Source organism: Balaenoptera ricei, chromosome 15, assembly GCF_028023285.1.
Source record: "Balaenoptera ricei isolate mBalRic1 chromosome 15, mBalRic1.hap2, whole genome shotgun sequence".
In the NCBI taxonomy this organism is placed as follows: domain Eukaryota; kingdom Metazoa; phylum Chordata; class Mammalia; order Artiodactyla; family Balaenopteridae; genus Balaenoptera; species Balaenoptera ricei.
Window position 1 is genome coordinate 1486712 of NC_082653.1, and position 1145003 is coordinate 2631714.

General features: G+C 52.0%; 10 protein-coding genes and 1 long non-coding RNA gene across 34 annotated transcripts; 5 read left to right on the forward strand and 6 right to left on the reverse strand.

The window, feature by feature from the left end:
* Positions 1–1036: 1036 nt before the first annotated feature.
* Positions 1037–53882, forward strand: LAMA5 (laminin subunit alpha 5). 2 transcript variants are annotated; one of them, XM_059898532.1, is made up of 80 exons: positions 1038–1346; positions 5788–5940; positions 15491–15608; positions 16414–16532; positions 16623–16793; positions 16905–17002; positions 21173–21288; positions 21677–21795; positions 21965–22055; positions 22273–22407; positions 22603–22665; positions 28576–28716; positions 28798–28935; positions 29026–29160; positions 29244–29378; positions 29463–29600; positions 30087–30139; positions 30366–30471; positions 30617–30669; positions 30760–30865; positions 31266–31365; positions 31523–31679; positions 31810–31948; positions 32120–32262; positions 32339–32445; positions 32540–32693; positions 33249–33409; positions 33511–33619; positions 35427–35524; positions 35612–35813; positions 35996–36122; positions 36729–36868; positions 37408–37523; positions 37602–37813; positions 38139–38343; positions 38545–38689; positions 38880–39020; positions 39130–39291; positions 39456–39557; positions 39662–39745; positions 40340–40570; positions 41083–41196; positions 41419–41546; positions 41764–41844; positions 41948–42162; positions 42596–42696; positions 42969–43149; positions 43234–43383; positions 43766–43917; positions 43993–44103; positions 44297–44408; positions 44896–45066; positions 45242–45438; positions 45594–45710; positions 45828–45982; positions 46275–46416; positions 46516–46618; positions 47233–47343; positions 48154–48333; positions 48431–48579; positions 48658–48828; positions 48928–49064; positions 49150–49303; positions 49467–49600; positions 49674–49836; positions 49908–50030; positions 50125–50273; positions 50361–50493; positions 50567–50713; positions 50817–50947; positions 51041–51205; positions 51292–51430; positions 51510–51655; positions 51740–51932; positions 52024–52188; positions 52293–52455; positions 52584–52717; positions 52791–52884; positions 53049–53168; positions 53328–53882. In XM_059898532.1, the coding sequence occupies exons 1-80, from the start codon at positions 1071–1073 to the stop codon at positions 53456–53458; spliced, it is 11061 nt and encodes a 3686-aa protein (XP_059754515.1). In that variant the 5' UTR covers positions 1038–1070; the 3' UTR covers positions 53459–53882. The 2 variants fall into 2 exon arrangements, with proteins under 2 accessions (XP_059754514.1, XP_059754515.1); XM_059898531.1 differs by having other exon boundaries at positions 1037–1346; positions 31810–32262.
* Positions 53883–54144: 262 nt separating this feature from the next.
* On the reverse strand, positions 54145–60192 carry ADRM1 (ADRM1 26S proteasome ubiquitin receptor). 2 transcript variants are annotated; one of them, XM_059898544.1, is made up of 10 exons: positions 60104–60192; positions 59102–59315; positions 58261–58377; positions 56802–56925; positions 56401–56487; positions 55716–55797; positions 55363–55484; positions 54847–55004; positions 54598–54700; positions 54145–54383 (listed from the first exon to the last, which is right to left on the reverse strand). In XM_059898544.1, the coding sequence occupies exons 2-10, from the start codon at positions 59312–59314 to the stop codon at positions 54277–54279; spliced, it is 1113 nt and encodes a 370-aa protein (XP_059754527.1). In that variant the 5' UTR covers position 59315; positions 60104–60192; the 3' UTR covers positions 54145–54276. The 2 variants fall into 2 exon arrangements, with proteins under 2 accessions (XP_059754527.1, XP_059754526.1); XM_059898543.1 differs by having other exon boundaries at positions 55252–55484.
* A 7385-nt stretch (positions 60193–67577) lies between these two features.
* OSBPL2 (oxysterol binding protein like 2) lies at positions 67578–109596 on the reverse strand. Of its 4 annotated transcripts, none has more exons than XM_059896981.1 (14): positions 109529–109596; positions 92048–92219; positions 87687–87795; positions 85455–85530; positions 81102–81236; positions 80383–80480; positions 77833–78015; positions 76004–76111; positions 75113–75202; positions 73262–73385; positions 71319–71447; positions 69802–69925; positions 69115–69205; positions 67578–68878 (listed from the first exon to the last, which is right to left on the reverse strand). In XM_059896981.1, the coding sequence occupies exons 2-14, from the start codon at positions 92082–92084 to the stop codon at positions 68776–68778; spliced, it is 1407 nt and encodes a 468-aa protein (XP_059752964.1). In that variant the 5' UTR covers positions 92085–92219; positions 109529–109596; the 3' UTR covers positions 67578–68775. The 4 variants fall into 4 exon arrangements, with proteins under 4 accessions (XP_059752964.1, XP_059752963.1, XP_059752965.1 ...); XM_059896980.1 differs by having other exon boundaries at positions 87687–87831; XM_059896982.1 differs by lacking the exon at positions 87687–87795.
* Positions 109597–125264: 15668 nt separating this feature from the next.
* On the forward strand, positions 125265–130114 carry HRH3 (histamine receptor H3). Its single transcript, XM_059897838.1, has 3 exons — positions 125265–125801; positions 126842–127008; positions 128055–130114. Exons 1-3 carry the CDS (start codon positions 125552–125554, stop codon positions 128988–128990), a joined length of 1353 nt encoding a protein of 450 aa, XP_059753821.1. The 5' UTR covers positions 125265–125551; the 3' UTR covers positions 128991–130114.
* An 8478-nt stretch (positions 130115–138592) lies between these two features.
* MTG2 (mitochondrial ribosome associated GTPase 2) lies at positions 138593–153220 on the reverse strand. Of its 6 annotated transcripts, none has more exons than XM_059898424.1 (8): positions 153013–153187; positions 150686–150867; positions 144639–144863; positions 142725–142872; positions 141587–141702; positions 140909–141127; positions 140612–140750; positions 138593–139885 (listed from the first exon to the last, which is right to left on the reverse strand). In XM_059898424.1, exons 3-8 carry the CDS (start codon positions 144840–144842, stop codon positions 139491–139493), a joined length of 1221 nt encoding a protein of 406 aa, XP_059754407.1. In that variant the 5' UTR covers positions 144843–144863; positions 150686–150867; positions 153013–153187; the 3' UTR covers positions 138593–139490. The 6 variants fall into 6 exon arrangements, with proteins under 6 accessions (XP_059754407.1, XP_059754408.1, XP_059754409.1 ...); XM_059898425.1 differs by lacking the exon at positions 153013–153187 and adding an exon at positions 152924–153011; XM_059898426.1 differs by lacking the exon at positions 153013–153187 and adding an exon at positions 150962–151632 and having other exon boundaries at positions 144639–144847.
* A 257-nt stretch (positions 153221–153477) lies between these two features.
* SS18L1 (SS18L1 subunit of BAF chromatin remodeling complex) lies at positions 153478–182308 on the reverse strand. 3 transcript variants are annotated; one of them, XM_059898422.1, is made up of 11 exons: positions 182138–182308; positions 169632–169708; positions 168996–169080; positions 168267–168411; positions 167558–167755; positions 166679–166840; positions 166403–166507; positions 165458–165550; positions 159605–159724; positions 157980–158107; positions 153478–156165 (listed from the first exon to the last, which is right to left on the reverse strand). In XM_059898422.1, exons 1-11 carry the CDS (start codon positions 182204–182206, stop codon positions 156139–156141), a joined length of 1209 nt encoding a protein of 402 aa, XP_059754405.1. In that variant the 5' UTR covers positions 182207–182308; the 3' UTR covers positions 153478–156138. The 3 variants fall into 3 exon arrangements, with proteins under 3 accessions (XP_059754405.1, XP_059754403.1, XP_059754404.1); XM_059898420.1 differs by having other exon boundaries at positions 168996–169245; XM_059898421.1 differs by lacking the exon at positions 153478–156165 and having other exon boundaries at positions 157878–158107.
* Positions 182309–182557: 249 nt separating this feature from the next.
* Positions 182558–188447, forward strand: PSMA7 (proteasome 20S subunit alpha 7). The gene is made up of 7 exons (XM_059898857.1): positions 182558–182775; positions 184838–184964; positions 185618–185742; positions 186446–186568; positions 187046–187165; positions 187821–187883; positions 188224–188447. The coding sequence occupies exons 1-7, from the start codon at positions 182680–182682 to the stop codon at positions 188314–188316; spliced, it is 747 nt and encodes a 248-aa protein (XP_059754840.1). The 5' UTR covers positions 182558–182679; the 3' UTR covers positions 188317–188447.
* A 2119-nt stretch (positions 188448–190566) lies between these two features.
* On the reverse strand, positions 190567–202336 carry LSM14B (LSM family member 14B). Of its 4 annotated transcripts, none has more exons than XM_059898852.1 (10): positions 201992–202333; positions 199963–200126; positions 198715–198850; positions 197827–197943; positions 195464–195631; positions 195148–195225; positions 194772–194933; positions 194270–194420; positions 192311–192496; positions 190567–191769 (listed from the first exon to the last, which is right to left on the reverse strand). In XM_059898852.1, the coding sequence occupies exons 1-9, from the start codon at positions 202116–202118 to the stop codon at positions 192325–192327; spliced, it is 1275 nt and encodes a 424-aa protein (XP_059754835.1). In that variant the 5' UTR covers positions 202119–202333; the 3' UTR covers positions 190567–191769; positions 192311–192324. The 4 variants fall into 4 exon arrangements, with proteins under 4 accessions (XP_059754835.1, XP_059754839.1, XP_059754837.1 ...); XM_059898856.1 differs by lacking the exon at positions 201992–202333 and adding an exon at positions 201177–201300; XM_059898854.1 differs by lacking the exon at positions 195148–195225 and having other exon boundaries at positions 201992–202336.
* Positions 202337–203195: 859 nt separating this feature from the next.
* On the forward strand, positions 203196–209949 carry LOC132348641 (uncharacterized). Of its 2 annotated transcripts, none has more exons than XR_009497514.1 (3): positions 203196–205064; positions 207044–207242; positions 209247–209949. It is a non-coding gene; the product is annotated as an uncharacterized LOC132348641 (long non-coding RNA). The 2 variants fall into 2 exon arrangements; XR_009497513.1 differs by having other exon boundaries at positions 207047–207242.
* An 11311-nt stretch (positions 209950–221260) lies between these two features.
* Positions 221261–291555, forward strand: TAF4 (TATA-box binding protein associated factor 4). The gene is made up of 15 exons (XM_059898533.1): positions 221261–222602; positions 261278–261444; positions 262711–262830; positions 264887–265006; positions 266176–266298; positions 268398–268487; positions 269009–269254; positions 270755–270902; positions 271342–271456; positions 273435–273604; positions 273911–274041; positions 274882–275007; positions 275454–275510; positions 275945–276064; positions 290140–291555. The coding sequence occupies exons 1-15, from the start codon at positions 221324–221326 to the stop codon at positions 290305–290307; spliced, it is 3180 nt and encodes a 1059-aa protein (XP_059754516.1). The 5' UTR covers positions 221261–221323; the 3' UTR covers positions 290308–291555.
* Positions 291556–306230: 14675 nt separating this feature from the next.
* On the reverse strand, positions 306231–885055 carry CDH4 (cadherin 4). 8 transcript variants are annotated; one of them, XM_059898535.1, is made up of 17 exons: positions 884823–885055; positions 882496–882607; positions 469793–470019; positions 452435–452539; positions 446139–446312; positions 385292–385447; positions 380118–380262; positions 364916–365088; positions 338241–338378; positions 323564–323749; positions 317403–317656; positions 316731–316873; positions 314507–314740; positions 313101–313334; positions 312736–312875; positions 312024–312188; positions 306231–310176 (listed from the first exon to the last, which is right to left on the reverse strand). In XM_059898535.1, the coding sequence occupies exons 1-17, from the start codon at positions 884877–884879 to the stop codon at positions 309970–309972; spliced, it is 2850 nt and encodes a 949-aa protein (XP_059754518.1). In that variant the 5' UTR covers positions 884880–885055; the 3' UTR covers positions 306231–309969. The 8 variants fall into 8 exon arrangements, with proteins under 8 accessions (XP_059754518.1, XP_059754524.1, XP_059754523.1 ...); XM_059898541.1 differs by lacking the exon at positions 884823–885055 and adding an exon at positions 884125–884186; XM_059898540.1 differs by lacking the exon at positions 884823–885055 and adding an exon at positions 883733–883853.
* Between the last annotated feature and the right edge of the window lie 259948 nt (positions 885056–1145003).

The following is a 1145003-nucleotide window of genomic DNA, read 5'->3' on the forward strand; positions in this document are numbered from 1 at the left end:
GAGATGGTGGGGTCCACAGTGCCCCAAAGCAGGGACCCCCCCAGGCACAAGGGTTAGCGCACACCTGGCCCTGCGGCCCCAGCCCCCGCAGATGTCCTCCTTCACAGGCAATCGATGTCCTCCTTCACAGGCAATCTTCCTGGCACCGGCGGAGCCCTGAGTATCCTCCCTTCACTGCAGGGGGCCCCATGGGTCCAGTCCCTCCTCACCCACTTCCCTATTTTAGAGTATTTTTAAGCCAAACCCTGGGTAGGTGGGAGTCAGGTGGGATGGAATCTGACATGGCCCCCCCAGGGGGTCTCCCTGTCCCTCTGCAGATCGGATTCCCCCGCTACCACCGCCACTCACAGCTGACAGAGAGCACCTTACCACACACCTGCTGGATGGGGCAGATATGGGGGCCAGTATGAGGGGTGAAAAACCAAAAACCGGCCGGGGAGAGGCGGCGAGGCTGCGCTGCGCTCCGGAGTTCACCCCCTCAATCCCGGGGGGACCCCAGCGACAGGGCTCCCAGGCTGCGGTCGCTCGGGTCGCTCTGCCAGTTCTGGGGTTGCGGGTGGGGCCGGGCCGGGCCGTGGATGGGGCAGATGCCGGGGGCTGGACCCGGGGCGAGCGTGCCTGACTCCCGGCCGCGGCGCCAGACCCGGGGCAGCCGGGGGCGCTCGGCCGCCGAGAGGTGCCCGAAGTTAGGGAAACAAAGAGCGGAGCCGCTGGACGGGGAAGAGCGGGCCGGCGCGCCCGGGGCCTGGGTGCCCGAGGGCGCGAGGGGGCCGCTTTGGACCGGGAGCCACGCCCCGGGGGCCGCCGCGGCGTCGCGTTCCCACGGCCCGGCCCGAGGCCAGCAGGTGTCCCTTCCGAGAAGCCGGCCGGGCCGGGGTCCCAAGGGTTAAGGCGGCCGGCCGCCCCTCCCCCCGGCCTCCCCCGCCCCCTCCCCGGGGCGCGGGGCTCGGGCGCCCAGGCGGGCCGGGGCGGGGCCTGACGTCCGCAGGCGGAGCGAGCCGAGCCGGGCCGGGCGCCGCGCTGCAGACCCGCCAGGCTGCAGCCTCGCCCGCCGTCCCCGGAGCTGGAAGATGGCGAAGCCGGGCGCGCGGCCCCGCGGTTCCCGGGGCCCAGCGCCGCTGCTGCTGGCCGGGCTGGCGCTGCTGGGCGCGGTGCGGGCGCGGGCGGCAGCGGGCGGCAGCTTCAGCCTGCACCCGCCCTACTTCAACCTGGCGGAGGGCGCCCGCATCGCCGCCTCCGCCACCTGCGGCGAGGAGGCCCCGGCGCGCGGCGCCCCGCGCCCCACCGAGGACCTCTACTGCAAGTTGGTGGGGGGGGCCGGCGGGGACCCCAACCAGACCATCCAGGTGAGCGCGGGCCGCGGGTCGGGCCGGGCCGGGCCGGGGTGGCGGGGCCGCCGGCTCAGGGCACGCACCGGGCTCGGACTCCGGAACTCCAGCCCGACTCGGCGAGGAGCCCCAGGGGCCGCGGAGAAACCAGGTACGGACCGCGGCCCCCGCCGCCCGTCCCTACGCCCCGGTTCCGCCTTTCGGCGGACGGAAGGGACCCCAACTCGGTCCTTCGGGCTCAGCCAGAGAAGTGCGCGTGCCTCCGGGAAGGCGGCACGCAGCGGACCCGGGCGCGGCCGGCACCGCTCGAGTTCGGCGGCGGTGGCTGGCCGGAGGGGAGGGGCCGGTGCCTGGTCCCCGGCGGCCCCAAGTCCCGGGATCCCGGCGAGGGCGGGACTTGGCCTCCCCGGCCGGCTGCCTGTGAGGTGGGGGCGGACCACTCCGCCTTCCCCCGGGACAGGCTGGAACCTGCTGGCGACGGGATGGGACGGGGACGGGGACGGGGACGGGGACGGGGATGGGGCGGGAGGGGCCAGATACAGCTCTCGCTCGCGCGGGTCTAGGGAGTCGGTGGGACCCTCAAGGTGGGAGGGGGACAAACGGAGGGATTTTTAACTGGGGCTGGGAACACAGACCGGCCGCCGCTCTGCCCGGGGCGATAGGGTCTGCTCCAGAGGCTACCTGACACCCCGTGCAGGCCCATCCTCCCACCCCTGCCAGACCTGAGGGAGGGTCTGGGGGCCCCAAGGCTGTTGTAACCTGAGCCTCAGCCTCCGGGGACTTGCTGCCACCTTCCCGGTAGGAGAGGCTGGGGCAGGGAGGAGGTAGTTGGAGAGTAGAGTGATGGGGTGGGTGATGAATGAGGGAGCCTCAGCTGGGGCCCCTTCACTGCTGCCTGCCCACTCCCCTTGCTCCCCGCCGAGGGAGGGAGGAGTGAGTGAGAGGGGGCCCTGGTGCAGCAGAGCCATCCGGGACAGAAATGTCACCTCCCGCTGGTTCCTGGACACACTTCTCTGCACCCATGCTCTCCTCAAAGCCCTGTACAGCTGAGCAGGAGGTCTCAAGCCCACGTTTCAGGTGGGGAAACGGAGGCCTGTAAAGCCCCAAAGCCAGACTAGGATCTGGCTGGGGTGAGCGGGGGCGACCTGAGACCCCACTACGGGCCCTTAGTGCCTCTGGGTGACATCAAAGGGGACAGGTGGAGGGGAGGAGCTTGTGGGGGGGGGGTCTCCAAAGCTGCTCAGAGGGCCTGGCTCAGCCCTGGCCACCCCTCCTAGATGCTCAGCTGGGATTCCGCAGCTAATCGGCCCAGGCTCCAAGCCATCTCCCTGTTGGAGAGAGGCTCCGAGTTGCTCACCTGTGCTGCCTGGCCCAGGCCCTTGAGGAGGGGCAGCTGCGTGGATCCTTGAGGGAGGGGCCATTTATTACCACCTCCTAGTGCTTAAAGGAGCAGCACAGGAGCTGGTGGCCTGGGGTCAAAGGCCTTCTCCTTAGCTGTGTGGCTCCCCTGCCCCAGCCTCAGGCTCCTCATCTGTAAAATGGGAACAACGCGAGGGCCGGCCTCACCCGAAGTTGTGAGTTTGGCCTGAGGGGCCGGGGAAGCTGTCCGTCACACAGTGACCACTTGGCAAGTGGCAGTGGCTGTGCGTTGCAAGCGAGGGGGCCCTGAGTGAGAACTTCAGCCCTGCCCTCCCAGCTCACAGTTTAACAAGTTAGAGCTGAAGCCTCTCTTTGAAACTCTAGCGCTCAGCCATTGCACCCCTGTGCTGAGGCTGCCAGGGCAGAAAGACCAGCCAGAAAGACTGAAGGCCAACCTTGGTCAAGTTGCTGGACCCACTGGAGCCTCTGCCCTGTCCTCTTGGGGGATGGGATCTGCTCACCGCCCTGCCTTCCTGCGGGATTGGTGTTTGGGCCTTGCCCACGGACACTGGAGCTGAGTGGGCGCACCTCTCTGTCCCAAGAGCCCAGGCTTGTGGGTGGGTCAGGGAGGACGTGGGCCCAAGGCTGCAGACCAGCAGCTCCCAGGGCCCCCTGGGGGAGATAGGACAGAAGCTGGCCGGGGGCATGCCACCCGGGGTGTGGGGTGAGCCATGCTGGGCATCGGGGCAGCTAGGGCAGGCAGAGGGCACCTTGGGAGTCCGGCCCTGCGACTTCAGGTGGGCAGCGGAGGAATTCTGGGCTGGCCCCAGCCCCGCAGGGGAAGTCGGGGGCTCGGCTGCCAGCGTGGTGACTCACTGGGAGGGGAAGTCCTTATCACTGCTCCTTGCTTCCTCGCTCTGTTCCTGGCAGGACCCTCTGCAGCAGAGGGGCGGAGAGAGGCTGCTTTCCCCAGCCCCATCCGCCAGGCAGGGAGGTCGGCAGTGACCACGTCACTGAGCGGTCCCGCTGGGGCCACGTGGGGAGTAGAGTCATCTCCCCCCGATTCTCTGGGTGGACCTGAGCAGACACGTCCCTTGGCTCCCTTGACCCTTGACCAAGGGAGCCTTCTTTGGAAGGCCCACCCCAGCCAGATGGCCCTACCCACCACCTCTCAGAAGCCTCCCGGCTCCGCCAGGCCCCAGACAGCCCACACGCATGTGCTTAGCGCTCTCGGTGAGCCTCTCTGAGCCCCTGCTCTGCTCTCCCTCTGGCAGCTCCCACAGGTCTGGGAGCCAGAGCCCGGGTTCCAGTTTGGGGTTCAGCATTTGAGCTGGTAGTATGGCCTGCACAGATGGTGCCCCTTTTCTGGGTGTCCTCCATTGCTCCAGCCCCTCGGCGTGGCACCTCTGGGTGGTGGCCTCAGGGATGCAGTTAAGAAGGAGGCAGGTGCGCCTCCCCCCACCCCCCAGGAGGCAGTAAATGGAGAATTGCTAATAGCCAGACAATTCCACGTCTCCTGTGGTAGAATAAATAAAGCACAGTGATGGGGCGGGGGTTGTCAGGTCAGCCTCTTGGGTGGTCTGGAGCTCTGGGCCTCTGCTGAGGAGGTGACAGCTGAGCTGGAGGACAAGAGATCAGGGTGCCAAGGCCCCAGGCAGGAACAGGGTGGAGATGGGGTCAGCCAAAGCACCCAGCACGAGGGGTCCTGGGAGCCCGCTGGATGGGAGGCTCGGTGCCTGGGTCTGCTGCCTTCGCCATCCTGGGCGCACCGTGGAAGCCAGGAGCACGTGTGCCCGCGCCATGCGTATGTGGAGGCTTGGGGGCTCTCTGGCTGCCGGGCCTGGGAGTGGGGCAGGGCATCTCCCACGCTCCCACCTCTGACTCCTAGGACAAGGTCTGGCCCCCTGGGAGGCTGGGAGGGGTGGAGCGGCCGCATTTCCCAGACGTGGCCTCTCTGGGCCTCAAACAATGCCAAGTCTCCGAGGGCCGCCTTTGTGTGCAGAGGGACAGCAGGTCTGGTTTCCTCTGGGGTGGGAGGTTGGGCCTCCAGTGGGCCGGCAGCCAGGGCCCAGCTCTGCCTCTACCCCCACCCCCAAAGCTTTCAGCACCTATTCCTCCCCCACGGGGACAGCAGGCCAGGATGATGCTGGGAGCCCCCTCTCCCCCCAGAGGACAGGGCCCCGGCAGGTGGCTGGGCCGTGACAGAAGCAGCTGCCAGGCCCCGTGTGGGATCCGTTAATCCTACAGTGGCCGAGGCAGGTGCCAGCATCGCCCCCACTCTTCACACCGGGGCGCTGAGGCTCAGCCGCTGCCGTGACCTGGCCCAGTCCCAGGGCTCGGAAGTGGCAGAGCCAGGAGGTCCAGGCCTCGTCTGCTGGCTGCCCACGTGCCTCCACTCTGGGGCCTGTCCCCACAGGCCACCGAGATGGCTTAATTCCGCCTCTCTGGAGACCCTAATCCAGATGGCTCTGGGTGAGAGCCTGGTGGGGAGGTTTGGGGGATGAGCTGGTGGAGGTGGCGAGGGGCTCACGTCGGGCCTGGGCCTTCCGGCTGTAGCCCCACCTTCCTTCCTCTTTAGGTCCCCCCCAGGCCCCATCCTGCAAGAGCCCTTCTGAAGCCCCCTGCAGTGGCTGGTGGTTGGGGGGCGGGGGTGGGCGAGAAACGTGTGACTTGCCCCTTGACCGGGCTCTTACCCCTCAGCTCCAGCTACGTTGGCCTTCTTGCTGTTTACTCCTTGTTTGCTCTCCCTGCCCCAGGGCCTTTGCACAGCCAGCCCCTCTGCCTGGAGCACACCCCCCCCCCCCCCTTATGGTGTAGGCCTCAGATGCCCCCTCCTCAGGGAGGCCCGCCATGTTTTCCCACCTGCAGCGGGTGCCCTGCTCCCTCCTTGCTCTCCTGTTTCCTCTGTAATGGGTGTGCTCATCTCTCACATGAACCGTATCCCAAGTTGAGAATGTGTATTTGCTCTCAGTGTGTATTTGCCAGGTGAATGAGTGACTGGCGCACAAGGGTCCACAGATTGGGGGTGCGGCCAGTGTGATGGGGTGGGAGGGTGAGCAGAGGGGTAAGGGGTCCCATCTGACCGCCCCCTCCCCTACAGGGCCAGTACTGCGACATCTGCACGGCTGCAAACAGCAACAGGGCGCACCCTGTGAGCAACGCCATTGACGGCACGGAACGCTGGTGGCAGAGCCCACCACTGTCGCGCGGCCTGGAGTACAATGAGGTCAACGTCACCCTGGACCTGGGCCAGGTAGAGTCCCTTTTTCGCCTGCTGCAGCCTGATCCCTATGTCCCTGGCCAAAGGGCTCACCGTGGGGCTAGGACCAGAAGGCGAGGTGTCCACCCAGAATGAGGTCGGGAGGCTGGGCAGAGGCTGGGCATAGACGGGCTGCTGGCGGCAGGCCCATACGGACGGAGGCGTGGCACTGGGCACCTTCCGTTTGTTTTCTCAGCATCCTCGTGGTGCACAGGGAGAGAGGGGTGCCAGATGGGGGGCTTACCAGAGGTCACGTGGAGAGTTAGGGTGAGGGGCGCTAAGGGGACAACACGGAGGTGGGGCTGAAATGCTGTGAGCCCTGGTGTTTACTCTGAGGAATTCCTCTGCAGGGAGCCAGGCTCCACTGGTGGGAGTGGGAGGGGCTCCAGGAATGCAGAGGAGGCCAGAGGAAGTGGACATTCCTAGGATACCTGTGCTGCAGAGGCCACCGAGGGGTTAGGTGTGCCCGCCCAGGCCCCTGCACAGGCAGGGGTGGGGGGTGGGAGCCAGGCGTTTCCCAGTGACAAACGAGCCCCCCCTTGGTGGACCTGGGCTGCGTCCCACTCCCCATGTGACATTGTTAGGCGCCGGGCCTTGGTATCCTGGCCTGTGAAATGGGCCAACAGTCCTGATGCCTCCTTGGATGGGGTGGGGGAGGGGGAGGTAGATGAGGCCAAGCCCAGAAGCGGCCAGCTCTGGGCCTGCCTGGGAGTTGGGCTACAAGGTCGATCCTGCTAGACCTCACCTCCACCCGCTTCCCTGTTCATGGGGCCAGGGAAGGAGTACTAGACCGCGAGTCCAGGGACCTGAGTTCAGGCCAGCTTTGCCACGGTCCCGGTGTGTGACCTGGTGGGTCTCTGCTCCTTGCTGAGCCTCCATCCCGCTGTCGTCCTGAGGGCATTCGAGGAGAGGTGGTGAAGCATCTCCTGTGAGCCTGGCTGGAGGGGCGGGCCCTGCGGGCAGGTTCAGGGGACAGTGTTGGGTGCCTCTTGCCCCAGCCCGGAGCCCTGCTGGCCTGGCCTGGTGGGCAGGTGGGCAGTGAGGGTGTGGGTTCGAGTCCCAGTAAGTGGCCGGGGATTTCCGGGGGGCCATGGGTTATCTGTTAGGCCCTGGGAGGGGCTGCCCATCGGGCCCTGCCTGCGGCTCCAGGGCTGGTGGTGCTGCCTGGCCCAGGTCTGGGTGGGGCTGGGCCGATTTCGCTTCAGCTCACTGGGCTTTCACCGCATCTGTGCTCTCCTTCCCCCTGGAGGCTGGGAGGGACCTCAGCAACCCTGTGTGCCCCCCGGGTGCCCCTCTCTCTGGCACTGCCACGGGTGGGGGGGGTGCCCGTGGGAGGGGGAGGGGGAAGTGGGTTCTGCCCCTGCCCCAGGGTCAATCGAGGGAACTTGTGCTGAGCCGCTGGGCCCTTCTCGCCCCTCCTCCCCCGTGGACAAGCCTGGCCAGACTAGGGCAGGGCAAGGGCCCTTGCTGGGGCACAGTGGCCTGGTCTCCGTGACAACCCCAGGGTGGCCCGGAGCAGGTGGGCACAGTGCCCTCCCGAGGTGCAGTGGATGGGGCCGAGGAGGAGCTCGGGTGGCGCTCAGCTCCCGCGGCTCTGTGGCCCCTGAGGCTCGGTGTCCACAGGTGGGAAGTGGGCCAGCGAGGCGGAGGCAGGCGGCACGTCTGCTTGGTAGATGGGGCCTGGGCCGGGGAGAGGGTTTCACCGTGTACACCCTGCTCCTCCAAGCCGCGGTTTCCCCGACTGTAAAATGACGCAAGTGTAAAATGACTCTAATGACTTTGTAGACTGGGCCTGGGCCATTTCCAGCCCAGTTTGGGGGGGAGATTGACCCATCCATCCACCTAGCCATTCTTCCTCTCTCCCTGCCCCCTATCCTTCCTTCCTTTTTGCCACCCACCCATCCACTCATCCATCCACCAGCCCATCCACCTAACATCCATTCATCCACCAACGCTTCTTTCCATCTGCTCAACCCTCCCTCCTCTCTCCTCTCTTCCTTCCCCCCTTTACTGACTTCCCAAAGCCCCCATCTTGGTTGGGCCAGGGGGCTGCCAGCCTTGGTTGGGGTGGGAACTGGTGAGCGTGGGGGGTGCCCACCAGTGTGCTTTAGAGTTGGGTGGAGCGGAAGGGCCCAGTTTCCAGCTCCGTGGGCGAGAGAGCTCTCTTTCCGGGGCATGTTTCTGAGCCACTGTGGAATTTCAGGGGAGACTTCCGCATTCACCACCTTCCCTTTCGGAAAAGGAGCTTGTTGCCCCTTCCTCCTTTGGCCACTGTGTGACAACTGGGTCCCTTCAGGGTGCCCTGCGCACGGGGGTCGGGGACAGAGACCAGGTCCTGCGTTGGCCGAGGAGCCCCACGTGGGGTAGGCGGTAGGGGAGGACGGAGGTGGCGTGGGCTGGAGCACTGGGCGGGAGGCGTCTCGGAGGAGTGGGCCCGACTCGTCCGGCTGGCCCTCATAGGGGCCCCGGGGCCTGTATCCTCAGGGGCCCCCAGGTCTGGTGACGGCAGCAGCTGGGCCCCCGCCAGACAGGATGTCCCCAGGCAGGGCGGGACCCTCTGAGCACACCCCTGGGGCAGATGGGGAGAGAGGCCGAGCGGGAGGGGCCTGGCTAAGCCAGTTCAACCCTGGGGGCTCCCTTGCTTTGGGGCTGGGCCGTCGCTCGAGGCGCAGGTCCTGGGGTGGGGCTGGGGCTTCTGTGAGGAAGCGGGCTGAGTGGGCAGTGGGGCTGGGCACTCCCAGTGCAGCGGCTGCCAGGGGCCTTTGTTCTGGGAGCTGGAGCGGATGCCCCGGGAAGGCGGGGCGGGGCGGGGCGGGGCGGGGCGGTGGGGGCAGCTGGCCCTGGGCATCAGGAGGACTTCCTGCCCCGGGGAGGACAGAGAGGGCTGCGTGCAGCTCTTCGTCACCCCCGGGGGGTGGAGCAGGGCTGGGGCCTGGTCCCTGCGGCGGCCGCCTGTGCTGGGGCCTCGGCAGCCTGCTCGCGCTCTCTTCCGGTCACGCCTCGTCCCGTTCTGACCTTCCCCGTTCCAGGGTGGGTGAGGGCCGTTGGACCCTCTTCCCCCCATCTTGCAGATGGAGAACCAGGCCCCAGGAGCAGAGACCTGGCGGGAAGGGCACGGAGAGGTCTAGGCCTTTGCTCTTGCCTTGCTCGCCGTGTGGGTCTCGTCCGGGAACCCTCAGACCTGAGAGAACTGAGCTGTAGGTCTGAGGTTTGCGGGCTGCTGGCCTTGGAAGGGGGTTCTCCAGAGCGGGAAGTCTCCACGGCTGGTGACTGAGGGGACACTTGTCCGCGTCCCAGCAGTGGCCTGTCCTCCCGGGGGGCGCAGCGGGTTCTCGCTTCTCTCGTGGGTCCTGCCCGCCTCAGCCTCCCCATCGCGGAGCCTCCCCCGTCCACGTAGCCCGGTGGTCTTACGGAGCTGGGCAGGGCTAGGGCTGGCCCTGGGGGGCGTCCCCCACCCTCTCCAGACACCCGCTTCCTGGCCTGGCCGTGGGGAGGGCCTCTCCCCAGCAGCCCCCATCCCCCAGAGGCAGGTGAGGAATGCAGACCTCCTGCCCCCGACCCTGGGCTGTGTTTTCTCCTTGCGCCCTGGCTGGGGCGGCGAGGCCGGGGCTGGAGGGGAGTGGCCTGGAGACCAGGTTGGGGGTACAGCGGGGGTGGAGGGGGTGAGATGCAGAGCCCGGCTGGGCTGGCGGTGGAGTGTAGGCTGGGGGAGTTGGGTGTGAGGCCAGAAAGTGTTGGTTGGGGAACTCTAGAAATGCCAGGGTCGGGGGTCTGCCCTCCCTGGGGGACAGCGGGGAGGCAGGGGGGCGCCAGCTGCCCCCCAGCGCGTGGGGGTGTGCGCAGCGCCAGTGTGGAGGAGAGGCCGGGCTTGGCAGGGCCAGGCCGTCTGTGCCTCGGTTCCGTCCTCTAGGTGCGGGCGCAGAGAGCACCTGCTGGGGCCTTGACGCCGCGCCGAGGGCCCTGGACGTGCTGGCTGTTTTGCGGCCGGGATGCCCCGTGCAGGTCCGCCCTGCCCGCCCCGGTTCTGGGCCACGCATCCTCCAAGCCGGCCTGCTCGGGGCTCCCCGGGCGGGCCTCCTGGTCCTGGCATGCCTGCCAGTCTGCTGGGTTATGAGGTCATGGTCACTGGCCTGGCTGTCCAGACCTAGCTGGGCACTCGGCCACGTGGCCAGTGCCCCAGGACGGTCAGCGGGGTGGCTCGAGGGAAGCGGCAGGAAGTGTGGCTGGGCTGGCCAGGCTCTAGCTGCAGGGCCCAGCAGCCAGGACAGGTGCAGGGGCTGGGCCGGAGGTGGCCCCTTGAGCTGGGCTCCCGCGGAGGAGAGGGCGGGGTGTCAAGGAAGGCCTCCCTACCGAGGGTCCTCGGGCCGGCACAGGCCCCACCTCTCCTCATGGGAACCGCGAGACCCTGCCTCTCTCTGCTTGTCGCTTTGCTCGGAGGATGCGGGGCCGGAGGCGCCACCCATGCCCGGGGTGGGGGGCCGTTCGTCCTTGGTCCCCTGGCCATCATGGCACACTCGTCTGCTCACACTGGGCACACACAGACACCCCCGCCACCCCACACTGACTCCCCCAGGCTCTGGTGGCCCCCAAGGCTTCTGTCCTGTGCTTTTTTTTTTTTTTTTTTTAATTTTTATTTATTTATTTATGGCTGTGTTGGGTCTTCGTTTCTGTGCGAGGGCTTTCTCTAGTTGCGGCAAGTGGGGGCCACTCTTCGTCGCGGTGCGCGGGCCTCTCACTGTTGCGGTCTCTCTCGTTGCGGAGCACAGGCTCCAGACGCGCAGGCTCAGTAATTGTGGCTCACGGGCCCAGCCGCTCCGCGGCATGTGGGATCTTCCCAGACCAGGGCTCGAACCCGTGTCCCCTGCATTGGCAGGCAGATTCTTAACCACTGCGCCACCAGGGAAGCCCCCTCTGTCTGCTTTTAAACAAACGCCATGGCGTTGGTTTCTGGCCATACAGCTCACACCTGAGACTAAACTGTTTGGGTGTCGGGGTCCCCTTGGAATAAACTCCACTTCCTGCGGCCTGGGACTGACCATCTGGCCTGACCTGGGCCAGGCTGTAGGGAGGATGGGGTGGGGGCAGGGCCTAAAAACCCCCCTTCAAGGCAGGGGGCCCAAGACAGCCCCTGGGCGGTCGTGGGGGGGGGTCTCTGAATCCCCCCAGGCCCAGCTCCATTGAGGTGCTGGGCCACATGGGCATTTGCCCTTCACTCTAGCTGGTGAACCCCTGCAGAGCCGTCGGAGCCCTTCCACCCCCACCCAGCCCCTGAGAGTCCCCCTGCTCTGCTCCACACACCTGTGTGTTGGGCTCCCGGCCCCGCAGTCAGGGTCCCTGGGGCCTCTGCCTGCCCTCTCTACATTTCAACGTTTTATTTTTCTTTCCAGCAGTGGCTCTTCCACTCCGGGAGTTGCATCCACATGTGGCCTGTTTTCAGGTTCCTGTCGTGTGGGTGGCCATTCTTATTTACCCAGTTGGGGGCCTGAGTAGACACCCCTGCCCGGCCGGCCCCCCTGCTGCGGCGTTCCTCTTTATCGAGGCTTCCAGATGGGGTCTCTGCAGAGAGGGCCAAAGCTGGGGGGGCCGGGTCAACTGGATTCAGCACACAGGGCCCTGAAGGCCGGCCCAGCAGTCTAGGGTGGGGGGTCCAGGAGGGTGGGGAGCCGGCCCGGACGCCTCATCTAGGAGGGGCTTCCTGCCACCGCCCAGCCACGGCCTGAGACACTGGCCCGTCCCCGGGAATCGGCACGGGGCCCCGCTTCCTGCGGGGCCAGGGCTGAGTCACACGCTGCCTGGTGATTCATGCCGCCTGGCCCAACGGTTGGGGGCTGGGCCCCTCCTTCCCCAGGCAGGGGCACAGGGCCTGGCCTGGGGCTCCCCAGCCCTGAGATGGGCCAGGGCAGAGGGGGCGTGCGCTGGCCCTGATGACCTTGTGCTCCCAGGTGCTCCAGCCCCAGCCCAATCCCTGGGATGTAGGTGTCTGAGCCCAGGAGGCTGCCGACCAGCGGTCACCTCCTGCACCGCCATCCCTGGGGCTACAGAGACCCTCACGGGGTCTGCAGCACCGGTTTCCTCTCTAGCCCTCCCTGTATTTTCTGACTCCAGCCCCGCCCATGTTCACTCCCCTCCCCACACCTCTGCCTCTGGGCACCAGTGTGTGTGGTGTGGCTCTGTGTGGTGCCTCTGTGGCATCCCTGCCAGGTGGCTGCCAGCTTCTGCTGGCCTCTTCCCTTTCAAGACTTTCAGAGCCTTCACACCATTTTGAAAGGGCCTCAACCCTGAGCCCTGGTCTCTGACTTCTGCTGTGTTTGTCCCACTGCCCCATGCCCACCCAGGGCCATCTAGCCACTGAGGCCTGGGACCCACCCTGGGCCCCCAGCTCTGGCCCCAGGGCTCTGCAGCCTCCTGCCACCCCCCCGCCAGGCAGCGGCCACGGGGCGGATCCCCTCCCTGCGAGCCCTGGCCCTCCGAGGTCAGGCTGCGTGTGGGGGCCGTCAGGGGAGCCGTGGCCGAGAGGCGGGTCCGGCTGCTGTCCTGGAGACGTGCCTGCCCCAGAATAGCCAGATTTTTAAAAATAACTCAGGAGGCTTTTGTTTGGCTTTTGCTTTAAAAGACTTTTTTTCCTTTTGCACAGAACTCTGTAGCAGCGGGAAAGGTCAGCCGGCGTTGGCAGCCGAGTGGAGCCGAGTGGAGCCGAGCGGGCAGGGGTGGCATGGGGAGGGCCGTGTCCAGGGAGGCCAGGGGTCTGCTCCCGCTCCCGGGTCACGCCCAGGGTGGCTGTGTGGCCCTGGGAACCGGGACCAGGTTGGGGACAGATGGGGAGAGCTGAGCGCATGCCTTCCCGTCACTCCAGCCTGGGCCGGGGCCCCTGTGTGACAGCCAGATGACCAGGTGGACAGATGGAGAGAAGGCAAGGGTCTTCCTTGGAGCACACCCAGCGTGCCGGCCTGGGGGCGGAAGTTTCCATACTGCCCGTGTCCTGCCCGATTAGCATCTCCGAGTCAATATTTGTGCAAGTGCTCTCAGCTGGGAAAAATGCGACCGGCCTGTCGACCTGGGGGAGGGACAGAGCTGGCCAGCGGAGGGTGCAGCCTGGTGGCCTCGCTCAGGGAAAGGCGGGGGTGGGCCCCAGGAGGCTTGGCAGGAGGCTTTAATCTCCTTGGGGGCCTTCAGTGCGGGCCATGCTGCCGCCCCCAGAGCAGCCTATGTCCACGTCCACTGCACACCCAGGCCCCCCATGCCGCCATGCCCCCCTTTCTCACGAAGACCCCTCCTGGCACAGGGGCCATCTGAGATCCCCAGGGCTCCCTGGAATGCCTGAGAGTTGGCCAAATTGCCTGCCGGGTGTAGGGTCCGTCCCCCCAGAGGCTTGAGCCCCTCCCCTGACCGGGCAGGGCAAAGGGGAAGGTGACCTCAAGGCCTGGCAGTGGGTGAATAGGCGCTCATCCCCCCCAACACCCAGGGAAAGGCCGCTCTTGGCCTGACTTGGGCCCCTCCCCGTAAACGCCAGGCCTTCCGGGAAGGGCAGGACACCGACTGGGCGTGTCTCAGGGTCCCAGGACCTTACGCCCCGTGCCCCCCGCCCCACCCTGCCACGCCTGGATTCTTAGCAGGCTGGCCTCCTGGGGGATGGGGCCACGAGGTGTCCATGTTCCCTCCACTGTCCCTCGAGGGGGTCGTCACAGCGGCTGCAGGCTGACCAGGGGTAGGGGGTGACTGTGCGCCTTGGGCGGCCCTGGAGGGGATCCCCGCTCTGCCCCATGTGGCCATAGGCTCGGGGCCTGGCTGGCTGACCGAAGATCAGCCGGTCCGGGGCAGAAGTCCAGAGCAGTGGACACCAGGAGGGAACCTGCTCCCCTGGGCTGGGCAGGGCCCCACTGAGGGGACGGTGGGCGGCCGGAGGCGTGACGTTGCCCTCAAGGCTGGTGGGCAGTTCAGAGCCCACCTGGGGGTGCCCCTGTGAGCAGGTCTGGCATGGGGGTGTGAGCTGGGGGTCTCCAAGGGGGGCACAGGCGCCGTCCACAGATGGCGTGCTCACTAGCTGTGTCTCTGCCCCTCATCTGGGGCCCCCACTCTGCCCGTGTGCAGGGCGGGTGCCCGGGTCTCCCACTGGCTCTGCCCGGGTCTCCTTGGAGCCCAAACTTCACGCACAGAGACCAGCCTGGACGATGGCCCCGTCTTCGGCTTTGGGGCGGGGGAGGGGTTCACTGGCCCTCAGAGCTCTTGAGGTCTGGAAACCACAGTCCCTACCCCGTGGTCACCATGTAGGGCAAGCTGAGCTGGGTGGGCACCAGGGTGCTACCCCCAGATGTGTTGGGGGGGGCACAGCCGATGTGCGCTCTGCTCACGTGCCCACCCTCTCCGGGGTCTCAGTGGCTCATCATCGAGGCCACAGGCAGGGCAGGTGCTTCTGCCTGAGCCCATGGGCTGTTCTCAGCGGCCCCAGAGCCCTTTCCTCGGGCCTGTGCCAGGTGGGGATGGGGGCCCCAAAGCTAAGACCTGCCAGGCTGCAGGACCGGGGGGCAGTCAGCCAAGGAGGGGCCCCACCAAGCCCCCAGGGGCACAGGACACGGGGACATCCAGGGATGCTGACCTCTGGCCAGGAGGAGAAGAGAGACGAGGGATGGGTCCCTCCCTGGGAGTGAGGTCAGGCCGGGACCCAGGGAGAGAGCCGCAGGTGGGCCCTGGGGGGTTCTGGACGCCTCTGGAAGCGCAGCCTCCCCGCTCCCTGGCCAGGTGCGCCCCCAACAGGCCGGGGCTGGGTTGGCAGGGTTTCCCCACGCCAGCTTTGGGAGGGCCCGTTTCCGTCTGTCTCCCCGCTGGGGGCTCCTGACAGCTGGGGGCTGCTGACAGCGGCAGGCAGAGGCTGGGCCCTGGTTGCTCCATGCTGGCTGCCCCTGCAGGCCGGTCAGCGGGTGAAACGGGCGGGTCCTGAGTTGGCTCTGAAGATGATGGGGGTGGTGACCAGGGTGAGGCCGTGACGGGGGCCCCCCCATCCCAGGACAGGGGTTCACTGGCCTGCTGTGCGAGGAGGCCAGGCTCCTGGGAGCTTGGGACACTGTCTGGCCATCTTCCCAGGCCGGCCACCAGAGCTCTGGGGACAGTGGGATGAGCTCCTGCCTCGGCCTTGCCCAGCCCCACTGCCCGGGCTCAGGAGACAGGCTGCCCGCGTGTGCCCCGTCTGACTCCAGCTGCTGTCAGGCCTGTGTGCAGCCTCACAGCAGGGCTCTCCGAGCTCCTGGGGTGGGGCTGGGCCCTAAGGCACCCCCAGGCCCAAGAGGGGAGCCCTCCGGAAATGCTGGGTTCCGCCGGTCACTTCTGTGTCCTGGTGCAGGCCTCAGTGGCCAGGGGCCGGCCAGTAAGCGAGGGGCTGTGCCCTGAGCCAGCCGGCCCTCTCACCTGGGTGTGCCTGGCCCTTGAGGGCAAACACGCAGATGTCCGCTGTGAGCCCCGCCTCACGGGGTGGGCCTGGCCCTCCAGGTATGGGGGGCCCAGGTGGCATGGAAGGGATCTCAGGGGCGTCCATACACTCACTGCCCCGCAGGTTTTCCACGTGGCCTACGTGCTCATCAAGTTTGCCAACTCGCCTCGGCCAGACCTCTGGGTGCTGGAACGGTCCACGGACTTCGGCCACACCTACCAGCCATGGCAGTATTTCGCCTGTGAGTCTCCCGGGGCCAGGGGTGTCCCCTGGGGTGGGCCGCATGCTCTCTCAGGGTCTCCGGACAGCAGGGTGCCCTCACACCCGGCTTCTGCGTGGGTCAGGGCTGTCGGGTGCATGTCCCCGAAGGCTGGTGGGGGTTCGGTGGCTTGTGTCCCTGAAACGGGCATGGCTGGGTCCAGGGGCCCTCGGTACCGGGAGTCTCTCGTGCCATCTCCAGGTTCACTCTGGACTGGCCTTATGCTCTGGCAGCTCCTGAGGTGACAAAGGCGGCCAGCTGAGCTGCCCGCTCAGGAGAGCACGGGAGCCCTGCACCCCTGCTCACTGGCTGGCCGTTCCATGTGCCACCCTGACAGATCATGTCGATGGGGACGCTTCGATTGGGCGGGGCTGGGACACGTGTCCCCCCCAAACTCCAAGGCCCGAGAGTGAGTGCGGGGCGGCCAGTCCTATAAAGGACAGTCAGGAATGGTCCCCCAAGGATGGGGATGGCAAGGGCCACCCAGGGAACACACTTGTTCTCTGCAGAGAGAGGGACAGGCAAGGCAACCCGGGCTCGGGGCAGGGGCAGGCTGAGCCCTGGCCTTGCCCTCCTGAGGAGCTCCGCTGTCCTCCCAAGTGCCACAGTCGTCAACAAAACCTCGCGGGTGGGCGGCGTTCCCGCCTCGAGGGTGATGCTGCCTCCCGGTTGAGGCCGTGAGGCCCCGGGGAAGTCCGGGCACACAGGGCAGCCGGGCGCTGCCGTCGGGCCTCCTCCGAGGGCTTCCCTGGAGCCCTGCGCCCTCACCCTCCGGCGGTTCCCGCAGCCTCCAAGAGGGACTGCCTGGAGCGGTTTGGGCCGCGGACACTGGAGCGCATCTCGGGGGACGACGACGTCATGTGCAGCACCGAGTATTCGCGGATCGTGCCCCTGGAGAATGGCGAGGTGGGCGGGGCGGCGCGGGGGCGGGGCGGGGGTGCGGCCGGGCGGTCCCTGCCGGAGCCACGCCCACGCCTGACCCGCGCCCCTCCGCAGATCGTGGTGTCCCTGGTGAACGGGCGCCCAGGTGCCATGAACTTCTCCTACTCGCCGCTGCTGCGTGATTTCACCAAAGCCACCAACATCCGCCTGCGCTTCCTGCGCACCAACACGCTGCTGGGCCACCTCATGGGCAAGGCGCTGCGGGACCCCACGGTCACCCGCAGGGTGAGCAGGCAGGCGGGGCTTTGGGGGCTGGTGTGGGCGGGGCCACGCGGGCTCGGGGCTGGGATCTGGGGGCAGGTGTGGGCGGCCGCTGACTTACCCGGGCCGGCGCAGTACTATTACAGCATCAAGGACATCAGCATCGGCGGCCGCTGCGTCTGCCACGGGCACGCGGACGTCTGTGACGCTAAAGACCCCACAGACCCCTTCAGGTGAGACCTGTAGCTCCCTGCCCATACCCCACACCCCCTGCCCAGCCTGAAGGAGAGGAGGCCTGGTTCCATTGCCCACCATGTCCCCCGCCCTTGTGACCTGCACTGGCCCCTCACTGCTCGGCCTCAGTTTCCCCGTGTGCACTGTGAGGTGGAAGGGCAGTGCCTGGAGCCTGGCTTGGGCCTGTTTGCCGTGCTGCCGGCAGAGGTGGAGCCTTGCCTGGACCTGCAAGCCAGCTGCCCCTCCCCCCAGCTGCCCCCAGCAGAAGCCCCCGGCCCTGTGGAGGGGAGTCAGTGAGAGAGGTAATCCGCCTGAGGCTGCATGTTTCTGTTCTCCGGGATAGGGGAAGCTCCCCCGCCTTCCTTGAGAACACAAACGATAACACTCCCTGCTGCCCGCAGCCGTGATCACACCCCATCGCAGGCAGGGCCCAAGGCTCAGGACAGGGAGTAGCCCAGAGACCCCCATCTGACATGGCCAGTGCTCCTGCAGCTGGGACAGCTGAGGGCTCTGAGCCCCACCCAGAGTCGGCCAATAAGGCAGGGCCCAGGAATCTGCATCTTTAACAAGCTGCCACTAGACGCTACGTGCCCAAGTGGCTCCAGCCGCCCCAAATTCAGCGGTGAGCACGCGGCTCAGTTATCAGCTGGAGCCTGGCGCTGAGCCAGCCCTCCTCCTGGCTCGCAGCCTCGGCGGCGGGGTTTGTTCATTTGCTCGTTCCTCCCTCCCTCCTTTTTCCCTTCCCTCTTTCCTTCTTTCCTCTCTTCCTTCCCTCCTCCTTTCCTTCCTTGCTCCCATCCGTCAGCAGCTGTGTGTGGCGCTCACACATGCTGCCCCAGGAGCACCTGTTCTGGGCAGGCCTGTGCCCAGCGCAGAGGTCCCGGTGGGGCTGAGTGCGCTGGGGGTCTTAAAGCAGGTCCAGGGTTGGACCCAAGGTGCTGGGAGAGGAAGCAGAGCCTGCGATGGGGGGCCCATGACCAGGCTCTCCCAGCCCCCGCCCCCCAGGGGCACCTCCAGCAGGGAGTGGGCCAGACCCTCCTGCTGCTTCCCTCGCCTCAAGATCATGCAGCTCCCACTTCTGCTGGGGTTTTGTTGCTGTGTCCACACCCCAACTGATAGGGGAGGCGAATGAAGCCCAGACAGGGTAGGAGCTCACCCCCGCTCTCACCGTCAGAGCTGCACCAAGAGGTGAGCCCCAGACCTCTTCAGGCGTGGCTGATGGGTGTGAAGGTGGAAGAGGTGTGATCGCGCTCCCTAGAGGACTCAGGCAGGCCCTCAGGACCCACCTGGCCTGTGCAGTCTCTGCACGGGCCCCAGGCATGGGTTCCTGCCTGCAGCTTCAAGCACTGAGCTCGGGCGCAGCTAATTGCTCTGGGAAATGAAGTGCCAAGTGGGAACTCGTGATGGTTGGGAAGGGCGCCTGCCGGGTGGCCAAACTGGCCTCAGAGGAGAGGTGGGCCTGCCCTTGCCTGTTGGGAAGGCGTCGGCATCCACCCTGACTCACCTGCACCTGGGCATGGACGGAGCTCAGCTCACCCTGCAGGTGGGGCGTCTCCCCCAGAACCACAAACGCTGACACCCCTCACACGCAGTGTCCTGCAGTATCAGCCTGCCCTGCCGCCTCTGCCCCTTCTGTGAGGGCTCTGCCCCGCCCACTGGCCTGCCTCTGTCCCTCTGCTTCCACCCCCCCACCCCGGAAGCTCTCTCCCACCTCCGTCGCCACGGCCATCGTTCTGAGTGCTGACTACCTGCCCAGTCTGTACTGAGCCCCCCATTCATTCTCCCCCATCCCTTGGTTTGGAAGTTGCATGTTTTGTTTCTGTTGGTGTTTTAGTTGAGTCAGGCTAACAAAATGCCAGAGGCTGGGCGACTTACAAACAACAGAGATTTACTTCTTGCAGTTCTGGAGGCTGCTGAGGGCCCCCTTTCCTAGTTCATAGATGGCTGTCTTCTGGCTGTGGTTCACAGTGGGGAAGGGGTGAGGGAGCTCTCAGGGGTCTTCTTATAAGGATGCTAGTCCCGTTGACGAGGGCTCTACCCTCATGACCTAATCACCTCCCAAAGGCCCTGCCTCCAAACACCATCGCTTCCGGGGTTGGATTTCACATGTGAATTTTGGGCAGACACGAACATTCAGTTTGTGGCAATTGGTGATCACCCTTACATTTCTTTTCTAGTTCTGTTGATTGCAGTGGTAGCCCTCGCTCTTCAACAGGCATACTTGACCTCGCCAAATGCAGATTTAACTAGTTGTCTCTCTGATGACCCAGGGCCCCAGAACACTAACCCCAGGCACGGTACCTGCACCCAGCAATGGCTCCATCACCTTGACTCACAGTTCCTGTTCTCTGTCCTTCCTTGGCTCCCAGTGCATCCCTGGGGACTCAGTTTCCTTTAGTACTTTCCATGAGAGTCTGTTAAGTCATTGAATGGCTGTTGTGCCCTCACTCTTGGGTGATAGTTTAGCTGACTGTAGAATTCCTGGTTGATGGCCAGCCGTGTCTCTCAACACTTGGGAAATGTCATTTCAGTCTCTTGGCGTTTCTCGGTGGTTGGGAGAATGTGCTGTCATCTGCACCATTGTCCCTCTGTGGGTTTTGTGCCTCTTCTCGGTGTTTCTGTGATCTTGCCTCAGTGCTCTGCAGGTTTACTCTGCATTATTGAGTAGTGGACATATTTCCTGTTGCTCAGGGGTTGTGCTTTTTGAATTTAAAAATACGTGTCTTTGTTACTTCAGGACCATTTGTGGCCGTTGACTCCCTAGGACTCTCAGCTCTCCCCTCGCTCCCTCTTTTCTCTTTCTGGAATTCCTGTCATACGGGTGGGAGCGTGGGTGGTTTCCTGCAGTCTCAGGACTTCTCGTACTCCCACCTCTGCCTCCTGGGCTGCTCTCTGGATGGCTTCTCCAGTTCATTGAATCTCTCTTCAGCTGTGTCTGATCTGCTGTATAGCCCATCCTTTGAGTCTTTAATGTCAATCATTTTATTTTTCATTTATAGAAGTTCTGATTGGTGCTTTGGTCACATCTGCCTCTTTTTCATAGCATTGTGGTTTTTATTATGTTTTAGATTCTTTGGGTTATAATCTTTAAACACTCTCTTTTTATGGTTTCTACTCAACTGCTCCATTAAGTGAAGCTCCCGGGGTGCAGCCCTGCTGTTGGTTGCGTCGGCTGACGCTCTTGGGTCGTTTCTCTGCAGGCTCTTCAGCGGGGCTTCATCCGTGTGATGGCCGTGTGCCCTGGATTGGGAAGAATCCCTCCAGCGTAGCTTTTCAAGGGCTTTTGACAAACACCCCACTTTTTGTGTTAATTTCTTGGTTTTGGGGTGGCCTGACTATGTAGATTCTTGAAAAACCAAACACCGGCCACAGGCTCTCGGTTACAGATCCTCGGCGCTTCCTGTGATGACCTCTCTGTGGCAGGTTATTCCTGCTTCCTTCTGAACACCAAGGAGCAGTGGGGCCGAGTCCCAGGGCCCTGCAGCCCCTTGTGGGGGAGGGGCTAGAGCGTGATTTGGAGCTCTGGGTCTCTTCTTCTTGGACTGGCTCCTGGGGGCTGCTCAGGACCTGCACAGCACCGCAGCTGTGGTGCTGACCGGGGACCGAGGGGCACACGGCCCGGGGACGGGGCTGTGGTTCCTGCTCGCCCCTGGCTGAGCTGTGGAGGTGTGTGCCGGAGATGGGGTTCTGTGCAGTAGGTGGCTGCAACCTCGGCCCTCAGCTGCGGCCAGCCGTCCCCCCGCCCACTGAGCCACCGGGAGCTGCTCTCCAGGACAGCAGGCAGGATTCCAGCTCTCTGACTGGTGTCCACCCCCGGCTGGAAGAGGAAGCCGTTCTTGGCCACTCGCTCCTGGGCAGGTGCCCTGGATACATGGGGGCGTCTGGCTGAGCTCAGGGCTGCCTGCTGAGCGAGACCTGGGTCTCAGAGCTGGCCCAGGACAGCCGTAGACTTGGCCTTGGGTCCTGGCCGTGGTGGAGAGGGCATAGCTAAATCCTGAAGGGCCCAGGGCTCCAGGCTGACCTGCGGACAGGGGCCACCTGCGCTGACCACTCAACACCCTGCCCCAGCTCCCACCCTCCGTGAAGGCCCTGCACAGCCCCGCCTTTCTCGTGTCCCTGTGGGTCCGCGGCGGGTCTGAGTGCTTTCCGTGCCCGCGTGCCCCCCACAGGCTGCAGTGCGCCTGCCAGCACAACACGTGTGGGAACTCCTGTGACCGCTGCTGCCCCGGCTTCAACCAGCAGCCGTGGAAGCCGGCAACCACAGACAGCGCCAACGAGTGCCAGTGTGAGTGCCCCCGCGCGTGCTCACACGTGCGCTCACACACGCACACACGTTCACACAGGCTCTTGCCTGCACGTGCTGACGCCCACACGGAATGCTCACATGCACACACGTGCTCATGTTCACACATGTACACTCTCGATACTCAGGTATACGTGCATGTGCTTGGGCACATGTGTGTATGTGTGCTAACAATACGTACAGGGCTCACGCACGTTCACACACGCTTAAACACGCTCACACGCGTGCTGTTGGCACACGGGCAGTGTGGCACGTTCTGTCCCGAGCCAGGCCACGTTTGGGGTCACCCGTGGCTTGCGGGACGTGCCCCAGGGGTCCCAGTCGGGCGGGGTCACGGAGGCCGCCTGACAGCTGAGCCCCCGCTCTCCAGCCTGCAACTGCCACGGCCACGCCCACGACTGCTACTACGACCCCGAGGTGGACCGGAGCAACGCCAGCCAGAACCAGGACCGCGTCTACCGGGGTGGGGGCGTGTGCATCGATTGCCAGGTGGGCCGGGGCTGCTGCCAGGCCGGCGGTGGGGACAGGGGCTCCGGAGACCCAGGTCTCTCGGGTGGGCGGGTCCGTGCGAGGTCAGGTGTGGGGCTCAGGGTGCGGTCGGGTCCCTGGGGCTGGGGACGGGGCTGCCACTGGACTCTGCGGCCCTGCCCCACCGCAGCATCACACCACCGGCATCAACTGCGAGCAGTGCCTGCCCGGCTTCTACCGCTCCCCAGACCACCCGCTCGACTCACCCCACGCCTGCCGCCGTGAGTGGGGGCGGCCCGGGTGGGGTGGCCTGGGCGGGGGCATTCCAAGGGGTGTCCAGGAGCAGGGTCTGCCCAGGTCGGGGCGTCCTGGGGCCTTCGCGGCTCTGGGAGGCCCCGGCTCTCGTCCCACCTCCCAGGCTGGGGAGGCAGACGCTGCCCCTTCGCAGGGCCCACAGGCCCTGGACTTGGGTTCCCCTGACTTCCCCCCCCCGCCCAGGCTGTGACTGCGAGTCGGACTTCACGGACGGGACGTGCGAGGACCTGACGGGCCGCTGCTACTGCCGGCCGAACTTCACGGGGGCGCGATGCGATGCGTGTGCTGAAGGCTTCAGCGGCTTCCCGCGTTGCCACCGTGAGGGCGCGGCCTGGGGGTGGGGGCAGGCCCTGAGGCCCTGAGCATCCCTGCCTGCTGGGCTTGGAGCCAGGGCGGGGGGCGGGGGACCCCAGGGGGGACTCTTTCGTCCTGCCCGTACCAACGGTGACGCCGAGAGACACGGGCGGCGGGCACTGAGCCAGCCTGGCTGACGCTTGCTGTCTCCTTCCTCAGCGGTGCCCTCCTTCTCTCACAATGACACGGGGGAGCAGGTGCTACCGGCCGGACAGATTGTGAGTAAGTGTCCCCCGAGGTCGCCATCCTGGCCTGGGCCCTACTGGAGCTTTGGGGCAGGAGGGGCCACACCCAGGCCCACAGAGAGTGGGTATTTCCGTTTTGTTCACCATGTCTTGGCTTCTTTTAATTTTGTGCAAATGTTACGTATTTATGCTAGAAAACCTTCAAAAACATAGGTGAGCGGAAAGCTAAAGAAGAGAGTTGTGCAGAATTGCACCTCCTGCGAACAACCCCTCCTCCCTCTGTGTGCGTGCTGTTTTTATAAACATCCATGTGCGCTGTGCACGCTGTTGTGTAATTGCGTTTTCCACCCACACCATCCTGTAAACACATCATCTCGTGTTTTGCGTTGTGCAGACAGATGTAGCTCTTGCTTAACCTTCTCTCAATTCTTGGAAATTTAGGTTCTTTCCAGATTTTATAAAAATAACACTACAGTAAACCTCCTTGCAGCTAAAGCTTTCCATGAATCCTTAACTACTTCTGTAGCACACTTTCCTAGAAGAAGGCTCTGGGTCACTACACATGCATGTTCAGGGACATTCTTGGCTGCAGGTTGCCAAACCGCTCTCCTGACATAAAATCGTCTACCGGGTGGAATGGCAACGGCCGCGTCACATGTGTTAGGCGTTGCTGTCACTACACGGCAGCATTCATTATCGCAGAAATCTTTTCATTGGTTCACTTTCCCCCTTTTCGGTTTTCCTGGAATTGGGATGCGCCTTTCAGTTGACGGCTTATTGATGTCTAATTGGCCGGCGTTTTCCTTTCACAGCAGCGCAAAATAGTGGTGTGTCCTATAATTGGTTGTGTCTTAGATCAGATGGCATTTGATATTTCCTTGGTTTTAGCTGTGTTTCTTTGCCTCGTTTGCAAGGTTGAATCTTCCTTTTTTTTTTTTTAACACGTAAGTATTTACTTACGAATATATTTTGTTTATTTATTTATATATATATATTTTTCGGCTGCACCACGCGGCATGTAGAGAACTTCCCCGACCAGGGACCAAACCCGCGCCCCCTGCAGTGGAAGCACAGAGTCTTAACCGCTGGACCTCCAGGGAGGTCCAAGGTTGAATCTTCTCTTGCATTTCTTGACTCCTGTTGCTTTCACTTGTGAATTTCCCATCCGAGGTTGTGGCTCAGTTTTCTTTTCACTTGTTTGCTGCTATGAGCTTTGTGTATTAACTATATTATCTGTTCCTCACGCGTCATGTGCTTTTCTCCCAGTGGGTAATTTGCCCTTCCTGTTATTTTTTTCACGTGAATCTGTTGACCTGCTTCTTCTGGTGTCTGACTCAGTCATATCTCAGTGGAGGTCCCTAAACCCAACTATTCGCATATCTCTTGGTTCTTTGGCGGTTTTCTTTTTGACGTTTAAATGTTTAGTTTTTAATCATGGGGTAAACCAGGGGTCAGCAGATTTTTTCTGAAAAGGGCCAGACAGTAAATGTTTTAGACTTAGAGGGCCGTGTGTTCCCTGTTGCAAAGCTTCAGCTCTGCTGTTGTATGTTGCAACTTGGAAGTGGCCATGGAACGTGTGCAAGTGAATGGGCGTGGCCGTGTTCCAATAAAACTTTATAAACCATGCACAGGCGCCTTGGACTGAAGTTTGCCAATCCCTGGTATAAACTGTTGAAAATCCCTCCTTTCTCCACTGGCCCTTGGTGAGCACGTGGTAATTGTGCTGGTGCGGCATTTCACTTTTAACCTGTGAACCGTAGGATGAATTCTACTAATATCCTTCCTACTGTGGACCCAGCATTGAACATAAACATTTTGTGTCTATATTCGTGAGTGAGGCTGGGTGAAAGCCTTCTTGTTGTTTTTTTGGTACTATCTTGTTTTGGTTTTGTAATTCATCTTGTAGAATACTTGAAAAACAATCCATACTTTGTTATGCTCCAGAGCAGTTTAAAAATCACAGGAATTATCGGGCTTCCCTGGTGGCGCAGTGGTTAAGAATCAGCCTGCCAATGCAGGGGACACGGGTTCGAGCCCTGATCCGGGAAGAGCCCACATGCCACGGAGCAACTAAGCCCATGCGCCACAGCTACTGAGTCTGTGCTCTAGAGCCCGCGAGCCACAACTACTGAAGCCCACGCACCTAGAGCCCGTGCTCTGCAACAAGAGAAGCCACCACAATGAGAAGCCCATGCACCACAACAAAGAGTAGCCTCCACTCGCCACAACTAGAGAAAGCCCGCGTGCAGCAACGAAGATGCAGTGCAGCCAAAAATAAACAAATAAATAAATAAATAAATTTATTTTTTAAAAAATCACAGGAATTATCAATTTCTTAAAAGCTTGTTAGAAGTTACTTAAAAAACCATCTGGTCCTGATACCTGTTTTCCCATGGAGAGCTTAGATGATGGTTTTCTTTTCTTTTATTATGTGTGTTTCTTTTCTACGTCATTGTAAGTCAGTTTTGACTATTTATATTTTCTTAGCAAATTGTTTGCCATTTGGATTTTAAAAGGTATTGGCATAAAGTTATGCATGACATTCTGTACATGATTTTTAAATTTCCTTTCATTCCTTTTGTCTATTTTTGTTTTCTTTTTTCTTTTCTTTCCTACCTTTATTACACCTAACAGAAGTTTGTTGAGTTTATTGGTGTTCTCAAAGTGCAGCTTATTGATAAGACCCGCTGGAGTTTTTCTCTGTTTAGTTTGGGAGAGAGATTTTACTTCCTAATATGGAAAAAAAAAAATTTTTTTAAGATTTTTTTTTTTAATTAATTTATTTTTTGGCTGCGTTAGGTCTTTGTTGCTGTGTGCAGGCTTTCTCTAGTTGCGGCGAGTGGGGGCTACTCTGCGTTGTGGTGTGCGGGCTTCTCATTGTGGTGGCTTCTCTTATTGCAGAGCACGGGCTCTAGGCGCGCGGGCTTCAGTAGTTGTGGCTCGCGGGCTCGAGGGCACAGGCTCAGTAGTTGGGGCACATGGGCTTAGTCGCTCTGCAGCATGTGGGATCTTCCCGGACCAGGGCTGCAACCCGTGTCCCCTGCATTGGCAGGCGGATTCTTAACCACTGCGCCATCAGGGAAGTCCTAATATAGAAAATTTTGAACTAAAACCATCTTTCTTTCTTTTATTCATTGCAGTATAACTGGCATACGTTATTATATTAGTTCCAGGTATATAACACCACGATTTGGTATTTTTATATATTGTGAAATGATCACCACAGAAAGTCTAGTTAACATATGTCACCACACATAATTACTGTTTTTTTCTCATGATGAGTACTTTGAAGATCTAATCTCTTAGCAACTTTGAATTATGCAGCACATTATTATTAATTACTGCCGCCATGCTGTACATTACATCACCATGACTTGTTTATTTTATACCTGGAAGTTTGCACCTTTTGACACCCTTCACCCATTTCACCAAACCCCCAATCCCCACCTCTGGCAACTACCAGTCTGTTTTCTATATCCATGAACTCGATTGTGTGTGTGTGTTTTTTTTGGGAGGGGAGGCGAGGGGTTTAAGATTCTACATATAAGTGAGATCACACAGTATTTGTCTTTCTGTACATTTTTTTGATTTATTATTTTCATAGCTTCTTGAATTTATTATTTTTAGTCTCTCTTAATTATCCACAAAAGGTTTAAAGGGTTTTCTCTCAATCAGGGGTGATTTTATTCTGCAGGAAAATATCTGGAGACTTCTTTGGTTGTTATAACTGGGGGATGCCACTGTCACCTAGTGGGTGGGGGCCAGGGATCGTGCTAAATATCCTACAGTGCACAGGACAGCCCCCATCCGCACAATAAAGAGTTATCCAGGCCAGAATGTTACTGGTGCCAAGGTTGAGAAACCCTGGGTTAAAGCTATAAATTTGCTTCAGAGTGTAGCTTTGGCTAGCTGTCCCATAGGGTTGATATGCTGGGTTCTCACAGCTGTTCCTTTCTAAACAGTGTATCATTTCAGTTTTCATTTTCCTTTTTTTTTTTTTTTAAAAACATATTTATTGGAGTATAATTGCTTTACAATGGTGTATTAGTTTCTGCTTTATAACAAAGTGAATCAGTTATACATATGTTCCCATATCTCTTCCCTCTTGCCTCTCCCTCCCTCCCACCCTCCCCATCCCACCCCTCTAGGTGGTCACAAAGCACCGAGCTGATCTCCCTGTGCTATGCGGCTGCTTCCCACTAGCTAGCTATTTTACATTTGGTAGTGTATATATGTCCATGACACTCTCTCACCCTGTCACATCTCACCCCACCCCCTCCCCATATCCTCAAGTCTAGTAGGTCTGTGTCTTTATTCCCGTCTTGCCACTAGGTTCTTCATGGCCTTTTTTTTTTTTTTTTCCCTTAGATTCCATATATAGTGTTAGCATCATTTTCCTTTTGATCCGAGTTGTTTAGAACAGCGTTTGTCATTTCAGGTGGTTAGGTTTCCATTCCATCCTTTTTTTGATGGTTCAGTCCTAGTTTTACTGCATCATGGTCAGATTTTATTTATTTATTTTTAACTATTATTTTTTAAAATTTTATGTATTTATTTTTGGCGGCATTGGGTCTTCATTGCTGTGCATAGGCTTTCTCTAGTTGCGGCGTGTGGGCTTCTCTTCGTTGTGGTGCGTGGGCTTCTCTCTCGCTGCGGTGGCTTCTCGTTGCAGAGCACAGGCTCTAGGCGCACGAGTTTCAGTGGTTGCAGCACGCAGGCTCAGTAGTTTCAGCACTCGGGCTCTAGAGCGCACGCTCAGTAGTTGTGGCGCATGGGCTTAGTTGTTCCGCGGCATGTGGGATCCTCCCAGACCAGGGATTGAACCCATGTCCCCTGCACTGGCAGGTGGATTCTTAACCGCTGCGCCACCAGGCAAGTCCAAACCCACTCTGCTGTTAATTTTTGTCACTTTCTGGGAATAGTGTATTCAGTTTTTCTATGACAATGGTTTTGCCAAATTCTCCTCCCAATTACAATAGTTTTAGTTTTCAGCACCCCCTGGACCATATGTATCCTGCTCTTCAAGCTTTGCGCATGCTGCATCTCTTGGGGCAGGTCCTCTTTCTCAACACACAACATCCCTCTTTGTCTCCGTGAATGCTTGTGCCTTGGGCTCACCGCGCTCCATGCTCCCCTTCTCTGTGTCTGTGCCACCCACTCTCCCTTCTGGAAGCTCTTTGTTTCCTGTCCAAATCCTTGGTTCAAGGTGCATTCTTTCAGAAGGACATGACTGGATTCTCCTTCAAGAGTCCAGCCGATGCCTTTGGGTTTATCTCGTGAGAGGAGATGTGGCCTGGCAGAGGGACTGTGGCTGCTGTCAGTTTGGGCTCACAGCTGCCCCAGTTGTATCATTTCTCACATTCTGCTTAAATTTTTCCTTTCCCGACTTTTGCTGGATTTACCAACAAAACGTGTTGTGGTTGGTTTGTGTTTTCTTCTCCGAGGGTTTGCAAGTTCTGTTTCTGTCTTCTGGTCTGGCCCGAGGTTACCCTTATGCTTTGACAAATACTGAACCATTATTCCATGTCAGTAACAAAAATTAAATAGTATTACCCCCTTTTTGTGCATCAGTTAAGACATTTAGCACACTTTTTCTTTCTTATTCCTAATCCCCAGAATTATTTATAAAGAGTAGAATTTTCTTTTCACCTTGTTATGATTTTTTTGCATTTTCTCTGGTTGAGTCAATGCCTGCAGTTGACTTGGTTGCTACATTATGCACAACTAATTATGTGTAGTGGTCCTGATTTCACCACATGCCACTGTTTTCCCAAAACATCAACTTTCCCTTGTTGGGATTTTTAGTCTTTTTTGTTTTGCATGAGTGCAGTGTCAAGTGTAAGGAAAGGAGTTTTGTGGAGAAGGGAGGTTTTTTTTTGGGGGGGGAGGGTGGGTGGCTGGGGTCCACGGGGCCTCTGAGACTCCTCCCCCCCCCACCCCCCCACAGACTGTGACTGCAGTGCCGCCGGGACCCAGGGCAACGCCTGCCGGAAGGACCCACGGGTGGGGCGCTGCGTGTGCAAACCCAGCTTCCAGGGCACGCACTGTGAGCTCTGCGCGCCGGGCTTCTATGGCCCGGGCTGCCAGCGTGAGTCCGTCCCCGTCCCCGTCCCCGTCCCCTCGTGGGTCCCAGGAGCCCAACCCCTCTGTGACCACCTCCTCCCTGCAGCCTGTCAGTGCTCCAGCCCCGGTGTAGTGGACGGAACCTGTGACCGCGACTCGGGCCAGTGCACGTGCCGGACGGGATTCGAGGGGGCGGCGTGCGACCACTGTGCCCCTGGCTACTTCCACTTCCCCCTCTGCCAGCGTGAGCGCAGCGCCCCCGGTGGAGGGTGGGAGGGGGGCCGGGGTCCCGGCCTGCCTGGCTCAGGACCCCGTGCGCCTCTCGGCCCCGCAGTGTGCGGCTGCAGCCCCACGGGGACCCTGCCCGAGGGCTGCGATGACGCTGGCCGCTGCCCGTGCCGACCCGAGTTTGACGGCCCCCACTGTGACCGCTGCCGCCCGGGCCACCACAGCTACCCCGAGTGCCACGGTGAGCAGAGGGCCTCAGGGGCCCCGGGCGGGGTGGGAGGGCCACCCGCAGGCCCCCAGGGCCTGACCCCGAGTCCTCTGCAGCCTGCGCCTGCGACCCCCGGGGTGCCCTGGACCAGCTGTGTGGGGCGGGCGGGGTGTGCCGCTGCCACCCCAGCTACGCAGGTGCCACCTGCCAGGAGTGCAGCCCAGGCTTCCACGGCTTCCCCGACTGTGCCCGTGAGTGCCCTGGCGGGAGGGGGGGCGGGGGAGGGCGTGTGCCCACCGCGTGCTCACACCCCGCTCTCCTCCCCCCTCCCCCAGCCTGCCACTGCTCCCCCGAAGGCTCCCTGCACACAGCCTGCGACCCCCACAGCGGGCAGTGCAGCTGCCGACCCCGAGTGACGGGGCTGCGCTGTGACATGTGTGCGCCCGGTGCCTACAACTTCCCCTATTGCGACGGTGAGGCTGGCGCCGTGTGTGTGTGTTGGGTGCTGTGCATGTCATGTGCTGCGTGTTCCCGTGACCGTCTCTGTGCTCTGTGTGCGCTCGCGTGTGTTCGTATGGTTCACGTGCTGCGTTCACATGAGTGTCCGTGTGTCGTGCATGTGCGTGTCTCCACATGGTTCTTGGATGTGCCTGTTTACTCGCATGTGGTCATGTGCTGTGTGTCGGTTCATGCTTGTTCACGTGCTTTGTGCATGTGTGCTCACATGACTGTTCACACGTGTGTGCCTGTTGTGTGTGCTCATTGCGTGTTCATAATCACGTGCTGTGTGGTGGGGGACCAGGGCATGTAGGCACACGTGGTTTCTTGCCTGTTCACACGTGTGAGAGGCATGTATGTTGGCTCCCATGGAGCCTCGGGTCCTGGCCAGGCCTGGGGAAGCCCTTGGCCGTCAGGGTCAGTGACCGAGTAATGACGGCGGCCTGGGCATCTCTCCACAGCTGGCTCCTGCCACCCTGCTGGCCTGGCCCCAGCCGATCATGATCTTCCTGAGGTGAGCCCAGGTCAGCCCTCTGGGGCCAAGGCCATCGCTTCCAGAGGGACCATCACTTCCTCAGCTGCTCGGTTGCCATGGCAACCTCAGAGTCCATTTGTTCGCCTGGCCGCTCCTCTGTCCTCACTGCAGGGTCATGCCAGAGATGGGACAGGGCTCCAGGGTTGAGGGTTTGCAGGTAGGAGGGCAGGGACCCACTCTGACCCTCAGTCTCATCCTTTCCCAGGCACACATCCCCTGTAGGTGCCGGGCTCACGTGGAGGGGCCGAGCTGCGATCGCTGTAAACCTGGGTTCTGGGGGCTGAGTCCTAGCAACCCTGAGGGCTGCACCCGTGAGTCTGCCCGGAGTGGGTGCCGGGGTGCTGGGGGAGACCCCTGGGGAGGGGGAGGGCCGGCCCCACAGAGCCGGCGCGGGGATGGAGTCCAGGGCCTCCTGCCCCCTGCTCTGCTCTCAGGCCCACTCTGCCCCTCCCCCAGGCTGCAGCTGTGACCCCAGGGGCACAGTGGGTGGAGCTGCTGAGTGCCAGCCGGTGAGTCTGAGGGCCCAGATATCGGGGGCTGTGGGAGCCGCACGTAGGGACCCTCCCCTGCCTGGTCCCACCTTCTCCCTTGGCCCCCAGGGCAACGGCCAGTGCTTCTGCAAGCCCCACGTGTGCGGCCACACCTGCGCGGCCTGCAAGGACGGCTTCTTCGGGCTGGACCAGGCCGACTACTTCGGCTGCCGTGGTAAGCGGCTGCTTACGCGGTCCTCAGACCACATCCTGGGGGATGCTGAGGCCCAGAGAGGGACAGATGGGGCAGGGACCCAGCCAGGGCCTGGGCACGGCATGGCACTTGCCGAGCTGCTTCTAGGTGCCCGGCCAGACCCGTGCTGGGCGTGGGAGTGAGGAGGCAGGTTTCACCCCTTGGTGCTCCTCCTCTCCATCCCTTGCCCCTGGCAGCAGGCGTCACTGACCGATCCCAGGGCCGTTGCCCCTGGACTCAGAGCCTCTGTTGTCCAGGGACCCAGGCAGCCCCTGGGGGAGGTGAGGCGGCCTCCCAGCCGAGCCACTCTTGGCAGAGGGTGGGTGGAACACTGAGGCCGGGTGGGGGCCAGGCCGCATTGACTCGCTCCCTCCCGCTGCAGGCTGCCGGTGCGACGTTGGCGGAGCTCTGGGACAGGGCTGCGAGCCGAGGACAGGCGCCTGCCTGTGCCGCCCCAGCACCCAGGGCCCCACCTGCAGCAAGTGGGTGCCCCCGCCCCGGCTGGGCGGGCGGGCAGGGGGCTGGGGCGGCAGCTTGTCCCCCGGGCTTCTCCCTGGGGACCCTGGTGAGCAGGCAGGGCCAGTGCCCGCCCTGCCCAGACCGGATGCCAGCTGCCCTGACCGGCCCTGCCGTGGCCAGGCCGGCGCAGGACCACTACCTTCCCGACCTGCACCAGCTGCGCCTGGAGCTGGAGGAGGCGGCCACGCCCGAGGGCCACGCCGTGCGCTTCGGCTTCAACCCTCTTGAGTTTGAGAGCTTCAGCTGGAGGGGCTACGCGCAGATGGCACCCATCCAGGTGGGTGCGGTGCTGCCCCATTCTGGGGCCGGCGGAGTGGGTGGGCAGGCCCCTGAGGTGGCAGGGCCGGGCCGGGGATGGCCACGGAGGAGCAGCCCCGACTTTCCACGCCCACCCGTACCCACCGCAGCCCAGGATCGTGGCAAGGCTGAGCGTGGCCTCCCCTGACCTCTTCCGACTGGTCTTCCGATACGTCAACCGCGGGCCCGCAAGCGTGAGCGGGCGGGTCTCCGTGCGCGACCAGGGCAAGTTTGCCACCTGCGCCAACTGTGAGTGCGGGGGGCTACCCCCTGGGCCCCGCCCCACTCACGCCTCGCCACAGCCAGCCCCACCTCGTCCCCGCATGTGGGTGGGAGGCCCGGCCCTTCCCGCTGGCCCTGGGGGAGGTGCGGCCTGGGTGGCCATGCTGCGTCCAGGAGGCTTGCCGTCCCCGCCCCCAGGCACAGAGCAGAGCCAGCCCGTGGCCTTCCCGCCCAGCACGGAGCCTGCCTTCGTCACCGTGCCCCAGAGGGGCTTCGGGGAGCCCTTCGTGCTGAACCCCGGCGCCTGGGCCCTACTCGTGGAGGCCGAGGGGGTGCTCCTGGTGAGGCGGGGCTGAGTGGGCTGGGGCAGGGTGCGGGGTGGGGACCACGGCACCTAACCTCCCCCCTTCCCCCCAGGACTACGTGGCTCTCCTGCCCAGCGCCTACTACGAGGCGGCCCTCCTGCAGCTGCGGGTGACCGAACCCTGCACGTTCCAGCCCGACGCGCAGCGCTCCGGGGACCAGTGAGGGCCGGCCGGTGGGGGAGGGGGCGGGCCTGACCCTCGCTGTGCTCAGGCCGCCTGCCCCGTGCTGACCAGACTGTGCACCCCCCCCCAGCTGCCTCCTCTACACCCACCTGCCCCTGGACGGCTTCCCCTCCGCCGCTGGGCCTGAGGCCCTGTGTCGCCACGGCAACAGCTTACCCCGGCCCTGCCCCACGGAACAGCTCAGCCCCGCTCACCCGCTGCTGGTCGCCTGCCAGGGCGCAGATGTGCGTGTCCCCGGGACCCCACGGGGGTGGGCGGGGTCAAGACTTGGGGAGACGTGCCCATGGCCTGTGGGGAGGGGGAGTCCACGTTGCAGTGACAGGACCCAGGCACAGCGCAAGAGTGACGGCGGGCAGAGCATGGGCGGCACAGCTGGGTGCTCAAGGCCAGCCTGCCGGCTCGGGCAGCACCTGCTGCCTTCTGGGGCTCTGACCTTGGGAGTCGGTGCTTCGGGGCCTCATCCGTACACGGGGTACGGATGGCCCAGCCCTCCAGCTTATTGTGAGGAGGTGGCAGGTCGCCGGTTCACTTCGGGCACTGGACACTCTACAGTGATGAAGCTGGCGGGCCACGGGTGGGCTGGGGGGGCTCGGAGCGAGCGGAGGTTGGAAGCCGAGTGGCCGCGGGAGTGCCCCAGGCAGCAGGGACGGCGGGCACACAGGCCCTGAGGTGGGGGACGAGGCTGTGCGGGGAGGGGATGGGAAGGGCCGTGTTTAGGAGCGGCCTGTTCTCTAGGTGGGGCGCTGGGGCGGGGGCCTCACCTCGCCCTGTCCCCCCAGGTGGACGTCCAGCTTCAGGTGGCGGTGACGCAGCCAGGCCCCTATGCCCTGGTGGTGGAGTACGCTAATGAGGACGCCCGCCAGGAGGTGGACGTGGCCGTGCACACCCCCCGGCGGGCCCCCCAGCAGGGGGCGCTCACCCTCCACCCCTGCTCATACAGGTGTCTGGGGAGTGGGGAGAGGATTCACGCCTGGGGGGCCGGTGGACGACTCCGGGCTCCAGGGCTGCCCTGCCCACTGACCAGCCCTGCCCGTCCCGCAGCACCCTGTGCCGGGGCACCGCCCTGGATGCGCAGCGCCGTCTGACGGTCTTCCACCTGCACCCGGAGGCCAGCGTCCGGCTCACGGCCGAGCAGGCACGGTTCTTCCTGGTGAGGCCCGACCCCTCACCTGCACGGGCCCCAGGACCCCACTGTGGGGTTAGGCCTTTGCGAAGATTTTAAACACACAAAAAAAGTAGAAGAATGTGATGAGCCTGGGTACCCATCACCAGTGCCATCTTCAGCTCACATCGGGTGGAGGTTCCTCCAGAACCCTCCTCCTGCAGGGTTTGTTCCCTGTGGGTATGAAATGTAAATTTGTTTGTAAATAATGCTCACGGTCACCTAAGGGGGCTGTGATGCGCTGGAGGCAGAGTAGGAAGAACAGTCTTAACGAAAGGCTGCTTTTTGGTATAATTGACAAAAACACGACACCTTGTGGACCCGAATTAGGAAGCGGTCCACACAGCGTGGGTTCTGAAGCTTGGGATTCACTATCGTTGTCGTAACTTGCTTCTTCTTCTTTTTTTTTTTTTTTAATTAATTAATTTGTTTATTTATTTTTGGCTGTTTTGGGTCTTCGTTGCTGCACGTGGGCTTTCTCTAGTTGTGGCGAGCGGGGGCTACTGTTCGTCGCGGTGCGCGGGCTTCTCATTGCGGTGGCTTCTCTTGTTGTGGAGCACGGGCTCTAGGCACGCGGGCTTCAGTAGTTGTGGCACGTGGGCTCAGTAGTTGTGGCGCACAGGCTTAGTTGCTCTGCGGCATGTGGGATCTTCCCAGACCAGGGATCAAACCCATGACCCCTGCATTGGCAGGCGGATTCTTAACCACTGCACCACCAGGGAAGCCTGTAGCTTACTTCTGTGTCAACTTCACAGAGTTGAAAATTAAATCCCAAGGCTAAACATTCTGGGCAATGTTAATCGTTAGTTTGATGCCCGGAACCAAGCATACGTGTTTATTCAATAAGTGACAGAATGGATGACGTTGTTCTCATCAGAGTATTACCTAGTCTCACTGTTACGTTTCCCTAGGTCTTTAAAAGTTTTATCAGAGTATCATATGCATATATTTTTATGAAAGCGTCAAATATTGAAAACAGACTTGCAACAACAAAGCATAATCGCATGCCCCATCTGCGCATCTTCTCATTCTGCTTTCCGGAGTCAGTCCGTTTCTTCCACGTTGCTAAGTAACGCACGCTACGTTGCTTCCTCCTAATTTTTTGATGTCGCAACCCCCGCGGTTCTGTCCTCATGCACACGCGGCGCTGTAGTCGTGGGCTGGGACACTTTAGACTCTCCATGGAGCTGTACCCACAGCCCAGTACCCAGGCCAGGAAGCAACATGGCCCCACCCCCGATGCCACTCAGCCCCCCCCCCCCACCGGGGTAACCACCTCCAGACACTGACAGCACCGCCTAGTTTGCCTGTTCCGGAACTTTCTATAATTGGAGTCACACAGGTGTTCCTTTGCGCTGCCTCTTTGGCCAACGCCATGGCAGGGAAGGATGGAGCTGTCACTGTGGTCACGCGGTATTCTGTCTTCGCTGTCGGGTTTTTCTAGACACCCTGAGATATCCTGTTTTACCGTATCCGTCACACACGTTTCTTCGCCGTGGTAGACGGTACAGGACGGAGATGCCTGCTCACGAGCCCCCGCTCGCTGAGCGCCTGCCTGTGCCGGCTCCCCGGCCCTATGACCACAGACGGCGGTGGAGTGCAGTGGGAGGAGGAGTGGCCTCGGGGGGAGCTGGGAGGTGCTCCAGGCCCAGAATCCACAGCCGAGGGCTGGGGTCTGTGCAGCCGGAGGAGAGGCCGGCGGAGTGGGGGTCGGGCTCGGTGCAGAGAGCAGGACCGGCCTGGGTGGGGATGGGCCGCTCCTGCCGCCACACCCACACCTGTCCCCTGCCTGCAGCACAGTGTCACCCTGGTGCCCGCGGAGACCTTCAGCTCAGAGTTCGTGGAGCCCCGCGTCCGCTGCATCAGCAGTCACGGCGCCTTCAGCCCCAGCAGGTAGCGGGGCCGGGGGCGGGAGCCCAGAGCGGCGGCAGGGCGGTGGCCGGGACTCGGGGACTCACCCCTGTGTTCCCCGCCCCCCAGTGCCGCCTGCCTGCCCTCCCGCTTCCCGAAGCCGCCGCAGCCTGTGGTGCTCAGGGACTGCCAGGTGCTGCCGCTGCCGCCCGGCCTCCCGCTGACCCGCTCTCGGGAGCTCACGCCGGACGCGCCCCCGCCCGGGCCCCAGCCCCGGCCCCCCACCGCTGCGGACCCCGACGTGGAGCCTACCCTGCTGCGCCACCCCCAGGTGCGGGCTGGGGCCGGGGGGGGGGGCCGGGAGGGGCCGGGGCCGGGGGGGGGGCTGGGAGGGGCCTGGAGGGGCCGGGGCCGGGAAGGGGCGGGGGGGGCCGGGGGGGCTGGGGCGGGACTTGCAGCCCCTGGTACCCCTGCATCTCTGCCCACTCACCGGATCCGCTCCCACCGGCGCAGGGCACCGTGGTCTTCACCACCCACGTGCCCGCCCTGGGCCGCTACGCCTTCCTGCTGCACGGCTACCAGCCGGCCCACCCCGCCTTCGCTGTGGAGGTCCTCATCAACGGGGGTCGTGTCTGGCAGGGTAAGCGGAGGGGCGGACCCCGGGGCGAGGAGGCTCTCGGGGGTCTCGTCCACACGGCCCGTCGTGTGATACCACACGTGAAGTGGATGGGGCACGTGCTGGGTCCACAGCTCACAGGGGCCGTGGCTCGGTGCCCGCTGCCTGGCTGTGACGGGGCCACGTGCCCCATCCTGCCCTCAGCTCTCACATGAGGTGTCCCAGGGCCCACTGTGGGTGGCAGGCCCTGCCCCTCACGTCTGTGCTGTGACTCAAAGTTCACCCCGTCCTGCGCTCGGGTGATCGAGGGCTCGCTGTGGGACCCGGGTCCGCGCACGTCTATTTCATTCTGCTCTGACGAGCCCGGGGACCTGCGCCTCGTGGGGCCTCGTGTGTGACCACGGCCGATTCACGTAGCACGAGTGGGCCCAGCCACGTGGGTCTCTGGGTGGGTCACACACGCGTGTCGTGTTCAGGGATGCACGGTCCTCGGTAATGGGTGCTGCCATTGGGATCCTCTCCTCCCTGGTGACTCCAGGAGTGTCCCAAGCCCGGGGTGAGGCCGTGAGGCCGTGGGGCGGGGTGCTGTGCGTGTGCTGGGGGCACTGACCTGCCTTTCCTCACCTCCAGGCCACGCCAACGCCAGCTTCTGCCCGCACGCCTACGGCTGCCGTGCCCTGGTGGTGTGTGAGGGCCGGGCCGTCCTGGACGTGACCGACAGTGAGCTTGCTGTGACCGTGCGTGTGCCCGAGGGCCGCTGGCTCTGGCTGGTGAGTCCTCGGGCTGGTAGCCGTCCTCCACCCGTCGTACCGCTATTGGTCGCTCTGCCAGTGTGTACCCTGCTTGCCGCGGCCCAACCCCGAGCTAGGTGCCAGGGGCGGCAGCCTCTGGGGACCTCCAGGCCCATCACGAGAGGCTCCTGAGGGGTCCAAGAGCCAAGATGTTGCCCAGCAGCTCCCTGGGGCCCTGCTGGTCAGAGTGGCCTTCCTGGAGAGGGAGGCTTCCGGCAAAAAGGGATGGACGGGGCGCCAGGAGTCTGGGCCCCTCCTCGCACTCCCCAAGCTTCCGTGTGGCCACAGAGGCTGGCCTCCCCTCTGAGTGGCCCCAGGAGGGACCCAGCACCTGGCAGCCTGGCTGGGGCCCCGGACCAGGGTGTGATGTCACCACCGCTGTCTTAGCTGCCCGGCCAAACCCTGGCCTGTGGCAGAGAAGCCCTGGCGTTGGCCCCTGCCGGGGGGCTCCGGCACCCACCCCCGACCTGGACTCTTCGCTGGGCCCACGGGAAGGTAACCAGGCCCTGATGCTCTAGGAGTACGTGCTGGTGGTCCCCGAAGACGCCTACAGCCCCAGCTACTTCCAGGAGGAGCCCCTGGACAAATCCTACGACTTTATCAGCCAGTGTGCCACCCACGGTTACCACGTCAGGTGGGCCGGGCTCAGGGCCGGGGGCAGCAGGGTAGGGGCCGGGCTGGGAGCTGGCCTCACCACCCGCCCTCACCCCAGCCCCTCCAGCTCGTCGTCCTTCTGCCGCAACGCCGCCGCCTCCCTCTCCCTCTTCTATAACAACGGGGCTCGGCCGTGCAGCTGCCACGAGGTGGGCGCCACGGGCCCCACGTGTGAGCCCTTCGGGGGCCAGTGTCCCTGCCGCGCCCACGTCATAGGCCGTGACTGCTCCCGCTGTGCCACTGGCTACTGGGGCTTCCCCAGCTGCAGGCGTGAGTACCCCAGTCCACGGGCGCTCCGGGGGGTGCCTCCAGGAGACAGTGGTCAGGAGCACGTCCTGGAGCCTGGTGGACCAGCCTTGCCGCGTCCTGTCTGCGACAGCCCGGGCCTTGCAGGGTTGTCCAGGAGGTTCCGGGGACTAGACAGCAGTTCTGACCAGCTGACGCCACATCAGAGGAGCTGCCTGGGGCTTGGGGCCCGGAGCTGGGTGGAACCAGGCTGGGGGTAGGGTGGCCTCGCCCCCCACCCCCCACCCATGCAGTGTCCCCAGGTCTGCTGTCAGGTCCCCTGACCGGGGCCTGTGCACGCGCCCCACAGCCTGTGACTGCAGCGGCCGCCTCTGTGACGAGCTCACGGGCCAGTGCATCTGCCCGCCGCGCACCGTCCCGCCCGACTGCATCGTCTGCCAGCCCCAGACCTTTGGCTGCCACCCGCTGGTCGGCTGTGAGGAGTGTAACTGCTCGGGGCCTGGCGTCCAGGAGCTCATGGACCCCACCTGCGATGTGGACAGCGGCCAGTGCAGGTGAGCACCAGGGTGCGGGTCCCCGTGGCCTCGGGGCAGTCCCGGGTCACCTGCCAGTGAGCCCTGAACCCACCCACCCCCTGGCAGTGTCCCCGGCGCTCAGGGGGGCACCACCTTGGTGGGGGGCACCTCTGGTCTCTTGTGTCAGTGTGAGGGGCAGGTGGAGGAGAGGCCCAGCCAGTTCCTGAACCCTCACGGCAGGTGCAGACCCAACGTGGCCGGACGCCGCTGTGACACGTGTGCTCCCGGGTTCCACGGCTTCCCCAGCTGCAGCCCCTGCGACTGCCACGAAGCAGGCTCTGCACCTGGAACATGCGACCCCCTCACAGGCCAGTGCTCTTGCAAGGTGAGGGCGGTCCGGGGCCAGACCTGACGACCCCACCCCGTCCCTCGTCTTGCCTTCTCAGCGGACCTTCGTTCTCTCTGGGAGGTTGGAGCTTCCTGGCACCTTTGGGCCAGTCAGCCCAGTTGTGGGGTGACAGCCAACACGGGCACACGGCTGACCGCCCTGCCCTGTCGTGCCCTCCTGCCCCCAGGAGAACGTGCAGGGCCCGCGGTGTGACCAGTGCCGCCTCGGGACGTTCTCCCTGGACGCCGCCAACCCCAAAGGCTGCACCCGCTGCTTCTGCTTCGGGGCCACGGATCGCTGCCGGAGCTCGGCCTACGCCCGCCGGGAGGTGTGCGGGCAGGACGGGAGGGGACTCAGGGAGGGGGTCTGAGACGTAGGACGGGGCCCTGTGATACGCGAGGGCATGCGCCTGTGTTACCCACCCACGTGCCCTGCAGTTCGTGGACATGGAGGGCTGGACGCTGCTGAGTGGTGACCGGCAGGTGGTGCCCCACGAGCGGCAGGCGGAGGCAACACTGCTTCGCGCGGACCTGCGGCGCGCGCCTGAGGCCTTCCCCGAGCTGTACTGGCAGGCCCCGCCCTCCTACCTGGGGGACCGGGTGAGCAGGCCAATCGGCCCCTGGGAGGGCACCTGGAGGCCTGGGGGGGCCGGCAGTGAGGATGCTGGTGTCCAGGGAGGGATAGGGTGCCTAGAACCACTGCCGTCGACTCTGGGCCCCTGGACGGGGTCTGGCCAGGTCGCATCCCTCTGTCCGGCCTCCAGGTGTCGTCCTACGGCGGGACCCTCCACTATGAACTGCACTCAGAGACCCAGCGGGGAGACGTGTTCATCCCCACGGAGAGCAGGCCAGACGTGGTGCTGCAGGTGGCCCACCGGGTGGTCTTGGCAAGGGCGGGCAGCGGGCACAGCCGAGCCGGGACTGTGGGCAGCCCGATTCCCGGCCCTCATCTGCCCACACGCCTCCCCAGGGCAACCAGATGAGCATCACGTTCCTGGAGCCAGTGTACCCGGCACCCGGCCACGTTCACCGCGGGGAGCTGCAGCTGGTGGAGGTGAGCGGTCGTCTCTGGCCCCCAAAGCTACAGGGGCTGCTCTCCGTGTCAGAAAGCAGGGTCCCGGAGCAGGACGGGGCGGGCCCCTCATCAGCACGCCTCTTTCCTGGTCCCCCGTGGGGGTAGTGCTCCTGGGCCGAGTGCGGGCTTGCAAACCCCTGATCCCTGACGGGTGGGCAGCTCCTCCGACGCCTGGCCCTGGGGTTCCCTCTGCAAGCCACCAGCTTGTGTCTTTCGTCCATTTCCTTTCCAAGGGGTTTCGTGTTATTCTTGATGTTCACCCTGTGTCCTGGCTTTAGAGCTGCGATCGTCTTCTCTTAGTCTGTACTCTTGTAGCCTGTGTGTCTTTTTGTAAGATCTTTTCTGATGAACAGACGTTCTTGCATTTGATGTACTCAAGTCGTTCATATTTCATTTGCAGTTAGTGTTTTCGTGTGTTAAAGTCTTTGCCTCTCAGATCAGAAATCACTCACCTGTAGCGCGTGTCCCCCCCACGTGCCCTGCGTGTCCCCATCCCCCACGGGAGGGTCTGTCCTGGGCTCCTGCTGCGCCCCATGGCAGCGGCCGCACTGAGGCCCTGTCGTGGCCGCGCAGGGCAATTTCCGGCACATGGAGACCCACAGCGCCGTGTCCCGCGAGGAGCTCATGATGGTGCTGGCCGGCCTGGAGCAGCTGCACATCCGCGCCCTCTTCTCACAGACCTCCTCGGCCGTCTCCCTGCGCAGGGTGGCGCTGGAGGTGGCCAGCGAGGTGGGCGGGGGACCTCCGGCCAGCAACGTGGAGCTGTGCATGTGCCCTGCCAACTACCGCGGGGACTCGTGCCAGGTGAGGTGGCGGGGGCAGACACCGGGCTGCCGGGCTGCCGCCGGCCGGTCACCCTGCCCCGCGCGCGCACGTCCACCCTCCCCCGAGCATCCACGCCTGGCCTCCGTCTCCGTCTCACCCCACCCGTCCTCCTGCCAGCTGGGTGTCACGCTCCCGGCAGCTGACCTTCCCGCCACAGGCTGAGCCGGCCGCGTGCTAATCCGCTGTCACCTGCCCCCTGCCCGGCCCCCCGTGCACACAGCTGCTCTTCATCTGTTCAGTGCCCAGCGCGTCCCACGTCCACGGTTTACCCAGACAGCATCCACCGAACCCCCCTCCCCTCCCTCCGCCCGCTTGGAAGAGGTGTTTGGAGGAGAACAGGAGGTGGTCCCCTGAGCCGAGGCATCTGCGTGGCTTTGTGGGCTGGACTTTGTGCCTTCAGCGGTCAGGCTCAGGAGCATGGTCCCCGGCCTGCCCCCATACCAGGCTGGCCCCGCCTCCTTTCCTGACCGCTGATGCCCACCCGCCCCCAGGAATGTGCCCCTGGCTACTACCGGGACGTCAAAGGTCTCTTTTTGGGTCGCTGCGTCCCCTGTCAGTGCCACGGCCACTCAGACCGCTGCCTCCCTGGCTCGGGTGTCTGCGTGGTGAGTGGGGCACCGCGGGGGAAGGCAGCCACCAGAGGCGCAGAGTAGGGAAGGCCGGGGGCCTTTGGTCAGTAGTTACGGGTACGCTGAGGTCTGGGGGAGGGGAGGTGCCCTGGGCAGGGCGCCCGCTGGCAGTGGGCAGAGTCCTGCAGGGTCGGGGTGGGGGAGCTGGCGGGAAGCGAGGCCTCCGCTGTCGGTGCTGATCTGTCCCCTCTGCCCCAGGGCTGCCAGCACAACACCGAGGGTGACCACTGCGAGCGCTGCCAGGCCGGCTTCGTGCGCGGTGGATCTGAGGACCCTGCGGCCCCCTGCATCAGCTGCCCTTGCCCCCTGGCTGTGCCTTCCAACAAGTAAGCTGGGCCAGCCCCTCCAGGGCCCCGACCCTTGACTGGTGGACCAAAGTCCTTCAAGACCCGGAATGGAACACCACCGCCCCCACCTGGTTGGGTCAGCACTGCCCTCTGTGGCGGCCGGGGCATCCGGGGTGGGCCCCTGAGGAGGGGACCCCCCCTACCTGGTGCTCACCTGGAGCGCGCTGGGCTGTAACGGCCGCCTCCGTCTCTGCAGCTTCGCCACGGGCTGCATCCTGCGAGGTGGCCGCACCCAGTGTCTCTGCAAACCCGGCTACGCTGGGGCCTCCTGCGAGCGGTGAGCTGGGCGGGCGGGTGCCTGACTGGGGCGGGGTCTGCGTGCGTGGCCCCGGGGACGCTGCGTTGCCTGCCAGCACCAGCCACTGATCCCGCCCCACCAGGTGCGCACCCGGCTTCTTTGGGAACCCCCTGGTGCTGGGCAGCTCGTGCCAGCCCTGCGACTGCAGCGGCAACGGCGACCCCAACATGCTCTTCAGCGACTGCGACCCCCTGACGGGCGCCTGCCGCGGCTGCCTGCGCCACACCACCGGGCCCCGCTGCGAGAGCTGCGCCCCCGGCTTCTATGGCAACGCCCTGCTGCCCGGCAACTGCACCCGTAGGCAGGGCGGGCGGGGCTGAGGGGCCTCTGGGTGTCCCCCCCGGAGCAGGCTGTGTCCCGGGCCGGGCCCAGCGTGGCCAGGGTGGACCCGACCAGGCCCCCAGGACTCACGGTCAGGCGACCCCACGGCCAGGCTGAGGGTCACGTGGGGACTCTGGCCTCTCCTGGGGGAGGGCGCCCCGCGAGGGCTCTGGCAGGTCCTCTGGCTGAGCCCAGGCTGCAGGGGAGGCGGGCCCGATGGGCCGGTGAGGCGGCTGCGTGGTCTGGACCTCGGTGGAGCAGGGAGGTGACGAAAAGCGAGGGTCTGGGGGCTTCGCTTGGGGCAGGATGGAGATGCATGTGGAGTAGGAGCCCAGCGAGGGCTTCCCAGGGCGGGAGGGAAGAGGCCAGGGTGGGGGTCGGGGCTACTGTCACAGCCACCCTTCTGCAGGGTGTGACTGCTCCCCGTGTGGGACGGAGGCCTGTGACCCCCACAGTGGGCATTGCCTGTGCAAAGCGGGTGTGACCGGTCAGCGCTGTGACCACTGTCAGGTAGAGCTGCCTGGATGGGGCGGGGCCTTGATTTTGTGGGTGGGGCCTCGGTGTGGGGGCGGGGCTTTGTGGTTGTAGGGGGGGCCTTGGTGTAGGGGTGGGGTTTGTGGCTGTAGGGGCGGGGGCCTTGGTGTAGGGGCGGGCTCGGAGCCAGAGGGGTGGGGTATGGGTGTAAGGGCAGGACGTCGTGGCTGGAGGTGCAGGCTCTCAGGGCTGAAGGAAGCTGGGTCTTGAGAGCTGTGCAGAGCCCTGACTGTAGTTTGTGCCCCCAGGAAGGACACTTCGGCTTTGAGGGCTGCGGGGGCTGCCGCCCATGCGCCTGTGGACCAGCTGCCGAGGGCTCGGAGTGCCACCCCCAGAGTGGGCAGTGCCACTGCCGGCCAGGGACTGGGGGTCCCCAGTGCCGCGAGTGTGCCCCCGGCCACTGGGGGCTCCCTGAGCAGGGCTGCAGGCGTGAGTGCGGGCCGGTGGACACCTCGGGGCAGCGAGTACCCCAGGGCCCTCAGCCGGCCACTCACCCCACCCCTCCCACCCCAGGCTGCCAGTGCCAGGGCGGCCACTGTGACGTGCACACGGGCCACTGCACGTGCCCCCCGGGGCTCAGTGGGGAGCGCTGTGACACCTGCAGCCACCAGCACCAGGTGCCCATGGCAGGAGGGCCTGGGGGCCACGGCGTGCACTGCGAAGGTGTGTCCCTGCCCTCCCCACTGCCCCCAGCCGCCTGACCACACCCGGCTCCCCCGACCCTCCCGACGCCACCTGGGGTGGTGCCAGTCCCGGTCCTGTGCTGACTTGGTGACCCCGACGGTCACCTCCACTTCCAGATCAGTTCTCTGGTCCCAGCTCTCCTTCTCAATTTTCTGAGAGACCCCACGGCTGTCCTCCTGTTGACCCTGAGACCCCCACGCTGACCTCTGACACCCACTAACCTCGTCACCCTCAGCCCAGCTCAGTACCCCGTTCCATCTCCGTGACCCCTAGTGACCCGCTTCTAGCTCGCCGACCCCATGACTCCCCGGTGGCCTCAGGCCCACCCCTCACCCCACGCCCACCTGCCCCCTGCCCACAGTGTGTGACCACTGTGTGGTCCTGCTCCTGGACGACCTGGAGCGGGCCGGCGCTCTCCTCCCCGCCATCCGGGAGCAGCTGCGTGGCATCAATGCCAGCTCCGTGGTCTGGGCCCGGCTGCACAGGCTGAACGCCTCCATCGCCGACCTGCAGGTACTGCCCGGCCCGGCCCGGCGCCCCCCGCCTCCCCTTCCCAGGTCGCAGGCTCTCACCTTCCCCTCCCCGCAGAGCCAGCTCCGGAAACCCCCTGGCCCCCGTCATGAGACTGCGCAGCAGCTGGAGGCGCTGGAACGACAGACCTCAAGCCTCGGGCAGGACGTGCGGCAGCTGGATGACCAGGCAGGCCCTCGGGGAGCCCTGCCCCAGAACCCACCCCCCGGAACGCTCCTCCTGCGGGAAAGCCCTTCCCCGGGACCTCGTCCTCTCAGCAGACCGCTCCCCAAGAGGCCTCTCTCCCCAGGCCCCAAACCATCCAGCGTCACCCCTGACCCTCAGCTCAGGCTCGAGGCCTGATGGGGTACTTCATCCACAGGCCACAGGGGCCCGAGCCCAGGCCGGCCAGCTCCTGGGCAGCACTGAGACCACACTGGGCCGGGCACAGACGCTGCTGGCAGCCGTCCGGGCTGTGGAGCGCGCCCTGAGCGGTAGGGGCTGGCCCACCTGGGCAGGGCGGGGAGAGTCAGAGCAAGGGGCCTGCCTCCAGGGGGCTCGGCCTTGAAGAACTGGCACGTTTGGATGTTTAGACAGGGAGATGGGCCTCAGCCGCGGAAACAGCGGGTCCGGGTTGGGAGGTGGGAGAGGCGGCCCATGTGGCCAGAGCGAGAGGGCAGGTGGGCCCCGTAAGACAGGCCAGTGCCCCCCCCACACAGGCTGAGCAGACGGCAGTGGTGGGGATACCGGGGTGGGGGGCGCCCTGGGAGGTGAGGGGGGGTGGGCGAGAGGGCCGGGCAGGCCTGCAAGTCGCAGCCTGGAGCCAGGAGCTCTGGGGGCCATCCAGGGCGCGCCCGGTTACATGGCGGTTGTCTGAAGCTGCTCGGCTGGGCGTTTCTGGCTCGGAAGCTAGTGGGCAGAGGTGTGCCCGGGCAGCAGGCCAGCCTGGGCCCTGACAGCCCGCTCCCCAAACCCACACAGCGCTCGAGTCCCAGACGGACCGCCTGTCACCAGCCAACGCCTCAGCCCTATCGGGTGAGCTGCTGCGCCGGACACTGGCCGAGGTGGAACGGCTGCTCCGGGAGATGCGGGCCCGTGACCTGGGCGTTCCGCGGGCAGCCGCTGAGGCCGAGCTGGGGGAGGCCCAGAGACGTGAGTGGTGTCAGCCCCGGTAGGGCGGAGACGGGAGGGGTGAGGACCCGGCTGGGGGCTCTGGGGCTGAGGTCAGCCTGGAGGGGCATCTCATCAGCTTGGGAGGGTGGGTGGGGACTGGGAGGCACCAGGAGCCACTGCCCAAGTGACCGTTCCTACGCGGGGTCTCGGCCAGTGCTGGCCCGTGTGCAGGAGCAGCTGACCAGGCGCTGGGAGAGGAACCAGGCGCTGGTAGCACGCACCCGAGACCAGCTGGCCCAGCACGAGGCCGGACTCATGGACCTGCGGGAAGCCCTGAACAGGGCGGTGGGCACTACGCGGGAGGCGGAGGAGCTCAACAGCCGCAACCAGGAGCGGCTGGAGGAAGCCCTAGTAGGGAGCCTGCCCCGCCGGGCCCCCCCAGCCCCGCCCCCTCCCCCTCCCCTTTCACCCTCATACTCATCATCCGCTACCCTGTCACCCCACCCCTTTATTTTCCTGCCTCATCCTTGTTGTGTCACCTCCTCCTCACTCCCCATCGTCTCCAGCAACGGAAACAGGAGCTGTTGCGGGACAACGCCACTCTGGGGGCCACTCTACAGGCCGCCAGAGACACCCTGGTCCGGCTCTCTGAGCTTCTGCGCAGCATGGACCAGGCCAAGGAGGTGAGCAGCACCCCCTCCCAAAGGGCTGCACGCTGGGCGCGGGCAGGCACTCCCAGACCAGGTGGGGGTGAGTAGGGGACGGGGACGAGGGTCCCACCTAAGCCCACCCGCCCCCAGGAGTACGAGCGCCTTGCTGCCAGCCTGGACGGGGCCCGGACGCCACTGCTCGAGAAGATGCGGGCCTTCTCCCCCGCGAGCAGCAAGGTGGACCTGGTGGAGGCCGCCGAGGCCCACGCATGGCAGCTGGACCAGCTGGCGCTCAACCTTTCCAGGTGCGGGGCCCAAAGAGGGTGCCCAGGGCGGGGTGGGCGGCAGCCAGGGCCTGGAGGTGGCAGAGCTGGTCTGGGAGGGCTCTTAGAAGGAGAGGCCATTGTCCCTGCAGGGGCCGGGCGGAAGTCTGGGCCCAGGTTGGCAGGAGGGAGCAGGAGAGGCACGCAGGGCGGTGCAAGGCCGGGCGTCTAGAGCCGCCAGGCAGGCCATCCCGGCAGCCAGGCAGGCGGAGGCCCGTGAGGTGGGCGGACCCCCCCACCCCCACCCTTGGATCCTCCCCGCTTCCCCTCACAGCATCATCCAGGGAGTCAACCAGGACCGCTTCATCCAGCGGGCCGTCGAGGCCGCCAACGCCTACAGCAGCATTCTGCAAGCCGTGCGGGCCGCCGAGGGTGCCGCCGGCCAGGCGCAGCAGCAGGCGAGCCGTACATGGGCGGTGAGGCCCTGACGCCCCCCACAGCCCCGGCAGGAGCCCCTGTTCCCTTGCAGCTCCACCGGGCAGGTGTGAACTGCGTCCTGCTCCTGGTGTCTGCAGGTGGTCGTGCAGCGGGGCCTGGCGCCCCGAGCCCGGGAGCTGCTGGCCGACAGCAGTGCCCTGGAGGAGGCCGTCCTTGGGGAGCAGCGGAGGCTGGGCCTCGGTGAGTGCCGGGTCCAGCTGGGTGTCCGGGCTCTGTGGGGACCCTCACCCTCCGGCCATGTGGGTCGTCACCGTGTGAGTCAGGGTCGCGGCTGCCCTCTGTGGGAATTTTCCCCACTGCTGAGCAAGTCCGTCCCTGGGAGCTCTGCAAAGGCCCGCCACCCACCCTGGCTTCGTGACAGGCCCCCAGGACGTGGAAGGGCCTTGGAAGGGGACGTGGGGACCGGCTGACGGTTTTCCTGCTGTCCTGGCTGGGGGCCGTGTGTGTGCCAGGCCGTCGCGGAGGAGCAGGTGGGGAGCGGGGAGTGGGGTGCGCCCTCTGCCGCTGGCACCTAAGGGCACTGGTGGCCGTGAGCAACGGCTCGGCTTTTCTGAGCCTCCATTATTTCACCTGTAAAATGGGAATCATTGCCTTGGCTGTGGGCCCAGGAGGCTGCCCCAAGACTTGGGTGCCAGTGCCACCCCCTGAGCCGAGGGCCCTCGTGTCCAGATGTCTCCATCTGACTGTGTGTGTGTGAGCCTTAATCCTCCCTGGTCAGGAGGGAGGACTGAAATGGGCTGCACCTGTACCCTGGGGGCGGGGGCTCCTCGGGACTGAGGCTGCCTGCCCCGCAGCGTGGGCCACCCTCCAGGGCACCGGGACCCAGCTCCGCGATGCCCGGGCCAGGAAGGAACAGCTGGCGGCCCGAGTCCGGGAGGTGCAGGCCATGCTGGCTATGGACACAGGTAGGGTGGGTCTCCTTCCTGCCCCCGCCCTCACTGCTTGTCCCCAGAGCTGAAGAGACACCTGCCCGGATAGACATCAGCCAGCCTGTCCCGTAGGCTCTGATGGGGGACATGTTCACACTTGCACCGTCCAGAGCGGTGGCCGGGGCAGCTGAGGGGGGCCCCTGTGTGGGCAGCTCCAACCCTGGGGACCCTCCCCAGCCCTGGGGATCCGCTTCTGGTCAGAGACAGACGCCAAACGAACGTAGCCCCGGGCAGCAAGTGAAAACTGGAAGGGGCAGGGAGCGCGCGGAGAGAGGTGGCGCGGGGCAGGCGGGAGTGTGCGGCAGGGACCGTGGGGCATCTGGGGGAGGGGGGAGGTGGAGGCAGCAGCAGAGGCCAGAGTGGCTGGAGCTGAGGGCTCAGGGGCCAGGGGGGCGGGAGGGCTCAGGGCAGAGGAGGGATCCCTGCCGACTCAAGAGTCTACCTTCCCTACAAGCCTGGGTTGGGGCCACGGGGACTCTGGGAAGGGGGGGCGCTCGGGAGAGATGGTGTTGGCGGGGGTGGGGGGTGGCCATGGGGAGGCGGGACTGAGCCGACACTGGGTGACCCAGCTGTGGCGAGAGAGGCTGGCACAGGAGGGGCCGCCTGGGAGAGGACGGAAGGTGCGTTTCCACCGCCCTGAGGCTCTCATGAGATCGGGGACGGGAGTGACATCCCTGTTGCTGGTCTTGGCAGGGGGGTCTTAGTGGTCTCCCCAGATGGGGATGAGGCCCCCCCATGGTCCTCGCTTGCCCCCCGCTGAGCCTGCATGCACACTGCTCGCCGCAGACGAGACAAGCAAGAAGATTGCCCACGCCAAGGCCGTGGTCACCGAAGCCCAGGACACGGCCGCCCGCGTGCACTCCCGGCTTCAAGACATGCAGAAAAACGTGGAGCGGTGGCAGGGCCAGTATAAGGGGCTGCAGAGCCAGGACCTGGACCGGGTGGTGCTCGACGCAGGCCGCTCAGGTGGGCCCTGGCGCGCGGTGCCCTGACAGAGGGCGGGGCCGCGGTGGGGAGGCCAGGGGCTCAGGGCTGCCTCCCCCCATCCGCTCCCCCCCTGCAGTGTCCACCCTGGAGAAGACGCTGCCGCAGCTGCTGGCCAAGCTGAGCCTCCTGCAGAACCGTGGGACGCACAACGCCAGCCTGGCCCTGTCGGCCAGCATCGGCCGCGTGCGGGAGCTCATTGCCCAGGCCCGGGGTGCTGCCAATAAGGTGGGTGCGAGTGCCAGGGCCAGGTGGGCGTCTGAGAGACCAGGAGGCAGACGCTGATGGGCTGCGCGCCCCCCACAGGTCAAGGTGCCCATGAAGTTCAACGGGAGCTCAGGGGTGCAGCTGCGCACCCCTCGGGACCTCGCCAGCCTCGTCTCTTACACGGCCCTCAAGTTCTACCTGCAGAGCCCGGAGCCGGCACCCGGCCAGGTCGCCGGGGACCAGTTCGTGCTGTACATGGGCAGCCGGCAGGTAGCGGGCGGGCTCGGTGGGCTGGGTGGAGCCGGGCGCCAGGTCGGAGCGGGCGGCCCACACCGGGTCCCTGTCCCCCTGAGTCTCCTGCCACTACAGGCCACCGGCGACTACATGGGTGTGGCTCTGCGTGGCCAGAAGGTGCACTGGGTGTACCGCCTCGGGGAGGCGGGCCCCACGGCCCTCAGCATTGACGAGGACATCGGTGAACAGTTCGCAGCCGTCAGCATTGACAGGTGGGAGGCCCGGCCCCCATGGTGCTCCCCCCCTTGCCGGGCGTGGCCGCGTGTCCACACCTCCCTCTCTTATCTCTGCCCTCAGGACCCTCCAGTTTGGCCATATGTCTGTCACAGTGGAGAATCAGATGGTCCAAGAGACCAAGGGTGATACGGAGGCCCCTGGGGCCGAAGGGCTGCTCAGTGTGCAGCCTGATGACTTTGTCTTCTACGTGGGAGGCTACCCTGGCAACTTCACGGTGAGCCCGGTGCGGCCTGGGTGCGCGGCCACCCTGCCCTGCACCCCTGTCCGAGGAAGTCCTGCTCAGGGTCTGGCTTCAGTCCGTCGCGCTGTAGCCCGAGTTCCTCCCCTTGGGTCTGTCCTGGGCGGGGAGGCTCCCTGACCGTGCGCTGTGCCCACAGCCCCCCGAACCCCTGCGCTTTCCCGGCTACCGGGGCTGCATCGAGCTGGACACGCTGAACGAGGAGGTGGTCAGTCTCTACAACTTCGAGAAGACCTTCCAGCTGGACACAGCCGTGGATAAGCCTTGTGCCCGGTACGTGCAGCCTGAGCCCCCCTCACCCCGACTCAGCCCACCCTCGGCTGACCCTGCCCGCTCTGACCTGCAGCTCCAAGTCGACCGGGGACCCCTGGCTCACGGACGGCTCCTACCTGGACGGCTCCGGCTTCGCCCGCATCAGCGTGGAGAGCCAGCTCAGCAACACCAAGCGCTTCGACCAGGAGCTGCGGCTTGTGTCCTACAGCGGCATCATCTTCTTCATGCGGCACCAGGCACGTCCTCCGTGCTCACGGCCCGGCCCGCCAGCCCGCCCGGCCCACGCTGACCCTCCCCTCCCCCCCAGGACCAGTTCCTGTGCCTGGCCGTGCGGGAGGGCAGTCTCGTGTTCCTCTACGACTTCGGCGCGGGCCTGAAGGAGGCCGACCCACTGCAGCGCCCGCCGCCTCTGACCACGACCAGCAAGGCGGTAGGGCTGGGCTCGGGGTGGGGGCCCGGCGAGGGAAGGGGCCGGGGGGTCGCAGCTCGCCCTGAAGGTACCAGCCCGCGCTGGCGCTTCCCAGATCCAGGTGTTCCTGCTGGGGGGCAGCCGGAAGCGCGTGCTGGTGCGCGTGGAGAGGACCACGGTGTTCAGTGTGGAGCAGGGCCACGCGCTGGAGCTGGCCGGTGCCTACTATCTGGGGGGCGTGCCAGCCCCCCAGCTGCCCCCGAGGTGAGCCCCGGCCCCGGCGGGCGGGCGCGGTGGGCAGGGCCCGGGGGAGGCCGCCCCTGACGCTCGTCCCGCGGACCGTCCCCGCAGCCTGCGGCGGCTCTTCCCCTCCGGAGGCTCGGTGCGCGGCTGCATCAAGGGCATCAAAGCTCTGGGCAAGTACGTGGATCTCAAGAGGCTGAACACGACGGGCATCAGCTCCGGCTGCACCGCCGACCTGCTGGTGAGCCCCCTCCCTCCCCCAGCTGCGCGCCCTCTCCGGCCACCGCGGGCCCTCACGGTCGCCTTGCCCGCAGGTGGGACGGGCCATGACTTTCCATGGCCACGGCTATCTGCGCCTGGCGCTCCCCAGCAATGCTGTGCCCGTCACGGGCAACGTCCACTCCGGCTTCGGCTTCCGCAGCAGCCAGGACAGCGCTCTGCTCTTCCACCGAGAGTCCCCGGTGCGTCCGCCCGCCCCCTCTGGGGCAGCAGAGCGGGGCTGGTGGCCCGAGGGAGGGAGTCTGGGCCCCCGGCCTGGCCCGCTGACCCAGCCACTGTCCCCAGATCGGGCCATGCGAGGTGTCCCTGCAGCAGGGCCACGTGACCCTCCGGCTTGCAGGGACTGAGGTGAAAACGCGACGGGGCTTTGCCGATGGGGCCCCCCATTATGTCACTTTCTACAGCAACACCACGGGGTGAGTCCGGCTTACCTGGCCTCTCCAGGGAGGGGGCGCAGTAGAGCCGGGGGGCGGGGGGCAGGGTGGGGAAAACACTGCTCTCCCCGCCAGGGTCTGGCTCTATGTGGACGATCAGCTTCAGGAGATGAAGTCCCACCTGGAGCCGTGGTCCCAGCTTCAGCGTGAGGGGTCGAGTCAGCTCTTCCTGGGGGGCTTGCCCAAGTCCGACGCCCTCCGTAACTTCAGCGGCTGCATCAGCAACGTATTCGTGCTGCGGTGAGCTGAGTGGGCCTCGGGAGGGCTGGCGACGACCCGCTGGCCCGGCCCAGCACTGACCCGCGTGTACCCCCTGCCCTCCGCAGGCACCTGGGGCCGCAGCGCGTGCTTGACCTGCAGCAGAACCTGGAGGGCGTCAACGTGAGCTCAGGCTGCGTCCCGGCCCCTCACACCCAGGCCCCAGAGCAGAGCCCGCGAGGACTGCGGGCCACGGTGTCTCGCAAGGTGGGGGCGTGGGGCTGGGGTAGGCAGAAGGTGGCCTCCATGCATTCCTGCATTCCCTCATCCCCATCCGACCCCCCAGGCCTCCCGCCGCAGCCGGCAGCCCGCCCAGGACGCTTCCTGCTCGCCAGTCTCGCCCCTCAGGGCCGTACGAGACGCCTACCAGTTTGGGGGTCCCCTGTCCAGTTACCTGGAGTTTGCACACATCCCGCCCCCCACCAGTGACTGGTAAGGCCAGGGGCGGCGGTGGGGAGAGGGGGCTGCTGGGGGGAGGGGGGCAGCCCGAGGCTGATGCCCCCGCCTGGCTTCCAGGTCGCAGCTTTCCATGCTCATCCGCCCGCATGCCCCCCGAGGGCTCCTGCTCCTCGCTGCCCCGCTGACGGCCAGCAGCCCTTCCCTAGCCCTCTTCCTGAGCCACGGACGCTTTGTCGCTCAGACCGAAGGCCCTGGGCCCCAGCTCCGAGTCCAGAGCCGCCAGCGTTCACGGACTGGCCGGTGGCATACAGTGAGGGGCTGGGGAGAGGGGACGCAGGGGCGGGGCGGGGCAGGGCGGTGGCCCTGGGAGCTCCCATCCTGATGTGCCTTCCCACTCCCAGGTGTCTGTGCGTTGGGAGAAGACTCGGATCCAGCTGGTGACGGACGGGGTCTGGGCCCAGAGCCAGGAGGGGCCGGGCCAGCGGCACCAGGGGGAGGAGGGCCCCCGGCCACACACTCTCTTTGTGGGGGGCCTCCCTGCTGGTGGCCACAGCCCGCAGCTCCCGGTGAGAACCACCTCGCCCCAGCTTCCCACCCCTGCCGCTGGACACTCTCCACCCTCCTCAGCACCCCAGGGACCTGACCCAAGTCACCCCCTGTGCCCACACAGGTGGCCATCAGGCGCTCCGGGTTCAGCGGTTGTGTGAAGAGACTGAGGTTGGACGGGCAGCTCCTGGGGGCTCCCACCCGGGTGGTGGGGGCCACACCCTGCTTCTCAGGTCCCCTGGAGAAGGGCCTGTTCTTTGCAGGCAGCGGAGGAGCCATCACTCTAGGTCTGTCCCCTGCTGGCGCCCCCCCAGTCCCCTACGTGCCTGGGCTGGGGTGGGAGCGATGCCCAGAACGGGGTGGGGGGGGTGGCCTGGGGCCGAGGCCTTCCTTCTCTCACGGCCCCTCCCTGCAGACACCCTGGGGGCCACACTGCCTGACCTGGGCCTGGAGCTGGAGGTGCGGCCCCAGACAGCCACCGGCCTCGTCTTCCACTTGGGTCGGGGCCTGGCGCCCCCCTACCTGCAGCTGCGGGTGCTGGGGAGGCAGGTAAGCAGGTTGGGCCGCAGCCTCAGGGCGAGATTGGGGTTGGTGGGGCCCTCCTGACCCCCTGCCGCCCCAGGTCCTGCTGCGGGCAGACGATGGTTCGGGCGAGTTCTCCACACTGGTGACGCTCCCCGAGGCACTGTGTGACGGGCGGTGGCACGGCCTAGCAGGTCAGCTGGGCCCTCCTGACCCCACCCCCGCCGGGGGCAGCTGCAGACCCCTGGGGTGGGGGGGCGGGCAGGGACTCAAAAGCGGGAGCAAAGGGGCAAAGGGCCCCTGGCCCTGTGGCTGGTGAGGGCCCCCGGCCCGGCCACAAGGAACCTGTGCCCGGCAGTGACCAAAGGCGGGAACAGGCTGCGGCTGGAGGTGGACCTGCAGAGCAACCACACCCTGGGCCCCGCGCCGGCCGCCTCGGCTGACGCCCCGGTGCCGCTGCACCTCGGGGGCCTGCCTGGTGAGTGTGGCCGCGGCCTGGGGGCAGGGGGAGGGAGGAAGGCTGCCCCTGGGGACCAGGCACCGGGGTCACCCTGCTTTCCAGCCCAGCGGGGAGACCGAGGCCTGGTGGGATGCCGGCCTCCGCTCCGACCCGTCTCCCTCCCTCCCCCACCCCCAGATCCCTGGACGCGGCCTCCCGCCTACCGCGGCTGCATGCGGAACCTGGTGGTGAACCAGGCCCTGGTCTCCTGGCCCCGCGCTGCGGGCGTGCAGGGGGCAGTGGGGGCCGGCGGCTGCCCAGCCACGTAGCACAGCTGCCCCTCTGGGACCCCAGCCACCAGCTGCAGCAGCCAGGAGAGAGGGTCTTCAGAGCCCCCAGGCCCGGAGCCCCCAGGCAGGCCGCCCCATCGGGCAGGGTCCTGCCCCCGGAACCCCCAGCCCCTCCACACAACTTGCTGACAACACCGCCCTCGGCCGACTTTTTAGATCAAGTTTGTGTATGTTTGTTTATGTAGACTCCAGATTCTCCGGGCGATGAGTCTTATTTCTGGGAATGGTTTTAAGTTATGTCTGACTTTCTAAGGGAGAGGGTAAAACACTGCAAAATGGGGGTTTTATACTTTTTATCTTTCAGTTTAATTATGAAATTTCCCTTCCACCAATTTTTAATGGGAGATCTGTAAGTCATTCGTCCCTGCTTCTTGAAACAAAAATTAAAGTCACTTCTGTGTAACCGAGTGTCGACTTTAACTGGAGGAAAAGCAAAGCAGTCCAGTGGGTCTGGAGGCCCGAGGCGAGCAGGGCACTCACTCACGTGGGGAGACCCTCCCTCAGCACGGCTGTCCCTCAAAGTCAGTCAGTCAGTCAGAACCGGGACCTGGAGGGGCTTCCCACACCAGCTCCCGTCTGGCTGATGGCTGACTGACTGACTGATGATTGATAGGGGGACGGATGGGGCTGTCGCACCCCACCCCGGGCACGCAGACAGACCAGAGTTGGCAGATAAAAGAAAAGACTTTTATTGATTAGCAAGTTGGGACAGAGGGGAGTGGGGTGCGATCACTAACGCCGCTACCGAGGCCGCACGAGCTGGAACGCCGCCCTTCCGACAGCGGCGACCGAACCTCTTAATCTAAGCTCATGTCCTCCTCCTCCTCTTTCTTGCCCTTGCCGTCGCCCTCCTGCTGCTCGGGGCTGGCACTGTTCTGCATGGCTTTGGCAAAGGCTTCCACGTCTAAAACGAAGTGAAAAGCACGAGGTGACCTTCCTAGACCCTGGCTTGGCCCTGCTGACTCGGGGGCTGGGAGGTGAAAACCAGATGGAGGCCAGGGCCAGCGGGACAAGCCACCTCGTGCTCCACAAATGGGGAAGGCCTTTGCTTTCAAATGCAAGGAGAAAAACCACCTCTGCCTCAACGGTGGCAGAGAGGCGGAGGGGCAAGTACTTACCGCCCTTGTTGGCGGCCTCCACGGCCTCTGCGGGCAGCCCAAACTGGCACATGAGGGGGCCCAGCTGCCCCGAGGCCAGGGCCGCGCTGAACATGCCCAGGGCCTGCAGGGAAGAGCCAGGCGCCTGAGTCCATGCAGAGAACTGGGGGAGCCGCAGGGGCAGGGGCGCTCAGCGCTGGGGGACCGTGCTGCAGTGGGCAGTGTCCCCCACTCCGAGCGCACAGCGGGGCGCCCGGGCCACGCGTCTACCTGCTGGAACTGGGGCGAGGTCAGCGTGTTCTGGATCTCCTCCGCGGTCTGCGGCAGCGACTCCCCGGACGGCAGGTAGGGCAGCAGGCGCTCCTGGACATCCGCGTTGGCAAGGATGGGGGCCATGATCTCGGGCGTCAGCACGCTGGCCAGGTCCACTAGGGCACAAGCAGGCGGCCATCAGCGGCTGGGGGCCAGCCCAGATGCCCACTCAGGAGGACAGTGACAGACTCCAAGCTGCAGAACTGCCGGGCGTGGCGAGGTGAGGTGAGGAAGAGGTGACACGTGCAGGGCAGCAGCTCGGCCCGGGGACATGCTTGGGCCCGTGCCTTGGAAAGCCAGCGGGCGGGCAGGGGGCAGCAGGCACCTTCACCCCCCAGCCTGGAGCCGAGGAGCACGTGTTACCTTGCTGGCCGCCTCCTGGCCCGGCCGGCACGTTCATAGTGGCTAGAATGCTCTGGAGGTCGCTCAGCTGGATGGGCTGGGTTGGGCTGGCTGCCGTGCCGGTTCCATTACCTGAACTGGGCGCGGGGCTCGGGCTGGTCGTTGAGGCAGCTGCTGGAGCGGAGGGGGCTGGGGTGGCGCGGGTGGAAGAGGTGGTGGAGGACGGGGTGACCGCTGCCGACTGGCTCCGGGAGCTGGGAAGAGCGAGGCCAGCACTGCAGCGGCTACGCGCCCACCAAGGCGCCACAACGCGTCGGTCCTGCCCCAGACATCCTCGTGCTGCCAGGACCCCAGGAAGAGCCTGAACCACGAAAAAGGATGGACCCTCCCCAGATGCCTATTTTGTCCTTCGGCACCTCCTACGTCCGGCCCCCGTGAAGGAGGGGACACTCGGCCACGCCAGAGTGCGCGGGCGTGAGGCTCACCTGGACGAAGAGCTGCTGGCTGGAGGCCCTCCGCTCCCCAGTAAGCTGGCCAGGCCCGGCCCCGTCAGCGCCCCCAGGCCACCTACCAGGAGCAAGGAGACGCAGCTCAGACACCACGCCCAGCCGGAGAGCCCTGCACCCCCGCCAAAGAGCAGAAAGGCCCCGCACTAAAGCCAGCGGGCGAGCAGGGGAGGTGGTGACCACAGCGGGCCTGCGGGGGCCCAGGAGCAGCGACTACTCAGGTGCGTCCTGGCCGCTGAACCTGCTAAATCAGATCAATTCTCCATCCCGTGACCCTACTAACGCACCTGGGTTCAAGGTAACATGGAGTTCAAATCCCGTACAAAGTAACCAGCGTTTCCGAAGTGTCCCAGAAACACAACCCGAGCCCGACAGGAGCTGGCAGCAGGCAGGCCAACCCAGGAGACCAGGGCCCCGAGCACGCGTCCTCGGGCCCGGCACCTCAGCCAGCCGTGCTCCCCTGAGGTACGGAACTGGCTCCTCCCCGGGGGCCGTGGAAGGCCTTGCCCACCCAGCTCCCAGGTCAAACCCTAAGGCAAACCAGCCCCCTCCCCAGGGAGGCCAGGGCACAGAACATTCCCAGGCGTCGCTCAGAACCGATCAGAAGCTGCAAGTTGCCCCACTGCTAACAGAGGCTCCCGCGGGCCCTCCCTCGGCCCCTTACCCAGCCCTCCGAGGCCGGCGGGTCCGATGAGCTGCATGAGCTGGCTGTGGCTCATGTTCCCCAGCAGGCTCTGCAGGCCGCCCTCGCCTGGAAGACAGGAGGCGCTCAGGCCCGGGCCTCCAGCCGTGCGCACGCCCGCCGCCACGCTCCAGGCGCCGGCCCCCGTCTCGGCGGCTGCCCCGGACTGTGCGGCGAGCGTCCCCCGACACGAGCCAGCGCAGCAGGGCTCGTACACCGCTTCACCACGTGGAGACGGGAGCACCGAGGGGGAACTGCCGAGAGGAGCTTCTAACCTGGACACCTCTACGTCCGTTTAAAAGCCACCGGCCCGCACCACCAGGGATCCACGCGGGCGGAAACCTACTCTGCCCTCACCGCACATCCGGGAAGGTGACCATTACCGCCCAGCGCAGACAGCTCGTGGCCTCCGCTCCCACTCGCCCCCAGGGCTCCGGGCATCGGCGGGTTGTTCAGATACTCGTTGACCTTCCGGCAGTGCTCCTCGTCCTGGTCCGTCTTGGGCTCCTGTGGGGAGGACACGGCAGCAGGCGCAGCTGAGCGGCCCACCCAGCAACAACCATGCTGACGAGGGCCCTGAGGCCCGGAGACGTGGCCACCCGTCCGCGGTCACAGCAAGGAGAGGCCCCGGCGGGGTGCATGGGGGCAGCAGCCCGATGTGCCCGCTGGGGCTGTGCTAACACCCGTTTTACAGGTGGGGAGACGAAAGCACTAGGAGCGCTCAGCACAGGGCAATGCCCTGACCCTCCAGACGCGGTCCTTTCCGCGACGCTCTAAAACCGCAAATCCTTCAACACGTGTACTGCCATGAAATAACCCTGCTGCCACGCCGCTGTCCACCGGCCAGCCCGTGGCCCTCCAGGGTTAGCTGGGCACTGACTACGGGCACCTGGGTGTGGGCAGGGGGGCATCAGGCAGCACCACCCTGCGGGCACCCCCAGAGCTGCAAGACGAAGCACCCACGACTCACTTCTCCAAGAGTCACCGAGTGTGTGTGCAGGGGGCCTGCAGGGTCACGGGTGGGGGCGGGGGAGGCACACAGACACAGCCCTACGCTCAGGGCAGAGGGGAGCAGAAGATGCAGTGGGTGGTGTGAGTCTGACAACTTTTCTCGGCGAAACTGTGGAGAAACAAGCTCTACACCAGCGACTGGCAAACCACGACCCCATCTGTGTTTGCAAATAAAGTTTTACTGGAACATGGCTGCGCCCATCCATTTCCTTCCTGCCCAGGGCCACCGTCACATGACTTCAGCAGGCGCGACACAGCCCATCCAGCCCACAAAGAGGAAAACCTTTCCTGCCCTGTTCTAGAAGGTGCTGGCGGGAGGGCAGCAGTTCAACCTCTGTCAAAACTACAAACGCAGGTGCATACCCACTGCACGAGCAAGTCCACTTCCAGTGGGTACGAGGACGGCCTGGTGCACTGCCACCCAGAGACCCCCAGAGCACACCACGGGAGAAGAGGCAGGACAGGGACACCACACGGGCTCACCCCTGCTTTTGGTCCAGGCTGCTCATGACCCTGGAGGGAGGGGCCACTGGGAGACGAGCAAACCACAGGCAGAGACAGGACCCAGCCCGGACATCACTCCTGGCGGTCAGCCAGGGAATTCCATCCTCGAAAGGGCACCCAAAGCCCAGCTACAAGTGTCCGGACTCTGGCGGAGCCTGTCCCCAGTGCCCCGCACCACAAGGCGATACACTGGAATCCTCAGGTTCCATGGCAAGCGAGGTCAGCACCAGCTGGTCTGTGAAAGCGAATTCTACCATCCGGTGAACAAGCTTCTAACCTAATTTTATGACAGGAAGAAAAGACAAAATGCAAACAAAACCTACTTACCTGCATCCAAAAGAAGAGCCGTTTGGACCCTGCCTTGAACTTGAGCACGTAGACCCTCCCGCTGGGGCACTGAGGCACGCGCTTGAACTCACAGTCGTCGGGGAAGATGATCAAATCCTACAGAGAGCAGCAGACGAGCAGAGTCAGCTCCACGAAAACAGCACTGCAGAGCCCCAGAACCTCCAGGAAAACAGGCTGGCCCCTGTGCCTAAGTGCGTGCGGGTGGGGGGAGAGGACACGGGACACAGGCGGCAGCAAGTCGCCAAGCCCGTCACCAGCAGGGTGTCTGCAGGGCAGACAAACGAGGACCTGAGGCACCGTACGAAGGTCATGAGGGCCAGGAGAGGGGCTCGGTGCTGAACAGGGAAGGAGGGCTTCTGGCGCCTGAAGGATTTTTAGCAGAGACGTTTTGGGAGCAACATTCCAAGATGAATTAAAAAGTCAACTCTGACCTGCTCTCGAACCTAACGAGAAACGATTTAGTCTGCAGAACAAAGAACGCTAAATAAGATGACTGCTAAAGAAAGCTTTCTGGAGAGCTGTAATAAAGGTTAGGATTTTTACATGGTTTCTCCAATTCTAGGCACCTAATTTTCAGTTTTAAACCTACATACACAGACGGGAGAAATCTATATAATCATTGAGACCAGGAAGCCCCACAGGCAAAAGAAAACAGCTGATGAGGGCACTAAACTAATGGATCCACGCATCCCACCAACACACTCCAAAGTGTGAACAGCTGCTCTGTGCCCAGAGCATGGTGCCCTCCTGTAAGAACCACGCTGTCCTGACGACCCGGACGGGAGTCCTTAGGACGAGGTTCAGGCTCCCAGACACTTACGTCTTCCACGTTCCCCGATGTCCTGTCTTTCCAGCAAAAGTGAATGAGGGAGTCATCCGTCTGCTGAATGTACACAAGCCCTTTCCGTTTATCTGGGGTGACCGTAGTTCCTTTCAATGACATTTTTCCGGCCCGAAACTCCACCAAATACTTGTTGGAAGACCCACGGGAGCCTGGCACCAGGCTTGGAAACAGAGCGCCTGAAGTCGTCATCCTGAAAGAGGGACCAGCATGCAGGGCCGGTCACTACCGTGGACCTCCTAACTACGGTCGCTACCGTAGCACCTCCAGATGCTACGCTGGAACTGGAACGGGCAGAGGGAAAGGGCCTCTCTCTGAAGCCCAGGCTGTCCCCTGCTGGGAGCAAGGGGACAGGCCTCCGCCGCCCAACAGCTGCTGCCGAACTCCTCCTGGGGTGGACCGACCCCACGGTACCTGAGCCCGTGGAGCCAGGTCCCCAGCTTCTCGTGGTCCTCAAACAACGAAATTTACCTCTGCATCTAGACCCCATCACAGCGGGAGACCCTCGCCAACACCACCTTCCGTACTTTTTAAATAAACTGTCCTTTAACCTGCGGCTCCGAAAGATTTAAAACCTCTAGCTGGGCAGGCACACCACTAACACACTGAATGGGAGACCACACTTGGGCCTAAACCTAGTTTCCATCGGACACACCGCCGGTAAACTGCAGCGCAGCCGGCTCGCTCCCTTCGGAGAGAAAACCCGAGCACCTGGGGAAACGCAGACCCGCGGCCGGCCGACCCGCTCCCACCCGCAGGCCCCACCGCCCGACGCCCTCGGCTACGGCCGCGGCAGGCCCGGGGCGGCGGCTGAGCTGCCCGAGAGTCAGGCCCCTAGAACGCCCGCCCGCGCTCGGCCCCCGACCCGGTCCCCAGCCTCTCCGGCCCCCGCCGACCCGGCACCCGCCCGGGGGCCGCCGAAGGCACAGGCCCCGCCCCTGGCCGCCTCCGTAACCGTCCCCGCCCCCGGCGACCCCGCACCTGGGCCGCGCCGAGACTCAGCAGAGAGGCGCCGTCACGGATTGCTCTTCCTCCTCGGCGCCTGCCGGGCCCCGCCGGAAGCCCCCGCTTGCCCCGCCCCACCTACCGCTCTCGCCGCCGATTGGGCCCCTTCCGGTGAGGGACGGGCGCTAGCCCGCGGGCGATTGGCGAGGGTGGCCGCCCATCGCGCCGCCAGACCCGCCCCCGTGCCGGCGGCTCTCTTCCGGCGGAAGCGCGGGCCGGCAGCGTGCGGGCCAGAGCGGCCTCTATTGTTGCTGTGTCATAGGGGCGCGGCGGCGGCCCCTGGCGGCGGCGCCGGGAACGGCGAGGCGGGCGCGGGCCGAGCGGTGGGCATTGGACCCGGGACCCCGGGACCGCGGGACTGGCCGAGCGGGGGCACCTGCGGGGAGCGGGGCGGGGTCTCTCAGTTTCGCGTCCCGGGGGGAAGGTGACCGACTGCAGTCCCGGACGCTGCCGCGTGGGCCCAGCGCCCTCCGGACGAGCGGTGGTCTCGTGGGGGCGCGTGCGGCGCACAACGCGGGGCTTAGGCAGTGGTCCGGCCCCGCGCCCCCAGACCCCGCTCAGTAACTGCCCCCCATCCTCCCCGGGTCCTGGGGGTCCCCCAGACCCCCTATAACGGTGACGACATGGCTGCCCCCCTATCGTCCCCTGGGCCCTGGGGGGGGGTCCCCCAGCCCTCCCCCACATAAGTGATGACATTACTGCCCTCCATCCTCCCCAGACCCACCTATAACAGCGCCGTCGCGGCTGCCCGCTCATTCTCTGTCTGATGTGTGCAGTCAGAACAGAGTGAAGGCAGCTGCCCTCCACAAACCTGGACTAGATAAATGTAAGGCACTGCCCTCCCACTGCTTTTGTTTTCCCCATCATTTACATCTCTGTACATTTCTGCAGAGCAGAACACACACACCTGGAGCAATGTGCCCTCCCAGCCCCACACTGACAGTGACATGTGACTCCCTGCTCCAGGAGTGCCTGATTTACTATCAATCTGTGTGTACGTAAAATTTGTTTTTAAGCTTTTTATGAAAGGTATAAAAGTGAAAAGTATTCTTTTATGCAACATTGTTTTTTTTATTCATGTTGACACATGTAGCTCTAACCCATCCATTTTAACTCCTGTATGATATTCTGATGGATGGAATACCACAAGTTCTGTATCCATTGTTTTGTGATCTAAAGATTCACTAATTTTTTTTTTTTAATTAATAGCTACTTTATTTATTTATTTATTTATTTAGCTGTGTTGGGTCTTTGTTTCGTGCGAGGGCTTTCTCTAGCTGTGGCAAGTGGGGGCCACTCTTCATCGCGGTGCGCGGGCCTCTCACTATCGCGGCCCCTCCCGTTGCGGGGCACAGGCTCCAGACGCGCAGGCTCAGCAGTTGTGGCTCACGGGCCCAGTTGCTCCGCGGCACGTGGGATCTTCCCAGACCAGGGCTCGAACCCGTGTCCCCTGCATTAGCAGGCAGACTCCCAACCACTGCGCCACCAGGGAAGCCCTAATTTTTTTTTTGTTACAGAAAATCGAGCTGTTTTTCATTTTAAAATATTACTTGTGTTAATAAGAAATGCGTTTGTTATTTTTAAATTAGTTAATACTTATTTTAAAATGTCTAATGTGGTAAATATCCATAGATAAAACCCACATAACACAAAAGTTCTGTGGGGTTCTTGATAATTTTTGAGAATCTAGAGGATTCCAGAGACCAAAGCGGTGGGAACGGTGAGCGTGAAGCAATTCTGTGACCTGTGACCACGGTCACCACCCCCGCAGCAATACCGTCCTGGGCCTTGTGAAACCAGGCAAGAAAACAGTAAGAAAACCAATCTGGCTTCCCTGAGAAGGGGCCAGCAGGCAGGTGTCACTTGTCCAAAGTCTTGAAAAGTTAAAAAGCTGCCACCAGAGGCCACAGGGAAGCCAACCTTCCAGAACCTGGAGATGGTGCTTCCCTTCCGGGCAGTGACCTCAGAGGGGCCCCAAATGCACATCTCCTCTCCCCGAGCCAAGGGAGCCTGTGCCCTGGGAGGGCTCAAAAAACAAAGCTTTATACACTTTCACTAGTTTCTGTGAAAAATCTACAGTAAGGAAACAAGCTACAGGTAGACGGGCATCATGGGGGCCAGTCCGAGCGCCCACCCCAGCGTGGGCTCTGTGAACCCAGCCTGTCTCCCTGAGCCTCAGCGCCTCCCTCAGGTGAAAGGCAGGGGGTGCAGTGACTGCGGACACAGGGGTGGCAACAAGGAAGCTGGCAAGGACGCGCCCAAACGTCTCATAAGGAAGGTGTACAGGTGGCCTGACATGCAGGAAAGGGTGGTGGATGGCATTATTCATAAGGAAAATGCAAATTAAAACACACCTATTAGAATGGCTAAAAAAAAAAAAAGGAAAAAGAAAATTGACAATCCTAAATGCTGTGGAGTCTTTGGTGTTGGAAATACAAAATGGCACGCGGCCACTCGAGAAAACAGTTTGGCAGGTGCTTTTGTTGTTGTTGTGTTCTTTTTCTTTGTTTAACAATAGATTTTCTTTTTTAGAGCAATTGTAGGTTCACACCAAAACTGAGCAGAGAGTATAGCGTTCCCACACAACCCCACAGGCCTCCTCACCATCCACATGCCCACCAGAGCGGTGTGTTTGCTACAATCCATGCTCCTACGTGGACACCTCATGTCCCCAAGGGTCCCGAGTTTACATCAGGGTTCATGCTTCGTCTTGAATCCACGGGTCACACAAATGCTTGGTGACGTATGTCCATTATCGCATCCTACAGGGCATCTTCCCTACCCGGAAAATCCTCTGTGCTCTGCTTTGTCCTTCCCTCCCTCTTCCGTAACCCCTGGCGACCACCGAGTTTTTTTTTTCCCATTTGTTTTTATTGTGGTAAAATAACACATAACAGAAAATTTACCATCCTAATCATCTTTCAATGTACAGTTCAGTGGTAGTAAATACATTCATGGTGCTGTGAAGCCATCACCACCATCCATCTTCAGACTTTTCATTTTGTAAAACTGAAACTGTCTGCATTAGACACTGACTCCCCACCCGCTCTGTCCCCGACCCCAGCACCATTCTACCTTCTGTCCCTACGAATCTGACTACCCTCAGTACCTCCTATATATGAAATTGCACCGTACTTGTCTTTTTGTGACTAGCTTTTTTCACTTAGCATAATATCCTCGAGTTTTATCTGTGCTGTAGCACGTCAGAATTTCCTTCCTTTTTAAGGCTGAATAATCTTCCGCTGTATGTACGTCTACCCCACATTTTGCTTATCCATTCATCAGTGCATGGATGCTTGGGTTGTTTCCACGGTTCAGCTATTGTGAATAATGCTGCTATGAACATGACCGAACAAATATTGCTTCAAGGCTCTACTTTCAATTTTGGGGGGCAAATACTCAGAAATAGAATTGCTGGATCATATGGTAATTCTATTATTAATTTTTTGAGGAACCGCCATACTGTTTGCCACAGTGGCTGTATCATTTTATTCCTACGAACAGTGCACAAGGGTTCCTGTTTCTCCACATCCTTGCCAAAACTTGTTTTCTGGATTTTTGGTTTTTTTTTTTTTTTTTAATACTAGCCATCCTAATGGGTATGAGGTGGTGTCTCGTTGTAGCTTTGATTTTCATTTCTCTGATGATTAATGACGTTGAGCATGTTTTCACATGCTTATTGGCCATTGGTATATCTTCTTTGGAAAAATGTTTATTCAAGTCCTTTGCCTATTTTTGAATCAGGTTTTCTTTGTTGTTGTTATTGAGTTTTAGGAGTTCTCTGTATATTCTAGATATTAATCTGCTATCAGATGTTTGATTTGCAAATATTTTCTCCCATTGCCTTTTTACTCTGATGCTAGTGTCTGATGCACAAAATGTGTTTAAATTTTCATGAAGTCCAACTTGTCTATTTTTTTTTTCTCTTGTTGCCTGTGCCTTCGGTGTTATATCCAAGAAATAACTGCCAAGTCCAAATTTGTGAACTCTGTGCTCTATATTTTCTTCTAAGAGTTTTATTGTTTAGGTCTCACATTTAGATCTTTGATCCCTTCTGAGTTAAGTTTTGTATATGGTGTGAGGTCAGGATCAATTCTGTTCTTTGGCATGTAAATATCCAGTTTTCCCAACACCATTTGTTGAAAAGACAGTCCTTTCCCACTTGAACCTTGCCATTAAACTATATATGTTGATTGTGACGATGGTTACGAGATGGTATGAATCTGTCAACTGCACACAAGGATGAGTTTCACTGTATGTCAAGGTTTGAATTCCACGTCCTCTACTTACCTGCTCTGAAACCTCAGGCAAGCCCACCTTCCTGCGCCTCCCCTTCCTCCTCGATGGGTCAGACTGGATGGTAATTGTGGAGATTAAGCACCCAGGACACCAGGCCTGGGCTCTGGCAGGGCTGATGCTCTGTGGTCCCCACAGTCGGACACCATGGCCATGGTGGAGCCCCACATCTATGCAGCTGGGCATTCCCAGGACATTAAAGTCGTGTGGACAGTCTGTCCCTCTGCCAGGAGCCACCGTGGCTACTGGGATCACCACCTCCTCTCAGCTCACCCTCCTGCGAAGCGCACAGCTGCTGGGCACCTAGGGCAGCAGGTCGGGCACAGGGACCTCTGAGTCAAGCGAACACTGTGTTCTGGGCATTCCGTTGCTTCCAGCAACAGGCTCCAATCCCCAGGAGGGAAGAGAGTCCATCAGAGCTCCTCGCTGCCCAGAGAACCAGACCCCTTCATCCGTCTCATGTGCCCCTGAGCCCTCTCTTCGCTGTAACAAGCAGTTTTCTGAAACAATCCGTTAACTGGGCCAGTCCTACAGAACACACAGGCCGAACGTCTGACGCCTGGTCTCAAGGACACATCCACAGCTGATTTGCAGTCCTTTCCAGAGAGGCCAGAGCAGCAGACAGTGAAAAATTGTTCAGTACAAAACAAATGTCAACTACCACCCATTTGCAAAGAATCTCTATTCAGGGCTAGGGTTTAACATTTATCTCCACAGATCTGTCCGGTCCTCCCAAAAAATCTGAGAATGGTTGATTCTGTTTATATAGAGGAATACTGACAGTTATTACATATTATAAAATTATAAAAATAAATCCATTTCACTACGTGTTTTCTTGCCTGACGTTTTCGTGCTGCACGGATAGAACAGTGTTCGTGGGACAATGGAGGAAGGACCCTGTCTGTGCGTTGTCACCCTCTGCAGAGACCAAGCAGCCCTTCACCAGACGTTTGGCCCAGGGTGGTCGGTTCACAAAGACGGAATGGAGCAGTGCATCCAGCTGAGGGCTGACGGTCCAGGAAACACGTACCAAGAAATACCAAAATGGCATTTTCACTTTGCGAAGAAACCGACACTGAGAACGTACAAGATAGGCCCAAAGATGACGTGTATTGAGAGAAACACCACTTGATGTCCTGCAGGTCTGGTGACAGGCCCTTTTATCAGGGGACCCCAATCTTCGCACCCACTTTGGACATAGGAAGATCCTTTGGAAGATGAAGCCAGGACCAGCAGGAACTCTCTGTTGACTGAACTCTCCTGCAGGGCCGATAGCTCCACACAGGACGCAAGGCTTCACCAAGCAGCCCCTTCCCCTTCTAGCGTGCAAGGGTCGACAGGAGGAGGGCTATTCTCGCTTCTGATTTTTGGAAGCTTATTAGCATTTTAAACGATGTCTTCATTTCATTGTTCTTGGTGGATACGTGAGACTTGCCAAACCTGTAAATCCCCAGCTCCGCGGGGAGCACTTTTTCCCAGGAGCAGGTGTCCTGAGAGGCAGCTTCTTGCTGGGGCGACCCGGAGGGCTGGCTGGCTCGCGGGAGACGCCCGGCCCTTCTCTCGTCCTGTTCTGATTTCCTGGCCTCAGGTCCTGACGAGGACCCAGCAAGCAGATGGCAACGCCTCCAGCCGGACAGCTCCACGCTCACTGGCACAAGTGGCCGGCAGCATCGGCCCGGGCGCCCAGAGGCCGTCGGCGCTGTACTGGGTTCTTCTCCCCGTGTTTCGGGAAGATCCTTCCACGAGCCCAAGCATCATCCTTGGGTACAGAGTATGACAGGGAGACCGTGGCCAAGAGAACCATCGGAGCTGGTCCTCAGGGGCCCTGCCTGGGGCCACTGCCGGCTTCCGTTTCCTTGCGGAGGCTGTGCCGCTGCCCTGTGAAGACCCGTGAGCCTGTAAAGGAGCAGAGGTCCGCCTGGCACCTTCGTTTCACCCCTTCCAGAGCCACCATGCTATATCCTGGAGGGTCCTGGCTTTCACGGCAGCCCGGAGTGGCCGAACGCGGTGATGCCCGTGAGGGCCGGGGCCTGCTTCTCCGATGCCTTCTCACGACCGGGGCCCGCAGCTGGCCGGCCAGTGCTGGGGATGCCCTGACCCTTGACCCCGCCGGGGAGAGAAGCACCACTCCTGGGACGGACCTGGGTGGCACAGCGACCCAGACACGACCGTCGGTTGCCCACAGCGGGCGACCTGTTAAATCAGGCCAGCACCGGCGTGCACAGGACAGTTCTCTCGTCCATGAAACATACCCTGAGACGTCAGCCTGGCAAACTCTCCAGTGGCTCTCAGTAAACGTGCACTGAATCGATGGACGTGTGACTGGCTCCTACCTTCAAGGGGGAGCAAAATCAAAATGCGAAGTTCTTCGGGTAAAGCGTGCTCTACTTTTCATCCCACAAGGACGTTCTGCGTTACAAGACGGCTCCAAAAAAGCACCCGGGCCCTACCTCAAAGCCACCGTCGCAAACTGGGGGCCAACAACAAGGCCACGACTTTCCACACGGGCCAAACACATCGGTCGTGGGAGGTCGTCCTTTGAAAAGCAAACTCCACTGAAAAGCTCTTTACTAGAGAGAAACACCCAACATCCCAGTGTGTCACGGCGGCCAAGTTGAGGGGGCAGCTCTGGTGGGTGTTAGCATCTGTGGACACAGGGGTTAAAGGATCGTAACGGCCATGCTTTGAGGTCATCGGCCATCCTGCCCTTTCTCCTTTGACTCTTGAATCGGGTGCGAAGGAAGCGACTACTGGGGCCACGTGGAATCTGACCTCAGGGAGGACCTAGAGATGCAAACCTTACGGTAAATTACTGGAGGTGGTGAGACATGGGATAGTCCACGGAGGTTGTCAAACTGCCCTAAACACTGTTGCTCTAAATGCGCCCTGGGTCCCCCCCACGTTCCCTGGACAAGGAGCCCAGCCCTGCCGCCGCTGCCACCGCCTCCCGACCAGAGGCACAGGGCTCCCCATCCTAACGACCCGGTGTGTCAAAACCTCCGCTCCGCACGACGTCAAGACCACACATCCTCGGAGGCTTCCGCGCGTCGCCGGTGGCCCCGCTCGGGTCCCCTCAAGCAGGGGCGCTGGGGTTCGACCCCGATAGCACGCCTCGGGTTTCCGAAGCTACAGAATCAAGCCTTCAGAGCGAGGATTTGCTTTTAAAAGTGTTTTAATTACAAACGTGATTCTGAAGCTGGGACACAAAATGCCGACACCCTCTCACTGAGAACCCACCACTGCGTACAGGTGCGTGTGTGTGCGCGTGCGTGTGCGGGTGTGCGTCTGCACACACAGCAGATTGTCTTCAATTCAAAGAGCTCTGCAACGACCGGTGGTGTTGGCTTCTCTACGGAAAGTAAACAGTCACTGGTGCAGACATGTGCAGAGATGGACACACAACGGTAATGACACCGCTGGAAGCAGACTGCTCGGACCCCCCCGCCCTCGGTGCCCCCTGAGGCGGGTCCCTCGTATTTCACACATGCAGGACAGGAACACAGGTGCCGCAGGGACAGGCCAACTGTTGTGACTCACTCTGTGACGTGGGTGTGGCCTGCAGTGACAGGGGAGCCCTGGGGGCCGGAGGCGGGCTCCCAAACCTGTCAGGGCTGGGAGCCGTCTGGGGACTTTTTGTCAAGGTTTCTGGCCACCCTCGGTTGTCGTGGTAATGCTTCATTTTGGACAGTGTACACATGATGTTAATGCCTGTCTTGCTCTTCAGCAAAATATTATTCAAGTAGTTTGAACTTAAATATCTTAATAATCTTTACATTACTGAAGCTTGGTAAAAAATACAGACTCTGACAACTTTTCATTTCATTCAATCAGATGCTTTGAAAATCTTCACTTTTGCGTTACTGTAATCTAGAAAGCAATTCCTGGCCTTTATAAAAAGCTCTTGGTGGGACTTTTTTCAAGATCCATCTTTTCCTGTTACTGGTTCAAATTTAAAATACTTTCAGAAACACTTTGCCACTGCGTTATAAGGAGGAATGTGGACCCCGTCCTGTTACTTCCTTTATTTATAACTTTTGTAATTAAGAGGGTGCTGTAATCTACACCAGCCCCAGCTCTGGTTCTGTCCCATAAAAGGGAACTGTAAAGAATTTTCCTTTTCAAACCTTAATGGAAACATGACGATCCCAAGTGAAGCTTTATGAAGAGACTGCAACAGTAGTAAAATGTTTGGCAATCAAAAGTTGATTAGAATTAAATCCTCAACCAGGGATGGTGCCATCTCCACGAACAGCCGTTAGAAAAGCTGGTTTCTGCTGTGACTGAAGCTCAGAGCAGCCACTTGACGGAGTCTAGCCTCTCGGGTCTCCGGGTCCGGGGGCTGGTCCGGTCTCTCAGTAGATGTCTGGGCAGCCTGAGAAATCCCTCTCGAAGTAGCCCCCCACGTACAGCCAGTCGGGGGTCCCAGTGTACGGGTTACTGCCTCGGTGAAACCACCTGCGACACAGAGCAGGCGGTCAGGAGGCCAGTGGACAGGACACGGCCGTTGGTCTTTTCTTCCCCCTGGGATCGTGGCCCCTCTAACTAGGCCTCATCACATCACACGTCAGTTTACACGCAGCCCAGAGCTGCTGGCCACCATCTCACAGGACACGGGGGAGCCTCTGCTCAGCCCCGGTGGGTGGGCGGCCCCCTCCCCGCTTCCTCGCCCTCGTGGCCACCAGGCGTCTCACCTCGTCTGCCACTCGGCCTCCTCCCTGGCCCGCTCCCTCCGGGCCTCCCTCTGCTTCTCCTCCAGCCGTTCCTTCTCCTGGCTCGCCAGATCTGGGTGCAAGCACAGGGGACTGGGTCAGGGCTCAGGGTGACAGGCAGAGCTGAGGGCTGGGAGAGCAGATGCTGGAACAGCCCTCACACCCGACCCCGGATGAAAAGTCACCCTTGGGTTAGCAAACCACAGACAGTAAAGGCCGTCAGCGGGAAGGCAAACCCAGGCACGAGTGCACAAGCGCACGGCCAGGTCCGGACCCCAGCGCAGACCCCAGTGCGGCCCAGCCCGCAGGCAGAGGGGCCTCGGGGCTGGGCAGGCATGGGGGGGGGCGCCCTCCAGCCAAGCGGCTTTTAAATAACAATGTGTCCAGCTTCTGAAATGTAATCTCACTGTCTGTTGAACCTAATAAGAAGACAGGGTACTTGCATTTTGTATGTATTCTTTTTCATTCCATTTTCCTAGTAATTTAATCTTATTTTATTTAGAGAAGAATTGGGCTGCAGCAAACTAGAAATTTTTTAACCCTTTCCCCACAGACGGTTTGAGAAGCATGATCTAGAAGACGCGAAGTGTGGTTGGTTAACGGTGGGGGGGGGGTGGTGGTGGGACGCGCTCCCTTCCTGCGCCCGCCCGCTCAGCCGGGGCCACGCACCCATGTTGCCGTTCTCCATGCCTCGGATGTCAGGGCGCAGCCGGCAGTCGGTGGGGGCCAGGATCTTCTCCATGCCCGTCTCCAGTTCATTGAGACTAACCGTGAAGCTCGTGAAATTATACATCTGGGGAGCAGGCACAGAAATCGTGGCTATAAATGGCGCTCTCTTCTGCGCACTCTTCCCAGCTGGGGGCCAGCGACACTCTAAACCCCTTCAGAGCAGCCAAGTGTCACCGGCTCCCTGGAGACACTGCTATCAAGGTCACCGGGGCCGGGGCTCCTTCCCTGCCCTGACACGCACTCGCCTGGGGCTCCTCCTCTCCGCCCCCGCGGTGGGCACCCAGACCCTCACCCTGACGTCCCACCCTCACGTCTGCCTCCTCACATCCTGGGGGCCGGACGGGAGTCTCCAGCTCAGCTCCTCCAGGGGGGCTGCTGCGCCCACGTCCCCCCCAGCCTCTGCCTCCCGACAGCCCAGACCTGGGGACTCGCCTCCAACCTGGCCTCCCTCCCGCTCTGGCCCCCGAAGTCTATCTCCACAAGCGGCCAGAGGGGCCCACCTGGTCCCCTCGCTGCTCGAACGACCCCACATCACTCAGAGGAGCAGGGGGGCTCGGGCCCCGGCCGCCCCCCTGCCGGAAAGCAGCTGGATGGCCACGTCCTCCGCACCCCCGCCTCCCCCAGGTCCTGCTCCACGTCACCAGGGCCCCAGGAAGCCCGCCCCCAGCCCATCAGGCCGGTCGCTGTGCTGTGTAGGGCCAGGGTCCTTGCCTGCCCTGTCCTCGGGCTCTGCTCCCGGGGACCTGGGCCCACCCGCACCGACTCAGGAGGTGCTCACTGAACCAAAGGGATGAGTGTTATTTTTAAACATGAGCTTTTTTTGCTATTATTTTATACTAGTTTGTACTCTACTAAAATTATAATAGTGGCTGTGTTGAGGTAATGTATTTACCGATGAATGTTTGGTTTTGTTTCCTTTGTTTTGCACATGCTGTGCTTTGCTTATAGGATGTGACAATACAATAAAAAATCTTATAGTATGTTGTGTATGTATTTTATATATAACTAACATATAACTTATAATATATTAAAATAAAATATAATTTATTACATGTGTTACAGTTATCATGTAATTATTTTTACATATTATACATTACTGTAAATATATTTATATTTAAATTAAATTATATTTAATTATAATTGTACTTACAATTTTGCATTACATTTAATAAATTTATTATATGTAATGCAAATTATAAGCGCAATTTTCAAAAACAAACATCAAAATGCATTTAAGCACCTAAACTGACGAGTCAGAAAAATAATCTCTCGAAACTGGTTTGGAAACCCTTTTGGTAAGACGCACCCGGTGTAGACTCTGAGGGCTCGCAGTGTAACCCGGGTACTGTGATGTGTGCACACAGTGTTGATGTGTCGGGGTCAGGGCTTGGAGGGCAGGGAGTCCCTTGGGTGACGGTGGATGGCTGGGGGGCCTGGCTGGGGCGGGGGGCGCGGACCTGGGCGGAGTTGGGGGGCCGGGTGTTGACCCTCCAGAGTAGCTTGCTGCCCGGAATGACCTGCACCGTCTCCTGAGCCTCCGGCACGGCGTCCACCACGTCGCCGTCGGCCTTCTCGGGGCAGTCGTCCTGAAAGACACAGCACCTCGGTGCTCCCAGAGCCCCTCCAGACCCGCCCGGAGCCCCCGAGACAGCAGCCAGGAGCCGCCCTCCTTGTGGGGGGAGCCCGTGCAGCCTTCTGGGTGTGACTGGACGGGGCGACACCTCCTAAGGAGGCTGAGGGTGCCTCTCCCAGATGGTTATTCCCCCACGAGCTGCGCTTCTGCCCTCAGTCGAGACAGGGTTCGCACTTGGTGATTTCAGGGTGTCTTAGCGTTTCTAGACTGGGGATCACGTCTCAATAAAAAGGTACAACTGCTACTTCTTTTTCAAAATCAACAGGACGAAGGGGAAGAACAGAGTGGTTATTCAGGCAGCTGTGAAGGGAGACACTTAAACCACGAGAAGCACAGCCTTGGAGTCCTCCCCCACCCGCAGGTTATGTGCTTTGGTGCCAGAAGCTAAATAAAGACACAGCTCAGTGACAAGTACCCACACAAAACGCTCCCTCCTTGTGAGGTTCCCCAAAGGGGCGACAAAGCCACGCTAACGCATTAAAACACATCACTAAACGGATTTAACATTCCACTGTATGGTCTTTAAATGGAACTTTACTTTTTTTTTTTAGTTTAAAAGAGCATTATTAGAAACGATGTCTAATAGCACCCATGAAATATCACAACATAAAAAACACTAATGGCGGACTTCCCTGGCAGTCTAGTGGTTAAGACTCTGAGCTTCCACTGCAGGGGGCACAGGTCCAATCCCTGGTCAGGGAACTAAGATCCCACATGCCACATGCCATGTGGCATGGCCAAGCAAACAAACAAAAAGCACTATCAATCCCAGTGGCGGCTGAATATCTTGTTAAACAAATATTGAACACCTCAGGTTTGGTACAGTCTAATTTATCACCTAGAAAAATGTGACACCTCTTTTGAACTATCACTTCTAGTTTTAAGCTCAAGAAGAACTAGTCTTAAGAAAATCAGTATTCCAGGGCTTCCCTGGTGGCGCAGTGGTTGAGAATCTGCCTGCCAATGCAGGGGACACAGGTTCGAGCCCTGGTCTGGGAAGATCCCACATGCCGCGGAGCAGCTGGGCCCGTGAGCCACAATTGCTGAGCCTGCACGTCTGGAGCCTGTGCTCCGCAACAGGAGAGGCCGCGATAGTGAGAGGCCCCCGCACCGCGATGAAGAGTGGCCCCCGCTCGCCGCAACCAGAGAAAGCCCTCGCACAGAAACGAAGACCCAACACAGCCAAAAATAAATAAATTAATTAACTAATTAAAAAAAAAGAAAATCAGTATTCCAAAGCTCCAAGGGGAAAGTATCCTTGTGAAAACTTTCCAGCTGTTTGGTATGTTACCTGGTACTCAGAACTAGAAACGCAGAAGTGACATCCACTTGCTTGTTTAATGGGTCTAAGCTAACAAGGTGCAGGGAAACAGGAGATTTATGAAGAAGTATCCAGAAGAGGGACTTCCCTGGCAGTCCAGTGGTTAAGATCCTGTGCTCCCACTGCAGGGGCCCAGGTTCGATCCCTGGTCCGGGAACCAGATCCCGCATGCCTCGCAGTGTGGCCAAAAAAAAAGAAGTATCCAGAAGAAAACGGAGGTGTCCTCTGATTCCGCCAGGCTCGGGGCGGGCAGAGGCACGATTGGGACGCAGGTGAACTCCTCCCCCGTCCAGAATCAGAAGACAAGCAGCTTTGCTTGAGAGACAGGTTCTGTGATTCACCCTCTGCAGCTGGGGCCACAAAGGCACTGCGTCCCCGCAAGCGGCAGGCCCGGCCAGGCTCCACCCACCCACCCACCCGCGGGGATGCCGCACGGAGCCGCTCACCAGCTTTGTCTTCCGCAGGGAATCGGTTCTCCTCTCCTGCTTCTTGAAGGATTCGTACGCAGCAGGGTCCAGGCCCCACAAACACTCCGTCCATTTGCCATAGATCATAAAGAGCTTCTTTTTGCTGTAGTCAAAGGGAATTTTTTAAAACCAAGTTACCAATTAACAATTATAAACCATTCATCTAAACGTGCAGCACCTTAATTGTGACCATGGAATAAATTCTCGTTCTGGCATGTCTTCTTATAAATTTTAGGGATATTGTTGGGTGTAAATGCAAAGATGAAAAGTTTCATTTTAGCATCTCTTACTCGTGGCTTTTGAGACTAACTATTCACACTCCTTCACGAAAGCAGAAAAGAGAAAATGAAGGTACAAAAACCTGAAGGGCGAAAGACGGGCCGCAGGAGACGAGATGATGTGAGAACAAGCGTACGACGTTATTACGTTTAACACCCTATGCGCCCGATTGTTATTTTTGAAATACATTACATTTTTATGTACCGTGTGTCCTGCAGCCCTTTTTCTATAAACCACATAAACAACCCTCCCCATATTCAGCTGATATGGTCTGCTTTACCTTCATAACCTCAAGTCAGACACCCCTGTCACTGTCTGCCCACATTTTTCATTTAGTAATAACCTCGACAGATCTTTCTAGATGAGCCACCAGAGCTCTCTGCCTGATTCCAAAGGAACAGCGCCAACCGTGTTGGGCCCTTGTTTTTCTTCCTCACGTCCTCCTCGGGGGAGAGCGTACAGTTGGCCACGCGCTCCCTGGAAAGGCTGCCCTGCCCGCCGCGGGACGTGCTGGGAGGGCCAGCAGGCAGGGACACGTGGCCAGCCCTCACTCGGCAGACGGCCTGGCAGACGCTCTCTGTCTCCAAGAGATGTAGCGTTAGGAAAGAGCATCCAGTGTAGGGCGGAAAGCCAGAAACCCAGAACAGGACTGGCACGGCTCACTGAGCGTCGGTGGGCGTCCGCTCCCGCGGCCTGTTTCTGTGGATGAGCTGACCACAGGGCGGGTCAGTGCTATTCCCACTAACAGGACTGCTGTCCCGTGACGTCCACACACCAGGTCCTAACTTACTTCAAGGGGCAAAGTGGTCAGAGTCTTAACGTCTAAAGGTATTTTAAGGAATTAGAACAGGTGAATTTCTGGTACCCAGTAGAGTGGGATGGAGCAAAAGCACCCACTGCTTTACACTGGAAACTTCTTTCTACTTGAAAATGTATATATTTTAGGAGCTGGAAGGAATCTTATGGCTGTTATACGGCCCAAGTTACTTATTGAAAAAAAAAGAGAGAGAAATTGAGACCCAACACATAACGTGGGGGAACCCCCCCGAAATTTTGTTAAAATTACTACTGGCCATTTTTCTGCTCACAAAAACTTTAAAAGTCCCAAATTTCCAGATTGGAATGAACAAGTCACGTGAGAATGATGCTCATAAGCTAGTGTTTGGGTTTTGCCTGACAACCGCTACGGATGCCAGGAGAGAGAAGGAAACACGTGGTCAAGTTCTAAGCTCTCAGTCCTGTTTGCACAACTGCAGTTTTATCTCTCAGTGAAAATGTTGAACTTTCTCACATCCATTTTATCAAAAGAAAACAGACCCAGATCTTCTACCCTCGAAGAAGGAGAAGCCGGGCTCCACCAGTCACCACCCTGAATGGCGCACTTAAAATTCATCATTATCTCCTTCTGTGCTCAGTAATGAAATGCTTTTTCTAAACAGGAAAGAGTCATAACTTGTCCTCCCCGGCAGATGTCACCGGCACAACTACGTCTTTTGCAGAGACACACACGCTGTCCAGGCACCCTGTGACCCAACCCACACGCGGACCTACTTTTTGTCTTGAATGTACCCTTCCACTTTGTGAAGTTCTTTTCCAAACAATCCACACGGTTTAAAGTGAAGCACACACTTATCTCCAGTTCTGCGGGGAAAACAAACACGGGCTTCTGTTGTAGACATGAAACATCCAGGAAAGAGAGAGGGAGGGAGGGAGAGGGCGGGCAGACTGGAGGCTGCCCAGGGCGGGGCAGCACCAGGACCGAGTGGACAGCACGGGGATCTTTCCGGGGGATGGAAAGCTTCGAGCACTTCCTTGTGCCGATGGTTGCACAACTCAGTAGATTTACTAAAAACCGTTTAAGCGTCCACTTTACATGGTGGATTTTATGACATGTAAATTACATCTTAATAGACATAACAAAGCCAACCAGCCATGAGCTTCTAGGAATAAGGCCTGACAGACTGGACAGTGGACAAGATTTGAGAACGGTCACTCTATTTGCATCGGGGAATCACAGCATTCTTCAGCGTAGTTTAAAATTTCAAAATAAATTCACTACTGTGACTAAAAACAAAGAAATATCAACACAGAGCAGTAGTGATGACTTCGATCAGTGCCAACCAGAATCAGATCCAACCACCACGTGTGGGGCCTCCCAGCCAGCGAGGCCCGTCGGGAGGCCGAGGGGCACGGGGGAAGGGGGGGGGGCACGGGGGGCCAGGGAGGGGCACGGGGGACCGGGGGGGGGCACGGGGGGCCGGGGGGGGGCCCGGAGGAGCTGACCGCCGCATGACACCACGGGCTGAGTGCCAGCTGGTGCGCAGGGAGGGGCCCGGAGGAGCTGACCGCCGCGTGACACCACGGGCTGCGTGCCAGCTGGTGCGCAGGGTGCTGCACCGCCACCCTGACTGTGACCGCTGCATGACTGTCAGGGGCCGTTACCTGTGGTTTACAATCTCCACCGTCCCGTACTGCTCTATCCAGAGTTTCCCGATAATCACGTTGTGGACACAGCAGGTAGGGTTGGTCCACGTGTAGGCTTCATTATGTCTGAAAGACACCACAGAACAGCAAGTCAGAGGCCAGCGAAGCAAAGACGCTGCGCGACCTCAAAGGCAAAGTACCAGACAGAATCAAACCGTAATTGACTTAAAACCTGCAGAAGAGCAGAATATCGCTTTGAACTCCCTGAACAGGGGCTACTTCTTTAGCATTCGTTTGAAATGTCCTTCTTCTCTCCTTTGTAGCAGCAACAAAGCTTTCTACTTAAATGTCGAGACAAGTTAATAAGCAAGAAAAGGCTGAGACAAAGGCAAGAGGTTTCCTGTGAAGCCCTCAACAGAACAGCCCCGCCGCCCCAGCCTGCGGGAACCGCGAGGTCCCCAGCGCGTGGCCCTGGCCGTCTGGGGACCCGCGTGTGGCGGGGATGGCTCCTGGGGGTGCAAACACCTTCCCGTCCGTCAGTCCTCATCCTCCCCGACTGGCCCTCTCCAAGGAGAAGAGAAACCGCACAAGCGGGTGCTGAGCAGGTGGCCGGACGTGTGTCTCAAGGGAGGCTGCGTGAAAGAGCCACAGTTCAGGGCAAAGATCAGCTCAGCGCACAAGCATTTCATGATGAATATTTGGAACTCCTTGAATCTCCCAGGAACCCAAAGGTGCTAATTGACAAGGTTTGTGACCTTTCAGTTCCCCGTGCCTCACCCGAGAAAGCCAAGAGCACGGGACAGACGGGACGGGCACCCTCCCCAGGAAGGGGCCGCGCTCACCGCGGCCGGGCGACCTCGTCTGCCCCGAGGTGCAGGGGTTAGGGGGGTGGGTACTGGGAAGACCACGCTCCTCCAGCCCGGCGGGGCCACAGGAAGTGCAGTGGCATCAGATGCTTCCCACGGGGGCTACAGTTAGCGAGGCTCACAGCCCAGGGAGCTGGCTACACCCCTCGGCCCGGACCACCCGCCATGGGTTTGCAGCGCCGGGCGGTCGCTAGAGACTCAGTTTCTGCTTTGAGGGTCTCTGATCACCATCGGATTGGGCGCGTTTGGATTTAGACTTAACGGTGCTCGGGCGTCCGGGAAGACGGCCCCTTCCTTCTCACCTCCTGGCGCTCAGGCCCGACCTCCCACCCTGCACGCTCAACCAGGGCTTGCCTGCGTGACCGGCAGCACGTGCACACCGGGCTGTGGTCACTTCTGAGGTCAGGTCACAGAAGACACCGCCAGTTCTGTCCCGGTGGTGGTCTGCCCACCGCCCCGGGCCCCGGCTCTGGGGGGTGCCAGCGCCTCGGCTGCACAGCCGTACGGAGCAGCGGGTGGCAGGGAACCGAGGTCTCCTGCCAGCGGCCAGCGCGGTGCACGTGGGAGCAGAGGCTCCCACTTGCCTTCAGGAGGCCGCCCGGCCCGCATCCCGGCTGCGCCCGCACAGAACCCCGGCAGAGCCCCCCACGCTGCGCCTGACCTCCAGCCCCCAGACACCGTGGGAGGACAGTGTCGTTTCACGCTGCTGAGCTGGGCTGTCACGCAGCAGGAGGTGATGACCACGACCAGGGACCGAACCGCAGAGATCAGGGGAGAGAAGACGGGACCCGACACAGTCAGACGTGAGGAGGACCCCCAGGAACAGCCAGCCCGCCGCGGTCTCCAGCCTCCTTAGAGCACGTCCCTGCCGCCGGAAAGGCTACCTGCCCGCAGAGCACGCAGGGTCCCTCCACCAGAAGGGAGGAGTCTCCGTCCTAAATGGAAACGGATTTCCCTTCGGATGCGCGGCCGCCCACTCACTTGAGAAGCTCCAGCGTGATGGTGCCACGGGGCTCCGCCTCCACGCTCTTCCCCCAGAACTTGAGCTTCGGGTAGATGGAGCCGTGAAACAGGAAGTCCTGATGGAGGCCCTCCGAGTAAAACGCACTGATGGGGGGGTGGTGGCTGACCTGCTCGGATATGAATCTGAACCCCAAGTCTTCCCTGGGGACAAAACGAGGAAAAGAAGGGAGGGGGCAGGAGGGACAGTGAAAGGGCCTCATCAGTGACAGCAAAGCCCAGAAAGGTCAGCCCAACCCGCTCTCGGGGGCCCGCAGCTCAGTGCTTGTGGCGCTGCAGGACCGCACGGCCACCTGGCCCCCACGTCTGGGAGTGGCGCTGGGATAAGGGGACCACGCGTGCTGTCACACGTGGCAGAAATATCCGACACGGCTTCCTGACGTCACACTTGGCCTAACACTGACCACATGCAGAGCACACGCACATGCACACGCACAGCACATGCACACGCACAGCACACACACAGCACACGCACTGTGCCTCCAGGGCCAAAGTCAGCACCACGCAGAACAAGCGACAGTGCAGAGAGGCCTGCCGCCCTGCACACAGGTGCACAAGGAGCTCTTAGAACCAGCGACTCAGAGAACTGACAGCAAACTGTCACCTTAGTCCTCGAGGGACGCCCACTGCCCAGTAAACCCAGAGTAGGACTTTCCAGCCTCCTTTCAAGGCTCCTGGCATTTCTGTGATGAAATGTCTTATGCCCAAGATATTCCTGGCCAGGAAACAGGATTTTTAGTACACTCTCTTTTTCAATAAAAATGTCAGTTTTCAATTGTTCCAGAACTCTGAATACACCTACAGCTGTAGTCACTAAAAATTATAAAAGCTCAACCACATAATTACTAACTTAACTGGAATCAGAATTTCCAATCATTACAGAGGAAGGAAAGTTGAAAAATTAGATTTGAAAAAGGTTGCCTACCAAGGTATGTAATTTACAAAATGAATACTTGTCTAAGAAAAGAAAGTGTTATTTTTAGTTATCCACGAGCAATCTCTAAGGATGAAAAGACACTGGTGAATGGCCAGGCTTAGTTATGTTGCCCCCTAAACAGGAAGACGGCTCCGTCTCACACGTGTGGCACGCGGCAGACACCGCAAGCGTGACCTGGAAGTTAAGGTCCGACACACAAGTTAAGAGAGAATGTCAGTGTTTCCCAACAGCCTGTGAAACTTTAATTCAACCCCTGAACTACGTTCATGAAAAAGATGAACAGTTAGGGGTGTCACTCTATATTCAGCGTCTTGGGGGGTTCGTATGCTTTTAATCCATCTGCTTACTTTCCTTCGTCTGTAACTTTTATCATATTACGCTTTGATTTCTCTTTTCAGGTATTTCGATGATGCTTTTAATAAACAAAAATGCTAATAATCTGACAGCTACATAAGGTCAGAATCTCGAACCCTGGACTAAAGCAAACTAACCGGAGGGAGGGAGCTTTTGCTCGAGAGAAACATCTAAGAAAGGAGGAAACTCTATGTGAATTCAAGACAAAAATGTCCCCTTAAGAGTGACCCTCGGGGCAAGCCTTTCCCTTGCCTGGGCCTCAGCTTCCTCGCTTCTAAAAGGAAAGGGCTGTGCCTTATGGCCCCGCTGGCTGTGAGATGCCGTAGCCCAAGGTCACCTGCTGAACCCCTGTCATTTACAAAGCCCCCCGGCAGCACACATCACGCTTTCTCCCAACTCGTCCAGCTTTCTCAAGGGCAATGAGATGTGGAGAACGGCTTCTCCACCACAGGTCAGTGCCAGCCGACCTCTAAGCCACACTAAAACCCCAGGGGGAATTCCCACTCCAGCAGCGTGTGGAGAAGGGGCCGCTGCTGAGACATCCAGGGCGAGCCAGAAACAGTGGAATTTGAAACTGACATGAATCTTGCTTTCCCAACCTGGGAGGTGACGTGTGTGCAGGTGTGCAGGCCGCCCGCATCCCTAAGATGACAATTCCTCCCCAAATGGTCGGAAACCCGTGCAGATACACATATCCCCGCCCACACGCTTACACCCTACAAACCTGAAGAGTGCCCATTCTAAGCTGTCCAACATCCCCAAATCCCACCATCATTTACTCACCATTGGAAAAACTCAACCATTAATAACACATATGCAATAAAGGACCCAAGAACCAGGAGTGTGTGGTTCTTTGAATCCAAGATGCATCGGTCACATAACACGCCACTGGTTTTATAAAGATGCTGCAAATTAAACCACACCTCGCAGAAATGCCCAAACACGAGCACCCAGCAATCCGACACCCCGTGCTGCCCGCTCCCGGGCACCCCCGCTCCATTCCTGAACCTAACGCGTTCTTCCGTTCTCAACTCGGTTTTTTCACCAGGCTTCTGTTATGTCATTAACACAACAGCTCTCGTACGTGCACCATCTTCCCGCCTGCAGTAAACCCCTCAATTCAATCAGCCTGGAGAAATCCATGCTGGACAAGCAATCACCCTTGTCCGTCGCCAGAAGAACCTCACGCACGAGACGGTCACGAGGGCCTGTCCCCTTACCTGGTTAACTCGTATGTTTCCCCCAAGAGTGGATTGAATGGCTTGCCGGTCCTCTCCCACTGGGAAGCCACAGCCGAAACCGCAAAGGCCGCTACAGACTGGAAACAACCACAGGCTGGTGAGGGGCGGCTGTCCATCAGGATGCGGGAGCCGGGGCGGTGAGGGCGTCCCACTCACTCGCTCCTGGGTGCCTTTTCAGTCTCCCACTTGTAACACGTTTGAAACCGCAGAACTTCCGGGGAAATACTGCTTATCACCCGCCACTTCCTCACAGCCACAGAAAGCAGGAACTCTGCCGCCTTCCACTCCCAGCCCGGGCCTGCCTCGCAGGCCCTGTCTGTCACACACACGTGCACACACACGCGCACACGCACACACACACACACTCACGTGGGGTGATGGTGCTGAAAGGGCCCAAGAGGAGCCGAGGGCCGGCGCTGCCACCCGCTACAGCCCTGCAGCCCCGACCACCAGGCAGCCGAGACCACGCCCGCGCAGAACGTGCCCGGGACAAGTGCCTCGGCCTTTGGGCAGGACAGCACCCCAACATCCGTGCGAGCTGCGCTGGCCCTTCTCCCAGGTGTCCCACTGCTGAGGTGCCCGGGTCCCTGCCGCCACACGGCCAATCCGATGGCGTCACGTTCATTAAAAGCTACGGTCTGCACCCAGCCAGGCTGCACCCAGCCTGGCCCTCCCCCCGAGAGGGGCCCGCCGCCCACCTGCATCCTTTCCAGGGGCTGGGGCTGGCAGGAGGCTTTGTGGACGAGGTACACGTGCTCCATATACTCCGTGATCCGCTGCAGGAAACTCAGAGGCTCGTTGAAGGCGATGGGCATCGTGATCTTGGACAGCTCCTAGGGGGAGCCGGTGAGGACCCGTTACCGCCACCGCTACCGCTACCGGCGGCTCTGCCCAGACACCAGCGCCCCCGCACCAGCCCCTGCTCCGAGCGTCACTCCCTTGGAGCCGCAGCCGCCTGCGCAGGTCGAGACTGGAGAGGCCCTGCGGGAGCCCAGCCTGGGAGACAGAGCCGCTGCCCACCTGCCCACGGGCACCACGCTCATGGCACATGAGCCTGCGGGCGCTCCCAGGCTGCCAGCTCCAGTGACGACCCCGCTCCTGTGTTGTGCCCCGTGCCACCTCCAGCTCCACGGTCCCAAAGCATCGTTCCAACCCGTCATCCCAGGGTGACTTGGAAACTCCTCGGCCTGCCAAGTGAGACCCCCTACCACGGCCCGCTCTCAGGTACCGTGCAGGCAGAGCAGGTGTGCAGCCCCGGTGCGAGGCGAGGCCAGGAAGGCGCTCAGGGACGCATGCTGCGGGGGCCACCGAGGGAGCCGGCATCTAGGCAGGGGGCTCCAGTGGAGGCCCTTCCCAGAAGCACGGCTGAGCAGCGCAGGACGGCTCTGTCAAGGGAGGAGCAGGGCTGGACAGGACGGGGAGGGAGGAGGAGATGGGGGAGGGGAGGGGAGGGGAGAGAAGATGGGGGGGAGGGGAGGGGAGGGAAAGAAACGCTGCCGGCCCAAAGCCAGCAAAGATGCTGGCCTCGCTCACGTCAGGAGAAAGGAAATGAAAGCACATGGAGAGTCCACTGCACACCCAACTCAAGTGGCAAACCCCCAAACCTCTGACCCCCGCCTGTTGGCAAGGCTGGGGGGAACCAGGCCACCCACACCTGCCGGTGGGAATGCAAAATGCGGCAGCCTCCGGAGAGGAGGGGACCCAGCCACGCCCCCCGCTCAGCCTTTGGTCCGGCGGCCCCACGTGCAGGAGCCTAACCCACAGCTCCTCCAGCAAATACGCAGCAAAAGGCCAGAAACAACGCAAACGTCCAACCACAGGGCCACAGTCAGTCAACTGTGGGGCAGCACGGCGCGGTGACCAAAAGAATAAGAAGCAGCTCTGCCCGCGCGGCTACACTGTGGAGCGGAAACAGGCGGAGAGGAGCCGACCGTCTATCTGAAGAACGGGAGGAGGCCACGCAGCCAGCGTTCTCACACGTGGCAAGAGGGACCAGAGCGTGTCCTGATGGTCACCTCCAGACTGCAGGGAGGGCACGGGGACCGGAGGCTAGACGCTTGGAACACACCTCGTCTGAGAGATGCGACTCTGGACTTACAATTTTAAACCAAAATTAAATTTAGAAAAGCCATCTCTAAACACCATAAACAAAACAAAACAAATGAACCCACACAACCTCCCTGGGGGCACAATGACCCAGAGGTGCTAAAGCACAGGGACTGAAGAGTCACCCTCGGGGCAAGAACGACAAATGCCACAGACGGGCTCTCCTGAGCCGCACGTGTGTGGGCGCAGCAGCGGGTCACAAGCTACATGCTGCGCTAAATCCCTCATCTCCTGTGTCGTGAAAAACTGGGACTGTTGAGGTGGCGGAAGAGAGACACAGACAGAAGACAGAAGAGGTTAGATAAATCCTGTGGCCTGGAATTTGAAGCATCGTTGAAACAAATCAAAACACAGCTCCTAACTCTCTCCCCTGAAAAGACCTAGAAACAAGACCAATCCACTAGCCTCCCCCGGGCCCAGCCCTGGTCCTGAGCTCTCTCTCTCCCTGGACAATAAAGGTACAGGAGGAGTGGGGGCATCTTTTGTAAAGGAGTGCGGGCCGGTGTGAAGAGGCTCTCACAGCCAGAGACGGACACGTGTGCCTGGACGCAGCACAGGGCCAACCCCGTGGGCTGCTTGGTCAGACCAGTTATGCTGCCAGGGAACCAAAGACATCATGCGAACACCTGGATAGAGAATCACTCACTGATCCCGACTGTCTTATGCAAACCACATTCACAGTAGAGGAGGGGACTTCCTCATCACAGAAATATTCCAGGTAACGAAAGAAGGGCAATCGTTATCAGCTTGGCTCCGATTTGCGACTCCTGATGAGCTAATGGGTCTGGGCACCAAGCGCCAGCAGTTCTTAAATTCAGACGAAGAGCAACAGAAAGGTCTTGCGATGGAAGGACCCAAACGAGTCCCACACACAGACTGCAAAACACACACAGGAGAGCCACGCTCAGACGACTGGAAATTTGAACACAGAGTGGGTATTTGATGATGTTAAAGAATTATGTTACTTTCAAAAGTAGGATAATAGTATTGTGGTTGTGTTTAAAAAGAATCCTTATCCTTTAGTGATACATAAGACATGTTCACAAATGAAAAGGTGTTTGGAATTTGCTTCAAAATACCAGGGGAGGAGGGGAGCGGTGGAGGGGCGGAGGACGCATGATTAGCCCTGACTGGCAGTGGTGAGGGCTGGTGATGGGCAGGGGTCTTCATGAGATTCTGGCTACCTCTGTCGGGAACTGTCGTGTTCACCAGTCCGTGGCTGGTTCAATGAGCTGATGGGCAGTGAAGAGAGGTGTGTCACCTCCCTGGAGGTGCATCCGGAGAGGTGAGTATCTCACGGGGGACAGCGGACGGATGCTGTGAAGTGGGGCGGTGCGACCCAACCACCCCCAGTGTTACATCCAGCCTTACTCGGAATCCAGCCTACGGCCAGCTCCTTGGGGAACACAGTGCAATGATGTCACTCTGTGAAAAGAGGCTTTTGGTTTTAGACCTCTGAAGAGTCAAGACCGAGTGGCTTGTTGAGTTCGTCACACCCCCAGACAGACACTTTTCTGAAGACCTGAATTGTGCACACAGTCGAAAACGTAGGAGAGGAGAGTGCTAAAAGAAAACAATCCTGAACATGTCACTTTAAAAGATCACAGATGTGTAGATACACGCGTGTGAGCAAGCAGGGGTCAGTGTGCACTCTTAGGTTTTCCAGCCCTGTCTGCTGAGAGGCCTGGAGCAGTGACACCCTGGCAGCACGCAGGTCTCGGTTTCTACACACCATCCTCTAATAAAAGGTCATCAGTGGGGGCTTCCCTGGTGGCGCAGTGGTTAAGAATCCACCTGCCAATGCAGGCGACACGGGTTAGAGCCCTGGTCCGGGAAGACCCCACATGCCACAGGGTAACTAAGCCCTGAGCTCTAGAGCCAGCATGCCACAGCTACTGAGCCCCTGCGCCACAACTACTGAAGCCCTTGCACCTAGAGCCCATGCTCCGCAACAAGAGAAGCCACCGCTCGTCGCAAAGGGAGAAAGCCTGCGTGCAGCAACAAAGACCCAACACAGCCAAAAATAAAATAAGTAAAAATAAATAAATTAAAACAAAAAAAACGGTCATCGGTGGAAAAACTGGGGAAAGCCCAGTCAGGTACGTGCTGCTGTTAACAGTAACGCCCCAGTGTGAGTGCCGTGGTTCTCATGTGAGATGCTGTCATTACAGAAGGCTGGGTGAAGGGTAAAAGACTCGCTATCCTGTGACTCTTCCGTAACTTTCTGTCAGTCTCAAGTTATTTCAAAAAAAAAAGATGAAGTCCCCTCTGGGAAAAAAGAACTGAAATGGATACGGGCAAAAAATAAATGCATTAGAAGACTGGGCTGAAGACCATCCGAGAAGCAGTGAAGTCATTTTTTGTAGCTCACGTAGCCCGCGTACGAGGCACCAGACGTGGCCGCGGCTGGGCGCGCTGCAGCCTGCTCGAGACAGCGCTCTCCCCTCCTGAGGAGGACCAGCTCCGACTCTCACAGTCAGGAGAGGCCATAAAAGGAAAGGCCTACGACTTCTGGACACTAAGTATCCAACTATTTTTCCTGTTACTCTGCCTGCAGCCCAGGGTGGGTGGGCTGGGGGACATAGAGCCTCGGTCCCTTGGTGTGTGGGCCAGGAACCCCACCAAAGCCCCCCAGTTCACGAGGATTATCCAAAGCCAGCTGGCTACAGCACATCACGAAACACCAAGGTAAGTGTAAACCCATCTGAAGCTCCTTATGTCAAGAGATTAACCTACAGAATGGGTCTCCTACTGTCTATTAATACTTTAGCTTTTGTTCACCTCTTCTCCTCCTGTATTTGTTCCTTTCCTGTTTTATTATGTTTACATCATGCTGTTTATAACTATGCAGAGTGCATCTTCTTAAACTACCAGTAGTGCAATAAATTCACAGGAATTAAAAATGTGTAAGATTCACACTTCAAAACGAGTCCATCTGAACTTACCAAGCCAATGCACTTTTTCAATATACTCCACACGCTGAAATCACTTCTGGTAAACATTGGAGCAGGCAACGATGTCCTGTAAAGGGGTAACCAGAGTGACATGTATTTATTCAACCAATGTGAGAGTCACTTATGACTGATGGTTTTGCTCAATGACCGTGTCTTCCTTTAATCTTTCCAAGCATTAGCATTTCTCTATGCTGGCACGCCTGCAGAGAAAAAAAGGACCAGACTGCTGCTGAAGTCCCAAAGAAAGCTTTCTGCATCGATCTTTGGAGGGCCTCCTAGGAAGCAATCATGGCCACACAGGCGACTTTCCTCCACGGAGCTGGGGAGACAGGTCACTGTGTCCCCCTGGGCAGCTGTGTGCCAGCGGCCTGGGGCAGCAGCAGGGCCACAGACGGAGGTGGAGCCAAGAGGACCCCAAGAGGGAACTGCATTACGAAAAGCTCTTCAGGGGCTTCCCTGGCGGCCCAGTGGTTAGGACTCCGCGCTCCCAGTGCAGGGGGCACGGGTTCGATCCCTCGTCGGGGAACTAAGATCCCACGTGCCGTGCAGCATGGCCAAAAAAAAAAGAAAGAGAAAACCTTTTCAGAAACCAGCTCTTAAACCCCTCTGAAGCCTGTGCTTGTCTTTCCTGAGGTACCTTCCTCCTCAGGCGTCTTCCCGCCGATGCCAGGGAAGCCCCGGGCACAGGAGACCCTGCTCACAGTCAACTTGGTCAGGGACCACGGGCCCGGGTCGGGGGCAGGTGGGAGAGGAGGGCAAGGCAGCGGGAGACGAGATGGGAAAGAAAACTAACATTCATGAGGCACCACGTGCCAGGCTGCCGGCAACCAGCGCGAGGCTCCACTCTGCCAGCTCTCGTCTGGGGTCCCGAGCGGCCACGGCAGGACAGGCCCCGCTGTGAGGGAGCCACAAGGAAGGAGCGTGGCTCTGTGGAGGGTGGGAAAGGGGTCCAAGGATGACCCTGGGGAGGCAGGAGCTGAAGAGATGGAGGTGGAGGAGAGGGCCGGGGCCAGGGGCGTGGAGCAGACAGAGCCCCGACGTGGGACAGGCCAGGTTCACCGAGGACCCCGAGCAGCGGGGACCACAGACACGGGAGGGGCCGCCCCTGGAGAGAGGCGAGGGCGCAGGTCCTCATCCTAAGAGGAGAACCTCACTGTTCACAGCCCAAACCGCCACTGCAGAGAGGAAAAGGGGCCGCTGTCCCCGGCACTCGGGGCCACGTGCGCCTTGCCCGGGAGTTTACGAGGGGGCAGGCGCACGCTCAGACCTGTCCTCTGAGACGGCTGGAAGGAAGGAGGAGGGGCGGAGCAGTGAAGAGGTGCCTCCTTGGGGGATTCAGGAGCAGCAGTGGTGGGAGGGGGCCGTGACAGGAGCGGGCAGGGTGAAAGCATCCAAGACGCGTCGCGTCCGTCCGGAGGCTAGCGTGTCAGGCCGGGGGCTGGAGACGGGAGGGAGGGGCGGGCACTAGGGCGGCCTGAGCCAGATTCCCGCCTACAGGGTGCGGGGCGCTGACGGCAGAGGTCCAGGCCACACGAGCAGGCAGGAGGTGCTCTGACAGCTCCGGGACCCCAGGTGGGCACTGGGTGCCAGCTCAGGGCAGAGATCTGGGGTGAAGCTGGGCTCCCTGGAGCCGAAGCGCAAACGGCGCGGGGAGGACAGAGGCTGCCACCTCCACCCACCTGACTCACGGCCGTCCCGCCTACGCCCCCCCTTCTGCTGGTGAAGGCTTAGCTCATTGCCATCAGAATCTGCTTGCATGAGAATGCAGCGCTGGTGGGGAGAGAACGGACTGCGGTCCTGCTGCACTGAACAACCCTCCGAAACTCACTCACGGGGTGAGAGGTTGACGCGTCAAACGCAGGCGGCTCTGCGTGAAGCTAGCAGTTGGGTCTAATACCAGTGACCTCTGGCTCTGTGCCAGGCCCCCTGCCAACGCTAGGGCGCCCACGGAGCTCAGTCCCCCAGCAACCCCAGGGCAGGGACGGCCGCCCGTCCGCTTACGGACGGGGGTCACACTGAGGAAGCGCCATCACTGATCTCCAGGGGCCACGCAGAGGGCCAGTGGGTCTCGGGATCTTTGGCTGAACAGGGCCCTGGGTCTACCCAGGGGGCAGGGCCCAGGTGACATGGGACGGATGTTCCTCCAGCTCAGGGCCCGCTGCAGACGTGGGGCGAGGACAGGCGCGCTGGGAGACTCCAAAACGTCCGTGTGGGATGACATACCTGTGCTTTTGAATTCCATTCTCTTGAGGAGGCCTCTCCCCAACTTTTCCAATCCCATTACTTTTGCTGGTGTCCACATGAATCACGCCAGTGACTCTCTGATTTGCCTCTGAAAATTCCCCAGAAGAGTTATCAGAATCAAAGCCTGTGCGAGACAAGCAGAGTGGTAACTTCTGCAGGACTTGGAATATGGAAAAGCCTACCTCTAAGAATTCTCACACTGCAAGCAGGCACCTGAAGCTCGAAAGTGCTTCTGACTGACACGTTCAGAGTAATGAACTCTGCTTCCCAAGAACCAAAGGTCGAGGCGGAGAACGAGAACCGCTCCCAGGGGTCCCCGCATGAGGCCACCACCCTGCCACCAACGCCACACTCTCCAGGTCCTTACGTGGGGGGGCGGCTCCCGGGTACCAGGACAGGTTTTCCCTGTTGTCGTCAGTGACCGTACCCTCTGGGGCGGCCACCTCTATGGTGTTCACACCTAACTCAGGCTGCAACCCCTTCCTCCTCTGCACAAGTTGCGGTCAAGCTCCACATCACGTCCTGAAACACAACCTGCCGCGGCGTTTCTAAGACCGAGCACCGCGCAAACACACCGCCAGAACCTACCAAACCGACCAACGGCAACCGAAACAGCAGACGACGGGTGCGAACGCGGAGGGCACGCCACGTACGTGGAAACCTCGGGGAGAGTGAACCATTAGGACTTGTGTGAAATACAGCCGTGCGGTCTCCTGGCCCGTCCCATCCCCCGAGTAAGAGTAACACCACCCTGGGCTGTGCTCCGTGCCCCTTCTGCATGGGGAACGCTTTCTCCCAAAGCGACCGGTGGCTGTAGGGAAAAGGAACATGTGTTTCCTCTCAACTCAGCCAGTGCAAGCCACTGAAATACCCAAGTTCTGCCCCAGGGCAAGCCCGGACGGGAGCAGTGGCTGCCAGGGCACGTCCTTCCAGCTGCGGCGGGGCGCTCCTGACCACTGACTATCGACGACCTTGACTACTTCAGCGAGGGCGCAGCCCACGGGGAGCTCAGGGCTCCCACAACAGCCCCTCATTTCCGAGAGGAAGGCGAGGCCCAGGGTGACAGGCCAGGCGGTGACTGTGGCCAGACACAAAACATAAACAAACCTGCTAATAAGCCTCCTTGAGGAAACGCAAAAATAACCTTCCTTCGTATTCTTCTATATTGACAGATGCACAAAATATAGTAGTATTGAGATTTATTACACAATGAACTTGAAAGGATATATTAAAAATGAACCTCTTGGACTTCCCTGGTGGCGCAGTGGTTAAGAATCCGCCTGCCAATGCAGGGGACACAGGTTCAAGCCCTGGTCCGGGAAGATCCCACATGCCGCAGAGCAGCTAAGCCTGTGCGCCACAACTACAGAGCCTGCGCTCTGGAGCCTGTGAGCCACAACTACTGAAGCCCACGTACCTAGAGCCCGTGCTCCACAACAAGAGACGCCACCGCAACGAGAAGCCCACGCACCAAAACGAAGAGTAGCCCCCGCTCGCCACAACTAGAGAAAGCCCACGTGCAGCAAAGAAGGCCCCACACAGCCAAGAATAATAATAAATTAATTAATTTTTTAAAAAATGAACCTCTTAAATAATCAATGCTTTCTGAAATAGCCTGTCACCTCTAGTTTTTGTTAACTATCCCCAAAGCAACATCTACTAATCCCCAGTCTAAACTTAGCCTGAAGCAGTCCCTGCTTAAGGATGCCCAGTCCTATGGACCTGGTGTTACCCTGCACAGGTGTCCCTATCTCCGAGGACCTCCCTCAGGGCTGAGATTCTGGGTCAGTGTCAAGTAGAAAGTTCGCTTAAATCACAACCCTGGTGTGTGCCCAAGAAAACAAGGCAGTTCCTCCCTGACAAGCGCATTGAAGTCTTGTCTCTGATGAAGCCAACACTACGTAACAGTTTAAACATTTTAATATACAACACATGTTTACTATAGAAAAAGAAAATACAGACAAGCAAAGGAGAAAGTTGAAATCATCTGTAATCTGATCACTCAGAGATACCCACCTTTGACAGGTTAGTCTGACTTTTTACAACCCTTAATCTGTACATATTTTTCATGTACTTTAAAACCTTTCAATTTAAAGGTACTGATTCTTGGGCTTCCCTGGTGGCGCAGTGGTTAAGAATCCGCCCGCTAATGCAGGAGACACGGGTTCGAGCCCTGGTCCAGGAAGATCCCACATGCCACGGAGAAGCTAAGCCCGTGCACCACAACTACTGAGCCCACAAGCCACAACTGCTGAAAATAAATACATAAAGGTACTGATTCTTGTAGGAAGTAATTGCCTATCTTTTTAAAATTTATTTATTTGTTTATTTATTTATTTTTGGCTGTGTTGGGTCTTCGTTGCTGCGCACGGGCTTTCTCTATCTGTGGCGAGCGGGGGCTCCTCTTCGTTGCGGTGCGCGGGCTTCTCACTGCGGTGGCTTCTGTTATTGTGGAGCACGGGCTCTAGGCGCGCAGGCTTCAGTAGTTGCGGCTTGTGGGCTCAGTAGTTGTGGCTCACGGGCTTAGCTGCTCTGCGGCATGTGGGATCTTCCCGGACCAAGGGCTCGAACCCGTGTCCACTGCATTGGCGGGCGGATTCTTAACCACTGTGCCACCACGGAAGCCCCAGTAATTGCCTATTGAAGGCATTCATTTAATAACTGCTGGGTTTAAATACTTTTTAAATTAGAGTCACAAAGTAAGACTGATTCTATAAACAGGGAAGTAGTCACTGTCTGGGTATTTCATTGCATTGGGAGGCTTCACATTTTTCGTCTTTCTGTTATTTGCTTGGGAACCAAAGGGCTGAGGTGAGGAATTATTTTCACCTAGACATCTGCCTCTTCCGCCTGCATCTCAGGGACACGCGGAGAGGTCCCGCCGTGCGGAGAGGCAGGGATGGGGTCACCTACACACCGCACTCCATGCAGTTCAAGCCCTCTCTGGGGAAAGACCTTCCGGAGTATCGGTTACACTGGTCCCAGGTGACAGGGAGCTTCCCAGGGGGCTCCCGGGTGAGAAGCCCACGCCGAGGCTGGGCCCACTTGGTCTCAGACGTGGTCAGCCTGTGAGGGCCAGGCGGCCCGAGGGCGTGACTCCCTGACAAACACCCCGCTTGGTGGGAATGCAACTGCGAAAGACTACTGATGCGCATGCGGGTTAAGCAGACAAGCACGCTTCCCAGGAACACACGTCTACAAGGGCCACAACAGCTATGAGGTCACGCAAGATAAGATGACTCAGCAGGTCAGCCTTTGAAAACAGCGATGAGCTCAGGGCCCGCTCCTCCTGGGCTTCGGACAAGAATAAGTCAATAATCTCAGGCCGCCCATCCCTCAACCTGCTCCAACCCTTCACTCAGCAGAAGCACGGCCGGTGAAGACCCGGGAGCGCGGGGACAGGGCTCCTCGAGACAGGAGGCAGCGGGGACGGCAACGGCGCCCAGGAACGAGCCTTTTGTCGTGCTGGGCACCACGCCCTTCTGGCACTGATTACGGAAGTGCCCCTCTGACTGCCCTAGGGAGGGTTAGCACTGACAAACCCGGCGGCAGTAATACTTCAGAGCTGCTGTTTCTATGTTCCCACACCTGAGAGGGGGGCATGGGCTGGAAGAGTCTCCTGAAGTCCGTCTCCACCAGGAAGACCCCTCGATAGAGAAAGCAAAGTGACGCTCCCCCTGCTGACGAGGGGGGTGCAGGGCAGACGATGGGGGGCGCCTTGAACGTGAGGTCTGGGGCCCCCTGTGGTCACCTGTCCCTCGGGTGGTAACAGGAGGAGGAGGGGTTGTTCCAAGCAAATGTGAACCAACCCAGCCGGCCTCTCCTCCCCCTGCCACCCCGCCATGCACTCTGCCCACCGAGCTGTGTACCAGCACTCACAGGGGTGTGTGAAAAGCGAAACAGAACTGAACGCTGACACAGTAAGAGCTGCTGTGAAAGCAGGTAAATGTACTATTTTTTGGTAGACTTTAAGCAGTGCAAAACACGATACAGTTATAAGACAGAACAATACGTTTTTCATCATTAAGTATAAATAATATAAGAATGCTGACCATCTCACTTAGGATCCAAATAAAATATTTACACCCCAGAGCAACTCTTAAAGACTAAAACACAGTTGCCCTTTCTTGTTATCTTTAGTGGTCCAAAGTTGATGTTTTCCCCCAAATCTAGGATAGGACACATGCTTTTACTGAAGGCTGGTGCCTGGGGACATGTCAGCTCTCTCTCTACACGGTTTTCCTGGGCCGTCCTCACGTCCCGGGGCTACGTCTGAGGCCTGGGTCCGAGGGCTTCGTGCTCACGACACAATCTCTGAACTTGCCTCTCCCTCCGCTCACCTGTGACGGCGTCGAAGAACTCCTCCTCTCCGTTCATCCTTCAGGGCCAGGCTCCTCCGCTGCCTGATCTGTAGGGTCTGCTACTGAATCATTGTACTGGATCTACATCGACAGTGTAAGAAACTTCACACTATGAACTTTTTAAGGTAAAAATCCAATAGGCACTGGAGATCTAAAGGGGAAAAAAACCACCACATTTTGGTATACTTAGCTTTCAGAAGTTGTATGGTTTAGAAACATTTAAAAATACCCACTCACCATTCTTGAGGTCAATCTCAATTACATCTGAGCAAAGAAGTAAAAGGAATGATCTCATACAAGAGGAAACAGTCATAATATCCGCATCCATCAACGAGTAGCACGTCCACAAGTAACCACTATCTGAAGTTACTTTAAAAGCCACTACACTATATAAGGAAGCAGTGAAACGACTAAACTGGGGGTCGCGTGGACACTTCGAGAGGCAGGTTAGCTAAGGTGAGGCATCCACACGCTGGGGCCCCACCACACCTCCACTGACGGCCACTGCAAATCTTTACCAGAAGCTGGAACAAACGGTTATAAATAAACGCAAAGTTATGTGAAAACATTTATTTCACATCAACCTGAAACCAATTTTCAATTCTGGAAAATTAAGACTGCTGTGTAAGTTAGTTGTTATCAGTATAAACTGTAATCAACTTAAATTTTCTCAAAATTATTTTAGCTCAATATTTTAGTAGAACTCATGTATATTAACTTCTCCCATCATGAAGCACAGTATTTCATAAATGGCAAGAGACTGAAGCAAAAGGTCAACCTTGTCCCAAAAGGTTTGACTTCTTATGAAAATAAGCAAAGACCCATATTTAATTGTGTGAGCCAGGTAGCGACGGGACCAAGAGCTCTCCTCCAGTTCTGAGAGCAGTGAAGGAACAGTGGTCCCAAGGGGGGATGCATCCTCTGTCCTTGGAGTGGCCACCCGGAGCTTGGTGACACCTCCAAAGCGCTCATCTCTGGGCTCCATCCTGAGCACGTGTGAGCGTCTACATCATGCAACAAACTGGCATTAGGTCGTTCCGCTCTTCCTTCCCCAAAAGGCTCTTCCAGAGTTTCCTTTTCCTTTCCCAACCTCCCAACCAGCCAGCAGAACCGGACACCTGTGCAGCTCCTGGAAACACCCATTCAAAGCCTCACTTAGTAGTTGATGGTTGGGTTTTCTTTGGCAAATTAGAGAAGCTGTTAATGCTTCTGATTCCTCTCTGATATGACAGGTCCCATATACAACATCCTGCAATATATTTGACCTCTAGAAGCCACTAAAAGGAACCAGTGTTCCCTGGAGGAGAAATGGCTCAGTCCAGGACTCGGGTCCCTCTAGAGGCAGCAGGAAGCTGGCAGGACTACTGGGGTCAGGTCAAAAGGCTCAGTCGAACCTACAGAGGTTCCCACTGCGACAACGGGACAATGTGAGCCCCGTGAACAGCCAGACGGATGGAACACATTCCATACATTTAAGTCCCCGAGTTCACAGAGATGCTGAAAAAGAAATTAACTGGTCACCACTGGATGGATGATGCCAACACAGTCTTTTGAAAACCAGGACACGACAGGGAAGCGTCAAGCCTTTCAGCTGCCTTCCTGCACAGACTCCCCGTCCCACTTTAGTTATTGATTTATTTGGCTGCATCGGGTCTTAGTTGCGCATGTGGGATCTTTCATTGTGGCAAGTGGGCTCTCTAGTTGTGGCGCGGGCTCTAGAGCGCTCCGGCTCAGTAGTTGTGGCACGCTGGCTTAGTTGCCCCTCGGCATGTGGGATCTTAGTTCCCCGATCAGGGATCGAACCCACGTCCCCTGCATTGGAAGGAGGATTCTTAACCACCGGGCCAGGGAAGTCCCTCTCTGCCCCACTTTTTAGAGGCGTTCCTGCCGATCCAGGAAGGACTCCGGGTGTGTGGCGTCGCCGTGCACAACCCTGACGAATTCCCACGTCTGGTCACTGACCACCCACAGCTGTGCTGTCACAGACCCAGATGTGCTGTGTGACTCCTCTGAAGGGGTCCTGTCAAGAAAAGCAAGCCAAACCCCGGCCCTCCTCCAACTGTAACTATCAACTGAAGGAGCGCAGAGCACAGAGGAACATGCTAACCTCCACCATGGGGACACAGTGGGCAAAAGCCAGACTCTGGGAAAGTCTACAGGGCAAAGCCCAGCTTCTTCAACCAATAAGTCACAAAGGAAAAAGAGAATGACAGGTGAAGGGATACTCTGCTATCTCGACTGAGGTGACAGTTTCATGGGTGTAGACATAGGTCAAAACTCACTGTACACTTTAAATATGTGCAACTTAACTGTATGTCAATTATACCACAAAAATGATACTTTACAAAAAGGCACAGGTGTCATAATTGCATTTTTTAAAAAGAGCATCGGGACTTCCCCGGCGGTCCAGTGGTTAAGACTCCGTGCTTCCAATGCAGAGGATGCAGGTTTGATCCCTGGTCAGGGAACTAAGATCCCATATGCTGTGTGGCACGGCCAAAAAACAAAAAAAAATTTTTAAATCTATTTTAAGAAGAGGCCTTATCGGGGGCTTCCCTGGTGGCGCAGTGGTTGAGAATCTGCTTGCCAATGCAAGGGACACGGGTTCGAGCCCTGGTCTGGGAGGATCCCACATGCCGCGGAGCAACTAGGCCCGTGAGCCACAACTACTGAGCCTGCGCGTCTGGAGCCTGTGCTCCGCAACAAGAGAGGCCGCGATAGTGAGAGGCCCGCGCACCGCGATGAAGAGTGGCCTCCGCTCGCCACAACTAGAGAAAGCCCTCGCACAGAAACGAAGACCCAACACAGCCATAAATAAATAAATAAATAAAATAAATAAACCCAAAGTTTAAAAAAAAAAAAAAAGTAAGCTGAAATATTTTAAAAAATTAAAAAAATAAATAAAAAAAAAAGAGGCCTTATCTTTTAGAGCTACACACTGAAATATGTACAGATGAAATGATAGCATGTCTGGGATTTTCTTCAAAATGACTTGGGAGGAGTGGGCAGGGTGATTAATGGGACAAGATGGGCCAGGAACTGGTAAACTGCTGAGGCTAGAAATGGGCTCACAGGGGACCACTGCGCTATTCTGTCTGCTTCTCTGTACATTTAAAATCTCCCGGGACTTCCCTGGTGGCACAGTGGATAGGGAGCCGCCTGCCAATGCAGGCAACACAGGTTTTGATCCCTGGTCCAGGAAGATCCCACATGCCGCGGAGCTACTAAGCCTGTGCGCCACAACTACTGAGCCTCTAGAGCCCGCGAGACACAACTACTGAAGCCCTCGTGCCTAGAGCCCGTGCTCCGCAACAAGAGAAGCCAGTGCGATGAGAAGCCCGTGCACTGCAACAAAGAGTAGCCCCCGCTCGCCGCAACTAGAGAAAGCCCGCGTGCAGCAACGAAGACCCAACGCGGTCAAAAATAAATAAAATTAAATCTTTAAAAAAATTTTTTAAAGAATAATAAAAGACTACATCCTTTGTTATTAAAAAATAAAATAAAATAAAATCTCCCATAATAAAAGGCATGTTGAAAGCTGTGGTATTTTCCTTTTTTATATGCTTCCTCACTTGTAACAAAAGTCCTAATGTTAAAAGTAAATCAGGGGCTTCCCTGGTGGCGCAGTGGTTGAGAGTCTGCCTGCCAATGCAGGGGACACGGGTTCGAGCCCTGGTCTGGGAAGATCCCATATGCCACGGAGCGACTAGGCCCGTGAGCCACAACTACTGAGCCTGCGCGTCTGGAGCCCGTGCTCCGCAACAAGAGAGGCCGCGATAGTGAGAGGCCCGCGCACCGCGATGAAGAATGGCACCCGCTTGCCGCAACTGGAGAAAGCCCTCGCACAGAAACGAAGACCCAACACAGCTAAAAATAAATAAATAAAAAAAAAAAAAAAAAAAAAAAAAAAGTAAATCAATCCAAACTTATGGAAAGTCTTTAAAATAAGGGTGTAAGATGTCCAGTTGGACAAACACTGAAGTCACAGGCTGGGCCGACAGCTGGGACCGTGACACAGCTGCAGTCCCTGCAACCCTGCTACAGGACCACGCGGTCCGACCGTCACCAAGCACCGGAGCCCCGTCTGGGGAGGCTCCACAAGGTCAAGGCCAAAAGCCTCACAGCAGCCATCGGACTTGCTCGCGTGTGCATGGTGGAGAGTTACTCCCACCCAGTGTGCAGGCGATTCACACACATGGTATCTTCTTCGTTTTGCCCAGTGGAAACTAGGCACTGCTACGGAGAATCAAGCCACACGAGAGGGCGGTGAGGAGGCCAGGCCTGGAGGAGAGGGCCTCTCCCGGGTGGGGGGCACCCTGGGGGCAGAGAGGGCAGGGCATCCTCACTCCCCCTCAGTCTGCCCCCCACCTGACCCCCCCTCAGAAGCCTTGCTGCTGCAGGACCCGCCGGTCCGCACCCCGCTGAGTGGCCTCTGACCCTGTGGGCCCCGCCCCCATCCGGCCACACCCCTGTGGAGGGGACCGCAGGGTGGGTGGGAGCCGAAGCCTCTTTTCCAGCGCGTCTGTTGTGCCCTCAGAGAACGATCCATGAAGACAGTGCTTCAGGAAAGGGCTTTCTTTTTTAAAATCAGCTCTTCCTGGTCAGCTGCTTCCTTTTCTAACTCTAGAGAAAAACACAGAAAAATAAGCTTGTGCTGGACATCTTTGCTGGCCTCCGGGGCCCCTCCTCCAGCCCCGCAGCAAGCGCTCCCTCCCGGCCTCTTCAGGGGACACCAGCCAGGGCGCCCCGCCGCTGCCAGGTCCGCACAAGGTGCCTGGCCCCCCACAGGGCCCCCCAGCTCTCTTCAAGGCGCCCACTCCGACCCCGCTGCCCCGAGCTCCCAGGACCCGGCTCCAAACGCAGGGTCCACCGCCACGTACATGAAGATCTGCATTCAAGTCTTACAAACCCACCTTTACATTTTCTTAGAAAAGCAGACCCAGCCACTGAGGAATAAGTGACCGGCTAAGGGACCTGGGGGTTAATCTCCACCGTCAACTCACTAGAGACTCGAATTGCGCGTTTGCTTCTCTTTCTCAATAAAAAATGGGCGAGGCAACCTAGATGTGATCTTCACAAAGAAAGAAAAGCTCACCAATAATGTGAAGATTCTGAAGCTACTTTTGTGGTTAAATATCAATTCTGAATTTAAATTGTTCAAAATAATATAAATTTTATTTAGTAATTTAAAAATACATTAGCAAGCATCAACCAGATAGAAGATAAATAAAGAAACAGAGGACTTGAACAACACAATCAACCAACTAGATCTAACAGACGTATCCAGAACTCCACCCAACAACAGAACACACCTTCTTCTCAAGTACACATGGGACGTTCTCCAGGATAGACCATATGTTAGGCCACAGATTACTTCTCAAGAGATTTTAAATGACAGATATACAAAGCATCTTCTCTGACCATAAGAGAATGAGTTAGAAATCAGTAACAGGTACTATGTATAAAATAGACAACTGATGGGAACATACTGTGTAGCACCGGGAACTCTACCTAATGCACTGTGGTAACCTAAATGGGAGCGAAGTCCAAAAGGGAGGGGATATCTGTATGTGCATAGCTGAATCATTTTCTTATGCAGCGTAGGCTAAATACAACATTGTAAAGCAACCATACTGCAATAAAAATTAATTTTTAAAAAATCCGTAACAGAAGGAAAAATGGAAAATTCACAAAATTCTGGAAACTAAGTAACATTCTCTTGGGAATTCCCTGGTGGTCCAGTGGTTAGGACTCGGGCTTTCACTCCCGGGGGCCCAGGTTCAATCCCCAGTCAGGGAACTAAGATCCCGTAAGCCTCACGGCACGGCCAAAACAAAACAAAACAAAAAATTCTCTTAAAAAACCAATAGATCAAAGAAAAAAGTTACAAGTGAAATTAGGAAATCTTTAGAAACAAATGAAAATAAAAACACAACACACCAAAATTTACGGGATGCAGTGACAGCAGTGCTAAGGGGAAAATTTATAGCTACCATCACTTACATTAAAAAAATAAGGACTTTCCTGGTGGCACAGTGGTTGAGAATCTGCCTGCCAATGCAGGGGACACGGGTTCGAGCCCTCGTCTGGGAAGATCCCACATGCCGCGGAGCAACTAGGCCCGTGAGCCACAATTGCTGAGCCTGCGCGTCTGGAGCCTGTACTCCGCAACAAGAGAGGCCGCGACAGTGAGAGGCCCGCGCACCGTGATGATGAGTGGCCCCCGCTTGCCGCAACTAGAGAAAGCCCTCGCACAGAAACGAAGACCCAACACAGCCATAAATAAATAAATAAATAAATAAATAAATAAATAAATAAATAAATAAAATTACAAAAAAAAATAAATAAGGACTTTCCTGGTGGCACAATGGTTAAGAATCCGCCTGCCAATGCAGGGGACATGGGTTTGAGCCCTGGTCCGGGAAGATCCTACATGCTGCGGAACAACTAAGCCCGTGTGCCACAACTACTGAGCCTGCGCTCTAGAGCCCGCGAGCCACAACTACTGAAGCCTGCGTGCCTAGAGCCCATGCTCCGCAACAAGAGAAGCCACCACAATGAGAAGCCCGCACACCACAACGAAGAGTGGCCCCCGCTCGCCACAACTAGAGAAAGTGCATGCACAGCAGTGAAGACCCAACACAGTCAAATAAATTAATTAATTTTTAAAAAATACCTCATTTTCTAAAAAATAAAAACAAAAACAATTCCATTTACACTACCATCTAAAACAATAAAGTACTTAGGAATTAACCAAGGAGGTTAAAGACTGTACAATGAAAGCTAGAAAACACTACCAAAAGAAATTAAAGACATAAGCAAATGGAAACACATCCCATGTGGCCTGGAAGACTGAATATTAAGATGTCAACACTTACTCAGCCATAAAAAAGGAACAAAACTGGGTCATTTGTAGAGATATGGATGGACCCAGAGTCTGTCATACAGAGTGAAGTAAGTCAGAAAGAAAAAAACAAATATCGGATATTAACACATATACGTGGAATCTAGAAAAGCGGTACAGATGAGCCTATTTGCAGGGCAGGAATAGAGACACAGACGTAGAAAATGGACGTGTGGACATGGGAGCGGGGGTGGGACTAACTGGGAGATTAGGATTGCAATACACACACTACCCTGTGTAAAACGGATAGCTAGTGGGAACCTGCTATATAGCACAGGGAACTCAGCTCGGTGCTCTGTGACAACCTAGATGGGTGGGATGGGGGGTGGGAGGGATGCCCAAGAGGGAGGGGATATATGTATACATATAGCTGATTCATTCACTTCGTTGCACAGCAGAAACTAACACAGCATTGTAAAGCAACTGTACTCCAATTAAAAAAAAAAGAAAAAAAAGATGTCAGTACTACAAAAAGCAATCTACAGATTCAATAAAACCCCTATCAAACCCCAATGGTGTTTTCTGCAGAGACAGAAAAATCCATTCTAAAATTCATATGGAATCTCGACCCTGAATAGCCAAAACAATCTTGAAGAAAGGAGAACAAAGCCGGAAGACTCACACTTCCTGATTTCAAAACTTACTGCAAAACTACAGTAATCAAAACAATGTGGTACTGGCACAAAGACCAATGGAAAAGAAGAGGGAGCCCAGAAATAAACCCTCACATATACCATCAAGTGATTTGTGACAGGTGTGCCAAGACCATTCAAGTAGGAAAGGGCTGTGTCTTCAACAAATGGTGCTGGGAATCTGGATATCCACATGCAAAAGAATGAAGTGGGACCCTATCTTACACCATATAGAAAAATTAACTCTAAATGGATCAAGGACCTAAATGTAAGATCTAAAACTAAAAAACTCTTAGAGGAAAACATATGGCAAAACCTTTACAACTTTGGATTTGGCAATGATTTCTTGGATAAGACACCAAAGGCAGAGGCAATTAAAGAAAAATTAGACAAACTGGACTTTATGAAAAATTTAAAAATCTGTGCGTCAGACACTATCAACAGAGTACAGAGGCAACCCCAGAATGGGAGAAAATATTCGTAAATCATACATCTGACAACAGATTAGTATCCTGAATATATAGAGAACTCCTAACACTCAATAACAAAAAACAAACGAGCTGATTCAAAAATGGGCAAAAGACTTGAATAGACATTTCACCAAAGAACATATATACAAATGGCCAATAAGCACATGAAAAGATGCTCAACTCACTAAACATCATGGAAATGCAAATCAAAGCTATAATGAGATACAATCTCACACCCATTAGGATGGCTACTATCAAAAAAAAAAAACCACAGAAAATAACAAGTCTTGGTGAGGATATGTAGAAACAGGAACCGTTGTGCACTGCTGGTAAGAATGTAAAATGGTACAGCTGCTGTGGGAAACGGTAGGGCAGTTCCTCAAAAAATTAAAAACAGAATTACCATGTGATCCAGCAATTCCACTTCTGGGTATATACCCAAAAGAATTGAAAGCAAGGTCTCGAAGGGATATTTGCACACCAAAGTTCACAGCAGCATTATTCGCAATAGCTAAAACATGGAAGCAACCCAAGTGTCCATCCACAAACAAAAGGATAAGCAAAATGTGGTCTAGACATACAGTAGAATATTATTCAGCCTTAAAAAGGAAGGAAATCCTGTACTATGCTACAGCATAGACGAACCTTGAGGGCATTTTGACCAGTGAGATAAGCCAGACACAGAAAGACAAATATTGTGTGATTCCACTTATCTGAGGTCCCTGGAGGAGTCAAATTCATAGAGGCAGAAAGTAGAAGGTGGTTGTCAGGGGCTGGGGGAGGGGGTGGGGACTTGGTGTTTAATGGGTAAAGGGTTTCCCTTTTACAAGATGAAAGGAGCGAGGGGGATGGACAGTGGTGATGGCTGTATATACAACCACTGAACTGCACACTTAAACATGGTCAAGATGGTAATTTTTATGCTATGTGTATTTTACCACAATTTTTTAAAAAATATATTTTCTCACTTTATTTTATCTTTATTTATTTATTTATTTTTGGCTGCGTTGGGTCTTCGTTGCTGCGCGCGGGCTTCCTCTAGTTGCGGCGAGCGGGGGCCGCTCTTCGTTGCAGTGCGCAGGCTTCTCCTTGCGGTGGCTTCTCTTGTTGTGGAGCACGGGCTCTAGGCACATGGGCTTCAGGAGTTGTGGCTCGCGGGCTCTACAGCGCAGGCTCAGTAGTTGTGGTGCACAGGCTTAGTTGCCCTGTGGCAAGTGGGATCTTCCTGGACCAGGTATCGAACCCGTGTCCCCTGCATTGGCAGGCGGATTCTTAACCACTGCGCCACCAAGGAAGTCCCCAATTTTTTAAATTGGAAAAAAATACATTAGTAAGTAGGACAAACAAGAAATGAACAATTATGCACAGAGCTCCACGCTCTGTGTGCCAAGCTTACGCAGCAGTACTCTGGAAAGGAAAAGTTCCACTGGGAACTTTGATAGATTCTCAAATGACAGACTCTCGCTAAGAAGGGCCCAAACCCCATCCAACACTCCAACCTCAGGGTATGTTTCTCCTTCTAACGGTTCAATGTAATGCAGCATAAACTTTGCAGCCCATTTCCACCAGGAAAGGCAACTGGCCGAGTGAGATCAGGGAGCTGCAGAGCTATGAGGGCAGTGGCTCAGGGCGGGAGGCGGGTTTGGAACCTGAGGAACAGGGCGCGGAAGAACTGGCCAGGAGACCTGCAGAGAAGACCCCACGAAGCCTGGTCCCACCCCCTTCCCCCACAGAGGTCACACTCAGAGGGCGGTCACAGAGCAGGTGCCCCCAAAGAACTGCAGGTGAGACACGGCCAGGGCCTCAGCCAAGGGGCAAGCTTCACTAACCGGACACTTGCTCAACCCACCGTATGCAGAAAACTGGGTTTCCATCATGAACGAGTCAGAAACAGAAGCGAGCAAGCAGCAGCCTTCAAGAGCACGGTCCATCCGTAAGGCTCTCACTGCCCCACAGCTCTTAAGGTCAAGGCCAAACCCGTCCCAGAAGCAGACGGGCCCGTGCACAGTGCAGACAGCAGCGGCGTGCCACGGGCCAGTGACAGAACAAACCAAAGGCACTGGCGCCTCCCCACGGGCCTCTCCTCCCAGGGAGCGGCCTAGGGCAGGGACCAACCCGGCCACGCCGCCTGAGGCTGGCCTGTCAGACCCCAGAAAGATGCTATGGTGACGCGTAATGCTACCAGAGCGCGCAGGCTGGGGTGCCCACCAAGAACGTGGAACCAGTGTCACTTCTGAGCGTGAAAACCACAGAGTTTAACACGCAATGGACACACTTATTATCAGGAGGAATTAAGAACTGAAGGATGGGGATGGGAAAATTAAGCTGGGAGAAGTGAAGCCGAGGCTGCTAGGTGATGGGAACACACCCTGAGGACCGCGCCGGCCTGCGGAGGCTCTCCCAACCCGGCCGGCCCGAGACAGGCTCGAGGCCCGGGGCCGCCAGCAGCCCTGGGGCCTCCAGGAGGCCTCACCCTCTCCACGGGGCAGTGCCACTGAGGGTGGACGGTGCTGCCTGGCCACACCACCTCCACAGTCACTGACTGTTTCAGTGTTCCAGTTTTGAGATGCCCACTTTGCAAAGGAAGCCCCCCTGGATGCCTAACGACCCCTGTCCTAGTCACGCCCACCATGCCACTGTGCCCACTTTCTTTCTTTTGTAAAAGAACAAAACTTACTGGAAACAAACACTCAACCTCTACAGATTCCAGAGCCGCGTTGCAGAACCTCTGGCTGTGCTGGAAACGCTCGGATCTGCTCTGCCCAGGGCAGTGGCCACTGGCCGCGGGTGACCTTGAGCACTTGAACCACGTGGAGAGGAAGCCAACGTTTCTTTCTCTGTGATGCGACCCGGCTGAATTTCTTCCACTTCAACGGCCCACCTGGCAGGTGGCGTCCATCCTGGACAGAGCGCTCTAGGGCCTCACTGGGCTGGCACACCACGGGGGCCCTAGGAAGCTCCAGTGGCCCCACCAGGCAGAGGGAGGAGCGTGGGAAGGAGGCGGCAGGCGGAGCCGGCAGTGCTTGGCCTCCGTGCACATGTCCAGGCGGCGGCAGCAGGGCTGGCCCGGTCTCCACAGCCTTCCACAGCCAGCCACGGATGGAGCGCAGAGAAGGGCATCAGGCCAAGCCTGCCCTGTATCCTTATTCCCAAAGCCACCCTGGCTTTCTCACCTTGTACTCACTGAATGTGCATTTTGCTAGCTGCTGCAGAAAGATCAGGCCTTCACAATCCTGTGGCTGTAAAAGCTTAGGGGTGGAATCAAATAAATGCCCCACTCTATTCCAGCAAAGCCTCTTGAAAGGGTGGCCATCCTCCGCAGAGCGCCCGCGCACACGTGTCTCGGTGACCACAGGGAGGAATCGAGTGGCCTTTTGGATGCCGGCTCCTGATGCTCGAGCAGAAGCCGGTTCAGCCCAGGTGTGCACGAGGCTCCTTCAGAGCGCCATTCTGAGGGCGAAACCAGTCAACGTGTGTTTTCTGTCTGTGTAGCTTTAACAGCACCGGCCTTCTGCAGGGCTGCGTGATCTTCATCACAAAATCAGCTGCCTGATGCTTCAGGGAACCTAAAGCTTCTTCCCTGAGGGTGGGTGCCAGCGTGGGGGGCCGGGGCAGCCTGGCCCCACAAGGCCTCCCGTCTCATCCACGCCGGCCAGCAGGTTACAGTCAGCACACGGACTGGCCGACGCGCTCAGGGGTTCAGGCAAGAAGCGGGAAGTTTCCAGACCTGAGGAAGGTAAAGGAACCTCCCTGCTGTGTAAACAACTGCATTCATCGCGCACTGTTTACCCTACTCCACCCCAACCGGGAGGCCTTGAAGGGCAGGCACAGGGCAACCAGCCCGGCCCCAGGAGCGGCCACAGGAGCCACACTTCCGGCTGGGACTCGGCAGGAGCCTGGAGCCCACCCACACCCTCGCCCTCAACAGAGTCCCTCCAGTCCCGTGCCGCGCCCCCGCCCCGAAGCAACTGCTTCCTATGCAGCAGTGAGCACCGAAGACGTAGCGCGCGTCGAGGAAAACGCTTTTACAGCCCAGCACAGGGCACGGCAAACAAGCACTGCATGAGATGAATGGATGTTCTTGGGCGCAGACGCGTTTGTCGGAACCAACCTCATCATTCTGGAACCCAGAGTAAAGCAGAGTGGTTTGAAGGCAGCCCGGGCAGTGGGTGAGAGAGCTCTGAACAGGGAGCCCGTCCATAGCCTCTGGGGCCGTGTTCACAGAAAACCACAAGAGCGGCAGCCACAGCAGAGGCAGCGCGCTGAGCCGCGGAGAAGGCAGACCACTGAAGTGCCCCTCCCCACGGCTTGGCCACCTCTGCTGAGGACCAAGGGCGCGGACGCAGTGGGGCAGGATGCTTCAGGTGCCACCTCCATCACAGGGCAGGGTCCGGTTTGACATCCTCGCCCTTTCGCCTCCTTCCCTCTCCTGTTCCAGGTCCTTCCCGTCAGCTCTCGCCCAAGTAGGACCTGCTCGGCCCCTGGCCGGTTTCACCCTGCTGAGAAATGTATCATCCGGCGTCGCGCCTGCCCCCGTCACCCCTAACCATGCTTCCCGAGCACTAACGGGGTGGGTGTTTAAACCAACGTCAGGGAAGTCCACGAATTTCTAACCACCAACCCCCCCCCCCCCCAAAAAACGAGAAACAAATAAAAAGCGAAAAATTACAAAATTCTGTTTGTGTTCATTTTTCCCCAGGAACACGACTCAGACTCTTCATTCGGTTCTCAAAGGAGGGGGTCCCTGATGCAAAACAGGTTAGCACCCCACGGTGGGACCCAAGCTCTGGCGAGCACACCAGCCACACTGGAATCACGGGAGTGTGCCCCCCCCCCCCACCACACACACACACGGCCCTGGGCCTCCCGCCTAGAAGCCTGGATCCAGGAGATCCGGGGCTGGGCCTCGAGCCTACACTTTACAGAGTTCCGCAGGTTTTTCTGGTGAGAAGCCTCAGAGCTGAACCCACAGCGCCCTACCTCCGAGACAGACCCCAGGGCAGCGCTCTGGAGCCGCCCCCGCCCCGGGACCCCCCTACCCTCTCCCTCGTGTGTTAGAACACACCCCACGGTTAAAGTTTCTTTAGCACACAGGCACTGGTGCCTCACTGGTACCAAGTCCGGGGCAGGATGGCTCTGGTTCTCGCCCCTCGCGTGTCCAACAGGGCGCCCCGCGCCCCGGTTCACATCTGTCACCGCTAGAATTCATCGTGGTGCTCCTGTTCACCCTCAAAGTTTCACAGTTTGGCCATCAAATCACATGCTTACCTGGTTTAAAGCGACAGCGGAAGTCACTTTCCAGCCAAGCACGGTGGTACAGGCGCCAGGTCACAGCTGATCTTTTCTCACAATCAGCCTTTCGTTTGTTCAGTAAAACACACAGCCTCCCCTGCCCCCATGGCGACCATCGTCTTTCCTAGAACCTGGATTCAGGACGACTTCCCTACAAGACCATTCCTCACGCCAGGCTCTCCCCCAAGAACCCGCGTCCTGCCTGGAACAGGTGCTTCCCTGGGCACTTGTTAAGGCCAGTGGTCCCGCCCCTCTGGTAAAGGTACGAGCTCAGAGGTCAGACAGGTCTGCCCAACCCAAAGCCACACAGACCATTCCCTCTGCTGATGTGACCCCGGCGCCCAGCGCTGCGGAGGCTTCCTGAACAGACAGGGAGGCTGTGTGTGTGTAGGGGGGGTTGGTGCCCAGGAGAGTGCCAGGCCCTGTAAACCCTCAACAGTGTGCACCTTCCCACCAGGCTCCCAGGCTACAGGGCCAGGGCCGAGCCAGCCAGCACTGACGTGGGAGTTTGTGTCTCAAAAGAAATCCTGCAAGAATTCCACTGATGAAATGAAAAAGCAAAGAAAGACACACACAAACATCAGGCAGAAGTCTCCAGACCTCCGTGTTTCTCAAACACAGTCCCTTCTGAAGGCTGACCTCCACTGTTTAGCTCATTGCAGAGATTACAGTATTTGCACCACCGGGAGATCCAGCTGAAAGATGGTGATGCTTTGAAATTCTGCCCAATGACCCTGAGTTCTTTTCTGAATTTGGAAGGAAAAGGAAATAAGCGCCACAAAGTTCATGGCCACGTCGAAGTGACCATTTCATTACGTGTTTGTTAAGGGGAGCTGCAGGGCTGGGCCGATACTCCACACACGCTTCCAGCCAGAGTGTGATACGGCTGCAACGCCATCGCCTGGGATTTATCAGCAAAAACACTTTGACTGCAGCAGAGACACAAATTAATCACTGTACATGGAAACTGCATTTAAAGTGCCAAACTAGAACCTAAAATATTAAAAATTCTTAGGATTTAAGTATTTGTAAATAATCAATAGTGTTCAAATACTAACTTCCTTCCAGTCTCAAGAAGCTATCATTCAACCTTAAAGCGCACCAAGTTTCAGAAATTAAACCTCGCCCCGCTGTCTGCGTGCCGTCCTGAGTCCTCAGGAGAGGAACTGCACGGGTCCAGGGGTCTTTTTATAAGACAACCCCACTTGAATAGTCATAACTTAGAAGTGTTACTGTAGCTCATTTCAGTAGAACTGCAAACCTACCTACCAAAGATTTCCTTAGCTTCACTTCTGCACTGCATTTGTTTGTCGGTGTCAGTGTCGGGTGGGGTCAATTTCAGTGCTCTCAGGTCTGGGACAGAAGGTCTACTCAGCACCTATTACAATACCAGAGCCTCTCAGGTTACATTTTCACATATATTCCTGGCAATAACCCACTTTACAGGCCAACACCCTTGAGGCAAGAGCAGATAAGTAACTTTCCTCCCATCAAAGTTAGACAGCGATGGGGTCAAAACCTGAGAGCCCCAGGCCACCTCCGGAAAGATTCTTAAACTCTCAAGTGGAACACGTTAGCCACCTGAGGACCATCATCACAGCTTTCGCTCACAGATGCAAGCCCTGCACACCTTATATCTGCCAGAGCCAAACTCCTAGGAAAAGATACGGCCTTGGCTTTTCACAGGAATACTAAGGAAATCATTTGAAGATAGTATAAGAATACATAAAACGTTTCCAAAATTTCGCCACCAAAAAAAGAATTGTCACTTTCGCAATTAGCTGAATATAACAAGATTTTAAAAGTCGACCTAGTTTTAAGTACATATCCAAGACTCATTTGCTAGCATTTCCTGGAAGGCACGGATAAGAGGCATTAAGACGAAGGTCAAGTGGCACTTTTCAAACACTGAAATAACACTGCTCATCAAAATGTTAAACCAGAGCTGACCCCTCTGAATGCATGTGGGAGGAGAAAGGAAAGCCCTAAGTACATGGTTTACGGCTTTAAGTTCACCACATTAAGTTCGCTCAGAAATGAATTCAAAATCACAACCTCGTGCTTTACAGTGTGTCTATCCATCATCACCCCTCCTCCGCCAACTCGCCCTTTTCACACCGTGAACATCAACGACTTCCCTACTAACCGGGGAACGGGGCAGCAGGTGGGGTATTTCAGCAAAATCTTGGATAGCCAGATAGAGAATTACTACTTTATTTTAGAAGAAATAAAATGGTTTTATAAACATTCATGCTCACCCGAAATGAAAATCTATCAGTTATGTGTGCTGCAAGAAACAAAGTTCTGACACACAGTAATGCAGCACAACTAAATGTTCCACAGAAAAATGCTGAGGGGACCTTGTAAATGAAAATGTTGGTTTTGAAAGGCAGGAGAGAGAGGTATTTAAGGGCGTAGACTCTGGAGCCAGACTGCCTGGGTTCAAATCCCTGCTCCATAACTAACTACTGTGTGATTTAGAGTAAGTTACTTAACCTCTCTGTTCCTCAGCTTCCTCATGAATAGACAAAGGATAATGGAACTAAGAACAAGTCTTGTAGTTTGTTGTGAAAACCACATGAATAAAGTGAATATAATGTGCTTATAGCAGTCCCGGAACAACACTTGTCATGTATTACTGTCATCTTAGATAAGAGCTGTTATTAACAGAAGGACAGGTGAGGCAAACGGGAAAGGTAAATTCTAAGGAGATTCAGCCATCCGTGTACTAAATGACAGCACCCTGCCAGGCGCTGTGCTGGACAAGGGGGAAGTGCAGCCTATAACGTTCCCGTCCTCATCAAGGGGGATGGGAACGAACAATTTGGAGCACCTACCACATGCCAGGGACTGCCGGAGACAAGCATTTCATCTGCTGCTCTTATGGCCCTGCCAGGTAAACGGCACACGTCGCAGAGGAAGGAACTGAGGCCAGGAGAGATGGGAAGACACTGCCAAGCGCACAAAGTCAGGAAGGGCCTTCGCTCTGCCACCAGGGCAAGGAGCCACGAGGACGGGGGGTCCCACGACACCTCTGCTCTCCAGCTCCAGTGGATGGAGAGGTCCCACAGCTTGCAGCCAGGCATGCAGCGGGCATCCCAGAAATGTCTGTTGAACTGAACTGAGTGAGACCACGTCTCCAGATGTGCACGGGCAGCCCCAGAAAAGGGACTAGTGCAAAAGCTGCTGACTGCCGGTCCAGAGCTTGTCCTAGACTGACCCGTCAGGATAAAAACCCCAGGGACAGGAACACAGCTTCCTGGGAGGTGACCCTCACACTCAAGAGGGCCAGGGACATCGTAACACCACCTGGCTGCTTCTCCCAGAAAAACCCGGGAAGACTGATTGGTGATTACCCAACAGTCTTGTTCTGGGCTTATAAAGTCTCAAGATTTATTCTGCTGATTACTGGAATGTAACTGGAAACAGAAGGAAGCTTTTAAAATCAATTACAAATCTAAGTGATCTAACATATGTGTTAGGTAAAGAGCTCTCCCCAGCAGGTACAGTCTGCTAAGGTTGACAAAAACAAAATGAAGAGCAGGGGAAGGGGTGGACACGAGCACAACACCTTGCAGGGTCGAGACAAACCCACAGGTGGTCGCCCGGGCAGGGGAGCGGGGCGAGGGCTGCACCGCGAGCGGGGACACTGACTCTTCACCCTGGGCCCTTCCTGACTGGTTGACCGCGGGCGCCGGCTACCTTAGACACAAGGGAAAGTCGGGCGTCCCAGCGCCCCTGCCCAGCGCGCCCTCCGACTCATCCCTGCCGCTGAGAGGGGCTGGCGGGTGCCCGGGCCAGCTCTCCATCCGACTTCCGGGTGCGGTGTCCGGCAGTGCGGCCCCGGGGCCGCAGTTGCCCGGCGACGCGGGGTCTGGGCGGCCGCCCGGTACCCAGGCCCGCCGCCCCCGCCGCCGGCCGCCAACTTTCCTCCCAAGTTTCCTCCGGGCCGGGACGCGGCCGGCGGGCGGGCGGGCGAGCGGCGGGGGGCCGGCCGGGCCGGGGCCGGGGTCGGGGCCTGGCCGGCGCGCGGGGGGCACGGGGCTCCGGCTCCACTCGTCCCGGCCCGGCCTCCCCGCCGCCCGCAGCCCAGGCCCGCCCGCCCGATGCCGGGCGCCGTTCCCGGGCGACGCGGGGTCGGGGTCCCGGCCGGGTCACTCACCTGGACCGCGATCCCTCCAGCGCCGACCGAGCTCCGCTGCCCGCCCCGCCCCCGCCCCGCAGGCCCGCGACCCACTGACACCAAGGCGGAAGTGCGGCCGGCTGCCCAGTCGACTGACAGCCGGCGCCCGCCACTCGCTGCGCCCGGCGCCGTCGCGTCGGCCGCCGCCCGCCCAATCAGCGCCCGGCCCGAGGGCCGAGCCGGAAGGCGGGACTATGCTAATAGCGCCGCCGGAGCGGCCCCGCCCTCCGCCCCTCGAGAGTCCGGCCCACGCGGAGGAGTGACGACTCGGATAACCAATCAAGGAAGGGAGAGGCGGGGATATGCAGATATTGACCCGAAAGGGGCGGGCGGGTGGGAGGAAGGGGCGTGGCTGGCTGAGCTGAGTTTACAAACAACGAGTCGGGTGGCCTGGGTGCGGGTGCTCGGCGCGCTGAGGCATCTGCGCCTGCCGCTCCCAACCCCCGGGGACGGGCGGAGGCGGGAGTCACCCTCCTAAAAATGCCTTCCTCAGCTCAAGCATCTTTCAGGGCTTCCCACCGTCCACCCTCCGTGCCGTGCCTTTCACCACTCACCAAAACCCGGCGCCAGTGTACCCTCCGGCTGCATCCCTGACCGCTCACTCCCTTGTTTAAAACCTTTGGGGGCTCTTACTGAGCCGTAGTGACGCCATGGTTAAGCCCAGAAGCTCTGGAGTCAGACCCGAGCTTGCATCCTTACCAGCTGTGTGGCCGTGGGCAAGTAAACTAACCTCTTTGAGCCTATGACTACCAAGGTTTTCCTTTGCAAACCAGGTTTCTCCCACCCAATCCCATCTAAATCTTGGGTCTGGTTTGGGGTGGGTGGAGTAACATGAATCAGGCTGGCTGCTGAGAGTCACAGCGAGTGGTTCAGGGGTGAGCAGGTGACCCTGTCCTGGCCAGTGAAGGTCAGCCCTGGGACTTTTGCTGGGGGGTCAGAGAGCTCAGGCCAGAGGGAAAGCTGAGGTCAAACGTCTCTCCCATCTGCCCACAGACCGCCACAGAGCTGGGCTAGGTGACAGAAAGATGTATCGATAAGTCTGGGGCTACTGATGGGCATCTTGTCACCACGAGGGGAGGGGGCACCTGGGAATGAAACCAACCCAGAGGAAAGCAAGAGCAAATACCCCTGGGTCACCTGGAACCAGCTGCACCCTCAGCAAGCTCTATCCTAGACTTTTCAGTAATGTGAGTGACCACGTTTTCCTTTCTGCTTAAGCCGGTTCGAGGTGGTACCAAAGAATCACTGGGACCCTGGAGCCACAAGAGTGCTGATAGACCACCCCTGATCATATAGCACTTTCTGAGGCTCCTGCCCCTCACTGCGTCTTCCACAAAGCTGGCCCCCGTTGGGCCTCTGCACTCCCTCCTCAGAACCTTTCCTCATTGCCAGCGGGGGTGCGGGGGACTGGACTGTGGCTGCCTCTGCAGCCCCCGTGCAGATGAAGGCGCCTCCTGTAAACAGCGGGGCAGAAGCACGTGCGGCAGGGCTGCGGCCCAGGCTGCATCTCTGGGCCCAGAAAGCCAGTCCTCCCCATGCCAGGGTCTGGCCCCAGCTCACTGGTGGGCCCACTGTCAGCGGGAGCCCGGAGACGTGCAGGGACTGAGAAGGAGCTCTCCCAGCCACTGTTGGAGAGAAAAGCCGGGAGGGAGGCGGGGCCAGGCCTCGGAAACAAAGGCATTGCCATGGTTACCTCTGAAGAAACTGACACCGGCTGGAGAGGGAAGGGTGCAGCGTGCAGTCTCCCAAGCCAGGACAAGGACAAGGCCAGTTGCCACGGAGACGCTCCACAGCTTCCCTCGTGCGCCTGGCCTGAGTCCAGCACAGGCCCCTCACTCTGACAAGCCTCTTAAGACTCTGAGCCCCATGCACCAGCCCAGCTCTCGGCCATGAACTCCAGGCGTGAGTGCAGCATCAGAGAGCTCAGGCCAGAGGAGAGGTGGGGATGAATGAGGCTCCCACCTGCCCACGGATCACTGAGGGCTGAGCACGGCCATCTCTGCCCTGGCCTGAGGGGTAGGAGTGGGCTCTGATCCCAGATGGGTCCCGTGGCTGGGATGTCGGCTTATCCCCTTTAACCAGATGCAATAAACTGGGCTCCGAGGGTCAGCTGTTGCTTCCTCTTTCCTGGTCCCTGTGAATTGGGCAGGAATCGTCCTTCAGTTAGAGGCTGGAAGGAGGGTGCCTTGGGACCAAACAGGAGCGTTTTTCATGACCTTCAGTAGGTCAGGAGGCCAAGTCCAGCAAAATTCTCCAAGAATGGGATGAAAGATGGGAGCAGAAAAGCAGACAAAGAGGGTTTGGGACCAGGCAATAATGATGACAACGGTGATGACAGCTGACATTAGCCAGTGCCCCATGATTTACGTGCCTCATCCAGTTTCATGTTTACAACCGCCAATCAAATAAATACTCTGTATCGTCATTCCCACTGTACAGATGAGCAAACTGAGCCTCAGCAGGGGAAGTGACTCACCCAGGACCTGCAGTGAGGAAGTGGCCCAGACCCAGTGCGTTCCTGCCACCCAGCAGCCTGGCACAGCCCAGGAGCTTGACAGAAAGGCAGAGCCCTGCCCCAGACCTCCCGGACCAGGATCTGCATCTGAAATAGGTGCCCAGGTGTTCCTGGGACCGGTGGAGGGGGATGTGCGGCTCATGGCCATGATATCAGCTGATCCCTGCCCCATGGTCGGGAGGGGGCAGGTCATCGCAGTGCCCCCTCCATCCTGAGCACTCGGGCCTGGCTTGGCCCCAGAGTCTGCTCAGGACCCCAGGGGTCCATCCGTGTGTGCGCTCTCAGAGTTTGAGAAGTGCTGGGCTAGTAGATAACTTTTGGGGTGACTGGCCTCACCAGAACTGCACCCAGATCAGGCCAGCCTGGCAGTCATGTCTGCCTGTGACCGTCCCTCCACCCCAGGCGAGGATGACGGGAGCCTCCCTGTCCCAACTCCTTCTGAATCAGAATCAGGTGACATCATGGCCCATAAGCCCCCTGGGCAGCAGCTGAGCCTGTGGCGCGAAGCTGGGAATCCTGGGCTCTGGAGGCCCCAGCCGCGTGGGAGCCACGTACCCTCACTTTGCCCTCAGGAGGCACGTTCACGTGCACCGCCCTCCTTCCTTCCATCGCATCAGAAGGCACAGCAGAGACTATTGCTCGCCCTTCAGTGGTGAAACTGAGGCTCAGAGAGCAGAGGAGCTGGCCCAGGGTCACGCTGCAGAGCGGGCCAGCAGTGCGGTGCCAGCCCTGCCCTCGGCCTACTGCTCTTTCCCCGGCTTCACTCCTCCTTCCCCAGCAGCTTTCTGAGCCTGGATGCGTCTCTGCATCTCAGTGTGCGGCCAGAGTTGCAGCAGAGCTGGGCATCCAAGGATGCCGGATACCCGGCGTTGCTGGCCTGGCGTTTGCCCCTGGGGAGGCCCGGCCTGAGGCTCACTCCCCTCCCTGCCGCCACCAGGTCCATGGAGAGGACATTTCCCTGCTCCCTTCTGTGGAATGCTGGGGAATCTTCTATTTGGATGCAACCTGGGTGGGCAGAGGGTGGCTGGCCACTGAGGCGGGGTCCCGGCCCTCACGTGGCCCAAGCTGAGCCTTCCCCACACAGCTTTCAAGTCTCCTCTGCAATGTGACAGCGCTCGGCTTCCCTGCCGTCGGAGAAGAGTATTTTTAGTTTTGAACCCACCACATGGAGAGAGACAAGTTATCAATAGCAGCGGCAAAGGGCTTTTTCTTTTTTTTCCTCATGGCTTTGGGACCTGAGCAATCTGCACCTATTAAATTCTGCCAAAAGAGAAAAAATGTATTCCTCTTATAAACTTTTTACCCCGCGCCTTCCTCACTGCTGCAGCTTTGCAAACCAACTCTTCCCGGGTGGATCCCACCCAACCCAGCAGCGCTCCGCCCCCAGCCCCCTAGCCTCTGCAGGAGACCACTCCGCCCCACGAAGGGACCACAGGAGCAAGCTGACCCACGGAAGCGGAAAGAGCAGGGCGGGGGCTGCAGCCCCGGAACAGGCAGGAATGAGGGGCCGGGGTGGGGTGGGGTGACTTCCATGCTCAGAGTAGATTGACATGGGCCCCGCTTTTAGCTTCAGTAGCAGCCCTAGCATTTATTGAGCACTTACTGTGTACCCAGCCCTGGGCTGAGTACCTTTAGGTATATTGTCTCAGTTAAATGCCCTAATCACCCTCTGAAGAGTTTCCAAAATGAGGTGCCATGGAATCCCAAGGCCTTTCTGGCTGCTATTAGGTGTTTCTAGAGGAAAGGGTTCCACGGTCAAGCAGGTTTGGGAATGCTGTTTAAACAAAGCCAAGAAGTGTCCCCCTTCTCAGGGCCCTTCCCACTCTGGTATATGTGGGATCCTCCAAGACACAGAAGGGCCTGCTGCAGACCCAGGATTTATTGGAACTGGACAACTTTTTCTTTTCCCTATGGAATGTCTTGTATGACTCTGAAGTGGCCTCCTACCTTGCCGGGGGGCACATTTGGGCCCACTTAGCTTCCTGCTTTTTAGGATTAGTTAGAGCTGCATACGTGAAAAAACCCAGAATAACAGGCGTCAGCAAAACAGAAATGTCCTTCTTTCTCACATGGCACAAGCCCAGGCTGTCCAGGGTTGGCAGGGTATCCAGCTCCTACCCTATTGTTTTACTCTTCTAATACTAGCGTCCATCCTCAGTGTCACCTCACAACCCAAGATGGCTGCTGGTGCTCCAGCCATCACATGCATATTTGACCAGGAAGAAGGAGTGAGGGAAAGAACAAGAGCAGAGGTGCTGAGAGGTGCTGCCCCACCAGGTGAATCAGCTCCCTTTGAGAATCTGTCCCTGAAGAGATACCAGACACTTCTGCTCACATCTCACTAGCCAAAACTTTATCCCATGCCACTCTCAGTGGAACAGTAGCATTTTAGCTGAGTGCATTTCCAGCCTGAATAAAACAGAGGGCCCAGGGAAGAAGATTATGTGTGGCTAGGCCTGACTGTGGCCCCCAGGCCTCTCCCAGCGTCCTCTGGCAGGCCCAGAGATGCAGACACCTGGTGAGGCGTGGGCTCACAATAGCTGCCCAGAAAGAAGGGGCAGTGCCAGATGCAGAGCAGCGCTCTCAGCTCACAGCCTGTGTGCCTACTGTGTGCCCAGTGTGGTACCAGGCAGGGAGCCTCAGTGTTGTCCCTGGACAGAAGGCTTGGTTTCTCTCTCCCTGGCTGTGCCTTGACTGCTGAGCACCTGCTGCCCTGCTGGCCCTGCGCTGGGTGCCAGGTGCTGTCATGAGCAAGCATATGGTTTCAGGAGGCCACAGGGGACCCCCAGGCAGGCAGGTCCTTCTCTCCCCACCCTTCCCAGGGGCCCACGTGCAGCGGGAGGGGTGTGGGCGCATTTGTGCGCAGGGGACCAGTGGGGCACGTGGGAGCGGGAGGAAGACAGCTCGGGCTGGGTTAAATTTAACTTGTCGGAGCTGCCGGCCCGGTCAGAGGAGCTGCCAGGCGTGGGGGTGGGAAGGGGCAAAGTTGAAACATGCCCAGGGAGCAGGGATGGGGGTGGCCCAAAGCAGTGTGATTCATTCCTCTTCCTGGGAGTGGTCTGGGCCAGCGGGCAGGGGCTGGCGGCAGCGGCGTCACCTCCATTCTGGGCAGAGGCGAGCTGGCTCCCGCGGTGGGTGGGTGGGGTCCTTGCATAAGAGAGATCCTGGCATTTGGGGTCTTTTGGAGGATAGGCGTGCTCCCCCCATCCCATCCCCGGAGAGGAAGGCAGGGAAGGGGAGAGGAGGGGGCAGCTAGCAATCTGTGCCAGGCGGTCACAGCGGGGTTGGGGGGGTCTGCCCTGTAGGGTCCTACTTGGGGGGTGAGAGGTGGCCACAGTGGCGGGGACAGGAGTGCAGCCTGCAGTCGCGTGGGGCTCCGCGCTCGGTTTACTGCTCGGCTGTTGCCATCTTGCAATTCTTAATTTCTGAGGAGGGGCCCACATTCTTATCTTGCACTGGGACCCACAAATTCTGTAGCCGTCTGAGGAGGGGTCAGCGCAGGAATCGGGGCCCACGGGGTGCTGCCTCTCCGCTTCCCGGGCCGCAGGCTACGCATGCAGCCGGCCGGATGGCTCCGTCCCCTCCAGGTAGGGGGCAGACTGGGCCAATGGGCCAGGTTTGTTCTGGGCAAGAGGCAAAGGGGCTGATAAGAGGCCTTGTGCTGGGCGCTTGGCCAGCCCTGCCCCCGCCGAGGGAAGGCAGTCTGCCCAGGAGTCCCACGGCCCGGGGCTCGGGCCCTCAGGGCTGGTCCTCTCCGAGGCACCCCTGGAGACAGAGCTGGCCTGGCACCTCCACTCACTCGCCGGCCTCGGGAACGACACGCCTTCTGGGCTGCTAGCCGATCAGCACGTAGTAGGTGCTCGATGAACGCCCCTGGAGGCCAGCAAGAGGTGGGTGGGGGTGGGCTGGGGTGGGGGAGGAACCTGCAGCCCCACTCAAGTCCAGGCTCTGCCACTTGCTAACGGAGCATCTCTCTGAGCCTCAGGTTCCCCGGTGGTGGGGCCCTTGGAGGGCGCGGGCGTGGCCCCCCGTGACGAGCATCCAGTGGCTCTGCTCAGCATCCTCCTCTGTCTTCTAGGAACAGCCCCAAATCCTCCTGTGGGGACCCCCACTCACAGGCTGACCCCACCTCTGACACGTGACTGGAACCTGGGACATCACTACCTCAACTTTGAGATAAGCAGTCAGGACATGGGCTTGGGCAAGGGCCCCTGCATCTGCTGCCGGGGCTGTGAGCTGCGGGCTGTCAGCCTGGAGGGACCACACCAAGGGGAGTGGCTGCCTGAGAGGAGAGCAGGGCTGGGAGACACAGGCTGTGACAGGAGCAGTCGGGCTCCTGGATCCAGCCATGCCTGAAGGAGGTCCACCACCAGTGAACCGTCAGATGCATGCCCTGTTGAGCCAAGGTTTCCATGCCCACTTCTCCACATGTGGGGAGGATGGCTACCTATCAGGACAGGCCTCTGGACCCTTCTTCTGTCCATCAGGGCTTCCTACTGAAGAACCTTCCAGTGAACTTCGTTACTTGTTACATGAGCGTTTCCAGCTCTGCATGAATCAGCTGAACAAATTTAGAAAACGTGAGGGGATTATGCAATGCCAGGAAAAGGTGGACCCAAACTGAGGTCTGGCAGGGACATGGGGAAGTGGGCATGGGTGTCACTGGGGTAACCAGCACCCAGGGCCGTGGCAGAACCCAGGTGGCCCCGCTGTGCCCCTGCAGAAGGCAGGGCTCTGGTCAGGGACCGGGGGCAGGGACTTCATGGTTCTTAGTCACGGACGAGCGCTGCCACTTCCTGCTGGTGGCCTTAGGCCAGTCTTCCAGCACAACCACCTGGCCAGCGTGTCCTAAGAGAAGCAAACGGCTTCCCAAGCAAAGCTCCCCCGGCCCCCAGGGCGAGGCCCCAGAGGTGCTGCTCCCGGGACCCCAGCCTGCTGCCCCACAGCCCCTCCACCTGCTGAGCTTGCCGCGCCCCCGCCCCCCGGCCTGAGGGCTGCCCCCTTGTTTCCGTGTTGTGATTTCTAGCTGTGTGTGCCTGTGCAGCCGAGTGACTGAGATTTGTACCCAGGCCGGGGGCGGGGGGGCTACTCTAGAGCAACTCTTGACCCCGGCCCTCGCCCAGGACCTGGTCCTACAGTCAGGGCCACCCGCGGAGGGAGGGGACATTTCTATGGCCTGACCTGTCCCTACAGGGTGGGAAGGAGGACGAGTGCCAGCTTCCTAGCTTCCTTCAGGAGCCCTACCCCTGGCTCAAGTCAGAAACACACCCACTGACACACATGTATGCACACGTGCACTCGGTCACACCCACACCCACACAAAGACTCATAGACACACAGCCAGGCCCACATGGACACACACACAGACACACTAAAAAACACAAGAGACACACATGTACAGAGACACATACACATACGTGCACACAGACACACACACACGCACACACATATGTACTTAACCACACACGCAGACACTCGTGCACACAGACACACCTTGGGAGTTGCCCCAGGCCCCCTCCTTCCTCCTTGAGGACTCGGGGGACGTCTTCATTAACTGGACCCTGTGCCCCAGCACGGAGACGGTCAGCTCTTTCGTTATTTTCCTGACAGATACAGGCACCCCCCCAAGGAGCCACCTGAATCCCGGGGGACTCGGGGTAAACAGAGGTGCAACTCTGGGGCCTGGCCTCTCCTGCAGGAGGCAGCTCCCAGAGTGGGCCCCTCCTTCCGACCCCCCGAAGCAGGGTGTCAGGGCCCCATGCAGGCTGAGGGCCCTGTGCGTTTGCCCGGGGCTCGCACCGTGCGTGCGTGGCACACACGCCTGCACACGCATGCACACAAATGCACTCGTGCTCTCTGGACCCCAGCACAGAACAGCACAGGCAAGGTCGGGAGACCTGGAGTACCCCTGAGGGCTGGCAGGGGAGGGCGGCATGGGGCAGCGGTGTGTTTGCTGGGAAGAGAGGGCGGTGGGCCGTGGTTCCAGGGCCGGCGCTGGGCCTTGGGGACCCTGACGGGGTCTGGGGAGGGGGCTGTCGGCCTCTCAGCCTCACCCCCCGAGCAGAGCAGGGCAGCAGCCAGACAGGGGGCTCGTGCACAGGAGTCAGAGCCCCAAGGAAGCCCCCAGCATGCCCAGCCCAGCGGCCACCCCGTCCCCTGCCCCAGACGGACGACCCTCCCCACACTGTGACCTCAGCTGCTCCATCCACGGGGAGGGCATCTCTGGCCCGTGTATGGAGCACGCTGCCCGCAGCCCGGCCCGCCCAGCCTCAACCCCAGGCCTGGGGTCTGCAGAATGGACTGGGGTCACCAGGCCCCGCCTGCCTCGTCTGCACTGTCACCAGGGCCACCCGACCTGTTCACCGCGAGAGGGGCCCAGCAGGGGACGGGAGGCCTGAGGGAGGGCGAGACAGGGCCGATGTACACGGGCTCTGACCTGCTGTGACAGTGGCGCTGCTGGGCACAGGGCGCAGAGCACGGACAGGCTCTGGGGGGCAGGGCCTCCAAGGGCAGGCGGATGGCAGCCCGACACGGCCAGCTGCCAGCCAGGAGTCCAGACAAAGGCATGGCTCAGTCCCCACCCCTCACCCTGCGGCAAAGGCTGAGGGGCCGAGTCCACAGCACGAAGCTCCGGGGTCGGGGGCAGCTGCAGCACAGACGAGGGCCCTGGGGCCGGGCTGGGCAGAGCTGGGCACCATCCCCGCCCCTGCTTACACACGCAGGCCCACGTTCCCCCCCTCAACCACTTCCACGAGCCCCAAGGCTGGGCACTCGTCAGAGCAGCCTGTCTCCACCCATGGCCAGGCTCGACCACCCCGAGGGGTTTGACGCTTACTACCCAGGGTCTGATCAGGGTCTAGGCCACAGGTCCTGGAGAGTCCTGGCCGGGACTCACGGTCTGAGCTTGGCTCAGGTCCCCAGCCCTGCTGACACATGGCGCTGCTGGGTCACAGCCACGGGAAGCCCCACCAAACACTCTTGGGGATGCAATGGAGGTTCCCAGGCTGCGGCCAGCCCCCCATAGCTGGATTTGAGGGCCCTTCTGAGGCCCCATGCCAGCTGACACCTAGCCCCACCCAGGGCTCTGGAGAAGGCACCCTGGACGAAGGTCCACCTTCACCCTTTTTTCCTGCTTCTCCATGACTTATGCTTTTTTGGGGGGGGCGCCGCACCACGCAGCATGCGGGATCTTAGTTCCCTGACCAGGGATTGAATCAGCGCCCCCTGTAGTGGAAGCGTGGAGTCCTAACCACTGGGCCGCCAGGGAAGTCTGGCTTATGCATTCTTAGTGCATGGAGAGAACCGCAGAGATGCAAGCGGTTTCATTCATTCATTCAGCAAATATCGATACTTAACTGCCAACCCTGGGAAGTGGGCACATCCAGAACCACACCTGAATCTTGCAGAGGGACTTTCTGCGGGTGAGGGTGCCTCTTTCCTTAGAGAAGAGCATTTATTACCTCTGGCCCCCACCCCAGTTGCCCCTGCGCCTCCCCGGCAGCTGTTCACACGCCCTTAGATCAGACCTCCTGCAGGGACCCCTCCTGAGAGTCCCTTTTCTCGTGGTTAACATCTCCACTGGCACCGTCCTTAGGAGGAAAGGGCAACAGGTGAGGAAATTCAGACCCAGGGTCAAGTCCCCCCTCCCATCAGCTCTCCAAACTGTGCTCTCTCCAGCCTCTGAGCCCCTGCACCTGAGTCTCTCCGCTCCCCCCGTGTGGACACCAAGGCCCCAGAGCTCTTTTTTCTGGGGGCCACTGATGCAGGCCATGGGATGGGGGTGACCTTGCCTCTAAGCTGGCAGCACTGGCTCCAGGAGAGGGGGGCGCAGGCCAGGAGGGAGGGCTGCCGGCCTCCTTCCTGCGGGTCGCCGCTGGGGAGGACTCCAGAGCCTTCCGGCCCAGGCTCTGTGGTCGGACGTGTCTGGTGGGCTGAGAGCTGCCCCTCGTCCCTCACCCTCTCGCCCTAATTCTCACGCTGGGCCCTGTGCTCACAGCAGCCAGGCAGCAGAAGACACAGATGCCCAGGAAGAAGGCCGTCTCCGCAGTCCCCAGTCCCACTGCCCCGCCTGCCCCCCACCCGTGAGCTTCATCTCGGGGGCCTCCCACCGAGCTCTCAGTGCCCAGGCCCGCTGTCCCCCCAGGACCAGGCAGGGGCTCCCTGGACACTGCCAACAAAGAAAGGCACTGCCAGGGGAAGCGGCACAGGCACACAGGACCCACAGGGGACGACTGCCCAGGGTGGGGTTCAAGTGACATTGACCACATTGCTGTAAGCTCAAGCAAAGCTGCCCCAGCTGGCCACCAAGCCAGGCCAAGGGGGCTAATTTTGGGTGCTGTTGGTAGCCCTGTCTTCCTCCTGGGGAGTGGACAAGAGCATAGGAGAGCAGCCTGGAGCTGCAGGAAAGAGATCTTAGGGGGACACTCCCTTCTGGGAATGAGGTGGACACAGGGAAAAGACAGGTGGAAAGAGAAGTTGTTCTTTGAGTTCCTGGATGCAGCTGTATCTGAAGCCCACCTCCTGGACTTTTCAGCCATGGGCAACAATAAACACTCCTTTTCCTTAGGCTTTTTTGAGTTGGTTTTCGTCATTTGCAGCCAAACCACAGCAACTGTATCCCTGGTTCTCCTGTCCTCTCTCTCCTTCCTGCCACCTGGGCCATGGGCCCAATTCAGCCTTGTCCCTAAAGGCAGGGAAATCAAACTCAGCTTTTATTCCAAAGCGGTGACCTTGGGAGACACTCTGATCACACCTGTGCCCTGAGCTCATCAGGATGCACCCGGAGCTGGCTCAGAATATCACCAGGAAAAGAAAAAAAAAGAAGACAAGGAACAAAAACAGAAAAATCTGCATTCCCATGTGCCAGTGCGCTCTTGCAGAAAGAGAGAAGGCAAATAGAGGTTCCTCTAAAGAGGTGTCATAGCACCAGACCCAGAATGCTGACAAGCGCTCCAGCAAATGTGCCTTGGCCATAAGAGCAGGACAGTCGCCCTGCAGCGGGCCACCGCAGCTCCACTCCCCTCGTTATCTCTCACTAGGGGCCACGTCCCGTGCAGCAGGGCGCTCTGGTGAAGGAGAGGTTTCCCAGCTCAGTAGGGCAGCTGGAGGCGGAGCCCGCTGCCCCGTGACCGTGACCGTGACCGTGACCACGGGCGACCAGGACAGCCTCCTGCTGCTCAGACGCCGGCACACGCAGCTCCGTCTCCCCAGCCCAGGGCTCCTCTGGCCCCAGACCCAGAAGAGGTGAGCGGGCTGCTCCTGGGCCAGGCCTCGGACTCCAGGGCCGGCGCTGGGCCTGGGGGCCCGATGACCTCTCCCCCAGGAGGTCCAATGGGCCATCATCTATCTCAACACGCTCAAATCTGAGCACCCCCTTGACCCCCAGCCTGCTCCTCCCGCAGACCCCCAGCTCATTCGTGTCAACGCCACCCTCGAGGCATTTGAGCCAAAACCCTGGAGCCAGCCCTGACCCCCCTGTGTCTTTCTCTCACACAGCTCGTGTGTCCGCTTCGACCTAGAACCTGCCCGGCTCTCCCCTCCCCCACTGCCACCGTTGTCCTCGCCTGGAGCCTAGCAGCGGCCTCCCCACCGGCCTCTTGGCTCTGCCCTCACCCTGCAGGAGATTGTTCTGCCCTGAAGCAGGGAGGCCTGTCTCACTGTCTCTCAAAACCCTCCCGGGCCTCCCTCAGCGTCTGCACAGGGCGTGAGGCACCACATCTGCCCTCCCGCCGCCCCGCCCCCGCGGCCGCCACAGACGCACGGGCCCCCCCACCCACCTTGTCCTTTGCTCCCGCAGTCCCCTCTGCCTGGAACGCTGCTCCCTGCAGATCTCCACCTGGCTGCCTCCTGGAGGTCTTGGCTCGACTCCCTGGCCATCCTTCCAGAACCGGAACGCAGCCTGTGTCAACTTGGGTCCTCCAGGAAGCAGACGCGGAGACAGGGTCCAAGGTCGAGAGGTTAGTGGGGACACCTGTGAAAGACAAAGGGAGCAGGTGAGGAGCATTCAGACCGCAGTGCGGGTCTGACACGTGCGCAGGGAGAAGGTAGGTAGGAAGGGGGAGCCCCCCGGGAAAGTCTCAGCCCCCCACGGGGGCCCCAGAGCAGACACTGCACACAGAGGAGTCCTACACGACAGCTGCTGACCAGACGCCCGGGAAGAGGCTGCTCTCAGCTGGGGCGGTCACCGGCCCTCCTGCCAGCAAGTTCCCTGTGGAGGGGCCTCTGAGCAGCACACGTCCGTGCAGCAGGTTCTCTGCTCCATGCGGCAGGAGGGAGGTGGGTGGGGCCCCGCCGCTGCAGCGGGTCTCGGGGCCCCTCCACTCTCCAGCCTACAGCCCTCCTCAGCTGTCACCTCTGCAGATCTTGGGGGCTGAATGAACGAATCAACTGATCAATCAGTGGATGAGCTATCGCCTGTGTGAGGGGTTTGCAGGGGATCTGAGTTCACTAATCTAGGGCTTACGTGATTGGGGCATTGCTTCCTTCTGGGACTGCACATTTTGCACCCCAAATGCTGGCTGTTTTGACAAATGGAGAAACTCGGCCCCCAGGCCACGCTCTTTGGGGGTGTCCAGGTGAGCTGAGAATAGGGGCCCACGTCCCCCAACGCTCAGCCAGCCTTTCCTAGGGTCTTGGTGCATTCCTTGCCATCCTGGGGCCTGAATACCCACTCCTTGAGACAGAGACCTCAGGGCAAGATGCCCTGTGGACAGTCACGTGGGGACCTGCCTCATTCACCCCAAATTGCCTTAGCCAAGTTGGGCCCAGCCCAGAGGACTCTAGGCTCCTGTCCCACCAAGGTCTAGGCCCCAAGAGTTAGTACATTCGCAAGGTCAGGGGCCTTGATCTCAGGGCTGGGCCAGGAGTGTAACCGTTAAGAGAGGGGCCTCTGGCCTTGTGTGACCTTGGGCAGGTAGCTTGCTGGGCTCTGTGCAGGCTGCTGGTCCTACCCACCTTGTATGCTGAATTTCGGGGGGCTGATGAGGTCGTGCGTGTCAGTGCCAACAGGGGGCGCTCACCACCCTTGGCCATGGCCATCCTCAAACCTCTGGGCCAGCTGTGGCCCTCCTCCTGATGGCCTCCATTTCAAGAGGAAGGTCTCCACACTCAGAGAAACTTGGTAACTCCCCCAAGTCACCCAAGTGCCAGGGTCTGAACTGAGTCCATCCCCTGAGTCCCCCGCTCTAGCTGCTATGGGGTGAGAGACTGCCAAGGAAAGCTCGCGAACACTAAAGGCCACAAGGACAACCGGGCCCCAGCTTGACTGAGGCTTTAAAGCGGCTGCCCTCTGCTCAGACTTCCCTCCACCCTGGCCAGGAACTGAGGCTGGGAGGGGGCTCCCAGCCAGTGAGGAGAGAGCCAGAGCCCCCTTCACTCCCCACCCACCTCCATCTCCGGAGGCCTGGGGTGGGGTGCCGGTGCGCCCTTGAAGCACTGGTTGGCCAGCGCCGGCCTTGGGGTTCTTGTGCAGGAGCGGGCTCTGGCGGGGTCCGGGCGGCAGGGAGCCGCTGGCGAGCACAGAGGACGGCCAGTCCTTGCCCAGCACCAGAGAGGCAGGAAGGCTTGGACGGTGGGAGCGATGGGGTCCAGCAGCTCTCCACCTTGGCTTGTCCAACCACCAACTGGTGCCTGGTCCTGGCACAGCCCTGCCCACCATGCAAGTTGGGGAGCTGGGGGAGCCTGTACAAGGAGCAGGGCTTGCTGGTGGGAGGGGTACAGCCAGCTACTCAGAGAGGGCTTCTGGGAGGGGGAGCTGGAGCCCCACACCTCTCCCCCAGCGCAAGCTGCGAGAAGCCATAGAACCGTGGATCCTCTGGGGCTGGGGTGAGGGTCTGGGGTCTCCTCCCTGCAATCAGCCCTGAGGAGGGGGTAGGGGAACCCAGCACCCCTCCCTCACTCCCCAAAGTTTCTAAAGCACCTCGGGGCAAGGGGGAGCGGTGGGTCCCAGCGTGATGAGGAAGCTGCTGGAAGTGCGGGTGCCTGTGCGCCCGCGCCTGGGGTCCCCCTGCAGCCCCACCCCCGCACGCAGACGCGCACTTTTCTGTCCTCTTTGAGGCTTCGGCAGATGTGCGCCGCTGGCGACAGAGCAGCGCCGTTGCTCATCACTCTCCCTCGGGCGCTGTTCCCTCGCTGTCTGCGGTCTGATGTGTGCGCGTCTAACTGCCGTTCGTGGGTCCCCAGCCCGACGCTGGGCGGCTGTTTCCCTGGTCTGTGGGAGTCTGTGTGTCTGCATGTGGGCGTGTCTGTCTGTCTCGCTGTGTGTGTCTCGTCCTTGACCCAGTCTATCTGAGCGCTTGTGCCTGGGCGGAGGGGGCGCTCCCTCCCGCCGCCTCTCCTCCCCCCAAACCCTCCCCGCAAACCCTAACGCAGCGCGCCGCCCCGGCTGCGCCCCGAGCGCAGTGACCTCGTCGGTCCCTGCAGCACTGACCGCCCCACTGCGCTGTCCACCGGGGGGACCCGTGGCTGGGTTCCGAGCCGATGGTCGCTCTCCCCTCAAACTAGGGCCGCCTGAGCCCAGGGTAGGCACGCTCCCCTCCCAGCTGGGCCCGCTGGGTCCCCATTTTCCCTTATGTAACTCCACATCTGTCTGCGCCTTGCAGGTCACCCTGGACGCTGCGCTGGGTCCTGCCCACGGGGAGACTCAGATTCAGAGTCGAGTCCCACGCATACGGGGGGCGGAGCGAACCCCTGGTTCGGGCACTGCTATCGGAGACCCCTCCCATCCTTTCTCCTCGGGAGGTTCCTTTCTCCGAGAACTGCTTGCCCGAAGCGTGAAACGAGGAGGGGTCCCGTGGGGCAAGTTCCCCCGAGCGCGGGCGCAGGTGTTTCCCCTCACCCGCACTCCAGATCCCCACAGGCGCCCCGGCTCCCGACGAGGGCCGGCCAGGGGTCACCGGGGCCGAGGGCACGGGGCAGGCCGCGCGGTCCAGAGGCTCCTGTGTGCGAGCCCAGGTTGAACGCAGGCGAGCCCCCAGCTCCGGCGCCCGCCGTGCCGGGCTCCCCGCCAGCCGCCGTGCACACTCGGGCTGGGGCTCCGGCTGCCCGGCGGGCACGCGGCGCTGTCCGTGGTGCTGCCGGCGCCGGGCGGGGCGGGGGCGGGGCGAGGGCGGCAGCCAATGGCGGGGGCGCTGAGCGGGGCGCGGGGGGCCGCGGGCTGGGCCCGGGGCTCACTCTGCTGCTCTCGGCACTCGGGGCGCACGGACGCTCCGCCAGCGGCTCGGGCTCCAGCTCCGCTCCGGGTCCGCTCGTGCTGCAGCGGTCGTGCCGCTGGCCCGATTCGGCTCAGATTCCAGGCCGGGCCCCCTCGGTGCCGCCCGCCCCGGCCGCGGTCTCGGCGCCCGCGGACCATGCGCCGGGTACCCCCCGGGGAGCCCGGCCGGGTCGAGAGCCCGCAAAGACCAGGCTCCCGGGCCGGGGTCCCTCCCGGCCGCCCGGCCGGCGGTCCGCGCCCTGCCCTGCGCCCCGGCGCCGCGTGAGCCGGCGGGGCCATGGAGCGCTCCCCGCCCGACGGACCGCTGAACGCGTCGGGGGCGCTGGCAAGCGAGGCGGCGGCGGCGGGCGAAGCGCGCGGCTTCTCCGCCGCCTGGACCGCGGTGCTGGCGGCGCTCATGGCGCTGCTCATCGTGGCCACGGTGCTGGGCAACGCGCTGGTCATGCTCGCCTTCGTGGCCGATTCGAGCCTCCGCACGCAGAACAACTTCTTTCTGCTCAACCTCGCCATCTCCGACTTCCTCGTGGGTAAAGCCCCCAGCCCCCGCCCGAGCCCAGGGGCGCCCTGCCGGGTCGGGCCAGCGGGGATTGGAACGCGCGGACCTAGGGTGCCTTTGCCTCGGGGACACGCCCCGCTAGGGGGTCCGGCCTGGGGAGGGGGCATCCGGGACTCGTGGGGAGGTGGGCACAGGCGAAGTTCCTTGCCTCCCCGGCCGCGGGACTCGGGCTGGGGAAGGATATTCCCGGGGAAGGGGTCCTAGCCGGCGGGCGCTCGGCCAGGCGCAAGGCGCCGCGGCCGCGGTGCAGCGCGGGCTCCTGCGCCGTAGCTAAACAAAGGCTGCAGAGGACTCAGGACATGGGGAGGGCGCTGGGGGGGAGGTTTGGGGGAGGGGACATGGAGGGGAGATCTTTAGAGCAGTGTTGGGGGAGGAGGCCATGGGGAAGGCGGGCGGGGTGGGGGGAGAGGCTCTGAGGAGCGCGCTCTCACGTGTCCGTGCTCTGCTGCCGGCTGTGGGGCGGGGCGCAAGGAGGGGGCCGGCGGACCAGACACCTGTTGGGGCTGAGACAGGCGTCTGCCAGACGCTCAGAGCGCGGTTGGCGGCGGGAGCCGCCCGCGCCCGCGTGGCAGCAGTCAAGTGCCCTTTGAGTCCGGAGAAAGGCTTTTCTGAGCTGATGAGGAAGAGCTATCCAAAGGCCAGAATAGGAGCTTGGGATCCAGCGGGGCCAGAGAGGGAGGAAATTCTCTTTCCTTCCTCTGGGCACTGGGAGGGCTGGGCAGAAGCCCAGGAATGACCAGACCAAGGCTCTGGGGCTCGTTGCGCCCAGCGGTCCCCGCACCTGGATCTTCCTCCTGCCCCCAAGTCCGGGGGACCCAGTGGGACTGGGGGCCGGGCAGGGGTTGAAGGCCAGGTGCAGTGCGAAGAGTGTGCCTACGAATGAGGCGGAGGGAGGATTGCTGGTCCCAGAAGGGCCACCGAGTGACCCTAGGTCCTGCCTGTCTCTCGGCTGGGGGTGGGGGGTCTGAGCCCTGCGCAGCCACGGCCCACCACGGCCCTCCTCTCCCACAGGGGCCTTCTGCATCCCCCTGTACGTGCCCTACGTGCTGACTGGCCGCTGGCCCTTTGGCCGGGGCCTCTGCAAGCTGTGGCTCGTGGCGGACTACCTGCTCTGCGCCTCCTCTGTCTTCAGTATCGTGCTCATCAGCTATGACCGCTTCCTGTCGGTCACCCGGGCCGTGAGTCTGGGACGCGGGTGCCCATGTTCACTCCTGGGGGAGGGGTGGCCAGGAGCGGCCAGGAGACTCACCCTGCAGGGGGTACGGCCACTTCTGAGTGGGCAGTGCTGGGGGGGCTTGGTCCCCCCTGGCCTCACACCTGACACATCGGGCACTCTATGGCCAGCTGCCCACTCGGTAGCCATTGCTGCCAGTAGGACTGGTCCTGGTTCAGGCAGAAGGCACAGTGTGGACCTGAAGGAAGGGGGTCACTTCAGCCTCCACCCTCGAGCAGGTCCAAAGTCCCTGGAACTAAGGGAGGATCTGGGCCAGGGGCCCTTGGTGGTACCTCCCCACAGGTGTGCGTGCCTCGGGAAGACAGGCTCCACGAGCTTCCCTGGGCATGGTGGCCACCATGAGTTAGGGACCCTGGGCTGCCTGGACTTCCCACGTCGGTGTCCTGTGGGCACCGGGCTGGCGGCACTGAAGCAGAGGTCACTCCAGTGCAATCTCATTTTCTCCCTGATGGCTCCATCAGGCACCCCAGGGCCCTCCGCTGGGGCCCACACGTGTCCTAGTCCAGGGAGGCAGTGGGACAGAGTGCAGACAGCATGGGTTTCGAGCCAGCTCTGCCCCTTGAGCCGACCCACCTGTGTTCTTTCCTGCCCTGCCTGAGCCATCAAGAAAGTGGGGATCATGCTGGAGCAGTTGTGAAGATTAAATAAGATGGTATTGAAAGGTGCCGAGCAGAGAGCCTGGCACACGGCAGGTACTCAATAGATCGGACAGTGACGTGACCCCCCGGGGGGAGCGCACAGCTGGTGGGGCGACGGCAGACAGGCAGCCCGGCACAAAGTTAGGATTCTGGGGGAGGTTCCGAGGCCGTAGGAGAGTGTGGCAGGGCCTCAGCCTGCCCGGGGATTCATGGGGCGAGGGGAGGAAAAGCGAAAAGCATCCCTGCCGGGGAAGGCGTGCACAGAGGCCCGGAGGCTGCTGGGAGCTGCGAGCGGCAGCGGCTGACCTGGGCTCAGTCCCCTTGCCTCCTGACCCAGCGTGTCCCACCGCAGGTCTCCTACCGGGCCCAGCAGGGCGACACGCGGCGGGCAGTGAGGAAGATGGTGCTGGTGTGGGTGCTGGCCTTCCTGCTCTACGGACCCGCCATCCTCAGCTGGGAGTACCTGTCGGGGGGCAGCTCCATCCCCGAGGGCCACTGCTACGCCGAGTTCTTCTACAACTGGTACTTCCTCATCACGGCCTCCACCCTCGAGTTCTTCACGCCCTTCCTCAGCGTCACCTTCTTCAACCTCAGCATCTACCTGAACATCCAGAGACGCACCCGTGTCCGGCTGGATGGGGCATGCGAGGCGGCTGCCTCGGAGCTTTCCCCCGAGGCCCGGCCCTCCCCGCCGCCGGCTGCGCCCAGCTGCTGGGATTGCTGGCAGAAGGGGTGTGGGGAGGCCGTGCCGCTGCACAGGCGCGGGGTGCGGGGCGGCGAGGCAGCCCCAGGCACGGGGGCCGAGGCTGGGGACGCAGCCCTCGGGGGTGGCAGCGGTGGAGGTGCCGCGACCTCGCCCACCTCCAGCTCTGGCAGCTCCTCGAGGGGCACCGAGCAGCCGCGCTCACTCAAGCGGGGCTCCAAGCCATCCACATCCTCGGCGTCCCTGGAGAAGCGCATGAAGATGGTGTCCCAGAGCATCGCCCAGCGCTTCCGGCTGTCGCGGGACAAGAAGGTGGCCAAGTCGCTGGCCATCATCGTGAGCATCTTTGGGCTCTGCTGGGCCCCATACACACTCCTGATGATCATCCGGGCCGCCTGCCACGGCCCCTGCGTCCCCGACTACTGGTACGAGACGTCCTTCTGGCTGCTGTGGGCCAACTCGGCCGTCAACCCTGTCCTCTACCCGCTGTGCCACTACAGCTTCCGCCGGGCCTTTACCAAGCTGCTCTGCCCGCAGAAGCTCAAGATGCAGCCCCCCAGCTCCCTGGAGCACTGCTGGAAGTGAGCCGGCCTCCACGGGCACCTGGGAGGCAGGGGCAGAGCCCTCCACTGCCACCCCCCTCGAGGTCCTGGGTTCCCGGGCAGCCGGGCCTCGCCACCCTCCACCCGGCTGCCCCGCCGGCGTGAGCCCTGCCTTGTCTTCGGCCCACCCTAAATGCCATGGCAGCCTCTCAGACCGTCCGCTGGCAGTTGATGCAGCCTGGCGGGCGGCTGGACAGGCCCCTGCTACCTGAGCCGGAATGTGGCCACCCAAATCCTGCTCTAGCCCGGGAGGGACAACCCAGGGGTCCCAGCCAGTCTGCCACCCCCAAGGACAGTGGGATGGCCGGTCGTGTCCACGCTTCACACAATCACTGCTTGGTGTCTTCCCAAAGCAAGTTCCTGGCGTGTGCGCCAGGCCTCCAGAGCCAGTGCTCCGCCCCTGCACGTGCACACGCCTGCACACCCCTGCACACCTGCCCCGTCCCAGACAAGCCCCGGCCACTGGCTTTGCTGCTGTCTGTCCCCTGCTCTAGCCTGGGACCTGGCTCCTTCAGCCCTCTTCCCTCCAACTCTCTCTGCTCCCCAAGTGCCGGGTACTCCCCAGAGACCTCGCAGCAGGTCTCCGCTTCTCCATTCTGGGTGTTTCAGGAAGACGGAGAAGAAGAAAACACGTCCGTGAACTCACTGTTCCTTGGATGTTTAATGAAGAGAGACAGAACTGCTGAGGCGCTCAGGGCTGGATTGGCAGGTGTGGGCTCCCACGCCCTCCTTCCTCGTGCTGCCGCTTCCGGCTGCACCGCGCCAGCGGCTTCTGCCCACCCCGCCCCGCAGCTCGCGGTGCTGGGCCCCGCCTGGCGGCTCTGAGAGCGGCCAGAGCCCCGGACGCCTGCTCGTCCAGCAGGCTGCCCTTCTGCTCCCTCTACTCAACCAGAGTTTTCTGGGATTGAGGGGGACCCAGCAGCGCCCTGAGGGTCCTGGGGCTCCCAGGGGCAGCCGGGGGAGACCAGGGGCCGGGTGCCCAGCAGAGGGGCCGCTTCGCCATATCCCGTGCACCCGGTTGGCGCTCTGCATGCTCCGCTCCCCGCGCACCTGCTGCACTGCCCCTGCAGACCCCGAAGTGCACAGTAAAGTGTATGTTTTTATTGGTGCTGATTCCTGAGGACTCTGTGGGGGTGGCTGAGCGCCCGTACTCCAGTCGGGGACGCAGGGGGGCACAAGAGCACCCAGGTGGGCATGAGGCACGGGCCTGCCCCTCCCCCTGGCCTCAGTGTCCTCTTCAAGCGGACGAGCCCGGCAGTCATTAAACCAGGGTTTAATCCTAACAAGCGACGTGGCCCCGGCAGTGCCCTGCCCGCTCCCCACTCCAGTCTTGAAAACACGCGCCACAGCCCTCACCTGCTGCAGCCTGCCTGCCCCCAGGACAGGCGTTCTCACCGCTCTCAGCCATGATCTTCCCCCTGGGGAGCTTCCAGGGGTGTGGGGACTGGAGCTGAGCTTGAGGGGCTGGGCCAAGGGAGGGGAGGGGGCTTCCTGGGCAAAGGCCTGGAGGCGGGACTGAGGGTGATGGATGGGGAGGGGGAGAAGGACCTCACGAGGATGATGCTGGGTGATCCTGGGCCCAGTGGGCTCCACGGAGGGGGCAGACACTGGCCCTCACCCCAGGTGCCAGAGTCTACTCGGAAACGGGGCAAGACAAGCCCAAATTAGGGGCAATAGAAACTTGGGTGGGTCAGATGCCACCTTCTCCAGGAAGCCTCCCCATCTTTCCAGCCACGAGGGCCCTCCCTCCCCTGACCTCACGGACACAGCCTTTCGTCCCCTCCCCACCATGCTGGCCCAGCGTCTACAGTCCTTTCTTCCTAAGGCAGAGAGACCTTCGGCTGCCTCAAGTCCCTCCCTTACAGCTGGGTGCCGTGGGTCCCATCTCCAGCAGTGAGGTGCCCGCCAGCTCTGAGTCTCACCACTGCAGGGGGCAAAGCTGTTCACAGCAACATTTGAAACCCACAAACCTTCCTCTTCCAGACATTTTCTCACCCCACAGCTGCACCCGCACTTTGTTTTCCCAAGCGCCCAGAAGTCCTCCTCCAGAATCCCAGCTGGGACTCCTTCCCCTCTGCACTTTCCCTCCACCGGAAGGGCCCCCTCTGGTCAAGGCAGGACGGTCTTCTTGGGCCCCCTCTTTAGTGGCCCGAGGGAGGGGCAAGCCTTAGGTCCCCTCAGGGCGCTGGGCACTGCCATGAGCAGTGGGGTGGGAGCAGCCGGGGAAGGCTGTGACAGGGAGGTTGCCCAGTTTGTGGGTCCAGAGCTTGGGGAAGCCCTCGCAGCTCTGGGGCCCGTGGTGAGGCTGGCGGGCTAGCCATTGGCCTTCCCTCCGGCCCTGCAGACTTGCCTGGCCCCCAGAGGGTGGGCGTCCGTCCCGCAGCCCAGAGGTGTCTGGGGAAGGACAAAGAACCCACTCTCTGCAGCGGTGGGCACCTCCGTGCTGCCTGCACAGCCAGAGCCCTTACTGCCCCTCAGCCCGGCCCTGCTAAATGGCTACAAACTGGAGGATAAAAGTGCAGGCTTTCAAGCAATTTTGCCTTCAATCTCTGCAAACTGCCGCTCCCCAAGCTACTGCCCAGGGATGGAGGAGGAGAGAAGAAAGACACGGAGTCTATTGGGCCCGTGTCCAGCAGCAAACAAACACGCCAAGGGGGTCTTTCTCCTTGGATCCGACCGCTGGGAGCAGAGACAAGCTGAGCCCCAAGGCAGGAGCAGCCACCTCTGCAGGCGCCGCCCATGTCGGCAGCTGCTGTTTATTGAGCACCTACTGTGTGCCGGGCTCTGTGCTGGGCAACGGGCTGGCGCATCAGCAGGGCCATTCCTGTGTGGGCTGAGGACTGTGGGGGGACCAGGAGGCAGGTGGCCTGGCTCGTCAGCCGGGGGGACAGAGAGCCTGTCTGCGGAGGTGACGTTTCATTCATTCATTCCACAAACTTCCACTGAGCCCAGTGGTGGGAGCCCCGAGAGGTGGCAGAGGCCGAGCCTGTGGCTGAAGCAAGGGCCCGCAGGTGAAGGGGACAGAGGGGCAGTGATGTTTCAGGGCCTGGAGGCCAAGGTAAGGAGCATGGCCTTGCTTCTGAGGACAATGAGGCATCGAGAGAATGAGCCTTAGGCCCTAGGATGGAGCAGTCTGGGTGGCCCGCCTGTAAGTGTCAGCGCAGTCCTAACAGTGGGTGCAGAGACTGGCAGGGGCATGAGGCTGGGGGGCAGTGGCACTGAGGAACTGGGCAATGGCCCGACGCAGGGTTCTGCCCTGGGTGCCCGTGGATGACCTGGCTCCTCCCATCGGGGCAGCTGTCAGCCCTCAGGGGCCAGCACATCTACAGGGCCCCTCGGTCTGGCACTGGCTACGTATGTCCGGCTGCCGCTCCCGCCCCGGTGCTGGCTCTGGGGCGCCCCCTGAGAACACCTTCTGTGCACATGCTGGGTGAGGGTCCTTCCCAGCCTGGGGTGAAGACCCTACGTTCTCAGGAGCCCAGCAGGCAGTCCCCATCCTTCTACAAAAGGACAAATTATTCAACGCTCCTTTTGGCGCAACAGGGCCATGAAAAGGGAAGCCTGGGGTCAGCCAGCAGGGCTTCCGGAGGCCTGGATGTGGGAGCCACACGCTGTCTGGCCTCTGCCTCCCCACCCCCCATCCAGCCACTCGTCGGTGCTGCAAAGAACATTTCCACCAACATTTACTGCAGCCCTGCATCCTCGTGGCCACCCCACAGGGGCTGCTCAACTCTCCATTCTGCAGACTCCCCAGAGCCAGGGCCCTGGAGGCTGCGCGACTCGCCCCATATCCCGCACTCAGCAGTTGGTGGGGGCCAGGACCCCATCCTCACCCTTCCCTGGGTTCTCCCCAGGCACCGCAGGGGATGGTGGTGTGTGAGCGGGTCCCTGCCACACTGCACCTTCCTGGGGGCCCAACTGCATCCCTAGGATGGCGAGCGCACCGGGGAGACCTGCCTGATGGCGCATCTGGGGAGGGACGCTGGCTCTAGCAGGTCAGGGCTGGGGGTCCTGGAGCCTGCAGGGCCTGAAGCTGGGGGTCCCTGGTGCTGCCCAGGAAGGATGGCCATGGCGCCTGGCACAGGGAATGTGCTTAGACTACAATTATAATGAACAGACAGACCTACTATGTTCCGGGCACCATTCTGAGCCCTCTTCTCATGTAAACTCATCTAGTTCCCAAACAGAGTAGGTCCTATTATTCCCATTTTACAGATGAGGAAACAAAGGCACAGAAAGGTTAAATGACCTGCTCAAGGTCACACAGCTAATGACTTTCCTTCCATGACCATTTTCCCAAGGCCCTCGGCGCTCAGGGCCACCTTCTCTTTCCTCTCCCGAGCCCGACCCCCAGGCACCCGGAGCAGGCTCAGGGGACACACGCACGCTCCTGAGTGTGCCCAAGGCCTCTCGCTGCACCCATTCGTCTGGTGACAGCAGCCCGTTTCTCCTTTGGGAACCTTCCCCGTTTACTTCAGTGGCTCCAGGATGGGCGTGGGTCCCCGGCGTGGCTGGTCAGCATCACCGGGGAAGGTTGGGGGGGGGTGCAGGTCTCCAGCGAGGCCAGGGCGCAGCAGTCCTGGGACCTTGTCTGGTGCCCTGGGAGGCCTGTGCTCCCCTCCAGCTGGGGTTGCCGGCCTGGCGGCCTCCGACACTATCCTCATAGAGGCCACCCCGTGGAGGGGGCACACCTGGCGCAGCCAAGGCGGAGGAAAGCCACACCGAGAGTTGGACGGAGACGGCGTCCACGTGCTGTTGTCTGAGGGCCTGGATCCAGCCTGGCCTGAAGCTAGAATCTGGACCTTCTGGTTTCATGAGTCACCAAATGCCCCTTCCTTCCTAAAGCCGGCAATGAAATGACGTTTTGTTATGTGATGGCCCAAGCTGGCATCCCTCTGTCTTGGGGTAGGGGAGGGGAACAGAACACTTCTGCCCATGGGAGGTCTGTGACTTTAATAAAAAATAGGGAAGTGAGTCAATTATTTAGTAATGATTGTTGGTAGGACAATAATGATTTTTGGTATATTAGGAGTAACATACTGGCTCTAAGGGTGAAAGGTCAGGATGCCAGGCCATTTGTCTGTGACATTCTTCCTGCCCACAGGGGGACCTCGGCCAGGCGAGTGCCTTGGCCTTAGATTCCTTGTCCATTAAGCAGAGCGTCCCAGACAGCACGTGGCATCCTGCGCCCACGGTGGCAGGTGCTGTGTCCAGAGGAGGCACCTTGCTCTGTAGTTTGTCAGACACAAATCTCAGAGGGGTGCAAAAATATCCTTCAAAAGAGAAAGAAGAAAGGGGATAAGGGAGAGAGGAGAGGAGGGTTTTGGATGTAAGGGGAGGAGGGGGTGGTAGCGCTGTGGGAACTGCGCTAAAAATGCATCCGTGACACTCCGAAGTCACCAGTTTCCAAATTCAAACATGACAAACTTGATGATCTTTAAATGCTTCCACTTTAAATGCTGGACGATCTTTAAAGAGTCCAGCAAAGCCTGGTTCTGAGCAGAGGTGTAGGAGTCGGGGCAGCTCAGTGGACGGGGAACGGCCTGCCCTCTGCCCTCCTTCCTGGGCCCCAGCTTAGCAGGACCACACATTCCCGAGAAGCCAGGAGGGGGCAGGGGGTAGACCATTCCTCGCCGGCCCCTCCCGGGTGCCCCTCAGGGCCCCGGGCTTCCTTTGACAGCCAAGGCTCGGCTCTGTCTCAGCCCCTCCAATCCATTAACTCATACTAAAGTGTGACGGACTGATTCTTCCAGGGACAGGGGGAGATGTGCATTGTAACAGAGGACGATCTTGATCTTTAAATCAAAGGAGGCAAATTCTAATGTAATGCAGGTATTTCAGACCGTAAGACACACCAGGTGGGTGAAGGGCTGGGGGTGGATGGTGTCTGCACACTTTCTTGAGCTCCTGCTACCTGCTGGGCCCTGAGCCAGACGCTGACTTCACCAAGAATTCCAGATCCATGCAGCTGGGACGTCAGGGTCCCTTGCTCGGAGATCCTGGATGGAACCCCCGTGGTGGGCCAGCAGCTCTGTGGGCCACACGGATATTTCATGGGACCAGTGCCGGGTGCTTGAGGATGCCCCCTTTAATCAGCCATGGACCCCAGACGTTCCTCCGTGGTCCCTGTGAGCCAGCGGGCACCCCCTCGTCACGGGGAAGGCAGACAGGCGGACAGGTGCCCACCATCTTAGGCAGGGGCGGCTGCTGCTGGGTCGACCCCAAGGACAGCAGGGGCAGCTGGTTGGAAGCGACCAGCTGGGCCTGCCCTGGCACAGGCCAGCAGGGCGAGGCCTCTGCCCCCCGAGGCCCCCTCCAGGGACGGGAGGAAGGCAGGGCCCCTGGCAGAGGTACAGCCTCGCCCAGGTTGGCCCAGCCCCCCAGCCCTCCCTGCAGGCCCAGCATCAATGAGGGCTGTTTCCATGACCTCCCCCGCACCTCACCCCTTCACTTCCGCCATCAGATAAAACACAGGAGCTCAGTGCAATCTGGATTTCAGAGTCACAACAAATAATCTGTTAGCTAAGTACTGCATTCTTTGTTGTGAATCTGAAATTCAAACCTAACAGAGCCCGTGACCCTCCCTGTGTTCACAGACACTGCAGGGGACGGGCTGGGCTCTAAGGATCCATCCAGGTCTTTGGAAGCGACGGGAAGGGACCAGGGCTGGGCGGGTGGGAGGCTGGGTGGCTGTCTGTGGCCTGGAGCCCTGGGCCTGGCCAGGGGCGGTGTGCTGGCATCCTGGGGGCACGGCCCTCTCAACCCTGAGGCTTGCCCTGTCCTTCCCTGTGGCTCCCACAAGACCCCACACGGGGAAGGGGCTGCGTACCCTGGGTGGGGCTTAAGTGAGCAAGCTTGACCCCCAGGCCAGGCCGTGGCTCTTAAGCTACTCTGCTAGGCCTTAGTGTCCCTGCTGTACAGACGATGAAAACCAGGCAGCTGGGGTGGGGTGACAAGCGTGGGCGTCCCCGTGATACCCCACTGCCGAGCGTGACAGGTTCAGTGGGCTGGGCTGGGCAACCTGCGCACCCCAAGGCCACAGCAGAACCTGGAGTGATTTCCTGGCTCTGGGAAAATATCAACCCACTGGTGCACACTGATTCCTTGCAAGGAAAGATTTCTTTCTCTAAAGAATCAAAGGATTGCAAGACAGAAAGAGACCGCCCAGGGGCCCCTTCTTGGGCACTCACAGCCCCGCCCCAGAGGCCTGTGGGTCCCCTCTGCTCTGTTTGGCCTTTTGCCCTTTCCGGAGAGGTGACACTCTGGCCTTGGTGGGTCCGAGCATTAGAGCCGCCCTGGCAACGGGAAGATGAATATCAACAGCAGACAGCGCCCAGCGCACGCTCACCTGCACGCGTGTGCCTGCGTAACTGCAGGTGCGTGTGAGTGCGTGTGCTTAGTTCTATGTGTGCTTTCACTGCGGTCAAACACATCTAAAATGTGCCCTTTCCGCCATTTCAGTGCACAGCTCAGAGGCGTGGGGCACATTCACGCTGTCGTGCGACCATCCCCACCACCCACCTCCTGAACTTTCTCGTTTTCCCAAATTGGAAGTCTACCCATCAAACACTCAGTGCGACTTCATCACGGCTCACGACACCCCAGGCCCCTCGTGCTGCCCTTCTAGAGCCGCAGCCACCTCCCCACCGCAGGCCGGCGCCCCTCCGACCGTCTGAATGGAATCCGCAGGCAGCCACGCGGAGCAGCCCTCTGCTGCCCCCGTCGCTGGGCGGTGCTCTCCACTCTGTGGTCTTTGAACGTGTGCCCTGTCCGTGAACATGCTGGCATGTATCCCCACACACGTGCATGTATTCACCTGAACTACGACCTGCCCAGCACGTCTGTTATGCCTCCGGTGCCGGCGCTGTCCCGGCCCTGGGATGCAGCCCAGACCAGGAACCTCGTGGCGGCAGGGGCTGATGCGCAAGGCCAGGCCAGGGGGCCACGCGCCTGACACCGGCTGGCGAGGTGCAGGGCAGGGCCCTTGTGGGTGGGGCTGTTTGATCAGGTGGTGAGAGAGGCCCCCAGCTGGGGGGCATTCATAGGGTGTCTGAGGAAGGGCATCTGCATCACAGGAACTGGCGGCACAAAAGCCTGCTGTCCTGGAGGGTCCTCAGCGTAGCCAAGAAACAGCCGGAGCAGAGGACAGAGGGAGGGGACGGGCAGCAGGAGCCGGCAGGCCAGGCCAGGCCTGGCGAGGGCTGGGGCTTTGCTGGAGGGAGAGGGTGGCCCAGATGGGGTGGAGGAAGGACCCGTGCATACAGGGATTACGGCACCTGGGCTGTCGTGCGGGGAGATGAAGGGGCCTGAGCAGGGTATTAAAATAGGGTGCTGACTGGGTTGAGGGGCACCCTCAAATTCACAAGCACTGGAAACTTGCAATGTGACCTTATCTGGAAATAGGGTCTTTGCCAATGAATTAGAGAGTAAAGCAGGAGGGAGAGGAGACCAGGGAGGAGACGGCCACCCCGCCCAGGGAGGCCCCGCCAGGCGCTGAGCCCACCGCCTGCATGGGAACGGAGGGCCAAGGACACAGAGAAGAAATCTCAGGGAAAGGCTGGCAGCTGGAGCTTCTGGGAGATGAAACCAGTAGGGGAGGGACGACGCTGGGACAGAAACACCACGCAGAGATAGAGAGAAAGCCAGGCAAGGAAACAACCCAGGGCTGTGCCAGCCCCCAGCGAACGAGGGGCCCCACGGAGACGGTCAAGCGTCTGGCCCTACAGCCCACGCCCCGCTGGCCTGACGCAGACCCAGGCCACCCGGTGCGGCCGTGGGGAGGGCACAGGGAGGGTGACATGAGAAAGCGAAGTCCCCGTCCAGGGGCCAGAGGTCAACAGGCGGTGCCCCGGGCTGATCAAGGAAGCAAGAGTTGCTCAGACTTTGGAGCAGATCACTCAGCGGGAAGGGCCAGGAGAGGTGGGCCTGGCCGAGGCTGAGCCTGGGGGAGCGGGACACAGCTCTCGCTCGGCATCCACCCACCTGCTAAATAGTCTTCAAACTCAAAGAAACCTAAATGCACCTAACATCGGCCGCCATGCACCTGCTCATTCCACAAATACGTACTGGTGCGCCCTGGGGGTCAGGACCTGAGGCTGCCGGGGGCACCGTCGAGAACAGGACAGAGCCCCTGCCCTCTGGGGCGCCCCTTCTGCGTCAGCCACGGGAGGCATCTTGAGTGTCTCCCCTCTGAAGAGCACACATGGTGGGCGCCCAGCAAGCAAGATGAAAGGCCATGGATAATTAATGCTGCTCTTCGCGGTGGCCTGAGAGAGAGCAAATACATGCAAAACCCATCTCTGGTTTCCAGAACACAAGGACCTCTGAAATTACAAGACATTAAAATAAAGCTTCAGGTAAAGGACTCTTGTTCTAGTTGCAGATTTGACGTCAGATCAAAACGGAATTGCTCCTGAAAGCTCAGGCGCTGGCTTATTATTCGAGGTTTGCCCAACCCCCACGTGCGGAAAAGACGCTGGCCTAAGTGCACCCAGCGGCTCAGCCAGCTGCCTCGGGACCCTAAGGCCGATCCCCAAAGGGCCCCGGGTCCCTTCTCCACTCGTTCCTTAGGCCCTCAGGGACACGTCAGATGCATCAGACTTTATTTGGGGGAAACAAAAGTTCTAGACCATTTTGCCAGATGAGAAGGCTAGGAGCAGCTGCACCGTCCTCACGGGGCACCTGCAGTCAGGGGACGCTGGGGGCGCGGGTGCGGCCCCCATCGACGCCTAGAAGCACAAACCTGAGCCACTGGCTACCCTGGGGGACGGCGCTGCAATGCCCCACCCGCAGTCCACCGTTAGTAACCCGTTCGCGTGTACTAAGCGGGTCAGGAGCCACGCGTCCCTGGGTCGGATACTGGGAGCGTTCAGTCGTGAAGCTCGGCTCCCAAAGAGCACAGCACCGTCTGGGACGACAGGGCGGGTGTCACCCTCATTGCTTCCCCCAGACGGCGGCACCTGAGAAGAGGATCGCACCTGCTCCTTCACCACTGGGCGCCTGCAAGTGCTTCCCTCCCCCGGCCCTTGTGCCGCAGACATAGCACCCCCGCAAAACTGCGCTCGCGGGGCGTGTCCACAGCCGTGGGATCAAGGGCCCACCTCTGCGACAGCTGCCACCACCCGAGGGTCAGCAGGCAACGCCGGCTCCCATCCACCGTGTGCCCTCGGCAGCATTTGGTGACGTCAGGCAGAGTGTGGGTCCTGCTAATCAGGGGCCAATTAACACAGATGAGCCCATCGTAGCACGTCAGTTGCATGCAGGCGGGCGCGGGAAGCACTGGGAACAGACCGGCGGGTGCGTGAGCATCCGCCGCCCCAAGGTCCTAGGCCCAGGGCAGGGGGCGCATTGGTGGGGGAGCCCTGAGCTGGCGGGAAGGCCGCTGCACCAAGGCCTCCGATTCTTCGGGGCTCCTTCCTCATCTCCGGTCACAGTCAGCCTGCCCGGGCACTGCCCATGCCACCTGCCGAGCTTACCACCTCCGCTACCACCGGAGAGGCTGGCGGCCACGCTCCAGCTCCGCGGCCACGTGGTCATCGTGCAGCTCCTTCAGACGCAGCAGCAGCTCCTCCAGGTTCTCGCCAGTGGCCGCCGACAGGGCGATGGCCTCTCGGCCTAGGCGGGCCTGCAGCTGGGGCAGCTGGGCTCTGGCCTGAAGGAGGTCGACCTTGTTCGCCACGACGGCATGGGGTCTCTCGGACAGGCCTTGCCTGTACTGTTCTAGCTCGTACTTCAGGTCATCCAGCTGCGTCCATGGCTCTGGCACCGAGAGGTCCAGCACGAACAGGAGGAAGGGGCAGCGCTCGATGTGCCTCAGGAAGGCCAAGCCCAGGCCCCTGTTCTGGTGTGCTCCGCGGATGATGCCCGGGATGTCGGCCACTGCGGAGGAGAAGGGCAGACGGTCCAGGAGGGGAACCTGGGACCTCTGATCCTCTCCTTCCCAGGAACACCTTGCAAGTGAAGTCGTTCAATTTACTGCCTCAGTGATGCATCAGGCCAATTGCCATCCGAGGCATTTCAGCTTTCAGTTTTGCTAATGCTTTGAAATATTTGGTTGACAGGCATGATGACAGATCAGTCCAATAAGAACTACTTAACACATTCCAGTCTTTCTGGCTTCAAAAATGATTCAAAAAAGGGGAAAACGGCTTCCTGTACTCTATTAATAATTTGATTACCGATAGAAACGATAGAGTCTTCTGCAAATATAAAGTGCTATACAAATCACATCGCCAGCAGGCTTACTATTTTTAATGGGTACATTATCTTCTGGAAAAAGTTTTCTTCTCTCCAAATGGTACAGGGAAAGCTTTTTAAATCACATGTTGTCCACATGACTGACGTTACCGAGTTCCCCACAGATGAAAGAGAAGAATAGAGGCGGTGAAAAGGAATAATTTCCCCAGGTTTGAAATTTAAACTCCAATTCCTGCACTGCCGCTAGCAGATGCCTGGGGGAGAGGGTGGGAAGCAAACCTAACACCTGATTCTGATAGAGAACGACAGTTTTTAAATGAAGAAAACAACGCTACACCTAAGAGTTACGTAAGCATCGCTCTGAATCCCATCGTCACCCTGACCCTCTGAGAGACCCTGGCGTCCTACCTGCTATTTGCTGGTGGTCCTCACAGTGAACGACCCCCACGTGCGGGTTCAGGGTGGTGAACGGGTAGGAGGCCACAGTGGGCCTTGCGTTGGAAATGGCCCGGAGAAGCGAGGATTTCCCTGCGTTGGGGAATCCGACCTGGAAGAGAGTGGGGACGGCCAAGGTCGGGGGTCCCGGGTCGGGAACCGGGGACGAGGGACAGCAGGGCTCCTGACGAAGCCAAGTGGGCTGCCCGGCCGCCGCTCTCCTGGCATGTCCCCCACCATCCTCCCACTGGGGCTTCAGGTGATACCCACCAGCCCAGCGTGTGCCACCGTTTTGAGCTCCAGGAAGAGGACCCGCTCCTGACCCGGCTGTCCGGGGGTACAAGTCGTGGGCGCGCGGTTGTCGTTGGCCAGGAAAAAGCGGTTGCCCTTCCCGCCTGCCCCGCCCAGCGCCGCGATGAACTCGTCGCCCGGGTGCGAGAGGTCAGCCAGGACTTCGTTCCCCTCCTTCACCAAAGTGCCCACGGGGACCTGAAAAATAACAAGCGCTTATAGGGGCAGCATGAGAAGGGGGCACAACTAAGCTCCACAGAGGGACAAAGGACCTGGGAAAGGGCCCGGCCCTAGAGGGCGTGAGAGGCTGACTGCACTGCAGGCAAACTGCATAAATGGCTTTTCCCAACAGCGCGTCTAAAGCATGAGGGTGAACAGAAGCATCTGGAAAATGAGTGATGCTGAGAGCACAAACTCTCCGCTCACAGGGAGGTGCCCGAGGGGGTGGGCAGGGGCAGATCGCGGGGCTGGAGACAGCGGGGGAGACCTGTGGGCCCCTCGCTGTAAATGTCATCGTCTCACGACTTTCTGAACAGGTGACACATTCACACGGTATGAGAGCAGCACAGAGCCCCCGTCCAGGGTTGCTTCGTGGGGGACGGGGCCCCTCTGGACCACTCGGCAGGACCTGGGAGCTTGATGGCCCAGATGGCCTACCTGGATGTAGAGGACGGCGCCGCTTCGCCCAAAGCAGTTCTTCCTGCCGCCGGCTCCTCCGTCAAAGCCCTGGTACTGAGACAGGACTGAGGACAGGGACTTGACTTGCTGGTCAACTGGAAGTCAGAGCGAGAAGCGTCATCTCCTCCCTCTGTGTCAAAGGCAGACCCATCTCATGTTGTTAAGTTTCTTTTGTTCAGATTAAGAACGTTAAGAATGCACCTGGGACGGGACTTCCCTGGTGGCGCAGTGGTTAAGAATCCACCTGCCAACGCAGGGGACACGGGTTCGAACCCTGGTCCGGGAAGATCCCACATGCCACGGAGCAACTAAGCCTGTGTGCCACAACTACTGAGCCTGCGCTCTAGAGCCCCTAAGCCACAACTACTGAGCCCACGCACCACAACTACTGAAGCCCAGGCGCCTAGAGCCCGTGCTCCGCAACAAGAGAAGCCACCGCAATGAGAAGCCTGCGCACCACAACGAAGAGTAGCCCCCACTCGCCACAACTAGAGAAAACCCACGTGCAACAACAAAGACCCAACACAGCCAAAAATAAATAAATAAATAATAAAATAAAAACGAAAAAAAAAATCTGAAGAATGCACCTGGGACCATGGAATAAAGTTGTGGCAAAAGTCGCTCAACTAGCGATGTGACTTTCTGAAAAAGCTAATTTCTTATTTTCTTTCAAAAAAATACTACAATTTTCAAACAATTCAAAAATTACCCATAATGTCATCATCATCTTGAAAACAGCTGTCCTTACTGTGCTGTGAATGGTTACTGAGGGGACTAGTTTGCTAATATTCGTGCTCCATGTGCATCAGGGCAATCGATACCCTTTCAGCACTTGACTGAGATAGTAACAGATTTAACCCTTTGACAGACTGTACCAGGATGTTAGATTCCCTGACAGTAAACTGTCTTTGTGTTCCTGAAATTAAAAAAAAAAAAACGATCAAAGTTGGTTTTGGGTGGATTATCTAAACGTGAACATCCACATAATGTAATAAAATGATGTCCACAGGTCAATTTTTGAATCCAACTTCCCGTTAGGATAAGAAGATGAAAACTCCCCATCCCGGAGGCGTGCAGACACAGCGCGTTTCCCCGGGCCGCCCCTCGGGACACCTGCCTCTCAGGATGACATGGCCGCCGTAGCCTCCGTCGCCACCATCAGGGCCTCCAAACTCCTTCCGGGGCTCACTGTGGAAGCAGCTCACCCCGTCACCTCCGCGTCCCCCTCGGACAAGCACTCGGCGATGGTCCACAAAATGCCTTTTCTGCAGAGAGCACACAGTGGCCTGTCGTTAGTAACTCTGCAGTCCTCCCAAGGACCAAGCAGTCATTTGAAATGTACCTTTTCTACCCATGACAGGCTTTAAAATTAGAAGCTAATGATATTAATATTGCTAATCGCTCCTAAAATGCAAATATAAGAAAGAGTTCCCACAAGTCACTGCTATTTGTAGGCAAATGTAAATCAACAACACAGACGTAAAAAATGCTCAGCGTGGAATACACACCCCAGTCACAAACTCCACGCTAAAAACCTAAATAAAACGCAGTTTAGGAGATACTCCTTAAATAAAGCGTCTTCCCAGCTTTTTCAAATAGAAACACGTTATTGAAATAACAGGTCTTTACTAATGGAAAGTTCTGTTCCTCAGGACGAGAGAATGAGAGTGACAGTCCCTGGGCCATTATCAGGCTTCCAACTAAGAACAGAAGTCTTCTGTGGCTGACTGAACAGGGCTCCTTTTTTAAATGGGGTGATGCAGACAGAGCCCTTATCTGAGAGCGAGTTTTTCTCTAGGTCCCTAAGGGAGACACAACTTACCTAAAGAATCAGAACTATCTAACCAGGTTAACATATATATTTATGTTTTTTTAACATTTATTTATTTGGCTGCGCCGGGTCTTAGTTGTCACACGCGGGATCTTCGTTGCGGCGTGCGGGATCTAGTTCCCTGACCAGGGATCAAACCTGAGCCCCCTGCACTGGGAGCGCAGAGCTTTAACCCCTGGACCACCAGGGAAGTCCCCTAACCAGGTTAATATTTCATTAACGTTCGCTCACAGGACAAGATGTCCAGTTGCCCGAGGTGCCCGGGTGCAGTGCTGAGGGCGCCACTCCCAGCCCAGCCGTCCCGTCCCGAGGAGCCCACCTGCTCCCTGCACATGCACACAGGCTGACGTGGTCGCCCACACGGCCCCTCCATGGGGACCAGGGCATCTGCATTTCCATCCACTACTCCATAAGCAGATCTTTTTTTAAAGGAAAATACAGAAATACTTTATGACGCTCTGGCACCACCACATGGAAAAACCATGAATTACTGTTTCAAAAACACAATGTACAATTTTGAACATAATGGAAATCAACCCGATGGGAAAAAAGCACAACTAATGAGCATCGTACAGAAGATAAAACTTAAGAGTCAATGTTTACATTCTGGGGAGGAGACAAAACCATGTGAAAACTTGATATATCTGAGTGCACACGCTGACTGCCAAAGTAATTTTTCCACAGGAAGTACTGTTTGCCCTAATGAGCCTTAATTGGAACCCGCACTTAGGAGGAAACAAAGGGGATTATAAACGTGTATTCTTGAATTTAATTAAAGATCATTCATGTTTTAAACAGGTTTTGGTAAACAGAATAAAGAAACATGTAAGCCTTCGGGAACTATAAAACTAAAGGTGTATGTCTCCAGTCCCCACCCCCCCATGTCATAAATTAAGAACTATTCACATGTATCTAAGAATATATATAGTACATATCTCAGACACACAGGCTAATGATACCTAACGCCCCAGGCACCCTCCCGGCGAAGGGAGCGAACACGGTCATCACTTCCGGCGCGCTGGGCACTGCTCCGGGTCCGCCGCAGTTTTAGGCCAGCCCAGTATTTGGTACCCGCAGGCCTTCACCTCACGTCCTCATTTCCAAGGATAAATGAAGACAAGACAACAAGAGCTCACAACAACGCCCTGTGCCTTCGGAGGGGAAACGGCAGTCAAATTCCTTCAAGGTTAGAAGCCTCACCAGTTTTTTCTCTGAGAGCAGCTTCTTCCTGGGGGGTTCCTGGTGCTTGGTGCAGCCCGCACAGCTGACCGAGAGCAGCCTGGGAGAAGCGTGCTGGGGAAGGAGCCGCCCGGGCCTGGGAAACGCTCGTGCCGATGGTGTCCAGCACCCCACGCCCTCCAACACCGGCCAGGATCTCGCTGAGAAAAGCCTCGAACGTATCATGGTTCCTTAACAAAAGTCAAACTGGCAAAATAAGACATCTGGTTTAAACCTGAACATGAAACCGAAACTAAAGAAGTGTCAGCATCTGGCACAGGAGAATCCTGGTGCGTGTTTCTGAAACAAATAAATGAACCAATGAATGACTTTCTTACCTCACTCACCACTTTCCACTCCGAGTCGTGCCCTATTAGCCTATATGCTACTTGGAGGGAGTTCCCTGGGGGCCTAGCAGTTGGGACTCTGGGCTTTCACTGCCGGGGGTCCGGGTTCGATCCCTGGTCAGAGAACTGAGATCCCGCAAGCTGCACAGCGCAGCGAAAGAAAAGTCTCCTTAGCCTATATGCTACTTGGGGGAAAGATCTGTGTACAAAGGATTTAAATCATTAAATCTCTTGCAACTCTGGAATATACTCCCTATAGAATATCAAATACCTGCTAAATGAAAATATCAAAAAGGAAATATCAGCCTCAAATCAAAATTTCTTAAAAACACCCATTTACTCAGATGCTATGGTGTTATCCTGCACAGTTTAAAATGGTCCAACTGGAACACAGTGGGATATTTCCTATGGGTGCAGTGGGTAAGCTGCCAGACTCTGTACAAGGACCTCTGCCCCTTTTCCCCAGGGTGACCTAGGACAGTTCACTCATCTGACGACGGACCAGGCTGGGAGGGACGGGAAGCACGACAGCAGTACTCGGCCCACGTGAGCTACTTTTCATTCACTAAGAGCTGGTTACACCACTGCTTGTTCATTAAACAGCTTGTGACAATTATGTATCTTGCAGGTGCCAAGGGCCAACGTGAGGCGTCTCAGGCCCAGCCCTCCAGGAGACGACAGCCCTCCCCCTCCACTGTTCTGAACATCACCCACTTCCACATGTCCCCGCTTCACAGGCACACGTGTGCCACATAAAAGGAAACCACTGAGGCTTTCCTCCCATCGTTAAGTGCGAACTAGACATACAGAAGGGATATAAATGTACACGCACTATTTTAAAAATAATTATAAAGCCACCATGTGCGCAATACAGCAGGTGAGGAAACAGAATTTGCCTTTTCCATTGAAGCCCCTCCTGTGTGCCTCCTGCTCCACACCTCTTGCCCCTTCTGAAAAGGAAGTACTGTCTTGGTGGGAGTTATTCCCTCCACATGGCACTGAAAAGCTTTGCTTTTTGTTTGGAAACAATCAGTTATAGAAAAGTTGGAAGAACAGTACAAAGGAAAGTCCGTGAATCACTTGATGGTGAGCGGCCGACCTGACACCCACCCCCCGGGACACGGAAGTGTGGCTCCCTGTGGACAGAGGCACCCCCTACAGAACCAGGGGGATGGCCTTTGAAACCAGGCCACCAGCCATGCCCAGACCCCCAGGTTTGGCTAACGGTCCCTATAGCGTCTCCCACAGCAAAGGGTCCAGCTCAGAACCACGAGCTGCGTTTTGCTGTCACATCTCTGCAGCCCCTCCCTGACTCTCGTGCCCCTGACACCTGGAAGGTCACAGGCCAGCTGTTCTGCAGCATGTCCTCGTCTTCCCTCTGACGGACGTCCCTTTGTGACGAGACGCGGGCAATGCACCTTTGGCAGGAATTTCACACGAGTCACGGGGCCTTGCTCACCCTGCACACGGAGCTCCAGCGCAGGGGGGCCCTGCCCGGCTTCCCTGCTGTCGGGGCGCCCCTCCCTCCCTGTGTAGCTACGAGGACCTCGGGGGAGGTGGTCTGAGACTGTGCAAATCCCGTTCCTCATGAACTGCCCATTGACTCATTTTCATGGGCTCAGTTTCCTATTTTATTCAGTTAGCTACACTCTGTTACTACCATTTACTTCGATGCTCAAATTGTCTCTGGTTTGGGCAGTGGCAGCCCATCCCTTGCCTTCGGTGTCCTTCTGACACGTGCCCCTCAACCTGTGAGCACCTCCCTGCTTCCTGGCACAAAATGTTCCAGGCTCGCCGGGTACTTTCCCTGGCTGACCCTGAAATCAGCCTTTACTCCAAGGAGCCCTGGTTCTTTTAGTGGAGAATGGTACTGAGAAGGCCACCTGTGTGCTGGGGGTGCTCAGGGGTCCTGGGGTGGTGCTGCTTGTGGGTCCTCTCCGCGGACGGAGCAGACGAAGGTAAACGCATCCACACACAACACTCACACCTGTAGTCACTGCTACACTGATCCACCCACGGTTTTGGAGCAGCATCTTTTGAAAACCATGGGTTCACACCTATACTCCCAATTCCAACTCAACACCACAAGGTTCTGCCTAATTTTCTCCTTCTGTCTTTGCAAGTCCATCCTCTGACTGTCAGAGTCCTGGCTCCGTTACCCTCAGTATGTTTACTCACCCAACCTCGACAGTGACCAAACCCTCACCTCCTGACGTAGGTGCTCTCCCCTTCCACTGGGCCGCCCCTCCATGGGGACACCCTCCTCCTGTTATCTTTCTGTTAATGTATTCTCCTAAATACACCTTTATTTCGGAATGATTTTAGATTTACAGAAAAGGTGATATTCCCATATACGTCTTATTCAGTTTCCCCTAATATTAGCATCTTACATGACCAGGGTACACTTGTCAAAACTAAGAAACAAACCCTGCTATGTTATTATTAATTAAACTCAGGATGGCATTTGGATTTCACGTTTCCCCATGAATATCCTTTTTCTGTTCCAGGATCCCACACTGCATTAAGCCCTCTTAAAAGATATTTTTAAAGTGCTAAAAGAAAAAAAGTCTCACCCAGCATTATTACACAGCCCGTGAAAATATCCTTCAGGGAGGGAAGTGAAGTAAGACATGCTGGGTGGTGGGAGACACTGTCTCCACAAGCAGTACCCCAGAAAGAAAATGACACCACAGGGAAACCCCAACCTTTAGGAACGAGGAGAGAGCAACAGAGATGGTAAGTATAAAAGACTATTTTGGGGGGACTTCCCTGGTGGCTCAGTGGTTAAGAATCGACCTGCCAGCGCAGGGGACACGGGTTCAATCCCTGGTCCGGGACGATCCCACATGCCGTGGAGCAACTAAGCCCATGCGCCACAACTACTGAGCCCACGCACCACAACTACTGAAGCCCGTGCGCCTAGACCATTCCACAATGATAGCAAGAAATTTTCACAACACTCTCTCAAGAAGTGATGAAATGAGTAGTTGAAAAACGAAACAAACAATCGAAAACAGTAAAGACATAGAAAATCTGAACAGTGCTATCAACGATATGGACTAATTGACATTTATAGAACAGTACATCCAACAACTGGAGAATATACGTTATCTGTAGCTGCATGTGAAACATTCACTAAGACAGACCACACCACAGGTCATAAGAGGAGTCTCAATAAATTTAAAAGGAGCGGGGACTTCCCTGGCAGTCCAGTGGTTAAGACTTTGCCTTCCAATGCAGGGGGTGCAGGTTTGATCCCTGGTTGGGGAGCTAAGATCCCACATGCCTGGCAGCCAAAAAACCAAAACATAAAACAGAAACAATATTGTAACAAAATTGAATAAAGACTTTAAAAATGGTCCACATCAAAAAAAAATTTTTTCTTTTAATAAATAAATAAACAAATTTAAAAGGATAGAAACATATCAAGTGTATTCGCTAAACAACACAACAGAATTGAAGTCAATAAATACAAAATACCTAGGAAAACCCCAACTATCTGGAAATTAAACAACACTCTTCTAAATAATCCAATAGGCAAAAGAAGAAATCAAAAAATATTTTGAACTGAATGAAAGTATGACATACCAAAATTCATGGGATGCAGCTAATGTAGTGCTTAGAGGGGAACTTTTAGCTCTAAATGCTTCTATTAGTAAAGAGAAGAAAGATCTACATAGGGGGTCATCTTGGAAACCACTACCACACAAACCAATCTGGCTTACCTTGAACAACTAGCTTTTTTATATACTGCAACTCTTTAATTGCAAACATTTCTCCCTATTCTGTTCTTGGTGGCGTTAGAGAATGTGATTTTCTCTCTAGAGGTGGAGAAGAAAGAAATAATTTTCTGCTTTAGATACAATAATATTAGCATTCTAATTTCAGTCTTTCCACTTAATTTTTTAATAATGTATTAACTTCCTTCTGCATGTGCTTTCAACTGTGTTGAACTGTATTTTTTTTTTCTTTTCTAATTCTAGAGTTTCTAATTTTTAACCTTCTAGGCTTCATCCTTCCTAAATATACTTTAAAATTATTAATTAAAAAAAAAAAAGAGAATAAAGATCTAAAATCAGTGACTTAAGGTTTCAAATCAAGAAACCAGAGAGAGGGGACTTCCCTGGTGGTCCAGTGGCTAAGACTCCATGCTCCCAATGCAGGGGGCCCGGGTTCCATTCCTGGTCAGGGAACTAGATCCCACATGCCACAACTAGGAGTTTGCATGCTGCAACTAAAGAGCCCAGATGCTGCTACTAAGACCCGGCGCAGTCAAATAAATTCGTTAAGTATTTAAAAAAAGAAGAAAAAAAGAAATCAGAGAAAAGAGCAAAGTAAATGGAAAGAAGGAAATAATAAAGAGCAGAAATAAATGAAACTGAAAACTGACAAGTGAAAAACTACCACAGCTTAAAAACTAGCTCATTGAAAAGATAAACAGAACTGACAAACCTCTAGCTAGACTGATAAGAAAAGTAGAGAACACAAATCACCAATGTCAGGGTTATCAATACAAACCTTACAGGCATTGAAAGGGTAAAAGAACACCATGAACAACTTTTTGCCAACATATTCAACAACTTATGTGAAATGGACAAATTTCTTGAAAAACACAACTATCAAATAAACACAAGAAAAACAGAAAATCCCAACAGCCCTGTATCTACTAAAGAAGTTGAATTTGTTATAAAAGAACATTTCCAGAAAGAAGACTCCAGACTCAGACTGTTTTACTGGTAAATTCTATCAAACATTCAAGGAAGAAATAACAGCAATCTTACAAAAACTTTTTCAGAAAATACAGGAAGTGAGATCACTACCCAACTCATTTACTGAGGGCAGCGAAAGCCCAGTACCAAAACCTGACATTACGAAAAAAGAAAATGACAGCCCAACATTCTTCATGAATAAGAAGTGAAGAACCCTTGACAAAGCATCCAACTGAGCCCAGCAGTAGAGAAAGGATCACACACCAGGACCAAGTAGGATGATCTCTGGAGCCCCAGGCTTCACCAACAGTCAGACCCACTCACCCATCTCACGGTGACAACCACATACACCTGACAAAAGTCAGCACCCACTCATGATTAGGAAAATGAAACGACACAGCAAACTAGGAACAGAAAGGAACATCTTCAACCTGATAAAAGGCATTTACAGAAGGCCTACAGCTAACACCACACTGACCGGAGAAAGACAGAACTGTCACCCTTTGAGACAGAGAAAAAGGCAAGGGTGCCCATGTTCAACACGTCGGTACAACACTCTCTTTTAGACACTGCAATAAAGAATTAAAAAAATAAAAAAAAAGAGGTAAAACTGCAGAAAATATGACTGTCTCCACAGCAAATTCCAGTGAAATCTATAAAACAAAGATTAGAATTAATATACAAAGAAGCAAGGTTATCGGTTACAAGGTTAATTTGCAAAAGTCAACTGTGTTCTTCTACACTAGCAGCAAACTATAAAATGAAATTAAGACAACAATCCCATTTACAGTGACACCAATTACAAAAGCATCTAGAAATAAGTTTAACAATAAACATTTAAGACCTGTACCTCACTACTGGCAAGATACTGTTCTAAGTGTTTTCCAGGGATTAATGCATTTAGCTCTCATAACAGCCCTGTAAAGAAAGTACAGCTGAGGACACAGAGGCAAAGAGAGGTGAAGTGACTTACCCAAGGTCACAGATCTCTCAGATGGGAGGAGTGGGAGTGGAGTGTGAAAGCAGGTTGTCAAGGGGCAAAAACAACCACCTGATCATCAAAGAAGCACACCCACAGCTAAGTCTGTTGGAGAGCTACGCCATCCGTTCCGGCCGGGTTGAAAACCAAGCTTCTGGGCACTGGTAACACGAAACCTGAAAGCGATCAATCAAAGAGGTGACGATTGGAAAGCCAACCAGAGACCTGAACTCTGAATCTTGCCTAATGTGGAGTACTCCTCCTTTTTACCTTTTCAATGTGTTTGGAAAAATCTGCTGAACGCATGCCGTGGCTCTCCCTTGGCACATGAACAAGTTCACTTTGGTTTCACATGACTGGTCTTTGTTTTCCTTCTAATGCTTTACCTGCTCTGGCCAATAGCCCCGTGTGGCTACTAAGTTTAAATTAACTAAAAAAATGTTAAACGTAAAAATTGAGTCCCTCAGTCACACAAGCCACATTTCAAGTGCTCACAGCCACGTGGCCAGTGGGTAGTAACACAGTGGCCAGCACCCATTAGCACATTTCCACCATTACAGAAAGTTCTACTGGACAGCGCTGGTCTATGCTGTGCAGTGGGAACTCAGATTCCTCCTAGGAGCATCCCTGTTCCTGGGCCCAGCAGAGTAGAGTACAAAAGGTGGGACGGTGGTGAAAGCTGAGGGCCCAGAGTCAATCAGACTTCATGATTACAGGATGGGGGCCTTTAAAAATGCTGGGAAGGGGCTTCCCTGGTGGCGCAGTGGTTGAGAATCTGCCTGCCAATGCAGGGCACACGGGTTCGAGCCCTGGTCTGGGAAGATCCCACATGCCGCGGAGCAACTAGGCCCGTGAGCCACACCTACTGAGCCTGCGCGTCTGGAGCCTGTGCTCCGCAACAAGAGAAGCCGCGACAGTGAGACGCCCGCGCACCGTGATGAAGAGTGGCCCCCACTCGCCACAACTAGAGAAAGACCTCGCACAGAAACGAAGACCCAACACAGCCAAAAAAAAAAAAAAAAAAAAAAAAATGCTGGGAAGGCGCTCAATACACAGCAAGGGCTCCACTTTGTTCTGTGAAGTGTTAAGATCAGTTCTACTGGTCCATACACGTTATCATCTGCCAGGAGCCTCCTCTAAGATCCTCCTACGGAAATTTTAAATTTTATTCCATGGGAATTCCCCCGGCGGTCCAGTGGTCAGGACTCTGCGCTCTCACTGCCGAGAGCCCAGGTTCAATCCCTGGTCAGGGAACTAAGATCCCCCAAGCTGCTCGGCCAAAAACAAACAAACAAACAAAAATCCCTTACCACCACCCTATGAGGGGTAACAGTGCATGCTGGTTTTTTCCCATCTGCTTGTCTAGACCCCTTCTCCACCCTGCTCCGTTTCAGGAGCCTACCCTGCATACCTACCCTCAGCTACCTTGCCGTGGGGAGGAGACTGGAGGGAGAAGCAGGAGGGCTGGATCCTGACTGAAGGTCGACTTCCAGCCAAGGAAGCCCCGTCTACACTGCTCCCTGCTGGTCCTGGTAACTGGCCCTCCCCTTATCCTGCGGGTGTCTAGGCGCAGAACCAACTCCACTGTTACTAGCGCCAGATAAAAACACTAACTCTGCTGTTTCCCTGCACACTCCGCTTTAAACTGGGCCTTTACAAACGCTCCTTAAAGTATCCTAAAGTGATGGTGCCATAACTTCCGACCCTTACATTTTTTATCCCGTTTTGTTTACCACGCTGCCTGGCATGCGGGGTCTCAGTTCCCCGACCGGGGATCGAACGGTGCCCCCTGCATTGAAAGCGCGGAGTCTTAACAGCTGGACCGCCAGGGAAGAAGCCCCTTTACGCCCACTCCAAAGCAGTGGAGGCTGAGACTCAGAGAGGCTCTCGCGTGCCCAACACAGTGTCCTCGCTGCCTGTGTTTCACAGCAGGGTTCTTCAAATGAGGGATGCGTACGCGACCACCATCCAAGGGAACCGAGGCAAGGGTCATTTTAAAAGAATCAGTTTTGTGCTCCTTAACTGTGGACACGTTTTCTCTGCTAAAGCATATCTGCCTGGGAACTGAATTGCGTTGAAAAGCGTGATCTCCTTTCCGCTCGTGTCGTGAGAAGGGCCCTCTACAGAAGGAAGCCCCCTCCAGGGAGCTGACCCGAAGGACACGCCTCCCTCCTCCCGACAGGCCCGCGAGCAGGACAGACCCCGGTGTCCGCAGCGGCGCGGACGGCGTACCCGGTGCCGGCCCAGCCCGCCCAGAGCGCCCTCGCAGGAGGACGCCGCTCCTGTGCGACCCAGTGTTTATCACGCGCGCGCACGCTCACGCTGTTTGGTGCAACCGCGCGCCACAGCAGGTACAGAGCAACGTCCGGGAGGAAGGGTTTCACACTCAGGACCTCGGCCCGAGGGCGTCTCCAGGCCACCCGAGCCCGCCCACGCGCGCTGAGGGGAAGCCGGAAGCCCGGGCCGGGGACCCGAGGGCGCCCCCAGCCGCTATTCGCACTCACCACTCGAGACGGCACTCCACTTCCGGGGCCGGCTCCGGGGGTCACTTCCGGGGTGGGTCCCGCCTGCGCCGGGCTCCCCAGCGCGCATGTGCGGCGCGGGGAGGGGTGGGGAAACGGAGCTGCTCGCGGCTGCGCAGAGGCGAGCGTGGTCTTCGGCGTGTGGACCGGGGCCGCCTCGGGAGCCGGGGACTCGGGGACGCAGGGACCCCGGGCCTGGCAGCCGTCTCCCCGCCGGGGCTTCCGGTTCCCCATCACCTCACGGAAACTCAGTCTCCAGGACGGTTCTCGAAGAGCCAGTTTATTAATCACAACAAAGGCATAAACAACTTAGACGCCAAAGTCCGGCTGAGGAGAGAAACGGACGGGTGAGGATGGTTGTCCGGGAACGGGCTGTGCTCACGGACGAGACGGCGTGACCTGCTCAGTCAGGGCCGGGAAGTCACACGGAAACGCCCTCCTCTCGGTCCGAGTGTGAGCGGCCGTCCCGCACGGACCGCCGAGGCCCGGCTGCGACTGCGGGCGCGCGAGGGATGCTCGGGCCGGAGGCGGCGGGGCCAGCCGGCGAACTGGGCGCTGTCGGCACCTCCGCGGGCCGCGCCGGTCACCGCTCGAGGCCCGCCCGGCCCGGGCCTCGGCCGTGGCAACTCGGCGGCACCGACCGCACCGCGCGAGCGACTCTCGGGCCTAAGCGTCTGCAGACATTCGTGTTGCGGAAGAGGAGACACAGAACAGGGAACGGAAGCGAGCTGCTGGCATCACTTCCCCACAATATTACATAAAAACGGACAGCACGTTAAATAAACATTTTGTTATTAATCATTAAATATATGAACACCGACAATCATGTATAAATTAGGAAATAGATGTACAAACTATTTCACAAAGTGCTTTTAAAAATATATACACAACATTCAAGAAATTCTTAATGTAAGACATTTCAGATTGAAGTTTCGGGATAAGTTTTTTTGTGTCCTTTTCCTTCAAAAAGTATTAATACAGCACTTAAAAAAAACAAACACACACACACACAAAAGGCATATTCCCAGACTGGCAAGAAATAAAAATAAACTATTTTCACAGTTCTCTGAAATGCTTAACATTTTCAACGGGAAAATTTAATCCCCGACTGAGTTTGCAAATTAGTTCTATGAAAATTGTCAGGAAAGAACAGGACAAAATCAAGGGAAGTGGCTCCCCAAATGAAATTACTAATGTCTGTGTCATTTAGCAGTTAAGGACTCTCATTTCAGTAACTTAATACAGAGATGTATTTTTAAGCCCTTACCAGTGCTAAGGGTTTCTAAAAACCCGTATGTCTACAAAATAAACACTTCTATCCCAAGGCATGTGTGATTCTGTCTCCACAGAGGAGGGGAGAAGGTCCTAGAACAGGACTAATACTCGACCCGTCCCTTCTTTCCTCTGAGCCTTAGTGATTCATCTGTAAAACAGCAACAAGTAATTGCCACCAGATTCCCAGTGTGGACTGTAGGAATTCACTCCAGTAAAAACACATCGAAAATGTCTTATAAACTGTAAAGTATTCAATTCTGGATAAAGAACTACTTTAAATTTCAGACTTAATAAAACACCTTCAGTAGACCTGATATATGAAGAATTGGATATATTTTTATTTTCTGGTTGTCTTGGAAATATGTCAGCATTTATCCAAAGATGTTTTTAAAGGGGTCATAATAAATATGAATATTGTTATCCAGGTAAGAGCTGATAAAATGTCCATATGACTTTTTAGTGAAATGTAGAATTTTTCCTTTGACCTGACTTTTCCACATGAGCTGTCTTTAATGTCTGCACAGAATTTAAATGGCATTTAATGTCCTAGGAATGTAAAAATTAACTCAAATTTCTCTCCATAAGAGCTTTCCTTCTCATTAGGAAGAACACAGTAAAATCAGTGGTGTTCTTTTTAAATATAAGATGTGAATTTCAGATATCCCTGAAAGAAAAGGAAAGCTTGCTTGGAGATCTGAATAAGTAGGTCCTGGAAGAAGTAGTATAAAATAAACAACTTGCCAACAGTTTGGAAAATTTGGTGTCAATATTTTAAATTATAACTTTGGAATTGGGCATATTGAATATTAAAATTCCAGAAATGACCATCAGATAAACAAGGGCCAAAGCCAAAGTAATTCCAGAGACTACCTTCTCTTTCCTTCAGCAACACCACTCTCCCTGGGTAAGGCTAATCATTCATTGCCTTCATGGATTCCTATTTATTTAGAACAGTCATTGATCCCTCTTTACTTTTTAATACAAAAACATATAACTTTTTGGATAAACACGATTGGTGAGAGACACAGGTAACGAGTGAGCTCTGAAAATAATGGTTCACAGCGTCTCCAAATGAGGCTTAGTCATCTTTTCCATCGTGTAACAGAAACTGACGCAAATCACAGAAGATGCCTCCCACCACCACCCCCCCATCGAGGCACAGGAAGAGGCTGCCATCCAGGGGCTGTGCACACGTGTCCAGCTGCGGTGCGGCCAGTGAAAGACAAGTTTACAACCCACAGTACGACAGTGCATGAGACGCGTCAGACCTAAGGTCTGTTTAAGTACGTGGACTATGGCCTCTTGTAGGTATGTCCCATCACTGGGCACAGAACACTCTGATGACAAAAGGACCCCTAAAGCTAGCTAGAAACACTGCGGGGGGGTGGGGCGGACAAAAAGGGACAACCTCTCCGTTGTATGGACATACAATACTATACACAGCACCAAATATGTCACACCATCAAAGCGCTGTCTTGCACCAGCGGTGCACGCTCGGCGTCCTGCCCCACGTGAAATGTGCACGCTTCACATGCAGACGCTGCGTGGGGTGAAGGGGCAGCCCGCAGGTCACAGCTCATCAGAACTGTCACTGGCCTGTCCGTCCCAGACAGACATGCCGCTGCAAGCCTCCATAAGAATGTTTGTCCTTTACTGCTGGTAATTTCCGTACTGGCCCTGCAAGAGACAAGGACACAGATCACACCCCAACAGTCCTGCGTGAGAGGGTCCACGCCCAAGGGTAAGACAGACCGCCCCGCCCCCGCCAACACCCAGGCTGAGAGGTGGAGGGAGGATAAAAGGCAAGCGACCAAACAGCCTCTGCCTGTTTCCACGAGGCAGGCAGAGAAGCGGCCTTCCAGAAGCCACTATCCAGGCCGCAGCTACTGATTTAGGTCAGAGGGTGGAAGAGGCTGGTTCACCCAGTCACACAGCAGCTCACTGGGCTGGGCTGGGCTGGGCCTGGTCCAGGTGCCTCAAGTCACGTCCCCACCCTGAGCCTGCTGTGAACAGGTCTGTGACGGGCTCCCCCAGCCACAAACGACATTGGCACCACTTCCGGCACACTCACGAGAACATTCCAAACTGCTCTCTTCAAGGTCAAAAAGGTTTTCTCCTTAATTACCCTGCCCTGGGCTTGTTTACTCATGTTGAAAACTCATCGTCTAAGTATGACTGGTTCATTATCTCTCTTTAGGGAGCAGGGTGAGAAGCATTTAAAAAAATAAAATACAGGACCTTACCTATTCAGGTACCTGAGAAAAACATCCGTCATCCATGTGGTGCCTTGAGATTTCATTAGCTATGTAAACGGTCATTAGTACCTATGACCCAACGCAAAAGGCCACCGATGGACAATCACCCCTTGCAAGGGCCTCTCTTCAAAGGAGGTTCCAAAGATGCCCAGGATAAGTCTCCTCCCGCCCCACTGCCCTGCTCCTGCCCTGAGCTGCAGACGCCAAGCCTCCTCCTGACCGACTCGCATGAGACACACCTGGCCACCTCAGGACCTCTGCACGGCTGCGTCCTGTGGCTGGCTCACTCTCATCCTCACGTCCTGGCCCCATGGCACCTCCGCTGAGAGGCCCCCGGACACTTACATTCACCCCTCGTGGGTTTCTCTCCCACCAGGAGGGGCCGACATCCATCATTTACCGCCCTTCTCCCCCACGCCTCCAGGTGGAAGTCTGAGAGGCATCTGAAGTTAAGCTTGATTTTCTTGATTTTCTCATTCACGCTGGTGCAAGACAGCCCTCTGCACCCCGAGAAATGGCAGCTGCCTCAAGCAGCCCAGGCTGAAATCCCTGGGGCCGCCCCGACCCGCCTCTCCCACACGCCCCACGTCCGGTCCACCAGCAAATCCCGCTGGCGCCACCTCTGAGAGCACCTAGAGGCCCGGAGCCTCTCACCTCTCTCCAGCAGCCACCGTGCTGTCACCGAAGGCCCCGACGGCCTCCAGGGCCCCACCCCACGCAGAGCAAATCCTCGTCAGGTGGGCGAGGCCTCCCTGCCGTCCTGGGAGCCTGAGCGGCTCTGCTCCGGTCTGACGGCCTCGCTGTCGCCCGAGAGAGGGCCTCCCCGACCTGGTCTATGCCAGCCCTGCCACCCGTCGTTCTGTCGCTTTGCCCTCTGGGTCCTCTTCCCAGAACTACCTGCCGCTGCTCCATCCCGGCGCCAACAGCGCCCGGCTGTGTCAGGCGAGATGCAAGCTCTAGAATCTGCCTAGTCGCCGTGGCCCCCGAGCGCGCACCAGACACCCGACGCTGCTGGCACGCGGGAAACACCCGAGGTGTGAAAGGACAAGGACACAAAGAGCCAGCTGTGTCTGACCGAAGAGGTTAAAAACCTTACAGGCTCAGAGAATTAACATCCTGGAGGGACCCTGGGAGCCGGGTCACCCTGTGTTATTGCTTCTCTTGGCCACAGGGGAAACCTTCGTCACGTCTCACGCACACGGGGGCTGCGAGTCTGGAAACGCGCAGAAGGCTTGCCTGCTCGTAGCCGTAAGGCCGCTGCTGCTGGGCGGACGGGCCCGTCTGAGACGCTCGGTAGCTTCCGTACTGCTGGCCTTGTCCCTGCTGGTAGCTGGAGTACTGCGAGGGGGCGCCCTGGGCAGGCCCTAGAACACATGCGGGAGCCGTGAGACCACCCCGTGCCCCCGTCCCCCCGAGCCCCTGACGCCGGCACCCGTTCTCCCTCCACGTTAAACCCGTGCAGTGAAAGCGCCACAGCTGGCGGCTGCGCCGAGTCCCGCGTGGCTCGCAGCTGTGCTCCCACCCCCACCCGGACGGAGCCTGGGGGCCGCTCTCCGCGCCCCGGGCCTGCTTCCTGCGACCAGTTTACACCAGTCACGGTGGTCACTGTAAACACGAGAGTCAAACACACAGCAAATGGTGAAAACACGCGCGAGACGGTAATCGTGCCTCCGGAGCCTAAGTAGATGGTTTAGGAGAAACTGACAAAGGCCGAGGGTTTTTTCCAAAATTGGCTGTTTCTGGGGCTGGGGCAGGGGAAGCACTGTGGTCCCAGAAAGAAGAAAGTGCTCAAAGCCAAAAGGATGGGGCACGTCCAAGGGCCACAGGCACCAACCTGAGCTCCCAAGAGGCAGGGCTGAGACGGTTTGAACAATAAAATAAAGAAGTTTGGATTGTAAGTCAGTGTGTAAAATCAATACCCGTGAGCACCTACCAATATAAATAAACGATCAATAACTAAGTGAATGGGGGAGAAGAGACCCATCTTCCCTACAGAAGAATTCCAAACAATCTATGTAGACCAGCGGTCCCCAACCTTCTTGGCACCAGGGACTGGTTTCATGGAAGACAATTTTTCCACGGACGGCAGGGGGAGGGGGGAATGGCTCAGGCGGTGATGCGAGCGATGGGGAGTGATGGGGAGAAGCAGATGAAGCCTCGCTCACTCGCCCGCCGCTCACCTCCCGCTGTGCGGCCTGGTTCCTAACAGGCGTGGACCGGTACTGGTCCACGGCCCGGGAGTTGGGGACCCCTGATGTACACAGTGCCCCCTCGAGTGGGGCTGGACCCAGTGACACCAGAGTCTGGAGGAGGAGAGGGAAGGAAGCCCGACACTGGGGAGGCCTGGCAGACGCCCTTGACCACGTGACCAAGGCCATACTCAACGGAGGCAAGTCATGCCCACAGGAGGGGACGCAAAGGCACTTCGCCGTGGTCTTCTTTCCAAAACTCAGAACCCAGGCCAGACAAACCCAACCTAAGGGGGCGTCTAGGAAGTGCCTGCCCAGCCCTCCTCAAAAGTGCCAAGGTCAAGAGGGACGGGGAAAGTCTGAGGAACTTTCGCAGCCCAAGGAGCTGTGGGGCTGATGTCATGTGGGATCGTCAACTGGTCCCGGACAGAGAAGGACATGCGGGAGAGCCAGTGAGATCCAAAGAAACTGGTTCAGTCCACGGCCACGCACCAACGTTGGTTTCTTAGCTGTGACCACAGGGCCCCGGTAATGGACGAGGTTAACCGGGGTGGGAGGACTCTCAGTTTTCCTCACAGCTTTTCCAGAAATCTACAACTGTTCCAAAATAAGAAGCCTGCTGGGCGCCCACCGAATGACCGCATTCCTGTGATGGCCCCCCCAACCGCTTACCATAGCCTTGCTGCTGCCCGGGGTAGCTCTGCTGGTTGGGGTACTGCTGCTGGGAGTACGTCTGCTGCTGGGCTGTGCCCTGCTGGTACCCCGCCTGCTGCTGGCTGTACTGTGAGTTTCCTGCAGAGGGAAGGAGACATGAGCTCATTTCCAGAGAGCAGTGGCAGCTCCACTGTCCCTCGAGGCATGGACAGCTTTGGGTTCCCTAGACCGAGTCCACTGCTCCAGTACCTCTTCTTTTCCACAACAATTCAAATTATTTTATTATAGTGGGTTGGCCAAAAAGCTCCTTCAGTTTTTAAATAAAAATAAAACACAGTTTTCATTTTCACCAAGAACTTTATAGAACAACGTATTCACCGTTTTGTTCCACTACCTTCTGCCATTTTCCAGGTAACTTCATAATTCCATCTTCCCAAAACTTTTTATCCTTTTGAGCAAAGAACTGTTCCAGTTGCCTTTTACAGTCTTCCAGGGAATTGAAATTTTTTCCATTAAGGGAATTCTGTAAAGACCGAAAAAAATGGAAATCCAAAGGTGCAATGTCTGGTGAATATGGCGGATGAATCAGAACTTCCTAGCCAAGCTGTAACAGTTTTTGCCTGGTCATCAAAGAAACATGGGGTCTTGCATTATCCTGATGGAAGATTATGCATTTTCTGCTGACTAATTCTGGATGCTTTTCGTCGAGTGCTGCTTCCAGTTGGTCTAATTGGGAGCAGTACTTGTTGGAATTAATCGTTTGGTTTTCTGGAAGGAGCTCATAATAGAGGACTCCCTTCCAGTCCCACCATATACACAACTTCACCTTCTTTGGATGAAGACCGTCCTTTGGTGTGGTTGTTGGTGGTTCATTTCGCTTGCCCCATTATCGTGTTCCGTTCCACATTACTGTACAGTATCCACTTTTCATCGCCTGTCACAATTTGTTTTAAAAACGGAACGTTTTGGTTACGTGTAAGTAGAGAATCACAAGAGGAAATACAGTCAAGAAGATTTTTTTCGCTTAACTCACGTGGAACCCAAACATCAAAGCGATTAACATAACCAAGCTGGTGCAAATGATTTTCAGAGCTTGATTTGGATATTTTGAGTATGTTGGCTATCTCCCGCGTGTTATAACGTTGATTGCTCTCAATTAATGTCTTGATTTGATCGCTATGAACTTCAACTGGTCTACCCGACCGTGGGGCATCGTCCAGCGAGAAATCTCCACATGAAACTTCGCAAAGCACTTTTGACACGTTCGATCAGTCACAGCACCTTCTCCATACACTGCACAAATCTTTTTTTGCATTCTGGTTGCGTTTTTACCTTTCTTGAAACAACAAAGCATAACAGGCCAAAAATGTTGCTTTTTTTCCCTCCATCTTCAATATTAAAATGGCTACACAAAAATTCACCAGTTTTGATTTTTTTTTTTTAAATGCACAGATATGACAGCTGTCACATACAATCTAACAAATTTGTTTCAAATGAAGTTAAAGACAGCTAAGCGCTACTAGAGTCATCTTACAGGGAAACCGAATGAACTTTTTGGCCAATACAGTACTTTCTCTTACTATCTTATAGAAATACAAATATATCGCCAAAGTGAAAAGGTTAATGCAATTAAGACAAAGACCAATACCAGTGTTGTGGGTAAACTGTGTCCCCCAAAAGAGCTGTTGAGGTCCTGACCCCAGGAACCTGTGACCTTATTTGGAAATAGGGTCTTCGCAAATGTAAAGGGAGGTCGTACAAGGTTAGGGTGGGCCCTAATCCAGTGACTGATGTCCTTATAAGAAGGAGATCTGGACACAGACACAGGGAAAGGCCGTATGATCCCCACAGTTCAAAGGGACCCCAGAAGTTTTGGGACACCCTCGTTTTATTGGCAAACGTGCAAGCCAGGGTTCCAGCTCAGACCTGTAATGTGTTTTCCAGTGACTTTATGAATGAAAAGAGGCAGACGTTTGCCCCTGTGCTCTGCATCTGTATGTGGGTACAGTCCCAGAGATGTTTTAGGTTCACTTACTTTTTCTTTTCCCAGAGAAAATGGCTTAATTCTCATTTTCAAAAATCTAACTAGCCAGCCAGCACCCGTGCTAAAAGCCTCATTTTGGAAGAAAGCTCATGGTAAGAAAATAATTTGGGAGAGCAGTAAACGTATTACCAAATAATTACCAACAGTTGAGGGAGTATTTACAACCATTTAAAAATCTTTCTACACGTGTAATGGAAAAGAACCTAAAAAAAGAATATATATATACGTGTGTGTGTGTGTGTGTGTGTGTGTGTGTGTATAACTGAATCACTTTGCTGTACAGCTGAAACACAACACTGTAAATCAACTATATTTAAATAAAACTTTAAAAATAAATAAATAAAAATCTTGTTATGAAGTCTTCCTAATGCAGGTCTTAAGAGTTTTAGATTGGTGTAGAGACTAAATTCCATTCCGTTTTCAAAACACCTTTATAAGAAGACGAATTTAAGTTTAGTTTCATCGTTTTCTTCAAAACCACAGTGCCTGGCCTTTAACCGCAGAGTGTGGGTCTTCCTCTGCGTGAGACCCCGTCCTCTAGCAGGAGCAGGCGGGGCGAGGGGACCCGGGGTGTTTACCCCCTGTGGCGCCAGACAGCCCGGAAAGGAGGGCTGCTTGTGGTTTTCTTGTTCTTGTCTTTGTTCTTAGTTAATTAAGTTTTTTATAGATTTTTTTCATTTAAAAAATTTTTATTTTATTGTTTATTTATTTATTTTTGGCTGTGTTGGGTCCTTGTTGCTGCGCACGGGCTTTCTCTAGTGGCGGCAAGCAGGGGCTACTCTTCATTGCGGTGCGCAGGCTTCTCACTGCGGTGGCTTCTCTTGTTGCAAAGCACGGGCTCTAGGCACACGGGCTTCAGTAGTTGTGGCTCACGGGCTCTAGAGCGCAGCCTCAGTAGTTGTGGCATGCGGGCTCAGTAGTTGCAGCACATGGGCTCAGTAGTTGCAGCACGTGGGCTCAGTAGTTGCGGCATGTGGGCTCTAGAGCGCAGGCTCAGTAGTTGTGGCGCACAGGCTTAGGTGCTCTGCAGAATGCGGGATCTTCCCAGACCAGGGCTCGAACCCATGTCCCCTGCATTGGCAGGCGGATTCTTAACCACTGCACCAACCAGGGAAGTCCAGTAAAATGTAAGTATTTTAAAACTGGGATCCTGATAATGTACATTTTAAAATAACAGCTTTATTGAGAGCGAATTCATGTAGAAAGGCTTAAAACCCTATAAGGAAGTGCAATTTCCAGCTGTGCAGAACAACGAAGGAACACACGCTCTACAGCGCAGGCGAGCTCTTCTCCAAGGTGGGCTCTGAGGAATCTGCTGGGTTTTCTGATTGGTCACCATCTAAGGAAACACCCTGACAGCTGCTCCCTCCTCACAACCATGCCTGGTCCCAGCAACAATGGCCGATGGGATGGCCAATGGGACGGCCGACGAGGCCGTCAGTGACCAGTGGAGACCCAGGTTCACTGTCTTTGTGAGAAACGCATCGGAGAAATTCATCAGAGACTTGGCAGGTTTTCTCCAGGGTTTCAGAGTTTTGGGGTCAGCCTGCATATTCTCATGTCTTACAGCCCCTTTTCTCTTTCTAGGATAACGGGTAAAGGAGCTAATTCACAGCAGCAGCCGCCGTGGCCTAGACACAGCAGGTGTGCAGGGGATGAGAAGCCGACACAACTCTCACGCACCCAGAAAAACCTTCTCTTGGCCCCGGGGCCAAATCCCAGCAGAAGACGGACCTGTATGGACAACTCTGAAAGGGGAGAGGCAGGACTTCTTTGAACAAGCCTGAGCGATTCTCAGGAGGGTTTCGTGGGAGCAGCAGAGCTGTGGAGCCCAGACTGCTCTTCCTAGAACAGCCTGGGACAGCGACGGCGGCTCCAGGGCCTTCCCTCCGCCACTGGCAGGTACAATGACGTCTCTTGTTTTTCCTCTCCTTTTCATTTGTTTCTATCTTTAAGAATCGTGCAACATTCTGTGACGTGGCCGTGAAAAAAGGAACCACTTATTTGTGAAAGAAGAGGCTGGTGTTGTCATTAAACGTGGCAGGAACGTGGCCGTAGAACAGCCAGAGGCGCTAATGCACAAGGGTGACCGACCCGTCTATACAACCTCGTCGGCAAGCAAGCATGAGCCTCAGGGACCCGCGTGGCAGCCGTTCAGGGCGGAGCCGTCCCCACCATCCAAACGCCCAATCACAGTCACCATCGCCATGGGGAGAAACGCCCCGAACAGCGGTGCTGCCACCCAAGGACTGGGGGCTGTGGGCGGGGCTGGGCGGCCACAGGGTTGGTGCTTTGATTTTCAGTAACTTTGACTTCTAAATGGGCGATTCAGAAATAAAAAAACAAACCAAGTCTGTCTTCAACAGGTCCGGGGAGGAAGGCCCCCTCCCCCGCCCGGCCTCATCATCTCCACCTCTGTCCCACGTATTTCTCCAGAGGCTGTTTACAGTGTGGGTGCTCTTAGCGCCCTTTGTTTTACGCAGCAGGCGGCACCCAGACACCCTGGTCCTGTACACCTGGCATGACCCGGGGGAGCGTGCCACAGAAGCGCCCTGGACGTGTCACAGCGGACCCGGCTCTGTCCAGCCTTTGCTCCTGCAAACCTCACGGACAGGAAATGCCGTCGGGACTTCCAGGTCTCCTCTGCAGTGGCCCCGACAGCAACAGTGTCCTGCTCGGCTGGGTCAGCCACGCCCTGGCCCCTTCCTGACACTGGTCCTCTCACTCCGGGGACACCACAGGGCTCCTGCCAGATACCACCTCCTGTGCACAGCCCCAGGACCAGGCCCCCGTGCCCCCTGGGGTTCCCCATCCCGCTGGGGGGCAAACCTAATTACTAGAAAGGTCTTTGTGTTGGCTTCAGGCTACTTCCTTACTGCTCCCACCCAACACCCTGCCCTTCTCAGGGCCGCAGGCCACTCATGTGCCCAGTTCTCCTCAAAGCAAACTCCCCCCCGCACCTCTCACCCTAAACAAGACCCGGCAGGCCACCCGCTGCGATGGCCGGTACCGTGTTAACACGTGCAGGGCTCATCAACAAGGTGGAACAAAATGCTTCCAGATCCAGGAGGGAACTGTGCCACGTGCCACACGTGCCTTAAAAGAAGTCAGTCACTGAATGTTTTAGCAAACTCCTCATCAATTATGAAAGACAAGTGTACGTAACCCAAAGCCAGGGTACAGAACTCTGCACTTCAGACTTCAACAAGCTTGTCCTGGGAAGCAGCACGCGAGGCAGGTGGGGGCCCCTCCTGTGGAGGAGGCTGAGCCCTGCTTTCCTGGAGGGGGAGGGGAGCAGGGGTGGAGGAGGGGAAGTGGGGAGTTAGTGTTTACTGGGGACAGAGTGTCAGTTTGGGAAGATGAGAAGGTTCTGGAGATGACGTGGTGATGGTGGTCGCACAACAATGTGAATGTGCTTAGTGCCGCAGAACTGTGCGCTTAAAAATGGTTAAAATGGTAAATTTTACGTTTTTTACAACTTAAAAAAAGTCACCCCAAAAGTCACATTTTCGAGTCACCTGTTCTGTACGTATCATCTGTCTTTTCCTCTCCGGGCCCCTGGCAGCCTTGCCATTGTCCCCAATTCTGACGTCCAGACCAAGGCCCAGGACCACGCCACACTGTGAGCTTAATGGCTCCTCTCCTCTCGGGGCCCCTGGGGCGGCGGGAAGTCCCCACACCCGAGAACCGTGTGAGAACCGACTATGCCTGCTTCTTCCCAAATCCGTGTTTGGTGACATCGCCTCGGCGGCTTTATTGGCGCCTGGCCCCCATCTCCATACGCCCCGCGCCCGTCGGGCCCGGAACCTGAGGCCTGGCCGCCTTACCGCCCTCGTAGTAGTGCTGCGTGGACTCCTCAAAGGACCGGTCGTAGCTCTGCTCCGTGTAGGACGCCGGCTGGTAGGCATAATCGCCATGTCCTGCAAGCAAACGGGGTGCCCTGCAGTCAGCGGAGGCCCCAGCTGCCCAGACCCAGGAGAGACCGCGTGAACTCAGCCGTCGGGTCAGGAGACCCCGGTGCTGGGCGTGGTCCGGTTTCCCTAGACGGAACCCCCGGGGGCACTTCCTGCCGTCTGGCAGCCGCGGTCCCCTTAAAGTGCAGACGGCCACCTGCTCCTCGGGGCAGCGTGAAGATCAACGAGCCACGGTTTACAGAGTGTACTCGGTGCCCGACGCGTGACACGCACGTGGACGTCAGCTCTTAATGTCGCTACACGGTCACCGTCCCCCCGCCGGCTCCGTTTGGAGTGCGTGACACCTCGTGAGGCCCGGCCACCATCACACAGAGGGGCCACGGCTGGCCCTGCCCCGGTCTTGGCCACCTCCCCGGCGCCAGACCTGCTCACGCACCCCTGCCTGGGGGGGGGTCCTCCCCAAATCCCACCCGTCCTCTGCGGCCATGTTAAATGCCACCTCCACAAATCCTGGGGCCATTTAAAGATGCCTGAAAGGTGACACGGAAAAGGAAAATAAGCTGCAGAAGTTGTAACGGAGCAGCTGGGAGGGGAGTGTTACGAGACAGTCAGCTCAGGTTTGTCACCTTCCTGAAAGCATCTCACAATGAGCTCGTGTCCATCCTCAGGACGCTTATGTCCATCCAGAGGACTGCGCACCCAGCCCCAGGGCGGCCAGTGCCGGAAGCTCCTCTCAGCAGAGACCAGCCACCCACCCCCAAAGGGGACTCCGGGTGCTTTGCTGGCGGATGTTGGGGGCTCTGGGGTCTGAATTGGGGACGAGCAGGGAGCAGTGGATGGAAGCCACTGCAGCCTCACCATCAGGGTAGTACTGCTGGCTCATGGGCTCCGAGGCGGCCTGGCCGTGGCCGTACTGCTCGCCGCCGTAGTACTCCTCCTGGCCCAGGTACTGCTGGGACGAGCCTAGGGGACAGCGCCGGACGTCACCTCCCCGAGCCCCAGAACCTCCCCACCGGGCCCCCAATCAGAGGACACTCCACCAGGCCCGCCCAGGGGACACGGGGAGGCCTGCCCCACGCACTGCACACACTGACCCTCCCCCACCGGTTCCCTGCACCGGGGGCGGGGCCTCACCTTGCTGGGAGGGCCGGTAGGGCGCCATGGGCCGCTGCCCCATCATGCTGCCCGCCTGCCCGCTCTGGCCCATCATGGCCATGGACTGGCCCTGGTAGTGCTGGCTCCCGCCCTGTGCCGCGCTGTAGTGGGATGAGGCTGCCTGCTGGTGCATCATGGACACTGGGGGACACGACAGACCCCGCGTAACCCACGAAGCTCCCGGGCGGCACCCCGCAGACCCGCCTGAGCCCTCCTCCCGGGCTGGGCCTGTGAAGCTCCGCCCCGCGAGGCCACGCCTCCCTTCCTGCCAACGCGCCTTTGGGCAACTCATAAAATGTGAAATGCCGGCCCCCACGCCCCTAACTCCCCAAGGCTGGTCCCAGAGGAGCCTATCGCCTCGCCCTCCCCCGAGACTCGGGCCTCGAAGGCTCCGGTGGGGACCCCGCCTGCCTGTCCTTTCCTGCCACCCCTGCTCGGGACCCTCCAGGGCAGCACCGTCCAGCACAGGGGACGTGAGCCACGTCAGAGAATGAAAAGAAACAGGGGAAATCTATTTCAGTGACATTTTATTTGACTCAATATATCCCAACTAGATTGTTTTCAATATGTAATTAACGTAGCGAGAGCTAAGGAGATACTTCACCTCCTCTTTTTCTGTTCTAAGCCTTTGAACCCCGGTGCGTCTGACTCTCGTGGGACACCCCAGTTGGGCCCTGACGCTTCCCAAGTGCTCAAGGCCCCGCAGCCCCACCTCCCCACAGCCTCCCACTCCTGTGTGATGGCGCCGCCCCTCCTCAGAGCCTCCCCCGAAGCCGCCCTGGGAGCAGCCGGAGGAGGGTGGCCCTGGGGACCACACTGGCCTGCGCTGGAGGGGGGCGGGGTCTCTGGGGTCGGTACCTGGGTTGGACTGCATGTTGATGTTGGCCCGGGACACGTAGCTGCTGAGGGCGCCCTGGCCCTGCAGGGGGATGCTCTGCGAGGCCGGTCCCGAGTGGCTGTAGCCGGGCCCCGAGCCGTGGCCGCTGCCGGACATGCTCATGGAGGTGGTGGGCAGCGTGCCCTGCGCCGTCTGCTGCAGGGTCACGTGGTTCGGACCTGCCAGGGCGGGGGGCGGGGCGGGGGGCTGAAACCCACCAAAGACCACCTCTGACGGCAGCCCTGGCCTCGCGCTAGGGCCCCCCCCCCGCCCCGCGGGCCAGCTTCCTTCACGTGGCTGTGGGGAGGGAGGCTGACCATGGTCAAGGGCGCAACAAGCGAGGGACACGGGCGCGTGACCAGGAAATGCACACACGTGCTGAGCGCGCAGAGGGGCCGCCTGTTCCCTGTTACCTTTATCAATGGTTCCCGACGGCTAGTGGCGGTTCTCAACCCAAGGACAGGAGCCCCACACGGAAGCCCGCGCTCTGAGGTGACGCAGCCCCAGTTCGCAGGGGACCTGGAATAAGGGCCTTATCCCTCCGCGTGTCACCCTGAGCACGTGCACCTGCAGCAGGGCCTCTGGTAGGAGAGGGTCCCCACCGCGGCGGCCGGCCACCCGGGAGCCCAGTTGGTGACCCCGTTGTTCCCCGGAACCAACCCAGAGCCCAGCGCGCCCAGGGCCGCTCACCGTTGCCGATCTGGGCCTGCATGAGGGAGGATGGTGGCAGGCCCGCGCCGATGGCGTCGCTGAGGCTGCCCTGCGAGTGCAGGCCCTGGCCCGAGCCGCTCTGGGACAGCCCTCCGGGGCCCAGCGCCAGGCTCTGGGTTGGCGGCTGTGGCAGCGGGAAGGGCACCGAGAGGGTTAGCATGGAGAAGGGCCACCAGGAGCCGCTCCGGGGGCTCAGCCGCCCTGAGACCCACAGCCATACTCCATGGCCGCCGGCCATCACCTCCAGGGTGGGACACCGTCCTCACGCAGCTGGACGCTGCTGACGGCCGGCCCGGACACCTCAGGCCAAGACGGAAATGCTATGCCAAGTGTTCCCCAGGCTATCAACACACACTTGGAGGTTCAAAGCCAGGCCCCCCTTTCCTGGGACTCAGGGAGCTGCGTCCACCTCACCTTGCCCACACCCCTCCCCACCCCTCTTGGTCTCAGCTGGCCAGCTGTCTCTGGCCCTCACAACCCCTGTGCCCCAGGGCCCTTGCACAGCCTGTCCTGTGCCTCAGCACCAGGTTCCCAGGGCGCTCTCCCCCCACCCCCAAGCCCACCTCTGATCACAGGAGACAGACGGGAGATGGAGCTTACCAGTGACCCCTGGCAACCTCACCTCCCAGATCTGGACCAGAGAGCAGCCCCGAAGGCTTGGACAACGCTGTCTACACCTGGGCCCCCCACCCCGCGGCAGGCACTCACGGCGGGCAGCAGGGACTGCATGTTCTGGTTAGAATCAGCGATCGTGGCCAGGTAGACCAGGTTCCGGTGCAGGATCTGCTGGTACCTGCAGGCGAGGGCGCGGCTGGGGGGAGGAGGCTGCCCTGTCCTGCAGCCCAGCCCCTCCCCGGGCAGGGGGGTGCGCGGGCAGGCGGCACAGTGCTCTGCCGTCCAGGACAGGGTAGGGGGAGAGACCCCCGACCTGGTGGCCAAGGGGGAGTGGCTACCGGGTCTGTTCAGAGAATGGAGGGGGGCGGATCAGGGGGAGGTGGGGCCCGGGGGACACAGGAGGGGCTGCCAGGGCACGAGCCTCCTCGGGCGGACCCGGCACTGAGCTAACTGGATACCCAGCCCCTGCAGAGGCACTCAGTGCCCGGCCCTGGGGTCACACGAGGTCCCACCTGGAGGAGCTTGCTGTCCCCTGGTGCGGCTGGCCTGGGCCCCCCAGTGGTCCCCTCTCCCCCACACTCCCACTTCCCTCCAAACCTGCCCACCTCTCCCCGGGGAGCCGCCCAGGGGAGCTGACCCAGCAGCTTAGCTGACCCCGAGGCCCCCCTCGCTCAGGCCCCCAAGGCCCAGAGGCGGCCGGGAGGGGCGCGGGCAGCCGCGGCCACTCACTGGGTGCACTCGGCCGTCTTGCCCTTGCTCTGGTAGTCCAGGATGCACTGGATCAGGTGGTGGTTCTCATCCAGCATCTGAAGGAGAAGCAGACGTGAGCGGGGGGACACGGTGCGTCCGCGGGCGGCCCGCTGCGGGGCTCGCGAGCCCCGGCTCACGGCTCACGAGGCCCAGCGGTGCCCGTCAGCAGAACTGCCCCCTCATGGCCCCAGCCAGCAGGGCCGAGCACTTTCCACGTCCCTGTGCCAAGCACGCAGCCCTGCAGGCGCCAGGGCCCATCCCTCCCCCCCGCACCGCCCCGCGCCCCCAGTCTAGGTTCTCACTCCGCACAGGAAACCCACAGCCTGCAGGACCCGTTTTCTAGGGCCCTTGGCCCCGGTGCTTCTGTCCAGCAAGGGTGGACCCGGAGTCTGGGGTGTGAGGCCCACAAATCACGGCCACACGGTGGGGACTGCGGGGGAGGCTACCTGCCCCCCTGCGAGCATCTCCTAGACCCACGAAGCTGCTGTTCCAGGACGGCCACTCGGCGACAGCACCTGGGCGGCCCGCGGAGACCAGGGGGGCACAGAGGCCGCAGAAGGGGGAGGAAGGTCACGTGGGAGCGTGGGAGGGGCCGCACATGGCCGGCCGGCCTGGAGGCCTGGCGTGGACACTGCCCACCGGGACGTGGGGCGGGGGGGCGGGGGGGACCCAAGCACCGAGGGCCTGCCCCGCCACTGCCTTGCTCGCCTCTCCCTCCCAGCTCAGCCCCTGAGCCTTCAGGGTTGATTTCCCTTGTTCGGGTTTTTTTAGTTATAACCTCCTCCTCTATGCTTGAGTGTTTTCTCCCCACTGCGGAGATGATGCCCAAGTTCAGCCATTCCCACCCTGGCCAAGGAGCCGGCCCGAGACAGGGAACCACCAGAGGGCGCTCTGGGCCGGGGCTGCCGGTGGAGCCCACCCACGGGCAGGCGATCAAACCCAGGGGGACTGGGCATGCCGGCCGCTTGCCCAGGAAGACTCCCCAGGTGAATTAAGAAAGGAAAACCACCACCAAAGGCCATGTCCTCTCCCTCTCAGAGCCACCCTTAAAAGGCTCCACGGGCTCTACCTCCCGGCCTCACGACGCCCGGCAGGAATCCTCTCCCAAGGCCACACCCTCCGCACGCACGGATGTCCATTGCAGCGTCACGCGTGTCAGCTCGGAAAAGGGGGGACGCCAAATGCTCAATGACAGGAAACCACAGGATGAGATGTTAACCAGACATTACGAACGTCTTCGTAGTTTTTACAAGCAGGAGAAAATGTTACACTGCTAGGATTTTTTTTTTAAGCAAGGTACTAACTTCACTGAGATGAAGTCTTCCATAACTTCACCTCAGCGAAGGTATGGAAAAAAGACCAGGACACGCTGGGGGTTGGATGGCGGGCTGGGTGTGCGCTGAGGTCCAAACCCTCCCAGACCTGGCTGGTGGGAAAGGGATGAAGACGGTAACCCTTCACCAGGACAAAGTGAACACAGCTGAGACAGCAGCGCAGGCAGCAGGATTCTAGAAGCGGAAGCAACTGGAGGAGCAAGAACTGAATTAGCAGAAGCCAGGGTGCCGGATGTGACACAGACCCACACTGGGGACCCACCAGGAGTGAGAGGGTTGAGACTCTGGGACCTTCCCCACAGCTACCTGGCAGCAGTCCCCAAGGGGGGATTCAGGGAAAATGACCAGCCCGGGAGGAAAGTGCCAGACATCGACAGCAGGGGGACACCTCTAGCCAAGACCTCAGATGGGTGACCCCCACCAACGTTCCCCGGAAGCCTGTAAATTAGATCCAACAAAACCAGCGACAGAGGCCAAAAGCTGGGGGAGACGAAGATTATGCAAGAAGGAAACTTAAAATACAAAAAGAAAGAAAATCCAACTATTATTAATATCCTCAAAGATAAAAGAAGTTATTGGATCTATTTTTGTTTAAAAGACGCTATTAAACAGAACAGAGAACAAAAACAGCTCTGGGGTATTTAAAATATATCGACCACAGCAGAAAAATCAACAGAAGAGTTGGAACATGAAGTAGTAGAAAACTCCTAGACAGTGGAGCAAAAGACCAATGTAGAAAACAGAAAGGGTAATGAAATTGAAGAACAATCCAAATGGCCAAAAACAATTCTTCTAGGACTTTCAGAAAGACAGGAAGGAAGAAAGTCATCTAAAAATAATTGTTCAAGGGACTTCCCTGGCGGTTCAGTGGTAAAGAATCCGTCTTCCAATGCAGGGGACGCGGGTTCGATCCCTGGTCTGGGAACTAAGATCCCACATGTCGTGGGGCAACTAAGCCCGCGTGCCTCAACTAGAGAGCCCGTGTGCCGCAAACTACGGAGTCCACGCCCTCTGGAGCCCGTGCACTGTAACCAGAGAAGAGAAAACCCGCATGCCACAACTAGAGAGAGGAAAAAATCTGCACACCACGAGAGAGCAGCCCGTGCACCACAACGAAGAATCTGTGCCACAATGAAAGATCCGGCATGCCGCAACTAAGACCCGACGCAGCCAAATAAATAAATAAATAAATAAATAAAAATAATTGTTCAAGACTTTTCCTCAGAACTTGAAGGATGTGAACGTCCAGATGGAAAGGTTCTCAAAGGGCCCAGCTTGACAAACACACTGGGGCACAGAAAGGCCCTAAAAACGAATGGAGTGAAAATCACAGTACTGAGCACCTCCACACAGGATAGAAGCTTCGGGCAGCAAAGGAGCAATGACCCAGTTCCGAGGGAGACTCTACAGGAGTGACGACAGGATCAAAAGCGGGAACCCCTGAGTGATGACCAAATCCTCGAGAGACTTCCAGAGGAGGGATGACAGGAGCCTAAGGGAGACACTGAGGAGGGATAACAGAACTTGAGAGAGACTTCCTGAGGGGAGACACCCCGATCCTGAGGGAGATTTCCTGAGGAAGGATTAGCCAATTCTGACGGGGACTTTCTGAAAAGAATAACCTGACTAAAGGTGTCTTTCAGAGGAGAAAGACTGACAGACTACCTGAGCTAAGGAGGCTTCCATGGCTGGAAGAAAGTCTGGGATAAACTAGTGAGAAGTGATTAAAAAGAAAGTGAGGGGGTCTTCCCTGGTGGCGCAGTGGTTAGGAATCTGCCTGCCAATGCAGGGGACACAGGTTCGAGCCCTGGTCCGGGGAGATCCCACATGCCGCGGAGCAACTAGGCCTGCGCGCCACAACTACTGAGCCTGCGCTCTAGAGCCCACGAGCCACAACTACTGAAGCCCGTGCGCCTAGAGCCCGTGCTCCACAACAAGAGAAGCCACCGCAATGAGAAGCCCGCACACCGCAACAAAGAGTAGCTCCCGCTCACCACAACTAGAGAAAGCCTGCGCGCAGCAACGAAGAAACAAAGCAGCCAAAGATAAATAAATAAAAATAAATAAATTTATTTTTTTTAAAAAAGTGAGATTGCCAACTCCAGGGAAAAGAAAAGACTGGGCAGGAAAAATCATCATGTGATCCTGCATGGAACAACAGTTATATCATCACAGCCAGAGGTGAATCTAATCCCAACCACCAGGAAGCCGTACTGGGGCAACGGGAGCACAGGTGTGTGGTGGGGGAGGGGCATGCAAATGCGCCAAGTCCCCCTTTTCCATCATCATCATGTGAGGCCAACAAATGTTATGGACTGAGTATTTGCTGTCCCACCAGAACTCCTATGTTGAAGCCCTAACTCCCGATGTGATGGCACCTGGACGTGGGGCCTTTGGGAGGTAATTAGGTTTAGATGAGGTCGTGGGGGTAGAGCCCCCATCAGGAGATGACTGTCCTTGTGACAAGGAGACAACACCAGAGCTTCCTCGGTCTGCTGTGTGAAGACAGCGAGAAGATGACGGTCTGCAAGCCAGGGAGCAGGTCCTCCCTGGGAACCAACTCTGCCACCACCTTGGTCTCGGACTTCCAGCCGCGTGGCTGTGACTAATGAATGTCCATGGTATTCTGTTATCACAGCCTGAGTGGATTAAGTCAACAGACAATGCTTAAAGCTAAAAGCATTCAAGAAGTAGCCACTTGGTTTAGCGATGATGGGAGCCAGAGTGTGCTGCTGGGAGGTGGGAAACAGCACAGGGGTGGAAGCATGACCCCTAATTTTTAATACAAGCTCCACAGCACTATTTGATTCTTTATGTGCAGGCATGGTTTTGATGAGTAACCTAATCTAAGCTAAAAACAAGAAATAAGTGACAGGAGGGAAACCCTGGCTCTCTCCAGATTGGAGATTACACATACAGACTTTCTTATATGCATTTGTGTTCACTGAAATTTCTAAGAGAGGCGTTTGTTACTGTTATCATTTAAAAGGTGATTTTATTTTTATTATTTTTTTAAAGTTTCTTTTTTTGATCTTCAAAATTTTTTTACTTAATTTTTTCCTTTTTTCTATTTCTTTAATATTGGAGTATAGTTGATTTACAACATCGCGTGAAAGGTGATTTTAAAGTGTCTGGGATTGCCAGGGCTGGGTGGGTCCAGGGGCTTACCTACTCTTCTCTACCTGGTGTGTGTCTAAAAATGTGTATCCGTAGTACATAGCTGAAAAATAAAGACACCACTTACACTGACAGGAGGATTAGCAATCTACTTCTTCATGTACTTATTGCTGTCTCCTGAGCTTTCTCACAGGTGATTCTGTGTATTCCTGCACCAGAAGGCACGTCCCTCACTCTCTGTCCTCTTGGGAAGCCTGATTTTCTATAGATTCAGGGCTGACGGGGCAGGTGCCGTCGCAGAGAAAGGCTCTGAAGCCTGAGGGCTGAAACCCAAGTGCCAGGCGTGGCCGAGGGCCTCCGGAGGTGAGGATGCTGGGGGCAGACAGCAGAGACGGTGGCCACACCATCTGGAGGAGCTGGAGCTCAGCATCGAGGGCCACAGCCGCCGAGTGGTGGTGAGATCCCCACCTCTGAAGGCCTGTCCTAGGCCCAGGCAAGCACGACGGAGAGGTGGCCAGACCCCACTCATGCTCACAGCAGAGCAGGCAGCAGGCGGCCAGAGTTGGGGAGAGATGGCCGTGGGCACACGTCTGCTTGGTGCCACAAGGCGGCAGCGTGTCGATCATGATTTTAGCAGCGGACATCCCGGGGGGCACCCAGGGATGGTGTCTGGGCCGTGGCTGGAAAGCTGACCGGGAACGTGCCGGCGGAGGCGAGAGGAAGGGCAGCCCAGGTGGAGGGGACAGCACAGGTAAAAGGCCTGGTGGAGCACGGCACGTCCAAAAATGGAGACAAAGTTCCAGGAACCTGGAGAAGAGGGTGTGGCACGTCGGAGACGGGAAACGGTGGGGCAGCTGAGGGACAGGGAGTCCTGTGCCCAGCAAAGAGGGTGACTTTCTGAACCTCAGCCGGGGCTGACTGCAGAGGCTGATGCGACCAAGGTCACAACACACATGGCGCATCCGTTACCCGCTGCTGCATCACAAACATCCCCACGTGCCACGGTGAAAGCACCAGTTCCTTAGCGCTCGTGATTCTGGGCTGTCGGGGCGGGTCTGCTGTGGGTCTCACGTGGGCTCTGCACTGGGGTCAGTTCGGGGCCTCCTTCTGCACGTGGTCATCTGGTGGCCTCAGGGCTCCGAGAGGGCGCCCGAGAGCACAGGCCTCACACCAAGCCTCCGTCGTGCTGGCTGGCGTCTCAGTGGTCAGGGCATCACGAAGCCAAGCCCAGGGTCCCCGTGGGGGCGGGAACACGGGCGCAGACCCGGGGGGGGGTCCTTCCTTGGCTGCTGTTTCTGTGACAATCGACCACAGGCTTTACAAGGGACTGGACTCGGCTGTGAGGGAACTGACAACCGACGTGGGAGCTCCGCTGCCCGTGGGCCTGCCTGGCCGTGAGGACACGCAGGCGAGGACACAGGGCCCGGCTCAGGGGACACGTCTGGGGCTGCGGGCACCACACGTGGGGTCCGGACTGGGTGGGTGAGGGAGTGAGGATGACAGGGAAGTGGGAGGGCGAGGGACTGGGGGCCCTAGAGACCACAAAGGGCTGGGCTGGGGTCACCGGGGGAACCTGGGTGAGGATCTCTGAAGGGGGAGCGGCCCCTCATGACAACCCTGGAATAGGGGCCACAGAGGGGCCTGGAAGCCCTGGGGCTTGCTGCTGAGGGGGGCTCAGGTCACCCCACAATGGGCAGAAAGACCCTTCACAACCTCCCTGTGGCTGTTTTTGTAATTAACAAAGGTTGCTGCCCTTTAAGTGGGACGGGCTGAAGTCCAGGTAGCCCCAAGGGAAGGGTGGGCCTTGCACCTCCCACCCTCGGCTGCCATTCCAGCCAACCTGAGAGCGTTCTGGAAGCATCCCCCGGGCCCCCCCCCTCCGCTGTGTGCACACAGGGAACATTCCCATCCCGCTGGTCTCCCATCCTCCCTGATATCTTGGAGACTGTCCCGTTTCAGCCACAAAGATGCCCCCCCTCATTGTTTCCTAGGCTCCAGAGAATTCCATGGAACAAACACGTGGTACTCAGTCAGTCTCTGGCTTCTGTAGCTACAGACAAGGCCACAGTGCATGCCCCCCACACATGGGGTGGACTCCACGTGAGAACCTGGGAACCACCCGAGGCACGAGAGGGACAAGCCCGGGGCCAGCTGGAGAGCTGGGTGAGCGTCACCATGCGGCTGAACCCTTCTCCCCACCGCAGCGCTCGGAGCGGGCGCCGCTAACTGATCAGGGCTTCTTCCCACCGCAGCGCTCGGAGCGGACGCCGCTAACTGATCAGGGCTTCTTCCCACCGCAGCGCTCGGAGCGGGCGCCGCTAACTGATCAGGGCTTCTTCCCACCGCAGCGCTCGGAGCGGACGCCGCTAACTGATCAGGGCTTCTTCCCACCGCAGCGCTCGGAGCGGGCGCCGCTAACTGATCAGGGCTTCTTCCCACCGCAGCGCTCGGAGCGGGCGCCGCTAACTGATCAGGGCTTCTTCCCACCGCAGCGCTCGGAGCGGACGCCGCTAACTGATCAGGGCTTCTTCCCGCCGCAGCGCTCGGAGCGGGCGCGGCTAACTGATCAGGGCTTCTTCCCACCGCAGCGCTCGGAGCGGGCGCCGCTAACTGATCAGGGCTTCTTCCCACCGCAGCGCTCGGAGCGGGCGCCGCTAACTGATCAGGGCTTCTCCTCCCCAGCGCACGGGCAGCCACCACCGCAGGGGACGCACGAGCGGCGCCGGCGCCGCAGACTCTGCTCAGGGACGCTGACGGGACCCCTTCGAACATTTACCTGACTGGAGAATCCGTGAATCAGGTGTGTGGGTTTCAAAAAACCCCAAACGTTACTCCCCCCCCCGCCACGAGGCCCCCGCCTCGTGGTCCTACCTGTGTGTGACACACGTGTTCAACTTCCAAAGACTCTAAGGACGCAATAAGACACGTTAACGTGGACACAACTGCAAACACACGTCCACCTTCCTCAAGCGACTCGGGGCCACCTCCTGTCTCAGTCACCACCGCTCCGCCCCCGTGAGCGCGGCTCCCTCCGCCTCGTCACACGACCCTGGACTCGAGGTGGTTTCCTGTGGTTCGGAATCTCCTCCCCTTCAGAATCCACTCATCGCTTCCAGTCAAGGCTCCGATCAAAAGGCTGAGACCGTCACTTGCAAGGTCACGTGCCTTCCTGTGCCAGGCGGCCACGTCTCACCACAAGCGCAACCGTGAGGACCCGACGACGATGTCATCCTCCTTTAAACAAGGAACCTGCGGCCCAGCAGGGGGCTGGGCTGTGCGCTGTTCACAGCCGAAGGAGAATCTGAGCCCAGGAAAACACGCCCCCCAGCTCCACAAGACTCCACCCTCACCCTTATCCCAGGGCCCACTGCCCACCCTCCACCGCTGCTACAAGAAGAACCCTGAGCGGCCCCGGTGCGGTCGCCCATCTGCTCAGGACCGGGACCACGTTTCCGGAGCCTTCGCGGCAAAAACATCTAGCACCTTCTCCCTGGAGCCTTTCGACTCCCGTCACGTTCACACGGCAGGGTGCGCGGTCGTGGTGCCCACCACAGCTCAGGAGGTCCAGGCTGGCCCGACTCTGCCCAGGTCCTGCGACCTGGGGACATCAGCACCAGGCCCCCCTCACTCGGGGGTGGGACGGCAGCTCCTACTCGCAGCCCGGGGATCGCAGGTGACTCCCAGCACAGAGGCCGGTGCCCAGGCCCTGACCACTGGCCCAGGGAACAGGCTAGGGGCAGAGGGCCGGGCAGTGGGGATACATCAAGTGAGTGTCACAGGGCCCCTGACTGCGGCCCCTCCCTCCGCCTCCAGACTCTGGAAGACAGACACAGCCCTGGAAGAGGCAGGCGACTGCTTTAGGAAGGGATGGGTGGACCTTACCCAGGTGCTTCCATCGTCCACCAGAGGGCACCCGGGGCAACACCTGCGTTGGAGCAGCGCCTGCAGGAGGGCTCTGTGCCAGGTTTCACTGGGCAGAGGGGACAGAGGCCCGGCGGTGGCTGTTCCCTCCCGGAGAACACACTTCCCCACCCGCAGGGGCTGCCCTCCGAGCCTCCACAGGGCAGGTTCAAGTGTGCTCAGGGGCAGCACCCTGGCCCGGGTCCCATCCCCGCCCCTCCCCAGGGCTGCCCCAAGGCCCAGAGTGAAGGGACACCATCACTGCCATCCCTGGAGACCCTTCCCAGGTTCTGCTCACTGGGGAGAAAGCGCTTTCAGAAATGATTCATTAGCCAAGTTCGTGGGCGTTTCAGAGTCCCCAGGCCATCCTCAACTGTGAAGGCAGCTCGAATATTTTGAATGGTCGATTTACCTCCCTTACGAATTAGCCCACACGTTCTTCTTCTTCTTTTTTTTTTTTAATATTTATTTATTTATTTGGTCGCTCCGGGTCTTAGTTGCGGCAGGCAGGCTCCTTAGTCTCAGCACGTGGGCTCCTTAGTTGCAGCATGCATGCGGGGTCTAGTTCCCTGACCAGGGCTCGAAGCCGCGCCCCCTGCACTGGGAGCGAGGAGTCTTAACCACTGCGCCACCAGGGAAGCCCCTGTCCCACATTCTTTAAGAGAAGTTGCAGGTCTGAGAGAGCACAGGGCATCCCCCTGCAACCCAGATGGCCATCCCTTACCCTTGTGCGCCCACCCCTGCCCCTGGGCACAGAGGACGCGGGGGCCAGGCTGCCGCCCTGTTGGTCTCACTCTCCCGTGCCAGACCCATACCAGCTGCCCACCGGTCCCGCAGCTCCCGTGGAGCCCGTCTCCCCCTGCACGAGGTGCTGGGGGTACAGGGGGACAAGCCACCATTCCCGCTCTCCGGCCAAGGAAACCAATACAAACAGTAACAATAAAACTTACATTTATTAAGCAACTACTATGTGCTACGCGGCAACGAGGCCCCCACACGCCAGCCGAGGCCCGCTCCCGGGGGCCCCTCCAACGTGCCCCAGCCCAGCTGCGCGGCCCGCGGAGACGGCGGCAGCCCCACCCCCACCGGTGGCGCCCAGAGCACGGCCTCTGGTCCCAAACCAGGGAGAGCAGCGCAGGGCAGGTTCCGGCCTGCAGGCCAGCTGGCCAGCTACAGGGCCACTGGAGTTTGCTGAGACACGGCTCACCTCCACCTCAGGACCTCTGGCAAAGTCACGTCCCCTGTGGTTCTCACCTGCGTCGCACCTGCACTAATTCTATGCTTGGTCACCACAAGCAAAACCACCTGAGCATGCAGCCCAGGCGCCCCAGATCAGGCTGGCTCTCCCAGCCCCGCCAGTTTTGGCGCCTGTACCTGCTCCCTGCAGACCAAAGGCAGGACCACCCAAGACTTCCTCAATCTTTGAGACCCTTCCTACCCCTGCTCCTTGATTCTCCTTGTCTGGTACACCCCTCCCCCACGCATCCTCTTTTACGAGTTGAACTGTGTCCCTCAAAACGATACGTTCACGTCCTAACTCCCAGTGTCTGTGATCAGGGCCTTATTTGGAAATAGGGTCTTTGCAAATGTAATCAAGTTACATTTGAGGTCACACGGATTCGGGTGGGCCCTAAATCTTGTGACTGGTGTCCTTATGAGAAAAGGGAAATTGGACACAGAGACACACACAGGAAAAGGGGCCACACGAAGATGGAGGCAGAGGTGGGGGGGACGCGTCTGCGAGACGAGGAGCTCCAAGGGCTGCCAGCAAACCCCAGAAACTCAGAGGAAAGCCTGGAACAGATCCTCCCTCGGAACCCCAGAAAGGAACCAACCCTGCCAACACCATGACTTCGGACTTCTGGCCCCTAAAACTGTAAGAAAATTAATTTCTGCTGTTTTAAACTACCCCGTTTGTGGTAATCTGTTACGGCAACCACAGGAAGCGAATACAACTGCCTATCCCAAACACTTGCACTAATGGAACCAGTGTCACAGATGCTCCAGCATGTACCAGACACTGACTATGCCGGACACTGTGCCAACCTGGGGACACAACAAGAACAGGTCTCCGACACGAAAACCTCGGAGCCCAAGTGATGTGTCAAAGTGCTGTACTCACCACATGACTGCCAAGGGGGCATGAGGAGGGGACATTTCAGTGGGGCCTTGAAGGCTGAGTAGGAGTTTGCCGGGCAGGCTCCTATCCAAACATAGTCTAAGGACAAGAGTATACTTCTTGCTCTCTTACTACCCTGCACGCTTCCAAGGAACCCCTGGCTTTTCTCAATGCTCTGAGCATGAGCACGTGCTGTGGACACAGAGTGTAGAACACGGACCTCTCATGCCCTCTCAGGACACCAGTAAAAGAGCCCCAGGTATGTATATTTACGGACAAAACACCAAGGTGAGTACACAGACTGCGAGCCCTATCAGGTCAAATCAGGTGACAGCCTAAGGTGAAGACCCATCTCCAAAGGTCAGCAGGCAGATTTTCTGCCCCGGGATGCAGTCTTTCTGATCTGAGGTTTGGAAGCAGTGCTCCAACACACACTTTTGCCTGGAGACTTCGGGGAGCTTTCATAGGGGGTGGGTGCAAAGTGCAAATACCTGGATGAATGTTGACGCCAAGGCACCTTCAGGAACAGTGAGTACACTCATCACACTTAAGCTCCAAAAGGCCAGGGTCCGCAGAGGCCCGTGGGCTGCCAACGTGTGCATCTGAGCCACAACGCTTGACTCTCTGCCCAGCCAAGAGTCCCACACGGAAGTCACGGTCAGGGCAGACCCTAGAGCCGCTGTCTGGGTTTGACACCTGCGCCACCATTTATCAGTGGGCACTCAGCCTCCCTATACCTGTCCCCTGATCGATAAAATGGGGATGACGATAACCACCACGAGAAAGTAAATGAACTAAAACCTGCAAAGCCCTCAGAATAAGGCCTGGTATACAGTAAGCACCCCATAAGTGTTGACTAAACAAATAAAAACACCCCACTTTTAAACCTGCTTCTCAAGTCATCTCTTTCCTATTTAGCGTTTACTGAGGTTTCTCATTTGTCAAAACCAGTCCCAGCAAAAGTAGTCTCAAAATAGCCAAGAGGCTGAGGACAAGTCCCCCAGGTCCTGTCACGTCATCAAGGAAGAAGGGCTATGACCATCAAGGTGAGTCCCTTGGGGAAAAAGGAGGCTCATGGAAACTAAGGGATACTGCCAAGGACCCCAGATGAGAAAAACAAACAACGTAGCCACCAAAGACACTGAGAAAATTCAAACGGGAACGACTAACACCCCCTTTCTTCTGAACTTATCTTCTAAACACAAACAGTAGGAAAATTTAAATCTGAATTTCAAAGCTTAAGGCTTTGTTAAAGGTGCCCCCAAACCCAGGAGAAGGTTATCTCTAGAACACCACGAGGCTAAACTTACAGAACGCGGGCAAGGCTGTAAAGCGAATCTGTAAAGTTTCTGTTAAGTGAGAAGTGTGGCCAGGTGTCACGCTGAAAAACAATTTGACACGCGAATAAGGGCGGAGAAGCTTGGCCAGCAGGTCAGCCCCGAGGTGTCGCGCGCTCCTTAAAGGGCTGCGAGACTGCTAGAACGTCGTCCCACACTCTGGATGCGCCCCTTTGTGCCTCGGAGTGCCAACACCTAAGGCGGCGGGCGTGGCCGGGTCCCCGTCGCCCCATGCGCCCCGTGGCGCCTCCACCAGTCAAGCTGCGCGCAGGGACCGGGGCCGCCCACCTCGCAGAGCCACGGCTTTCGCCAGCCAGGCGGGTCCCCTTAGCGCGCCGAGCGGCCAGCGGACACCACCCCGCGGGCACCTGGTCCCGCCGCCTTGCGCCCCTGCCCGCAGCCCCTGGTCCCGAAAGCGGCGGGTCCCCACTGTGCCCGGAGCGGCCCGGGGTCGTTCACGGCTTGGCTCCGCCGACACCACCCCGCGGGCCGCCCCGCGCCCCCGCCCAGGCTGGCGCACGCCAGCCGCGAAGCGCGCGCCGGGCCACGGCGGGGTCGCGGCGGTCGGCTGCGCCCCGGCTTTGTTCGAGCCCCGCGCCCGCCGGCTGCCCTCGACCCGGCCCGGCACCCGCCCGCACCCCGCGGCCCCGCAGCCCCGGCCCGCGGCCCCCAGCCCACCTTCTGGATGGTTTGCTGCGTGACCTCCCCTTTGCCTCTCGGCCGGGCGGACGCGAAGGCCACCGACATGGTCGTGGGTGCGGGATCAGCCCGAGATCATCGGGGTTTATTCTCCGGCTGCTCTCGGCGGCCAGAGGCGCTCATTCTCCGCAGTCGCTGGGGGGCGGGGGGCGTGGGGGGCGCCGCGCCGTGGGCTCGCCCGCCCCTGCGCCGCCGCGTCGCCCTCGGGCCCGCCGCGCCGCCGCCCCGCCCATCGCCTCAGCCCGAGGACGAGCCCCATACGGCGCCCCCGGGCGGCCGCTCTGCGCCCCGCTCCCGGCCCGCCGCCACCCCGCCGCCCCCCGCGCCCGGCCGCCAGTGGTTCCGCCCGGCCCCGCCCCGGCGCGCGCGCACGTCCGCCCGACGCCGCCTGACGCCTCCGGACACCGCCTTACGCCGGCAGCGCAGTCGCCGGCGTTGGGGGTGGGCGAGCGGCGTGAATCGCGGCCTGCGCGGCCGTGAGTGTGCGCTTTTCCCGGTCCTGATCGCGTCGGCCCGTCGGCATGAGCTACGACCGCGCCATCACCGTCTTCTCGCCCGACGGCCACCTCTTCCAAGTGGAGTACGCGCAGGAGGCCGTGAAGAAGGGCTCGACTGCGGTGAGCGGGGAGGCCGGGCGCGGGGGGCAGGCGGAGGCCCGGGCGGCTGGGTGGGGCCCGGGCTCGTCTTGCCGACCAGCTTCCCTGGGGTCCGCGCTGACGGGAGCGCGGTGGTGCGGGGCTTGGGGCGGCACGATGGTGTGGGGCGCACTCGGAAGCCGCGACGTGGGCGTCGCTGCGGGGAAGGGGCGCTGCGAGCCGCGGGCGGGAGACGTGAGGACAGGCCGGGCGGCTCTCCGGGCGCCGGCTTCCGCGTCCGGGCGAGCGGGGCGGCTCCTGGCTCGGCAGGCGCTCTGCAGGCCGCTGGCTTCGGTGCCCCGCGTCCGTGTCCGGAGCCGTGCGCGCGCCTGGCGCCGACGCCATCTTGGCGGGGGCCCTCGCGTGGACCTGGGGGGCTGGGGGCTGGGGGCCGGGCGGGGCCGGGGCGCGGGACTCCGAGAGGCAGGGCCCGCCCCTTGTTCGCTCCGGAATGCTCCTTAAGGGAGTGACTCCGCGAACTGTGTGTGGACAGCTCCCAGGTAGGCGACTTACCCCCCCAACCGCCGCGGAAAGCAGTTGCGCTTAAAGTCCGGGTCGGCCTCGAGAACAGAGGGCGGCCGGTGTCGGCATCAACCCTGCAGTTTCCGGGCCGCCGGCGCGGCGGGCAGGCTCCGTCTTGGGTCCAACTGCTGAGTTCTCCACCCCTTTGGTCACTGCGCCAGACCCATGTCCCGTCGCACCCGAGCGCGCCTCTCATTTAGACGAGTGTTTCAGATATAAATACATGCTGTCCTCAAGACACATGTCAGTTTGCTGATTGGTCAGAATGGATGATGGTTTATCTTTTATCTGGTGTTTCAGAGGTGTGAGTGGGCAGAGAGAAAACACACACGATTCTGTAAATTTTGAAGTATTTTTTGTTTCTTGAATCTTTTTTGAAATTAAGGCCCCAAATCCATCTTGTGACCTGCCTCAGCTTAAAGATTGTTGGGGTCAGCTGACACCCCCATCCCCATACTATCGTGGGTCACGCCAGGGTGGCTACCTTTGCTTAACCTGACTCTCTCTGGGCCTGGCCTTCTTTCCCTTGGGAACTTTGAAGACCATGGAAGACAGTTAACGAGAAAGCTCCTTGAAATCCGAAGCACTGCCAACCAGTGCTTTTCTGCACCACACGTGGAGACTTCTAGAGGTGGAGGCTGGGGTGACGCTAAACATCCCACAGTGCGCAGGGGCAGCCCCTCACAGTGACGAATTAGCTGCTCCAGGTGCCTGTAGGGCAGAGGCTGAGAGACCCTGCTCTGAACTAAGAGAAGAGGTTGCTTTTCCAAGTGATTGTCTCATTTGTGTCTGCTGCTGCTTCGATTGAGGGGTTTAACTGGCAGGCAGTGACTTTTTTTCCCCCCATGTTTTTAATACATTTTTCTCCGCGCTACAGTGTCAGCCGTAAACAGAGAGCCGCGGGCCTCCCAGTAATACTTGATACGTTGTCCACCTGATGCCATATCAGGCACTTCCCCGCCGCTGTGCACATTGGTTTCCGAAGTGCAGGAGAGGGGAGTTCCTTGGCGGTCCAGTGGTTGGGACTCGGCGCTTTCACTGCGTGGCCTGGATTCGGTCCCTCATTGGGGAACTAGGATCCCACGAGCGTTGTGGCCAAAAAAAAAAAAAAGTGCACGAGAGAGGGGGGAATGTTTTGGTATAGTTTTACAACCACATCAACACTGCTTTCAGGACACCTGACTTCATTGTTAGGGACTCACACTCAAGCCTTCCAGAGACTCTTTGATTCACGGGGTTGAAATGACACGTGTACACATACACACTAATGATACAGTAGTTACTCCTTAGTTGTGCTGTAACTGAAACTACGTATCAGTATTTTAAGGCACAAGACTAGGCACCTAGATTGTGATACCTGGACTGGCTCTGCCAAAAGTGGATCGAGACCCACGGTGTGCAGGGTGTGCGTGCCACCCCTGGGGTGTTCACAGGACCACGTTAGCATCTGCCGTTAGTGCTCCGTGCCTGCTGGCAGAACCTCGTGTCAGCTCCTGAAGTGCAGTGTTGCCATTTATTGAAGGTTGGTGTCCGAGGAAAAGACATTGTTGTTCTTGGTGTGGAGAAGAAGTCAGTGGCCAAACTGCAGGATGAAAGAACAGTGCGGAAGATCTGTGCTCTGGACGACAATGTCTGCATGGCATTCGCGGGTAAGTCTGGGGCCCGTGCTGTATTTCTCGGTCTCCTAGAACAGTGCTCTGGAGGTTAACCTGGTGGAAGGGCTGTTGAGGGACGGGAAAATTGGGTAACCTGAAATCATTCAAAAGAAAGGGCTGGCCTTCAAGAAGAGGGCTGGCCACAGTTGCAGGGGGAGGTCCTCCCCAGGATGCGGAAGCACAGGGGCCACATGATTAAACACCCCGGGATGAGGCGCTGTGCTGTCGCCTCCATCGCTGCCGGCAGGAGAAAGGTCAGCTGTCACAGCTAACTGCGCCCGTGAAGTGGGGAGAGCTGGACAGCACCCTGCTCTCGGGACGTGTCGTGTGTTCTTGCACTTCTGGGTTTTCATTCATTTCCTTTCTCAGCGGGGAGGTCAGTTTACCTAAGCTAGAGATTGACTTGCTTTGTCAAAAAATTAGCGTGTTGACAGCCTGTGTAAATACACACAGCTCCTCGTACACGCAGCTTTCTCAGAGAAGCTCACAGAGGCTGCTGGTTCCGCTGGTGGTCAGAATGATCTTGGTGCTGGGTGTCAGAGGACCGGCCGAGGGTGATTGCTGTTCACTCGTGTGATCTGCGCTGGCCTCGACGATCGGCCGGACGAGGGGTGGCTCAGCGGGAGCTCTCTCTGTGTTCGTTGCAGGCCTCACTGCTGATGCAAGGATAGTCATCAACAGGGCGCGGGTGGAATGCCAGAGCCACCGGCTGACCGTGGAGGACCCCGTCACCGTGGAGTACATCACACGGTACATCGCCAGTCTGAAGCAGGTGGGTGTGTGTGTGCCTGCCGTGGCTCGGCTAGCTGTGAGCAGTCACTGCTTTGTCGTGGAGTGTCCTGCCGCGTTACCTCACGTGGCCGCACGCATCACTGTGGGGAGATCAGGAGACCATACTTGTTCCATGCACGTGGTCCTAGCCTTGACTTCTCTCTGTGTAGTTTTACCACATTTATCCTTTTAAGTGGCATTTGTTGTGTTCTTATTTAGTGGCATGGGGCAGTCCAGATTCATATTTCCAGAGGGAAATGATGTAGTTCTTGTCTTGTCATTTTGAATGACCAGTCACCAAGCAGTTGGGAGGGGGCTGAAAGCCACGCCCACTCTGGTGAAATCTTAGTCACCTGTGAACCAAAATGTGTAGCCAGATTGCGTCTGCTGTCAAAGTAATTCCAAGTAGCCCCAGCTGTGCTTCATGATGCAATTCTGGTCTTTCTGAGAATGAAAATGCAGCAAGAGAAGAAGGAATGCTGAAAACCATGGGCTCATTTCATTTCTCATCTGAATTGCAAATAACCTGAACGTGGGCTTAATTTATTTTCATCCCTTCGTTAAAAGCTGTGTTTGGAACATCATGTGTATTTTACTTGTGGTTAAAAGCTGTGTTTGGAACATCACGTGTATTTTACTTACGGCGGGTTCTGGGGGGCCTTCGTGCCAAGGCAGCAGTGTCACTGTGTCTCTTTTTCCACTAGCGCTACACACAGAGCAACGGGCGCAGGCCGTTTGGCATCTCTGCCCTTATCGTGGGTTTTGACTTTGATGGTACCCCCCGACTCTATCAGACTGACCCCTCGGGCACGTACCATGCCTGGAAGGTGAGTCCCTGACAAAACAGGGGGGCTTTGTTTTGGGCCATCTTGCCAGTAGAAGCAGCTTTGGAGGCCACTGGGACCTTGAGCTGGCCTAATCCTGTAGATAGGTGTGTACACATACACAAGTGTGTTCACGACACAGTTGTGACACGGGAGCTGAGAAGTCGTTAAGCGTTGCTTTTTGGGAGGAAAGGACAGCGAGGTGTAAGGATACATGGCGTAGTCAAGTTGCCCGCGTGTCTTTCAGTAGAATCCCTTTCTTGGTAGGAATCAGCACCAACTCCACATAGCCCTTTGCAAAAAGAAGCCATGGGGCAGGGCCTGGAGTACAGGCCCGCCTGCCCCCAGGCTGCCCCTCACCATAGCACATGGGAGCAGGGTGGCACTGGCTGGGCCACGGGGGTGGCGGTGGGGGTCGTTTTCTTGGGCTGGCTCTGGATTGTCACACTCTGTGCCGTGTAACACCCATCCCTGTTTCAGGCCAACGCTATAGGCAGGGGTGCCAAGTCAGTGCGTGAATTTCTAGAGAAGAATTATACTGACGAAGCCATTGAAACAGACGACCTGACTATTAAGCTGGTTATCAAGGCCCTCCTGGAAGTAAGTTTGTGTTTGAAATCTGGGCAATATGTTGAAGACGCGCACGCCGTGGTGGTGGTACTTGGGCTGGCCGGAACGGACAGCGCAGAATGGAGCAGCTGACATGTGGGCAACAAGGAGGTGGCAAGGGCGCCAACCGTAGCACCAGGCACTGCTCTGGGGCTGTATCAGCTCCTTATACATCTGGGCAGTCCAGGCACCGAGAGGCTAGGTGGCTTGCCCAAGCGCTCAGCCTTTCCGAGGCTCGAGCTACCGCTATAGAGTCAGGGACTTAGAAGCGCTGGGAATAGTGGGTGGAAGCCGTCCTTGGAGGTGCTAGGGGGTGAAGCCAAAGAGGCAGAGGGGGTCCAGACGTCCGGGCTTAGTGGTGGGAAAGGCTGAGAACAGATGGGAGGGCCGTGAGCACACCTGCTGTGCAGGAGGAGGGACCAGCAGCCCCGCCCAAATCCAGCTGCCTGAAGGCAGGAGGATATCGCAAAGGACTGGCCACATCAGTGCGCAGCTAGGACACACGCTCTGGGTACTGGGACCCCAGTGCCCCACCCCCATCCCCTTGTGTGGCAGCGCTGGGTTCGGGCTCACAGGGCACATGAGGGCGCTCGCTGTTTGGTCTTGAGGTGGGTGAGGTATCTAACACTCTTCTCTCCCCTCCGAGGTGGTTCAGTCAGGTGGCAAAAACATAGAACTTGCTGTCATGAGACGAGATCAACCCCTCAAGGTAATCACCAAGTTGGTTTGCTGTCCTTACCTATGGAGTGTTCCCAGTGGTCAGGGCAGGGGTAGTGCACATTCAGGACCATTCTGCTGTGGCTTTAGCCCCGAGAAAGATTCTTTCCAAGGATCCCCACAAATGAGTCGAAAAGAAAGCATTCGCGTGCTGAAAACCTCAGCTGTGCACGTTTGCTTCTGCTTTATAATTATCACCTACACATCAGTTCCAGCTTGTTCCCTGGGTCAGGCACATGTGGCCTTGCTTTCCTGTAGCAGCAGCTGGAAGGGGCATCTGGGGCCTGTGTTCGGGGGCCCTTGTGTGGCTAACCATACTGTTCCTTTGATAGATTTTAAATCCTGAAGAAATTGAGAAATACGTTGCTGAGATTGAAAAAGAAAAAGAAGAAAATGAAAAGAAGAAACAAAAGAAAGCATCATGATGAATGAAATTTTGCCTGTAGCTATTTTTAAATTCAAATCATGGCTGATTTTCCAAATGACATGTAGGCATTTCTATCCCATTTATCCGTATTAAGTGTCCTACAATAAACTTGCCTGTTTTTTAACCTTTCTTTTAGGGGTTGACGTACCCTTCGGGTGTGCTGATAGCTCTTTAGAAAGCTTGCTCGCTTTGGGTCTCTGGAGCCATTCCTTCCAGCTCCTCGCCAGGCTCTAAGACAAGGCAACGGCCGAGTGGGGCTCCTCCCTTGGGGTTTGTGGGAAGGCTTTACGGGGTCCACACTGCTGTAGACAGGCACCGTGGTTACAGAAACTCAGGGTTTCTCCCATTCAGGAGTTCTAAACAGGATGACTGTTCTTACGCCTTTGTTCAAGTCCTTAATGAATGTACGATGTCAGGATGTGGGGACAAACAGTGCTCAGTTTACATCTTGAGCTCATTTTGCAGAGCAGTAGCTGTGGAACTTGTCTTGAATTTCTGGTTCTAGTAGATGAAGTCAGCACTCCTGTTTGCTACCTCAAGACTTCTGGCTGTTTCCTACCCTCACTCCCTTTTTAGCCAGAAAGATGACCCTTCTTCTAGCTTCCAGTCCACAGCAGGGTGAGTCATGGTCCTAAGCTTTGCCTTTACAGAAAAACCCTAACCACCCTTCTCCTGCACACCTCTGCTGCTTCTCGTGAGGCCCTGCCGCCAGCCCTGGTGATGGCATTGCTTTTTGGCTTCCTTTGCCCCAGGAGAACTCACAAAAGGCTTCTTAGAAGAGTCCTTGGGCTGGTTGTCTCTTCCGACCACAGTGGTTGGTAGGACTCCAACGCCAGGGCTCTGCTGTCTCCAGCTTCTCTTGTACTCTGGGTTTTCATTCAATGGCATATATACGTCAGGATTCTAAAGAGGACTAAAGCGTATCCCTGGCGGTCCAGTGGTTGGGACTCGGTGCTTTCACTGCTGAGGGCCCAGGTGCAATCCCTGGTAGGGAAGCTAAGATCCCATAAGCCACGCGGCACGGTCAAAATAAACAGGGGTAAAGAGGCCCAGAGACATGTTAAACTTAGCCTAAAGTGTCTAATTGTCACAGTGATTGTCAGTTTAAAGTTTTAATAGCAAGGTTAGTCATAGGTGGTAAACTGTGACTTAACTATATTTAGACTCTCTAGCAGAGAAATACCTGTTTAGCCTGAGTGCTGAGTCACCTACCTAGTTTAGTGCTAAGGCCAGTTGCATGTAGCAGGTCAGCTATGGAAGGTTTTTATTTTTAATTGGTCAAAGATGTTAGTCAGCAAAAAAATGGAAGATTGCTAAGAGTTTGTTAAATTCTGAAACTACCGGCAATGCTCAGGATCTGTTGGGGAGAGGTAGACAGCCCGGAAACGGAAGCTGGCAAGAACACAAGGCTGCATGCAGATGTCACAGGCCAACTCGGCCTGCTGTCTGGTCCTCCTCTCAGCCTGAATCACTCACAGATGGCCAGGTGGGCCTTAGTCCTGAGATTGCTTTTTAAAAATCACCTGGAGGACTTCCCTGGTGGTGCAGTGGTTAAGAATCCGCCTGCCAGTGCAGGGGACATGGGTTCAAGCCCTGGTACGGGTGGGTTCAAGCCCTGGTCCGGGAGGATCCCACGTGCCGCGGAGCAACTGGGCCCGTGCGCCACAACTGCTGAGCCCACATGCCACAACTACTGGAGCCCGTGCTCCACAACAGGAGAGGCCACTGCAACGAGAGGCCTGCGCACCGCCAACGAGGAGTGGCCCCCGCTCGGCGCAACTAGAGAAAGCCCGCGCATAGCAACGAAGACCCAACGCAGCCAAAAATAAATAAATGAATGAATTTATATAAAAAAAAATCGCCTGGAAACCCACTGCAGTGAAATTACATGCTTTCAGTCTGAAACCAGCCAAGTCTTGGCTTTTCTCTGTAGTCCCAGGGTCCAGCCCTGTAACAGGTTCCAAGGCATCAACAACATGAAAGTTCTGGGGAGCTTGGAAGCTGTATTATGGCAGCGAAGGGGCCACTTCCGAAGCAGGTTCTCTAAACTAGTGTCCAGAGTATCCGGAAAGCAGCACCACTCACCCCGGGAAGGTGGCTCTCAGTAACCTAGGGCCTGGTTCATTGCCCTGTACCCAGACTGGCCAGGTCTCAACTCCAGAGTGCCAGATGTCCCCCAAATCTGAACAGCACACAACACCTACCTTGGGACAGGCATGTGAGCCATGATGTAACTCGGGCAACAGAGTCAACAGGATTATTTATTTTCAGAACAGAGAAGAAGAGGGTTTTAAAGGTTTGCATGTTTGTTTATAATTACAAGTTTACATTGCTCCAACAGAGCAGCCACATTGCTATGTTCTAATTCTTAGCCATTAATTCCTACAAAAATAAACCTAAGCTTTTACAGTAACTTAAGCGATAACAGAACTGAAACCGTTAGGCCTGCTTAAAGGGATTTAGTTACCAAGGTGCTTATGCTCACCACCATGCCCTGTCAGAGGGACGCATGCTTCTACTGAAGGTCTGATCCTTTTGTTCATGCAACAAATTTATATTCCCCACCCTCCCTCCACCCACCAGTAAAACAAAAACACAGAACTATTTACAAGTGAGAGGAAATATGCTCTCGGTCAACCGACCTTGCAAAAAAAAAAAAAAGACTGGCTCATTTCCAAGTGGATAAGACACCGAACAGTGTTCGGCCAGAGTCCAATGCTGACTGGCCTGGGTCAGGGACTGGCAGGGAGAGGGCAGGAGGGAGAGGGACGCCGCAGAGGAGCTTGTCCTGGGCATTCACCCCCAGCCCCGATTCCTATGGAAGCCACACTCCAAGTGACAGCTCCCAGCTCCCTCCCGTTCAGGGCCCCCGACCCCCGCCAGCCCGCTTAGTCGCTGCTGCTCGGGATGTCAGGGTCGTCTGGTTTGCTTCTACAACATGATCCGTGGGACACCCCACTTTCCATGCCCTAGGCCCCCCATGCTGGCCACGCCTGGCTCCTAGGCCCCACCTCTGGCAGTGGGTGCCAGGCCAGCAGCACCAGCAGCCAGTTGGATTACAGAGATGCGCTTGGCTGCTGCATTTGCCAAATGGGATTTGATTCCACGTTAAAAATCAAAGCTGTCCAAAAAAGGTCACAAAGTGACGATCACACGCTTTCCCTCTAGAAAACTTTCTGCAAAATACCAAAACCTTAGAATCAGGCTGTGCACAACTAAAAAGGAAAAATAGGCCAAGATACCTCAAAGAGGTTTCCCATATACACGTCCCCCCAAAAAAGTGGTTCTAACTTAGACCATGTCCAAGTTCGGTTCAGTCCAAAACATAAGCAGTAGCATGGGAATTTTCCAAACTCAGTAAACAAAGTGACCCACGTCTCCCGCAGGAAGTGCAGCGTTTTCCAACGTCCTCGTAGACACAGGCTGGCGTCGGTGCCGCTTCAGCGAGAGCCTGCGAGGAGGAGACACAACACCTAGTGAGCATGTCCAGGCAGCTCCCCGGCCCGAGCCCAGCACCGTGGATGAAGGGCAGGGGCTGCTCAACCTCCCTCCCACCCCAAGTCAGGCCGGGGCTTCCCAGACCTTCCCATCACAACCCAAGGTCATCGTTTTTGTTCACACTGGGGGGCGGGGAGGCAGCTCCAGGTCCCACCCGTAGCCCACTCACCGCCCAGCCCCTACGGGGCACACACATCACCCTCGACCTAGTTAAAAACGCAGACTCAAGGTCAGTGCAAGGCCAGGCTGGAGCTGAGACCTGGCTTGTAACCATCGCTCCTTCCTGACCACACCAGAGTGGGGAGCACCCAGACCCTCACTTTGACAGCCCCGGGGCCTGGGTCCCACCGTCCCCAAGAGCCCCCTGGGGGATTCACTCAGAGGGTCACGGCCTCAGTTTGGCTCTGAAGCTCCTGAAGAGGCTTCTCCTACTTGGCAGCCCCGTCCGGATGCCCCCTCCCCCACCAGAGGACCCCAGAGCTCCCCTCACTCACCTTCGGCTGCCTCCTTACACCCTGCCAGTCCCAGCTCTGTGGGACGTCGGGTTACGACGGGCCGCACCGTTGCCCCTGCCCCCTCGAAATCCACCCCGGAAACTACGGCCACGAAGAAACCTTCCCGACACCCCGAAGGTCTCCGTGTTGAGCTTCCTCTCTTCAGCCCACGTCGTCCGCCTGGAACTGAACCAACAAGACAAGGAGCGTGAGGCCGACTACAGCGGGCACTCCTCACAGCTCTCCGGGCTGGGCCCCAGCCTCACACAGCCGGGGAGGGAGAAAGGACAGACGGACGGATGGTGACTCGTCACTGGAGCCACTGGGGGGGCAATCCAGTCAGGACCCTGGAGCCGGAGACTCAACACTGCAGGGGCTCCCAGCCCAGTTTCCAACCAGGCCTGTCTCCCACTGGATGGGGCTGCCCGGTATAAACCTCTCACACCGGCGGCGCCTAAGGCCGGCACGCAACACCAGCGCGCTACGAAGGAAGCCCCCCCTGCTTGCTAGGCCCAGGGCCCGTGCAGGCTCCCAGACCTGGAGCAGATCACGGACCCCTCCAGACGAGTCTCCAGAAATGAGGAGGGGGCTGGGCTAAACGGAGCAGGGTCTCCAAGGCTATGACATGTACGCTTTAGGGGAGGTGCGGACGCAGCACCAACGCTGCCAACACTCGTTTCTGCCCCTCCAGCAAGGACCCCCTGATGTCCAACTGTGTGCCACGGGGCTGCTTACAGGCAGCTCACACGCAACACACCCAGCCCAACCCCCTGCTCTGCTGCCCCCCTGACCTCCTCACTCCAAGCAGCAGCAACCGCAGCCTTCAGCCATCCAGGCTCTCCTCACAGCCCAGCAGCAAGCCTTCAGGGCGTGTCAGAGGCCAAGCCTCTCTCCCCTCCTCCAGCACTGCCCACTACCCCAAAGCCTCTGACGTGACCACTCAGCTTCCATGCCTGCCCCACCTCTGCCCACTCTCCACAAAGCAGCAGTGAAACCTCAGAAAGCACTGCTCTCCCCAAGCCAGTTGTCACCGTGACCTACAAAGCCCGGCAGGGACCGTCCCATCTTCATCGCTCCTTCCTGACACCCCCAGGCTCCGCTCCAGCCACACAGCAGCTGCACGTGCCCGCCTCCGCCTTGCACCCCGTCCTGCGTTCACCCTCCCACTGGCTCCCGAACCTCACCCGAGACCTCGGCGCTCCACTCCCCTCACACCCAACACACGCCCCAACCTCTCCCGCCTCACTGCTAGGTGTTATCTCGTGCGCCTGTTTTTTTGTTCTCTCTTTCCCCTGCCGAAACGTTAAGAGGGGTGGCAGGGGGAACAGGGACCGCCCGGCTTGCCTTCTGCTGCTCCCCCAGTGCCCGCGGTGTGCCTGCTACTCCACTTGCGAACGAATGGATCTGAGTTTCCACACCATGCCCGTTCTGTAGACTTCGTTTACTGTCTAGCTGTTCTCGGGCAACATCTGAGCACCAGCTGTTGGGTGCTAAAAACAAAGCACGCGACAGAGTCCCCGGCCTCAAGCAATCAGGTGGGTGAAAGAATACTGCGAACACTCCTGCCAGCTGCCTCAGGTAGCAAGGGCCTAAGGCCACCACGGTCAGACCAAGAAGCAGGCCCAGGCGAGGTGGTACCGAACGGGAACATCGACGTGGTGGGGAGGGTGGTCCAGCCCAACCTTGATGAGAAAGGGGCAGCTAAGCAAAGAGGGGCCGGGACCTGGGTCAGATCCCTCAGGTGCCTGTGACCGCCAGGGCTTCCCACACCACCACCTACCGCTGGCACCACTGGGCCTGACGTACCAATTACGGTAATAACGTGAGCCTAAGAGATGTGCCTTGAACCTAAGATCTGGGTTTAGTCTCCAAAAGAGCATGCCCCAGTCTCAGAGTTTGGGGGCAGAGTGTCTTCCCCCCAGCTCCCCCAGGCCTTGCCCGGCCCCCCAGCCCCCTGACCTGGTCTTGAGTTCAGAGGAAATGTTGTCAAAGAAGGACTTGGATTTGTCATAGTAGCAGTTGGGCCCCAGATGATCCTCCTCAGCAGGGGCCTCGTCACTCTGGGTCACCACCGCCAGGTCCTTCTCCTCCCCTTTCTCAGCTTTGTCGTCTACGCAGAGAAGCAGAGCGCTGAGATGCCAAGGAGCAAACAAAGCCCCTTCCACCAGGACAGGTCCTCGCTGGGCCACCCGAGGGCTGTCCTCAGGCCTCAGGGAAACGGCCGCGAGTGTTCTGCACTAAGTGGAAAGCTCTTCTGGCTCCTCGCTGCTGGTCTCGTCCAGCCCTGGGCCCTGCGATCTGCTCCTCATCCCCCGAGCACGGTCCTCCCCCCAGACTCCTCTCCTTTCTGGGAACTCCTCAGACAGCACAGTTTCCCCGCCGACCACCATCCCAGCTGCCCCCGCCCGTCTCTCCTTGACCTGCGCTGTGGACACTCCTGGGGAGGGGCAAATTTTCAAACCTTTAAAATTCAGTTTCTTCTTAAATTCTTTGTCCAGCTCCTCTCGGTTGAACTGGGCATTTGCACTCTCAAAATCAAAGTCGCCTTCAAACTTGATTGTGTTTTCCTTGACGTTAGTTGGACGGCTTTGCCCTCTGGAGCGATTCCTTGTTCGTCTGTTCCCTGTGAGAAGGAAAGGACAGCCCTGGCTGGTAAGCCACTAAGTCAGCATTACTCGGTGTGAGACAGAAGACAAAGCGGGGACAGAGCACACCGAAGCTGCCGCTGAGCCCAGCACCCTGAAACCGTCGCCCACGGAGAAGCGGGCAGGAGCGGTAAGCGGAGCGCGACCGGGTGGTTCTCGGCTCCCCAGAACTCAAGTGGCAACAGCTGTTACCTGATCGCCTCCTCTGAGGTCTTCTGTTCTCGTCATTCACCTGCCCTTGAGTCTGCACAGCTGCCGGCTGAGCTACATCTAAGGCGCAAAAAGGAAGAGTAAGGCAAAGCGCCTGCGAAAGCAGAGCCCGGGGACGGGAGCAGAGCCTGGCGACGGGAGCAGGGCGGCGCCACCGGGGACTGCGCAAGAGCCGGCCCTGCAAAAGCCTACAGGGCGGGGGGCGGGGGTGTCTAATTAAAGGATAAAAAAAGAACCCCAGGAAGCGCTGTGCCACTGAGAACACGAATAAACTCCAGGGGAGTGAGTATTTAAGTACCGCTGGCGGCCTTGCTGCTTGGCGGGGCTGGGCGCCCGTTGAGCTGCATCCCCGCGGTGCCCTTGCCAGGTAACAGCTTTTTGGTGTTCAGGTTATCAAGAGAACCAGTCTGGACAGCCTGCTCCACCATGGGGCTCTTGCTGACTGAGACAGCCGGAAAGCCAGCTCCTGAGTTGAGGAGGAGGAGAGGTTAATAAGAGAGACAAGGAGAAGGCCACACCCCCTTGCCCCCGACAGACACAGACACTCCTCGTCCAGCGGGCTGTGCGGCAGGAGGAAGGCCACCGCCTGGAGAGGCTCTAGCGAACCCAGGCAAAGCCCCCACCCTGCACCATCCCCTCTGCGTCTAGCCCAGGCAGCAAAAAAGCCAGCAGGCTCCCCCAGTTAGGGCATCGGAGGAGGGAAAAACAGCCCAGCACAATAAGCACCTCTCAAGCGGTTTAGAAAAAGCTTCCCCCAAACCACACAAGCTCTAACCCCGAGGGAGCTCGGCAGTCCCGAGATGCCGGTGAATTCACGGTCTGAGAATGTGTTTCGCTCTGGGCCATGCTGGACAAGAACCACCCCAGTCTGGCATCTTCCACAGAATGCAGTGCTCAGCCTTTGAAGTTAAAATTCTAGAACACTGTCGTTTTTGCTTAAGGCACAATAAAACCAAAAAGGAGGAAGTGATGAGAGCTGACTACAGAGAAATAACAGCCTGCATTCCTCCGGGTGAAGGCTCATCGTAAGAAACGAAGGGTTCCCAGGCTGCCCTTGGAGACGGCGCTGCACTGAGTCTGTTCCCACCACACGGCACCCCCAAGCCTGAGCGCAGGCGTGCTCAGAACCCGGCCTCGGTGGAGGTGCCCCTCACGAGATGGGCCTCTGCCGCAAGAAGAGGACAGAGAAGGGCGTGCCACACATGTCCGGCCATCTCCTCCTTTCCCCTCCCACGTTCCGGTGGGCACTGTTTAAACGGGACAACTGAGGACTGGGGGGAGGTGCACAGACTTTTGAGACAGAAATAAATGAGCCCTAACCATGGAGTAACTATTATCGGAGGGGCAGCCCAACACAGTGAAGACTGGATAGTCTACCTTTGTTTTTAAACATAGAACAGAAACTATTGTCAGAAATTACTCTGAGAAATTCCTCACAACCGGATCAAAAGTACTCAAAGGGCAGGCCCTACATACTGATACTTCTTTTTTTTTCTTATTTTTCTTTTTTGGCCGTGTGGCATGCGGGATCCTAGTTCTCCCCGACCAGGGATTGAACCCGTGCCCCCTGCAGTGGAAACGTGGATTCTTAACCACTGGACCGCCAGGGAAGCCCCCCTACTGGTACTTTTAAGTGTCCTCTGTGATGGGCATTCGTCGACCTAGACCACTTTCTCCGGCCTAGCGCCTCACTCAGCACGGCCCTCCCTGAACAAGACGGCTGCTTCCTGCTCACGCTGTAACTGGATGGGTCAAGAATCTTGGGCTCATTGGCTTTTCATAAAAACAGATCAAACTATCTTGCCCTAAGAGCAGTTTTATGTAAATGACCCTAAGGACAATGAACTACCTTGTGCAATTTCTAAGTGGGGAAAGAAACATCACTACCGCTGTAACTCAGATCCACTGGCACCCATGCAGGAAAGCAACACATGCAAAGTAACAGACTGACAGTAGTTGTGTGCCATAATGAAAGCCCCAGGTATCATCTTGGACAGAGTCTCTGCAAAGGTGAGGGCGGCGCACATGGCGCTCTCACGTCAGACCTCTGGTGAAAGGAGAAGGCCCAGAAAGGGCAAGAAACCACCCACAGGTGCGGCACCCGGCAGACAGGTGGGACAAACCAGTGTTACCAAGCCGGTCATCAGGCCCACTGCTCACCCGGTCAACAACTCAGGCTAGCCACCCAATTTTAATGGTGCTTCATTTTACAAAGACACCCGAGGCCCCCGATGCGGAACGCCCAGGATGGGTGAGGAATGTGCCACACGGATCCTAGAGCAGCATGCCTGTTACTTGGAGGATCGCCCTGCAGTCTTACCCAGCAACCTACACTGCATTTAGGACCAGCAGAAACCCCGGGAAGTGGCCTTCTGTGCAGAGGGACGTTTCCCATACGTGGCAATCACAGTACAGGTCAAAACAGACCCTGGACCCAGGAGAGTGAACAAAGTGCACTGCTGGTTCTTTCTAATACCCTCTTTAAAATTGTGAGAGTTAATAAGTCAGGATTACGTGCAGAAACACACAGAGGCAGTTTAACTGATCCACGGGCTTGGCAAATTATCTGCTACAGCTACTGTCATTCTGATCTACTGGTTTACCCCCTCACTCTTAGGATGGCTCGCAAGACAGCATGCAGTTCTGCAAAACTGCTGTTACCCTTGGAAGTGAGCTGATGTGACTCTGAGGACATGTCAAGCTCTGAAACGGGCTGTGGAGATGGAGAAGAACTAGGGCTGGAAGCCGCGGCTGAGGCTGGAGGGCTTACCAACTTTTCTAAAAGAAGATAAAGGAGAAAAGAGCAAAAAAAAAAAAAAAAAGCACACAAATAAGTAATGAGAAACTCGTCTTGTGTATAGCAGGCTTGGAAAGAGCCAAGCCATCTCTCATAGGACACTTTGCTCACACAAGCCTAATCTAGAAACAGGGAGCCAAGCAGAGAAAGGCTCCTGCACCCCAGGAGCAGCAATCAAGACAACGAGGTTCTTCTATGAGAAGCACGTGACTCATATGAGTGAAGGGGGTGATGCCTGCAACTCCGGGGTTTGAATGTGCCGCAAACCTATGGCCAAGGTGACTCTCGCTCCGCGCGTGTAGAAGCGAACCTTACTCAACCTCAGGGGAAACTTCATTTTTGAGCAAAGCACTGACACGAGAATGGTAAAAGGATAGGATAGGTGGGCGTTGCATTTAACTTTTGTATTTATAGGCTGACAAATGTGCAAATGGTTAGAACTCATCTGTAATTACACACATCGGTTATTTCTTCTTTGAACCAGACGTACCACAACTTCCACCCAGACACAGGCTGACACTTTAAATGAATTTTGATTCGATTCATCTGTTCCAAAACTCACCCTGCTGCCTCTTCCACTCAACTGAGGAGTTACTAAGCGTTCTAACTAGTTGAAGGGCCACTGAAGAAGGTGCTCAGTGTGCGCTGCCAGCTGAACGTGACACGAATACAGCGTCCCCACCACCAGGGTCTGGCCCCGCTCCTGGATGTCACGGCACAGGCACTTTACCAGGTAGAAAAAGGTTACTCACCTAAACCCAAGGAAGCGGCATACTGCTGGCTGAGCAGGGAGCTGGCGGCCAGCTGGCTGTAGGGCGGCATCCCTCGGAAGGGGCTGTAAGGCACGTGTGGCTGGAAGGAGGAGGCCGAGCCCGAGCCCAGGGAAGACTAAGCAATGAGACACACAAGTGAGAGCAGCTCAAGGCCCTCCTGTCACCCTGCCTGGAGAGCACCGTGCAGACTGGGAAAGGCAGCCCCATCCGTCAGCCTGCTCCGGGAGGCCGAGGCGGCACTGAGGGGCGTGTGAGCCTCCAGGGTGGCCTAAGGGGCCCAGAGCTGCCTTTTCCACGTTCACCCCCAGCTCCACCTGCCAGGTAGTTCTAACACGACCTTCTCCTAACTCCATGAACCCCTCTAATGGCCCCACTACCGGTCGTCAAGGAGTCCAGGCTCTGCCAGGGATGAGGATGGTGTCCTCACCTGGGCCCTGGCCCCAACACGCCGGGGCACGGCTGTGTAGCCGGGGAACTACCCCACGCGGTGTCCTCTCTCCGGCTCCCCGTGCTCCCGGGAGGCCCCTTCATCCCTCAAGGCCTGGCTCAAGCACTTCCCTCTTCTGGAGTTCCCAAGGCCGCTCACCTCAAACCTTTCAGAAGTCTGACCCGGGGCTTCTCCACGTGCCCACACAGCCCAGCGTGCAAGCCCCACCCTGCAGGGAGCACGCTCTGTCCCGGCACCTCCTGCAGCGTGAGCCCCGCAAGAGTCGGTGAAAGTCGAGGTTTACAAGCCAAGGAGATATTAGCCTGGACTCCCTAGTAATCCTGGGCAGAACACGCCATAACACAGCAGGCAGGCACACGGCATGACACCTGCAAATTCAGCATCCCACAACGCTGAATTTATCATCGGGACAGTGCTGGGAGAGCGAGCCCTGCTGTCCCGAGTCTGTACTAGCATCTCTCTCACGCACAGCATGCCACCGGGGCTTCAGGCTTACCCACCCGAGACAAAGGACAAACGCCAGGTGCCGGCAAGACTAAGAGCACTCTCCCCTGCACCGCCCAACACGCTGGGCCGGCCTCACTCTACAGCACACCCGGCGCGTGCCGCAGGAGATGAGGCCTCCCACAGAACGCCAACAGCTAGACAAAGTTCAACTGCTTTTCACGAAAAGGCTATTCCTCGAGTTGAGCGCTCTGGCCAGATGACACCCAGCTCCGTCTGGAAGCCAGCGCCTCTTAGAGACGGTGCCCACGGCAGAAACGGGGCCGCGCACTTACTTGAACAATAGCAGGGTCCTGAGGGAGCGCATGCTGAGCTTTCGGAGGTTCACACACAGTAATGTCTTTGATGTCACTTCCCCGGAAGATGATGTACTCATAAACTTCCTCTCTAGGGGGGGCAGGCCTATCTGTGGGACGGTCTTCAGTACCAAAGGACCTCACTTAGGGGTTGAGAAAAAGAAGGGTTATGTTGTCATCCTCAACCAAGTGCATTCAATCAGTCCTCCCATAGGAACCATCCACAGCATGCAATTTCCACGTTTCAACTGCTCCGCCCCCGATTATCAACGGACAATACCTACAAGACCCCAGCTGGCAAAGCTCCAAAAAGTTCTGGGTCACAAAGACGACCACGAACGATTCAGAGCCTGACAGTCTCCCTTCCAAACACGGAAGGCCAGCGCTCTTGCAAAACGACGTCTGCTTTGCAAATCCACCCCACCACCCCCGCCCGCCGCCCCGGTTCACATCTGACTTTGCAGATTAAACAGCCCCAAAGCTGCTTTTTGATTGAAGCCTCGCAACACACCGCCCCTGGGGAGTCTCTTTTCTTCTGAGAAAAGCCAGCAGGTTGAGTGTCATCCCCACCCTTCTGCCCACAAGCAGCCTGGGAGGAGCTGGTAGGGAAACAATGGGAGAAAACGGCCCAGAACGCGGACCCACACCACCAGCGTCTGTGCCTCCTGAAGGGGTTTCCTAGGGGATTAACCCCCACTGGCAGGGTTCAAGGAGCCCAAGCAAGTGCCTCCTTCTCAGGTCTCTGAGGCAGAGCTGGGCTTGAAGCAGCCTCTATCTAATCCTAGCACAACTCCGCTGAGGACCAGGGACTACGCTGGGCCTCAGTTTTTCCAACGGGGGTCTCAGGCCAAATGTAGCCAAAAGCCAAGAGTACAAGTGACCACAAAATCTTACAGTACTAAACTATGTCCCGGAGCAACGCATCTATCAGAAAACTTAAATACTAGGCTTTCAAAGGAGCTACTCCCAGAGCTGGGAACTGACCGCGACCTGGATGGGGGGGCTCCCTCTAACACAGGAGCACGTAGCTGCGCCTTGACCCTTAGAGACCCAGCCCAGTGTCTCCAGCCTAACAAGAGCAATCAAACAAACAGGGTTTCTGCAGACCTGGCTGCACTCAGCACTTCCAAGAGGCAGGGGAAGGACACAGTCATCGTCCCCGGAGGATGAAGACAAAGAAACTTTGGGCCCACCTCCAGCCTCAACACGCTCAGAAGAGGCTCTGGACTCCGGCAGAGCCACAGTACAGCCATCTTTCTCTAGGTCTCCCAGGGACTTCAGTGTGGTTACCAGCGCCCGCAGGGAGGGGTCGGTCACAAAAGGGTAAACCCACAGACTGAAGCGTCTGAACTAGAGTAGAAAGACGCTTTAAACAGGAGCATGGAACCGCCAACCGATGCTCCTATCCCGACAGGAGAATCCATTAAGACGTGGTTATTTGTTCAGGCTCAAGGCCCCAGCTGCTTAATAGGTTCCAGAAGGGCTTGCAGGAGTCGCGTTTTCTCGCTCCCCAGCCTTCTGGGGAGGCCCCGGGGAGACTCCGGGCCCCTCGCCCCACCCCTCCCCCACAGGGACCGGGTTCTCGGCGCCAGCTGCCCCCTCCGCCCTCGGGCAGCTGGGGAGGAAACAGCCTAGCAACGCCGACCCCCCACCTGCAGAGGTGAGCTACGCCGCGGGGGGGGGGCTACGCCGCGGGGGGGAGGCGGCGCCGCGGGAGCTGGACCCGCCCCCACCTCCCCACCCCAACCCCGGGCAGGGCGGGCCGGCCGCGCACAATTACGCTGCCGCCGGGGCGCGGGGAGCCCATTGTGCAGGCCGAGCCCCGGAGGGCAGGGGCGGGAGCGGCGCGGAGGCCCAGGGCGCCCCGGGGGGCGCGGGCAGGATGTGGGGGGCGCCCCGGGGGGTGAGGCGGGACTGCGTAGGGGAGCCGGGGAGGGGGGGGTGGGGCGGGGGCGCGGGCCCGGCTGTTGGCGGGGGCGGGGCGGTTGGGGCGGCCGCGGGGCGCTACCTTTGGCGAGCGCCACCGTGGAGTTGTCCGTGTCGATGGTGTAAAGAATGCCCTCGTAGCGAATCTGCGCCTTAGAGATGAGGCTGATCTTGCTGCCCAAGTACGGGGTGCCCGAGGAGCCGCTCATGGCGGCGGCCGCCCGGCCGGGCCTGGCCCGCTCGCCTCCGCGCGGTCGCCTCGCCGCCCGCTCCTCCGCCTGTGCGCCGCCTCACCGCCGCCCGAGGGCCTGCGCGGGGACCAGAGAGCGAGCGACGGCGCGCGGCCGGGGGCTCTGAGGGGAACGCGGGGGAGGAGGGGTCGCAGCAGCCACATCCGGGTCCTGCGCCGCCACGCCCCGCCCCCGCACGCTCGCCGCCCATTGGCTCGCCTCGCCGGCCTCCCTTTAAATATGGCCGCGCTGTCGGCCTGGGGGCGGGCCCGCGCTCCGCGCCTGCGTAGCGAGCGCCGCCTACCCCGGCGGGCTTTCCCCTGCTCTCCGCCCCACTTCTCGGCTGGCTCCCGGCGGGCCCCGCGCGGGGTGGGAGCACGAGACCCGGCGGGCGGGCCTGGAGGAGGGGTGGGAATCGTCCGGGGCGGAGCGCGCGTGCGCGGGAGGGGCGGGGCGCACGTGTGAGGGAGTGGGCGGGGCGCCAAAGCTCCGCCCGCCGCGCGTGCCGCCCTTTTCAGGACCTGGGTGCGGGGAACCTGTGGATCGTGTTCCCCGGTCTCAGTTTCCCCTCTACAGCAGCGTGCCAGACGCTTTCCCCCGTCCTGGGCCGGAAGGCTGGGATGCGCCCCACTGTCACCTTCCCCAGGGGCAAAGGCTGGGGGTCCCTTCCCCGGAGAGTGACCGGGGGGGGCCGGGGTCACTGCCCGTGGGGTGAAGGTGTGGGGCCGGGAGGTTTCTTCCCCGGGGTAGAAGGCAGGGGGCCGGGCCGGGGTCATTGCTCGCGGAGTGAAGACGGAGGGTGGGGGGTGGTCTTCCCGGGGGCGAATGCGGGGGACCAGGGTCACAGCCCAGGAGGTGAAGGTGGGCGCCGCGCTCCGCGCGTTGGGCGCAGTAGTAACTGCGGGTAACGAGCGCTTCCGGCGGGTCAGCCGCTAAATATAAGGTGCTGAGCGCATCTTCTCTTTTAATCCGCCCCTCCCCCCAAACCTGCGGTGGCGTTCCGCGTCCCTTAAAATAAATCCCAGCCGGCCACCAGGGCCTCCGAGACCCGCCTGACCTGGCCTGCTTGCCGCTTTGCCCGGCTCCGGCTCGGAGGCCTCGCTGTGGAGAAACGGGCCGCCCCCTCCTGTTCGCCAGACCCCCTTCTTGCCTGCACAGCCCTTTGCTCGATTGGTGATTATGTCTGCGCTTGCTTTCTGCCTGTCTCTCCCTCTTGACCTCAGATCAACGACTAGTATTAGGTCCTGAAAAAAACTTGGTGAGTGGTGACCAGCATTTTATAAAAATGAAACAATGAGAGAGGGCATCTCACAGTGAGTGCTCTTGCTCTGTGAAGCATTTATTTCACCTACACGTATTTAAGTGGGTACTTGATCAAGATGCAAAGTGTATTTCTTACAATAAGTGCCAGACGAAAAATGAAAGCCGCTGCAGAGAACACCTTACGGCAACCTGCACATAGGCCCTGACTCCCCATTTTACAGAGGAAACTGAGACCCAGCACAGGACAGCTGCCCCGCCTGCCCTTTGTGAATCCCCCCATTCCACCAGCACCTGGCAACAGTAAGAGAACAGTATTGGGTTGGAGAAAAGGGAGCACAGAAGGAGCAGACGAGAAGATGGAAAAGTCTTCTAAATATATCTGCCGAGATTTACCAGTGCATCTCTGCTCCTGGAGAATCGCGTTGGTGAGGAGAGGGCGGACAGCGCGGCCCCAGGGTTAGCCCAGCTCCAGTCAGAGAGGTCTCCAGGCATCGGGGCATCCTGCTCTTGGACAGGAGACAGACTCTCCCTCAGCACAACGCAGTCTTCCCCAGGGTGCACCTGTGTGGCGTTGGTGCCACCCCAGGTCTCCTGACCACCTCAGCGACCATCTGGCCTTGTGGTCCCCCTGTACAGCAGAGTTCTTCCCCGCCCCCCACCACCACTTCCCAGGTCCAGAACACGACTTGCCTAAGGTCACAGGTTTTGTGCCTCGGAACTCTCGCCACAATCTTCTGTGTGTGCTGGATGTGGGGACGCGCTCCTCACCAACTGGAGCCGATTCTACCTTGGAAGGGGGAGCTGGGTCCTGAGCTCCAGGATCAGGGCAGGGGGCAGTTCCCGGAGACCTCTGAGAGCCCACTGGGCCCCCGGGTGTACAGCTGGGTGGTTCCCTGAGGACATCAGTCACTGCAAATGCCCGGGCAGGGCAGAGGCTAAAAATATACGTGGTGCACAGGTCCAGGAAGGCTGGCCCTGCCACTCATTCCTTGGTGTCCTGCCCAAAGTGGAGGGCACTTGTGAAAGGTCTGAGAGGGGGAGCAGTTTTGTGGAGCCTCAACTTGGCCCGGGAGTCCATTGGTGTGGTCTGTTCTCCGTGCGAGGGCACACCCCTCCCTGAACAGCAGCTCCACCCTAAACAGCTGTCCACAGTGCCCACCCGCTCGGTCATCACCAAGCCTTAGACTCCTGAGCCTGGGGATGTAGAGAAGCTGAAAAACCCTGGGCAGGTTGGACTCCCTGCCTCAGTTTCTCCTTTTGCCAGATTGAGAAGACAGCTGTCCTGCCCATCTCACTGCTGGATGTGAGGACCCCAGAAGATAATGCCTGTGATGGGCTTTTGAGAGGCGCTAGGGGCTCGTGCATGGGAGACGGTGGTCCCTGCAGAGGACCACAGAAGCAGCTGGCCGGCTTTCCACTGTACCCATGAGCCACGTACCAAGCCCTGTGTGTTCAGAGGACAGCGTCCCTTATTAAGGACAGGTGTGAAGATAAGGACCCAGGACCCGGCCTGGGGTTCCATCGCAGCCCGTGTCCTGTAGCAGGTGAGGGGCACGTGGCCACAGAAGGCCACTTTGTGACTGATGTGAACCTGAGAAAGAATGATGGGCCCAGCCACTGATTTCACAGGTATCATTGCTTAGTAGGAGCAAAACAAAACAGGTGAGTTGATTCAAAGAGGTATTAGTAACAGATAGGTGGACACAGATAAAACAGAAATCGAGTCTGGGGTCTGAAGCAGGGGGTGTGCCAGCAGGGTGGGACCTTGCCTGTCCCCTCCTCTCCTTCGGGCCCTAACGCACAAGAGGGGCGGATGTCCACCCGCTAGGAGGGAGCCTTTGCCCGGAGAGAGCGAGGAGCCAGGAGGAAGCTGAGGGTTACAGTCGGGCTGGGCGCCAAGGGCAAGGCTGGCTTTGAAGGTGACCCGTACCAGGAGCCGTTCAGGCAGGTCACAGGGCTGGGAGGCCCGGGCGGCTGTGTTCAGGGCCTCTGTGGTCAGGGAGTAAAGACAAGAAAAGCAGGGTTGATCCCACACAGCCAGGAATTCTCCCCGAGGTCTCTGCTCTCTGTGAATCCAGTGGGAATCCATCCCCGTCCCCTGGGCCTGCAGGGCTGTTTTCCCTGGAGGCTCCGTGAGCACCGCTGGCTTGAGGTTCATGCATCTTTGGACCCCCCTCCTCTCCTCGCCCTTCTCCTTTACCCCTTCCTTCCTTTTCTGTCTCCCTCTTCTCCCCCTCCCCCTTCCCTACCTCCGCTCCTCGCCTCCCCCCGCCCGGCCGCCCACCCAGCTGAGCCTTCCGGTGATGAGGCGTGCTGTGGGGAGTAAACAGGAGTGCGTTAGGACCCAGACCCAGCTGAGCAGCCTCGGCCCACCTTTCCAGGCCCGGCTGGGTGGGAGAGGTAAGCCAAGTTGATGGGACTCTGGCAGCCCCAGACACTAGGTCCCCAAGTGTCAGATTCTAACATGGTGGCCCTTCAGAAATACAGAGAGGAAACACTTAGAGAACATCCTGGGAACAGGAAGATGGATGGGCCAGTCGGCTTTCCTCTCCTGGTGACGATTAAGCCCCTCGATACTGAGGGCTTTAAGAGCTCAGGAACAGCTTAGGGTGCACATTCCTGGGACCCCTTAGCCACCTTCACCACCCAGGGCCGGTCAGGCAGACGTGGCTGGCATCCTGGCCCCAGAGCCTCCTGGCTGTGCCTCTAGCATGAAAAGTGGGGCCCAGGTTGTGCCTCGTGCTGTGAGGATGGAAGGTGCAAGCGAGCTGTTTGCACCAGGCCAGCGTGTGGGAGGGACCCTCGTAACCCCTCATCCTGGGTCACCAGCGTCCGCTTGCATGTGTGGGGCCTCCCTGAGCAGGGTGATAGGAAAGGTAGCTAGCGACCGGGGCCTACCACGCACACAGGGAGGGTTGAGGGAGGCTTCGGTTCCCTGGGCCCTGAGCATCCCCAGCTGGGCCCACCCTCACCCATCCCACAAGGCCCTCCTCACCCCTTCCCTCTGCCTGGGCTCCCTCACCGCCTCATTTAGGGAAGAAGAGGTGTCCGGGTCAGAGAGTCAGTGGTGAGGGTTTGGCTCCCCTGCGCCAGACCGGCAGGGGTGGCTGCTGAGAGCAGAAGTGGGACAAGACAGGTTTCAAAGGGGAGAAGGAAACTGCCCAGAGGCAGAGCACGTGGGGGCCGCTCCTGGTTCCTCCCGCCTCCCCGTCTGCTATGTGCCCTGGGCGTCTCCTCCGGCCAGCTTCTCCTGGGGCAGGGTGCCGTCAGCCACGGTGACGGGGAGGCCAGCGGCTCAGGGTGACCTGCCCTCACACCCTAAGAGCTTCCACGCTGGCCTCGGGTTCTAGCGCAGAGCTTGGCACGAGGCAGGTGCACCATCGCTGTTTGGCTCACCTTGAAGGGGGCCACGAGAGGGCCCCGGACAGGGGCTCTGCCAGCGTTCCGTGCCAGCCGCCCGCACCTTGCCTCCTGGTGGGTCCCGAGAGGAGGTCGGAAAAGGGGGGTGGGCAGTGGGGAAGGGGACTGTAGGGCCCCCTGTGTTCCCCTGAGCGCACTACCCGCACAGTCGGGGTCGTTTATATTTATCGACAGAAGATCCCTCTAAGGGCCCAATGGTGATGCGCGTATCTCTTTGGCAGCAGACGCTCACTGGAGCGTTTTCACAGCAGAGCTGGAGACCCCCACGACCCGTGACCTCTAGCAGGAGACTGGGTCAGCCTGGGCACCACACGTGAGCAGACCGTGGCCGCACAGACAGGGCCACGAGGGAAAGACACACAGAGAACAAATGCCCTGTACAGAGTCACAGGCCCCCGCAACGTACACAGGCTGTTAGAGGTGAGGATGGCGGCCCCCCGGGGCCTAAGGGTGAGGAGACCAGCCTGGGCTAGATGCTCAGCCAGGGTCACACGGCCACTGAGTGGCCAACCTGGGATTCCGATCTGAGTCTCAGGCTGCTGACCCGGACACCCTGCCTCGTGGTGCTCCCTGCTCAGCCGCGGGGGAGATACCAGATGCGGCTTCTTCCTTCAAGGAACGCACGCTGTACAGGTGCCCCAGCTGCAGACTGTCCTGAGGCTGCAGCTGGGCGCTGCGGGGAGAGTTCCTTCACCTTGTCCTCTCTTGACCCCATGCAAAGGATGCAGGATGCGTCCCAGGGAGTTGCCCCAGTAACCCAGAGGCCTACCCAGGGAGCATCCTAGGATGTGAACTCCAAGTCAGCTCCAAGGCTGGGCGCTTGTCTTTGCACCTGCCTGATGGTGCACGAGTGCCGGCCTGGCAGAACCGCAGCCCCCAGGAATGGAGTCGTGTAAATAAGGAGTGGGGGACTTTCCTGGTGGTCCAGTGGTTAAGACTCCACATTCCCAACGCAGGGGGCCCAGGTTCGATCCCTGGTCAGGGAACTAGATCCCGCATGTCACAACTAAAAGTCCGCATGCTGCAACTAAAAGACCCTGCACGTGGCAACGAAGATCCGCATATTAAATATTAAATATTAAATATTTAATATTTTAAATATTAAAATTAAAAAAATAAAATAAAGAAGTGGTAGAGACAATCCAGCCCTCCCAAAGCCTGTGGTCCCCTGGCAGTGCTCGGGAGCCAACGTGAGGGCCCCTCGTCTGCGAACTGACATTCTCACCTGGCGAGAGGCTGGAGTGTGGCTGGAAAGCACCCTGCCGGGCACATGGGTGTTTTTGCAAGTGTGAAGGTCCACCTGTGAACACCATACACCTTCCCTTCTGTGGCTGCCTTAACCCCCCGAACGCAAAGGCTCGGTGGCCAAGCCTGGGCACCGAGGCAGACGCTTGTCGTGATGCGGACGCCCTCAGACGGGCGGGGGCGTGTGTGGCAGAAGGGGCAGCATGCGGGCCGGGCTGAGAAGCGGGCTCTCCTCCAGGAAGATGCCTCAGTCCAGAGCTGCTTCCAGATTTTCCAGGAGGTTTCAGCAGCTGGACAGGGCGGACGGCACCAAAAACACATTGCCATGGCTCGTGTTGCTCATACAAGCGATCGCAGACCTCCGGAAGTACATATTTGTCTTTCCCAAGCAGCAAACATGAGAACCACCTTTGCCTTGGGAGTCTCCCTGGGTTCGGGGACGTGTTTTCACAAATGGCATTTACCACGCTCCCTGGAATCTCGGGGCCAGCAGTGCCGAGTCTGATCTCTCTCCGCGCTGGGCTGGACTGAACTCACGCTTATTCGTTCATTTATTTGTTTACTTAGCAACATTATTGAGGTATTATTTACATACCATAACATTCACCCATTTAAGGTGTTCAGCTCAGTGGTGTTTAGGGTAGTCACAGAATTGTGCAGCCATCACCACTGTGTAATTCCAGAACATTCCGATCACAACTCCCGAAACCCTAGAGCCACTAGCGGTCACTCCCCACCGCCCTGTCCCCCAAGGCCCAGGTAACCACGATGGATTTGCCTGTTCTGGACATTTCCCATTCATGGAATCATACACTACGTGGTCTTTTGTGACTGGCTCCTTTCACTATGCATACGTTTATGAATGTTTTCAAGGCTCATCCAGGTTGCAGCATGTATGAGTACTTTGTTTCTTTCTGTAGCTGAATAACATTCTGTTGTATGCTGGTGTTTACGTGTTCATCGGTTGATGGACATTTGGTTTGTTTCCACCTTTCAGCTACTATGAATAATGCTGCTGTAAACATTGTGTACAAGGCTTTGTGTGGATGTATGTTTTCATTTCCCCCGGTATATACCTCGGAGTAGAATTGCCTGCTCATATGGTGAGTCTATGTTTAACATTGTGAGAAACCACCAGACGGTTTTCCAAAGTGGCTGCACGTCTTTATATTCCCACAGCAACGTGTGAGGGGAGCCTGGTCTTCGTCTGATGCTGTCTGGGGACAGGGTGTCCACGTCTCAGCAGGGCTGTTCCTTCATTTGGAGATGAAAGGCACTTCCCTGCTCAGAGGAGCGCCTTGGCACCAGGCGTCCACGTGCTCTGTCAGCAGTCACCCAAGGGGCCGACTTCCGTACTCAGATGAGCAGGGCAGATAGAGGTTTCTTTTACCACAGGCCTCGGGAGAGGACTGGCGGCCTGCTCCTGGGAAAGCTGTGCTGGGGCTACTGCACAAGCAGCCAGCCTTTTATCCCAGTCAGTCATGTAGCACAGGGGTCCCCGACCCCCGGGCCGTGGACCAGTACCGGTCCGCGCCTGTCAGGAACCAGGCCGCACAGCGGGAGGTGAGCGGCGGGCGAGTGAGTGAGGCTTCATCTGCCGCCCCCCATCACTCCCCATCGCTCGCATTACCGCCTGAGCCATCCCCCCATCCCCTGCCGTCCGTGGAAAAATTGTCTTCCATGAAACCGGTCCCTGGTGCCAAAAAGGTTGGGGACCGCTGATGTAGCACAGGAGACGCAGGCCTTCAGCCTGGAGTCCCCAGACCTTACAGCTCCAGGTCTTCAGGCCTGTGGTCACCATCCCTGCCCTGATACAAGCAGACCTCAGAGATGTTGTGGGTTCCGTTCCAGACCACCGCAATAAAGCGGATATCACAATAAAGTGAGTCATGAATTTTTTTGGTTTCCCAGTGCGTATAAAAGTTATTTTTACGCTGTAGTCTATTAAGTGTGCAGTGGCATTGTGTCTGAAAAACATTGTACGTACCTTAATTTTAAAATAATGCTGTTGGAAAAATGGTGCTGATAGACTTGCTAAATGCAGGGTTCCCACAAAACTTGTTTGTGAAAAATGCAATATCTGCAAAGTGCAATAAAGCAAAGCATAATAAAACAAGGTATGCTTGTAGAATGCAGACTATGCATTCTAATTTCTGCGGAGAAAAATAAGGCCCAGGCAGCAAACACCTTGAAGGAGTGCTCAGAGAAAAAACAAGAACAGCAAGTGAAATTCACAGCTGAGTGTGTCCTGGGCGTCGTGCTGAGCCGTTTACACGCACACGTCTGACGTTTGAAGCAGCGCTCTGGGTGGGGCTCTGTAATCATCCCATTTTACAGACAGGAGGACGAGGATGAGGGCAGGTAAGGAACGTACCTAGCATCCTAGCAGAGCCAGGTGCAAACGCAGGTTGGGGACGCCCTGGCCTCCAGCATGCTATTACACATCCTCCCCAAATATTTGCTGAGCTAATAAACCAACCCTCCCTGGCCGTCCTGCTTGTCATCACGTAAAGGCCAAGTGCGAGAGTCTCTAGGAAGAAAGTGCTGAGACAAGTAAGGGTACAAAGGGTTTAAGGGGGGTAACACCTGTGAGGGGAAGAGTGGAGGAAGTCAGCTTGGGCTGGGACCTGACCAGGTCTGCCTGCCGAGCAGGAGCTCTGGGGCCCAGGGGAGGAGTCTCACGTGGGGCAGAAATGGCCAGGCCTTCGGACCACGGCCTTGCTTGGGCTGACTGGGGCCACCCTGAGAAGGGCACCACCTCAGTGAAATCTGAGGTGGACCCTAAGCCTCTAATGGCTGCGGGCAGTCCGCTAGCCCCGCTCCTGTGCTGGGCAGTGAGTCTCTTTTGGAAGGGAGATCTGTGTGACCACAGCCCACCCCTTGTGCCCACAGGTTCCCTCCCTTGCACGTGGGGGGCTCCTCCAGGGGTACCCCAGCCTCTCTTCCTGGGGGAGACTTAGAAGAGGGAGGGAGGGAGGTGGGCGAGGCTCCGCCGCTGCAGCGGGTCTCGGGGCCCCTCCACTCTCCAGCCTACAGCCCTCCTCAGCTGTCACCTCTGCAGATCTCGGGGGCCTTCCTGGAGTGGGAGCCATGTCCTCGTTCAGGAGGGTCTGAGCCCCTGGTTACTGGACCCTCTCGGGCTGGGGTGCTGCTCTGTCCATTCACGGTAAGAGTCACCACAGCGCCAGGAGCGCCCTCAGAATCCAGCCCCACCGGTCTTGGCAACATGTGCTGGCCGAGCCTTGCAGCCTACACTGTAACTTAATTCTGACAGGCCTGGTGGCCCAGAGAGGGTGTGCGGACAGTCACCTGTTGCCTTATGCGGGAGAGACTTCTGTATCGTCTCCCCCGGGGCCGGCTGGCTCTAGCTGGGGAGGGGGGGCCACGTCTGCAGGCTCAGGTGGCTAAAGGCCTCTGAGGAATCACCTTCTGCATGCACACACTCAGGTCTCCACCCCCTGGGGTCCCCAGGGGTCCCAAGCAGGGTCCTGACATCGGCGTAGCAGTCCTGCCTCGGCTGAGCAATCAACCATCTGTGATGTTCAGCCACTCTGGCCACCATGTCTGAATGTGAGCTTGAGTTTTTTCTGCTTTACCGCCTGAGTTTCTTTGAAGCTGCTAATGAGACTGCTGGCTCCCACACATGGCTCTCAATTGTTTAACTGCCCTCAGCTTGTCATTATCGTCTCTAAGTCAGTGCGACTTAGTCAACGACCCTCCGGTTCCATCTTCCCCCTACCCCCCACCCCCGCTCCTCTACCTTTCAAGCAACCAAATCAGTTTGGATCATGACACGGGGCAGACTGCTGGCCAGTGCAGCCCCTGCTACCAGCTCCGTCCCCCAAGTCATCCCCAGGGAAAGTGTTAGCAGTTAGGCCCCGGGCCAGGGATGGGCTTCCCTCACTGCCCTGGTGGTGAGTGGTCCGGTCTGCAGCTCCATCCTGCTGCCTGCTTTCTTGGACTGCTCCACTCCGAGTCCCAGCTTGTTCTCCAGGAAGTAGATGCTGAGGCGGAGGTCTCTTGGGAAGAAACACCTTCAAGGGGGAAAAGGGAGGCAGCAGGATCGGGCAGGAGGGACCATGGACCGCGATGTGCCAGCCCAGCGGGCAGCTCCAGTGCATCTGCCCATTGGAGGGGTCCCACGCTGAGCAGAAATAGGTGTCCTCATCCCACCTACCGCCTTGCTGGCAGTCGCGGGGATCACCCGAGAAGAGTGTGACCTGGGCTTGAAGCTAATGGCTGGAGGCTCCCAGTCAGGTCACCCTGCTTCTTGCAGCTGGGCCGTGGTCCTTTCCTGGAGGGGCTCTGAGCAGCACATCTCCGCATCTGCACAGAGACGGTGTCAGTGTTCGTGGAATCCATCCCTTCCGCGGAGAGCCCTCAGCACTGTCACCTTGGGCTGTTTTGTGGAGAGTATCATACTCCCTCTGGGAGACTGGCATGGTCCTGGCCCTTTTCTGCAAAACTGGGCCCCACCCAGATGTTGAGCATCTTTTCATGTTCTTATCGGTCATTTGTATATCTCCTTTGGAGAAATGTCTATTCATATCCTTTGTCCATTTTTAAATTGGGTTATTTCTCTTTTTATTATTGAGTTGTGATAGTTCTTCATATATTCTAGATACAAGTCTCTTCTAAGTGTGATTTGAACTTTTTCTTCCTCTCTGTCGGTTTTTTCATTTTCTTGATGTCTTCTGAAGCACAAAAGTTTAAAATTTTGAGGATGTCGGATTTATCTTTTTTGCTGTTGTTGCTTATGCTTTTGGTGTCATATCAAAAGAGCCATCACCTAATCCAAGGTCTATATGTATATTTTCTTCTAAAAGTTTTACAGCTTTTGCCCTCACATTTAGGTCTTTGATCAATTTTGAGTTAATTTTTGTGCCTAGTGTGAGAGAGGGATCTAGCTTCTTTCCTTTCCATGTGGGTATCCAGTTTTCCCAGCATGATTTGTTGAAAAACCTGTCCTTTCGTCATTGAATCATCATGGCACCCTTCTGAAAAATCATTTGACCATACGTGTGAGGGTTTATTTCTGGGCTCTCTATTCTACTCCAGCTGGTCTATGTAACTCTCCATATGCCAGTACTGCTCTGTCTTGATTACTGTAGTTTTGTAGTAAGTTTGAAATTGGGAAGTGTGAGTGCTCCAACTTTGTTCTTCTTTTCCAAGATTGTTTTGGCTATTCTGAATCTCTTGAATTTCCATATGAATTTAAGGATTCATTTGTCAATTTCCACAAAGAAGCCACCTGGGAGTTTGATAAGGATTGTATTGAGTCTGATATACAAGTGGTATCAGGGAAACGCAAATGAAAATCAATTTGGGGAGTACCACCATCTTAATGATATTCAGTCTTCCAATCCCTGAACATGGGATATTTTCCCATTTATTTAGGTCTTCTTTAATTTTTCAACAATGTATTGTAGTTTTCAGAATATATGTTTTGCACTTCTTTTGTTAATTTACTCATAAATATTCATGGGATTGCTTACTTACTTTCATTTTTGTTTTGTTCATTGCTTCTGTATAGAAATACAACTGATTTTTTGTATATTGATCTTGTCCTGCAACCTTGCTGAACTTGTTTACTAGTTCTAATAGTTTTCTAGTTGTGTCTTTAGAAGTTTCTGTCTACAAGATCACATCATCTGCAAATAGTTTTCCTTCTTCCTTCCAATCTGGATGTCTTTTGTTTCATTTTCTCGCCTAATTGCCAGCCCAGTCCGCTGTTAGCTGTATTCCCAAAGAAATGTTTGTGTCACCAAAAGTCAAGTAGGGAACGTTCAGAGCAGCACTCTTCATAACAGCCCCAAACTGGAGCCCCCAGTGCCCACCATCTGAAGAGTGGATACGTAGCTGGGTGTGTCCAACCATGGATCCTGCAGCAGTGAGCGTGGACCCTCTGCAGGGTGGCAACAAGACAGATGAGCCTCACCTACCGCTGAGGGAGAGAATCCACGCACAGGAGAACCCAGTTCCTCGGTTAGTTAAAAGTGGACTCACCACGTGACCCAGCAATTCTACTCCAAGGAGTATACCCAAGAGAAATGCAAACATATGTCCACACAAAACCTTGTGTGTGCATCTTCACAGCAGTACTATTCCAAAAATGGAAACAACCCAACTGTCCACCAATGGATGGATGGATAAACAAAACGTGATCCATCCATGTAATGGAATATTGTTCAGTCACAAAAGGGAATGAAGCACTGACACAGGATACCATGTGGGTGAACCTCAAAAACAAGATGCTGAGTAGGGACTTCCCTGGCGGTCCAGTGGTTAAGACTCCCTGCTTCCACTGCAGGGGGCATTGATTCGATCCCTGGCTGGGGAACTAGGAGCCTGCCTGCCGCATGGCACAGCCTAAAAATTAATAAAATAAAACATTTTTTTAAAAAAACGATGCTGAGTGAAGGAAGACAGACACAAAGGGAAGACACATATTGCATGATCCTATTTATGTGAAATGTCCAGAATAGGTAAATCCATAGGGACAGAATGTGGATTAGTGGTTGCCAGGGGCTGAGGAAATAGGAGGGTAGGGACTGACTGCTTACAGTTTTCCTTTCAGGTGAGGAAAACGTTCTGGAACTAGGTAAGGCTGATAGTTGCACAACATTGTGAATGCCACGAAGTTGTACACTGTAACAAGGTTGAAATGGTGACTTTTATGTTATGAGAATTTTACCACAATAAAAAATATTAACCCCCCACACCCCCAACACACACACACACAAAATAAAACACTGGGGAAACAAAAGACAGAAGTCTGTATAATTCCATTTACCTCAAGTCACCAACCTGGCTACAGGAATGCATGATATTAGAAGTCAGGTGGCGGTCACTTGGGGGAGGGGTGGGCTGGGTGGGGTGTCTCTGGGGTGCTGGGCACATTCTGCTCCTTGATCTGGTGCTGGTGACCTGGGTGTGTTTCGTTTGTGAAAATTCACTGAGTTGTGCACTTTCCAGTGTGTGTATTTTCCCTCAAGAACAAGTTAAGAGATGAAAAATCAAGCAGTGCTTCTCTTTTTTTAAATGATAAAAGAACAACACATCCATTTAAGAAAATAAATTGCAGAAAAAGCACAGAGGAGAAGGAAACTCCAAGGTCCCCATCACCTTTCCAGTCTTTTCCTGGAGAGCCTTGGGCCCCAGGGCAGCGGCCAGCACTGAGGCCTGAAGCTGGTGAGAACCAACGCTCTATGATTTCTGGCAGATGGATCAAGTCGACTTGGTTCTGGTGAGCTGTGAGTCCACAGCCTGGGGCGCGCCTTCCCTCCTGGTCTCTGGGTCATGTCTTTCATGTTTCAAGTTCATGCTTTGGTTTTTCTCATGCCACTCAGGTTTATCACGGAGGGCCAGCGGGGCGTCAGGCTCCTCATGAGAAGATTCAACCTTTTTCTCTCTAGAGCTGGGCTATCCTTCCGCTCTATAAGCTTTAAAAAAAATAGCATGTGGGTTCTTGGGGCAGGATGTTCATTTTGCAAACAGTTTCTGAATGGCACAACCCATTTTGATAAAATATGACTGTCAAAATGCATATTGGCCTGAATTTGGGAAAGGTTTTTTTTTTTAAATTTATTTGTTTATTTATTTATTTTTGGCTGCGTTGGGTCTTCATTGCCGTGCGTGGACTTTCTCTAGTTGCGGCGAGTGGGGGCTACTCTTCGTTGCGGTGCGTGGGCTTCTCATTGCGGTGGCTTCTCTTGTTGCGGAGCACGGGCTCTAGGCACACAGGCTTCAGTAGTTGTGGCTCGCGGGCTCTAGAGCACAGGCTCAGTAGTTATGGTGCACAGGCTTAGTTGCTCCGCAGCATGTAGGATCTTCCTGGCCAGGGATCGAACCCATGTCCCCGGCATTGGCAGGTGGATTCTTAACCACTGTGCCACCAGGGAAGTCCCAAAATGTAGAACACTTTCAATGTCATAGGTCCATTTTTTGCTATAGATTTGCTATAGTATATTTAAATGCAGTAAACCCCCCCACCATTCAATGTTATAATTTTGCTTTAAATAGACATGTATTTTAGAGAAATGAAGAGGAAAAATATTCTTTTATATTTGTTCAGGTATTTACCATTTCTGATGCTCTTCATTCTTTCCCGACGACCAAGTTTCTATCTGGTATCATTTTCCTTCAGTCTGAAGAATTTCCTTTAGCATTTCTTGTAGTTTAGGTCTGCTGGTGATGAATTCTCTTAATTTTCTTGTATAGCAAAATATCTTTATTTACCCTCATTCTGGAAAGATAGTTTGAAAGTTTGACATTCTGCAAAAGGGTTCACGGACTTTCTTTCAATACTGAAAGGTGTTGGTCCACTTTCTTCTGGCCTCCATAGCTTCCGATGAGAAGTCAGCAGTGTCACTTCATTGTTCCTTGCATGAGATGTGTTGTTCTCCTGCAGCTACTCATAAGATTTTTCTCTTTACACACAGCTTCCAACAGTTTGACTATGCTGTGCCTGTGCATAGTTTTCTTTGAGTTTATCTTAGTTGGGGATTGTCGAATTCTTCAAGCATGTAAATTTATGCCTTTCACCAAATATAGAAAATTCTGTAAATTATGTCTTCAAATACTCTTCAAATACTCTTTCCTGCCCTATTCTTTCCTCCCTTTTCGTGGTTTTAGTTGCACAGATGTCAACATTTTGATTCTATACCAGAGATCCCTTATGCTCTTTTTATTTATTCCCCACTCCTTCCTTTTCAGACTGAATAAATTCTATTGATATACCTGCAAGTTCACTGATTTTTTTTCCTCTGTCATTCCACTCTTCTGTTTGGCCCATTCAGTTAACTTTATGTTTAGGAAATTTTAACTTTCAGTTCTAGAATTTCCTTTTTAAGATATATTTTCCAGTTCCCTGCTGTGATTTATTTATTTATTTGTTTATTTATTTATTTTGGCCATGCCATATGGCATGCGGGATCCTAGTTCCCCAACCAGGGATCAAGTCTGTGCCCCCTCCAGTGGAAGCATGGAGTCTTAACCACTGGACCACTAGGGAAGTCCCAACTCTGCTGTGATTTTTTAAAAAATCTTTTCACTCGTTAAAAGCATATTTTTCTTTACATGAGTGATTATAATAGTTACTTTAAAATTTTCTTTTGCTAATTCCATCACCTGTGTCGTATCAGGGATAAATTGCCCATACTTTTTTTTTTTTTGAGAATGGCTAAGATTCTCCTTTTCTTTGTTTGTTTAGTAACTTTAGACTGTGTCCTGGATATTGTGTTATTTTGTGTTGACCTTGGATTCTCTTATATTAACTCAAAGAGCATTGATTTGATTATTTCTGTGTTTGTGTTAGCAAATGGAAGATGACTTGGTGGGGCTCAGACAGCAAGTACTGTCCCTTGGACAGCAGCTCAGATCTCATCTCAGTTCTTTTATTCTTAGCCAAGATGCTTGGAGTCTACCCTATGCCTGTGTTCCAATGTCACCTGGAGATTTAGGCTCAGGTTACAAACAGAATTTGGGTCTCCCCTTCTCTCACTCCTTCCTTTCTGGGATGCCCCCAAATACTTTCCAGAGGGTGTCATTGCCCAAACTCTATCTCCTGGCTCTCAGGCCAGCAGGACTGCAGGTGTTTTGTTGGTGTTTATCTGCCCTGCATGGCATGGCCTGCCCTTAGGCTAGAAGCTGTGAAAGCAGGCAGCTCACCTGGCCGTTCTCTTCTTCCAGGGCTTCTCCTCTCCAGCACCTGCCTGTGCTCACTCTGGCTACTCCAGGTGAGCGTTATGTTGTCCAGAGTTCATAGTGCCGTCTGTGGCAGGTTAGTTCAGTAGGAGTTTACATACTGGCAATGGAAGCCTAGCTTGTCCATTTCTGTGCAGAGATCCTGCCTGGGATCTTAAAATCCATTTGCATCAATCTGTAGAGTATGTTGGGGGAGAAATGACATTTTTACAATACTGAGTCTTCCAATTCTTGAATGTGGTATATCCCTCCATGTAATTATTTTTTCTGTAATTTCTCTCAATCGTGTTTTACAATTTTTTGTCTATAGGTCTTGAGCTCTTTTTTGTTAGTTTTATATTAAGGTATTTGGTGACGCTGCTGCAAGCCAAGAATGCCTGGGGCCACCAGAAGCTGAAAGAGGCAGGAAGGATCCTCCTGGAACCTCCAGAGGGAGCGTGACCCTGCTGACACCTTGATTTTGGACTTCTGGTTTCTAGACCTGTGAGAATAAGTTTCTGTTGTTTTAAGCCCCCAAGTTTGTGATAATGTTACAACGGCCCTAAGAAATGAATGCACCTGCATTTACAATCAGTTATGTGTTCATCCTGGGACACGGATCCCCTCTTGACTGCGGCACAGCCTGCTGAGTCTGCAGCGCTGAGAGCTGCCGGCTGGGGCAGGGAAGTCTGGTGAACCAAGACTCTGGGAACAGGGTAGGGCCACCAGCTGCCATCTAGCTGCCTGTCTTTTTTTTGAGATTGTTTTGTTGTGTTGTATTTCAGGCAGACAACAAAAGCATAGGAAGTATAACAAACACTGCGTATCTTTCACACAGCCAGAGCAACACTGAAATTATTGACTCGTGGTTATGTTTATCCTTATATTTAAGACAGCGTGTCTGATGCTGTCTCCATTTTATTGAAAAGACAATATACTGCTTAATAAACCTTAAAGTCCCACACAGCTGCCGGCCTGGGAGGCTGCCTTTTTGCTCATGGCCTTGCACGTCTGCACCGCTGTAGGTGGCGAGGATGTACTGTTTTTGGGTTCTGCCGTTCTCACTTAACAAGAAACATTTTTCCCTGTTTAAACCTGGTGTTTATATTTACACTCGTTTTCAGGCCCTTTTTTCTTTTCATGCTAGTTGGGATTTTTGTTTCAAACTACGGAAGTCACAGGGAAGCTGCTTGTTGAAACAAGTAAAACCACAGAGCGATATTCAAAGAAAATGCCCCAAGTCCCCAGGGTGGCCAAGGTTAACAGTTTGGTAGCGTCTCCCCGCCCTCCCATCGGGAGGAGGGGAGGAGCCACGTGGCTTCCGCCCCCACCCCCGCTCTCCAGGCGGCCCGTGCTCTGGAGGGCACCAGATGCAGGAGAGTGCCTAAGCGGTCGGTAGCTCCCACCTTCCCTGGGGGCGACCCCTCTGGAAGGAGAATTGGGCGGAGCGGGGTGGGGCGGGGAAGGCGGCGCACGGACGCTTCACCTCCCACACTTCCTGCAGGACTGGAGGGCGCCCCGGAGGACTCTGGGGGTGATGTCAGCACCACTGCGGCGCGGGGCGTTGGAGGGGTCCTGGCGGGCCTTCAGAGGACGCAGGAAGTCCCTGCACTGTGGGGAAGGAGGAGGGGCCTGAGATGGCACCACCTCCTCCCTTCACTGAAGATCTGAGTAACTACAGGGGCGGACGGGAGGGGGACCCCCTCCCCCGGGCCTCAGAACCCGGGGGTCACGGTCTCGCGGCAGCCAGTGATTTGCCCAGTAGCACGGCTGCTAACTCTTCTACCCTGACCCCGATCTGAGTGTTTTGAGTGTAGACTACGGTGTACACCTCTGTTTCCCACTATGGAGGTCGCACCCGGGGCCGAAGTCAGCTTGTTTTTGTTTGGCCCACCTGAACATTTTCTAATGAGTTGTCAACATTAAAGATGATGAGATTTTACACGTAATTCCACAATTCTGCTCTTGCTCGAAAACCAGACTGTCCGCCCCCGCTGGGCTCAAAGAGCGGTGGGGATGGCGCGCAGGCACCCCGGGTACAAGGTCCCCCACCCCAGGTTTGTCCCACCCCTTTCCTTTCCTGCCTTCTGGGCACTCAAGTTCGGGTGCAAAATTCCGGTTCTCTCTTCGCAGGGTTTCCCCCTGACACTGTGGCCCGTGGAGGCCCCTTTCCAGGCTCCAACCGCCGCGTCCATTGTCTAAACCTGCCCCGTGAGCGGGGCTCGCGGGGGCCGGCGGGTTCTTTTGTTAGGCGGTTAGAAAAGATCATTTACGTGTCAACAGCTTCCCGCATTGTGCTGCGGTCCGTGTGACTGCGGCGCGGGCTCTTCAGCTGGAGCGAGGCCGGAGGCACCTCTCTGCGTCCCCCCCCCCCCCAAAAAGGGAAGAGAACCACTAGGCATGTCCCAGAATACCATCTTTCGGTGAATAAACCCGAAAACACGCAGGAGAGAACTTTACGTGAATTCCTTCTACAGAGAAGGTGCTCGTAAGGTTATTTTAGATAACTTACTTCGTCAAAAAGATAGAACGGGAAATAAGGACCCGAAGAAGACCTCCAGGCTGGACGCTCCCTACGGGAGCTGCTGGTCCCGGCCGGCGCCACCATCTCACCCAGTAATTTACAGACACTCGTGTCCGGGGGCCGCGCCGCCGGAGAAGATGAGTCACCCTGGCGCGGCCCCGGGCGCCGACCCCCGCCCCGCCCCCGCCGCCCGAGCAGCGGCCCTCACGGCGCGAGACGCCGGGTCTCGGGCGGACTGAGGCGCCGGGCCGAGGGGCAGGCCAGCGCTCGCCCCGCCCGGTGCGCCGAGCTCCGGGTCTCGCGCCCGCCGGGCAGCAATGGCGCCGACGCCCAAACCGCCTCCCTGCCTCGGGCCCCGGCCCCAGCCCGCACCCTCCCGGGGCGCCGGGTCCCCGCGGGCGGCGACGGCGACTCCATAAGGGGCGTTGGGGTTCCGGGAGCACGGCGTCCCCGGCTCCCTCGCCTGCCCGCCCGGCTCTCCCGTCAGCTCCGCCCGCAGCCATTTTGGAGCGAGCGGAAACAAAGAGCCAGTCACCGCCGCCGCCCCCACCAGGTCCCGGCCGCGGTCCCTGCCCGTCTCGTCCTCCTGGCCTCCGGCCTCTAGACCGTCCGTCGGTCCGGACCCCCACGTCCCCGCCGGCCCAAGGGCGCCGTGCCCGCCACCAGCTACCCACCCGCCCGCCGAGCCCCGGCCGCCCTCCTGCGCACCGGCCTCTGCCGCTCGCAGCCATTGGCCGCACCTTTTAGGCGAGCGCCGCGGCCAATCGTGGGGCGCCGGGCGGCCGGGCGGGGGGCACCACGGCCAATGGCGAGGCGCCGGGCGGCGGGCGGGGGCGGGCGCGCCGCCGCGCCTGCGCAACGCGCCGCCGCCGCCCTCCCCCCCCGCCCGGCCGCCCGCGCCCCCCGCCCGGCCGCCGCCCCCGCCCCGCCCGGCGCGCGCCGCCCCCCGCCCGCCCCCGCGGCCGCCCGCCCGCCCGCCCGCCCGCGCGGAGCCTCCTCCCCGCCCAGCGCCGGCCGAGCGGCGGCGGCGGCGGGCCGAGGAGGAAAGATGGCGGCGGGCTCGGATCTGCTGGACGAGGTCTTCTTCAACAGCGAGGTGGACGAGAAAGTGGTGAGCGACCTGGTGGGCTCGCTCGAGTCGCAGCTGGCGGCCAGCGCGGCCCACCACCACCACCTCGCGCCCCGCGCGCCCGAGGCGCGGGCCGCGGCCGCCGGCGCGCTCGGGAACCATGTCGGAGCCGGAGCCGTACCGGCCGAGGGCGCGCCCGCAGCGGCGCCGGAGCCGCCCCCCGCAGGTAGAGCGCGGCGCGGCCTGAGCGCGGGCGGCCGCCGGCCGGGCCCGCGTCCTCACTGCGCTGCCCCGCTTGTCCCCGCAGGGCCCGCCGCGAAGCTGAGCGCGCTCGAGGCCGGCGTGAGCGCCGCGGCCGGCGCCGGGGCCGGGGCGGGCGCCGCGGCCGGGGCCTGCGCGCCGGGGGCAGCGGCCGCGCCCGAGCCCGCCGCCAAGCCCGCCGCCCGCAACGGCCCGCCCGGCGGCCCCGGCGCCGCGCAAACTTTGAATGGGAGCGCCGCGTTGGGGAACTCGCTCCGCGCCGCCGCCGCACCTGCTGTCAGCCTGCTCCACAACGGGCCCGCGCCCGCGCCGCCGCCGCCCAAGCCCGCCGCCGCCACTGTCATCCAGACGCCGCCCTTCCTCAGCGCCCCCCCCGCGCCCGCGCCCCGCGCCCCCTCGTCCCCCGCGCCCGCCGCGACCCCCGCGACCCCCGCGCCTGCCGCCGCTGCCCCGCCGCCGCCGCCGCCCGCCGCCGCCAGCCTGGCCCGGCCGCCCGGCCCCCCGGCCGGACCCCCGGCGGCCGCGCAGAACGGGGGCAGCGCCGCGCCCGCCCCCGCGCCCGCCCCCGCGCCCGCCCCGGCCCCAGCGCCCGCTTCTGCCCCGGCGCCCGCCGCCAACAGTCAGCCCGGGCCCGCCGCCGCGCCCGCGCAGGTGGCCAAGGCCGACTCGCCCAAGACCGCGCTGCAGCCGGCGCCCCCGCCGCCGCAGACCCTGGCGGCCAGCTGCCCGGCCGGCGCGGGGGCCGGCATGATCCTCGGGCCAACTATGCAAGGGGCTCTACCCGCCGCCGCCGCCGCCGGCCTCCCGCCGCCGGCCCCCGGTACCCCCACCGGGCTGCCCAAGGGCTCGGCCAGCACGGTGACCCAGAGTCTGCCCAGGACGCCCTCGGCCACCACCGGCGGGATCCGGGCCACGCTGACGCCCACGGTTCTCGCCCCACGCCTGCCGCAGCCGCCGCAGAACCCGACCAACATCCAGAACTTCCAGCTGCCCCCAGGTGAGTGGCCGCGCCGCCGGGCGGGTGCGTGCGTGCCCCGCAGCTGGGCGTCCAGGAAGTTGTCGGACTGGCAGGACGCGGAGGTCATGGGCACTGCGCGGGCCTGCCGCGAGCGGGGGTGCGCCTCTGCCCCTGCGCGGGACGGTCCTGGGCGTGCGAGTGTGTGTGCGGGAGTGTGTGTGTGTGATGTGGCAGTGGGGGCCTCCTACCTGGTGCAGTGCTTGGCTCCAGCTTAGTCCATTGCGTTGCAGAGCTTTTCTGCCAGGGCTGCCAGTCCAGCGAGGGGGTCCTTTGCTCCCTTCCTGGCCCTGTGTGCCCCTGCGCAGTCCCCCCACGGTGGAGAGCAGTAGCAGCTGCTGCTTCGGGGACAACTTACTGGGTTATTCAGTCTGGGCCCGTGGCTTTCCCACGCTTGGCACTTTTCTTCCTGATTTTTGGGATCAGGCATGTGGTCTGTGTCCTCATTGAACTCTTCTCCTTGTTTATTATACTGAGTTGTGATTGGTATCCCCTGCCGGTGGGCTAGGGACCCCGCTTTCCTGGTGAGGTCAGCGGAGTGGTGCCCCCTCCACAAGGCTGGGCAGGGCTGCAGGGAGAGCTTTCGCTGCCCTGCTGACACCAGGATGGCAGAGTTCCCAGGTGAGCCCGGAGGAGTCGCGGGGCACACAGCCTTCCTGGTCGGAGCCCTTGCCTCACGCCTGCTCTGCAGCCGTGTTTGGGCACTCCTCGTAGTCACCGTGTCGTTCTGCACGGTGTCCTCATGTAGAGGGTGCCCGGTTGCCTTGATTATTACCAGTGAAGTCGGCGGTGGGCACGTGCTCTCCCATCAGCGGGTCCCTCGGAGGTACAGAGGGTGCAGGAGGACAGGGAGCCTCCGTGATCCCACGCTCCATCTCCCGTCATCTCGGCAGCTCTTTAGGTTCGCCAGCGAGAGGTCCCCCACGGCATTACGTGTCCCGCTGCTTTGTTTCGGGCTTCCTGGGCAGAGAGAAACTCCAGCGCTGGGGCTCCCTGTCTTCCCTTCCATGCCCTCCGCCTCGCCTGCGTGGACTCGGAGCGCCCCTCCCCTGCTGTGTAGTAACGTGTGCCGCCGCACAGGAGTAGTAGAAACAGCACCTCCTGTGCCTGTGTCCCCGTGCTTTCTGGAAAGAACGGTTGGTCACCTTGAGAGGATTTCAGCGTCTTGGAAGGAAGGTTTTGCTGTCAAAGTGCTGTGAAGTTTGGAGCGGTGGCGAAGCCTGGCAGGGACCTGATGTCACAGGGGTGGGAGGAGGGGAAGTTCCAGCCAAGAGCAGTGTTTTGGGGTGGTTGTGGGAGCCCCCCTGCTGTGAGGGGGGTGTAAGTTACTTGAGAGGTGCGGGCTGCCCTTTGCAGCACAGTTTGCTTTTGAGTTTGTAGGAGGGTTTTATTAAAGGTTGTGTTTTGCTCATTATGTGTCTTTTGACCTTTTAGTGGAAGATATGTCTGATCTTCAGTAACGTTTAAAAAAGAGAATTCGTGGTTGTAGCACATTATGGAAAACGCCAAAATACTTTTTACCTAGTTATTAAAATACCTTCTCCGTGGTCCTTGGCACCTGCCTCGCTCCTAGCAAGGCCGGTTCCGTGCACTGCACTTTTGTTATTGAAAACTGGTGTGAGCTCGTCAGTAAATTTTGCGAGGCTGGCGCTGTGCCTGGCTCCCAGGGCGGGGCGGAGGCCCCCCTGCCCCCCGGCGTGCCCGGATGGTGCCTGTAGGTGTGGCCGTTTGGGGTTGACTGGATCCCCTTGGTCTGGGCCTCTGCGTAGGTGAAGCCTTCGCTACCTTATTTCTTCTGGGGGGAGGAAGCTGTGGTTTGGAAAGGGCACCTCTGTCATCTTCGTTGTGATTGACCCTGGACTCTCTCTCATCTCCTGTGCTAGCGGTGTGTGAGGGATGTCTGCATGTGACAAGTAGGCGACTCCTTGAAGAGAATTGTAAAAGCGCTGACTCTTTGCATGAGTTCTCACGAGTCTTTGCATTAGTCCCATGCGTGAGAGCGGAGAACAGCTCTTGTTGACATTTGGGTGACAAATGCTGAGAGCTGTGCTTTAAAGGGGCCAAATGCTTTCTAGAAAATAAAAGATTCGCATTCATCTCTTCATGCTCCGCTCCCCCCACAGCTGATCTACTGATTTGGAGCGCTGATTAATTCTGCTCCTTCACTTTAACAACAGAAGAAGCACAAAAAGTATAGTTAAAATTACTACTAGTGCCCCACAGCAAAGTATCTTCTTTTAAATAGCATAAATTAATTCTTTAAATCAAAGTGACAGATTACGGATATTCTAGTTACCTCGTACGATTGGTCAATCAGAAAATATTAAATTCTGTTTGATGTTTCCTTTTCATTGAAATCTTTCATCATAAAAATGTACAAAGCGGAGGTGGAATTAACTTGTAAAAATAACTATTGCTTGGATGATCACTCATTCTTGTTAGTACTCAGGCATTAGGGGTGGGCAGGGTTTTCAAAGCTACACTTAGGTGTCAAGTGAAATAACAGACTGTTGGCAGTTGGAGTGTGGGTGAGAGAGGCCTGCCCCTCCCTGTGCCTTCCCTCCCTGTAGGTCAGAGTCCGAGGCGGGAAACAGAGGGACAGAGGTTTCACCGAGTCCCTGAGGGCCAGTCAGGCCTTGCGTGTTTCATCCTCACAGCCCACCGTGAGCGCACGTTGAACTTGGTTTCAGTAAACTCAGTCTCGATATTCCTTGTCAGGACGGTTTTGTAAAGAGACGTTGATGTTATTGTAATTAATTTACTCACTTAAGGGTACCAGAGTCTCAATTTTATCTGCTGTGGGGAATATCAAGAACACATAATCCTTCAGAGAGATTGTTGCAGCAAAGGCAGTGGACCCAAGAACAGTGAAAAGCACTAGTTCTGTACAGCTTAGAATAGTCATAACATCGAAGTAACATTATTATAGTTGAAAGGAGAGAAAAGTGATACGACACCAAAATTGGCATGTGCGCAAATGGTTTCAAGAGATCTTTTCAGATAGGTGTTACGCCAGAGATGCTTATTTCTAAAGGTTATCTTTTGGCAAACTTGCATTTTCAGCAGTGTATGTCTGTCTGTTCTGCTTTCACAGAGAATTTGTTCTCTTGTGGGTCTAAGGTTTGGCCGAAGTGTCGGTTCTCATTCCAGGATAGAACACCTTTCCTCCATACCTGGGCTTCGGGAATGTTTGCATGGGGCTGGCTTAAGATGAACACTCCTGAGGCTGCTGAGGTCTAGGGCAGGGGTTCCCATCCTTGGTGAATAGAATTATTGGATGGTGGGGAAAAGGGAAAAAGAGTCCAGGGTAGCCGACTGTGCTGTGTGGACCGGGTTGAGTTCTGGGAAGGCTGATCCTGAGCCAGGTGGCAGCCCCAGAGTTTTGGGCTCTGGTCGTCTGGTGGCCGACTTTGGCAGAAGTGCTTTGGCACAAGGGACGTTCTTAGGAGTTTAGATTTTGTTACTTGAGGGCACTCTTGACCTGGGACAGAATATATGGTTCTTTGGAGCCTCAGTTTCCCCAGGTGGAAAGTGAGCTTGACCATTTTGTGAAGCACTGTGAAATTGCATTGGGAGGAACGGTACACATCACTGTCAAGTAGCGTTTATTCACACGCTGTCTCAGCTCCATTACCTTTCTCACTAATTTCCAAGCAGTATGTTGCTGTAGAGGTAGCAAAGTTTAAAACACAGTTTTATTCCCATCAAAACCATGCCAAGATTGGACAGTTTCTCAGTGACCAGGGGGCCTGGTGTGGTGGCTGGCTCTGGTTCTGTACGTGAGAAAGTTGCTGAGGTTGTCACAGATGGGCCGTAGACCTGGGGGACATGTCCTGGCAGCCATGGGGGGCAAGGGGGTGCAGCTGTCTGCAGAGAGAGTGGACCTGGGCAGGGGGCTCACTTTAGGCCAAAGGCCTTCACTGAGTTTTTCTCTTGACATCCTTAGATAACAGTGACATTTGAAGAAAAAAAAAAAAAAAAAACAACTCTTGGGGAGCTGTACGCGGCCAGCACTGTCAGCTCTGCTTAGCGTAGCACAGTGGCGTCTGAGTTCGCTTCCACGCCGGCTTGGAGGCGAGGCCCGCGGCGGGCAGGCAGGCGGTCACTCTGCCTCGCTGTCTATCCCGCCTTGGAAGCTGGCTGTCCGCAGGGTGGACGTAGCCGTCTTGGTGACGTGCACTGGGATGACGCACACACATGTGGGTGTTTTTCGGAGCTGGTGGTTCTCACGTTTTAGCAGCAGCCAGGAAGGGGGTCCCTCAGGCCCCTCCGGGGCGTCTGCTCTCACTGCGCTCCAGGGCAGCGGGCCCTGCCCTTGTGGCGGAACCACCGGAGTTTGAAGAGACAACTTTCCGAGCACTACGGCGTGAGGGGCGGGTCCTTCTTTGTGAGGGCTCTGGAAGGAAGCGGTCAGGAAAGTGGTCTCCTGGCCAGGGGGCGGCTGTCTCGTCCCCCAGACTGTGGGGTGGAGCCTGGGCTCCGGCTCCTCAAGGGCCTGCAGAGTCTCTGACAGGTGGGCGCTGGGCCCCCCGGCGGTGGTGTTTGATCGGAACGGGAGCGGCCGGGTGCAGACCCCGCCCCGGGGGAGCAGCTCCGTGGGAAGAGCAGCAGACGCACCTGTCTGTTTCCTTGAAGTCCTAACGAGACGCCGGTGGTTCCCATGTGCTTCCCGAGCCCGTTGCAGAGCCCGTTGCAGTGTAAGCGTAAGCTTTCCTCATCGCAAATGATACGTTCTAAGAAAGCTTTTTCATAAATCACTAGTTGTATGTGAGTTGATCAAAACATAATTAAAACCGTTTTTGGAAATCTTGAAGCAGAGATTTTGAAGGACTCTGGAGAAACTTGCCTGAGATTTGGGGTAATTTGCATAGGTCTCAGAAGCACTTTTCCTTGTCTTCATGTTGATAACAAGCAGGAGACTCAGATTTTCTTGATTGTCTTGATTGATTCGGTCACCGTTTAGAGCTCTCACCTCTGAAATTTGTCTCCGGCTGGAGGTCAGCAGCCTTTTATTTAATCAGGCCTTTGATAGTAAATAAAGCAGTCGAACTAAGTAAGAAAACCAAAGGAGAGGGGAGCTGTTTGGAGCAGGACCCTCTGTCCTGAGTGCTGTGCGCCTGGCAGGTGACTGAACTGTGCTGTTTCCTGCTGGGCCTGAGGGGACCGTGGCTCCTGGCCTGTAAATTACAAATGCATGCACTTCAGAGCTTCTTACTTAGAATAATTGCCCTTTAACGCTCAGTGAAGTAGAGCAAGTGCTATAAAGTCATGATTGAAAATTGGAAACTTTGTATTTCTAGGGTAGAGCTATGCACGCTTTGAATGAGAAATTTTAAAAATAAATTTATTTATCTTTGGCTGCGTTGGGTCTTCGTTGCTGCGCGCGGGTTTTCTCTAGTTGCGGCGAGCGGGGGCTACTCTGTTGCGGTGCATGGGCTTCTCATTGCGGTGGCTCCTCTTGTTGCGGAGCACGGGCTCTAGGCACGCGGGCTCCAGTAGTTGCAGCACGTGGGCTCAGTTGTTGTGGCTCACGGGCTCTAGAGCACAGGCTCAGGAGTTGTGGCGCACGGGCTTAGTTGCTCCGTGGCATGTGGGATCTTCCCAGACCAGGGCTCGAACCCGTGTCCCCTCCATTGGCAGGCAGATTCTCAACCACTGCGCCACCAGGGAAGCCCTGGCAGGCAGATTCTTAACCACTGCGCCACCAGGGAAGTCCTAAAAATTTTGAATTTTATATGTCTCGAATAGCTACACCAAGGAATTAAAACCTTCAGTAAACAAAGAGATACAAAAAATGTCCACAATTTAGATTCCTCTCCCCACCCCCATTTGAGAAGTGCATAGATGTCGCCCCTGTTTGTCCGGCTTCCTTGTCTGGCTGCCTGCCTGTCTGTGCTGCTGCATGGGCGTGGATGGAGGCCGGGGATGGAGGCCGTGGATGGAGGCCGGGGATGGAGGCCGGGGAGCTCCCCACCCTCTCGGCGTAGGCATCGTGAGCCGGGCTTGAAGCAGGGCCTGTGAGCGCAGAGCCCCTCTGCAGCCCTGCAGGCCTGTGAAGCTGAGTTGGACTTTTGTCCTTCCCTCCTGAAGTTAGAGCCTGGATGGGAACTTTCTGCCTCTTCCACGTGGCCTGGGAGGAAGGGACATGCACGCTGATTTTGAGCCCAAACGTGTGACCAGGTGAAGAGGAGGGTGCGGGATATCCGCGCTGACACTGGGGAACTAGCATCCTTCAGCGCTTGTTTCCGAATATTTTCTAGTTCCAGAGGTTGGGGGAAATCCTAAAACGGTTCTTATGACCGTATCAAATTGGCTGTCAGATTTTAGAACTTAGGGGCAAGCGGTAAGAAGGTTCTAGCTCTCAAGTGACTTGTTTTTGTGGGGGAGGTCAGTGGTCTGAGTAGACACCAAGTGGACAGGGCAGGACTCTAGCAGCCAGGAGACCTAAGCCCTCCTCCCCAGGGCTGGGCGCGGCCTGCCAGGTGCGTGTCTGCTGGTCGGAGTGGCAGGTGTTGGCTGGACACTCCACAGAGGGCAGAGAGGCCTGTGGGGTCAGCGAGGGGACCGCGAGCTCTGGGGAGGGAGCGGGCGGCGCGTACCGCCCACGTGGCCGTGTCTCAGCATCACGGGGAGAAGGCAAGAAGGCCGCTTCTCCACTCCGAGACGTTGTGCTGAAGTATGTGGACAGCTGCTCAGGAAAGGAGTTTAAAGGAGTTTTTACACCTCTCACAGGGGAGCTCACCTTCATAAGGTTTATGCAGACGGACGCTGGGTGGTAGTGAGCCCAGCACATAAGAGACAAGTCTGCTGCATGCCTGTTTGATCTGTAAAGGTGCTGTAAAATAGTAGCATCTTAAGTATCACGACAGGTATTTGAAGAATTAAAAAGGAAAGCATTCTTGATTGATTTTTGAAATGTAACTGTGTTATTAAAATCATTAGTCACTTGAAAATGACTCCTTTCCTCATCAGTTTTTTCTGATCATAAAATTAGTTTTATTCCCTTAGGAAGTTTGGAAAGAAGGGGGCCCTGTGGCCCGCCTTCTCCTTCCTGAGTTTTGAGTGCAGCTCCCACCCCTCAGTGATCTTTGAAGTTCCCCTCGTCCGCCTGGACCCCCACTGCCTCGGGCTGACACTTCGTCGCAGGGCCCTGTGACAGGCTGCTGTGCTGATGTCCACTGGTCTGTCATGAATGACCCTTAGGTGGCTGTCCTTGTGTCCACTCTGTGTGCGTCTGCTGGGCTGAGCACTTTCAGGTCTTTGATAAAGATTGTCTTCCGAAGAGCTTGACCATTTACGCTTTTGAAACCATGGTTTTTAGAAACGTGGCCAAAATACGGCTCTTTAGAAATCGATAGCGTTCTAAAGACTTTCTTTAGAAAGTTGTATCTAGTTTTACGTCACATTTTTTTCAGCCAGGTGAGGTTAATTAAATCCCTTGGTTGGTGGAGGTGTTGATGGAGACGGCGGCCCGATCGTACTCATGCTTTCCAGGCGTGGGCGGAGCCAGTGAGCCAGGCTGCTGTGGGGCCGGGGTCCAAGCTGGGGGCCCCCAGTCCCACAGAGCCCCTGCTGCCTGGGTGCTTCGTCGTGCTGCGCAGCGGGCAGCGCACAAACACGCGGAGCCTCGGCGGGGTTTCTCAGCCTGTGTTGACGAAGGAGTGGACGAGGGACGTACCGCCGGCCGGGAAGCCCTTCCGAGCAGGCGAGTGACACCTGGGTGGTGAGAGAGGAGCCGCGTGCCGCCCGGGACCTGGGTTCAGGCGGAGGAGGGAGCCAGTGCAGGGGCCCGAGGGCAGGTCAGGGAGAAGGTCCTGGGCCGGAGTGGGCGAGCGGGGGTGGGGGGAGCCACGGGGGATGGGTGGGGGCTGGCTGGCTAAAGAGCCGTGTAGCCAGGTGTGCTGGGGGTTTGAGTTTATTCCAGGTGCGCTGGGAAGGCTTTGGAGGGTTTCGGCAGCGCAGCGGTAGAATCCGAACTGTGTTGTGAGAGCACTTTGCGTCTGTGGCCTGTGGAATGCAGGGGTGAGGTGGTCGAGGCAGGACGGGCAGCGTCCAGGCGGGGCAGGTAGCCGGGCCTGGGGTGCCGGTGTAGGATGGAGCGCTGTGGACTTGCTGATAGGCTCAAGGCCAGGGACGAGGACGGGAGTCCGAGAGGGACTGAGATTCGGGACCACAGTGACACGGAAGAAGGTGGAACGTTCCCTGGGTGGGCAGTGAGGGTGGGGACAGATGTGTGTGTTTGGACACGTTAAGTTTGAGATGCCTATTCCCAGAGGAAACATCAGAGGTGGGTAGTTAAATATAAGGCAGGAGCTTGCGAGAGAGGTTGGAAGAGGTCAGAATTTGGGAGTCATGGCATTCGATGGGATTTTTGGTTGTGGACGGTCACCCCCAAGGGAGCCTCAGCGCAGACCCAGCGAGTGAGGGCTGCCTCCTGGGAGAAGGTGGGGAGGGCAGAGGGTCAGGAGGAAAGGGTGGCCCTGAATGCTGCCTGCTCTTTGGGGAAGAAAGACATGGGGTACTTGTTTTAAGAGTGTTTTGTGATGTCGGATGTTTGTCATTGAGGGAGTGCCATCCCCTGGCCTCTTTGCTGTTTTATTTATGAAAACGGCTTAGAATGAACATCATTACTTTCGACATGGTGCGTGAGTTGATGAACTCAGGTGGTTTGCAGTCCTCGACTTCCTGCCACGTGCAGATGGAGGGATGTAGGGGTCTGTAGGTTTCTGGAGCCGGACGGTCCTGTGAAGATGACCTCCCTTGATGAAGATGCTGAGACCGGAGGTGAGTGGCTTTTCGAGGACCCGGTGGCCAGTTACCGAGGGGCTGGGCCCAGAGAGAGGCCGGCCGGCTGGGCCTCCAGGGTGCCTGCTTCTTCCCGTGTACCCCTCACGGCTGTGCCAACTTGAAACAGCTAATGCACAGGGACGGGGCTTTTCACGGGGAAAATCCATATGGCGAGAGGCTGTCCCCAGGGTGAGTGTGCCCGCCACCCGTTCTGGAGACGCAGGTGCGGGAGGGCGTGGAGTGCCCGGGCCGCGGGCTTCTCGGGGTGGCAGGAACTGTGCTCCGCGGTCCCGGCTTGGAAAGGCCCCTCACGGCGCCGCGGGCTCTTCTCTGCACGGGCCGCAGGTGCTCCGGTCGAGGCCACCTTGCCGGCTGGAAAGGGGAGCGGTCAGGAGGCACCCTGGCCTTGAGGCCCGGGACCTTTCTCCTGATGGCAGAGGCCGAGGGCTCCTTTGGCCTGTGTCCGGGGGCTGTCTTGGCGGACAGCCAGCAGCCCTACTCGTGGCCCCGCAGGCCAGGGCAGCGGTTGGAGGGCTTGGTCCCTCGTCGGTCAGCAAGCACTGACTGAGCACCGGGTTCAGGTCCGACCTTGTGCCGCCGCAGCACGGTCGCGTCCTCAGGGAGTGCCTTTCTGACGGGGTCGTGGTGCTGAACCACTGTAGGTCAGTGCGTGAGGGCAGGAGTGGGGCGAGTGTTCTGTCATTTCTGAGATGCAGTGTTATTAGTCAGTCCGTCCCCTGGTGTAATTTCTCAAAATAGAGGTTCCGTCTGTTATATTCAGTTCTGGAGGCTCCAGAGTTTTTCTCTGCTGCTTTGGACTGATTAGATAACAAGTCAGGTCTGGTGCCACTTAGTTATGTGTTTAGCAGTTTAAGAAACTCAGTTCAGAATGCCCACTTTGAAAGTCCTCGGGTGATGTAGTAAAGATAGCCTCCAGCTGGGCCACGGGGAGGCAGGCAGAGAGCCCTGAGCCAGAGCTTGTCAGTGATGGTGCGGGTCCAGGCAGCGCTCCCGGCCGCTCTGGGCCTCGGTGCCTGGCCTGGGCCCTCGTGGACTGACCCCTGCTTCCCTTCCACGCTGAGCGGTTGGGAAACCGCTGCCTGGTGCCGTCTAGGTTTCCTGGTCCTGGAGCTGTGCGGGCTTTGCAAACACACCTCCACGGGGGCTCTGAGGCTGCGCTTGGGGGTGCTGTTGGCTTGGCGACCTTGGGGCCGCCAGCAGAGTCTCCTGGTGTGGGTGTGGGCTGCCGACCCGCTGGGGACCTGCTGCCCTAGAGACAAGTGTTGTGTCCCCGGCCTAGCCTTAGCAGGGTGGGACAGGTGAGTGCGGGGATGCGTGGGCACGGGCAGAGCTGGCGGAGAGCATCCGGGCTCCATTCTCCGGGTCAGCACGGCCGGACGGCAGGGGTACACCGTGTGCAGGAAGCAGGTGGGGTGGGGCCTGGTGTGAGCCCACTTTCGTGGCTGTGCAGGGACACCACTCGGATCTGCGTTCCCACCTGTGTTGTGCCGTGTGTTCCTTCACGCATGGGCTCTCTCTAGTTGCGGCGAGCGGGGGCTACTCTTCGTTGCGGTGTGCGGACTTCTCATTGAGGTGGCTTCTCTTGTGGAGCACGGGCTCTAGGTGCACAGGCTCAGCACCTGTGGCTCGCGGGCTCCAGAGCGTGGGCTCAGCAGTTTTGGTTATGGGCTTAGCTGCTCCGCGGCATGTGGGATCTTCCCGGACCAGGGCTTGAACCCGTGTCCCCTGCATTAGCAGGCGGATTCTTAACCACTACGCCACCAGGGAAGTCCTTGAATGTTTGTTCTTATAATTGTGTGTATTTTAAAATTTTCCAAGCCAATTCCTGGATGTGATCATGAATGGATGCTTAGTGTGGTGTCGTGGGCGGTGCCACGTGGAGCTCCAGAGGTGGGAGGGTGTGGTCGCGGTCACTCAGGTGCCCCTCACACCCTCCTCACTCAGTTCCCCTCTGCTTGGGGCAGTTCCATATAGGGACCTCCGTGAGTTCTCAGTGCTTGGGGAGGAAGCGTGGGCTCTCGACAGCGGCCTGCCCGCGGGGGGTTCACAGTCCTATCCCCCTGCTCCTGCGCACGCCTGCCTTCTTTTTTTTTTAAATTTATTTAATTTGTTTATCTTTGGCTGTGTTGGGTCTTCATTGCTGCATGCAGGCTTTCTCTAGTTGCGGCGAGCGGGGCCTACTCTTCGTTGGGGTGTGCGGGCTTCTCATTGCGGTGGCTCCTCTTGTTGCGGAGCACGGGCTCTAGGTGCACGGGCTTCAGTAGTTGTGGCATGTGGGCTCAGTAGTTGTGGCACGTGGGCTCAGTAGTTGTGGCTCGTGGGCTCAGTAGTTGTGGCGCACGGGCTTAGTTGCTCCGCGGCATGTGGGATCTTCCCGTACCAGGGCTCGAACCCGTGTACTCCATGTTGGCAGGGAGATTCTTAACCACTGCGCCACCAGGGAAGCCCATGCCTGCCTTCTTCCTCATCAGTCAGCGCCCGGGTCACAGCCGTACGTCACGGCCACTCTTCGTTTTGCCGAGAACATCACTCTGGACACTTCTGCCCGTCATCAGGCGCCAGCTCCAGTGTTGCTCCTGGACCCTGGCGTCTGTGGCCCCCAAGGCAGAGCAGGCCCTTCCTCAGGACTGCATGTCTCGCGTGTCTCTCACTGAGGCCTGTCTCCATGTGTCCCAGCAGCAGGGTAGGTGGCTCTGAGCCCGTCCAGGTGGGGCTTCTTGTGGGTTACCAGTTGGTTTTGACTGTGGTCTTGTCAGCAAGGCAGGGGCACCTGAGGGCAGGGGGCGTGGCTTGTGCGTCGCTCCTTTTTGGCCTCAGCATCAGCGTGGCGCTCGCGTGGTGTGTGGTGTGCGTGCTCGCCGCTGAGTCAGGGAGGCCTGGGGGCGTTTGTGGTCTCTCCGCTCAGTAGACAGGCTGAGACTTCAGGGAGCCGTTGGTTGAGATGGAGACCAGTGGAGGACAGGATAAGTGTGTTTGGATCTGAGATGTGTAGACGTGAATTAGTCATGGTCTCTGGTCATGTAACAGTTTAATAAGCACCTGTGACACTCCCGGCAGCAGAGCTGGGTCCCTGCCCACCTCCCGCGTGACTGACTGGTTCCCACCTCTCTGGCCGCGGCAGCCGTTGTCCCTACTCGTGGTCACCACACCCTCGTTTCCCCTTCCTACCTGCTCGTGGCGTCTTCCTAAAGGTTGCTGAACCGTGTGTTTGGTTTTGCCGTAACTTTGTAGAGAGGGCCGTGCTGTGGGCCATCTTCTGGGACCTTGGCTTCTCGGGCGTCGTGGTGCAGGAGTCGTCCTCCTGTAGGGCGGGCGGTCCTTTGTCACCTGGGGACCCCGCAGCTTCTTCAGCCCCGCTCACCTTCCTGGGGTGTCCGGTGGGGGAGCAGGGGGCACAGTCCTGTCGTGGCAGGAATCGCCAGCCCAGGAAGCGTTGCCACTTCCCAGCAACGTGTGGGATATGCTGAGCACAGGCCAGTTATTTGCTTACGAAAACTCACGTACTTGGTTCTAGACGCTTGCGTTTGGGTTGTTCCCTAAATGCCCAAGTGAGTGTCGGCGGGAATTGAGATGTGAGTCAAATTCAGAAGTGGGTTCAGGGCTGGGGACCTAGAAGGGGGGGTCCCTGAAAGGGGGATGGTACTTTAAACCAGGAGGTCGGTGTGCTCGCCTGGTTTGGGGGATGGGTAGGATAGCCAGGGAGGAAAGAAGCGCCCACAGGTGTGTTCTGAGACCTTCTGACACCTGGAGGTGGAACAGGCGGGTGCCGCAAAGGATACTGCAGAGGAGATAGGGGAAGAAGGGGGCCCTCGGGGCGGGGTGGGGAGGCAGGTGTGGGGTCAGGAGCGTGTCGAGGAGGTGAGTGTCTTCACCTGGCGGGGAGGTGAAGATGGAGCTGCCCTTGGCTTGGGCCCTGGAGGCTGGTGACTGGCACGGGCCAGCCTGGGGGAAGGTGAGAAGGGCCCTTGGGGGTGTCAGGACGGTGCTTGGGGACTGTCGGTGGGGGACATGCAAGTGGAGTCTCAGGAGTCTCAGTCTCTTTGGTTGTTTCTGGGCTTGTTTCTGAAAGATGGGAGATTTTAGAGCACGGCTCTCCAGTGGAAATGTGATGTGAGCCACACGGAAAGTTCAGTTTCCAGTAGCAGTTAAAAAGGACAAAAAACATGAGCGTACAGCAAGATGAAAGTAATTTTAACATATTTTAGCCCACTGTATCATGTTGGGCTGTCACCCGTGTCCAAGTCACCCTGAGCTGTTGGTGCGCCTGCAGACTCAGCACAGCCCCGCCTGGGGCTCGAGGTGGCTCCTGGACGTGCACCTGGGGACGGAGAGTGTGGCGGAGAGTGTGGCGGGGGAAGGAGGGTGTGTGGTCAGGCCCTGGAGGAGGTCCCTGGGGGCCGGGCACTGAGCCAGAGGGAGGCGTGTGGGCAGAGCCGGCCTTGGGGGTGGGGGAGCGTGAGGAGCTGCCGTGGGGATGGAGTGGGGAGGGGTGTGCAGGAGGCAGGTGGGAGGGTCTGGGCTGGATGGGGGGGCCCTGCCTCCTTCCCTGGGAGCGGTGGGGAGGGGGGCCGTGTGCGCTGTGGCCTGCCTGCGGCAAAGCACTGGGTCACCGGGAGAAATCGGGCAGTGGGAGCGCCCAGAGTCTACCAGGGTGGCCGCGGGGCTGAGGTTGGGCGCATTAGCATGAGGATGACGGATCAGTGATTGCTCAGCGGCAGCTTTTTTGAGAGTGAAAGGAGGACACGGATAACGGAGCTCAGACAGGAGAGGGCAACCATTGCTCTGGGCGGGTCGGCCCCGTGGGGCTGGGGGGTGCAGCCCGCGGCGGGAAGAGACCACGCTCTCCAAGTACTAGCGAAAGCAGATTTAAAAAAAAATATATTTATTTACTTAATCTTTGGCTGTGTTGGGTCTTAGTTGCGGCGTGCGGGATATTTTGTTGTGGCGCGAGCTCTTCGTTGTGGTGTGCGGGGTCAGTAGTTGCGGCTCGCGGGCTCTCTAGTTGAGGCACGAGGGCTCAGTTGCCCCTAAGCATGTGGGATCTTAGTTCCCTGACCAGTGATCGAACCCGTGTCCCCTGCATTGGAAGGCGGATTCTTAACCACTAGACCACCAGGGAAGTCCCCAAAGCAGATTGTTTTAAAGACAATTTTTTTAGAGCATTTTTAGTTTCACAACAAGTTAAGAGAAAAGTATAGAGATTACCTGTATGCCCCCTGCCCCCGCACATGCATAACCTCCCCTATTATCCACACCCTCCACCAGATGGTGCGTTTGTTACAACTGATGAACCTGCATTGGCACCTCATCATCACTCAGGGTCCATGGTTTACATCAGGGCTCGCTCTTGGTGTTGTACATCCTATGGGTTTGGACAAATGTATAATGACATGTGTCCACCATTATAGTATCATACAGAGTAGTTTTACTACTCTCAAAATTCTCTGTGCTTCACCTATTCATCCCTCTCTCCCCCAACCCCCGGCAACCACTCATCTTTTCACTGTCACTGTCTCCATAGTCTTTTCCAGAGTGTCGTATAGTTGGAATCCTACGGTATTGTAGTTTTTTCTGATTGGCCTCTTTCACTTAGTAATATACACTTATGGTTCCACCATGTGTTTTCATGGCTTGATTGTTCATTTCCTTTTATCACTGAATAACATTCCACTATCTGGGCATACTGCAGTTTATTTATCCATTCACCAGCTGAAGGACATCTTGGTTGCTTCCAAGTTTTGACGGTTGTGAATAAAGCTGCTTTAAACATCTGTGCGCAAGTTTTTGTGTGGACCCAAGTTTTCATCCTTTTGTGGTAAATACCAAGGAACACAATTGCTGGTTCACGTGGTAAGAGTATGTTTAGTTTTGTAAGAAACTGTCAAACTATCTTCCGAAGTGGCTGCACCATTTCACATCCCCACCAGCAGTGATGAGAGTTCCTGTTGCTCTACTTCCTCACCAGCATTTGGTGATGCCAGTGTTCTGGATTTTGGCCATTCTGAGAGTTATATAGTGGTATCTCATTGTTTTAATTTGCACTTCCCTGGTGACATATGACGGGAAGCATCTTTTCATGTGCTTATTTGCCATCTGTATATCTTCTTTGCTGAGATACCTGTTTAGGTCTTTGGCCCATTTCCAGTTGGATTGTTTGTTTTCTTACTGAGTTTTAAGAGTTGTTTGTATATTTTGATTAATAGTCCTTTATCAGATGTGTCTTTTGCAAATATTTTCTCCCAGTCTGTGGCTTGTCTTCTCATTCTCTTGAAGTTGTCTTTTGTAGAACAGATGTTTTTCGTTTTAGTGAAGTTCAGCCTATCAATTTTCTCTTTTATGGATCCTGCCTTTGGTGTTGTATCTGAAAAGGCATCACCAGGCCCAAGTCATCTAGGTTTTCTCCTCTGTTATCTTCTTGGAGTTTTATAGTTTGCACTTTACATTTAGGTCTATGATGCATTTCGAGTTAATTCCCATGAAGGGTGTAAGGTCTGTGTCTAGATTCATCTTTTGCTTGTGGATGGGTGTCCAGTGGTTCCAGCACCATTTGTTGAAGAGACTGTCTTTGCTCCATTGTATTGCTTTTGGCCCTTTGTCCAAGATCAGTTGACGATATTTGTGTGGGTCTATTTCTGGGCTCTCTGTTCTGTTCCGTTGATCTATGTGTCTGTTCTTTCCCCAGTACCACGCTGTCTTCATTACTGTAGCTTTTTAGTAAGTCTTGAAGTTGGGTAGTCAGCCCTCCAACTTTGTTCTTCTCCTTCAATATTGTGTTGACCATTCTGGGTCTTTCGCCTCCTCTCCGTGTGAACTTTAGAATCAGTTTGTTGATACTCATGAAATAATGTGCTGGGATTTTGATTGGGAATGTGTTGAATCTACAGATCAAGTTGAGAAGAACTGACATCTTGACAGTATTGAGCCTTCCTATCCATGAACATGGAATATCTCTTAATTGATTTAGTTCTCCTTTGATTTAATTCATCCTTGTATGTATTATGTTAGATTTATATCTAAGTATTTAAATTTTGGGTGCTAATGTAAATGGTATTGTGTTTTTAATTTGAAATTCCATTTATTCATTGTTGGTTTATAGGAAAGTGATTGAAATTTTTTTTTTTTTTTCCTTGGTTGCGCCCCACGACATGTGAGATCTTAGTTCCTCGACCAGGGATAGAACCTGTGCCGCCTGCAGTGGAAGCGTGGAGTCTTAATCACTGGACTGCCAGGGAAGTCCCGCAGTTGAATTTTATATATTAACCTTGTATCCTGCAACCTTGCTGTAGTCGTTTATTAGTTCCAGGAGTTGTTTGTTTGTTTGTTTGTTGCCAGTTCTTTTGGATTTTCTGCATAGATGATCATATGATCTATGAACAAAGACAGTTTTATTTCTTCTTTTCCAATCTGCATACCTTTTATTTCCTTTTCTTTTATTGCACTGGTCAGGAGGACTTCCAGTTGAAAGCAGTGGTGAGAGGGGACATTCTTGCCTTGTACCAGATCTTAGTGGGAAAGCTTTGAGCTTCTCATCATTAAGTATGATGTTAGCTGTTGGTTTTTTGTAGATTATCAAGTTGAAGAACTTCATTTCTATTCCTTTATTGAGAGTTTTGGTCACGAGTGGGGGTATTTGGGGAAGAGTCATCAGGGAGCAGCCTCCCTGGGATGCTGGAGGAGTCCGCGCGGCAGGGAAAGCCTGAGGGAGACTCCTGCCCTGTCCAGGCCTCGGGATGGACTGTCTCTCTTCTCAGTCCCCGAGTGGGTCCAGGGTTCTGAGAAGAGCATTTCTGGAACTGGACCCCCCAAGGGCAAGCCCCCTCCTTGGCCTGGGGTTTAAGTGACAAAAGCCAGTGTCGCTGCCCAGGGAACCTGGCCCTGCCCGAGCCCCCGGGGGCTTTCGGGACTTTGAGGGGTGATTTTTGGTGCTTGCGTTAGAAGGCAACCTTCCCCAACCAGGGGTGCCCCGCTCTGGGGAGGGGTTGGGCAGGTGGCCACACGCTGTGGGTGGGGAAGAGGGAAGTGCCCGCTGGGCGGCCATGGCGGTGGGGGCAGGGGCTGAGCCTTGGTGGAGGGTGTGAGGTAGGAGGAAGAATGGGTCTGGGGGCTCCCCAGGGAGCAGTGGCCTGGGAGACGCTTGTTCATCCGGCAGCCCCTGTGCCTGAATGTCCTGGTGAGGGATTCTGGGTGCTGTATTGAGATGGTGGATCTCTGGCTTCCCTGATCGTGTCATTTTCCATATGATCAGAATTTGATAGCAGACATTTATGTTCACCATGCTCTTATCATGGAAACCAGGGGTCACTTTTCCTGTGGCAAAACCCGACATGTTCCAGAGCAGGTTGAGGCACTTTGGGGTTGGATGTGGTGTGAGCGCTGCCTTTACAGCAGAGAGGAGAAGGGCTTGGCATCTCAGCTTCGTGGGCAGGTGTCCCTTTTGTAAGATTTTACCACCCCACTTGTAGGTCAGGTTCTCTAAAATGAGGCTGTGCCTCTGAAGGTCTCCCTGAGTGTAGTTTCAGACCAAGAATCCACCGAAGACATTGTCCTGTTTTGGTTGGTTAGGGTTTTCTCTTTCCTTGCACATGAACTTATAATTTCCTTTTCAGGTTTAGGATTCCCGCTCTAGGGGCAGGAAAGTAAGGCGAACACAGTGGGTCTTTCCTGTGTATCTCTAGACTCTCACCCCTGCTGGGGAGGAGTGTGAAAATCCATTAGCTTTAGGAGAAGCCCACACTCTCAGTGTCTGCTTACTCTTGGGGGAGGCCTCCTCTCCAGAGGGGGTGGCATCTCAGGGCTGGGGCACAGGCTGCTGGGCGGCCTCCCGAGGAGACAGGGCGTCTGCCGTGGGGTGGCAGACGCTGGCTGCAGAGTCCCGGCAAGCGAAAGTGCGTCCCACTCGCAGTGACACTGAAGTCACCGTCCTAAAAGCAAAGAGTAAACGTAGAAAACAGGAGGCGATCTTTCTACCTGTAGCTTAGGAAAAGATTTCCTGGGACACAGGTGGCTGAACCATTGAAGAAAAGATCAGTAAACTGGATTTGAGAATTAAAGGAAAACTATTGCTAGCTGACAGGCATTGTTAAGAAAATGGAAGGCAGGCTGTGAAGTGAGATGAGCTTGTATCCAGAATGCAGCTCAGTAGTAAGAAGACGGCTCTGTTCAGAGTGGGCAGAAGTTTGGAACAGACGCAAGAGAAGTTACAAAAATGGCCAGCAAGCACGTGAAAAGTCATCAGAGGAATGCAAATGAAAGCCCCCGTGGGGCACCCCCACTGCTTCCACCTACACCGACGCAGGTAGAACGAAAAGGACTGACCGTACCTCCTGTGGGTGGATGTGGAGATCGTGGAGCCCTGTGGGGTGAGTGCCAACGGGGACAGCCAGGCAGGCGGGGACAGCTTGGCAGCTGCTTGAAAAATGCAGCATGTGCTCATGGTACCCGGCGCCCCCTCCAAGAGAAGTGAGACCTGTATCCTCTTGGGGCTCGCTGGTAGCGTCGGTAGCAGCCCTGTTTCTCACAGCCCACGCTGGAAGTGACCTAAGTGTCCACCAGGTGGTGAGCAGTGCACGTGGTCTGTCCACATAGTGGGACGTGACTTAGGATACAAAGGAATGGAGTATGCCACGTGCCACGATACGGAGGGCTCTCAGAGTCGTCCACCAAGTGCGAGAAGCCAGGCACAGGACCGGCTATGATACGGTTCCGTTTATGTGAAATTCTAGCAAAAGCTATGCTGTAAAACAGTGGTTGCCTGGTCAGGGGTGATGGCTGTGTGCTGCCCAGAGACTTTCTAAGTTGATGGAAAGGTTTCAGACCTCGATTATGACAGTGGGTACACAACTCTATGCATTTGTCCAAGCTCACCAGGTTGTACACTTTAAGTGGGTATATTTTGTTCTTTGTAAACTGTGTTTCAGTACAGCTATACAAGAAAAGTTCATGGTGCCTCCTTTTCTTCCTGCCTTGGTGTTGCATGTTGTCCCGGGGGAAAGAAGGGTAGTTAGTTGGAGCTGGAGTTACAATCTGTGTTCTCGTGTATTTGTGTAGGATACCAGTGTCTGCCCTCTCCTAAAACCAGGGTGCAACAGAGCAAGAAGTGGGGACTGCTGTTCAGGGGCTTCTTTGAAACGGCTTAATTGCCCTCTGGGTCTGATACTGGTTACTTAATCTCGCTTTTCTTATTTTTAAAATAGAGAGCTAGAGCACTAGGAAGCCATTTGCCTGAGCTAAGGGGACGTTTATTAGCTGTGCCTGTGAGGAGTTACTTTCCCCCTGGAGCCCCTGGGGGCAGTGATGTGCCAGGGACTGACGGGACCACCCACATTGCTTCCATTTTGCTGCTGTTTAAGTGGAAGCATCCGTCTAGCCTTCACTGGAGGAAGTTGAGTGTCCGACAGGGGTGGCCTTCCTCTGGGCCTGCCTGCCCCAGAAGTGGCCATTGTTAGGTATAGCTTACCTCCTCTGTACTTGCAGACCAACAAGATGACATCTGGTCTCCAGATACATACCCATCATAGAAAATTCGATAAACACAGAAAAGTATGGGAAAAGAATGGTTAATAATCTGTATTTCTGTCACCAAGAGGTCATTATAATTATCTCTGACACGTTGTTTCCTGATTTCCAGAATTTCCCAGGTCCTTAGCTATTCTCTGGTAAACATGATTTTAGTGGCTGTGTACCTAAGTTAACATTCGTTCACTCTGCAGTACTGGCCTGATGCCGGCTGTGGGCCAGGCCCATCGTACGTGATGGGGACCCTGCTGGAAGGGGAAGCTGTGCTGTGGTGGGCGTGAGCAGAGCCGTGTGAGCAGCGGAGGGTGGCCTGGCGGGTTCCTCACCTGCCTGTCTGGGGGGCTCTCGGCACCTGACACGCCAGGTGTGTCTTCACGTGTGTGTCTCCTCGCAGTCTTGACTGCGTCTGGGATTCGTCTCCGTGTATCGTAAGGCGAGTGAACCTCGCGGCGTTTCCGGAGGTGCCTCTTTTTTCGCTGCCTCCCGTCTCTGCACTGGGGGCCGTGGGCCGGGTGGGGGGCCCGGCCTCCGCTCCGTGCTGGCTGGGCGGGGAGCGCTCGCTGTGTCCTGTGCTCCGGGTCCCAGGCCTGGAGGCGGACTTTTCCCAAGGAGCCTGGGAACGGTCTTTAAAGGAGAATGAATGGCTCTGGAAACACCTAGGGCTGGGGCCAGGTCGTGTGTCCTGTCACTGTCGCGCGCTCTGTGAGGGAAGGGAGCTCCTGTCGGTGTTTCCAACATAGCAGCTTCCCCCCCATAAATTCTTTGAAATTACATTTGTATCTCTTCTCGTGCACAGAGCATCTTGAATCCTGATCATATACACATACTTATTACTTGGCTTATTCTACCATATACTTAGAGATAGTTTCAAGATTATAAGAGTAAGACTGGAGTAAAGTTTAAGGCTTATTTGCGGTTCTTTGTGTGCTCAAGACTCCGTTGAAATTCTTTTTTGTGTGTGTGTTATGCTACCAATTTGATACATGGTTTAGTTTTTTTTTTTTAAATTAATTTTTATGTATTTATTTTTGGCTGCACTGGGTCTTTGTTGCTGAGCGCGGGCTTTCTCTAGTTGTGGCGAGCGGGGGCTACTCTTCGTTGCGGTGCGCGGGCTTCTCATTGCGGTGGCTTCCGTTGTTGCAGAGCACGGGCTCTAGGCACCCGGGCTCAGTAGTTGCGGCTCGCGGGCTCTAGAGCGCAGGCTCAGTAGTTGTGGCACACGGGCTTAGTTGCTCCATGGTATGTAGGATCTTCCCGGACCAGGGCTCGAACCCGTGTGCCCTGCATTGGCAGGTGGATTCTTAACCACTGAGCCACCAGGGAAGCCCTCATGGTTTAGTTTTTTTTGTTTGTTTGTTTTGTTTTACTTTGTTTCAACTTTACTTCCTATTTTTTTTTTTTTGTTGTAATTTTGTATTTTGAATGTGTGAAACATTTTCAGGGTAGGAAGGCTGAACTCTGTAGAAGCACTTTCATCTCTAGTTCTGCCTCTCTTCTTCTCCTAGAGGGATAATTTAAAAAATTTTAATTTTCATTAGTTTGTGGGCCATCTTTTCAAGTATGTCTTTTTGTAAAAATAAGTGTGTGCACACAGAGATGTATTCTTTTTCCCCCTTTTTCTTACACCAAAGGTGGCATATACATTGACTTGAACCTTGATTTTTTTCTAACAGTATAACCTGGAGATCATTTTCTGGTGGCATTTTATTTTAATTGAAAAACTAAGTTTTATATCTAGTACACTCTGAGAAGAAGTTACTTTTAGTAATGACACCTTCCCGCATAGTTCAAGCACTAAAACGTAAATGTAGTTTTGGTAGGGAATGGGTTCAAACAGGACATTAGACTTTTCCCTGCATGGTCAAAAGCATCCGTAAGCGTAAGTCACCTGTGCCAGGGAGCGTTGGGCTGAGGCGGTGGCTGGTCCTGCTCGTGGAGGTGAAGCTGTGTGGTTCCAGTACAGTCTGCTGTGTGCTTGGAACGGGGCCTCAGCTTCCCGGGGTGATGCAGAAGCCAGGTCCATGGTGTCTGAGGGCCGAGGGGCTCATCTTTAAATACTCGTCAGCACACGTGAAATCTTTTGAGGGGGGTATGCTTTCCATACAACAAAATGGACCCATTTTGAGCACAACAGGTTGAGTTTTGAGAAGTGGGTGCCCTGTCCACCATCATGACCGAGACGCAGGTCGCTCGTTCATCCCCAGTTCCCCCCGGGCCCAAGCAAATGTTCTTTTTGCTTTTCTGTCACTGCTGTTTGGTTTTTGCCTTTCTAAAATTTCATTTGTACGGGATCGTACATCACGTGCTTTCTGGTGTCCGGCGCTCTTCCCTCTGTGCATGCTTTGAATTCATCCACGTGGCTGCGTGTATCCGTGATGCTTTGTTCGTGCCGAGCAGCGTTGCACGTTTGGACACACACCGTACGTTAATTCGTTCACCAGTGGGTGGGCAGTGGGTCGCTTCCCGTTTTTGGCTGTGGTGATCGATGCTTCTTTGAACGTCACTGCCCGGGCTTCGTGCGGACGTGTGTGTGGACATCCTTTCCTCTTGGGTGAATATCAGGGGTGGGATTGCTGCCTTGTGTGGAAAGTGTATGTCCATTCTCGTCAGAAGCCACCCCCCACTGCTTTCCTGAGGGGTCGGCCTGCAGTGCACCAGAGTCCCTGTGGCTGCACGTCGAGCCAGCGCTGGGCGTGGGAAGACTGCTTCATGTTAACCGTCCTTGTGGGTGTGCAGTGGTATCTCATTGTGTTTATTTTTTAAAGTCTGTTTTATTGAGGCGTAGTTTTCATACAGTAACATTTACCCTTTTCAGGGTATAGTTTTGTGAGGTTTAGCAAACCTAAATTATGTAGCCATCACCACAATCAAGAGACAGAACCGTTCCAGAGCCTGGAAAAATTTTGCCCCTTGCCCCTTGCCTTGGTAGTTAGCCCCTCCCCCACCCTCCCTACCCTGGCAGCCAGCCATCTGCCGTGTCTCCGTGATTGTGCCTCTTCTAGAATTTTATGCAAATGAAATTATACAAGAGTAGTCTTTTCTGTCTGGCTTCTTTCACTTAGCAGGGTGCTTCTGAAATTTTCCAAGTTGTTGCGTGTATCAGCACATGCCTTTTTGTTGTAAAGTAGTATTCCACGCTGTGGATATACACTGCATTTTATTCATCTAGTTACCAGTTGGTGGATATTTGGGTTGTTTCCAGCTTTTGACTATTAAGAATAGTGCTTCTAGGAAGCTGTGTAACTGAAACTAACACAATGTTGTAAATCAACTATAGTTAAATTAAAAAACAAAAAAAAGAATATTGCTTCTATAAACTTTGCCTGTAAGTCTTCGTATGGACATAAGTTTTAATTTCTCCTGGGCAGCTACATAGGAGTGGGATTGTTGGGTGTGGTAGGTGAGTATTTAACTTTTTAATCTGCCAAGATGTTTTCTGGCATGGCTGTACTATTTTACATTCCCACCAGCAGTGTGTGACGGTTGTTTCAAATCCCTGCCGTTAATATGGTCAGTATTTTAAATCTTAGCCGATTTCATGGGTGTGTAATGCTACCTCATTATGGTTTTAATTTGCATTTCCCTAATGACTAATGTTGTTGAGCATCTTTTCACGTGCTTATTTTTCATTTGTGTATCTTTCCTGAAGTGTCTATTTAGATCGTTCGCCTGTGTTTTTTTTATTGGGTTGTTCGTTTTGTTATTATTGGTTTGGTAAGATTTTTAAAAACATAGATACAGGTCCTTTATCAGAATTGTTTTATAGATGTTTTTTCTTAGTCTGTGTTTGCCTTTTCATTTATCTAACAACGTATTGCAAAGAGCAAGTTTTCAATTTTAATGAAGTCCAGCTTATCAGTTTCTTTCAGTGTTCACATTATGTCTTATCAAAGAAATTTTTGCCTGACCCAGAGCACAAGGATTTTCTACCATGTATTCTTTTTTTTTTTTTTTTAATGATTGGGTTTCTTTCCCTCTCATCTCTGACTTCTTGCCTTATTGATATTGGGAACAATCTTGACCGTCTGTTTTTTGTTATTGTTGTTTTTTTAAAATTATTTATTTATTTTTGGCTGTGTTGGGTCTTCGTTTCTGTGCGAGGGCTTTCTCTAGTTGCGGCAAGTGGGGGCCACTCTTCATCGCGGTGCGCGGGCCTCTCACTATCGCGGCCCCTCTTGCTGCGGAGCACAGGCTCAGCAATTGTGGCTCACGGGCCTAGTCGCTCCGCGGCATGTGGGATCTTCCCAGACCAGGGCTCGAACCCGTGTCCCCTGCATTGGCAGGCAGATTCTCAACCACTGCGCCACCAGGGAAGCCCTCTACCATGTATTCTTATAGGGTTTTTATGGTTTTAGCTTTTACTCAATCCAATTCAAGTTCATTTTGGGATAGTTGTAAGGTAGGGGGTTGAGATTAATTTTTTTCCGCATAGAATATCCAGTTGTACCAGCCCTATTTGATGAAAAGATCTTTCTCTCTCTGTTGAATTATCCTGCCACTTTTACTGAAAATCAGTTGACCGTGTATGTGTGGTCTTTATTTATGGATTGTATTCTGTCGCATTTATTTACCTATGCAGTACAACAGGGCGTGATTAGTGTAGCTCAGTCATAGTAAGTAAGTCTTGGACTCGCGTAGCATGAGTCCTCTGACTGCTCTTCTTTTTCAAAAATGTTTGGGGCTACTTGGGTCTTTTGCGTTTCCATGTAAGTTTTAGAATCAGCTTGTCAGTTTCCGCAAAAAGGTCTTCTGGTATTTTGCCTGGGATTGTATCGAATCTGTAAACCAGATTTATGATAATTGACATCTTAACAACATTGGTGGGACTTCCCTGGCGGTCCAGTGGTTAAGACTTCACCTTCCAATGCAGGGGGTGTGGGTTCAATCCCTGGTTGGGGAGCTAAGGTCCCACATGCCTCATGTCCAAAAAAACCAAAAAAACATAAAACAAGCAATATTGTCACAAATTAAATAAAAACTTTAAAAAATGGTGCACATCAAAAAAAATCTTAAAAAGAAACAAAAACAGAACCAAAAACATGGGCTTCTGATCTATGAACATGGTATACCTCTCCGTTTATTTAGGTCTTTCAGTATTTCTCTCAGAATTATTTTATAGTTTTCAGTGTTTATGTCTTTAACATGTTTTGTTAAACAAACATATCTTTAAGTATTCATATTTTTATGCTATATAAATGGTACTTTAAAAAATTACAATTTCCCATTATTTGTTGCTAGTATTTAGAAATACAGTCGCTTTTTAAGTATTGATCTAACCTTATATATTAGTTCTTGTAGCAGTTTTGTGGATTCCTTAAGATTTTCTACAAAGGCATCCAACCGTATTGTCTGCAGCAAAGAGAGACTTCCTTCTTCCTTTCTGTTCTGCATACCTTTATTTTTCTTCTCACTATATTGCACCAGCTGAGACCTCTAGTATAATGTTGAATGGAAGCAATGGGAAGGGACATTTTTGCCTTGTTTCCGATTTGGGGGGAATTGTACTCAGACTTTTTTCCATTAAATGTATGATACTAGCTGTAGGATTTTCATAGATGTCCTTTATTGGGTTGAGGAATTCCCTTCTATTCCTAGTTTGGTGAGAAGTTTTGAATGGATGTTTAATTTGTCCAATGCCTTTCTTCATGTATTGAGATGCTCTTGTGGATTTTCTTTCTTAGTCTGTTAATAAGGTGTTACGTGGATTTGATTTTGAATGTTAAAATCATGGTGCATTCCTAGGATAAACCCCACTTGGCCATGAGGTAGTACCATTTCATGTACTGTTATATTTGATTTGCTAAAATTTTTCTGTGAGTTTGTGAGGGCTCTTGGTGTTGTCTTCTTGCAGTATCGCTGTCTGGCTTTGGTTCATGAGTGATGCTGGTCACAGCACTTTACCTGCCTACACGCAGAGCTCCTGTCTGTTTACATCCCTGACAGTACTTGGTGTTGTCAGAGTTTTCAATTCTTCAAACATAGTGCGTGTGAAATGCTGTCACACTATTGTTTTAGTTTTCATTTCCTTTTCCTTCAATATCGAGGAAGTTGACATCATTTTGTATGCTTACTGCTGTTTGTGGGTATCCTTCTGTGAAATGTCTGTTTATGTCCTTTTGCCCAGTTTTCTTTTGAATTTTCTTGTTAATTTGTAGGAATTCTGTTTATAGTCTGCTTACGATTCCTTTATAGGTCATGTATGTGATCGGGGTGTTCTTTCAGTTTGTGGCTAGTCTTTTCACCTTCTTTATATGGTATCTTCTGATGAATAGGAGTTCTTGATTTTAATGGAGTGGAATTTGTCTTTTCCTTTATGGCAAATACCTTTTTCAGTCATGTTTAAGAAACACTTTTTAAATCCAAGGTCATATGAATGGTCTCCTGTATTTTCTTCTAAAATTTTAGTGTTTGCTTCCACTTTTATGTCTTTAACCCTCCTGGAATCAGACTTGCATATGGTGTGTTAGAGTTCCGTTTTCACTTTTCTTCCATTTGGATAAACAGTCGTCCTGGCACTGTTTACTTGAATGACCTTCCTTGTCTCACTAATCTGCATGTCCCTTCTGTAATATTTCAAGTCTTATATTATGTAGGGGTCTGTTTCTGGGCTGTCGGTAGTTTTCTCTTGGTTTATTTGTCTTTTCATCAGTACCATCAGGTCCATAAATAGTGTAGCTTCATGCTGACTCTTGGTGTCTCCTGGGGCTGGTATCGCACTAGGTTCTTCCTGAGAATTGTCTATGCTAGTCTTGGTTTGTTTTTTTTTTTTCTTTTTTTTGTAGTCTTGGTATTTTGATCTTGCTTATAAATTTTTGCATCAACTCTTTGAGGCCCAGGTTATTTTGATCAGAATTTTATTGATCTGTGGGTCAATTTGGGAAGGATTGCCATCCACAATATAGTGCTTAGTGTATTCATGAATATGGCATATCACTCTGCTTGGATATTCTATAATATCTTTCAATCAAGTTTTATGTATTTTTTCCCGTATAGGTCTTACACATATTTTGTTAGATTCATTCCAGGACACTCTTAAGTTTATTCCTGATATTGTAAATAGTAGTTTTTTAAAATTGCATTTTCTGATTCTTTGTTGATGAAATGTTGAATTGTAGTTGAATTTTGGATATGGATTTTAAATCTAGTGATGTTATCAAGCACTTTCACGTAAAAATGTATGTGCAGATTTTTTGGGGGGTGTTACATGTGGAGAATCCTATTGTATGCAATTAGTGACAGTTTTATGTCATTCCAGTCCTCGTGTTCCCACTTCTCGACCTGTCTGTCCTCTGGTTTATGGGGCTTGCTGGGATCTCTGGTATGGTATTGGGTAGAAGGGGTGCTGACTGGCATCCTTGAATTGTTCCTGATATCAAAGGAAATGCTTCTAGTGATTTACCGTTGGAGATAGGGGCTTGTAGATTTATTTCATCAAGTTAAGGAAGTTCCTTGCCATTCCTCATTTTCTAAAGTTGTTTGCTTTTTTTGGCGGAGGATGTTAATTTTTTAGTCCAGTGGACTTTGAGTTTATCAAATGCCTGTTCTGCTACTGGGGGATTCCTTCAGTTGTTTAAAACCCAGCAGTGTTGCTGGTCAGCTCCTCCCCATCCTGGTCCTCTGGCTTCTCCGGCCACCCCGTGCTCCCTGGAGAGCACTGAAGCCAGCAGCTGGGAGCCATGACATGCTGCCTGGGCCCGCGTCCCTCCTGTCTGGTGGCCGAGGGGTCCTGGATCTCAGCCCTCGGGTCCCCTTGACTCTCTCCTCAGCGTGTCCCTCAGGTGGTCTTTGCCTGCCTTGCTGGGACGTGGGGTGCTCTCCCCTGCCCGTCCTGACAGCCAGCCCCCACTCTTCCTTCCCGGGTCGTTTTGGTGTTGCTTCCTTCGGGAAACCAGTCAGGCCCCTCAGATTCGAGCAAGAACGTCCCCTGGTTGCACAGAGTGCCGGGCACCTCCCCTTTGTAGCATTGGTTGTGGCACTGATTGATCACATTGATTGGTTGTAGGGTTGATGGGAGGCAGTGGGTTGCTGGCTAGTGCCTGCCTTCCCCGCCGCGTAGGAAGCCCCAGGCCGGTGTGTGATTCCGGTTTTTGTCGGGCTCCGCACAGCCTGGCACGTAGTAGGTCCTCAGTGAGCGCTGGCGGGCTGGCTGGCTGGCTTAGGGAAGGAATGAATGTAGTTCAGAGTCCCTTGTTTTGCTCCTTCTCCTTGGGTGTTCTCAACGAGTGAGGTGGCCAGGTAGCTGAAGTTTGCCGTAAATCCTGTGGCGTGCGTACTGTGTGCCTCCTGACCGTAGTTCCCTGGAAACTGTGCACGGGGTTCACACTGTTCAAAGTGTGTTGACAACAAGTAGACCCACACTTGGAGTTTAGTTAGCTGCCGCAGACCAGGCCTCGCGCGGGCCCTCGGCCTGGACGCCGGAGCCCGGCCCTGCGGCGGGCAGGCTCTGTCTGGGGCGGTGGGCCGTGCTTCCCACCTTCGGCTCTCAGATCAGCCCTGCTCTGGCCTCTGGCTAAAGGCCGATTTACTAAACAGTTGAACACCTGAAAGGGTAGAGGTGGACAGACCTGTGGAGCTTGGGTAAGAGAAGCTGGTGCCCACCCGTCCGTGGAGTCGGAGCTTGGCGAGTCACGTGCCTTGCGGGTGGCTCCGGTAGGAGGCTTCTTCCCTCTTTGCTCGCTGATCTCGAGGAAGGCCCAGGACGCTGCCCCAGAGCATCCTGTGCGTCCCCCGCCTGTCCTGTTTGCGGAGCTGCTCTGCGCACGCGCACAGCTGTGAGGGGGAGGCGGGTGCTCCAGGCAGCTGCCTGCTGGCTGCATCCCTGAGGTTGGGAGGAGCATCTGCTCGTCCTTCGTTTGTTTATTTACACACGTTCTTACTCTAGAAAGAACTTCAGATGAGTAATGAGAATAATAGAAGATAAAGTTGAGAGAAGGCCAGGGGAAAGGGAAGGTAAAGGAAAGATAGAATGGAACGCGTTGAGTGGAGGAGTGCCCACCTGGGGCTCTGTCAGCTGCCGTGGGGGGTGGAGGGCACCGATTGGCTTCTGCCAGTCAAAGCAAAGGGAGGAAAGTGCTGTTTGAATGGAGGTCAGAATCCGCCGATGAGAGAACACCGTAAAATGGTGCCTGGGTACAGGTTCTCCATTAGCGTGGAATATTTAGAACTTCGGACGTAGGCACCCGGTGAAATACGCTCAGGCTTCTGCCAGGAGTGCAGGAATGCCCAAGGCAGGTGCACCCAGGCCCGCGGGACGCTGGCTGTCCTCACGGGAGGGCCGTCCTGGCAGCTGATCCGCGGGCTCTGGGCCACTGGCTCTGGTGCTGGGAGGGTGGGGTTTGGACGCCCCGAAACCTCATCCTTGGCCACTTTGGCTGTGGGTCCAGGGCCCCCAGAGGAGGAACTCGCGGAACCCTCTGAGGCCCATGGATTTCAGGGATTTTGAAAATGTGGAGAACTGGGAACCCACTGTTGGCTGCTTAAGGTGAGCACGTAAGAGACGGCAGAGGTGGGATCGGGCTGGAGGCGTCCTCCACAGAGGCGTTCCACCGAAAGGCGCCCGGAGAGACCTGCGGGTCACACAGCCGTTCCCCGTTTGCCGCACGTGTACAAGCAGGGGTGAGGGCGTTCGGCCAGGTGCGCTTGGTTAGGCAGATGCACGGACACCGCGGCAGGGGTGAGGCCCGTGTCCGTGGTGAGGTTGGAGGAGAGAGACCTTCGCTCTGTTGTGCTGTGCTGTCAGGGGCGCCAGATGCATCCTTTTGGGGGAACATTGTTTTCCCTCTACCGCCCAGAAGAGGCGTGGGATGACGAGGCGCTTGGAGCCCCGGAGCCCTGCACTCGTGAGGCCCCGCCAGCCCCAGACACGCGAGGCGGCGTGGAGTGTCCGAGACGGTGGGACAGCATGTGGGCCACGGAGCAGCACTGGTGGCTGAGCCACGCAGGTGGCACCCTCGCTGGTGGACCTTGGGGAAGAGGGAGGTGGAGGTGGCCCCAAGGGTTGAGGGGACCTCGGGGCCTGTGCGGTGTGGCCCCCCCGAAAGCCCGTCACCCCAGCGCTTCCTGGTGCTCTTTTTCTTTTTGTGGTTTCATTTAAGTGACAAAGTGACCCTAGAGCTGATTTAAAGAACTGTGGACGCGTGTCTTCTCCTGAGAGAGAGGTCAGCGCCCTTAGGTGTATCTTCTTTTTTGTTTTTTTTTTGGCCACACTGCGTGGCATGCGGGGTCTTAGTTGCCCGACCAGGGATCAGATCTGCGCCCCCTGCAGTGGAAGCGGGGAGTCTTAACCACTGGGCCGCCAGGGAAGTTCACCCTTAGGTGTATCTTGACCGTCGTTTTTCATTTCTCAAGTGCATAACTGAGCACACACACATGACTTTTACACGAGCCAGTCACGTGTGTTGTTCTGCCGTTGTCTTCTCACGTCACGTCACGTCGCACGTCAAGGGCACGTGTCCCCGCCAGTGCGTGGGTGGACTGCCTGTGGACACCACGTGGGTACAGCAGAGTTGCGGCCACTTGGCCCCTGAAGGCGAGTGTCCCACTGCACGGGGATCCAGAACAGCAAGCGCCAGGTCAGGGGACACGCGTCACAATGTTGGTGCTGCCAGAAGAATCCTCGCAGGGACGTGAGTGCCCTGTGCCCACCCCGTGCCGGGGCGGAGGGCGGAGATGACCCTGAGCCACGTCTGGGGCCGGGTGAAGGCCGTCACCTGAAACCTGTCCCTCCTCGCTCATTAGTGAGGTTGAGCGTCCGCTGTTTGGCCCTTTGTGTTGCTTTTGGGAATGGCGAGATAGACGTTTTCATGGCCAATTCTTAAAGTAGATAAGACAGTTGTGGTTACTGGCAACTTAGTCAAGTTTTAGGGCAACATTTTGTTTTCAGAAATTATGCTCTAAGCAGGTCCCTTACAGAATTCCAGCCTGTACGGACATGCTTGATGTGGGAAAGACCCCCCTCCATCCCCGACCCCCCACCTGCCACCCTGCCTTCGCTCTCATTCTCCAGCCTGCCCCGTGGGACAGTTCTGCGGGGCGCGTGCCCGTGTGTGCACGTGTGTGCACGTGTGTGCACAGTAGCGCGGTTCTTAAACGCAGCGTCCGAGGAGCTCCAGAGGGCGCCTTGCCTCACTTAAAACCGTTGCTGTTTCATCAAGACCGTGAAAGTCACCGTGTGAGGTGAAGAGAGGTTAGAAGTAACGTGCGGGGGCCTGAGTCTCCGGCCGCGCTCTGCCGCGACCCCTGCACGGTGTTTGTGTGGGGGACTGTGGGGGACGCTTTGCGTCGCTCCCCCCCTGGGGCCCCGGCCTGCGGCCCGCTCACTGGTCCTCCTGGCGCCGCTGCGTGCGCCGTCCCTGACGGTCTGGCCGGCCCCACGCGCACTTCCCCTTGACGGGGCCGTGTTGCCCCACAGAGCGCTGTTCTCCCCGCCCTGTGCAGCCCCCAGGTCAGTCCCTGGCCGCTGCAGGTCATCTGGTTTCTCTGCCCCTGGTCTTACTGGGCCGTCCGTGCCTGGAGGCCGGGGCGTGTGCACGGGGGCTGTGTGTGCTGGGTGCCCCAGGCAGATAGCAGGGTTCCTGCTGCCGTGGGCTGGGACCTGAGCTCCTGTGGAAGTAGGGTTATAGGGACGCACCTGTTTACCTTGCCCTCCCCCTCCCCTCTCCCCTCTTCCCTCCCTCAGCCAAGCTCACGTCACCTCTGGTTGCCTGTCTACATAGCGAAGCATTTCCCGCCTCCAGTTTTCATTTTGAGAAATTTAAAACTTACAGAAAAGACTAATACAGTGAATACCTGCATACTCTCCCTCTAGAGTCACCTGTTCCTGACGGTTTTATCAAAGCGATTTAAGCTGTCGCTGACACGGGGGTGAGCGGCTGCGCCTCTGGTGTGTATTGTTGGAGCCATTAGGTAAAGCACGTAACACGCAGCCACCGTGGGGAAGGATGTCTGTGGGTGGATGTCGGCTGCTTTAGGTTATGGTCTGTGAGAGGGGTCCACTTCCAGCAGGCGCTGCTTTCACAAACAAAACCCACACACAAGATGTGTGTTACATGTAAACACATGCGCACGTTAGTCATTTCTTAATCTTATTAAAGTATGTTAGTCATTTAAAGTTAACTTGTACTTAAAGAGAATTTAAGGAAGTAACACTTGAGGGGTGTATTGCGGCCTGGAGCAGCCCTGGTGGGACAAGCGCCGGAACACCCCGTGGGGCCGGCGTCGCGAACCCCTGCGGTTCTGTGCCCTGTCAGTCGCACTGGGCTTCCACTGAGCAGGTGCGGGAGGCCAGGGTGCTGGGTCCAGCCCTTCAGGGAGACCCAGCTGCAGGAGCAGGGTGCACGGAACCCCAGACCGTGGGGAGGGGTCTGTGATGAGTGGGGGTTAGGAGGCAGCTGGGGAAGAGGAAGGTTCCAGGCAGAGGCCCTGTGTGCGTGCACGTGTGTGGTGGGGTCTGTGGCTGAGTTTGTGTCAGTTCTGTACCGTCTCGATTCCTGTAGCCTTCTCATCCATCTTTGAAACAGGAAGCGTTAGTCCTCCGACCGTGTACTTTTTCATAGATTTTTGGTTGCTCTAGGACCTTGGCATTTCTATATGAGTTTAGAATCGGCTTGTCTGTTTCCACGCACAAGGCTGCTGGGGTTTTGATGGATCGCATTGCGTCTGCAGGTTAGTTTGGGGAGCGCTGACATCTTAATGATTCTGAGTTTCCCGACCCATGAACAAGGTGTGGTGAGTCTCTTCACCTATTTAGGTCTTCCTTAATTTCCCTTAGCAGCGTCTTGTAGTCTTCAATGTACGAATTAAAAGTGCGTGATTTTACAACAACACGTGAGGTGTGCAGGGAGCTGCGGACGCTGGACCTTGAATTGGGTCAGAAGCTTCCTCTTGAGCTAAATATTCAGGAATGCAGGAATGCCAGCGCTCTTAGCACTTGGGCAGCAGCAGCGTTTTCTTGTGTGCTGCTCCGGCTTCCGCTTCGAGCCTTCAGTTGCCCCCTGGGATGATGACAAAGAACACATCTGGCTTAGTGGGAAACCGGTTTTAGAAGCAATACGCCCTGTGCGCCTACTGTTACCGCACAGATGCCCCTTGAAGAAGTAAGACCAGCCTTCGAGGGGGACAGAGCGCCAGGTTTGGGTCGACTTCTTCACACACCCGAGCTCATGTCACACTTGCAGGTGGGTCCTGCACCACTTCAGGGCCAAGAGTGAGAATTTTCGGAAATGATGGTGAGAATCCTGTGGCGTCCTGGGTGAGGCGGGTGGAGTGTCCCCAAAGCGTGGTGAGGTCGAGGCACTGACCAGCTGCTCTTGAAGGAGCGAAACCCTGGGGCCGGAGCCGGGTCCCACTCGTGAGCCGGCCATAAACGGGCTCCCTCGTGGGCGGCACCAGGGCAGCACACAGGTTGGTGTGGTTGCCGTGCTCTGCCCTCCGTGCCTAGGGCTTGTGAAGTTGAGGCCAGGATGCGGGAGCCCCGTGATGTGAGCACTCGTCTTAACCCTTCCCGCCCCCCTCCCCCCGACGCTGGCCTTCCTGGAGTCACAGCTCTGCAGGTTTAAGCACTTTCTTTTAGGTGGTGTAAAAGGCAAACAGCCACAAGAGCGAAAGGAACATTTAGGCCGTAATTTAAATCAGCTTCACCAGCGTCCGTGTTGGCGTCTTGCTGACTCTGCTTCCGTTGGAGTAGTTGGGGGACCCCGTCCCATGGGGACCTGCTGGAGGGGCAGGCACCCTGGGCAGGGCTGGGGGAGGTGGTGTGGCAGGAGGGCCACCGACACGCTGGCCAGTGGCTGTTCTGCTGGGCTGTTGGGTCTCAGGGAGGCTCCACGAGGCCCAGGCTCCTCTCTCCGCTGCTGCGGCCTGGGGTCTGGACGGGACGGTCCTGGGAGCCCTCCCCGCCAGCTCCCCTGCACGGCTAGGAAGCGTGTCACGGCTCTCAGGAGCGAGTTCTCCAGCTGTGTGACACCACGCCACGCGCGGGTCCCTGTGCTCCTGTCCCGATGCTGGCTTCTTCAGTGTTCATGTCGGGGTTTGGGGGCAGTTTCATTTCGCACGTCTTGGTTGTAGAGGATCTGCCTTTCGTAGCACTCTCTCTGCAGACTCTCTGCACCGTCCGGCAGGTGACGGTGCTGGGGACCCTTTTCGGGGTGAGGGGGCAGGGAGGGGTCTGGTCCGTCTGACCCGGCCGCTGTTCCCTGCTTGTGCCAGTGCAGCCGGGAGCCCCCCCGAGCCCAGGTGGAAGGACGAGCGTGTGTGACGGGGGTGAGGTCGAGGCCGGAGCCCCCGAAGGTCGTGCTGAAGAACATTTCCCCAGAAGCGATGTCTTGCAGGTGGACGTTCCCAGGCGGGGCAGAAAATGCCTGTTTAATTTGTAGTGTAGCTCTGGCTGACCTACATTTTGGTTAAAAATACAGTGAAAAATGTTGGCGTGGAAAGGGGTCAGAAGAACCGTAACATTGGGTAAGAACACTTGAGTTGATGTTGAACTCTGGTGACTGAGGGAGGCTGGGATTCATTCAGTCCTTGAGGGTTGTTGGTTGTGCTTGGGCTGTGATGGGGGACGCGGCCCCACCCCTACGGAGCTCACTCTGCTCTGTGGCCGCGTCGGTGCCCGGCCTCCCAAACAGGCGGTGTCATGTCTGTCTTACGTATGAGCACGCGGAGGCTCGGTCACGGCTGAGCAGCGTGGCCTTAACACGGCTGATGTGGGTTTGTGCTGTGCGTTGTAATTGAAGAACCTGAGCTCTCACAGTAACAAAAAATAGAAGATGCCTGTCTTCATCAGTAAAGAAATCATAAATACGTTCTGGATGAAATATCATGTAACCACTGAAAATTACAGTTCTGAAAAGAAATTACCAAGCCAAATATCAACAAAATTACTCCAATTTTCTTTATGGTTATCAAAACACATATGTTATACACGTGCACGTAGGACAGAGAGTGGAAAGAAATACACAGTCTAGTAGCCAAAGGAGATGAGGTTTCTGGAGATTGCTGTCTTCCTTGTACATCTCCATGTTTCTCAGGTTTTCTCTCATGAACACTTATCTCTATACTAAGAAGGATGTTAAAATTATTTAAAAACGAAACCCTGAATGGCTTTCTGGCTGCTTGAACTCGCCGTGTCGTGCTTGTTGCTCCTGCACGTTGGCCGGTTTTGGTTCCAGAGCGTCCTGAGTGGAGGAGGGGTGAGGGGTGCAGGGAGGGGGACCTGGGCAGGGTCCATGGCCCCTGGCCTCCCCTGTTCCCTGCCTGCGGGGCCTTCTGAAATGGAAGCTGTGTTCAGTGCGACAAGTTTGACTTCCTCCCCGACGTAAGGCTGGGATGAACATGGCCCATGCATACAGCCCTCCTCTGGGTCGCTGTTCAAGCCAGACTGCCTGGGTGTGTGCGCTGGGGCCTTGGGGGCTCCTGGGGGCAGCGCCGTGCTGCGCGGGCCCGCGTCGGGGCTCCTGGGAAGTCACTTCCCCGCCGGCCTCAGTGGCCCCGTCCGTAAGGCCCTTCCCTGAGTCGCTCCCAGAGCTGGCCTTGCGCCCGCGGAGGGGTGACGACAGGCGGCCTCCCGGCGTGGGTTGGGGCCGGGTGGGGCCCCGGGTGGTGTGCGTCCCAGGCCGCCGTGCTGCCTGCTGCGAATGCGGAGGATTGCTCTTCCATGACCTTTTTTTATTTAAAAAAAGTCATTTCAGTTACATTTTGAGACAGAGTTGTGTTTCTTTGCCTTTGAATGGATACTGCATAGTTATCTGTTTGCAGTGAGCGTGGTAACCAGAGTTTACAAGATCCAGAGCGGTGATAGTGTCATTACTGGGGGGTGTTTGAGGCCGTGCTGCTGTTTGGATTCACCCCGGGCGTCGCGTGCACGTCTGACTCCGCTTTTGTCAGAACCAGTGACTGTGCACGTGGTACCCAGGGAAGCTGACAGGTGTCCCGGGCGCAGCGCCTGCCGCGCCTGCCCGCGGAGCCGCTGGCCAGGCCAGCCCCGTGGCCCTCACGCCCAGAGGCTGTTGCTTTCCCGTGTCTGTTACCACTCGAGACGTTTTCAGTGCTGCAGAGAGGTCTCGTCACTTCCAGGGTCCAACAGTCACTTCTTGGAGGGACCTTTGCTTCCATCCCCAACTTGCTCTCTCACCATAGGCACATCACACAACCCTCGTGTCCATTTTCCTAGACTTTTGTGTCCAAAAGACCACCGTCCCTTCGTGGCCATATTAATCCCATTGCTTTTCGTGTATATTATTTAAACATTCCTTTATATTTCTGCAGACATCTTTTTACAAGCAAACGAGCATTCGATAATCAAAGTGTAGGCATCAGCTGCCCCATGAGCAAGTTTGAAATCGGGGTGTCCAGCTGTGGGGACGGCGGGGGCCTGCTCGGCTGCCCTGCCCCCTCGAATCCCCGCGAGGAGGGAGCAGGGGTCTCCGGACGGGCGCTTGATCGGGCCGGTGGGTGAGCGGCTGGGTGTTCACCGAGACCCCTCTTGTGGGGGCCCCGGCACAGGCATGGGCCAGGGTGGGTGTCTGTGCAGCACCCCGCCACAGTGGCCCAACCCCGACTTCCTTGGCCCCTTGAGCTTCCCCCTGGCCCACCAAACCTGTCCCGAGCGTGGTGCAGACTTCTTAGGGCGTGGGCATGCATCCGTTCCGGCTGTCAGCCTGCCAGGCCTTTCTCTCCTCAGTGCTTTAACAAGTTCCCAGGTTTCAAAAGACTGAGTTATTTGCAGCAGCTGATGTTTTTTTTTTTTTTTTTTTTTTTTTTTTTTAGCATGGCTTATTTTATTTTTTTAGTTTTAGCTTTATTTTTTAAATTTTTATTTTATATTGGAGTATAGTTGATTTACAGTGTTGTGTTGGTTTCAGGTGTACAGCAGGGTGATTCAGTTATACATAGACATATATTCATTATTTTTCAGACTGTTTTCCCATATAGGTTACCATAGAACATTGAGTAGAGTTCCCTGTGCTATACAGTAGTCCTTATTGATTATCTGTTTTATAAATGGAAGCGTGTATATGTTAATCCTAACCTCCTAAATTATCCCCCCCCCCCAGCCTTTCCCCTTTGGTAACAATAAGTTTGTTTTGTAAGTCTGTGAGCCTGTTTCTGTTTTGTAAATAAGTTCATTTGTATTATTTTTTTTAGATTCCACATATAAGTGATATCATATGATATTTGTTTTTCTCTGTCTGACTGACTTCACTTAGTGTGATCATCTCTAGGTCCATCCACGTTGCTGCAAATGGCATTATTTCATTCATTTTTTTTTTAACATCTTTATTGGAGTATAATTGGTTTACAATGGTGTGTTAGTTTCTGCTTTATAACAAAGTGAATCAGTTATACATATACATATGTTCCCATATCTCTTCCCTCTTGCGTCTCCCTCCCTCCCACCCTCCCTATCCCACCCCCCCTATCCCACCCCCTCTAGGTGGTCACAAACTACCGAGCTGATCTCCCTGTGCTCTGCGGCTGTCATTCTTTTTTTTTATAGCTGAGTAATATTCCATTGTATATATATATCACATCTTATTTATCCATTCATCTGTCGATGGACACTTAGGTTGTTTCCATGTCCTGGCTATTGTGAATAGTGCTGCTGTGAATGTAGGGAATGTGTGTATCTTTTCGAAGTATGGTTTTCTCAGGGTATACGCCCAGTAGTGGGATCGCTGGGTCGTATGGTAGCTCTATTTTTAGTTTTTTTAAGGAACCTCCATACTGTTCTCCATAGTGGCTGTATCAATTTACGTTTCCACCAGCAGTGTTAGGAGGGTTCCCTTTTCTTCACACCCTCTCCAGCATTTATTGTTTTTCGACTTTCTGACAATGGCCATTCTGACTGGTGTGAGGTGGTATCTCTTTCTTGTTTTGGTTTGCATTTTTCTAATAATTAGCAGCGTTGAGCATCTTTTCATGTGCCTCTTGGCCATCTGTATGTCTTCTTTGGAGAAATGTCTGTTTAGGTCTTCTGCCCATTTTTTGACTGGGTTGTTCGTTTTTTTGATATCGAGCGACATGAGCTGTTTGTATATTTCGGAGATTAATCCCATGTCGGTTGCATTGTTTGCGAATATCTTCTCCCGTACTGTGGGTTGTCTTTTTGTTTTGTTTATGGTTTCCTTTGCTGCAGCATGGCTTATTTTAAAAGGGATGTTTTGGAGGGAAGCTCTCGTAATGGGCATACACATGGTTCTTTTGGATCAAGAGTAGCAGATGTGACCCCAGGGAAAGGCCTGTTATTTCCTGATGTCACGATGGGTGTCGAGGAAGCCGGGACCCAGCAGCTTCAGAGACTTCTCAGACTTGTGAGTTGGATCGAACTCCTGTTTGGTTCAGCAGGGGAAAGCCTGATGTCACTTGTGAAGCTGGCAGGCGGTTCTTGGACCTGATTTTCAGCTGCCTCGTGGGAGGACGCAGGGGCTGCGCAGGCAGCAGGCTCCTTGGTCGACACCCCCTTGCCCGGCTGAGTCGCTCTTCAGTGGGGTGCCTTGTGCAGGGCCCTCTGCTGAGGCCTCACTTTGGGAAGAGTACAGTGTTTATGGCGTTTTTAGGTCTCCCCTTGCAGCTCCATCACTAATCCGTCATGGGAAATCAAGTGTGAAAGTTGTGTTGATGTTTCTAATGGAATCTAGGATATAATTGGTTGCCGGTTTTTGAAGCTGGAATTAACGCCAAACCTGCCCCCTAGGCTTGGGCTTCCAGTGACGTAGCTGAAGCACCGTGAAGTGCAAGTGGTCCTCCGTGTCTCTGTGTCTCTGTGGTGGGCACTGCCCCCAGGTCGTCGTGGGCACAGTACTGCCCCGCCACCCAAGAGCGGTCCTGTTCCTGGAAGGAGTGTCAGGGCCTCACAGGACTGCAGGCAGGGAGCCCTGGGCATGTGGGCTGTGGGGCGCTGTCTCCCAGGGCCCAGCCCAGCCCGCGGGGACGGGGGCAGGGGCGGGGACACCTGCTCCAGGGCAGGGCTCGGGTCTGAGGCTCCAGCCATGACCTCCCACCAGACACCTGCTGCCTTGTGAACTTGGCCACGCCGGGCAGCCCGTGTTGGGAGCACACGAGGCCCTCGGCTTCCGGGCCTCCTGACCTGCAGGCCAGCGCAGGGGCAGACCGCGGCGTGAGCAGCTCGGCTGCCTGGCCCACTGTTGCTGTTTGAATCCAGGAAAAAAATCCTTTTACGTTTTTGTCGTGCCGCGGACCCTCTTTCTCGGCAGGTGTGTTTAGAGTTCCGTGACTGTGTTTGACAGCTTCTCCTTCTGCCTCCTCTGAGCTGCCGGGCTCCCCCCATGGAGTCCGGCCCTGGGGCGTGTTTCCCGATGCCAGCTCTCCTCCCCCAGGTATGGTCCTCGTGCGCAGCGAGAACGGGCAGCTGTTAATGATTCCTCAGCAGGCCCTGGCCCAGATGCAGGCCCAGGCCCATGCCCAGGCCCAGCCTCAGACCGCCATGGCGCCCCGCCCGGCCACGCCCACAAGTGCCCCTCCCGTGCAGATCTCCACCGTGCAGGTGAGTGCGAGCGCTGGGCCTGGCAGGGGTGGGGGGAGGGGTGGGGGGAGGGGAGGGGGCAGGGGGTGTGGCGTGGCCCACGTGCCACGGGAGGAGCTCGGGGTCTGCCGCCGGGACCCCGCCTGGGCCCTCCCCTTCTCTCCTGTGACGCCACCTTCCCGGGCCTCAGTTTCCTCCTGTGCAACGTGGAGGTCCCGCATCTCGCCGGTGCTGCTCTCGTAGGGCTGTTACGGGACCAGTTAGGACGCTTAGGTGCCAAGGATAGTGGAACAGAGGGAGCACTGAGCAAGTGTCGGCTCTTCTGCCAGGGAGGCGCGGAAGAGCTTTACAGGGTTATGTTAAACAGTACTCCCCTCTCCCCCACAGACGTTGAAGCCTTTAGGGGTTACTGCCCTGACCCCTGCGGCTGTGGCCCCCTGGGGTTGTGGAGGGAGGATGGGTTGGATGCTTGAAGCCCAGTGCCTGGGACTCGCCCCTCCCCCCAGGGTTCTGCCTCTCAGTTTCCATTTGGGTCCATGCCCGCACATCACCTCTCCCTACCCTGTCTCCTGATGCCTTTCTGTCTCGTGCTGCCGTTCTGCTGTTCTGAGCCGGTTGGCTGGTTAGAGACTCACATGGAGATGAGGAAGATCTCGAAAACTCTTTTCTCCAGTGATTTCAGCCGCGTTCCTCTGGAGTTGAGACCCCTGCCGCTGTAGACAGGGCGTGTACGTGCGTGGGGACTCACAAAGGGCCCTCCCCTGACTGAACATCCAGAGCAGCCCACAGCAGTTTTCAGGGTCTGTCGAGGTCCGTCCAGTAAGAGGCAGATGTGGGATATTTCACTTTAAGTACCCTAACTATGTAGGACAGTTCACTTTAAGTGTCTCGTTTACTTCCTTTTCTGCAGCACAGTGGCCAGTCTTTAGGCCCAGGGAACACATGCTTCTTACTGTAGTGCCTTTGTTACTTTTTTAGTGCTTGTGGCCAAGATTACAAGAAATCCACACAAGTATTGATTTCCCAGGTATATGCGTTCCTTAAAGACCAGGTCGGAGACTTTGCTAAGGAGTGTATTACAGTTTATACGATGGAGGTTCCGATCATACACTTGTACTTGTTAAGGAGAGTTTAGACTTAGGGTGGCTTCCCTGCGGCTGGTGACTAGACCTTGGGGGCCCCTGAGCGCGCTGGTTCTGTACGAAAGGATGGAGTCTTGGGTGCGCCAGGTGCTGGGAACTACTTTCACTTGTCTCTCCTTCTAGGCGACTCCTCCTTGTTTTTCAGGCACCTGGGACCCCCATTATTGCACGGCAGGTGACCCCAACGACCATAATCAAGCAAGTGTCTCAGGCCCAGACGACGGTACAGCCCAGCACCGCACTGCAGCGCTCTCCCGGGGTTCAGGTGAGGCTGGGGCTCCGCGGTGCCCACGACGCAGGGGTCCGGCCTCGCGAGTTTGGGTGCTGGATGCTAAGTTTTGGAGTTTGGGGAACGCAGCGTAGATCAGAGTTGCTTTCCTTTAAAGTCGCATAGAGTTTAACAGCAGCAACATTCTTAAAAGCTTCCCGCTGTGCCGGAAGTACAATTGAAAACGTCGCCTTAGTAACTTACGGTGTGGCATCTCTGAAGCAGAGAAGATCTACAGCGCGGGGGGAGAAAGAGAGAGAGAGAGTGTGTGTGTGTGTGTGCGCGTGTGCTGCTCGCGACCTGTTCCTGCACCGAGGAGGACGCGTCCTCACTGAGTATGTGCGTTCACGTGTGCGAGTCTCACAACACCCCTCGCTGACGGGCGCGGACACATGCGGTGTGAGCGGCTCCGGACCCTGATCCCGGTGTGGCCTCGGCCGGCCTCCCTGCAGCCGCACCTCGTCCAGTGCTCTCTCCACTCACCCTGGTCTTGGCCTCCTTTGCCTTTTGGCGTCTGCAGCCGTGACATTGCTTTTCAGAACAGCTGGAGGAGCAGTTGGGTCCCAAGTAACTGAGCTCAGTGGTCTCCCGCGACAGGAGCTGCCCAGGCAACGGCGCTTCCTGAGACAGGGTCTTCTGGCCCGAGTTCAGTCTGATTGGCGCATCTGAACTTCAGTTATAGTGAAAGGAATCTTTTCTGAGAAGGTAGTGAAGCTCATGGTCAGCTTTTGCATGAGATTTAGTAGAAAATAAGTTTATCAACATAGGTTCCCACAATCTCAGAATCATCCAGGTTGAAACGTGTATTCATCCGACCAGTAGAAGCAAGTGTGAGGAATAAAGTTTGATGTAAAGGAAAACTCCCAAGAATTGGAAGTGCCCTGGCTGTTTCTGGGTGTCCCGAGGCAGCTCTGCTCTTCCCCTTTTGCTGCCCAAAGATGGCTGTTGGTCAGTTCTTTTACGTGTCTCCTCTGAAGTTTTTTATTTGCCATTTTGTAGTTACAAAAGTAATACATGCTTAACGTTACAAGTAAAATACACAGATAATATGGGAAGAGCCCATCATCTCTTCCAACTGACAGTCCTCCCGTGAAACCAGTGTCCACAGCCTGGGGGATGCAGACAGCTGCCCGCACACCGCCCACCGCCTGCCGCCCGCCGTAGCGGCCGTGCCATCAGAGCCCCTTGTGCGGCAGGCAGGGCGCCGGGGCCTGGTTGCTTAGAAGAGCCGCAGGCGAGTCATGCTCGGGGTTACACTGCCCCCTACCTTCCGAAGTCGTAAGAGAGTAACGTTTAAAAAATTGGAGAAGCCTCCATTTTTAAATTGGAAAAGTGCTAATTAAAAAAAAAAAAAACAGTAAATATTTGCATCCTGATTGTTCACGTAGACTAGAAGTCTTGGGAATTTGACCGAGGACAGTTGTTGTTTGATGTCTAGCTGTTTGCTGGCTTAAATATATTCGTTTAGCAAAGTAGCCCCTCCCTCCCAACACCAACTACATCAAGTCCCCGCCTGCTCTGAAAACCCCCTTTCCAGGATGTTTCTGGATGTGACTCGCTTTGGGGGAGCAAAGAAAGGTTGGTCCGGCAGCGGTGGGGGAGCCCGGGACCCCGACGAGTCCTGGTGCCGCCCCCCGCATGGGGGGGTGGCCTGCCCGTGTGCGTGTGACGTCCTGGCTTCCTTGTCACCAGCCTGCCTGCACGAGCCAGGTGACGGGCTTTTCAGTTGGTTTCTCTGTTTGTTCTTTTCAGTTCTGAGACGGGATCTGGTTTGGTTATTAAAAGATTATTTGTTTTGGTCACCATGTGACTTCTAGGATCGACTTCTGACAACCAGGTTCTTCCCGGCCATTGGCTTCGTTTCTGTCAGTTGTTGCTGCAAAATACTGCTTCCTCGGTGCTCAGGAAGGTGGCCCTCGGGGATGCGGTCTGCTGCGGGGCTGGTGTGGTCCCTTGAGGCCACATGTCCCGTGGGGTCCCGCCTGCTACAGGGAGTCTCCTGAAGGCCGTCTCCCCGCAGCCTCTATCTACCTTGTGTTTTGGCTTCTCGTAGCCTCAGCTTGTTCTGGGTGGCGCTGCCCAGACACCCTCACTTGGGACGGCGACAGCTGTTCAGACGGGGACACCTCAGCGAACGGTCCCGGGGGCCACCACCACCTCCACAGCCGCTACGGTGAGTGCCGCCTCTCGGCCGTGTTTTGGGGCCATGTGTGTGGTTCGTGCTGCCTCAGAGCGCTGGCCGGCCCGGGGGAGCCACAGCCGCCAACGTGGGGATGCGTTGGGGTCTCCACGGCCCCATATGAGTGGGTCTGAGGGCAGTGGTCTCTGCAGGGCCGCAGGAAGGGTCCACCACCCTACACGAGGCTTTCGGGCCGTGGGGGACGTCTGTGGGATGGAGCCCAGACCAGGTGTGTTCAGAGGGGTGACACGGGGGCTGCACAGTGGTTGCGGTCTGTAGAGCGGCAGTGTTGCCCTCTTAACATTTATCTCCAGCAGTTTTCCTGCACACGTATGAATCTTTAAACCAGTGGGATCGTGCTTTATTTATGACTTAACGTTTTTCATGTTTCTCTGCTGAGTATTTTTCATCGTCTTTAGTATCTGTGCCATAATTCAGTTTCTTTTATTGTGCACTTAGATAGGTATCAGTTTTTCTTTATGATAAGCAACATCAAGGTGAATGTCTTATAGATCATCTTTTTTACATTTATTGGTTATTAGTTACATTTCTATAAGTAGAATTGCTGGGCTGAGTGAGCTGTAAACTTGGGTCTGTGCCTCCAGAGCACACGTCCTGGTTTATACTCCCATCATCAGGCCGTGAGAGTTACTGCATTTTCCTCAAAGAAATTTAGGAAAAGAAATACACATTTCTTTTTTTTAAAAATAAATTTATTTATTTTATTTATTTATTTTTGGCTGCGTTGGGGCTTCGTTGCTGCGCGCGGGCTTTCTCTAGTTGCGTCGAGCGGGGGCTACTCTTCCTTGCGGTGCGCGGGCTTCTTACTGTGGTGGCTCTCTTGTCGCGGAGCACGGGCTCCAGGCACGCGGGCTTCAGTAGCTGCAGCACGCGGGCTCAGTAATTGTGGCATGTGGGCTCTAGAGCACAGGCTCAGTAGTTGTGGAGCACAGGGCTTAGTTGCTCTGCGGCATGTGGGGTCTTCCCGGACCAGGGCTCGAACCCGTGTCCCCTGCATTGGCAGGCGGATTCTTAACCTCTGCGCTACCTGGGAAGCCCAGAAATACACATTTCTTATATGACACCCATATCTTAGTTAAAAGCTGTGATGAAAATCTGCCTTTTAAGAGTTTTCCGCTTACATCTTTTTAACTTCTATCCAGGAAACTATGGAGAACGTGAAGAAATGTAAAAATTTTTTATCTACGCTAATAAAACTGGCTTCATCTGGTAAACAGTCTACAGAGACAGCCGCTAACGTGAAAGAACTGGTACAGAATCTGCTGGTAAGAGCTCTGTACGCCGGCCCTTCTGCCTTAGAGCGCTGTACTTGGCCATGGGGGGCGGGGCGCGGCCGGAGTCTGGGCCCCTCTGCCCACCACCCTGCCATCCGCTCGCCAGCCTGGCTTCTCGGAACCTCACAGCAGGACGGCTTCCCTAGGAGCTCCTTTTCCGCCCCGTCAGTCGCGCGGCATGTTGGCCGCAGAGGAGCGATGTAAATTCACCAGATGGAGGGTGTTTAAAGGCCCTCGCTCACTCCTCCACCTGCTCTACCTTTTTCACGGAGGGTTTTTTTTTTTTTTTTTTTAATATTTATCTATTTGGTTGTATGGGGTCTTAGCTGCGGCTCACAGGCTCCCTAGTTGCGGCAGGTGGGCTCCCCAGTTGTGGCATGCGAACTCTTAGTTGCGGCATGCATGTGGGATCTAGTTCCCCGACCAGGGATTGAACCCGGGCCCCCTGCATTGGGAGTGCGGAGTCTTATCCACCGTGCCACCACGGAAGTCCCTTTCACGGAGGATTTTAAGTGATACAGAAGCGGAAAGCAGAATGACAGCCCTTCTGGGCCACCTGCGGGCTTCATCAGTCATGAGTTCTTATATGACTTTGCATCTGCTGCGCCCCCGTTGCCACCCACAACCCCTCCCCAGTCTCATAAATATTTCAGCACGGATGCCTGGACATAACCTGTGAACACAGGATCCCTCGCAGCCCCCAGGTGCCCAGAGGCTGAGTCCAGTGTTGCCTGCAGGGCTCGGTCAGAGTCGGTCAGGTCCACCTGTGGCAGCTGCCTCTGTGTCGCCGGTAACCTGGGGGTCCCCTCCTTCCTGCTGTTTTCCTTTCCTCTCGGTTTCTCTTTGCAAGGAAACCTGGTGGCTCAGCAGACGGGCTGTTGGACGTTTCTGTCCTGCTGGTGGGTTTGCCGGCTCAGACCCTCTGCTCGCAGCCTCCCTTCCGTGCCGAGGGCTTGGGCTGGAGGGGAGCCACCCTCGGGGGCTGGCTCTGCGCCGTCTCTGCAGACCACGTGGGTTTGGGGCCGGAAAGGAATGAAGTCCCGCTCTCACAAGCAAAAATGATCGCTTCAGATGCTCCTTAAATCTTTTCAGGAAACTCAGAGGTTGAAAAATAATCTCTCCTGCGAGGAACAAGAATTCCCAGCTTTTTGTTTGTTTTAATTATAACAATTTTACCTTCTAATGAAAATTTCTAATTAAATAAATGCCGTTCCCTTTCTTCCCACGGTCCTTTGTCTGTGGTCCCTCCCCGGCGCTGGAAGCGTGGGCTCGTCTCGTCGACTGTCCCACCCCCCCATCCCCTCACCTCCAGATGAGCCCAGTGCCGTCCCCCTTGTGCTGCACCCTTATCAGGGCGCCGGGACCCCCCGTTCCGCCCTTGTTACAGGACCTCTTTGCAGCCCTGGCCACTCCCCCCTTGAACTGGGCCCAGTCAGCCATGGGCTTGGCTGCTGGTGGTAGGTGACCTCGAGTGAGAGGGCGCAGGTGGGCAGAGTTTGTCTCGTAGGATTCCCAGGTGTCGGCAGAGCCGGCTGGGACGGTGCTGACCCCTCCCGGGTGCCCGTGCTGTCCCATCCCCCAGCCCGCACACCCAGATCGCTTTGGTTTCCAGAGCGGGGTCTGGGCCCTCTCGTCTGGGCGCTCGCTTCTCCCTGCCGGCGCCCCAGCTGCTCTGGGGTCTCGGCGTAGGTGTGGTCTCTCTGGGTAAGGGTGTCCCTGGTCTGCGGTACCTTCCAGCTTGGTCACGAGGGTACTTTTAGGCTAGTCTGTCACCTGGCAAAATGCCTGACCTGCGGTGGGTTAAGGTGCCACGTAAATGTCCCGTGGGAGCTGGCGTACGGGAGTCGTGGAGTGGGCCAGTGAGCCCCGATGGGGCGGGGCGCGGGGAGGGCCGGGGGCCTCAGCCACGCCCGGGAACCCGTGTCAGCTGAGCACGTGGCCCCTGGGCCCGCCCGCACCTTCGTCCAGCGCAGGACCTGGCGTGAGGAGCGGCCAGTCCTAAAACGCGAGACCAGAGAAATGCTGCATAAAGTTACGTGTGTGCGAGTTTGTATTCGTGGAGGAATTTCAATGTGAATTTTATTTTTAAGGACGGAAAAATCGAAGCAGAAGATTTCACTAGTAGGTTATACCGAGAACTTAATTCTTCACCTCAACCTTACCTTGTGCCTTTCCTGAAGGTAACTTGAAGCCCCCTGCGAGCACCCAGCGTCGGGTGGGGGGCGGGCGTGTCCCGGGGAGGGGTGGGCTCGTACGGGTGTCACCGGTGCGTTTGCAGTTTTCAAGTCCCCTGAGACAGAATGCTAAGTTTTCTCTTTCGAGGCTTCTCTGTAAGTTGCGAGACCCCCGCCCCTGAGGCCACAATGTCGTGTCCCAGCCGGGGGCTGCGAGGGGCCCTCTCCCCGCAGACGGGGGCCCCGCGCCGCTGGGGCGAGGGTGTCGCTCACGTGCCTCCACTGCCTTAACGCGCGTGACTGCATTTCAGAAATGGCGCTTCTGGTTTGTTTTTTAAGCAAATTGCAGCCAGTTGTCACTGAGGGTCGCCCTGCTCAGCGGCGGTCGGGGGACAGTGGTTTGGGATGCCGGCACCCGGCGTCCGGGGCGTCTCCTTCAGGCCCCGACCGACGCTGTTTGGCCGAGGACGTGTTCTCGTTTTCTGAGTCGAGGAGGGAGCCAACCCTGTGTCTGTCTTTCCGCCCAGAGGAGCTTGCCCGCCTTGAGACAGCTGACCCCCGACTCCGCGGCCTTCATCCAGCAGAGCCAGCAGCAGCCGCCGCCGGCCTCGCAGGCCACCACCGCGCTCACGGCCGTGGTGCTCAGCGGCTCGGTGCAGCGCACGGCCGGGAAGACGGCGGCCACCGTGACCAGCGCCCTCCAGCCCCCTGTCATCAGCCTCGCGCAGCCCGCGCCGGTGGGCGTCGGCAAGCAGGGGCAGCCCGCGCCGCTGGTATGGAGGCCAGAGCCTTGCCCTGCTCCCCCGCGCGCGCCCGGCCGCCCGTGGCTCAGAGAGACTGCCAGGGAGAACCTGGGGCGGGATCCGAAATAGTGAGGTGTCAGCCAGGGGCCGAGGCCCTGCAGCTTTGGAATTTATTTCTCAGTAAAACGAAATAAGCCTACTGAATTTTGCCCTTTGGCACGTCCGTTGTCTGTACTGTTTCGGGCGTCCCTGGTTTAAATGGACACAGTGTGTTTGCAGTGGATCTTTTAGCTGGACGTTATCTTTGATTAGGAGCAATGGCCCAAATACACAAAGCCGACGCTAAGTGCTTGGCGCTGGACCCGTCAGGTTTCATGGTCTAGAGCCCAGCTCTGCAGCCGTTGTTTGGGGCTCAGAGATCCTCGGGAGGCACGGCTGCTGAAGGTGGATTTATCTGTGGTTGGGATCCAGGGTTCTGGTCGTGTAGTTATAGAAAAGGGTGTCTCTGCTGGGAAGAGTTGAGGATTGAACGTGCTCCTGCAGGCAGATGGGGTTCGCCCAGTGTAGAAAGGCAGTTGCTATTTTTTTTTTTTTTTTTTAAATTTCAAAGGGATTTGTTCCTATACAGACAGTTAAAAAAAATTAAAACAACGCAGGTCCTCACGTCACTTTCGTAGGTTGTGGAGTGTATTTTACGATAATGCTCAAGTGATAACCAGGTGGGCAATCAGAGTCATGAAGGGTGGTGGTCTCTCACCTGCTCAAGTTAAAATCTGCATTTGTTCTTGCCTTGATTGGTGGTGAGGAAGACAGGCTCCCACGGGAGGTGGAGCCGTGTGTGTGCTTCGGCCAAAGCGCGGGTGTGAGATCAGGGCTCGCTCGCATGCCCCTCACTGGAGGGGTGGAGCTCTGCCGCACCCTTGCAGAGTCGGGCACCACCGGTCCATCACCTGCTTCCCTTGAAGGCCGTAGGGACGTGAAACCTGGAGGCTCTTCCCTGAGTTTGTGGCAAAACTTGGCCTGAACCTCCTGCAGGCAGTCGTGTGTCTGCTCATTCTGGACAGTGTGAATTTTCATAGGTTTTGTTGCAGAGATGGCTGGGCCCCGGGCACCACCCATCCCTCCCCGAGTGCGCTGTAACATAAGAGTGTGCGCACCAGGTGACCTTCGTAAAATTCAGCAGCTGGATTCTGATCCAGCCCTAGAGACTCTGGAAGGGATCAGGGGGCGCCCCGGCACCTGTGCTCACATCTGGGGAGAAGTCGGCTGTTCCACGCTGGTTCGCAGGCTCAGTAAACACTGTCCTCCAGGCGCTGGCCTCAGGGCCCCCGTGTGTGGCTTCCGAGCAGTTAATCTGTCTCCAGGAGCTTGCAGCCGTGGCGCCTGATGCAGTGCCCCCGGCTGAACCTCCTGGTCCTCCCGGAAGGCTGCCCACCCCCGCCCCGGGCAGGGAACAGGTGTGGGAGCCCCCTCGGGCGGTGGGGACGGGGGTGGGATGTGTGCTCACGTGCCCCGTGGGCTCTGCCCCAGGTGATCCAGCCGCCGCCCAAACCTGGAGCGCTGATCCGGCCGCCGCAGGTGACGCTGACGCAGACGCCCATGGTGGCGCTCCGGCAGCCCCACAACCGCATCGTGCTCACCACGCCCCAGCAGATCCAGCTGAACCAGCTGCAGCCAGGTGAGGGCCGGCGGCCGGGCCGCTCTGCCCAGGACCCCGTCTCCCTGTTTTTTTAATTGTGGTGAAACTCACGTAACATAAACTTGGCCATTTTAGCCACGTGAACAGGTGTACAGTTCAGTGGTGTTGGTACATTCACAGGGTTGTACGGGCATCGCCCCGTCAGTACGATTTTTACAATTACACATTCAGGACTGGGTTCTTACCTACACTTCAAAAAGTTTGATGAGATACAGGAAGGCAAATGCGTGAGAGATGCTGCTTACGTTTTTACTCTAATCTAGAGTTAGTAACCCAACGTTTCTGACGTTTTAGGAAGCTTCCTTGTGGTGGGCGGGGGGTAGTGGCCCTCCCCGCAGCCCACCTGGCACCGGGGACGGCAGTGTCTCCGCTTCCGAGTCCGTGCGCGGGGGGCATACCCTCGTCTCTTGTTTTGCAGTCCCTGTGGTGAAACCTGCCGTGTTACCTGGAACCAAAGCTCTTTCTACTGTCTCGGCACAAGCAGCTGCCGCACAGAAAAACAAGCTCAAGGAGCCCGGGGGAGGCTCGTTTAGGTAAGGAGTGAGCCCGTGGCTCAGGAGGCGCCCGGAGGGAAGGGCCTCGCCCAGTGGCCGTTGGTGCTTTGAGGCTGCGTTCATTCCCTACACACACGCACGCACGCGCACACACACACACGCGCGCACACACGCACGCTGTGTGCGTGTTTTCCCCCAGAGCAGCTCAGGGACATTTGCCGCAGACAGGGCGGGATGGCAGAGCAGCTGACCTTCCGCGCGAACCAGTGGGAGATTTGCGTCTGTGATACGATGGCTCAGCCTTCTGAGCGCATCACAGTCATCACAGAGGGCGCTTCTGTGTCCTGCTTTCAACCTCAGACCCTTCAGAGATGCTGTGCTTTGGTCTCTTGACGAGCAGCTGGTCTGGGCGTCGCCATAGGAAGGGCCGCAGCGGCTGCTTTGGTTCGGATCCAGCAAAGTGCACGTGTCGGGGGACCTGGGTGGTCCTTCCCGTCCCTTCCCAGACGCTTCGTCCCTCAAGCGGTTAGGGAGCAGGGCAGGTGTTGGCAGTGCTGGAGCGTGGTGGCCTGAGCCGGGGTCGGCCTCCAGGCAGGGCGAGGCGGTGGGTGCCTGGCACCGCCTGGCACGGAGGGCGGGGGCCCGCGGGTGGGGAGGACGTCCACGAGCGAGAGGGCGGGTGGCGGAGATGGGAAGACCTGCCGTCCACCTGCAGGTGCGAGGGAGTCAGAAACGCAGAGAGGAGCAAACGAGGCGAGCCGGGGGGTTGGGTCGGGCTGGGCGTCCGGCTGTGGATGCTCGGGAAAGGCTATGGCCGGAGCCGCCCACTCTGCCACTGGGGGGGGCCTGGGATTGGTGACACCACGATGGCAGCAGCACACCCAGTGCCCAGGGCTCGTCTAAAACCGCTTCCCCCGCAGTGACCAGGGTGCCTTAGGGGGCTGCTGATTCCAGGCCGGAGTCGGGAGGGCGCAGGACGAGTTAGTGCACTTTGTTTGGTCAGAAAACAGTGCTCGAGGGTCAGAGTTCCCAGAAGCCCCCAAGTGGCCCCCTCCCACCGGCCGTGTCTGTAGTGACGTTGTATCTGCTGGATCAGACAGGAACCCGAGCCCCTAGAAACGAGTAAGTGGGTGGTTTAGGGGAACGGGATTTGCACAGTCTCAGACCACCTCCCCTGAGGTCCTCGTAACTGCACAGGGAGGGAGGGGCGCCCCGACAGCAGGGAAGCCGGGCAGGGCCCCCCTGCGCTGGAGCTCCGTGTGCAGGGTGAGCAAGGCCCCGTGACTCGTGTGAAATTCCTGCCAAAGGTGCATTGCCCGCATCTCGTCACAAAGGGACGTCCGTCAGAGGGAAGACGAGGACATGCTGCAGAACAGCTGGCCTGTGACCTTCCAGGTGTCAGGGGCACGAGAGTCAGGGAGGGGCTGCAGAGACGTGACAGCAAAACGCAGCTCGTGGTTCTGAGCTGGACCCTTTGCTGTGGGAGATGCCGTAGGGACCGTTAGCCAAACCTGGGGGTCTGGGTGTGGCTGGTGGCCTGGTTTCAAAGGCCATCCCCCTGGTTCTGTAGGGGGTGCCTCTGTCCACAGGGAGCCACACTTCCGTGTCCCGGGGGGTGGGTGTCAGGTCGACCGCTCACCCTCAAGTGATTCAGGGGGAAAAAGTCCTTTATACTATACTCCAGCTTTTCTGAGAGTTTGTGATTGTATTAAAAATAAATTAATGCTGTGAGATCATTTAAAAAAGGTTTCACAGAACAAACTCCTTGAAGCAGTGAGTAGGTGCTGTGCTGTCTGTGAACTTGGCGTTGACATCTATGTGCAAAGACTCCCATTCTGCCGTACCTTCGGGTGGGTCTTCCTTTAAAAGAACAGATTCGCTTGCAGGCGACCGCCTTCGTGCTCAGGTGACGGCAGTGTGGGGGAGCCGCCCCTCTGCCCGCCGAGTTGGGGCCACCCGCATGTGCCTCCTTGGCGGCCCTCGTTCGGCTAGACCCACCTCCTCTTCTTTCCTGAAGGGACGACGATGACATCAATGACGTAGCGTCGATGGCCGGCGTGAACCTGTCGGAAGAAAGTGCGAGAATATTGGCTACGAACTCTGAGTTAGTGGGCACCCTGACGCGGTCCTGCAAAGACGAGACCTTCCTCCTCCCAGCGCCTCTGCAAAGAAGAATATTAGAAATAGGTATGGCCCTGTCTCTTACCGGCCCTGGGATGTCTGGCCTCCACGCGTGGGCTTGGCGTGGACCACGGCTGCGGTGCTCCGCGTGGAGCTGTCCTGGGCTTCGGGGGGGACACCCCTTGTCCCTTGTCACCTGTTTTGCCAGGGTTGTGCTTTCGTGGGGTTGGCGGTGACGTTCTCAGGTCGTTGAAGCAGGTGTAGACCACCCTTGACCCTCAGGTTGCACAAAGCGGTAACTGGGGGATGAGGGAAAAACAGTGAAGGAAAGAAAAGAGCTTCAGTGATTGTAAAGTATCGCCTGTTCCCCAGGTAAGAAACACGGCATAACAGAGTTACACCCAGACGTGGTGAGTTACGTGTCACACGCCACGCAACAGAGGCTGCAGAACCTTGTAGAAAAGATATCAGAAACGGCTCAGCAAAAGAACTTCTCTTATAAGGTAACCCGCCGTTTCCTGGAGGGGATGCCCCGTCGCCCCTCCTGGGTCTGGTGCTGCCTGGGGGGCACGGGGGAAGCGGCCGAGCGTCGAGCTTGTTTTGAGTTTTCCCAGGACGGGATTTTGGGAAGACGCCACTTCTCCCAGCCCCGTGGTGCGCTGCGTGCTCTCCGCCGGGCTGCGGAAGGGGGGTGCGGGGAGCCGACCTCCGGGTTAGGGAGCCGACCTTCTGGGTCCGGGCAGGCGGCATCCTCAGCTCCGGAGATGGTGGACCCTCCTGCCCGTTTCCACGCGGCGGGGGTCCCAGCAGCTGCACAGGCCCGAGCTGTCCGTGCAGACGCGAGGGGCTCTGGCTCACCCGCGCTGCCGGGACTCAGAGTGGTGCCCTGTCGTGTGCTGTGGAGGGCCGGCTCGCCGCAGCCCGGCCTCGCACAGCAGGCTCAAGGCAGAGCCCGCCTTCCTCTTCGGTCACGCAGACCCTCTTTCAAGGGCACCGTGGAGCGGCCAGGCACTGCCTGCGCAACGTTGGAAGTACAAGCCTGTAGCCATTTTGCTTTGAAGATACTTTTTATGCTATTAGAAAAAAATTTTAAATGCCACTTAAAAAAGGCAAATGATACCAAAGTGTATAAAATGGACACTTGCCCGTGAGCCCCCGGACGACTTGCCTGAGACGGCGTGTGCGCGTCCAGAGCACTTGAGAAGCAGAGCCTGTCGGGGACGAGAGGGGCTTGGGTCTGCGCGCCCGCCCGGGGAGGGGGCCGAGGGAGGCGGGAGGCGGTGCGCGGACTGTCCGGCTGGGTCCCCAGGTTCGGGACAAACAGCCGTTTCGCTTTTTTCTAGGACGATGACAGGTACGAGCAGGCAAGTGACGTGCGGGCTCAGCTCAAGTTCTTTGAGCAGCTTGATCAGATTGAGAAACAGCGGAAGGACGAGCAGGAGCGGGAGATCTTGATGCGGGCAGCCAAGGCAAGTGCTCGCGCTCCACTCAGTTCTCCCCTCTCCACCCTGGGCGCTCGCAGACACCCTTGGGGTTTCCAGGAGCCGGAGCAGGGTTTGGGGCTGGCCTCGATGACACGTGCGCGGGGTTAGGAGCGGAGCTGGGGCGGGGAGCCTCCGGACCTCAGCAGGTCACCCAGCGCGCGGGGCAGGTCCCTTACCTGAGCCCGGAGCCCTGCGGGCTGCCCTGGCCCACCGTCCTCAGGTCACATCAGACCATGGCGTGCTTCTTACGTCCAAATGGTATTGATTTTCATGATGATAAATGTTCATCTGTTAGCTGTAAACGCTTAAAAATTTAATGCATTCTGTCACGTGACTTAGATGTCATTACGTCACGAATAAGATAACATATCTGTCAGGTGATGAACGTTTAGGTCACAACTTATCTTTCTTTTTTACCTGTTTGAAAATAGTCTCGATCCAGACAGGAAGATCCAGAACAGTTAAGGTTGAAACAGAAGGCAAAGGAGGTAAGCGTTTTCAGTCCAAGAATCTGCACTCACCGCACACTTGAAAATATGTTTGCATTCAGCCTCAGCACCTAACAGGAGAGAGAGGCTGAGAAAGCGAGGGTATCTCTGCACAGTAGGCCTTCCTGTAGCGATTTATGATGTTTGCAAAAGTGTTTTCCTGTGCTTTTAAACTTCCAGGTAATTTCTCATTTGGTGCAGTCCAGTCTCTGTACTCTCAAAATTTGCTCATATTTTCTGAGCTTTTAAAGATGAGCATCTATTGCTTTACTGTTTTTCTGATTGCAAAATATGCTTACTGTTTAAAAAAAAAACAGTCGAATTAAATTTTAATTTAGGAAAATTTAGAAAACCCTTTGGTGTCTACGTATTACTTTTGTAGTAAGAAAAAATGTGTGTGAGATGACAGTCCCTGTTTCCTTTTCAAAACAAAGATGCAGCAACAAGAACTGGCACAGATGAGGCAGCGAGATGCCAACCTCACAGCACTAGCTGCCATCGGGCCCAGGAAAAAGAGGAAAGTGGACTCTCCGGGACCGGGATCGGGAGCAGAGGTACCTCACAGTTGCAGGGACGGGGGCTGGAAGGGCCTCGGGGCACCTGCGTCCCGCCCGCCTCTGCAGGGAGTCAGGCACGCCTGAGAACGGGCTGTCGTTCGTTCGCGCACGTGTTGTCTCACCGCCCTTGGAATACTTGTTTTCTCGGTACATTCGATACTCTATATTCAAATCAACCCGTTTGTGGATATCACGTGAGCAAGAAGTTCTTTGCATGAGGAAGTTTGATCACTGTAGCTTAACATGATGAGATTTAGACTGACTTTGAAGAGAACATGGGGAGATTCTGTCAGAAGACTGACCTTTGTTGGGCTGACTGTTCTCCCTGAGTAGTGGGGTTAGCATGAAGGAAGGTTGTAGCCTGTTTCTGTGTGTCCAGATTTTGTTAGTTTCTTGTTTTGTTTGCTGTCGTATCTTTATATGTAATGACAAACCCAACTTTAAAGTATTGTTATTTTTTCTTCAAACTGCCAGTTGCTTTACAAGTAAATCACAGGAAGAAAGAAAACATCGTCTTTTATATTTACCTGCTTATTTACCATTTCTGGTGTTTTTCGTTCCTTCGTCCCAAGTTCCAGGCTTCCATCAGCAGTATTTCCCTTTGGCTTGAAGGACAGCATTTAGCGTTTCTTGTAGTGCAATCTGCTGGTGATGGATTCTTTCAGCTTTTGTTTACCTGAAAATGGTTGTATTTCGCCCTCAAAAGTTTGAATGAAGTTTTCCCTGAATGTTGACAGTTTGTTTTTTTTTTCTTTCAGCTCTGTTTTTTTAACTTCAGGTTAATTTTCTCTCACATTCTTGAATAAGCCGAGCAAGTCCAGATACACATCACTTAATTTTATAGAATGACCGACTAACAGGGATAAGTGATTGTAAGAACGTTAGCCATCCTTCACGTTTTTCCTCTACTCCTTGAATCCTGTCTTAACTGCTGGTCTCTTTCTTTTTTCCAAGGAAACTCCTGTTCTCATTTAGCCATGTTTTCTTGTTCCAGATCACAAAAAAGATGGGAGATCTCCCAGAGTGTTTTGCAGAATTGCAGAGCTCTTATTCTTAGACCTGAAAACAGCCGTAACGTGTGACCGTCGTTGTCCTTGAAGACGTTGTTCCGTCGTATTCAGGGCCCCACTGTGATTTCAGTGCTTGTTTCCTGTCACGTGTGTCACTTCTCCAGCTGTTTTGAGGTGATCGTCTTACTTCTTAGAAGTTCGTCTGTGTGGTGCTTAGACTTGGTTCTCTTGCTGGTCACTCTGCTTGGGCTTCTCTGAGCTTCTTGGATCTGTAGGTCAGTAGTTTTCCTCAAATTTGCAACACTTTGGCCTTTATTTCTTCAGAACTTTCTCTGTTTCAGTCTTTTTCTGTTGGGATTCCCAGTTATACCTCTGTTAGATCTTTTGACATTGCCCTGTGGGTCTCCGAGTCTGTATTTGTTTTTCTTTAGTCACTTCTTCCTCTGTTCGGACTGGATCATTTCTACTGATCTGTCTTCAGATTCCCTGTCTTCTCCAGTCAGCTCTGCAGTCTGTCCAGTGAAGTTTTCATTTGTTGATGTATCTGCAGTTCTGGGATTTCCACTTAAGTCTTTTTTATGGCTGCTGATTCTTTGCTGAGATTTCCCTGTCTGCTCACTTACTGAGGCCACATTTTCCCAACATTCTTTGAACCTCTCTGTAAAAGCTGCTCTAATGGTTTTGTCAAGTCCGACATCTGGGGCGTCTCGATTCGGCCTCTGTCGACTGCTTTTTCCTTTGACCGTGGGTCACAGTTTCCTGTCGCTCTGCATGTCTAGTCGTTGTGGCTTGGATGCTGGATTTTGTGGATGACATGTCGTCATCCTCTGAAGAGTATTGACTCTTGTTTTAGTTCAGCTCCTGGCTGCTCATCTTGAACTTGTGTGTCTTGTGTCTCACTTTGGTGTTCAGTAGGGTCTGTGGAAATCCCATGATGTTTCTGAGCTCCCTCACCCAGTGGGGCTCACCCTGCAGACTTGCCTTCCCTGTGCAGGTTTTAGGCTTGGTTGGGGTGGGTCTTACGTAGGGTGTGATCCTTACTCCCCGGGAAGGGCCTTCGGCGACTTGGCTGGAAGCTGGGAGGGAGAGCGTCGGGTGGGCTGCACTCCAGCGAGGACTGTCACTCATGCATGTGTTTTGTTTACATCACGTGGCTGTTTCATGCTGTCCTCTCTCCCTGGACCCTTCGTCTTAGTTCCATAAGTAACTCTATGTTTAATGCTAATTACAAGTCTGTGTGGATGTCTGTTTAGTCATTTGGTTTTCTGGATCTCGTTCTCTGTGGGATTGTTTTGGAGTGTTTCATGGGGGCTGCGTTCCCCATATTTGTGCATGTCGATGATGGTTTTGATAGCTAGAAAATCCGTGGCTCACGTTTTCTTTCCTTGAGAATCTATCTTGAGTAAATAGTTACACTAGATAATTTTTTTCCTGGTACGAAAGGTTGCTGTCAGTCTGATGATAGTCTAATTTTATTTCTCGTGTGTTTCTCATGTGTTCTTTCTGCCCAAAGATGCCCACAGAATTCTTTTCCCGTAAAGCCCAGCATTTTACTCGGAGTTGGCTGTCTTGGGTTGTCGTTCTCAGGGAGAGGTTGTGTTCTTTCAGCATATATGCAGTTAAACCTTTCGTATTCAGGAACATTTTCTTTAACGCTTTCTTTGTTTTTGTTTTCCTCTTCAGAGATTCCTGTTACTCATACGTTGTACCTTTTGTATCTGCCATCAGTATTTGTCCTTTTCTCTTTAATCCTTTCAATCTCTCTTTTAAAAAGTTTTATACTCTGTTTATCCTTCTCGCTCTCCTAATTCCTTCTTAAGGTATCATTTGTTGCGTTTATTTGCTCTTGTGTTCTTTTTAGTGTAGTCTTCATTTCTCAAGTGAAATTTTCTTTTGTTTCTAATTTTTCCTTGACTTTGTCACCTCACTTCTGAGTTTCGCTGATTCTGGTTTATGTTATTCTTTCACGCTTTTTATCATTTTCTCGATGTCTTTTAGCTTGTTTGGAAATAGAACATAACAAGTTTTGATCTCTTTTTGATTGTGTCTTTTTGGTGTTTTTCATCATCTGTAGGGATGTTGTTCTGCTCCTTATTCTCTTTTTTTCCTAGGGCAGCTTGTCTGGGATTTGACCTTTCTGTGGTTCACTTCTATGTGAATTTTGCTGTCTTGAACCTTTAGGAGGAGGTGGTGTGAAGGTTGGCCACTTCACTGAGCTCCTCTCCTGTTGTTCCCACGTGGCGACGAACTTGCTGTCTGAGATGTCAGGCTCTGCTGCTCCCTGACTCTTACCTGGACCTTTTTGTCTCCATTGTCCCTGTCCTGCTCAGCTTTAATTTCACTCCTCGCAGTTTCTCTTCTGTGTGAGGCCCTGTGCTGCGGGGCCCTGGCAGGTGGGAGGCAGAGTTCCTAGTGGCGGGGCTGCTGTTGAGAGGAGAGAACTCCTGGCTGTAGCTGCCGCTCTCCGGTGAATCTGCCACTCTTCCTGGTGAACACCCGCTGGCTCCCGGGGGCTTTCGGGCCTCGCGGGTGCCCCGCTGCTTTTCCCGCACAGTTCTGAGATAGGCTTGTGGCTGCTCGCCGTTCATCTTCACCGGTTTGGTTGTAAACATTGTCTGCTGGCGTTTGGTTTTGCTTTCTAGTTGCTCTGTGTTTTATATGGCCTTTGGGAAGATTAAAAAAAACTTTGACGCCTCTGGCATCTTCTTCCCAGAATATACTGATTTATGTTTTTCAAAATGTTTTTCTTTTGATTTAGAGTAGTTTCAAACGTATAGAAAAGTTGTAAGAACAGTATAAAAAACTCCATTCAGATTCTCAATTCTGAACATTTTACCACCTTTATTTCATCACCCCCTCTTCACACGTACACAAGTACGCGTGTGGGATGTTCCATCACCCCTAAATGCTGACAACGCTGGATGTTCTCTTGTGTTACTACTGCACCCACCCCACCCCCCGCATCAGGAAATCAGCCCTGGTGCCCCAGGGTCCCCAGACCTGCTCTCACTTCACGGCCTGTCCTGGTTTCTCTTTGATCCAGGCGTGTGCGGTGTCCAGCTAGCTTGTGGCGTGAACCTCTTCCCAGTCTCCCCGTTCCTGACCGTGTTGAAGAGGGCAGGTCTCTTGTTCTGTAGGATGACCCTTGGCATCACTAGGTGATCTTAGCCTTGATCACCTGGTTAAGTTGTCTGGCTGAGAAAGCAGCTTTCTCCACTGTGTAGTCAGTCAGTCCCTTAGCGTTTATTAGTATTGTGAAAGGAGGTACTCCAGGATCACGCAGGTACTCTGTTCCCATCACACCTCACCCGGCCTTAGCACCCTTGCATGACTGCCGCTGCGTCAGGACCGCCAGGCTGGGGGCCAGATTATGATGCTCTGTTTCCATCACGCCTTCCACATTTACTGGTTGCCTTCTGCTGTGAAGAAGAGCTTCTCCCCCTCCCTCCCTCCCTCCGTCCTCATTCATTCATGCACTCGTTCATCACTGTGTATGGACGCGTGGGTTCCTGCTGTATTCAGAGGGTTGTAATCAGTGCTCTCGTTATTTCTAGATTTGGTCAGTGGAAGCTTCTTCAGGCTGTTTCCTATATCCTTTTGAAACGTTGCCCTCGTCCTGTAAGCGTGAGGGGTGTCCAGGTGCCTCTTGTGCTTCCCCTGCCCTCACCCGCAGTGGCACCCAGGAGCCTGCTTCCTTGCGGTGGAGGGTGGTATTTAGAGACCAGTATCTGAGCACTGTGTGTGCCGATCGCTACGGGGGTCCCTGCTCCAGGCCCCCAGCAGTCAGAGCCTGGAACGTATGTATGTGTACAGGCGCGTGTGTGCGTGCGTGCATGCGTGCCCCTTTCTGTATCTAGAACAACCCTGTGCGTTCCTGTTGATGCTGAGATTCTAGTCTAGGACCTCAGGGCTTCTTCTAGTCTTCTTCCTTTCCTTACTTTCGAATCCCTTCACAGACAGAGAGGACGCGAGTTCCCGTTATTCTCAATATATATATTTTTTTTTTTTTGGCTCAATGTAACCAGTCCCCCAACCACTCTGGCTGCTGGGGTCCCTGTGCTGGGAGGGGAGGGCTCGTGGGAAAGACATGTTGATTAACTTCTGCCTTAGGCGTTTTCTAAAGAAGAGAAAAAGAGCGCGTATTTCCAGACTGATGGGGAGGGCGTGGGCGTGGGGAGGAGTGTGGGGTGAGGGGGCACCTTGAGGAGACGGTGGGAGGGATGCACGTCACCAGAGGTCCTGCGGCGTGGCTGCGTACGTTGCTGGTTGTGCCTGATTTTGGTCTTCAGGGATACTTGTGAGTTATATGTGTGACAGTTAATACGAAATCTGGAATTTAAAAAGTCCTTCATATGCCTTTCTTCATCAGAGCTAAGGCTTAATTTCTCTTTTTCTTTTTTTAGTTTAGGATTATTTCTTTAGGGTGTGTCTTTAAAAAAAGACAAAAAACTTTATCGTGAACTAATTTTAGACTTGCAGCAAAGTTACGAGAAGAGTAAAGAGAGTTTCTGTATATCCCTCACTCAGCTTACCCTAAGGTGCATCATTGGTGTGATACTACTGACTAAAGACCTCATTTGATTTGGTCTTTCAGAATTTAATTTTAAGTTAAGAAACTCTATATTTTAGAGCAGTTTTAGGTTCACGGCCAAATTGAGTGGAAAGTGCAGAGAGTTCCCATACGCCCCCCCCCCCCCCCCCCCCCCGCCTCCCCTCGCACCTGCACAGCCTCCCACGTCATCCACGCCCCCCACCGGATGCTGCGCTTGTTACAGTCGATGAACCTGCACGGACGCTTCATCACCACCAGAGTCTGCGGTTTACATCCGGGTTCCCTCTTGGTGTTGCACATTCTGTGGGTTTGGACAGCTGTATGATGGCCTGTATCCACCTTTAGAGTATCATACGGAGTAGTTTCACTGCCCTAAACGTCCTCTGTGCTTCATCTGTTCATCCCTCCCTCCCCCCAGCCCCTGGCAACCCCTGATCTTTTTACTGTCTCCATAGTTTTGTCTTTTCCAGAGTGTCGTAGAGTTGGAATCATATAGTCTGTAGCCTTTTCAGACTGGCTTCTTTCACTTAGTTAAATGCATTTAAGGTTCCTCCGTGTCCTCTCGTGGCTTGGTACCTCATTTCTCTCTTTTCAAGGCTGAATAATATTCCACTGTCTGGATGCACCACAGTTTATTTATCCATCACCTGCTGAAGGACATCTTGGTTACTTCCAAGTTTTGGCCACTGTGAATAAAGCTGCTATAAATACCCATGTGCAGGCTTTTGTGTGGACGTGAGTTTTCAGCTCCTTTGGGTAAATACCAAGGAGCACAATTGCTGGTTCGTATGGTGAGAGTATGTTTAGTTTTGTAAAAAATTGCCAGACTGTCTTCCAGAGTAGCTGCTCCACTTTGCGTTCCCGTCAGTTACGGATGAGCGTTCCTGTTGCTCCACCTCCTCACCAGCATTTGGTGTTGTCGGTGTTCTGGGCTCTGGCCGTCCTAATAGGTGTGTCGTGGTGTCTCATTGCTTTAACTTGCATTTCCCTGATGCATGATCTGGAGCATCTCTTCATGTGCTTCTTCTTTGGCGAGGGGTCTCTTAAGGTCGTTGATCCATTTTAAAAATTGGGTTGTTTGTTTTCTTGTTATTGAGTTTTCAGAGTTCTTTGTGTAGTTTGGATGAGTTTTTTTTTTTTTTTTTTTTTTTAACCAGTTATGTCTTTTGCAAATGTTTTCTCTGTATTTGATTGTTACCATTCTCCACTGAAGATGTAGGATCCCATCCAGTACCCCTCCTGGCATTTGGTCACCATGTCTCTGTAGCCTCCTCTGGTCTGTGATGGGTCCGCTGTCTTTCCCTGTCTTTCCTGATCTTGACACTTTGAAGAGTGTGTGTCGGTTATTTGGTGGAAGGTCTCTTAATTTGGGCTCATCTATGTTTCCTCTTGATGAAACCCAGGTTGTGTAATTTGGCTAGAATGTCGGCACCAGTGATACCGTGTCCTCAGTGCGTCGTATCAGGAGGTACGTGACATCTGTGTGTCCCGCTGCGGGTGATCACTTTGAACACTTGGTTCTAGGGGGGTCGCAGCATCTCCGCTGGAAAATCTGTGTCCCTTTGTGATGAAGTGTCTTGTGGGAAATGCTGAGGGACCGTGCCCTCCTGTTCTCATCGGCACGGCTGCGCCCCGTGTGCGGTGCCCGCAGGCCGACAGGCTCTCCTCCTCCTCTGTCCCCCGTTTGCTGGTTGGAGTTCTGCCAGCCCTGCTTGGTCCTCGCGAGCCCTTCAGTTGGGTCCTCTGTCCTGTTGACGTAACCTGTCACCTTCTGAAGGGTTCTTACTCTCTCACGTCACAAATGTTCCAGGCTTACCTTATATTTTTCCTGCCCTAACAGTGGAATCAACCGTTTCTCCGCAGAGCCGCGGTTCTTTTTTGTTGGGACGCGTGTGCAGGGACCAGGTCCGGGCACCGGTGTGCTCGGGCCCCTGGGTGTCTTGCTCCAGCCCCCACGGGGGTACAGCTGGGGATACGTGCGCCACCCCACCTGTGTTTTCCGTGTCTGTACTGAAGGCGGTGGGTCCAACCTGACGTGACAGGCCCTCCGAGCCGTCCCGCGTCCCAGGTGGGAGGCCTGACTCTCATCGTCCCGGTGGGTTTGCTCTTTGTCCCACCCTACTTTGCAGATAAAAAGGAGATCCAGAACTGCTAAGCCCTGTGAGAAGGAAGTGGCTGACCATCCAGAGTAGCATGTGTCTGCCCCAGTTCTTTCCGTGTGTAGCCCTGCAGCGCCCCCGAGTTCCGCATCCTCAGCGCCGCGGAGTTACCTGGATGAGCCCTTTCCCGCTGCCCCTCAGCAGGCCGCGTCCCTCCGGTGGCACAGCTGGGCTCTCCTCCTGCTGTCTGTCCTACGGTGCGGCCCCCCCGACCCCCGCTCGCGTTTAGTTGTTTATTTGGGGGTTCTCAGGGCCAGAGCTGTACAAAAGACTGTGCCCCCAGCAGTGCCGTCTCCTCCCCCTCAGACGCAAGCGTGTGTTTTGCGATTTCCGCCTCTCTCGCGGGAGCATAGAGCCTGCGCCTCGTGCAGTGGGCCGTTTTCACTTCGCGTACTCTGGAGCGCACTCCGGGCCGTGTTGTGGCGGTGCTCCCCGTTCTTCACAGCAAGCGGGGTGCTTCTCCGCACCCACGTGCCTTGGGCGACCCCTCCCTTGTGCACGGATGGTGCTGTATTCTTGGGGGTGTGTGTTGTGGGGCGAAGGTAAGTGGGTCGGTAGTTCCGTTAGGAATTGCCAAGCTCCCCTCTGGAGGGTCGCGCCAGTTCGCACCCGCCGGTGGTGAAGGAGAGGGCCTGTCTCCCCACAGCCTCCCAGCGTGTGTTGCCACAGTTTGTAATTTTGCTGATCTCTTGGGCAACAGGGGTGCTCAGCTTCAGTGAATGTGCTGTGGGTGCTTGAGAACAAGGCGTATTCTTAGGCAGGGTGTAGGACTTGCTGGGTTTATATGGGGTGCACCTTACCGATTATGCCCACTGTGTCTTTGCTTATTTTTGTCCACGTGATGTGTTTTGTGCTGGATGTGGTGTCCCAGAGCCTTCCGTTGTTAGTGTGTTTTTGTCTTTTTTTTTTTTTTAATAAATTCATTTATTTATTACTTATTTTAGGCTGTGTTGGGTCTTCGTTGCTGCACGCGGGCTTTTCTCTAGTTGTGGCGAGCAGGGGCTACTCTTCATTGCGGTGCGTGGGCTTCTCTGCAGTGGCTTCTCTTGTTGTGGAGCACGGGCTCTGGGCATGCAGGCTTCAGTAGTTGTGGCGCGTGGGCTCAGTAGTTGTGGCTCGCGGGTCCTAGAGCGCAGGCTCAGTAGTTGTGGCTCGCGGGTCCTAGAGCGCAGGCTCAGTAGTTGTGGCGCACGGGCTTAGTTGCTCCGCGGCATGTGGGATCTTCCCGGGCCAGGGATTGAACTCGTGTCCCCTGCGTTGGCAGGCAGATTCTTAACCACTGAGCCACCAGGGAAGTCCTTGTGTTTCTGTCTTTATCTCCTTGCATCTCCTGCAGTTTTTGCTTTGTATGGGAGTTGCCGTGTTATTTGGTACATAAATATCTGTAAGTGTTACATGTTCACCGTGAGTTGTGATTTTTACCATTGAAAAGTGTCTGCCTTTGCCCAGTGGGCTTGATGTCTCCTTTGTCCTCAGTCAGGGCCATTACCCCTGCTCTCCTGTTTGCATCACCCTGGAAAACCTCCATTCTGCTTGATTTGTAGCTCTTCCTTTAGGTATGTCTCTTGTGTAGAGCACACGGCGGGGTCTTGTTTTCTGAGTCCAGTCGAAAAGCGTTTTCCTGTCACAGGTGGGTTAAGCCTGTCATCTGTATTGATGTAGCTGACAAAGTGGGTTCTGACTCGGTCACAGTATTTTATGATGATGTGTATATTTTACAGTTGCTGTGTTTTTTGGTGAGATGTGTAGTCTTTGCTCCTTAATTAAGATTTTTGTTTGTGTTTAGGAAGGTTTGTAACTGTGCTCTGGTGGTTGCTTTTGTATGTGAGCGTTTCTGGGCGTCCTCAGCCCCAGGTTTTCACGTGCGTTTCCTGTTCGGCTTGCGTCAGCGTTCTCCTCGGCTCCCCGGTGGCCACACCGCATCCGGAGCCTGTGGTGTCCCCTTCCCGTTCCCTTTCGTGCTTGGTTACATCATTTCTACCTTGTCACAGCACTTGACGTTTCCCAGCCTCTTCCTCACCTCTGCTGTAGCACCAGCTACGTGTTTATATATTATAAATGCTTACTTCTGCGTTTTTCTGAGGTTTCGCCGCTCTTCCCTTGTTGGGACGACCCCTGCCTGCGGCTGAGCCTTCGCGAAGCTCAGGTGCAGAGTCCCCTGATGTCTTGCAAGTTGAAACGGTTTTTCTGTGGCCTTGATGTGTGGAGGACGGTTAGGCTGGATATAAAAATGTTGGTTCACTCTTGCTTTCAGTGATTTTTCAGTGCTGTTCCATTGCTTTCTGTGTTGGTTTGGGAAAGCCGGATGCCAGGTTAATTCTCTCGTCTTGATGGTTTATTTTCTCTTTTTACCTGGAGGCCTTTTCTTTATCTTGGAAAGCTGACAGTTTTATGAGGCTTTGTCGAAGTTGATTTTTATGGGTTAATTTTCCCAGGTGCCCACATGCCCTTTCAGTGTGTAGGTTTGTTTTTTTCTGTTTCTTGAAAGTTTCCTTGGATTATAGTTTGAGTATTAACCTCTGCCCGCACACTTGTCTTCCTTCTCCGGGGGCTCTGACGACTGAGTACATGTCCTCTTTGCTTGTCTTCCTTTTCCCCTGTTTTTTTCCTGGCCCTTTAATTTATTTTCTTTGTCTCATTTTTATTCTCTTGTTTCTCTGCCTTTCTTCTTTGCCTCTTACTACATTTTTATTCGAGTCTTTTCTCCCCTGAGCACCTTACAGTTTATATTAATTTCTGAGATAGTTTTGTCCTTTTTTCTCATTTCTTTCTTGTGTCAAATCAACTCTCATTTCTTTCTGGTTTTCAATCCACTTTCCCCCTAAGTTTTGAGTTTTTGACTCAAGGTGATTATCATATCCTCAAATGTTTAAGTATACTTTTTTTGTTGAAAGCGTTGTCTTACAGTTTTCTTGTTTTTTCAGACGGAGTTTGTCTCTGATACGTGTGGAGTTTAATTTTCTGACTTTTTGCAGTGGTTCTTTGTGGACCTGCTTATCTTCCTCTTGTGCATTTTCATGGTTTGGGTGTTTACAAGATTCGCTGTCCGATGGTGCCCTCTCCTGACAGTTCTCCAGAGCCCGGTGGCTTCGCAGGTGTCTGTCCGAGGGAGAGGAGGGCTGAGTGTCCTCTGGTGGCGAGGCCCTGTGCCTGCCGGACCCTGCATTCCCCCCCTTACTTCTTTGCCCGCCGCCGCTGCCCAGTTTCAAAGGACTTATCCCAGAAGCTGTGCGCCCTTAGGCCCCCCAGGCCCGCCCTGTCTCTGGTGCTTGGCCTCGTGGAGGCACTGTGGGCCCCGCCCAGGAGCATCGGTCCACGTGGGGACCGGGCCCCGTCCTCATGTTGTGCGGATGCCGTGCCCCGGGTAGGTCTGTGTTTCCCTCCCTGTTCTGGACGGTGCTTGGGGAGACGATGGGAGGTACCGGCGTGAGCTTGTCTTCAGCCTCCTGCGAGTGGCCCTTGTTCTGAGCCGAGTGCCCGAGGGGCCCCATTGCTGCTGCTTTCCACGGCGCCCTCCAGCTGCGTGTGCTGGGCGTGGGCTCCGTCTCATGGACGCGTGTGGGGACCGTGCTGGCCCGAAGAGGAGCAGAGCGGGCGGCGGGGGCCGTGCTGTTGGCGCTGCGACCTCGTCACCCGCCGTCTGGGACGCAGGGGCATCACGTGGGTTAGAGGTGCCCTCTCGTGGGCACAGACCTCTCACTGTGGTCGAGGGGGCTCTGGGGGGAGTGGCCACGAGGCCCCCGTGGTGCGAGTCCCCCCAGACAGTCCCCGAGGGGCTGGTGCTCTCCGCCGACTGGGCGAGCGGCCACGGCCAGGTCTGAAGCTGCCCCGGCTGCCACCGCTGGTTGTGCACGGCCCTGGGGGCCCCAGCGAAGTGACCCCGCGAGCCAGGTGGGGTTGGGACGGAGGTGATTGTTTCCATTTGGTTTTTACCTTGAGTGTTTGTTGCCTGTCAGGTTGGTTGTGGTGTTTTTGACGGTGGACAGATTGCCTTCAAAGGAGATACCAGCCTCCTTTCATGAATCCTCTCAACAGTCCTGTGACCGGACATGATGAATGGTCACACAGCACTTTCAGGGAGGAAGCTGGCCTCCGGGAGAATGTAAACCATGTGTCCACAGTTGCTTTGTTTCAACCCCAGTGCCTGCAAATACAAAACAAAACACACCGAATCAGCCTCTTTGCTGGAGTGTGAATGTTGTTGAAGGTGGACGCCGGCACCTGCCCCGCAGTTTTCTGTCATCTGAGGTCACTGCTGGTCGCTCGGCTGCCGTGCCCGAGGGCCGCTTCCCCAGGCTTCCCGCACGGGGCTCTGGGCCGGACCGGGCCTCGCGCCTGCAGGCTGGGCGCTGGGTTCCTGTGACCGCCTTCTCTGGCCAGGACACCCCAGGGCAGTACGATCAAAGGACGGCACTCACCCCGTGAAATCAGAAGTCATTTCAGTTGTCAAGTAGGATGCCTTTGAGCACATAGGCCTTCTTATTCAAGTCCATAGAACAGTGACGCGTGGCAGCGTCGTGACCTTCGGAGCCTGAGACGTGCGGAGTGGGGCCGGTGTGGTCCCGGCCCCGGAGCCCTGGCTGTGGGCTCTGCTAACGCTTGCCTGTCCGGATTGTTTGGAAGCACCTCTGACTTCTAAAAAAGATCTCATTAAAATATTACTTGCAGGGATTTCTTGAGTTTCAGCTTTAAATGCTGTGCCTGAAGGGAGCCCTCACCCCTGTCCCAACTGGTTTTGGCCGTTGAACTGTTTTGAAAGTAAGAACATCAGACGTGGCCCAGAGTTGTAGCGAGTGTCACAGAAGACACCGGGCCCGTGGTTGAGGGAGCGCTTTGCTCTCCGCGAGCCCCAAGGTCTGGCGCCGCCCTGTCTGTCCCGGAGGCGGAGGCGGGGAGGAGCTCCCACCCGCCTGTCGGCCCCGCCCCAGCCGTCTGGCCAGGCACTGGCCTCGGCTCGGCCTGCAGGCCCCGCCGTGGTGCAGAGGCTTCACACCCGCAGGGCCCCCGGTGCAGGCCAGCTCTCCGGCTGCGGAGACGGAACCCCGTTTTCCTCCTGGCTCCTCTAAACTGTGTGCTTTCATCACCGCCTTTTCAGGGGCGCTGTTTGTCTTGTTCACAAAATGCTCCTTTAGGGCCGTTACGGAGACTCAGGGGAAACTGCCAAGAAAACCTAAATAGTTGTTTCAAACACGGAAAAGTAGTCACCAGAGGACTGGTCTGGAGGAGGGACCCCGGTGGTTAAGGGTGTCTGAAGGGGGCATGAAGAACACGCGGTGAGCCGTGGAAGAAGGGCGTGTGTGCCCTGAGTGCCCAGGAGGGACCAGCCTCACCTGCCACCTGCTGGCTGCTTTGCTGTGCTGCCGCCTCCTCCAGCATCACAGGGCTCATTGCTCCCACCTTAAACTTCAAGAAAACGCCGTAAAAACACCGTTGTAAGGTTTGCGCTTGAAATATACACGAGCGACTTTAACCGTCAGAATACAGACACTCAGTGTTCATTCCAAGTGGAAAACCGAGAACTGTCCAGTTGGGAGTTGTGTGGTTCATGCCCACGAGTGTCGGTTGGAGGTGGTGACGTGCTGAAACCACGGGACGCTGCTGCTGAGGGGCGGCGACGCGGCAGGAGAGCGCCCGGAACCCCGCCTGTGCCAAGCAGGCAGGCGTCAGAGCCCCAGCCGTCGCCCGGATCCCCCAGCGGTGCAGGCCGGCCGAAGCGCCGCCGTCAGCCGGGGAAGCAGGGAGCCCCCTCCAGGCCATGGACGACGTGGTGACTGTGGCGCCCTCGGCACAGCCAGCCAGCCGACCACCACCAGCCTGCCCAGCCCAGGAGTCTAGACCTGCGGCCTCGGGAAGTGTGCCTTTGTCGGCGAAGCAGGGATGACAAGGCCGCCGCGGGCACGGCGTCAGTGCACCTGAGTCCCTGGACGCCTGGAGGTCGGGGACGCCGGCCACAAGCCCCGGAGCTGTTCTGCCGTCCCCTTGGGGCAGGAGCCGCCACCTTTTCCTTCCTCGTGCCCCAGGGGCCGGAGTCTGAGCTCTGGGGGGAATCTCGGGGTTAGTGTTCTCGAGCGCGTGCCTGAGAGCGGCAGTCCTGGAGGGTCGGCGCGCCCCCTGCTCTCACCCCTCCCCGTTAGGGACTCGTAAAGCACTTCGGCTCCAGCAGTAGGCCTGCGGGAAGGAGCCGGTCCCAGGCCTGGCTTCCTCCAGAACCAGGGTTTCTTGGGACACCTGTAGGGAAACGTGAGTTGGTCCTGGGGCGGCACCTGGCCCTGCCCCTTCCTTCCAGCGCCGAGGGCCCTGCCCACCTCTGCGCGCCACTAACTCGGCTGTCTTCTCCTTTCTCGTCACCAGGGCTCGGGCCCAGGCTCAGCGGTCCCAGGCAGTTCCGGCGTCGGAACCCCCAGACAGTTCACGCGACAAAGGATCACGCGGGTCAACCTCAGGGACCTCATATTTTGTTTAGAAAATGAACGTGAGACAAGCCATTCACTGTTGCTCTACAAAGCATTCCTTAAGTAGCACGGACGCGGCCTCTTAGACGGAGACGCCTGGGGACTTTTTCTATATTTGCAGATTACGCCTTTTTGTAACAAGCAAATGGGATATTGTTTAAAAAACAGCCACCTCTTTACAATGGAACAGTTTTATATTCCTGTTTCTAAGTCAACTCTTCAGTATGAAGGAAAACACGTTTCTGTAACAGAGAACAAGAGGCCCGCGGGTACTCTTAAAGGACAATTAAATCTTAACTCATCTTTGATCGAGTGGCCTTCTTGCCAAACAAGCCATATATAAAAACTGATGGAATCGTTTAGCAAATAAGTAGCTGCCCTCTGTCACCTCATAGCGGTTTCTACATCGTTTGTGCATTTGGTTTAGTTCAACCCAACTTACTGCGGAGGTGTGTGTCTACAGCCGATGACCTCATTTCTTTTATTTTATTTTTGTATTAGTCAGTTGGCAAAGCAAACTGATTTTTTTAGACTATTTATCTCCCTCCCTCCCCCGGCCCTCCATTCAGGATCCTCAAGGAGCAGGCAGCTCACCGTCCGCCTGCGCCTCGGGGCTCATCCCTTTCTGCTTCGCGGGGGCCCGGCGACGCGGCTCCTTCTGAATGTGTGGTCAGCATCTGTACAAATGCATTTTATTTGCTATCGTTTGTAAAGCTGTAAAGTTAAAAGAAATGAAAACCTTTTCAGCATAAATCTATTTTACTTGCACTGTTTTTTAGCTAAAAGTGAAAAAACCTAGGTGAAATAAAATCAGAGTTGAGAAGAATCATCAGAAGACTGTTTCTCAGTGTGAATCAAGTGTTGAAAACTGGTTGGTGTATTTTGTCAGTAATTGTACATAACCTTTGGCACACAACGTGAGGACGGCTATGTAGCTATAATTATTTTGCTAAGAGGCTGTATGCAAGCTGTGGACTCGCTTTACAGACGTCCAGAGCAAAAGCCCCTTCTTTGTACCTATTTTTTTATTACAAATATACTAATTGGTTCTTTATATTTTCAGAGGTTATTGTATTAAATTGTCTATTGATAGTACTTTTATGACTGTAAATACTTCGGCTTTCTCCGTGTGAATTCTCACGTTAGACTTTATTCGCGGCGTGTGAACTGAATGCTGATCAGTATTTTTTATCAACGCCTGAAAACTGTTACACCTTTTATTTTGTCTTTTAGGAAATCCCTGTCTTTCCATTTTTTCATGTAAATTTTGCACAGTTACTTGTTCATATGTAAATATTTTACTTTCAAAAATGAAGTTTTTAATTGCTATTGTTTTATATAGGATTGAAAGAAAATTAACTCCTTTATTAAAAACAAATTTATCTGTATTTGTTTTGCCTATTTTTCCCAGTTTTCCAGTTGTAGATTCTGCTGCCAGAGATTCAGCTCTGGTTCCGCTGAGGTGTGTATTTATGAGCTACTTGTTAGAATCAGTGTCTAAAACCCAGCGAATCTGGTAGAAATAGCCTCACCTCCAAGGACAGGACCTGCGTGCTCCAGAGTAGGACCCGGTGGGTCGCGTCCGAGGGCCCGGAAGCCGAGCTCAGGTCTCGCCCTCAGCCTGGGGCTCCCCACGTCGGACACAGATGGGACTTGCGCAGCGTGGACGCCGGGCTCCCGTCCGTGCAGAGGCACAGGGGCACCCCTGGTAGAGGGAAGGTAAGGAGAGGGGCGGGGGAGATCTGGGGGGGGGGGCCGGCCCCAGCCCTGATGTGGACCCCCCCCTGGACGGGGAGGGCGGGGTCTCCGGAGGCCCCACCCCATCTGGCGGGGAGACTGACAGGTTGGCCTGGATGAACCATGGCTCCCGAGGGGCCCCCGTCAGAGGCTTAGCCGCCTGAGTCCCTGCCAGCACTCGGCCTTTCAAGAGCCACAGACCCTGTCGTTGGCGTGACGGGATTCGGCATCTAGCTTTCACGTTAATTTTGACGAGTTTGCTGGATCTCCCACGATCCGTGGGCTTAGTTACGAGTTACGGTCTCATTCTGGTACCTGTTGCGTCAGTCGCCTGGGGCCGCTGTGACAGAGCACCACGGACCGGGCGTCTGAGACCACAGGTTTTGGTCGTCTCCGTTCTGGAGGCTGAAGTCGAGACCCAGGTGTGTGGGCCGTGTTGGTTCCGAGTGCGGTGGTGGAGGGTGTGCCCTGGCCCCCCCCTGGCTTCTGGTGGTCGCGGGCATCTTGGATGTTCCTTGGGGCGTAGAAGCGTCGCCCCTTCACCTTTCCCTGGCGTTTTCTCCGTGTGTGCATCTGTCTTTGTGTCTGAGTTTCTCCTTTTCACAGGATACCAGTCGTTTGGATGAGGGCCCGTCCTAGTGACCTCATTTGAACTTGATGACCTCTGTGAAGACCCTGTGTCCAAATAAGGTCACGTTCTGAGGTCCTGGAGGGTTAGGACCGCCACACAACCCCGGCATGATCTTTTTTTGGGGGGGGGGGGGAGGGGGGGATTGCAGTTCAACCCGTAACGCCTGTGATTTTGGATGATGAAAGAAACTAAATCTGAATTTTCAGAGCCTGAGCAGGGAGTACCAGGGGCACAACTTCCAGTCTTCCCCCTGCATGAAAACGCCCAAGGCGGTTGATTAATTAGGTCATGCTTGGACTTCCTACCACGACTGGTACTTTGTTTTCACTAAGTTCGTGGCCTGAAATAAACTAGGTCAGTCAGTAAAGGGCAGCAGCGCTTGGGTCTCTGCAGGTGCGATAGCTTTAGTTCCGGCTCCTCTGCACGTCCTCCTGGCCCAGTCGTTCTGCCGGGGGCCTCACCGAGGCACAGACTGACGCTCGCCGGGGATGACCCCTGGCAGAAGCGTGGCCTGCAGCCTCGAGGCGCACGTCTGTCCGTTGTTTCTCCCTCCTGTGGGCGCCGGGTGCTGCTCAGCGTTTCAGCACAGCACCTTACCAGTTGTCCGAAGTCCGACTTGCGTACCTCCGTGGGCTCGGGGTAGAGTGCTGTGGGGATGGGCCAGGGCCACGACAAGAGCGTCAGCTCTCACCACGTCCATTCCCCAGGGAACTGCGGTCCCAGTCGGGCAGAAAGGCGAGAGAGAGAAATGAGGCGTGAAGTTCGGAGAGAAAGAAGGTGAGGGCAGGACCCTGAGGCGACACAGTCGAGTGCACAGAAATCCCGAAAGAGTCCACGCACACGGCGCTGAAACGGTTGCGGTGCTTGTGCGTTTTGTAAGATTTCGGAGTGCAAGGTCAGTATCCAGAATCAACCGTAATCCCGTACGCCAGCAGCAAAAAGCTAGAAAGTGAGAAAAATAGCATTAGCACCACCACCAGAAACATTGGGATACCTGGAAATACATACAATTAAAGATGTCTAAGATCTTTACACTGAAATTAGAGAGATGAAAGGAGACCTAAAGGGAGAAATTTCGCTGTACCCACGGAGGGGACCCAGTATTGTGAAGATAGCGGTTCTGTCCCAACTGATTCAGTGCTGTACCAGTCAAAATCCCAGCAATTTTCATAGAAACTGACAGTCTGATTCCAGAAACTTACATGAATCTGCAGAGGACTTAGAATAGCCAAGACAATCTAGAACAAAATTGAAGTATTTCCACCCCTAGTTTTCATGACTTCCTGTAGAGCTACAATAATCAGGACGGCATGGTATTGGCGTAAAGACAGACAGGATCCGTGAACAAAATAGAGAGTCCAGAAAGGGATCCATACGTTACGGTCACTAGGTTTTCGCTGGTGTGACCGGATGCCCTGTTGGGGGCGGGGACGTGAGCCCTCACTCCACAGGCATCACTTCGAGATGGATCACAGGCCTGAAAACGGGGGCTAAAACCGCAAAGCTTCTGGGAGAAAACATCGGAGATCGTCATGACGTGGGAGTGGGCAGGGATTTCTAAGGGCATAGAAGGCACAAACCACAGAGAAAACATTGGAAAACTGGACTTTAAAGTTACAAACTTCCTCTCATCAAAAGATGCTCTTGTGACAGTGAGAGGGCAAGCCAGAGACTTCCAGAAAATATTTGCGAAGTATATGCCCGGCAAAGGACTTGTGTCCAGAATATACAAAGAATTCCACAGCTCAGCAGTCAGAAGACAACTCGGTAAAGAACGTGTGAGACCCTTGAACAGGTGCTTTATGGAAGGTCTGCCCGTGAGCCAACAGGCAAATGAAAAGGTGCTCATCGTTATGGGTCACCGGAGAAACACAAAACCATGGTGAGATTCCACCACTCGCCCACGTTGGTTCAGACGATAAAGGGTGACGGTGTTGTGTGTGGGTGGAGCTTCACACAGGCTGTCAGTATGTAACGTGGCGGAACCACTCGGGAAACCATGGTAACGTAAACCTGCGTGACCCCGCAGTTCCACCCTTCTGTGTCGACTCAGGGAAATGAGTGCCTTGTCCTCCCGAGAGACCTTGCGAGGACTCTCACGGAGGCCCTGCTCGTTGATGGAGCAAAATGGGGGCGGCCCACGTGTCCATCGGAAGGTGAGTGCGGGCAAACCAGAGGGTATTTATGCAGTGAAACACTACCCGGGAGTAAGAGGAACGCACTGATGACGTGGTCGGTAACGTACACACGAGTCTCCTGAGGATTACACGGGGAGAAGCCCGACGCGCACGTCCCCACTCGCCCGACCCTGTTCGTTTGCCTGTAGCTCGAGAACGGGCAGAACTCCCGGCTGTGACGGGCGTCCGAGCGCGTTCCCCCGGCTGGAGGGGCCCCGGGCCCTCTGGGCTGATGGAAGCGCCGTCGGGATCTGGCGCGGTGGTCACATGGGTGTGAAAACATGTGAAAGGTTAGGCTGACAGGTAAGATCTGTGTGTTTTAGCGTGTGTAAAGTGTACCTCAGGAGACCGTGGGGGAAAGACTCCAGAGCTGAGCGTCGGACCCCCTGGGTGGGGCCTCGGCTCCACCTGGGCAGATGACCTGGTGCCACGCGGGAAGGCATGCAAGTGTCTCGGGGTAGGTGTGCTAAGTAGGCGACAGCTTGTGATCTTCTGGGAATGCTGTTATCAAGGCAAATCTTGTGATTATCCACAGTTCACTTGTTTTCCCTTCTGTCACACTGTGGTCTCCAAGTGTAAACTTTATCTAAAAGAGGGCTTCCCTGGTGGCACAGTGGTTAAGAATCCGCCTGCCAGTGCAGGGGACGCGGGTTCGAGCCCTGGTCGGGGAAGATCCCACATGCCGTGGAGCAACTAAGCCCGTGCGCCACAACTACTGAGCCTGCGCTCTAGAGCCCGTGAGCCACAACTACTGAAGCCTGTGCACCTAGAGCCCGTGCTCCACAACAAGAGAAGCCACCGCAATGAGAAGCCTGCGCACCACAACGAAGAGTAGCCCCCGCTCGCCGCAACTAGAGGAAGCCCGCGCGCAGCAACGAAGACCCAACGTAACCGAAAGAGGGAGAGAGAGGGAGAGAGAGAGAGAGAGAGAGAGAGGGGGAGAGGGGGAGAGAGGGAGAGAGAGGGAGAGAGAGAGAGAGGGAAAGAAAGAAAGAAAAGAAAAGAAAAAAAACATCTCTGAGAATACAGGTCTTAAAATGACTTACTACAGCTGAACAAATAAAGCGTTAAAAAAAAATTAAAAAACAAACTTTATCTAAAAGGAAAAACAGTCCACCCAGCGTCCCTCAGCCCTGCCCGTCCCGGTAGCCGAGGCCACAAGGCAGCTGTTCTGGTCTCATGTTCTGTCGATCTGAGCAGCTTTGGGGACCCCTTTGAGTCCTGCGTAGCCTTCATGCCTTGCATACAGCAAATGCTCAACCAGTGCGTGCTCTCACGGTGGAGATACGCTCTTAGCCCCAGTCCATAAGCAGCCTTTCTGAGCTCCCCTTCCACAGCGACACGCTGGCAGCCTCTCTGTCCTCCGGATCGTTCTAGCCTCACCTGGGTCACCTGGCCCAGGAAAGACCAGCCCAAGGGGACGTGTCCTGTTTCCTTCAGAGACTCGCAAGGGAGACAAGTCACATTCCTACTTACAAACAAATTTAGCTGCTTATTGAGGCGGTTTCATCAGGTTTAAAGTCCTAACTGCCAGAATCTCTATGTTTTTGAGGAGAACAGGCCTGCACAGATCTATTTCTTTTCTAAAATGTATTTGTTCAGTAGGTGCCAGTGAGAGGGCCAGGCACCGTCGCAGAGGGGGTCGGACTTCGGCTGGAAGAGGTGGCCAGGAGCCCACCGGGCGGCAGGGCGTAGCGGAGGCCGCAGCCTGGGCAGAGGTGTGTGTGTGTGTGTGTTGGGGGGAACAGGGCTTCTCCTGCTGGTGCAACTGGGGAGAAAGGCAAGCACACTTTGTCTGCTTGTTTGGAAATTAGAAGCACAGTGAGATGCCAGCAACACACCATCAGGAAAAGACTGGCCATGCCAAGTGCCGGGAGGGTGAGGACCCGGGAGCTGCGGGGCTGCAGGATGCACGGCCCTGGGCACTTTCTTCAGAAGTGAGATGTGTGCTATGACCACGTCCACTCCCACACCCTGCCAGGCACTCCTGGGCTCTCACCCAAGAGAAATGGAAGGGCCGTCCGTGCAAAGATTGTACACGAGTTTTCATAGCAGCTTTATCTCAAACGGCTAAAAACTGGAGAAACCCTAACTGTCCCTCTACAGGTGAAGGGATATGTTGGCCTGTTCCTGCAGGGAGGGGCCGCTCGGTGCCACGATGAGTCTCGGGGTGATGGGGGTGATGATGAGGGAACGCAGCCTGGCCAGAGGGCCCCGTGGGGTTCCCTTTATGTAGAGCGTTGGGGTGGCCTGGGGGGTGGGGGGAGTCCTACAAAGGGTGCGAGGAGTCTTTGGGGTCCTGGGATGTTTGTGATCTTGGTTGTGGCGGCGCGTGCAAGTGTCGGAACTTCTCAGATTGCGTGCTGGAAATACGGGCAGTCTACCGTGCGTCCGCAGTGTCTCAGTAAAGGCGCAGAAATAAGTGAATGTGGATAAGAGATGAAGCTGTGTTTCTAGGGGGGGGCCTGGCTTGGATGGGATGTGGCCACGAGGAAGGTGTAGGTGGCAGTGGCTGGGAGGGAGGTGGACACATCTTGGCGCTGGATGGATGAGGGGTGGGGGACCCGCAGTTCCGGTGAATGGAGGCTGGTGCTTGGGCTGGGGTGGGGAGCCGGCGGCAGAGGGAAGAAGGCCAGGGAGAGTCCCACAGCGTCCGGAAGTGACATCCAGGGCAGGGGGCATGTGGCAAAGTGTGTGTGGCTGCAAAGTCCCTGGGGTGCCACGTGAAGGGTTCGGGGCCAGGACGAGGTTACTCGTCAGGCTGGGGACAAGGAGTGCCAGAGAGGGGTGAGCAGCTGCCCAAGGAAGCCAGCGGGGCCTGCACTTGGGATCGTGCTGAGTGGGGAGCGAGTGGGGAGAGGGGATGGGCGTGGGGAGCAGGCCGTATGTAACCTTGGGAGAGGCTGTGTGGGGAGGGGAGATGCTGGAGCATATTTGTACCCCTGGGGGACAGGCGGTGGTGGCGGCCGCAGCAGTGGTGGCAGGGTGGGGCATGCTAAGGAAGAGAGAGGGTGCAAGGAGTGGGGGAACTGGGTGCGGGAGGGGAGGGGAGGGATGCGGGCGCTCCACAGAAAGGAGCTAGCTGTACATGTTTGGGGGCTGGTAGGAGGTCAGCTTTTCTACCTAGGGCCACCTAGACTGCTGCTTCTCGAGAGCTTGGCTGAAAGTGAGGCCAATACAGAACACCAAAGAGTGGTGGTCTTGGAGCACTTGGATCCAGCCGTGCCTGAAGGCCAGCACTGAGCCTTTTTTGGACATGTTGGGGCAGGGTGGTGACAAGAATTTCACTTGTCAATTCAACCAGGCCTGCACATCCAGCCCAGCCCTGAGAACTGGCTCCCGGGAGTTTGGGGAAGGACCGAAGACCCCCCAACATTGCAGACTACACTCTGGAAAGAACCTGTCCGAGTACTCCCACTCTCATGGTCCCTCCCCTCCCCTCCCCTCCCCTCCCGGGGCAGACTCAGTGAGGAAGCCAGGTGTAGCCCCCAAGTCTGGCTGTGCCAAGGACCTGCACCAGAGCGGAGGGGAGGGGCCGTCCCCTGGGAGGGGGCCTCTGCAAACTCAGGGTGAGGGCATGTCAGGGATTTCTGGAAGAAGGGAGACATTCGGAGAAGTAGGTTGGGGGGGTGACATCCTCAGACTGAGGCTCCTCATTTGGGCACCAGAAGAAGGGGTGGCGTCTCCAGGCCTTGCCCCACTGCATCTGCACTTGCTGTGTTCCTGGCAGGGCTGGCCCAGGGCCACCTGCTCCCCCAGCGCGGAGTCGGGGCTCACACCCCTTCCTCTGGATGCAGACAGCATTTTCACCCTCTGGGCCTGTTTCCTCAGCTCTGAAGTGGGGTTAACTGCAGCCCCCTGGGCAGAGGGACCAGAGATGCTAATTCACCAGTGGGCATGGGGTCTCTGGGGTGCTGTCCAGGACCCCTTCCAGTGCAGTGACGGGGCTGTGCCAGAGGCCAGGACCAGCGGGGCGAGGAAGCAGGCCGGAGGGAGAACGGGCTCGCCCGAGGCCACCACCCTGCGGAGCCCCGTGCGTCCTGGGGGCCACGCGGGGACCGCTTCCGCGCATCCCAGGCCGGGCCGCCAGGTGGCAGTGTGGGGCCGCGGGACCAGGACGCCCCACCGGCTCTCGGGGGCGGGGCGCACGGGGTGGAGGGCAGGTGGGGTGGGGGCGGGGCAGCGTGGGGGGAGGCGCACGTGACCCACTGCGGGGGGCGGGGCGCTTGAGCCCGCGGGCTGTGGTGCACGCGGTTGGGGGCACCAGCGAAGGGTCGCCGGGACGGGGCGCGCGCTTCTCAGGTGCTTGGCGTTGAGACGCCTCACGCCGCAGTTCACCCCCCCGGGAGGAGGGGCGAAAACTTGGCTAGCGCCCCCAGGTTTAGAGACCAGAGGCTCTGTTACTAAGCTGATTGCCCCCGCGGGGCAGCTGTGCACCTGGCCCCCCAGGCCTGGCGGGAGTGGGGGACGAGTCCGTGCATCCAGAAGGCTCCAGCGAAGCTACCGAAATGTTATTAAGAAGCATGGGCGTGCAGCTGTGTGGATGAAAAGGCTAATCAGTAGTCCGTCTAAGAAAGGAATGGACACTTTTATTGGTGCCAGCCTGAGGGTTGTAAGCCAGGAGACAGACAGCCTCTCAGAGGGCTCTGAGGACTGTTGGGAAGAGGTGAGGGGGGAGGTCAGCACACGTATATGTGATTTTGACGATGGTGTACGTGCACCCAAGCACATGGTTTGGTAGAAGGTCACTGCTGTTCTCCAGGAACAGATTTCTTAGCTATGGTTTTAGTGCTTTTCTAAGTATGGGAAGAGGCAAGAAACGGGGCTCATAAAATTTTCTCCTAAAAGTATTTAACTACCTGAGGGCCCGTTCTGCCGGTTTCCCAGCGCTCAAGAGTGTCTTGTCCTGATCTCCACTCTGAATTCCTTTCAGGATGGGCTGTAGGTCAGCGACTCCAGTGGCTGACTTGATTCTTGTAGAACTGGATGGTGGGCAGCGGTCTTTATGTACAATCCCCTCCCTTTCGGTCTTAATTTCTGCCCAGGTTTGGGAGGCATTTCATGACCAATTTGTCCCATGGCGCTAGGAATGCTCATTCCCTGGTCAGGTGAGGATTTCATGGATGGGCCACTCGATGGGCTGTTCTTGGACTAGGCCCCGTGAACAGTAGTCCAGGCCTCTGGCCGCCTGTCTCACCGTCTGTCACGGTCCAGGAAACAGTCCCCTCTTGTCGCTTTGTCCCACATCTAGAGCTACACTATTACAGTCATCGATCTTCTACAACTGTATATTTGGTCAGTGGTTTCAAGTCCCCTAGTAATTAATTTTTTCAGAGGTTTAGTCATGCGTTTGGTAACGCAATAACCAATAATCGGGTAAAACAGGCAGAGTACAGGTAATATAGCTAGTAACGTTAACAAGGTCATAAGTGAGTATTTAAGCTGAGAACTTGCATTAGGTGCAGCCCAGTATCTCCCCGGTCGTCTGATTAGTCTGTTCTGCACCCGTCATTATCTTTAAGAGAAATGATATATGGCCTTGTTCATAAAGTCCACCAAAGACGTCTGCACGTGTAGGACGAGTGGTGGGTCACTGAGGCCCCTTACAGGACTAAGAAAGGAATGTTATCTTTTAGGGAATTACATGGCTGGTACCAGAAGAAGAAAAATTGACCTTTATGGCTGCGCAGGTATTTCTGCTGTTGTGGGGGGGGGGGGCTCTGGTTAATGCATAATGCACCCCGGAGGGGAGGGAGGAAGCCAAAGGGCAGAGAAGAAAATGTAGAAGTTTTTCTCGCTTGCCTTAAATTATGAATTTTTATTTCATCATCCACACCACCAGACAGAAGATATAAAAGAAAGGCCCTGGAACCCCACAAAGGTTCTTCCCACGGGCCGCCTGGGTTGCATTGTGGAGAGTCCTAGGCTGGCCTGAGCTGAGCAGGGAAAAAGCAGACACATGCCCAGAGATGAGCATCCTCAGGCCCTGAAATGGCCTGGCCCATCTCTGTCCACCACTTGTAGCTGACCAGCCGCCCGGGGTCACCTCATCCTGCTAACGGAGGATGAGGTGGGGGGGCAGGGGTTACATGCCCGTGCGGACGCAAAGACCCGTCAGATTCCTCCAGGCGTGGTCACTGGCCCTTCACGTCCAGCATCCTCGCACGGATTCCTCCACATCCGTAGCCCTGACTGCCAGCCCAGAGGGAAACCCTGCTGCAGCTTCCCAAGAGAGGCCCTGAACCCAGGTTTTCTTTTTTTTTAAGGTTTTTTTTTTTTTTTTGGATGTGGACCTTTTTTTTTTTTTTTCAAAGTCTTTATTGAATTTGTTACAATATTGCTTCTGTTTGACGTTTTGGTCGTTAGGCCGTGAGGCCTGTGCGATCTTAGCTCCCGAGCAGGGATCGAATCCGCCCCCCGGTACTGGAAGGCGAAGTCTTAACCCCTGGACCGCCGGGCAGGCCCCCCAGGTTTCCTTTCTGGTGGTGGTGGCGAGCTGGGGAGGGAGGTGGGTGACTGGCCCCACCCGGCCCTCCCAGCGGGCCCGGCTGACCGGCGCCCGACTGCTGCCTACTCCCCAGCTGCTCCTGACCGCCGGCCTCTGGGTTTCCATGGCAGCCGTTCCAGAAGTTTAAAAGGAAGGAAAAGGCCAGGGTGCAAGCACAGACCCACTCCTGGCTCCAGGTGCGGAGTGCTCTCCCCCCCACCCCCTGCCTGGCCACTCGGGCCAGCATGCTTCTGGAAGTTTCTTTGCCCCCCCTCCCTAAGTCACCCCGAGTCTCCTCAGTGTTCAGCAGTGGGCAGAGGTCTCAGCCAATGGGACCGGGAGTGAAGCGCCCACCAGGTGCCTGGGTGTATGGTGAATGGGGATGGTGTGCATCCTGTGAACAAACACGCACCCACACTCTGTGCATGCACACTGCACGCTTGCGGACCACAGCGCACGTCCCTGGGGGGCTGGCCATGCACTGTGGGCCCCCTGGGTGCCCGCACACCCCTGGGCCATGCCGCTGTGCTCCTGGGCACTCGGACTTCCGCTCATCTCAGTTCATCTTCCCAGCCACCCACCGGGCAGGTGGCGTTGGCCCGGAGACCTTTAGGGGACTTGTCCAAGGTCAGGAGCTCCAGGAGGAGCAGATCTGGACTCAAAGCTGGGTCTTGACTCTGGCCAGGCTCTGGCTACACACTCGCTGCTGCCTCAGGAAGTCTGGGGGCCTAGTTAGCGTGTCTTTTTTATTTTTATTTTATTTTTTATAAATTTATTTTTGGCTGTGTTGGGTCTTCGCTGCTGTGAGTGGGCTCTCCCCAGTTGCGGCGAGCGGGCCTCTCACTGCGGTGGCTCCTTTTGTTGCGGAGCACGGGCTCTAGGCGCGCGGGCTTCAGTAGTTGCGGCTCGCAGGCTCTAGAGCGCAGGCTAAGTAGTTGTGGCACACGGGCTTAGCTGCTCTGCGGCATGTGGGATCTTCCCGGACCAGGGCTCGAACCCGTGTCCCCTGCGCTGGCAGTCGGATTCTCAACCACTGCGCCACCAGGGAAGCCCTGGTTAGCATGTCTTGACAGCTGGGATGTGAGCTCCTCCTGGCCAGGCCACCCTGGACGCTGGGAACACAGTGGGGACATCCAGGGAGGTCGCTGCCTGTTATGATGTATAGACAGGCCAGAGGAAGAACTTGGGGTAAAACACGTGAACGTAAATAATGAAGTTGTTTAAGGAATCAGACAAGGAGGAGGAACAGAGAGGACCGCAGGGCGGGCGGGGGGAGCCTTCCCCATGGAGAAGTCTGAGGGTTCAGGGCCACGAGGGTCTCCCGGGCTTTGCAGGGGGGTTGCTGCTCACGTGGAGCCCCGGCTGCCCGGGCGCCCTTCCCACTGCCCGGCCCAGCAGGGCAGGGCCTGGAGAAGTGATGTCCCTGTGGCAGGGGCTCAGAGGGGCCAGACCTCACCCCTCTCTGTCCCCGTTCTTGCCTTTGAGGTAAATTTCCAAGCAGGTGATTTTTCCTAAACAGGCAAAAGTTCCTGTGGGCATGTCCTGAGGCCACACCGGAGCCTGGCCCGGCAGCTGGAGTTCAGCACCACGGTCAGCACCCTTCAACTAAGTGTGAGTCAGGACAGCCATGTGTGTGCATGTGTGCGTGTGTGTGTGGCACGCTTGCGTGTGTGCACCTGAGTCTGAGTGAGCGTGAGTGTGCGGGGTGGGTTGGGGACGGGATTGGTGGGCATTTGGGGGATGTGATGGGGCACGTGGGTTGGGAGGGAGGGCGGAGAGTGGTTTCAGGCTCAGACAGTCTGGCCACACCGCACGCCTCTGGCTCTTCAGCGGCTGTCCTGGGCCCTGTGCTTTCCAGTGTCAACCTTGAAGGTCCTTGTTTTCTGAGGCCTAACGCTGTCCAGATGAGGCAGTGCTCACGAGGCCCGCAGCCTGCAGAGTGCCCCGAATCTGATACAACCCCTCAGCGCCTGAGTCAGGACGAGGTTACTGCCACCCAGGCCTCTGGGGGAGGCCGCTGGCTGGGGCAGCAGGTGTCGGGGAGCGTGGGGTGGTCTTCAGGCATTCGGGACAGGCCCCCTCTGGGAGCCTCCGGGCCTCGGTCCCGCCGAAGAAGGGGGCTGACTCTGCTCCCACCCATGCACCCAGGGACCGGACAAGGCCCTTCCCTCTCCGAGGAGGCTGCTTAAAGCTGCAGTTTGCAGGGTCAGGGGAGACCCCGCTTGTGCTCCTGCACTGCCCCGCCCGCCTTGGTCTGAGGTGCTGTGGGGCTGTGCAGGAGAGGCCTGGCCCTGGGTGCCGTGGGGGCAGGTCCTGGTGAGCTGGCAGCGCCCCCGCCCTCGGGGAGGGGCCTTCTGGGGCAGGAGGCGGGCTTTGGTCTGCGCGTGGGCATGGGGCTCGTGCTTGTGCCCCTTGGGCTCGGGGAGCGGTGGGATCACTTAACATGGTGGTGCCGGCACGTTCCTGGCAAACAGTGACTAGGTCAAACTGGCCCCGAAGTGGGCCGCCGCCGCCCTCTGTGGAGTGGGAGTCCCCACGTCCCATGCGTCTCGCTGTGAGACGCTGTGTTGGGGCGTCCGGCACGGCAGAGTAGTGATGACCGAGCCCTCCCTCACTTCCGCTGCCCAGAGGATGCGGAGGCGTGCCCAGGAGAGCCGAGAGTGCTCCTGGCTCTTGTGAGGCAGTGCCCAGCCTGAGATGATCAGTTAAAATCGGGCTCAGGGTGGAAGTTTATTTTTTTTTCCTTTGGTAAAAATGTTACTGAACTCAGGTCCAGCTGCTCGCTGTTTGGAGATCATGCTGGAGACGCAAGTGTTGGTAGAAATGGAAAACGGTGCTTTTAATCAGAAAACCAGCAATCTGGGGGAGAAGTCGTACTCAGGGTCCCCCTAAACCAACTCCCAAGATTCTGCTCAGCTGTGAAAGTTTTTTTAAGGGAAAAGAGGAAGTAATGTCAGTTAATCATGGAGACTGGGGTCAGAGTCGCCGCCATTCCCCACTGTGTGCAGGATGGTCGACTCCTTGCGATCTTTTTTCAGATGCCGTCTCGTTCACACAGTTTGTTCGTGAGATTACTGAAGGGGAAGTTGGGGAAGAGAGCTGGTCGTCTGTTAGTTACTTATTCTTCATGTCTACTTCTTTGATCTACGGAGGGAAGCAACATGTTAAGCGAGGTATTGTGTGATCAAAAGATTTGAAAGGTGTGCTTGCGCCAGAGACGAGTAGAGCATAGGGGCGGCTGGTTTAAGGTTAGTGACAAGACAGAGGGACCTCTTGCAAAGAGCTGCTTACAGATCCCCACTTGGAACAGCATTCCATTTCTGTGGGATTAGGGGTGAAGGCCTGTCTTCTGTAACTTCTTCCTGCAGACACAGGTGCCGTATTCTCAGAGTGGAGGGTGTCGACATGGGTCTGTAGCACCTCTTTGCAGACAGTTTTAGTTGCCTGCTTACATATACGGGCAGAACGAGCTACACAAAGATATAGGTTAATATGAGCGATAATGTTAATCGCATTCTCTTGAGGCCAGTTCTTGGAACCGTGAGACAAGACTCAGTTGCCTCAAGCGCCACAGACTCAGTTCTGCTCAAGATGGAGGAGCTTATGTCGCGGCTGCACTCAGGTCATCGTGCAGCCAGCCTTTTCCTTCTGGTGGCAGTTACAGTATCAGTAAAATGGCTCAGGAATGTGCGTCAGCCCCTGAGTCTGTGACTCTTGGTTCTAATCATTAGCTTCTTGAGCCGCTCCTTTGTGACTCTGGGAGGCCTGGGAGACTTCAGTTTCTCTAGAAACAAGAGGCAGGGGAGGGCTTCCCTGGTGGCGCAGTGGTTAAGAATCTGCCTGCCAATGCGGGGGACACGGGTTCGAGCCCTGGTCTGGGAAGATCCCTCATGCCGCGGAGCAACTAAGCCCTTGCGCCACAACTACTGAGCCTGCGCTCTAGCCCTCTGCCGTGGAGCTGGGAGGGGGTGACCTTAAGCAGACTGTCCCCCCACCCCCCAGGTCCTGGCCCCGGGGGTCTGATTACAAGGAGCTGTGACTGCCTGTCCCAGGCCCACAGCAGTTGCCTAATTATGAATGTCATTAGCTGCTGGCACCCTCAAAATTAGCAAGTGCTAATCATGCCTGTAATTGTCAACTGCGCCTGCCTATAATTAACCATATGAGTGACTTTTTGTTATGCACCTTGTTGTGGATGCAGATTCGAGCCCCAGGAGAGTCCTGGAAGTGGGTGGGGGCTGAGGGGGGGCGGGGCTGGGAGCCTGGCCTGCAGGGTGGGTCCCTGGGGCTCTGGTCTGACTGCGCCACTTATTAGTGGGGTGAGCGGGGCGCCCCTCAGCCTTTCTGAGCTGTTCCCTGAGGCGGGCAGAGCCCCAGCGAGTCTGGCACTGAACCCGGGGGCTCCCCCTGTGCAGCTTTGTGACCAGGAAGGTGTGAGCCACCGTGGCTCAGACTCAGGCCAGCGGTCGAGGGCAGGCTGGGGCACGTGACCAGAGCTGCTGAGGACTGGACCCGCTGGCCCGTGGGTTTCCGGCTGGTGTCAGGGGTGGGCCTGCAGTCCCCGGAGGCGGGGAGGAGGCTGGGCCCTGAGAGAATCTGAGGGGCAGGAGAACCCTGAACTTGACCCAGGCTTCTCATGGTGGTTGGAAGGTGTATCGCCAAGGTAGGAGGGGGAACACACCTCGCTGAACGGTTTGTTAGCTTGGTTTAGACCTTCTAAGAACTTCGGCATATTTAGACATACGGCCCGTGGGCCTTCATTTGTGCGTGTCCCAGGGCCTCACAGGTGTGAGGAGTGGGCCTGGTCCTGTGGCTGTCTGTGCCCTCAGAGCCTGGGGCGGAGCCTGAGACAGAGCAGGTGCTCAGATCCCCCTCTCGACACCTCAGCCCCCGTGTTCATTCATCTGCTGCCCCTGAGCGGATGGGGCACTCAGAGAAAAACCAGGCGGGGTCAGGCGACCACTTAACAGGGGGACTTTATTTACTGCCCTGGAGCAGCGTGCCAGGGCCCCGAGCCCGCTCCCACACATGGCAACTCCGCGAAGCTGCTACTCAGTTTAGAGCCGAGACCGCCTGGCGCTAGAAAACACATTGAAAACATCAACGCTCTGCCCTTTTTTTTTTTTTTTCCTTTTTTTTTTTCTTTTTGGTACAAAATGATACAAACAACAATACAAAATAGTTGTGCTGTTGACGATTACAAAAAAAGTTGGAACGTTTGTCTAACTGCACAATGCTCAGAGATGCAGCGTGAATACATCAAACTCCAGTATCTTTCCCCAGAACAACCACAGTCATGCGGGCTGCTACACATTTCGTCCATTTTCAAAAAGAAACATGCAAAAAAAAAAAAAAAAAAATCAGAATGGGAAAAGGAGAGAAAGGAAAAGCAAAACGCGTTCCAATTATACACAGAGGTTCCCCCCCGGGATCCCCTGCTTCGCGGGGGGCCTGTCTTATCTGCGCCACGTTGCCGGGAACTGTCTCTCAGGGTGCTCCGTAGCGGGGAGACTGGTTTGCTTTCTTGGTGTTACGCCTTTCAGCCTTGACAAAAATCGAGACTCCCCTCCCTGACTCTCCCCTTGGAGAGAACAAAGCCGTCATCTCAAAGGCCCGTATAGACGGTGCTCACAGTAGGGAAGGCCTGACGACTGCCGTTAGCCTGACACTTTGGCGGTGAGAGGTCTGGCGCCCGGGATGTTCTGAAGGACACAGGAAAGGGAAGGCCAGCTGGGCCAGGGGTGGCGGGTGCTGAGGCCTGACGGGCATGGTGGCCCCGGGCTGGGGGTGCCCGCCGCCCGAGACCAGGGCGTTCTTGCCGGCGTCTCCTGTTCACAAGAACAGAAATTCCCTACAGGCGCTGAACCTGCCCGAGCGCTTCGCCAGCACCAAGTCCAGGCCTCCGCTGGCTGCGTCCTCTGATCTGGACCCGTCGTATCTACAAGCTACGAAAGAGGGACGTTTGACGCTGATTGTGTGTTTAGCTAATCCTAACTCGTTGGTTGGGACGGAGTTCTGGGAGGCATCTGGGAGGGGGTGGGGGCCTCCAGGGGCAGCTCTCCATCTGCCTGGAAGCAGGGATGGGTGTGAGAAGCACCCCCTCCGTTGACGTGTCCCCCCGCTGGCTGCTGCAGCCTCAGCCTGTGTGATGCAGGCGAGATGCAGGGGCCCTGGCAGTGATGAGGCGAGGGGCGGGGGGAAGAGAGCTGGAAGGGGGCAGTGAGACGGACTCTCCTGGGTGGGGGGAGGCAGGGCGCCTGGTGCCCCAAGGGGTCCGAGTCGCAGGCTGCGCCTGGCACACCCATCGTTGGGGTGAGCCCAGGGGACCAAGGAGGCCTCAGGATTCCAGTGGGGAGAGTTCACAGCTGTCTGGGCCCCCCACCATATTCACCCTTAGAACTTCAACTGGAGGATGAGCTTTCCAGAAACAAACAAAAACAAGGTTCCAGCTCACATCTCACCAACCCTGACACCACCAGCAATCCTGAATGGCCACACCTTCAGACACTGGGACAATCCTCATGGGCCGCCTGACCCCGAGCGATTTGCATAGCACGGCTTCACAGGGGGGCGTCCCCTCCCTTCGGCAGGCCACCCCGCCCGCCACGTCCGGGAGACGGCAGTCTGCGTAGGGGCATCGGCATGTGACACCGGTGACCGCTGCCTCCGTCCACGCGTCGCTCCCCAGCAGTCACGGGCCTCCCTCAGGCCACAGGCCGGAGCCCAGCTCCCCAGCTCAGCTCAGCTCCGGGAGGGTGGATGGAGTTAGTGATGAGTTTGGTTTGGGGAAGAACCCTGACGTCCAGGGGGGACACACCCACGCGGATCGCGCACACACGTGCACACTCAAGCGCATCTTTGAGGCCGAGGCTGTTTAGAAAAGAGGAGGACCATGGCCCCGGGGCAGGCCGTGGGCTGGGGAGTGGATCAGAGACCCCCCGATGGAGAGCACGCGGAGCCTGTGGAACCCCTCCCCCGCCCCTCCCGAGGCCTCCCCTGGCCCCGGGAGCAGGTGTGAGGTGGGGCTCCGACACCAAGTCCTGCCCGCGGCCAGTGGCAGCCTAGGCCCCTCCCTGGGGAGCCCGAGAGCAGGCCAGGATCCCCCAGGAGGTGGCTCTCCTGCCGGCCTGAGGCGCCTTCACACCCAGAACGGCTGTCCCTGGGAGATGCTGGGCGAAGGGCTGCCCCAGCGCCTCTTCTCACGCAGCCGCGGACAGACACAGCAGGGGGCTCCCTGGCGGGGCCTCCGGACACAGCCCCTGTCGCTGCGCCGTGGAGCTGACTCTGGAGTGTGGCTTGGGAGTCAGACTGCCCCTCAGGAGGCACGGCTGGCTCTGAGAGCTGGAGCAGCTACCTGGCCCTGCAGCTGCGGGCCGCTGACACGGGTGCAAAGGAAAGGAGACTGTTTCTGGCGGGTGTGGGACAGACGCACGTGTGGGACAGATGGCAGAGCGAAGGCAGGGCTGTCCCGGCATTCGGAGCTGACTTTGCCGTCCACATCGGCGCACGAGCATCAGAAAGTGGTCCAGAGGAGCAGGGCAGGGGAGGAGTCTGCCAGCCTCCGCCTGGTCGTCTCCGGCCGCCTGGTCGTCTCCGGCCGCCTGGTCGTCTCCGTCCGCCTGGAACCCCGGTGAGAATCAGGTCTCCTTGCAGCCCGCACAGCCCCGCCCGTGGCCAGAGGCGTCCAGGGCCTCCGGGGGTTTGCACTGGTGAGGGTTCGCTGGGCCTCTGGCGGGGCCCTCGGGAGTCTGATCTAGACGGTGGAGGGCTCATGCCAGGGTTTGGTGGCATGCCGGCTGGTTTTGGTTGTGGTTTCCTGGGACACCGTACTCTCTTGGACCAAAGGCAGTGGGGACCTGGGTGGCATTCAGGGTCACGGTTGGCCCTGGGGGAGGCCTCATGATTGACTGGGGGGCCCTGGGGATGGCCAAGGGCAGAGATGGCGGAGCATCAGGGACAGCCCCTGGGAACCCCACCTGCCCAGCTATTTCCAGCGTCTGGGAGTCAGGGGCGGTAGACACTTCCGTGGAAGCCCAGTTGTACAGCGGGCCTCTGGTCCACTGGCTTGGCCTGCCCCAGGGGCACTCGCTGCTGCAGCAGCTGCAGGTGGGGCCTCCGGCCTCGGGGACCCCCAAGGGGCCCGGGAGACCCCAACTGTGCACAGCAAAGCGTGAGGACTCAGAAGGCTTATGGCATTTGGACCCCAAATTGTTTTTGTCAATTTTGTCAAGCGTGTCACCCACTTTTTTTCTTGATAGAAGATCGGAAAAAAGGACACATTCTCCCCAATTCCTTAATACGTGCCTTCAGAGCTGGGACTGGCCGGGGTTGGGGGCGCTCAGGACGGGCTGGGGGGGACTTGGTCTGTCCGCTTGCTCCTAGTTGCTCCTGAGTGTGAGGGAATCTGATACATGTACCGAAAGGCACTTGCATTTTCTTTTTAAACAGCGCTTCTGTCCTAAGAAATTCAGGTTCAGACCGTGCCTCTGCTCTCCTTAGTGCTGAGTCAGCTGCCGTGCTGGGGGCGGCCGCGGGCGGACAAGTGTTCGTGCCAGACAGCTCGGTGCGGGGGGCGGGCGGGGACCCCGCACACACAGCCGAGTGGCGCGGCCGCGGGCGTCGGGAAGGCCCGCTGTCTCCTCCCGTCCGTCCGTCCGTCCGAGCGCTGTTCTCGTTCCGCCAGGGCGGGGGGGCTGCTTACTCCTCCTCGCCGCCTGCGTACAGGTCCGCCAGCTTCTTGAACCTGGGCCCCCAGTCGTTCAGGTAATCGTAGTCCTGGTTCCCGGAGCTGGACGAGCTCAGGGAGCTGACGGAGCCCGCGCTGGAGCCGCTGCCCTCGTAGTCGAAGACCAGCAGCGAGTCGTAGGGCGGCGCCGTGGGGTCGTTGTCGGCCGCCCGGAGTCCCTGGGGGCCGTGGAGACACGGGTTAGGGTGCGGGGCGGGGGCCGGAGGGGCGCCCAGGAGCGGAGCTGGGGAGGCAGGTTGGGGAGGCACAGTGATGGGGCCTTGTATGCAGTAGGTGCTCAATAAGTGCTCCTGCGTGTCAGGGAAAGGCGCCTCAGAGACCCGAGTAGGGGCGCGGTGTTTGCAGAATGAGCTGTGGAAGAGGCCTGGGGGCAGCGCACACAGCCAGGCGGAGGGCCGGCCGGGGCCTGTGCGAGAGGCCAGCCTCCACGAGTCCCTGGTGGTTGCCACAGGGCGGTGAACCCGGCGTGGGTGTCAGACACCTGGAGTCGTTACCGTTAAGTGTGCGCAGGAGCAAACAGGGATGTAGCAGGTGTGGCTGGAGCCCCTGCCCGTGCCCCGGCCCCGTTTCCCCAGTGCCTGATGCTGGGACCCCTGGCCAGGCCACCTCCAGCACTCTGGCCACTGGCCAAGGGCGCCCCTGGGCAGCTCCCACCCGGGGACCGTGGGAGGGGTGGACACACTTCCCAGGGGGGCGGGACAGCTTGGAGGGTTCCCCGCCCCCCCCGCCCCCCCCCCCCCCCCCCCCCCCGGCTCCAGGGGTCTCCCGTAGGACGGCCCGGGGGCCCGTGCTGGTCACTGCCTAACCCTGCCCTGGTTAGGGAGGGGAGTACCTTTTCCATTATTCAGTACGGAATGGTCGGTCATTTCCATTTTTACTTTCCTCTAAGTTGTTTAAAAGTGGGCTTTTGATTGTCGATTGGGGAGGACGTAGTTTTTGGAGTTTTAAAAATTTTATTACACTGTAGATGGTAAATGTTGTCTAAGCTGAATCGGCTTTTGGGCAGTCATAAAAATTTCATTTACGGCCTGAGACATGGTCTGTTTCGGGGAATGTTCTGAGAAATCTCTTTGTGTCTCTGCCGAACCACTCCCTGGGTTCTATTCCGTTTAAATAAATCCTTTTAAAGTCCGGTTCTGACGTAGGTGGAGAAAGAAGTGTTGTCAGCCCCTCTCAAAGTACAGTCGTGTTAGAGACGGGGGGTAAATCCGCAGGGACGCACGCCGGCTACACGGGGCACGGAGGGCACCCCGTCTGTGGGAGCCACGGCGGGCGCGGAGGTACTGGCTGCCCGGGGCGCAGCAGCTGGCGGGGAGAGCGTCTGGGGCGCAGCCACGTGCCCTGGCTCACGCTGTCCCTCGGCTTTACCGCACAGGAGGACGGGAGCACAGGTGGGAGGCCTGCTCTTGACGCCCTTGGACATGTCAGTTGGGCATCTCGGGCTCAGCTTCAAGAGGTGGGTCAGCTTTCCTTGCAAAGGGGATGATCAAAGGGACGCTGCTGGCTGGGACTTTGATGCTACATCATCTCCAGACCCCAGGCGTCAGGATGGGTGACACGGGCGTGTGGTCAGGTGGCAGCTCTGGAATGACGCCCACCTCCCAGGCCGTCCCCAATGCCCTGTGTGTGGAGGGGGGAGGGGGCAGCCTGTGCGTCTGGTTATCGGGGTTGAGTGGACACTGCGGAGGCCTCTCCCGATCGCTGCAGACAGGAGTCTGGGGTCAGAGCCACCTCGCTGGTCCCCTTCCTGTTCTTGCCTGGACTGTGGCCTCAAGTTCCGACAGTCTTGCTAAGCCCTGTGTGTTTGTCCTCACCGGGGGCGGGGGCAGGTTAGTCCTTCTGCAGTGGGGATACTAAACCGAGGGGCTCCCCGCCGGCAGGAGCAGGGCCGGCGTGAACCCAGGTCTGGATCTGCCTGCTCAGCCCGACGCCGGGCCCCAGAGAAGTGGGCTTTTTCTTGTCTGTGTTAACAGGTTTGCGCCCCCGTCGCTGCTGGGCTACCCACCTCGCTGATGAAGTCCCCGATGTCTCCTGGGTGGGGCACCGCGGGCCTGGCCGGGTACCGGGGCTCGGCGCCCACCGGCCGCTCGTCCACCCGCCGCACCCCGGGGGCCTTGCTCAGCACGTGCTCCACGGCCTCCGGCTGCTGCAGCTGGCTGAGGTCGTAGTCCTGGGGGCGCAGGGGAGTCAGGGAAGGCGGTCCGCGGGGATAACAGGCAGACACCCCAGATGAGTCCTGTTCTGTGACCGGGCCCTGAGCGTATCCACTGACCTATTCCGGGTCCCCCGGGGGCTCCCCCGTCCTAGTCCCTCACCTGGTCTCTCCTTCCTGAAATGCTCACCCCACCTCTGTGCATCCAAATCCTGCCCGTCCTCGAGGCACCTGTGGGGTCTGCGCCCCCTGCTGCCTTCCCCCTGGGGTCGACCCCCTCCCCCATCTGCTCAGCTGCCACCACATTCCTCATGTGTTCCCGGGAACAACTGGACCTGAGGCTGCTGTTACGCCCACTTCACGGGGGTGGTCGCTAAGCTTTAATGGGCTAAGGCTCGCCCTGAGTCCCCAGTGACCAACTGGGCAGCGCCCCAGGTCCACCCTCCCCGAGCCCGGGGTGCAGGGCTGAGGGCAGGAGGTCACGCAGGTCCCCCCAGCGTGTGTGCTCCGCCAGGGCTGGGAGGGTGTCCCCACACGTCCCTGCTGCCCTGGCCGCGGGCCTCACCTGGTCCTCCTCGCCGCCCCCCTCCTCGTCGTACTTGAGGATGTTGTCACGGACGTCGTCCTCGGGGTCGATGAGCAGCTGCTTCGTGTGGCGCTCCTTCTCCCGCCGCCTCATCCACACGACGAACAGCAGGACCATGGCTGTGGGGCAGGGGGCACGCGTGAGCAGGTGCGCGTGTGTCTGCACAGGGGCATGCATGCGCGGGAAGGTGCGCACGCGTGGCCGCCAGCGCCTGTGTCCGTTATCGGGCGCCCGGTTGGGCGGGGCTTCTGGAAGTCTCCTGGCAGGTAGAGCGGGGCCAGGAGATGGGGCCGTGGGCAGACCTGGGCCCCTCCTCCCGTCACCCCAGGACCAGCTGCACTCACTGAGCAGGATGACGATGCAGATGAGGATGGCCACGATGGCGCCCGTGCCCAGCCCGGCTGCTGCCACTGCGCCCATGGTGCTGCAGTCGCCGTTCTCGTCGCACGGGCACACCTTGACTTTGATGATGGACGTGTTGGACAGGGGCGGGTTCCCCGAGTCCGTGACGATGATGGGGACGTCGTACACCCCGGCCTCCAGGTACAGGATGCGCAGGCTGAGCTGGGCGTAGTCACCTGGTGCGAGTGACGGGACGGGCTCCGCTCACTGAGCAGCCAGCCCTCCTTTCTGAGCGAGACTAACGAAGGCAAAGACTCGGCCCGATAGTGTGAACATCTAACACGCCTGTTTGGCTAAGACACATGTAGACATGCGCACATGTGCGCGCACACACACTGCGTTATACCGTAAGGTTGAGACGTTGGCAATTCAAGAATAGAACAGTTGGACTTCCCTGGTGGCGCAGTGGTTAAGAATCCGCCTGCCAATGCAGGGGACACGGGTTCGAGCCCTGGTGTGGGAAGATCCCACATGCCGCGGAGCAACTAAGCCCGTGCACCACAACTACTGAGCCTGCGCTCTAGAGCCCACGTGCCACAACTACAGAAGCCCGCGCGCCTAGAGCCCGTGCTCCGCAACAAGAGAAGACACCGCAATGAGAGGCCCGTGCACTGCCACGAAGAGTAGCCCCCGCTCGCCACAACTAGAGAAAAGCTTGCGTGCAGCAACGAAGACCCAACACAGCCCAGGAAAAAAAAAAAAAAAGAGGATTAGAGCAGTTACAACACGAAGAATGAAGAAACTATTTCCTTAATATACAAAGAGTTCTACCAAATCAATTAGAAAAAAACCCCATTTTCAAAGAAAAATAGGCAAGGACATTGAACAGATGATTCACAGAAGCAAAAAATGGCCAGTAAATAAATGAAACAATGTCCACTGGCAGTCAAAAAATACAAGTGGAAACTGATTTTGGCTAAAAGAATTGGAAAAATGCTTTTTAAAACAATATTCAGTATTGGTAAGGGCTTGGGGAACAAGCAAATGCTATCAGAACTTCAGAACTTGGATGCCCTTTCTACCAAGGCCACGGCTAGGAAAGTGCCCTCAGGAAATATGTTGGTTAGGGTCCGTCCCATCATTTGGTGACTGGCATAGGAAGTGGTCTGCAGTTATAGCCACTGGGATGGTCAAGGCTGAGCTTGTTAAAATGATGAGATTGGGGCCTGCCCTGGGGGCCTCCTTGGCAGCCGAGCCCTGGAGCAGGCAGGGGCCCCCACCCCACAGGAAGGGGCTGCGCGACCCTCCTGTGAAGGGGTGACGGGCCCCTGGGGGCCTGTGCCCTAGACTCAGTCTGATTTTCCCAGTGGCAGGGATGCCAGTGGGCTGGTGCCCGAGGCAGGCTCACCGTTGAGGCGGGTGATGGTCCAGTTCTTCCGCACGCTCGCTGGAACGAAGGGCAGCTCGAAGACGTAGGGGCCGATGTTGGGGTCGACGTCCGCGTCGGCCGCTGTGATGTTGATGGTGTCCAGGCTGGGCTTCTCGCAGATCTGCGCCTCCTTGGGCAGCAGCTCAGGGGCGTTGTCATTGATGTCAATGAGATAGATTTGGAGGGTCCCGGTGCCGCTGGCGGGAGGGATCCCTGTGGGCCGGACACGGGTGATCACATGGGTCACTCCTGGGCTCCATGACCACAGACCCACGGTGTGCATGGGACCACCCCCAGCCCCACCCAGGACGGACCCCCAGTCCCACCCAGGACAGACCCCAGTCCCACCCAGGACAGACCCCCAGCCCCACCCGGGACAGACCCCCAGCCCCACCTGGGACAGACCCCAGCTGACCACAGCCCCACACGCACACTGACACTCTGCCGTATGACATACGCAGCTGCTCCGCTGCACACACACAGGAACTGCACACACCTGTACACGTGTGGGCTGTCCCGTCCCCAAACCCTGCCAATGCCCAGCCCCTGCCTCGGCCCAGGCCCACAGTGGGGGTGGACCAGTGCTGAGTGGCCAGAGGTGGCCTGTCTGTCCTCTGTGTTCTGACCGTGGCCCTGCCCTTTGGTGGCAACTCTGACCCCGTCATTAACGACTGCATTTCTTGGCTGAGGCAGGCGGAGCATGTAAAACATCCATCCCATAGTGCGTCTCTGTGATCTCCCAGGCAATGCATCAGAGCACGTTTAAGGCGACCAGCTTGGTGCCTGATGTGACAGGTGGCTGATGACACAGCTCACAGTCAGGAGCAGCACGGACGGGTTCTATTAATGCGAGCGGGACTTGTGCTCCGTTTCCGGTGTCTTCCTCGTGCTTTCCACTGCTCCGGCCACCGATTCATTAAAATCACGTTCTAATCTCAGTGCTCTAGCTGCTGCTCAGAGCAGCTTTCCCCGACCAGGGCCTGGCACTCATCGTGGCTGGCTGAGGGGCTGGGCCTCTGTGGATCCCGGGGGGTGAGGGAGGTGGGCAGGAGGCTGCGGGATGGTCACCAGGTCCCAGCTTTCAGCTGCTGTTGACCAAACCTTTGTGCAGCGGCTACTCTAGCTCCTGAAGCTTTATTTATGCAGCTGATCCCAGAACCCACGTGGCACGGGCCTGGCATGGGGCCTCGGCATGTGCCCTTTCCTGACTCTGGGACTCCCCTCCCCGCCCCACCTTCCCCTGGCTTGTCCTGATCCTGCAGGTCCTGGGCCCACAGCAGGTCACTCGTAGCCAACAGTGCAGCAGGAGGCCCCGGTCACTCTCCCATCCTCCAGTTGGTTCTTTTCCAGCACCTCCCGTTCCCTGAAATTATCTGGCTGACTTGTTTCACACTCGTCTCCCTGGGGCAGAGACTGCTGAGTTGTCCCTCATAGCCATCTCCTCTTTGTTCCTTGATAAAAGAACCGAAGCCCCAAACTTCACCTGGGCTCATCAGTGCCCAACCAGAGACGACATGCCTCAGCACCCCTTGCAGCGAGATGCAGCTTCGTGACTGAGCTCTGGCCTTCGTGAGCGGCGAGTGGAAGTCTGCGGCTTCGTGACTGAGCTCTGGCCTTCGTGAGCGGCGAGTGGAAGTCTGCGGCTTCGTGACTGAGCTCTGGCCTTCGTGAGCGGCGAGTGGAAGTCCTTAGAAGGGCTGGGGTGTGCCCTTGACCTCCCCTCTTCTCCCACTTGCCAGAACGTGGTCATGATGGCTGGAGCACCAGCAGCTGTTCTGGGCCATGCTGTAGCTTGCCAAGGACACGGGAGTGGCCAGAGTGAGCCTGCTTTCTCATACCTGACCCTGGGCTGCCTGCTTCCAGTCTTCTTTTATGTGGGAGAAAGTAAACCTCCATCCTGTTAAGATTGCTGTAATTATTATGCAGCCAAACCTGGTTCAAGCTGACACACTGGCCTCTAGAATGTCACCCATGCAAAGGAGGAGGCTCTTGTCTGTTCTGCTCACTGATGGATAGTGCCTGGCACATGGCAGGAGCCCAGGGAGTCGTAACAGTGGTGGTAACACTGCCCAGCTCCCCTGGCGCCCACGCGAGAGCAAATGACCTGGGCGCCTGCGTCAGTGAACCACCAAGCCCAGGGCTTCGAATGGGCGAGGGCGAGGGCGGGCCCCCCGTCTCCCTGCCTCCCTGCCCCTGGGCGCACCGTTGTCAGCTGCCAGGAAGGTGGCCTCATAGACGTTGTTTTTGACGTAGAGAGACTCGCGGTCGAGGATGGCCGCCGTGCTGATCTGGCCGTTGGTGGCATTAATGTGCAGCCAGTTCGCTGGGTCCGACAGCTTTGAGTATCTGCGGGGGAGGGGGGGAGGGGTGAGGCGAGGGGCTGGGGGAGCCCCTCCTGGCCGCCCTCCTGCCGAGCTCACGCGGGGTGGGGGTGGGGGGTCCTCCCACGCGGGACGGTGACAACAGCGGCTGGAAGTCTCCAAGGAGTACGGGCTATTTAACCTCACAAGGACCCTGGGAGGCAGATTCTCCCATCGCCCCCTTTACAGGCGGGGAGACGGCGGGGCAGAGGGGGCCGGTGGCTCGCAAAATCATAAGCACAGGAGCGCCAAGCGGGGTCAGGACCCAGCCTGACTCCAGATGCGGCTGAACGTCCTTCAAGCTTTTCCCGCCGTCTTGTGTCAGGGCAGCCTGGCGGCCGGAGATGCCAGCTGCCCCGACGGCTTCCCTGCGTGGGGACACCACAAGTCGGGGATACCCCTAAGCACCCACCCGGGACTTTCTGGGTTGCAGGTTTCACTGGGCGTCCAGGACTCTTCTCTACGGAGGACGGGGCACCCCGTTCCCAGGGCCCGAGGGTGCTCTGTGGGCCCACCTCACGGCCTGCTGCATGAACCGGTCGGGGTCCACTGCCGAAAACGTGGTTAGCACGGTGCCGGTGGGCACGCCCTCCTCCAGGCGGATCAGCTTGTGGTTCGAGGGGAAGTAGGGGGCCTCATTGATGTCCATGACGGAGATGGTCACCCCCGCCGTCGACTGGAAGGACATCTGGATGCCGCTGGCCAGGGGCGCCTGGTTGGACACCATCACGGTCAGCATGAACGCTCTGTTCAGCTCATAGTCGACCGCCTGGAATGAGAGGCGCCGAGACGGGGAGCTGGCTTGGGTGCCCGCGAGGCCGGCGGGGAGGGTGGTGCCCGTGGGGCTGCTTGGTCTGCAGCCGCCCTGCTCTGGGCCCAGGGGGTCAGCCCCGAGGGGTGCCGTCCCCCAGCTTCCCGCGTCATGGAGTAGCCGTAGCTGGGCTCCTCGGGGGCTACAGCTCCCGACGGGCACGCCTCCCCGCCAGCGGCTCCGGCACTCATCAAGCATTAGGAGTTCCGGGGCCCCCACCCTGCTCCCTGCAGCCTAGCACGTCGAGGCCCCGGCTGTTGTCCGTCCAGGGTGCCTCACCAGGTGTGGTGGGTGGAAGGGTGGCCTCCAAGGATACGTCCCCCTGGAACCTGTGACTGTGACCTTTGGCAAATAGGGTTTTTGTAGATGTAATGAAGTTAAAGGTCTTGAGAGGGAGTCACCCTGGATTGAGGTGGCCCCCGATTCCAGCTTGGGTGCCCTGTGAGTTACGGGAGGGAGACTGGAGAAACAGAAAGGGGCCAGGTGAAGACAGAGGCACAGGCTGGGGTGACGCAGCTCCGAGCCAGGGATGGCCGACAACCCCCAGAAGCTGGACGGGGCGGAGGGACCCTCCCCAGAACCTCCAGAGGGAGCACAGTCCCGCCAATGCCTTGCTTTTGGATGTTTGGCCCCCAGAGCTGTGAGAGAGCATCCTTCAGTTGGTCTAACCCACCTGGTCTGGGGTAAGTTGCTACAGCAGCCCCAGGACACCAACACACCAGGTCTCACGGGGCCCCCTCACCTCTGTGTGTGGCCCTTGCGTGACCATTCTCTCCAGTTAACACACATTTTGGGGGTGTCAGGACCCCGGCTGATAAATGCTAGTATGGTTCTATTGTCTATAGTTCTAGCGTCTACGGGGTACGATCAGTCTCTGGGGGTATTCTTCACATTTTGAGGCGGGGACGGAAGCTGCACAGAAGCACTTGGGGCCCCGAGATGTGTACTTATTCCTGGCAAAGCTTGCAACGGTCTCACTAGAAAACAGGCAACACAGCACACTGCAGCTGCATTTGAATAATTCTGCTTAGACACCTGCGAAGTATCACGTGCCCAAGAATATTCCCTGACGTATCATCTGTATCATTCACAGAGGATGTATACTGCGGTCAGCCCAGGTACCCACAGCCCTGGCTGGGTGGATGAGCTGTGTCCGCACAGTGGGGACATTCGCAGCTGTCAGAACGAACCAGGAAGACACACGTGGGAACGGGGAGGTCTCCAGGATCGACTGGTGAGCAGCAAAGGCAACATCCCCTGCAGGCTGCCTCTTGTGTAAAAGGGGGAGAGGGACATGAATTTGCATGTGTATCTGCTCATATTTGCAAAAAGAAATGCTGAAAGGATGAACCAAAAAACTCGTAGAAACAGTCACCCATGAGCAGAGGGAAGGAATAGGGTGGAGGGAACGTCTGGAGGTGTGAGTTTGCTGCGTATGTTTTGCCACATAGCTTTGATTTTGGAGCCATGTAAAATCTTACATTCTCACATTTTAGGTATTACAAGTAAACTTGTATATATAAAGCAATCTCTGAAAATTAGAAACAAACTGAATTAAATTAAACTAACTATGTATCGATGGTAATATAACTCCCAAGAAAATAATGATTTCTCGTGACTGGGACAGCATTTAGATGGTAAGTCCTTCATGGGATTTATTCTAAGGACAACAGTTATTGCAAAGAAATCTTAAATTCGTTTGGTCTTCTTGCTGTTGGTAGGGATTTTGGATTTGTTATTTTTTAAGCTTTTTATGTACAATTGGCTCTCCATATCCGTGGGTTCCACATCCGTGGATTTAACCCACCACAGATTGAATACATTTGAAAAAAATTCCAGAAATTTAAAACCTGAATTTGCCTCACACAGGCAACGATTTACACAGCACTGACATGGTATTAGGTATCATAAGTTAAAGTACACGGGAGAGTGTGTGTAGGTTATATGCAAATATTCGGTTGGCCAAAAAGTTCTCATGGAAAAACCCGAACGAACTTTTTTGGCCAACCCAATACTATGCCGTTTTGCATAAGGGACTTGAGCATCTGTGGATTTTGGTATCTACCTGTGGGGGTGTGTGTCCCGGAACCAACCCCCCATGGATACCGAGGGGTGATTGTATATTGTAGGTTAAAGTAAATAAGCAATTATATTACTGTTGTTAGGAACCAAGATTTTCAGTGTAAGAGAAAGGAGATCAGGTATAAAATCAACAAAGGTAAGTAAAACCCTCCAATGTTCAATTTGGATGAAATGATCATGTGAATCGGCGAAGTAGATTTGAGGTGGTCAGGAAGCACATGCTCTGAAATGTTACTTCTTTGCTCTGCCCTGACAACATCCAGTAGCAATGGCAGCAGCCGCAGTGAGCACCTCTTGTGTCTGGATGTTGGTTTCTAAGTACCACTTCTCGCTAGAGGAATGGCCCATCCAGATGTGAGGCAAGAAATCAGCAAGACGAACCTGGGCTGTCCACTCAGGTCCCAACACAAGGATGTAGCAGAAGCACCCAGAACCAGCTGCTGGAGGAGCCCCCTAGCCAGAGGTCAAGACCAGTAATAACTGCAGCTGACCAAAACACACTGAGTGTATAAAAATCTGCACACTCTTAACCGTGACGAGAAAGTGAAAAACGCAATTTCATTGACTGCTTTTGGATTTACCCAGGTCCTCATCTCTGGAAGCTGTGGACAGTCACTTTCCCTGGCAAAAGGGGACTTTGCAGGCACGATGAAGTTAAGGGTCTTGAGCTGGGAGGTGGTCCTGGATTACCCAGGTGGGCCCTACATGCCGCCACAGGGTCGTTATGGGCTCCTGACCTCCAGAAAAGTGCGAGGGTAAATGCATGTCGTGTTACGCAATTGTTATGGCAGCCGCCTGGACGCAGGTGGTGACACTGCCTGTTGCTGGCTCACCAGCTCTGCTCTGAGAATTGGAAGTAAAGGTGGAGAATGAAGCCTCATTCTCGCCTTTTCTGTTGAACTGCATTAACTTCATGTTCCTATTTAGTGGCTTAAAACAACACAGATTTGTTATCTTACAGTTCTGGGGGCCAGAAGTCAGAAGTCTGTGCTGCTGGGCTAAGGTTGGGGTGTGGGCAGGGCTGGTTGCTTCTGGAGGCTCCTGGACGCCTTTTCTGGCTCCGTCTGAGAGGCGCCTGTGCTCTCGGCCCCTCCCTCCCTCCGTCTTCAAAGCGGCAACTCGGCATCTTCCAGTCTGTCTCTCTCAGACCTCTGCTGCATCCTCAGGTCTCCTCTGACTCTGGTCCTCCTGTGTCACTCTTATAAGGACCCCGCGATTACTTGGGGGCCCCCCAGGACTATCCAGGGTAACCTCCCATCTCAAGATCCTTAACTTAATCACATCTGCGAAGTCCCCTTTGCCACATATGCACAGATGTGGGAGACTGGGACCTGGGTGGGCATCTTTGGGTGGGTGTTGTTCTGACAGCGGCAGGCCTGCATTTCAGCACCATCGCAGGGCTCTTTTATGTAGGAGCACTCTAGCCGAGGACTGTACAAGGAACGATAGGATTGTAAAGCACCATTTTATACCGCCTAATGAAGAAATTAACTTGGCAATGACCATCAGTAGATGATGCGACCAGCAGATGGAGGCGGGTGGAGAGCTGTGTCTTTGCAGACTGCTTGCTGGTCGTAACGGGAGGAGTCAGCTCCACGGTGATGGGAGCAGGCTGTCACCGCCGGAGCCCACTGGTCAGGCTCCGATGGCTGTGCGTGGGACAACCAGGCTCCTCGCCGTGGAAGGGCCCTTCAGGTCTACAGCCCCGGTTACGGAAGAGCGGAGAGCGAGGGACCAGATACACCGAGGGGAAGCGATCGGACAGATTCAGCACCGCAGGCCCTGCGTTTGTGACAGGTCAGAGGTGGGGGGAATGTTCTAGATTATGAGAGATTCAAGAGACGGCACAACCGAATGCAACGTGGGGACCCTGTTTGGATCCAGATTTGAAAAACCATACCACAAAGAGACACTTTTGGAAAATTAAGGGCAATTAAATGTAGACTCATATTGGAGATCACAGAGGCGTGGCTGGCTGTCTCAGGTGCCGCCACGGCTGTGGCCGTGTGAGCGGAGGTCCTGGACTTAGAACCACACTGCAGCAAAACACGGATGGAGCGACACGGCAGCACGCTAGTTAACTGTGAAGCTGAAGTGGCAGATGAGGGTACACCCGTCTCTCTTGCTTCTAGGTGCGCTTGGAAACGTCTGTGATAAATAGTGTGACGCATTTCTGCTCACAGGGGAACTGATCGCCTCGTGGGACCAGTTGTCCCGCGAGCCCTGGGGGTAGCTGGTGACGGGGCCCGCCGCCGTGCTGCCTGCTGCTTACCTGGCCGGGAGGCGCCTCCGCTGATCTGGTCCAGCCCTGCCCCATCGCCGGGCTCCCACTGCAGCTCAGCCTTGATTTTTGTGAGTATTTACAATCATACATCTGGTGCATCAAACCCATGCCTTCTCAGCTCCTGCTACTAAGTAAGGTATTGCGTACGAGAAGGAGTTTACTATAAAGTGAGTACTAGTGCTGGGTAGGCGTGGAAAAGGGACGGAGACGTGGCTCCCGAAGGTGCAGTGCCTGCCCGACGGGAAGGCCTGGAGGTGGCCGCAGAGATCAGGGTTCTGCGCCGACACTCTCGTCGTCCTCCCCACTGTCCCCCTGGCTGACCTTGCGGGAGACCCCGTCCTCTGCAGCCGTGGTCTCCTCATCTGCTGAAGGAAGGGGTGTTCCCTACAGACCCCCTGGAGCCCCCGGTGAGAAGCCACGTCCCTCCCTGGCGCTTGCCTCTTCATGGCTGAGGTCCCCCCCCTCCGCTGCTGCCGCCGCCAAGAACTAAGCAGCTGCCAGGCCTCCAGCCCCTCCCCCAGGGCCCCCAAGCGTTGGCGGGGGATGGGGGCGACTCCACTTAAATATACTGCTTCATAAAATCGCGGTGGTTGTGCCTCTGAAGAAGTCACTAAAGGAAGTGGTCCTTCTCCCGTATTTATCCGTTCGTGTCCCTGGAGGACAGGGAGTAATGCTACATGTCATGCATTAAAAATTGTGTCACCAGTCTGCGTGAGGACACCTTCCAGAAAGATTATCATGGCCAATGGAAGTCTGTCGGAGGGCAAGATAAAACATGTTGGTAACGGAGAAATCAATGGGTAATTTGCTGCAACAGTTTCAACCAGAGGCCGGACAGCCTCACTGGGCCTCCGCTCAGCTGCCTCCCCCAGATGTGGCCACGACCCTTCGCTCAAAGCCCAGGGGCCGGGTCTGCACCCTGAGGGGGAGCAGCCCAGCGTGGGTGCAGGCTCATGGGGCAGGGCTGGGGGCGCACCAGTGCACGTGGGGGACCCGTCCCGGAGGCTCGGGGTGAAGCGCTTTTGCTCAGAGCCTTGCTCTGGGAGCTGCTGGGGCTGGTGGGAAGGAGGGGCCAGAGGCTACCACGACCCCCAAACTGGCCTGCTCCCGGTGTTCCTGCCACCCTGACCCTCCTCCGGGCACCTGGGGCACAGCTCACTCACTGCCTCAGGCAAGCCTTGTCGCTGCCCGGCGGGGAAGCAGAAGAGGCCGATTCTTGGCTTCTGAGCTTCAAAAGCTGAGGGCCAGGTGCGAGGGAGAAGGTGGGAGAGTTATCTTTTGGAGGGTGGGTGGCAGGTCAGGCCTGCAGAGTCCCTGGGGTCACGTGACCGGTCCTGCTGAGGCTGCCTCTGCCCCTGGCAGGTCGGGCGCAGTCCTTTGCCCTTGGACACTGGGGTGGCAAGCGCTGAGCCCGAGTATCATTCCTGTTACGTCTGTCTCAGGGCACGTGGCGGGGGCAGAGCTCGGGGAGCCTAGCAGGAGGCGAGGCGAGCACCCACCTTCACCACGGTGACCATGCCCTCGTTGGTGACGGGGTCCGTGCGGACAATGAAGTGGCCCGAGGGGTCCCCGCTGATGATGCGGTAGACGGCGTTCCAGTTCGGGGAGTGGGGCTGGTCTCGGTCCATCACAGTGAGGTTTGCGACCACCGTCTCCACCCGGTTTTCGGGGACTTCGCCTGCGTACTGCAAGAAAAGACAACATTACGAACCCGTGCGGAAGCCTGGAGAGGCCGGAGAAGGTTCTCTGCTGACCCTGGGGGGCCTCTGCTTCCAGCTGCTCCCAGACACAGTGACTCCCGCAGGTTGGCCCATCCCATGTCCGTGCCGACGAGGTGGCGTCCAGAGAGGGCTCTGCTTCCTCCAGCGGAGGCCCAGCGAGGCCTGAGGCGCATCTGCACGTATCCGCCTCCAAACTAAGCCCTGCCTGTGCACGCATGCCAGGCCTCCCTCCTAAATTCCCTTCCAGCCCTTCCCATAGGCAGCAGGGGACCAACGCAAATACCTGGGGCTTGCAAGAGACTCTAACAATGTGCTTACAAAATGGGAAACGAACAGGAGTGGGGACGCAGCTGCAGAGGGCTTTCCGAGCTGAACCATCTCTGGGCTCCTGCCATCCCGGTGGTCCCCGACACGGGCTTAGGGCCTGGGGTCAGCAGCTGCAGATGTGCAGATGACCAAACACAGAGCCTCAACCCTTTCTTTCCTGCCGCAGCAGTGAGGGCTGCAAACCACGCCCATCGGTGAGTGGGGTTCACGTGGCCGCAGTAGTTACGGGCAGGTAAAGACTGTGTGTGTGGCGGGGCGTGTTGGTGCTGGTGTCGAAGTGGTGACGGAAACCTGAGCACCTCTCATCAGGCGAGAGTCACTGCTGTGCAGCTGAGTTCTGAGGGCTCAGAAGAGCCCCGAGCTCGGTTTACTGCTGTGCTGTCACAGTCTTGAAATTCTTCATAATTTGTGAACGAGGGCCCTGCGTTCTTATTTGGCACTGGGCCATGCAAATCGTGTGGCCATTCTGTCACAGTGCAGTGTGCTTTTGAGCCACAAAACCTGGAGACAAAGTGTGAACAAATATCTGGGGATTTCCAGTTGTGTTCACAGCAGCGCAGCCCTAACGATGGTTACCGAGTGCCCACTCTGTGCCAGGTACTGCCCTTGCATTATTCTGCTGGTTCCTCAGGAGAACCCCATTCTTATCCCCATTTTGCAGATGAAGAAACAGAAGCAAGAGAGGTTAAGAGATCTTGGCACAGCCCAGAGAAAGCACAGCTCAGGGAAACTGCCAAGTGACTGCCAGAGCCTGGATCCAGCCATGCCTGAAGACAATGCAGCTTCTGTGAGATAAGGAGATTCTCTTCTTGTTTCAGTTGCCAGGGTCAGTGTAGTGGACATCAGTAGGCTGTCTGACTCTCCAGCACCTTCTGAATTCCCTTCTTTATTTTCCAGAAACGTGCTTTCTCGCCCTCCTCTACTGCCACGACCTGGTCAGGTGATCTAGAACCTGCCAGTGGGACACACCTTCATGACTTTGATTCAGAAGAGAGGCAGAGAGACCTTGTGCTTTGGCGCCTGCAGTGGCAGAAGGTGGGTGGTAGCACCGTGTCCAGCGATGGAGATGGGAGCTGAGGTATCTGCGGCCCGTGGCAGCGGAAGGTGGGGGTACTCCCGGCGGAGCCCCCCGACCTGATGCACCCGGCTCTCGGAGTTTGTGGCCACTCACGTGCTTTGGCAGCTACTGTCTTAAATAATCAGGGTGGGTTCTGGTGCCGTCACCTGACGGGCCCCCCCGCCATAGCCCAGTTTCAGTGCAACCCATGGGGGCCCTGTTGGGCGCCTCCACCCACTCTGCTCTGGTCCCCCGAGAATACAGGCCTGTGGTTTCACGGCATGGGGAGAGCTGCGTGTCCCGGAGACCAGTTCCTTTCAGACTTCTGGGTGCAGTTTATTTGAAAAGTCTATTTTAATTCATGCAAGTTTAATAAAGGTTCACAAAGAAGTGCCTTAAGCTGGTAAGTCTGGCTTAGGATTTTCTTATTAACCTTCCCCTAGCCATGATGAGTTTTAAATTTAATTTTTTTGGGTTTTCAGGCACAGGGAAAGCCTCTCCCACACCCCGTGGGATGTAAAGGCAGATATCTGGGAAAGGAAGAATTTGAAGAGTGTTGGAACGGAATTTCTTGCATAGCTGTAATCCAGAATTCACATGCACCCCCATCTCGAGAGGCCGGGTGGATTTCCTATTCGTGCCTGGGCCTTCCAGCACAATCGCAGCTCCTCCGCAGAAATCCGTGTGGCTCCCAGGGGAGGGTCACATTAGCAGAGTGGAGGATTTGGGTGGGAACAGTGAAGCCCAGCCAGGATTTAGGGAAGACCCCTCAGCCAGGCCGAGAGGACCGAGGATGGCAGAGCCTGTACCCACAGACCCGGGGACCATCAGGGCACCTGCTCCATGGGGGATGCCCAGCTCCCTGAGATGATGCTTTTGTTTCTGGCTCCAGCATTCGAACCATCGCCGGTCCCAGCGCGGCTCAGGCCTGAGGACCTGACCGTCCCCCAGCTGCCTTCCCTCTGGGCCCTGGACCCGGGTATGGCCGAGGGTGTTAACTGCGAGGGGGGTGTCCCCCACCCAGTCCTCTCCTGAGCCAGGAACTCAGGGATCGCCCTGGAAGCCCCGTCCAGCCAGCATGCAGTCAAGGCCCCGCCCGCCTTGGAGCCCCAGGGGCTGTGTTGGCTTCTGTTGGAAAACATGCATTCTCCTCTGACATTCCGATGGTTTTAATTTTTGTTTTGTTTTGAGTTTATCATTTGCAGTCAGAATTTCTAAGCCTCCCCTCCTTCTCCCCCTCACAGCCCACGGCACTTCCGAGCTCCTTCTCTCTTTTCATTTTTCCGCAGCGCCAGGCCCTGGGGGCTCCGGCCCAGGGATGCGCGCCGAGGCACTGGTGCAGGGGAGCGGGAGGTGGTAGTGGCACAACGTTCCGGCGATTTTAACTTTTGAAATTTAGTTTCCTCTCCAGTAAAACAGTGACAATTTCTGTTGGCTTCTGAGTTTGGAATCAGAATCTGACGGGTGGGGCCAGTGGCTCATAACGGGGCACCTGGCGGCTGACGTCCATCCTCCTCTACCCACAGGGAGGAGCCCGGGGCCCGGGTGGTGACTCTGGAGCCTTGTCCCCTCCTTGCGGTGCTGCTGTGAGAACAGGTGAGTGACGCCCGGGACGTGGCCCTTGGGACGCCAGCTCAGGGAGAGGACCCTGGAGCACCTCCCCAGCTTTTTGGTTCACAGATGGGCTTGATCACCCCCTTTCCAGAAAGAAGGGCTACTGGGTGCTTGCTGTCCTCTCTTCTGTCTTCAGAGGACCTTGGGAGGGTACCCACCATGATCTCACCTCCCCCCTTTTAAAAAATATTTAGCCTAATTTTATTCATGCTTGCCTTGGAATGGGGAATAGGTCATCCAGTCAAATATACAGTAAAGACAAACGTGTCCTATCACGTACAGTCTTGAACTGTAGTGCGATGTGCCTTAAGGACTCCCATCCTCCCTTTCTTAACAGATGAGGAAACTGGACTTGGAATGCATGTTCTGGTGCCTCCACCGTGAACCCCTCGCCCGCTGAAGGCAGAGCCGGGACCCTGTCTGCTCCGCCGCCCCGTCCGTGCCCCTGCGATGGAGGTCAGGTACCACCCGTGGCGTGTTTAGGGCAGAGAACAAACTTCCCTGTAGGTGAGCGGATGCTCCCAGCTTCACCTTGAGCCGTGAAACACTTAACGCATCAAGAGGGGAAAACGTTCCGACGCTCAGAGAGGTCCGACTATCAGCCCAAGGGCACAAAGCTAGGAGGGACCCGGGGGTGGGGGGGTGCGCAGAACGGGGCTTCCCGACTCCAGGAGACCCTCCTGTGGGCCTGTGTGTGGCTGGGTCTCAGGGCTTTGCTCCAGGACCTGAGGATGAGGCAGAGGGAGGCCCTGGGGTCGGGTCTGCGGCTGTGTCCTGGGGGCCTCGGCCCTACCCCAGCGGCCCCGCCTCACCCTGCAGGGGTGCTGAGGTCAGTGGGCCCTCTGACGGCCAGACAGCCTCGTAGTGGCAGCAAGCAGAGCGCAGGCTCGGAGCAGGCGAAGGGAAAATGACTTCTAATTAACATTTAAGAATAGGAATCGGATCATGCAAATCCCCCCCCAACCCCACCTCTTCTGCTTCTGCTGATTGTTCTTGATTAAGCTCGATAAAATTAGCCAGGCTGTGCAGGGAGTGTGGCCAGCCCTGGGCCTTCGCCCGCCCACCCCCACTGAGCCCAGCAGACGGTGTCCTGGGGCCCTGCCTTCCACCCGTCCCGAGGGGGACATGTCATAACGTGTGACCCCGGGACATTAGCAACCCCAGCCATGCCAACCCACACACGTCCACGCCACCGCCCCACAGCCCCGGCTGTAAGCAGGCCGGGCGGCGATGTGCTCTCCTGGCCTCCAGGGCCCGGGCCTGGCTGAGGCCGACTCGGGTGGAGGAGGGGCGGGGGCGACGCCGGGAAGAGGCGGCCGTTCCGAAAGCCCGGGGGAGCATCCTCCTGACGAACAGTCCCGGGAGCCAGGCTGTGCCCACCTTTCCTTCATCCACGCGTGCAGGCGGGAACTTTCCCCTGGGATGTGCCCCAAGGCACCTCCTTGGGTCACATGCAAACTCCCTCCTGGGTCTCAGTGTAATTCCCGGGCTGCCCCTTTTTCAGGCGTGTATGCGGAGCCGGGGGTATCTTGTTGAGCATCTCCCCTGCCCTCGTGTGGACACCCCAGTGCAAACAGATCAGGAAGGTCCACCGCCCCCTCCTTTTCTCCTCCCCATCACTTCCTCACAGGCCGTCTAGGACCCGGCCTTTCCAGGGGACCAGCGGGTGTTGCAGGGCGGCGGGCGTGCAGGAGGGCAGACGAGGTTCAGGCTAGAAGCAGGAGGAGCCACGTGGGGGCCAGAGCAGCGCGGACCAGGGCTCGGGGCAGTGGGCGGAAGTGGTCCCCCGCGGACCTGCCCCGTGGGAGCTCGGGTGTGAGGGCAGCCCCGGGGCCCCTCTCTGGAGCTGCGAAGCCCGGGAAGGCAGGGCTGCTCCACCTCAGAAGGGGACGGGAGACACATTCGGGGTCTTGAAGGACAGAGCTGTGGTGCGAAGGTGGGCCCGAGGAAGCAGGAGATGTGGGTTGGACTCTGTCTCACTGTGTGACCTCGGGTAGCCCGGAATTACCCCTCTGGGCCTCAGGTGTCTCTGGTGGAAAAAGGGACAGCAGCTGTTTTCCTGACGGAGAAAACCGTCTTCTTAGGAAATACACTCAGAAGCCTTTAGATGTGAGGGCATCATGCATACTACTGATTCTCAAGCAGCTCAGAAAGAATTCTGTGGGCACACCTCCAGGGAGCGGCGGGCACACACAGCATGGCGCCGACAGGGTCGACGTGCGCGGCTATTCTGTTTGTTTGCTTTAATTGGAGTACAGTTGATTTACAGTGTGTGTTAGTTTCAGGTGTACAGCAAAGTGATTCAGTTATACACATATATATGTATATTCTTTTTCAGATTCTTTCCCCATACAGGTTATTAAAAAATATTGAGTAGAGTTCCCTGTGTTACACAGTAAGTCCTTGTTCTTTATCTATTTTATATATAGTAGTGTGTATATGTTAATCCCAACCTCCTAAATTATCCCCCGGCCCTTTGGTAACCATAAGTTTGTTTTCTATGTCTACGACTCTGTTTCTGTTTTGTAAATAAGTTCATTTGTATCATTTTTTTAGTTTCCACATGTAAGTGATATCATATGATATTTGTCTTTCTCTGACTTCACTTAGTATGATCATCTCTAGGTCCATCCATGTTGCTGCAAATGGCATTATTTCATTCTTTTTTTTTATAGCTGAGTAATATTCCATTGTATATATGTACCATATCTTCTTTATCCATTCATCTGTCGATGGACATTTAGGTTGCTTCCATGTCTTGGTTATTGTGAATAGTGCTGCAGTGAATACTGGGGTGCATGTATCTTTTCAAATTATGGTTTTCTCCAGATACATGCCCAGGAGTGGGATTGCTGGGTCATATGGTAGTTCTATATTCAGTTTTTTAAGGAACCTCCATACTGTTCTCCATAGTGGCTGCACCAATTTACATTCCCACCAACAGTGCAAGAGGGTTCCCTTTTCTCCACACCCTCTCCAGCATTTGTTGTTTGTAGATTTTTCTGATGATGTCCATTCTAACTGGTGTGAGGTTGATACTTCATTGTAGTTTTGATTTGCATTTCTCTAATTAGTGATGTTGAACATCTTTTCATGTGCCTTTTCGCCATCTATATGTCTTCTTTGGAGAAATTTCTACTTAGGTCTTCCGCCCATTTTTTGATTGGGTTTTTTTGATATTGAGCTGCATGAGCTGATTTTGGAGATGAATCCCTTGTCAGTCAGTCGCTTCATTTGAAAATATTTTCTCCCATTCCATAGGTTGTCTTTTCATTTTCTTTATGGTTTCCTTTGCTACGCAAAAGCTCTTAAGTTTAATTAGGTCCCATGTGTTTATTTTTGTTTTTGTTTTCATTACTCTGGAAGATGGATCCAAAGATGTATTGCTGCGATATGTCAAAGGGTGTCCTCCCTATGTTTTCCTCTAGGAATTTTATAGTATCCGGTCTTATGTTTAAGTCTTTAATCCATTTTGAATTTATTTTTTGTATGGTGTTTGTTAGAGAATGTTCTAATTTCATTCTTTTACATGTAGCTGTACAGTTTCCCCAGCACTACTTATTGAAGAGACTGTCTTTTCTCCATTGTATATTCTTGCCTCCTTTGTCATAGATTGATAGGTGTGTGGGTTTATTTGTGGGCTTTCTATCCTGTTCCATTGATCTGTATTTCTGTTTTTGTGCAAGTACCATGCTGTTTTGATTACTGTAGCTTTGTAGTATAGTCTGAAGTCAGGGAGCCTGATTCCTCCAGCTCCGTTTTTCTTTCTCAAGATCGCTTTGGCTACTCGGGGTCTTCTGTGTTTTCATACAAATTTTAAAACTTTTTGTTCTAGTTCTGTGAAAAATACCATAGGTAATTTGATAGGGATTTCACTGAATCTGTAGATTACCTTAGGTAGTATAGTCATTTTGACAATATTGATTCTCCCAATCCAAGAACTTGGTATATGCTTCCATCTGTTTATGTCATCTTCAATTTCTTTCATCAGCATCTTACAGTTTTCGGAGTACAGGTTTTTTTTTTTTTTTTTCTCCTTAGGTAGGTTCATTCCTGGGTATTTTATTCTTTTTGATGCAACAGTAAATGGGATTGTTTCCTTAATTTCCCTTTCTGATCTTCTGTTGTTTGTTAGTGTATAGAAATGCAACAGATTTCTGTGTATTAATTTTGTATCCTGCAACTTTACCAAATTCACTGATGAGCTCTAGTAGTTTTCTGGTAGCATCTTTAGGATTCTCAATGTATAGTGTAATGTCATCTGAAAATGGTGACAGTTTTGCTTCTTCTTTTCCAATTTGGATCCCTTTTATTTCTTTTTCTTTTCCAATTGCTGTGGCTAGGACTTCCAAAACTATGTTGAATAAAAGTGGCGAGAGTGGATATCCTTGTCTTGTTCTTTTAAAATTTATTTATTTTTATTTTTGGCTGTGTTGGGTCTTTGTTGCTGTGTGCGGGCTTTCTCTAGTTGCAGCGAGTGGGGGCTACTCTCGCTGTGGTGCATGGGCTTCTCATTGCGGTGGCTTCTCTTGTTGCGGAGCACAGGCTCTAGGTGCACGGGCTTCAGTAGTTGTGGCATGTGGGCTCAGTAGTTGTGGCACATGGGCTTAGTTGTGGTGCATGGGCTTAGTTGCTCTGCAGCATATGGGATATTCCCAGACCAGGGCTTGAACCCGTGTCCCTCGCATTGGCAGGCGGATTCTTAACCACTGCGCCACCAGGGAAGTCCCCTTGTCTTGTTCTTGATCTTAGAGGAAATGCTTTCAGCTTTTTACCATTGAGTATGATGTTAGCTGTGGGTTTGTCATATATGACCTTTATTATGTTGAGGTAGGTTCCCTCTATGCCTACTTTCTGGACAGTTTTTTTTTTTTATTTATCATAAATGGGTGTTGAATTTTATCAAAAGTTTTTTCTGCATCTATTGAGATGATCATATGGTTTTATTCTTCAGTTTGTTAATGTGGTGTATCACACTGATTGATTGATTTGCAGATATTGAAAAATCCTTGCATCCCTGGGATGGATCCCACTTGATCATGGTGTATGATCCTTTTAATGTACTGTTGGATTCAGTTTGCTAGTGGTTTGTTGAGGATTTCTGTGTCTGTGTTCATCAGTGATATTGGCCTGTAATTTTCTTTTTTTTTGAAGTATCTTTGTCTGGTTTTGGTATCAGAGTGATGGTGGCCTCACAGAATGAGTTTGGAAATGTTACTTCTTCTGCAATTTTTTGGAATAGTTTCAGAAGGATAGGTGTTAACTCTTTTCTAAATGTTTGATAGAATTCACCTGTGAAACCATCTGGTCCTGGACTTTTGTTTGTTGGGAGTTTTTAAATCACAGATTCAATTTCAGTACTTGTAATTGGTCTTTTCATATTTTCTATTTCTTCCTGGTTCAGTTTTGGGAGATTGTACCTTTCTTGATGGGTCTTGCTAAAGTTTTATCAATTTTGTTTATCTTTTCACAGCACCAGCTTTTACTTTAATTGATCTTTTTTTATGGTTTTCTTAGTCTCTATTTCATTTATTTCTGCTCTGATCTTTATGACTTCTTTCCTTCTACTAACTTTGGGTTTTGTTTGTTCTTCATTTTTAGTTGCTTTAATGTAAGGTTAGGTTGTTTGAGATTTTTCTTTTTTCCTGAGGTAAGCTTGTATCGCTATAAACTTTCCTCTTAGAACTGCTTTTGCTGTGTTCCATAGCTTTTGGATCATAGTGTTTTCGTTTTCATTTGTCTCTAGGTATTTTTTGATTTCCTCAGTGATCCACTGGTTGTTCACTAGCATATTGTGTAGCCTCCATGTGTTAGTGTTTTTTTGCAGTTTTTTTTTCTTGTAGTTGATTTCTAATCTCACAGTGTTGTGGTTGGAAAAGATGCTTGATATGATTTCAATTTTCCTAAATTTACTGAGGCTCACTTTGTGGCCCAGCACATGATCTATCCTGGAGAATATTCCGTGTGCACTTGAAAAGAATGTGTATTCTGCTGCTTTCAGATAGAATGCTCTATAGATATCAATTAAGTGCATCTGGTCTAATGTGTCATTTAAGGCTTGTGTTTCCTTATGGATTTTCTGGATGATCTGTCCATTGATGTAAGTGGGGCATTGAAGTCCCCCACTATTATTTGTTTACTGTCAACTTCTCCTTTTATATCTGTTAACATTTGCCTTATATACTGAGGTGCCCCTGTGTTGGGTGCATATATATTTACAGTTGTTATATCTTCTTCTTGGATCGATCCCTTCATCATTATGTAGTGTCCTCCTTTGTCTCTTGTAGTAGTCTTTATTTTAAAGTCTATTTTATCTGATATGAGTATTGCTACTCCAGCTTTCTTTTGATTTCCATTTGCATGGAATATCTTTTTCCATCCCCTCACTTTCAGTCTGTATGTGTTTCTAGGTCTGAAGTGGGTCTCTTGCAGACAACATATATACGGGTCTTGTTTTTGTATCCATTCAGCCAGTTCACGTCTTTTGGTTGGAGCATTTAAGCCGTTTACATTTAAGGTAATTACTGATATGTATGTTCTTATTGGCATTTTGTTAATTGTTTTGTATTTGTTTTTGTAGGTCTTTTTTCTTCCTTTCCTCTTTTGTTCTCTCTTCTTATGATTTGATGACTATCTTTAGTGTTGTGTTTGGATTCCTTTTTCTTTTTTGTGTGTATATCTATTATAGATTTTTGGTTTGTGGTTACCATGAGGTTTTGATATAGCAGTCTATATAAATATATGATTGTTTTAAGTTGCTGATCTCTTAATTTCAGACACATTTCCAGTATCCTGCATTTGTACTCTCCTCTTCTCATGATTGCTGGTGTTGATATCATTCTTGTGTGTGGATGATTTCCTACCTTTACTGTATGTTTGCCTTTACTGGTGAGCTTTCCCATTTCATCATTTTCGTGTTTCTAGTTGTGGCCTTTTCTTTTCCACTTAGAGAAGTTCCTTTAGTGTCTGTTGTAAAGCTGGTTTGGTGGTGCTAAATTCTTTTGGCTTTTGCTTGTCTATAAAGCTTTTGATTTCTCCATCAAATCTGAATGAGAGCCTTGCTAGGTATTCTTGGTTGTAGGTTTTTTCCTTTCATCACTTTAAATATATCCTGCCACTCCCTTCTGGCCTGCATAGTCTCTGCTGAAAAAAATCAATCAGCTGATAATCGTTTTCTTTTTTTAAAAATAAATTTATTTATTTAACTTATTTATCTTTGGCTGCGTTGGGTCTTCATTGCTGCGAGCGGGCTTTCTCTAGTTGCAGCGAGTTGGGGCTGCTCTTCGTTGTGGTGGCTTCTCTTGTTGCGGAGCATGGGCTCTAGGCATGCAGGCTCAGTAGTTGTGGCTCGCAGGCTCTAGAGCGCAGGCTCAGTGGTTGTGGCTCACGGGCCCAGTTGCTCCGTGGCATGTGGTATCTTCCCGGACCAGGGCTCGAACCCGTGTCCCCTGCACTGGCAGGCAGATTCTTAACCACTGTGCCACCAGGGAAGCCCTCAGCTGATAATCTTATGAGGATTCCTTTGTATGTTATTTGTTGCTTTTAATATTTTCTCTCTTTGTCTTTAATTTTTGTCAGTTTGATTTCTATGTATCTTGGCATGTTCCTCTTGGGTTTATCCTGTATCGGACACTCGGTGCTTCCTAGACTTGGGTGACGGTTTCCCTTCCCATGTTAGGGAAATTTTCAGCTATTATCTCTTCAACTATTTTCTCAGGCTCTCTCTCTCTCTTTTCTCCTTCTGGGACCCCTATAATGCAAATGTTGGTGCGTTGAATGTTGTCCCAGAGGTCTCTTAAACTGTCCTTCTTTCTTTTCATTCTTCTTTCTTTATCCTGTTCCACAGCGGTGATTTCCCCCATTCTGTCTTCCGGCTCACTTATCCATTCTTCTGCCTTGTTTAGTCTGCTATGGGTTCCTTCTAGTGTATGTTTCATTCCAGTTGTTATATTCGTCAACCCTGGTTGTTCTTTATATTTTCTCTGTTAACAATTTCTTGTATCTTCTCACTCTGTGCATCCATTCTTTTTTCAAGATCTTGGATCATCTTTACGATCATTACTCTGAAGTCTTTCTCTGGTAGCTTGCCTATCTCCACTTCACTTAGTTGTTCTTCTGGGGTTTTATCTTGTTCCTTCGTCTGGGATATATTCCTCTGCCATCTCATTTTGTCTAACTTTCTGTGATTGCAGTTTCCATTCCGCAGGCTGCAGGGTTGTGTTTCCTCTTGCTTCTGGTGTCTGCCCCCTGGTGGGTGAGGCTGGTCTAAGGGGCTTGTGCAGGCTTCCTGGTGGGAGGGACTGGTGCCTGCCCACTGGGGGGTGGAGCTGGGTCTTGTCCCTCTGGTGGGCAGGGCCGTGTCAAGGGGTGTGTCTAGGGGTGGCTGCGGCTCAGGAAGTCTTTAGGCAGCCTGTCTGCTGGTGGGTGAGGCTGAGTTCCTGCCCTGCTGGTTGCTTAGCCTGAGGCATCCCGGTGCTGGAGCCTGTAGGCTGTTGGGTGGGGCCGGGTCTTGGTGCTGGTGAGATGTCTGCCTCCTCGACAGTTCACATAGCTGAACACTCCCCGACATCGCCACCAACAGTGTCCGCATCCCCAGGGAGAGCCACAGCCACACCCCGCCTCCCCAGGAGACCCATCAAGAGCAGCAGGTAGGTCCAGCCCAGTGTCCTATGAAGTCACCGCCCTTGCCCTGGGGACCCAGTACATGTGATACGTTGTGTGCATCCTCCAAGAGTGGGGTCTCTGCTTCCCTGTGGAGCTGTGGAGTCCAGTGGAGCTCCTGCAGTCAAGCCCTGTTGGCTTTCAAAACCAAATGCTCTGGGGACTCCTCCTCCTGATGCCAGACCCCCAGGCTGGGGAGCCTGAGTTGGGGCTCAGAACTCTCACTCCTGTGGGTGAACTTCTGTGATATAATTATTCTCCAGTTTGTGAACTGCCCACCCAGGGGGTATGGGATTTGATAATATTCTGAGTGTGCCCCTCCTACCATCTTGTTGTGGTTTCTTCTTTATTTCCTTGGATGTAGAATATCTTTTTTGGCTGGGTCCAGTCTTTTATATTTTTTAAAATTTATTTATTTATTTTATTTTTGGCTGCGTTGGGTCTTCATTGCTGCGCGTGGGCTTTCTCTAGTTGTGGCAAGCGGGGGCTATTCTTCATTGTGGTGCACGGGCTTCTCACTGCAGTGGCTTCTTGTTGTGGAGCATGGGCTCCAGGCGCATGGGCTTCAGTAGTTGTGGCACACGGGCTTAGTTGCTCCGCGACACGTGGGATCTTCCCGGACCAGGGCTCAAACCTGTGTCCCCTGCATTGGCAGGCGATTCTTCAGCACTGCACCACCAGGGAAGCCCCAGTCTTTCTTTTTTATTGATGACTGTTCAGCAGTTAGTTAGTTGTGATTTTGGTGCTTTTGTGTTAGGAGGTGAGCTCAAGGCCTTCTACTCCACCATCTTGTCTTCTCTCTGTGAGGCTATTCTTTTCCCTGTTTCTATTCTTGCAACTTTTCTGTGAGCTTGAAATTATTTCTAAACACATGTTGAAAAAAATTCCAAGGCTGTTCGGAATCTGTGGATATGGAAAGGTCTTCAAGACATATCATAAGCGGAAAAACCAAAAACAACGCAAGGGTCAGAGTGAAAACACAAGGGGCTCCTCCTCAAGGTAAGTCATTTTATACCTTTTAAGGTGCTGTACTGTGTGTGTGAATTACCTAACCAAATACTCAAGTTAATTTTTAAAAAAGAGATAGATAATGATTAAGTGAAGCCAGGTGAGGCAATGAAAACTTGTTCCTAAAAGTTCCAAAGGATCCAAGCTGAGAACAGAAAGAACCCAGATGGGCGGGGCCCTATCTGACTGAACTGATACAACAACAAAGAAGGATCCCAGAGGCCTTATGCCACCGGGTGGGAGGCTCCAGGGAATCGTGTGTTCCGTGTGAGTCCGTTTATATGACGTCCTAGAACAGGTAAAGCTCACCTTGGACGATGGGCCTGGGTTGCTGCTGGCCGGGCGGAAGGTTTCACTCAAGATTTGTGCCTCATACTGTAGGCACGTCAGACCTCAGTGCAACGAACAAGGAGCTGCTCTCCTCATGTCCAGACTCCCCGGGACGCTGCTCCTGAGCCCCTCCTGCCACTGCCCACGGGCCTTGGAGAGCAAACAGAACGGAAGCCATCCCACCCGAAGCAGGGGGCAGAGGCCTGAGCTGCTCCCTCTGTGGGGCGATCTGCCATCTGCCCACCAGATGGCGCTGTGCCCTCATGGCTGAGGCTGCCCTCCTCTGGCTTGGTCCAGCCGGACACAGAGCCTAGGACTCTGAGATGCCTCACTGCAGGGATGTGGGGACTCCAGAATTTGGAGCCTGTGGGGGGTGGGGAAGCAGGATGAGGGCACGCGGGGACGCTGTGGTGGGCTCCCTGCGAGGGGCTCTGGCCTGTGAGATGCCTTCACGGCAAGCTGACCCACCCACTGGGAGAATGAGGGGTCTCCTCTCTGTCCCCCCCCTTCCGCCAGTGGGCTGAGCGGCTCTGGACAAGTGACTCAGCCCCTCTGAGCCTCAGCACCCTCCTCCAGAACTGGGTCCCGAGCCTCATGGGGCCGGTGGGGACCAGAGGTCGACCAGGAAGCCCAGGCTGCTGCCTGGTGGAGCGGGGGAGCTCCGCAGCCTGGCCTGCGCTCCAGTTCTTCTGTTACTGTTATTGCTGTTACTCTCTCATCCACTCGGTGCCGCGGGGGTGAGACCCTGGGGGGAGGGGGCGGCCTCCGCCTCCCAGCACTGCCCTGGGAGTCCTCGCTGACCCTCCCCTCTGCCCATCTGGCCCCTGCATCTGCCGCATTTCTGGACGGGCACCCGCAGGGGGGGTATATGTTCCCATCCTGTCAGCAGCTCCACCCCAGGGGGCGTGGCCCAAAAGACACAGCTCCTTTGGAATCCAGAGGAACCGGGAGCCCGTGACTCGTGGCTCTGTGATCCCTCGGCTCTGGGCAGCCTGGCACGTGGCCTGGTCACAGCCCGCCGGCCGTGCCCGGAGGGGCAGGACGTACAACGTGTCCCCCACGCCCCGCTGCCCCCCTACTGATGGTGGGCCGTGGAGGGCCAGCCACGGTCCTGCCGCAGGGACCTGCCCTGTCCCCAGGCGTCCCTCAGACAGTCCTGCCTGGCACGCAGCCACGCACAACCCCCCACACTGGCTGGCCCTGGAGCCCAAACACCGCTGGTCAACTCCTCCGGATTCAGGAGGAGTGTCCAACTCACTCTGTCCTGGGAGCCTCTCCAGGTGTCAGCCAGTGCTCAGTATCGGGCCTGCAGACACCTGGAGCTCCTCTCCTGCTCAGCCCCCCGCCGCTCGGGGCCTTTGCTAACAGCCCGTCTGTCTGTCAAGCTCCTTCCATCAGGTGGCGGCAGAGAAGTTACCCGAACGCCCGGGAACTGCCCCCGAGGGGACGTGCACTCACCGTGCTGGCAGTGAACTCTGGCGGGTTGTCGTTCACGTCCGTCACCGTGATGATGGCTGTGGCCGTGTTGGAGAGGCCATAGTTCAGGTTTCCTTCCATGTCTGTGGCTTGAACAATGACTGTGTACTGCTGAACTTTCTAGAAGGGGATGAGGGGAAGGAACAGAGCATCAGTTTGGGTTTTAGTTTACAGGCTGTTTATACTTTCATTAAAGAAATATATTCCCCGGATGGACTCAGCTGGGTCACCTTCCTGCCTGGGGGTGCTGGCCGCAGGGCGCTCGGCAGGTGACCTGGCAGAAGAAAGTTCTCACTTGCGGTGGGTGGTGAAGTCTCTGCCTTCATCTCAGTGCCTGGCTTCCACGGGTGTAGATCGAGGTAGAAAGAAGGAAAAGGGGGCCTGGACCACACAGCACGGCTGTGCTGGGTTTGCCAGACCAGGGGCGGACAGTGTGCAGAGAGGGGCGACCCCCAGACGTGTGTCTGCGGGGACCTCATTTCTTTAGCATCCTCAGTGTCAAGTTCAGCCTCAGTCCAGAAATTCAAACAGGAGAAGGGAAGTCAAGCCCTCTCCCCTCTCTCTGCAGGTACACAGACGCCAGCACACTCTGTGTCTGAACACAGTCTGGAAGGAGTGGTTAGCGTTCGGATGCAGGTGTGAATTTAAAAGGCAAATGATGCTTGATGGGGACGGCAAGTTTCACTGGGCACTGAAGGGGCCTCCCAGCCCTTCTCCACCCAGGCCTCACCCGGACCCACTGGTGCAGCAACCCCAGGCCAGCAGAGGGGGCCTTGCCACACCCCTGTTCTGAGCAGAGGCCGCAGGTGTTTCCACTATGACAGGTGAGAACGAGCCTGGCGGGCAGCTCTCTGCTGGGACCACAGCCCACCTCTCACTGGCACCATTAGGGAGGGAGGGTTCTGGGGTCCAGGGCAGAAAGGGAGCTTCTGAAATGCCTCCAAGGAATGAACGATCCCAAGTCCTGCTCCCCTAAGAGGTTCAGGGAAGAGCCCACTTCTCAGCCCCATGATTCAGGGAAATGTGCTCAGGATCCCTAGGGGGCTCTGGAAGGAATTATAAACAGCAGACGGTCACAAACTGCCACTCTCTTTCCCTCCCTCCCAGCCTCCCTCCATCCACTCATCCACTCCTCCATCCATCCATGAGTCCCTCCATCTCTCTCTCTCCTTCCCAGACCCACAGCCCATGTGGGAAAGCAGGACAGCCGCATGTAAATCAATGAAATTAGAACACTCCCTCTCACACCATACACATAAATAAATAAACTCAAAATGGCTTAAAGACTTAGACATGACACCATAAAACTCCTAGAAGAGAACATAGGCAAACCATTCTCTGACATAAATCGTAGCAATGTTTTCTTAGGTCAGTCTCCCCAGGCAATAGAAATAAAAGCAAAAACAAACAAACGTTAGCTTTTGCACAGCAAAGGAAACGATAAACAAAATGAAAAGACAACCTACAGACTGCGAGCAAATATTTGCAAATGATGTGACCGACAAGGGCTTAATCTCCAAAATATACAAACAGCTCACAACTCAATAACAAAAAACCAAACAACCCAATCAAAAAATGCGCAGAAGACCTAAATAGACATTTCTCCAAAGAAGACATATAAATGGCCAAGAGGCATGTGAAAAGATGCTCAACATCGCTAATTATTAGAGAAATGCAAATCAAAATTACAAAGAGATACCACCTCACAGCAGTCAGAATGGCCAGCATCAAAAAGTCTACAAAAGGGCTTCCCTGGTGGCGCAGTGGTTGAGAATCTGCCTGCCAATGCAGGGGACACGGGTTCGAGCCCTGGTCTGGGAAGATCCCACATGCCACGGAGCAACTGGGCCCGTGAGCCACAACTACTGAGCCTGCGCATCTGGAGCCTGTGCTCCGCAACAAGAGAGGCCGCGATAGTGAGAGGCCCGCGCACCGCAATGAAGAGTGGCCCCCACTTGCCACAACTAGAGAAAGCCCTCACACAGAAACAAAGACCCAACACAGCCATAAAAAAATAAAATAAAATAAAAGTCTACAAACAATAAATGCTGGAGAGGGTGTGGAGAAAAGGGAACCCTCCTACACTGTTGGTGAGAATGTAAATTGGTACAACCAATGGAGAACAGTATGGAGGTTCCTTAAAAAAACTAAAAATAGAGTTACTGTATGATCCTGCAGTCCCACTCCTGAGCATATACCCGGAGAAAACCATAACCCGAAAAGATACATGCACCCCAATGTTCACAGCAGCACTGTATACAATAGCCAAGACATGGAAGCAACTTAAATGTCCATGGACAGATGAATGGATAAAGAAGATGTGGTACATATATACATGGAATACTACTTAGCCATAAAAAAGAATGAAATAATACCATTTACAGCAACATGGATGGGCCTAGAGGTGATCATACTAAGTGAAGTCAGAGAAGGACAAATACCATATGATATCACTTATATGTGGAATCTTTAAAAAAAGGTACAAATGAACTTATTTACAAAACAGAAACAGACTCACAGACACAGAAAACAAACTTACCAAAGGGGAAAGGGAGGGGAGGGATATATTAGGAGTTTGGGATTAACAGATTCACACTACTGTATATAAAACAGATAATCAACAAGTTCCTACTGTATGGCATGGGGAATTATATTTGATATCCTGTAATAAACCATAATGGGAAAGAATATGAAAAAGAATATATGGCTTTATATATGTATAACTGAATCACTTTGCTGCACACCTCAAACTAACACAACGCTGTAAATCAACTGTACTTCAATAAAAAAAACAAGACGTTTGGTGGCCCTGGGCTCTGACATCAGGCATCACAGACCAGGTACCTCCCAGACAGGCCTCATGGTGATGCCACAAACTTCTCAGGGAATGAGGGCCGGGGAAACCAGGGAGGCTTCCAGGAGGTGGTGGGCTGTTCTGCCCAGAGGTGGCAGGATGAGTGAGGGCTGAGTGGAGGGTGTGGACCAGAGCTGGGAGGTGGCTTGGGGGGCTTACGCTGTCTCCCACCCAGACGGATGCCCGGCCTCCACCTCTGTCGGCGCCGCAGCCCGCATGCCCAGGGCCGGCGTGCAGCTGGGGGGTGGCGGTGCTAACTCTGCCCATCCCCCCCCCCGCCCCCCACCGCCGCCCTGGCTCTTATTCCAAGAGGCCTCCCCCGGGAGTGAGCCTCTCAGAGGAGCAGGAAACAGCTCCTTGGCACACGGCTGGGGCGTCCCTTCAAGGGATTAAGTATCTGGAGGAGGAGAGTGAGGAGAGCACGTCGGGGCCTCTGAACAGGCTCCTAGGTAAGGGGCGAGAGGGGAGGGGCCCCAGTGCCGTGCTAGGCCCAGTGTCCCCACCTGGGAGATGGGGCAGGGCCACGTGCCTGAAATAGCGAGCGGGAAAGCAGTTCCAAGGTCAGGACAGTCACTGCTCTTCCCCCCTCACCTGCTCTGACACCGGCCAGACCCTGGGGACCCACCTCGTGCTGGGCCCCTGTTCCCGCTGCCAAGAACCGGCTGTGACGGTGCCTCCAGGGGACCCCCTCCCCCACCGCAGAATGGATCTGCCCTCCTCACAGCCCCACAGTCCTTGGGATCAACCCCTCTGACAGCCACTCAACAAACATGGGCCTGACTCTCCTGGGAGATGGAGAGCACCCCGAGGGCGGCCTCACACTCAGGCTGGGCCCCTGGAAGCCCAGCCTGGAGCCGGTACACAGAATGCACTCAGTCCGTGCTCGTTACACGAACTGAGCGCACGTCTAAACAGCTGATGTTGTTTTTTTTTGTGAACGTGGTTAGAACCTGCACCCGAGGAGACATGAAAAAATCAAAGAAATAGCTTACAATTGCTTGGGTGCTATGTCATACTTTGAAAGTTTTCTCACAAAAGATTAATAACTCTTGCCTCCTTCCCTTCCTCCTCTCTCCCTCATCCATCTACCTACCCAACTCCTCATCCATCCATCCTTCATCCATCCATCCATCCATCCTTCATCCATCCATCCATCCATCCATCCTTCATCCATCCATCCATCCTTCATCCATCTATCCATCCCTCCTTCATCTATAGGGACCCCTCCCTCTGTTAGGTGCATCACAACCACCCAGTGAGGTGGCTAAGGTCCTCTCAGCCGTTCACGAGATAAACAACCTCAGGGAGCGGGGAGAGGCTTCCCCTGGAGGTGCCATGAGAGCCAGTTCTTGAAAGGAGAGTGCGGCGCTCACTAGAGAGGGAAGCGGGGACAGGCACGATGTGGGTCCCCAGGGTCGGGGTGGTGTTGGGGCAGGTGAGGGGGGAGAAGCACGGGGACTGTCCCGGGCTAGGAAGGGCTTTCCTGCTCACTCTTTCGGTGATGTGGCCCTGCCCCGTCTCACAGGTGGGGACGCCGAGTCTCATGATGTCCCCAGTGGCACACAGCAAACCAGAGGCTGCTGGAGCGGCCGCTGGGATTCCTGACGCGGGTCGGCGCCTCTGTGATGGATGAATGCAGACGGCTCCGTGTTGCCCAGGCGGCGACGTCGGCCAAGATGCTAGAAGGCCTCTTTCTGAATGCGGCACAGAAGGTCCCCAAGGGCGTGGCAGCGCCCTCCTTAACCCGCTTCCCCCCGACAGCTGCACGGTCAGGGTCCACCTCCATGTGTGTGGACCGGTGCACGCTCAGAAGTCCATCGGGCCCTTGACCTCAGGACCTTGCTCAGGGCAGGGGTCCCTCCTACACGACTTCCGGGCCTCCGGACCCCAGCAGGGAATAAGCGCCCCTCCTTCTTGCCCATCAAAGGTGGCTGGTCATCTCTGGTCACTGCTGCCTCAGCTGGGACATGGCGGTGACAGGCTGGGGACAGTACCAGTGCCAGGGTGGGTAGACCGACAAACCAAACCCAAACCTCAGGTCCCCGTGTGCCCTTGGCGAGGGTCCTGCCCAGAGCATCCCGGATCCAGCTAGGCCTGAAGGCGCCCTCTGTGTTCAATCACATGAGCCACTTACTCCTCTTTTTTGTTTGATCCAGTTTGAGCCGGTTTCTGTCCTCTGCCACAGAAGGGGGTCTGACTGTCCCGCCTGTTACTGCCATTCTTTTTGTGAGGGACATTATCACAGGAAGAACAGTGGGACGACCGGGGACCTAATGCACGAGGAGAACAGGATTCTGCTGATGTTTTCCCAGCACACTGTCCCCGACCCTCTGGGGCACCGACGGGGCCTGAGGGCAGACTCGGGGCCCGACGGTCGTGGCCTCAGTCGGGGTGCCGTGGTGAGGGCTCCGCCATCTGGCCTCGCCAGAGTCACCCCCACAGTGCAGACAGACACCGTGCCCTCCGTCCAGTTCTGTCTTAGATCATCCCGTACAGCTAAGGCTTCCTTGCACTTCAATAACCACGTTTAGAAGCGGTTTATGCCGCTGCTGTAAATGGCAAACGAGCGTCACCTGCCACAAATAGAAATCAGTCCTGAACACGACTGTGTATTTTTAAAGGTCCATCTGTGAATGTCCAGGCCCAGTGCACGAAGCACATGGGGGGACCCAGGCCGACGGAGCCAGGAGACGCCCCCCGCAGTGGTTGCCCGTCACCTCTCGCCATGTGGAGAGACACGCAGGCTGAGGGGCCCGCCCCACCCCTGGCTGGTGGGCTAACACGGAGCGGGTCCCAGGGATCCTGTGCTAAAACCCACCCTGGCTCTCTCCCTGGGCGGAAGCAGAGGCCTACAGGCCGCCAGTCCCGGGGCAGGCGGGGCCCACTGGCCTCACGCTCTCCTCCACCACCATCCACGGGGCCTCCTTGCTGCTCCTCAGCGCCACGGTGCCCTCCAGGCCGGCGCCCTCCAGCCCGGCGCCCTCCAGCCCGGCGCCCTCCAGGCCGGCGCCCTCCAGCCCGTCGCCCTCCAGCCCGGCGCCCTCCAGCCCGGCGCCCTCCAGGCCGGCGCAGGGCTGTTCCGCCTGCCCCAGCACTCTGCTCGCTCCCACCAGCAAGGCCTTCCCTGCCTCCCCGAATAGAATACAAACGCTGCCCCGCGCCTGCTCCCCCTGCCCACCACCCGCTCTCCCGAGACTCTGCTTTTCCTCTCGGCGTCAGCGTGACCGCCCTCCGCCTGCTCCTGCCCCACGAGCCCAGGACGTGACGCTCAGTGCTGTCTCTCCGGTGTCTAGGACACGCCTGCACGCTGTCCGGGGGAGGCGGGGACGATGCCGCCCTCCCTGGGTGCTGGCAGTGACTGTCTGTGGGCACAGCTCGGCGAGGCCGAGGGCACAGCTTGGACAGGTCTGCCCCAGGGCAGCCGGGCACAGGACGGGGGTGGGCGTCGGGGACGCCCCTCGGGCTGACCCACACCACAGGTCTGGCGGCAGAGATGTTTCCGGAGATCCTAGAATACAGACCACAGCAGGCGGAATGAGGGAGTGGGCTCCTGGGGGTCAGTGTTGAATGGAGACCACCTCGGGGCTGGCTGACCTTGCAGGGCTGAGGCATCCAGAGTCCCACCGCGGGGCACGCACAGGCTCTGCCAGCCCCGATGTGGAAGGCTCCGGCCAGCCTGGGGGGTTCTGGAGGTGGGAACTGGGGATGCAGAGCAGGAGGGAGCTGGCTGGGTCTCCCATCTGACCACAAATTCACCTTTGCCACCCAGGCCCTGCTTTGTGTGGGCTGTCACGGGGAAGAAAACACACATGATCGTAGCTCAGGAGCCCACTGTCCAGCGCGGGCAGCTTCACCCTAAACGGGTCATGCATGGGCCACGGCGGGCGGGCCTGAGACGGATGGCGCTTGGTTGCTGGGGCCTCGGCCGCCCACCTCTGTTCCCACCCTGGTCTCGTCAGCCAGCAGGGATCACAGAGGTTATTCTTTTTGGGCAATAAAGACAAACCCAAATCTAAGTCCCATCAGGAGCCTCAGAACATGGAAATAGGGCCTCTGTACATAAAGTGAAGGTAAGGATCGAGATGGGACCACCTGGGTTAGGGCGGCCCCAATCCAGTGACAGGTGTCCTGGTGAGAAGAGATGAGGGGAGAGGACACAGGGAGGAGGTGGCCACTCGAGATGGGGGCACAGACTGGAGTGGCCACAAACGAAGGACGCTGGCAGAAGCACAGTAGGTGTTCCACGACCCTCCAGGAGGAACCAGCACGGCCTGTGTTTGGGAGCTCTGGCCTCCAGAGCGGGGAGAGCATGCGATTCTGTTGTCTGACGGCGCCCAGCGTGTGGTCACCCGGGAACTGCATGATGGCCTCAGGCTGCCCCTTCCCAGGCCGCTGGACGCATCTGAGATACCCCCTTCCCCGTGCTGGCCTTGCTCCAAGCACATGGTGAGACCCCACTTGGAGAGGCTTCCCCTGAGACCCCGTGGCCTCACCGTCTGGGCTCTGTGCCCATCTCACCGCCCGGCGGGAAGGAGGCAGGCCCAGGGCTGGAGGGCTGGAAGGAGGGACGTCACCCCAACCTCGCCTCTGGGACCAGCCAACACTGCACGGGGCTGAGCAGGAAACAGGAGGATTCATGCCCACAGCAAAGGGAGGGGCTTAACCAGAGAAGAGGAAGAAAAGTGTCGCCGTTGTCACGTGACTGACTGCAGCCAGAAGTCACTCGGTCTTTCTTGTCTCCTTAATCATAGAATCACAGCCTCTACACGGGGCCGTTATGGGCTGCTGCCCTCAGAAGACACTGGAGAGAAACATGGGGACATATGCAGGTGTGTGTTATGCATGTGTGTATGCATGTGCATGTTTGTGTACTAGTGCACATGCGTGTATGTGATAGGCACATGTATACAAGTATGCACACATGTGTATGTATGTATCCATGTGTGCACGCACATGTGTATGTGCCTGTGAATGTGTGCACATTTGTGTGCCTGAGTGCGTGTTGGACAACCACCACTAGAGGGCGGGCCGGTCCTGCTTTGCGGAGCAGGGTGGGGGGTCCTTCCTGGCCATGGCGGAGGCCGGAAGAAAATCCAGCAAGAAGGAAGAAACAGGGGCTGTGACCCAGCAGAACCCAGTGCCTCCCCGTGGACGGGGCCTCTGAGATCCAGGCCAGCTCAGCCTGGGCACCAGACTGGGCATCACGGGAGCACTGGGGGGACGCGTGTCCAGGCTCCGCTGTGGCTTTTGTTTCAGAAAGTATACTTTTCAGACTTAATAACGGTCACTGTTTTCTCTTTCACCAAATCCCGTTGTGGAGGGGTATCTAGAGGCCGGGAGTGGGTGGGCAGGGCCCACACACACACCCGGGAAGCATCCCTGGACACAGACACACTCACATCTTAGCGGCAGGGTCTAGCATGGTTAAGAGTTTTGGCACAGAAATGAAGACCCAACACAGCCAAAAATAAATAATAAATAAATTAAAAAAAAAAAAAGAGTTTTGATATTTTCATTTAAAAAGCCTTCCTAGATGGCGGAGTAAAAGGACATGCCCTCACTCCCTCTTGCGAGAACACCAGAATCACAACTAACTGCTGAACAGTCATTGACAGGAAGACACTGGAACTCACCAGAAGAGATACCCCACATCCAAAGACAAAGGAGAAGCCACAATGAGAAGGTAGGAGGGGCGCAATCACAGTAAAATCAAATCCTATAACTGCTGGGTGGATGACTCACAAACTGGAGAACATTTACACCACAGAAGTCCACCCACTGGAGTGAAGGTTCTGAGCCCCACGTCAGGCTTCCCAACCTGGGGGTCCAGCAGTGGGAGGAGGAATTCCTAGAGAAGCAGACTTTGAAGGTTAGCGGGATTTGATTGCAGGACTTCAACAAGACTGGGGGAAACAGAGACTCCACTCTTGGAGGGCACACACAAAGTAGTGTGCGCAGTGGGACCCAGGGGAAGGAGCAGTGACCCCATAGGAGACTGAACCAGACCTACATGCTAGTGTTGGAGGGTTTCCTGCAGAGGCAGGGGGTGGCTGTGGCTCACTGTGGGGACAAGGACACTGGCAGCAGAAGTTCTGGGAAGTAATCCTTCGCGTGAGCCCTCCCAGAGTCCGCCATTAGCCCCACCAAAGAGCAGGGTAGGCTCCAGTGCTGGGGTGCTTCAGGCCAAACAACCAACAGGGAGGGAACCCAGCCCCACCCATCAGCAGTCAAGCGGATTAAAGTTTTACTGAGCTCTGCCAACCAGAGCAACAGTCAGCTCTACCCACCACCAGTCCCTCCCATCAGGAAGCTTGCACAAGCCTCTTAGATAGCCTCATCCACCAGAGGGCAGACAGCAGAAGCAAGAAAAACTACAATCCTGCAGCCTGTGGAACAAAAACCACATTCACAGAAAGACAGACAAGATGAAAAGGCAGAGGGCTATGTACCAGATGAAGGAACAAGAGAAAACCCCAGAAAAACAACTAAATGAAGTGGAGATAGGCAACCTTCCAGAAAAAGAATTCAGAATAATGATAGTGAAGATGGTCCAGGACCTCGGAAAAAGAATGGAGGCAATGATCGAGAAGATGCAAGAAATGTTTAACAAAGATCTAGAAGAATTAAAGAACAAACAAACAGAGATGAACAATACAATAACTGAAATGAAAACTACACTAGAAGGAATCAATAGCAGAATAACTGAGGCAGAATAACGGATAAGTGACCTGGAAGACAGAAAGGTGGAATTCACTGCTGTGGAACAGAATAAAGGAAAAAGAATGAAAAGAAATGAAGACAGCCTAAGAGACCTCTGGGACAACATTAAATGCAACAACATTCGCATTATAGGGGGTCCCAGAAGGAGAAGAGAGAGAGAGAAAGGACCCGAGAAAATATTTGAAGAGATTATAGTCGAAAACTTCCCTAACATGGGAAAGGAAATAGCCACCCAAGTTCAGGAAGTGCAGAGAGTCCCATACAGGATAAACCCAGGAAGAAACGTGCCGAGACACAAAGTAATCAAATTGGCAAAAATTAAAGACAAAGAAAAATTACTAAAAGCAGCAAGGGAAAAACAACAAATAACATACAAGGGAACTCCCATAAGGTTAACAGCTGATTTCTCAACAGAAACTCTACAAGCCAGAAAGGAGTGGCATGATATACTTAAAGTGATGAAAGGGAAGAACCTACAACCAAGATTACCCAGCAAGTATCTCATTCAGATTCGATGGAGAAATCAAAAGCTTTACAGACAAGGAAAAGCTAAGAGAATTCAGCACCACCAAACCAGCTCTACAACAAATGCTAAAGGAACTTCTCTAAGTGGGAAACACAAGAGAAGAAAAGGACCTACAAAAACAAACCCAAAACAATTAAGAAAATGGTGATAGGAACATCATATCGATAATTACCTTAAACGTGAATGGATTAAATGATCCAACCAAAAGACACAGGCTTGCTGAATGGATACAAAAACAAGACCCTTATATATGCTGTCTACAAGACACTCACTTCAGACCTAGGGACACATACAGACTGAAAGTGAGGGGATGGAAAAAGATATTCCATGCAAATGGAAATCAAAAGAAAGCTGGAGTAGCAATACTCATATCAGATAAAATAGACTTTAAAATAAAGAATGTTACAAGAGATAAGGAAGGACACTACATAATGATCAAGGGATCAATCCAAGAAGAAGATATAATGATTATAAATATATATGCACCCAACACAGCAGCACCTCAATACATAAGGCAACTGCTAACAGCTATAAAAGAGGAAGTCGACAGTAACACAATAATAGTGGGGGACTTCAACACCTCACTTACACCAATGGACAGATCATCCAAACAGAAAATTAATTAGGAAACACAAGCTTTAAATGACACAATAGACCAGATAGATTTAATTGATATTTATAGGACATGCCATCCAAAAACTGTAGATTACACTTTCTTCTCAAGTGCGCACGGAACATTCTACAGGATAGATCACACCTTGGGTCACAAATCAAGCCTCAGTAAATTTAAGAAAATTGAAATCATATCAAGCATCTTTTCTGACCACAACGCTATGAGATTAGAACTCAGTTACAGGGAAAATAACGTAAGAAACACAAACACCTGGAAACTAAACAATACGTTACTAAATAACCAAGAGATCATTGAAGAAATCAAAGAGGAAATCAAAAAATACCTTGAGACAAATGACAATGAAAACACGACGATCCAAAACCTATGGGATGCAGCAAAAGCAGTTCTAAGAGGGAAGTTTATAGCTATAAAAGCCTACCTAAAGAAACAAGAAAAATCTCAAATAAACAATCTAACCTTACACCTAAAGGAACTAGAGAAAGAAGAACAAACAAAATCCAAAGTTAGCAGAAGGAAAGAAATCATAAAGATCAGAGCAGAAATAAATGAAATAGAAACAAGAAAACAAGAGCAAAGATCAATAAAACTAAAAGCTGGTTCTCTGAGAAGATAAACAAAATTGATAAACCATTAGCCTGACTCATCAAGAAAAAGAGGGAGAGGACTCAAATCAATAAAATTAGAAATGAAAAAGGAAAAGTTACAACAGATGCCGCAGAAATACAAAGCATCCTAAGAGACTACTACAAGCAACTCTATACCAATAAACTGGACAACCTGGAAGAAATGGACAAATTCTTAGGTATAACCTTCCAAGACTGAAACAGGAAGAAATAGAAAATATGAACAATCACAAGTAATGAAATTGAAACTGTGATTAAAAATCTTCCAACAAACAAAAGTCCAGGACCAGATGGCCTCACAGGTGAATTCTATCAAACATTTAGAGAAGAGCTAACACCCATCGTTCTCAAACTCTTCCAAAAATTGCAGAGGCAGGAACGCTCCCAAACTCATTCTATGAGGCCACCATCACCCTGATACCAAAACCAGACAAAGATACTACAAAAAAAGCAAATTACAGACCAATATCACTCATGAATATAGATGTAAAAATCCTCAACAAAATACTAGCAAACAGAATCCAACAACACATTAAAAGGATCATACACCATGATCAAGTGGGATTTATCCCAGGGATGCAAGGATTCTTCAGTATATGCAAATCAATCAATGTGATACACCATATTAACAAATTGAAGAATAAAAACCATATGATCATCTCAATAGATGCAGAAAAAGCTTTTGACAAAATTCAACACCCATTTATGACAAAAACTCTCCAGAAAGTGGGCATAGAGGGAACCTACCTCAACATAATAAAGGCCATATACAGCAAACCCGTAGCAAACATCATTCTTAATGGTGAAAAACTGAAAACATTTCCTCTAAGATCAGGAACAAGACAAGGATGTCCACTCTCACCATTATTATTCAACATAGTTTTGGAAGTCCTAGCCACGGCAATCAGAGGAGAAAAAGAAATAAAAAGAATACAAATTGGAAAAGAAGAAGTAAACCTGTCACTGTTTGCAGATGACATGATACTATACACAGAAAATCCTAAAGATGCCACCAGAAAACTACTAGAGCTAATCAATGAATTTGGTAAAAGTTGCAGGATACAAAATTAATGCACAGAAATCTCTTGCATTCCTATACACTAATGATGAAAAATCTGAAAGAGAAATTAAGGAAACACTCCCATTTACCATTGCAAAAAAAGAATAAAATACCTAGGAATAAACCTACCTAGGGAGACAGAAGACCTGTACGCAGAATACTATAAGACACTGATGAAAGAAATTAAAGGTGATACCAAGATATGGAAAGATATACCATGTTCTTGGATTGGAAGAATCAATATTGTGAAAATGACTATACTACCCAAAGCATTCTACAGATTCAATGCAATCCCTAACAAATTACCAATGGCATTTTTTACAGAACTAGAACAAAAAATCTTAAAATTTGTATGGAAACACAAAAGACCCCGAATAGCCAAAGCGGTCTTGAGGGAAAAAAACAGAGCTGGAGGAATCAGACTCCCTGACTTCAGACTCTACTACAAAGCTACAGTAATCAAGGCAATATGGTACTGGCACAAAAAACAGAAATATAGATCAACGGAACAAGATAGAAAGCCCAGAGATAAACCCATGCACCTATGGTCAACTAATCTACGACAAAGGAGGCAAGGATATACAATGGAGAAAAGACAGTCTCTTCAATAAGTGGTGCTGGGAAAACTGGACAGCTACATGTAAAAGAATGAAAGTAGAACACTTCCTAACACCATACACAAAAATAAACTCAAAATGGATTAAAGACCTAAGTGTAAGACCGGACACTATAATACTCTTAGAGGAAAACATAGGAAGAACACTCTTTGACATAAATCACAGCAAGATCTTTTTTGATCTGCCTCCTGGAGTAATGGAAATAAGAACAAAAATAAACAAATGGGACCTAATGAAACTTAAAAGCTTTTGCACAGCAAAGGAAACCATAAACAAGACGAAAAGACAACCCTCAGAATGGGAGAAAATATTTGCAAACGAATCAACGGACAAAGGATTAATCTCCAAAAATATATAAACAGCTTATGCAGCTCAATATTAAAAAAACAAACCCAATCCAAAAATGGGCAGAAGACCTAAATAGACATTTCTCCAAAGATGACATACGGATGGCCAAGAAGCACATGAAAAGCTTCTCAGCATCACTAATTACTAGAGAAATGCAAATCAAAACTACAATGAGGTATCACCTCACACCGGTTAGAATGGGCATCATCAGAAAATCTACAAACAACAAATGCTGGAGAGGGTGTGGAGAACAGGGAACCCTTCTGCACTGTTGGTGGGAATGTAAATTGATACAGCCACTGTGGAGAACAGTATGGAGGTTCCTTAAAAAACTAAAAATAGAACTACCATATGGCCCAGCAATCCCACTGCTGGGCATATACCCTGAGAAAACCATAATTCCAAAAGACACGTGCACCCCAATGTTCACTGCAGCAGCACTATTTACAATAGCCAGGTCATGGAAGCAACCTAAATGCCTACTGACAGACAAATGAATAAAGAAGATGTGGTACATATATACAGTGGAATATTACTCAGCCATAAAAAGGAACGAAATTGGGTCATTTGTAGCGACGTGGATCAATCTAGAGACTGTCATACAGATTGAAGTAAGTCAGAAAGAGAAAAACAAATATCGTATATTAACACATATATGTGGAACCTAAAACAATGGTACAGATGAACTGGTTTGCAAGGCAGAAATAGAGACAGAGATGTAGAGAACAAACGTATGGACACCAAGGGGGGAAAGTGGTGCTCTGGGGTGGTGGTGGTGGGATGAAATGGGAGATTGGGATTGACATATATACACTAATATGTATAAAATGGATGACTAATGAGAACCTGCTGTATAAAAAAATAAATAAAATTCAAAATAAAAAGAATCAATATGAGATGGTGGTAACGTAGAAATAGATAAGCAGAACAATGAAAGGAAACATAAATGGCATCTTGAACTTCCTTTCAGAATCTTAAAATGCACCTCTAAAAATAGGTATTTTATACATAAATCCTTAGTTTATGTCATGTTTAATGTCCATTAAAGCTCAATAATTAAATATCAAAAAATAAACAAATAAATAAAAAGCCTTCCTCCAGGCCTTGTTCCTTGGCCTTACCGTGCATTTCACGGTTTACGCGAGGCCAGGTGACGGAGCCCTGCGGGAGCCGACTGCCTGGGGCTGTTTCCGGTGCTGCTCCAGCGCCGCCTGCTGGTGACTCCACAGACCACACTCAGCATCCACCCCGACCTCCGACCAGCCCTGGGGAGTAGGGGCGTCACACCCTCCCCACTCTGCAGGTGACCACACTGAGTCTTCGGGGGGCCAGGTGGCTCCCTCAGGGTCCGGGCTGGTGAGCCGTGTGCCTGGGGCCTGGCGGTTGGAGGCTGGATCCCAGCAACCGGCTTCCTGGGACTAAGAGATGACCCTGGTCCCATCTCTGGACCAGCTGGCGTTCCTCCTCCACCTCTGCTCTCCCTATCGACACGCCCACCTCAGTGGAGCGGGAAGGAGGTGGGTGGGTGGGTGGGCGGCCTGTTTAAGGATGGTTGGCGACAGCCGCTTGCCACCCGTGGGTGTACCGAGCAGGTGCCCCCGCCGGCCAGCCTGGGCCGCTGCCCAACAGTACCCCCTGCTCCTGCCGGGTGCAGATCCCCTGGAGCCGGGCAGCAGTGGTGCCGCAGTGAGTTCATTAAAATGCGATTTGCCGTTTTCAAGTTCAAGAGGAGGGAAGAAAACCGCAAGTGGGTGTCCCTGGGGTTTTCACTCACCTCCCCGTAGCTCAGCATTTAAATTTTGCAGAACATCCATCAATAATGCATCTGGCAGGCCTGCCCTAGAAAAGCATCAAAGATTCCCGCGCCCTGCGCGCTCGCAGCCCCCTCCACGCGGGGCCGCCAGGACACGCAGCCAGCGGTGCAGCTTGGACCCCACCGTCCCCGCTGCTCCCGGGGCGGGGTCAGCCTGTCCCTGGTGCCGAGGGTCACTGCTGGGAGACAGAGCACACCAAGGGCCGGGCCTTCTGCCTGTGTCTGGTTCTCGTGTGCTCAGCCCTCGGGTGTCCACTCTGGGGACCCACGAGATGGGCCCTGGGGGAGGAGGAGCCCCAAGACTGATGACCTGTTCACTCAAGCGCATCGAGACTTATCCCAAAAGGCGTGGCCGGGGAAAACTGGCTGCGGGTCCTGGGAAGTTACATGTTATGACCTCAAGTCCACGGCTAGGCGTGCACCCGAGAGAACAGGAACAGGCGTTCAGGCAGGTGCTGTACCTGTGTTCACAGCAGCACCTGTCACGGGGGAAGCAGCCCAAACATCCACCAACAGACGAGGGGATGAGCAAAACGTGGCCCGTCTGTACGGCGGAATATGACGCAGCCAGAAAAAGGAGTGACGCGCTGACCCCAGCTACAACGCGGATGAACCTCAAAAACGTGGTGCTCAACAGAAGTGGCCAGACCTGCAAAGGCCCACAGGTTGTGGCAAAACGTCCAGAGCACGCCACTCCCTCAGGAGGGCAGGTTAGAGGCGGCCGTGTGGAAACGCCCTGGAACAGACAGCGGTGGAGGGTGCACGGCGCTGCGAAGGTGCCAAACGCCACTGAACTGCGCGTGTGAACAGGGCGCACTTCGTGGCAGCCGAATGACACCTCCCGGTGCTGGCACTACTGCCTCGTGGGGCCCCCGGGGACCTGCAGCCCACGGCCCACCCTGGTGCGGCTCACCCAGCTGGTGGGGGCCAGTCCTGCTGTCTGTCTCCTCCTCTTTCCTTTTTCTCTCTCCTCCTCCCTCCCTCTCCCTCCGCTGGACACAGAGAGGTGCTGCACTGCCAGGAATGACCGCTGAGGATCTCATGAGTCTGGAAATCTGGGGAGAAGGTGAGCGTGGAGTGGCCTTGGGGGTGAACGGCGGGGACACAGGAGGTCCCGTCCGGTCCAGGGACATGAGGCCCCCTCGGTTTCTCCTCCTCAGGGCCCCTCCAGACCACCGACTCCAGGTCACAGACACACACACCTGCACTGGGCGGGGAGGGGCCGCTGCGGCCGCTCACACACACCTCGCACTTGGCCGTGGAGGGGCCGTGCCGCTGGGTCTGTGAGCCCAGGATCCGTGGGCCTGGCCGCTGGGCCCGTGTGTGTGTTGGGGGGGCGTCCTGCGCACTGCAGGGTACGGAGCAGCATCCCTGGGGCCCACCCGCCCGATGCCAGAAGCACCCCCCACCCCAGTCACAGCTGTGACAACCCAAACTGTCCCCAGACATGGCCAATGTCCCTGGGGGGAAATCGCCCTGATTGAGAACCACAGCTCTAGGGGAGGAAATAGCCGATAAATAAGCAAAACATGTCACATCAGATGGTGACAAAGGCTGTGCAGAAAACTAAGGAGGAGAAAAGAAGCAGAGGATGGTGGGGCGTTAGCTTACACAGGGTGACCAGGCGGGCGTCCCTGCCAAGGGGACGCTAGGTTAGCCAGCCGTTGGGTATCTGGGGGAGGGGTGCTGTGGGCAGAGGGAAGGCAGTGCAAAGGCCCCGGGGCAGGCGCTCATTGTGGCCAGGAGGCGGCCAGCGAGCGCGGAAGGGGGCGCTGGCGGGCGGAGAGGGAGCAGGAGCCACGTGGACTCCACGCTGGGGAGATGGGAAGGCACAGGGGGGTTTGAGAAGGCAGCGATGACCAGATCTGCCTGTGGACACGATCGCCTGGCTGCTGACTGAGGACAGACTGCAGGGCGGGGGTGGGGCTGCGAGACCGCCTGGGCGGGTGCCATCCTGGTCTAAGCAGGAGGCGACGGCAGCTTTGGCCCAGTGCCAGGATGCGGGTGAGATGTGAAAAAGGAAAAAACAGGGTACCTCGATGGGCCAGCCAGGTGAGTTTGCGGACAGACTCGGCGGGGAGGGGGTCCTGGCCCCTGAGGGGTGTGGGGAAGCAGGCTGTGTGCCGGGTCCTACACGTGTCGTTGGCAGAGTGAACACGTAGGGACGCCCTTCCCTTCTGCCGGGAAGTACACATACTCCCTTTCCTTGAGACGCACGGCCCTTCTCCCTCTTTCGTTCCCACTCTTCATTGTGGCTTTTAAGAGAAGCAGGAGCTGGCCTGGGGCCTGGAGTCTGGAGCCGACAGGAGGATGGACGGGGGGCACTGCCAGGCAGAGGCCAGCCTGTTGCTGCCTTGGGGAAAGCCAGCCTGGCATCCAGAGCCTCTGAACGTTAATCCAGAAATTGGGATTTGTATACAAAAGTCTGCTTAAATGTTGGCCAAGTTTAAACAACAACAACAACAAAAAGACAATAAGAAAACACATCCTGGGGCTGAATCTGTCTATAGGCTGCTGGTTTGAGACCCTGTATCTGGCCGACAAGAACAAGCCAAGGGCACGGGTGAAATCCCTGCTCCTGCTTCGTAAGGAACCGGCCACCACGGTATCGCCCAGGAGTGGCTCTGGGGCCACGTCGTGTCCGCCGTTGCATCAGGAAAGCAGCCACGTGTGTAAATGAGTGGGCATGGCTGTGTGCAAATAAAACTTTATGTACAAAAACAGCTGCTCAGATGTGGCCGACCCCCAGCCAGCACTGCTCTGACCTGTGCCCTCCTCGGGAGCCAGGAGGGGTCCGACTCCTGTGCTGGGACCCCCGTGTCCAGAACCCTCACACCCCTCAGCTCCTGCCCACTTCAGGGGTCAGAGTTCATGCCGTCTGCACTTGTTGTCACCTTTGGCTGCGCTGTTCCCACTCGGCACGCCCTCACCTTCCTCCTGCACAGCTGCCTGAGCCCTACTCTACCTGCACCAGGTGTGGTCCTCCCCCGCCCCGGTTGACACCGTGCAAACGTACAGTAAGAGAGTGGCCTCCCTGGGCCCCTGCCCTCCAGCCAGGCCTCCGAGGAAGAGGCAGAGGAGGGGGATGCAAAGGGGCAAGAAAGCAGCGAGGGCTTCCTGGAGAAGGTGGGCAGGTTTGGCTGGGGTTGGGGAGAAGCAGGGGCAAGGTGGGTGATGGCCGGGTGGTCCGGCCAGAGCTCCCATCCCAAGGTCTGACCACCATCCCACCAGCCATGGGGGGGCAGCCCCCAGCTGCTCTCATGGGGGGCCCAGCCCTGGACCTGCCTCCATAGCCCCTCTGCAGCCTGGAGCCATGAGCCCCTGGGGACAGCGCCAGGCCTGCTTCCCCACCACAGACGCCACATCTCTGAGCTGATGCTCAAGGACAGGTGCAGGTCCCAGCCTGGCTCAGTGAACAGGTGTGGCTGGGAAAGCATCACCTGCCGTCACACTGTGTGCTGGGAGGCCCCAGAAGGCAGATATGGGGCTGAGGGCCTGAGCCGCCCCCGGGCTGCTCTGTGGGCTGCAGACATGGCTTTGACGGCTCCGTACCATGTGGACAGAGTCCAGCGGGGAACTCGGCTCAGACAGGGCCTTTCATTTTGCATTTTTCCCATCTTTCTTTAAAGGAAATGCTGTCTTCTGCTTTCTCTGGGGCTTATTTCTTCCTGTGATAATGTTAAGTACAGGCCGGCAGCTGATGGCGTCTGGAACGCCCTGGAAATGGCTGGGAACCAGATGTGCTAAAGGCAGTGCCCCCGTGTGCTCTGAACACTCCCGTCTCTGCTGGGGAAGTCCTCGGCGCAGCTGCAGCCCCGGCACTGGTCCCCGGGCACCTACCCCCTGGTCACCTGAGACACTGCCCTGCACCATCTCAGCGGTTAAAACTCTCCCTGAAAGATGCCAAGAGAAGAGCCCAGCGGGTTTCTTCTGGAACGTCCTGCCCCTTGGAGCTCAGGACTCCATGTTTGCGAGACCGTCCTGTGAGTCAGGGTGATGGCCGGGTGAGGCCAGTCTCAGAGGGAAGTTGGAGGCCCGAGACCTTCCTTGGGCTACTTTTCTCCTTCCCTCTATTCTCTTTTTTGGGGGAGAGCAATGACTTCAGGGGTGAGAACCCAACGTGAGGCGGGTCAGTGGCACATTTGCTTCAATCGGTAATTTTTTTCTCTGCGACCACAAAGCCGCATTTGGTGTCTTAAAAGCAGCATTCGGTAAAAATGATTCAAGAATCGGCCAGCGGGACGCACTGAACTCCGCCTGCTCCAAGACCACCATTGCCCCCTCCCTCCCAACCCCTGATACAGTCTTACAAAGAGCTCATTTTCTAGGAAAGCACATTTTCGGAATTTCCCATGTGGCCTGTCACGACGCTTCTCGGGAAGCAAGGGGGTGATGCTTGTCTTGTCACCAAAGGACCACTTTCCACCTGAGCTGGGTCACGGGAGTAAATTAGCTAAAGTCGGCAGTGGCCATGGTAGTCACTGGCCCTGGAACGAGGCTGTCTTCATCACTCACCGCTCTCCGTGACATCGTTTCATCTGATCACCACGTAGGGTGGAGACTCGCGAAAAATATAGAAAGTGTTGGCTTTGCTTTCTTAAAAGTCCTGTGAACCATGAAATGGTGAATTCGGCCTGCCCTTGTCTGGGACAAGTTTCAAGAAGGTGAGCAGCCCACAGCTAGTGGGCACAAGGACAGAGCAGGACGGGCCCCCTCCCGCGGGCAAACTTCACCGGGGACCACGCGGAAGTGGGTCTGAGAACAGCGGTGGCCCCGCCGCCCCACCAGAGCGCCTCCGATGACATGGCACGAGAGATACCCAGCCACTCCCGTATCATCCCAGGCTCTCCTGACACTCTAATCATGAAGAAACGCTCAATTTACATAGGGCTGCCGAATTAGACACGGCAGCAGTTATGTCTGTGGATTTCCCCCTTCCTAACGATGAGTTACTCTGCTGGTTCTGAAATAAGTGTCCGCAGGGTTTCCCCCCAGAGATGTTTCTGTTCACAGGGGCGGGGCATCAGCGTCCCTCAGAGAGAGTGGAGAGGTGCTGTCCATGGCCCTTTGCGCGTCTGGTCGCGTGGATGTCCAGCCAGAGCCACGGAAGCTGAGGCGCTGGCCGCGTGGGGGAACCACGTGGGAAGGATGCGGCAGGCTGGGTTCCAGCTCACAAGGAGCCTTCAGGGCGCCCGGCGTGGCCTCATCCCCAAACACACAGCTGAGGCCCCGCAATGCCTGTTTCTGAGTCAAGACACACTGGCCGCTGCCAGCCAGGGGGGCCCCGCGTCCCACCCACGGGGGCAGCCCGGGATAGAAAGGGGACAGTGTAGTGGACGGTGTCCCCAGCGTCTGGACACTGGCTGCCCCAGGGGGCTCGTCTTTAGTGCAGTTGGTAACGAGGGTGCACGGCACACAGCAGGTACTCAGTACACTTCACCCTGCTCCCTCCCTCTCCCCGCCACCCACGTGGACACACATCTCCTCGGGGGAGGCTTTGAGCAAGCCCCTGCACCTATCCTGCAGCCCACCCCACTGCTTGGCTCCAAGCCCCAGGCCGCTGTCCCCACGTTCCCAGCTCCCACTGGTCCTGGGTCCCTGCGTGGCCCCAGACAGGCCGGGTGCAGCCCCTCCCTCTGGGCCCCCAAGCCTCCAGCTCCCCCGTCCACACTGTCTCCTCATGCTAACCTCATCTGACCCGGGCCCTGGGGACTGAGCCGTGTCCTGGCCCCTCCCCGTGTCTCTCCTTGCCCCTCAACTGGAGCTGGGGACACTGGCCACCCCCCTCGGATCACGTGCTCCCTCATGGGGACGCCGCCCCAAGAGCGGGAGGCAGAGGTGCTGGGAGCGAGATCCATGCACGTGACACGGGCCACGCGGGCCCACAGGAGGTGCTTCTGTTCCCAGGGAGTGTCACACGCACACTCCTTTCCACTGGCCACTCCAGGGTCCCTGGACTGTCTGAGATTCCCAAAGCCTGGACACGGATCCCCCCTGGTACTTGGGACAGTTTTGAGGGTGCATCCAAGTGGCGAGAAGTCAGACGGACTCACAGTGGGAGAGGGGTCCCGCTTCAATTCTGGGCCGGGAAAAGCTCCGTCTCGGGCCAGTGTTACAGGAGGTTAGCCCTCCTTATGGAGACTGAGAGAGAGGAAGGGGCGGGGGAAGAAGGGAGGCGGGGGGAGGCCTAGGGTTCAGATCTCGGAAAGGACACACTGGCGGGCGGAATCTCACACCCCCCGCCCCTCCCGCGCCCACCCCCCTGCCCCAGCCAGCAGCCCAGCACAGGCTGAGGGCAGGGAGCTGCCTGCGTTCAAAGGCCAGCCTTCCCTTCCTCGCTGTGTGACTCTGGGCAAGCTTCCTCCCTCTCTGTGCCTCGTCTTATCCATAAACAGAGATTACACTGAAGCACCTGGATTCCTGAGCAGAAAGAGGAGAGGCGGCTGGCTGAGGCGGGAGGGGACCCCTGGGTACATGTCCAGGTTTGGGACAAGCAGTGCTGTCCCCGCCGGAGCAGGGCTCTCACGGCAGCGGTGGCGCCAACAGCTCCCACTTCTCGAGCAGCTTCGACGCACCAGGCACGGAGCCCAGCCTCAGGCCTGGCCCGGCCCCCCGAGCCTGTGGCAGGAGGGAACCCCCAGCAGAGGAGACAAGCCCATGTGGCGCCGGTCCAGCGAGAGCAGAGGGAGTCAGGGAGGCCTCCCTGAGGAGGTGACGTCTGGAGTGAAGACGGGAAGGACCAGACGGCTGGAGAGGGGAGGGTTCGAGGCTGAAGGTCGCGGGGCGGGGGTCAGGCCACGGGGCGGCGGGGCCGGGCCTCAGAGCGCCGATCTCACCTGCCACCCATCCCCACTCCCTCTGTCCGGGGCTGTCCTTCCCCGGGCTGGGCCCTCCCACGCTGCCCACCCCAAGCCCAAGGCCTCACGGCGCCGCGGGGAAAGCGGCCAGGAGGAGCGGGCAGCAGCTGTCTCACGATCATCGCAGCCCATGGTCCGCGGAAGGGCTCATCAGTACAGACAGCTTGTGTTTAATTATTTCACTTGACCCGCTTAAGGTCCAGCAACCACCTGCTCTGGGGGGGAGGTGGGTGCAGAGCTGGCGTGACTGACCCAGCAGCCGCCCCAAAGGAGGGGCCAGGTCTCCGGGGCGGGACTGAGCCGGGTGGAGGCCGGAGGACGCGGGGTGGGGCCAGGCGCCGCCCAGGCTGCTTCCGCCCATTCGGCTGGGCCGCGGGGGGCGAGAGAGAACGGCGAGAACGCGGCGGGGCCGGGGCCGGGCAGCCAGGTGCCGCGCGGGGGCGCAGGGCGAGGGTGGGGCGGGAGGGTCACCGCTGGAGCCAGGAGGAAGGGCCACGCGACCTTGCAGCGACCAAGAGCCTGAGACAGTGGGTGGCTCTGGAGGTCCTGGGTCTGCTTTAAGTGAGGGGCGAGGTCAGGGGGAGGGTGGGCCTTGGCAGTGGGCAGGCGCGGAGGAGGCCACCAGGTCCCCTTAAGTGAGGGTGCACGGCCCGGCACACCCACCGGGATGTTCCATGTCCTCCCGTGTCCGCGGAGCAGGTGTCCGGGTTCGTTCCCGGGGGAGGAGGGGCCTCCGACGGCCGAGCGCGTGCTATGGCTCCTGCTCCAGGGCGAGTCGTGTGGCGGGGACAGCCCCGGCGGCTTGGTGCCGGTCACACTGATGGGACCTGACGGCTCGCCCAGCCGGGCAGGGCCCTCGCACGTCATGCCCACCCGCCCGGCCAGCTTCCCCTGATCTGCAGGCCCGGCTCTCGGGGACCTTGTTTCCTGTCAGCTCCTCCGTCAGGTGCCACTGTGGCACCGAGGAGGAGGGATCGCCCACCGGGCTCTCCGAGGGGTGCCCCTTTCCCCACCCGGGCCCAGAGTGGGGCAGCTGCCTCAGGCTAGGCTGCCAGACAAGGCAAACAAAACCAGGGACCGTTCAGTTATATGTAACTTCACACAAACAACTGACAATTTTTGGTATGAATATGTCCCATGCGATATTTGGGACACACTTGCAGGAAACACGATCTGTGTTTGTCTGCAGCTCAGATCTAGCTGGGTGCCCTGTGTTTTACCTGGCAGGGTGGAGCCTCTCCTGGGGTGCCCCCGGAAAGGGTTAAGAATCCAGGTTGCCGGGGGCAGGCATGGGGTTAAGAGATGCATTTCAGGGATGCGTTCCTCCAGCCTCAGGACGGCGCACACCTCACCCAGGTGACACGCATGTTCCCATTTCTGAGATGAGGAAAACGAAGCTTCCTCATGGCTAAACAGTGCTGACCATTATGGAAGGAGCTGGGGGTGTCCACGGGTGGCCCCAAGGCTGGATGAGGCCCACAGATGTGTGCCATCTGCCTTGCACAGGATTTAAAAAAATGCCAACCTGAGGCCTTCCCTGCTGTCTGCTCCACTAAGGCCCTGGTGGGGCAGACCCTCCCCAGGCCTCTCCACCCCTCCCCTCACGACCCAGAGTGAATTCTGGCCCCTTTTGGCGTCCAGAGTTTCCAGCCCCAGCACCAGGGGAGGGCCTGGGCCCCGGGGCCGCGCCTGTCTTGAGCTCCGAGGCCCTGTGGCCCTGGGCAACTAAGAGCCCCCGCAGCCTTGCCTTTCTCATCTGGAAAGAAATGCTGCTACTGGAATTTCCCCCTGGGCGGTTTCAAGGACTAAGATGTGATAACGCGCACTGTACAGTGCCTAGCCCGCACTGACCTTCCGTGGGGTCCCTGGGGCGCCCCGGTGTCTAGAACAGGCTCTGCCCACGGCGGCAGCTCGGCACGTGCTTACAGAAGAATGGAAGATGAGTAGCAGAAAAGCCCACGAAACGCTGGCGGTACCCCTCCTCCCACTGCTCCTGGCTGTCTGTCCCTCCCTCCACACCTGCTGGTTTGTTCATAAATAAATGCAAGCCGGGCCGGCCCGCACCCCACCTGCGCAGGGAAGCAGGGGCGCGGCATCCAGAGCCGCCCCGCGTCTCCGGAACCGGCAGCTTCTCCGAGCTTTCTGAGGCGGGGCCTCTCCCGCTCTGCAGACTTCCAGAAGGGTCCTCTGGGCGCTGCCCCTGTGTCCTCTAGACAGAGGCCCCAGAAACGCCTCCTTCTGTCTCCAAGGCCCGACATCGCAGCCAGGCTCCCAGCAGAGCCGTGCAGCCGAGCTGCTCTTCGTCTCTAACGGAGGTCCGGGTGCTCGGGGCCCGTGGGCTGAGTACCGCCCGCTCCCCGCCTCTCTGTTTCCTGAACCTGAAGTCCACACTCAGCAAGCAACGAACAGAAGCTCTTTAGAGGTGGCGGAGGCCCGCTGAGGCCGGGCCGGGCAGGGCGCGGGGATCTGCCTGCGTGGGAGGTGGACAGGCCCCTCTGCTGCCGGGCTGGGGCCTGAGGCTGCTGGGATCTTGGACTTCTGGCCTCCAGAACTGTGAGAGGCTGCATTTCCTTTGTTAGGACAGCCCTGGGACACTCATACAACTCCCTTCCCGGGACAGGACAGGGACATCCCTGATGCTCCACCCCCGCCCTCTGTGGACGGTACGCGATGCTCTTTCTTTATAACCCACGCCACTGCCTGAATTCATTTACCTCGTGGGGACCATTCCCTCTTGCCTGTTTCTCCCTCCTGCAAAGTGAGCCCCACGTGAGCAGGGACACCACTCGCCCTGCTTACTGCTGTCTGCCCAGCACCCTTGGCAGTTTCTAGCACAAAGTCAGTGCTCAGTAAAAGTTTTTGATCGAAAAGAGGAGACTGCTGAGTGGGATCTGTGATTGCTCGGAACCAGTTAGACGTCTGGTGTGCAGCGTTCAGGAAAAACGGGTCCTTAGTCCCAAAGAGGAGAAAATATGATTGATCTTATCAGCCTCCAAGGCTCAGAGCAAGGCCACCTCTTCTGAGAAGCCTCCCGTGATTTCTCCATAGTTAGCTCCATCTCATCTCACATCACCACCTTGTGGACACAATCCACTGCCTACATGCACAATCTACTGCATATACACGTGATCTACTGCATATGCACAGGCGATCCACTGCCTACACACATGATCCACCCCATATACATGTGACCTATTGCATATACACATACGAGCCACTGCCTACACGCATGATCCACTGCATAACACGTGACCTACTGCATATACATGTGATCCACTGCCTACACGCACGATCCACTGCATATACATGTGATCTACCACATATACACGTGATCCACTGCCAACACACACGATCCACATGTACACGTGATCTACTGCATATACACGAGATCCACTGCCTACATGCACAATCTACTGCATATACACGTGATCTACTGCATATGCACAGGCGATCCACTGCCTACACACATGATCCACTGCATATACATGTGACCTACCACATATACACATGTGATCCACTGCCAATACACATGATCCACATGTACATGTGATCTACTGCATATACACATGTGATCCACTGCCTACACACATGATCCACTGCATATACACGTGATCCACTGCCTACACACACAATCCACTGCTTACACGCATGATCCACTGCAGCACATCCACTTAGGTTCTGCTCCCCACCCCTGACCCTGGGGGCAGCCACCGTCTAACCAGCTCCACATCCCCTATGCCTCACACAGCACTCTGTCCACATTTGCTAAGTGAGGAAGGAGCAGGCGGGGCACTTGCTCGTGTTCAGGGGTCACCGTGCCCAAGTTCAGCCTTGCTTGACCCTGGACCTCAGACAGGAATTTCCTTGGAGCAATGCTTCCAAGGCTGACCATGGAGAAGGACGCATGCATGCGTGTGCAAGAGTGTGTGTGAATGTCTGCCTTCACGCACAGGCCCTGGTCATACCACATTGCTCTCCCGAGAGGTGTGAAGACACCCTGGGTGAGGCTAGAGCCTGGAGAAACACTGCGGTACAGTCTTCTGGGGGCAATGGGGATGCCCTCCCTCCTGGGGCAGGTCGGGGCCCCTGGGTGGGGAGAGACAGGGGATGGCTCGCCTCCATGACGGCCCACGCCATGTGGCGTCACTACCCACTCCAAGGGACCACCTCCCTAGCTGAGGGCAGCAGGCTTCTAGAAGCCGGACGGAGCCGCTCCTCATCCCAAGGGCCAACTGCAGGGCCCTGTCTGGGCCAAGCAGGCGCCCATCATGGTCCCGGCGAGGGTCCTGGGGCCTTGCTGGATCCTCTGGTACATGAGATGGAGGTCCCGGGTCCGCCCGAGGCCTGCTCTGAGCCCTGGGGGTTCTGGCCCACCTCTCGCATCGCACAACTCCACTGACACGGGTCCCAGAAGATGTATTTACACCGTGCAACTTAGGCCCCGCCGGGCACTGTCTCCGCCAGGCCTCACCCGGGTGGGACCACGTGGCCCAGTGCCTGGAGACACCCTGCTGTGCCTAGTGGGAAAGGTCTCCTGCCCTGGCGGTGGCAGCAGCACAAGCGACGCCCCACCTCGTCCCCCCCGCCCCATGGCGGTCTCCTCACCTCTCGGTCCAGGCCGGCTGCCACCGTCACGATGTCCCCTGTCTCGCTGTTGATGGTGAACATGTTCTGGGAGGGGCTCTGCGGGGTCTGGGTCACGATCCGGTAGCGCACCATCCCGTTGGCCGTGGTGCCGTCGTCAGCGTCGCTGGCTGTGACTGTCATCACGTAGGTGCCTGGAACAGAGACGACAGCGCAAGTGGGACTCACCAGTCACACCCGCCGCGGCCCCGCACCCGCACCCCGGCAGACGTCAGCCGGGACCACGCCTCCCCGGAGGCTGGACGTGGTGTGGGTCCTTCCCCTCGCACGGGCTGGAGGCCTGCCAGGCCCTGGGAAGTGCACCTGTCCCTCCCAGCCCCACACACTCCTGCAGAACCACCGGCGGGTTTCTTGCCGAGCTCAAGTCTGCTCGGAGGTGGTCAGCGGGCAGAGAGACGGAGGCCCTGGAGGAGGGGGAGCCGCCTGGGGACAGCGGAGCCAGCGATTCTGGCTCAAAACCCAGCACTCTCCCTCCTGAGCCACACGGCCCAAGGCTCTGGTCGGCAGCGTTTGCCGAGGATCCAGATCCCACGTGGAGGACGGCACGGCCGCGACTCGGCACGCGGTAAAAAAACAGGGCTGGGTATACAGAAGGGGCATAACAGGCACTTGAGGAAGCTAAGTGAGAAGAGCCCCCTCGGCGGGGAGCTGTGCACACGGGGCGCAGGGGCAGACGGAGTAGTAAACCCAGGGTGCGCGTGGGCGCGTGGTCACCCGCAGCTCCGAGCCCAGGGGGTGAGCCGCCCACGCCATTTCCCATCCACACGCCAGGGTTGAGGTCCGCAGGGGACGCTCCGGCACGGTCCCCTGGCTCCTGAGAGCGGCACGTGGGGCTCCTACTGGCATCCTCCCTTCCCCACGGCGGGAGGCCCTGGTTGGACGGCACACCCCTCCCCTGGCCACAGTGATTGGGTCCGCGGTGGGCACCTTACCCAGTCAGAGCCTGTGATCCAGGCGGAGGTGCTCGCCGGGGTTACTGGGAAACCAGCGTACTGTCCCTGCCGCTGGCCTTGGTTGGGTCAGTGTGTGAGGCTGGGGCTGTGGTCACTTTGTGCCACAAGGAAGGAAAGTGAAGGACAGGGCCATCTTGGAGGAAACAAAACCAAGAGGGGCTCGGGTGACCACCTCCTATCGGGCAGCCCCTGGGTCAAGCGGCACCTGAAGCTGTTGCCTCTATACTTAAAAAATTAAGGCTTCTTTTATAAAGCGGTTTTAGGTTCACAGCAAAATTGAGGAGAAGGTACCTTACAGACTCTTTGTGTACCTGAACCGATATATTCCCCTTCTTGCTTTATGTCATTTTAGTTTGAGTTTTTGTCGCTTGCAACCCAGAGTTCTGACTGGCACAGGCTCCCGGCCCTGTGACTGCCCCTGGAGTCTTGGGCATGGGGCCCTAGTCCTGATCTGCATGTCCTTCGTTCAGCTCCACGTTCCCAGGCTGGAACAGTGTGCTGTCCAGGGCCCACAGGGGTGAGGGAGTGTGGGCACCATCGTCCACTGGGTCCCTTCTTGGGGGGGTGCTGGCTTAAGCTGAGACTGAACTGGGCTTGGGGCTTGGCTGTGCAGCTGGGCCTCCAGTCCTGTTGGGATCCAAGGTGGTGATGGGTGGGTGTTTTAGTCATCAAACACGCACTGGGCACCTGCTCTGAGCCGGCACGGCGCTAGGAACTGGGCAGACAGTGGTGGAGACACTTTCGTGGTCCGGGCAGGGGGCCTTTTCCAAATCCTACCAGTGTTCTGGCTGCGAGGATGTGTGGGCAAAGCAGGTCTACCTGCCTTCCCGCGTCCAACCCCACCGCAAGCAGCGAGGGCCTGACTGGGAATTGGCTTTAGCTTTCAGCTTTTACGGAATAAAAACTTCTCAAAGCAAATGCATTTTATAAAACAGAAAGGAAAGCAAACAGAGAGAGGAAAGTGGAAATCTGTTTACAGGGCATAGGTTTTCTATTCTCATCCACCAACCAGAGAGGAATGGGCCCAGGACCAGACTTTTCACGCTGAAAGGACGGGAAGTCCCAGCCTGGACGGGGCCGGATGCTGCAGGAAGTGAGGGCCCAGGAGCTCCAGGCCCGCAGCGCCTCCCTCTCCCCACTTGTTCAATCCACAGATTTACATAGTTTTTATCAAAATGTAATTCGCGCATCAGAAAATTCACCCGTTTAAAGTGCACTAGTAGATTCACAAAGTCGTGCAATTGTCAATAGAGCGTACCTAACTCCAGAACATTCTGTCACCCCCAAAGAAATCTGTATCTGTTAAGAATCGCTCCCAGGACTTCCCTGGTGGTCCAGTAGGTAAAACTCCACACTCCCAGTGCAGGGGGCCTGGGTTCGATCTCAGGTCAGGGAACTAGATCCTACATGCCTGCCGCAACTAAGAGTCTGCATGCTGCAACTAAGAAGTCTGCATACCGCATGCTGCAACGAGGATCCTGCGTGCCGCAACTAAGACCCGGCACGGCATGCACTCATGCATGCATGCATGAATGAATAAATAAATGAGTTGCTCCCCATCCTCCTCCCCAGTCCCCAGCAATGCTCATCTACTGTCTGTCTCCAGATTGGCCTTTTCTGAACACGGCTTATAAATGGAATCATATACTACGCGGCCTTTGTGTCTGGCATCTTTCACGGAGCCTAACGTTTTCAAGGTTCACTCCTTTCTACGGCTGAATGACATTCCAGTGTGCGGGGATACTCAGCCCACAAGCACTGAGTGAGCACTTGCTGTGTGCAGACACCAGGCTCTGTGCTCGGGATGTAGGAAGAGAACAAGCAGACAGACATGGTCCCACCCCTAACATGCCAGTGAGGACAGAACAAACAGGGAGACACAGATCATCGCCAGCTGTGATAAGTGCTTGGAAGGGGGAAGAACGCTCGCATGAATGAATATGTAGAATAATGAGGTATGTGGGGTGCTACGGAGGAAGCAGGGACGGCCTGAGAGATGGGGGTGGTGGGGTAGGGAGGGGACGGGGGGTACTCTGGGCAGGAGGCCAAGGCCCTGGGGCAGAGAAGAGCTCCAAACGTTTGAGGAACCGGGGAAAGGGGGCATGTGATGGGGTTGGAGGTGGGCTGGGCCCACGGCGAGGATTCTGGACTTTATTCTAAGATCACAGGGCAGTATTTTCATCAGGAGAGTGGGTCAGACTTATGTTCTGAAGACATGCCGAGAACACAGACTGCATGCAGCCAGGAGTGCGGGGGGCAGGGGTGGGTAGTGAGAATGCTAACTCAGTCACTGGATTTCATGGAGAGCTGGTTGCAATCAGACCAAGATGTTGCAAACCCACTGGGACATTTATTCATTCATTCAACACATCTTTATGAAGTGTCTTCTAGGGGAGAAAATATGGAACTTCTGTGTTTTGAGAACCCCAGGAAAAACATTCATCAAACACACCCACCTAACTTCACGCAATGGCTATTCTCGAAGAGTGTGTAAACCCAATTAATTTAATTTAATTTAATTTAATTTATTTATTTATTAATTTTTGGCTGCATTGGGTCTTCGTTGCTGTGTGTGGGCTTTCTCTAGTTGCAGCGAGCAGGGGCTACTCTTTGTTGCGGTGCGTGGGCTTTTCATTGCAGTGGCTTCTCTTGTTGCGGAGCACGGGCTCTAGGCACGCGGGCTTCAGTAGTTGTGGCTCATGGGCTCTAGAGTGCAGGCTCAGTAGTTGTGGCGCACGGGCTTAGTTGCTCCACGGCACGTGGGATCTTCCCGGACCAGGGCTTGAACCCGTGTCCCCTGCATTGGCAGGTGGATTCTTAACCACTGTGCCACCAGGGAAGCCCTGTAAACCCAATTTTAATGAATTTAATTATCAGTAGAATTTCCCCAAAGGCATTAAGTATTTAAAAGGAATCCAGGAGGTTCTGTTTTTAGCAAATGGTGGACAATGTTATTTTAAACCGATCTTCCTCCTGAGGAAAATTAGAAAAGCTGGACCCAATGTGAAATAAAAACATCTCGTTAAGGGCACTAGAGAGATACCAACGGCACAGACTCAGGGAGGGCGGGGCAGGCCGGAAGGGAGAACCTGAGACTGGGAGCCATCTTTCCTCTCAAGACATTTGCTGATTCGAGGGACTTCCTTGGTGGTACAGTGGTTAAGACTCCGTGCTCCCAATGCAGGGGGCCTGGGTTTGATCCCTGGTTGGGGAACTAAGATCCCGCATGCCGCAACTAAAGATCCTGCATGCGGCCATGAAGATCCCACATGCCGCAACTAAGACCCAGCACGGCCAAATAAATAAATAAATAAATACATATTAAAAAAAAAAAAGACATTTGCTGATTCCAAATCGGCTTCTGACGGCTGAAGAGCTACATGGAGCTTTCAACAGACTGATGGGAATGGGGGTAAAAACATTGAGCTTGGGGCTCGCCATATGAGGGTGGAGCCTGGAAAACGCTCGAGTCCTTGGGTTGGACCCGGAAGGGCAGCGCGCTGGGAGTGAGGGTGAACAGGAAAGGAACCGTCCTAGCCGACAGAGGCACAGCTCTATTAAGGTGACTTAGGCTATGATATCTGAGGTTACCAGACTCCCCTGCCGGGAGCGAAAGCATATCCTTCATAGACAAAGGTAACATCTTACCCTCAAGTCACCTCTACAATTTTTCACACACAAGGCACAGCACGTAATGAACCAGGCACACAAGAAGACAAAACCTGACTGAAAACAGAGAGAAAGAACTGACCAGGACCAGACCAGGGGAGATTCCGATAACAGAGTCATCAGATGCAGATTAAAAACAATCAGCCAGAAAAGCTGAAGCGCACCCCCAGAAATTCACATGGGATGCCCCATTCTAGGCCCCGACTACCAGCCCCCACCAAGGCACACCTGAGCCCCCTTCTCTACCACGAAGCTCCCCGGTCCTCTGCCCGCCTTCGAGTCTCTGCCTGTGATGGTGGCTGGTGACCCCCCTGCTCTGAACACACAGCCTCTGCTGGTTCCCATCAGCTGGTCTTCATTTATTTCCACATTACTGTTGGAAAACCTGGATGAGGGACTCTCTCTGTCCTTTGTTGCACAAGCACGTGTGGATCAACAATGGTCTCAAATAAAAAGTAAAAAAAAGTCCCTGACCTGCGAAGCTCACATCTAGCGGTGCAGATAAACAAGGAGCATAATCAATTAGTACGTGACGCCGAATGTCTGACAACTGGGTGTTGGCTGAATAAATTGTGGTACATTCCCATGACGGAACTGTTTAAAGCCAGAATATTTTGTGACGCTTGAAATGTTCATGATATACAGCAAAACGGAAAACAATCCAGTTTCTAAACTGTGTTCTTTAATATAACAACACGTTCGTGCAGGGAGAGAAGACCAGAGGGATCTTTGACGAATGTGCTTGTGGCAATCTCTGCGTGGCAGGCAAGATGAGAGACTGTGATGTTTTTCTTTGTGATTTTCTCTGTATCTCTCAAGTTTCCTCCAAAGATTATCACTTGATTACCAGAAGGTAAAATGTTACTTAAAAAAAGAAATGAGGCAACTGATGGGACTTTTTTTCCAGCCTTAATCACAATTTGGTTTCTTTCAAAAAAGATTCTGAAAACCTGGCTGGCCCATGGCCACCACTCCGTGATCAGGTGACCCATGCATGCCCAAGTGCTCTGAGCTGAAAGGCCAACGGGCAGGGTTGCCATGGAAACAAACCCAGATGAAATATAAGCGTGCAGGGCCCTGAAACTGAGCAAGGGCTCCGTGATTTTCACTTCCTTCCTAGAAGAAGAGAATGGGGCGGAGGCAGAAGGAACTCCTTTTTGAGACCTGGAGAGCTGCCTGGGGGAGGTGGCCTCCACTCAGTGTCTGGGCACTCATCCCCACCCACCCAGAGGGCACTCGGCGATGCCTGCTGACCTGCGGGCCAGGCCCTGCCCTGGTGGCACCCTGCTTCTGCCCCCCTTGCCCGTGTCCTGTGTCTCAGTCTCCCCCTTACACTTGAGGGTGCCCCTTCCTGAACCCTCCAGCAAGTGTTCAGTGGCCACACCACGTCTCGGGTCGTGAGCAGGGCCAGCCTCCGCGTGTCTGGGAAAGCGTGGCCCTGGCATCAAGGTCCCCCGACCCTCTCGCCTTCTCCAGTGGGGGTGGGTCTGGTCCACAGGCAGCCGTGAGCGCCCAGCAGCCCCGATGCCATGGCACACCTGGGCCGCCCACGGGAGGGAGGGAGCGATTCAGCCATGGTACCCCGCTGAGCGCTCTGCCAGGAACCACTCACTGCAGCAGCATCGGTAGTAACTGGGGAGTTAAGTCTCACCCCCATCACCTGGGCTGTGAGAACGAGGAGAAAATCATCCTTCTAGGGCTTTCTCTGGAGGCCTCGTTGGGCCTCTCCCCCTAGTAGAGAGGCCTGCATTTTTCTTAACAAATGAAACTGAAGATCACTCTGTATTTTCCTCTAAGAGGGCATGCTGTCTGCTGCCCGAGATGCCGGACATCACTTCATAAATCGTGCCATCAGGAAAAGGGGGAGAAGGCAGACTCTTGGTTCTTCCGAAGAGTTCATGTACAAACGCTGCCATGCGCCTTAAAGGATTAATTTCACAAACCTTAAATCGCAGTTTAATTTGAAAACTAATTCAGCTCCATAATTGGCTTTCTGCTCAAATCACTGAGGCTAAAGATTTAAATTCTTAATATGCAGATGACTTTCAAGTATCTGGCGCCATCTGTGCATTAGTCCGTGGCATTAATCTCGGGGGACTCCGCCGGCACAGAAATAAAATAAATAAATAAACAGGGCCCACTAATAGAATAATCTATTTAAGCAAAAACTGCATTATATAGATGAAGGTTTCTTTGACTTCATTTGCAGCATGTAGATTTCTCTATTTAATATTTTAAAGCAACATTAATTTCAAAATTTATAATATAGGCCCTCACACAGTTACAACGGGTTAGGGAAAGCAGAAATTCCAACTAGAGCCTTTTTTGTTAAAAAATAGTCAACACAGAGGCATCTTTTCTTCGGAGGCTTGAGAGACGCCATGAGACCGGTCAGGCTGCCTCTGGGCAGGAGGCAACACCACGAAACCCATTTCCAGCTGGAGAAGCCTGTCGGAAAGGGTGTGGACCCACGGCTGCTGCAGAGGGAAGGGGGCTCCAGTTATGAGCATGTAGCCCCCAGGCCTCCTGGAGCCTGAGGACTGATAATGTGAACCCCTGTGACCCCACCCTGTTACCTCACCATTAACCAATCAGAGAATTTTGCACGAGCTGATCACGTACCCTGGGACCCCCAACTCCCTTACCTGGCCTTTAAAAACGCTCTGCTGAAACCCTTTGGGGAGTTTGGGTTTTTTTGAGCACAAGCCACCCGTTCTCCTTGTTTGGAGCCGTTTCAGTAAATAACTGCACTCTCCTTCACCACAACCTCGTGTCAGCAGATTGTCTGTACCACGCAGGCGAGCGGATCCGAGTTTGGTTTGGTAATGCCTGCCACTGGCTGTGTCCTTACTTACCTGTTCTGTGCCTTCGTTCCCTCATCTCCAAAGTGCTTGTGTCACAGGACTGTCAGGTTTCAGTAGGTTATCCTGTCGGGAGGCCTGAGGACAGTACCCAGCACCTGGAGGCCCTCGGTCAGTGCTGTTTCTGCAACGGCTGCATAATCAAAGCTTCAGCGGAAGGTGCGCCCCTTGCTGGGGGAGCCCGAGGCCTCCTGCAGAGACGTGGGGCCTCCCCACTGCCCTGAGCCAGGTTCAGGAGCTCAGGAAGAGCAGGCGGACAAGGCAGTCGGGGCTCACAAGCTTCAGGTCAGGGAGTCCAGCTACTGTTTTTATTTATTTTTTATTATTTTTTAAATTATTTATTTATTTGGCTGCGTTGGGTCTTTGTTGCTGCGCACGGGCTTTCTCTAGTTGTGGCAAGTGGGGGCTACTCTTTGTTGTGGTGCACTGGCTTCTCATCACGGTGGCTTCTCTTGTTGCGGAGCACCGGTTCTAGGTGTGTGGGCTTCAGTAGTTGTGGCTTGCGGGCTCTAGAGCACAGGCTCAGTAGTTGGGGCGGATGGGCTTAGTTACTCCAGGGCATGTGGGATCTTCCTGGACCAGGGCTTGAACCTGTGTCCCCTGCATTGGCAGGTGGATTCTTAACCACTGTGCCACCAGGGAGGTCCCCCCAGCTGCTGTTTTTAATCTGTTGTTTCCTCTTCTCAAAGGAGCAGAACACAGCCTTTTATTTTATTTAATTTTATTTATTTTTAACATCTTTATTGGAGTATAATTGCTTTACAATGGTGTGTTAGTTTCTGCTTTATAACAAAGTGAATCAGTTATACATCTACATATGTTCCCATATCTCTTCCCTCTTGCGTCTCCCTCCCTCCCACCCTCCCTATCCCACCCCTCTAGGTGGTCACAAACCACCGAGCTGATCTCCCTGTGCTATGCGGCTGCTTCCCACTAGCTATCTATTTTACGTTTGGTAGTGTATATATGTCCATGTCACCCTCTCACTTTGTCACAGCTTACCCTTCCCCCCCCCCCCATATCCTCAAGTCCATTCTCTAGTAGGTCTGTGTCTTTATTCCCGTCTTACCCCTAGGTTCTTCATGACCTTTTTTTTGTTTTCTTAGATTCCATATATATGTGTTAGCATACGGTATTTGTTTTCCTCTTTCTTACTTCACTCTGTATGACAGACTCTAGGTCCATCCACCTCACTACAAATAACTCAATTTCGTTTCTTTTTATGGCTGAGTAATATTCCATTGTATATATGTACCACATCTTCTTTATCCATTCATCTGTTGATGGACACTTAGGTTGCTTCCATGTCCTGGCTATTGTAAACAGAGCTGCAATGAACATTTTGGTACATGACTCTTTTTGAATTATGGTTTTCTCAGGGTATATGCCCAGTAGTGGGATTGCTGGGTCGTATGGTAGTTCTATTTGTAGTTTTTTTAAGGAACCTCCATACTGTTCTCCATAGTGGCTGTATCAATTTACATTCCCACCAACAGTGCAAGAGTGTTTCCTTTCCTCCACACCCTCTCCAGCATTTATTGTTTCTAGATTTTTTGATGATGGCCATTCTGACTGGTGTGAGGTGATATCTCATTGTAGTTTTGATTTGCATTTCTCTAATGCTTAATGATGTTGAGCATTCTTTCATGTGTTTGTTGGCAATCTGTATATCTTCTTTGGAGAAATGTCTATTTAGGTCTTCTGCCCATTTTTGGATTGGGTTGTTTGTTTTTTTGTTATTGAGCTGCATGAGCTGCTTGTAAATTTTGGAGATTAATCCTTTGTCAGTTGCTTCATTTGCAAATATTTTCTCCCATTCTGAGGGTTGTCTTTTTGTCTTGTTTATGGTTTCCTTTGCTGTGCAAAAAGCTTTTAAGTTTCATTTGGTCCCATTTGTTTATTTTTGTTTTTATTTCCATTTCTCTAGGAGGTGGGTCAAAAAGGATCTTGCTGTGATTTATGTCATAGAGTGTTCTGCCTATGTTTTCCTCTAAGAGTTTGATAGTGTCTGGCCTTACATTTAGGTCTTTAATCCATTTTGAGTTTATTTTTGTGTATGGTGTTAGGGAGTGTTCTAATTTCATACTTTTACATGTACCAGGACAGCTGGTTTTAAGTGAGTCTTATAGTTCAATCTGAGGTTCAACCTGACAATGTACTTGCTGGAGTCGGGAAAATGAACTAATATTTTGAGTAAGAACGTTTAACAATATTAATAAGTTAATACTCATTAATAGTAGTAACACGATTAATAATCGCACAGGTGTCAGGAGCCTCGGGTGGGCGCCCTCAGCTGACTCCAGGAGGTGGGCGCTACCATTACTTCCATTTAACGATGAGACAGAGGGAGTAGCCGGCCGAGGCCCCGCCACGCCGCACACTGGCCACGTGGTGCCCGGCCGCCTGGATTCTGAGGAGGGTGGCTGAGTGCCATGCGACGCCACCTACCAAGTGCACAGTCCCACCTGGGGAGGACACAGGCGACAGCCAGGGTCTGAACACTTAACACGCCGTCCCAACAGCCTTTGACTCCGCCCCACGTCAAGGCTTCCCATGGAGCCGCGGTCACCCAGGCAGTGTGGGGCTAGCAGAGGGACAGACACGCAGATCAATGGATAGAAGCAGAGAGCCCAGGAACAAACCCACAAATAGGCCCAACTGATTTTTGACAAAAGTACAAAAGCAACTCAATGAAAGCCATTCCAACAAACGGTACAGGAACACCTGGGCATCCATAAGCAAAGAAATGATCCAGACGTGAAGTCTCACGCCTTATATAAAAATTACACAGAAATGAACTTGGAATGAACCATGGAAGAAATGTAAAATGTGAAACCATAAAACCTTTAGAACAAAGCCTACAGCATCTTCAGGACCCAGGGCCTGGGAAGAGTTCTCAATACTCAAGCCCAATCCATCGAAGGAAAGTGAAAAATTGGACTTCATCAAAATGAAAAACTCTTGCTCCCAAAGGATGCCATGAAGAGGATGAAAACACAAGTCCCAGAGGGGGAGAAAATATTTGCAAACTACATATCTGACAAAGGGCTTGTATCTCGAATAAGTAAAGAATTCTCAAAACTCAGTGATTAAGAGAAGCAAACTAATTAGGAAATGGACAAAAGACATGAAGAGACATCTCATCGAGGAGGCTGTGTGGATGGCAAACACACACAGGATGAGACCCCAAGATCGTTAGCCAGCAGGGAAACAGAAACGAAAACCACCAGGAGATATCGCCACACACCCCTCTGAACGGCCAAAACAACACGACACCACCAAATGCCGACGAGGACGTGGAGAAGCCGGGCCGCTCACGTGGTGGGACAGAAGATGGTACTGTGACTCCAGGAAAGTGCGTGGCCATCCCTTGCAGAGCTGAACCCTTGTTCCCTGTGCCACCCAGTGACTGCGTTCTAGGTTATCTGTCCCAGAGAAATGAAAACTTACGTTCACGCGGAAGTCTGTATGGGAATGAAAGATCTTGGAGGTTTACTATGGCCCCAAACTGGGAACAACCCAAATGCCCTTCAAAGGGTGAACAAGGGCAATGCATCCACACTGCAGACTTCTCAGCAATGAAAAGAAATGAACTTTGGACACACACAACTTGGACGAATATACAGAGAATTATGCTCAGTGAAAAAAGCCAGTCTCCAAAGGTAACATACCATTATGATTCCATTTATATCAAAGTCTTAAAATGACAAAATCATAGAGACAAAACAGATCAACGATTGCAAGGGTTAGGGACGGCGGGTGGGCGGGGAGATGGCTGTGGCTCTGAAAGGGCAGCTTGAGGGTCCTTGTGACAGAACCATTAGCATCTTGACCGTGGAGGTCATGTGAATCAGCACACGTGATAAAACCGCATGGACATGGAGACACACACACACACACACACACACACACACACACACACACGCATGCAGGCAACACTGCTGAAGTGTGAGTGAGGGCCAGGGCTTGCACCAATGTCACATCCTGGTGTGACCCTGCACGGCAGCTCTGCAAAATGTTACCACCGGTATAAACTGGGTGAAGGGTCTGTGGGGTATCTCTGTACCATTTCTTAGAACTGCATGTGTGTCCACAATTATGTCAAAATAGAAAGATTTCTTAAAAAGACATTTCTTCCAATGAGACCCTATGGGAAGCACATTTAAGAGTCAATGGAGTGGTGACACTTGGGTAGCCAGTTCAAGTTTGTACAAAGCCTGGCCCTCCTGCTTCCTGCCCACCCCGGGGCCTGAGATACCTCTGTGGACCCCAGGCCCCAGTGGGCACCAGGTCACAATCCTCTTGAGCTTCCTCACATCTCTTTTCAGTTGGACCCTTCCTCTTGGGAACGCTAATTTTGGTTCCACTTTCTGGTGAACTTGAAATCAATGAAACTCCATTTCTTTATGGAAAACATCCCTATTACAGATGGATAATTCTTATAAATTATTATGAATCTAAACTCATGAGCTCAGAGTCAATTTCAAAGCCAGCGAGAGAGGCCTTGGTGGAAACGACTGCTCACTTAAGACCCGTTTTGCGGCACAGGGACGCACACCAGCTGCCCTCCCATCACGACAGAGGGAGCGCGTGGAAACAGCGAACGTGCTTGTCCCGTGTGCAAAACACTGTCGCCCCTGCAGACGCAGCGTCTGCCCGGGGGTGTGGGATGGTCCCCTCAAGGGGGTGGGCGAGGCAGATTCGGGGGACACAGTACAGGGTGGGTGTCAAGGCGGGCTCTGCAAAAATGGCAGAGTTTGGAAAGGCAGGGGTGACGTGTACACAGGGAGCAAGCGGCGGGGCACCCACCCGAGCAAAGCTCCCGTGGTGAGACATTCAAAGGGGGGCCAGCGGGCATGCTTCCCCCTCTGCTCTCATCTGGAGCGTCGCATGGAGTCTCCAAGGGGCTTGGTGGCCCCTGGCCAGTTCCATCCAGGACTTGGGACAATGACCAGGAGAGGACAGATGCTCCCGGGGGGGGGGGGACTGCTGCTGTGACCACCAGCTTCAGGGGGCCCCGTCTGGGTGGGGACCCAACACGGCAGCCACTACCCACACGCGGCTAATTCTATTAAATACAAGGAGAAATTCAGCTTCTCAGTTGTAGGAGCCACAGTTGTGTGTGAGCCCATTCAACCCAGCAAAGCCAGAGAGGATTTCATAAAACTGAGGGGCCTGGGGCTGGGAGAAGGACGTGGGGTGACGTGGGATCGGCCTGGGATCCGGCCCCGGTTGGCTTGCTGATGTCCCCACGTGAACTTCCCAAACCTTAGAAGGTTCCTATCCAGCTGAGTCAATACTGAACACACATTCCCATTTGTTTTCCATCAGAACGTGCATCTGAAACCCTTCATTAGCCTATCATTCCAGAAAATAATGACTAACTTCTGGCGGTAGTTTTTCCTTATCCCACAAAGGCACTGTGTAAAACCCTTCCATTACTGTAATTTACTGGTGTAAGGGAAGAAACTGGGGAGACTATTTCCAAGTCCCCGGGAGCCTCCTGCCTCGAGGATGCGGTGCCCGCTTTGTCTGGACGTCAGGGTGAGCGAGGGCATCACGCCGGGTCCAACGGGGCACCGTGCAGCTCCATCCCTGGCTTTGCACAAAGAGGCAGCGTCACCGTTCCCCTCTGAGGGTTGTTCCAGGAACAGAGGTGGAGCTGGGGGCCCCCAGGGGCTCCGAAAGTCGGCCAACATTTAGTGCAAAAGGTCCCAGAAAGTGGGACAAAGTGTCTGGGGAATCAGGGCCAGTCAGGGCCAACACCAGCCCTCAGCCTGCCCAGGCCACACCCAGCTATCCGAGGATGCTCCTATCAGGATTTCGAGGGGGAGACAAAGTAATGTGCTGCTTTTGTTATCCTAACGAGTAAAGGCAGTTATGCATTTGGGAAAACTGTCTCTATCGATCTGTTTGAAAATAAGATGCGCGAGGCTTGATTTGTGACACCCAGGCCGCTTTACAGAGCGTCCTGGGTCCTGGGGAGAGAGGACCCACCGCTTCTGTTAACAAGAAAGCCCCCTCCCCAAGCCTGACACTCACTCCCCACCCTGATCCTTAAAGAGCTGGCTGTTGGCGGCCCTCATCTGTTTTCTTTGGCTGCTTGTAGCTAATATGGCCACCCGCCGCCTGCCCCTGCCCCTCAGGGGCCTGCAGGGCGCAGCTGCCCAGGGTTCCTGCAGAAATAATGTCATATCCCGTTCCCTTTGCTGACACCAGGCTGGCCCGAGCGTCCCGATTCTGAGAGACAATCAATCATAAACGCAATCCACCTTGTTGCAGCAGCAGCCCCGAGACGGAGCTAGGACAGCCGCCTCCCGTGGAGAAGGGTCGATAAATGTTTGTTTTCGCGGACCCCACCTCCTCCCAAGCCAGACGCCCACTGACCCCTCCTCAGAGGCCCGGGAAGCTGGCCTCAGGTTGCCCGGCGCCGCAGACCTTCCCCAGAGCCAGGAAGCCTTCCCAGGGTGGGTGCCCACGGGGGAGCCGGGGAGGGGCAGCCTATAAGATGCAGGACCCCCGGTTACACTGGACGTTCAGATCAACAAGCAATACCCTTTACTCTAAGTATGTTCCCGATACTCCTGCATAAAAATGATCCCTTGTTTCTCTGAAGTTCAAACGTAACCCGAGTCCTGTATTTTAGCGGCAACTTCCGGCAGCCCCAGCAGGGACCTCAGCAGTGGTGCTTGACTCAGCTCCCCACTCGACCCGAGCTGAGCAGCTGTCCCAAGGACAACCCCCGCCCCCAGTCAGGAGACAGCGGGGTTGTGCTTCTCAAACTTCAGCCAGTGCAGAATCACCTGGGAGCTCGGCTGCTGGCCCCGGGGCCGCATCTGCAGAGTCTGAAGCGGCAGGTGCGGCCACAAGCGATGCATTTGTAATGTGTTCCCAGCTGTTGCTGCAGGGCCCTGAGCGGGGTTCCAGCATCGGCTGGGGCTTCCCCCCACATCCACACCAAGGGGCCGGGGCTGCTTCCTCCACCTCCCCAGGCTTTGAGTCTAAAGGGGAGAGGGGAGTGCCCACTTCTTGGTCGTTATGTCATCCAGAGGCCAGATGCTATGAAGTGGTCGTTATCATTTATGCTGGACAGGAGCCCATGGGAAGACGGGCTCTGGGTCAGCTCTGAGAGGAACCAAGGCCTCAGGCACACAGCTCACCTCCTCGGGCTGGGGAGTCGGCCCTCTCACAGGCTTCCTGTTGTGCCTGGAATCAAACCCCAAGTGTGCCCAGGAGGCCTCAGGTGGCCGGCCTCCTCTCTGACCTGCCCCAGGACCTTTGCACGTGCTCTTTCCACCCCCAGGTTCCCTCCCAGCCCTTCTCTCAGTGCTGTTCCTTATCACGCATCAGCTCTTGGCCCACAGGGCGCCTTTGCAGAGGGACCTTCCCTGATCTGCAGCCGCCCCCATGACTCTCAGTGCCCCATGGGTTTCCTTCTGAGCCTAATCATCACTGCAATAGCTCCATTCCCTTGTGTTAGCTCTTTTGTCTGTGTCCCCTCTGGACCGTGAATTCTGTGGAGCAGGGACCCCGCTCCCTAGTGCATGCAGTAGGTACTTGTAAACACCCGCTAAAATAAACGCATCGGCGATGAGTCCCACGGTGCCACCGCGGCGGCAGGGGCTGCGTGGCCCTCCCCAGGAGTGGGGCCCCTGCCCGCCCTGGGGGCCCGGGGCTCACCTGGCTTGGAGCCTTCGTCCACGGAGCCGTTGTACAGCTGGCTGAGGAACTCAGGGCGGTTGTCGTTCATGTCAATTACGTAGATGTACAGGTCGATGGGGTTCTCCACCTTGTTGCCATTCATGTCCACGGCATGGGCTCGGAGCTGGAAAGCAACACACGCCGTCAGGGCCAGCGGCCACCCAGCGGGGACACACCTGACCGGCCGCCTCAGAACAGCCGAAAGCAGGTTCCTTGGACCCATAGCACTGGGACGGTGGTGACATAACAGCTCCGGGCCGCCCAAGGGGCAGCCCGGGGACACGTCATGAGCCTCGGCTCTCTGTGGAAATGGGGAAGGGTCCTGGGAGGGCAAAACCGGGTGTCCCATGGGAGCTTGAAACGGCCCCGAGGGCCCAGGCCGATGCCCACCCAGGACCCACGCAGACCATCCCCACACCACTGACCATGAGGGCTCACGTCCACCTAGCGTAGCTACCGAAAGGCCACTCGTGCCAACCAGGGCTGGGGGCTTAGACTCCTGCCGCTGGGAGGTCAGGCCTGGGAGAGAGAGACACGTGGGGGCCTTGAGCTTGGGCGTCCACTGTGAGGCCACCCTGCTGCCCATTCGCACCCCAGCTTATCTGTTCTTGGGGCAGCAAAGAGGAAACGGGTCCAGGGGCCCTGGGGTGGAAGCCCCCCACTCCGCTGGGGAAGGGGCTCCAGGGAACTCCATCTGGGAACGACGACTTCAAGGTACAAAGGGAAGATACCCTCAACTCGGGCTGGAGGGTCCAGAGGGGCTGCTCAGACTCACCCCTTCACTTTTGGATTTTTTTTCTTTTATTCATTCATGCACTCATTAATTCATTCCCTCAGTCAATATCTATCGAGGGCCCATCTGTGCCAGGCACCGGCTGCACCCTAGACTATGGCTCAGTGAAACACGGGGCTGCCCTGGGGCTTCTCGTGTAGAAGGGAGACGGACCCTGAGAAGGAAAGGAAGCAATACAGGACGCGTGTGACCACAGCGACCCGCTGGGGTGGGGAGGACGCCAGGCAGGCCTCTCAGAGGAGATGACGTTGGAGCTGAGCCCTGGACAAGGGGCCAAGAGGACAGCAAGCGTGGAGGCCTCCATGGGGCACGCAGAGTGGCTGAGCCCTGCAGGCAGCAGCGGGGGCTGGAGTGGGACCACTGGGGACCTGGGATTTAGACGGGACCAAGTCTCGGAGAGTGGAAGGGACCTGCCTGGGGTCTCTCCAGGCCAGAGCTGTGACTGTCACACAGCCGTGTCCCGGACCCCATCTCTCTGTGGAAATCACGTTACCCTCCAAGCCGGACACACCGGACCTCAGGGTCTTTACACCAAGACAGCACCACGCCAAAGGTGCCCAGAAGAGCCTGTGCTCCAGGCCTCTTGGGGGAGGGGTCTCTGAGCGGGGGCCCCACCCACAGTCATCCACGCCCCACCCCGGTGCCCTGCACCCAGCGCTCTGCCAGCCTCAGGGGAGAGGCAGCGGTGCCCACCCTTGCCTGGAGGGGCCTCGTGCCAACTGCAGCACGCCAGCCCCAGCCCGACAGCCCTGGGTGGAATTTTACCCTTGAAACAGTGTGTTTAGGGGGGAGCTCAAGGTTGGCTTCACAGACCAGGTGATCTGAGTCATCAGAAGGAGACAAAGGAGCGCTGATTCCCGGGACCCGCAGCCCGCTAAGTGGTATGGCTGCCCCCTTGCAGATTGGCTTGAAGTACCGTGCTTAAGCATCTCAGGATGCTGTGCAGTTGTTTCCACTAGCCACCGCCCCGGCCGCCGTCAGTCCCCAGTTCCCGGAGCCCCGGTCTGCACCTGCCCTGCTGCGGAAGTCCTTCCCGCGGGCCACCAGGCCATCCTTCCTCTTGTCAAGTGCAGCCAGGCAATAAGGCTCTGAGCCAAAGGTTGAGGAGACTTTAAAAAGAGTAATTCTGAGCTAAAATTAAAGTTATCTTCTAACTAAAGTGACACTGCCGCTTGGGCCGCTATGTTTAGCAGCAGGAGCAGCCCGAGTGGAGCTAATGACAGAAAGTGGCTGGTGGGGTTCTCCTCGCCCACCGCCCCCAAGTTTAAATAACATTCGATAGTGTCCGTTGGAAATCTCTAAGAGCCCCCGCAGCCCCGTCCATCTCTCAGGCTGCGCATGCAGCTGCCGGTTGGGGGACAGGGGTCTGTCTTGGTGGCGGAGACAAGAAAGGTCCTGAGACTTGCAAATCTGAGCACCGCATGCCAAGTGAATTTCCTGTGATGCACTGTGGGCGCCTGTGGACCGTGCGCGGGACCCCGTTCTCTCCCCTTCCAGGTGCTCGCTCTTCGCGTCTTAATCGTGAGCCATTGGTTTCTTCCTGGGGCACGGGACCCGGAACATTCTATGTGGGCCCTGGAAGTGGCCTCACGTGGACTCTGGAGACTGTCTTCCATCACCAGCAGCCTCTGGCTCTCGCTGTGCCCTGGCTCGGGCTGGGGGTGCCCCCAGAACGCTACATGCACTGCCTTACCTCACTGCTCCCAAGAACCCGTGAGCTGGGTGCTGCCCGATCCCTATTTTAGAGATGCGGAAACGGAGGCTCGGGAAGATGAGCGACCTTGCCCAAGATGACGGTATGTGGGCGAACCCAACAGCAAGCCTCCTTAAGGGGCCCTGGAGAACCTTCTGGGGAGGCATCTTGCAGGCCCAAGATGACGGTATGTGGGCGAACCCAACAGCAAGCCTCCTTAAGGGGCCCTGAAGAACCTTCTGGGGAGGCATCTTGCGGGGCAGGGACAGCCCATCTGCCTCATGTTTGCGGGCCTCCACGCGGTCGTCTCACGGTGACCCGTGTCCACGGTTCACCAGCTCCCTCTCAGGTGGGAGAGGTCATCCCACCCCCTCCACAGCCAAAGGTGCTGGTGGAACTGGGGTGGGGGGAGCAGAGAGGATTCCAGAAGGGCCCCAAGGATGTGGGGCACTGGTCCCAGGAGTGAGGGCAACGGGGCTCACCCCGCGATCAGGTCACGCCATGTGGCGGGATTGGCCTTAGTGGCAGGGAGACTGTCTGGGTGGACAGAGGTAGCCTCGTGGCCTCTAAAATCAGAGCACTTTCCCTGGCCAGCGGCAGGCGAGAGAGTCGGAGACTTGTGGTGCCGTCAGGAGGTGGGAGCAGGCCCTGGCCAACAGCCACAAGGAACTGGGGGCCTGTCTGTCTGTCTGCCTCCAGCTCTCCCCCTTGGTCTCTCAGTCAGCACGGACTCGTTGGCAGGCGAGGGGAGCTGACCTTGACCTTGAGCTGTGCCATGAGCACTGTGGTGGCAGCACACAGCCCCCGTGGGGTGCCAACAGTCACGTGTTTCCTGCCGCGCGGCTGGCTGAACACGTGTTGGCTGGATTGTCTCGCTGGGTCTGTGCACGTGGCGGCTAACGGTGGGCTGGGAACTCCGGAGACCCCAGACCACTGTCAGTCGGGTCTCCTTTCCCCAGACCTGGCTCCTGCCTTCCCAGCAGCGGGTCTGGGGGTGTGCCGAAGGGGGCTCAGGGAGGCGTGTGGTGTCCTCGGCATCAAGCAGCTCTCGGGGTGCCCAGGGCTGGGGGTCCTCAGAAATGGATGGTAACACTGGGTGTAGCTCTGGGTCGTTTGCACCGAGGCACAGATGGGGGCCCGGAGGCCCAGACAACCACAGGTGGGGTCCTCAAGCTTCGGCCTTCCTGTCGATCCCACCTCAAAGGGGGCCACGAGCCTCACGGCCTTGTGTGACCCGCACAGTCACATGGGCCCTGTGTTCAGAAGGGCCTGCGTGTGGTTTAATGCTCTGCCGTCACTGTCTTAAAATCCTTAGTAAGCTCGGAGGGGTCCTTGTTTCATTTTGTGTTGGACCCGGAAATTCTGTAGCCGTCCTGAACATAGGGAAGTAATCGGCTGAGAGAGGAAACCCTTGTGGCTCAGAGGGGACTGCCCGCCCCCCAGGGTGGGCTCCCCCAGGTGCACCTGCTTCTGACGGGACATCAGGGGTCCCTCAGGGGAGGCCACCGTTGCCAATGACAGAATCAACCTCCTCCCACCCACTCCCTCCCTTCTGCGAATGGGTTGTGAGCGCCCCCCAAGGGCTGGGCTCTGGTCTCGGGCCAGGGGATGTGGTGTGGACAGGCCTGATGGCTCCCTGCCCGCACGGAGCCTTCCTTCTGGTCCAGGAGGTGGACAATTAACCCGAAACAAATAGCCAGCAAACACGAGGAGCAGCAGAGTCTGGCCACACTTAGCCCCTCGGGCTGAAGCCGAGAGAGGTTAGAGCCGGTCGGCAGGACGACACGGGCAGACGGCTGTGAAGTCCATCCTCTCACGTGAAGATCTTTGTTTGTAAATTACAATCCAGGAACTGGGAGTTCCGACGTCTTGACGATAACCGCAAAGGCAGCCTAACCAGGGGCTGGGCGCCGTCCTAAATGCGTCACGTGTGGTCACCCGTGAGTCCTCGGAACGACACGCTGATGCAGCCTGGCCGTCCGCCCCCTTCGCAGGAGAGAGCACTGAGGCCGGAGAGATTCAGTGCCCAGGTCTCACCTGCTGGGGGCAGGGCTCCAGCCCGTGTGACCCCCGCAGGTGCAGACCCTCATCCTGCAAACAAGGATGCAGAGCCCGGAGAGGGGCCTGGCACCAGGGCGGAGGGCGTGAGAGCTGAGGCTTCCGCCTTGCTCCAGGGCCACCAGGCTGTGAGGCCAAGGAGGAAAGGGGTGGACAGTCCCTTTCAGCTGAACCCCGAAGTCTCCACTTTCTCCTCCTTTTTCCCTCTCCACACACAGCTCTGAGATGGCAACAGCAGTGCTGGCTTCAGAGCTGCCTTTCTGCCCTCAGAGAGGCAGGAACAGAAGGGCTGCAGGATGCATGTCCGGCAATCAGAGAGGCCGGGGATGGCACAGCAGCCTCTCGACCGCCCCCCCGACCATCAGAGCTCCTGGCAGGTCACGTGGATTCACGTCTTCCAGGTGGATCCAGTTCCACCAGTCGCTCCCCCAGTGTGTCCCAGACCCTCCCAGCATCACCCGGGAACGTGTTACAAGTGCAAATTCTCGGCCCACCCAGCCCCATGAAAGAGACACTCTGGGGTGGTGCCCCGCACGCGCCTGGGCTTTTCTGATACAGACTTGGGTTTGCCCTCCCCCCGCTTAGGGACCTGAGGCCATGGACACTCACGTGGTAGGAGGCTCGCTCCTCCCGGTCCATGGGCCGTGTGACGTACATCCGGCCAGACATGGAGTCGATGCTGAAGACCTCCACCGGGGGCTGGTCGGCGCCCACGCCCGTGATGCTGTACCGGATGGGGATGTCGCTGTCTTTGTCCGACCGGATCTGGAAGGAGGAGCAGACGGAGGGGAGGGTCAGGCTGCAGTGTGAGCAGGGCCACGTTCACCCCACCTGCCGGCCACACGCGTGGCCTCTCCCAGGTGCCTCTGGGGCCACAGCCAATGCTTCGTCCACTCTGGGGACCGGAAGGGCAGGCAGAGGCCAGGGGTTTACTGAGGGCCACCACTGCACGTCCGGTGGCCCACCAGGTGACAGGGGAGGACAGGACACAATATTCCAAGAGGAAGGGGTATGCAGCGAGCATGGCAGAGCCAATGACACCGACGGGAGAGCCTGCAAATGATGGTTTGAAGTGGCTGAGGACCCAGTGCAAACACCCAGCACATCAGACCTCGCCAAAGACGAGGGCAACGGAACGACACACTCCACGGAGGTCTGAGGGAAAAAGGTCGGGGCCCAATACACTTGTGCCCCCGAGCTGTCACCCGTGTAGGAGGGAACAGACATTTCTGGATGCGCAAAGATGCAGAAAATGTCCTATGTTCTTGCTCCTTTGACAGAGGCCCTGAGAGGTGGGTCACAGCAAGGATCTCAAGAACGGAGGCTGCGACAGAAATGGCCCATGACCAGTATTTAGACACAGAAACTTAACTCTGAAAATTGTTGTCAACGTGGTTTTATGGAGCTGAGTACAAGCACAAAAAGTTTGTGTTTTTTTTAATAACAGAAACTGTATATTGTTGAGAAAACAATTTAATAATGCTTATCTGGGTCCCAAATCCAAAGTAAGTTAGCAAAGCCTGAGAGTTGGGGGAAGAAACGTAAAGAACAGAGAAAAATGCACGATTCTGTGTTTTATGTGGGGTGGGGTGGGGCTACACAGAAACAACATGTCACTTCTGACCAGATCATTAGACAAACATATGTCTTTGGGAAACAGAAAGGACACCAGCAGAATTAAATATAAGACGTACGTCTTTCATTCAGATGAAGCAAAGACTCTTGTCACATAAGGGGCAGTTAATAATCATAGACACCGTGAAAGACTTGTCCGAAAGTGGGAAATTGTAAATAAGCCACAAGGATGTGAAAGGTATAACTGATGGGGTCAAATTAAGATTAGCATAAAACTCTGAATACACCTTTAGAAAATACAACTTTTAAAAATCAAAGCCCAGGGGACCATGGCAACATTTTATAATAAAATGGACCACAACGAAAACCTCAAAAAACTGCACAAAGAAAAACTGACCAGGACATTTTATTGCAATTAAAATTTAATGATAATTTTAAAGAGACATTTTAGAAAACATTCTGAAGTAACCACAGGTTAAGGAATCAAAACTACATTTAGAGGTGATTTAAAAATAGTAATGACAAGGAGACGATTACACAGTGAAACCCAAGGAATTTGGCCAGAGATTGAATCAAAGCAAACCCTTAACTTCAAATGTTTTCATCATTAAAGTAGAATTACAGTGAATGAACTGAGCATTTAGCTCCAGAAGGAAAGGAATGACAAAGCAGGATGCGGCAAACACTCAAGTAACTGATTAAGACGAACACAGAAATTTCTAAATCTGAAAACAGAAAAACTGGAAGAATTGATAAATAGATTCAAGAGCTGTACTTCGGAGAAAAATCCACAAGAAAATAGATGTACCTTTGGCAAATTTAAGAGAAAAAAATAAGACTTAAAAAAACATTTTATTCTTTATATTTTATGTTAGCCAAGTTGAAAATCTTGACGAAACTGTTTATTTTTTGAGAAAATATAAAATTTCAAAATCAGCTAGAAAGAAGAGCAAACGTGAAGAGACCACTATTTCTTTAGGAAATTCCTCCGCAAAGGGCTCCAGGGTCAGGTGAGCTTACCTAGGAGGTGTTTGAAAGTTTTCCAGAGCAGAGGACACAAGAGAAAAAGCAATCCCCCTGGTTTTACAAATCCTCCTTGGATACCATTCTCCTCCTGAGAGCACAAAGTAAGGTAACTGCAAACCAGTCCCACACACAGACGGAGATGTTACGGTCAGAACAGAAATACCAGCAGGTGGGGTTCAACCTGCACTAGAGCCGCCATCATCACATCCAAACGGGAAGGCTCAGGTGTGACCTGAGAGTGTGTCCTTGTTAGAAGCTCCAGCAGAGCAAACCTCCAAAGAGCCTGCATGGTCCTCACTGTTTCTGCTACACTTTTGTAAACAGGCCACGTAAAATGAGACCAGATTTATTTTGCAAACAAATCGGTCTTACCATGATTACCTTTGGTAGAAATGTGGGTGATTGTAGAGAGAAAAATTAGGTTTTGGTAGAAAGCTGTGCCTTGAGATTCTAGTCCTGTTTGTTGTCTTTGAGGCTTTATTTTCTACCTGTAACTGGACTGGATCCGCATTCTTCTAGTTTCCTCAAATATCTGGCCGCGCTTCTCCAAACCAACGTTTCTAATGTTCTCCTGCCCGCCCCCGCCCCCCTTTTTTTTTTTTGGTCACGCCTCACATTATGCAAGATCTTGGTTCCCTGACCAGGGATCGAACCCACGCCCTTGGCAGTGAAAGCGCCGAGTCTTAACCACTGGACCACCAGGGAAGCCCCTTCTCCTGCCTTTCTGACTTGGAATCACTAAGAACAAAACTGCCCTTTCCCCAAAGCCCTGCAAACTAAGGCTGGATGACTGGGTATGAACTTCAGAGAAGCCCCCGAAACAGCTCACGTACCGACAGCCTGCCTGCCTGTTGCCATGCCGACGTTCAGAAAGTTCCCTGGAACATGCAATGACCTCATCAGAGGCAACCAGACTGCAGAAGATGCTGTGAGATCACCATCCAGAAATCTTCTCGACTGGCTGCCCCCAGGACTCAGAAACGGGTTTAGAGCCTGTTCCAACCATTAACTTTGTTTTTCTTTTCCTTCCGTGGAAATGCCTCATATTATACACCTGACGGTTTGCATCCTGTAGAGCCATCCTGCAACCCTGCCTCCTGAAATGAGACTACTGCTAACTGAATTGAGAGATGGGTTCAGGGAGACGGAGCAACCCGCCAGCCCGGCTGCTAGGCCGCGAAACTGCTTGGGGGAGCATCAAAGGCGGGGAGGAAGGTTAGCGAGACGCCACCCCCAAATGTGCCGCTGGGTGTAGTGACTGTTTTCAGCTGCAGGCCCTTGAGAACCAGGTTTTCTCTGAGCTCCCTCATCCGCCTGGAGACAGAGACTCAAAGAGGCTCAGGTGTCACAGATCCCCTCCCCGCAGGGTGGGGTTAGCACCTGAGGCAGATTATTGCCTCTAGTCTTGGGAGGGGGGGCTAGAAGAGACCAGCACACCCAGGCAGACCTGTCACACGACCACACCTCCCATCCCTCCTCCAAGGGTCCATCATCTTTCCTACAGGTCACTTCCTCTCCCCTGAGAGGCCTACATTCCCCTCCCCTTTTCCTCTTAAACCTGAATTCTCAGCCATCTTGGGGAGCTACTCCTTTTTCCCCGGGTCCCCCACGTATACATGACGCACTCATGTTAATAAACTTCTGCTTCTTGTTCTCTTGTTAATCTTTTATTACGGGGGTCTCAGCCATGAACTCAGAAGGGGAGAGAGAAATTTACTTTTCCTCCCCCTACACGCCTAAGTGGGATTTATCTCAGAAACTAAGGGTGGCTTTTTCTCGGGCAACTTATTTCTGTAGCACAATAATCATCACAGGATGGTCTCCATGGAGGCTCCACAGAGATTTGATAATGAACATCCTTTCCAGCTGAACCTGGACCATAAGGACAAGCCATCCCCCAGAAAACGCCGCTTCCGAGAAAATGCGGTCCAATAGAGGACACCTTTCCTAAACCTGCATTTACTGTTAACACACCAGAGTCGACCCCCCCAGGGCACGAGCGTGGGGGCAGGGACCCCAGCCGCCCCGACGGGGACAGCGGCCTCTTACCTCCTTCGCGACAGGACGGGGAAGAGCAAATATCAGGAACCGACGGTCCGAAGGAGGCGACGCTTTCATCCCACAGGCATCACGAAGGTCAGCGCGACCTGGGCTGCTTGGGGGCCGACGGGGGCCTCCCAGAGGAGCCACGCGCATGCACACGCACACACGCACGCGCACGCACACACAGGCACACGCACGCACTGTCCGTGACGGGCGCCTTCGCTCCGGCTTCCCCAGCTCCGCCCTCCTCCCTCTCCTACCGTCACGTCCGGTTCTCCTGTTCCTTGCCCCCCCCTGAGCAAGACCACTGAGAACGGCCGGGCTGGACGCCCCCCACGCCCCCCTGGGCCGGGGCACCGCCCGCCTTCTGCCTGGATTGAGGGGGGCGTGGGAGCCCCTATGGCCCTGCAGAGATTGGGGGTGCGGGGGACACATCCGGCCCACCCAGTGTGCTTCCCCACCCCGCCCTCTCCGGGCCAGGCTGCCCGTCCTTCACAGGGAAGTTAATGATGAAACGGACGAAAAGAACCCACCACACATTTCAAGATTTTATTTTTTGCAAAGAAATCTCATTACATCCTGACCGTCGAGCCGCGTTCCCTTAATTCTCCAGGTGCCGTTTGGCGGCGCCTTCTGAAATACACACAGGATGCCCTGAATTCTCCCACAGTTTACCGTATTAAGAAGAAATACTGTGCAGATGAATTCACCAGATCAGGGGAGAGCAGTTTCCCCTTGATTTGTGTCTGGAAAATGAGAAAAACATCACGGCAGCGTCCGGAAGGACCGTGAATAAAGAGTGGAGGCGGGCATTTCCATCACCCATCTCACTTTTATGACGCCACTGAGAATTATGCTCTTTTGCATTTGTTACTAAAGTACAGAACAGATGGTAAAAGGTTAGTTTAAAGTGATGTCGACATTAAAATAACGTATGGTGCCTGGCCATTGTGTTCGCCCAGGGACCTCGCTCGGAGGGCTGGATCCGTCCTTCGGAAAGGCTGGATGAAATGCAGGATTCTGGCAGAATCTCCCCCAAGGAGAAGGTATTTGCCTAATTTCGAATAAACTTGAAACTTGGAGAAAAGTCACCATGTGTGGTTTTGAATTGCAAACACCTTGGAGGTTTATTCCCAAAGAATTGAAGGGGAGGAGAATCCCACTGGACCTGCAGAGAAAAACCTGCCTCAGGACAGGCAGAGACCCAGTCAGCCCAGGGGACACGGTCAGTGCAGGCTGGGTCCCTGGCGTTTCAACAATGTCTTCACTTGGCCCACGTGGCCTGTGCTGTGTGCCAGGCCCCATCACGCTGGACAGACACAGCCCTGCCCTCACGCGGTTCATGGACCAGAGGAATTAGATCTAAAACAGTGACAGCCTCTCAGTGCAGTATAAAGTGATAATTATAAAATGGGGGAAGAACAGGGTCTGTGAGAGATGCTGATGGAAGGACTTGGGGGGCAAAGAGAATTTTCAAGAATGTCCAGTTAAAATTGAGTGTTTGGTCTTGTCCACCACGGTACATGATTCCTGGACGTGCATGTACATACACATACACAGAAACACGCATACGCACATACAACAGACATGTAAACACACCCAAACACACACGCATACACACACCTGCACACATACCTATAAGCATACACACGTGTGCACACGACTGGATCTCCCCTCCTAAGTCTCTTGGAAGGCGATGGCTATTCTGCATCTTAATGGCTTTGCCACGCCACTAATAAGGCCTCCGTGACCCTGTCCCCATGTTTTAAAAGATGCTCTCAAAACCCTTCGGATCAAGTTCTTCCACGAGGATGTAATTCTTCGGTGAAGTATTGTAGCGCTTTCTCCTTGTATGATATTAAACCCAGAGATCGTCCCAGGAAAACAGGTTGCAGACTCTCATTTTACGTCTTGGGAGTTTTGAGCTGCCTGCAGCAGAGGGAGAAGCTCTGAGTCGTGGCAGCAGACGCTTTGCCCCCATCCACCCCGGGCTGGCCAGGACGCAGGCAGGCAAATCTACACTTGGCTGTGACTGCGGCCGGCCAGGAGTCTGCGGCCAATTTTCCTTTACAATCCGACTCTCACCAGAGCCAGAGTTAAGAGCACTCTTTCACCTTAAATGTATTTGCGGCTTCCCCGCGGCCTCCGCTGGTCCTCACAGCCCTCACGTTGGCCCGCGACGCTGGGGCTTCTAGATTTTCATGCTGACAGAGAATCAGGGTTTTCTCAGGTTTTGTGTCTGTCATCCCGTCTGCTCTGCAGGGACGGCTCGCCTGTACCCCCCTCCCCCCACCGCCACTGTTGAGCACTAACGCTGCCCCACACCCTCCTCTGGGCCCTAGGAACACAAATATGCTGTCTGTCCCCACGGATGGCAGGTGCAGGCCTGACACGGTGAACAGAGTAGGTGCTCAATCTCCCTCTTCCCACAGGAGAACTATCTTCTCTGAGCCCCGAGGGAGGAGGCGGAGGGGAGGGGGGCCCCGAGGGGGCGGCAGGTGGTCGAAGATCCCAGGTGGGAGGGAGACGGTCCACCCAGCCCTGTGGCTACTGTCTGGGGGCAAAGAAACAGCCGGGAACTAGGGAGGGGGGACAGAAGAGAGGTGGTCACCCCTCCCCAGGTGAAAACCCGGAGCAAAAGAAGGAGGAGGGGGGACCCCCCCCCGGGTGCCTGTAGAGGCTTCTGGGGGCCCTCGGGGGCTGGGGGAGGGAGTCAGAAGGGTTCTGCTCTAGAGACTCAGCGGGAACCCGAGGGGTGTGGTGTCACCTGGCCCCCAGGCCTCCGGCAGGAGAGGAAGGAGGCTTGGGGAGGGGCCGGCCCCCGGGAGGGGAGGGCTGATGGGACCCACAGCAGGACGGCCCATCCTCAGCCTGATTTTCACTGTGTTTATCTCGGGCTTCTTTGCCCAAATTAGGGTTTCCCTCCTTACGTGTCCTTATTATGCCTCGAAAGCCTGAAGCTGGCACCGAGCTCCCCTGTGAAGAGGAGGGTTCCAGGAATCTCCACCCCACACCCCTGCAACCCTCAAGGGACAATGAAAGAAGAGTCCCAGAATGTCGGCCCCACTGACGATCCGGTCCAGCCCCTTCTGCAGATAGGGAGACTGAGGCGCAGAGAGGCTAAGCGTGGATGAGGGTTTCACAAGTAGTCCAGGATCAAGGGCAGAGTTCCCAGGTCTTGTCTTGGTCACGCTGCCTTCCTAGGAAGCTTCGAAGAGCAGAAAGGGAGGCTGAGGAAGCTGTGCCCACTTGTGCGGATGGGAGACTGCGCCCAGGAGGTCTCTGTGTCACCCCAGGCTCACTCGACCCCTGACGGGAATCTCAGACCCCGGGCGTCGCTCTCATTCCAGCTGGTTTTACAAATACACAGGGATTGCTGAAGTTCTGTGCTTTAAAAAGTCACCGTGGCTCTAAGGCCCAGGACTAGAACGTCACTTTAATTGCTTTTGAAAGTGATCATGAAATTGTAACCGAATCCTACGTGACGCAGCAAAGTTTAATTTAAAAGCCCTTTGCCATGGCGCTGGGCAAGCAGCAAGATCTGGCCAGAATAAAACTGTTCTCTCAAGTGAAAGAAGCAAACCTGGGGCTGAGGGTGAGTCAGGATCCATACTTCCCTCCCCAACTCTTCCTTGATTCTTGAACATTACTCTAAGAGGCTTGACGATGTTTGTATTTCTTGCATTTTACGAAATACTTTCCACGCACAATGAAATTCAGCTTTCAATGATTTCCAACTAGGTTCTTGTAATGAGCAGAAAAACCCAGAATGTGATAGGAAAAGGCATTTGCTGTGTAACATTGACACTACTACACATCACCATTCACAGTTACTTTGAGTTTTATAAATCATGAAAAAAACCCTCAAAGTGGTATGAATATTAATGAAAACCATGAATATGTTCTTACAAAATTTGCCTGGTGGGGAAGGGTGAATTAGATGCTTCTCAAAAGTGCCCTTCAGGTTGTACCAAATTAACAAAGACAGGTAGCTACTTAATTCGGGGTATGGGATGACAGAAGACATTATTGCTGACAGTGGGAACAGGGCAGAGTCCACTCCCGGCTCTCATTCAGGCAGCAGAGGCCCGATTTCCTTCTGGGGGGTCATCGTTCCCCACTGTGAGTGGTCCTGGGGAGCGGTCGGTCAAGACGCCCTGCCCTGTCCTGGGCAACAGGCAGGCCTATGAGCCGAGCTGGCCAATCAGCTTCTCCTCTCAACTGTGGATGTTGAGTCAACAGAGTGGGGGGTGGGAAATATGGCTGGAGCCCCCCCGCTGCAGGGCCATCTCCCTGCCGAGACCCGGGGCCCTGGGGCCACCTGCTGGCCAGCCTTCCCTTCCAGTCCGTCTGCATGAGGAGGGGTAGCTGCAGTGGGTTCCCCCGTTGCATTCAGTCAAACCTCTGCCTGACCCAGATGTAGTCGGAGGGTCCCTTAACACTGCGCGGGGCAGGGAAGCTCTAACCAGAGGGCAGCGTCTCCGTGGTGCCCAGGCCCCTGCCGCCTCCCCACGGAGGCCCACCCGACTTCTCCATCCCAGTGTGCGGTGGCGTTCCCTGCAAGCAGAGCCGGAGATGGGACTCTTGTGTGAGTGGTCGCCTGGGCAGAGCCTGCAGCAGCAGAGGCAGGAGAGGAGAGATGCGGGCTGGGTTGGGGTCTGGCTTCAGCCCCACCTCCCGGGGGAGCTCTGGGGCCTCCGGGTGAAGAGGTGGCCTCCGTGGGCCAGCCCAGGGTGAGGAGGGTCCATCCTCTGCTGAGGTTTAGAGCGGCGGCTCCCAGGGAGCTAGGTGGCACCAGCGCCTGCCTCATCGTCTCCCCAGCCCTTCCACTGCAGCTTTTTCCTGTTTATGCTTTTGTTGACTGCTCTCCTTCTGTCTTCCCCACTGCACTGTCCAGGAGATGCTTGAGAGAGACGGTCACTTGGTTTGCAGCAAAGTTTAATTTAACTCAGCACCCGGCCTTGAGTGGTGTTTAGCCGACACCCGGTACCTGGACAGCCTCCTGGAAAAGTGAGGACTCAGAGCAGAAGTCTGGGCAGATCTGCGGCTTCCCTGCAGCTGCTTGAACTTGACAGCTAACAAGGGCTGTTGCCGCACAGAAGCCAGAGTGGGGACAGATTTCCTTCCAAGGCCCCAGGCTGGGAATATACCTGTCCGTCAGGGAGCAGAGTCTACGGGGGACACTTACTACCTCGGCCCGATGGAGGCAGGGATCCGCGGGGCGGATGGCTCTTGTGGGCTGCAGTTCACCCTCAGATCTGCTGCCCACGCTCTGCCTGTTGTCATTTCTGGTCCCCCAAACGAAGAGTCAAGCGTCTCGACAGGAACGCTGCTTCCTTAATACGTAATGCGTGTCCCCGCCCGCCTCTGGAAGGCCCTGCACACACAGTCTCTGACAAGGGATGACCCCAGACAGGATCCAGTCCTTGGAGACGGAGGCTGCAGCAGCCAGACCATGGCTGGGCCTGGGGGAGGCCCAGGCGGAGCTCGAGGGGGCCGGTCTGAGCAGGAGGACGGAGACCAGCCCCCAGACGCGGAAGGCGAGGAACAGTGTCGGGGGGTGGGTGGGAATGAGGGCTATTTGAGGGACAGCGAGTGCGGGATGAGGCTGCATGCAGGCTGAGGCGGGGCACTGGGGCAGCCACCGTCCCGGCGTGTCTGCAGAGACCCACCCCTGCTGTCTTTGGAAACCGCTGCCCACTGCTGCTCTGTAGGGACCCGTGGGGAAGGCCCTTCCACGGGCTACAGGAGTCCCTCCCCTGGCCCTGGGATTGGCTCAGGGAGAGGCATGTGACCCAAGCTGGGCCAATGGGAGTGCAGCTTCCCCTGGCCCTGTGATTGGCTCAGGGAGGGCATGTGATCCAAGCAGGGCCAATGGGAGTGACTCCTCTTGGAGGGAAAGTCTCCTCCTTACTCTGGTCATCCTGCACCTTCTAGGAAGGTCATCGTGTCTCCGCCCAGGGACCCAGGAGAGGCGCCCTCTCCTCTGTAGGTCTCCACCTTGGCCAAGACCCTTAGCCCCTTGTTTTATGGTCCTCATTGTAAATGGGATTCGTATGCCAACCTTGCAGGGCTGTTGTTGTCAGTCTCCGCAGACCCAGGATTTGAGCAGAGGCATTGAGAACAGAGCTCAACAGGACTCTTCACCCAAGTTTTTACTGCCCGCCAAGAGCTGTCGACCTTTCAACAAAATGGCTGCTTCTCAGTCGGAATTCAGCCCCCAGATTCCAGATTGAGGCTGGGTCTCCACCGTCGCTGCGAGATTCATCCTAACCAAATCTCACGTTCTATTATCCTCGGTTGTGGGAGGGCTCGTACAGCAACCCCCCGCCCGCCCGGGTTCGGGGGCTCTGGAGCCACAGGAAAGGAGTAGCTGGCAGGGGGGCAGACAGGCTTATTCAGTGATGCTGCGGGGACCACACGTGTGAGGCCCCTTTTGGGGACCAGGGAAGATGGACTTTAAGCAAACTCCATCCACGGAAGGGTCCCATAAGAGCTGAGAGCGCCAGCTCCTCCAGGAAGTGTGAGGCCCGACCCTCCTCCCAAGGGATCGTCCCCCTCCCTGCCCTTTGCAGCCTCAGATCAGCTCAAGTGCCACCTCCTCAAGCAATCTCCCCTGACTGCCCTGCCTGTGAGTTACTCTCTTCAGTCGCCTCTTTTCAAATCATCTTTAAACTCGATTCAACCTGGGGTGTGTGCTGACTTATTTATGGCCCATTTCCCCCTCCACTGGCTGCCCAACCCTCTGTGTGTGCCCGGAACCACGGAGAGGTGTGGAGTGGATGGATGAGGACCGCTGCCGAGACCCTGCTCCGTGGAGCAGAGAACAGGTGCCTGTCCCCAGGTGACGCATCGAGTCTTCGTCAGGCCCCATGTTTGTTCTCAGTTGCTCTTCTTTTCTTTCTCAGGGGCACCCAGGGGTGACTGCTCTGCATCAGGCCCTGTGCTGAGCCTTGTCTCACCGACTTCTGCAACAGCCCTCAGAGAGGTGGTGCTAACCCACTTTAGATGAAGAGACTGAGGGTCAGGGAGGTGGAGCCAGGGTGCAAATCCAGAACATCCCTCTGCTTGGTCACCACTCGACACCCCAGGCTATCTGGGGCCCAGGGAGGAATGGCCACAAAGCATCAGGGAAGCACTAGTGCCTGGTTTTGGGAAAACTGAGAAGGCTTCCTGGATGAGGCAGAGCTGAGAGGGGCCTGCATTTCCTGGTGCCACACCTTCTTACCATCAGTTCCCTGCAGCTGTGATGGCAGGACCAACAGCAAGGAGCCTGAGGGGCCTCGCCAGGTGGGATGGTGGCCAGAGAGAGTGACACAAGCAGTTCTGGGCCCAGAGGAGCCCGCTGCTGAATCCTCCCGTGGCACCGCCCTTCCTGCAGCCCCGCGGTCTCAACTGGAGAGCAAAGACACCCATGTCCACATACATTCTTACGGAGGGGATGGTCAATAGCTGGTTGCTCGGGAGTGGGGATGTCATTTGTCTCAGGGCTTCCCCGAGGTCTCCCTCACAGCCCCAAGCCCCCGATTCATATTCTGAGCCATGCCCATGCCTTTGGCATCTTTGTACCCATTTCCCTGCGCCGTGTGCCCCGAATCCGCTGCCTCTCGCCAACACGCCAGGAGTGGCTCTGGTGCCGAGCGGTCCCCCTCCTGCTCTGCACGAGCGGGAGAGAAGCTGCAGCGTCAAGAACTCAGGGTTCCCACGAGCTCTAATGGACTTTTGGTCTGTTTGCCGAACACATCCAACTGCCCAGCCCGAGGCACTCCAGCCAGGCAGCCCCCGGGAGCCTTGTCTCCCGCCCCAGCTGGGGCCAGGGGTGGAGGGAGAGGGCTGCACCGTGTCACCAGGAGGCAGAGCCATCGGCCCCCAAACCTCATGAATGTGGCCACTCTCGTGGCCAGAGCAAGGCGGCCCTCATCCAGCCGGCGTGTCCTGCCGGGGGCTGTCAGCACTGAGGGTGCTTCCGTGGGGCTCCTGGAGCCCAAACCTGCCCTGATGGCTTGTCCAGAGTAAATGCTGGTGGGGGAGCACCCACTCCCCAGCCCCCTCCACAGGAGGCCCACAGACCACATGGGGCCAGGCTGGCGGTTCCTCAAAAGTGAAGAGTCCCCGTGGGACCCAGCGATTCTGTCAGGCGTCGGGCCCAGAGGACGGAACGGTGGTCGAAGAAGCACTTGTGCCTGAGTGTTCACAACAGCCGAAAGGTGGAAACAGCCCACGACTGTCAACTGTCAACTGCTGAAAAGAGTAGCGGAATGTGGTCCGGCGCTGCAGTGGAACATTATTAGGCCATAAAAAGGAACGAAGGCCTGACACAGGTCACAGCATGCATGGACCTCACACACATGCTCAGTGGGAGAAGCCAGACACAGAAGCCCACATATTGTACGATTCCACAAACATCCGGAACAGGCAAATGCGCAGAGACAGAAAGAAGAGTCATGGTTACCGGGGGGCTGGGGGAGGAGGATGGGGAGTGACTGCTTAAAGGGTAGGGGGTCTCCTTTTGGGGGGACGAAAATGTTCTGGAACGAGATGGCTGTGAACGTCCTAAATGTCACTAAGGGTACATCTTATGTTGTGTGTATTTTACCAAAATAAAAAAAGCTGGGGTGGGGGAGGCCCACTGAGGCTGTCACTCAGAAGGTTCCAGCACAGCACCTGACCAATGTCCAAGTCCCCAAACCTGTGGACACAGGTGGCCTGTGAGCAGCACGGGAAGACAGCCTTAGGTCCTAGAACGGCCGCCCTGCTGGGAAGCAGGGTGTCCCTGTCCTTCACTCTGGAGACCCCCGGGGTGGCTTGCTAAAGACTGGGAGACAGCATGGCCCAGTGGACCTGCCACGCCACTGGCTGTGAGGACCCGACGTGATGGTGACGGGGACCCAGATTCTGGCTCAGGATCTTTCGATTTAAGGCAAAAGGAGCAGCTGTGTCCTTATCCCCCGAGGGACTGCACCACAAACCCACAAACGCTCCTGAGGGTCCTGCAAAACCTCCCATTTAGGCCAGAACGTCTCAACCTCGGCACTGTCAACGCTTCGCACCAACCATTCTCTGTCGTGGGGGCCTGTCCTGGGCAGGCAGGGCGTGGCCAGCGTCCCTGGCGAGCAGGTTCCACCCCGGACTGTGGCCACGTCACCGTTCTAGTGGCTTCCCTTCCCTCTCTCCCGGCTCACAAGCTCTGCATCCCGGTAGCCCATCTTCCTGCCAACGCCTCATTCAGAACTAGACATGGCCTCTTACATTTCTTCTCACTCACCCATCCAGGAAGGGTGTCATTTGCTCAGATCCAGAAAACGCATATATCTGGCTGATGCCAGGCTCTGAGCCTCCCTGGGGAGGGGGTGATCTCAGCACACGAACTCCCCCTTGGGGGGGCTGGCAGGGCTCCCTGCTCAGCACCCCGCCCCCAGCCCCTCCCCACAGAGCCTTCTGTGGGCTCCTTCCTGGGAGCCGCTGGGGCCTCCAGGCAGTGACAGCTCCGCTGATGACCTCAGCCCCAGCCAAGCCTGCACTGTCCATCGGGGCGCCCCAAGTGATGGCCCCACTGCCTCCTAAGCCCTATTAACGGTGAATTCAGAATAATGACAGTGAAGATGATCCAGGACCTTGGAAAAAGAATGGAGGCAAAGATCAAGAAGATGCAAGAAATGTTTAAAAAAGATCTAGAAAAATTAAAGAACAAACACCTAGAAGAATTAAAGAACAAACAAACAGAGATGAACAATACAGTAACTGGGCTTCCCTGGTGGCGCAGTGGTTGAGAATCTGCCTGCTAATGCAGGGGACACGGGTTCGCGCCCTGGTCTAGGAAGATCCCACATGCCGCGGAGCAACTAGGCCCGTGAGCCACACCTACTGAGCCTGCGCGTCTGGAGCCCGTGCTCCGCAACAAGAGAGGCCGCGATAGTGAGAGGCCCGTGCACCGCGATGAAGAGTGGCCCCTGCTTGCCGCAACTAGAGAAAGCCCTAGCACAGAAACAAAGACCCAACATAGCAATCAATCAATCAATAAATAAATCTTAAAAAAAAAAAGTTAAAAAACAACAACAACAATACAGTAACTGAAATGAACAATACACTAGAAGGAATCAATAGCAGAATAACTGAGGCAGAATAACAGATAAGTGACCTGGAAGACAGAATGGTGGAATTCACTGCCACAGAACAGAATAAAGAAAAAAGAATGAAAAGAAATGAAGACAGCCTAAGAGACCTCTGGGACAACATTAAACACACCAACATTTGCATAATAGGGGTTCTAGAAGGAGAAGAGAGAGAGAAAGGACCAGAGAAAATATGTGAAGAGATTATAGTCGAAAACTTCCCTAACATGGGAAAGGAAATAGCCACCCAAGTTCAGGAAGTGCAGACAGTCCCAGGCAGGATAAACCTAAGGAGAAATACACCGAGACATATAGTAATCAAATTGACAAAAATTAAAGACAAAGAAAAATTATTAAAAGCGATAAGGGAAAAATGACAAATAACATACAAGGGAACTCCCATAAGGTTAACAGCTGATTTCTCAGCAGAAACTCTACAAGCCAGAAGGGAGTAGCATGATATACTTAAAGTGATGGAAGGGAAGAAACTACAACCAAGATTACTCTACCTGGCAAGGATCTCAGTCAGATTTGATGGAGAAATCAAAAGCTTTAGAGACAAGAAAAGCTAAGAGAATTTAGCACCACCAAACCAGCTCTATAACAAATGCTAAAAGAACTTCTCTAAGTGGGAAACACAAGAGAAGAAAAGGACCTACAAAAACAAACCCAAAACAATTAAGAAAATGGTAATAGGAACATACATACTGATAATTACCTTAAACGTGAATGGATTAAATTCTCCAACCAAAAGACACAGGCTCGCTGAATGGATACAAAAACAAGACCCATATATACGCTGTCTACAAGAGACCCACTTCAGACCTAGGGATACATACAGATTGAAAGTGAGAGGATGGAAAAAGATATTCCACGTAAATGGAAATCAAAAGAAAGCTGGAGTAGCAATACTCATATCAGATAAAATAGACTTTAAAATAAAGAATGTTACAAGAGGTAAGGAAGGACACTACATAATGATCAAGGGATCAATCCAAGAAGAAGATATAACAATTATAAATATTTATGCACCCAACATAGGAGCACCTCAATACATAAGGCAAATGCTAATGGCTATGAAAGAGGAAATTGACAGTAACACAATAATAGTGGGGGACTTTAACACCTCACTTACACCAATGGACAGATCATCCAGACAGAAAATTAATAAGGAAACACAGCTTTAAATGACACAATAGACCAGATAGATTTAATTGATATTTATAGGACATTCCATCCAAAAACAGCATATTACACTTTCTTCTCAAGTGCACATGGAACATTCTCCAAGATAGATCACATTTTGGGTCACAAATCAAGCCTCGGTAAATTTAAGAAAATGGAAATCATATCAAGCATCTTTTCCGACCACAACACTATGAGATTAGAAATCACATACAGGGGAAAAAACGTAAAAAACACAAACACATGGAGGCTAAACAATATGTTACTAAATAACTAAGAGATCACTGAAGAAATCAAAGAGGAAATCAAAAAATACCTAGAGACAATTGACAATGAAAACAAAAACCTATGGGGTGCAGCAAAAGCAGTTCTAACAGGGAAGTTTATAGCAATACAATGCTACCTCAAGAAACAAGAAAAATCTCAAATAAACAATCTAACCTTACACCCAAAGGAACTAGAGAAAGAAGAACAAACAAAACCCAACGCTAGTAGAAGGAAAGAAATCATAAAGATCAGAGCAGAAATAAATGAAATAGAAACAAAGAAAACAATAACAAAGATCAATAAAACTAAAAGCTGGCTCTTTGAGAATACAAATGAAATTGATAAGCCTTTAGCTAGACTCATCAAGAAAAAGAGGGAGAGGACTCAAATCGATAAAATAAGAAAAAGGCGATGTTACAACAGACACCACAGAAATACAGAGCATCATAAAAGACTACTACAAACAACTCTATGCCTATAAAATAGACAACCTGGAAGAAATGGACACATTCTTAGAAAGGTATAACCTTCCAAGACTGAACCAGGAAGAAATAGAAAATATGAACAGACCAATCACAAGTAATGAAATTGAAACTGTGATTAAAAATCTTCCAACAAACAAAAGTCCAGGACCAAATGGCTTCACAGGTGAATTCTATCAAACATCTTAGAGAAGAGCTAACACCCATCCTTCTCAAACTCTTCCAAAAATTGCAGAGGAAGGAACACTCCCAATCTCATTCTATGAGGCCACCATCACCCTGATACCAAAACCAGACAGAGATACTACAAAAAAAGAAAATTACAGACCGATATCACTGATGAATATAGATGCAAAAATTCTCAACCAAATACTAACAAACAGAATCCAACAATATATTAAAAAGATCATACACCATGATCAAGAGGGATTTATCCCAGGGATGCAAGGATTCTGCAATATATGCAAAGCAATCAATGTGATACACCATATTAACAAACTGAAGAATAAAAACCATATGATCATCTCAATAGATGCAGAAAAAGCTTTTGACAAAATTGAACACCATTTATGAAAAAAACTCTCCAGAAAGTGGGCATAGAGGGAAACTACCTCAACATAATAAAGGCCATATATGGCAAAGCCACAGCAAACATCATTCTCAATGGTGAAAAACTGAAAACATTTCCTCTAAGATCAGGAACAAGACAAGGATGTCCACTCTCACCACTATTATTCAACATAGTTTTGGAAGTCCTAGCCACAGCAATCAGAGGAGAAAAAGAAATAAAAGGAATACAAATTGGAAAAGAAGAAGTAAAACTGTCACTGTTTGCAGATGACATGATACTATACATAGAAAATCCTAGAGATGCCAACAGAAAAATACTAGAGCTAATCAATGAATTTGGTAAAGTTGCAGGATACAAAATTAATGCACAGAAATCTCTTGCATTCCTATACACTGACAACGAAAGATCAGAAAGAGAAATTAAAGAAACAATCCCATTTACCATTGCAACAAAAAGAATAAAATACCTAGGAACAAACCTACCTAAGGAGGTAAAAGACCTGTACTCAGAAAACTATAAGACACTGATGAAAGAAATCAAAGATGACACAAACAGATGGAGAGATATAACATGTTCTTGGATTGAAAGAATCAATATTGTGAAAATGACTATACTACCCAAAGCAATCTACAGCTTCAATGCAATTCCTATCAAATTACCAACGACATTTTTTACAGAACTAGAACAAAAAATCTTAAAATTTTTATGGAGACACAAAAGACCCCGAATAGCCAAAGCAATCCTGAAGGAAAAAAACAGAGCTAGAGGAATCAGACTGCCTGACTTCAGACTATACTACAAAGCTACAGTAATCAAGACAATATGGTACTGGCACAAAAACAGAAATATAGATCAATGGGACAGGAGAGAAAGCCCAGAGATAAACCCACGCACCTATGGTCAACTAATCTATGACAAAGGAGGCAAGGATATACAATGGAGAAAAGGCAACCTCCTCAATAAGTGGTGCTGGGAAAACTGGACAGCTACATGTAAAAAAAGAATGAAATTAGAACACTCCCTAACACCATACACAAAATGTGTATTTAATCCATCTTTAAACGCCAGATGGATTAAAGACCTAAATGTAAGACTGGACACTATAAAACTCTTAGAGGAAAACATAGGAAGAACACTCTTTGACATAAATCACAGCAAGATCTTTTTTGACCCACCTCCTAGAGTAATGGAAATAAAAACAAAAATAAACCAATGGGACCTAATGAGACTTAAAAGCTTTTGCACAACAAAGGAAACTATAAACAAGACAAAAAGACAACCCTCAGAATGGAAGAAAATATTTGCAAACGAATCAACGGACAAAGAATTAATCTCTAAAATATATAAACAGCTTATTCAGCTCAATATTAAAAAAACAAACAACCCAATCAAAAAATGGGCAGGAGACCTAAACAGACATTTCTCCAAAGACGACATACAGATGGCCAAGAGGCACATGAAAAGCTGCTCAACATTACTAATTATTAGAGAAATACAAATCAAAACTACAGTGAGCTATCACCTCACACCAGTTAGAATGGGCATCATCAGAAAATCTACAAACAACAAATGCTGGAGAGGGTGTGGAGGAAAGGGAACTCTCTTGCACTGTTGGTGGGAATGTAAATTGATACAGCCACTATGGAAAACAGTATGGAGGTTCCTTAAAAAACTAAAAATAGAATTACCACATGACCCAGCAATCCCACTACTGGGCATATACCCAGAGAAGACCATAATTCCAAAAGACACATGCACCCCAATGTTCATTGCAGCACTATTTACAATAGCCAGGTCATGGAAGCAACCTAAATACCCATCAACAGACGAATGGATAAAGAAGATGTGGTACATATATACAATGGAATATTACTCAGCCATAAAAAGGAACAAAATTGGGTCATTTGTAGAGACGTGGGTGGACCTAGAGACTGTCATACAGACTGAAGTAAGTCAGAAAGAGAAAAACGAGTATCATATATTAACACATATATGTGGAATCTAGAAAAATGGTACAGATGAACCGGTTTGCAAGGCAGAAATAGAGACAGAGATGTAGAGAACAAAAGTATGGACACCAAGCGGGGAAAGTGGCAGGGAGCAGGTGGTGGTGGTGGGATGAATTGGGAGGTTGGGGTTGACATATATACACTAATATGTATAAAATGGATAACTAATAAGAATCTGCTGTATAAAAAATAAATAAATAAAAAATGAAGCTCTGTGTTGGCAGCTGTGCGTAACATGGAGAAGTAGACCAATTCCTTTTCCTCCAGATGGTGAGGAGAAGAGTAATAGAAATGGTGTCTTGATTCTCCTGTTTATTACTGGTGGTGATGATGGTGATGGAGATGGTGACAGTGATGGTGATGGTGATGGTGATACTGATGATGATGATGGTGATGGTGATGGTGGTGATGATGGTGATGGAGATGGGTAATGATGATGGTGATGGAGATGGTGACGGTGATGGTGATGATGGCAATGATGGAGGAGGTGGTGATGGTGATGGAGATGGTGATACTGATGATGATGATGGTGATGGTGATGGTGGTGATGATGGTGATGGAGATGGGTAATGATGATGGTGATGGAGATGGTGACGGTGATGGTGATGATGGCAATGATGGAGGAGGTGGTGATGGTGATGGAGATGGTGATACTGATGATGATGATGGTGATGGTGATGGTGGTGATGATGGTGATGGTGGTGATGGAGATGGTGATACTGATGATGATGATGGTGATGGTAAGCTTGAAAATCAAGTGGGCAGTTGACAATGTAACAGAGATGCCACAGAGCAAGGTGGATCAGAGTCAATTCTGGGTCCAGACTGCCTGGGTTCAAATCCTGGGCCTGATATTTTCTCCCTTGTGATCTTGGGCAAGTTAACTTAACTTCCTCTCTGCCTCAGTTTCCCCATTGGTAAAACAGAGATACAAATAGTTCCTACCTCCAAAGTCTGGGTGAATTTTGAATGAGATCTTGTATGTGAAGCACTTGGACAGGATTTTGTCCATAGTAAGCGCTCAATAGAATTCTTATGAGCCTTGTGGTGAGGTGAGAGCCAGAGGCTGGATCTATAAAAACTTTTACTTTTATTTTTACTTTGGTGTTATCACATAGATAATTTCTAAAGTCATGGGGTAAAGGAATAAATGAGGGAAGAAAGAAAAAAAAATCCTCCAACTCTAGGATCTACAAGTCAAGTGAGAAAAATTGACTCATGCTGTAAACATAAACATTTTAACTGTGGCTCTGAGATAAAAGAAATGGTCATTGTGTCCCAGGAGAAGCGTGGGGTTTGGAGGGACCCAACCTTTAAACATCCTGCTTGAAGAAGCCCTCGTGTTTAATCTGCCAACACTCAGAAAATGTAGCTTCATCTTGTAATCTTAGAAGGGTTAAGCCTGTTCTTATAATGCACATGGCCCCAATGTTATTACACAATTTAATGGTTCCTTTTTAGAATAAGTGGGAAGAAGGCTGTAGATGAAGAAAGCCTACAGATTAAAGGATTCTTTTTTCCCCCCATCTAAATATCCCTACAATTGGATTAAACTTGACCTGGATCTCTTGTTTGGCACTGGTTTACTATTTCTTATCAAGACCTCTTTTCTCAGAAGTTTTCACCCTGGTTAATTCCAAATAAATTAATGAGGTCAGTATTAGAAATACGAACACATGCACATACAGACTCTCTAACAGAGGCAGACAGCTCAGCACAGGGAAGAAAATGATGAGAATTTCACCTCCTTCGGTAAGACCCATGACCCTGTAATGATACTCCCCAAGAGTCTCTATGTTTTAATTCCTTTCTGCCTCTCTACCATCATCAGTTCACTTAATTCACAGTGCAGGGGTGGGGGCAGGGGGAGGGAGAGCATCTTTTGTGTATCCTTATCCATCTCTATGAGATTCTGGAGCTACTACTCACTTCAAGTCAAACCAGTTATCTGTGGATCCAGCTACCCGGCAGCAACCCGCACTTGGCAAGGCAGCAGTGGAGATGCCTTTGGATGCATGATGAGACCACCCTGAGGTCCAGAGGAAAGCTGGCATGAAACGGAGCCCCAATCTGAGAGCTGCAGAGGACCATGGGATTTCTCCCCAGGGGACCTGTGGCTCCAGACATCTGCTGGAAAATCATAATGAGAAGGAAAACAAGCTGATGTGTTCAACTGTGGCAAACAGAGTAACGGTCCTTAGAGACTTGCCTTCCTCCAGCAACTGCTTCCCTACCCTAAGGACACTGTCTCTTCCAATCTTTCCAATAAAACACACCTTTTCCACCTAAGACAGCTGCCCCACTACATGTCTCCACTGCAGAGTATTTATTGATTGAGCCTTTTGCTTTGATGTAAATTTACTTCACTGAGAAGAGCATGTCTTGTTTTCTTAAGACTTTACGTGAACTGGCAACATAAATGTGCTACATGTATTTATTCTGATGCTGCCAAATATTTAAGCAGACATCAAGGGATTTAGCAATTCGGCTGCATACAAAACACACAAATTCATGGTGAAGATATTATATCAACAATGACAAGCACGGGTTAAGGATGCAAATAGTTCTGAGTTCAAATCCTCATTCCACGTATTAGTGCCCATGTGGACAGGTTTGATCTTTGTCTTACTCTCTTCGTCTATAAAGGGATGACGGGACCTACTGCATCAAAACTGTCAAGAGGATTAAAAGAAAGATGTTTGTAATTTAGAATACTCATAGAAAGTGCTCAAGATATGGTGGTTGCAACTGCTTCCTTCTCTTCCACCACCATCACCGCCATCATCACCTCCTCCTCCTCATCACATTACCACCCACCTTCATCACTGCAGTCATCGTTATCATCACCATCATCATCATCACCATCACCATCACCACCATCATCATCATCACCATCACCATCATCATCACCATCATCACCATCATCATCACCATCATCACCATCATCCTCATCAACACCATCACCATCAAGTTTACCATCATCACCATCACCATCAAGTTCACCGTCATCATTACCATGATGACCATCATCACCCTCATCAACACCACCACCAGAAGCACCACGGCCACCGTCATCATCGCCTGTATTATCATTATCATCGCCTTCACAATCATCATCACCATTTTATTCATCACCACCATCATCCTCACCATCACCATCATCGGCAGCACCACCACCATCATCACGGTATGAGGGGCTCACCTGCCCCAAAGGAGGGAGACCAAGAGATACAACGCATGAGTCACCTAACCAGGCTGAGAAAGACGAATGCACCGCAGAGGTATATCCCCCAGGTGTATCCAAGCATAATTGGGGGGCAACAGAGTAGAGTATCTGAGTGCTTTCACAGCTTGAGACTTTGTGCTTCTCAAGAAGGATTCTAGACATTGTGTCCAATATCACAAGTTGCAGATGTGTAACCTTCCTGTGATGAATTAGAATTTTCTGTATTTAGTACCTTGAGGCCAGCGTGTTTGCAACTAGGAGAGTGTCAGATGGTCCAGGGAAGAAATTCTCCAGGTGTTTGGGTGGTGAGTTCAGCCAACGGGCCTGGGACACTGGACGGAGGCCTGGCATCTCTGCTCACCTTGATGAGGATCTCATACAAGTGACAAAAGGCCCCAGGAAAGCATCCCTGGATCCAGCAGGAGGCTGTGTGGGTGGGGAGCCACGGCCAGGGTGCTCACCTGGTGACACCTTCTGGGTGACCTGGGCAAGTCTCCTCACCTTACTGGCCCTTTATTTCCTTGTCTGTAAGGTGAGGGTTTGGTGTGACTCTTACACATGCCTCTCCTGCCTCTAAATCCTGCTTCTATGACGATACAAAATGCAAATTCCAGGAAAAAAGAAATTGATGCACCTCAGCAGCAAGTGCATGTTTCTGAAGCTGGAGAAGTTTCTAGACCTGCTTTATTCCTCCTGGTGTCCCAGGTGACAGTGTAGTGGGGAGTGAGCGTCCTGTGGCATTCCCTGGATTTAACTCAGCTGGTTCCACCATAACTCCACCTGTGTTGTGGAGAAAGACCACTCACCCTTTGGGGGTGGTGGTGAGAAAAGAGAACGTCCTGGGGATGGCGAGGGGCCGCAAGACCGGAGCCAGCTTCCTGGAGCCTGGGGCCCTGATCCCCACCCATGATGGTTACTTCTATGTGTCAACTTTTTGGGCCACGGGGGGCCCAGATATTTGGTCAAACATTCTTTTGGGTGTTTCTGTGAGGGCATTTTGGCTGAGATGACCATGAAATCCCTGGACTTTGAGGAAAGCAGATTGCCCTCCCTAAAGCGGGTGGGGCTCCTCCAATCAGCTGAACACCTGAGCAGAACATAGGACCAGCCTTCCCCAAGCAAGGGGGGATTCTCCAGCAGACGGCCTTCAGACTTAGTCCACATGGCAGCTCTCCTGTGTCCCCAGGCTGCCAGCCCACACTGCTGCTTTGGCGTGAGCCATTTCTTTATAAGTCTCTTTCTTTACATCCGTCCACCCTACTGGCCTTGTTTCTCTGAAGGAGCCTGGATAATATGCCGCCTTCTCTCCCTGCCACGATGGACAGTCAGATTGCACAGTGGGGCTGGCTGCTGGGTGGGTGAAGCGTGACCTTCAACCTGCTGCTCTGGTACTTTTACGTTCAAAGATCATGGGGGGATTGCAGCCTCCTGTTATGTCCGGGGTCCAACTGGAGGCAGGCGGCCCTGGTCAGTCAGGAAGAAGGACAAATGGGCAGGTGGACATTTTGACAAGCTCAGTGGCCTCTGGTCGGCCATGCTTGAAGCCCTGTGAAGCCCAGTGAAATCCTCTGTGAGGGACGTCGGGGCTTTGAGGGGACACACCCTCCAGTGTTCCCTCAGAGATGTTTCCACCCGCCAGCTCTGTCCTTGGGCAGTGCACAGAGGAGGTACCTCTGCATACCTCGGTGACTGATGGCTGAGTCGCGCCTCTGAGGAAGACCCTGGGAACTACAGGTGTGTCAGCCTACTTTTTTCCTTTATCAGTTTTCATTTTAGTGCCGTAATAAAATTTCTGATAATCTAAACATGGCAGTAACTCTGCTCTATAAAAATGATTGTCTCCTCATGTTATTGCTGTCATCAGAGGTGCCGTAATAACGCTCACAACACGAGGCAAGATGGTTATTGTATTAAAATGAATAAATGACAAAGGTTTTTATTACATGAGTGATTTTTCTAGGCATCAAGACGCTCTTTCTGCTGTACTTGCATAATGAACACATAATTCACCAGCACATTAGAGCACTGGCCTCGGAGTCTGAAGGCACAGTCACGGCAAATAAGTAAATTATTAATGAGATGTTATCTAAAAATAAAATCACAAAGCCCCACCTTCCTCCATGAAGAAGGAAAAAAAATTTCTAGTAACTCTTGAAGCCAGAGGAGTTGGGAAGGGACCTGCCGGCAGTACGGAACGTGCTCTAGAACATGCGCGGGAGGGTGGCCGAGCCCAGTCGGTAAGCCCCCTTCTCCTTCCCTGCCTCCCACCGAAGAGGCTGGAATTTTGCCACCATTTGCTGTCACAGCCTCCCTTGCAGCCCAGGGTGGTCTGTGACCAATATCTGAAGGATGAGACATGAAGGAAAGTCTGGAGGGGAAATCCTGGGATTCTTTTGCTTTCCTGACAACAAGCATGAAAAGACAGTTACTACTGTTGTTTCTTCAAGTGGAGAACATGGCAGGAGCACTGGCAGCCCTCTTTCAACCATGAGGAGACAAAACCAACAGCTATGGGCACCACAGCACGGTGGTGGTGGGGCTCGTGGAGCATGGCGTTCACAGATGCAGTTTCTCATCCGACCCTTGCCAGTATACATGCATGTGTATCCGCATCAGCTGATTCTTTTGTGAAAGAAATTAGGAAAGGCTACGAGCAAGCGGAGGGAGGGAGGAGGCCTCTACTTTCTACTTGGTTACTTTATGGACCTTCAAAAGAGTTTTCTAAGCATGTTCACATATTACTTCTATTTAAAACAGAAGGCCAATGATGGGCATCTGAGTGGGGGTAGAAGCTATTTTCTTGTTCTTATTTTATTTCTCTGTATTTAAAAAATCTAAGGAATGTTATATATATAATTTATTTATTTATTTATTTTGGCCGCACTGGGTCTTAGTTGCCATATGTGAGCTTCATAGTTGTGGCATGTGGACTCTTAGTTGCTGCATGCATGCGGGATCTAGTTCTGCGACCAGGGGTCGAACCCGGGCCGCCTGCATTGGGAGCGCGGAGTCTTACCCACTGGACCGCCAGGGAAGCCCCTGGAATGTTACATACTTTTTAAATGAACAACTCCTTTGCTGATAACCTTGCCAGCGGGTCACCCTCTCAGGCTAAAGGGCATCATGTGACCTTGAGGGGACCACGTATGCCTCCCTTGTGTGCACGCAGATCAGGACCCCATGCCTTCGGGCAGCTGCTCAGAACCCCAAGTTCATTACATTCAGAGCCATGCAATCAGGCCTCCTCTGGTTCAGGCAAAGCTAACGGGCATGGGCGTGGGGATGTGTGGGTCTGTTTCAGGTACGGTACTACGTGTGGCTCAAATGGTCCCAGACAGATTGGCTTTCTTTGTCCCCTCAGTTGGGCTGGGACCCCCCCACCCCACCCGTGCACAGCCCCCGCAGTGAGTGCTTCCTGGGGACCAGGCACCGTCCTGGCACCTGTGTATTGTGGCCTCACCTTTCTCCTGTCCACTGTCCCTGGAGGCACGGCTACTGCTGTCCCTGCCTGACTCACGTGGGCACTGGGGCCGGGGTGTTACCTGCCGTAACAGGTAACAGGTGTCTATGGTGACACCGTGGGGCGACGGCAGAGGGACAGCTGCCCCTCAGGGAGGAGGTGGGGTTTCTCCTTGAGGTCGTGACAAGGTGAGCCTGGGCCTGACCATAGCCCCAGGCCCTGGTTTCATCGTCCTCTTCCTCAGTCATTAGAGCCCCCTTTGGCTGAGCCTGTGCCATACAGCGAGGTGGTCTCTGAACACCTGAAATGTGACGGAGCCGTACTGAGTTTGCTGTCAGTAGAGGAAACACACTCGATTTCAAAGACTTAGTACCAAAAAAAGAGACTGTAAAATACCTCAGCCAATTTTTAAAATATTGATTTCAACTTGAAACAGCATTTTTGGAGATGCTGAGTTAAATAAAATGCGCTATTACATCTAATTTCACACCCATGCTCATAGCAGCATTATTCACGATAGCCAAAAGGTGGAGACAACCCAAGTGTCCATCGCGGGTGATGGATAAACAAACTGTGGTCCATCCTGACGATGGAATACTATTCAGCTTTAAAAAGGAAGGGAATTCTGACATGTACTACAACATGGGTGAAACTTGAAGAGATTTTGCTCAGTGAAATAAGCCAGTCACAAGAAGAAAAATCCTGTATGATTCCACTTCTATGAGGTCTCTAGAGGAGTAAATTCATAGAGACAGAAAGCAGAATAGGGGGTTGCCAGGGGCTGGGGGCTGGGGAGTTAGTGTTTAATGGGGACAGAGTTTCAGGTTTGCCGGATGAGAATAGCCCTGGAGATGGAGGGAGGTGAGGGTTGCACACATTACAGATGTATTTTAAAACCACTGAACTGTGCACTTAAAAATGGCTATGACTGCAGATTTTATGTCCTATGTCTTTACCCACAATAAAAAAATTAATTGCACATCTTCATTGTTACTCTTTTAAATGTGGCTGGTAGAAAATGTGAATTACATACGAGGCTTGCATGTTATCTCTGGAGTGTGACGTCCTGAGAGAGGGAGGCCCCATACCACCCTGCATCTCCCCCCACAGCCCTGTGATGCTGTGGTTACTGGATTCGTGCTTATGTCTTTGGGTTTGGGTGATGTTTGCTTCCTCGTGTCTCTCTCAGGTACACTGTACCCAGGCCATAGGGGGTCCACTAAATGTTTGCAAATTTGAACTGAATTATAAGATTTTTTTCCTTTCCTCCTTCAAACTGCAAACCCATCCTAAGGATCACAGCCAGCACAAGAGCGGGGCTGAATCACGGGGTCACAGAGGCAGGAGGAGGTGGAGCTTGAGGCGGGTGGTGCCGGTGCTTTCACAACAGCTACAAATCCTAGAATGAAACACGTGTGCACACGAGCTCAGTGCCCGGCACGTGGGGGCCCCGGAGAAATGGCAGCTATTTCTAAGGCCCGGTGCCCTCGGGACCCTAAACGACCTTGGGGTTCTCTGGGGAAGGCAAGGCTTGGGGGAGATGAGTGTGAAGACAGGATGGAGTTGGGGGGAGATGGGGACCCCCAAGTCTGAAACAAGGTGCAGCCAAGGGGAGGAAGGGAGGGGGAGGGAGGTCGGAGACATTCCCCAGAGAAAACCAGCAGACCTCGTAGGAGAAAGGGGACCCCAGATACCAGGAGCTGGCGCCCCAGGACTTTGACCCACAGCCTTTCAAAGCAGGTCTGCCATGGCTCAAGGTCACAGAGTCAAATCGGTAACACGTGTCCCCAGCCTGGCGGTCCTGTCCCCGAGAGCCCAGCGTGCGTTTCAGTAACAGCTAAATAACCAAGCCCACCCCCACCCCGTAAATGAATATGCATTTCATCAGTACAACTAAAATAGCTCCTTTAGAAATGTCTTTCCTCCTCTGAGCACACAGAGCTGGGGAGAAGGTTGGTAATTATACGCATATCACAAGCAGTCCCAGCCCGGCAGGGGGCTTAGCGCTTCATATAAATTATACCAATCAGCAGCGGAGGGAAAAAAACCCACAGGGGGATGGAAAGTGGTGCTTTCTCCTAACTGATGTACACAAGTACTAGATCCTGGCGAAACAGGGCTGGGGGCGGGTGGGGGGGGTGTCATCACACGTGAGAGTCGCGCTCCGGCTCGGCCGCCTTCAGAAACGCAGACGATACTCTTGATGGTGTATTTGGAGGAGATGTGACCAATCACAGGGTTAAGGGGTCTGCAGAATACAAATGCATTTGGAATCTTCCTCGGCGGGTGGCGGGGGGGAAAGGATGATGTGTTTTAATACACCTGAGAAACGATCAGTGGACGCAAATACCAATACGCTCTCGGTCTCTCTCTCTCTGGGTCCCCCTCTCAGAAGGGGACAGTTTCAAGGCCAATGCTGTTTCCCTGCGGTTGCAATTGACACACCTTCAAGTTCGCTCATCCTCAGTCCCTAACGGGCCTGGCCAAGATGCTCTGCAAAGGAAGATCCTGCTGGGAAACGGAGATGAAGTCCTTGCAGGTCCAAAGACCCCAGACCTCAGAGGTGGGGCTGAGGACAGAGGAGGGAACCCAGAGGCCCATCGAGGCAGGAGAAGGCAGCAGGGGGCATCTGGGTGCAGCCACGGGGCTCCTGTTACAACGCCAACCTCAGGAAGTTCCCGTGGGTCCCCCAACGGCTCTACCTTCTTCATCCTAAGCAGCCCTACCAGCAAAGGCCGTGAGCAGGAGAAGCTTCTGAGAACCCACGGCTATTTGTGTCGTTAATTAGGACGACACGCGAGGCTTCTGCTTGGATTACTGGGAGTCTGGGCACCACCTTCCGGTCCTGGGTCCCCAGCAGATGCCCCTGGGGTGTGAAATGCTCCTAGGCCCCTGCAGGACCTGGGGCCCTTCCTGCACGAGCTGCTGCTATGACGTTGAAGTCTCTTAGGGAAACAAGTGCAGGTGGCAGAGACGGGGGTTAGGAACGAGCCCAGACTCCCCGGTGGGAACGGACGGTGTGGGGAACCAGAGGGCAGCCTGTGGGAGAGGGTCCAGCCGGCAAGGTCACGGCCGTGCCTCCGGGGAGTGACCGCACCTGCTGTCAGCTAGGAGAACTTCTGCCCGTTGTCAAACTGCGATGGCCAGGGTTGTCCCCACAATTCTTCCAGACTCCACTGGCTCCCACCTGCCTGGGGACAGATTTCTGTCTTTTACCAGCGGCTCACCGACTGCAGGAAGCCAAGAGGTCACATTTGGGTTTAAACAGTCATTTGCATAAGTCCCGAGAAGCTGAGGGCATGGTTTGCATCTACAATAGCTGCTACTTTTCATGTCTCCGGTTGGCAAAAACATGGCCTCTGTTATTATAGAAATTAACATCTCACAGGATAAAAGAAAATAAATTTGGTGTTTAAGGAAGTGGAAAATAGAATTTTCCATCCTTTTTCACTGAGAATCTCAGCCGAACGCTGCCATCAGAATCTCTACTTTTGTATTTAGAAAATCAGGGAGCTGCTGAGAAAGCTGTTCACTCTGCTGAGTATTTTACCCCCGAACATTAGGGAGATGTCGTTATTGGGCAAATGATGGTGAAAGCAAACAAACATGTCATGTGGATTTTCAGGTTGGGAAAGTGGCCGCCCCTCCCTCAATAACCTCCCCGCCCCCTGGCTTGCTTCCTCCCAAGGCTGCTGCAGAACAAGCTCCCACATCACAGCTCGGGCCTCCGACTGCCCTTCCGTGGGACTTGTGCTCCAGAGCAAAGCCTCACCAGCCTCCGGGAGGACCCCCGGGGGCCGCCCTGGGAAGCCCCCATCTGCTCCCCAAACGGAGGCGCCCGAGTCCCTAGGTTTTAGGTGACTTCAGGCTCCTCTGTGCCGAGGCCAAGAGAAATTGCTTCCGTAAACCTCTTCTGTAAATGAGAGAAGTGGGAGTTTAAAAAATCAGCACAGGTATCCGAGGCAGCCAGGAGAACCAAGGACAACCCAGTTCCCACCTCCAAACCTCCCCTGCTGTGAGCCTCCATTTCTGTCCGGGGCGTATTTTGCATTCGATAATCTGGGATTAACAGTTTCAAAGATTTAGAATCAGAAAACCAGTGTTCCTTCGGTTTATTTTCCTTCTAGCTTGGAATCCCCTGGTTGCAGCCTCCGAGGACGGAGAACGTAACCGCTAAGCTTTATGAAGTCCCCGACCCCGCAACACTTTGCTGCAAAGATAGATTCCACTCTGGGGGGTCCACCGGGGTCTTCAGGGCTCCTAAGTACCGAGGAGTTTGATTTCAGACCGTTTACCCTCCAGAAGTCCAAGAGTGAGGCCGAACTCCGCTGTATCTCAGAGCCTTCCTGCGCTGATGGGGTCAGGGGTCAAGATCAGGTCAGGAACTCTGATTGTTCTGGAAGCAGCAGTGGGCCACCCTCCCAGCTCATGAGGACAGAAGCTGCTGGAATTGCCACAGGGGTCACTCCTGGGCCTGGACAGACACCCCAAGGTCACAAAGCGTGGTGCGCAGGATGTGTGGCCTCACTGCCCTGGGCGGGGGGTAGGGGGTGACCTGGGTGTGCCGTGGCACTGCGACCCCATCCATCACGGCCTCCCCTGGGAGGAGGGGTCAGGCCAGGAGCCACGGTGTTCGGGTCAGAAGGACTTCTCGGGTCATGTGGCACGAGCCCTTTCTGCCCCGAATCCTTCTCCGCCCCTTGCCCTCGGACTCGTGCTGTGTCCAGCTCACACATTCCTGTGAACTCAAGTGCACCCAGGCTGCAGAATTTTCTGGCATGCGATCAATTATTTCAGAGGTCCCGGGTTGCTGCAAAAGCAGGCACAGGATCCTCGATTTACGGCCTGGAAGAAATCCCAGTTTGAGGAGCTGCCCTCCCAGCGCCCACACCTGTGCTCACACGGGCATGGGAAAGCCGTGTGCGTCGCAAAGGTGCCCTGGGCCGCTGGGCAGGGAGGGCCCTGCGGGGAAGTGGGGGGCATAAAGGAGCACCGACCTCCACTGGGGGGGGGTCTTCAGGCAAAGAAGTGTCAGTGTTAATACCGCTCCACGCGCAGCGGGGCCCCAGGCGGGAGCATGTGCTTCCTTCCAGATGTTCACTCGGGAGCAGGTGCCTGGCCCGGAGCACTCGCGGACACTGCTGATTACACGCTCACCAGCTGACACGGAAGATGCTCGATCACCGGGATGAGGAGGACCGTGAATGAATGAGGGGACCACTTACACACTCGCCAACATCTTAGCAATGTATTTACCGGTATATCCTTCCAACGGGGCTCATTTTCTTATCACCGCCAAGCAGGGTTTAATTGCACACTGCAAACATTCTCTCGAAACGGGGGCTCCGCCTTGGGTCTCTTGCACAAGGGAGTTTTCTGCCAGTTATCTTGGGAGCCTCCAGCTCACCAGTGAGAGGCGGCAGAAACCAAACAAAACAGCTGTGAGGATGCGGCTCCCAGGGCAGACAGCAGCCTCGGACCCTGGGGAGGGTCCCAAGGATTGCTCGGCTGGCCTGGGTTCCAGCCCTGCCCCTACATCCTAGCTGTGTGACCTCGGGCAAGTTACTGCAGTCTCTGTGCCTCACTTTGCTTTTCTATGAGCTGAGGTGACAGGGTGCGGGTGAGAAGAGATAATTCCTGGGACATTCTTCTGGGTGGGCGGAGGGGTGGTCAGTCCTCACCCCGTCTATGAGGCGGGCCGTTACTATCCCCATGTTACAGGTGAGGAAGTGGACCCAGAGGGGCAGGCGGGTGGCCCACAGTCACACGCTGGAGGGGGCGCCTGATGTGAACCCAGAGCTCCAGCTCCAGATGCTGAGCCCTCCCCATGCCGTGGGGGCTCTTCTGGCCCACAAGCCACGTGTCCGTGCCGCGAGCGATAGGGGTCGTGCTGGAGCCTCCATGGCAACCATCATCCACCGTACTGGAGAGGACAGTCGGCCAGGCTCTGGGGTCCCCAGGCAGCCAGGGAGGAGGTGCCCAGGGAAGAGAGTCACACTACTGGGTGGAGGAAACGAAACAAAGGCTGGCAGGAGCCAGGAGAGGCCGGGCGCCATCCCTGCCGCTGTGGGCGGCCGGAGTCGGGTGGACCGGGCATGCGGCACCGGCAGCTCCTCTGGCCCAGATGCTGGGGCGAGGGCGCCAGGTGCTCTTGACGCAATGTTCCCACTACAGCTTTGGCAGCAGACGGGCCTGGATCTGAAGCTGCTGCCTTCCAGCTGTGTGACCTTGGGCAAGTGACTAAGCCTCTCTGATCCTCAGCTTCCTCATCTGTGAAGAGAAGGATCACAGGGTCCTCATGGAGATACTCACTCCATCTGATCTTGGGAGATGGGAACCAGGTGAAAGGCGCAGGTGAGGCACAGCACTTGGCCCCTGAGCACCCCAGCAAGAGGGCACTGTTATCGCCAAGAAAACTCCTTGAGGGAGCGAGAAGCCGTGTGGGTTCCCCAGGGCGCGCGGCTTGGGTGGAGGGGTAGGAACCCAGGCTCATTAGCGGATCGACGGGAACGAGGCTGGGGGCCTCTGAAGTGCTGGAGGGAGCTCGAAGCACATTTTAAACATTCCCCTTGCAATCTTGTTTACTCTGTTAATTCTCAAAACTGAAGGGGTTTGCCAGGGACGTTAGAAATTCTGTTTGAAATCCGCAGCAGCAATGATTTAAGATGGCTCTCCTTCTATTGGGGCAGGAAGGCGGCACACGTGACTCTGGGTCGGTCTCTAGTCTACGCCGGCGCCTGCAGCCCCTGGAACCCAGGCACAGGTGGCCGCGGTGGCATCCTGACTTGCAGTTTGGGCCCTCAGAGCCGTCCTGCTGGTCAGCACGTTAGGTCCTGTTTGTTACCAGGATGTGGTTTTTCCCAGTCTGTTTCTGCAAGTGTAGTCGACCTGCCTGAAGAGGCCTCTCTCTGCTGTGACGGCCTGGGGCACAGAGCAGCGGCTTGGAAGCTCTGCTCTGCTCTAACACGTCTGGGGTATGGTAGCTGGGGGAGGCGGAGGAGGCCCGGTGCATTCTGCACATGACGCAAACCCTGGGAAGTGCACACGCCCAAGTCCTAACTCCCTGGACTCCCTCAAAGGCCTCGGGTCGGTAATGAACCACCTCTACCTGAACACAAAGGGTATCTGTCGGTTGGTGACTGAATTATGCACCAAGCGTGGGGAATGTTCTCATCAAATTTCAGTGCTATGTTTGGGATGGTTTGACTTAAGATCTAGGCCACGTGGGGCAGGAGGAATCCTCTTGGGACGTTGGAAAACACACCAAAGAGAGAGGCAGATGCCCGTGGAGCTGGCGCTCTGCCAGGACCCACCTCCCTGGGCAGTGGCCCCTCCTCCAGCTGCTGGGAACGGGGGCTGGGGAGCTGCCCTTGGCCAGCGGAGCCCCCTCCCACGGGAAGTTACTGCCCCCGACCCTGGCAGCCATGGCCGTGACCGCTGCGGAGCACGAGGGCGGGCAGGGCTGGAGACCTCCTTGGCTCCCGGGACCAGGCTGAGGCTGGTCTCCAGCTGAGACCACATCCTTGCTCGGCTTCTTCCCCTGCCCATCCTGCTTCCCTGCCTCTTCTCCTGATAACGCTCCCCCAGCCTTTACATGCACCTAAGCCCCAGCCAAGTGGAAGCAGCCCCCTTGAGGGCAGATGAACTGAGAAGGCCAAAGGGCCTGAGAGGCCCCCAGCGGGGGAGACCGCTAAAGACACGAGGGTGGGTGGATGGCAGAACCGCCAGGGCTTCGATGCAAAGCCCAAGTTGAAAGTCTTGAGGACAGGTGGCCGGGCAGCAGGCTGCCGGGAAGGGGCCCCCGCGTGGGCAGCTGCTGGGCTTCTCGATAGGACGGTGGTGAGGCCGGGGCCCCAGGAATCCCAGGACCTCTCGGACTGGGCAACAACCATTTTCCAATTTGCTTTTCCATTTTCAACCAGTTGATACCATTTGCTTTGCTCATTGCTGTGTGGTGAGTGTCCTTTTCTCGTCGCAAAGGCATAAAAGCTATTTATTGGTTTCTCTTGGCTTCAGATCATCCAAAGTCTGATCTTTATTACAGGCGAATAATGGTCACCGCGCTCCCTTCTGGGTGATTTTGTGCGAGTCAAGCACGCGCATTTATTCACAACCTTGAATGAAGCCATCCTGAGATGCCGGGAGTACGGATCCTGCGTCTCAGGAAAATCTCGTTTCTTAAGCCTGAGTCGTTTGGATCTTTCCTCCAGCAACTTTTCACTTCCACCTGGATCACATCCTCAGCAGAAGTTGTATTATTTTCTCCCTAAGAGTTTGGGGATGTTTGCGGTTTTTAGAAATGCGCTTTCTGTTGTGTTCCTCCGGAGCGGCGTGCCTGAGAGGCGGGAGCCGGGCCTGCTGATGAAGCAGCTGTCAGCACATCACCGCCGGTTTTGCAGGGATGAGGCGCGTGAGCTCATGTGACTGACTTCTTTCCAGTTCCTGTTACAAATCCCTTTACAAATGCGGCATAATTTGCAGAGCAGGATAATGTCAGGATCTCCGGCCCCCAGCAAGCCCAGCCTAGAAAGTGCAGAGGCGGGTCACACCCTGGAGAGCAGTGTGGGAGGGGGGCAGCAGCTCTGCGGAGAAGCTCTGAGGCCCCGGGGGTGACCCAGGCGGCCAGGGTTGGGAAGTTCTCAGGAACGGTGGCCCTGCTCGGTTCTGCAGAGAACGGATGATTTCAGAGTCAGATGTGTTTACAGCCTTTGGGGTTGCTCTGGGGTTGGCAGGGGCCTGGGGAAGGGGCTTGGCAGAGATGGAGGAGAAGGGGATGGGGGTGCAGAAGGGAGCCCAGGGGGGACGCACACAGACTCTGATCTCCAGCGGGAGTGGCTCGGTTTTTATGATTCCTGGCAACGCCCATTGAGTGAACAGAGGGGGTCACAAATTGGGTCTGAGAATCCAGGCCAGGCACATGCCCCAGGGCAGGTTGTATTCAATTTCTATTTGATTCCGACCTCAAGTAGTGGGATTGTGGGGTGTAATTTAATTTCACTTAAAAAATGGGTTTTGAGAGAAAGTAGGAATATAACGTTTCAGTGTCACTACAGTTCAGAGTTACGGTGAAATATATTCTAGAAAAACTCGCCAAGTTAAAGAAAGAGCTTTGAATCTGGCTCAGCGTTTCTATTTAAAAGACAAATTCTTTTTTTTTTTTTTAAATAAGGGGTTTTTAGATTTCATTTCATTTTATTTTATTGCTTTGCACAGCAATTCTCTCTTATTGTGGTAAAAAACACACAATGTTAAATCCACCATCTTAACCATTTTTACGTGTATAGTTTATGTAAAAGTGTGTTACGCACATTTGCACTGTTGTGCAGTAGATCTCTAGAACATTCCCACCTTGCAAAACTGAAACTCTGTACCCACTAAACACTAATTACACTTCCCCTCCCCCTCCACCCTTGACCGGAGTCAGTTTTTGCTGGAAAGAATACTGGGGGGCTTCCCTGGTGGTGCAGTGGTTAAGAATCCACCTGCCAATGCAAGGGACATGGGTTCAAGCCCTGGTCCAGGAAGATCCCACGTGCCGCGGAGCAATTAAGCCCGTGAGCCACAACTACTGAGCCCGCATGCCTAGAGCCTGTGCTCCACAACAAGAGAAGCCACCGCAATAAGAGGCCCGCGCACCGCAACAGAGTAGCCCCCGCTCCCCGCAACTAGAGGAAGCCCGCGCGCAGCAACGAAGACCCGACGCAGCCAAATAAAAAAAAAAGAAGAATACTGGGAACTGCAAGCCAAACCACTACAGTACACACAGGGGCCAGAATGATGATAAAATAGTAACAGCCACAACACAGCCTCCCCTGCAGGCCCGTGACGAGGGGTGGATTTCAATCAGGCCTGAATCCTCTCCTCACATCTCTGCATCCGCTGTCCTCTCCCGTTCCCTGGGGTCAGCCCGCATCTTGCTTGGTCAGGGGCCGTTAGCCACTGGTCTTGGCCGCCCTTCTGCTTCTCTGCTTCTGTCCGGAGACCCTGCTGGAGGGGGGAGGCCCATCCCTCCAAGCCCCCAGGCACAAGCAGCAGTCCCCGGGGTTGTGCAAAAATATTGCCGCAAGAGACACTATGGTCTTTTCAGATAAAACCCACCTGGTCTCCCTCCCCTCATAAAATCCCCACATGCCCCGTCAGACGTGGGACAACGTCCACACGCCTCCCCTCGGCCCCCGGGTTCAGTCGAAGGCTCCCCATCGCTGCCCTCCAGCATCACTGCCCTTGCCCCCTGGACGCCCGTCTGTCTTGTGTGTTGGTTGTAACGTTTGCGTTCAAGCTTCTGCCTTTGTCCCCGAGGAACCCAGCCATGAAGAACACAAGACACAACACAACACAAGAACACAAGGTCAGAGAAGGCCTGCTTTCTGTCGCAAGTCCTCACGCATTAAAACACGAGTTCCCTCTCTGGCCTCCTCACGCGTCACCTCCAACTGGATCGGGCTACACCTCTGCGCGCACCAGCTTCTGCCTCTCTTCCTCTGTGCGAATGCTAATTAGTCCTGGTGTCACGGACGCACGGATACAATCACACTCAGTCATCGGCACCCAGGGACCTTGATCGCTGAGAAGAGGTCCCTCGTTTCCAGGTGCCTCCGAGTTGGGGATCGGCCTTAGTTATGTAAACGGTGAAGATGACAGGTAAGGGTGTCTTCCTGGGTGTCATTTACAATTCACCACAACACTGAAGACCCTAGATTAATTTGATTTCTGAGCCGTGCTGACATATCACACCCATTGTTCGTCCAGCCCGCCATCCCTGGAAAGACGGGCTGGTGATGACAGCACATCATTCTTAGAAACACTTCTGCACAGTCGAAGAAAAGGGAGAAGCCTCATTTGGTGGAATCGATCATACATATTCACCCCAAGCTAAAGGTCTCAAGCCGGCAGGACCACTCACCACACGGCTGCCCTCCCTGACCCTGGCATCTCCCAAGTGGTGGCGGTGCCTCCCTGCTGGGGCTGGAGACGGTTTTCGGTGGTGGATGGACAAACACTGCCTTTAAACAATAACATCATTTTGCTGCCATTTTTGGGGGGGGGGTCTGTTCTCCTTGGGCCTAGTGATGGGGGCTTTTCATTAGACAATGGTTACATAAAGTGTCCTTTAAAATGAACTTATTTCATATGACAAGTGAGTTGATTTAAGTAACACCATAAGGAAAACAGCAGCATATGTGGTATCTGACCAGAGGCAGAAGGCGTGAAGGTGAGTCGTGAAAGACCTCGCGCGTTCCCTGGCTGTCTCGACCCTGCGGCTCGCAGGCTGACGGTAAACAGGGAAGCCGCAGGACGGCAGCTCACACTTCAGAGGCAAACAGTAGGCTCCAAACATCAGGAGTGAGGAGTGGTAACTGAGAAGCTGCTCTGAGGCACCGAGCCGCTTGCTCTTCTGTTTCAAATCACATTAGGAACGAATTCTGCACGTATCCCTTTAATGTTCCAAGACGCATGAGCTCTAGGAGGGGCAAAGCCGGGACCGGAGAAAACCCCACACATCATTAAGATCTAGAGCTGGTCCTTAATGCGCCCATGGTCTCAAAATGAGGTCTAAATGGAGGCTTTTTCTCTCACTACTGGGTACAGTGGTTATAAATGTGTCTTTGCACGGAGACTTAGCTGTATTTTTTGCAGCTGGCATTGCTGCATTTGAAACAAGGCCAAGAAAACAGATGTACCCATTAGGTTCGAAATCAGAGTCACGATTCTGGAAGTGCAGACTCCCGGGTGACTGGCGGAGACACAGCGTTCGTGACCCAGGGCTCTGTGGGGTGAGTGCCCTCGCCGCTCTGCCCGCACGGTGGCACCCGTTCCCTTAGCCGTCTGGGCAAGGTTCCCAAGCCACCGCAGCCACGACCAGTGTGCGGCCACAGGTGATCTCCCGGCGCCTTAGACACGGCAGGAGTACGTCTCATGGCCTTTGCCAGTCTCGGGCGCACTCCTGTTTGGATCGGGGCTCGCTGGCTGACCGGCCTTTTTCACCCTGGGGTCGTGCCCCGCCCAGCACAGCCCACTCCACCCAGCATGGTTCTGGAGCGCCCCGCGCCTGCACCCCGCCATGCCCGCCAGCCTACCACTGGGTGGATGTGATTTAACCTAATGACAGATGACATTACTGGCTGTGAGCTTTCTGGCTTTACTGAGCAACTCCAGACATCCTGGGGGTTGATAAAGTGCTATGTGCAAAATCCCTGGATATCTGGTCATTCTCTTGATACAAGACACTTTCCCGGTTTGTTCCGTCGTGTCGTTTGAGCCTGAAGAGCTCTCAGTAATTTCTCATCGCGTCTTGTCCTCTTGCTTCTGTTTATTTTCCTGAACACTTTAGGTCATTACTGTGTGGCTACTTCACACAAATATCACAGCACGCAAGACCTGCCTGTGGCCACCTTCCCTCCCGGATGGCGAATCTGCCAAACCACAGGCAGGGGCCCAGGGACCTCGGGCTCCCTGCGGGGAGCAGAGGGGGCGGACGGGAGCTTCTGGAGCCAATCAGTTTAGCCTGAATAGCCTCAAACTCGGCCACGCTGGTACCCTGATCCCGACACCCTGTCATCAGAGGCCTGGAGTCCACATAGGCTTCTGTCCACAGCACAGAAAATCCTTGTCAACAGCCTGACTGTTTTAAGACCCCCCCAACCCCCTCAAAGACACCAGCTGGGCAGAGTGAGCCTGGCCCCCCCTGCGGTTCTGGAATACAGCGACTGTGGCCTTGACGACACCCACTGTTTCTGCCAACATCACCCGCTTTCTTCCCCGATGCGGTTTCTCCCCACCAGCCACTCCTCAGCCTGGCGATCCCACCAGGCACCTCCTGGGCCCTCCCAGAGCTACCCACACCCCAGCAGTGCTTCAGCTGGGCGGGTGTGTGTGTGGTGTGTGTGTCTGTGTGTGGTGTGTGTGTCTGTGTGTGGTGTGTGTGTGTCTGTGTGTGCGTAGTGTGTGTGTGCGTCTGTGTGCATGTGTATGGTGTGTGTGCGCGGTGTCTGTGCGTGTGTCTGTGTGGTGTGTGGGTGTGTGGGTGTGTGTCTGTGTGCGGGTGTGTGTGTGTGTGTGTGTGTGGTGTGTTTGTCTGGGTGTGTGTGGTGTGTGTGTGTGTCTGTGTGTGTCTGTGTGTGTGTGTGTTGGTGGGGGGCGTTTCCACGGCCCCGGAAACCCATACATCAGGAACCGAACGTCTCCTCCGTTTTCAGAATCACCTGCTGTGGTGGTTTCTTAGCAACCCGTTATTAGAGGGCTTCTTGGTAGTTAAAATAAGATCTCCCCCTCTCGAAAGTGTGGTTCTGGGTTCAAGGAGCCCCGATGCTCTCTGTCCCGGGCATCGGGTGTCACCTGGCGGAAGATGGCACTTAACTACGTCCTCGGGGCCAGTGTGGCCCTGCATCGCTCCCAGGGACGGGAGTGGGTGGCAGACGGCCGCCCCACCACCCTGCCTGGCCTCGTGGAGCCTGACGCAGAGAGGCGCTGTACACGCGTGTGGCTGAAACGGGCACCCCGCAGCTCTGCCGCGGAGACGAAGGGGCCTGCCTTTCATTCCCTCGACCCTCACCCCAGGAATTGAAGAGCTGCCGGAGGGACAGGCAGCGCAGTGTTTCTCCAGCAGCCCTCACGGCCTGCCTGACCTGTGTCCAGACGCTGCTACAGCGTCCAACGCCCACAGGAGCCTCCGCGGCTCTGCTGGTGCCCGTGTGCGCGCTTGCGTGCGTGTGTACGTATGTGCCTGTGCACGTGTGTGCATTTCTCTGGGGAAAGGGTCTGGAACTTCCCTCAGACCCTCAAATGGGTGTGGAATTGCCCCCCACCCTGCATTATGGTTTTTCATGGCAGCAGAGCACCTCCTAAGTCCTCGGGGTACAGGTCCGTGAGGTGAGGGCTCTGGTGCCTGACTTCAGGGGTGCAGCCCATCCTCGCACTTTCCTAAACCGTGGGTGGAAGTGGAGTCTGGTCTCTGTCCCGGGCATGAGACCTCGGGTGCACTCCTCAGCCCTGGGAAAGAACTGTTGCAGTGACCCCCGGAGAGGGCCCTGTACGGCGCTGGTTCCGGGTGGGTGTTCCGGACACGGAGCGTCCTGCCCGCTCTCCGCCCCCGCCCCGCCCGCCCCAGGGCCTGAGGCTGAGGATGGTGGCGAAGGGGTGTGGAGCTCTGCCCCGGGAAGGCCTTCCCTTCATTTACAGAACGGCTGCTTCCTGGGAAAACGCTGTCAGGGACTGTCAGCCTTTCTTTTCCAATGTGAGTAACAAACCAAACGGCTGGGAGTCCCTGCTGGAGTCCTGCGGGTTTCCCCTGGGAGAGTTCTCTCCTCCGCGTGGGGTGGGTCCTGCACGTCCCAGGGGGCCTGGCCACAGGCCTTCACTGCCCCCGCTCGTGAAAACCCCACCCAGTGATGGGAACCCTGCCTCCGGCACGATGACAGGAGGTCGGGGGGCGGGGAGCTCCCCGGCACCCACCCACGTCTTACTCGGGGACACGGCTCAGTCTGCAGGAGCTGGGGCAGCCCTGGCGGCCCACTGGAGTCACCTGGGCAGCTTCTAAAACCCCCCAGGGCTCCGGCTGCCCCGGGACCAGAGTCTATGGGGCGGGTCACAGGGCAGTTAGGCCCACGCCGCCCAGTGGCCTCCCTGCTGTTTCTAGGATCCAGCTGCAGCTCCTTGAAATCACCTGACCCCATGGGTCCCCCCATCCAGCCCCACCCCCCCTTGGCCTCATCTCTGCCCCCTCTGCCCCCTTCCCCCCCCCCACGGTGCCCCTCCCCCAGCACATGCACCCTCGGGTGGCTTGTCCAGGGCGCTGTTCCCTCTGCCCAGGGGCTTTCTTGCGTCCTCCTGCCTCCTCGCCAGGCAGATGCATGAGCCAATCAGAGACATGGGTTGCTCCTGGAGCCACTGGGAGGAGATACTCTCTCCTTCCACAGAACTGGGGACTGCGGTGGGTGTGTGAGCCCTGTGCTGCTCGGGGCCTTGGGGTTGGGGGGCCCTGCCGAGGTGGGCTAACGTCAAGGATGGCAGAGCCACGGGATGAGGAGAAAGCCACCTGATGACACAGACGTCGCCTGAGCTCCTAGATCCTGCCGTGCCTGAAGCTGACCCACCTCATTCCACTTCGTGCGCCCTAAACGTGAGACTTGGCTTCTGCCACTTGCAGGTAGAGCCCTGACTCTTCTGCTCCAGACCTCTGCCCTTGTGGTTCTGTACTTGGGTGGTAGCGGCTTCCACGTGGCCCCCCCACCGCTCAGACCTCGCCCTGAGCTTCTGAGTCTGCTGCCGCTGCCCATCTGCTGGGTCCCCACGCTGGGCCACCCAACTCAAGCCCGACACACCAAAAGCTGAACTAGCCTCCGGGTGAGCGGTGGGCGGGTCCAAGCAGGAGACAGGAGGGAGGCTGGCCTAGGACACGCACGTCAGGAGAGGCAGGGTCTGGGGGCTTCAGGAAGGAAGGCGCACCAAGCACTTTCAGGAAGAGAAGGGAGAGCTGCCCACTGGGTGCAACTCACCTCTCCACTGGGGTCGGCGGCAGGTGTGAGGCTGGAGGCCAGAACAGAGGCCGGCACGCAGAGGGTGGGGTGTCGGGGGGGGCTTGCAGGGACCCTCTGCTCTCCATTCTCTGCTGCCTGCCCCGTCCTGCTTCCTCACGTGCACAGGGCAGCCCAGACTAGAGGGACTGTTCACGGGAGGCGTCTCTGCAGCGCGGGCCTCCAGTGGCGGCTCGAGGAAATACCAGTTCTGTCCAGTCCTCAGCACGGCCCCTCTCAGACCACCTGAACAGCAGCCTGGACAGCTGGCGAGCTGTGCTTTTCACGGCCTGAACGATGTCTCCCCAGCTTGGTATCTGTTTTCAATCATCCCTCCACCCCTTACAGAAAACAAGCTTACTTGGAGAACATGCACCTTTTTTTGGCAAGATAATTCTCAGGTTTGGCAACTTCCCTGACAAGAGACTCATGCAGAAAACAGAAAGTTTAACTTGTTTACAATCCATTAGCTGTACAGCGTCTGCTGTGCCTCCTGGGGCCACCGGACAGACAGAGGGACGGGCATTATGCTGCGTGGCTTGTGGGGCTGCTCTTTTGCACGTGGCCCATCTCCGAGTGGTTGTGTTTTTTCAGCTTTGGGTGTTCTAAGCTGCAGAACCTCTGGAAATGGCAGCTTCTCTTGTAACGGATTTTCATTTGGACACTTTAATAATCCTCCCTCCTTGATGGGAGGCTGGGAAATACGAGACTAAAGTCTACAGATGGCCCTTCCTCTGTGGCCAAGAAAGGAGCTGCCGTGTCCCCCTCCTAGGACCACAGATGACACCCTGAGAAACCACAGTGCCCCAGGATGCCCCGCCTGCAGAACGCCCGGGTTGAGCCTGGCCCATGCTTCTCTAGCGGCAGAAGAACCGAGTTCCTAATTTGGATGGATTCCATCATCGGGGGATAAGCTCAGAGGAACAGAGATTTCGGCTACAATCCCCTGGCCAAAGCCACCTTAACATGTAATCAAGTTACCGTTTCGTATTTCCAAATAAAGTTGAACAGGTGAACGCAAAGATCTCATTCGGGAACTGAGCTTAAATTTAAATACCGCCTGCCTCCTGGAATTAGGGATTTTCAGACTTTGAAATAAGCAGCCTGGGGAAATTGGTTTGGACAGATTTTCTGGCTGCGTGTCCCTCTCAGTGGCACCGGTAATCGCTGGCTGGACGGATCGCCACCGGCATGCCAAGTACCGGCGAGCGAGCTCCTTGCTGGTCCAAAAGCATCGGGAGGTCAGAGCCTGTTGGGGCCACCCAGAGGGGACCCTGCAGCGCTTCACGGACACACGGATGTGGTGGATGCCATCGGACACCTCACTGAAGAGACGGGACGGCTCACGGACGGCTGGTTAATTAGCAGGTGGTCATGCGAAGCCTGCGGGGCATGGGCGAAGGAGGGGGGCGTGGAGACAAGAGGAGGCTCCTTGCCGTCCAGAGCGAGTCGGATTCCAGCAGTGACAACGCAAACACAGACCCTCCGCCCCACCTGCCACGTGCGAGGACGCCACACCCGCCCCGAATGGAGGACGAGAGAGAAACACCCGAGCCAGACTCAGGCTGTGGGCACTGTGCAAAGGAAGACGGGAGGGGAGTGCAGGACCCAGCCTGAAGCACACAGGGTGCACCCCTACCGGCCACCCCAGTAATGACGCTTAGGGACCAGTGGAGGGCAGACTCCGGTTCCCCTGCACCCCTCAGGTCACCTGCCCCACCCACACGGGCGTCTCTGCTTAGCAGGTCCTCAGCCCCTCACTGCCCCGGGGACTCAGTCACTGTCTTTGTTTGCAGCCGTCCTGGAGCTGGTTTCAAGCTGATTAGCTTGAAACAGCAAGTGAAAAACACAAGCATAGATTCCCATTTTTTATTCCCTCCAACAGAGAAGCTTGTTTTTCTTTCCCCAAATAAGTTTTCCTTCAAAGAAATATCCTGCAGAAGAAATGCATTTCTTTACTGCTAACTCGGAGATGGTGAAAACAGGGATGATGGGGCACCCCCCGGACCTGGGGGCTCTGGGCTCCCCGCACACTTTGCCAGGCATGACGGGGGAGCTCTTTAGACAGACTTTGTGGATTCAAAGCCCAGCTCTGTGCTTCGAGCTGTGTGACCTCCAGTGAGAACCCTGGCCTCTCTGAGCCTGTTGCTTCAGCTGGGAACAGAGGTGGGTCAGAGTACACTTCTCCTCCAGGGCTCAGGGGTTGAATAGAGCAGGGGTGGTGTCACATGGGTTCGGCTCCTAGGGAGGCTAGTAAAGGTGAGATGTTGTGAGCTTCCTTGTTTCTGGGAGAGCAGGTGAAAGAGCATCGCGGGAAAGGGGCTGAGACCAGACGGAACCTCCATTTCACTCCAGCTACAGGGGCCCCCCAGCATCCTACTTTGGGCCTTTGACCAGCTGAACAGGACCAGGTGTTCTATTCAAAGACATCCAGGTCCTAATCCCTGGGATCCATGAATGTCACCTTACAGGACAAAAAAGAGTTTGCAGACGTGATTACGTTCAGGCTCTTGGGCTGGGAGATGATCCTGGATTAGCCAGGCAGGCCCTAAGGGTCCTCACACGACCGAAGAAAGGGGATTTGAGAGAGGCAGCAGCAAGGGGCATACGCTGCGTTGCTGGCCTTGGGGACGGAGGAGGGGCCACGCACGAGCCGAGGAATGCAGGCACCTCCAGAAGGTGGAAAAGGCCAGGATTCTCCCTGAGCCTGCAGAGGATGCGGGAAGATGAGGGGCCCAGCACTCCTTCCATTCGGAGGTGCTGGACCAGTGCCAAGAGTTCACACGGACCGTCGCAGACCCATAGAGGGGTCCTGCTTTACAGGGGACGCTGAGGCCCAGGGAGGCCGTGCTCCCCACCCCGGGACACGGCTGCGAAGGGCCAGAGCTGGATCAGATCCCGAGGCTGACCCCCCGAGTGCCCCTCGGCTTGGCTGCCCCAGGAGAGTCTCCATGGTGTCTAGCCACAGACAAGAAGCTCTGGACCAGACCACACGGGTGAAGCCGCGTTTACCTGGGAAATCCCTGACCGGAGTCATGGTTCACTGGCCCTCTGAGCACAGGATGCTCACACAAGGGTCTCTCCAGGAGGCCCCCGGACGGAGCGAGCGGCTGGAGGGAGAGGGCGCTCGAGGGACCTGGGCGACAGTGCTGGCAGAAACTTCTCGCTGAGCTCCCAGCCCCGTCTGCAGAAACCCCAGCTACCACCCCCCAGCGGGACCCCCAGAGGGAGCGTGCTTGTCCCGGCTCGGCGGGGGGCCTCCACGTTTCTGACGGAGCGTGCCAGCCTCTGCCCCCGGACACCACGAGGGGCCACACACAGCAAACTGGGACTCGGCCCGGGGCTGCCGGGCACAAGTGCCAGCCGCGAAAGCTGAGCGTGAGAATGAGTGTCGACCCACAAAGTCCCCACAAGCCTTTAGAGAATCTTGACTCAGGAACGTTTATGGCTTGCTTGAATCCTCTTGACATTCATGGGAATTTAAAAAATAATCCTCTTACGTTCCGAAACATATTTGACCGTTTTTTCCCCTGGAGAGTAACAGCTGGGTGTCAACCAACTCCACACTTATACCAGCCAGACACACAGACCTGCCTCTGTGCACTTCCCAATTTAAACGTGATTTCCTGATAGAAGCAGTAAGACAGTCATTTAGTTTATTTAAACTATTCAAATATGATCTGATTATTTAGAAACATTTATAGGGGCTAATTATATGTAACAGTTGATCAGAAATATAGCAGCTATAAAATTAATCCTCCATAACCACAGCTCTGACAAGTAGCTGGTATGTATTTAACGTACATTAAAAGCTTTTAAAATTTGCATTAAGAAGGGCTAGAGCTCAGCGAAATCTCCAGGGGTCCTTGACTTCGATGAAGCGGCTGCCACACCTCAGCGTCTGGTTCTGAATGAGACGGGTCAGCTGGGCTAAGTTTTACTGGCTTCCCCAACCCTGGAGCTGCGCTTTCCAGCCTGTTTTTTTTTTTTTTTTTTTTTAGCAAAACAGCATCCCGAGTGTGAGGGCCTGTGGGGTCCACAGTTGGCCCTATGGGAGGTCTGCGTCCTGGCCCCCAGCCTCCCACCTGGGGGCTCGTCCTGGATCCCACCCGGCCTGTCTCCATCAGAGCAGGGCTCTGAGAGGCCTGGCACCGGCATTTTATCAGCTCCCAGGTGTGTTATTATTATTATTATTTCTAAATACAATCATAGCTCCACATAAGCCAGAACTTGCTTGATTTAAAAACCTGGGCTCTGGAGAAACACATTCCGCTGTAAGACAAATGTTTACCTTTCTGCTGTGATGTTTTAGCCTCTTTCGTGGTCATTTCCCGCCCTAGGCTCTGCCGTGTTTCACAGGAAAAACACAGGATGGCGTGAACCTTTCTAATCGGTGGTGACATTAGTTTCCCTTCAACTCACGGCGGCGTGGAGGAACTTGTGCGGCTCCCCCACTGACTGGCCTGCCGGCCCCCGGTCACCGGCCTACAGATCACACGCCCCTCGGCCCTGGGCTGGGGCCCCACTTTCCGCGCAGCCAGGAGGGAGGGTGGCTCACGCCTGCGGGCGCCCCCTCCGACACTGGGGACACTTAACGGAGCTGCGGAGTTGAGCGCCATATGGCGCTCTCCCAGCAAACCCAACAGGCGCTTCTGTCACCATTGGGAAAGTGGCATGAAGCTTAATCTCTCGATGAAGTGGAAGATTTTCCACTTTAGCAGAAGCCCCTGCAAACAGCTCTTGCTCGGCGCTTCTCTTTTTTCCGTCCTTCTCTCCTTCTCACATGCCAGCCACCAGCGGGCTGAGCTGCAGGCTGAAGCTCCCTGGGCGCCGAGGCCCAGCCTGTAACTAAAGCTGCATTCTCCAGGTCGACCGCTCCTGGGGCTGACCGACCGGGAGGTAATGGGATCCCACCCCCTCCTCCCTTTCGTCCTCCCCTCCCCAGCCAGGGCCGGCAGGGCCCAGGAAGACGGCGAGGGGGACCTTGTCTGTTTCTGTAGGATTTCCCTTCCGGGGAAATGGGAGGTGGGAGTCTGGGGTGGGCCCAGGGGGCTGCAGGACACAGAGCCAAGGGGAGAACCCAAGCTGGATTTGCCCTGTGTGGCATCGCCAGCATTGGGCTGTAAGCAGTTCATCAAAGTCGGCTGGGCCACTGACAAGGCGTTCCCCACAGGCCAGAAGGAAAGGGCTTTGATCACTTAGGTCCCCTGCACTGGGGGCAGGTCTGGGTGGGTGTCCTGCTCTGCTGTTTCCTGGCTGTGTGACCTTGGGCGAGTCACTCAACCTCTCTGAGCATCAGTCCCTGCCTGTGGGAGTAAAATGGCATCACCCCTTACTCCACAGGCTGAGGACTGTATGGTAAACAGTGTCCTCTGGGCCAATGTGGAGATCCAGGTGTGTGTGTGCGTGCCTGTGTGTGCATGTGTGTGCATGCGTGTGCACAGCTTTGCCGGACTAGGGGAGGCCTGAGTGTGGAGTCCAGAGGAGCGGGTGGGGGCTGGGCTGGGTGGGGTTGGGGGCATCCTATCCTGTGGGCAGTTGCCATTCACACCAGCCAGCCAGGTCCACCTCAGGCCTTTCATCTGATGGGGGATCGGGAGGAGGCCCAGACGCCAGGCCATGTCAGGCCAGTGGCCGCTGGTGTGCCAGGACACGCCTGGGCCACTGCCTTGTCACTCTTTAGGAGCAGAAGAAACCAAACTAATAGAACCAGTAGCCACCAGGGCTCAGTGCTCCCGGGCCCAAGCGTGGACCAAGCTATGATGTGACACGGGAATCCATCATCATCTGGGTGTCCTGGGGGGCCCACGGCTGCCCACTCAGAGCCTCGGGGCCTCCTGGGCCCAGCTGGTGGCGCTGGAGACCGAGGAGCCCGCTGGGTCCCCGGTCTGGGTCTGTGTAAATGCCGGTCCTCGTGGCTTCTGCCGAAACACGGGACACAGCAGCCGTGCCCTCTTCCCTAGTCTGTTTCACGTGTGTAGACGGTTCCTGAAGCCACGAGTCAGGTAAGAGCCCCCACTTCGTCCTCGTGATGCGCTGCACAGGGAGAGGTAAGCGGCATGTGGGTGGGGAAGCTGCTGGCCCCTCGTCCGGGGGGGGCGCCCTCCCCGGGCCTGGGGGTGCCTTGGAGGGTCCAGGCCTCTTCGAGAGGCTGCTTAGTGGTCTGCTTAATTTTGCTTTTAACAAACAGACATTGAGGCTCCAGGGCTTTTCTTGTTTTTATCTCCCCACTTTTCAGGAAAACGAAATCAGCTTCTTGACTTAAATAAGCATTTACAGCTCACGAAGCCCCAAAGCCCAAATCAAACACCTAACTCAATCGCCAAGCAGCCCAGCAGGCTGAAAACCTAAGTGCAGGTGCAAATGCCTCTTTAGGCCTCTCGGGTTCGATTAAAACAGCCCAGCTCTGAGGCCGTTTCCTGACGGTTGAGACAGAGAGGGCCCTGAGCCTGGGGCCGCAGTGGCCTGAGACCCAGCCGCTCTTGGACGGAGCTGTAGCCAGAAGCAAACAAAGCCCAGAGCAGTCCAGCCACAAGCCGGGCCGTCAACACAGTCTGTCTCTCGGGCGTCATTTTAAAGAATAACTCTGGAGACGGAAGTCTGACTGCTCTGGCATCACCGGGGCGGCTGGAACCACAGCGCTGTTTGCTGCTGTCTCCTGTAGCTCAGAGGCAGCCCGAGCTCCCAAGCACGACCCTCCCCGGACGCTGTCTGTTCTGATTGGCTTTGCTTTTGAGCCAGTGTCTCCGTGCCCTGTTTTGGTGAGTGGAAGTCAGGTCCTCAAGCTGAGAGCTTTGTGGAGACAGATGCCCCCCCTCTCCCCCCGCGCCCCAGCCTGGTTCCGCTCAATTCAGAAAAAGAGTCTTCAAAATTAAATGTCAGCGGTTTGGAAGTAATTAGCAGGAAACAGCAAGGACCAGAAACACGAGTGGGCCTCCTGCAGGACCGCGGTGCCTGGTGAGGGTTTCCTGTCGCCATCTCAGGAAGGCAGACGGCCCGAGGGCTTCTCCCTCTCGGGTCCAGGGAGCACCTGCTATGGGCACCTGGACGACCCTGGAGAGATGGGCTTCTGTCTGCAGCGGTGTCCTCCGCTGTCAGTTCCCTCCCAAGCCTGGAGACGTCCCAGACAAAGAAAGCTGCACTGTGCCTTCTCCCTCCTCGGTCCGCGACCACCCCGGGGGTGTGTGTCCTTCTGGTGGTCACCCTGCAGCTGCTTCTCATATCACATGCGCACTGAGAATCGGAAGCTCCAGGGCCCCTGGCCACAGGGTGGACGCAGAGCCACCAAAGGGAGCCCCTCATTCTCTGAGGGTCACGAGCATCGGGTCATCCTGCAGCAGATGCCCCAAAGCAGCGCAAACGCAGGAGCAGACACGGCCTCTCTTCATTCCCCAGGTTGGCCCGAGTGGCCGTGTGGAAACTAGCAGACCCTACACCGTGAAGAGGCCTTGCAGGGCAGCTGGGGCTGGTCCTGCTCTTGTCCTCTCCTCCCAGAAGCAGAGCCCCACAGGGCCCCTCGTCCCTCTCTCAAAACCTGAAGCACATCACACCTCACCCCTGCGGCCTGGCCCCGGCTCTCTTCACAATATTCCTCATGCGAAGATGCTCGCTCTCACCCCTGCAAGCCAGGTCATGCCACGTGGCTTGCCTGGACCAATGACGTGGCATGGCGGTGACGTCACTTCCAGGTGGCTGCGTTAAAGGCCGGTGCTTACCTCGCCGGCAAGCTGTGCCCTGCCCTGGAGGTGCCGGAGGTGGGAGCAGCCTGGACTGCGGAGCCGCGCCGGGGGGAAGGAGGGCGGGAGGGCCAGCAGCCCGCTGTGCAGTTAGCACTGAGATTTGGGGGTGTTTCTCCTGCAACAGGCCCTGGCGCTCCTGCTGACATACCTACTGTGAACGGCCCACAGGCTTCCTGAGAAGCCGAAATAGAATCCAAGCGCTCTAACCGGGCCCTCACCCTGACAATCCCACCGGACAGGTCCAAGGCCCCCGGCCCCCGTGTTCTACTCGCACCCTTGCTTGATGCTCTGTGCCCAGGAGCACGTCCTGTCTTTCCCAGGAACGTGCTGGGGGGATGTCTGTGCGCTTGTTTCTCTTAGAGCTGCTCAGTGCAGCCCAAAGTGGGGACACTGCCCCATGCCCATGGGGCCCAACCAGTACAGTGATGCAGGGAGAGGGAGGCATCAGGGGGTGGTGGGGACTGCAGCCAACTGGAGCTCATCCCCTGAAGGGCAAGCACCTCGTGACCTGGCCCTGATGCTCTCCCACCTCATCACCCTCACCCTCTCTCTGCCCATCTCCATTCAGCCACTCTGACCTCCTGGCTCTTTCTCCAAGACTCTGAGCGTTTGCATTTGCTGTTCCCTCTGCCTAGAAAGCTCTTCCCCTCGGTATCACCATGGTTCTTCTGCCACTGCATTTGCTCTCGCACCAGAGGAGGCTTCTGGGCCACCGTGTGATGGGAACTCCACCTGCACCCCACACCCCCGGTCCCTAATATGTAATCATCGGTAGCTTATCTTTCTCCCCGAACATAAACTCTGGGAGCGCTGGGCTCTCTCTGCCTCATATGTGTCTTTGTGCGTCCTCTGAGCCTAGAACAGCCGCGGGGGTGCTCAGTATGTACGTGCAGGCTTAACGAACATGTGACGATGAACAGATGACCTTCACCACGACCTTCTGTCATCATTTCAAACGAGAAAGACAGCCACACCAAGGAACGAAGGGTGCCCCTTCCAGGAAGGGGCCACTGGCAACCCCGCCCCGATGTACTCCAAAGCCTGTACCTCCTCTGAAGTTTAGCCACAGGCCCACCCTGCAGCAGTCCCAGGACCACAGTCATCAGTGTGGGAACCTGAGGGGACAGACGTCGGTTTCCCCGGTAACATCCACATTGACCTGCAGGTGAGCTGGGAGTAAAAGAACGATGAACTAGTCCTGCCGGCTGGGGGTGGGGGGAGAAGCAGGTTTCACCCTCACAGACACGTCCTCCCTCAATTATGGGGCACTGCTCCCCGAGTTATGGAATATTCCAAGCCCTGATCAGCCCAACCTCCTCCCCGGTCTTGACGGTGAGTCCCAACCATACACGTGGATCGTGCCCACACTTGGGGACGACGTCTGGTCTGCAGACACGAGGCCCTGGGGCCGAGGCAGAACCCTGGCTGGCAGGAAACGGTTTTGGGGAACCCCCGGGAGCTGACCATGCTCGGCAGGTGCTTGGAGCCCTCATCCTAAACTCCCATCCACCCAGGGTGCTACAGCGATTCAACGACTAAATTAAATTTCTGAATATTAAATTAATGATGGAAATCTAAAATATTAATATATTCTAATTGAATATTCTCTGATAAATTATCTGAGCATTTGCAGCAATTTGATTTTACTTTCATTTCTTAAGGAACTTTCAGCTGCATAAATATAGCCATTAAAGCGATTCAAGAAAGGGAACATTTTCTGCTCAGATGAGGGACCGGTAAACACAAAGGGATCTGTACGTTTCTTCCGCGTGATTGATTAAATCACAGAACCCAAGGCGGCTGAATCGTTCAATGACGCTTTCTTCGTGTCCCTCTGGCTTTTGCGAGGACAATGCACGCTCCCCGCAGGTCTCGACTGGGTGTATAATTCCAGGGAGGCCTGGAGGCTGCCATGGAAGACCCCCGATGGCACGTTCGTGCTGGGGCTGCACTTTCAGAACCGACACCCACGTGGGGGCTGATGGTGCCAGACCCTCCCCACAGGGGGCGGGGCAGGGGGTGGACCCTGCACTGCAGGTGACGTGATGGGCACCCCCGTCCCCTCACTGGGGAAGGAGTCCTGCTGTTTCTACGAAAATGCTTCTCCAAATACTTGAGCACCTCCTCAAGGAGGTACGTCTCCTGGTGGGGATGAGTTGGTGCCCCTGGAATCGCTTCCTCAATTGTTTCTGGTTCCTTCTGTTCCAGTGACCCTCAAAACAGTGGACGGTGTGGTGAAGGCAGAGGTGACATTTCTGCAATCTGTTAAGATCTATCTATGGGGGAGAAAACCCAGACACAAGCAAACTCCTGGAGCAAGCCCCGCTCTCAGTTTCTTCCCAGAAGCTTCTGTCTGAGAAAATCCACTTCTTCTTCTTCACTCACCCACACGCGTTTCTGGCTTTGCAGAACAGGCCTTAAAGATCCACGAGAGAGGTTAGGAATTGGAGCATCTGAAGCCTCTGCCTCTTAGAAAGCAGCTGCGTCTGCCTGAAACCTGCTCCCAGGCGACTCCTTGAAAGGGAGGTAGGCTGAAATTTAGGAGGGCAACGTCCACCTGGGGGAGGGCCCGCAGGCACCTGGGGGAGGTGTACAGCCAGAGGGGCCAGTCCCAGTTACACTGCAGTGTGCATCAGACAATGCGCCCCCCAACAAGCAAGGCTTATAAACCCAACAATACAGTGCTATACTTTTGTTTTAAATGGTCAGCTGTATTTTAAATAAGTCAAGAGAAAAAAAAAATACAGTCTTTTATGTTAACCCACACATTTATCTTTTCCGGTGTTCTCCATCCCTTCCTGTAGATCTGAATTTCCAACTGGTGTCATTTCTTTTCAGCCAAAAGGACACCCTTTACCACTTAATGTGGGCCTGCTGCTAATGAGTTCCTTAAGTTTGTTGATCAGAAATGCCTTTATTTCACCTTCAATTTTGAGGGATTATTTTTTTTTTCTGGATACAGAATTCTTGGTTGATAGTTTCTTTTCATTCAGCAATTTGAAAATGTCATTGCCCAGAGACCTCTATCACTTCTAAAGAGAAGCCAGCCCTTGTTCCCACTGTGGTCCTTTGTTTGTGCTGCATTTTTCCTCTGCTTTCAAGGTTTTCTCTCTAGTTTTAGAATTTCAGCAGTTTGACTATAATCAAGGTATGGTTTTGTTTGTATTTATCCTACTTGAGATTCACTGAATTTCTTGGATATATAAGTTTGTTTCTCCATCAAATTTGGGGAAATGTCAACCCTTTTCCCTATCTTATTATCTCTCCTCTCCTTTTGGGACTCTAGTTACACACGTTAGGCCACTTAATTTTGCCCCAGTGAAACTCTTGTGTGTTTCAATCCTCTCCCCTGCCATTCTTCAGACTAAATAATTTTTATCGATTGACACACTGACCTTTCTTCTGCCTTCTACAATCTACTTGTAAGCCCATCCAGTGCGTTTTTCATTAGAGATGTTATACTCTTCAGTTTTACCATGCCAATTTGGTTCTATTTTTAGAGTTTCCATTTTCCTGCTCTGATTCTTGATGTATTCATTCATTCTGACCATATTTTCCTTTAAGTCCTTGAGCCTATTTATAAGAGATATTTTAAAGGCCTTGCTGCTAATTCCAGTATCTGGATAACCTCAGGGTTAGATTCTATGAGCCGTTTTTGCCTAATTATGGGTCACATTTTCCTTTTTGTTTTGCATGTCTAGTAATTTTTGTTTGTATACTGATCACTGTAATCATTGTAGAGGATACTGTACAGAGAATCTGGTTCTGCTATCTTTCTCTGGAGGCTGTTAACTTGGTTGGACTGAAATTTAACTCTGTTTACCTTGCCATAGGCAGCAGCTGAAGTCTCTTCTCTGCGCTTTCAATCTTCTAGCTGTTGCCTTTCTCTGGGTTCTTTGGAGTTCTCCTTGTGCGTGCACAGTTTAAGGGGTAGCCAAGGAGCCGGACAGAGCTTATAAGTGTATCTGGGAGTCTCCATCTGTGGCTACGTATTTTATAGGATTTATCCCCTCACATTCCAGCTGCTTTGTCAGTGCTAAACCCCATCTTCCAACTCCTCTGGCCAGTAAGACTGGTTTTCTTCGTGAGATCTAGCCATACTTTGAGGCAAGCACGGATTGGGGGGTGCTCTCAAAGGGAAAGCCATATAAACACAGGTCTCACCCAGTGCTGTTTTCTTTTCATGGGTGGAGTCCCCTACAGTTTCTGCCTACTATTCATCACTCTCAAGTAACTTCAAATAGTTTTTAACAAAGAATTTCCCCTAGAGTTTATAATTGTTATTTGAGGAGTGTTAGTCTGATATAAACTACTCCACCATTACCAGAAATAGAACTTCTGATTTCATTATTTTCAAGGATTGTTTATCTAACCTAACCATCTTCATAATGATTGTGAAAGGCTGACTAGTATAGGTGGGCATGATGGTCGTATCATTCATTCACTCAATAAGTACTTAATGACATCTACTCTATCCCTGCTGCTGTGCCTGACAGGTGAACTATCCCTCAAGGACCTTTACATTTACTGGGGAGACAGACCTATAATCACTGAAAAAAGTGTCAAAAACTCTACCACAATGGCAGGCAATGGGGAGGACCCGTGTTGGTCCTGAGAAATGGGGCATTCTTCAAGGAGGCAGGAAGTAGCCAGGGTGGGGGTTGTCAGGTACAAGGGGAAAACACAGGACTCCAGGTAACCAAGGGTGTAATCAGGACGGGAAGCTACAAGTAGCCCAGCAAGGCTGGAGTCTGGCGCAGCAAGGGGCAGAGTCACATCACGGGGTCCCGTGTGATGTGCTCCAGGGTTAGGTTTTCTCCTGGGGACAAAGGGGAAGTGCTGGAAGGGGAACAACACACACACATCGTGCTTTGAAAGGTCACTTTCTTCCATGAGAAGGTGCATAATGACCATGTCAGTTATTCACTCATGGATGGACACCTTCAGAGTACCAGAAAATAGGTTCCTAGGTGGACTCAGTGACAGTTACACTGCTAGGTCACCCAGCAAACATTTTGTAGGATAACACTGAGTTAAAATTCAGCCAGCTCCATCACATATATTTATACACCCGATGAATATTTATGGAGAGTCTACCCTGGGCCAGATACGGGCTCACTCACCATCTCCCTGTCACCCATCTCATAATGCGGACCCCAGCCCAGGGCACATTTCATCACAAAACTAGCTCCTGAGCTCTTGTCCCCCAAACCCAGATCATCCTCCATTTACACAAAAGGTCGATAAATACTTGTGGTTGGATGTGAGGCTATGTGGTGCGCATGCACAAAACGGGAACGAAATTGTCAAGAAAATGTGAAGAAAACTTTTGACTTCAGTTGGTTCAAGATCATCTGGATTGTCAGATGTGAGGGGCTGATTTTTACGACCCTTTCCAAGCCACCTGCCGCCGAGCTCTCGAGCTCCCTACTCTAGAAAGGGTCTCCTGCTCGCCTTTTCCAAGTGGCCATCTTTCATGCTGAGCGATTACGTAAGGACTTCCTTCCGGAGTCTTCTATTTAGAGCTCCCTTGCCAGGCTCTCTGGCAGGGACCCGAGGATGGGTCTGCATGACTTCTTGTCTGTTAAAATGTCAACTTCCAAAATTCAAGGACTTGTCTCCCAAGAGCATTACCTCCCTCCTCATCACCTGGAGTGGATTTCTACAGTCGCCCTGGAGAACCTCTCAAGTTAACAAATTCTGAATTTTTATTAGACTCAGCTAAGAAGTGCATCCTCTTTCTAAAAGTTTGATTTGATTCTCATTCTAAATCTTGCCAGAAGTCAAACCTAACATCCATGCTAGAAAAGCAAGTGTCTTTTTAAAACCCTCCTCTAGTCTACACGTGAAGGAATCCTAACCGAGGTGGGAAGGGACCAAATTCTGGATGACAGGCAGAAAGCTGATGCCTGGTGGCTCTTGAGGCCGCAAAAGGGCTCTGTGTTCTGTCCCTTCTGAGTCCCCAGTGACTGCACGGTGCCTGGCACCCATGGATGGCCCCAAACTGTTCTGCCCAGAGCCCAGGGCTGGAATTTGGGAGCGGCAAGGTCTCCTGTTAACCCTTGCCGGGTGTCCCCTCCTGCCATTCCCCGTGATCCCCCCATGATGAAAAGCCTCTATCCAGCTTCCCAGGGGATCAGCTTAGCGACTGTGAGTTGGTTCCTCCTCCCTTCTAGAGGACAGCCTGGATCTTCTGAGCACTATCTCCGTGAAGCGGCTGCATCTCCTCACTCACCACTTCACTGAGAGCGCGCTCTGTTCTGGGGGGCGCGGCACCGGGAGTGCGTAGCGGCCTCGCCAGGGACGTCCCGGCTCCCGGCAGCCCTGCCAGCAATAGCCGCCTCGCCCTGCTCAGGGCCCCCTCGGCCGGGCGGAGCGAATGCTCAGCGAGGGTCTGTTCCCCCTGCGTGGCCCAGCGAAGGCTCTCGAAGAGACAAGATACTCTTTCCAAGGAAAACGCCTGTAAGTAACAGAGGTTCTTTGGGAAGAACATTCTGCCGGCTGCTACCCCTCCTGCTTTTTCATTTAACGTATCTTATCAGAAGGAAACGCCCTGGTGAGCACAGAATTGCAGCTGATCCCAGCTGAACCTCCAGAGCGCCACGCTCAGCTTCCCACTCACATCAAGCTGTAGTCACGCTTGCTGTGATTTGGGCTTCTTTCGGGGCAGCAGCCCCCCACCCCCTAAAAAACACTGACAGGAAACTCATCGACTTCCTGCAGACACAAGTTGGGTAGAAAAGCACCCCAAACCCTCGCCTGTGCTCCGTAAGAGTTTAAGGGAGAAAGCGGGGAGGAGGAGCGACGGTGGGTGCAGGGGCAGACGGTGAGCACACGAGTGTGCGTGCACGTGTGAAGTGGGAGGGGGTGTGTGCACACGCGCGTGTGCATCTGCCTGCATGACTTTCTGGGCTGAGTTCTCCCGTAATGACTTGGAATCCATTGGGAAAACAAATCTTTTACAGAAACTGTAACGGAGATTCCATTTTCCATTTGCTGGAGATACCATCTCCCCATAAGGATCAGCTCAGCTTGGAGGCTGACTCCGGGGGAAGCAGTGCCAAGATCCGCCCCCCCCCCAAATGCCACATGCCACGGCCAGCATGCTGTGTGAGCCCATGGGTGCCTGGGACAGCGTCCCCCATCGGGACTGCTGCCATCACTCCCTCCCTCATTCATTTATTCATTCATTCGACACACGTAGTGCCTGTCGTTTACAGCACAGAGATGCAGGCAGGGCCCCTGCCTTCAGGAGGCCTGTCCTTGGATGCATAAAGAGCAGGCATGACGTCAGACTGTACTAAGTGCTACGGAGCAAGTACAGCGGGACAGTGGGGTAAAGACAGACCCGGCTTGGAGAAGGGCAGGTGAGTCAGGTCTGATGGCTCACCTAGACCACCCCCTTCCTTGGCGCAATGGGGCCCTTCGAGCCAAAAGGACGCGCACTTTCTCGTCTGGGGAAACCCACTGGGGCAGCACGCAGCCGTTTCCCACACGTACCCCTCCTCCTGGGCACAGAGCTGGGCCGTGTTCCCCGGGGTCCCCTGCAATTCGGCCAGTGGAATTCAGGCGGGAATGGCGTTTCCCGCGTCCAGGCCCAGCCGATCCTGCGCTCCTCACTCTGGCGCCCCGCGTGACAGCCCCCAAATGACCTTCCCCGGAGCAAGAAATAAACCTCTGTCCTGTTAGGTTTCCGAAATTGTGGGAATGCCCGTCAGAGCGTCAGCGCTCCCTGCAGTCCGCGTGGGAGCAGACGTCCACCGGGAGGTAGCCTCCCTCCGGGGGCTGCGGACGCGTCGGGGGGTCCGAGGAGCAGAGGACACGGTCTCTCCAAACCACAGCAACACTGCGGACCAGGAGACAGGAGGGGCTGCCGCTCAGTGAGTCCGGGCAGCGGCTGCCGGCTTCCGGCATGTGGATCGTTGCACGCCTGACGCCACGCCTGCACCGCCTGTCCCCACGGCCCCAGCTCAGAAACATCCCCGGCAAGGAGGGTCCTCAGGAGCCCCATGTGCAGGGGCCCGAGAGCTCCGCCGTCGCTGCTCTCCTGCCGGATTTTGCAAGGTTTGTGTTCACTGGGGAGGGGGCTCATTTCCCTGCTTCACAGCTGTGCACGTCCCCCATCAGGGCACACAGACGTCACCGTGGCCTTGTGAGAAGACTGTGCCCCCTCAACACGCCCACAGGCCCGTGGGGGCGAGTGCCTGCTGGTCGGGGGAAGCCGGCTCTCCCCTCTCCTACTGCCAGACCCGACCTCTCTGCCTCGGGGCCGCCGGAAGTGGCCAGGCTGAAAGAACACGGCAGAGGACAGACGTGGCGGGACCAAGCGACCCAGCAGATCTCGGGAACCCCTGCAGGACAAGGGCTCTGCCCACAGTGGCCTTCTCCCCTTTTGGGACCTTTCACAGGCCTGGGTGTGACTGGGCACAGAGGACGGAAATTCCTCGTGTCGGTACCCATATCATCAACTCTGAGAAAGCTCTGAGAGCCAGGATGACAGAGTATCCCAGGGGCGGTAAGATGCCTGCCAAATGCACATGTGTGAGTGTGTGAGTGAGCAAACGCCCCCTCAGGGCTCATTACAAACTCATCCATCACTATAAGGTTCCTGCCAAGAGTGAGTATTGGTGAGGATGACTCAGCCAGACGTTCCCGGAGTTTGGGAAATGAGGTGGATCTGGCTTGCGGGTCAAATCGGGCCCACCGCCTGTTTTTGTAAATAAAGTTTTATTGGAACCCAGCCACGCCCGTTGGTCTACATATTGCCGAGGGCCGCCTTCACACTACAAAGGCAGAGTAGAATACTTTCAACAGAGGCCAGTTGGCAGGCTCACAAAGCCTAAAACATTTACTACCTGGTCCTTTACAGAAAAAGTTTGCCAATGGTTCTGAAGAACCTCAGGGCAGGACAGGAAAAAAGACGCAGATGTAGAGAATGGACTTGACACGCGGAGGGGGAAGCGTAAGCTGGGATGAAGTGAGAGAATGGCATGGACATATATACACTACCAAACGTAAAATAGATAGCTAGTGGGAAGCAGCTGCATAGCACAGGGAGATCAGCGCGGCGCTTTGTGACCACCTAGAGGGGTGGGATAGGGAGGGTGGGAGGGAGACGCAAGAGGGAGGAGATATAGGGACATATGTATACGTATAGCTGATTCACTTTGTTATAAAGCAGAAACTAACACACGGTTGTAAAGCAATTATACTCCAATAAAGATGTTAAAAAAAAAAATCTGACAATCCCTGAGTTAGATGGACAAATTTCTACTAGAGATGACTTTTGGGGAGCACAGCCCAAGGCCTTCAATAAAACTGGCTCGCACGGTGAAAACCTGACTCCCTGTCCAATTTGCTTTCAATCCTGATGACACTTGAGAGGAAGCTTCTGGCTCCAGTGTATCTAAGACACGTCAACACTTGCATGTCCCCCCCACTACCAAGAGCTATGTTTTCTCTGCTTTATGCTTGTTTTACAGTCGACTTCCGTCGTAACAAATACCTCCAGCTTTCCAATTGTGAGCTAATAAAGCCTCCTTTTAGAATAAATTTATTTATAATGAAAATGAACTACTAGAGAAAATCTTAAGTAAATGGCAGGTGGCAGTCCGACGCGGCAAGGGCCTCGAGGGCTGGTGGGGGCCCCAGAACCGAGTCACCGGCATCCCCATCGGCATGGGCTGTGCCCTGGGCCTGGCCCATCGGCCTGGAGGACGCTCAGTCTGGGAAACTGCGCCCCGGCTGGGGGGTCGATGCTTGAGTGCCTCCCTCCAGCCCTCACCTCTGTTTCGCCGTGATCTCACCCTCCCAGGCAGGCCGCTCAAGGGCGGGTGATGGCTCTGGAAGTGAACTCCCATCCCAGGGGATTGAGGCAGGAGGGTGGCTCTGTGTGACTGAAACTCAGCAGGACCCTATGGGGCCCTCCTGGTCACAAAAGCCTTTCCATGTCCCCTGTTTCTTACTTGCAGGAAAAAGGCTTCAGTCTCCTAGACCTTCCTGAATACCAAAGAGCAGATTCAAACACTTGCTAACCAGGGAAGTAAGGGAATGCAGAAACAAAGGGGGAACAATCACACTACAGTGCAGAGATCAAAGCAGGATCCTGGTTCCTGCTCAAGGAATATACGTAACAGTATCTTCAGTTCTTCTGCAGGAACTGAGGACCCCACCCAGGTGGAGGATGGCAGCTCCAGGCTGAGCACAAGATTCCTAGAGCCCCGTCCTGTTACCTCACCAGCAACCAGTCAGAAGAAAGTCACACACCCTGCAGCCCTCACCCCAAGTTTTGCCTATAAAAACTTCTCCCCCAAAACCATCAGGGAGTTTGAGGTTTCTGAGCATGAACCACCCATTCTCCTTGCTTGGCCCTGCAGTAAACCCTTCTCTGCTCCAAACTCCGACATTTTGGTTTGTTTGGCCTCCCCCGTGCGACGGGCACACACACTTGTGTTTGGTGATATGCTGAGCTGGACACACCCTCCTGCTCCTCCTTTTTTCCACGACTGCCACACACGGCACTTCTGATACCAGAGGTGTCACCACATCCAGCAATTCTCTGCAACACCAGCTGGGGGTGCTACCATTTAACTCAACTCTGACACCATCTACCCGGAGAGGGCGTCCATCCTACAGGTTAAGGGCTAAGTCCCCTGAGACGCTCCCACTTCAGACGTCAATTGCCAAGTCCAGGTTGTCACCTGAGCTTCTGACCGACTGGCTGTAAATCTGAGGTTCCAACAACCCCCACCTTGGGTTCGATTAATTTGCTAGAGCAGCTCATAGAACTCAGAAAACCGGTGTACTCACTAGATTATTGGTTTATTGTAAAGGGTATGACTCGGGAACAGTCAGATGGAAGAGGTGTAGGACGAGGTGAGGGAAGGCGCTCGGAGCCTTCACGCCCTTCCCGAGTGCCGTTCTCACTGACTCTCCATGTGTTCACCCCCCGGAAGCTCTCTGAACCCCGTCCTTTTGGGTTTTTACGGAGACTTCATTACGTAGGCACGACTGATTAAATCGTGGGCCACTGGTGACTGATTCAACATCCAGCCCCTCTTCCCTCCTGGGGCGGGCGGCAGGGGGAAGGGGAAAGTGAAGGTCCCAGCCCTGCAGTCACAGGGTTGGTACCCCTGGTGGCTAGCCCCGGCCTTAGGTTCCCTTGGGACTTCCCAAAAGTCCTCTCATGCATGTAAGCTCAGGTGTGCTAGAAGGGGTTTGCTATGGATGTCTGCAGACATCTTTTTCGCTCTTATCATTTAGGAAATTGCATGGGTTTTACGAGTTCTGGCCAGAAACAGGAACAAAGAGGAAACTAAGTCACAGCATCACATGTGGTGAAGGCAGGGCGATAGTCACGACACGTCTCTGTGGTGTGTATGGTGGGGTGTCTGACCTGGGGGGCCCTGCGAGGTTTGCTGCTTCATCTCTGCATTTTAATACCCACCCCCCAGCTTTCTGCATCAAAAAGAACAGGAAACAAAACAGACCAATCAGGCCAAGGAATGAAGCCGACGCCTTAATAACACTCGAGGGGCCCTAACTCCACAGATGGGGAGAGGCGCCCGCCACAGATGGGATTATTTACTAGGGTTCTCACCACCACTTTATCAAATTGTTGCTCAGATTGGGCTGCAATTTTCCTTCAAAGGGAAGATGATGCTAGTTGATGGCCCTGATTATTGAAAAACAAATTTGTAAAACGAGTCCTTCTGTCCTTGAGGAAAAGCCGCCTCATGGTGGCTGCTGGGAGCAGGTGACCCTAAGGGAAGGGACACAGAACTGCCCCCTGGCACCTCAGGCTCAGCCTCAGCACCTCTGACTTTTCACCAAGATCATGGTCAGCGCGGACAAGCCATCATTCTCCATTCAATATCTTAGTCATAATCGGGAAGAAGTGTGAACGTGCAGACCCAAAGGAAGGTGTCAGGGGTCAAAGGCCACGACCCAAGCCTCCGTCCCATCCCCTTCCACGCACCAGAGCAGCCACTGGACAGTAACCGGGGACAGTGGACCCAACGCAAGCAGCCCGTCCACCCTGGAGGACGCAACTGCCCTTCCGACTCTTCTCTGTTCTGTGTATTACTCATCTCATTACTGAAAAGGCAAACTCTTCACCTTCTTAGACACCCAGTGCAGAGCCGGTCCCAGGCTCCAGGAACGAGCCCATCAGACTTGATTCGCGAGATCCCGGGAGAGGCAGGGGTTAAAGCCGAGAGCTTCCCCACCGGCAGGAGGGTCTCCACTTACCCGCACCAGCTGCTGTGGGAAGGGCCCGCGGGAGTTTTCTGGCACGTTGATGGGCGGGATGACCCAGTCCCGTTTCTGCCGCCTCAGCCCACTGGAGCTCTGATGCTGCGGCCACGGCAACAGCGTGTCATTCGGCGGCTGGACAGGGTCCAGGGCTGCACTCTTCTTTCCTTTCTGCAGCGTTATTTGGAAGGGAGAGAAGAGGAAAAGAAGCCTGGTTAGGTTTTGCAGAGGAAAAGGCATCTGTTAGAATTTGTACTATCGTAGATCCAGGGAAAGATTGGATGGTGTTGGGAAAAGTGGGGACGTGTCAGGGAAAAAAAATCTAGCAAGACCCTCATCTCTACAAAGAAATGGACTACAGATTAAATGGGGGTTAAGAAACCATAAACAAAGAAGAAAATATAGCTGACTCTTTAACCAGTACATCAGGGCTTTTTAAGCCCAAAACAATGGGAAAAAATTACAAAGGAAAATATTCATACATTTTAACTTAAAACCCTTGTTTACGAAAACATACCCTAAAAGCAACTGATGAATTTACAACAAATCTGACAAAGAGCTAAGAGCCTGACTATATAAAGAGTTCCCACAAATCAGTAAGAAAAAACTGGAACTTTATTATAACAGGAAAAAGACACAAATAGATAATTAACAGCAAAATAAATACAAAGGATCAATAAACTCATGAAAAATGTCCAGTCATCAAACAACGCAAATTAAAGCAATATAGCCTCCTCACCCATCAAACTGACAAGAGTAAACAAAATGAATCCTCCTCCCTGAGGAGCGTGTTGTGAGTGAGTCAGCAGAGGGTGATGGTTGAGGGTGTGGGATTTGGCGTTAAACAGACCTGGTGTCTTATGTTTACCTGCAACCAAAGATTCATGTGACACAGGGCAAGTCCCTTAATCTCTCTCAGCTCCAGCTACTTCTTTCATAAAACGGGCTTGGTAATAACGGCACTGAATTCCGAGGGTTGCTATGGAAATTAGACTGATAAGAGCCCATGCCTGGCGGGAGCCAGCGGGACTGAATGTCGGCTGCTCTGAAGTCCGTGGGGCTCCTCACTGCTGGGGGGAGCATTCTGCCAACAACTATCAGGGGCCTCAAAAATGGTCCTCGCTTTTGACCCCGTAACTCCACAGCTGGAAATCTGTCCCAACGAAACTGCATGTGGACAAAACCCTCCAAATACAGATGTTCATTGTAGTTGTCTTTATAATAACATTATGTATATGTGAAATAGTAAAAATACCAGGAAAAAATTCTGGAAGTCTGATGGTAGTAAATAATAGTTAAATGCATTACACTACGTTCGTATCTTGGAATACCACGTGTCATTAGAAGTTACTCTCTGTAAGTCAGAAAGAGAAAAACAAATACCGTATGCTAACGCATCTATATGGAATCTAAAAAAAAAAAATGGTACTGATGAACCTAGTGGCAGGGCAGGAATAAAGATGCAGACATAGAGAATGGACTTGAGGACACGGGGCGGGGGGATGGGAAACTGGGGCGAAGCGAGAGTAGCATCGACACATATACACTACCAAGTGTAAAATAGCTAGTGGGAAGCAGCCGCATAGCACAAGGAGATCAGCTCGGTGCTCTGCGGCGGCCTAGAGAGGTGGGATAGGGAGGGTGGGAGGGAGGCTCAAGAGGGAGGGTATATGGGGATATATGTATGCATATGGCTGATTCACTTTGTTGTACGGCAGAAACTAACACAGCATTGCAAAGCAATTATACTCCATAAAGATGTATTAAGAAAAAAAAGAAGTTACTCTTCGAAGATATGAAGAAATTCCATACACCAATAGGAAGTGGAGAAATGGCACCAAAGTATACAGGCAGCATAAGTCCCCATGTTTCTTAAAAGGATAGAGAAAAGATTGGAAGGAAATATGTAGAAATGTAAACTCTGGTTTTCTCTGGTCACCAGTGAGTTTTTATTTTAATTTATTCCTTTTACCTTTCTGTATTTCTGAGTGTTATAATGTACATGAAATTGTATAATTAGAAGAGCCAACAGGACTCACATATACACGAGACATCTACACCTATATCGCCTCCATGTTTATCTTCAAGGTGCCCCGTGTGGCCGCCTCTGCACCGTCCTCATGGCTGATGTTCATGTCACTCCGAGTCTCAGAGCCAGGAGCATATGAGAGCTCACGGGGCAGAGACAGACCTCGGACCAGGACAGCCCAAGCCAGAGAGGACAGAGCTGGCTGGAGGCCCTAGGCAGCGGCGGCCCCTCTCCAATCATGGCGGGGTCCCCACCCTCCAGCTGAGCTCCCACCCAGTGAGAACCTGTTGGTCTTGGCACTGCCCGTTGAACCTTCCCCACTCCCTTTTGCAAAAAAGTTGCATAGAAATAAGTTAGACACACGTAGACAAAACTCATTAAAAAAAAGAAAAGTATCAGTCCTGAATGCCAAAACTTGATGCTACATCAATGGAAAAATCCATCTGGACAAGCCACACTCCAAAGAGACCCCCCTCTGGGACTCTCCCCACCAGGGGCCCAGCTGTCTTTCGTGTTGAGCTCCTGCACTTAAGAGTCTGCAGCAATTAAAAACCAAAAGGCTTCCCTAGGTCGCTTCCCATCCTTCATCAGAAGGATCCACGCAAGGTGTGTGCATCCCCAGCGGCCTTGATTTCTACGGAAACATGACATTCTCTCAACGTCTATTCAAGTCAAACTAACAGATGCTGCCTTGTGACCAACCCTGCATCTCTCCTGATGACAGGGGTGGAGTCATCTCTAGGCTCCTCGATGAGCATCACAGAACAGCGTTCAGGATGGTCCTGGCCACACCCCCCCTTGCAGCCAGGACGCAGACAACTCCACGTGCTCTCCACGTGTCAGGGGCAGCCAACGCCGTGTGGGCACTGAGCGTTCTGCACCGTCTCTGCCTGCGTCTTCCCTACTGCCAAGGCTGCAGGAAGGTCATCCCCCCTCTACCAGGGAGGCGACCGGGCGGCTCAGAGAGGCCAGGTAACTTCTGAAGGCCACACAGCTCTTTAGGCAGAGGCAGGATCTGCGTGTCCCCCTCACTTCTGGGGTTTCTTCATGAGGCCCCATCCCCTCTACGGGTCCTCGTGTCAGTGTGCGGTGGGCTGGGCGGACACGGACGTTCCCATCGGAGAGGCCCAACGACGTCAGTGAAAAACCTCGGACCAGCAGAGGCATTTCTGAGTTCCCGCGGCGTCAGCTTCCAAGTGAGAAATGCCAAGTGTGAGATTCCCGCCTGCACTCCCCACCTCTGTGCTGACGCCTGCCGTGTGTGCTCAGTGAGCCCTCCAGGGGACTGCCACGCGCCACAGACGCACGACCTTGCGGGGGCTCCCGGCCTCACAGGAAACGAGGGTCACCCGGCGCAGGCGCCTGCCTCAGCAGAGGGGACCCGCTTGGTGTTTGCTCTGAGCGCGTCTGCGTGCGTGTGTGTGGGGTGCTGGGGCAGGGGTCCCGGCCACAAGCACGGCCTCTGGGAGGCGGAGCCTGGCCGTCCCGGCTCCCCCCACGTCTCCCACGTGCGGCACAGAGGATGCAGGTCTGCCTCGCCCGCTGATGCTTGGGCACCTGCAGAAGCTCACCGGAGCCTCTGAATTTTAGACTCAGAATTTTCAAGGTTTTCATCGAGCCGTTCTCCTTTTAAAAACCTGCTTTGTCTTCATTTGCTTAGGCTGAGCTTGCACGGCGTTAATTTCCCTAGTGTTGTTTAAATAAATTGCACATATTTGCTACTATTTTAAAGCTGTGAGACAAATGTAATAACAAAATCTGGCGAAGATCAATGCCAGACCTGCACTAGCTTCAGCTGGGAAGACACACCCACTTCTCTGGGGGAGGAACGCGACAATGACAATGACCCGTCACCTGATGGCGCGAGCACGCGCTTCTGGACCCGCGAGGGCCTCGGGCCGTTCAGAGTGCGGCACGCAAACCCCGACGCGTAACCATACTAATGGTAAATCATGTTTCTGGCCACTCTCGAAGGTATTTCCGAACAGACGACAGCTGCCGATTTCCCCACTGCACCCCGGTCACCCGTGTTTCTGAGCCAGCGATGGCAGGTGTTGGGTGATAACATGAATGTGGCCTCTATGCTCCTGATATACATGTGCATGTTCACCTACAGGCCTATATAGGCACACGCATGTATGCACAGGGGCAGGCACATAGAGACACACGTGCACACACATATATGTGCACGTGCCTGTGTGCTTATGTATCATATACACATGCATGTGTGTACATGTGTACATCCGTGTGTGTTTTGTTTGTCTCTCTCTGTGTATGTAACGTGTCACAATTTTCTCAAAACCAACAGCCCGGCCCTGACGGGCTGGCCAGGTGCCACATCACTGGTTCCTCACAGACAGTTCAGCCCAGGTCAGAGGTCTTGTAACTGGTGGGGCTCGGGGAGGGTCCCGACTGCCGCGCTGGCCTTGGAGCCAGCCAAGCTGGTACCTGCGGGTTTGCAGGATGGCGAGCGCTGGGGAAATCGCCTGGTCCTCTGATGGGGCTCTCAGCCCAGCCCAGCCCACCCCAGGGAGTAGGTGGGACTCGACCAGCAGCCGCCGAGCGGGGGACGGCGTGCAGCGGGGGTGCCGGCGTTTGGGCCCTGGGGACCCCTTGGAGCCCTGACCCCAGGAAGGGGTGGCAGACGGGCTTTTACAGGGGCATCTTGAGGGGCCAGGACCGCTCAGGACACGCGTCTGTCCTGTTCCGCCCGCAGCGGGCCTTTCCCAAAAAGGGCGGAGGAAGGGTAGGGGCCATGGCTCCCAGGTACAGACCACGTAGAGGCCAGACGCTCATTCGTGAGGCCCTAAATCCGTCTGCTTCTTAATCAGCTCTTATTTACAAAGCATCTCTCAGTTCAGATAGCCTCTCCCACTGAGCCTTCACCAATCAGGCTTAGCATCAGATTCGTTCTGCGGACGATGCCCTGAAATGGTGATTTACTAGGGGTGGGGCCTCCCCAGGCTGGGGTCCTAGCGCCGGGCCTGGGACCCGGGATGAGCCTTTTCCTGCCTCTGGGCCTCCGTTTCCCCCTCCGGGGCTGGACGAGCTCTGCACTTTGGGGGCAGCTGGGGCGTGGGCAGGAGGCTGGGGTACCTTCTGGAGTGTAGCTTCTTCACGTCACAACCTGGGGGGTTCGGTGGTCTCGCTCCTGAGCGATACAGGTGAGCTACAGAGTCACTGCCCCAACGGACTCACACTTGGCAAAGACAAAACGCCATCCCGTGCCTGTGCGGTTGCTTGGGCTGGTCCCCCTCGAGGGGTGTGTACCCCCGCTCTGCCTATAGCGCGTGGAGGTCTGCGGAGCCCAGGACGGGGGTCTAAGATCCTTCTAGGTCACCTCGTCTCTGGGCTCGGCGTTCCTCTCTCGGCAGGTTTTCAGGACCAGTCTCTGGCGTAGGCATCCTCTCTCCAGGGACAAAGTGACAAAGCCCCCACACTCAGGAACACAGTTCAGTGAACTCAAGAGAAAAGGGGAGGAATGGAGACAAGGACCGTCTTCCATTCTCATGGGAAGGCCGAGGCCCCAGATTCACAGGCAAGCTGCACGACTGCCATCCTCCCCCAAAAGTCATCATTTCCCACCTTCTCCTGGCACCCAGCCCAAACCTGGAGCCCAGCAGTGACCTGCACACCCACCTTCCCGAGGTGGCTTTTGTTTTTAGCTCCTCACTGGGCACATTATCTTATTTTCTTAAGCTCCCAGCAGCCCTGTGCCCGCCCGGGCCTGCTCTCCTTGTAAGGAAGGTTGCTCTCTGTGTCTGATTATGAGCGTAATCAAGTGTGACTTCTAGGTGAGGTCTTCAGGGACTCCCCGACATTAGGAAGAACCTCGGTCATTTCCTTTCCATCATCATTCACAAGTGAAAGATGAATAATGTAAAACTGACCTGGGGCAGGTTTTAAATTATCGCCTCTTTTTTTTTTTTTTTTTCCTTTTTTTGAAAAAGGGGGGAAAAAAAAAGAGAGAGAGGAAAGTGTCAGGGAAGGACGATAGTCATATGTACTTCCTCCAATCTACATGCAAAAAGTTATCATTTGTCATCTTTTTCTATCACCCAACCACTCGCCTGGTAGGAACACAGAATTATGAAGAGCCAAGTACAAGCAAATAGGTGACTCATAAAACACTCACAAGTGACACTGAGCAGGGAATATAAACAATCCAGACTCTGTCCTCACGGCAGCAAGTCCCTCCCCAGTCATCAGGGTTCGAGGAGGGTGACAGCTGGTTAGCAGCGAATAAGCGACATGTAGTGCTCACCTCTCCTGGTGGCGGGAGTGTAGGTGACGCGTCCCACTGCGAGACAGGCAGGGACCTGGGACCCGGGACCCTCTGTTGCAGGGCTTGCACCTGGACAGACGTCTCCTTGAGCAACAGATACAAAGAAACTGTAAGGGACTAAAAAGAACTGCACCCACGGCGCAGTTGGGGCAAAGTATGAACAAGATACAAAAAGTCCAAAAACCCACCTGCCACTTCTGAAGACCTGGGAGCAAAAGCAGGGTCCTGTGCATGTGCCCTGCACCCACCACCACCAAAGCCACCCCTCTGGCCCGAGCCCTGGACACACCCCTATCCTCACCCCATACACGGAACCCCACGGACGCCCAGCCGCTTCTGCAAAGTGCAGCGAGCTCCACTGTTCTCCAGAGAATATGGCCCAGCAGAAGCCACTGCCCTCAAGAGGCAACGTGGATATGAAAACGGCTTCAAAATTCCCAGATCCCGGTGCGTTTCTAAGGAGCGCCTGGCAGCCCTGACCTTCGAAGATGGGGTCACAGATGACAGCCTGACCCCCCATGGGCCCTCCCACGCAGCCGTGGGGTCCTGTGCCGCCCTGCCTCAGCACCCTAAACTCCCCCCACTTTTGAGAAAAGAGCATGAACACAAGTCCCCCCAATTCAACAAAAGCTAAATTTATGGGGAAATTTTCAAGTTAGTTCCCCGTGGGACGTGCCAACCAGGCGAGCTGACCGCCAACGTCCACGAGGACACTTCTTGACCAAGGGGCTTGGGGTCAGCTTTCCGGCCCTTCCACCGATGGAATCATGGGCCTTCATTACCCAGGGCAGTGCCTTCTTGGGAAGGTGCCCTGTGCAATCTTCTTTCCCTGACTGGCAGTGCAGCCCCGTGGACCCTGAATGTGGAGGCAGGGGATGGGCAGGCGGGAGGGAATTGTGTTTTTTAACTTCCCTGGTCCTCCCTGCTCTCTGGTCTCCAGACTGGGCCGTGTGCCCAGGCGCAGTGCATCCAGCCCCTCTCTGGGCAGTGGGTGTGCAGCTCAGGGACGGGGGTCCGGGACCTGCACCTTCACTGAGCTTCCTGCGAGATGCAGGGAGGGGAGGCCCTCAGGATGGAGCCCTGATGAGGCCGGGGCTGCTTTTCTTTTGCCACGAAGGTCAACCAGCCCGCGTGTCCCACCGCACGAAGCATCGCTGGGGCATAAACCCGGGACCCCTTTCCTTTCAACCAGCGTCCAGCGTCCAGCCCTGTAGGCTCCTGCACCTTCTTACATGCAGAGTGACCAAGACCCGCTCACAGAGTCTCACCTGACCCTCTCGGTGGCCCTGATGTTGGGGAAGGAGGTGGCTCGTCCCAGCCACGGAAACACGACCAATGTAGGGCTTGGGGCCCCCAGGTTACGAATTTCATGGGTCTGTACTCAAAATGAAACACTCGGGGAATGACATGCCATGTCTGCATTGTGGGCTAACACTACTTATGCTGCAACAAGGGTAGATGAGATTCATTCCCCAAATGTCAATGTTGTTTACGACCCTCTCCTCTGTCTCTGATTCACCAGCCTTCCTGCTTTCATTGCTTCCTTATAGCTTTGGGTTAAACATGCTTCAATAAGGGAAACGGCATCCTCCCACTCCTCAACTCTCCCAAATGTCAAACCCAGAACTGACTTTCACGGAGGATAATTAGATTTCATAAAAAAAAAAAAAGAGGCACCAAAATCTATACAGATAGTTCATTTCTCTACCTTCGACTTCCCTTTCAATATACATTTGAAAAATGGTACTTTTTGTTTGCCTGCAAGCATGTATATTTAAACTATTTAACTAGGGTTCTGTCTGCAGCCGTCTGCCTGGTTTCCATGGTAGCTGAGGACCGACAGAATAAAACGGTATTCAACAAACACGAAATAAAACAACAGAAAGATATCTCCGTTCTTTAACAAATAGAGCATGGGAGCCATTCTAAACAAACATTTGCATGAGTTTGGTTCTGAAAAGGCACTTAGTGGGTTTTTTTTTTTACATCCACGACACTATAGGGGAGACGAATGCCCTATCTATGCCCTGCAAAGCACTACGGTATTTCTTACTTGCGATCTCTTCTAAGAAGGGGAGATTGTTTTGAAAATTCCCATAAAAATCATACAAAGAAAGTTTTCCTGAATGAAATAGCATGATTATTTCCTTGTGCATCTATATTTGGAAGGACAGTCTTAAGCGAACACTCCTGTACACGCTGCCCGCTGTGTGCGGGGCAGGGGGCAGGGACGGACGCCCCCTCCCGCCTGCTCACTCACGCCCATGACAGCCCAGGAAGGGAGGGGCGGGTGCTGTGCTCACTCACACCTGGGCAGAGGTCCGGGGACTGGTCCAGGCTCATGGGGCTGTGACTGAACTCAGGCCACTCCCTCGGCCCCTCCCTGCTCCTCGGCTCGGAAGGGGGTGCCCTGACATGGAGGGTAGATGCTGTCCGTGCTTTGCGACCCTGGCACCCAGTGCCCCCGTGTCCTAGGCAGATGGGCCGGGGACTCCGAGGGTGGGAGCAGCCCTGGGGGAACAGCTGAGACGCGGTTCTTTAGGAAACTTGTAACCATCACCATCATCCCAAGGGAAGGCTTCACGTTCTTAAGTAGTGTCAAAACCACACTTCTTTTAACAGACGCTCGGAGCACACCCCTTGCCCTCTTCAGCCTTGTGTCCGCCCAGAAATGAAGACACAAGACTATGTGCCCACCTGTGCAGCCCTGGGAGAAGGCAGGATGCAGGTGTAATGGACAGGAGCACAGGCGAGGACGTGTCTGCTTTACGGGCCACGGTAAGGAAGTTGGGGGGATGCCCGAATGTTCAGACAAGCCCGCCCCACCGTGTGTGTGTGTGTGTGTGTGTGTGTGTCACCTCCACGAGCCTGGCCAGGCTGCTCGGCCATCCTCGCCCCCCCGCACGGCAAGGACCCCCAGCGCCTGGGCAGTTCCGCCTGCCCCTGCCTGGCTCGAGCTGACGTGTGGACCCAGGGCATCCTCTGGGGGGTGTCCTGCGCGTTTGCAGGGTGTTGAGCGGCATTCCCCCCCGCCCCCCACTCCTCCCGTTGACACAAGCCAAGCTGTCTCCAGGCATCTCCTGTGAGTACCCTGGCTGGGAACTGGCTCTGGAGAATCCAGAAAATTATGTTTTGCCAGGAGCAACGTAAATGAAATTACTCTGTAGTTTACAGAAAAAAAATACAATCCCAGTAAAAAAAAAAATTAAATTAGCAAGTTAGGCCAAAATGTATGACTTTTTCCTGGAGCTGTTAGCAGTGGGACCGAGTGGCGTCACTCATATTGGTGTCAATTAGTGAGAAAAATGGTCGGTTTTGTTGGTGTGGGTGATTCTGGAAGGCTTTGGTCAGGAGGAAGGTTAGCGTTTGACAGGCAGTGAGGGAGGGTCTCTCTCCTCTCTTTTTTGTACTCACATCACAGCGCTTGCTTTGCTGCAGGAGAGGCGAAGAGCACTGCTGGGGGCGGGGCAGGTCCTGCAGAAGTGACGGGACATCACCCCCATAGGGACATGGGGGCAAAGCGGTGGATCTGGTGGGGTGGGCGTGGCCTCGTACCCTCTGAGCCTTTGGTTTTGTTTCAGGAAAAGGAGAAGCAGAGAGAGGGGAGATTCTAGGATCCAGGCAGGGGTACTGGGTGGCGGGACCTCCGAGGGCAGGGATGGGACAGTGGCCAGAGCACAGCAGTGAGGGGTGATGGACCCCATGGGGCGGGAGACGGAGCTGGGCCGGCCCCTGGGGGCCTCCACCCCGCTTAGCAAACCAGCCCTGCAGAGACAAGCAGGAAGCAGGCTGAGCGCTGTGCTGGCCGACCCGGGGCTGCAGCAGAAGGAACCTCCCCCTCCCCCGCTTTCAGCCCTCGCTGGGGCCCTGACACGCCCTAAAATAGACTCAGACGCCTGACCAAGGGCCGCCTGGCCAGGGACCTGCCCGGCCACCTCCCCCAGCCCGCGGATGCTCCCTCTGTGGGAACGCTGGCTTCTCTCATCTCAGGTCTCGACTCAGATGTCACCCTCCTGACCCCCAGGACACAGCGGCCGCCTCTACCCTCTCCCGGCCCAGCCCCACCGCCAGGCACCCCCCCTTAGTCCACCCCGTGGCTGCAGCTCAGTGGTCAGGCCTGTCGCCGCCCTCGTGGGACCATTCCCGGTGATGCCGCTGCATCTTAGAACGTTAGAAAGTGTCCGGCGGGGACATGCAAACAGCCTTCACTCACCCAGTGACCAAGGGAGCGACGTGGGATCTTTCTGACTCTCGGGGCTCAAAGTCCTTCGAGCACACCCGCCGCTCACCTGCCCCCTCGGGGTCTCGCGCCTTGGCCCACAGAACGAGACAGGGCAGGATCGTGCAGTCCATTCCTCTCCCCCGGCCTGCGTGTCCGAGGCTTCCCTGCCTGGCAGTGGCCCCTCTTTCTCGTGCCCTTTGCTCCCCCCGGCAGTGGGAGTCAGTGACCCACCCGTCACCCTCATTCCCTCGTCCCCCTCAAACCTCCGTGAGACGGTGCCCCAGGCTGTGACCCACCCACCCCAGCCCACCCTGGGACAGGCCAGGGAAAGTGACCAACGACCACGATGCTTTTCTCCATGGGCTGTGGGACCCTGGGCTCCTTTCTTCGGCAAAACGAAGGGTTGACCCCGACACTCGCTCAAGGCCGTCTGCAGCCTGAAACACAGCCCGAGCTGGACCTCCTCCACCACGTAACTCCTGCCGACCCCAGGGCCGCCGGCAGCCCCGCCCGAGGGCGGCTCTCCACAGCTGCAGAAAACGCGCCTTCCAGCAATTAGAAATCACTCGCGCCTTCACGCTGGCACAGTTAAACGCTGCACTCTTCTGGGGAGCTCCGCGCATCCGCTGAGATCTACTACCGATCGCCCATCGCCGGGGCGGGCCGCCGGGCTGTGGTCATGACCACGGACTCTAGACAGGGGACAGCCTCCTTCCCGGCAGCTGCGCGGTCTCTGACGTGGAGAAGGAAACACCTGTTTCTCCCGCCGTCCCCCAGGCAGTCAAGCCCGCGCCTGAAGCAGGCCCGCCTGGGCGGCACCATCTGAACCGGCAGGAGCGAGAAGGTCATTGTCACTCACTAAGGCAGCTGCCGTCCTCCCGGGGAAAACAGGCACGTGGACGGCCGTCTGCAAGCTCGCTGACCACACTGTTGTCTGTTTTCTGGGAGTTGCTGTTTCTCAGTCACACTGAGGCTGTCTTTTGGAAAAGCATAAAAGGACCGTCTTGCTACTTTCTGAAGGTGTGCGCTCTGTTACTCGGCTCCACCTAATGACCTTCAGGTGCTTTCCCAAGGTGACGCCTGGCGTGGAAAGCCCCACGGGCCCCCTTTGGTTGAAACTCCGAGTCGGCAGTGTAGGCGTTTAGGCGCGGCCACTAGCCCTCTGGCGCTCATGGAAAGCGGGTGACGCTGGGACGCAGGGCCGCTCGGGGGCCAGACTTTCCTTAGGGGCTGCACCGCCAGGGGGTTGCAGGAATTGCTTCTCAACCAGGCCCTCTCCATTCCATTGTCTTGTAACCAACCTGGGCGTCCATGATACCAAGATGGGCTCTGCCCACTCGCAGGGGGCAGACCGTGGGGATGGGGGTGATGGACCCCAGGGGCTTAAAGAATCGGGGTCTTGGCAAGACTCATCCTCGCCGGTCGTGGAGAGGCAAGCAGAGGTGAGGAGAGAACTAGAGGCATCGGGACCGCTGGCTTGGATGCCGGGCTCCAGACTCGCATCCCGTCTTCGGGAGGCTGCCTTGGGCCCGTCGGCGCACCCCCAGGGCCGGGCGTCCACCTCAGCTGGAAGGCACCGGCCACACCCCTGGTGACTGAGTGCCCTGGTGTCACCGAATCAAAGCACCGCAGACTGGGGCGCTTCCACAACGGACGTTCATGTCTCAGTTCCGGAGGCCACAGGCCAAGACCCAGGCGTGGCAGGGCTGTCCCTCCTGAGGGCCAAGCAGATCTGTCCCAACCCCTCTCCTAGATTCTGGTGGCTGCTGGCAATCTTCGGGGTTCCTTGGCTTGTAGAAGCATCACCTCGATCCCTGTCTCATCTGTACACGAAGTTCTGTCCGTGAGCGTGTCTGCGTCCAAATTCCCCTTTTAATAAGCTCACTTGTCATGTTGGATTAGGGTCCGTCCGCCCTAGGGACGTCACCTGAACTAATCACATCTGAAAACCCAGTCCCATTCTGAGGTTCTGTGGGTTTGGACTTCAACACAGGGACTTTGGGGGGAAAAGTTCAGCCCATCCACCCGGGGAGGCAGAGACCCCAAGGAAAGAAGGCGGTTCAGCACCTGGGCCTGGTCCGGCTGCTGGGTAACGCTCAGCTGAGTTTATCTTTCATAGATGCTGACACACTCTAAGACCCAATATTAGTTTCATAAACAACAGTTTCTTTCTTGCAAACTATACCCACAGGTCCCATTGACAATTCCAAACGCTACCGAAGCCAGTCAGATGACAACGGTGCGAGGAACTTTATCTTCAGTATTTACTGTTAGGCTGGAATATTGCTCTGATTCCTCGGGGGCGATTCAGCACTCCCGTGGGAAATACGTGACCTCATTTACATTTTCTAATTGAATTGCTATCAGCTTTCCTGCAAGACTGCACACAAAAATGTTCTTCCAGATTCCAGCCCTGCTTGTATTACCCACAAAAAGACCGCCTTTAAAGTGTTGCTAAGAAAGGAAAGGAAAAGGGGAGAAGTTGCCAAATTTTTATGGTTCACCTAACTGGAAAGCTGTCAGTTTTGCTGGCTCCACAGTCGCTGGAATAACGGACAAGGGAGACTGCGCTTGACGGGACCTTGACACGGGAGAGATGGAATTTACAGAACCAGGAAATTAGGGGGTCCCCTCGCGCCCTCCTCCAGGGATTTGCTTCAAGGCTCCTTTTGGTAAGAGCTTCTCGGGACTTTTAATGCTGCAAATGGCTCCTTTGAAGGAGGCCCTTGTGTCTCCAGAAACTTCTGCTAACACAACTCCTGCTGGCAACATTCTCATTGAGCTCCCCACCTCTCCAAACCCAGCCAGGAAGCCCTCTGCACGCATTAAAAAATGTTTGAAAATCGTGAATTAGAAACGACATGCAGGAAAGCGCTTGAAACATCAGTGAACAGACACACGAATGATCACAGGATGAACACCTGCCCCCAGGACCCCCTCACGTCCCTCAGGCCCCCACCAGGGCCACCTCCTCTCCCCTCCCACAGCGGTCCCCTGCGCAGCTGTATACGCATTCTGAGCTGTCCACGTCTGATCTCACAGTCTGCACTTTCCTGCCTGGGTGCCTGCCCTCTCTCCCTCGATATGTGTCTGTGAGATTTACCCATCCTGTTGCTTTGTTCATTTTTGCTGCTATATAGGAATTCACTGTATGAATCCACCACCAGGTACTTATCCAACTTAACAAGGATGAGTGTTTGGGTTCTTTTCAGGTTTATCAAATTCTGGTGCAGAGCTGTTGGTACGAATGTGTACACACTTCCGTTGGGCTTGTACCTGAAACCAGCAGCATAATAAAAAATACACATTTGGCCTTTGCCCTCCATTCCCGACACAGAGCTCTCAAAACCCTTGTAATCTCTGCAGTGATGGGCTGACAGGAGTATTTTACCCAGAGCTCCTAGGTCCCTAGGAATTTCCTGGGTGAGAGAGCATCTTTTGTTCTAGTGAGGTGACTCTGGGTGGGCTCCTGGAGGGGGCTGGCCACCAGAAAGCCTAAGCCATGACTAGAAGCTTGGAGCTCTCAGACCCACCCCCCATCCTCTGGGGAGAGGGGAGGGGCTGGAGGTCGAGTTCATCGATCATGCCTACGTGATGAAACCTCCATAAAAATCCCTAAACTCTGGGGTGTGGAGAGCTTCGAGGGTGGTGAACACGTCCACGTGCCAGGAGGGTAGTGCACCCCATCGCTGCCACAGGGATAGAAGTCCTGCACTTGGGACCCTTCCAGACTTCGCCCTATGTAACTCTTCATCGGATGCTCCTCTATGTCCTTTATAATATCCTTCATGGTAAACCAGGAATAGTAAGTGAGTGTTGTCCCGAGTTCTGTGACCCATCGTAGCAAATTATTGAACTGAGGTGGGGGTCGCGGGAACCAAGCTGGGCGGAAGCGAGTAACCTGGAGACCCACCACTTGTAACTGATGCCCGAAGCGGGGTGGGCTTTTGGGACTGAACCCTGAGCCTGTGGGGTCTGCGCTGACTCCGGGCTGCGAGTGTCAGAACTGAATTAAATTAGAGAACACCTAGTTGGTGTCCACGGAAAGTCAGAGAACCGGCTGGGGTGGAAAACCTACACCTTTGGTGTCAGAAGTGTGAGAAGAGGAACAGTTTTCCTCTCAACCAGGCAAACGTATATTCAACTTCCAATGAAAACGCCCGTTGTTGCTAGAGAGGCTGCACCATTATGCACGCCCACCAAGAGCACACGGTAACTCCAGCTTCGGCACGTTCTCACCAATATTTGGTATTTCCAGTCTTTCTAAGGTTAGCCATTCTGGTGGATTTTCGGCTTTAATCTGCATTGCCCTGCTGAGGTTGACAGGCCCTCACACTGATCCACCCCCTGGCTCTTCTCTTTGGTGGACAGCCTGTGTTCTTTTTTCTTCTATCATTAGGTTATCTGTCTTTATGTAGTGATTTGAGGCTCTCTTTATATAGTCTGGACGTGCCTCCTTTGTCAGTCATTAAGGGTCACAAATATCCTCTCTCTGGCTCTGGCTTATCTTTTCACTTTCTTAAGTACGTGCTCTGATGAGTACATTCTTATTTGTAACCAGGTCCAATCATCGACCTGCCCTGGATACCCCGTGCTTCATGGGTTGTGTATAAGGAAGCTTTCCCCACACATCACTCCCTATATCCTCTTCCATTTGTTTGGTTTGTCTTGAACACTCAGATTTACAATCCACCTGGAATTGATCTGGGGTGTGGAGTGAGGTACAGGGTCACTTCACGTTTTCCCCTTAAGGGTACCCGACTGGCCCAGCATCACTTATTGAAAAGATAGTCCTCACCCACTATTCTAAGTAGGGCTTAGCAGGCTTTTTGTTAAAGGGTCAGATAGTTAAATATTTTAGGCTTTGTAGGCCAAGAAGCAAAGTCGAGGATATTAATACAGGCACTTATACAACCATTTAAAAATACAGAAACCATTCTTAGCTTTCAGGCCATCAAAAGGCAGGTGGCAGGTCAGATGTGACCTGTGGGCTGTAGCTTTCTGGCATTTGCCATCTGGTGCCACTCAAACAAATCAAGTGTTGGCACCGTGTGCATTTGACAAGGTTCATCAAGTCGTGTATGTGAAGTGGGTGAACTGCGTTGAATAAAAGTTAAACCTCCATGAAGACGATTTTTTAAAACATTAAGTATTCTTTCTGCGCTGGCTATTCTGTTCCATTTGTTTTGCTCTCAAACGACACCATTTAATTACTGTAGTTCCGTGGTTCTCCGATGGGGCGATTTTGCCCCTGGGGAGCATTTGGCAATGACTGGAGACAGCTTTGGGTGCAAGTGGGGGTGCTGGGGTGCTGCTGGCATCTAGGGGGTGGGGGCCAGGGATGCTGTTGAACATCCTGCAGTGCCCGGGGCGGCCCACGTCAGAGCATGATCGGGTCCCACATGCCAATAGTGGTGAGGTCGAGAAACTGGTTGCTTTACTTGTGGTCTTGATGTCCGAAACACCAGGTCCTCCCATCTTTGTGTGGTTCTAGGTTATTCTTGGCCCCTTGTATTTCTATTTAAAAATTTAAAGTCAGCTCTTAACCCTTCCACAGACAAGCAAAGAAAAAACATCCTGCGATTTTTGTTGGGATTGTATTGAATCTATAGAAACCTTTGGGTAGAATTGACATCCTCACAACTTTAAGTCTCTTATGTTATGAGCAGGGCACATCCCTCTATTTTTAAAGATCTTCTTTAATTGTTCTCAGTAATATGTAAGGGCCTTGAAAATTTTTTGTTAGGTTTATAACTATAATTTTTAATGCTATTGTAATTGGTATCTGGTTCAGATTTTATTTTCTAACTATTTATTCCTGGTCCGTAGAGGTGCAATCGCTTTTACATCCAGCGCCCTTGCTAACATCATTCATTAATTCTAATTACTTATCTACAGATCATTTCGGATTTTCTGCATTCACAATTATATAAGCTACACATAACGCTAGTTCTATTTATTCCAATTTCTTTTTCTTCCCTGACCTCACTGGCTTGAAGCTCTGGCGTGTAATGTAAGAGTGTCCTTGTCCTATTTCTGATGTCAAGGAAGGCTTCGAGTATTCCGACTGTAGACTGGATGTTTGCTGTGGACACCCTTTGTGAGATTAAGAATGGTCTCTTCTTTTCCTAATTTGTAGAATATTTTCATCCTGAATGAAGTTAAATTTAACAGTCACTATTCAGATGACCATGTGATGTTTATTCTTTATTCTGTGTTGAATTACTTGGATTAACTTTTAACCATTAAACCAAATCTCGCATTCTTGGAACAGACGAATGTGGCCATTATATATCCCATGTAAACATGGCTGAATTTGAGTGTGTTAATATTTTGCTTCGGCTTTCTTCCCCTCTATTTATGAGTGGACTGGCATGTAGTGACCCTTTCTCTCACTGTTCTTTCAAGGTTCGTGCCGGCTTTGGGCAAGGTTCTTGATGGTTTCAGCATGGTGTACATTTGGTTGGGGAAGTGACCTCTCTTGTAAGATGAGTTTCAACTCCTTACAGCTTGGTTACAACTTACCAGTGGAGCTATCCTGGTGTGGGTATTTTTTTGTGATAAAAATTTGAATTAAAATTTTGTTCATAATAATAAAACAGTTCAGATTTTCCTTTCATGTTAGTTTTGGTAAATTTTATATTCTAGAATGCTATCCATTTCACGTATATTTTCAAATATATTGGTATAAATTGTACATAATGCCTGCAAATGACCTTTCTTATATCTGTGCGATTGGTCATGATGTCCTCTTTCCATTCCAGATAGTGATTATTTGCAGGGTTTTTTTCTTACTAAGTCTACAGTTCAGTAAAGAACCAACTTGTGTCTTTGTTGATTCTACTATTTTCTGTTTCATTATTTTCTCCTCTGTTTGTGTTGAAACACAAAGTGTTTCATTTCCTGTTCTTTTTATAACTTCTTGAGGTGAATGTTAACATCACTGATTTTCTGCCTTCTTTATCTTCCAATATACGTATGTAAGGCTATGCATTTCTACCTGGTGTGACTTCAGCTACATCCAGCTAGTTTTATTACTCAGTTCAGAATATTCTCTCATTTCCATGTGATTTCTTTTCTACCCGAGGGTTAATAAGAAGGCACTTACTTAACTTCCAAATCTATGGGGATTTTTCAGTTATTTTCTTTGTTATCGATTTCTAGCTTAATTGCTCTGAGGTAAGAACACAAACTATGTTTGATTCTAAACTTTTGAAGCATGTTGAATTTTGCTTGAAGGCTCAGCCTATGGCTAAATTTGGTAAATGTTCTGGGTATACTTGAAAAGAATCTGTATTTAGCAGCAGCCGGTTTCTGTGTTTTATATACATCTCACTAATGTCAGACGTCTTAATCCTGTGCTCCTAATCTTCTATTTCCTTACTGACATTTTGTCTGCTTGTTCTATTCCTTACTCAGAGATATTTGTTAAAATTTACCATGGATTGTATACTTATTTATTTCTCCTTTTAGTTCTATCAATTTTTGCTCAAATATTCTGAAGTCATGTTACAAGTGCACACGAATTTCATTCTTACAGCAACAGAGCCCTCACCAACTTTCTTCTGATTAGTATTTGCACGGTATTTCCCTCCCTATGCTTTGACTTTCAACTTTCTCTATCCTTATACTTTTTTTTTTCAACATCTTTATTGGAATATAATTGCTTTACAATGGTGTGTTAGTTTCTGCTTTATAAAAAAGTGAATCAGCCATACATATACATATATCCCTATAGCTCTTCCCTCTTGCATCTCCCTCCCTCCCACCCCTCTAGGTGGTCACAAAGCACCAAGCTGATCTCCCTGTGCTATGCGGCTGCTTCCCACTAGCTAGCTATTTTACATTTGGTAGTGTATATATGTCTATGCCACTCTCTCACTTTGTCCCAGCTTACCCTTCCCCCTCCCCGTGTCCTCAAGTCCATTCTCTAGTAGGTCTGCGTCTTTATTCCCATCCTGCACCTAGGTTCTTCATGACCTTTTTCTTTTTTTTTTTTAGATTCCATATATGTGTTAGCATATGGTATTTGTTTTTTATCCTTATACTTTTTAGATGTATCTTTTGTAAGCTGCATGTAGTTGGACTTTTAAAAATATAACCTGTCAATTTGTTTTCTTTTAATTATGAGTGAATCTATTTTCAATTATTATAATTAATAATATATTTGTAAATCTACCATCTTACTCAAAGACAAATATCTCATATATTCTATCATTTCACTTTTCTTTCCTTGCATTTTTTTGGATTGATAAGTTTTATTATTCTATTTTCCATCTATTATGTTAGAACTTAATCCTGTGACTCTTTTTTACTGTTTAAGAAGCATGTTTATTTGAAAATTCATATTGATTACTGAGGAAAATGACAAATTATGTTATTTAAGGGTCTTTTAAAAAATACTGCCTAAATATGAAGACTAAAAAAGGTGACAATATTTAAACAAGAAATACATCTAGAATGGAGGGAGAATTTAGCTGTCCCCTGCCCAGTGCTGTGTTACTAATACTAAATTATCCGGCTATAGCATAAGATCTTCATATATGGTAGTGTTAGAATTATATGAAAATTCCAAGAGAAATAAATATCTGTTATTATAACAGATACATTTTTATCAATTTAGTGCTAATTTAGACATTATGCAGACTTTAGGTAACTCCTGAAGTTAAGATTTACTTTTGGACCTAGACTATGGTCAGTCGTGGTCAGTGTTTCATGTGCACCTTAAAGTAACGTATCCATCACTATGGCTCTTAATGATGTGTCTCATCCAAGTATCATATTAGTTTGATATTTCCATCGTCTTCCAGGACAACACAAGCATCCTAGATCCCTTTGACTCCATTTGTCCCTTCTCAAAATCTATGCCATTCTTTTCATGAATTTGAGTCATCTTCTTTACATCCCACAAAACATTACCCTGTAATTATACACTGGTATTTTCCCATCTACTTAATCTTCTCATTCTTGGTTTTCTCCTTCAAATCATCTTATTTTTGCCTGAAGAACACAACTTGTGACAGATTCTTTCAGTTTTTATTTGTTTAAAACTGTCTTTATTCACCTTTACTCCGTGAAGGACGTTTTACTGAATAATAGAATTCTATTTTCTTTAGCACTTTAAAAATATCATTCCATTGTCTTCCAACCTCCATAGTTCCTGTTGAGAAGTCAGTTTTACATCTAATTATTCCTCTTTCAAAGAAACTCTGTCTTTTCTATTTGCTTCCAAGATTTTCTCCTTGACTTTTGTTTTCAACTATTTTACCTTAAAATGCCTATTGTGGACTGTGTCCTCCCAAAATTCTTTTGTTGAAACTCTATCTCCCAATGGGATGATATTAGGAGGTGAGGCCTTTCGGGGGTGATTAGGATTAGGGGAGGTCATCAGGATGGAGCCTCCATAACAGGATTAGTGTCCTTACAGGAGTTGTGAGTGAGCTGGCCTCCTATCTTTGCTCTCTGCCATGTGAGGATATAAGTCTGAAGGCAGCAATCTGGAAGAGCACCCTCATGGGAACTTGACCCTGTGCCACTCTGATTCAGACCTCCAGCCTCCAGAAGAGTGAGAAATGAATTTCTATTGTTTGTAAGCACCCCAGTCCATGGTATTTTGTTATAGCCTATTGAATGGACTAAGAAAGTGCCTAAGTGCAGTTTTCTTTATATTTATCCTGTTTAGAGTTCATAGGGCTTTTTGAATCTATGCTTGGATGTCTGTTGCCAGTTTTGGAATATTTTCTGCCAATATTTTTTCATATATTATTTTTGCTCCATTTTATCTCTCCCCCTCATATTCCAAACACACTCATGTTAGAACTTCTTACCATTTTCCAAATATCTCTTACTCTTTCCTTTGTGTTTTCTCTCTGGATATCTCTTTACACTTTGGCCTGAATATTTCTTCTGATGTTTTTTGCTTCGTTAATCCTCTCTTCAACTGTGTCTAATCTGCAGATATATCTGTCCAGTGAGCTCTTAATTTTGTTTGTTGTATTTTTCAGTCCTAAACTGCCCAATTAATTCTTTTTTAATCTTCCAATCCTGTCAAAATCTTGCATTTAATGTGCTTAAAGACAGTGAGCATAGTTATGATAAAATCTACATCTGATAACTATTACCTGGAGCCCTGTGGGTCTTTGATTATCATCTGCTCCTCCTCTTGATTTTTATTTATCTTGTTTTGTCCCTTCAGTCATTTTCAGTTGAGTGCTAGACATTGTATATAAAAGGAGATATAATTTGACGTCTGGTATGATACTTTCCACTGGAGAAGATTTACATTTGCTTTTGGCAGATGACTAAGGACACCAGCAATCTGGCATCACCTTAACCCATTTACACAGAGTGACATTATTCAAAGGTTGGCACTGGTCTCTGTAAGGGCACATCAACTGAGTGACCCAGTGTCCCACACAGACCCTCCTCCCTGTCCCCCTGGCACCACCCTGGTGAGGGCCCAGTGGCCATGATGAGCACATGACTCAGAGGGCTGGGACCATGCTGATGACAGCAATAAGAGCAACTATTTTTGGCCTCTTTGGGGACAGGGCTCTCATAGAGCCTGCACCCTGCCTGACCTCACATTATCTCACATAATCCTCTCGACAACCCTTGGATAGGATGTAGGTAACATTGCTGTCCCATTTTCTAGAGCAGTAAACCTCAGAGAGGTTGGATGCTTGTCCTAGAACATCAGCCAGTAAGCTGGAGAAGCCTTGATTCAAACTGACAATCCACGGCAGCCAGGCTCCGTTACGATGCCGGGCTCAGCTGTCCCTAGAAAGTCATTTTTTCACTCCTTTCCAGAACATCGGTTCTCCCATGCAGCAAAGAGGCTGCAGTCACAGGATTCTGCTTCCCCACCTGTAAAGTGGGGACAGTGACAGTGCCCACTTCTGGAGATGTTGTGAGGATCAATGTGGACACACTTAGGGCAGGGTCTAGGTGGGGTCCTAGAAAGTCAGGGCAGGGCTCTTTGGATTTGAAGAAGGAGGAAGCAGGGAGCCATCAGCAATGAAGGCGACATGAAATAAACAGGGAAGGACTGGGTCAGGTGGGCTGCAGAGACTCTGCCCACCACCTACAGGGTCATGTTTCATGTGCTCAGGGTGTAACCCCACAAAGTCACCCCCAAGGATGCTCTGAGTCTGGGATGTGGAATCTGCAGATCGGGTGCTTCTCGGGCCTGCCTGCTGGGGGGTTGGAGGTTCACGTGTCCTGGGGACTAACTGCAGTCACCCTTTTTGGAGGATAAGGGGATTAACTGCATCAGAAATTGCTTCATTAACATGCCTGACAAAAGGTGTCATTATTTTTATTTTCTTTTTACTTTTTTAAAGATTTTTTTTTGATGTGGACCATCCTCAAAGTCTTTACTGAATTTGTTACAGTATTGCTTCTATTTTATGTCTTGGTCTCTTGGCCACGAGGCATGTGGGATCCTAGCTCCCCAACCAGGGATCAAACACACACCCCCTGCATTGAAAGGCAAAGTCTCAACCACTGGACCGCGAGGGAAGTCCCTATATTTTTAATTAATGCGTTTTATCTGAGGCCATCCACGGGCGTTAGGGAGCCCTACTCCTTGCCCACAAGGTGCAGTTTTTGCATCACAGTCAGGGATGTAAGCCTTCCCACTGCTGCCCCTGGCCTGGCTGCCGACAGGGAGGGGCCCCTGCGTGGGCCATGCTGCCCTCTCACCAGGGTGTGGCTTGTCACGGTCATTCGGGAAGGAATGGAAAACCACATCCATGTGTCTCAAGGTTTTCAACATCCCCAAGGTGAGGCTCACGATCTGGGGGGCGCCCCTGTTAGAAGCATGTTTCAACACCTGGTTCAGCGCACCCACGAGGGCACTCAGGACGTCCTTCCCGATGGCGTCAGCTCACCACCAAGATAAGGCTATCCACCGAGTCACCACTTTCCCTTTCCTCACCAAAACCACCTCTATGTTGTTTAACAAGACACAATGAAACACAGCCCCTGTTTTCCAAAGTGGGTTCCTCGGGACACCTGCCTTGTAAGATGTCCCATTAAGAAGGTTCCTTGGTCAAATAGGTTTGGGGAAACTTGCAGACTGTCTCCCACTGAGGTTCAACGAGCCCTTTAGTCCTGTGAGGTTCTGGGCAAATCTGTAGAAAGGGATCTGGTCAACTTGGTCTAACCCTCTACTTCCCTCGAACCCTTTTCCGAGGGAATACCCACAAATACTGTCCCCGACGGCCTGTCCTGCTTTAACCGGTGTGTTTCCTTTGCTGGTGAACCGCACACACATCATAACACTGATGACCCCAAGGCCTCCTGTTGACTGTAAGGGCGTCTCCCTCCCCACGGGTCCACCCTTCATGTAGGTGGACGTGTGTAGCTGGACCTGTCATGCAGGTCAGCTGGGCAGCAACTTCTCTGCTGACCAGGGATCCCTCACGCCGGAGGTCAACGCAGCTGCCGAAACACGGGACGGGCAGAGGTAAGCAGACCTGGTCCCCCTCAGACACGGGAAAACTAATGTGGGGATTTCTGGGGGCTGAGGGGTCTGGTCCTGGATTCCTGGGGCCTGTGGGGCTGAGAGGCCTTTCAGGACCAGGGGAAGTGAATTCACCCCTCCTGTCCGGTCAACAGGGCCATGCAGCCGAGTCAGAGGTGAAGCTGGAGGGAGGGCTGTGGAGGCAGGTGACAGTGGCTGGTGTGTGTCTATGTGAAGGGTGCCATCCCTCCCCCCCCCACCTCCCCATTTCCCTCTCTCTGAATCAGTCTCACGCCAGCTACTCTGGCCACCTCGCAAGGCCAGCCACGTGGCCTCTGTCTTACTTCTTGTCCCTCCAGGCCTTGGGAGCTTCCGGGGCTGGTGGGCTAAAAGCCTCAGGCAGGTGAGGTGCCCGGTGAGAAGCGGAGCTGTGGGGCCCTTGTCCGAAAAAGGGTGCTGACAGCTGTGCACTACCCCCAGCGGGGGTGGAGCCTGTGGGCAGCCCTGCCTGGGAAGGTGGGAGGTCAGGGGTCCCCCTCCCGGCCCACGCCGCCCACTCAAGTGTCAGCCTCTGCAGAGGTTCTGCTCGGTGACCTGAAGGAGGAAGGACCCCTACCCAGCCCCCTCCCCGCATGTAGTCACACCTTACCTTGTGTCCAGAGCGCGTGGGTGAGGTCTGGGCCACCAGCAGCCGTACCGCGGCGTCCCAGCGCTCGGCCGTCTGGCGGTCCCACGCGGTTACGGTGAAGGCCACCTGCTCGGAGGGGATCTGCAGCTCCCGGGTGGCGAAGACCGTCCCGTCAGCCCCGACTTTGAAGTCCATGCTGTCGGTCTCATAGTGTGTCCCCTTGGTCCCCAGGCAGCTGCTGAACTTGACTGCAAGAGGAGGGGGAGAAGGTCAGGGCGCTGGGGACCAGCCTGGCGGGCAGGTGCCCGCTCACAGCTTATTTCCAGCAGCGGGTCCTTGGTCTCCAATGAGCTTCGAAAAAGTGGTGATTTAACTGACTTTTCGACCTTCAGGCACTGGGTTTTATCTCTACCCCCTAGGGAATTAGCTGAAGCCTCAGAAAAACGAACATCGACCAAAAGCAATGAATGCATGTTCATTCTCTCTGAAACACAGCTGTTCTCATTTCTGCAAACGTGTCTCCCCGTCACTATCAACTTTGGGTTCAACCTGAGTCTGAGCCATGTGGGGGGAGGAGTTTCTTTACCCTCAATCAATTCCCTGGTGACCCTGGGGCAGCCGAGAGCTTTCTCGGTGACTTGGAAGCAGGCGTGGAAGGCGGATGGTCTACTGACACGGCAGGGCAGGCACGCTGCTGTGTTTCCCAAACAGTAATTAGGCACTGAATTGTCAGCCCCTCCCAATGACTCCATCACCTGGACCGTTTGTAAACCCCCTGCAGGAAAAGACATCTCGGAAGCCGCGCATTCACCGGGATCACATTAGTGCCTTTTTCATACGTGTGCTTTTGCAGCTGCCACCTAATGCCGTGGTAAATTATGAGGCACCAACAGCCAGTGTCACGTTCTGCTGATAAAAACGATGGATAAAGTTACCTAGTATTTATAAAAGTGTGGGTATCTCAGCAATTATGGTGGGAGGATTGGTTTTTTAAGCAATTTCACTGTCATGAAATTACAGCTTACATGATTTAATTACTATTTATTCTAGAAACTAAAAAAAGCTCCTCACTGTTAGATTTGATAAGTGTTTGCTCCTGCGTTCACCTTTTATTGTTGGCTGCCTTGAAATAATAAATAACAGAACGTTCCCTCGTTTCAAATCCTTCACTTCAGACTCTCCCCAGTCCCCAGCAATCCCCACGTGTGGGTTTAATATAAAAATGTTTTTAAATGTGAGGAAACTAGACATTTCCGTGCGTGTACAGACTCCAGAGCTCACAGAGAGGGGTCCTCGGGTGGACGAGGGCAACCAAGGTGCGGAGTGGGCTGTAGCTCCAGGGAACTATCCCTCCCCAGTGAGGGAATAATCACATTCTTTTTCAAGTGACAGGAAAATTCCAAACTGCCTTTGTAGTCCTGTCCTCCCCGTCGGTAAACAAATTAAAATCAGCAAAAAACTGAGTGGATCAACCATTTCTGATGCCCAATTGTCATTGACAAAGATAAAAATGACAGTTCTATGATTGCCGGGAGATTAGCACAAAGTACATGAATAAGCCCTTTGTTCTCTGAAAGAAAATTTCTAATAACATGAATGGGATTGGACAGTAGCGGGAAGGTTTGAGTTTCTTCAGGATTAAGTGATGGTGTAGTTATATTTTTTAAAAAATAGGCGCAGAGCTTTGGTGGCATTTGAGGGAAGTGTGGACACTGCTGTCAGAGAAAAAAATCACCCGCATAGGAGCTGCCCCAACAGGAAGGTCAGGGTACTGTCCACAGGAGCCTGGGACCTTGCAGGGGACAGACGTCCACAGTGGACGGGAGCCCTCAGGACATTAAAGGTGGCACCACCAGACGTGACCTATGATGATAAAGTTGGGCCTCTCCTCGCGGGTGCTCTTAACATCTTTCCAGCCTGGGTCTGACTCGGGCCCTCCATGCGAGGAGAGGCATGGGGGCTTTGGGACAACATGGAACCCAGCCTCCAGCTTCAGTGCAACTGAGGCTTGTCTGATCGGCTCAACCCAAGAGGCTGGTTTCGCCATCATGTCTGAGACTCAGAGCCCTCATCAGTGAGGAAGCAGGAGCTGGAACGTGCCTGCGGGGAGATGGGGGCCATTCCGAGTGCCCGCGGTGCTGGGGTGCCAGCTTTCCAGAAGGAAGGGAATTCAGAACAGTGCCTTCCTGTGCGTGCCTGGGCTGTGTCTCTCTTTCAAAGGAAAAGATCAGGAAGGTTTGTTCTTCTGAGACACCAGGGGTGTTCATGGCACTTTAGCTCCGAATAAGTGAACTCCCGTTTGAAACCCTGAGGAACGTGGGTTTAAATTTCTCAACATGCAAACACTGCTCAGAAGGTTACAAACACGACGTCTTGCCATAAAAATGGGAAGTGAAGCAAGAGGGAGGAGATATGGGGCTATATGTATACATATAGCTGATTCACTTTGTTGTACAACAGAAACTAACACACCATTGAAAAGCAATCATACTCCAATAAAGATGTTAAAAAAAAAAAAAGGGAAGCGAGCACTCGAGGGGCAGACTCTCCAGAGACACATCTGAGGTCTTGGGGCAGAAACGGTTCCTGTCACCCAGAAGCCCATTTGCCTTTTTCTGGTGAATTGCCCCAAGGCAGTTTCCCTCTTCGCTTTGGCCACCAGGAAGCTCAGAGGCAATGCGGTAGGTAGCTGGGACCTAGCAGTGCTGAGGCATTTACCAACCTTAGCACTTTCTGCCCAATTTTCTATCTTTGTTTCCTCTTCAACCCCCTTTCCTCCTCTTGCATCCTCTTTATTTCTGGAGTCTGCCTCTATCTCTGCAAGTTAAATGTCCTCCTCTTTTAGGGGCAAGGGTGCTGCCAGGCCGTCGCATGCTCATGAGCTCCTGCGCAGGCCTGGCCGGGTGCTGTGGTCCCAGCATGAGGGTCCAAGAAGGTCTTCCTCACTTTGTGGGGAGAAAATGCCTGCTTGGATGTGCAGGCCCCGGGGTCACAACCTCCTTCAGGCTCCAGCGGAGGAGACCTGCTTGGAGGGAGACAGCACCTCCTTCCCTCCGAGGCCGGGACGTGGGGCCTGCCGGGCGCTCGTCACCCACCGCCCAGCCCCGCCATGTGTCTCTGCGGCTTGCTAACTACTTCCACTAGTTTTAAACAAACGTGACAAGAGATGGGAGAACTCCCGAGAGAAATCAGGTCCAGTTGTTTAAACACGCACAGTCACAGCCCCCGCTGCCTCCGTCCCCTTGGAGGGGTGGTGGCCGCGGCCCCTGGGCCCTGGGGGCAGCACTCAGCACTCACCTGCCCGAGGGCGGGGTCCCGGGAGGGTGGGGAGGTGTATGCACTGATGCCCGCCGCGGAGGAGGGCAAGCATGAGCTCCGGGCGCAGGTGTGTGCTGCAGCCATGCCCACACCGGCAGGCCCCTTCGGGATAGGGCTGGGACGCCAGGTGTGTGACCCGACCAGCAGCGGCCTCTCTGAGCAGAGGCCTCTGGGAGCAGCAGAAAAGGATGAACGGGGCCAGCGCAGCGTAGAGGCTGCATGAACCCAACTTGTCTTGCGCTCCGGCCAGTACCCGTGTTACCCACCTGAGGAGACAGGTAGCACAGCACTGGGCCAAGGTCACACAAGCTCGTTCATCCCACAAACATTTATGGGCCCCCTGGTGCCTGGCTCTGGGGATCTACCTGGGAACACGGAGCGGAGGCTCCGGGCGGGAGGTGACTGGGAAATGGCAGCACAGATGGTGGAATCTCACAGGCTTCTACGGGGTCACCAAGAGGGGCCGGGCCAGGCTGGGGGCCCCAGGGGCGGGGAGGGGAGCCCTGCGGGATGTGTGGGGTCAGCCAGCACTTGGCATTCTGACCCGCTCGCACAACTGGGGGCCGGCTCCCCCTCCCCAGCCCAGGCCTGGCCCCCAGCGCCCGCCTCTCCCTTCGGACAGGACGGGTTCCATTTCCAAGCCCTGTTCATTCCGAGCAGCCGTCCAGAGAAGATCGGATACCCGCCCGCGTCTGCCCTACTCCTGAAATGTGACCCGACCCTGAAAAGGCCCAGCATTTGGAGTGACAACAGCACCGTCGATGGCTATTCGAGAAGCACACGTGAGAGACCAACGCCCAGGAAAGCGTCCAGCAGGACACGGTGGGAAGGCCTGAGCACCAGGAAATTCAACTATGTGCAGGATTCCGTCTTCCAGGGCGCCTCCCCTCCCTCACCCCTCGCCGGGAACTCGGGAAAGCAGCATTGAGGCTGGTCGGCAGTCTGGGCTGGCTGTCCTCGGGCTGGCACATTGCCCATCCAGATGAAGGGCAGGGGCGCACCTGGCTGGCCATCTGTCACCGAGATGCGTGTTCCTTCGCGCTGCGTAAATGTTAGTCTCTGTCTGTCATCCTGGTGTCCCTGCCGACACGCCCCCTGAGGGCCCACTGAGTTACTGCTGGAACCCCTGTGGCCTCCCCTGCCCCAGGGCCGCCCCCGGATTCTGCCCCTGGTGGAACCCTTTGCCCTGTGGTGAAGGCAGCTGCACACGCAGAGCTCCCGGGGCACCAACATCCATCCATTCGTGTTGATTTACGGACACAACAGTCAGCAAAAAGCACAGTGACCGCCAGATGGGGCTCAGAGCGGGGGTGGGTTGTCACACTGCGGATGTGGCTCCCAGGGGCTGGCGGGGGGCAGGGGGCTCTGCGTGAAGGAAGGAGCCCGGTTCTGAGAGAGCCTGACCCAGACGTGCGGTGGGAGGGCTTCCCGAGGATGAGGTCCTGGTGCTTCCGCTGAGCACCGAGGGATACAAGAGGAGAGCTGGGGCAGGGGAGAGCTTCCCAGGCCACACGGCAGCACGTGCAAAGGTCCTGGGCAGAGGGAGTGCGGGCTGTCAAGGACTCAGGGCCAGTGTGACGGGAGCCAGGCTGTTGGGGACGAACAAGAGTCAAAACAAGCACCCAGGAAGGTCCTCAGCCAGTGGGACGACCTGCAGACTCCCAGAGACAGGCCAGGTGCGGGAACTCCCCGCCAGGAGGGAAGGGCCTCCGTGTCACTCCAGGGGTTTCTAGGAAGGTCCAGCAGCCTCTGGGGCTGAGGAGGTGTCCTGAGCGGATGGGATGGCCTCCCTTCGGGGCCAATGTTAAGAGAGGGTCATAGCCTTTTCCAGCCATAAAAACACCCAGTGAACTGAGTTAGGGGTCCACCGCTGTGACTTCAGAAGCACATCCTCCACATTTAGCTACAGTGGATCACAGGACTCCTGCACACACTTCAGATACGTCGTCTGCTTGGGAGAGAGAAATTCAAGAGCCAGGAAAAGAAGGAGAAAAGGAAGGAAAGAGAGCAAGGAATCCAGGGAGGGTTCCTCAACTAGATGATTCATCCACCCACCCAGCAATGATGCATTACCAGGGAGACGGTGCAGGGAGCCCCTGCGGGGGAGGGGGAGAGGAGACAAGGCCAGCAGGGCCTGCAAAGCCTCAGGACACTGCAGACTCCCCCAACTGGCCCTGGGCCCCCCGAGGGAGCCTCTTGTGGGTCATCCGCTGGGCGCGGCTGCGTCCCTGTGGGTGTCTCCCTTTATCCCCCAAGGGTGCTGTCTGCTGACTGTGGGGCCTCCTGGTGGCCGTCACCACGGCCCTTGCCCACCCGGGAGGGCTGGTGCTGCGGCCAGCGTAGACAGATGCAGCTGGGTGGCGGCCGGGGGCTGCGAGTGACTGCTCATGGGCATGGGGTCTCCTTCGGGGTGACGAGAAGTTTTGGAACCAGAGGGAGCTGACGGCTGCTCAGCACGTGAATGTACTAAGCGCCACTGCATTGTTGTTCACTTGAAGTGGTGAAGTTTATGTACGTGAATTTTACCCTGAAGCAGTTTCCAGGGCCTCCCTGAGTCCCTGCCTCCTGGCTGCTGGAAGGACAGGGAGAAGGGCGGCCTCAGCTTCCTGCCCCTCAAGACCCCCAGCCCCCCAGGCCGCACATGCCCAGAGCTTCACAAAACCTCCCTGGAAATAGCCGTGATCCACGACCCCAGCTCCCCTCCCCACGGCCTCTCCCCTCGAGGCCCAAGCGCAGGCCAAAGAGACGGGAAACGCTGACGTCGGAGGAGAGGAGGGGAGAGTGCTCTGGGGCCTGGGAGGGAGGTGAAGGCTTCACGAAGCGGGGCTCTGAGCCGCCATCCTGGCAGCTGCCTGCGTGCCTTCACGCGCCGCGTGTCTGTGTGCCGGGTACCGCGCCACGCGGGGACCCGCGAGAGCTTCACCAGGTCTCCAGCGCCTGCTAGGAGCGTCACAAACCTCTAGGATGTCAGGACTGGACGGCGCCCCAGAGACCATCTCCTCCAGCCCCTCATTTTATCGATGAGCAAACTGAACTTGCTGAGAGAAGATGACACTGTAGAATGTGTCCCCGCGATACGCAGGCCCAGAGTCGTTACAGACACCAGCGCTCTCCATCAGGGCCCTGGGCACTTTTAATATCTAGTTAATTGATGCCCAAAATGCAAAGCGTGTGGCAAGCCCGTTTTTCTTAGAATTTTGTGCATTCCTACGTTTGCAGCTGGTGCGCACACCTCATAGGTGAAAACTCTGCATTCCACGTGCTAGAATCTGCGGCACAGGGTCCTGGCTCGGATCAGTTCTGAAATCTGAAGATCACACCGATTCGCTACTCTGCCTGTGTAGCACCATAATTAGGCCCTCGGCTAAACAGCAGAGACCCGCTTCTTTCCTTTTTCCAGGACAGTGCAAAGCCCTTTCTTAGAAAATTTTTCTCTGCCCTGCGCCCATCTCGCTGGCTGGCAGCAGACAGGTGCAGCCATGCTTATCCACAGCGTCTGTCGAGAACGTGCGGCACCCATGAAAGGAAGCCCGGCGGCCCCCCCACCAAGAGGGTTTACATTTAACCCTCTACCCTCATCATTTTTAATTGCTCGCTCCGTGAGAAGAACGAGGTGACGGCATGCTGCGTGCGAACAGGCGTGAGTGACACCCGGGTCTGCTTCCGCATTGGCGGCAGCCTGCTGACATTTACGGGGGCAGGGGGCTGCGCCTCCCCGAATCTGGCATACTGGAGACGTGCACCGTGGTGCTCAAAGTCCCCCCTTTTGCTTTTTAAATTATTTTTCTTGTTAGTTGCGCTGAGAAAGATCAAATGAGCCAGAGGTGAGCTTGTAGCTGGGGCTGTGCTGGGGAGTAAATACGTTCCCCCGGCGGAGTCAGCCTCCCTCCCTCCCTCTCTCCTTCCGTCCACCATCCCCCACTCACTGCGTCTCCACGTTCCGGGCACCGGCCAGGTGCTGGGCAGCCAGAGGAGACCAGGGCAGCCCCAGGGGCAGCACATGCTTCAGGTAAAGGTCAGGGTTGGAGAGGAGGGCTTGAGCACAGCCCCGGCGGGGGTTGCTCTGTGCACAGTGCCCCCAGGGATGCCTCTTCCCCCACTGATTCTCCAGAACAGGACCTGTCCCTGGCGGGGACCCAGGCTTCAGGGAGGTGGGCGCCAAGCACGTGATGCACCCCCCTCCCTGCCTGACTGTAGCTAAAGCCACAGGAGAACGGTCAAGTGGCCACCGAGAGCCCCACTCGGAGCTCAGCCTTTCACTGTATCCTCAAATTTACCCTCACAGCCCACCCCCAGGGAGGAGACCACCTTTATCCTCCTCTGCTCTACTGATGGGCAACCAGGCGGAGAGCGGGTGTCCCTGGCCTCCAGTCTCCCAACCAGAAAGTGATGGAGGCAGAGCTTGAACGCAGTGGCCCCAAAGACCACACCCTCCAGGTGCAGCTGAGAGGACTTGTGGGCTGTTCTCACCCCACCCACCTCCCCAAGCTCACTTGCACCCTGACTCTCCCATAGCTCATCCCCTCCCTGTGGGCCAAATACTCCAAGCGCTCAGCCTCAGTGCACTCAGTTTCCCGTGCCTGAAATGCTCTGCAACGCCCTTTACCACGCGGGCCGCCTCCTCCAAGGAGCCTTCCTGGATTTATCCCAGCTGCTGAGTCCTCTCTCCCGAGAGCTTCATTCACTCCAGTGCTGTCCACTCCAGGGGCGGGGTGGACATTGTTTAGAACTGCTCGTGCACGGTGACCATAAGAGGCAGACAGAAGTTCAGCGGGTTTTACTAATGTGGGACAGGCGTGGGGGTCGTGCTTGAGTGGACTCCCCTGAGGAGGGGCTGTCGCAGGCCCCACATTGCTGCTCCCCCTGCAGCCTTGGGACGGACGGGGCATCACTGGAGCCCCAGGTAACTGGCATCCTTGGCTCTCCTTCCAGACTCTTTCCTGAAATGTGTATTTTAAACATAAAAGGTTGCTACGTTTGCCTCTTTTCCACTCAATCCGAATCAGACATCTCCCCTGACCGCACATGGGCATCAGCCCCACCCCTCCTGCCCGTGGAGTCAGGGAAGGCCGGTCATGGATGGAGACCCTGCATCTACGGAGCCCGGGACTGGTCTGCCCACCAGGCGGACCCCCGGAGCAGCCGGCCTGAGTGCGGTCACCGGCAGATGCCGTGGGTGCGCCTGGACCTCAGGAAGGTGCCCCGGGGCCAGGATGGACGCCTGAGACTGTGGCTGGTTGTGTTTTCTGGTTTTCTTCTGCTATCATTTTGCTCAGCACAGATTCCCGAGGCGGCCATTTGTTCACACAAGTTGGAAAAGCGCCATTTCCAGCAAAGTGTGAGGGTACCTGCCGACCCTCTCCACAAGCAGGATGTCTGTGCGAAGCCCCACACGGCGCGAGTCTAGGTGGGGGACAGGCACCCCCGGGGGCCGACGCGGATCATGGGGAGGGGGGCGCACCCAGAAGAGGACCCCCGAGCCGGTGCTCAGGGTCGGCTTGCCCTGCTGTGGCACGTCTCCTAGCACCACGGGCAAGGGGTTGCCCGCCGCCCTCCAGTACCCTGTCACCTGCGAGGATGGGGGGTGGTGCCCTGCCTCTCGGAGGACGTGTCCATGAGGATGAGCGCGGTTGGAATCTCACCCGGGCCTTTAAACTTAAAATTGATGTGCGTTCAAACCACGACGTGATCCTTCCTTCCTGAAGAGGCCCTGCCTTTGGCCGAGAACAGGCGGAGTCACGTGCCCCTGCACCCGTGTCCCCTCACGGTCCTGCTTAGAAGCCTCCAGCAAGAACCAGGGCCACGTCTGCATCTGCTGGAAACCTCAGACCCGAGGAATCTTCCCCCCCCACTTTCCTCTGTGCCTCTTTGCCAAACTCCCATCGCAGCGACGGGGGCGCAAAGCACAGCCAATTCCTTCTCAATCGGTTCCGTGCATTCTTCACGTCTTCTCAGTCATCCCCAGGTTTCACGTGCGCACACAGAATGTGTTGTCGCCACTGGCCTCCAGCCGCGTGGAAGAGCCTCTAACTTCGTGGGAGGAAGTGGGCCCTGAGGGAGCCCTGCTGCAGTGGGGTGCAGACTCCGAGGTGTCCTGGGTGGTACGAGTGTCTCCACGGGGGGCCACCTGAGCTGCCCACGGGTCTCCCTCCGCGTGGTCTGTGGCTCAGCCATCCAGGCCTGTTCCATCCCGCCCTGTATCCCGCTCGCCCCCCGCCACTCTGTGTGCAGGACTGCTCTCCCCTACCCAGCCCTGGCCCGCTTTCAGGGTCCCCTTTCCCCCAGGATGTTGGGGGCCGTCCTTTGTGCCCCCAAGGCCATCGCCCTGCTCACGTGGCTCCAACCACTCCTGCCAAGTAAGCTGGGCCACCAGGCACTGGGCCAGTCCTCCCCACTGCGAATTCCAGCACCTACCACCAGGGTCCTCTGGCACCCAGGATTTGCTTGAGAATCTGGAAAATGCACAGATTCCATTTCTCTTAGCTTCAAAAATGGATATCCAAGGAGCTATCAAGCTATGGAAGACACAGAGGAAACGTAAATGCATTATACTTAGTGAAAGAAGCCAATCTGAAAAAGCTGCGTGACATTCTGGAAGAGGCAAAACTATGGAGGCACTAAAAAAATCAGGGGTTGCCAGGGGTTGAGGGGAGGGAGGGATGAACAGGTAGAACACAGAGGCTCTTTAGGGTGGTGGAAATACTCTGTGCGATACGGTAATGATGGATACGTATCATTACAAATTTGTCCAAACCCATGGAACATGCAACACCAGGAGGGAACCCTAAGGTAGACTATGGACCTTGGGTGATGATGGCGTGTCAGTGCAGGTTCATCCACTGTAACAATGTCCCGCACTAACTGTAACAATGTCCCACACTAACTGTAACAATGTCCCGGACTAACTGTAACAATGCAAGATGTTAACAACAGGGGAATCTGTGCAGGGAGAGAGGGAGTGTATGGAAGTCTGTACTTCCTGCTCAGTCTTTCCATAAAGCTAAAACTGCTCTAAAATATAAAGTCTATTAAAAAAATGGATATTCACTATCCATTAGACACATCGTCTCCAGAGAAAACACTGTCTCAGAAATGTTAAAGGTCTCATTTTAAAGCAAAACATTGAAACCTGTCTCATGCCATCTCGTCTACGGGAGGGAGTGTGAAACCTGCCTCTCCCTCTGGGTTTCCTTGGTAATGAATGCAGCACCGTGATCCAACACCCCTGATTTCACATCCATTTCTCTGTCCAGGAAACATCAGCCAAAGCGGCAACAACCATGCGCCCTGGTCTGAGCGACTTGTGTTCTCCAGCGTGACTCCCACCCCCAGTGTTGCCTTGACAAGCTCTTGGGGTCCTAATCTAATATTCATGCACCCTGTGAAGACGGGGATGCTGACGGGAGAAGCAGAGCTGGTCGCCCCCCGCCCTGCCACGACTGCACCACGAGGCTTCAGTCTCAGCATGGTTCTGAGCCCACATAAGGAGAGGGATTTCTCTAGGTTCTGGGACTAAGTAACAGTCCTTTGTTGAGGAAAACAGAGATGCAGGAATCTCGGGAGACATAGGAATTGGGTGGAGGAGGAAGGCAGCGGTTCCAGGTCTGAGGAGGGTTATTTATGCAAAAGGTCTTTCCTGAGTGGCAGTCAGAACGGAGGTGTGAGCTCCTCATGAGTAAATCCCACTGACGCTCCATCACCACGGAGCTCGTGGCTCTTAAGTTGGTGGCACCTCTGATGAAACCCTCCCACCTGCACTCACAGGGGAGCTAGCAGGGGTGACGGTGGCGAATCCAGCCGCAGACCCACCAAGACGCCCAGGAGTGGGAGATGCCCAGGCCCCCTGCTGAACTGCTGTGCTCACCCCCGGAGGATGGCTGACCACGAGCGTGTCATTCCTATGTTTGGAGAGTTGGGCTGGGAGGGATGTTCTTCCCGCAAGGGCCCAGCGTCACCGGAGGGAGGAAGGGCCATCTGGTCCATAGCTCCATCTCGGGGATGTGGGAGCCGTGCTAACGGCCAAGGATGTGGGCGGGGTGCTCCAGGAATTGGGGGTTCCTGAGGACCCTGGAGGGGCTGGCCCTGCCCAGACCTTTACTCTCTCGTCCAAGATTCCAGGAGTCCATCTGATTCTTTGGAAAAATGGGGGGTGGTTTTTGACTGTTAAGAAGTCTGTGATCTTATTGAAGATCTAGACCAACATTTCATGAACTAATGAACATTCTGTGAGTTTTCATTCGTTCACTCCTGACGCGGTTGTCACTCAGGTGTCCTGAGAGGCACCTGGAGCACCTTGTCGTCCCGAACCTCACAAACCCGTCAGGAGTCCTGGGCTTTCCATGGTTCAGAAGAGGAAACTGAGCCACAGAGAGGTCACCTGACCCCCTCAGGTCCACGGCCAGCGTGTGGCACAGCCCATGCTGAGGGTGAGGGGGCTCCTGGCCCCCAGTTTTGTGCCAGAAGCGCCCCCTTCCTTCTGGTTGCGAACGTGACCGAGGTCGTCCCTGCCCTGGAGCCCTTCCCCAGGGACACAGACCAGGCTGAGGGAATCGCGTGCGTTATTTAAGTAACATCACTCCTCCCAACAGCTACGTTGTTTCAGTTATTTCCGAGGCCCCCCTATTCTTTCCATCAGCTCTTGCTACCAAGAGCTTTACATGTGAAAACCATACCCAGGTGTCCATTCACACACACACGGCCACACCCACATTTTAAGCCACCAGGAGAAATGTAGCCGCACGTGTACTGACAGTCTTGACGACCCACAAGGGCGGGTCAGGTTTGCGGCTGTAATTTCGTACACTTGGGAGAGGGTGGCACTGGGCTGGTGCAAAACTTCCCGCTCTCCCGACGATGACGTTCAGGAAGAGAGAGGATAAGGCTTGGGTGGCCCCCGGACGCAGGGAGAAGACGGCAGCCTTGCTCCCAACAGGGCTCCACCCATCGCTGCGCCCAGGGGCTCCCTGCGCTGTCCCCGGGTGTGGAAATGTCACTGCCGCCGGCGTTGCTGGCCATGAATGACCATTTCTAAGCCGGGCAAGTGCAAGCTAGCACGTCTCTCAGGGGCCCTGGTGACAGATAATAATGGTGATCACTGTAATAATAACGGCTGCAATTGCTTACAGAGGTCTTGGCACCTGCCAGGCGTTGGTCCAAACTCCATGCCCAGACCATACACCGTCCCCACAGCTTGGGCAGGGACAGCTGTCACCCGTTTTACCGGTGAGGGCACTGAGAGAGTGGGGACGGCAACCTCCAAGGTGATCTCTGTTTGAGGAGCATCGGGGGCGGGGGTTCCCGAGAGGAAACCGCGCCAGGCCCCTCCCGGGTGGACAAGTCCTCGGCGGGGCTCAGTGGACAGCTTGCTCGCCTGGTGGTCACCCCATGGGCTCCTGGCTGCTCTTCTGCCTTAGTCTCCTTCGGGGCGCTGCCCCAGCACCCGGCCGCCCCAGACAAGCCTCCTGCTGCTACAAGAACAGGTGGGGTTGCAGCGTCCTCCATGGCTCCTTCCGTCCACGAGCCCCTCCTGCTGCAGGGCCCTGGCTTTGGCGGCCTGGGGCCAGGTCCCCTCTTGGGCTCCCATCACATCTGAACGTGGCCCTCGTGAGGTGGTGAGGAGGGAGCGGAGGCTGACAGCAGGCCAGGGGGGCAGGCCCTGGGGGGGACCCTTTACAACACAAGGAGCAGGACTGCTATTTTTAGACCTGCCAGCCTCTCTCTCATTAGCTCCTGCTCATCAGGACTGAGCTAATGAAATCATCTGCAATTAAGGCCCAGGTAGAGAGATGGCTTTTCCCGTCCCCAGAGGCCACTTCTCCTCCCCCCTCCCCTCCTCCCCCTCCCCCTCCCCCTTTCTCCTTTCCCTTCCTCCACTTCCCCTTCCTTCACTCCCTCCTCCTCCACTGTCCTCTCTGCAGGTGGGGGGCTGGCAGGAGGAAGGGGAGACTCCGGATGGGCCCCCAGATCTGGTTTATGATTTTACTTCATTTTACCAAAAGGGCAGCTGGGGGCTGTTTCTTGCTCTCTGTATTTTAAAAGCATTTAAAAGCACTCCCGCTCCGCTGACCCATCCATTCACAGTTTCATTCTCCTCTCAAAGCTCTCGCAAGGCTGTTCCAAACATCTAGGGAGGACATGCTATTTAAGGCCGGGTTAAGGTTCGGGAGGGCGGCTCTGGGTGACCACAGGGACCACGTCTGGCCGTGTGACTCCAAGCAACTCCAGCTCAGAGAGGTGGGATCAGCCTCCTGGCCGCAGCCCCTCCCAGCGCCGGGGGGGAGGGGGCACCTCATGTGGGGACAGTGCGCGCGGCACCCGGCAAAGAAAGGAGCAGACACACGACCTGTGTCCGTCCATCCGTCCATCCACGTACTGACCCCTCGCACGCTGCTCTCTGCCGGGCACGTGCTCCTCGGGAAGCCCCTGTTCTCCAAAAAGGGGAGACACTGTGGGCAGAGCCAAGCCTGGTGCAGCTCGGGCGGCTGCCGTTCCAGCCGAGGGAGCCGGACGGGCAGGTGTCACCGGGCGGCTCGGTTGGTCAGGCAGACCAGGTGCGGAGAGGGCGAGGGTGGCCAGGAGGCCCGGGACCCGGGGACATCGGAAGGGGCTCTTGGCGGTGAGTGGAGGAGGGCCGGCGGCAGAGCAACACGCAGGGGCACACGCTCACGCACACCAGGGAGTGGTGTGCGCACTCGGGCACACGTGTGATGGCCGGGGGCAGCCCCGGGCAGCTGGTGCAGACAGGGCCCCCTCCACCGCGCACAGATGAGAACACAGATCACATGTTAACTCATTTACCTCCCCCCCCACAGAGGTGCTAAAGGGGCCTCTCCTTCTGGGCCGCTTACCCCAGGCCAGTGTGGCCACGGGATGGGCCCCGACCCCCTCCGCTTCTGCTTGCGACTGGGAGGGACCTGAGATATCTCCAGGGCAGCGACCTTCATTTGTATAGAAACCACCACTGTGATTCAGAAAGACTTGTGATTCTGAGGCTGCAGGTGGGCAAACGGCTGCGGATTTCACAGGCCTGGAGCGGGCACCCAGAGGCTGGAAGCCTGAGGCCTCCTCCCAATTTCTCGGAGCCCACAAATTCCAGGGTCACCCAGGGTTCCGAGGGAGAGGCCTTCCCTGGAGTCCGGGCAGGGTGTGGGGTCTGAACCCAGGCTGCTGCCCGGCTGTCCCGGCCCCGACCTGAGGCCGCCAGTGCCGAGATGGGGGCACGCTTGTCACCCCGGGAGGGGTCGCTCCCTGTGGGTGGGAGGGACAGCCCGAGACAGCCTAGAGCCCCCGGGCCGCCCTCCTGCACCGGCTTCGGGGCCCCTGGCGTCTGACAGCCCCACTCGCCGGGCACATCTTCAGTCTCCGTTTGGATCCAAACCCGCCCCTGAACTTTACCAGCTGCTCCCTCTGCAAACACACGTGGGTCGGCGGCCAAACATTTTTCTAAAGGAATTAGAACTCAGGAAGTGTGAACACATTTCCTCCCCCTCTCAATCACACCGACGGCCGGCAACCTCCCCCGGGTCTTCCCTCATCAGAGCTTTCTCGTTCTGGACGCATTCATGTCACACTTGGCTTTGAGATGTTTGGGGACCCCCTTGAGACGAGCAGACCCTTGGGGTGCCTGTCAACCAAGGACGGAAACGTCCTCTGGGGCCAGGTGGGCCTTGAGCAAATGCAGCCAGGTGCTCAGGCGGGGGCAGCTTGCTGAGGACTCCGGGGTGCAAGGTGCTGGGAGAGCCCAGGGGGGATCCTGGTGGTGGAGGATCCCGGGCAGGGGTTGAAGGAAGGCAGGAGCTAATCCGACCAGGCTAAGACGCCCTGGGCAGAGGGATAGCCCCACAGAGACCTGAGGCCCCCCTGCCCTGGGCCGGTCTGGGCTCCACGAGGCCCTGCAGGGCACCACAGAGCAGTTCTTCAGAAGGGACGGGGCCACACGCGGTGCGCTCTGAGCGCTTTCCAGGATGGGCCTCCCTCTGACATACTTTGGGCTCTGATGGTCGGCACCTAGGGAAACATTCGCCAGGTTCATGACGAGGAACGCTCGGTGGTGAAGAGTGAATTCTACCAGGACACGGAAAGAAAGAACACGATTCTTCCTCTTAACTGTCTTCCCCAAACATCCCCTTCCTTGGCCAAGGACCGTCCCAAAGGAAGCAAAGACCCGAGACACCTGTTTGGTTGTTTCTGGTCCTAATCCCGCTTCTGAAGAGCATTAAGGAAGCAGGAGCACATTATTTATTGGTCACGACATCACCGTCCAAAGAACGCCTAGGGCCACGGGTCCAGGGCCAGTGTGGGGGAGGGGTAGGAACACGGCTTCACATCTGTGGCCACGGTGCACACTGTAGCTCCCTCGGAAATCCTCATTAGAGACCAGGGGCCCGGGAGGTCCTGCGAGGGCCAGGGGACTATATGACCTAAAACGGTTGGACCCAAACCATTCCTATTACCACTGGAAGAGATGCGTATTGGAAACTCAGGGTGTATCAGTCAGCATGAGGCTGGGTTACGCCGAAGCAAGGAGCAGCTCCCAAAGCACCTGACCTGCCGCTGTGGGCCAGTGGGGAGGCTCTGTGCTATGGAATCCTGAGAGAGGTTTCTTCTGCTTCCGTGATCGCCAAGCTGGGAGCATCTGCTGCTGAGAAATGGGGGCCACTGGCTCCCTGGTTCCCTCCCGGGAGGGAGGCACCTTGCTCTTGCTCCTGGTTCACTGGCCAAAGCAGAGCGCGAGGCCAGTCCTAACTGCCCAGGAGGGAGGGAATGACGTCCTACCCCCTGGGATGAAGGAAGAAGGGCGGACTCTGTCAGTAACGCGTTAACACGCACGTAGCAACCAAGGTAATGACGGTGTCTCGAGTGAGACCCTTGCCCCAGTACAGACCTGTCACAGCATCCCCAGCTGGGATTTCTCTTCTACCATAAACAAAATGGCAATTAGAACGATACACGCCCAAAGCAAGTCCTGCATCTAAGGAAACAGGTTTAACAGATGCCTCCAAAACCACTGCCGTTTCATCTCAGCCTGGGGCACGCAGGTTGGCAGAGGCTTCCTGATCTCCCTGCCTTTTCTGTTTGTTCTTTCTCTCATATTAGACTGTAAGATCCCTGAAAGCGGAGGTTGTGATGCTGACACTTTTCTCACCTTGGGCAGAAAGGTGAGGCCCAGGGAGCCCTCGCCCACTCTTTCTCACCCGTTTCTCTGATGGAGGCCGATGGATAGCGTTGGCCATTAAATCCCAAAGCCAGGGGAGAGAGCCTGGCGCTGGGCTGGGTCTTGCCGGAAAATGTCTCTGCAGATTCCCGCCCACCTGAGCTACACTGTGGTGGCTTAAACCCCGGCAGGAAAAACAGCCTGTTAATGAAGTCATTTTGGAGGCGATGGATCCTGGCCGCGCACGGTCCTTGCCCCAGTTCCCCAGACCTTCCAACGCTCCCTTCCAGGGCCCTGCCCAACGAGCTGTATGCAAATGCAGCGTTTATCCCGGGGTAATTACCCTTTGTACAAGTTTGACATGAAATCTTGATAAGGAATTGTTTTTTTTTTTTAACGTATTGGCAGAGAAGCTCAGCCAAATGCATAAAAATTATGTGACATTTCACTCCTGAGTATAAATTAAAATTTGCAGAAAGGTCAATGAACCAGGAATGATTTTTTTCAGATGATTTAGGCAATGAGAACGGGGAAGACTGGAGGCAGAGGGCGAGCCCCTGGCGTCATCCGTGCCTGGCCGAGCCTTTGCCTACAGAGGGCTGTCACGCCCACCGAGCCCACTGCCCCAGCCCAAACGCAATCTGTCCCCAGTGGGCCTCGCTCCTGCCGAGTGCACGGTAGAGTACGGCGAAAGATGTTTCTGGACTTTCCTTGGAAAGACAAGGCATCTCTCAGAGAAAGGCAGCCTTTGGACTAGACTCTTCTGCCTGCTGAAAAGAGAAAGTCCTGGGCAGGAGGCTGCAGTTCATCTCAGGGTCCCTACTATGTGATCAGCACCTACTATGTGCACCAACCGTGGAGGGTGCAAAAGAGTGCGGCGAGCTGCCTTGCCAAGATCTGAGGTCTGGAAGCAAGCGGCACGAGCTGTGTGGCCTTGGAGCTCTCCCTAAACCTCTCTGATTCCATATCTGACGCAGCACAATCACCCTCAAACCGTGAGGCACGAGCCTGTAGCCCACAGTCAGACTCATGGACTCACTGCAACAAGGGAGATACCACGTTGAACTAACAACCTCCGGCTTGAAGGGTTTTTGCCATAATTCAATGAGGTAGCACACAGAGCAAGCCCAGCATAATTATGTCCGGGGGCAGAAGGAAGCTGGTGAAGACTCTCGGTGCACCTTCCCCGCAGCTCCAGGGTCTGCTCTCCACTCCCAGCCTCCCCTTCTGTGACCGAGAGAAACGCAAGGAAGACGAAAGAACAAGACAATGGCTTTTACAACAAGATGCACAGGGGTAGCTTTGATTTCTAAGCTCTGCAAGTAACCAGAACGCAGTGTCTTATCACCTTTCTTCCTTTTAACAAAAGCAAGGTGCTTCCCCACCAGCCACGTCTTTATCTCAGCAGTCAGGGCTGCAAAGTGTACCTTAATTTAAAAAACAATTATGAGTGAAACACAAACTCCCAGGAATTATCCATCCTTCAGAAAGAAAGAACAAAGACACCAACAGAAAGACATGAGCCCCCGCTTGTCGTACAACATTTCCGCAGATGTTCACAAACACTTTGGGGTTGAGGCCGCCCGCCGATGTCCCGCCTGTTCCCCATTGTTTCTCTTCTGGGCCGGGGAGGGTGGTGGGGGGCCTGGATCAGGAGACTTTGTAGGTGAGCACCGTCTAAATACAGCTCTGCACATTCTGCATTCATAACTCTAAAGGCTTTTGTGATTTAAAGCAGCAATTATATAGAGGCACGAGATAAAGACTCGGAGAAATTATCATCTCTCCTTGGGTTGGGAGGGGAGGGCAGCAAGCGAAGGTTAATGCTTTGGTGAAATATTTCCACAGTTATTTCATGCAACCATTTTGCAATATCCCTAATGTTTTCGCACGTTACATACTCTTCGAGGAGAGAAACAGCTTGTGTTTTTGAAAGTGAGGAATAAAAACCTAACAGGCCTCGTGGCTGACTTGTACCTTGGAACATTCTGCAATGAGGCTACAGCTCGGAGCTGTTCTTTTACGTTCAGGCACCAAAGAGTGAGCTGCATCTTTCTCTGCGTTAGTAATGAAAAGAAAGGCCAAGACTCAAAAACAAGCTCTGATAGGAACCCACTGAAGCTCCCCGTTTGGCCACAGGTAACACTGAGGACTTGGATACTGACCCCCCACTTTTGCCACCCTTCCTATCGGGAGGGCCCTTCTCCCCATCCGATTTCATCCCGGGGAGAGCCACTCGCACCTGCAGAACTTGGGGTCCACCCAGGGCAGGGCCCAGACGGGACCGTGCGAGTTCCAGGGACCGCCAGCGTCTCACAGCCGCTGCCCAGCGTGTAGGGGACGGTGACTCAGCAGATGATGAGATCCGACCTCCCCGGGTGCTGCCTGGAGAGTAGGGCAGCAGGAGGGCCGTGGACCCGAGGCCGGGCTCCGGCATCCAGCACTGGCCAGCTGAACGGGGCAAGCAGCTTGCACAGCTCCGGGCACCCGCTCTTGTTTGGATTAACGTGAATATTCTATTGAGGTCCTGGGCCACCCGGCGACACCTGCACAGGTAACACAGTGGCGCGTCTACCCCCGGAGCGTGAGGACCGCGGCGCAGCCCAGGATGCGGGGCGAGGCGGTCCGGGCACTGCCCCAGCACAGGGTGCCCAGTCGCTCCTCCTTCTGTGTTTGGTGGTCGACGCCAAGAGAAGCTTTCCTCCTGTCACACCTGAACTCTCCTCAAACTCCCAGGGGGCCCGCGTTCCCGTGGTCCCACCTTGCCAGGAAGAACAGAGACAGGAAAGGGGTGAGGGATTCGGGGAAGGGGCAGGTTTGTGCCTCCCCAGGATGGCTCCGGAAGACGCCGGGGCCCCAGGCAGCGTCAGCCCTTCTCCCCTCCACCCCCTGGAGAGGGCAGCAGGACCTCAACCTTCCTGCCCTGTGACAGGGTGGCCTCCCCACCTCGGCATTCTAAGATGCGCCCTAAAACCGTAGCTTACACAGGCCTCGAACCCGGCAACTGTCCGGGGACGTGGGTGCAGGTGTTTTGTCAGGCTGTGCAGAGTACATTTTAAAAGCATCCTTTTGGGCATATTTTGTGCGTCTGCCCAGACAGAGGAGACATTAGGCTGCTCTGAAATGTCAGGATGAGGAAACGGGGCCAGGGTTGCCACATGAGAGCACGACTCTGTTCAGTGGACCCTGGTGGCAGAGAACCTTCCAGCATCCCTCTCGTGGTGCTTAATTGCTCAGTCACAAGTCCCAGGGCTGTCCCTGTGAGTTGGCTGGTTCTGCTATTTGTTTCCATTAGTTCATTAGCATAAAAAAATATAACTTCCTCGAAGAGGCGCATGTCCTAATCCCAGAACCTGCAAATACCTCACCTTCCAGGGCCAAAGGGACTTTTTCGATGTGATTCAGTTAAGGATCTTGAGATGGGACATGATCCTGGGTCATCCAGGTGGCCCTAAATGTCATCACAAGGTCCTGATGAGAGGTGCGCAGGAAGTCAAGAGTTCAAGGAGATGTGATGAGGGAAGCAGGTCAGAGAGAGATCGGAAGATGCTGTGCTGCTAGTTTTGAAGACAGAGGAAGGGGCTGTGAGCCAAGGAACGGCCTCTAGAAGCTGGAAAAGGCAGAGCAAGGACTTGCTCCCCCTGAGCCTCCAGAAGGAACCAGCCCTGTCCGCATGGGGGGGGACTGGAGCCCCATTTTGGACATGCGACCTCACAGCCGTCAGGTAACACACGGATATGGCTTTAGGCCACCGCGTTTGTGGTGCTTTGTTACAGCGGCCACAGGAATCTAATGCCCGCTCCCCGCGGTCAGGCCCGCCGTCCTGGCCTTCACGTCTCCAGCACCCGAGAACGGTCCCCAACACGAAGCTGGCACTCAGCAAACGTTTGTTGAGTGAATGAAAGAGGGTCTGGTGCCCTGTTAGCCTGAGCCAATCGGCTCACCTCGCATCTACAGCACTGTGTAAACACATGTTGGATGAATGCGACTCTGTCCACACCGGCGCCCCCCAGGCCCCTTCTCCTCCTCGCCACGGCCCACCAGCTCCTGCTGAGGTCGCCACCCTTGCAGCCTGAGGGCCCCAGAGGCAGGCGGGCTGTAAGTCCCCTAGGCGATGTCGGTGCTTTAATGACGAATTGCGTAAACGTGCACTTGAAGCTGGCCCGGAGGGGTTCTCTGCCACAGGAGAGATGACCCGGGAGCTGCACAGAGACGGAGGGCCTGGTGTGGCTGCAGATTTCCTGTGCTGCCTTTCATCTTCCGGAACCTTCCGTCGGGCCCACACGCCCCATCCTCACTTCCCAGGACTGGGAGCCCCGGGAGCCCGTCGGCTGCAACTTCTCCCAGACGCTGAGGCTCGGGGAGGTGAGCTCACTTGTCTGAGGACCAGCTGGCAGTAGAGGGACTTCCAACCACCGTTTTTTTTTCTGGAACGTTCTCTGGCTTGGTTATCATCAGCCCAGGCAAGGTGAGCCGGCCGAGAAGCGCTGAGGGCTGTAGGAGGCCCCCCACCGGCCTTCTGGACGGCGTCCCGGCCCCTCCCAGGCAGCCCACGCACAGGTGAGAAACACCCTGCTCAGACCTTGTTTCAAAGTTTTAAACTCGCTGCTGGTGGCAAACTTTCCACTAAATACGCAGATGGTCCTGCCCGATCCTGTTAATGGAAAAGCTCTCACACAGCTACAAAGGCAGACGTGATCATCTGTTTCCCAACATTTTGAGAAAAGCCTACAGAGGTGTAAGGTGCTACACAAATGAGAATAATTAGCTTGTGCCATCTGTGGAAAAAAGAAAAAAGAGACAAACCTCCCTCTCAGCCGCACCCGCTATTTTGGGCTTGTGAAGACGCCGAGAGCCTCTGGGGGGGCATCGCCAAAAATGTCTCAATTCACGGCGCCCTTTTGCCCTCACTCCCTCAGGAAGCCGTAGGACCAGCGCTGCCCGGCTCGTCTTTCACCCTGTGATGAGCTGGCAGCATCAACACGTCATTAGAGAGTAATAAGCTGAAGTTCCCGACAGCCCTGATCGAATCTGCGGACAGCAGCTGGCCGGGAGGTGGCCGGCCTTGGCCGCAGCCTCACGAATTCGCTCCTGCTCCCTGGAGAGAGGGACAGGCACGCCCGGGTTCATAACGTGGGCAGCTGGCCACGGAGTCCGGGTGCAGGGCTGATGGGCGGCGGGTACCGGGGCTCTGGTCATCTGTTACTCAGGCCTGCCTCCTGCACGTGTTCTCAGGCATCCCGGGCCTGCCCCCACCCCGGGGAGCCTGCGTGCAGGGAGAAGGTAGGCTCAGGGCAAAGCCCACTCCGCACTGCCCCATCCATCCTGCTGAAAGCCCAGTGTTTTGGTCTTTAATTCCATCCCCATCCCATGCTGATACTCTGGTAAAATGCAGGAAAGATGAACTACCAGGGAAAGATTGCAGGTGTTGCTGCAGGTTCTTAAATGCTCACTCGACTTGCATGCTTATCTGGTCCTGCTCTGTAATGAACAGCCTGGGGGCCAGTGGCCGTCTGTGATCCCACTCCGAGAAGTGCCCGCAGCAAAGGCAGCACTGCCCCACGTGAGGGCGGGGCAGACAGAGCCGTGCAGCCAGGGGGGAGAACAAGGGGGCCTTGGCTGGGGGATTCCAGGTGGCTTCCTGGAAGAGGCAACATTTCGCTGAGACCCATAGGAGGGGAAGGGGTGGGCTGCACAAACCTGGGGAAGCAGCTGGCTCCAGGCAGAGGAGGGCCTGCGAGGGCCGTGTGAGGCTGGACTGGGGGCTGGGACAAGAGGCATCCAGGCGAGGACCCAGGGGCCAGGGTGTCGCAGGGAGACGGGCCCCTTGGCTGTGGCAGGGTGGTGGACACTGCCAGGCGTCACCCTGGTGGGGACAAAGGTGCCTTCAACCCGAGCCACGGCACAGAAAAGAGGGCAGTTGCATTCCAACCTGATTAGGAGGCAGAGGGGCCTGAGCCGCCAGTGGACTGGGTAAGGAGGAGGGCAGTCTGGACCAGCTCAGGGTTCAGCACCTCTGGTTTGGGTAAAAATCAGCACTCTCAAACATAGATGCAAAAATTCTCAGAATATATCAGCAAGTCAAATCCAACCATGTACAAAAATTATACACCATGACTCAGTGGGTTTATCCCATGTATGCATGGCTGCTGGTTCCATGTTGAAAAATCAGTTAATAACATCGAAAGACTAAAAAAGAAAGAAATCATACGATCACATCAATAGATGCAGAAACAAATGTGACAAAAATCTGATATCCATTCATGATAAAAACTTTCTGTAAACTAGGAATAGAGGGTATCCTTCTCCACTTAATAAAGACTGTCTCAAAAAAATCAACAACAAACATCATACCTAAGGATGAGAAACTCAAAGCTTTCCCGCTAAGATCAGGTACAAGGCAAAGATGCCCCATATCATCACTGATTTTCAAACATCATACTGGAAGTCCTTGTTAATGAAAAGGAAATAGAAGGTATATTGAATGGGAGAAAAGAAATAAAACTGTTTTTGTCTGTAAAACTGGAATTAATAAGCGATTATAGCAAAGTTACAGGATATAAGATTAATAGATAGAAGTTTATCACTTTCCTATATACCAGAAAGGAACAAGTGGAATTTGAAATTAACAACAATACCATTTACATTAGCACCCCCTAAAATGAAATACTTGGGTATAAATCTAACAAAATATGTTTAAGATCTATATGAGGAAAACTGCAAAACTCTGATGAACGAAATCAAAGAAGAATTAAACAGAGAGATATTCCATATTCATGGATAGGAAGACTCAATATTGTCAGAACAACCATGTCAGTTCTTCCCAACTTGATTTACAGATTCATTGCAATCCCAATCAAAACCCCAGCAAGGGGCTTCCCTGGTGGCGCAGTGGTTGGGAGTCTGCCTGCCAATGCAGGGGACACAGGTTCGAGCCCTGGTCTGGGAAGATCCCACATGCCGCGGAGCAACTAGGCCCGTGAGTCACAATTACTGAGCCTGCGCGTCTGGAGCCTGTGCTCCACAACAAGAGAGGCCGTGATAATGAGAGGCCCGCGCACCGCGATGGTGAGTGGCCCTCACTTGCCACAACTAGAGAAAGCCCTCGCACAGAAATGAAGACCCAACACAGCTATAAGTAAATAAATAAATAAAATAAATAAACCCAAAGTTTAAAAAAAAAAAAAAAGCTGAAAAAAAAAAAAACCCCAGCAAGTTATTCTGTGGATATTGACAAGCTGATTCTAAGGTTTATATGGAGAGGGGGCAAAGGACCCAGAAGGGCCAACACAACATTGAAGAACAAAGTCAGAGGACTTTGTTCAAGACTTACTAGAAAGCCACAGTAATCAAGACAGTGTGTACTGGTGAAAGACTAGACAAACAGATCAGTGGAGCAGAACCAAGAGCCCAGAAATAGATACCCATAAATATAGTCAACTGATCTTTGACAAAACAGGAAAGGCAATACAACGGAGCAAAGATAGCCTCTTCGGCAAACGGTCCTGGAACAACTGGACATCCCTCCAGAAGCAAAAGATGAAGCTAGATACAGACATTACATCTTTCACAAAAATTAACTCAAAATGAGTCACAGACCTAAATGTAAAATGTAACATTATAAAACCCCCAGAAGGTAACATAGAAGAAAATCTAGGTGACCTTGGGTATGGTGACAACTTCTAGATATAACACCAAAGGCATGATCCATGAAAGAAATAATGGATAAGTAGGACTTCATTAAAATAAAAAACTTCTGAGAAAGACAATATTAAGAGAATTAGAAGACAAACCACAGACTACGAGAACATATTTGCAAAAGACACATCTGATAAAGGACTATTATCTAAAATACACAAAGAACTCTGAAAGCTCAACAATAAGAAAACAACCCAATTAAAAAAATGGGCAGGGCTTCCCTGGTGGCGCAGTGGTTGAGAATCTGCCTGCCAATGCAGGGGACATGGGTTCGAGCCCCGGTCTGGGAAGATCCCACATGCCGCGGAGCAACTAAGCCCGTGCGCCACAACTACTGAGCCTGCGTGTCTGGAGCCTGTGCTCTGCAACAAGAGAGGCCGCGACAATGAGAGGCCCGCGCACCGCGATGAAGAGTGGACCCCGCTTGCCGCAACTAGAGAAAGCCCTCGCACAGAAACGAAGACCCAACACAGCCAAAAATAAATAAATAAAATAAATAAATTAAAAACAAAACAAAACAAAACATCAAGCTTCCTATGTGCCAGCTGCTGCAGTTGGTACTTGGTATGTGTGACCCCATTTAAAAAAAAAAAAAATGGGCAAAATACCTTAACATCAACCTCACCAAAGAAGATATACAGATAACAAGTATATGAAAAAGATGCTCCACATCATATGTCATCAGGGAAATGCAAATTAAAACAACGAGATACCGCTACACACTTATTAGGATGACCGGTGTCCAGAACACCGACACCATCAAATGCTGGTGAGGATGAGAAGAGGTAGGAACTCCCATTCACTGCTGGTGGGGCTGCAAAATGGTGCAGCCGCTTTGAAAGACAGTTTGGAGGTTTCTAGCAAAACTAAACCTACTCTTGCCACACGATCCAGTAATTGTGCTCCTTGGTATCTACCCCCAAAAGCTGAAAACTCACGTCTACCCAAAAACCTGCACACAGATGTTTAAAGCTGCTTTACTCATAGTTGCCAAACCTTGGAAGAACCTAAGCCGTTCTTCAGTAGGTGAACAGATAAATAAACTGCGGTTCATCCAGACAATGGAATATTACTCAGCACTAAAACTAAAGGAGCTATAAAGCCATGAAAACACACGGAGAAAACTTAAATGTATATTATTAGTGAAAGAAGCCAATCTGAAAAGGCTACAGACTGTATGATTCCATCTATATGACATTCTGGAAAAGGCAAAACTATACAGAGAGTAAAAAGATCAGTGGTTGCCAGAGGGTTAGCGGGGAGGGAGAGATGAAAAGACGGCGCACAGAGGACGTTTAGGGCAGTGAAACTACTCTGTATGATACTGTAAAGGTGGATACATGTCATCATACATTCGTCCAAGCCCACAGAATGTACAACACCAAGAGTGACCCCTAATGTAAACTACAGACTTTGAGTAATGATAATGTGTCAATGCAGGTCCATCGATTGCGACAAGGTACCGCCTGGTGGGGGATGTGATTAACAGGAGAGGCTGTGCATGTGGGGCAGGGGATGGATGGGCAATCTCCACAGTTCACTCAGTTGTGCCGTGAACCTAAAATTTCTCTGAAAAGATGAGTTCTTTTTAAAAAAATCCACATGCCTTGCTGGCCGCACTAAGCTCATGTGTCTCAGCACACGTGGGCTGCAGCAGGCCCTTCCAACTGGGTTTTCTTCCTGACTGTTGCTCTGAAGCCACGGCTGTGCGCGGGTGATAGCAATGCTTGGGCCCCTCAAGTGGAGCCCGGGTCTGAGTCAGCAGGTCCTCAGGCGCAGGGCAGGCGACGCACCCGGCTGAGCTGCCCGCCCGCTCCCCTCGGCAGCAGCCCTTGCAGACGCCATAGCCCGCTTCCCCAGCCAGGCCCCTCACCTGGATTATAGCTTCTGTGCGGTAATCCTCCCACAGGCATCATGTTGCATAACGTCAGGGGTCACCACAGTGGGAATAACCCAGCAAACGTGTCCCTGAACTGAGATTGGGGCATGTGGAGGGCTCCCTGACCCAGGGGCAGAGGTGCTGGGGTGGGGAGCCGAGGAGGAGGGACAGGACCCCCAGAGAGGGTGTGAGAGCAAAGGAGGATCTCCCACCGCACCAGCCCCCGGGGCCGCCCGGGCAGACACGCCATCAGTTGCCCTCTCCCAGTTCCACTGAGGCAGCCAGGCCAGAGATGGTGGCCAGTCCTGGTGGACCTCCCTCCCCACGAAGCAGGGCTCTAGAGATGCGACAGACTCGACCACACAGGACTCCAAGTCCGGGCCGTAAGCACACTGCGGCTTCCACCCTGCTGGGACGCCGTGCTCTGGGGGACCAGCCGCCACACCGCGAGGACGCCCAAGCAGCCCGGTGGAGAGTCCACGTGGCCCGCAACCGAGGCCTCGAGCCGACAGCCGTGCGAGTCACCCATGTTGGAAGTGGATCCCCGAGCCTGGCCAGGCCATCGGGGGACCAGCCTGACTGCAACCACATGGGAGGCTCCGAGCCAGAGCGGCTCAGCCAAGCCGCTCCCGCATTCGGGAGGCACAGAGCCGTGCAGTAATCAAGGTCTAGTGCTTTGGAAGCCACTAAACTGGGGCATGATTTGTTACTTTTGTTACCGACAACACGGTGGTACCATATGGTCACTTCCTATGGAAAGGTGGAATTCCGGGCTGGGAAGGCTCGGGCTCCCAGTAAGAGATGGGCAAGGCAGGCCTCTCCACCCCACCCCAATTCTCCTCCAAAATACTCTAAATACCAACCCCGATCCCCCGATCCAGGACCTTCTCTCCTCCTCCACCCAGACAGCCTGCCTCTGGCCCTGGTGGTGGTCCCTGTGAACCAGCCTGGGCGTCTGGGGCAGGTCCCTGTGGGCCACGTGCGGGGCCTGGCACACAGCGGGCAGCACAGAAGTGTCCATGGAGCAGCCCTGACGAGAGGGGCTCCGCTGCCCTCCGGGAGGGTGTGACAAGGCCAGTCTGGTCTCAGAAAGGCGGCCGACAGACATGCCCCTCCCCCCTCTCTGTCCAGCACCCGTGGGCAGAGTTGGGGAAGCACCCTGTCCCCAACATCACTCCTGACCGCCCCAGAGCCCACAGCAGCCCCCGTCTTCCAAGGAGGAGGCCCGGCGGCCCCTTCTCAGCTTCTCCCTCTACAACGCTTCTGTTTAAATAGTTTCCATCCATGTTTCAGGGAAAACAAACACCTGGAAAGTTGCCAGAGCTGGGCGTGTTGGGAGAGAGCAGAGCGAGGGAGCTGTAGGGACCCCAGCGAGGGGCCGGGAGAGGGGCCGTGGGGAGGGAGCCCCGGGACACACCCAGCCACCGACCGCTCAGAAGAAGGGGGTGCGTCCCCGAGGACAAGCCAGGCAGAAAAGTCCATCCACACTGGGCAGGGCCAGCACAGCCCAGCCCCAGGCCAGGCTTCTCCCTTCTCCTGGTCTCACCACACCCCAGCCCCGCCTCCCGACGGAGGCCACCCCTTTGGCCTAACCCCTTCCCGACTCCCACCCCTTCTCTCCTTCACAGAACACCCCCTGTGGCCAGGGCACTGGGCTCTCTGCATTGTAGAGGCCCCACCTCCCTTACCCCACGTCCCCAGCATTTGAACACAAACACCAGCCACTGCCAAACAGAACCATCTGGAATCTCATGGCTGCAAACAGACCCTCTGACCTAAGGAAACAACATTTTAATTGTTATCCATTAAAAACAATGACTCCTGGGGAAATAGGACATTCAACCTATCAACCACTAACGTTTTAGTGAGAATTAGCTCCACCAGTGCATGACACCAGCATTGCTACGCATTCCTTTTATGCACAGACACAGTGTTCCACACAAGGTTAGGACCGTCTATTATACATATCTCATTTTCACTGGATTTGCCTTTTTTTCCAGCTTTCTGTGTACTCAGAATTACATGTTTAGCCTCTGACCCTCCCATAAAAGAGGGTCAGGACAGGGACCACACCTGCTCATTTGTCCCTGCACAGACAGCGCCCGCCCATCAGGAGAAGCTCTATAGAAGGGCTGCAGTGGGTACCGCTAAGTCATCACAGCAATTTCCTCAGGGCCGGCTGGCTGACATGAAGACGGTGGGGATGTCTTGGAAGAGAGAAGAGGAATTAAAGAAAAAGGACACCGTACAGGGCACTCAGAACTGTGGAGGGGGTGGCGTGCATGGTGGAGTGTGGAGGACAGGCGTGGGGGGCAGCGAGGCTCGGGTCCAGATGTGGGCACTGCTGGGGACAACCCGGTCCCACGTCCTGGGAGCCCAGCCTGGCCTGACCCACATGAACCCCAAACTCTCCGTCACCCTCCCTGAAGAGGGATCCAGCCCCCAGCCCCACCCCTTTGCCTTGGAGTTCCTCCAGCTCGTGGGACTGAGGGGGCCCAGGGGCAGTGGCTGCCCATCTCCCACATGCCCACACCGAGGCTTTGGTGTCACTGGCCCCCTGGGGTTCCGCCCGCGAGTCCTCCCGCGGTTTGCTCAGAGGTGGGGCGACCGGCACAGGAGAGGCCCGAGCTCTGCTCAGGGGGAGCTGCGAGAGAGAGTCCCCGACTCTCGGCAGGAGTGGGGAAAGCCAGAGGGGGGCTAGAGGGGGCCCACGGTGGTCTAGGAGCTGGAAGGCCAGCCTGGGATTTCCGGGAGTCGGGGGTCCCGCCAGCTCGAGCTGCCATCCCCCGCACCCGTCTGCAAATCAAGGTCAGGCCTTCAAAGCAGAGGCTGGCTTCTCTCTTGGGGTCACTTCCCATGGCACCCCAGCTAACAAATACCTCTTAGGTGCCTGCTATGAGCACCCATGGGGCAGGAAAAAAACAGTAGCACTGAACATTCATGCAAGAAGCCCTGGGATGTCCGCTGCATGCGGCCAGCAGAGCTGGACACCAAGGACGGGGGCTCGACCTGGGCTGCCGGCCTCACCGAGCCGTCCCGGGCCCCTGGGGAGTGAGTCCCCTGAGCTGACCTCCCCCTCCGAGCACGGCCAGGCTGCAGGCCGACATGGTTCTGAAAAGGGCTCCACAGATGCTGCCGTGTGGCCCTGATTCTGGATTCCCTGACTCTGTCTCCTCGAGATGAAATGCACACAGGCCTGGCTTTCTCTCCACGGGCCATGATGGCTGAGTTTGGTGCTTCCGAGGGAACGCTTGACCCTCCATCTGGGCCTGGGGCAGCCAGATTCTCGGCCCCGGTGCAGATGCTTCAGTGAAAGCTCCCGATAGCCTCCCAGGAGCTCTATCCCTTCTCCAGGTGAAGATCCGGAGGCTCAGAGAGGTGGGCTGCTTCTCCAAAGCCCCCAGCCCTGCAGGCCCTGCAGCTGGACCTCGATCCCGGCTCTGCCTGCTCTGGAGCTCAGGGTCCTAATCCCTCTGAGCACCGCGCGTCCCCAGAATGAGCACGTGAAGGATGCTCACTGCTCCTACTTCATTCCCTTTTATGGGGCGACCTGTTCACTGCCCGCCAGGACAGGATGCTGTGTGCTCTACACAGGTGAGGACACCAAGCTGCCCTCTTCTGATTTGTTTTTACATCACTCTACACATTCCTGCATCACACGTTCACCCAGCACGAGTCGGAGGCTGGGGGGGGGCATGTGGAGCGTGACCATCACAGCTCTGTGGTGGGCAGCTGACCTGGGTGCAGAAGTCCTTCGTCTTTATAAAAGGCTCGGCTTCCCTTTATGATGCAGAGTCCGCGTTGGGTGGCGCAGTTCAAGGGAAAGTCCAGAGCTGACGGCCAAATGATGTGCTTCGGGGCTGAGCCTCACCATCAACATCTGACTGACCCTGTTCTGCTGAAGTGCACTGTTCATCTGACCTGCGACCACAACGAAGAGAAGTCAGCCCTGAGTTTTCTAAATGTGACGCAGTGCGTGCGTTTTATGTGGAACTGGAGAGAAAACGGGCTCCGCCGGCTCGGCTCACGTCTCTTCCCGCAGACCCAACCACCCATGTCCTTGGCTTTGGAAGCCCAGCTGCTAGTTGGGCCAGTCTCTCTGTCTGTCCTTCCTCCCCTGGAGCCCGCACTGAAGCTAAACTTTCTCAGACCCCGAGAAACCATCCTTTTGTCACATGCCTTTTTCTCCCTCATGGTATCGAATATATGAAAACCGTCCACACGCATTACTCTTGAGAGACGTGGGTCTCCTGCAAATGAGGCCGACTGTAGCTTTTTGCCGATTGTCAGAGCTTCACGGGTGGTGCCTGGGTTGCCCCCTTGTCCCTCCTGAGCCTCCTCCGATCAGCAAGAAATCTAAAGGCTGGACTGATGCCACCCAGCTCTGAGGTAGGGTCCTGGGACCCCCACTGCGGAGCTGGGGGAGCAGCTCACCTGAGGTTTGCCAGAGAAGAGCGGCAGCCTGGGGGGCTTCTTCCTCCACCCCTGGGGTGGGATCACAGGGAGTGGGGGGGCTTGCTCTCTGCCTGGAGGGGAAGAGAGGGACTCAGCTGAGCCGGTGCTCCGTGATGGAGAAATCTCCAGGCGTCTTTAAGGGGAGGAAGCAACATGGAATTTACAAGGGGCTCTGAGCTCTGCACATCACATCTGGGGAATCTTGACACAACTAGGGTATTTGATTTGGCCGTCAGTGATGCAGTTTTTCATGCTGACACAAATGTGTGCAGAAGAGCCCGGCAGCCCCCTTGCAAATGGAGCCTTCTGGCCACTCTGCAGGCTTCTGCCTAATTTAAAACTTTGCTGAAGTGTCTGATGTTGGAGACGACCAGATGCCGGCTCACAGCCCGGGTGGGGTGAACTGCAGGCAACATCACCATTAATCCGCCTGGTATTTATGCCCCGTCCAGACCTGTGAGGGTCAGAGCCAGCCCCATGCGGGTGGGTCTCCTGATGGAAGGTCCCTTGAGGTTGCAAGAGAGGACACAGCTGCTGCTTCCATGAACGGCTGTCGGCCACGGGCTCCAAGATTGATGGAGACGCTGCTGGGGACGGTCCTCTGAGCGCCGCGACCCCTGCTGCTTGGTGAGGTCGGCCCGGGAGTAGGACGATATTGCACACATAAAACAAAACGCGCAAGCCGCAGCTGAAGGGCTGACCGCTCACTGCGGTGTGGGGTAAGCCTGGTCCCACAGACTGGCTGTTACCCGCCACGCCCCTCTCTGGCTGGAAGGGGCATGGCCTCCCCAGGTGGCTGAACGGTATTCTGTTCATTTCACGGGATCCGTAACTGCCGCCCCCCCCTGAGGATCTGAAGGGAGCCTGGGAAGAAGGTGGGAACAAGCGTTTCTGTATGAAGCAACGTCCCAGAGCTCGTGGTGGGTTTGCCTGCAGCCGGCCCACTGTAGGTATGAGGCCCGTGTGGTGCTGGGCAGGAGAGGGACGCTCTGGGCTTGAGGTGTCACCGGCAGAGGGGACGGGGCTGGCAGGGGGGCAGTGACTGGCTGGGTACACCTGGGCACTAGGGGAGCCTCTGAGCCCCCCGTGCATTTCTGGGCCCAGCTGCCTATTAACTCATATATGGTCTTTTGGGTTGGTCTATTACAGAATTCACAAAAGGAAGACTCACAGTCTAAATTGCTGGTTCTTACTGGGGGTGATTTTGGCCCCCAGGGGTCACTGGCGGTGTCTGGAGACATCTTGGGGGGGGGTCACAGCTTGGGGAGTGTGTCCCTGGCATCCAGTGGGTGGGGGCCTGGGATGCAGCTAAGTATCCTTCAAGGCACAGGACGGCCTCACGACAAATCAGCTGGCTCACAGTGACAACTGTACTGAGACTGGGAAGCCCCGGTCTAGGCTGTAGAGATTAGGTACTGGCAAATTTCACATTTAAAAAAAAATCCAGATTTTCAGCTTTTCTGGGAAATTCCAAAGATCTGGTGACACCCAGGCCTCTCTGCGGCAGCCACCAGCTGGAGGTGGGACGTGAGCCCACCCACCTAGAGGCCCCCTCCCTTCCGTCCTGTCCCACTGCCCCTGCTGCCTGCCCTCCCGGTTGACCTCGTCTGCCTTGACCCTGAAGCGGCTGGATTCCAGGTCCACGGCTGAGCCCCTGGCTGGCTGTGCTCAGAAGCAGGCTGCTGTCCTCTCTTCCGAGGACAAGGCTGGGCGTCGAGGAGAGCAGGCGCTGCTCGGGAGGCAAGGCAGAGAGTCGGCCCAAGGCACACCCCACTTTAACAAAGGCAGCCCCTATCGCTGCCGACCGGGCCTCTTCCACTCCAAGCCACCTGAATTAGCATCAGCGTTCTTTCTCCACCAAGAAAGCTGGTCCTGAACCCCTTGGAGGGAGGAAGCAGCTCCTGCCAGCATCCCTGTTGGACAGGAGGCTGGGATTCTGTAGCGTTCATATCCCTCCTAGCAACTGTGGAGACTGGGCACTTGGTGGCCACACAGGGAGAACCAGAGGCCCCGGTCCACATGTGAAATGGCCAGGACGCCAATGACCTTGGGAGATTAATTTCAGTCACTGATTCTTGATCTCCAGCTGGTTCATTCTGCTGCTTCTGACGGGCTCACAGCCTGGCCTTGGAGGAGGTCAGGAGGATGGGCCTCTGGACTCAGCCTTTCTCCACACTCGGGACAGAGACCAGGTTTCCCAGACCTCAGGGGCGTGGCCACCTGTCTGGCCACTCCAGGGGCAAGGACCCTGCATGTGGCATCCCCACTGCACAAATCTGCCCCGCTCCCACTCCCGCCCCTGCTTACGCTTGTTCAACCTTTTCATTTTATTGGAAGAGTTTAATTGGGAGTTCTGAAAGGTCACAATTAATATTTTCAATGGCAAAACACAAGGTAGAGCAGCTCTGAGTAAATATTGTTTAAATCCACATCCATTCCGATGTGCTTAAAATCAAAACACAAAGGAAAAGATTAGGGGAGGGAGGCCAACCAGGGCACAGGGTCTGGTGGGAATGTCCCAGTCCGGGGTCCAGAGGGGCCACCGAGTCCTGTGTGGTAGACCAGATGACTGCACCCGCCTGTTCCACTCCGGGAGGAGTGGGGGGAGGGGACACAAGGGGAGGATTTAGAGGCTCGGGTTCCCCTGCCCTAACCTCACTCCTCTTTCTCCCACTGATTCATGGACACCGACACAAATGGCGTCTTTTCAAGATTGGGTTAAATACTCTACAAATGCAAGGTCACATCCCACCCCCATTCCCAGCCACGCTGCCCTCTCAGCTCCTCTATGGAATTGCACTCCGAGGACACCTTCATCCATGTTCAGACATCACCCACGTCCATCCACGCCAGGCCCGCTTTCCCTGTAACACTTACTGCCACCTTCCATTTTGCCTGTGTTTTTCACCTGTCTCCTCAAACTCGGAAGGAAGCGCCATGACGTCAGGGTTCCTGCACGTAGACCATCCCCGGCATGAAGCAGGGGCTCCATGACACAATGAGGAAGGAGAAGACGGGACCACGTCTGATGGTCAGCCTGGTCCTTGTGGCATCTGCAGCGTCCAATGGCCCTGGTAGTTCTGTAAGCCCTCTGCCCCGCCTGCCCATACATTTGGCAAGAGGGGGTGATGTCTACCGTGATCACTGCTCTCCCCCAGCATATGGCACAGAGGTTTGCAGAGGAAGACACTGAATGCCCTCCACACGGCACACGCACGCACATGCTTTCCCGTCTGGCACACACCTAGGGGACCTCCTCGTGTAATGAACAGGTCGTCGGGAAAAACCAGGCCCTATCTGCTTCGGAGGAAAGTGACAGATATAGATCAAGAACTACAAATTTCCATCAAATGGAACAGCAGGTTAGTTGCAAAATCCTTCAAAGCGCTTTGGAAAAGACACTACGCTAAGGCAGGCGGGCACACACGCCCTGGGCCTTCTCCAGGCCACACTGCCCGTCCCCGACTTTATGGAGCACTCAGGACGCGGCAGCTCAGGCACAGCCTTCATGGTTTTAAGATGCACATTCAGATAAATAAAAATGCGTTTAACCACAAGCGTCCGTTTTGCGCGGCTGTAACTGAATCAAGGTGACGGAACAGTTACGGCATCACTGAAACAGGTGTGGGGACTCACAACCCACAAAGTGTACAAATACTTGCACCTGAATTGGCCACGTAGGCTGCTCTGGGCGGATGGCCCCTGCTTTCCTTTCACAAATCAAGGTTCTGCGGAGTTTGGTGTGGAATGTTCTGGAGGGCAGAGGGATCCGCTGGGATGGTCCCTGCCTCGCTCACCCTAGTTCAGCTCCCGCCCAGGCCGCCCAATTCCACAAGGATCACAAAGCGGGTAATCACAAGCCACTCTTACTCTGCCATCTCTTCTGGGTTCTCGATAAAATCCATTTCTCAGAAATTGTCCTACAGGAAGGCTGACTGGGCCCCATGGGGGAGGAACAGAGCATCGTCAGCTGCTCCTGGGCCAACTCTCAGCTCAGTGATGGCCAGACAGAGCCGAGGGGACGGTGGAAGTGACAATGAAATAAAAGGATGCTTCCTTCCCGTCGTCTGACTTCCGTCCAGCAGAATTCGCCTCTGTCCAGTGAAGACAGGGTTCCTCCAGACCTCCTGGAGCCTGGCTCTACCTCTGGCCACTGGCCCGCCACTGTTTGAACAAGGAGACAAGGCGTAGCTGAGTTGAATGAACTTCTGTTTTGCCTGAGCAACTCCCCTTCCTTCGTGATAACATCAAGCTCCCAGCATGAGAAGGAAAGCAGTCTTCTCCTGACTGAAGAAGACCCTGTTCCGGGTTCACCTGGATTTTCCAAATCTGGAAATGTCTCGCCAACCACTGGCCTGACCCCAGATCTGTGTGCTGAAGACCCGGTCTGTGTGACCCCTCGTTTGGCGTCTGTTTTTGTCCAACTTCCCATAATCAGAACGAAGCTCACCACCCACGTGACTCTCCCCGGGACCTCGATGCCTTCGGGGCTGGTCCGCACTCTCGTGGCCTAGGGGGGTCCTCTGGTCATCCCTTGGAGGTCATGGCAACGCCCAGCAGCACTCGAGTTTCCAAGCTGAGCTGGTGGAACTACAGCCCAGCAGCTGGTCAGTGCTGGGACACCCCAGGGAGGACCCAGCCAAAACCCCTTTTCATGGGCTGAATTGTGTCCCCTCAAATTCATACATTGGAGTCCAGCCCCTAGCACCTCAGAAGGTGACCTTATTTGGAATTGGGTCTCTGCAAATGTAATTATTTGAGATGAGGTCACAATGCAGTAAGGTGGGCCCCTAACTTAATATGACTGGTGTCCTTACAAAAAGGGGGGATTTGGGCACAGATGGGTGTGCACAGAGGGAAGATGAGTGAAGAGCCTCAGGGAGAAGACGGCCGTCTGCACACCAAGGAGAGTGGCCTGGAGCAGATCTGCTCTCCAGCCTCAGAAGGAACCAACCCTGTGGAAGCCTTGATTTCAGACGCTTGCCTCCGAAGGCTGTGCGACATATTCTGTTGCATAAGCTGCCCCGTTGGCGGAACATTGTCACAGCAGCTCTAGGAGACGAATTCATCCTTTGAAAGTGTTTTACAAAAAACGGGAGCTGATATTCACTCCGAAGAAGGCATTGGTTCCCTATGAGATAACGAACTCCAGCTTTAAAAAGACTCGCGTAGCGCACACCCTGAGCCCCTGCCATGGGGCCGGTGTTGCGCTACATCCGGGCGAGACAGCTGCGAGGGCGACAGCTGCGACCCGGCCCAAGTGGAGCTGGTCTAGGCCGGGTCGCTCTCCACGCAGCAAGCCTGCACTGGTGGACATCCCTGCGCCCTCGCGGGCTTGTGGTCCAGCCAGGAAGTCTGTAAAGGATGGGAGTAAAGATCCAGGTTCCTGATCCAACGAAGGCCTGCCCCCGGGAGTGTAAGAGGAGCCCTGAGGACAGACCAAGAGTGTATCCCAGGCGGTGAGAATTACCGCCGAAGAGAAACCGCCTCCTCGTGGCTGCTGGCTGCCCTCCGGATGTGTAGAGCGGGCACGTCCGTCAGCGGGCAGGCACGACGGCACGCACCACTGTAGCAGGCTCCGCGGCCGGCAGAGCCAGGCGGTGGGGTCTGGGAGGACTCCCGGACGAGGGCTCGGACGTAACACGGCCCCTGGGGGCCCGGAGAAGCAAAGCCCCCACGTCCTCTTGCCAAAGGGCCCCCTTCCCTCTCCCCGGGGAAGGAGGGGATTACCCGCTGGGCTCGGAACTCCCACCTGTGTGGGGGAATGCCCATCTGAGCCGCCCGCTGGGATGCTCTCGGAGACACCCATCTTCCCCTCTCGCGGATTTGGTGACCTCGTGAGGGATCCAGCTGGGCACCTGCCTGCCAGTTGGAGAGAATTAAAAGCCCAGAGATTAATCCCCACCACCAAGCTCAGCAGGAACACGGGTGATACAGAGTGTCTTCCTGCAGACTCGGGCGGGGAGCACGACAGAGGCGGACGTCGCCGCCCCCTCGGTGGCCTGGGGGCTGTAGGGCTGAGCCTTCGGATGCTGCAAAGACTGACGTTTCCTGATCCCCAAAGGAAGCAGTCGGCACTTGCGGGCACGTGCGTGCAGACCCCAGGCCCCGTGTGATCCTGTGGCATCTGTGCCTGCACGTCCGGCCGTGGTTCCACAGCACCCCCACGTCCACGCGGTTCTGCGTCTGGAGCTACACCGCGGCAGCAGAGTGAAGTCCAGGCAGCGGCGGGCAGCAGGAGGACGCCAGCCAGTGGGAGACCCGCAGCCCGACACCCTGTTCCTGACGTCTCCCGGTTCCTGACATGCTGGGGTTTTCTGCAGAGGCCACCGCGGCCTTCACGAAGGCCCCTCTTCTCACGCTCCGAACCCCTACAGGACTCATGCGGTGACCGCCAGCCCTGCCATGCTAACAACCCCCCACCCCCATCTGAACACGCGCTTGTCGGTTTCTTGGGGAGAAGCGTGCGCCGCAGGCCACAGAGGAAGTGCAAAGCCTCGGGGAGCCCCCAGGCTTTCTGCTCACTTCCCACCCAGCCCGTGCCCCCAGGTCTCCTCTTTCATCCGGATTTATCCTCAGCTCTGATCTCATTTTAACACCTAACGACACGGTGACCTCCGTGAGACAAGCGTGGAAGGAGCAGCAAAGGTTGGGTGGACCTGGAAAAAATAACTTGGCAAGGGCACTGGTGACACCTAACATGCTGAAAATGATGTGACAGCAGCACGTAGCACAAGAGGCTGCCGTTTTGTCCAGAGGGTGAGACGAACCCGGCCCCCTGCAGCCCTCTGGGGTCTCACACCACCCGGGGGATGTGGGGACTCGGGTTGATCATGGGGGGTGGTGTGTGAGCCTCAGGGACTAGCCTCTCTGCTCCAACCTTATCAGTCATCCCCAGCATGCATTTACAGCCACGATGACCTTTACAGGAGGATGGGGCGACCAGCCAAGTAAACGCAATTGAGGTTCTGATAAATCACGCCCGAGGCTGTAATGAGGAGGGAGGAGTCATCTCTCTCCAGACACAGAGCATGTAAGCACACGTCCTCCAGCAGGACTCAGGGGCCATGCTTGTATAACATGAATGGTGGGGGGGAGGGTTCAGTGGGACGTGGCCCCCGAGGCCCCAGGATGCCCTGACCCACAGGGGGTGTGCGAGCAGAGCGGCTCCTCAATCCGTCCTCGGTCGGCCGTCCGCGACAAATCATTACAGATGCTTAGCGCCCGGCTCCAACGCGGACCAGCGTCCCGGGGCACTGACAGGCTTGTGCACCTAAGGTTCGGTTCCCTTTTCCTAACGGCGACCCCAGGGCGGTAGTTCTCAGCTCAGTGTCTGTGGCGTTTTGGGGTGTCACAGCTGGGGGTGGACCTAGTGGCACCCAACAGGTAAAGGCCAGGGTCCCGTGATGCCCAGCGCAGCCCCACAGCCAGGAGGCACCTGCCCCACGAGTCGGCGGCACCAAGGCTGGGAAACCCTCGTAGAGTGTTGAGAAAACCCCAAGGCCAACGCCCAGGAAGCAGCGGGAACCCCGTGGTCCTCCTGCGGGAGGAGGTGGGGGTTGGAGAAGCGAGGTCAGGGTGAAGGCAGAGGAGGAGGACTTTCAGGGCTCGGCCAGGTGTCAGGTCAGTCGTTTCCAAGTTGATGCTTCTCTCTCAGACGCTGCGGCTGCTTTGCTGGCGTTTTTCATTCCTCGTGTTGGCGCTGTTCTAAGGTTCCGAGTGTCCCCCGTTTTCTTGTCCCCCGACACACAGCAGCATCACGCCTCTCCTCGTGGGGCCTGGAGCTGACTGAGGGTCTCGGTTACTCCGTGACCACCCCCCACCCATGGAGCTCAGACTCCGGAGGAGAACTGCCGGGAGGAGGGGCTGCACGGTGATCAGGGATCAATCTCTCCCAAACCGTGAACCCCCAGGGCTGCTCCAGCAGCCCAGCTTGGGGCCTGGCGCAAGTTTGCAGGTCCACCTTGAGTACCAGATGTCTGGTCCCTAGGATGGCGCGGACAATGAACGGCACTGCTTCTGGGCAGGGAGGTCTCTCCAGGCCGGCCCGCTGACCTCTGGCCGAGGGAGGTGTGTGTCTCCTTGCTGGGCTGACCCTGCCCGTCGTGAAAGTGCTAATTACTCTAAGTAGGTATTAGTTCTGTACCAACATTACCAGGGAGGCATGGCTTCAGAGCATTAAAATTCTGCTCGCAGAAAACACGGCTGTTTTGATCTTTCTCTACAGCCAAGCAGTGAAAACGGTGCACATGTTTTCTGCACCTATCCAAAGAAATCCATCTTTCACACCCTACTTCATGCCATATGTTGGGAGCTGAAGGAATGAAAGATTTAGCTGTCAGTCTCTGAAGGCACGACAGGCCCCATTCCAGCTCGTCCGTGGTGCCTCGGATCGGCAAGTATGACATTTCACTTAGCTTCTCCCGGCAGTATCCCCGGTGCATCGCCGTGCACGGCAGAGACTTCGGAGGGTGGCCCCTGTGCAAAGCAGAAAACTGCTTGCTAATCTCCTCTTCACGGTATCGGGCTGGGGGTCGGCGGGACCGTGGTCTCTAAAGGACGCGGGAGGTTGCAAAATGCAAGGCAGGCTGAACCTGCCCTGGTGCACATCTGTGGGGCATCCCGCCTCTGAGGTTTTGCTTATACCCCAGGGTCCTGATTCAGTCCTCCTCCAAGGGAGCTTGTTATCTTGGGGGGTCCTTGGCGCTCCCAAGGAGCATGGCCTCCAGGAAAGCACTTTCATTTTCTGGTTTGAAATCCCAGTTCACATTTCATCTGGCAAAAATGATTTAAATGTTGGTATTTCCTCATTTTCCTCTTTATATTTTCACCTTGACCTAAATGAGAAATAAATTTCTCTTCTACGTCAATACTGGGAAGGTGAACAGGCCAATAGGATTGCAAAAAACAGCATCACGGTTCCTGAAAAATGCAAAACAAATGAGAGACCGGCTCACTCCTTCCCATCGAAACCCGTCTGTCTTTCTTTTTTTTTTTTTAATTTTTTTTTCTTTTAATTAATTAATTAATTATTTTAAAAAAATTTTTGGTTGCATTGGGTCTTCGTTTCTGTGCGAGGGCTTTCTCCAGTTGTGGCGAGCGGGGGCCACTCTTCATCGCGGTGCGCGGGCCTCTCACCGTTGCGGCCTCTCTTGTTGCGGAGCACAGGCTCCAGACGCGCAGGCTCAGCAACTGTGGCTCACGGGCCCAGCTGCTCCGCAGCATGCGGGATCTTCCCAGACCAGGGCTCGAACCCGTGTCCCCTGCATCGGCAGGCAGACTCTCAACCACTGCGCCGCCAGGGAAGCCCCCCGTCTGTCTTTCTGTTTTGCAAGTTCAGAAGAGGATGCCATTCTGGGTGTCTGAGAAGTAGTTCCAGTTGGAGGGTAACTTGGAGCTACTAGTGACAATATTAGTTTCTCACGAAAAGCACGGAATCCTGCCATTCACGTGCAGTTATGGGGGAATCAGCACCGTCCGATTCCGCCTACCTTCCGGGGCACCTGGCCTGTGGGGTCTGTCTAGGCGTCGGGGGTGGACACAGACAAGGCATGGCTGTTACTCTCCAACATTCTAGCTGGACAGGCTGAAAACCCCAAGTCAGTACGATCCTAGGGAGCGACACGGGCTACACGAGGACACAGGGTGAGTGGATAGAAGTCGCGGAAGTGGCGGGGGGCTGGGCGGGGGGCGATCACAGAGCAGGGGCTCCGAGGGGCAGAGAATGAAAGCGATGCCTTTGTGCTCAGGGGCCCTAATGAGTCCGCACGTGGCTGTTTGCTACCCTTGCTCAAAGTATCCTAAGCGGTTTCAGCAGAAGTGGCCCCCAAAGCTTCCCCGGAGGGTGGGGCACGCCCACTTCTCTCAGTCGCCCCTCCTGCCCACTCTCCAGGTCCTCCCCGCCGACGTCCCAGCACAGCGTCTGGCACACAGCAGGTGGCAACGGAGCGCACAAAGGAAAAGAATGACCATGCGAGCCTGCGGACAGGTGACCGGCCCCCATCGCAGAAACCCACCCCCATCGCAGAAACCCATCCCACCGTACTCTGCTGAGCCCAGCGAGTGACCCGCAGATCTGGTGATGGGTTAACAGATCCTCAACTAGCTATTCAAAACCCCAAATACCATTTTTCCTAGTCTCCCTGGGGCTGGCTGCCCTCATGGATCATTTTGATTGGATAACTGAAAAAAAATCCTTCTTTCATAAACCTCCTGACGCTATTCGTTTAAAGGCTTTCAGAAAAATGTGCTAACTTTTGACCAATATCCAATGGGCATTTCCGAGGCCCTATCTAGCAAAAAAAACATGCACTTGCTGGTAGAAAATAGAGCATTAAAATAGAATCTAAATCAATTTTTCTGATCAACTGTGGCAGAAATGTATGTAAGTGGCTGCAAATTGAGTCCTAGGGAGCACAGATGGGTTTTTGCGATGGTGTAAAGTTGTTATAAATTTGCCCCCTGCCCCATCACACTCCAATGCTCAGGGAATTGCTGGTGAGGGTGCATATATGAGAAAATTTCCTGGTCTGATCAATAAATGCTTATTAGGAAACGTGGCACAATACATACCCACTGTAAGCAAATTCATGTGATTTTAGATAGATGCTGAGTCTTTTTCTCATCTTATTTTCCACTTTTAAGCCTTAGCATGAGTTCAGTCTATCGGTTTAAAACAGATCCTTTTAGGAATATGTTGACCAGAAAGAAAATCAAATGCCTTTGATGTCTCTGGAAATAAAGAACTATTCCTTCTAAATTCCTTGATTAAACTTGAGGACACAGGTGATGAAAACAAATATAAAAAGTTGCACACACACACATCTTTATCCCCCAGTGGACTTCATTTTCCCTCATGTCTAGAAATTTCCTTGCACCAAGACAAGGTGAAGAATTTCCCTTCCTTGGCAGAAACAAAGGGCTTTTTTCTTTGCAGATTCACACAATACTTAGAAATTCAAGGAAGGCTGTAATGGGCGCTAATGTATTTTAAGGACTCAAATATTTATATATTTATACCTGTACCTACACACACACACACACACACACACACACACACACACACTCATATCTGCTGGGTGGGGGCTGGGGCGGGGTCTGGTCCCTTCACCTACAGCTGCTGTCAGAGGTGGAATCCCCCCAGGAGGAGAGGGTCATCATCAGTCTAAGAATCATCCAGAAGGTTCACCTCTGGGAGGGATGCTCTGCCCACGGTGGCTTTGCAGAGCCTGTGGCCGAGCCCTGGCGAGTGTGTCCACTCCCAGAATCTGTATCAACACCACCACCTGGTCCTGAAAACCTGGAAAACCCGCAGCCACTTTCTCGTCTCCTCTGTCAGGCCAGGCCCACTGACACCAAAGCACCAGGGCCACGAGCCACAGCTGGCCGCCCGTATGGGGAAGCTGGGCAGTCCCGGGGTGGCGAGCTGGGGTCATCTTCTCTCCCTGCACCAGGTGCACCTGGAGAGGCCCTTCAGGTACCACCGCTCGGAGCGGGTACAGGGAGATCCACAGGGTCCTGCAGAAAGAAGGCTTGGCAGGCGGATGGGCAGCCAAGGGGATGCAACGGTCCCTCCTCTGCCCTCGGCTGTCACCGCCCCCTCCCTGGGGCTGATGCCACGTGCTGAGCACTGGCCTTTGAGTACACAGACCTGCCTGGCCAGCCCGGTCACACACAGCCTCACCACCTCCTGGAAGCCTCCAGGAATCAGTCACTGCTGACGCCCGGCCTCTCACCCTTGTCACCCACTCGTCACCCAGCCTCCAGCCTTGGTCCTCATCCAATGGAGCCCCTGTGCCATCCCGGTGCCCTGGTTAGGCTGTGGGGGTCAGTGGTGGCCACCCACACACGGGGCCCACAAGCAGGAGAAACTCAGCCAACACGGAGCCCGCGTATCTGCCCAAGTCACGCTGGGGAATGAAAGAGTTGAAAGGTACGTCCAGAAGGATTTCAATTTTGAAAGAATAAAATCCATTACGTCTACGCATATTTTACTGTATGCAGAAGATAAGCTCTCAGAGGACTATCGCCTGACTCACGGCAGCTCTCTAAGCGGCTGAGATTACAGGGACATTTCCCCATGGATGCCACACGTGCCCATGTTCGAACTTTTCCTGCATCATATGTGTCACATTTGTTATCAGAAAAGACGGAATTAAAAAGACTGATTGATTCCTTGGAAGCACTCGGTCCTGTGGGTGACGCTGAGTTCTAGGCTCACGGTGGAGGCTCTCAGGAGGCACTCTTGGGAAGAGGTAGAGTCGTGCAGTGACTGGGGGACAGGCCTGCAGCCGGTGGGCCTCTGCAGGCCTCCGTGGTGCTGATGCTGAGCCTGAGAGGATGGGGATGAGGACTCAGGCCCTGCCCGCGGTGCCGTGGGCAGAGCGCTGCCAGCGGGGCAAGGCCCACCAAGCCCAAGCAAGACCGTCTACTGTTGTTTTAATCTTTATTCGAATGATGGCTATTCCGCAAGTGCTCAGCAAACATCACTTAGAACTAAGTTCATCTGAGCACCGGGTGCTGGGTATCGGGGGGTGCAAATGAAGGGGCAGAGAGAGCAAGGGGGATGGAGGGGGGGGGGAGGAGGGAGGGGGACAAGGACCAGAGCAGGTAAGTTTAACTTGATTTGGTGACTATGTGTGCAGAAATGCTTAATCTGATGAGGGCGGAGAGACACGTCTATTGGATAAGAATATTCCAGGCCGTGTATCAACCCCTAGAGTTAAGGCAATAGTCCAGCTTAGGAGAGGGTCTCTGAGCTCTGAGGGCTGGAGGACAGGCCCCCAGGCCGCAGACTCGGCTTCTGAGACTCGGTTACATCTTGGCCAGCAGGTCCTGCATTTTGTCCAGGCCTTGGTCTGCTGAACTTAAATATCACGTAAATGAAATACTAGCAATATCGAAACTAAATAAGAGCTAAACTGATAGCCCTTAACTAACGGGAGTTAATTTCCTTGTAAGAAAGGATCAGATACTAAAAAAAATCCAACCCAAACCAAAAAGCCCTCACACTTCTCCTGTGGTTACGAAGTGGGCCAAGTTCTCTTTCTAGGAAATATTTTCATGCTCTAGACACACAGTGACTATAGACCGCATTTCTATTTTTCAAATGAATGCTGCTTCATCAGCTGCTCTTGCACTAGCAGATGCTCCCTGAGATAAATGCTACGGGTCAAGATGTCCCTTTGATCAGGCTTTAAGGGAGAAAGAATTTCCAAATCATTTACTTGGGAATTTAAGGAATCTTAAGTGAGTTTGTTTGCCTGAAGGTTCCTCGCCTATTTCACATTATCAAATCTATTTTTTAAAAATTTATTTGTTTTATTTATTTATTTTTGGCTGCAATGGATCTTCGTTGCGGTGCGCAGGCTTCTCATCGCGGTGGCTTCTCTTGTTGCAGAGCACGGGCTGTAGGCACACGGGCTTCAGTAGTTGTGGCTCGCGGGCTCCAGAGCGCAGGCTCGGCAGTTGTGGCGCACGGGCCCAGCTGCTCCGCGGCATGTGGGATCCTCCGGGACCAGGGCTCGAACCCGTGTCCCCTGCATTGGCAGGCAGATTCTCAACCACTGTGCCACCAGGGAAGCCCTCAAAATCTATTTTTTTTTTTAAATAAATCTGTTTTTTTTTTTAAGTTATACAATTTTTATTTATTTATTTATTTATTTATTTACGGCTGTGTTGGGTCTTCGTTTCTGTGCGAGGGCTTTCTCTAGTTGCGGCAAGTGGGGGCCACTCTTCATCGCGGTGCGCAGGCCTTTCATTATTGCGGCCTCTCTTGTTGCGGAGCACAGGCTCCAGACGCGCAGGCTCAGTAGTTGTGGCTCACGGGCCCAGCTGCTCCGCGGCATGTGGGATCCTCCCGGACCAGGGCTCGAACCCGTGTGCCCTGCATTGGCAGGCAGATTCTCAACCACTGCGCCACCAGGGAAGCCCCCAAAATCTATTTTTAAATAGGGTTGTTCTTTGTGCTTAAAACTACTCCAAAAAATACCTCCCCGGCTGTTTGGTACAATTAAAGCAAGCTCGCTGATTAGAGGGCTGCCTGAGTCAGCAGGTGCCCTCTGCTCCCCGCGGCCGCGGACGCAGGGGCCGCCGGGCTGCTCGCCGGTCTCTGTGCATCTGGTGAGCCCTGGACCCGGGATGCCTCCAAGTCCGGACAGTTAGTTTGCCACGTGGGAGACTCTGGGTTTTGCAAGAAACTGTTGTTAACAAGTCACATCCACAGGGGGGAAGAGGGGAAAAAAGACACTGTCCGGTTCTGTTCAGTGGATTATATTTGGTGTCAGAGATACAGACGGGTAGGGGAGCCCTGAGGAGGAGGGACAGTCATGCTGAGGCTCTCGGGAAAGGAGGTGCTTCCCTTCAGTGAGAGCTGGACAAGCACCACTTCTGCCAGTTACACTGGGCGGGGCTGGCCAGGACAGTGACGTCTGTTTATGGCCACTGTCGGGGGAAAGCACCGCCCGCTGTGTGCTTGGGTCGTGAGATGGTGAGACCACGCGATATCTTGTCCGTGGGGGGCAGAGCCTCCAGTGGGCTTCGAAAGGAGGCTTTAATCTGACTCGAGCGAGGTCGGTAATCAGCGCATCACCCTTGGCTGGTGCTTGCACATGCGTGCACAACACATGCACACACGTGCACTCACAAGGGCTTCTGCTTCTGACTCTTAGTCTGTTCACGCTGCCATCACAAAATATCATAGGCTGGAGGCTTATAAACAACAGAAACTTATTTCTCACAGCTCTGGAGGCTGGAAGTCCACAATCAAGGATTCAATGTCTGGTTCACAGATGGCCGTCTTCTTGCTGTGTCCTCACTTGGTGGACGGGGCCTCTGTTATAAGGGCACTAACCCCATTCATGGGGCTCCATCCTCACCACCTCATCACCTCCCAAAGGCCACCTCCTAACACCGTCACCTTGGGGGTTAGGACTCAATGCACGGATTTGGGGGTACACACACATCAGTCTCTAGCAGGCTCGCAGGTCTCCTGAGCAGAGCAGATGTGGTGACGGGCAAACACCTAGCCAGGGAGACGGCTCTGCAGGGAAACCACCTGTCATCAAATTCACGAACAGTTTGTAAAACTCCAGGAGTTTCAAGGAAATTCTGATTCTTTTAGGAAAAGCTGGCAGGACCCTTATTCTCTTGGCAGAAAAATATGTAAAATGATTGGTACAGACGCCAGTGGTCTATCTTTACTGGAAAAAAAATCCCACCACCTCTGATGGTGCTAGAATGGGTCTTATTTTTATCTTCAGTATTTATCAGAATCTTCAAGAATTGCAAAATCTCTGATAAAAGGAGGGAGAGGGGTTTGAAAGGAAAAGCTTTTCTCCCAGGGTGCTGCCATCTGGAATGTCAACTGGCCTATGGGTGCCACCCGTGGGCCATCTGCGCTGCCCAAGATGACAGAAGGTTTACGCACCGGGCACTTTCGAGGCTTCTGATATGGGTGAGGGTTTACCCCGGGAGGGCTGGATCCTAGAGCTCTAGGAGGGTGGGGTCTCGGGTGCCCCACATCAGGGCGGTGGAAGGTGGTCCAGAAGATGGTCTCATACTGTCCAAGGGTGGAAATGACCGTATCAATGGGTCATCGGGTCAATGACCCGAGCTGCACAGGCTGTGTCCGGCCTAGAAGCAAGGAGATGGGAAGGACCCCTGTCAGCACAGACGGCAGGATGGAGGGCAACCCCGAGGGAAGAGGGGTGGGACCAGGGAAGCGCTCTCTCCTGGGAGAGCTGACATTCCCCGAGTTCACTGAGAGGCAGGCAGGGTGGGAGCGGCTTGGTGTACACAGTCAATCCCCATCATATGCCGGGGGGCTATCACTCCCACCTCACGCTCGGGGTGGTGGACGCTTTCCGAGATCAGTAGGTGGAGACGGGTTTTGAAGCCGGTGGGAATTTACGTACGGCTCTCAAGAAACGATATTAGCTAAAAAATAGATTCATGAACATTGTGCTAAGTGAAAAGGAAGCCAGAGACAAAAGACCGCATGTGGTACGACTGCATTTGGGTGAAATCTCCAGCACAGGTGAATCCACAGAGATGGAGAGACTGAAGGCACAGTGGTTGTCGGGTTGGGGGCAGTAGGTGCAGGCTTTCCTTTTGGGGTGATAAAGTGTATTCTGTAAAAGGGTCTGAGACACACACGTTAAATCAGACCTACTTCATGGGCGTGAGTTTTTAAGACAAGGAGGCTCAAAGCCACAGTTCCATGACTGCTGCTTCCTTAGCTAGAAAGTTCCGTGGGGCTCTGCTTGGGGGGCCCTCCGAGGACCCTCCCAGGCCGTCCCTGCCCTCAGTGACAGCACTCCTGAGGGTGCCCTTCCAAAGTCAGTGGTTTCATTCCTTTGGTGGTTTCTAGAATGCTCTGTGTCCGAGGGCGCAGGCCTCATCTGGAAGGACTCTCTCTACATCCTTGCCACACACGAGGTGTCAGCCATTCTTGGTAAGGAATCCGTGAACAGGGGTGGACACATCCCGCTCTAGCCAGTGGCCGGACCACCCCAGCGGCCCACCCCGCCAGGGGGACGGCCTCCTGTCTGTCTCCGTTGTGGACAAGAGCCAGAGTTCATCACACCTGTCTGAGGCGGGAGACGCGGCTGAAGCACGAAAAGCTTCTCATGAAAGTAGGTCTGTTAATCAGGGTCATTGACTCAGCCGAGGGCCTGGCTCAGAGCAAGAGACCTGTAACTGGGAGCTGGTGTCACGTGACCCGTCTTCTCCAGAAAGATGTACACTGCGTGCAAGCCAACGCACTTTAATATTGCCTTGAAGATAAAATTTCATTACATCAAGTATGTGTCTCACTACGTTGGCAGCTGACAGGTTACAAGCAAGGTTCTGAGCTGCTGGCCCGTTTGCAGGACGGTGACAAATCTCGGTATCTGGCACGTTCCTCCAGCCCGCAGGCGGGCAGGTATCCATCCCCCCATCCCCGCCCAGCCCACGCCCATCGGGGCGTCTGCCCCCTGCTTCCAGGATCCGCAGTGTGAGGGCAGCGGGATGCAGGGGGACAGCTCGCCAAAAGCCAACACACGCTGCTCAGGGCACGGGGACGAGAGATTTTGCCCAATCCTTCTTCTGTGTCGCAGAAACAGTCTCTGAAACGGATTATTTCCTCTTGTGACTACCGTTCCCCTCTGCCATCCTAATGTCTATTATGCACTACTTTCAAAGATCAGGATTTTACAAGACTAACATATGGGTCTCAAGATTTATCATATGCCCTATACCGCACAGACGTGGAAAATACAGCTGTGTGTACTTATTCACGCTCTGCATATTTATACCCAGCACGTAAATTCACATAAACACATTCCAGGGAGAAAACAGTGTATCAGAATCATAGGAGGTGAGTCCCGTTGCCAGCCCTGAATGGCATGGTGACTTCGTATTTATTTTAATAGACTCCCATCTGTCATTTACAGCTATATAAAAAGATGCTGGATTTTTAGAAAACCAGCCAAGAGGGAGCCATTCACAATTTGTTCTTATACATCCTTTCACTCAGTGCATTTTTCCAAAGAAAGGGTAATGCTGGTTGGGTGAGGAACTAATACCTACTTTCAGTATATTTGTTTATGGGCATATTGTCCCACAATTAAAAAAAGGTTCCCATGACAAATGCCATAAAGCCTACAAATTTGACAGTAATACAGTGTTACACAGATTAGAATCAACTGGAATTTTTCCAAGGTTCCTCTTCAATAAGCCAGGAACATCAGGCATTCCTTGGGGAGATAAAACCCACAGTTCCTCCAGCTATTGTTTTATCCTTAATGAATCCTTAATGCCCGATTCTCTCCTTCTTTGCCTTCCTTCCATTTATCCATCCATCCGTCCATCCATTTGTCCACACAGATGTCTCTTCCTTCCTTCTTCCCTCCCTTCCTTCCTTCCTTCTTCCCTCCCTCCCTCCCTTCCTTCCTTCCTCCCTCCCTTCCTTCCTCCCTCCCTCTTTCCCTTCCTTCCTTCTGTCCACCTGTCCATCCGTCCAGCCATCTATCCACCCACCCCTTACCCTCTTATGTCCGCTGAAGGTAAGCGCCATAAAGGCGGGGACACGCGCAGACACCAGGACCCAGAATGGAGGCGGATGCCCGGCAATTATGCATCGAGCAGCAGCGCTGATGGTCCACTGCTGCTGAAGCCCACTGGACCATTTCCTCCCTCCCTGTTCCTACTGAGTCCCCCACACTCCTCTTGGAAACCACGCGGGTACGTCATTTTATCAGCTCTCCAGGAGTCAGTGACTGAGCCGGACAGACATGGGGTCCACCGAGGAGTGGCCTCGGGACCCCAACTGCCGCTGGGGCTACGGAAACCCAGGCAGGGTCGGGGCACTCAGGGACCTGTGGCAGCTGGCGGGGCGCGGAGTGGCACCATCAAGGCCCAGGGTTGGGGTGTGACTGGCACCTTTCCACCGGGCGCCCGGCTCCGTCATGCTGGGGCTCGGGTATCCCGTGTCTCCCGCCACGCGGGGGCTGTGGCTCAGAGAGCGCTGGGCGGGGGGCGGCTTCTGACTGTCCTCGTAATCTGGACAGTCCTGTCCCGCTGCCGTTAGGCAAACGCAGCCACAGCCCAGAGCCTCATCCAAGGACGAAGTTGATGTGACCTGGCCTGGGGCAACCAGACCCGAACACGCCATCGTACTCCTCTAGGCTACCTGTTCTGTGCTTAAAGTGAACGAAACGCTTTAAACGTGGCGAGAACGTGAGTGCGGGGGCAGCAGGTGCGGAGTCCCTGCTTCGGAGGGGGGAGGGGCTGATTCCGAACTCCCCCCCGGGGGAGGGGGCATCCCGCTGGCTGGCCACGGAGGAGGGGCAGGGACTGGTCTGGACGCCCCATCTGCGTGGTGACCTGACCAGGGAACTGGACAGATGGCCAGAAACAGAACCGGGATGGGACCAATATCGCATCAATGGAAGGCAGAACTGAGCCTGTCCCTCTGATTCGGGGACTAAGTGTTGTCCCAGACCAACAGCATCAGCACCAGCACCAACTGGAGTGGTTGCCAGAACAATGGTCCCACAAAAATGTCAACGTTCTGGTCCCCAGACCCGTCCTGTACCACCGCCCACGGCAAGGGGACTCTGAGTGCGACGGTGCTGAGGATCTTGAGGGGGGGAGGATCCTGTGTAATCAGGGCTCTTACAGCTGGAAGAAAGAGGACAGAGCAGAGGGAGATGCTATGGGCAGATGCTACGGTCTGGCTCTGAAGATGGAGGGAGGTGCCGGGAGCCTCTGGAAGCTGGAAACGTCAGCTTCTCTCCTGGAGCCTCCAGAAGGAGCACGGCCCTGCCAACACCTCGATCTCAGCCCACGAGACCCATTTTACACGTCTGACCTCCAGAACTGCAAGATGATCATTTTCTTTTAGGCCACTAAGTTTGTGATAATTCGTTACAGCAGCCAGAGAAGACTCATACACTTGGGACTTGTTTAAAATGAAAATCCTGGGACTTCCCTGGTGGTCCAGTGGTTAAGTGATGGAATGAAAATCCTCAGGCTCTACTTCAGACCTATTAAATCGGAAACTCCAGGGATGCAGCCGCAAATGTGTGTGTTAACAGGCCTCCAGGTGGACCTGACACCCCATGGAGTTGGGGGCCGAGGTCCTCATTTCCCAGCAGCAGGCGACCTCCACTTGGTTCCTTCATCTCACAAAACCGTGGCGTCCTTAGTCCAATGACTTTAAACCTCAGCTTTGCCTCTTTGTCTTTTGTTTACCGATTTTATGATCCCCTGGTGGGCGGTGAGTGCTGATGGAGATTTGGGTGCTTGGTCCTCAGCCCCCACCAGCCAAGCAGAACCAGGGCCATGCACCCCCCCCTTACATCAGGGACACAGATGTACAGTCTTGCCACCCTGGGGCCCTGGCGGCTCATGCAGGCTCACGGGACCAGCTTCAACATCACAACACACGCCACCCACACCCTCAAAAGACAAACTTCAAGACTCTCTCTGCCTTCTCCCTGGCCAGGAAACCAAAGACCTGTTAATGAAGAAATCATTTCCAAAAGCAGACACAGAGCTCCCTATTGTAGGCACTCCAAAGGCACCCCATCCCAGGCTGTGGAGGACACCCCAATTTTCCTAACGCCAGGGCCCCATGCCTTTCGGGAAGGACCCTGGGCCTCTCTAGGGGACCACGGCTTCCCTCCCATGCACAGGCCAGCACCCCATTCTCTCCTCACCCCTGGGAGTGAGGGTGGGGGACTGATTTCTTAAATCGTATACGCAGTTATAAAGAATCGTCTATCGCATTTTGACCACTTTTTGGGTGATTTAAGCCTCATTTTTATGCGTGGCAGAGAGTCTTAACAATTCAGAAAGAGTATTTTGTACGACTTGGACAAAAGGGACAATGCATCCTGAGCCCTGCAAAAAGCTACTTAGTAGTGAAGTACTGTATATAATTTGCAGGTAATTCACATCAAATTACATCTCAAATTTAACTGTGTGTAGTTGAAAGAGGGAAAAAAAGCAATGAGGATGTGAAGTCTCCTTAAAGGATATTAGGGGATCTGAATCCTCTCCCTTTGATCATACGGCCAAGTGATTCGTTAATAAATGCCCGGGTTGAATGGGTATCAGAGACCACTTTGGTTTAAACACATTTTTCTTTCTGGAAAGTGACCCACTGGTCTTCCCGAAGAAGTGGGGTGGGAAGGGGAGGGCAGGAGGTAGGATGCGGCCCTGCCCCCACCCCCAGGGGCTGTGGTCCCTCAGAAGCATCAGCTGAGTCTCCGTGAGAGGGACTGTCCCCTGGGAGACAGGTGACCAGGCCGAGCCCTCCCTCCAGCTGACTCTCGGAGGACTCTGGGTCAGGGCAGTGGTGCCAGGGCTCTTGCAGGTGCTGTCTCACCCTGTGTCGTGGAAGACAGGGTTACCCAGACAGCCAGGACCCGCCAGCACCACCAGGAACGCATCCAGATTGAGGCTGTTGGAACTCTTAACATCTGTATCTAACCATTGCTCTAGAAATGAGACTCCGACACCACTTCTGGCGCCCTGACCGTCACCAGCGTGAGCCTCTTAGGGCTGCCCCCTCGGCCGCCCTCTCGGTCTCCATCTCTGCCTCTCTCATCCCGATTTTACGGCCTCTGCCTTCACGGAGGCATTTTCCCCTTGGCTGGTCTGTCACAACAGGCTGGAGCAATCGCCCTGCTTCTGATTCACCCCACGCCTGGGAGATGTCTCTGAACCTGATTTTCTCGCCTCCCTCGCCTGGGCACCTGCTCAGGATGGAGGTGAGAACGTGGAGGTGGCACTGACTCGGTCTGAGGCGGGGGGCGCTGGCCCCCACATCCCCTGCAGACGGAGGTCTCCCCGCCCTGTCTAGTGCCCATGTCCCTCAGCCTGGCCCGTGCTCCCCCCTCCCACCCCAGCGCCCTGCAGCCCCCTGCCCAGGTCACTGCTCTTCCTCCAAGTCCAGGCAAGCTGTGGCTCTTGCTGTGCCATCTGACGTCCTGTGTGCCAGGCGGGAGAGCCGGCTGGAGGGGCTGTGACGTGATGGGCTGTGATGGGCGAGGTGCTCCCCCAGCCTCAGGCAGGGTGAGGCGTGGGGACTCCAGGGAGGTGGCACCGGCTCGTGCAGGAGCTACGCAGCCTCACGCTGACCTCTTCAGTGCTTTTATCTGCCCTGCCCTCGGTACAGCCCCTGGGAACTGGATAGAAGCGCAAATACCCGGGACTCACCCCCAGTCTCGGGGTCCAGACCAGCCTTTGCCCTTCACGGACCCTGATGCTCCCTCAAACTGGAGAACCCCGTGCTGCTGCAGGAAGGTTGGCAGGTTGGGAATTGGAGGACGGGTGGCGTGAATGACACTTAGTGTCACCTGGCGCGTTTCACAGAGGGACAGAGGACTGCGGGGAGGGAGGAGAGCACTGAGTGCAAACTGCAAGGGCGCCGGGCAGGTCCTGCCGCCTGAGTCCACCCCTCCCGGGCTGCCCGGCCAGGACCAGGTGCGGCGGGAACGACACACCCAGGGCCTCTCCTTGGGAGCCGCACAAGCACCTGTTGAACCCACGGGACAAAACATGTGCATGCTGCTCTCTTGTGCACTGTCCTGGATCAAACAGTGTCCCCCAGATTCACGTCCGTCTGGAACCTCAGAGTGTCACCTTATTTGGACACAGGGACTTTGCAGGTATAATGATGGTAAGGACCCAGAGGAGCCCATGCTGGATGAGGGTGGCCCTGAATGCAATGGCAGTGTCCTCGTGAGAGACAGTGAGGACACACAGAGACAGGAAGAGAGAAGACGGCCACTTGAAGACGGAGGCAGGGGCCAGGGTGACATACCCACAAGCCCAGGATGTCGAGGACACCCAGGATGCCAAGAACTGATGGCACCACCAGAAGCTGGGAAAGGGGCCTGGACAGATTCTCCCTCAGAGCTCCAGAAGGAGCCAGCCCTGCGACACCCTGATTTCAGACTTCTGGCCTCCAAAACCGTGAGAGAACGAACTTCTGCTGTTCTAAGCCCCTAAGTATGTAGCATTCTGTGTGGCAGCCCAGGACAGACCCCGAAACTGCTCGGCTGAATGGCTCTTTTCTGGCTACTGGATGCCAAGGCGTCTACCACAATTTTATGTTATTTAATGCTTATCTACATGGTTTATGGCTCTGTAAGTATTTACTTACTTTTCAAGATTCTGAACTAATTAACTAGTTAACATCTTCAGAAAACCATCATCTATCTATTTATCTGTCTACCTACCTAACTACCAGCTATTTACATATCTATGTACCTATCCACCATCTATCATCCTCCCATCTCTCACCTCCTCTTGGTCCGTAGACCACATCGCGCTAACCCCTCTTAACGTGGGCCTGGTGGGGCTGGGGGCCCTGCTGGAAGAGTCTGATTTAGTAAAAAAGTCTGAAGTGCTGTTGACTTTTTCTTAAAGAAGAAAGCAGTCCTGCCACTTCTGAGTCCACACATTAACACCGATGATACCACACTAACAAAGACGAGCTGGGTGTCGGCAGGTAGGAGCCTGGCTGGACGTGTCCTAATGAAGAGGGAAGGTCTGTTTTCCTCCCTGGCACCTTGCCTGGTTCTGTGCATTTAGCACGTTTGCTGCATGTGAACGGCACTGCTAATGTATCTGATACACACTGTCTTCTTAAGCAGGTTACATGCCCGTTTCCTGTAACTGAATCTGCACCGGGAGTCTGCCCTCCTCCCCGACGGCAAAGGGGCAGCTCTGCCGCCCCCCCCACCCCCGGCAGCCAGAGGGACCCCGTCAAACCGCAGGTGGGCGGCGACCTCTCCCAGGCGCCCAGGACACGCAGAGCGAGAGTCCCAGCCCTCCCGGGGGTGCTTCACCCACCGAACCGTCCAGCACTCCCGGCCCCCCCAGGCCCTGCAACCTGGCTCGCCCCCATCCCCGTTTAAGACTTCTCGCAGATGTCACCCCAACCAGGCCTGGCCTCCCGACTGGAAACTGTGGCCCCCCTGCCACTCCCAGCCTCAGCCCTGATTCCCCTTTTCCTCTTTTCATTGCAAAACCCTTCTGACACGCGGCTCCACCCAGGGGCGGATTTGCTTGTTTGCTCAGGGTACGTGGAAGGCTCCAGAACAGCGCCAGGCACACTCAGTAACTCCCAACGAGAAGGGCAGCCGCCGGAGACAGCACAACAGCCCAGGCCGGGGCCTCCCGGCCGACCCCCCCCACTGCAGGCAGGTGGTGCTCGTGCCTCCGCTGGCTGTTCTTCCGACTGCCGTCCCCGCCCCGCCCACTCTGAGGGGTCCATCCCGGGGGAGGGAGCCCCAGGACCCCCACCTGGCACTGTCCCTTCCCACCCTGCTTCCAAGCCTTTGGAAGCAGGTCCTTTCAGGGGAAGGGGGAAGCCGCAGAGGACGGAATCAGAACGGGAAAGGAGACGCTGATGAACTGTGGGGCGTGTTATCATCAGGCTGCAGAGCTCACTTGTGGCGGCAGACAGACCTGAGCCAGGTACCTATTCCCGACGCCAGGCGAGTGGCGGCGGGGCTGATGGGAAGATGTGGGTTCATGGAGAGGCATCGCACGCGCACGTTCGCGGGGTGAAACCCCAGAGCTCGACCCACGCTTGGCCGCCACCCAGGTCCCCAACCTGGCTGCGCAATTAACCACTTTCTGTTACATCCTGAGGCGTCTGGAGGGTCCCAGACAGGCGAGCTAACGGCGGGGCTTCTGGGCTTTGCGGGGGCGGGGCCTGTGAGGCACCCGCGAACACCGGACTTGGGCTCCTCTTGAAGCACAGGGTCTGACCCCAAACCCCGAAAGGCGGGAGGAGCTTGCTGAGCCCAGACCTTAGGCCCTGAGGTGGCTGCCTTTCCCCCAAAGTGGGGGGCACGCTGCTGCCTGGACCTGCTACCAACCTCCACACACTGTCCACCCGGCGGCTGGAGGGCTTTCTGCCAACAGCACGGCAGAGCCTCCCTCCCTGCTCAGACCCTTCGCGGCCCCTGCCTTTGCCCTTAAAATGAAGACCCTACTCCAGCTCCTTATAGAGCAGGTCTGCAGTGTTTCCTGAGGCCAGAGAGCATATTTTCTGCTTGGTGGGTCATGACGTCTCTTTTCCAACTACTTAACCAGGTTGTCAAAATGCGAAAGCAGCCACAGACAATATGTGAATGATGGCATGGCCCTATGCCAATAAAGCTTTATTTACAAAAACAGCCAGGGGCCGGATTTAGCTCAAGGATGGGGCGGGTGCTGGCCCTGGCCTAGGGCTGTGCTGTCCAGTACGGCAGCCACTGGCCACTTGAAACATGGCTGGTCTGAGCTGAGCTGAGCCGTCAGTGTAAAACATATGCTGGATTTTGAAGACTTGGCATGAAAAAAAAAGAATGAAAAATTTCTCACTAATAATCTTTTATGTTGACTGCATATTGAAATAAAATTATGGATATATTGGGCTAAATAGAATATAGTATGAAATTAATCTCACTTGTGTTTATGTTTTAAATGTAGCCACTTGAAAATGAACAGCTGCAGAGGCAGCGTGCATGAGCGGTCAAGTTCCATTCCTGCAGGTCGGCTCTGCTCCGAGGTGGGCTCCCTCCGCCAGCCCCGGGTGGCCTGCTTCTCCGGCTCTGCGATCTGTCTCAGGCTCTTCCTAGTCTGCCCCGCTGTCCTTGATGCCCTACTTAACGCCCATTCTCCTTCGTTTAACTCCCACCTCTGCAAGGAGGGCAGCACCCCTCAGCTACCCCTTCGGACAGTCCTCTCAAGGGGCATGAAAAGCAGGTTTGCTCCTTCATCAAGCACTTCTTCTGGGGTCTTCCTTTTGTTTCTATTAAGATATAAGTTAAGTGTGAGAAATGTCCTCTTTCTGTCGGTGCCAGTTTGAAGAGGATCTTCACGTGATGAGGAACCGAGGACCTGAGTTTCGTGAAGGACACGCTCCCTGACGCCCATCTCGCTCTGTCACGCTGTCTAGACAAGAGATGGAGTCTGATTTCCTCCTCGGCAGAGAGGTGATTTGCGTGTATTATTTGCCCAGGGGCATCTCCATAGCCCATTTTGAATTTATTTCATGATGCCTCTTGAAAGCACCGTGAACCTGAGACATCATTAAACTAATGAACTCGGTGCCGACGACAGACCCTCCTCAGCCCGCGAGGGGCAAGTCACTGGGGAAGGATGAACAAAGACTAGATGGTGGGGCTGTCCTGGGCCCCAGCCATGTGCTCTTGAGATAATGCAGCCTTGACGAAGATGCAGGCGTCCACCTGGAACATCAGATCTGACCTTTCACTCGCGGTGGGATCCTCGGGCTTCTCAGCGGCCCCTTCCTCACCAGGCACACGGGGTAAAGAGACCGACCGCTAGATCTCAGGTTCACACAGCAGCCAGCGGGATCTCTGAGGTCATCCTCACTCTGGAGTTTCTAAAAGGATGCAGTGAAAAGACAGCTGGAGAAAAGGAAGCTGGTGGTGAGCTGTTTGTCCTCATTTCTTCAAGGTTAGAGACCCCGTGTGCAGCTGGAGGCCTGTGGCTAACAGGTGCGGAGGGGCTGCTGTAACACCTGGCCACAAACGCAGCGGCTTAAAAGAGCACGGATTTGTCATTCCACAGTCCTCTGGGTCAGAAGTCTTGCGAGGGTCTCACTGGGCTGAAATCAAGGTGTGGGCAGGGCTGGTTCCCTCTGGAGGCTCGGGGGGCAGGGCTCCACTCCCTTGTCCTCCAGGGGTGCCTGCATTCTTGCCTCCCTTCCAAGGCCAGCACCTTCCAGCCTCCCTCTGACCCCCACCTCTGCCATCATGTCTGCTTCTCTGATTCTGATTCTCTTGCCTCCCTCCTTCTGTATGAGGACCCTTGGACGGCATTTCGGGGCTGCCCAGATCACCCAGGATCATCTCCTTAATTTACTCCCATCTGCCACGTCAGGTGACGTCTTCACAGGTTCTGGAGAGCAGGACGTGGACCTCTTTGAGATCCGCTGTTCTGTCTGCCATAGGTGCTGTCTCAGACTTCAGTCTGGATGCAATACCAAGACCCCATCTGGGTCATTTCTGCCCCACCGGAAAGCCCCTTGCCCGCTACAAGGCGGGTGACCTGCACGCGCCCTGCTCCCCTGCTGTCACTACTACCACGCTGTCTTTGGCCTCGTCCCGCACGTCCTGGGAGCCCCCGTCTCCCCCGAGCCCTTCCCTCCTCGGGCCGCACGCTCACCTCCTCGGCCCCTGTCCTACCACACCCAGCCGAGCACCACGGGACGAGACAGCCCAGCTCGGCAGGGACACGGGGCACAGCCTGACTCCTCCTGAACTGCTTCATCGCCTCCACACACACAAGCAAGCACTTTGCACATTTTCCTGGATAAGCGCTGCTCTCCATGGCTCCCTCTCTTCTGGTGACAGCACCGCGACTGCCGGGCAGGAAGCCACCCGTCCCTGTCGCAGTCAGGGACGACGCTGCACTGAGGCTGCTCTGTGACAGTCATTCCCAGTGTTTGCCGGGAGCTACGGGGGAAGCAAGAAGTCTCCCTCTTGACGCTGGGGTGGCCGGAGCACAAGGACGGAAGTCAGCAGGGTGGGAACTGGCCTGTGGGGGGACCTGCCCGAGGATGGAGTAACTGAGGGCGAAGCAGCCAGAGTGTCCTGGGGGCCCCCCGAACGCCGGGTCCAGCCGACCCTCCAACCGGGCCTCCCGGGGTGTTGCCGTGGCAGCCATGCTCTGAGCTGTGCTTTTGTCGCCTGCAGCCCCAAAGCCCTGCCCGATGCCCGCGTCCCGCCAGCTCCACCTTCTGCGGCCACGTTCCCCCCGCCAACCCCGTGTCATCAGAGCAGATCCTTCTACAAAGGGCGCTGCCCTGACCTGAAAGGCGCTGGCCTCTCCGGATAACCCGGGGAGGGGCCACAGCCCGCTTGGGCCACCTGTTCAGCAGCCAGAGCTGCGTCCTGCACGATTTATACATTTTATTTATACGAAAATGTCACATCCCATCCTACATCGGTGTCTTATAAACACAGCTGCCAGAAGTTATTTTCATTAGAGCCTTTTGTGGCTGAGGGGAGCGGCAGGGAGGGGGCAGGCCCTCCTCTGCCACGCAAAAGGAAGAGCATTCACGGGAAAATGACCCCTTCGGGCTCAGCGGCAGATTTGAATTTCAGGAAAGGGCTTCTCTCCGGGGCGTGGGAACATTACGCCCGGGTAGCTCTCTGAGGGGGTCTGGGGCATCCTTTCTCACTTTCTTACCACGTTCCAACTCCTCTGGGCTTGAGAATAAGAGCCACAGCAGAGGCCACTCAAGTTCAGTCGAAGCCAGAACTCAGCCCTCTGCTAGAACCCTCAAAGGCTCCCAGTGGTCTCAGGATAAACGCAATGCTCCCACCATGGCCTCCCTCCTGTGACGGGCACCCCTGAGCCGGTTGTCTGCTCTGTCATTTGCTCTTTTAAGCACCTGCTCAGCCAGTGAACGTGCTGAGGACCCTGGGGGTTGAGGCCAGTGGGCTGAGAGCAGCGGGTGCAGGGACCTGAAACCCGGTGCCCCCAAGTCTCACCCGTGACCCCAGACCCTGTCGCCGAGAGCCTTGTGCACACCAGGCGCCTCGGCGGCCAGCCCCCATGCCGTTCTAGGGGAAGTCACACCACCAGGGCTTGTGGCTACAAATAAAACTGACTCCACAACTGAGGGCAGAAGCGAGCATCTCGGGGCTCCTGGGAGGAGAGGGGGTTCAGGTCGGTCTATGAAGCAGACCCGCAGCTCCCAGCCCAGCCCATTGTTCCCGTCCGTGCAGCATCCTCTGGGGAAGCACAGCGGCCGTCGGACCACACGTGGCAAAGACCACCCCACTTTTCGGAGGCCAGGATCCACAGCTTGACTGGGAGGGCAGGGGGCAGTCACCTCGTCTGCAAGCCGGCCGGCCAGCCAAGGCTGGGACAGGGCTTCCGGTTTCCATCTGCGTGGTTTGGTACCCGGGCCTCAGCGTCCACCTCGGCTGGGCTGGGGTGGCTCTTGGACCCCTCTCCTGCCTCGGCCTTTGCCCTGACTTGCATGAACCGACCTCCCAGCCCGTGACCTTAACATGCGGCCTCTGGGGACCTCTCTCTCCCGCCCCCCGCTGTTTTCTCTGCTCCCTGTCGTCAGCCAAGATCGCTCGGAGACACAGACAGTCCGGGGAGCGCGCCGAGGGCCATGTTGGAGCACTGTATAAACTTTGCAGGCGGCAGCCGCCAGCCTGCGCGTCACACACTCAAAGGTCAGAGATAAATTTGATGTTCTGTGACCCCGTGTATCATAAGCCAGCTCGGTTGCCTTTGGCTACGCACACCTCATCAAAAATGAATAAACAGAAGCCTGCCCAGGAGCACCCGCTCACTTTGGCTACCATCCTGAAGCCCTGCTCGTGATCTTTCCAGACCCCGTAAGCCCTCGAAGGCACGCTTCATGGGAGGGGTTTATCACTCACTCAGCGGATCCAACAGGGATCTTGCATCTCAGAGGAGGCAGAACCCGGGGGAAGGGACTCACTGCATATTCAAAGAGGAGCCCCAACGTGAAGTCACCTGGTCTGCTTGTCAACAGGCTTTTCTCTCAAGCCCACAGCTGAAAACGCAGACTGCTTTGTTTTTAGTGTCACTTAAGTGATCAAAGAGTTCCCGGTGCCATTTCAGGAGTGAGTGGTCCATCCTGGCCAGTGCCCGGGTGAAAGAGCGTCTGGATTATAGTGAGTGATGCCCTGTTGGCAGCTGCTTGGGTCTGGAAGCCAAGGCACCACAAGCTCACTGGTGTAGCTGCTGCCTTCTGGTTTATGATGTGCGATCGAGACTTTTCATCAGCTCAAGAGAGTGTGTGCCCTCCAGGCCTTCACGCACATTCCTTCCAGCACGCAGCCCGGCCAGGACTGTCCTGTATACCCCACCTCCAGACGGCTGGCGAGCGGCCACCACTGCCAGCGACGTCTTTGCCTGGCAATCTCCATCTCTTAGCAACCAAAGATTTGTATTTACTCAACCCCAGACTAATGAGCTGGTAGAAATAATTTCAATTATCAAGCCTCTTTTCTGTTTTTGTTCAGATTTGATGACTTGTTAATTTCAAGAAACTTCATTCGATTCCCGCTGCCTTTGTCCTCTGAACAAACATGGAAAAGATGAATCGCCATTGTGGAATCCAATACTCAACGTTGCCACAAAAGATTCTGCATTTAGGGGTGTCTGCCGTCTTCTCTGGAGTAAAGGACCAGGGTGGAGGGCTGGAGGTGAGGCTGGACTGAGCAGACACCTCTGTGGACCTCACGGAAGGATCCCGAGAGGGAAGCCCTTTTCCGTCGGTGCACCAGGGTTTACCTCGGGGAGGGGGTGCCTGAGTCCTCGATGCAAGACCTGTGTTCCGGATTCTGTGGCAGCTCCAGAGAGAGGAGGATTGGGGCCTTGAAGGACGGGCAGATTCCCTGCACAGAGGTGGGCGTTCCCCTCCGTGAGGGACCACGGAGAGGAGGCCCGAGCCCCGCTGGGAATCCAGGAGAGCTCTGGGACGGCTGCAGGGGAGGTAGCACACCTTGACCACAAAGAGTGTCCCCATCCCTCCCCTGAATTGACTTGGGGGCTGAATGGACGTTAAGCACGGAGGTCGCCTTGCCCACCGCGCCCTGACTCTGCTAACCCTCCCTCCCCTCCCTCCCCCCCCTTCCCGTCTGAGCCTTGTTACCCGCTTTTCTTCCCACGTCTTTGTGCAGCTGCGTCTATTCCAAATGGCAAAGCCATGCTTGATGCTGGGAATGTTGACAGCACGTCCTGGACACTTTCAATTCCCCGCTGACAGTGTGGCTCTGGGAAGCCAGGACAAGCTCCAGCGTGTTCCCAATGCTGCCTCCACCCCCAGCCATTTCTATGATCTAAACGTGCAATTTAAATCAGGTCTGATTTGGAAGAACCCTGTTTTTACAACTTCCCTAAAGATGAATAATGGAGAAATCTCAGGGGGGAAGACACCCAGCTAGGATGGTTAACGTGCGCCGTGTGCCCTGCAGCTCTGTGTGTGATCTTGGACCTGGCGCCAGCCTCCTCTCACAGAGAACAGGGACGTGGGCACCCACGTGGCGACTGTGTGAGGCCAGGCCCCAGAGGACTGACCCCCCAGCCTCCGGCAGCCTCATGGCGGGGTGTAACTCAGGAACCAAGCACGCGCGTCATTCTCAACCTGCTCAGGGAGAGAGACTCACTTAGATGTGGTCCACTTACTTTCCCGATGGCCCGCCTGCCAAATGCCCTGAGAAGAGAGGTGGCCATGGAAATTTCCGTAAAGGTTTCCTACCCACCCAGATGCCTCTGCATTCTCCTACCACCCCCAGTACCTCGCTGTGTTATAGTATCCACATCATCTGCATGTTATTTTTCTTTACACCGTCTATTCATATAAACACACCCACACACATGTATATGTGTATACACATGCAGCACACACAGTGCATGCAACAATATGTGCACACACATACACACGTGCCCACAAACATGCGAATGCACACACGCATTGACACATAGACATGCATACACATATACATGGAGGTATGCACACACATACACACATGCACACAAACATGCAAATGCACACACGCATTGACACATAGACATGCATACACATATACATGGAGGTGTGCACACACACACATGCACACAAACATGCGAATGCACACACGCATTGACACATAGACATGCATACACATATACATGGAGGTGTGCACACACATACATGTATGTGCACAGATACATGTATGCACATGTACACATACACACGCCCTTTTCCATCACTTCTTTAAATCTCCCTTAGGTGGAAAACCAGTATCATATCACTTGCTACAAAGAATGGGCCATTGTAAGCAATAAAGGAAAGTTACTATGTTCTGGCCAGACAGTGCCCGGAGGCAGGGTGCACCATGGTTACAAACAGGAGCTCCGGGGCTGGACTCCCTGGCTGAAATTCCACTCTGGAGATTTTTTTGCTGTGTGACCTTGGACAAGTTGCTTAACCTCTCTGTGTCTCAGTTTCATCGCCTGTGAAATGGAGGTAATAAAAGAACCCACATCACCGAGTCTTGTGAACTAACGGGTTTGTCCCCAAAGGGCTTAGCACAGTGTCTGCTAAAGGACGTAAGTGTTCCTGGTATTGTTACTGTCATTGCTATGTTACTAGTGTGGCTGTGATGGTTACTTCCTGGCTGAAGTTCTATGCCCGAGGTCTATTCCTGCTCTTTGAAAGAGATTACAAGTATCAAAGACAGATTTGTTGAGAACTGGCATTTTCTCCTTGAGGTGGTCAGAACAGATGGAAGAGCCTTTGCATTAGAAAGCAAACGCTTTCTTTTCAAGGCGCTTCCATCTGTGCCCCTGTACTTCACGTGCCTGCCCTGGGTCCTCGTGACCCACTGCCCCCACTCCCCCCCAGGAGAGCAAGGCGCGCAGCATGCATCCTGGTAAGCTGGGGTTTCCCGGAAGAAGTTCCGCCATTCCTGAGTTCCTCACAGTTCCTCCCCTTGGGATGCTCCCCAAACACCTGTACGGGGCCAGGGCGGTAGGAAGAGGATGGAGGCCACACGCGGTGCCTCGTGGCCTGGCGACAAGGCCGAGGGTCCTGACCCAGCCAGCCCAGGCGCCCAGGAACCTGCCCCTAGTTCCTCTTTCTGCCGCCTGTGGCTAGCATTCCAGGGCCGCCCTGGCAGAGCAGGAAGACAGCGAACGGGGGCTTCACCTCCAAATGCTAATTCCTGGCGTGGCCGGGGCTCCATCTTCAGGAGCCCCTGTCTGACGTCATATGTAATTAAAGTCCTAATTTGGTGCTTGTGCAGGTCGGAAGTTCTACCACTTGCGTCCTCTGATGACTCCCAGGAAGCGGGGTTGGGGGGGGCGCAGCCCCACGCCGGTGACCCAGGGGTCCCAGCCTCGCCGGAGCCCAGAGGCAGAGGCTGCCTGGCCAGGAAACAATTTTTCCAGGAAGAACACCAAAGACAGCTCAAGATGTAACTTTTTTTCAAGTTCCATAATGAGCAGCTTTTCAGGGATACTGGGCAGCAGAGCATGGGGAATGAAATAAACTGAAACAGGCCCCGGACTGAGAGGGCTTCTCCTGAAAGAAACATCAAAGGTGGCCCCAGGCGGGAGGCCGGTGCTCTTATTTGTGGTGAGGGCTATTTATAGACTCTGAGAACCTGAGTTATTCATCACCATGGCCCCTGGGCCCTGGGGGTCCTCTCCATTCATGCCCTCACTGCACCCTGCACAGAGCCTGCTGGTATGTTATCCATCCAGGGCGATGCAGGCTCCCCTCCTGGACCTGCCTCAAGCCCCCTGCAGAAGGGCAGTCACAGGAGGGGTGGGCTTGGCAGGGAGGGGGTGATGGGAATTCTGGGCACCTCTGTATTCAGGCATCCGAAGTACTCAGTACTGAGCACCCCTGTGAAGTACTCAGGTACCTCGAAGTACTCAGTACTGAGCACCCCTGTGAAGTACTCAGGTACCTCGAAGTACTCAGCACTGAGCACCCCTGTGAAGTACTCAGGTACCTCGAAGTACTCAGTACTGAGCACCCCTGTGAAGTACTCAGGTACCTCGAAGTACTCAGTACTGAGCACCTTTGCTAAGTGCACAGGTGGTCGGCCACCCTGTAAGATCCCATTTCCCCTCTGGGTGTGGTTCACAGCCTGGAGCCTCACTCCAATGTCTTTTGGGCTTTACAGAGGAAAAGAGCCACGCTTATCTTCAAATGGTCCCCGATTTGCCCCCGTCTCACTCAGGGCAGGATTCTGCTCCATGTGGCCCTACGGGGTGACCTTCCCTCCCTCCAGACATCTGTCCCCAGCCCAACCACTGACACATTTGCAGATTCGATCAATGACCATATGCCAGCATGGACCACTGAGGCCCAGGGTGGTCTTTGGGATAAGGGTAGAAAGTGGCTGGGGGGGGGTCTCCCTATGGCGCTTACGGTAGAAGAGACACAGGGAAGGGGCAGATGGACATAGCTCTGCACAGGATAAGACTGGAGCCCAGGGGACCGGGGAGACCCTGAAGTGGGTTCTGTGCATGCGTGTTGGGGGGTCATTCACGGAGGCGACTTCTTGGAGGTAAGTTCCAGGAGAACCTGGCTTGGGAAGGCAGGTAGGATGTGACAGCCCAACACACCTGGGGTTTAACAGATTAAATCCTTTAAAAAAAGTTTTAACTTTGAAATAATTACAGATTTTCAGGAAGTTGCAAGGACAGCGGAGAGAGGTCCCACGTCCCGGTCACCTGGTTTCCTATAATAGTTGATCTTGGACAAACTCCGGCACAATATCAAACAAATTACATCTTCTAAATGGGAATGAATATAAGGTGTACCCACCCTTCAGGGCCTAACCAAAGGCCTGACCTCATCGTAAGAGCTAAATCAATGTTCTGAGAACCACTGGCTGATACTCAAACACGGTCAGTCCAGACCCAAAGCAGGAACTAGTTTTGTGGCTAGATGTTTCTGTGACAACTTGCTATGAGATCGACAGACACAAAAGGCTCCTGACACCCTTTTCAAGTATGAGGTTGATGAGGGGACCCGTGTGCCATCACACTCCATGATGTACGTGGTGTCAACCACTGGTCCTTTCTCCAGCTATTAAAAAAGAATTTCCTTCCAGACCCAACTCTGACATTTATGAAGGTATCAGACAAACTCATCAGAAGCCAGGTGGATTTAAAGACCTCCTAAGAGGCGTCATTTGGCCCTGATACAGAACTCAGGTTTGTGTGGTGACGTTTTTCTCCCTCCAGGTCGTGAGGCCTGGTGGTTCGTTGACGTCCACACACCCAATCGAAGGCCAAGGTTCCTGAGATGGGGCTTTCCTGTCCCGTCCAGCTGCCCGGGCCCCGGAGAGCTGGCCCCTGCGGGAGAGAACGTGGGCCGTGGGTGAGAACCACGGGAGGCGTGGGGCAGCTCGGCTTCCCTCCTGCTCTCCCCGGGCTGCGGCCAGAGTCTCAGGCCAGCTGGGCCGCTCCGCATCAGGGCAGGCCTGGCCCTCCGTGCCTCCCTCCCCCTCCCCCTCTCCTCTGTTCCGTTCCATCCACGCCTTCTTTTGGGCTGCTGTCTTCTGAAAAATACTTTTAGAACTTGTAGAATTCACTTTTAGATGTTTAGAATCTGCTCTCAGAGGCAATTTGGAGGAGACAAGGATGGAGGACCCTGCCGGCGACCAGCCTGGGGCAGGCCCGCAGACTCCGAAGGCTGGGAGACCAGCCAGGCCTCACAGCGGCCCCCTGACGGTTGTTGCTGGAGATTTTTAAATGTTGGCAGCTGGTTGCAAAAGACTCCGCCAGGCAAGCAAGACTGACTCGTTGCTATTGTTATTTTGAATAAAGTCTTCTATAAGGTCAATTCATAAAATTCATAATGAGAAAAATAAAAGATGGTACTTTATCTTCATTTGTTCCTTCTCTGATCTGAGTGTCTGACCCATACACCATTTTCCTTCGCTTGGAAGTACTTCTCAGAACATTTCTTGCGAGACAGGTTTACTGGTGAGACATTCCCTGTTTTTGTTTGTCTGAGGAAGTCTTTATTTTCCTTCACTTTTGAAGGGCGCTTTTGCTGGATGCAGAATTCCAGGGTGGTGGGTTTTATCGTTCAACAATTTAAACGTGTCCCTCCAGGGTTTCCGAGGAGGTGGCCGCCGTAACTCATCCCTGTTCCTCTCTCGGGAAGGTGCTGTTTCTCTGGCTTCATTCGGGATCTTCCTTGCATCTCCCTTGCTGTTCCTGATCCCAAGGCGACCTGGTGTGCTGGCTCCCCGCTCCTCCCCCGCTTCCCGCTTCTCCGGGAGGTCCCCCAACAGTGGACTCCGCAAGCTCCACCCCCGGCGGCCACCCCTGTCCCCGGGGCTTTGTACCGAGAGAGCCGACCCCCACCCTGGGCCCCCAGGACTGTTGGCTGCGCTGATCGACCCCACCGCTCGGTTGACTGCAGGGAAACGCCCCTCTGCAGGCAGGTGGCCACGCTCTTCGCTGCAAGCTTTTAAAGACTGGTGTCTCCAGGGTCTCATCCAATAGCGTTCAAGAGTCCATCCTCCCCTGTGGCCGGGCCCCAGGCTCGCAGCATCCCCACACACTGGTCTCACCAATTATTCACAGCAACTAACAGAGTGACTGTTCATCAAGATGGTGGTGCTCAAAGTGACTGCAAGACCACCAGCCCCTGGGAATTGTTAGACACACAGTTTTGGTCCCACCCAGACCTACGGACTCAGAACCTCGTGGGTGGGTAGGGGTGACCCCCACTCCCTCCCACGCATCCTGCCCATAGCCACGTGCCTGGGGTCGCCACAAGCAGGCACATCAGTATGTTCTTAAATGCTTAGGTTCTTTCACTTGCAGGGATTTAACACTGTTGGTTTTGGTCTATCACAAATCCCATGCCATGCCACGTTTCACTATGAGGCGAATGCCGTGTTTATATTATTAAGTATTCTGCAAACATCTTCATTTTGAGACCCTCTGATCGACGTCCCTCCAGCAACACACAGAACCTCAACACACACACCCAGAGATTAGACATCTAAGCTCTTCTGGAGCTCTCCACAGTAGTGGTTTATTTTTTCCCTTTACTGTGACCTTGAACAAGTCACAGACACCCCTGCCCTACATTTTCCTAATCTGGGAAACTAGAAAACAACTTATCTGCCTCATCAGAGGTGCTTTAGAACGGTTTTTGATAGGCGAGAGAAAAGGGCATAAAACGAATAGCATCAGATAGGCATTCGTAAGCTGCTTTGAAAGTCACGCTGTGGGTTTATCTTTATAACCCCCAAACCCTTGAAATCACTCAGAAATACACTCATGAAAATGTGCACCAGTTACCATCTGAGACTCTGCTGAAGAAGCCTGTCTGGGGAGACGAACTTACTTCTTCCTAATTCAGAGCATGGAGAAGAGCTGGCCTTGTTTTGGTAGCAGTTAGGTTTGCATGTTCATGCATCAAAACCCTTTCATGGTGTGGGACAGAGAAAAACCTGTGTCCACCTGGGCCAGCCGTGGGGCGTGCCACCCACGGGAGAATCCCAGCCAGACAACTGGTCCCTGAAATGCCACATGGTTCACTCACACATCTGTCAGGCCCTGCTCTGGTCCAAGAATGTTCTAGATGCTGGGGCGTCTCCGTGGCCTCCGCGGGACTCGGCCATCATCAGCTGAGCCTGGCACATCCCTGGTGAGTGTTTCTGGGCAGAAATAACAAGGGGCGCCAGCAATTGGTGGCTAAGGGCGCACTTATCTCACCACATCCTCCCGCCAAGGCCCTTTGGAGACCGAGGTGGGAGAACCGGGCCAGCACATGCAGACCCCAGCCCTGGTCTGTCTCCGCATCTGCCCGGCCCAACCCCGTCCCCAAAGCTGCAAACCCCCGCCAGGAGCAGGTCAGACGGCCTGCGGGGGCCCCATCCCTCTATCGAGGCAGGACCTTACTCTAGAGGCAACTCCTGCAGCCTCCCCAGCCCTCGCATGAGCTGCTTTCCTGTCTCCTGTGACCGTCATGAGGGCTAATGCCACACCTTCCAGGCTCTACACATTTGCAACAGGGTCATTTCAAAGCTGTGCCTGGTCCAGGCTGATGCGTCCTCAGCGCCCGGTTGCTCTTATCAGCCGCCTGCGTCCACCTGGGCTGTGCCAGGGACCGTGCGAGGGGACCCCAGGGACCTGGGCTGGCTGTGCCCTGTGGTGTCCCAGTGCCTAGAAGAGAGCCAGGCACCTGAGCGAAGGAATGAACGAATGAGGAGGCGAGCAAACAAACCTGCTTTCAGAGCCGACTTGCTAATGGAATGCACAAACCACCCATGACCAAGAATGTGATGACCTGCTTGGCTAAGACCTTCTGCTGAAGCTGGGCCCAGCGGGAAGTGGCCTCTCCTCCCAGAGCAGGGGATGCACCTGTGGTCAGGGAGCACAGGCAGTGCCTGGGACAACGGACACTTCTTTGAACTGGGTCCCATGTGCCATTTCACCGTCCAAAGGCCAAAAGGAAAGAGTCGTGTGTGTGTGCACGCGTGTGCATGTGTACCGTAAAAATGATCACACATACATCTCTTCTGTTAAAGAAGTAATGTATCTGTTAAGAAACTGGAGGGCACATATGATTATAAAGCAGACAAATCACAGCCAAAATCCTACCACCAGGAAGGAGCCTTGCCTGTATTTCCATGTTTGCTCCCAACCACTTCCCTATGCTGACACGCACATAAGTACATATGTACATATATGCACGCTGTTTTATACAGTTACAAATGTAACGTTCTTATTAAGAAGACGAGCAAAACTTAAATAAATGGAATAAAAATAAAAGTCCTTCTTTGAGCCCCTGGTTCCCGCTTGCCTCCCACCCCAGTTGCCTGTTCCCATGGGCGGCCAGGAGCAGATCTGCACAGACACCGCTGGGTCGGCCAGACCAGGGTGACACTGCTCCACATGGCAGATCTGGTCCCCCTGTCTGTCCAGAACACCTAGAGTTCCGTCCTCTGGTTCAATGACCTTTCTAGTCAAGGTTTTCATTGGTGAGGTCACACTCCCTATAAAATTTCATATCCTGATTTTACTGTTTTACCTGATTTCACTAACTGTTTTATGTTATTTTTTGGTAAACATTTTTAGTAAGTGTTATAGACGCCAAACGAACCTCAGCAATGGGTTAAGACACACCTAATAAATAAAACTGTGTAATAAATTACAAAAGAGCAAGGTGAAAAGATCAAATAATTATGCATATGACCATTTTAAAAAACAGACCACATCTCTTTTCACACAATGTAAATGCACTAATTAACAATTAAAGTTTCTATGAAAATCTTGAGCTTTCTTTGGAGTAAGCACAGGAAATGAAAATGTGTTTTTTTTTTCAAATGAAAAATCACCCCATGAATTAAGGTCCTAGGCATTACCATGGGGACAATAATCAGGTAAAATTAAATTTCAAGATTCCATGGATTTGAATGGATTTTTCTCAAACACTAACAGTGGGGACGCATACAATCCATTTTTTTCCTGAAGGACAATATGATAGTATCTAATAAAAACGCTACAAATGTTCATGCATTATGACCTAATAATTCTATTTTTAAGAATTTATCCTAAGGAGATAACAGACAAATGCAAAAATGATAACATTAATTTTTCAATATTATAAATAAGAAGTATATAAATAATAAATAAAATAAATAAATATATAAATAAGTAAAATAAATATATAAATAATTATCACATTATCACATTATTTATAATATTGAAAAATTAGAACTAACGTAAACATCAGTCACACAGGATTGGTCATATTACAGTTTCCCTATAATATTGAATCCAGTCAGTTAAAATGATGACGGGGCTTCCCTGGTGGTGCAGTGGTTGAGAATCTGCCTGCCAATGCAGGGGACACGGGTTCAAGCCCTGGTCTGGGAAGATCCCACATGCCGCGGAGCAACTAAGTCCAAGCGCCACAACTACTAAGCCTGTGCTCTAGAGCCCACAAGCCACAACTATTGAGCCCGCGTGCCACAACTACTGAAGCCCGCGTGCCTAGAGCCCGTGCTCTGCAACAAGAGAAGCCACCACAATGAGAAGCCTGCGCACTGCAACGAAGAGTAGCCCCTGCTCGCTGCAACTAGAGAAAGCCCACACGCAGCAATGAAGACCCAATGCTGCCAAAACAAAACAAAACAAAATGATGATGTAAATTTATAACATGGACGGCTGTGCATGGTTTATTAAGGAACCAAGCACCTCACTATTTAATACAGAGAGTACAACCCCACTGCAGTAAGTGAACACATATATATATATATAAAATATATATATAAAAGAATATATGTATATATTCTTTTATATATAGGAATAAGAGCATGCATAAAAGGAACCATGTAAAAGTGGTTTTGCATACATACTGGGTTATGGATGATTTTTCTTTCTTTTTCCGTATTTTTCACTTTTTCTACCATGAGTGTCTATTATGTACTTTAAAAAGGTTAAAGAAATGGTGACATTAAAAAAAATGTTGACATTGACTCAAACCTCATATTATTCAGTTCTCTTGTTCTCTTTTCCATGATTACAGGCTGCAGCCCTAACCAAGGACATCCTCTCAGTAAATACGCGGAAGATCAGTAGCTGTTTTCTGCCGCCAGCACCCATCACCCCTTGTCACGGGAGTCTCCTCTCTCGTCTGAGCGTCATCTGGGCAGCAGGACAGCTACAGGGACCTGCCTCTCACCCCAGAGCTGAGGTCTCTTCCCGGAACACACAAAGCTCTGAACTGCTACCATCCACAATCTCAGAGCTCAGTGAATTAAAAGAGGAACACCATTTTTTTACAATTGTGTTTAAGACTAAGGAAACAGAGAGAAGCCCGAGAGAGGTACTAAAATCATTGAATTATTGGAAAATAAATGAGCATAGATAAAAGAAATAATTGGGGATTCTCTAACTTAGAGGAGAGGAGGTTGGTGGGTGTCCCCTATAGCGGGGTTGACCAGATGACCCTTAGTTCACTTGGGAAGTGGGGTAACCTGTCTCAGGTCACAGGGCTCTTACGAGGTGAAGCCAGAGTTCTGGCCCAGGTTTGAGTCTACACTCATGCACTGACCAGGTGAGGGGCTGACTGTACTGAGGGATCCTGTTAAGATAAGTTGCTGGTCATAGGTGACGTGGTAGGGAAGCTGCAAAAAGGAAAGCAGTGCAGTAACAGATGCATCCACCTGTTCTTGGGAGGCTGTGTGTTCTGCACACAGGTTTGGGAGACCCAAGCAAGACTCAACACCCGTGAGTTTGGGAAACGCCCACTGAAAGGCAACTGTCTTTCCCTGAATACGAAGATGCAGTCAGAAGTCACTGCCATGGAAAACCACAATTCTAACTCACTCACCACAGGAGAACTGAAATGTCCTCTCCGTAAGGTTTCTGGTTTTAAAACCTCCCTCAGTAAAGGTTTGATGTTAGTCCTGGGTAGAAATAAATATGAGGGCCATTTAAGAAGATGATTATGTAGACAGTCTATGGATGGATGTGTTGACTAAAAGCCCTGCTAATGTCTAAATGAAATAAATTTCACACTAGTGAGAGAGACTAAGTTAATTGTTAGCTCTTGGAAAAATTAACAAAATACTACTTATTTCTGACTTAGCAGCACTAAAGACCTGTAATTATTATTACCTTTAAGTATGGAAATAAACTTTTTAAAATATAGTATAAACACAGCATGTGGATGATCATATGTTGATGCTAAAGGATAGTTTTTTTTTCATGTTTTACTTTTTATTTTTAGTTAAAAAAATTTTTTTTAACACCTTTACTGGAGTATAATTGCTTTACAATGGTGTGTTAGTTTCTGCTGTATAACAAAGTGAATCAGCTATACATATACATATATCCCCATATCTCCTCCCTCCTGCGTCTCCCTCTCACCCTCCCATCCCACCCCTCTAGATGGTCACAAAGCACCGAGTGGATCTCCCTGTGCTATGCAGCTGTTAACTGGCCTCTTATCAAGACTACATCCCATTGTTTGGCACAATGGCTGACATACAGTAGACGCTCAATAAATATTTTTTGGGAGAAAAAGGATGACATATTTAATAATATAGCTTCCTGGCTAATATTAAGATGAGCTAGTTAATGACAGTGTCAGTCAGCATTTGTCCATGTTTCCAGATATCCAGTACATAGACATATACTACTCTTATATATACTCAAATCCATAAATACACGTCACATCATAGATAGCAAACGCAGCATTCATTCAAAAGTATATACTGATTGCTGACTATGTGCGAGGCATCATCTTAAGCAATAGGAATTCAGTTGTAAATAAAACACAGTCCCTGTTCTCATGGAGCTTACAGTCTGGTGAAGAGATTCATCGTGAATGATAAGTATACATTATTGAATGGGAAAATGCACAGAGGGAAAAGGACAGGGCTGTGAGAGAATAGTGCATGGTGGGGCAGAGGAGGATCTAATTTACACTGAGGTGGTCAGGGCAGACTTCTTGGAGGGGGTGACCTTCCTGAAGGGAGAAGAGGAGCTTGCCAGGTGGAATGCAGGGGAAATGGCATTCCAGTAGCAATGGGTCATTGACTCTGAGGTTAGGAAGCACTTGGCCTGCTCAGGGAAACCGGAGATGCAGTGACCATGGGGGAAAACAGGCTCGAGTGCAGCCACCAGCTCATGGAGGGCCTGGGGGTCATGCTGAAGAGCCTGGGGCCCACTTTACTCTAAATGTGATGGAAAGCTATTGATGGATTCTAAGCAAAGCAGTGACTGATCTAATTTTCACTACAAAAATATTGACTGGTCTGGCAGCTGCATGGAGAATAAATTGGAAAAGGCAAGAAGAGGTGGCACGTGAGATTGGGATACCAGGAATGCTACAAGCCACCTAGGAGGACAGGGCTGGGATATTCATTCCTGAATTAGCTGCACTAAAGGCCTGTAGTTATTAGTACCTTTAAGTGTGGAAATAAACCTTGGGAGACTCAGCCGCTGCAGCACAGGCAGGGGGAAACCACTTCCTCTGCGGTGAATTTCACTGTTGGACCAAGGACAACAAAGCCAGAAAACTCTCCCTGGGCGCTGTGTGCCCTTCCACAGCCGGGCCATCTCTCAGCAAGCTGGGGGTGAGACAGTCTAAGCAAAAGTCCTGAAACATTCTCCTCCCAGGCGTCACAGCCCTGGACGTAACTGCCGAGTGAGTCCCTGGCCCCGGGAGTATCCTGGCAGTAAGAGATCACAGAGGCTGCAGACGGCTTCTCCGCTTTTCTTGCAAACTAATCACAAGCCCAGATGCTCCCTTCAAGTCATCCTATAGTTTTGAGACATCCTATCTTCCCACGTTGATACAGAGCCCCCGTTCAGCTGCTCCAGCAGGAGCTGAAGCCTGAGCCTTTCCTGGCAGGTGCCAAGCCTGCAAGCCTCTCCCTGCAGGAAGCAATGTATTGTAATTAATGCAGAGTTCCTTGATTCCCTGTCTCCACTGCAGGCAAAAATGTCAATTCTTCATTTCTGAAGTGGAGTTTTATGACAACTTATAAACTGTGACCTGGATGTACAACTTCTAGAATCTCAAAAATGAGATCAATGAAGTAGCATGCAAGAGGGAGATATTTTTAAAAAAAGAATCCAGAAAGAGAGCTAAAGGATTTAGGATAAGATACAGGCTGCAGAGCTGGCCCGTGAGGTCCCAGCAGAGCCGAGCCTGGCCCACGTCTTTGACCTCACCTCCCGCCCTCTCCCCTTGACGTTGGGCTCCCACCAGAGGTCGGCGGTTGAATGTAAAAGGCCCTGTGTCCCTTGGGCTTTGTCCAGATCTGGTCGCAGCAACAGAGGAGGGTGGGTCCCAATGACAGGGGAGGTTTAACCGGGGTGGGTCAGCACAGCTGTGACTACAGTTATACTCGGGCCATCCTAGAAGTGAGGCAGGCCCTAGGCGCCACTGTGAGCTCCTTCCTGAAATGCCTTTCAACAGTAATACAATGAAGAGCGGACCCTGATACGGCAATTGTAGCACTTTGCGCGTTAACACGTCTCTCCCAGAGCCGGTACTGTTACTATTACGATGCTTTCAACACAGGCAGGAACTAAGACTCTGACCTTGGTTTGACTTGAGCCCAGGGAGGTGCTCCAATCACTACCTCTGCACGTGCTACATGCCTCTGCCCCTGGCCCCACCCTGTTTCATTGTAGGAGTGTAACGAGATACTCACCAAATGGATAAAGAAGATGTGGCACATATATACAATGGAATATTACTCAGCCATAAAAAGAAACGAAATTGAGTTATTTGTAGTGAGGTGGATGGACCTAGAGTCTGTCATACAGAGTGAAGTAAGAAAGAGGAAAACAAATACCGTATGCTAACACATATATATGGAATCTAAGGAAAAAAAAAAAAGGTCATGAAGAACCTAGGAGTAAGACGGGAATAAAGACACAGACCTACTAGAGAATGGACTTGAGGACACAGGGAGGGGGAAGGGTAAGCTGGGACAAAGTGAGAGAGTGGCATGGACATATATACCCTACCAAACGTAAAATAGCTAGCTAGTGGGAAGCAGCTGCATAGCACAGGAAGATCAGCTTAGTGCTTTGTGACCACCTAGAGGGGTGGGATAGGGAGGGTGGGAGGGAGACGTAAGAGGGAGGAGATATGGGGATATATGTATACATATAGCTGATTCACTTTGTTATACAGCAGAAACTAACACACCATTGTAAAGCAATTATACTCCAATAAAGATGTTAAAAAAAAAAAAAAAAAAAAAGGAGACCGAGAAAGGGGTGGGGAACACACGTTACCAGCACTTCCTTCCCACGGCAGCCTGCCTGGTGGTCGTACTGGAGCAGAGCAGCTGAGCTGGGACTGGACCCCAGCCCCGTCACGCCCAGACCTCACCTCTCATGGAGGGGGGGTGCTTACGCATGACAGTGAGCGGCTGCGGGCAGCTCCCAGCCCTCTGACCCTCTCCTTCCTCCCAGTTACCTGGAGAGGGAAGGGGGCTCCCATCTGAAAACCTGTGCCCCCGCCCCAGCTTCCAGGCCACCAGAAAGGCCCAGATGCGGAATGAGCCTGTGAAACAAGCTTCCTCTCTCTGTGCTGCAGGAGCCACTCGCTGTTAACTGATGGGGGGCAGGTGGCCGGTGATCTGCACCTGCGCCCCGCCCGCCTGTGCCCCACCAAAGGCGCAGGGGAGGCGGAGAGTTGGGGGCGGCAGGAGCTGGGAGGGCCCAGGCCACAGTGAGCACATTCTAATTGGGGTGCTCGACCTCTGTGGTTCTGGTGTCACGGCCAGCGGGCTTCCTGCTGGCTCACCTGTGCGGCCACCCGCGCGGGCTCTGCAGGTTGGGGTCAGCAGCCCTGTGCGGGGAGCACTAACGTGGCCGAGCCAGTGACAGGGACGTCACTGCAGGGCTTGCCTTGGTTTCCCGCCTCTGGTGATGGCCACTGTTTCACTGTCCGCTGAGGCCACTTCCACGGGGTCTGGCCACATTCCCCATGTGTCCTGAGCAAACGCCCCTCCAGGAACAGCAGGCGGGTGAGGAACTCATGGCCGACTCCCTGTGGTGCCTGGAGCTGCCCCTGCGACATGCCGACCGCCTGTGTGCACCTGCCTTTCCCCAGTTCAATGCCTTTATCACTTTGAGGTAAAAAGACACGGAGCTCGAATATCTGGCATTTGTCAGTTTTCATTTTATTATGCAAATCCCCCCTCTGACTTGACGTTTTACAGTCACATGAGTCATGTTTTCAGAACCCTTGTTCTGCTGACGCGGCGGATTTGAAATAAACAATTCACCCGGCAGAAGGGGCTACGCCAGGGCTCGGGATGAGGGGGGAGTGTCCAGGAGGGTGACCGAGGGTGACCCTCGGAGCTGGGTGTGTTACCAGGGGTGCAGCGGGTAGAAAATGACCCCGCTTTAGGTGGCGGAATCCCTCATGAGCCCCCTCCTCACTGCGCACACAACACTACGTGTACAGCCCTAGGGGGTGGGTGGGAGAGGGAAGAGGTACAATTACACCCTTGTAGGAGTGATGGCATGGTTTGTGAATAATCCCTATAGGCAGTTACAACATGCAGCGCACTCCCTATACTACGGGGCGAGGCCAGTCCCTTCAGAACAGACTCAGACAACCACATTTGAGCCTCAGGTTGGTCTTAACAAGGAAGGAACCATTGTTACCTCTATTTTCTGAAAGAGAGGCCAGACTCTGGTTTTGAGCACAGCTCTGGGGTCAGACAGGCCAGGATCGAGTCATGGTTCCATCTCTTGCAGGCTGTGGGTCCTTGGGCAAGTTACCTAACCTCTCAGTGACTCAGTTCCTCCTGTGTGCATGTGGGTGATGATTGAAGTACCCTCTGGTTCAGGTTTGGGGTGATGTACTGAGATGATGCACATACAGCAATCAGAACAGTTCCCCACACTGTGAAGCACCCAGGAAGTGTTAGAGATCATTTTAAATTATGAAACTGCTGCTCAGAGAGGTTAAGTAACAGGCCCGAGGTCACAGAGCAAAGCTGTGTGGGACAGAGCTGGAATTCCAGACCGGGCTGTCTGTACTCTTAACCAGTGTTCCACAAGGCAGATGTGATCAAGTATTATAAGCAACTGACCATAGAAATTGTAGGAAACATAGAGAAAGCGGAATACCAGGGAACAAAGAAGCTGGTTGGGTTGAAGGGATAGAAATGTTGGGTGTAAATTGAGTGTGACAGCATTTGGAGATGGGGCCTCTAAGGACGTCATTAAGGTTAATTGGGGTCATAAGGGTCACAGGGCCCTGGTCCTATGGGATTAGTGTCCTTATTGGAAGAGATGCCAGAGCTCTAGTTGTCTCCATTTCTCTCCGTCTCTCCCTGTGCTCAAAAAGGGCACGTGAGCACACAGCAGGATGGCGGCTGCTGACCCGCCAGAAGGAGAGGCCTCACCGTGAAACCTACCTTGTTGGCACGCTGGCCTCAGACTTCCCAGCCTCCAAACTATGAGAAATGGATTTCTGTGTCTAAGCTGCCCAGTCCATGGAATTTTGTTATGGCAGCCTGAGCAGACTAATACAGGGAGGGCTCTATTTGTCAAATAAAAAGAAAAAAACCCTGCTAGGTATCCACTGTAAATATAAATTTATATATTTTTTTATTGAGTTTTCTTAAAGACAAGTGGGCCTGCATCAATTCATTCATTGTTTTTTATTCATTCATGTTTATTCATATTTTAAAAATAATATGTTAATTGAATACCGTCAAAGGGCTCATCAAAGCTGGCATGTGGCTGCGATATACGATTGGGGTTTCCCAAGGTCAGGGACACACCTGGAAGTGGCACACCCACTGAGCTCCCAGAATCGTCTCTGCCTCTGGGAATGAACTCAGTGATGTGAGCTGCAGAGGGGTGGAGCAGCCGTGGGTGTGGGTGTCCCATGGATGGGGCCCTTCCTGGGACTTGGGGCTCTTTGAGGACCAAGCGGCTGTCCTTCCCTTCTGTACCATTGAAGCAGAATTTCCCAGGGACCATCGCTGGTGGAACCGTCATGATTTCTTCATGACAAGGGACCATCGCTGGTGGAACCGTCATGATTTCTTCATGACAAGGCAACCCGTTAAGTCACCTTCAGCGCTTCCACTCTGCTCTGATGCATGACACTTCCTCTCTGACACCCCCTCCCTCTGGAGTTAATGAAGCCGGTGGCTGCCTCGGGTCGCTGTCTATTGACTTGGCAGTGTTAGCATTCGCTTTCTGCTGCGCACTCTTTTATGCCACTTGGAAATCCTCGGCTGTTCTGAAGGCGTTCTCGTCAGGGGCGGGGTTGTCCCTAAGCCAGAGGAGGTTAAAGGAGCCGTGCGTGCGGCTCCTCGGGGCCACGGCGCAGCTGGAATCCGGCTGGCGGAATGCCCTCCCAGAACGTACGAGCTCCAGTGGTCCTCCCTGAATGCTTTTGTCTTTGGGATCCAGCTTAAAGTGCCTGCTTGCTGGAGCCTTCACAGGACGGGGGAGGTTGGTTTTCACCTTGGCTTGTCAGCTCTGCTGTTCCTGGAAGGTGGGAGGCTGCCTGTTCACAGAGCATCTCAGGAACTGGCAAGGAACCAGGGCCGCAGGAAGAGGCCTGGTGCGAGGAACACAGTTCCTTCTGCCCCTACGTAGGGCTTCCCCGGCTTTGAGCGGGGTCTGGGCGGGGGCGGGGCGGGGGCGGGGCGGGGGGCGGGGCCCACCCAAAACCTCTCCTTCCTGCTCCTGCTGGAGCTCATGCCATGCCCGGCCGGCTCCCCTTGGTCAACAGTCCTCTCATGCAATCTGGGGCAGGGGGGCTCAGTAAGTGACTCATGGCTAAGATCTGGGACTGGCACTTCCAGGGCACAGGGGGAGACGGAGCAGGACGGTGGGCTGGCGGAGGCATGGGTGCTGCGATCACCACGACCAGCTCTGAACCCTCACTCCCCCACCCCCAATGGCTCTGTGCAGGTCTCCACATCTACAGGAGTTGATGACGGTGTCTGTTCTCAGGATTCAAACACGTGCCCGGGGCCAGGGCTCCCGCTCTGACCAAACTTTCATTGGGGTCCTCTGAGCCCTCTTTTCCAGCCGGCCTAGACCTTGGCCTGCCGAGTCGGGTTCCATCAGAGAATCCGGCTGGGCTGGTTTACGGAGACTCCCCCCACCCTTCATATCTGACTGCTTGGCCTGCGTTTAGCAAGAATCCCCCACCCTTGTCATCTCATCAAGCTCCTCGCCAATCATGAAATGGGGACAAGTCTGAAACCGCCCCCAGATCCACCGGTGGAAGGCCCCAGCGAGGCCCTGCACGTTGCAACCTTACCCTGGTCAAGCTGCCTCCTCGTCACGCTCCCCTTTTGACGCTGCAGGACCTGCCCCCCAGGGCCTCCTCGATCCCGGCTGCCCAGAGCGTTTCACCAGCCTCGGCAGCACGAAATGAGGCAAGAAGAGTGGCCCAAACACGTGGCACAAGCAGGAGGCAACACAGAACCGAACACCCACTGACGTGGGCCTCCTGGTACAACCTGCAAGCCACAGGGCGCAGGCCCAAGGCCGCCCGCTGGCCTCCCTAGGGAGACAGAGATGCACACAGAATGTTCTCTGAGCAGCTGCTTTGCCTGGTGCCCAGCATGGATTCTCACTCCTTTCCCCTAACCCGGAGCTGAAACATGCAGTATTAAGGAGTCGTTAGTATACACAGAGCCAAGATTCGCCGGGAGACAGACCAACAGCATAGCCCAGACTCCCATTACTCTTCAAACATTAATCAATGTCTCATGTTTAATTAATCTTTGCTGAGTTTGCTGGGTGATAAAAGCAGAATTTTCTATCAGTAGGAAAAACACGTATGTATTCAAGGCTCTTCTATAACGCTGCCAGCAAATTCCTGCCAACTCTTAAAAGAACCGTCTCAAATCCCTCTCCCCCTTGAAGCATCCCTTATCTCCTCCCCACGGGGTGTGACGGGGACTCACCTCTAGAGATTATTTTCACCTTTATTACGGTGGTGGTGGTGGCTTGTACACGCGTCTAAACTCACGGACAATCCTGGACAGTGGCAGCCCTTGGCATTGGTCCTGGCAGCCAGCACAGGGCCAGGCGGCTGGTCTACCCTCTGGCTGGTCTAACCATCTGGCTCACTGCGCTCTGCCTTCTGAGCTGTATTTGCATTTGCCCAGTGCAGGCTTGCCTTCACCTCTGGAGGCTGGCCCCTTGCAACCGGGACCAGAGCGGGGCCATTTGGGTCGTGGTGAGCTTGGTGGCAGAGACACATCTAAAATCACTATTTGTGCTCGGACGAGCTGGCTTTAAATCTTTCCATGCAGGAAGGCTGGCCTGGCTGTACTGTTCAGATGTCACAAAGACCGAGAAAAGTAAACGATTTTGAGTACATGCCTTCCTCCAGCTAAAGAGAGATCTTGCTATTTTCTCTGGGATTTTCTATCAAAATCTACATTAAACATCAAAAGCTGCAAAGTTTCACGGGGACGCCAGATCTATGGCTTTCTTTCTCCCATCGGCTCTCCCAAGTGAACCATCCATGAAGATAAAACAGCAAAAGCTCCTATGAGAAAGTAATTACTGCAAAACCGAACAGAAGGCAATTATGACAAGACAGAACTGCGTTTGGGTTCAGCATCTGACAGAACGGCTCCAAGATGACAAAGATGGGCATTTTCATGCCCAGATAACCAGACTGTTTTCTGTTCACAGTGGTATTCTTAATATAAAAAAGGACATAAAATAATTGGCCAGCTAACCTCCGGTCCACCAAGAAATAAAGATGCTGCTCGCAGCTCCAAGAGCTCCTGAGAAGCTCACGCCTTCGGCTCCGCATTAAGAATACAAATTGCCAGAGGAGACCAAGATGGATCTTTAAGGAAAATGATCCCTTTCCCTTTAGAACTTTGCAGCGTTATGGCCCATTTTGGACAAGCACAAGCTCGATTTATACTTGACTCCCAACCATCGTGTTAAACTCCAGTTTTAATCAAGATGACCCACTGCCCGACGTCTTTATCATGTCTTTGAAGAGGTCATGTGCTTAAATTAATATCGTCGATGGTTTTATGTCAGGTTGGGAACTGTGAACATCGGATAGTTAGCGAGCACACAAAGGAAATGGCAGGGCAGCAATCTGACACAATTGGAGGAAGGAATCAATTCCGTGGTACTTGCCAGGCTAGATTGCCGCGTTGGCTGAGGGAGGTGGTAGTCGGTCCGACGCTTGCCCCCTTGGGGGGAAGATGATGTAGAGAGAGCTCTGGGAAGCCCGTGCGATCTGTGGGCGCTTAACAGCAGAGACCATAATTGTACTGAGTACCACCACTGAAGCAGGGGAAGGTGCCCACATTATAAATTCATGCCCCTCTTGCATTTCCAATTCATCGCCTTGCACGAGCTTCAGAACGGTTGCCAAATACTGTAGAACATCACCTGTCCTGCACAGAAATGTGATCTAGGTGGGTGGTCTTCCTCATTCATTCATTCATGCGTTCATTCACTCCACCAGCAGCCACACTTGGTGACGTCCTTACATGTCACTTCTGTGCTCTACACGAGGTAGTTCACATCACTCCTGTGAGGACACCATGCGATGCTTATTATTTTTATCATCCCGTCTGCTGGGACCTGAATTGGCTCCAATCCCCCATCACACACTGTGTGGAAGCCCAAAGCTTCCCTGAGATCTTTGGGAATTTTTAGGGAGGTTCAGTTTTCAGGGTCCCCTCTGCTTCCACATCCACACAGAGTACCTCTGTTCTGCACTGCAACTTTCCAAATGTCAAAGCAAACCCCTAAACCAATCCTTTCTGGAAGCACTGAACTCAAGATGGGAAGAGAAGGAAGACAGGGGAGTCTGAACCCAGTGTGGCTTCAACCGAATGTGAGGCATCTCTGCTCCACCGGGTCCTCCAGCCAACACCACGGGAGCCCTTCTCTCCCTGCTGGTCTCCACACAACCTCACGTCACCCCCGGACGCCTCTACCCAGCTCTCCTATATCCTATTTCCCCATCATTACTTCCCTCCCAAATGTACCTCCAGAGTTTAAGACAACTTCCATCTCTTTGAGGACACCAGTAGTTCTCCTTTGCTTCTAAGACCAACTTGCCATATTCCAATCCATCAGGATGCTCTACAGAGCACAGGGCTTCCTGTTTATCAGGACACACTCTCCTTAGAAAGCCCCTTTATGACTCATTCATTCAACCATCATTTCCAGAGAGCAGTGAGGAGTAAATACTCGGCACGGTGCTGGGTGCTGTGAGATCAGGAGGAGGGTCTGTTTGGGGCAGGAGGTCCATAGATCAAACCTTATATGTGGGGTCTGCCCGTATTGCTGCTTGCCCCTCCTATTCATCCACAGTGGATGCTGTTCTCTTCCCATATCTTCAGCTGTCCTGCAACTCCCCCAATAGCCTCAAGCCCCTGACCCCACTTCTTCACCTTTATCCATCCATCCATCCATCCATCTAGCCACCCATCCATCCATCCATCCCTATGTTCACTGTCTCTCTCCACTAGACTACGAGCTCCATGAGAGCAGGGACCTTGTCTGACCTCACCCTCACCTTCCTCCATCATCCATTCATCATTCATTCATCATCCCTCCAACCATGTACCCAACCATCCATCCATCCACCCAACCATCATCCATCCATCCACCCACCCATCCATCCACCCATCCATCCATCTATGTTCACTGTCTCTCTCCAAGTTCCATGGAAGGACCTTTGAGGCCATCAATGATTGAGACATACAACACCTCCAACCTGGGTTCCTCCTGTAGCTCTGCCCTCCTCCTGAAAGGTCTGGGTCACCTAAGCATACTCACCTACATGCCTCCTGCCCTGTCATCTGGCTTCCAATCCACTTACCAAGAAGCCAGACACACCCCACCCCCAGCCAGGGTGCAGTGAGCCCTCTTCTGGAAGCATCCAGAATCTTGTCACCACCAGACCAATCTGAGGTCAGGTCTCCGTGTGCCAGCATCCTGAGTGAAGCCTCTTTGGGGGTGGGTGTCCTGCACTGGACCATATGTCTTGAAGATATGACTCAAATGTTAGCTAATACAACAACCTACAGGGAGAGGAGGAGGCTAGGAAAAACCAACACACGCTACTGCAGCTGGGAGAGGGAGGAAGGGGGAAGCTGGCTCTCAAAGGATGGAAACGTTCCAGAACTCTCTCTTCACAACCCAGCCTGTGGTAAGCTGAATGGTCAGCTGTCAGAGTTTACTCGAGAGATCAGTGGCTGCATATTCACGGAGCCAGTCAAGTCGGCAGCAACGGGCTCTCCTTATCACCAAGTCGGTCCGGGCGCCAGGCTGGGGCAGGAGCACGTCTCCATAGTGAGTGGAGGATGGAGTGGAGGCTGTGGCCCAAAGCCCAGAGCATCCGTCACCCCCACTGGCGGCCTATGGCTGACAACGGCCAGAGAAACGATCTATTCTATGGGCCACCAGAGTTTTCAGGTGCCCCGTGGCACTGAGAACTTACACAAGGACTTAAATTAGAGAATGAATCTTACAAAGCATTCAGAGTTATGCAAAGCAACCTGGTCCATTTCAAAGGTGAGCCTCAGATGAAGCCACTTAAGAACATCAGTTGAGAGAGGGCAGGTGACACGAGAGCGAGGAAAGGGCTGAGTCACAGTTGTGATTCTTAGTGAGATCCTGAGTCCAGGGGCCAGGAGGGGAGTGTGCCAACCGAGAGGGACCAAGTCTAAGGGGAAAATGATCATAATTCAAATAGGGGAAAACCAAATCTAACCAAAATCAGCCTGAAAATGTGATTCTATATCTCATTATGTACACATTTCAGGGGATTCAGAGGCTGTGAAGGGAATGGTGGGCAATTCAGAGCATCAGAGAAACAAAGAATTAAATTGTGTGCTCAGGAGACATCTCCTGGGCTTTACAATCTATAATTTGTAATCGATTACTCCCCCAAAGTAGATTCAATATCTCCCAGCGCAGGACAATCTTGTTTAGCAACAATTCAAATATAGTCAACATGCTATTTATTTTTATGTCACTTTTCTTCTAATGACAAAGATGCTCTATCCTGAAAGAGAGCAAAGCTAATATTTTATAAAGTTTAGATGCTTGTTAAGACGTGAGGAAAGTACATAGAAGAAAAATAAAATGAAAAAGAGGAAGGGAAGAAGGCGAATTAACAGAAAACTCAACACAGGCCAGTGAGAGAGGATGGTTCCCGGTTACTATGAAGAACTACAGCTTCAGGGTCAAGCAGGTAATGAGGTGTGTGTGCACCCCAGAGGCTGGGGCTCGCAGGTGCTCTGGGAGGAAATCGGGTGGGAAGTGAGTGGCCCACAGCCTGGCCAGGTGTGACTCTAGGGCAGTAAGAGGAAGGTCGCTGTGGCTCTGCTACAGCTCTGTGTCTGATTGCCGTGGGGCTGCATGAATCTACACGTGTGATAAATGGCAGAGAACTGCGTCAATTTCCGGGTTGTGATTCTGCACCATGGCTGCAGAGGGTACAGCCACTGGGGGAGGCTGGGGGAGGGGTGCACGGGCTTCTCTGTACTATCCCTGCAACTTTCTACTAATCTACAACCACTTCAAAATAAAAAAGTTAGAAAAGCATTAAAAGAAAAACAAACAAAAGCAAAACAAGCCAGAAAACAAACAGAACCCCAAAGCCACAGGGAGACTCACTGGATCCCCGTCTCCAGGGTGGATCTAGGAGTCTGCAGCGGACGAGCGTCCAGGGCTCTCCCTGCAACCATGGGTTGCTCAGAACAGAGGGTCAGCTAAACTAGCCCCTCCAGGTTGTGCAGGGGTCACCCAGGGAAGGTCAGCGGGCTGGCAGGGGTGCGGCTGGGATCCTGTCCCTGCGCCGGGGCTAACACCCCTTCCACCCGGACTCCAGTCACAGACTCTTCTAGCAAAGCCTGGACAAATCTTCCTGGGCATCTGACTTGTCACACTCTGAGTCCAGACTGTTGGCCCCCAACACGTCCAGTGACCGAGGGTCTCAGATGTCCTGGGAGGGGTCACGGGTGGGCTCAAAGTCGGGAGGTTGGGCCCTGGGGAGGTGGTGAAGGGGGACGGAGGGTGGCAGCGGGTGGGCACCAGTGACCACCACCCCTGCCTTCCAGCCTGGGCCGCAGCTAGGGCTGAAAGCCGTGTGAAAAGTGGCGAAAAGGGCTCCAGGGGGAGAGACACAAAAATCGTGTTCAGATGATCAGGAGCCGACAGGGTCCCCACACAGGAGACTAAGGAACTCAACAGAGATGGAGATTCCATTTCAGTTGGTAAATGAGAAAACTAATTATTCAAGCAAAAATCCCAGTTTAAAAAACCACACGTGACTTATTAATGTAATAAGAGCCCTAGCAAGTCTCTCTCTAAAAAATAAACTTTTTCTCTTTCTAATTTTTAATGATTTGAGCCAAGGTCTCCTAGATTAAATAGAAATCGACTTTTTGCCTTTTGACAAAGGTTTTGATTCCCCCACATTCCATTGCAGGGTCTCCAGGAGCCCTCTCCTAGTGTGCAGGCAGAGGGCACATGCCCACGGAGGTCGCCAGTGGCCGTTAGCACGAGGGTCCGAACGAGGGGCAGCCAGCTCTTTAAATTGGAAATGAGATGAGAGAAAAATAACAGAGTGACACCCAGATTCAGTCCCGGGGCAGAAGCCAGCTCTGACAAGCAGAGCAGCAGGCCTTGCTGTCTGTGCCCAGGAGGGCTGGCTATGCACGGCTGTCACAGGGCATGGCTTCCGGGCTCAGGAGAAGGCCCTCCCCTGTCCCTGGCAGAACTCCCAAAGCCCCCGCCACCTCCAAGCAGAGAAGCAGACCCCTCTGTGGCAGCTTTGAGGGCTCTCTTTGTCCAGCCACCAGCCCTGAGGTCTATGAGGTAGGCCACAGCCGGGTAAGCTTTGGGGGTATGGGGGGGTGTCTGGAAGTGCGGGAGCCAGAAGGATGGTACCCTCAATGCCAGTGCTCAGGAGAAGGGGGTTTTGGGTGCGTGTGAAGCTGGGGAGCCACTGAAGAAACCTCCTTCTTGTGTTCCGACCTCCAGAATTCCAAAGCTGCTTCCCTCGGGGTCGAGCCTCATTGGGGACGACAATGGAGACCCACAGCATCTCCTTTCTGGGCAACTGGGACCAGGATGGATGGATGGATGGATGGATGGATGGCTGGGAGGATGGATGGATGGATGGGTGGATGGATGGGAGGATGGGTGGATGGATGGGTGGATGGGTGGATGGGTGGATGGGTGGATGGGTGGATGGATGGATGGACTGATGGATGGATGGATGGTTGGGAGGATGGGTGGATGGATGGACGGATGGATGGATGGATGGACGGATGGATGGGTAGATGGGTGGTGGATGGCTGGGATGATGGGAGGATGGGAGGATGAGGTGGGACTGCAGCCGAGCCTAGCTGGGCTGGTGAGAAAGCCTGGGGATGGTGGCTGGGGTCTCAAGGATCTGGGGTGAATTCGCCCTCCGAGCTCACTCTGCAGGATGTCCTGGGCTGAGGCTGCCTCCTTCCAGGCCTCCATGGGCACCAGGAGCTCTCCCAGAGCCTGTCACCCGCCTTGGAGCCCAGGGAGAGGCGGACACTGGGATGAGACAGAGCTCCCTATCCCAGGGGTCCATGTGTCCCTGATTCCCATGCTGGGGTCACCACAAGGTGCATCCATCTGTCCAATAAGAGAAGCAGAATCCTGTGTAAAGACCCAAGACCATCTAGCGGAGAAGCTTGGAGAGGCTTGGGCCGTCTGGCTGCGATGAGGAAGGGGACTCAGGGACACACGCAATGCCCGGCACCTCCAGGCAGGCAGGGCACAGGGTCGACAGTGCCGCAGTTTTTGGGAGGGCCGCAGCCCCCAGTTCTTCCCCACGGCTTCAGCCACCTCTGGTAATGGCTGGGAAGCCCGCGGCCACCTCCAGTGATCATTTTCAACAGGTCTCCCTGTAATTGGAAGATAAACCTTCCAAGTTCGTAGCTGTCTCAAATTCATCTTTAACTTAAAAAGAAATATCAGTAATTAAAGCCAACTGCAAGCACCGCGGTGACACGTATGGGGGACAGATAAGGGCCCGCCATGCCTTTGATTACAGCTTGTTCCGTCTTGGGGGATTTAATCCTGAGACCCCGGAGCCCAGGCTCTGAATTATCTTTTTTTATTTCACTTCTGGCATCGCCGAGTGCCAGAGCATCCTGACTCCAGCCCCCGGCAGCCAGGAAGCTCCTCACTCTCCGGCAGCCACTGTTGTCCCGTGACAAGCAGGGCAACTACCCCTCGACCCCTCGCTCCTGTTTCCTGCGTAGCTGCAAACGAGGCAGGCCCCTCGGGATCTGCAGTCAAGCTTCAGGCTCCCAGCTGAGACCCCGACTTCTGGGTCAGGAGCAGAGGTGCCCGCAGAGAGAGCCCGAACACGTTTGCCAGATGCCTTGGTGGAGAAGCACATGCCGGCGCTCACTCATTAAGCATTTATGAAGCCCCACTGTATGCAGTGCGCTGCCTGAAACCACGATGGAGAGATGAACAAAGTCCGAGACACCGTCCTGCCGTCCAGGGAGGTGAGAGGGGGTGTGTGGTCCGTCGTGCACTCCTGACCTCACACATCCGGCCGTGGATGTGGTCGTGCGGCTGCACCAGGAGGGTCTGGATGCAATCTACCCATCCATCCGTCCGTCCTCCCATCCACCCCGTGTTCTCACTGCTCTGCTGCATCCGTGCTTTTCACACTTGAATGTGAAAGCCCAGTGCCAGGCCCGGGAAGCCGGGCAGCTTCTCCAACCAGCCCTGCTCCCGTCCAGGCTGGATGCACGGTCCGTGGGACTGGGGGCCCCGCCAGCCCACGGACGCGTCTCTCTCCTGTACCCAGAAGACCAACCAGGCTCCTGGTGGGAGCACTCGTGCCCATGCTCTGCCTTTAATGAATACAAATAAAATATGAATTCATGAAGCCTGAGTTACATGGGCAAATGGATGAACTAAAAAATAAATGGATGCCCCCGGAGGCCAGTGGGGAAGCCAGATGCCGATGAGCAGTCCCCAAAGGCTGTCACCAAGGAGAGCCCGTCCGGGGAAGGCGCCCGGTTCTGTACGCGCAGGGCCGGCGGGGAGCAAAAGGGTGACACGAGTGGTGCCTGTCTCTGAAGCGAGCACAGAAACTGTCGGTATTTTCAACCCGACCTTGGTCAGGGCGTCCCAGGGAGAGGAAACAGCACATGTGAGAGACGCACGGACCTCTGGGAGTGAGGGCAGGTGGCGGCTGGCATGGGAGAGTCCTAGAGGTGCCTGAAGGAAGGCAGCTGCTCCAAGGCTCAGAGAGCCATGGGGCGGGGGGCCCAAAAGTGAGATGAAACCCCCTTTGCGCTGCATGAGGAGGCGGGACGGGGACCCCTGACAGGGCGTGCGGAAGCTGAGCGCCCCAGGGGCCGTCCCCTGACTTCCTTATCTGATAAATGGGGCGATGAGACCAAGACTGCCCTGCCCCGAGGGCAAGCACAGCGCTGAGGAGACGAGCACGTGGTGAGGCCCTCTGAAGTCTGTGAGAACATCAGCCTTTTCTAAGCATGGAGGCTGCGAGCATCAAGCCTAAAAAATAAACACAAACCCTGAAAAACAAACAAAATTCCCTGTTTTTTTCCCTCTTTAAAATGATGTTGTTTTCACTGCTTTCAGATTTGTTTCCCTTGATCTGCTGATATTTGTTTCTCATGGTAAGTAGATGATTATTATTTCTGACCCTAATATAGCCCCGTGTTTTCCCTGCTTCCCACTCCCACACAATCTTTTTGGAACAAACTACCACACAGGCTGCTCAAAACTGTGGACGCCTCAAATACAAACCCTTAATAAAGATGCCAAGTCGGTTCAGCAAATGTCAGAGATTTCTGATGTTATGGAAGAGGAAAAAGTTCTCATTAAATATTTGAATGTTGAATGAATATGCTAATTAAATACCCAGAGAAAAACAAACTTGTTAAAAATGGCTCTTCCCGTGTTCTCACGCCTGGTGTGGTGCTTCAGGGGACCCTGGCATCATCAGGAGAACCCTGCAGAGGCTCCAGGCACCATGTGGGAGACACACTCCCCACTGGTCCTGCCCTAGCGGGTCTTGTCGTGGAGATTCTTACACATCCCATCAGTGATGCATTAACCTCAAAAGGCAACTTGAGGGCCCAGGAAGACCCCAGCCCCACGACTCAGAAACAAAAGCACCGCCTGCTCGGGTGGAGCCTCACAGCTAGCCTGCAATGACAAGGAGTTGGGCTTAACTCATTACTGCGTGGCCCTGGCCAACTGGTCGACCCTCTCTGAGCCTCCACGGCTGCAGTTCTGCAGCCGGCATGGCTGGGGTCACCTGGGTCGGCGCTGAGGGTGCCCGGATCAGCCCTGGGAAGAAGCCGGCACTCTGCTCCCTTGCACCCAGGCCTCACCCACTCCTCCCCATTCTGCAAACACGCCTCTTAGCTCTTTGTTTCATTTTCTCCTCACCAGAGAAGCCCCCCCACTGCTCCCCCTGGGCAACTTCCTGGCAGTATTTTTGTGCCTCGAAGTCGACACTGTCTCTTCCTTTTGCTTTGTCCTCATCCTCTCACCCCTGGGTCTGGCCTCACCGTCCACCCACCGGCCTTGGATTCCATTTGATGGAGTCAAATTCCAGACCCCCTCACTCATGTCTGCAACCACCTGCTTGGGAAGCTGGGAAGGGAGAGTGCAAGGTCCCCCAATGTGGGCTACGTCTACTTCCCAGGGCGGCATCTGAAGACCAAGAAGCCCAAAGTCAACATTGCCTGATGCTGGGACTTGGCCAATGGAACACTGTAGGTCCAACAGTCCTTGATATGGCTTTTGGGACAAGTTTTAGGAAAGAAGGATAAATGTGGTGCTTTGTTTGGACCCTGCATGGGGATGGGACCTTTCCTGAGGTGAAATCACCATGATGAGGACAGCCACTTGTCCTCTGGCCCAGAAGGATGGCTTCATGGAACATTTACTGGGCACTTGGGGCATCTTGTTTCATCCTTCCAAGATAGGAACTATGATCACCCTCAATTTACAGATAAGGAAATGCAACAGCAGAAAGAATAAGCTACTTTCCCCAAAACCCAGAGTGAGGACATGGCCCAGATTTGAACCTAAGCCATCTGATTCTAGCGCCTTTGCCTGTTTACTCTAAGGGCTGTACTGGGGTGTATGTCCCGCCAGAGTCAGATTCTCCAAAGACAGTGGTCTCTCTGTGTTTCCTGTTTAGATTCTAAGTAAATTTTATTTTGTTTGCAAAAATACTTTACACTCTATGACTTGCTAAAACAGCTTTTCCTGTTGATGGCTGGTCCCCAGGGCTCCATGGTGACAGGTCAGAACCTCCCTAAAGATCAGCTGTGACACACTTTCAACAAATGATGCTAATGTACAAAACAGACAACGTGGCCGTTGGATATGGCTCTCAGTTAGCCTGTTGGGCTCTTTCTATGGTTTAATTAAAAGCAATTATGCTTTTTTAGGTGTTCAACTTGTTCTTGAAATCATTTCTATTGTAGTGGTATTCCTAAACGCTTGGACAAAAGGTGGGCTCTACATAAAGAAGACACATATGGAATTAGCACCTTCAATATCTGTTCTAAAAGGGAGTTGAGAAGGGGTCCCAGGCTGGCGTGGAGAAAGGTAAATCCCCAGGGTTCTCCCAGGAAGGTCCCCTGTCCCAAGTACAAGAGGACAAGATGTCTGCTAATGATAAGATGTCCTCAACACTCCACCACCTTCAGGCACTGTGGGAGCCCCCGAGAGACACGATCCCATTTAATCCTCACATCAACCCAGCTGATTTTACAGATGGGGAAACTGGGTCTCAGAAATACGTTCAATAATCTGGCCACCAGCTGGCCCGAGGCTGGGTTGGAATGTGAACCCAGGTCTATTCCACTCTCAAGTCCAAGCTCTCAGCTGACCCTACCTCTCCTGTGCCCCACTCAACCCAAATGTCTATGTCATTATTTTAAATATCAGTTTGCCTCAAAGGCATGCCTCCCCAGTTGGTGTAATGACATTAGATAATTTATCATGGTCCACACTGAAAGCTCATGTTTATCCCACTGCCCCAAGTAGCTTCCAAGTGATGGATGGCCTCCAGTCCTCATGACCTGGCCCCTCACGGAACCCCACACGTGCTTAGCTCTTCACCCCTGCAGCCTGCTCCCCATCTCCCATCACTTCTAACTCGAATGCAAAGATTCCCAACCGGGGGTGATTCTGCCCCCACCCAGGGGACAAATGTCAATGTCTGGACACACTTTTGGTGATAACTTAAGGTGGTTGATGTAAGTGTATTTCCTCTATGACACATGGGCTGAGAGAATGTAGCATCATGTTAAATGCAGCATATTATGGACTGAGCATGTGTTCCCCAAACTCATGAGCTGAGACCCCAACCCCCAGTGTGATGGTGTTTGGAGGTGGAGCCTTCAGGGGGGTGATTAGGTCACAAGGGTGGAGTCCCTACGATGGGATTAGTGCCCTCATTAGAAGAGACACGAGGAAGCTTCCTTCCTCTCTCTTCCCCTGCCCCACAAGGACACAGCAAGAAGCCAGGAAGAGAGTCCTCACCAGGAACCCAATCCGTCAGCACCCTGACCTTGGGCTTCCAGCCGCCAGACTGTGAGAAATCAGTGCTGCTGTTCACCTGCCTATCTGTGGAATTTGTTACAGTCAGCAGGACTGAGACAGCACAAACCCATCTGTCACTTCTTCCCAGCTCTCCTGCATGAAATTATGGACACAGAGCATCACAGTGAAACTTTTCCTTTTCCCGCCTCTCCTGCTGCAAGTGCTCGAGGGCTGGTCCTTCCCGGAGAGGGCAGGACCCAATTGTGAGATGATTCATTGATCACCACAAATTAACGCCGGCTGCCCACCACCTGCAGAGCACGCCTTCCTATGTGGCCGGGCTTTGACAGGGAGCCTGCTTTAATAATTATAGTGTACGCACGTAATCTATTTTTATTTTTAAATTAAACACCTATGTGTGTTAGGGATCTTGAGACAGAAGCACACATACTTCATTTCAAAGAGGGTTTTCACCCCTGGCAAATTAAGTAAAATAGAAAATTAACACATGTAAATAATATCAGCAATCCGAATTACATATTAAAGCCACCTTCTATCTCAATGATTACATATTACTTCCAAAAAGGACCCTGAACTGTAAACCATCCTCACCAGCACAACCCCCAGCTGCTGGGTGTTTCACGTTGGAATAACATTTCCCTGTGCAGCCGCCACTCTTGTTCGCTGTATTTCTGCCAACTTGTGCAGCCAGAGGACAGCAGTGATGAAAGCTCTGTTTGACAGATGCAGGCGTCAACAACTTTGTTACTCTGACTGACTGCATGGTATTTTAGGCAAATTAACCTGTCCAAAATAATTCTTTATTACTGCATTCAGGCACAGATGGAAATACGAACTTGACAATTCTGGGGACTAGCTTTGCAATTAACTGTAATGTTTCCACAGACTAACGAACTTTCATTCGCGGCATGTTCCCTGTCAGCAGAGGAGATGGACTGCTGTCTGAGGAGGAGTCAAGGACGGCAGACACAACCGGCAGCCGCGTTCTGTGCCGAGGGCCAACAGGCAGCCCCGGTGAGCCAGCGCCCCAGTCTGGGCTTGTGGTCCATTCGAGGGCTCTTTTCTTACATTCAGACTCTACCCGAGGCTGGGTTTTCTATAGAAACCTCAGTTCCCAACACTGACCTTCGACTGAAGAAATGTTGGCGATGCCATAGTGAGAAATGCACGAGAGCAAATATTAACAGTGCGACTGGAAAACAGAAACAGATGCTAAGGATCCCTTGAACACGTGGAAACAAACACACTTAACAGAGAAATCTCCACAAACCCGCAGATGTGAGGGACAGGGACCAGACTGAATTGGGACAAACCCGGAGACACAGGGAAGCTGAACCTTGCTCCCTGGAGGAAGACCTCTCACTAAGAGAGGGCTGGGAAAACGGGCTTGTAGCTCCTGTGACTGCTGGGGTGGTGTGCCCAAAATGCTTCGCTTTTGTATCTGACCTATTACAACATGTAAGGCCACTCTCTGCAAACAGATAACAAACATCTCTCTCCAGGCAGCCCAGTGGGAAATGGAAGATGTTGGTTTCAATTAAATGGACTAAAATTAAAATAATTTAAACATCTTTGCTAATGAATTATGGAACATGTTGGCAAATGGCAACCTCTATATTCTTCTAGCTATATTTGCACATCTATCTATCTGTCTATCTATCCATCCATCCATCCACCCATCATACCTATCATCTATCTGTCTGTCTGTATCTACATCTATCATTTATGTATCATCTGCTAGATATCATTACTCATCCATCTTTTCCTTTCCTTTCTTCCTTTTCTTTCTTTCCTATCTATCCATCCATTCATCACCCATCCATTCTTTTCCCTTCCTTCCTCCCTCCCTCCCTCCCTTCCTTCCATCCTTCCTTCCTTCCCTTCCCTTCATTCTCTCCTTCCTTCCCTCCCTCCCCCGCTTCCTTTTCCTTCTTTCTCTCTTTCCTTCTTTCCTATCTGTCCATCCATCCCTCCATCTGCCCATCCATCCATCTTCTCTAACGCTATCATGGCACAAAGCTTTATACATCCACGCCCACGAGGATGCCCTCCTGATCCCATATCCCTGAGCTTATTCAGCCACAGGAAGCCCAAGAAGACAAGCACTGAAAGCAGCTGTGATTCCCTGCCCAGCTCCTCCTGACTTTTGGGCTAGAGATGTCACCAGCTGCAGTCCCCTTTCCACTGGGCATCCCAGAAGAGATGGAGGAAGTGCCCAGGAAGCCAGGAGTCAAGGGGCTCTGTGCCCCTCTGCAGTCCTACCTCAGCACCATGCCATGCCTGCATCTTCCTACAGCAGGGCTCCATCTGAGATATTCCTTCACACAAAACCTTCCGTGGCTCCCAGGCCACAGAGCCCACCCCTTTTTTGGGCACTAGGCCTTCGGTTGCCCCCCCTCCATCACCTCTCTGGGGGATCAGTCCTCACGGGAGTGACAGAGCCATGCATGTGGGGCCGTAGCCACGGGGGCAACTTGAGATGCCTCCCCTCCTCCCCGATGGAGATGCCCGGGGCCTGAGCTCCTGGATCTCGGAGAGGAGACGGCCCCCGACTCAGCCGGGTAAGAGAGGAGCCATGATAGTGGCAGAAAAAGTTCCCCAACTTGATGAACTATCCCTCACCATTATCCTAAGTCTGGAAATGCAATGTTCAGTTGCCCTCATTTTCGTACATGCTGACTTTTATAGAAATTGTTAATTCTGCTCTCTCTCAAATCCCTACATTAATAATTACAAGGTCTGTTGGGAAATGTAGAGCTGGCTGGGCCCAGATGCATACTTTTTCCTTAAGACACTACAAAGAGAAGAGAGAAAACACCAAACTGTGAATTATCAGCGATACAGGCAGTATCTTTAGCATGTAAGTTTCCAACTACCCGCCGTTCATTAACTTATTTTTCTTTACGAAATATTAATGCCTGAGACTTAAAAGTTCATAAAATCAGCTGCACTTGAGCACTTTGAGGTTTAACTGACTATAAATATTTTTCATCATGGGAAGTTGCTCACTTACAAAAACATGCAAAATATGTGAATACATTTCAAGTACACGGAATTCCAACACAGCGAAGGGCCTCTTCCAGCGAGGGGTGGGTGCCCGTCGGCTCCTGCACTCTCTGGGTGGGCAGAAGTCGCCGTTTTCTTACTGAACTTGTCACTAGACAGACCACAGGGGTGCGGAGCTCTCACAGCGAGGGTGGGGAAGGGAGGCGAGGGAGAGCATCGGGCGGGATCTGGGCAGGTGGCCCATCCCTGGGGGTCTGCGAGAACAGTGCCTCATGACGACAGGAGAAACCGGCACTCTCTCTGGTCACCTCCCAAAACGAGAGGGTTGAATTTTTCCGTAGCTTTTTGCTCACGCCCTCTGGAGTGTTTGCTTTGGCACCAACCAGTTCCCCAACAACAGAACTGATGTCCAACCGCTCAATTCCATTGGACACTAGTAACCTGCAGCGAACGCAGATCCCCCAGGTTCAGGGCTCAGTCCCACGAGACCGTTCCCACTTGAGACACAGTTACAAGTCCCAGGTTGCCACCTGGGGTGATCAACCGGGGGTTCCCATGACCCCCTTCTCAGGTTCAATAATTTCCTAGAATGGCTCAGAACTCAGGAGAACAGCTTACTTACATTCGCTGGTTTATTATAAAGGACCCCTCTCCGGCTCAGCCACGTGGAAGAGATGCACAGGGCAAGGTGTGGGTGCGGGCAGACCTTCCACACTGTCTCCGGGCTCCCCAGCCTTCCCACACAGCCGGGGAGCTCTTAGGATCTCACGGCTCTGGAGTTTTTATAGAGCTCAGCCTCCAGCCCCATCCCCTCCCCTCCTGGAGGTTGGCAGGTGGGGCTGAAAGTCCCAACCCTCTAACCACTTGGTCTCTCTGGTGACCAGCCCCCTCTGAGGCTCTCCAGGGACCGGCACTAAGTCTCCTCATAAGTGTAAACTCAGGGGGATGGGGAATGGCTCCTTACGAGGAACAAAAGGCACTCCCATCACTAGGAGATGCCAAGACTTTCAGGGGCAAGAAATACATTTAGTAAGACCTGCACATCCTGCCTCTGCAGGGCGAGACAGCTGTATCGGAGACTTGCCAGCTCAGCGATCACAGGGACCCCAAACATGCAAATATTTAGCTGCAGCACATCTGGAAAATCAAGCACCAGCAACTGCGGTGGGGAAACAAACAAGTCCCGTCCCGTCCCCCGCCCCCCACCCCCCTTCCAGGCGGGCCGCACACACCGGTCCGAGAGGAAGCCCAAGACACTCAGGCAGGAGGGGCGAAGGCACACACGGCTGGATACTCCCTAGCCGAGCTGCCCCTCTCCTTTTAATCTCTTGGAATTAATGATTTCCCTGGTGGTTCAGGTATCCAGTTCACTAGATTTATTTCTCTTTTGAAGCCCCTTTTTTCAGTTTTTCTAGTGTTGCATCCTGGATTCTGCTCAGAGATGGACAGTATATAAGTGGCTCTCACTAACACCAGTGTGGAAGTGATGAAAGGAAATGCATGTTCACTCGGAGGCAAGCATGTTTCTGGGGAAATATGAAGGAGTGAGAACATCGCCACCTTGCACTTGAGGTTCTTCTGCTGATTGACACATGCAAATAAGTGTCTGGTGGGATCTGTAATGGGGGGGCGGAGGTCCCCACCACTTCAAGAGCAGCTGCTCTGGATACTCGGGTTACAGCCTTGGGCTCACTCTGCCTGGAGGGCAGCCGGCTCGGATTTCTAAACCCCTCCAAAGGTGTGTTAGCTTTTTGAAGCACTGGGGTAAGACTGGGTCTGTGGTAATGAGGCTGGGAGGGTGAAACGGAGACAGAAAGCAGTGGGGGGAGAGAGAGAGAGAAGGAAAAACCCTGTATTTTTCAAGGAAGCACTTGGGAGAACAGATGAACATTCTCTAAGCAGGTGCATGAGAAGCAGTAGCTCAAAAGCCCGTCGCTCTGGGCAAGCAGGACCTCTGATCACACCTTTACTTGCCCTCCTAGAGGTGCGGTGGGCTGTTCCCAGGTCATTTTCTGCTTCACACGCAACACAGAGAGAGAGTGGTAGAGGCTCCTGAGAGCTGAGTTCTCTGCAGAAGAAATGAGACAGAAGACAAGATGGCCAAGGACCAGACAGACCTACGAGAGAAAGGAGAGAAAGGAGAGCCCGGAAACAGATGTGTGTGCAACCCCTGCCTCACACCAAATGCAGAAGCCAAGTCCTTGCAGGTCACAGACCTTGGTGCAACACAAAAAACTGTAACATTAATGGAAAAAGGAGGGGACAGTTTGTGACTTGGGGGTGGGGAGAGATTCTTTAAATAAGACCTGAGAGGCTCAACACGGCATCAGAATGAAGGACTTCCGTTCAGTAACGTCCACAATCGACAAAGTCATCCCATGAGTACCATATTGGAGACATTCCACCTTGTAAAATCAATAATGTGTATGAAACCCAAGAAACCTTTGTAAAACCACAAGGAAAAGGCAGGAACAACATATATTTTTAAAATTGCAAAGGATACAAGTAGAGAATTCATAGACGGGGTGTAAGTCAAATGGGAACTAAGTATGTGAAAAGATGTGGAATCAGACAAATGTTCATCAAAGCAAAAAGAGATCCCCTATGCCCACCGGATTCGAGAACACAGGAGGTACCCAAGCGTGGCCACTGGTTTGCTTATTTCGCATCCGGTTTCTACAGGACGAGACCTTTGTGTATCAGGTACAAGAACTTGAGGTCTCCCCTCTCCATCTCTTCTCCTTCAGCCCCCTTCCCGCCTCTGCAGCTGCATTAAAGTAGAGCCACCAACAAACTCTTCTTTTTGCATCTGCTTCAACTTGGAAAGCACTGCCAAAAAGTACTCTACATAAAAAGCAAAACAAACAAAATAAAACAAACAGAGAACACCCTCTTCAGACCTTCAAGGCGCTGGGTGGAGGTGGGCTTACATCTCCCAGGTCAGGAGCTTAGTGCAAAGCCACATACAGGCACCAAGCAAAAGTTTCTTAGTGGAGAAAACCCTAGAGGCGATTTCAAAGCATGTAAAACCAAGTCCTTCCAGCAATCATGTCAGTAGGTGCTAGAGAATGCAATAAGAAGCTTTAAGAACATTCATGTGTGTTTGGTTTTAAAGTGATAATTAAGACAGAATGAGACATCCTCCCTTTATAGGCTTGATTAGACTAATTTCAAAAGCCATATTTGCATGCCCTGGACACTTGACCACTTGAGGGGTCCATGTAGCCCTGAAGCCTGAGAGGGGAAAGTGGTCTGGGATTTAGCAAAAGACGGAGGAACTGGGCAAGGCTCTCGATGTCCAGTGCTGCCCTGAGGCACGGGGCTGCGCAGCTGGTCCTGCTGGACAGGTCTTCAGGCAGCTGCTGCAGAGCAAATGTTGCAGCAGTGGCCTCAGGCCCTGGCGGCCAGGCCCGGTCCTGCACGGAACGTGGACATCTGTTCTCTGACCCAGGAGGTCATGCTTGTCCCTTGTTGGGATGAACGCATGACGGCTTCATTGGGAAATACCTCCAGACACCCTCAGCAGTGATGAGTAAGTGCAGGTGGTTGGACCCGTGACTGAAGAGTGAGCACCCAGCACGCAGGTCTGTGGAATTAACTCCTTGAATAAAAGAAGAGGAAGCGAGGAAATGTGCAATGGGCCATGTCGAAACTTCTCACATCACAAAGCAAAACTGTGAGAAGAAAGGGCAAAGAACAACGCTCCAGAATCAGGCCGCAGCTCCACATGCCGGGGCGGGGCAGGGGGGGATGGGCAGTCAGGGTCCAGCCACGGAGACCCCTGGGCTCCAGGCTGGGGAGCTCTGTCCAGGGTGCTGACGAGTCCAGGCTGCAGCTTTAGGCGCTGGCAACCACCTGCTGGGGTTCATGGCTGCTCCATTTGGACAAGCAGGAGGCCAGCCTGTTGGCAGGGAGGACACTTGCTGGACCCATTGACATTCTTTGTTCTCAAAATGACAGCTGCAACTTCCCATTTGACTGAAGTCATTGGGTAAATTTATTGTTAGCACTTTCTGGACATGATCAAGACACCTCCCTGCCAACCGGTGCGGCTTAGAAATAAATCTGCCCTCCCCCAAATTGTGTGTGTTGGACCGGGCATCTGTGTTACAGTGAGCTGCACACAGAAGGGCTAGAACCCTCGTCTTCCAGCCCAGGACACAGCAGCCACTCCGGGGGTGGAGACGGTGAGGCTTGGGGCCGGGGGGAGGCTCATCTTTACACCGGTGACGCTTGAAACCTAACAAGTGGAGAGTTCTCGGAACATGGGAAAGCAGGAGGGAAGCAGGAAGGAGCAGGTGTTGATTGAGTGCTGTGGTCGGGAGGGAGGCCGACCTAGCAGGTCAGACTCGGGCCAGAGCCCGGTCTCCAAACTGGCCATGAGATGAATGCACAGCACCAACCCCCCCCCCCCCTCCCCGAGGAAACCGCTTTCTTATTCCTAAAAAAAGTCTCCCCGGGCCACCTTGAGGGGCCCAGATGAAAACTCAGCCAGGAGCTAGATGGGTCTCAAGGGAGACCTGGCCCAGGCGAAGAGAGCGCTGGTCCTTCCCCACCTCCGGGTCTCACTGAGGCTTTCATGAGTCCCTGTGCCAGAAAACTCCCTTAAAAAGTCACACAGTTTTTAACTGATCTTATTACATCAGTGCGGATTTCATGGCTGCCAACCATTTTGTGTGTTATCTCCCCCTTTTTGCATGACCACGTTAGTTAGGTTTATGTCCATTTTTTAAAAGACGATGAGAAAGATAATTCATGAGAAAATCATAAATACTGAGTGTGGACACCAAATGTGTTTTCAAAATAGGACATTTTTCTTCTCAAATGGAATCAAAAAGCTTTTCGATTTTTAAAAATCTTTTTGCATTCCAGAAGGTCACGATGTTACTTAGCATTCTTACAAAAGGAAAAAAGCAAACAAATGTTGAAAAGGAAAATATCTCAGTCAGTGCATCCCGGGGCCAGGGGAAAATTCCACCTCCATGATGTATACACTCAAAACCCATTTGGCCCTCGGCTGAAGGCTGTTTGCTTTCCATCACCTTTGTGTATTCAGCTGAGCCTCTGCGTTTCAGGTCGCGTGGCTAAGGCAGATTAAATCAGCGATGGTGTTAAAACAAGACTGTAAAGGTTAACAGACCAGGAAATGGACAAATTACCGCCACCAGCCACGGCCAGCCCCGCAGCTCCGTCCCCTCTCTGTCCTGCCTCAAGCTGCCTGTCAGACCCTCGGCCCAGCTTCCCGAGGGCCAGTTAGAAAAATCACTTCTGGTCACCACGCCCCCCGCCCCCTTAGGTATCACAGCAGGGACCCCGAGGCCAAGCTGGAGGTGGTGGCGTCTGGCGTCATCCCCTTTCTCACCGGCGTCTCCAAATAAGGTCACTGGAGTCACTTAACTCGAGTCAGATTAGAAATTCATTTCCCTTCCAGAAATAACTCTGGACACCAGCAAATGCGTGTGCGATGTGAGTGGAGGGAGGCCGTGGAGAGGATGAAGCCACATTAGGAGACAGTGAATCCGCCGATTTCCTGACACATCCTGGTCTCTTTGTCAATACTAAGCATTACAAGCCCAGAAGAATTAAAAGGGGAAGACACCCCTCCGTGTACAGCGAGGACGGGACACTTGTGGCCCTTTTTTAGCTGTGCAGAGAGCCTCAGACGTTGCCACGAAGATAAGCCTGGAGCCAGGTGGGCCTGGGTACCAATCCTGCCTCCCTGGCCTTCACTGCTGTGTGATGCCAGGGGAGTAACGCAGCCTCTCTGTGCCTCAGTCCTCTCTTCTGAAGGACGGGGATGTGGTAGTCCCCACCCCTCATAGGGTTGTTGAGAGGATGACGGCAGGCCAGGCGCCTGGCAGGCTGCCGGATGTGGGCACTCGCAGGCAGAACGGCCCTTACTGTGATGGTCGCCATTTGCCTAGTCTCTTCTGCTCAGTTTCCGGGGCTTGTTTCCTCGTCTGCGGGTTGGATGTGTGGCGCCATCCAGGCAGCCCACATGGAGATGGGGGTGGGGTGGGGTAAACAGCACACCGACTGGACGGGACTTTGAGCCACGGAGGCCACGCAAAGCTTCACTCTGCTTTCTGACATCTTCCATCTCGGTCTGGCCCTCAGGTGCTGGGAGGGCAGCTGTTCCCACCTTGCACGCAGGCAGCTCTGGCGCCCGTGTGCCAAACAGCGCGTGCAGGTGCATCACGGGCCCACCTGTCCTCGGGGCCAGCGGGACCATCACGGCCAGACTCCGCCTCCCTATAAGCGGTGGGTCTGGGTCCACAGCACATCCTCCTGGGCCTCCCCATCCCAGCGGGCAGATCCAGTGCCTTCACCGTGGCCCTACTTCCCACTTTATCTCCACAGCACTGACCGCTGCTGGGGGCATGTTTGCACTTGGGTAACGTGCTAACTCCCTCTCTGTACCGGGATCACATCAAGGTGGTGCAACGATGTCGGATTCGTGGGCAAAACCTGTATCCTGTGTGCAGAGCCTGCCAGGTAACAGGTCCTGATGGCGCCCTTCTCACTGTTCCCTGGGACGGAGGTGTCAGAGGAAAGGGAGGAGGGAGTGGGAAAGGGGTGTGTGTGTGTGCGTGTGCATGTGTGTGCACGTGTGACAGAGTCTGTACACTAACCACACCCTGCACCACCCAGCTGGCAGCAGAGCTCTGTCCTGCCTTCCTGGAGGGGCCTCGTCACCCTTGGTCCCCAAGGGCCCTCCTTCATCAAAAGTGACTCCCCTCGGGGGCTGACCCACGCCCAAGGGCGGGCAGGACTCGTCACTTCCAGGCTCGCTGCCTGACCTCGCGGCGGGTCTTCCTGAGCGTGTGGAGCTGCATCTCATGGAGAAGTGAAAACAGGCACCGGGCAGGCCCTGGCCTTCCACGTGGTCAGACAAAACACTCTGGAATTTCACTCGGGACGCGGGAAGCCTGAGCCCAGCCCCGATCACGAGGGTCACGAGACGTGCGCGTTCCAGGGCCAGAGCCCTCCCCCGGGCCCGTCTTGCCCAATTACACGAGCATCCCTGCTTCGTTCCCCGTTTCGCCCGAAGTGACGCCCACAGCAACGTTCACCGGGAGCTCCGTAATTACACCATTATCGTGAGCCACCGGGTCGGGGAGCAGCCGTTTGTCAAACGCCTTGTCCAAAAAATGGTAATAAAAATGAAAAAAGTCCATGTGTGTGTGTGTGGGGGTGCGTGTGCACGCGTGTGGAGGAAGGGGAGTGTCAGGAAGAACAAACGCCAAACAGAAGGGCTCCTCCCACCGGCCCCCGCGGCCCCCACCATGGAGCGTGAGGCCACTTCTTTTCTGAGCCTTGAACCCTGAATGTGCCAGAAGCAGCTCTCATGGCTCTGGGCCAGCCTCCCTGCCCGGGAGCACGTCCTCGCAGAGGCCAGAGAAGCATTTCTTCTGAGGCCAGATATTGCCCATTCTGGGTCCTGTGCTCTGCTGCAATTATCTGAGGTGCATCCCGGGATCAGGGCTCACTGGAGATCAGCGTCAGCGTCCAGAAAGGCTCATTAGCTGCACCGGGAGGCACAGGGCCGCGGGGAGACGCCGTAATCATGTTTGCATCTCATCCTCCGCGGAAGCTCTCTGCCTCTCGCTCTCAGGCGGTCACCATCTCAGGATTCTTCCTCTGGGGCTTAAAAACATTGTATTCTTGGCTTCAGACACAAGAGTTAATTGGGAAGAAAGCAGTGACATCAGCGTGCTGCACTGTGTGAATGGCGTGGTCTCTGCTAGGTTGCGGAGAAGAGGGAGCCGGTCAGGGCCAGCGCAGAGGACTGTGGCCGTCGTGTGTGCGTTGTGTGTGTGTGCCCACGTGCACGCGTGTGGATGTGTGTGCGTGTACTGCATACTCACACGCATATAGGACACTCCCTGAGGCTTATTATATACCTAAGGCCTTTCTTGCCTTATCTGCTGTCTTGTCAGAAATAGTTACAGGAATCGGAATCTTTACTTCTCCAGCTGGGGAACTCCTCTGCAGGCTTCCTGATGCGGCTCAAATGCCACCTCTTCCAGGAAGCCTCACTAGTGTCCCCAGCACTTTGCACACTAGGAACTCTGTCCTGGGGGGCCGGGGAGGGGCTGGGAGACAGGACCTCCTGGGGTGAGTGCCTGGGAAGGTCCTCCTGCTCAGGGTCCCTCCGGGGTCCCCCTCCCATCCCTGCTGCACCGTCTCCCCCCAGGGGCAGGCTTCTCTCAGCTCCGTCATGTTGCCTGCAGGCTTTCCTGCCCCACAGTGCTCCCCTCTCCTCGTGCGTCCTTGTCTAGATCCGCATGTGGCCAGGCCGTCCGGCCGACCTCCGCAGAGGGGCTGCCTGGCTCCAAGGCTCTCTGCCCATGGCCTGGGTTGACTTCCCACCAGGGGCACTTCTAGGCTGTGGCTTCCTCATCCACCTCCCGCTGGAAACAGGCGCTCTGGTCCACGGCCGCGTCCCAGCGGCCCCACACACAGGAGCGGTCAACCGAGGTCTTGGCTGCCTCAAAGAACGAAGAAGCGGCCCACCCAGAGGCTTTAATTTATCTACCCCTCACCTAGATGGAGAGCTTCGAGAGCAGGAGGCACGCTGCCCTCTCCTGTGCCCTCTGTACCCACATGGCATCTGGTGCACAAGAGCTGCTCCATCCAGAGCTTCCACTGTGCCCGCAAATCACCTGGCATCCGGTTAAAACACAGAGCCCGACTCGGCACGTCTGGGGCAGGGTCCCAGCTGATGCGATGTTTCTGGTCTAGGGATCACACTTAGAGCATCGAGGGCGTAACATACGTTTACTAAGTCAGTGACCCCACAGCTCCTGGGCAGGCCTGCCAGGCATCGTTTATTATCTGCCACCATTGCTGCTGGCCTGGCACACACAGTACGTGGCACATGGCAGTTGCCCAAATATTTTCTGAATGAATAAACATATGAACTCCACAGCAGGGAACAGCATGGAGAACGGCAGGCACCAGCAGGCACCAGGATGAATGCAGCTGAGCTAAAAGGTGGAGCCTCAACTTTCTTCTGCACCAACTCGATGGCAGAGGATGGAACATCGGAACCAAACCAGTGGGCATCAACTACTGCCACAGAGATGACCCAAAGGGGTCCAACCTCTGCTTCCATCCCTGCCCCAGCTGGCGGGGCTGGATGTGGGCAGAGGTGGTGAGGTGGCACCTAGGCAGGTACAGGGAGGCAGGCAGTGGCATCTGAACCAGCCACAGGAGGAACAAAGCCAAGGGTCTGTCCTGAGTCTGTACAGTGAGCACCTACTGTGTGCTGGGCCTTGAGAGGGCAAGACAGACATCAGGGCCACAGGTCAGGAGTGTGTGGGAACTTGGGGCAGGAGAGGAGTGGAAGGCAGGGGAGGTGCCTCAACGAGGGACAAATGAGCAAGGCGTTGAAGGATGAGTAGGAGTTCACCAGCAAGCAAGCAGGTAAAGAAAAGGTCTGTGAGGCTATATTAAAGTAATTAACACAGGTGTCTCTGGCTGAGTGCTTACCCTGTGTTAGAGTCTCACAGCAGTTTGGTGACACGGGCACTATTGGGGTTCCCACCACAGAGATGGGAAAACTGAGGCTCAGCTCAAGGCCCTGTGGCTGAGAAGTGGAAGATCCCTGCCTGGCACTGAAGTCTGCGTCCTCAACCATCACACACATGTGTGCTGCCTGAAGACAGCACGGCTGCAGAGCCGGCTCCTATCCTTCCTGCGCCAGAAGGTGCCGTGTGCTCGCGATTCGGAACTGACTGTCGACCCCACTGCCCTCCTCTTTCACAACGTTTTGGCCAAAAATTAAACGACACGACATAACCCTTGTGGTTTCACGCAACTGCTGCCCTACGGCCACGGCCCCACCGCTCCGGCACCGCGTACCCCCGCGCCTGGGCTGCGTTCTTACATCTCCCCTCCAACCCCCCGCCCCATATTCTTAGCGGAATTCTGGGAGCCAGCCGGTTTTGAGAAACATCTCCGGATAGGCAGACAGTCTGTTCAACTAGTGAGCACTCCTAAATTACAATAAAGCCTTCACACTTTCTGTCATTAAACCCGTGTGCCTGTCACTTCAACTCAGCACCGGCAGCGTCTCTCCGGAACGGCTGATGCTCTGTCCTGTGGCCGGGGTCCCTGCCTTCGTTTTTCGAGCGATGCGCACAGGGTGAAAGGCGGCTCCGGTGTCATGCGAGGTGCACGGAAGCGGGGTTCAGCTTCAACCAGGACTGGGGAGAGGAAGTGTCAGGAGGAGAAAGGTGGGGGGAGAGGGGAGGGGAGGCCGAGCCGCGGCCGTGGTGATCAAGGAGGGGGCACAGAGAAGATTCGAGGCGCTTCTCCATCTCCGCCTCTTTCATTAGCTCAGGGCTTGCTTCACAGGAGTCTGTGCTCTCAGAGGGAAAGCGCGGTCCGCAGTCCCTCCCGGCGCATCCCTGATTCCAGGTGGGGCTGTGCTGCGGGCGTGCCTGCCCTGCGGGCTCGGGGGCTGGGGCTCAGGCCGGGCTGTCCACTTAACACGCACGCAGCCACCTGGTCTCTGTCCCGTGAGAGCCCTTCCTGCCCCCGCACTCACCCTGAACACTGTGGGCTCCACGGCCGCGGCGCCCGGCCTCTCCCGCGACTCCTCCCTCCTCAGCAGGGCCCGTCTCCCCACACGTTCGCATCTCCTGCAGTGAAGTAATCAGCCCCTCCACTCGCCTGGACGCCCCCCAGGGCCTCCTACAGAGGTCGCCCAGGACCAGACAGCAGGGCACAGAGGGGAACAAATCCAGGCAGAAGTGGGGAGGGCGGTGGGCTGGGGATGTGGAAGATCTACATGGTGAGGATGGACGCTGTCAGGGCTCGAGAAAACGCCAAGTGAGAGGACAGCAAAGGAGGAGTGGACGGAGGTACGGGTGGAGCAGACGGAAGGGCCTTCTAGGCCAGGGGTCCGGCCCTGGGGGCGTGTGCCTGGAGCTCAAGCTAGCACACCAGCCCCCTGCCCCCAGCACTCCCCTCCTTCATGCCCGTGGGCAGCGCGCCCTACACGGTGGCCGGGTTTCACATCCTACACTGCAGCTGTGGGTGGCCTGAGAGATCACTGATGGTCAGCACCCCTGGGAAGTTTCAGAATGTGTTAGACCCACCACTGGACACTGTTACTTAGCAGGTTAATAAAAATATACCCTTCTATGTCACCTATTTGTTTTTCCTATTTTGATAACCACATTCCAACATAATTGCTTGCCTTTGTGATCCAAGGAATTTCATTGTATGCATTTGAAAACACTGCTCTGTAAAGGGGGATCACAGCACAGCTCCGACTGTCTGCCAACAAGATCAAGGGCACAAGCGCCTCAGAACCAGAAGCGCAGCAGCTGGGGGTGGGAGAGTGCGGACGAAGCAGGGAAGCCCGGGTGGCCCCATCGGGGACTTACCATCCCCACTGGGAACATTACGTGTCATCATTATTACTAAACGTGAGCGTTCCCAGGACCTCCTCTGCTGAGGTCACCAGTGTGCCCCAGACCCAGACCAGAGCTGGTGCTCATGGCCCAAGAAGGGTTTATGACTTTAGTGTTTCCCAGTTAAATGTTAAGTGGCTTTAATTAAAGGGTAGCTACTGGTTTTATTACAGCCACAGCACTGCTGCCCCTGCTCCTCCAGCCAGCGTCTCTTACGGACACGGGGGCACTAGGACGACGGAGAAGACCGAGCTTCCCTTAGGAAGAAACCTGCCGCAGCCCCTCCAGCCACTGGGACTTGTCACCTCCGCCGGCAACGAGCTGTTACCCTTCTGGTGCGGCCTGTGTCCTGTGAGCTGCTGGACCAGGACACCTCCCTTTCTGCAAGCCCAGAGAGGGTGTGTCGGCCTCGGGGTGAAATCCTAATGAGAGGACACCGTGAGCGCCTCTTTCACTTGTCCATATAAATACCTCGGATTCCTTTGTTTCATGGTGGCGGGAAGTATTCAGAGGGAGTGAGAAGAAAATTTTAGAGGCTGACATCAGAGCTATTTTATCCCAGTGCTTGATGCCATTCTGGTCCCTGGAGATTTCTCAACTCAACCTGGTCAAACTTCCCTCGCGCTGAGGGATGCATTTGTTCCGGGGCTTGTCGCTGTAACGGAAAGCGCCTGTATTCCCGGAGGATCACTCCCCTACAAGCTCACACATTCTGGTGGGGAATGCATGGCCTCTCCCTGTCCTGAGCCAACAGAGATTGAATTCTTACGGGCAGACGTTATACGGGGGGGTTTATGGGAAACAGGCCCGTCACCCAAGCCCACAGCCATGCCCTCAATCAGAGGCAGAGCCCAGTCCCCAAAAGTTCAATCTTTCTCACCAATGCACTCCTGCAAAGCAGCCCACAGAATTAACCCACACGGCACAAGTCTGCAGTGTACAACGCGCCACGCAGCGTAGACAGACGGGGGGTGTCTCCGGAATCTAAATGAGCTCCTGCTTCTTCCGTTCTGCACGGGGCCAAGGAACCTCATCAAACGCTCTTTAAACACTGAAGAAGAATCGATAAAAACATTTTCCTAAAAGAAAGAAAGGTTAACTCCTGTGTAGTTCTTCTTGTTCTTACTTGTTTGGGACAGTAAGGAGGAACGGGTCATCGCAAGCCCCTCCTCCCTTCTCCGGCTTCTCTGCGGGGAAGGGGCTCCGGAGTTCACGCAGGCGGCTCACAGAGCCCCGGAAGGGCGGCCCCGCCTGCACACTCTGCACGAGGGAAGCTGCTTGGGGAACTTCCCGGGGCTTTGATGACATTCGACGCTCAGGACAGGGTCTGAGGCCACCCAGCATCCCGCCCTTCCCGTGTGCAGAGCCTGGCAGGTGGGGACATGGCCAGATGCTGGCAGCAGGGGTCGGTTAACCCCTTAGTGCTTTTAGGCCGACAATGGCATTTGGGTTCCCTAATCCTGAAGGAGAGGGGGTGGGAGGTCACAGGGAGCCGACCTCAGACCGTTACTGACCTCTGAGCCCATTTCGTCTTGTGCAACATGGGCCTAATTACGGTCCCCGAACGGCGGGCGGCCCCACGGTCACGGTTACGTCCTCAGTGAGTGGCCGATGCAGACATAAAACAGGTACTCGATAAATACTGGGTGAATGGATGGATGATGGGTGGATGGATGGATGGATGACCACAGTGAAGATGTCGTGAGATAACGGATGTAAAGTCCTCAAATTTTGCTACTAACTTTACCCTATTTATTGGTCTTGAAAAGGATCAGTGTCTATGGTTCAATGAAAACGACTCAGCCTCCACAGGTGTCTGTGTGGTCGGCCCTGGGGGCCCGGGGCTCGGCTGCACAGGCTGTGTTTAAAACCTGGCATCAGCGTCCAGGTCCTTTCCTAAAGCAGCCCATTCATCCTTCCTGCTGGAAGTATGAACACAAGCAGAGTCCGGAGCGTGTCTGTCCTTAGCGGCCAGAGCGAAGATACAGGAGACGTTCAGGACTGGGAGGGACTCAGGGTTGCCCTGAGCTGCGCCAGGCGTCCCCCGAGCCTGTTCGCTCCTCGGGTAACGTGCGGTTTTGGGAACTCCTGCTGCTGTAGAAAGTGAGCCATTGCACAGGTGATGCCCCTTTCCTGTTGGGGCAGTGACAGGGCAGTCACCTGAGATGGATTCTAGAATCTCACGGCAGATGAACCACATAGTCAGTCCCTTCTTGGGTGCCCGTGGGTTCTGGCTCCTCCCAGGGCTGCAGGCCTAGCCCTGAAGGTGACCCCGCACATCCACCCTGAACACAGCCCGCCCTCCCGACCTCTGAGCCTGCATCTCCACGTGCCATCTGGACGTTCGGTAAATGATAAATTGATAAATCCTGAACGTCTGATGTGTGCTGGGGAGACGTCAGCAAACAACACACATGTCCTCGGGATGCTTCTTTTCCGACGGGGGAGGTCTGCGCTGGAGGGCACACCGTTCCCTGTGATTTCACAGCTGTCCTCAAAACCCCTTCAGGAGCTCTGCTGCGTCCAACGATTTTTATAATAATAGTAAGATGTTGCACCCAGAGAGTTCTGGAGTGAAGGTGTGAGGACCTGAACAGACCCCTTCCCCAGTGAAACACATGTAACTGGTAAAAGTTATTTAAAAAGCAGCCATTTAACATCTCTGGAAATTGTCCTAAGAGCATAGAGCAAGTAGAGAAACACTCATCCAGGAAAACGTGCTAAATCTCAGTAGGAACAGTGTGAGTCTGGGCGTTTGAGCCAAGACCCGCTCCACCCCTGCCCCTCCGGGTGGGCATGAGGAAAAGTCTACTCCACGTGGTTGTGGCCAAGAAGAGGGGGCTCCCTCCCTACAGTTCCCCGTTTAGGGCAGTGGGTTCTCCCTGGGAGGAGCAGGGCTTCAGCACCTCTTGCACCCACGCCCCAGGCTCTTGTGCTGAAGGGCTACTCCTGGCCGAGAGGTCTGGGGCTCCCTTCCCCACCCACCACTCATAAATCAGAGGTCTGAGCACCTGGGGAGAAACTATGTGCAAATGACATATCTGATAGAGGACCTGTATCCAGAATGCATAAAGAACTCTTACAACTCAATAATAAACAGATGAATAACCCAATTAAAAATGGGCAAAAGACTTGAATAGATATTTCTCCAAAGAAGAGATCCAAATGGCCAATAAGTATATGAAAAGATGCTCAACATCATTATTATGGACTAATCAAAACCAAAGCAAATCAAAACCGCAGTGAGCTACCACTTCACATATACTAGGAATGGATGTAATAATAACTTAAAAAAACCCCAGAAGATAACAAGTGTTGGTGAATATGTGGATGAATTAGAACCCTAATATATTGCTGGTGGGCTGAAAATGCTGCAGCTGCTTTGGAAAATAATAATTTGGCAGTTCTTCAAAATGTTAAACATGGAGTTACCATATGATCCAGCAATTCCACTCCTAGGTATATATGCCAAAGAACTGAAAACATATGTCCACACAAAAAATGTGTACACAAATATTCCTAATAGTATTATTCATAACAGCCAAAAGGTGGAAGCAATCCAAGTGTCTGTCAACTGAAGAATGAATAAACAAACTGTGATACATCCATACGCATTATTTTCCTATGGCTACTGTAACAAGTGACTACAAACTTGGTGGCTTCAAACAACACAAATTTATTATAGTTTTGTAGTCTGGAATCTGAAATCAGAACTGTGTTCATTCTGGAGGCTCAAGGGGAGAATCTGCTTCCTGCCTTTTCCAGCTTCTAGAGGTCACCTGCATTCCTTGGCTCATGACCCCACACCATTCCAACCTCTGCTTCCATTGTCACAGCTCTTTCTCTGACTCTGACCTCTGGCCTCCTTCTTATATAGGAACCCTCGCGATGACACTGAACCCACCTGGATGATCCAGGGTAATCTCCTCCTCTCAAGGTCTTAACTGGATCAACCTGCAGAGTCCCTTTTGCCATATATTGTGACTCATCCGCAGGTTCCAGGATTAGGAGGTAGACCTCTTTTGGGGTCCACTGTTCTGTTTATGACATCATACTATGAAAAACTATTCAGCAATAAAAAAGAATGAAGTACTGATAATGCTCCAATGTGCATGAACCTTGAAAACAGTGTGTGTGCTAACTGAAAGAAGCCAGACACAAAAAACTACATATTATATGATTCCATTTACATAAATCATCCAGCATAGGCAAATGTACCGAGACAGAAAATACATTGGTGATTGGTTGTCTAGGCGGTGTGTGCGTGCGTGTGTGCATGTGCGCCGTGAGGGGGGGGGGTTAGAAAGGGAATGGGAGGCAACTGCTAACGCATGTGGGGTTTATTCTGGGGTGATGAAAAGGTTCTAAAATTATATTGATGGCGATGGTCCCACAACTCTGTGACTATACTAAAAACTATGAATTTTACATTTTGAAAGAGTATATTTTTTGGTATATAACTTTTATTAAAATAAAATGGTAAAATGGTGGGTGCCTTGGCAAGAACCAGGGTAATCAAGTCATCATGTTTTTCATCACCAAGCCTTCACTGTGGGAAAAAATTATTTCACTAAAGAATGTCCTTGATGAAGCAGAAGCAGAAAAAATTAATTTTATTAAATCTTGACTCTTAAGCATATTTCTTTTTATTATTCAGTGTGATGAAAGGGAAAGTACAGATAAAGTAAATACCGAAGGAAAGTGTTTGTCTTGATGTGAAGCACTTGTGTGACTGTTTGAGTTGCCAGCTGAACTAGCCACTTTTTTTCATGGAAAATTATTATTACTTAAAAGAACAACTGACAGGCAAACTTTAGTTAGTTATATTCGAGTGTTTGGCAGACATTCACTTGCAAATGAACAAAGTGTGTCTGTCACTTCAAGGAAAACAACTGACAACGTTTGTTGCCAATGATAAAAATTACAAAATTTTCAAGCAAAAATTAGATTTTCAGAAAACTTGTGTCTGCCATTGTGAGCTTGAAAGTGTCCCAACAATTAGAGACTTTTCAGATGAGACTGGCGGTGATATTAACGAACGTGATTTTTAAAATATTATATAATTGAAGTTATACGTAACTCAGAAAAACAATTTCAAAAGACTAATCCACAATGTTATAAAATTATGCATCGGTTAAAGATTAATTCTAAGTACAACATAGGTCAATGGATTTTAATTTAACAGAGTCTGAAAAGTGCAATGAGATGGTTTCAGCTTCCACACTGCAACTAACCTTTAAGAAACTAACACATCAACTTTTGGTATAATATCAAAGGAGAGTATCCACCATTATCTGAAAAGATGATTAAAATACCCCTTCCTTTTCATCTACACATCTGAGTGAGGCTAAATTTTTTCATATATTTTTCAACCCAAACAACATATCACACAGTGAATGCAGAAGCAGATATAGCAGTCTTTTTCCTGACTTTAAAGAGATTTGCAAAAATGTAAAACACTGCCACTCTTCTCACTAATTTGGTTTTGTTTTTGCAAAATACGGTTAGTTTTCATAAAATATGTTATTTATGTTAGCATGTAATAGGTTTATTTTTCTTATTTTTAAATGAATTAATCAATAACTAGTTTTCAAAGGTCTTAGTTTTAATGTTTACTATGATAAATATGGAAAGATTTCACCTGTCTGCACAAAAGCTCTTTGGGTCTTCAATAATTTTTCAGAATATAAAAGAGCCCAGAGAACAAAACATTGTAGAAGTGCTGGTACCTCCTGTTGGATGTCAGCAGGGGTGGTGCTAAGTGGGGAGAGAGCAGAACGAGGAAATTCAGAGCACTGAGGTAAGGAGATGGGCTGCTGACCAAATAGGGTGGTCAGGGCAGACCTCAGAGGGAGTGTGTGGGGTGAACTGTGCCCCCTCACATCTGTATGTTGAAGCCCTAGTTCCCCAGTACCACAAGATGTGACTGTATTTGGAGACAGGGTCTTTAGAGAGGTGATTAAGGTTAAATAAAGTCATATGGGTCAGCCCTAATCCAATACACTGGTGTCCTTAGAAGAAGAGGAGGTTAGGACACAGACACACAGTAGAAAGATGATGTGAGGATACAGGGAGAAGATGGCCATCTGCCAGCCAAGGAGAGAGGCCTGGGAAGACCAAACCTTGACCTCGGACATCCAACCTCCAGAACCGTGAGACACGACATTTCTGCCGTTTAAGCTGCCCAGTGTGCGGTATTTTGTTATGGCCGCCCAAGCTGACTTGGGAGGGTCATGCAATGTTTGCAGAAGTGAAGCAGTTAAGCAGATATAAGGAGGCAGGGCATTCCAGGCAGTGGGAACAGTGAGCGCAAAGACCCTAAGGTGGGAACAGCACATGACGACGCAGCAGCTCCAGTGGCGGCTGGGACAGAGTGATGGCAAGAGTAGGAAGAGGGTGGGTGGTGAGGGGCGTGGCTGTTACAAAGATCTTACTCTGCTTTGAGCGAAAAGTGGACTCTCTGAAGTACTGGGGGCTGACCAGTGAGGGGCCTGGCTCAGGCTTTGGCAGGATCCCTCAGACTGCTGTGCTGAACAAGGATCAGGGGTCAGCAAACTACGGCCTGCCGCCACCATCTGATTTTGTAAATAAAGTTTTATTAGAATGCAGCCACGCTCACTTGTTTACATATTGTCTATGGCAGAGTAGAGTAGTTGAGTACAGGCAGCAAAGCTGAAAATATTTACTATCTGGTCCTTGACAGGGCAAGTTTGCAGACCCCTGGCATTGACTGCAGGGATGAGTGTGGATGCTGGGAGATACATCAGAAGATGATTTTGTCCCTCAAGCATAGAGTATTCAAAACTGAGCTCTTTAAGAGTGATATCAGCAAGATAATGTAATAGGAAGCCCCAAATCATTCTTCTCGCATGGGAACAATTACTTAGCAACAATACATAGATCAACTGCCTTTGAGAAAAATCCAGAGACCAGTTAAGAGAGTCCTGCATCTGAGATGAACCAAGAAGAACCACATCAAAACTGGCAGGAAAATTCATGACATTTACTCACCATAGCCCCTCCCCTAGCACAGAGGAGTGTGATTGGTGAAAACTCCCAACTCTTGGCTTCTCCCTTGGGAGGGAAAGAGAGGAATGAAACATGGTCCAATACTCTGACTCTTTAGGGGAATAGCTGAAAGACTAGTTTCTGCCTCACCTGAACCTAAATGCTGACAGGTAAGGGAGCTGGGTTGGAGGCCACCGAAAACAAAAGAAATTCCATGGCGGTCCAGCACCAGAGAGGTTGAAGTACCACAGACAGAAACTAGGGAGAAATCCTGAGTAGAAACAGGCAAGTATCAAATAGGAGATTACATGCACCAGCCCAGAGAAGATCATCCCCAGAAAAAGCCTTGAGAGGTCTTCAGAATCTCTGGCCAGTGGATTGGTGAAGGTCTGCCATGTACAAAGCCAGATTATAAAGAATGAGAAAGGGGGTCATTTTTTTCCAAATGTGCAAATCCCAACCAAGAAACAGGGAAATGTGGCCTGATAAAAAGAACACATTAAATCTCCAAAAACCAACTTTAAAGAAATGGAAATATATGATTTACCAGAAAAAGAATCCAAAATAACCATCATAAGCACAGTCAATGAACTAAAAGATACTTCAGAAGGACAACTAAATGAAATCAGGAAAACAATGCATGAACAAAATGATACATCAACAAAGAGAAATGATAAAGAAGAAAGAAATAGAAATTCTGGAGCTGAAGAACACAATAATTGAATTTAAAAATTCACTAGAGGAGTTCAACCTTGAACTTGATGAGGCAGAAGGGAGACTGGTGAACTCAAAGACAGGGTATTCAAAATGATCAAGTCAAAGGAACAAAAAGAAAATAGAATGAAGAAAAATGAAGAGAGCCTGAGGGACTTACAGGACACTGTCAAGTGGAACCATTTATGCATTATGGAAGCCTCAGAAGGAGAAGAGAGAGAAAGGGGCAGAGAGCCTATCTGAAGAAACAATCACCGAAAACATCCCAAATCTGAGGAGAGAAACAAACACACAAATTCAAAAAGCTTAAAGACCTCCAACTATGATAATTCTAAAGAGACCTGTACTGAGACACATTATAATCAAACTGTTAGAAGTCAGAGACAAAGAGAGAATCTTAAAAGCTACAGGAGGAAAGTAACTTGTCACACAAGGGAGCTCCTGTAAGATTATCAGTGGATTCTCAGCAGAAACTTTGCAAACTAGAAGGGAGGGGGTGACGTATCAAGTGCTAAAGCAAAAACTGTTAACCAAGAAAACCGTATCTGCCAAAACTGTCCTTCAAAAATGAAAGATAAATTAAGACTTTCTCAGACACACAAAAGCTGAGGAAGTTCGTCACTAGATCTGCCCTGAGAGAAATGCCAAAGGGAGTCCTTCAAGTTGAAATGAAAAAGATGCTCAACAGTAATGCAAAATCGTATGAAATATAAAACCACCTGGTGGAGGTACATGTATAGACAAATAAAATACCTGCAGTATTGTAATGTTGGAGCATAAATCACTTTTAATTATAGTGTAGAATTAAAAAAAAAGCATAGAAAGTAACTATAAATCTATGTGAATGAACATGCAGTATAAAAAGAACATGCAGTATAAAAAGAGGTAAATCTATGTGAATGAACATGCAGTATAAAAAGAGGTAATTTGTGTCACAGTAACATAAATGGCAGGGGGTGGGCAGGCATGTAAAGGAGTAGAGTTTTCATATGTGACTGAAGCTAAGTTCTTATCAGTTTAAGTGAGATTGTTACAACTTTACAATGTTTTATGTAACTGCAATAGTAACCACAAAGAAAATATCAATAGAATAGACACAAAGGGAAACGAGAAGGCAATCAAAATACATCATTACAAAAAAACAGCCTATGGGTGTCCTTTCACCTGAAGTGAGTCACTCCAAGACAGCATATAGTTGGATTTCATTATTTTGTTTTGATCCATTCAGTCAATATGTGTCTTTTAACTGGGGAGTTTAGTCCATTTACATTTAAAGTAATTAATGATAGGGAAGGACTTGCTATTTCCATTTTGTTAACTGTTTTCTGTATGTCTTATTGCTCTCTTTTCCTCTCCCGCTGCCTTCTTTTGTGTTTTGCTGATTTTTTTTTTTTTGGTAGTGACAAATCCTTAGCTAGACTAAGAAAAAAGAAAAGACTCAAATAACTAAAATTAGAAATGAGAGAGGGGGGACGCCACCAGAAATAAAAAAGGATTATAAGAGAACACTATGAACAATGATGTGCTAACAAGTTGGATAACCTGGAAGAAATGGATATATTCCTAGAAATATCCAACCTACCAAAACCGAGCCATGAAAAAATAAATAAAAATCTGAAGAGCCCCATAACTAGCAACTAGAAATGCTGCTGAGGAGAGAGGCAACCCTACCAGGCCTGCTTGGTAGATCCCACTTCAATGCCTCCTCGGAACCGTTAGTTTGCAAGACCAGTAATTCCTCGTTTCCCAGAGAACGGTCGTGCTGACAAACCCGTGAAGTCAGAGGCGTCATGTAACGCAGCTTCCGGGGGGAGCTGGCTGCGGCCGGCGGCTCTGTGCTATCTGGACGCATGAAAGGCGGTGAGGGAAGATCAAGTTTAATGTGCTCGTCTCAGGAACCTGGTCTCACAGCTGCCAGAATCGTCCTTCTAGAACATTCCCTGATGGCGTCACTTTCCTGCTCTGACACGGCAGGGCCGCCGTGCTGCTGACAGGAGGATGTGACTGTCGCCTCCCACTCCTCTGTGCCGGCCCCTGGTCTCGGCAGCTCGTGGGAGTCGCCGCCCCCGCCTGGCCGGCTCTGGACGCCGGGACTCCAGGGCCCCTGGACTACAAGGGTCCGCTCCGGCCCAGCTCCCCACGGAGCCCCTACCCCGCCATCCCCTGCCCCCTGCCCCCCACCCCACCTCCTGCCCTAGAGAGGGCTCCCTCTTCTCGGTGGCCCAGCCTGCTCCCCACTCGTGCCCACGGGGCCTGCGGGAATGGGCACCCTCCTCACAGCCTTCTGGTTCTTTTGCTTCTGGAACATGCCCCCTGCCCATCTCTGTCCTCCCCACAGGCTACTTCCTTGACATGGAATAAAGGCTCCTCTTCCTTCTGATGGCAGATTAAATGCCGTTTCCCACGGGTGCCTTCCCAGGCCAGCCAACCCCTCTGCAGCCCCCTCCTGCACAAATTACCCCTGCAGTTCGCAGTCGGAGTGGACCCGTTTCTTTAACATCCATCACAGACTTCAGGCTGGGGGCAGGGAGCGGGGCACAGGGCACGAGGGCTGTTTGCGGGGAACCCCCAGCCGCAGTGCCGGAGCCAAGAGGACCTACCAGGTCCACTCACTCCTTGACCAAGTCTTCAGTGAGCAGCTCCTGGGTGCCGGGCACCCCTCTGAGGACATGACCGACAAACAGGCACCGTGCACGCACTAGCGGGGCGTACCTTCTAGAAGGGGGAGGCGGGCGGCAGACGGAACAGGCAACGCGGAGAGAACTCAGGCTGAGGGCCAGGGCTGGGGGGGGTCAGTGGGGCAGGGGAGCAGGTGCCAGCAGGAGGCAACCTTGAAGCCTGGGGAGCCGCAGCCTCGAGACCCTGACGGACGCTGTCCCGGACCACTCCCGGGTCCCGCAGGGCAGTGCAGACCCCGATGGCGAGGGGTCACGGAGCGGCGATGGGCCTTATTCCTCAGATTGGAGCCTGGAGACTCGGGACCCCACCACGGTCAGGCACATGTATTTGAATTGTATCCCAACATCTAGAGTGACAACATCAGGATGGTGGGTGGTGTGCTGACCACCGTCCTCGCCCCGGACCGGGGGCCCACGGAGCCGTGTGGGCCCTCAGGCCGAGAGGCCACCCAGTGGTCAGAACACAGCAGGGGGAAGGCTCTGTGTCCTGCCCGTCCCCTCTCCTGGCCAGGCATTCCAGAAATCTAACGATTTCAAATGTTCTTTCCACTGTTGTGGACTGAAATGTGCAAAGAGACATTTTCTTCCTTCCTTCCTTCCATTTATTTATAATTTATTTATCTATTTAATTTATTTTTGGTTGCATTGGGTCTTAGTTGTAGCATGGAGACCATTTATTTTCTAAAGAAAAAAGGTTCTTGTCAGAGAGTTGGCACGAGCCTGAGCCTGCCGTCACCGACGGGGTGAGAGAGTGCACCCCTGTCCCCAGGGCGTGGCTGGACACCCGCATCCTCCCGCCTGCCTGGGCGCTGAGGCCCTGCAGGCGGCGGGGAAGGCGTGTGGGAACCATCCACAATCCCCACCTGCCCGGGGCGCACCAAGGCTCCTGGGATCATACGAAAAGCAAACCTAAACCTGCCTTCAGGGCGCCCAGCTCAGGGTGGCCTCCTGGCCGATTCCATCTGTGTTGCCAAATCCGGACACTGGCCCCATCGCAGCCGTCCTCCCGCCTGCAAATCTCCTCGAACAAGGGCCAGCCTCTCTCGCCCTTCCCTTCAATCCCTCCACACAATCTCCCTACAGCAGCTGGAGTGAACACAAGCAACATTTCATCAAATTACTCGCGCTCTTGGTATAAAATCTTCCAGTGCCTCTGTCCATGGAGCCTCCCAGTTCTCTCCCACCCCAGGGCCTTTGTACCTGTCCTTCCCCTGCCCGGGGCTCACTCTCCCAGCTCTCCTTCCTGCAGGAGGAACCTCAGCCGCCCCCTGGCCACCCCTTCTCAGGGAGAACCAGTCTCAGCACCGGTGGAGCCCTTGGTGGTGCTGATTAGTTTCTGTTTATGGTGGTGTTCCGTCTGCTTTCTAATGGCCTCCCTCGAAAGTCTGGGGGTCCCTGAGGCTGGAAACCTCGTCTTTCTATTTTACCCCTGGATTTGCATCATCTACTACTTTACTTGGCACACACTACGTGTTCCACGAACACACTTTGAAAGGAAGAATCAGGTAAGCTTTGGATGTTCTTGTGGGCTCACCTGTTTCTGTATGTCACTTGTTGAATTACATAAGCTACAGGCATGTTATATTCACCAACAGAAATTTTCCAGCAGAAAAAAAAAAAAACCTAAAAGTTTATACATTAGAAACAAAGTTAAATGAAGAGGTTAAAACAAACCCAGCTCAATTATTTCCCAACCACAAACACTGAAAAACTCAGATGAAGAAGAAATTACTCCTGATTAATTTGTATCTGTCTTAAATCCAAATGGAACCTTTTTGTTTCAACATCACTTAACGCTTAGGCAGAAGGAAGACTTGTGCTTTTAAAGACAAATGATTCGAGTCTTATTTGTAAGTCTCCACGTAGCACAGATAATTCTAAGAAGCGTGTTCGACAAAGTTAATCAGACACTGGAGATTAAATTTTTCCTTTATAGTATGCACACATTTAAAGTTATGAAGAAACATTCTAAGCAAATAAATCATGCTTTATAAATTACTAATACCCAAGGAACAGATTAAGACGAGAGATGAAGTCGTGTTCAAGTCTCAGATGTGTAGGGACACACACATCTCTGATCTATTGTCAAACGGCTCTAAATAAAACAATTATAGATGTTTGCATATATTTATCGTCTCGTGTGTTTTTACAAGCGGGATGCCAAGAGTGTGCTTGGAGCTGCACAAAAGATGAAACAGGACGAGGTCTCAGCCCTTGGGGCCTACAATCAAAGTGAGGCAGATAAAACAATTCAGACATGAAATACATCAGTTGAAAAGCCTGTTAAAATTTATGAGGTGCAAGGTTTGTTGGCTTTTCCAGGAAAGGCAGAACCAAGAGGGGAGCCAGATTACTGAAAACCACCATGGGCGAGTGAGTTTCAGGAGGAAAGTTGAATAAAAGATACAAGTGCCCTGAGCTGGAGGAGAAAAAGAGTGGGTGCGTGTCCAAGGGGGAGGCCGGCTGGGGAGGGAAAAGCAGGACCCTCAGGTGAGAAAGCCAAGGGCCACCTGTGCCTCAGGTCCAAACAGACGACTTGGTTTCACCTCAGGGGGAAGTACTATTGCTCAGGTATAAACACGACCACTGGTATCTGGGACTGGTCCCTCTAAATAAATCCAGGGTCTTTTCTCTGCACGTCTCTCCCTGCCGAGGGCCTGGAACCGCCCTGAGCGCAGGGCTGGTCCTCCGTGTGAGCCGAATAGAACAGAGCAAGAATCACTGTCTTCTCCCCTCACTGCCCTGGTTCCCTGCCCAGACCCTGCTTCTGGAAACAGTACGACACCTCTGACCACAGGACCTAAGACGGATGGCTACAGGAAGGAGTCGGTCCTCTCCCCGGGCCTTGGATTCAGTGTTAACTCAGTTAAACCATTTCAGAAAGCACCTTAAAAATCTGGAGCTTTCCCAGTCTGCAAGCCCCACTTCCGTCTCCTTCCCAACTCTGGCTTGCTGCAAATAATGGTAATAGTAATAACAGGTGATGCTTCCACAACGGCTACCACACAGGTGTTTTGCTAAGTACTTTTCAGGCCGCGTACCTCGGAAGGATCCCCGAAGCGAGAAAAGCAAGTTCTAGGTAACAGCACCATGACATCGTTTATATCTCTAAAATGCAAAACAAATCTGTGCACTTTCACGTATATTTTCAACTGCGCAGGAAAGTAAACACACAAAGCTGGAAGCACCGGTTACTCCAGGGGAGAATCGATCACATGTGGTGCTGCTTGAATGGCGTGGCTTGACTTTTCAACGATGGGGAATCACTCATCTGCTACTCATGCAGTTAAAAAATGAATTAAAAACAAAAAAATACCAGCGAAAGTGGCTGCTTTCTGCTGCTTAGCTTTCGTTCAGAAAAGGCGCTAAGAACTGCGTGGGCTACCGTGAGGCTGTCGGCCTTCAGGTTACCCACCCCCCTGCCCCGGGCCGGGGTCTTCCACACCCAACCACCCAGGCAGTGCCAGCTGGTGCCCCAGGAACAAAGTGACGTGGAAGGTGCCGGTGGTGGGTTGGCTGGGGGAGGAGGGGGAAGTGGGCCTTCTTCCACCGGCCCTCACCTCCCTCGCTCTCTGCCCAGGCCTCACTTCTGATGCGATGAGCTAAGACAAGACCTCGACAGGAAGACAGAAGCTCTCTTCCCGGGTCTCAGAGTCAGTATTTCCTCGGTTAAACCGACTTGGAAATCAGTATAAAAGTCCAGTGGAGGAGATGCTGTACACCTACGCACCACCCCACCCGGCAGTGGGGGTCTCTGGGGACGAGGAAGCGAGCAGAAAGACAAGGGCCGAGCTGCAGGGATGGAGAGGCTTCCCCCATCGCAGTGTCCCCCTGCCCCATACTCCCTGCCCCACTTCAAGCCGCCGGCCCTCCACCCCCTCCTCAGGGGTTTCTCCCTCCTCCTTCCCAGAAGCCCTGAGGCCTCCTGATTCTCAGTCTCTCTACAGCAATCAGATGAAGACCGCAATACCAGGAAGCCATGCCCACCTTTTCCAGTCCCTGCGTCACCCTGGGACCCTGAATCCCACAGGCACTGCTCTCCACACCTCCTTCTTCAGTCGTGGGGCACCCGGGACAGCGCGAGGGCAGCTTTCCCCTCTAGCCTCAAACTCCGTAAGCTATGCCTGCTTCGTCCACACTTCTATCCCCAGGCTTATTAGCACACAGTAGGCACTCAGATGTTTGTTCGATGAATAAATTAATGAATGAACACAGTGGATAATTTTTGAACTGTTATTTAATTGCTTTGAGGATGCAGGTGCATGTGCTTGTGTGTGTGTGTGTGTGTGTCTTGTCTCCCATAACCTGGTGCGTTCTACAAAGGTGGGTCGGATGGAGGTTGAGAGCAGGACCTGTGGTCCCAGGCAGCCTGGGTTCAGATTGCAGCTCGGCTACTCACTGCCCAAGTAACTCTGGAGGTCACTCCAACTTCCTGTGCCTCACGTTCCTTGTCTGCAGAAGCAAGATGCTTCATAAGGCTACTGTGAGCATGAAATGAGTTAATGTGTGTAAAGGTCTTAGGACTGTGCCAAGGAATCCATCAGTGCTGAAGAGTGTTAGCTGCAGTCTTCATCATCATCCCTGTTATCACCATCATCATGACCATCACCATGACAATCATCATCACCGTCATCATCATCATCATCACCACCATCATCATCATCATGACCATCACCACCATCATCATCACCCACCATCATCACCATAATCACTACCACCACCACCATCATCAACACCATCAACATTATCATTATCACTATTATCACCATCACCGTCATGACCATCATGACCATCACCATCATCATCACCATCATCATCATCTCTAATGCTCCACCAAATTCCAGGAGGATCCCACAGTAGATCTTCAATAAAATCCTATTGTATTGAATTTGGCCAAATAATCAGAAAGAAAAATCGTCCTCTGAATATAAAGATTGAAAATTAAGGGGAAATGACACATAAATAACATATATTTTGCAAAACATAAACACCTGTATATAAATAAGAGATCTGCATCCAAACAGGACCCTACTAAATAAAAGTGATTTGCTGGTGGGTTTAGAATTGACAGAACAGAAAGAGAAGATGGGGGAGGCATGAAAGGGCAGGGAAGACCCAGGGTGAGGAGAATTTCTACCAGGTCAAAGGGGAGATAGCTGGAAATGAGCAGCGGTCCCATGATTTGAGCCTTTGCCGCTCCACATGACACTCAACCATGCAGATGGCATTTTCCAGCAGAACTGTTTTTTTGGAATGTTTCAGAGCAGACCTGTGGCTGGGTTCCAGCACTGCCACTTAACACACCGGCCACCCTGAGCCAAGATTCCTGAGCTCTGGGCCCCATTTTCCTTATCTGTGCTGTGCAGGCGGAGGAGCGGGGGGAGCCCAGGGCGAGCTCTGCACACAGCAGTGGCCGACCGCAGGCTCGAGGAGGAGATAGAGGGCTGTCGGTGGCACCCGTGGAGGTGACCTCCCAGGGAAGTGCCATCACTCCTCACGGGGAAGCTCCGTCCTCCTGACGCTCATCCCATCAAGTCTCACAGTGACCTGATGGCAGGCTCTGGGTCACTGCTTCTGTCGCCCGGGGGTTCTTCCCTTAACTCATTCCCGCAGCCCCCCTCATCCAAGCACCCACCCCCGCACAGTCCCGCAGGCGTCTCTTTGGTTTACTATATATTTTACTATTGTTCGAGTGAAAATCGGACACCCAAGAAACCCCCAAAACCCTCATCTTGCTGTGGCCAGGGGACGTGCTGTCACTGGGGACAGAGCAGCGGGTGAGACAGGCTGTCTCCCTCCCGAGTGGGCTCTCTAGTGGGAGAAATAGACTAAATCAATCTGCTAAAGACAGACAATTACAGAGTGTGAGAAGAACTTGGAGGAAAATAAACAGAGTGATTGGGCAGGTGGGCAAGGCGGGCATTTTGACTTGTAAGGGGGTGAGCGAGCCCCCTCTGGTGGAAGGAGCTTCTCAGCCTAGATCTGCAGGAGTGGACGCTGCTGTGGGCACCCAGAGCCCAGGACAGAACATTCCAGGCCAGGGACCAGGGCTGGTTGGGGCTGGGCCATCTAGAGGGGTAGGGATTTTATTCCAGGAGCAGGGGTGAAGCCAGGGGAAGGACCTAAGCAGAGGGTATCCTGACCTGATGCTTATTAAAGGTTATTATTAAAGGTCCTTCTATTATCTGGAAGGTCAGTGTGGGCATACAGTCTGCACCCGTGAAGCGCTGTCCTAACTCGGGCATAAGTGGGAGAAGCGCGTCCACCTCTCTGCGGGTCTGCCTGTTCCTGTCCTCCTCTCCCAGATGTCCCCACACCAGCTGGGGGCCTGGTTCTTTCCATGGGGCAGCCGGGAAGGCTTCCCTGAGGAGGGGGCTTACGTACATATGTTTTCGCTGAGACTCGAAGGACAAACGCTGGGAGGATCACCAGGGTCACGTCCACGGCGATGACAAGACGACCCAAGGACAGGCTGGCCCACAGCTGGCGAGATCGGGGGACCCTGAGACAGCCCCACGGCGGCGGGGGAGGGTGGTGACGGGAGGGGCCTTATGCTGCCCACGGCCATGAGCACCAAGGAGAGATTCCAGGCATTACAGGAAGTCATAATGTGGCGGCTGAAAAACAGCCCTCACAAATGTCCACGTTCGAATCCTTGGTAGCTGTGACGATGTCGCCTTCCATGACAAAGGGAACTTAGCAGATGGGGTTAAGGACTTTGAGATGGGAGGTGACCCTGGATTCCCCGGGGGGCCCAGTGCCGTCACAGGGTCCTCCTAAGAAGGAGGTGGGAGGGTCAGAGGAGGGATGTGACAACTGAAGACCTTGTGCTGCTGCTCTGAAGACAGAGGAGGGGCCGTGAGTCCAGGACACTGGGTGCCTCCAGAAGCTGGGAAATCCAGATCTTCCCCCCGAGCTGCCAGAAGGAACCAGCCCTGCTGACATCTGGACTTCTGACCTCCAGAACCATAAGATAATATATCTGTGTTATTTTAAGCCCCTCTGTGTTCACTTGTTACAGCAGCAACAGGAAGCTAATATGCTCAACAACACGCCCACTCGTGGACATTTGGAGCCAGGCCCTGGCAGGCAGCTGCCGTGGGCTCCCCTGCTCTCTCTGTCTCTGTCTCTCTCACGCTTTCTGCCTCTTCTGAGAACCAGGCCAGAAAAGAGCAAGATGACCCTGGAAGACTCACCCCCTCCCCTCCCCCTAATTCTAGCAGAGCAGTTGGCCCCTCAGTTTACTTTGGGGTGTGTTCACTGGCTGTCGGTTTGAGGATAAGCCCTCATGGACAAGAGGCCTGGGACCCAGGCCCTGGACAGACTCGTTTCGGTGACCCCGATGTCCCCAGGCCCTCGGGTCCCAGACGGGCTGCCTCCTGTCATTGACTGTGGTTCAGGGCTCAGGGGGTCTCTGTGAGGTCCAGGGTCACCTTGACCTCTCAGGGAGTCAAGGCCCTAGTGCTTAACCCTTCACATGAACAAAGTGGGGCTGGGGAGCCTCTTGGCCCACTTCTGAAGCCCCACCGTCCGCTGGTCAGCGTGATCTCATTTCATGCTCCTGCACCTCTCGCAGACAATGGTCTGCAGGCAAAGACGCACGAGTCTTCTACAACAAGGCATCTCGGCTTCAGCCAGTAGAAGACATACAGGGGACTGACTTCCCCTCTTGAGTGTCAGCTCAAAAATCAATGAATCGCCTTTGGTGTACAGGTGACGTAGCCGAAATGAGCCCGTACGCTTCCAATTAAGGCATGGGGGTCTGAGCTGCACAGGTCCCAATCACACACTCATGAAATGGTAACAAAAATGCACTCAAACATCTTTTTTTTAAAAATAGAGTTTGCCTGGACTTTATACAGATATTCCCCCCTTTTTATAGCAGCACAAGAGTCTGTAAATCAAGGCCTATGTCCCGGGTTGCATTATAAACAGAAAGGGTACACTCAGCAAATGGGCTGTTTTCCAGCTGATAAAGATGCAACATGCACGGAGCGGCTGGATGGACCTCTGGTGTACAGATGTTTATTCGAGAGTTTTCTTTTTATTCAGAAAGTATGTGCAATTTAATTAGCCATTTTATTAAAAAAGGTACATTTTGGCTCTGAGAGCTTCTGAATAACTCTACTATAGAGGGAGAGTAGCCTTCCCAGTGAGCAGCCCAGCCTTACACGTCAATTTGACTGGACTTTCGAGTGAAGGCAGATGTCACCTGGCTCTGCGTGCAGATGTGCCGGCAGCGAGGTACCTCCTCTGCGTGGGCATGGGGAAGAGGATGGGGAGGTGAACCAGACCGGGGCTCTGTTTTCATGGGACGCAAACTGGGACTTTGCTCCAAGGGGGGAGATGCAGGAGGAAGTCCTCCCAGGTCAGCTGGCTCGGGGTGGCCCTCCTGCTCGCTCCCGTGGACAGGGGTGGGGTCCTGCAGACACAAGTCTGAGGAGTCCCGGGAAGAGTGAGTGTAATGCATATTTGTCAATTGGGACCCTGCCTCTCTTTTGGGCAGCCCCTCACCCCCATTCTCAGGTGACAGGCCCCCCTCCCCAGTGCCATGTTTGGGCCCCAAAGGGATGATCAGCGTTGCCCACCCCTTAGCCACACGGTGGTTCAGGGCTGGAACCCAGTCCTGACCAAGGGACAGGGGAGAGAGAGCGTCCCCTCTCCTCCCCGGACCCACGGGGGGGCTGCTCTCTCTCCCCCTGGGTGGGGCGGGGGTGGCATCTTAGTGCAGATAGGAGGGTGGGACCGGCCCAGGCCGGGCATGGGGGAGACTGGAAACAGGCTGTCACGGAAGGGATGCCACGGGAGGATGAGGAAGGAAGGATGCTTGGGGGACATGAGCTCTTATTGGATGCATTTTGAGTTTGGTTTTGAGTCCCTCACAACCCAGACTTTGAACTGCACAGCAAGTAGGAGACCAACCTGTGATGAGAGGGTGGTGGCCCGACCTGCAGGAGGGTTCCTGGCGGATGGCCACTTGGAGCTGCCGCCCGAATGGCTCCAAGGACCGTCCTGTGAGGTCGCGGTGCAGGTGGAGAGCGCTGAGCCGCAGACCTTGTTTCCCTTTGCTGAGCCGTAAATGGTCTTTCCGGACCTGTCACATATGGCTCCAAGCCCAGCCCGTGGGAAGCCAGAACACACCCAGTCCTTTTGCATTAATTTGAAGAGAAAGCCGGCAGTTACATCCAGTGAAATCACAGAAAGCTGTGGTACAGAACCTTCTGACAAAAGCGAAAAGTGACACCGCTTTAGAAGAGTGTGTCTGTGCATCGCCACACAGCACACACACTTCATGCCCAAGCCCAAACCCTGCCCGCCTCGCCTGGCGCCCAGTGGGCCATCAGCAAGGCCGTTCCGTCTGGCTGGCACGGGGCCTCTGCGCTCCAGGGAGTGGACCTGAAGTGTCACGTGCCACCCTGGGAGTCGGGCCCAGCCGTGTTGGGAGGCCGCATGGGTGCAGCGACGGGGGAAGGAGAGAAGCTTGAAGGAGGGAAAGGAAATTAAAAGGGATGAGATGCGAGAGAAATGAAGACAAGCTTCGCCTATTCACAGCTTTGCCTCAGGCTAGTCTGCTTCTAAGGAGGGAACACAGTCATCAGAAATGTTAATTATGTCAAGACACACGCATCTCCTCGGGTGCTCCTGGGGCTGCCCAGGGCCACCACCAGCAAGATTTAATCACCGAGGCGAGCCGCCTACTCCCACCAACCGAGGCTTCCAGAAGCGAGAGAACAGCAGGCCGCTTTCCAAACGTGCCAGCCCGCGCAGCCTGCAAGCTCTGTCTCTCCTCCTAGGGACCCAGACCCTAGGCTCACGGGTGTGTCCGGGCAGAAGAGAGATTCAGCTCAGCTGCTGCGGACTGTGATGAAGTCCTTCCAATGCAGAGGCGTCAGTGCGCAAGAAATCCGCGTGATGCCACAGGTAAACGTCTCCTCGTGCTTCTTGCAGCCATCCGCTGAGTTTTGAATGCTGCTTTTTAATTTCCTACTGCACTTCATGACTCTTGCAATGATTTTCTTGTTTGGCATTAAAAATAAGTAAATCTTCCAACACCCTAGAGTCCCAAGGCTTAATGGGGCTAATTGTAGATTTGCGTTTTCAATCTTCCAGACGAACTGCTTAGGGGCACACTTACTGCCACAGAGAAATTAATGCGCTTCACAGCAGCCCTCTTTCTTTCATTCACCCGTCGTTTTTGAGCATCCAGGACTAGGGTGGCAGATGGGTTTCTCTGGGTGCTGAGTGGTGGCAGTGGCTGTCTGAGCTAAGCAGTTCACGAGGCTCCATCCAGCCCAGTGGGGATTGATTAGTGATGTCTGCCTCAAGTTGGGGAAGAGGAGGTAGTTGTACAGATGCCATCACTTTGCCAACCCACATCCGCACACGGTGCTGTCCAGGTGCTGGTCAGACAGGTACTAGTGAAGCCAAGAACATGGGTTCAGGTAGAAGGTTAATCCATTTCAGGCTCGGTATTCTCAGCACCAAGGGGTGCTTTATTCTCTCCTGAACCCGACCTGCCATCTACAAACACCATTGGCTGGAAGAAGGATGGTGGCAGGGGGTTAACGACACCACTGGTGTTCAACCCAGTGAGGATGGGTCTGATGAGCTGTCTTCTGCAGGAAGAAGCTTTGTTTTATGTTCACATACACAAACATAATAAAAGTCAAGATACAACCCACACTGAGAAGCCGTGCTCCCAGGAGCTGTGCTCCAGTTCCTCCTGCAGCTTTGACTCAGCGCCCACGCCCGCCGCTTCAGAGGGGGAAGCACAAACCCTCTGGGTCCGTCCTTCATCTCCTCCTCCATGTGTCCTTTCTCCCCACCCCTCCCACTCATAAAAGGTAATCCCAGGAGGAGCACCATGTGTTAGAGCCAAAACCCCTGCCTATATCCCCAGCCCTCCCCACATCTTCTCTTCCTGCCTCCCACGTCTCTGCTGAGTTAAATCCTATTTATTCCTGAGATTTCAGTTCATGTGTCCCCAGGGAAGCATGCATCCGTCTCCCATGCTCTGCAGGAGTCAGCAAACATTTTCTGTAAAGGGCCAGAGAGTAATTAATTTAGTCTTTGTGGGGCACGCGGTCACTTGCAATTACTCAACTCTGCTGTTGTAGCATGAAAGCAGCCATAGACAATATGTAAATGATGGACATGGCTGTGTTTCAATAAAACTTTATTTACAAAAACAGGCAGAGGGCCATAGTTTGCAGACCTCTGCTCTATAGGTTCATGTTCCTTTCTTCTCATTGCTCTTTCTTCATTCCAAGATTTGGTTAGTGTTTGTCTTTCATTAACATATTTAAACTCCATGAGAACAAATTTGTGTCTTTTTACCACCATGATAGCCCATCTGATAAATGCTTGTGAAATGTGGCACTGAGCCTGGCACTGGAGCTGTGTAACCCATAAGCACATATCCTGGGAGGTGCATTAACACTGCCAGGAAAAACCTCTCTTCCCCCCCTCCTTAAACTGGGGAACAGGTAGGCTTGGATTGACCATTGCCAACTTGCCTCACTGAGGGGAGCGATTTGATTAAAAGGAGCCAAACTGGAGGTGGCAAAAATAAGAGAAACCAGGCCCTGAGGATAACATCTTCAGCCCCTGAAGCAATCCCCTGGATCTTATCCTCTGCTACTTAACATTTTCAGGTTAGCTAGTTTGAGTTCAGTGTGGCCACCTACAGATGAAAGAGTCCTAAATGAAGAATTTGATTAATGAAACATGGAGCTCTGTTTCTGAAACATTTCCACACTTTTCCAGTGCCTCACTGTTTAATGTGGCAGAACTCTCTGTGAGTTCGTGGACAGGTGTCTGAGCCGTCCTATGGGTGGTTATCCCTGCTCCATCCTGAGAGGACCTTCCCCCAGCAAAGGCTCTGCTGTATTAGTTCTCCCCTCACTGGAACAATGCCCGGGCATTTAACTGGCCACCACTGGGGCATATGGCAGTTGGCACAACTATGAGAATCTCGGTCCAGAGCCGCTGTGGGCGAGGCCAGAGCCCACAGAGAAGAGCATACAACCAGCTCCTAAAGCGGAGACGTGAACACATCCGTGTCCCTCGGTGGAAAAGCCGGGGCTCAGTCTCAGGCGTCTTGCCCGTGACAAACGACTGCCGGGTCAGAATGTGCTCATCTGATCAGAACCTACTGTTTCTCGGGTCATTTGCTGAAGCTCTGAAATATCTTTTTTTCAACTTAAACTGAAAATTACTTTTTCTCTATAATTAAATAAGACCCACAAGAGTTCCGTGGCATTCACACCTGGGGAAGAAATGCAGGCGGGGGCGCAGCCAGCCTGAACCCGAGGATGCGACTGTGCACGACGTTATTCTCCCGCAGCGACGTAAAGGCGGCGGCTGCCCTTCCTGGTGTGCTCCCTGGCTTCCCTGTCACGTAAAATACCTGCGTCGGTTTTCATTTCATTTTGCTACTCGGGGCGCACGTGCTTCTCCCCAGCACATCCTCGCTCGGAGGAGCACGCACGTGTCTGCCCGCTCGGGTGGCGACAGCGCAAGATCCCCAATGAAAATACTAACATTGGCTTGGTTACGAGCGAGGAGATGCTCTTTTGAATCTAACACATGCGCTGGGCTACCGAGCCGGGGAGGAGGGGAGGGCGCCTTCTCGGCCACGGCCGGGAGAGTGGGGAGCCCGAGGGCTCGGTGAGGGAGGGGCCCAGGCCACGGGTGCCAGCTGGGGCCGCCAGTGAGAAAGAGATTTCTGGGGCACCACCCAGGGCGGGGGGACTGATTGGCTGGAATGTCCACCCGCAGACCACTGGCTTCACGGGGCCCCCGTGGGCGCCTTGATCCATCAGCCGGGAGGCCGAGCGGGACTCAGGAGCTGCAGCAATGAAAACTCGTGCCTGCTCCTCCCGGGGGGCGAGGCCGCAGGCAGAGCGGGCGAGGGGAGGGGCAGAGCGGGCGAGGGGAGGGGCGCCGAGTTCCTGGTGGTGCTCAGGGTGTTACCAGCACACAGCTCTCCCTTCTGTCCGTCCTGGGTTTGAGTTTCTCACAATTGTGTCTGTGTGCAGTTTATGTACACAACCGCAGCTGTGGCACGAGGGAATTTCTGCCGTACGAGGACCCAGGACACATACGCTGCTGCCGCTTCCTCTTCCGCTGCTGCTGAGAAGACGGCATTCCTGGCAGTGAGCATGGGGGCGCAGGGGGCTGACTCCTGGCCCGGCGGGCACCAGGGTCTGGGGGTCGCCCTGAATGGTGTGCGCCGATAGCTCTGCATGGCCAGGAGACACAGAGGCTGCCCGCGTGGCCCTGGGCGTGCTCGCAACTGGCCAGGGGACCTCTGGGGCCTCCCACAGGAGACGACCACGTGCCAGGGGGACCCCGCGGGGTCGAGGCCACGTTCGGGAATGATCACGTGCGCTCCGGACCTAAGTTCCACCCTCAACAGCATCCGCTCTACCTCCCAAAGTGCCAAACCACGTGACATTTCCACAAAAATCTCCAAATCCTCAACTTTTTTTGTTTCTGAAATGAGAGAATCGCGAGGTAAACGCCCAAGTGAGTCCTGAGCACGGACCGGCGTTAGGGATCGTCCGGGAATAAGGCTTCCACCTTCCCTCCCTGCAGTTACTGGGACGGCACTTCCCTCACCTCCCTCTCTGATGGGGGTCTCTCCCGGACAGGGGTCTCCTTTCCGGGCTCAGAGCTCAGCTGAAATGGGAGCCCCTGCCCAGTCAGCTCGCTCTCCCTGAAGGCAGATTCGGTGCAGTGGCAGGACCTGCAGGGGGAGCACCCACCCCCCCGCCCCCCATCCAGGGTGGGCTCCTGCCCCCCGTCCATCCATCTACAACAGGGGCTTTTTAAAGCCCGTGGTAGAGATTAACCAAGATGGCGGAGTAGAAGGACGTGCTGTCACTCCCTCTTGCGAGAGCACCAGAATCACAACTGACTGCTGGACCATCATTGACAGGAAGACCCTGGACTTCACCAAGGAGGATACCCCACGTCCAAGGACAGAGGAGAAGCCACAGTGAGACGGTAGGAGGGGCGCAAGCAGAGTAAAATCAAACCCCGTAACTGCTGGGTGGGTGACTCACAGACTGGCGAACACTTATACCACAGAAGTCCACCCACTGGAGTAAAGGTTCTGAGCCCCACGTCAGGCTTCCCAACCTGGGGGTCAGGCAACGGGAGGAGGAATTCCTAGAGAATCAGACTTTGAAGCCTAGTGGGAATTGGATTGCAGGACTTTGACGGGACTGGGGGAAACAGAGATCCCACTCTTGGAGGGCACACACAAAGTAATGTGTGCATCAGGACCCAGGGGAAGGAGCAGTGAGCCTGGGGGAGACTGAACCAGACCTACCTGCTGGTGTTGGGGGGTCTCCTGCAGAGGCGAGTGGTGGCTCTGTTTCACCGTGGGGATAAGGACACTGGCAGCAGAGGTTCTGGGAAGTTCTCCTTGGCGTGAGCCCTCCCAGAGTCTGCCATTAACCCCACCAAAGAGCACGGGTAGGCTCCAGTGTTGGGTTGCCTCAGGCAAAACAGCCAACAGGGAGGGAACCCAGCCCCACCCATCAACAGTCAAGTGGATTAAGGTTTTACTGAGCTCTGACCCGCCACAGCAACAGGGAGGGAACCCAGCCCCACCCATCAACAGTCAAGTGGATTAAGGTTTTACTGAGCTCTGACCGCCACAGCAACAGTCAGCTCTACCCACCACCAGAGCCTCCCATCAAGCCTCTTAGATAGCCTCAACCACCAGAGGGCAGACAACAGAAGCAAGAAAAACTATAATCCTGCAGCCTGTGGACCAAAAACCACAGTTACAGAAAGATAGAGAAGATGAAAAGGCAGAGGGCTATGTACCAGATGAAGGAACAAGAAAAATCCCCAGAAAAACAACTAAATGAAGTGGAGATAGGCAACCTTCCAGAAAAAGAATTCAGAATAATGATAGTGAAGATGATCCAGGACCTCGGAATAAGAATGGAGGCAAAGATTGAGAAGATGCAAGAAATGATTAACAAAGACCTAGAAGAATTAAAGAACAAACAAACAGAGATGACCAATACAATAACTGAAATGAAAACTACACTAGAAGGAATCAATAGCAGAATAACTGAGGCAGAAGAACGGATAAGTGACCTGGAAGACAGAATGATGGAATTCATTGCTGCGGAACAGACTAAAGAAAAAAGAATGAAAAGAAATGAAGACAGCCTAAGAGACCTCTGGGACAACATTAAACGCAACAACATTCGCATTATAGGGGTCCCAGAAGGAGAAGAGAGAGAGAAAGGACCAGAGAAAATATTTGAAGAGATTATAGTCGAAAACTTCCCTAACATGGGAAAGGAAATAGCCACCCAAGTCCAGGAAGCGCAGAGAGTCCCATACAGGATAAACCCAAGGAGAAACACGCCGAGACACATAGTAATCAAAGTGGCAAAAATTAAAGACAAAGAAAAGTTATTGAAAGCAGCAAGGGAAAAATGACAAATAACATACAAGGGAACTCCCATAAGGTTAACAGCTGATTTCTCAGCAGAAACTCTGCAAGCCAGAAGGGAGTGGCATGATATACTTAAAGTGATGAAAGGGAAGAACCTACAACCAAGATTACTCTACCCGGCAAGGATCTCATTTAGATTTGATGGAGAAATCAAAAGCTTTACAGACAAGCAAAAGCTAAGAGAATTCAGCACCACCAAACCAGCTCTACAACAAATGCTAAAGGAACTTCTCTAAGTGGGAAACACAAGAGAAGAAAAGGACCTACAAAAACAAACACAAAACAATTAAGAAAATGGTCATAGGAACATACATATCGATAATTACCTTAAACGTGAATGGATTAAATGCCCCAACCAAAAGACATAGACTGGCTGAATGGATACAAAAACAAGACCCATATATATGCTGTCTACAAGAGACCCACTTTAGACCTAGGGACACATACAGACTGAAAGTGAGGGGATGGAAAAAGATATTCCATGCAAATGGAAATCAAAAGAAAGCTGGAGTAGCTATACTCATATCAGATAAAATAGACTTTAAATTAAAGAATGTTACAAGAGACAAGGAAGGACACTACATAATGATCCAGGGATCAATCCAAGAAGAAGATATAACAATTATAAATATATATGCACCCAACATAGGAGCACCTCAATACATAAGGCAACTGCTAACAGCTATAAAAGAGGAAATCGACAGTAACACAATAATAGTGGGGGACTTTAACACCTCACTTACACCAATGGACAGATCATCCAAAATGAAAATAAATAAGGAAACAGAAGCTTTAAATGACACAATAGACCAGATAGATTTAATTGATATATATCGGACATTCCATCCAAAAACAGCAGATTACACGTTCTTCTCAAGTGCGCACGGAACATTCTCCAAGATAGATCACATCTTGGGTCACAAATCAAGCCTCAGTAAATTTAAGAAAATTGAAATCATATCAAGCATCTTTTCTGACCACAACGCTATGAGATTAGAAATGAATTACAGGGAAAAAAACGTAAAAAGGACAAACACATGGAGGCTAAACAATACGTTACTAAATAACCAAGAGATCACTGAAGAAATCAAAGAGGAAATCAAAAAATACCTAGAGACAAATGACAATGAAAACACGACGACCCAAAACTTATGGGATGCAGCAAAAGCAGTTCTAAGAGGGAAGTTTATAGCTATACAAGCCTACCTAAAGAAACAAGAAAAAGCTCAAGTAAACAATCTAACCTTACACTTAAAGAAACTAGAGAAAGAAGAACAAACAAAACCCAAAGTTAGCAGAAGGAAAGAAATCATAAAGATCAGAGCAGAAATAAATGAAATAGAAACAAAGAAAACAATAGCAAAGATCAATAAAACTAAAAGTTGGTTCTTTGAGAAGATAAACAAAATTGATAAACCATTAGCCAGACTCATCAAGAAAAAGAGGGAGAGGACTCAAATCAATAAAATCAGAAATGAAAAAGGAGAAGTTACAACAGACACTGCAGAAATACAAAGCATCCTAAGAGACTACTACAAGCAACTTTATGCCAATAAAATGGACAACCTGGAAGAAATGGACAAATTCTTAGAAAGGTATAACCTTCCAAGACTGAACCAGGAAGAAACAGAAAATATGAACAGACCAATCACAAGTAATGAAATTGAAACTGTGATTAAAAATCTTCCAACAAACAAAAGTCCAGGACCAGATGGCTTCACAGGTGAATTCTATCAAACATTTAGAGAAGAGCTAACACCCATCCTTCTCAAACTCTTCCAAAAAATTGCAGAGGAAGGAACACTCCCAAACTCATTCTATGAGGCCACCATCACCCTGATACCAAAACCAGACAAAGACACTACAAAAAAAGAAAATTACAGACCAATATCACTGATGAATAAAGATGCAAAAATCCTCAACAAAATACTAGCAAACAGAATCCAACAACACATTAAAAGGATCATACACCACGATCAAGTGGGATTTATCCCAGGGATGCAAGGATTCTTCAATATACGCAAATCAATCAATGTGATACACCATATTAACAAATTGAAGAATAAAAACCATATGATCATCTCAATAGATGCAGAAAAAGCTTTTGACAAAATTCAACACCCATTTCTGATAAAAACTCTCCAGAAAGTGGGCATAGAGGGAACCTACCTCAACATAATAAAGGCCATATATGACAAACCCACAGCAAACATCATTCTCAATGGTGAAAAACTGAAAGCATTTCCTCTAAGATCAGGAACGAGACAAGGATGTCCACTCTCACCACTATTATTCAACATAGTTTTGGAAGTCCTAGCCACGGCAATCAGAGAAGAAAAAGAAATAAAAGGAATACAAATTGGAAAAGAAGAAGTAAAACTGTCACTGTTTGCGGATGACATGATACTATACATAGAGAATCCTAAAACTGCCACCAGAAAACTGCTAGAGCTAATTAATGAATATGGTAAAGTTGCAGGATACAAAATTAATGCACAGAAATCTCTTGCATTCCTATACACTAATGATGAAAAATCTGAAAGAGAAATTATGGAAACACTCCCATTTACCATTGCAACAAAAAGAATAAAATACCTAGGAATAAACCTACCTAGGGAGACAAAAGACCTGTATGCAGAAAACTATAAGACACTGATGAAAGAAATTAAAGATGATACCAACAGATGGAGAGATATACCATGTTCTTGGATTGGAAGAATCAACATTGTGAAAATGAGTATACTACCCAAAGCAATCTACAGATTCAATGCAATCCCTATCAAATTACCAATGGCATTTTTTACGGAGCTAGAACAAATCATCTTAAAATTTGTATGGAGACACAAAAGACCCCGAATAGGCAAAGCAGTCTTGAGGCAAAAAAATGGAGCTGGAGGAATCAGACTCCCTGACTTCAGACTATACTACAAAGCTACAGTAATCAAGACAATATGGTACTGGCACAAAAACAGAAACATAGATCAATGGAACAAGATAGAAAGCCCAGAGATTAACCCACGCACCTATGGTCAACTAATCTATGACAAAGGAGGCAAAGATATACAATGGAGAAAAGACAGTCTCTTCAATAAGTGGTGCTGGGAAAACTGGACAGCTACATGTAAAAGAATGAAATTAGAATACTCCCTAACACCATACACAAAAATAAACTCAAAATGGATTAGAGACCTAAATATAAGAGTGGACACTATAAAACTCTTAGAGGAAAACATAGGAAGAACACTCTTTGACATAAATCACAGCAAGATCTTTTTTGATCCACCTCCTAGAGTAATGGAAATAAAAACAAAAATAAACAAATGGGACCTAATGAAACTTCAAAGCTTTTGCACAGCAAAGGAAACCATAAACAAGACGAAAAGACAACCCTCAGAATGGGAGAAAATATTTGCAAATGAATCAACGGACAAAGGATTAATCTCCAAAATATATAAACAGCTCATTCAGCTCAATATCAAAGAAACAAACACCCCAATCCAAAAATGGGCAGAAGACCTAAATAGACATTTCTCCAAAGAAGACATACAGATGGCCACGAAGCACATGAAAAGATGCTCAACATCACTAATTATTAGAGAAATGCAAATCAAAACTACAATGAGGTATCACCTCACTCCTGTTAGAATGGGCATCATCAGAAAATCTACAAACAACAAATGCTGGAGAGGGTGTGGTGAAAAGGGAACCCTCTTGCACTGTTGGTGGGAATGTAAATTGATACAGCCACTATGGAGAACAATATGGAGGTTCCTTAAAAAACTAAAAATAGAATTACCATATGACCCAGCAATCCCACTACTGGGCATATACCCAGAGAAAACCGTAATTCAAAAAGACACATGCACCCGAATGTTCATTGCAGCACTATTTACAATAGCCAGGTCATGGAAGCAACCTAAATGCCCATCAACAGACGAATGGATAAAGAAGATGTGGTACATATATACAATGGAATATTACTCAGCCATAAAAAGGAACGAAATTGAGTCATTTGTTGAGACGTGGATGGATCTAGAGACTGTCATACAGAGTGAAGTAAGTCAGAAAGAGAAAAACAAATATCGTATATTAATGCATGTATGCGGAACCTAGAAAAATGGTACAGATGAGCCAGTTTGCAGGGCAGAAGTTGAGACACAGATGTAGAGAATGGACATATGGACACCAAGGGGGGAAAACTGCGGTGGGGTGGGGATGGTGGTGTGCTGAATTGGGCGATTGGGATTGACATGTATACACTGATGTGTATAAAACTGATGCCTAATAAGAACCTGCAGTATAAAAAAACAAACAAAACAACTAATACTAAACTTTCATTGGGTTATTTGTATGGAAACATGTTAATATAAATGTTTCAGACATTACATGAAATTTCTAAAAATCTTATATTTGTATTTGTATGGAAATATGTATGGAAATATGTTAATATAAATGTTTCAGACATTACATGAAATTTCTAAAAATCATATTTGTATTTGTATGGAAATATGTATGGAAATATGTTAATATAAATGTTTCAGACATTACATGAAATTTCTAAAAATCTTATATTTGTACTTGTATGGAAATATGTATGGAAATATGTTAATATAAATGTTTCAGACATTACATGAAATTTCTAAAAATCTTATATGTTCTGGTATAATGTTATAAGTAATAATCCTATTTATTACTTTAAAATGTATATCTCAGAAATAACTAATTTTCTTGTCAACTGCATTATTATGAACTGTCATCAAATCTTTAACCGTGGTCATTTTTAAGTCTTTTGTCATTTACAGACAGTTCTGGGTGTACTCTGATGATTTTGCAAATATGTTCCTATAAAAGGGTTTCATCTTCAAGAAATACATGGAAAAGACTCTGACAAGTACAGGTTTCTGGTAACGGACTGTACTGCTGAACTGAATGAATAAGCATTTTCAGAACTCTAATGAAAAACTGATGAACTCATAAAAGTGCTAACAAAAGATCAAGATGAAAAAAAAAAATTAATTACATGGGACTGAGTGAACTGATGAGGATGAGTATAATTTTTGTGACTTTCTGTCTGAATTTAAAAAAAAAAAAAAAAATTCCACAAGGACTCAGAGGCAAAGAATATACAAATCAATTTTCACTGCAAAGTAAAGGAGCTGTTACAGTGGAGGATTACTGGACTGAATGTCAATACTATGACATAGTATGAGTGTGTTTCATGTTTGGTAATTGCAATCATTGTTGCTTTTGTTGTGGTCATCCATGTACAATGCTTGGTGTCAGTCGATTTATCTCTTGTAAAAATAAAATACAGTGTGTGTGTGTGTGTGAAAAAAAAAAAAAAAAATAAAGCCCGTGGTAGAAAATACATGGCACAGAATTTCGCATCCTCACAGTGTTTAAGTGAACACCAGTGTTAACTACACACCCATCGCTGTGCAGCACAGCCCAGAACCTTTTTATCCTGCAAAACTGAAACTGCACCCACTGAACAACGACCCACCATCCCTCCTGCCCCCAGCCCCAGGCACCCCCCCCCTCCTTTCTGTCTCTATGAATTGACTCCTCTAGGGACCTCATGTGAGTGGGATCACACAGTACTTGCCCTTCTGTGACTGCCTCATTTTAGGCAGCACGACGGTCTCACCGTTCACCCATGCGGTAGCCTGTGTCAGAATCCCCTTCCTATTTAAGGCTGTACGATATTCCGTTGTGTGGCTACAGCCCAGCCAGTTTATCCACTCCTCAGTCAGTGGAGCACCAGGTACATTTTCCAAGCAGGATCTTCACAAGAAGATCAAGCTTCTCAACAGCCACGACACATCCAAACACAGCAGACTTGGAAGAGCAAGAAAACGCCAGCTCTGGATTCCATGTGTCTTAAGGTTCTCTTCCTTGAGGTCACCTGCTTTATCGTGCACAGAAATGATTCTTCACTGGTGTGTGAGATGCAAACCAAGTCAAGACGGTGGGAATACGGAACGTTTAAAACTAAGAAATGCTGTCCTAGCAGCCTCACACAGGTGTGGGGAAAGGCCTTCTTCTACCTGAGAAGCGGGGGCAGCGTCCCAGGGCCTGGGGCATCCCCAGCGCATGGCTCCGAGCCGCCCTTCCTGTGCGGATCCGAGAGTCTTCCTGAGGACAGCAGGCAGGATTTGGGGGTCCCCGCCACTGCCCCCGAGCCTTCCAGGCTTCTCCCAGGCTCACACCACTGCTCACCTCCCCTCAGCCTCACGACTCAGGTACCTGCACCCAGGCCGGCCCTCCTCTACCAGTGCCCTGCCCTTCCACCCGCCCGTGCAAGGCCACCTGCAGAGACTCCGACCTGTGCTGCGGTGAACTTAGGACACGTATGCATACTGTATACACTGTCATGTGTTATATGTACACAATTTATCTAAGGGACACGCAGGTATCCAGGACAAAGGAAAATCCCATTTTTAAGCAAAATTAGCCCAGCTCAGAGCTCATGTGATGAACCCCAAGCCCAGAGGAGGTCTCCACCCAAGTGTCCAGGATGCCATTTCCTTCTTACGTCAGCCCTGCTTCCTGGAGGCCACGGCCCCAGAACAAGAACTCCTGCTCGTTCCAGCCCGTTGTTTACGTTTGTTTCACTCGTTTAGGGTTTGGCTCTGAGCGAAGCTACACCTGGGGCTGAATCCAGCTCTGTCCCCTTCCAGCTGTGAGACCCTGTGAGTCTGTGCCTCTGTTTCCTCCTCTGTAGGGAGCCGACACACTGGCATCCGCAGCAGTGGAGGCCCTGGCAGGAGGTGCCACTCTGAAAGGTCCCTGGGGCAGGGGGCGCTGGGGAGGACGGGAAAGCACCGCCGTTCCTTGCAGCAGTGAAACTGTCTCAGTTTCAGCTTCTAAAGCCTCAGCTGCAGCTGGACCTCTCGGGCTCCTGCAAACTGGCCCGGACCTCAGCCGTCAGCTAGGCCCCGTTCCTGCAGAAACCACCTTGCAGAGGGTTTGGAGGGGGCCTGTCGAGTGGGGACGCCCGCCCGCCTCTCTGGGCTCTCGCAGGAACCTGGGGAAACCTCCCCGGTCCTGGTCCTAAGGCCCCTGAAGCCAGGGGGCCCCGCTCCCCGCTGGTCCTGCACTCACCCCACCCTCTGCCCCAGGTGCCCCTGGAGTCTCCAGCTCCTCTGCCCTAGATGAACCCGGCTCTTTCCTGGGCGTCAAGGCGACCTTGAAGAAAAGTGGCTGAACGCCAGGATAAATACCTCTGAGCCAGCAGAGAACGCACACCTGCTGTGTCCACGGACTGCAAGGCCTGGGGTCCTGTTAGGACTGGGGTTGAAATTCCTATTCAGACCACACATACCGCTGGTGCAGTAGAAACCAGTCGACATGCCTTCCTCGGGAGCCGTCGTTCCCAGAGGGAAAGGCGGCGGGTCCTGGGAAAGCAGCCTGCAGGCTGGGTATTTTTTTTTTTAAAACATCTTTATTGAAGTATAATTGCCTTACAATGGTGTGTTAGCTTCTGCTTTATAACAAAGTGAATCAGTTATACATATACAATATGTTCCCATTTCTCTTCCCTCATGCATCTCCCTCCCTCCCACCCTCCCCATCCCACCCCTCTAGGTGGTCACAAAGCACCAAGCTGATCTCCCTGTGGTATGCGGCTGCTTCCCACTAGCTATCTATTTTACATTTGGTAGTGTATATATGTCCATGACACTCTCTTACCCTGTCACATCTCACCCCACCCCCTCCCCATATCCTCAAGTCCATTCTCTAGTAGGTCTGTGTCTTTATTCCCGTCTTGCCACTAGGTTCTTCATGGCCTTTTTTTTTTCCCCTTAGATTCCGTATATATGTGTTAGCATACTGTATTTGTTTTTCTCTTTCTGACTTACTTCACTCTGTATGACAGACTCTAACTCCATCCACCTCATTACAAATACCTCCATTTCATTTCTTTTTATGGCTGAGTAATATTCCATTGTATATATGTGCCACATCTTCTTTATCCATTCATCTGTCGATGGACATTTAGGTTGCTTCCATGTCCTGGCTATTGTAAATAGAGCTGCAATGAACATTTTGGTACATGACTCTTTTTGACCTATGGTTTTCTCAGGGTATATGCCCAGTAGTCGGATTGCTGGGTCGTATGGTAGTTCTATTTGTAGTTTTTTAAGGAACCTCCATACTGTTCTCCATAGTGGCTGTATCAATTTACATTCCCACCAACAGTGCAAGAGTGTTCCCTTTCCTCCACACCCTCTCCAGCATTTATTGTTTCTAGATTTTTTGATGATGGCCATTCTGACCGGTGTGAGATGATATCTCATTGCAGTTTTGATTTGCATTTCTCTAATGATTAATGATGTTGAGCATTCTTTCATGTGTCTGTCGGCCATCTGTATATCTTCTTTGGAGAAATGTCTATTTAGGTCTTCTGCCCATTTTTGGATTGGGTTGTTCGTTTTTTTGTTATTGAGCTGCACGAGCTGCTTGTAAATCTTGGAGATTAATCCTTTGTCAGTTGCTTCATTTGCAAATATTTTCTCCCATTCTGTTGGTTGTCTTTTGGTCTTGTTTATGGTTTCCTTTGCTGTGCAAAAGCTTTTAAGTTTCATTAGGTCCCATTTGTTTATTTGTGTTCTTATTTCCATTTCTCTGAGAGCTGGGTCAAAAAGAATCTTGCTGTGATGTATGTCATAGAGTGTTCTGCCTATGTTTTCCTCTAAGAGTTTGATAGTGTCTGCCCTTACACTTAGGTCTTTAATCCATTTTGAGTTTATTTTTGTGCATGGTGTCAGGGAGTGTTCTAATTTCATACTTTTACATGTACCTGTCCAATTTTCCCAGCACCACTTATTGAAGAGGCTGTCTTTTCTCCACTGTATATGCTTGCCTCCTTTATCAAAGATAAGGTGACCATATGTGTGTGGGTTTATCTCTGGGCTTTCTATCCTGTTCCATTGATCTATATTTCTGTTTTTGTGCCAGTACCAAACTGTCTTGATTACTGAAGCTTTGTAATATAGTCTGAAGTCAGGGAGCCTGATTCCCCCAGCTCCATTTTTCGTTCTCAAGATTGCTTTGGCTATTCGGGGTCTTTTGTGTTTCCATACAAATTGTGAAATTTTTTGTTCTAGTTCTGTGAAAAATGCCAGTGGTAGTTTGATAGGGATTGCATTGAATCATTCCCATTCTTAAGGTGGCCCCGGAAGATCCCGCTTCTGGAAATAAGCAACACAGGTCTAGCCTGAAGTAGCATCAGGGCTGCCAGGACCCACGACCCACTTCTGCAGCCAGGCCTGTGTGCGTGTAATTGAAGCAATATTTCCCAGTTGGCCGGGAAGCGGCGGTGCCGGGTGTCGCTCACCCACCGCGCTAGTCATTCTGGCACCTGAAGACTCTCCTTCTGAATTTTAAGTAAGACACGTATTCACGTGTGTATATAAGCGTCCTCTCTGTCTGGTACCATGGATCATACGGGGTCCAGATCATTAAAGTGGAATTATGGTTTCATAAGGCCTCTTCTAGAACCTTCCACAAGGCTCCCCAAGTGACAGGCCCTGAGTACTTTCAATATTTGCTGTACTTGCTCTAGGTCAACTGCCTATTTTCCCACCAACTCCCCATCACATCAGCCCCACAGTGACCACTGACCCCTTCAAGCAGTGCTGACAGGGACACGCCGGCTCAGAGATACGAGTGTTTTCCCTGAAAAACTGGTCTTGCATCTTCTAGACCAGCAAGATCGCGGGTTAGTTACTGCATCCCCCAGAAGACTATGGGAGGAAGAGGATCCTCGTGTCTGGCCACGTCCACAAGGCTACATTCTAACAGGAAAGGTTCACTCCATTTTAAAGGGGACTCTGATGGCCGCTTTAAGAGAGAAATGAACAGCGATTCTTGGACAGCATTTGGTTGGATTTAGGTGCCTGTGGATCCCAGCACTGAAGGCGTTCACCTCTCCCGGGGGCAGGCAGAGCAACCCCAGCCCAGCGACACACGGGCTGGTGATAGTGCAGTGCGCTTTGGGTCCGGAAGACACACAGTCTGTTCTGCTCTGTTCCGACAGAGTGGATGCTTTTAGCAGACTCTATGGCAACCCCCAAGCTCACTCAAGTCTGGGTGGGCCCAGAGTTTTCAAAAAAGGGAGCTGTTACTGGCCCCAGAGACCCCTTCTCTGAATACACCTGGCCTCATGCAGCTGTCCTCTGGGGTTTCAATCTCTTAGACTCTCAAGCAGTGACTGGCAAATGAGAAGGTGACTTAGTGAGGCGTGGGTAAATATGGACCCTGCTGCCGTTTTACGGGATCCTCAGTTACACTGATGGCTCCTCGAGGTCGTGCTGGCCTCCCCCGGAGGATGCTGGGCCCTGTAGACCCCGCCCAGAGAAACAGTGCTTCCCCCGCACCAGCTCACACTGTGTCCCACCCACCTCAGTGAAGGGCAGCTGGGAGGAGACGCAGCTAAAAACTCACAAAGTGTCCTGCCCTGGCAATTGCCACAGTTCCCTCACGCTCGGTAACTAGGTGGATATTTACTCGGCCGCTGTAGAGTCAATTTTTAATCCAATTCTTCATCATTGTTACAGAAGCTAAAAAATGATCCCTAAGAGGGCTTCCCTGGTGGCGCAGTGGTTGAGAGTCTGCCTGCCAATGCAGGGGACACGGGTTCGAGCCCTGGTCTGGGAAGATCCCACATGCCGCGGAGCAACTAGGCCCGTGAGCCACAATTACTGAGCCTGCGCGTCTGGAGCCTGTGCTCCGCAACAAGAGAGGCCGCGATAGTGAGAGGCCCGCGCACCGCGATGAAGAGTGGCCCCCGCTTGCCGCAACTGGAGAAAGCCCTCGCGCAGAAACGAAGACCCAACACAGCCATAAATAAACAAATAAATAAATAAAAATTAAAAAAAAAAAAATGATCCCTAAGAAAATCAGACTGTTGTTCAATTTCTTTCAATATCTTTGGAAGAACCGAAACAACTGAAAGGCAAAACGCTAAATTCGATTTGCTACCCTTAAAGCAGAGGTTCTGGGTCAAATCTGCAGGAATCAAGGGCAGTGGGGTGTCACGATGAGCCCTCCAGGAGGGCCCAGAGGCCCCAGACCCAGGACGGGATAAAGAAGGGGGGCTCAGGAAGCCTGTCCAGGGGGACAGACCCTGTCGTGATGGTCAGTGACGCAACGTGAGTCACCCTGGGGCACCCCTCACGCTCCCAGACGCTGCCATGACCTCGACAAGCATGCTCTCCCCTAATTCAAGGAGCCACCCTAAATCAGCCCATCCTTCACAGGGCGACACCTCGGCAGCCACAGGACCCTGGGAGGCAGAGCTCCCAGCTCACCGTGGTGGCATCCGGCACTGGGGGAGGACTGGGGCCATCCCTGATGACTCGCCCCCACGGGGCAGACGGGGGGGTGCACAGCAGGGGGGGGGAACGGCAGAAGAGCCTGCTCAGCACCCACCAGCGGGCACCTCGTGAGGATGTGCCAGCGGGATGCAGGCGGTGGCGGGCTCCTGTCGGGCAGCCCTCGTGGGAAGAGCTGCCTGCACCTGCTGCCTGCGTCTGCGGGAGCCCTTCCCTCTGTTCCGTGTCCGCACTGCCTCTGTTCCCGGGGCTGAGCGGTCCTCTTGGCCAGGAGTCTGCTGCCCCCGCTGCCGGCTAAGCAGTTCCTGTCTTGTGCGTGATGCCGTGACATTGCACCACCTGCTCCTGGAATTTACCTGTGGCCGCTGGACATTAACCCTTGAGTGAGATGGGCCTCCAGGAGCCAGGCATGTGGGTGGGACGGCCGGGACCTGGTGGCCACAGAAACACCAGCTCACAGCGGAGAACAGCTGGCTGAGCGCCTCCCTACAACCTTCCCAGGGTGAGCTCGTGGGTTGGCTCAGGCACGAGAGCCAAGGGCAGCAGCACAGGAATAGCTGGAGCCAAAGCAGCCCAGCAGCAAATGGGGTGAAGGCGTGGCAAGCCCGCCGTGGGCCAGGTGTGGCTCCCAGGTGCCCGCTCCCTTCATCTCCATGGCAACAGATGCTGACACACAGCTGCATCTCAGAGGCTCAGCAATAAACCACGTGGAGCAAACCCACAGATCTACAACATCCACCATCCCATTTCTCTAGGGACTGGATCATTCTGCGAAAGGCAGCCGTTTAATTCCCGGAGGGAGACCTGCCTTCCTGGGTTCCAGCTCTGAGGCTCTCCAAGCCTCAGACCCCACGGGGCGGCCAGAGGGTCTGCTTCACAGGACGACTGTGAGGACTAACTGCAACTGCGCCCCTACCGCCCCAGAGCAGACCCTCCAGCTCAAAGCCCTGGGTCAGTGCAAACACGCTGACCCAAACGGCAGTGAAAAATCAGGAGCAGATGTTCCCTCGAGGTTGACGGCAAGATGTTGGATGCAGCGGGCAGAGGCAGGGAGATACCACGTGCACCTGGAATCCCAGCCTTGGTGCCCTGGTCCACAGGGACCTTCTTCCCAGGCGCTTCCTGGGAAGAGAACAAGAGAAGCCACTGCAGTGAGAAGCTCACGCACTGCAATGAAGAGCAGCCTTTTTTTTTTTTTTTTTTATTTTACACTATTTTACCCTCTTCTGCCCGCAGCTCCTCGTCTGTGCTTCATGGTGAACTGCCCGTGTGTGGCCCCTGTGCCTTCATAACTCCGTGCAGAGCATCTCCAGCATCATATCCTCCATGCTGATTGTGCCTGAATGGGCCTGAAGACCAGTTTGGCCAGGACATTGGCACTGATGAATCTCAGCAGGAAAAGGGTGCTGTTCAGTTCAGCGAATCTGGCCTGGTGCCCCCTTTGCGTCATCCTGACGTGTTCACTGAGTATCCGCTGGGTACTCAGAACCAGAAGCCATCTCGTAACACAGTGAGTGTTTGCCTTCGAAAATGGCTATTTGTGCATTGCCTTCCTGGAGCCAGCAAGAGGACTGCGGGAATAAAACAGAGCTGGCGCCACGCATGGCCAAGCTTAGGTTCCTACAAGTTCATGCCCACATGTCACGGGCCAATAAAGGCTGTGCCTGCGGCCACTGGGAACGGCCCTGGTCAAGGCAGCGGGCCTGGCCTCGCCACCGGGAGCCGAGACGCCCATCGGGGCCTGGGGTCCTGTCTGGACAGTGATCTCAGGTCGGGTGAGAGCCTGCATGTGTTACCGTGTGAGAGTTTGCTCAGCCATGACTGACACAGAAAGACAGCTTATTAAACTTTTAAAATTAAAGCTTAAAAGCCCCTAATTAAAATAACAAATCAGAGACCCATTCCTGTGGGAGGGTGAGAGGAGCTGGATGGATTTTGGATCCCTCCCTTCAGCTACTCCAAGTCTGAATGGCCACATTACATGGTGACTCTCCCCACTCCGCAGGCCCGGCCGCTGAGGGCTGCCCCATGCTCTGGTCCTGCCAGACGCTGCAGGTCAGGGTGCACACGGCCACCTCCCACCAGACCCCCCAGTTCTCCCAGGTGGTGATTGCTCTGAGAATGAGAGAAGGGACCGGGCACCCCACACTAAGGCACCAGCAGCCGAGTGGGTCAAGATTCCAGGGAATGGCATTGCCACCATCCTGGTCCCAGACTTTGCCCAGAAAGAGGGAGTGTCAGCAGCGAGAACAGGAGAAGGGCTGATCCTTGAGCCTGGGGACAAAAGCTTAAGTGTTTGTGGGTTGTTTGTTTGTTTCTCTCTTCTGCCCACGTTATTAGAGCAGGGGCTGCAGACGTTTTCTATGAAGGGCCAGATAGTAAATATTCTTGGCTTGGTGGGCAACAAGGACTGTATCACAATGACTCAACTCTGCCATGGTTGCAGGAAAAAAGCACAGACAATATGTACCCCAATGTTCACTGCAGCACTATTTACAATAGCCAGGACATGGAAACAACCTAAATGTCCACTGACAGATGAATGGATAAAGAAGATGTGGTACATATATATATAATGGAATATTACTCAGCCGTAAAAAGAAATGAAATTGGGTCATTTGTAGAGATGTGGATGGACCTAGAGTCTGTCAAACAAAGTGAAGTACGTCAGAAAGAGAAAAACAAATATCGTATATTAACACATATATGTGGAATCTACATAAATGGTACAGATGAACCTATTTGCAGGGCAGGAATAGAAGGGCAAACGTAGGGAATGAACATGTGGACCCGGGAAGAAAGGGAGGGTGGGAGGAATTGGGAGATTAGGTTTGACATGAATACACTACCATGTGTAAAACAGATAGCTGGTGGGAACCTGCCGTATAGCACAGGGGGCTCAGCTCGGTGCTCTGTGAAGACCTAGATGGGTGGGATGGGGGGTGGTGAGGGAGGTCCAAGAGGGAGGGAATGTATGTATACATATAGCTGATTCACTTCACTGTACAGCAGAAACTAACACAACATTTTGAAGCAATTATACTCCAAAAAAAAAAAAGACAGAAAACAAATGGACACTATGTCTTCTAAGACAACTTTGTAAGAAGAGGCAGCAGGCCAGGCTGGGCTCACAGGCCATTGTCAGTCCCTGCCAGGGCCCATCAGAATAAAGGTGGTGACCCATCCCCAATACTTTTCATGGGAAATTCCTAAGGAACGGGATCCCTTTCGTAATTCTGTTGGATAGGTGCAGGCTGAGGCTGGGGTGGGAGGGTGTGCAGGCTTTGGGTCCTGCTAGCTGTGTGGCCTGGAGCAATTACTTACCTACCCTGTGTTTCAGCTTCTCGTCTGTAAAATGGGGTAACAGTGTGGTTCCTCTTAGGGCTGCAGAGAGGACTAAAGTGAGCTAAGCCCATAGAAGCCCCTAACACAGCCCCTGCCTCAATTCCCACCATATGGGTGTGGTTTATGTACGGCCCCCGGATCCAGAGGATGGAAAGAGAACTGATATCTGATTTCCTGTCTTTACTGTCACGCCGAAAAGAAACAGTTATTCTTTCGTGAGTCCGTATGCGCCCAGGGTCTCAGGGGTGGGGATGGCTGGAGGGGCAGTTGTGTCCAGAAGCAAAGGCACCTGTTATTCTTAAATGCCCCGGTCCTTCCAGTGACTTGTCCAGGTGGGACCTAAGGGAGGGTATACACAAGTCCCTACAAGTCCTACAGGGTGGGAGGTGCTGTCATCTTCATGCTCCAAATGAGAAAGTTGAAGCACAGGAGGGCTAAATAACCTGCCAGCAAGTGGTGGGCCGGTGGCTTGGACCCAGGCGGTGTGAGCTGTCACTCTTATCCCCTTGGATAAAATGACAGCTGGAAACATCCACGGAACAACTTTTACCACGACGGTTACATGCACTTATAAACCTGAATCAATTAAGAGTTGCCCCCGAAACATTATATATATATTTAAAAGGTACATGATCTTAGAGCCTGTTATCCTGGGCTTGATAAAACCACAGGTGAGGGAGCCGCTGACTGTGGAGCTGACGTTACCTGGGTTCCCAAGGTTGTCAGCCCCGCGGAGGTCCTGCTTCACCCGGTGACCGGATAATCGCAGAAAATGTCCTCATGTGGCTTGGTTCACCTCTTCTCTGTAGACACTGCAAGGGACTCAGGGCACCTAACAACTGATGGCAGCGCAGGGAGGTGAGCAGGTGTCTGGGAAACTGAATCAGGTGATGTCAATGGACAGAAGGTTCAGATGTGGTGTCTGCATTTGAAGTGTGTGCAGCTGAGGGTCTCAGCGCCCCCAGAGGGCCAGCATCTGTCCACGAGCACCATCTTGGCAAGCGAGGGGACCCTGGGAAGCCAGCTGCATGGCCCTCGGTACACAGAAGAAGGATGGAGAAACCCACGGGGGGCACTACGGTGATCCTTAACTGCAAGATCAGACTGTGAAGATGTCACCTCTCCTCTGTCACCAGCGTGCTGGCTCTTGCTCATGACACGCGGGTCCTCCCTTCTCTGAACAGGCCGTTTGTTCCAATGAGCAAAGACACTCCTTCCCTGTTGAGCTTCCCTCAGGTCTGCCCAACAGGGAGAAAAGGATTTAGTCTTCCTTTTTTTAAAAAAATTAATTAATTTATTTATATATTTTTTGGCTGTGTTGGATCTTCGTTTCTGTGCGAGGGCTTTCTCTAGTTGCGGTGAGCACAGGCCACTCTTCATCGCGGTGCGCAGGCTTCTCACTATCGCGGCCTCTCTTGTTGCGGAGCACAGGCTCCAGACGCGCAGGCTCAGTAGTTGTGGCTCACGGGCCTAGTTGCTCCGCGGCATGTGGGATCCTCCCAGACCAGGGCTTGAACCCGTGTCCCCTGCCTTGGCAGGCAGATTCTCAACCACTGCGCCACCAGGGAAGCTCCAGGATTTAGTCTTTAAAGCCACTTAGCACAGGTGGTGACTTATCAGCCAGGGGACCGTGAGGCCGGGGCCAACTGGCAGCCAGCAGCCCATGCAGAGGCCCCACAGCCCTCTCCATGGGGACCGTCGCTCTCCAGCAGCTCTGGAGACGAGGACGCTGCAGTGCATGTCAGAGGACCTTCCCTATGTCGTACGGATGCAGGTCAGTATGGAGTTCTCCAACCACCTTTACACGGTCAGTACTGACGTGGACTTTCTTTCTATGGCTTTGCCCCCCTCGTGCCTCAGCTTCCTCACCCGTGAAGTGGGGACAGTAATGGTATCTGCCCCACGTGGTTACAAGGAGGGTTCGATGAGTTAATGCAATACATAGAGTCATGGGGGACATTCGGTCAGTGATGCTGATGGCTTGTGATGAAGACAATGAGTGTGGACACTGGGCAAGGGGAGAGGATGAGCACGGGGTTCCTGACCTATCCGGCTCTGGTGCTCTCGTCAAGGCTCCCTCGGGGACGCTCAGGACACGATCCGACCGCGACCTTCATTCATTGTACATGTGTTGACTGAGCATCTACTACATTGTGAGAGGCTCTGTGGGGAGAAGGGAAGGCAGATGCAGAGGGCACAGTGGAGTGCGGGGGACAGAGGATGGTCCTATAACCACAGACAGCTGTAAAATGCTCTTCTCCAATCCCTCCAGCATCAGAACAAGAGAAAGGGTTTAAGAGGAAACCTAATTACTCACACTTCTCCTCCAGAACTTAACTTCTCCATGGGCACTGGCTGCAGTGAAAATGGGCAAGGAGAACAGAAATAGGGCTTTGAGAACCAGGCACAGCCAGCATGAGGATCTCCAAAGGATGGTCCTAGGTTCAGGACAGACTCTTCCCGGGGACAGGATTCCTGGTGTGATTACTGAGTATTCCTCTTTGTCCTGGACATAGAGGAGAACTGTGTAATCTTATACCAAAAACCACCACAGGCTAAACGGGGTGAAAAGATACCATATCATTTTTAACCAATAATCACAGTTTGCCCTGGTATGCTATCACCACATTGGTAAAAAAAAAATGTTCAGAAATTAATGAAAATGAGTAAAAGTGAAACTAGTCCACCAAAATTCCAACTTGAAAACATAACCGGTCTCCTTCAAATGGGCAATTTCTGTACAAACCCCAACCTACTACAAGAACCATTTTATTGTCACAGCTTGAAATTTGTTTTGAATTACCTTGATGATAATACAGACATCCATTCAGCAACGCGCACCACACCACTAATGGATCTCGGAGGCCCTATTTCTAAAATCCAGCGTTGCATAGTTATCGTATAACTAGAATTAGTGACGCTCCACCAGAACAAAATGGCCCGAGTTTGTCTTTGCATGATTGAAACGCAGGTAGTTACACATTAATGTTGTTAACAAGACTTTGCGGATTCCAGCAGAGCCATCCATCCGAGAAATTCACAAACAATCCAGGAGAGCTCAATGGTCCCCTCTACCCTGGAAATCCGAGTGCATCCAAAAGTGTGGCGATTCTGTTAAAATGAAGGCTTGATTTGGAATAACACCGTAAATGAGCAGCAATTTTGCTCCTGAATTTTATCTCCTCTCACCCCTCTAAGCCATCGGGATAGCAGCCATCACATTAAGAAACTCAATTAATATATAAGCAGAATCTATCGTAAGCAGATCCAGGTCTTGCTGTACATAAAACTTACTTCCACTCAAAGGCAACCTTGGAACTGAATTGCTTTTGCACACCCAGTGTTGTCTTAGTCAAGTCACACAGAACTGAAGGTCTCTTGGACCAAAAGTCAACAGACTATGGCCTGAGAGCTGAATCGGACCCCCGGTCTGGTTCTGTAAGCAGCTCTGTGGGAAGGTGGCCACCCCCATTTGTATACTTAACTGTCTATGGCTGCTTTGGGGCTATACGCGGAGTTGGCATTATGATAGAGGCTCCATGGCTGCAAAGCCTAAAATATTTACCATCTGGCCCTTTTATGGAAAACATTTCTCGACCCCTGCTTAGACCACAGAACCCTCTAAACCAGAGTGAGCTGCCTGGTGACAGAGGAGCTGGGGAGTGAGACTGCCCTTGCCAGCTCAGTTCTCTTGTCCTCTGTCCCCACAGGGCCAATTCTGACCTTTGTAGTTTTCAGCTCACGGGTCACAGGGAGCCTGGCCCCGCGTGAACACAACACCCAGAAACACGCAACAGCAAGGTTAAAACTTAATAAAATTTCACCAGCTCATCAAGGGATGACCTCACATTTGGAGAGACCCAGAAATAAATTTCTCTTTTGATTAAATGGAAAATCAATTTCCAGTGACATTTCTATTCATCAGGCCCCAAATTGAGGCAGAGCCCAGAGCCGTGGAAGGAGGACTGGGGTGCCCTGACGCCTCGTGCCTCCTGTCTGTGACATCCCTGGGCAGAGCTGAGCCACCACACACCTGTTCAGGGGCAGAAACCCAAGGGGCATGCGAGCTGGAAGGTTGGGGACTTCAAGGATTTACATTCTTGGCCTCTGTGAACAGTACTGCTAGGTGAGCAAGCTGCAGACTGCACGTTTTCAGGGGGGTGCTACCCAAAGTGGGAATCTGAGATCACAGCAGTTCCCTGTGACGGGTAAGAGGGCTCCCGTGGTCCATTTGTTCTCAATCGTGGCTCAGTTAAGAAACATTCACGTTCACGTTTGGACTCCGGCCACTTCATTTGAAGGACTCTTTGCATTTAATAAAAGTCTGTGGGAAGAGCACCCAGGGGTCCTGGTGGTTATCAGAACACAGTCTCTGCACAGAGGACAGATGGCCCCCACCCCACCCCTAGAGCCTCTCTCCAGGATTTCTTTCTTCTTAATCATAAAAAGATCTGAGTGGTTCCCCACCCCTTTTTGGATCCACGGGGCACACACATTGGGAAACTGCAAGAGAACAAAGCCTGCGTCTGCCCAGATCATCCTGCACTTATTTCCAAGCTTTGAGGACTCAGTGATGCCCTAGTGCACATTCTTGTCACCAAAGCACACGCTGGGGTGATGAGAGCTCTTCCAAAGAAAGGCAGAGGAATGTGAATGCCTCCCTGGGGGTAGGGGTGCCCAAGGCGATCCCACCACGGCAGGGAGGGCGTCTGAGCCAGGGAGAGCACGGGCCACGCTCAGAGCCACAGGCAGGAATAGACACAGGCTGTCTCTTTCTTTAACACCATTTTTAATGTGTAATCAATCTTTATGGGCTGTCCCCATAGGGAAGGCATAATGGAATCTAGTTGTCACACAATTGCAAACTATGTGCATCGCGTTAAAAACAGGATTGTATCGTATCTCCTGGAGCAATACTGATGATTCCTTGAGGTGGGTGCGAATTGTTTCTAAAAATGAACATTCTGTGTGATTTAAATAAACTTAATATGATAAAGGAAGGCGCTCTGCCACTCTAATGAGCCCATAACTCATCGTACGGGTCCAATTCATCCCAAACGGAATCGCTGTTTACGCGGTTTTTGAATAAAGGGTGCGATTTTGTGATTCATCACATCAAATCCGTTTTAGTCCCTGCACAAATGGCTCCGGAGGTGAATATAATCAGAAAGACGGAAAGCAACTGACTGCTTCCCCTCTGGGTACGGTGCCTGGTGCCTGAGGCAGAGGGGGAGCTGGGCAGGGAAGCAGTGCCGTCGGTGCGTCCACAACAGGACACTGTCCCGCAAAGAGAGTGGACGGGCTACGCCTCCCCGCAGGCTGGGTGAGTGAAGGAAGCAGGTACAACACGGAGGGTGCTGGGTGCTCCCTCGGACATGGGGCTCACGAACGGCAAAGGTCACCTGTGCTGAGACCGGTCTGGGCAGTGGGCCGCCTCCTGGGCTGGGATTGACAGAACAAGAGCACGAGGGGCTTCTGGGGATGCTGGAAAGGTCCCGTCCCTCGATCCACTTGCTGGCTATATGTGCAAACTCACTCTGTGACAATCCAGTGGTCAGTGGACTTTTCCGAACTATTCTATACTCCAGTGAAATTTGCCAGATAAAGTAAAGGAAAAAGACTGAGCTGATGTGATGAAGGGTCAGACAACACAGGGAGGAGAAGCCTTCCTACTTTGGCACACATCTATTGGGCGCTTAGTGTATGCTGTGCGCTGAAATACACAAAATAATAATCACATATTTATCAGCTAACAACTCTCCAGTGCCTACAATGTTTCACACATCTCCGTTCATGAAATCTTTATAAACCCCTAGGAGGAGGGGTTTATAAACTACTACCACCTGCATTTATAACTGAGGATCCAACATCCCCACATCACATGAATGGGAGGCAGAGCCCGGCTTCCAACGTCCTGTCCGACTTCAGAGTCCACTCCCCTCCGCGCTCCCCTCGTCTCCTCTAGGCAGCAGGAGGGGGCTCAGCACTTGCCCCTGGGAAGCTGGGCCACGTCGCTGGTGCAGCCCTCCGTGACCTGGAAGCTTGGCTGTTTCATCGCTCAGCGTCAAGAAGATGCTAGGGACGTGGATGATGCCCTTTCAGTGAACAGGACGAGGGGGTGAATAGAAAGGGCTGCAGATCCTTAAATACACGAGGAAAGTCCTGAATTTATAAGTTTGTCCACGCAGAAAGCAAACTGTGGACGAGCACCTCCCTTAGAGCCTGCCCCCACCCCCTTCCTTCAAAGCACCGAAGTGTTTTTTAAAAACAGCGCCCACGTTAGCATCGTTGAGCTGGACCTTGTTCTTGGATAGATACCACGACAGCGTCTGTGGTTTCTAAGAGCCTTCCTGACGCTCCTTTCCGGCCACGGAGCGCTCTCAGACCCCCCGCCCTCCTCGCATGCTCCATCTGTCACCTGTTATCCTGCCCGTGAAACTCTCTTGTGCTCTAACCAGCGGCTGTAACGGTGTATTTTATATCACTTGCTATTGGCTCAACCTTGGGGTCAGAAGCACTGTTTTTTAAGACTGCAGGAAGATGGCCTCTCATCGTGACATTAAAAAGCAGGGAAGGGCTTCCCTGGTGGCGCAGTGGTTGAGAATCTGCCTGCCAAGGCAGGGGACACGGGTTCGAGCCCTGGTCTGGGAAGATCCCACATGCCGCGGAGCAACTAGGCCCGTGAGCCACAATTACTGAGCCTGCGCGTCTGGAGCCTGTGCTCCGCAACAGGAGAGGCCGCTACAGTGAGAGGCCCGCGCACCGCGATGAAGAGTGGCCCCCGCTCGCCGCAACTGGAGAAAGCCCTCGCACAGAAACGAAGACCCAACACAGCCGAAAAATAAAATAATAAATAAATAAATTAGTTAATTAAAAAAAAAAAAAAAAAAAAGCAGGGAAGATATTGCCGTTCTTCTCCTGGGCGGAGATGCGTTTGCAAAGTCTAGATTTGGTGTAACCGGATGATGCTTCTTAAATACCTCCTGTGGGCCTTAATCTACCCCCGTTATCTCCATCCTGCCGTGCGGCTTCCACCCGCCTCTCCCCCGAAAAGCCGAAGCCATTTGTAATTTCATAGAACCAGACACCCAGCGCTTTCTCGCTGAAGGTTTCAGCTCCGTAATCTTCCTAATTCATTTCCCTGAATGAGCCACCTTTATCCATTAGTTGGGTGATAACATTCCAACCACCTGCCAGTTCTTGTAATATCCCAATTTCTCCTTTTTCCATCTCCTAATCGGTGACATTTCTTTTTAGAAGAATAAGCGTCGAGGTGTACCCGATAACTGTTCTTTAAAATCTTCCAAGGTTGGGCTGTGCAGTCAGAAGCTACTAATCTCTGCCTTTTCTCTTTGAATTGCTTAAAAACGAATGCTTTTAAAGCCAATTTATTTGCTACACCCTGAGAATTTAAATTCTGTAAACATGCTTTAACTTTTTAATAGACGTTAAGCCATGAAAACGCAACCCATCTGAATAAAGATGTTGCCCCAAGAATTTGGCATGATAGTTAAAAAAATAAGATGTAAAATATTCTGGAGCTGTACGGGGAGGGATTAATTGAACATCACAAACACACCAGCTCTGCCCCTCCATCGCCCGTTCCTGATTCTCTCTTCACCTTCTCCTCTGAGGCCGACCCCGGCCCGACTTCCACAAGGACTGTGTCCAAGGCCGGTCCCTTTCCCTCCCTCTGTTGCCCCACTCCTGCCTCCCAAGCCTGAGCCTGGAGCCCCCAGGGCCCTCTGACCCCAGGTCTGAGCTCCTACAGATCTGCAGTGGTTAGTTATGAGGTCCTGGAATGTTTCTCCCACTGCATCTCCATTGCCCTGCATCTCTCATCATTCCTAACTTCTAAAAGCGCACGGGGGCCGGACCTCACACGCCCTGATGGAAGGTCTGGCCGCTTCAGAGAGCTGGACTCTTCCTCAAAACAAATCGCCGTGGACTCGCTGGGGCCTCTGGGTCCAGTTCCCACTGCCGGGGGCACTCGGGGGGAGAGGAGCCAGTTACAGCACGTGGGAGATACAGATGCACACCCAGAGTGGGGGTCTGCAGGGCGGACCACTGCCCCCCCTCCACAGACCGGAAAGACAAAACCAGGGAGACCCGTCAGCCAAAAGGCACTTCACAAGAGCCTCAGCTGATGTCACGGTGTGGACCCATCTGGATCCGAATTCAAAGGATCCATATTTAAAGATGACATTTGAGCCCCGGGGAGTGTGCATGTGGCAGACACCAGGGGACCAGGGGACGGCCAAGAACCTTCCAGGTGTGATGATAGTGTGGCTGGTGATCGGGGTGGGTGCACGGAGGGAACCACCTCCTCTGCAGTGTGTGTTCAAAGAAATCCCCGAGCCAAGCTGGGTCCCGGTCCTAAACCATGGTGCCCAAGTTCATCCGTTTCAGAGCAAAAGGTGGCAGGTGCCGGGGGGGTGAGGGGAAGTGGACCCTCCTGGCTCTGCACCCCCGTTCTCCCGCCTCACCCCTCACAGGCCTGGAGACGCACCTGGCCCTTCCAGCAACAGAGAACTGTGTCCCGTGGAGGCCGGTGTCCCTGGCGAGGGGTCAGTGCACACAACACCCCACAAGCCCAGGCCTCACCCGGGGCCCGCCTTGATCCCCGCTCCCCTCAGGCGGCCGCGGTCGGTCCACTGGCTCCGTGGGGATCAGCTCCACCTGCTCGTGGAGGTGACTGGAGGAACAGACACCCAACAGGCCGGTATGGAAGATCCCCCGGGTCTGGAATCCTGTCCAGGGACGCCTGGCACCGCAAGCGTGGCCGCTGCACTCACCTCGCTGCCCCTCCTCCGCCTGCTCCCCAGCGGGGCGCACTGGTCCCCACAGAGCCCACGGCCCAGCCGGGAGACAGGACACATTAGGTGGCAGCAAGGCCTCTCCCTCCCTGAGCACAAACGGCACGCTGTGTTTTATCTTTTATTTATCTTACAAATATTTATACAAAGCTTACTCTCTGCCAGGACGCTGTTTGAAGGCTTTTCAAATGTTAACCCACTTAACAGGCGGCCAGGACCTGGGTCACCCTGCAAACCCTGCCAGGCTCCGAGGGTGAGACTCCCCGAAGAAGCCAGCTCATTGGTGGGACACCTGCCCGGGCCCCATCACATTTTTATCATTGCTGCAACTCTCACCTCTCTCCCCGCATCTGACAGGATGATCTGCCCAGGGAAGCCCTCCTCGTGAGGCTACTAAGTAAGCTGTGGGGAGGGGCTTAAACCTCCATCCCTGGAGCCTTGGCGCTCCTCAACCCGGGTCCCGGCTCAGTGGCGCCGGCACAGAGGACGGCAGGTCCCTGCTGAGCACCCCCCGGCAGCCAGACACTGCTCCAAGCGTCTCACAAGAATATGCACAGGTACAAGGTATAAGTACGTGCACGTGCACACACACCTGTGTAAGTGCACACACAGGCACGCATGCACATGCGCGCACACACAAGCACTGCACGTATGCACACACATGCATATGCGTCAATGCACACACGTGTATAGAAAACAAACAAGCAGGCATGTATGTGCACATCAGTGTATGTGTGCACGCCTGTATGTGGGTTGTATATGTGCATGTTTATAGGTGTGTGTCCATACATATAAGTAGTGTGTATGTTCGTGTGTACAGATGCACCTTTTACATATATATGTATACATACACACATGCGCATGTGTACATATGTGCATGCACCCTAACTTAGTCCTTTTAACAACCCCATGCATTATCATTTTATGTGTATATGAACAGTGCACATATACATGCGTGTATATAAGCATGTATGCATGTGTATACATGCACTCAGGTTTGTGTGTACGTTAAGCTTATATATGTGCCTGTGCATACACACCCAGTCCTGTAACAACCTCACGCAGGACCATTTTACAAGGGAGGTGACATAGCACTGGGGCCATGAGAAAGCTCCAGAGCCGCCTGCCCAGAGGTGGCTGAGCCTGGAGTCGGATGCAGCCTCTTCACTGTGATCCTGAACCGCCTCTCGAGGGCCTCAGCCTTTCTGAGACTCACGCTTCTGGTCTGTGAAGTGGGTCTAGCATGAGATTTAATGTGATTAGGCTCTAGATCAGTAGCAGGAAATCTGGGAGTGTTTGTTCTTTGCCTTCACAGGGTCTGCATGTAGCCAGTTTAAGGAAAACGAAAAGGTTTACTGGTGATTGTGTTTCATTCAGCACAAGAATAGCTTGCGTAACAATGCTGGCATTCATGGGGTGCTTCCTGGGACGGAGCCAGGCCCTGTGCTAGCTAGCCTCTCGCCCACATGAATCATTTAACCCTCACTGGCAGCTACCATCACCCCCATTAACAGCGCCAGGAATCACGGAGGGCGGAAGAGTGGTCCTCCCTCCCTGCAGACTCCCCGCTTTATCAAGGAGCCGATTTCAGTGAGAAACGGGCCAAGCATCCCTGTGCTCTGGGCCCGTGTGAGAGGGGGCAGAGGGGCCCCTGGGTCAGAGCCTCGTGGCAGGATGTGGGGGACTGGGCCCTGAGCTCCAGCCTCAGGGACAGAACAAACGTCTACTGGCCTGAGGGCAGCTAGCGTGTCTGTCCTATCCTATGTCCTACAGACAGGAGCCCCAGGGACAAACCCCTGAATGTGTTTTGCGAATGAGTTGGTGAATGAATGAAGGGAACCTTGGAGTAAATGGTGATGCCGCCAACCTAGAGAGAAGGGCGTGGAGGATGGAGGTCAGGGGCAGCGGTTGCTGGTTTTCTGAGTAACCGTTTATCCAACAGCATCCTAACCGGCGCTGTCCATCACGGCCCCTAGCTGAGGCCCCACCCAGCCTCTGAACCTGTGTCTGGGCTGCAGGCGCTGCCCCGGCCTCCTGGCAGGATGCTCTTGGGCACAGCAGCTGCCGCCAGCACATCTCAGCTGCATTTCCAGCCAGGCTGCAAACTCCCCCAAGAAAAGCAGGTCTGGGTCCTGCTGGTGAGTTTCGTTTCTGTATTTCAGCCTCCCAGATGGGCCACCGTATCCTGTTCAGGATGGCATCTCTAGGCAGCATGCAAATCAGCTCCGTTTTCACAGTTAATCTCTTTTCTCTGTTGTAACAGAGAGGGAAACACAAACCTACTGACCTACCTAGATTTTCAGGTAAACGCTCACCTGAGAAGCAAGCAGGACTTAGCACCTTAGTCAACTGCATTCTGTGGGTGAGACTTTTCAAAAATGCTGCAGACAGCCTGAGGTCACACATGCCAGAGATACTGTGAGCCCCGTGCATGCTGACAATGCAAAGTGTGTGCCTCTGAGGCTTATGCCCAGAGCGTACATGTTCTGTGTAACACACAACATAGCACACACTCATGTGCACACATGCCACGCTATACACACGCACACACTCCCATCACACACACACACACACACACACACACGTGCAGGACAGAGCATGGGTGGCACTGGTCTCCAGGGGCTCCGACAGCTGGACGATGAAGGATGACCAGAGAAGTGAACCTGAACCGCGATTGTGAAGTGGGGACCCACGTTGTCGGCTGGACTTAAAAGAGAGCGGAGGACGGGGTGGGGTCTGGGGGACCCCAGATGGACGACCCAACATCCGACGCCAGGGCCTGGGGATGGCGCAGGCCCAGGAGGCCGGGGGGACGCCTGCGTGGGCGGCCGGCGTCCCTCCCGTGCCCGTGACAGACTGACAGCAGAGACCCCAGGGAAAAAGACTCTTACCTCTGAGGGGCCTCCTCAGTTCTAGTAAATTTCCAGCAGCCCTTTGATGGATGTTAATTGCTCTTTCATGAGTTTCCCACCACTTCCCAAATGTACACTTGCTGGAAATGGCTGCAATTTTAGCATTTTAAAGGTAATTTTTAATGTGTTGGTCGGCTTGGCCTTTTAGAAAGGCTGTGTTTGCTCCCACGTGGGAACAATTAACGCCACGCTGACGCGAGGCCGCTCGGCCAAGCTCGCGGGTGTCTTCCTCTGGCTGCGCCACCCCAGGCTCGGAAAGCGGCCCAGGGATGCTGCTGCCTCCAGGCCAGGCCCCGGAGACCACCTGGCTCCTCCCTCCCCAGGCAGGCCAAGGCCAGGGCCCCAGAGCCCCCGGAGGGCCTGCCCGAGAATCATTTGCTAACGGATCCTCCTTATTCGTCCACGTGTTTAATTCCTTCTTCAGAGCGTTGACTTGACCCAGCACCTGTATTTGCCAAACTCCGAGATCCCAGTCGTATTTTCCCTTCCCTAAGTGTAAAATTCAAGTTCATAGTTCATAGAAACTCTCCTTCCTGGGGAGCAGAGGGGCCAAGCAAGTCTCACAAGCAAACTGCCAGCAGAGTAGGAATTCCAGCCTGTGGGCCAAGCCGAATTTATTCAGTTGTTCCGGGCTCTCTCCTCCAAAATGATCCCAAACTGGCACCAGGCTCTCACGGGAGGTGGTCAAAGGCACGGTCAGGTACTGGCTTGGGGAGGGGCCCGGGTGGAGCGAGGCAGCTTGGGGTCAGGGGTTCTGGCTGCTCCCCCGCTGTGTCCCATCACCGTCAACAGAGAGAGAGAGACACTGTAACCGTCCATCACGTGTCCTGTCTTAGCTGAGGGACATGCATCCCACACGGGCTTTCCTCCAAAGATTCCGGGATGCCCTCTGTTTCCCAGAACATCCCAGAATGCGCACAGGTCTGATGGCAGAGGCCACACCCCCAGAGGGCAGGCCGTCCCAAAGCAGTCTTCTCCTCCTGGGCACTAGTGACACCGGGGCTGGATGATCCTCTGTCGGGGGGCTGTCCCGAGTGCATCCCTGGCCTCCACCCATGGGCTGCCAGCAGCATCCAGCCGGCAGTCGTGACAACCCAGACTGTCCCTGGATGCTGCCCATGTCCCCTGGGGGGAGCGGGCAGAACTGCCCCTGGGTGAGGACCTCCCTCCGCAGAGACCCACTAGCAGGTGGATCACACACCTGTGGGTCCGTGTGCACCGAGGCCGGCTGCGGGTCCTGGAGGAGGAGGGGCCCTTCCCGAGGTCCTCGGGCCTCAGCGGTGAGCGAGAGGAGGCCACACTGCCGTATTCTTTTCAGCCCAGTTGAAAAGGCGGCCTTGCTGATGGCCCAGGTCAGCATCTGAGCTGCTTCCACAGCCCCGGAGGGGGTGACGTGACGGGGAAGGGGTTCCCTTAGGGGCCCCACCCGGACAAACGGCTTTCAGCTTTCCTGCCTCTTAGCAGCTTTAGGGCAGGGAAGGTACCAACTCTGTGACCCATTACCAAAAGCCCACTGACACTCTTGAGATCATGTGTAATCAGGCGGCGTTCAGGACAACGGTGTTTTAAAGCTGTGATTTGTGAGTGTCTGCAGCTGCCCTGCTGTGTGTGGTCACCTGGCTGTGCGGCTTCTTCAGTCTCAGCCTTGTCTCAGCACCGACGGAGCTCAGATGTGCCCTCAGCATTTTGGGTTTAAAAAACTTTTTATAACAGAAGTTAGAAAGAAAATAGTGCTCAGTTTGGCAGTGTCGCGAGTGACAAATGAAACCTATTACGGCTGTGAAATTAGCAGAGCTGTGACATCCGTGAATTTAGCAACAGTTTTATGGCTCAGCCCAACCCTGCCATCCAAACTTCTACTAACACAAGAAACTGTCACTTTTCCAAATCCCAGGAAATTGAAACATCATTCGTAGAGTCATGTCGGACGCTTCCAAAGGGCCGGAGCTACTCCAGCCCTCATCTTGAGTGACAGGATGTGCGCTGATTGACGGCCCTTCCAATGCAAGTCATTATTAAAAGGAACAGAAAGACCCTTTTAAGATGTTCTGCTTATAAAATATCCCCTGTGTGTTACCAAAAGTTCACTGAGCTGGTAAGAGCTTCTTCTTTTCTTATGTCAACATAGAAAATTCCCCAATATTGTGCAAAGTACGAATTATTGTTCATTAAAGGGTTGTTACTTGCATGATCATGGGGAACTCTAGTATTTCACAGCCTCACAACTTACACTGTATCTATAAAGAGGGCTTCTAGGGAAAATTAAAGCAACGAAATAACGGAATTCACACTCTTCAGTCTGGCAAATGTGCTGGGGTCATTCAGAGGAAAGGACTCTCTTGTGCACGGTGGGAGGGTAAGCTGATTCAGCCTCTTTGGAGAGCGAGTCAGCCGCATCAGGAAAGCTGAAAATGCAACTGCACTTTGGCCCAGAAAATCCAGGTAACCACTCTAGAGAGATGTGAACACTAGGGCCAGGACACACACGTGAGGGTCCTCACTGCTACACTGCTTATGACGACACAGAGTTGGGACGGGCCCTGTTATTCCAAACGGGGGGGGGGGGGGGCGGGGGTCCTGCTACACTAACAACCAGCCCCCGAGTCTCAGTAGCCAAACCCCATACGAGGAGTTTATTTCCAGCTCAGGCAGCCCTGCGGAGCAGCTGCCCTGTAGATGTGGTTCAGCCTTCCACGCTGCTTTGATCTGGAGGATTTCCATACGAGAAAGAGGGCCCTCAACATCCTCATGGGGGTGGTTACACACGCAACACACATGATCCCACGGACATTTCATTGCCCAAAGCAAGCTGCACGGCCACACCCAACTCCCTGGGGCAATCTGGAGCAACCGTCTCAGGTGCTCTGGAGGCGCAGAGGGGGGACACTGCAGAGATCTCAAAAACAACATCACGTAAAACAAGCCAGTTCCAGAATGCCAGGGTGTGATGCCACGTACACACATTTTCAATAAGTCAACATAAAAATTTAGCATAATCTCTGTATGTGTACGATATAGAAAAAGTACCAAAGCATGGATGGAGCGATGCCACACTCAAAAGTGTTGCTTCTGGGAACGGAAGGGGTTGTCACCTTTCCTATAATGATCTTATTTCTGTAAAAAATCTATTAACATCTATTAACTCTAGACGGTGGACGTCCCAGTGTTTGCTATGTCATTTGCACTTTTCAGTGTCGTATTGATTCTTTGGACAGATACAAAGCTAACCAGTATGCTTACTGAAAACAGAGAAACACACCCCACAGGGTGACACACAGGAAGACGCAGCGGAGCCTGAGGACGGCCGGGCTGAACCCGGGGCTGGTGAGCCCCGCGCAGAGCTTCATCGCTGTTCTGAGGTGTGAACTCTCTGCGTCTTATTCCCCTCCCGTGTGTTCAATTTCACAAACAGTCTCTACACATTAACTCATAAGCATAAACTATAGACTACAGTCGTGTTGACAGCAGTTGATCGAAAATTCTGTGTTTTGATTAAAAACCCATGCAAATACATATGGAATTAATGCTGACTGGGGTATTTGACTATTTTCTGGAAAGGTACAGAGAACACACTAAGTTCCCCTTCTGACACCTTCTGGGGCACAAGGGTAAATGGCAGATGATAAGCTATTCTAGGCAGCAGTCGTCAAGTTTGTCCTCCCACCCGCCCTCCCGTTTTTGACAGGCTGTGGTGGAACAGGATGGGAGAGAAACTCAAGGAAGCGCCAGGCTTCAGTGCCTGGGGAGAGGCCGGGAGGGCGTTTAACCAAGCGGCCCGTTTGATTACTGCCTTAGCGGAACAATTCAGGATCAGCTTAATCACCGGCAGCCACTGAGTGCCCACACATCAAGGGCTGCCAAAGAAATGAAGATTCCCGACGTTGCCCTCTGGCCTTGAAGATGCGTGCATTCCATCAACATTCTGGAAAAATTTATCCCTAAGTCAGATATTAAGACATGGAAACATTTGGTGCAGCCACTATAGAGAACAGTATGGAGGTTCCTTAAAAAACTAAAAATAGAGTTACCATACGACCCAGCAATCCCACTCCTGGGCATATGTCTGGAGAAAACTCTAATTTGAAAAGATACATGCACCCCGGTGTTCACAGCAGCACTATTCACAATAGCCAGGACATGGAAGCAACCTAAATGCCCACTGACAGATGAATGGATAAAGAAGATGTGGTACATATATACAATGGAATATTACTCAGCCATAAAAAAGAATGAAATAATGCCATTTGCAGCAACATGGATGGACCTGGAGATGATCATACTAAGTGAAGTAAGTCAGAGAAAGACAAATACCATATGATATCACTTACATGTGGAATCTAAATTATGATACAAATGAATGTATTTACAAAAAAGAAATAGATTCACAGGCATAGAAAACAAACTTATGGTTACCAAAGAGGAAAAGTGGGGGATAAATTAGGAGCTTGGGATTAACAGATACACACTACTATATACAAAATAGATAAACAACAAGGTCCTACTGTATAGCACAGGGAACTATATTCAGTATCTTGTAATAACCTATAATGGAAAAGAATCTGCAAAAGAATATATATATATATCTGAATCACTTTGCTGTACACCAGAAACTAACACAACATTGTAATTAGTTAAAAAAGAAAAAAAAAGAAAAAGAAAAGAAAAGGAAACATCTACCAAACGGGAGGGTTCTTTTGAATCATCTCTCATTACTGGTGGCCGTGTAAGATGATCCCTGGGACAGGAGACTCCCCCAGTTATCTCTGTGGGCACCCATGGCGCCCAGCATTTATAGGGTGCACTGAAAACCCCTGGTCAGAGCTTATGAACGGAACCAAAACCCCAAGACCAGAAGCTGAAGTTATGTGACGAAAAGCGCTTTCGCTTGCCCCGCTGGTCACAGGGGAGTGAACTTACCATGAATTAGACATCAAAATTTGGGGCACTTGTGCCCCTGTATTCTGTGGTCTCCCATTTCAAACACAGCTCTGGGTGGCTTCATGAATATTTTCCAACACTGTCCCAAATTCCAGAGCACAAGCCATACTGACGGATACGTTTTTGGCTGGACGTTATGGGTCTTTTCATGTAATGTTTTGCCTTTCAGTAAAGTCAGTTCTTTAAATGTGCTACCACATGCAAGAGCTTTCTAACTGTGGTTTCTAAAACTGGATAAGAAATACGCTACCGTTTGTTCACTGCCCACCCAGCCTCCTGCGTGCTCGCCTGCGGAGCGGGGGTCCCAAGTCCTGCTCTGCCCTCGTGTCCACAGCTGACCACAAACTAATGGGTCACCAACCTTGGCTGAGGCTGCTCGGGACGTGGGGGCAGCAGGGGAGGAGTGGGAGCTGCTCTCCGATGTCCCAGTGCTCAGAGAATTGTCCTCCAGGCTCTGGAAGGAGGTGTGACCACGTCACCGGCTCCAGCCAATGAGATGTGTACCGAGCCAGTGGGCTCTGCCCCCTCTCGTCCTGCCATGATTACAGATGCACGTGTATGGGGCGGGGTGGGGGGGGGGGGGAGAGATGCATGTGATAAGAGTCACAGGAACGCTGAGCCAACTCATGGCCAACAACTGGCCAGGAGAGACCCCCGCAGTTATGGGCTGAACTTTCCTCCCCAAATTCGTACGGTGAAGTCCTAACCCCCAGAACCTCAGAATGTAACTGCATTTGGAGACAGAATCTTTAAAGAGGTAATTAAATTAAAATGAGGTCCTTGGGGTGGGCCTTAATCCAACAGGACTCTGTCCTTACAAGAAGAGATGAGGACGGAGATTAGGATCTGCACAGAGGGACGGCCAGGTGAGGACACAGGGAGAAGGTGGCCACCTGCTCGCCCAGGAGAGAGGCCTCCCGAGACACCAGCCCTGCCGACACCTTGATCCCAGAGTCCAGCCTCCAGAAGTGTAGCAGCATCCCGGCCCAACCTGCCCCCCCTCCCCCACCAAGCTCCCCTGGCAAATCTGGGGCCTCCCGTGTGCCAGACTGCCTGTGTTTTAGTCCAGCTCAGTGTGGGGGGCCCAGAGCAGGGACTCAGCAAATATGTGTTGGACCAATTAGAAGTGGTGCATCTGCACCCAGATGCCCCTAAATCATAGTTTGGCCCAGACTTCAGCAAAGCAAATCAGCCCTGTTGGAAATGACGGGGACATGTGTCCTCATCAAGGGCTTGAGGATGGAGAGTCAGAGCCTTTGGTTCCCTGCACACAAAGGAGGTGGGCATCTCACTCACCCCCCCAGAGGTGGGGTGGGGCTGGCCTGGGTGCCCCCAATGAGGACAGAGGGGCCGGAGGAGTCAGGGCCCAAGAGGATGTCCTACTGGCCTGGGTGCATCTCCCCCAGGGCTCGTGCCCAAGGGGTGGGCTCTCTATGAAGAAACCTGCTTGACCCAATGCTCCCAACCTCCCCACTTCTAGCACCTGCCCGGCAGAGGCAGGGAGTGCTGGGTGGGTGTGGGACAGGTGCAGCTGAGGGTTGGGAGGGGTGGAGGAGACTAGGCTGACCCGTCTACCTGGGAAAGGGCTGCTCAAACAAGAAGGGACACAGGGCCCCTCCCGCCTCCCTAAGTCACCTCTGGCTTCTGCAGCTAGACGCCAAGGGCCCCCCAGTGCACTTACTGCCCAGCTGTTGCCGTCTTGAAATTCTTAATACCCTGAAGAAGGGGCCCTGTGTTTTCATTTTGCACTGGGTCCCACAAATGATGGCTCTGCTTCTGACCTTCTCCACATATAATTTATTTCTAAAAATATGTTACATAAAAGGCTTTCAGGAAAACTACAAATTCATTTTTTTCCTAAGCCTGGTGTTAGGACCATTATTTTAAGTCCAGTTCTGTCCGCTTTGTATTAGCAGCCATTTCCAAGAAACTGGCCCATGGATGGGATCTGCACATGTAAGGTCGAGCCCCGCGGGCCCCTCGGGGGGCGTCCCCATGGCCAGGGCCCCACGTGACTCAGCTCACCCTCCATGGGGCTGCTGGAGACCCAGGGGAGGCTATTAGACCTGTTCCTTGTCGGCCTCTAATCTGCCACGGAAGTCCGTAAATCATTAGCTCTTGCTTCTGAGCCTCAACTTCCTCATCTGTGAAATGGGAATAACTATAACCACCCAGCCAGGGTCACGAGAGATCAACTAAGGTGGGGGCTCAAGTGACATAAGCCGAAGACGCCTCTTGGACGAAAGGCTCAGTTGAGGGCAGATGGTCCGTACGGATAAGACTGTAACCGTCACTGTGAAGTGGGCATGGGATTCCCGTACCCGACTGTCCCTGCAGACAGGCACGGTGACTTCTGAGTGAGTCTGGACGAAGGTTGCTTGCCCGTCACACCTGTAGGAGGCTGGCACAAGGGGTGGCATCCTTGCTCTATGGTATCCCCGTGAGGTGAGGCCTTGGGAGACCAGACAAGGTGCAACTTTGGGGAAAGACCTCAGAAGTTCAGGGAAAGAAACAGAACCTGATCAGTGCCAGACACCGAGGGTCACTTCGGCAAGTCCAGACCCTGCAACCAACCCAATGACAGCCGCTGGGGTCTCCAGAGCAGGTGCCTGTGGACGGCTGGCTGGGGGCTTGGCGGGCGCCCGGCCCTGGTCAAGTCTCAAGCCTGCTTTTCACCGTTTACCAGCTTTTCAACAACTGTATTGAATACAGAAGGCACACACCCAGGCACACACATAGTCTTGGAAACCAAGCAAGCAGATACTGATTTTTCCCTTTGGGTCTTCGGCTGGACCCCAATCCAGGGCCACACGGACCCCTCCCACCTCCATAGGGAAGTCACTCGGTGCCCCGGCTCATGAGATGCAAGAGCACGTGGGAAATGAGGGAAAAAAATCGAACAATCTCAAGAATATTTTAAGCCACAAAGTAATATTTCTATAGCAGAGTGCAAATAGAATTTTACATAATAGACAGAATAAATGTCTCTGAAAAATCAGTATTTCCAGCTGGATGTACAAATTAAATGATGATATTCAAGTGCTAGATTAAAACAATGATTTAAGATAGAAGTGGAGTTGTGCTATCTCATGCCTGCCTACCTCTGAATATGTTTAATAGAACAAATTTGTTAGCATTCAGTCAATTTGTCTTCGTGAACCAAAGCAGGTGGGGATTCCTGTCTGAAAAGCAAAAGGATGGCGAGAAAAACCTCCCCAAATACGTTTTGGGTGGAAAGACGGCAAGGCCAGATGCTCGTGTGGGAACCGGGGAGGCTTGTTCTCCTCCTTCAAGGCGACGTGGGGTTAATTTTCCAGAAGCTTCCTTGGTTCCACCCCACAGGTCTAACGCCGCGTGGGGTTCCCACCTCCTCTCCCAGCGCAGAGGGGTAGTTAGGCCTGGCACACGTGAGGTCTGCAGCGCCCGGGCTCGCACGGTTCACACCCACGGTCACATCCTCACCCTGTTTATTCTCTTCGAAGACTGGGAGACCCGTTCTGGCCTCAATAATGCAGCAGAAGGCGGTCCTGTTCACGTCCCCACTCGCGGAGCAGCTCTGATTGCAGAGAAAGGCGGCCAGGGAGACTCTAACAGAGGTCATGCTGGCTGGGGGTGCTGGCACCAAGCTGCCCTCTCAGGTCACTGGGTTTTCCCACGCCCAGGGGACACAGGGCACTCAGTCCGGGCACGGCTTGCTAACCGGTCTGTGCTGCAGGGTCTGCACGCTCCTGGGGACAGAGGGAAGCAGTGGGCACACCCCCTCAGCCCAGGGCACCAGTGGACCGGCAGCCTCGCTCACCTGTGGGCCCCTGGCCTGCCCCGCATCACCTGCCCCGCGTCACCTGCCCCGCGTCACCTGCCCCGATGTTGTCAGCTGCGGTGGATCCCTGCTTCCCCTCAAAACGTGCTTCCCCTTGAGCTCGGCGACACCGTCCCCCTGGCCGTCCCTCCTCCTTGCGGCCCCTCCCCGTAATCTCCCAGGGTCCTCACCCTGGAACTCTCTCCCCTCGCCCCACCTCGCTGGGTGGCCTTCATTGTGGAAGATGCCACGTGGGAAACAGAAGGAAGCGAGTTCTGCCCCAGCTGGTGAGCCTGGGGACCCCGGCCCTGATGAGAACAGAATGCAGCCCCAGCTGACCTGTGCTCTTAGCACCGTGAGACCCTGAGCTGAGAGCCGGGCCCGGCTTTCTAACCCACAGGCCTGGCGCGCATCAGTGGGTCTTGTCTGAAGCCGCCGTGTTTGCGGTAACTGCGACCCCAGGACAGAAGACCAGGACTCATGCACCTGTTGACCTCCCCCAAGAATGGGCCCCGTATCCCATGGCGCTCCGCTGAGGAACCCCATTTCCCCAGGGCCTTCTCAGCAATGACACCAAACTTCTAGGTTTTTGCTAATTAGATGAGCAAGCAGGGCACTTTGGTTTGCTTTTAAGTGATTTCCAGGCAGGTAAAACATTTCTAGATATGTCTGTTTACCACTTTGTTTTGTGTTTTCCCATTTATGTCTTTTGCCCACTTCTCCATTTTTTTTCTGTTGCGTGGTCTTTTTCGTATTGACCTGTATGTGAAGCAGGTCTTTCTACAGACGAGTTGCATTTGACTCGAGGGGTGGGGAGGGCTGAGATGTAGGGATCTGCTTTAATATTTGGTCCTGATGACGGGTCTCCATTTCGGTATCTGGCCCTCGTGCTGGTCAGGGTGCAGGGACCATCACACAACATCTGGAATGTCCTTTATGCATTAAGACCAGGTAAGAACAGAGATTTAGTTTGGTCACCGTCCCACCTGGGGGTGGGGGATGGAGAGAAGACTCCACCACCTGGGGCGCCTGTGGAATCGGCCTCTTTGTGGAACCATCTGGGGTCCGTTCTCCGTGGGTGATCAAGATGGGGTTGGCCGTATTCCGCAGTCGCAGAAATGGAGCCCGGTGGTTTGTTTTGGTTTTGCTGGCTCTGGTTTTCATCAGCATCTCTGCCTAGGGTGGCAGGAAGCCGCAGGGCCAGCTGCAGGTGCCACTTCTGTGAGGCCACCTGATGCTTTTTCCAGCTGCAGATCCCCGACCAGGGCCCCAAATCTCCTCAAGTCCCCACACTTGAGCAGCGCAGAAGATAAGAACAATCTTTAGAATCCTGGATACTCCTCACTTTCCTAATAAGCAGTTCTAAAATTGGCTTCCCTGTCTGATGCCGGTGGAAGCGTTCCCACATCCAACTTCTAGGCTGCATCCGGACAGCGTGACCCCTGGGCTCCACAGCCGGGCCAAGCCTCCTCTCCCCGCCTCATCTCAGGCCCATCTTGTCCCCAGGAGCGGGGACTCAGGCAGTGCTGCTTCCACTGTCTGCACGTGGCACCTGAGGGCCGCCCGGGAGAACCAGGAGGGTCTCGGTATCTTGTGGATGAGATCGACCCCCTGCCCTCCACGAGCCCACACCAAGGATGGCCTGCGAGCCCCATTTGGAAAAATCTATTCAGTTAAATTAATTTGGGAAACATTTTACAGCAAACATCATGACATGCCAGGCCTTCTAGCAGTTTCATATTCATTCGTTCCGTCCCTATAGCGACACTGAGGCAGATCCTTCTGCCCATTTTACAGATAGGGAAACCAAGGCAAGAGGAGGCCACCCAGCTGCGGAGTTCTGGAGCTGGAACTTGGACACGGCAGGCTGGGTCCAGGGTCTCCCTGTTTGGAGAGCAGCTGTGGGCAGTGATTCCAACGATGTTAAGATTGTTCAGTCTGATTTCTCCCTCGACCCCTAGACATGAATGTTAATCATCTTGACAACGACGAAGAGCAACTCCGTCTTTCAAACACGTATGCAGCACCACCTCCGTGGACAGCACTGTGCCAGCAGACATGGATCCAACAGAGGGAAAAGGCTGCAAGATGCTTGTAACGTTGTCTCCGCCGGCTGGGCCAAGCGGAAAGCAGGCCCCCCTTCGCTGGTGAGGCACGTGTGCTCCCGGACCTGCCTCCTGGACCAGGCAGCCATGGTTGGTGGGGCAGGTCCGTCTCTTTCATGATGGTAGACACTCCCAATGTAGCCTCTTCCCAGCCAAGCATCCTCGCTGTGGGTCTGTTTTCGGAGATGCTCCACGGCTTTCCTTTGACCGTTCTTGCTGCCTTGCTCTGGATCTCATCCAGTTAACCCGGAGGTGCCAGCTCAGGGACGGCTTTGTCAGTTCTCAGCTGTGTGGCTCCAGTGAGTCAATCCTTGGGTCCCTCCATCACTCTGACACGTCCACTCAGCTTACCTCCACCCACCCTCTCTGGCCTTCATCAACACCACAGGACCCCAGCTACTGTCAGAAAGAGATTCTAAGGGAAAGGGCCATTTGGGGGCAAAACATCCAAAACAGCTAAAGATGAAAAATGATGCTATGAACATATTCCACCCGGCAAACATCTATTCAAATAAAATAATCTAGAGTAAGAACAGAAAGTTCTGAAAGTAAGCTACAAATTCTCAAGGGATCACGCTACAGATTTCCTGTAGATGGATGCCATGTCATATCACACACATTTGTATGAAATTATAAAAGCCAATATCCACCCCGGGATTGTGCAATAAATAGAATTTATTAAAGTACTTGTGAAGCGCCTCCAGTGAGAAATTCGACTTTGATCCAGATTTTAATAAGGATTATATAATCATAATGAGACTGTAATAAAACAGCATTACCTGAATAAGCCATTTTATTACCAGTGTTATTATGAGTTCCCATTTATTACAATTCATTGGATATTTAAAGCATATGTAAATGATGCAATGTGAAATATATGAGGAACAGGAATTATGGTATACGTCTATGTAAATTTATCTTCCTGATATCCAAGATCTCCAAATTCAAAAGTTTACACAATCAGAAAGGATCTCAAGGGAAGGTTAAAAGCGTGGCTTTGGGTCTCAGGCGTCAAGTATGAATGTCTCACCAAGAAAACAGCCATTCCTTCTTACAGATATGAAATCCAAAGCCTGCAGGATTAAATCGTGATTAGGAGTAGAAGACTCTACATGAAACCAGAGAACCCTTTTGACTTGGGCCTCTGTTGGCAATCTTTCTGAACTGTCTAACTCCCGGCGTTAGCAAGCACAGTATGTGGACCACACCCAGCCTTTAATAACCAGGGACCAAGACCATGCATTTGTAAAGAGAGAACAAACCACATCAAAAAGCAAGGTCAACACCACCTCCCTCTCTAAGGACCAGGAGACAAGGAAGAGGAGACTGGACTTGCACTGCCCCCATCCTATGTCCTGATGATGTTTCTAAGCTTTGTTTTTAGGTAATTTCTAGATTGGCTACATGATCTGTCTTCCACCTCTCAATTCCCTTAGTTTTGGTCTTTTCTTCTCTCCCACATTTGCTACTTAGAATCTCCTGCCCTCTCTCCTCTTTCTCCTTCTCTTTCCTTTTTTTTTTTTTTTTGGATGCGCCCTGTTCCCCCTGCTAATCAGTAAAATCCTTAAGAAGAGGGGCCGCTCCAGCCTCTACTACCTCTCAAGCTCAGAATCACACTCCTAGATTGTCCAATGTGTCTGATGGCACAAGACGTACCTCCCTCTCTCCAAAACCGAAGTGCCATGAAACAAGGGCAAACGTGAGACGAGGGAAGGGAGGGTCTGCTGAGCTGCTTCTAGTCAAGGGACGCTCTTCTGCCTCATTCTGTGACCACGGTGGGATGTCACGACCTATCCATGCGGCGCTCAAGTGAGTGGGACAAGGAACGGAATGCCTCTAAATGCAGAAGCCGGGAACCATGGCCACTTCTTGTCAAAGCGCCCGCTCATTGGAGACGCCAGGGCAGGACTCTGCCTGGTCTTTCACAGAAACACACGGAGCACGAGGGACGTGGGACAGGAGAGGGATTTGCAGACGACACAGGCTGTCTGCTTTTAAAAACAGCTCTTATTTATGAAAAACATGGGGAGGGGGGCATCTGGAATGCTGGTTATGTGGTTCATTCTCTTGTGAAAATTCAGAGGGATATTGCACGCAATTTGTTCACTTTTCTGTATGTGTTGTAGTTTATGAAAAGTTTGAGAACGTTAGCCAACAATCCCAAGGTTTAGGAAGTACTGAGATGGGCAAAGAGCCCCTCTGAACACCCGGAAGGCCCCTCTCCAGTCTCCCACATGCTGTCGCTAATGTCTTGGGGGCAGAGCACTTGACAATCAAACTTGAGTCAATTTTCAAAGAGCTTTCCGGAAGAACATAATTAGATTAGAACGTTACATTTGTTAATTTTTCAGTTGCTCATTAAAACTGACATGTCATTTGATTTTGACAGAAACCTTTTTATCTTGATGTAAGGCTGTAGGCTTTTTTTTTTTTTTAAACAAAGCTATATTTAGGAAGTTCTGAAATATGACAACTGCAATAATGAAATGGAAACCACTCTCTCTCCATCATTCATATCTAAGAATCATGAAATAAATCATCTTTCCCCATAACATTTTAAAAAGAAAAACAAATGAGGCTGTGGTCTTTATTTAAACTTTAAAAAAGATGAGTCTATCATGGGAGGGAAACTCCTGGCTCTGGTGAAGCATTCGGAACACCAGCAGCGAGCCCGCTCTGTAGAGGAGTGCCCGGGAATTCAGACCACAGGACACGGGCTCTAGGGAGGTCTCTGACTCCCTCTTCAGACGGAACCCTGGCTCAGCCCCTGTGTGGCATGCGTGACATGGATGCTAAGTGGCTGTGCTCATTCCTGCAAAGAGAGGAAGAAGCAGCTTCCAACGTGTCATGTTCGGTGGGGGCTTCTGCAAAGTCAGAACAGAAACACTTGGACGGTCGGTGCCCATCAGACAAGCGGGAGTGGGCGGTGGGATGCACGGGGACCCTGGAAGTGGAGAGCTTGGGTCCAAGCCCCTTCCCCTGGCTTAGCTACGTGCTCTGGGGCAAGACGGCTGTTCTCGGACCTTCTGTTTCCTCATCTGTAAAATGGAGATAATGCAAGTGCTAACTTTGTGCGAAGCCGGGTGGCTGATCACCGAGCACGTGTGCCCGACCACCGAGCACGTGTGCCCCTCCGTGGGAGCAGATGCCCACGTGGGGACGGCCCTTTCTTCCATCCTGCAGACACATGTGTGTCCACCCTTAGTCTCTCTCGACTCCAGCAGTTGGATGGAGAGAACTCCAGGGACCCAGAGAAAGTTGGACTCTTAAGACAGAAGGAGTCTCGGTTTCTGCGTGAGGGTGAGTGGGGAACATCTGCAGAGCTCTGGGACGCCAGCAAGAAAGGCGCTTGCAGAGTCCCGGGGAGCTGGGGTTTCTTGGTTACAGCAGCTAGTCCACGAGGCCACAGTGGCTACTGCAGAGAAAGCCAGACTCAGGTGGTGACCGCTGCGTGGTGCCACGCACCCAGCGGACGCTCCGTCAGTCCTTGCTTTCCTCCCTCTGTCTTAGCTTTGAGCAAGTCTCTGGCTCCTGCACGTGGAGGGTGTTCAGTTGAAGTGGACCTTGGATACAAAGGACATGTTTGCTGGGGTCACAGCCATTTCTGAACAGCCTGCAGACACCTCCCAAGGCATCCTCAGTATCTTGCAAGGGCATCTGCAAGAAATGACCAGAGCTACCCTTCCCAAGCGGGTGCGCTGGCTCCCAAGCGATGAGAACCAGCCAAGGATGCGCCGTGCAAACCCAAGAGTGGGGCAAAAGAAACGAACCCGTAACCCTCTCACTCCCAGTAAAACTCCCACGAAAGCTCTTCCAAAAGCACAGCTGCAGCAGCTCCACTCCTCGGGCAAACCTCCCTTGTTCCAGCCTGGTCTCCCGTCCCCAGAAACTTCCAGCTGTGCTAAATTATACAGGGGATGAGTGAGCAAATGGGCATTAGGATGAACCGGGGAATTTGCCCCCTGAGAGGTCTGTCCAAGGTACCATTTGAGCTTAATAACAACAGAGCTATCATTCAGAAAATGACCTGTCCTAAGTCGTTTCTGACCTGGGAATAAAAAGCTGGCATTGGAACCAGCCTTGCAATGTTAATGCCTATTTCAATGTTCACATTAGAAAGGAGGATTAATTTTAAATGGTGGGGAGGGTGAAGAGAGGTAAAGAGAAGGCACCTTTGTATGTGAGACTCTGCTTTCTTTTCATTAAAGGCTAGACTGGAGAATTTGTTTATCGTTCAACCCAAGAAATCCATCTACAGGGTTATTATCCAATGAGAACTGAAAGTGGTGAATATGGGCTTTTTACATTTTAAGTTTGGAATAGTTTAAGACTCACAGAAGCTGCAAAATCAGTGCAGAGAATTCCTGAGTCTTTCTTCCCCAGGCTCCCCGACGACACCTTACACAGTGGGGTCCTTCCCCAGGAGCAGGGCAAGGACAGTGTCACAACACAAGGAACCCCGGTGCAGACCTTGTTCAGATTCACCAGTTTCCAAGTGCCCTCGTTTTTAAGTGGATATAGTTAATGCGTCTGTTCTGAACATATTCAACAGGGAGACTTCCAAGTGGAAACATGGCTGTTTCATTGCAATATTCCAGCTCCAGCGGCATAAATACAAGGTAGAACGACTGACTACAGCAGCTATTGAATTTCAGTGAGTTTGTTTTTTTGTAGCTTTAATAAATGGCACTAAGAATGATGGAGAGAAATGTTAGGTACAGACTGATACACTGTCGCTGGGCTTTAGGGAAGCCCCACGGTTCATGACCGAAGAGCACACAATCCCCTCCCCTGCCACTTGGGGGACAGAGCAGCCCGGCGGAACCTCGCGGCCCCCATGCAAGTCCCTCCCACTCCGGCGGGGCGGCGGGGCCCCTCGAGGAGAGAAGTGGCCTGCAGAGCCGCACCGACGCCCAGGCCTCCCAACTCCCCATCTGCTTTTGCAGAGCTTCCCCTTTTTAAGGCAAAAAGCTGACTTCTGGGAGCATGGCCCTATTCCAACACGGGCTCTTCAAAAACTTTGGTGCTGGTTCTGGAAAACAAGCAGAACCGCGCCATTTACAACATGTGCACAAGGGACTCTGCGCCTGTTCCCCTTCCCCTCCTTCCCGGCTCGGCAGCTTAGCCGGCAGCCCCGGCGTTTTTCCTGGGCACTGAGCTAAAGCTGCAGCCTTCTCCCTGGGCTGCTCTGGCCTTTCAGCCTCTTATCACTTTTCACCATCAAAATTAAATGAATTCCTACTCTGAAGGATTTAGCAACGAGTTAATGTAGGAAAAGAACCCTGTGTGTGTACCTGTGTGCATATGTATGAGCGACTTGTGTGCACGTACATGTGTGTATACGTGTGTGTGTGTATGTCCATAACCTTTCCACACCAGGGTGCTGGGGAAATGCTCAGCTGACCTGCTTTGTCATGTGGGCCCCTCGGGTGCAAGCAGAACCCATCACGTCCTTCCTCTGGTCCGTGTCCTAAATCAGAATTCTCAGTCTCATGTTGCAGCTGCTCAAGGTGAGGGACCAAAGGTAAGGAGTCTCCGTGGTCTGTCCTTACGCTCTGACCCCTCTCTTCCTGCGGCCCAGAAATATCCAAGAGACCGCCCCAGGAGGGGTGTGGGGAAACCTCCCTCACCCTGGGTCACAGCACCACCCCGCGGGGAGGGCTCTCTGCCCTTGGTCCCCCATGAGAGAAGAACCCTGGCCTCAGTGTCACCTGGGGCAGACCCTCTGCCCTCTCAGGAGCCGTCTTATTTAAGCAGCACGATTGCATAAGGCCAAACCTCCCCCAGCCCCGCAACGAGGTACACACAGCAGGGAAGGCGGCTCGCTCACCCGCCCCAGCAGCTCCTGGTTTGGGGCCCACACTGCATCTTCACTGAAGCAGGAGAGGAGGGCGGGGGAGGTTCGGCGGATGAACCTCAGAGCACAATCTGATATCAAGAAGCAATTTCTAGATGTCTTCTCCGTTGTTGCTACTATGATATTACCCTGGTTTTCTTCCTCAGATACTGTGAGCTTCAGGAAGATGAAGCCCTGCCTGGACCCCGGCCTCCTCTCTGCCCTGGGAGCCCCGGTGGTCTCTTCCCCGTGGAATCAGAGGAGGTAATGGATGGTCGTGATGAGCGGGAGCTGACGTCACGATCCAGGCGACGGCCCGACGCTCTGGTCCGAGGATGAGCCAGTCCTGGGAGACGCTGTGCCGGGCGCCCAGACCGCTGCACGGGAGCTGCGCCCTGCCTGGGAGCCTGTCTCCGCAGGCCCGTCAAACGCTCTGCAGCACGATCAGGTCTTCGTGAGCCCTTCTCAACTGGGGACAACCGGTCCACCCCACTCCCACCCCAGGGACACTGGGCGATGTCTGGAGACATCTCTGGCTGTCAGAACTTGGGGGAGCCGCCACGGGCACCTAGCGGGTGGGGGCCAGGGCTGCTGCTGAACACCCAGGGCGGCCACAACAGAGGGCAAGTCGGCCCCAGTGTCAACAGTGTCCAGGTTGAGAAACACGGACCTATGTCTTTGACTCTCTTATGCAAAGACCTCTTATCATCACAGGTTCTTATAAAAACGTCCTATTATCAAACTTGCAGAAATATGTATTTTTGAGAATAAAAAACATTCTCAAAAATTATTTATGGTGGTGGGTCAGAGAAAAGAATAGGAAAACAATGCCTAAGTATTTAGTGATATTAAAATAGGAAATGAATTTCTTTCCTGGTTTTTTCTTTTTCCTTTTTTTTTTAATATGAATAATCTGAAGCAGGGAGGGGTGTAGATTTTGTTTGTTGTTTTTGTTTTTCCCGTAAAGTCGCATTTTTAATAGGCATCCACAAACCAACTGTGACACAGCTGTGTTTTTCTACTCCCTCCCCCCAATAAAAGGACTGGATTTAATTAATTTATCAGTGTTTTTCTTTGTTCCAGTTTAAGTTCAATTAGTTGGATTAAATGACACAATGGATATGAAAAACAACTTTGAGAAGAGTTTAAAGCACTGCATACATATAAAATATCATCGACACCACGGAAAACAATTTGTCCCAATTATAATTACGGAACATTTGCACGGGTAAGTAATAACAGACCCGCGTGTCTGTACTGCTTCGGTATTTACAAATCACTTTTGCTTGCGTTATTGCATCAAAAGAAAGTGAAGAGTGAGCAAGATGCAGACAACAGCCCTATAGAGACAGCCTGTCTCAAAATTCAAGCCAAAGGTACCTTCTTTTCCCTTTCGATAGGCAGACAGAGTTGTGTTAATGAGATATCTGCTCCCTTTACATGAGAAAACCCAAGCAAAGTGGTCGGGCTTGTCCTAGCACACAGCCACCAACAGCTCTTGGCTATCATAAGTAATTTTCCCTGAATATTAACCATGTTTAATTTACTTTTATAGAAAAGCAAAACTCGACACTAGGATCCCACATGGGAAACAGGTACATATCTTCCTGGTAAAGAGGAGAACTCACTGCTTACAGGTGATGAAAGCAAAGTTATCCACCCTGATGGTCGGGGAGACAGGTGGATGGTGTGTCCTCCCCAAATGAATGGTAGAAACGTGCATGTCCACTCCCACCCCGGCCATGTGTGCCAAAGGCAAGTGGCCCTGGAGATGCCCCGAAGACCACATGACACCTGCGATCAGCCGAGGCGTTTCTAAAATGAATGTTAGTGAAACTTACGGCTCTGGACCTAGAGGCTGCTGGAGGGAGAAATATTTCACAAAGGGCGGTCTCCAGAGGGCCACGGAAGAGGGCCGTGGGCAGGGGTGGACCCGACATGGGCGCTGGGTTAGCCTCACAGCCCCCCGAGCACTCTCCAACCCAACCAGGAATCCCCTGAGGATGCAAGAGGCCGTGACCGTGGACAGAGCTTCCCGATGACGCCTAAAAGGTTCCAGCATAAAGGAGGAAACCTGTGGTTAGAGAGACGGCTGGAGGGTGCACATGTGGATGGACAAGGCCAGCCAGCTCAGGGATGCCGCGCCCACCCATCTGTAACTTGGGCCAAGGAAACATCAGCAGAGGAAGTGCAGACAGAAGCCAAACCAGGCTGCTGGTTATGAAGCATCTCATTTCGAGGCACCAGCGGCTGACCGAGCTGGCCAGCCTGACCGCAGGACACGCATTCTGAATGCGAGGTAGCTGCCCAGACGTGCCCACGAGTCAGTGGTTCTGTGTATCTCTCTCCCACTCCGCTTAAAGCAGAACGCTGAAGAGGGCTGCAGCCCGTCTCAGTAGCAAGTATCTGACTAATCGATTGGCAGGATAACCTAAAAATAAAAAATTGAAGGGAGAGGGGAGGCCCTGGAGCAGATAATGAGACACACTGGCAACTGGGCGGTCAATTAAAGTTTCCACAGAGGAGAAGGGGCCAGCAACGAGGTGAAGCCAGCAGCGAGGTGAAGGGGCAGCCTGGGCTCGGGCCCAGAGCTGTGTGCACACGTGCCCCCAGGGCCACAGCCTGCCTGACTGGAGGGGGAAAATGAATCAATGAATAAAAACAAATTACCTTTTACCAAGTTAAATAAAAGCTAATATAAATGAAGCACTGTGGGTGTGGCAGATTTACACTTGCTATGACCACTGCATTCCAGGATGGAAACGTTTTAATGTGATATTAAAAAAGATCAAATTAAACTGTAATGGATGAGACACCGGGTGTCAGAAATGGCACGGCGCCTCGCTTACATGTTCAGAGTTCAACGCTGCAACTCCACCTGCACCACCTCTCCAGCTGCGGGGCGGGGTCTTCGGTGGGGGGTCTGCCCCGCTCCCCTGCTCTCCAGGCTGGCTCTCCTTCCCCCACAGCCGGAAGCACCGCCTTGAGGCCCCGCCCACCTGCCGAGTGTTCCAGCTCTAGGAAGGCACCGCGTGAGAGCTCTGGCGGACAGGACAGGTGGCTGCATGGCTGAGCCTGGCCCCAGCTCACACGATACACTCAGGGGGCCTGGAACGCTGGCACTGCTCCCGTGGGAGGTGCATCCCGGAGTCCTCTAGTCTGCTCTTCCACGTGGCTTCCTGGGAACGGTGAGCGTCCACCCATCAAACCCCGGTCAGGCAGGTCAGGATGTGGCTCAGAGCCGGGCACAGACAGCGGTTGAATCCTGGCCACTCCAAGACCTCGCTGAACCTACGTTTCTGTGCCTGGGTGTCCCCTCCGTCAAGTGGGAACGTGCTCACGCTTCTGAGGTCCTCGGAAGACTGAGGGAGTGCGTGCTGTGCGCTCACGGCCAGCGCCCTCAGTGCGACGCTTGTCCGGAACTCAGCTTTCAACGCCCTCAGCAAAGCACGGATGTGAGGCTGAGCCCCCCACTTCTGGCCACTGTCCCCTTGGACTTGTTTCTTCCTTCCAAGATGGGTTTCCTGAGAGGTCCGTCTGATCCAGTTTTAGAAAATCATGTGTTATTTTGCTGTCGATTTACCTCCTCATCTCAGAGGATGTTTTCCATCACTCTGCTACACAGGGTGCTGAGGATACAGGATGGGCTGGGCTGTCCTTGCCCCGCAGCAGCTGGGGGTCCAGCTGGACGTGCAGAGACACAAAGCTCTCCCCATAGTCCTGGAAACCAGCAATGGTGGCACGTACTTGGAGAACCATAAGAAGCAAGCTTTGGTGGAGTGGAAGTCCTTTCTGATGGAATGATCATGAAAGAAACTAACCATCTTGTAAGTGTTCTTCAAATCAAAGCGGACCAAAGTGCTGGGGTTCAAATTTAATCCCTGATAATGGGTGCAGGCCCTTCTCTGGCCTGGAAGGCCCCCCTGCATTCCCAGTATGATATCAATTCTATTTGCCCCTCAGAAGCTGCAGCCCCCCACAAATCCTCGTGGGCCTCCAGCACAGGCGAGGATTCATTGCCCATTTGAACACTTAATTATCCCCTTCATTTTCTTGCCGTAGTTTGGATGATTATAATCTTATCTTCCCAACGAGGCTGAATGCTTCCTGAGGTTAATGATTTCTACTAAGCAGGCAGGAGGGTCATCAGGACCTGGGAGGGGAGTCTGGGTGTACATTCTGTTTACAGCTCGGTTCCTGGACTGGGGAAGGATGCAGAGATCAGCACCCCCTTCGAAGGGCTGCTCGGAGGATTAAAGAAGAAGGCGCAGCCAAAACCAGACAAAGATGTCACAGAGAAAGAAAACTACAGGCCAATATCACTGATAAACATAGATGCAAAAATCCTCAACAAAATACTGGCAAACAGAATCCAACAGCACATTAAAAGGATCATACATCATGATCAAGTGGGGTTTATCCCAGGAATGCAAGGATTCTTCAATTTACACAAATCAATCAATGTGATGCATCATATTAACAAATTGAAGGATAAAAACCATATGACCATCTCAACAGATGCAGAAAAAGCTTTTGACAAAATTCAACACCCATTTATGATAAAAACTCTCCAGAAAGTAGGCATAGAGGGAACTTACCTCAACATAATAAAGGCCATATATGACAAACCCACAGCCAACATCGTTCTCAATGGTGAAAAACTGAGACCATTTCCTCTAAGATCAGGAGCAAGACAAGGTTGCCCACTCTCACCACTATTATTCAACATAGTTTTGGGAGTTTTAGCCACAGCAATCAGAGAAGGAAAAAAAATAAAAGGAATCCAAATCAGAAAAGAAGAAGTAAAGCTGTCACTGTTTGCAGATGACATGATACTATACATAGAGAATCCTAAAGACGCTACCAGAAAACTACTAGAGCTAATCAATGAATTTGCTAAAGCAGCAGGATACCAAATTAATGCACAGAAATCTCTTGCATTCCTATACATTAATCATGAAAAATCTGAAAGAGAAATTAAGGAAACACTCCCATTTACCACTGCAACAAAAAGAATAAAATACCTAGGAATAAACCTACCTAAGGAGACAAAACACCTGTATGCAGAAAACTATAATATACTGATGAAGGAAATTAAAGATGATACAAACAGATGGAGAGATATATCACGTTCTTGGATTGGAAGAATCAACATTGTGAAAATGACTATACTACCCAAAGCAATCTACAGATTCAATGTAATCCCTATCAAACCACCAATGGCATTTTTCACAGAACTAGAACAAAAAATTTCACAATTTGTATGGAAAAACAAAAGACCCGAATAGCCAAAGCAATCTTGAGAAAGAAAAACGGAGCTAGAGGAATCAGGGTCCCTGGACGTCAGAATATACTACAAAGTTACAGTAATCAAGACAGTATGGTACTGGCACAGAAACAGAAATATAGATCAGTGGAACAGGATAGAAAACCCAAAGATAAACCCACGCACATATGGTCACCTTAGCTTTGATAAAGGAGGCAAGAATATACAATGGAGAAAAGACAGCCTCTTCAATAAGTGGTGCTGGGAAAACTGGACAGCTACATAAAAAAATGAAATTAGAACACTCCTTAACACCATACACAAAAATAAACTCAAAATGGATTAAAGACCTAAATGTAAGGTGAGACATTATAAAACTCTTAAGAGGAAAAGATAGGCAGAACACTCTATAACATAAATCACAGCAAGATCCTTTTTGACCCACCTCCTAGAGAAATGGAAATAAAAACAAAAATAAACAAATGGGACCTAATGAAACTTAAAAGCTTTTGCACAGCAAAGGAAACCATAAACAAGACCAAAAGACAACCCTCAGAATGGGAGAAAATATTTGCTAATGAAGCAACTGACAAAGGATTAATCTCCAAAATATACAAGCAGCTCATGCAGCTCAATACCAAAAAAACAAACAACCCAGTCCAAAAATGGGCAGAACACCTAAATAGACATTTCTCCAAAGAAGATATACAGACAGCCAACAAACACATGAAAGAAGGCTCAACATCACTAATCATTAGAGAAATGCAAATCAAAACTACAGTGAGGTATCATCTCACACCAGTTAGAATGGCCATCATCAAAAAATCTACAAACAATAAATGCTGGAGAGGGTGTGGAGAAAAGGGAACACTCTTGCACTGTTGGTGGGAATGTAAATTGATACAGACACTATGGAGAACAGTATGGAGGTTCCTTAAAAAACTAAAAATAGAACTAGCATACGACCCAGCAATCCCACTACTGGGCATATACCCTGAGAAAACCATAATTCAAAAAGAGTCATGTACCACGATGTTCATTGCAGCTCTATTTACAATAGCCAGGACATGGAAGCAACCTAAGTGTCCATCGACAGATGAATGGATAAAGAAGATGTGGCACATATATACAATGGAATATTACTCAGCCATAAAAAGAAATGAAATTGAGTTATTTGTAGTGAGGTGCATGGACCTAGAGTCTGTCATACAGAGTGAAGTAAGTCAAAAAGAGAAAAACAAATACCGTATGCTAATACATATATATGGAATCTAAAAAAAAAAAAAAAAAGGTTCTGAAGAACCTAGGGGCAGGACAGTAATAAAAACGCAGACATAGAGAATGGACTTGAGGACACAGGAAGGGGGAAGGGTAAGCTGGGACAAAGTGAGAGAGTAACACTGACATATATACCCTACCAAATGTAAAATAGCTAGCTAGTGGGAAGCAGCTGCATAGCACAGGGTGATCAGCTTGGTGCTCTGTGACCACCGAGAGGGGTGGGATAGGGAGGGTGGGAGGGAGATGCAAGAGGGAGGAGATATGGGGATATATGTGTATGTATAGCTGATTCACTTTGCCATACAGCAGAAACTAACACACCTTTGTAAAGCAATTATACTCCAATAAAGATGTTAAAAAAATAAAAAAATTAAAAGAGAAAGAAGGCGGCGCAGGCCAAACGCCAGTGTTGGGGCCTGACCCACTGGGGGGCCCGGCCAACAAGGCAACTTTACAAGGAAATGCGGTCACACAGTGACTCATAGGTGGCACCATTCTGTGCTCACACTGTTCTGAGTACTTCACGGAGACAATTCTACAAGGAAGGTGCCATTATTTACTCCACTTGACAGCTGAGGACACTGGGGCCCAGAGAGGCAAAACAAGTTCCTGAGGCCACACAGCCCTCAGGGCTGGGCCTGGGCTCTGGAGCCAGGCTCCTGACCCTCACTCGGGCTGATCCCTCCCAACTGTCACCACCCCCTTTCACAGATCAGAAGATTGAGGCCAGGCGGTTCGTGTTGGTGTCTCCACCCACGGGGCGTTTCTGTTCGAGATGCCCGCTTGCCGGCACCTGGCAGAATAATTCTCAAATAAGATACTCGGCAGAAACGCATGGACGGAGCCGTGGGTGGGCATGCTTGTCCTGACGCTCAGTAGCATGGCAACTGCCAGTGACGGAGCCCACGCTGCTCAGGGAGCGTGAGGACCGCCGTGACCCACGGCGCCATCAGGTGTTTGTGGAGAAGGAACAGTGCTGTTTAAGGAGCAACAGCACAGACGGCAAACGCAGGTCGCTGGTTGAAAAGGCTCCTCAGGGAACCACCAGCCGCACTCCCCACCATTACATCTTCAAGCTCCGCCCGCTGGACTGTTATCCAGGGGGATGAAAGCAAAGCCCCAGAGGCTAGAAACAGGGGTGATGAATGCTGGGAGACATCAAACATCTTTAGGTCCAGAATGGAGACGTCCAGTTTTCCAAAAAGTCATCAAGTGTTAATAGGAGTGAGTTGAAGTCAGCTTTCAAAGACCGCAGAGCATGCCGTGCCGCGAAGCTGCCAAATGTCATTAAACATTAAGGGACTGAGGACACTGAGGGACTCCCAGAGCCCAGAAATCCACAGTGGAAACCTCCAGGAAAGAACCTCACTTTCATTGCTTTGGTCACTTCAGAGGTGACACTCACACTCAGCCACTTACAGAAAGCCCAGCAGGAGGCAGCATTATGGGGGTCCAGGAGCATGTGTCCCATGGACGGATGGATGGATGGAAAAATGGATGAATGACTAGATGGATAGATGGATGGATAGGAGGATGGGAGGATGGGTGGATGGATGGATGGATGGATGGGCGAATGGCCCCATCATAATAGAGACTCTGCTTCCGTCCAGATTCCAGTCTGCCTCCAACAGTCCTTTTCCTATCAGAGGGCACAGAATTAGCATAGGGGGCGGTTAGGGATCTTTCCCGCACCTCAGATTGCTCTGCTTTAAAATGGGAATCGTACCACCACCCTTGCAGGCTGGCTGTGGAGACGATGTGGCTTCCTGGGCCTGGGGACTAGGTATGCTCAATAAAGGGGCAATGGCAGTACGAACACCCATCCAGGGCCCGGGACTCGTGAGCGGAGCGCTCTGAGTTCCCAGAAAAGAGCTGACACGAGCGCTGGACTCGCTCTCACTGACCGTTACTCTCAGTGACGCTCTCGTCAAGACCGCAGTTGGACTCTTCCTCCCAGGCCGGGGTGGGGCCCTGTGTTATTAAAATCAGTCCGTGAGGTTCTGATATTTCGCTTTAAAATAGCTCAGCTGCCGAGCTTTCTCCCAAATGACGCTGTGGACTGTTTCCATGAAGCCGTGACTCAGGGACAGGGGTGGAAGCAGACGTAGTCTCCACGGTGGTGAGAACACAGGTGCCGCCTCCGGCTGTGATGCCGTTTGGTCACGGTGCCTCCGTTTCCCCATCTGTAAGATGGAAGCCAAGGTCGTTTCTACCTCGAAGGCAGGAGAGGAGCGGGGAGAGAAGGGACAGGATAGCGTCAACCTGGGCTCCACGATGACAGCCACGGTCACCTGAACAATCGCGGCGCAGGGAGGGAGGCGGGGGGAGGAGCGCTGAACGGACAGGTCCCATTAGAGCGGGCTGTGTGGTCAGCTGTCCTGAGTCCCCAGGCCTGGAGGCCCGCGGCGGGAAGAGGAGGCCCGAGCCCACTTCCCGGCCCACGGCCCCACCTGGTTGGCCAGAAGGCCCAGCCCTCCCACCTCCCTCCCGCTGGTGACGCATGGTGAGAAGAGACGCGGGCAGAGGGGCGGCTTGTGTGGGAATCACACTAGGGGGGTCGGGGACTTGGCCCATGAGGGGAAGAGGACCCCTGTGTTGAACCCGGGAGCGATGGGAGATGTCAGAGGACAGTCTGCACGAAAACTGGACAAGCCAGAGAGAGAGGGAGACAGGATGGAGGAAGACGGCTGTCAGATTAGCTTTCCTGGAAGAACGAAAGAGAGGCAGTGATTTCGCCTTTATTTGTAATCGTGCATAAGTCTCCGTTCCCGGTTACAGTTACAAGAAAGGCAGCGCCCTGCAGTGGGTGGATGGCCCTGCAGCACGGAGACCGAGGAACTGCTGTGCATTTGTCCCTGGAATTTCCCTGCAGTGACACCTGGACTTGACGGAGCCCGCAGCCCACACAGGTCCTCAGGGAGGAGCCCCGGGAGGGAGCGAGGGAACCCAGCTCCCGACACAGAGTGCGCACGGCTCAAGCAGGAAGGGACAACACCTCAGGCCGTTGGTCATTCTGTAGCCGTCTTAGGAGGGTTTCGCTCTGTCCGCTAGAAAACCACCATCCTGGCTAATTATTCGGCTTGCAGACCGGCCATCGGGGCGGTGACCTTCATGGACTGCAGTGTCCTTTTGTGCCAATCCAGGACCTGCAGGCTCTGGGGCCCACACTCCCCAGGGCGCCCGCCCACATCGAGAGGTGACTCCCCAGAGCCAGGAGCGCAAACGGAGGTGGGCGGTGGCCGGGCCTGCGGGGCCACGCGGAGACTTAAAGCTTTTCAACCACTTGCCAAAATGTAAAAGTGAGCCAATTCCATGTTAGAAAAGAACTCCAGTTCCCTCTTCTCTCAACTCCACGCGTGATTATGAGCCTGTGCTGTGCCTGACACTTTGATGGGGACTCAGGCCTCTGTTTCCTGGTAAGGGGTAGAGGCCCAGAGGGGTGACCACCCCTTGTCCAGGCCCAAGGCCATGCAAGGACCAAGGCCAATTGTGCTGAGGCCTCAGAGAGACCCGCCTCCCCTCCCCCCGCCCCCTGCGGCTGCCCACGTGCCTCTAGTCACCACTCCTAGAAAACGTCATATTTATGGCCATCTAAATCCTCTTGACCACAATTCCAGAGCTGCTCTAGAGATGACGAATATTTGTACCAAATTCCGTCTGTATTTCCCGAGGCAAAATAAATCTATGGCTCTCCGTTCAGCTCCCTGCAAGGATCACGTCAATACATTACCAGCCACCTTCAGCCCCGTAAATATTTGGCTCCAGTAAGACCTGGTCACGCAGTTAATGCCCACGGCCCTTGCACACACCCGTGACAAAGAAAAGGACGGGCGCCGGCAGGGACTGGGGGCCAGGCCTGCAGAGCTGGGAGGGGTGTGAGGGTGAGCAGGACGCAGGCCTGGAGTTGTCAGATTTTCTTTTCAGTGTTTTTAAGAGAAAAGAAAACTGGTTGTGTTTCAGAGAGGAGATCTGGCTGGAGGGAAGGGAGGCGTGTTGAAGGTGGACATCAGAGTGGCCACGTGTTGAAGCATCGCTGTGGTTACGGATATCATGCTTCCTGTGCCTTGGTTTCCTCCCTGTAAATGGCGGGGGGGGGGGGCAGTAAGTGCGTGGCCTGTGGGCTGCGGGCTGGGAGGAGAGAAAGTGCAGGAGGCTCTGAGGACGCGCCCACCCTGCCTGTGTCGTTGCGGAGCTGACGGAGGAGTGGACACCGCAGCCCCCTCCTGGGCCCTGGGCGCTGGCCACCCACTGAGACCCTGGCGGCTTCCCTTCCACCCCTGCACCCTGTGGCATCACAGGTTGGGGACCTCCTCCTAGGCAGTGACACCAGGTGGCCGGAGGGGCAGCAAGAGGCGGGGCCGGGCCAGCTCCAGGAGGACAGTGCTCCAGGGTTGGCAGAAACGCCTCTTCAGGTGGAAGGAAGCCCACCTCATGGGATGCGTCCTCCGCGGTGCCAAAGGCCGCCTTGTGAGTGGACGGTGTGGCTCCCCTCCTGGGCGCCACCCTTAGAGGGCGCATACGTTTAATCATGGAAAAAAGAACTCGACTGGTGTCCAGAGTCTACTTTGGAAAAACAATCTGATTTTGATGGACTGAATTTATAATTTGCCAAAACAAACAAACAAACAAAAAACCCAACCTGAATTGCAAAGCCAACACTGTCCCCGTGAACGCTGAGTTCTCTCTCGGGAATGTGAACCCAGTGAGTTTACGTGGAGAGGCGAGAACAGACTGCCCTGCCGTCTGCAGGCTCCGTGTCACCAGCAACCTGCCTCACAGGGGCACCTGAGCAGGTCGCCAGGGGCCACCAGGGAAGGAGGACGCGAGTCTGGGGAACCGGGCCGCAGCCTCAGTTGATCTTTGCCGGCCAACACTGGCACATTTCTAAGTGACTGCGCACGGAGTGATTATTTTCCCCCCTCATCCACTTCATCTCCCTCTGATGACCTACTTTTGGTCTTTCATAAGCCAGCACTTCGAGAACTGGGTCATGACAGGAGGGAGGTTTCAGTGATGTATGTTTTCGTAGACTCAGAGCCATTTTATCTCCCACTGTTCTGGGCCTGAGACAAGATGAGGCTTATTATTCAATCCGCAAACAGGCTACTAGAGAATGGTCAATTTAAATGATCATGGCTCAGGTCTCCCTGTGCGTGGGGGTCCCTCTGTAAAAACTCAAGGGGTCTTTAGAGCAGCTCATACACTCAAACGCACATGCACACCCTGGTCACCACCGTAGGGGCTCTGGAGAGGCAGGCGGGGAGCCCGAGCATAGATCCGAGAGGGCGTTCAACATGTGCAGGCCGGACCACGGGGTGGCCGCAGGACGGGAGCCTGGCTCTGACTTACTGCCTGGGAGCCAGCAACCTCGCTTACCTCCCAGGAAACGCAATGGGCTTGATTACAAAGTTTGCAATCAGTGCAGATGAAGGGTGTTCTTTGTGAAATGTCAGTGTCCCGGGGGCAAGCTTCACAGTTCCCAAGAGCAGATAAAGAGAACTCTTTCTCTGCAGGCATTAAGATGAGGAGCCTGGAATTTTCCAGATAGTTACTCTACAGGACAGCCAGGAAAAAAAAAGGAGTCTCACAGTTCAGTGTATGGATGTCTCCAGGGCAGGAAATCAGCGCTGAGCGTCCAAGGTGACTTAATCTCGGCAGAGCGATCAGCTCTGTTTCTGATGAGGAAGCTCGGAGCTCTTTTACATCTGCCGGATACTCGCTAAGCATTAAACTCTCTCTCCCCCTTTCTTCCTCCATCTACACAAGGGTCACCACGTCACTTACTGCAGAAACCTATTTTATGATTCACGAGCAGATTTGTAAAGAGCTATGGATTGTTTCAATACACGTTTGAAAGTAGCAAGTGCTGGTCAAAGGAGCAGGAAGGAACGTTTCTTTTAGACTCTTTTTCTTGGTGGCTGGGGAGGGTTGTGTTTCTAAGTCTACAGTATCATCCAAGCTAATTTGATTTAGTGCAAGAGCTTTTTAAAGGAATTCTCCATTTCGGGAAATGGACAAGAGAATCACAGTACAAGCCATGGAATTAGAGGGATGTTAGAGGGATGAAAGAAGATGTAAGATGTCTTCCAGGCCAGTGGTCCCCAGGGTGGATTTCTAGGCTCTACCTCTGAAAACTGAAGGGGCTGGGGGCTCTGAGGCCCCCCAGGTGAGCCCGACGCACACGCACCCACCAGCAGTAGCACAGGTAGGTGACATGGACGCTTCCTTCTGGATTAACAGTATGTCCCGCCTGACTCGTGTATTCAGTCTCACGGACTTACGGTTCGCCTCCTCTAAAATAATTTCGGAAACTCATTTCTACCACTTTTATCACTCACGTAGTCCCCCAAACAGTCGTACGTGGATGTCCAACCATGAAGCGATGACAGGGAGTGAGGTGGGGTGGCCGGCCGCCTCCCGGACCCCACGGGCCATTCTTGTAGCAGCCGACCTCGGTGGAATTTTATGCAGGACGCATCTCTCTTTCTCAGGGGAAGTCATCACCCCCTCTGGCAGATCAGTCTCAGATAACTAATGTGCCCTCCACCCCTTGGATGGAAGCGAAGGGGAGAGGCCAGGCCAGCCTCAGCTTCCACCGTAAACTTCTGCCCACGCTCCCCCAGGGAGCAGCCTCGTGCCTTAAACCACAATCCTCAAGCACAAATCCAAGCTCACAGAACGCAAAGGCACGGCCTGTCCTAAACCACACACCACAAGGCACACACCAAGGATATAGTTTTTAGTTGTCCTTTTTCTAAGCATCATTCAGAAGGAGCACCCCAGAGGATAGACACTAGCGTATTTCAAATCACTAAATTTCTGGGTTGAAGATCTTTCTGATCAGATTTTCAAACAACTTTAAATGAATAACGCTCCACTGAAAAACACATGCAAAGCCATACAGGCTTTCCAAAAGGAAATTTCAAACGCTGAATATAGATGCAGCTGATATTTACGATTTCCAAATTACGTTAACCCAGCCATTAGTGAAGTTTACAATTGATTTTAATGAGAACCGTCACCATATGGAAAGATCCCCCCACCCCTTTTTTCTCTCTCCCTCCTTCTTCACCCCTAAAATACGACGCTCCTCTCCTTAGCATCTTATACCAGCTGCGAGCAGCAAGCTTGCTGTCTATCAGCATCTGTGAGTGGTGTGCCGTCTTTCCCTCAGACCAGACCTGAGTGGTCCTGGTTTCCCCTTCCCTGTGCTGGCTGACGCTGCCCGAGGCTGGTGCTGTCCAGCGGAGGCCCTGCAGAGTCTCCGAACCCAGCCCCTCCCTGTTCCACCACCGCACCTGGGTTCCCGCCCTCTGCCTCTGGCTCTGCAGAATGACTCCCACGTGCCTCATACCCCCTTCCCTCTCCGCCCGCTGCCTCACTGTTCAGCCCTTGGGAGGAACTTTCCTGTCACCTGTCGCTCGCATCCTCCTCCTCCTTCAAGGCCCACCTCAAATGCCACCTCCCACAGGAAGCCTTGGTAGATCTCCGCTCTCCCCACCCCCGACACAGCTGAATTCTCACAGCAGCTCTCAGTGGTGCCTCTTTGACCGGCTTCCAGGAGGCGAGGGCGGCTTCTCTGGAGCTCAGCTCCAGCTTGGAGCATGAAGACCAACACGGTGAGGCCCACAGGCTGCCTGGGGTTGGAGGGTTTTGCGATGCAGAATTCACTTCTGAATTTACTTCCAGTCTCAGAAGGATGTCATGCTCTCTGAGACTGAATTTAGTCATATATTGATTGACCGACTGACCAAATCATTTTTAGTGACACAGGGACTCTGCTTATGTCCCTACATCATTACGGGAAAAAGCATGGTACGGACTCTTGTGCCCGGTGCGGTTTCTCCCTATGAAGCACGGTGCCCAGAAACAGCAGGAGATGCCGAAATATTGACAGTGATTCTTCTTCCCAGTGGTGGAATAGTGGGTGTTCTAAGTTATCTTGCTTGTATGTTTTAAAAGAGCCTCTTTATTTTAGAATAGTTTTAAATTTACAGAAAAGTTGCAAAGACAGCACAGAGAGCTACACATTCCTCACCCTCACTTCCCTACTGTCAGCATCTCACCCCAAAGAGGTGCATTTGTTATAAGTGACAAACCAATATTGATACGTTATTATTAGCTAAAGTCCATACTTTACCCAGACTTGCTTAGTTTTTTCCGGCTGCCCTTCTTTTGCCCAGAATCCCACACGACAGTTAGCTGTCACTCTCCTTAGGCTCCATTTGGCTGTGACAGTTTCTCAGACTTTCCTTGTTTTTGGTGACTTTGATAGTTGGAGGATTGCCAGTCAGGCTTTTATTTTTTTTTCCTCACTGTACTCGTTTTTTGTTTCGTTATTCTCTAGATTCTGTTGTAAGCCCAGGTTCAACCGTCAGAAATATAGATGAAACCCAATCATGACTAGGAATTTTTCAGTGAATATGTAGGGAAATATTTGGGGATTAATAAGTTTAGGTTATGGAAATGTAGTTTATGGAAAACCTTGATGTCAATTTCTAACATGGAAAAAACTAAATGACTAAATGCATTAGTGCCATAAAAAAACATCATTTTTCCTTAGCCATTGATTACCATCCACTGAATAATTCCAATGATTACACATACAGGTACTACCTAAGCTACTTTTATGTGATAAAAATGGTCAGCTTGCCCGATGCAATCATATTTTCTCCATCAGGTATTTGTGTCTTTGTGAACACGTGGCCTGGTTGCAGTCTGGGATGCAGGAGAGATGGTCTATTGAGAAAGCAGGCATCTCTTCGTGATCCCAGCAGTGGGATATATGGTAGCTCAATTTTTAATTTTTGGAGGAATCTCCATACTGTCTTCTCTAGTGACTGCACCATTTGCTTTCCCACCAACAGTGTGTAAATGTTCCAATTTCTCCCCATCCTTGTCAACACTTGTCCTTTTTTTGTGATCATAGCCATCGTGACAGTTGTGAGGTGTTATCTCATTGTGGTTTTGATCTGCATTTCCCTGAAATTACTGACATTGAACATTTTTATACACACCTGTTTATCATTTGCATGTCCTCTTTGGAGACATGTCTATTCAAGTCCTTAACCCATTTAAAAAATCAGGTTATTAGTTATTTCTTTGTTGTTGCTGTTTGTTTGTTTGCCATTTAATTGTGGAAGTTACGTATATATTTTGGGCATTAACCCCTTACCAGATAAATGCATTGCAGATATTTCCCATCAGGTATTTTGCAGGAGGTACCCTTTATTTCCAAGTGCACCACCGTTTGTTTTTCCTAGAGCGGAAGCTTGTCTCTGAGACACAGTGAACCCACCTTTGCTGTGGGCTTTTTTTCAAGCTTCCTCCTGAAAAAGCCAACTTCTCAGAGGAGCTGCCAGGCTGAGCACCGCCGGCCGTCTCCTTGGTCTCCATGCTCACTGAAAACCCTTCCTCTCCATTTGGATTCCTGGCTTCAAACAAGGACTAAAAATAAACCGAATCTACTTACAAAATACATGTTGAGTGAGCTAATTTAACGGCGCATTATCTGAAGACGGTTATTATAATCAAGATGGTTCTGCGTTGTTCTACAATCTCCTAATTAGATGTGGTACCAAAAGCTATTCCGGCTTTTAGAAAAAACTACCTTTGGAGAAAATGTATGTATTTGTAAATGTCTGTGTATGTATGTACATGTATATTTATTTTTAGTTGTTGCATCTGACTCAAGAAACTACATTCTGCCAAAAAACTCACACAGCGTGTGACAAACTCACTTAGGAAAACCAACAAACCCCAAACTCTCAAATGGGGCAGATTTTTACTAAAGCCAAATCCTAGGGAAACCGGGGTAGTCACAAGCCACTGAGTTGAGTGATTTTTATCCTTTCAGTGGCCTTGGGGGGTGCACAGCCTCGTGTCTGAGTGGTGGGCTTTGAAGGTTTCTGTGCATTTGGAACCTCCTGGCCGACAGACCGGGGGCTCCTTTATAAAACATTTAAACCCTAACCAGCACCATGGGCCCACCCTTCCAACCCTCGTCCCACTCAGAGTTAGAGAAGAACAGGCCCTGATCGATATTCGTCACCTCGGGACCCCAGAGAGCTTTCCTGGATTGCTGTTAGCACCGCATATGGGTGAGGCCACAAAGCCTTTTCCTTTCCCCATATCTGGCAGGCTGGCTCATGTTTATACCACCCAGGGAAGAAGTCTTTGCCCCCAGTAGGTGCCATATAAATAGTCACTGGATTATTTCTTTGATACATTTTGGCCTAACTCATCGCGTTAGTAAAATGGAGGGTTTATCCTAAAGGGGAAAAGTAAAAGTAGCGTAGATAGGATTTAATGCTTCACCAATTTTTCCCCACTCACATTTCTTTTACCAAACAAACCCCTGAAAGTCAGCTGCAAATGAGAACAAGATCACCAGTGGTGAGAAATGTGAAGAAACATCACATGCAACCAAGCTGTTTAAACATTTACATTGCATCCATAATACTCCAAGTTTAAAGGCTGAGCTATTACCATAATTGGATCTTAATAACGGCAGAGAATTGTCTGGAGTTCTGGTTCCTGCTTGCTCCACATTTGAAAATATGATGCGTGAGCTTCTTCACTCTCCACCAAATATGTAAGTTTCCTAACTCATAATTTCGGAAAAAACTCATTTCTATCACAATGTGTCATCCTTTGTTTACTCCCCTCTATAAACTATGTAAATATTTAACACTAATAATAAAGTCACTTTATTTTTGCTGTGATTCGCACTCAGAATTCTTATGGGGGAGCAAACGAATATCAAATCCTACGTGGTATGAGGTTAATTTATGAAGCTGTAATTAATTGCATGTGTCCAATTTAAGCTCCACGTTTGGACACCATGTTTGGACTTCTAATGGACCTGGACCTCTTCTACGTGTACGAGTTTCTCTGTCAACTTATCAACAGAGTTTTTCCACCTTTAGGAGTAGGGAAGATTTAACTAAGAATGAAAACCAAATAAGGGAACTCACATGGCCCTGGATATTGCGTGGAAGAAGCAGAAAACGCATTCATTGCGTGCCAGTCGGCATGGCGACTGGGCTTCTCCTAGAACACATCAGGCTCTTAGCTTCTGGGGAGGGAAGTCATGCGCACCCGCTCACTCTTCCCAGCTTTCTTTTTTCCACCAACATTAACTGAGTGCCTGTCATGTGCCAGGCAGGATGCCAAGTAGAAGAAGAAACCCAGCGTCACCAACAAAATCATGTCCCCTGGGCCCGCGCACCGCCTCTCGTGAACACGTGCGATTGACATGCTTCACGGGACAGGTGAGAACAGGCTCACGTCCTGCGGCCCACGTGGCCTCGTGAACAAGTCGAGGGGCCAGCTGCACAGCCGCAAGTTGGGTACGGGGCTCCGCCGCCCACAGGAAGCTCAGACAAGAAAGAGGGTCCCAGCAGAGTCCTCCCCTCCCGGACATCATGCCCCGTTTCTATTGACCGGATTCCAAAGCCTCCTCCCCCGGCGCGACGGCGCGCTCCTGGTGGGCGAGGGAGTCACAGCAGCTGCGGTCGGGGGTTCGGGATTCATCCTCAACCCCCCTTTAGATGGCCCAAAACAGAGCGTCACGGCGGCTGGCGGCCCTGCCTTCCCCGCTCTTGTCCTCGTTTGGCTCCTCTCAGCCACCAGCTCGCGGTAAACTCTTGGATGCCCCGCACCGCATCGAATCTGCCTAACACGCCTCCCAGCACAGACCTTCCTTCTGAGACGTGAATGAAAACAGATGCGAATTGAAAAGTAATTTCCAGGAGAAACACAGCCCCCAGCCCTACATCTTAAGCAAAATGTTAAAATGAGAAACAAAGAATGCTGAGCTGTGTAATGAAAGCAAAGCACCTTCCCTGTACTCGGAGGGCTCTCAGTGGCCTGTGTTTCTTGTTTCATCTCCCCCCCGCCCCCCCCATTAAATCAGACACTTCTTCTAAACCAAGCCCTCGGGGTGGAACCGGGAAAGTGATGAGAAGGCACCACGTGGACCGGAGCGGGAACGTGTGCTCCTGCCTTGCTCTGCGCCCAGATCAAGGGGAGTGTCGCCACCCGCCGCCGTCGGGAAAGAACCAGTGCAACTGTGCTTCTAGTACCCATTGAGGTCATTAGTCAGAATCACACAGGGCAGAGACACCAGGGCTGCGATCGCTGGATTTTGCCCACAGCCAGTTATTAAATGGGGGGACAGGAGACTGGAACTTCGTGTCCCCGGAACAGTGTTTGCACTTGGGGAGAACAGAGCCACCTCTCACACCGTGTGGGTTTCCTACTGGTCCTACTCTTGTTTGGGTGATAAAACACAGCCAAGTGATGCAGCAGGGACTGTGTAGCCAGGACAGAATGAACTGCTCCATCCCTGACGTGCTGTGATCTCGGGCAGCAGCCTAACCTCTCTGGGCCTCGTTTCCCCATCTGCAAGGTGTGGGTAGGAACCACATGCACCTCATGGAGCCAAGAATTAAATGAGTTGATGAACAGAGGGTCTGCACCTAATCCTTAAGTCAGTGTTTATGTAGCATTAATAGTAATGCATTTTAAAGTTTTTGTCATCGGTTAACTCAGGGTCTCACATCCTCTGCCCTACTGACATTTGGGGCGGGCTGAGTTGGCGCTGAGGGCCTGTCCTGTGCATTAGAGGAAGTTTAGCACTTCCCTGACCTGTACCGACTAGATGCTGCAGTGCCTCTCCCCCCAGAGTGGTGAGAACCCCAAATGCCTCCAGACTCTGCCAAACATCCCAGGGGGTCAGTCACCCCGTGGAGAACCACTGACTTAACAGAAGAGAAAGCCCAGGTGTCACACCGAGTAACCCGCGTGTAGAAATCCTCTTAAGATGATGTTTAAGGACCAAGTCAGAGCATCACTTCAGTAGCTAATGTGTCTCTGGAGAGAGTGTGGAGAACACAAGGTCTGAAATCAGACATCGAATAGGGACTTAGAGGATCTCAGACCCAGACAGTCTCAGGTCAGACATAAGTGACCTGGATAGAATCGCAGGTCCCAGCCCCAGTGGGTGTCCGGCCACAGAGGTCCCCACCCGAACGGGCTCCGTTCTTTGGTGCCACCTAGGGCACTGGGCGCCAGGATCCTGGGACGAGAGTGCCCTTTGAGGCATCGGTGAGTAACGAGGTCTCCAATCCGAGGAGAGCAGTGCCTGATCCAAGGTTAGGACACACGAGAGGCCACTGCAGCCCAGGGGGGCAGCCGCAGCCAGTGGGGAGGGGAGCACGTCTAACGCCAGGTTCAAACCCCGGGATCAAGTGGACAGCATGAGGGGACGCCCCACAGAAACCAGGCCACATGCCAGGGCTCTCAGCCCACCTGTCCGGTTACCTCCTCTCCCTCCGGGTGAGTCCAAGATACACTGAGTTCAAAAGGTAAAACATGTTTCCTTGTGAGAGTAAATGCCAGTATTCAAACGGAGTTTAAAAAATTGTGTCCACTTTATCCACAGACTTATGAGACATGTTAAATAACATTTAGCAAATAATAAATAAGAATTCACCAGTTCATTCAGCATGTGGCTCCTTATACCTTGAGGCCAAACACTATGCCTGAATTTGTGGTAAAGCATGACCTATGTCCTTGTGACATATAACCTATGCCATATGACCTACGTCCTTCCACAGACTCAGCGAGGTTAGGGCAGGGGGTGGACCCCACCCTAACATCTGGAACATCCTGACCACACTTGTGTCCAACATTCATGGTCCAAACAGTGGGCTTGTCCAAGAAAACAGTGCTTTTTCAAAAGAGATTTTATATTCACTGTTAGTAATATCTTATGACCTCTTTTTCTATTTCTCTTTGTCCTTTTTGAAAAGAAGGTCCTTCACATTTGCAATTAAGTCTGCACCTGAAGAGCCAGAACTCAGACTCCCTGAACTCAGAGCTCAAGACAGACACCTTTCTGCTTGGTCTGCAAGGAGCATCTTCTTTCCCCCAAAGGGCCCCACCTGACGGTGGGTGTCCTGTTGCACCCAAACCCCAGGACCCTTGCAGTCCAGTCTCACGTGGGATGACTGGATTGCAAGGTGGCCCCATCCATCCTCATCTGTGTTCCACCAGGGCGCGTGCTGCCCACAGAGTCTGTAGCATCTATTATTTCTCCAGGTACGTGAGGCTCTCCTGGTACCCAGCCAAGCCATGAAAGGAATATTCATTTGGGCCGAGTCATCTTGGCCTCCAGAAATGCTTTCAATGAGTTGTACGTTAATATTATTCCCACTGTTTTATTAAATAAAATGGTCAAACCACCACATAGAACCCTCTGTTGTGTTTTGTCCGGAAACATTCAGGATGTTGTCTAATATATTTATTACTCAGTGTCTCCAACACAGGAGACCTGCCCAGTGAGGGACTGTTCTTTTAGACATTAGTTCTGGTAAGAGTATTTTTTGCCAGAAAAAAAAAGAAGGAAAGAATGAGTGTTTCTCTTTCACGATGCCTGCAAGCATGTTAATGGCTTATGTTTACCTCTGCGCTTTGGACACCAGGAAGCTGACAGCCAAGTGTGAAGCTCCTCTATGGTGCTGAGGAAGGGGCTTCACCTGTTTCTTCTTTACACCTGGCCCTCTAGCCTCTTGTATCTAGTTTGCTCTTTTTTTCCCCATTCCTAACACCCTTCATGGCACGAGGCTGGGTAACTATGAACGTATGTCATCACAGGTGTGGGCGTGCCAGTGGCTTGGCTGTTTTTTTTTTTTAGAGAGTAACACAAGTTAAGTTTCCACATAGGACAGAGAGTGTAGTAAGGGTTAGAGGTGAGAGCTTCCCACACGACTCGGGGTCAGAGAGCATTTCCTGACCACACACACTTCACATTGCACCCATAGCTGTCTTTCCACAAGCAGAGAAGAATCTTCAGCTATTTACTTTTAACATTTTCTTTAACCGAAAACACCTTTTGAACCATTTGCCACAAACCACAAGAGCAACCTTAGTCTCCTAAGAAGCCAGCCCAAGGACAACCTGGGAGAGGGGAAAGCAGACCCCCAGAAAGTGTTCAAAATTTAGAAGCAGTTGCTTCCAGGTCAGACTCAAGAAAAAATGCAAACCACACCACCAGGTCGCTCAGGTAGGAAAAGTGCCTCACCGTGAGAGCAGGTTTTGGAGCTCACCCTGAGGTGCTGGGCTCAATCTCATCTGTGTTGGAGTAGAATCGAATTGTTGTCCAGGCTGGCTTCTCAAGTCAGAGATTCCACATCAGTTGCCTTTTTCCTGGTTCCCGGCTTGGCTGTCTCATTCTCCCCCCACCCCCTTCTTCACCAGCACAGGTTTCACCAAGAAAGATGGAGCGATGCTGTCACAGCCTGGGCAATGTGACCCCATCGCTCGCTCTCACTGGATCTGCCTGACTCACACTTTCCCTGGGCTGAGGAGGAGCCGGGAGCGGAGACAGGTTCCCGCAGGTGAACCAGGTGTGTGAGGGCACGTGTTCGTTCAGCAGCGGGATCACTTACCTAGGAGGGAGAGAAGAGGAGAGGTCATTAGCTGAGCCTGGAGCCTCCCCAGCACGCGCGAGGCTGGCGTGCGCCGGTGGACCACTAGTTACCCAGACTAGCGGCCTCCGCACTCCGCACGGCATGTCCCGCTGCCCAGAACGCGCTTCTCTGCATGCTCTTTGGGCCATACAATAGCTGTCGGGCGGCGAGGGTGGGCGTCTGCGGGTCCCGGAGACACGGGCTCAAAGGTTGAGATTCAGCCGGCTGATGGGGCTCCTGATCTCTCAGCCAGGCTTCTTTCCAACGGCACCCTGCCCTCCCCCCGACCCCCCCGCCCCGCCAATAAATTATTCCTAACTGGACGCTCAGCGTCCGCACAGGTAGCCAGGTAAATACCAATAATCGGTGGCATTTCCTAAGGATGCCGCTTCTCCATTTCTCTCCATCTCCCCAGGGGACTCTTTTCCACCAGTTATAACTGTTCTTTTGCACAGAAGCCAGATAAATGAATGTGTTCTCTATATGATCTAAAGCTGCAGGCTTAAAGGGACTGCTGAGGACATCGATACTATGAAGCTTTAAACATCAGATACGGGGAGGCAGTTTGCATGAAGATGCTGGGCTGTGGGCCCCCCTCCCTGACCCTGGTTCTGCAGAAGCAGGCCTGGTCCGGCCAGGGCTCTAGAGAGGACGCCGTGTGGCGCTGACCAGGAAAGCCCTTGCAGAGCAGGACCTCTCCATGGGAGGAGGAGGCGCTTGCTCTCCCGCCATCCGGAACCCTGTCAGTGGCCCTGCTGCTAGGAATGCAGTCGTAACGCAGCCTCCTGCAGAGGCTGATGCTGCAGAGCCTGAGAAACAAGGAGTTTGCCTTTGCAGTCGTAACGCAGCCTCCTGCAGAGGCTGATGCTGCAGAGCCTTAGAAACAAGGAGTTTGCCTTTGCAGTCGTAACGCAGCCTCCTGCAGAGGCTGATGCTGCAGAGCCGGAGAAACAAGGAGTTTGCCTTTGCAGTCGTAACGCAGCCTCCTGCAGAGGCGGATGCTGCAGAGCCTGAGAAACAAGGAGTTTGCCTTCCCACGTCCAAGCCAAGACAGTCCACGTGGGCACCTGCACTGCCCGTGTCGAGGGCCTCATCCCACGTATTCAGCACCCAGGCTGGTTTGGGACTTGGGGCTATGAGGCTGCAGGACACAAGCCCACGGGCCCATGATGTTAGGAGAACAGGACTTATAAGGATGAAATATGAACATTTATAGAAAATGCCTCCACCTAGCACTACAGAGACGCTGTCAAACTGCCATTCTTTTCATTGTAATGTCATTTTATGACACTCGAGCACCGGGGCCCTGGCAGGCCTTTCCACATCTCCAGGGGAAAGAACACAAATCACAAAATGCGGTCACGTCTCTACTGTGTTTTTCCCCATCACTAGTGGACATGGTCACAGAAGTCCCTTCGAGGCGGCTTTGTCGCGGCCTGAGATGGAGCCCGAAGCCCAGGCAGGCGGACACTCAGCAGATGGGGAGCCGGCATCCACTCCTCTCCACTCGACAACGCAGAATTTTAATGAGCAAGTACTGTATGCGGGCTCCGCTCCCAAACAAGCGTTTTAATTCGCAATGTAGTTCCAAAGCGAGTGTGAGTAATGACTTTATAATGTGTAATTAAAGCCAAAGGGCCCTCCTTTGTGCTCCTCGTTTCCGATTATGACTGTGTACCTTATTAAAATTTAATTTCCATTTCTGAGCGCAGCCTGTAATATCTTCGTTATTTGACAAACACAACAGTAATGTAAACGAATTACCGAGACCCCTCCCCCCACGCGGAAGCCAAAGGAGGCCCTGCCCAGCTGGGTGACACCCCTCCTTGTCAAGGACGCTCTGGCGGTTCCCGACAGGAAAGTGACTGTCCTCACACTGATGGCCATCGTCGTGGCAACGAGAGCGCTCATAAAATTAATAATAATATTTATGGCCCAGGTGACAACTCGGTGACACTTGAGATGGGGCTGGTGGTCCCCTAAGTGCTTCGTACAGATTACCCCACGGACGCCCCCAACCACCTGTGGAGCAGACAGGACTGTCACCCACGGTCTGGGGCACATGAGGCTCAGAGGCGCCGGGGAGCCAGGACTGATGGGAGGCGTCCGGCTCGGGGCTGAGATGAACTCACGCAGCCCCTGCCCACGAGGGTCCATCACTGCCCCCAGAGCCTCGCGCACCACCACTCCCACCCCGGGGAAAGCGGGGAGTGGATGCACGAGGCGCTCAGGCACGATGCCTGGGGTCCCTGCGCACACAGCGCCACCCACAGGAGGAGGGTGCCCTGCCAGGCTGCAGGACGCGTGCAGGCCGAGGCGCGAATTCCGGCTCTGCCACCTCCTGGCTGGGTGACCTCAGGGACACCAGACACGACGACGGCATCTCCACCTCCTGAGCCACGGTCCAGGGTGTTCCCGAGGGACCAGGGTGTCCAGGGACAGCACTGCCTGTAACTCCTTTCCCGTGTGCAGTGCAGACCGCCAGGCCGCCCCCAGCTGCTCTGGGCAAGCTGAGAAGCCTTCCCCAGGCAGCCTGGAGACTTGACCCCCACGGCACGGCCTCTGCGCCCATGTGCCGTGTCTGCTGTCCTGGGCTCAGGGCCCATGGCTCTGTCCACACCCGGGGTAGGGGGTCCTCCAGAGGAGTCAAGACTCCCGGGGCCCTAACTCCAGGTTGAGTCCTCTTTACACAAGAGAGCTGCGGTAATAAGGGTTAAAAACCACGTCGGGTTTTTGGGAGATCCTCCCTTGACTGTCCGATGATATTAAGAGTAGTTTAAAAAATTCAGCAGTTATTAGATTGAATTATTTTCAAAGAGGTAACTAAAAGCCGGAACCATGCTGTCCCCTGAGTCTGCTTACCATTAATTATTAAGATGCTGATAAATTTACGAGGTGGGGGGAGTTTGTATGTTTTCGGTCATCCAGGCCAGAACGTTCTGAATGTCCTCCTTCAGCTAATGGTGAAATCAGCTAGCCGATGTCAGCCAACTCCTAACCCATCTGCCTTATCCCTGTCGCACACCTGTCCTTCCCACGGCTGCTGCCTCGACTATGCCTTTTAAGGAACTTTGGAATAGACTCTGGTTCCCTAGGAATCCCCAGAGCAACTCCTGCAAAGCAATGCAAAGAGGGAGAGCTAAAAATCCAACAGAGAACTTCAGATAAAATTCTAGAAAAATTAATGAACATAACAAAGGAGGATAAGAGAAATTACAAAGGGACACAAACAAAACTCCAAACATCAAGTGACAGACCTAACTCCAACCGCATCAGTCATAAACCCGAAAGGGAGTAAACACTCCAGTGTCAAGACAGAGTTGTCAGAAAAGATAGAAAAAAAATTAAGATCCAAACACATGCTGTCCACAAGAGCCTCCCTTAAAGACAGAGATGGGTGCAAAGCAGAGACGGGAAGACACGCACGGGCCGCGGTGGGCGTGCACGGTGGGCGTGCGCGTCTCCACCAGCATCAGAGAACAGGGACGTCCACCAGGGCAGAGCAGGGGCACCTGCTACGACAGCTTCACCCTGGCGTCCACGGCAGCTCTCTTCACAGCCACCCCAGACTGGCTGCAGCCTTTCAACTGGTAGAAGGCAAACCGCACACCAAACCCCCCAAAGGGGGCATGACTGGTGAACACGCTATGGGCAAAGTATGGTGAAAAAACCAGAACAGCACAGTGATTGCCTCTGGGACCCGGGGGGAGGGATGGGCCACCAAAGGGGCAGGAGAGGACTTTCTAGAACAACGAGGATGCTCTAGACCTGGACAGGAGTTTCGGTTGCTCAGGTGTATGCATTCTTCAAAGTTAAAACCTGTGTACTTTCCTCTTTATAAATTTTGACTCAAAATGTAAACAAATAGTGAACTCTATTTCATGAGACGCCTGCTGAAGTGTTTAGGAGGGAAGGATACTGATTTCCGCACTTTCACTCTGAAATCCGTAAGAAGCACAACGGACGTATGGATGGCAAGAGGACAGGTACGAGGTGAAGCAAACACGGCAGCCCGTGAAGTGGTTGCTGAGTGCAGGATTTCCTCGGTGGGTGAGTTTGCTCAGCTTTCTGTAAGTTTAAAACATTTAACACATACTGGAGGGGAAAACCCTGGAGTCGCTGTTCCCTGCGCAGCAGGTGCCTGGCATGTGCCCTTCTCTCCGGCTGCTGCTCTCTGCCCCCGGCTCCCTGCAGAAGAAGGTTAGGTTCCTCTAAGCTTCTTCACTCCACCCAGCTCTCTGCCTCCTGGACCCCAGATCCCCTCGGCCTCCTCCCACACCCGGCCAATCCCTGACCATCCACCCCCTCCAATGCCGTGTTACCAGGGGGCACCGGGGGCCTCCCCGAATGAGGCTGGGTCACCTCTGTCCACGGCTCCAGACTCCCTCGCACCCCTGGTCCCGCGTTTCTCGTTATGTTTCGTGAGTAACGGTGGTGTGTGTTTTTTGTCTCCAGGGGCCTGGGGCCATGTATCTCCTGCTCGCAGCTTTGGTGCCAGAGCCACGCCTGACACATAAAAGGTGTGCAACAATCAGTTTTGAATGAAACAACTGAATAAGTGGCCCTCTCTTTCTGTACCTCGCCCCTACGTGACTGGTATTTGGTCGTACAGGATCACATGTTAATTTATTAAAACAGTGGGTGAACCCCCGCCATGGGTCTCCCCACCCTGGTTCCCCACTCCTCGCTTTATGAATTCAAGTCTCTGTCTGTTCCTCCTGCCATTCAAGGTACGAACCCCGGGCAGCCCACTTCCTGCCTCAGTTTCCCAGTGCAGACACTGCACCTGGCAGACAGAACACGTCCAGAGAATGTGGGTTAAGTGAATAAATGTCAGTCACTTATTTGTGGTTAATCATGCTAACCTAACAGCCTAAAGAGCTCTACCTTCTAAAGAAAATGATAGCCAGAGAACAGATAAAGCATTCACTAAGTAGGGAATAACGTCAGTTTTCAGTAAGTTCCGTTCTCTCCCACGCTTTGTTACCCAAAATTGATGGCTTTGACTAGGTGTCCCTTAGAAAAATTCTTAACTGCTATGTAATAAAATCTATTAGGGAATAATTCAGGTTCTCCCACATATAGATTTTTGTAGATACAGAATGTTTTAGAAGAATTATTCTCTCACACATATTTTATTAAAAAGCCTAGTACTAAACATCCCTCTTCTTAAAACAAAATTACTACCTGCAAGGAAATAGCTGTTTTTGAAAGAATGGAAGGGAAAAAAGCCTTTCCAATTGTGTCTTTCTGTATTTCTGTTTGTTAAGTACTGAAGGGATAATGGATAACAATGCATTTGTTAAATGACAAAACTTCAAATATAAAGATTCATTTACGGGTTTCTTTCAATAGCAGAGTATGATTTTCTAAATCTATTCAAGGTTCATGGATTTTGGTGATTTGCACACAGCATGTGAGGGCAGAGAGGGAGATTTCGTTATCAAGCTGAGAAAAAATAAGGAAGATGAAGGCAGCATTTGACGCAAAACTTCTCTAAACTTTCCGGATGAACAGAAGCAATGATTTCTAAAATAATCACAAGCTGGGATGTAGCCTCCAGGACTCGTGGGGATTCACGCACAGTGTGCGGGGACCAGCCCAGGGACACTGCTCTCGCTAACAGGCTCCGGGATCGAGTTACCTGTAATGAGCTGGAATCCAGTGGCCATTTTCCTCCCACCCCACATCTCGTCCTGGCAATTTAGCTGGAGAACTATCTCGGCAACACAAACCTGGAGTCTCACATCACGGTTTTTTTGGGTCTTGCTTCAGAGGGAGAGTCCGTGGGTCACAGAGGACCACAGAGCGGGACCTGAGGGGCAGCCTCTTGCCCTGTCCTCCCAGGACTGGGGTGGGGCTCCACTTAGAGGAATGCAGACTGGATCTGCTCTCTTTTTGGAGCGGGGACCAACCTCATGGGGTGGGATGTTATCATCACTCTGGCCTGCATGCCCTCCCCAAGAAGACTGAGCAAGGAGACGGCTCACCAGGGGAGGGGGAGGAGGAGGGGGGAGAGGGAGGCGGGGAGGGAAGGAAAGACGCAACCAGGCCAGACCACGGGTCTCTCTGTCGCCCAGCTCCGAGGATGGAGTGGGAACCCATCCTCTACGTGGGGATCCATCCTGCGGATGTTCCACGCAGAGAGGCACACGGGCTCCAGGCCATTTCATCTGCGTCGATGCCTCCGCCATCGTGAAGGGGAAGAGAAGCAGTGGTGCACAGGGTTGCGGCCACGAGGCATCACCTACTCATCAGCACTCAATTTCTGGTTTCCCGAAACCTTTTTATGTGACGACAGAGGCAGTGACCCCCGGCGGGGAAGACTGCTCTGCAGGAAGCAGAAATACTCAGAGAACCGACAGGTTACTTCTGAGCATTGCCCAGGAGTGGGGAAAACAGGTGTATACGCGGAGCGGGTGTAGCCCATCTTGTACTGAAGGGCTCGGGAGGGTCCACACTGAGCGTGTGCTGCTGGTATGGGTGGGCTTGCACCAGCCTTCTCCCGGAAAAAGGTCAAGAGATGGCGAACTTCCAGAAAAGTTCCCGAGCTAAAACTCAATGGGTTTGAGTGAGTTGCCTGAGTCTCAAATATTTCACTTGCTTCATCCAATCCTGGGCTTCAGCTCTGCCTGCTCTGTTCATCTCCCCAGTCTGGGTCAAAATCCAGGCCCTGGGTAACCAGTCTGGCACTCGCCAGCACTCAGTGCCAGAAATGACACTCCGTTCCTGCCCCTCCCTCCCCCCCTCCCCCCCCCTCCCCCGCCAGGGTTCTCAGGTCCTGCTGCACTTGGTAGGTCTGCCCTCACAGGCCTCCCACTGCTGCACCCAGTGTCTGCGCTCTGGTTCCCACCATGTTTTGGTTTAACTGTGGCCTCCCAAAGAGGCCTTCCCTGACACTAATTTAAAGTAGCCCCTCTCAGTAAAAAATAAGGTCCTACCATACAGCACAGGGAACCATATTCAGTATCCTGTGATAAACCATAATGGAAAAAAATATGAAAAAGAATATATATATGTGCAACTGAATCACTCTGCTGTACAGCAGAAATGAACACAACATTGTAAATCAACTATACTTCAATTAAAAAAATGAATAAAAAGAAGAAAAAAAACTTGTGGGCGATAAAAATATTCGTTATCTTTTTAAAATTAATGAATTAATTAATTTTTGGCTGCACTGGGTTCTCGTTGCTGTGCACGGGCTTTCTCTAGTTGTGGTGAGTGGGGGCTACTCTTCGCTGTGGGCTCAGTAGTTGTGGCTCGCGGGCTCTAGAGCACAGGCTCAGTAGTTGTGGCGCACGGGCTTAGTTGCTCCGTGGCATGTGGGTTCTTCCTGGACCAGGGATTGAAACCGTGTCCCCTGCATTGGCAGGCGGATTCTCAACCACTGCACCACCAGGGAAGTCCAAATATTTGTAACCTTGAATGTAGTTTCCAATTGTATGCTTTAAATATGTACAGTATTTTTCATGACAATTATACTTCAATAAATCTGTTTTTGAAAAAGAAAAGAAAGTAGCCCCTCTCTCAACTCTCCATCAACCCACCAATATTTAACATTTTTCTTGTGTACATAGTGCTTCTTGCATTCTGATACTGTATTGTATGTTGATTGTTCATTATATGCTTGCCCTCCCGAGACTGCGAGGGAGCTGCAGAGGACAACATCTCATCTGACGTTTTCACCGCGGTCTCTCCAGCCCCCTGGTCCTGGCACACAGTGGACCCCACCCACCCATCCAAGAGTCTCTCACCAGGAACACACAAACGCACAAAGAAGCCCTCCTACGCCAACGTCACCAACAAAACAGAGGAAACACATATACACAGGGTCAAACAACAGAGAAGAAAGGGTGGACTTGTCCGAAAATTCCCCCGAAGGATGTTCTTTCTCCATCACAGTTTTTGTGCGTCTTTAATATCCCACCCTAACACACCACTGTAAAGCAATTATACTCCAATAAAGATGTTAAAAAAAAAAAAAAGATGGGAGGTTCCACGGTCAAATATGTTTGAGAAATACTATATATTTTATCTCCCTCATGGAGAGCCATAGCATTATAATTTAGAAAAATAACGTATTATTATGTATGTATAATAAAATTCTGAAAAGCCTTAAAGTAAAGAAATTGGGAAACCTAGAGTTTCCCAACTACAAAAAAAAAAAAAAATCCCACCCACTCTATAAGCCCCACAGGACACACGTGACCCGACAACCATCACTCTGGGTTGTCCCTCTTTTTACCAGCATCACCAGTCACGCACATGGTGCTCAGAACACCTGTCCTGCAAGAAGTCTGGGGTGAAGTTCTGGATGGTCCTCCTTGGAGTGTCTGGGGTGAACATCAGGCCCAAATGTCTGGCCTATCAGCGATCCGCACAGCGCTGAACAGGCCGGGTCTTAGCTGCCGGGGTCCAACCTGTCACACAGAAAACTCCTGAAACCAGTGTCCTCCCTCTGGGCTTATCCTTATGACGCACATACTGGTGCCTGGAGAGCCCCGTGTAAAGAAGCTTCGAGGTAACGTGCAGTTGCTTATATCACGTGCCGTACGCTGTACTGCAATGGAGCCAGCAATAACATTCTATATGGTTCTTCTGTAGGCCCTTCATCCCCAAGGAGTCAAGGCAGCAGAAGTCTGGTAAACAGTTATCCAGTGCAGGGAAGGATTTCCGATTAGTCAAATATACCTCGAGTGCAACCACACAAATCTCACATGAATTGTCCATTGCCGGGCAATTAAAGTACAATCAGGGCTTCCCTGGTGCAGTGGTTGAGATCTGCCTGCCAATGCAGGGGACACGGGTTCGAGCCCTGGTCTGGGAAGATCCCACATGCCGTGGAGCAACTAGGCCCGTGAGCCACAACTACTGAGCCTGTGCGTCTGGAGCCTGTGCTCTGCAACAAGAGAGGCCGCGATAGTGAGAGGCCCGCGCACTGCAATGAAGAGTGGCCCCCGCTCGCCGCAACTAGAGAAAGCCCTCGCACAGAAACGAAGACCCAACACAGCCAAAAAAAAAAAAAAAGTACAATCAACCATCCTTGATAGCACTTTGATTGTCCTGTCATTTTCTCTTTTGTTAATGATTCAGGGAGTATTTTAGGATCCTTGCAGTGGGCTTGCCCCATGACAATTATGTGGCCATGTGCTGCAGGCATGAAAGGGCCCACTTAGTCAAGAAGCCCCGGCGACTGCCACCTCCCTGTATTGCGAATGTAAAAATATGCCAATTCACGTCAACAGGTACAGTAACGATACCGAGAAAGGTGGTGAAAATAAATATTCTGGAATTTCCATTGTGCTCAGCTCTGGGTGATGGTGACACCTGGCCCACACTGCTCCTTCCAGACCGGGCAGCTTCAGCCACTGGCAGCCCTGCATCCTCCCTCTGACAAACTCAGACCTTCCTCCTGAAGACTTGTCTCCCGGGACATAACGTCCTCTGATGTCCCCCGGCACAGTGCTCTTGAAATGTCATCGGTAAGGGAGCATATGACGTATGCTGATGACACACCTCGTGCACTGAGAGGACACAGAGAGCGAAGAGTGACAGCAAGTCGGGCACGGAACAGTCACCTGAGCCCAAGTCACACTGAGATCAGAACCCACTCACCTGGTGCAGGTGTGCCAGGCTAGCCTGGGCACCAACTCCTGTGCATGACGTGACAGGAAAAGAAACATTCTCAGGATAAGCGCAGGAGAATCAGCTACCGAGTAATTCCCACCCTACAGTGATCTATGAAAAGAAAACGCCAGCGATCCTTGTTATCGGTTAAAATTGCTACAATTACAAAATGGCAGCGGCTCTCAACAGACCAACGGCACGTGGTCCTAACAGGAGGAATTAATTGGGACAGGAGGAAAAGAGGACCCTTTGCAGGGCTGTGCTGTCTGGGGCCACTTCAGTGCCCTGGGACAACCAGACACCATGGTCCTCAGTGTTACCTGACTTCCCTCCTCTCTCTCCGCTACCTGCCATTTGGATCCGGGAAAAGAATGCCAGAGGGGTTCCACCATCTCCGGGGACTCCCCCTGTGCCAAAGTCTAGACTTCCAGGGGAGGGCAGGCAGCCCCATTTTCCAATCCAGCCTCACAGTGATAAAGTGCAAACTACTCGAATCCTCACTGGGCTCCTGTATCTCAGCAACGGCTGGAATCTACAGACGACGACTCCTTGGTCCATGAGCATCCCTCAGGCCCCCCACAAGTAGGTAACCATAAACGACCACCCTGCACCCTGGGGCAGCTCCACGAGGGAGAGACCCCTTCGCTCCTGCATCAGAAGACAGTCAGAAATCAACTGAACCGCAACCTGTATTTGCTTAATCCCATATTTATCCATCCCTCTGCTCCCCTGACAACCCAGCTCATTTGGGGATACATCAAAGTAAGCTACGGACTTCAGAATAATTCAGCCCTGACCATTTTACCATGCATGTTATTAACAAGAGTTCAATATTTCATTTATGGTTTTTTTTTTGATGTAAAATGCATTTGGAATGAAATGCAAAAATCTCAGGTGTGACAAAGGCAGCCCCCCGTCAAGACAGTGAACATCGTCACTGCCCCCAAAAGTCCCCTCACCACCCACTCCAACTCCCACCACTGCCCGAGGCAAACACCCTGATGGTTTTTTCAAACCATCGATTAGTTTGGTTCCTCTCAGAATGTCACGTAAATGGAACTGCACACTAAGTATGCACTCTGCTGTGTGCGCCCTTTTCCACTTTGCACGCTTTCAAGACTCGTCCACGCTGCTGCGTGTATCAGCTGCCCGCTCCTCCTCTCTGCTGGGCAGAACTCCACTGCGTGGATGGACCTGTCTGCTGTTGCTCACCTGGGCTGCTTCCAGGTTTTGGCCTACAGTGAACACTCTGGTACAGCCTTTCGTTTCCTTTAGGTAACACTTAGGGGATGAAAAGCTGAGCCAAAGGGTGAGTGTAGGTTTGATTTTCTTTTTCGATAACGAATAACGTGACTGCTGTCCACCAGGAATTTGTGAGCTAAAACAGCAGTTCTCAAACTGGGTCCATCATCACAGATTCCTGGGCCTTCCACCTACTGACTTAGAATCTCCCTGAGAGGGGCCCAAGGGAGCTGTATTTTTCAGAAGTTCCCCAAATAATGCTGATGAGGGGCCATGTTTGGAGACCGCTAGCCATTTCTTTGGGGTTGGATTCTGACTTTGAGACCAGCTGGATTGGGTTCCAAAAGCAAGTTACTCAACCACCCTGCATCAGCAAGCACTTTAACCTGCAGACTGAAGATGAAAGAGCTTAATAAACGCCCAGTGCTTAGAGTCTAACCACGAAGCCCAGCACACGTCACTATCATTATCAGAACCAACTGGCCTGTCCACTCAAGCCTGGTCAAGGGTTCAGCTCAACCCCGGATGTGACTGTTGGCTACAGGTACTCAGCCCCTGGGGAACCGGGAGGAACAAGTCAAGCATAGTTTCAAGTTTAGTGCTGTTTTGTCACAACTTTATTTATGAAACAAGTCATCCTTCTGTTGGGTCTGAGTCTCACCTTGGGTCTGTCTGCACTCCCAGGAGATGCTGGGAGCTCCATGGAGTAACAGCCATCAATCACAAAGGGCAGGAGAAGGACAAGAAACTGATACCCAGAGCCTCCAAACGAAGATCTGGGAAACACTCGTTCTCTGTAGTAGAGACACCAAGGGATGGATCTCAAAGTCTTTAACACATCAAAGCACGAAGTGATGAAATACATTACTTTTCCAAACTGATGGATGAATTAAAAAAGTAAACTTGACTCATATAAAACAGCGAGACACACTTATTTCCTGTCTTTGCATCTTTAAACTTTAAAAAAAAAAAATTTACTTATTTATTTATTTAGGCTGTGCCCAGTTTTCGTTGCAGCATGTGAGATCCAGTTCTCCAACCAGGGATCGAACCTGCGCCCCCTGCATTGGGAGCACGGAGTCTTACCCACTGGACCACCAGGGAAGTCCCTTTAAACTTGATAAGTGCCCCCAGGGCACTCTGGTCCGAGGACACACTCCAGAAAGCAGGGTGCAGAGTAAACATTGTGCGTGCACCTCCAAATTCTCACAATCTTAGAGAATGCTCAAGGAACGCAGGAGAGCCAGCAGGAGGGTGGTGTCCCATTTCTTACAGTTACCACAGACATTTCCAGTCTTACAAGTTGGGAAAGTGAGGAACAGGGTCCTCAAATATCAACAGCCGACTTCTCTTTCTTTAAATTTATTTATTTATTTATATTTTATTTTTCGCTGTGTTGGGTCTTTGTTGCTCTGCACAGGCTTTCTCTAGTTGCAGCGAGCGGGGGCTACTCTTTGTTGCAGTGCGCGGGCTTCTCATTGCGGTGGCTTCTCTTGTTGCGGTACACGGGCTTCAGTAGTTGTGGCACAGGCTCAGTAGTTGTGGCTCGCGGGCTCTACAGTGCAGGCTCAGTAGTTGTGGCGCACGGGCTTAGTTGCTCTGTGGCATGTGGGATCTTCCCGGACCAGGGCTTGAACCTGTGTCCCCTGCATTGGCTGGTGGATTCTTAACCACTGCGACACCAGGGAAGCCCCTGACTTCTCTTATGTTTGGCCTCTCCTCACTCAAGCAACCCTCCTGCTACCAGTCAGGCCCCAGGATGCTTCTCACAGAGCACATGCTCCTTGTGCTTTAGAACTTATCCTACAATTGAAAATAAATCAGTCCAGTACAAATTCTACCGCAAGTATAATTCACGCCAACAGAAGCAACTGCAGAGCAATCACCCCTGCAGGACGTCTCTTAGCCAAAGCCACTTAGGAGGATCATGCCGGGGGGACCCATGTGAACTCCAAGTGTTTGTTTATAGAGGCACTCAACAAATGAGCTAATTTGGAATGCTCGTTGAAGAAATTAAAAACGGCTCTGTTCCATTAAAACACTCTGAGTCTCGGCAATGGCGGCTTGTTACGCCCACCCCCTGCCCTCTGCAGGACGTCAGGGTGGTGAACCACGGGAAAGGGAGCACGTGCCGATCCACTGCTCAGAAATGCCAAATCGCACTTGTTAATACCAGGCGAAGACTGGTGGTGAGCGTCTGGGCCATCTGGAAGAAATCAACCACATGGAGTCTGCCCAACGACCGTGCCTTCTCTCCCCACACAATCACTGATCGGATCGCTTTTCCTTCCGACGTGGGTTGTAAGGAACAAACGTAGACACGCCAATGGTGGCCGAGGACTCAGGTATCCTCGGGTCCTCCTACTGGGAAAGGCAACCTCTGACCGGGGTTGCAACCACACGCACACCGTTTCTGTGCACGGGGCTCACCCATTTTGAGTTGTACTTCAATCGCAAAGCAGACGGGCACGTTGACGCACCCTCACCGGGTGGCCCCGGCGCTGGGCTTTGACGGATGCTGTTTGCTGACGGATGCGTTACGGCTCAGGTTTCTGGCTGGAAAACCGAGGGGCCCGGACAAATGAACTTGCTGAAGGGTTGCCTTGTCAGCAGGCAGTTCATTTCCCTCCGAGGCTTGTCCTGGGAGGAATGGTGAAGAGGATCGGGAAAGCACCGCAAGCCCAGCTGTTGAAAGGGCAAGTGGATGTGGGGAGGGACGAATCAGGAGCTTGGGGTTAACAGACACACACTACTATATGTAAAATAAACGACAGGGACCTCCTGTTGAGCACAGGGAACTCTACTCTACATACTGTAATAACCTAAATGGGAAAAGAATTTGAACAAGAATATTTAGATACAGGTAAATGCATAACAATCACTTTGCTATGCACCTGAAACTAACACAACATTGCAAATCAACTATACTCCAATATAAAATAAAAATTTTTAAAAAAGGGCAAGTTGAGACATGCGCTCTCTGGGGTTGTCACCCTGAAATCTTGGTCCCGTTTGTACGGAGGCCAAAGCTTTTGGTGCTTGTGGAAGGAAAGGAGGCCCCGCTATGGAGGCTAAGTAAGTACAGACATCGCCATCATGCTCAGAGTCACTGACGGTCACAGGGCGCAAAGCGGCAGTCCATCCCAGTTTCCCGGCCCACCCCCACCCTGCTGGGAACCCTCTCACTCTCAAGCCTCCTTCCCTCCTCCAGGCCATGAAGGACCAAAGCGCCCCTTCCCCTGGGACGTCAGAAAGCCTGGCAGGCAGGCGTCCGAGCCGGCTTCCTCTGTGTCTGTGGCCAGGTGGGCATCCATGCCCCTCACTCCAGCCTGACCCCCTCTCCCGGCTCCAGGGTTGTATCCAAACATCTCTGTGACAAGCCTTCCTGGGGACTCCGAGGTGCCCCCGTGTTCACAGGCCCCCAAACGCACTCTCCATGTTTCCTGTTCCGGCCCCCCTGCAGGCACCACTGTCCCAGCCAATGCCACCTGGGTGCAAACAGCCAGACGCCGAGTCCCCTTGAGTTCTCCCCGGGGACCGTGACAGGATGTGGCAATTCCTCCTCCACACAGGCCTTTAGCCCACCCACTGGTCTCTGTCCGGTCCTGTCTACACCCATGACCTCAGTGGACACCACAGTCTGACTCAGGTGGCTCCCTGGCTTCAAAAGGCCACAACCTGAGGTCAAAGCCCCGACCCTTAGCAGGGCTCACTAGTCCCTGTGGGATGTGGCCCCTGTCCACCCCCTCCAACACCCTATCCCCCTTCTCCAGGCTTCAACCTTTTCTCCAAACATGCCTACCCCCGCCTCAGGGCCTTTGCACGTGCCGTTCCCTTGAGAAGGCCTGTCTCCTGTGCTTTGACTAATACACACCCAACTCCCCCTCCTTGGGGGCCTCCCTGAAGGAGGCCCTTCCTTAGAGAGGGATTCCCGACCTCCCCTCCCCAATGAAACGAACCCCTCCCCCCCCGCCATTACACCTTTTCCGAGCACCTCTTTTCTTGCATGGCATTCTCACATTTATATATGCACTGACTCATGACATTATTCACTTGTGGTCTCTCTCTTCCTCTTGCCTGTAACCTCCGTGAGGGCAGGCGTCACCTCCCTTGTTTGGCTCTCCATTCTCCACTCCAGGCCTATGCGGATGCTCAGTAAATACGCTGGATTAGGAAATGAAGGACGGGGTCTACCACATGTCAGTGCCCCTCGCTGTACCAGGCAGCTCTGCGTAAAAACGATAGTAAGACATGGTCACTCCCTTCAAGCACCTTCAATATTAATTCAGGAAAATAAAACCTGCATCTTAGAAAGCAGATTCCCAGCTGAGGTAGTAACATAAGTTGTTTGCTTCTAACAACAGCTGAAGTCATAAGGATGGCACGTGATTGCCTTCGTCTGCACTAGATCGGTGTTCGTTAGAGTCCTGCGTTCACCCTCCCAGCTGCAACCTGATACGCCTTCTCCACTGTGGGAACCAGGGCGCGGGGCTGGGGTGTCCAGCAAGGCATCGGGACGTGTCCCCGGGACTGGACGGTGACGTCAAGTGAATGTGAGTCTTCCAGAGCTCTTGGCCCTCACCCAGCCCCCTCGGTCCTCGCCCCAGCAGCGGGCACTGACCCATCACGTCCCCGTGCTCCCAAACCTGGGCTGCGGGGCCGCTGTGCAGAGAAACCTCTTTGTATCTCCATGAAGTGTCTGCGGTGTATGAACTTCACAGCATGCTATGGGGGAGAAGGGAGAACAAAGGACCGCAGCAGAATTAGACGTGTTGCCTTTAGTTGAGTTTCTCTTATGCTTTGTGGATTTTTCTGGTTCATAATATCTCAGAAATGAAAAGCACTGCTCATCATGGAGGCAAATACTTGGCACTTCCCTTTGCAAGGCGCACAGCCTGGCTTTCCGGCAGCTAACTCCTCGGAGAGAATTATCTAAGCTGTGAGCGTGAGCTGATGCATCCGTTGGTTTGTGCGTCAAGGTGTAGACAGAGAAAACAGTGCTGCGTCCCTGTGTCGATTCCCTCGAGCGGGGAGAACCCAGAGGGACATGGGGACCAGGACCGACAGGGAAGCAATTCAGCGGCTGCCCCCCGAGGCCTTGGCCAGCGGGCGGGGGGATGTCGGCTGAAACCCGCACTTGGCAGTGGTGGGAGGAATGGTGTCCAGATGGGCAGCGGTGCGCAGCCAGCGCTGATTCATTCCACAGCCGCCCTGCCCTTTGCAAGAGGCAGGGGTATCCTTGACCACTGGCACAAAGCAGCTTCACTGAGGCCCTGGAGGTGGCCGACGAGCCCTCCCGCGGGGACCCTGCACGTCCCATGCTCACACCTGGCCACGTCTGGCAGCGTAGAGGGGAGACCTGTGCCCTGGGGTCAGCTGCCCCAGGCTGTACATTCCCGGGACCCAACACCACCCCTGGCAGAGTGGACGGGCTCAACCCACATTTGTTGGTTGGAACCATAAATCTGCAAGAGTCTGGAGTGCTAGCCTCAACCTCCTTCATAACATGGCATATTCTGGGCAAGACTGCGGGGCTGTGATCCACAGGAGCTACCCAAGACGCGGCCAAAGAGGCGGAGCTCAGGGGATGGAGTAAGAGAAGCTGGGCAGGTTTTCCTGCCACCCTATAATTATATTTAAAAAGTAAACTGAATACAAGTCTCTATCAGAGAGATGTTTAGAAGCTCATGGCTGGCAAAGACATCCCACAGTGAAACAGGGGTGCTGACTTTACTTTTGAAGAACCCAACTCTTTTTGCCAAAATCATCAAAATGAGGTTCGGTGTGCCAATGCATTTCATGAAATGAAACCGCCCGTTGGAAAGGGATGAAATTCTTATTTCTTAGCAGGGAACTGGTCCACCACATTAATTTTTTCATGCTAAATTAATGGGTGCTGCCCAAGAGTCTTTTCTTAGCCCCAGGAGGAGGCATGGACGACTCCACACCCTGGTAGCATCAGATCTGCTCTGAGAAGAGACGAGATAAGACAGTCGCCAGGAGGCAGTGCGGCGTGGTGGTTAGGAGCTGGCTCCATACCGCGAGGACGTGGGGCTCAGGTCCCGGCTGTGCTGCTGGGCAAGCGACTTAACCTCTCTGTACTTCAGGGGGACTGGGTTGTGACAGCTCCTCCCCCACGGCTGGGCTTAAGGATCTGATGAGAATGGACGCAACGCCTGCCCGGGGTGCCCACCAGGGCCGGTGCACCCGGCCAATACTGGCGATTAAAATTACTGTGGGCGGACCACGGGCAAAGCCAGCCCAGGCTCTCAGGCCGCTTATTGCCCGGTTGTGGTGATGAGAGACACAGGAGCCAGAGGCTGCTAAGCGTCCAAGGTGGCGAATTAGTGGAAGACAAACGGTGCTGATGAAACGGCAAGCAGGACGGACAAGTGATGGTGGAACTGCCTCACTGTGGACGCCCTGGGTACATCGGTCAAGAAGAGCAGAACCTGCCCAGTGACGTGGTCTCTGAAGGTTTTAGGAGGAGGTAGGAGCTGGGTCTTAAGACTTAGTAGAATCTCAGGGAAGACAAGAGTGCACAATTTTGAGAAGGGAATATTCGGGCCAAAAAACAAAACGTGGTGGCAGGTTTTTATTTGAGAGGAGGCTGCACTGGGGGCTGTGGTGTGGCCAGTTTGGAGAGGCGGGCGAGACTGGTCAGCTCAGTGGGGTGGCGAGGAGAACAGGGGTGGAGGCCGTCGGCCAGCCATTTCCTGGCTGTCCAAGCTCGTGCCTCAGTTTCCTCATCTGTAAAACAGGGATGATGTTGGCACAATGGATCTCACAGGGTGGCCATGGCGTCTGGCACTGGGTAAGCGTATAGTATCCGTGGCTGCTATTGCTGTCGGTGTCTTCACATCAACCACGTGGGCCATGGCCCATCTCACGTGGAGGGCCGTGGTCAGGGTGACGTGCACACTGATTGGCTGGCTCTGGGTCACATGACGCATCTCCCCATGTCCAACCACACTGGAGGGGGGAGTCAGGTGAGCAACATCTCGGCCCCGTGAGCAGGAGGCTGGGGAGAACCCAAGGAGGCCCCAGAGTCGGGCGCTGGGGTGGGGAAAATCAGCCCCACCTCCCTTCTTGTCACCAGCATGCACTAACGGGGCGCTGACTGCCATCTCTGTGGTTGAAACAGACCAACTGTTTTCATGAGCATCTCCATATGAATAAAAGAAATGCAAACTGGGGACAGACATACACCAATATTCTGAGAAGTGCTGGTATGAGTGCATTTCAGCCTCATTCCACTTCCAGATCTCTGATAACACCTGACATTTTCAGGGCCCAACAGAATCGTTCCTCCGTTAATCTGCATTTTGCAGGCAGGCGGCAGTGCAGAGAATTCAAGCAACTGGAATAAGAGGGCGTGATGGGCCAAAGGAAGCAGAATTCCAGAGGCTCAAAAGCAACAGGGCACACTTTCCTGAAAAATGAAGCCACAGACCTTTTGCCCGGACCAGCCAGCTGGATCTCAAGAGGGAGACAGAAAGAGAGACAGAGAAGGGAAACAGAAAGTCATGGATATGGATGGACCTGCAAAAAACCATACGAGAACATTGCATAACTGAAGATTTGAGCATTTTACTGTATTTGAAAAGCATCTGCTGAAGCAGTTTGGTTCCTGGGGAGGTAAAAACCCATTTTGATGCTCTCTTTTACACACAGAAATGCACAAAGAGCTAGAATGAAAGGCAAACTACCTCTTCTTTTAACTTGCTATTGCATTTTTAGCAGCAAATTAGTCCTCTTATCTGTTGTTGGTGCCTGCAACCAGCATAGTTTAGCCTAGGTTGTGCTTCAGAAAGGAGGTGTGGTTTTTGCTTTTATTCAACCTCCACACACCCTGTAAGGAAATGCCTACTGTATACATCTGGACCACCATCACAATTCACCTGTGTAAGTGCCCAGACGGCAGAAGCGGTTTAAAGAGATGCACCTCCTTTAGCTGTGATGAGGGGGACAGAGCCAGGAATTTCACGACTACTGCATAATCGGGCTGGAATCGTGAGATGTTATTTTCAAGGCGCTTCTTGGCTTTCGGAGCACTTTCACAGGAAGGGGTGGACTAAGGGTTTTCCACCTCAACCCTGCTCCTCCGCACTTGGGGTGCATCATTCACCGCTCTGGCGGCTTCCTGGGCAGCGATTCCAGTAGCATCCTGCTGCCCCACCCCAGCTGTGACAACCAAAACGGCGTCCTGACCTTGCCAAATGTTCTCTGGGGGTCAAGGTTTCGGTTGAGAATGACAGGTGCAGAGATTTGGCATCGAGAGACTTGAGTTCCAGACCGAGGTGGTTACTGCCTCGCTGCGGTCTCTGGCCGCTGTGCACTGAGCACTGCCTCAGACTGTGTGCTCTTGGGTTGGTCTATGTGCAGAACAGACACAAAGCTGCCTGCCCCCCTGCCTCTCACAGAAGACGTCTGAGAATCAAGTAGAAAAATCAGGGTGAACACACCTAAAAGGAACAGGAGCATCTGAGTTGCGTTATCTTTGTTCTACAAACCCACGTATGGACACAGCGTGTAGGATTAACCCCAATGTAGAGCCAAACACGCGGCGGTGCAGAGGAGGGGCCTGGCTTCCATACATTCAAACGAGCAGGTGCAGGAACCAGAAACGTGGACTCGCATTCTCGTTCTCTGACCTCTTGCTGGAGCACGAGTGGAAGCCAGGCCGTCAGACGCAGATGTTCTCCTCTGTTCCCACAGCCCGACCGCCTGGACCTCCTGGGAGTGTGGGCATCTCCCTGCCTGCCCCGCCAGGCTCCCGCCTCCGTGCCTCCACCCCAGCCTCCTGCACCTTCCTCACCCTGGCACCAGTCAACCACCAAGACTTGATCATTACATGGATTTCTTGTTCCTGGGAAGAGCAGGGAGCTGCCCCTCTGAGGATCTTCCGCAGATGTCACTAATTCTGCATTTGTTTGTCAGGCCCTCTGATGGGACCCAGAGTCTGGATGGTGGAGGAGGCTTCCTGCTGGCGGGGGGATGCCACCTATCGTGGATCAGAGAATCTAAACAAAGTATATGGGCCACGGTGTTCAGACACTGGATGCTAGGGCGCACAAGACAGTGATCTATGTCGAGGGGACACACACAAGGGGAGTCCCAGGAGCTCCCCAGAGCACTGTCCCGAAAAGAGTCTCCAGGCTGGGGCACCAGAAGGGGGAGCCAGGCAGAGCCCAGGGGTCCCCCGAGTTGAGGAGACAGAGGTGAGGGTCTGGGAGGGAGCAGGGTACAGACATAATAAGGCAGAATATGAGAGTGGGGGCAGGACTCCCAGAGATCAGCAGAGGGTCTCCTTCAGTCTTTAGCTGAAAATGATCAGAGGACACATGTGAAAAGATTACCCCAGCCTGTAAGAACCACCTGAAAGCATTAGAGAGAATAACACCCAGAACTCATATATGACAGGTGATGGTCTGTGTTCCCACGAGCCAGCATGGATAGACTGCATGATTCACGGGACACTGAGCAGATAACTCAGAAAAAACCTGCCTCAGCAGTGGGACAAACTTAGCCCTGGGCTAAATGCTGCTCTAGTCCTGCCTAATACAGCTCAAAGCAAGATCCCAAAGGACTAAACTGTTTCTAAGTAAGTTACCTCTGTACCAGAACAAAGATCAAGAATATTAACAGGTATATAGAAATACGCACACCCACCAAAGCAAAATTCACAACACCTGGCATCCAGTAAAAAAAATATCAGGCATACAGAGAAGCAGGAAAATATGACCCATAATGAGGAGAAAAAGCAATCAATAAAAAGGTCAGAATGAGAGAAGTAGTGGACAAGGACATTAAAAATTTCTTGTAACTCTGTCCCAGTTGTACAGGAAGGTCGAGGAAAGCACAGCATGTCAAGACACAGAAATGTCCCAAATCAAACTTCTACAGATGAAAACTATAGCCCCTGAGATGAAAATACACCGGATGAAATTCACAGGAGATTGGACACTACAGGAGAAAATAAAACATTGAATTTGAAGATACACTAATAGAAAGTATCCAAAACGAAATACACAGAAAAAAAGAATTAAAAGGACAAAGAATCAGTGAGCTGTAGGACAACTTTGAGTGGCCTGATAGGCATGTAATTAGAATCTCCAAAGGAGATGGGGTCAGGGGAACAAGAATATTTGAAGAAATAAAGACTACAAGTTTCCAAATTTGATAAAATCTATAAATCCAAAGATTAAAGAAGTTCAACAAAAGAACCTCAAACAAAAGAAATATCAAGAAAACTAGGCCCAAGGCAGTTTATGATCAAACTGCTCACAACCACTGATAAGAGAACAATCTTAAAAGCAGCCAGAGTGCGTGTGTGTGATGGGGGGTTGGTGCATTACGTACATTAGATTAGAACAAAGTTAAGAAGGACAGAAGACTTCTTGTCAGAAATGAAGCAAGCCAGAAATCCCCGGGGCAATATTTTTCAAGTATTGAAAGACAAAAAACCTCAAAACTTTCAACCTATAATTCTATACCCAGCAAAAGTATCTTTCAAAAATGGTAAAATATAGACTTTCTCAGAATAGAATAGCTGCAAGAATTCATCACCAGCAGACATGCACCAGAATGAATGTTATAGAAGGTCCTCCAGACAGAAGGAAAACACCACCAGATAGAAGTCTGGGTCTACATAAACGAATGACAAGCCCCTGGAAACTGGAAATAGAAGAGACAGCTCTTCTAATTTTATCTTGATTTAAATGGTAAATGAAACATAGTTTATCTCTGTTATGCATTTATCACATCACCATGGTTTCTTGCTTTCATGCCTGCTACACTCTGGTCTTTGATCCCTGGACACAGGAAAGTATGCATGTTCATTTTATATCCTCAGCACAAGCATGGTACCCAGCACATATCAGACACTTAATAAATGTCCGATGCATTAACATACACTTGTTGCAGGCTACATGGACATCCTGGTGGACAATAATAATACATAAGTTATGTCACACCTGGAACATCTGCTGGAATGGCAACCAGATTCAGCCCTGGGTACCCACCAATCATATCATTACGGACTGACTGTGACACCCCCCCCCCCCCAAATCCACATGTTGAAGTCCTAACCCCTCGTGTGATGGTATCTGGAGATGGGCCTTTGGGAGGTCATTAGGTTTAGATGAGGTCTTGAGGGGGTGCCTCCATGATGGGATTAGTGTCCTTATAAGAGGAGGAAGGACACCAGAGCTTCTGTCTCTGCCACATGAGGCCAAAGCCAGAATGTGGCCGTCTGCAAGCCAGGAAGATGGCCCTCACCAGGAGCCAAATCTACCAGCACCTTGATCTTGGACTTTGCAGCCTCCAGACCTGTGTGAAATAAATGTCTGCTGTTTGAGCACCCCACCCTCCAAGTCTACGGCATTTTGTTACAACAGCCCGGACACACTAACAACCATACGAAATTACATCTTCTATTGTCACACCTGAGACACAGCAGAATCCCCACTGTTCCACCGTGTCCACAACTGTCCCCAAACCAAGGGCCCCCTGGTCACTAGTTTGGAGGACGAATGCCCATCCCTGGCCTGGCTGCCTGGACTCTCCTGCCATGGCACAGACGACAGCTCCTAACGTCCCTTCTCCCCCTCGGCCGCTCTTCTGTGCACGCCAGTCTCGTGGTCCAGCAGTGGGCGTGGAGCCCGGATGTCTGGACCCAAGCACTTTGGAAGAGTCTTCTCTGTTGTCTGGGGTGCTTACAGTTCCCAATTTAGAGGCATATTTGTGTGCTCCGAGCAGCTCCGATCCCTGCCAGCAGACGGGAGGAAATGTCACAATTATCGACAGCTTCAGCCCCCCATCTTTCAGGAGTTATATTTACATCTCATAAACGATGTTCGTGCTTTATTTTAAACAACTAAAGCTCTGTGTCTGTGGATAAGACTGGGAGAAAGGAATTATTTCCCAGCCCATGAAACCTTCTACAGAACTGAAAGGTTTTTCTCGAGAATACTACCTCTTAAAGCCTTCCCCCAGCAACAGGGTCGTAAACTGCTCCCGGAAGGGGGTTGCTCTCCCTCGGGGGAGAGACACACAATCTTCTTTACGAGCAGTGGGCTGGAAGGAGGGAACACCGCTCCTGGGAGGGTGCTACTGCTGTAGAAACAAGTTCCCCTCACAGCTGTTGGGATAAGTTGTTCACCGTGTTAAACGCAGGGTAACACGGGGACCGGCTCAGGAAAGACTGATGGTTAAAACACAGAGGTACGGTGCAACGTGCCAACCCACGCAAATCTCTCTCCTACTTCCACCCCAAAAGTCTGAAAGTGGGGGTCAATTTGGAAAAGTACTGAACTTGAAATCTTGTTTTTATTTTTTTTAATAGACTATTTTTTAGAGAAGTTTTAGGTTCAGAGCAAAATTGAGCTATAGGGGTACAGAGATTTCCCCCATACTCCCTGCTCCCACACATTCACAACCTCCCCCATGATCCACATCCAGCACCAGAAAGTACATTAGTTACAACTGACAAACCTGCATGGACATGTCCTCACCACCCAAAGTCCACAGTTTACACCAGGGCTCACTCTTGTGTTGTACGTTCTATGGGTTTGGAGAAATGTATAACATGTTTCCATCATTATAGTATCATATAGAGCAGCTTCACTGCCCTAAAAATCCTCTGTGCTCTGCCTGTTCATCCCTCCCTCCCCCAACCCCTGGCAACCTCTGATCTTTTTACCGTTTCCATAGTTTTGTCTTTTCCAGAATGTCACAGAGTTGGAATCACATAGTCTGTAGCCTTTTCAGATTGACTTCTTTCACTCACTAATGTGCATTTAAGGTTCCTGCATGTCTTTTTCATGGCTCGATAGCTCATTTCTCTTTAGTGCTGAGTAATATTCCACTCTCTGGATGAACCACAGTTTATTTATCCATCATTTAATGAACAACATCACGGTTGCTTCCGAGTTGCCATAAACATCTACATGCAGGTTTTTGTGTGGACATAAGTTTCAACTCCTTTGGGTAAATACCAGGCACATGATTGCTGGAAATCCTGCTGTTATATAAGAAACTGTTCCCCAAGTGAAGAGCACTGGATGTAACTGCCTAATGTGCAGCTTCATTCTTTCCGAGGCCGCCTGAACAATGAAAGAGCACAGTCCAGAGCTGGGCTGTCCAGACGAACTGTCTTTGGTGACGGGAGTGCTTTGTATCTGCCCTAACACAGGAGTCACGCGTGGGACTCAGCACTTGAAATGTGGCTCGTGTGACCGAGGAACTGCCCGCTCGCTGTGCTGCACTTTAGTTCACTTAAATTTAAGTGGCCGCGTGTGTGTGGCTAGTGGCCCCCGTGCTGGGCGGAGCAGGCCTGGGGGCTGAGGTGAGTGCAGGTGGGCGGAGGCCCTGACCGGGTGTCAGGCCTGCTTCTCCCACCTCCTGGGCTCCAGGACCTCTCTCCACTTTCCCCGCCTCTGGAAATGGGCTGGCTGTCCCCAGCCCTGAAGCAGGTGCCTCATCTCGTCCGGCTTCGAGGATGCTGACCCTGACAGGCACGCCCCCCCGCCGCCCCCTCCAGTCTTCATTCCGCTGTTCCTCAAGCACAGCTCTTGCAAACACCTGTCGCTGGCACAGCTGCCCCAACCACCATCCCAGTTCCTCCTCATCCCACCGCTTCCAGCACCTGCTTCCTCTCACTCTCCACTCCTAACCCCGAGGCACCCGGCTAGTTGGACATAATCTGTGTTTTTGCAGAGCTGGTGCCAGGCGGGCAGGGGCAGGAGCCCCTCGCCGCCTGTGTCTCATTGTCCATCTTTATGTGTATAAATCTGTATATACACGTGTCGTGTCTTTGTTTAGAAAAAATACATACACACCTCTATGTTTGGAGCATATGTTCAGAACACACACACACACACGTGCACACACACACACACACACACACACACACACTTATTGATCAGTTGGGCAGGCCGTGAATGTTCTGGAAATGTTCACTCTGACTTCCATCCTCCCAAGGACAGAAACAAAGACTCATACCTCTCCACTTTCCTGGGATTTTTCCTATTTTAAGGTTCAACATGGTCCTTAAAAAACTAAAAATAGAATTACCATATGACCCAGCAATCCCACTACAGGCATGTACCCAGAGAAAACCATAATTCAAAAAGACACACGCACCCCAATGTTCATTGCAGCTCACTATTTACAATAGCCAGGTCATGGAAGCAATCTAAATGCCCATCCACAGACGAACGGATAAAGAAGATGTGGTATATATATGCAATGGAATATTACTCAGCCATAAAAAGGAACGAAATTGGGTCACTTGTTAGAGACGTGGAAGGACCTAGAGACTGTCATACAGAGTGAAGTAAGTCAGAAAGAGAAAAACAAATATCGTAGATTAACACATATATGTGGGATCTAGAAAAATGGTACAGATGAACCGGTTTGCAAGGCAGAAATAGAGACACAGATGTAGAGAACAAAGTACGGACACCAAGGGGGGAAAGCGGGGCAGGAGGTGGTGGTGGGATGAATTGGGAGATTGGGCTTGATATATATACACTAATATGTATAAAACAGAAAACTAATAAGAACCTGCTGTATAAAACAAAATAAAATAAAATTAAAAAAAAAAAAGGCCCAACACGGGACTGAAACTAAAAAACCATTAGTGGGATAAGAACTCAAAGAAATGCCAACAAAATATTAAAACTCGAGTCAAAATTACATCTAATGTGAAAATCCTGTGGTTGGTCTTTAACTCTGAGTAATATTCCAGCAAAGAACCATTAACCAGAGTCAAGTATGCACTTTGAGTGTTTTTAGATTACTATTATTGTTAGTAGTATTGTCCATCCAATGACACTAATTATTAACAGTATTATTGTGCCAGCAGTAACAACACCCAGATCCCTTCAGTCATTAACGCTCACTCTTGCTCAGACCAGGTTCATAATTCTGACATTACCTGGAATTCCGTCTTTGGCCACAATACTCATAAGCAGATGCAAAAGCCACATTACTGAAGGAAGATTTCTTGCAAAATCAGTACATCAACACCTTGTAAATTTACCTCACAAGTGGTGTTCATTTGCAGTCTGTGATGAAATAACAATGCACAGACATTTAGAGGCCCCCGTGGAAGCAGTGGGGAGGCTTATCGTGAGGTGTGAAGTTCAGCACTAGCTTCTCAGAGCCCACAGCTGTGGGGCTGGGGGGGTGGGGAGGGAGGGAGAGAGAGGGAGGGAGGGAGAGAGAGGGAGGGAGAGAGAGAGAGGGAGGGAGAGGGAGGGAGGGAGAGAGAGGGAGAGAGAGGGAGGGAGGGAAAGAGAAGTGAGAGGGAGAGAGAGAGGGAGGGAGGGAGGGAGACAGAGGGAGGGGGAGAGAGGGAGAGAGAGGGAGGGAAAGAGAAGTGAGAGGGAGAGAGAGAGGGAGGGAGGGAGGGAGACAGAGGGAGGGGGAGAGAGGGAGAGAGAGGGAGGGAAAGAAAAGTGAGAGGGAGAGAGAGAGGGAGAGAGGGAGGGAGAGGGAGGGAGGGAGGGAGAGAGAGGGAGGGAAAGAGAAGTGAGAGGGAGAGAGAGAGGGAGGGAGGGAGGGAGGGAGATGGAGGGAGGGAGGAAGACAGAGGGAGGGAGAGAGAGGGAGGGAGGGAGAGAGAGAGGGAGAGAGAGAGAGGGAGGGAGGGAGAGAGGGAGGGAGATGGAGGGAGGGAGGAAGACAGAGGGAGGGAGAGAGAGGGAGGGAGAGAGAGAGAGAAAGGGAGGGAGGGAGGGAGAGAGAGGGAGGGAGAGAGAGAGACAAATCCTACAGGGAAAGGAGGCAAGGATGGGGCTGAAGCCTGGCCTTTGAAGGCTCCAATTCCGAACACCCGCACTTCCGGGCGGTTTTTTGGTGGAGCAGAGTATCAGGTCTGGGCATTTGAAGGCGACTGAGTCTGAAGGAGGCTGGGGGGTGGGAGTAGCGGGCACTTCTAAATTCTGTCCCCGTGGTTCAGCTGAGTTTTCTCTCCAGACGCAACTACATGTGCATGAGGGCTTGTTAGTCCTGTGCTCAAAGAAAAAGAAGTGGCCGTGCAATCTCTGAGTTCATAGCACACGTATCCCCTTTGTGCGGTGCATTCGCAGCTGGTGTATACACCGCAGGCTTCTCAAATAAAGCACATCATGAACTATGCGGGGGTCGCTCTAATCAAAGAGCACCACAAATCCAAAGTGAACAGGAAGATACTGTTTGTGCTGTATTTGCCTTGGGAGTTGTCATATTTCCAGAGATGCTGGAAATAAATTCTATCGGGAAGCAGGTTTCTAAATGGACAACGAAAAGCCCTAAGCTTACAACCAAACCCTGCAGCTTGCACTCCTGATATAACACTCTGAAATGCTCAATAATGCTGTAAAATCTCATCCGAGGCAGAAACAGCAGACTGCTCTAGACTATTTGCTGGGAGCATCTGCCACAGCAGAAATTTTCTTAATAGAACACATAAAAATGCCCCAGGCGGTATCAAAAAAGGTAAAAAGAAGAAAAAAAAGAAAGGATATTTCCAGAAAAGAGAATGTTGAAAGCAATCAGAATTATGTCTTAAAGAGAGGGTCTGATTGCTTCACTAAGTCACCCAGGGCACAATGATTGTAAAACTCATCTCTCTTCCAATCTTAGGTAAGAGGAGCCTTCTTAATAATCTAAAAAATATTGCTGTATCTCCCCCAACCTCTGTGAATCAATGATATTTACAACCCTGAAAGAACTGCATTTCTTTTATATCAAGGAACACTGATAATAATGTACTATTCCATTACAAAAGAAGATCTCACTGAATGGATATTTCTAAAGGTCCGGAAAGCAGAGGAACTTTAAATTTCATCTTCTGTGACCCTCAGCAAAACAGCCTGGATCTTTACAGAGAACCAGAATGGTCCAATATTCTGTGGTGCTTTTTACGATGGAGTCCAGAAGAAGCACCATGAAAACATGAGCTGGTGTACAGCAAAAGAGGCGAGAAAAAAACCACAGCTGTGCGTTCAGAGCTGATTCCAAAATCACTGTTGTCTCTGCCCTGACATGCACGTAAAAAGAAGTGCTGTGTGTGTGCCCACACGTGCCTGTGTTAGCTATTCCATGCTCACTGCCTTATTAAAGTTGTTTTAACAAAATCATAGAGACACGGTGGACTTTTCTCCCACAATGTATTTTATTACAAGTGCACAGAACCGAGAACTATAAGCAATCTGCTAAATGAACCAGAAATTCAACTTTCTGCTCATGAGTGAAGTTATGGCGCCTATTGGTTAAAATGTGAGCTCCAAAAATTGGTTATTTCTACTTAGGTCGGAGAAAATAACATGCTGGCTGAGATAAGGCAGGGAGACCCATGGCTCTTCACAGGAGGGGCCCAGTCCACAAGCTCTCTGGCCACAGGCCCCATGGGTGGGGCACAGCCATCTGTGTGCAGCTGACTCCTACAGACACGACAGAGCCCCTTGTTAAATACCTAGAAAATTTGTCAACCTGTTGTTAATCACAGCCACTGTTAAAAATTAAATTGTACAAACTCACAATTAATACATTATAATAAAAACAGAGGTAACGAATACTCAAAATTTCTCACTTTTTAATAACTTTACTACTTTCTATTAATACCTATGCTACTGAGGTTGTTTCAGTCTATTCTACCTAAGGTTAGAAATACCATATGATGATGTATTATTTTCATCTCTTCTCAATTTCACGTCCAATGATGTCATGCTGTAGCTTGAAACAGAGCACAGAATGACACCCTGGTAATCGGCAAACGCTGGGAATCAGGACTCTCCACTCTCACCTCTCCTGTCCCAAGAGATCAGGGCCTGTCATCAACCATTTACCAGCACGCTGCTGGGTACAGCTCACCAATTTTATGTCACACTTTCTAATTGGAAGAGAATTAAGTAAAAACAAAGTTTCACCATGCAATCTAATTCTGAACAGAACTGCTAAGTCTCTTTTCGAGCAAAAGGGAAATAGATGATTCATATTTGAGCACAGAGCAGACATGTATTCAATTCTGCTTACTGGAAAAATATGAGCCAATGGTATTGTTTGCTAAAAAAATTCATCACTAAATGTTGTAGACTTCACAGAACAAACCAAACTCCATGAATAATGGTGGCTTCCTGGGAAGTGAAAAAGTCATGACTACAAAAGTATTTGAACAATTCTGACAGTTACGTGGCGTGATAAGGCACTAACCTTACACAGGGAGAGGTCTGGCCTTAGGCTCCTGGGAGGTGATCTCTAAGCCCTTGGAAGGTCCTGCCTGACAGGAGTCTTTCTTTGCCTGCGAACCTTGGACCAGCCAGAGAATAACAATTTTACGTAGGGTGGGGGCTTTGGGTCACGTGCTATCAGTCCTCTGCCAGAGGGGCTGGAGATGAGGTCAGCCATGGGGCAGTCAATCATGCCTACGTGATGGAGCCCACGTCAAGATCCTGGACCCTGAGTGAGCTTCCCAGGTTGGCAGTAGTCCGTGTACCACTCAGTGATGCTGGGAGAAGAGCCCCGCTCCATCTCCACCGGGAGGAACCAATGGAAACCACGCACTTGGTGCCCTCCTACACTCTGCCCACAAGCCTCTTCCCTGGACTGATTTTAATCTGTGTTCTTTTGAGGTTAGAAGCCGTAACCATAACAGTGAGTTCTAGCAAATTATCAAAACTGAGGGTAGTCCCGGGGGCCCCCAAACTCTGCACTTGGTGTCCGAAGTGAGGGTGGTCTCCTGGGCGGTCCTCTCTAACTTCCTAGCTGTCTACCTCTGCGCAGACCACGAATGGGACTGATGGGCGCAGGCATGGCTGGGGGAGGGTCAGACTCCACACACCCTGCTCTCAGGGGGCGACGGGGGTAGAAGTTGTCACTGGCAGCCTTTCTCATCCCATTCTTACCCTATCCAAGACGACGTTTCAGAGAACTGGCCACAGAGCCCCTCAAAAGAACTGACATCAAGACCTCATAATGTAAACTTTCGAAAAGAACCAATTGAAATGGAAACCCAGTACTTAGTGTTTAACAAATGTCAGTGAGTTAACATGTGTAAGACATCCTTTACTGGTCTTTACTGGTTTGATGTGGGCTTGATTTAGGTGAAGTGGTGGTGGTTTTGAGAACCTGTAATAAGGAGAATGTGACCTTGGACAGACATTGTGACTCTTCCCCGAGGCCAGTTTCCTCATCCACGAACCAGAGCAGAGTCCAACTTCCCCAAAGGTTATTTATGGGGATGAATGGAAATAACGCTGCAATGGTTTACTGAAGAACCTGGCACAGAGAAAGCAATCACAGAATGGCATGTACTATTAAAATCACTGAGAATATCATTGCTTCAGTGGAAAAGTAGGTAAAGATGGGAATTTCAAACCTGAATAAATGTTTTCAGCAACTGTTAAGAAACAACAGTTTGACTGGTCAGCTGTCTGAGCCCTGCCTCTCGGAGAGGACTAATTCTCAGCTCATTATCACTGTAATCAGGATGCTGCAATCTTTTACTTGGGAAGTGAGTTTGTCGGTCCTGGACGGTGATTCTGGGATGGTGCTGAGTCATCCATTAGGCTTTTCTTCTTTCGGTTATGTGATACACTTTTTTTTAAAAAAAAATAAATTTATTTATTTATTTTTGGCTGCGTTGGGTCTTCATTGCTGTGCGTGGACTTCAGGTGCGGTGAGCAGGGGCTGCTCTTTGTTGCGGTGCGTGGGCTTCTCATTGCGGTGGCTTCTCTTGCTGTGAAGCATGGGCTCTAGGCATGTGGGCTCGGTAGTTGTGGCTCGTGGGCTCTAGAACACAGGCTCAGTAGTTGTGGCGCATGGGTTTAGCTCCTCCGCAGCGTGTGGGATCTCCCCAGACCAGGGACTGAACCCGTGTCCCCTGCACTGGCAGACGGATTCTTAACCTCTGCGCCACCAGGGAAGTCCTATGTGATACACTTTTTGTTTGCTCTCTTATTACAACTGTGGTGTAGCCTTTCCCTTCTTAGCCATATTTTAAAAGAAAAAGAAAGCATGGGAGGAAATGTTATCTAATAGGACTGCAGCAAAATCACCTATTTTGGTAAAGATAATCCAGCTGTGTTCACATATTGTCAAACATCTGGAGAGAAGCTTAAAAAAAAATCATTCGAATCAAACCGTCTGGTGTCTGGGCCTATGTGAATACAAATGCTGCTTGGCTCTTTGCGAACCTCTGACTAAATCTTTCCATTTTCAGCCTGCTGTTGCGGTAGTACAGCGGTAGCCACAGAGAGAAATAAATGGAAATTCACATCTCCTTTGGTGGACAGGAGCACATTACATGCCATCACACGCTGAGCTAAATTTGATGCACTCTCAAAATTAAAGACTGTCCCAAGGGGAGATCTGATCCTATTTCCTTGCCATCCCAAACAAAACGCTTCCCTCCATCAGTGAACTCACACAGGCAAAGTCATTTGGAAACTGGCCTATAGAGAACATAGGAAAGTCAACATTTGTCCAAAAAGAAAAAAGGCCATATTTTATACTCCATAAACGAATACACCAGACTTGAGAATCTGTGATTCTGGCTTGTAGCTTCTAACAATTCCTTGAGGTCAAAGCTGAAAGGAACCTTTGCAAGCATGAGACTTGCTCACAAATGAAAATCGAATTAAAAATGTGCAAGAATTTACAGAAACAAACACCAGGAGATAAATATTCAGAATTAAAGTACAGCCATTTAACTTCACGCCAACAGCAGTTCAAAAAAATGTCCACCTAGATGCAATTCCTTCAGATGCACTTAGCCATCTCTATGTCAAGTCAATATGTACGTACGATCTACAGAGAGGTGTCACATGTCATCCATCAGGCAGAGTCTCCCTGCGCCAAGTATAATCATTTTTAAGACAATAAAAGGATAACTTCATTATCATGAGTAAGTACATTTTGCTAGGAGATACTGAACATGTTTGTATAGAGGGAATATAGCAGAGGTTTAAAAAAAGCCAACCTGGTTTGATACACACTTGCCCCTCCCCACTATCGTATCTCCCTGGAAAGTTTTCTTTTTTAATGCATTAATTCCAAAAGAAATTCCATTCTTCCTGAATGCTCTGATAAAAACTGGAAAGCTGCAGGTTAGCTATTCTCATATAATCAAAACACAGACTCTCCAACAAATTCTCTGACAGACCCCTTCCTCGTTCCCAGAGGGACAGAAAACACACAATACGCTGCCCCTTCTAGCTTTCTCTCTGCCTGATCAAAGTCCCCACTGATGGTCGCCTGGGATGTTCAAACACATCCTTTAAATGTGTAGGCATATGACACTCGCACGCATGCACGTTTGAAGGCCTGTGCGCGCTCTCAGGGCCTGCTTAATAAAGGATCCAAATTCGACATTTTCAGACTCTTGGCTTATTAAACAGCAAAAATGTAAAATGCATGACCTGGATAAAGGAGCCGTTCTTCTCACTGGGCTCCTGGATTTGAAGCCGGCTTCTTTGTTCTCAGTGAAAATTAGTTTGGTAACAGCTCCGAGTCCACAGCCTACGGTGGGTCCCCCCCACCCCCCACCCCCCACCCACCAGCAGATACTGGTGAGAGGGTCCACTCTGCTTGGGAGGGCACTGGGCTCAGGCAGCAGGAAGATTGAATTGCTTCTCCCTCCGGGGACAGAGGATACATCCAAGTCAGTTATTGGACTGTTAATAAAGCCAGATCCCAGAGACCCCGTGGTCCAGCTGGCTGCGCTATCCTCAATGCCAAGATGCAGGAAAGCTGTTGGTGTCCAAAATTGCCCAAATCAATTAACCTTCTCGAGTATTATTCCCTACTCAGGGACAAAACGCTGTGTTCAGAGGCAAAATGAGGTCTTGGCCAGGTCCTCAGAGGTAATAATAAACTAGCACATTCTGGTCAACAGCCCAACATGGACGGTCGTTTCTTAAGTAAATTATAGGGCGGCATTAACTTTCCTACAAGCTGAAAATGGCCAGGAACATACTCCAAACACTCACTCTTTACATTCAATCTGGATTCATCACATCCTTCATATTATACCTGGAAACTAACCTATTGGGACTTTAAAAAAATGTAATATTCTGGAGCTCACTGAATACTGCTCAGCTATCTGACTGCAGCAAGCCTTACCCCGTCCTCCTGGCACTTTCTCCCCAACACAAATCAGGGCCCCCAGCATATCAGCTTTCCCAGAAACTGATAGTTCCACTAACTCTGTTACCTTAACCATAAGTTCATGGGCATAATAACGTTAGAATGGAAAATTAATTGCTAAGGGGAGGGTCACTTGCCGTGGGCTTATAGTCAGAAAGGCTCAAGTTCAAATCCTTGTTTCATCCCTTCCCTGTTGACCAAGATGGTGGTAATGTTCCCCTCAGCTGGACCAAACATTTTCTTTTTTAAACATCTTTATTGGAGTATAATTGCTTTACAATGTTGTGTTAGTTTCTGCTGTATAACAAAGTGAATCAGCTATATGTGTACATGTATCCCATTTCCCCTCCCTCTTGTGTCTCCCTCCCACCCTCCCTATCCCACCCCTCTAGGTGGTTACAAAGCACCGAGCTGATCTCCCTGTGCTATGCAGGTGCTTCCCACTAGCTACCTATTTTACATTTGGTATATATGTCCATGCTACTCTCTCTCTTTGTCCCAGCTTACCCTTCCCCCTCCCCGTGTCCTCAAGTCCATTCTCTAGGTCCGTGTCTTTATTCCTATCCTGCGCCTAAGTTCATCAGAACCATCTTTTTTTTAGATTCCATATATATGTGTTAGCATACAGTATTTGTTTTTCTTTCTGACTTACTTCACTCTGTATGACAGACTCTAGGTCCATCCACCTCACTACAAATAACTCAGTTTCGTTTCTTTTTATGGCTGAGTAATATTCCATTGTATATATGTGCCACATCTTCTTTATCCATTCATCTGTCGATGGACACTTACGTTGCTTCCATGTCCTGGCTATTGTAAATAGAGCTGCAATGAACATTGTGGTACAGACTCTTACTGAATTATGGTTTTCTCAGGGTATATGCCCAGTAGTGGGATTGCTGGGTCATATGGTAGTTCTATTTTTAGTTTTTTAAGGAACCTCCATAGTGGCTGTATCAATTTACATTCTCACCAACAGTGCAAGAAGGTTCCCTTTTCTCCACACCCTCTCCAGCATTTATTGTTTGCAGATTTTTTGATGATGGCCATTCTGACCCGTGTGAGGTGATACCTCATTGTAGTTTTGATTTGCATTTCTCTAATGATTAGTGATGTTGAGCAGTCTTTCATGTGTTTGTTGTCAATCTGTATATCTTCTTTGGAGAAATGTCTATTTAGGTCTACTGCCCATTTTTGGACTGGGTTGTTTGTTTTTTTGATATTGAGCTTCATGAGCTGCGTGTAAATTTTGGAGATTAATCTTTTGTCAGTTGCTTCATTAGCAAATATTTTCTCCCATTCTGAGGGTTGTCTTTTCGTCTTGTTTATGGTTTCCTTTGCTGTACAAAAGCTTTGAAGTTTCATTAGGTCCCGTTTGTTTATTTTTGTTTTTATTTCCATTTCTCTAGGAGGTGGGTCAAAAGGATCTTGCAGTGATTTATGTCATAGAGTGTTTTGCCTGTCTTTTCCTCTAAGAGTTTTATAGTGTCTGGCCTTACATTTAGGTCTTTAATCCATTTTGAGTTTATTTTTGTGTATGGTGTTAAGAAGTGTCCTAATTTCATTCTTTTACATGTAGCTGTCCAGTTTTCCCAGCACCACTTATTGAAGAGGCTGTCTTTTCTCCATTGTATACTCTTGCCTCCTTTATCAAAGATAAGGTGGCCATATGTGCATGGGTTTATCTCTGGGCTTTCTATCCTGTTCCATTGATCTATATTTCTGTTTTTGTGCCAGTACCATACTCTCTTGATTACTGTAGCTTTGTAGTATAGTCTGAAGTCAGGGAGCCTGATTCCTCCAGCTCTGTTTTTCTTTCTCAAGATTGATATGGCTATTCAGGGTCTTTTGTGTTTCCATACAAATTGTGAAATTTTTTTGTTCTAGTTCTGTGAAAAATGCCATTGGTAATTTGATAGGGATTGCAATGAATCTGTAGATTGCTTTGGGTAGTATAGTCATTTTCACAATGTTGACTCTTCCAATCCAAGAACATGATATATCTCTCCACCTGTTTGTATCATCTTTAATTTCTTTCATCAGTGTCTTATAGTTTTCTGCATACAGGTTTTTTGTCTCCTTAGGTAGGTTTATTCCTAGGTATTTTATTCTTTTTGTTGCAATGGTAAACAGGAGTGTTTCCTTAATTTCTCTTTCAGATTTTTCATCATTAGTGTATAGGAATGCAAGAGATTTCTGTACATTAATTTTGTATCCTGCTACTTAACCAAATTCATTGATTAGCTCTAGTAGTTTTCTGGTAGCATCTTTAGGATTCTCTATGTATAGTATCATGTCATCTGTAAACAGTGACAGTTTTACGTCTTTTCTGATTTGGATTGCTTTTATTTCTTTTTTCTTCTCTGATTGCTGTGGCTAAAACTTCCAAAACTATGTTGAATAATAATGGTGAGAGTGGGCAACCTTGTCTTGCTCCTGGTCTTAGAGGAAATGGTCTCAGTTTTTCACCATTGAGGACGATGTTGGCTGTGGGTTTGTCATATATGGCCTTTATTATGTTGAGGTAGGTTCCCTCTGTGCCTCCTTTCTGGAGAGTTTTTATCATAAATGGGTGTTGAATTTTGTCGAAAGCTTTTTCTCCATCTATTGAGATGGTCATATGGTTTTCATCCTCCAATGTGTTAATATGGTGTATCACAGTGATTGATTTGCATATATTGAAGAATCCTTGAATTCCTGGGATAAATCTCACTTGATCATGGTGTATGATCCTTTTAATGTGCTGTTGTATTCTGTTTGCTAGTATTTTGTTGAGGACTTTTGCATGTGTTCATCAGTGATACTGGCCTGTAGTTTTCTCTTTTTGTAACATCTTTGTCTGGTTTTGGTATCAGGGTGATGGTGGCCTTATAGAATGACTTTGGGAGTGTTCCTCCCTCTGCTATATTTTGGAAGAGTTAGAGAAGGATAGGTATTAGCTCTTCACTAACTGTTGGATAGAATTCACCTGTGAAGCCATCTGGTCCTGGGCTTTTGTTTGTTGGAAGATTTTTAATCACAGTGTCAATTTCAGTGCTTGTGATTGGTCTGTTTATATTTTCTATTTCTTCCTGATTCAGTTCCAATGGTTGTGCTTTTCTAAGAATTTTCCCATTTCTTCCAGGTTGTCCATTTTATTGGTATATAGTTGCTTGTAGTAATCTCCCATGATCCTTTGTATTTCTGCAGTGTCAGTTGTTACTTCTCTGTTTTCATTTCTAATTCTGTTGATTTGAGTCTTCTCCCTTTTTTTCTTGATGAGTCTGGCTAATGGTTTATCAATTTTGTTTATCTTCTCAAAGAACCAGCTTTTAGTTTCATTGCTCTTTGCTATTGTTTCCTTCATTTCTTTTTTATTTATTTCTGATCTGATCTTTATGGTTTCTTTCCTTCTGCTAACATTAGGGTTTTTTTTTGTTCTTCTTTCTCTAATTGCTTTAGGTGTAAGGTTAGGTTGTTTATTTGAGATTTTTCTTGTTTCTTGAGGTAGAAGTGTATTTCTATAAACCTCCCTCTTAGAACTGCTTTTGCTGCATCCCATAGGTTTTGCGTAATTGTGTTTTCATTGCCATTTGTTTCCAGGTATTTTTTGATTTCCTCTTTGATTTATTGAGTGATCTCTTGGTTATTTAGTAGCATATTGTTTAGCCTCCATATGTTTTTATTTTTTCCAGTTTTTTTCCCTGTAATTGATATCTAGTCTCATAGCGTTGTGGTGGGAAAAGATACTTGATACGATTTTAATTTTCTTAAATTTACCAAGGCTTGATTTGTGACCCAAGATATGATCTATCCTGGGGAATGTTCCATGAGCACTTGAGAAGAAAGTGTATATTGTTGTTTTTGGATGGAATGTCCTATAAATATCAATTAAGTCCATCTTGTTTAATGTGTCATTTAAAGCTTGTGTTTCCTTATTTATTTTCATTTTGGATGATCTGTCCATTGGTGAAAGTGGGGTGTTAAAGTCCCCTGCTATTATTGTGTTCCTGTTGATGTCCCCTTTTATGGCTGTTAGCATTTGCCTTATGTATTGAGGTGCTCCTGTGTTGGGTACATAAATATTTACAATTGTTGTATCTTCTTCTTGGATTGGTCCCTTGATCATTATGTAGTGTCCTTCTTTGTCTCTTGTAATAGTCTTTATTTTAAAGCCTATTTTTTCTGATATGAGAATTGCTACTCCAGCTTTCTTTTGAGTTACATCTGCATGGAATATCTTTTTCCATCCCCTCACTTTCAGTCTGTATGTGTCCCTAGGTCCGAAGTGGGTCTCTTGTAGACAGCATATGTATGGGTCTTGGTTTTGTATCCATTCAGCCAGTCTATGTCTTTTGGTTGGAGCATTTAATCCATTTACATTTAAGGTAATTATTGATATGTATGTTCCTATTACCATTTTCTTAATTGTTTTGGGTTTGTTTTTGTAGGTCTTTCCCTTCTCTTGTGTTTCCTGCCTAGAGAAGTTCCTTTAGCATTTGTCGTAGAGCTGGTTTGGTGGTGCTGAATTCTCTTAACTTTTGCTTATCTGTAAAGGTTTTAATTTCTCCATCGAATCTGAATGAGATCCTTGCTGGGTAGAGTAATCTTGGTTGTAGGTTTTTCCCTTTCATCACTTTAAATATGTCCTGCCACTTCCTTATGGCTTGCAGAGTTTCTGCTGAAAGATCAGCTGTTAGCCTTATGGGGATTCCCTTGCATGTTATTTGTTGCTTTTCCCTTGCTGCTTTTAGTATTTTTTCTTTGTATTTAATTTTTGATAGTTTGATTAATATGTGTCTCGGCATGTTTCTCTTTGGGTTTGTCCTGTATGGGACTCTCTGCACTTCCTGGACTTGATTGACTATTTCCTTTCCCACGTTAGGGAAGTTTTTGACTATAATCTCTTCAAATATTTTCTTAGACCCTTTCTTTTTCTCTTCTTCTTCTGGGACCCCTATAATTTGAATGTTGGTGTGTCTAATGTTGTCCCAGAGGTCTCTGAGACTGCCCTCAATTCTTTTCATTCTTTTTTCTTTATTCTGCTCCCTGGCAGTTATTTCCACCATTTTATCTTCCAGCTCACTTATCTGTTCTTCTGCCTCAGTTATTCTGCTATTGATTCCTTCCAGAGTATTTTTAATTTCAGTAATTGTGTTGTTTGTCACTGCCTGTTAGCTCTTTAGTTCTTCTAGATCCTTGTTAAATGTTTCTTTTGTTTTCTCCATTCTGTTTCCGAGCTTTTGGATCATCTTTACTATCATTACTCTGAATTCTTTTTCAGGTAGGTTGTCTATTTCATCTTCATTTATGTGCTCTTGTAGGTTTTTACCTTGCTCCTTCGTGTGTAACATATTTTTTTGTCATTTCATTTTTTTTGATGGGTGGGGCTGTATTCCTGTCTTACTGGTTGGTTGTTTGGCCTGAGGCGTCCAGCACTGGAGTTTGCAGGCAGTTGGATAGAGGCGGGTCTTGGTGCTGAGATGAGGACCTCCGGGAGGCCTCACTCTGACTGATATTCTCTGGGGTCTGAGGTTCTCTGTTAGTCCAGCGGTTTGGACTTGGAGCTCCCACCACAGGAGCTCAGGCCCGACTTCCGGCCTGGGAACCAAGATCCCGCAAGCTGGTGGCTGGGGGTTCCTCCCGCCCCCTTAGGTGTCTGTGGTCCCCCACCAGTGCCTGGTAGGTGCGCTAGTTGTGCAGAGACACGAGTTCTGCGTCCTCCTAGTCTGCCATCTTGACTCCACCCTTGGACCAAACTTTAGGCAAGTTTCCTCCTGACTATGGGCCCCTGACCCTCCTTTTCTTAGAGCATCTACTTTAGAAACCTTGTTATTGTAAATTCTTCCTCTGCCCCTTTGAGAGGTAAATCTTCTGCAGACCAGGAATGACTTTATCAAGGACCTGAATGAAATGAATCCCTGAAGGAGACTGGCCAGCTCAGTCTCTGTGGGAGGAAGGAGCCTCACTTCCGTAAGTGACAATTAGCAAACCCATGTGGTCTGCTCACAGTGACCACCTACCTCCAGTGCTTTTCAGGACTCCCTGCAGGCTCAGCCCTGAAATCCCCCGCCCCCACTTATGTTCCAGCAGAGTTAAGTTCAAATCTCTCTCCTCTGTTACAAGAGTCTTGAATAAAATCTCTCTCGCCTGCTTCACTCGCTGGGTACAATTTTTCTTTTGCAGTTCTGGCACCGGGACTCGGGTAGGATGGGATTCATCACTGGACCCTCAGATCTCTCACCCAGGACCCCAGGGCAGCATTTCTGAAGCCTCTGTCTTCCCTCCTGACCGATCCGGATCCACTGGTGAGTCCCACTCTTAATTCAGTGGCCTGGACGGTTGGGACAGTTTTGATTCTTAGGATTCTGAGTACAGTCCTGGGGCTGGGTTAGAGTTTTGGGCACCTTTGTTTGAGAAGAACCAGTGGTTTAGAACATGGGAAATGCTCACTGAGATCTCACTGGGTTGAACGTCAGTTCTTTGGTATTTAGCAGATGCTTTTTCTGTGCAGACCTCGTTCAGATTTTCTTTCTTTGTTGCTGTTACTTTGGTGCCTCCCTTCCCCACGGGAAACCTCACTCTTCTGATTGCCCCCCCCCCCCCCCCCCGCAGACTCTTGCTTCATTACTATGGTGCCAACTGTGTCCACTTCCCTCCTCTTTGGCATGGTTTTACTAAAAATAATCAGGAGCTTTAACAGAGCAAGGGCAGTATGATAGCAAAGGAGAGACCTGTTCCACTCTGCGTTTGGGAAAGGTCAGCCCAATGGCAAGGATGGAGGATGGAGCAGAAGCCGGGGTCCTGGAAGGTGTGGCGCTCACTTCCGGAAGTATGGTCAGCAGGACTCGGGGGCCGATGGGATAAGGGAGGGAGAGATGGAGGACCCACGATGCACCCAGATGTGCCGCCAGACGAAGGAGAGAGAGGAATGTGCGTGGTGCCTAGAGCCTTGGGCTCAGAAGGGAGAAGGTGGGGCAGAGTCTCCGGACCTGGATCTGCTTGGCAACCTGGCAAGACATCTATATAATGGTTTACTTTAAGTAATCTTATTACTTTCAGAACAAAGATGCAGAAAAAGATTAGGGAACCCTTAGAATCAGGACTGTTGGATCCTCTGATTTAACAGACAGGTAAGAATAAATTTTTCTCAGAATCCCAACTGTTGGCACACACGCAGTCTCCTCCACCCCTGCAGGCAAATCCTTCCCCACAGAGGATGCAGAGGGAACCCCAGTCACGCGTGTGACTGGGCAGGACCTTTGTGTGTTACTCTGCAGGATTCAGAGAGAGAGTGGTGTCTGAATTACTGAGTTCTCGGGGTGTTTCTGTCTTCACAAGGACTCGGGGGAAATGAAGGCAGAATTTCAACCGAAAGTTCTAATCTGTAACAAGATTTCGGAAAGGCTGAAGGAGGAGAGCATTTCATCTGCCGGCCTTGCAAAGCTACAGCACTTCGAGTCCTGGGTTAGTTTTGGATTTATTCGTTAATCCAGCTAACACCTAATCCTTGACAATTTTCTCGTCAGAAAGCCTCACTATCACACAATAATTTCAGGCGCGTGTGGATGCCACCCTGGAGCCTGAACCAAGAGTATGAACAGTGGCAATCCTTTTGTCAACTCTATTTTTAATGGCATCTTAATTTTTCATGGACTTCTCCACTGGGTTTCACGTTGACTCCTTGGCCCCGGGAGCTCACACAGCCTTCCGGCGCTCTGGGCAGCGAAGTGCTGAATAATCCCTCTCTCATCACTTGCTAGTCAAGTGTAAAGAGTCTGTGCTTCTTCCATCAGATTCCTCTGCAAACAGCACGCGTCTCCGGCAGGGACGATTCCAGGTCAGCGCGCAGGTTAAGTGAACAACCTCACAAATGCAGAAATGACACACGACGACAAGACACCAATTCCAGAGAGCAGCGGTTTAGGGGAAAAGTAATCAAGCCCCCGCCCCCTGCAGCGCCTCCCCCCAGGCTGGGGCCTCTGCGTTTCCCAGGCATCTGCACCGGCCTCGGGAGTGTCTCCCTTCTGCCTGGAGTCCCGGGCACCTAAGAAGCCCGTTTTGGAAGATGCCTCATCACCAGGCCTTCAGTCTCATCCTTCCAGAGGAAGGAAAGTCACTTCTAATTTCCTACAAAGATATTCTACGGAGGCTCCGTCCCAGTGCTGGTGTGTCAAGTGCTGAGAGTCAGTATGTTAGTTTTCAATGAACTAATGTAGTTCATTAACCCTGCACAATTGACAATTAAGGGAGAGCGCCGGAAAAGCTTTGCCTTTCTTGATACCCTTTTTGATTGCAGGACAAGCGGAGGGGCTGCACGCAAGGCTGTCTTCCTCCCTGACGTGCTCAGAGCTCCAGACCGAGGGATCTCACATTTGTTAATCCAATTTGCTTCTGAAATTGCCAATATTCCTCTAAAATATTTTGCATAAAATGGGGGGGAGGGAGGATTGGGTGATATAACATTCACTTTTTAAATTTCGGATTTACACACATGCGTCTACAAATGCAGCCCGGTTCTGTCCTCTGTGAATTCTCACAGGTAACATCCCTGGAAAAAGGTGCAAACAGACTGGAGCAGGACACCTCTTGTTGGGGCATCAGGTGGAGGGGGTCCTCCTAATGGATGGGGTTGCTGAGTGCAGAGCTTCAGCTGCCAGGAGGGCCACCGAGGAATGACAGGGGCATTATTCACGCAGCAGCGATAGAGTGACCGCTGCCATGGATTCAGCAGGGCACGCCCACTGACGAGCTGGTCCCTTTCCCCCAGCCCCCTGAGGCCTGCTGCCCCTCGAAGCCAAGTTCAGCACCCACTGCTCCCCTGCCCATGGTGAGACCCCTCTCTCCAAGAGAGCCAGCTCTGCCGCCCCTCACGGGTCCCTGGGGCCCCCACGCAACAGAGGTGCCTTTCCTACAGTGGCCACCTCCCATTCCGCACCTGGGGACACCTCTGTTTACACAGGAGTCCTAGCGCTCTCTGTCCCACGTACAGACCAGGTTGCTCCCAAGGCAGGTTAGTCCAGGGCTCTGGGGCCACCTACGGCACTGGTTCAAGGCAAAACTGGGACACACATCTCCCGGCCACTCCAACAAGGCCAGGCAGCAAGGGAACCTGCTGGCTCCTGGGCCCAGGGTAGGGAAGCAGGTGTCACTTCCGGTGGCCCGGGCACATCTGCACTCCTGAGGGGGCGGGTGCCCTCTCTCTGCTACCACACGAAGCCGATGACGTGCTCCCTTCCCATAACAGAGCAGAGGTGCCAACAGACAACGGCAGGGTGACAGCAGGGGCAGGCGCTTATTCAGTGTTTACTGCGTGCTGCGTGGCGAAGCGCTCATGACACTCTTCTCCCTGAATTTTACACCTGTGCGAGTTCACTTAGCAAACGTCACTGACTTCCTACTAATGGAGAATATCCACAGATTGGCAAAGCGTGACCTGGACCCAGCGCCCACCGCCTGCTTGATACGCGGGCGGTTTCCTGGCTTCCCTGCCCAGCAATCCCGCCCTCCTCCCCACCACCCCGTGGTGGTTCCTGAGCCTGAGACCCCAGCATGGAGGTCCCCGTGGGATCCGACCTAACAGCCTCCCAGATGCTGATGCGACCCTGTGAGGGCACGGAAAGCTCTAGGCCGGGGTTCTCAGAGGTGACTTCCCGTTTGGCCTCCACTGACCAGGAGCTGGGATACAGTGATGCCCAGCGCGACCACCTGCTCTCAGTGACAGACCTTCTCAGGATGGCGATGGCCCAACAGGCCAGAGAGACGCTAAACCCGCCCATCAGGCAAGGCCAGGCACAAAGACACGGAGACAGTGACGGGACATGGAGAGGGGGCCTCTCCAGGGGACGGTCTGAGATGCAAACCGATCCAAAAAAGGAGACAGCCAGGAGGAGGTCTGGGTGAGAAACTTCCAGAGAGAACAGAAATGCAAAGCCCAGAGGCTGGACTAAGCCGGCTGTGCTGCAGGATGGTAGGAGAATGGGAATGGCCGGTGCTCAGAGGTCATGCCTGGGGGCAGCTGAGGCCAAGAGGTGTGCAGGGGAATACTGCAGATCACTGAGGAATAAGCGGGGCCAGAGGACCATTCTGCTGACCCTGACAAGGCTGCACCCATCACTGCTACTGCCACTGTCATCACCATCATCATCACCACCAAAACTGCCACCTCCATCTGTACATCACTGCCGTCACCATCATCACCATCACCATCACCACCAAAACCGCCACCTCTACAGTCACATCACTGCTACTGCCATTGTCGCCACCATCATCAGCACTATTATCATTCTCATCATCACTGCCACCGTCATTGTCACATGACTGCCACCGCTAAATTTTCTCAGAGTGGCTCTGTCCCTGCTACTGTCTCCAGCTCTCTCTCCTGGTGTTACCTTTAACAGAGCTCCTTGAAGGAGGATAAACAAGCCACCCCTTCAGAGATGTGAAGCACAGGGAGATGTGAAGCCCCGGTGAGCAGAGAAACTAACTGGAGATGTTGTCAACCTCCAAGGTACACGGAGAAGCTGGGCTGCAGCAGCCTCAGCACGGGCAGTGACTGCAACACGGAGGGTGGTCCACGAACTCCATGTAGGTACCAGTTGTTTTCAAATGACTTTGTTTCGGCAGAGACTGTAAACATTGGTTTGCTCTCTTTTAAGGAAAATTCACACTCTGAAAAGAGAACTCTGGTACAAAGAGCCTCTTGCCGGTCGGTAATTTTCTGACAAATTAAAACACCGATTTTCCTTTGTGCAGTGAGTTTCCATTTATTACCCCATTGTGAATCCAGGCTTCTCCTTCTCTAGGTGTTAACTTGCTCACCCCCAGGAGAAGTTTTCCTATTATTCTCAGAAGCGTTGCTGCATTTATAGAACACCTGTGTCTTCACATAAGTATCTATCATCACGCTAATGGTACATCCAATATACAGGGCACACTTTCCGTGCTAAAGACACTTGGAGAAACCTCCTCGCAGACCTCACCTCAGGATCTGCCTCCCCCACGTCTCTTGTCTCCTACAGATGCACAAGCTCTTTGTGCATCCATTTTGTTCAAGGCCGTCTTCGGTATTCCAAAGTCAATTAATTTTCTTTATGGTGGCTTTAAAAAATAATACGGCTGAGCCCCTTGAGCAGAGTCGCTGAGCCCAGCCCTCCTGACCATCGGGCTGGACCATTCTTTGCTGCGGAGGCTCCCTTGTGCTTGCCGGGTGTTTAGCAGAGTCCCTGGTCTCTACCCACTCGATGCCAGTAGCACCCTCCCCCAACCTGTGACAACCAAAAATGTTCTCAGGGATTGCCAAATGATCCCTGGGGGGCAAAATCAGCTCTTGAGAACCTGACCTACAGTAAAACCGCAGATTTTTACATAACTTGGTGCTTTTACAACAGCCAGATGATGATTTTCACCCACGAAGTTATCAACACACTCTACTTAGGAGTGGGGAGGTCCGTCCATCCGTAAAGGCCAGAGATGGTGAATCCAGCACATATGCTGGGCAGTGGCTCCTGAGGATTTCCCAGGTACAGTGATAGTTAAAGCCATCCATCCATCCATCCATCCATCCATCCATCCATCCATCCATCGTCTGTTTGGCTACTTCACACCTGCCAGGGCCCATGCTACAGATGAGATGTAAGGACTAAATACAGAGTCCTTGAGGAACTAACTCATAGTCGGGCACAGTGGCTCTCATGAGGGTGGCTCTCCCACCCCAGGAAGCAGCTTTGGAAATATAGGGGGTATGTTTTGGTTATCACAATGTCTGGGTGCCATGAGCAGCCTGTGGGCAAGGGCTAGGGATGCCAAGTCATCCTACAAAGCATGCGAAGTTCCATCTGTACACAGTGGTATGGCCCACTGGTGCATCCTGTAAGTCTAGAATTATTTGAGCCCAGAGATTAATTTTGGTTTACATATAAACATCACCTGGTTTTGCAGGATTTTAATCTACAATGAATTTTTCAGGAGTGAAACTGCCACAGAAACAGAAGGAAGGTTTTCCTTTGGGTTGTCAGAACTTTCTTCACCGTAAGAGAATTACATCACCGACAGCAACGCTGACCTGAGGCCCTTGAATCAACAAGCTAACGCGTCCGTGTCCATAAACATTTGCCTTTGTCACCCTCCTGGACAAGCCACAGGCCCCTCGCCTCACCTTCTCTACCTCCTGAGGGTCTGGTGCATCGCTGTCATTGGCTGGACACTCTTATGATGTCTGAGTGGACAGAACATTAGATGAGATCATGTAGCCCTGGCGTCATCCACAGCGTCCCATCTGCCACGCTTCGACGGTGGCAGACGGGACGGAGAGGAAGGGAGGTCCTGCAGGCTGCCCGGCGGGCACAGGGCCAGGGTCGCCTTGCGACTGAGGCAAGGTGAGGCCCAGGTTCTCTCAGGAAAAAGGCCTCCTTGCCATAAACAGAGAGTTTATCTGGGGGAAAATGATAGGAAATCTACAACATATGTTCTGAGCCCATCACCAATCTGCCTTTTCCAATTACGCAAAATAAACGTCCCTAAATATGATCAGGGCTGAGAGCAGCCGCCTCCTGTGCTACACGGTGCCCTGGCCTCCCGGGCACCCCGCCTCCTGCTTCCGCCTCCTCGGGGTGTCAGGGGACCCTTTACAGAGGGTGGGGGGCGGGGGTCGCCCAGGCCGGGGTCCCAGAGCTCTTCCCCTCACAACCACACGTGCGCCGAAGTCTGAAGTCTTTGGTTAGAGATGGCACCTAAACGGGAGGGGCCCAGTGGGAGGTCACGGCTGACCTACATTGGTGGGTGATTCTGAACTAGCGTCTGATGCTCTGGGCAGGGCGGGGTCCCCCGGGGGCAGATGAAGAAGATGGAGCTGCTGAGGCCCTGAACACACACCGGCCACGGTCTAGGCCTGCAGAGGGGGTTCTTGCCCTGAAGACAGATTCTTCTCTGCAAAGGTAACCGGCCCCGGGCGGGGATGCAAACGAGGCGCCTGGCCAGTTAGCCCCTGGCTGTAGCCACGAGCAGGGTCATTCCCGTGAGAGTCGTGGGACCACACGCAGGCCACTGGGATGGACTTCTCGGTGTTTCGGACTGCATCCTATAATCCCATTAAGGGAGACAGGCAAAAGGTTTGGTTTCTAAATTAAATACAAACAAATCTACAGCCTGCACACCTTTCCTCCATGGTGCCCAGTGCCCCCCTGGACCCGGCCCCAAACGGACCCCCTGTGAAGTCAGTGCTACTAGTATCCTCCTCAAATCGAGACAGGAGCCCGAGCGAGGGTGGGTCCAGCCGCTTGCCCAGGACGGATGCCCAGCGGGATGGGAGATGCGTGAAACCAGAGACCACAGGCTGCCGCTCTGCCCGGCTCTCTGCCCTCCAAACCTGATCTCCAAAGTGAAATCCGAGCTCCCTCCCCGTGAACTTAGCTCTCTAACCCCCACCCATGCCAACATCCCACCCCTGAAAGACGGATGCTTCAACCTGACAGTTTCGAGAACTATAAATTGTTCGTGTTCCTAGATATTAAATGGTGGCATTAAAATTACTTAATGTCCTCAATATACTCTTTCGTTGCTTTCTCTCTCCCTTCCTTTCAAAATTCTTATGGCGTATTATAAAATGGGATAATTACTTCCCAGGAAGTTTGATTTTCATTTCTTCATTTGTTTCTTATTAAAATCTTTTTCTATACAGTTAGCTTGGGATGGGACACATCACGAGTTGAACTTGAAGACGCTGCAAGATTAAATTAAACGCCAGCTCTGCGTTTGCTGCCCTGTGTTATTACAGAAGGAAGGTGAGTTACAGCTCAGGGGTGGGGTGTGGATGGATGGAGGGCAAGAAAGGGAAGAAATAATACAAGTCTTGTGTTTTTCTCTTTTCATCACACCCCCATTCTACCTCTGCCTTGTCTGCTTTCTCAAGGTTTCACCTACTGAAACACGTGTGCATGACAAGCAAGGCCTTTTCACGTATCAAAAGAATGTATCTTGAGGATTAATTGTGAAGAGAAAAATGTCAAGGAACATTTCATGCTTTCCCTGCCTTACTTCCATGCGGAATGACAGAAAACCCTTCCACAATCACAGAAATTTAGAAAGTGAATACCTCAGAAAACTCTCACAGCAAGCCCACCAGATAAGACGCTTCAACAACCACCTGTACCTTTGAAATTCATTAACCAAGGCAACTTACCAAGCCTGCCCCGGAATGCGTTATTCACAGGAGAAGAGCCACGCTTGATAAATATGGAAACCTTGCCTATCCTGCAGGGTCTGAGTGCTTCTACATAAACTCCCAGTAGGACTAGCAATCTTTTCAGAAATCAAACGACACACATAAAGCTACGTAAGTTTGGCTTTTCTTCTCCATCAGGCAGTGTAAGGGAATCTCTAAATGAGGAACTAAGATCCATTACAGGCCAGCAGAATCAGGCATCATCTCGTATAATTTTCTGACCCATGAGATTAATTTCAAAGACGCCTGGAGCTCGACATGTAAATCCGCCCACCGGTTTGCGGGCCCAACCTGGGCACAATACAGCGACAGCCACAGATCTAAGTGGAGCCTGAGCCCATGACAAACAAATAAACAAATGGCATTAGATGCCCAAGGGCACCCAGTCCTCAGGCTGGGGCCAGAGCGATTTTCCGGAGGATGCAAAATGAGTGTATGTTAGGCTGATGATCAAGTTTACATTTTATAAAGTGAAGTTAAGTGTTGGGCAATTATGTAGATAATTAACTTTCAAATGGATTCTGCCTAAATCATCTAAGTGCCCATAAATGAGGGGGAGGCTGGAGGAGGAGAGTAAATTCCCTCCAAATTTGGCTGTGCAGATCGGGTCTCTGGGAACAAACTGCAGCGGAGACCTGTCTGCTGTGGGTAAGTCTCCTCTGAAGATGGACCTGGACCTGGACCGGGAGCAGCTGTCTTGTTGATCAGACCAGCATGGTGGCTGGAGGTGGCCCGGCTGGGGCTGCTCCCTGTCACGGGGCTCGGGGCCATATCCTGCCTGGGAATCGTCCTTGCTGTAGGACCCTAGGCCTGGAGACGCACGTCCTTCTGGCCCTCTAACGATCTATCTCTGAAGATGTGCCACGAGGTTCTTTACTCAGAGCACCACCTTGTCTCTCCTGACCATTGCAGACCCCTCAGTGGGGGATGTGACGCTGGGACGTGGAATTTCTCATCAATGGGCCGTGTTGGATTTCACATAGACACGTGGCATCCTGCCATATCCAGCACTGCCCAGGGGCTGGTCCACAGCTCCAGGACTCCTTCAGAACCGCTGGGTGGTCATGGCTGTCAGGACACTGGGAGGATGCTGGAGAGACCTCCACTCCAGGGCCTCCACCCTTGGACCACGGAGAAAACATTTAGACCCACAGAGCCATTCAGAGTAGGGGGAGGTGCCCCTGCAGCCCAGGGTCTCTGCTTAGGACAGCAATGTCCAATGTCCTCCATCAGAGCACGCTCGGACACCTTCTAGGTGTAAGGAAACCCAGACATTAATAGACACACTACCAGCCATATTTTCAAAACTGAAAGCATATTTCAATATAAGAGCTGCCTTTTGTGCCTGAAGTCTCCCTCAATAAATCCTGTGTCAAGTGAAGAACAGCCCTGGGGTTTGTTGATACAAGTCATGATCCAGAGGTTAGGGGTTGGTGTAAACCATTCTCCCACTGCAGGGAAACCAACTTACATGCGCACCGAGAGCGTTTGGGGACAGGCCCAGCGCTCGGTCCTCTGCCTGAGATGGCTCGGGGTGGGGCGGGGCTCTGCCCTGGGCTCAGGCCTGTGTGTGTGTCTCCTGTCCTTGGGTCTTATTTAGCTTCCTTGGGAAGCACCAGTTCCCCATCCCCAATTGGTCCAGAGATTGAAGCTTGGGGTCTCACAAAGGGCCAGTCCTATGGGGGTGACCCCATGAAGGGGGTTCATTCAGAGACAGCCCTGACTCACAGACTCAGGTTCAACATTCACAAACACGGCCCACAGAGAATCGTTCTGGAAGACTTCCAAGATTCCACTAAGACACTTTCAGTCATAATGGCATCATTGTCAAGACTATAGAAATTAACACCCCCTGGTTTCCCAATCTAAAAAAGGGTGTGGCTCAGCCATAGGGGCAGAGAGCAACCCTACTGTAAATTGTCCACTCCTCAGAACAAAGCCTAAACAGTTCCTGATGGAGCCGTTTCCCCCTTTAATGACAGGAGCACTGAAATAAAGCATATTCTGAATTGGTTACAGAAATTACTTCACAACACTACTACGGAGTACTATGGAATCTATGCAGCTCTTAAAAACAATTGTTGAAATCTATGTGTAACATGGAAAATAGCCACAGCTTATAGATAAGTTGGGCAATAATTTCACTTTTTCACTTTAAAGAAAAAGGCTAGAAAGGATATTTGTAGATCAAACCATCAATGGTGGTGATTTTATGCTCTTAATTCTTATCCATTTTTATTAAAATTTTCTACCATCAATATACACTACTATTAAAATAATTTTTAGAAAGCAATAAAAGTTGTTGAAGACCTTTCTTTTGCCCTTATTAGGAGACTGTGCAAAATCATCATTTAAGCAAGATGGGCTGTATGTCCAATTAAAAAATATCCTCCATGTCGCGTGAGATGGCGCCTGAGACTAAGAAGGCAGGGTTAGATGGTCCTTATTAGCAGAGGGACCTGGGGAATGAGCAGAGCAAAGACTAGCCCATCAAAGAGCTTGGGAGAAAACCAAGCTCTGGAGGATACGTAAATGAATGGCTTTAATTTCCCCTTTCCTTGGGTCTGGTGGCAGCCCGCCCAGCATCTGCACTGACCCTTGCTGCCAGGTCCTTCCCCCAGTGGAGGTGAGTGTGCCATGCTGCAGGCCTCCAAGGACAGCCTTGGCTTGGGTTAAAAACGTCGGCACCGCGGGTTCTAGTGCCCCTCGAGGCAGCAAAGGTTAAGCCTGGATGACCCCCCAGCCCCAGTGCTGCAAGCCGCGGTGGGCAGATGCCCCCCAATCCCCACTGCCCTCCCGGGAGGCTGTGTGCGAAGTGACAGAAGTTAATGAGAACACAGGTTTTTAAAAATGGTAGAGAAAAGCATTGCATATTCAAGACCCAGCAGCCCCTCCACATGACCTACTGCATAATCAAGTCACCGCAGCTGTTTCCTAATAAAAATATAAATATTTCAGGGCTTTTTGATTTCGCTTTGTTTTTTTGTGTGTGCTGTTGTTATTATTATTGCTATTTTTCCATCACTAAACTCGAAGATTGACCTACAAAACGACAGAATAGCCTTTTCAGAGTATCAAAAAAAACCCCAAAACCCTCGGATATGTGTGGAGTGCCTATTTGTATATTAATTAAACGGAACTGCACATCCATGCAGGGAAAGTTCACCATAACAAGGTTTAACACAATTGTGGTTTCCGAGGCTCGGCCTATTTAAGTCATTTCCCCCCCCAGCACGGTGATAATGCAGGACCAACCACCCCTCCATCTCCTATCACAGCTCAGAGCCGCCTCTGTCCTTTTAAAGCACCCGTTATCTTCCCAGAGAACACAACATGTGTTTATTTTACAAAACCCCAACGCAAATGAGAATAAAAAACACATTCTGGAGGAGACTAGAGGAGCCTGAAATGTGATGTACGATTAACTGTATTCCATTGGGTGTGAGTGGCAAACAATGCCGAACAATCCAAATTTCTAGTATGTTTTCTCTCCATTAATTTCTACATTCTGCTCATAAAATGTTCACATAATGCCCTTCTAGTGTGGGAGAGTGCAGGTTTGTTTAATAAAAAATCTCTTACGGAAACTATAAAAGCACCTTCTTTATCGTCAGCAGAAGGTGAAACAAGTCCCTAGGTGCCCACGACCCTGGACACGGAAGGATTAGGGGCAAATTTCTCTGGCATTGGCACTGGGCCACGCATTTTTAAGATCCTTCGGGTCCATTTCTAAATTGGTTATGTAGGGAAGTCAGTGCCCATTGAAGGAAAGGGGTATGAATGCAGAGCTGACGACAGAAACTTGGGAAAGCCAGTGAGATCAAAAAAGGGAGGTTACTCTCTGGTGTCAGCAAAATGAGAAGAAAAATGAAGAAGTGGAGCATCAGGGAAAAAAAGAGTGACAAAGAGAAAGAAGAACAGGGGAAGAAAACAGATCAGAGAGTGAAAGGGGGAAAATTAAAGACACTAAATGATAAAGGGCAAGTAAGAGAGATGCACTTGGGAAAAGATGAACAGATGTGACAACAAAATAAGTGAAACTCTAAGTCAGAAAACATGAATAAAACCGAAAGACCAAAGAAAAATGGGGGGCTATATGTGCAGGGGGTAAAGGAGGCAGAAAGGTTCACGAACAGCACTGAAGAATTCGTACAAATCAAACAGGAAAAGATATGTATTTAGGTGAGAAAAAATAAGTAAGCAAATCCAAAAAGACAACTAATCTACAAGGAAAAAACAAATGGTCAATAGATTAGTGGCAATGAAAGTTCAGCTTCAGTAATAATGGCACATAAAAATGTAAACAACAGATTCAGATCTTCCCCTTATAAACTGGCAGAAATGGAATCTTTATTAATGGATATGCATAAATGTATGCACCCCACCTGTGTGCTCCCCACCCTGCGATTCCTACAATTAGTGAATATACACACCTGCTGGGTTTTCCAAGGGCAGCTCAGCAACAGGTGTGACAATCCTTAAACAGACTCAACCTCAGGGAAATGATCAGAAGCTCATGAAAAACATGCACAGGGTTGCATACTTCAGCGCTACTCTCTCTCTAATGAAGAGTGGAAACAAGCAAACTTTTTAGCATAAGGTGGATCCATTAAACAGGAACAATCCATATGATGGAATACTTATGGAACTGTGCATATCTGATGACACGGAACATTGTGAGACGAGCAGAATAAAAATGTCTGTTCAAAAGGGTAACTCCTGATTTGGCTTAAAATTGTTTCAATTTAAAATATGGGTGTGACTAAAGTGTAAAGTTTTTTTTTTTCTATTGGAAAAGCAACTTTCATAGGCAAAACAATTAGTCAAATATTTACTTGCATAACATTAAATCCTGCTCTCCAACGTCTTTTTAAATACATACTTGAAACCAAGGTAAATTTATGAATTAGTTTTTAGAGAAATAGGAGTTAGCCATTTTGGTCTAAGCAAGTTTTTGTAAGTAATCCTCTTTGGCCAGTGTTGCCTGGTGTGTGGCAAGCTTTCTCCTTCCTAATTAGATTATGGAAGTCTGTGTTCTGAGATAATCTCAGTAAAACTCACTCCTCCAAATAATCACCCACCCTTCCTGATCTATTTGGGTGTGCATAATATCACAAGTTTCTACGTGCTGTAAGTAAATATCTGATTAATTGTTCTGCCTATGAAAATTACTACTTTCCCAATTTAAGAAACCTTTATACTGTAATCATATTTAAGGGGGGAATATGAGCTGTATCATTTCCCTAAAAAAGTGTGAGTTTAGTCATCTTTCATTTTTAGCAGCCTTTCCTTCTTTCTTTTTCTATAGTCTAGTATGCAGTGTCAAACTTTATTAAATATATTTGCATTTTGTCTCTTTTTTATTTAGACATACAGATTTCACTGTTTTAAAATTTTTGTTATTTTTTATATTTTAAAAAATCATTGAGGGATAATTGACAAATATAATTGTATATATTTAAAGTGTTAATAGTCTTTCTTCAGGTGGCGCTAGGACTCAGCACTTGTAAATAAGCTGCCCAAAGTCCCTGGTATCAGTCTTACTGTCTGTCTGCTGAATCGCAACCAAGCTCCAGGTGCCAGAGGGAATGAGATGCTGGGCTGAGGGTTCTTCTGGAAGAGAAAGATGCCGCGGATTTTCCCAGGCTCCCTCGGCCAGAGGCGAGGGGTAGTGCCAGCCACCCCACCCCCGCATCAAATCCGGAAAGTGTGACTCAAGCCAGGAATCACTGCCTTGAACACCAGACTCAAGGAACATATAAATAATCCACAAGGAACGTCCTGCATTTTGCAGCAGTTTAATTCTGCAATGTGTCTTTCTTTCCCCCACTTTTTAAAATTTAGAGCAAGCTAAATATAACATGAACCAGGTGGATTTGAAGTTGGTGAGAAAACCGCATCTTTAGAGCTAAAAGTAACGCCGCCATGGTCCCTTAGCTTACTGCTGACTTGTAGGAGACAGGAAGGAAGACGGACGGGAGGGGAGGAGAGGAGAGAAGGAGGTGGGTGCCCATCAATTTTCTCTCCAGAATTCCGACCCTCCTATCATGAGCACTCCGGTCTGCCTTTTATGGACCCACATTAGGTTCAGTCCCGGTTCGGGGTATTCCTGCCACCCACTTGGAAGGGGCTGGCCCAGGGTGACCAGGCAGAGTCAGCTTGGGCTTGGCCAGCCAGACCCTTCCTCCAGGAGACGGGAGTCTTGAACACTAACTGGTCTGTGTGCGGGAGGGCTAGGGGCACAATGCAAGGCTCCAGACAGGCCAGGCCAACCCCTGCCGCTTCCACAGCCCCATGGTGGTCTGCACACATTCCCTGTTTGCTGGAGACACCACAGTTGCTTGTGATTCCTGCAATCAGGAGCAGGGAAGAAGTGGAGGGAAAGAAAAGAATGGGACGAAGCGTTTCCAGCGCCAAGAGGGGAATGAAGAGTGCGTCTCACACACACACACACACACACACACACACACACACACGGCCCAGCCCTGCAAGCCCGGCCCGAAACAGAAATGAAATGAGTTGTAGCCTTCAGATACGTTCATTTTAATAACTTAAGCCAGCAGTCCTCCCGCAAAATTAGTATCTGCTCCAGTGGCTTCCAGCTTTCCTCGTAAAAATAATGGCAGTGAATAGGAAAGGGCTGTCATGTGCCCCACTCCAGGTACTGTCAGCGTGACAGCTGTGTGATCAGGAGAAGAAAGGTATGCAGAGACAAAAGGAATAATTACAATGAGCCACCAGAACCAGACCTGGATTTAAATGTTTAAATGTTTTAATTTAAAAGAACAATGGCGCCTTGAAGTGTCTTCACAACCGGTACTGACAACCTGCCATTTATTAATCAGTGTTAAATAACTGTGGCTCTGGGTTTGACACCAAACAGCAGATGACGTGTGATGATCCCTAAAATAGCAGCCACGTGCCAAAGCTGATTTCTAAATGACTCTGGCATAACAAGGAATATTTACTGTACCAATTACAGAGCATTAACAACTCTCGTGGCAAATAAGAGTCCTGGGAAGTGAGATTTCAGTGTGCAGAGCCTTCCAGGTAAATCGAGGCGCTCTGCACACAGGTAGGGCTTGGGGTATTTCCACCATGGCTCATAGGATAAAGCACATTTTTAAAAAGGCCTATTACTAAGGCAGTGGTTCTCCATCAGGTGCTGTTTGGTTTCCAGGAGACATGTGGCAACGTCTGGAGACATTTTTGATCGTCACACCTGGGGATGGGGAGCGGGGTGCTACTAGCATCCGGTAGGGAGGGGCCAGGGCTACTGCTGAACACCCTACAGGGCACAGGACGCCCCCTGGCAGAGAATGATCCAGCCCCCAATGTCACTAGTGTCCAAGTGGAGAAACCCCACAGTGCTCAAACCCAGGAAACGCATTCTCACAAATGTGTATTTCTTCTAATCAGCACAAAGAGGGTTACAGTGTTTCCTTGTTACTTATTTTATATAAGGGGCTGCATCTGCACATCCCCTGGAGCCTCCTCGGCCCCCTTACGTCTGTCTGGAAGTCACCGGCAGTGGCTGAGGCGCTGATGAGCGCGAGTGAACGCCCAGGGTTTTGTGTCTCATCCTCCAGAATGCAAAGCCCCGCTTATGACAGCAGGCAGCTTAAACGCAGCTACACGCACGCCCCCAAAGTGAAGCCCGGAAACGCCCAAGTAGGCCCGTCGGAAATGCCACTTTTACTTAAAATGGTGGTTAGTTCGGCAGTGGTTTTATTGGAGTTCTCAAAATCTGTTATTAGTTTCACCACAAACATTTTCACAGCAGGATAAGCATAAAGGATACAGAGAGGTTTCATCGATCTGACAGCGATGATGTTGGTTTAACAATATGTTCTGGAGGTACAGTGTGTGGAGGGTCTCACATCAGGGAGACGTTCGATCCAAGTCAGCTCACACGCAGGCTCTGGACGCAGCACCAGCCAGCTCTCCTTGCCTGTGGTCTTTGCGAAAAGTGCACGAACACGCCTTTAAATACATCTTGAATAAATCCTCGTTTACTTGCTCAATTTAGCAAAGACTGATAAAATCCATCCTGCTAATTAGCAGCAGTGAAACAGTAATAACTGTTCCTGGAAGCCAGGCTGCACTTGCTTTTAGGTGATCCCCTGTGTGGGTCAGATGAATGCTCCGTACTGTCATTCAGAAGGACACACAGATAGATACACAAAGATGGTATCTGAACAGGGCTCGCATTTTCCCGAAACCACGTTTTCTTAGCTGAGAAGGATGCCAGAAAACCGGCGTCAACACGCTTTACAAAATGAACAATTCTGACTCTTCTCTTCTTTTATGGACCAGTTGGTGATAAAATGGCAGTGGGAAGAGGGAGGCTTTTCTCCCAGTTTGGGTCCGTACGGTTGGTGCTGCTGACTGGCCATGAGGGCCTTGCCCACTTCCGGCCAGCCCGCCGAGCGGTCCCAGCCCCATCCTCGGGCCCCCGGCCTCACGGTGAAATCAAGGGGCTGGCGAGGATGCTCCTTCTGCCTTCCATTCCTCCTAAAATCCCCGATTCTCAGACTGAGTCCCGCCTCTTTTTACTTTTCCCAGAGGATGGACACTTCGGGTCCCGTGAGGGGCTGGACCACACCAGGACTTCTGCTCTGAAGCTGCATTTCAAGTCTGAGATTGCATTTCAAGCCACAAAGCACAGGTCTGCCCGCTCCAAGGAGGTGCTCCCTACTTTGAAAACTGCAAACAACTGGATCTTTTTCACCCCAAGACAAGCTAGAGAAAGGAAGTGTCTTTGAAGCTCTATCTGAACTCAACAGAAACTTCCATCTCAGACCCGGGTCTGTGCCGATGGCTGCGACGCCTTTCCCGTGGGTAATCTGCCGCCGACGGGCTCGCCTGGGCTCTTCCCCGTGACTATACCCGTGTGGGAGCAGCTCTTCTGTCTCCTGACACGGAACCAGACCTCTCCCACTCCTCACCCTGTGTCAGCAAAGCAAGTGGCAACCTGGGACAGCAGGACCTTCACTCGGGTGCCAGCAACAGCACCTGCTCCGAGGAGCTTGACATTCCTAAGTGGAGAGCTAGCATCCCAACCCTGGTCACCCGGATTTACATCCTTATCACGGAAGGCAACTCAAACCCTCAGAGAGACACTTAAATCGAGTATTGAATATCCAAAACAAAACTAACATATATTAAAAATACATCGATTTTATTTTACATTTAATAAAATTTCAATTATAATTACAACTAAATGCTAATTTTTAGAGCGAAGGAGTAATTCGATAAGTGTCTGTTTCTTCAGCATAGCTTGCTAACAAAAGTCTATGGCAGCCCCTATAGGATACTCCCTTTTACACACAAGTTTTAGAGCCCAGTTGTAAAGACAGTGATTTCTATAAAAAATAGTCTAGAATCTCATTAGTTTCCCAAAGGTGTACTCTTAATCATTTAATGTTTCAGTAATTCTCTTTGGATGAACATATACCGTCACTGGCAAAAAGCTGACTGTGGCCTCTTCAGTGATTTCCTGGCTGAACTTCACCTTCTCCTCATTGTCAATGAGTGTGAGTGTAATTTCTACAGTTTTCCAGAAACACCCTCGTCATCTTCATGAAATCCTGCATTTTTGCATTATGTTGCACTGTCACTGTGCTATCAATTTACACTGCGTTTGTGGCTTCTTACGGGCTATTTCCAACACCGGACAATCAGTTACGACTGACCTAAAAAGAGGGTGCATTAGGCACTGACAAGCAGAGGCACTCAAGAGGGAGTTCAGTGCACGAGAGGCCTGTACGTACCAGGTGTCCTTCTCTCCCCCAGACAGCCTCGTAACGGGGGCCGAGAGTGAGCCAGGGTGTGAGGACCCGCCCACTGGGGCTGTGGTAGGTGGTCCCTAAGGGTGGCACCACTGAGCCTCCCTTCTCTGTACTTGCAGGCTGCTTCTCCCCGCAGAGGGGGCTGCTAAGCCCCTCCCCTTGACTCTGAGCTGGCCACTGACTGCTCTGACCAGTAGAATGCAGAGCGAGGGACGTTCCTGTGCTCCTGAGGCCGGTTCCGGAGCCAGCTTCCACCTGGGCTTCTTGTAATGCTCTCCTCTGGGACACATCCCCCTTAGAACCTGGTCCACGTCCAGCCCACAGTCCCAGCCAGTCTCCCTTGTGATGACCACATGCGTGCGCCATCTTGGACATCCAGGCTTGGGGAGACTCCAGTCCCAACCACCATCCGACTGCAAGTGCCTGGGAGCCCGGGATGAGCCATCAGGCCGAGCCTGTCCGCAGATGGACATCCCACCACAGTTCCCCGGAACCAAGGACGAAGCAGTACGAGGCTGTCTCAGGCCTCCGAGTCAGGGGGCGGGGGTTTGTTTGCAGTGATAGGCAACTGAAACGCACACATCAACACTCCTCCTGGGCGCTCGCTTTTAACAGGCCTGCATCTTCAATAACTCGACTTAAAGCACCGAGATTGTTTTGACCATTTTGACAAAAAGTCAAACTATTCTCCAGGTAAGAGACAAGTCTTTTAAAGTTAAAAATATTTTCAGTCAGAACAGTCAACACAGAAGACAAACGCTAGGCTGAGAGGAAAAATAAAAGAAGCGTTCAAACACTTCACCCAGCACGTTTCCACTGTGTGAATAATAATGGAATTCTGTTTTCTTGACGTTTTTAAGTGAGTTAAGTGTTTTTACCAATTTTTGCTATCTGTTTGGGGCTTTGGAAATGAACTGGGCTTCTGCTCTCAGGTTATTGGGCATATTCTTGATTTAATAAGACAGCAGGATTTATTTTTTACCCAGGATATGTTTCAGGAAAGGGTTGGGGTGGGTTACTTCAGCATCCTATCAAAACAGGTTTGCAAAGTTTTGCCGAAAGTTTTCTGAAGCACAGAACATTCTTTCTGATATATAATGTTTTCAGGGCAACTTCCCCACCTTATCCACTTAACGTTCTGACACTCAAATAAATTTTGCATGAGCAGAGATGTAAGGCACCCACAGTTAAGGACTATGGCCAACCCATTATATCCATGTGTCGTTTTGCACTTTTACAAACCCCTGATAAAAGAGAAAATCTTGAAGAAAGTACTTCACACAGAAAATATTTCTTTTATAGCAAAATGTGTCCAATTGATTTATGAGGTCTTTGGTGGCAGAAAAAAACACAGGCATAAAACTGGGACTTAAAGAAAGGTTTCCTGGCTTTTCAGAAGAATAACACGTGACACGGGGGATAGGTTTTTGTATTTTCTAATGTGAATTCTTCAGGGAAGCTGCACTCTCCTACTGGTGGGTATGTTTATTTTTAATGATAGTATAAATTGAAAAAACATGAAATCTTCTCAAGTGCTGGGGCTTTCATTCAAAGCATAATTGGTAAAATTTGATCCATAAATTAGGGAAATGTGTGGTACATTTTGTCTAGCTTGGGACATTGAATCAGAATTGTCAGAGACTGGCTCAGGTGTTGGCAAACTCCTGCCCACCACCCACAGTGGTCTGCACTGCTGGTGGGAAAGAAATGCTCCTGGAATCCAGACCATCCACCTGTGGCTGTTTCCCTGCTGTAACAGCAGAGCTGAGTAGTCGTGACGGAGGGAGAGGGCACAAAGCAGAAGACGTTTACTGTCTGGCCTTAATGAAGGAAGTTTGCTGACTTTTGGACTGAGAACGGCCGGTCCCTTTGGAATTACCATTGTGACTTTAGTTTTCTAAGGGGGTGGCACAGGTCCAGTGGAATTTTCCTATCAGTCTCGTGGGGCGTGTCTGCACCATGGGAGGATCTACAGCAGAGCCGTCATTGTAAGACCCCCAGCAACTCAGTTCCCCTTAACTGGATGGCAGTGGACCTGAATTACACAATCGAAACCACCAGGCAGTGACACTTGGGAGCAAAAGAAGAACACTCTCATTTTTTTGTTACCTGAACACACACAAGATCCATGTTTAAAAGTCAGCCCCGCCTGCACGCTCTCTCCCCGCAGCGCGGTCCGTGTTGCCGGAACTCCCATTACAACTGCTCTCGGGATGAAACCGGTGGGCCGGGAAAGCTCACTCAGCAATCACGCCAGGCATGAGCTTGCCGAGAAGGAGGCGTTTCCGCTGGCCCCAGCATTTTTGCAGTATCACAGAGAGATGCAGAGAGAGCTGCCATTTCTGCCACTAAATGCTATCATTTTAAGCACCATTCCAAAGAAAACAGGGGTCTTGCCAGAAGAAGATTAGAACACACCAAAAAGGGGGAAAAAATCAACATCAAAGTAGACAGACAGATTTCTCTCGTGGGCCTAGGACTTTTTCTCTGAATGAGAAGCAGTTAAAAGAGCAAGGGACAGAGCGGGGCACTCACGGGGTGGGGCCGGGGCTGGGGCTCGCACTCTGGCCTTCAAAGGTGCCAGTGCTTTCTGGTGAACAGTTTTTCTCCCGTCTCCTCCTGAGTCCGCTGCCGGCTCTCTGCCATCACTCAGACTGACACCCCCTTCTCATGTTAATATTTGGGGAGTGCCCGCAAGTTCTAGGCACTGTGCGCGGGGCTAAGATACAGCAGAGAGGAAAACCAGGCAAGGCTCTGCCCTTCCCGAGCTTACTGAGGGTGGCAGACAAGAACGGAACAACCACACTGCTGCGTATTAAGAATTAGGTCTTTGTCCCTGGTCCCTGGCAGGGAGCTTCTAAAACCCTCTCGATTTCCTGAGTCATGGGAGTGTCTTTGTTGTGCTGATGAGGTGACTCACTGTGGGCCCCCAGTTCGGCAGGGGGGCTGGTCACCAGAAAGATTAACCACTTGCCTGGAGCACTGGGGGCTTTGAGCCCACCTGACCTCTGGGGAGGCGGGCAGTCACATGGCCAGTGATGCACTCAACCATGCCTGGTAATGAACCCCAGTAGAAACTCTGGACTCAGGAGCTCAGCGAGCTTCCTGGTTGGTGAACACACAGATGTGCTGGGAGGGTGAGGCCCTGACTCCAAGGGCACGGGGATGGAAGGGGTGCTCGGCCTGGAGACCTCACCCCACATGCACTCTTCACAGTAAAACTGTAACCAGAAGTGCTGCCTTCCCGAGTTCTGTGAGTCTTTCTCCTGAAATACTCAATCGGGGCGGGGTGGGGGGCGTGGGAAGTCTTTAATTTATAATCCGTTGGCTGGAAGTGCAGGTGGCCTGGGGACCCCTCAAGACTTGTAACTGGCATCAGAATCGGGGGTGTCTTTTGGAGGAATTTGCCCTTAACCTATGGGGCCTGAGCTAACTCTGGGTGGGCAGTGTCAGAACTGAACTGCAGGACACCTGGTTGGGGTGGGAGGGGCTGACCTGCGTGAACAGTGATGGTGACAGTAGCAGAGAGGAACAACGTGAGTCAAAGCTGAGACTAGGAGGGCCTGACCCGGAAGGAGAGGTCTGGGGCAGCTTCCCTCAGGATCTGACAGGTGAGCAGGGCTAACCAGGCCCAGAAAGGGCACGCCAGGCAGAAGGAACAGCAAGTGCAAAGGCCCTGTGGCAGGACTGGGTGGAGACAGTTATCGCCCCAGTGGAGAGAGATGGCCCCAAGGTCAGGGAGGAGGTGTTCCCAAGGTCAGAGGGGAGGTGGCCCCAAGGTCAGAGGGGAGGTGTCCCCAAGGTTAGGGAGGAGGTGTCCCCAAAGTCAGAGGGGAGGTGTCCCCAAGGTCAGGGAGGTGTCCCCAAGGTCAGGGAGGAGGTGTCCCCAAGGTCAGGGAGGAGGTGTCCCCAAAGGTCAGGGAGGAGGTGTCCCCAAAGGTCAGGGAGGAGGTGGCCCCACACCCTAGGAGCCCCTTCCCAGCACCACAGGCCCAGAAAGACTCTCCCTAACACCCAGATGGGCGCACCTGGTCCTCTCACCTCCACAGTTAGAACCTGCGACCTCTGCGGCCGGTCCTCGTGGCTAATCGGAAAGCATCCTCCCCTGGTCCCACAAACCCCGTGATCTCTCAATATAGTGGCTGTCGAGGCTGTGAATTCGTCCTTGGGCACAAGCCTCTAGAAGGAAAGTGGCAAATCCACTTAAAGGATGGGCTCAGGCCCTGCTAGGGGCAAAAAGCCATGAGTCACCAGGAGAGTGGGGACGAGCCAGGCTGGGGACAGTGAGCGAGGTCGGGGAGGCCACAGGGGAGTGGATGCTCTGTGTCCTGTCACCTGTTGGGGTGTCAGCCCTCAGCTAACATTTGGAATAAGAGCAGCCCAGGCCCCCTGGAGGTGAGAGGGCTCAGGGAGCTGCCGCGCGGGCAGGGCTGGGCCTGCGTCAACTGCAAGCCTTTCCTGGCCTCTCTTACTCCCTTCTCCCAGGCCCCTCTGTCTAACTTCCCCTTTCCACCCGTGTCTTTGAAACCTCACTTTCCGTCCTTCACCTCTTCCCCCTCTGTGCACCCAGGTCTGGGTACGGGATGAGGCCGGACCGGATATCCTCGGAGGGCCTGCGGGCCCAGCAGAGGAGCCTCGGAAGAGAATCCCCGGGGCTGCGCTCAGGGCAGGACACAGGCCGGGTCTCGGAGACGCAGGTTCGAATCCTCCTTCCTCTGCCTCTGCCTGCAGACCTGGGCAGAGCCTCAGTTTGCTGGAAATGGGCACATGATGGAATCCACACCCCCGGGCATTCTGAAGATTCCCAAGATGCAGAGATCATGCAGACGCAGTAAGCCGCAGCTTCTACAAAAACCGATCGTCACGAATCCTGCAGCTTCACAGTGTCAGAAGAAAAACCATGTTTGCCTACACAAGCTGGCTCGAGCAGAGACAGTTAATCCACCTCTGTACCTGTGGGTGGGGGCTGGGGTAAAGGCTGCGTGGCATCTGTGCATCGAGAAGAAGAAAGGCAAAGCAGCTCACTGTAAACACCTACTCTACATCACGGCGGGGCTCCAGAAAAGCAAACGGTTAAATCACCCGAGTCCCTAACAAGAGGAGCGTTAGAAAGACGGTGTGGGAGGAGCAGAAAAAGGAACGGCAGGGGTCAAGCCGAGGGGCGGCCACTGAGGAAAGAGCCCTCAGCCTCTCACAGGCCATCCCAATGCTGCCACGGGCCTGGTGCTGCCTTCCCGCCGCCACACCCAGAAGACGCGCTTTCTGGTGGCCTCCTTGTGACGGCGGAGGAGGTGAGGCTGGGCCCGGAAACTAAGCATCCCGTGAGGCGCGTAAGAGTTTGTCAAGTCCTCTAACGTGCTTAAATGAGGGAGAAGCAGGTACCTCCTCCCAGCACCAGTGCCACGGCGGCAATTTCCACTGCTGCTTTTCACACTTAGCGCTCTGTAAAGCTTCCCTTCTTGCCCCAAAGGAGAGCTGGATTAGGTGAGGAAGAGCCTGACGCCTCTAATGCAAGCTGATCTGGTCTCACCGTGCTCGGCAAACGTGCAATCTATCTCATAAATGCATCGCAATGTTCCACAAATCACCCCCATTTATCCCCCGAGACGTCTTTTAACTCGGGGCTTAGAGTTACAAATGAATTCTCCTATGGATCTATTATTCTCTCAAACTCAGAGAGAGAGCACGGGCTCGTTCAGGGCTTCTTAGAGCCGGGATGAATTAGATCGTGCATATCTAATAAGGATTTTCAGAAACATGACGGAGCTATGGCGGGTATGAGCTGCAAGCCAACTCTTAACCGGGCAGGTATCCAGGGGTCAAATGTTAGTTCCATGAGCTACTGTCTGATGTGACACCTGATACTTACAGGTTGAAATGACCAAAGAATAGTCACATAGCATCCACCCCGGGACAGAAGTCCCTGAAGAATGGCACGTCATAGAGACATCATACCTCCCAGAGGTCAGGAGACTGATGGCCCCGACACAAGAAAGCCACGCTGCTGAAGAAATACCAACCGAGACACATGGTAAGTGGGTCTACACCAGCTGGGTTTAGATTGCAATCCGCAAACATTTGCAGCTCACCTGCAAGCTGCCATATTTTATTTAATCCTCTCAACCATAAGCTACTCTTTTAACTCTTATTAAAGTTGAAGAGTCTAACAGATAAGATAGTGCTGAAGGCCCCGCAGGAATGCCACGGAATCCCCCTCCATCCAGCTGCGGGTCACTCCAAGGAAAAGGAAGCTCTCGGAAGGCAGACTGAGGCCTTCGAGAATGCCGTATAGCTTCATTCTTTTCTTCATCTCCTTTGGCCTAGTTCCCCAGTTCTCACACTTCTATCAGGCAAATGTGTAACCTCTATACTACGGAAACACAGTGGTTCTCACACTTCTGCACGCATGAGGATTAATCAACACGAAGGGCGGCACACCCAAAGCCTTGCATTGGCTCTTTAGAGTCAACTTATGTGATTTTCAAGAGCGATTTTGACAATCCCAATCAAAATTCCAGCAGGTTTTCTGTTTTTTGTTTTTTTTTTTAAAGAAATTGACAAGCAGATTCTAAAATTTACATGAAAATGCAAATTGCCCCGAAGAACCAAAGACATTTTGAAAAGAATAAAATTGGATGACTTACACTCCCAGATCTCGAGATAGCCTATAAAGGTGCAATGATCAAGGCAGGTGGTATTGGCAGAAAGATGTCCTGTAGAACAATGCACAGAATAGAAAGTCTAAGGGCAGAGCCACACACAGGATCACCTGTTATGTGACAAAACTGCCAAGGTAATCAAATAGGAAAAGGAAGGTCTTTCCAACAAATGGTGCTGGAACAACTGGATATCCCTAATGAAAAGATATACTGATCCTTAACTCACTCCATACAGAAAGTTCACCCTAAAACAGATCACAGATCTGAATGTAGAAGATAGAGAACTCTGAAACTTGTAGAAGAAAGCATAGGAGAAAAGATGCTGAGACTTCAGTGTAGGACAAGATTTCTTAGATAGAACACAGAAAGTGTGATCCACAGAAGGAAAAATCGACAAACGGGATTCTATCAAAATGAGATCTTTTGCTCTTTGAAAGACACTCCCCAGAAAACAAGGCAAGCCACTGAATGGCAAAGAATGTTTTAATATATAGACAAAAATTATATCTAGGATATAAAGATCAGTTCAACACAATGATAATGAAACCATACAGGACCCTGTGGGGCCTTCCGGGGGACAGATTCCTCCCATGTCCCCCGCCTCTCGTTTGTAGAAAACCTTTAGCTTCCTTGGCCTTCCCCAAGTTCCAAAGAGAAAATTTAATCAGAGAAGTAAGAAATTCAGAAACAAAGGAAAACAGTCAAGCAAGAGAAAACAATAATTGTTTAGCCATAAAACTAAGTCAAGGACCTTGAGTTCCTCCTCAAGGGCTATAGATAATTTTATGAGCCATAACCTTGAGCCGTTTTGCAGATACTAAGACTCCCACTAGGTGGAATAAGTTAATTGTGTGCTGACCACAAGCATGTAGACCCCAGACCAGTTGGAACCAGAAGGTTGATGATTGAGATTCCAGAAACATCACCCTGTTACCTCACCATCAACCAATCAGAGAATTGTGCAGGAGCTGATCACATACCCTGTGACCCTCCTCCCTCACTTTCTCTTTAAAAACCCTTTCCTAAAAGCCATCAGGGAGTTTGGGTCTTTTGAGCACGAGCTGCCCATTCTCCTTGGTTGGCCCTGCAATAAACACTGAACTTTCCTTCACCACAACCTGGTGTCAGTAGATTGGCTGTACCACATGTCAGGAGAGTGACCTGAGTTTGGTTAGGTAACGATGAGAAGACAAACAATGCAATCTAAGAATGGATTGAAGATTTAACAGAAAAGGTGTGAATGACAATGAGAACATGGCAAGGTGCCCCACATCATGAGTCTCCAGGGAAATGAAAATTAACCACCACGAGATCCCATGACACACTCGCCAAAATGGCCATAATTTAAAGGACTGACCACACCACCTGCGGGATAGGATGTGGAACTCTCAGGCTGCTGTAGGAATGTAAAATGGTCCAACCACTTTGGAAAACTGTTGGGAAGGGTAAACATACCCCTACCAGCAGCTGTTCCACTCCTAGGGGCTCACCCCAGACAGGTGGAACATGGGGGACTTGAGTCCAAATGCTTAGAGCAGCTTTATTCCCAGCAGCAGAAACCTAGAAACAATCCAAAACGTCCAACCGCAGGTGCATGATAAACAAAAAGTGTCTCCATACAAGGGAATACTACTCAGCAACAGAAAGGAACAACAGACACACAAACAACACGGACGGATCTCAGAGTCGTTAAACTGGGGGAAGGAAGCCAAGCACCAAATGATTCCATTTCTATAAAGCTGTAGAAAATGCCCACTCATCTATAGCGACAGTAAGCTGATCAGTGTTGCCAGGGGATGGCAGACGTGAAGCTGACTGCAGGGAGGCGAAGCGAGCTTTTCGGAGGGAACGAAAAGCTCTCAATCTTGGTTGTGGTGGTGGTTTCACGAGTGTGTTCACCTGTCAAAACTCATTGAAATGTACACTTAAAGGGGTAGAGTTTATTGTACGTAAATTTTACCTCGATAAACTTGATTTAAAAAAAGGGTAATTTTGACCAAGCAAGATCTTCTCCTACATTGGAACTCCAGATTTGTCGAAGAGATCTTCCCCATTCAGTACCTTATGATTTGAAATAGTCGGGGTGGGGGGTTTTGCTTGTTTGTTTAAAAGAAAACTACTTCAGTGAGCCTTTAAGGTTCAGGTCCACCCCACCCCTGACTGACGTGCTGTACTTGGTAGGTGGTTCCTAGCAGGTGACTAATTTCATTTCCGTATATGGAAGCAGCACATTACAGCCAAGCAGAAAAACAACAGCTCCAGAACATTCTTCCGTTAACGCTGATGGCGGCACCTCCTTAGAAGGAGGCATCTCATCTCGGGGCATTTTGGAGCGTGGGCATCTCTTGTCAACGAACAGCCAGAACAGTTTAAAACGCACTTCTGCAGAGAACCCGGGGCCTGGTGGGGTATCAGCACAAAGGAACACTCAGGCTTCTTTCTCCGTCTCTTGGCCGGTGGGAAATAAAAAATACACTTTTAGCTAAATGAGAACTGAAGTGTATTGGAGGAGTGCTATGAATTATATGCGGGCCACCAAATAAAACTCAATTTTCAGGTGATGTGAAGGTGCAGTGCTTCTGGAGAAGCTGCTCTGCATATCACACCAGACAACAGGTAATGAGAGGCAGGCCTCGCGCCGGACCGTCGGCAGCAGCCGGTGATTGCACGCTTCCTTCCCTCCCTCTGATCGCACCGCTGCAGTGTTGATTCAGAACACGGCGGCCCATGAACAGTGTCACCGTTGCGTCCCTGGTGCGGGTCTGCTGGTGACGCCGGCGAACAGCCGCTGCAAATAAAGCGTGCTAAGGCACTGCATCCTGCCGCGCTCAGCAGGCTCCCCTTTCCTCCTGCAGTTACCATCAGACTGCTTCAGCTTCACAGGCTTCGGCACTATAAATGGCCTCGAGGCAGAAGGCCGCCTGGCACGCTGATGGACGGGCTTCAAAGCTGAGCGCAGACTCACGTTCGGGGTGGAGGCGGGGGGCTGCCGAAAATCCATATCCCTCCCTTCTCTGCGTGCACACACCCACTCTGCAGAGCCTCTAAGACACACCTTAGAAATCATTCTCTCATTAGCGCTGCTTGGTCCAATTAACAGAGGGTTTAGGGAAACATTATGAAGTGTCGTCGCAAGAGCCATAGCACCAAGAGGTGATGGAGAGCTCTCGACGCCTTTGCCACTTTGCCTCGAGTGTGGTCCACAGTTGAGCAGAGCAGCTTCTCCTGGGAGCTCCTTAGAAATTCAGGGTCCCAAGACCCCTCAGGGGCCTGCTGACTCAGAATCTCTGGGGGTGGACCCAAAGATCTGTTTTAATGGGCACCTTCACGTGAGAAGCGCAGCTCTAAGCCCTGTCCTTGGCTCTCAAGCACGCCTGTGCCTCTGGTGCTTTTCTTAGGAATCACTTACCTGCAGACACAGATGCCAGACAGGCTCAGAGGGAGGCTTCAGACGGAACACTTACTGAAAATCTCATCCATCCATCCATCCATCCACCCACCCATCCAATCCTATCTAATCCATCCATCCACACCCACTTACCGACACAGCTATCCACCTATCCTTTCATCCATTCATCCCTCCCTCCATCCACCTACCCTCCACCCCTACCCCCATCTATCCACCAATCCATCCATCCACTCAACCAACAGATACTGGGTGCTGATTTCCTGCCTGGGACTGCAGACCCAGGGCTGAGAAGGCCCACTGGGTGCTGTACCCTCTGTGTCTCTAGCCCACAGCTGGCCTTAAACTAATTGACACCTAGTCTACCTCATCACCAGGAGAGGTGAGAAGGCCTGATGGCCAGAGCACGAGTGGGCTCCGAGGCTGCCTGTGAGGCTTGGAATGCCACCTCTGACGCTGCCTGGCTGTGTGACTTTGGGCAAGCTGAACAAGCTCTCTGAGGCTCAAATTTGTCAGATCTGTGAGATAGAGGTTATAACAGTCTCTACCTCAAGACTTGTTTGTAAAGGTTAAATGAGTTCATAAATGAAGACCAGTATCTGGAAAGAGTGAGCAGTCAAATATAAGCTGCGTTTATTTTCATCACTTTGTTGTCATCCCTGTGAACAAGGAACCCAGAGTCTGAAAAATGCAAAGAAGTACAATACAACAAAATTCCTAGAGAAGTGGAAGAAGAATACACACGTGCTGAGAACATGGGGGAAATGGCTCTGTCTGTGTACAGCTATCCCTGGAACACAGTCAGCAATCATGGTCTCTCTCCACCTACCTACCTACCTACCCATCCTCTATCTGTTTAGCACACACCTGGTAAAAAGCACAAACCGTAAGTGTAGAGCTCGATGGATTTTCAAAGTGAACACACCCAGCATGTTAGGAGCATCCATCACTGGGACCACGGAAGCCCCCTCGTGCCACAGTCCAGTGCCCACCTGCAAAGGTGACTACTACTATGCCTTCTGCCAGCATCAAGTCTGGGAGCCGCCCTCGTACGGAAGGCAGCGTTCACCGTGTTTGAATGCTGTGTAGTATTCCGCTGCACACACATCCCACCGTTTCTTGTGCATTCTACTACCGATAGGCATTCGGATGTTTGGGGAAATCACAAATGATGCTGCTGAGAATATTCTTGTATTTGTTTCCTGGTGCCCATCCACACGCATCTCTGTTAGGGACCCATCCCGGAGTGGGATTCCTGGGGCACGGGATATGCTTACACTCAGCTTTTTTTCTTTTTTCTTTTTTGGCCATGCCGTGAGGCACGCGGGATCTTAGTTCCCCGACCAGGGATTAAACCCATGTCCCCTGCTTTGGAAGTGCGGACTCTTAACCACTGGACCGCCGGGGAAGTCTCCCACTCAGCTTTGATAGCAACTGTCAACAGTTTTCCCGATGGCTGGACCGGTTGACACTCCCTTCCCCCCACAGTGGGTCAGAATTCCAGGTGCTGCACACCTCTGCCACGGTGGGCAGTGTCCGAGTTTCCCCTTCAGGAGGACTTTGAATGAACCCACCTTCCCGGCCTTGAGAGGCTCTGGACCACAGGCCTTCCCACTCTGCCCCACTCTTCACCCCCTGAGCAGCTGCTTTCTGCCCGGCGTCTCTCTCATCCGAGAATGTGTAGCCTAGAAGTCAGCACCCACCGGGGAAACGCCACGCAGATGCTGGCCCCTGTTCTCTGTAGTTCTCTTTGCTCTGGGATACTGGCCTCTCAGGTCCTAGCTGCCCTGGTTGCTTTCTGATGCTTTCAAGTCTTCCTTCCTCCCTCCCTCCCTCCTTCCTTCCTTCTTTCTTCCTACCTAATGCAACCTTTGATTTTCGGTGACTTAGTCGGATACCAGCCGCTCTGTCATGTTGGACCTGGAGGTCCCGGTTGATAGGAATGGACTCACTGCCTGGTGTGAGGGGCAGGTGGGAAAGCGCTACTAGCAGGAAAGTAACTAATGGCCGGATAGCCATTTGCCTGTCATGCAATTCGGGGTCTGGAACTGGCACTCCAGGCAGAAGACAGAGCAGGGGCTGCACACACCAGAGGCTCCACGTAGACGATCCTGTTCAGGATCCTGGAAGCAGCAGCCTGGGAAGGTGGAGAGTGTGGGGATGAGAGGCGGAGCAGAGGGGCTGGAAGGGGCCAGGTGGTCCCAAGACAACCTCAGCTGGAAAACAGTTCTGATTGATGCAGGATGACATGTAAATCGAGAACCAGAGAAGATGATGTTCTGACTTCACGCAACAGTCCCTAAAACCCCTGCAGGAAAACTGGGAACGCCCTTGGCCTCTGGATCTGTTTGTGCCGGAGAAAGACACATCCCCCCTCCTGGCCCACTGAGAAACAGGCCACTGAGCCCCATCAGCGAAGCTGCCACCACACAGAACCAGTGCTCGTCACACGACGCAGGGCAAAGGTCTCCTCTGCAGGGCTGGGAGCACGGAGCTGGAAAGAAGAGAGGGGAAGACAGGGTGTTTCCACCTCGCTGTTTGAAAATGCAGCAGGAAGCTAGGTAGTGGCTTCGAGACTGTGTTAATTGCTTGTTCCAAAGATGCCAGCTTGTGAAGCCCCCACTTCTGATTTTTCTTCTCCCTAATTAGACCCGGAGTTGCCGTCATATGTACAGTGCTCATTTCGGTTATAAATGAGTGACACGGACATTATTAAAGAAAACACCACCTACAATGAACGTGGTAACCAGCAACAGAAAAATTACTAACAATTAGCCAGGAGCCAAGAGCTGGTTTTAAGTAAAAGCTCACAGGCAAGATCTTTACGTAGAGGAGTATCTTTATTCTGAAATCCTAAACACCCAAACACATCCCTACACACATCCTGTGCTTCTGAGACAACCCAGAAAGAAGACCAGGCAGCAAACACTTGCTCTTGCCTCACCCTCCCTGGGAACCTCCCCAGCTAATGCCCTCTGCCACCTTCGCTGGTACTGACAGCCCAGGCGACCTTGGGTAGCGAGGCAACACCGTGATCCCGAAAAGTTTGGGAGGGCCAAGCCCGCCCGGCACAATCACAATGTCATCGGCCATGTTCCCGGCAATCATAATTGGGATCTATATGAGCCACTCACACACGAAACGGAAATGCAGGTGCTGGGACAGAATTAGCAAACAGGCAAACGTGTCCTCTGCAGTCTCCGAAGCTCAGACCTGAGGAAGACGTGGAGGTTCTGCAATTCTCCACCTGGCACACCAGGATCCAGGTAGCCCACAATCCTATCAACATGATGTAAACTTACATTCACTGAACTTAAGTCAAACGGCAATAGTGTGTATGAGCTACGGATAACATTTTGTAGGACATAACATTATTCACCATATACACCTACGTTTTCCTGTATTTCGAGCTACGGATAACATTTTGTAGGACATAACATTATTCACCATATACACCTACATTTTCCTGTATTTCTCATCTTTAGTACATGAAGCTAGAGTATTTTCCAAGCAAAACTTCAATCACAATCAGCGGGATTAAAACACTGCTCAGTGGAAAAACAAGATCATTCCTTTAACTGTCAGATTAAAAAAACAAACAAACTAGTAACCTCTATTAAATACATTATGCATTCCTCTGTCTTATCGCTTTTTGTTTTCTCATAAAATAAATAACTCTTCATCCGTTTTTTAACTGCAAAGAACACACAATAAAATTCCCTGGGGTCTCCCCCCCCCCCCCGAGGGGTGTATTGCTAATTGTCTGCTGTGTGTGTTTCCCTGAATTATCACACACAGGATGTGAGCACGCTTTTGGGTTCACGGCTGGGCCAAGGCCACTGATGTGATCAGCAGCGGGTGGTCCTGGTCCTGTCCTGGGCAGTGCCAACCAGAACCACTGGCCCCGGTGCTATGGGGACTAGGGGACTAGGGGGGCGACTGGGGTTCTGGTGCCACTTGCTCCCTGTCTCTGCATCTGGACGGCCTTCCACGGGCTCTCACCTCATCTCACAGGCAATCACTGCAGTGTCTTCCCTCCTCAAGGGTCTCTCTTGGGCTTGACCTCAGGACTGCGTCCCAGCAGGTGCCCGCTGCAGACCCGGGCTCGGCATATCCACGCAGGGACCGGCCCCACCGCCCTGTCCTGAGCCTCCCAGAGAGCCCCTGCCCCCTCCCCCCGGCTCCGCCCAGGCCTCCGCTGACCCTCCCTGGCAGATCCCTTCCTCGCTTCACCCCAAGTGCCCAAGGGGGCCAAGTGGCTGCTCCAGCTTCAGGGCTGAGCCGCCATCCTGGCCGCCTTCCTCCCCCCACCCTCCTGCGGGCAGGGCAGCGCTCAAGAGAGAGGGTGTGCTGTCCGAGGGGCCGGTGTGAGCCCAGCGCCGCCGTCAGAGCCCCGCACGCAGCACAGATGTAGAGCTGGCTGTCAAACGGGACACTCGCGGCCTGCGGGCCGGGGAAGGACCGCGTGTGCTGGGCTGGGCCGCGTGCTGGGCGCACCAGGGCCTCACCTGGACGGCAGGTGGAGCAACAGCAAGAAACACCCGAAGAGGGAGGGGCTGCCCAGGGTCCACCCCTGGGGCTTCCTGACCCCAAACCTGCTCTGCCTCCTCACCTGCAACGCCATCTCTCCTACCCCGCCTCTCACAACTGAACCTCGTCCCTCTAGGTGTAGCTTCGAGGCCGGTCTTCCAGGGCCTCCCCTGGCCTCCAGGACTCTGCACCTCTGCACTGGAGCGCCACAATGCCCAGCGTGGTTTTCCAGCCCAGCACGGCCTCGTCCTACTTTGCGGGTCTCTCTGTCTCCTGCACTGACTCTCATTTCCCTGAGAGGAGGTTGTCTGATGCTGGTGCCCCAGGGCCTGACCCAGAGCCCATCTCTGCGAATCTTCCTCGGATGCGCCTGCATGTGTGAGAGCCCGAGCGCGCAGGCTCCCCTCCTGCAGTGGGCCCCGTGCACTCTGGGGTGGTGGGTCAGGTTTCAGCTTGCGTGAATGCACATGTGTGTGTGTTAAGTTTTTATGTGCATTTGTGCGCACGAACACATTCACACACCTGCATGTGTGCACATGGGTATGCGTGGTATGTGCATGCACACGGATGTTAATTTGTGTGCATGTGTGCATGAGAGTGTGATCAGGTATGAGCTGGAGAAGCAGGCAGAGGCCAGGTGGGGGAAGGTTCCAGAAGCCGCTGAAGAAGTCTAGCCTCCATTATGGTAGGACCATGCATTCAGGACTGTTCGCCTGGATGCAGAGAGAGGGAAGGACCAAGTAAAGCACTATTCATGACGCAGAAATCAGAGGGTGTAAGTGTGTAGGTCTCAAACTGAAAAAAAAAGCAAATGACAAATGTACCCGCCAAGTAAAAGAAGGGATCCAATGCAAGTCACACGCAGAGAAATCCCCCACCAAGTCTCCCGCAAGTGAAATTTCTCAAAGGGTCATGTGAGTTGATGCGAACCAAGTTCATCCGAGTCCATTTGCGAAATTAAACAAAACCAGAGCCAGAGGAAAAGAGCCCGGGGCTCCACACACCCTCTCTCTGTTGTGGACGCTGTGAAAGCTTTGCCGTCGGCCAGTGCAGCCAGGACGGAAGAATCTCCTTCACTGCCCGGACGGGGCAGGGCTGGCACAGAAGGGAACTGATTTAGAGGCACAAGGGCAGGGGCTGCTGCGTCTGTGGTGGGCACACACCTCCAACCTGCACCCCGGCTGCAGCCCTTGTCCTAACTCAGAATTTGTGGCCAGACTCTGGATGTTCTGGATGAGAGGTCTACAAACTTTGTGCTCAGGTACCCCATAGACAGAAGGACTTTTCTGGCATGCACCCTAATTATGTGGATATTTACATGTTTGTAAAAGTGCTGCTGTCAGTACTCAGTAGTTTAAGGCACAGGGCTCCCTTCGGGGGAGGCTGGGAGAGGTTTCTTCCATAAGGATAATGCATATAGATTTACATTTTGTAAAGTCCTCTTGGTAACTCTGCATGTTTGGGGCTGACTTCTCTCAGATGTGATGGGATCATCATTTGTTGTTTGTTTTTGCTTTTTCACCCCTGACTCTGGCCGGGAAGGGGCTGGCCCTCACCCAGAAGGGGTGTCAGCTCTGGAGCTCTCTGGCTCACTTAACACCGATGCCGTGAGGACTGTCTCCAGCTTGAGGTTCCTCTGTAGGAATATTTGAAAGCCACTTGTCTATTGTGTTAAGGTGAGCTTAGTTAAAACTAGGCAATAATTCATAAATACACTTCACCAAGTGCGCTCCCAATGAGCCCGTCTCCGTGGGCTGATGCCGGGCAGGGAGCAAGCCTGCCCCATCCGCTCCACACTCTCCTCAGCTCCCCTCCTGACACAACCCAGCTCCTCAGATCCAGGCACAGGCAGAGGGTTCTCCTCTACCCCCATCATGAACATCAGCCAAGTTCAATGTCTTCTGTTTTTCCTTGAATCAGACATCAAAGTATAACAGGGAAAGTCTACACATCACAGGTACGCAGCCTGGTGGATTTTCACTGTGAAAACCACCTTACCTCTCTTGTGTAACCACCACCCCAAACCCCCCTTAATTCCCTTTAGCCCTGAAACACCCTCCACCCCAAAGAGACACCTTTACCCCGACTTCTGTGTAGACAAATTCTACCTTGTTCAGTATTTCCTATCAACTGAAGCATCCAGAATGCTCCCTTTGGCGTCTGGCTCCTTTGATCAAAAGTTTGTGTATGTGCTTCACCCATGTCCCTTCTGGTGGCTTCCATTTTGTCTAGAATTATGAAGTCTCCTCTTACTACTGGATTTAAGAAAGACTTCCTGGTGATTTTCTTGGTAATTATCTTTCTTTTTTTTATAGTTGATTTACAATGTTGTGTTAGTTTCAGGGGTACAGCAAAGTGATTCAGTTATACATATACATATATTCATTCCTTTTAGATTTTTTTCTCATATGGGTTATCACAGAATATTCAGTAGAGTTCCCCGTCCTATACAGTATGTCCTTGTTGGTTATCCATCTTATATATAGCAGTGTGTATGCGCTCCTCCCAAGCTCCTGACTTATCCCTCCCTGCCCACCACGTTTCCCCTTTGGTAACCATAAGTTTGTTTTCAATAACTGTAAGCCTGCTTCTGCTTTGTAAATAAGTTTATCTGTATCTTTTTTAAAAGGGATGGGATAGGGAGGGTGGGAGGGAGATGCAAGAGGGAGGAGATATGGGGATATATGTATATGTATGGCTGATTCACTTTGTTATAAAGCAGAAACTAACACACCATTGTAGAGCAATTATACTCCAATAAAGATGTTAAAAAAAATCAGATTCCGCATATGAGTGATATCATATGGTATTTGTCTTTCTGACTGACTTAGTTCACGTAGCATGATCATCTCCAGGTCCATCCATGTTGCTGCAAATGGCATTATTTCATTCTCTTTTATGGCTGAGTAGTATTCCATTGTCTGTATGGACCACATCTTCTTTATCCCTTCCTCTTTCGAGGGGCATTTAGGTTGTTCCAAGGGTAATTTTCTGAAATTGAAGCGTATCATTGCTGGAGTAAAGGATACACTCTTAACGACAAATCTCACAGCTGCGCAACCCCACGTAACCACCAGCCAGGGAAGCTAGAGAAGATTTCTGGCCTCCCCGTGCCCCGCAAGGTCAACCCTCCCACAAAAATGAGGCGCTCATGACCTCCATCACAATGGGCTAGTTTTGCCTGATTTCGGGCTCCAGGTCGTGGAGTTATGCACTCTTCTGAAGCCGGCTACTTCCACTGACATCATGTCTCTGAGATTCACCTGCAGCCACTCTTCATCGTTGTCTATATTGCTCAGTTCCGTGAAGACATCCCGATTCATCAGCTATGGGTCGTTCCCAACTCCGGACTGTTAGGAAGATGCTGCTGTGAGCCCTCTAGGACGTGATTCTCGTGCACACCACAAGTTTTCGTTGGGCATAACCTTAGGAGGGGGTAGCTGGGTCCCTGGAAATGCACTTGTTCAGCTTTAAAAGACCTGCCATGTGGGTTTCCAAAATGGTTGGGCCATTTCTTTTCTTTTTATTGGCAAAAAAAATGTTAATGGAAGTTGTAGTAAGATCTTCCCAGCCTTTCAGGGACATTCTCACATGGCCCACGTGGGGATGGCTGCCCACAGGACACAGATGATGTCTCCCTGCTGAGATGTCCACCCACGTTGCCATGGTGACGGGATCACACCCAGAGTGAGGGGCACCTGCAAGCAGCCCCTCTCTCTCTTCCCGCTCTTTCAGCCATTTTCAGCTCCAGCCCCACCAGGCCTGGCCCTGACCTGTCCCCTCACACCAACAAGGCCTCCAGGCCCCCTGCAGGTCTCCCTGCAGCAGGAGGAGCCGTCTGCAGAGGGGGGCTCTCTCTCAGAGCGAAGGATTCCCGCAGCTGCGCACACCCCTGGGACCACATCGTCAGGGCTACGCTGGGGAAGAGCCAGACACTACTGGGTCAGCAGCCAGTACCTTCTACCGCTGAGGGTCCGAGGCCTCCTCATCCCCCTACACTTCCTGGTAAAGTGGGGCTAACGGATGCCCACTCGGAGGGTGAAGGTTAGAATTCGATGAGAATTCACAGGCTTTGCAAACAGGGCACGCTACAGACGCCTCCCATGCTGGGTGCTTCTCAGGAGGCTGCAAACATTCGGGTGTGATCCCCACCCTCAGGGCCGCATGGGGCAGGTGACATCAAAGGTTGTGTAGTTCAGAGTCGACGTCAGCTATGAGGGGACAGTGCAGAGACAGACCACAGGGGAGTCACAGGGCACGGAAAGCAGGGATCCCTGCAGGGTGGACGGTTAGGCCACGGTCTGAAGGGCGAGCAGGCATTCGCCAGACAAAGGGGAACAGCACGGCAGGCAAAGGCTGGGAGCGGGGACAGCCTTGGCTCGGGGACCGAGAGGGAGACAGCCAGGCCTGCGGAGAGGAGAGCGGAGCGGTGGACGGGCCAGACCCGTGTGGTTCCTGCAGGGCACAAAGTGTCCAGACAGAAAGCCTAAGGGATAGTTGGGGCCTGTCCTTTCCACACGTGCCTTTGAGTATAAAGATGGCCTGGCTGTCACTGGCCCCACTGCTGGACCAAGACGGCCAGCGCTCAGCACACGGGGAGGGAGTCGGACTGCTGGCGGCACCTTCAGAGCAGAGGCCACAGGGACGGGTCACGTCCATGCGTGTGTCCCCCTCCCCCCCCACACATGCACAGCGTCTGTCTCCAGCCCTCCCGGAACTGTTTCAGCAGTAAAACAAATAATGCAAGTCTGGAAAACTGGCCGACATTCTGAGAGGTAAACAGCTAGAGATGTCCTCCCGGGTGCACGGTGCCAATCTCAGCATCCTGAGACATCAATAGATATAAAGATACTGTGGCCAGAGACGGGCCGGGTGTGTGGAGACAGTTGTTCGTAACAATCGGCTCAGAGGGGGACGCGCTGACCGCCTGACGCGTCACCTGAGGCACCTGCTCACGCCCGCAGTAAATTTAGAGGCAACAGCTGGCGCTTCAGTGGGCGTCCCACACCCTACAGCTGGTTCCAGGTGGAAGAGGCCACCTCAGCAGGTTTGCTGGTATGGGGGGAGGGGGAAGGGGGGGTAGGGAGGGAGGACACGGACAGAGAGGCCCGGACAGCACGGCCCCAAGAGAGGCCTTTTCTTAGGAAGAAGGAAGTGGCCGCAGAATCTGGTCTCATCCACAGCGCTCTGCTCAGCTCTGTGGGCCACGTATTTCTCTATTGAGCAGTAGTGCCGACCTGGGCCAGTCCTGCTGCATTCCAAATGAGAGTTTCCAAACACCCCCTCAATTCAGCTTCCCCTTGGGTCCAAAGTCTTCCCATCCAACAGCTGGGCCAGCTCCCAAGATGTGCACCCCATGTCTATGTGCAGACGTCCAATCCTCCCCAACGGCAGCAAGTCAGGAAAAAACTGTCCAGGTTTTACCTTCTCAAAAAAATTGCCTTTAATTAAAATGCATAAACCCACATCCCCCAAATCACACTCAAAAACCTTGTGTCCGACATCTATTCACGATAAAAACTCTCCAGAAAGAGGGCACAGAGGGAACATACCTCAACGTAGTAAAGGCCACACGCGACAAGCCCAGAGCAAACATCATACTTGATGGTGAAAAGCTGAAAGCGTTTCCTCTAAGGTCAGGAACAAGACAAGAATGCCCCCTCTCATCACTTTTAGGCAACATAGTATTGGAAGTCTTAGCCAGAGCAAGTAGGCAATGAAAAGAAATAGAAGGCATCTGAATCAGAAAGGAAGATGTAAAACCATCACGTTTTTGAGTGACGTGGTATTATATGTAGAAAATCCTAAAGACTCCAAAAAGCTGTTAGAACTAATAAACAAATTCAGTAAAGGTACAGGGTACAAAATCAATACACAAAAATCTTTTGCATTCCTATACACTAATAATGAGCTAACAGAAAGAGAAATTAACAACCCCACTTACAATTACATCAAAAAGAATAAAATACCTAGGAATAAATTTAACCAAGGAGGTGAAAGACCTGTACAGTGAAAACCATAAGACATTGATGAAAGAAACTGAAGAACATGCAAATAAATGGAAAGATATTCTGTGCTCATGGATTGGAAGACTTAATATTGTTAAAATTTCCATACTGCTCAAAGTGATCTACAGAATCATTGCAACCCCTATCAAAATTCCAATGACATTTTTCACAGAAATAGAAAAAACAATCCTAAAATGTGTATGGAACCACAAAAGACCCTGAATAGCCATCTTAAGCTGGAGGCATCATACTTTCTGATTTCAAACTATATTACAAAGCTGTAGTAATCAAAATGGTAATTTTTGGTATAAAAACAGGCACAGAGACCAGTGGAATAGATTAGAGACACTAGAAATAAACCCACACATATGTGGCCAATTAATATATGAAAAAGGAGCCAAGAATATACAACGGGGAAAGAACGATCTCTTAAATAGTGTTGAGAAAACTGGACAGACACATGCGAAAGAATGAAACTGGACACCATCTTACACCACCCACAAAAGTTAACTCAAAATGGATTAAATACTTGAACATAAGACCTGAAATCATAAAACTCCTAGAAGTAAACACAGAAGGTAAGCTTCTTGACATCAGTCTTAGAGATGATACTTTTGGATTTGACAACAAAGGCAAAAATAAACAAGTGGGATTACATCAAACTAAAAACCTTCAGCACAGCAAAGGAAACAATCAACAAAATGAAAAGGTGACATACTGAATGGGAAAAAATATTTAAAATAATTTACCTGATATGGGGTTAATATTCAAAATATATAAGGAACTCACAGAATTCAATAGCAAAACCCAAAAACAACCAAACAAAAAATCTAATTAAAAAATGAGCAGAAAACCTAAATAGACATTTTTCCAAAAAAGGTATAGATGGCCAACAGGTACGTGAAAAGATGCTCAACATCACTAATCATTAGGGAAATGCAAATCAAAACCACAATAAGATACCACCTCACACCTGTTAGAATGGCTACCAGCAAACAGCCAAGAGTTAATAAGTATTGTTGAGGATGTGGAGAAAAGGGAACCCTAGTACACTGCTGGTGGGAATATAAATTGGTGCAGCCCCTATGGAAAACAGTATGGAGGTTCCTCAAAAAGTCAAAAGTAGAACTAACATGTGATCCACCAATTCCACTTCTAGGTATTTATCCAAAGGAAATGACAACAGGATACTGAAAAGATATCTGCACTCTCATGTCCATTGCAGAATTACTTACAACAGCCAAGATATGGAAGCAACCTAAGTGTCCATCAACAGATGAATGGGTAAAGAAGATGTGGTGTATATACACAATGGAATATTATTCAGCCTTAAAAAGTAAGGAAATGTGGACACAGGCTACAATGTGAGTGAACCTTGAGGACATTATGCCACGTGAAATAAGCCAGTCACAAAAAGACAAATACTGCATGATTCCATTTACAGGAGGTCCCTAGAGGAGTGAAACTCATGACAGAGAGCAGAGTGCTGGATGCCAGGGGCGGGGGAGAGAGGACTGGGGGCTGGTGTTTAATGGGGCCAGAGTGTCAGTCTGGGGAGATGGAAACATCCTGGGGATGATGATGGTGATGGCTGCACAACAAGGTGAATGTGCTTAATGCCACTGAACTGGGCCCTTAAAACTGGTGAAGGTGGTAAATTTCATGTTATGTATATTTACCACAGTAAAAAAAAATCAATTTGAACGGTTTCTTTTTATTTTTCTGATGTGGCTACGGGACCATTTAAAATCGCTATGTCGGCCTCATTTTTGCCTGGGCAGCGCTCCAGGGCTGGGCACATGTAGATCTCTGGGCCCCACCCCGAGGCTGCGATTCAGCAGGTCTCCAGTGGGGCTGAGAATGTGAGCTTCCAACACTTTCCAGGTGATGCTGATGGCACTGACCCCGCTCTCAGAACCACGGCTGGAGGGGATCTCAAATGCCACCCGCCTCCCAGTGGTTCTGAAACTTCCAGTTGGCAGGGGGTCCAGCTTCCTCTGAGGGACACAGGACCGTGATGCCCCATCCTTGCAGGAGAGGGGCACACGGGCACCAACGCACACACTGCAACAGGCCTTTCCTCCTGTTCTCTAGTCGGCATTTACTGGGGGTGGCAGGTCCAGCCCAGCTGCTCACCCTGATTCACAGGAGACCAACTGACTTTAACAAGAGGACAGCAACAGGCTTCTCAAAGTCCTCTCCCACCGGGGAAACCTCCCAACTGTGGCTCTAATTGGAATTCTGATTCTGAGAAGTGACCCAGCCGAGAGGAGCCCCTCGGCCACTGCAGAGCAATCCCACCCTCCACCGTAGCACGGCCGCTTGGCTTTCTGCTGCCCTTGCAAGATGGGAGTGTTATTAGTACCACGGCCAGGAGGACAATCAGATCACATGGAAATGCTGGGCGTCAGCTTTGCCGGGAGCTTGTTGGTGAGCAGCGTTTATAACGAGCTGGCGTGGAAGTGGGTTGGATGGGCCTCTGCTTCAGAACTGCGGGTCACAGAGGGAACCCCTCTCCTCCCAGATGGTCTCATACTGCAGCTGAAGTAGCAAGCTGCATGAGCTGACCAAGTGCAGGGAAAATGCATGTGGTCAATGCATTGACCCACTGCCCCCTCCCTGCCTGCTGGCATCAGGGCTGAGCTGGGCTCGGGTGTGTGCCCACTCCAGGGGCCCTATGTGGCACGTGTGCAGCAAGGGGCTGGTGGGTAGTGTGATGGGCTGAACTGGGTCCCCCAAATTTCATATGTTGAAGTCCTCATCCCCAGGACCTCAGAATGTGACTGTATGTGGAGACAGGGTCTTTAAAGAGTTGATTAAGGATAAATGAGGGTACTAGGGTGGCGCTAATCCAATAGGACTATGTTCTCACAAGAAGGAAAAATTAGGACACAGACAACATACACAGCAATGACCTTGTGAGGACACAGCAAGAAGATGCTCATCACATTCCAAGGAGAGAGGCCTCAGAGAAGCTAGCACTGCCTAAAGCCTGACCTTGGACTTCTGGCCTCGAGGACTAGGAGAAGATACATGTCTATTCACATAAACATGCCTGTGGTCCGTGTCTCGCTGGCTCGAGGGGACACACAGGAAAGACCTTCTGACAGCTTCCCTGGGGGGGCAAGCACTGACTGGGAGTCAGGAAGCGGCTGGTCACAAATGGGTGGTGTCGGGGAGAAGCTGGAAAGCTCCTGGGGCAGGGGAGGGGTCCCTACTGTGTGCCAGGCCGTGACCTCATCAGCACGCGGTGACAGCGATGACCTGGGTCCTACACTGTGTGGGTGCACACTGGGCTCGTCTGAGCTCGCAGCGGTGCTGTCACCACCCTGGCTTCCAGATGAGGAGCCTGAGGTTTCTGCAGACCCAGGTCCCAGGGAGGAGTGGCCCGCGTGCGGGAGGAGGACAAGCGGCTCCCAGCAGCTCCCCAACCTCGCGGCAGGAAGAGCACGTGCCAGGCCCCCTCTCCCCTTCACGCCCTCCCCCCAGGGACAGAGTAGCGCCGGGAGCTGAAGGGGTACAGACACAAGTCAGGGAGCTCCCTCGTCTAGAAGGAAGGCAGGCAAGGAGGAAACGAGGCAGGGGCAGGGATCCAGGCGGTGCAGGGTGGGCTCCGGGCGTGGGGCCTCTGCTGCGAAGGAAAGGGTGGGGACGGCGCCGCGGGGGCCTCAGGAGGGAGGGTTTAAAACCAGGCGGAGCCAGAAGGGCTTCTGCACGGAAGTAACATCAAAGTCAAACAGCCAGGGACACGGGTATGACATACGAGTGGTTCAATGCAGTACTTTCCAGAGGCGAAGAGGAGACCCCGGCATCCAGGATCCGGCCTGCCCAGCACCCACGGCCCGTCCTCGGAACCAGCCCCCCGGCTCCCCCTGACTTGGCCCCGAGTTCAGTGGGCTGACTCTGCCCCTCCAGCTCGGGGGGGAGGACACGACCCAGGACCTGACTGGTTCGAGGGGAAACCAAGATGTAGCTGCAATCCCAGCACTTCCGCTAGGGTTCCTGGCAAGAAGAGCTCTTGTTGCTCTGGGTTTGGACCCGGAGCTGCAGGCGTGGGGAGGTGAGGCTGAGGTGGAGCCAGACCAGTCTGCGGACAGTCAGAGCCCCCAGATCTAGGGACGCAGCGACACGTGGAGACGCAACATGTGAGCCAATACATCCCTTCCCCACACCCCTCTCTCTTGTCCTTACGTCACTTTAAGTGAGTCAGAAAAGCAGGAGGGGCCTTGAACACTGAGGAATTGGAGGAGGCCAAGCCAGTGGGGTGCTGGTAGCTGCTAACAGCTGGCCCTCTGGGAGGAGGCTGACGTGTGGCATTTGCCAGTTTCCTGGTGTAACTGCTCCCTCCATGGCCAGTTTCAAGCCCCTATGTGCCTCTACTGACCAGAGTCCGCGAGAGGCTGCTCTGGAGAGATGCTGCGAGGCAACTCCAGTCACCCCTGGTTCATGCCCAGCACCCAGATTTTCCTGTGAACAGTCACTGAAATTCCCTTGTTCATCTTAGTATGAGCTAGGCTGAAGACAGTACTCATCTGCCTACCAGGATTCGGTGATGAACCAGGCGGGGGGCAACCCCAGAAGAGAAAGTGGTGCCTGCAGGGGAGGGTCCTTCACCTGCTTTGCTGAGAGGAATGACAGGGAGGGGGCCGGACTCTTGTGCCCTCAGGGTGGGGGGATCTTGTCCACCTCTTTCTGGATGAGGCAGGAGGCTCAGAGAGGGGAGGGGATGAACCCGTGGTCACACACTGAGATGTGGCCTCATCCGTGGTCCTCCTGCTGGACCGCGCTGAGGAGTGAGCACGCTGGTGGCACTGATCAGTTCGTGGTCTGAGCCTCTGTCCGCGGTGCCCACGCCAGCTGGCTGCCTGCTCTGGTCCGCTCATGTGTCACATACCCCACCATCCACACGCGGCTTCCCTTCCAGGCCCAGCACTCACTGCTCACTTTATTTTTATTCTTATTAATTCTTTTAGCCGAAAACTCACTCTGCACCTGAGAGAGCTCCAGGAAATGAGCCGCCCGGCACAGACGCAGAGCATATGGCGGGCCCTGTCGAAGCCGTGCTGCTGGCGGCATCTTTGAGGTGGTGACACAGTGAGCCCGGCTGGCAGCTGAGCCTCCGTGTGGAAGCTGGGCCTTCTGACCCTGTGGGAAAGCTGTCCCTGTGAAAACTAAAATAGAGAAGATGAAAGAGTCTCCCCTGAGGCCGTGCCAAAGCAATCACCTAGGCGCAGTCTCTGCTGAGGACTTTACACCCTGAAAGCTTGTCCTCGCACGAGGGAGTGACTAATGCAGTTTTGAAATCAGACTCGTCCTAGATGAGCCTGAAGGTGGAGGCTCAGGGGACCCTCGTCAGGATACCACTCAGTCTCCCGTTTTGATGGTGGTATAGGATGGTGAAGAGTAACAGTAAGAACAGTAGATTCATGAAAGTAGGGACTCTGTCAGCCTCATTGACTGCAGAATCCTCAATATCTGGGATGGACGGAGGCATGAATGCATGGGAGGGTGAATGAATGCGTGGATGGATGGATGAATGGACGCATGGGTGAGTGGGTAGGTGGATGGATGGATAGATGGATGGATAAGTGAATTGATGGGTGGATGGATGGATAGATGGATGGATAAGTGAATTGATGGGTGGATGGATGTGTGGGTAGGTGGGGTGGTGGATGGATGGATAGGTGGATGGATAAGTGGATGGACGGGTGGGTGGATGGATGAGTGGTGAATGGGTGGGTGGGTGGATGCATGGATAAGTGGATGGATGGGTGGGTGGGTCAACAGATGGGTAGCTGAGTGGATGTATGGATGTATGGTCACAAGGTATTCTTCTTTTATAATAACTTATGGGAAAGGCATTAAAGTGTCACCAGGCTTCCCTACGACACCAGCCCGTCCTGGCTCAGTGTAGGAGGGGAAGCCGCCTGATTTCAGGACCTAGACTGACTGGTTGAGATCCCTGCTCAGTTCCGAGCTGTGTGCCTTTGAGCAGGTTGCTTCACTTCTCTGAGTTTCCTAGTTCTCGTCTGGGAAAAGAGGGTGAAATGACACTAACCCTAAGGTCTGGGCAAGGATGGCCTGTGGTCTATAAGCTCCCAAACATGAACTAAGATTATTAGTGTTCTAAAACACTGAATATTCTTAGCTACTTCATGCTATATCTTTGCTAGCTTTGATTGATCCCCTTTCAAAATGTCTAAACTGGGAACATTAAAAAATAAATGACATTTCAGGGCCATGGGGAAATTGCAGTGTTAAAGAACAGTTCCTAAAATCTTTCCAGAATGATTTCTGGCACTCATGTCTCTCATATACAGCAGCTTTCACCTGCTTGAGACATGCTTGGTAGTTCTTATCCTATTTCCTCTTTAAAATAACTCTAAAATACACAAAGTGAAGCGACAGCATGCCCTGAGCTGCACCTCAGGTCGGAGGCAGCTGGGGGCCCGATTTCTGACGTGCACTGGCTCTGCTGGGCATGGAACCCACCCTAGGCCCCAGCGAACCCTTGTGTTTTCATGCTTAATTTTCTTTCTTTTTTTTTTTTTTAAATTAATTAGTTTATTTATTTTGGGCTGCGTTGGGTCTTCGTTGCTGCACAGAGGCTTTCTCTAGTTGCGGCGAGCAGGGGCTACTCTTCCTTGCGGTGCACGGGCTTCTCATTGCGGTGGCTTCTCTTATTGTGGAGCATGGGCTGTAGGTGTGTGGGCTCAGCAGTTGTGGCACGTGGGCTCAGTAGTTGTGGCTCACGGGCTCTAGAGCGCAGGCTCAGTAGTTGTGGCGCATGGGCTTAGCTGCTCCGCGGCGTGTAGGATCTTCCCAGACCAGGGCTCAAACCCGTGTCCCCTGCACTGGCAGACGGATTCTTAACCACTGTGCCACCAGGGAAGTCCGATGCTTAATTTTCAATTTGCATCTTTAAAAAGGTAACATTTGATCCAGATGAGTTGGTCTAGTCTGAAATATTTATCTGTGAAGAACATGTTTTATTTAGTTCCTTATGGGGAGGGAGGGAACCCCTTTCAACGTGGAAGTTATTTAAAGAGCGTTACGGGGGTGTGCTGTGTTTCTCTCTGAATCCCAGCTGTTTCAACGTCTCTTTGCCGGTTCTGACTCTGGTACCAAATGAGGGAGAAGCTCAAGGTCAAGGCCACGCTCCCCATAGCGGCTGCAGGGGCAGCGTGGGCTATTCCAAGGTCAGTGAAGTACTGCGAAGTCCTCCACGTCTGTGCCAGCCCAAGCTGGGTTTTGGAAACCTAAAACATCCTGCAAATGTCCTTGGTGCTTTGCTTCTGACACAACTACCCGGCAGTTTTCTAAACTGCTCAATGTGCAGAAGCTTAAATGTCACACTCAGGAGTGAAGAAGCCAGCGGAAGTCGGTGTCTTCAAAGGGAGACGTTCTGCATGTGGCCCCAGCCCCAGTGGACCTGGTCCCCTGGCAGCCATGGGGCTGGGCTCCTTGAACACATACCATCGGCTGGGGCACCCATGATCACAAAGAGCTTTGTTCCACAGACAATAGTGGAAGGCCCACGCTGCAGACTGTCAGGGGCCCCGTTACAAAAGTAAGTTATCCCACCTTCCAGAAGCTTGTTGCTTCCATGAGCATGGTATGCAAAATGAAACAGAAGCAAAGAGGATCCATAAAACAGGGCTTCATTCCACCCACCCTGTGCTCCAGACCCCAAGCTCCACCAGGGCGAACGCACACTGGAATCTGGCTCCTTCTTCCTTTATCCTGCTGAGCATGGAGGTGTCAGCCCCACACAGCGTAGTGTCTGCAAGGAAGCTGACCTTAACTTTTTTCTTTTCTAAGAAATGTGTACCAATGTGTGACATACATACAGTAGTAACGTGCACTGGTTTTCAGGCGACAGTCTGATCAGTTTCACAAATGCAGGGGGTGCCGGGTAAACAACACCGTGATGCAGGCCTTGGACACTCCCTCCTCTCCGTTCACAGGCCCCACCGGCAGCCCGCTGCTCTGTGGCCATCCGTTAGTGCAGGGGGCAGAAGGGGTCTGCAAAGACGTCCACGTCCTCGTCCCCAGAAGCTGTAAAGATGTGACTACATGACAAAAGGGACTTTGCAGATGCCATTAAATTAAGGCCCTCGTGATGGGAAATCTTCCCGGGTTCTGGGTGGGCCCAAGGTAATCACAAGGGTCCTCTTAAGAAGGAGGCCGGAGGGTTGGAGTCAGAGAAGGACCCGTGATGATGTAAGCACAGGACGGGGTGATATGGAGCCAAGGGGTGTGGGCGCCTGCAGAAGCTGCAAAAGGCAAAGAAACAGATTCTCCCCTGGACCCTCCAAAGGAGCAGGACCCTGCTGACCTACGCTAGGTGTCCAACCCCCAGGACTGTAAGAAAATACATGTAGGTGTTAACTTGTTTAGTTTGGCCTGTTCACGAGCATCACGTAACTGGAGTGGTCAGCATGTGCCCTTTGGAGTCTGGCTTCCCTTGCTCAGCAGCCCGTTGACGATCCTCATCTATGTCACGTGAATAGTTCCTTCCCTCCATTTCTGTGCTGGATCCCACGGGATGCATGTGCCCTGGTCTTTTACCCACTCTCCTCTGTGTGTGCACTTGGGCAGCTCCCAGAGTTGAGCGACTATGAATAAAGCTTCTAGGAACATTCCTGAACATTTTAAAAATTATTTTTTGTTGTGATATACGCACTCATGCCTCCTGGGAACATACCCAGGAGTAGAATTTTTAGAGAAACTTCATAAAGAAGTCTCTGTTTTGCTTTAGGGAAACCTGGCGAATCCTTGTCCAAAGTGTTTGCACTGATTTCCACCACTATTCATAAGCCGTGAATAAGAGTACAATCCTTCAGTTCTTCCACACCTTCATCATGACTTTTAACCACAATTTTGCCACTTCTTCACTGAAAACGACTTATCTGAACAACTACAGGGGTCGAAACCCTTGGATTATACTTTCATTTCAGCTTCAGATCTCTCCTCCCCTCTGCTGCAGATGTGAGAATATTAACTACTTTCATAATATGAACATGAGGCATTAGGGCCATAGCTACATGTACGTGGTTCAACCACTCTGATTTCCTATTCTTCACTTTTGAACACTGAGTAGATTGCATCCCCTAAGATCCTACGTGGGCACCCAGGTCCATCTCTAAGATGTGGGACTCTGCCCCTGCTGGGAAATATCAGTGCCACGGGGATGGGTGATTCCAGGGTGCTCGATTAAAGCCTGGGCATCTCCTCGTGGGATGGGTGTGGGAGCAGCACAGTGTTCACCGGACAGAGCTAGAGGGAAATCGCCAGGCCCGAGGAGGGCAGTGGAGAGGAGTGAGGTTGGCATAGCTTCTGGGAAGTGGGACCAGAGCTCTTGCCCCTCCCGGAGAGGCAGGTGCAAAAGACAGGGGGACAGACAGCTTTAACTGTGGTCACCAGACCCCTAAACAAAATCAGCCTGAAAAGGTATTTGGATGATGTATCAACGGTACGAGTAAAAACAGCCCATGGTTTTCTTAACAATGTTCCTCCTGAAAGGAACAAGATCTCCCCCATCGCAAACCCCGGAAGCCCCAGATATTGGGCATTTCCCTTAGGAAAGGATGCAGATTAATAGGAAATTTGGCCTTAAGAAAACAGGGTGCTATTTCCACCCAAATCCTTCCCTCAATCTAAGGTACGTCGAGAATCATCACGTCTCCTCCTCCGACAGTCATAATCACAATGAAGTCTCGAAGCCCCGGGTCAGGGCCAGGTGCACTGGGTGCTTTTGGTGCCACCGGATATTTGAGAAAAGGGAGGAAGTGTGAAATTTATCTGATGCCTTGACACGAAATCACTCCACCACTGTGGAGGAGAGCGAAAGGTGTGAAAATTAGAAAAATTAACCCAACTTTCCAGAGAAGCGCCATTGTTTAGGACTTCAACAGCTGTCCTAATTGTTTTTGGAAATTAAAACAAACAGGAAAAGAGCAGAGGAATGAGGGGGGCAAGTGCAGGGCCTCTTCCCCTGAGCCGGGATGGTGGGAGTCGTGGTCCTGGGCCGCTGCCCACCTGGCTTCCCAGCAGCATCTGGCATCCTCCCCACCCTCCCCACCTGGCGCCCGGCCGCTGGGACTCCCGGCTGCACCTTCTGATCAGTAGCACATGAAAAGACATGGCCCTCTTGTTAGTCCTTAACCGAGGTTGTCATTCACCTAATTGCTTCAATAAAATATAATTAATTAAGAATAACATGTGGAGATATTTACATGAGCTGAAGATCGCACACTGCGATTTCTAGATTTTTCCTGGTAAGTTGTGTTCTGCCACCCGTTTCGTTGTCGTATTTAGCTAAAGGGGGAAGTGATTCCACAAAGATGCTGCTTTCCCGTTCGCCCTTTTGGTTGAGGGGATAAAGAAAATTCAAGGTCTATTATAATCTGTGCAGAAAAAGTGTCCCATGCAAAATCGAGGGCATAGGCAGAAGTTGCTGGAAGAAAGATTCAGACACGGAAACATGTAAGGTGAAGCATAGACACCTGGAGAATAATTCGGAAACTGATACCCTGGTATGGGGCAGAAATAAGTGACGTAGAGAAGGACCCTTTCCCGTTCTCTGAATCCGGCTTACACATTTTCCCTGAGATTATCTGACTGGAATCATTGCACCTGCATGGGGGGAGGCGGGGGGTGGTGGCACAAAGTGGTCACTTTCCAGAATGTCCTGACTTCTAGAGAGGTGACAACATACCACAGAGTATGACAACAACCCAAGATGAGTGAAGCTACAACTGAAGTACTACCCCTTCTCCCAGCAAAAATAAAAGTTATGCTGTAGGAAAAGCTGCATTAGGTTCAACTGTACACACAGACACGCCCTCAAACTTGTAAAGGTGTATTTGTTCACATAAATGAAGCCCAGAGGTTGGCAATCCAGAGGATTATAGTTGCTGGCAGGATGGTGTATTTCTCTGCCCTGTGTACATGGGGTTTCCATCTTCAAAGTCCCCTCATGGTCCAAGGTGGCTGCTGGATCTCCAGCCATCACTTCTATGTTCCACACAGAAAAAAAGGAGGAAGGAAGGAGGTTGAGGGGGGAGGCATAAGGGAAAGTTTGCAAAAAAAAGAAAAAAAAAAAACCTTCCAGAAGTCTCACGAAATATTTTTGGTGAGAACTTAGTCACATGGCAACACCTAGCTACAATGGAACATAGGAAACAAGATTTTTGGCTGATATATTATTTGTCCTGGATAAATTTGTGGATCTGTAAGTAAGGAAGAGGAGGAAAAAGGATGTTCTCCAACAGACTCCACCATGGCGCCCTGTGAGAACATGGCTTAAACTTTGTTTTCTCATCTGTAAACTGGTCTAACACTCATTCAGGTAAGAGAAGTATGTGCCTTAAGACTAAAGCTCTTTGCAAATACTCATTATTAAAAAAATCCCTGCTGCATCCAAGAGCTAAATAACCAGGGCAGACATTATAGGGGAGATCTCCAGCCTGCGCAAACCGCATCTGACCCCCACTGGCTGTCCCCACGACAGGTCTCTGAGATGGGGCTGCATCAATGCCAAAGGAGACACATTGTCCCACCAATGGATCTGAAGGTGCTCCCACGTCCCCACCACCCCCGGCCCTTCCCCCATATTGTGTGACTTCAGTTTCTCTGGAAAGGCCAGTTTCTCTGGTGTGGCCGTGAGTCTAATTCTGCCCAATGGATGCCGTGGCCCTGGGTTCCTCCCAGTGGGCGGGTTGCTGCAGTCATGACAGATGAGTCCTGGCTTTGGATGGGAAGGAGAGGGTGAAGCCTGGATCCCTGCCTGACTGTGTGGAGCAGAGCCCTACAGACTCATGGGGACGGGAAGGAGGAGTAAGATGTAACCTCTGATGTTAGTCCTGAGACTTGGGGGGTGTCTGTCCCCCCAAGCAGACCCCAGCTCGTCCAGGCTGCTAGCGGGACTGCACCCCTTCCCCTGTGCTGCCACAGCTCAGCAACACTAACGGGCTCCGTCCTTTCCTTCCTTTCAACAGATACTTCTGTATTCAACTACGGCTTCTGAGAGATGCTGCTAATTGCAAGCAAGATTTTAACAGCCTTCATCCTAGTGCATTGTGTTGAACAGGTATAAAAACATTCCGGCCTCCAAAGGTTTCTGCAAGTTGAGGGGAGTGAAACCCCCCTGGAGAAGCCCCCTGAAGATGGAGGGGTAGCTCTGCTTTGCCACCAGAGCCGTGAGCATGGAGTGAACCGTCCTCCGTGTCACCATCCTCTGCAGTCAGGGTCAGGCCATGACCCACCTCCAGAAGAGCTGTCCCTGCAAGGGCACCTGTCTAAAGAGGACAGGAGGGGGTCCAGGTGGGAGGGCCACCCAGCAAACCCTCACTCCACCCCTGGCACCTGAATGCAGCTATCCAGTGGGGTCCCTGCAGTGGAAGCTACGCGAGGACCACTGGCCTTGGGGGTGGCCCCATGGCCTCACAGCTCCCTCACCCTAAGTGGCACAGGTCAGCCCACACCCCTGTCCTCAGTCCCTGCCTGGAAGGCCATCACTTGTCTGGGAGCCCCTGGAGAGCAGGTGCAGAGTTCATTTCATCCCAGCCTCTCAAGGTTCAGCATCACACATGAAAGCAGGCACCAAATACAACACCGGCTAAAAGATATCAAATCACAGACCGGCCACGTGGAGGATTTAAGGATGGATGTCAGGAGTGAGTGAGGCGGCGTGTGGCCTGATAGACAACAGTGGGTCAGTCTCAGCGCTTTACGCTGCTTCTGCGAAGGAGGGCAGGTGATTCGGCGGTGGCACGGGTGCAAAAGACACGTCCCAGGTTGGAAACTAGAAGCCGAGACTTACCCAGGGGGTTTGAAAATTTCCATTACAGATCTTTTTTTAAAAATGGGTAGTTCTTTTTTCTTAAAAAAAAACAAACAACAAACCTGACAATCCTGTTTGGAGGGTCCAGTCTTGGAAGAAGTTAGTATAAATAAAGATTTGAGGTTCAGCTGATAACAAATTTAACCCCAGTCAAGGCCAGAGGGATGCCTCCACTGCAAGAGGCTGCACAACCTAGAAACCCTGGAACGGATGTGCGGGCCAGCTTACAGGAGGGGCCACGGCGGGGGTGATGGGGCAGAACGGGCCCTGCTCAGTCGGGGTCTGAGGTGGGTGTTTTTTTAATTTTTATTTTTTTTATTGAAGTATAGTTGATTTATAATGTTGTGTTAGTTTCAGGTGTACAGCAAAGTGATTCAGTTTTTTAATATATATATACATATGTAAATATATCTTATTCTTTTTCAGATTCTTTTCTCTTACAGGTTATTACAAAATATTGAGTATAGTTCCCTGTGCTATACAGTAGGTCCTTGTTGATTATCTATTTTATATATAGTAGTTTGTATTTGTTAATCCCAAACTCCTAATTTATCCCTCCCCTGCTTCCCCTTTGTTAACCATAAATTTGTTTTCTGTGTCTGTGGGTCTGTTTCTGCTTCATAAATAAGTTCATTTGTATCATTTTTAGATTCCACATATAATATCATATGACATTTGTCTTTGTCTATATTACTTCACTTAGTTTGATAATCTCTAGATCCATCCACGTTGCTGCAAATGGCATTATTTCATTATTTATTATGACTAAGTAATATTTCATTGCGTATATATACCACATCATCTTTATCCATTCATCTGTCCATGGACATTTAGGTTGCTTACATGCCTTGGCTATTGTAAATAATGCTGCAATGAACACTGGGGTGCAAGTATCTTTTTGAATTAGAGTTTTCTCTGGATATATGCCCAGAAGTGGGATTGCAGAGTCATATGGTAACTTGAGGTGGGCGTTCTATCCTGGGGTCTAAAGATGGGTGTTCTGTTCCAGGTACTCTGCTTACAACTGTCGCTATGATTAAAGGGACAACAACGGCTAATGCAAGTAAAACAGTTTTCCCAGAAACGAGGAAGCCATGTAGTGGAGGGGAAGGTTTCTCTCTGTTTGTACAAGGCAAATATAAATGCTGCCCCTCTTCCTTGTTCTAGAGAAAAGGCCAGTGGGTGGAAGGAAAGGGGGATTGTAGCCCAACTTCCAAGAGTGGACTAAGTGGCCCAAGGGGTATCCTGATTCATGAGGTGTCAGAGGCTGAGCCGAGGAGGTCTGTTGGGACCCAGAGCGAGTGACAAACCACCTCAGCTGCTTTCACCAAGTGACTCAGAAGAGTTGGCTTCACTGACTGAAACCATCATGGTCGGGAACCGTGGCCACAGCTCCAGGTCACTTCTAAACAAACGTCTGTGCAACAACTTTATGACAAGAAAACCAAGCAAGAAAATGTACACTTTCCTAGCTTTGCCAAGAGCAAGGATGTTGTTTGGTAAGGATCTTAATGAGAGGGGGCGGAGTCAAGATGGCGTACTAGGAGGATGTGGAGTTCGCGTCTCCGCACAGCTAGGGCACCTACCAGGCACCGGCGGGGGACCGCGGACACCTAAGGGAACGGAAGGAACTTCCAGCGACCGGGTAGGACGTGGGACGTGGGGGGAGTGAGGGGGGAGGAGAAGTGGAGGCGGGACAGGACTGGCGCCCCTGCGGGGCGGCTGGGGGACGGGAAGGGATCCCACACCCGAAGGGGGAAATGGGGGGACCACTGGGAGGGCAGAGGACCAAAAGGGAGCATGGCCAGGTTTCCCCTGCCCACTTGGGCCCCCGGGAACATGCTGAGATCCCGGGTCTGATCCTCTGCCCACCGAGGTCCCCTCCAGCCACGGGGTCCTGAGGGAGTGGGAGGGAGGGAAGGGGGAGCAAAAGTAAAGGCCGGACCTCCGGGGCCTGCACCCCTGAGGGGCGGCTGGGGGAGGGGAGGAGTTCCCACACCCAGCGGGACCCACCCACGGTTAGGGGTGCAGCGGGGACGGGGGAGACCCTAGGGGAGACGGTGGGGGAGGGGCGCGGAGGAACGGAAGGGCACGCAGCCAGCGCTTTCCCTGTCCACTCAGGCGCGGGTGGTGGGGGGAGGCTGCTGGGACCTAATCCTCTGCCCTCGGAGCCTCCCTCCTGCCACGCAGAGCCCAAGCCCTGTCCCTGCACCCCACCCGGGGCCCTACGTCTACCCTCGGAGACGCCCTCCACCACGTGGGCCTAAACCCCACACACACACCCCACCCAGGGCCTCACCCCCAAACTCCAGAACCCCATGCTCCAGAGGCCCGCCTTTCCACGTGCTGCCGCTCCCCTTCCGGGCAGGTCCTAAGCAGCAGCCCCGCCCCACGCTCAAACATCACCCCACCTCGGCCCCGCCCCCAGTGCCTTATCCAGCTACGTGGGTCCTGAGCCTAGGCCCTGCCCCACGCTCAAAAGTCACCCCCCACCTGCCTAGGTCCCGCCCCACCCTAAACCCTGCCCCTGCCTTAGTTCCACCCCCAGCCTAAACTCCGTCCCAAGAGCCAAGGCTTTTTTCTTTTCTTCTTTTCTTTTTTCCTCTTTTAGATTGGGGTTGGGTTTTACCTTGTTGGTTCATTGTTGCTGATTCTTTCATATTTTTATTTTTCCTAACAAATCTTTTATTTTTCTAATTTTATTTTATTCTTTATACCTTGTTAGTGATCTCTCTTTTTGGCTTGTTCCCCTGCCCCCATTTTTTTTTTTTCCTTTTTTCTGTTGTGGTGTTATTTTACCTTGTTGCAGTTGTTTCAATTATAGTTTTACTTTTCCTAATATATTTTTTATCTTTCTAATTTTATTTTGTTTTTTATTCTTTGATATTGTACTGCTCCTCTTTTTCTTTCCTCCTTTTTTTTAACATGACACAAGGCTTGCAGGAACATGGTTCCCAGGCTGGAGGTCAGGCCCGAGCTCCTGTGGTGGGAGCTCAGAGTCCAAACTGCTGGACTAACAGAGAATGTCAGACCCCAGAGGATATCAATCGGAGTGAGGCCTCCCAGAGGTCCTCATCTCAGCACCAAGACTCGGCTCTATCCAACTGCCTGCAAACTCCAGTGCTGGACGCCTCAGGCCAAACAACCAGTAAGACAGGAATACAGCCCCATCCATCAAAAAAAAATGAAACGACAAAAAAATATGTTACAGACGAAGGAGCAAGGTAAAAACCTACAAGACCAAATAAATGAAGACGAAATAGGCAACCTACCTGAAAAAGAATTCAGAGTAATGATAGTAAAGATGATCCAAAAGCTCGGAAACAGAATGGAGAAAACAAAAGAAACATTTAATAAGGATCTAGAAGAACTAAAGAGCAAACAAACAGTGACGAACAACACAATTACTGAAATTAAAAATACTCTAGAAGGGATCAATAGCAGAATAACTGAGGCAGAAGAACAGATAAGTGAGCTGGAAGATAAAATGGTGGAAATAACTGCCAGGGAGCAGAATAAAGAAAAAAGAATGAAAAGAATTGAGGACAGTCTCAGAGACCTCTGGGACAACATTAAACACACCAACATTCAAATTACAGGGGTCCCAGAAGAAGAAGAGAAAAAGAAAGGGTCTAAGAAAATATTTGAAGAGATTATAGTCAAAAACTTCCCTAACATGGGAAAGGAAATAGTCAATCAAGTCCAGGATGCGTAGAGAGTCCCATACAGGATAAACCCAAAGAGAAACATGCCGAGACACATATTAATCAAACTATCAAAAATTAAATACAAAGAAAAAATATTAAAAGCAGCAAGGGAAAAGCAACAAATAACATGCAAGGAAATCCCCATAAGGCTAACAGCTGATCTTTCAGCAGAAACTCTGCAAGCCATAAGGAAGTGGCAGGACATATTTAAAGTGATGAAAGGGAAAAACCTACAACCAAGATTACTCTACCCAGCAAGGATCTCATTCAGATTCGATGGAGAAATTAAAACCTTTACAGATAAGCAAAAGTTAAGAGAATTCAGCACCACCAAACCAGCTTTACAACACATGTTAAAGGAACTTCTCTAGGCAGGAGACACAAGAGAAGGAAAAGACCTACAAAAACAAACCCAAAACAATTAAGAAAATGGTAACAGGAACATACATATTGATACTTACCATAAATGTAAATGGATTAAATGCTCCAACCAAAAGAAAGACTGGCTGAATGGATACAAAACCAAGACCCATACATATGCTGTCTACAAGAGACCCACTTCAGACCTAGGGACACATACAGACTGAAAGTGAGGGGATGGAAAAAGATATTCCATGCAAATGGAAATCAAAAGAAAGCTGGAGTAGCAATTCTCATATCAGAAAAAATAGACTTTAAAATAAAGACTATTACAAGAGACAAAGAAGGACACTACATAATGAGCAAGGGACCAATCCAAGAAGAAGATATAAAAATTGTAAATATTTATGCACCCAAAATAGGAGCACCTCAATACATAAGGCAAATGCTAACAGCCATAAAAGGGGAAATCAACAGTAACACAAGAATAGTTGGGGACTTTAACACCCCACTTTCACCAATGGACAGATCATCCAAAATGAAAATAAATAAGGAAACATAAGCTTTAAATGACACATTAAACAAGATGGACTTAATTGATATTTATAGAACATTCCATCCCAAAACAACAGAATACACTTTCTTCTCAAGTGCTCTTGGAACATTCTCCAAATCAAGCCTTGGTAAATTTAAGAAAATTGAAATCGTATCAAGTATCTTTTCCCACCACAATGCTATGAGACTAGATATCAATTACAGGGAAAAAAACTGTAAAAAATAAAACACATGGAGGCTAAACAGTATGCTACTAAATAACCAAGAGATCACTGAAGAAATCAAAGAGGAAATCAAACAATACCTAGAAACAAATGACAATGAAAACATGATGATGCAAAACCTATGGGATGCAGCAAAAGCAGTTCTAAGAGGGAGGTTTATAGCAATACAATCCTACCTCAAGAAACAAGAAAAATCTCAAATAAACAACCTAACCTTACACCTAAAGGAATTAGAGAAAGAAGAACAAAAAAACCCCAAAGTTAGCAGAAGGAAAGAAATCAAGAAGATCAGATCAGAAATAAATAAAAAAGAAATGAAGGAAACAATAGCAAAGAGCAATGAAACTAAAAGCTGGTTCTTTGAGAAGGTAAACAAAATTGATAAACCATTAGCCAGACTCGCCAAGAAAAAAAGGGAGAAGACTCAAATCAACAGAATTAGAAATGAAAAAGGAGAAGTAACAACTGACACTGCAGTAATACAAAGGATCATGAGAGATTACTACAAGGCACCTATATGCCAATAAAAGAGGACAACCTGGAAGAAATGGACAAATTCTTAGAAAAGCACAACCTTCCGAGACTGAACCAGGAAGAAATAGAAAATACGAACAGCCCAATCACAAGCACTGAAATTGACACTGTGATTAAAAATCTTCCAACAAACAAAAGCCCAGGACCAGATGGCTTCAAGGCGAATTCTATCAAACATTTAGAGAAGAGCTAACACCTATCCTTCTCAAACTCCTTCAAAATACAGCAGAAGGAGGAACACTCCCAAAATGATTCTACAAGGCCACCATCACTATACTAAAACCAGACAAAGATGTCACAAAAAAAGGAAAACTACAGGCCAGTATCTCTGATGAACATAGATACAAAAATCCTCAACAAAATACTAGCAAACAGAATTCAACGGCGCATTAAAAGGATCATACACCATGATCAAGTGGGGTTTATCCCAGGAATGCAAGGATTCTTTAATATATGCAAATCAATCAGTGTGACACACCATATTAACAAACTGAAGGATAAAAACCATATGATAATCTCAATAGATGCAGCAAAAGCTTTTGACAAAATTCAACACCAATTTATGATAAAAACTCTCCAGAAAGTAGGCATAGAGGGAACCTACCTCAACATAATGAAGGCCATATATGACAAGCCCACAGCCAACATCATTCTCAATGGTGAAAAACTGAAACCATTTCTCTAAGATCAGGAAGAAGACAAGGTTGCCCACTCTCACCACTGTTATTCAACATAGTTTTAGAAGTTTTAGCCACAGCAATCAGGGAAGAAAAAGAAATAAAAGTAATCCAAATCAGAAAAGAAGTAAAACTGTCACTGTTTGCAGATGACATGGTACTATACATAGAGAATCCTAAAGATGCTACCAGAAAACTACTAGAGCTAATCAATGAATTTGTTAGAGTAGCAGGATATAAAATTAATGCACAGAAATCTCTTGTATTCCCATACACTAAAGATGAAAAATCTGAAAGAGAAATTAAGGAAACACTCCCATTTACTACTGCAACAAAAAGAATAAAATACCTAGGAATAAACCTACTAAAGGAGATGAAAGACCTGTATGCAGAACACTGTAAGATAATGATGAAAGAAATTAAAGATGATACAAACAGATGGAGAGATATACCATGTTCTTGGATTGGAAGAATCAACATTGTGAAAATGACTATATTACTCAAAGCAATCTACAGATTCAGTGCAATCCCTAAGAAACTACCAATGGCATTTTTCACAGAACTAGAACAAAAATTTGCACAATTTGTATGGAAACACAAAAGACCCCAAATAGCCAAAACAATCTTGAGAAAGAAAAATGGAGCTGGGGGAATCAAGCTCCCTGACTTCAGACTATACTACAAAGCTACAGTAATCAAGACAGTATGGTAGTGGCACAAAAACAGAAAAATAGATCAATGGAAAAGGACAGAAGCCCAGAGATAAACCCACGCACATATGGTCACCTTATCTTTGATAAAGGAGGCAAGAGTACACAATGGAGAAAAGACAGCCTCTTCAATAAGTGGTCCTGGGAAAACTGGACAGCTACATGTAAAAGAATGAAATTAGAACAGTTCCTAACACCATACACAAAAAGAAACTCAAAATGGATCAAAGACCTAAATGTAACGCCAGACACTATAAAACTCTTAGAGGAAAACATAGGCAGAACACTCTATGACATAAATCACAGCAAGATCCTTTTTGACCCACCTCCTAGAGAAATGGAAATACAAACAAAAATAAACAAATGGGACCTAATGAAACTTCAAAGCTTTTGCACAGCAAAGGGAACCATAAACAAGACGAAAAGACAACCCTCAGAATGGGAGAAAATATTTGCAAACGAAGGAACTGACAAAGGATTAATCTCCAAAATATACAAGCAGCTCATGCAGTTCAGTATCAAAAAAACAAAAAACCCAATCCAAAAATGGGCAGAAGACCTAAATAGACATTTCTCCAAAGAAGACATACAGATTGCCAACAAACACATGAACAGATGCTCAACATCACTAATAATTAGAGAAATACAAATCAAAAGTACAATGAGGTATCACCTCACACTGGTCAGAATAGCCATCATCAAAAAATCTACAAACAATAATTGCTGGAGAGGGTGTGGAGCAAAGGGAACCCTCTTGCAGTGTTGGTGGGAATATAAATTGATGCAGCCACTATGGAGAACAGCATGGAGGTTCCTTAAAAAACTAAAATAGAACTACCATATAACCCAGCAATCCCACTACTGGGCATATACCCTGAGAAAACCATAATTCAGAAAGAGTCATGTACCACAATATTCACTGAAGCAGTATTTACAATAGCCAGGACATGGACGCAACGTAGGTGTCCATCGACAGATGAATGGATAAAGAAGATGTGGCACATCTATACAATGGAATACTACTCAGCCATAAAAAGAAACGAAATTGCGTTATTTGTAGTGAGGTGGATGGACCTAGAGTCTTTCATAGAGAGTGAAGTAAGTCAGAAAGAGAAAAACAAACACCGTATGCTAACACATATATATGGAATCTAAAAAAAAAAAAAGGTTCTGATGAACCTAGGGGCAGGACAGGAATAAAGACACAGATATAGAGAACGGACTTGAGGTTACGGGGAGGGGCAAGGGTAAGCCGGGACAAAGTGAGAAAATAGCACTGACATATATACACTACCAAATGTAAAACAGCTAGCTAGTGGGAAGCAGCTGCATAGCACAGGGAGAACAGCTTGGTGCTTTGTGACCACCTAGAGGGGTGGGATAAGCAGGGTGGGAGGGGGACGCACGAGGGAGGGGATACGGGGATATATGTATATGTATAGCTGATTCACTTTGTTATACAGCAGAAACTAACACAACCCTGTAAAGCAATTATACTGCAATGAAGATGTTAAAAAAAAAAATAAAAGAAGCTTAATGAGAAAGGCAGTCTGGAACATGTCCAAATCCAGTGCTTTTCTGGGACCTGCATCTGAACACGTCAGGACAGAATGTATGATGCCCAGGAAATGTGTCAAAATTAACCCTCGCTCAGCTGGATTCTACTGGCCCAAGGCATGGGTGTGCAGCCTGGGTGCCACGCCTCGGGCTTTGGGGAGGTGAAAAGTGCATGATTCACAAGAGGACACCGGCAGAGGAGGAAGGCCATCCTCGTGCCTCTAACTGCTCTGGTTTCTCTCCACAAGAAATGACAGGGTTGCCGGCACGCACGGCAAGTGAAGCTCCCTGCCCGCTGCCGGGCACAGTTCTTCCTATTAGATCAGGTCTCAGTGGCTCATGGAGAACACGACCTGCTTCTCTCAAGAGGCAGGTGGTTCCTCCACCCGCAGCCATCAGTGAACCTATGAAGCAGACCAGGTCTGCGATTGTTAATGCTGTGGGTCAGCTCGGGCCGGATGTCCCATCCAGCACCAGTCTACAGGTGGCTGAAGGTATCTGGGGATGAGATTAACATCGAAACCAGTAGACTTGGAATAAAGCAGAAGGTCCTCCATAATGTGGATGGGCCTCATCTAATCAGGTGAAGCCTTCACAAACAAAAGACTGAGGTCTCTCGACAAAGAGAAAATTCTGCCAGCAGACTGCCTTCCGATGCAACTGTACCATGGAATCAACTCTTCCCTGGGTCTCCAGACTGCTCTGCAGATTTCCCCCCATCTTTGCGTGAGCCAGAGCCTTACAGTCAATCTCTCTCCACTCATACACATCCTATCAGTTGTCTTTCTCTGGAGAAGCCACTAATGCAAAGTCCTTCCTGTTTCCTTTACCCTTATAAGTCTCAAACAACATGATTCGAGTTTTCTTCTTTATCTCTAAATAGCACTCTTGGGAACATCATCTCTTCTCTACATAAGTTGTAAATAGATGCAAATCTATCATAATGCAAAATCAAGCCTCCGTAAATATTTAAAGCTGAAAATCTTTCGAGGTACATCATCAATCCCAAGATAAATAAGCAAGACTGATCTACTTGGATGCTCATTCAATGCTAATGTGAGAATACGAGTCTCTGTAAATGAAAATAGCGAGTGAACCCTGCAGAAACACTCTGAGCTCCCTCCCCACAGTACATCGTGCGCAGAGCTGCCCACTGGTCAACGACTGGTTGTCCATCACACAAGTAAACCTCCCCCCTCAACAAAAAATCCATTCTGTGGACGGGGTGCTTAAAAAATAGTAACCGTGACATAGCCAGGCCCTTATGGGACTGTTTTCGAAGCCTGGTTCCTAAACTTTGACACATGAGAGAATCTCATCATTCCTTCCCTCCGTCCACGTTAACTGCTCCTTCCCGAGGCAGGTGCAGGGGCCCCACCAGCACTGCCCACGCCCACCAAATGAGGGTCCTACTTGGGCAGGAATTGTTTCTCTTTCAACCGAAAACTGTAGTGTAATTTAAATATTTATATTCCGTACATCAACATTTTAAACAAGAAAAGAATACAATGCCTTTCTGAAGAAAATGACAGGACCTATAAAAAGTACCAGTTCCCAGGGCACAGGTTTCAAGTTCAATCCTGTCAGCACATCAAGGTGACTCTAGGTCACCTTGGGCCTACCTTCAAAAGCCTGTATTTTAAAAAAGTGTGTTTAGGAAAGCACATAATACATGCAGAAAAGCAAGGAAGTCATAAATGTACAGATTGATGGATTTTCACAAAGCGAACCCACCTGGAAAGCCCCGCCTGTATCGGGGAAGGATCCTGACAGCCTCCTAGAACTACCCGGCCTCCCGCCTCCCAAAGGAATCACCCCCAGGAGAGGCCTCATTTTCAAAGACTTCCTAGATGGCCCTTATTTCAATAAATATCTTTATCAAAATAATTTTCACCTAGTTTAAAGATTTAAGTAGTATCAAAAAGTATATCAAGAAACCCGCTAGACCCCTATCACCCCCTCCCCAGTCCTGGGGCATCCAGCCCCCTGGGGTTGTGTCCCAAGGCTCAAATGGGGTTACAGGTGAGGCGGCGACAGAGATAAAGGGGAACAATTACCCCTCTGGTGCCTCCGCATGGCCCTCAGGGCCTGAGAGACCTGGAAAGGCTGAGCTGGGGAGAGACGAGACACAAGGCGGGTTGCTCCGAGGCTGTGCCTGGCGTGGACCCTGCCACACAGCCGTGGTTCAGATGTGGTTAAAACAACAGATCACCCACCTGGCGGTGGGGGTGGGGGCAGGATGTGCGCCTGCTGTGAGCACCCCCGTGAGCTGGACTCTTCCTATGTAGATGGTCTGAGGACAGATGTACCTCGAGAGACCCTGGTCAGGTGGGCTTGAGAAATGTCCCCTGAGCCCTTGACAACTATGACCCTAACAGGAAGTCACTGAGAGACCAGAGTGTTTTCTAGATTCTTCCCAAGCTTGCTCTCGCCCACAGTGCCTGAGAAGCTCATTAAAATACCGACCCTACCCTCCCACCCCTGCCTACGAGACCTGCAAAGGAGGAGCTGGGATCCAGATCTTCAACAGGGCCCCTTGTGGTTCAGGGGGGGTGCACCCCATGTTTGGGGATCATTACTTTTCCAGAAAGGGCCATTGAATAAATATTTTAGGTTTGGAGGGCCATGTGGTCTCTGTTGCAACTACTCAACTCTGCTGATGTGTAAAAGCAGCCACAGCCGATACCTAACAAGCAGGCTGTGTGCCAATAAAACTTTATTCATAAAAACAGGCAGAGGGCCAGACAGAGCGGCCCTACTTCTAGTCCTAAACCAAGTTGTCTGTCTGTCAGCCACATTAAGAGGTTAAAGGCCATGGAGGAACAAAGCAGATTTGATGAAATCATCCCAAACATCTGAAGTTAACGAGACTCTCTGGATTTAATATGGATTTATCCCCACCTCATTAGTGATAGAGCTTGCCCTAAGTGTTTACTGTGCCTGGAGATAAAATGTTGATAGCAGAGTTAGCAAGACCTTTAAAAGCTGTGTTTAGAATATTAGTAACATTATTAATAATGCCATATACATATTAATAGTGCGAAAGGTTCTTTTACTGTTAATAAATTAAGTAAACATCTGTTTTCCTCATCCTTTAACATGTCACTTTATGCTGTGTGTTTTTACTAAACAACAGTAATACAGGAGCTCCTGCATATAATTTATAAAATAGCAAATATGGGTTAAGTGGTCAGATCTTTTTCTCTGGAGTTTGGGAGCCACTGATCCAGTGACAAGCTTCCCAGCACATCTTTTTACAAAGCTTCGAAATTTCAGGCCTAGGAAGACGCAAGCGACTGAGAAGCTGAAGGTGGACCCCCAGGGGCTCCCCAAAGGCCCAGACCTGCCCTGGCACGTCCTGCCCTCCCGGGGGAGAGCCCAACTTCAGATGGAGAGGTGACAATTCCTAATTCTCTGGGACATGCTGACCCCCTGGCTTGAATCCATGGCTGGGGATCCGGGCCAGCGGCTCCAAGCCCGGGGGCAGACTTTCACAACGGGCCCTGGGGAGGCTGCAGAATGACTGTGGGTGTCGGGGAAGCGAGGGGAGGGGGCTTGAGGCGCTCAAAGTCCAGCAGTTGCTGAGGCTTCCAAACTACACAAGTGTTTGATTTGGCCCACACGGTGGCTGTTGTGGTTTCTCTGTTTTTTAATATGAAGCTTCCAACATTTAAAAATGGAAAGATTTCACATAAAAATCTGGATTTGAATCCATTTGAGAAGTTGGTAGATGTGGTGGTTCTGGCTCAAGGATCTGCTGGGGGGAGGAGAGCTGACCACTCAGATGGAGGCATGTCCACCCTTTGATGCAGTCCGCACCCCTCCCCAGTGTCTTCCACCCACTCCTTATAGCAGTGTTCAGGTGCAGTGTCTCACTTCTGTCCCTCCGTGTCTCCATCAGAGTGGGAACATGAAAGGGCTTTAGAAAGCCAAGTCTCCCAAGGTCCAGGAGAGCACAATCTTTCTTCATGGAGATACAGCGATTCCCAGAACCGCTTCCCTCACTCGCCCAAGAGAGGCAGGTGGGGTGGGACAGCCTCTGGTGGGGAGTAAATCCTTGAGTTGAGCCTTGACAAGCGAAGAGGAAGACCTCAGGGGAGAGAGGACACATCTGATGGAGGGGGCCTGAGGTCGAAGGTATGGGGCGGTTCGAGAGGAGAGACGCTCTCCAGGAATTGCTGGCTTCAGCAGAGATGAAAACTACACCACCTAGGAACCCCTCCAGGTGGAGGGTGACCCATCCCCTTTCTCATGTATCTCAGAACGCACCGCACCGTGTTAGATTAGTAATGATAACAACCACAATGATAATAACAATGCGATTACTTGTATAAGTGTTTTATATTATGATACGCTATGTGTGATACATGCACATAGACTAATGTTTTCAGACCACATTAATACAGTAAGATAGTAACAGTCTTTATGATGATGATGACGACGACGTGGATGGTGTTGGCTCACTCTTACTGAGTGCACACTCTGCCTGGTGCATTATGTACCCATCTCACAGGTGATGTAAGTTCCGTGGACGTGGACCCCAGGCCCATCTTGGCAGTAAGGGTGGAAGCAGCTGCCCCTGTCGTTATAACGGTCAGCTGCACAATCTCCAGGTCAGACAGCCTAGGTATGAATCCAGGCTCTGCTGCTTCTTAGCTGTGTGACCCTGGGCAAGTTACTTAACCTCTCTGAGCCCAATATTCCTGTTATGTATATTGTAAGAGTATCTACAATATTCTGAACACTGTATGCGCTAATAGTAAAGTGTTGCTTGGACCACTGCCTGGCGCGTGCGAGGATTTAATGAACGCTGGCACTGCTGCTGGTGGTGGTGGTGACTGTCGTTATTAATTATGGGAGCATTTATCCCTGGCATGATGCTTACCTCCATACATGCATTCGCTCATTTAATCCTCACAAGAGCCCAGTGGGCTGCACTCTTATTCTCCTGATGTGACGGAGGAGTTAGAGGCCTGGAGTGATTGGAACACACAGCCAGGAAGTCCCTCCAAAACTCGTGCTGGCTCTGCTCTGCCGTGGGGCTTCCTTGCATGACAGCCACGGGGCTGACACCTAACATGGGGCTCGGCTGCAGTAGCTGTTCAGCAAACACCTGCTCAGTGATGGATGTGCTGGGAATGGACCCGGGCTGGGCGCTAACTCAGAAGCACTTCCATGAGAGCACCTCGTCTCAGGATGCCCCTTTCTGCTGCCAATCAAAGCTTCCAGGCTGAATTCTGCCAGTGCCTGGGGGTCGTCCGGATCAGTGAGGCTGGAGGTCGTTCATCCCTGCATCAGATACTGGTAAGGAAGGCCCCCCGGCCCCACACACTGATGGGAGGCCAAGCGCTGCTCTGGCTTTTCTCTCGAGGAACACGGGGTCCCCCATGAGGGGAAAAGGAGACGTGGCCGCCCCAGCTGGCTCACGTGAGGACCAATTAAACAGCGCTGTCAATGTCACCAAGACCTCACTGTAGAAAGCAAACAAAGGCCCTCAGGTCAAATAAGATAATAAAAAGGATATTCCTACAGAGATTCAGCGGGAACTGACTCAAAAAGAAATTAGAAGCAAAATAAATGGCACTAATCACAGACTGGGCCCAGTAGGTGGAAAACGTGCCTCTCCCCCTCACACTTTCTGTCCCATTGGTCCTCCAGTGGATGATGCAGGCAGGCCCAGCCAGGGCCCCGAGCCTCTCCCAAGGGTGCACAGGGCCTCAGTACCGTCCTCCCCACTGGGGAGACTTTGTGTCGGTCAACTGGTTATTTCTAAGCCAAGTGACACAGGAAGACAGCGGTGGGGAAAAGTGAGGGCTAATGAATTTGACATTTCTGGAGAAACATTGGGGGGCTAGTGTTTCTCCAGCCCTGCCCCCCACCATGAAATAAATATGCAATGTTGAGTTTTTGGTGAGTGCTGTGAGAAACAGTCCCAGGTTCTTTGAAAATGTCAAATTTAACAGCATGGGAAAATGTCTTTTGAATCAGAAGATGGGAGCTCAGGGGAGCTGAATTAACCACAGAGCACAACATTTTACCAAGTAATAGGGCCATATTTCCCCTTTATGGGACACTGCTCAGGGCAACACTTAATCTCTGGAGTTTAATGAACTTTTAAAACTTCTCGATAAATACTCAAGGCCATGACAAGCACTGTCACAAGATAAATCCAGCCCTACTTCAATGGACTATATCATTTTTGTTATTAAAAAAGGTTAATTTTCATATGCAAGGAACTCAGTTCTCTGGAAAATAATGTCAGAGTCTCACGTGTTCCATCTCGGCAGCTCCCCGTGAGGGCGCATACTGAGCGGGGCGGCTGCTCCGGAGACTTGCAGGACGGGGACCGGCTTCCACGGGGGCTCCGTCACGTCACCACCGACCATCGGGAGCATGGCCCGGCTGACACTCTGCTGCCAAAGTCCACGCTGGCCAAACGTTAGGCTTGCTTGGAAACAGAGAGGCTCTTGTACGGCATCCCCAATTCACATCCTGCAGCACGAGGGTCTCCACCCAAAGTACATCTGCTCGGCAAGGGTCTCGGCAAGGGTGTGTTCCAAAAGCCCCGCGTGAAGCTTAAAGCCGAGCTCACCCTGACCTCAAATTCAGACCCTAGAAGGCACCCAAAGCTCCCAGGACAGCCTCCTTGCGTGCCAGGCCTGGGGAAGGCGGGGACTGGCCTGATCTCCTCACCTCCCTGTTTACCAGGATTATCTCTGTGCCCGGCTCACGAAGGGCCGTTTCTTCCGCTGGCTCCTCGTCACCTTCTGCTGGCTGCAGGGAGAGGGAGGGTGCCCAGCAGAAATGAACCCCCCAGACCCTGCAGCCAGGGTACCGCTCCCTCTCCTGCGGCTCTGTGCGCCCGGGGAAGGCCCAGGAGAGCTACTGCCCGTCCCTCAGGCCTGGAGGAGGGCGGTCCACTAGTGCAAAAATATCGTCTCCCCGTCTTTTACCTAAGGATTATTGTGCTTATGTCCCCTGAGAAAGAGAGGAGGGAAGCTGGAACTACTGGCCTTACTACCCAAGCACAGGCACATGCCAGAACCGGGGACGTTCCCACAGGAAACAACACGGACGGATGTAGAACACACTGCGTTGTCTCAGCTCAGACACCCCAGGCCCCAAGCCCCGCGTGCGGGATGGGACTTTCCCTCGAGGCTGTAGGAATGGCGTTTCGAGTGGTGGGGACACTGTCCAGCCCAGACAATGGCCCTTAGTCCAACAGAGTGGCTCGGGGAGTGGATGGGGTCCAGCGGGCGGCCTCTCGCCCTGGCTGATTGGCACCTGTGATGCTGCAGGTGTCGGCTGCATGTGCCCTGCCCGCACCCCAGCCCAGCCCAGTCCAGCCCACCTGCTTCTGGGCACCCCCACTCCCTAAATGATGCTGGTTCTGTCCGTTTGGGTGAATTACTGCTTTCTGAGGCTCACATACGTGCGCACATCTCAAGGGAGTCTTCTGGCACATGCTTTGAGCCTCCCCGGGCTCTGAGGCCTGAGGGCAAGTGCAGAGACCCCCCCGCAGGACAGAGCCAGCCGGCTGGTGGCTGTGGGCAGAGAGCTCCTGAGACTCCCGGCTGCTTCACTCCCAGCTCACTGCAGTTAATAACACCTCTCTAATAAGTAATTTTTAATTACAAAATGATTTCAGAGACTTTGGAAAACTGACACAATGAAAAAGAAGAAATGATCTCGTGACCTAGAACGGGGTTTCTCAAAGTTGGCGCTGCCGACATGCTGGGGGGTCCTTGTCTGCGGTGGGCCGTCCTGTGCACTGCAGGACGTTTAGCAGCATCCCTGGCCCCCACCCCTAGATGTCAGCAGCAACTCTCCCCCGCCCCCCGATTTGTGACAAACAAAAATGTCTCCAGATGTGGCCCAGCTGGGACTTCCTGACCTACACAACCACCCTAACACGCTGGCCAGCACTCTTCCCATCTTCGCTCTACACATTAATCAAATCATATCAAATCAAATACTCATTCAACAGGTATTTGTGAAGCACCTACTATGTGCCGGGCACTGGAATGAGGTATGAGAAACACTGTGGTGAGAAAGACGAGCTCACTTTTTTAAGGGAACAAACAGATATTTACATGTTGCCCCAAGTGCTAGCAAGTGCTCCCTGGGAAACACACGGGGCCATGGGTAACGAGTATCTGGGGCGAGACCCCACCGAGGATGGTGGAAAAGCCAATGCTGCACCACGAGGGGGAGCCAGCCAGAGGGAGGGGGAGAGGAAGCCCAGCCCTGCCTCCACCCTCTGTCTTCCTTGCTGAAAGCCACACTCAGAGCACAGTCACAGCCTGGCCGGGGCCACGGCTCACACTCTGCCTTCCCTGGGAACAACTTTTGGTTATTTTCTTTCTCTGAAAACAAAAACAAAAGCTGCCACCAAAAAACACCTCTATCCATTTACCAAACATATCAGAAAGATTTTAAAGTATGTCCCTGACTCAACACTTCTACTTAAAATATCTCCTGAGGGCAGAGAAATTCAAATGTAAAAAGATTTAACTTCAAGGTTCTTTATCCCAAAGCTGTTTATAATTGTGAAAAATTGAAAATATAAAGGATTAGTTAAATATAGGATGTTGTACTCACACGAAAGCATAATTAAAGTTATGTTTTGGTATAATTTGTTTTTATGAAACTGCTTCAGGAGATGCTGTTAAATGAGAAAAAGCAGACCATAAAAGAGTAAAATGGGTCTCCTGTGTGTGTGTGTGTGTGTGTGTTTATATACACGCAACCTCCATCAATTGTCATGCTGTCCATGATATATTTAAAAATCAAGTTGTAGCACAGTATGCAGTAAATCTATTTGTTTTAAAAAATAATGAGAAGATAGAAAAATGGTCAGAAGAGATAACTAGGAGTGTCATAAGTAACACGTATGTTGCTAAGTACATGAGGAGATGGTAAACCATGTTTGCTGTCAATAATATGTAAATCAGAGGTCACGATATCATCTTGGACCCGTCCCAGTGCACAAATTAAGCAGCGCGGCATCGCCACATGTGATGGGGGTGCGAGGACCAGGCTCCTTGGCCGGGACTCGCGGGAGTATATTTTGTTATTTACACTTTGGAGAGTAATCGGGCATGATCACGACGTGTGGAACATTCGAATTCCTCAGCCTCTACTCAAGCGAGAGAAACTCACCTATGTGTCCATGGAAACATGGACCACACCCTGAAGTCCACACACAGGGGTGTGGACAAACTGTGGGACTCACATAACGGAGCATTAGATGGTGGTCAAAAGGTACATTTTCTGACCCTTACCAAAATAATTTTGAGTGAAAAACACTTAGTGCCCAAAAATTATGTACAAAGATGCCCATTTATTAAAATTAAAATAACCAAAAGCAAGGAATATATACTTCTCAGTGAAACATTCAGATGTGATAAAACCGTATTAGAAGGCAAACTGGGAACAGAAGATAGCGTGATGTAGGACAGTGGTTCCCTGGCAGGGGAGGTGAGGGGCGGGGCAGTGGGAGGTGGGGCTAGGGTATGCGGGAGGGGTCATGAAGGAGGGTGCAAACGCTATCTATGTTCTTGTTTTAGGGGGTTATTACTAAAAATGAATTTATAAAAATGAGAATGTGCCATGAGTCAAGTGTTAGGATTAATTTAATGGTATACTTGATTTAATTTACGGATCAGCTAGAATGGGGTGTCTGCTCTATCAGTGGGGTGTACTAGCAGGCTTGGAGATGGGACGAGGGACATGCATCTTTCACCTTCAATCATTCTGACCTGCAAGGTTTTTCTTTTTCTTCTAACCACGGGTATATTTTCCTTTTATCATTCTTTTTAACAAAATGGCAAAATTTAAAAAGAATCCCACCCAAATCAGAGGATGGAAAGTCAGTCACAAGAGGGCTGGGTGGGTTCTGCCCCTCTCAGGTCATATGCGGGTCGACTGCCAGGACGGCTAGTGCTCCCTCCTCTGGGTACCACGGGCCACACCTGGTCTCCCTGGAAGGTCCAGCTTTGACCTCTTCCAAGAAGCCCTTTGGTGCCTGCGGTTCAAAAATCAAGTTTCCTGAAGACACAAATATCAAGGTCGGCAGCTACCGTTTATTGACTTGAGCTCTTTGTTACGTGCCAGGCTCCGTGCTGAACACTTCGGCAAAGCTCCCTCATTCGACCCCGACAGCAATCTGGGAGCACACGCACCGTCCCCGGGGGGAAGTTAAGCATTTCGGAGGTGGAAGAATCTGTCCAAGCCCCTGCATAATGGCAGAGCCAGGGAACCCGGGCCCCCGTGACCTCACAGCACCACCCTGTCTCGTCTGCCCATCGGAGACCTCAAGACCCTCCCTCCCTCCTTGCTCCCCCAAAGGCATGAGCGCTTAGCGTAGGCTCAGCGCGTGCCAGGACCGCAGCAGGAGGGCTGGTGGGAGGGCAAAGTGAGCTGGAAGGCAGGTCAGAAGGGATTATTTAGAACGTTGTGCAGAGACAAAGGGTCGGACAGAACGTCAGGAGGCATGGGGTGGTGGAGGTGGGAGAAGCTGTAAGACATCTGGGCACGAGTTCAAGGAGACTCGCGGGGCCCCCAGCTCCCCAGCTCACTAGCCAGCTCCTGGAACTAGGGCAGCAAACTGACCCCCGGCCCCTCGTCAGCATGGGGCTTCTCCATCCCTGGATGGGGCCTGGATGAGATGCCACCTCTTCAGCAGCCCTACCCGGGCCACTTGTGGCTCGGTTCTGACCCAGTTTCCACGCTGTGGAGTGACCCTGACTCCAGCCTCAGGTTTCTGCCCCAGTGTCAGTCCCGACAACCCCTCCACTGCACCCACTGTCCCTACTTTGGGCCACATAGTGGGACGAATGGTGTCCCCTCAAAAGATACATCATGTCTGGACCCTGTGAATGTGACCTTATTTGGAAAAGGGGTCTCTGCAGGTGTGATCGAGCTAAGGATCATCCTGACTGGGGTGGGCCCTAAGTCCAGTGACAAGCGTCCTTATAAGAAGACAGAAGATAGGACACAGAGGCCATGTGACGACGAAGGCAGAGCTTGCAGGGATGTGGCCACAGGCCAAGGATGCCTGGGGCCACCAGAGCTGGAAGAAGCAGGAAGGACCCTCCTCTAGACGTTCAGAGGAAGCTGGCCCTGCCGACACCTCGGTTTCAGACTTCTGGCCTCCAGAGTGGTGAGAGGATACACTTTTGCTGTAAGCCGTCCAGTTGTGATAATTCGTTGTGACCCCAGGAAACCAACATCACTGTCACGCCCTCTGCCTTTTTAGGGGGGTGGCGAAGGAGACCCTGGTAACCTGCTCACGGGGACGTCCACGCCCGGGGCTGGCTCCTTCCACATCAGGGCCTCCTGTCTGTGTGCTCACATGCGCCCCCTTCAGAGCCCACGCCTCTCCTTCCTATCATCCGATGAAAAAGGCACCCCACGCCCCACCCCTGGTCTTTACATAGTAAGTTAGCACCACCAAGCTTGAAAATCCCATTCAGCATCTAGAGAGTTAACAAGCAGCAAGTGAAATCTGTTTCTAGTTCTCATTTCTTATTTTTACATTTGAGCCTCTAATTAAATGAAGGATTTGGCCAGAGGTAGCAGGTATCCCTTCTATTAGACATTTCTGCTGATAACGGTGATGTTTTCAAATAATTCTCTGAAAGACATTTTCTGGTTGAGGTTTTCCCCTTTACTTGATGAGGTAAAAATCAGATTGGGAGAAAAAAAAAGAAGTAAGTAACGCACATTCCTTTGAGTGGGCAGGTGGGTGGCTCAAATTTTCAAAGTGGGACTTTCCAAGGTCCAGGCCCTACTGAGTCTGTTGGATTCCTCCTTAGTAACAATGTCACTTTGTTCTGAGCTTCGAGCCACGTGGTGGGGGGCGGGGGGGGGGGGGGGGACACGGAGCACACTCTTCCCTCATTCCTCCTCCTCTAAAACTAAAGAATCTTCTACGTGGATGTTTTTGTTTATCGTCAACTGCTGGGTTATGTGAAATGGACTAATTATTTCCACATGGTCTAAAACAAGCCCAGAGTAATTGTTATAAACTTCTGCATTTGCTTTCTCCCGAAGAACGTATTTTTCTCCCTTAAATTTCAAAGCCCAAGTTCCTGATTGGGCCCTGGTGATATCACCTATAAAATGAGCAGGATCTCATATCGAGTGTCACTCACAAATGTCCTAGTGACCTTTCCGGGTGAAACCCTCGTGGCTCCTTCAAAGGACACATTAGGGAGAGCTCAGGCATCAGGAAGTTCATCCGGAGGTGGTGGGGCGGGCGCTGGGAGAGCAGGCCCCCCGCCCCCCTCCACATTTAGGATGCTCCATCCTGAGGCCTGCCCAAGCTTCCCCTTGCAAAGCACCATTCTGAATTTCCATCTGCCGCTTTCAGATGGTGGCGATGTCATTCGGCATGGCTTGTAGCTTTCAAATATTTGCTAGATTATAAAAGATTAAAAAGTGTTCTCATTACATACACATTTGCCCACGCCCTTCCCTCCTCTGGGCGATTGTTGCTGGTGGCTTCTGAAGCAGGTGCAGCAGGGAGAACTCTGAAGGAGCCCTGATGCCATCTTTCTTTGTAGAACACCAAACTTCTCCTTGGCCAAAGCTATGATAGGTCCCACGCCCCCTTTTCTCACCATTAAAAATCTCCCAGTTGTAAAAAGCATGCCCATATTGAGCCATTTAACAGTTCATATGGTCTTTAAAATGCATGTCGTGTGACAGTGGATCTGGATTTGTGAATGACAGCTTTTTATTAGAACTGCCCTTCCATCTTCCGGAAAGACCGCATCTTCCTGTCTTTGCAACTTGCCAACATCATCTTGAGGGATCCAGGGAGGGGTGTACACGGGTGGGAGGTGGCAGAGGAGAAGGAGAGTCTGCAAAGAGGAGTCCCTGAACCTTGTGAGTTTACGCAAAACGGACAACGCATCTGTCCACAGACACGGCGTCTGTGAGAGGATCACAGCTCCATGAAGACGTGGCCCAGGACCGGGAGGCAAGGGAGAGGGTGTGATTCATCCACACGGTGTCCGTTCAACCATGAGGCAGCAATAAAGGTATTAATTTAGCCGCAAACATTAAAATGTGTACAGTAAGATGGATTTTTTTAACAGTTTAGTGTGGCATAACCTTAATGCTGTACATTAAAATCATTCATTACAATGAATAAATAGCTTAATGAGATCGGAAGAATTGAGCAGTCTCCCCGTAAATGTGTGATGAAGTGAAGCAGGCGATGGCTGTCACTGAATATAAATTATGCAAAAATAATACCCTTAATACCTTCTCTCCAGGTGCCTTGTTGCTTTTGTTGAATATTCAAAGGGACGGCTTCCCAGGACAATATCAAATTAGTCTGTGTAATAAAAAAAAGTCTGCCACAAAATTATCTACGCCATCCTTATCTGCATAACTCTCCACTTTAAACAAAGGCCAATTATCGTCTGATTTTCTTTGAATGATTTGTCTCCGCTCTAAGCAATGCTACCTGAAGTGATTCTTCTTGTTTTATATTCCTGAAGTTGACACTTCCTTCTAAAACTTGCAGTGGGGACTTAAACAAAGACTGTTCCAGCACACGGGCGGTGAGTAGAGTTGGTTCAACAGTGAGAACGGGAAAGAATGTCACTACAATTTTTCTATTGCTCCTTAGAAGGATCCTTAGTCAAATCAGGGCATTTTAATGAGGCATCTGAATATCCTTTTTTTTTAAAGTAGGACCATCCCTCTCCTCCATTTTAGGTTGCAAAAAGTGATAGTTATACTGTAAACTGCAGGGAGGGACAGGGTATTTAAGTACCAGCCATCAGAGCACCTCCACCAGTGCCTTCTCCCTCAGGGAGAGGAGGTTCCCAATTTGCTTAATGACCATGACCTTCAGGATTTTCCTACGCAGATGCAAACACTGGACTAACTTTGATAACTATAAAAATCATGGATGTATTGTAACTATTCTGTTCTGCTTGGTATTTGGGAGAAGTGCAGGAATACTTTGCATGGCTGACTGCCAGTGAAGGTAGCTCTGTCCTGTGGGTTTGCCCATCAGGGGCTGAGAGAGCAGAGCTTTTCCTGGAGCCATGGAGACCCAGCCGAGGGGCTCACTCCGAAACCACGTGTGTGTTCCACATCTGATCTCCAGACCCTCCCAAGGAGCAGATCCTGAAACGCACCATGTTCTAAGCTCCAGCTTTAATCTATCAAAAGGAAGCGCCCCCGCCATGCCACAGGCAGGCGAGATGGTGCAGCCCAGCATCCGTATCACCTCCTAATTTTCACAATTACCGTACCTGGCATTCTCAAACTCCCCTTTCATAAGTAAAAAAAAAACAAAACCCTGGGGTCAGGATGGTGAAGACTTTACTTAAAGTCACACAGCTATGAAGAGGGGGCCTGGGATGTAAACACACATCTCTCTGACTTGAAATTAAGCCCTCGAAAGAAAATTATGCCTCCAATATGAGGACTGTATCAATTGTCAACTTCCTGCTTGTGATGCTGTACTAGAGTCATGTGACAGGTTACAGGTAGGGGAAATTGGGTGAAGGGACCTTTCTGTACTATCTTTGCAACTTCCCTATAAATCTGTAATTACGTCAAAGTAGAAGTTTATCGGTTACGCTAAGCCATCTTTCATCCCGCCATCCAAAACTACACATGATGGGCTGAATGATGCTCCCTCCCCAAAAGACACGTCCGTGTCAAGCCCTGGAAACTGTGTATGTCACCTTATTTAGAAAAAGAAAGTTTGCAGACGTAATTCAGAATCTGGAGATAAAGAGAATATCCTGGATTATCTGGTTGGGCCCCAAACCCAGTGACAAGGATTCTTATAAGAGACACACAGAGGAGAGAAGCCCTGTGACGACAGAGGCAGAGCTTGGAGGAATGTGGCCACAAGCCCAGGGACGCCTGGAGCCCCCAGAAGCTGGAGGAGGCAGGAAGGACCCTCCCCCAGAGCCTGCAGGGGGCACGAGCCTGCCCACACCTTGTTACAGCAGCCTCAGGAACCTAGTCCACTGTACGTCCAAACTTTTCAAGGAAGGAAATCTGTAGCCCAATGAAACTTGCAGAACCCTTTTCCCCAAACATGTTCATTCAGATCAAGCAAAACCAACACAACATTAAGAACTAAAAGGACAGAGCGGTCACAGTGTTGTTCACATATGGGGACACAAGGAGGGACCCCTGACCTGCCCACCCACTCCTTACAGGGACCATGCTGACCGCTCTTCAGCCACAGTCCTAGGAGTGGACCCAGGGAGGTCCAGGCCTGTGTGGGGCGCCACCTTAAGAAGTCAGACGGGGAGGGATGGTAGCGCCATTTACAGGGCGCTGAAGGGTTGCCTTAAACCTTAAACCGTGATTCCTATGTCGTAACAGCCTAGGAGCTTCTGGTTCTGAAAGGGACATGAAATGAGCTTAACACGGAATTGTTTCTGAGAATTCGGTGCACGCCCTTCGGACCTGATTAAAGACTCTGAGGTTTGGAAGCGATGCAGTCAGTTGGTTACGGAAAACCATTGGCAGGCGGTTTTGTTTCAGATCTGCGCTGCGAGGAGAAAGACCAGCTTCCCTTCCTTCCAGACAGAAGCGCCAAAGGCTCTTAGAATTTGCATGAGGTCAGTTTTACTCAAAGCTCCCAGGGGCATCGGGGCTTTGGGATGGGGATGGGTTCCGTCCCTACGTGCACTGAGGCGGCTAAAGCAGCAAGGTCCCCACCTGGGCAGGGTGGGAGGGCCCCTGGGCCCAGTACCATCCAGAGCATCCCAAACACCCCCTAGGGTCAATGACACTTCAAGTTCACCTTAACGATCACTTCTCATCCAAGTGGCACTCGGCAAAGTCTTGGTGCTGGAGGGTTTCGCACTGAGGCCAGGGGTGCAAGTGGGAGAGACAGGGACAGAAGGGTAGAGGCCATCCAACAACTCGGCCATCCACTGACAAACACGGGGCCGGACCCTCTGGACCTGCCAGAACCCAGGAGTCCCCACCCGCGGCATTCTTTAAAGGAAGCGGGAAAAGCAGAAGCGGCAGCCCGAGCTCCTCGGCAAACAGGCCACGAGAGACGGCCACGCTCCCCACGCTCCCTGCTCAGTTTTAGATCAAGCCTCAAAGTCTTCAATAATTACAGAGCGCTGCTTGCAAAATATGTCACCAGCCGTCCCTTCCAAATCCCCAGTTACCTTGGCAACGCAGACATGAACGACAGCAGCCGCCCGCCACGTACTGGTGGTGGGCGCACGTTCGTATTTTGATCGTCCTACGGCTCCAAGCTTCCCTGACTAGTGCTCCCGGGTGGGGATGAAGGAGGCGGCCCTACAGGCAGGAGAAGCGGGCTTTCGACTCAGAAAACACGTCCTTCCGTGGGGACCACCCAGGAAGCTGGTGGGACCAGGATACCCGCCAAGGGAACCTTCTGGGAGGAGCGGCCGTGTGGGGATGCCTCACGCCGCCTGCGGTCCTGGCTTGGCGCACAAATCTGGGTGACTCGGAGAAGTTTTGCCACACCCTTGAGCCTGTGTCCTTCCCCTGTGCCGTGGAAATCTCAGCACCCCTCCCGGGGCTGGCCAGAGGGTCCGTGCTGGTCCCACAGAAAGGAGGGACCACGCGAACCACAGGGGGAAGAACACACAGGAAGCGGCTGTTCCAGGGAAGGCCCTCCCCCCACGGCTAATCTGAATGGCATCTCCCATGCTCACCATGCCCAAATCCATGGCTCCCGCCCCCTACCCCCTCGATCCCACCCGCTCGCTCTGCTGGCCCCAGGCTTGTCCAACCTCCACACCTGCGCTGGGGCCGTTTCTCCAACCTGGGCAAGCTGGCCTCCCTTCCTAGTCCCGGTCCGAGCCTCGCTCTCTCCAGGAAGACGACCCCCGCTACTCCGGCCCTCCCTCTCCCGAGACCTTTTCTAACAGCACTCGCTTTCCACACCACAGAATTCCAGGGTGATTCATCCTCATGGCCACTTTCTCACGGATTCTATGCTCACCTCACCAACACCAGTGGGGTGCAGACAACAGAACCTCATCACCCACTCTACCATCTTCACCACCAACACACAACAACAGTCGCCACCTGGACCACAATCTCTACCACATCACCACCACCATCATCAACACCATACAACCACATAACCACCAGCACCATCACACAATCACCATCATCACCAATCCCATCTCTACCACAGGGACCACCACCATCACCTCCACTATGAACTATGACCACCACCACCAGCCCAGAACCAGTTCTATCACCTCCAATACTATGGTCATCACCACCACCATCACCTTCATCACCACCAGCGTGACAACCACCACTGTAATGGTCACCACCATCACCTAGCACCGTCTCTACCACAAGGACCACCATCACCATCTAACCTTACTGAGCACTTAATAGATGCCAAGCATTCTTTTAAGTACCAACCTTATAAAAACGCTGTGAGGTGGGTATTTTTATCCCATTTTACGGCTGAGAGAACAGAGACCCAGACAACTTAAGTAACTTGTCCAAGGCCACAGGGGAAGTAAGTGGAGGAGCCAGGACCTGAGTCCAGGCAGTCGACTCAAGTCAACACTCTTAACTCCAAGCCCGAGCGCACCCCCTTCTCTGGACTCCCTGGGAACTCCCCAGGTGTGCCCTGACATGCTACGCTGCTGTGAAGCGATGCCCTGGTCGACCTCACAGCTCACGCCCTCCCCACCCCCCAGCCTGGCCATCAGCAACTCTGAGCAGCCTTCCCGGATCCTGTGTGTGAAGGGGTCATACCTCTCCTCGGTATCATGTGGCACTGAGCTCATTTTCTAAATCTTTCTCCCCTATTAGCCCGTGAGCTCCTCAGGAGAGACCGTGCCATCCTACTGTCAGAAAACCAGCACCAAGATCCATTCCTGACCCATAGCAGGTGTTTGACAAACGTTTAAAAACTCAGAGGGGCTGATCTGTCAAAGCACCAGGATACTCGTAGCTCTAGGCCCTCCCAAACCCGCCACGTGCACCCCAGCCCCAGGCGCCGGCACCTGCACCCAGGGACCACCCCCTGCTCTGTGAGTAGCAGCATCCACGCCTGTTCCGTCATTTTCTGCAGAGGCCAGGGGGTCCCACGTGTTTAATGTGAGTCCGAAGAGTTTACACAGTTACACACGTATCTCCACCTCTTCGTGCCACCACGCATTTGAATAAATCACACTGAGCACTTATGTTGCCCTTGATGTTTTCAACCCAGTAGCATCCAGAAGGGAAGAATTATGATTGTGATTTCACAGTTGGCAAAATAGCCCCGATACCCCCCCCAACTGGCCAAGGTCACCAGACAATTCAGGTGTAAGCCTGGTATGAGAAGTGATGGCCCCTGGTTTCTGGTTTCTAATCCTGTTTAGCGGGGAGGTCAGAGACAGCGAGGGTTTTCTATAGTTTTATCTGCTGCTTTTTCTCGATTAAGTCTAAATGGTCCTGAGAGGCCCAGGACGAAATTCCGCTGCATTATCTGCAAAGAACAAAGAATATCATTGCTGTTTTTAGAATAAAAGGAGCCCTTGAATGAGTGCAAGAATTCAAAATGAGCGACTGAAAGGGCACAGCCTGTTTCACTCATCTGGTGCAAAACGGTGCAGCCAGCCTTCCTGCTCACTGATCTTCGCTGGCTCTCCCCTCAGAGCTGTGATTGTCCTGGGCCCCGGACTTGACTGGTGTTGAGTATCACATGCACAAAGGCACACGACTTTATCCCGGGCGACACGGCTGGGTGGGAGCGGTGACGACACAGGGAACCCATCCCGACCAAGGGCCACTGCTGCCCCAGCCGGCCATCCCTGCCAGCAGGAATGGGCCCCGCAGCCAGAGCCTCCACTGTGTTAGAAAACAAGCCAGAAATCACGATTTTTAGGAAAAATATGATAAAGTGTTGACATCTAAATGAAAAAACAAAAATCTGAAACATTGCACAAGGCACATAAAAGACACGGGATCTGGCCTGACTGCTCCTTCATGCCGCAGGTTTAGAACATTTAATCTCATTTCCAGGAACTGCAATGCACTTTTGGCCTGACCCTAGACGGGCGATGTTGCATTCTAACCCAGTGACCGTGTCCTACTACTAAAGAGCTGGCCCTCCTTCCACCTGGCAAAGGCCTAGGGGACAAAGTTTGCTCCTCATGTGAGATGATATTGATAGCTGGTTGGCTTGGGGTTGGTGCCGGGGAGGCTCAGCCTGGGGGTCCCCCAGAAGTGGTGCCAGGGTGACCAAGATCTCTGCAGGCCCATGAGTGTTGCCGAGGTGCCAGCGGTCCAGCCAGGTTGGAGGCTGCTCCTGGTTGCTCCCACTTTATTGAGAGAGGAATTTGCCACTCCTGGTCCAAGTGAAGACACTGTATCCGCAAGCAGATTTTCCGAAACTACAGGGAGCAGTGCCCACAGAGCACAGTACCCACGGAGCACAGTGCCCACGGAGCACAGTGCCCACAGAGCACAGTACCCACGGAGCACAGTACCCAGGCAAGACTGCGGTGACTGAGAGACAGACAGAGCCTGTGTGCTGAGGCACCGGCCTTGCTGGTTTTCTCTGGACATGAATACTGGGCAGGAAAGGCTAGGGTACCAGGTCCTGACACAGCTGCGTGTGACTCTGGCCACGCCCCGGCCGTGTGACTGCAGGACAGGGGCTGACTCAGACACAAGGGATGGACGGGGCCTGGGAGGGCGTGGCGTTTGGCCCTCAGGGACGATTGGGCAGCCAAGCTGGCCACGTGCTTCTTCTGGGGCCAAAAGGCCTGACCAGCACAAAGTGTCAGAGGTGGACACAGGATCACAGACGTGGAACAAAAGCACTGACTTCAGACGTGGAATCCCAGCGTGGGAACGTGGAATCCCAGCGTGGGAACTTGGATTCACGTAGAGTGATTTCTTTCACCTGAAATGGGCAGTGTGTTTACAAACACCGGATCAAACCCCACTTCTGAGTCATCTTCACGAGACCGGCTTGGTGTGTGTCCCCAGATGACAGCAGCAAATGTTTGGCAGAGGTGAGGGGCGGAAGACGGAGCCACATCACGGCAGAGGGAGATCTCAGATGCTAAACCTGCCTCCGAGATGTGCCCGACACTGCGGTGAAGCCGGTTTCCGGCACCCGAGTCTTCCGCTGGGCTCCCACGGTGCAGCTCTGGGGTCCCACAGGAACACACAGCCCTCACTCTCAGGGCCGCGATCCAGTGACCAAGCTGGAAGCACACACATTCCATCGCGTGGAGATGTGGACCCTGCAACAAAGGCCTGCTGGGCCCTGGGGGTCGGGGGTGGCGGGGGAGGGAGGTGTTCAAGCGCAGAACGGCCAAAGGGCTGAGAAGCCCCCGAAAGAGAAACAAGGAGGAGTCTGGAGCGTAACCAGATGGTCTGTCCGCACCACGCGAGCTGGATGGCCTGTGCTGGCTGGACTGCGGCCTGGCAGTTTGAAGCATGTCTGCAGAGTCGCCCAGTTCCTGAGTGAGAAGCAGGGAGTCTACTGGTGCCTCCTGGATGCCGGCGGGTGTGTGTGTGTGTGTGTGTGTGTGTGTGTGTGTGTGTGTATGGGGCTGTCCCAGGAAGAGACTCTGTCTCTCCGCCCTCCCCCCAGGACCACAGGCCCCAAGGTGGTCTCCAGGAGATGCTGCAAGTTGACAAAAGTGCCCTTTGGCCTCCAAACTCAGCGTGGAGGCCCGTCAGGGCCGAGTGTGCTTCCTCTCCGCCCCCCCACCCCCACCCCGCACGGTCCCTGCCAGGCCCTGTGCAGCCTGCGGCCAAAGCAATCAGGTCGGCTCCAGAGGCTTGTGCAGGGCTCTGTGCACCAGGCTGCGATCAGATTACACGCTCCAGCGCCCAGCCCCGCTCGCTGCACACAGAACGAATCCATTCATTCACACCGAGGCCAATTAAAAAGTAGGCAGGCTCCCAAATAAAAACCCCCAAGCTGTGCGTTCCCACTCTTTCCCAGGAAGTGACCACCACCCTCACGGCTGACATCCTGGGGGGACAGGCGGGGCAGAGCCGAGAGACAGGACCAAGGCGGGCGCTCTGCTGTTTCCCGGCTCGGACAAGAGGGTCGCCATCGGTTCCCGGACTCCTCACCGCTTGGGCACAGCACTAAGCCTCACCGCAGCCTACTCCAAACCAAGTTTTACAGAGTCGTTTTGGGTACTCTCATTAAAGAGCTTAATATCCAGGCGACAGGGGGAAAAATTGTCTTCACATTACAGCCTCTGTAAAAACAATACTGTAAAAATTTACCACTGATTTATTTACAAAGTAAGAGATGCAATCGGTATTTAAGCAACTCGCCGGAATGATCTGTCTTATCCTAACGTGGTCATGTTACAAGCTTGGGCTGGCAGCGTCTGACTCCTTCTCCAGGAGTCCCGGAACTCTGAGGATGAAATTCCCATCTCGGTGCAAACAATGACCCACGAGAGGTCAGAGGCCTGCCAGTCAGAGGGAGGAGGCGTGGCCATGGGAGGTATAAAGGCCCCTGGATGCCCTGGCCTCGGAGAATGCCCCCCCCACCGCCCCATGCCCACCACCAGCTCCTTCCCATCCTGCGTGCATCACACAGGCCACCGTCGGCATTTATCTCAGAGCCAGGAGCTCCTTGAAGGCACAGAGACTCCGGGTTCAGCCCAGCTCTCTACCCAGGTGCTCAAGATGAAAGGACAGGGTCATCTCTGAGCCTCCCCTCCCCCCGGGGCCCCCCAGCTCCACCTGCAGAACATATCTGAACCGTCCACTCCTCTGCATGTCCCTCCCCCACTGCTCTGCCAGGTGTGGGCCTCCAGCATGATGGCAGCTCCACCTGGATGGCAGCAATGGCCTTCCTGGCTGGAAGCCCCACCTGGTCCCCAATCAGTTCTCCCATCAGCAGCAGACAAGTGACGCACCAGACACTGTGCTGCTTAGAAACCTTCCCCCAGGCTCCCCAATACCCAGGAAAGAATCCACATCCTACCCGTGCTCTGGTTCCTGCCCCTCTCCCACTATCCCCCCTCCTCCTGAGCTAAAGCCCCAAGACAGGGCCTTTTTGTGTCCCCAGGACTCTGAAAAGCTTCGCGCTGTGGCTACCTGCACCTCTGCTCTCTCTGATCAGTGTGGCTGTTGCCTTCTCCTCATTCACGTCTCAACTCAAATGGTGCCTCTGCAGGGGTCTTCTCTGACCATCTGATCTAAAGAGCTCCCTGGTTCCCATCTCTCTGAATCTGACATTGCTCACGTACTTTTTTTTTTTATTCTTATTTCAATATAACTTCAGACTTACAGAAAAGTTATAAGAATATGACAAATAATTCCCATATTCCCTTCACGTAGATTTCCTTAACCCCATTTGCTTGATCTCTAATAAATACTCTAATGTATATTTTCTAGAACCAAGTTCATCCTCTTACACATCCCAATTCAGATATCAAGATCAGGACGTTGACTCAATATTATAATCTAATCTACAGACCTTACCCAGATTTCACTAGCTGTCCCAAGCATGTCCTTCAGTAAAAAAAAAAAAGAAAAAAGAAAAAAAAAATCCCAGATCAGGCATTGTACTCTGTTGTTTCCACTCAGATTTTGTTTGACTGGAAATTTAATCAGTTTCTGTGTTTCGTGACTTAGTATAGAATGTAAATGTTACTATAGAATGTTCCTCAATTTGGGTTTGTGCGATAGTTCCCCATGAGTAAGTTCAGGATATTTAAGGATACCACAGAATGATGCTGTGTCCTTCTCAGTGCCTTATGCCAGGAGGCACGTGGTCACGATTTGCTCTGTTTCTGGTGATGTCAACTTCGACCACTTCGCAAGACGGTGTCTGCCAGGTTTCTCCCATGAAACTGACTGTTTACCTTATAAACAGTATCTTCAGGGAGGTATTATATACACATCCTGTTGCTCCTCAACCTTCACCAACTAGATTTAGCACCTACTGGCGCTTCCTGCCTAAATCAACTATTATTATGTGCTTGTTAAACGGTGATTTTCTGGGTCCGTCACTCACTCCTCATTCATTAGTTGATGTTCTGCTGTAAGGAGGCTGTGCCCCTCCCCACCGTCATTTTTTTTTAATGTCAGTGTGGACTCCAGGATTCTTACCTTATTCTATAGGATATGACCCACTACTGTCCTCATTCATCATTCGTTTCTGATTCTCAAATGTCCCCAGACAGGGCCAGCAGGAGCCCCTTCAGGCTGGGTCCCGTGTCTCTTCACCATGTTCCCTTACTGTACACACTGCTCTTCTAACCAGCCTCGCTTAGAAGCAGCTGGGATTCTGAGGCTGACTCGTGCGTCTACCTCCTTAGTTACTAGCTTGTCTTAATGTCAACCTCATTTACTGGGGCGCCTTCAGCTCTGGAAAGTATCTGGCACAGAGCAAGCAGTTAACCAAAGACAAGCGTCAGATGTGTTCAGACCCGGGGAGCTCGCGGGACCAGGTGTTCACGGGAACCTTAGAGGATACTTCGGGAGCCCTGCCCATAACCCTGGGCCCCAGTGTGACTGAGGCTGGGACACTTGTGAGTCAGTGTCTGGGCAGACTGGGCCTGCCGGGTGGATACCCCGGCCAGTGACCGGCGGGTGGGGTGCTGGGTGAAGGCTGGCCTCCTCCTTCCTTGCAGTGGGATCTATGTGGCCTCCTAGGGGGTCCCCAGAGAGACTGAGCTGAAGTTCCTCAAGTCCGTGACCCCCATTAATACGTCCTTTTTTGGTTTTCCTCCTCGCTCTGTCACCCCTCCCTAAGCTTCCTGGTCTCATCCCCCAAATAAGCAGGTTGCACCCCATCCTTGTGGCAGGCTCTCCTTTTAGGGGACTCTAAACCAAGACAGGAGCCTCACCTTAAGATGAGACCCAATGCTGCAGACACTTGCTAGAGATGAACTAGATGCAGGAGCTCAGCAATAAGCAGGATGATAAGTAGGACCTACTAGTCCTCTAATCACCGAAGAAAACAAGCTGGTCACCAGTAGTGTTCATACACACATGTACACACACGCATGTGTACACATGCACGCCCACACATTCACACATGTGAGTGCACACAAGCAAACATGGCCTGGGGGATTTACAGGTAAGTTCTACCAAGCAATCAAGAGAGGATTTTAATCCTATATAATTTCCCTAGAGAGCAGAAAAAGAGGGAGCCCTCCCCATTTGGTTTCACAAAGCTGGTATAACCTTAATGCCAAAATCAAGCCAGAAAATTACAAGGATAAATTACAGTTAATCTTCCTCTTCAGCACAGATGTAAAACTCCTCAAACTAAATCCAGCAAGTTGCTCCCATGGCCAAGCAGAGTTTATCCCAGCGACGCAAATTTGTGTATTCATGCAATTTTCTCCGCGAACAGATTAAAGAGGGAAATTACAAGATTATCTCAACAGAAGGAAAAAAGTCCCAAGAAAATGTCATAGCAAACTGGGAATGAAAGAGCCCCTTCTTAAACCTCATGAAGAATATCTTGTTAAACATACAGCAAACACCATCTAATGATGAGTTCTTAGAGTCTTTAGATGAGGGACCAGACAAAGTCACCTGCTATTGATGTCTCTCTAGTTAACACTGACTGATTAACAAGGAAGGACGGTCAAAGATACAAAGATGGGGAAGAAACAAAAATAATAGTATTCATGGATGATACGATTATCCACTTGGAAGAACCCCAATTAACCTATAATTTATTAGAAATAAGAAACTGAACAGATTGCTAGATAGAATTTTACAAGTGTTCATTGCTTTTCAATACCACAGAATGGGTAGAACATGTAATTTAATAAGAGATGCTGTTTCTAATCACATAAAAAGTATGAAGTAACCATAAGTAGCTCTAACAAGTAATATGCAAGGACTTTAGGGAGAAAATTATACAATATTACAGAAAAAATTAGAATATTTGCATAATGGAGAAATAAATCTCTAGCGTAAATATGTCAGTTTTCACCTGACTGGCCTTTAGGTTCAAAGAAATTCTAATTAAAATTTCAGAGTTATTTTTGTGGAAAGAGATTTTCTATGGAAGAGCAAAGGATCAAGAATAGGCAGGACGGTCTTGGTGAGAATGAGGTGGAACTGTGCCTATGCCACTCCGAGACTTAAGAATAAGGGCTTCGTTAATCTAGGGTGGCACTGGTGCAGGTTTCAACAAATAAAAAATCCAGAAACACATCCACACACATATGAAAAATTTCCATATAAAGAACTGGTATTGAAAATTAGTAGGGAAAGGAACAGTTACCCAATCTACTGTCTGGAAGAATCAGCTATTCATAAAGAATGAAGTGAAATTGGATTTCTGGCTCACGTCATTGACAAAACCAGTTCCCAAAGGTTGAAGAACTTAAACCTGAACTTTTAGAAAAATTTTAGAAGCAAATGTAGCAGAATATTTATATGACTTTGGAAGAATTTCCTAAGTAAGGCACACAAAAATATCAATGTATACAGAAAATGACTGATAACTTCCCCAGCACTCAATTAAGAACCTGTGTTTACCAAAGGACACCATAAAGAAAGTTGAAGGACAGGATATCAGTAGGGAGAAAATATTTCCCAAAACAAATCTAATAAAGAATTAGTATCTAGAGTATATAAAAAAACTACTATAGATCAGTAAGGAAATGATAGCAGAAAAATGAGTAAAAGACTGAAACTAAAGTTTAACAACAGAAATAAAAGAAAAAGGTCAAGCAAACATATGAAAAGATGTTCAACCTCATTAAGAATTTTGGAAATGGAAATGATACCACCCAGTGACAAGTCAAACATCTTTTAAATATCGGGCCAAAGACTGAAAAGTACTTGGAGTGATAGGAATTCTAATACACTGCTGATGGGAGTGTCTGTTTTCCCAATCGCTTTGGAAAACAATGTGATGTTTTCTATTAAAGTTGAAAGTAAGCAGATCTTAGCCTACAAGCCAGCAATTTCATCGTGGGTCTGTTAACAAGGGAAACTTACACATCGACACGAGAAACATGAAATAAAAAAGTTCAGAGAAGCACCATTGGTAAAAGGAAAAAAACTGGAAACAAATCAAATGTCCATCAACAGGCAGGTAAATAAATTACACTATATTCATACAAGCTGTGGGGCAGTGACAATGAACAAATCACAGCTATAACAGCAACATGAGGGAGTCACATAAAACATGTATTTTTTAATTTAAAAAACTGCAGGCACAGGGGACTTCCCTGGTGGTCCAGTAGTTAAGAATCTGCCTTCCAATGCAGGGGACATGGGTTGGATCCCTGGTCGGAAAACTAAGATCCCACACGCTTCGGGGCAACTAAGCCCGTGTGCCGCAACTACGGAGCACACGCACTCTGGAGCCCGTGCGCCACAAGGAGAGAGAAGTCCACGTGCCACAACTGAGACCCGATGCAGCCAAAAATTAAAAACAAAAAAGCTGCAGGCACAACCAGATGCACATAACTGCACTTTGTAAATGCACCAGAAGCATGTTTTCCAGGTGAGAAAGCAGAGGCCCAGGGGGCTGAGTGGGCTTGCTCCCGACCCCAGGGGCAGCACGGGGACTTGAACCCCATGGCTGGCTCCACAGTCTACATGGTTACTCTTTCTCTAGGCTGGTTCTCAGCACTGAGTGAAAAAAGCCAGGTCACAGAGCATTTGGTATGATTTTCCATTTCTGTAAAGCTCCACAAGCAAAACAAAACAATGTGTTATAGGAAATGATGAACACAAAATTCAGAGTCAGGCAGGGGCTCCTATTGGACGCGTAAGGGTCTATCTTTATGTTGGGAGCTTATTTTTCTATTCTTTAAAACATAGTTATACATTCTTGTCGGCATTAATACTTCATATATTGTTCAGGAGCCATCTCAGGGGGAAAAAAACTAAAGTAAAAACAACCACACACACCAAATCAAAGGAGAAAAGGTCACCAGCCTGCCTCTGATCCAGCCTGGAAAGTGTATTTACAAGTGTCCCAGCTGACGACCAGGATGGGGCAAGTCTGTACATGTAGTCCAGGGCAGCGGGTCCTCAACCTCAGCGTGCATCAGAACCCCGGGAGGGCTTGTTAAAACACAACGCTGGTCCCCACACCAAGAGTTCCAGAGTCAGTAGGCCCGCAGAGAATCTGAATTTCTAACAGGTGGTGCTGACACTGCTGGCCTGGGGACCACACTTTGAGAACCACTGGGAATCATATAAGCCTCCTTGCTCTTCATTATCTCTTATGGAAACAGCCTCACCATCACTTGGGTTTGAACCAGAGACGTTTCCCTCCTTTCAAAGTCCACTTACTAGAAGCAAGGCGTAGGTCAGGTTGCCATCCTTGGATTCTAAAAGAGCAACATTTTGTGCATGTTCCTGACCACTTGCGGACAGCATATACGCCACGCGGATGCCCACAGAAGCCTGAAATCCAGGAATACGGTGGGCTATGACCTGGCTAGATGGGCCCCAAGCTCCCCTCGGAACCTCCGTACTGACTGTAGAAGAGAGAGGAGCCCAGGCTGAGCCCTGCAGACGCAGCTGGAGGAGCCCCCACAGCGGCCAGGCCCTGGGGGGCTCCTGGGGCTTCAGTGGGGCCATGAACGTTCCAGTCTCCTATCTGAAGGCGGGAGAGCCCTCAGAGGCGTCAGCAGAAGGAAGGCAAAGGGCTTCGAGGGTGCTGCCGCCTTGTCCCCAGCCCACAGGCTGCGTCTCTGGGAGCTTCCACGTGGCCTCCCTGGGAGATGCCACCTCCTGGGGTGCCCAGCCACTGACTGGAAAGGCCCCAATGAAGGAGGTGGAGAGAGTGCTATCAGAACCAGGGATCTGCGGAACCAGGCACCATGCTTTTGCAAGGCCCTGCTTCAGGCTGGATATTGGTCTGTCGGTTCATTCCTGGTAAGTGTATAAAACACACGGACACATGGAAATGCTGGCCCTGGACAATTCAGACCTGAAGGTTTCCAGATCCGGTTATTCTAACTCACTCACCCGGAGAAACGTTCCCTGGCTGCTTCTGCTCACCCATCACCCTTTTCCTGATGCTTCTCGAGCTCCCCTGAGTCTGCACGTTTCCCTCACTGCTGACCACGCTCAAAGCTTCCTTCCCACTGTCCACGGGGCCCAGCGTGCGCCCCATCCCTCTCAGGGTCTTGCACGTGCTGTGCCCTCGTCCAGACCTCTCTTCTCCCGAGATGCTGCCTGCCTGGCTCTTCCCGGCCTCAGGACTCAGCCCAAACGGCTGCTCCCGGCAGGGTCCTCACTGACCTTGCTGCTGAAGGGCGCCCAGCAGCCCTGCTGAGTCTGCCCTCCAGCATCTGAGCTGCTCCCATCGGGTTAGTCACTTGCTTGCTGGTCACCCCTCCGTGACCTGCATGAAGGCAGGAGCCCACTCGCACACCAGGCTCAGAATCCCTGGTGCCTGAACAGTGTGTGAGGGGTGGCCAGACGCTGGGCTGACCTTCTGGAGGGGAGACACCGCCGGTCCCACACCACGGCACCCCTTCTGGATGCCCTGGACCCGGTGCCCTGAATGCTGGGGGCTTGGAGCTGGACACGTGGAAGAGCGGATGGACGCAAAGCCCCTTCTCCCCTCACTTCGCACCTGCACCATTTCCCGGCTGGACACTGGCTCTTTCTCCTCGGCCCCTATGCTCCTGTTGGTCTGGCACCGGCTGTTGAGCAGATGTCCATTCAAGGAAGGAATCGGGGCTAGCCTCCTTCACACGCGATCATCAGAAACCAAGTTAATATGGGAGCGTTTTTCTTTTCCGAAAGCCGACAGACGCTGTGCGGATTAGAAGGAGGAGGTCCAACCAACGTGTCTGGGACTCATCTGCTTTGATCACCGGCGCTGCATGCACCTCCCCCCGGAAAATCACATCCTTGAGGGATTTGCAAATACGACGTGCCAAGACCTTCTCTCACCTTCCAGTTCCCCAAGTTCGCTTTCCTCTTTTTGACACATTCAGTCCTGAAAGCTAAGAAATGATTTCTCCTCCTCCTCCTCCCCTGTCACAGCCCACTTGTGAGCTCATGTGTGCACACATCTCTTGGAAAAGGGAGGTGTCCACTCTCATGACTCTAGAAAAGTCTAGAAGGGCCTGGAAGGGTCTCCAGAGCATCCGGCGAGGCCCATGCTCCATGCAGATGGAGATGTAAGCTTTCAGTGGCCTTTTCTCTCCAAATCTCACCATGACAAATACCCCCAGGTCCCCAGGAAAGTTTCAGTCTCAACATCGCTGCTTCTAAACTCTGACACTGGCCACCCTCTTGCCCAGGTTCCATGAGCTTCTCAGCTACTGAGGCTGGACCAGAGCTCACAGGATGCTCCCTTCCTGGAATCTAAATTCTCCGACGCCTCGCTCAGGATTCCTCCTGCTGCATTTTACTTCCCTTCCTTCTGCTGGAACTCTGTGGAGATGGGAATGGCCAGGCTACATTCTTCTTGGGCAGCAGGTTTAAAAAATCATCAGTTTACATGTGTACAGCTCTTATTTATCAAAACGTTCTTCCCAAAGTTGAGTTTATATGCATTTGATCATTCCAGCTGCTTTTTAACAGATCGTGTAAAGATTTTTTTTCTACTTTGTGTCAAATGCAGAAAGCCCCATGACTCACCAGTATCTGGGGCAGAACTGAGCCCTAAGGAATATCTTTGTCCTTCTGACTCCCCCCCTCCTGGACTCCTTCCCCAGGTGGCCTCTTTCTGCCCCGGTGACATCCCAAATGGACCTTCATCACTGTGTTCATCACAGCCTGCTTTGACCATGGCACCCTGGACCCCGAGCTCCTAGACAGGGAGCGTCTTATCTCTGCAGCTCTGGGCAGAGCCCTGTGCCTGGCTCACAGCAAATACAAATAAATGGGAACCATCCTGGAATGAATGGCTGATGGAAGGAGGGATTCGACTGGGAAATGACTCAGAGATCCCGACCGCAGCCCCTCCATGGGCAAACGCCAGCCCCACCGGCATCTCTTCTGCTTCCTCCCACTGAGGGGTCCTCCCCACCTCCACCTCATACCCCTCATCCCTCTGAAAGGTCCTCGAGGGTAAGGAACTCATTCCTTCACTGGCTTCCAACCCTGGTCATGCCACACACACGGGGTGCACTTCAGTGTCCTTTGCTCTTCCCAACAAATCCAGAATCTCATTTCCCCAAGATGCCACATATACAGAGAGACTGTCTCCAAGGCAGCCTCGCTTGGATTTTAATGACTCTGGTTATAATTTGGGTTCAATGGGAGGAGAAAACTGTGTGTGGCAGTTTACTTCTATTTAGAACCAAGATCTTGCCAAGAGTTCCAGATTTCAGCTTTTGGATGTTATTTGTTGTTCCTTCCAGAAAGTCATCGTCTCTGTTCACTTTCCTTCCAGAGGATTTGTTTGATCTGCTGTCTTATCTCAGCTTATTACGGCTAATTACTCAATAAAGAACTTCTTTCCAAGGCCTTTCCCTCTAAAGTGCCATCTCACAGGGTGGAATCGCTGTTGTCCTCTTTTGATTTCCCTCCATCACAACCGGCTTTCATCAGGACATGCCGCAGACTCTAATGGGAGCAGTTAATGCAAAACGAATCCTTTAGATTTCCTCCCTTCCCTTCTGCCTTTCTCTCTAAAGCTGAAAGGTGAAGCATGTGGGAAAGGAGATGATGGCTCCAAATCCCTCATCCCCAAAGAAAGGCACGGAGGGTCTGCCAGCGCCAGGGACGCGGGCCGCATGCTTCATTTACCACTTTGTGGGGCAGAACAAAGACCCCAGCCCAGCCCTCTGTCAGCCCTTCACACACACCACGCAGGAAGCGGTGAGAACAAACCAGCCTCATCACACCACAGGCCATCTGAGTGCTGGGAATTCAGGAGTTTTAAAGACGAGTGTTTCTTGAGTGAACCTGGCACTTGGATCCACTTGCATTTTACTGCAGGTTTTCCCAGGAAAGGGAAGGCGGGGAGCACACGTACACAGACACGTGCACACACATGCACAGGGATGCGCACACACATATGCACACGTGCATACATGGACACACACGGAAACAGGCATGAACACAGACACATGCACATACATGGATATGCACACGCACATATGCACACATGGACACACAGGAACACATATGCAGATGCACACACTTAATTTCGGGGGGATGTGCAGACTGACCCTCATAACAAGCCCCCCCTTCACCGCCTACGAAAGTGAGCCCAGGACACAGAGTAAATAACTCACCAGGTTTAAGAGGGCCCTTCCTGTGGGGGTGATGTGTGCGTTCACTGTTTCTTTATGAAAAGAAAGCCAAGATAAGTCACTGACCCAGAAACTTCTCTTGGAATTAATGAACTCAGGCTGCCAGGGAGTAAAATACGGGCATGTTTCTTTGCTGGTTGCTTTCTGGGCACCTCTGCCTTGCTCTCTCCACATCCTGGCTGCCCAATCTGAACTTGACAGGTGAAGGACGGCAGCGTGGCAGACCCTCTGATTAGATAACCCCTCCCCTGCCGTGTTTTAGCGCGGGGCGTCCTGTGCCCAGAGGCCGGGGGCGCCATGGAGCAAGCCCTGTCCCTCCATCCCACCCAGGCTGAAATTTATGGTGCGCGTTTGGCAGGACGGCTCCCTGCGGGGCACACTGTTTTATGTGGTTTCATGTGGTTTCCTCTCCTTCAGCTCCTGCATTAATGGGATTGTTCCCTTTGGTAAGAATTACTGTCTTCGGCTTGAGGCCAGGCTCACTGCTGCCCTCAGCCTCTACACCAGCCCTTAAAAACAGAAGTGAACGTGCTTTCCAGACAATGTCTGCACGAGGTTTGCAACAGAATAGGGAAGGGCCATGCACCTGACCCTCTCCTAGAGAAATACAGGGCCTTCTGTTTACAAGGGGCTGGACTTCAGGTTTTACCAATTAACAATATAAGGCTGATGATTTAAAATGTCCTCATTTCAACAGCAGAGCAATTGGAAGGCAGCTGATGGGAAACCTATAGCTCATTCAGCCTTTATTCGACAAGTATTTACGGAATGTTTACTCCGCCCAGGGCCCTTTGATAGGCATGGGCATCTGGCGGAGAAACAGCCAGGCATGGGCCTTGCCCTCATTTTGGAAGGAAGAGGTGGTTCTTACAAGGACCCCATGTTCTAAGAAAGGAAGGAACCTAGCAGGTTTGGATTCCTCGGGGTATCATCATCCAGGAAGGTGTACTGCTCGCCACCGAGTCCTACACTGGGTGCTTGTTCAGGGGAAATACCACAGGACTGGGGGAGTGAGGCGTGGCCGATGCCCCTGTGTGCTGGGCGCGGGGCCTGGTGCTTCCGGGAAGCAAGGGGGCAGCAGGATAAAGACCCCACTGAACTTACAGTCTGGTGGGCAGTGGGAGAGGGAAGCAGACAGCACCACCGACCATCCCAAACTAACAGCCGTAACAGGAGAGATTTAGGGCCAGGGGTTTGAGACCTCCGTGCAGGAGCCACTCCTGTGGCTTAGCTCATGGAAATTTCTCAGAGTGTGCATATCCAGGCAGAGGACGATCAGGGCGATTCCTATTTATTAATATTAACACGTCTTATTGGAACTAACGGTTAAAGTGCTAACATCTATAAACACTATGCATTAGGTAAAACTGTTCTAAATGTTGAACAGAACAAAAAAACTTTTTTTTCAAAAAAATTATTAACAACCACCAAGTGCTCAGTTATATAGGTGTTGTAGGGGGTACCAAGGAGAAAAATAAAGAGAACCGTGGTTCCTGCTCTCAAGGATCATTGAATCAAAGTGGGAGAGGCCTGCTGGGCTTGCGGTCCTTGCTGGAGCGGGGTCTGCTTTGTGGGGCCTGCACAGTGTTGTAAAAACATGTGAACTGTTGCCAATATTTGATAATGGTAGGTTTCACATTTAATTCCAGATTTCTGGCTTCTTCTGAAAAACGTGAAGATCTGGCTGTGCTGGGCCCACATTCAGGGCTGCTGTGACCCTGCGATGGGTCCTGGGCTGCCCAGTTTCTCCGGTTTCCCTGAGGGGACCGTCTGGTCCCTGCAGAGATGGGAACACAGGACCATGATGGGCTAGAAGAGGTCACCACCACCAGAGCGGGGAACAACCCCTCACACCTGAGACCTAGGAGAGGGAGGGATGGCTTCAGAGAAGCCGAGAGGTTTCCCGACAGTCCAGGGTAGTGGCAACATGCAGGATTCGCATGAGCTACTGGTCAGCCATGTCCGACATTCTCTTCCTGTCTCACTCAACCTCTCCCAAAGCCAAAAGGAATGCTCAATGTCCCAGGAGAGGCACGAACAAGGAGGCAAGTATCCACCCAGCTGCACAGGATTTCTAGCAGAGCGCTCCCAGGTGGCGGGTCTGGCCATGCCTCACCGCTGGAGATGTGCTGTCTGGGGGGTCTGTCGGATGAAGGTGAGGGTTGTGTGCCGAGCAAGCACCCAGTGTAGGACGCGGTGGCGAGCAGTACACCTTCCTGGATGATGATACTCCGAGGAATCCAAACCTGCTAGATTCCTTCCTTTCTTAGAACATGGGGTCCTTGTAAGAACCACTTCTTCCTTCCAAACAGCTGCCAAAGGGAAGAGGTTGAACAGGAATAACCTCTTTGAACTTCATTTTACATTTTAAAAATCTGTTCAGTTAATCCCAGCCTCAATCCAATCTCCTGACTTTACATAACTATTCCAAACTGGCTGATTTTCAGTTGCTTTGGCTTAATGTTTTTTAAAGGGATATTTTCTAATAGAGGGGAAAAAAAATTCCTTTTCATGCTTCACTAATGCAAAAACAGCTGAACCAATTTAGCTCAAACTTTCTCAATAGCTTGTTACAATCCTAATTAAAATATTCACATACGGCACAAGCTTTGGGGAATATAACATTGCACTGCCAATCAAATTCTGGCTGAATATTTACAACCAGCTAAACAGAAAAGCAACTGCATGGCCTCTTGAAGAAAATGTAGTCAGACAATTAATGGTGAGGGGATTAATGCAAGTATGGGCCGTGGCATTTCTCCACTTGGCTTAACTCGTAAACAACTGGGCATAAAGACTCCCGGGGCTCTTGGCTGAAACGGGTGGGGTTAATGCAGAAGACCTCATTTACCCAGGATCTCCCGGGAAACGGTGGCTCTCAATTCAGGGAATGGCTGTATTGCCAGGTGGGAGAGTGTGGGCACCATAAGGGAACAGACTCTGTTAGAGACCAGCTGTGTCACCTTCCAGCTGCAGGATCCTGGGCAAGGGGCTCGACCCTCTATGCAGATGGGCTCCTCATCTATTCAGTGGGAATAATGACAATCCCCAATGAGAGACAGCAGGTCCCAGCTCCCCACCGGGCACACAATAAATGCTCCATGAATGTCATTGCAGTATCTGATCATTCCACTTCAGTGGGACGCCCAGATCAACAAATTCCTGAAGTGAAAAATAGTAAAAAAAAAAAAAAAAAAAAAAAAAAAAAATTCAACCTTTCTGGAAACAAACTTTTAGCAAGTGCACGCTAAGCTTCATGCCTTCTGAAATCCTGGGATGCTCTCCTGACAACCTGATCATTTCCAGAACAATCCATCAGTATCTAGTTCCCACCTTATGGGCTATGAAGAAGGGAGGGGATTTTCCAAATTTCCTAATGCTTTTCAGTTCCTGTGACTGCTGTGTGTTTGCGTGTGTGTGTGTGTGTGTGTGTGTGTGTGTGTACTGATAGACAGATACATAGATGCATAAATGACAGACTGATACATATAGATGTAAGATAGATAAATAGATACACATATATAATGCATAGATAGATGCACAGATTGCATACACACTCACACATAGATGTACACAGGTCTACATGATTTTCCCTGTGTCTTAACCATCAGCTACTATTTCCCAGTGTGTGTCTTCAGCCCTATGTTTCTTCTCTTAAACCAGAAGACCAGATGGCTGAACGTGTGTGCAAGAGAACAGTCTCTCGGTGAGGCCCGTGCAAGAGCTCAGATGGACTCTGTGTTTTCCATTTTGGATGCAGGTGGCCTTTTGCTTCATTTTTGGTGTTTGCCTTAGATGTAAAAGTCCCCACAAGAGCAAGATTGACCTGTATCCCCTCCCCATCCTCCCCCTGGTCCTGCCAAAGTCCCTATGAGCCCTGAGGACATGCAAAGTTCTCTGAATGACTGTGCCTCCCTCCCATCTAAACACATACGTTTTTTACGTGGCAAAGGCAGAATGGGAGACAAGTCCTCTGCTCCAGCCTCCCTCAACCTCTGCTTTCTTGTTCCTTTCGGGGTCTGCAATTCTCCAGGGAAGGTTCGTTCAGTTTTCACTGCCTGGACATTAAAGGTTTGGGAGCCTCTGTCAAAGGAACCGAAGTGGAGCGCTTTCCTCCCTGCTCAATGAATACGGCCACATTTGAGGGGTTTTATCCTCACAGGAGCTGCCTTGGATATGCTGAGTGTGAAGCCAAAACCTCAAAGCCAGCAAGAATTAAGTTGGCTTTGCTTTCCTTAATGAGCAAATGGCCTATAAAATGTTAATGCATGACTCTCAACGTGGCCGGCAACTCCTAATTAACAGGGTGTCCTTAGGTGTGGTAGCTGCCAGAGCACAGCCAGGGACAGGGTCCCTGGGCCCTGTTATCCCCCACGAGAACCCCTCCCCAGCCTCCACCCAGTGCATCCCTAGCCCATTTCACAATCTCCTAGTTTGACGAGGAGTGTGGTCATCAAATCTGGGACAATGATTTATATCAAACAACGCAGCAGAAAGTACCATCTCGATGCCTGCCATTTGCAGGTACTTTGCTAAACTCTAAATATGAATGGTCCTATTGATACGTCTTCATAAGGACCCATCAAGAGTGGGTAGTTATCTCTAGTGGACATAACGGGAAACTGGGGTTCAGAGAGGTTAAGTTGCTAATAAGAGGTAAGGCTTGGAACTCAACAGGTGCGGGACCCCGAGTCCAGCAAAGTGCCTGCTGGCAAAACCTGTGCTCTTCCTGCCCCCACGGAGCCTGTGGGGCATCGAGCTCAGCCTTGGCACCACGGACACTTGGTTGTGTGGGGAGGTGTCCTGGGCGCTGGAGGCTGCTGAGCAGCATCTCTGGCCTCTGCCGACATCCCCCCAGTCATGACAACCAAAAATGTCCCCAGACACTGCCACGTGTCCCTTGAGAGCAAAATCACCCCTAGTTGAAAACCAATGCCATAGAATTTTCAGAATCACTGCCCTTGCTGTAAATTACGTACTCCCCATATCTAGAAATAGGAAAACAAAGTCTTCCAACACTGAAACCGGAGATAAGTCCCCTAAACACACGGCAGGACCATTGGGGTGAAAAACCAACATTCTCCACTGTGCCCAAAGATAAATCTCATTAATGCAGCCAAGCTAAAGAGCAATTTTCATTTTTAGATGTTTCTAAAGTGGCACATCCCAGGCTTGGACTTGCAGGGCTGCCTGTCTGTTGGAAGGTGAACTGGGACAAATCATAAATATTGCGCTTTCATCAACTATTACAGGTCAAAAAAAAAAAAAAAAGAACAAGACAAAGAAGGCAGAATTAACCAGAATTAAAAGATGGGCTACAGGGGGAGTGATTAATTTGAACGGTGTCCACTCTCAAGCTGTGGAATAAAATCTGGCTTCCTGTGAAGACTATATTCCATGGACCCTCAGTACATTAAGATGGTTTACGAGAGAATGAGTTAGATAACAGTGGTGAAGTGAATTTACAGGCCAGAGTCACAGGCATCATGCAATCGCCATGATTTGGCACTTCGCTGGAGACTCTGAAATTAATTTTAATGGAAGAGGCAATTGTTAGTCAGGAGACAGGCTGCTTCAGAGACACGCAGCGGCCACGGTCCCAGGCCCTGGTGCCTTCGTGCCCCAGGCACCACACTCCCAACCTTGAGATCCCCTCACCTTCTAACCAAGCCTAGCCTCTAGTGGAGGAAGAAGCAAATCCATCATTTAATTCTGCAGAAACCTGTGAGGTATCAGAGTAAACTCAAGAAGTGGGGCATGTGGGGTGAGAAAAGTAGGGGGAACTCAGGCAGGTGAGGGCCCCCGTTAGGGGTCAGAACCAGGGGAGTGAACCTCGGTCTTCATTTCTTCAAAGTTGGAGCCGAGGAAAAGCAACATTCTGTCCCTAAGTGGTGGGGGAGCAGGAAAGCCAGCTCTCAGGTCCCCAGGGGCCTGATTCCAGCTGAGGCTGTCAGTCCAGCAAGACATGGGCAGAATAAATTGATCTTGGCGTGTTGTGCTTTAAGGGTTCAAGGTTTCCTGAGTTCTCTGACTTTCTGTGCCAGGTGAGAATGGAAAATTGGCCCCATTTCTCACCTTCCGAGTGTCACACCTTCACAGGGTGTCAGGTTACACGCTGTGCTGTTCAGAAGTCAGAAGAGCAGAAAAAGGCAGGCAACAGACTGCCAGAAAGTGAACATACTGTGTGACACATAAGAAATTAACATACAGCATATATAAAGAGCTCCTGCGAATCAATAAGTAAAAGCCACCCTCCCAAATATATTCAAGTAGTAACATAAATGGGCAGTATAAAACATGAAATGTTCAACCTTACTGGCTATCAGGGAAATAAAAATTAAAACAAAATACAATGCCTTAATTACCAGATGATCAGAAATTCAAAGGGCTGAGAATACCTAGTGCTGGTAGGGTTGCCCAGAAAGAACACACTCATGCATCCTTGGGGGGAATGTGAACAGGGGGAGTCATTTTTAAAGGCAAATAAGCAGTGTTTTTCACATTTTTAGGTGTCTTTACCACAATGTAGAAGGACACTGGTTGTAATAAAAGACAACACGGCAATAATCTAAATGTCATCAATAATAGTTCAATAAATTAGTGGAACATCCAAGCCATGGGACATGCTGCAATGTTTTTTTTTTTTAAATCGGGAAAACTATATGTCCTGATAAGGCATGTACTCCAATATAAATGAAGCTTAAAAAGCAAGCTGCAGAAATATATGTATAATAAATTCCATTTATGCTACAGTAGGATGTACATAGGTTCATCTATTTATGTAAATGCACTGGAAAGTGGCCAATGGTCATCTCTGCCAAGGGGAGTGAGAGAGGAGGGGTGAATGGGGACCCTTAGGGTTTGCCAGATACTCACTGCATTGCCTGTGACAATGACAACGTTTCACGTATTATTTAGGGGGGTGGACGAGAGAGAGAACGGGCAAAATTATGATGTTGAGAAGCTGCTCATGTGCTAATTTTATATGTAATAATTTTTTAAAGTTTAAGATGGTGGGTAAAAAGGGAATTCGCAGAATACAGTTTTCATTCAGCGTTTGCTTTCCCTACCGCAGAGCCCCATTCAAGTGACACCCAGGCCACTTCAGCCGCTTTTAGAATTCACTGAATTTCACATTGAAGTGGGTATTGGCTGGCACAAAGCAACACCCACGGCCAGTGTGGCGTTTGCCTTCCTTCTGGCACTGGAGCCTCCCCCGGGCTGAAAGCTGGTACCAATCATCACCCCCTCCTTGAAAGGACGCTTCCTTGTCGTGACACCAGTGGGGACGGGTCGTAGAGCTTACTCTCTGTGTCTACACTCAGGAATGCAGCTTATGCCTGGTCTGCACTTGAGATTTCCTTAGCCTAGGGCATATTCTGTGTCTTTCATGATTCAGTCCCTGATTTGTACAATGTTTCCTTTCAACATTATCTCTAGAAAATAAAGAAAAGCAACATGCAGCATGTTCATGGAATAACAATTCCAAGGGAAGCTTGGGTTCCCAATTCCACATCTTTCTTATGAGACCACAAGGTTTCCTCGCTCAAAACTGAGTCTTTCCCTTGAGGCCACATGCAGGGGACCCCCCCGCCTCCAGAGAGGAGGGCACAGATGCATCAGCCACAGGGCTGGTCTCCATGCACCTGGCCAGGGTCTCCACTGACCTCGGGTGTGGGAAGAATGGGGCCACGGCTGTTTGGGCTGCACTAGTGGGTGGGGCCACGTCCATTCCCTCTCCTACGTGACTGTCCCCAAACAGACTGTCCCGAGCACAGAGGGGCCGAGCGCTGGGCCAACCCCAACCTGGACATGGTTTGGTCCCCTGGAGCAAAGTGTCTGTTGACCAGGTCTCTCTCTCTTCAGCTCATGCTTCATTTCCAAGGAGTCTTATTTTGCAGACAAATGGGCATGACTTTCCCCCTGAGCTGTTTATGAATGTAACTGTCATTACTCTTCAAAACAACCGGGGCACATTCCCGAGCTCCTGAAATGGAAACGGGCTCTGGGAGCTGCTGACCCTACCAGCCTCCCGACCAGAGTGTGTCTGCACGGAGTCTGCACCTGCCCCCAGCCCCCCACCCACGCCTCGGCCGATGGATGAGGTGGAAAAATCACTCTGCTCGCCCCCCAAGTTGCTTGGGGGGGTTCTTCCTCTCCGAACTTGTAAGTTAACTGGCTCACACTTCAAGTGGCTGTTTTTTCCCCAGGATTCAATTCACAGCAAACGTTAGCCAGTGCCCAAGAGGGTAACTCCCAGAGTAGATATGGCACATCCCACCCACAGCAGTGATGGGTGGGATGAACCCTGGTTCCATTCTGCTATCTCCTTCGAACTGCCCAACCCCTCCTGGTACAAACCAGCCACTGGGTGGGGGTCGGGGTGGGCGGGGCACACCCGGAGAGAACAGTGGGCACCCCCATCATCCATTCGTGATGACAGTTATCTATTCCTCTAGACCCCAGGCCAGTTCCAGAGATCTGGTCCATGTCTTGTGTAGCCCATGACAGAGTGTGATTTCCCAGCAAGAAATCATGGATGCCAGGGCGACACAGCATAAAGCAAGACAGAAAGCGGAATACATACTGGGTGATTGGGACAAAGCAAGGCCCTCCCCTGTCCTCACCTCATCAGTCATAGAAGCCCTGGATGGCCAAGAAACGGGGGCTCTGTCCTCCAGGGAGGTGGAAGCATGTGGGGCATCTCTGTGCTTTTTATAAAAAAATGTAGTTTCCTTAAAAAACTAAAAACAGAGAACTACCGTATGATCCAGTAATCCCACTCCTGGGCATATAGCCAGAGGAAACCATAATTAGAAAAGATACATGTGCCCCAGTGTTCACTGCAGCACTATTCACAATAGCCAGGACATGGAAGCAACCTAAGTGTCCATCGACAGAGGAATGGATAAAGAATATGTGGTACATATATACTACGGAATATTACTCAACCATTAAAAATGATGAAATAGTGCCACTTGCAGCAACATGGATGGACCTAGAGATTGTCATACTAAGTGAAGTAAGTCAGACAGAGAAAGACAAATATCATCATATAATATCACTTCTATGCGGAATCTAAAAAACACGACACAAATGAACTTATATACAAAACAGAAACAGACCCACAGACATAGAAAACAAATTTATGGTTACCAAAGGGGAAAGGGGGAGGGGAGGGATGAAATAGGAGGTTGGGATTAATGTATACATACACACTACTATATATAAGATAGGTGAACAACAAGGACCTACTGTATAGCACAGAGAACTCAATTCAATATCTTGTAATAACCTATAAGGGAAAAGAATCTTGAAAAGAATATCTATATCTATATCTATAGATAGATGCTGTACACCTGAAACTAATGCAACATTGTAAATCAACTATACTCAAATCAAAAAAATTTAGTTTGAAAACAAAAACAAAAAGCAAAAACTAGGAGTTCCTAGAAACCCTCAGTTAATTATTATATTTAAAAATCCAAATGGTTTTCTCTTCCTTATAGGAAGTGAGAAGCAGTTATTAGCTGTCATCGGATTGCTTATTTCAAAGCCAGGAAGAAAGTGACTTCTGAAATGACGAACCCTTTGTGTTTCCAGAAGTCTTACTTTTCCTTCTCCACACCTTCCCGTCCTGCTGGGAGCCATAACCTTCATGCCATTTGGAGAGGTTAGGCCAAATTGTCAGAAGAAGAGACCATCAACTGTAAACTGATTCTGGATTCCTGCAGCGCAGGAAGTAAAAGAAAATGAAAGAAAGTGAAAATGACGTTCTCATTGGAAGTTTGGTTTTAAGGTTCAAGAAAGTTCGGGCAGAATCCAGTCTTCCTACATTTTGCTAAAGAGAATTGTTGGCAATAATTCCTCGGTCAAGGGGGCAAACGATTTTCTACTATCTCCTGACTCCTCCACTTCAAATGTAGACATTTTTACCATTATGGTGAGAAAACAGCCCAATGGAAGTCATCATGGTACAGGCTCACTTGTACACAGAAAAAAGTTTTCTCTGATAAACACATATATGGGTTTCTGGAGTTTTCTTTAATCATGTAAAGCGCTATCCCTAATTTTACAAAATTGCTATTCACTCTGGCGGATAAGACTTGACAGCTCCAGGATAACCTGGTGATTCTACGTAGGAATCTTCACACGCCCTGAGGCACCGACGGTTCACACCCCAGTAGGCCAAATCAGCTGGAGTCAGAGAGACCAAGGTGTTTTTCCAAACCAAGAAAGCACAGCCTATCCACTCGAGACAAAGACAGTCTATTCAAGACAAAGGGAGGTGAGTTGACATTTCACAAACACTCAAGCTGGGTGTATTTTGCTTTATAAGCACCTGCGATGCCTGACTTAGCTGAACGGCATACATCCAGGTGTGTGATGAATGGGAAAAACCTTCAGTGTCTCTCGCAGTGTTCATTAGAGGGGAAATAGGAAGGTCTAATTCATTTTAAATAACACGGACAGCTGCCATTAATGATTCCTTCTGAGATTTGTCATAGATATTTATATTTAGTCACCACAGGAAGAACTGTGGGAGGTCCCTGTCCTGTCATTTTTTTCCCTTTGGTAAAGTACGAAGTAGGAAAAATGTGTTGATTTTTTTTCCATTTAAGCAAAATCCAAGTGAGAACATTTAGAACAATCTAAAACAGAAGGCTCTTCTAACTGGATCACAGGCACAGTGCTAAACACAGGTCAGCCGCCACACGCCGACCAGGAGGAACTAATAAGATACATCCACTGAGGGTTCTGCCAGGTCAAGGATGGGTTGGGAAATGGTTCTTTTAGATTAAAGCTAAGGTCTTGGGGCCACGCAGGGGATGAAGCTGCGAGGCTGGCTTCACGAGTGTCAGGTTCTAATAACCGGAGTTGGCGAGTCAGGGGTGCTGTGGGATCCTGCTGTGAGGTCAGGACCTACATGGGGTCCTGGAGATAAAAGAGAAACACATGGTGACCAACCTGGAAGAACCCACAGGCTGGTGAGGGAGACAGAGGAAACCAAAGTATGAGACAGTGTGATGTGTGGCTTATTAGCTGCATGCGCCAGTCGGTGGGAGCGAGAAAAGCTGGAGGGTTGCCCCGTCTGTGGATGTGTGATGGGGATGAGGGACAGACTGGCTGCCACCTGAATAGGGAACCAGTAGGACTTGCATCCTATCCTGAGGCACCTCCCCCAGGCATCTCCCCTGCAGGATGCACAGCGGCGATGCTGGCTCCCCCCGACAACCCCCCCCCGCGCCCATTCCACTCCTGCTCCTGTAACCCACGCTCCAGACACAGCTCCTGGTGAAGACCCTCTAAAGCCTTCCTGCTCACTCAGAATGGAACCGGGACTCCCTGCTGTGGCCCCAACCTCTCCAACCACAAACAGCCTCCTTCCTCCGGCTCACTGTGCCCCAGACGCGGGGACCTTCTTGTCCCTTTAGGACTGCCGGCCCATCCCTGTCCCAGCTCCTCTGCCCCTGCTGTTCCCTCCGCCAGGAACAGCCCCACAGCTCGACTGAATCCATGCCTGTTCCTGGCCCCGAGAGACCCGTCCTGAGCGCTCAGTCTGAGGCAGAAAGCAGTTCCTGGCATACCGCCTGCTCTGTTTCCCTCATAGCACCCTCCTAGGCGAAATCACCTCACTCAGGTTCTTCCTTGTGTGTTTTTGCCTCTCCCCTGAGAACGTGATCCCCACGAGGAAAGGAGAATTTACAGCTGAAAAGGAGAATTTACAGCTGAAATGCCTAGGAAAGTACCCGGTCCAAAGTGGGTGCCCAGTAAATGTGTGCTGGGTGGAAACAGTACCTTGGACAGCACCCGGCACAGTTCCTGTCATTCCTGCCAGCAGCACTGCCCACCTGCCCAGCACAGAGCCTATAACGCAAAGCTCAGGGTCCCCTCCTGAGAACTGGGTGGTAGATGGTCCCTGAACCTCCTTTCCTGCTTCCACTTAGGTCCCAAGCACACGGACGACTACCAAACTCTCCCTTCTCCCAGCTGTAGTTAAAGGTGACAGTAAACCTGACAGTTTACTCAGCACTCACTCAGCTGGATAAGATGAATAACTTATTAGCACTGTCCCAGTTAGGCTGCCTTCCATGGTTATTATAGGTTCGACACCCAGGCATCCCACACAGGCGTGGTTCCTCCACCAATGTGGCCTTCTTTTAGCCCACACTATGTTAAGCTGAGTAAAAATTAAACACTGACTGTTCAATGAAACATATTCCCAATGAAACATGGCTAGTTAATTACAGGGACTAACACTGCTTTTAAGAACGGGAGGGTTTGGATTTCACTGCGCTAATAATTGCTCAGAGGCGTCACGTGGCGTTTCAGAGCTACTCCAGGTAAGAAATTAAAGAAGAAATGGCATGCCATCCATCTCCATTTCACTGGGGGAGAAATAGCACTTTTATAGATGAATGCATCTAACAAATAAGTCAACAATGAGGGAAACAAATTAGGACTGGCACAAAATGCTCATACAAATCTATTCATATTTCTCATTAGGAGAATGTTGACTCTTGGTAGAGTTTGATCATTTACCAGAAGGGACAGCTAGGAACCAAAATAAAAACATTTCTGCCCCTAACAGTATCAGAGCATAAGTAGTCCTACCCTAGACTCTTGCTATAATCCCACTCACTACACTGCAGAACTGAGCATCACGATGGGTCCCGGACCCCAATTCTACAGATAACTGGCTAGAGCATAAAATTACTTTGTTTCAAAGGAGTTATACCCTGTCCCTTAGAATCTAGTGATTAACTGTTATATAATTCTACTTATTTTGTCCCTTTACAGGGTGACTTCATATTATCAATTTTAAACTTAGGAAAGTCTTCTTTTGAGTGTGTATCTATGAATTTGTGTTGGTATTATAGTTCTCATCAAAAAATTAAAATATTAAAGTTGAATAGAAGACACTGGAAAATAAGGACTCAGCCAAAATTTACAATGAAAAATTAATATAGGAAATGTCAAAATGTGTAGAACTTTGTAAATTAATAAGCACCAAGGAAAAGCAACTCCTTACTTCTTAATGAACAGGTAGGTTGGTCCCTGGCTACCTCGTCACTGGGAAAAACAGCAAACCTAGGAAACAAAGATACTTGAGGGCATCCATAAGAAAGTAACAGACGTTTCAATGAGTTACCCCTCTCTCTTTCCATCTTAACACTTAGTGTATATGGTATTTTATTGAAAATCACCTCAAATCCCTTTTGAATATGGACAGAATAATAAGGACAAGCAACAAATATGGAAAGCCCAACAGAGTAGCTAAATAATTCCCAAACCTGAGGTAATTCCAGAACAAACACGTAAACTGAGGGCATAGGACTACTCTCTCTCTCGTGTGATCCTGGTGGGAGGAAAGCCTTACAGCAGGTCCCTTCCAAGAAAAGCACAAAAATATACACCAAGAGGGAGGTGTCCATGTCGGCCCTGGCCAGCACTGTCCTACTGGCCCCATGAGGCCGGCATGACCCACCTCCTCTCCCCATCGGGCATCCCTCTGCCTCACACTGAACACTCCCAGGGAACTTCCAGGAAGTCCCTGGTACATGTTAAGATTCGTCATGCCTCTGTAGCTTTGTCCAGAGTTCTTCTTCCTCCTGGAATATGCCCTCTTTGTCCTTCACGGAGATACAATCCTTTAGGTCTAAGTCAAGTCAGTTTCTCAGGGAGCCTTTTGCTGTTTATTTGCTTTTTATCTCAGCCCTACAGTGCCCAGCGGACGTGACCGACTGTCACTGCTGTGATGGGCACTCTACTATATGATGCTGACACAATGGCCCACACAGTCTTGGAGCTGAGAGCCTAACAAATATGCATCAAAAACCCCATCCATTCATAATATGAGCTTTGAAAAGAGCCTTAAAAGGCACAGGTGCCGGAAGAGCAACAAACATCTTCAGCCAGGACTCTGGTATAAAGAAGTCACTAAGCCAACCCACAATAACATTTTTTGAGCAAAATGTAAACCTTTCCAGAAGGTTTACACTGACAGTCTGGGGTCATTTGTTACTGCAACCATGACTTACTGATGCTGATTGATACCAGAACCGTGGAAGGTTTTTATGCTGGAACACAGGGGAGGGAGGAGCAAGAAGACAGGCAACTACACAACTTCTTGCTGGGTTCTTACCCACATGCACGAACCTAGTCCCCTGAACACATCCTAACTGCTGGCTGAGCTCTGTCTGGGTTCCCACATGGATACACAATGTACACACACACATTTCCTCACAGAACTGTTCAAATATTCTAGTTAAATATTGTTCTTTTGATGTTCTTGGCTCCCAGCCAATCTCTTGATATAAGCTGAATGGAAATTATTTTTTGGCAAGGACTATGAACCTGAAGTTTCTTTTACCTTAATTCATAATCGTTTGTGTCTCATTTTCTAGCCTAGAACAGATATTCATCTCCTGAGGTCCACACGATGTTGGCTGAGTGAAAAAACTCTTCAGGAACATAACATATTTCACAAGAGGTATAAACAAATGCTCGCTTCCCCAGCTACAGCACAAAGTGCATCTTCCACCTTCACCAGCAAGCAAAGTTCAGAGATGACACCACGAGCCACTCGAAGACCTGTGGACTAATAAATACAGGTACCTCCAGAAATCAGGCAGAGTGGCCTTTTCCTCATAGTCAGAGAGTCGTTGGTGAGGATCAGAGGAAAAGTACATTTGACAGCATTAGGCCATGGTTGGATGCCTTCAAATATTTAGGATTATTCAGTTCCTTATGTTATTTTTTTAAAAGGCTAAATGTACATTTCACTTAAGATGCCATCTTTACGTGCGGTCAGAACTGCCATGCAGACTTTTAAAACAGAGACTTCCCATTCCCAAACCCATCTGCTACCCCTAATCCGGCTCCCGCAGCCTGGGCGATTTGGGGGAAGCCACTTCTGAGTCAAGAAGATACCCAGAGAGAGAAGTGGTCATGCAGGGCGCGTCCACCCTTGCCATCCACCTTCCCCACCACAGCACGACAAACGGTCTAAGTCACGCAGCTGAATCTTCACAATCTGTGCTCTTCCAGGGAGTTAATAAAGCTCACCATCCTTCAGACCCGAAATGCAGGACTGGCAGTGACCCCTGATCCTGTCACAGTGTCAACAGGGCCAGCAGGCCTCACAGACCGTGGCCTGTGCATTTTCGAAGAGCTTTATGAGCTCTAGGCCTTGGACTGAACAACCAGGCTTCAGCGCACTCCCCGCCGTCCACTATCCCTTACGATGCCACTTCTCCCCAGGTCCACGGAAGTAAGCAAGCGAGGGTTGGCCACTGAGAGCCCTGAAACTTGGTCTCTGGTCCGTCACCGTTCAAGCTTCTCCCTCTTGCCTTAAAGATGTTCTGCACCGAAAACGGTCATAAAAATGCAACAAACAGATGGGTTTACAAGACTCTCTGCCAGTCGCTTCCAATTACTCAGCTTCCTATTCGTAGCACATGGCAATTAACCAACAAAGGTGTTTATCATCTTAGAAGAAGGGGCTCTGGCTGAGGAATCACATTATTCACCAATCTTCTCACTGCTAGCTTCCAAGACGGCTAAGAGTAGAGATCCCCATCTCCTTCCTCAGCTCCAGTTTGTCTTAAATAGAGACACACACACGTTAAGTGGATGAAACCATGTAATCCGCTCCCGGCAGTTCTGTCAAACCAAGGGAACGCTGCGTGGGGACTGCTTCACAACTCCTAAAGTCGGTCACTGTTAGGCCATACGATTCACTTTGTCAGTGGAGTCCTTAACGCCTCCCCTGAGTTTCCGTAGCTGAAGCAAAAGTTCCACAGAAGTAGTAATGACGACGAACATTTACTGAGAAAAGCCAACGGGCTAAATTTTGTGTTGAGCACTCACTTCACCTCCGTTTGAATCACAACCAAGGGCAGTATCATCCACCATGTGGTTTCTGCCTTGGAAATGGCGGGACGGTGCACAGAACACGCCTGCAACAGCGGCCACACGCTGGGGTGCACTTGCCCAGTGCTCATCCCCCATCACTCTGAGCCAGCAAGCGTGCTAACTGTGGAGCCCGGGATCGTGCCTTTCAGGAGAAGATCTGGGGTTTTATCCTCACATGGGAGGGAATCGGGCTGCTGCTCTACAACGGAAAGGTTACTTTCCACTCCACGGGAGACATAAGGACGCATCTTAGAGTTTGCACTCCAAAACTGTGATCACGCGTCCGGCCAATGGAGCCCTTGCTGGGCAAATGCCAGACGTGATGATTTGTGCCTCAATATTTGGGGCTTGGTAGGGAAACAGAATCAAACACAAACCCAAAGGGCTAAGAAACGTCATCTGTTTTACGGCATGCTCTAAATTCTTGGCCCAGCAATTACCTTAGGATGAATAACTTTAATATAAGTCATCATAGAATCCGATGTAGAAAATCCAAAACACCATCCCTCCAGCAAGATCCCTGACAGATGGACGCCTCGCCTTTGTTTATCCACCCAAGATGGCGACGCCCTTATGTGGTAAACAGAGGGACGCTGGCCGGTGGCCCGCTGCTGGGAGGCTCTGGTCGTGGGTAACACATCCATATGCTCACGTAAACCATCTCCGCGATGCCCCCGCTGGTTTCTGTGACCTCGGGACCAGAACGAGCCTCCTTCCTCATCCACCTGTCGTGCTCCAAACGGCTGACCTCCGTTCCTTTGCTAACTTTCCTTCCCTACCCTGCGACCCTCTTGTTGGGATTACTTGTACAGTTAAATAGTATTTTCTAGTCTCCCATTTGATTTAAGGTTTTAAATGATGGGATTACATTTACCTGGGTTTTTAAAGTATGTCAAAGAGGCTTTCTGGGAATTAGGATTTCTTAATTAACTCATCTTTTTAAACTCGGTAATACTCTTTATATTCATAAAATGAACTCGGAAGCAATAAGATGGCATTTATAACATGCAAGCAAATAACTCTTTAAGAGTGTGACTAATTCAGAGGGCTTTTCCCTTCAAACATTCTAAACTGGCTGTTCTATATGGGGTTTTGAATTCATTGCTCTGATCTGAGCCTGTGGAGGGTCCCTTCTCAAATTCCCCATCAGATGATAAATCCCTCTAAGGCATATGATGTCCAGCTGTGCCTGGGAGGGAGCAGAGCTTGAGGAAACACCAGAGTGTTCATGTCATAGGTCTGGGGAAAGGCAAGGTGCAGGCAGAAAATATATGTCACGACTTGTCTCAGAATCCTCTACAAAGTCCTATTCAGCACACTCCAATTTCTATCAAGACCCAAGAATTCTACCTCTTCTGAGAGATTCTGATGTTCAAAAACAATTATGTAAAATCTCTTCAAATCCATAACATGACCAACAGTGTTTATTTAACAATGAAATATCTCATAACCTGCAAAAAAGTGCAAGAAATAATCATACACACACACACGCACGCACCACCTAAATTTAAGAAACGAGAAACATTAACTTTTGATCTCAGGAACGATCACACATTACAGTGGGAACCCTTGCTGCCCACCCTCTTCCATCTTGTCTCCTCCTTCACATCAGTCACCCTTATTTGGAATTTGGTTTGTGTGTCTTCTCTCCTCATGTTTATACTTTCATGGACCTAGAGTTGTCACAGTGAGTGAAGTAAGTCAAACAAAGACAAATATCATATGATATCGCTTATATGTGGGATCTAAAAAAATGGTACAGTGAACTTACTTACAAAACAGAAATAGAATCACAGATGTAGAAAACAAACTTATGGTTACCAAGGGGGAAAGGGTGGGGAGGAATAAATTGGGAGATTGGGATTGACATATACACACTACTGTACATAAAATAGATAACTAATAAGAACCTTCTGTATAGCACAGGGAACTCTACTCAATACTCTGTAATGACCTATATGGGAAAAGAATCTAAAAAAGAGTGGATGTATGTATATGTACAACTGATTCACTCTGCTGTACAGTAGAAACTAATACAACATTGTAAATCAACTATACTCCAATAAAAATTAATTTAAGGGCTTCCTTGGTGGCGCAGTGGTTGAGAATCTGCCTGCCAATGCAGGGGACACGGGTTCGAGCCCTGGTCTGGGAGGATCCTGCATGCCGCGGAGCAACTAGGCCCGTGAGCCACAACTACTGAGCCCGCGCGTCTGGAGCCTGTGCTCCGCAACAAGAGAGGCCGCGACAGTGAGAGGCCCGTGCACCGCGATGAGGAGTGGCCCCCGCTCGCCGCAACTAGAGAAAGCCCTCGCACAGAAACGAAGACCCAACACAGCCAAAAATAAATTAATTAATTAATAAATTTTTAAAAATTAATTAAAAAAACCAAAAAACAAACAAAAACAAAATGGTATTAGGATAAACAGTTATGAAAAGAATAAAAAATATTACAATTTTGCATAAAAAAAGAAAATATAGTATTCGAGGGCATTTTGAAACATCATATTAATGATACCATTTAGTCAATATCGCTCTGCAATTTTTGTGTACGTTATGTTAGAGATTTATCCACGGGGATATGTATACAGAAATAGTTTATCACACAATTACACTGTTTGAATATGCCACAATTCACACATTTATTCTCCTATCATTGGACATTTTGGTTTTATTTTGTTTGATTTTGCCATTATGAACGACTTGACAGTAATGTTCCTGTGTATTTTCCTTGGGGACTTGTTCAAGAATGTCTCTGGAGGATATACATAGAAACAGCAAATTCACTTTAGGACATCCACAAGCATAAGATGAAGGACAGGATTCTCTCTAAAATTCTCCAAGATGATGTTATCATGGCCCTAAGGATTGTCCAACAATTAAAAAATAAACACTTTCCAGAGAGCCATTAGTATAATTACAAAGCTCCCTTCCAATTCCAACTTAAATCTTTGCATTGGGCAAGTGTTTGACATTATTATTGAAAATAAACAGTAACGGTCAATCAGGGACTGATGAGGTTGGAGGGTCACGTCTGACTCCTTGAGTACAGGGCAGTTAAACGTGGGTGGTCAGCGGACCGGACAGAGGGAAGAGGGGCTAGTGTCTGGGTAAAAGATACGGCGAGAGCCCTGTCTTAGATCCCAGCCCGCCTGCCCGTTCTCTGGTTCCCTTTCTCCAGAGAACACGTCTTCACCGCGAGAAAACCAGCCTCCCTCACTCTACCACCCCCATTCTCGCCCAAGTCTTATTTACAACTGCTCAGTCTGCCAAGACAGAATGTTCTCCTCTGAAATTTTTAGTTCCAGGAAAAAAAAACCTTTTTGCTGGTTCTAAACCCCTGATTTTCTTCTCCTCAACCTCTCCCCAGTCTCCCTTCTTGAAGTATTTGATAACGGGCTTCTTAAAGTGTTCTGAAGCACAGTCTGTAGAGAAGGAATAGTTGAACCATGGTCTGCAAAATGGCTGCTATTTCTCTCCTGGGTCAGACCAAAAAGGCAAACCTAGCCCGCGATTTTCTTGGGAACGGCTAGAGGTGATTCCAGCTATTCGAAATCTCTCCCTGTCCCTGGCTTCTCTGCAAGCCCCCGACCCTGCCGCCCAGCCCTGGGAGTAAAACCTCACAGAAGACCCCAGTGAGGAAGGAGTAGGAGTCCTTGGATAGCTGCCCAGTTAATAAGAAAACTGTAAATGCTACTGTGAAATAACCAAACTAATTAACCCCCTGCAGTTTGAGAAAACTAAAAACCCCGGGGGCAGAAACTCACACATTTCAAAATTACCAAGGGAAGGAAGGAAGGAAGCGCTGTTTCTATCTTCACAGCAGTGCAACTCGGTGGTGTGGCACAGCTTCGAAAGCAGGACACGCACACACAGTCAAGGAAAAATCCCAGCTCAAAGACAGAGAAATCTTAGAGATGACAAAGGTCACAGAACAAGATGTCAAACCTCCCAAACACAGGGGACAAGGCAGCACAGTGTGAATGTCTGAGGTGGACGCCCTCAGGGACAAGGCTTTGAAAACAACCCACCTAGACTCTTGAATGTAAACATTGAAGAAATTTTAGGACTAGACCCAGGGGGTATCTGCCCAGGGCCATCCTCCTCCTCCTCCTCCTCCTCCTCCTCATCATCTTCGTCCTCTCTGTCATCAGCAGCATCACTATTAACATCATCATTATCTCTATTTTTATCATCATCATCTCCATCATCATCTTCATCCTTATTATCTTCATCATCGTCAGTATCTTCTTTATTATCATCATCTTTTTCGTCATTATCATCACCACCATCACTACTATCAACGTCATCAACTTCATCGTCTCACTGCCATCATTTTCTTCATCATCATTTTCTTCATCAACACTATGATCCTCATCACCTTCACCATCATCGCCATCATCTTCTTCTTCCTCATCATTACCTACATCATCATCATCATCACCACCTGACAATGCACTCTGCCAGCCACATTCAAGAAAATAACCCCCACTTTACAGTAAAGCCCCTGCCACTCAGAGAGAAACAGTAACCTGTCTGGGGCCAAGCAGCGCCGTCAGGATTCCAGCCCAGGCCCGTTTTTCTCAAGCCCTTGCTGTGAGCCTCACGGAGAGAAGGACCATGGTTGTTCCCCATCAGCCAGACTGAGGCCAAAATCTAACTCCCACCCAGAGGGCCTGTCCTTACTTCTCCGTATGAGTGAATGTGTTTCTACACTGGGTGTTGTTTCCATGGAAGAGAGACAGGGAGGGAAGGAGAGACCCTTCCCTGTAAGGTCCAGTGGGGGAAGGAGGGCAGCGAGAAAGGCTCCAGGCCCTCAGGGGCTCCATCTGATTCTCCAGGACTTGGGCCACCTGCCCTCTGCAGCGAGGACTGGAGATTCTATACTGACAACCTCCCCCATTTCTGGTTAAAAAGAAGCTGGTCCTTACACACACACAGGGCTGCACATGGGAGGTAGTGGCCTCCTTCCACCAAACACTTAGTGAGGACCTACTGTGGCCACAGGATTGGCCCTGACCAAGGGAGACTGGAAGAGGCCCATAAAAAGGCCTTCCTGGAAGGGAACAAAAAGGGATTGAAAAAGACCATGCAGTATGCTGGGAACAGGTACCAGGAGATAACAGGCCAGGAGAATTAGTGAAACACTCCTACTGAACCACAATAATGTTGATGATGGAGGAGAAAGAGGAGTTCACAGCCTTACTACGTGCTAGGCACAGTGCCACGTTTCACACACACGTCATCTTACTTCATCCCTGTTGTATAGGTAAGAAAAACAAGGCTTAGGGAGCCAGCTCTTACCAAAGTCACGCTATAAACATCCCTGGCAGCCGAGTCAGAAGGTAAAAACCCTTTGTAGCCCACTCCCCAGTAGCCACCAGGACCAAACCCTGCACCGTGGCTCCTGGCCAGGGTGATGCTTGGGTGAGGCCCACTGTGTTCTCTGCTTCGACGCTCTCCACACAGGGAGTTCTCCGACTTTGCACAATGTATGAATCCCGTCTCAGTGTGAATTTTCTGCAGATTCTTTCACAAGAATCTGAGTCATGGATATTCAATATGCTTTACTGTCTTATCAGGAACAATCGTTTGTGTAATTAGGGCCCTGCCAGGACCGCCTCTGGGCGGACAGACCACCTTGCCTGGCTGAGTAACTGGCAAGCAGGCATCCAAACCAGGTGTGCTGTATCCATGGCGAAATAATCACACTTTGCATATCACAAAAAAGGTGCAATTAAATGTTTTAAATATCGGATCCACGTGTCTGGAATCTTTAAAAACTTCACGTGTGGCTTATTCCTAAATTTCTGAACAAAGTGAATATAATTACCTTCGATCTCCCTTGGACCAGAAACACTGAGACTTTAGCTGTTACACGGAAGAGAGAAAACTGCTGACTTGGGCCCTGCTCCTTCTTCCACTTCGGCTGGGCCAGTAAGGAGAGAGTCAACGCAAACACTCGACATTTGTCCACAGCCACATGCCCCCCGCTCCCGCGTCTGTGGAGCTGCCTGTCTACACGACAGAGCCACCACGTTACAGTGAGTTGTCGGATGTCTTATCTCATTAATGTCCTGCAGCAGCATTACTGCCGCCATCACGCTTATTAATAAGACACACAATACCGCTCACATGTGTCGAGAGGACTCTGAGATCTTAACAGTGACTGAAGGCTCTGCCAGATCCTTGTGGTCCCTTCAACCAGCGAGGGCGGCCTGGCGGCTTCATCTCGGCAGGTGAGAAGGAACGCCCTCGCTTTCTTTCTGGGTGTGCTTTGTTGGATGTTGCACAGTCTCTGGTCCTATACTGGGAAGGTCTCATTCCCACACCACGGGGTAGGCCCCTGTGGGCGGCCTCCATCCCACAGTCACTTGGGGCTTCGGAGCGCCCGGACAAAAGCAGATGGGGCAAGCCCAGGGGATGATGCTTCCACTCGAGGCCTGTTCATCCAGCGAGGTCTGAGCACCTACTACGCACCAGGCGCGGGCACAGAGCAAACAGATGCCTCTTGGTCACAGAGCAAACAGATGCCTCTTGGTCACAGAGCACCCTTTCCCGTGGAGGAAAACGGACAACCAACCAACCAACCAGGAGGGCAGTTTCAGAGCCTGCTGAGCACTGTACAGACACAGGAAGAACACAGCCTGAAGAAAGCAGGAGGGAGAGAGGGGCTGAGGACCACCTGCTTCAGACCACTGGTACCCAGACAGGGAGGGCAGGGGAGGGCACTGCAGGCCCGTGAGATGTGAATGCGCCTGGACACACGGGGACGTGCAGAATCGCCAGAGCGAGGTGACTCACTGCAGGGGGGCAGAGGGGTCAGGAAGGGGCAAGACGGGTAGGGTAGTGGGGGAGGGCTGGGCGGAGACAGTGTGCTTTTTTCCTAATAGCTTAATTGAAATATAATTTACATACCATCAAGTCCACCCACTTAAAGTGCACAATGCAATGGTTTTTCATATGTTCTCCGAGCTTGCATCCATGACCTCTCTAATTCCAGAACATTTTCATTGCCCGCCCCCGACAGAAACCCCATGGTCATTAGCAGTCACTCCCCACTTCCCCAGACCCCAGCCCTGGCAGCCACTGGTCCACTTTCTGTCCCTGTAGATCGACTGTGGGTCCATCCTGACTGCCTGCTTCCACTCAGCAGGCCTCACCCATGTTGTCATGTGCCAGCACCCCATTCCTTTTTCATGACCAAATAACATTCCCTTGTGTGGATTTTTTCCACATCTTGTTTATCCATTTATTGACCCCTTGATAGGTGTTTGGGTGGTTCCCACTGGTTGACGAGTCATGATTTTAGGAACACTCGTGTACATGGTTTTAGGAACACTCGTGTACACATTTTTGTGGAACGTGGGTTTCATCCTCTCAGGCGGATACGAGGAGTGGGGTTGCTGGGCGGTATGGTGACTCCAGGTTTACCCCCATAGAGTGATGTTTGGGTGGAGACCAGCTCTGCCACCTGCGGGGTAGGTGGTGGGCAGAGCCCCACGCAGACCCCTGGGAGATGACCCTGTTTGGTCTAGAGGGACAAGGAGCCCAGGGTGTGGATTTCAAACGCATTTTGGAAGTGATGGAGTTTGCTGTGGTATGAGGGAAACTGAGGGAGTGAGGACAACGAGGTCTCCAGGAGAGACTGTGTATGTGTATGTGCACATATGTGCACATAATACACACATGCAAACACACACACACATATACACGTACATCCCCGGATCCGCCTTATGAATTCTGACCCAGTGGGTCTGCAAGGGTCCTCGAGTCCATACTCTTTGGCTTGTCAAGCACAGCCAGGCATGGGAGCCACATGGCATCAGCCCCCGTCCTTTCTCAGGTGAGGAAACTGACGTTCTGGGGCCATGGGACGTCCCCAAGTCACAGGAGCCACCTCTGCCCCGTGACCTGATGGGTGAGGGAATTATCAACTCATGAGTTGGCCAAGCCTCTTCTTAAATAACCCAGACCTTTTAGGACATTTGGACTGAGACCTGGTTGCAGACACAGGCTGGGGGAACACCGTGCTGGGCATTGGGCAGGGAGGGCCGAGTGGGTGCAAAGGCACGTGGGCATCCCGAGGGGTGAGACCGAGAAAGGGGCTCTAGCAGTTCACCCGCCTTAAGGCTCTCGGCTAGAGTTTCACCCTCACAGCCACTGAGGTGGGTCCTCCCACCCAAGGAATCCACAGTCACATTCATGAATGGAGCGGCCGGTGGGCAGTCCTCCCCCACCACGGAACTGATCACAGTAAAAGTGACCCCAAGTCCCGGCCAGTCAAGGAGGAAACAGCTGGAAGGGAGCTCTGTCCAGTAGGAAGATAACATGAGCCATGTGTGCAATCCTAAACCTCTAGTGCCACGTTAGAAAGGTAAAAATAGAGGTGAAATTGATTTCCCTAATATGTTTTATGTAACCCAATACAGCCAAAGTACTATTGTTTACACCTGCACACTGCACAAAAGGTTATTACTGGGTGTCGTGCAGGCCTTTCCACTCCGAGTCTCAGGAATCCAGCCTCTTCTACACCCGTGGCTCAGTGTGCACAGCCCGGTCCCTCTGCTGACCCACCCCGCGCTGGACAGCGCAGACCTGGGGCTGCAGGAAAAGTCCCTGGACAGCGGGGCTCACTGGCCCGGGAAACGGAGGGTTTCAAGATCCTGTGCGGAAAGCTCAGGCCATAAAGTGAAAGAGGGAGGCAAGGGTGGGGTTTCTCAGCAAATCCAACCACATCTATTACGAGAGGGAAGCCCAAGGTTATGAAAAATGAACGCAATACCCAGTACAGGCTGGGTCAAGAGCACGGGCCATGCTTTGCCAGCATAAGGGGAGGAATAGAGACGAGGCCCACATCTTGCTCCACCACCCACTGCTGTGTGACCCTGGGTGGGGATTCGACCTCTCTGAGCCTGACCCTCACCTGCAAAGTGGGGTTAGTGGCGGTGCCTGTCTCACGGGTTGGTGAGACTCACCTGGGACTCTATGTGTGGCACAGCCTGACAGAGCATGGGCTCCATAAGCCTTGCTCTCAGGTCAGAGGAGCTTGTATAGTGAACAGGACACGGTTTCAAGAACTGGGAGGAGAGGGAGGGAGCCTGGGCTGGTTGGAGAACGGCTCCGATGGGCCCTCAGAGGGTACAGCCGGGAGTGCTTCCTGGTCCCCTCTTGGGGGCATCTGGAGCTCCACCATCTTCCCCTGCCCCTCCCCACCCAACTCTGAGCTGCGGCCAGACCCCCCCACCCCCACCCCTGGCCTATTCCACCCCTGGCTGAGTTGGGCAGGCTGTGTCCTCCAGAGGGGGAAGGTCCCTCATCCCGAGGCCTGGGGCAGCAACGGAGCAGGCCACCATCCACCCTTCCCAACCTCCACATTCACCAGCTCACCACTGAACTCCCACCCCGGCAGCCTCTGGGCTCTGGGACCACTCCGAAGAACACAGCAGGCAAGGTGGCTCGCCCCTGGTTTTTCCCCTCTAGGGCAAGGGGAGGACACAGTAACCATGGCGACTGCTGGGAGGGGAGTGAAGGACAGGTGCCCTGCCTGGAGGGGCAGCTCCCACCCCAGGGATGAGGAGGGGCCAGCTGGGCGGGCTGCAGGGGTGCTCCAGGAGGGGGGAGCAAGGAAACAGAAGGGTTTAGACAAGAAAGGCCAGAACTTTCCACTGCAAGGGAAGCCTGCCCCCTTGTAATCTTCCCTAAAACTCCAGCCAGGAAGGAGAGCCTCGTCGGCCCCGGGCTCCAGGTGTTCGTGTGACTGGAGTGCCGGTTGCACCTACTTCTGTGTCTTTTCTTTACGAGAGCTGCTGAAATGTCGCTAAAAATAATTCCTCACTCTCAAAAGGCCAAGCAGGCAGGTAGCTTCTTCAGAGGGGAAGAGCACCGCCCTTCACAAACAAAGTCCAGCTTAGTCCAAAAATAAAGACTCCAGGTCGGGGCAGGCGAGGCTGAGGCTTTGTTTCCGGCTGAGGCTCTAAGAGGACCTGGGTCTGGCAGGGGAGGGGCCCAGACCTCCACGGGGCGGGGCAGAGAAGCCGCCACAGGACAAGCACTAAGATTGCAGCCTTGTCCTGAAATACCCCGTAACACAGAGTGAGGCCCAGTAAGGGCCGGGGCCACTGTGGGCAGGGCAAGTAGCATCCGTGGAGAAGGCGGATTTCTTACCTCAAGATGCCAAGCGAGAGCCATGAGTATAAACAAGGGTGCTCTCAGCCAAGGGAGGGACCATGGAAAGTCATTCTCTGAATTAGCCTAGAATGGGATTTTGTGCAGCTAAGAGACCCCTGGATCACCCCCCAGGGCAGAGGGAAGCAAGGCCGATAGCATTCCCTGCACCCGGGAAAGGGTCTGAGCCTGGGCCGGGGAAGCTCAGACACACGCAGGATGATGGGATGCACCAAGAATCCCCCCAGCACCAGTGAGAAACAGGAAGGAGACCCCAGGGCTGGGAAAAGTGCTCTTCCCAGGGCAACAGGAACGTCTGCCCCCACGCGGGTGGTCCGGGGCCTCTGAGCTCTTGCACTTGCCCAGGGCAGAGCGGGGAGCATCCCTGTGGAAGGAACCGTGCCCTGCAGGCCAGCATCACGTCACAGGAGGTTTCCTGGATTCTTTAGGGATGCTGCCGGACCTGGCTGGCTCTGAACCCAGAACTGTGATGAAAACCTATTCCAGCCAGGAAATCTGGGGTCTTTCTCCATCATCACTCTGACACAGATTTACATGTTCCAGCCTCTTTCCAATGATCCCCCTGAGACAAGCCTACATCCCAGGCTCTGCTGTGATGGGGACAGTTGTGGGGACAGGGCTGGGGGACTGGCCTGTTCATACTTCTACGTGCACCTATGTTACTGTCCTCGACTGGCCTGTGCCCATCAGCAGAGACCTTTTCAGGCCAACGGGTGCGGGGGTCCTGCTGGCGCTTGTGCCATATATGCAGGGGCTTGTGCGGGTGGCGAGCGGGGCTGCAGGACACCCGCAGGATCCTAGGACAGGCAGCAGTGCCACTGCCCAGAAGGCAGGCAGCTGAGGCCAAGACACCAGCATTCTTGAAGGACCTGTGACTACAGCTTGAACCTTGTTGAGCCAAAGCACAGGCCACGTGGGTGACAATGAACAGTTAAAAGTGACTGCCCAGGGTCTGTGGGTGTGAGGGGACAACTTCCAGGAGGCCAGCACACCCTCCAAAGGCAGGGGAGCATGAGAGAGGATCGATGTTGGAGCAACGGCGGCACGACCAGCAGCCTCCTGCACGTGCGCCCAGGGCCACAATTTGCATTGAGAATTAGAATGCAAAGTGTCTGTGAATATTTTTATTACTTCAATGTATAATGGGGAATGTGGTCATTGTCTACACCTAATAGAAAAGGTAAGCTTCCTCCCTGAACCAACTGTTTAAATTAGCAACTCTGTTAAAAACCAATCCAAGTCCACCATAAACAACTCACAATAGGAAGGAAAAGCCCCTTCCCTCCCTGCTCCCCTCTCCCACCCCCCAGGGGAACGTGCAACATTTTCTGTATGTCCTTCCAAAAATGTTCTACAGATATACCTAAGCACAAATGTCAAATAGAGTCCCCTATTTCCCACAAACAGGGTCCTAATGTATCTTCTTACAAATGTGTTTTTTTCACATAAGGTTAGTTATTAACCAAAGTTCCATGGCCACTCACAGACTTATACCTCATCCTCCATAAGGGCTGGCAGGTTTTCTGTTCTGTACTGGAGACAGTTCTCCACTGATAAAGATGTTGTTTCCAGTTTCCTACAATAAATAAACTTTCAGTGAACACACCTGCACACCTGGGAGTACAGACACAGAGTAAGTTTCCAGAAGTGGAATTGCTGCATCAAAGGTGTGTCCACTTTCCAAATAAGGTCACATTCACAGGTACTGGGGGTTAGGATTGGACATATCTTTGGAGGAGGACACAGAGCATGGCACCTCTGCTCCCCCTTGTCCCAGAGCACTCAAAACACAGATTCCACACCCTCCCTGAGGCCCTGCATCGGGGACCCCTGACCAACTCTCCCTGATTCTCCCCCTCACTGTGCCCCACCATGCCGATGTTTTTTGGTTTGGTTTTGTTTTGTTACAGTGGTTAATATCTAGATCCTTGAACTAACTTGAAGTAATTTATAAGCACAAAATTGGTTGAACACACTCAAAGCCTGTAGCTTTCCAAAATGCCATCTGAGAGCTGTTGTTTAGGACTATGCCCAAATCACACAGGGCTGGCATGTGTACATCCTTCCAGCCTTTCTTCTTTGTGGTTGTATTTTTATACTCCAAATTGATAGTGTTCAGGTCCCAAACATGTTGCTTTTGAATGTTCATTAAGCTTTCTTTAATATAGTAATACTTTAAAAAATTGGAGGAATTCCCTGGTGGTCCAGTGGTTAGGACTCGGAGCTTTCATTGCCGTGGGCCCAGGTCCGATCCCTGGTGGGGGAACTAAGATCCCACAAGCTGTGCAGCATGGCCAAACAAACATAAAAATAAAAATAACTTTTAAAAATTTGGATTTTTAAATTTTCAAGATACCATTTTCATTTTTTGTTTTATTACTTAATTGCAAGGTGCTACCTCATTACAACATTAATAACATGAATAACATCTAATTTCTCATTTAATTGTACATGTCAGATCCTCACTATGTGCAGAACACTGTACTAGTTGTAGGGCGTGTGTGTGTGTGTTTGCAACAAACATGAACACACATCCACTCCCAAGGAGATTTTAATTAAAGAATATTATAAAATTCTTGAAAAAATTCTTGAGGATTTGGTATATTAAATTCTTTAATATACAAGGATGAAGATGCATATGTGCTTGAGGTGCCAAATAAACAGCAAAAAGACTTGGTTGAAGATATGTCTTTTCCAGAAATTGTACCTCTAAACTTTCCCTTTTTCCCTTGCATCATACCAATAATAATTTGCTACTCAAAAAAAAAAAAAAAAGGTCTGTTCAGTAGAGAACAAACGTATGGACACCAAGGGGGGAAGGGGGGGATGAACTGGGAGATTGGGATTGACATATACACACTACTGATACTATTGATAAAATAGATAACTAATGAGAACCTACTGTATAGCACAGGGAACACTACTCAGTGCTCTGTGGTGACCTAAATGGGAAGGAAATCCAAAAAAGAGGGGATATATGTATACGTATAGCTGATTCACTTTGCTGTACAGTAGAAACAAACGTAACATTGTAAAGCAACTATACTCTAATAACATTTAAAAAAAATAAAGTACATAATTCAGAAAAAAAAGGTGTGTCCATCTTACCTCCTGTGGATGTGGTCAAGTGACCACCCAATACACTGACTATACGTCTGCTACCACCACCTGTATGAGGGCCAGAGTTCCACAGCCTCCCAACCCTGTGCACCAACTTTTTAATCTTGGCCAATATGAGTGGTGAAATGGTAGGTCAGAATTTTATTGAGCACCTTCAAAATGTTTCTCAACCATCTAAAATCCTTTTTTCCCGTTAACTGCTTGTTCACATAATTTAGCTATAAAGTCACATAATTTAGTTCAACACGCCTGCTCCCCTTCCCCACCAATTTGAGCTCTTTGTCTCACTGATTTTAAAAATCTCTTTATTTACTAAGGAAAATTGTCAAATATATTTTAAAACATTTTCCCTAGGATCCTATGTTTTCCTATAAAATTTAAATGGTATGCTTTTGACAGTCAGGAACTTTAATTTTTATACAAATGTAACTGTCTTTTCTTATATGGCTCTGGGCACATGAATTTTTCAGATAAAATATGAAACTTCAAAGCAATTATTTGCTTCCAGCAGACCACTTCAGGCAATGCTCACAGAATCCCAGGGCTGCACCCTCCCTCTCCTTTGCCACAGAACTGCTCTGCGAGCAAGGATGATGAGGACGCCCTAATCGTGCTGGTAGAGGTAAATCTTCAGTCTTACAGTCCGTAAAGATGTACCCGACAAACAAGTTATTTGGAAATGACATACAGGAAGGCAATGCCAGAAATGGTTATTTCATCTATCTCACTGTATTTCACAGCGGTGATATCTTGGTCCTTCAGATGCTTAAGGATTACCGAGGTGAAAAGTCCTAAGAAGGAACATGTCTTGCATTTACCTGTGCCCTCGTACTGCTGAAAACCAAATAAATTTCTCCTCCAAGAAAACGAAAACCAACTCATTCTGTGCTCCTGATGGATGTGACCTAAGAGAGAAAAGCCTCTGTCCTATGGAATCTCACCCCGAATGCTCTCAGGCAGGGGGTCAGCCCCCCCCCGACATGCAGTAACCTGGGGTCTCCAATGACCCCCTGGCATCCTCCACGATGCCTGTGAGCCTTCTGGGTCAAGGAGGAGTTGAAATCTATGAAGTGTAATTTTAATGTTAATCACATCGTCTTATATTGAATCTGAAAAATGGTCATCTAGTTTGCAAAGAGTGACACTCTCATGCCCCCACCCCATTTGATTAGTCAAAATTCCACATCCTCCGAGCTGGCCAGATAACACGTGTGCTCTGCATTTTCCAGGAGATTCTGAAGCCACACAGCACACTGGGGAGAAAATCATGTATTTCATAAGAATAACCCTTTTTTTTCCCTAAGCAAGCTTCCTGTTATGCATGCAATTTTGCAGCTGTGAGACAATATAGTTCAAAACATGTCACTCAGTCATTTGTTCATTTGATATATATTCATAGAAACCTGCTGTGAACTCAACTTTGGGCTAAACTTTTCCTAAAACAAATCACTTAAGTGGAGAAGTCTGTGGAGAGTAACTATTAATTACCTGCCTAAATAAAGATCCCATGAGGGAAATTCAAAAGAGTTACCTCATTCCTTCACTATATTTGTCACCTAAAGTTAGTGTCTGCAAACAGAAGGGAAAACATAATTACAACTAGTTCCACTCAACTTAGTTTCTCTCTGGGAAAAGATGGTACAGATGGTCCCCGACTTACGATTTTCTGACTTTAGGATGGTGCTAATACACATTCAGTAGGAACCATACTTAGACTTTTGACTCATGACCTTCTCCTGGGCTGGCGGTATGCGATCCTGTCCTCTTTCGAGATGCTGGGCAGTGGAGGCCACAGCCCCGCGACCAGGAGGGTGAACAACCAATACACTAACAACCACTCTGTTATTCACACTCAGTACAGCATTCAATCAACGACGTGATACGTGCAACACTTTGTTATGAAACAGGCTTTACGTTAGATGACTGGCCCAACCGCAGCCTGATATCAGTGTTCTGAGCAGGTTTAAGGTGGGTGAGGCAGGTCGGTAGGTCAGGGGTCTTAAATGCGTCTCTCACTTAGAATATTTTCAACTTAACCATGGGTCTATCGGGACATAATCCCATTGTAAGTCGAGGAAGATCTGTACTAGGAACGGTGATTTCTCATTTCCTGATGGGTGTGGAAGGGTGCCCCCATCATCAGGGACGTTGAGAGGTGTGGGAACAGGGCGCTATGCTGACGAGGCCAACTGGACGGGTTCCAACGGGAAAAGGAGCTCAAACCCATTAGATCAAGCATCTAGGATTAGAGCACAAACTGTGTGCAGGTTTTCATCTCATTTCCTAACCACTGGAGGCTGCCCTCCAAAGCTGACAGCCATGGAGCCCTTTATAGAAATAAACCCGCGACACGTCTGCAGACAGAGCACATTGTCAAGACTTCCACCTGGACCAGGGCTCCTGGCTTTGCATTTACTCCAAGGAACTTGAACTCTGTTCCCCCCCGAGTCTGCTCTCTTCCCCCTAGACCCAGTGATGTGGAAGGACATCTCCTCGCTCCCCAGACACCCACCTCCCCATCCTGACACCCCTCAACAAAGATTCATCATCTTCTCTTCGTACCTTCTGTCAGAAAAATGAGAAATTTCGAGGCCCTGCTCTGTACAGGTAAGGAAACACCACCAGAATTTAAAACAGCAGCTTCACACCAGAAAGGGAAAGCTATTTTGGATTTGCCTCCCGGCTGTCGGAGACGCAATTTGGGGATGTTGGGTTCCTCGGAACATCTTCAGGAGACTTTCTACGTGGAAGCATTTAAATGCTAAGCCCTTTCTTCCAACGACCTCTTATTTGTGACCCTCAAGGAGGGCAAGGAATGCTGTTCCAGACGCCAGTGGAAACACCCTCCCGACAGCGAGCTCTGTGCCCGGCACTGGGCGAAGCACCTGACGAGCATCATCTCATTTAACCTCCACAGGAGCCCTGGGAGCAAAGTGCATCTGTGATGGCAGAGCTGAGGCCACAGGTTACACACCTGCCCAGCACCTCTGGGATCACGAGTGGTGGAGGCCAGGATTCACACCGGGGTGACCATAGGTATTCCCTCCACGCTTAGGAGGGAAGCTAGGTGATGGTCTAGGAAGCTGATCTTGGACCTCCTTGTCTGGCGCCTCCCGGGGAGTTCCGAGTCCCGGAGTTCTTCTCATGGTCGAGTGCCCGGTGTGGTGTCATCTATAAATGGGGGATGTGCAGACTGACAGACAGCCACAGTGCCTCAAGGCCGTGCCCCTGAGGATGAATAAATGTGACTCTTCCTGGGTGTGAGAAACTCTCCCTCTGCACCTCTTTCATATTCACTGCCGAGCAGTGTCCTGGGTTAAATAGCATCCCCCGCATTCATGCCCACGTGGACACTCAGAATATGCCCTTATCTGGAAATAGGGTCTTTGCAGATGTAATCAAGTTAAGAAGAAGTCATACTGGATTAGGGTGGACCCTAATCCAGTGACTGGCATCCATATAAGAGAGAAATTTGCAAGCAGAGGTGACTCAGGCACACGGGGTGGGGTGGGGGGAGGCCATGTGATGACAGAGGCAGTTGTTGCAGTGATGAGCCTGGTAGCCAAAGAGCACCAGAACATCTGGCCACCCTCAGAAGCTGGAGGGGGCAGGAAGGACCCTCCCCCAGAGCCTCTGGAGGAAGTGCGGCCCTGCCAAGATGCCTTGATTTCAGACAGAACTGTGAGGGGTCTTAAGCCACCTGATTTGTGGTAATTTGTTACGGCAGCCCTGGGACACTAACACAGTTTCAATTTAGTATCCAAACTCTTCCAGGAAGCCTTCCTGGACCTGCAGCACACACAGAATGCCCCCCCCCCCCACAAATCAGGTTCCCCGCAAGGCTCAGGGGCCCTCTCCAAATCTACCCCCAGGGCTGGTACTCGTGACACACCTGAAGGTCAGGGTCACATCAGAACATCCTGGAATTCCACCTAGCACCACACACGTTCTCACAGGCACTTGGCAGCTGATGAGGACAGACAGATGGATTTTTATACAAAGGTAAATGGAATAATTGCTACATAAAGTGCCAGCTTGTCGGAAATCACCTCTGTGATCTCCCCTCAGTGTACTGATGGCAGAGCTAATATTCTCCCATTATTTCAGGAACAAAGGCTGTGTCTCCAAGTAAGTCACAGCTATAATCTCCTCTCTCCACTGTGACCATCATAAACGGCTGAGTTCATCGTTTCCCCAACAAGGAGGCATTAACTGCAACAAGCCTCTTTGAGACACCCAGAAGATCTATCACAAACACAGCTACAGGTACCGAAGGTCATGGCGTTTTGTTACTCACGTGATGAGCATACCACGCCCCCCTTGCACTGGGAGCCTCCTTCAGGGACTTGGACCCCATCCCAGTGACCCCAAGGTAGCAGTTCGGGAATCCAGAATGAGCTCTGATCTCTTTATCGAAGCTGGCGACTAACCCATCTATGCCATGACCAGTTCAGTAAATCACCACCGTCAGGGCACTCGGGGGTGTCAAGAGGTCCCCGGTGACATGACAAAATGGCAACGAGTCAAGTGTCACTGGATCTGACTGGGGGTAGTTCAAAATACATGTTGTGCATTATTTTGTGTGTGATGTATCATTTTTCCTGGTGGATTCAGCCAACTGGACAGACCATCCAATCAACTCCAAGAGAGCAGCCACCCCATGAAGAGGTCACTCCACGAAGGACTCCCAACCCTCCTGGCATGTCAGGATAACGAATGATGCCGACGACTTCAAGGCGAGGAGGAGGGGCTGACATGGCCGTCCACTCTGTCACCCCACAGCACAGCCAGCGGTCACCGCCAAGGAAGAGAGCATTTCTGGACCCACACGAGACGGGGGGATATTCAGCTCAATTCTCAGATGACTCTGAAGGGAATCTTCCCTGTTCCTGGTCCCCTCTTGCCACTGTCACTACTGACACTGAATCTGGGGAGGCGAGGGCAGGACGGGCAGACGAGCCGGCCATAACTCCTACCCTCTGTACCCGTGGGATAAGCGTGAGGCCCCAGACGTTCCTGAGCTCGGTGCCATCACCTGTCAGACACAGGTGATGAGCATCCGGACAGGGTGGGGTCGTCAACGAGGATGGTGTTCGTGAACTCACAGCACGCTGCCTGGCGCGGGGAGCGCACCCGATAACCGCTCCTGGGAGACGAGCTCACGGCGAGAAGCCTTGCTGTCCCCGGACGCCTGCCAAGTGACCTGGTGTCCCTGTGCCTCAGTCTCCCCGTCCGTAAAATGCGGAGATTAGTGCTGCTGCTAACACAGCGCTCATCAGGTCATGGAGACAACCGAGTGAGCGATGCGTGGTGACCATTTGCAGCAGGTCCGGTGCAAGCTGAGCGGCGGCTGCTGCCAAGGTTATTGTAACCGAGTCATCCGTTCATCACAGCATCATGTGATCTTTGAGGAGACCAGCACTCACCAAAGCCCGTGCTGAGCAGCAGCACCTCTGCATGACAACTCCAGGCAGGGGCCCTGCCAGCAAATCACGGCACCAGCCCAGCGTGACAAACCCAGAGGCCTCTGCTCACTGCAGAGCCTCCAATGGAGGTGCCGGTGAACGCCAGGAGGGAGGTGAGGATACGCAGCGTCTCCCAACCATACCCTGGGGATCCCTGTCTTCAATGCACACGCACACACTCACGTGCACTCACACACGCATACACACACACATGCACACACACTCACACACACATGCATATGCAACTTCTCATATTTTTTAAGGAAAATCTTAGCATCAGCATTCCAAGGCCCTCATTTTAGGAGACATAGGAAAAAAAAAAAAAAAGCAAAGATGATCACGGTGTTTTGGTTTAAATGCGACCTCACCTTCAGAATCCACAAAACCAGCTCTACCTCATCCTCTGCTGCTAAGGTGAAACCCGCCTTCCCTGGATCAACGAGACGACTGTATTCACTTCCCAGGAAATTAACTGGTGTACTTTGCAGAGTTAAATCAGCGCCGGACCCCCCTGGCCTCAATCGACGACTAACAAGACCCACGGAGCACCCCTCTCCCCGGAAATGTGCGGTGGGGCTGGTTTCACTTTCTGACCACTAGCCAAAGGCTACACTAGGCAGGTCAACAGGGCCCCAAGGGGGATCCAAGCGTCGAGACCCAGGAGGAGCTGGTGGTAAAGCGGCCGGCGCCAGACCGCAGGCCACCTCCCCAGACCAGGCAGCAGGACGATGCCCACCCTGCCCCCTCGGAAGCAGCCAGGTCCCGGCCACCGGCCCCTCCCCCAGGGCCTTTCTCAAGCCGGTCCTGCCTCCCCTGGGCCCTGGCATCCCTCCCAGCTCCTCTTCACCCTTGCTCCTCCCGCCCTGACCTTCCCTCTTCACCTGCTTGGCTCCCGCTCACCGTTCAGATCTCAGCTAAAGTCAGGTTTTCCCAACCTCGGCACTAGGGACACTCTGGCTGGATAAACCCCTGTCCTGAGGGGCCACCCTGATAAGCTGTAGGGTGTAATCAGCCCCCTGGCCTCTACCCAACAGATGCAAACAGCAGCCCCATCCTCCAGTCGTGACAAGCGTTAAAAGTCTCTGGCCTTGCCAAGTCCGTGGGGGCAGACCAGCCCCGGCTGAGACCCCCGGCAGAGGCCGCACCTCGTCCAGGTCCTCCTTCCCCCAATCCGCCCCAGCTCGGCCTCCTCCGGCCTCCACGGCGGCCCCTGCCTTCTCCTCCGAGGTCACGGGATTGGAGCTCGGCTAGCCCACCGGGGACGAGAACCACCGAATGAGTCCCTGTGCCGAGCACAGCTGACCTCTGGTAGATGCCCCCAAATGCTGGCTGAATGAATGAACGACCACGACAAAAACAGAAAAAAACAGGGAGCCAGAAGAACAAACACACGCCCACATCTGAGATGCTCAGGAAGAGACTCGCTCACGGGTTCCCTGGACACACTTAGGTGCTGCTGTACCAGCAACACAGGGGCCCCAGATAAACCCAGGCGTGAACACCGCCCCAGAGACACTGAAAAAATGAGAGCATTTAACATGAGATCTGCTCTCTGAACAGACTGTCACGGCACCTGTCTGTGGACTGTGGGCAGCTAGCTCTGGAAGGTGCTCATCTTGCACAACTGAAACTTCATCCCCCCTCCCCTCCCCCAGCCCCGGCAACCACCTACCACACGCTCCAGGAATCCCACTGCTAGGTACGCGCCCAGCAGACTCGAAATCAGCATCTCAGAAAGATATCTGCACCCTCACATCCTTGCAGCACTATCCACAACAGCCAAGGTGTGGAAACAAACCAAGTGTCCACGGACGGAAGAATGGGTACAGGCGACTTAAAATCTGCAGTAAGAAAAATGCAACCTAGCCCTACGTCCTGGTATAATATGGAAGGAAATCTCTGATAGCTGAATGCTCCAATCTGGGAAGTATCAGAAATGCCAACTTGTCCTGTTGACTCTACACACAGGGCAACACCTGTATGCAGAATCCGCCGTGGCTAAGGCCAAGGTCACCAGCCCAAGGCCTCGGGGGTGGGGTGGGGGGGTCTTCTGCTCAGCCCTCCAGCACACGGAGGACGGGCCCATGTTTGCTGAGTGAAGGGACGAACGATAATAAACAGTACATGGGGAAAAGGAGCAGGCTAGGTCATCGATTCAGTCAATGACTCTCCAATGTTCCTTCTCTATGCCAAAGGCCAGCTAGTAACTGATGACATGAAGCCAAACAGGACACACTCCTTGACCTCATGGAACTTGGTTTTCTAATCAGGAGCAATGCTCTGAGCTGAGCGTGTAAGTTGGGGTGACCTCATCACCCCCATTCTTCTGTCTCGCCGTGTCCTGGTAGAGGATGCATCCACATCACTAAGCCACCCAGATGCCCTGATTCACTGTTTAATAATGAAGCTGTTGAGCGGACAAGCCTTCGTTAGGAGAGAGTCAACATTAATTCTAAGAGATAAACAAATGGGCAAAGGGGAAGGGAAAAAGAGCATCATTCTGAGGAATTTTTACACGCTTAGGTTTTTGTCATGCAAAGCAGTAGATCCTGGATGAAACCAAACACAAGGCAAGACTGCATCCTATGTGATGACATGGTTGAGACCATGTGGACGGTGGGCCTGAACCCCGTTAAGGCCTCTACATAAACTTTAAGATTCTGGCCGGCGGGGCAGAGATCTACTCATCTTGTGGCGCCCAAGTCAAGCCTCATATATAAGTTCCCTGCTTGTTAAACCTGCCACCTGCCCATCTGGAGTGGCTGCTCCCTTCTTAGGCCTCTCCTGGCCCTCTGTGTGCGGGGCCAGATTTTGAACCAACATCAGTCCTTTGTCTAGAGCTGTGGTTCTGGACCAGGGGGGATTCTGCCCCAGGAGACACTGGGCACGGTCTAGGGGCACTTCTGGTTGTCACAACTAGGGGGTGTGCTACTGGCATGGAGTGGGTAGAGGCCAGGGGTGCTGCTGGACATCCTACAGTGCACAGGACAGACCCCAAAACAGAGAATCACCCAGCAGTGCCCAGGTTGGGTCCCTAGCACCTGGTCTAGGGCAAAGACAGAGGGGGCTGTGGCCCTGCATGTGCCTTAGCCGAATGCACGGCAGCTGCAGCCTCCCTGCCCCCAAACAGGTCACGTGCTCGGGGCTTCAATTCAAGCGTGATTCGACAGAATTACAGTGCAGGCGCCCGGAGGCTGGGCTGCTCAGGCACCTTCATTTAACCGGTTTCAGAGATAATGGGGTGGGTGGAAGACTTCCAGCTCCATGTCAAGGTGTGTGCTCTGAAGGCTGCCGGGAAATGAACAGGTGAGGCGGCCATGTCCACCTAAGGGAGGACCCACGTCCAGGTGTCTCCCCACCCGGCCGGCATCTCAGCTCTGACTGTCACACTGAACAAATGATTTTAAAACAAATGGTGGCCAGTTTCCAGCTCTGGGAAACAACTCAGAGATCCCTCTGGGGATCTCTGAGGATCTCGCCCCACGCAATGTGGGGCAAGGCCACCCTAATGACAGCTGAGTCCAACTTCGCTTTCCTCCTCTTTCATGTGGTCAACACTTCTTCGCTGCCAATTAGCCAATCTGTTTGATCAAACCTTACTCCCAGCAGTCAGCAACATTTGTGTCCTACTAAATTAACTGCACTGAAAAGCAACCACTTTTCCTGTAACATGCAAAGCGATCCCGCTCAGAAGACACGGCATACGGTGGATGGGGAGAGGCGAGAGGCAGAAACCCGGTAAGAGGGAACTGATGGCTTTATTCTTCCTTCCAGCCAAAGGTTTATTCCATCTCCGCTGGAACAACACATCAGTTTTGCCACCTGAACCTGACTTAAGGGGACAAGGGGACTTTTTCAAACTTGTTAGAGCCTTCAAATTATAAACTTAGTTAAGCCCGGTCTCCATCTGCGAGGACCTGGGCCTTTTCCATCTCCGATGTTCCAGAAAATCAGATTTTCCTTTTCTTAAGTTCTCCTGATGGAATGGGTTTTGAAAAATGCAGATCCATCAAAAAGCCCATCTGAAAACACCCTTCCGTTTGGAAAATGAGCTTCCATTTCCTGTGTCACAGGCTTCCCAGAAACCCGCCAATCCTAACCCAGCACTGGGGAGGCCAGAGGACAAGGGTGCGGGTATGTAGGCGGGGGAAGCGGCTGGCCTTTCCCTCCCCTGGGATGACCCTTGCCACCCGCATCCCAAGTCCACCCTCCCAGGCCTCAGGAAGCCCACCTTTCCCTGGACCTGCTCCCCCCTAACCCACCCCAAGAACAGAGAGTGGCATCCTAAGGACGAGGTCCAGCACTCTCTCTCCTCACCCTGTCCCTCGCTGCCTGGCTCTGGCAGTTTTGGGAATCATTCCTTCTCAAGCCCTTGTGCCTGTTACTTCTCTTTCTGCAGCAGGAGAAGGAAAACCTGACGCCAAGTAGCTTAAGCAACGTGGGACTGGTGTGATTTTGCAGCTGGGTGTCTGGAGTCCGACCATGTCCTCAGCTGCTTGGGTCACTGTCCCCAGGGTCAGCTTCCTCTCTCTGCTCTGAGCTCCGTGCTCCCCGCAAGCACCACTTCCAGAGGTTCCTCTCCTTCTGGACACCAGACTCCTGCCGGGCATCCAGGAAGAGTTTCTCTTGTCCAGGAATCCAGAAAGCCGCAAACGTTTTACTGGTCCTGTGTGATCACGAGCCCACCCCATGTAATCACCATGGATGGCCCCAGAGAAGAGAGGTGCTGCCGATGAGGCTGGGCCCCCGTGGCCCCCACACAGCCTGAGCCTGAGAGGACCCTCTGTAGAGCACGTGGGGCTTTCCTCAGACACGAGTGGAGGTCCTATTACCAAAGATCCCTGAATGGGTGAGGGACAGACAAACAAAACAGACCCTCTGCTTCCCAAGTAGCCCTCACATCCCCCGAGGTCCAAAAGGTAAGCTCGTTGCATGCCCAGGGCACAGCTGCCTGTGCCCCCCAGGCATTGGTAACTGTTAATTCCTCCCTCTGAGGTCCTTCAGATCAGCAGAGATGACTGGGAGATTGCTGTGCTTGGAAGAGGGTCCAGCGGGGCCCCCAGGACGGAGGGCCTTTCTCCCACCCAAGGGCTCAGCTGCCATGTACCACCGATTCTATCTGGAAGGGAGGAGGCCCATCTACCTAAAAAACACGGAGACAAAACGACTTCCTGGACGTGCCGTGGCCCCGCAGGTGGACAGCCCTAGCCCATCTCCCACAGGCCGCGACCAAGGCCGCCTCTGTTTGCACACGATATTAACACCTCCTCTGTTTGGTTCTGAAGACATACTTACCGAGGTCTCCGCACCGTGCGAAGTGACTGCCGGCTCCCCGGCAGGGTCTGTCTGCACTACAACAAAGGCACCGGGGGCAACCTGGTGGGAGCTAAGAAACCAGAGACACGTATGCCCTCCTTGAAGGAACCTCAGCAGTGTTCACAGGGGCCACCTGGGGCTCTCGCTTAAACCCACTTCCCCACCGGCCCCTGGGCTCCGGCCCGGCCCTCGGGGCCCCAGCTGGTACACCTGGCCTGGGTGGCCGAGGATTCATCGCAAAGCACCACTAAAGACGCCATTTTAGCAGGACCGTTATCCCACGTTTGGCTAAACCAGGCCCGTGTAGTACACGGGATCAGGAAGGGAGGCATAAGTAGATTCTAAACACAACCAGGCCCCAAGAAGCCACAACATGAAAGCCATCCTGGATTAGGGCCAGCCTGTAACAAGAATTTCCTCGCTGTGTCGTCAGCCTGGCGTGCACTGTGCAGGGACCGCCGTCTCACCTGTGGAAGGCCCGAGGTGGGGCTGCCCTGGGGAGCAGAGGGGTGAGGGCTCAGCGGGAGAAAAGCGCGCTTACCCCAACTCTGGGGGGATGAGGCTGTGTGTGTGGCGGGGGAGGGGAAGCCGACTGGACACTGAACGAGGGAGGGCGGTGCTGTCCTGGCCGGCTCCCACGTGGCCCGGGGGTCGAGCTCTTTACTCTGCACTGGGGGGTCGCAGCAGGCAGAAGGGCAGGAAGTGCTGGGTTGAGAGAAGGGACAGGACAGGAGCTGGGTGGTGCCGGCTGCCCCACGTGTCCCCCCAGGGTGCAGGGACTTGAGGTCCATTCTGGAAGGTGGCCCCATGCAATGCACAGAACTGACCGCCACCCTCGGCCCCTACTTCCACTCGGTCAGCACTCTCTACGGGTCTGCTGCGTGCGACGGGGAACAGGGGGAGAGAGGGACACGGGCCCCATCTCCCGGGGTTCCCAGCTCACAGGGCAGTTGGACGGGGAACACAAAGCAGAAAAAGCCGAGGAAGGAGGAGCCCCAGTGCAGCCGGCCAGACCACGGCTTTTCCTGACCCTGTGGCCTGGGGCAGGCGCGGCGGGCACAGCAGAACTGCTCGCCCATGGACGACACCGCAGAGCACAGAAAGCTAGGCTGCGTCCTACAGGTCCCCACCCACCCTCGTGGGTTTCTCCTTTTTTTCTTTTCTTTTTTTTTGTACTGACTACATCTGGAATCACCAAGTAAAAAAAGTGCACAACCACTTCCGTGGCTCTTGGCATGTTCCACCAATGCCTTTTCTATTTCAATTTAACATTTCTGGATGCAGTGTAAAAACGCTAACTCAACAGATTTGGGCCAGTTTCGAGTAATATCACTTAAAAGAAAAAACTTTGTAGAACTGGTAGGACAAAAGTGGCAACATACTGTTTTCAGGTCATTTCCTTGGTTACTTGTGAAATTGAACATTTTTTTCACTATGTTTATTAAATATCTGCTGTTCTGTAATTTTTCTTTAAGGTTTGGTCTATTTTTCTAATTTGCATTGTTCTCACCGCTCTATATATTACCTCTTTATATTTAAAGGTGAGAAATTCCGTGTCCTATTTATTGCAATGATATTTTCCCAATCTGTTTGGCTTTTATTGTGAAAAAAATTTTTGTAAAATTTTTAAAAAATCTTTATTTTTTTCAGATCCAGCCATCTTTTCCTTTCTGATTTTATCTCCTGCTTTTCTGTTCAGCAAGCATGTTCCCATCACTATTCAGAGCTTGAATAAACACTCATTCCACCATATTTTTTGTTTGTTTTGTTTCTGTCTTTTAATTGGCTAACTTTAAGTGTCTGATCAACACATCTGGGATTCAGCTAAACCTTCAGCTCACCCAGAAGGTCCAACCCTGAGCCTCTAGAGAATTCCTTCTTGCCTCCGTGAGTCTGGCCCAGCTGTGACCTGGGGAGGCTCTCTCCACGCCCAGTAGTGGCACCCTGGGAAGAAGTATTATGGGATAAATTGTGCCTGTCCCCCCCAATTCATCTATTGAAGTCCCAACCCCATTACCTGAGAACATGACTGCATTTGGAGATGGGGCCTTTGAAGAAGTAATTTAGGTAAAATGAGGTCACTGGGGTGGCCCTGATCCAAGAGGACTGTTGTCCTCATAAGAGGAGGAGATGAGGACACAGACATGCACAGAGAGACCACCAGGTGAGGACACAGGGAGAAGATGGCTGTGTACACGCCCAGGAGAGAGGACTCAGGAGAAACCAGCCCTGCCGACACCTTGATCTTGGACTTTCAGCCTCCAGAACTGAGAGAAATAAATTTCTGTGGTTTAAACCCGTCCAGTCTGTGGTCCTTTGTTATGATGGGTGGCCTGAGCAGACGGATATAGGAAGACTCTCCCTCCTGACCTGGCTGGTAGGAGAGGACCTGCCCACTGGAGTGAGGAGCCCCCACTGGCTGGGGGCGTGAGGCCTGCCCATCACCCTGGGCCCGGCTGGTCTGAGACCAAGCCAGCTGCACGCGGCCCTGTGCGGGCACAGTCAGAGGTCAGCAGAGGTCGGCTGGTGACCTGAGCCGACCCGTAGGCATGAGCCCTGACGATGACTGGGCCGTCTCTCTGACCAAGAGGAAGGTCCCCCTGCAGACACAGTCATCCTGTGGAGGTGAGCAGAGCGGAGAGGGTGGCTGAGAGGCGGGATGGCAAGTACCTGTGCCAGCCTCCCTCCCGGGAACTGCTTTCACACCCACGTTTCTTCCGGCCAAAGGACTTTTAAAAACGGGTTTGGAGTTAGCCACATTCAACTCCAAGACTCCCATGTAAGACACTCACTGTGACTAAGTTCCCTAAATCTTTCTTGGACTTTGTTCACTGTTATATCCAAGCCCCAGCACTTAGTACACAATCAGGAAATATTTATTGAATCAATGAATAAGGCAATCTACAAATCAGTCCTTCTACTGCTCAAATCTTCTACTAAATATTACAATCGAGGTCATGTGTTTCCTGCAACTAGTGGTATGAAAGGTACTGATGATATGGGGAAATGGTTCTGGAAGTTTTATAACGTCTACCAGACATTTCTCTTCCTTCATTCTGTTATGTTAGTTTTTCCTTTTTTTACTCTGCTGTCGGTTCACAACAGCCCACCCAACCCTACACAAACCACCGCAAATAAACGTCCAGAGGAGAGAGGAAGTTGCCCACGCCCAGGGCAGCTGAAGAGGGGAGAGGACAGCTCTGCAAGGCGTGGCCTGTGCTGGGAGCCCCTCCCCACATCCCAGGGGGCTCAAGAGAGGCACTCGCCTGAGCTCCCAAGAATGGGGAGCCCCTTCCGGCCCCCAGCGCCCAGCACTCGGCCAGATCTCAGGACCGGCTCCAAGGAAGTCACAGGATCTTCTGGGCCCCAGCTGCCCCCTGGGCAGGGCTGGCCTCAGGGTCCCTGAGGCACCTGGCGCTTGGAAGGGCCTGTGCTTGGCTCAATGTTCTGCTGTCACCATCTTGAAACTCCTCATAATTCTGAACGAGGGGACCCACACTGTCATCATGCACTGGGCCCCCGCAAATCTGCAGCCAGCCCCGCCCCGGCCAAGGGCTGTCAGGGCGGGCAGTCTGGGCACAGCTCTCACCTGCTGGAATCAAGATCCAGCAGGAAGGAATCAGTCCTCCCGCCAACTGTGGGCTGCAAGCCCTGCTCCCACAGACCAGCCTTTGAACGGGTTCTGAGCAACTTCAGATGTACAGGAAGGGGCTATTTCAGGCACCAAGACAGGTTTCTGGCAGCAAAGTCTAAGCCCCAGAGGTCGTGGTGCCCATCTCTCCTCCACCTGCAATCATCAGAGGCAAGACCTCGGGGCTGGGGGTGGTGCCTGAACAGGTCCCCAGCAGCAGAGGAAAACCACGCACTGGAGAACCAGAGGTGCCTCACATTTTGTCTGGACTGCGCTAAATGGTACGCCCGGCTCCCCGCACTTTCTCCAGCCCCTAGCACAGGCAATTATTCTGACAAACAAAAGCAGCAGCCGTTTCAGCAGAAAAATCTCAGAGGCTGCTGGCGTGTCTGACTTCTGCCAGGATTTGCAGGTGGACAAAGATTAATTGTCTGCGATGCTTTCTTGCACAATGCAGCTCGAAAGACGGTGTCACTGGACTTCACTGCTCCCTGCCTCCCCGCCCCCGCAAAAGACACTGGAACCCACTAATTCCATCTGCAGAAAACCAGTTCCACCCGCCCAACCGTGCAGCTCAGGGTAGTTTTGTGACAGCTTTGGGTGAGTGTGTGCACGCACATGGTGTTTCATATTAAAGAACTCGTCTGCAGACCCCTTGAATATCACACTGCCCCTGGCATGGTACGAATCCATGTGAGAACACGCTACGTACACTTAGAACCAAGAGGCTCACTTGGAAGGGACTAAAAGATGCAGGGATATTTGCATTTCTCCCCTGGGCGCTGAGTTCTGCCCTGACACACTCCACTGTTGCCAGCTTTCATTGTAAATGAAAATTCTGGTCCTTTCATTAACACAGGAGAGCTGTGCTCCAAAAGGCCAGTGCAGAAGCTTGGCACGTGGCTGTTCGGTGGGCCCCGTGTGACACTGCCTGGCGTGGCACCATTAGAAAAACCCAGGTGCCCATCAGCATAGATTGGACGAATAAAATGTGGACACTCACGGGAAGGAAAGCTCTAGGGTGAGGAGGGGGCAGAAACCATGCCGCGGGGAAGCCACAATCTGATGACTCACAGAGCTCGAAGAAGCCAGATGCGCGATGGTAGATGCTACAGGGTTCCACTGACTTAAAGTTCAAAACCAGGCAAAACCGACGCGTAGCAGACCCCTTTGGAAGGGAGTGACCACTAGGGAAGGCCCCGGAGCGTGGGTCCCACTCAGCCCCTTGGAAAGGCTGGTGCTGGTGGCACTATGTGCTTAGTTTAAGAAGCTTCGCCATCCGGATGCTCACAACCTGTGTGATTCTTCTGCGTGTAGTTTTAGATCAATCAAAAGTTTTTAAAAAGCCAATGGCATTGCAGCAACACAGCCCATCAACCACTTCCTGTAGCATAAATTGAAGTTTTGAAGGAACCTAGGACGTTTTGCCTACGATATTCTAAAGCAACTTGCAGAGTCAAGATTCTCAATCACCATCCTTCCCAAGACCTTGGAAAGACCCTTGAAGTCAACAGATGAAAATGAAACCCTCAGCAACAGAGGGAAGTGGGGAAGCTTCCCAGCTTTTCAGGAGGGACAGCCAGGAACTGAGCAGACACACGGCCCCTCCCGTCTTGGACTCTGACCTGTGTTAGTGCGGCTGCTGTTCCTAGAAACATTAAAGGGATGAGAGCGAAAACAGCAGGGGTGCCGTCAGAAGGCTTATCCAGTTCAAGAACAATTACAGGCCATAGAGATTCACTGCCCCACCGGCTCAATGTGAGGCCCAGATTTTCACACTGGAAGCCGGGTGTCAGATACACCCCATCCTGCGGCTTATCCGGAGCCCTGTGGGACGTGGCGGTATCCCTCCTTCACGTCCTTCTTCTGTACAAGCACCACATGGTGGCAGCTCACTCTCATCCTGAGCAACAAGTCAGGCTCCTGAGCAGGTGCCGGCTCGTGTCCGTCTACGTCCTGGGACGCTCTCAGACCAAGGGGACAAGGTGGGAGAGCCGGAAGGCATCAAGGGGTTACTTGCAACCTCAGGAGCTGGCGCAAGGACTTGGCTGACAGAAGGCCACCAGGCGTGTGCGTGGCAGGGGGTGGGCGGAGTATGACTCTTGCTCCATAAACTGTGGTCCCCAGTCCAGTGGTGGCAGCCACTGGGAGCCTGCAGAGGCACAGACCCTCAGGCCCCGGCCCAGATCCTCTGAATCAGGACCAGTATTTTGACAGGACTCTGATGTGATTTGTCAACACATTAAGTTTGAGAAGAAATTACGAAGAAATCTGAAGAAAGTAAGATGTGGCATTAGATGTCCCAGTTACACCCAACACTCTGCATCACAGGCTGTAGATATAATGTTTCTTTCTTTCCCCCTACTTCCCACCACCAGGACAAAGGGAAGAAATCACCAAATGAAAAGACAAGTTTACATGCAAAACGTGATATATACTCATGGACTGTCAAACTCGGTATCAGATACAGTATCTGTATGCCACACACACACACAGAGAACACACATGCAACACAGAGCACATGTACAACACGTGCACACAACACACACAGAACAGAACACACACAAGCCTCCAGCTCATGGTTTAAAGAGAAGACAGTGAGGCAGAAAGACATAAATATACTAAACTGAGGACACAGAAAACCACAGTGTCAGGATGATCTGAAATGACCGATATTGAAGAGTTCAGTTATTGCCTAGGGGGGCCGTGCATGTGGTCACCCTCCCTAGAGAAGGACTGTGCTCTCCACTCTATTCCACCCAAAATATCAACCTCAAGAAAGGGGTTCAGAGGATGCCGGGAGAAAGGAGTAAAAACAAAATACACGTGGAGGAAGTGCGGGGCCAGCAGGATGATTTCTTGGCCAGCGGCTGAGAAGAGCAGTGTCCGGTGTCTGTCTCATACAGAAGGATGTGAGTGCCCGGGTGTCCCGCACAACGGGGTTGCAGCCCCATGTTCATAATCGTGGGGCAGAGCCCTTGGTGGGGGCCCCTGCAGGACGCTGCCCCTTTGTCAGTGGGAGAGCTGGGTTCTCTGAAAATTCAGAAAGTGTGTCAAGCCAACTCGATTCCAAAGTGGCCTCTGAACTATCGAAGAGCAGGTAAATCTGTCGCCCACATTAACGTAACAGAAACTGCCATGTGTCCCCCTGAACTTGTGGGACTCAGGACGGCCTCTAAAGTCCTCCTTCCAGCTGGTGCCGTGAACGCCCTAAGAACTTCCATCCTAGGGTCTCCCCGTCACCAAGTGTGCCCAGAGGCACAGGGGTGCTCTGAGGACCCCCGCCTGGCTCCTCCTCCCTCGCTCCTCCACGCACACAGAGGCACGGAATTGGTTGGAAGTGAGGCGGACGCACAGACGGAGAGCAGCGAGGAGATGGGGAGGACCCAGATGAGTGGGCACCTTGCAGAGCTGGCTCAGCCATTCCGTCGCTGCCCGGAGAGATGGGGAGGAGGGGACTGACCCCAAATCACAGGGCAACTGATAAGGGACCCTTTTTCTGCTCCTGCCCCAGGCACCTCCCCGGGAAGCCGGGGGAAGGAGGGCAAAGAGGCAGCCGGAGGTGCTGAGAGAACAGACAGGGAGGGGCCGTGGACGTGAGCCTGTGCGGGAGGCCTCCGTCCACCTCCCCCGGCTTCCCCGGGGGCCCTCAAAGCAGCACCTGCACCAACCAAGCAGCAGCGCGCCGTGGAGAGCTCCTCGCTCTGGGCGGGCTCCCCTCAGCATCCTCGGCTCGTCCCACCCTCGCTCAGCCCCCTGACGTGCCCCCTCCCACGCCCGTTTCCCAGGTGAGAATAATGAGGCCAGAAGGGAAGTGGCCTGCTCCAGGCCCCACAGAGCATTAGTTCCCTATGGCTGAAAACAACATAGATTTATCATCTTGCAGCTCGTCAGGTCAGAAGTCCAACTCGGGTCTCACTGGGTGAACATTACGGTGTGGGCAGGGCTACATCCTCCAGGAGGCTCCGGGGGAATCTGTTTCTGTGCCTTTTCCAGCTTCTGGAGGTGCATGGCCCCTTCCTCTCATCACTTCAACCTCTGCTTCCACTGTCACATCTCCTACTAACTCTGCCTTCCTCTCTCCCTTTTAGAAGGGCCCTCAGGGCCATAGGGGTCCCACCGGGATCATCTCCCGCCTCAGTGTCCTTAACCAAATCCCATCTACAAAGTCCTTTTTGCCATGTAAGGCGACATACTTGCGGGTCCTGGGGATCAGGACCTGGACATGTTTGGGGGCCATCATTCAGCAGCCCCCCACACACAGGTATCCAAGTCTAGAAAGCAGGTACGTCCCAAACCTCAAACGCTCCCTCAGGGGCGTGCAGGGCCTGGCGAGGGGCCACCTGCCTCAGGATGACATGAGGGGGCGCAGTTAATAATGCAGACTCCCTGTCCCCACCCTGACCTCAGTCAGATCCTCTGCAGGAGGACAAAGGGACCCTCCTGTTCTTGGGAGAATGAAGTTCACGACAACAGACCTTGACACCCAGGTCAAGGGAAAACACACACATGAAATGTTCCTTCTGCTTTTAGTTTTTAATGCGAAGTGATACATTAGCCTGGCTCATCACGTTGGCTTGTTTGATTTTAGAAAAACCCGCTCGCAAAGTCTGGAGAATGCATGATGAACGGGCAGGCAGCACAGCCATGTGCACTGGAGTGAGGACCAGGCACGGATGCGGAAGCAGGAGCATCGGCAGGGCACCCCCCTACACACACCACTATGGCCACAGTCACCCGGACCAGCTCCCGGTCCTTCAACTGAAGCATCAGGCATGGCCGAGGGGCTCAGACGGCATCTCAGCCAGGCTCCGATACTTCTCTCTCCCCGACAAAAGTCGCGCTGCTTTCGAGGGGGTTTCCTACTCTTGCCAGATGGATCTGGCCAAAAAACTACACTAATCTTCTCTTACCTCTGTGTCGTCCTTTACGTACTTAAGTTTTAATGATACCTAAGTCTACCTGAAGACGTTTTGGGAAACTTCCACTATTGTACGTCAGCAATGGAATACAGTGGAAGAGCGCATGTAATTTCCAAACCCCCAGTTGTTAATGAAATCCCAAACATTCAGATTTTAATTGAACTAGATAAAGATTAAGAAGCTTAGCAGCAGCTGGCATTACGAATTAGTTCTCAGAAGAGTTTTATGTTGTACTCTGAATCATCACTTTTGTAATCGTCCTAAATTTTCCTTTATCTTGCTAATGCAGATATGATTCTCAGGGAACATCGGGCTGCCTGCGTCCCCACTGCCTGAACTATTTTGATGTGTAAAGTCTTCATAGTAATTTTAATAATATTGTGATCTACACGTATGATGTATATTCAATAAATTCTTACACTAATTAGAAAAAATAACAAGGCTTTTATGTGACCTATTTTTAGAGACAAAGTTTATTGCCTGAGGATCATCCCTGGAAACAAGTAGAGAAGCAGGAAAACTCCCCAGAGGGCGTCGGGAACAGCATGGACTCAGCAGACCAGGTCTGACCCAAACGTCGGTGACACACCTCCCCCCAAGGCAGGGAGCACAGGCAGACCCCGCTTCAATTAAACTGGGTTTGATTCCAGGCGCGGGGCTGTTCTCCCGCGTGGGACGGTCAATGTACTTCAAGTGTGCCGACGCGGGTGCCCTTGCACACGTACACGGCTGCTCCCTGTCACACACCGCCACACCTCACCACCACCCCCCGCCGCCGTGTCTGCATGGCAGAGACCTGAGGCCGTTATGGGAATGACCGCAGAGACAGGCAGGCTCGGGGTCTGTCCCTTCACTGTCCAGGGGCCACGGCGAAGTCCTGCTCCCCCGTCTGTGATGTGGGCGGGCGGCGGGGGCTTCGGACCCTGCGATGCGCCCTTGGCACAGACCGTGCACATCATAAGCCCTGGTTGCTGGCTGCCCGTCTCCCTCCTCACTCTGGAGGCCTGGGAGGCTTAGCGGGGTCGAGACAGAGGACGTGTGCGTGCGGCTTCCCCGTGGCTTACGTGAGCAGGAGCGTGGGCCCAGCCACCAGTCCGCAGGGGTGGAGGCCTATCACTGCCGCCTGAGAATGTTCTAAATGAAGGACACGGAGGGGTCTAATTCCCGGGGGCGCCTGCCTTCCTGGGGGGCCTGCCAGAAAACCAGGGCTTTTCCACCCAAAAGAAATGGCATCGAGTCAGCCCTACCCACCACCAGAGCCTCCCATCAAGCCTCTTAGATAGCCTCAACCACCAGAGGGCAGACAACAGAAGCAAGAAAAACTATAATCCTGCAGCCTGTGGACCAAAAACCACAGTTACAGAAAGATAGAGAAGATGAAAAGGCAGAGGGCTATGTACCAGATGAAGGAACAAGAAAAAACCCCAGAAAAACAACTAAATGAAGCGGAGATAGGCAACCTTCCAGAAAAAGAATTCAGAATAATGATAGTGAAGATGATCCAGGACCTTGGAATAAGAATGGAGGCAAAGATTGAGAAGATGCAAGAAATGATTAACAAAGACCTAGAAGAATTAAAGAACAAACAAACAGAGATGACCAATACAATAACTGAAATGAAAACTACACTAGAAGGAATCAATAGCAGAATAACTGAGGCAGAAGAACGGATAAGTGACCTGGAAGACAGAATGATGGAATTCACTGCTGCGGAACAGACTAAAGAAAAAAGAATGAAAAGAAATGAAGACAGCCTAAGAGACCTCTGGGACAACATTAAACGCAACAACATTCGCATTATAGGGGTCCCAGAAGGAGAAGAGAGAGAGAAAGGACCAGAGAAAATATTTGAAGAGATTATAGTCGAAAACTTCCCTAACATGGGAAAGGAAATAGCCACCCAAGTCCAGGAAGCGCAGAGAGTCCCATACAGGATAAACCCAAGGAGAAACACGCCGAGACACATAGTAATCAAAGTGGCAAAAATTAAAGACAAAGAAAAATTATTGAAAGCAGCAAGGGAAAAACGACAAATAACATACAAGGGAACTCCCATAAGGTTAACAGCTGATTTCTCAGCAGAAACTCTGCAAGCCAGAAGGGAGTGGCATGATATACTTAAAGTGATGAAAGGGAAGAACCTACAACCAAGATTACTCTACCCGGCAAGGATCTCATTTAGATTTGATGGAGAAATCAAAAGCTTTACAGACAAGCAAAAGCTAAGAGAATTCAGCACCACCAAACCAGCTCTACAACAAATGCTAAAGGAACTTCTCTAAGTGGGAAACACAAGAGAAGAAAAGGACCTACAAAAACAAACCCAAAACAATTAAGAAAATGGTCATAGGAACATACATATCGATAATTACCTTAAACGTGAATGGATTAAATGCCCCAACCAAAAGACATAGACTGGCTGAATGGATACAAAAACAAGACCCATATATATGCTGTCTACAAGAGACCCACTTTAGACCTAGGGACACATACAGACTGAAAGTGAGGGGATGGAAAAAGATATTCCATGCAAATGGAAATCAAAAGAAAGCTGGAGTAGCTATACTCATATCAGATAAAATAGACTTTAAATTAAAGAATGTTACAAGAGACAAGGAAGGACACTACATAATGATCCAGGGATCAATCCAAGAAGAAGATATAACAATTATAAATATATATGCACCCAACATAGGAGCACCTCAATACATAAGGCAACTGCTAACAGCTATAAAAGAGGAAATCGACAGTAACACAATAATAGTGGGGGACTTTAACACCTCACTTACACCAATGGACAGATCATCCAAAATGAAAATAAATAAGGAAACAGAAGCTTTAAATGACACAATAGACCAGATAGATTTAATTGATATATATCGGACATTCCATCCAAAAACAGCAGATTACACGTTCTTCTCAAGTGCGCACGGAACATTCTCCAAGATAGATCACATCTTGGGTCACAAATCAAGCCTCAGTAAATTTAAGAAAATTGAAATCATATCAAGCATCTTTTCTGACCACAACGCTATGAGATTAGAAATGAATTACAGGGAAAAAAACGTAAAAAGGACAAACACATGGAGGCTAAACAATACGTTACTAAATAACCAAGAGATCACTGAAGAAATCAAAGAGGAAATCAAAAAATACCTAGAGACAAATGACAATGAAAACATGACGACCCAAAACCTATGGGATGCAGCAAAAGCAGTTCTAAGAGGGAAGTTTATAGCTATACAAGCCTACCTAAAGAAACAAGAAAAAGCTCAAGTAAACAATCTAACCTTACACTTAAAGAAACTAGAGAAAGAAGAACAAACAAAACCCAAAGTTAGCAGAAGGAAAGAAATCATAAAGATCAGAGCAGAAATAAATGAAATAGAAACAAAGAAAACAATAGCAAAGATCAATAAAACTAAAAGTTGGTTCTTTGAGAAGATAAACAAAATTGATAAGCCATTAGCCAGACTCATCAAGAAAAAGAGGGAGAGGACTCAAATCAATAAAATCAGAAATGAAAAAGGAGAAGTTACAACAGACACTGCAGAAATACAAAGCATCCTAAGAGACTACTACAAGCAACTTTATGCCAATAAAATGGACAACCTGGAAGAAATGGACAAATTCTTAGAAAGGTATAACCTTCCAAGACTGAACCAGGAAGAAATAGAAAATATGAACAGACCAATCACAAGTAATGAAATTGAAACTGTGATTAAAAATCTTCCAACAAACAAAAGTCCAGGACCAGATGGCTTCACAGGTGAATTCTATCAAACATTTAGAGAAGAGCTAACACCCATCCTTCTCAAACTCTTCCAAAAAATTGCAGAGGAAGGAACACTCCCAAACTCATTCTATGAGGCCACCATCACCCTGATACCAAAACCAGACAAAGACACTACAAAAAAAGAAAATTACAGACCAATATCACTGATGAATATAGATGCAAAAATCCTCAACAAAATACTAGCAAACAGAATCCAACAACACATTAAAAGGATCATACACCACGATCAAGTGGGATTTATCCCAGGGATGCAAGGATTCTTCAATATACGCAAATCACTCAATGTGATACACCATATTAACAAATTGAAGAATAAAAACCATATGATCATCTCAATAGATGCAGAAAAAGCTTTTGACAAAATTCAACACCCATTTCTGATAAAAACTCTCCAGAAAGTGGGCATAGAGGGAACCTACCTCAACATAATAAAGGCCATATATGACAAACCCACAGCAAACATCATTCTCAATGGTGAAAAACTGAAAGCATTTCCTCTAAGATCAGGAACGAGACAAGGATGTCCACTCTCACCACTATTATTCAACATAGTTTTGGAAGTCCTAGCCACGGCAATCAGAGAAGAAAAAGAAATAAAAGGAATACAAATTGGAAAAGAAGAAGTAAAACTGTCACTGTTTGCGGATGACATGATACTATACATAGAGAATCCTAAAACTGCCACCAGAAAACTGCTAGAGCTAATTAATGAATATGGTAAAGTTGCAGGATACAAAATTAATGCACAGAAATCTCTTGCATTCCTATACACTAATGATGAAAAATCTGAAAGAGAAATTATGGAAACACTCCCATTTACCATTGCAACAAAAAGAATAAAATACCTAGGAATAAACCTACCTAGGGAGACAAAAGACCTGTATGCAGAAAACTATAAGACACTGATGAAAGAAATTAAAGATGATACCAACAGATGGAGAGATATACCATGTTCTTGGATTGGAAGAATCAACATTGTGAAAATGAGTATACTACCCAAAGCAATCTACAGATTCAATGCAATCCCTATCAAATTACCAATGGCATTTTTTACGGAGCTAGAACAAATCATCTTAAAATTTGTATGGAGACACAAAAGACCCCGAATAGGCAAAGCAGTCTTGAGGCAAAAAAATGGAGCTGGAGGAATCAGACTCCCTGACTTCAGACTATACTACAAAGCTACAGTAATCAAGACAATATGGTACTGGCACAAAAACAGAAACATAGATCAGTGGAACAAGATAGAAAGCCCAGAGATTAACCCACGCACCTATGGTCAACTAATCTATGACAAAGGAGGCAAAGATATACAATGGAGAAAAGACAGTCTCTTCAATAAGTGGTGCTGGGAAAACTGGACAGCTACATGTAAAAGAATGAAATTAGAATACTCCCTAACACCATACACAAAAATAAACTCAAAATGGATTAGAGACCTAAATATAAGACTGGACACTATAAAATTCTTAGAGGAAAACATAGGAAGAACACTCTTTGACATAAATCACAGCAAGATCTTTTTTGATCCACCTCCTAGAGTAATGGAAATAAAAACAAAAATAAACAAATGGGACCTAATGAAACTTCAAAGCTTTTGCACAGCAAAGGAAACCATAAACAAGACGAAAAGACAACCCTCAGAATGGGAGAAAATATTTGCAAATGAATCAACGGACAAAGGATTAATCTCCAAAATATATAAACAGCTCATTCAGCTCAATATCAAAGAAACAAACACCCCAATCCAAAAATGGGCAGAAGACCTAAATAGACATTTCTCCAAAGAAGACATACAGATGGCCACGAAGCACATGAGAAGATGCTCAACATCACTAATTATTAGAGAAATGCAAATCAAAACTACAATGAGGTATCACCTCACTCCTGTTAGAATGGGCATCATCAGAAAATCTACAAACAACAAATGCTGGAGAGGGTGTGGTGAAAAGGGAACCCTCTTGCACTGTTGGTGGGAATGTAAATTGATACAGCCACTATGGAGAACAATATGGAGGTTCCTTAAAAAACTAAAAATAGAATTACCATATGACCCAGCAATCCCACTACTGGGCATATACCCAGAGAAAACCGTAATTCAAAAAGACACATGCACCCGAATGTTCATTGCAGCACTATTTACAATAGCCAGGTCATGGAAGCAACCTAAATGCCCATCAACAGACGAATGGATAAAGAAGATGTGGTACATATATACAATGGAATATTACTCAGCCATAAAAAGGAACGAAATTGAGTCATTTGTTGAGACGTGGCTGGATCTAGAGACTGTCATACAGAGTGAAGTAAGTCAGAAAGAGAAAAACAAATATCGTATATTAATGCATGTATGCGGAACCTAGAAAAATGGTACAGATGAGCCAGTTTGCAGGGCAGAAGTTGAGACACAGATGTAGAGAATGGACATATGGACACCAAGGGGGGAAAACTGCGGTGGGGTGGGGATGGTGGTGTGCTGAATTGGGCGATTGGGATTGACATGTATACACTGATGTGTATAAAACTGATGCCTAATAAGAACCTGCAGTATAAAAAAACAAACAAAACAACTAATACTAAACTTTCATTGGGCTATTTGTATGGAAACATGTTAATATAAATGTTTCAGACATTACATGAAATTTCTAAAAATCTTATATTTGTATTTGTATGGAAATATGTATGGAAATATGTTAATATAAATGTTTCAGACATTACATGAAAAAAAAAAAAAAAAGAAATGGCATCATGGGAAGCAGAAGAGTCTGCGTCGCCCCACTGCAGGGGACCTGTGAGTGTGTGGGGGGTGGGGAGAAGGGCAGCCAGAGGCAGGAGAGCCCTGCACCCAGTAAGAACTGGGCATTCTCCCCACCCACGGGGGCCGGAGCCCAGCTGCAGCCCATCAGCCTACACTCCAAGGCTCCTAGGAGCAGGGGCGAGCTGAAGGCTCCTGGCTGCGGAATGAGAGAGAGCTGGTCCTGACAGACAAGGCCCTGGGCTCAGACCTCCATCACCTGCAAGGTCTGAAGAACAGGCTCTGACTGCCCCCCTCTCCTCCTCTGACTCTTCTGCCCCAGACACACTGGGCTGCTTCCTGTTCCTGGAATGCGCCCTGCCTCGGGGCCTTTGCATGTGCGTGCTGTCCCTCTGCCCAGAGCTGTCTCCTTACAGCCACACGTGGCAGGCTCCTCTCCTCCCCATTACTCAGGCATCCTCTTAATGTCACTTCACCTGTCAGGCACCCCCCCGACCCCATCTCTGACCTCAGCCCCTTGTCTGGCTTTGGAGCACCAGCCCCTCCCCCTGGGATCTCCTGGTTCACGTGACTGTCAATCCTGCCTCTCCTGTACGATGCCCTCTCCAAGGAAGGGACTTCTGTTTATGCACCAATAAATTGTCAGTACCCAGGACAGGCCATGCTTGTTTGCCGAGTGAACTAAGACATCTATGCTTCCATAGAATATTATTTTTAATAATGATTCTTTATGAGAACTGGTCCCAAACCCGGTCCTCCTTCTAAAACTTCAAATGGTCACACCAGCAAAACAGCCAGCCCTGGACGCCCGCTGCAAGCATCACACCCTGAGGGGAAGACGCGGGCTGATTTCTATGGCTGATTTCAAAGGGCCCCTAACACTTTTATAGGTTGCTTTTTTCGGCTTTAGGCCTCATCATCATCTGCATACAGAATATGGTTCTATGAAACTCTCACAAGACAGGGCGAAGAGGGATGAAGGCAAGGAGAAGGCGATCTGGGGAGCTGTGAGTGCCGGAGGGGCTTTCAGGAGTGATGCCCACAATGTGGAGACATCAGGGAAACGACCCCCAGACTCCCGATGCCAATCCTGTGCTTCTGCAATGACACCACTGTTCCATCACAAAGAGAGCCGGGAACAGAAAACTCACCCAGAGCAGAAGTTCCTCCCTAACAAGTCACTCCTGGGTGTCACTGAGAAGGTAAGTTACCAGCATGCATTTGAACCAACACTTTCGTTCCACCGTGTTTTCCTGTGCCCTTCCACAACTGCCATATCCCCCAGTGTATTCCACTCCCGGGGCTCCTGTAACAAAGGACCACCAACTGGGGGGCTTCAGACAACAGATCATGACTCTCTCACAGCCTGGAGGACTGAAGTCGCCCTCGGGGTGTGGACAGGGCCAGGCTCCCCCTGAAGCGTGTGGGGGAGGGAGCCTCCTGCCCCCCCCAGGCTGGCCTGGGCGAGCCGACACATCACTCCACTCTCTGCCTGCCTGCGCTGTCCCCGCCCTCCTGCTGTGGGTCTCTACCCAAAACTGGTTTAAAGGTCTTCTTCCTTCCTTATAAGGATACCAGTCATGGGATTTAGGGCGCACCCTAATCCAGTGTGACCTCATCTTACCTTGATTACATCTGCAAAGACCCCCTTTGTCCCCCCAAATAAAGCCATGCTCATAGTACCAAGGAGTAAGGATCTCAACATATCTTCTTGGGAGACACAATTCAACCCATAATACTCAACGATATTCTTATTCAAAATGCTGCCACTAGGGCTGCAACTTCACTGTCTTCAGAAACCAACTCTGTTCTTTCAGAGCATTTCTAGTTCCCGAATTTAGGCAAAGCATTATGTTCACCACATACACAGACCTGCACTTGCTTCTGCCATTCCCACAGAAAAAGGGGGACTCTTAGCCGCTATGAATCTCAGACTCCTTTGCAGCTTGACTCAGAAATGATTTTCTTTACTACATGTTCCTTTAAATTTTTATTTTTATTTTTATTTTTGGCAAAAGAAAAAGGTGATGATTATAGTAGAATTTGAGGGTCCTGTGGTTGTCAGAAGGCTCAGAGTGTCTGTCACAAATAATGTGTTATTTTTCAAAGCAGAAGCCGTGCTGACATGTCAACGCCAGGACCCAGATCCTCCGATGGTCTGTGGAAATGCACACAGGCCTGTCATCCTGCAATACTTGGAGGACTTAATAGGACCCGGCCAGTAACAATGTTCCAGAAACACAACCCAGGAGAGAGGAAGGCACAGAAGCCGAGTGAAAGGGACAAGGGAGAGACTGAGCCAGGCCTCCCTGGGTTGCGGGTCCTTGGTGCTAGGAGGGGACTTGATTGTCTAGGATGATTGATCAATAAAATCAATAAAGCACACGGACTTCAATCTAATCGTACCAACATAAACGCACTCGACTTAATTGATCTCCATGCCAGTTCAGAGCCAGTGGCTGGGATGCCTGTGGTGGCCCAGGACCAAGATACTCTGCTGGTGTCCAAGGTCAGGCAGCTGCCAAATACTGGCCAGGAGCCCCGTTCCTGGACGGGTCACCCTGACGGCATCACCTTCTCCCATTTCTCCAAGCCCCACCGAGGGAGCTCCCCGAATAGCAGAGCTATTGAAATCGCCGCACAGAAGCCACCCTGTGAGAGCCAAAGCCATCTTGCGATTCTGGGCAGGTGTGCCTGAAGCGGACAGTGGGCCCCCAGAGCCAGCCGGAACCACCGAACCCAGAAGAAGGTGGAGCAGTTTCCAACAGTTTAGGTGTCTCCACAGCAACCAGAAGCACCTCCTGATTGCCATTCAAACCACACCATCATCACACATTCACTCTGGTCTCCCCACAGATTCAGGGAAGTTCAGCCAAGGGCGCATATTTATTAGATTAAAGGAACACGCTAAAGCAATGGGAAGCCCTGGTAAAGGGTTTGACATGCGCTAATGTCTCTATCACACAAGAGACCTGGGGAGCGGAGAACGTGCTCATGGCCTTCCAGAACCCAGCTTTCACGGCAAGGCAGAAAGACACGTCTCTTCATTCAATGGACAAATAGTCAAGCATCTACTGTGAATCAGGCCCTGTCCTTGGCCCCGGGAATAGCAGTGACCGAGGCAGACAGACCCCTGGGGGAGCTGGTCCGTCAGTGGGATGACGTGCATGTGCTCAAAGGCACCAACTGATCACTGAAAGTCACCTTCTAAGGATGCTCTGTGGTGAGCAAGACCTCCATCCATGGCGTTGCTTTATACCAAATACAGATGCTCTTCACACTACAAGGCCAATGCTTTTCCATGTCTTTTTAAAAAGAGACGGACCCACGTTAGGAACACCGTGATACACTGTAGGTAAACAGAGAGCTGCTCCAATGGAAGCTCAGGTGAGCTTCCCAGGTCCTGCTCACTTAAATCAGCCCCCAAGTCCTGCCAATAACACCAGCAGCTCCAGAAAAAAATCTGCTAAGTAATAACCATTATGAAGAAACTCAAATTAATCCATCCATCCTTCCCTCCACCCATCCTAATATCCACCCATCCATCTATCCTCCATCCATCCTTCCATCTATGAACCTGTGTATCTATACATCCATCTACTCGTCCTTTCATCTGAGTTGGCCTGAAATATCCAGCTCAGGGACCTTCAGCCAAACCTGTTCTTTTCCAAACACTGCTTGAATACCCACCCAGAACTTGCCCTCCAAAATGTGCTTTTCTAACTGTGGCCAACAACCTAGTGAGCCGTGATAAACATTCTAAAACAAAGTACAACAGAAAGGTAATGGTATCACCTGCACTAGGAAGGCAAATATGATCCTGTAAGATTTTATTTATGTTTGTATGGGGGTATGGGGGGGTGTTTACTGCCTTACATTTTAAAATTCATTTTTTTCTATGAGTCATGGTCAAAAAACTTTAAGAACCTGTGCCCTGCAGAACCCACCATGTCTGAACTCTATGTTCCATAAGCTCATGGAAATCTATTGTTTTGTTACCTATTGATACAATAGCTCCAGAGCTGAGAACTGTGTCTGGCAGGCAATAGGTCTCTCTCTCTCTCTCTCACACACACACACACACACCCCCCCCTTGTTGTCTCATACGATCCCTGAGGGTTCCAGCATGGTGACCCCTTAGTGTGGAGCAGACCAGTCGTCTGGTCTACCTGCTGCCTGCACTCTGCTCTCCTTCTTTCAGATGACTCTGTCTCGTCCCTCAGTATCAGCTTAGCCACGACCCCCCTAACCCCCCAACCACCACCTCCTGCGTCCTGGCGTGTCCCCGCTCCCACGAGTTCCCGCTGCCCCCACTCACGCAATCCCACAGCCCTGTCTCATTCTGCAGCTGTCCTTTGCTTTGTCTGCTCCCTCCAATGGACCTGGAGGGGCGGGTGCCGTGTTTATTGCTTTATTTTCTGAGTCCAGCCCAGCCCAGCGCTGGTGCACAGGTGACAGCAGGGCTGTATACCAGAGGGGCGGACCACGTGCGCGAAGCAAGACCAGGGGCTGGGGTGAGGGCGGGGAATCCAGAGCGGGTGGTCAGGGACAATAACCGAGGTTAAGGATAAAGGGAGTCAGCCTGCCCCCCGCCCCATGGCGGCCACAGGACCACCCCCTTGAGCTGTGAGGAGTGGGGGAGCAGATGTCAGATATGGCGGCGGCCACCAGCCTGAGGGGCTGGATTGAGGGTGAGGGGCCTTCTGGACCACCGTCTCCTTATTCTTGGCTACATGCCATTCACCTGTGTAAATACAAGACCCCCAGAAGGCGCCCAAGGCCATTTGCAAGTCTGCAGCTTCCTAGAATTAATATCGATGTACTGTGGGCTCGAGCATCGAAATCACAGATTCCGAAAACCAAAGGGACATTCTGACAATGCTAGTAGGTCCACTTTGCAACGTTCATGAAAGATGTCAGGGTCTGCAAAGTGCACTTGCGTCTACGATAGCATCTTATCATCATTACAGTCTTAGAGGGGACGGGGACGAATGTCATGACCCTCCTGTGCAGACAATAGGCCTGGTACCCTGTCTGAGGCCACACACTTAATCAGTGTGCCTCCAGGCTGCCGGACTCCAGAGGCCCATGGGGGGATTTATAACGCCAGGTCTCTGTGAAAAACGTGCATTAAAACATCGATAAACATGTCCCAACCTCAGCAAACTTAAAACTCTTTCCACGAAGCGGGGGAGTGCTTTAACTGCGTCTTAAAAAACAGAGCGCCTTCACCCCATGTCCCAGCCCACAGTGGGCTGCCGGGTCCTCTCCCTCCTGTGACACAGGGACGGGGGCTGTGTCCATCTTGCGACTCTGTCATCTCTCTGTCAGCCTGGAGGAGCCCACCCCCCCAGCTCCTAACTGCCACATCCCCTCCGCACCAGCGGAAGGATCAGAACGTGTGGTCAACGCACAGCACCGTCCCTGCCACACTGGCCGCTTCCGCTGAGCCGGGGTTCTGTGGCTCTAAACCCAGGGAGCCCTGCCGGCCCTGGGGATATTCTGGTGTCACTTCCTATTTCACACAAGGTCACCGAGCCAGCGTCTGACGCCGATTCCATGCAAAGGCTGGGAATGCCGCTGGCTGTGGCCGTCCTTTCCAGGCAGCCGCGCCCCAGCCGGCACCGCGGAGGCTCCTCCCAAGCGCTGCTAGCTGGTGGGGCTCAGTGCCCTCACTGGGGGAAGGCAGGGGAGCAAAAGCAGGCAGAGTTCCGGATCGACGTGCCCTGGAGGGCAGGGCGGGCTGCGTGGGGGGCGGAGCCTGGGGCCCCTCTGGGCGGGCCACTGCGCCCACGAGCCGGGGCCGTGGGGAGGAGGCCCTGAGCACAGTCACCGTGGGACCAGACAAGGCCTGCCAAGCGGGGCGGGGGGCAGTGGAGCCACCCCTTCCCTGGGCCTCCCATCACCCCGGAACCCCATGTGGGAGCACCTGCGAATTTTCCATTCTGCCTGGGAGCAAAAGCAACCGCCCCCTTCTAAAGCAGGTGCGCGTGACATAAATCACTCTCCCATTATAATGGCTGGAGAGAAGGAATGAATTCCTGGCTTTCTGAATTCTTTTTGTCCTTTCCTAATAGGATCTCGATAAGCCACTTTCCTTTTAAGCCGAAGTTTACTTGCAAAGAGCCTGAGTCTGTGACTTTTGCCTCAGAACATGATGATTTTATTACTGCCTGAAGACGTCAAATACCTCGACCCTCCCGGCACAGAGAAACGCCAGAACTGCTTCTATTTCATTGCTGGGCAGCCTGCAGGGGCAGCTGGACAGGCAGGCCCGGGTCTCAGGCGCCTTCACTGGCGGTGTCGCCTCGCCTGCAGCAGCTGCCCCGGGCCCCCGGTACCCGCAGCTGCACCTGCCCACCGCGGCCAGGGCCCCGGGGCTGCTGGACCAGCAGGCTTGCTCATCAGGGGCTGCTCGGCGTCCACTCCCTTCCCGGGGCTCACGACAGCGCTGAGTGGATTGTGCGATTAACGGGCAAGGCCCTGCCTGTCCGCCCCACCCCAGGCCCTGGCCCCAAGGAGAGGAGCCCACATCCCCACAGGCGGCCCCGGCCACCCCCCAACCCACAGCCGCCACCTGAAACACAGGGGGCGAGGGCATTTGGCTGTCAGTCGAGAGTGACAAATGCAAGAAAAAAAAAAAGAGTGACAAATGCGATTTTTTCAGCTAAAATAGGTTACACAGTTCAACTTTAGGGACCTTAACCAAAGACAGGAAAATCCCATTTTAATGGATCAGCCAGGAAGTACGGCCAATCCACGAAAGAAGATTTTTCTGGGAAAACGTAACCAGAGGATTCCACCGAGGAACGCATTCTATCTGGGAAGAACGAAGTCGTGAGACTAGAAATACGCCAGGGGCTTCCTTCACCAAGTGGATTCGGATAAATATAATTAAACGCTCATGACTGTCCTTCCAAGTCCTAGTGCCTGTAATTTTCTTTCATTGTGCGAAACTCCACGTCACTGAAAACATTTTACCCCCAAAGGGACTGCTGCCCTCCTTGGAGGTGCCACAAAGCACTCACTTCCCAGGAGACAACGGGGCGGTGCTGAGTTACCAACGGGCACCTGGGCCTGGACCGCCTTTCACCCCAGAAGCCAGGGCCCGTGTCACGGTCATGCTCCCCACGTGGGATGCCGTGTGTATGGGCCTGACCAACACCCTCACCTGCCGGGGAGCCGGCTGGACGCCAGGATGCCCACCTACGGCCCAGAGAGACGCCCGGGTCCCCTGCACATCCTTCTGGCAGGACCCCCGGGGGAGCACAGGGGGGCCGCGCAGGTGAGGCAGGTCCTTGAGCTGCTGGGCATCGCGCCCGTGACCGTCCACCTGACTCCAGGCTCTGACACACACCTGGGTGCCCCGGGAGGGAGCTGGCATCTCCGGAGAACGCCTCGCCACCGTGGGACGTGACCGGGGCTCACCGCCCCCCGAGACGTGCCCTTCACTGGGCTTACTTCCCAAAAGAAGCCACCGTGGGCAGAGCGAAACACCCCGCCTGCCAAGTACCCGCAAGGTCACCGCCACCCACGCTCCCCTGACCCTTCAGGACACTAGGAGGCGGTTGCGACTCTTACCCCAATTCGCAGGAGAGAAGACGGAGGCTCATGCGCTGGGCGTCGGGCCTGGAGTCCTCGAACGTTCATTCTCGGGTTCCGGGTCCCCCCGAACACGACGAGCCACCAACCTGACAATTCAGGAGGCGCCGTGGACAAGTCTGATGTCGGACGTGTTTCAATGTTACCGGTCGCTTTTCCGGCTCTAACTCTTCTGTCCGCTTGACCTTCAACCTGGGGCGAGCGTCCGTCCCACAGAGTCCAGATAACCAGGCAGAGAATGTGAGCTCCCCGGGCAGCAGGTGGGACGCTGATGTGGCCCGTGGACGGGTGACCGCGAAGCCGAGGTGACTGGGGAGTCCTCCCCGCCGGCCAAGCCCGAGTCCAGGAACAGGACCCGCCCACCCGGGCCACGGTCCCGTCGCCGGGGCGGGACGGCTGACAGGAGGTGCCACCGAGAGCCGCCTTCGAAAGCTGCCCGCCTTCAGGGTCCGTGGTGCAGGGCCCCCAGCAGCTCCCCGCCCGCGCTGCAGGCGCCCAGCGGCCACAGGCCACTCGCTGGACTGAGGGGACCTGCGGGCCCCGGCTTCCAGCCTCAGCTTCACAGAGAGGAGCATCGCAAGGGAGGCGACCAGATGCGACCACTGTGGTCAACTCGCCCCCCACCTGAGCACCTGAAGTCCCTTCCAGTCTCTCCACGCCCGGGGGGCACAGGCGGGGACTTCCCGAGGGGATTCCACCACAGGAGCGCCTCCTCGGCTCAAAATGGTGCCCTGTGCTCGCGGCTGACCCCGCCTGACGCCCCCGTGCGCCCCCTGACCCGGATGGAATGCGCAGAACCGGAAGTGTGGGCATTCTGGGAAGCAGGAGCCGCCTCTGGAGGCCGCAGGCATCCAGCGCCGGGAGGGACGGCCTGCGCCCGCGCCGAGAGGGACGGCCCGCACCCGTGCCTGGTTCCACCGCCATCCAGGCCCCAGCAGGTGAGCGGTGACGTCCTCGAGCGCGGTCCCTCTAATGAGGCCGAACGTTGGCGTTCGGGGCCCAGTCTGTGGAGCATGCTCTCCGTGTCCACACCTGGGATGAACAGAGCACAAAGGAGGTGAGCAGTCGTCCGTTCTTAACTCTAGATTCACGTGCAGATCTGACACTGAAGGCTGATCACACACCATCCACCAAGGGCTCATCATGCTTCACTTCCTTCCTCTTCCATTATCACGGCCATCCTGATGGTGGCATCATTACGTGCCAGCAGAAAGCGCTCCTGGCGGGGCTGGGAGGACCCAGCTCTCTGCATCCTTGCCTCCTCTGCTCCCTCTTTGCAGCCCCTCCGGACTCAGGACTGCAGCCCCCAGGCCAGCGCCGTGGCCGCTGACCCGTGTGCCTGGCCCTGCTCCGAACGGCACTTATGTGGCTGCTGTGCCCGTCAGGCAGACGTGGGTTTAAAGCCCAGCTCTGCCACTTAATAGCTACCTGACCTCGGCTATGGCATCAAAGCTTGCTGGCCTCAGTTTGCTCATCTGTCAAATGGGGCTGCAACGCCAAGCTTCATAATGTGGCTATGAGGGCTAAAGAAAAATGTACTCAGAGCAACCGTTCTCAACCGGGAATAGTTTTCCTCCACATGCACAGAAAAATAGGAAAGTGACAAAGGGAGGGTCTGGTAGAGACGCAGAAAGGAGGGGCACTGTGTGGTAACCTGCACACAGACACCCCATTCATGACGAACTGTCTACGACTGCATTTGTGCTACGGCAGCAGAGGTGAGCAGGTCACGCTGGACCTATCCTGCAAAGCCTAAAATAACTATCATCTGGCCATTTACAGAAGAGGCTTGCCAGTGCCTTGTCCTGGCAGCCTTAGATTTCAACCCTTGATTCCAAGCCCTCAGAAAGCCCTGTTGCCTTTCCAAGAGTCTGTGCTGGGACTTCCACCAGTTTGCATGGGCTTTGCTTACTTATTCCTGTAAACAATGGTCCCTGGTTAAAATAGGTTCCATCAAGCATACTTTAGCGGCACCTCCATCCTGCAGACACACTGCTCACACATCAGCACATGTTACGCACTTAGAGACAAACTCTAAGAATACACCAAAACTACTTGGAAAAAATAACAAAACTTTCCTAAGGGATCTCAGTGGTGATAGGGCTAAAAGAAAGCATTTGTATGAGGCCACTCCAATCACCCCTGAGAGAAAAACTGACAAACGCAGACACATAATTTGCAAAAGAAAAAAAGGGGAAGGAAAAGCAGATTTTTTAAAAGTTCCCTACCGCTCTACTAATTACTAATTAAATAAATGCAGGATTAAATGATACCATCTTACACCTGTCAGGCCTCAAAACACTTTTAAAAGAATGGCCATATGACAGGCCTCGGGCCAAGGAGGCCCGGGAACACGGGTATCTCCCAAGTCCTGGCTGGGAGCACAAATTGCCACTACCTCCCCTGAAACATCCTTTACACGCTTGGATCCAGGGCCATGTAACGAACAGAGCCTCTGAACCAGAAATTCTGAATTCTGCCTCTAATGATTCATCATAAAGAAGTAATGAGAGATGTGCCCTGAGATGCGTTTACATAGATTTTCTTCAGCATCCATCATTTTCAGCAGCAAAGAACTGGAAACATCCTTCTAGCCCTCCACCACACAGGCACCCCACACATACCGGATATGCATACGTGCCACGTGCATGCACACGTGCACACCACACAGGCACACACATTTGTGCACTACACATGCACACGTGCACAAACACCCACGTCTGCACATATGCACACACCACACTCATATGCTTATATGCATGTATGTACCACTCTCACCCAGCACATGTGCACATATGAACACACGCTACAGCCATGATCACACATTATCACACCAGTCACTTGAATGTGTGTGCACGTGTGGTATGTACACACACAGCACCCATATGCTTGCACACAGGTACATACAATACACAAGGGTGCCCACATGACTACACACACGTGTGTACTCATGTGATATCATGCCACGCCTATACACAGCACGCGTGCACGCACACACACACACACACACACGCCTGACATGCCAAGTGATTAAACGTGGCTGTTCAGGGGAGGGAGACAAACTTACACTAACTTACTTTTTGTGTGTTTTTCAAGTTTTCAAAAGTAAATTGTTTGACATTTTAAAAATACAAAATGTTCTATTAAAGTAAGAGAGAGAAGGATGAAAGGCAGTTGCTTTTGAGAACGAAGCATCTTATCTAACATGTGTTCCCAGAGGGTAACTCTTGCGTTATGTCCTCATTAATTCTGCTCCTGACCGGCCTCTTCCCCAGCGGTCTTTCTCCTCCTCTGTGTGGCTCTCTCCACAGCAGCTGGAATTTTCAAAGCAGCATCCAGATAGACCCAGAACGGGGCCAGGGCCCACTCACTCTGCAGGGGCAGGGTGTTTCATTTGTGTTTATCGAGAGCAGCCAGGCTGGCGGACAAGGAGATGCTGGGTCCTCTTGTGAGAGATGCACAATCTGGGGTCCGTCCCCTGACAGACGTTAGACACACATGTCCCCTCGGGCCTCGGTGCTGGCCATGTGGACCCCCACCATGAGTTCTGGTGCTGTCCTGGTGCACACGGGGCTCGCCTGGGTCCCCACAAGGCCTCATGTTAGTGCTGGAGCCGGCAGGGGGTGGCGGGGGGCGGGGCGTGTGGAGGGAAACCCTCGCCCACCGCAAACTCGGGGTAGAATGTGCTGACAGCTTCGAACCACCAGAGAGGCCCGCCCACACGCTGGGCTGTCCAGGACTCCAGCGCAGCTCTGTCCGCAGCTGGCCCAGCCCAGGCTCTCTGACCCATCTGTGGACCATCTTACCATTTTACCTCCCATTTTTCTAAAAAAATTCACGACTTCCAGGGAAACATTTCATCACCCAGGGAAAATGGAAAACCGGTAGCACGTACCACAAAGAGAAGCAACCGTCAAGAACTGTGAAAATGTTGGGAACAGTGCTGCTGTGAGGTCTTACCTGGACGCTGCTGCCCCTTGCCCCCGGCCCCTCCTTCGGGGCGAGCAGCACGACTGCACAGCTGCCGAGGACGTCCTGGCCCCAGGTCCTCACCAGGGCGGCAAGGGCACGCTGCACACGCGGCGCCACCGAGTCACGCGACTGCGGTCACCCCCAAGGCTTTTACGTTAGCTGACTCTGTGGTTTTATGGAGGGACTTGCATTTAAAAGGGAAATTTGTATCGCTGGCTAACATGGTGCTTGTAAACAAGCACAGTAAAAGTAAAGTAATACCATTCACTTCTTGCTCCATGCCTGGTGCTTGCTCCCTCTGCCAAAAAGTGAGATTCTCAAGAATAAGGACATCCTGGTGCCAACCTGAGGCCTTGATGTTGGAAGAGAATGTAAAGGGCGGTGGCTTTTCCTACCCTGCATGCGCCACGGGAACCCTGGATCCTTCTGGATGCAGGGAGGCACCGCAGAGCCCAACGCTTTGGGGGTCTTCAGGCTCCGATAGCCTGTATGTGAGCAAAGTGCAGTTAAAATCCTCTTTCCCACCTCGGTGGGAGCTTCTGGTCAAAACAAGCTGTCCTCACCGCACTGCTACCTGCACCGCGCCCAGCCCTGAGGCCCAGCCCCGAGGCCCAGCCCCGAGGGACCACGCACCCCACACACCCAGCCCCAGCGGTCAAGGCTCACGGCCAGCAGGAGGCTGGTCCTACCTTGGAGGCCCTGGGCACCGCCGTCCACTCGGGCCGCCTCTGGCCTGTGGTCAGCACAGAGCCCTATTCTAAAGATGCCAGGCCAGACCGTCTCCTTCTCCCCAGAGAGGTTTTCTTCCTCGCAACCAGTGGGCCCTGGTTAAGGTGTCCCCTCCTATCCAGCGATGTAGCTTCGAGACAGTGTCACAGGCCCACAGGAGTGCTGGCCTTGTGACATAGAGCAGAGTCCAACCCGCGGTCACGGACTGTCGGCCTGAGATTCGGCCCAGAGACCTGTTGTGCTTGGCTTGTGGAATGTTACAAGATTGGGAGTTTTCACACCAGGGTCCAGACTGCCTGTGTGTCTGGCAACTGGAAACAAGGCCAAGTCTGCGTCCCCCCAGCGCTCAGGCCAGGGCACCACCCTCAGAGGCGCCGAGTCTTCAACACCCCTTACTGTCTCCCCTCTGCCCCCCGGCCCCTGGGGGCTTTGAGGGCACCCAGGTTCCAGCCTCAGGGGGCAGGATCCTTCTCCCGCCCAGGAGGACAGCACCCGTGGATGACTGGCCCCAGCAGGTGCACTGGGGGGCGGGGGGGGGGTTGGAAGTTCCAGCTGCTGACCTTCCCAGGCCGAGCCGCATGATGGCCTCTACGGCAGGGCCCGCCAAGGGGCAGGGGAGAGGTGGGGGCCCAGCCCCCTCAGGAGGGGCAGGGGGCCTCGAGAGAGGACTTGCTGCCTGAAGGGAGAAGAGGTAGGCCCTTCCCAAGAAAAGAAAGTAAAGGGATGAAGGGCCAAGGAATTCCAGCCATGGGGGCGAGAGGTGGGCAGGGAGCTGCACTGGGGGAGTGGGAAGGAGTGTGACAGCCACGAGAACCTGCGCAGGCACGGCTGTGGATGACGTCGGGGGGGCTAGAGCAGAGCAGGGACACGACCTGTCACCCACTCAGCGATCGGCCGTGAGTGTCCCTCTGAGCCCGGCCAGCACAGGCCCGTGCGCTCTCAGCGCCGTGATGCAGCAGAGGGAGGCGTGACGGGCAAGAGGATAACGGGGGGCTTCTGGGCAGCCACAGCGCCCCAAGGCAGGCGGAAGAGGGAGCCCAGGAGGGCGACGGGTGGATAGGGACGCCCCCCCGGCGAGGGGACAGGAGCCAAGTGCCTGAGGCAGAGCAGAGGGTCCCCCGCAGAGGCCCCGGGACGAGGATGAAGAAGAGAAGGGAACCAGGGGCAGAGGGCACGTGGCTCAGCCAGGAGCCCGGCGAGGGGACAGGACGAGGAGGGCGCACGGCCTTGCGGGCGGCTGCGGCTCTGCTTCCGAAGCTCCTTCTGGCATTTTGGCCGAGGGTGCATTTGAAAGCGAGAGCTGAGAGGCAGCAAGGCCCCTGCGAGGACTGAGCCATCCGCCGGGCAGGAGGACCAGGCGCCTGGACCCTCCCGGCTGTGCCCGGCCGCCTGCCCAGCCCGCGAGTGTTCCTGGAGGTGCGATCCGTGCAGCGCGGCTGCGGTGGAGGCCTAGAGGGCACAGCTCTCAGGAAGGGCAGTCACGGGGCCACGGGGCTTCTCAGCCCTGGAAACGCAGGAGTGTGGGCGGCCCGCAGAACGAGAGGCGGGGGCAGCCAGAAGCAGACCCGCCCAGGCCCGCAGCCCCCGGCAAGCTCAGCACACTTCCGCAGCCTCCAGTGTCTGTTACGGCACCGGCTGCAGCCAGCACCGCAGGTCAGCCTTCAGTCTGCACGCAGCAGGAGCCTCGCTGTCGGACTCTAAAGCTAGCCCCCGCCTAAGAAGGGAAGCTCGTCAGATTCACGCCTTCCGGATCACTGAGTCAGTTGGCCCCCCCGCGCAGGTGAGGCCCCAGGGCCCCCAGGCCCTTCCTCAGAGCCTCCAGCATCCCACAGGGTCATCACCCAGAGCAGCAAGGGGCGACCTGTAGAGTCTCAATTCCGCGCTCCTGGAGGAGACCCCCTCCATCCCCTCCCACATTCCCTTCCTGCCCAGTAGCCTCTGTTTCTCTTGCACTTTGAACGTTCTCCTCTTGGGACACTTACTGTAAGCCCTGAGCTGTTTCCTGGGGACTAAGCCCCAGGATAGGGCCTCTGGTTCTCGCAGCTGGAAAGGCATCCCCTCCCCCGCCACCCCCAGCCACCTGGGCTGCTGCCTGGAGTCCCTGTGAGCCGAGCCCTGATAAAGAGCCAGTCCTCAGCCCACGGACACGTCATTTCAGCATCAAGAACGAGAACTACCTGCCCAACTACAGCCCCGAAACATCACTACCTCACCTGGGAGGCCTTGGGCTCAGCAAAGCAGGGGAAGGAAATGAATCGATACCAAGTTACCAGCCAAGCGGTTTGATTCCTGCACATTTAAGCACACAGGCACCTCTGGATCTCGATCCCCTCAGGTCAGCATAATTTTACAGAGGTGCCCGATTCTCAGCAGTGAAATGATACTGGCAGACAGGCCTACCTGGGGAGGGATGAGGGTGGCAGGGAGGGGGCATAGGTCAAACAGTTTTAAAAACAAATCAGAAGTCAGTAGGTGGGTGTCCTTGGAGCCCTGACCCCTGGGCGAGGAACCACCTGCCTCACAGATACCCAGACCAGCCAAGCAGCCTGCTGAGTAGTTTACCAGATGACAGCAGAGGTGCTTTTCACCCAGGTTACAACACAGAGAAAAGTGCCAGGAGCTGAAATGTGAGGGCCTGTTGGCCTGATGGGCACCCAGTCTGCAGCTCCTGGTCTGGACTGGGGCTGGAACAGTCAGCCCTGCCCCAGCTTCACCAGGAGGCCTATGAGCCTCTGTGCAGAAAAAGCACAGAGGGAGAGGCTGGCCGGCACTAAAACTCCCGGTGCAATAATTGTCATTGTTATCCAATTATGCTCGGAATACCTGAAGCTAACACGGCCCACAGAGGGGCAATTTCATTAGGCTGAGACCCACTTGTCTCACTTTACTTTGATAACGGCTTAATAAATAAACTGAGTGAGTCCTAACACAGAGTTGCAAAATGAAAAATACTTTGGCTTTTCCATTTTATGCCCCTCCTTCTCTAATTATCTCACTTTCATATTTTCTTGCTTGTCAGTTCCAGCCTCTGCCTCCTCCGAAAGGTGGGAAAAGCTCATCTCTTTCTCCTGCAAAGATCCCTTCCTGGGAAGGCGTTCCCTGGGTGTGCGCTGGACCATCTATCTTCTCTCTCCAGACCTAACACACAGTTACCTAGAAAACACACACACTCAGAGTAAGACCATAATTGGGGCAGCCATAGAGGAGAGTACAATCAACATTACATTATTGCATATTTTAATAAAACTATGAGACAAGGGAGGTGGAAGGAATTAATTTCACTTAGCTCAGGCAGAAGGGAAGGGAGAAGACCCCAAAAGAGGGCCCAGTGGAGAGATGACATTTGAATCAGGAGGCCCTGGAGGATTCCCCAGATGCAGGGGCAAGCTGGGAAGGGTGGCGGCCAAGACAAAGGCATGGAGCAGGGGAGGGCTGGCAGGTTCTAGCTACCTGGGCAGGTGATTCAATGCTGGTGCCTGGCAGGGTGGGCATGCCATGGGGAAGAAGGGAAAGAGCCGTGGGGAACGTGGCCTGAAGGGCCTAAGACTCTCCGGGATCCATTGATAATGGGTCAAGGATAGCTACGGTTACTTTGACATCTAGGAATCCAAAGACCCACAGAGTTTATGAAGTGAATCACCATCACCAATGGCAAAATGAACAACGCAATATATTAGTGACAAGTGTGGGGACAGGAAGATGGCAGAAGCACGGGGTCACAATTATCTACTGCTCCACGGTGGCCGCTAATCGTCTTTTCCCCCAGCCCCGACATCAGCACCTGGATCAAGAATGCCCCCGTAGATCAAGGCACTTATCCCAAGTCTAACCAAGTGCATCTAACCTCAACCCTTCAGATCATTTAAAAGCAAAGGCATAAACACATCACAGGTACAAAAATCTATGGAATTATGTTCAGTTCAAAACTGCAGATACGCACTTCTGGTCCTACGTTCTAAGCTTAAGAGTTCAAACAGAAATGAGACTTTAATTTCTGCTCGGGAAAATAAGAATAGATTAATAGGGTCCAGTCAAGCTGCTAGAAGAGGTTTTTCTGTGCCAAGAGACAGGCACCGCGAGTTTCCCTAAACAGGTTATCATTTTAACATTGTAAAGCACTAGATTTATTTTTTAAACAGCAAAACTACAATTATCTCTGCACATCCCGTATCGCTGCTCTGCAGTGCTCCGGCGTAACCATCCGACTGTCAGTGATGTGGCTGGGATGGGCGTGTCTGTGCCACGCTAAACGGCTGGCCTTATCAAAGCCCAACTGCATTAATCCTTCTCCTTACATCAAAAATCAAATAACTTCCTGGAGAGAGGCTGCAGTCTCACCAAGAGCAGTTCCACTGGTAGACAGCGAGTTGAGATTAACAGCACAATATGTTAGGAAATAAACAGATAAGCGTTTGCCTCCGCAGCTGCTGGTTGACACTCAGAGCTCAAGACTCCTTCAGAAAAATACAGGCAAGTGTCCAGAGTCGCACCCGATCTCGCCATCAGCCTTCACCACCCAGGAGAGAGACCAGGAAGTTGGGCAAGAAACAACGCCCTCACCCACGATGCCGTTTCCCATCAGCAAAAGTTTTTACCTGCGTGGCATTTAAGCAAGAAGGAAATAATATTTCAAAAGTGAAAAGAGAGAAATGCAGTAAGGCAACGCCTAAACAGCTGCAGGAGGGGATGCCTCCCTGATAAAATAACCACCTTTCAAAGGGAGAAAACAATGGGATTTTCTGCCCACGGAGAGGAGCAGATTTAGAGGGAGGGGGCCTGCAGCCTCCTTATCTTGGGAGCAGCCCTTCTGCTCCCCTGGGGCTGGACGAGGTGACTAATTAGTGCCTCCTTGAAGCTGTAACCTTAGAAAGCCACTGGGGGACTTTCTATTTGCATGTCACCAAGTGACATCCTTCCAGAATCCTCCTTTTAGAACCCAACAATGGAGCATGTCTGCCAGCGCAGGGGCTGCCAGGAGGACGCAGGCCTGGCTTGAAAAGAATTCTCTTCTTGGTGCCTCTTTTGTGCGGGTAGGAAAGGCCATTCATGACATAATTTTATGTTAAAGAAGGAAGCAACCAAGTCCCCTCTCTTCTGGTCTTTCTCCCTCAGCCCTGCACCCCTTCCCATCCCCGCCCACAATCAGCTGCCTGATTTAAACACAGCCTCCAAGTCCCAACCTGCCCCCCCAACCAAACCTGGCGCATTGAGGGGAGACCTGTCACCTTTCATTTTTATCTTTCAAGCGGGAAAAGGCAAAACCAAGATTCTCTCACATCGTGACAGAACCATCACGTGAGCGGCACCTTTTCCTGGGGAAAGGCACAACCTCCAGGCTGACGGTGCTGAAAAATCAAATTCCTATTTTAGGTTCACGTGGCCTCGCCCACTGTGTGAGGCTGACAGGTGAGAACCACCAGTGCTACATCAGGTGAGCACAGAGGATTTAAACACAGACACGTGACCCTCCAGGCTGTAAGATGCTGGAGCCAGGCCTGTGGCTCCACGCCAGCCCGAGGGGAATTCAGTCCTGCTCACAAAGAAATCAGAAAGGCAGCCCCCTGGCCCCTGCCTTGCGCCTATTTAGTGAGGCCGGACGTGAGGACCGTCTTCTATCACTTAGGAAGAAGGAGTGCCCCTGTCAATGGGCTGCATTTAATACAGCGGAAGGTGCGGGACACGAAGGGCACTGGGAAATTAACACACAAGGGATGATCCTTCAAGCCGGGCCCTACAAGTTTCCTCTAATTACAGGCATCTGCTCTGCCCGAGCAAACTTGCATCCCAGGTAAAGCACACAAGACGTGGAGAGAGGTGGGAGAGACTCAGATGAGAAGCCTCTCCCATCCCATACCCTAGTCTATCCTGTGAAACTCTGGAAAGTTCCAGAACCTCTGTGTGCTGGAATTCCAAAAAGTGGAGACAAGCCCATTCTAATTCTAGGAGCTGCAACAAAAGTCTGTCGCTGTCATATTTAAAATCAAAGATCTTTAGAGAAGGCTATGCTTATAGTATTTCAAATGCAAATATCCCAGGACGACCTACAAATAACAGTTCAGATTTATCGGGGTGGGGGACAGATCTTATGTCATAAAGACGCATCTGCAGTTTCTCGGACTAGAAATCCAGAGCATTTGTTAAGTGTTTAAACCAAAAATACCCCAGTGAAACACTCCCACCAGTTGGGAGACACTCTCCCTTCCAGCAAAGGTGCCACTGCTCAGCCGGAAGGAAAGACACTTGAGGTTCAGGCGGTACCCCTGCCCCTCATCATTTTCAAAGGATCCAAGATTTCAAAATGGATTTCAAAGGCCGCTGCAATTTGGGCAGCATGGTAGAAAATTGACGTTTACCAGCCATTAACCTTTCAAGCACGGAACAATTTTTTTTTCTTACATGGAAGTATATCTTACACTTCTCTGCAGATAAATCCTTAAGCTGTCCAGCTCCTTAAAAAAAAAAAAGTCACTGTGAAACCTCTCTGTTCTCAAGAAAATATAGTTCTATAATTTTACGGACTTTTGATCACAATTTTATCGCCTTCAGCCCTTTGCTGGTATTCTGTTTTTATCTTAAAATGTAAGAACTAGATAAGACAAGTGGTATAATCCCTTCTTTGTATCTGAGGGAAGGTGGGAAAGAATAAGATGACTTGAGAAAAAGGCGTCCGGCTTTAAGCAGCAAGGAGCCTGCAGGATGGTGACAGCTGTCTTTGGACACTCATTGCCTCATGGCTCCATCAGCTCATCCTGCCCCAGCATTAAATGTGATCTGACATAATCCAGTCATCCCCAGCCCTATTAATAAATAACCGTCGTGAAATTATGTCCATGTGCCGCCTCCATTCCCCGTGAGCCTACAAAGCTTTAAATAAGCCTCTCCATCATTTGTTTATTCAATTTTAAAAACATGCCTTTTGCCAAAAGGTCTCTGGCCACACGTAAGAATGTAAAGGTCAAGAAGGGAAAAAGTCCCCAAACAAAACCATAAAAAATATCAAATCAAGCTGCCGTCTAATGGAAAGCTTACTGCTCCAGAGGCCAGCTCATCACATCTCAGGGGCAAGGCTCTGGAGGAGGAGAGTCTGGGTCATCTGTTAACAAGAGCAGTGACCACGATGCAGGCTGGCAGTGGCCTGCTGTCCACGGGCCACACTCGGCTTCCTGCAGGTCACACGTCAGTCCTGCTGGACCCTCAAGACCAGCCTGGGCAGTGAACTGTCATTTCCTCCTGGGGAAGGAGTGCCGGCGGTCACGCCAGACACGGCACGTGCCTAGTGCCACACAGCTGATGACGGGGGCGCCAGGTCTGCACCCCCCAGGCTATCAGACCCTGTGCCTCGGGGGTGCCCGGTCTCCGTGGGGGGAATCGGGGCCAAGGTGATGGACAGGACAGGACAAGGGCGGGCCTCAGGAGGCAGGCTGCCCCACTTAAACAACTGTCCCCAAACCATCCAGCGTCACCGTCCCCTGCTTCGTAAAGGGGGGCTAATAATGCGCCCTCCTCAGAGGGTGGTGGTTGGCACCGGCGAGGTGCCTGGCGCAGAGGAAGCCTAGATCCACAGACGAGAAAACAGAACAACGGTCCTACCAACTCCTCGGATGGGACCGGACGCAGGCACGGGACAGGGCGCCCGTGGCAGCCTGGTGGTCACCACAGGGGCTGCGTGACCCTGCTCACCCAGTCTACAGCATCCATAACCCAATGCCGTGCAAACAGCCTGACCATCAAGAGAAAGCAACGACACGGCTGACCCAGAACGTTCCAACCCGAGGGCCCTTCCGCCTCTGCTCCGGCTGCCCTGGGTCACTCGTGGGGAGATGTGTCGCATGCAGCCCGAGGGGCCAGCTGGAGCAGCGCCTGGGGCCTGAGAATCCTGGTGCCCGGTGGCAGTGGTCATGGAAAGGCCAGGCCCATTCCCATGCCGGTCGCCGGCCCTTGGGTTGCTTGCCCATCCCAAGCCCAAAAGACAGACAGGATGGCCGCAGCCACTCCCTCCCAGTTAAGACCTGGAGCCCCCTGGGATACCCAGGGCTCCCCGTCAACACAGACCCAGCAGGCAGGGCGGCTTGTAACAGTCTGGTCCCAGGAATGCAGGAGGCTACCTGCAACGCAGCCGCAGAGGGACAGGGACAGGGTCAGGGCCTTGGAACCTGAGCTGAGCAGCTGCCTTCCTGGGGAAAGCCTGCTCACCTCTGCTTTCCGGAGAGCTAAGGGGCCAGGCAGCAAAATCGCGGCTGCTCGAGACACGGAAACGAGACACTGGGAGCCAGAAATAATGCCTTTTTGCATTTGCAGAGTAAAGCAGTTCTGGGGAGAGAAGAGGCATATTCGATGAATGCTTTCCTTCCGGAGAGCACCCGCTCCTTCCCGCACGTCTCCACGGTGGCAGAGGGAGCGTGCCTTTCCTTCTGCAGCAGCAGTGGTTCAACGATACGTTCCCAAATGCAGACCTTCAGGTTAACAAAATATTTACAGTGTATCTATGTGATATTATGTGAGCTATAATCCTTGTTAAAATTCCATTTGACTGGGAAGGATAATGGGAGGAGAGCAAATGTTCACCTGTTCCGTGTCAGGCTTTATAATACGAGATCCTACATTTCTATACCGACGTGCCCCATTCACTGTTCTGGGGAGATGGAAACCACAGCATCCTTCCCACCGCCCACCTGAGCAGCACTTTCGGATGCTGGTTACCTGCCGGCAGACCCCCTCATGGAAAACACACTTTCTCCTGAGGGATGCTGAGCGCTGGAATTCCGAAGGTAAACGTCCTCTAGACCTGAAGCCTTCAGGCTTTAAGGAACATCAGCTTCCCTGGCAGTTGGATTAAATAGGCAGAGTCCTAGGCCACAGACCCAGGATTTCTAGGTCAGTGCGTGTGTGAATTTCCTGGGGCTGCTGTAACAAGTGACCACAAACGTCAACAAAAAAAAAAAGTATTCTCTTGAAGTTCTAGAGCCCAGAAGTCTGAAATCCAGGTTGGCAGGGCTGCACTCCCTCCACAGGCTCCAGGGGAACATCCTTCCCGCCTCTTGCAGCTCCTGGTCCCCCAGGTGTCCTTGGCTTGTGGCCTCAAAACTCCAGGCTCTACTTCCATCGTCACACAGCTTCTCCCCTGTGTGTGTGTCTCCTCTTCTGTCACTTATAAAGACACTTGCCACTGGATGGAGGGGCCTGGATAATCCCGGGTGATCTCACCTCAAGATCCTTAACTTAGTTGAACCCACAAAGACCCTTTCTCCAAACACGGTCACAGTCACAGGTTCTGGGTTGATGTATCTTTTGGGGCCACCGTTGTCAGCCACGAATTGGCCCTTGCCATTGGCACTTGCCATCTACCTCTACAAGGATTAAATCACATGTTGCTGCAGCTGCTGACCTCCGACACCCCCTGAAAGGAGTTCAGGGTGGAGGGCAGGAATGAGGCACTCTGTGCTCTGGGAAAAAGTGGCAGAACAGATCTTCAGACAGTTAGATATTTTCAGGAGCCGATTTTATGAGCCCACTTCTTGTATCTCCTCTTATCTAGAAAAGCACTAAAATCCATGGTGACGTCTGCTCCTCGTGACTAGCAGAAACTTTCTGCAAAAAATATGTGTTTGATTGCATGTACTGCCCCTTCACCAAAATCACATCTATACTGACCTTCCCCCCTACCTCTTTGGAGCGGTTTCTCAGAGCTATCTGAGATGCTGTCTCCCGGGCTGCAGTCCTCATTTTGCCCCCAGTAAAACTTAACTCACGACTCCCACACTGCATTTTTTTAAGTCGACACCATCCAACCCGCTACGGTTGGTGTGGGAGGGGACCCAGGGGCCTGCCGGGTTTAACAGTGTCCCACAGGCAGGCAGTTCCTGGACCACACTTGGACATCCTGCCCCTCTGCAGATAAGGAAACCAAGGCCTAGAGAAGGGAGGGCCGCCCCCATTCAGCTCCTCTCCCAGGAGCACTCCCCACCCTCACTCCTCCCCTGCCCCGCTGGACGCAGAAGACTGGGACGGCAAGCTTAGCACACGTGCACACCGAGGGTCCCTCTCGGCTTTCCAGGCAGATCAGCATCGAAGGTGTTCAAACACATTTGGGCAGCAAAACCCAAGCAAAACGAAACTCTATCATTTCTCCAAGTCAGACACACACGCACGGGTTCGCACTCCCGGAGGGGGCTGGTCCGGAAGGCGAGCCGTCCTCTCTACTTGGCTCAAGGATAAGGAGAGCGAGGCCCCCTTCTTGGACAGACAGGGGGTCTGCACCCCGACCCCGGGGCTGGAACTGAATTAAACTGTATTCTAAACGGAAAGCACACCTGTTCCAGGCCAGGAAGGCCTGCAGCTTCTCCCGGGGCCTCTCCCTGGGCAGGTAAGCTCCCACCTCCAGGAGGCCCATCCTCCTACCTGACAGGAAGGGGGTGGCACTCACCTGCCCTGCAGATATTTATCTATCGCTGAAGGCTTACCTTAATCCTTCCTAAATCTCCACATGCTGTTGGCAAGAAAACACAATGAAGCTAAACAAGGCGCAGTTGAAGCAGCCGGATCGGAAGCTGCTTCGGACGGGTTTTGTGGCCGCCGTCACCCTTCAGGGTCTCCAGAGTGGCAAATCCCCGTCTCAGGACCCACGAGGAAGCTGCCAACCAGAGTCCTAACTAGAGACACCGTAGGCAGGAGCTCCTCGAGTGAGGCAGGATGGGATGAGGGCCATGGGGGCAGGGCTCAGGGCTGCAGCTTTGGATGCAAACAGGCCTCCCTAACCCGTCTCCCACTGGGTCACTGAATCGCCCTGGGCCTCACTTTCCTCTCCATGAAGCGGGGGTGCCCACCTGAACCGCTGAGGGTCCACAGGAGCCGAGTGAAGAACACAGCACAATGCCCGAGACACAGCAGGTCCTCAGCATGTGGCGGCCTGCGGGAGGCCCCAAGGACACCCACGTCCGAATCCCCGAAGCTGCGAGTACGTCACCTTTGTGGCAAAAGGGCCTCTGCAGATGTGCTCAAGTCCAGGACCTGAGATGGGAGGTGATGCTGGACTATCTGGGGGTGGGGGGCCCAGGGTCCTCACGGGGTCCTTATGAGCAGAAGAGGCAGTCAGGGAAGGTGATGTGACCGTGGGGAGCTGCACCGGTGCTGGTGTGAAGGTAGAGGAAGGGGCTGCGAGAAAAGGATAGCAGTGGGGCCTCGAGAAGCTGCAAAGGCAGGAAACGGATTCTCCCCGGAGCTTCCAGAAGGATCCAGCCTGCCCACACCTGGATGTTAGCCCAGGGGGACCCATGTTGGATGGAGTCTGGTGTCCAGAAGAACAAGCTGATAAATCTGTGTCTTTTAAGCTGCTACATTTATGGGTCACTTGTACCACACTAAGAAATGCATACAATCCATAATCTAAGCAAATTCCTCCTGAAAAAGGCAGTGTGGGAGCGGAAAGTCATACAGACCAGGTGATCTGGGGGTGTGGCCTCTGACTGCCAGAGCCCACAGGTGTCTTGAAGGCATTAAATGTGAGTACATATTAGCATATAATAAGTCCTCAAAAAACACCACGTGCCCCTGATGCAGGCTGGAAGGGAAAGGGCCTTTGGTAACATACAATAGTCAAAGATAATTAAGTAGGTTTTTGTTCAGTTTTGTTATCTTTTGTTTAAGAAAAGGGGTGGAGGTGGGGAGAGGTGGCTGAGACAGTACCAGAGGCCACCAGGAGAGGGCAGCCTAGAGCCTGGGCAAAAACTCGCCTAAATTCTTAGTTTTTAAGCAAAAAGGGAGCGCTTTTACCAGTCTATCTTACAACATAGCACAGCCCTCTCTGAAGATTACAAGAAAAACCAGTGCCATGAGGTTTTACAAGAGCACACTGGGGAGAACTTTACCACCCTTGACGGAAAGACAGTCACGCAGCTTACGGTATTTTGTATAGTGGAATTCACTTGGAGTAAGAATTTTTTTTTTAATAAATGTTATTTATTTTATTTATTTTTGTCTGCACTGGGTCTTCGTTGCTGCTCGCGGTCTTTCTCTAGTTGCGGCGAGCGGGGGCTACTCTTCGTTGCGGTGCGCAGGCTTCTCATTGCAGTGGCATCTCTTGTTGCGGAGCACGGGCTCTAGGCGTGCGGGCTCAGTAGCTGTGGCTCACGGGCTCTAGATGCGCAGGCTCAGTAGTTGTGGCTCACGGGCCTAGTTGCTCCGTGGCATGTGGGATCTTCCCGGACCAGGGCTCGAACCCATGTCCCCTGCATTGGCAGGTGGATTCCTAAACACTGCACCACCAGGGAAGCCCCATCGGAGTAAGAATTGCTCCTTCAAAGAGTCAGAATAACAGGAACATTCTTTGAAAAAATGAGTGCTGGCTTCCTCACTCGCTCTCAGTTTGTGGTTAGTTCTGGCATCCACTTAACCATGCTCCAAAGAAAAAGAAAGAAGGACAGAAGGAAGGAAGGAGGGAAGGACCTAGAATCGGAGGCCCCTGCAAACACTGAGGACCCCAGACCCAGGCAGAAAGGACCACCTGCAGACGGAGGGCCCTCTCTCCCGCACAGCCCCCGCATACCACAGAGGTGGTGCCAGGAAGCCCGGCCCGGTCAGGTGGGCGGCCTCCTTCAGACCAGGGTCGTCAGCTTTTCTCAGGAGGCTACTCGATGTCCCCCAGGCTCTAAGCCGCAGCGGGAGTGGTTTATGACACTGTCCCGAGCCTCAGCCCTGCCCCCATCAAGTGTGTGCCAGGACGGCTGGCTCCTGTCGGCTCTCTCTGCTGTGTCCCCAACGTGGGCAGAGTCTGAGAGCTGAGTGAGAGTGGGGTTCTGGGACTGTCTGCCACGTGCCCGGAATCGCACATTCCTGCTGGCGTCGCAGAATCCTGCTCTTCTAAAACCAAGGCCAGTTTTGCCAACCCAAGGTGTCCACCGAGTTTGGACCCACTTCAGATGGGCTCTCCCACATCAGCAACTGCAATCAAGCACTTCTGGATAAACTGGGCCTCTGTTTGTTCCAAACGTTCAAGATGAGAAACAATTAGCACGTCTGAATGCCTGATAATTGCCGGTTTTATGACAGTGCCCCTGAACATCTGGGGTGTCTCTTGTCTGCTCAAGTGCTCTAGAAACCATCTCCGTTCACATTACAGGGGAGATGTAAACAAGCTAAGAGCGCGGGTCTGGACAAAGAGGGAAAACAGAGCGAACTGCATGCATTTAGGCCAATCTCTCAACCTCAATCTTCAGTTTCTGATCCATACAATGGGAATGATTTTACCTCCCCAGAAAGGCTTTTGGGAGGATTACACGGGATGTGTGCAGAGGCTGGCACAGACCCAGCTGGGACGCAATGTTATAAGTATATAAAGTTTCACATTCCCTCATCCTAAGACTCCATTAAAATACATATTTCTGAAATGCAAAGATCTTAATCTTTAAACTGCAATGTGGATGAGTCCCTCATCCTCACGTCTAACTGGTGTGTGTGCCCCTGAGGTGAGGATTTTTATTTAATGCCAGTTGACTAGAGAGGGCACAGGGGTTAGAGGGTGCTGAGGGGGGCGCTCCTGGTCCATGGCCTTAGGGACCCAGTGAGGAAGGCCAGGCACTGGCATCTCCCTCTGGGCCGCAGGGGGAGCAACAGAGGCAGTGGCCAGGCCCGCGCGCGGTGTGGTGGCCGAGGGCAGGGGGCCGCAGTCCTTGGCCTCCTTTTGGTTTTAAACACGGCTATCAGGGCCTTCCATCGGCGTGAGCTTTGGCATGTGGGCAGCGCGTAAAGCAGGCTTTTCGTGCTTTATCACTGTGCTGGTCTTACCTCTTATCTGATAGAAGCCACTTTCTAAGTATGTAAACTTCCCTTTCTAAACCTCTTAACTCTGCGACCAGACAAAAGTATAGCAGGGAAAGGCTGCTGAGAAACCCCAAACAGCACTGGTCCCTGAAAAGGCAAGTCTGGCCCCAAAGACAGCCAGAGGGGTACCATGGTCTCCACCACTACCACGGGCTCTGGGTGCTCCTTTTCAGGGGACACCTTAGGCACCACCAACAGAAGGCAGTGAGGTCTGGGTGCTCAAAGGAGCCTCCTTTGGCTTCAAGAGCAAGGAAAGTCCTGGCTTAGAGCCAGTGGAAGCCACCTGCTGGGGCTCAGTCCTGCTTCACCTCCACTCACCTCCATGTCTTTGTTAAGACCAAGATTCCCAGTGCATAATCTCTTGGCTTCCTGGAAGAGGGTGTCTAAGAGAGCCAGCAGAGAGTTCACATTCTGGGATGGGTGGATCAGATAGACAGTCCTGACTTAATATATGTAATGATTCAGTCATATCCTGGCCAAAGAGAGAGTCTGAAGTGGTGACTATTCATTTCCTCTGTTCAACAAATATTTACTGAGTGCCCAGACATGTTCTCTGCAATCCAGTGTGCTGGACGTGGATACTAATTTACAAAGGAGCAGAGGGCCGCTAGAGCAAGAGTAAGGTCAAGGCCCAAGGAACAAAGGATGGATAGAGGCTCAGGGCAGAGCATGAAACATGCTCTGAGCTTCCAGAGGGAAAGACAGGCACTTGCTAGCATGCACAGCTCTTGCTTTCCCAAAGGCAGGGATTGCATTTAGCTGCATGCCACAAGAAACTCGACTGTGGTGTTTTATCCTTATTTTTCTCATCTCACAGGGGACAATGAAAGGTCTGCAGTTGTTCAAGGATGCCACCTAAGATCCAGTTCCTATGCCACCATCCTCACAGTCACAAAATGGCTGCTCTGCCCCGGACATCACATCCATATTCCAGGCAGGAGAAAAAGGTAAGGGCAAAAGAAAGAAGGCATGGCCAGCTGAGTCTGTTCCTCTTTACCATGAAAAAAACAGCTTTCCCACAAGTCTCATCTAACAGAAAAACCTAGTTAGATCCCATTGACCAGAAAAGGGCCATATTGCCACCTTGGTGTAAAAGTCTACCAGAGGTGTGAGTATATTAAACAGGGCTCAGTGTGAGCCAACCGGATCAGGACAGAAGAGGTTTCATTAGTAAGGAAGAGGTTCTGTTAGTAAGGAAGAGGGACAGAATGGATACTGGACAGGCAACCCGCAGTGTCCAGTGATTTATAGCACACATGGTTGCTTTGTCGTGCGTGCCATTTATTTGAACATTCAGAGCAGCTCCCGCTTATCTGTGAGTTGACGGAGGGGACTCAGAAACACCACAGTGTCAGCATTTTCTGGCTCATTCATGACTTCATTTGACAACACTGGTTGCACACACACAGCCCCACAAGGCAGGCACACTGGGTGATAGGTGTGCAGTCAGACTTGCTCAGTGTCTGGTCCATGCATCTAGCGACACCTTCCACCCTGGCAAGAGTTACCTGTCTTCACAGAGGAGGGTAAAGAGGCTATTTTCAACATACTTGTAAAGACAAAATAGCGGTACTTCTGGCCACAGTCATTACATTGTGGCGATTTCTTAGATGCCGATTCCAGACCCCTGAATGCATTTGGTCTCTCCTCAACCATCCCTCCCTCTGTGTGACTTGATACACAAATGAGTCATTCGTTCTACAGTGCATTGCCTGTTACTCTGCTTTGGGTAGGGTGCTGGAAGCTGGCGAAACCTTATGTGGCAGGCGCTGATGCTTGTCTCCTCGGTACCCATTCCTCCCTTCGTCCTTCCTAAGACCCCCAACTCTGCTCCAAGTAGCAATTTACTCATCTACCAGGTGATGGATCATAACAGGTCTAAGTCAGACTGTGCAATTCTCTGCTTCCCAGCCTCCCCACCTCTTTCCACTGGGAGTGGAATGTGGCCCAGTCCTTGCCAGTGAGAACTTCAGCAAGGGTTCTGAGAAAGTGTTTGCTTTTCTGATACAAGGAAGAGATGCAGATGGTGCTACTACTCCCTCCTTTTTCTAGCTTGCTGTGAACTCAAATGCAATGCCTGGAGCCACAGCAGCCAGTTTACAATGATGAGGCAATACACTGACAAACTAAAGATGGTAGAATGATAAGAATAAAGATTAGGTGTGAGATGGTGCCACTGATCTGATCAGCCCTTGACTACTTATCTCTTCACGGTTATGTGAGAAAAATTAACCCCCATTCATTTACGATTCTGTTAATTGGGTTTTAGTTGGCCCAGAACATTCTAAATGTTAAACCAGAGTGATGGGGCTGCTGCCCTTATGAACCTTACAGTTTAAGTAAGAAAGATGATTGACCAGATAATATAAATTCTCCAATGAGAAAGCAAAGTGTGGTCAAGGGCACAAGGTGGTCGTAAATTCACTGGGATATGGGAGAGGGAAGGCTCTTCTGAGGCAGTCTCAGTAAATGAAGTCATCAGAAACAAAGCACCTCTTTCTGTATTATCTGAATTCGTGGGGCAATGTCCAGACCCCACTTCCCCTGCCCTGGCAGACAACATTTTCACACACGTCACCCTCTTCTCCAGGAGCGAGGACAGATACGACCCATTCGTGCTGGTTTCCCACAAAGCCGCCCCTCAATCTCCCATCCTTGTGGGGTTTTGCCTTGAAGCTGGTCTGGGTTTTCGCAGAACTCTGCCCGCCATGAGAGAGCGATGCAGGTCAGTGCATCAGCTGCAGCCTCGGGCCGGGCTGACCGTTAATTATTAACAAAGCCGAGAAAAAGACACCAGCTTAGCCACTACCCAATGCTAAACTATGGCGTAGAGAACGCTCTGTTGTCGCGTAAGGAAAAGGGCTCAACCATCCTATTTTATATATTACCATGCACCAGTGATCATGGCCATCAGTGAATGATCCTGGAAACAAACCACGGTGTAAGAGTGTGTGCAGTTACATTCGAGTGCTGGCCAGAAAGAGCACAGACAGGAAACAACGCGGAGGGGATCTAGGAACTACACATCAGCTACACAAACACTCCACACGGCATACGTAGCGGTTCTGCCCGCCATTCAAAAGGATCCCAATACCATAGTATCTGCTACCCTACTGGGGAAAACTATTTTAAGCCTAATTAGCGTGAAATTTTTTGAATGCAAATGCTTTTCATTTAGACATAAAACAAAATGCCACAACATTTCTTCCATCCATTTATCATAAACAAGTTAATTACTGTGTAACAAATCTCTCCTTCTGGAGTCTGGATGTTTGGGGCTGCCGGTGAGCTGACTCCGGCAAAGAGAAGGAACCGCAAAGCAGTCATTAACGGCTTACGGCGCATTTAGAATAAAACGGGGACTCTGTGAAGCTTTGCTTGTCAAATTAAGGTTAAGCTCTCTCCACTGGATTAACTCAATTGTAAGTAGTCATTATCTATTTAACTTGATTCCTACCAGGATAACAGAAATATTGTGCCACTTATTTACTTTCGACACATGCATCTTCACTGTGGTCCTGTCGTTTGCAAAGTTTTCTACATAAACAGAGATTTTTATCTGCCGTGGCTTGAGTGTATGCAGTGGTAGCTTTTGCCTCCATATGTGTAAAATTATTTCTAAGATAAAACCTCTCTGTCCCTGAGAACACTGAGGGAGTGGCACACGCAGGTGAGGGAGATACTCTGTGATTTCCCCCTCAACCAGGGTTGGGTTGGGCCTCATCGCGGGTATAGGTAAGTGCCGAGAATATGAGTCTTGCATCCACACGGCCTGTGAGCGGGTCCAAGTTCACGTACGATGATGGACTCCTGGGGCATACGGGGCAGGCCAGCATCCAGCCAGCGACCAAGCCTTCCCCATCACATGGGCTAGGAGCAGAGGGCAGGTCAGCCTGGACCCGCACAGTCCACCAGGAGAGAGGGGAGATGCTAGTTGGAAATCTTACATTTTATTAAGAAAAGTAAGAGAATCATCTGTCATTCTCTTCCATAGTAGGTAGCACCTGCTGTTACAAAAATAGAGGTACTTTTTCTTAAATTCCTGAGTAAAATTGATACGCCAAGATCTTATCAAGTTTAGCTCCACACCGGGGAGGTGGCAAGGATGCCAGCCTCAGGACACACAAACAGCAGGACCGCAGTAAGCCGCTCCTGATTTGCACTGAGAGTGAGAGAGTCTTCCGAGCCTTCTCTGTGCACACACAGGGATTCTCATAAACCCACAGATCCTGAAAGGCGGTCTACACGTTCTAAAATGACACACACCGTGCAATTAACAGAGCATCTCTTGAAAACTCTTACCATAGACGCCCACTCCTACAGCACACCCAGCCCGCTTCTAGGCCAACTGCCAAGAGGTTGGGTTTTTTGGTTGTGGTTTTTTGTTTTTTGATAATCAGTGAAAGAGTCAATAGTATCACACCCCTATTTTAATAGTCAACTCAGATGACAACAGATAAGTTAGAAAAGCTGGACTCGGTGCAAAGTAAGATCCTGATTAATATAACCAGGCACACACAGTAGGTCAACGAGCTGTCTCCACAGACAGGATCTGAAGAATCAACCAACTCTGCAAGTGATCCCCTGCACACAAAGGATCTGCAGTCAGTGCTCGTGGCGGGGACGCTGTATTCCCTGAAACAGAAAACTGGGGAGGAAGTCAGCAGCCTGAGCATGATTTTGCCCTGAATATTGAAACTTAGCTTTGATGCTTCCACTAAAGTTTGTTCCCTCCATCACTTTGGAATCGGCTAAACGCAGCCGCTTCTGGGAAACCGATGCGGGGAGGGAAGGCACGCGCCGAGGTGTTTGCGGTGCCACTTTGAAACCTCAAGGAAGAAAGAACTGATTTAGTTCCCCTCCCACGCAAATACAAAGGTTAGTTAGTTTGTCTTGAGAGGGAAACAGGTCGATATGCAGAATGATCTATTGTCATTTGAGTTCTGAAGCTGCCTCTGACTTCACCATCACAAATGTGGATATCGTCCTGCGGTTACCATAAAGCTAATTGGCAGCTCCCTCCTGCACGTGTGTTTCCGTGCTGTCAGTGGGACAGTAATGAAAACTCATGCCACATTTGCGAACAGAACGTCTGTGGGCTTATTTACTGCATCCCCAGCAACATCGTCTGCTTTATCATGCATTTCAAAGCAGGGATAATTTAAGAATCCAGAATTTCATACACAAAAATACTTGGTAAGAAGGTCTCTCTCTCTGCACATTATTTGGGTGACGCTACATCCGAATTCCAGTTTGTTGCCCAGGAAATGATTCACCTCACTCAAAAATGACAGGGATTCTGAATCATTCACCTGTGATGCAAAAGGCCATTTAGGTCGACCGAGCTGCACCTCTACTGACCTCTCCACCATGGTTTTGCAAAGAGCCTGGCTCAAAGCCAGCCGAGCCTCTTTTTCTGTGGGTGGTAATGTTTCCCTAATCCAGAGCATGGTATGCCATTTCATTTCCATGTCTGCCTTACCTTTGAGGACCTTCTCTCCTTCCAGAATATTCTGGGAGATTAATGCCGTGTAATCTTCTTCAGAGAATCCAGCTTTGCAGGTCTCCCTGGCTGTAAGATCTCCATTGTGGGCCTGAGAACAAAAACAAGAGAGGTCAGAAAAAACACAGGTTCACAGTAATTGCCTCCAATCCACGTTTAGTCGGGCCTCCTGCATGCAAGGTCTCCACCTTGGTCCACCAGAGCCTCCACCCAGACATAATCTGGGGTCTGCCCCTGCGGTCTCCACGTTGGCCGGGGACAGGGGGCATGCAGCAGGGAGGGAGGGCCGGCGGATGGCGAGGCTGAGGGCCTGTCAGGGCCTCACCCACACGTGGCAGAAGGGAAGGTCTGAGGACTGTCCAGCAGGAGAGCCAGGAGTTAGCAAATGAAGACACAGAGGAGGGGCGGCCAAGGGAGCAGGCTCCTGCCAGGGCCATGTCACCGTCCCACCCCAGTGCTCAGGCTTTGGCTGAGGTGGGCCAGCAGGCCTTCTCCTCCCTGTGGCGGCCAGGAGAAAGGAGAGGGGCAGGGCAGGAAAGGAGATTCTCCAAGACTCAGCTCCACCTCGGAGCCTGGCTCTCGGGGAGGCTGCCGGGAGGCGGGGGAGGCTGCCGTCCGCCCTCCAGCCCTCCCCCTCCACTTCTTGGACGCTTGTCCACTCTTGGAGCCCTCATCTCCAGCCTAACCAGGCCAGAGAGCTTCCCTAACTGACCCGAGAAGGTGGGTGTCCTCCTGTCCTGTCCCCCGGAGCACCCTGGGCTATCCTGCCCAGTGGGAGGTCTAGAAGCCTGGTCGCCAGGAGGGCAGGGAAGTGTGGAGGTGGGCGAAGAGCCCCTCCCAGGCTGCGGGGAGTGGCAGCTAGGTCAGCCGCGTAGGCATGGGGAATGGAGGGAGAGGCTGCATGTGCGACGGGAAGCCAGCCCCGCGTCAGAAGAAGGAGCGCCACAGCTCCCGGCTCCGCGGCGAGCGCAGGAGCAGGGGCGCAGCCCGGACCCCGCAGTCGCGCCTTCGCGGGGCCACCAAGCGGAACGCACCTCCCCGCCGCCCGCCTCCTCCAGCCCTGCGCGCCGCCGCCCGCCCGTCCTCGGCTCCGGAGGCTGCCCCAGCCCGGAGCTCCCGGTACCCTGACGCCGGCCTGGACGCGGCGCCCCCATCAAAAAGCACCAAGGGGAGGAAGAGCAGGGCGCGGGGTCACTCCTCGGGTAAAGCTCCACACCGCGGCTCCGTGCCTCGGGAACGAAGCTCCAAATACGACCGAAACCCGGGGATAGCTAACTCGTCCAGGAAAGTTTCCACCCGCCCGGGCGTGGGTCGAGCGCACCCAAGCGTCCCGAGCCTCAGAGCGGGCCTCTGGCCACGGGCACTTGTTTATTTCCGAGGTTACAACAGCGAGGCCCTGGAGGAGCAGCGAGGCCGATCGGCCACGAGAGGGGGTTCCTGCAACTCTCGCGGCCCCGCTGCCTTACCCCAGGGGCGCCCCCCCGCGCAGCCTGCACGCTGCCCTCGGGACCTGCACCCTGCAGGCGCAGCGCAGGGCTGGGGACAGGGCTCGCGGGGCTCCGCAGGAAGAAGGCGGGCGCCCGGACCGCCCTCCCGGGTGCACCTCACCCTGCTCCTGCCTGGCTCCTGGCTCCCCGGCCCCGCTCCGAGCCGCGAGGGCCCCGCCGAACACTGGCTGCAGCAGGGGCGCCACTCGGTCAACATTGCCCCTCGGTACACATCCGCCGCCCACCAGCAGCGGCAGTCCCTGCCAGCACCCAGGGAACGAGGACGGATGCGGCGCCGCGCCGGGAGCACCGGCCCCCAGCAGGGGCGGCCAGACCAGGTGTCCCCAACACCCTGATTTCCGGCCGGCCGCCGCCAGCTCCCCTCGTCCTCAGCCCTGGCCCGGGCTGGGCTCGCCAACTCCGGAGGAGCGCGGCGAGCGGGCGACGGAGGGCTCGCCGGCTCCGCCAGCGGGCAGCCTGCCCCAGCGCGGGAGAGCCGAGCTCCGGGGCAGCGGCCGCGGACCTGGGGTGGCTGAGGGATGCTCGGCGGGTCCGCTTCGGGCAGAGCTCCCCGCGTCCCGCACTCCGCACCGCACCGCAGCTCCCCGCTGCCCCGGCGGCTCCGCGCTCCTGCCGACCGCAGGCGGCTTCGCGGAGCGCGGGAGCCGGCTGGATGCAGCGGTGCGCGCGCCGGGGACGCCCGGCGCGGGCCGGGGAAGCCCGGGAAAGCCCCGCCGGTGAGTGCGCGCCCCGCCGGCTCCGGGGGCGGCCCCGCGCTGCCTGGGCTGCCGAGCGGCCCGGACGCGAGGCGCAACTTACCCGGAGCGCGCCGGAGAGCGAGAGCAGCACGAGGAGCACGCCGGAGCCCACGGTCATCTTCCCCGCCGCGCCGCGCCCCGGCGCCCGCCCGATGCCCGGCGCCCGGAGCCCGTTCCCCGCCGCGGCCCCGATCGCGCCGCTCCGATCACCGCCGCCGCCGCTCAAGCGGGCCCAGCGCCTCCAGCCAGGCTGCGCCGCCGCGACTGCCGCCCGGCTCCGGGAGCGAGGCCAAGTCCGGCCGGCGGCGGGCTCCCTCCGGCGGGTGCGTCCGCCGGCCTCTCAGCCGCCCGCGCCTCTGTTCCGCGCGTTCGGAACTGCAGGTGAAGCCGCGCGGCGGCCCCGCCGAGGCCCCGCCCCACCGCCCGGCCCCTGCGCTCGCTCGTCCTGACGCGGGCCTTAAAGGCGCCGCGCCCTCCGCGCCGCACCCGCGCCCCCCCGCGTCCCCGCCCAGGCGCCGCGCCCCACCGTACCACCCGGCCCGGACAGGGCATCTGGAACCCGGGTCAGCCGAAGGGGCCGAGGACACAAAATCTACTGGGGAAAAAGGGGCAGGGGGAGCTGTGAGGTCTGAACAAGGGACGGTGGTCCCAGATCCCAAACTATGGGTACGCCTTCCGGATGGGGAGACCCTGATGCCTTAATCCAGCTTCCTGCCTGGGCCCACAGTGGGGGTAGGCACCCCCATCCGTCCTGTATGCTTCAGGTGTCTTCCCACTAACTCTCCTGACCCAGGCCCACCTCCTGGCCTTGCACAGCTTTTGGGCTGTCAGGAATTAGCCCTGAGAGACCAGCCGATTAGGAAAGCGCAGAGAGAGGGCCTGCAGGCTGCATAGACACCCAGTGTGAGGGAGAGCTCCAGGTCTGGGCCCTGGCTATGATGGACCCTTAAGGACCAAGGAAGGGGCTAATTCCTGTTTGTGCATCAAAATACACTGTTAGGCCTGAGAAGCCAAGAAAGAAATTAGAGGCCCCAAGAAGGAAAGGCAGAAATTCCCCCGCAGAAGAGCTGTCAGGAGCGTCAGCCGGACAGGCCAGGCGGCGCCATCTGCCCTGCTTGGGTGATTTCTGAGCTGGGGGGACACTTCTTTAAGGGCTCATCAAATGAAAAATATGTATAGCTTGGAAAGTGAGTAAATGTCTCTGCACGTTCCCTTTTGGTTTGGAGATTTTAAGAAAAGTGGTTTTGTTTGCTCAGATATTTCAAATTTTCTTTGTCTTGGTTTGGAGAGCTCTGTGTCCAGAATACATTAGTTCTGGTTTAAGAAATGTGCTGCAAAGGAGGGGGAAGAAGATTGACTGAACTGTTGAGCTCCAAGGTCAGAGCCAACCTGGGCAGGAGAGCAGGAGAGCTGTAGCACAGCCCTGCCCTCCCCTGGAACGCTTGCACCTGGGCTGGGGGGCCTGCTGGTTAGCGTGCTGCCTTGGACTGAAGGAAGTCAGAGTCTAGACAACTGCAGAGGGGCAAGGCAAGTGTGCATCTGAGAGCACAGCGACTTGTGGCTTCTCACCCAGTAACTGCGACAGTTAAAGGGGACACTGCATCAGTACCGGCCTGCCACACCTGGCCAGAGCCGCATGGGTTCCCAGCCTGGCGGAATAGGGCCAGGGTGCCCCTGTACGTGGCTGAGTGTGCCTGGCTCATCTTTATGCTCAGACTTCAGCACAGATCCTTTGTCACCCGTGAGGGTTCATGGACAGACCCACCCAGGACCCACGCTGTGTGAAGTTCTGCTCCTCAGCCCTGTGCTCACACCTCGCAAAGACCCCTCCGATTCCCCGCTTACTCAGGGCACCTCATCACCGCAGGGAGCTGACAGAGGCCGGCCACGGTCCTTGCAATAGTTCTGAAATGTCCATCACTGGGACCTGCCTTTGTCTTCAGAAGGTCCGAGTATGATGGAGATCGTTTTCAGGAGAGACTTCCAGAACCCAGCACTTGCTCTGCTGTGCTTCCTGAAACTGGTCCGTGCAAACACGTGTGCCAACTTAAATTACAAAAAAAAAGTGGTGTTGGGTGGGGGGGTCCTGAGGCCCAAACACTGGGGGAAACCCCCCTCCCCCTCCCCTCCCCCTCCCCCTCCCCTCCCCCTCCCCCCTCCCCCTCCCCCTCCCCCCCTCCCCCCCCACCGTCTCCTGCCGCTGAGTGTCTCAGAGTCTTGAGTCTGCTGAAGTGCATGATAACTTGCAGGCCTGGAAGGCCCATCCTGACTCTAATCAGCCTTGGGGGAGGTGCACATGGGGGAGCTTTGTGTGAATTAACTCCTAGAGCCGTCCTGACTCCACAGTGGGGTCTGCTGGCATACCCATTGCTCCCCTGGGCAGGGGAGGGGGAGGCGTGGGGAGGCCAGGCGGAGGCTGCAAGACCAGCGTTCTCACCCCAGCCCTGCACCCCTGGCCTGGGGAGCATTTTTTTTCCCCAAACTCATTTGCTGGAGGAGACCTCGTACACAATATATTGAATATGATGTCTTATGGGAACTCACATGTTTAAGAATATGGTTTCAGAAACACTGCAGTAACTGATGCAAGTCCAGTAGAGAGCATTGGTTTATCAGACTTGCTGTGAATGAAGCAGAGGACACACCGAGAGGAAGGAAAAGACGGTCTGAAATACAGGGCAGTGGATTCCAGAGGACGGTCGTCAGAGCAGCAGCACCGACTCCCCTCAGGGACTTGTTGAAAATGCGGACCCTCAGGCCACACGCCAGACCTCCTGAATGGGAGTCTGCATGGGAACCGACCCTCCCTCCAGCCCACCTCTGTCCTCACATGATCTGCTTCAGAATCCTAGCGAGGCTTGTGAAAAATGCAGACTCCTGGGCCCCACCTGAGACCCACTGACTTGGATCTTTGGGGAATGGGGCCCGGGACCTGGCCTTTTAACAGCCTCTTAGGTTGATGTTCACGCACACTAGTGTTTGAGAACCACTGGCCTATCCCACAGGCCATAGGCAGCTCCTGGGAGCATCTATAAATGCTACTTCCTGGGCCCCACCCTGGACCTACTGAATCTGGGTGTTTCAGGGCGGAGCTGGGGTTGGAGACACAGCTGCCCTGAGGGAGGGCTCCAGCCGCCCGGCTCTGCCCAGTGCCAGCAGGCTAAGCCCACCTGGCGAGGCGCTATCCTCTCAGGCTGCTGGGCAGAGCCCCGGAGAAGAGCGTATTTTTGTTTCTAAAAGAGATTAAGAAAATTCCACGGAGAGGGTAGCCTGTGAGTGACGGTCTCCTTGTTGAGGATGCTGGTGGGAAGGGCTTCAGCTTTGGAAGCAAACCGAATGCTTGCATCGGGGCTACTTTTCCCTGCCTTGTCATCTGATGTTAATTTGTTTCTCCTCCATTTATCATTATTTTTTAGATACTTCAGTGTTAGACAAAAAGCTGTTTTGTAAAGAAAGCAGGGAGAAGTTAGCAAAAGGCGTGTCCCGAGAATAAAACAGAATCTTTGTGGACAATTGAAGATATTCAGGCGCTACAGAAAAGAATGCAATCAGCCTGCCACCCGCTTGAGAAAACCTCCCTGCACGGAACTCAGAAGAACAATCTTAAAGGAATAAGCAAGAGAGAGAGAGAGAGAGACAGGCCAGCACAAATAGCTCTCTGCCTTCAATTCCGCTGACTCTCACCCCTGGAGAAGGTTAATGCCGGGGAGAAAGAGAACAGCCGCTATTATTATTTGTTGTTTTTTTGAATTTTATTTTATTTATTTTTTATACAGCAGGTTCTTATTAGTAATCCATTTTATACATATTAGTGTATACATGTCCATCCCAATCTCCCAGTTCATCACAGCACCACCACCCCACAGCAGCTATTATTACTGTTTTTGTTTTCACTGACATCACCTCTCCCTTAACACGTGTTGATATTGAGGGTGGGCCGGGCCCTGCGTGGAGGGCTTTTGAACTGTTATCTCGTGTAATCCTCACCAACAAAGGAGGTGGTCTTTCCCACGTTCCCAGCCTCACCCCATCTTCTTCCTTTTCCCACCTTAGGCCAGTCACACCAAGCCCGCCACCACCCTGGACCCCTGTCAGGGAGCACGTGAGTCCTTCCGGCTCCCGTGCCCGTGCCCCCACCGTGCCCTCTGTCAGGACCCCATCAGCCTTCGTATGGGAGGCGACCCCTCTCTCTATCTCCAACTGGCCTTTCTTCAGGGGCAAGGGGCTGTCTTTGGCTGCCTTCTGACTTCATACACACCTCACACTGTCCCACTGTCCTACTGTCGTGGAGGTTTTTTCTTTATACCCCCCACCCCCCGAAACTCCGAGAGTCTGAGGGCAGGGGGCTGGTGTAGTCACTTCTCCCTACATAGCCCAGGATCCAGTCCTCAGTGGCTGGATGAATAAAGCAGTGACAACAATTCTGGCTCGAATCAGCAGCTCTCCTGAGCATCTGGGTACCTTCCTACCTGCCCCCATTAGACAGAAGGGGAAACTGAGGCCTGGAGCAAGCAGAGGGCTTGAACCACCTCCCACTCACCCAGGACTTTTCACACCTGATTCTTGGTTTGTCTAATGTCTGCAGTGGAGCAGGGCCACCTCTGCCTGACCCACAGCTCTCTCCCCAGCCCTGACAGTGCCAGCCCAGCCTGGACAAATGTCTGAATAAGTAAACATCTCAGTGGATGATCAGAAAATCCGGGAGAGATGAAGCATCTTCTGGACAACCTCGGAGGAGTGGGGAGGAGTCCGGTGATGCTGCACCCAAACACTTGCCCCACACCTAGGAGGAAGGAACACGGATGGTTTCTCTTCTCTCTTCTCATAAACTCTGGGGCAGAAGAACGAGAATTGGGGCCAGAGGAGGTGGTTCAGCGTGAAGGCGCTAACAGCAAGGGATTTGGAAGGCGGGTGGGTGAGGGAGTGCAAGGAGGATGATAAAAACAAATGTCTGAGGAAAGGAAACCAATTAAACAGTAAAATAGATACTATTAGATTCAAGGGGAAGGAGAAAACGGGGGAGATGTTGGAAATATGAGTAGACTGAGAGTGGCAATAAAACACAGGAGAAACCAAGAAAATGGAAAGGAAGTGGGAAGTGGCCTTTACAAGTTAAAACATCTGCCTGGAATTATGAGCTTCTCTGAGCTGCATGATATCCTGTTGGCTTCAGCTCTTCTGGGTTCCCAGGGGAAACGGCTTCTACCTGCAGTCACTGGTCGGATCCTTTACAGGTTCTATTTAACCTGGTTTTATTACTGAACTTTGGGGGGTTAGCACTGATCACCTTCTCCAGAACACCAGTCTCAGGGCTGCTGAGAGGTGGCTGGATTCCTTGGCAGGGGGTGACAGCCCTGGTCCGCTCTGCGCAGGTGCAGTGGGACGTGCCTTGGAGGCCTAAGCGGGGGCACTCTGCTAAGTGCGGGGGCCAGGGCTGCTGTCCTGTCCTCAAGAAGCAAGCCCTCGATTTGCCTTTGCTTCTGGGTCTGTGGCTGAAGCTCTAATGGAGAAGAGTCTGCAGAGGCAGATGGACGAAGCCACCTGCTCAAAAAACACAACCCCCATTAGAGATTCACTTCTTTGGGATAAGGCAGGGATTCTCAAACTTTAGTTCAGCCACAGGACCTCCTGACAAGTGTCTTAAAATATGGGTGCGTGGAGCCCAGCCAGCCCCGGCGATTCCCATTGAGCTAATATCAGGTAGGGCCTGAGCAGCTCTGCTCCCCACGTCCCCAGCTGAGTTAGGATGCACGCCGGAGGGTAAGGCATGAAACCACTTCTGAATGTTTCCATCTTGAAAGGCTTCTGGTGACTTGATTTCTGATAACTTTCTAGAAAGGGTGCTCCTATGGGTTGGGCAATGAATGCGTGATTTGAGGGAGGGAAATGTGGCCAGGGGTCTGGAGGTGGCAGGGGTATCACCTGTCCAGGTGGGGTACAGCAGGGGACTCTCAGGATGGTTGGGAGGGTCTCAAGGCTGCTGGGCTCTTGTGTGAAATGAGAAAAGCCCTGAAGAAGGAAAGGGGAGGGGGGGGACAGTACAGACACAGTCACCGGTCTATGCAGCAGGCGACCCAGCTCTGAAGCTAAACTCCGTAGACTTGATCCCCAGGAATAAGGCTCCTACCGTAGATCATGGCCTAGGACTGATCCTCGCTGCCCTAGGAAGAGGCAGGTGCTGGGTGGGTTGGTGGAGATGGATGCTGGAATCATACAGGATGTAGCCCTTTCGGATTGGCTTCTTTCACTTAGCAATGTGCATTTACCTTTACGTTTCCTCCACATCTTTTTATCGCTCCGTTGTATGGATGTACCACAGTTTAACTATCCATTCGCCTATTTAAGGACATCTTGTCTGCTTCCAATACCCCTGGGTTTTTAACTAGTGAAGACTACAGGCTCTTCTTTCCCACTTCCCCCCAACGTGAATTTCAGATAAGCCAACGGCTTCTTTCCTGACTCACGTGGTCCTCTGAATCTATGATCCCAACTTTGGAGGTGGTGGATGGGTTGGGTTACTCCCCCAGCCTTTGGTGTGAGCTTGCGGGTGGGGCCGGTGGTCGTGGTGCTCAGGCATCTCCCTCCCATCACTGCCCCCTCCAGGGCGATAACCTCTGGCCCCGAGTGAGCCGCCTGCCGTGGACCCTGCTGGTCACACCCGTCGTCTCCTGAGCCCTGGTGAGCACCGTTCACAGTGGGGATTTGTAGACACCGGTTAACAAAGTTGCCCTCACCCTCTCCCACTTGGGATATGGCAAGCACGAAGCACTCTGCGTTTATAAACAGTCTCCTTCTTTGGGAGATTTCAATGCTCTCTCTTTCATTTATAAATTACTGCTGGGGAAGGCACATTCTCAATAAATGCTCATTGCTCTTAAGAGAGAATGATCTTTGCTGGGCCCCAAGGCCTTCCCCACCCAGGAGCCAATTTACTGCACTGGAAATTCAGTGTCCAGAGGAATATCGTGAAAGTGCCAGAGAGATAATGCAGCCGGAAGAGGGCTGGCGTCCCTGGCCAGCAGTAGCCACTCCCATGGTCCAGATGGAACCAGGAAAGAAGAGCCACCTTCCCTACTGACCCTATTCCTGGGCCAAAGTGGTTTAAACGCATCATCTCATTTTATTCTCATGCGCATTTTCTGAGGGAGGGTCCATTGTGATCCCCATTTAGTCAGGAAGAAACCGAGGCTTATAGACAAAGCAGCCGCTCTGCCTGTAGGAGACTAAAGATGGCAGCCAATTCTTTGTTCTCTTTCCGTTGAGAAGTGAAGCTGGACTCTCCTCCCCTGAATCCCGGCTGACCTTCCTGACTTGTTTGGGCAAACGCGATAGAACTGACTTCTGGGCCCTCTGACACTAGGTCATAAGAAGCCTCGCAGCTCCCAGGGGACCCCCCTCTCTGGGCCCCTGAGCTGCCGTGTAAGAAGTCTAACCACCTGAAGCCACCTTGCTGAGAAAGCCATGTGCAGGGGGCCTTCCAGCTGTGCCCACCTCGTGAGCAAAGCTCCCCAGGACCCTCCAGACCAGTCCATCCACCAGCTGAGTAGCTCTGAGGGACCTTCGTTGATATCACATAGAACGGAATTCCTGTTCCAATTCCTGACCCACAACATGGTGAGATGCAATCGGAGGTGGATGATTTAAGACACTGAGTTATGGGTGATTTGTTACCCAGCAGTGGATAGCTAACTGTAACACACCCGCCTCCGAGGCTGGGGAGCCGCAGACCCACCCCAGCTGCCTCCAGTGCCTGCTCACTTAGCTGCTCGTGGGTGAGACACAGGGAGGAAACATCACTTCTGGGAGCCGTGCTGCGGGTGAGCTCGCAGGCCGTCCCGCTGCTGCCCTTTGATGTGCAGGAGGGAGGAGGGGTGTGCTCGTCCTGGGCTTGCAGGGAACAGCCATTCCGCCACAGCAGAGTTAGCCCGGCGTCTCGTCGATTCAGCCGCAATCACAGGACCTGGACCCTGGAAATCCTACCGTGTCCCTAATGACGTTTGCTTCCCTCACGCAGCCGGAAGGAAGTAGCCGTTCCCAGGAGGCCTCAGTGCAGCACGCAAGCCCTTTGACGTCCCCCACTTCGCATATGAAATGCGCCATTCTCCTCACACTCTCGTTTGCAGAGAAAAGCAAGACGGGAGTCTTGCATCTCTACTCATGTTTTCTCCAACCCCAGAAGGAGACGGGGAGGAGGAGGGAAAGACAAAAAAAAAAAAAAAAAAAAGAGTGAAACAATGCATTTCAAGAGACTAAATACAGTTTACATGTCCCTCCTTGGGACTCTGCCCTGGTGTTTTCCTAAAGACTGAGCGGCCTGGGATGAGGCCAGAGGGTTCCTGGGAGATGCGGGTCGACTGTGGTGTGTTGGGTCTGGAGCGATCGCAGAGAGAGCTGGGGACATGAGTTGCCTGTTATTGCTCCCTGCATAGACATGCACCGTGACAGGAAAATCTGTTGGGGAAAATGGGGTGCAACGCACCTCTAAGATGGTAAATGTGGGAACCAAGCCAGGGATGTGTTTCTATCGTTCCTGGTTCTCCTGACATCGGAGGCCAGACCCCGTGACACTGGCCTGAGCCCCTGCTGAGGGACCCCTGCATTGGAGGGGTGGCCTCTGGGAGGCTTGCTCCCCAGTAATCCAGCTGCACGGCCGAGGAAGGAACAAAACCTTGCAAAGGTGATGCCGGGGAGGTGGTTTGTCCCCCGAGCGGCGGCAGGAGGCTCTGTCCCGACTGGCCCTGCTCTACAAGCTCACCTTGCCCCGGACGTTTGGGACGTGCCGTTTGCCAAATGCAGTCCCAGACCCTGGAACAGCAGAGACACGTTTAGGGTCCTGGCCAGGGTCTCGGGGGCCCTGCGGTGGGCTCTGCGCTGAAGTGTGCGCTGTGGTCGGGTCACACCACTCAGGTGTACGTAGCAGCCAGTGGCAGTTGCCCAGCTCAAGTCCCCGCAGGGCCTTCTTCCACCTCCAGGGGAGCCTCAGCCCCACACGGCTGAGCCCAAAGTGTGTGCACGGAGGTCGGTGTACAGATCACTTCCTGGGGGAAACCGGCAACCAGTGGTGGGTGGGATTTAGTGCATAACTACCCCTGGCCCCCTGTTCCCATCCTTTGCCAGGACAACTTTTCAAGTCATCGGAGTGCAAAGTGGTCCCATTGTACAGAGCAAACTTTTCACTTAATAGTGAACAGAGAGCAGTACTTTTCGGAGCGGGGGCCCAGGCGCTCAGTCAAAAACCAGCTCAGTATCACACCCTCCACCTTCCCTGTCTCCCTGCTCCTGAGACCATCTTTATTGTTTTATGAATGCAAATTCATTCATTCATTGGCTCATTCATTCTTTTTTTTTTTTTTATTGTGATAAGAACAGTTAACATGACATCTACTTTCTAGAAATATTTTTAAGTACACAATACAGTATTGGCAACTATGGGCTCCATGTTGAACAGGAGATCTCTAGAACTTATTCAAACTTTACACCCATTGAACAGTAACTCCCCATTTCCCCCCAGGCCCTGGAAACCACTGGTCTACTCTCTATTTCTGTGGGTCTGACTGTTTTCGATAACTCATATAAGGGGAATCATGCAGTATTTGTCCTTCCAGGTTCATCTGTGTTGTTGTATATGGTAGTTTTCCTTCTTTTTTAAGGCTGAATAATATTCTGTTGTTTGTATGTACCACATTTTCAGTGGATGGACATGTAGATTGTCTCCACCTCTTGGCTATTGTGGATAATACTGCAATGATCATGGTAGTGTATATACATTCTTCTCAAGCACACATGAAGTATTCTCCATGATAGATCATGTATTAGGTCACAAAGCACGTCTTAACAAATTTAAGGAGATCGAGATCATGTCAGGTATCTTTTCTGATCATAATTGAATGAAACTAGAAATAAATAGCAGAAGGAATACTGGAAAATTCACAAATATGTGGAAATTAAACAGCACACTCCTGAACAACCAATGGGTCAAAGAAGAAATCAAAAGGGATTTTAGAAAATGTCTTGAGACAAATGAACACAAAAACACAACATTACCCAATTTATGGGATGCAGCAAAAGCAGTACTAAGAGGAAAATTTATAATGATAAATGGCTACATGAAAAAAGAAGAAACATCTCAAACAAACAAACAAACAAACCCAACCTGACATCACACCTCTAGGAACTAGAAAAACAAAAAACAAAAAAACAAACTAAGCCTAAAGTTAGCAGACCAAAGGATAGTAAAGGTTAGAGAAGAAATAATTGAAATAGAGACTTAAAATAGAAATCAATGAAACTAAGAGTTGTTATTTTGGAAAGACAAACAAAATTGACAAAACTTCAGCTAGACTAAGAAAAAAAACTAAGAAAAAAAGAGAGAAGTCAAATAAAATCAAAAACGAAAGAGAAGACATTACAGTGATTCCACAGAAATACAAAGGATCATAAGAGGCTACTGTGAACAATTGTACACCAACAAATTAAACAACTTAGAAGAGACATATAAATTCCCAGAAATATACAACCTACCAAAACTGAATAAAGAAGACATAGAAAATCTGAATGGACCAATAGTGACTAAGGAGATTGAATCAGTGATCAAAAACCTCCTAACAAAGAAAAGCCCAGGAGCAGATGCCTTCACTGGTGAATTCTACATTTAAAGAAAAATGAACACCAATCCTTCTCAAACTTTTCCAAAAAATCAAAGAGGACAGAACACTTCCAAATGCATTTTGTGAGGCTGGCATACCCTGATACCAAAGCCAGAAAAAGACACAAGAAAATTATTTTCATCAGGCAATATCCCTGATGAACATATGCAAAAATCCTCAACAAAATACTAGCAAACTGAATACAACAGTACATTAAAAGAATAATCCATCCCAGGGATTTGTGCCTGGGATACAAGGATGGTTCAATATACAAACATCAATTAATGTGATGCACCACATTAGCAGAAGTAAGGGAAAATCACATGATTATATCAGTAGATTTGGAGAAAGTACTTGACAAAATTCAAGGTCCTTTCATGATAAAAATTCCCAAGACACTAGGAATGGAAAGAAACTCTCTCAACATAATAAAGGCCATATATGACAATCACACAGCTAACATCATACTCAAGGGTGAAAAACTAAAAGCTTTTCCTTTACAATGAGGAGTAAGGCAAGGACGCCCACTCTCATCACTTTTATTCAATACAGCCCTGGAAGTCCTAGCCAGAGCAGTTGGGCAAGAAAAAGAAATAAGAAGGCATCCAAATGGGAAAGGAAGAAGTAAAGTTATCTGTGTTTGCAGATGACATGATCTTACATGTAGAAAACCCTAAAGACACCACATACACACAAACCCTGTTAGAATGAATTATTCAGTAAAATTGCAGGATAAAAAACAACATACAGAAATCAGTTGAGATTATCTTTAAATAAACTGTCTGCAGCTTAATCTCTGTCTCAGGCTCTACTTTCAGGGAATCCAGCTGAGACCAGAGGACCCACGACACGGTCCACGTGTATAGTCAGCAGGACCTCCTCCCCTGAAGCATCCCTGCATCAAGAAAGACTGGCCCTGTGCCTTGCACAACCACAGCAATAGACTCTGCAAAACCACGTTGCTGGCTGCCCTGAAAGTCGCAAAACTACGGCAGAGGCGGACAGAAAGTTTAAATCACACTTATATAAAATAAAACTCCAAGTCCTGGTTTTCCAACCACTCACGTGACATTGGGCTCTTACCTCCCAGGCTCATCTGAATCAAGGAAAGCTTCCATTCAATGGGAGACACAGGCCTCCAGCCCAGCCAGCATTTTTCATGGTAATCAGAAACCCAGGTATTTTCTGAGCTCCGGCTGCTTTCCTGAGGTTAGAACAAAGTCAGGACTGGGGCCACACGTGTCACAAAATTCAATGGCAGCCCTGCCACATCCAGGGGCACGTTTGTATAGTCTTCTACGTAATTGTGTGTACTCATTGACATAGATTTTCCTGTTGTGTTCAAAATGCCATTGACTCCAGCTATGTAAAATAAAGTAAAATTAATAGTTCAACTTAAGCGTGTTCATGCGTATTATCCACACATGTTCCCTCCATTGGGAGAGGAGAGCCCATGGCAGCCAGCTGGGCAGAGATCTCAGTCATCTGACCCTTTCTCTGAATCCAAGGTCAGGAGCTGGGAGAGCTGGGACTAAAGCCCATCTAGAGGCTGGGAGAGTATCGGGTTGCCTCTAAAGCAGGAAAAAGTGGGTTGGGGATAAAATCCTGAGAGGAATAGGCGATACACAGCTGCAAAGAAAAGACCATGGAGAAAGTCTGCTTTCCCTTTTTATCTTAAAGTGATGCATTTCTTCCATACAAGCTGATCACTTTGCATGCTGACAGCCTGAGAGGTTGGATTTACAAAGGACAGAACTTGAAGGAATTAAAAAACTACCACTAACTTTGAATTAGACTTTTGTGGTTGCAAGGAAATCTAAACAATTGCAAAGTGTTAGGGACACTCTGATTCTTGGTATTTGGGTTCTAAGTTGTATTATCAGGGTATTGTTTTTCAGTCGGAAGAGAGTGAATCCCAACTCATACTGGCTTATGTTTAAAAAAATAGAAGAATATATATTGTCTTAGGTAACCCAAAAGCCAAGACATCATTAGCTTCAGGCATGGCTGGATCCAGGTGCTGAATAGACTTCACTTGTCCCCTTCTGTATTGCATGCATAGCTTCATTCTGAATGAGGCTTTCTCCTTCTAGTAGCAAGATGTTTACACTAGCAGCTCGACATTTATACCCTGCCTTCCCAGTAACACAAGCAGCAGGATAACTGACCTTATTCAACCGTCTCAACAACAGTCCTGGAATGAGCCTCATTGGACCAAGCTGGTCATCTTAGCTCTCTGAACTAGTCACTGTGCCAGGCTGATTCGATGCTCTGATTGGCCAGGTCTGGGTCACATGACCACACTGGAGACAGGGGCGGAGTCAATCCACCTGAACCTCACTGATGGGGAAGTTAACCCCCAATGAACACCGAGGGTCTGTTACCAGGAGAAGGGGGATGGATGCTGGGAAGGCAGGAGCCACAGATACCCACAAAACAATAACACTGAGCCTGAGCGCTCAGGCCTGGGTCTGGGGTCCTTCCCTCGCAGCCCAGGGCGGCCCTTACTCTGTAGGTATGTCCTCTGGGAGTGTATACATGAGTATATCTAAGCATAAATTTCGGGAAATGGGCTGTTGTCAAAAGGTCCATATATTTGTAAAATTCCTAAACGTTCATTTTGCTCTCTTTAGATGCAGCCCTAAAAGAAAAAAAATAATAAATAAAAGACTTGCTTTAAGCAAGCAGCTTGTGTCTCTGGCCAGAACCACTTTAATTATCCAGACTACCGCACAGAGGACCCTCCTCATGACCGTGACTCCAGGCCACCGCGGGCCCAGCGTGGAGGGGGTGCACCCTTGCCTCCCGAGCCCCGCAGCTCCTGCTACCCCGGCCCCTCAGCCCCTCTGCCCTGGTAGCCCAGCCTGCACGTGCTCCCCTCGTACGGAGTGGAGTGCTTTCAGCTCAGGTCACTGAACAGAGACCTGAGGGGCAAGGTGTCTCTTCTAAATCAATAGGAAAATGACGGCTGCGACTTTTCACCTTCACAGGGTGCGGCTCCAGCAGAGCAGGTTTGAGCAGTAACGCTGAGACTAAATGGAATTTCAGGGGTGATGGAGGCAAGGGCTGGGGGAGGCATAAATTCATATGCATTGTGAAAAATATGGCCTGGCTCTAAAGGATGTGGCGTGGGGCCAGGAGATGAGCAGACATGGGCTTTGTGTTTACCCAGCATGCTTCAGTAGACTTTCAATCTATTTACAGGTATGCATGACAAACTGCCTTGAATGTATGAGTTATTGGTTCTGCTATAAATGAAATTAATAATACGAGGTGGAGGAGGTGTAATAATAACACATCACTGAAGCTGGCTAAGTTTGGAGACCAGAGATCAGTTTCCAAGAGAGGGAAGTTTCTAACAACTGGGGTGTATTGCCAATTGACCCAAACGCCCTGGGGGTTACCTGACTAGGAAGGGGAGGGGCTGTCTCGTGCAGGAAGTTAGCGAGTCGGTGCGTGCAGGAAGTTAGCAAGTCGGTGCGTCCAGGAGGGGGAAGCTGTCAAACAAAATCACGTCCCTCCATCACGGTGTTTTTGAGGGTCCTCGATGTCCAGTCTTCTTGCCAAGGAGGCTGTTATGAAAACAGGAGGTTGCCCCTCATTTACAGATGGAAAAACTTAGGCACGGCATCTGTGGGTACATCTCCCCATCTCTCCGAGGTGACAGTGGGAGAGGTTGATGATCCTGAGCTGTCACGTGAAAATAACCACAAAGCTGTGCTTCTAGCAGACCGTCACAAAGGGGCTCCGATGTCGGTCCAAGTTACACGCAAGCTTCGTGAGACTTGGGAAGGTCTCCAGTCTCATTCATGATGGCGACCCTGTTTCCCCGATGGTGCTGGGAGAGGCTAGTGCCTCACCACTGGGCGGATGGTGGATCGTCTGCCCAGTCCTTGAGGGCACGTGTTGTAAATAACAGTCCCACAGCTCAGGGCAGGGGGCATTATGATTACTATTACTGCCACTTATGGATGAGGAGGCAAATGGTGCCCAGAGAGATGGGCAAGTCTCTCCCCATGAGCTCAGGGCGGACAGGGCTCCCACCCACCGGGCGATCTTTGCTCACCAAGCATAGAAGATTTGCAGAAAATTCTTTACAGGAGGTAGAAGTGGGGATTGGCAAAGGTGATGTTTGTTTTCCTGAAACGTGCAAATGCACACAGTTCTGTGTTCTCTATGGGCATTTTTTCCCCATTCATCAGAATATGAAACCTGAATAATTCACCCAAACTCATATCCAATCATGTAAAACCTCACCAAGATTGACAGGGGTGGAAAGTGAGCAACAAGTCCACCAGCCTCTGGGTTTCCCACAGCTCTGGGCAAACGCAAATTAGGAAGAACAGGAACCGTGCACGAGGGTGAGGCCCAGCTGGGGTGCCATTCCCTTTCCCAGCTCTGTCAGCATGCGGGAAGGTTTCCCATTTATTTGTCAGAGGCCAGAAAGCTTTATAATTATTGCAATAAAGCAGTGGTTTGAAAGTGACATCAAGTTGCTGGCAACGTAATGATGCCTTGGCAGGACGTGCTGTCAGACAGTGGAGCTGGGGGTGCGGACTTGCTGGGGCCTTTGTTTTGGCCGCTACTAGGTGCCTATCTCTGTCAGACCCTTCAATGGGCAGCATTTAATTGGGGAATATGTGCTTTTTACGAGCAGTCAGAGACCCTCGAACAGGATAGAATTGGTCTGTACCCTCAGTTTCCCCCATCTTTGGAACTCAGTGACCTATTCATTTGGTGACAAAGTAGCTGAAGGCCACTCAAAGTGAATTGACTGGGTGTGGCCTGGGGTGACCTGGGTTGTCCTGGGTTGACCTGGATTTGGCTTGGATTGTCCTGGGTTGTCCTGGGTTGGCCTGAGTTTGACCACTCACTCTAGGCCCAGCTTCCCTTGAGGCTTCTTGGAGGACGGGCATTTCTCCTGGGAAGGGTTGCTCTGGGGCTACACACCCTTCTCTGAACACACCCGGGAAAGCTTTTGGGGTGGGCATGGGAGACGCCAGGGGCTCCCGCAGGGCAGTTGGGATGAATACGAATCCAAGGGCCATGAATCCAAGACTAAGAGCTGGGACTGGGACCAGGGGAAATCAGGGAGGCGCCCAGGGTGCAGGTGTGAGGCAGCCATCAGTCCAGGGCTCTGCAGGTGCAGGGGCATCCCTGGGGGGCCTACGTCCTGAGGGCCTAACTTGCTTCACCCCGGTCTGGGGCCTGCTGGCACACGGCCTCAGAAGTGACGACGGATGAGAGCTTCTCACCGTTGGGAGAGTCAGTATGTGCAGCGCCCCCCTTCACTCGAATCTCGGTTCACGTTGCCCTGCGATGAGGTGAGAAGGAGGCTGTTAGTGAGGGCAGGAGCCGAGCTCTAACTCGAGACCCTGTGCTCACCTGCTCAGTTAGTGACAGCGTCACAGTCGCTCAGCGTCAGAGGGATAACTTACAACCCAGACCTGGTCCATTCAGATTGGACGTGGCTGATCGCAGCTCCTGGGGTTGCAACATGGAAGACCTCAATGAAAGCATCGTCCACAGGGGTGGAGGGACGTAGACACCTTTTTGGAGACTTCCAGGGAGGCTGAGGCATGGGTTCAGTTCCCTGCTCCTTGGCTTACTTGCTGTGTGACCTTGAGCAAGTGAGTTAACCTCTCTGAGCTCAGCTTCTTGTTCTGTAGAGAAATAATGATGACGCACGTGCAGGCAGATGGTGAGGGATGGTGAATTTGATACGTGTAGGGCAGGGGTGCGTTTGTCCCACATGGCATTTTGGCAGTGTCTGGAGACCTTTTATTGTCACAGCTGGGGCCAGGGCAGGGGTGGGGACAGAGGTCAATACTGGCATCTAGTGGGTAAAGGCCAGGGATGTTGCTAAACGTCCTCTAGCGCACAGGACGGCCCCACTGCAGAGACGAAGTGGGTCTTAAGGGCCACTAGTGCTGAGGTTGGGAAGCTGGTGACAGTGCCATGTGTGGGCAGCAGGACTAGAATTAGAATAACCTCCTAACCTCCAGCTGAAGGCCAAGGGTGATGGACACGGGCCCCACCCGGCGAGCAGCAGCCGTTCCCTCACGACCACAGAAATCTTTGCTTCTCTCCGGGCATTTGACGGTGAGAAGCACACTCTTTGGAAGCGTTGCCTTTCCTTAGTGTAACACTTGCTGGTTGTGCCTGGCACATGGGGAAACAGTAGTCGGGCCCAGGCCCGGCTCACAGGGGCCTTCCTTTCTGGTGGAAGAGGCGCGGACAGACACGGGATGCACATACCAGAGGCTTCCGGTGGGGGGACCCTTGCTGAGAGCACAGGGGACAGAACTCCTGGGGGAGAATATCTGTGTGGGGGGAGCCCACCCTTGCTGGGGGATCTGGAAGGCCCCCCGAAGAGGTGACCTCGGAGCATCCCAGGCAGCAGCGGGAGTGGCCAGGCCAAAGCTGGGAGGGGCCCATTCTGGCCAGCCCCTCCTGGCCTCAGCTGAGCAGACAGATGGACATGGGACCCAGAGGTCAGTGGCCGGCGGCTGGGAAGCCAGCCGGACACGTGGTGGGCATGGGGCAGGCAATCCCAGTCCTGTCTGCGCAAGGGGGCCAGGAAGGAAGCAGATGTGACTCAGACAGAGAGCAGGAGCCTGACATTTATGAGAAACAGCAAGACCTTGCCTTAAGAAGAGTCGGTGTGCCGATCAAGTCAACCACTGAAGAAAAGAGGTGGTCCGACCCCTCCTTAGAAGGATACTGGCCACTGTCAGCCAGACGCTCATGACTCTCTGCCTCTGGTCGATCAGAGCACCTCATTTGTGGACAACTTGCTCTGGAGCTGCTGGAGGGACAAAGGTGTGCCCTGTCCCCACGGCAAAGGGACACTCCCCACCCTCAGCCCAAAGCTAGCCGTCGGGGTCTGCGTTTCTCTTTGAAAAAATAGTTTTTCCCTCAGTCACCGAAACCCGCCAGACTGGCAGCCGGGCGTGCCTGGGGCTCTCAGCCGCTAAGTGGCGCTGTCTGCAGCTCGGTTGGGTTTGGAGCGGTAGCCACGCCTGTCGGGAGGTTAGAGGTTTGGGCATAATCATCCGACCAGCAGTGATGGATCCTGTCCTTCCCCAGGCCACACCAGCCAGGAGGAAGCAGGAGGAATTTCCCAGAGGAAATGAAGACACATGAGATGCACAGGGCAGTGGGTTGTAGGGAAAACTGAAAAGAGGCAGGACTTTGCTTGCAAAAAGCGGTGAAGGGCAAATCAAGTGCCGAGCTTGTGAGGCACAAATACAAGGCCTTTGGTTTTATCTCCAGGAAGTAAGAAGAAAATAGAATAGTTCACATTTCAAAAAGCTCTGGCGTGTGGGAAATGAAACATCTTTCCCTCTCGTGTAGGGAACAATGCCGCCGTTGCCAGCGTTGTCAAGGGACTGCAAAGGGCTGACCTCAGATTAGGGGCCCAAGACTGTTTTCTCACTTGGTTCCTCTTCATATTTTGTGTCTGTTCCATCGGCTGAAGCCTCCCGTCTGGGCACTGCATGGAGATCAGTGAGGCCCAAGTCTCCCCAGGGTCCAGCCAGGGCTCCAGGGCCTCAGAGCGAGGCCAGGGGTGCAGAAGCAGAGGCAGAAAATTATCATCAGGTCCCCTCACCAGGGAATAAGTGACCTGCAAATCTGTAACTATTAAAAAGAACTCTGCCGTAAGCCTCTATCTCCATGATCAGGACTTATAGCCGTCCTATCATTATGAGTTCTGAAGTTTGCCTGTTGTGGCTCATAGCCCCTTCCCCTTTTTAGTCCTTTAACATTTTTTTATTTCCTTTTTTTTACTTCCTTTCTAAATCGTGGCTTAACTCCCATGGAGTACTCGCCCAGGGCAAGCTCTCCTCATGGCAGATCTCATTTAACCCTTCAAACAGTCCTGTGGAGTAGACACGTCCACTGCCCCCACTTTGCAGAAGTAAAGGTGGGCAGCCTGACCCCAGAGCTGCATCAGTTTCCTACAGCTGCTGGAACAAATTACCGCAAACTTCGTGGCTTAAACAATGAAATGTATTATCTCACAGTCTGGAGGTCAGAGTCTGAAATCCGTCTCACAGGGCTAAGATCAAGGTGTCCACACGGCTGTGTCCTTCTGGAGGCTCCAGGGGAGAATCCATTTCCTGGCTTTTCCAGCTTCTAGAGGTGCCTGCATCTCTCAGCTCCTGGCCCCTTCCTCTGTCTTCAAACCCAGCAGCAGTGGGTCAAGTCTTTCTCACACCTTCTTTGACACCCGTTCCATCATCGTGTCTCTCTTTCTCTGACCGCAGCGGGGAATGGTTCTCTGCTTTCAAGGACCCACCACATTGGGTTCACCCAGATGACCCAGGACCATCTCCCATCTCAAAGTTGACAGCCTTAATCACAGGTGCAAAGTCCCTTTGCCATGGAAGGTGGCATATTCACAGGTTTGGGGCATTAGGATGTGGGCATATTTGGGGGGCACATTATTCTGCTGACCGCAAGTACCCACTGCTGCCCAAGTCGTCTGTCCAAGCCTTACAACCATCATTTCAGATGGTGATTTCACTTCTGTTTTATATCTCATGATCTGCCTTGCTACCCCCTGCTGTCGGCTTTTGAGAGTTTTCCAATTTCTAGCTGTAAAAATTGTCGCCTCTATGTTAAATGCTCCCCAAACAATGTGTACATTTTGCACATTCTGAACAGACAGTCTCCCAACCCCACGTCCCCATTCACAGCCCCTCCACGTCTGCCACTGTTTGGTGGACAGCTACCTCTGCCATAAATCCAAACCCAGAGCTCCAAGGTGAGTGGGGCTTCCCAGGGCCAGTTCCAAAAAAGACGCCCCACCCCAGGGGCCGCTGACTTGCTCACTTATCTGACCCAGATAATAGGTTAAGTGCAGCAGGCCTGGGTAGCGTGGCCACTTTACACAGGAATTTAGCCAGAATATCAACTCCCTTTCAGACAACTTCTGCCTGATCTGATTTAATTTGCTCAAGTGTGTGTGAGATAGATTTTCAACCTGAAATTGATGCGTGGACCCTGAGCGTGTTTTGAGCGGCAAACGGCGTGAACCTGTGAGTGGTGGGCAGAGGGGACGTGGACATGGGAAAATACGCCCTCCTTCAGCCAAGACCCGCTGTTTGCCTTGGAGGGTGAAGACAGTTTGAGATGTTGACATGGAGAGAAGGGGGCGGACTCAGTGGGCAGGAGAGAGCTCGGGCAGGACTCTGATTGCAGGCAACCTGGCCAAAGCTCAGGGGCAGGTCCGTGTTTCCCTAAGTGGGAAGCATTTGTTAAAGATGCAGACTCCTGGGCCACTCCCCAGGAAGTGTAGGTTCGGGCCGGGGTAAAGTCCAGGGGATTCTTATGAGCGGGGAACCTGGATGGCTTTCAGCTCCACCTCTTTTTTAGAAATTTATTTTATTGAAGTATAGTTAACTTATAATGTTGTGTTAATTTCCACTGTACAGCAAAGTGATTCAGTTGTACATATATATATACCTTCTTTTCCATATTCTTTTCCATTATGGTTTATCACAGGATATTTAATATAGTTCCCTGTGCTCTACAGTAGGGCCTTGTTGTTTATCCATCCGACATATAATAGTTTGCATCTGCTAATCCCAAACTCCCACTCCATCCCTCCCCCACCCCCCTCCCCCTTGGCAACCACAAGTCTGTCCTCTATGTCTGTGAGTCTGTTTCTGTTTTGTAGATAGATTCATTTGTGTCATATTTTAGATTCCACATATAAGTGATATGATACGGTATTTGTCTTTCTCTGTCTGACTTACTTCACTTACTATGATAACGTCCAGGTCCATCCATGTTGCTGCAAATGGCGTTATTTCATCCTTTTTTATGGCCTTCAGCTCCACCTCTTTTAGCCGAGTCTATTCTCCCTCACTCTCCACCAACCTCAAGGATGCTGAATTACACCCGCGGCTGCCCGGTGCCGATTTATACCAGGAGCACACTAGGTTCTGGGAGTATAAAGGTGAAAGGGTTTCAGGAAAGACCGACCCAGCAGAGAGAGGCATGCAAAGAAAATGCCCAGAATGATCCTCTGTCACTCCCCTTTCTCTTTCCTGCATGCACACGCAGTATGAGTCCTCTTTTCTGCACACAGACACACAGAGAGACACAAACACAGACGCATGTACGGACACATGCAGACTCACACACACAGACATACATGCAGGCACACAGACACAGACATACTAACCTTGTGCATGAATTGTTTTGCTTTAAGGGCTTAAACTCCTGCAGAAAAAAAAAGAAAAAAGTAATTCCTTGTAATAATGGAAGGGATTTAGCATACTTACTGCTCTCACATATTTATTTAGCATTTACTCAATTGCTAGACCTCATGTTAGGATGAAGGACACGATACACGTGCTCACCTCCTGGCACCTCGTGAGTTCCTTAATTTAATTAACTTGCCAGCCAGCTGTGCTGTGGGAAGCACCCCCGTCTCCCCCGTGAGACACCCGAGGCCACAGTCAGACAGCAGGTGAGTGAGTGAGTAGAACTGACCCCGGGGCAGCCAGACTCATTCCCCCCCCCCCAACGCAAGCTCATTGCTGGGCAGAGCACACGTGAGCCTCCCACATCCTACCCGGACCTTGGCTGGGCCCCAACCATGGGGCTGTAACTTCTAAAGTTAGACAGGATCACCCACCAACCCCAAGAGACACAGGAGCCCAGGTAGGCACGGCCACTGCCCTGGCCGCGGCCCCAGGAGATGGACTGATGCTCTGAGATGCATCCGCCCCCTGGCATCCACCCTCCTGGGCTCCTGGTGTCTTTCGAAGGGATTGGCCTGCCCCACACACTCTACAAATGACCATCAAGTGAACAAGTTCTAGAACTACATAGAGGTGATGTTACGCTTAACGCCACTGCACTGTCTTCTTTAAAATGATTCAAACAGTAAATTTAGAACATACGATGGGGAGAAGGGCTTTGTGGTTATTAAAAATATTTTGGAAAAATGTGGAATATCCTCTTCTTGCATTCCAAGAGGTTATATAAATTTTTCAACCCACAGACAAATACACATGATTTTCACCCTATGGATAACAGAGGTGAAGGCTGTTGGGGTCATTTGGGGGGCCCGGCATCTATTCCCCCTCCTGGCCTTACGCCAGCGTCCCGCCGGGGAGCGACCCTTGCCCCGTCGGGTGGGGCTGAGGCAGGAAGCAGAGCCAGCGCCTGCCACCCATTCAGGAGGCCAGAGGGACGGGGTGGCTTCCTTCTCCCTCTACCCCCTGCCGTCCGAGGGCCTGGCCACGTCTGAGCGCCGTCAGCCTGCTCTCCATGAACTCTGGCCTTTGGGCCTGTGGCTTGAGGATGGCAGGAAGGGTGGGCCCTGTCGGCGGGACCACCCCTGAGGTTTTCGGGGTCTTCTCTGTCTAAGCTGCTTCTCCGGCCACCTTCCCACTGGGAACGTTCCAGACCCCCCAGTCCGTCGTGTCCAACCCAACTGTCTGTTCAAATCCCCTGGCGATATTTTTTTAAAAAGGACTGATTCCCACAGCCCCACCCTCACAGAAAGTATTCTTTAACTGGCTCGTGTGATCTGGGTATTGACGTTTAAAAATCTTCCCAGGTGATGCTAACATATAGCCAGGGCTGAGGCTACCGCTCCAAAGCTAAATCCCTTTTCCCCCCCTCAATGTGGTTGGACTCGGTCTCTCGGCTTGTAAAGGAAGAGTGCTGAAGCGTGCCCAGGGATACACACTGGGAACCAGTGTTTGCCTCAATGCAGGAGGCTGGGCAAGCCCCGGTTGGTTTCCGGTTTTTTGTCTTTCCTTAGGGGTGATGAGCGTTGACTTCCTCTTGCTGGAATTCACAGGGAGCCGTCTCCCTTCCCCATGCGGAGGCCCCAGATGGGGATCTGAATGTCTGGGAGAGCGTGTCACTGGCCTGCGGTGTTGACCCGGTGCCCTTTCGCTGGTTTAAGAGCAGCTGCAGCCTTAGCGGAACAAATATTGAAGAGCTGCACACCCCGTGGGTGCAGGGCTGGCTTTGAGAGATCAGGTTTCAGTAGGGCCGCCGCTCCCTTGCGATCAATACAATAACCTCAGAGCAAGTGTTTGGACTAGGATGTGGGTTCCCAAGGAGAAAAGACAATATCCTCCCATTGAGTTCGATGGGACGGGCGTGGCTAATCTCCGCCATCCCGTAGCGGGGCCAGAAAATCTTGGGCTGTCATTTCCCTGGGAAGCCCAGTTGGACAGCATCCTAAATAACACTTGTCAAACGTAGGGTTCTTAGTATGAGGATCAAAACGCTGAAACTGGCAAGTAAATCTATAAATCTTGTTTTCCTCGTTTAAAAATGTCATTCACTCTGGATTATGGCCTGGGTGCTCTGATGCATCAGGAGATATTTGCTACTGCTAAAGTGAAGCTGAAAAATGTGAGTCTGGAATGGTCTTTATCCTGCCAGGGTGACAGTGGCTAAAAGGCTCGTCACTGGATTCCAGGAGTTGGAAGAGAGAAAAAGCCCTCCTCCCCCGCCCCCCCCACCTCCACGCCCAGTGAGGAGAACCTGGGTAGCGACCCCCAGGACGGTCCTTACTTGACAAGATGTCATTTACATGTGGTTTTGTTAACTCCAAAAAGTTCAAGGTTATTTTTCATTACCAGCGACGTTTTAATTGCTGGCTCTAATTAGCCCTTATATTAATTCCATATGTGCAATAAAAAGGCACCGCAAGGGGGCCCCCCTGGGGCATGTTTTTTTTAAATAAATTTATTTATTTATTTTAAATTTACTTTTGGCTGCGTTGGGTCTTTGTTGCCGCGCATGGGTTTTCTCTAGTTGCGGCAAGCGGGGGCTACTCTTCGTTGTGTTGCGTGGGTTTCTCATTGCTGTGGCTTCTCTTGCTGTAGAGCACAAGCTCTAGGCGTGCGGGCTCAGTAGTTGTGGCGCACGGGCTTAGTTGCTCCGCAGCATGTGGGATCTTCCTGGACCAGGGATCGAACCCGTGTCCCCTGCATTGGCAGGTGGATTCTTAACAACTGCGCCACCAGGGAAGTACCCTGGGGTATGTATTTCAGTTGAGGTACAATGTGTAATGCAAATTGACAGGTACAGTAGCCAAAGAAATAGATATAAGACATTCAGACTAAAGGTTTTTTTTTTTAAAAAATGACAGAGTGATGGATGAGTGAGCACAGTTTTCATGGAAGGATTATATATCTAGATCCTGGAGGTTGGGATGAACCTGACCACAAGGCTGACCATCTGAAGACCAATGGCCAATCCCAAGGCCAGTGTCATGGACATGTTTTAGGTTCACACATGTTTATTCAATTCTATGCTGTCCAGTACAAGAGCCAGAGGTGGGTATTTAAATTTAATTAACTGAAACGAACCTAACTTTTATATTCCTTGGGCGCACTGCACTAGCCACTTGTCGGTAGTTGCCAACATATTGGACGGAACACATATAGAACATTCCAGCATCCCAAAGTTCTACTGGACAGTAAGAGCCAACCCTCCAAATCATGCCCTTTTATTGTCTCCTTGAATCTTTGCACTTTTATCTTCCACGGCTGTAATAAAATGGGCGATTGCCAATGCAGGGGAGGATTTCTCATAGGTACATACCACTGATGCTTTTTTATTCTGGAGTGAACACACGTGAGTGCACAAGACCTGGCCAAAGATCCCTGAGGAGCTGAAGTCCACTGGCCAGTGGGCAGTTAGCAGATCGCACTTCTGTTTGCATATTTAAAGGTTGGGTTAGTAACCGAGCAAGGCTCTCAGAATTCTGTCACTATTAACCCGTGCAGCCATGAGCCTGGAGGAGTGATAAAGTGCTCTCACGTTTATTCTTCTGTTCCAGAGAATTTGATGTAAATTCAGGATCCCTTTTGTAAGATCCCTTAACAGGGACAACGCAAGACGTAAACCACAGTTGAGGGAAGATGTTTCCCATACAGAAGACTGACCTTGCAATGACCTCTCACTGAAGTGAGAAGTTTACTGAAAATTGTTGGGACTCTAGGCGTGGCAGGACAGTGGGCAGGGTTTGGCTTTGGGAGCCGAAACTCAAGGAGGCTCAAATCCTGCCCTTGGATTCTTAGTAGGAAGAGTTCTGAACTTGTACTGAACCAGCTAAGCATCTATTTCCTGGGCTGTGAAGTCAAGCGAGTCCTCCCTCATGATCAAGTCTGGGTGAGGAGAGGGAGCTGGTCCGAGAGCACCCGGGGACGGGCTCAGCCCCAGGAGATGCTGGCCTCTCTTCGTTCCCTGTGCTCTTTGTCTGTCAGCGCATCTCGCGCTCCTGAATCTCTCCCTCCTCTGATGCTGAAATGTCTATGGCGAGGCGGCTGACTCTCACCTGCCGTCGAAGGAGCTGGCTCATGGGTGGAGGGTTTCCCCCTGGTGGTGTATTAACTGTCCAAGCGCACCTGGGAAGTGCAGGAAGATGTTCCAGAGAGTGGATGCTTTTGTTTTCTCCTGCTGCTGTAACACATTCCCGCAAACTGTGCGACTTAAAAAGTCTATTTATCATTGTGTAGCTCTGCAGGTCAGAAGTCTGACATGGGTCTTACTGGCCTAAAACCTGGGTGTCAAAAGGGCTGCCTTTCTTTCTGGAGGCTCTTGGAGAAGATGAGTTTCCTTGCCTTTCCCAGCTTCCAGAAGTGCCTGCATTCCTTGGCGTGTGGCCTCTTCCTCCATCTTCAAAGCCAGCCATGAGGGTTGAGCCCTCCCATCGTATGGCTCGGACACTGCTTCTGTTGTTGTCATCCGCACATTGCTTTCTGTGACCCTGACCTCCCTCTTCTGCCTTCCTCTCCCAATTCTGAGGACCACTGTGATTACACTGGGGCCACCCAGATAATCCAGGCTCCTCCCCCTTTCTTAAGGTCCCCTGATGAGCCATTTTAATTCCATTTGTGACCTTAATTTCCCTCTGCCACGCACCCTAACATATTCACGGGTTTGGGAGATTAAGATGTGGACATCTTTGAGGGGGGTGACATTGTTCTGATAACTGCTACTGAGGATAGTAAAAGGCAAGCAAAAATCTCAGTGTTTCACTTTATGGTATCATAGCTTTAATTGTAAAATGGACCATCCCGACATGTCAAAGGTAGAAATGTTGAGATAAACTCCATTGTGTTTTTCCAGTTTCTTAATAGTAGGGAGGAAGGTTGACACATAAACCAACTGAGTCATGTTTCCTTTCTTCCCCAGAAACGTATCACGATAAGGCCTCCCCGGGATGCCAGTCCTCAGCCAGGCACGAAGGAGCGAGCCCAGAGGTGGGCGGTTAGTGTCTTCTCCCCTTTCTGAGCTAATGATTAGGGGGGGTTATGCGTTCTCTCTCTCCTGAGGTATTTTTCAGACCTGCCCACACTCTCTTTTGTACACTGATGGCATTATATATGTTGTACCTTGTTTATTAATTAATTCCTTAGCCTGGAACCTTCTGTAACAATTACATCATGGCTGATGACAAATCGCCTTTGTTTAATGATACTAGTTTTTCAGCATGATAGTTAAGGAGATTATTTAATGAGACTGAAGTCAATGTTACTTAACATTGCGTTACTTAACATAACATTACAGCATTATTTAATAAAACAAATCTTAAAATGATGCTGGGGAATTAGGTGCATAACTCTCATTATTGTGAATGGTTGTTGCATACCTAATTCCCTGCTTAGCGCACTCACATTTGGCTCCAGCTCCTCCTGCTATGGAAATGAGCTTACCAGCTTCTGCACAGAACATCCCTGGCCCAGGTACAAATAACCGCAGCACTGTTTCTTTGTGTATGCAGAAAGTAGCCCTGACCCCAGGAGAGGCAGTGCCTGTACGTAGATTCAGTTTGACAATCAGCGGCCTGTAAGGGTCATTACCAAGGAAATGAGGTAAACATCTAATTAGTTTTTATTGACTTTCACACTCGGAATATAAATCTTGGGACTAGGTAGGACTCATCGCCTTCTGGAGTCTTAGTCTGGCATTTATGTATTTTAACAAGATGCTTTATTCCTCAGTTGGCAGCTGGAGAATGGGCAGATCGGTGAGTGATGCTGGAAGGTGGCATCTGCTTGAACTGGGGCACAGGGCGGGTGGGGTGGGGCCTCCCTTACGAACCACTGGCTATGTGCTCTGCTCTCTGGGGAAGGAAGTGCTGATCCACCTGGGATGCGGACATTTGGCAGGAACCCAACCGGACCGGAGGAGAGTCTTGTTCCCTCAGACCGAGCAGCACAGCATGGCCACGGCGTGTTGAGAACCTGTGTGGGCGTTAAGTCAGCTCCACAAGGGCAGAGGGCGTGCTCATCTTGCTCATGCTGAGTCTCTGCCCTGGTCACAGTGCCTGGAACATAGCAAGCACTTCATAAATGATTGTCCAATTTCTGGCCAGGACAGATTTCAATAATTGACATTTAAATGTGGAGGTAGGTGTTCAGGACCTTTTTGTTGGCAAGTGGCAGAGATCCACGTAAATCTGGACTGAACCAAAAAAAAAAAAAAAAAAAAAAACACGTACAGGCTCATGTGCAAAAGAAGTCCAGGGCCATGAGACTTCAGGTATGGCTGGATCCAGGTGATCAAATTACTTTGTCAAGTTTCACTCTCTCTCTTTTTTCTTTCCTTTATGATGGTTTACCAAGTTGGTAAGAGAGTTCTCTTTCTCAGTAATTTCCAGACAAAGTGCTGTGATTGTGTCTCATTGGTGTGTCTTAGGTGTGGGCAATGAGTTGATAACTGTGGCTGTGGGGATGGGCTCTGCACACTCCATGCCTGGGTCTGAGATCAGTCTCAGCTGAACACATGGACTCAGGATGGGGCAACGTTCCTTCCCAAAGGAAAAATGGTGCCCTGATGGTAAACCGTGGAAAGCAGGCATGAGTCACCTTCTTCTGTGGGAAGGGTCACCTGTCACACCAGTAAAGCCATGGAGATGGGTAAAATAAAAGCCAGAAGGCCTGAGTCTGGTAAACATTTTGTTACCTATGTTGTAATTTTTGTTAAATATCTTCATTTCAATGCAGCCAGTGACCTTTGCACTGCCCACCTCACTGGGCTTTTGTGAGGAGTGAGTAGAACGATATTATCCAACACAGCATTTTGTTGCTGGCGAGTACAGGTTGGGCAAATGCACCACGATCTCAGGTTCTCCCATCAATACAAAGCACTTGAATTTCAGAGAAACAGGGAATGATTTTCTAGAATATTGAAAAAATATTTATCTGATATTGACATTTAATTAACTAGATTTTTTTGTTTTTGCTAAATCTGGCAACCTTACTATGATCATTATGTAAGACCAATCCATTTCCCTCTTTTCCACATTGAGGCTTTGTCTTCTTTCTTCTCCAAGTGTCCAGGAAGGTGGTGGTCTCTGCACCTGGGTGCCATCTGTGGTGCTGGTCAGCGTGGCTCAGGGAATCCCCAAGGCTGTCACCCTGAGATGGAGCAGAGACTGTGGCTTCCCCAGAAGACAGGCCCAGAGGATGCATCATTTCCCAAATGGAAAGGTCAGGGTATGTGTATGAAATGTGTTCAGGCATGAAGGGAATGAAGGGAGGGAGGAGAGTTTGTTTTCCAAATCCCAGTTCCCAATTTCAGGAGGTATTTTTGTGCAATGTAAAGAAAATTGTCTTAGATTAAATAAAGAAAGCGTGATTTCATGAATTTGGAATCAGGCATGTGGAAGTCATTTCTTAAAGGCTCAAAATACACATTGTTCATAAAGAATTTCAATTCACCAGTGTGTTTAGGAACATTTGCTGAGAGCTCTGTGTGTGTCCTGGCGTGGCTGGTCCTGGGCATGCAGGAGTTTACTGGCCAGTCTGGGAAACCTGTAAGTTACAGATAAGTAAGGAAGGGGTCAAAGGTCAGAGATATGAGCAAAGTGCTGATCCTGCCTGAGGTGGCTAAGGACATCTTCCCTAAGATGACAGTGATTACATCTACCACTACACCTACACCTGCATCTATACCTACACCAACATCTATACCTACACCTACATCTACAGCTACACCTACACCTACATCTATATCCACACCTACATCTACATCCACACCTACATCTACTACATCCACACCTACACCTATACCTACCTCTACACCTACACCTACATATACACCTACACCTATAGCTACCCCTACATCTACACCTACACCTACATCTACATCCACACCTACATCTACTACATCCACACCTATACCTACACCTACATCTACACCTACATCTACATCCACACCTACACCTACACCTACATCCACACCTACACCTACACCTACATCGACACCTACATTGACATCTACACCTACACCTACATCTACAGCTACACCTACACCTACATCTGCATCCACACCTACATCTACACCTACATCTACTACATCCACCCTTACACCTACATCTACCTCTACACCTACATCTACCTCTACACCTACATCTACACCTACATCTATAGCTACACCTACATCTATAGCTACACCTACATCTACATCCACACCTACACCTACACCTACATCTACCTCTGCACCTACACCTATATCTACATCTACACCTACATATACATCTATATCCACACCTACACCTACACCTACATCTACATCTACCTTTACCTCTACATATATATCCACATCATCTATATACAGAGAGATAGATATCAAAATCTGTAGGTCTTAAAGCTATGGCTTTCTTCAATGAATCCCCATTCAGATGCAGAACATGCCCAGCACCCAGAAGCCTCTCTGCTCTTGAGGTGACAATTAACTTAGATATTGAAGCAAGGATAGAAAGTGGCCACTGAAGAATGGAAAAGGGGTATGTTTGGTGGAGAATAATGTGAATCTTAAAGTAGTTATGTCACTTGATGAAGACCTTGCAGCTAATTCTAAGGGCAGTGGTGGCTAATTCCCCAGGTGATGTGCTCCATCACTATGCCACATGGTATCAGCTGGAATTGGGGTAGCTGCTCATAAGAGAAATACTCTCCTCCTACCAAAAAGCAATGGCTTATAAAAGATCAAAGTTGATATCTTGAAGGCAGAAGCTTGGAGGAAGGCACCCACGATATGGTAGAAAATAGTTCCATGGTGTCTCCTGGGGTTCTGGGTTCCATCTTTCTGCCCATCAGCTCAGCACATGGATTTCATCTTTCAGATCAGCTGATGGTCCGAGATGACTGCTGGAGTAGCAGCCTTCTGAGCTGTGATCTGGAAGAAAGAAGAGAGGGAGAAAGAGGTGTCCTTCATCAAATCCCAAATCACACTTTTGCTTGTGTCTCTTTAGAGAGAACATAGCCAGGTGGTTAGGTGTCTACGTGTGCTAATCAACATCAGGATTTTTTTCTAAGAAGGAACAGGGGTATGGTTAAAGAATGCGCACCACACATGTCATCTCATTTATTCCACAGGAGGTAATTCTGGCATAGAAATCAGACAAGTCACAGAATTGCAGAACAACAGACAGTCATCCAAGTGAGAGTTGATATTTACATAGTAGTGAGGTTGGAGAGGAAAATGTAGTGCCCAAGACATTTCTGGGGTAGATCTGGCAGAATCTGGTTACCAAATAGAGAAATTGAGCGACAGAGAAAGAAGGTGACATGTTTAAGACTGGGAGACTGGGTGGGTGGTGATGCCTTTAATTGAAAGTGAAGTGAGTAGGTTGGAAGTGTCTGCAGGGCATTGAGGTGGGAGTTGAGGATATACTTGTAAACAGTGGACTAGAGCTTAGGAGACAGGCTGCAATGGGAGATGGCAGCTTGGGAATTGCCAGTGTATAAATTATCACTAAAACCTTGGGAGTGGGTGAAATCATCCAAGGAGAGACCAGAAGAACATTGTGTTGGCGTCATGGAAGGACCAACAGCAGAGAGATGCGTACAAGACAAGCCTGCAAAACAAGCACAGAGGCAGCAGTGGGGCTGGGGAAAGTGCAGCTATAAAATTCAAGGGGAAGAGTGTCAGAAACTAACAGCAAGATGTTGGCTTCTACATAGTATTCTCTCCAAAAGGAGCCAGGGCCAATGGGACCCCATGGATTTGGGGACTAGGGTTGGAAAGAACACGATGAAATGGAAACATGCTCTTGTACCCGAATTCAGGAAGTGCTCAAAAATTATTGGAGACAGAAAAGGACACCACGGTCAGGTCTAGGAAATGGGTTACAACACACTGAATAAGGAAAAAACAAAGAATCCATGGGTGCATACTTATACAAATGAATGAACATTTGAAAAGTTGGGGTACATGGGAAAGCTCTTCTTTACAGAAAAATATCAATGACTAAATGTAGAGGAATCAAAGAAATAGGAAATCACCACTTTACAGCTACCATAATAACTACTGATTCAGGCAAGAATCATCAATGGATGCTAAAATCACTGGGTGAAAGATCGCTGGTGAAGAGGGTATCCACGTGATCAAAGTCTGGTATCATAAATTACTTATTCATTGCTTTGGGCAAAGGAAAACTTAATAGGAGAGAAACTGGCAGACACCATCTTAAACAAATACTCTAATTTAACATGGTGAATAACGGGAAACAGTGATTGCACGTATGCCCTGATGTGATGCCCAGGGAAGGAAACATTTCCAAGGTTTTCTGACCAAAAATGATGATCTTGAATCAAATCATGAGGAAATAATCAGATCAATACATTTGAGGGATATTCTGTAAAATAACTACCCTGGACTCATCAAAAGATCAATGCCATGAAAGACAAAAATAAAAATAAAGCCAAGGGAACTGTTCCAGACTAAAAAGGGATGAAGGGAATTTTGCAACTAAAGGCAATTTGTGATCCTTAATTGACCCTGGATTAAAAAAATAAAACATCTGTAAAAAGGGTTATTGGGATAATTGGAGAAATTTGAATATGGATAGCATTTTAGATAATAAAATGATTTTAGCATTGCATTTCCTGTGTATGATAACAATGTCGTAGTTACGTGGTTGTTTTTAAAAAATACATGTGGATATATTTAGTAATAAAGTGTCCTGATGCCTATATGATTCCAATGGTTCAATAAAACAATATATTCTGCAAGAATATGGTTCAGCGTCTGTGTGTGTGTGCACATGCTCATTGTACTAGTCTTGCAACTATTTTTCAAAATAAAAATTTGGGACAAAAGAAGAGGTAAATGTGTACATTGTGAGATATTGCAGGTATGTGTGTGAATCTGTCTGTGTATATACAAATACAACACTCCTATGGATATAGGCATTCTGATATTTTGAACCAGTCCTTCAGAAATGAGAGCACACACTCATAAAAATGCATGCGTAAGAACCCTTTTTGTATCAAAAATAAACAAAACAATCCAGAAACAAACCATCCATCAGTGATTAAAAAGTGGGACATTTATAACATGAAATTTTATGCAGCTATTACAAAGAATGCCTTCTGGCAGCATGGTGGCTAGATATGACAAATTCCACTGAAACCAACCAAAAATGATGGATTAAAAAAAAAGAAAAAAAGCAAACCTTTAAAATGCATGATGTGCCGTCAAGAAAGTAAATTATATGTGGAGGCCAGCAACTGATTATTACTCGGAACCCAGAGAGGTGATAAGAGCAGGGAAGCTGGCTCTACCTTGAGGGCGTCTGACAACCAAGCACATTTGAGCTTCATTTAGAGCCACTGGGTGAAGGAAGAGAGAGCAAAGCTCGGGATCTGTCCAAGGTGCTAAGTCACCAAGAGTTCTTTCCACATAAACCTGGGCCCCCAAAGGGCTGCACCCAGTATAATGGGACATAGAAACAAATCCACCCTCAGGGGCTGCAAGGCCACTGTCCTCTTAAACCTCAAGGCAGATTTGAGAAAGAGAAAATCTATCCCGAAATTGATAACTTGAGAATTCAGCATTGTGGGCTGAATTTATATTAATATTGAATCTGTAGAACCTCAAACGGAGAGTGTAGTTTAATGTAGTCCTAGTTGATAAAGTTCTCAAAAACCTGTAGAAGCAAAAGGAAGTAATCTCACCTTCAACACAGAGCCCAAGGAATTGCCATAGATAAAGTTCTAAATACATATGAACTCATTCAAAAATTGTAAACTCACAGGGACACCAGGCACTGTGAACAAGGACCAACAAAACAACAGACAGTATAATAAATATGTAGAAATTTAGATATTAACATTATCAGGTTATGAGTATGTTTACTTAGTTTATGGAAATAAATGAAAGGATTGCAAATATGGGGAAAGTGAGAGAATATAAAATGGCCAAACACATTTGGAAAAGAACCAATTACAAACGTGAAAACGTAGAAAGGATCAAAATTAAAACTCAGAAGATGGTTTAGCAGTGGATTACACACAGATGAAAAGCTAATTAGTTTATGGAAATATGTATCTGAAAACATTATCCAAAATGCAGCCCAGATAGACAGAGAAATGGAAAAATATGGGAGGAAGACTGACGTGAAACATGAACGGTAAAAACACAGTATATGTGTATTCAGAGTTCCAAATCAGAGGAAAGAAGTAAAAAGGTGGGGACAGTATGTGAAGATACAATGGATAGAATTTTCTAGAACTGATGAAAGACACCAATTCACAGATTCAGGAAGTGCAATTAATCTTAATCAGGATAAATAAAAATTCAAAGCCCCCCACAATTCTAAACACATTTTGGGGAAACTTCTGAAAACTAAAGACAAGACAAAATCTTCAAGCAACCAGAGAGAAAAGACAGATTGCTCACAAGTTTATGACAATTAATAGGCAATTGATTGGCTTGTCAATCCTGACCATACATATTCCCCTCTACAATTTCCTACAATCTACAAAAAGAATTGTCTTTCACATTTATTCCTTTAAACCACATTGAACTGGTTTTGCATATGATGTGAGTTAGAGGTATAACTTATTTTCCTGCAGGAATATCCAATTGCTCATCATCATTTATTGAAAACTCTGTCACTCATCTATTTCACCTCTTGCTAGGACCCATCCCTCTACTCTGTATTCCTGCCCTACCAATCCCCTCCCCCAATATCCTTTAAAATTTTACTTTCTGATCTTTCTGTTTGAAATATATGTCCCTTGCCCCCCTTAAGGCTCCATCATCAAGATTCACCTCAAATATGTCTCCTTTATGAATTCCTTGATTCTTTAATAAAATAAATTAATTAATCCTTTAATTCTTCAGACTACACAATGTATAACCCACAAACCCTTGTAAGTTGTATCATTATACCACTTTTTATATCTGTAAAAGCTATGTATAATCATATCTTTGGTGCCAGACAGGGCAAGGCTTGAATCTTGGCTCTGCCTATTTGTGAGTCTGACAGCCACTAGGAACCTGAGTGAACCAGAAAAACATTATTAAATTTGAAAAAGGTACCATTGTCTTCCCAGGCTCTGAGTTGGAGATCCATATGTCAAGGGAACACATAAACAAGAGTTAAGAATACAAGAGATAACAAGTGTTGGTGAGAAAGTGGAGAAAAGGGAACACTTGTACACTGTTGGGGGGAATGCAAATTGGTTCAGCCACTATGGAAAACATCATGGAGGTTCCTCAAAAAATTAAAAATAGAACTACCATATGATCCAGACATCCCACTTCTGGGTATATATCTGAAGGAAATGAAAACAAGATATCAAAGAGATACATGCACTCCAATGTTTATTGCAACATTATTCACAATAGCCAAGATATAGAAACAACCTAAGTGTCCATCAACAGCTGAATGAATAAAAAAGATGTAATACACACACACACACACACACACACACACACACGAATATTATTCAGCCACGAGAAAGAAGGACATCCTGCCATGAGCTGTAACATGGATGAAACTTGAGTGAGAAGTCAGAGGAAGACAAATACTGTATGACATCACTTATGTGCAGAGTCTGAAAAAGCCAAACTTGTAAAAACAGAAAGTAAAATCGTGGTTACCAGGGATGGGATGTTGCTTAAGGGCACAAAGGAGTGGTAAATAAATCCTAGAGATCTAAGGCACAGCATAGTGAATATAGACAAAAATATTGTATTACAATCATCAAACTTTCTAAAAGACTAGATCTTAATTACTCCAAATACTAAACAGATGATAATTATGGGACTTGACAGAGGTGCTAATTATCGCTACAATGGCAATTATATTACAATATATGTGATCAGATTAACATGGACACCTTACTTTTACACACTGTTATATGTCAAATACGTTTCAATTAAAAAAACCAAAAAATCCCCACAGCAGTTAAAGACATGTTAAAGACTTACTAATACTGAATGAAGCTTTCTGCCTGAGTAGTCAAAGGATTGAATAAGCTCATTGTTATTCAACACCCATACCTGCAGCACCAGAATTAACTCTGATACTCCTGCCTGTGCAATTTTAGCCAGTTGCTGAAACCACATGGAGTGTTTCTAAAAAATACCCATGCTGAGGTCACTCCCAGGCATTCTGACTTCATTGGTGTGGGGTGGAACCCAGGCACCAGGATATTTTCAGAGCTCCACACTGTGTACAGATTTTCTAAGTCTATAATTGTGTGTATGTTTGTGATGGTCATCAAAAATAGCTCAGTTTACAAGAGAATTCTCCATGTATTACCCCATTTAAATGGATTCAGCAAGTGTTTCTTTAGTACCTAGTAGAAACACAGCTCTGAGTCCCACTGCGTGCTCTATAGGAAGAAATGAAGAGAGACTGAACTTATGGATGTTTTGAAACCTGGAAAATTATGTCAGGTGTTATGGAAATTGCTAAACGTATGTGCATTACAGAAATAGGTCACACACAGATGTAGAGAACAAACGTATGGACACCAAGGGGGGATAACTGCGGTGGGGTGGGGATGGTGGTGTGCTGAATTGGGCGATTGGGATTGACATGTATACAGTGATGTGTATAAAATTGATGACTGATTAAGAAAAAAAAAAAAAAAAAAGAAATAGGTCACAGTCATCACACATGTTTTTCCAGAACCTGTGATTTGTCCTTTGGCTTTACGTTTAATTTTGCTGTGGTAGGAAAATGTCATTGTACTAAGTATTCTTCTTATGATGTGTCAGGGGGCTTTGTGGGGAGGATACACACAGGCCATGAGTCTTCCTTTCTCTTTTAGAGGAATCTTGTTCAATGGTTAGTAACTGGTAAGTGTTCTGTGGTTTCCTGAAGGCAAATAAGTAGTTCTTTGAAGCTGGGAGCATTTTGGTCGTGGTAGTTTTTTGTTAGTGCAGTGTTTCTCAACTCAACTCACCAGAGTGGCTTTAAAAAATACACTCATATGTGGGACCCTTTCCTGGAGATTTTAATTTAGTTGTGTGGGGGTAGTATTTTAAAAGCTTCTCATGTCTCTTTTACATTTTTCTATATCTCAATATAATGTTTTGAACATATGGAATATAGTTATAATAATTGTATTAATGTCTTTTTCTGCTAATTCTAACATCAGTTCTGGGTTCATTTCAATGAGTTATTCTCATTATGGGTAGTGTTTTCCTACCTTTTTGTATGTCTGGTAATCTTTGGTTACATGTCAGACATTGTGTGGTTTTTTACCTTTTTGAAGGCTGCATATTTTCGTATTTTATTCTCAAGTGGTTTTTTTTTTTTTTTTTTTTCCTGAAATGCAATTAAGTTAGTTGGAAACAGTTTAGTCCTTTGGGGTCTTTTATGATGGTTAAGGTGGCTTGAGAGCTGTTCTCAGTCTAGGGCTAATTTTTACTTCTATTGATGCAAAAGCTTCCTGAATACTTTGCTAAATGTACCATGAATTATGAGTTTCTTCAACTTGGCTGGGGAACAGAGATACTATTCCTGGTCCCGTGTGGACACCTGCCACTGTTCCCTCCAATGCTTTCAGGTGGTTCTCTCCCCAGCCACATGTAGGTCCCTTACCTGTATGTGCTCATCAGTACTCAGCTGAATATTCAAGGGGGACTCTGTATAAAGCTCCAAGATGCTCTTTCTGTGAATTTCCTCACAGTTTGTTCTAAAGTGAACCCAAGGCTGATAACATAACCCTGGCTTAGTGGATCAGAAATGGTCATCAGAGGTGATTTGCTCTTTTCCTTGCCCTGCATCACTGTGTTTTCTGTACTTCTTTAACTTTCAATGAACTGAAGATTTATCCATCAAGCTCTGTTGTCATTATTGAATGACTTTGAGATGGACAAGTGAAACAAGTCAACAAACCAAACACCAATTGTACTATAGAGACTTCTACTAAAAGCGTGGCACAAAACACTCAATAAAAGTCTTCGTTTGAGACTGAGAGATTAGTTTTAGTGAAATTTGACTAATTAAATTAATTACTTAAAAAATTTGTTTTGTTGTTGAACCAAATAATAAGCTCTCTTCACACATAAACAAACACATACTGTTTCTTTCATCCCTCTCCAAAATGTTAGAGCGCCTTGAAATTGACAAGCAGTTATCACTGTTGTCTGTGGTTCTTGACTGAAAGGAAAATAGTGACATCAGAATGCACAGAAACATGGAATCTCTTCCTGGGTTTTGTATTTCAAAAGTCTAGGTCCCTAGGCAAACAAAAAGACGCAGGGAATAGTCAGTAAATTTGGGAGGGAGCAAAGGACAGACTTTCCTGCCTTTGGGACAAGAAGAGCATCCTTGGGAAGATGGAGAGGTTGGGATGATGGAGAGGTTGTGGTGATGGAGAGGTTGTGGTGATGGAGAGGTTGTGGTGATGGAGAATTTGGGATGATCTGAGGGGGACGGTCACTAGCTGGCATAGTAGAAATGGGTCCCATGCCTTGCTTCCTGGACTAAGCACCAGGAAAGGAGGCTAAGCCCAGAGAGGCTTGTTAGCTCCCAGAACAGAGGGAAACAATGCCTTTCTCCTGGGAACAGCTTAGAGAGAACATGGTTACTCTGATGAGTCAAAGAAGGTACAAGAGCACAGCACAGAGGAGGTCGGATCTGAGCACATGGTTGGAAATACAGAATGTCCCCATGTGATAGATGTGGAAGAGAGGTGCTCTGGGTCAGAAGGGCCTGCGTGAGTGAGGATGTCTCCAGGGTGGTCTAAGTGGGCCACAACTGACCGACATCTCAGTAGTTGGCTGTACAGATGGATGACATTAAGGGTTCATAGGGGGCCCTGCCCTCTCTCTGTCTTCTCACTTTGTAAACTTTTAGAACTTAGCTATAGGCACAGGGTAAAGGGATTGTGCAGAGTTAAACAGACTGAGATTGAATTTCTCCCGCTTCAGTAGAATGGAGTCTGGGGATTCGGTTGAGTTTTGGAAAATGAAGAAAATGTCATATATTAATTATGTGTATCAATTAGCTGAGTTGCATATCTGCCACACTCATTGTACCATTTGAAAAATATACTGTAGGTATATCAATTGTATCAGTCAGGTATTGCTGTATAACAAACAACTGCAAAATCTCAGTTGTATATAGAAATAAGCCTTTATTTTTCATGTGTCTGTGCACTGGCTAGGTGGGTTTGCCCATCTTGCCTGGGCTGTGCTTGGCAGTTTTAAACCACTGTCCTAGGCTTAGAACTAGCACACACCCCTCTATTCACATCCCATTGGCCCAAACAAACCATGTGGCCAAATCCAAAACTTAGATGCATGGTAACAAACTGTATGTTTAGTAAGAGAAGCTGGAAAGCTACAAAGCAAGGGCATGGATTTTGGAGATTAATTTACCTACTGTGGGGGTCCACAGAGAGAGAGGTCAGTGCAGACACATCTGGAAAGAAATTCATGGAAAGGGAAGACTAAGACTGGACCTCGAGGAAAGAGTAAGGTTTGGCCAGAAGTGGCTTCCTGGGTGAGGGGAATGGCCTGAGCAAAGCCTTAGCACCAGGCAGGAACGAGGCAAGTTTGAGCGACAGTGAGTTTGGTGGTGGCCATTGTTATTCTAGCAAAACAGTGAGTGAACCTGGGCTCTGTACACCCAATTGCAATTTACGCTTTTCTGTCAGCACAAATGAAAATGACTGTTCGATCTTTAGGTGAAAATAATTTTCAAGCACCCATAAGGTAGTATTGGTTAAACAGAAGGAAGGCGTAGTAAATTTCCCAGCAGGAAACAGTGCAGTTATTCTTTCCTATGGAAAATAAATACTAAGTTCTAAGTGGTGTTTTGGATGTATCCATTGAGTTGCTAAATCAGCCAGGCCTCCTCTCCACCATGTCTTGTATGGGTGAAAGACAACTGCTGAATTACTCTAGGCAACTGGTAATTTTGCCATCCACAGCCTCGTTCTGCTCATTTAGCATTAGGAAATCTCAATACTTTTGTAAATGACTTAAAATATTTGCCATGTATGTCTCAGTCCCTTGAATACGTTAGAGGTTGTGGAAAGAAGTCTTTGTTAAAAATTCGGCTTTTGAGGAACACTGAGCAGGGGAGCTCCAATACCAGAAAAAAAAAAAAAAGGTTGATGAACGAACCAGTGCAGAAGAACCTCAGTGCCAACTCCCCTGTCCTGTCGCACAAAATTCAGCATCACACACCTGGATGTATTCTTGGAGGTTAATGAAATAATGGGAAGACTGCCACCTCCTAAACCCCTTTCAGAGAGAAAACCTTTTAAACACTGAGATATGTGATATCATGATTTCCACTAATGATTCCAGTGGAAAGCCAGTGAAATGCATCACAGATGTTGTGAGGATAATTATAGATATTACTGGCCCTGCAAAACGGTTCCATTCCAAAGGAGGCATCGCTTTCTGCCAACAGTTTAAAGATTTGAGAAGTGAAGCGACGCCCCGAGAAGCAGAGTTAACGGGAGTTAGAAAGAGATGCATTTAGAATTTAGACACTGAGATCCCCGATGTGCCCCAGAAGAATTTCAGAGAATGAGAAATCTGTCTGGAGGCTCAGTCCGAATAAAAGGAAGACCCAGTAGTGAACAGCGTGCCTTCCTCTGTGATCCTGCCAAAGACCACATTGGCTGCACCCCAACCTGGTTTCCTACGCTTTGTGGGTAAATCTGAGCGGGGCGGAGGAGGCAAAGGGAAGCCTCCCAGTGTTTCCTAAAGACACGGACGCCCTCACTCCATCCCGCGGGTTGTAGCCACAGTTCCAGGAGACTCAGGTTCTCAGGGTTTTCCTTGGTGACCGGGAGGAAGGGACGATAAGCTCTCTCAAGGAGCCCCAAATTGTGCATTCGGCTCTAAGTTACTTGCTGCTTCTTATCTGATTTTTACTAAAAATCCAACTCAAACTGGTTTAAACAATAAAGGGAAAGTATTGGCTCATATAACTGAGAAGTCTGAGTGAGGAGCTGACTTATAGTAGATCTGTTTGTACTTCATATTGGGTCTCATCGTGGACACATGCATGTCGGGCTACTTTACCACGAGTGACAATAAGTTTCATTGTTGGCTTGAAGAGGGGGCTGCCAGATCCCTCCACTGTGTAGTTATACTTTCTCCCATTAACCAGCAAGTAATCTGTGGGGTTACAACCCGGCACCAACACTTCTCCAACCCCCATCAATCTTTCATAGAAGGCTTTGCAAACTTTATACTAACTTGCCCCATTTTGAGTATCTGTATGGACCCATGGTTTTTCACTGAATTGACTTAGTTCTGATTGTTTATAATTATCCTTTTCTTGGTGATGGTCCCATTGTCACAGTGTGTCCATTGGGAGTTTGTTGGGTTAGCTTCCTTTGTCCTTTTCATACTATTCCCAAACATTTTGGGAAGAATTCTTGCCCTCTGGCAACAGGATGTTCTAGGACCATCTTGACTTTATTCTTCTGCTGAATGTCAGATCAGTTGCTCTCTGAGGAGCTCTGATTCCTCTTACGGAAGACTAATATTCAAGATCAAAACCGGGATGGTCAGAGTGTCCTGCATAAATCCCATGGGGAAGGTACTTATTGTTTAAAGCATGAGTTCACAATTTAATAATCACACCACTAACTCTATCAAACGCTTTTTATTCTAATCTTTAAAAAAAGGAATTTTTGCCTTTAAAATATTTACCTGTGTTTCACTATAATTGCAATGGTAATTCTGACCTGTGCTGTTGACCACCATGCTGTGGGCTCCTAGTTGACCTGCGACCCCTTTCTTGACCCAAAGCTCACTCTTCGTTTATTCTGGAAGCCATTTGGTGCCAGGCCTGGAGCTGTGTCCTGGGCATAAGTGCTGAACCAGGCAGACACAGGTGTTGGACCTTGAGCTTTGATGATTCAGAGGAGGACGCACACAGAATGGCTTGTGGTGAACCATGAGTACCATGCAAGTGCAGTGTGGCTGGGCTCCAGGCTCAAAGCAGACACTGTGAGGTCAGGAAATGTGGCCATTTCTTCCATCTCTCAAGGGTCCATCACCTTCCCTTTCTGTTCTGTCTCCTCTTTCTCTCTTTGCCCGTTCCTGTGCCCCATCCTCATATCTCTCTGGCTATTAAGCATCCTACACAAGCACTGTTTTCTGACCCCTGGTCCCGTCGTCTGTGGTGGGAGTGAGATTCAGTGTTGTGTGGGTGGACTTTCAGGGTTGAGTGGGGGCAGGTTCTCCAAGACAGGACTGTGGTGCAGGAGCTGGTGGGTTGGTACATCCAAAATAACCCCGCCGGGGACACTGCGGTCTGCAGTCCAGGTGCTCAGGAAGACTGTCAACACTTTCTCATTTGGGCGTCCCTGGTACTCACTTTCCACCCCATTCCCACACTCCAGTCTTGACTCTGTTAGGACACGTGCCCTGGCTCCTCGCCGTGAACTCTTCCCTTCAGAGGATGCTGTTCCCCTACAAGGATGCTCTAGAAGTTGAAGCCCCAGGGGGAAACCCTAGGAGTTGTTAACACTCATGTGAGATTATGGAACTTCTGTCCCTTGACAGCTTCAGGAGGCCGATGGCTACCTCCTAGACATTTTTGGTGATGGATTAAATATGCACGTGAGTATGAAATTATGGGAGATTCCATGTAACTGATTGACACATGCTCCCAGGGTTTGTAAAGGTGATCTTTGAATATCTGAGACTGGTCAATTTCTCCTTGAAGCATAGATCTTGCAGTTAATGGACTCATATCAAAATGTTAGGATGTTATATTGAGATACTTAATTTTAAACAAGTTTAATTTAAAAATAAACATTTCTTATACTATATACAAGGAATACAGTAAAGCAAAACAGAACTCCCCCCTGCCAAACGTATAGAACATAACCTCCCCAAGCTAAGAGAACCGAACAACACAGAACCACAATAAAAGGAGGGAAAAAAGTCAAGCAATAAACATGCCAGTCAATGGATGGTGTGACAGAGATTGAATAACCACAGCTGCACAGAGGAAAAAACAAGATATTTGTCAGGAACAATTACCCTTCAAGCAACTTGATTCTGGAGGATTTGCTCAAAAGAGAGTCAATCAGAAATAAAACAGCTGTTTTAATGGGAGGTGGGGGAGAGGACGTTGTTGCCTCCTGGAATAACTTGTGTTGCCGGGAGAGGACCGGAGAGGGGCAGAATGCGCTGCGTCAGCAGGTGCTGCAGACACGGAGGGTGCAGCCCATCGCGGGGACCCCAGGCACCCTGACCCAGGGAAGGACTTCCCTCTCCATCCTTCTGATGAAGTAACAGACTCAGGGAAATTAGTTTTCCTAAAGGTATATAAGTGCAAGTGTGCATGTTTAAAGCTCTTCCTTGGGTACCCTTGAGTCCCATTTGCATGCCTCTCTCAGGAACAGGATCCCAGGTAGTTTGAACTTCTAGGGCACTTCTCTTTAATTTGGTAATGGAAGGTGAATTCCCATTGAATGCTTACTATGTAGGTTCAAGATGAACTGTTAATTTTACTTCCGCTTCATTCCAGAAGGACCTGAATGCTTGACTGGACACCCAGGCACCCAGTGGCACTGCGGAGACCAGAGCTGTTTTTTATTGAGAACCTACTATGTGCTGGGTACTTTGTTAACCTCATTTTATCTTCAACCCCAAGAGGTAACTGTTACAGGGATGAGGAGATCGGGGCTCAGAAAGTTTACAAAACTTGTTAAGATTCAAAGCAAATCAGTGGGAGCATTGAGGGATGGAGGAGATGGTCTAATTCCAGCCATATTCCTAACTCCCAGTCTCCCCGTCTGGCTGAACCCTCGCCCTGAAGGGTACGAAGCAGGTGAATGTTTGCTCACACCAATGTCAATGTCTCCAGATTGTGCCCGCTGCCCCTTCTGTTAGTTACCTTGCTCAGCTTACAAGGATGCGGCCCAGTTTTCTCTCCACATCAAAACGGTCTATGCCAGCTCTTCCAGAGAACTGAACCGCCTTATCTCATGTTGCGTATGACTGCAACAGCTTGACAGTCTGTGCTGCAAACAGGCCTGTTTCCTCGAGCACATGAATTCCCAGCCGATGCTATAGAATTTTTTTCAGCATCGCACTGGAACTGGGGTTATAAAGGTGGGAAACGGGCAATGTGATTTGTATCCACCGCTGTTTAAAATCCCGGCTCCGTGCGTTTGATCCACAGTGGGATTCTGCTTCCTTTCAGAAGATGCCGTACACAGGGCTACATGATGGAACATCTGTAAAATTTCCTTACTTGATAAATTATATGTTTCTTTAGAGCGTGCCCTTGCCAAATTTCGATATTAATTGTGTGCAGATCTCTTTTCAAGCCACAGGGTAATTATAGCTATTTAGGATTTATCACCATTGTTTCAACGATGCACTATCATTGTCTCTTAGGTTTTGCCTCAAGCATAAAGAAGCTAAACAATGAATTTCAAAATGTTGGCAAGAAACACCCATCCAAGAACACATGATACAAAAATGTCTGTCTTCAGTCCTCCACCTGGCACTCACGTTCCTTTCCACAGCCTGTTAGAAGGAGCTGCTTGTCGTTTCCAAAGCCAGGCCAACAATGATGAAAGTTTAGAAACGGCCCATCCCACCCCTCTCTCTGGGTCTGTCTTCAGGGTCTCACAGTAGACCTGAGTCCATTGATGAACCTCCCGGGGACCACTGGACCAGCCGGTTCTTCTGCAAAGTACAGAAGGAAGGGTTGATGACATTTGTCGGGGAACAAATTTCCCTTCCCACAACCTGAACACGCAGGTTAATTTTCCAAAATGAGTAGCCCTGGGCAGGATGGACCCCCGGTGGTGCTGAATTCTGGAGAATGCTGGCCTATCTTGGCTACCTTCCAAGGAGTTAATTACCAGAAGGTCACCATGGAAACACATTCTTAACTCGTGAGCAGAACCCATGTTGGCTGGTTACGAGACCATAACTTGTGGGAAGGCAGGTGCATATTCTGTCTCTTAAATCAAAGCTGTGGAGTTTCATCGTAATAAGGCTGCCTGTGGGAGACCTGTGGTCCCGTGTGTGAGAGAAAAGTCCCAGGACTCAGAGGATGACACGCGTGGTCAGCAAAGATGGGCCTTTTCTTGTCTGCAGTTCCCTCTTCCCTCTTTATCTTTCCCTTTCCCTTGGACCTGGGCTCTCTCCCTCTTCTATTCAAACACAAATATTTATTGAGTCTCTGTACTGTGCCAGGCTCTGTTCTGGGTGCTGGGGAAACAGATGGTAAGAGAGATGGATGGAACCAAAGGTCCCTCCCAGAGCTGGGACCACAGTGACAGCCGCAGGCAGCAGACAAGTGAACCAGCCAACAAAATCATGGGTGTGGATGCCCAAAGAAAGCTGGGGCGTACGTGCAGGATGTGAGTGAGGGAAAGTCAGTGTGTGTGTGTGTGTGTGTGTGTGTGTGTGTGTGTGTGTAGCCCGAATCCACATGTGCAGGACTGTAAGTCTGTGCATGTGTAAGTGTGTGTGAAGGAGCAGGTGTGAGTTTGTATGTGAATGCATGTCTGGGGAACATTTCTGGTCAAAGTGTCCCAGACAGAAAAAGCTTGATCTTGTAAGGAATAAAAGAGGCCACGTGTGGCTGGACGGCCGTGATCCAGGACAAGGGACAGCCCCCGGGGAGGGCCGTGATGGAGGGTGGGAGGGGTGGACACACCCATGGAGGTGCAGAGGAAGAGCTGGGGCTCTTGTTGAAATGCAGTAGCTTTGGGGCGGGGCCTGAGGCCCTGTGTTTCTAACACGCTCTCAGGCAATGCCCAGCTTGCTGGTCCGTGGGCCACACCCTCAGAAGCAAGGCTCCTACCTTCCCATGCATACGTTTCCAGCCTTCCATACTGCCCACGATCATGGCCTTTCTGCATCTGGGCTACCTGGGTGCCGATAGCAGAAAGTGTCTGAGGGTCTCTGGTGGGAGACCCCATTCCCGCAAATGCTAACTTTTGTGAGGATGGGAGACTTCTGCCCGATCTCCTCTCCTTTGTTTCCCCGGCCTGCTGGATACCCGAAGTGGTAAATGGGAAATGCCCAGCCCACTCTACTGTGCTGAGTCCAATTTTTGTATGTTTTTAAAGGTTTTATTTTGGAATAATTTTAGGTTTGTGGAAGAGTTGTAAAGATAGTCCAGAGAGATCCCCCCCCCCCACATCTGTCACCCAGCTTCCCCTAATGGAGACCTCTTATAAAACCGCAGGATGTTTATCAAAACGAAGAAATGAGCACTGTCAACGCCATGCTGCTAACTCAACTCCAGCTGTTACTCAGTTTCCCCTGTTCCGGGTTCAGATCCAGGACCAAGCGTGGTGTTTAGTCTCCCTGTCCCTGCGTCCCCTCCAATCTGTGACAACCTCTCAATCTTTCTTTGTCTCTCTTGACCTCTAAGCGTTTGAAGAGTGGTAGTCATGGGACAGTCTGGGACCTGGGACCCTTTGCTGCAATGCTTGCACCTGGACAAATGTCTCATTGAGCAACAAAATACAAAGAAACCATAAGGGACTAAAAATAACTGCATGCATGAGCAGTTGGGGCAAATTCTGGATGAGAAGATACAAAAAGAACAAAAAGATGGAAAAACCCAACTGCTACTTCTGAAGAGCCGGGAGCAAAAGCAGGGGGTCGGGAGCAAAATCAGGGTACTGCCCATGCCCCCTGCACTCAACACCACCAAAGGTGTGGGCAAGCCACCCAAGCCCCACCTCTGGCCCGACCCCTGGACCCACCGCTACACTCACCCCATATAAGGAACCAGCTCGCCCCTGCTCGGGGACCGAGCAAGGGAAGATGTTACTTGTTTTCACTCCTTCCTGCTGCAGCAGGAGCCCCGATAAAGACTTGCCTGAAATTCTTGTCTGGCCTCTAATCAATTTCTATCGATTGGGGAAGACCAAGAACCCTGGCCGGTATCAGTTAGGTATTTCCTAGAATGTTCCTCGATTTTGGTTTGTCTGATGTTTTCTCATGTTCACATCCAGGTTACGGATATGGGAGAAGGAGACCCCAGAGGTGGGTCGCCTCACACCACGCAGGGGTACTTGCTATCGGCATGACTTGTTATGGATGATGGAAACCTTGATCACTTGGATAAGGTGGTCTCCCAGGCTTCTCCTCTGTAAAATTCCTATTTTTCCCTTTCCATGCTCTCTTCATTAGAAATGAATTGCTAAAACCAGCCCATCCTCAAGGGAGAGAATCAAGCTCCATCTCCTGGAGGGAGGAATATTAAAGAAAGTGTGGACATATGTTAAACCCACTCCAAGAATTAATAAACACTTTGGGGAGAGAGACTTTGTGGCCATGTAAATGCCCTATTCCTCTGTATGGCCTCTTGTAGTTAATTCCTCCCCCAGCCCCAAATTTGAGCAATCACTTGTCTCTTTTCCATCCTATGGTTTTGCTTTTCCAAAATGTTGTATAAAAGGCACACTGCTATATATAAAATAGATAACCAATAAGGACCTACTGTGTAGCACAGGGAACTCTTCTCAATACTCTGTAATGACCTATATGGGAAAAGAATCTAAAAAAGAGTAGACATATGTATATGTGTAGCTGATTCTCTTTGCTGTACAGCAGAAACTAACACAACATTTTAAATCAACTATACTCCAATAAAAATTTAACACAAGAACAAAATGCTGTATAACTAGAATCATACAGTGTTTTGCCTCTTGGCTTTGGCTATTTCCATTTAGCAAAATGCATTTGAATTATCCATATTGTTGTGTGAATTGATCACTTATTCCTTTCTATTGCTGGGTATTATTCCATTTTACAGATATACCCCTGTTTGATAATCCATTCACCTGTTAACGAGTATGTGAATTGTTTCCAGTTTTGGGCAATTAAGAATAAAGCTTCCAAATAGACTCAGAGACATAGAGAACAGACTTATGATTGCCAAGGGGCAGGGGGGCTTCACTGCAGTTTTAGTGTATATTTCCCTAATGATGAATGATGTTAAGTATCTACTCCTTTGTTTGCTTGCCAACCATGTATCATCTGGTGAGGTGTCTATTCAGATCTTTGCCCATTTTTAACTGGGTTGTCGAGTTTAAGAGGTTTTTATATGTACTATATAAGTCTTTTATTAGGTATGTGATTTGAAAATATTTTTCCAAGTCTGTAACTTGTCTCTTCATTCTCTTGACAGTATATTTCACAAAGTAAAAGTTTTTGTTTTTAAAAAGTCCAATTTACCATTTTTTTTTTTCCTTTTAAGGATCAAGTTTTTGGTGTTATAGCTACAAACTTATTTCCAAACCCAGGTCAGGTAGATTTTCTCCCTAGAAAATCTCTAGAAGATGTTTCCTTCTAGAATTTTAATATTTTATGTTTTACTTCTAGATATTTAAAAAATAAGAATATGTATTTCTTTCTTCTTCTCCTCCTCCTTCTTGGTAATATCTTTGTCTGGTATTGGTATTAAGATAAAGCTTACCTTATAAAATAATTTGAGTAGTGTTCTCTCTTTTTTTTAAATTAAAAATCACGTTTATTTGTTTAAAAGGAAGTAATACATAAACCTAATAAATTGATAAATACATGTGATTAAGAATTAAAATGGAGATTATGTTATTCATTACAGGAAGGACACGTGGTTCCAAATATACCACCCTAAGAAGTTAGAAACAGCAGTAGTGTTCTCTTTTTAAAAAACAATTTTTGGAAGATATTATCTGGATTTGGTAATATTTCTTTTTTAAATGTTCAATTGAATATGCCAGTGAAGCTGTCTGGATCAGGAGGTTTCTTTTTTGAAAGGTTCTTCACTACTAATTTAATTTCTTTAATATGCGTAGGTCTATTCAGGTTATCTATTTCTTCCTGAGTAAGTTTTGGTAGTTTTTGTGTCTTTCAAGGGATTGGTATATCTCATCTAAGTTGAATTTATAACATAACATTATTTGTAAATTTTCTTCTTTTTCTTAATATCTAGAGGATCAGTAATGATCACCTCTCTTTCATTCTTGGTACTGATAATTTGTGATTCATTCTTTTTTTCTTGCTCTACCTGGATAGTGGTTTGTAAATTTTACTGAACTTTCTAAGGGTCAGCTTTTAATTTCTCTGATTTTCTCTATTGTTTTTCTATTTTCAATTGTATTTATTTCTTCCGTAAATTTTATTATTTACTTCCTTCTGCTTCCTTTAGGAATATTTGACATTCCTCCTCTAATTCCTCAAAGTGGAAGCTTAGATTATTGATTAAAAAAAATTTTTTTTACTAGTATAAGCATGTCATAATATAAACTGTCCTCCAAGTACTGCATCCCACACATTTTGATATGTTATATTTTTATGTTATATTTTATGTTGATATGTTATATTTTTATCATCATTCAGTTCAAAATTATTTTAATTTCCCCAGAGAAGTCATTTTTTTATCTGTGTCTTTTTGAGAAGTATGTTATTTGATTTCCAAATATTTAGAGATTTTTCCAGATGTATTTCTGTTATGGATTTTTATAGTTTAATTGAATCTTTGAGTATATACTTTATAGGATTTCTATTCTTTTAAATTTATTAAGATTTATTTTATGGTATGGAACATAGTCTCTCCTGGTGAATTTACACTCACACTTTAGAAGAAAGTGCCTATTTTGCTGTTGTTGTGTGGCCTGTTCTATAAATATCAATTAGGTCAAAATCATGATGGTATTGTTTAGGTTAGCCATATCCTAATGATTTTTGCCTACTTTTTATGTCAGTTACTGAAAGAAAAGTGTTGAAGTCTCCAGCTGTAATTATTTTTGCCTCTTTTAGGATTGATTAGTTTTTTGCTTCAAGTATTTCGAAGCTGTGATGTTAGCTGCATATACATTTTACAGCATTATCACTTCCTGGATAATTGACTTTTTTATCCTTATGTAACACCCCTCTTTAGCTCTGATAAAATTCCTGTTCTAAATTCTGCCTCTGCTTTGTATGAAATAACATAGTCACGTCAGCTTCCTGTCATTTTGTGTTTGCATGTATATCACCCTCTATCTTTCTACTGTTATTGCATCTATGTATTTACATTTCAAACGGATTTCTTCTGTACAGCATATGGTTGAGTCTTCCATTTTTTTAATCCAACCCGACAATCTCTGTCTTTCAACTGTCTTTTATTTAGACCATTCACATTTAAAATGATTATTGATAACATTGGGGGAAAACGTACCACTTTGTTTGCTGTGTTCTGTTTGTTTTACTTTTTAAAAATATTTCTCATCTCTGCCTTCTCTAGGTTTAACTAACCATTTTATGCTTACGTTTTATTTCTTCTATTGCATATTTATACTTCTTAATTCTTTTAATATTTGCCCTAGTATTTACAATATACTCTTTAAAAATCTAAGTTCACCTTCATGCTACCACTTCATATGCAGTGTGAGGGACTTATAGAAATATGTTCCTAATTCCTCCCTCCCATCCTTTGTGCCATCTTTGTCGTATATTTCATTTTTACACACAAACATGTGGCACTTGGTGTGTTTGTCAGATGGTGCAAACCCTTACCAATGTCTGTAGTCACTATGCACTTTACACGCTCGTGCTCACCCATGCTTGGCCTTTATCAATTACTTAACAGTTTAAAGCTGAATTTTGTTATAGTATATATGTTATCAGGTAACATCTGCTCTGCCTAACAAATGTGTGGATCTTCTTTTTCTCTGCCAGCATCTGTCTCTCCCCAGGTTTTGTTTATTTTTAATTTATTTTATTTTTGGCTGCATTGGGTCTTCTTTGCTGTGTGTGGGCTTTCTCTAGTTGCGGAGAGCTGGGGCTACTCTTTGTTGCGGTGCGCAGGCCTCTCATTGTGGTGGCTTCTCCTGTTGCAGAGCATGGGCTCTAGGCACACGGGCTTCAGTAGCTGTGGCATGTGGGCTCAGCAGTTGTGGCTCATGGGCCCTAGAGCGCAGGCTCAGTAGTTGTGGTGCATGGGCCTAGCTGCTCTGCAACATGTGGGATCTTCCTGGACCAGGGCTTGAACCCATGTCCCCTGCATTGGCAGGCGGACTCCCATCCACTGCACCACAGCGAAGCCCCCTCTCCCCAGGTTTTGACTTTTTTGTTTACTCTGCAACCTAGGTTCTTTGGTGGGTTCAACAAGTCAGTGGCTTGCAGTTTGTCCTTTACTTGTTATGAAGATGGAAACAGTAATCCTTCCAGGTCTCTCCATCGTTGAAGTAAAATCTGAAGTCTTTGACTCTACTTTGCTTGAATTGTATTTCACTCTCTCAGTGAACAAAAATTCCATTACAGAAACTTGATCTTATCTGGCTATCTGGCTGGTGCATCTTCTAAGAAACTGTAGGAGTACCTGCCAAGGCTCCTGAATACCTACCAATTGTATCTCACACTAGAAATCTGCAAGATGTTATCTCACCTTTTCATTACTTTCAAGATTTCTTTCTTTTAACCTCCACAAAAGAATTCTCGAGAATTCTTCAGGGTGCCCTTAGAATGGCAATAAAGCCTTGAATCATGCAGATCTGGGTTCAAATTCATGTTCTACCACTTTTAGTTGAAGGACAAAGTCAATTTTCTTAATCTCTCTAGGTCTTCTTTGATGGGGTGATTATGTGTAATTATGCATTATTCCTTTCACATAAGTGACAACCTAGGCAGCCATCATTTGGTTTTGTCTTGTAGGGTTGCTTCTATTAAACAATCAGTATTTGAATAACTCAATAAAAGTATCGAGTCCATTTTTTTAGGAAAGATCCTTAGGTAGACATCCATGAAGACATCCATGAAAGCAATAATCCTTTCTTATTGCAGAATAGCTGCATCTTCATCCCCTGCGGCCCTTTCCCAGGGACAGAACCGTTTCTGGGACAGTGTCCCCACTTCAGCCAATGTCTTTGCCATCCACCCCAAAACTGAAGCTCAACATCTAGGAGACATTCCTAATTCTTCTTTTTCCTTAACTCTCATATTCAGTCCATCTCCAAACCTTATCTTCCTGATTCTCTCCTACATTTCCTGGCCTCCCTTCCAAAACTGCCGTCATCCTTCCATCAGAACCGTGCAACTGCCCGTGAATTGGCTTCCCCTGCAGCTGTTCTCTGCTCCTCTGCCGAGGGTTCTTTCTAAAATGGACTCATGGCTCCACTCCAAGTCTTTGTTGATTTCCACCCCTTGAGTTTCCTATCACTGGCCCTGGTGGGTCCCCTCGATGCGTCCTGTGGCATCTGCACTTCCACGGCACGCCTCGGTTCCCTGATTTTAAGTTCTGCTTTGTTCACTACAACTAGCTGAGACTTTACCACCTGCTTATAGTAGGCACTCAATAAATATTGGTCATATAAATGAACGAATGAGTGATAATAGAAGTCTTATATTGCAGAAAAGGGGATCCAGCTTTAGAAAGAAATAATATGAACTTTCATAGTCAACACTGCCGTAGCCCTTATCTTGCGCTCACTACTGCTTCTAATTAAGTAATTTAACACATGCCAGCCTGCAAGGCAGGTGCTATTATCTTTGTTTTACAGATGAGAAAATTGATACCTACAGATACTCACTAATTTACAAAAGTCATAAAGTAAGTTGTGTGTGTGTCCATTTACAGAGATCCATAAAGCTGACTCAAAATGATGTTTCGATTTTATATTATTGATACAAATGGGGACAACTAATTTTTAAAAAATTTAAAAAATTAGTACTAATATAACAGTAACTTAAGTCAATTCTACCCTGAAGCATTTATATTTAACTAAATGCATGAGAGGGCCTGAAGATCATTCTGGTAACCCTCGCATGCTTCAGCCCAGTGCACGGACCCATGACAGTAACCGATGTCTTCTGAAATAAGAGTGTCTGGTCTCTTCCCCAGCAGGGTCCTAATTCTTAGAGGGGAGCTTCTTTCCTGAGAACTGTGATGAGTCCCAACACAGGTTGGCATTCGTGTGGGCGGGAAGGAGCCCTGGGCTGTCTGGTCCTCATGCACGATGGCTGTGACCCCTCTCACTCCCTTTGAGTGTCACCTTACTGCCCAGCATGAGTAAGCTGCGCGGTGCGTTGGGAGCTGGGATGTGGCCGCCAACAGAGGTGCCTCTCGTAAACTTCACCCGTGGGGAGCCGTGTTTGTTAAGCTTTCTCCAGAGCTTATGTGGCATTTGCTCAAAATGCGGTCTTTCAAAAATGCAGAGTTTGCTGTTAGTTTAAGAGAAGAGAGCTGATACCGTTTAGAAAAGGTGCTCTCAGGCCGTTGTTCAAAACACAGCTGCAACCTAACATCTGCAAAATAGTCTTCTTTTGTTTTTTAACAGTATAAAGGGCTGGCTAGGTGCCCTCAGAAACATTAGTAAAACAACCTCATGGAATAGTATGTTTGTAAGATACATGATTATCATTTGAAAGAAAAAATACAGCAAAGGATTTTGATCACTGGAACAGACGTCTGGGGTCACTGAGTCACACTGCACGTTTATTGAGGGGAGACAGAGGCTGTGAGTGCTGGGCTGGTCGACCCCAGAATCTAGGGTGCATGGGTGGTGGAGCTGCACCTTTGAACTTGACTGCACACTCTCACCTGGAGGTCCTACAGTCATTCCACAGGTGGGGACAGGTGCCCGGGGTTGTGCAGATAAAGGCCTGAGTGGGTTGAAATGCACACCTTGGATCAAGTCCCACATTGGTGATGACAGGGACCTTCACTGGGTTAAGGCTGAGATGGATTCAAATTTTCAATCCCAAACACACTCTATTATCTATAAAATAATTTTTAAAACATGTAAAAGTAACACATGCTAGAAAACAATTCCAAAACTCAAGTAAAAATTCAAAGTCTCAATTGTACCTTGTGGAGGTAAGTGTGGTTAAGAATTTGATGTGAATTGTCCTACATGATGAGGATACAAACACATACACACACCTTACATCTGTTTATGTACAAATTTTTGTGGTGGTTTATGCATATATAAACAAATATATATAAAAATGTACATATATCTGCATATACATGTGGCAACCACCTTGGAAAGCAGTTTGGCAGTTTCTTAAAAGCTAAACCTTATACAAATATAAAATCATCATATCGTACACTTGAAACTGATATAATGTCGTATGTCAATTATACCTCATTCAAGAAACATTAAACCTACACCTACCATATGATCTAGACATTCCATTCCTAGGTATTTATAGAAAAGGAAGCACATGTCTGTACAAAAACACATACAAGACTGTTCGTAGCTATTTTATTTGTATTAGCCCCCAAATGAAAACAATCCAAATGTCCATCAATAGAAGAACTGATAAACTGCAAGACTTCCATGCAATGGAAACTTCTCGGTGATAAAAAAGGGATGAGGCTATGGTCCCAGCAGCAACATGGATGGATTTGAAAGCAATTATGCGAGAGAAAGAAGCCAGACAGAGCTGAATATGCCCTGTGTGCTTCCACTTACATAAACGTCTGGAAGATGGAAATTAATCTAAAGTGACAGAGAGCAGGTCAGTGGTTGCCTGGGCTGGGAAGCAGGAGTGGGAGAGGGAGGCGTGAGGAAGGGCAGGAGGGAGCCTCGGATGGGGGTGTGGTCCAAAATATAAATAGATTGGGGATGGTTTCATGAGTGTGCCCTGTGTCAAAATGTATCCAATTACACAGTTTAAGTATGTGCAGTTTATTAAATGTCAATTATACCTTAACAGAACTGATTGCTAAAACATCCTGGGAGGGCATCTTTCCCCCATTATGTTTCGACTTGCAGCCCTGTATTAGCTGCACAGATCATGCCATTATACGGGCGCCCCCAAATTAAACAGACCACTCTTGATAAGTGTTTAGGTTGTTTCCAGTTTTCTACTGTTATTCATGACGATTATCCACATATGTGTGTCTTTGTTCATCTAGGCTATTGTTTCTGTAGATAGATTTGGAAATGGAATTGGGTCAAAGGGGATGCACATTTTAATTTCTAAGTGATAGGGTCCAAGTGCCCTGCAAAGTAAAAAAAAAAAAAAAAGAAAGAAAGAAAGAAAGAAGGAAACAAAGAACAATGTAAAGATGTTCCACAGATTTACTCTCTCATCATCATCAACAGTGTGAGAGCTCCTTCCCCAAAACCCTCAGCAGCGTCACATTCACATAACAAGGCTGACAACCCCGCTATTTCCCTTAAGATAATAGGGTGGCTGACCCCACCATCTGGAGGGCAGTGGCATAGTTGGGACACATTGCCAGGGGGACAGATCCCAGGGGGACCCATGAATAGAAGGGGAGGGTGGCAAGATCATGCCTTTAAAAAGTAGCTCAATCTGTAAAGGGACAAGTAGGAATGACCGCTGTCAAGACGAGTTCTGCTTTCAGACAACTGCTCACGCCGTTGGGCAGGGGCCCCACCTCTGCTCCACCATCGCACACACAGGGCTCCCTGTGCCCAGCGTCAGAGGTGACGGCGGATGGAGACCCTCAGCTGTCCCTGCAGAAAGGGGCCTTCCTCCGCCGCCCCAGTGCCCAGAAGCTGGCTCTCGGCTGGGGGGCTGTCTCGTCAGTGTTGTGCACGATTCTGCCGCTCATATTTGACCTTTGGCTCAAACTTCTGAGACGCAAATTTGCATAAGCAGCTGCGCTTCCAGCCTTGCTATTTGCCTCCGTTTGGATTATAGCTCATCAGCAAAGAGGCTGCTCTTCCTCATCCATAACCAGGACCCTCTCTCTCTGTCTCTGTCTCTCTCTCTGACATGCGCGCCCCCCGCCCCCCAAACAAACACAAAACAAAGTCAAAGTCTGGAGAGCTTTGCAAGCCCAGGATCCTCTCCTTCCACCTTCCACAAGCCCTTTCCATCGGCTCTTCAGGGCAGATGGGGGATCTGGTTCTCAGGCTCCCAGAGGCCCCAGGATCTGGAGTCTGATTCCCAAGCCTGTTTCACAGGATGTAAATGTTTGGGTTTCTATTCGAAGAGATGTGTCTCCTTAGCTACCAGAAGAAGGCAGGACCAGTGAGAGAGGTTGGAACTTGAAATATAAGAGTCAGGTTAAGCGGATGCGTTTCCTGGGCTCTGGTTCAAGGTAAAAGAAACTTGAGATTCGAGGTTTCTCATGTGTTTCGACCCCTGGTCTACATTTGCACATTTTACCATTATTCTTATTTTGAGGAAATCATTTTCATCCAGATATTCTAGAATGTTGCTTATGTTTTAAACGGAAGTTTTTAGAGCTGCGGGGATGTCTTCCATGAAATATCTGAATTAGGTGTGCGGGCTTTTCATTAGGTAGCTGGGGGAGCATTTCCAAATACTCTAAAGACCTCCGGGAAGAAAATAGCTCGTGAGCACTTAGAAATGAGACTTAACCTAGCTTCTTCTAGCAGGTTCTGGTAGCCGGAGGTGGAAACCATCTTCCACTGGAGGAGGGAATCAAGACAGAGGTGACGAGCAAGGATGGAGCCGGGCGGCGGGCCGGGCTTCCTCTGAAGAGGACGGGCAAAGCCTCTGTTCCCCTGAGCGCCCACATCACCGCAGGGAAGCCGGCATGTCACTGCAGGTGGAGGGGTCAGTGCTGTGAAGAATGTGACACAGGGCGGGTGCAGGGTAAGGACCCAGCCGGGCAACAGGGATGGAGATCTCGCAGCTCCTTGATCTTCTCCCATGAAGCCCACAGTCCCCGGGGTGTTCCCGGTGGCTCCTGGGCCCCGGACAGTTGGCTGTGCTCCCCACCTGTTTCCCCCTCCATGCTTGGGACCTCACATCCCTGACCACCCTTGACCACAAAGAGAGAGTTTACACCATGGAAATCAGCGAACACTGCAGATCGGGACCCTCCCACCCTTTCTCCTGAAAGCTGGTGGTTAACACTTGCAGCTACCCCTTCCCCGCGGGCTCTAGCTGTCCGTGACGTCTCCCCCTGGCGTAGCTGAGCTGCTGGCTGGAAGGGGCACGCTGCCTTTCCAGTCTGGAACCCATGGGCCATCTCCCCAGGCGTCCCTTGGAGCTCAGACGGGGGGTAACACACACGACCACATTTACAAAGAGCACCCGGGGGTCACAGACACCTCTCAGGCAGGGGCCGTGGAGGCAGAAGGAGGCCCATGTCTCCGAAGCCCGGTCCCTGTGCCTGGAACTTGGGAGGGAAATGTAGCTGCAGGGCATTGGAAGCAGCCCAGGAAGGAAACACAGGCGCAGAAAATGAAGGGGCTGAAGTCTGGTGCTGGGAGAGGAGTTCAACATCTCTGGGGCAAATTGTGATGGGTTGACCTCTCTGAAAATTGTAAGGAATGGAATAAAGGGATATTAGAGGGAAGAATATGGACATTAATGAACATTCAGTCATTCTGAATGTACGACGTATTGGATTATGGGAGTAATCAAGAAATAGCTTGACTAAATGGCTTATTTATTTTTAGGCTCAACAGAATTTGCAAAGTAGGGCATTGATTGATTGATTTACTCATTTATTCAATCAGAAGCTTATTGAGAGCATACTGCGTGCTGGGCAAAAATGTACTGGGGCTGTGATACTGAACAAATTAGATGAGGGCCCTAATTTCCTGCCTATCGGGAGAGATAAGCAAGAATCCAATAATGACATCAGTAATTAGGTGATTACAAATTGTAGTGTGTGTGTGTGTGTGTGTGTGTGTGTGTGTGTGTGTGTGTGAGATTGAGCTTTACAGACAGAAAAGAGCACGTGCAAAGGTCCTGGGGTCCAAGGGAACAGTGAGCAGGAAGGGCAGGAAACGAAAGAGTGCCCAGGCTGTGGTGGTGAAGAGCCCCAAGGGCCAAGCTGGCCATGGCATCCACGTTGGCTCTTCTGGTCTTGACGGCAGGGTGACGGGAGCTGCTGATGGCATAAACCAAGCCAGCGGGCCGTCAATGATGCCGTTTTAAAGACCACTTGCAGGAATGCCGTGGTGGGGGGTGGGACAGAGAGGCCAGTGTAAGGTCCTTTTGGGAAAGAACAGTTTCCGCCTCCTCACTTCCTGATCTCCCAACTCCATGGTTTCCGTGGCCTGGGACGTCACAACCTGGTACCTGCTTCCCGAGCTCACTTTTTGATTTTCATAAATGCAAATTCAAATACTTATCTACCCTATAAAGACTTGGCATGTTTAAATAACCATTATCCCTTCAATGTATTCCAGGGATGTTGGAATCATTTTTCTCACAGATAGAATAGGCATTAAATCCACAGGGGAGTCATTAAAAGATGACTCTTTCTCTCCGTTTGACCGAAGAGACAGTTGTAATGTATTTATTCAGGATTTAGAAAATAGAATTCAATCAGAACTGAAATGGTGTTAAATTAAGTAATTCCTATTGTATTTTCCTGACAGACAGGGGTGGCCTGACCTGGGAGGGAAGTGCCCCTCCCATGCCCCGGGTTCCCTTTTGCTGGCTGACAGATGTCACTAGATCCTACTTAACCCCTTAAACACTCATTTAATTCTGTTAGTGACACCTAAGAGCCATGCAGGTTTATTGATACAATTTGATACGTTAATAGGAATCATCTTCTTTATTCAAGTTCTCTGGTAGGGACTTCACTTTTGCAGTATTACTGTCAGGTACAAGTCATGTGGCTTCATCATGTTCCCTTTAAATAACAAGGTATAATGAGAGGATAAAACAGATGGAAATGGATATGCTGGTTCCCTTTTTATTTTACTTTTTTACAGTGATAGAGTTTGAGATTTCAGTGACAAGGAGACTCTGAGCTATTTGGAAAGAAGCTGTTCTAACATCTGCCTTGTTGCAGTTGAATTCTTGGTCGCTGTCTGCCAAAGAAGGTAGATTTAAGGCAATTATTATGGACCCGAAGACAGAATTTTCTAGCCAATTAGAAAACAAAATGAAAAATAATCATGATTTAAAAAACCCGAACCACTAAAAAGAAAAAAGAAAAAAAACACATGGATTTTAGATTTGGCTATTACACCCAATAAATACTTCAAGCAACTATTCAACTTCTCCCTCTGCTACATAGTCACGGTGTAATGTGAATATTTAGATACTTTATTGGGACAAACATCCACAGACAGGGTTAAAACTTGCACTACTATTATAAAAATTACACGTCCAAATGCGGATTCTGAAGACATAAAGAGAATTCTGAATGGCAGACCGTGTTTTATCCATTTGAGATTACAGCCAGAGAGCTCAATACATTGGTAAAAATTAGGCTCCCCTCCCATACGTTACACCATTTCTTGGTATAGACTGAGAACCAAATGCAGTGATATCTTTCCTATGCTTAGAAAATAGACGGTAGATAGTTTGGTTTTGAGAGGAAAGGGGGTGGGTGCAGGGCTTAGAGCCGCGCCGTGGGTTTCTGAGATGGATGTTGAAATTGGTGCGTGAATTGAGACAAATGGTAGGAAATGCTTGCAGTCCCTTGACAAATAGCAACCTCAATGCATTTTTCATACGTGTAGACTTGGCAGTTTTCAAAATATTTCTGCACGCACAGAAATGGCTAACATATGATAAACACTGCATAAGACATGGAGGATCCCTTTGGAGTGTGCGGGAGCAGGTGGTGTGTCTTTGTAAAAATAAGGATCAGGCGCAAGACAGCTAAGTGGGGGGGGGGGCCCTCGGAGGGTCACGTTAGCAGAACGCTGCCCACCCAGAAGCCTGAAACTCTTTGCTGATCAGGAGAAAATTCGGGAGTTCAAATGAGAGATTATTTCCCTCGAATACACTGAGGAAGTGATAGCTCATGACACGGGCTTTGGTTGCTCTAACATGCAGGTTCTCTCCTTCCGCTGCAGGCACCTTCCCGAGAAACTCAAGCTGTTAGTGCTGCCTCTTGAGGAATGAGGTCATCAGCTGGAAAACAGGATCAAATCCCAGCGTACCAAATGACCGGAGGAGTTCTCGGATCTGGCTGAGAAGGTGGGGGACTGAGAGGCTGAAATGCCGTCGCTGATGGTGCCGAGCTCGGCTGGGCGGCTGTTTCCTAGACGTGTGGGTGGTGAATCCGGGGTTCAAAGGTGCGCATGTGCCATTTAATAAGAGACACCCTCAGCTTCCTTCTGGAGGGCGTAGGCCATGAATCCCAGACAGAAACCCACAGCTGCCCCTCCTCTCCGGAATCACCTGTGAACCCCCAGTCCTTTGCTCAAAGAAAGCTGAGCTGCCCCTCCAGTGCTTGGTGCACCCACCCCGAGCGCCCCTTACGTTCTGATTATTTGGTGCACCAGCACCTGCCTTGTTGCAGTTAAGTTCTTGGTCGCTGTCTGCCAAAGAAAGTGAATTTAAGGCAATTATTATGGACCTGAAGATGGAATTTTCTAGCCAATTAGAAAACAAAATGAAAAATAATCATGATTTAAAAAACCCAAACCACTAAAAAGAAAAAAGAAAAAAACACAGGGATTTTAGGTTTGGTTATTACACTCAATGAATACTTCAAGCGACTATTCAATTTCTCCCTCTGCTACATAGTCACGGTGTAATGTGAATATTCAGATACTTTATTGGGACAAACATCCACGGACAGGGTTAAAACTTGGTTATTTCTGTGGATGGCCTGTAGTTTGTTCCAAAGGAGATCCCAACAGCTCTCATGGCAGTTCCACTGCGATCGCTGGCCGGCCTGAGTGTCCCGCAAGCCCACGTTAACCTCGTGAGGTAGAAGATTTGACAAAGCCGTGGTAACAGAGGGTCTTGATGGGAAACAGCAAGAAAGCAAATACCTCCCTTAATCGTATCTTGGTGCTGCCCTGGGTCCTGGAGGCATTATCTCTGCATGCTTTTATGAACTGAGTTAAATCCATATTTCCTTCCTCGAGAGTAGGAATGGTAATAATTGCCAAGTCTACGAAAGAAAATAAAAGTTTACAATCGTGCATGAATCATGAAACGCTTCGGCCACCAGGAGCAAACAGCACATCAGCTCAGTGAGCCGCAGTGAGCCCTTTGTCTCGTAACGGGTGGCAGGTGCCCGTGGGGACAAGGCTCGGGTTTCCTGTCCCTCTGGCAGGCACACCCACGTGCACATTTTTAAAAATTAATTAATTAATTAATTAATTAATTTTTGGCTGTGTTGGGTCTTCGTTGCTGCGCGCCAGCTTTTCTCTAGTTGCGGTGAGTGGGGGCTACTCTTCATTGCGGTGCGCGGGCTTCTCATTGCGGTGGCTTCTCTTGTTGCGGAGCACGGGCTCTAGGCGCGCGGGCTTCAGTAGTTGTGGCACACAGTCTTCAGTAGTTGTGGCTCACGGGCTCTAGAGCGCAGGCTCAGTAGTTGTGGCGCACGGGCTTCGTTGCCCCGTGGCATGTGGGATCTTAGTTCCTTAACCAGGGCTCAAACCCGTGTCCCCTGCATTGGCAGGCGGATTCTTAACCACTGCGTCACCAGGGAAACCCCCCGCATGCACATTTTGAATCAATTAACGCAGTAGACAGGCTATGAGAAGTATTTTGCACAGCCCTCATTTCCTAAATCGTTGTTTGAAAAAAGTTGTTCTGAGTTATTGGTGCCAGGGCCAATAGCCATCCAATGTATTAGGCCACATCCACTCAATTCCTGAAAGGTGAGTCCTGGGGAAAACATAGGCCATATGCAGTAATAATAATAGTATCTATTTGCTTGCCTTGAGCTAACATTTTTCATGTTACCTCGTGGAATGCTTAGAAGGTCGGAGTTATTATTCTAATGTTAGAGACGAAGTTTAACAATCAAATAACTTTCCCAGGCGACAAATAGGGGTCCAGGATTTGCACTCCTTACCCTTGAATCGTTAACTTGAAGAGCAGCCCCTCGGCGCCGAGAGCCAACACATCCCCACCACGTGCTGTGTGCCAGGCTGTGTGCTAAGCATGTTACGTGTGCTGTCACTGCTCCCTGAGTGCGCAAGAATTGTTGTCCACCAGGAAGGCACATCAGTGTCCTGGAGGGACCACTGCCTAGTGGATGGTTTCTGAAGCCCACTTTCTCCCCGCTGAGCACGCAAGCCCTCTGAGGGGTCTTGTAACAGCGATGGGCTTGCAGCCAGCTTGGAGCGCTGCCCTCGCCTTCAGATGTAAGGAGCTTCTCCTCTCTCTCAGCAGCATCTTCAGTGTGGTACCCTAGGTCTACAACCAGGAGACAGGCAGCTTGCTACCATGACCTTGGCAAGTCCAAGGTCACTTGCTCACCTCTCAGTGGCGTCACCAGCCGTGCGGTTAGACCCAGGCTGAGAAGCAAGGCCTGCCTCAGGCTGCACTTTTCGTGGAAAATAGACGGTCCCCTCCAAAAAGAATCACACCTTCCAAACCACACGGCTTCAATCTTTCACTGGTGATTTAAATTTTAAAATGTTTCTATTATAAACCCTGAAGAGTGGTTTCTGCTGGGTTCATTTTGAAGTCGCCCCGTAACAATCCCATCCCTGGAAAAATCAGTCAAACTTAATAATAGGAGAGTTGAAAATAGAATGATACTTTCCTAACACTTCTTTTCCCCATTCAAGTTAGATGACAGTTTTGTTTACTTGGTTCAGGTGAAACTCCAGTTGCATTGTGAGCTTTTTAGAAGAATGAGAAATTTATCTTCTCCCCAGGCAACACGGAGCTCACAGACTCCTGTAATCTTCGTATAATCTTCACAGTGATCTATTAGAAAGAAAGCTGCTACTGCATATAAACGTATGAAGGCCAGGGCAGCCCATGTCTCCCAGCCCCTGGACCAAATGATACTGAGCTGCCTCACTGGTCTGTTAGGAAAGAAGATGCAGCTCACACCACGTGTGCTCTTGAACAAGAGGCCTCAAAATCAAATGTTACCGGGGTCAGGCAGGGTGTGTAAATAAGTAAAACACACTTGGTGTGCAGAGGAAAGAGAGGAACTCCAACCCCCCCCCCCCCCCCACCTCGCCGTAGCTCTAGTACCTTCCGGTCATGTGGTAAGGGGGCCACAATGCTGTCAGATCTTAATTTCCCAGGAAAGCCAGGAATCCCGATATTTGATGCAAGATTGCCCAAGTCTTAAATATTGGCAGGTCATTAAAAAAGCGAAATGAAAAGCATTACGCAAGCCAAGCACAGCAGACCAGCAGGCCACAGATGCGGGCACACTGCAACCTGAGTTCCTGCTCCATTCCTGAGGTCAGGCTAGAGCTAAGCAACTCCTTGAATCGCATCCTTGACAGGTTAATTATTCTGAGCGCCTGTTCTGGACATCATGGCTTTTACACTAGCACATTTTTACCTCGTTTTTATTAATACTTATAGTTACCCATTTTATGGCTCTGCCTCATGATCTGTTGTCACCTGAATTATTATTATCAGCAGCCTGATTTGACAGGTTTTCTCAGTTCTGCTCCCACTATTATTCTACTCACATTTTCCCCCGTTTTGCTATACTTTATACACGGACAAAGACATATTGGGAGCTTCAAAGGCATTCAGCACCAAGCAGTTCATTTAATAGGTGATTGCTTAGTGCCCTTTGCAATAATTGCATTTAAAATGTATCGTTCTTTTATTTACTGCTCTGGTCTGCACTCTCTGCTTGATGCTAACATTACTTGACTTATCATTCCATCAACAATTCCAGAGAACAATTGGTTTCCCTGAACTCTCCCACAAATGTCCTTAATTTCCTTGCTTTAATTCCCAGAGTCATTCGTATTAACTCCCCAGTCGAGTGAGGTTTACGGCTTTTGGCTATTGGTTGAGAGGGACCCGCACAAAATGCTGAAGGTCCTTCAAGCTCGTGTTTTTCAGTAGGTCTACAGCATCTTCTCTTTCTGCCTTTTATTTTTAGTCCTTCAGTGCGAAAGCTATTTAATGGATGCGTCCTGAAGTAACCTCATTTTGAATTCATGTGGGTCATCATTTAAAAAAATGATCAAGCCACACATGTATCCAAATGTATGATAAACACCAGGCCTATATGGGATACAGAGAAACTTACAAACTCTTTCCTATACATTTTCCATGAGGATACATGCTGGAACTAGAAACATAGAATGCCAGTGGCAATTGCTTTTCCTAGCAATTTGCTTTTACAAATGAAAGGTGTGCTCTCAAAATTGGATATTAACAGTGTGCAGTGGAAATTGACATGAGCGATGTTTTCACACCGTGTTGTTAGGTTTCCCGGTGCCGGTGAAGTGTTGGCTCAGTGAAAATCAATGATTTTATTAATATATACAGGACCCAGATCCTCATCCTGCTCAGAGGCTTTTTAATGAGGTCGAGGCTGCAAACATGGGGTTTTGAAAAAAGTTGACTAAATGGCATGTCGGTGCTGTTAAGTCATGGTTGGTTATATGCATATTTTCCCTTTTCCTCCCCAAATGGAGCAAGCTAAATAACCAGGGCACTTGGATGCATGTGGTCTTGTTAAAACAGGCTCTTGGATCCTGAATTAAGTTGCAAAAATGAGGCTGAGACAACTCTGTACATACCCCAAAACCACCCAAGTGTCCAGATCCCACGGCGCCTGCAAAGCTGGTTCTCTCCAGAACGCCCAGCATCATGGAGCTCATTAGTGTCACGATTGGTATAATATTAAGTTTCAGACCTACTGAGAGATCTAATTAGATGGAATGACTGATTTTTAAACACTTCAGGCTCTGGATGACACTCACTTTGCAAAATAAATCAAGCTTCCCGTGTATGTATCTGGGTCTCATGGGTTGGAAGGAAAAAAAATGCAATGCTGTCTTTGTAGGAGAGCCTCTGTGACTCTCATTGCTAAGGTTAAAAGTACATTTTGTTGTTGTCAAGGGCGAGGGAGAGAACATTTGACTTCATATGTAGTTCCTTAGGCAATACTATTTAGTTACCGAGTCTTAATTGGAATATTTTATTCTTCTAAGAGAGGAGGGAGAAACATGTAGCTGTGGGGGAATCCTACTTCAATCCTCCTCTTTCTATATTTCCAGTTGGATATTTCAAAGGAGAGACATGTCATATCCTGTTCACAAATGAAACATGGTGAGAAGTGACGTGACTTAGTGTCTCCCTGAAGACTGCAGTCCCTCCTAAGCAGAGGCAATCTGTCTCCGGCAAAGGTGCTGCAGGGTGTGAGGCTTGGGCTTGGCTGGGTATTCATGACCTTCGGCATGCATTGGTTATTAAGATTTCATAAGTGTTACAGTACATTGTCACAGTATTATGTCACCTCCTCCCAAAGTATCAAAGACATTATGACAACATGTAGCTCGTCAAACAATTATCCGTTGAGGCTGATTAGTGTAGACAGCCTATGGGAATATTTCAGGTAAGTGGAACATTTCGAGGGCTGGCATTTGGATGAGACTCATGCAGATGGGTGCGTTGACATCCCATGCCCATTTCTTTGGAAGAATTCAATTTAGAGTGAAGAGAACACTTTATTTTTCCCATAATATGATTTTCAGAAACTCATTCTTACCTGGGCAGTCTGTTCCTTAAGTTCAGGGATCAGGTCTATGTTACAGAAATACTAGCATCAGTGTGCAAGGATGTGTTACAAACAAGGTTCAACACAGCATCTTTTGTGTCAGGAAATCGCCGAGAGTCACCATCTCAACGTGCAGAAGTGGAGGAACAGACAAGCACATTGAAGGGCGTTCATAATGGAATATGGTGCAGCCCTGAGACGGGTGGGACGATCCCGGGCACTGATGTGGGAAGGGTCCTCGTACATTGTTAAGTGTAAAAGCAAATTGTAGGATGATGTGCATCCTCGAATCTTAATTTTGTTACAAAGTCTGTAGAAGACCCATGTTTCCTGTGTGTGTGAGAGAGTGTGTGTCTCTCTTTCTGCATGCAAATGTGTGCATGTGTGTGTATGCATATGTATGTGCACATGTGTGCATGCATGCACTGTGTGCATGGGTGTGCATGTTTATGTATATGCTTATCTCTGTGTGTACATGTGTGGATTTGTTTGCATATGTGTCCCTCTGCACTTGCATGTGTGTGTGCACATGTATACAGGTGTGTGCACATGTGTGCTCTTATGCATCACAGAACATGTCTGGACGATCACACCTGCATCAGTTTTCTGCTGTCATCTCTGTAGATGATATTGTGTTTTGGTGGGGCTTTCACTTTATGTATGACTATGTGATCTGCATTTATTACAGCTGACCTGGAGTGTTTTGTAATAAACGCAATCAACCAAAAACCTATAGCACCAGGGACAGAAAAATGTGTGGTCTTTCTGGGGTGGAGGCAACTTTTACAACACACCCTGTGGGAGAAAGTGGATAGCTTGAGAGGAAATATTAAACCAGCTCCATCATGAGATGTGTCCAGAGAGGCTGCCTGGGGAGGACTGCTCTCGGCTCTTTCTAGAAGGAAGTTGCAGTGTTTCCCTGGACTCCCTAGGGGAGGGACCCCCTCTTTCCTGGGTGTTGGTCTGCAGACCCGGGAACCAGCAGCCAGTGCCTGTTGTAGTACAATATTAACAGAAGTAATCATTGTCGTCATCATCGTAATCTCTCTCCTCGACTTCCTTTTGTTTTCCAGGCAAGCAGCTGAGTAGGGAAGGGAGGAGGGCAGAGCCTGGTGGCACACGCTGTGTTCCAGCACACACCCAGGAGGGCCCAGGTATACTCCCAGCGCCTCCCCTCTGTTTCGCTTCGCTTTGCAGAGTCAACACTTTTTTAAGCAAAGCAGCCTTGCCCCCCCCCGGGCCTGCAGCCGCCAGGTCTGTTCTCTGGCTCCCGAGACCCGCCTGTAGGGCTGGGCTCAGCCTGCAGAGGCCTCCGTCAACCATCAAGTCCTCCGGGGCGCAGGGATCCTGAGGCTGCGGCTGCCTCACCTGGAAAGACAAAGGGGGCCTTGCCAGCGAGTCATTGTGGGGGGATTTCATGGTGGCCCCTAGAAGGTGTCCCCACGTCCAAGTCCCCAGAGCCTGTGACTGTTTGGAAAAGGGTCTTTGCAGATGTGATTAAGTTAAGGACCTTGACCTGAGGAGATGATTGTCCTCCTTGAATAGCAAACCTTGGGAAATGGTAGAAAAAAAGATTGGCTCCTGAAGGGGTCTTGTTCCAGAAGCCCCTCCCTTAACTGCGGCGGACGCTCCGCTGGGCCCGGCCGGAGGGGCTGGGAGCCGGGAGCCCCGACGAGGTGAGGCTCAGCCCACGGGGCCCGGAGGCCTGCACTCAGGGTGGGAGCAGGGCCAGGGGTCTGGGTGCCCCCACAAGCTCATCAGCAGGGCGGCCCGCGTGCCCTGTTCCTGCACCGGACGCCCGCCTCGGTGGCCGTCACACCAGTGACTGGTCTCACGTGCTTCCGGCTCCTCTCCCCTCTTGGGAGGTGACTTTGCCGCTGTCACGAGTGCTCGCGTGCCTGTTGTTCACAAGCTGCCGTGCTGAGGTTGTCGCAGGGGGATGCAGCCCCACAGGATTGCCCTGCGGCTGGGACCCGCCGCAGGGGCTCGGGGGACGGGGTGGCAGAGCTGGAGCCAGAGGCGGGGGACAGGGCCCTGCAGTATCCTCCAGGTGTCTTCGGGCCAGCTGCTCGGAACAGCTGCCGAGGGACCGTGCTCTCCTCTCTGGGGTGTCTGCGGGAGCCCTCGGGCTTTTGGAGGAGGCACAGATGAGAACCCAGCTCGGGCAGGTGCATGTGGAGAGGAGGGTCCACAGGTGAGAGGGGTTGACACATCCAGGGTCTCACGATGCCCCACTCACCTGTGAGGGCGGCTCCTGGGACCCGCTGTCCTAGTCTGTCCAGCAACAGGCCCCCCGCCCCCCAAGGGCTCAGAACCCCCCGCAGCTGCCGGGGGGAGGCTTCCTCAGCAGACCATGTCTGGAGTCCAGCCTGAGGTGAGGAAGTATGTGGAGTGCGGGCGTGTGAGTGTGGGCTTGTGTGGGAGAACACGTGTGTGCACGAGTGCGTACGTGTGTGCATCTGTGTGTGAGTGTGGAGGGCGGGGCTGGCAGAGGGTGAGCCCAGCCTGAGCCACCTGGACCGAGAGAGGGGAGGGCGGTTTCCCAAAGGAAGACCGGGCGCCACCATCCCCGGCAGGAGGCAGGTTGCAGCACAGACCCAGCCTGATGGAGACGGGGCCAGGCGAATGACCTGATGGCTGGTGGGCCGTGACTCCGGCGCTTCCCCTCCTAGATGGACCCACCGTTGGCTCCCAGAGGACCTGGTCTCCGGGAGTTGAACCTGCGGCCCCAGAGCCATTTCCTCTGCCGCAAAAGGCAGCGGCCTCGCCCACCAGCAGCTACGCCGGAGCCGGGCACGCTCCCCCTTCTGCCTGCGGGATGCCCGCACGAGAACATCTCTGTCACTGAGATGCAGGATATTTTAAGGCACGTTGGGTGTTGGTCCAGCCAAAGTGCACACTTGAATTAGGATCCCTTTGTGTTAATCACAGCAATCGTCGTCCGCGCGGTGATTTATCAGCTCTTTGGGGGCCTTGCCCCAGCGCGGTAGTTAGACCTGCTCTGACAGCAGCCAGGACTCTTCTCCCCTTTAATTATGGAGGAAACGACGTTTGTGAACAAGACAGCTTCATTTCCTCCCTCTCAGTGGGTGTGGGGCTTTGTGCCGGAAGGAAGAGCATCCCGTGCAGGAGGGGGGGCTCCGCCTGGAATCCAGGGGTTCGCTACAAGGTGGGGGTAACCCTGGTGTGAATATGTCTGGTTAAGGACTAGACTAGTTCAGGCTCTAGACCTTGGCCTGTGCGCTTGACCAGCCAGGAAAAGGCACACACCTCCCTGGCTCTAGCTGCAGCCTCTTCCCCGGCCCCAGCGCATCTGTGACCAGCTGGGGCACAGGGGCCTGGCCCCGGGCTTGTGTAAGGGATGTAGTGGCTTGGGAAAAAGTGTGTATTTAGGTGTGGCCGCTCCCCTTTTGCTGCATCCTGCTCAAAAACTTTATCCCGGACAGTTTGGCAAATAAGCTGAGCTGGCTTTTAGCAGAAAAGTCCTGAATGTGAATGTTTCTTGCACAAGTGGATGCATTTGAATCGTCCCCAAGCACTCGGCACCTGAGGGGTGTGATCACAAGCTGCTCAGGGCAGGTCTGGCCGGCCACGTGCTCCAGGGCTTCCTGGGCAGAGGGTGTGGTGGTCAACGGCCACCAGGACGACCACAGTCTCAGCTCTGATGGAGCAACCATCCTGCATACCTGCTGGGAAGGTGACCCCAAAGTCATCTCCGAGGTGCCCGGTTACTGAAAGGGGTTGTGTGCACTGACCCAAGGCCAGTCTCCTGCAAGGATGGTGAGGCCCCTAAGATAGAAGCATCAGGGGGCAGCAAGGGGCAGGGGTGGCTGACGGTCAGGATTTGTTATGACCAGGCCATTCTGGCAGCAGGCGTGGACCTGGGAGGCCAGTCTATGCTGCAGGGGCCCGGTCATGGACAGTGCCACTTTCCTTGGCTGAACACAGTAGGGCAAAGCTCTGAGGACACTGGGCAACTCCAGGGTTGTGCAGGCAGCGACACGGCAGTCCCCTTTGGCGCTGGCAGCAAGAACAAACCCCAGCTGTTTCTTCCAGTTGCCTGGATTTCCAACTGTGAGCCAGGACCCCATCCCCTCTGCAGGGAGAAGTTTCAGCCCTGAGGGCACCATGAGGAGCCCTTGCTACCCCGACTTCACATGAGTCCTGTGGACACAAGCCAGACCCTGGGGGCCTCTCAGACATGCTGGGGAGGGATCCCAGTGGGTGTTGCAGGGATACAGGACGACTCCGTCATCTGGACTTGGAGGAACTCCTGCTGTATCATGGGGCACATGGGAGGGGACAGGACTCTGGGGTCTGCCAGGGGCAAAGACGTTTCTGCTTCTGTTCAACGCACCAGGCACATCCAGGAGCACGTCTATTAGCGAATAGTCACTGAGCAAGGGAGGGATTTAGTTAGTGGGTGGCTGGGGCACAATGGCAAATGCTCCTCCTTCTTAGGTCGCTCCTGGCTCTGGCACAGAGCATCCAAAAGTGAAAGGGGAGCCTCTGGTCTGTCATAGGCCGCTCGGTGCCCTGCCAATTATGGTCATCAGTTGGCAGTGATCTAGAACTGGGGGCAGGCAGTTCCAATGCATTCCGCACTAGCCCTTTATGTTTATGATGCTTAGAAAGAGCGCATGATTTACTGTTAGTGCTTCATCTAGCCATGGGCTAAATGCACCCACAGCATCCTTGGCTTGGTGACGTGCAGCGAGAGGGCTGTTTTTCTACAGTTTGCTTCATATACAGTAAAGCAGGTCCGAGCGAGCTGACTCCACGAAGGACAGTCGGGAGGAGGAGGAGGCAGATGGGCACAGGGATGATGCAGTGTCCACATCTGAAGACACGTGAGGAGTGCAACATCACGTGCTGCTGTGAAAGGGCTAATCCTGTCCTGTAAACAAGGGCAGGTAGGATACATACAGCACGTCCTGGAGTTTGAGACATGTGGACTCGTTAATGGGCTTTGTAGTGGTGAATATTACGTGTCAGGTTGATGGGATGCCCAGATGTTCGGTCACACATTACTCTGGGTGTCTACAAGGGTGTTTCTGGATGAGATGTCCGTTTGGATGGGTGAACGGAGGAAAGCAGATTGCCCTCCCCAGTGTGGGTGGGCCTCATCCAGTCAGTTGAAGGCATGAATAAAACAGAAAGGCCGGCTAAGAGGAACACCTTCTGCCTGACTGCTGAGCTGGAACGCTGTTCCTTTCCTGCCTCCAGACTTGAACTGAAACTTTGGCTGCTCCTAGGTCTCCAGCTTGTTGACTGTAGATCTGGGGACTTTCCAACCTCCACAACTGTGGGAGCCAATTCTCCGTAATAAATCTCTTTCTCCCTCTCTATACATCGTATTGGTCTGTTTCTCTTGGGAACCTTGATGCACACAAGCCCCCAAGCTGGGTAATCCAATGGCATCACTGCGGAGACTCCAGCCCCACACCAGGTCCATGCTAAGGTGTGTGTGTGGAGCAGGGGTTACAGGGCCCGAAAACTGGGGAGCCACCTTCTGACCTGGCTTCACGGGTCACTGTACATACATTCTTGTCCAGGGGCCACAGTCCCTTGAAGGGGGCTCTCTGAAACCTCCACCCCAAGCTCAGTCCACCCCTGGACTCCAGACCCCCAAGGAGCATCCCTGGGGCCACATCTCGTATAAGGGTGGGACTTGGGCCCTTCTGACCACTCAGGACCTGCAGTCTCCATCCTCTGGCCGCCTCTGCTTCCTCACTTTCAAAGGCACCATCTCTTCCTCATCCCCTCAGCAACTCCTCAGTGAATCTAAGCTCTTCTCAATCCGGGCTTCATGTGTTCTGCAGGCAGCCTCTCCCCGTGGCCCTGCCTTTTGGGCAAGGGCACACATGCACCCTCAGAGAGAAGACGAAGACGCCAAGTCCCCAAAATCTCATCCTTTCACACAAGCGCGAGGTCCCTGTGACGTCGCCAGGATGAATGAGGGCGCCATAAAAGAGCACGATTGGATGGCTGACTGGCCTCTGCTTTCACTGGACGTTCTGAATTAGTGGCTATTCATTTTAAAACAGCTTTATTACTTCCAAGTTGACCTCACCTTGAATTCAGTCCACAGGAAAGCGCCCACTGGGATCCACTTATTAAGAACGAGTGGGGAGAGTGGCGAGCCATCTTCCCCGGCAGAGAAGTGAGATCATAGAAAATGTCACGTTTTCCTTTACATACTTTGGAACTAGTTTCTTATGATAAGAAGCCACGTGGGACTTCCCTGGTTTCACAATGGTTAAGAATCTGCCTGCCAATGCAGGGGACACGGGTTCGAGCCCTGGTCCGGGAAGATCCCACATGCTGTGGGGCAACTAAGCCCGTGCGCCACAACTACTGAAGCCCGTGCGCCTAGAGCCTGTGCTCCACAACGAGAGAAGCCACCGCGATGAGAAGCCCACGCACCGCAACGAAGAGTAGCTCCCGCTCGCTGCAAGTAGAGAAAGACCGTGTGCAGCAACGAAGACCCAACGCAGCCAAAAATAAATAAATTGATAAAAAAAAGAGGCCATATGATTTCATAATAAAAATTAAACACAGGTTAATATGGTTTGTAATTAGTATATAATAAGAATTTAGAGGGAAACGAATGTCCCCTACCTGCTTAGAATCAGTGTGTGCCCTTAAGTAATAGTGTGCCTGTCCCTAGTAATTATATTTGTACCAAGGTTTGTCTACTAAATCTAATATTCCTCCTAAAGATTATAAAGAAATTTTTTAACCCAAAGCTTGCCTGCATCACAAATTCCGAAGTGGCAGAGTCCACGTTAACGACAATTTCCTGCATTTAGAATTGCTATCAGGCAACCAATCGGTCACTCCTGGCCGGCTGTGTGCTATGGCTATGTTCTGCGTGCTACGTATTTGGAAAAAGAACAAATGGGGGTACATTCATTTTGCTGAGTAAACAGGTAAAATGCTTCAAGAGCACAAACACTTATTCGCCCTTAGTCTCACAATATCCTGTTTCATGTCTATTGTAGAAAAGAAAGAAACCACATTTTTTATCTTTTGATTCATAATTCATATGGTTGGTGTACTAGGTCTTCTGATGATCTCAGTTGTTAACGTTTTCTCTTTGTAAGACAGGATTTGAGCAATGTTAATATTTTAATGTTGACAGTTAATGCTTGCTTGACATAATTTGTATATTACTCCCTTTAGAAACTGAAAAGGAAAGAAAGCACCTTTCCTGAAATAAAGTTTTAGGGGATGAATATAACCACCACATTCAACATTCAGAATCCGTTTATCTTAGGATTTTTAAGAAATATGAGAAATATTCACAGCGGCAAGATATCACTGGAGCAGTCTACAAGATAAATTAGAAACAATGGTGTCTTGCCTTTGATTTATTACCCAGAAAATGTAAATGTGATTCTATGAATATTACTCAATGAGTGAAAAATGCCAAGCGTAGTTTATTGTGATTATTCTAGGCTAACAATCCTGTCCAGTTGTTCTAGCAATAGACTGGTTGCTAGGAAATTTAGGTGGCATCCTTCTCTTGAAGAATGCTGGACATTTTATCCTGTCTCCTGGCAGAGGTGAGAGGAAAGGAGTGTGCTATTTTTGATTACCAACAGGAGGGCTATGAGTTCCTGGCTGCAAGGTTTTGCTGGACAGTGATGGCTAAGGTGGTGCAGAGTAACGGGAGGGCGGCCCTTTGGGAGAACTCACTTGCAGAAAACCCTCTTCAAGGGCATCGAGGTGGTTGTCTCGGTTGTCCTCAATTCCTCTCCCCCAAGGTTGTGACCTTGCCTCGTGGGGCAGGGACAGGCCTCTGAGCTTCTGCCACCTCTGCACCAGCCAGGCTGGTCTTTGTGGATGACATAACAACTCCTTCTCATTGTGCAAGGGGCTCAGGAGATGAAATATCGTCCCGAGCGATGGAGATGTCTCTCAGGAAGTTAATCACCTGGTTAAAACAACAAAACCAAGACACCGGAAATGACTAAGAGCATCTAGCGCTAATCCGTGGGGCAGGGTTCTCAACCTTTTGACCTTGACTGTGGACATTTGGGCAGATTGGTCTCTGTTGCGGGGCATCCCCCGTCTCTACCCCCTCGATGCCAGCACCACCCCGTCTCCCCCCTCCCAGTCGTGACAACCAAAAATGTCTCCAGATGTTTCTAGATGTCCCCTGGGGGGCAGTCACCCCAGTCAGGTATCAGGGCTCTAATTTACGGGCCAGGGTGGAAAACACTTCAATATTCCTCCAATATGAGGTTTCTTCCCTTCTCTTGGTTTTTTTTGTTTCTCAAAGAAGCCAGGCCCTTTGTCTGGGCTTTCACGCACGTTCCCTTTGCTCTCTCTCTAGCCTGCGCCTCCCCAACCTGCAGATGGACCCTCCCCATCCTGCAGACAGACCCTCCCCACCAGCTCTGAAGACCCAGGGTTCCAGTGCCAGTGCCAGGCATGATGTGGGTGTGCAGTGAAGAACCGTCATGTGGAGTGTTAGTGGGAGGTTCTGGGGAGCCCGTGGGCTTGTATTTGGAAGGTGAAATTCTAAGAAAGGTCAAAGGAAGTGAGAAAGAAGGTGATTCATGGTGTCTTGAGATCACTGGGTCAGTTTGCTCGGGATGGGACCAGTTCCACGACGCCCGAGATGCAGACAAGGAAGCTCCCAGTTCAGCATTGAGAGCTTTGGAGGAGCTACAGGGTAGCACCCATGGGCTTTTCCAGACTCATTACTGCATCACTTTTCTAAATCTCCATTCATCCGTCTTGGAAGGAAGGGAGTATCTCGAGTCGTAGCTCACGACCTCCGACACCTTCAGGGCTCCGAGAGGTGTCCTCGCTGTGTGGCATTGGCTGTGTTTCCGTGAGCATCTGGCCCAGGAGAAGGCAGCACCCGTCTGATTCCAGCCTGGCCGCTTAGAGCAGGACTGAGAACCCGCACGGCACTTCACCCAATGAGAAGTGAGTTTCCATAAAAGCAGAAAACTCACAGACACAGAGAACAGACAGGTGGTTGAGCGTTGGTGGGGGAGGTTACAGTCTAGGGGTGCAAGGGTGCAAACTAATGGGCGTAAGACAGGCTCAAGGACGTGCTGTACAACACGGGGAATAGAGCCAATACTGTGCAATAACTGTAAATGGAAAGTGACCTTTAAAAATTGTATAAAAATAAAAAAAATTTTTAACGTTTTTATTGGAGTATAATTGCTTTACAATGGTGTGTTAGTTTCTGCTTTATAACAAAGTGAATCAGTTAAAAATCTACAAACAATAAATGCTGGAGAGGGTGTGGAGAACAGGGAACCCTCTTGCACTGTTGGTGGGAATGTAAATTGATACAGCCACTGTGGAGAACAGTATGGAGGTTCCTTAAGAAACTAAAAATAGAGCTACCATATGACCCAGCAATCCCACTACTGGGCATATACCCTGAGAAAACCATAATTCAAAAAGAGTCATGTACCAAAATGTTCATTGCAGCTCTATTTACAATAGCCAGGACATGGAAGCAACCTAAGTGTCCATCAACAGATGAATGGATAAAGAAGATGTGGCACATACATACAATGGAATATTACTCAGCCATAAAATAAAAATTTTTAAAAAAGAAGTGAGTTCCCCACAGGGGAGCACAGTTTCACATCTGACGCATGGACGCTTTGGTCCCCTTGCTGGCTCCAGGGCGGGAGGTCTTCTCGGCCTTGCCTCCCTTTCCTTAGTGAAGCTGAGGCTGCTTGTGCATTTGGGACACAGGAGGTAAGGAGAGAGAGTGAGCATTTCTGGTACAACCCCCTCCTTTGTTTTAAGCACTGTTTGATCACATTCTCCATTTAGTCCATCATCCTGGAGCAGAGCCTCTTTCTGAAGGTACATTTTGTTTCCCAGAGCAGAGGAAGTTTGTCTAACTCAGAGAGTTTCCATTTCAAATGATCATGGAGCCCAGCTTGGGCTACTCAGTTCTGGCCGAATCACTCCAGACTCAATGTTCCCTTAAAAGCACATTAGTGGGGCTTCCCTGGTGGCGCGGCGGTTGGGAGTCTGCCTGCCAATGCAGGGGATGCGGGTTCGAGCCCTGGTCTGGGAGGATCCCACATGCCGCGGAGCAACTAGGCCCGTGAGCCACAACTACTGAGTCTGCGTGTCTGGAGCCTGTGCTCCGCAGCAAGAGAGGCCGCGATGGTGAGAGGCCCGCGCATCGCGATGAAGAGTGGCCCCCGCTCGCCGCAACTGGAGAGGGCCCTCGCGCAGAAACGAGGACCCAACACAGACATAAATAAATAATAACTAAATAAAAAACAAAAAAAAAACCAAAAAAAAGTACAAATAATTTTTTTTAAAAATTAAAAAAAAAAAAAGCACAGTAGTGAGTGTGTCTATCAATTTCTCAATATTCAAAGAATCAGAGTGTCTCTTAGGTCCTCACTAAAAATTACTAAAAAGAGCTTAACCTGCACGCATGGCCCACGGCTGCCCGTGTGACACATCTGTGCCTCTGACCTGTCATCCCCTGCTGGCCTGGATCCTCTGGCTTTTCTTTCTCAGCGGCCTTAGGTGGCCTTGATAAGATCCCAAGAAGCAGCAAGGGAGGGTCCTGATGATACACGGAAACAGCAGCCTGTCAAACAACATGGAGACAGCAGCCTCTGAAAATAAACTGAGAAAGATAAATAAGGATACAAATCTCCTAAAGCAATAAAGAAGACTTTGACATTTTAGAGCCAATATGGTATCAGAAATAGATTTTTTATCTCTCTTTTTCATGGGCCCTTCAGTCGATAGATCACAATTCAGTAAAGCATAAAAGGACTGATGTTCCTGGCTCTATATTTTACACACGATGGAGACATCACGGTAAGGCCTTCTCTTCTATGTCAGTAAATAAAAGAATACTATTACAAGAGGTAATCAAAGAAATAAGAAATATAATCGCCACTGAGGAAACAGATTGCTACTCTGGGCATCCTCTCAGGAAAGGAATAGATACCAAGGCAGGATGAATTCATATTTTCTCTCTCTGGTTTGTTCTGTCTCTTGCTGACATAAATAGAAACCCAGTGCTTCTGTGTCCATGGGACCGAGCACTGCACAAATCACAGAGCACAGCGTGGTTTCTTCTCTGACGTTGCAGAATAAATATGCTGAGTTCTGGGACTCTCAGCCAGAACTCCCTCTTGGGCTTTTGGAGAGTCTGGGGACCTGTGATGTCCAGCATCTGGGAGAAGAAATGTCAGAACCAAGACTCAGTAAAGGAGGGGGGGGGGGGGATGGGAGCGACAAAGGCAGGCGTGCAGGGGAGGGAACTTGGTGAAATGAATCCATATTGGATGGACATTAGCAGGAGCTCCTGCTTGGCTTCCACTCCAGAACAGCCCCTGGATCCCTGGTTTCTAGGGCATTCCTCGGATGTTACCGTCTGAGCTGCATCCCAGCCCACGATGGTCTAGATCCATCAGTGAGCTGCACTTTGATTAGTTTCATACAACCCACAGTTATCCCACTTTATCCCCTCCCCAAATTAATCTGCCTGGTGTAGATTAATGGGGCACCTTGTCATTTTATATCTATTACCCTTTGGGGGGGCTACTTTCATAGGGACTCTACACCATGTGTCTGGATCTTGCAGCCTCATGTGGGAAGAGGCATGACTACAAATACGCATGTGGCCTTCCCTTTCCTTTTTTCTGAAATGTACACTGGTTTGGATTTTGGAATCCAGCCTGTGGCAACGTGGAATTCATAAGGGCAGAATATAGACCCAATAAAAGTCCAAGAAAGGAGCAGCACGGATTCAGAAAGAGGCCACTCAGGGAGGACTTGTTTCTTGCCCCACGTGGCAGCCTGGGCAGCCTGGGTTTGAAATTAAGCCTTTAGGGCATTGCCCTGTCCTTGCCCCTGCTCTGTCTCCTGCTCCCGAGATGGTCTGGGTGCTGGCTTCTTCCACTGGGTAGATCTTTGTGATTTTGCTGCTGCTTTCCTAAATCTCAATATGTTTTGCAGAAGTAAAGGATGGCATAATTTATCACAGTTGAACATGTGCTTTGTTCAATGACAGGGTAATTAGACATTCTTTCAGCAGACACATTAAATATATACTTATGCATTAAAGCTCTGTGTCTCCGATCAGCACTGTTGATTTATTCTTTATGCTTGGATCTTTGCCTGTTGATAGCCATATAAAACGAAACTTCCATGCCAAGAAATAAAAGTGACAGGGAAGAAGAAATGGCTTCCATATGCTAAGTCAAGGGAAGGGGCAGGGGGGGTTGTCTAGGGGGATGGGGACACACACACACATACATGTATATACATGTGTATATGTATATATATAAACACTTAACCTTTCTAAACAGGCTGGGGCTTGATTCTTTTCTGCCTTCCTCCGTAAACATTAATTATGCAGTGATCAAAATAATTTTGCATGCATAATGCTGACCTCTTTCACTAGAGGGCAACACAACCCCAGCTTAAGGAACCTCTACCTTCTGCTTCCAGTGACAGGAAACGATTAATAAGATGCTGCATGGATTTTATAATGAACACCCTGTTAATTTTACATAAGTGCAAAGTTACTTTTGAAAATCCAGTGACGCTCCTGAATACACATGACTCGGCCTTCTAACAGGTGGCAGGGAGCTGTTTCCTAATTTTTGCCACTGTGGACAGGGCACCACCCTGTTTTCACTTGGGATGCATTCTTACAAGGGGGGGGGGCTTCCCATGGAGGGACACTTCAAATCCACCCATGCCCAACCGCTCTGGAGCAGAACGTCACCTCGGCACCCCAAAAGTATATGGACTGAGCTGCAGCTTGCAAAAGTTCCCATGGTTCTGCCACTACCTGAGCATCATCCTGGATAAGGCTTGCTTCTGAGCATGTGCCTGGCTTTCTGCCCCCTCCCTCCCTCTCATCCTGCCTTGGGAGGGATTCAGGGGTAGGAGCTGCAGGTTTCAGGGCATCATTCTCTGGGTCTCTTTAGAAGCCTTGGAGTTTAATTGGGAGGAGTCGAGTTGATCTTCATCTCTGCCCCAAATGTTGAACGTAATTCATCCACCACCAGAACTTGTATCAGCTGTGCTCATTCAATTTTTAAGAAGTCCATTTGCTTTAACAAATGGGGATCCTGCAGCTTCTTTTCAACTTGTATGGAAGGAGTACCTACTTGCCGCCATGCTCTGCTGAGAAGGAAGAATCTTTAAAAACCCTGAGAAATTGATTACACAGATTCCACCACTAGAAAACTCATTACAGAAATCTGTCTTTTGTTCCCTAATATGTTAAAAATATCAGGAATCATTAGAGGAATGAAACAAAGCTGCAAGTTTCAAGAGTCTTTGTACCAAGTGTTACATATGCAAAGAACACATTGAATTTCTTTTCTCAGAAGCATTTCGGGCCAAGATGAATAATGAGGCCCCGGTTTTCCTTTGGAGGAGAAGCATGACATTCTATAAACACCCTTACTCAGCATTTATAGTTTTGCATCCAGAAATAACCATGGCCTTTTCTTTGAAGTGAGTTCTTCGAAAGAGGAGCTCAGGTTTGTAGAGAGGCTTTATTTCCAGGGGAGGATGGATGTGCGGGTCCTGGGGACATGGAGGGGAGGAGGGGTAAAAACATACAAGTGTATTTTTTCACAGGACAGCTGACGCCCTTGGGGAAGCGGAGGATGGAGGCAGTGCAGCTGTGAGACAGTGTTCAGTGGTGTTTGCGATGTGAACTTGGTATCCTCACCCTCAAAGCCCTTAATCACTGGCAGCATGGAGCTGAAAAAATCTCCAGAAGCCTCCGTGGTGCCTTTTGCTTTCTCCTTTCTCTCTTCTTGGGACACTGTCGCTGTGGTCCAGCAAAGCCAGCCGGCTGCGCGTGTAAGTCACGTTGGCGAGATGCGTCTCTCCAATTCTCCAGGTGACACCTTGGCCAGTCCGTGCTGGAGTGTTTCACCATTTCCTTTGAAATGTAACTCATTATACAAAAGCAGAACTAAATAAAAAGTACTCCAGAGAGGGAACAGATTGTTAGCTATAGATTAGAAGCCCAGCCTAATCCTTCACAAGCATTAAATATTTAACATAATCGCACCACAGGTGCCAGGAAGATGTCGGCATTGTTTAATTAGACTTAATTAAACGTAAGGGAAAGTCTAATACTAATTCAGTTCGAGTTTTTACATCGATTACAAAACCTCCCCCTTTGAGGTCCCTGTGTGTTGGCTGTATTGCTCCTAACTCTCTTATTAACTAGAAAACCACTGGGTAAGAGTTGAAAAGTCAGGCACAAAGAATGGAGATGTTGTCTACAAGCAACGGGGCTATATATACATGGACCCAGGAAAAAGAATATTTTTACAGTAAAGGAATTGCATGGACACTCGACCACTTCCAACATCTGTAAGGTGGGCATAGGACTTCTGTCTGTCTTGCGTCTCATTCTTGATCTGAAATCTTTTAATTGGGAATGGGTACAGTTGGAACTTGAATCATACATATGTGTGCGTGTGTGTGTGTGTGTGTGTGTGTGTGTGTGTGAAGGGTAGCATTCAGACTGCACCATCCACTTTGGAAAGCTAACAAGAAATGTGACAAATCCTACTTTGATCATGTGCTTTCAATACTAACTCTAAGACCTATTAAAGGACAGGCAAATACATTTGCTACGCAACAGAAATGTTTTAACATTTAGTACACGTATCATTGAAATAATAACCTTTCTTTATACCAATGCTGGAGTGTGAAATTATTTTAATTTCCTGCACCTGTGTCTCCAAAATGAAGAAGGAACGCAGAACCTCAGATACTACCATGGAGCCATGGGAAACACGATATTTAATAAGTCAGGATGTTTTTTGGTTTTTTTTTTACTTTTGCTGCTGCAGTACGATTGTAAATGCACACGTCTCATATGAATGTGTGTTAACCACAAGGAAGTTGGCTGCTGTCTCCAGGTAAACGATGCAGGATTTGCCATCTAGGACAGAAGACCTTTGGTTTTGTAGCACCATCGACATAGAAATTAAACTCTGAGAATTTTATCCTAAGGGAATAATCATGGATATGCCCAAAGATTAATTAGACAGATGTTCACTGCAATGTTGTTTAAAATAACAACAACAACAAAAAGAAGAAGATGAAGAGAAACAATCTAAATGTTTAATCTGTACCAAGGAATTTATAAAAAATAACATTGTAGAAAAATACTTCATGCCATGGGGAAAATGTCAAGTGGAATCTAGCTGGTGAAGCTGCCATTTTGGCTTCTAAACACATAGATGCTCTTACTGTCTTTGGAATCCTGAGCAGGTGGAAGGCAGGTGTGTCAGCCCTTCAGAGGGTGAGGTCAGAGGGAAGAGGGGTCTCCTTCCCCTCCCGGCTGAACGAGCTAGTGCCAGAGCTGGAGGGAAGCCAGCGAGATGCTTCTGCCCAGATTGTGGAGACCTGGCAGAGAGACCAAGTCTCGGGTCCCTCAGAGGTTATGTGGGGCAGCTGTGGGGAAGGTGGAAGTCCAGTGTCAGAGGACGGTTGAGCTGATTGATGGAGGCCTGAGTTGGGCTGATGGAGGCCTGCGTTGGGCTGTTGGATGATGGTTCCCTTTTTACTGGGCACCTTCCACAGAGGTGGCTCTGGCATTTTACATACGATGTTCCTACCCTCACACCAACCCACCCAGTGGGGGCATTTATCTACTTTGGGCATCTCCATTTTATAGGTGAAGAAATAAGGCCATTCAGCCTGTGAGTAGTGAATTCACAAATTCATCCCATCTTTGCCATGTCTGTCCTTGGCTCACAGATGCCTTGTCTATCTTCTTTCCTGCAACCTCCACCCATTTTCATGCAGAAGCCCAACCCTGGACTTGTTCCCGGAGCTGCCTTCCAAATGCACTTTCTCTCCATCCCACCAACCACCTACGTGGGTCCCCCTGGCTTCCTAGGCCCCCTTCCCTTTTATACAGTGAGGATCTCCCCTGCTGCTGTGCCTCACGTTGTCAGATTATTGACTTCATTGTATCATTTCCCCTCTAAAATCCTTCCATAACTTTTCCCTGTTTATAGGGTAAAGTCCTAATACCTGGTATTGGATGCAGATACTTCAAATTCCAACTCTGCCCACTTTAGCCAAAATCACCTTCTGGGTTCATCAAATGAACATTGAATTCCATTGTAGCAGCATCTGCTCTACGCCCAGAAGAAATCACACGCATCCTCACCTCCGGGACTTACCCATCATGTTCTTCTTCTTGGAGACCCTGATCTTCTCCCTCTACCTGTGTCTTTTAGGACTGGCCCAGGTCATTCCCCCTCCAAGGTGCCCAACCCTGCCCTCTCTTGTCAGTACTGGCTTCCCCTCCCTGAGGTCCTGTCCGCAGGAAGTTTTCTCTGAACCACTCACTTTTATGCCATCTTCTCCTTTGAAGTCTTGCCTGTTTTCATGAGTATCTGGTCTTCCCACTGGATTTGCAAGCTCCTGTAGGGCAGAGGCTAGTTCACATAATTGTGTGCCCCCCACCAGCCCGCCCACCCACCAGGTTTTAGCACAGGACCTTGAAATACAGCAACCGATTAATATTTGTTGGATGAATAAACACATTTGCAATGGACTCAAAGCTACAGTACTGACACCAATCATAGCTCACAGGGTAAGGTCCTAAAAGAAGTCAAAATAAGGCAGCCAGGCATAGAAAAAAATATATATAACAAAATATGCACAAAAATAAAATGATGTCCTCCATCTCTCATTTTGCTTTCCCTTTGTGATAGGCTGAATAATGATCCCCAAAGATGTTCACATCCTAACCTGTGGAACCTGTGAATATGTCACCTTACACGGCAAAAGAGATTTCGCAGATGTAATTAAGTCAAGGACCTTGCGATGGGAGATTATCTTGGACCAGCTGGGTTAGCCTCATGGTGTAATCACAAGGGTCCTTATAAGAGAGGGGTAGGAGGGTCAATGACACATTGTCAGACACGAAGATGAAAGCACAAGGGTGTGCTAAGGATGCGAGGATGGAGCCACGGAATGCACACAGCCCACGGGAGGTGGAAAAGGCAAGGAACCGGATCCATCCCTGAAGCCTCCAGAAAGAACCAGCTCTGCCCACACTTTGATTTCAGCCTGGGGAAACTGGTTTCGACTTTCCAGCTGCAGAATCATATGTGAACACATTTTTGTTGTCTTAAGCCATTGAATTTGTGGTCATTTGTTATAGCAGCCATAGGAAAATCATACACCTGCAGCTCATAATTTCTGAGAGTCTGTACCTGAGGCCATCGCCTTAAGGTGGGTTTCCTTATCTTTTTGGGTGTGATGGTCATAGGAGAGAAACCATGAACGAGTGATTAGAGGGAAGAGCAGCCCATGCGGGTTCCGGAGCCTCGGATTCCCGTTCTGCTCTGTGTCTGCATGTGGGTACCATTCAACAAGATGCTCATCTGCTCTTGGCCAAGCGTGAAATAGAAGCGGCACACTTTCATCGTCTCCTCCCACCTCAAACATTTTTCGGAAGCTAAATTAAGGTAAAATTCAAGGAAAAGCTTTGAGACTGTTTAAAGATTTCCCCAAGATGTTAACGGAAAATGTGGAAGCAATGTTCTTTTAGGCAAATTCCTTATGGTTCAATTCAAAGATCAATATTTTTCTTTTTTGTATTTTACAGAAATTAGGCTGGGTCATAAAAATAAAAGAGTACAGTCAGTATTGTGCCCCTTCCCTCCCAGAAAGTTGTTTTCAATTTACAATGTGTAGTTTACAATTCACGGTGTCAAAGAGTGGAGGAAGAATGGAACAGTTCTTTTCTTTTTCACCTCAATGATTTAACAAAATAATTGAAAAGCATTTTCGTAATGACTTCTGGTCAGCAGGGCTGTCATTTGCTATGACTGGAATTAGTGCTTCAAGTGAGGTGAGGGCTGAGTAACCCGGGATCTCATTGCTTCTGGTGAGACCAGGACCACACGTAACCCTACTCCGTGAAAGGGGGGTTTGATGGGATCAAGCTGCAGGGGGTCTGATTCCAAAGGCTGGGTGCCCAGTCACCTCTCCAGCTGGAATCTCAAAGAAACCCAGACTTAGAAAATGCCACTGGCCATTTCATTTCTTTTTTTTTTAACATCTTTATTGGAGTATAATTGCTTTACAGTGTTGTGTTAGTTGCTGCTGTATAACAAAGTGAATCAGCTATATGTATACATATATCCCCATATCCCCTCCCTCTGCGTCTCCCTCCCTCCCACCCTCCTTATCCCACCCCTCTAGGTGGTCACAAAGCACCAAGCTGATCTCCCTGTGCTATGCGGCTGCTTCCCACTAGCTATCTATTTTACATTTGGTAGTGTATATATGTTGATGCTACTCTCTCACTTCATCCCAGCTTACCCTTCCCCCTCTGTGTCCTCATAATTCAAAAAGAGTCATGTACCACAATGTTCATTGCAGCTCTATTGACAATAGCCAGGACATGGAAGCAACCTAAGTGTCCATCGACAGACGAATGGATAAAGAAGATGTGGCACATATATACAATGGAATATTACTCAGCCATAAAAAGAAATGAAACTGAGTTATTTGTAGCAAGGTGGATGGACCTAGAGTCTGTCATACAGAGTGAGGTATGTCAGAAAGAGAAAAACAAATACCAAATAAAGACACAGACATTTCATCTCTTAAATTTTAGTCTCGGTCACAATTTTCTATGTGGTTTGTTCAAGGGCTTGGATTTGTCTTCCAAGCCCAATTGCTTGGGCTTTTCTGGAAATCTGGATGTTAGCAGCAACTGTATACAATAGCTTAATCGCAAGAAAAAGGAGATTGTCAGAAGGGAAGCTGTCTGGGGAAACTCAATTCCAAGAGCCATGGGTCCCCTCGCTATCTGGTCTTTGCACTTGGTGGGGACACGGGGTGGCCACCTCCAGCATCGCTCCTCATCACTGAAGACGGAAAGCCTTCAGTAGCACCAGGGAGGGGTCAAGCAGGGCTGCCCTGGAGCGTGGAGATCCGATCACCCACCAGAAGCGGGTCACCCCACCCACTTCGCTCACTGCCCTGCCACAGCCCAGGGGCCCCAACCCCCAGCTCTCCCAGATCTGCCCTGTCTCTCACTCTGGCTTGGTACCTGGCTTCTCTGATGGAACTCTGTGACCAGAATCTTCCTTTTATTCTATATAATAAAAATGCCCCGCCCTCTTCCAAATCACTCCAGGTCTTGTCTGTGTGAAAGCATGAATTTGCAGATGCTCACTGGACATGGGAAGTTCGTAGGCAATGAGGCCGGGATCTCGGTAGGTGATGAAGCTGCACAAACCATCTGCATCTTACCTTCTGATTTATACAAGCACGGTGCTAAAACTAGCTTTTCCGGGGTGGGAAAATTGCTTAATTTCTCTGAGCCTCCGTTCCTCACCTGTGAAATATTAACAGATCCTACTCACACTGCAGAGCTATTGTTGGCAGGCATCTTAAGACCTGAGAAGTTTAAGACACTGATGTTCCCCAGTTCCACAGTTGTGATTTCAAAGCCCTGCTCTGCCATAATAGCTGGACGATCTTAGGCAAATGTTCAAACTCTCTGACACTTGATATTCTCCTCCTTGAAAGGCAGGCCATCACATCTGTCCTGTAGATTGTTTTGAAGATTAAATTAAGTGAGATTTTGTAGGTAAAGGCTTTGGCATGATGCCTAAGCAAACTATGAATGATAGATATGACGATGGTTATTTTATATGCTCCCCAAGCCCCAAACAAGTTATTTTTAACATCATTTTAAAGATGAAGAAACTGATTTGACACATTCATTTTCACAGAAGTCTGGGGAAACATTCCCCTCCCAGCTCACCCCTCCTCCCCAGCCCAGAGGGTGAAGTTTCTAAGTCTTAAAACTGATCACGTCCGCTGTCTTCTTTAAGATCTTGTCATGGATTCCCATCACCTTCAGGGTAGAGTCCAAGAGCTTTAACCTGAGAAAAATGTGGCCAGATGACCCAAGGCCTCTGTTTCTCCAGCTGTATATGATGTGTGGACAGACGTCTCTCCATCTAGGTTTGCTCATCTAGCCGTGCCCTGCACCCTGACTCCTGACTTGCACAGACCTCTTCTCTATTCTCACCAGCATCACTTCTGCCACCATTTCTCACCCGGACGATTGCAGTGGGCCCCAGAGCATCCCTGCCCACCCACTGCCCTCCCCATCCGCTCACACAGTCATCTGTTCAAAGGCACATGTGACTGAATCAAACCCTCGAAACCTTCCACTGCTCCCCAGGTTCTAGAGACGCAGCCAGATCGCCAGGCATTTAGTGAGTGCCCGGGACCCTCAGCTACGGTGTGCCCACTGTCCCTTCCTCGGCCCCGCCAAGCCCAGTTCTGGCACGTGGTGGAGCTGGGTCAGCATCCCTGGAGGGGGCTGGGCTTTGAGATGTTCCCAGGGGGTGTGGGGCTCAAGGCCTAAGAAGCTTGCCAGTCCTGGGCCTGTGGCTCTCCCGTCTTCTGAGGGTGGTTTTCTCCCTCCAAAGCGGTGCCAAGCACAAGTCCAGGGGCATCCCGACCTGCACCTTGGAATCACAACCCACCCCCACCCCCCGCCAGAGTGAGAAACTCAATCCCACTGGTAGAATCCATGGGTTCTTGGCACGCCCCAGGGTCCCTCTCACCTAGGAGCTGAGCCCCTGGCCCAGGATTTCCAGGAACCATCTGAATAAAGGCGTCCTGGGAAGGTTGGCCTTGTTCAGGATAATAACACTTTATTGTGGCAACGCAAGGTGATTCTTTAAAATGTGGGCTAAGAATCACACACGCACCTATTCAATAAGGAAGAGCCAGCATCTAAGTCTGTGTTTTACATGTGACACCCAAGAAAAGGAGATAGAGCTTTAAAAATATTTTTATGTGGTCCCCTAGAATCATCGTGTCGTGCTGATCTTGCTTCCCAGAACCAAGGGCAAGCTGAACGTGTACTTGTGCTGACAGAAGGAACACCCCGTCTCGTGTGCAGACATCAAGCTCGTGGGGAACAGGCAAGTCACAGGTTCCCAGCAGGCGTGCTGGGTGCACAGAGCTGTGTCCGTGTGTCAGACGGAGTGAGGGTGAGACGGCACCTGGCCTCCCCGATCCTCGGGCTCTCTGCCCTTGGCCTCTCCCTTCACCCACCGGGCACCGCTGGCCATGGGGGTCCTTGGGGACCAAGCAGCGACTCAGGCTCCGCCTGGCTGAAGGCTGGGGTCAGACGGGGGCCTGCGATGCATCTTGACGTGCTGAGAACAGAGGGGCTTCGCACGCCCACAAGGCAGGGAAGCGAGTCCGGCCCTGAGCCTCCCGTTCCTGGGAGAGCTGTTTCCCTGGCAACTTTCCACCACAAATCAGGTGAATTGTAAGATCAGACTGAACTTATCAGACAGGCCACGTTGGAAAATACACTTAACTTCCCATCCCAGATGTGCTCTGGAGGGAAAAGCAGGGATACAACACACTTTGTAGGTGACATTATTAAAGAAATAACAGGGTCCTTGAATCATTAACGCAGTCGACAGACATTTGATGAGGGAGGCCCTGGAGTGAGGCCAGGGCTACAGCTGCAGTGGGAGTCCTGGGATGGATGGTCCACGTGCTGCTGTAATGTGGGCAACGCGGGAGCAGCAGTCAACATCCCTGACGTAGCAAAAAATAATAAGGAACTGCAGAAAAATCTGTCAAATTAACATATTTAAAAAACTGTCATCTTTAATACTGTTGGGGATATTGTGTGCTACGATCCTACATTGCTGATGGCACTGTCAATTGGTCTAGTTCCTTGGGAAAACAATTTGACGATATATAAAAATAAACATAAAAATATCAACAACCTTAGACACAAGACATTTAGCTCCCAGGAACCTACTCCAGGGAAGATGTTGCAGGACTAACAACAGTTAAGAACCAGCCCCCCATGTCCGTTCTCCCCGAGGGGGCCAGAGGACCCAGTCTCCCCGAGACTGCCGTACTCCCCAGATTACAGCAAGGGGGGGTGACAATGCAAAGTCTGGCCCAGGAACGTGACTGTGTGTGATGGTTTATCCTTACAAATCAGGACCAAAAGGGAACCAAGAAAGAATGGGAGGGGTAACATTATGTCAGTGACTAAAACTGAAAAGAACATGTTAATGTCGTCGTAATTTTGTTTGAATTATTCCTTTAAAAAGTAAGTAAAGGAGAGGGACAATAATCCCTCAAGCAAATAAGAACAAATGACAGATCTGGTCATTGTGCCCCAAGGAAGTGTTGGGCGGCAGGGTTATTGCCGCCCAGATTAGCTTGGGGAGGGCTTGATTTTGGCCACTTAAAATATTTGAACAGATTCTACCCACCTCATGCTGGGCTCCCAAGTGAGACCCATGTAAAATCTGGCTCAAACTCATGTCAGGTTTCGTCTCTGTTTCATTTCCAGCCCTGTTGCTGCAACATGACTGTCTCACAAAGTAGAAGCACTTTGTCCTTCGTCAATATTCCACTGCTGGGATCCTTTGAGCATGAAAGGGTCACCGGAAGGCAAATTGCCTTCTTCCCGTTGTATAAAACGTCTTCTGATTCCTCATCACTCCACTCTGAAGGGAGCACAATGAACTTATTCAAGCCATCTCCACGTGGACCCCCGCGTAAATACATTGTAAACGGCTTGATTTGTTCCAAAGAGTTGACAGCTATCTCGTGGGGAAAGTACCTCAAAGATATTCATGCTGATTGAATCCCCTCTAAGTCAGATTTCAAGGAGCAGATCCTTTCAAAGGCAAGACAAGCATCTGAACCTTTTGTGAAAAGCACTGGTCTAATAGCTGCTGTACTGATTATGGGCATTTAACGATTGCATTTGAGAATTATACACTGCTTAGTTTTCACTTGAATTCTGCTTTCTTGCTTCTTTTGACTGGGCAAAAGGAGAGTGGGATGGGGAGAAAGACACCACTTAATCTCTGCTTCTGCTTAATCTTCGTGCGGAGACACTCATCAGCCTCATACAATGCCCTCTGCAGCCACAATAAAAGGCTGCAATTGCAAAGAGCCCAGAGTAAGGTGACTAATAAAAACCGATCCGCCTGGTAACCTGAGTTCTGAGCTAAGCCTTTAGTGACATGACGACAGTTCATTAATTTGTCATCTCCCAGAGCAAGCTTGGAATCAAGTTCTGATTTTTTTTTTTTTTTTTTTCAGGCAGATTCAAAGGAGTCAGGGAGAGAAAGCTGCCTTTGAAATTCCTTTTCATCCAAGGCGGTGCTTAATCACACCTTTGAGGGCACTGCATGGCTGTGTTAATAACAGGGCCCGTGTGCACACCCACACCGCTCATTGTGTAGCGGGCTCTATTATTGGGTATGAACTATTATTGGGTATGAATGTCCAAGCGTCACAAAGCAGCCGTTGGCGCTTTCATAAGAGGGGCAGTGAAGCTGCAAAGGTGCCCAGGCAAGGCGAGCACCTCAGAGGGATGCAGCTGTGCATGGGGCCCGACCTATTGGCGACTCAGGGGCCGTCTTGGGGCGCATAGCCTCTCTCCCCAGCTCAGCCGTCCATACTTGGAGTGCTGTGTAATGCCAGTTAGGTGGAGAGCTGGGCCTAGTTTTTAACATCCTTGGTGGGGACAGTTTGGAGGAGGAAGTGAAATAAACAGCAACGCTTCCTCTAAGGCTGACTGCAGCCCTGGTGAGCCGGCAGGGTGTCCAGCGTCCATGGGTGTCGTCAAATTAGCCTCTCTGACCCCTCGATGGACACACGCGTGGTCTCACTGTGTACATCCAGCCTCACTCAACTGCAAACTCAAAGAAGTCCCTGTGTGACAGTCACCAGGTTTAAAATGTCCAAACCCAGGTTAAGTTAGAGGCAGAAAGGAAGCGAGGGAAGGAGGGCGGGAGCCCCAAGAATTGACGTCAAGTAACCAGAAGAGAAGACGAGATATGGGTCTTGATGGTGTGTGGCCAGTCATGAGTGTCCCGTGTGGAGATCCTCAAGTGCACTCATATATCCCCAAGGCCACGCAGCCAGCTCCGCGCTCTGGAGGATGCAGCCCGGAGCACCACGTCCAGGACGAGGTGAGAGCCCTTCTCGTTTACAAGTTGACGAGGTTCTGTGTATTTTTGCTTAGAAATGTGTTATCAAAGCCCCCGAGTTATAATAACGTGTCTTTGGAAACAAAAACCTTAGAATAGGCGCTGCATCCTGATGTGAAGAAACACCGGACCTTGTCACAGGGATCCCGAGGGCTTCATCCAGGGCTCTGAATTTATTTAATGGGCATGCAGGGCTCGTTGGTGGAATGATTCACCAGAGTCAGGAAGCTCTGAGGACAAAGAGACCACACGGAAGGGCAGCGGCTGACCTCAGGACCCCAGGCGCTCGAGGAACAAAACGATACTCACAGGATAAACTCAGGAGCATCTCGAAAGCTGACCTGTGTCTTTCAGGAGGAAAAACGCTTACCTGAGGAAGAACTGCTGTGACACCTCTGTTTGGGGTTGTGACAGCCAGTCTCCAAGTCATGCTGGCGGCAGGAAACTGAGACACAGCCTCAGATGCTCGGAGGGAAAGAGCGTGTCAGCCGATGTGTCTGGAAAATGCAGGGGGCGGGTGGGATTCAGTTGAGGTGTGAGTGGGCCTCTGGTGGGTCCCTGGGACTCCTCCTCTGTCTGGCCCCCCTGTGGACTCCAGGTGGCTGCCATGGCACCGGCCGCTCTCCTATTCACAGGTGGCAAGGGCCTGAACCAAGTTCCCAAGGTCCTCCTTGCTTGGGGCAGCTCAGGTCACAGGCAGGGTCCCCAGAGGGCTCGGTCTGTCTGGAACGAGGCGATTGTCCTGGGTTCGTCAGTGGTCGAGTCCCTCTGGCCTCAGTCCCCAGGTCGTGTGCCCCAGCCCTGCACCCACTGTGGCCGCACGTGACCTGAGACTGATGGGTTCAGGCCGCTCACCGTGGCCGTTCTTAAAACTCGGGGGAGGGGCCTGCCCCACTCAAGTCTGTGGGATTCTAGGCCTGTTGGGAGGGGGTAGGGAAAGAGACCCCGACTGTCCCATGAGCCGCTGGGAAGGCCTGATGCAGAGTCCTCCTGGCAGTGAGGTTGGAAAGCTGGCAGCCTCCCTCCCCTCCCCTTGAGCCTTGGGTCAATCACATGGTTGGTCTCAGTGACAATCGAGGATGGTTCTAAATTGTTTTTTAACACTTAACTTTTAGAAACACCAAAAGCTAAGAGTGTGGTACTTGTATAGATTTTTTAAAAAAAGAGCATTAATTACTGAACATTTCTAACATACACAAAAGTAGAGAGAATGGTACAATGAGCTCCCAACATCCATCCCCCAGATTCAGCAGTGATCAATACGCAGCCAATCTGTTCTCACATTCTTATCCAGCCAACCCACTTCCAGATCTCAGACACTGGATTCTGTTTTGACTTTTATAAACATCAACATTTAGCCTCTGAGAAATAGTGGATGTTATTTTCTCTTTGGCCTCTCAGCTTCCAAATTCAACCGGCTGAACATTATGGTTTAAAACTTATATTTAAGCTAATTAACAGGTGCTGGTTTATTTTCTCTTTAGGCCACCTGATTAGTTTCTCTGTAGGAACAGAATGTTGGTGGATGGGAAGCAAACATCGTCTAAAACATCGGTGCCCTTAGACTGAGCCTGCCCTGAATTAGTCAGCTGTTCCCTCCTAATCCTGGGGCCCTGCTCTCCACGGGTGGTACAGCTGTCCCTCACTCTTGTCTTACGTCCCCAGATGTGGTTCCAGGGAGTCAGGGCTCGCCGACACGGACAAGCTGCCAGTGATGTCAAACAGAGGCCCGGCTGTCTTGAGCAAGACCTGAGATGCTTTCACCAGCCCTGGGGGTAACAAGTGCCATGGACACGGTGGTCTTTCTGTCCGTGTGATGAACCGAAGCCACTGAGGCCAGACCTGCCCCAGACTCAGGGAAGATGGTGTGAGGTTGGCCCCAGACCCAGCCGGGGAGGTGAGGCGCCCGCGGAGCCCACAGGGGCACCCTCGGCACACGGGCCATCGACAGCAGCCTGGAGTTCATGGCATATCTCTCTCCTGTCACTGAGCCACGTGAAGTGTCTGCCGGGGAATTACTTCCACGTCTACCATGGCTAAGCTCCTAGTGACACGGAGTGTAGGTGTCATCTCTAGCCGGTGCTGCTACAGGGGGAGCCGTCCTGGCCCGTCTGGTCCTGGCCGACCCCTCACCTGGAGCGGGCAGGGCTCCTCCTTCTCCCGGGCTGCATCTTCTAGTTTGGACCTGGGAAGGAAGTGCTCCAGTGATCGCGTTGCCTTCTGGGTGAATTTTTTAAATTCCCTGTCCGTGGGGAGCACGGCAGTCTCAAGGAACAGAAACGGGTCTCTAAAGGGGGGAGTAGAGTGGCCGGAGGGGACGGTGGGCTTCGATTCCTGCTCTACAGGGCGTGGGTGGCCCTTGTCCGTCCATTCACGGACCTTCCCAGCACAGAGGAGGCCCGCGGAAGGCAAACCATTTGACCTTTTTGTTGTTTTGAATCATTTCCATCTTCGATTTATCACCACGGGAGTTTGGCAAAGAAGGCCGAGAGTCTTATCCTAGGAAACCAGGCAGAGAAACACGGGTTTGACTTTTACTAGAATTCTCTTTATGCTGCCGATGGAGCTGCTTCCATGTCCCATTTTGGAGGATGTGAGTGGTGACAGGCTCTGGGGGCCTCTTTATCCGCTCAAAGAATGGCCACGCCCATCACCTCGTCAGACATTTGTGAAAGCCCAGATGGGGAGCTGCCCCATCACTGCTTCATGGAAGAGGAGGGGAGAGACCCCCTCAATCCACAGGGTGCATCAGTGCAGCCCTGGGTTAGGTGCCTGCACGCTTTCCACGGCTCTGTGCTTCCTTTGGGGCCTGATCTCATGACGGGTTGCTTATGGTCACGTAGCAGGGTCTCATTTCTGAAGGAGTCTTGTTAAGAATGACTTTCAAGTTTGTTCTCTCTTTGCTTTCAAAAGTATCAGCTTTTATAACCTCCGATCTTCTTTCAGCACCATTTGGTGGTCAGGATTGTGTTCATTCCAAAGCATTTTCAAAAGCAGCTGTTTATTAAAATGCCAACAGCAGTGATTAATTTCGGGTGCTCTGCAGTGCGTCTGTTTCCCTCTGGATGACATTCCCGGTTCAAGCTGGAATCTGTGGCAGCCAGCTCTGCCAGGGCACCCCCCTCCCCCAACCCATGTTTGTTCCATGAGATGCATTTATTTTGTCCAAGGAAGACCTGTCCGTAAGCCCAATGTCCAAATAGTGTTCATGCCATTTGGCATCTTGACAGACAACTGGCATTTCTAAAAAAAAATAAAAAAGCACAGAAATCTGTGGGTTAACAATTTGCATTAGAATCTCTAAAGAGGAAATCTGTTAGCTGATATTCCAAATGTGGTGATTGATTCATGATGCCTAAATCACATCTGTATGGGGACGGTGGGGGAGAGGGTGGATGGGCTGTGATCTCTGGCGGAAAAGCATCTATCAGCAGCCAAACATGGATCCACGTTTACGCAGCACAGTGTGCAAGACAGCATCTGATGGTGGATCTCACTGCGGTTGTTTGGACCAGAAGCACTCATTTCACATCTCTTTCCCTCCTCCATGGGAAAGTAGGGGGAACTGGCTCCTTGACCTCATCTTTCTAACCCCTGAGGTGTTGGAAACAATGCTTAGCAGAGTCGTGTATGTGGTCAGCCCACGGATTGTTAAGTTGAACCAATGGAACAAGGTTCTGAATGGAACATACACACGTCTGCAGACAGCAGAGGGCAAGCTCCTTGGAGAAGGTCAGCGTGGTCGAGAGGGTCTGTGGTTGAGGGGGGAGATGAGCTTTGTGCCCAAAACATTGATTGGTAGAACTAACTCATGGTCAATCAGTTCACCAAATGAGCGCTTTGCTGCAGGATCGAATCCCTGAAATCTAACATAATTCACTTCACTGAATTCAATTTGCAAATATATCACTTGGGTGCATTACCTAGGTGCTAAATGTGCTTCTGTTAACTGCTAATAAAATGTGTAGCAATTCCAGTTGCTACTGGTTTCAACAGCCTCTTGAGGATATTTCCATACAGTTTGGGAGAATAAAAACATATCCTGGGTATTTTGAGTTTTAGGCGTGGTGCCTATCATGAATGTACATGCTGTAAAATGTTGGATGGGTCCCCCTCCCAATGCATTTTTCATTTCCAGCTTTCTTTCCAGATTCTCTTAATTCATAGATTTGGTTCTTAGAATGGAAGAGAAAGGGTTGATATGCAGCCCTGGAAATCCAGCCTGGGAAACTGTTACAGAATTGGAAGGCACATGCTTGTTTTATTGGAGTCGTGGGCTCAGTTGCCCCGTGGCATGTGGGATCTTAGTTCCCCAACCAAGGATCAAACCTGCGTCCCCTGCATTGGAAGGTGGATTCTTAACCACTGGACCGCCAGTGAAGTCCCTGCCTTTGTTCTTTCAATGTGTGTTTAGGAAGCCGTCTGTGTACTCAGCCCTGTGCTGGTGGAGGGGCCAGTGAGTGACATTTCATGGTGTCCCCCCCCCGTGTGGACCTGCCATCGCAGTGTTGGTGGCGGGCTCCAGGTCGACAATACACACATAAAGGCAACAAACGAGATTCTTCCAGATAAGTGCTATGGAGAAAACAAAAACCCCAAAGAGACGAGGCAGTCACGCGCCTCTGCGTGACTTGGGTCAAGGGCAGCTGCTGTTGAGGTGCCTGGCAAGGCCTCCCTGGGGCCCTGGCCTTGGGGCGCATCTCCAGGGCCCAGGGGAGCTGGGCCACGCAAACCCGGTGTGAAAGGAGAGGCGTAGAACGAGGAGGGTGTTAAGTAGGCAGGGGCGAACCTTGTTACCGCGGGCAAGGGTCGGGGGAGGGATAGACTGGGAATTTGGGATTGACATACGCACTGCTATATTCAAAATAAACGGCAAGGACGTACCGTATAGCACAGGGAACTCCGCTCAATACTCTGTAATAACCTAAATGGGAAAAGAATTTGAAAAAGGATAGATACGTGTATATGTATAACTGAATCACTTTGCTGTACACCTGAAACTAACACGACAGTGGTAATCAACTATACTCCGATATAAAATAAAAATTAATATAATAATAATAATACAAATAAAGTGTTTAACAGCAACAACAAAAAGGAAGCATTGAGGGTGTGCTGTCAGGTGAGAATTGTGGGTGGACACGGCAGGGGTAGGGGAGCCCAAAGCCTGTCCGTCCCCATCTGGGATTTGCTTCTTGGGAGGCGACTGTCTGTCAGCCGGTCTGTCCCCAGCAGTGCCCCGAGCTGAGGGGCTGGAGGCACAGAGCTTGGAAACGCTTCCTCCCCAGGCCAACGCCGGGGACCCTCTCCTTCTCCCGAAGGACAGGTGTGAGCGAGGGCGTCGAGCTCTGGAGAGTCACATGACTGGTTTCCTAGACTGTTCCGCGTGGCCTCCACAGCGTTTTCTTTAGACCCGGCGCCGCTTCCCGCAGAGGACTGTGTGGAATTCACATACATGCACCCGGAGACAGTAAGTGGAAGATGCATTTTCGTTTAAGGGAAAGTCTCCCTCTAGCACCTGGCTGTCTTCACAGTTGCACATATTGTAATTAAACATTTTTTTCTTTTTTTTGAACATAGAGTATTTGCAGTTTTATGTGCTGCTTTTTTTTTAAAATTTATTTATTTTTATTTATTTATGGCTGTGTTGGGTCTTCGTTTCTGTGCGAGGGCTTTCTCTAGTTGTGGCAAGTGGGGGCCACTCTTCACCGCGGTGCGCGGGCCTCTCACTATCGCAGCCTCTCTTGTTGCAGAGCACAGGCTCCAGACGCGCAGGCTCAGTAATTGTGGCTCACGGGCCCAGTTGCTCCGCGGCATGTGGGATCCTCCCAGACCAGGGCTCGAACCCGTGTCCCCTGCATTGGCAGGCAGACCCTCAACCACTGTGCCACCAGGGAAGCCCTAAACATTTTTTTAAAGACAGAATGAGCATACACAGTAGATTTTATATCAGTAATCTTCACTTTTGCTTGGGAAACTAGAATCAATAGGAGACAACCAGGCGCTGTAGGTACGTAGGCAGTTAGTCTATGGAAACAGCTCTACTGGAAGGAGTGTTTCAGGTGCCATCTGGGGCGGCGAACCGGCAATAAGTGAGAAGGCATCAATATGAATATTTATATCCGGACTGTGGTGGGGGTCCCCTGGGGAACACACTGTGGTCGGTTACATCTAAGCCATTTCCTTCATATCATTGCAGGAAGGGGAAAGGGTGTCGTTTAAAGATGTCCTTGGGCGGCTTTAAATTTCACAGTGTTTTTATTACCTCGTTAAGAAAGTGTCTTTGACGCCGTCAGAGGATGACGCTGGCAGAGGTGAGAAATGCCAGCTCGCTCCCTTCCTACCCTGCTGTATCTTTGATATGCAAATTGGATTTCAACGTGTGCTTCCAAGATGCTCAGACTGGGTTTGGATCTGGCGGCACCGCGCTCGATGAGACGAGGTGATATGATCCAGCAGGGCTGGGCGGTGGGTGCCGGGGTCTTGGGGCAGGGAGGCCAGGGTCGGTGGGGAGCCCACGCCCGGGGCTGTCCTCCCTGCAAATTTCAGAACCCCTGCCGCTAGCTCCTGCTGACTCTGAAGGTTGTGGAAAGGCTGTCCTCTGGGCTGTGTTCTTGGTTGAGTTTGTGGGTGGCTAAAACGTGACCTCATTTTCGTGTGTGTATTTCTAGAAATGCAGGCTCATCACTCATAGCCACGTGTTAATTCCTGGGCTCCCACGACATTCTCAGGGCCTGGACAAAGGACGGAGGAGAGGTGACTCCTGCCTGGGGCTGGGATTGCGGTGGGCACTGGCTCTAAGGGGACCCGGCAGTGGGATGCCCAGGATCGTGGTCTTGGCTCACGACGTGAGGACAGAGCAGCCTGAGCTTCATTACCGACGTTGGCTCTGCCCCCAAACTCTCCCCATTCCGCCTCTGCTTTCAAGCCCCCGGGCCCCTGCTGTCTGACCCATCCAGCCTGGAGCGCCTGCAGGAGCTCACCTTCTGGGTGCGCAGGTGAGGCCAAGAGCTGGACACCACCACAGGAGGCTGCGGGTACGACCCAGAGGACTCGCACACGTCCTTCCCTGATCCCCCGACACTGGGGGCTGTTTATCATCTGTCCTCATCAGGAGTTTCCTCCAGGAGGGTCTTGGGGGTTGAATCAACCCTGCCAAGGTCACAGCACGTACCCAGAGCTCGACCCAATGTGTGACACTGAATGTGCCTTCCAAGGGTTCTGAATGAATGAATGAACTGAGAATGGATGAATGAATGAATGAATGAATATGGTTGTGCAGGGAGCCATGACCAGAGGACCGACATCTCACAGACCTGGGTGGGACAAGGAAGAGACGCCCCCCAAGACATACAGAAGATTACGAAGGAGACCCTATAGAGTCTCCAGTGGCTGTGGTAACAAAGAACCGCACCTGGGGGCTTCACAGAAATCTATTCTCTCACACTTCTGGAGGCCAGAGTCCAAAATCAAGGTGTGGGGGGACAGAGGCAGAGGCAGGAGGGATGCGGCCACCAGCCAGCGATGCCTGGGGCCCCAGAAGCCGGGAGAGGCAGGAAGGACCCTCTCCTGGAGCCTCCGTCCTCACAGGGACCTGCCCCTGTCCAAGTGTCTCTCTGTGACCTCCCCTCTTCCTATTCCTTACAAGTCACTGGATTTGGGGCCACCCCAAGTCCAAGATGACCTCATCTTAAGATGCTTGAAATCATCGCATCTGCAAAAGTTCTATTTCCAAATAAGGTCACATTCACAGGTTCTGGGTGTTAGGACTTGGGTGTATTTTGGGAGTCCACTATAGTGGGGTCAGCATGCGGGAGCTGACCGTCCTCGGCTGACCCCTCTTCCCTCACAGGGAGCGTGGGCATCTGGGAAGGTCAGGGCCGATTGGCTTTATTAAGCATGTTTTCTTGTTACCTCATCTGTTATACACGGATGACCAATTTTCAAGGAATTAGAATAAAATGCAGTTAACACTAAAGCTATTTTAAACTTAATTTCAATTAAATTCCTTATGAATATCAATTATCACTGTATGGTATGATCCCCAGTTAATAAGGATTTCCATCTGATGGAACACCAAATTGAGCGGCTTTATCGCACGCAGTGCAGGGCCGCTTGGAAAGGCCTGTAATCCATGTGTTTTTTCCAGCAAGAACTTTGGACAACAAATCCAGCTGAGAGCTGGCCATGAACTCTGCAGGTGCAAACTCTCACCTTCCCTGCGCCTCGGCTTCCTCCCCTATAAATAAGGGTAATGACGACAGTCCCACCAAAGGTTGCTGTGAGACTAGATAAGACTGTATAGTAACATTAGCTAATGCTTGCACAGCATGTACCATGAACCATTCTGATGGTATATTATTTTTTCCCACACTATATAATAATATACATTATAATAATATAATAATGATTTTATTACTGCTCCCATTTTAAAGATATTGCTCCACTTTACAGATGAGAAGACTGAGGGTGCAGGAGGGGAATTATGGGGGAAACTTGCTTGAAGGACCCAGCAGGTGAAAGCCAGGCTCTTTCCAAAGCCCTAAAAATCCTCTGTGGTACATTCTGTGGGTTTGGACAAATGTATAATGACATGTATCTATCATTATAATATTATAGAGTATTTTCACTGCCCTAAAAATCCTCTGTGCTCCATCGGATCACCCCTCCCCCCCCACCTCCCACCCACACCTTGACAACCACTGATTTTTTTTTGAGTGTCTCCATAGTTTTGCCTTTTCCGGAATGTCATAGAGTTGGAATTATGTAGCCTGTAGCCTTTTCAGATTGGCTTCTTTCATTAGGTAATATGCATGTAAGCGTCCTCCATGTCTTTTCATGGCTTGATAGCTCATTTCTTTTCAGGGCTGAATAATATTCTACTGTCTGGATGGACTACAATTTATCCATCCACCTACTGAAGGATATCTTGTTGGTGTGTTGTTCTAGCACCATTTGTTGAAGAGAATATCTTTGCTCCATTGTATTGCCTTTGCTCCTTTGTCAAAAATCAGTTACTACAGTGACATGAGTCTCTTTCTGGGCTCTGTATTCTGTTCCATAGATCTATTTTTCTACTCTTTCACCAACACCACACTGTCTTGATTGCTTAGCTTTATACTAAGGCTTGAAGTCAGGTAGTGTCAGTCGTCCAGCTTTGTTCCTCTCCATTACTTAGTTGGCTATTCTGGGTCTTCTGCATCTCCATATAACTTTAAAGTCAGTTTGCCAATATCCTTAAAATAGCTTGCTGGGATTTTGATTGGGATTGCAATGAATTTAGGTTCAAGTTGAGAAGAACTGACATTGTGACAATATTGAGTCTTCCCATCCATGAACATGGAATATCTCTCCACTTATTTAGTTCTTTGATTTCATTCATCATAATTTGGTAGTTTTCCTTATATAGATCTTGTACATATTTTGCTAGATTCGTACATAAGTATTTCATTTTTGAGGGGTGTTAATGTAAAGGGTATTTTGTTTTTAATTTCAAATTTTACTTGTTCAGTGTTGGTATATAGGGAAACAATTGACTTTTGTAGGGTAACCTTGTATCCTGCAACCTTGCATTAATTGCTTATTAGTTCAAGGAGGGTGTTTTTTTTTTTGTCAGTTCTTTCAGATTTTCTTCATAGATGATCATGTCATCTGTGAACAAAGACAGTTTTATGTCTTCCTTCCCAATCTGTATATGTTTTATTTCCTTTTCTTTAAAATTCATGAAATTGCATTAACAGGGACTTCCAGTACAATGCTGAAAAGAAGTGGAGAGAGGGGATATTTTTGTCTTGTACATATCTTAAGGGGAAACCTTCAAGTTTCTCACCATTAAGTATGATGTCAGCTATTTTGTAGATAGCCTTTATCAAGTTGAGAAGTTCTACTCTATTCCTAGTTTGCTGAGAGTTTTTATCATGAATGGATGTTGTATTTTGTTGAATGCTTTTTCTGCATCTTTTGTTATGATCATGTGATTTTCTTTCATTGCTCTGTTGATGTGATGGATTACATTAATTGACTTTTGAATATTGAACCAGCCTTGTGTACGTAGGATAAGTCCCACTTAGTCATGGTGTGTAATTCTTTTTATTCTCTTTTGGATCTGATTAGCTAATATTTTGTTGAGGACTGTTGCATGTATGTTCATGAGAAATATTGGTCTGTAGTTTTCTTTTCTTGTAAAGTCTTTGTCTAGTTTTGGTATTAGAGTAATGCTGTCCTCACAGGATGAGGTAGGAAGCATTCCCTTTGCTTCTAAACTCTGAAAGAGATAATAGAGATTTTGTATCATTTCTTCCTTAAACGTTTGATAGAACTCACCAGTGAGCCCATCTGGGCTGGGTGCTTTCTGTTTTGAAAGGTTATTACTTATTTATTTAATTTCTTTAGTAGATATAGGCCTATTCAGATAGTCTATTTCTTCTTGTGTGAGTTGCTGCAGATTGCGCCTTTCAAGGAATTGGTCCATTTCATCTAGGTTATCAAATTTGTGGGCACAGAGTTGTTGATAATATTCCTTAATTAGCCTTATAATTTCCATGGTATCTGTAGTGATGTTCTCTTTTTTTCTGATATTAGTAATTTTTGTCCTCTTTCTTTTCTTAGTCTGGCTAGAGGCTTATTGATTTTTTTTTTTTTTATCTTTTCAAAGTATCAGCTTTTGGTTTCACTGATTTTCTGTATTGGTTTCCTGTTTTTAATTTCATTGGTTTCTGCACTAATTCTTCTTATTTTTTTCTTCTACTTACTTTGGATTTACTTTTTTTCCTTCTCTTTAGTTTCCTAAAGTGGAAACTTTGATTATTGGATTTTAGATCTTTCTTCTTTTCTACTATATGCAATCAGTGCTATAAGCACTGTTTTCACTGCCTTCCACAAATTTCGGTAAGTTGTGTTTATATTTTCCTTTAGCTAAAAATATTTTAAAATTTCTCTTAAGTTTTCTTCTTTGACCCATGTACTATTTAAAAGTGTGTTGTTTAATTTCCACATGTTCTGAGATTTTCCGGATATCTTTCAGTTATGGATTTTGAGTTTAGTGTGTTGTAGTCTGGAAGCAGACACTGTGTCATTTCTATTCTTTTAGATTTGTTAAGGAGTGTGTTATGGCCCAGAATGTGGTCTGTCTTGGTGAATGTTCACGTGAGCTTCAAAAAAATGTGTATTCTTTTATCGTTGAAGTTGTCTATATATGGCAATTATATCCAACTGATTGATGGTGTTGTTGTGTTCAGCTATGTCCTCACTGATTTTCTGTCTGTCCATTTCTGAGAAAGAGGGGTGTTGAAGCTGCCAGTTATGATAGTGGGTTTATCTATTTCTCCTTGCAGTTCTACCGGTTTTGGGCCCCATATAGTTTGATGCTCTGTTGTTAGGCCCATACTTGTTAAAAATTGTTGTTTTCTCGGAAAACTGACTCCTTTATCATTGTGTAAAGCCCTTCTTTATCCCTGATAACTTTCCTTGCTTTGAAGTCTGCACTGTCTGCAATTGTGTAGTGACTCCTGCTTTCTTTTGATTAGTGTTGGCATGGTACAGTTTTCTCCATCCATTTACTTTTAATATGCACGTGTCTTTATGTTTAAAGAGGGTTTCTTGCAAACAGCATATAGTTGGATCTTGTTTATTGAGGCGCTCTGACAATCTCGGTCTTTAATTGGTGCATTTAGGCCATTGACATTCAAAGTGATTATTGACATAGTTGGATTAATAGCTACTGTATTCATTACTGTGTTCTACTTGCTGCCCTGGTTGTTTGTTCCTATTTTTGCTTTTACTCTTTTTATGCCTTTTGTGATCTTAACTAAGCAGTTAATATCATTCTATTTTCTCTCATTTCTTAGCATATCAATTATACACCTTTTTTAAAAAACTTTTTTTGTGCTTGCCCTAGAGTTTTCAGTATACATTTACCACTAATCAGAGTGCACTTTTAAAGAATGCTGGACCTCTTCACGAATAGTGTGAGTACCTTATTATAACAAAATAATCCTAATACTTTTCTCTTATTCCTAGTATCATGCAGTTATTCATTTCACTTATATATAAACACGCATAAGCATATATATTATATACATAAGCAAACATAATCAAATACATTTTTGCCATTTTTATTTTGAATAACCTGCTATCTCTTAGGTCAAAGAAGAATTGGAAAAATAAGTTTTTCTTTTACCTTCACATCCACATTCAATGCTCTTCTTTCTTTATGTAGATTCGAGCTTCTGACCTATATTATTTTCCTCCTCTCTGAAGTACTGCTTTAATATTTCTTACAAGGCAGGTCTACTGGCACAAACGCCCTCAATTTTTGTTTGACTGAGAAAGTCTTTCTTTCTCCTTCACTTTTGAAGAATAACTTCACAGGTTACCGAATTCTAGTCTGGTGGGGATTTTTTTTCTCTGAACACTTTAAATATTTCACTTCACTCTCTCCTTGATTGAATTGTTTCTGTGGAAAAGTCAGATGTAATTCTTATCTTTAATCTTCCATAGGTGAGGTGTTTTTTCCTCTGGCTGCTTCAGGATTTTTTTCTCAATCTTTGATTTTCTGTAGTTTGATGATGATGTGCCATGTGTAGTTTTTTCTGGTATTTATCCTGCTTGGTGTTCTCTGAGCTTCCTGGGTCTGTGATTTGGTGTCTGACACATTAATTTGAGGAAATTCTCAGTTGTTATTGATTCAAAAATGTCTTCTGTTCCTTTCTTTCTTCCTTCTCCTTCTGGTATTCCCATTACGTATGTGTTACCTTTTGGCATTGTCTCCCAGTCCTTGGATTCTCTGGGTTTTTTCCCCAATCTTTCTTCTCTTTGCTTTTCGGTTTTTGGAGATTTCTTTTGAGACATCCTCAGTCTCAGAGGTTCTTTCCTCAGCTGTGTTCAGCCTACTAATAAGCCCGTGAAAGGCATTCTTCATTTGTGTTACAGAGCTTTTTATCTCACGGATTTCTTTTGGGTCTTTCTTAGGATTTCCCCTATATCTATTTATCTGCTTACACTGCCCATCCGTTCCTGCGTGGCACCTGCTTTATCCGTTAGAGTGCTTAGTATATTTTCATAGTTGATTGAAATTCTCGGTCTGATAATTCCAACATTCTTGCATTGTCCGGGGCTGATGTTGTGTTTCAAATTGTGTTTTTTTCCCCTTTTGGTATGCTTTGTAGCTTGTTCTTGATAGACGTACATGATATTCTGGGTAAAGAGAACTGCTGTAAATAGACCTTAAGTCACGTCGTGGGGAGGGAAGTGTCCTATAGCCTGTGATTTGGTCTCTGTCTTTCGTGAGCTTATGTCTCTTGACTGTGAACTTCTCCAGGGTTTCTCGGTTTTTTCTCCCCTTTGTAGAGAGAAAGAGGCAGGATAACGGGAATAGACTGGAGTTGGGTATTTCCTTTCCCTGGGTCATTTAGGCTCTGATAACCCAGCAGGTTAGGCTCTGGAAGCTCTGGTTAACTGGTTTCCCGTGAGGACAAATCTTGTCAAGAAGAGCAGAGTCCTGGAATAGTTGAAAATGGTCCCTGTCCCTCCGCCTGCTGGAAACCTGAGGGAGTTTTCTCTGATATTTACTGTGGGAGACTGGCTGAGCTCTGGGGGGTGCGTCTCACAATACCGCGGGGCCTCTGCGACCAGGTCCCCCTGGGGTTTCTAGCTCTCTGCGTTGTCCCCACAGGACCTCCACAACACATCAACTGCCCTTCAGGTCTCCTGCCCTGGCGCTGGCTTCTGCTCCGGGATGCTGTGTCTCCTTGTCTTTGTCTGCCTCTCCAACCTTGGGGCAACATTTGCCTGTGTCTCCCTTTTCTAGGAGCCAAAAAGAATTGTTGATTTTTTAGTCTGTTCAGCTTTTCACTTGTTAGTGTGAAGTGGTGACTTCCAAACTCCTTCCATGTAGAACTGGGAACTGGTCAGTCCTTTTGTTTGTAAATATTTTTCCTTAATAAATGCCTATAAAGCTGTACCTTTGACTCTGAGCACCACTAGGACAGATCCCGGCGTCCCCGCTGGGCCGTGTTCCCTTTGTCCATTACTGTTCACTGTGAATGACCTTCCGCAGTCTCTGACATCCTCCCAGGGCTTCGTCTGCTCTCTGCACCACGTGGAACTCTCTAGTCGCCCGTGGGCCTCACCCTGCGAGTGCACTAATGTTCCCAGCTTCCAGGGGAGCCTCAGAGAGGTTACAGACCCCTCAAGGTCACCAAGACAGCGAGCGGTCATCTGGCGTTCCAGCCAGACTCTGCACACGTCCACAGCCTGTGCTATAGACCCGGAGCCCCAGCTGCCCCCTTTCCTGCGGTGGCCGCTGGAGGGGAGTGGGGCACTCACAGCCTCCAGTGGCCAGTAAAACAGACCTGAGAACAGGGCTTCTGGGAAGGCTAGGGTGAAATAATCAGGGCTATTTTTAATGTGGCATTTTATTATCTAATCTATGGAAGGGTATGCACACAAGTTTCCAGAGTAACAATTTAGATGTCTTGTTTTAAATTAACATCTTGCAGCTCTTAAAGCCCTGGAAAAAATTGAATATTAGTCAGGTATTTAGTTGCTAAGAAACGGCGCAGAAGAAGCAGCCCGTTTAGAGGAGACCATGGAAGTGCCGCTCGCCGTGGGGTTTGAAACGCTTGGTTTGTGGAGAACCCAGCTCCACCCTCCCAACCACGAGGGCATTTTTTAAACAAAGAAGGTGTCTCTGATTCCTTATCATGGTCCACTGGTTTCTACATCCAGTCCCGAGAGAAGGAAGACCAAGCCCAGACATGCTTGTGTCAGAGGAAGGAAGTGCCCGTGGAGGAGGAGCTCGGGAAGGGGGTGCTCCCCTCCACCCGCCCCTCGCCTCCCGTGTCAGACCCGGCCGCCATGGCCTGGACGCTTGATCTGAATGGGGACAATCGGATTCTGTGTCCTGGGAATTTGGACCTGGGTCCGAGACACTCTCGTGTGGGTGTCTCATCAATGCAAACAGACAGAACCTGGGGGCCTAGGGGCTTCTGCGCTCACGGCCATTGGTGCGGGACGCGGGGAGAGGGCGGGAGCAAACGTAGGTGTGCAGAAGCCCCGAGAGGCTTCTCCTCTATGGAGATGGTGCTGTTCCTGCCTCAGCCTGCACCCCACACCCAGGTCCCAGAGACGCGGGGATCCTCATCATGAGTTCTCACACTCCTGGCTTATGCAAGCTCAAGATGTTTTCTATTTCTTGCAACCGAAAAAATCCTAATTAATCTCCATCCATTATTGGAGCATGCTCAGAAACTCCCTTCCATCCCCGGCGTTCTCCCTGGGGACTTGGGTGTGTGGAGTCTCTTTCTCAACCATCCTGAGTCTTAAATCCTGGACTCACAGCCTCGATGCCGCAGTCCTTCAGGGCTGTCCGAAATCCAGGTTAATCCCCTTCTATTTCTCCTTCATTGGCACACCTACCTTGGCCTCCCCACCAGAGCCCCCAGGTGACATGACACACTCACTGCCTCACTGCAGATGGGATGCTCGCTCTGCTTCAGAAATGCAGGTTGACGATAACTCAGAGCGTTCTGATGTTAAGGACTGGGCCCATTATTTAATCTTTTTAAGCCTCACTTTCCACATCTGTAAATGGAGGAAAATAATACTCTCTGGTCTTGAGGATGAAAGGGGGTGGTCTATCGCTGTGAGTTGAATTGAGTAACCCCCCCACCCCATTCATATGCTGGGCTCCCAGCCTCCAGGACCACAGAATGTGCCTCTATTTGGAGAGAGGGTCTTTATAGAGATAACCAAGTTAAAATGAGGTCACTAGGGTGGGCCCTAAAACAATATGTCTTTATCAAAAGGGAGAACGTCCTGCAGAAAAGGAGGGGAGAGCCAGGAGATGCAAGTACAAATTGAGGAACAGCAAAAGATGCCAGCAAAGAAGCAGAAAGTAGGGGAGAGGCCTGGAGCAGATGCCCCCTCACGCCCCCGGAAGGAACAGCCCTGCACACACCTTGAGCCACTGCACGTTCTTGCTGTAATTCCTTCCAGCATCACCCTCTTTCCTCTGGCCCTGAAGGTCACCGTCCCAGCCAGAACCCCGTGGGGAGTCTCTCCTCTCCTTCCCGGGGAAACCGTCAGAGGGGTCCAGCAAGTCTCAGGCTGCTGCGGCAGAGAAGACCAAGCCCAGAGCCGTGCGGGGCCCCGACTTAGCTCAGCGTGTGTCTGGAGGGTTCTTGCGTGCCCCTCTCTGCACTGCACACACACACGATGACTGAATCCTTACGTGGGGCCCAGCGAGGAGAGTCTGGGCCAGAGGTCAAACGAATGAGAAGAGAGACTCCGGGGGATGAGCACAGGTAACCTCTGGAGGCCGCGGGACGAGAGGTGATGGGAGAGCAGAGAGAAGCCGATCCCCTGAGCGCTTGGTGACCAAAACGCAGACAAACAGCCAGAGCCCTGGCCCAGCCTCTGGACTCTACGCCAGGCCGATCATCTATCGAGTCCTGGGATTTATTTTTATTTTGGCTGGTGATACTTAGCTGTAGAGCCTTCCCAAAGTTCAGGGCGTCCACAGGGATGATCCCTGCAGGAACAGCCCGCCCTCAGATCAGCAAGGATTTTCAGGGTTCAAGGTGAGAAGGCCCGGAAGGAGGGGCAGCCAGCGGGTGCGAGGGGGACGTGGTCGGGGCCGGGCGCTGCGTTCCCACGCTGTGGGCCATGCACTCCCTCAGCCTGAGGTCAGAGCAGCAGATGCAGCCTCCTGGGTCGCCCGGCTGACAAGCAAGAGACAGGGAGCTCAGCTTTGCCACCGTCCTGCCCACCGTCTCCGTCCCCGGGGCCAGGGAGTGTCAGCCAAGTGTCTCTGCGCCAGCCTGGAAGTGAGTGCGCTCACCGCAGCCACTGCAGGTTCCCCGAGGTCCATGAAGCCCCAGTCCCCGTCAAGCTCCATCCTGCACGCGCAGGAGAGAGAAGGACGGACACTCTGACAAGGGCACTGAACCCAGGGGGGCCACTCTGGCCCCCGTGGCCTCCACGGACTTTCCTTTTCAAAGCTTGTCACTGGGGACACCTGGGCTGAAGTGACGTGCCCTAGAGGTCATCCTGTGCTGCTGCCCCGCCCCCCTTCCCAGCCAGCATCCAGAGGAAATGTTCCCCTCCCCCCGGCTCCCTGCTTCCCTCCTCCCATCCCTTCAACTTGTAGCTGCTGTTTTCCCGTTTTCCCCCTCCTGGCAGCGCATCAAACTGTGAGCAGGTTAATGATGCTTTGTGGAAATGTTTCGCGTTCCAGAGACTCAAAGGGGCCATCATGCGGGCCGTTCCCATGGAGACGGTATAAACAAAGTGGCTTTCCTAGTGATCACTCCCACTGGTGGCATACTGGGGGACGAGGTTCCTAGATCAAGCAGTGAGACAGCAGGACGCACAGAGTAAACTCATATCCATCCTCTCCCGACCCATTGGCTGGTCCTAAGCATCTTACTAACAGGAGTTTCTGTTTCTGAAAAAACTTGCTGGAGAGAAAACTCAAGAATATTCTAAACCCCAAAAGATTCCCCATCCTCTGAAAAACAAAAACAAGTGCAACTGTTTCAAGATATTTATTCTCCTTGTTGTTAAGGCAAAGAAATCCTAAATCATTGCATTAAAAAAACCTTGTAGCAAGGAAAACAATAAATTCCCTTAATAGTGTTTCTCCCTGCCACAGAGAGGTACACATTCTAATATTTTCAAAGGCGGATTCTCAGTTAACCAGGGAGAGGACCAGAGGATTCTCTCTGGTCAGTGTGGTCCACTGAATAATGGTCCCCAAAGATATCCACGTCCAAATTCATGGAACCTGTGGCTGTGTCACCTGACTTGGCAAAGGGTCTTTGCAGATACGATCATGTGAAGGACCTTGAGATGGGAGCTGATCCTGGATCATCTGGTGGCCTTGATGTGATCATAGGATCTTTATAAGAGGGAGGCCGGAGGGTCAGAGTCAGAGGGAGAGATGGGAAGATGCTTTGTGCTGGCTTTGAAGATGAAGAGTCCGTGAGTCCAGGGATGTGGGTGCCCCTAGAAGCTGGGAAGGCACAGAAAAGGATTCTCCCCTGGAGTCTCCAACAGGAGGCAGCCCTGCTGACCTTGACTTTGGACTTCTGACCTCCAGACTGGGGGAGGGTAAGTTTGTGTTTGTTGTTCTAAGGAGGTTGGCTGTAATCTCTTTCAGCGGCACAGGAAATGGATACAGTCAGCACTAGAGTTCGGTGTGTACTCCACACATTTCCCTCCAGTCCCCTCTGCTTTTCCTTCCAAAACATACGATGGGACGAGTTAGGGCTGAGGGCATGAGGCAGAGTGCAGGAAGCATTGGCACTCGTGGCTGACAGCATCCTTCTTTATCCCCACCGGCTTCCTTGCTCTTAGTTGCACACTTCGCCAGGTGACAGACAGGCTAGGCGTTTGGGGCTGGGCTGTGTCTTTCCCAGAAGCGTGGAAGCTCCGTGAGAGCAGATGCTTGGTCTGTTTGCGAAGTGTGCTTTCCCCCCAGCCCCCGGGCACATCTGCTGAGCACATAGTAACCTCAGTAGATATCTGTTGGCGGAGTGAAGGCATCCTGCTGGGCCCAGGCTCTTGGATGTATCGGGTCAGTACTTTGCTTGCATCCAGATCAACAGGAAATAAAAAGAATGTGGTAAAACAGTGCCAGTGTGCCCCGCCCCCAACCCCGGGGAAGCCAGGTTCTGACCTGTCCCCTTCTTACCCTGTGTTTTCCTCCTGAGGCCCAGGGAAGTGGGACGTGCTTCTCTGGGGGATAGTGCTTTCCTGCAGGTGTCCTGGCTGAATCCGATATCCTAAACGTTTTCATTAGGGGCATTCTTTAAGGTATACATTATCACCCTGGGTAACAAGTGCCAGGCTGCTCGGCGTGAATTACTATGGTTAGCACCTGAGCTCTCGCAGGGTCACAGGGGCCCTGCATACAATTCAAACCATTTCAGGCACTTGGAGAGAACTGAGCCTTTTGGAATCATCCAGGTCTGTCACACAGGGTGAGCTGGTGGGTCTGTGTTGTGATGTGAGGGACCTGCCCTCACAGGTGCGTGATGGCTTTGCATCATTTATGTCCTGGATCAAACCAGGCCTGAAACTCACCTGCTTTGAGCCAAGATCTTGCTTTTGTTCCATTCCATATAAAGTACCTAAAATGATGTGACGTTTACAGCATCAGCTTCTCCACTTTACAATGAGGAGAGGTCAAGTATCTCTTCCAAAGTCTAGCTAATAAACGGCCGGCAGCAGTTTGCCCCACAGGCTGATGCTAGAATCAAGGTCCCAACCCCAGCTATGCCTCTTCCTCTTACAGGTCACCATAGAATTTACAGACGTAACCTTACTACAAAGAAGAGATTGCCGCAGTTGGTACAGCCTGCCCTGTTAGGTAGTGAGTTCCAGGTCCATAGAAGCATTCAAGTAGGGGGTAACCCATGGCCCCAGTCTGTGTCCTCTGAGTCGAGAATAACCTTCCCAATGTCACCTCCAGAGCAACACAGTTAGCCTTTAATCAGCCTCAGTCCTCTCGGGAATAATATGAAGGGGCACACAGGAACCGGAGCTCTGAGCAATTTCTCTTGAGTAATTGCTCCACTTTTTACAGTATCACGTGCCTCGGTTTTGTTAGCCTTTATGGGTTTCCTGCTGTTTGGCAGGAAAGGAAGCTCCTGGGCTTGGGGCAGGGCTGGGGGGGGGGGGGTGTCCACCCCATCCTCCCCTGCCTGACTGAGACAAAGGAACTCCAGGGCTGCGAATACAGGGGCACTGCTTTTGAGTTTTCAAAAGGCAGTCGCTTGCTTGGCTTCTTTTTTTCCCCCATTAAAAGTGATCCACGTCCACGTCCTTGGGAATTTTCGGGGGAGACACAGACGGAAGAGAAGCATGAGCTCCTGACCTGCCTGCTCCCCTCTGAGTGCTTGGTGCACGCGGGCGGGCGCAGGTGAGCCTGGGTGCCCATTCTGCATTTGGGGGCATGGCCTCCCTCCTCTCCTGGGACCCCAAGGAGTAGGTTTATCCTTCCAAGCTCATTCTGCAAAAACAAAACCCCTGAGAAACCACCGGACCACACATGTGACCCCAGTGATTCAGACGTCTGTTTGTAGAATGAATTTTGACACCTGCAGATGGAAGAAGCCAGGTCGGGGTGGGAGGTGCTGGCGATATCTTGGACAGGTCATTTTTTGAGCACATTTGGGGAGAAAATGCAGCTTTCTTAGGCTCTCAAAGCCCCATTTACCTTCTCTTTAAAAAGAGACTGACAACAGGATCTGACTCATAAGGTGCTTGTTCAGATTCGGGGCAACAGACCAGGGGAAGTTCTCAGAAAAGCCCCTGGCGTGGGCCAGGCACCCGACAAATAATAGGATTAATATTAATTTTTAATTGCTTTGTTATTATGAAATATTCATTATTAAATGAATTTTAAAACAAAGTCTCTGGAATTTGAGCTGCAAGAGGAACAAAATCCCGGGGACCCAAGTTATCTCCAAAGCGCTCTTTCCTTTTGTTTCCCAGCCCAGAGCTGGGGACTCTGGGGCATTGCGGCCGGCAGGCTCGTCCTAAAGAGTCTGTCAATGTCCGTGGCCCCAGCCGTCTGGCTCCAGCTGCACCTGGGCTGCACCCCACTCCCTGGAGCTGCTCACAGGCAGGGAGGGGTACTGCCCACTGGAGACCCTGGGGCAATTAGGAGCCCATGCAACGGCATCGCAGAGCTGCACTCCAGGGCTGACCACGTGCCTGGGTGGCCCTGCAAGAGAAGGCCAGGGCCATGGAGAGGCCCAGGGGTGTCTGAATGGGCAGAAAATCTAAGGGCGGTGTGACTGACCATTGAAAACAGCAGAATCTTAGTAGCCTGGATTGAAATACTTCTGGAAAGCCGTTTGTTGGTTTGGGAAGAGTTACAGGAGCTGGAACCATCTAGATCGGGTAGCAGACGTTGGCTAAGAGCGTGCACGCGTCCTTTCATGGAGTAAATGTTCACTGAGCGCTGCTCTCTCCCTGGGCCTTCAACAGCCAGTGAACAGCGAGGAAACTCACCGGCCTTATCAGGACTTTCGGACCGTGATCAGGGTGAAGACTGAAATATAGATCATGTTGGACGCTGCATGAAAAGCCGTGCTCCCGTGGGTAGGAGAGCCAAATGGCTACGATGGTGCCCTCTGCCGGGCAGGTCACCTTACAGCAGGTCACCTCGTTTCCTTGTTTATGAACAAGGGGGTCATGGAGTAACAGCCTGGTGGAGTCCCGTGAGGGGCGCTGGGGATGACACGTGTCGGCACACAGTGGATGCTCACGCTCGTAGCTGATTATTACCCTGTTGTACGGACAGCCACCCACCCGTTCTCCGTCCCTGCCACAAAGACACGTGTGCGATTCACTCGGAATAATCATAAAATAACGAAGCACAGTGTTTTCTCAGCAGCGGGGATGGGTGCACCACCTGACGAAGTCTGCTCTTTTTTTTTATTAATTAATTAATTAATTTTTGGCGGCGTTGGGTCTTCGTTTCTGTGCGAGGGCTTTCTCTAGTTGCTGCAAGCGGGGGCCACTCTTCATTGCAGTGCGCAGGCCTCTCACTGTCGCGGCCTCTCTTGTTGCAGAGCACAGGCTCCAGACGCGCAGGCTCAGTAGTTGTGGCTCACGGGCCTAGTTGCTCCGTGGCATGCGGGATCTTCCCAGATCAGGGCTCGAACCCGCATCCCCTGCATTGGCAGGCAGATTCCCAACCACTGCGCCACCAGGGAAGCCCTAAGTCTGCTCATTTTGCATCTGTGGATGCATCTAGTGGGCCATTCTAAATAAATCCGGCCTTTCAAACTTGGCTGCAGGAGGGGGACCCACTTGCCTCATTTCAAAGCTTCAGGTGAGGGTGGCTTGTGTCTCAGGCTCCCCTGTGTTGGAGGGGGGGGCATCTCCCCAATGTTCTGAAGATGCAGACCCAGGTGCAGCCTGGCTGGTGTGGACTGAGGACCCGGTGGAGGTAAACACAATGGTTACTCTGGAAAATCGTAATTCGGATGGGGTTGCTTTATAATTACCCAGTTAGTGTCTCCTCATCCCCAGGAAAGTGCATGTACAACTCCAGAATTAAGGCAGGGATGCAAAACGAGGAAATACATTATTTTGCTCCCTTAAGCATCCACCTCCATATGCCCATATTTCCCAAGATTCTGCTTCCCTGAGCTTTCCTGGCGACCCATCATTCCTCGGATCCTGCGGGCTCCCCAGAGGAATCCTTGCAGGTCACTGTTTAAATGAGGAGAAAATTGGTTATAAATCAACTTAATTTTCAAAGATATTAATCCAAGGAGAACCCAATTTTGTGAGAGACGGTAGCTCCATTAAGAAGTTACCTGAACGCATAAGAAAGAAACATAAATGTGCCTCTTAAGTCGGAGTCAAAGAAACATTTTAAATTGTGCCACAATTACATGTTTTTAAATGTTTCTCCAAATTCACTCCCTTCTTGGTTTTCCTTTATTTCATCAGTCTGGCATAGTGAGGAAATACAGTATGCTGGAGGAGAATGGCAGAAGCAGCGTTTATGTGCTGTCAAAAGCTCAGAGCATCTCTGACCCTCTGCTCCCTCCTTCCACCCACTGGGTGGAGACCCTCATTCCTGGGGTGGGGAGGGTCTGGGCAGAGAACATGCTATGTGTCACTTCATGTTACGGGGTCATTTCAGTGTGTTCTCTAGCCTCTGACCTCCCCCGGGTGGTGGGGAGATGGAGACCTCCCAGGTTCCTCCTCCAAGGGGGCAGAGAGGGGACCTGGAGCCCATCCTCGGATGGAAGGACGACCCTGTCCCTGGGGGGCGGGGGAGGATGGTGGTCAGGGAAGATGGCCCCTGGGGCTGGAAACTGCATACAGTGGGAAAGTGAGAAGCACGTCTGGGGAATGATCAGTGAACAAAGGTTTTATCTGAGTTTGAAATTTGTTATTTACGCACATGGATTTCCAAGATGTGATTTGGTGCCCTTGAGCCAAGGAAGGCGTCTGCTCTGAGCTCCTCACGGCCACTCCATGGCATGTTACTAATCTCTGGATTGCACAGTCTTTGGTACTGAATTTGCAATATTTTCTTTTACTTACTTATACAAATATGATATTTTTCTAATTAAAAAAGAAATTCATGTTTTTATGTACATTTGGGAAAATATTAAGAAGAAAATTGAAGTCTCCAGTCATCCTAGCATTCCTGTATGCCTCCTTTCAATTTTCTCCTGCCAGTGTTTGGGTTACTTGTGTGTGTGTGTACAATGCAAAACTGAGTCAATCCTTTATTCACAAATTTCTCTCTTGCTTTTTTTCTTATATTCATATGACATCAGCATTTCCCGTATTCTCAGATGAGAATGAATTTATGAATTGTGTCATATTCCATCATGTGGCTCTTGCATCATTTTTTCTCTTACAGCTGTTCTCTTTTTATAGAACATTTCGGCTGCATGAAACTTTTCATTGTAATTAATCTTGTTGCAATGCCCATCCCTGTACCTAAGGCTCTGGCCATGTCCTTTAGGTATATCAATGATGTTTCAGAAGGAGTGTTATTGACTGTCACTCCTGTCTCAGGGAATGGGCACTGGGAAACGTGGCCGAACCCCCTGCTTAGGCAGACCCTGATCCCCCTTTAAGTGGGGTCTCCCTCCTGGCTGGAGGTTGGGCCCATGGCTGAGCCCACAAAAGAGGCTGGTTAGAAAGAAAGGGTTTCTAAAAGGCTCACGTTGTCTTTGGTTCCAGACATTCCCAACAGGATGAACATGGTGCTGACTTCCAAATGAATAGGAGCTTTTTCAGAGATGTAAAAACAGAGAGAACAGGTTAGGAATGGCACCATCAATTTCTAACTGAAAGGAAAAAAATGATCCAGAGTAAAACCCTCATCATTCAAAATATTAGTGTTTTCTTTTCCAGCTTTGTGGTGTGTCCAGATGATTAGACTGAGAGGAATTTCAGGAAAATCACAGCAAAATCACTCAAAGCCCATTATGAAGAGGCAGCCTCTCAGGGCTGCCACGCTGTAAGACCAGCTCCAGGCCGCCTGGCTCTGCCATGTGTGTGACACCCCATGCCCGCCAGACCTGCCATTTGGGGTCAGATAAGGGAAATAGTTGGGGAGAACGTGACCCCGAAACTCTAGGGCAGAGGATCTTGGTAGAAATGGTGTCATTTCTGGAAGGCTGTTAGAAGGACGCTTCCCCAGCACCAGATGGGCTGGTGAGAAGCAGCTGATTTGGCAAGGACAGGGTCCCTCTGTTTGGGGTCCGTTGCAAGTGGCTCAGGAAAATGGCGAGTTTAGAATAAGGACTAAAGGCGATGTTAGGGGCCCCAAGAATAGGAAGATGCCGGAGTCTCATGACGGGCTGTAACTAGGAAGGGGGTCCTGTGGGACCCAGGGTCTCTGCCTCTCCTTCCCGCTCCCCACTGTTTTCCTTTGCTTCTCTGAGTGTGCGGGGCCAAAGTGGGCTTCCTTAGCGTTCTCTTCTTTACCTGCCATCTCACTGAGCCGCTGACAGGGATGGAAGACTCTCTCGGCCTCAATGACGCGTCCTACAGAGGGACTTGCTGACGGGCTCCACTTGGGCGGGGTGACCACTGTGTTTCCAACTTCTACAGCCAGGGCCACAGGGCTGATTCCCGGGCTCGTCCTAATCTCTTTAGACCTTTATGCTCCCAAGGTCTGGACAGCATGATGCACGGGAGTTGCCAAGAAACCTGAGCCATGCTGGCCTCGGCTGACCACTGGTACCATGTTCATTCTCCTCTATGGCAAGAGTGGACGGCATAGACCTAGGCAACCCTAGGGTTTCCAAACCCACAGGACTGATCTGAATGTCATCAGCCAGTTCGTTTTGGCTCCAGCTGAGATGGTGCTGCTTCTCTTCCAACCGAGCCTCAAATAATTGTCCCGCTCCCCACCTTGTCCCTCCACCTGCAACGGCCCATTGGAACATGTCGGCACAAAGGGATGTTGGTTACACAAAAGGTATCATTAACTGCGATTGAAAATCAAACTGCTATTTCATTAATGGACCCATTATCAGGAAATACAGTGGTATTTGAATACCTGCCTGTGGTTACTATAGATATTCCTCTCCTTGGTTGCACTTCAAACAAATAGTCAGCATAGCATTTCCTGGGCTTTGTGCACCCATGAGTGTTCTTTGATAGACGTAATTATCCCAGGATATGCTAGATGATCTTTATTTGAATGCTTTGAATTGATGAAAAATGTTGCGAATGCAGATTGTAGAGGGGAAAAAAGAACAGTGCAATTCATATCCTACCAGGTATTATTATTCTTTAAAAAATTTAAAATCAACAGGTGCATTACCTGCTTCTTGTACTCATTTGGAATGAGCTACAGGGAGATGACCAGGCTCGGCTTCCCCTGGACACGCCAGGAGTCACCACACCCTGAAACGGGTGCCTGGAGCCCTGGGAGTAGCCGTGAAGATGCTGGCACCTCACACGGCTGAGTGTGAGATAGGAAACAAAATGCCCGAAGACGGAGAAGCTGCAGCTGTACAGAGCTGGACTCCTGTAAAATACTGGTGGAAAAAAATGACTTCTTAATATTCTCTGTTTCCAAGTCTGCAGAGAATAAGAGAATAAGAGTCCAGCCCAGCAGTGCAGGTGATGAAGTCCCCGTAGCGATGGAGCAGAGGCCATTGTCAACTCAGCCTGTCCCCGGGATCTGCCTCTGGACAAACCGTGTGGCACGGGCACCCCCCTCCTGGGCCCCTGCCCTCTTGCCCTGGGTGGGAAAGCCGGTCCAACAACATGGAGAGCATAGGGAGGTGGCTTTCCCTCTACTGGGGTTTTATAGTCAAAGCCACCTGGTCAGTGAGGATCTGTGTCCCCAGAGGCAACAGGTGGTTCTAACGGGAGATGGGAGGAGCCTCACCAAGCCCATCAGAGTGACTTCTCACCTGGGGGAGGAGAACAGGGGGCCAAAGGGGCGGTGTCGGCCCCTCTCCCTCACGCCCACCAGAGAGCACAAGGAGGAAGCCGCATGCCTTGCCATCATTTTAAATAAACGTTGATACCCAAAGTTTAACGTAAATTACCACCTCATTCCAAGATGAAGGGACCTGCCACCAGCCCATGAGTTGGCCTCCCTGAGGAAAGAACGTGAATATTCTGCTTCTGACTGCATCTGAGTCCAGAAGGTCATGGCTGTGATGACACAGACTCTAGTCTTCCTAAATAGGGGAAGGACATGCGGGACCTGCAGGCTGCCCTCCCAGCAGAGCGTGGGGTCCAGGTGACGGCTGCCGAGAATCCCTGCTGAGACCCGACGTCAGCATCTCCTCTCTGCTCTGGCTTCAGGATGTCACGCTGCTGGCTTGTCACCTTGATGGTAGAGGTATTTACACCACGGCGATTGGCGAAAGCTACCAGCCAGACCTTACCTCTCCTCCCCCCAGAATCTGGTGGTTAAACACTTGCCAACACCCACTGATTTTAGAGCTATAAGGAGGCATGGAACTAATATTTTGGATACCTACTGTAGGCAGGTGCTCCTCACATATTGTTGCCTCTAATCCCAACACTGGCTTCAGTCTGAGAGGCAGATATTAACGTCTCCACTTTTCAGCTGAGGACGCCGAGGCTCGGGGGAGTTTGGTGAGGTCGGGGCTGCAGTTAGGACGAGTCAGGGTTTCACTGAGGGTCTGGGGTCTTTGTGCTGGGTGTTCCCTCATGGAGACGGGCAGGAGGTGACCCCGGGGTGTGATTGTCTGCCCCAGTCCTTGGGGGCACGTTTGAGCTGTGCCTGATCTTCCCTGGAGCATCTTCCATTGTCACCACGAATTCTCAAGGTTCTAAAGGGAAGGGCTTTTCCCTTTCTCCCCACCTGCCCACAGTTGCGCCTGATGTTACGTCATTTAGAAGTTGCAATGCAGTAAGTAGCTTTGTGTACCAATGCCCTTTGTCTATTGATGTCCACCTACAGCAAAATTTTCTTTTTATTTTTAACATGCTGAGGTTGATCTTTTTTTTTTAATTTTTATTGGAGTATAGTTGATTTACAATGTTATGTTAGTTTCAGGTGTACAGCAAAGTGAATCAGTTATACATATACACATACCCACTCTTTTTTAGATTCTTTTCCCATATAGATGATTACAGAGCACTGAGTAGAGTTCCCTGTGCTGTACAGTAGGTCCTTATTAATTATCTATTTTATATATCATAGTGTGTGTATGTCAATCCCAATCTCCCAATTTATCCCTCCCCTTACCCCCTGGTAACCATAAGTTTGTTTTCTACATCTGTAACTCTATTTCTGTCTTGTAGATAAGTTCATTTGTATCCTTTTTAGAGATTCCACATATAAGCAATATCATGTATTTTCTATAAAGGGTCAGATAGCAAATATTTTCAGTTTTGAAGCCCAGAGGTCTGTCTCAGCTACTCCACTCGGCCATCAGAGTGTGAAAGCAGCTGTGAAGGTAAACGAGTGGGTGCGGCCATGCTCCAGTAAAAAGTTATCATTTGCAAAAACAGATAAAACTTCGGAGCAGCTGAAGTTTGCCTGCAGGCTGTAGATCATGGAATCCTGCTTTAGACAAAAATGTAATGAACCAAACTTTACAAGTAGGCATTGCAGCCATGGAGCTCAGTAAAGTTTCTATTTTATTTTTTTCATCTTGAATGAAGACAAGGGAACTGTAAACAAATTTCTCTTGAAAATTCTTCTCCTTCCCACGAAATATCGAGATCAGGGACGCTGCAAGTGACATCACCTCTAACGTATACAATCGATGGGGAACCTTTCAATCATTTATTCAGCAAATCTATCCTTAGTGCCCATGCTGTGCTGGGCACCATGCTTGGCCCAGGAACGGGAGAGCAAACTGGATGTCGGAGCAGAGGCTTCGACGGCCTAAGGATGCGGTTTGGTGACTGCAGGAGAGACCCCCGCAGGTTGATGCTCTCTCTGTGTGCACGCTGAGTCTCCCCCGTAGACGGGATGCAGAGACACAGGGATATTCTTCCACTGGGTCCAGCGCTGGATCCCCGGCTCTGTTCGGGGTTCTGTCCATAGGACCTGTTTCACCTCCTCTCTTCGTCTTTCTCTCTCTGAGTAATCACAGCACCTCCTGATAAACTCCATCCCTCTCTCTGTATTTTTTGGGTTATAGCAGGCAGCTTTCCTTTCTATAGTTTGCATCTGAGCCGGAGAACCCCACCTGGACCCAAGGGACCTGCAGCACAGACCTTTCATCCGAACTGCACTAAGCATGTAATAGCTGCTCACTCAGTTCCTTCACAAGGACTGATGGATATTGAATAAGCATTATGAGGTCCTGGAAACAATCATAAAATGCCTGTCCCAAACCCATAGCTCCCCGAGTACACTGTGTCATGGCCTTTTTACTGCATCTCCCAGTAGAAAACGAACACCGCAGTGTGACTGCCGTGACAAGCGGGCCGGTGGCATCTCACGGGGATTGCCTGTGAGATGGTGACTGGTGAGGGTGGGGAGCATCTTTTATTTCCCACTGGCCAGTTCAGGGACCATTTCATGCAACTTGTAAATTAGGTGCCCTTGTCTGGTCAAAGCGTTTCAAGGGAGCACATTGGGATAATTCTGTAATAGACGCGTCAGAATGGGTAGTGAAGGGTCTAGTTAGACTGTGTCACAGGACAGTGGATGGTTTGAACTTCTGCAGCAGAGCACAGACAAAGGAGGAGACGTGATGCTCACAGCAGAGTCGCTGGCGGGATCTGACTGCAGCCGCCACTTTAAAAATAAAATTGGTGTCTGGGAGGTGAGTTTGGCTGAGGCCAAGCTGGCAGCTTTCAAGTCAGAGAATGTGCAGGGACGATGGAGTAGCAGTTAAGCCTCAACATCCAATGGCTGTTTTTTAGGGAAGGAGTGAAAGTGATACCTTCCTGTCTCTTCTCATGGCATCTGCTGTGTTCTCCTCTCACAGAACAGGGTGGGGGCCTGAGAAGGCAGGTGCATTTGGTTTTCCCAGAGGTTCCCGAAGGTATGGCCAAACTGATCACCTAGGTCGGCTGGTCTTATCCCTCATTTCCAAAATAATGCTGGGATTCTGTCTTTGAAAAGGTTAAGCCGGTGTCTCCCCAACTCTGTCAATGGCACTGTTGCTGGATTTGATCGATTTCCCTCCTACCCAACCACCTCTCTGCAGCCCCAGCGCCCCTGCCTGGCTCTCCTCCAAGCTGCTGCAAAGCTGCCGGTCGGGCCTCTTTGACTCCAAACTACCCTTCAGGCCACGGGCAGACACTTCCTTCAAAGCATGAACTTGGGTCACGTCATTCTCTTTCCTGAAACTCTTCCTGGTGCCCCCGGTGGTCACGGGACTCTCCCAGTACGTGGCCTTGGTACCCTCCCAGCATCATCTTCTTTCCCTCCTCTCTCCCTCTCTCAGTCTCAGCCCCAGGGGGACTGGACTCCTTGTGGGATGCTGACATCACCATCTTTATATTCCTCCTGGGCCCGTGCAATGCAGCGTCCCCCCTTCTCCTTCCCTGGGGAGCTCCTGCCCGTCTTCCAGGCTCATTTCCAACGTCCCTTCCCTTCACCTGGAAGCCTTCCCCTGGTCCAGCGGTCAGGGAGGGAGCCCCTGCTCTGTCCCCATGGCGCCCCAGCTCCTCATCCACCTTGGAGACCCCACGCCCACACCTCCTTCTTGCCTGTAGCCTGACTCGCCTCTGCCAGCGTGTGCATCTCTGTCCAAGGCCCTCCCTGCCCTGTACAGTCCCCACCTCTGTGCCCAGCAGGCCAAGTGCCAGAGAACTAGAGCTTCCCAGGAGCAGCCCTCGATCCATCCATCTTGGGAGACTGTGTAGAAATACCCCAGCTCCCTCCACCCTTGGGAGGGACGACTCCAAGGTGCAGGTCCCTTGCTGGATCCCGAGGTCCCTAGTGGGACTAACTCCAGGCAGGTGCCACAGTGGCAGCTGCCTTCATGACACACCCTGATTGCCTTCCTTCCTGCTGCGGTTTCCTGGGACTCCCTCCCAAATAAATGTCTGGCCCTTGAATCCTTGCCTCAGGCTCTGCTTCTTGGGGAACCTAAGTGAAGGCAGGGACTCTTGTCACACTTTTGTGGTTCCTGCTCTGAGCTCACCGGGTGGATGAGCTCCTGGGGGCTCCAGGATGCCTTCCTGCCAGTCTGACCATCGCACCCCTGGTCCAGAGCATCCTTCCCTGCACATGGCACAGCTCCGGTTAGGACAAATGAAGAAAGGCACATGTGCTCATTTCACTGTTCAGCCAACCAGAAAATTGAAGGAAGCTGGTTGGCCTGGGTGGGGGGCCTTGGTTTGGGGCCCAAATGTGTCTAATTGTTTGACTATCAGAGACAGAACAGACAGTCGTTGCTGAAGAGACTGTGTTATTTTCTCTTCCTTTACGACTGTACGTGAGGTGCTAAGCTTTTCACAGGACTTACAAACTGGTGGGGGCGGGTGGGGAGAAAGGAGGACACTTGTCTTTAAAACACATGGGTGATCTTGACCCTTCTCTTGTTAGAGAAATTCACAAGCTTTTGGGATCCCTGCTAGAAATATAGCCCTGAGGCCATTATTCTTCTGACTTCAATTAAATTGAGAATGCTATCTCACTTGCGAGATAAGCCAAAAAAAAAAAAAAAAGGACAGCAAAACTATGAGATGTCCTTACTTGTTTCTTTCTGCTTTAGATCTGCATTGTGAGCATTTTTTTTTTAAGGGAAAAATTTTAGCTTACTTATTGACTGAGATCTAGTACAACTTTCTTCCTTTTTAAAATAATTATCCTTATCACTACAGAAAGAGTATGCAAACAAACAGAAATTACCCTCAATTTTCTCTTGTCAAAGTTCACTCAGAAGATTGGGCAGCTGAAGTGAATCCCCAGGAATACCTGGAAAATTATATAATTATCTGCAAAGTGTACTAATGGTGCTAAAGCAGACGGCTTTTCATTTCTCTTGCCGTCTTTGACCTCTTAGCACAAATAATCCCAGGGAGAGAGACTGCAGCCACTTTCTCGCTAATGGGTAGGGGTAACTGCTGTGAGACTTGAGGCTGTTTTTGGCAATTTCAGATAATTAATTAACTGAAATAGAAAAGAGTGATACCATGTAGAGGATGGATAGGCAGATAAAACTGCAGCAGAGAGATGATGGTGGAAGTCTGTTCAGCTTAGGGGAAATGGTTATGGGGGCAGATAGAAGGGCCCCCAGATGCAGGTGTGTTTGCCCCTCCTGTTCTCGGGAAGTTTGCCAGAGGAATTGGGGAAAGAGGTCTCTATAGCTGATGGCTGCTCCAGGTGACCTCCCTCTGGAAGGGAAGTTAAAGAGTGTAATTTTAGGTTGTTGATAATATGATGAGAATGATCAACCAGCATTGATACAGGGACTTTCAGGAGGTCCAGGCTTCACCAGAGCCACCATGGTGGGTGAAGATGATCACCTTAGGGGTGGAGAAATGCAATGATTTGCTGAAGGTAGTTTGGTCTTGATCGAAAATGGTGTTCTATTATGAGTAATTAGGAAGTTTCATTTCATGTCACACAATGTTCTTATACCTGTCATATATAATATTTGGATCATTTTCAAATTTGAGAAATCTTTTGCCAAATTTACTTCAAATATGAACTATAAGATTTGGGAGAACTTTCCAAAGACCAGCTTCTGGCTCCTTGAGTTTCTCTTGGACGGTCACTGTGCTTCTAGGACTAGTGACTAAGACCTAGTGTGTTATTTATATCATGATAGAACTTCTCATGCCAGCCAGGTCTCTTCACAGCCGTATGACGGCTTTTTGTGTTGCCCCTCTTTCTCAGAAGTTCTAGAAGTCCCTGGTCAATGGCTGAGGGCTGCTTTAGCAATTTGCACATGGAAATTTGGGGAAATTTGGACCCCCAAACAAAGAAATCGTTATATTTTAATTGGTATTACCAACTTGCTAGGAGAAACATTTTCCTTTCAAAAGAAGAAAAGAAAACACCCCTGGGAAGAGTTTCAGGGACTTCTGTCCTTCACTTTTCTGCAGACCCTGGAGGCCGCCAGCTTCCCCCCAGGTGCCGGAGTCACTTCCTGTTGACTGAATCGTTTACAATAAGTAGTCTGGACAAGTCAGAGAGGAAGTTAATTTATCCTCTTGCTGGAATCTTTCATTAGATCAAGGGTCTCGTTTCTTTCACCTGCCGAGAAATTGGAAGGAGCAGAGAGGAGCTTCCTTACGGGCCGTGGGTGTCGGCTGCTTTGCACCCGAGTGACAGAGGAGCTCGCTTACCGGGGACCTTGGTGCCTGTGAATCCTGCTGCGGCCCACCGTGATGCGGAAGGCAGTCTGCGTTTTATCTCCCGCTCCTTTGCTGGCTGGAAATCCTGGGGATGTAGCGGGGCCAGCGAGGGAAATGAGGTGGGGCGGGTGGGGAGTGGGGTGTGGGTGCTAAGTCTGTCTTTCCGGGGGGCAGCAGGAGTTTTCCTCTTTGCGTTCACGGTGCCGCTGGCCTCGGGGGACGAGAGCAGTGCTGCCTTGGTGGCTGGAGAGCCATCGGGGCACCGAACCTTCTGCCCTGGCCACTGTGGTCCCTACGTGCTCTGGCTCTGCCTGCAGAGAACCCTCGACTTGAATTTCATCTCTGGGTGTCACCTGCAGTGTGGCGTTCGGCTGGTTATTTAAACTTTGCGAGCCTTCCTCTTCTCGGCTGATGAACGGGAGGCCCGCCGCCCAAGGCCACTGTGACAGCGGATCAGACCACGCAGGAGACTGGCTAGAGCACAGCCTTGGCCCGAAGGGAGTGCTGAGCACATGGTCTGAGTCACTGCTATTATTGTGCTATTGTCACATTATTACCCGTCATTCCAGTTCTAAACAGGCAGTGAGCCCTCAATCGTGTGAGATGTTACCAGTGACCACTAGCTCCCTGCATCACACACAGGATCTGTGGGACTGTGGTGTTTCTTTCAGGAGGTGAGATGGAGAAGCTGAGCTTGAGGCACACTGGGCCGCCACTGTGGCCCAGCACCACGTTCAACAGAGTGATTTACATCTTGCCTGTTTCTACTTTCTTTCCTTCTTTTATTCACTTTTTCTTTCTGCCTTTTTTTGCTAAAAAAAAAAAAAAAGAAAAAAGAACTCTGTTGGCCTGTAACTTTTCTTTTTGCCAGATAAAAGAACAAGGAACCAAACCATAAGTGAAGCAGCAGGAATGGATTTATTCAATTTTTCAGACTTGTATCTTTGTAAATTACCCTGGCATCAAACACATATAAAAAGTGCATCAGTGGGCTTCCCTGGTGGCGCAGTGGTTGAGAATCTGCCTGCTAATGCAGGGGACACGGGTTCGAGCCCTGGTCTGGGAGGATCCCACATGCCGCGGAGCAACTGGGCCCGTAAGCCACAACTACTGAGCCTGCGCGTCTGGAGCCTGTGCTCCGCAACAAGAGAAGCCACAATAGCGAGAGGTCCGCGCACCGCGATGAAGAGTGGCCCCCACTTGCCGCAACTGCAGAAAGCCCTAGCACAGAAACGAAGACCCAACATAGCAATCAATCAGTCAATCAATAAAGATATCTTTAAAAAAAAAAAAAAAAAAAAGAAGCTGAACTTATAAAAAGAAAAAAAAAAAAAAAGTGCATCAGTGAAGATTATTTTATCACCTTCAAATACTCTATTAGGGGAGAAAAAAGCCAAAACAGTCACCAGACACATTGGCCCAGTTGTCAAATGCATGTTTTAGGGGTTTGGGGGGAGGGAATGAGGGACGGCAGATGTGCCAGGGTTGATGTCATCCGCATGGAAAGATCAGTGAACAAACACAAGAGCACTTGACTACACCAGAATTTAGGTAAATGCAACGTAAACAGAAGTGGACATCATTTCATACCGATCAGACTTTCAGACACACACACACAAAAAAGTCAGAGAGCGCCACACAATGGCAAGGATGTGCAGAGGGCGGGAGCCACATGGCGGGGGCAGGGGGCGCCCTCATTCCTTGGAGAGCAATCCGCAATTTGAGGACCCCTAGGAACACAGGAGAAACACGAGTCTATACTGAGCAATTCCACACCTAGTACCTACGCGTTATGCTCGTGCAGCTGGAGAATGTCTAAGGCTGTCCACTGTAGTATGTTAGTAAGAGGGAAATAGTGGGGAAAACGAACTACTCATCCTTAGGGGAGACGGCCAAGTCTGGACTACCAGACAGCAGTCGCTGTGAACAGACTGAGTACGTATAGCAGCATGGATGGGTGTAAAAACTTGGCATTCTACTGAATAACTCACCATACAGATTCGTACAGTACAATACACTTTGTGGAAATTACAACACACATATACATTCACACACTATGTAAAAGACATGGGCTTCAACATAATTCTATTATAGCCTTAGTGAGCTCAGTTTAATTGAATAAAATAAAACAAAAAATGGGAATGGGGTGGGGAATTTTCTAATATCAACTGGGCCTGCCCAAGTCTTCCTACAAGCTTGATGATGTTGTCAAAACCTCTCTTTTGACAAGTTGAAATTAACCAAAGTTATGACCCATCTCTGTGTATAAGAGCCAGCGGGTCATGAAACAGGGGAAGCGTTTATTGAGAATTCTTTATGGGCCCAGGACTCCCTTGGGCTTCCTGGAGAAAAAAATCAGCTCACATATTGTTGTTGCCCTTGGGGGTCTCAGAGTCGCCCAGAACATTCATGCATGAGTCAGGTCACCAGCTGTTTGGTGGTGGCTTGTTTTTAACTAGGATGGGGGAGGGGGAACGGCCGTGGACGTGGATTTTGGCCAAGGCAGGGGCATAAGACCACTCATCCTCTTGGGGCTGTGATCTGAGTGTAGGATGCCTGCCTTCCACGAACTCCAAAGCCAAGAGGAAGTCAAAAGCTGGTGAGAAAGAACCTTCTCTCTTTAGTGAGTGAGAGGCTCAGAAGTGAGGGGTGTGGAATTAGTATTGACACAGAGCTGGCCCTAAGCGCAGTGGGGAGGCTGTTTAAATAATAATAAAACACTAACTGAACGGGAAGATCCATTTGTGTATTGGTTTCTGAAATGAAAGGCGTGGACTGCCTTGCCTGTAATTGCTGTCAGGCTTTACGCAACCCTCTTTTCAGAACTCTCCTGTTCACGTGGCCGTGAAAATTGTTACCAAGCAACAAAGCAGGTCTGGAGGGGTGAGAACTCAGGAGCGATGGACGTGGAGACCTTCCAGCCAGTGGCCGCCGCATGACGTCAGCGGCTCCGGCTGGGGCGGGACAGGCCTGACGTTCAGGACGGGGCAGGGGAACCCACGAGGTTAAAAATAAATAAATGAACAGGTGCATCCTCGAACACCACAGAGCAGCTCTGTATGGGTCTGACTTTTGTGCTGCAAAATGGTGCCATGAAAGGGTGGGTGCGTGTCTCTTTGTCAGGACAGCTGTGTCCATTTCAGCCCGGGCTACCAGAAGCAGAAGGGAAGTCCTGCCTCGGGACTCCACGGGGGCCTGGGAACAGGCAGACCTGAAACCCCAGTCCAAGCCCAGCAATGGACTGACCATCAGGGGACTTGACCTGCTCAATCTCCCTCAACGGCGCCTGGAAAGTGGATCAGTCAGGTCCCATGGGCACCACCGTGTCCCCTCCAACTGCCTGCTCTGACCTGGCGGTCTCTGTGCCTGGAGGTCCTCGAAGGCCTGACCCAGCTCCCGTTCGCACTGGTCGGTGCCCGTTTTGAGGAACCTGAGGGATGCTCTCCATTGTTTCTCAGCTGTAATTCCCTCCAGCTGGAAATTCTGCTCTGATTAGGGACTTCCTGGTCTGATTCTTGATCACCAGGTGACTTCCTCTAGAATAACTTTTCCCTCCGACTTGAATTACTGGTCTACTGCCTTCGTGGTTTTCACCACGTCCACCTGACACAGCTCATGCCCATTTAAGACGCAGCAGTTTACTTTCCTGAAACTCAAACATGTAAACGTAAAATAAGTGAATCAAGCTTCACAGGAATAAAGAGAGTGAACTTCTAAATGTACAACACACGGTCCCATCTGGAAGACAAACACGGAGCAAAAGAAGCCAGATGTGAAAGTGTATGTCCCGTGTGTTTCCGTGGATGGGAAGTTCAAGAACAGGTGGTGGGGGGAGCTGACTGCGGGGGGCACAGAGGAGGCTGAGGAGTGTTGGAAACTCTGCACCGGGGGGTGGTGATGACATGGGTGAGGAGTTAGGGACTCACTTATCTCTTAAGTTCTCCGTACTTTATCCTGCTAAGTTATCCCTCAATTCAGAAGAAAAAGGAGAACCAGAGTCATTTGCCGAAAGTAGAATAATTTGGTTTGGGTCCTTGCCGAAATCAGAGATTCCCTCCTCTGTGCCGGGACTATTTGGTTACTTTAGGGGGACGACAGGGCAGAACTTTCTAGAGATCTAAGCTGGTTAGAGGTGGGTTCTGTAGGTCCATGACTCTCTACCCCAGATAATGCTGTGCCCCACACCGATTCTGCTCTCTGCCTGATGAGCGTCTTCTTTTCGCAAATGTCTGATTGGTTTGGATGCTTTTTTTTTTTTTTAAAGAAGATGGGACTCAAAGAGCTTTCGAGGCCTCTTCACTGCTGTAGAAGGATGAAGGTCTATGGGCCCATATTTGTGTTCCCTGGGCCAAAAATGAGGCACAGAAATAGCCAATCATAAGTGGACGCCCTCAGGTGAGGCTTAACAAGCCACCGAGGGCTGCATCTGGGGCCAAGACGGGTCTCTTAGGAGCTTCGTAGGGGTCCCTCCCTCAGCTCCGTGTCTCACGTGACATCCAGAGACTATCCAGAGTTTGGTAATTCTGTACTTTTTTCCCCACAAGAACATAAAATCATTACTTGTAGGCTCAGCACCCAGGCATTCAAAGGGGAACTGTGTCCTTGTCAATGACTTGTCTGAGAGTTATGGACACATTAAGATTCATACTATCAAGTCATTGATCCGTTTATCATCTCTCCAACTGCTAGTGGTGCGCCTTCATTTCCTTAAAGATGGAGACAGAGGGTAATGTCCAAGACTCCACTGACATGCCGGGCATCTGGGATATACAGATCCAGTCTGGGCCTAAATTCAAGCTGGGGAAAACAGACGCTAAACACACGGAGTGGTAAAAGTGCTCTGAAGGAGCGCAAGGTGGTGACGGTGGCCCTAAGCTCTCGGATCCCCATCCAGGAGAAGCTCTTGGGCAAGTCCCTCTGAGCAGAGGCGCGGCAGGAGTGGCGAGTGCAAAGGCCCTGGGGTCAGAGGCCGGGTGGTGCACCTGGAAACAGTAAGGGGGCGAGCGTGGCTGGATCAGAGCTTTGGGGGAGAGGGAGGAAGGGCCAGAACAGTGCGGGCAACACCCTGAAGGCCAGGCGAAGACCCTCGCTCAGCTCAGGGCACACTGGGAGCCATGGGTGTGATGTGAGCAGAGGCATAACACGCTGGAGCAGAGGACTTATGCTCCCAAAGGGCTGCGCCTGCGAATGGAGGGTCCACCCTGCGGGGCCGTGTGGCAGACCCAGGGCCCAGGCAGATGGCCCGGCTGTCGGGCTGGCTTCCCCATTAGGGCCCAGGGCTCACTGGACTTTACGGACAAGAAACAGTTTAATCTCCTTTAAAACCTGGAGAAACACAGGAACACAATCCGGCCTGGATTGTATTTGTCTTTATACCAACATAGTCATTAAAAATTTTACATCTATACGTATTTTACATACATATATCATAGTCTAGATCATATATAAAAGAGTCGTTAAAATGTTTTGCATATGTTTTACATATATTTATATATATTTTATATGTAAAAATTTTAACGACTGTTTTATGTACGTGATATAAATAGATAGGTAGGTAGATAGATGTACAGTGGTCCCTGGTTATCCACCCTCAGGGGGGTTTGGTTCCAGAACCTACCACAGATAGCGAGATCCAAGGTGATCATGTCCCATTGCTGGTCCTCCATATCACATGTTCTGCATCTGTGGATTCAACCAACCGTGGATCCTGTAGGAATAAATACATTTATTGAAAAAACTCTGTATAAGTGGACCTGCGTAGTTCAAACCCATGTTGTTGAAGGGTCAACTGTAGATAGGTAGGTAGTAGGTAGATAGATAGATGCTAGATAGATAGTTGATAGATAGATAAATAGATGATAGATGATAGATAGATAATACATAGATAGATAGATAGCTATAATGGAAGAACGGGCCATGAAGGCAAAACCAATCGATTAGGGCCCTTGAAAGTCCACCGCATCCCTGACCGCTCTTGGCCTGGCCAAGGCAATGGTGGCCTAGACCCAAGCAGTGATAGTGAAAATGGGGAGAAGTGTTCAGAGTCTCCGTGTATTTCACAGATGATTCTGGCCAGATTAGCTGGTCCACTGGAGGTGGGGTGGGAAGGGGAGAGAGTCAGTGCTGACCTGAGGGGTTTGTCCTGTAGCAGACACGCATTTCCTCGTGCCCAGCATCACGTGCCAGGCGGCCTCCGAGTTTCCAAACCCTGGTGAATGCAGCTCCTCCCCAGGTGAGTGCAATCCCCAGGAGACCCGGAACCAAGCAGAGGAGCAGGCGGGTGTCGGCGGGGAGGCCGCCTTCAGTCTCTTAGAGGAGCTGTCACCATGCAGGGCATCGCTCGGGCACGCCCACCGTGACCCCTGGCAGCTGCTGATGTGCCGATGCGGCTCCTTTGACATCGGTGCCTGTGGCATCCGTGGGGAGGGGCTCCCCCTCCGAAGCAGGTTGTCTCCCCTGGTGTCGGCTCCTTGGAGTCCGGACACCAGGGCTCACCTTGCAGAGCGCTTGGTGGAGCTCAAAGCGTGTGTGTGCATCGTGTTATCCGGAGCCTGTTTTCCCCCTGCCACTTTCAGCGGGACTTCTGGGTCGTTCCAGGCACCTTCAGAGGAAGCAGCCCTCTCGCTCTGGCTGGCTCGTATGGAGCAGCTCAAAAAGAAATGACTTCTAAATCTTCCTCGCCTGTGCACTGCTCCCGCGAGCACGTCCTGCGCTCCTGGGCTCCTGGCTCTGGCCTGCAACTCTCTGATCCATCTCATTTCCAAGTCTGTTGTGGAGAGTCCTAGCAGCCAGCTCAAATGGGAGCAATTAGCTTCAGCGGATAATTAGGCTTCTTTGCTGGCGCTGGGCTTGAGCTGTAGGACACAATTGGTGATTTTTATTTCAAGTCCATTTTGTATCACTTCTCCCAAGTCTGAATCAGATGGTACGGCGTTTAGAAAACCCAATTACATTCCAGTAGCTTCCCAAACATTCACAATATGTTCTAATGTGGCTTCTTGCCGTTTACTTTAAAAATGTATCTCTTTCTCATCTTTGCTATTCAACATCTGCCTGCTTATAAGACAAAGCTATCTCTTGGCCTACCTGTCTCCTGTCACAGGTGAGCCACAGGGCAGGGAGCCCAGGGCTGCTGCTTCAGCAGCTTGGGTTGTACGTGTCACGAAGGGGCTGAGAGTGAAGATGAGGATAGTTGTGTTAGAAAGTATTCACCACCCAATGGTCACTGGAACGGCACTGAAAGGTGATCTTAGCGGTCAAAGCAGACGGACTTATAGGAACTCCCGCGAATCACTTGCTAAGATCTTGCTTCCTACAGAGGTCACCACCTTCAGAGACACGGGCCCTATTAATGTTAGAGAAGGATCTTTGCAGAGAGCCTGAAGAGTCAGGCACACAGCACATGTCTCTCCGGACATTTCTGTTCATTGCTCTTAACTCTGACCTCGACAACACACAGACTCGAAATAAACTTTCTACACAGAGACAGTGTTTCAAGTGCTTGAAGGGACCTCTGTGACCTGGGGAAGCCTTCCTGCTGCTGGTCACACACTCCTAGGCCCTCCAAAGACCCTGTTCACACCTGTCTCCACAGCTTGGACAGGGCTGCCACCAGCCAATATGGTGGCTTTGTGCCAGGAGAAAAACGTCCATCTGGGGGGGGTGAACTAAGGAAAGGCGCTTTCTCTGGGTGGGCACAGCCCTGTGGGTGTAGGGCTGAGCTAAAGGCCTTTCTGTGAGAGCAAAGAGGGGACCAAGGACTTGTGGGAAACTTCAACCCCTGTTCACCCTGAGGGTCGGGGTCTTTGGACAATGCCCTGATCTTGCCAATAGCAGGCACTCATGTTCTAGAAATTAACAGACGGATGGGCTGGTTCTCACACAGCAGGGGTTTACTCATGGGACAAGCAAGCTACGTGGGGATGGATTTAAGGAAATAGCGTCTAAAGGCCATTTTCACCTTTGGGTTCTTTTGTAGAAACTGGGGAGGATTTAGGAAGTCAGGAGAAGAATAAATCAAAGGAAACCTCATCCTAGAGAGGAAGGGACCACAGCTGCCCTGGGATCTGGGTGGAGTCCTGGCTCCGTCCCTGCTCACTTTGGCCGAGGTTTACTCCCCCTGAGTCTCGGTTTCCTTGTTTATAAAACAGGTGGAGGGACATACACCCACTTCAGTGAGCTGTTCTGAGACGTGAAGGCGATGATTTCTGTAGCACCACTTGATAAACTACCATGCCCCGTATGTACTTGAGGTAGGATTATGTCGTCTAATTCGTGTTTGGCCAAGATTCAAAGTATCTTGAATTCGCACAGAGAGAAAGCGCTCAGGTACATGGTGAGAAAATTGAAGGGCTTTCTTTACTTTCCAGGAAACAATCCAGAAACCAGGTGGATCTAGTAAGGCTCAGGGCAGGAAACAGAGACCACTCGAGGCAGTGGAAGGAGAAAGTGACTTAATACGGGGAATCAGGTGCTCATGAATTGGCTGCATGGGTAGAAGACTGGACACTAGCAATGCCCAGACTGACCAGCCAGCAGAGACAGGATGTCCTTCAGAAATGACCTGCCAGGGGGCTACCACCTCCTCCACCAACAGGAAGGTGGGAAATTGGGAGATCGCCACCGAACTATTGACCCCAATGACCCGTGGGACTGTGACCTCCCAGCTGGGCACTAGGCTGCTGTCAAAACCACAAAGATGCTCAGACTGCATCTTGGCTGCCACCATTGCTGGGATGCAGGCTGGTGACCTCATACAGACTGGCTGAAGTCAGCCAGAGGAAGCCAGAAGATGCTTCCCTTCTGTGGTCCATTGCAGGTACATTCCATTTAGGCCACAAGGTGAGTGATTTCAGCCGGGAGACTTGCAGTGGAGAATGATGGTCACTCCCTGTAGTGGGAATCCGGTAATCCCGAAGGATGCACAGTGGATTAGGTATCCCACGTGTGGGGTTGTTTGGAGTGATCCCATTACACAGCGTAATGGGAATATGAGCCAACATGATAAAACCCCAATGGGCAGCTGCAAATAGAATGCCCAGCCCATGTGTTTACTTTTAGACACTCACATGCTTTCCGTTCGTAGTGAATTTCCAGGGGACATGGCAGTGTGGGGACAGGTGGCTTGGGGGAAGAGGAGGGACTTTGGTGGCAGGCTGCTCTGGGTTCAAGCCCAGCTTCTCCTGCTTATAAACTCTCCTGTGTAAGGCACACACCCTTATCTGCACAAATAAGAATACTGACAACTGCATCTTGACATCATGGTCAGACCAGAGCTGAGCCTGTAAAGTACCAGGTGCCATGGCTGACACACAAGAGGTGCTTAATGAACAGTAAACGTGCTGGGTTTGTATCAGCTACCTACTGCCTCAGAGCTGTGTAACAAACCATCCTGACAGTAACAGCTCAAGGGAACTCCTACACATTCTTTTTCCACCAGTGTAGGGGTTGGCTGGGCTGTTCTGCTAATCTGAGCCAGGCTCAGTGGACACTAGGGTTGGCTTGTTCTGAAGCTGGCTGCAGGTGGCTGGGAGCTGCTGGACCGGTCTCCACTCTTACTTTTTTTTTCCTAGCAAGCTACCCTGAATATGTTTTCCAGGTGGTGGCAGGAGTCAAAGCATGAAGGGAAATGCCCAAGTGCCTTTTCTAGTCTCTGCCTGAGTCACAGTTGCTAACATCCTATTGACCAAAGCAGGTCACCTGGCTGAACCCAGAGTCAACTGGAGGGGAGAGTCGTGGGACAGAGGATGGGGTGGGGTGCAAGGCAGGCACTAATTGGGCCATTAAGGCAACCACTTTAACATGGAATTCATGGCAGAAAGGGTTTGGAATTGGAAGATATTCTACAAATTTCATGTCATTTCTCCTTATCCTGATCTGAGGTGCTGTGATACCCAATTTGATGACAGGGGTGGCAAGTCATTGGGATGATGAATGTAAGATAACTCCCCAGCCCAGAAGGCCATAACTACTGGGAGAATTTGGAGAGGTAGAGACCAGAATCAAATATGGAATCCAGGAGGTTGCAATGATTAAAAAACAAGGAAAATGATAGGACGTGCCGTAGAAATGGCAGAAAAGTCTCACTTTTATAAGACCTTTCAGAATGTGTCTGTTGAATGTACATTTTCCTTTGCAGTTTCTAAGCAGTAAACACCAAAATAATTGAATGTTTGCCGTTCAGAGATGCCTTTTGTGTGAACTAATAAGTGTCTTTCGGACTTGCGTTTGGGAGAGAAGTTAAATAAAAATGGTCACGAATGATTAATGCTGCCTGCTGCCAAGACGTTAACTGCTTCTCTTTCCTTCATTTCAGAGTCTGAACAGTGGGTCTTCTGGGCAGCTCAGCTCCCCCAGGACTGAAGGCCTAACTGGGGAACAAAGGCTGAGGTGGGGCTTGCGGGGGATGGACGAACCCCTAAAAAGAGGATCCCGAGGAAAGTGGGAGGGGCTCCTTCTCAGCACTGGTTTGGACCCTGAGTCTCCCTCCCCATCTGTCTTTCCTCTTCCCTCCCAAGAAGTCGCTCACCTGTGGTTGGTTTTGGTGGACAATGTGTTGACTTTTGCCCTCAAATCAGGCTTGCTGATCACTTGAGGGAACCCTCATCCTCCACTGTGACGTGTTGCCATCTTTGAGAGCATAATTGCCCGGTCTGGCCAACTTGGGACCTGCTTCCCTCATCTTTACTTCCTCTCTTGGGATGCCCTAACTTGTATTTACTTTCACTTGAAAGAGAGAAATTTCTTCTGATGAAATCAACAGTTTCCTCTGCATGCCAGCCTTGTTTTATGATATTAAACATTTATTTATTTTTATAAATTTATTTATTTGTTTTTATTTATTTATTTTTGGCTGTGCTGGGTCTTTGTTGCCGCACACAGGCTTTCTCTAGTTGCGGCGAGCAGGGGCTACTCTTCTTTGGTGCCCGGGTTTCTCATTGCGGTGGCCTCTCTTGTTGCGGAGCACGGGCTCTAGGCACATGGGCTTCAGTAGTTGTGGCACTTGGGCTCAGTAGTTGTGGCTCACGGGCTCTAGAGCACAGGCTCAGTAGTTGTGGCACGCAGGCATCAGTAGTTGTGGTGCACGGGCTTAGTTGATCCGTGGCATGTGGGATCTTTCCGGACCAGGGCTCAAACCTGTGCCCCCGGCATTGGCAGGCGGATTCTTAACCACTGTGCCACCAGGGAAGTCCAATGATATTAAACATTTAAATAAAGAATTATACACGCACCATGAAATGCTGATGGGATGATTAATTTATTTTTATTTTGCATGTTTTAAGGCTGTGGGGATTACTGTCTTGAACCAAACCCAATTATAGTTCTCGAATTCTGTGCAGAGTGGCGAGAATTAGTTCCCAGCCATCCCCATGAGAGAGCGGTGATGCAAAGACTTCCAAGCCTGGCAGCCCCGTCTGTGCCACCATAGTCCCAGGGAAAAGAGAAGAAAGATGTGGGGGGGGGGTCTAAGTGCCACCAGGGTGTTGGGAAGAAGGGAATTATCTCCTTTGTGCCCACTTTCACTCAGCCAATGAGCCTTCCAGGATGGTTAGGTCCTGTGCCCTGCAGCTGTGTGGCCTTTCAGGGTCCTCTGAGGCTCTGGCCAGGCCCAGTGCTTGACTAGGGACATCTGTGTTTGAGCCATTACCTACTGCCTTTAGCTCTGTGGCCTGGAGCTTCACGGAAGCTCCTTAAGCCTCAGTTTCAACATCTGTGAAATAGGCAGCTGCCTCACCTGCTGGGGGTGCCTGGAGGACCCAGACAGGGCCTCTGAGAATGTGGACCATTTCTGTGGACTTCCTGAGCACTTATGCCCATCGGACCCGGCCTGCACCAACTTCCCTGGCCCTGGGCTTCCTTTGCTGGCCTCCTGAATATGCTGAGTAGGTCAATCCAATCTTTTTTTTTTTTAACCACTGTAAAAAACGGAGGCACTACTCAGTTAAGTAACTTGTCAAAGCTCAAAAGCAGAAGTTGAAACCAGTCGGTCTAGTGCCGGATTTTGGGCTCTTAACGCAGACGGTCATCCCCGCGTCATCGTCCACTGGGCAGGAGGGACAGTGCTGTCGTGTTCTCACCCTAGAATCGCATCAGTCCGCCCACCAGTTCTCCCCTAGCTTTAGATTGACCAGCTAACCCTGAGTTAGAAGAGGGTGCTGATGGCTCCAGAAACTGTGCTCCTCCCTGCCCGTCACCTAAGAAATGCTCACCTGTGTTTTAAGATACCGCTCCTCGGTGGGAGGGGTGGCGGCGAGGCAGGATGACACAACAAAACACAGATTTTAAAAAACTGAAAAGCCGTTCGTTTTGCTTCGTGCCTGTGTCTGATGCTGGTAGAGCAGCAGCGGGTTCTGAATTCACAATGATTTTCCCCGACTGGCTGTTCTCAGCTTGGGAACCTGTCCTGCAGCCCTCCAGAGCCTCTCACACACCGTGCTGTGGAGTGGGGCCAGTAGAGGTGCAGCCCGCTGCTTCAGGAGTGGGTAAAAATGCAAATCTGGGTCCTTGAAGTCGTAATCCTGTTTGAGACATTGCCTCCGGTTGCCATGGTGATGATTATGTTATCAGAGGATTATCATTTCCTATGAAGGATGGGTCCGGAGAACCAGACCAACATGGAAGAAACAAAAGACCTTGTTCATAAACAATCATTCTGAAAAATTAAAACATAAGAAGTAACACATTAGCTGGCAAATGTGTGACACTCCAGATTCTTTTATTCCAAATAACATAGTTTTCCAGTCTTTTAGTTCAAAGCTTGTGTTAGGGGAAAAAAAAATTTAAAAAGCCATCACCACGAGAGAATAAAAAGGGGAAATTTAATGAGAAACATGACAGGAGAGCAGAGAAAATACGGAAGTTGAAAGATAGCAGATAACAGAACAGGAAAACATTACATGGCTTTTAATGAAAGGATTACCCTGAAAAAAAATACAACTGGGAGGGCAAAAAATAATTTGATTATTTTATTACAAGGAGAAAGCAGATGAGCTATCACTCATGAACAAAATTAATCTGCACATTAGAACTCAATGTGGGAAGAAAGTTGTCCATGGAGGCTGACTTTGGTGGAAGGACAGTGTTTGCCAACTGAGTTACATGTAAATTGAATATTCTTCAAAGACCCTATCACATTATCAACTGATACGAACAATCTAACGTCAGTTAAGTATTAGAGGTACACAAAAAACTTTCAAAAGTTAGGTTGAGAAGAAAGTGGTTTATAGACACCCTGGTATTTCATTCAAAAGACCTCATCCAAAGACTGTTCCATCTTGAATTTGAGACTGTCTTGTCTCAAATTCAAATTTCCCTTTAAATTGTAAAGAGCTAGCTTGAGTACTGGTTTCCAGTCAACATGGAGTCATCTGTTTTGGATTTCACTCTGTGCTCTCTTTCTGGATCAGAGAATGCTCCACCAATGTTATTTTTGAGGTACATTCCATATCTATTAACTCTCCAAGCTTAGACCCATCTGTATCAATCAGCAGCTGCTACAAGAGAGCTGAGTAACAAACCTCCCCAAAACCTAGAGCCTTGAAGCAACAAGTGTTTCTTTCTCACTCACCAGTGGGCGGGCAGCTGGCCAGATCCTTGGGTGGGTGAGGCTGGACGCATCTCCCGGCTCCCGGCTCCAGGCTCCAGGCTCCGGGCTGCAGCCTGGGTTGACTTCTGCTCACGACCCCTCTCCATCCTTGAACTTGTGGTTACCAGGGGCAACAACAGAAGCACAGCTGGCCATGAGGAAGAGTCAGGTGCTGTCAAGTCTTGGCTCAGGAATGGCACGTTGTCCCTGCTTACGTTCCAGAAGCCTAAACATCGCGTGTCCCAGCCCTACTTCAGTGGGGCCACACAGTACACTGGCCCCAAGGGGGAGGGGAAGGAATATTTGCTGAGCTGTAACCCAGTGTTTGGTACCATCTGACCCCGCAGCTGCTCCACCTGCTATGGTCCCAGGGGAGGCAGCCGCTCATCGTCAGAAAAGCCTGGAAGTAAAGGGATTTCGGCTGTGTGTCTGCTCTGTGTCTGCCCCAGCTTCGGAGCCTCTGGGCCTCAGCCTCCATCTGAAGAAGCAGCTCAGGCTGGGGATTTTGGAACATGGACTAGGGAGTCACCCAGACTTGAATTCTGGGATTTGCCACAGGCTGGTCCTATGTTCTCTGACCCTCAGTTTCCTTACCTGTGAAATGGGGATAAAGCCACCTCCCTTTACCTTTGTAAGTCAGTGTAACTTCCTGTGGGTGGGCGGAAGGCAAGGGGGTCACACCACGCAGGGCACAACCATCAGTGTCTACTGGGCGTTAGCAATTGTGTTGGTTACACAGCACGGTGTATGGTGACCCCTCATAAAGTGGGCTCACATTCTAACCCCTGGAAACTTGAAGTGTGACCTTATTTGGAAAAAAGATCTTTGGAGGTTTAATTAAGGGTTTTGAGATGAGATCACCCCGGATTATCCAGAGGGTCCCCAGATCCAATCACAGCTGTCTCTATAAGTGACACAGAGGAGAGACAGGGAAGAAGGGAAGGCCCAGTGAAGACGGATGCAGAGATTGGATTCACGTGGGCTTAAGAGGCCGGAAGAGGTAGGGAGGGTCCTCCCTGAGATCTTGGCCCAGACCACACCCTGATTTCAGAAGTTTATCCTCCAGAACGATGGGAGAATTCATTTCTGTTGTGTGAGTCCCCCGGTCCGTGGCCCTTTGCTAGGGCCACCCCAGAACACACACACAGGTTCTGTGCAGGCTGGGGCCCAATCCTGCAGGTCTCACTTGTGGGGCTGAATCCTGCTGGTTTGGACCTGGGGCTACAGTCAGGGCCCAAGCCCATCAGTTACAAGAGCTTGTGAACCTGCTCAGGCCTCCTTGTCCCCCCCATCACCCCCAGATGCACACACGATGGGGAGACGGGCGCCTCACCATGAACATGGGGCATAGCTCCACGTGGACAAAACCAGGTGTAGGTGGAGGACATGGCAATCCTCCATCACTCAGCAAAGAGCACGAGGCTGCATGGGGACGCAGCCAACAGGACAGGCACAGCCCCAGCCGCCAGAGCTGGCATCCCAGGGCGAGGAGAAAGGCAGTAAACCCAGTAAGCACAGATGCTCTGGGTGAGAAGCGCTCCAGGGAACCAGGCCAGGGCACAGGGCGTGGACCGGCAGCTGTGATGGCCCTGGAGGGACCAGGTAATATCTGAGCAGAGATTCGAAGGAGGTGCAGCCACGTGGGCATCAGAGAGAGAGAGTTCCAGACAGAAAGAACGCAGGCGTCGGGGCCCTGGGGCAGCTCAGCACATTGGAGGACCAGCAAGGGGGCTGCCGATACAACGTGCTGAATTCAACCATCAAGGAGAAACATACACACCAATGACAGATGTGTGTCACCCCGTGATATTAGGGTGCACCTCTGAGTAACGGAAGACCATTTCCAGCGGGATCTCCCACACTCAGCACTGCCCTGGGAGCCGGCGCGGGGAACTCTCTTCTCCTGGCACGCGCCTCCTTTCTGACCTCTCCTCCTCCTCCTCCTCGTCAGACAAGTACAACAAAAGGACGCTTTCCGAGATGCCTAGAAGAAACTCCCACCTCACAAGTTGGGCAGGCTGCCTCCTTGCTACTTCAAGAACGAAGGGGCTGGGTTGAAAGCAAACTTTGCCAGACCCTGGCTACACGTGCATATAAAGTTCCATTTAATTCTGACCACAGTGGCTGTGAGATGACTTTTGTCACTGCTGTATTACTGGTGCCTGAATCGAAGCTCCAGGAGGCCACGCACCTGGTCAAAGGTCACAAGAGTAGGTGTTGCTTCGAGAGGATTCTGGCCTTTCCAGGCAGGCGTCTTGAGCCCTGGCCATACAGCGAGAGGCATGGTCCAAGAGACACTCAGCCGGGGGTACCTGGCGGTCATGGCACGTGGCGGGGTATCAGGTGGCAGAAACCGAGCTGGTACCTCACTGACTGTCTACTTTGTCAACTCAGTGGCCAGGTCACTGCTGTGGGCAAAGTACTTGCTGGGCTTTCCACGTGCAGGGGAAATCATCAGATGCACGTCTCACTGGGGGCACGGACGCCCCGTCCCCACGTCACAGGTGAGGGGGCCGAGGCTCAGGGGCAGGACGTCTCCTTCCAGAGCGTGAGCCCGGATCCGCTCCTCTGTCAGGTGAACAGGTCCCCTGGGTCCTTCCTGTCCCCGGTCCCCACAGCCCTCCTGCAGCCCTGTGCATACAGCAGGTGCTCACTAAATGCTTAAGGAGGGAAAGAATAAGGCGTTGCTGGGGTTCTTTTATTTTGTTGCAAGGGAGTCTTCCTAGAACACAGGATGGAGCTACGTCCCAGGGAAGCAGAGCACAGGCTACCCCGTGAGGCTGGCGCGATGGCGACGCTGATGCTTGAGATTCAGGCCTCTCGTCCTCTGTCTGCCCGGCGGGTGGAGACTTTTCTCCTGTCCTTCCTCCGTCCCACAGACTGAGAGAAATGTGCGGAACACAGGGCCTGCTTCAAGACCCGTCTCTGCTAACACCAAGTGGGCACAAAGGATACCCAAGTCCAGGCAGGGGAATTGGTGAGAGTTTGAATCCCCGGGAAGGGGCTGGGGCATCTCTGGCTCCCCTTCTGGTTCTCTGCGATTTTCCGAAGTCAACCTGCTACGGTTTTGCTTTGGAACAGTTACCCCCCCAAGAGGAAGTGTCCTCAGGGGCACTGGAAAGGGCATTTTGTTCATCGTCTAATTGACTGTAATTCACTGAGGATTAAAAAAAATAATAAAAAAAGAAAAGGGACGAAAACGGACCCAGAGAGAGCAGAGACCCAGGGAGAGGAAGAAGATAGATAGTCAAATTGAGCACCGTGTGGAGGAGAGGGCAGCGTCATATTTTCCTTTTCTAATAAGCTTAGTTAATATGCAATGATCAATCACGCCATCACAGGCAGTTTTAGCTGCCCTGCTTATCAATACGAGGTGACTGAACGTCGATGGCTCTGGCGTGTCCCCGATACAGACAGAAAGGGGATGGGGTGGGTATTCATCTCTGAAAGCCTCAGATCGTGATGGCAGATCAATGCGTGTCAAAACATCCTGATCCTTTGTGAAATCACACTCTAATGACAGTAATTAAGCTGTGAGAGCTGGTCTGGCTGAACCCAGCACTCTTGCGCTGCAAACCAATTCCTCATCCATCAGCATATTTTATTTTTAATATTCATGGGTCAGTCACACTCTCAAACACCCCCTTACTATGTGCACGTGAAATGAGTCCTTCCCCAGGATCCAGGGACCTGGCTTCCTCAGCCCCGGCACTCCATCAGGAAGGTGGGTTTCCGCGTGGACAGGACAGCTGGCAGGAAGTAGATGCCAGCACAGGTGGTGAAGCCTTGAAGCAGCCAGAGGGCTTTGCTTGCCTGGGTTGAGCCCCATCCGGGAAGCCAGCTCCACCTGTGGTCCCTGCCCTGCTGTCTGTCTCCTGAGCCACTTTGCTGAACCAGAGCCTGTGGTGGAGGAGGCCATGGAGACACCCGACACACCCCCTAACCATCCCTATTTTGTGCCCACCTGACCTCCACTGTGTGGTCGGGCTCTGGGAGTCTGTGAACATCCGGGCAGTGGGTCCGCAGTGCACCCCCTCTCCCAGCCCCTTCATCAGATTGACCCATCGGTGCCTGACGGGGTCCCTTACACACCCGTCTGCTTTCCTAAAACTGGAATGCTCTGTGGCTGGGGGCCCTGCCCGCCTGGGAGCTCTCACATCTCATTCTCATCCTCGGATATTAGAAATGTGTCCTCTTGATATACCTTACTTGCTAAGAACTGCCTGGTCACCTACCTGAGATTGATTTCCCAAAACTCAGTTGGAAAAATTAGGGAGATTATTTCTTGGGGGAATATTACACATTACAATGGGAGAGACTGTTATTTCAAGGAAATGCTTCTTTCCTGTTTGATCTGACTTTAAAATCCACTGCTCTGAGGGGACACCACTGATCATGGTGCCACCACCATGGTGACGTGCCTGGGTCCCCTACTCTCTGCAGCCACCCTTTCCTTTAACCCCTGGTGTTGAGCACCCTTTAAAACCTTGATGAGATATTGTTAATAACACCTATTCAAATGGACACAAATGAAACATACTGATGATACCAAGTGTTGGCAAGGATGTGGTGCCACAGGTACACGTGTTCATTGCTGGTGGGAACGCGGAACGGGACAGCCACTCTGGAAAGCAGTTTGGCAGTTTCATAAAAAGTTACACGTACAACAGCCATCTGATCCAGGACTCCTACTTCTTGTTTTTTTAATTTATTTTATTTATGTATTTATTTATTTATTTTTGGCTGCTCTGGGTCTTCCTTGCTGTGCGCGGGCTTTCTCTAGTTGCGGCGAGCGGGGGCTACTCTTCACTGCGGTGCTCAGGCTTCTCATTGCAGTGGCTTCCCTTGTTGCAGAGCACGGGCTCTAGGCGCGTGAGCTTCAGTAGTTGTGGTATGCAGGCTCAGTACTTGTGGCGCACGGGCTTAGTTCCTCCGTGGCACGTGGGATCTTCCCGGACCAGGGCTCGAACCCATGTCCCTTGCATTGGCAGGTGGATTCTCAACCACTGCACCACCAGGGAAGTCCTCAGGACTCCTACTTCTTGAAGTCGCCCTAGAAAAATAAAAATGAATGTTCATGTGAAACTTGTATGTGAATATTTATAGCAGTGTTATTCATGACCTCCTCAAACTTGTAGAGACAGTCCAGATAGCCTTCAGTGAGGGAGTGGCTGGATGAACACACTTTGGCACATCCAGATGGTGGAATATTACTCGGCGATAAAAAGGACTGAACTGATGCTCACATAGCAGGAATGAACCGCAAACGCATTGTGGTTAATGACAGAGGCCAGACACAGAGGCTCCATCCATCCTATATCACACCATTTTCATGGCAAAACTATAGGAAGAAAGAGGTCACCATAGATTAGGAGGTGGAGGCCTTGAATACAAATTGGAGCTGAGGGTGCTGGACTTGCTCCGTGTCCTGACTGTGAGAGGTAATGCACGAGGGAAAGCTCATTGAATTGGACACAAAAAGGGTGAATTTCACTGTATGTAAATTTAAAAATTTTTAAACTGGAGAACAAAGGGGAAAGAAATATGTCTTATGATTTGTTGGACTTCCAACTCCGTCCATTTAAGCAGTATGAACAGTAGAGACACCCCCACTTGGGGAGCAGCTTCCTCACGTACGGGCTGTAACCATCCTGTGAGGCTGTCTTTCAGGCTCTGAGATGGTTCAGGGGCTTATAGTCAGCAAGGAGTTACCACCCTGTGATGAGAGCGGAGGTCCAGGCAGACAGATGTCTTGTTCAGGATCCCGGTGTGAGGCTCTAGGATGAAGCTTTCAGCTTGGAGGTTTAGGAGTGAGGAAAACATCACGGAGCCAGGCAGATACCCGGGGCGGTGTGCGAGAGCCCCTGCAGGTTAGAAACCATGGCTGAAAATCCCCCTAGAAAATTAAAAATATGAATAAATTATAACTAACCAGGACCAGGCCATTTAGAATACTTTAATTATCCAGATTGTGCTTTTCTCTTTATTTTCCATTGCCTTCTACTTGGAGACTAGAAAGTAAGAGTTGTACATCAGTTAAAATTTCAGGGCTGAGTCACAAAAGACTAACTTAATATCCTAAACCAAAATGGGAAATTCTGGAGATTCCAGGATGGCTGATCTGGTGATCAGTGACATACTTAAGGACAAGGTTTTTTCACCTTTCTGCTCTGCCATCCTGTTGGCGTTAATTCCAGGACCTGCCCCTCATGGTCACAAGGTGGCTGCGACAGCACCTAGCATCTCATTCTTAGAAAACATCACCCAAGGGCAGGAAGAGAGGACAGTCTTTTGCCTCCTTTTAAGAGGTAGAAAACCTTCTCCAGAAGCCCCTCAGCAGACTGTCCTTCATGCCTCAATTCCAATCCCTGTGGTCACATGTCAATTGTTTTAGGAACTCCTAAACTGATCACTCTCTAGAGGATTGGTTTAACTAATCAAGATTTATTCCCCCCCGCCCCCCCACCCCGGGGCTGGAGCATGGTCCCTAGCTTCTCTAAATTAATGGTCACCTGATGCATGAACAAAATAGGTGTTTTTTCTCTAAGCAAGGAGGCAGGTTTGGGTCCATGGTATCTGCCAACTTCTTTTGTGGTTTTACAAAGTAAATTTCATAGAATTATTCTGGCCTTTCATTTGGGACACCCTACTCCACATTCTCATAGAGCGTTGGATTAAAATGGGCGGGTGGGGGCTTCCCTGGTGGCACAGTGGTTGAGAATCTGCCTGCCAATGCAGGGGACATGGGTTCGAGCCCTGGTCTGGGAAGATCCCACATGCCGCGGAGCAACTAGGCCCGTGAGCCACAACTACTGAGCCTGCACGTCTGGAGCCTGTGCTCCGCAACAAGAGAGACCACAACAGTGAGAGGCCCGCGCACCGCGTTGAAGAGTGGCCCCCGCTTGCCGCAACTAGAGAAAGCCCTCGCACAGAAACGAAGACCCAACACAGCCAAAAATAAAAGTAAATAAAATGGGCGGGTGACTGTTGCCTTACATTTAGGATAAGAAGTGCCTGACGGCCGTACGATCCTTTAAGAGAAGAAGTTTGTAGGAGATGAGCGCCCACAGCATTGAGGGGGACGGGGACGGCCTGGGAAAGCACCTGTTGTGAGAAGTGAGATCAGATAACAATCTTCAACCACCAAGGAGAAACTGTTATGTTCATTATACGGCTGTTCCTAAGACAGATGGGCACTTCTATACTTAGAAAGATGTTCAACAATGAGGATTTTCATGGCAGCCAGAAAAATGTTTGCTGATGACTCTTCAGTTAACTTTAATCACCCATTCATTTGGTTAACAAGAACCTCTCGCCCAAGCCCAGTAGTTAATTGAGACTTTCCACGGTGGTTCTTGCAAAGCAAGAAAAGAGGGAAAAGGAATGTGAGAGATGAAGGTGACACAGCCCCGAAAGAATCAGACACAAGAGATATAGGGTTGGGGGCGGTGCCAGGAGTGATTGGCAGTCAAGTTCACCAATGAATTCTTTCAACAAACAGTTTTGAATTTCTCCTCCACTCTGGCTCTGTGCTGGGCACTTCTGCGGGACAGGAAGATAATGAACCAGACCTTGTGTTTAAAAATCTTCTAATCTAGCAGGGGAGATAATACAAGTACACACAAAATTATAACACATTGTATTTGTGATAAGTGGTTGGAAAAAATTGGGAAGAGATGACCAGCAGATTCAGAGAACTAAGAACACATCCCTGCCTGGGGGCCAAGGAAGGCTTCCGAACGGGATGTTGTGGAAGCCACGTTTGGTTTGTACACAACTGTTCTGATTAACCTCTGATGAGTGAATGTGTGAGTGCTCTGGACGTTTCCTGGGATGGAGGGGGATGATGAGGTAGATTTACTACAAGAAGGAATCAGTTTGTGCCCTTTTGTAACTCAGGTTGTGTTCTGCCTTAAACAGACCATTCACAAATTTGACAATCTGCTACCAGCTGGTCCTCATGTTAAGCATCTATCCATCTCCTCACCCCAGGAGCACACACATCTCTAGCTTACCTGGGCTCACCATTCCACAAGACGTACAGGTGGTTTAACAAATTATTATAATAGCATGTGTGGCCTTTGCCAGCACAAACAAAGCAAGGTCTTCTAGGTGAGGGCAGAAGGTCGAGTGGGAGTTAGTTATCCAGGAGAAGTCCTTCCTGCCCTGCTGGAAAACTTTTCAGCTATTGGGCACCACACACTGAATAATTCCTTGATCTCACGCCTGGGAACGAGCTGGTCCAGATAGACCCAGCATCAGCTGGGCAGGGAGAGAGGTCCGTTCACTCCCTGGTCTCCTCTTATAGGCTCCTGGTTCCTTTTGCATAGCCAGCCACGTAAACCTCTCACATTCTTGAATTTCACTTTGGATTGAATTAAAAACACCAAGGTCATTCACTGACTATTCCAGCTAGTTCAGAGGTCTGTTCAGCTTTTATGGAACCCCATTAAAGTTCACTGCAGATATGTTAAAAACGTTAACTGTTCTACAGAAAGTTTAAACCACTTTATGTGACTTTTGCTGTGCAGAACAAGGGCATCGGAACCCTCCGACATCACCTCAAACTGAAATCAGAAGAAGACAGAGTCCGGTGGTGGTAGGACCCCATGGACCTCCATGAGGTCCACACTGCAGGAATTGATCCCTAGGAGGCCCAGCTCCTCGGGTCTCTGCTGCCCCAGCCCCAAGCTCAGCCCGGGCCCTTTCTGACTTGCAGGCAACAGATCCAGGGCCTGGGCACCCCTGCACTGTCCAGTATGGCAGCCAACGGCCACAGGCAACTATGGAAGACTTGAGACGTGGCTCGCCTGGATTGAGAGGTGCTGTGAGCATAGAACATACACCTGATTTGGAAGGCTTAGTGGAAAAAAAGCATGCAAAATATTTCATGAAGACTTTTTATGTTGATGACATGATGAAGTGGTAGCATTTGGACCTACTGGGTTAGATGAAATGCATCATTAAAATTAGTACTCAACATCACTAATCATTAGAGAAATGCAAATCAAAACCACAATGAGGTATCACCTCACACCAGTCAGAATTGCCATCATCAAAAAAATCTGCAAACAATAAATGCTGGAGAGGGTGTGGAGAAAAGGGAATCCTCTTGCACTGTTGGTGGGAATGTAAATTGATACAGCCACTATGGAGTTTCCTTAAAAAACTAAAAAAAGAACTATCATATGACCCAGCAATCCCACTACTGGGCATATACCCTGAGAAAACCATAATTCAAAAAGAGTCCTGTACCACAGTGTTCATTGCAGCACTATTTACAATAGCCAGGACATGAAAGCAACCTGTGTCCATCGGCAGATGAATGGATAAAGAAGATGTGGCACATGTATACAATGGAATATTACTCAGCCATAAAAAGAAACAAAACTGAGTTATTTGTAGTGAGGTGGATGGACCTAAAGTCTGTCATACAGAGTGAAGTAAGTCAGAAAGAGAAAAACAAATACCGTATGCTAACACATATATATGGAATCTAAAAAAAAAAAAAAAAAGGTTCTGAAGAACCTAGGGGCAGGACAGGAAAAAAGACGCAGACCTACTAGAGAATGGACTTGAGGACACCGGAGGGGGAAGGGTAAGCTGGGACAAAGTGAGAGAGTGGCATGGACATATATACACTACCAAATGTAAAATAGTTAGCTAGTGGGAAGCAGCCGCATAGCACAGGGAGATCAGCTTGGTGCTTTGTGACCACCTAGAGGGTTGGGATAGGGAGGGTGGGAGGGAGACGCAAGAGGGAGGAGATATGGGGATATATGTATACATATAGCTGATTCACTTTGTTATACAGCAGCAACTAACACAACATTGTAAAGCAATTATACTCCAATAAAGATGTTAAAAGAAAGAAAATTAGTACTGCCTGTTTCTTTTCACCTGTTTTGATGTGGCTACTGGAAAAGTCTCCCACTGCGCTGCGGTCCCACCAACTTCTCCCACCAACCCTGTCCCAGCTCCTCCCATCAGCCTAGGAAATGGTCCAGTGGGGTGGAGCCCTGGCTGTCCCCTTGGACCTGTCTCCTGGACCGCTCTGTCCCCCTCTGCAGGGGCTTTGGGAAGCAACAGAACACGACACAGCCCCATCCGTGTGCACCTGCCTTAGCTTATGCCACCATCCGCAACTCCCGGGCTGCCTGCACTGGGGAGAGGGCTTGGCGCTTCCACGAAGGGAAAGGATCAGCTCATGTGCGGCCACCCAATCCTATCAGCATCCTTAACGCCGCTGCACAGAGGAAAACGTGAAGACTTAGGAGATGAGAACTCTAAGATCTGGGCGTCAGACAGAGGCCAAATTTAGGTCTAACCCCAAGCCTCATCTCTTTTGGTTTTTTAAAAAAGTGATGTTTAAGACAGCCTCACTGATCAGCACAGCTTATTTGTATTTTTCCTGCATTCCCCACTAATTCTGAGCTCTGGGGGGGGGGATGGGGCCGAGCTTGATCACCTCCTTCTACCTGCCCGCAGGTAAGTGACAGCAGCCACCTCCATCCTTTCTTTTTCCTTCTTTCTTTTTCAAGCTGACAAGAGAGGCCTGCCATGTCAGCTCCCTGAAAGATCTTTAGGGATTCATATCTCGCAGCCTTTCTCAGGATCCCTTTGGTCACTGCCTTGTTCTGGGAGTGAACGCGGGCGGTGGCTTTTGGGTCCTGCCTCAGGCGGCTTTGTTCAGAGGCCTCTGTGGCCCTTTGTGAGTTGGAGCTGCCCGGCCAGCTCACTCAGTGACTCCTGTGGTCATTCAAGGATGAAGACCCGGGCTGGGGGGTTGTCCTCCCAGCAGGTGGGGAATGAGGCCCACAGTGGAGAGAAGCAGACGCTCAGGTGAGGGGCTGAGGGAGAGAGCACAGTTCTGGGGCTCAGAGCCCCATTTCTGGAATCCAAGACCCTGGCTCCCCACGCCCTGAGCCAGCCGGGGCTTCTGGACAACTTGAGGTCGTGTCTGGCCCTTAGCTGACTGGGCACCAGCTGCTGCCACCGGGGTCTTTGCATCTGACACGGTCCGCTGTCTGGCTCTGTGGAGCGCCTCCTCTGCAGGGTGAAAGGCCTGGGTGCGCGTCTGCAGTTCTCCCGGGGCGGAAGCTTGTGGTTGTGTTGCCGGCTCCCCGTCCTCGGGGCAGCAGCTCCACTTGGGCCCCCGAGGAGTCAGCCTCGCCTGGAGTCCCACAGTCACTTGTGCCCCTGGGGTCCCTCCTATTCCGGTGGCTGGCTGTCAGGGGTCCCGACTGTCCCCAGCATCTTCCCTGCCCGTTCAGGGTCCGGGTCTGTCTCTGCAGATGGGCTGCGCCCCGGATGTGGGCTTGGCTGGGGAGGAGCCCAGCGAGGGGTCAGCACCGTCCCTGCTGCCTCATCCGTCCAGTCTCTAAACCGCTCAGCTGTGTCCTGAGCCCTCAGCTCTGGTGACCCCCAGGCTCTGGCCACCCCTCCCGGTGGGCGTCTGAGCATGAGGGGCCGGGCGGCGGTGGGGGGCGGCCTGTGGTTGGGAAGTGAGCCGGCTCTGCACTGGCTTCTGCCTCTGAAGGACGAAGGAGGAACACTTTCAGGTTTGCGCCGGTTGGAGGGGGACACCGCGCCAGAGGTGCGTGGAAAGCAGCGCTGAGAGCGGCTGAGCCTGGGGTCTCCCCGGGTCACAGAGGCTCAGGGCCCAGTAACTCGGATCCTGGGCAGGGGCGGGGACTTGCTAGGCCTCGGTTTCCACGGTGGGGCGGGGTGGCGACTGTCCTCACCCCAAGAGCTGTAGAGGAAGGTGGGTGAGATGGAGATGCTGAGGGTTCAGCCCGAGGCCTCAGTGTCTGCGGGGTGAGCTGTAGCCGCCGATGCTGTCACAGTCACAGGGCACACGGGAAGCTTCCCGCCACCTACAAACATAGCAATAATAATAGGATCATGATAATAATAACAGAATAATAATGTTCTCGTAAGAACGTTCTGAAGAGTTAACTACATCTTTGTCCTGTGTTCTAGAGCAGTGCTTCGCTCACTTCTCCGCATCGAGGCACAGTAGACCACGATGACCCTGATGGTGTTTGTTTGGCTCCGTGGATTGAAAGGACGAGCCCTCCAGGTGCCACAGTGAGCGGCCCGGCAGCTCCAGCAGCCCCGGCCCTGTTTGGCCGCCTGAGGGCCCAGCAGGTCAGTGAAGCGGCCGCTGGTCTGGCCTCTCCAGGGGAAGGTTTCTCCACCTCGGCGTGAATGACCCTGGGGGTCAGACAAACCTTCGCTGTGGTGAGCTGTCCTGCCCGTGCACTGCAGGATGTTGAGCCACCGCCCCCTGGAGCACCTGCCCAGCTGTTCCTGGGCGGGGCTGCCTGTCCCCTGGGGGAAGCGCTGGTCTGGATGGTCTCCACGCATCCTCTCCTTCCAACAGCTCTGCAGAACTGGGGCTAAGCAGCGTGACCACATGGTCCAGAGCCCGGGGACTCGGGGGTCAGGCCCAGATACAGAGCTGTGCTTCCCGCCACCCCGTGCCTCCCTCCTGGGCAAGTTCTGAGGGCTAGGAAGACCTCCTCCTCCTCTTCTGCCCACAGCTGGAGGCCTCGTGTCCCTGCCGCAGGACACAACCCTCATTGTTTCCCAGTAAGTGACCCGTATTCAGCGGGGATACTCACATGTACCCAAGACACAAAGCCCAGCCGGCAAAGTCTTCCTCTTTCAGCCCTGGCTGGGGGGTCAGGGCTCGCGGGGGCAGGCGGGATCCAAGGAGATGCAACCAGCTCCGTCTGCATCACCGCTTCTCCAGTCCTGGTCCCATCTGGATTTGCTTCGACCTCCATTTCAGACTGGGGGTCAAAGGAAAACATTTTGCTTCTCTAAAGATAACTAAGGCTTGGTATGTGAAAACAGCCATTTGCGTGTTTACTGTTGAAACCGCGTGGAAATTAAAGTTCTATCAATTATAAGAGAGAAAATCTCCTTCAGTGTAAACACCCACATGCAATTTGCTCTGGGAGTGTGTATACACACAATGGAAACCAAACAGTATTAAACGATCATTATTAGTGACAGACCGCTCAGGCTTCGGGCTGGTGCCTCTCTGGGCTGAAGACGCCGCCCGACTGTCAAAGTACCTGGCGCCCGGGACCCGTGCTCCTACACACCGTTTCTGGATCCAGTCGGCGGCGCTGAGGTCCTTGTTGGCTGAGGCTGGACTTGTGAGGGAGGCAGGTGATGGACCGCGGCTGATGTGAGGCAACCTTTATATTCGGTTAAAGATGCCAAAGCCACCCTGTCACTCATCTCTGCAGACCAGGCCTGGTGAAGCGGCTGCCTCACACGGCAGCAACCTCCCTCCCTCTCCACCCTTCCTGCTGCTTCTCAAAGCCCAGCTCCACGTCCTGAGCGCCCCCAGGCAGGCTCCCTCCTCTCCTTGCCCCCATGAACTGGATCAGACCTTGCAATTCCCTTTTGTCTCATACCCCACGTTTATAGGCTCAAGTGTTTACCTTCCAGCTGGGTCGCCAGCATGTGGTCAGACACAAGGCAGGCCTTCATTCATTCACTCATTCATTCAGCAAATGCTGTTGAACACATCCGTTACTAATCCGCTAGGTTCCTTCAAGTTGCAATCAAGTGAGGGGGATAGACAATGAATAGTGGAAAACAGATGTGTTTGTGAAAAGCATCATCGGGGCCCCCAAGGGGGTCAGTAAAGGCCTGTCTGAGCAGCGGACTAGCCCAGGCTGAAGGGTGCTCAGAAAGTACTTGAGCCATAGTTTATTTAGCAGTTACTAAGTGCCTACACTGGGAGGCTCTTTGCTTGCTTTATCTCGCTTCATGCTCTCACCGACCCAGTGTCTCTCCTTTCTCTAAATCAGGAAACAAGGTTAGGGTGGCAGCAGAAACCCAGCTGGTCACTGGGGGACGCCAGGTCCCAGAGCAAGGCGGCTGATTCTGAAGTCCATGCTCGGGGTGACTGCCAGGCTTGGCCCAGTTTTCTCCATCAAAACTGCCCTGTTGCACCATGTCCTGGGGAAGAACTGGATTATTCCTGGAGTGTCCCCACTGTTGTTCACCACAGGCAACAGGAGGCGGAGGTTTTCCCGGGGTGACATGTGGTCTCAGCTCTCTTATTTGTCAAATGGGTGTCATGCCATCATCTCTTGGAAAGTCTATGAAGAGTCAATAAAATAATGAGGATGTGAAAATTCCAGGAACCGAGCCAAGGACATGCCCAGGGTGGTTGCTGAAGAAGGTGTGTGTGTGATTTTGTTTTGTCTGCTTGTTTTCTGTTTTGCAAACCTCCTGAGGGTGACGGTTCTCCTTTGCTGCCTGTCCTCAGGCTGCCATAAACCTCCGGGACCTCTGGCAGCACCCACCGTGGCAACAAGGAAGCAGGTCCTTCTGCCTTTGCTTTCTTCCTGCGGGGAGAGTGGAACACTTACTTTTTTATTTTTTAATTTAGGCACGCCATACCCACTTTCCCTGCCTTTTCAGTACATGAGGCCGCCTTTCCTGACCTGCCTTCTAGGGGGGTCATCGTTCTTTGTTTGAGCATTATTTTGAAAAAATAAAAATAAAAAAGGCCATTCCAGACAAGCAATCTCCTTGTTTATTGATTTGCCCTGTCAGGTTCTTTTATGCCGACATACGTTTTATGATAAAACTTCAGTCTTGCTTTTTATGACAATAAATAATGCATCGTGCTTTTTGAGCATTCCCATGTCTGTGTGAGGTCCACGCCGGCTCCAGCCTGAGGTTCCCGGCAGCCCCCATCCCCCCAGGTCGCCTGCTTCCAGAGTTATGATCAATTTTCTCTTTCCGAAAGAGGAGCTCAAGATGGCCAGCTGGAAACCACCATCTCTAATTGGCAATTAAATTCCACTGTGTGCTTTTTTATATTATATCTTCTCGGCTGAAGGATCTCTGTCAGTGAGTGAAAGAGTAGCCCACGCCTTGAGCAGAAGTTTTCACACTATTTCGACCTCAAAAATCCCTCCCTTCCTCCCCGTGCCTGACATCCCCCCAGAAGGGGAAGCTGTGGTTGTCGGAAGGGCAACAAGTTTTCTGGGAAGATAAATGATGGCTGAGCCCGTGGAGGAAGAGATGCTGTCCATCGCTGTCTGCTCCCCCTTGAAGGCATCTGGAACGGAGGGCTCTTTCCTACCGGAGCCTGACCAGCACCACCTCGGGCTGAGCCCAGGATTTCTCTTGATTTCTGAAGCTTTGAGATTCTCTAATTGCAGAGGCATGAAAAAGCCACGTGTGAATCTCTTGTGAAGGCAGAAGCATTGGTTGCCGAGGACTGGGAAGGTGAGGTCTGGGAGCTGGGTCTGCCTGCGGTCCCATCCCAGATCTACACAAAGGCTGGAGGGAGTTTCCTGGAGGAGAATCAGGGGTGGAGATGGAAGCGTGATGGGTGAAGCAGAGGCCAATGGGGCAGGAATACTCTAAGCTTCATCTGACAGCTCATGTTTCCTAAACCACTGCCCTCCCTCTGGGTCTCATTCACATCTAATCCCACCAGGGATTATAAAGCCCAAATCCATCTCCATTGTGGCCAAAAGCCAGTGCCAGCGAGGCGATTAGAGCTAACTAATGACTTCCTGGAGAGCAGCCAGCTCTCCACCACATCTTCAAAGCCAGCCCAGAATCTCACCTTCAGCCCCAGCGGAGGCCAGGGAGGATCTGGCCGGGTCTTGATCTTGTGGTGGACCCAGGGCCGCGATCGGGGGAACCACTGCAGAGCCTGCTTATGTGGCCCCCCGTTCCGCGGGAAGTCTCTTGGCGGCCGCATAGTTATGCTGGAGAAGTGCAAGTTCTTTGGTGATGATTGCAAACTTAGTGGCTCCCTGGATGAACCAATCGCTTCCTGTGGTAGTAAAATGAACAATTCATTGTAGATTATTTGAAGGCAAATCACTTTAAGTGTAAGGAATAAAAAGACAAATTGGCAATTGGATTTTGTGTGAGAACATAAGTGGATGATTTGCGTTGGCGAGTGTGCTAGGAAGACTTAACGATACTGGGGGGAGAGAACGCTGAAACAGGGTCAGCTGGAGACGTTGCCATTTCAGGACTTCTACACGGAGCCCCGGAAGAGGACCACGGGTCATGGCACGGGCTTCCCCGAAAAGCTCTTCCCAGTGCACTTTGCCGGAGCAAGGGGCCAGCTTTTATAACTGGATTAGCCCGGGAAGACCCTAACATCTTGTCAACAATGTAACTGATTTTTATACCACACTTTTTAATGGGACAAATATTGATGTTGTCCAGAATAAGTCTTTCTTGGATTGTATCCAGTTCCCCAGAGCAACTTCGATGGAGACGCCGGCTCTATTAGTTCCAATTTCGCAGGGTAAGCCCAAGAAGCAATTGCTTCTTTAAATTGCCAAGGTCTCCCGGGATAGAAAGCCAGAGCTCTGTTGAAAACCATTAACATGGAACCGGCCCCCTCCACTGATAAAGGCTCTTCTCCAGGATATTATGCTGTATGGAAGAGAAGCTCTGGGCTCTGGAAATCTCCTTGATGGAATTCCCAGGGACCCCACTTGGAATAAGCAGCATCGTGGGAACTGATGCTATAGCAGCCTTCCAAAAGCAGCAGCACAAACACGATGTCCCCCATCTCGCCCCTCCTTTCCACTCTTTCTTAAATAAATATCTTTTAATTTTACACTTGGCTTGGGGCTGGAGGGTTAGCTGTGCTCACCGACCTCATACAGTTTATGGTCAAGCAGGAGAGAGACACGGTTCTTGGCTGCAGGTCCCGAGGAGGCTGAGATGCTGCACTTTGCCGAAGGTGGGTCTGGTACCCTTGTGGCTGCTGGACCCCAAGAAGGAAGCGAGCCCTGCTCTTCACCTCCTGGTCCCAACGTCACACTCAGTCCCTGCAAACACTGCATCCCAAGTGGACACTGCCATCACCAGCCTGTGAGACAGAAAGCTTCCATCTTAATGACAATGTTTTGGTCGAATGCATTTGATATAAACCAAGTGTAAACTGGGGGAACCAGATCCGTTTGCTGCAGGACTTCTCAGTGCCTTTCTCAAGCCAACATGTGCATCGCAAATCTTCCAGGGAGGGCGGGGGGCGGGGTGTGCAATGTTTCCCCAGGGACATCATTCACAAGAAGCCCTTTTCTCACCCACATTTGCACACGCCCTTTGTACCTGGCAGTCTGCTGGGTAAACACACGAGAGTAGAAGCGCCTTTTCTGCTTCCCTCCTGGCGACTTTCCAGCTCTGATGAGCCCCTCTGGTGACCGGGAGCATACCATTTGCCCACATCACCTGGGCACAGGGGTTCCTGGGCCCTTTGTGCTATTCACGCATCCATGTCCACCTCCACAATCATCTCTGAGGGGACAGGGCTGCCCCCCACTTCCTGCAAAATGCCAACAGAATCCAGCGCTGAGCTACGGAACTGCCTTTGAGTGGGGAGGGCTTTATAATCACGTTATGTGACTTAAATGAGCCGAGAAGTGGTATTTGGGTCACGTGGCAGCACCTGTGGGTCTGGGGGCGTGGCCTGTGCCTGCAGGGGTTGGGGGGCTGCTCCTGGGCCCCCTGGTTTCTCTTCCACCAGGCACCAGGGGCATGGATGGTTCTGGGCTCCTTGCTGCCCTCCTGGCCCCCACCTCACTGACAGCCACTTCATAGGCCTTTCGGGAGCAAGGTTTTTGATCAGATCATGTGCAAGCTTCATGTGGAAGCAAGGGGGCACCCTGCTGCACCCCCAGACCCCACACCGGCCTGAGGCACAGAGCCAGGGGTTCACTTTCGGAGCAATCTCTGAGATCGTGGCCAGGGAGAAAGACTTTGAATCTGTCAGTCTCGGGTGACCCTGCAGTGAAAGACCTCCAAAGAAGTGAAATGTAATGCCCTGGGTGCCTTTCTTAATCTGGGGTGACCCAGCATGCAGTCTCCCCATTTCACACCCATCCGCTTCCAAAGGGCCTTGAAGAGAGGGTGACTTAAATCTAATGTGAAAAAAGACGGCACAGAGCAGAGCTCGAGGGTAGGTGCGGGAGTGGACACAAGGGCACCAGAGCCGAACAGACCACCTTGTTCAGAGAAGCAGTGCCGCTAAGATTCCTGGCAGCTGCAGGGCAGAATTTTTGTTTTCAGATGAGAGAAAGCATTTGTGGAGATGAAGTATTCCAGGAACGAAACGCAGATAAGAAGGACTTCTCCTGTTTGCACAGGATCACTGGGGGCTGGAAAGCCAGGGCCCCGGTAGTTGGATGTCAGAAATCACCCTTTCAGCCCAGAGCAGCTGCACAGACCGTCTAGCCGGGCTCAGTCCCTTCTGGCTGCAGATTGCCAGTGTCTACTCAGCAGCGGACATCCTGGAGCCTGGGACACTGCCGGGCAGTTGCTAGGTGCTCAGAAACGATGAATAAAGTGAATGCACCTATTACTGCAGAGGGTCAGTCTGTGACTTTGAGGACGGACAGTGTGACCTTGTCCACGGTGGATGGTCATAATCACAGCAGGACACCAACAGCTGTGGTCTGCTGAGAGCATGTTCTGGACCAGGCTCTGAGCTGTGTTCTAAGTGCCTGCATTCATGGGCCCAGGTGCCAAAGCAACGTGCCATAGACCAGGCAGCTGAAACATCAGACATTTACTTCTCCTGTTCTGGAGGCTGGACGTCCCAGATCAAGGTGTCAGCAGGGTCGATTCCTCCTGGCTCGCAGGCGGCCGCCTTCCTGCTGGGTCCTCACGTGCTCTCTCCCTGACATGCCAGCAGCCCTGGTAACTCTGTGTATCCTGGTCTCCTCTTCTTATGAGGACACCAGTCAAAGAGGGTGAGGGCCTGCCCTGGTGACCTCATTTAACCTAATTACCTGTTTGAAAACCCTAGCTCCAAACACAGTCACCCCCTGTGGTACTGGGGGGCAGGATTTCAACAAATGGATTTTTGGAGGGGAGCACAGATCAGCTCCAGCTGTGCCCTCTATGAATCATTGCCTTTGGACCTGCCACCAACACTCCCAGGCAGGTCCCGCGATGGGTGATGGGACTCAGGTGTGAGTGCATGCGGGGGGCGTCACTGTCCTCGGTCACACACAGAACGGTGCCGGAGTGAAGCTCTCACTCACTCCTGCAGGACTCAGATGCACTCGACGTACAATAATGTGTGTCGAGGGGACCCGTCCGGCTCCCAGCAGTAGGGACTCTTCCCCCCTCCTCCCTCTGCCTCGTGACATCCCGACCTCCAGGACAGCGGGCCCCCTGAGCCAGAGTGGGCTCTGCTGCCTCGCCCCCAACTTCAGCCCACATGACCGGCTGCCACACTGTGGGTCTGGGCTGCAGGCAGCTCCTGCTGCCTCAGGAGCACAGCTGGTGGAGGGAAGATGTTGCTGCTTTCCGGAAGCTGGCCTCCGACCATAAGGGGTTGAGAGACGGTGATTATGGAGGGCTTCTTGGAGGAAGCAGTGTCTTGAATTAACATGTGAGAAAGGAGCAGGAGTCAACGGGCAAAGAAGGGGGAGGTGTCTCAGGGCAGCAAGGACACAGATGTAAAGCAGAGACTGGGGACCGAGGATGCTGGAGGGCCAGGGAGGGCCGTCCCTCAACGCTCTGTCCAGGCTTTTGCCTGAAGACAGGATGGCCCCAGGAGCGAAGGGACAGAATGCAGAGACAGAGCTTGGAGCAGGACCACTGGTCCTCACGCCCCTTTGCCGAGGTGGCCAGGGCACCTGGGGGACTGTCCCAGGCTCCTTGGGGGTCGTCCTGGGGGGCACGGAGACCAGGAGCTCGCGGGGGCGTCTGCACGCTCCCCACTCACCGGCTACTTAGCAGCCCTGGGATTTAGCCAAGGAGCTACTTTTAATTTCTTTGCTCTTGAAACGTCCTGGCTGCGTGAAAACCAGCACGAGGCCTGAGGAGGAGGGTGCCTGCCTTCAAGACGCAAAGCGGCTGATAAGAGATGAAGGCAGGAAATCTTAGTGTGTACTTTAGTTTCTGGAATTTTCCCTTCTTACATCTGGAAAAGGAAAATAGCAGGCGCTGGGGTCCCGGACGGATCCGACCTCAATGTTGTGACAACCTGGTGAGATGCTTAGAGCCCAGCGGTGTCATTCTGCTGTCAAACATGGACGTGAACATGGACGCTCTGGAGAAGGTGACGGGAACATGGGTCCCAAAACCGAGGCAGGGCTGCTGCCCTCCACGCCCAGCTTCATCCTCACCCCAGATTCTTCTCCCATAGAAATGACCAGCTGAGACGCCCCCATTACAGAACCACCCCTTCCTGACTGTCCCAATCCAGAGCGAGAGCCCACTTCCTTAGGGGGTCTCGACCCCCGAGGGTGTGCAGTGTCCCTCGCTGCAGCAGGTGACAAGCCAACATGTTCCTCTCTGGGTCCTTGCAGCTGGGACATTGCATCCACGGGCCCAGGAAGAGAGCCTCACCCAGGGACATGAGCACAGCTGGAGGAGAGGTAGCCTGAGGACAGTTTTGCCTGGTTTAGCATGAAAATCTGAGCATCTCGATTGGGCTCAAGGGTGGCCCAGAGACCAGGGGAGAGGAAGGAGGATGTGAGTGGAGAGGGGAAGGAAGGGAGGAGGAGGAGATGGGAGAGAGATACACAGAGAGAGGGAACTAAGCTGGAGAGAGAGAGAGAGAGAGAGAGAGAGAGAGTCACCTTACCCTGAGGAGGGGGTCCTGGGCCATAGCTCATAGGCAGTACTGGCAGCTGGACCTCTGAGGGCTGTGACCTCCCAACCTGGTCCAATGCCCCCATGCCCATGTCCCTTGTGGGGCACAGAAGCAGTGGTACCCAGGATTTCATCTCCTGGCTTGGACAGAGAGCATGTCAGCCATGGCCAGCAAAGACTGAAGACCAGGGGGTCTCCCCCATTTCTTTGCTTTACTTAGGACCCCTGTGATCTTCGAGGACTCTGGGGATTAGAGAAAGGCCACAAAATGGCTGAGCTTCAATTTGGTTAAATTTCGCGCACTTCCGAGTTTGCAATTGCAAAGTGTTACCGCCGCCTAAGTGGTGCCTGGCCGAGCACCATTGGACTCTTTTCCCAACTCATTGAAACTGTTTTGACTCAATCATTAAATCTCACAATTAATCCATCTTCTGAGCAAACGTTTTGCGCCAGCTGAAAACGCGTGTGTGTTGCTAGGAGCAAGAATTGTACATCTGCAGTGTGGTTAGTTGTGCTGTTCTTAACACAAAAGGAAAACAGTCGATCAGTGTGAGCTCAATAAACCTTCCTTGTCAACGAGAGACTCGCCTCTTTAAAAAGAGGCACACAGCTGGCTCTCGTACCCGCAAACCCTTTGAAAGCTGCAAGTTCATAAATAAAGCCCAAAATAGAATTTGAGCACCAACTGCCTTACCCAAGGTGTGAAACACTTAGCACTAAACAAATCCTCTCGTCATAATCGTTACGTAAACAGTGGGATTGAATATAACCAGGGACAGACAAAGAACCGGAAGGAGAACACAGATTTGTTAAGACAAAGCACTTACGGCTTCTGCTCGGCCGGTTAGGTCCACGGACAGTCATCTTCATATTTGGAGCATGAGTTTTCTTCTCTTTGCTTGAATTCAGAAGACAATGATGCAAACATGTTTTGATTGGTGGATTTACTAGGGTCCAATCTAAGCTTATTCTACCTTTAGTGTGAAAACGAGAAAGTGCCCAGGAATCTGGGAACGTCACACTGAGTCTGAGGGATGTCCCACGTGCCACAGGAGGTGCTGTCCACAGCTAATTGCTGTAAAAGACTGGAGAGTTTTCTATCAGGGATGTTCTTTAACACCAGCAATGCAACAAACAAAAGACCTTATAAAGGCGTCTGCTTCCTCAGTTCCATGTAGAATTAAATACTGTGCTTGAAAAGCACCAAGTGTGTTTATTATATGGGGGGACAAGAGAGAGAGAGATGCCAGCTGAGACCCAAAAGCCTCACTTAGATTAGTATTTCCTTATTTCCCCATAAATCACTTATATATGCAAGTGAATTTTTTTTATAGCTAAGGAATAAATTTACACTTCGACTTTTTAACACATCGGTTCTTTCTGAAAATTCATCTCCACAAAAGAGTGTGTATATAATATTAAAAGATGTCATTAAAAGGTATTTAGAATTGCCATTTTAATTCCAAATTCTGGCCAGTGCATCTCTCTGTGCTTACCCTCACCGGTAGCCTAAAAACATGCCTCCTCCGTCCACACCGACCCTCCGGCCACCGGATGCCAGGCCCATGGAGAATTTTATGCCAGGAGGGGTTGAAAGCATAATTTGCTAACGTTCAGTTCTTTTGTGTTGCATCCAAGTTTCACATTAAGCAGTTTGCACCTCAGAAAGCATTATTGGGTTTATGTTTCTGGAAGTACTTTTCATTATTCATATTTAAATTATGTTCCTTTGAGAAGGAGATAAAGGCTGGAAATTTTCATCAAGAGACATGGAGGTAGTGAAAAACCTCAGCCTTTTACTATTCAAGGTATAAAACATTCCAACAGTAACCAAAATACTGAAATAGCATAAAGTCTGACTACAACGTGTTTAATGATGGAAGTAATCGGAGGGGTTACATATAATAACCTGCTCTAAAACTGTTTACATTTGATCAGGTTGACCAGATGGTCGGCTCTGAGTCTGAAAGGATGTCAGTCCGTCATGCTCCAGGCTTATGGGAAGACAGTGCTCCGCAGGTGTGCTGTGCGAGGTTTCCATACGTCAGACCCATACGACTGTCTCCAGGGCTTGATTCCCACAAGGTGCTCAGCGACTATTTACCACTGATAATTCAGTAAGTGGCAGGTGAATAAAGAATTCCTTTAGTGACATAAATAGACCAGACAAGTGCCTGCTGGGGAGACTTAGGCCAGAGTCTCTCAAACGGATTTGCTGACCAACTGACCCGCAGCCCTGTGTCCATCAGAGGCCCTGCCCACGCTGGTTCCGGCCGCACCACGGACTTGCTGCAGTAGCCTGAGGCGGGGACTGGGACGGGGCCCGGAGACACCAAGATCATCACCTTGTCCCCTTCATTGCCTGGAGGTGTGGGTGGCCCTGTCGCCCCTAGGAAAGGAATTAGTTCCTGTGTATTCTCAAAACCAAAGCCAGGTACCCAGAAGCCCAGAAGATGAGTTCTCCCTCAGGAGCGAAAAAGTGAAGAGCTAACATTTTTATGAAATAGCATTTTGCTGCAGAGTGAAGGGCAAAGAAAACGCAAATTGTCTGGGGAGCCGGTTGGGGGAGGGGCTCCTTCCAGAAAGCAGTCCACCTCCTCGGAATGTTTTTCCCGCAAGGAGGCCTCGTGGCAGATAAATAGCCCCTCCGAGGTAACAGATCAAAAGCACTTATGTGCAGATAAAAGGATGAAATACAGCTGCAATTCTTTGTTATGGGATTTTGCGAGGACACTAAAAGAACAAGGTTAAAAAACGTTAAACGTTAAACGTTAAAAATGGAAAAGGACAGGAAAGAAAGAAATAGATGGTGTAGGGCTCACCAGTAAATAAAACCACAGCTTCTGAGAAAAGCAGCCATCATGGAACGTGGCATTTGCTTGGTTTGTAAAACAAAACCTAGAAGAGCATTTGGGTTAAACAGGGAAGGATTTGACCTCACACTTGGCCTTGGATAGGAAATTCCAGGGAATCCTCCCCTGAAACATCCCCCTTTAGAGTGTGGGCCATCCGTACAGGAGCGACGAACACCTGGCGAGGCCGAGGGCTGCCTGCAGATGATGGGGTGGGACGGAGAGAGATGCCAAATGCAAACCCCTGCCTGGTCATCACTGCCCATCCTCTACCAGCCGCGTGGCTCGATGCCCACCGGCCACCCAGAGAGCTGGGAAGACGAGGGTTTCAAAGCCCTGGGTTTCCTCTCGCTCCTGTGGTCCCTGCTTGCTTGCTGCGTCCCCGGGTCCCGTGCCTGAGATGCCACCTTCCCAGCTCATGTTTCCAGGAATCACATTGAAGGGCAGCTTTGTGTCACTGTAGGCCACTGGCTCCTGCAAATTCGGTCTCACGTGAGAACAGAGAAAACCCTCCTCAGACCAATTGCTGTGAAAGCCCAGCTTCTGCCTCTTTGCTGAGAGCTACCAATGGTGCTGCCTTGAGCCTCCTCCTTCATTTCCCACTGGCTGGGCTGATCTCGGGGCACCTGTAGCTGCACATGCGAGTCTGGAAGAGCTGACCCCGGAAGGCAGATGAGCCAGGCCATCCACTGTCCCCCAAGCACATGGTTTTGCTGTTCACTAATCTTTTGTCTGAGTTATTTTCTGCCTGTCTCCCTGTCTGTAAATGCAATGGATCCTTAGAACATTGTTTTGAGGATGACATGACATCAGTCAAGTTAAAGGGAGACACAGGTCAAGTTAGGTGGATGGTAGAGAGGATTGTGTGTGTGTGTGTTTACAACAATTTTGACCCAGAGAAGGGAGATGGCAGCTTGGGCCCTGGAAGACACCATCCTCAGAGAGGGAACTAGATGTAGACTCACTTCGCTGGGAAGACACTGAGAGGGGATAAAGAGCTGCCGTCCTGGCCTCAGAACGGCACGGAGGGAACCCGGGAAAGAGGACCCTGGGAATCTGGACCACAGCTGTGTCATCAGGCCCGTTTGGGTCTCAGCTGAGTGGGGGGGAGTCATTGTATTATTTTCTTCTTATCTTTGTTGTAGTTCTAGTTCTGTCTCCTGTTCAATTCTTAATATTATCAATGACTTTATTACATTTTGTCTTTCTTTACCAATCTTGCACTCTTTTCATAAAACAAAATTTAAAACTTTTTTTATCTTTTTTGAAATCTTAAATCATGGGAAAATGCCTAGAAGAATATCGGTTACTGAAAAATGAAAAGGAATGCAGAGTAAGACTGCAGTGAAATCTAATTTCACGTCCTCTTCCCCGGCTGACGAGGATGGTGACTGGTGATTCCGGCCAGGCTGTGCTCACAGCGGGAAGGGACCAAGCCCTGCGAAGACAGCCGGGTGCTGCTCAGTGGAGGCCCCACCTGGGAGTCCACACTCCTCTTCTGGATGGATACTGAGACAAACACCTGCTCATGTGTAACAGGAGAGACACAGCGACCTTGATGACCTTGATGGTTGTTCTGGGGGATCATTGAGAATATGATGGGGCGATATTCATCAGCAGCAAAATGAATCAATAAATGGCGGTGCCTGCAGGACACGTGAGCGACCCAGAGCTGGACCCCCGACGTGGCGGCCACCAGAGAGACTTGAGTGCCGTTGGTAAGTCACAGAAGAAACGATCTTGCGTTTTTTAATAGAAACTTCAATAGCACATGAGGTTATGTGAACGTTGAGAGATCCAACCAGACATAGCAAAGTTAAAAAGTAAAAGAAGAGAATGCGAAACACAAAGTTTATTTAATTTTTATTTTTTATTATTATTTTTTAAATTTGAAGATCCAGTTGGCTTTATTGTACAATGCATGATTGGGGCAGTGTCTCATCTCAAAATTAGAGAGATGCTCCCTAGAAAAACACATTAGATTGGTGGTTCCTTCTGGAGGAAGGGGCTGAGAGCAGAGGGGCCTGTGGAGGGTTTTTTTTTTAAATAAATAAATAATAATAATTTATTATTTTTGGCTGCATTGGGTCTTCGCTGCTGCGTGGGGTTTCTCTAGTTGCGGTGAGTGGGCTTCTCATTGCAGTGGCTTCTCTTGTTGCAGAGCACGGGCTCTAGGGCATGCGGGCTTCAGTAGTTGTGGCACATGGGCTCAGTAGCTGTGGCTCACGGGCTCTAGAGCACAGGCTCAGTAGTTGTGGTGCATGGGCTTAGTTGCTCTGCGGCATGTGGGATCTTCCTGGGCCAGGGATTGAACCCTCCATTGGCAGGCGGATTCTTAACCACTGCGCCACCAGGGAAGCCCCTGTGGAGGGTTTTGAACAAGGCTGGCTCCTCCAAGATGGGGGTGATGCCCACTGGGTGCTATATTATTACTCTTATTATTATTTAAGCTGTACCTACTCACCACGTATAGCTTTAGACACTAAGAAGAAATAAAGCCGCCTCTCCCTCCCATACGGGAGCTAGAAGAGTGGTGTGTCAGGCGTGGTCTAGTGGACCCTCTGGGTCTGGCTTGAGGATTCTCAGGTCTCTGTTCCAGGAGGCCTGCAGCTGGGTCCTACGGTCACTGAAAAAGTCTCTGCTGCTCCCCTGAACGTCAGACTGAGCTGGGCGTCCTGTTGGTTCAGTGGCTAATCTGGCGAGCCTGGCTCCAAGGGGACGAGTGGGGCTCTGGCAAGCAGGTGTCAGGTTGGGGAGGAGAGTTTGCCACTTTCTCCAGAAGATGCTCCTTCCCACCCCCCGCACCCCGTGACCTTCCCACAGAGCCAGGGGTGACCACCCTCAAGATGACAGATCCGGGCATAAATAGGTTATAACCTCAAAGAAAAGTGGGCTCCTGTGTGACCATTTGGGTCGTCTTTGCAGCTGCCCGGTGGCTGATGAACAATCCCCTTTGACCGAGACACATCTCACGACAAATCGGGGCAGCGTCTGCCAGCGAGCTGTGGTTACAGGGGCTGCCAGGAAGGTCTGCGGGGATCTGGCTTGGCGTCTGTCAGGACCGTAAAATATTTAAAAGGCAGATGTGATTCAAATTTCTCTCTCTGATCAGGAACACAGCTAAGGGAAGACACAAATCACTAACTCATAGAAATGACTCAGCCTCAGGGATCTCTGCTTCCTGCTTGTCTGACAGGAGGAAGTGAGGGCCTCTGGCATCTTGAGGGCACCGTGGGGTAGTGGAGCCAGACTGTGGATGGCTGTGGAGTGGCTACCGCAGCTGCGGGGAGCTGCACAGTCTGCGAGCACATGGGGACACGTTCAGAATGGGTGCCAGGTTCCTATGTCAGCAACAGGCAGCAGGCCTCCTGAGAAATCCCTTCTCTGGAAACGGCACCTGCTTCCCTCACGACGGTGATGGTGATGGGGAGGCCACTGGGGATCAGCCTCAAAGGCGATGCCAGGCAGTGGAGGCGTCGGTGGGCATCACAGGGAAAAGTAGGCACGTCCCACAGAGCTATTGACAGGATCGTTCCCCTAGCTGGCTGCCTTGCATGGTTCCCTGATTTTGCAGGGAACGTGGTCCGCCCGGCTGCCAGGACTTGATGGGGACTTGCGTTTGCCTTGTATTTCGATGCTGGCCAGGAGGCCTGTAAGACTGGTCTTCCCCAAGAACAGAGATGGTGCTTGAGAGAGTTTTAGGGGCAAGGAGATGGATCCAGCAAGTGACTTGAAAGCTGGCTTGTCCCATTTTCAGAGCTTACATAGAATAATTAGTTAATTATCACCTTTAAAGATAAAAGACAAGACTGAGAAAAAATGGCCCAGTAAAGATGAGGACTGTTGGGGGGAGGGATAAATTGGGAGTTCGGGATTAACATACACACACTACTATATATAAAATAGATAATCAACAAGGGCCTACTGTATAGCACAGGGAACTCTACTCAATACTCTGTAGTAGCCTATATGGGAAAAGAATCTGAAAAAGAATAGATCCATGTATATGTATAACTGAATCACTGTACTGTACACTTGAAACTAACACGACATTGTACATCAACTATACTCCAATATAAAATAAAAATTAAAGAAAAAAGATGAGGACTGCCTGTCAAAAAGAAAAACAGGTCAGGCCTCTGTAGGGACCAATATTGCCCCATGGTTCTCACGGGGGGTGACATTCACCCACTGGAGGGTGTTTGGAAATATCATCGGGGTGGTTTGAGGGTGCTGCCTTTAAGCTTTGACTGTTGACAGCACAGAGGCTAAGGATCCTGCACCATGCGTGAGGGAGAATCCCTCACTCACCCCCAAGTGCCATAGGGCCCCACTGAAAGCACGAGAGCAGAGGAGAAATACGGGCCCACTTCTGGGGCTGGGTCTGGCTTCTGTCAGTCCCAGCAAGACTTCTAAAGGAAGCTGTAGCCTTGACTGCAGAAGGCTAGTCAACTAGAATATGTTTGGGGCTTCTAATGTGTATCCTCCATTTATCGATCCCATATTTTACAACAGGGAGGCAGGCTCTCTGGAGAGGGCAGGACATTTCATGTAAATAGGAGAAAGAAAGAAACTTAAGTGTCAAGAGGAAGGAAGTTTGTTACTTACACTCTCCTGCCGGGCTGATAGGATAGAAGGAAGGAGAAAGCCAAAGCTCTGGGCTTTGGGACAATTCCCTGGTTCTCAGCACAGCAGATTTGCAAGTCTTCTCCCCCCAGTGAATCCATGGGCCACCTGTCCTGTCAATCTCAGAAGCTGTGAAGGGAAATTAGATAGTGCAGGTGAAATGTCTTGAACAATTCAAAGGAGGTACATACACATAAGGTAAGAGTAATCGCCATGATAATTATTCCAAAGCACAGACTGCAATATGTCCTCATCAAAGAGATTTTAGAAGAAGGAAAAAATTTAATCCTAGCAGGGGATCAACCCTTCGAGATCAACCTTGTAGTAATTAATTTAATAACGACAATAATGGCAAAATTGAGTACCTGCTATGTGTGTTATGTGATCGCTGGGGATTTTTTGTTTGTTTTTTATTTGTTTTACAAAGGTAAATGCCATTTAATCCCTACAAAAATCCACTGGGGTGGGAATAAATATTCTCACTTTAAGATAAGGACATGGAGGCTCAGAGAGGTTCATTAACTTGCACGAGGTCACAGGACTACACAGTGTTAAAGCAGGGGTTCAAACTCAGAGCTTTAGAAAGATGCATGTAGCTCATGGCCCCTCCAGATGTGTTCCTGAGGAGAGGGCCCGGACATCCAAAGCTGCTCAGGCAAGAGTGTCTTGTGCCCACTTCATAGACATCTCAGGGTCTACAGCCAGGCTTATAATTTTCACATCTGCCACCTTCAATGCATCAAAAAAAAAAGTGATGACAAAAGGCATAGTACTCCATCATCCCCCCAAAACTCATTTGATTTGGCTACTGGGCTCGACTGAGCTAGATGAGGTTATGCTTCAAGTAGATGAAGGGAGACGTCTCATTTCCTGCAGTGCTTACCTATTAAGATGGGCGTCTGTCTCAACACGGTGGCAGGTATAAAGACATTTATCTTCACAGTGGGAGACCTCCTCTGAGGTTGGTCTTCAGACGTAGCAGGCATGGGATGCAGCGTTTGTCCTCCCCGGCAGTAGACCAGAGCTTGGAAGAACTTCTTAGATGTCTCTTTTCAAGTGGAAAAAAACAAAACATTTGGAATATGGGTATATTTCTTTTTTCAATTTGCGTTATAGAAACACAGGCTCTCAAAGCCCCTAGTTTATAGACAAAAGCCCCCTGAAAGCTCAAACTGAGAGTTAAATAACTTGACTAACATTCAACATTAGACAGAATGAACATCACGATCATTTATTCAGCACACTTTTTTCCGTCTATGATTCTTTTTTATTTTATTATTTTATGTTTTACTGCATTTTTTGAGCGCTTACTTTGGCCAGGCATCAGGCTAAGCTCTAGAGATGTAAAGGTGAATCAGAACTGGCGTGGTTCTTACGGTCCTGGTGCTTTCAGCTTGGCGGAGTCAATCATGAACCAGATAGTCACACAAATGGTGAAACACTGAACACTTTCCCCCTCAGATGGGAACTAGGCTATGGTGTGCCCTTTGCCACTTCCATTCAACATCACCCTGGAAGTCCTAGCCCGTGAAACAAGGCCAGAAAAACAAACAAAACCTGCAACGCGCACAGAGTGAAAATAAAGAAGTAAAACTGTTGCTGTTAGCAGTTGACATCATTGTGTACATTCAAAAAATATGGTGTCTACAAAAATTACGACTAGAACTAATAAACGAATTTCACGTGGCCCCAGGATACAAGGTGAAGGTGGGGATGTTCTGAGATGACCCCATCAATTTCTTTCCCCTGCTGTGTGTATGGCATGGCCCCTTTGAGAGGTCAAGTCTATGGCTCCCCACCCCTTGAATGTGGGTTGGTCTTCGTGATTTGGTTGACCAACAAGATGACGTGGACTTGACCATCTGGGGCCAGGTTATAAGAAGAACACTCTCTCTGGGGGTGGGGGGGAGTGTCCAGCCACCATATAAAAAATCCCAGTACTCTGAGGCCACCATTCTCCCAGAAGCCCGTGCCTTATGCAGATGCTACATGGAGAATGAGATACTGTGGAGGGAGACAGAGAGACACGGGAAGCCCAGGAGCCCCCAGTGGCCGTACGAGCGAGGAGATCTGAGCTGACACCACGTAGATCAGAGAGGAATCACCCAGCGAAGCCCTTCCTGAATTTGTGGTTTACAAAAACGTGAGTGAAACGCAATGCTTGTGTTAAGCCGCTAGATGCTGGGCCCTGGTGCTGGATGTGCCCAGTGGCTGCCATGTTAGACGACACAATTCCAGAAGACAACAGGGGAGAGCATCTCCAGGCCACTGGTTGGGCAAAGGTTCTGTATGCAGGACACAAAGAGCACTGGCCACAAAAGAAAAGCTTGATTTTTAAAAATGTCATCCAAATGACAAAATTTGCCTATCAAAAAATACGCTTAAGAGAATAAATAGACAGACCTACTGTATAGCACAGGGAGCTATACTTAATATTTTGTAATAACCTATAAGGGAAAAGAATCTGAAAAGGAATATATATATACATGTGTGTATGTATGTGTGTGTGTGTATATATATATATATATATATATATATATATATATATATATATATCTGAATCACTGTGTTATACACCTGAAACTAACACGATATTGTAAATCAACTGTTTTTCAATAAAAAAATTTTAAAGAGAATAAACAGGCAATTCACAAAGAGAGAAAAAACATTTGCAATAACCTGACAAAGGACTCATAACCAGACTATATACAGAATTCTTACAAATCAGCAATTCAAAGAAAACTAACATAATAAAAATGGGCAAGGCAGTTTAATATCCACTTCATGGAAGAAGCTGTATACATGGCTGGTGAGCAGAGAAAAGGTTGCCCAACATCATCAGCCATCAGGAAAATGCAAATTAAAGCCACAATGGGACACTGTTCATCAGAATGGTTAAAGTTAAAAAAAAAAACAACAACAATGCCAAACGTTGGAGAAGATGTGGAGCAAACGGAATTCTCCTACACTGCTGGGAGGTGTGCAAAATAATACAGCCCCTGGGAGAAGGGTTTGGCCATTCCTTGTAAAGTTAAATATATGTCATCCCTAGGACACAGCAATTCCACTTTTAGATATTTATCCAAGAGGAATGAAAACATATGTCCACAAAACGGCTTTTACAACAATGTCTACAACAGGCTAATTCATAATAGCCAAGATCTAGGGACATCTGAATGTTTGTTCGTTGGTTGGAGGGAGGAAACGTGAGTTCTGCTGTATTATATAGAGCAACACCGCTCACAGAAGAAAGGATGTGCTGGGGCACGCAACAGCACTGATAAAGCGGGACGCAAAAGAGTATAGGCTGTGTGGTTCCACTTGTGTGAAATTTGAGAATAGATGAAACTGATCCATGGGAATCAGAAGGGCCGTTGCTTCTAGGGGTGGGGCTTGTCTGGAAAGAGGCAGGAAGAAAGTTTCTGGGTGATGCAAGTGTTCTGTGGCTGGTTTGGGGTGGTGTGTACTAGTTAGGGGTGTGTATAATTGTCAAACGTATTGAACGGAACACTTTAGATCTGTGCATTTTAATGCCCATAATTTATACCCCAATTAAAAAGACAGTCACACAAATAAAGGCATACTTGCGGGGTTCTGCAGGGAAGTTCTATGACACTGGAATTCTGTATCAGAGGAATCTGGCCCTATAGTCCCTGAACAAGTGACCTTTGTACTGAGGCGTGGAGGAAGGTTAGACCTTAAGTCGGAGAAGTGAGTGGGAGCAGGTCTGAAGTCCCATCCAGGGAAGCTTCAGTGTCTGGGGGAGAGAATGGATGTCAGCCTGGCTGACTGTGAACATCCAGGATTTTGGTGAAGATTCTGTTCCTAAAAGCAGGGTTCGGGTGTAAAGGGCTTCTGCTCAGAGGGCGTGTGGTTAGGTTTGTATGTTTAAAAGATCATCCTGGCAGCTGAGAAGTGATGGGGCTTGGGGAGGCCTAGTGGGAACAGGAACTCATGGTGGGAGGAGGCATTTCCTGCAGCTGCCCAGGTAAGAGGTGGTGGATGAGGCCGGGCAGCTGTGGAGGGAGACAGAGGTGGGCACGTGTCAGGGGTGTGTAGGGGGCACCTGCATTAAGAATTTACTGAGGATTTGCAATGGGGATCGAGTGAGGGTGAGGATGGGGGTGACCTTTGGGCTTCTGACTTGTGGAAAGGCGGATGATCGTTTTAGAAAGAGGAAACAAGCTTAGAGGACCAGGCTTGGAAGAAACATGTAATGTGAGAACTAAATGTATGCAATCAAGGAAAGCTGAAGGGTAGAGGGTAGTTTTTAGAGTGTGTGGCCATCTAATTTACTTAATTGGAGAAAAATTGTCTGCATCTTCCCCAAATTTTGAGAATTATTAGTTCTATTGTATTGAAGAGTTGACATTTTGCCAGAAATGTACACTCCTTTATATTCTTATATATATATATATATATCATATATATTATATATATTATATATATATATCTTCATATGCAGTTATAAGAAATAACACAGAGATCCCACGTGCCCTTTGCCAACTTTCCCCAATGGTAACATTTTACAAAACTCTAGTACAAGATCACAGCCAACATATCAACATGGATATAATCCACCAATCTCCTTCTGATTTCTCCAGTTTCACCTGTACTCACTCCTTTGTGTGTGTATATTTAATTCTCTACAGTTTTATTCTTTATATTTTTAAATGTTCTATCTCTATTTGAATTTTACTTTTTTCCTAATAATTTTACAAATTAAAGGAAAGGGAATTGACAAAGAAATTGCAAGCTCATATAAACTTTCCCATTAAATTAATGATGTGGGACCCACCCATCAATCTATTGTAAAACTCGAAATTTCTTAATTGATATGGGAACCAGGGGGAAAAATATAAAAATCCACCATAAAAGCTGATGGTATAAAGGGACTTCTAACATCCAAACTATTTAGGGCTCTAATTAAATGAACTGTGGAACCTTGTGTCCTGGATATAGAACCACCGTGAAAATGGAGTCCCTTCACAGTAAGGGTCAGTGTCCAAATTTGTTGTCTTAGCAACATCGTTAATGTCAGCAATGTCTTGCGGATGGGGTTAGGGAGCAAGGGCCACTCCGTTCTTAGTATTTCAACAACCCTACTTTTTCTCTGTGGACATAATCCTAAACATACAATACATGTTCTCAGGAGTAAAATGTAAATGACGATGATGAAGACGGTTGTCTATCTTTATCAAACACTCACTACTCACCGAGTGCTTTCCTTAAGGAATCTCATATAATGTCAGGACCACCTCACAGTGGAGGACAAGGAGACACAGTGCAGTTAAGTAATTTCCAAGGTCCCCAGTGGTAAGTGGCAATGCCACAATGCAAACTCAAGTCCATCAAACACGTGAGTCAGTTTTTAATTATTTCAGCATTTGTCGCTATTCTATTAATGTACTTAATACACACATTGGTTCAAGATTTGCGCATTGACCATAGAGTTCATGGCCAATGGTGCTGGTCACAGTGAAGGCCGTGTTCTAGGTGCCTCACCCCTGGGCTCCCCCCCAGGACGATTTGGGCTTCCTCGCAGCATGGCAGCTGGGCTCCAGAGGGCTGGGTGGAAGCTGTCTCCTGTGGCCTAGCCTCTACAGTCACATAGCGTCCCTGCCTGTGTTGCCACCAGCTGGTCCAGATTCAGAGGGAGGAAACAGACCCTCCTGCTTGCTGGGAGGAGCCTTACAATCGCCTTAGAGGAGAGCGTGTGGAGCTACTGCTGCAGCCGTTTCTGGAAAGTGCCGCCTGCTCCACACTTCCAGGAAGCCTCTCACAGCCCCACAACCAGGCGACTGCACCTTCTCGGGGCTCCCAGGAGACCCGGCGCACAGCTTTGTGTGGCATCCACCGCACACCAATGGAATTCTCTCTCTGTATCGTTTTTCTCGCCCTGCCCTGCCGCCACTCCTAGGCTGCAAGCTGCTTTATTTCAGACTTTGCAGATACTTAATTCATCTTTATACTCCCACCTACTAGTGCCGTACCTGAAAGAACACGCAAACAAAACAGCTTTGATCAGTGAACGAATGCTTGAATAAATGAGTGAAACACGTCTTCTTCTTCTTTTTTTCTAATTGCATGACTGTGAGAACGTAGTTCAATGGCCTTGATTGCCAATTTCGTCATCTGTACAACCAAGAGGATGAAGTCTGAACCACAAGTCTGGTGCAGAGTCAAGGCCATGACCTATGGAAAAGCGCTTAGAACAAAGGATGCATTGGGTGGATGTGATCTGCACCTGAGAGGGCGGTGATGGTGGTGGGTGTGATTGATGCCAGGGAGGTACCCAGTGCTAGATGAACAGGAAGGGAGCCACATGGGGCTTCCCAGGGGAGAGACCTGGGCACCAACCTGAACTTAAAACAAGAGCAGAAGATCCTCAAACAACCATCATTTAGAAAGAGCAGGAGCTACTTTATTTAAGATCTAAATATGCTTCCCATAATTAGTTCTCCACTTAGCTCAATAAATTCCCCTGTAAGCATACAATTCATTATAAATAAATATTACCATGGAGATGCAATGATTATAATATTTTAGAGTGTTTACTCCATATGAATGTTTATTACCCGCATGCCTTTACCACTGTGTGGTAAATGTCTGAGCTTTCTAATGAGCAAGTCTTTTCATGTTTATATTCTGATTATTATCTTCACAGGTAAAACCTTGCAGACAAAGTTGGGAAACCGTGTGAAATCTTGGGAATATCCTTGAGGATGGTCTCACTGATCCTTTTATTTCAGGTTAGGTCAGAGGTTCTCCAGGGTCTGTGAAGAAAGGCTTATTTTCATAACAACACTAAAGGTTTTTTGTCTCCCTCACTCGGAGTTTTTTTGAGTGAACAGTGGGGTTTTGCAGGGCCCACGACAGCTGGAGTGACATCATCAGTCTGATGGTGTGATTGCTTTTTCTGGAGCTACAAAATCTTCTCAGCTTTAATTTCTAATATGGTAAATACGGATAGACAAGCAGAAGCACTTTGGGATTTTTGCTCATTTTAAAGGGTGAAAACAGTTCCTGAGACTCTAGCGTTTGACAAACACGATCTAAATTGTGTCCTCCAATCTCATGTCCGGATCTGACCCGTGGAGATACAGCAGCAGATTTAGGAGACTGTGGAGAGAGATGGAGATGAAGACGGTGATGGAGAGGTAGAGACGAGAGACAGGAGATGAGATGAGAGAGAGACGGAGATAGAGAGGTGAGGGGGGTATTACAGGGTCTGCACTGGTCAATTCTTCCTGTATAACAAGCCACTCTAGAACCTAAGGGCTTACAACAATTGCCTCAAAAGCTTAAAACTACTATTTAACTTTTGGTTCTGAGGCTCAGCCATGGGGCCTGGCTGAGTTGGGTGGCTCAGATGCTATCAGCCAGGCTCTCTCTTCCCTCTGAGGTCCACCGTGGTTGCCTAGGCAACCCTGTCTCTAGGGGTGGCTGGTGTTGGCCGTGGTACCTTGGCTCTTCCCCACCCAATCTCTCCTCCTCCAGCAGGCCACCCAGGCTTGCTCTGATGGCCAGGCCAGTTTCCAGAAGAACGAGCAGAGTCTCTCAAGGTTTCAGGGGCTCCAGAGTGGAACCCCTCTTGGCTCAACCAGTTGCAATTCCAGTCCACGTTCAAGGGCTGAGGATACAGCCTCCCTGCTCCACAGGAGGGGCTGTGAAGTCCCCTCAGAGAGCATCCTGACAGCACTAAGTGGGGCCACTTTTGCAAACCATCTACCACTGGGTCTCGCTCTCTGCCACTGTCACACTGAAGACTCCTGTGCACCCAGGTGTCACCCCGGCTCCCCCCAAGGGCTGCGGACTGATGGTCACACTCACTGACGGCTGTCTTCTGTGTCGAGCAATTGTTTTAGGTAAAAACATCTGACTTTGTCTTCAGAACGTGAACTCTGCACTTCTCATTTAAGTGGCGTTATTTGTGAGAAGCAGATGTTTGGAATTATAACCTATTTTTCTCAGAATCAAGGACAGTTCAGGTTCCTTAGACTGTTCTCTGAAATGTGCATTGTGTTGACGGAATTTGGACTTGACCCAGAAATGGGCATCTGTGTGTACTCGTTCACAGCTTTTGACAGGGAGGTCCTCAAAGTTGCATCAGCATTAAGTCTGACTCACATCAGTCATTTTCAAATAATTTTAATACATAAACGCAGCTGGAAACGTGCGTTAGGGGGATGGGAAAACTTTGAGTAACAGGATGATTCTTTGCTCAGTGACAAAGTGGGCATTTAAAGGTAATATCCGCATGGCAGGAGGCATTTGTTCTAAACTCAGTGATAAAACCCAAAGTGCTAGTGTGATTCTGTGGCCAGAGAATACAGAATCTCAAGGAAAGAAAATGATTTAATTGTCATTATTTCCCTGAATTCTTTTTTTTTTTTTTTTTTGAAATCGCAATGTTTGAGTTTTTAAATAAATGTTAGTGTTTGCAGAGACACCATATGGTGAGCTCACATCAAACGCCTTTTTTCCAATTCCAGGATTCTGGAGAGTGTAAACCCCAAAGCCATCCTGTGCAATCACTCAGCTCCAACAAGCACCCAGGGTGCCAATGAGAGCAACCGCATGCTGATTGCTGAAGCATCATTAGGAGATTCCATAAAAAATATCCTGGAAAATGAACACTTCTCAAACCCGTTAACTCCAAGAAAATTCCCCAGAGGACTTTAGTGCACAAAAATTACAAGCCTGTTCAAAAAAAGTGTCATACCTGTGCTTTCCAGATTCCTGAGTTGTGCTGAGATTAAGACTGATTAACTGCATCAAGCTGTAAGTGGAGTGAAATATGGCTTTGCATCTTGAGGAACCATCCTTGGAGTTACTACTTCTGCTGTACAGCAAAGCGAATCAGTTATACATATACATCTATCCATTCTTTTTTAGATTCTATTTGCATATATGTCATTACAGAGTACTGAGTAGAGTTCCCTGTGTTATACAGTAAGTTCTTAATAGTTATCTATTTTATGTATAGTAGTGCATGTATGTCAATGCCAATCTCCCAATTTATCCCTCCCCCTCCTATATTTTTATTTAGCAGATTCTCATGCCATTCTCAAGTTTCTACTTATAAAAGAAAACTTTTTTCACTGGAAGAATTTTGAAAATTTGAACTAAAAATTGAAGAATCGTTTAAAATCATCTTTTGAGCAGGGAGATTTCGGAACTCTCCGCCTGATTTCTCAGCTGGCGTGATACTCCACATTTACGAGGTCCACAGGACCTGCTTCAGATTTCCGAGGCTCCTGAGGCAGCTTGATCCTCCTGGTACACGGGTCTTCCAACCAGCTTTTCAGAGGTTCTACTGCAGAGTCCCTTTACGGACGATCTAGCTGAGCGCAATGTAAGGGGACACCAGATCTAAAAGAAAACGTCCAGAGATTTGGAATTTGTTTTTGTTTGTTTCTACTATTAAATACCCATGGGATATTCTGGGAACATATATTTTAAAAATTCATCCACCGGGAGTCAGGGTTTCAGACGTGAACTCCTAAGTTGTGGCAATCTGGAAGAAATGGAATTTTGAAACTCAATCGTACCCGTGGTGCATGCAGACGGAAAGAGGCTGTAACCCAATTCTCAGATCTATTGAGCTTTTATCGGCCAGCATTCGCTGATAGAGAAACTAGTCTGCAAATCTCTCTCTGCAAAGCAAGCTTGCCTAAAAGAACTGGAAGGAAGGAATAGCCCTAGTAAACCTTAATTCACCTGGTGACAATTTCCATGATGTTTCCCCCATATTACTAAGGATTCTCCAGCACATGCCCTTTTGAAGGAATGGGTTGGAGAAAAGCAGAAACACACATTTGCATATCAAAGGGGACCTTGGGTATCGCCGTCATTTTTGCAAATCACTTATTAGATAAATGTTCACGTTTGTAAATAGTGAAGATGGCCTGGTCTTTGATTTGGGTCTTTGGCATAGTCTGAAAACCCCTATACTTTGAAGATAAAAACCTCACTTTTATTTACTTATTTACTAGCTAGTTCCTGCCTGGCACAGATTGGAAGTGTGAAAATGTCACTGCTTACCCCTCAGGGTAGGAGTGTCACTGTTTCCACTGCCAACCCCCTTTCTTTTGCCGAAACAACCGAGCTCTGTCAGAATGTGTTGAAAATCAATATTAAAGGTGCTTTTTAAAAGTTAAAGAAAAAGTTTTAGTATCTTTCCTCCTCCTCTCTTCACACAGATGAAATGCTTTTGAGATGAAAACATGTCCTTTTAATGCCAATGACTCTGTGAATATCAGCTGCTGCTTTGAGCTACGTGAACTCTTCGATCCTCAGTTTTTTCACTGGAAAATGGGGAGAATTACAATTACACTGTAGGGCTGTCGCACAGATTACAATGAGATACATCCCCACGTCCATGGCAGGGATAAGAAAGCATGGATTTTTCTTGATTAAAAGATACTTAAGTGGCATAACAACCAAATGTGATTTGTGCACGTTGTCTGGATTTGATCTGAACACACCAATTATGAGACATTATTAGAGCTATTGGAGAAATTTGAAGATGAATGTTATTAGATGATATTAGGAGAAGATGCTTCTTTTGTGAAGTCTAAGGATGGTACTATGGTTTATAAGTAAATGTCTTTTTCTTTAAGAGATTGGAACTGAAGTGTTAAACCAGAGATGAAATGTCAGGAATTCATTTTTAAAGTGCTGAAGCCAAAAACAGTTGAAGCAAATATGGTTAAATAGTAATTAATAATCGAAGTGCTACATGGAGATTTATTATGCTATTCTCTCTTCTTTAGTGTCTGTTAGAATTTCCCTGCAGGTGTTCCGGGCCCAGTAGAGTCCAGTCACTCTTGTCAATCAGTAGATATTTATTGTTCTTTCTCTCCTGACCAAAGAAAGGAACGCGGACAGGACAGGCATGGTCTGTGCCCTCCGGGAGCTGCTCTTGTGGGGAAGGCAGTTGTTTACATTGTAATTAAAGAAGGCACCATGGGGAGGAGGAAAGGTAAGCTGGGACGAAGTGAGAGAGTGGCATGGACGTATACACACTACCAAATGTAAAATAGATAGCTAGTGGGAAGCAGCCGCATAGCACAGGGAGATCAGCTCCGTGCTTTGTGACCACCTAGAGGGGTGGGATAGGGAGGGTGGGAGGGAGACACAGGAGGGAGGGGATATGGGGATATATGTATGCATATGGCTGATTCACTTTGTTACACAGCAGAAACTAACACACCATCGTAAAGCAATTATACTCCAATAAAGATGTTAAAAAAAAAAAAAAAAGAAGGCATGAGGGGCTCGATTCTGTGGCTCGATTCTGTATAGTTTTCCAAAAAGTGGAGTGTATGTGGGTCTGATCATGCAAGATTTAGACCTGAAGTCTACACAGATTTTGCCAAGTGTCCTGTGTGTATCAGAGGAGGATGGGGTGGCCCCCAATGCCTCATACTTCCCATGGCTCGACTCCCAACCTTGGACGGGTCACTGCCCTGTTTGCAGTGCCTGACCCAGACTCTCATCGTGGGACTTGCCTCGGCCAGTGGGATGTATGTGAGCAGAGCATGCGCTGAAGCTGGGGCCCGTGGAGGGCCGGGCGTGTTTGCCGAGGTTCCCCCCTGCCCCTGCAGGAGGATGTGCCAGGTCGGGTCCGCAGAGGATGGTGATGCATGGGGGGGACCCTCACCACCAGTCTGTCCACTGATACCCAGCTCCAACCAACGCGGGAGCCAAATGCATGTTTGAATTTAAGCCTCTGAATTTCCAGGCAGGTTATTAACAACAGATACAGGGTTGGTACGGGGAGGCAGTGAACTTTGCTTCTTCATATGAATAGCTGGACTATCATCATAAAAACATCGACTAAAGGCACTATGCATAAAGAAACTCACAATAAAATGGAAGGGAGAGAGTTTTGCAGGCAAGTGGGGCTGCTGTGAAATGTCCAGTAGGCTTTCAGACTTGCTTCGGGCTGGGTAATTTAAATTTGTAAGCATTTCAATATTTGAATGCACTGGACTCAGACTTGATTGTGCTTCCTTTCCATTCAGAGAACATTATGAAAGGGCTTAGTCATCGCCTGGGTGGAGCTCTCAGGTCACCCAGAGACATGGGGGAACGTCATCTGTACCTCCGTCTTCGACCTCCGTGCCCCAAAGTGATGGGAGGCCTCCTGCCAAGCCTGTCACCTGGGAGCAGGTGTGAGTGGAGGAAAGACCAGTACGTTCTGCCTGGGGGCAGCAGCTGCCTTCCTCCCCCACCTCCTGCCGGAAGGGACGGAAGCCACAGCTTATGGAAAGAGAAGGAAAAAAAGCCCTGAGAACTTTCAGCTGCAGAGCCACATCAGGTCGTGTGATGTCAGATGACATCAGTCATGTCTCATTACGAGGTGCAGTCCCCCTGGGGGGACGCGACCCACTGTGTCAGCCAGAGAGAGAGGAAAGAGAAGGAAAGACAAACCATTCCACGGCTGCTCCAGATTGGAAAAGGAGATTTCTTAGAAACGGAATTTTCTTCATGTATAAAAGAAGGTGAACACAGATATTTAAACACTCCAGATTTTCTGGCTGGAGTTGAAGACTGGGAAGAATTAGAGGGATTCCCAATTTTCTTAGATCTTGAGCTTATAATAGCATTAAAAAATCCATTTTTATGAAAAAATTCCAAATGTACTGAAAAGTAGAGAAAACGGTATCATGAATTGCCACACGCGGGTCCCCAGATGATCATTATGTTCCCATGGTCTCTGGTCCCTCTGTCCCCCTGCAATATATTAAGGTACATTATAAGCATCAGGATATTTTGCCTTTAAATACTTCAGAAATACAGGATGTTTTCTAAAATAATTCTAATAGTGTGTCACTCTACAGACGCCCAGCAGTCCTTCCCCGGGCGTCTGCCTGAGAACCTCTGGGTAACTGATGAAAATACTGGTTCCAGGGCCCCATGCTGAACCCACCTAATCAGAACTCCAGTCGTGATGCCTGGCATATGCATTTAACCTGCCCCGCCTTGACTCTGATGCACCATCCAGTCTAAGAGCCCCAGGAATGCTTTCCTCTTGGCGCCTGTTGGTGGAGCCCACCACCCTGTCTCCAGAACTTGCGGCTTTAAGAAGCTGCTTGTCCTTTTTGAGTCTGAAGGACGTAACACTCAGCTGTGAGATGGGGCATGAGGTGCCCCTGGTCCTTCCAGAAATAACATCCTCCTTTTCATTAATGTTTCCAAGGGCTTCCCAAGATGGGGCTGCTCTCCCGGGACTGAGGACCACAGAGTGTACCCTCCCACGGCCTCCGTGTTCAGCCCGGTGTTGGACCAGGGAAGTTGGACCAAGCCCTGGGGGCGGATTTGGGGAGAGGAAACCCTGTCTGACGCACGGAGACAGCACTGGGTGACCTGGGGCTGCGGTCTTGCCTTTCGCCCATTCCTCCCGAAACTGCTGAGTCCCCGCTTGGAACATCCCAGGGGAGAAGACAAGCAGTCAACGGAAAACTGCATACCAGCAGCTACTGGGATATTCAAACTTCTAATTACTATTAAATGAATGGGATTGTGTAAGGCGAGATCCCTAATAATGTTTACTTTGCACTTAATAAACGTCAGACACAGAACTAAGCTCTTTATGTGCTTTACGTCATTTAATCCTTCCAACAGCCTTTTGAGATAAAATATTATAATTTCTGATTTCCAGATGAAGAAGCTGAGCTTCAGGAGGGTTCAATAAGCCGCTCAGAATCTCTCAGCTGGGAAGTGGTGAGGATGCTGGTACCCGTGTCTGTAACCATTAGCATGGAACACCCACCAACGGGGCAGAGGGAGGTGAGTTTTAGCCAAGGATTATTTTTCTTTTCTAAAATTGTACATCATGTGCAGGGCACAGCCACTGACTTCAGAAAGCGGCATTGGCTTCTGCAGCACAAGGTAAAAAATTTACATCAGATTAGGAAGCGCGGTTGCTATGGTACCAGGAAAGTACACTTTCATGCAAAGCAATTTAATAGATGTGAAAATGTGTACCTTCTAACAGAAACACTATATTTTAGAGATAAAAATCCTCCAGCAGGCAGTGAGCTAATAGACAGTCCTCTCATCCGAGGCCTGGTCCTCTCCTGACATCCCTTCCTGCCTCCTGCAGGGAGGGACTGATGTGAAGGGAATGCCTTCCCTGGGCGGCCTCAGGCTGCTTCCTGATGGGAGGTGGAGAAAAGGTGAGCCCCCCTGCCCGTCTGCATCCTGTGCACAGACTGGGTCTCAGCCCAGCTTCCTAGGACCCAAGGGACACCCCGTTCAACCATGGAAGCGCTCCCGTCTCCACCTGCTCCACCTCCACAGCTGCCCTGGGAGCCCAGGTAAAGGAGCATTGTCTCACCTTTACCTGCTGTATCCAGAGCCCAGGGATGTGCTCTTGCAAAGTGCTGGGGGCACCCGATCTGTGACGGGGTTCCTTTCTTTGTGCCCGGAGTTGGACACATTCTGTCTGTGAAAGCTTGCACAGGTTACTTAGCTTGAGTCTCCGGTTCCTTGTCTGTAAAATGAGCCCAATAATTAATTTACCCCCAAACCAGTTTTATTGAGATACTGTTGACATAGTGAATAGTTTGAGGTGTACCACGTGATAATTGGATACATGTATATATTTCGAGAAGTGACCACGGTAAGTATAGTTAAGATCATCACCTCACATAGCTACAAATTACTTTTTTCTTGTCATGAGATCTACTCTCTAAGCAACTTTAAAATATATGATACAGAATTGTTAACTTTGGTCACCCCGCTGTACATTAAGCTACTCTTAAGATGGTTTAAACTGACCAACTCTAGGCTGGGTTCTTGACTCACTAAAGCTTATGGCTCACAGCCCCAGCGCCTGGCATGTTTGCTGAATAAACATGGCTTGCGTCTCCTTGCCTGGCACTTCCTCCCCAGCCTCACTGGCTCCCTGTTCTCCACAAGACGCCAGGTAGAATCCAGTAACTAGCTCACTGCTTCAGAAGGAAGCTCACCTCCCAGCCTTGACTGTGGTATGCCTGTCCAGCCCATGGTATGCCTGCTTGGGGCCTTTGAATAAGCTGTTCTAGGAAGGTTTTTCCCTCTTTTCTTCACCTTTTTCACACCCATGGATTCTTCAAATCTCAGTTCAAATGCCACTTCCTCCGGGAAGCCCTCCCTGATCTCCCTGACTAGGTCAAGTCCACATTACATGTCCTTGGGGCCCCAGGTCCCTCTCCTTGGTAGCTCTGTCTTTGTGCTTTGTTGGAACCACGTCTTTCTCCTCAATCTACAGGGTCTGCTCTGTGAGGGCAGGATTTGAGTCTGGTGTTTCTTTACCATGTTTTTCTGCCTTTCCCTGCAGAACTGAGCACACAGCAGGCACCCATGGCTACTTGTTGAATGGATGGATGGATGGATCGATAGATCAAAGGAAAGCTGAATGTGAGTTGAGTATTGTATCAGTCAGTGTTCTCCAAAGAAAGAGAAGAGGATTGATTGATCAATCTATCTATCATTTATCATCTATCTATCTACCCAGCTACCTATCCATCATCTATCTAAAGAGATATATTATCAGGAACTGGCTCCCACAATTATGGAGGCTGAGAAGTCCCACAATCTGCCATCTGGAAGTACAGACCCAGGGGACCTGATGGTGTAAGTTCCGGCCTGAGGGCAGGAGAGGATGGTTGTTCCCTCCAGGTCACGGTCAGGCAGACGGGACCGACTCTCCCTTCCTCTCCTTTGTTCTTCCCAGGCCCTCCGCTGGCTGGACAGAGCTCACCCACCCTGGGGATGACCACCTGCTTTACTGAGTCCACGATTCAAATGCTAATCTTCCTGGGAAACCCCCTCACAGGCACCCTAGTATGGGGCCTAGTCTGGGCCTCCTGCCAGAGCACATCCCCCCCCCCCCCCGCGAGGTGCTGGAGTCCTCTGTGGGTTGTGCCAGAGGCCCCAGGTGTGGCATCTGCCATTTCTGCTCTGTTCCTGCCCCAGCATAGCCTCACCCACGACTTAGGCTGCAGACCTGCCCCTCTGACCACAAGCTCTGGGTGCGCGTGAGGGCGGGGGACCGCCCAAGAGAGGCGAGCTTCGTCCAGGCTCCCTGGGGAGGGAGGGGCAGCTCACTTCCTCCCCACTCCTCCGGGAGGTGGGCAGCTCAGGAGGAAAGCCACAACGGGCCTTCTCAGGAGTCCTGGCTGCCCGTGCGTAAGCGTCACAACTCCAGCTGAAGACAGGAAGACACAGTTGAAACGGAGTCCCTCTCCCTCCATAAATAAGTGTTTAATTCTGCTTCGGTAAATGGGAGCCTGTGTTGGGCGGCGATCGTGGTGAACCCGCAGGTCCTGACATCGCTCACCTGCGATGGGAAAGGTGCTTCCGGAGCTCAGGAGCCCGTCTCTGTCTATATTGGCCTCTTTTATGAACCAGATTCCCTTATTGTACCTGCCTCTCGGGCTTTCACGTGCCCTAAAGAGGAAACAGACCTTTGAAGGCGTCAGCCCTGTGGTCTGCGCAGGGAAGAGCTCATGTCTTCTGAGCGCTTGCGTTATCGGCTGTGCATTCTCCCGTTTAATTTTTATCACAGCGACTCAGGGAAGCAGTTCCTATTACTTTTTCCATTTTATAGATAAGGAAATGGAGTTTCAGAGGATGCTATTCCTAGCCCAAGGTCACTCATCTTGGACATGTGATTGCGACATCCCTAGGGTTTGGAGATGGATGCTATCGGTAAGGATGGGTTTTCAGACTGGGGAATAAAGATCTACCAGCGAATGAGAGCAGGCCTGTTATCACAGGCAGAACATGTTGGAGAAATGTACAAGGCCTGGGGGAACAGAACCCAGTTCCTCTGGGGCCAGGGCGCGAGGAGGGACACGGTGGGGGACGGACTTTAGACCAGTCACCCCACAGCCAAGACATCGCCACCTGCATTCTCAGCTCTTGCTGCTGTGTATTGAAATTGTGCAACGGTTTGTGTCATTAATACTGCAGGGACTGTGTCTGGTTATGCCAGTCGTTGGTGGCCAGCGCTTAGCAGACGTGTGACATATAGTATATGTATTTGGTGGAGGGACGGAGGGATGGAGGGATGGAAGGATAGAGGGACAGACGGATGGACAGGCGGCAAGGGTGAGGGTAGTGGAAGGCCATGTTAAGGAACGTGGGCTCTGGGGGCCAATGCAGTGTCATTCCAGGACTTTGGGCTGTGCTATGGGCTGGGTTTGGAAGACCAGTTGGGTTTGGCCTCCAAGATGGCAGAAATTAAACTTGAGCATAATTGGAAGAGGAATGGGTAGGGTTTTTTCCCCACAGTTTTGCAAGCAGCCAAATTTTTCCAAGCCTAATTCTCTTCACTCCCTCCTTGCTGTTCAACAAACCCCAATTCCTGCCAAGTCTGTTTCCCGACCGTCTGTTTCCCTTGCACCATCCCTCCCGCCCCAGGGGCCTCTGAGCCCCCGTCTTCTCGCCCCCAGGTCTCAGCTGCCTCCCAACTGGCCTTTCCTTCAAGGCCCTTGTTCCCCCGATTGATCCCCTCAGAGGCAGGGCCCCACCCCTGCTCACAACCCACCTGTGTTCCCCCCCTTCCCGCCCTCCTGAGGCTCACAGCCCTGGCCCCTCCCACTGCCCTTGTTCCTTCCACTTGCTGATTCCACTTTGTTTCAGGCACTTTACAGACGCTGTGCCTCGGCCTGGAAGCCTCTCTGCATCCTTCCTCTTGAGCATGAGCTCGTGGCTGGGGTCTCCGCCTTGGGCAGGTCTCCCAGGACCCTGCCGTGTGCTCACGGCACCGGGACCTGCTTGCAGCTGCCATCACACGGGCTGTGTTGTGATAAAGGTAAATGATCCGTTTCCCTGCTCAGCCGTGGAGTCCACGAAGCTTGGAAAGTGCTGCCCGGTCCACTGCTGTGTCCCCAGCAACAGGCCCAGGTCCTGCGGGAAACCAAGAAGTATGTGTTGAATGAATAAGTGTTGGTAAAAGAAGTGTCATGTTCCTGTGGAGCGGTTTGGCTGCTTAGTGAAGGGAAGGGCCCTGACCCAAGGTTCCTGGTTAGAACCCCGGGCTCTCCACCTATCACTGAGTTTCAATTTTCTCTTTATGAAAGTGGCTGGGTGCCGGCATGAGGAGTAGAGGTCACCCCGCAGCTCCTGGCACGTGGAAACCTTCCAGTAAACCTCTGCTGTTGTCATCGATTCAAGGGAAGAACAGGCAGGACACGTGGAGGGAAATGGCCCGCGATTCAGATCAGAGCTGGAGTCCTGGTCATGATGTCAGTCTTCTGAAATTAATTTCTGTATGAAATTATATTTTCTGCATGAATACACATGTGTTGTGCAGTGCTGTTTGGTCTGCCCAGTGTCGTATTTATTTTATATGCGGGCTTTCAATCAAAACCAGAATCTAAGTGAAAAATTGTTGTAAGATAATGACTTTCTGGTAAAAACTAACTGTGTGGTAGGAGCAGATTTCTGGAGTGTTCGCAGAAAGCTCCGTACCTCTGTCTGCATACGAGGTAACTGGGGCTGGGAGCCCCAGGTGGTGTGAGGCTGTGGGCTCTGGGCCGGGACGGCTGGCCTTTGGGCCCTGGTTTAATCACTGTGAAGCTGTGCAACTTTGGGCAAGTTCCTTAACCTCTCTGGACCTTCATTTCTTCATCTGTAAAATGGGACTAATGAAAATCTCTGTCTCATAAGGTCGTTGTGGGATCCGTGAAAATGAACGTGGTGCTTAGAACAGCGTGGGGCACGCAGTACAAGCTTGGAAATAGTTTTTGTTGTTGACGTTGCTGTTTATCTGAGAGGCTTCTGACCCACTCGAGGATGAAAACACTTTTCCTGTGTGTCTGAGAATTCAGGGTTCTCCACCAACGTTCCTGTTTATCGGCTCTTTGTTTCTCCCCTCGGTAGGTCAGCTCCATCAAGTGTATTTGGAAAGGTAAGTTTTAAGATCTTAGTATATTTATCATTTTTATGCAGTATTGGTTTTGACACTAGGTAGAAGTTGAAATTCAGTTACTTAAAATTACAAAAAAAAAAAAGAAGAAGAAGAAGAAAAAGATCCAGGCAGCCATTCTCTGGCAAAAGGCAGAACAGCAGAGAAAACGGCTGCAAAGAGAATGAAGGTTTCTTTGGAATGCGTCACACGGAACGCAAGCTGGATATTAGCAAAGGGAAGGAACTAATGGGACATGACGCCAACAAGAAAACCGACAAAACAGCTGAGGAGGAACCTCGAGCCCCCGGCAGCCGAATCCGAGTGAGGCGGTAGGGAAGGAGGCCACAGTGAGGCCCGGTTGGGGCAGAGATGCGGGGGAGGCGAGGGGCGAGCGCCTGGGGGGCTTCCAAAGGCCCGGGAACCTCCAAATCGATGACGAGCAAAGCAGGAATGGGCGCTCTTACTTGGAGGAGTGAAGTAAAGCCAAAAAATAAATTAAAAGAAAAGAAAATAATAAAATAGCCACGGCTGGGAAGCTGGCCTTTCCTGACTTAGTGGGCAGTGCGTGTTTCCACGTGTGGCCGTGAGATTTGTGAGCCCCGCAGCAGGTTCCGTAGGTGACAAAGGAGGTGGCAGGCACCACCTCTCTGCCTCCCTCTCTTCTCCTTCCGCCCTCTTCTGTCCCTGACCCTCCTGGTCATCGGAATGGCACCGGGCCCCGGGTGCTTGCTGCGGGGTCAGGCACCGGCTACTGGTCACCCCCCGTCCACTTACTCTCCACAGGGAGCCAGAGCCAAGCTGTTACCACCCCATTTTACAGGAGCGGACGCTGAGGTTTGGAAGCCTTAAGTGACTTGCTTGAACTGACACTCACTTGCAAGAGGCCAGGCCAGGATTCACACCCAGAGCTTGTGGGTCGTCTGTGAATGTCAAGGCCTTAGATACAAGGGGTTGGTGTTTGCAGAGCAGCCTCACTTGGTAGGACCCAGAAATTCGACTGCGGCATCTGCTCAAGACACAGGAAACATGTGTCCACACAAAGACTTGCCCACAAGTTTACAGTAACCCCGCACTGGAAACAACTCAAAAGCCCATCAGCTGGTGAGGGGTGGACACCCATACAGTGGGTTTCTTTCTTCCATAAACAGGAGTGAAGCTCTGATACGAGCTCAGCATGGATGAACCCTGGCGACATTATGTTAAGTGAAAGAAGCCAGACACAAAGGACCACATCGTATATGATTCAACTTATGTGAAATGCGTGGAAAAGGCAAATTGATAGAGACAGAGAGAGGATGAGTGGTGGCCCAGAGCCAGGGGTAGATGGGGGTTGATTGCAAAGAGACATGAGGGTCTTACTGGGGGGATGGAAACGTCTGGAATGATTTACAGTGACGGTCGCACCTCTTGGTAAAGTCACTAAAAATCATTGAATTGTGCGCTTGAACTGGGTAAGTGTGATGATATACTTCCATGAAGCTGCTTAAGGAAAATTAAAAGCAGCGGTGCTTCATTGTCTTGGGTGATTCTCTCTCCTTCTTCGAAAATGAGTAGGGGTGGGGCTATTGGCAGTTCCCCGTCATTCAGAGAACGTTCCCAGAAAATGAATAAAACATAGCATTCCTTTCATGCGATGTTCTCTGTGACGTCCCGCGAAGCAGGGAGCTAGAAAGACCCACATGACAAGACAGCCCGGCAGAGGGAAGGGCCGGAGCTGTCAAGATCAGCTTCCCGGCCGCAGGAGTGTCAGCCCCATGGGCTGCGCGCATAGCTCGCGTCGCAGGGTTCTGGGTCTGTGCTTTCTGCACTCAGCTTCATTTGCTTGTAAAAGGATGCAGGCGCTTGATTTCCGGCAGGATCTGGCTAAACAATGCCTAATTGTTGCCGGGCCCCTAGAGGGTCATCCGAAATAGCTGGAGAAGCACAAGTAAGTGATCCGTCACATCTCGTTTGGTTGAAGTCGGTGCCTCACCTGCCATCCTCCTCCACTCCGATCCAAGCCCACCCTCCGAGATCCCTGCCGTCCCTGGAGCTGGGAGTGAGGTGGGAGGCCATGGGTGCCCCCCACGCCCAGATCCTGGGCATCGTCTGTCCCCTTGTAAGAAGTGTCCACACACTGAAATCCACTTCCTCTGCTCTCCTGGGCAGACGGCTGGCAGGCCACTATGGTGACACCATTTAACACAAACCTGGGGACAGCCAGACCCGAAGGCGGCAGTGTTCCCAGTGATTGAACCTGACAGCGCACTTTCTGTTGCCAGTGACAGTGGTGCCTAGGAGAGAATTACAGGAATCTGTGGGCTCATCCCACTGAAAAGTCCAAACTGAAAAGCTTCAGCCGCAGCGCACCGGGAGCTCAAAGATGTCACAGCCTCGAAGCTCTGCTTCCTCTCGGTGGGCGTCCCGTTCCTCAAGTCCTCTCCCTGGGGTGACGTGGACCCCTGGGGCAGCAGGCTGATGGAATCTTGGTGTCAGAGAGTGTGGAAGGACGGGGAATGTTCTGGGATTGACTTCCTGTTCAAGTCCCAGGACGATCCCTCTTCGGCAGTGCTCGGGGAGCCAGATTGAGAACGGGGCCTGCCCCGGGGGCTGCAGAAAAGAGGGTGACAGCCTTCGGCTCCACGTGAAACACAGAGGCCAAGCGAGGCCCAAGGACAGCGCCTACTGGAACCTCAGTGAAAGAAAGTGGCAGGGACACCAGGCAGTGAAATGCCACTGACCCCGTGTGGGGTCATGGTCTGCCGACATGCGGGAGGATTAATTTGGGGCCCGTCCACCGAGGATGACAGACTGCTGCTGTCTCCGAAGAAAGGTGGCCTTTTCTCTCCCAGCACCCTGTGTAATGTCAGGGCAGCACTCTCTTTGTCCAGGTGTGGGTCCCAGGCCGTCCTGGGAATTCACGGTGGCCTGGAGCTTAGGGCCCACTTTGGTCATGGAGATGAGTTTACAGATTAGAAAGCCTCAGTCCCCCAGGAAGCATAAAATCTAGAGGCTGCCCAAGCACTTCTAGAAATGTCTATTGTATGGAGATCAAGCCAGCTGTCTGCTCTACGGGACCAGAAAGCAGACGGGACAGAAGAGATGTGCTGGTCCCATCGCTGTCCTCACGTCCCCGCCTCATTCCAGCCCTCCTTGGCCAGCTCTACACTAACTTCTCAGATCTACCCACAGTCATCCTGGCTGGAAAGTGGCCTCAGCTGCCCCCCACACTCCCAGGACGCACAGCTGTCCCAAGACCCACAACCAAATGTCCGGGATTCCACGCTGCTCTGCTGGGCTGCTCTCTGAGCCTCACAGGTGTTCGGCGTGACCCATGTTCTCGCCCCATGTTGGGCATGAGCACGTGGCCTGATGCCCCCGTTGCCCAAGAACCCACCGCAATGCAAGCTCTTCAAGGGTCTCCCCACTGATGCTCATTCTTTCTGGAAAAGACAGACCCGTGAGCACACGTTTCAATCACAAAACAGCAGGTAGATCAAAGCCCCAGGCTGAGCTGACACAGAGAAAGGCACATGAGGGTGCAGGGCGAGAGCATCTCCCATCCCTGGGAGTTTAAGCTCCGCTTCTGACCTTGTAAGGGGGCGTACATTTTTCAGGCCATTTGTTTCAACAAGGAACCAATGGCAAAGCTGTCTCGTGTCAGTTCCTTATTTATTTTTTTTTTAATTTTAAAAGATCTAGTAATGCCACAGTTTGATTCTGATTGCGCCAGGAAGAAGGTAGCAAACATTTGGAAACGGGTCTTTCTGTTTCTGCCTGCACTTCCAACACAGACAGCTGTCCTACACTTCAACCACCTTTTTTTCTTTCTTCACATCTTTATTGGAGTATAATTGCTTTACAATGTTGTGTTAGTTTCTGCTGTATAACAAAGTGAACCAGCCATATGCATACATATATCCCCATATCCCCTCCCTCCTGTGTCTCCCTCCCACCCTCCCTATCCCACCCCTCTAGGTGGTCACAAAGCACCGAGCTGATCTCCCTGTGCTATGCTGCTGCTTCCCACCATATATCTATTGAAATGTTACAAATCAAAGATGCAAACCAGGATGGGTTGATGGTCTTTGGCTCAGACAAGCGGCCATGGGCCTGGGTGCCCCACATCTGTGCCCTGGTTACACATCATCACTGTGTTTAGGGGCGAGCGGGGTCTCAGAAGTCATCTGTGACATCCTGTCATTTGTTAGCTGAGGGAATCAGATTGAAAGTGCACTTACGTGGCGCACGAGGTTGCCCACTGGCAGCCGTCATTGGGTTGATCCCTTTGCAGGGGGCTTCCTGAAACTGACCGTGTTTTTAGAGACTGCAGCCAGTGTTGCATTTGGGGGTCACAGAGGAGCAAGTAGAGACTGTCCCCGGGTTGTCTGCCTGAAGGGTGAAAAGAATGTCATACCTCATTGCAAGCTAACAAAATTTCATGGAGCGCTGGGCTACAAACTGAGGGTTGTAGACTGCAGAGATAGAGTAGAGCACAGCCTCTGTGTCCCAGGAACTCTTGTTTTTGGGTGGGAAACAGTTTACACTGCCCTGAGTCAGGTCCGGCTGCACGTGTCAGAAAACCAACGTCAGCAGCATCTTCGACGGGCAAAGTTTTACTCTCTCTCAGTTCAGGGCGCATTCCTGCAAATCCATCGAGGACCGGGCACCTTCATCAGCAAGGGGGAGGTCCATCTGCAGGAAGTGGCCGCCCTTGGCGTGCTCCAGTGTCACTACTGCCCGGCGTCACCCAGCCACGCTTGCTACGGGGGACACGGCTCTTGTGAGTAAAGTTTAACTGGAACGCAGCCACGCCCACCCATACATGTATTATCTGCGGCTGCTTCCTTGTGGTGCAGGGCAGAGTTGAGTAGTTGTGACAGAGACCATATGGCCCACAAGACAAAAATATTTACTTTCTGGCTCTTTACAGAAAAAGACTGCCAATTCCCACGCCAACTGATCCTGTTCCCACCCTCCTCTCTGACCTCATGTCACTTCATCTTTTTGTTCTCCAGCACAGCTGAGAGTTTAGGAAACAGCAGGGAGACCCCGATGGGCTGGAGCAGGGGTGCGCAATTCTCTGGGCAAGGATGTTTCATCTGGAAGGAGCGTTTTGCCTATTACAGTAAATGGGATCACTCTGGGCTTTTGGCTTAAGAGAAAGTAAAGCCTGTTTGTTAAACAAAGCGAAGCCAGAGCTGTGCCGTGTATGTTTCAGGGGACCTTCCCACGTGTGGTCTTTATATCACTGGACTTTTAACTTAGTTAATACCTATGGGCTGTGATGACGGCTAATGTACAAAGCCAAGTCCCAGATTGAGGTCCCCATCGCTTGTTTCCAGTTGAAATGTTGAGCGATACCAGACAACGTCTCGGGGGAGGAAATTCATGCAGACTGGTTCCCTCCCTCCTTCCACGTCTCCCGTGGAGACCCCGTCCCCCTTGCTCTTCAGACCCTGGGCATCCTGACCACGGCTGTCTCAGGGCCCCTGCATGGTGTTGCCTAGTGGTTTCTCTTTCCCAGGGCAGCTGGTGCTGGGGGGTCTGGGTACTGTATAGACTCCACGAGCTTCCAGAAGGAGAGAGCTCATCCTCACTCAGCCCAGCCTCTCTCGGGGGGCATAAGACTGGGGGCACACAAAATGCTTCTAGGGGGCACACAAAATGCTTCTAGGGGGCACACAAAACGCTTCTAGGGGGCCCATGAACAAACATTTAAGTTTTTTTTCCTAACAATCAAACGACTCTTGAAATAGACATTAGAAAAAAAGTTGATTAACAAATCAGACCCTTAATCTTATCCTTATTATAGCTTCGGATGAAGCTAGGTATATTCAAGTTAAAAAAAAAAAAAGTTGATTTAAAGGAGAATGCTGAGTAAATAATATACGAGTTACACACAGAGGAGGCAAAAGTGGAGAAGGCCGTCCGTGAAGGGTTGCAATGTGAAAACACTGATGCGGTCTAAGACCTTGTGTGGTGGCTGGGGAGGGTGAGAGGCACGGCGTGTAGCTTCCCTAACCCACCCGTGGGCTGCCAGCAGAACTGGCTGAAGCCCGAGTCCCCTGGCCCCAAGGTCACTGCTATTCCTTTGAGTCCTGCTGAGGTTGGATTAGAAAGACAACCTGTAGATCGGGTTCCTCGTTGACGGGCCACCGGGTGCAGCTGCCTCTTCCCCTAGTTAACACAAATTCAGCTGCGTCCCCCTCGCCTACACCGCCCTCCACGGGCAACCTGCACCCAGGGGCGTCTCCTTGTGTTCACATAGGAGGTCTTCGCAGGGCTCAACAGAGACCCTGGTGTGACTGTGTCCAAGTTCACCACCTCCCTCTGTCGAATCCTGCTTCCCTTACACTCCCACAGCTGGTCATTCTGAGAGGACTTCCCAATACATCTTCTGGGTGTCTCCAATCTAGGGACACTTACCCGTGACAGCTGGTACCGGGAATGATCTCAGCAAGCAGACTCTAAAGTAGTTTTTTGAAGTTTGGTCATCAGCCGTCAGGCTGGCTGTGAGAGCAACATCGCTAAGGGTGGAGAGAGCATTGACAGCCCCTGACATGCACAACATTAAAATGTAAAAACTTTCACAGTGGAAGGGGAGATGCTAGCAGGTGGCAGAGGGGTAGGGGGTAATATCCCTGCCTGGAGTTTCCTCTGTGGGAAAAATTTTAAATAAGAGATTCAATTGCTTTAAAACTATATAGGACTTTTGGATTCTATATTTCTTCTGAAGTCAGGTTTCATGTGTCTTCTTGTATAAGTTTTGATAAGTTCTATGTTTTAAGAATTTGCAATTTCATCTATGCTTACAATTTATTAACTCATTTATAATATTCTCTTATTATTTCAGGAGTGCAGAAACTTAATGATGACTCTCCTTTAATTCCTAATACTGGCAATTTTAAATTTTATCATAGCTAGGAGTTTATTAATTTTATTAGCCTTTAAAAAGATGGTTTGCCTTTCCTGGCGTTTTTGCTTGTGTATTTCTGATTTCATTGATTTCCACCCTTAACCTTTGATATTTCCTTTTTTTCTAATTACTTTGGGTTTTATTTGTTCTTTTTCTAGCATTTAAGGTGGAAACTAAGATCATGGCTTCCATCGCATGCTGGTATTTTACTTTCGGCTTGCTGGAGGGTTCGGAGCAGGGCTGTGGTGCCATCTGATTTATATTTTAAAGACAGAGGAGAAACACAGACCTAGGGACTCCTGAAGGTGCGCGCCAGAGTCCTCTGGGGAGATGACAGACGTTCCTGGGGTGTGAGATTTGAGGTTTGGTCCGAGGGCAGCAGTCCTTTCCTGGCAAACTTATAGAGGGAGAGGAGCCCCTCGTGTTGGGGGCCCTTTGGACAAGAAGTGAGAAGGAGTGAGAAGCGAAGAAGGTGTGGGGCTGGGGTTACCTGGCAGATGGTAGAGGTCAGGCTTCCGACTGCTTTGGTCTACGTTCCCCCTCTGCCTCTCACTGGCCGTCTCACCTTGGGACCAGTGTGCTGTCCTCACACTGTTTCCGCATCCGGAGAGACCAAACCGGATGTGCGGGGTTCTTCTCAGGATTAAATGAAATCATCTAAATAACATTTGGGGCTGAGCGCCTGGCAAATAGTGAGCCCTCAATAAGCCATATCATTAATGATAAGGACCTCCCATTCAAGGAGTTTTCATGGCTTGCTGCAGAAGAAAATGGGAAACAGAGGGAGAGATGAACCATCTGAAGCCTTGGTGTCCTGGACCAGTGGAAAAAGGAGATCTTTTAACGGGGAAGCTCCCCACCGCCCCTTGGGAAGCGTCATCCTTTGCTCTGGTTTGTCCACTGGAATCTTCTTCATCTTCCAGCAGGTCTTGGAGGAGACGTTCGTGCCTGTCAGAGATTTTCAGCCTTTGGTGGGAACTTCACGCCCAAGGAGAAACAAAAGGAGAGCTGTACTGCCCTTGTAGCAAATTCTGCTTTGAAGTCTCTGCTTAACTCTTTTGAACGTAAAGGTCCTTTAAAGCTATTTTTGAATCTAATTTTATATTAATCTTTTAATATGATCAGATTCTTAAATCTGAGTCTTAAATCTCTCACGTTGAATGTGTGAGCATCCATCAAACCCTGCTCTTGGAAACGCCTTCAGGTGGGCTTAAGGAGACGTGCTTCTTCATGCCCTGGAGGCTGAAATCCTTATCCAGTTCCTTGAGACGCTGTTCCTTCTCACACGTGGCGCCAGCGGAAGGTTGAGCTGATTCTGACTCCCTCATGGAGATGAGCAGAGGGTGAATGAGTTAGCCTGGGTCTCTGCACAAAGACGCTTAAGGCCTCCCGGGCAGGGAACTTGGGGTCCCTTGGGCAGAGTATCCACGGCCTCACTGCTTGTCTCTAAGGGCACTTACGGCCCATGGTCCCCATTAAATTGAAAAGATATCAGAAGCCGGTACCATGTGGTTTGTCACGCTCCCTTTATAGCACTCGGCTTCAAGCAGGGAGCACGTTTGCCCCCAGGGAACACGTGTCAGTGTCTGGAGACATTTATGTTGTCACACCTGCGAGGGGATGATACTGATATAGTGGGTGGGGGCCGGGGACGCTGCCACACCTCCCAGAGTGCACGGGGCAGCCCCACCACCGACAGTGATCTGCTCCAGAGAATCAGTAGTGCTGAGGTGGAGAAACCCTGGCTTACGGTAATTCACTCATTTTTAATGTAACAGATGTGACTCTGAGAACATCCATCCTGATAGGCAAATTCAAGCTTCAGAATCACTTTATTAAGGAAGTGTTCCCTTGGCAGTCTTTATGACTAAAAAACCTAAATCCCAGGAAAATTTCATGGAAATTTGAGAACCATGGTCCCAGATGATGCAACAGTGTGATTTCTTGTTAAGTTGCACGGACTCTTGTAAGGAGAAGCTTTTCTCCCCAATCTATATATTTTGTGACTTTAGTTTTACCTGTTGTGAGGGCTAATTTTATGTCTCAACTTGACTGGGTCACAGGGTACCCAGACATTGGGTCAAACATTCTTCTGAGTGTGTCTGTGTGGGTGTTTCTGGATGAGATTAGCATTTGAATCAGTTGAGTGAAGAAAGCAGATTGCCCTCCCAAGTGTGGGTGGGCCTCGTCCAATCAGTTGAAGGCCTGAATAGAACCAAAGGCTGACCTTTCATCAGGAAGAAGGAATTCCTCTGGCCCGACTGCCCTTGAACTAGAAAATCAGTCTTTTCCTGCCATTGGTGTCAAACAGAAATCTCAGTTATTGGGTGTCGAGCCAGCTGGCTCTCAGGTTGAACCCACACCTCTGACTCTCCTGGGTCCCCAGTTCATTGGCTGCACATCTTGGGACTCGTCAGCCTCCATAATCCCAGGAGCCAGCTGCTCATAATAAATCTCTTTCTCTATATACACATTCTGTTGGCTCTGTTTCTCTGGAGAACCCTGACTAATACACGTGTATTGATTTTTTATTTTATTTTATTTTATTTTATTTTATTTATTTTTGGCTGTGTGGGGTCTTCGTTTCTGTGCGAGGGCTTTCTCTAGTTGCGGCAGGCGGGAGCCACTCTTCATCGCGGTGCGCGGGCCTCTCACTATCGCGGCCTCTCTTGTTGCGGAGCACAGTCTCCAGATGCGCAGGCTCAGTACTTGTGGCGCACAGGCTTAGTTGCTCCACGGCATGTGGGATCCTCCCAGACCAGGGCTCGAACCCGTGTCCCCTGCATTGGCAGGCAGATTCTCAACCACTGTGCCACCAGGGAAGCCCCACATGTACTGATTTTTAAATCCACATTTATTTCTACATAGGCCTCTTCTTCTTCTTCTTCTTCTTTTTTTATTGCACATTCACTCTGACCACATGCAGTAGATGTGGTGTCTGGTTTTAGTTTTGTCGGCCAGGATCGCTTCTGTGGGCAACCCAACTACCCTCTACTCACTGTGATTTGGGTGGGGTGCTCAGTTATTTCCCACCTGCCATCCCATCTGCAGCATACCCTTAGTTAAGGGTATATGTGTTACTCCTGAAATGAAATAATAGAACCTACCTACACATACAATTTAAATCAATTTTATGTCCTAACTGTAATATAAAGGTCAAGGGAAAGGAAAGTAATTTATAATAAAATATGTATTTCAAAATGTAAATGTGCAGGAGAAACTACCCTGGGAGACACCGTGGATAGTCAGCTGGTTCTTCCTGTGGGTGAATGCAGTGTCTAAAAAAGCAGAACGGATGCAAACTAGTTATCCAGAAACTCAAAGCCACCAGCTTCGTTGCCGTCAGAGACATGACTCTCCAAAATGGAGAGAACCTCTGATGAAGACCCCCTCGGCACCCCACACAAAGTTTTGCAGTCTTCCCTAGATTTGCGTGGAGGTTATGTTCCTGGAAGATTCAGTGTGTCTTACAAATGTGTTCCTTGCAAACCAGCATGAAGACACGAGGCTCAGACGATTGTTAACAAGCTTCTTCCTGCATGAGTGTCTGCATGGACGTGTGAACACGGTGCAGGATGGGCACAGGCCCTTCACTGTGCAGGGCGTCCAGCACCCCGGCACATGGCACAATGCTGGGCATCCCTGAGCCCCGGCCCCCCACTCCCCTTCCAATGCCAGCAGCACCCTCCAATTGCTGTGACGCCAAAGACGCAAAATGCTCCCAAGGGCCTTGAGACCCTGCTGGGGGCCACTGAGTGGGCACCTTCCCTCAGCTGGAAGCAGAGTCTGCCGTTCCTGCTGGAACCAAGACGGGGGAGGTTATGAAGCCTGGGCTGCTGTTGTTCACCTTGTCCCCCACACATAGGAATCCTGGGAGCAAGGTGTAACGGCAGCAGTTGGAGGTGAAATGAGATGCAGAGCGGAGAGTATGCCATCACTGCAGCCCCTGGATCCAGTGGTACCTAAAGGTGGTTCCATCCCTGCACCTAGAACTATCTGAGCCAATGATTCCTTCCGTTCCTATCACTGCAAAACCAACGGGATTAACCAGCAGCAGCGAGTGTCACACTGAACCTTCTACCAAAATAATGAATTTGAGAAGGTACAGATTAAGACCTTTGGAAAAAAGCTTCCTCCCAAAACCCCCATTGCACAAAAGTACCCCCCCATCACACATGCTTCAAATACAACTACTTGGTCATACTGGGAACTTCCAGTTTGATTTCATTTAGTGATTTGTTGTCATGCTTTCCTCAGGCTGTATTTTCATACCCAATATCAATTAGTCTTCATACTTATTTTCACAAAACCCTAATGTAGCTAAGTGGTGGGATGATCCAGGATCAGCCAATTATTTCTGTGGTAGATATGACACAGGATCAATTATCTTTGAAGTGATATGTGATACGCATTTCATTCCAGAATCTGCTGTTCACCGGCGATGCCTTCAGAGAGTGTGTATTAATATTTTAATGCAGAGAAAAATGACAAGAAGACAGAAGACTTGTTGCTGCTGCCTTGGGGTGAAATCACTGCCGCCACATTCAAATGGGCTCTGGAACCAGGCGACATCTGCTCACAGGATGAAAAGGGGTCAGAAGAAACGAAGAAGCTCAGGGGCGGGCCCGCAGAACGCGTGTCACCCGTCTCTGTTTGCACAGAATTTGCGTTTGTTTCTCAGGGAGATTATTCTAAATCCCCAGGACTCACTTGCATCTCTGCATTGGTAAAAGGTAAATGCCTCTTTAAAGAAAATCAGCATTATCAGTTTAACCTTCTAGCATGATCTGTGTGCAGAAGCCACTTCTGTGCTTTCCCGAAGAAGCCCCAGCTCGTACCCATAACGCGGTAATGAGACACCGTGCCAGGCAGTTTCTGAAGCTCCAGGAGCAAACGCTGCATTTCCTAATCCTTCCACAAGAACCGGGGAAAAGACTAGGAGGATTTTCTCCAGGTTTCCTCTGCTGATAATTAACCACTGGGCAGAAAACTGGAGCCAAGTGAGCCTTTTGTAATTTTTCTTTGAAATGAGATGCAACTTTCAAAACTACTCCTGAGAAATTGGAGACATTAGTGGCTACACATGACATTGTGTTTAAATCAGAATCATGACAGAAGAATAATATAATCATACTGCTCTAGTGTGTGTGTGTGTGTGTGTGTGTGTGTGTGTGTGTGTGTGTTTTGAAACTGGGTTGAGAAGAGCTGCCTTTCCTTATGAAATGTTCTAACATTTAAAAATCACAACAGCTAACCTCCTACATACACAAGGCAGGCCATAACATACCTGGAAACCACACAACTTATTTTCAGCAAGGTAAATACTACTTAGGAATCTGTGTGCATTGCTTTGTAATGAAAACACAGCAGGTACATTTTAATTCTGTGATAAATGTCTTCACCAGAGAGGGTTTCTCAATAAAGGGTAGTTTTCCCTCTCTTCTGAGCACCAGAATCCAGACACATCGCCAGAACTAGGTAGAAATTTTTCATGTTCCCCCCAAAAACTGGGGGGAGAAACAAACGGATAAAACCGAGCCAGGCTTTTCCAGAAAAGTTTAAATATGAACATTTGAATTAGGTGCTTAGTAACTTTTCTAATGGAAATTTTGGATATGCCTCTACAAGTAAGTTTAATTCGGTATTTCTGCAGATGTTCTAATGCCTGTTTGCTCATGGCAGGGTTTATGCTGGACTTATTATTTTAAGGGTGTTTGCGTTGGATTGATCACAAGACAGTTTCTTTTATCGACACTCTCCCTTCCTCAGCATTGCATGATATCTAAAAATATTTGAAGCTCCTGATTTTATCTCTCTTAAACATCTTTTTTTTAATATATTGTGTCACAGTGTGCATTTCTGGGATGGGAGGACCCAGGACAGAGTATTTTCTTGTTACTGGCTTTGAGAAAATGATTGTTTCTGTAGAGAATGAGACCAAGAGAGGAAAAGTCTTCTCTAGCCTTCAATTAGATACTTTATTTTAACAAGTTACACAGAATCTGCTGACATTTCGGTTTGGGGCCCCATGATAGCCCCTGAGCGGCTCTGGCATTAATTGGCTTCCGTCCTTACTCACTAACTTGACCAAAATCTCATTTCTGCTCTCTCCTCAACTCTGCTCCTGAGAACCTCTTTATTATGAAAATCACTGGCTTCATTATAGATCCTCGGATAATCTCCCGTGATGGAGGAGAGCTGGGGCGGATGATTGATTCAAGAGGAAAAGTTGGTTTCCAGGCTGCTGCATTTCCACCGGCTGCCCTTGGAAGGAGCCCCATTCCTCTGTAGCCAGAGAGAGCGATGCTTGGGTTTCGTTACTGGGCTCTGCGGGTTCCAGATGGAGGAGCTTGCCAGCTCGGGTGGGGAAGTGGACGACCTGGACCACACGTGGTGACGTCCAACAAGACAAGTGTCCTCGGTGGCCCCCGACGCTACAAGGGTTGGCTGAATATGAAAGAAGCTTGGCCTGAGTTCTTGTTAGGTGAGAGCTGGGAAGAGCTACAGCTCACCATTTAAATGATAAGGGGCTGGACCAGGGCCTACGGAGGACCCTCCCCGAGCACACGTACACTCTATTATGCTTGAAGACATCCTTGGTGACTGTTCGGAGCCCCGGCTTGCACACGCTGCTGAAGAGCCCCAGAACATTGCCTAATGTCCGCAGTCCTCAGTTTGCTCATCTGAGAAGTGGGGATGGCAAATACCGTTAGCTGTGGAAGGAGTGCCTGCAATTTCTGTTTGCTATCCCCTTCTCTTTCTGGCTGTGGTTTTCCTCTAATGCACCCCACCTCCCTTCACTCTCTGTCCTTATGGGTCCTGGTAACCACTTGATCACTTGACCTTGGTCTGGCCAATTAGAGTCAGTGAATGACACGAGTGTCTGGCTCCAGCTGAGCCTGAAGCCAGATTCCCTCTGCATTTTTCTATTAATCAAACTGATGAACGCCCTGTCCTGTGCCCAAGTGAGTTTCAGTTTGGTTCCCATCACCTACAACTTTAAAGAGGGGTTCTCAAAATTGGGCATCCCTCAAGGCCCCCTGGAGGCTTCCTTAAGGGCACACTGCAGGCTCCACGTCCAGTGGTTCTGATTCAGCAGGTCTGGGTAGGGCCCGAGAATCTGCATTTCTCACAAGTTCCCAGGTGGTGCTGTTGCTGGTCTGAGGACCACACTTTGAGAACTGCAGCGTGGATTCAACCAGTGTCCTGTGGCTGTCGTGACGTATCAGTCAGGGTTCTGCAGAGAAACAGGATCGAACATGTATGCAAACAAACACGCGTGTAAACAAACACGCGTGTAAACAACACACATGTAAGCAAGCAGGTGTGTGAACAAACATATGTGTAAACAAACACGCATGTGAACAAACATGTATGAAAACAAACACGTCTTTGTATATGTCTACAAATATGTATATAAAATATACATATATAATACGTATATTTTAAAATATAGAATATTTTATTTTATATGTAAATATATATTTTAGATAGATTAGATTTATTGTGTATTATATGAGACATACATATAGGATATATATTATATATACTAGGGGTTTTTATATATGAGATTTATATATTTATATATAAAAAGATTTATTGGCTCATGCAATTAAAGGGGCTAAGAAGCAGCACGGTCCTCCGTCCACCAGCTGGAGGACCAGCAGAGCTGGGGGTGAGGTTGTCTGACTTGACTGCCCTGACGACCAGGTGATGTAAGTCTCAGTCCAAGGGCAGGAGAAGACCAAGGTCCAGCTCAGGTAATTGGTCAGGAGGAGTGAATTCCCCTCCCGTCACCTTTCTGTTCTACTCAAGCTTTCACTAGGCAGGATACGGCCCATCCACGCTGTGGAGGGTCTGCAGATTCAAAGGCTAAGCTCTTCCGGAAACACCCAGAAACAGCTTTTAACCAGCCATTGGGGCTGGCAGTGGCCTGGTCAAGTTGGCACATGAAATTAGCCATCACACTTGCAGACAAGGAGCCTAGTTGCCTTGTGCCCAGAGAGAGTGACACTTCTCCGAGCAGAGACCAGTGGCCCCACGTGGCAGAGCCAGAGCTGTGAGCCTGGGTCAGGGTCCACCAGACACGCGATAGAATCCATGCACGTGTGCTGAGGGGAGTGAGGCCGGGACCCAAGGCACTACGGGGCCAGGATGATGTCGCAAAGAAAACAAAACAAAAGATGAATTTATCAAATCATCCTTCACTTGTGAACACTTGATAAGAAAAATGCATGAGTTGGGAAAAAAAGATGAAGCCATCCGCCTCTCTAGCCTTTCTACACAAGCAAGACCCCAGAAATTATTCATCATATAACAATCCAGGAACGTTCCCAGTCTCCTGGGTAATTGCTGAAGCCACGAGGAAGTAAAACTGATTTTCTTTTCTTTTTCTCTGCCTTTCTTGGGCAGTGATTTACTAAAATGCTGGAGGCCTTGATTTCTCCCCTAAGAGCCGGAGACTTAAAGGCTGTCTCAGGGCTCAGGCTCCTCTGGGCGGTGAGATGCACCTGTGACACCCCGACCTTCTGATGCGGCTTTTTCAGAGGTGGCAGTTTCCCGGGTGGAGCGGCTTCAATTATGTTCCCATTTGCAAAGGAGAATGTTCGCTCACATTCTGTCTCATTATGCCCGGTGATTCACACCTGGATGGAGAAAATCAGAAGTGACCAAGAGCCTCACTAATGAGCTGACCTGAGAAAACCCCTCACAGAGAGTAGCTCTGGGGCCTGAGAAAAGTTTGGATACTCTCAGATTTCCTGATAGCTCGGTTTTCCACCTGAATGTTATTATTATCCAATTTTGTGGGTGGGTATATATGTAATGAGGTTAATAGTCTATATGTCTCTATCTATCCATCAATCTATCTATCTTTCTATCCATCCAGTCTAATCTATCACTGATATGGCTTTTCAACTTGTAAACATTTTGTTATGATATAAAGATCTCCTTGGTGAGATGTTTTCTCCTTCATGGGGAGATTTTCTCCCTCACCTAATGTTTCTGGAAGATTGCCACTTCCAGACAATGGGTTGTGCTTGCCCTTGACCTCGCAAATGCCGTGAATTTGTTTAAATTATCTTATCCTATAAGTAAAGGGTCTTTGCTTCTTTGTTGTACATTGTACTTCTCTTCAAAATACCCGGCACCATCTGTGTCACCATATCCGTTTGTGTAACCAAATAATGACAGTGAATAAATGCTTTCTATTTTTGTTTTAGGGAGGTGGATTAAAGCCATCACATTTCAGGGATGGAATGGATCCAGTTTAGGGACCTCTAGCCTCTTGTCCTTGTAGGCAATACTCTCATTTTCTCCATAACATCCTCAGTGAGAAGGAGAAGCCAAGGGCATGGATGTTGGTTTAAGTACGACCTGGCTTTGAATCTCGGCTTGTGATGGGGAAGGTCACTTTGTTTCTCTGGGACTCCTGCTGCTGTTAGATGGAGTTGAAAGCAGCCCTTTGCTCCCAGGGAACATGGGTGACTGTTGACCCCCAAGGGCAAATCTCAGTGGTCAGCTCGGTGGGAGCCTCCCGCTGCCCTGAGAAATGGGCTCCTAGACTAACAAGCCCTAATGTGCCCTTGGCTGTCTTCCTACGGCCATGGTTACTCCCCTTCCCACTTCAGAAAACCTCGTTGTTCTTCAGGCAGCTACACACCTTAAGCAGCCAATCATCCCCATCTTGGTCTCATCCCACCCATCTGCAGCAGGCTGGGTGAGTGGTGGGCATAGAACAATTTCTGGCCAGTGGCACACAAGGGAGAGACTTTCGGGGAAGCTTGAAGGTGTTTACACCCTGATTGAAAGAAAGACTTTGGAGCTGATCCTTCCTTCTTTCTGTCTTGAATATGGTTATGGGTGGATGAGACACTCAAAGATGTGCAAACACAGGGCTGTAAGCCCCAGGATTAACTGCCAATGTGGTGAAGATGGCAGAGGAGGAGAGGATGAAGCTGGGTCCTTGATGGACCACTGCACCACACCTGAGATTCTCTCCTTCCAAACTACGGGTTACAGGAGATAATTATACATCTTTCCTGTTTGATGGCCTCTTAGCTGGTGATTCTGTTTCTTACAACTGCATATATCTTAATGGGTAGAATCACACAACCAAGCCTTAGTTCTCTAACCAGGCAGCCCTTTTTCCTTCCCCACTTGGCCCCCTGGAATTACTTCTACATGCAGAGCCAGAGAGATAAGATTGTGATTCCTTCAGAGCTGGCCCCTCTCCGTCTACAAGAACCAGAGCCCAAGAGGGTGAAAGAGAGAGTCAAGGGTGAGAAAGTAAATTAAGAAAACTCAGCTAGTCCGGCTTCCCCAGGCAATTTCTTCTCCTGTTGAGCTCTCTGCATTGCTTTGATTTTTGCCTTGGTTCTTAATGAAGTCCTTACTTGGGCAAATTGCCTAGCAACTTCAGTTGGAAACTTGACCCTGGAAAATTCCTTACTTAGAAATAATGTGATTAATAACTAGGCTTACATATGTTAATAAATAAACTCTGGCTGAAAACAAAATTTTTGAGACTCAGGCGGAAGGGTTAACTTTTTGCTTGCCTGGGAAGGCTGGGTGCATCTTCTCTGTTCTAAAGAAGAGGGCAGTAAAGATGAGCAGCCCAGGGGTCAGCTCATTAGGGTGCTTAATAAATGCTTGAGAAATTAATGAGTAGCAAGAGGAGGACAGTGGGGTTTCCCGACTTGGGACCTGGGGGGTGGCATTGGGGCTCTCACCGTTACCCTTCCTTATAGTACCTGTTGTTCCAGAGCAGGGAGGCGGCAGGTATGGGAAGGACTGGAGCAGACCAAGGTGATGAGTCAGCAGGAATCATGGGGGGTGGGACAGGTTGATCTTGGGTCTCCCTGAGAGTTGGGGAATCAAGGTTAACTTGGGGAGGAGGAAGCTAAGTTTGTCCTTGACGACAGTAGTTCTTGTGGTGAACTCCGCAGACTTATTGGGGACCCCTAGTCTCTTTTAAGAGGTCCACAAAGTCAAAAGCTACGATGGGGAAAGCGCTGGTGCCTTGGCAGCGATGGAGGCTGAGTGCCGGAAGTTACTATCTTCATCTCCAGACACTTCCATGAGATGAAGTAATGTGAGTTTCACTTAAGGATTTCCTTGCTGAAGCTGTAAAAGTGTTAATTTTATTAAATTGTGACCTCTGAATGCTCTTGTAAAAAATATTGTATGATGATACAGAAGCACAGAGCACTTGTGCTCAAACCAGAGCTTGAGGGTTGTCTCCAGGAAAGGCTTCCTGAGGGTGTTTGAGTTGCCAGCTGAACTGTCTTCTTTTTTTCCAGAAATAGCATTTTTCCTTGAAAGAGTGCCTGACAGGTCAACCATGGTTATTCAGACCTGGGTATTATGTAGAGATTTCCACCCAAACGAACTAAATCGAGTCTCCTGTGCAGAAGAATTCCAAGTAATGTGTATAGATGCTCCAGCCTCAAGGAGACTGAGGTAAACCCCTGCTCCCTAAGTGTGGACTGAGCATGAGAGCACCTTCTCAAGGGTACAGTGTGGATGTGGATGGGGAAGAAGAGGGATTTTACAGTGGAGGAAGCTGACAAAGCTACTGCAGGCGGGTGACCAGGGTACCCTGGAAGTGATGTGATGAGCATGGTACTTCACCTCTGTGGTTCCTCCCCAAATCCCATAACCCCAGTCTAACCACGAGGAAAAACCATCAGACAAATCCCGATTGAAGGACTTTCTACAAAACATCTGACCAGGGCTCCTCAAAACTGTCCAGGGCTTCCCTGGTGGCGCAGTGGTTGAGAGTCTGCCTGCCAGTGCAGGGGACACGGGTTCGGGCCCTGGTCTGGGAAGATCCCACATGCCGCGGAGCAACTAGACCCGTGAGCCACAATTACTGAGCCTGCGCATCTGGAGCCTGTGCTCCACAACAAGAGAGGCCGCGATAGTGAGAGGCCCGCGCACCGCGATGAAGAGTGGCCCCAGCTTGCCACAACTAGAGAAAGCCCTCGCACAGAAACGAAGACCCAACACAGCCATAAATAAACAAATAAATAAATAAATAATTTAAAAAACAAAACAACAACAACAACAACAACAACAAAAAACTGTCCAGATCATCAAAAACAAGGAAAGTCTAAGAAACTGTCATAGCCCAGAGGAGCCCATGGTGACAGGAGGACTAAATGCAATGTGGTGTCCTGGTAGGTGGTATTCTGGGACAGAAAAAGGACATTAGGGAAGAACTAAGGGCATTCTATATAATTACATACATTATTAAGGGCATTTAATGATAATGTATCAATACTGGTTCATTAACAGTAACAAATGCACCATCTGATGTAAGGGGTAACAATAGGGAACCCTGGGTACAGAGTGTAGGGGACTCTGCACTCTACAATTTTTCTATAAATCTAAAATTCTTCTAGCATAAAAGTTTATTTAAAAATATAAACTAGTGAACCTGTCACTTCCAGGAAAACAACTGCTGGTATGTGTTGCCAATGATAAAATTTGAGCTTCCAAGTTCAAATTAGAATTTTGGAAAACTTGTATTTACACTCCTGAGCTTGGCAGCCTCCCAAAACTTAAAAACTTTTCTGATGAGATCTGGTGATATTTGCAAATGTGATTTTTTTTTGATATTGTATAATGGAAAATCTGCATAATGTTTGGAACCATTGTCTCCCAAACGACCTTGATGATGTTACCAATTGGTAAAAGATTCACTTAAATTCACTTCATTGGTAAATTAATTCACTTAATTGGTAAATTCACTTAATTGGTAAAAGATTCACTTAAAGTTTAAGATAGACCAGTGGATTTTACTTTACTAGGATATGAAAAGTTCACAGACGTGACTTCAGACTTGCACTGCACCTCACCTTTAGGAAACTAACACTTGTTGACTTTTGGTGTAGAATCAAAAAAGAATGTCCACAACTACCTAGGGAGACTATTAAAATACATCTCCTTTTTCCAACTAAATATCTGTGCAAGGTTACATTTTTTTCATGTATTTCCCCCAAGGTAACATCTCACAACAAACTGAATGCAGAAGCAGATTAAGGAACCTCGATTCTTGGATGGTTGGATCTCTCTTATGAAGCTGTATTACCCTCTCCAAAGCTGGCCTTTGAGTTGAGCCAGCTTGGACCACAGCCATTTCTTTCTGGTAGGATCGCTTTGAAAACCATGAATGGCAGTCAAGCCACTCCAATACTTGACATTTTCTACAAAGTCACCTATGGCTTAATTGTTTAGATCAGATTTCCAAAGGGTAAGATAGACTGAGAAATAGGCTATTATCTGTCAATTTCACACCTAGAGATTGCAAAATTCACACTGTTCCAACTAGGATGAGTCAGCCAGGCCCACATATGGGAGTCATTCGATTACAGCACTGTAATTCAGAGTAAGCTTTTCAGGATGGATTTAGACCTAAATGCACATCTCCTTCATAACAATTTCCATTCTGTTGGAATTGCCAACTTATATGTCTGTCTTCAATGCTGGGAGTTGATTGGTTTTTCTGGCTTTGGAATAAGGCAGCTAGAGTTAAATTTTGAGACATTCAGTTATGAATTCTGCTGTTCAAGCTGCTTTACTTAATCTCTCTAAGCCTAGTTTCTCCATTTGTAAAAAAGGGGATGGTGATTGAACAGACCAAAAAGTCCCATTCCAAGGTTTTTGTGTGATGAAGCCTGTAAATATATACATATTTACACATATAGAATATATATTTATATATACATATTTACACATATAGAATATATATTTACATATATACATATTTACACATATAGAATATATATTTATATATATACATATTTACACATATAGAATATATATTTATATATACACATATTTACACATATAGAGTATATATTTTTATATACATATTTACACGTATAGAATATATATTTATATATTTATTTACGTACATATTTACATGTATTTATTATGTGTTTATGTGCATATATTACATGTTTATGTTTGTCTGATTGCTGTTATTACTTTTGCACCCTTTCACTGTGAGGTTCTGGAAGGTGGAACCACGTTTTAGGTGCCCAGGACGTGACCTGGCCCAAAGGAAGTCTTCAGTAAGTGTTTATTAACTTGAATTTCAATGGGAGAAGAGTTTCACTGTGTACATTAAAAAATCTATTATCAGAATAAAACCCCTCTCCTCCCCTTCTTCCAGGAAGAGTGGATGCTTTCACTGCACTCTGTGTGGTCACCGCCAACAGCTCCGGCGTCACCGTGATGGGTGGCAGCACAGAAGAAAGGCAGCCTCTGGCGGGAGTGGCCGTGGGGAGGTGGCAGGACTCACCAGGGAGGGGAGGCACAGAAAGGCGGCCTCTCCGGGGCCCGGTGATTTTGTGCCTGGCTGAGCATGTCCACCGTGAGGCCTCCTGATTGATTTCCATTTTGATCTGTCAACCAAACTTCAGGTTTGGGGTGAAGAAAGCAAAACTCAGCCCTGATCCGACTGACCCGGAGATGTAGACACGGGTGTGCGGCTTCCTGCGCATGTGTGTGTACCTGATGCTGTGTGCACAGGGGAGGGGGTGCGTGTATGCGTCGGCGGCAAGCACAGGACTAGCCTGGGTTTGCCCCGTAAGGGGGGATGCTCTACAAAGACCACGGAAGTGGGGGGGGTCAGAGCTGGCCTGGAACCCATCACTTATCGTGGCACAGACTTGGAAAATCACTTCCTCTCCCCCGGACTGAATTCACTCACAACCAAGTAAAGAGGTTGGATCTCTGACTTTTGATGACCTCTGATCACCCTTACCGCCCAGAGAGGGCAAGATTCCATGTTCTCTCCCGTGTGTTTGTTTCCTCCGTCAAACGAAAACCACTCTAGCCTTAGGTTAGGAGAGATTTGATTTGAAAAGGCGATTGCAGAAAAGAGAAAGATGCTCTGGCCGTAGCTCCACAGGCCTCTCAGAGGTCGGGCAGACCAGGGCGGAGTAAGCCGCATTCAGGAATGTGTCTCTCGTGGTCAAGCGGGGCTGTGCGCTGTGTCAGGCTGAGGTTTGGGCAGGGTCCAGGGCCCCGGGGGGGAAGAAAGAGGCTTAACCACAGTGCGGTCAAGTCAGTTAGCAATTTGTCCTTATTGGGCAGTTCAGCGAATCGTTTAGGGGGCAATGAATGGGAATTTGGAAAGCCCGTGTCTGAACAGGTCACAGGTACACCAGGAGGCGTCTGTGAGTCTTAACTGAGTCGTATTGTAGGGAGTGGTTTCCTGGAACATGAAGGCTGGGGGCTTCTTTTCCAGGAGCATGGGGCTCAGGGGAAATCAGGTCTTGTCGTCTCAAAGTCAAAACCCACCAACTGTCCTGGGCTCCGGACATTGCTAGCAGAACTGGATGCAAATACTGGTTGACAGAATAAAAATGATACCTCACTGTTGCCTCTTCTGTTATAGAGGCCAAATCAGGGGTTCACATTTAGGATTGCGCTCAACTCTCCATAATGGAGAATTCTAGCACAGGTCAAGGCTTTGCTTCTCTCAGTTACACGGCAAAGTTGGAAGGTCTTGGACAGGTGTGTTAGTGCACTGACGTCCAGGACCGAGGGTCTGTCCACCTTCCCACTTCTCCCTCCTGGCGTGACCTTCACCTTCACCTTCACGGCAGGAAAATGGTTCCGGCACTTGTGGCCGCCATCCCTGCGTTCCAGGCAGGGGACGGTATGTCATTTTATTTAAGAAGTGACATCCTTCCTACGGACTTCTGTGAAAAACCCCTCGACCAGAATTACGTCCCATGGTCACTCTAGCTGCATGGCTTTCTGGAAAGCTGAATATAGCATAAAAGTGACCCGCCTCATCCTTGAATATTGAAGCCTCATTTTTGAAAATCTAGTGATTTTACTCTACACGTTTGAATTTGTTTTAATATGAAAATAATATTTTGAGTACTCACCAGTTAAATAGGCTTTTTTCCCCCCTACAACACTGGATTAAAATTGAGGGCAGGCTTTGTCCATTGGGCGACCTTGAGAACAGCTGGGCACAAGCCAAGCCCTTGGAGACACAATTTCTCGGACCCTCCCAAGATGTGCCAGGTAATTATCACTTTATAAACTCACAGTTAATTAGACTTTGTAGCATTGAAAACATGGACCCTGGGAGATATGAATTTAGAAACACTTCAGTCCAGAGAAAAATGTGTGTTTGGAGAAAAATAGGTTGAAATATAGTCATGGCTAAAACTGCCCTAAAGAGAGATGTTGATTATTGTTTGGTACAGCAAATAATAACAAAATTGCCAGAAATCTCAGGATTTTCAAGAACAAAAGCTGTGATTGAAAAGAACTCCCCATGGGCTTCCCTGGTGGCGCAGTGGTTGAGAGTCTGCCTGCTAATGCAGGGGACGCGGGTTCGAGCCCTGGTCTGGGAGGATCCCACATGCCGCAGAGCGACTAGGCCCGTGAGCCACAACTACTGAGCCTGCGCGTCTGGAGCCTGTGCTCAGCAACAAGAGAGGCCGCGACAGTGAGAGGCCTGCGCACCGCGATGAAGAGTGGCTCCCGCTTACCGCAACTAGAGAAAGCCCTCACACAGAAACGAAGACCCAACATAGCAATCAATCAATCAATCAATCAATAAATCTTTAAAAAAAAAAAAAAAAAGAACACCCCCGGGCTTCTGCATCCCTGTGGGCTGGAGACCGGCTGGGGCTCGGAAGTGAGGGAGGGGGACACTCTGCTGTCCGCTTGGGGCGGGTGAGATGTTCTCTTTGCATGAAGGTAGCACAGCCGGCCCTTCGATCTCTCCTTGTGGGGACAGAGCTGCTCTGACCCAGCAGAGTGTCTTGTTCCTTTGTGCGCTCATGTGCACACCTGATATGTCACTGCTGAGCCCCTCCTAGAAGCTGAGCGTGGGTGGCAAATGTGAGACAAACAGCCCTTATCTGCAGACAAACACACAAGCCACTTTTAGAGAACGATAAACACCAGGGAATAAATAAAACCGGGTGACTATTACAGCAAAGAGTGATTCTGGGCGTTGATGTCAGCTGACGTGGTCTGGGAAGACTTCTCCAAGTAAATGATGTTTCAACTGGATCCAACGCTAGGAAGGGAAAGGGCATTTCATGTCAGAAAGTGAGGACGGCAAGTGCCAATGTCCTGTGACCCATTGGAGGAAGTCCTGCAAGGCCGACTGGGCAGAGGGAAAAAAGAGGGGGTGGAGGGAGACGAACTCAGAGAGAAGGGCTGGGGCCGGATTATACAGGGCCATGCAGGCCATGGTGACAAATCTGGATTTTACTGTAAACACGAACACCCGTCCCTCTATGAGATGTTTATCAGTTTAGTCTGCGTTTCATTCTCTGAAGTCACACAGAGCTATTCTCTTCCACGTTACTGCTCTTCAAGTAAATGAGCACAAACCCCTGCCCCGCGAACTTTTTCTCAATCCCGTATTTCCTGCTGGTGTTTTGGCGTCTCACTACCCTCCCTGCTCCCTTCCCGCTGGGGACCCTGAACTGGTCAGGGTCCCCACAACTCCAGCCAGAAGGCACCATCTGGACCGGTGCTCAGCCTCCCTTCTCCTTAGCCACCACCAGATCCTGCATCCTTTACATACACTGATCTTAACTCTTCTGAGGTTGCTCATTTGTTAGGTTCAAGCCTGCACTTACGAGCAGGGGCTCCAAGAGGGCTGAACGCCTAAGGCTCTGTTCCTGCTGAAATTCAGATTCTTGCAGTTCTTTCCATCCTTTGTAACTCTGCTCAATTCAAAAAAGGACAGGGGCTTCCCTGGTGGCACAGTGGTTGAGAATCTGCCTGCCGATGCAGTGGACACGGGTTCGAGCCCTGGTCTGGGAAGATCCCACATGCCGCAGAGCAACTGGGCCCGTGAGCCACAACTACTGAGCCTGAGCGTCTGGAGCTTGTGCTCCACAACAAGAGAGGCCGCGACGGTGAGAGGCCCGTGCACCGCGATGGAGAGTGGCCCCCGCTGGCCGCAACTAGAGAAAGCCCTCGCACAGAAACGAAGACCCAACACAGCCAAAAATAAATTAATTAATTAAATAAATAAATAAAATGCATTTGGGGTGTTTAAAAAAAAAAAAAAGGACAAAACTCACAAAGATCATCGCAATAAAAAAAGAGGGAAGGAAAACAATATGTCTGTGCGGAGCCATTGAGGCGCTGGTGTAGTGAGAGTTCCGTCTGGGAGAGGTTCAGGTAAGATCCCATTTTATCCAAACTAGGTCAACCTTTGCTTTTCTCTTTCTTGCTTAACCAACTGCTTGCTCGCTTGTGGTTTCTCCTGGTGCCTGTGATGAGAAGTGTGTCCCAGTGTAATTACAGAGATGGAAGCTCGGGGAACACAGGCAAGGAGAGCAGACGTCAGGATCAACCACACTGCTCAGGGCTGCTCAACTCACCTCTCAGCTCCGAGGCCTGATTGAACTGAAGGACCAGAATCTGGTCCTGGGCAACCGGTCTTGAGGGTCTTTGTTAGTGAAGCCAAGGATTGCCCTCCCCTTGACCCCCCACCAATAAAGCTGAAGTCCCTTACATGATACAAAAGGAATTTGCATTCATGGTGATGACCGGTAGCCCAACAGGTTTGAGGAATTTTGCCTGAAGGATAAAAGCTCTAGATGAGCAGCATCTGCCTTTTTCTGAGTAAGCCATCAATCCAACCATTAGTCTAACCATCAACCAACCACCCAATCAACGATTAATCCATTCACGCACCCACTCACCCATCCATCTACCCACCTGTCCATCCATCATCCATCCATTCAGGCATGCATCCACTCATCCAACCTTCCATCCATGAATCCATCCAACCTTCCATCCATCCATCTGTCCTTCCATCCATCCATCCATCCACCCAGGCATCCATGCCTTCCTTCCCTCCTTCCTTCCTTCCTTTTCCTTCCATCCAATGTCTGTTCTTACTATGTCTCAGGCATGTTCTGGGTACTGGCGAGTCAGTAATGAACCCAGGCATTAAAGCCTCACCTTCATGGGCCTTTCATTCTAGCTGCAGAAGACAGACAGTATACAGGTAGACAGTAAACAAAATGATTTCAGGGAGTGACTCATGTGATAAAGTAAAGCAGTTTAAAATGATGCAACACTGGGCTGGGGGCTTCTCCAAGCAGGTGCTATAGCAGCCAAAGCCTGAACCAGGCTTGAAGCCCCTCACGGAGGTGCCCCAGAGGGACAGAAAGGAGGTAGTCAGGCCTGCAGAAGGGAAAGTCAGAACACAAACTGAGGTGTTTATGTGAATGGCACCCCTGGAGGTTGCACGGTGCATGGCCCTATGCCTATCCCTACCTGCAAGTCATCTGTCCACTTACATTCTGTGTCTGAACCTTCTAGATACGCTGTCAACCAGCCAGCTGATGATGAGAGCTATGGGCACCCTAAAGGTCATTCATTCATTCATTCATTCAGTAAATATATACTGGGTGATTCCTGGGGCTACCTGCTCTTCCCCCTCTGTGACTCTGCCTCTCCCGAGGGTTAGGCTGCGCTTTGGGACCCCACCATGGGCCCCTCTGGCCTACCCCTTTCCTGTAAGGAGGGGGATCCCGGGAACCACCAAGGTCTCTGCCAAGATGCCCAGGCAGCACACTCACCAGGGCCCTGGTGTCCACTGCCCACCCTCCCTCAGGTGCCTTTTCCAGGGTCCGTTCTCCCATGTGGGTATCCCAGGTGCCCGTGTTTGCGGAAAGGCAGGGAAGCTTGCGGTCCGCCTGGGCCAGGGAGGGCAGTGATCTGGATGGACCCAGTGGGCACCAATGTAAGTTAATCATAAATATCACCGACCGAGCTCTCACCACGCAGGCAGGGTCCCCAGTGCAGTGCTCACATCTTGTGGAATCATCTCCACACATTGAAGGGGTAGGTGCTGCACTCCACACTTTACAGAGAAGATCTCAAGGGGGTTAAGTGTCGGAAGTCAAATCCAGGCAGTCTCCTCCGAGACCCTGGGCCACTGGGTCATCGCCGTGTGCTGTATTCCTCCCAAGAATGAGCGAGGTCCCAGCTACCACTGCTTCAGGGATCCCGGAGTCGGGCACAAGCTCTTAGGAACAAGCCACAACCACGGGTCCTCATCAGCCCATCGGTGCTGAAGGCCTCTGCATCCTGTTGCCATAGATACCACTCCTCTTCCCAGGTAGGAATATTTCTGTGTGCTGCCTGGAAAGCAGTGATTCAGCTGTATCAGCTGATGACTTTAACGATGAAGCCATCCTTTACTAGAGAGAAAAGAAAACCTTTTAAAAAATAAATTCTGAAGGATCATACTCATTGGACTTTTTGTTTTGTGCTTAGGGTTCATTTTTTAAAATATTCTGTTTTATATTGGAGTATAGTTGATTCACGATGTTGTGTTAGTTTCAGGTATACAGTAAAGTGATTTAGTTATACATATATATATATATCTCTATTCTTTTTCAGATTTTTTCCCATATAGGTTATTACAGAGTAGTATAGTTCCCTGTGCTATACAGTAGGTCCTTATTGATGATCTATTTTACATACAGTAGTATACATATGCCAGTCCCAACTTCCCAATGCATCTCCCTGCCACCTTTCCCCCTTAGCAACCACAAGCCCACCCTCTAAGTCTGTGAGTCTGTTTCTGATCTGTAAACAAGTTTACCTGCATCATTTTTTTAGATTCCACATATAAGCAATATCATAAGGTACTTGTCTTTGTCTGACTTACTTCACTTAGTATGATCATCTCTAGGTCCATCTGCAGCAAATGGCATTATATCATGCTTTTTAATGGCTGAGTAATATTCCATTGTGTGTGTGTGTGTGTGTGTGTGTGTGTGTGTGTGTATATATATATATATATATATATATATATATATATATATATATATATATATATATATACACACACACACACACACACATACCACACCTTCTTTATTCACTCCTCTGTCAATGGACGTTTAGGTCACTTCCATGTCTTGGCTGTTGTAAATGTGCGACAGTGAACACTGGGTGCCTAGGGCTCCTTATAATTTCAAGGCAGCTCCGTATGAAGTAAGATGTCTGAGCTCTGGCTTCCAGGGAAGTGCAGTACCAGGGTGATGGGTGGGAGGCACCGTGCAGCCCTGGCCTCCTGGACAAGAGGCAGACAAGCCCGTGCACAGCCTTCCCTTCAGACCAGCAGCGGACAGCGGTCCAGTGGGTCAGCTGGTGCAGGATCTCACCCTGGAGGGCGCCCAGCCCCAGCTGGTGAGTTGGCTGATCGACGCAGAAGCAGTTGGAAACGGTTTTGCTGATGAAAGTAATGACATTTGTGAGCGGGATTTCCCAGAATCTGCTCCATCCGCCTGCTGTGAGGGCCCGAGAGATGACAGAGAATCGGAGAGCGAGGGGGAGCCCAGCGAGGGTCCAGCCTGGGGCCCCCCAGCTGTGTTTTGAGGGCTTTGAGCTTCCCTGGTGGCCACTGGAACCTGCCTGGAGCAGCTCAGGGACGCCTGGGCAGGATGAGTTCAGGCCTGAAGTCAGAGCTGCCGGCTTAAAAATTTTTTTTTTTCTTAAGATATAATTTAGATACCATAAAATGCAACCTTTTCAGTATGCAGTTCTGTGAGTTTTGACAAATGCCTACAGTCACGTAAGCAGCACAGTCAAGATATGGAGCACTACTCTTCCGCCACCCCCCGTCCCCGGCAACCACTGATCTATTTTCTGTCCCTATTGTTTTACTTCTTCCAGAACGTCATATTAATTGAATCACACTGTAGTGTTTTGAGGCTGGATTCTTTCAGGGCGCACCATGCATATGAGATTCGTCCGCGTGGTTGAGTGTATCAAGAATTCTTTCTTTTTAGTGCTGACGAGTATTCCATCAATTTGTCTATCAATTGCCCAGTTAAGGGGGTTTTGGGTTGTTTCTAATTTGGGGTGATTTTTCAATAAAACTTCCATCCCTATTTGCATGCAGGTTTTTGTGTGCACAAAGATCTTCATTTTCATTCTGGTAAGTTTCTAGGGTTGAGGCTGCGGTTTGTACGGTAAGTTTACGGTTATAAGAAACTACCATCTGTTGTCCGGAGTAGCTGTGCCATTTTTCACCCCACTGGCAAAAAATGAGAATTCCTGTTGCTCCACATTCTCGCCAGCCTCTAGTATTGCCAGTTTTTAACAATTTGACCATTCTAATAGGGTGTGGTATTACTGTCAGTGATTTTAATTTGCATTTCCCTGGTGACTAATGATGTTGACCATCTTTCAGGTGCTTACTTTCTCTTTGTAGATATTCTTGGGTGAGTTTCCATTTAAACTCTTGTTTCGCTGGCTTCTATTTGTCTTACGTATCGAAGTGCCAGCAAAGATTTTATTATGGGGAAAAAGAGTACAAGAAAAATTACGCAGCCTGATAAACAGATGGCAGGACAGGTAGAAAGGTGGCCTTCCAACGCTGTGTTTGGTACTTTTCCCAAAATTCCAGATTAAGGTGTACACCCAGTTCCTTTCAGGATAATGGCAGTGGTGAGGCAGGCAGCTCCCCAGACGAAGACCCCGATGGTGGCCACTGGCAACTCCATTCTCTACATTATATTTAGAGTAAGTATCTGATCATTGCTGTTTGTGCACAAGATGACAGAGCTGTAATCACACCAACTGATTTCATATTATTTATGTTACCAGTGAATAGCTCATGTTTGTTGCTTACTAGACACTTGTTGAATACGTATAAGATTCTGTCCCTGCCCACTAGGTCCTGTGTTGGGTTTGGAAAGCCAAGATCTATGTATTCAGAGAGAGAATTAAAAACAGAATCTGTGACACTGACTATGGAAAGTGGGTACCAGTTAGAGGTTCTACAGGAGGTGGTTTATGGAGGTTATGAGGGTCTGCTGGGGGGAAGTGGGGCTTGAATCGGGAGACTGGCAGAGAAGACGGTGAAAGAGAATCCAGGCTGAGGAAGGCAGGTGTGAGCAAGGCACGTCGGGGAGATGGGGTGGGGGAAATCAGGCCGGCCCGAGAGAAGGCTCACACCAAAAGTAGCACGTATGTGTGGGTGCGGGGCTTGGGGCAGCTGAAGTTACACAGGGAAGGGAGGGGGAGGCCAAGTGATGGGGGGCCCTGTCTCGTGAAGCAGGGAACTGGTCTCAGTTTGATCAGGTCCACACTCTCCAAGCCCTGTACCCATTTCAGTGATAAGACTGGCCGAGGTCACAGGGGTCATTCCAGCAAATATACCTGCTGGATGAAGTGCCCACCTGTCAGAGTCTAGTAACAGGCAGACATCACTCCAACAGGAAATGTCTAACATTTCTTCAGATAAATCAGCTCACACCAAGAATTTTGTGATGTTCGCCAAAAAAGAAGAAAAATGTCTAGGCTTAAACTGTGAAGAGGCTTTACCAGGGAACTCTCATTCATTGATATAATTATTGTAGACTTTTGCCTTACATTGCATGCTTCAAGAAGTTCATTCCAATGTGTCGCAGTTAAATCATTTTTCCTTTATATTTTTGGCCACTTCTCTAGTTCCTTAAATATCTCCTACTTAGTTTCTTTTATTGAACAAGCAATCCGTATGTGCATTGATTAGATTGCAACAGAAACAGTGCTACTTTCAAGCAGGTTGTGGAAACAAAATCCATTTGTCAAGACTCAATCCATGGTCTAGCCAATGACCAAGTCTCTCAGGAGTCTCTCTGTGTGGGATGGTGTGGACAAGTCTATGGCTGTGTTTTTATCCCTCAGAGCTAGCTAGTCACCCAGGCTGCACGATCGAGAAACACATAACGGAGCCGTAAATGAAGAAACCATTGGCCCTTGGTCTAAGGTCCACTAGTAAAATGGCTGGAACCTCATTCCCCTGTCCTGTGGTTCATGGGATCCCTTGGGTGTTACTGTGCTGCACCCACAATGATACTTGCCTTCCATGGGTTCACTGGGCTCATGGCCTCCACGCTCCCACTCTGATGTTACCTCGAAAGCTCTGCTTCCTTAAGACCCGTAGAGACGTAAGGAAGAGACAGACCTACCTGGCTCTGGACACTGGCTTACAGGGATAGCCCTGTGGTTGAATAATTACTCTGGGTCCCAGAAATGAAGAAACAAACACAGAGCAGGTTCATGGCAACCCAGAACCGTAGAGTGCCGTTTCTGGGGGTGTTTCTGGAGCTCTTGAAACTCACCCTCCAGGGGAGCACCTACCTAACATTTACATTTCCCAGGGACTAGCCCATCAGCCGATGCGTCACCATCCATGTGACCTTCCATATTTGTGCAGTGGGTGTTTCCGAGCTGGCTGGCCCTCCCCAGGTCCAGCCTGATGTGGTGACCTTTGCCTCAGAAACAGGTCTGACTCCTTTAACTGGTCCCATTGATCCCTCTGAGGTCATCTTTGGGACGTCATGCTTTTTCCACTTGACTCTACATCCTCCAAACGATGTGCTCACGTGTTTCTAGAACACCCTTCCAATGCTCCCTTAAACCAGGGGTTGGTAAAGAATGATCTTCAGTTCAAATCCACACCACCTGTTTTGCAGACGACGTTTTGTTGGAACCTGGCCAAGCCCATTCCTGTAGGAGTACTTTCAACAGAAACATCTGGCCGCAAAGCCTGAAATGTTTACTCTCTGGCCCTTTGGAGGAACAGCTTGCTGACCGTGCTTCAGACAGCAGCGAGCGCCTGACCGTGGCAGATGTTCAGAGCTCCGCTCTCAGGATCTCCCTGCACGCTCCCCGTGGGGTGGGGAAGGGCTGGAGGGTCCTTGGCGGGGGCTCTGAGGACCAGGTGGGGTTTTGCTCCGTCTCGTCTCCATGATGTCTCTTGACCCCGGATCACTCGGTTCTAAATGCCCCCCAATGATTTCTTCTGTTGCACACGCCGCCCTCTGATGCCTCCCCGATAACTCACCCCCTAGGCTCCGGCTTTCTCTTTATTTGCATCCTTGTGAGATTCATAATTGTGTGAAATTGCATGAAATGTGCAGTGCATGTGATTAGCTCTGCCGGTGGCTCTCTGTAGGTGGTGTGTGTGTGTGTGAGTGTGTGTGTGTGTGTATATATATATACGGTGACTTTGAACTGAATGATGTCTGCAGTCAGCCAGCTAGAGCTGGAGGGGACGTACAACCACCACAGTGAAGGCAGCAATTCGCTGGGCAGCCTGCGTCTGCTGCATCTCATTCCAGTGCCTGGTGATCCAGCAGCGTCCACGTAGAGAGGCTTAATTGGGAAAGAAAGAGGCGGCTTGGAGCAAGTCATTTCTATTCCAAAGGCAGTCCTCATTTTTGTTCACTCTGGTTATTTCCTCTCCTCTGTCCCTCTGAGGTGAGTGAAGGGCGCACGCCGACCGGGAAGACTCTCGGACCACCCCAATCACAGGCAGTTTCTTGGTCCAGACCCGTCCTCCCAGTGGTTTGGGGCTATGAAGAGCCAGGCCAGTGTATCCCAAACTCGCCTTATTATGAGAACCGTTTGGGATGCAGGTGAAACGTCATACCCATGGGTCCCTCCCTGGAGAGTTTGACTCAGCGGGGGTCTCTAGAGCCTGCATTTTATTTGGCATTTCTGGGAATGCTTATGATTTGGCAGGTTTGGGGAACACTGAATTTGTCCACAGGGGAATGATAATACCAGGTGACATGTGTCCTGTGCTTGCCTCATTCATCCGCCTGTCTGCCCTCTGAATAGGTGGCAGCACCCCCAGTTCAGACAGAAGGAAATGGGGGCTTCCTAGTGGGTCTCTAAGGCAAGGTGCCCCTGCTGGGATGGGCGTGAGAGGAAGTGTGGAAGCAGGTGCATCCTAAGGGGTGTTCACTCACTGGTTCACTCACTCATTCATTCATTCAAGCTATGGCATCTGCATATATACCTTTTCTTTATTCATATCTGTATCCATATCTGTATCTATATTCGATATCTGTATCTGTACCCATCAGTATCTGAATCTATATCAAGCCCATATCCATATTGTGTCCATATTCATATCATATCCTTATCTCTATCTATTTATAATTACGCACCGACGTGCCAGGCACTGGGGATCCCCATTTGCAAGTTGGGGAGATTCCTGACTTCATGGAGCTCACAAGCTACTGGGAAGTCAGACACTGAGGATCCAGTGGTCCAGACCATTATCCCGTCATGATCCGGGTGGGGCCTCAAGCAAAGAAATAGCGGGGATGGTTCTTCAGGGCCTCAACTCATCTTCAGAGTAGAAACACATCTGCAATTCTATTTATTTTCCCAAAATACCCAAACTCTTCAAACCTGCAAAATCAAACTCCAGTACCTTATCCACCCGTGCTATGGTCTTTGGAATTTGAGCACAAAAACCCCTCACCTTGTCACACTGAGCTGTTTAGAACTGACAAGTGTCACTGGGATGTGCAACCTTTATCTGAGGGAAGAAAACCTTTTCTCCTCGAGCGGGGGTCACCCCAAGAGCCGAGGCCCCTGGAGTAGTCTAGTGAAGCCGTACTGGTCATCACACCGTCTGGCCAGTTTTCAATTATGAAAAGTCTCTTAATCAACGTCTCCAGCCCGCAACCCATATTTAATTTAAGGTCTATGTTTTAATCTTTAAATTAAATGATGAGAGGGCCTTTGTGGCGGCACACGCACCTTAGTGCAAAGGAACACTCGCGGTCCTTCGAGAATCCCAGCCGCTCTCAGTGGGACCCACACAAAGCGACAGCAATTACTGTGCATTTCTATGAGGTCTTCCAAGTCGAGTGCAGAGCAGCTCCACGGAAGGTGCGCCCTGAGGATGTGATCTATGGGAACGGGTGAACCTTCCCTTCCTGAGGGATACTCCTTTCTTTAACGTTAAAGATTTTTTCCCTCGTTTCACTTTTGCAGAGGCGTCCATGTTGCAACTGACGCTGAGAGTGTCAGAAAAATTATCTTGACCATCAAGACGAATATGAAAGTGGGTTTAGATCGAACTTCTGGCCATGGTTAAAATGTGAATCATTTGGAAATGAGAGTTTCACAAAGTGACACGATAAGTATCTATTGATAGGCTTTAAAATGCCAACAACTTGCTCTCATGTCTCCACAGCGGGCACGGTTTTTGGGTCAGGATCAGGGACACTGGCCAAGGAGGCTGCCCCGCCTACCCGACTGCTGCCAGGGAGCTCATTACAGACATCAAAGTGGGGGGGCCTGACATTCCCCCCGACCTCCCCCTCCCTCTCATCCCCCTGGCAGGAGGACGGGTGGGGACTGTGTCCACCCCGCGGACAGTACGTCACCTTCCAGCTCCCTCCAGGCTGCCTCATCTGGGGGCCGGTCCACGGTCTCCCCACTGCAGGGCCAACAAGTAGATCGGGGCCAAGACAGGGTATGTGACTCTGGAATCTTTGCCCCGGCGGCTTCCTAGGTCAATAAGCAGGTCCCAAGAGCCGCTGGTTGGGCTCTTTCTGAAGCCGACTCTGGGATAACGACTTGAGGGCAGTTTAGTGATCTGGGAGGTGACCCCAGGGAGCAGAAGGGCCTTGGAAAGTGAGGCAGGGAAGGGAAGGATGTCACTTCATCGAGCGAGTGAACAGGATGCCATCGTGGGCCCCGGGGCTCATTCTTGATGGGGACTCTGGCGTCTCAGGAAGCGGGGAGGGGGGGGGGCACTTGGCCACCAGTGTTTGCTCCACGGCAGAGGAGGGCCGCCCCTGAGGGCTCTAACCTTGGGGTGTTCAGGAACGGAGTCCCGAGGAGAAGTGGACGGGGCCCCAGCCCCATCTTCCCAAACTTCCTGTGTGCTTGTGGCTCTGCCTATGCGTCCCTTGGGGGTGACCTCACAGACCCGCCTGCCCTGTGCTGTTCGGCCCGCACTTGTGTCCCCCTACCCCTACCTCCCCCCACCCCTGGCACCATGTGAGGGCTGTGAGGTCCTAGATGCTTTCACCACCGACTCCTCTGAGGGTGGGGACCTTCCAGACCCCAAGGCTTGCCTATGTCCTTTCAAGCGTTCTGCACACATACATGTGACTGCAACTATGCCAAACCTAGAAATTTACCTCCTTTTTTCCTCTTCCCCTGAATGTTAAGCTAACAATCTAGTTTTCATTCCTTTCCTTTTCCCCTGAATGTTAAGCTAACAATCTAGTTTTCATTTTTTTTCCTTCTTAGTGCAAGATTTCCCCCATCAGAGAGTTAAATCTTATTTGTAAAATACTATGGATTCGAGCATATTAATATATCGTCTATCTTGTTCCCCTTCTCCTGCAAATGCTCATAGCTCTGCTGAGGTTACATTCATAACACGCCAGGAAAATGCACCCTGACCCCTTCGACAGAAGGGAACTGGAGTCCAGAGTCTGGTGATGGGCGGGGAGTGACACACACGTACGGGAGGTGGCGGCAGCAGGATCTGAACACAGACTTGCCGCCGTATGAAACACAAGCACTCTTTCTACTAAGCCCTGGGGCCTCCGGTGTTAGACTAAAGCTTTGCATCCTGTCTGTCCCTTTGCTAGAATTCAAAGTCAAGGCAATGAAAAGACAGAAGACCAAGAACAGTGAGAAGCTACAGAGCTTAAGAAGCATCCAGCTTTGTGCTTGGAATTCTTCCTTTTGCCCCTTAATTCATTAATTTAAAGAATACTAGTGGTTCACCTCCTGGGTGCCAGGTGGTGCCGAGTCAGATGCTGGTTACGTGATACTGAATGAAACGAAAGTGGTCTCAGCCCTTGTGCAGCACTGATGTAGTGGAGGAAACAGTCACTAGAAGTTAGCAAACAGGTGCCTACAAAGTGACACCTGTGCTCAGAATTGTGAAGGGAGCGGGTACCTCTTAGAGAAGGATGCGGATGGAGAGGAGGAGACCGGCTGTTGGGTTAGGTTGACAGGGAAGGTCTGTCTGAGGTCACTGGGGTTCCTCTGAGGGTGGAGAAGAGGCCATGTGGTACAGAGCTCCTGGCGGGAGGGTCAGTGCATGCAGAGGGCCTGAGGGAGGGGAGGGGCTGGAGCGAGGGACAAATAGAAGGGAGAGCCTAGGGGTGATGGGGCCCAGCCCACTCAATCCTGCAGCTCCTCCGCGCTGAAGCCAACTGCCTATAAACAAGAATGAGCATTGGTTACAGATCAAAACGAAGAGAATCACTGCATTAGGCCATTTTACTTTAGTTTTGTTGTGACTGAAAAATGCGCACGATAAAAGTTAGTAATCCCATTGCCCTACTTGTCACAGCTGCAAAACTGTAAAGGAAATGCTTGGCTAGAAAAAGACAAATGCACATAAGGCACAAAATGCAAAGCTCATGCCCCCTTCTTGCCTAAAATCCTTCTCCCTAAGTAAGACTCTCATTAAGAGCTTGAGTGTTTTTTGTTTGTTTTAGTGATTCCCTCTAGAAATGTATGTATATACAGTTTTTCTCTCTTTTCAAAGCCTTGCCTGGAGAGCTTACCTTGTCAATACCTCGTTTCATTTTTAAGGGCCGCGTGGTGTGCCCGTGCTCACATCAGCACTCACCCTTCAATCTGCTACTGACAAGCTCCGAGGGATTATTCTGCGTCTCGTTGCTGTAAGGATGCTGTCCCAGCTTCCCTGGTGGACTGTTGCCAGGATAGAGTCCTTGCAAGGGGCTGGTTGGATCAGAGGATTTGTGTGAATTAGCATCGTAAAGGCACCAGGCAAGGTGCGTGGGTGCGTGCTGGGTCTCTTGGGCCTGGGGCTCAGGATGGGGAGTTTCTAACAAAGAGGGAACCTGGGGCTCTCTTGGCAAAGTCTCTGCAGAAGAGCTGGAAAGGGATGGTGTTCTACCTGCTTGCTGGTGCCACCAGCCTGCCTCCAGCCAGGCCATGCTGTGAGCTGCTTCCGTCTTGTCGGACCAGCCCAGAGCCACGTTCTCCCAACACAATCGGTGAATCCCAGCAGCTGCAAAATCAGGCACCTGGGTAGGTGTGGGGACCAAGTGTGACTTTGGGCTCGTCTACTTGGTGGTTGTGTGACCTGAACAGCAGGTCAATCGTCTGAACAATCGATGCAATTAAATCAACAATAAAGGGTGATTGGCATGACCATCTATGGCCCTTAGGAAAAATATAGTAAGATGATGATGGCAAAAGGGATGCTGAAGAAAACGGTGACGCCTTAGGAGGAGGGGGAGGGGGAGGAGAAAGGGGGAGGGGCAGGCCGGATGGTGCTGTGCCTGCCTTCGCTCACTCTGAAGCAGCCTCCGAGCCCAGGAGTGAGACGTCTGTCTGTCTGTGGCCTCATTAGAGTCACGCTCTTAATGAATGGAGTTAGGACCAGTCCTGGAAACAACAAGATGTGCAGAAGCACCCAGAGAGTCGCGTTTACAAGGGGACAGAGAAAAGCTGATGGACTCCTCCTTGGCCTCTTTTGAAAGCCGGGGGTGGATGTGCCAGAGGATCCCCTTTGGCTTCTTGGATAATTACCCAAATTTGGATCTCTTTGCTTCAAGGTATTTTTTTTAGGGAGCTCAGGAGGAAGGAAGTGCCAGAGACGTTTCTGTCATTGCCAAGCTGATTGTTTACATAATTTTCAGCAGCTTTTGTCTGGAAGAGCGAGTGGGAGGAGCTTATTCAGGACGGGGCAGAGGCACTCTGCGGGGCAGGGGTGGGCGGTAGGCAGGGGAGGGGTGGGGAACGCAGAGGCTGCCGCCCCTGGATTCCCGTCCTCTCACATTGAAACCTTCCTTTAAAGCTTTGTCATCACAGTTTGCAGTTTTGCTTCTGCTCTTGTTACCATATATTTAAAATTTTATACCAATGCTCTTGCTACGAACTGTGCCTTCATGTAGTGAGGTTGGCTGTCCACGGTTCTCACGACCACCCCAGCAGCAGGATGCATGGGAGGGTGGGCGCCCTGGACTTGCAGTTGGAGGACGGAGGTAGACCCCCAGCTCTGCAGACGCCAGCCCGAGGTGGCATGACCTCTCTGTACTTGGAGGCTGTGATTCCTGCTGGGTTCGCCCCACAGGGTGATAACCAGGGAGCTAGGATGTGTGCAGACAGTTTGGAAACCATAAATATTATGCAAATATGAAATAAGAGTATCTTTCTGGTTTGACAGATCTGCCTGAGATCACAGAGCTACTCAATGCTAGAAACCAGTCCAGACTCTAGGTCCGTTTGTCTTTGAGCCTGTTCTCCAGGGCGCTCAGGAGAAAGGGGGCGGGAGCTGGAGGAGCCGGGAAGGCGCAGAGCGGGGGTGCAGCCTCAGCTGGAGCCGCTCAGCCGGATCCCACCAGAGCCCTCGAGCAAGACACGCACCCGGAGCCGGGCCCACCGTCAGGATCCTCCTGTCTGCCTGTCCTGCTCCACTCCTGGGAGCTGGGGAGGCCCCTTGTCAGGCAGGTGCCATTGCCAAGGCCGATTCTCCAGAGGTGGGGCATCGGAGGCCGTCGGCAGCCGCAGCTCCAACAGCTGGAGGTGGGCGCCTGCCCATTAGCGCGGTCTGTGTGGGCCCCAAGAGACCCACCACCCCCTGAATGATTTTTCACCATGATACACAACATAAACCATATGCTGTAACAGCTCATACAGTGTGTAATAATCCAGCACTAAATAATTCACAGTGAGAAGGGAGAAAGCCAAAGCCACTTTCCCTGTTTGCTTATCTCCTCCTTGATTGAAATCCGTTAATAAAGTTTGTGGAGAGCAGAGTATGGAACCGTACCTGGCCTCTTCCACACCCTTCGATGCTCCTTACAAGGCTCCCCCCACCACGTGCCCTGCTGGTCTCCAGCGAGGCCATTGCTGGCTCGAGCCCAGCGGGCCTCCCCCGCCTTCTGCTTCTTCCCCTTCATGCCCTGTGGCCACGTGGTCCCTTGATTCACTGGGTCCATTTCCCACCTGTAATACTGATGGGCAGTCATGGAGTCCATGTGGGATGAACACGTGGACTCTTTGCACCTTCACTGCCACCCATTTCACAGATGAACAAAGTGAGGCAGAGTCCAGCTGGGATTCAGCCCACTCTGCAGCCTGTGTGACCATCTCCCAAATGGAGTCCTTCAAACCTGCCCCCCACGGCCTGATGTCACCGAAGTTCTCTCCTGAGTCATCACAATTGCCTCCTAACTGGTCCCCTTGCCTGTGTCCTCCCTCCATAGAACCCCTCTCCTTAGGGTCACCGGCTGGAGAATTGTACAGTGTGTGTCATGCTGTCACTTCTCTGCTAAAGTCCTTCAAGAGTCCCCATGTGGGTTAGTCAGCTCCAGCCATCCTAGCAAAACACCACAGACTGGAGGCTTAAACTTCACACATTTATTTCTCATAGTTCTGGAAGCTAGAACTCCGAGATCAAAGTGAACAAAGTTGGTTTCTCGGAGGCCTCTCTCTTTGGCATATAGACGGTCACTTTCTTGCTGTGCCCTCACATGGCCTTTCCTCTGTGTCAGCGACCCTGGTGTCACTTCCTCTATTTACAAGGACACCAGTGCTATGGGGTCAGGGCCTCACCCTTGTGACCTCATTTAAGCTTAGTTGCATTCTTAAAGGTCCCTTCTCTACCTATTGTCACACTGGGGGCTAGGGCTTCAACATGTGAACTTTGGGGGAGATATAATTCAGCACAAACACCGTATATGCGGGAGCTCCTGGGATAAAGTCTAAGCCCTTTGCCCACCACCACAAACGTCTTCCTGGTTTGCTCCCTGCCTGTTTCTCCAGATGACTCTCTCGGACCTTCCTTCTCAAAACACCCCCATTTGCACCCGGTGCCCAAGCCATACATGGGTAGTTGAGTTCCCCAAACGTTTCCCGCCCTTGTCCTTCCTTTGCCTTTGCACGAGCAAGCCCCCAGCCCGTGAAGCCCGTGCTGGCTGTCCTCGGCCAGGCTCGCTCGTACCCCAGGTTCAGGCCCTTATTCAGGCCCATCTTCTCCTGACGCCACAGTGGGATGCGCGCTCTTTCCTTCCTTTCCACATCGTACCAACCTATGGGCAGCCTCTCCCCAGGGGCCAGAGTAACCCTACAGCAGGGGCCCGGCCTGTTCCTCTTTGCATCTTCAGACCCCAGAACTACGTCCAGTGCCTGAGGCCTGAGGAGCCAGCCAAAGGGACCTGGATGGTGGTAACGACTGAGGCTGATCTTTTCCCTCCGCCTCTCTTTCTAGGCTCTGCTGCTGTTTGGGGCCGTGTGACATTCATCACCTCCCCACCAGGTGAGAGGTTTCATTGCTTCTGTTTCGCAGACTCAAGGATGTTATTAGGCTTTCCAGTGACCACACAGCTGGGCAGTGGCAGAGCAGGGGTGTTGTCTGGGCTACTGGGGTCCCCAGCTCGCCTCTGACCCCCAGGCTTCACGGCCACCAAAGAATGAGAGAACCCAGTGAGGGACAGGAGGCCACCCCGTGCAGTAACCAGAGTGGGACGGCCACACCAGTGGAGACCACGGGCAGGTGGAATCTCAAAAGTGCTGTGTGCAGCGGGGTCAACAGCAGGTAGGTGTCAGGGAAGGGGGGGGCAGCGTCTGCTTTCCCCACCCTCCACCCAGTCCCCTGCACTGGGCCTGGGCCAGGGGGTTGCTAGCGGGTATCTGTTAGGTGGATAAGGGCCTAAAAGCCGCTCCAGAGATCTGCCCCGCCCCTCTTCCCAATGCTGTGCAACAAGCTTTTCAAATTGATGCCAGGCGCGTTGGAGGGTGTCATTACCTGTTAAGCCCTTACATGATGCCAGCAAAAGCATACTTCCCGAGAGCTCCTTGCTCGGCACTCAAGTAAGCAAGCAACGGAGCCAAGCATCAGAGCCGTGTGGACAATGTGTAAATGACTCTGCTGAGACCTAGTGAGTCAAAGTCTCCGGAGGCAGGGTGAGATGTAGGGACTGCAAATCTCTATTGTCAACAGCTCCTTCGTTGACCCCGACACTGCCACCCCAGATGCAGCAACTCCTGTGAAAGGCACAGGGAAAGATGTGAGACTCAAGTCATCCCCAAGTTTGGAGATGCCACTTCAGAAAAATAATGCAAAATTATGAGTACAAAATTAGGGAGAGGCCTTGGAAGGGCCATCTCCTTGAGAATCCATATGTTAAATCTAATTATGACCATATAAAAGAAATCTTTGTCCCTATCCTGAAGAGCCTAAAATCTGGTCAGCCACACACAGAAAGCATTTCCTAGATTGTGTGCTGAGGACATAGATACTCTGGGCTCCAATGATAGGATAGATTAGTATTCCTATGAGTTGTTCATAGAAGGTTAATGAACCTGGAATTGAGCCTCACGTCAGGGTGCGGATGTGAGCTCCATGCAGCAGGAAATGTGTACCGACAACTAAGAACATCCTCCTAGCACCTACTACTTCCTCCTTCCTTTGAGTTCTCTGGCTTGGTCGCGAGAAGTCCTCTATTCTCTGTTTTCCTGCCTCGGATCAACATGGAAGGATTATCCTGTTCCATCAGAAAGCTCAGGATTCATAGTCCTTTGGAGAATAGAGGCGAGAAGTACAATCCAATTAGAGACAAAACCAAAGCAACAGCTTGTCAAGCAGTTGGCTTGCAGGTGGTCCTAAATCCGTGTGGACGTGCAGAGAAGGCCACCCAGCACTGCTCCCCCGACGCCCTTGCGTATCTCGTCTCTGTGGAAAGACTTACTAGTCCTAAGAAGAAGAAAAGGGGGTTTGTGGAGAAGCAGATCCGGGGAGGGGAAAGGGAAGAGGTCTGACTGTGGTTTGCTTTGTGAAGGACCCTCGTACTTTCCTGGCTCACTTCCAGAGTCCTCCATCGGACCTGGAGATGGGATGATGGGCATCAACCCGCCTGGACGCCTGTGGCTTCCTCTCCTCTAACAGGAGTGTCTTATCGGGGGCGGGGAGGGGCTCATTCTCTCATTCTCTCATCCCTGCTCTGTCTTGCACACACATGCTGCTCCGTGCATTACACAGGCGTGGATGAAGCCGGCCAGGTGGAGTCGCTGATATGGAGACCTCAGAGCTGGGTCCGCTGAGCTCATGAAAATCACCATTGCAGCTACTCCTGCCCTGCTGGTCTTATATCAGGCATTATTTCAAGTGTATTTAATTTCACACTTTAAACTCTCATGAAATCCTTCTCAAGTAGGAATCGCCGGGACCCCTGCACGGTGTGGACGGGGAGACTTAAGATGAGTTACCTGCCCAGGTCACTGCTGGTCAGTGGCAGAGCTGAATTAGGACCCAGACAGCTGGCCCGGAGGCCGCGCCTGAAAATCACTGGACTTCACTGTAGATGGAAAAAAAGAGAAGTGTTCCTAGAACAGCTCCAGTTTTGTAAGAGGAACAAAAACAAGAACCAAAACAAAGAACACAAAACTGAGTGGTATTTTCGGTTCCTGGAAGGGGGCTAGTTGCTCCTCGGCCTCCGAGGCCGTGCTTAGCATCCTGGGCCCAGGGCCCTCCTGCTTCAGGAGGGAGTGAGAGCATCTGAGACACGGTCAGGGAAGATGGGCTCGGGCACGCAGAGGAGGGAAGATGGGCTCGGGCACGCAGAGGAGGGAAGATGGGCTCGGGCACGCAGAGGAGGGAAGATGGGCTCGGGCACGCAGAGGAGGGAAGATGGGCTCGGGCACGCAGAGGAGGGAAGATGGGCTCGGGCACGCAGAGGAGGGAAGATGGGCTCGGGCACGCAGAGGAGGGAAGATGGGCTCGGGCACGCAGAGGAGGGAAGATGGGCTCGGGCACGCAGAGGAGGGAAGATGGGCTCGGGCACGCAGAGGAGGGAAGATGGGCTCGGGCACGCAGAGGAGGGAAGATGGGCTCGGGCACGCAGAGGAGGGAAGATGGGCTCGGGCACGCAGAGGAGGGAAGATGGGCTCGGGCACGCAGAGGAGGGAAGATGGGCTCGGGCACGCAGAGGAGGGAAGATGGGCTCGGGCACGCAGAGGAGGGACCCGAAGCTGAGGGGCCTTGGGAGTGCTGCCTGCTGACCCCCTGCAGAGGTCATCCTGGAGGCAGGGTGGGGCTGCCGGGGCTTCTGGGATGGGCTGAGCCTCACTCCTGCCTGAGACTTGAAGAGGGGCTCAGCCCCCCACCCCCTGCTCCATCCTGCGGCCGCCCCTGCCCTGTCCCTGCTCCTTTTTTCCCATCACCAGAGCTGCCTGACCCGGCCTCTCCAGCACGCAGCCCGCAGGTGAGCTGAGGCCCGGCCGGGACCCTCCCTCCCCACCACTGCAGCCTCGCATAGCCCTCGGCCCCCTTGGGCCGGGCCCGGCTCTTCTCACTCTCACTTAAGGCCATCCTGGTGCCTCTCCATCTCGCTGGGACCCTCTTCTGGGCCCTGTGACCCTCTCTTTCCTTTGGTGTCTGGCGAAGTTTATGGGGAGGCTGAATTCTGTCAGAGTTCACTCTCTGGAAACACTCGCCAAATGTCATTACTTATCTGTTATCTTCTGTATCTGTTTCCCCCCAACCCCGGACCCATCTCAGTGCCAGGACACAGTAGGTGCTCAATAAATGCTGAGTAGGTGCCCAGTATAAATGAGAGAAGGAACAAACCGGGGAAGGCCTGGGTACTAATGCCAGTCAGGAGAGCCCAGGCTTCCCCCAGGGTCCTCTGGAGGGTGGAGCCCTGGGCAAGGGTGGCCTTCCAGCCTCTGTCCTGCCCTTGGGATTTGGGGAGGACTGGGGGCCCAGCACAGGCCCAGAGGGGGCGGCGACTCCTCATCTGCTCCAGTCCTGGCATGAAGCCCTCCCTCTGCCTCCTCATTCTCCCCGGGGCCCCTTGGCATTGAGACGGCCCTGATTCTACCTTTCCAGCTTTGTTCTCTCACCTTTTTTGAGGATTCTGCTTTAACTGGTCTGGGGTGGGCCCAGGTGTCATGGTCACGGGCAAGGCCGAGAAGGTCTGCTGGAAGCTGTGGGCAGAGCTGGGGCCTCTGATTTCTCCAGTCTCCTCCCTTCCTCCCTGTCTTGGTGCCAATCCTCCTGGGATCCAAGGGAGGGGGAGGGAATTTCTCTCTTCTGTCTCCCCTTTGGTCCTCTCTTTATCCACTCAACAAACATTACCCAGTGCCTAGCACTTGCCAGGTACCCTGGTGAGTACTTAGACGCAGAGATGCACCAGACAGAGGCCATCCTCGGACTCACGTTCCAGGAGCCCCTCCCTGGCCAGAAATGTCCCTGTTCACACAGAAATTTCCCAGTGACCTGCCTATCCAGGCCTTCCCAGGGAGGCACAGTTCTGCAATCCCCAGTCCTGTCAGCTACTCCCAGTGACCCTCTCCCAGCAGCCGTGTCAAGTCATCCAGGATGATAAGAAAATCCCACTAGAAAACTCAAGCCAAGGCGACTCCCTGGCTTCTGACTTCTTACAACCTTCTGAATAAGAGGACAAGTTCTAGTGAGCAATGTCAGTGAACTCCCCGGCAGAGAGAACCCTGGGATGTGCCTCTCCCCCATCCACCTGGGAGCCTGATGGATCGAACCGAGAGAGTGGAAATTTGAAATGGAGCAGAATTTAGTAGCAATATGGTTCATTAATAGAGGCAAGAGTCTTGAAGACTTTGAGAAAAGGACCAGAGTTTCATTTCTCTGACATCTTCCCTGTGAGTCTTCTTAGGAACATACCCTGGATAAGTACTTCCACTTTTACAACCAAGAAAGTGTTCAAGGTCAAGTCAAACATCAAGACAAACACTCTGCTGACGCTCGAAAAATGTCTCCGTCTTCCAAACAGGAATCCATAAAGTCGTGACAGAATTACAAGGTAGCCCCGTCGAAGGGACAGAGAAAGAAAGAAGAGAAAGCGACATGATTCTAGAGAGAATTAAGTGTCACCAAGTTCAGTTTCAATCCTGGTCTAGGTGGAAACAACTAAAGGCTGTGGACACCGTTTTGTAATTGATGCAGCATGCGAAAAGTTATCTGTAAAGGATATTGTGTGATAGACAGTAAATTAAGCAAAGCTGCCCTATAAATTTGGATTAAGTCTTACATTGGTTTTAATATTTAATACATCATCATGAATCACATTTTCATAAACCACAAGAACTTTAAGAATCTGCTAGATGATGGTGATGGTGATGATTTTTCTTCCATTAAAATCTTCGTTTCAATAAAGCATGGAGTCAGTTGCATTTTATTCTACTATATTACAAAAAATAAAATCTCATTGAACACTGATGTTGCTAGATTTAGTCCAAGGCACAAAGGACAACTTCAGTTCATATATTACCAGAACAACTCGAATTATATGCCAAAAGGATTAAGTGTGCATGCTCATTCCCTCTTGATTTATTTTGTGATTCTAAAGAAAATTGGCTAGAGGGTGGCTAATAAAATGTGATGTGGCAGGAGAGGAAGGTCTCTAGAGCAGAGGGTTCACAGACCAGAAGGGAAGATGATTTGAGTCCTGTATTTCCAGGTGTATACATCGCTATCTGTAAGCTGCCAGCAGATACAGGCACGTTCTCAGCTGATCAAGTGCGTGCAGCAGTGTTGGTTCGTGAGGTCCCCAAATATGTATGAATTTGAACCTCATAATTCAACTTTAAGTTCAGATTAATGAGTCTAAGTTTAGCCTGAAGGGGGAAAACAATATGTATCACAGAATGACCAATTTAAGAGCTCATAACTGAACGAAACTCAAGATTAAAATGCATATGAAACAATTTCAGCAGGGACACCAATGACACCTGCCTTTGGGCCACTGCTCACAAGTGTCAGACACCTGACTGGTATCAGTAAGCTCAAAGGTGATCTCAGAATTCTTCTCCCTGTATTTACCTCCATGGGATCAAGGTTACATCAATAAGTTAGAGGATCATTGGTCACTGGGTACCCAGACTTTTGGTGCCAAGTCAGTTCAGTCAAAGCTTGGAAGCTAAAAGTCACTGTGGGGAGGAGGGTTGGTTAGGAAAGGATGGAGCTGAACCTGGAGGCAATGCAGGTGCCTGTGGATGGTGGGCAGGGTGGGCTTTTCTGCAGGGAAGACTAATGTGAGCAAAGTCACCAAGGGAGGAAGAAGAAAGGGCACGTGGGACCCAGCAGAGAAGAGTTTGGATGTGTCATGGATCAGGTAATCCAGTGAGATGTTGGACCTGATAAGGCATAACTTGGGAGCTCAGAGAAGAATCAACACCACGAGGAAATCAGGAGCCACTTTTGGGTGGTTGAGTATGGTGCTGAGGTGATGCCGGGGGATTCTGGAGGGTTTATGTCCAAGGGAAGAAAGTGCATCATTGAAGGATGCTGCCCTGAGCCTGCAACAAAAAAGGAGAGAAACCTGCCAAGTCAGAACCCCAGGGAACCCAGCAGTAAGCTTCCTGAAGCCCTGCCCCAACCGGACTGCTGGGCAGAGAAGGCCAACAGCAGGGTCAGGAGGAGGATCCAGACAGAACCCTTCCAATCACCCTTGAGAACAGATAGCCTAGAAGTCATCCCGGCTCTACAGATGTGCTATCTTAGGATGGGCACCTATAGAAGCAGACCCAGGAGGAGGACTTGAGAGCAAGTGGGCTACTTGGGAGGTGATGGTGGTGAGCCCAGGAAGCACAAGTGAGAAAGGGAAGGAAGGCAGTCAACAAGGTGTGTAGGTTCGGGGTTTGCAATCGTGAATCCACTGTGCCTGTGCGTTGGAATTGAGTAGTTACCTAGCGGGATGGCAGATGGTGGGAGCCAGGCTGCTTGCTGTTGGGGAGGGAGATTACAGATGAGCAAGGGGAGGGGGCTAGCATGACCCACATGTTAAAGTATCAGAGGTGGAGACATCAGTATGAACTCATGTTTACCTTAGTATAGATGCAGGTGGTTACATACAGAAATATGTATAGATATGTGAATATACACAGATTCATATACACACAAAAATCTCCTTGCTCGGTCAGCTGGGGGGGGTGGTCGGGCGGCCTAGAAGCAATGACACCTCAGTAACAGTGAGCACCTCCAGCGCCCATGATTGGTCTCTAATCCATTCTCCAATAATGGGACCAGGATTCCCCTGGAGAAGTGGTTGATTCTAGGACTAGGACAGGAAATATTCAAGAAGAGCCTGGAGCTTCTTGGAGTGCAGGAAAGTAAGGAAATGCTCAAAACCCCACACCCACATCGATGGGATACGTCAGAGGGACACAGGCGCCAGCTGAAAGCTCAAACTTTCAAAGCCAAAACAATTTGAGCAAGAAAATAGAATTTTGAGACCAAGTTGGTAGGTTGCAGGAAGGGCTAGATGAGCAGAGATTCGGGGGTCTTGGAGCATAAATTATAAGCAAATGCAAGAAGAGGGATAAAGTTAGAAAATTTGACAGGGGTCAGAAAGTGATGGTTTGAGAGGAAGCTGCTTCGGGTAGCTGGAGGACCAGGCTTGCTGTCACGTGGCCTCAGCACGTGGATCAAGTAGTCATTGCAGAGGGACAGGCTCGCCTGCTCTGAAGAATATGGCATTTCCATGCTGGATTTCTCATTTCCCTGAGAATTAAAGTTTGCTTCCATTTTGCTTTCAAAATAGTCACTTGACATTTCCCTGAGAGCGAGGCTGTTCTTCCCTCCACAAAGATGTTCCCTAAAGAGTTGAGAGGTGCCCTTTTAACCACGGCCGTGCTAAGATTTGCTCTGAAACAGGCCAGCCAGTGTTATCCCTGTAAAACAAAGCAGGGATGACACTTCAGCTGCTCTACACGTTGTTATGTGCCTGCTGGGAATCAGGTGATAATTACTCTAGGAAGCCCCGTGATTCTCTTGCTTGAGCAGGTAAATATGCCAGGTGGTCTCAGGGGCAGGGAACACGGCTCCTCTTGGGGAAGCACCAGTGTGCTGGAAGTCTGTCCCTTCCCAAGCCGGATGGGAGGACCAGTTGGACCCTAAGAGGGCACGAGAGTTATTTCAAATTCCTAGGAGAAATTTGAACAATGTGGGGCTTGAAATTAACATGGCAATAAGGTTCCCACCAGATATAAACCTAGATGTAATTTGGGTCACCTTTTGTCCGTGGATGTGCTGGGTTTTTTGTTTTGTTTTGTGTTTTTGGTTTTTTTTTAACTTGTTTTTTTGTTTTTTGTTTTGTTTTTATCTTCAGGAAGTTCTTCCCTGCAGAGATTTCAGAAACAGCAGGGCTGCCCCTTGATTGGAAAGAGAACCCAGGCCCTCTCCTGGCAGGTGTGTGCTGAGATGTTGACCCCTTGCCCACGTGCCCCTGACACTCACTGCTCCCATACATTTGGGGTTTTCTCTCAGCCCAGGTGGGGCAGGATGGAGGTGCTAGGGCAGCCCTCAGCCAACAACAAGCGTGAATTGGAGGATGAATGTCCCAGGTTCCTAATGCCTCAGGTGATGTCATTCTGAGGTGTGTCCTCTACTGCCTCCTAGAATTCCCAGCGGAATTGAGTCCCAGCTGCTCACATATTTATTATTCCATCAACTCGTCATTTTAGGATACCTTTATATTCATAGAAGAATGACACAGATAGTAGAAAGTTCCCATACATCCCGCAACTCGTTAACCTCTTGCATTACTTCATTTTATTCATCCCAACTAGTGGACCAGTATTGATGCATTGTTATTAACGAAAACCTTTATTTTATCTAGACTTCCTTTGTTTTGACCCAATGTCCTTCTTTCCGTCTCAAGATCCCGTCCAGGACAACACACTACATTTAGTCATCATATCTCGTTAGGTTTCTCTAGATGGTTAGTTTTTCAGACTTATTTTCTATTAACTTGACTGTGTGAGAAGTGCTGGTCGGGTATTTTACAGAATGTCCTTTGATTTGGGTCTGTCTGCTGCTTTTGTTTTCACAGGGTTAGAGTGGGGTTATGGGTTTCGGGAAAGAAGACCACAGAGGTGAAGTGTCATTCTCATCACATCTTATCAAATGCACATGCTATCAACCTGACTTTCTATTGTCTATGTTAACCTTGATCGCCTGGCTGAGGTTGTGCTTGTTGGGTTTCTGCATCATAAAATTACTTTTTCTCCAACTTTTCATAGTCTTTGGAAGAGAGTCACTATGCATGGCTCAGACCTAAGGAGTGGGGGGTTAGAGGCTCCACGTACTTGAGGGTGAAATATCTTCATCTCCATATCCATCTCCATCTCTATATCTATCTATCTATCTCTATTTTATTTCTTCTGCACTGGACATTTATCTTTCCTTCCTCCCTTCTTACCCTTCTTTCTTTCTTGTCTTATTTAACCATTAATGTCTACTTCTTTATTTTGTAAACACTGGCAAACTGATTTTAAAGTTTATACAGAAAGCAGAAGACCTAGAATAGTCAACACAGTGCTGAGGAAAAACAGAGCTGAGACCTGATGTACCCAACTTCAAGGCTTTCCATAAAGCTACAATAATCAAGACAGAATAGTATTGATAAAAGCATAGATGCAGGGGTCAATGGAATAGAATAGGAGAGCCCAGAAATAGACCTACAAAAATATGGTCAAGTGATCTTTAGCAAAGAAGCAAAGGCAATTTGATGGAGGAAGGATAGTCTTTCCAACCAATGGTGCTGGAACAATTGGATGTCTGTATGTGAAAATTAAATAAACGAATCAATCTAGACACAGACCTTACATCTTTCACAAAAATTAACTCAAGATGGATCATAGGTCTAAAAATAAAATGGGTTAAAAATAAAACAGATTGCTACAAAATGTATAAAACTAGAAGAAAATATTGGAGAAAACCTAGGTGACCTTGGATTTGGCAATGAGTGTTCTGACACAGCAACAACGTTCTTACAATTAAAACCATGTGCTCTGTGGAAACGACTGATAAGATAATAAAAAGACAAGCCACCTGTTGGGAGAAACACCTGCAAACCACATATCTGACAAAGAACTTGTACCCAAAATACACAAAAACTCTTACAACAATAAGAAAATAACTCAATTTTTAAAAACGGGTAAAGGATTGTAATAGATACTTCACAAGTAAAGATATATGGATGGCAAAGAAGCATATAAAAATATCACACTCACCGTCATTTTTCATCAGGAAATTATAAGTTAAAACAGTGAGATGTCACCATACACCTATTAAAATGACTGAATCCCAAAATAACAAACAGTGACAAATGTGCCAAGGATGCAGAATAGCATAACCTCTCATTCATTCCTGGTGGGGATGCAAAATGCTTCAGCCGCTTTGGAAGACAGTCTGGTAGCCAAAGAAAGTTTTGCCATGCAACCCAGCAACTGTACTCCCATTTAACCAATTGTTGAGAAACACTTCTGTGGAAAAACCTGCGCATGAAAGTTTACAGCAGCTTTATGCAGTCGCTGAAAACTGGAAGCAACCAACACGTCCCTCAATACATGAATGGATAAACAGACTGTGGCGTTCAGTGGAATATTATTCGGTGATCAAAAGAAATGAGCTACCAAGCCATGAAAAGTCATGGAGGAAACTTGAACGCCAGCGCTAAGTGGAAGGAACCAATCTGCAAATACTACAGACTGTATGGCTCCCACTACACGACATTTTAAAAAAAGGCAAGACCATATTGACAGAATATTCATCAGTGGTTGCCAGGGTTCAAGAGGGGGAGGAAGGAAGAGATGAAGTCAGGGTGTTTTAGGGGACTAAACTATGCCATGTGATACTGTAATGCTAGACACATGACATTTTGATTTGTCAAAAGACATAGAACTTAACAGAGCAAAGAGGAAACCTTAATATGCAAATGTTTTAAAAAATCGTTTTAAAGGACCCCAGAAAGGAATGCAGACTGTCACAGGAGAATCTAACTGTATTACAGCTGCAGGAAACAACTTCACTGAAGGGAGTGTGGGTGAAGGAGCCTGTACTCTAGTTATTAAGTCGTTTCCCATGGGGGTATGAGATAATAGTTCTATACTGAAATTTAACAGTGAACCTAAATGGGTCTCAGATGATGGGAACCAGGTTGCTTACTGTGAGGGTGGGAGATTACAGATACACAAGGTTAGAATGGTCCATGTGGTCATGGATTAGAGTTAGAGACAGCAGTGTAAGCTCATGTTTCGCTTAATATAGATAAAGAGCAATACTGTTAGAAATATTTATAGATACACCCACACACACAAGTTTGTATATATACTCATATTTCCTCGCTTGGTCAGCTGAGAAGGTGTGCCTAGAAGGTGTTCCTAGTGCCTAGATGTCAGTTTCCATACTGTTCTCCTTGGGAAAGTGGCTTATTCTGAGAATGGAGTAGGTAATACACAAGATGTGCCTGGAGAATCCTGTAGTGCCAGAGAGAAAGAGAGTGCTCAAAAAAAAAAAATCTCATTGATGGTAGTATGTCAAATACCACAGGAGCCAAATGGAAAGCTCCCAAGGGCTAAAGCTGGAACAATGTAAGCAACCCAATAAATAAGGGAATGTTGGGTTATAATACCAGTTACAAAATGAATATCCATCAGTCCATATTGATATAAACTCATGATTAAATAAATAAATGAGAGATCTGTGCAGAAGAATTCCAAATAATTTATGTAGATACTCTGCCCTCATGGGTAGAAGCATAACTCCCCCCTCCTTAGGTGTTAGCTACACACAGTAACTTCCTTCCAAAGAGCACAGTATGGAAATGGGGAGAAAAAAGTAACTTTTCAGCAGAGAAACCTGTCAAACGTGACCTCAGCCAGGTGATCAAGGTCAACATGGATAGTGATATCATGTTGATTTTATGTTCCCTTCATGGGATGTGACGAGGAGGGCACTTGACCTTTGTAATCTTCCCAAAACTCATCACCCCAGTTTAACCAAGAGAAAATCATCTGACAAATTCCAGCTGAGGGGCATCTGACAACGTACCTGACCAATACTCCTCAAAACTGCCAAGGTCATCAAAAACAAGGAAGGCTGGAGACACTGCCACAACCAGTAAGAGCATCAGGAGACATGACAATTAAATGCAACGTGGTGCCCTGGGTGGGATCCTGGACCAGAAGAAAGAGGTATTTATAAAAACTCAGGAAATCTGAATAAATCATGGACTTTAATGATGTATCAATATTGGTTTGTTAATTGTGACAAGTGTACCATGTAATATAAGACACTAATAATACAGAAAACTGGATACGGAGCTTATGGGAACTCTATTATCTTCTCAGAATTTCCCTAAATCTAGAAGTCTATTATGTAAAAAAATTTTATTTCCTCTATTTGAAATAGTCAAGATAGACATTGCTCAAATGCCAGGTAGAGTTTTCAGACAAATGATAATTCTGATTATTATTCACGCAGCTAGCATTTATCAGATGCCTACAAACATGCCACACACTTTTCCCAGCTCTGAGAGTGGAGCAAAGAACAATGAGACAAGGTTGTCATGACACTCATGATCTTTCCTTTGTGCCACTGCCCTGCTCTGTATACTTTTTTGTGACACTTCTATTATTCTGCCTGGTGTTTTATTTCCATGAATTTGTTTTACCGTCTCCCACTGAACATTCTGAGGGCTTCAAAGTCCCAATGCGTAGTGAAGTGCCTTGCAAAGAACATGTAAGTAATAAATTCTTTCTTTTATTTATCAAATGCTTATTAAATATCTATTCTCTGCTGGGCACCATCCTACATCAGAACTCATTGTCAGATGTTGAAGACAGCCCCCAATTTTTCTTATGGGACACATGCATATGTGAAAACAATCCACCAATAAACGGGATAACCACAAAGAGTTACAAAGAACAAGTGTGGTTTTGTGCCATGTGCCTGTGGTAGTGATAGGTATGTGGACTGTTTCCATGGGGGGAGAATTAGGCATTCAGTACATGCTCTGCCCCCAAATATAGTAAACTGTTAGCATAATGACTTTGTTATATAAAACTTGCACCAATAAGAAAAAAGATTGCACTAAATTATTGACGATCTCATAGAGGCTGAGAAAAGGAGGGGAAATCCCACAAATTAAGTTATTCTGTTCCTCCTAATCAAGAAAGGGCTGTAGCTGAATAAGAAATTTTATTCCAGTGTGATTCCCCGCCCCTTCTGCCTGCAATTTTCCCCACTAATCAGCCCACGTGCCTTAATTTTGTGATTGATCTGTTTACTAGAAATCATTTTGTCTTCTGTATATTCATATAGTTCACTCTTTTTGTTTCTCCACTTGGCAAGTATTTATTGAGGTGGACCGTATGCCAGTTTTGCTCTAGGTGTGGCGGATACACAAGGAGACTGTCCTTGCCTTCATGGAGCTTGCAGTCTACTGGGAAAGATAGAAAACAAACAAATAAGCAAACGAATGAGTACCTAAACATTATTATATATGTTAATAATAATATTAGACATCTTTCTCTGGCCACTAACTTAGTGTCTTTGGCTAAAATAATTACTTCTGCCTCTGTGTATATTCCCTTCCCTGGACGGTCATTATATGCCCCACCCCCTCGCCAGGTATCTCCAGCCTCATTTCCGTACACTCTTCTACCTGCCCACTGGGATCTAACCCCACTGTGTTCCCTTCTCATTCTTTGGTGTTGGGTTAAATGTTGCCTCTTTGGTGAAGTCTTCTCTGGTGATCTCCGGGTAGGACTGAGCCCGCTTTGCGGGGAGAAATCCAGGTCTCTGGTCACAGTGCCATGCACCCTGGCATGGAGTTGCGTGCACTTGTGGCTACCGTGTTGAGGCTTTTCCAGATATATTAGAACAACTGTGTGAAATAATTATTTGCACGGAATCCTGCGGGGTTTGCACTTTTCTTTGGCAAAGAAGCCAAAATAAGGTGCTGAGTTGGGGGCCAGAAGAATGGTGTTTGGAGAGTGGGGCTCAGCTGGGACAAAAGCAGGAGCAGGTAGCTGGACCCAGACTGTACTTTGTACAATTAGTCAAGATCGGGCGGAGCAGAGACGGGGGCCAGTGGCTGCATTTGGGGAGGTGAAGCCACAGTGGCTACATGCAGGGCAAGCAGAAGCTCAGGGAGAGGGGCTGCTTCACCTGTGCGGAACTGCTAACAGCAGCGTCCTCTTAGCAACTTGGACAGCCCCCAGGGGGCCAAGAGCCCGGATTGCTGTGAAAGGACCATTCCCGTCACTTCCAAAGGAGTAGCGTTCATTCTTGGGATAAAATGAAGACTCAAGGAGTAACAGTCTCCAGCCCACTCTGATCTCTTGGTTTCTGACACAGGTAACACAGTTTATCTGTTCACTTGCTACACATTCTTTGAGAGCCTGCTACTGGGCCAGGGGCGCTTTTGCGTGATGCAGGGTTCCACAGGATGTCTGTATCTGTGGGATGCGGGTCATTCTGCAGAGTTGGTGCAGGTGCATTTCCCTGCCTGATATGCCATTTCATTGTGGAAGAAGCCTCTGGAGCCGGGGGACCTTAGGCTCATATCTCAGCTCTGCCACTCACAAGCTGTATGGCTTTGAGATAAAAATAAACGAAAAATTAATAAAAACAGACAGTTAAAAAATTAACCTCCCAATTTTAAATCCATCATTCATCTAAACGGTTGGATTGTGGAAGGACAGAAAATAATGCTCACGAAGGATCCAGCATGGTGCTTGGCCCCTAGACGCTACCTAGTAAATAGGTGGGTATGAGAACTGGGGAGGGGTCATCAGCTTGAAAACCCTCCAACCCATCTTCATGAAAGCAGAACATATGTCACATTCTCTGGGCGCTTCACAAAAGGGAAATATTAGTTTGACTTTATTGCATGAGTAGTGCCCACAGAATGCGTCTACCTCCAAACACAAAAACAAAACCCTCATTGTTTCCTAACCTGCTGCACTGAACTCAGTGCAGCTCCTACGCGGGAAGTGGTGGGTCAAGCTGGCCTGCCTTACCAACACCACGCAATTAATATACAAAGCCCATCACACAACATTGCCACCCTAGGGCTCTGTCCATTTTTGTAAAAGCAAAGGCTGGCAGCTTCCCTGTGGTGAGCGCCTTGGAAGTGTTCACTGTGGCTGTTATGCCACCTGTCCCTCGCTGTCAGCAGTAAGAGGCTGCCTTCTATGGAGCTACTATTGTGCTTCCTTTCATTTTCCTGTCACTGTGGAGTTTGCATGGGGGCTTTTGTGAAGTACTCTAATTGTTTCCAGGAAGAGGTGATGATGCCTTAGAAAGCTGAAAGTCCCACCACGTCTCCATTGAAAACACTTGTGGCTCATTCCCCTTAAAATATGTAAACATGTCATGGCATCTGTGCAGAATGCACGGTCTGGAGCTCTCTGGGATGACTGCTTAGATTTGAGGACTTTCTGACAGTTTGAGCACGGGAAACAATGAAGAAGAAGGAGAGAGAGGTGGCGGCGGGGAAGAGGACTAGAGAGAGAGATGTATGGGGAGTGAGGCAGCACAGAGCGTCACATTTCTCTTCCTTAAGAGAGACACCAAAGTTGACAGAACCATCATTTTATTTCCGTATTAGGATCTCCAGAGCATTCTTATTTAGGTAGCAATCTTTTAGAAAAGACATCGTTTTCAGCAAAACACACAAACACCTAGTTCACTGGGGTGATGTTTGCCATGGCGACTTTGTAGATGAAGAGCTATTTTGTAGTGTTTTGTGAACAAGCCATTTTTAATAGCTGTATGCTGATGCTCTCTTGGTGGAAACAATCCCACTGCTTCTGGCAGATTCTTGAACTTTTATCTTTATTTCCTATAGAGCACTAGACCTGAACTCATCCCTTAAAATCCAAGAGAGCAGGTGCTGGGTGGTGGATGTAACTTTTTTTTTTTTTGGATAGCTGACTTTTCTGAGCCAGGTAACCTGTCTGAAAGAGCACAGGTATGGGAAGTCAAGTCTCAGTGGGACCCAGGTGAAATGCATCTTAATACACCAAGAAAATATAATAAACACTTGCACACCTACTAACTGACCAGAAAAATGTACAAAGCAAAACTTTACAGAATTGAAGGGAGAAATATTCAGTTCTGCAATAATAGTAGGAGATGTCAATACTGTACTTTCTATAATGGATGAAACAACCAGATGGAAGATAAGTAAATAAATAGAGGACTTAATACAAAACCAACTGGATCTAACAGCCATATACAGAGCAGTCTACCCAACAACAACAAAATACACATTCTTCTCAAGTGCACATAGGACATTCTCCAGGATAGATTGTATGTTAGTCCACAGATTAAATTTAAATATATTTTAAAAGATAGGTCTTTAAAAGATAGGTCTCATACAAAGGACACATACATACATACATTGTATCCTCATATATACACTGTATCCTCATACAAAGGATCTTCTCTGACAACTGGGATCAAGTTAGAAGTTAACAACAGAAGTAAAAGTGGAAAGTAGACAAACTTGTGGAAATTAAACAGCATACTCTTAAACAACCAATTGAGCAAAGAAAAAAATCACAAGAGGAATTATTAAATACCTAGAAACAAATGAAAATATAAACACAACTTAGTGAAACTTATGAAATTCAGCAAAGCAGTGTTAAGGGGGATATTTATAGCTGTAAATGCTTATGTAAAATAACAAGAAAGATCTCAAATTAAAAAAAACCAAATTTACAAATTAAGGACCTGGAAAAAGAAGAACAAACTAAACCCAAAGTTAGTAGAAGAAAGGAAATAATAAACATTAGACAAGAGGTAAATAAAATAGAGAATAAAAACGATAAAGTTAAAAAAAACCAAAAACAATAAAGTTGATGAAACCCAAAGTTGTTTCTTTGACAAAATCAACAAAATTGACAAACCTTTGGCTAGATGGACTAAGATAAGGAGAGAAGACTAAATTTACTAAAATCATAAATAAAAGTGGAGACATAACTATTGATTCTACAAAATAAGAAGTATTATAAGAGAGTACTATGAACAATGGTGTGCCAACAAATTGGATGCCCTACATGAAATGGACAAATTTGTAGAAACACAAGACCTACCAAGCCTAAACCACAAAGAAATAGAAAATCTGAATAGACCTATAACTAACTAGTAAGGAGATTGACCAAAAAAGCCCTGGATCTGACAGCTTCACTGATGAAACTGTATCAAACATTTAAAGAATTACTATCTAAACTTCTCAAACTTTTCAAAAAAATTAAAGATGAGGGAATACATTCTAACTCATTCTATAAAACCAGCATTACCCTGATATCAAAGCCAGGCAAGGACACTACAAGAAAATGAAACTACAGACCAATGCCCTTATGTATATTGATGCAAAAATACTCAACAAAACACTGTCAGACCTAATTCAGCAGCATATTAAAAACGTTATACACCATGACCAAGTGGGATTTTTTCCTAGGATGCAAGGATGGTTCAACATCTAAAAATCAACAGATGTAACACAACACAGTAAAAGAATGATTGAAAAAAACCCACATGGTCATCAATATTGATGCAGAAAAGGCATATGACAAAAATTCAACACTTTTTGTGACTAAAAACCCTCAACAAACTAGGATTAGAAGGACACTGCCTCAACATAATACAAGCCATATATTAAAAAACCCATAGCAAAACATCATATTTAATAGTGAAAGACTGAAAGATTTTCCTCTAAGGTCAGGGACAAGGCAAAGAGGCCCACTTTTACCACTTCTATTCAACACAGTATTTGAAGTCCTAGTCAGAGCAATTAGGCAAGAAAAAGAAATAAAAGGCATCCAAATTGGAAAAGAACAAAAATTATCTCTATTCACAGATAATACTATGTTACATGCAGAAAACCCTAATGTTTACACACACACACACACACACACACACACACAAACTGTTAGAACTAACACATGAACTCAGCAAAGTAGTCGGATACAAAATCAACATTCAAAAATCAGTTGCATTTCTGTATACTAACAAAGAAGAATCCAAAAAGGAAATTACAAAAACAATTCCATTTACAAGAGCATCAAAAAGAATAAAATACTTAGGAATTAACTCAACCAAGGAAATGAAAGACTTGCACAATGAAAACTACAAAACACTGCATCAATAAATGGAAACACATCTCATGTTTATGGATTGGAAGACTTAATATTAAGATGTCAATACTACCCAAAGCAATCTATAGATTCAATGCAATCCTTATCAAACTCCCAAAGACTTTTTTTTTCAGAAACAGTAAAACTTATCCTAAAATTCATATGGAATCTAAAAGGACCTCAAATAGCCAAAACAATCTTGAAAAAGAACAAAACTGGAAGACACACACCTCCTGATTTAAAAACTTACTACGAAGTCACAGTAAGCACAACAATGTTGTACTGGCATAAAGATAGACATATGGACAATGGGACAGAATAGAGAGCCCAGAAATAAACATTCAGATATATGGTCAAATGAACTTTGAAAAGGGTGTCAAGACCATTTAATGGGAAAAGGACAGTCTTTTCAACAAATGTGCTGGGAAAACTGGATAGCCACATGCAAACAAATGAAGCTGGACCCTTACGTAACACCACCATATACAAAAATTAAATGAAAATGGATCAAAGGCTTAAGTGTAGGAACTAAAACTATAAAACTCTTAGGAGAAAACAGGACAAAAGCTTTATGACATTAGATTTGGCAATGATTTATTGGATGTGACACCAAAGGTATAGATAACAAAAGAAAAAAGAGACAAATTGGACTTCATGAAAATTGAAAAAAAATTATTCATCAAAAGATACTATCTACTGAGTAAAAATCAACCCAAAGAATAGGATAAAATACTTACAAATCATATACCTGATAGAGAATTACCATTCACAGAATATATATATATATATATATATATATATATATATATATATATATATATATATATATATACACACTCCTAAAACTCAAGAACAACAACTCTATTCAGTAATGGGCAAAGGACTTGTATAGACATTTCTCCAAAGAAGATATACAAATAGACAATAAGTACATGAAAAGATGTTCAACATCACTAATTAACAGGAGAATGAAATTCAAAAGTACATCAAGATACCACTCATACCCAATAGGGTGGCCAGTATTAAACAACCCAGAAAATAACAAGTGTTGGCAAGGATGTAGTGAAATTAGAACAATATGGCTGTTCCTCAAAAATTAAAAATAGGATTACTATGATCCTTTAATTCCAAGTCTGGTTATGTACACAAAAGAATTGAAAGCAGGATTTCAAAGAGATATTTGTATACCCATGCTTACAGCAGCATTATTCATAATAGCCAAAAGGTGGAAGCCACACTGGTGACCACTGAAGGATGAATGGATAAGCAAAACTCGATATATGCATACAACAGAGTGTTATTTAGCCATAAAAAGATAGAGAATTCTGACACATGCTACAACATGGATAAACTTTGAAGACATTATGCTAAGTGAACTAAGCCAATCACAAAAGGGCCACTACTGTGATTCTATTTATATGAGATACTTAGTCAGTATCACAGAGACAGAAAGCAGAATGGGGATTCAAGGGGCTTGGTGGAGGGGGCTAGGGAGTTATTGATGAATGGGTATAGAGTTTCAGGTTTACAAATGGAAGAAGTTATGAAGATGGATGCTGGTGATGGTGATACAACATAATGTATGTATTCAATACCATTGAACTGTACACTTTAAAATGGTTAAGATGGTAAATTTTATGTTATATGCATTTTATGACAATAAAAAAATTGGGAAAAAATATTCTTGATAAGATTAATAGCTGACTTCTCATCAGAAACCTTGGAGGCCAGAATGCAGTAAGTGGGCATATTCAATTTGGTGAAAGAAAAAGATTACCAACCAAGAATCCTACACCCAATAAAACTATCCTTAAAAAGTGGAGGATAAAATGGGACATTCCCAGTTAAATAAAAATATAGAGAATCTATTATTAGCAGACCTGCTGTATAAGTAATACTAATGGAATCCGTCAGGCTGAAACAAAAGAGCACAACAGTAATGTGAATGCATGTGAAGAAATAAAAAACACTACAAACGTAACTATAAGTAGATATGCAACATATATATGCATTTTTGTAACTGTTTTCTCCTCCCATCTAATTTAAAGGATGACTGAAAAAAGCAGGAATTACGAAACTATGTTGATGAGCGTAATGCATAAAAAAGCAATCTGTCTGACAATAATAGCGCAAAGGAGGAGAAAGAATAAAACAAGACTGGAACATACTGTCTGTGTCCTGTTGAAATTAACTTGATGTTAATCCAAACGCCAACATGCTAATTGTAACCTCCAGGGAAACCACTAAGAAAACAACTCAAAAATACAGTGGAAGAAATAATAAAGGAATTAAAATACTATGTTAGAAAATATGTATGTAGCACTAAAGATGGCAGTAATGATAGAACACAGGAATAAAAAGACATAAGACGTATAGAAAACAAAAAATGACAGATGTCAATTCTACCTTAGCAGTAATTAGATTAAATTTAAATGGATTAAACACTCCAATGCAAATCAAAAAGCTGAATAGATAAAAATCTTTTAAAAATACGATCTAGTATATGCTGTCTACAAGAGACACTTCAAAGACAGAAAAAAATTGAAAATAAAAGAACGACAAATTATATAACATGCAAACAACAATCTTAAGAGAGCTGGAGTGGTTATACTAATACCAGACAAAATTCACTTTAAAGCAAACAATTGTTACTAGAAACAAAGAGGTTTATTTTATAATGCTGAAAGGGCCAATCCACCAGAAAGACATAATGATTATAAACATATATCCACTTAACAATAAAGACTCAAAATACGTGAAGGACAGACAGAATTGAAATGAGAAACAGACAATCCAACAATAGTTGGAGACTTCAATACCCCACTTCCAATAACGGGTTGACCAAATAGAAGGTCAGTAAGGAAATAGACTTTTCAACACTGTAAACCAACTAGACCTCACATAAATCTCCAGAGCACCCACCCAACACAAGCAGAATACACATTCTTTTCAAGCTCCCATGGAACCCTCTCCAGGATAAACTATGTGGCAGGTCATAAAGCAGACTGAATACATTTTAAAGGATTAATATCAAAATAGGTTCTCTGAGCACAATGGCATTAATAATGAAATTAGTAATGAAAGGAAATTTGGGAAATTCACAAATATGTTAGAACTAAACAACATACTTCTTTGATCCACAGGTCAAGGAAGAAAGTACAAGAGAAATTAGAAAATACCTTGAAATGAATTAAAACAAAATTACAACATGCCAAAACTAGAGGATACAGCCAAAGCAATTCTTAGGAGGAAACTCAATTTGTAAACAGTTACGTTTTGCATGAAAAAGACCTTCAATCAATAACCTGACCCTTCACCTTAAGAAACTAGAAAAGAGAGAGCAAACTAACCCCAAAGCAAACAGAAGGAAAGACATAATAGAGATTACAGTAGAAATAAATGAAATAGATAAAAGAGAAATGACAGAGAAATGGAAAAATTACTCTGAAAATCCTATAGTGATGCTGCAATGCATAATTTGGGTTAGTTTCATGGAAATCAGCCTTTTAGAATGTGCATACACAGGGGAGTTTTCAGAGATTCTACATGCCTCAAAGGAAATCACTACAAAAACTGGCATGGAAGGGTTTTTTTTTTGGTTTCTCCTCATGCACATGTAGACAGAACAAGCCTGTGTTTGTGGAGACAAGCACATGCAGCAAAAGGAATTTTCTCTTGGCAAAATTCTTCAGGGACTTGGGAAACTTTGGATCAAAATGCCATATGTTCTCTCCAATCATTTCCATCTGTCACTCTTAATCTCCATCTCTTCCTGTACTTACCCATGACTATGGAGAGTGTAATTATTTAAATACATGCATGCTTTAAAATGTTGATAACATATTACAAAATCACATTCGAGGAAGCTTGCTAGCTTGTTATTTTCATTCATTTTTAATTTGTCCAATCCAATACAGTAAAAAGGGTTTCCTTACTTTACTTGAAGTTGCATTCCCCTGATTAATTTTGATTGATAGTTTAAATCTATTTCCTCTTTTGTAAAAAAAATGTTTGAGTTCACTGCCCATTTTTCTATTGGACAATGTATATTAAGCATATTTCTATACGGAGGATATTAACCCCTTGTTACGTGTACAATGCAAATGTGTTCCAAATTTGTCTTTTAACTTTTACAATTTTGCGTGTGTATGTGTGTGATACAATGCTTTTACTTTGTCAAATCTATCAATATTTCATGTTTGGGATTTCTAATGTCATGCTTAGGAAAATGTCCCCTTTCAGCAAGATTGCAGACTGTGTAAATAAATTTTCTTCTAGCACTTTGATTGTTCTTTTTTACATTAAAACTTTAGTACATCTGGATGAGATTTTGAAATGACTTTCTTTTTTCTTAAATGTTTGATTAATTCCCTCACCATTAATGTAATGATGCCTTCCTACATTAACATGACTGTTAAACTAAACTCTTGTAAACTGAATTCTAATATGCTGAAATGGGTTCTTGTTCTATTGATCTATATATATCTTGATACCTTTGCCACAATTTTGTTTTTGTTTGGTAAAATACATACAACATAGAATGTACCATCCTAACCATTTCAAAAGGTACAGTTAAGTGGCATTAAGTGAATTCACATTGTTGTAAAACCATCACCACCACACATTTCCGGAGTTCTTCCTCCCAGCAAAACATTTGCCACACCTTTTACATGACATTAGACTATATCTCGGACACTGCTGTTATTTTTTCTTTTCAGCATCTCCATTTCTGATGTTTATTCCTCCCTATGAATTGTAGAAATAGTGTTTCCCTCAAAAAACTTTTCTTAGGAATTTGGTTGGAAAGAGATTATAAGGTACAATTTACATTTCAAAAAATATTGTGTTCCCATTCCAAGATATGGGATTCTAATATTTTCAGTTCCAGGTTATTGATAACATCTTGCTATATACCCACATCATGTGCTTGAGTTGGCACAGTGCCTCCTTACTGCTTGTAAAGAGGAACCAGGTTATAGAAGGGGCTATTTCTCTTAGCTTCAAGTCTAGTAAGGGTAAACATCTTGCTATATACCCTTACTTCAAGTTTGGTACTTAAAACAATTAATTACATGAATAAGAGGTGAAAAAATTCTCTTGCAAAAAGAAGTAAAGAGAACCTTCCTAATAAAACTGAAGTCTCTCTCTATATTCTTCTGAGCTTTAAAAAATACCTTTATATAGATCTATATATTCCTATAGAAAAGTTCAATCAATCTGGACCCCCCTCTTCTACTTTATGTGACATTTAAAGACCTACCCATGTCACTAGATGGATATTTTTTCAGATCTACCCATGTTACTAGATGGATATTTTTTCATTTTGAATTGCATGCGGTCTTCAGTTAAAAAAAAATAGACTAGTTTTAATTCAGTCATTTTCCTATTGACAGACTTTCTCCCATTTTTTCCTGTCTCCAGACAATGCTGTGTATGTTTCAAAGAGTATCTAGCCATCAATGTGATTAAATAGTTTTAATATATATGAACACCACTTTGCTGTCACCCGCAGGTAAGAGTTCTCTTTGGTTTGGGTCTTGTAGTAATTTTCGTGCAATTTCTTTAATTTTCACTTCCATGAAAGAGATGCATTTCTTTTTCAATTGAAAATGGTACTTGGTTGGAACAAAAAGAAGCTGAACTCCCCAAACAGCCCTGCAGATGTTATTTAATGCCTCGATTTCTAAGAAGATCATTTCTGCAGGGTCATATGTGGCAGGGAAGCCTAGAATGTCCCATCTGACTTGAGAGGAAGACTTGCTGTGATGTGACTTCTATGACAAAAGAGAACAAATAACCTTCAATAAATCAACCCCAAGAAATGTACTCTAAGAGCCAAACCAATCAATCAACCTCAACAGCTCTGGAGAGAAATCTCAGACTCATTCCCTTCCGCCTCCGAAGCACTGGCAGCAGGGTCATTGTCATGGTGGCTGTAGCAGGGACCCCGACTACAGACCTTGCTGAAGTCATGTCCAATCAACCAACCATCGGCACCACCATCATCCTCGTCACCGTCGTCTTTCTCATCAACAGTCATCCCACCAGCTGGCATGTACCACGTGCTTATTCTGAGTATGACATTCTGCTCAGAGATTACGTGTATTATGTCATTTAAACCTCACAATTATGGTACAATGCTACTAGTGTCCCCATTTTGTAGACGAAGGAACAGAGGTCCAGAAGGGTGAAGTAACTTATTCAAGATTATAGGAGGATCTTGGTTTCTTGGTTCATATTACCTTAAACCCATCATCAGCTCATCTGGACTAAGATTTTGCAGAAAGCCCACCTATAATAATAGGATCTTGGCTTTTGTGACTCCAAGCGTGGTCCCTGCACAAACAGCATCAGCGCCATCTTAGTGTCGATGCTGAATCTCAGGCCCCATCACAGACCTGCAGAATCAGGATGTGCATTTTAACAAGACTCCTGGGTGACTTGAGAGCACACTGAAGCCTGAGGGGCACTGCACAAGTACACACCACTTTGTTCTCGTGCAGACACAGGTCTGAAACAGGCCTGTGACTTGGTCCTACAGGGGTTGGGACACCTGTCAGACTGACTTTCCATTGTCTCAATCTCATAGGCAATATGCAGAACGTATTGGGGGGATGCGACAAATTATTTGCATTTGGAAAGCAAAGGGCACGTAGCCAGTGTCTCCAGATCAGCAGGGAGGGCTGGAAGGTGACCATTTTCCCCGGAACCGTAGTTGGGAATGAGCCCCTTGCAGGACTCTCAGCCAGCGGAAGGGTCATCTCCAGCCAGGTCCCTTCATGGTGCAGGCTTGCCGGCCTGACCGCTGCTCTGTGCAATGGTGTCTGCACAGATACACTGAACCTTCACCTCCATCAAAGGAAACTGACCATTGGCTCTGTTTGTTGGGCTTTTCTGGGGCCTCGGATTCTTCATGACTAAATTAGGGTCACAGCAAAAACTAAGACACCAAGCAGAGTTCATGGAACAACTGGTGACAATTGAATAGAATAAGGCTGTAATATAGCTAACTGTATTGTACTAAGGTCCATTTCCTGGTTTTGATGTTGTGCTGCAATTATATACGATGCCTTCACTGGGGAAGAGTTCAAGGGACTCAGGGTACTATTTCTGGAGCGTCCTGCGAGCCTGAAATCACACCCATGGGCAATGGTACCACATAGGGATCTTTGCTTGTAAACAACACACCTCACTCAGGTCAAATCAAGCACAGAAGGAAATCTTTGGGAAGATGTAGAGGAACTTCCAAGAACAAAGGAGAATTCAGAAAGGACAGGGAGAGGACCACGACCTTCTGTTCCAGAGGGTCCGGCTGGCAGAAGTGAATTAACAGCCTCAGCTAGAAGACCCTGCAGGAATGGGTGTGCTCTGGCCTATTCTGTCATGTTACTTCTCTGCTTGTAACTCAGATTCTAGGCCGGGAGCACGTTTTTAGCCCAGCTCAGACCTCCTGCTGGACCAGTGGCCAAAGATGGCATGATATCTGGGGAATGGTCCCACTCAACTGAATACAGGAGGGCTTCAAAAGGGTCTGGCAGATTGTCACCAAAACTTGACAGGCAGCCAAATAAGCACCCAGACCTTTACATCCTCTGGGACAGGCACCAGTGGAGCAACTGTGCCACCAGGTAGGGCAGTGGCTATGTGCCACAGCCCCTCCTGGGCGCAAGGATGGCCTACAGCAGGAATAGAGGGGATTTCATACCATTAGATGTGCTCTGTCCATCACTTTATTACGATTTTTAGATTCCTGATGGAAGCGTTGTTGCTTTAATTTTCCAGCCCAGCTTCTCCAGGGTGGACATGGGGAGAGGCCTCTCTCAGTCTACACCCATGCAATGACAGCTCTAGCAAACTCGGATGCTTCTCTCATAAATAAAATCTAGTGATTGTGTGACACCCCGTCTTCCTGTTGTTGGGAGTGATGGAGACATCTCATTTGTGAAGAGTCTCAGGAAAACAAAATCTGTGGAAAGCATTGGGAGGTCTCACCCTTGCCCCTCACGACATGGCGATACCTCTTGGTGATGGCAGCTGGGGCCGTCGGGGGACGGGCGATGCTAACGCAAGGGTGACAAGGAGTTGCTATGAAATTCGCAAGAGCTAAGCTCATGGCCGGGGGTGAGGTCACCAGGGCCCCAGCTTGGACTGAGGTTCCCCTCCGCTAGGTCCCAGAGCACAGGGGTTGAGTTCTGGGAAGAAATCATGCACTCGGTCAGGGCTTCCCACGCTTGGGCCACTTGTGCTCCGTTCTCAAAACTGCATCCCCTGCAGAAGCGCGTTTCCAGAAACACTGCTCCAGGGTGGCCGCTGTCCATGGAGGGTGGCAGCCACGCCCCCGAGCATCCCCAGGGGCCTCGGCTACGCGTCACTCAAGGCAGGGTTACCTTCACACCCGCCACCTCCAACCCTGTAGAGGCGTGGTCAGGTGCGAGGCTGGGTGTGCTCAAGTCCCCTTGACCACCTGGTGACTTTGCTGTGCTCCGGATCCCTGCCTGCAAAATACAGATGATAAGAATAAGAGCAAGGTCACCAGATGGTCATGGCACCAGCAGGGGATCGGGGGGGATTACCGCCGCCATCCTCCTCTCTACCACACTGCAGTGTATTCGCTGCACCCATCCACCAAATTCCATAGTTCCTTCCTATACAGCTCTTTCTCCATGTGCTTGTAACCGTTCCTTCCTTTATTGCTGAGACCTAAGATTGGTACCCGATTAGCCCCAGGGTGCTTCAGTCCCCCTCATCAATTTCCCTCTACCCTGCCAGCCTTTGTAAATAGTCTTCTCATTAAAAGTGATTGAGGGCTTCCCTGGTGGCGCAGTGGTTGAGAATCTGCCTGCCAATGCAGGGGACACGGGTTCGAGCCCTGGTCTGGGAAGATCCCACATGCCGCGGAGCAACTAGGCCCGTGAGCCACAACTACTGAGCCTGCGTGTCTGGAGCCTGTGCTCCCCAACAAGAGAGGCCACGATAGTGAGAGGCCCGCGCACCACGATGAAGAGTGGCCCCCGCTCGCCGCAACTAGAGAAAGCCCTCCAAAGAAACGAAGACCCAACACAGTCAAAAATTTAAAAAAAAAAAAAGTGATTGAAACTATCCCCTTTAAAAAAAAGAATAACTAGCTTGTAGGGCTGTCAGGACTCAGACGTCAGCACAGGTGGAGCTCAGGCAGACACCTGGTGGAGGCCATTCCCATTGTTACTGGGCTTCATTAAGAAAGTATGGGGCGTGCTCCCCACCCTGGGAACAGAATCTGGCTTATAGTGGGAAGTGAAGAAATGTTTGTTAAAAATGAATGAATCTTTCTGAGCCTCAGTTTCCTCATCTGTAAAATGGGACTAAGAACAGCACTTAGTACACGGGTTTTCATGAGAATTGAATTAGGCAAGGCAGAGTGTTCAATCCACTGATTTCATTGTTTTCAACGTGAGTGAGAAAAGTACACAACTCTCCGTGATACACAATAAAATGATCAAAGTGACAAAGAGGGACAAGGTATAACTGGGGCTCAGAAAGGGGACAGAGACAGAGAGAGAAGAGATGTGTGGGGTGGGGAGAGAGGGTGCAGCCCTCCAGGGTGAGGTTGCGTGTGAGCTGACCCTGGAAGACAGCGAGAATGACAACAGCAAAGGTGCTGCAGGGATAGAAGCTTCTGGTGGGGGGTCTCTGTGGTTTTAAAGGCATGGTTTGGTGATGTGACTGAAAGGAGATGCGGAAGGATGCTAAAACAAGGGGAGGTCGAATGTCCAAGTGAGATGCCCGGAGAAGACGGAGGAACTAGCATGGAGTTAGCTGTTCAAAACCACACCCACAAAACAAACACTCCTCCTCTCACTTATGTTGGGCAGGAGAACAGGATGTCAGCAGCAGAGATGATCCAGAGAAGGAATTGTAATTTCTCTAGGCTGAAAGGTCTCCCTGGGTGAAGAAAGCACAACGAAGCGTGAGAAAAAGTCCTGAACTAGCTTCTCCCGCGGTTCCTCTTCTCGGCAGCCTTCCTGTTCCAACAGGAACCACCGGCGTATTTGGAGCTGGATGATTTAAAGGGCTGCCTTTGGACTCAAGGTTTGCACCTGTGGATTTTGCATATGGGGCGAGCTGCAGGTGCACAGACATAATTGCATGTCAGATGCTGGTGCCTGGTTGACAATCCATCTTCCTTCTGGATGAAAATGCCTCATCGTACAGACGCACAGGGGAGGGCTGCTCCCCTCCTACCCTGTACGCCTCCCTCACACCTTCCCTCCAACAGTGCAGGTGCGCAGTTGAAGACCACCTTTGGAAAACAGGCTCGGTGATATCTATCCAGGGTGAAATCTGGGAAGGGACCCTCTGTGGGGTGAGTAGAACATACCACGAACCCCAGGAAAGTCAGAGGCGGCTCATGTTGGGGCTATTGACAAGCACAGAGGAGGGAGAGATGCTTGGGGCCCATCAGCCACCCCCTCAGCTTCTGCCTTCCTGGTTTCCAGCTGAATCAAGTTGAGAGTTGCCTGATGTGCAGTGTTATCTCATAAGGTGGCTCTGGAATGCGGCTGCCTTGGCCATGGCCCACTCCTGCCCAAGCTGGGAAACCACAGGAGCCCCGCTATAATCCATCTTCCAGGAAGCGGGGAGCTGGGGTAGAAGCAACAGCTTGCGGGAGGCCCGGCTGTGTGGTTCCCCAGCCCTCACTCTGCTCAAACTATCACAACAATAACTCTTTGTGAGGTCCTCGGTAAAGTTGCCATGAACTTGCTGTAAATCAGGAGCACTTTAATGACTTCAGCTCAAGCACCATTTGCAGGGGAAGAGAGATGTGTGAGCGAGTCTGCTGGGGCATCCTGAGGAGGGGACACCTGCGTTTCTGTCCGTTCTTTCTCTCTTTCCATCCTTCTCTCCCTCTCCCTGGCTTTGTCTGAGATACAAAAGTGAGATGTATTTTCTCTCTTCCTCTCCAAGAAACATGACCGCCTGGAGAATTCTTAGTTCTCTGGACTGATGGCTGAATGGGCTTTTCCCCATGGAGCGACATTTTCCAGCAGGAAAAGGAAAATGGAACTTCCAATGCACATTTTAAAATGATTTGTGATGGAACAAGGAACAGAAATTAAGGTACACATGCTTTAAGACGTAATTTGAAATTCAATGTGTATAGGTTTTGTTTTTTTTTTTAAGTAGAATTGTTCTTAAATCCATTATGACACTTAAATTCTCACAGCTAAGTTTATTTGGATTACTTTTTGGTAAACTTTTTACTATGGAAGATTTCAAATATACAAGAAAGTAGAGAGCTTTGTTTAATGATCCCTAGGTTCCCATTACCCAGCTTCTATGATTGTATTTGAATCACTTTTTAAGTACTTAATTTTAAAGTTCTCAGATTGCCTTCTGAAATTGGGTCAGAGAACATTGCTCAGAGACCTCTGGGTTTTCCCTAAATGTGAGATTGTGCCATTGTCGAAAGCCTAAATCACCAACCAGTATTCTGCCATTAGTCTCTAAAGCGGAAAATCAAAGGGAGCGTCGCCATCCTGGAGCATCGAGAATGGTAGCACCTTGGAGAACAGCGAGCGAGTTGGTGTTGAATGGAACAGAGGCTGGTGGTCTGGGAGGAGAGTCCCAGATGCCTGGTCGACACCAGACACACTCTCCTCTCCTTCATGGAGAGTGTAGGAGACACACCTTAGCAAGCATTTGGGAACCAAGGAAGGAGCTGGCACACCCTGGATTCCAGGTTTACCTGTTAAAGGTATGACTTTAACCTTTCATCCGCAGTGGTGGTGCTGGAAGGGGGGTTGTGGAGACGGCATTAGCCTCACTCTGATGTGTGTTTATAATAAGAAAAGGATTGGACTGGAAAAGGGTCTGAGTGGTGCACATCAGGGGGCCCATCAGTGCTTTACACATAAAAACAGAAAACTTGGGAATGCCCTAAATGTCCCAAATAAGCAATTGATTATATAAATTAGGGTTTGTTTATACAATAGGACATCATGTCAATGTTCAAAAATGATCACGAAAGTCCAAACTTGGTGATTAGAACATGTTTTTATGAAATATTTTCCAGATAAAAGTTAGTTGCTAAGAAGCACAACATCTAGTTTTGTGCTTCATGTATATCTTTATCTAGATATTTATTCGTATGCAGGAAATAGCCAAAATGGGTATAAAAAGTGAAATGTTCGCATGGTTATATCTGTGTTTCAGAGTTTGGGGATCTATTTATTTTCTTTTTTGTAACCTTCTGTATTCTCTGAATAAACGCACACACACACACTGCAATGAAGCCACATTAGTTTTATACACGGAAATGGCACATCTTTTAAATGAAAATAAATCTCCAAACACCATTAGAAAGGGTGGAAGCAACAAGACACTTGGATGGGCATTTTATCAGGAAACAGAGCAAGTGAACGGTCTGGGAATCCTGTTTGTTGGAGGCTGCATTGTGCCTCCCTTATCAAATACTGAAGTTGCTTTCCATAAAGCTCTATATCAAATGGAGGGATGTTTTCCCCAAGTATGTCTGCCATTTTTCAGCACCTGTCAACTCTGATATAAGTATCAAAACCAGCCTTTTCTTGTCTCATGCATGTCTCATTATCTCTGCATTTACAGCCAACTAATCCAAGAATGATATCTCCCCTTTGCCTGTGGATTTAGTGGTAACAGAAGCCTAAAAATGTGGAATTGGTATAGCCTTCTTGGCTAAAATTCCTATTTCCCAGAGAATGCCTAGGGATTTCTGCCAAACATCTTTCCCCTCTTGTATAAAATGCTGATCCGAAGCCATCGCAGGTGGCTGGTGTTAGCTCCACACATCTGTCTCATTTTGTGAAAATCAGCTCACACTTCAGGAACATTATTTGGGAATCAGTAATATCTTTTTCAGGGAGAACCTACGTCTTTCTGCGGCACCGGAAGAAGAAATTCAAATCATGGGGGAGCAGATTCTGAAGCAAAGGAATCTGTTATCTAAATTAAGCCCTTTTAGACCATTCTTAATGGTGATAAATTGGGAACGTTGCTAAATGAGACTGAGGCCATAACTCACATTGGATGGTATGAAGAAGAATTTAATTTAGCTTTATCTTCTTAGAAAAATCCCAGGAAAAAATCACAAACTGAAAATAGTGATTCTTGGAGAGAATGTGTTTCACAATTGGGGCATTAACTGCCCTGAGACAACAGTAAGTACTTAAGCTCCCCTCAAAATCACAGTAATAAATCACTTAAAGGCAAAGTAAAATTTTCTCCAGTGGGTCTGCTTAATGACTGACAAACTTAAAAGACTATATCCTGGTCTGTGCAAGAAGCTTGAAGATGTTTACTTGTTAAGGAGGATTGAACTGGCTTAATTCTGTTCAAATTTATGTAATGTTGAATTCTTCTACTTTTCATCAGTTTAGTTTCCCAACACGTCTAGATAAAATATAATCCTCACTTAATAGACTAGAGGATTAGAGACACTTAAGCTGTCTTAACACCACATGTCTGGTTTTGAAAGACCTGTATATGGACCCCGTGAAGTGTTTATCAATGAATTGTCCACCTGCCCACAAGTCTAATCCTAAGAAGCCCCTAAGTGGTTCTAATGTGCACGAACACTTGGGGAAAACAGCTGGTGAATACATGGAGCCTAACCTCCCTTCCTTCTACAGGAGGAATTGTCATTCTTCTTCTGTAAAGGGCCAAATAGTAAATATTTTAGCTTTGTGAGCCATACAGTCTCTATTGCAACTACTTAACTTTGCTGTTGTAGGGTGAAGGCAGCGAGAGACAATATGTAAACAAATGGGCATGACTGTGTGCTGATAAAACTTTATCTACAAAAACAGGAAGTGGGCCAGATTTGGCCCATGGGCCATAGTTTGCCAACCCCTGCTCTATAGGCAGCTCCCATGGACTTTAGTTTCATACCATCATCATCACCACCATCATTACATCATCACCATCATCATCACCTTCACCATCCTCATTCCATCGTCAGAATCACCATCACCACCATCACCACCATTATCGTTGCCTCATCATCACCACCATCATTACATCATCATTGTATCATCATCACCATTATCATCATCATCACCATCAGTACATCATCATTCTATCATCGTCATCACCACCATCATTACATCATCATGATCACCATCATCATCTACAGTCACCATCACTGTGTCTGGTAACAGTCACTGCGGCAGATGGAGCTAACGTGCTCTTAGAGTTCACTGCTACTATTCTCACTGGGACACTCCTCTAGCTCCTTTGGAGTATTGCCACCTTCCTTTCTATGGTATTTAAATTGTTTGCCCTTCACTACTAATCCTCGTCAGTCACTCTGAGTAGATGAGAAGATCCTCTTCAAGGCCATGTGATTTAATCCAGAAAACATAGATTGATCTGAGACAAAACTCTTAGGAATTTATATTTGTGTCATTATGCGAAGTATGCCCTGAGCCTACACGTCAAGGTCCTCCTCATTGGGTTGTTTGGAGGGGCTCCCTGAGCATGGTCGTCTTGCCTCTAGCTTATAACCTCCATCTTCAGCCCCCATCCCATGCCAGGAGTTACTCTGTCCCTATTTTAGGATGAAAAAATGAGAGTTTAATTCAAGTAGCGCACTTTGTATTTCTAGGTGGATCAGCTACCTCCGTTCCCATCTCAGACAGCAGGTCTGAGTGTTTTCATGTCTATTGCCAGCACATCACTGGAGTAAAGCCTCCCTCAGCTCAGATGACACAATCCAGTCGAGAGGTTTTCACAGGCTTTCTTCTCTGGAACAATTTTTGAGGGCTAGAAAGCTTTGGTACCTTTGGTTGAAGAAGTTGAAATTTCAAAGCATCACCAAAGAAGTCGGCAAGCGTTAAATGGGAACTTGGACATGACATCACAGTGCCTCACCTTGTCTGTACCAGCACTGAGCATCGGATTGACTGCCCTTCAGTAGTGTCACTGTTTTGATAGAATCATGAACTTCCCTGACTGTGCTCCTTTATATACTCACCAGGCAAAGTTTTCCACATCCGATCTTTCTGTGGCACCTGCTTAACAGTTCTCTTGCGATTACTCTTACTCACAGCAATTGGGGCACTGTTATGCAGACATAGCTTGACCCTCAGCTCAATGCTGCCCCAACAGATATTGCTCTAAAAAGGGCATCTGGATCATTTTACAGATTCACCAAAGTTTGCTCGTGTACCCTTGGAGAGGGCATCAGTACTCTAGGTTGCCGTGACAACTGGATGAGAATCAGTGATCTGGGGATTATTGGATCTTTGTTCCCATGAGATTTCCCCCGTCATCCACACACGATTTCGGGAATCAGACTTAGTTTCTTTCTAATGAATACAGGTCCCTTAATATTCAATTAAAAATGTAAATGATATTACTTAGATTCTCTGGAAACCCAGAAGAGAAAAAAATAAACAAACTGATGTTTCTTAACTACCCACTGTGCCTGAAATTGTGTGGAAACCAGTTGGCCCCTGAACAATGCAGGGGTTAGGGTGCCAACCTTCCCCATGGTCAAAAATTCGTGTATAACAGTTGGCCCCCTGCATCCACAGTTTCACATCCCTGGATTCAACCAACCTGTGAAATTAGCATTTAGTGAAAAAAAATCCACGTACAAGTGGACCTACGCAGTTCAAACTGTGTTGTTCAAGGGTCAATTGTATTTTCACATGAAATGCACACTGTAGTTTGGTGCACGTGACATTTTCATGTTATTATTCTTCCCATTTTGTCGAGGCTGACAGAAGTTAAGCAGTTTGCGTGGCCAAGTAGTGGGTGGAGCCGGGAGGCCTCCTGCTCTGTCTTCTCCCAGAACCCATGCTTTCCCTCTGTGCCCGGCTTCCTCTCCTCACCACGCCCAGAGGGGACCCCAGCTCACAGGAAGGGACTATGGTCCAGAACCCCCTTGAATTTCTACCTTGACAGTATCCCCAGACACCCATAATACTGGTGAGCAGTTGCTGAGTGTTTTTCTATAATATGACTCCTGGCCAGGCAAGAAAAAAACCCAAGAGCCAGAGACACTTGGTAAGAGGAGAAGTGGATTGACGTGGACCGTCTCCTCCATCCTCCTCGCCCACGTCCACAACAGGTCTTTCTAGAGTGTTCTTGTCTCGTTCTGCTCCACATTCCCTTTTGAGCCAAGTAGGGTGTCCACTGGAATGAAGGGATGGGGCCCAGGAGTGATCTGGAGGTGGCTCCAGGAAGGACACAGAGTCCCCTGACCCCATGCTGGGGACCCACTAGAGCCCAGCATGGACACGGAGCTCCAGGGACGTCATTAAGAAGGGGGTTTTGGAGAAAGGCCAACCCAGATCTGAGCTCTGACTCTGCCACTTGCTGGGTGACCTTGAGCAAGTTATACCCCTTTCTGAGCTTCAGTTTCCTCGACTGTGAAATGGGGGTGTGGGAGTGGTTATACTGAGGGAGCTAAATGCCATCACATGTGACAGTGTGTGGGGCGGTGCTCGGCAAGGGGTGACGTCTCATTAAGGCAGGGTATAGGTACATTTATTGATTGAATAATGGTGATTTTTAAATCATTTTTTGGAGAAGGAGTGCATTCACTTCCTGGGGCTTGGGTAACAAATTATCACAAAGCGGGGGCTTAAGACAACAAAACTTTATTCTCTCCCAGCTCTGGAGGCCAGACATACAACATCAAGGTGTCAGCAGAGCTGGGCTCCCTCTGGAGACCCCAGGGGAGGATTCTTCCTGCCTTTTCCAGCTTCTGGGTGCTGCCGGTGTTTGCTGGTTTGGGGAAGCATCATTTCCGGTCTCTGCCTCTTTCTTTACTTTGCCTTCTCCTCTGTGTGTCTATCTTATAAGGATTCACACGATTGCATTTAGGGCTCGCCCATGTGATCCAGGATAATATCCTTCTCTCAGCATCTTTAGCTTACTTACATCTTTTGCCATAGAAGTCGATGTTCCCAGGTTCCAGGGATTAGGATGTGGACGTGTCTTTTTGGGGGGCAACCATTTAATGCACCGTAGGTGGCAGTGACAAAGCCATATGCTTTACAAAAGACTTAAAATAACTCAGAACACGGAGCTGCAAGTCTTTGACACATGGATGCTGGAGTAGGGTTCCCGCTGTACCGGCACCGATTCTGCAGAGATGAGTTGGGAGGGGTTGAAAAAAGAGTGAACCCCGAAGGCCCCGGCTCAGAGGTCACATTTAGACCAAGCCCGTGAAGGCAGGACACACGAATGATTTCCTGCAAGGCCCCCCTGCGACTGCTTTGCTGCACCCAGCGTCTCGTGTTCTCCTCAGGTCCCTCTGTGCCCCGGCATTTCAGGGGGTGTACACTGCACAGCTGCCTTCTGGGGGTTGATTTGGAGGATGAGAAAAATGATAGATCTTCTGAAGTTTGGTCGATTTTTGCTTATGGAAGCACATTTCCTACCTGAGGCGCCCTGGGAGTCCCCTGAGGACTATCAGTTACTTCTTGAGCCAGGAGACATGTTTACGGCGGGTGGAAATGGTCCCACGTCATCAAAGGATCTTCCCTGCGGACTCCCGGGTGCTCATTAGATTGGTGGATGAGAAGCTCCCCAACCCTTGGCAGAAATGAAAGCTCAGCAAGAACCAAACTCATTTAATTCAAATTTAATTAAAGTTGGAGCAACGCTTTTTACTCTTTGTTCCTAATTATAATAATTTGCTGCATACAATCACACTGGAAAACTTTTAGTGAGTTTCAGAGGAGAGAGCGGATGGGCTGGATTGGCTGAGGCAGGAAGAGGGTAGAGGCTCATTTCTTGTTTCAAAATTTCCAGTAATTGATGGTCTTCTAATAAGGTGGCCATTCAAAATGGAAACCACTTTGTAGCAAACAACCAGATCTCAAGGGATAACATTAATAAAAATGCATGTGTGATGGAAAATAAAAAGCTACAAAACAGTAAAAGAGGCATCAAAGAAGAAACAATTCTAGTCAGGGCAGACGATGTTCTCCAGTGAATCTCAGTGTCTTATCCCCAGGAAAGTGGTTTCTTACAGCGCAGGTGTTCAGAAGGTGGCCTTCCACAGGGTAACTCCGGAGGCCAGGATCCTTCTGCGTCAGGGAGGTGCCTCTTGTGGATCCAGGGCTGGAGCGCTGTGGCCTGAGGGTCAAATCCAGCCCGCAGCCCGTGAGGTTAAGTCAAGTGTCACTGGCACCCAGTCCCACCCTCATTTGTAGGGTCTCTGGCTGCTTTCCCGCAACCGGAGCAGAGTGGAGACACTGAGTGCCCTGCAAAGTCTAAAGTGCTTACCACTCGGCCCTTTACAGAAAAATGAAACCAAACAGCCTGGTCTAGGGCTTGGAGTCTCCAGTGAGAGCCTTCGCCATGTGCTTGGCTGCCGTCCCGATGAAAGGCTTGTCCCTGAAGGACGTGCCCCCAGTTCACCCAGAGGGCCCATGGACCCAGTGTTGACCTCATCCGGGACACGAACTCTTTGGACCAGGAGGTGGGGTCAAGCGACCTAGATACACACACTGGGAAGCAGGTGGGTCACTTCTTCCCCAACCCCTGCTGGCCACAGGGGGCTCACAGGCTCCCACCTGACTGCCCGGCCCCTTCCTCACATAGGATGTTTTCAAGCGCCCGGCCCAGGAGGTAAGCACAGGACTTAGGAGTCAGGGAAACTTGGGTTCCCATAGAGACTCCTGCCTCTTCTACGTGGGCCAATGGCTTACATTTCCCGGCTTTGGTTCCTCTTGGACAGCATGGTGATGGTGAGAATTAAATCAGAATACGGTGTTGAGGGCATGGGGTCTGGCACCTGGTAACTGCTCCATACCTGTTAGTGATTTTTATTATTCTCAGCAAACCAGGCCATGGGAGTGCACTCGGGGCCATGACCCCCAGGCTGGGGAGCACCAGACGCCTCATGAGGGGACCTGGAAATGGGCTATTGGGCTATTGGCGGGACACCTCCGCCAATATGGCCTTCTTGTTTCTTGACTGTGCCAAGCTGGCTCCACCTCAGGGCCTTTGCACTTGCCGTGCCTTCTTCCTGAATCCACTTTGCCCCATGTTTTCGCAAATCTGGATTCTTTTCATCTTTGAGGCTCCAGTTCAAATGTTTCCTACCTGACCACTGGTCAAAAATGTCTTCACTTATTTCTTTTCTCCCAGTGAGTCCCAACAGCCGTCTTTATTCTCTTCATAGCATTTATTGCTTATGATGATGATCTTGTTCATTCATTTGTCTGGTTTTCTTTGTCTCTCACCCCTTACAACAGGTAAACTCGTGAGAGCAGAGCCCTGGAAGGCTGCTTCGTTCAGAGCTAGAGACTCACCACCGTGCACTGGCCCCATACAGAGCAAGAACTCAGTAAATCTGTTGATGGACTCAGCGGCCATGACTGAGGTGGCCAGGCAAGGGGGTGGGCAGTCAGCAGGAGGGGGCGGGGGGCTCAGGGGAAGAGCCTGAACCAAGATCATGGAGCCATTTAGCACGTGAGGCAAGAGCAAAGGATGCAACGGTCACTACTGTTGGTCGGAGGAGAGTGATGTCGACCGGGCAGTGCCAGCCCAGACCATGAATTTCCTTCTCAAAACCAATTCAGTGCATGTTTTCACAAGTTCTGGCCTCAGCCGCCCTGAGCTGTTGGGAGCAGAAATGTTCCCGTTCCCTGTCAGAGCTGCCTGAAGAGTGAATTGTCGGGCAATTTCAGAGAGGACATTTAGGAAGAAGACCTCAAATTTAAGAGGTTACAATGAGTGTTCAGAGGTCAGAAGAATTGGGGAAACGACTTTGTGATTTTTATTCTATGGAGGCAACACATATAACGAAATAACAAATGTGCGAAAGCCCAAGCCCTTTTTCTCCTCTGTGTATTTCATGCAGCATAAAAACATGTCTTTAGAGCTTTCTTTGAGTGATTTAAAAACCAGATGGAAACCAGCAAACAGACTGCATCTGTCCTGGTAACGCTGTCATTTATGTCCTGTGTAAGTGAGTAGAGACGGCGGCCTGGGCTTCTTGCTGGATGAGGAGTAGAGAGCATTTGGCCGGCAGCTAAAGCACAAATAATTTCTATGCATGATGAATCCTTCCAATAAGCAGGCCCTGTAAAAGGCAGGATCAAATCACAGTCATTAGGGCCTGGTACTCTTTTCAGATGGATGCTTCAGAGTCTTTGCGGCAAGCGCCCTGGCGTCAGTTGAGGGAGCTACTTGTGTTTTAGTCTGCCATTTTTCTTCTTTTTTGTTCTTTTGGAAACAAAATAGGTCAAGTCGATACTTCAAATATGATCGTTGAGAAAGGCAGAACAAAAATGTCAATTCAGCAGAATCCATCACCTAGCCCGGCTGATGATTGGGACACAGAGCCCCTTGCACAAGCCCGGGGTCTTTCGTGGCTAGAGGCAAGGAAAGAGGCAACAAATTCATATCAAATGCTGATCCCCTCGCCTTGATCCTTAGATACGCAGAACTGGATTGACTCTGATCATCAGTTTGGACAAACCACTGCCATCAGGCAAGGACGAGTTTTTATTTGTTTTTATTTCTTATCCTCTGCGCTCAGTCTCAGGCTTCTTCCCAACAGGCGTCACCCCTGTGTTTAGACACCATCAAGAGTATTTTGCGGTGTATTCCGTCCAGCGCCTCCTGTTTTTACTCCTGCTGTCTTGGGGATGCGCTGAGTGGATTCACATGTCGTGGTCCTTCCTTTTAACTGATAGACAGCACCACTGTCGGTCTCTCCCCCACTTCATTTATCGTCTCTTCTCCTAATGGTCACTTAGATTATTTCCGTTATCAAAGTAATGTTGCGGTTGACATGCTTGAGTTTATTTTTTGTTTGCGTCTCTGCGGAAGTTTCTCTTTCTCCATGAAAGCAAATGTGGGAGATAAATTTTAGGTCAGATGAAGAAATGTTCTCTTTGTCACTAGAAACTTCCCAGTTGTTTTCCAAAACTTCAGCCGCAGTGCTCACTCCCGCCAGCAGCGGAGTTTCCTCCGTAGCCCTGATCATCACATGACATTCCATTTCTGACAACTGGGCATAAATGTTGTCTTGTGCGTCTCAAGATCCATTTTTTCAGTAGTGCGTCTGAGCAGTTCTCTGATCCTTATTAGCTGTTCCTAGCGTTTGTTGTTTACTATTGGGTCTTCTTTCCTTTGTCTTGCTGATTTACTAGAGTTTCCCCTGTAGTCTCCATATTAATACTTTGTCAGTTACTTATATTGTAAATTTCAACACCAGGTATTTATTCATCGAAGGATACAAATAACTTATAGGTGAGGCCTGAAGCTCAAGTGCCTTTTATGACATCTTCTGAGTGTGTAACACAGAACACACACTGTGCATCTCTCACCCAGTGAGCAAAGGGGATGAATGACAGAATAATTGGAGAAGCAGAGTGGATTTATGGAGCAAGCAGGGTTTGGAAGCGAAATGGGCCTTTTTAAAACAAATCAATTCTAGCATGGCCACTGCCCTGTCATGGGGTCCAGGGCAGGGTCCTTGACCTATTACCTGGGTTTTCACATCTGCCTCACAGGGTCTGGGCT

Excerpts from the sequence above, each read along its gene's own strand:
- LAMA5 (XM_059898531.1), top strand. The coding sequence starts at position 1,071 with ATGGCGAAGCCGGGCGCGCGGCCCCGCGGTTCCCGGGGCCCAGCGCCG. Across the intron at positions 39,292-39,455 it reads CCTCCTACCTGGGGGACCGG|GTGTCGTCCTACGGCGGGAC; the intron begins GTGAGCAGGCCA and ends TCCGGCCTCCAG. Across the intron at positions 41,845-41,947 it reads GCTGGGGCCTCCTGCGAGCG|GTGCGCACCCGGCTTCTTTG; the intron begins GTGAGCTGGGCG and ends CCGCCCCACCAG.
- ADRM1 (XM_059898543.1), bottom strand. The coding sequence starts at position 59,314 with ATGACGACTTCAGGCGCTCTGTTTCCAAGCCTGGTGCCAGGCTCCCGT. Across the intron at positions 56,926-58,260 it reads GGCTCTTCTTTTGGATGCAG|GAGCCCAAGACGGACCAGGA; the intron begins GTAAGTAGGTTT and ends TCCTCCCCACAG. Across the intron at positions 54,384-54,597 it reads GGAGGCCGCCAACAAGGGCG|ACGTGGAAGCCTTTGCCAAA; the intron begins GTAAGTACTTGC and ends ACTTCGTTTTAG.
- OSBPL2 (XM_059896980.1), bottom strand. The coding sequence starts at position 92,084 with ATGAACGGAGAGGAGGAGTTCTTCGACGCCGTCACAG. Across the intron at positions 85,531-87,686 it reads AATGGAATTCAAAAGCACAG|GACATCGTTGCCTGCTCCAA; the intron begins GTATGTCATCCC and ends ACCCCTTTACAG. Across the intron at positions 80,481-81,101 it reads AGCCCCTGGAAAGGATGCAG|TCTGTAGCGGCCTTTGCGGT; the intron begins GTGGGCGGCGGG and ends GGTTGTTTCCAG.
- HRH3 (XM_059897838.1), top strand. The coding sequence starts at position 125,552 with ATGGAGCGCTCCCCGCCCGACGGACCGCTGAACGCGTCGGGGGCGCTG. Across the intron at positions 125,802-126,841 it reads CATCTCCGACTTCCTCGTGG|GGGCCTTCTGCATCCCCCTG; the intron begins GTAAAGCCCCCA and ends CCTCTCCCACAG. Across the intron at positions 127,009-128,054 it reads TCCTGTCGGTCACCCGGGCC|GTCTCCTACCGGGCCCAGCA; the intron begins GTGAGTCTGGGA and ends GTCCCACCGCAG.
- MTG2 (XM_059898427.1), bottom strand. The coding sequence starts at position 144,842 with ATGATACGTTCGAGGCTTTTCTCAGCGAGATCCTGGCCGGTGTTGGAG. Across the intron at positions 142,873-144,638 it reads TGCTCTCAGAGAAAAAACTG|AAAAGGCATTTTGTGGACCA; the intron begins GTGAGGCTTCTA and ends TGCTCTCTGCAG. Across the intron at positions 141,703-142,724 it reads CGGCCATGTCATCCTGAGAG|TTGACCAGCAAGTCAAGTCC; the intron begins GCAGGTGTCCCG and ends TCTGACTTCCAG.
- SS18L1 (XM_059898420.1), bottom strand. The coding sequence starts at position 182,206 with ATGTCGGTGGCCTTCGCGTCCGCCCGGCCGAGAGGCAAAGGGGAGGTC. Across the intron at positions 166,508-166,678 it reads CTACCGGCCCTCCCAGCAAG|GCTCGTCCCAGCAGTACCTG; the intron begins GTGAGGCCCCGC and ends GCTGTCCCCTAG. Across the intron at positions 159,725-165,457 it reads GCAGCACTACTACGAGGGCG|GAAACTCACAGTACAGCCAG; the intron begins GTAAGGCGGCCA and ends TTCCCTCTGCAG.
- PSMA7 (XM_059898857.1), top strand. The coding sequence starts at position 182,680 with ATGAGCTACGACCGCGCCATCACCGTCTTCTCGCCCGACGGCCACCTC. Across the intron at positions 182,776-184,837 it reads TGAAGAAGGGCTCGACTGCG|GTTGGTGTCCGAGGAAAAGA; the intron begins GTGAGCGGGGAG and ends CATTTATTGAAG. Across the intron at positions 185,743-186,445 it reads ACATCGCCAGTCTGAAGCAG|CGCTACACACAGAGCAACGG; the intron begins GTGGGTGTGTGT and ends TTTTTCCACTAG.
- LSM14B (XM_059898852.1), bottom strand. The coding sequence starts at position 202,118 with ATGAGCGGCTCCTCGGGCACCCCGTACTTGGGCAGCAAGATCAGCCTC. Across the intron at positions 195,632-197,826 it reads ACATCAGCTCACTTCCAAGG|GAGCTGGCTTTCCGGCTGTC; the intron begins GTAACAGCAGTT and ends TCCTCAACTCAG. Across the intron at positions 194,421-194,771 it reads GAAGAAACTGAATTTTAAAG|ACGACAAAGCTGAGAAAGGG; the intron begins GTTTGAAAATTT and ends TTCTCTGCGTAG.
- TAF4 (XM_059898533.1), top strand. The coding sequence starts at position 221,324 with ATGGCGGCGGGCTCGGATCTGCTGGACGAGGTCTTCTTCAACAGCGAG. Across the intron at positions 265,007-266,175 it reads CCACCTCCACAGCCGCTACG|GAAACTATGGAGAACGTGAA; the intron begins GTGAGTGCCGCC and ends ACTTCTATCCAG. Across the intron at positions 274,042-274,881 it reads AAAAGAACTTCTCTTATAAG|GACGATGACAGGTACGAGCA; the intron begins GTAACCCGCCGT and ends GCTTTTTTCTAG.
- CDH4 (XM_059898535.1), bottom strand. The coding sequence starts at position 884,879 with ATGACCGTGGGCTCCGGCGTGCTCCTCGTGCTGCTCTCGCTCTCCGGC. Across the intron at positions 882,608-884,822 it reads CGCTCTCCGGCGCGCTCCGG|GCCCACAATGGAGATCTTAC; the intron begins GTAAGTTGCGCC and ends TTTTGTTCTCAG. Across the intron at positions 380,263-385,291 it reads AGGAGCGAGCCTCCTACCAC|CTCCGAGCCCATGCCGTGGA; the intron begins GTGAGTGTCCAT and ends GTTGCTTTCCAG.